Source organism: Schistocerca serialis, chromosome 11 (genome assembly GCF_023864345.2).
Source record: "Schistocerca serialis cubense isolate TAMUIC-IGC-003099 chromosome 11, iqSchSeri2.2, whole genome shotgun sequence".
NCBI classification, from domain to species: Eukaryota; Metazoa; Arthropoda; class Insecta; order Orthoptera; family Acrididae; genus Schistocerca; species Schistocerca serialis.
In genome coordinates, this window is record NC_064648.1 from 198,180,168 (window position 1) to 199,269,705 (window position 1,089,538).

A 1,089,538-nucleotide genomic window follows, 5' to 3' on the forward strand; every position below is an offset into this window, starting at 1 on the left:
ACATATACACGCATATTAAGAAAATTACGGAATGTTAAAATACTAAGGTATTCCATTTTAGATATTGAGATAAAGTACAGAAGAATTGACAGGGACAAAGATAAAGTAGGCAGTGAAGTAAGGTTTTGTAACCAAAAGCTGCATAACCAGCAAGTGACCTAATAATAGGTACTAGTATATGAGGGGAGAAGTTTTAATGTGGATGGGGATTCCCATAGATAACCAGGAATTTTCGACAAAGCAAAATTTTCTAATTGGAATAACTAACAAACTAAAAGGTTATATTTTTGGAAACAGAGAAATCAGCGTGACAAAACAACGGAACTGTTTTTTGGAAAGAATTCCATTTGGAGATTAGAACATTCTCTGGCAGGAAAATTTTAAGTATATGCAACTTTGTAAGTATTAAGTTTTCAAGAAAAGAAAAATATTTCACTCAGGCAGGGGAATGAGGGCTGTCAGGTAAGCTATTTCAATCAAAGAACAAATAATTTTTAGCATCGTTCTATTCTGAAGTTCACACAGATTGCATGTATAGTAAATTGTGAACATTTCTTTAAATATGGTAATTCTATAAGAACTAAATACATTGTCATCGGCAATTGGTAAATTACACAGTGAATAATGAAGTTTGGTAAAATATTGCTTGAATAAGAAATAAAACAACGGAGAGTTCAGGCCAAAGTGTCCAAGTGTTTGTAGGTTGTGAATATGTGTATGTTTTCCATTTACGAAGGAGGACTTTTTCATACAAAAGTTTAAATGTTTAGCAGCCTCATCGTTGTACTTGTGTGTGACTCAGTTATGGTGACCAACTATTTTAAAAGAAAATAAGAGAGATACTTTCATCCGTGACAAAAAATAAGGAAGATCTTTAAATGCACAATGAAATTTCACCAAAAATCAAAGCAGTATTCATAAAAGATAACAAATATTTACACATATTTTGCGACAGATTTTGCGTTAGACAGTAGTTTTACGTCATTCTTGGCAAATTCAGAGAATTCAACTATGTGAATAAGGCAAATTCATGGCAACTGGCAGTTCAGATTTGATTAGGTTTGTACTACTTCCCTTCCTTACATCTGCCCACTTATTATTCATAAGAGGAAATACTTTCTCGGTGTGAGCATACCTTCCTGGTACAACATAACCTACCAAATTATCCAAGTTTTCAAAATTCACATTATTTGACTTTAAAGTTCGTAAAACTTTTGTCCATTTCTGGCTAATGCTACCCCCTATAAAGAGACAGCACATTTAACGGCATCATTAGAACTACAAAATTCCTCATATAATTCCATTTTTTGAAAGCCTTTCTACACGAGATGTGAGAGATAACCATGTAGTGTTTACATATTGCAGGATTTCAGCCTATACATCATCAGCAAATTCAAAAAGACTCAAACTCAGGACCTTTGCCTTTCACGGGCAAGTGCTCTACCATGCATGCATGCATGCATGTTCCATGGTATTATGAAGCACATGGTTAAAACAACTGGCTTTGAGGATTTTTTTTCATTCTGATTACGTAATAATTTTATGACAGAACGGTGCTTGCCATATTTTATATTGGCACCTTCAGAACAATATGATGATCTATTACTGACATTCAAATTATGTGACTTCAGTGAGTTTTTAACAACCTATGGACACCCATTGCAGTTTCATCTGCCTGTTCCATGAAATCCAACAATTTGTTTTGAATTCTATAAAAGGGATCAAAATATCATGTTACAAATGGAAATATGTTCCTGTTTAGGTGACTGGAGACATCTGTTGCTAAAGAAAAGAATATCCTACTCTTTTTGGGGGTCATTTAAAACTTCCAAAAAATAGTTCACACTTCTTGGGGCCAATATGTTCATTATGATCATTTCAGCTTTAGTTTGCCTGCAAAATATTTTGTTTGACATATTAGATTGTTTGAACATGTTTTTTGAAAGTTTGGTCACACAATCCAAGCTCCTATAGCTTATATTGTGTTGTATTGTGTAGTAGACTAATGATGGGGAACTTTCAATAGTTTTCACATTGTCATTTGTTAGGTCTGTGCTCAGGAATCCTCACTGCGAATAATAAAATCTTGAACAAAGACTCACAGTAAGAGTGGCACTACAATGAAGTCCTGTTTAACCACCAAGTGTCGATTGACCATTTCTAAGATAATCAGTAGACATAGTGTCAATATGGAATCAGATGTGTCTGCTGTCCAACGTTTCAATGAAGTCTGAAAACGCGTGAAAAATTTAAGTGCTTGAAAAATATTTGTATGTATGTAAAAAAAAGGGGGGGGGGGGGTTGAAAACTGGAGGAAAATGCCCAGTGGGCCTGAAAATATGGGCGGCAGGATGATAGGAAAACATTTGTTCAGATACGGGAGATCCCAGGAAATACAGGAGAGTTGGTCACCCTAGACTCAATGCCTCCTCTATGTGGTGAGTAGAAGTCTATCCTTTTCATAAAATTGTTGAATAAGAAATTAGTCATTTCATGTAACTATCTTGTATGCACTACTAATGACAAGAGATCAGAAGAGAAAAAAATAATATTGACATCAGGAGCGGTATAAGATAAGCAGGATAGTCCCACCTTGCTGTGTTACAAAGTAAACTACAGACTGCACACTTTTCATCCAATCTGTAATGCTTGGTCAACAAAAATGTGTATTTTGACTGCGAAATGCCACAGATGGTGACAGAGATGTTCCTGCTCTCTCTTGGCTTCCTCATAAAAATCTTTCAGAAGCCATTTGACTATGTGAAGGGGTCAGCAGAAGAAAGTTCTAACTCACAAGAGCTTCATTTCGAGTTGTTACATGATATACACCAGTTGAGTTCAGATACAAGACCATACATACAGTAAAATGAAGCAATTTATATTGTAGACAGTTCCTTCTAACAGCACAAATGGAATTACTTTTTACCAGCAGATGCTGTGTCGAAAAAAGATAATAGGTGTGATCAGACTGAAAATTACAAAATTGATGGTTAGCACCTTCTTCTACCGACCCTTTTATTTAGTCACCGAGAATTATTTTGCTGCGGGAAGTGATACGTGTTGTATAGCTGTTGAAAAATACCTCCCTTGCACCTCTGCTACAACTTGTTTAGTTTTGTCCGCAGTACAGGGCAGTTTTCAGCCTTTGCATCAATTTTCATCCATCTCCTGCATGAAACGCATTATAAAGGCTTATTGTAATCCAGTTTCACAGGACAGAGTGGATCAGGTTATGGTTGTGGAAAGGGGCCTTAGTGAGTTACTGTTAGTTGCACAAACACGCAAACTTTTATTTTGCTAAGAACGACTTAATTGCACATTGCCTTAAAAGGTTCAAATTAAAACAATACAGCTGAAGGCCTAGTTAAGAAAACTTGCGATACCTCCTGGGCTGAAGGCCCAAAACCACACCAAAAAAAAAGGACAGCTGAAGGCCTGAAGACAAGTTATTAAAAATGCTTTAAAGAATGCAGCGGCTGAAAGGCCTTTAAAAGAGGAAATAAATACTTGCCTGAAGGCCACACACTGGACATTGAACAACTCAGGTCTTGGGGCCTGGATAACAAGAATTGTGTTTGTCTATCTTTTACAGTTCAGAAATTACTAATGTTCAAAGTTACCTTGATGCATGTGTTGTAGCAGTCGATATGAAGGTAATTTCCCAACTTTGAACATTAATAACTTCTAAACTGTAAAAGATAGACAAACACAAATTTGAAAATTGATTTGTTTAAAAAGTATTTTTTTAAAAAAGTTTATCTGTTGTTGTTTTTTTAAAAAAATACTTTTTAAACAAATCAATTTTCAAATTTGTGTTTGTCTATCTTTTACAGTTTAGAAGTTATTAATATTCAAAGTTGGGAAATTACCTTCATATCGACTGCTACAACACATGCATCAAGGTAACTTTGAACATTAGTAACTTCTAACTGTAAAAGATAGACAAACACAAATTACACCACTAAATTCCAGAGCTCAAGTGAGTGTTATTTCATGTGTCATACACCCCCCGCCCCTTTTTCCCATTTAAAAAAAAAAAAAAAAAAAAAAAAAACAACCTTGAATCCAAAATGGTGGATTTCAAGATGGCGGCCATGAATGACAGTCACACCAAAAGTTGCGGCCCCACATCAAACCTATGTTCCCATCATCACATTTCAGTTTGCCCTTTAATCTTTCCAACTTATGAAGGTGTCCAAGTACTTTTGACTCGCGTTGTACATTGTCATCAGCAAATGGTAAATTACACAGTGATTAATAAAGTTTAGTAAAATACTGCTTGAATAAGAAATAAAACAATGGAAAGTCCTGGCCACAGTGCCCAAGTGTTTGTAGGTTGTGAATGTGTGTCTTTTCCATTTACGAAGCAGGACTTTTTCCTACAAAAGTTTAAATTTTTAGCAGCCTTTGCATTGTGCTTGTGTGTGACTTGATTATGGTGACCAACTATTTTGAAAGAAAATAAGAGAGATACTTATATCCTTGACCAAAAAAAAATAAGGAAGATCTTGAAGAGCACAGTGAAAATTCACCAAAAATCAAAGCAGTATTCATAAAAGATAACTATTTAATTACACATCACAAATATTTATACATATTTTGCTACAGATTTTGCCTTAGGCAGTAGTTTTATATCATTCTTAGCAAATTCAAAGAATTCAACTATATGATGGCTGAAGGCCTTATTTTAAAATTAAAACAAGTAAATTAATAGACAGCTGAAGGCCTCGCACAGTACATCAGACTAAAATGAAAATGACAATCTAAAACCGACTGAACAGTGGTGCTCAGAAGTGTTCCAAGGGTCGGCCTGAGGAGGTAGCTGCAACATAAGGTGAGTGCGACAGGCAGCCAAAAGCAAGGTTAAACAATCAGATGGCAACCCGACCCAGGGACGACTGAAAGGCCGACCAACGACCTTATCATTTGCCTTCCTCCTGACCGACGGCTCAGCAGCGGAAAGTATCAGCTGAGGACGAAGATATCAGGAGCACTAAGTCTTCAAAATTGGCGTCTAAAAACGGCCAAAGCACAATAACCATTCTAAGGAAAAAATATGAACAAACTACTAAAACGCTGTCGAATGACACGCCGGGCCAGACAGCGTCAGCACGGCGAGGAAAAACACGCTGCCGGAAAGCTACGCTAACGACCAGGGAGGTACCTGGGGCGTTAATGGCCACAAGGCAGAAAATACTGCTGGTCCACTTCTCTGATAAGTAACAAAGAATTTAATAGTTAGAGACCATAAAGGAAGATGGCTGCAAAATTTCGCCGACTTCAACACACCGTACGTTGCTGCTAGCTGGGACGGCCCAGGAAGCAACAACCCGGGATGAACGAAGAGACGTCACAGCAGTTGAGGTTTGATAACAGGTTAACTGATCACTCAACTTCAGTGGCCAGGTTCGGTGGGCAACGAACTTCACAGCTCTCGCAGCTTGCGCCTCTCAACCCGACTGCGCGTACACACTGCCAGTGGTCCCGGCCCTCGGAGACATCCTCGCTGCTCTGTCCTGACCAAACGACTCCGTGCAGCACGCAGACAGCATTAAAATAGCTGCTTAGGCAAAACCTCACACGGTTCCACGAAACAATTCCACAGACAACTCGAACAGTAATAAAGCCAGTGACTGTGGAAGAAAGGACGAATCACAAATCAACACACACAGAGAAGCGGTAGGCGACTAAATACACGTTGTTCGATTAGACGACCAACCGAGGTCATCCCCACTCAAGTTACGAGTGTCGGCAACAGTCGGGCGAGTCATGGGTGTACGGGCCTCACTTCTGCTGTGTCCCCGACTGAACCCCCAACACAGGACGCCCCAGAAATATTAGCGGACACTCCAAAGATAGTACGACAGCGCCCGTACCGATAAGTGCTGCTGCTGCCACTCACGGGCAGGCAAAGATGTCAAGCAATAAACGGCACGAACAAGAGCCGCGCCCGGCTCACTTCTAGTATGTGTATAGTAGAGTTGTGACGATTCGTGAATGAGTCTAAATAAAGAATCGAATCGTGATACGGACGAATCGTCGTTCGAAAGAATCGTAAGAACGATTGCGTGATTCCGAGTAGTGACGATTATTAATTTCCAACGATTCATCAATTCTTAGTACGCTTATGCTTCGAAAGCAACTTCCGAGTCGTGCCGAATGATTACGACCGCCAGATGGCAGTCAAGTGGAGGATGCGTGTGAACAAAGGAAGCAATTTTGCACCACTTTTCGGACAGATCGACTCCTCTTTCCTGGCATACTGAAATAAAACAATAGATGCAATCAAATCAAACGTGACCTTTCATCAATTAAGCCATTACACGTATAAATCGAGAATCACACTTGTAACGTTATATGCATGTTTACTCATAAATAAACTATTTCTCGCATATCTTATCATGGCACAGTTCGATTCTAACCCCATTGAAAATTTCAGACGTGTCCTGCCATCTGTAAGTATGATGTAGAACTTTTTGCATTCCGGGAGGTTAAAGGGACCAGACTGCAACGGTCATCGGTCATTCCGTAAAAATCGTGCCATCGCAGACTAGAATGAATCGTGAACGAATCGTAGGAATCGATTCGCAATGCGAGATTGAATCGTAGGAATCGAATCGGGAAAAAGAATCGTATAGCATCCAACTAAATAATGAAGGTCACATCAATGTGAGACATAGGATTGCACGGTGAGACTTAATCATACTATTTCAATTGCATCGTTGTGTCAAGGTGGAAGGTGAAGGGAATATACAAAAAGTTTCGTAAACTCTATTGACCCTGATAATGCCTAACTTCCCACCCTACATATGAGTAAATAAAAAATCTACTCACATTATAAAACACAAGTGTACACTGATGGAAAAAAAAATCGCAATAATAAGGAGTTGTGCCACATAACGAAAGTTGGTACGTGTGTTTCTACATCTGAAAGACTGTCTACTCAAATTTTGCACCAGTGCCATGTGCGATCCACTCGTTGCTTATAGGATGCCTAAAGGTTGCTGCGTTCTCGGAATGCTATACAACAATTCAAACAAATCACATTAGTAGTTTTATTTCTATAAAGCAATTGACAGTACCTAACTTTGGAGATACATCGTCATCACAGGCAACACAAACGGTAATAGTCTCTGCTATAGGCAAGTCCGCAGCTTGTGGTCGTGCGGTAGCGTTCTCGCTTCCCGCGCCCGGGTTCCCGGGTTCAATTCCCGGCGGGGTCAGCGATTTTCTCTGTCTCGTGATGACTGGGTGTTGTGTGATGTCCTTAGGTTAGTTAGGTTCAAGTAGTTCTAAGTTCTAGGGGACTGATGACCTTAGATGTTAAGTCCCATAGTGCTCAGAGCCATTTGAACCATTTTTTTGCTATAGGCAAAGGCCAGACAAGTAACTGATGAGGATCAGTTATCAATTGATAACATTTTTATAGACAAATCAAAGGAGCAAAATCATATCATAAAACCTGTTATAAATGGACTATCAGATCATGACATGCAGCTCCTTGTTTTAGATGTAAATTCTAAGCAGATTATCAAGACTTCTACATCTGAGTACAGGAGAGTAGTCAGTCAACCAAAAATTGAGTGTTTTAGAAAACTTCTCAAAGATATGAACTGGAAAGATGTTTATAGTACTCATGACATGAATGAAAAATAGAACACATTCATGAACAATGTCGGTACCATGTTTGAAAACTGTTTTCCTCTAAAAGTTACTCAAATTTAACAGAAGTCTATAATAAAACCATGGATTACACTAGGAATAAAGATTTCGTGTAAGACAAAAAGGAAAATGTATCTGTCGACCAAGAATAGCTCCAAGCTGATGATTTAGCTAAATACAAGGAATACTGTAAAATATTAAAAAAAGCAATTCAGACATCTAAACAAATGCACTACGAGAAGACGATAGCAATGCCAGGGAACAAAATAAAAACAATATGGGATATAGTGAAAGAGCAGACTGGTAGAACCAGAAAGGAACAGGAGCAAATAGCACTAAGGGTAGATGACACATTAGTAACCGATGGGCATAGCGTGGCAAATCTATTTAACAAGTACTTTCTATCCGTTACTGATAGAATGGGATTGTCAGGATCAGTAAATAATGCTCTTGAATATCTGAAAGTAGCCTTTACAAATAGCTTCAGGTACATGAATATGTCACATGACTTCCATAATAAAATCTTTAAAAACAAAGCATTCTAGTGGTTATGATGAAATATCAACAAAGTTAACTAAGGCATGTTCTTGTGAGTTCAGTACAATTCTGAGTTACTTGTGTAACCAATCAATTATAACTGGGACATTTCCTAACTGGCTAAAATATGCAGACGTTAAGCCTCTATTCGAGAAAGGGGATAAAGAGTTACCATCAAACTACAGACCGATTTCACTTTTGCCAGAATTCTCAAAAATTTTAGAAAAAGTAATGTACAGGCAGGTTCTCAACCATCTGACCACAAATAACATATTATCAAGAATACAGTTTGGATTTCTGAAGGGTTCTGATATCGAGAAGGCTATTTACACCTACAGTGAAAATGTACTTAATTCATTAAATAACAAGTTACAAGCAGCAGGTATTTTCTGTGATTCTTTAAAGGCATTCGATTGTGTGAACCACAACATCTTTTTAAATAAATTAGAATTCTATGGTGTCATGGGCAGTGCTGCAAAATGGTTCAAGTCATACCTCACTAACAGGAAACAAAGGGTGTCAGTGCAAGGGACTAATGAATTAAGTCATCAGTCATCATCAGAATGGGAAGAAATTACATGTGGTGTCCCACAAGGATCCATCTTAGGGCCATTGCTTTTTCTTGTGTACATTAATGATCTCTCGTCAGTTACACTGCCAGAAGCAGAGTTGGTTTTGTTTGCAGATGACACAAGTATTGCTATAAATAGTATGTCGGGTGTAGTTCTAGAAATATCTGCTAATGAAATTTTCATGTATATTAATAAATGGTTTAAAGCCGACTCACTGACATAAACTTAGAAAAGACTCACTATATGCAATTCAGAACCTGTAAGAGGTTTCCACCCAGCATATGCATAACGTATGAAGAAGAGCAGATAGAAGAGGTTGACAGTCTTAAATTCCTGGGATTACAACTTGATAATAAATTCTGCACACCACAGAACTCCAGAAACTCCTTAACAAATCTGTATTTGCCATTCGAGTATTAGCAGACATAAGCGACATAAACATGAAAAAGCTTGCATACTTTGCCTACTTTCGTTCCATAATGTCATATGGTATAATATTTTGGGGTAACTCTTCAAGTCAAACAAAAGTTTTCAGAGTCCAAAAGCGTGTAATACATATTATTTGTGGAGCAAATTCACGGACGTCCTGTAGAAACCTCTTCAATAGTATACTAATTACTACCTCTCAGTATATTTACTCCTTAATGAAATTTGCCCTAAATAATATATCTCTTTTTCCAACAAATAGCTCAGTTCATACATACAATACGAGGAACAAAAATGATCTGTGCAAGGACTTAAAAGCACTTACTTTAGTTCAAAAAGGGGTCCACTACTCAGGAACACTCATCTTCAATAATTTGCCAGCAAATATAAAAAATTTAGTTAAAAATAAAGATCAGTTTCAAAGGAGCCTGAAAGACTTACTAGTGGCCAACTTCTTCCACTCCATTGACGAATTTTTTAATAGAAACAAATGATGTATTGTATATATTCACACTATTAGTATTGTTATTTCAGCAAAAGAAATTGACATGTTCCACATTCACGAGGATCTCCTCAGCATGGATCCATGGAACGAAAAACTAATCTAATCACAACTAGTTGTTCTTGTAGCACACTCCGCAAATACGTTCCACTAACACCAGGTCACGGAGGTGATCTGAGCGGCCGTGGTTAGCAGGATCGGTGCTTAAATTCATTTCTTGCAGGTGTCGCCCTTTGTGCGGTGCGGCCCAATTCTGTTCACCAATGGCCATTTCCTCACCGCCTTCTCTGGTCTTGCATTCCGCATCTTCTTTCCGGCCCTTGTGGTTACACCAGAACATCCCGTGAGGATCAAACTAGGGTTGCTTTAAACACATGCTATAATGGTCATGAGTGTTGGTTATCTTCGAGATTGGACAAGGTGAGTTGATGTTAGTCAAGAACGTCTTTAAGGGGAGGTTTACTATCTCTTGGTTCAAAAAATTGATTTTTAAAAAATTGTATTTTTGGATCCATAAAAGTGTTTAGAATCCACCTCTGAAACGGTTTTTCCGAATACGGAACGGAAATGTTTGTTATTCGCGGTTGAACAAAGAAATGCACCTGCATGAAATCGGCCTTTTTCACGCACTAGTGTTTTTTTTTCTTTCGGAGGGCGGGTTATTGTACCGCTGCTTGGGAGGAAACACACAAAATTCAAATGAAAGTTTGAACGCGTGTGTTTTGGAAGTTAGGCCGCAAGCATTTGCATTCTGGTGCGAAGACTGTGGAGTCTGCGACTTTCCTGGCAGTGAGCAGCTTCAGCGAAGGGTATTCGGCAACTCTGAAGACCATGAGAACGATGGACGTCTCCCTGTGACTCTATTCGACGCAGTTCGCCAAGCATTCGGACGACCACCGGATTCGAGCGGCCGAGAACCGCTTGTCACCGGCCGTACGAGAGGCTCTGGAGCAGCGCAGGATGGCCCAGGCCGAGCAGAACGCCCTCTGTAAGGAAGCGGAAGGACTAGTTTATGGACCCGGAATAGCAGGTTGAAGGTGCATAATATTGCATTTATATGTAGTCGAAACTTGAAACGCGTTTTTCTGTAAATGACATTTTTTTTTTTTTTATCGCGCGGTATGGTAACTTCGAACGTACCGAACCCATTGTCATGATTCTTTGTTTCCGACGAAGCTAACTAAATTCTCTAGGAGTTCAACCACTTTTATTCCGATCCATCAACTATAAATATTTTTACTTGGCCGACGAAGTCAAAAAATCGATGAAAAAAAACCATGTCTTTCTTTCTTCAAACAGCCACCATTTTGTTTCCAATGTTCCAAATAACTTAAACGAGGTCCAACTCCTAAAGAATCTTATATACTTCAGTAACGTCCACTCAGTTTTGATTTCAGACGAGCCAGCTGACCTGTGACATTGTCCCCGGCGCAGCCGCAGTGGTCCACAACCCCACGACGACTGCCGCAGCCCACTTCACCCCTCCCCCGCCCCACACCGAACCCAGGGTTATTGCGCGGTTCGGCCCCCGGTGGACCCCCCCAGGGAACGTCTCATACCAGACGAGTGTAACCCCTATGTTTGCGTGGTAGAGTATAGGTGGTGTAAGCGTACGTGGAGAACTTGTTTGCGCAGCAATCGCCGACATAGTGTAGCTGAGGCGGAATAAGAGGAACCAGGCCCCATTCGCCGAGGGAGATGGAAAACCGCCTAAAAACCATCCACACAATGGCCGGTTCACCGGACCTCGACTCAAATCCGACGGACGGATTCGTGCCGGGGACCAGGCGCTCCTTCCTGCCCGGAAAGCCGTGCGTTACACCGCACGGCCAACCGGGTGGGCTTGACCTGTAACATACTGCGCGTGGAAGTCCACATCAAAATTTTGTTTCGTTCCGACGGCACTTCCGCCTCTGCTCTTCGACATTTCCGGTCGAAAAAATTCCAATTTGTAGAGGAAATATCAATAAACATTTTGACCAAATTTGACATCGATAACACACTCCGAGAAAAAAAATTCACAAAGAACATGCTGTTTTTCAGACCAAAGATAGGACACTTCCCCTTAAGGTGACAAAGACGGCATTGTCAACACTTCACTGAGGTTGAACTAGGTCATATAATAGGGCTACAAGAAGCTGGATGGTTCCTTCTGTGCTACTGCAGAAAGAATTGGGAGAAGTGTAGCCCCTCTTTACATGATTGCTGGCGATGGTGGTCATGACAATGTACAGTTGCAAGAAGACGGAGCTCTGGAAGGCCACGTGGCACTGCCGAGAGGGAAGACCGTCCTGTTCAGCGTACAGCTCTGTTACATCGTACTGCATCTGCAGTTGGCACCACAATGACACAACGAACTGTTGCAAATCGGTTACTTCAAGGATAGCTCTGAGCCAAACGCCCTGTACTGTGCCTTCCACTGACCCCATTTGCGACTTCAGTGGTGTCGAGCAAGAGTTCATTGGAGAGCAGGAGGAAGTCTTGGTTTTTTGTGGTGACAGCTGGTTCTGCCTCAATGCCAGTGATGGCCATGTGTCAGGAGGAGGCCAATTAAAGACCTGCAACCAACTCGTCAGCATTCTACACACACTGGATTTACACCTGCAGTTACTGAGACACCCTGCTAAACCCACAGGACAGGTAACTTAAATTGTGAAAAGCGGCCAAAATAAAGGGCTGTCAGTTACGCTTGAACATACAATTTTATTATTTGATCAAACATTACAAGCGACCAAAAAAAATTTTTTTAAACACACAGCTTTAATCTTTGGGACTTAATAACCGGCTGAAAGCCACTTTAAAAATGACTGTAGGCCAATGACTTAAAACACGAGCATAATCAAACATTTAAATGCAAGCCCTATCTTAAAACAGTTCCTTAGTTAGGCTTGTAGTGCTACAACGATGAAAATTAATATTACGACGATGTCAAACCTTATTTTCATGATTTAAAGAAGTATTCATGATATTAAAAATGTAATTATAATTTTATTATTTTCATTTTTGTGCTCAGTGTATCAAAGACTTTCTAGTGCATGGAATAAATTAGCATTGTTTGTACCACGAAACTATATATGATTGTTAAGGCTTAAGCATGTAATAATTCGATGGAAGACATTTTGTTGAGTCTGAATTTTGTTCTCGTACTGGTCGGTAGAGAAGGAAAAGTTCCTTAATCGATGTGAAGGTATAAAGGCTGTAAAAAGGAGAGAGAGAGAGAGAAGGTAAATACAAGTTATTCAAAACAAATATCTCTAAAGTGTAACGCTTTGTGATTTCCTATAACTAAAAATTGCAAGGTCTAATCTGAGCCTGTCCTGAATAACAGCGAAGAACATTAATGTTATCATATATTTTCTTCGTTTGACCAAGGTTGTGATTCGCATGTTACTTTTTGTTACGCGACGTGTTATGAATATTTTCATTATACGCGCAAAAGTGCACACAGCTTTTATCGAACCTGCGTCTTTCGGAAACGATAACTTTTAATCAGTACAATTACGCGAATACCGTCTAAATCGCAACCGTGATCGCAAAAGTGTTTCCTGGACCAAATAATTCTTATAAAATGTGTATTCTCCAAAGCGAGCAGCATTGCACTATCGCTGACTCGCAACAATCGAAAGAGTAAAAACAGTGCTTAAATAAAATTGCCACCTTTTAATAATTATTATTATCCCATTAAATAAATAAATAGCAATTCAGTGGCTATCCAATCAATAAACAGATAGGGCAATTCAGGCTGAAGGCCCAAAGAATCAGACACTTCAAGAGCAAACAAGTTAAAATCAAATCGGCTGAAGACCTAACACTTCAAATGAAGAAACATTAAAATTTTTCAAATGCAAAGGCCTTATGTCAAACAGTTCTTTGAAATAGGCTGAAGGCCTAAAGAATCTTACGCCTTAAGGGCGAAACAACCTTAATTTTTTAAAAATCGCCGGTCCGGGGTGGCTGAGCGGTTCTAGGCGCTGCAGTCTGGAACCGCGAGGCCGCTACGGTCGCAGGTTCGAATCTTGCCTCGGGCATGGATGTGTGTGATGTCCTTAGGTTAGTTAGGTTTAAGTAGTTCTAAGTTCTAGGGGACTGATGACCTCAGTAGTTAAGTCCCATTGTGCTCAGACCCACTTAAAAAAAAAAAAAAAAAAAAAAAAAGAATCGACTAGAAGCCATACAAGTACAAACAACAAGAACAAATTTTTAGAAATAGGCAGTACACCCAAGGCTGCTCAGATGTTCGAGGGCCGGCCTGTAATTCAAACACTAACGCTCGCTCAGGTGAGGCAGGCAGTCGGGCCAACCATACACGATCCGACGACAACCCAACCGACCGACAGTCAGCGGACCCACCGACAAGATAACTTCCACTTCGCCCGACCAGCACACAACAGGGGGTCAACGGAACAACGTAGAAGATATTGGCGCACACAACCAATTATACACGGGGCTGTCAAACTACACACCGTGCTGGACAGCAACAAACAATGAGGAAACTACACTGCCTGAAATTTACGTCAACGGCCAGGAGAGGTAACCGGAACGTCAACGGCCACAAGGCAGAAGATTCCGCTGGTGCACTTCAATTCAAACAACCAAATACAGTGAAACTCCAGCGGAGGTTGGCTAGAATCTTCCAACTTGAAAACCACGTTGTTGCTCGCAGGAATATTCCAACAGCCGACAACGAACTCCGAACGACACAATGTGAACAGTCTTGACTTGGTGGTAGATTAAGTCAAAACTCAACTTTCGTGTCCAGAATCGGTGAGCCACGAACCTCGTAGCAATGGGAACAGCACCACACACTCTGACACCACATAGAGGCCCCCAGCGGCCTCGGCCAAACTACGCGTCGGGGACATTTCCTCGCTGCTCGACGCCAACCGACCAACTGCCCAGGTCCGGAAACGGTCAAAGAACCCAATATATGTCGGCCGATGAGACGACCAACCAACAGTCGTCGCACTCTGTCGGACAGTTCATGTGTGTCGCCAGCGGTCGGCGAGCACTGGCTGTCGGCGCATCACCGGCGCTCCGTCCCAGAACTTCACTGCTGCTGCCTCCCGACTGCACTGCTGGTCCGTCCCGAACTGACTGCCAGACACACGACGACCCGGAAATACTATCCGTCGCTCCAGAGGTGGTACGACAGTGCACTTATCGGCACGCGCTGCTGCTGCCACTCACGGGCAAGTAAGGCAGGAAGTTTGAGACGCCAGTAAATGGAATAAGAAAACGAGGTGGCACTACCGTAATAGAAGATGATAAACAATAAATGGGATACTAAAATGTAGACTTTCACGGCCGGAAATATCATGTCCATTATAATTATCCGGGCTGTTATGCCGTGGTCGGTTGATGAATTTTGTCTCACTTCCCAACGTTTCGTCTCCGACTGCGGGAGACATCTTCAAGGGGGTGTGTAGCTCGATGGAAGATCCAACACACCCACTGGCTCGCTACTGACTGCCGATAACTTCCGTGTCCGCGCGCTCCCGCGCCGCGGCGTGACGTCACAGGGAGGAACTAAGCCGGTTCCACAAACATCTGAATAGTATAAACTCGAGAATTCAGTTTACAAGCCGGCCAGGGTGGCCGAGCGGTTCTGGGCGCTACAGTCTGGAACCGCGCGACCGCTACGGTCGCAGGTTCCAATCCTGCCTCGGGCATGGATGTGTGTGCTGTCCTTAGATAGGTTTAAGTAGTTCTAAGTTCTAGGGGACTGATGACCTCAGAAGTTAAGTCCCATAGTACTCAGAGCCATTTGAGCCATTTTCAGTTTACAATGGAGGAGGAGGTAGACGACAAATTACATTTCCTCGATGTGCTTGTTTTTAGAAACGAAAATGGTAGTTTGGGCCACTCAGTATACCGCAAACCCACGCACACGGACCGTTATTTGCACCGGGATTCGAACCACCACACACAACAGAAGCGGGGTGTTATCAAGACGTTAGCGGAAACAGCTAGAAATATTTGTGAACCCGAGTTGCTCGACGCTGAGATGGAACATCTGCACAATGCACTAATGAACGCATATTCGTCCGTCGAAATAAAACGTGCGTTGAGACAGCCACGCAGAAATCATACTGACGTACAGGCTACTGCAAAATCTAAGGTTTTCCTGTCGTTTGTTGAAAATGTAACGGAAAGAATAGGGAGGATCTTGACAAAGGGGAATATTACCGTAATTTACAAGCCCACCAGGAAGATACAGGAATACCTTAAGCCTGCCAAGGACGCTCGCAAACCATTGGAAAAAGCGGGAGTGTATAGGATCCCGTGCAGCTGTGGAGATGTTTATGTGGGTACCACTAAAAGAACTGTTTCTAAACGTTTGAAGAGCACGAGGGCAATTGTAGAAGAGGAGAAACGGAACGATCAGCTGTTGCGGAGCATGCTTTCCAGCCAGGGAACCACAATATTCGTTTCGAGGAGACGCAAGTACTAGCGGCCACAAACGGATATTACGAAAGGCTCTACAGGGAGGCAACCGAAATCGCCAGACACCCTAATAATTTCAATAGAAAGGAGGAGGGTGTGAAATTAAACGGTATACGGATACCGGTGTTACAGAAGATGTGTACCACCCGTCCACTACTGGCTGATGGCAACGGCGATCGACGGCGACGGACAGCGGCCAATTGTACTGACGTTTTCAAAACACGTGACGTCACGCCTCGGACACGGAATTTAGCGGCAGTCAGTAGCGAGCCAGGGGGTGTGTCGGACCTTCCATCGAGCTACGGACCCCCTTGAAGATGCCTCCCGCAGTCGGAGACGAAACGTTGGGAATCGACAGACCACGGCATAACAGCCCGGATAATTATAATGGACAACAAATGGGATAAACGTGACCCGTGCTCGGCTCAGTTACAGTCTGGGACTCGATTTCGTATGGCGGCAAAAGCACTCTTGTGGTTATCCCGTGCACCTTACTGCAGAATTGTATGTCAACTTGGTGATTCGACCTGTTGTGCTGCCGTACAGGAATAGCATTCCAGGGTGTGTTTTCTACCAGGATAAAGCTCTCCAACATACTGCTGTTACAACCCAACATACTCCGAAGAGGGTCAACGTGTTGCCCTGGCCTACTCAACCACCAGATCTGTCTCTGGTGAAGCACATATGGGACAACATCAGGCCACATCTCCAGCATCATCCACAACCAGCGTTAACTGTCCCCGTATTGACCAACCGCGTGCAACAGGCGGCGAACTCCATCCCACCATCTGACATCGGGCACCTGTACAACACAATATTTGCAGTCAACATTCAGGTAGTTAAAGTGGTTATTAATATACCAGCATTTCACATTTGGAATGGCTTATCGAGCACTTACACTACTGGCCATTAAAACTGCTACCCCAAGAAGAAATGCAGATGATAAACAGGTATTTATTGGATAAATATGTATATTATACTAGAACTGACATGTGATTACATTTTCACGCAGTTTGGGTGCATAGATCCTGAGAAATCAGTACCCAGAACAACCACCTCTGCCCGTAACAACGGCCTCGATACGCCTGGGCATTCAGTCAGACAGAGCTCGGATGGCGTGTACAGGTACAGCTGCCCGTGCAGCTTCAACACGATACCACAGTTCATCAAGAGTAGTGACTGGCGTATTGTGACGAGCCAGTTGCTCGGCCACCATTGACCGGACGTTATGAATTGGTGAGAGATCTGGAGATCCAGAAAGGCCCGTACAGCACCTGCAATATGCGCTCGTGCATTATCCTGCCGAAATGTAGAGTTTTGCAGGGATCGAATGAAGGGTAGAGCCACGGGTCGTAACACGTCTGAAATGTAACGTCCACTGTTCAAAGTGCCGTCAATGCGAACAAGAGGTGACCGAGACGTGTATCCAATGGCACCCCATACCATCACGGCGGGTGATACGGCAGTATGGCGATGACGAATACACGCTTCCAATCTGCGTTCACCACGATGTCGCCAAACACGGATGCGACCATGATGATGCTGTAAACAGAACCTGGATTCATAAAAAAAAAAAAAATGGCGTTTTGCCCTTCGTGCACCAAGGTTCGTCGTCGAGTACACCATCGCAGGCGCTCCTGTCTCTGATGCAGCGTCAAGGGTAACCGCAGCCACGGTCTCCGAGCCGATAGTCCGTGCTGCTGCAAACGTTGTCGAACTGTTCGTGCAGATGGTTGTAGTCTTGCAAATGTCCCCATCTGTTGACTCAGGGATCGAGACGTGGCTGCACGATCCGTTACAGCCGTACGGATAAGATGCCTGTCATCTCGACTGCTAGTAATACGAGGCCGTTGGGATCCAGCACGGCGTTCCGTATTACCCTCCTGAACCCACCGATTCCATATTCTGTTAACAGTCACTGCATCTCGACCGCCGCGAGCAGCAGTGTCGCGATACGATAAACCGCAATCGCGATAGGCTACAATCCGACCTTTATCAAAGTCGGAAACGTGATGGTACGCGTTTCTCCTCCTTACACGAGGCATCACAAAAACGTTTCACCAAGCAACGCCGGTGAACTGCTGTTTGTGTATGAGAAATCGGTTGGAAACTTTCTTCATGTCAGCACGTTGTAGGTGTCGCCACCGGCGCCAACCTTGTGTTAATGCTCTGAAAAGCTAATCATTTGCATATGACAGCATCTTCTTCCTGTCGGTTAAATTTTGCGTCTGTAGCACGTCACCTTCGTGGTGTAGCAATTTTGGTGGCTAGTTTGCACACGATGTCCAGGGGCAGCAGTGCAAGATTGAACCTGCTTACTTTTATTGGAAAACTGTATATGCAGATCTGATTGTAATATGCTTCCTACATTCACAGTTATTTCAATTTTTCAGCCACAAAGCGTGTTTGTGCGATTTCGATACACTACAGATTTTGCTCCTTCCCAAAGAAAGAAGTCTGGTGGAGTAAGACCTGGCAAGCGAGGGGGCCGTAGCCTTTTGGAAGTGCGACTTTCCCCAAAAAACTCTCCCAGAAGATGCGTAGTGTTGTTATCTGTGTGTGCAGTAGAGCCATCTTCTCGAAACCGTGATTCCTTCCGCCTTTAGCTGGCCAATGAGAGTGTGGAACATTAGACAGTAACACTGACTGTTCATGGCTTCTTCAAAAAAATAGAGATCCATTACTGAAAAATTTGGAAATTGCCACCCACCCACACTCCAGTTTTCTGATCACAAAGTGGCATTTTGAGAACAGCATGATCTTTCTCCGTTGACTGTAATCGTGTGTTTTGTGTGTTAACATGACCAGATAGGTGAGAGCAGGCCTCATCTGTAAAGAAGGTGACATCAAGAGTAACAGTGGCATTCCTCCCACTAAAAGATGTAAACCATTTGCAGTAAACGGGTTCACTGTTCATGGTCCGCATCTTTCAATTTTTTCACAATTGCAGTGTTTGCCTAACCGCTGTATGTGCTTTTGGAAGCTCAATATCTTATCCTCGTGCCAGCTTGCATAGTGAATTTGCTGGGTTCTGTTGCATACAGTCAGAAATAGCCAACAACTTCTGTCTGTTTAGATAGTCTTCCACTTCATTCAGCATCTGACACTGATCCCATCTCTCAAAATTTCTCAATAAGTCGACGTTCGGCATTACAATAAGGTACAGCTGTTTTTGAGAATTTTTCAGCAAATGCCTGCTGCAGTAAATGCATGCATTTGTCGCCATGTCTAAATGCACGTTGACCAAGAAAAATACACTCCTCAGTTGATCATCATCATCATAAACTAAAGGCTACGCCTTGTCGATTTAGCCACGTCCCTCTCTCCACTGTCATCCTCTTCAATTCTTCATACGATTTTATCCCCATATCTTCATTGACTTTATTAAAATACATTGCTCTTGGCCTGCCTCTTTGTTTTTTCCCTAAAACTTTTCCTTCAAATACATTATTTAGGAACTGGCTGTGTCTCATTATGTGCCCTATCATTTTTGATTTTCTTCTTCCTACATAATTTAGCAGCTTTCTGTTCTCATTCACATCTCTTAAGAGTTGTTCATTACTTTTTCTATCTACCCAGCTTGTTTTCGTCATTCTCCTCCATATCCACATTTCCATTGCTTCCAGTCTCTCTTTCTCTGCCTTTCCCAGAGTCCACGCTTCACATCCGTAGGTTAAGACACTCCAGACAAAAGTTTTGGCAAACTTTTACCTACTTTCTAGGCTTACATTATTGTCTGTTCGTAAATTCCTTTTATTTTGGAAAGCTTGCTTTCTTCTCTTTATATCTGTGATACATTTATTGTCGTCAGTGATTGTGCGCCTCAAATAACAGAAGTTCTCAACCTGCTCTAGAACCTCATCTTCTAGTTTAATATTAACTTTACAATTTTCTTTTGTCTTCCCTACTACTATAGTTTGTGTTTTCTTCTTATTTATTTTTAGATTAAATTCTCTTAGGATTTTGGCAAATTTTAGCACCTTCATCCTGTAGGTGGCTTTACTGTCCTTCCAGATATCTGTTGGTATCGTCGCTATTGGCCATCGAATTTGGCGCCTCCACGCATGCGCACTTTCTGCCTAAAACTGGCATAAATAGGGGGCCCTGGTCCTGCCTTAGCAGTGTGTTCATCGCACCTGAAGATGTAGGCCAGTTGCGCTGACGAAATATTGTGGAGTTTTCACTATGACATCCGACATCTCGCCCGAGAACCATATATACAACATGTCCGTCGGGAAAGCCTCAAGCAACACAACATAAACTCCATTTTCTTTACTGAGTCAGCAAGTACTACTAAATCATCTGCAAAACGGATACAGTATATTCGTTCCCCATTAATTTTAATTCCTTTGGTTATTCTTTTCAATTTTTTTTTTAATTCTCAGTCGAAACCACCATAATTTAAAAACAAATTGAACGTGTAAATGCTACACATTTCATGCAATTGCTTTCATTGACTAAACCAAACAGTTAAATTGTACACAACAGTAGAACAAATTAAAAACAATAGTGTATCTATGAAATAATAGTCCTGCCAGTTTTTGTTCTGATGGCTTTGTTTTGAACTTCCGTCTTAATTTTCGTCCATAGTTCAGCGTACAATTGACTTTCCGAATGTACTGTATCTCCGTGGACATGTTCTGATGGTAGAGCCAAATAATGTTCACAAATATACACCATTGCCATCAGCACTGTTCTGGTTTGTACGTCTGAATTACAGTAATGTAGAATACCTTATTATATGCTCTCAACTGACTCGTGATAATATCTGTACTAAAGTTGAGAAGCAGCCATAGCTGTATACTGATATAGCTTACGCATCAATAGTGTGGAAGCAGTACCTAAGGATAGCTTCGCTCTCACATTGTGAAACCCTCTGTATCTAACAACACATTTCATACGAGGGGGGACCCAAAAGTAACCGGAATCGTAATGCTGCCCATCGTGTACTTGTAGTAGCAGATTGCGCCGCCAGAGGGTCGTAGTAGGAGCTCTGCCGAGTCATTCTGCCACGCGGCGTCACCCAACAGTGAGAAGTGTGGTTTCTTTGGCAGTTCTTTGAGTGTGCGAACAGTGCAGACGTGATACGAGGAAGTGGCTCGTTCTTACGAACAACGTGCGGCAGTGGAGTTTTGTTTCTTGCTCGGCAAGAACGCAGCAGAAACCGTTGCGATGATTCGGACAGCCTACAAATACCGTGCTCTTAGTGAAACGCAAGTGTACGAATGGTTTAAAAAGTGAGAAATGGTGGTCGAAGATCAGCCCCGTTCCGGTCGACCTTCCACTGCTCGAAGGGAATAAAACATCGACAAAATCCGTGATCTCATCAGTGTAGATCGTCGCAGGACAATCGACCGACTCGAGAACTTGTCCGGCTTGTCCTGGAGCTCAGTTCAGCGCATCTCGACCGTCCATTTGGGGATGTGAAGAGTGGCAGCAAAATTCGTGCCGAAGCTTCTTACCAGAGATCAAAGGGATCGTCGCGTTCGAGCCTGTCTCGAAATGAAGGACGCGTTCAAAGATGATCCACATTTTTTCGACAAAATCATTACAGGTGACGAGTCACGGTGCTACGGGTACGATCCAGAAAGTAAACAACAGTCATCACAATGGAAGTCACCTGGCTCACCCCGACCAAAAAAAGCTCGACAAGTGAAATCGAATGTGAAAACGATGTTGATCTGTTTTTTTTCTTTTTTTTTTTTGACATCAACGGGATGGTACACTCCGAATTTGTCCCTAAAAACCAGACACTAAACCAACAATTCTATGTGGAGGTTATGAAACGGGTTCGCAGATGTTTGTCGCAAAAACGTCTGGCTTTATAGGACTCTGGCATGTGGTTCCTGCATCACGACAACGCTACCGCGGACACGGCTCTCAGCGTTCGCCAGTTTTTGGCCTCAACGAAGACGACTACCTTGACCCACGCGCCCTATTCGCCGGATTTAGCACCCTCGGACTTCTTTCTGTTCCCGAGGATGAAAAGAGACTTCAGAGGGAAGCGTTTTGCGGATGTGCAAGACGTAAAATGCAATGTCACGAAAGTGCTAGCAGGTATCAAAAAGGACGAATTTAAAAGGTGCTTCGAACACTGGAATGAACGTTTGGACAAGTGTATTAATGCTAATGGAGAGTACTTCGAAGGAGATTAAGGCTGTATTTGAAAACAATAAAGTATATGCTTTTTAGAAAGAAATTCCAGTTATTTTTCGGTTCCTCCTCGTGTTAGATGTGTAAATAAAACAATGAGACTGATAGCATTGTGTTCGATACGGTGACGCCAGACTTGTAAGGGAGGCAAGTGAGCACGTGATCTGCCAGCAATGCCCGTTGGACTGTGCAATAGTCCGATCCACGAACGATGGCAGTTCGCGCAGGTCTAGACAAGTACAGGGATTGCATTGTTGCAGGTTCCAAGTGACTGTTGTGGTATGTGCATACATGTGCTTCACTCTTGGAGAAAGCATGTATCCCAAAAATTGCCCCTCCCTTGCTTGTGTAGAAATTGTCACTGACCACCGCCATCAGCTACGACAACTCACAACAAATGGATTATACGAGGCGTGTTTTTTGAGTAAGTACTGTTTTGAAATTAAAAAAAGACGTGCTAAGATATCTTAATAATTTTATTTTTACATGAAAGCCTGTACCTTAATCTACGCACTGACGCCATTACAGTCTGACTCTTCCTTGTTTACGTTGTGTACTGAGTGTTTAAGGTGCCTCCGATTATCGTGAGTCCCGCCGACTGTGAAGTACGGCCTGTTATAAGATTTCTCAGTGGTAAAGGCCTAAAAGCGATCGATATTCATCGTGAGATCTATGCAATTTACGGACAAAGAAAATATGAGTGATGGAATGTTAAGAAAGTAGGTGAGAGCATTTAAAGATGGCCGCACAAATGTGCACGACGAACAACGGAGTGGGCGTCCTTCGGTCTTTAATGAAAGTTTGGTGCAGGAAGTGGACAATAAGGTGAGAGAAAACAGACGCTTTACGATTTTCTCCTTGCGGGATGACTTTCCTAATGTTTCTCGCAGTGTTTTGTATGGCAGTGTGACCGAACACTTGAATTATCGAAAATTGTGTGCACGTTGGGTACCGAAAATGTTGACGGATGTGCACAAAACCAAACGTTTAGACAGTGCATTGACTTTCCTTGAGCGGTACCACAACGACGGTGATGATTTCTCAAGCCAAATCGCTACGGGCGATGAAACGTGGGTGGCCTACGTCACACCGGAATCAAAGCAACAGTCCGTGGAAGTTGAGCAAGGGCATCGTTTTGCTGCAAGACAATGCCCGTCCGCATGTGGCGAATCAGACCAAAGATCTCATCACATCTTTTTCGATGGGAAACTCTAGATCATCCTCCGTACAGCCCCGATCTTGCGCCCAGTGACTACCATCTGTTCCTGCACTTGAAGAAACACCTGGGCAGTCAGCGTCTTCGAGACGATGACGAAGTCAAAACAGTGGGGATGCAGTGGTAACAAGTCAGGCGGCAGACTTCTATGAGGAGGATATTCAAAATCTGGGTCAACGTTATGACAAGTGCCTCAATATTGACGGAAATTTTGTAGAAAAGTAGATTAAGGTACACGGTTTCACGTAAAAATAAAATTGTTTAGATATCTCAGCACGTCTTTTTTTTAATTTCAAAACGGTACTTACTTAGAAAACACGTCTCGTAAATCGACTAACTAACTAACTACAATCACATACATAGCTGGCATTGCATACGAAATTCACAGCAGAGTGTTGAGAATACTAGTGAATGGTCATTGGCTGTAGGAGAATGCATGACGTAGGTATGTAGAACACGCCAAAACTCGACCGCCATGGTTCATGACTCCAGCTATAGAGCCAAATTGGTTGACAGTAGCACTTTTTAGAGAAGAAGGTATTTGCTTGTGTGTTCAGACAATGAGCAACATGAATTTCAGGCAAAGGTGAGCAATCAGATTTCAGTTCACACTTGGACTCTGTGTAGTGAAACACGACAGGCAACAGATAGTATTTTGTCGAGGGCTCGAGTGTTTGGTGGTTTCAGGCATTTGCAGACAGCAGATGGACAGTTGAAAATGAACATTACAGTGGAAGGGGTTCAGTTTCCAAAAACTGATGGAAATGTTGAAAGAGACCAGGATGTTGTGCATGCAGATCATTCGTTGACAGAATGATCGGGGCAGAGTTGAATTTGAGTCATACCACTGTTCATCAGATACTGACCTGTGAATTGGAAACGAGAAAACTCAAAACTGGTTCTGAGAAACTTTACACTTGACCAACAGAATATGAGGAGGGACAGGTGTGTTGAATTTTTGGAAGCAATTCAAAATGGTGCCGTTGTTTGGATCATATAGGCCAAGTTGTGGGTAAAGCAGGTGGTGGACTTCAGCTTATTGATAGAATATTGGAGACATGCGAGCAGTTTGCAGAGAAGATGCTTGCAAATCACTCGTGTGACCCAGTCTCAGAATATTGCTCAAGTGTGTGGGACCCATACCAGGTAGGGCTAACAGGGGATACTGAATGTATACAGAGAAGGGCAGCACGAATGGTCAGAGGTTGTTCAGACCATGGGAGAGTGTCACAGAGTATCAAATGGTTCAAATGGCTCTGAGCACTATGGGACTCAACTGCGAAGGTCATTAGTCCCCTAGAACTTAGAACTAGTTAAACCTAACTAACCTAAGGACATCACAAACATCCATGCCCGAGGCAGGATTCGAACCTGCGACCGTAGCGGTCTTGCGGTTCCAGACTGCAGCGCCTTTAACCACACGGCCACTTCGGCCGGCCACAGAGTATCGAAGGAACTGAACTGGCAGACTTAAAGACAGACATAAGCTCTGGTGAGAAAGTCTGTTAACAAAGTTTCAAGAACTAGCTTAAAATGGTGTCTCTAGGAATATACTACAACCCCTTGGTTACCACCATTTTGGGGTAACTCCACAACAGAGAAAAAAATTTTAGGGTGCAGAAGCATATAATAAGGGTAACAAGTTGAGTAAATCCAAGAACACCATGTCGAAACCTATTCAAAGAATTGGGCATATTAACCACAGCTTCTCAGTATATTTATGCCTTAATGAAGTTTGTTGTAAATAATACATCTCTTTTTCCAACTAACTGCTTAGTACATAGTATCAATACTAGGAATAAGAACAATATACATAAAGATTTAAAATCACGTACTCTTGCCCAGAAAGGAGTCCAGTATTCAGCAACACATTTTCAGTGAGTTACCAGCAACCATTAAGAGTTTAGTTTCAGACAAGGCCCAATTTAAACATAATTTAAAAGAATTTTTGGTGGCCAACTTCTTCTATTCCATCCATGAGTTTCTCAACAAATGCAGTAGACCATTTTAATGAAAATTTATTATACTTTAATTTTTGGTAATACTTGGTTGTAACAGCCAAGTAACTACCTACTGTGTGAATGATGGATGTATGGAAAGCAGATGTATGTCTTAAGTCTGTAAATAGTGGAAGTTTAATTTTAAATCTTGTACAAAATCTGACTGTTCCTAATTGAGGATCATCCAAATGAATCATTTACTTTAATTTTTGACAATACTTGGTTGTAATAGCCAAGAAACTAGCAAATGTCTGATTGATGGACTTAATGAAAGCAGATGTAAGTATTAAACCTGTAAATGTTAGAAGTTTAATTTTAATTCATGTACATAATTTTACTGTTTATTGACTGAGGATCATTAAAATTAATGAAACTTAAGTTTTTCTAATTACATTTTTGTAATGTTTTTATCTGACACGTTCCACACCCAGGAGGATTCCCCCTTTTATGGGTCTATGGAATGAATAATTAATCTAATTTAAGCTGATCTAATCTAACCAACATAGGGACGGTGAGGGCAAGATAAGAATAATTACAGCACGCACAGAAGGATTGAAACAACGATTCTTCACATGCTCCGTGCACGAACGGAACGGGAAGAAACCGTAGTACATGGTAGAGCTGGAGGTATCCACTGCAGTGCGCTTCATAGTGGTTTACAAAGTATGGATGATGTAGATAAAAAATTGTTGGTGGTTGTATGGTGAGTTCTTCGGTAACGAAGCAAGCCAAAGTGATTGGTGTTTAAAGAGGCTATCGGAGATTTATACCGCAGACAGGTGATGCGGAAAAACATCATAGGCAAAGTCAGAACGCGGACGAAAATGCGTGTCGAGTTATCGAGACAGACGGTCACTGAAGAGGACTGTGACGAAAAATAAAAGGACGATAGCTGCAAAAGCCACTGCAGAAATGCATGTCGCGCTCGTGAATTCTGCCAGCACCAAAGCAACACGAAGGGACCTCCATAAGAATGGATATGGAGGAAAGTGATTCTGTCGGATTACAGTTTGATTTAAAGTAGTTGTCACTTGTTTGCGGCGTTGTCACGTCAAGTACTCAGCGCATGGCCACCCCCGGCGATAGAAAATCGTTTGAAAGCCTGCACCTTCTACAAAAAGTAAGTAAAAATTTCAAACCCACATATGATGTACATCTCTACAATGTCTCTCAATCTGTCAAATATCTATTCTTAATTTTAATTAGGACAAGAGTTACGTTAATTTGTTTGAAACCATTTAAATTCTCGATTTCGGAAACAGCTTCTAACTTATCACGTCATTACTAAAAAACTATTCGTTTTTCGTAGTGCATTACGTTTCCTGTATATAAATTTCTGAGAACAGCGTTTTTAAGCAATCCTATCAGTACTAAACTCGAAACAAGTATGACGTTTAAAATCTCTATCTCCTATAAATATTTTGCCGCGCGGGATTAGCCGAGCGGTTTAAGGCGCTGCAGTCATGGACTGTGTGGCTGGTCCCGGCGGAGGTTCGAGTCCTCCCTCGGGCATGGGTGTGTGTGTGTTTGTCCTTAGGATAATTTAGGTTAAGTAGTGTGTAAGCTTAGGGACTGATAACCTTAGCAGTTACGTCCCATAACATTTCACACATATTTGAACTTTTTTTTTATAAATATTTTGTAAATATTTTGAAATTTACGTAGAGTATCGGTCTCAGTGGTATCGATAAGCATATCAAATATCTTTTCTTAATTTTAATTAGGGCCGTTGTTACATTAACTATTGAAGTGTCAGAAATTTCCGCGTGCGGAAAAGTTTTCTTCTTTAGACTGCAAATCTCGAGAACTATTACACACATTGAATAACATCTTGGTGTATATACAAAATGAAATAGAATTAAAATTCATCTCTGCGTCGTAGTCGCAGATCTTATTTGAACTGAATAGCAGCAGACAATTTGAAATGAAACCTTTTGAATTTCCGGCATGTGCAACAATTATCCTTTTTCCTCTGCCGATCAAAGCTGCCATACTACCGCTGATGGGTCCGTCTGTCCAGCCTTTCTTTAAACTGTGTCTTGCATTTCATCTACATCTACATGACTACTCTGCAATTCATATTTAAGTGCTTGGCAGAGCGTTCATCGAACCACAATCATACTATCTCTCTACCATTCCAATCCCGAACAGCGCGCGGGTAAAACGAACACCTAAACCTTTCTGTTCGAACTCCGATTTCTCTTATTTTATTTTGATGATCATTCCTACGTATGTAGGTTGGGCTCAACAAAATATTTTCGCATTCGGAAGAGAAAGTTGGTGACTGAAATTTCGTAGATAGATCTCGCCGCGACGAAAAACGTCTTTGCTTTAATGACTTCCATCCTAACTCGTGTATCATATCTGCCACACTCTCTCCCCTATTGCGTGATAATACAAAAGGAGCTGCCCTTTTTTGCACCCTTTCGATGTCCTCCGTCAATCCCACCTGGTAAGGATCCCACACCGCGCAGCAATATTCTAACAGAGGACGAACGAGTGTAGTGTAAGCTGTCTCTTTAGTTGACTTGTTGGATCTTCTAAGTGTCCTGCCAATGAAACGCAACCTTTGGCTCGCCTTCCCCACAATATTATCTATGTGGTCTTTCCAACTGAAGTTGTTCGTAATTTTAACACCCAGGTACTTAGTTGAATTGACAGCCTCGAGAATTGTACTATTTATCGAGTAATCGAATTCCAACGGATTTCTTTTGGAACTCGTGTGGATCACCTCACACTTTTCGTTATTTAGCGTCAACTGCCACCTGCCACACCATACAGCAATCTTTTCTAAATCGCTTTGCAACTGATACTGGTTTTCGGATGACCTTACTAGACGGTAAATTACAGCATCATCTGCGAACAACCTAAGAGAACTGCTCAGATTGTCACCCAGGTCATTTATATAGATCAGGAACAGCAGAGGTCCCAGGACGCTTCCCTGGGGAACACCTGATATCACTTCAGTTTAACTCGATGATTTGCCGTCTAGTACTACGAACTGCGACCTTCCTGACAGGAAATCACGAATCCAGTCGCACAACTGAGACGATACCCCGTAGGCCCGCAGCTTGATTAGAAGTCGCTTGTGAGGAACGGTGTCTAAAGCTTTCCGGAAATCTAGAAATACGGAATCAACTTGAGATCCCACGTTTCATCAAGCCAAACGATATCATCAGAATTTCTTCCCACTAATTCTCTAAGAAAGCGGAAACGCCAGGCTGCAGTATCTTGGCGTTCCATTAGCAACTTTCCGCCAGAGGTGGATTTACAGCGGAATCCTAACATTTTCACGACTCGTAACACAGACGATTTACTACCCTGAAACAGGTCAGCAGCTGTGAGGGTAGCATGTAGTTTTCTTCGTCGAATAAAATGCATATATTTGACGACGAAAGGCATCTTCCTGAAAAGAGCCAAGTTTTGTGACCCTCTTCTCTAGTCGCCTCTTTTTCCCAGGTGTCTCCAATTTAAACGATTCACTTGAGCCTTCTTTCGCGAACTTCTCCTTGCAGATTCTTATTATTACTGATCGTTCGCTACCTTGCAGAGCAGCTGCAGTTCGCTCCACCACCTTATCCACAGGAACGAGAGGCCCTCCTGCATCTCTCTCTCTCTCTCTCTCTCAAAATACTCCTTCAAGAGACACACGTATTCACGCGCCTGACTGCGTATAACGACGCCATGTCCGCCTCTTTTTGGAGGTTTCCGAGGAGTGGTCAGCCTCGGCCTCCCTCTCTCGCGACTGCTTTCCTCAGACATCGTAAACACGCGAAGCTACAAGCCACTCAAATCTCTCACCCGCACGTCTACAACGGCTCGCTGACGACCGGCTGGCACAATGCCTCAGTCAGCTCAGCAGAGCCAGGGGGGGCCCAAATGGCCTGCGCAGATCGGCGAATATTTCGTCGTTCTGCGCATGACGTCAGCATAGAAGCACGTTGTGTCGAAACGCCAAAAGAGCTGTTTTACCGGTGTTGTTGTTTTGCTTTAGTGTGTGGTGTTGTTGCGGTGATTTGTAAAAGTGTTGCGTTAAAATGCCCGGGTGTGCTGTAACAGGGTGTCTGTCGTACAGCCGAAAGGCAAAAGGCACGGATATAATTTATGATTCGTTCCCAAAAGACGTTAAAGTGCAGAAGGCCTGGATTATGAAGTGCCACCGAAAAGATCGCTTCAACGTTGCGACGTCAACTGTTTGTTCATTGCATTTCACATCCGATGATTATCTACGTGACTTGCGAGCAGAACTTCTCAATTTACCGCCGAAGAAAACACTTAAACCAGACGCAGTGCCGAGTGTGAATATACCAGGAAGTGTTCCCAGTGTTAGTGGAAATTCAGGCCCTGATGACACAGTTTCTCCGAATAGGGCAGACAGGTTGCAGGCAAGAAAGACTATGAAAAATGCAATTGAGCACCTGGTTAGTGTGTCTCCGAAAAAAAAGAAAAATAGACCAGTCAACAGCGACAGAAGACTGTGGCACTGATAGTAAACAGATCAGCGAACTCTGTAAACGTGTAGAAGAATTAGAATACAGGAACCGCAGACTGACAGCTATGTGTGCAAATCTCAGGTGTTGTGAGAAGCGTTTGAAACTCAAAGCGAAAGCTTGTGGTGAGGAAATAAAATATCAACAAAAGTGTGAAAAGAAGCAAGTGCAGGAGAAGAGTGACTCAAATATTAGGCAAATGGTTTTCAAAAGCACAGATAAACTGTTTGTTGAGCGGAAAGAAACGAGCAAAATGGCAAAGGGAAGATATTTGTAAAGCGGTTACGCTTCGTGCTGTGTCTAGGAAGTGTTATTTGTTTTTAAGAAATCAGGTCGGTTTCCCACTTCCAGGACTGTAAACACTTAAGAGATGGACGTCACGCTCTTTCAGATGCTTTCCTGGTGTGCTGACAGATGTTTTGCAACTAATGAAAGCCCGCTCGTCAGTATTGACAAAAACTGAACGTGTGTGTGTGTGTGTGCTATCATTCGACGAAATGAATGTAGACAGCAATATTATTTATGATCCTGTTGAAGATCGTGTTGTAGGGCCACACAGTAACGTGCTATTTGTTATGGTACGTGGTTTGTTTTCTGGGTGGAAGCAACCCATTTACTATGATTTTGACACACAAATAACAGCTGATAGGTTAAACAGTATTATCTGCTCTGTACAAGATGTTGGTTACGATGTTGTTGCGGTAGTGTGCGACCTTGGAACAAAAAAATCGATCTGTGTGGAAAGATTTTAATGTGACAGAAACAAATTCCTGCTTTTCCAATCCGCAGTATGAAAATAAACGAATCTGGGTGTTTTCAGATGTTCCGCATTTGTTTAAATTAATGAGGAACTACTTTCTGGATGACGGACTAAAGCTTCCAAGTGGGAAAATTGTTAATAAATCTATTGTAGAAAGACTGCTCGCATTAGATAGGAGTGAAATGAAGTTGTGTCCTAAACTGTCACAGCTTCATCTCAGTGTCAAGGGGAGAGAGCGTCAAAGGGTTTATTTGGCAGTGGAACTTCTTTCGAGTACCACAGCTAAAGCCATAAAGTACTTAATGCCTGAAGAAGAGGAAGCAGCAAATTTTTTTCAGTTAGCAAACGACGCATTTGACATTCTGAAAGCTCGGAGGTACAATAAGAATGTGTTATCATGTGGTTATGGGATACATAAGGATGTTCAAGAAAGAATATTGAGAGAACTGTATACGTGTGCCGAAAAAATGCTCGTAGGCAATGCAAATCACTTGCTCCCATTCCAGAAAGGCATTATGACAACTGTTCGGTCATTATTTGTACTGTTTTCAGATCTTCAGCCACTACAAATAACATATATTTTAACTGCAAGATTGAACCAGGATGCACCGGAAACTTTTTTCTCACAGATCAGAGGAATTGGTCATTTCCATTCGAACCCTTCTCCAACAGAAGTAAAATATCGATTACGGCCGTTACTGCTGGGACACAATGCTCATGACATTCCTCGGTCAAGTGACACATCAGTAGAGGCAGGTGAGTCTGACGGATTTTTGACGTCACATCTGTTCACAGGAATTTTGCCTGACATGAGCGAAGCACTGCAAATGATAGATGGTGAAAAAGAGCTACGAGATATTGACTTTCCTGTTCAACCTGCACCAGAAGAATCTGCTGTCAAAGAGGGATGTTACTGCTCTGCAGAGGGATTCCGTTACCTGGCTGGCTACATTGCATATCGTGCAAACAACTGTGACAAGACACTGGGAACACCGTCTGCTGATATTTTAAGTCCTCCAACAAATGAAAATTATGCTTGGATTGAATTTCTATCTCGCGGTTGGCTTACAGTTCCAACAGATGAGTGGCTACATAAGGTGTCTCAGTTTGAACTAATTTTTAATGAATTTAATGGATTGGATAGTATTTCCAAGGGAAAAAATATAGTGAAAACAAACTAAATATCCGGAATTTTCGTCACACGTTATAAAACTGTATGTCAGAACACGACTTTTCATTCGTATGCGGTACCTCAATACGAAGCATAAAATGCAGAAAGCAGCAGCAGCACAGAAGCGGAAATCAAGACAGTGGCACTCTTCTTCTACTACAAAAATCTAAACAGGTAAATCAATTGCTTTAAATAATTTCCTGAGAACTTATTGGTGTTATAAGTAGTTGCTTGTCCTTACAAGGGAACCTCCACATCGCACCCCCCTCAGATTTAGTAATAAGTTGGCACAGTGGATAGGCCTTGAAAAACTGAACACAGATCAATCGAGAAAACAGGAAGAAGTTGTGTGCAACTATGAAAAAAATAAGCAAAATATACAAACTGAGTAGTCCATGCGCAAGATAGGCAACATCAAGGATAGTGTGACATTAGGAGCACCGTGGTCCCGTGGTTAGCGTGAGCAGCTGCGGAACGAGAGATTCCTGATTCAAGTCTTCCCTCGAGTGAAAAGTTTACTTTGTTTATTTTCCCAAAGTTATGATCTGTCCGTTCGTTCATTGACGTCTCTGTTCACTGTAATAAGTTTAGTGTCTGTGTTTTGCGACCGCACCGCAAAACCGTGCGATTAGTAGACGAAAGGACGTGCCTCTCCAATGGGAACCGAAAACATTTGATCGCAAGGTCGTAGGTTAACCGATTCCTCCACAGGAAAACACGTCTGATATATTCTATACGACACTGGTGACGGCATGTGCGTCACATGACAGGAATACGTTGTCGACCCACCTAACTTGTACACTTGGCGAATGGGTAAAAAGATTCTTCTACCTTGCCCGATTTAGATTTTCTTGTGGATGTGATAATCACCCCCAAAAAAGTGATGAAAACATAAGAGTTTGTCACATAAACTGCAACAAATGAATGCAACAGTTTCACAGTCGCGCGGTTTTCCCTGTGCTCTGTCAAAACATATGTTTTTACGTTTTCAAATTTTTCGGTGTGTAGATCGTCAAACCCTGCATATGTCCAAGCAAATCTGAACATGTCCTGGAATTTTCCAGAGCGGCTGCTCACGCTAACCACGGGACCATGGCGCTCCTGGGCTCGCATTATCCTTGATGTTGCCTATCTTGCCCATGGACTACTCAGTTTGTATATTTTGCTTATTTTTTTCATAGTTCCACACAACTTCTTCCTGTTTTCTCGACTCATCTGTGTTCAGTTTTTCAAGGCCTATCCACTGTGCCAACTTATAACTAAACCTGAGGGGGCCGCGATGGGGAGGTTCCCTTGTCAGTAAGAGTCGCTTGCTGCGCTAGCCGCTGCCTCGCTTTGCCCCTACAGTGACGTCACTGCGCCAGCCAATCACAGCCGACTTAGCTTCGGGCCCAACCTCCCTTTCAAAATAACCTTGAGCAGAGCGAAGTGGCAACACAGTGGCAGCCGACAGGGTAGCATTCATCTCACGCTAGGTGAGGAGAACCTTACGTCATAATGACGAAACGCTACGTCATCGTGACGTAAATAATCTAAATCGGCTAAATGAGTACGTATATCGATCTTTGCAGTTGTACCGATAACGCCAAAGCTAAATGTAAATACGTGTGTACAATCGAAGTGGCAGGAGTTGTGTGACGTGCTCATCCCAGCTGAATGAATTGTTAAATGTAATCCCAACAATTTGCGATGTTATTGTGTATTTCACGAACATAATTAATGTCTGAGCGCAGAAGCCATAACGAAATAAAAAAAAGGCTTGTCATTCTTTTTAAATCCGAGGAATCGTGCATAAAACGTGTGGACAGAAAAGTGAAGTAATTAATTATTAAGCTGCAATCCAAAGAATGTGGGATGTTATTGTGTGTTTCGTGAACGTAACGAATATCTGAATGAAGGAATCATAACCACAACGAAAGTTAAAAAAGTGTCTAGTCATTTTTTCAGTCCGATTAATATTGAATAAATCATGGCGATAAAAACGTGAAATAGGAAGAAATTAAAGTGTTTCGTATTTTTACAAAATCCAATGAATTGTACATAATTCATGTCGGCAGAACGTTAAACTTAGAAATTGAAGTGGTTCTAAAGCTAATTCCGAATGTTGCTAGAAACATTAAACCATCTAGTTCCATTTAATTTTGACTTCGTGTTGTAAATCAACTAAGAAAGATAGTGAAATCTTCCAGACTATCTTCATGCATCTGCTCGAAAGTTATCTCATCTCCGTTAGAGCCCATGTTCAGAACGACGTACACGCTAGCAACACCGGACAATAGGACAATGAAAGCACATAAACCAATAACAATGCAGATTCAAGACGCGCACAACAGTCGATATATATTCAGAATGCACACAACAGTCGATAGGACAACTCGTCAAACTGATGATGACGCGTGCGTACGTCACTATGACGTAGGACTTTCCTCAGCTGCCGCGAGATGAATGCTACCCCAGCCGACAGCGCCGGCTGCCATTGGTTTATTGGTGGCGGGAGCCCTGTAGCCCGTTGCCTGTCAAGTGACAGCTAAATAATAGTATAGTCTCGTTTCATACTGTTTCCGACTTCTGGCCGAATTTACTTACCAAGAGTGAAACACAGTGGGGGTTTGTGATATAACAGGGTGTATACGGCCCGGGAGATCCGGGAAAAACCCGGGAATTTTTTCATCCGGGACAAACCCGGGAATTTCTTAGAATTCCGAGATTTTTCATTGTTTTCGATTTCAGTTAAAGTTTTGTAGGTTTGACGTGTAAGATCTGATACTCTGACAAAGAACTTGAGTCCAGTACTGGTGAATAATACTGCAGCAGTGAAACATAAATCAGGGAATAACACCAAAATAAAGGTTTAGTTGCATAGAAAATGGGTAATTTATAGAATGCACAGACCAGTTTGCCGACACCGTAAAGTGTCAAAGGCTTTAGATCGAAGATTATGCTGTACGTCCGTAACAACTAACGTGCATTCAATGTGCGTGACGTCACAATTGTTTACATTTCTAACAGATCACCAGAAAATATTACGAATTGTGGCTTGAGATGCGTTACTTTCAAAGGAAATTTCCACGCAAGATGATTTATGTTACGTGTGAGAATGTGCAGTGAATTTCTTAAATCACAGGGCGTTATAACTCTCATTCAAAACGTAACAGTTTGAGGATCAGCCATTTGAAAAATGTAGGGCCCAGAAGATAAGTCATTTATGCCACTATTTAAAATTTTACCGGCACATTTGTATTTGATATGACTTAACGTGTAACACACGCTAAAAAAAGACCGAGCTTCAAGTTAGTTTTCATATTTAATGTTGTTTTTACATAGATAAAAAATTATGCGATCGATGGCAAAAAGTGTAATTGACCTTCAAAAAAATGTGCATAATGTGTTACTGAGGAATGTCACAAGTCTTTTCGTGCCAGAACACCTCGACTTTTCTACGCAACTGATAATCATTTTGGCACAATTTTAATTGCCAAATTAGAGCCTGTTAGTAGGCCTACGGACTTCCTATCATTGTAGGACTAATAACAGTGGATGCCAATAGACGATGCAATTCTCGTTCGTACATACACGTCTACTTACGAGTTAACCAGTGTAGAAACGCACTTTGCTGAGTTGAGCGAGCTCGGCCCACGTTCGTAACGTACGCGCCGCGGCCTGTCTTTCTCGTAGGCCTCGTGCTCTGAATAACTGCCGTCATTCGCTAGCGAGATCACGTGACATGAACTATGACTGGCTGACAAAAGTGCATCGCTCAACGCAATCTCTATTTCAGAGTTTCCGAAGCTACCGTGCTGTAATTTGTGGAATTTGTGTAAATACTTTCGCAATACGAAAATAAACTCTGTGCATATTGTCTTGCATCAAACATCTTTCCAAACGTTATTGTTTTTCCTGGATTTCGTTTTCTTAAGTGCTGGGACGTCCTCCGCCGGTATAAGACCTTTACGATTCAAAGGACTGATAGGTTTTACAGCCCCGAGGGAAAGTATACTGTTGCTTAACACGGATGTATTTTCACCCGCTTTATACGTAATTTCATCCGGGAGAAATCGTGTTTTTAACCGGGAAATCCGGGTATTTTTTTTCTTGTCCACGTAGACACCCTGGTGATGATTTGGGCAGTCATTTCGTGGTAATACATCGGCCCCGTGGTTACCCTGCCCAGGATTCCGTGACCATTTTGGCTGAGCAGGTACATCCCATGCTAAAATGCTTGCTCCCTGAGCGGTGCTGTTGTGTTCCGAGACGGCAGGTGCCCCGTTCGCAAAGCTCGCGTTGTCCAGGCCTGCTTTCGTGAGTACGGGAACGAGCAGTCGCATTTCCCTTGGCAGTCACAGTCACCAGGCCTCAGTATCATTGAGCCCTTGGAGAGGAGGGTATGTACTCACAACCCACCTGCCCCATCGTTGCCTGGACTGGCCAGTATTTTGTAGGAAGAACGGTAAAAGACTCCCTTGAAAACCAACCAGGACCCATACTTATCCATTATGAAACGACTGAAAGTTGTTTGAATGCCATCAGGTTTCCTACACCGTATCAGGCACGGCAGTGTGTTTTGTTAAAATGGTGTTCCCATAGTTTTGTCCAATCCCTGTACTTCGCTATAAATGCTAGACGACAATTTTACCATTCTATTTCTCTTCCTCTAACATATCTACCTCTTCTATATCTCTTTCAACCCATTCTATCGTCTTATGTCTCTGCTTGATGAGAATTCCCAACTAGCAATAGGACTGACATTCATAGAAGAAAAATATGTTTACTTCCATATACATAGTCATTACTATTATTATTATTATTCTTGATTGTTATAATTATTTTTTGATTGTTATAATTATCTTTGTACTACTTTTATAATCTCTATTTTTTTCTTTAACATTAATACTGTATAACATGTTATATGTCCTTAATGTTCTGTAGAAACTGAAATTTCTTGGATCTGAGTATCCCTGGTTAGGTGTAAGAGAGGGCCTGAAGGCCCTAATCTTGCCGGGTAAAATAAATGCATAAATAAATAAATAAACGCTAACTACAAGTCAACACTGAATTAGAACTATACAGAGTGGTCCATTGATCGTGACCGGGCCAAATATCTCACGAAATAAGCGTCAAACGAGAAAACTACAAAGAACGAAACTTATGTAGCTTGAAGGGGGAAACCAGATGGTATTATGGTTGGCCCGCTAGATGGCGCTGCCATACGTCAAACAGGTATCAACTGCGTTTTTCTTTTAATATGAAGCACCATTTTTTATTACATATTCGTGCAGTACGTAAAGAAATATCAGTGTTTTAGTTGGACCACTTTTTTCGCTTTGTGATAGATGGCTGTATAATAGTCAGAAACATATGGCTCACAATTTTAGACCAACAGTTGGTAACAGGTAAGTTTTTTAAATTAAAATACAGAACGTAGGTACGTTTGAACATTTTATTTCGGTTGTTCCAATGTGATACATGTACCTTTTGTGCACTTATCATTTCTGAGAACGCATGCTGTTACAGCGTGATTACCTGTAAATACCACATTAATGCAATAAATGCTCAAAATGATGTCCGTCAACCTCAATGCATTTGGCAATACGTGTAACGACATTCCTCTCAACAGCGAGTAGTTCGCCTTCCGTAATGCACTGACAATGCGCTGACGCATGTTTTCAGGCGTTGTTGCTGGGTAACGATAGCAAATATCCTTCAACTTTCCCCACAGAAAGAAATCCGGGGACGTCAGATCCGGTGAACGTGCGGGCCACGGTATGGTGCTTCGATGACCAATCCACCTGTCATGAAGTATGCTATTCAATACCGCTACAACCGCACGCGAGCTATGTGCCGGACATCCATGATGTTGGAAGTACATCGCCATTCTGTCATGCAGTCAAACATCTTGTAATAACATCGGTATAACATTGAGTAGGAAATCAGCATACATTGCACCATGTAGATTGTCATCGATAAAATGGCGGCCAATTATCCTTCCTCCCATAATGCCGCACCATACATTAACCCGCCAAGGTCGTTGATGTTCCACTTGTCGCAGCCATCGTGGATTTTCCGTTGCCCAATAGTGTATATTATGCCGGTTTACGTTACCGCTGTTGGTGAATGACGCTTCGTCGCTAAAATCTGTCATCGTCCTGTAGTTTCTCTTGTGCCCAGTGGCAGAACTGTACACGACGTTCAAAGTCGTCGCCATGCAATTCCTGGTGCATACAAATACGGCACGGGTGCAGTCGATGTTGATGTAGCATTCTCAACACCGACGTTTTTGAGATTCCCGATTCTCGCGCAATTTGTCTGCTACTGATGTGCGGATTAGCCGCGACAGCAACTAAAACGCCTACTTGGAGATCATCATTTGCTGCAGGTCGTGGTTGACGTTTCACGTGTGGCCTGAACACTTCCTGTTTGCTTAAATAACGTAACTATCCGGCGAACGGTCCGGACACTTGGATGATGTCGTCCAGGATACCGAGCAGCATACATAGCACATGCCGTTGGGCATTTTGATCACAATAGCCATACATCAACACGATGTCGACCTTTTTCCGCAATTGGTAAACGGTCCATTTTAACACAGGTAATGTATCACGAAGCAAATACCGTCCACACTGGCGGAATGTTACGTGATACCACGTACTTATACGTTTGTGACTATTACAGCGCCATGTATGACAAAGCAAAGAAAGTGGCCCAACTAAAACATTCATATTCCTTTACGTACTACACGAATACGTAATAAAAATGGGGGTTCCCATTCAAAATAACGCAGTTGATATCCGTTTGACCTATGGCAGCGCCATCTAGCGGGCCAACCATAGCGCCATCTGGTTTCCCCCTTCAAGCTAGACGAGTTTCGTTCTTTGTAGTTTTTCCGTTTGATGCTTAATTTGTGAGATATTTGGCCCGGTCACGATCAATGGACCGCCCTGTATAGTGCAGCGGGCTACGGCACAGGAGTCGGCATGGCTCCGTAGCCCTGTCGGTGCCTACCACAACCTCTCTGATTCCCTTCCTGCTCGCCACGCGGGATTAGCCGAGCGGTCTGAGGCGCTGCAGTCGTGGACTGTGCGGCTGATCCCGGCGGAGGTTCGAGTCCTTCCTCGGGCATGGGTGTGTGTGTGTTTGTCCGTAGGATAATTTAGGTTAAGTAGTGTGTAAGCTCAGAGACTGACGACCTTACCAGTTAAGTCTCATAAGATGTCACACACATTGTTTTGAGAATGTTTGGAGAATTACGGACCTACATCCAACGCGGGATTCTGATGATCTGACACGCCAGCTGTATAGAATTTGACACTATGTATCTCAGGAGGATGTCCAACAACTGTGTCAATCAGTGCCAACCTGCTTCCATAAGGGCCAGAGGTGGACCAATGCGTTATTGACTTGATCAATTTGTCAAGCTCTTTCTCTTGAATAACTCATCCTATTTTCTGAAATTATAATCATTTGTTTGTATGTACATCACATCTACTGATTCCCGTCCCGTTTGGGGATACAGGGCAGGTTGTACTGAGACATAAACGTTAAGAAGGAAATTGGATACGTTGCTCCGTTTGCGAGTTATTTAGCACAGAATTTAGCCAATCGGGGCGCCGCTCGCTCACACTCAAGTCTCGTTAGCTGGGACTTGAATTTACGCGCGCCACGATCTGATTGGCTAACTTCAATGCTAAATAACTCGGAAACGGCGCAACGTATCGAATTGCTTTCTTAACATTCACGTCTCAGTACAACCTACCCTGTAACATTCCTACAAGCATTTCACACATTTTCTGACCACCCTGTATTCGCTGAAGTACATGTTGTGCCCCGATTTGCGAGGGCATGCTAGAAAGAAATGCCTCCGAACTTTTTTGTTCTGTTCACAATGTCACCCGTAAAATTAAGTCGACTTTCTTGTTTCGCTGATGCAAGTTGAAACCCTCCGCCACTAGAGGGCTACGCTTTGCAGTGGGCAACATTGGTGGCGTGGACTGTAATTATGTCGTTGCGTGAGAAACAACGTGTTGTACTCGCGCCCACACTTGCAGCACCGTCTCCTTCCCTATGACTATGGGAGACCACATACACTCCTGGAAATTGAATTAAGAACACCGTGAATTCATTGTCCCAGGAAGCGGAAACTTTACTGACACATTCCTGGGGTCAGATACATCACATGATCACACTGACAGAACCACAGGCACATAGAGACAGGCAACAGAGCATGCACAATGTCGGCACTAGTACAGTGTATATGCACCTTTCGCAGCAATGCAGGCTGCTATTCTCCCATGGAGACGATCGTAGAGATGCTGGATGTAGTCCTGTGGAACGGCTTGCCATGCCATTTCCACCTGGCGCCTCAGTTGGACCAGCGTTCGTGCTGGACGTGCAGACCGCGTGAGACGACGCTTCATCCAGTCCCAAACATGCTCAATGGGGGACAGATCCGGAGATCTTGCTGGCCAGGGTAGTTGACTTATACCTTCTAGAGCACGTTGGGTGGCACGGGATACATGCGGACGTGCATTGTCCTGTTGGAACAGCAAGTTCCCTTGGCGGTCTAGGAATGGTAGAACGATGGGTTCGATGACGGTTTGGATGTACCGTGCACTATTCAGTGTCCCCTCGACGATCACCAGTGGTGTACGGCCAGTGTAGGAGATCGCTCCCCACACCATCATGCCGGGTGTTGGCCCTGTGTGCCTCGGTCGTATGCAGTCCTGATTGTGGCGCTCACCTGCACGGCGCCAAACACGCATACGACCATCATTGGCACCAAGGCAGAAGCGACTCTCATCGCTGAAGACGACACGTCTCCATTCGTCCCTCCATTCACGCCTGTCGCGACACCACTGGAGGCGGGCTGCACGATGTTGGGGCGTGTGCGGGACCGTAGCCCAGCTTCATGGAGACGGTTGCGAATGGTCCTCGCCGATACCCCAGGAGCAACAGTGTCCCTAATTTGCTGGGAAGTGGCGGTGCGCTCCCCTACGGCACCGCGTAGGATCCTACGGTCTTGGCGTGCATCCGTGCGTCGCTGCGGTCCGGTCCCAGGTCGACGGGCACGTGCACCTTCCGCCGACCACTGGCGACAACATCGATGTACTGTGGAGACCTCACGCCCCACGTGTTGAGCAATTCGGCGGTACGTCCACCCGGCCTCCCGCATGCCCACTATACGCCCTCGCTCAAAGTCCGTCAACTGCACATACGGTTCACGTCCACGCTGTCGCGGCATGCTACCAGTGTTAAAGACTGCGATGGAGCTCCGTATGCCACGGCAAACTGGCTGACACTGACGGCGGCGGTGCACAAATGCTGCGCAGCTAGCGCCATTCGACGGCCAACACCGCGGTTCCTGGTGTGTCCGCTGTGCCGTGCGTGTGATCATTGCTTGTACAGCCCTCTCGCAGTGTCCGGAGCAAGTATGGTGGGTCTGACACACCGGTGTCAATGTGTTCTTTTTTCCATTTCCAGGAGTGTATAAACACTGCGACGTCTGTAAGAATCCGACATCACTTTCATCGACTATTTTCCATACGACCGACTTGGCCCCATCTGATTTTCACATCTTTCCAAAAGTTAAAGAACACCTTCGAGGACTTCACCAGCATAGTGATGAAGCGGAGGTGAGGTATGGCTCCGTCAACAAACATTCTGCAGTGACGGTATCAACAAACTAGTCTCTTGTTGGGAGAAATATGTTCGTCACCAGTGTAACTATTTTGCGAAATAAATATGTAGGCATGTAGAATAAAGATGTAGAACGTTAATGAACTTCGTTTTATTAAAAAAGTTTTAATAGTTTTAACATAAAACTTTCGAAGGCATTAATTTTCAGCACGTCATCATACCTACACTCTTTCCTGAAAACCGGCCGAAGTGGCCGAGCGGTTCTAGGCGCTACAGTCTGGACCCGCGCAGGTTCGAATCCTGCCTCGGGCATGGATGTGTGTGGTGTCCTTAGGTTAGTTAGGTTTAAGTAGTTCTAAGTTCTAGGGGACTGATGACCTCAGATGTTAAGTCCCATAGTGCTCAGAGCCATTTTTTTTCTTGATTAAAAAAAAATTCTACAAGGTGTACAGCTTTGCTTCCGCGGCTTTTTCCCCAACATTTGAGGCCTTAATGAAACAAATTGGTTCCGCATGTATCATTCAAAGTATTTCCCATCGCTGGCCACTACTTTCTCCCTTCTTTCGGGCAGTGTACGAATCCCGCGTCGAAAAAATTGTTTATCTTTTGAAATGATCCACGAATCGATCCAATTTGTGACTTCTTCATGAGATCGAAAGTGTTGGTCAGCCAGGCCATGCGTCGTTGATCTAAACAGGTGATAGTCAGAGGGAGCAATCTCTGGAGAATACGGCGGTGGAGCAGCACTTCCCATCTTAACATTTCCAAGTACCTTTTGACCTCTTTTGCAACGTGCGGTCGAGCGTTGTCGTGCTGAAAAGTCACTTTATCCGGCCTGTCAGTATATTGCGGCCGTTTGTCTTTTAATGCTCCGCTCAAACGCATTGATTGCGTTCGATAACGAGAACCTGTGATTGTTTTACTCGGTTTCAACATCTCATAGTACACGACGCCGAGCTGGTCCCACCAATTGCAGAGCATGATCTCGGAGCCGTGAATATCCGGTTTGGACGCCGACGTGGAAGCATGGCCGGGATATCCCCATGATTTTTTGCCTTTAGGGTTATCGTAATGAACCCATTTTTCGTGCGCAGTCACAATGTGATGCAGAAATCGCTTCTGTTTTTGCCTCTCAAGCAACTGTTCAGCTTACACGGGACCCAAGCTCCTCCTTTGTGAATCATGCCCATAGCCTTGAGACGTTTTGAAATGGCTTGCTGTGTCACTCTCACTAATCGTGCCAATTCTTCTCGAGTTTGACGCAAGTGTTCACTTAGCAATGTCTCCAGTTCTTCAAAATGTTCAAATGTGTGTGAAATCATATGGGACTTAACTGCTAAGGTCATCAGTCCCTAAGCTTACACACTAGTTAAACTAAATTATCCTAAGGACAAACACACACACCCATGCCCGAGGGAGGACTCAAACCTCCGCCGGGACCAGCCGCACAGTCCATGACTGCAGCGCCTTACACCGTTTCCAGTTCTCCATCTTCAAAAACATTCTCTCTTCCACCACTATCCGGTCTACGACGTTAAAATCACCGATCCTGAAGCACTGAAAGCACTCACGGCACGTTCTTTCACTAATAGTGTCCTTACCGTACGTTCTTCAGAGCATTCGATGAGACTCAGCTGCTGTTTCCTTCATATTCAAACAAAACAGTAACACCTCCCGCAAATGACGAGAATTAGGCTCGTAAACTGGCATTTTCAATCAAGAACAGCTTTATGATGCAGACACATATCGAGTAACGTTTGAATGTGGTTATGTTGACCGAGGTCCAAGCTAACTGTCTGACGTCTGCGATCTGTTTCTTTCGACCGCTACTTACCGTCGTCGCCACCTATCGGCAAATGGCGGAAGCAAAGTTGTAAACCTTGTAGATTTATATAAATAATGTATTAAAAAGTTTTCACTTTCTATTTCATCCCCATAGGATTAAATTTCCAAAAATGCTGAAATACGTATTTCTGGCCCAGAAACCATTTACCAATTTTAGCTGGCCTAGCTTCAAAATTGTCTTATTTCCAACATTTTCAAAAAATCATGCTCTATTTCACTCCCTTAGGGTTGGGATTTCGAAAAATCCCTTCTTAAACGATGCCTACAGGGTAAGGTCATCGCCCGCTGCAAAATTCAAGTTTCTGTCTCTGACGGTTTTGCCTGCACGGTGATGAGTCAGTAAGTCAGGATGTTGCCGTTTATACATAGAGATTAATTAATTTCCGTAAAAGATGTTGGTGCTCCTTGTGGTGACTTAAACTTTTGTGGGATGACATTTTTAATGGATTGTCTTGCTACTTCAGCTGAACCATTCAATCCTACATTTGTTGCTACGTTTAGAAAGTGATTGTTAAAAGTACTTGCAACTGGTGGCTTGTCATTCACAGCTTTATCATTTAGTTTAATTGTTATGGAATGTTGTACACCGACTGGCTGGCCTTGTCTCGTCTCTCATAATTTCCAATATACACTACTGGCCATTAAAATTGCTACACCAAGAAGAAATGCAGATGATAAACGGGAATTCATTGGGCAAATATATTATACTAGAACTGACATGTGATTACATTTTCACGCAACTTGGGTGCATAGAACCTGAGAAATCAGTACCCAGGACAACCACCTCTGGCCGTAACAACGGCCTTGATACGCCTGGGCATTGAGTCAAACAGAGCTTGGATGGCGTGTACAGGTACAGCTGCCCGTGCAGCTTCAACACGATACCACAGTTCATCAAGAGTAGTGACTGGCGTATTGTGACGAGCCAGTTGCTCGGCCACCATTGACCAGACGTCTTCAATTGGTGAGAGATCTGGAGAATGTGCTGGTCAGGGCAGCAGTCGAACATTTTCTGTATCCAGAAAGGCCCGTACAGGACCTGAAACATGCGGTCGTACATTATCCTGCCGAAATGTAGGGTTTCGCAGGGATCGAATGAACGGTAGAGCGACGGGTCGTAACACATCTGAAATGTAACGTCCACTGTTGAAAGTGCCGTCAATGCGAACAATAGGTGATCGAGACGTGTAACCAATGGCACCCCATACCATCACGCCAGGTGATACGCCAGTATGGCGATGACGATTACACGCTTCCAATGTGCGTTCACCGCGATGTCGCCAAACACGGATGCGACCATCGTGATGCTGTAAGTAGAACCTGGATTCATCCGAAAAAATGACGTTTTGCCATACGAACACCCAGGTTCGTCGTCGAGTACAGCATGGCAGGCGCTCCTGTCTGTGATGCAGTGTCAATGGTAACCGCAACCACGGTCTCCGAGCTGATAGTCCGTGCTGCTGCAAACGTCGTCCAACTGTTCTTTGTCTTGCAAACGTCCCCATCTGTTGACTCAGGGATCGAGACGTGGCTGCACGATCCGTTACAGCCGTGCGGATAAGATGGCTGTCATCTCGACTGCTAGTGATACGAGGCCGTTGGGATCCAGCACGGCGTTTCGTATTACCCTCCTGAACCCACCGATTCCATATTCTGATAACAGTCATTGGATCTCGACGAACGCGGGCAGCAATGTCGCGATACGATAAACCGCAATCGCGATAGCTATAATCCGACCTTTATCAAAGTCGGAAACGTGATGGTACGCGTTTCTCCTCCTTACACGAGGCATCACAACAACGTTTCACCAGGCAACGCCGGTCAACTGCTGTTTGTGTATGAGAAATCGGTTGGAAACTTTCCTCATGTCATCACGTTGTAGGTGTCGCCACCGGCGCCAACCTCGTGTGAATGCTCCGAAAATCTAATCATTTGCATATCACTGCATCTTCTTCCTTTCAGTTAAATTTCACGTCTGTAGCACGTCATCTTCGTGGTGTAGGATTTTTAATTGTCAGTAGTGTAGAAGAAGGAAACAAGTGACGACAGAAGAGTGGGAAATTAATGTTCTCGTTGCTGTTGCAGTTGATGTGCACATTAGCTCTGTGCAACTGCACGACAAAGTGGCTCCGGCCGTACGTGGGCTCTGGACCCCTCCACCATCCTCCACACCTATAAATCCCTCATCCGCCCTATCCTTTGTTACGCCCATCTGGCCTGGATCTCTGCCCCCCCCCCCTACCTTTTATAAATCCCTACAAATCCTTGAACGCCATGCTCTCCGCCTCGCCTATCGCATCCGTCTCCCCTCCCCCACGCGGATCCTGTACGATCTCATCCCCTTCCCCCAATTCCTCTTCTGCCTTGAAAGGATACGGATCCTGTACACCTCCCACAAACTCGATCCTCCTCACCCGCTTGTCTCACTTGTCCTCTCCCACCCCCGCCCCTCTGCCGCGCCTGTACTCCCACGTCCCACCCGGTCTCCATCTCTCCACCCTCCTTACCCTCTCCCAAGGTGGCTTCCGCCAGCTCCCCCTCCCTGATGATGTCCTCCTCCCCTCCATCTACCCCTCCTACCAACTGATCCTCCGCCCCACTTCCTGTGTCCTTTCCTTTAGGCACCCTCCCTCCCTTCTCTTCCCTTCCCTTCTCTTTCCTTTTCCCCCGTCCCCTCCCTCCAGCCCTCTTGTCCCGGGCTTCCCCTCCCCCTTCCTCCCTCCCCCTATCTCCCCTGCCCATGGCATCTGCTCTCCCCTCTCGCTCTCCCACTCCCCTTCCCCCTCCTCCTCTCTTGGCCGGTCCCCAGACTTGCACACGCTCAGTGAACATTAGCGCGCCAGAGATCTTCGCCATCACTGTTTCCTGTGTGTGCCTTCGTTTGTGTTTAGTGTTTGTTCGCCATCACGCCACCACTGTTCACGTGTGCCGTCGCCGTCATCCGTGTTATGTGTGCCGTGTCAACTAGTGTTAGTGATGTTTCTCGTCCAGCATGAACGGCTCCATGTTTTTTTGTTTTTTGTTTTTTTTTTAGTGTCTACATTTTTTTCTCCCATCGTTTCGATTGTATTCTCTGTGCCACCTATATGTACTACTTATTGTCAACTCAAGGCTGAAGAGCGGCGTACTGTGCTGCTGACAGACCGCCTTTGTATAAGGTGTTTAAAATCACAATAAAGAGAAAAAAAAACGACAAAGTTGGATGAGTCAGGCAAACATCCTATGCATTCTCAATCGATATCTATACCGTCCCTATCACGTCTCTCTCTATCAAGAGCTGCACGGAAACAATTATGAGAATCATGTTAACTTGTCTATATGGGTATTAAATGCTGGATACGGTGTTTAGTGGTGAATCCATATTTGCTAATTATGGCCAGGTAAACAGTCGAAACGTGCACTATTGGTCCCTAGACAATCCCCACTGCCCTCATCAAGTGTAATGTCAGCATGCAAGGAGTGCAAACGTGTGGTGTTGCAAAGTGAACCAGCAACTCATGGGCCTGTTTTCCATAAATGGATCAGTGAACGTGCACAAGTATCGGTCTTCTAACAGACCATCTTCCACAGATGCCAGAAGACGATCCTCTGCAGACTAGGAGGAATGTGTGGTACCAACATGACGGCTGTCCAGCCCATAGTGCACAAAGTACTACAGCATGTATTCATGAACTATTTTCAGTTCGTTGTATTGGACGCAGAGGACCTGTATGTTGGCCATCCCATCCCCCATATTTGACGCCTGTAGACGATTTTCTGTGGGGAAGCTGAAACATGCTCTTTACAAGGATATGTCAACAACACCTGATGATATATAACGATGTTTTACTGCAGTCTGCTGGCAAATCTCCGCTGAATAGCTAGCTCGTGTCCAGCAGCCGTTGCACACCAGACTGGAAGCGCACACTGCTGCAGCCGTTGGTCATTTTGGACACAACCTGTGAGGGGCAGTTGTCTCGTTACTGTTCAAAATTCACGTTAACTAGTTTATGCACTTGTGGTGTTCTTTAGTGTGTGCTGCCAGAGTTCTTGTTCAAGTATCAGTGTGGGAACGTTTCAGGGTGTATCAAAAAGAATCGTCTGATTTAAGAAAATCATAACTATTATTATGCTGGCCGGCCGAAGTGGCCGTGCGGTTAAAGGCGCTGCAGTCTGGAATCGAAAGACCGCTACGGTCGCAGGTTCGAATCCTGCCTCGGGCATGGATGTTTGTGATGTCCTTAGGTTAGTTAGGTTTAACTAGTTCTAAGTTCTAGGGGACTAATGACCTCAGCAGTTGAGTCCCATAGTGCTCAGAGCCATTTGAACCATTTTTTTTATTATTATGTTGTTTGGGATATGTGCACTGACCCGTGGTCGGCTCGTGTTAATGCCATTTTTCCTTTTGGCCATTTTGTCTCCATCGAGTGGTGTCTCATTCCTCCTTCAGTTACTACCTGAACGAGTTGCTCACTTGCCTCTGTCAGTGGCGGCAGCAGAGTTTATCTATACTGGTACTGCTGTAACTTCTTTGGTATGGCAGTTATATTTCTGTGTCACTGTGCATGTGGGGGTTGGTCAGTTGCGACAGAGCAGCGAGGAAGTCTCTGCGGCATGTGATCGGGCTGGGGCTGCTGGCGGCGTCCAACGGCGGTCGGAGTTTTGTGGCACCAGCTGCTAGAACTGCTGAGTTCGTCGCCCACCGCACCTGCATACTGGAGTTGAGTAATCAGTGGACCTGTCATGAAAGCTCAACCGTTGTGACATCTCTCATCTCTTCCTTGATTCCTGGTTGTTGCATCCTGGGCTGTCCCCGCAAGCAGCAACGGGCCGGTGTGTTGGACTCGGCAAAATTTTGCAGCCGTCTTCCTGTATGGTGTTTAACCTTCGAAATGATTATAATTTACTAGTGAAGTGCACCAACGGTATCTTCTGTCTTGTGGCTGTTAACGTTCCAGTTACCTGCCCTGCCCATTAGCATGAGGTAGTGTGTTTTCCTCGCCATGTTGATTGTTGTCCGGCACGGCGTGTATTTCGACAGCTTGGTGTTGTTCTCTTTCTCTCTTTGGGTGTTTATTCTGCCTTGACTGTGTTTATACGCCAATCCTACTGTGATCCTCGCCTTCGCTGGTGCCTTTGGTTGTCGTTCTGTTGGTCGGGTGGAAGGGAATTGAGTAGGTAGTTGGTTGGTTCGTCAGCCATCCGCAGGTTGTGCTGCAACCCGATTCTTTAGTGTTATGCTTGGCGATCTGCCTCACCTACACTCTGGTTAGAGTTTCCTCCCCAGGCCGACCCTTCGAACACTTCTGATCACCACTGTTTGTTGTTTGTGTTGTCATTTTATTTGGTCACAGGTACTGTGCCAGGCCTTTAGCCTTTTAAATTAGGTCTTCAGCCATGTCTCATTAACAATTCTTGTTGCTCTGTATTTAGGCCTTCAGCCGTGTCTGTTTTAGAATCTGTGGCTTTAATATGTAAAGTAAGGTTTCTCTTTAATTATTCTGAATTCTTGAAATGCCCTTCAGCCATGTTCTGTAAATTTTTATCTTAAGGTTTGTAAGGGGTCTGTAGGCCCTTACTATAAGTTTGCACTCGGCACAGGTCGATAGGGCGAACAATCGATTGTGTCGTGTTGCGGGAGTGAGTGTGAGTTGAGCCAGTGCCATGTTGCGGGTAGAGATGTGTGGAGGTCGTTGTTGTAATGCAAGGCTTTAACGACAAAGGGAGTTGCCATCGCCGTGGTTTAACCCCTTTGTACTAGAATAATACCGGGAAAGTGAAGAAGTATAATTACGAGAGTGATTAGTGATATTCTAGGGTCGATATTTTGGTTTCGCGTCTACCACGCCGGCGTCTCTTTGGATTGCAGTGTTGGATTGCAGTGTTGGATTAACGTGTGACGATAATGAAAAATGAAGAAGCCTGTGCTGAGATTAGCCGTAATTAGATATGTACGACGAAAGCAGTGGCTCTCTCCTCCTTTTTGTGTTTTTGAGACGAATATAGGTTCGTAATTAGTGAAACTGCGTTGGTGTTTTTCTTGTTACCAGACATTTCATTATTACAGCGTTTGAGAAGGACGAACTGGAAAGTAACAACTTCTGTAGCAGTCAATTCCGATTGCCAGCCCCATTAGGTACACGGTCACATTAATAATAACTATTGGGCTGCTATTCGACCAGATCAGATCAGGTCGGGATAAATAAACGGAGGTGTTCCACCTTGGCTTACCGTGAAAGGACAAGTGCAATCTTCGGACGAATAGTAAGAACAATAGGTAATTTTATCTTGCTTAACTCGAGAAAATATTTTTCAATTTCGGATCAAGACGGAGCATAAACTTTAAAATCGCGACAAGAAACAGTGCATTTTGAACAATACGAAGTAATAGCATCTTATGATTGTGAATAAACTGTTTTTCCGCCATATTAGATGAGAGTAGTAGTGTCGATAAACTGTGTTATAATGTGCAAACGCGTAAATCCGCGCGAAAAACTGTGAAAAGTGAACACCAAAGAAAGACACGTGTGAACATTACCACAGCAAAATGAGCTAAGAATTCGTCACGGGAGCTTTTAAATAAGTGTTTAGTAGTAATATTATGACCGAAATTGCTTTTTGAGTAGTGAAAATCGAGCAACTTCATGTGGACCCATAAACTGTTATGCAGGCGACAATATATGTGGCGACGCAATTGTTGAGTGACGTCATGCACACCCGTGTAGCAGCTGCGCCAAAGAGCTTCGATCCACGAGGTGATTCCACACGTCATCCCAACTACCTGTGCAAGGAGTAGGTCAGGCGCAGACGCACTACACTGACACCGAGCGCCAACCCGGCATCTAGCGGCCGAACTACAAACTACGCCCGCCTGCAGCGCCACGGAGCGGCCGGCTGAGAACTACGACGACTCGCCACAAATCTTCAGCGTGACATCGAGACACCGAGCGCCAACCCGGCATCTAGCAGCCGAACTACAAACTACGCCCGCCTGCAGCGCCACGGAGCGGCCGACTGAGAACTACGACGACTCGCCACAGATCTTCAGCGCGACTTCACGTGGCTCCGGCGGCAGTACAGCGCCACGCCCACTTCAAACATCAAAACATCGCGAGTCGTGGTAACGTCAGTTGGTGAGTGAAGACAACTGGTTAGCATAACATTAAATTGCAGTGTACTGTTTTCACGATAAATAAACAGTTTTGAACTGTGTTTTACCTTAGGACAAGTGCCCAATTACAGTAATTTCCAAAAAGTTTGCGAAACATACTCTGAAATATAGCATACTTATTGATGCATGCTGCGCTGTCTAAATGGTGATTATACAGATATGCTAATTGTTTTTGGGGATTTTACATTTATAGATTTAATGAATGGTGTGATTTATCTTATTTAAAACATTTTACATAAATTGTGTATGTGAAAATTGATATTTGAAACTATTAGGTTTTGAGGTTCGTTATGTTCAGTATTCATACGTATTGTATCAATTTTGGAATTAACTGAAGATACTGTAGTTACTGTTTGATTAGTTTCGCGGTAATTAGGAGTGTTTTGGGTTACTAGAGGTTATTTTATATTACTTGCCTGTGCATTAAAAATAAACCAAACATGTCTACTGAAGATAAGCAGGTTTGTGAGGCAGTAGTTGAAAGGAAAGGGACAGGACAGGAAGACAGAGATGATTCAGGGATCAGTGATTATGGATTGTCATTAGAAAGCCCATTAGCACATTCAACTAGTTACCCAGAAACGCCGGGACAAACGACGAGAAATAAGTCAGTTTCAGAGGGTGCAGATATGTGGTCGATGTTGGCAGATTTGCTAAAAGAAACCACGGCAACATTAGAGAAAGGTTTACAAGAAACTAGAGAATCATTAAAGGAAGATTTACAAGAAACTAGAGAAAGGGAAGAAATATTCCGCAAATCAGTAGAGGAAGGTTTACAAGAAGCTAGAGAAAGGGAAGAAATATTCCGCAAATTAGTAGAGGAAGGTTTACAAGAAGCTAGAGAAAGGGAAGAAATATTCCGCAAATCAGTAGAGGAAGGTTTACAAGAAACTAGAGAAAGGGAAGAAATATTCCGCAAATCATTAAAGGAAGATTTACAAGAAACTAGAGAAAGGGAAGAAATATTCCGCAAATCATTAAAGGAAGATTTACAAGAAACCAAAGAAAGCTTAGAAAAATCAGTTAAGGAAACTATAGCACAAGAGATCAAAACGTCGCAAATGAAGATAGAATGTAATCTGAAGAAGGAAATGCAGGAGTTACAAGAACGATTGAAGATGGACATCAACGAGAGAGAGAGTAAGCTACAGAAGAGCATAGACCAAGTCCAGGGAGACGTGGAGAAGGTGGAAAGAAAGTTAACAAAAAAGATAGAAGACGATATTGAAGAAACTAAAGCCGAATTGGGAGAAAGGATCACCGAGGTGGAAACAAATTGCAGTCATCGAATCGCCGAGGTGACGCAGATGCAGAAACAATGCAGTGATGCGGTTAGGGGGATAGGAGATAGGCAAAACCAACTGGCTGTCAATCTGAGAAATGCTATAGCCGTGCAACGAGAAGAGGATAACAACAGGGTTGCAATGGAGGTCAGGCAATTACAACAATTACAACAATTGGAGAGCAAGACAGAACAAATTGATAAACGAATTAGCAGTGCCACTTTAACCTTGGGGAAGGTAGAGTTGTTACCTTGATGAGCGGTGATAATCGGTACGTCCAAAGTAATGCAGGGCAGAAATTTAAACCGAAAAGAGGGTTGCACCCAATGATATTTATGAAATGGTTAAAAAGGAGTTTTCCCAGCACATTTTAAAGACGCAGACAAGATTCAATTTGCAATAGGTAGGATGGAAGGTGAGGCCTTCACTTGGGGAGTCAGGAAGAAGGAAGAGACTACTAGTTATGATCCGTTTGAAGGGGAATTCTTGAAGAAATACTGGTCCAAAAGTCATCAGTGTGCAGCAATTGAGGACCTACTACACCGCAAGTCACTTAATACATGGAGAGGAACGTTGAGAGAGTTTGCCGAACATTTGTGGGAATTGAACGAGACCTTGGAACAACCCCTGAGTGATGACATAATGATATCAGCGATAAAAAGAAGATTGAGCCGGAGAATGCAAGAAACTGTATCCGGGAGCCTAATTAAAGATAGGGAGGCCTTGATGAAGGTACTATCAAGGTCAAAGGAATGGACAGAGATGCTAAATGAACACAAAATAGAGCAAATTGCCATTTCTAGATATAGACCAGCTTCTAACCCTGCAGAACGAACAATGAAGGAATTGAACCGTTTATGCCGAACATACTGTCATAGGAAGCATGGTTCATGGAAATCTGGGAGAATTTGAGCAGGTCAGGAATCACCTCCCGCATGATTCTACAGGGTTTGCACCATGTGAAGTATTGCTCAATCAAGAACCCGACAGTATTTTTTGCGAGTTGCTAGTCTACCCACCAGGAAGTTCATTGACCTGCGAAAGGAAATTGGAGCTAGTGGAATTAAGTATGAAGGAGAAAGCTAGGAAAAGACAGGAGAGACACGACAAGCTAGTGAAACCGATAACTTACCGAGTGGGAGACTTGGTACTAGTAAAAGTTCAAGCAAAATCAAGGAAAATAAACTCTGAAATACACAAATTCAACCACGTTTATAAGGGACCATACAGGATTATACAAATTGGTCATCCTAACATGGTGGAGTTGGAATATGCACGGACAAAGAGAGTGCATGGTAAGGAGCATGTGGAAACATAAAGAGGGACTACTCACATGAGAACAGGGATAACCCAGATGAGGAAGAGGAACTCGATTAGGGCGAATGTCTGAAATGAGAGTGTTCAAGCTCCTTGATGTAGTTGGGTAAGACATGTTTAGAACATTTAGTTGTTAAACGGACATTTGAAAAAGGGGAATGTTCATTTGCATTGTATTCTCTGATGTCTTATAACTAGAACTTCATATTTCATATCGACGATTACCTGAGAATGGGTGTAAAACCTGTAACAACTAATTTGTAATATAATAATTCATATGTCCTGTGTTCATGTAATAATTTTTTGATTGTATATTGTGTGTTACATTCAATATGGACTATAGAGGATTATTGCTATTTGATAAAAAAATTGTGATTTGGACAATGCCATGTTTGTGAGATGTAATAACCTTTTGTAGAATATTATTGTGGAGGCAGCCCACTACCGGAGTCGAGGGATTATTTGGTGAATTGTAATTTCATTATTTACACTATGTGTTTTGTTCAGATGTAATGATATCTAATTTTCCTTGCTGATTCTTTCTCACCAAAGGCTCCAAAGAAGTTTTCGAGGGCGGGGATGTAAGGGGTCCGTAGGCCCTTACTATAAGTTTGCACTCGGCACAGGTCGATAGGGCGAACAATCGATTGTGTCGTGTTGCGGGAGTGAGTGTGAGTTGAGCCAGTGCCATGTTGCGGGTAGAGGTGTGCGGAGGTCAGTTGTTGTAATGCAAGGCTTTAACGACAAAGGGAGTTGCCATTGCCGTGGTTTAACCCCTTTGTACTAGAATAATACCGGGAAAGTGAAGAAGTATAATTACGAGAGTGATTAGTGATATTCTAGGGTCGATATTTTGGTTTCGCGTCTACCACGCCGGCGTCTCTTTGGATTGCAGTGTTGGATTAACGTGTGATGATAATGAAAAATGAAGAAGCCTGTGCTGAGATTAGCCGTAATTAGATATGTATGACGAAGGCAGTGGCTCTCTCCTCCTTTTTGTGTTTTTGAGACGAATATAGGTTCGTAATTAGTGAAACTGCGTTGGTGTTTTTCTTGTTACCAGACATTTCATTATTACAGCGTTTGAGAAGGACGAACTGGAAAGTAACAACTTCTGTAGCAGTCAATTCCGATTGCCAGCCCCATTAGGTACACGGTCACATTAATAATAACTATTGGGCTCCTATTCGACCAGATCAGATCAGGTCGGGATAAATAAACGGAGGTGTTGCAGGTTGCCTTTAATTATTGTTGAGTAAGTGCTTGGGCCTTCAGCCGACAAGTTTTCTTACAATGTTTTTCGGTTGTACAGTGTAAAGGCTTATCTTTAAAGTCTCTCTTTTATTACGCAAAGAAAATTTTTTTAATTGGGCTTTCAGCCGAAGAATTAACTTGAATTTTGGCCTTTAGCCAGAATTTCTAGATGCTTTGCTTTTAAGGAATTTCCTTAGCTGAACTGAAATATTATTTCGATGGTTGGTTGGTTGTTTTGGGGAAGGAGACCAGACAGCGAGGTCATCGGTCTCATCGGATTAGGGAAGGACGAGGAAGGAAGTCGGCCGTGCCCTTTGAAAGGAACCATCCCGGCATTTGCCTGGAGCGATTTAGGGAAATCACGGAAAACCTAAATCAGGATGGCCGGACGCGGGATTGATCCGTCGTCCTCCCGAATGCGAGTCCAGTGTCTAACCACTGCGAAATATTATTTCGGTCTTTAGCCGAGAAGATATTGTGATTTTACTTATGTAAGGTCTTAAGCCGATACTCTAAATCCTGTTGTTTCAAAAGCAATCATTTACACTTATTCTGGAGATGTTACTTGGGCCCACATCTGTGAATTGATCTTTGTTGTTTTAAAGAGAAACCTGTGTATTTGTTTCGAGGAATAAAGTTGTGTGCGTTCTTGTGTAACTACCAGTAATTGACCTTGGCCCCTTTCCACAACCTGATCCGCTCTGTCCTACGGCACCAGATTTCATGCATGAACAACACGCTGTTGGAAAGAGCCAACTCTCGACTTTAACACGCTTCCCGCTAGGTAGCAGCAGTGTGCGCCACTTCAGTTGTAGTAAAAATGATGTCGGGACAACAGCGTGTTGTGGTCTACGTTTCGCGCAGTGCGGGTCAGTGATAACTGTTCAGGATGACTTTTGTACTACACTGCTGGCCATTAAAATTCCTACACCGACAAGAAATGCAGATGATAAACGGGTATTCATTGCACAAATATATTATATTAGAACTGACGTGTGATTACATTTCCAAGCAATTTGGGTGCACAGATCCTGAGAAATCAGTACCCAGAACAACAACCCTGGCGGTAATAACGGCCTCGATACGCCTGGGAATTGAGTCAAACAGGGCTTGGATAGCGTGTACAGGTACAGCTGCCCATGCAGCTTCAACACGATACCACAGTTCATCAAGAGTAGTGACTGGCGTATTGTGACCAGCCAGTAGATCGGCCACCATTGATCACGTTTTCAATTGGTGTGAGATCTGGAGAATGTGCTGGCCAGGGCAGCAGTAGAACATTTTCTGTATCCAGAAAGGCCCGTACAGGACCTGCAACATGTGGTCGTGCATTATCCTACTGAAATGTAGGGTTTCGCAGGGATAGAGTGAAGGGTAGAGCCACGTGTCGTAAGACATCTGAAATGTAACGTCCACTGTTCAAAGTGCCGTCAATGCGGACAAGAGGTGACCGAGACGTGTAACCAATGGCACCCCATACCATCACGCCGGGTGATACGCCAGTATGGCGATGATGAATACACGCTTCCGATGTGCGTTCACCGCGATGTCGCCAAACACGGATGCGACCATTGTGATGCTGTAAACAGAACATGGATTCATCCAAAAAAATGACGTTTTGCTATTCGTGCACCCAGCTTCGTCGTCGAGTACACCATCACAGGTGCTCCTGTCTGATGCAGCGTCAAGGGTAACCGCAGCCACGGTCTCCGAGCTGATATTCCACGCTGCTGCAAACGTCGTCGAACTGTTCGTGCAGATGGTTGTTGTCTTCCCAACGTCCCCATCTGTTGACTCAGGGATCGAGACGTGGCTGCACGATCCGTTACAGCCATGCGGATAAGATGCCTGTCATCTCGACCGCTAGTTATACGAGGCCATTGGGATCCAGCACGGCGTTCCGTATTACCCTCCTGAACCCACCGATTACATATTCTGCTAACAGTCATTGGATCTCGACCGACGCGAGCAGCAATGTCGCGATACGATAAACCGCAATCGCGATAAGCTACAATCCGACCTTTATCAAAGTCGGAAACGTGATGGTACGCGTTTCTCCTCCTTACACGAGGCATCACAACAACATTTCACCAGGCAACGCCGGTCAACTGCTGTTTGTGTATGAGAAATCGGTTGGAAACCTTTCTCATGTCAGCACGTTGTAGGTGCCGCCACCGGCGCCAACCTTGTGTGAATGCTCTGAAAAACTAATCATTTCCATATCACAGCGTCTTCTTGCTGTCGGTTAAATTTTGTGTCTGTAGCACGTCATCTTCGTGATGTAGCAATTTTAATGGCCAGTAGTGTAATACACTCCTGGAAATTGAAATAAGAACACCGTGAATTGATTGTCCCAGGGGAAACTTTATTGACACATTCCTGGGGTCAGATACATCACATGATCACACTGACAGAACCACAGGCACATAGAGACAGGCAACAGAGTATGCACAATGTCGGCACTAGTACAGTGTATATCCACCTTTCGCAGCAATGCAGGCTGCTATTCTCCCATGGAGACGATCGTAGAGATGCTGGATGTAGTCCTGTGGAACGGCTTGCCATGCCATTTCCACCTGGCGCCTCAGTTGGACCAGCGTTCGTGCTGGACGTGCAGACCGCGTGAGACGACGCTTCATCCAGTCCCAAACATGCTCAATGGGGGACAGAACCAGAGATCTTGCTGGCCAGGGTAGTTGACTTACACCTTCTAGAGCACGTTGGGTGGCACGGGATACATGCGGACGTGCATTGTCCTGTTGGAACAGCAAGTTCCCTTGCCGGTCTAGGAATGGTAGAACGATGGGTTCGATGTCGGTTTGGATGTACCGTGCACTATTCAGTGTCCCCTCGACGATCACCAGTGGTGTACGGCCAGTGTAGGAGATCGCTCCCCACACCATGATGCCGGGTGTTGGCCCTGTGTGCCTCGGTCGTATGCAGTCCTGATTGTGGCGCTCACCTGCACGGCGCCAAACACGCATACGACCATCATTGGCACCAAGGCAGAAGCGACTCTCATCGCTGAAGACGACACGTCTCCATTCGTCCCTCCATTCACGCCTGTCGCGACACCACTGGAGGCGGGCTGCACGATGTTGGGGCATGAGCGGAAGACGGCCTAACGGTGTGCGGGACCGTAGCCCAGCTTCATGGAGACGGTTGCGAATGGTCCTCGCCGATACCCCAGGAGCAACAGTGTCCCTAATTTGCTGGGAAGTGGCGGTGCGGTCCCCTACGGCACTGCGTAGGATCCTACGGTCTTGGCGTGCATCCGTGCGTCGCTGCGGTCCGGTCCCAGGTCGACGGGCACGTGCACCTTCCGCCGACCACTGGCGACAACATCGATGTACTGTGGAGACCTCACGCCCCACGTGTTGAGCAATTCGGCGGTACATCCACCCGGCCTCCCGCATGCCCACTATACGCCCTCGCTCAAAGTCCGTCAACTGCACATACGGTTCACCTCCACGCTGTCGCGGCATGCTACCAGTGTTAAAGACTGCGATGGAGCTCCGTATGCCACGGCAGACTGGCTGACACTGACGGCGGCGGTGCACAAATGCTGCGCAGCTAGCGCCATTCGACGGCGAACACCGCGGTTCCTGGTGTGTCCGCTGTGCCGTGCGTGTGATCATTGCTTGTACAGCCCTCTCGCAGTGTCCGGAGCAAGTATGGTGGGTCTGACACACCGGTGTCAATGTGTTCTTTTTTCCATTTCCAGGAGTGTACATTACAACGTAACCCTGCGAAGAACAAAGATTTGGCCACAACTCTAGAAACACCAAATTTTCTGTCTTAATGATAAAGACATTTAATAACAGCTTGAAAATTCCAGATACACGAATTTTGTAGTTGGCGTTACTCCGACCAACCTGCCGGGCAAGTACTAATTTCATCTAATGAGCAAAAAGTAAATGTTAGTTTTGGATAATAAGTCTATATGAACATATTTCCAGTGTTGAAATAAGAAGCTTTACAGAGATGCATTTGTTAAAATACCGGGTGACAATTACTGAACTATATGAAAAAAAAAGGAAATTAGTTACAATCTACGGCGCATGCACAATTTATTCAACATGTAAACGTCACTACACATATTCGGATTTCGGTTATGACATGTTCGATATGCCTCCCACTATTGGCGATGATGTGGCGCAAACGAGTAGCGATATTCTGCATGACCCGCTGAAGTGTCGGAATATCAATGCTGTCGATGACCTGCTGAATGGCTGTTTTCAGCTCATAAATGCTTTTGGGTTTATTGCCGTACATCTTGTCTTTAGTATGGCTCCACGGAAAGAAGTCACAAGTGTTCAGATCCAGAGTATATGGCGGCCAATCGAGGCCCATGCCAGTGGCCTCTGGGTACCCCAGAGCCAGAATGTGGTCCCCAAAGTGCTCCTCCAGGACATCAGACACTCTCCTGCTTCGACGGGGTCGAGCTCCGTCTTGCATGAACCACATATTGACGAAATCAGAGTCCCTTTGGATGATGGAGGTGAAATCATCTTCCAAAACCTTCACGTACTGTTCGGTCCCCGTGAGATTGAGGAATATTGAACAGATTATTCCGTGACTGGACACTGCACACCACGCAATCGCCCGTTGAGGATGAAGAGACTTCTCGATCTCCAAATGCGGATTCTCAGTCCCCCCCAAATGCGCCAATTTTGCTTATTGACGAACCCATCCAAATAAGAGAGGGCTGGTCCCGGCGGAGGTTCGAGTCCTCCCTCGGGCATGGGTGTGTGTGTTTGTTCTTAGGATAATGTAGGTTAAGTAGTGTGTAAGCTTAGGGACTGTTGACCTTAGCAGTTAAGTCTCATAACATTTCGCACACATCTGAACATTTTTTGAAAGTCGGCTTCATCGCTAAACCAAATGTATTTTAAGATTAGAAAAGGACCGCCACTTCTGCAAGTGCCTATATACGGGCAAAAAATAATAAATAGGTACCGATTTTTTCTGTGTAACACCCATCTTTGAAGACACTGCTACCGAATTCTTCATTAAATACATATACATACACGAAAACTGTAACTGGCAGCCGGCCGGAGTGGCCGAGCGGCCCTAGGCGCTACAGTCTAGAACCGCGCGACCGCTAGGGTCTCAGGTTCGAATCCTGCCTCGGGTGTGGATGTGTGTGATCTCCTTAGGTTAGTTAGGTTTAAGTAGTTGTGAGTTCTAGGGGACTGATGACCTCAGATGTTAAGTCCCATAGTGCTCAGAGACTTTTTTTTTTTTCCTTGTAACTGGCAGATGTCTGTACATAGGACATATTTAAGAAAACTGTATAGGAGGGGTCGTTACAACAGCAATAGAGGTCAAAACAAATATTTTCAGAATTTTTATTAGTTTGTTTGTCTGTCTGTCCATTTGTATGCGCTTCACCCAAAATCTACTCCACGAAATTGAATATAGTTATCACAGCGGTGCTGTTGGAGGTCTAATATAAAATCTGGTACATGTTTTATCTTGATACGCCGCCTAGAAGGAGATTTATCTGTGTACATTGAAGCGTTAAAGAAACAGATATAGGTATACGTATTCAAATGCAGAGGTGTATAAACAGGCAGAATACGGTGCTGCGGTCGGCGCCGTCTATATAAGACACCAAGTGTCTGGCGCAGTTGTTAGATCGGTTACTGCAGCTACAATAGCAGGTTATCAAGATTTAAGTGAGTTTGAGCGTGGTGTTACAGTCGATGCACGAGCGATGGGACACAGAACCTCCAAGGCAGCGAGGAAGTGGGGATTTTCCCGTACCACCATTTTACGAGTGTTCCGTGAGTATCAGGAATCCGGAAAAATTTCAAATCTCCGATATAGCTGCGGCCGAAAAAAGATCCTGCAAGAACAGGACCGACGACGACTGACGAGAATCGTTCAGCGTGACAGAAGTGCAACCCTTCCGCAAATTGCTGCAGATTTCAGTACTGGCCCATCAACAAGTGTCAGCGTGCGAACGATTCAACGAAACATCATCGATACGGGCTTTCGAAGCCAAAGGCCCAGTTGTGTACCTATGATGACTATGAAACAAAGCGTTATGCCTCGCTAGGGTCCGTCAACACCGACATTGGACTGTTGATGATTGGAAACCTGTTGCCTGGTCAGACGAGTTTAGTTTCGTATTGTATCGAGCGGATGGATGTGTACAGGTGTCGAGACAACGTCATGAATCCATGGACACTGCATGTCAGCAAGGGACTGATGAAGTTGGTAGAGGCTGTGTAATGGTGTGGGCCGATGCTGTTGGAGTACTATGGGACCCCTAATATGTCTAGATACGACTCTGAGAAGCGACAGGTGCGTAAGCATCCTGTCTGATCACCTGCATCCATTCATGTCCATTGTGCATTCTGACGGACTTGGGCAGTTCCAGCAGGACAATGCGACACCCCACACATCCAAAATTGCTACAGAATTGCTCCAGGAACACTGTTCTGAGTTTAAACACTTCCGCTGGCCGTCAAACTTCCTAGACGTGAACATTATCGAGCAAATCTGACGCCGGCCGCTGTGGCCGAGCGGTTCTAGACGCTTCAGTCTGGAACTGCGTTGCTGTTACGGTCTCAGGTTCGAATACTGCCTTGAGCATGGATGTGTGTGATGTGCTTAGGTTAGTTAGGTTTAAGTTGTTCTAAGTCTAGGGGACTGATGACCTCAGATGTTACGGCTCATAATACTTAGAGCCATTAGAACCATTTTTGGGCAAATCTCAGAGGCCTTGCAACGTGCTGTTCAGAAGAGATCTCCACCCCACGTAGTGCTACAGACAGCCCTGCAGGATTCACGGCGTCAGTTCCCTTTAGCACTAGTTCAGACATTGGCAATTCCAGCAGGACAATGCGACACCCCACACATCCAAAATTGCTACAGAGTTGCTCCAGGAACACTCTTCTCAGTTTAAACACTTCCGCTGGCCGTCAAACCTCCTAGACGTCAACATTATCGAGCAAATCTGACGCCGGCCGCTGTGGCCGAGCGGTTCTAGACGCTTCAGTCTGGAACTGCGTTGCTGCTACGGTCTCAGGTTCGAATACTGCCTTGAGCATGGATGTGTGTGATGTGCTTAGGTTAGTTAGGTTTAAGTTGTTCTAAGTCTAGGGGACTGATGACCTCAGATGTTACGGCTCATAATACTTAGAGCCATTAGAACCATTTTTGGGCAAATCTCAGAGGCCTTGCAACGTGCTGTTCAGAAGAGATCTCCACCCCACGTAGTGCTACAGACAGCCCTGCAGGATTCACGGCGTCAGTTCCCTTTAGCACTAGTTCAGACATTGGCAATTCCAGCAGGACAATGCGACACCCCACACATCCAAAATTGCTACAGAGTTGCTTCAGGAACACTCTTCTCAGTTTAAACACTTCCGCTGGCCGTCAAACTTCCTAGACGTGAACATTATCGAGCAAATCTGACGCCGGCCGCTGTGGCCGAGCGGTTCTAGACGCTTCAGTCTGGAACTGCGTTGCTGCTACGGTCTCAGGTTCGAATACTGCCTTGAGCATGGATGTGTGTGATGTGCTTAGGTTAGTTAGGTTTAAGTTGTTCTAAGTCTAGGGGACTGATGACCTCAGATGTTACGGCTCATAATACTTAGAGCCATTAGAACCATTTTTGGGCAAATCTCAGAGGCCTTGCAACGTGCTGTTCAGAAGAGATCTCCACCCCACGTAGTGCTACAGACAGCCCTGCAGGATTCACGGCGTCAGTTCCCTTTAGTACTAGTTCAGACATTGGCAATTCCAGCAGGACAATGCGACACCTGACACATCCAAAATTGCTACAGAGTTGCTCCAGGAACACTGTTCTGAGTTTAAACACTTCCGCTGGCCGTCAAACTTCCTAGACGTGAACATTATCGAGCAAATCTGACGCCGGCCGCTGTGGCCGAGCGTTTCTAGACGCTTCAGTCTGGAACTGCGTTGCTGCTACGGTCTCAGGTTCGAATACTGCCTTGAGCATGGATGTGTGTGATGTGCTTAGGTTAGTTAGGTTTAAGTTGTTCTAAGTCTAGGGGACTGATGACCTCAGATGTTACGGCTCATAATACTTAGAGCCATTAGAACCATTTTTGGGCAAATCTCAGAGGCCTTGCAACGTGCTGTTCAGAAGAGATCTCCACCCCACGTAGTGCTACAGACAGCCCTGCAGGATTCACGGCGTCAGTTCCCTTTAGCACTAGTTCAGACATTGGCAATTCCAGCAGGACAATGCGACACCCCACACATCCAAAATTGCTACAGAGTTGCTCCAGGAACACTCATCTCAGTTTAAACACTTCCGCTGGCCGTCAAACCTCCTAGACGTCAACATTATCGAGCAAATCTGACGCCGGCCGCTGTGGCCGAGCGGTTCTAGACGCTTCAGTCTGGAACTGCGTTGCTGCTACGGTCTCAGGTTCGAATACTGCCTTGAGCATGGATGTGTGTGATGTGCTTAGGTTAGTTAGGTTTAAGTTGTTCTAAGTCTAGGGGACTGATGACCTCAGATGTTACGGCTCATAATACTTAGAGCCATTAGAACCATTTTTGGGCAAATCTCAGAGGCCTTGCAACGTGCTGTTCAGAAGAGATCTCCACCCCACGTAGTGCTACAGACAGCCCTGCAGGATTCACGGCGTCAGTTCCCTTTAGCACTAGTTCAGACATTGGCAATTCCAGCAGGACAATGCGACACCCCACACATCCAAAATTGCTACAGAGTTGCTCCAGGAACACTCTTCTCAGTTTAAACACTTCCGCTGGCCGTCAAACCTCCTAGACGTGAACATTATCGAGCAAATCTGACGCCGGCCGCTGTGGCCGAGCGGTTCTAGACGCTTCAGTCTGGAACTGCGTTGCTGCTACGGTCTCAGGTTCGAATACTGCCTTGAGCATGGATGTGTGTGATGTGCTTAGGTTAGTTAGGTTTAAGTTGTTCTAAGTCTAGGGGACTGATGACCTCAGATGTTACGGCTCATAATACTTAGAGCCATTAGAACCATTTTTGGGCAAATCTCAGAGGCCTTGCAACGTGCTGTTCAGAAGAGATCTCCACCCCACGTAGTGCTACAGACAGCCCTGCAGGATTCACGGCGTCAGTTCCCTTTAGCACTAGTTCAGACATTGGCAATTCCAGCAGGACAATGCGACACCCCACACATCCAAAATTGCTACAGAGTTGCTTCAGGAACACTCTTCTCAGTTTAAACACTTCCGCTGGCCGTCAAACTTCCTAGACGTGAACATTATCGAGCAAATCTGACGCCGGCCGCTGTGGCCGAGCGGTTCTAGACGCTTCAGTCTGGAACTGCGTTGCTGCTACGGTCTCAGGTTCGAATACTGCCTTGAGCATGGATGTGTGTGATGTGCTTAGGTTAGTTAGGTTTAAGTTGTTCTAAGTCTAGGGGACTGATGACCTCAGATGTTACGGCTCATAATACTTAGAGCCATTAGAACCATTTTTGGGCAAATCTCAGAGGCCTTGCAACGTGCTGTTCAGAAGAGATCTCCACCCCACGTAGTGCTACAGACAGCCCTGCAGGATTCACGGCGTCAGTTCCCTTTAGCACTAGTTCAGACATTGGCAATTCCAGCAGGACAATGCAACACCCCACACATCCAAAATTGCTACAGAGTTGCTCCAGGAACACTCTTCTCAGTTTAAACACTTCCGCTGGCCGTCAAACCTCCTAGACGTGAACATTATCGAGCAAATCTGACGCCGGCCGCTGTGGCCGAGCGGTTCTAGACGCTTCAGTCTGGAACTGCGTTGCTGCTACGGTCTCAGGTTCGAATACTGCCTTGAGCATGGATGTGTGTGATGTGCTTAGGTTAGTTAGGTTTAAGTTGTTCTAAGTCTAGGGGACTGATGACCTCAGATGTTACGGCTCATAATACTTAGAGCCATTAGAACCATTTTTGGGCAAATCTCAGAGGCCTTGCAACGTGCTGTTCAGAAGAGATCTCCACCCCACGTAGTCCTACAGACAGCCCTGCAGGATTCACGGCGTCAGTTCCCTCCAGCACTAGTTCAGACATTGGCAATTCCAGCAGGACAATGCAACACCCCACACATCCAAAATTGCTACAGAGTGGCTACACGGGTTGGAGCAGGAGTGAGGTTCGCATAGCCATGACTCGCCCTACCGTTGCTATCAGACCATGGCTTTAGTGGGGACGGTACACTATATTAGGCAGGCATACCAGTTTCATTGCTCTTCAGTGTGTAACAAAATTGTAACTGGCAGACGTCTGCACGTGGGAAATATTTAAGAAATCTTCATATGAGTGGTCGTTATAACAGCAGTGAGCTGTGCGTAGCTTGTGTTGGAGCCATCTCTTATTTAACATCCTGTATTTGCATACTGCCACCTCATTATGCTAGTTTCAATTACTTGTGTCACTGAGTTGCTTCTTTGCCTCCCCGTGAGTGGCAGCAGCAGCGCTTATCGATATAAGCCATGCCTTATTATCTTTGCGGCAGTGCTATTACTTCCCGGTCGTCGTGTGTTGACCAGTGGGTTGGAACGCGCCAGCAGTGGGATTCGGACCCGGCAGTCGGACAGTTGGGACGCGGCAGAAGTCGGTCGGGTTGGAGCGGCAGTGAGGTTTGGATAGCCGTGACTCCCCCGACCGTTGCTGGAGGACACGGCTTCAGTGGGGGCGGTCTCTGCTGAATGTCAGCAGGCCGTCTTCCCGGACGACATGAATTTGCTCGTTGATCACTTATGGGACGGCTGTGTGTGTCTCACCTCGTGGTTCGTTGTGCAGTCGCTTCTTTAGTATTGGTCACGTTCTGTGTCCAAGTGTTTGTCAAATTGTGTGTGGCCTGTGATGTCGAGTGCCCAGTTATTTTAGTGCTGTCTCCGTGCTGATGTACAGCAGTTGGTCGGTTGCCGTGGAGCAGTGAGGAATTATCGGCGGGGCGTAATTTGGCCGGGCCCGCTGGTGGTCTCCACGCGGTGTCGGAGTGTGTTCCCATTGCTACGAGGTCCGTGGCTCACCGATCCTGGACACGAAAGTTCAGTTTTGATTTAACCTACCAGCAGGTCAAAACTGTTGACATTGTGTCGTTTGGAGTTCGTATGGCTGTTGGAGTATTCGCGCGAGCAGTAACGTGGTTTTCAAGTTGGAAAATTCTAGCGACCCTCCGGTGGAGTTGCACTGTATTTGGTTGTTTGAACCGAAGTGCACCAGCAGAATCTTCTACCTTGTGGCCGTTAACATTTCGGTTACCTGCCCTGGACGTTGACGTAAATTTCAGGCAGTGTGGTTTCCTGATCGTGTTGTTGCTGTCCAGCACGGTGAGTAGTTTGACAGCTCCGTGTATGGTTGGTTGTGGGCGCCAATATCTTCTACGTTGTTCCGTTGAACTCCCTGTTGTGCACTGTTCGGGTGCAGTGGAAGTTATCTTGTCGGTGGGTCCGCTGACTGTCGGTCGGTTGGGTTGTCGTCGGATCGTGAATGGTTGGCCCGACTGCCTGCCTCACCTAAGCGAGCGTTAGTGTTTCAATTACAGGCCGGGCTGGCCGGGGTGGCCGACCGATTGTAGGCGCTACAGTCTGGAACCGCGCGACCTGCAACGGTCGCAGGTTCGAATCCTGCCTCGGGCATGGATGTGTGTGATGTCCTTACGTCACTTAGGTTTAAGCAGTTCTAAGTTCTAGGGGGCTGATGACCTCAGAAGTTAAGTCCCATAGTGCTCAGAGCCATTTGAACCATTTGAATTGCAGGCCGACCCTCGAACATCTGAGCAGCCTTGGGTATACTGCCCTATTTTTTTAAATTTGTTCTTGTTGTTTGTACTTGTATGGCCTCTAGGCGATGTTTTTTTGAGTTGTTTTGCTCTTAAGGCCTTCAGCCTAATTTAAAGTACTGTTTCACGTAAGCCCTTTGGCATTTTAAAAAATTTTAGTGTTGTTGAATTTTTAAGTCTTGGAGCCTTCAGACGATTTTGAGTTTGAGTTGCTGTGGTCTTAAGGCCTTCAGCCTAGTTCAAAGAACTGTCTCACATAAGGCATTAGGCATTTAAAAAATTTTAATGTTTTTGAATTTTAGGTCTTGGGCCTTCAGCCGATTTTGAGTTTGAGTTGTTGTGCTCTTAAGGCTTTCAGCCTAGTTCAAAGAACTGTTTCATGTAAGGCCTTTGGTGTTTAAAAAAATTAGTGTTATGTAGTTTTAAGTCTTAGGCCTTCAGCCGATTTGAATTTAACTTGTTTACTTCAGCCTAACTAAAGGAGTCTTTTAAGAGAAGGCTTGCCTTTTAAATTTCTGATTATGCTTGCGTTTTAGGTTATTGGCCTTCAGCCGTTTTTAAATTAAAAGGCTTCCAGCCGGTAATTAAGTACCAAAGATTAAAACTGTGTGTTTAAGAAAAAAAAATTTTTTTTGGGCTCCTGTAATGTTTGATCAAATAATAAAGTTGTTTGTTCGAGTGTAACTGACAGTCCCTCACTGCAGACTTTTATTTAAGGATCTAGGGATATTCACAGTAGCTTCTCAGTATATATACTCTCTTATGAAATTTGTTATTAACAACCAAACCCAATTCAAAAGTAATAGCAGTGTGCATAACTACAATACTAGGAGAAAGGACGATCTTCACTATTCAAGATTAAATCTAACTTTGGCACAGAAAGGGGTGAATTATACTGGCACTAAAGTCTTTGGTCACTTACCAAATAGTATCAAAAGTCTGACAGATAACCAACAAGTATTTAAGAAGAAATTAAAAGAATTTCTGAATGACAACTCCTCCTACTCCATAGAGGAATTTTTAGATATAAATTAAGAAAAAAAATATAAAAAATAAAAAAAAATAATAAAAAAAACACAAAAAAAATAAAGTTGTTATATTAACTTAAGTATGTTGTTAAATTAACCTAATTATGTCATGTATTGGAAAATTCGACTCGTTCCACATCATTACGAAATATCGTATTCATGATCCATGGAACTAGTATTAATCTAATCTAATCTAATCTAATTTGGCCCCTTTGCACAATTTATATTGCCTATCCTGTCCTGCGGATTCAAAATGGTTCAAATGGCTCTGAGCACTATGGGACTTAACATCTGAGGTCATCAGTCCCATAGAACTTAGAATTACATAAAACTGTCTAACCTAAGGACATCACACACACCCATGCCCGAGGCAGGATTCGAACCTGCGACCGTAGCGGTCACGCGGTTCCAGACTGTAGCGCCTAGAACCGCTCGGTCACTGTCCTGCGGGGTTAGAGGGGCATCTCAATCAGTAGAACTCAAAAGAATTATTTTTAAAGTTTTGTTAGTTTGTTTGTTTGTTTGTCTGTATGCGCATCACACAAAAAGTACTGCACGAAACTGTGCGTGATTATCACTGTGAGTGTGGCGGTTGCATTGTGGCCGGCCGAGCAGCCGAACTGGAGATGCTGCTGTGACTCGCTGTCAGAAAGTTCCTTCTGTTTACGAGTTCAACCTTCCTCACGCTGGTGTTACTCTGGCCATTACCTTATTAGCGGCATTTGCATTAATATTGTTAAAGGTGAGGTGTTAGTTTGGTGCTTCTTCATCTGGTGGAGGTACAGCGAGACTTGTTTCTGCCGTATTCTGGCTTGTGCTGCTGAGCAGTGAGTGTTCCCACGTCGCGTGTCGAAATACTGACTCGTGCCCAGGTTGATTTACGCATCAACTGGAGTGCTTATGTGGGCGTGTTTGTTTAAATTGTTGATGAAGTGTTTCACAATACCCTTACTCGAGTGTCTTTAAATTGCATTTCAGTTTGTTACTGAAGTTATGTCAGCTAACGGACGCCCAAATTGTCACGCTAGTCAAGTAAAGTTTAAGTCTACTGTGACACCACTGTTTACCTGTTGAATTAAAATTAGTTCAATCTTAACCACAGCCAGGAATAATTCAAGGGCAATTGTAAATGCCGTGTGTGTTTGTTTTTTGTCCTTTTCTCTTACTCACTACTGTTGAGTGTTAAACTGTTTTGGAAACCCCTTTGACGTCATTTCACGGTGTGGTTTTAGAAACAGTTCTGTGTGTACTGTTGTTAACGGCTCCTGTTGCAACGGGGTTTCTGGCCCACACATCTATCGCACGCCAGGGGTTTACTGCCAACCTCCAACAGTGCGGTAACTTGAAACTTCCTGGCAGATTAAAACTGTGTGCCAGACCGAGACTCGAACTCGGGACCTTTGCCTTTCGCGGGCAAGTGCTCTACCAACTGAGCTACCCAAGCACGACTCACGCCCCGTCCTCACAGCTTTACTTTTGCCAGTACCTCGTCTCCCACTCCGCTGCAGAGTGAAAATCTCATTCTGGAAATATCCCCCAGGCTGTGGCTAAGCCATGTCTCCGCAATATCCTTTCTTTCAGGAGCGCTAGTTCTGCAAGGTTCGCAGGAGAGCTTCTGTAAAGTTTGAAAGGTAGGAGACGAGGTACTGGCGGAATTAAAGCTGTGAGGACGAGGCGTGAGTCGTGCTTGGGTAGCTCAGTCGGTAGAGCACTTGCCCGCGAAAGGCAAAGGTCCCGAGTTTGAGTCTCGGTCTGGCACACAGTTTTAATCTGCCAGGAAGTTTCATATCAGCGCACACTCCGCTACAGAGCGAAAATCTCATTCTGTAGTGCGGTAACTTGTTATCGTCCCTCTTCGAATCACCGTCTGGCCTACGACTATTCATGGATTTCTGTGGTAAAACTCTTGTTAACTTGTCTGAACTGGATGTGCTTGCCTCGTAAAACCGTCCATTACTGATTCTGAGTAGTTTAACCAGTGGTAGGGCACTCGTTGCTCTGGACCAGACTGTACTTGGCATTAATTGTATTGTGTCATAATTATCTGGGCCGTTATGCCGTGGTCTGTTGATGAATTCTGTTGTCAATTTCCAACGTTTCGTCTCCGACTGCGGGAGACATCTTCAAGGGGGTGTGTAGTTCGATTGAAGGTCCAACACACCCACTCGCTCGCTACTGACTGCCGCTAAATTCCGTGTCCGCGCGCCCCCGCGCCGAGGCGTGACGTCACAGGGAGGAACTGACCCGGTTCCACAAACATCTGAATAGTATAAACTCGAGAATTCAGTTTACAAGCCGGCCAGGGTAGCCGAGCGGTTCTAGGTGCTACAGTCTGGAACCGCGCGACCGCTACGGTCGCAGGTTCGAATCCTGCCTCGGGCGTGGATGTGTGTGATGTTCTTAGGTTAGTTAGGTTTAAGTAGTTCTAAGTTCTAGGGGACTGATGACCTCAGAAGTTAAGTCCCATAGTACTCAGAGCCATTTGAGCCATTTTCAGTTTACAATGGAGGAGGAGGTAGACGACAAATTACATTTCCTCGATGTGCTTGTTTTTAGAAACGAAAATGGTAGTTTGGGCCACTCAGTATACCGCAGACCCACGCACACGGACCGTTATTTGCACCGGGATTCGAACCACCACCCACAACAGAAGCGGGGTGTTATCAAGACGTTAGCGGAAACAGCTAGAAATTTTTGTGAACCTGAGTTGCTCGACGCTGAGATGGAACATCTGCACAATGCACTTATGAAGAACGGATATTCGTCCGCCGAAATAAAACGTGCGTTGAGACAGCCACGCAGAAACCATAGTGACGTACAGGCTACTGCAAAATCTAAGGTTTTGGTTCAAAATGGCTCAAATGGCTCTGAGCACTATGCGACTTAACTTCTGAGGTCATCAGTCGCTTAGAACTAATTAAACCTAACTAACCTAAGGACAGCACACACATCCATGCCCGAGGCAGGATTCGAACCTGCGACCGTAGCGGTCGCTCGGTTCCAGACTGTAGACTTAGAACCGCTCGGCCACCCAGGTCGGCTCTAAGGTTTTCCTGCCGTTTGTTGATAATGTAACGGAAAGAATAGGGAGGATCTTGACGAAGCGGAATATTACCGTAATTTACAAGCCCACCAGGAAGATACAGGAATACCCTAAGCCTGCCAAGGACGCTCGCAAACCATTGGAAAAAGCTGGTGCGTATAGGATCCCATGCAGCTGTGGAGATGTTTATGTGGGTACCACTAAAAGAACTGTTTCTAAACGTTTGGAAGAGCGCAAGGGCAATTGTAGAAGAGGAGAAACGGAACGATCAGCTGTTGCGGAGCATGCTTTCCAGCCAGGTAACCACCACATTCGTTTCGAGGAGACGCAAGTACTAGCGGCCACAAACGGATATTACGAAAGGCTCTACAGGGAGGCAATCCAAATAGGTAAACACCCAAATAATTTCAACCGAAAGGAGGGGGTCGTGAAATTAAACGGTATACGGATGCCGGTGTTACAGAAGATGTGTACCACCCGTCCACTACTGGGTGATGGCAACGGCGATCGACGGCGACGGACAGCGGCCAATTGCACTGACGTTTCCAAAACACGTGACGTCACGCCTCGGACACGGAATTTAGCGGCAGTCAGTAGCGAGCCAGTGGCTGTGTTGGATCTTCCATCGAGCTACGGATCCTCTTGAAGATGTCTCCCGCAGTCGGAGACGAAACGTTGGGAAGTGAGACAAAATTCATCAACCGACCACGGCATAACAGCCCGGATAATTGTAATGGGCAGTAAATGGTATAAACGTGACCCGTGCTCGGCTCAGTTACAGTCTGGGACTCGATTTCGTATGGCGGCAGAAGCACTCTTGTGGTTATCCCGTGCACCTTACTGCAGAACTGTATGTCAACTTGGTGATTCGGCCTGTTGTGCTGCTGTACATGAAAAACATTCCAGGGTGTTTTTTCTACCAGGATGAAGCTTTCCCACATACCGCTGTTGAAACCCAATGTACTCCATAGAGTGACAACGTGTTGCCCTGGTCTGCTCGACCACCAGATCTGTCTCTGGTCAAGCAAATATGGGACATCATCGGCCAACACCTCCAGCATCATCCACAACCAGCGTTAACTGTCCCCGTATTGACCAACCGAATGCAACAGGCGGTGAACTCCATCCCACCAACTGACATCGGGCACCTGTACAACACAGTATTTGCACGTTTGCATTCAACATTCAGGTAGTTAAAGTGGTTATTAATATACCAGCATTTCACATTTGGAATCGCTTATCTTGCATTTACACTACTGGCCATTAAAATTGCTACCCCAAGAAGAAATGCAGATGATAAACGGGTATTCGTTAGACAAATATATTATACTAGAACTGACATGTGATTACATTTTCACGCAATTTGGGGGCGTAGATCCTGACAAATCAGTACCCAGAACAACCACCTCTGGCCGTAATAACGGCCTCGATACGCCTGGGCTTTGAGTCAGACAGAGCTCGGATGGCGTGTACAAGTACAGCTGCCCGTGCAGCTTCAACTCGACACCTCAGTTCATCAAGAGTAGTGACTGGCGTATTGTGACGAGCCAGTTGCTCAGCCACCATTAACCAGACGTTTTCAATTGGTGAGAGATCTGGAGAATGTGCTAGTCAGGGCAGCAGTCGAACATTTTCTGTATCCAGAAAGGCCCGTACAGGACCTGCAACGTGCGGTCGTCCATTATCCTGCTGAAATGTAGGGTTTCGCGGGGATCAAATGAAGGGTAGATTGGTTCAAATGGCTCTGAGTACTATGGGACTTAACATCTATGGTCATCAGTCCCCTAGAACTTAGAACTACTTAAACCTAACTAACCTAAGGACATCACACAACACCCAGTCATCACGAGGCAGAGAAAATCCCTGACCCCGATGGCAATCGAACCCGGGAACCCGGGCGTGGGAAGCGAGAACGCTACCGCACGACCACAAGCTGCAGACGAATGAATGAAGGGTAGAGCGACGGGTCGTAACACATCTGACATGTAACGTCCACCGTTCAAAGTGCCATCAATGCGAACAAGAGGTGACCGAGACGTGTAACCGATGGCACCCCATATCATCACGCTGGGTGATACGCCAGTACGGCGATGACGAATACACGCTTCCAATGTGCGTTCACCGCGATGTCGCCAAACACGGATGCGACCATCGTGATGCTGTAAACAGAACCTGGATTCATCCGAAAAAATGACGTTTTGCCATTCGTGCACCCAGGTTCGTCGTCGAGTACACCATCGCAAGCGCTCCTGTCTGTGCTGCAGCGTCAAGGGTAACCGGATCCACGGTCTCCGGGCTGATAGTCCGTGCTGCTGCAAACGTCGTCGAACTGTTCGTGCAGATGGTTGTTGTCTTGCCTACGTCCGCATCTGTTGACTCAGGGATCGAGACGTGGCTGCACGATCCGTTACAGCCGTGCGGATAAGATGCCTGTCATCTCGACTGCTAGTGATACGTGGTGGTTGGGATCCAGCACGGCGTTCCGTATTACCCTCCTGAACCCACCGATTTTATATTCTGCTAACAGTCATTGGATCTCGACCAACGCGAGCAGCAATGTCGCGATACGATAAGCCGCAATCGCTATAGGCTACAATCCGACCTTTATCAAAGTCGGAAACTGGATGGTACGCGTTTCTCCCCGTTACACGAGGCATCACAACAACGTTTCACCAGGCAACGCCGGTCAACTGCTGTTTGTGTATGAGAAATCGGTTGGAAACTTTCCTCGTGTCAGCACGTTGTAGGTGTCGCCACCGGCGCCAACCTTGTGTGAATGCTCTGTAAAGCTAATTATTTGCATATCACAGCATCATCTTCCTGTCGGTTAAATTTCGCGTCTGTAGCACGTCATCTTCGTGGTGTAGCAATTTTAATGGCCAGTAGTGTACATTAAGCTGTGATCTTTTAATGTTGATCACTTAAATATGTTACCTAGACAAATTTATTCCTGAAATTACTCTACATTAATTATTCTCTTTTTATTGGGATTTTTTTCTATCAGTGTAATACTGTCTCAGGTGTTCAGTAGTTGCTGTGCAGTTACAACATATTTTACACACGATGTCCAGGGTCAGCGGTGCAAGTCTGAACCTGTTTATTTTTATTGGAAAACACTCCATGCAGATCTGATTGTAATATGCTTCTCACATTCACAGTTATTTCTGTTTTTCAGTCACAAGGCGTGTTTGCACGGTTGCAATACACTACAGATTTTGCTGCATCCCAAAGAGAGAAGTCTGGTGGAGTAAGGCCTGGCAAGCGAGGGGGCCGTAGGTTTTTTGAAGTGAGACTTTCCCCAAAAAACTCTCCCAGAAGATGCGCAGTGTTGTTATCTGTGTGTGCAGTAGAGCCATCTTCTTGAAACCGTGATTCCTTCCGCCTTTAGCTGGCCAATGAGAGTGTGGCACATTAGACAATAACACTGACTGTTCATGGCTTCTTCAAAATAATAGAGATCCATTACTGAAAAATTTGGGAATTGCTACCCACCCACACTCCAGTTTTCTGATCAAAAATTGGCATTTTGAGAACAGCATGATCTTTCTCCGTTGATTGTAATCGTGTGTCTTGTGTGTTAACATGATCAGATAGGTGAGAGCAGGCCTCATCTGTAAAGAAGGTGACATCAAGAGTAACAGTGGCATTCCTCCCACTAAAAGATGTAAACCATTTGCAGTAAACGGGTTCACTGTTCATGGTCCACATCTTTCAGTTTTTTCACAATTCCAGTGTTTGCCTAACCGCTTTATGTGCTTTTGGAAGCCCAATATCTTATCCTCGTGCCAGCTTGCACAGTGATTTTGCTGGATTCTGTTGCATACCGCCAGAAATAGCCAACAACTTCTGTCTGTTTAATTTAGATAGCCTTCCAGTTCATTCACCATCTGACTTTGATCCCATCTCGCAAAATATCTCAATAAGTTGACATTCGGCATTTTGATAAGGTACAGCTGTTTTTGAGAATTTTTCACAAATGCCTGCTGCAGTAAATGCATGCATTTGTCGCCATGTCTAAATGCACGTTGACCAGGAAAAATACACTCCTCAGTTGATCATCATCATCATAAACTAAGGGCTACGCCTTGTCGATTTAGCCACGTCCCTCTCTCCATTGTCATCCTCTTCAATCCTTCATATAATTTTATCCCCGTATCTTCTTTGATGTTATCAAAATACGTTGCTCTTGGCCTGCCTCTTGGTTGTTTTCCCTAAAACTTTTCCTTCAAATACATTATTTAGGAACTGGTTGTGTCTCATTATGTGTCCTATCATTTTTGATTTTTTTCTTCCTTCATAATTTAGCAGCGTTCTGTTCTCATTCACTTCTGTTAAGAGTTGATCATTACTTTTTCTATCTACCCAGCTTGTTTTCGTCATTCTCCTCCATATCCGCATTTCCATTGCTTCCAGTCTCTCTCTTCCTCTGCCTTTCCCAGAGTCCACACTTCACATCCGTATGTTAAGACACTCCAGACAAAAGTTTTGGCAAACTTTTTCCTACTTTCTAGGCTTACATTATTGTCTGTTCGTACACTCCTTTTATTTTGGAAAGCTTGCTTTCTTCTCTTTATCTCTCTCATACATTTATTGTCGTCAGTGATTGTGCGCCTCAAATAACAGAAGTTCTCAACCTGCTCTAGCACCTCATCTTCTAGTTTCATATTAACTTCACCATTTTCTTTTGTCTTCACTACTACTATAGTTTGTGTTTTTTTCTTATTTATTTTTAGATTAAATTCTCTTAGGATTTTGGCAAATTTTAGCACCTTCATACTGTAGGTGACGTTACTGTCCTTCCAGCTATCTGTTGATATCGTCGCTATTGGCCATCGAATTTGGTTCCTCCACGCATGCGCACTTCCTGCCTAAAACTGGCATAAATAGGGGGCCCTGGTCCTACCTTAGCAGTGTGTTCGTCGCACCTGAAGATGTAGGCCAGTTGCGCTGACGAAATATTGTGGAGTTTTCACTATGACATCTGACATCTCGCCCGAGAACCATACATACAACATGTCCGTCAGGAAAGCCTCAAGCAACACAACATAAAGTCCATTTTCTTTACTGAGTCAGCAAGTACTACTATATCATCTGCAAAACGGATACAGTATATTCGTTCCCCATTAATTTTAATTCCTGTGGTTATTCTTTTCAATTTTTCAATTTTTTTTAATTCTCAGTCGAAACTCCCATAATTTAAAAACAAATTGAATGTGTAAATGCTACACATTGCATGCAATTGCTTTCATTGACTAAACCAAACAGTTAAATTGTACACAATAGTAGAACAAATTAAAAACAATATTGTATCTATGAAATAATAGTCCTGCCAGTTTTTGTTCTGATGGCTTTGTTTTTAACTTCCGTCGTAATTTTCGTCCATAGTTCAGCGTACAGTTGACTTTCCGAATGTACTGTATCTCCGTGGACATGTTCTGATGGTAGAGCCAAATAATGTTCACAAATATACACCACTGCCATCAGCACTCTTCTGGTTTGTATGTCGGAATTACAATTAATTTTTTTTTATTTATTGTGATTTCATTCCCCTGCCCCATATGGGCAGGGGAGGGCTGTCAACGGCACAATCCGCCGCTCTTCAGCCGAGTGACATGACAACTAAAACAAGAATAAAATAATACATACATAAGGAGGTAAAAAAGGGGAACATAAAACAGAGTAAGGGGAGAAAATGGAGGTAAAAATACACTGACATGTAGACATTCATGGGGGACAGTTAAAAAAGTCACCAGAAAGTTAAAAAACACAGTTGGCGATTCTTAAAACACAGAGAAGACACTGGATGCGCATCCACAGGTTAAAAGTTGGCCACAGTATTAAAAATACTCTGAAACAACACACTTAAAATCCACTCGGAGCACACGACGAAGAATAAAACTACCAGGTGGGACCTGCCGAGGGAAAGGTCAGAGAGGATGGAAAAGGAGGGGAGAGCATGGGGCAGCTGGGGAAGCGGCAGGATGAAGAGAGGAGGGGCAACTGCGGGTTCACGAAGAGGCAGGAGACACGTGGGGCGATAGACGAAGAGGGAAGGCAGGGCAGGAGGGAGCGCAGAGACACTGAAAGGAGGCACAAGAGAGGGAGGGGGAGTAGGAGGGGGAAGCCGCTCATGAGGAGGCAGCAAGATGGGGTTAGACTTGGTAGGAAGGGGAGACGTCAGGGTGAAGCTCATCATCCGGGAGGGGTAGATGGTGGAAGTTGTGTTGGGAAAGGAGGTGGATGGTGTGGAGATGGAGAGAGGGAGGGACACAACGGTAAAGGCGCGGCAACTGGTTGGGAGTGGAGAGGAAGGGAGACACCAGGGGGTGAGGGGGATCAAGGCGGCGGACTATATATAGTGTGCGGATGTGTTCAAGGAAAAGGAGAAGGTGGGGGAAGGGGATGAGGTCGTAGAGGATGCGCATGGGGGACGGAAGGCGGATGCGGAAGGCGAGGCGGAGTGCATGGCGTTCGAGGATTTGGAGGGCTTTATAGAACTGGGGAGGGGCGGAAATCCAAGCGATGCTGACATAACAAAGGATGGGACAGATCATGGATTTGTAGGTGTGAAGCATGGTGGAAGGATGCAGACCCCACGTCCGGCCGGACAGGAGTTTGAGGAGGCGGAGGCGGTTGTGAGCTTTGTTTTGGATGGTAAGGAGATGGGAAGTCCAGGTGAGGTGGCGGTCGAGTGTGAGGCCAAGGTATTTGAGGGTAGGAGTGAGGTGGATAGGACGGCCATAAATGGTGAGGTAGAAATCATGGGGGCGGAAGGAGCGGGTGGTGCGGCCTATGATGATCGCCTGGGTCTTGGAGGGAATAACACGGAGGAACCACTGGTTGCACCAAGCGGTGAATTACAATTAATTTAGAATACCTTATTATATGCTCTCAACCGACTCGTGATAATATCTGTACTAAAGCTGAGAAGCAGCCATAGCTGTATACTGATATAGCTTACGCATCAATAGTGTGGAAGCAGTACCTAAGGATAGCTTCGCTCTCACATTGTGAAACCCTCTGTATCTAACAACACATTTCATACGAGGGGGGACCCAAAAGTAACCGGAATCGTAATGCTGCCCATCGTGTACTTGTAGTAGCAGATTGCGCCGCCAGAGGGTCGTAGTAGGAGCTCTGCCGAGTCACTCTGCCACGCGGCGTCACCCAACAGTGAGAAGTGTGGTTTCTTTGGCAGTTCTTTGAGTGTGTGTACAGTGCAGACGTGAAACGAGGAAATGGCTCGTTCTTACGAACAACGTGCGGCAGTGGAGTTTTGTTTCTTGCTCGGCAAGAACGCAGCAGAAACTGTTGCGATGATTCAGGCAGCCTACAAAGACCGTGCTCTTAGTGAAACGCAAGTGTACCAATGGTTTAAAAAGTGAGAAATGGTGGTCAAAGATCAGCCCCGTTCTAGTCGACCTTCAACTTCTCGAAGGGAATAAAACATCGACAAAATCCGTGATCTCATCGGTGTAGATCGACGCAGGACAATCGACCGACTCGAGAACTTGTCCGGGTTGTCCTGGAGCTCAGTTCAGCGCATCTCGACCGTCGATTTGGGGATGTGAAGAGTGGCAGCAAAATTCGTGCCGAAGCTTCTTACCAGAGATCAAAGGGATCGTCGTGTTCGAGCCTGTCTCAAAATGAAGGACGCGTTCAAAGATGATCCACATTTTTTCGATAAAATCATTACAGGTGGCAGCAAAATTCGTGCCGAAGCTTCTTACCAGAGATCAAAGGGATCGTCGTGTTCGAGCCTGTCTCAAAATGAAGGACGCGTTCAAAGATGATCCACATTTTTTCGATAAAATCATTACAGGTGACGAGTCACGGTGCTACGGGTACGATCCAGAAAGTAAACAACAGTCATCACAATGGAAGTCACCTGGCTCACCCCGACCAAAAAAAGCTCGACAAGTGAAATCGAATGTGAAAACGATGTTGATCTGTTTTTTTTTTTTTTTTTTTTTTTTGACATCAATGGGATGGTACACTCCGAATTTGTCCCTAAAAACCAGACAGTAAACCAACAATTCTATGTGGATTTTATGAAACGGGTTCACAGAAGTTTGTCGCAAAAACGTCCGGCTTTATAGGACTCTGGCATGTGGTTCCTGCATCACGACAACACTACCGCGGACACGGCTCTCAGCGTTCGCCAGTTTTTGGCCTCAACGAAGACGACTACCTTGACCCACGCGCCCTATTCGCCGGATTTAGCACCCTCGGACTTCTTTCTGTTCCCGAGGATGAAAAGAGACTTCAGAGGGAAGCGTTTTGCGCATGTGCAAGACGTAAAATGCAATGTCACGAAAGTGCTAGCAGGTATCAAAGAGGACGAATTTAAAAGGTGCTTCGAACACTGGAATGAACGTTTGGACAAGTGTATTAATGCTAATGGAGAGTACTTCGAAGGAGATTAAGGCTGTATTTGAAAACAATAAAGTATATGCTTTTTAGAAAGAAATTCCAGTTATTTTTCGGTTCCTCCTCGTGTTAGATGTGTAAATAAAACAATGAGACTGATAGCATTGTGTTCGATACGGTGACGCCAGACTTGTAAGGGAGGCAAGTGAACACGTGATCTGCCAGCAATGCCCGTTGGACTGTGCAATAGTCCGATCCACGAACGATGGCAGTTCGCGCAGGTCTAGACAAGTACAGGGATTGCATTGTTGCAGGTTCCAAGCGACTGTTGTGGTATGTGCATACATGTGCTTCACTCTTGGAGAAAGCATGTATCCCAAAAATTGCCCCTCCCTTGCTTGTGTAGAAATTGTCACTGACCACCGCCATCAGCTACGACAACTCACAACAAATGGATTATACGAGGCGTGTTTTTTGAGTAAGTACTGTTTTGAAATTAAAAAAAGACGTGCTAAGATATCTTAATAATTTTATTTTTACATGAAAGCCTGTACCTTAATCTACGCACTGACGCCATTACAGTCTGACTCTTCCTTGTTTACGTTGTGTACTGAGTGTTTAAGGTGCCTCCGGTTATCGTGAGTCCCGCCGACTGTGAAGTACGGGCTGTTATAAGATTTCTCAGTGGTAAAGGCCTAAAAGCGATCGATATTCATCGTGAGATCTATGCAATTTACGGACAAAGAAAATATGAGTGATGGAATGTTAAGAAAGTAGGTGAGAGCATTTAAAGATGGCCGCACAAATGTGCACGACGAACAACGGAGTGGGCGTCCTTCGGTCTTTAATCAAAGTTTGGTGCAGGAAGTGGACAATAAGGTGAGAGAAAACAGACGCTTTACGATTTTCTCCTTGCGGGATGACTTTCCTAATGTTTCTCGCAGTGTTTTGTATGGCAGTGTGACCGAACACTTCAATTATCGAAAATTGTGTGCACGTTGGGTACCGAAAATGTTGACGGATGTGCACAAAACCAAACGTTTAGACAGTGCATTGACTTTCCTTGAGCGGTACCACAACGACGGTGATGATTTCTCAAGCCAAATCGCTACGGGCGATGAAACGTGGGTGGCCTACGTCACACCGGAATCAAAGCAACAGTCCGTGGAAGTTGAGCAAGGGCATCGTTTTGCTGCAAGACAATGCCCGTCCGCATGTGGCGAATCAGACCAAAGATCTCATCACATCGTTTTCGATGGGAAACTCTAGATCATCCTCCGTACAGCCCCGATCTTACGCCCAGTGACTACCATCTGTTCCTGCACTTGAAGAAACACCTGGGCAGTCAGCGTCTTCGAGACGATGACGAAGTCAAAACAGTGGGGATGCAGTGGTAACAAGTCAGGCGGCAGACTTCTATGAGGAGGATATTCAAAAACTGGGTCAACGTTATGACAAGTGCCTCAATATTGACGGAAATTATGTAGAAAAGTAGATTAAGGTACAAGGTTTCACGTAAAAATAAAATTGTTTAGATATCTTAGCACTTCTTTTTTTTTTAATTTCAAAACGGTAATTACTTAGAAAACACGTCTCGTAAATCCACTAAATAACTAACTACAATCACATACATTGCGTACGAAATTCACAGCACAGTGCTGAGAATACTACTGAATGGCCATTGGCTGTCGGAGAATGCGTGACGTAGGTATGTAGAACACGCCGAAACTCGACCGCCATGGTTCATGACTCCAGCTATAGAGCCACATTGGTTGACAGTAGCACTTTTTAGTGAAGAAGGTATTTGCTTGTGTGTTCAGACAATGAGCAACATGAATTTCAGGCAAAGGTGAGCAATCAGATTTCAGTTCACACTTGGACTCTGTGTAGTGGAACACGACAGGCAACAGACAGTATTTTGTCGAGGGCTCGAGTGTTTGGTGGTTTCAGGCATTTGCAGACAGCAGATGGACAGCTGAAAATGAACATTACAGTGGAAGGGGTTCAGTTTCCAAAAACTGATGGAAATGTTGAAAGAGACCAGGATGTTGTGCATGCAGATCATTCGTTGACAGAATGATTGGGGCAGAGTTGAATTTGAGTCATACCACTGTTTATCAGATACTGACCTGTGAATGGGAAACGAGAAAACTCAAAACTGGTTCTGAGAAACTTTACACTTGACCAACAGAATATGAGGAGGGACAGGTGTGTTGAATTTTTGGAAGCAATTCAAAATGGTGCCGTTGTTTGGATCATATAGGCCCAGTTGTGGGTAAAGCAGGTGGTGGACTTCAGTTTATTGATAGAATATTGGAGACATGCGATCAGTTTGCAGAGAAGATGCTTGCAAATCACTCGTGTGACCCAGTCTCAGAATATTGCTCAAGTGTGTGGGACCCATACCAGGTAGGGCTAACAGGGGATACTGAATGTATACAGAGAAGGGCAGCACGAATGGTCAGAGGTTGTTCGGACCATGGGAGAGTGTCACAGAGTATCAAATGGTTCAAATGGCTCTGAGCACTATGGGACTCAACTGCGAAGGTCATTAGTCCCCTAGAACTTAGAACTAGTTAAACCTAACTAACCTAAGGACATCACAAACATCCATGCCCGAGGCAGGATTCGAACCTGCGACCGTAGCGGTCTTGCGGTTCCAGACTGCAGCGCCTTTAACCGCACGGCCACTTCGGCCGGCCACAGAGTATCGAAGGAACTGAACTGGCAGACTTAAAGACAGACATAAGCTCTGGTGAGAAAGTCTATTAACAAAGTTTCAAGAACTAGCTTAAAATGGTGTCTCTAGGAATATACTACAACCCCTTGGTTACCACCATTTTGGGGTAACTCCACAACAGAGAAAAAAATTTTAGGGTGCAGAAGCGTATAATAAGAGTAACAAGTTGAGTAAATCCAAGAACACCATGTCGAAACCTATTCAAAGAATTGGGCATATTAACCACAGCTTCTCAGTATATTTATGCCTTAATGAAGTTTGTTGTAAATAATACATCTCTTTTTCCAACTAACTGCTTAGTACATAGTATCAATACTAGGAATAAGAACAATATACATAAAGATTTAAAATCACGTACTCTTGCCCAGAAAGGAGTCCAGTATTCAGCAACACATTTTCAGTAAGTTACCAGCAACCATTAAGAGTTTAGTTTCAGACAAGGCCCAATTTAAACATAATTTAAAAGAATTTTTGGTGGCCAACTTCTTCTATTCCATCCATGAGTTTCTCAGCAAATGCAGTAGACCATTTTAATGAAAATTTATTATACTTTAATTTTTGGTAATACTTGGTTGTAACAGCCAAGTAACTACCTACTGTGTGAATGATGGATGTATGGAAAGCAGATGTATGTCTTAACTCTGTAAATAGTGGAAGTTTAATTTTAAATCTTGTACAAAATCTGACTGTTCCTAATTGAGGATCATCCAAATGAATCATTTACTTTAATTTTTGACAATACTTGGTTGTAATAGCCAAGAAACTAGCAAATGTCTGATTGATGGATTTAATGAAAGCAGATGTAAGTATTAAACCTGTAAATGTTAGAAGTTTAATTTTAATTCATGTACATAATTTTACTGTTTATTGACTGAGGATCATTAAAATTAATGAAACTTAAGTTTTTCTAATTACGTTTTTTTAATGTTTTTATCTGACACGTTCCACACCCAGGAGGATTCCCCTTTTTATGGGTCTATGGAATGAATAATTAATCTAATTTAATCTGATCTAATCTAACCAACATAGGGACGGTGAGGGCAAGGTAAGAATAATTACAGCACGCACAGAAGGATTGAAACAACGATTCCTCACATGCTCCGTGCACGAACGGAACGGGAAGAAACCGTAGTACATGGTAGAGCTGGAGGTATCCACTGCAGTGCGCTTCATAGTGGTTTACAAAGTATGGATGATGTAGATAAAAAATTGTTGGTGGTTGTATGGTGAGTTCTTCGGTAACGAAGCAAGCCAAAGTGTTTGGTGTTTAAAGAGGCTATCGGAGATTTATACCGCAGACAGGTGATGCGGAAAAACATCATAGGCAAAGTCAGAACGCGGACGAAAATGCGTGTCGAGTTATCGAGACAGACGGTCACTGAAGAGGACTGTGACGAAAAATAAAAGGACGATAGCTGCAAAAGCCACTGCAGAAATGCATGTCGCGCTCGTGAATTCTGCCAGCACCAAAGCAACACGAAGGGACCTCCATAAGAATGGATATGGAGGAAAGTGATTCTGTCGGATTACAGTTTGATTTAAAGTAGTTGTCACTTGTTTGCGGCGTTCTCACGTCAAGTACTCAGCGCATGGCCACCCCCGGCGATAGAAAATCGTTTGAAAGCCTGCACCTTCTACAAAAAGTAAGTAAAAATTTCAAACCCACATATGATGTACATCTCTACAATGTCTCTCAATCTGTCAAATATCTATTCTTAATTTTAATTAGGACAAGAGTTACGTTAATTTGTTTGAAACCATTTAAATTCTCGATTTCGGAAACAGCTTCTAACTTATCACGTCATTACTAAAAAACTATTCGTTTTTCGTAGTGCATTACGTTTCCTGTATATAAATTTCTGAGAACAGCGTTTTTAAGCAATCCTATCAGTACTAAACTCGAAACAAGTATGACGTTTAAAATCTCTATCTCCTATAAATATTTTGCCGCGCGGGATTAGCCGAGCGGTTTAAGGCGCTGCAGTCATGGACTGTGTGGCTGGTCCCGGCGGAGGTTCGAGTCCTCCCTCGGGCATGGGTGTGTGTGTGTTTGTCCGTAGGATAATTTAGGTTAAGTAGTGTGTAAGCTTAGGGACTGATAACCTTAGCAGTTACGTCCCATAACATTTCACACATATTTGAACTTTCTTTTTATAAATATTTTGTAAATATTTTGAAATTTACGTAGAGTATCGGTGTCAGTGGTATCGATAAGCATATCAAATATCTTTTCTTAATTTTAATTAGAGCCGTTGTTACATTAACTATTGAAGTGTCCGAAATTTCCGCGTGCGGAAAAGTTTTCTTCTTTAGATTGCAAATCTCGAGAACTATTACACACATTGAATAACATCTTGGTGTATATACAAAATGAAATAGAATTAAAATTCATCTCTGCGTCGTAGTCGCAGATCTTATTTGAACTGAATAGCAGCAGACAATTTGAAATGAAACCTTTTGAATTTCCGGCATGTGCAACAATTATCCTTTTTCCTCTGCCGATCAAAGCTGCCATACTACCGCTGATGGGTCCGTCTGTCCAGCCTTTCTTTAAACTGTGTCTTGCATTTCATCTACATCTACATGATTACTCTGCAATTCACATTTAAGTGCTTGGCAGAGGGTTCACCGAACCACAATCATACTATCTCTCTACCATTCCACTCCCGAACAGCGCGCGGGAAAAACGAACACCTAAACCTTTCTGTTCGAGCTCTGATTTCTCTTATTTTATTTTGATGATCATTCCTACGTATGTAGGTTGGGCTCAAGAAAATATTTTCGCATTCGGAAGAGAAAGTTGGTGACTGAAATTTCGTAGATAGATCTCGCCGCGACGAAAAACGTCTTTGCTTTAATGACTTCCATCCTAACTCGTGTATCATATCTGCCACACTCTCTCCCCTATTGCGTGATAATACAAAAGGAGCTGCCCTTTTTTGCACCCTTTCGATGTCCTCCGTCAATCCCACCTGGTAAGGATCCCACACCGCGCAGCAATATTCTAACAGAGGACGAACGAGTGTAGTGTAAGCTGTCTCTTTAGTTGACTTGTTGGATCTTCTAAGTGTCCTGCCAATGAAACGCAACCTTTGGCTCGCCTTCCCCACAATATTATCTATGTGGTCTTTCCAACTGAAGTTGTTCGTAATTTTAACACCCAGGTACTTAGTTGAATTGACAGCCTCGAGAATTGTACTATTTATCGAGTAATCGAATTCCAACGGATTTCTTTTGGAACTCGTGTGGATCACCTCACACTTTTCGTTATTTAGCGTCAACTGCCACCTGCCACACCATACAGCAATCTTTTCTAAATCGCTTTGCAACTGATACTGGTTTTCGGATGACCTTACTAGACGGTAAATTACAGCATCATCTGCGAACAACCTAAGAGAACTGCTCAGATTGTCACCCAGGTCATTTATATAGACCAGGAACAGCAGAGGTCCCAGGACGCTTCCCTGGGGAACACCTGATATCACTTCAGTTTAACTCGATGATTTGCCGTCTACTACTACGAACTGCGACCTTCCTGACAGGAAATCACGAATGCAGTCGCACAACTGAGACGATACCCCGTAGGCCCGCAGCTCGATTAGAAGTCGCTTGTGAGGAACGGTGTCTAAAGCTTTCCGGAAATCTAGAAATACGGAATCAACTTGAGATCCCACGTTTCATCAAGCCAAACGATATCATCAGAATTTCTTCCCACTAATTCTCTAAGAAAGCGGCAACGCCAGGCTGCAGTATCTTGGCGTTCCGTTAGTAACTTTCCGCCAGAGATGGATTTACAGCGGAATCCTAACATTTTCACGACTCGTAACACAGACGATTTACTACCCTGAAACAGGTCAGCAGCTGTGAGGGTAGCATGTAGTTTTTTGAGTGTCGGATACTCCTTCCTCGAATAAAATGCGTATATTTGACGACGAATGGCATCTTCCTGAAAAGAGTCAAGTTTTGTGACCCTCTTCTCTAGTCGCCTCTTTTTCCCAGGTGTCTCCAATTTAGACGATTCACTTGAGCCTTGTTTCGCGAACTTCTCCTTGCAGATTCTTATTAATGATCGTTCGCTACCTTGCAGAGCAGCTGCAGTTCGCTCCACCACCTTATCCACAGGTACGAGAGGCCCTCCTGCATCCCCCTCTCTCTCAAAATACTCCTTCAAGAGACACACACACGTATTCACGCGCCTGGCTGCGTACAACGACGCCATGTCCGCCACTTTTTGGAGGTTTCCGAGGAGTGGTCAGCCTCGGCCTCCCTCTCTCGCGACTGCTTTCGTCAGACATCGTAAACACGCGAAGCTACAAGCCACTCAAATCTCTCACCCGCACGTCTACAACGGCTCGCTGACGACCGGCTGGCACAATGCCTCAGTCAGCTCAGCAGAGCCAGGGGGGGCCCAAATGGCCTGCGCAGATCGGCGAATATTTCGTCGTTCTGCGCATGACGTCAGCATAGAAGCACGTTGTGTCGAAACGCCAAAAGAGCTGTTTTACCGGTGTTGTTGTTTTGCTTTAGTGTGTGGTGTTGTTGCGGTGATTTGTAAAAGTGTTGCGTTAAAATGCACGGGTGTGCTGTAACAGGGTGTCTGTCGTACAGCCGAAAGACAAAAGGCACGGATATAATTTATGATTCGTTCCCAAAAGACGTTAAAGTGCAGAAGGCCTGGATTATGAAGTGCCACCGAAAAGATCGCTTCAACGTTGCGACGTCAACTGTTTGTTCATTGCATTTCACATCCGATGATTATCTACGTGACTTGCGAGCAGAACTTCTCAATTTACCGCCGAAGAAAACACTTAAACCAGACGCAGTGCCGAGTGTGAATATACCAGGAAGTGTTCCCAGTGTTAGTGGAAATTCAGGCCCTGATGACACAGTTTCTCCGAATAGGGCAGACAGGTTGCAGGCAAGAAAGACTATGAAAAATGCAATTGAGCACCTGGTTAGTGTGTCTCCGAAAAAAAAGAAAAATAGACCAGTCAACAGCGACAGATGACTGTGGCACTGATAGTAAACAGATCAGCGAACTCTGTAAACGTGTAGAAGAATTAGAATACAGGAACCGCAGACTGACAGCTATGTGTGCAAATCTCAGGTGTTGTGAGAAGCGTTTGAAACTCAAAGTGAAAGCTTGTGGCGAGGAAATAAAATATCAACAAAAGTGTGAAAAGAAGCAAGTGCAGGAGAAGAGTGACTCAAATATTAGGCAAATGGTTTTCAAAAACACAGATAAACTGCTTGTTGAGTGGAAAGAAACGAGCAAAATGGCAAAGGGAAGATATTTGTAAAGTGGTCACACTTCGTGCTGTGTCTAGGAAGTGTTATTTGTTTTTAAGAAATCGGGTCGGTTTCCCACTTCCAGGACTGTAAACATTTAAGAGATGGACGTCACGCTCTTTCAGATGCTTTCCTGGTGTGCTGACAGATGTTTTGCAACTAATGAAAGCCCGCTCGTCAGTATTGACAAAAACTGAACGTGTGTGTGTGTGTGTGCTATCATTCGACGAAATGAATGTAGACAGCAATATTATTTATGATCCTGTTGAAGATCGTGTTGTAGGGCCACACAGTACTATTTGTTATGGTACGTGGTTTGTTTTCTGGGTGGAAGCAACCCATTTACTATGATTTTGACACACAAATAACAGCTGATAGGTTAAACAGTATTATCTGCTCTGTACAAGATGTTGGTTACGATGTTTTTGCGGTAGTGTGCGACCTTGGAACAAAAAAATCGATCTGTGTGGAAAGATTTTAATGTGACAGAAACAAATTCCTGCTTTTCCAATCCGCAGTATGAAAATAAAGGAATCTGGGTGTTTTCAGATGTTCCGCATTTGTTTAAATTAATGAGGAACTACTTTCTGGATGACGGACTAAAGCTTCCAAGTGGGAAAATTGTTAATAAATCTATTGTAGAAAGACTGCTCGCATTAGATAGGAGTGAAATGAAGTTGTGTCCTAAACTGTCACAGCTTCATCTCAGTGTCAAGGGGAGAGAGCGTCAAAGGGTTTATTTGGCAATGGAACTTCTTTCGAGTACCACAGCTAAAGCCATAAAGTACTTAATGCCTGAAGAAGAGGAAGCAGCAAATTTTTTTCAGTTAGCAAACGACGCATTTCACATTCTGAATGCTCGGAGGTACAATAAGAATGTGTTATCATGTGGTTATGGGATACATAAGGATGTTCAAGAAAGAATATTGAGAGAACTGTATACGTGTGCCGAAAAAATGCTCGTAGGCAATGCAAATCACTTGCTCCCATTCCAGAAAGGCATTATGACAACTGTTCGGTCATTATTTGTACTGTTTTCAGATCTTCAGCCACTACAAATAACATATATTTTAACTGCAAGATTGAACCAGGATGCACCGGAAACTTTTTTCTCACAGATCAGAGGAATTGGTCATTTCCATTCGAACCCTTCTCCAACAGAAGTAAAATATCGATTACGGTTGTTACTGCTGGGACACAATGCTCTTGACATTCCTCTGTCAAGTGACACATCAGTAGAGGCAGGTGAGTGTGACGGATTTTTGACGTCACATCTGTTCACAGGAATTTTGCCTGACATGAGCGAAGCACTGCAAATGATAGATGGTGAAAAAGAGCTACGAGATATTGACTTTCCTGTTCAACCTGCACCAGATGAATCTGCTGTCAAAGAGGGATGTGACTGCTCTGCAGAAGGATTCCGTTACCTGGCTGGCTACATTGCATATCGTGCAAAGAACTGTGACGAAACACTGGGAACGCCGTCTGCTGATATTTTAAGTCCTCCAACAAATGAAAATTATGCTTGGATTGAATTTCTATCTCGCGGTTGGCTTACAGTTCCAACAGATGAGTGGCTACATAAGGTGTCTCAGTTTGAACTAATTTTTAATGAATTTAATGGATTGGATAGTATTTCCAAGGGAAAAAATATAGTGAAAACAAACTAAATATCCGGCATTTTCGTCACACGTTATAAAACTATATGTCAGAACACGACTTTTCATTCGTATGCGGTACCTCAATACGAAGCATAAAATGCAGAAAGCAGCACAGAAGCGGAAATCAAGACAGTGGCACTCTTCTTCTACTACAAAAATCTAAACAGGTAAATCAATTGCTTTAAATAATTTCCTGAGAACTTATTGGTATTATAAGTAGTTGCTTGTCCTTACAAGGGAACCTCCCATCGCACCCCCCTCAGATTTAGTAATAAGTTGGCACAGTGGATAGGCCTTGAAAAACTGAACACAGATCAATCGAGAAAACAGGAAGAAGTTGTGTGCAACTATGAAAAAAATAAGCAAAATATACAAACTGAGTAGTCCATGCGCAAGATAGGCAACATCAAGGATAGTGTGACATTAGGAGCACCGTGGTCCCGTGGTTAGCGTGAGCAGCTGCGGAACGAGAGATCCCTGATTCAAGTCTTCCCTCGAGTGAAAAGTTTACTTTGTTTATTTTCCCAAAGTTATGATCTGTCCGTTCGTTCATTGACGTCTCTGTTCACTGTAATAAGTTTAGTGTCTGTGTTTTGCGACCGCACCGCAAAACCGTGCGATTAGTAGACGAAAGGACGTGCCTCTCCAATGGGAACCGAAAACATTTGATCGCTAGGTCAAAGGTCAACCGATTCCTCCACAGGAAAACACGTCTGATATATTCTATACGACACTGGTGACGGCATGTGCGTCACATGACAGGAATATGTTGTCGACCCACCTAACTTGTACACTTGGCGAATGGGTAAAAAGATTCTTCTACCTTGCCCGATTTAGATTTTCTTGTGGATGTGATAATCACCCCCAAAAAAGTGATGAAAACATAAGAGTTTGTCACATAAACTGCAACAAATGAATGCAACAGTTTCACAGTCGCGCGGTTTTCCCTGTGCTCTGTCAAAACATATGTTTTTACGTTTTCAAATTTTTCGGTGTGTAGATCGTCGAACCCTGCATATGTCCAAGCAAATCTGAACATGTCCTGGAATTTTCCAGAGCGGCTGCTCACGCTAACCACGGGACCATGGCGCTCGTGGGCTCGCATTATCTTTGATGTTGCCTATCTTGCCCATGGACTACTCAGTTTGTATATTTTGCTTATTTTTTTCATAGTTCCACACAACTTCTTCCTGTTTTCTCGACTCATCTGTGTTCAGTTTTTCAAGGCCTATCCACTGTGCCAACTTATAACTAAACCTGAGGGGGCTGCGATGGGGAGGTTCCCTTGTCAGTAAGAGTCGCTTGCTGCGCTAGCCGCTGCCTCGCTTTGCCCCTACAGTGACGTCACTGCGCCAGCCAATCACAGCCGACTTAGCTTCGGGCCCAACCTCCCTTTTAAATAACCTTGAGCAGAGCGAAGTGGCAACACAGTGGCAGCCGACAGGGTAGCATTCATCTCACGCTAGGTGAGGAGAACCTTACGTCATAATGACGAAACGCTACGTCATCGTGACGTAAATAATCTAAATCGGCTAAATGAGTACGTATATCGATCTTTGCAGTTGTACCGATAACGCCAAAGCTAAATGTAAATACGTGTGTACAATCGAAGTGGCGGGAGTTGTGTGACGTGCTCATCCCAGCTGAATGAATTGTTAAATGTAATCCCAACAATTTGCGATGTTATTGTGTATTACACGAACATAATTAATGTCTGAGCGCAGAAGCCATAACGAAATAAAAAAAAGGCTTGTCATTCTTTTTAAATCCGAGGAATCGTGCATAAAACGTGTGGACAGAAAAGTGAAGTAATTAATTATTAAGCTGCAATCCAAAGAATGTGGGATGTTATTGTGTGTTTCGTGAACGTAACGAATATCTGAATGAAGGAATCATAACCACAACGAAAGTTAAAAAAGTGTCTAGTCATTTTTTCAGTCCGATTAATATTGAATAAATCATGTCGATAAAAACGTGAAATAGGAAGAAATTAAAGTGTTTCGTATTTTTACAAAATCCAATGAATTGTACATAATTCATGTCGGCAGAACGTTAAACTTAGAAATTGAAGTGGTTCTAAAGATAATTCCGAATGTTGCTAGAAACATTAAACCATCTAGTTCCATTTAATTTTGACTTCGTGTTGTAAATCAACTAAGAAAGATAGTGAAATCTTCCAGACTATCTTCATGCATCTGCTCGAAAGTTATCTCATCTCCGTTAGAGCCCATGTTCAGAACGACGTACACGCTAGCAACACCGGACAATAGGACAATGAAAGCACATAAACCAATAACAATGCAGATTCAAGACGCGCGCAACAGTCGATATATATTCAGAATGCACACAACAGTCGATAGGACAACTCGTCAAACTCATGATGACGCGTGCCTACGTCACTATGACGTAGGACTTTCCTCAGCTACCGTGAGATGAATGCTACCCCAGCCGACAGCGCCGGCTGCCATTGGTTTATTGGTGGCGGGGAAACACAGTGGGGGTTTGTGATATAACAGGGTGTATACGGCCCGGGAGATCCGGGAAAAACCCGGGAATTTTTTCATCCGGGACAAACCCGGGAATTTCTTAGAATTCCGAGATTTTTCATTGTTTTCGATTTCAGTTAAAGTTTTGTAGGTTTGACGTGTAAGATCTGATACTCTGACAAAGAACTTGAGTCCAGTACTGCTGAATAATACTGCAGCAGTGAAACATAAATCAGGGAATAACACCAAAATAAAGGTTTAGTTGCATAGAAAATGGGTAATTTATAGAATGCACAGACCAGTTTGCCGACACCGTAAAGTGTCAAAGGCTTTAGGTCGAAGATTATGCTGTACGTCCGTAACAACTAACGTGCATTCAATGTGCGTGACGTCACAATTGTTTACATTTCTAACAGATCACCAGAAAATATTACGAATTGTGGCTTGAGATGCGTTACTTTCAAAGGAAATTTCCACGCAAGATGATTTATGTTACGTGTCAGAATGTGCAGTGAATTGCTTAAATCACAGGGCGTTATAACTCTCATTCAAAACGTAACACTTTGAGGATCAGCCATTTGAAAAATGTCGGGCCCAGAAGATAAGTCATTTATGCCACTATTTAAAATTTTACCGGCACATTTGTATTTGATATGACTTAACGTGTAACACACGCTAAAAAAAGACCGAGCTTCAAGTTAGTTTTCATATTTAATGTTGTTTTTACGTAGATAAAAAATTATGCGATCGATGGCAAAAAGTGTAATTGACCTTCAAAAAAATGTGCATAATGTGTTACTGAGGAATGTCACAAGTCTTTTCATGCCAGAACACCTCGACTTTTCTACGCAACTGGTAATCATTTTGGCACGATTTTAATTGCCAAATTAGCGCCTGTTAGTAGGCCTACGGACTTCCTATCATTGTAGCACTAATAACAGTGGATGTCAATAGACGATGCAATTCTCGTTCGTACATACACTTCTACTTATAAGTTAACCACTGTAGAAACGCACTTTGCTGAGTTGAGCGAGCTCGGCCTACCTTGGTAACGTACGCGCCGCGGCCCGTCTTTCTCGTAGGCCTCGTGCTCTGAATAACTGCCGTCATTCGCTAGCGAGATCACGTGACATGAGCTATGACTGGCTGACAAAAGTGCATCGCTCAAAGCAATCTCTATTTTAGAGTTTCCGAAGCTACCGTGCTGTAATTTGTGTGTATTCTTTCGCAATACGAAAATAAACTCTGTGCATATTGTCTTGCATCAAACATCTTTCCAAACGTTATTGTTTTTCCTGGATTTCGTTTTCTTAAGTGCTGGGACGTCCTCCGCCGGTATAAGACCTTTACGATTCAAAGGACTGATAGGTTTTACAGCCCCGAGGGAAAGTATACTGTTGCTTAACACGGATGTATTTTCACCCGCTTTATACGTAATTTCATCCGGGAGAAATCGTGTTTTTAACCGGGAAATCCGGGTATTTTTTTCTTGTCCACGTAGACACCCTGGTGATGATTTGGGCAGTCATTTCGTGGTAATACATCGGCCCCGTGGTTACCCTGCCCAGGATTCCGTGACCATTTTGGCTGAGCAGGTACATCCCATGCTAAAATGCTTGCTCCCTGAGCGGTGCTGTTGTGTTCCGAGACGGCAGGTGCCCCGTTCGCAAAGCTCGCGTTGTCCAGGCCTGCTTTCGTGAGTACGGGAACGAGCAGTCGCATTTCCCTTGGCAGTCACAGTCACCAGGCCTCAGTATCATTGAGCCCTTGGAGAGGAGGGTATGTACTCACAACGCACCTGCCCCATCGTTGCCTGGACTGGCCAGTATTTTGTAGGAAGAACGGTAAAAGACTCCCTTGAAAACCAACCAGGACCCATACTTATCCATTATGAAACGACTGAAAGTTGTTTGAATGCCATCAGGTTTCCTACACCGTATCAGGCACGGCAGTGTGTTTTGTTAAAATGGTGTTCCCATAGTTTTGTCCAATCCCTGTACTTCGCTATAAATGCTAGACGACAATTTTACCATTCTATTTCTCTTCCTCTAACATATCTACCTCTTCTATATCTCTTTCAACCCATTCTATCGTCTTATGTCTCTGCTTGATGAGAATAGCTCACAAGCTGCAAGAATATAACGAGAAAATTCCCAACTAGCAATAGGACTGACATTCATAGGAGAAAAATATGTTTACTTTCATATACATAGTCATTACTATTATTATTATTATTCTTGATTGTTATAATTATTTTTTGATTGTTATAATTATCTTTGTACTACTTTTATAATCTCTATTTTTTTCTTTAACATTAATACTGTATAACATGTTATATGTCCTTAATGTTCTGTAGAAACTGAAATTTATTGGATCTGAGTATGCCTGGTTAGGTGTAAGAGAGGGCCTGAAGGCCCTAATCTTGCCGGGTAAAATAAATGCATAAATAAATAAATAAACACGAACTACAAGTCAACACTGAATTAGAACTATACAGAGTGGTCCATTGATCGTGACCGGGCCAAATATCTCACGAAATAAGCGTCAAACGAGAAAACTACAAAGAACGAAACTTATGTAGCTTGAAGGGGGAAACCAGATGGTATTATGGTTGGCCCGCTAGATGGCGCTGCCACACGTCAAACAGGTATCAACTGCGTTTTTCTTTTAATATGAAGCACCATTTTTTATTGCATATTCGTGCAGTACGTAAAGAAATATCAGTGTTTTAGTTGGACCACTTTTTTCGCTTTGTGATAGATGGCTGTATAATAGTCAGAAACATATGGCTCACAATTTTAGACGAACAGTTGGTAACAGGTAGGTGTTTTAAATTAAAATACAGAACGTAGGTACGTTTGAACATTTTATTTCGGTTGTTCCAATGTGATACATGTACCTTTGTGCACTTATCATTTCTGAGAACGCATGCTGTTACAGCGTGATTACCTGTAAATACCACATTAATGCAATAAATGCTCAAAATGATGTCCGTCAACCTCAATGCATTTGGCAATACGTGTAACGACATTCCTCTCAACAGCGAGTAGTTCGCCTTCCGTAATGCACTCACAATGCGCTGACGCATGTTTTCAGGCGTTGTCGCTGGGTAACGATAGCAAATATCCTTCAACTTTCCCCACAGAAAGAAATCCGGGGACGTCAGATCCGGTGAACGTGCGGGCCACGGTATGGTGCTTCGATGACCAATCCACCTGTCATGAAGTATGCTATTCAATACCGCTACAACCGCACGCGAGCTATGTGCCGGACATCCATGATGTTGGAAGTACATCGCCATTCTGTCATGCAGTCAAACATCTTGTAATAACATCGGTATAACATTGGGTAGGAAATCAGCATACATTGCACCATGTAGATTGTCATCGATAAAATGGCGGCCAATTATCCTTCCTCCCATAATGCCGCACCATACATTAACCCGCCAAGGTCGTTGATGTTCCACTTGTCGCAGCCATCGTGGATTTTCCGTTGCCCAATAGTGTATATTATGCCGGTTTACGTTACCGCTGTTGGTGAATGACGCTTCGTCGCTAAAATCTGTCATCGTCCTGTAGTTTCTCTTGTGCCCAGTGGCAGAACTGTACACGACGTTCAAAGTCGTTGCCATGCAATTCCTGGCGCATAGAAATATGGCACGGGTGCAGTCGATGTTGATGTAGCATTCCCAACACCGACGTTTTTGAGATTCCCGATTCTCGCGCAATTTGTCTGTTACTGATGTGCGGATTAGCCGCGACAGCAACTAAAACGCCTACTTGGAGATCATCATTTGCTGCAGGTCGTGGTTGACGTTTCACACGTGGCTGAACACTTCCTGTTTCCTTAAATAACGTAACTATCCGGCGAACGGTCCGGACACTTGGATGATGTCGTCCAGGATACCGAGCAGCATACATAGCACATGCCGTTGGGCATTTTGATCACAATAGCCATACATCAACACGATGTCGACCTTTTTCCGCAATTGGTAAACGGTCCATTTTAACACGGGTAATGTATCACGAAGCAAATACCGTCCACACTGGCGGAATGTTACGTGATACCACGTACTTATACGTTTGTGACTATTACAGCGCCATGTATGACAAAGCAAAGAAAGTGGCCCAACTAAAACATTCATATTCCTTTACGTACTACACGAATACGTAATAAAAATGGGGGTTCCCATTTAAAATAACGCAGTTGATATCCGTTTGACCTATGGCAGCGCCATCTAGCGGGCCAAACATAGCGCCATCTGGTTTCCCCTTCAAGCTAGACGAGTTTCGTTCTTTGTAGTTTTTCCGTTTGATGCTTAATTTGTGAGATATTTGGCCCGGTCACGATCAATGGACCGCCCTGTATAGTGCAGCGGGCTACGGCACAGGAGTCGGCATGGCTCCGTAGCCCTGTCGGTGCCTGCCACAAACTCTCTGATTCCCTTCCTGCTCGCCGCGCGGGATTAGCCGAGCGGTCTGAAGCGCTGCAGTCATGGACTGTGCGGCTGGTCCCGGCGGAGGTTCGAGTCCTTCCTCGGGCATGGGTTTGTGTGTGTTTGTCCGTAGGATAATTTAGGTTAAGTAGTGTGTAAGCTCAGAGACTGACGACCTTACCAGTTAAGTCTCATAAGATTTCACACACATTTTTTTGAGAATATTTGGAGCATTACGGATCTACATCCAACGCGGGATTCTGATCATCTGACACGCCAGCTGTATAGAATTTGACACGATGTATCTCTGAAGGATATCCAACAACTATGTCAATCAGTGCGAACCTGCTTCCATAAGGGCCAGAGGTGGACCAATGCGTTATTGACTTGATCAATTTGTCAAGCTCTTTCTCTTGAATAACTCATCCTATTTTCTGAAATTATAATCATTTGTTTGTATGTACATCACATCTACTGATTCCCGTCCCGTTTGGGGATACAGGGCAGGTTGTACTGAGACATAAACGTTAAGAAGGAAATTGGATACGTTGCTCCGTTTGCGAGTTATTTAGCACAGAATTTAGCCAATCGGGGCGCCGCTCGCTCACACTCAAGCGGCCTGCCAGGGGCGGTGTCGGCCAACGAGTGCTTAGTCTCGTTAGCTGGGACTTGAATTTACGCGCGCCACGATCTGATTGGCTAACTTCAGTGCTAAATAACTCGGAAACGGCGCAACGTATCGAATTGCTTTCTTAACATTCACGTCTCAGTACAACCTACCCTGTAACATTCCTACAAGCATTTCACACATTTTCTGACCACCCTGTATTCGCTGAAGTACATGTTGTGCCCCGATTTGCGAGGGCATGCTAGAAAGAAATGCCTCCGAACTTTTTTGTTCTGTTCACAATGTCACCCGTAAAATTAAGTCGACTTTCTTGTTTCGCTGATGCAAGTTGAAACCCTCCGCCACTAGAGGGCTACGCTTTGCAGTGGGCAACATTGGTGGCGTGTACTGTAATTATGTCGTTGCGTGAGAAACAACGTGTTGTACTCGCGCCCACACATGCAGCACCGTCTCCTTCCCTATGACTATGGGAGACAACATACACTCCTGGAAATTGAAATAAGAACACCGTGAATTCATTGTCCCAGGAAGCGGAAACTTTATTGACACATTCCTGGGGTCAGATACATCACATGATCACACTGACAGAACCACAGGCACATAGAGACAGGCAACAGAGCATGCACAATGTCGGCACTAGTGCAGTGTATATCCACCTTTCGCAGCAATGCAGGCTGCTATTCTCCCATGGAGACGATCGTAGAGATGCTGGATGTAGTCCTGTGGAACGGCTTGCCATGCCATTTCCACCTGGCGCCTCAGTTGGACCAGCGTTCGTGCTGGACGTGCAGACCGCGTGAGACGACGCTTCATCCAGTCCCAAACATGCTCAATGGGGGACAGATCCGGAGATCTTGCTGGCCAGGGTAGTTGACTTACACCTTCTAGAGCACGTTGGGTGGCACGGGATACATGCGGACGTGCATTGTCCTGTTGGAACAGCAAGTTCCCTTGCCGGTCTAGGAATGGTAGAACGATGGGTTCGATGACGGTTTGGATGTACCGTGCACTATTCAGTGTCCCCTCGACGATCACCAGTGGTGTACGGCCAGTGTAGGAGATCGCTCCCCACACCATGAAGCCGGGTGTTGGCCCTGTGTGCCTCGGTCGTATGCAGTCCTGATTGTGGCGCTCACCTGCACGGCGCCAAACACGCATACGACCATCATTGGCACCAAGGCAGAAGCGACTCTCATCGCTGACGACGACATGTCTCCATTCGTCCCTCCATTCACGCCTGTCGCGACACCACTGGAGGCGGGCTGCACGATGTTGGGGCGTGAGCGGAAGACGGCCTAACGGTGTGCGGGACCGTAGCCCAGCTTCATGGAGACGGTTGCGAATGGTCCTCGCCGATACCCCAGGAGCAACAGTGTCCCTAATTTGCTGGGAAGTGGCGGTGCGGTCCCCTACGGCACTGCGTAGGATCCTACGGTCTTGGCGTGCATCCGTGCGTCGCTGCGGTCCGGTCCCAGGTCGACGGGCACGTGCACCTTCCGCCGACCACTGGCGACAACATCGATGTACTGTGGAGACCTCACGCCCCACGTGTTGAGCAATTCGGCGGTACGTCCACCCGGCCTCCCGCATGCCCACTATACGCCCTCGCTCAAAGTCCGTCAACTGCACATACGGTTCACGTCCACGCTGTCGCGGCATGCTACCAGTGTTAAAGACTGCGATGGAGCTCCGTATGCCACGGCAAACTGGCTGACACTGACGGCGGCGGTGCACAAATGCTGCGCAGCTAGCGCCATTCGACGGCCAACACCGCGGTTCCTGGTGTGTCCGCTGTGCCGTGCGTGTGATCATTGCTTGTACAGCCCTCTCGCAGTGTCCGGAGCAAGTATGGTGGGTCTGACACACCGGTGTCAATGTGTTCTTTTTTCCATTTCCAGGAGTGTATAAACACTGCGACGTCTGTAAGAATCCGACATCACTTTCATCGACTATTTTGCATACGACCGACTTGGCCCCATCTGATTTTCACATCTTTCCAAAAGTTAAAGAACACCTTCGAGGACTTCACCAGCATAGTGATGAAGCGGAGGTGAGGTATGGCTCCGTCAACAAACATTCTGCAGTGACGGTATCAACAAACTAGTCTCTTGTTGGGAGAAATATGTTCGTCACCAGTGTAACTATTTTGCGAAATAAATATGTAGGCATGTAGAATAAAGATGTAGAACGTTAATGAACTTCGTTTTATTTAAAAAGTTTTAATAGTTTTAACATAAAACTTTCGAAGGCATTAATTTTCAGCACGTCATCAGACCTACACTCTTTCCTGATTACCGGCCGAAGTGGCCGAGCGGTTCTAGGCGCTACAGTCTGGACCCGCGCAGGTTCGAATCCTGCCTCGGGCATGGATGTGTGTGGTGTCCTTAGGTTAGTTAGGTTTAAGTAGTTCTAAGTTCTAGGGGACTGATGACCTCAGATGTTAAGTCCCATAGTGCTCAGAGCCATTTTTTTTCTTGATTAAAAAAAAAATTCTACAAGGTGTACAGCTTTGCTTCCGCGGCTTTTTCCCCAACATTTGAGGCCTTAATGAAACAAATTGGTTCCGCATGTATCATTCAAAGTATTTCCCATCGCTGGCCACTACTTTCTCCCTTCTTTCGGGCAGTGTACGAATCCCGCGACGAAAAAATTGTTTATCTTTTGAAATGATCCACGAATCGATCCAATTTGTGACTTCTTCATGAGATCGAAAGTGTTGGTCAGCCAGGCCATGCATCGTTGATCTAAACAGGTGATAGTCAGAGGGAGCAATCTCTGGAGAATACGGCGGTGGAGCAGCACTTCCCATCTTAACATTTCCAAGTACCTTTTGATCTCTTTTGCAACGTGCGGTCGAGCGTTGTCGTGCTGAAAAGTCACTTTATCCGGCCTGTCAGTATATTGCGGCCGTTTGTCTTTTAATGCTCCGCTCAAACGCATTGATTGCGTTCGATAACGAGAACCTGTGATTGTTTTACTCGGTTTCAACATCTCATAGTACACGACGCCGAGCTGGTCCCACCAATTGCAGAGCATGATCTCGGAGCCGTGAATATCCGGTTTGGACGCCGACGTGGAAGCATGGCCGGGATATCCCCATGATTTTTTGCCTTTAGGGTTATCGTAATGAACCCATTTTTCGTGCGCAGTCACAATGTGATGCAGAAATCGCTTCTGTTTTTGCCTCTCAAGCAACTGTTCAGCTTACACGGGACCCAAGCTCCTCCTTTCTGAATCATGCCCATAGCCTTGAGACGTTTTGAAATGGCTTGCTGTGTCACTCTCACTAATCGTGCCAATTCTTCTCGAGTTTGACGCGAGTGTTCACTTAGCAATGTCTCCAGTTCTTCAAAATGTTCAAATGTGTGTGAAATCATATGGGACTTAACTGCTAAGGTCATCAGTCCCTAAGCTTACACACTAGTTAAACTAAATTATCCTAAGGACAAACACACACACCCATGCCCGAGGGAGGACTCAAACCTCCGCCGGGACCAGCCGCACAGTCCGTGACTGCAGCGCCTTACACCGTTTCCAGTTCTCCATCTTCAAAAACATTCTCTCTTCCACCACTATCCGGTCTACGACGTTAAAATCACCGATCCTGAAGCACTGAAAGCACTCACGGCACGTTCTTTCACTAATAGTGTCCTTACCGTACGTTCTTCAGAGCATTCGATGAGACTCAGCTGTTGTTTCCTTCATATTCAAACAAAACAGTAACACCTCCCGCAAATGACGAGAATTAGGCTCGTAAACTGGCATTTTCAATCAGGAGATGCAGACACATATCGAGTAACGTTTGAATGTGGTTATGTTGACCGAGGTCCAAGCTAACTGTCTGACGTCTGCGATCTGTTTCTTTCGACCGCTACTTACCGTCGTCGCCACCTATCGGCAAATGGCGGAAGCAAAGTTGTAAACCTTGTAGATTTATATAAATAATGTATTAAAAAGTTTTCACTTTCTATTTCATCCCCATAGGATTAAATTTCCAAAAATGCTGAAATACGTATTTCTGGCCCAGAAACCATTTACCGATTTTAGCTGGCCTAGCTTCAAAATTGTCTTATTTCCAACATTTTCAAAAAATCATGCTCTATTTCACTCCCTTAGGGTTGGGATTTCGAAAAATCCCTTCTTAAACGATGCCTACAGGGTAAGGTCATCGCCCGCTGCAAAATTCAAGTTTCTGTCTCTGACGGTTTTGCCTGCACGATGATGACTCAGTCAGTCAGGATATTGCCGTTTATACATAGAGATTAATTAATTTCCGTAAAAGATGTTGGTGCTCCTTGTGGTGGCTTAAAGTTTTGTGGGATGACATTTTTAATGGCTTGTCTTGCTACTTCAGCTGAACCATTCAATCCTACATTTGTTGCTACGTTTAGAAAGTGATTGTTAAAAGTACTTGCAACTGGTGGCTTGTCATTCACAGCTTTATCATTTAGTTTAATTGTTATGGAATGTTGTACACCGACTGGCTGGCCTTGTCTCCTCTCTCATAATTTCCAATATACACTACTTGCCATTAAAATTGCTACACCAAGAAGAAATGCAGATGATAAACGGGAATTCATTGGACAAATATATTATACTAGAACTGACATGTGATTACATTTTCACGCAATTTGGGTGCATAGAACCTGAGAAATCAGTACCCAGAACAACCACCTCTGGCCGTAACAACGGCCTTGATACGCCTGGGCATTGAGTCAAACAGAGCTTGGATGGCGTGTACAGGTACAGCTGCCCGTGCAGCTTCAACACGATACCACAGTTCATCAAGAGTAGTGACTGGCGTATTGTGACGAGCCAGTTGCTCGGCCACCATTGACCAGACGTCTTCAATTGGTGAGAGATCTGGAGAATGGGCCGGCCAGGGCAGCAGTCGAACATTTTCTGTATCCAGAAAGGCCCGTACAGGACCTGAAACATGCGGTCGTACATTATCCTGCCGAAATGTAGGGTTTCGCAGGGCTCGAATGAACGGTAGAGCCACGGGTCGTAACACATCTGAAATGTAACGTCCACTGTTGAAAGTGCCATCAATGCGAACAACAGGTGATCGAGACGTGTAACCAATGGCACCCCATACCATCACGCCGGGTGATACGCCAGTATGGCGATGACGAATACACGCTTCCAATGTGCGTTCACCGCGATGTCGCCAAACACGGATGCGACCATCGTGATGCTGTAAGTAGAACCTGGATTCATCCGAAAAAATGACGTTTTGCCATACGAACACCCAGGTTCGTCGTCGAGTACAGCATGGCAGGCGCTCCTGTCTGTGATGCAGCGTCAATGGTAACCGCAACCACGGTCTCCGAGCTGATAGTCCGTGCTGCTGCAAACGTCGTCCAACTGTTCTTTGTCTTGCAAACGTCCCCATCTGTTGACTCAGGGATCGAGACGTGGCTGCACCATCCGTTGCAGCCATACGGATATGATGCCTGTCATCTCGACTGCTAGTGACACGAGGCCGTTGGGATCCAGCATGGCGTTCTGTATTACCCTCCTGAACCCACCGATTCCATATTCTGATAACAGTCATTGGATCTCGACGAACGCGGGCAGCAATGTCGCGATACGATGAACCGCAATCGCGGTAGCTATAATCCGACCTTTATCAAACTCGGAAACGTGATGGTACGCGTTTCTCCTCCTTACACGAGGCATCACAACAACGTTTCACCAGGCAACGCCGGTCAACTGCTGTTTGTGTATGAGAAATCGGTTGGAAACTTTCCTCATGTCATCACGTTGTAGGTGTCGCCACCGGCGCCAACCTCGTGTGAATGCTCCGAAAATCTAATCATTTGCATATCACTGCATCTTCTTCCTTTCAGTTAAATTTCACGTCTGTAGCACGTCATCTTCGTGGTGTAGGATTTTTAATTGTCAGTAGTGTAGAAGAAGGAAACAAGTGACGACAGAAGAGTGGGAAATTAATGTTCTCGTTGCTGTTGCAGTTGATCTGCACATTAGCTCTGTGCAACTGCACGACAAAGTGGCTCCGGCCGTACGTGGGCTCTGGACCCCTCCACCATCCTCCACACCTATAAATCCCTCATCCGCCCTATCCTTTGTTACGCCCATCTGGCCTGGATCTCTGCCCCCCCCCCCTACCTTTTATAAATCCCTACAAATCCTTGAACGCCATGCTCTCCGCCTCGCCTATCGCATCCGTCTCCCCTCCCCCACGCGGATCCTGTACGATCTCATCCCCTTCCCCCAATTCCTCTTCTGCCTTGAAAGGATACGGATCCTGTACACCTCCCACAAACTCGATCCTCCTCACCCGCTTGTCTCACTTGTCCTCTCCCACCCCCGCCCCTCTGCCGCGCCTGTACTCCCACGTCCCACCCGGTCTCCATCTCTCCACCCTCCTTACCCTCTCCCAAGGTGGCTTCCGCCAGCTCCCCCTCCCTGATGATGTCCTCCTCCCCTCCATCTACCCCTCCTACCAACTGATCCTCCGCCCCACTTCCTGTGTCCTTTCCTTTAGGCACCCTCCCTCCCTTCTCTTCCCTTCCCTTCTCTTTCCTTTTCCCCCGTCCCCTCCCTCCAGCCCTCTTGTCCCGGGCTTCCCCTCCCCCTTCCTCCCTCCCCCTATCTCCCCTGCCCATGGCATCTGCTCTCCCCTCTCGCTCTCCCACTCCCCTTCCCCCTCCTCCTCTCTTGGCCGGTCCCCAGACTTGCACACGCTCAGTGAACATTAGCGCACCAGAGATCTTCGCCATCACTGTTTCCTGTGTGTGCCTTCGTTTGTGTTTAGTGTTTGTTCGCCATCACGCCACCACTGTTCACGTGTGCCGTCGCCGTCATCCGTGTTATGTGTGCTGTGTCAACTAGTGTTAGTGATGTTTCTCGTCTAGCATGAACGGCTCCATGTTTTTTTGTTTTTTGTTTTTTTTAGTGTCTACATTTTTTCTCCCGTCGTTTCGATTGTATTCTCTGTGCCACCTATATGTACTACTTATTGTCAACTCAAGGCTGAAGAGCGGCGTACTGTGCTGCTGACAGACCGCCTTTGTATAAGGTGTTTAAAATCACAATAAAGAGAAAAAAAAAACGACAAAGTTGGATGAGTCAGGCAAACATCCTATGCATTCTCAATCGATATCTATACCGTCCCGTCTCTCTCAATCAAGAGCTGCACGGAAACAATTATGAGAATCATGTTAACTTGTCTATATGGGTATTAAACGCTGGATACGGTGTTTAGTGGTGAATCCATATTTGCTAATTATGGCCAGGTAAACAGTCGAAACGTGCACTATTGGTCCCTAGACAATCCCCACTGCCCTCATCAAGTGTAATGTCAGCATGCAAGGAGTGCAAACGTGTGGTGTTGCAAGGTGAACCATCAGCTCATGGGCCTGTTTTCCATAAATGGATCAGTGAACGTGCACAAGTATCGGTCTTCTAACAGACCATCTTCCACAGATGCCAGAAGACGATCCTCTGCAGACTAGGAGGAATGTGTGGTACCAACATGACGGCTGTCCAGCCCATAGTGCACAAAGTACTACAGCATGTATTCATGAACTATTTTCAGTTCGTTGTATTGGACGCAGAGGACCTGTATGTTGGCCATCCCATCCCCCATATTTGACGCCTGTAGACGATTTTCTGTGGGGAAGCTGAAACATGCTCTTTACAAGGATATGTCAACAACACCTGATGATATATAACGATGTTTTACTGCAGTCTGCTGGCAAATCTCCGCTGAATAGCTAGCTCGTGTCCAGCAGCCGTTGCACACCAGACTGGAAGCGCACACTGCTGCAGCCGTTGGTCATTTTGGACACAACCTGTGAGGGGCAGTTGTCTCGTTACTGTTCAAAATTCACGTTAACTAGTTTATGCACTTGTGGTGTTCTTTAGTGTGTGCTGCCAGAGGTCTTGTTCAAGTATCAGTGTGGGAACGTTTCAGGGTGTATCAAAAAGAATCATCTGATTTAAGAAAATCATAACTATTATTATGCTGGCCGGCCGAAGTGGCCGTGCGGTTAAAGGCGCTGCAGTCTGGAATCGCAAGACCGCTACGGTCGCAGGTTCGAATCCTGCCTCGGGCATGGATGTATGTGATGTCCTTAGGTTAGTTAGGTTTAACTAGTTCTAAGTTCTAGGGGACTAATGACCTCAGCAGTTGAGTCCCATAGTGCTCAGAGCCATTTGAACCATTTTTTTTATTATTATGTTGTTTGGGATATGAGCACTGACCCGTGGTCGGCTCGTGTTAATGCCATTTTTCCTTTTGGGCATTTTGTCTCCATCGAATGGTGTCTCATTCCTCCTTCAGTTACTACCTGAACGAGTTGCTCACTTGCCTCTGTCAGTGGCGGCAGCAGAGTTTATCTATACTGGTACTGCTGTAACTTCTTTGGTATGGCAGTTATATTTCTGTGTCACTGTGCGTGTGGGGGTTGGTCAGTTGTGACAGAGCAGCGAGGAAGTCTCTGCGGCATGTGATCGGGCTGGGGCTGCTGGCGGCGTGCAACGGCGGTCGGAGTTTTGTGGCACCAGCTGCTAGAACTGCTGAGTTCGTCGCCCACCGCACCTGCATACTGGAGTTGAGTAATCAGTGGACCTGTCATGAAAGCTCAACCGTTGTGACATCTCTCATCTCTTCCTTGATTCCTGGTTGTTGCATCCTGGGCTGTCCCCGCAAGCAGCAACGGGCCGGTGTGTTGGACTCGGCAAAATTTTGCAGCCGCCTCCCTGTATGGTGTTTAACCTTTGAGATGACTAGTGAAGTGCACCAACGGTATCTTCTGCCTTGTGGCTGTTAACGTTCCAGTTACCTGCCCTGCCCATTAGCATGAGGTAGTGTGTTTTCCTCGCCATGTTGATTGTTGTCCGGCACGGCGTGTATTTCGACAGCTTGGTGTTGTTCTCTTTCTCTCTTTGGGTGTTTATTCTGCCTTGACTGTGTTTATACGCCAATCCTACTGTGATCCTCGCCTTCGCTGGTGCCTTTGGTTGTCGTTCTGTTGGTCGGGTGGAAGGGAATTGAGTAGGTAGTTGGTTGGTTCGTCAGCCATCCGCAGGTTGTGCTGCAACCCGATTCTTTAGTGTTATGCTTGGCGATCTGCCTCACCTACACTCTGGTTAAAGTTTCCTCCCCAGGCCGACCCTTGGAACGCTTCTGATCACCACTGTTTGTTGTTTGTGTTGTCATTTTATTTGGTCACAGGTACTGTGCCAGGCCTTTAGCCTTTTAAATTAGGTCTTCAGCCGTGTCTCATTAACAATTCTTGTTGCTCTGTATTTAGGCCTTCAGCCGTGTCTGTTTTAGAATCTGTGGCTTTAATATGTAAAGTAAGGTTTCTCTTTAATTATTCTGAATTCTTGAAATGCCCTTCAGCCATGTTCTGTAAATTTTTATCTTAAGGTTTGTAAGGGGTCTGTAGGCCCTTACTATAAGTTTGCACTCGGCACAGGTCGATAGGGCGAACAATCGATTGTGTCGTGTTGCGGGAGTGAGTGTGAGTTGAGCCAGTGCCATGTTGTGGGTAGAGATGTGTGGAGGTCGTTGTTGTAATGCAAGGCTTTAACGACAAAGGGAGTTGCCATCGCCGTGGTTTAACCCCTTTGTACTAGAATAATACCGGGAAAGTGAAGAAGTATAATTATGAGAGTGATTAGTGATATTCTAGGGTCAATATTTTGGTTTCGCGTCTACCACGCCGGCGTCTCTTTGGATTGCAGTGTTGGATTAACGTGTGACGATAATGAAAAATGAAGAAGCCTGTGCTGAGATTAGCCATAATTAGATATGTATGACGAAGGCAGTGGCTGTCTCCTACTTTTTGTGTTTTTGAGATGAATATAGGTTCGTAATTAGTGAAACTGCGTTGGTGTTTTTCTTGTTACCAGACATTTCATTATTACAGCGTTTGAGAAGGACGAACTGGAAAGTAACAACTTCTGTAGCAGTCAATTCCGATTGCCAGCCCCATTAGGTACACGGTCACATTAATAATAACTATTGGGCCCCTATTCGACCAGATCAGATCAGGTCGGGATAAATAAACGGAGGTGTTCCACCTTGGCTTACCGTGAAAGGACAAGTGCAATCTTCGGACGAATAGTAAGAACAATAGGTAATTTTATCTTGCTTAACTCGAGAAAATATTTTTCAATTTCGGATCAAGACGGAGCATAAACTTTAAAATCGCGACAAGAAACAGTGCATTTTGAACAATACGAAGTAATAGCATCTTATGATTGTGAATAAACTGTTTTTCCGCCATATTAGATGAGAGTAGTAGTGTCGATAAACTGTGTTATAATGTGCAAACGCGTAAATCCGCGCGAAAAACTGTGAAAAGTGAACACCAAAGAAAGACACGTGTGAACATTACCACAGCAAAATGAGCTAAGAATTCGTCACGGGAGCTTTTAAAGAAGTGTTTAGTAGTAATATTATGACCGAAATTGCTATTTGAGTAGTGAAAATCGAGCAACTTCATGTGGACCCATAAACTGTTATGCAGGCGACAATATATGTGGCGACGCAATTGTTGAGTGACGTCATGCACACCCGTGTAGCAGCTGCGCCAAAGAGCTTCGATCCACGAGGTGATTCCACACGTCATCCCAACTACCTGTGCAAGGAGTAGGTCAGGCGCAGACGCACTACACTGACACCGAGCGCCAACCCGGCATCTAGCGGCCGAACTACAAACTACGCCCGCCTGCAGCGCCACGGAGCGGCCGGCTGAGAACTACGACGACTCGCCACAAATCTTCAGCGCGACATCGAGACACCGAGCGCCAACCCGGCATCTAGCAGCCGAACTACAAACTACGCCCGCCTGCAGCGCCACGGAGCGGCCGACTGAGAACTACGACGACTCGCCACAGATCTTCAGCGCGACTTCACGTGGCTCCGGCGGCAGTACAGCGCCACGCCCACTTCAAACATCAAAACATCGCGAGTCGTGGTAACGTCAGTTGGTGAGTGAAGACAACTGGTTAGCATAACATTAAATTGCAGTGTACTGTTTTCACGATAAATAAACAGTTTTGAACTGTGTTTTACCTTAGGACAAGTGCCCAATTACAGTTATTTCCAAAAAGTTTGCGAAACATACTCTGAAATATAGCATACTTATTGATGCATGCTGCGCTGTCTAAATGGTGATTATACAGATATGCTAATTGTTTTTGGGGATTTTACATTTATAGATTTAATGAATGGTGTGATTTATCTTATTTAAAACATTTTACATAAATTGTGTATGTGAAAATTGATATTTGAAACTATTAGGTTTTTGAGGTTCGTTATGTTCAGTATTCATACGTATTGTATCAATTTTGGAATTAACTGAAGATACTGCAGTTACTGTTTGATTAGTTTCGCGGTAATTAGGAGTGTTTTGGGTTACTAGAGGTTATTTTATACTACTTGCCTGTGCATTAAAAATAAACCAAACATGTCTACTGAAGATAAGCAGGTTTGTGAGGCAGTAGTTGAAAGGAAAGGGATAGGACAGGAAGACAGAGATGATTCAGGAATCAGTGATTATGGATTGTCATTAGAAAGCCCATTAGCACATTCAACTAGTTACCCTGAAACGCCGGGACAAACGACGAGAAATAAGTCAGTTTCAGAGGGTGCAGATATGTGGTCGATGTTGGCAGATTTGCTAAAGGAAACCACGGCAACATTAGAGAAAGGTTTACAAGAAACTAGAGAATCATTAAAGGAAGATTTACAAGAAACTAGAGAAAGGGAAGAAATATTCCGCAAATCAGTAGAGGAAGGTTTACAAGAAGCTAGAGAAAGGGAAGAAATATTCCGCAAATTAGTAGAGGAAGGTTTACAAGAAGCTAGAGAAAGGGAAGAAATATTCCGCAAATTAGTAGAGGAAGGTCTACAAGAAGCTAGAGAAAGGGAAGAAATATTCCGCAAATCAGTAGAGGAAGGTTTACAAGAAACTAGAGAAAGGGAAGAAATATTCCGCAAATCATTAAAGGAAGATTTACAAGAAACTAGAGAAAGGGAAGAAATATTCCGCAAATCATTAAAGGAAGATTTACAAGAAACCAAAGAAAGCTTAGAAAAATCAGTTAAGGAAACTATAGCACAAGAGATCAAAACGTCGCAAATGAAGATAGAATGTAATCTGAAGAAGGAAATGCAGGAGTTACAAGAACGATTGAAGATGGACATCAACGAGAGAGAGAGTAAGCTACAGAAGAGCATAGACCAAGTCCAGGGAGACGTGGAGAAGGTGGAAAGAAAGTTAACAAAAAAGATAGAAGACGATATTGAAGAAACTAAAGCCGAATTGGGAGAAAGGATCACCGAGGTGGAAACAAATTGCAGTCATCGAATCGCCGAGGTGACGCAGATGCAGAAACAATGCAGTGATGCGGTTAGGGGGATAGGAGATAGGCAAAACCAACTGGCTGTCAATCTGAGAAATGCTATAGCCGTGCAACGAGAAGAGGATAACAACAGGGTTGCAATGGAGGTCAGGCAATTACAACAATTATAACAATTGGAGAGCAAGACAGAAGAAATTGATAAACGAATTAGCAGTGCCACTTTAACCTTGGGGAAGGTAGAGTTGTTACCTTGAGCGGTGATAATCGGTACGTCCAAAGTAATGCAGGGCAGAAATTTAAACCGAAAAGAGGGTTGCACCCAATGATATTTATGAAATGGTTAAAAAGGAGTTTTCCCAGCACACTTTAAAGACGCAGACAAGATTCAATTTGCAATAGGTAGGATGGAAGGTGAGGCCTTCACTTGGGGAGTCAGGAAGAAGGAAGAGACTACTAGTTATGATCAGTTTGAAGGGGAATTCTTGAAGAAATACTGGTCCAAAAGTCATCAGTGTGCAGCAATTGAGGACCTACTACACCGCAAGTCACTTAATACATGGAGAGGAACGTTGAGAGAGTTTGCCGAACATTTGTGGGAATTGAACGAGACCTTGGAACAACCCCTGAGTGATGACATAATGATATCAGCGATAAAAAGAAGATTGAGCCGGAGAATGCAAGAAACTGTATCTGGGAGCCTAATTAAAGATAGGGAGGCCTTGATGAAGGTACTATCAAGGTCAAAGGAATGGACAGAGATGCTAAATGAACACAAAATAGAGCAAATTGCCATTTCTAGATATAGGCCAGCTTCTAACCCTGCAGAACGAACAATGAAGGAATTGAACCGTTTATGCCGAACATACTGTCATAGGAAGCATGGTTCATGGAAAGAATATCTGGGAGAATTTGAGCAGGTCAGGAATCACCTCCCGCATGATTCTACAGGGTTTGCACCATGTGAAGTATTGCTCAATCAAGAACCCGACAGTATTTTTTGCGAGTTGCTAGTCTACCCACCAGGAAGTTCATTGACCTGGGAAAGGAAATTGGAGCTAGTGGAATTAAGTATGAAGGAGAAAGCTAGGAAAAGACAGGAGAGACACGACAAGCTAGTGAAACCGATAACTTACCGAGTGGGAGACTTGGTACTAGTAAAAGTTCAAGCAAAATCAAGGAAAATAAACTCTGAAACACACAAATTCAACCACGTTTATAAGGGACCATACAGGATTATAAAAATTGGTCATCCTAACATGGTGGAGTTGGAATATCCACGGACAAAGAGAGTGCATGGTAAGGAGCATGTGGAAACATAAAGAGGGACTACTCACATGAGAACAGGGATAACCCAGATGAGGAAGAGGAACTCGATTAGGGCGAATGTCTGAAATGAGAGTGTTCAAGCTCATTGATGTAGTTGGGTAAGACATGTTTAGAACATTTAGTTGTTAAGCGGACATTTGAAAAAGGGGAATGTTCATTTGCATTGTATTCTCTGATGTCTTATAACTAGAACTTCATATTTCATATCGACGATTACCTGAGAATGGGTGTAAAACCTGTAACAACTAATTTGTAATTTAATAATTCATATGTCCTGTGTTCATGTAATAATTTTTTGATTGTATATTGTGTGTTACATTCAATATCGACTATAGAGGATTATTGCTATTTGATAAAAAAATTGTGATTTGGACAATGCCATGTTTGGGAGATGTAATAACCTTTTGTAGAATATTATTGTGGAGGCAGCCCACTACCGGAGTCGAGGGATTATTTGGTGAATTGTAATTTCATTATTTACACTACGTGTTTTGTTCAGATGTAATGATATCTAATTTTCCTTGCTGATTCTTTCTCGCCAAAGGCTCCAAAGAAGTTTTCGAGGGCGGGGATGTAAGGGGTCCGTAGGCCCTTACTATAAGTTTGCACTTTGGCACAGGTCGATAGGGCGAACAATCGATTGTGTCGTGTTGCGGGAGTGAGTGTGAGTTGAGCCAGTGCCATGTTGCGGGTAGAGGTGTGCGGAGGTCAGTTGTTGTAATGCAAGGCTTTAACGACAAAGGGAGTTGCCATCGCCGTGGTTTAACCCCTTTGTACTAGAATAATACCGGGAAAGTGAAGAAGTATAATTACGAGAGTGATTAGTGATATTCTAGGGCCGATATTTTGGTTTCGCGTCTACCACGCCGGCGTCTCTTTGGATTGCAGTGTTGGATTGCAGTGTTGGATTAACGTGTGACGATAATGAAAAATGAAGAAGCCTGTGCTGAGATTAGCCGTAATTAGATATGTATGACGAAGGCAGTGGCTCTCTCCTCCTTTTTGTGTTTTTGAGACGAATATAGGTTCGTAATTAGTGAAACTGTGTTGGTGTTTTTCTTGTTACCAGACATTTCATTATTACAGCGTTTGAGAAGGACGAACTGGAAAGTAACAACTTCCATAGCAGTCAATTCCGATTGCCAGCCCCATTAGGTACACGGTCACATTAATAATAATTATTGGGCTGCTATTCGACCAGATCATATCAGGTCGGGATAAATAAACGGAGGTGTTGCAGGTTGCCTTTAATTATTGTTGAGTAAGTGCTTGGGCCTTCAGCCGACAAGTTTTCTTACAATGTTTTTCGGTTGTACTGTGTAAAGGCTTATCTTTAAAGTCTCTCTTTTATTATGCAAAGAAAATTTTTTTAATCCCGGACGCGGGATTGAACCGTCGTCCTCCCGAATGCGAGTCCAGTGTCTAACCACTGCGAAATATTATTTCGGTCTTTAGCCGAGAAGATATTGTGATTTTACTTATGTAAGGCCTTCAGCCGATACTCTAAATCCTGTTGTTTCAAAAGCAATCATTTACACTTATTCTGGAGATGTTACTTGGGCCCACATCTGTGAATTGATCTTTGTTGTTTTAAAGAGAAAACTGTGTATTTGTTTCGAGGAATAAAGTTGTGTGCGTTCTTGTGTAACTACCAGTAATTGACCTTGGCCCCTTTCCACAACCTGATCCGCTCTGTCCTGCGGCACCAGATTTCATGCATGAACAACACGCTGTTGGAAAGAGCCAACTCTCGACTTTTACACGCTTCCCGCTAGGTAGCAGCAGTGTGCGCCACTTCAGTTGTAGTAAAAATGATGTCGGGACAACAGCGTGTTGTGGTCTACCTTTGGCGCAGTGCGGGTCAGTGATAACTGTTCAGGATGACTTTCGTACTACACTGCTGGCCATTAAAATTCCTACACCGACAAGAAATGCTGATGATAAACGGGTATTCATTGCACAAATATATTATATTAGAACTGACGTGTGATTACATTTCCAAGCAATTTGGGTGCACAGATCCTGAGAAATCAGTACCCAGAACAACAACCCTGGCGGTAATAACGGCCTCGATACGCCTGGGCATTGAGTCAAACAGGGCTTGGATAGCGTGGCGTATTGTGACCAGCCAGTAGATCGGCCACCATTGATCACGTTTTCAATTGGTGTGAGATCTGGAGAATGTGCTCGCCAGGGCAGCAGTCGAACATTTTCTGTATCCAGAAAGGCCCGTACAGGACCTGCAACATGTGGTCGTGCATTATCCTACTGAAATGTAGGGTTTCGCAGGGATAGAGTGAAGGGTAGAGCCACGTGTCGTAAGACATCTGAAATGTAACGTCCACTGTTCAAAGTGCCATCAATGCGAACAAGAGGTGACCGAGACGTGTAACCAATGTCACCCTCTACCATCTCGCCGGGTGATACGCCAGTATGGCGATGACGAATACACGCTTCCAATGTGCGTTCACCGCAACGGCGCCAAACACGGACGCGACCATCACGATGCTGTAAACAGAACCTGCATTCATCCGAAAAAATGACGTTTTGCCATTCATGCACCCAGCTTCGTCGTCGAGTACACCATCACAGGTGCTCCTGTCTGATGCAGCGTCAAGGGTAACCGCAGCCACGGTGTCCGAGCTGATAGTCCGTGCTGCTGCAAACGTCGTCCAACTGTTCCTGCAGATGGTTGTTGTCTTTCAAACGTCCCCATCTGTTGACTCAGGGATCGAGACGTGGCTGCGCGGTGCGTTACAGCCGTCCGAATAAGATGCCTGTCATCTCGGCTGCTAGTGATACGAGGCCGTTGGGATCCAGCACGGCGTTCCGTATTACCCTCCTGAACCCACCGATTCCATATTCTGATAACAGTCATCGGATCTCGACCAACGCGGGCAGCAATGTCGCGATACGATAAACCGCAATCGCGATATGCTACAATCCGACCTTTATCAAAGTCGGAAACGTGATGGTACGCGTTTCTCCTCCTTACACGAGGCATCACAACAACATTTCACCAGGCAACGCCGGTCAACTGCTGTTTGTGTATGAGAAATCGGTTGGAAACTTTTCTCATGTCAGCACGTTGTAGGTGCCGCCACCGGCGCCAACCTTGTGTGAATGCTCTGAAAAACTAATCATTTCCATATCACAGCGTCTTCTTGCTGTCGGTTAAATTTTGTGTCTGTAGCACGTCATCTTCGTGATGTAGCAATTTTAATGGCCAGTAGTCTAATACACTCCTGGAAATTGAAATAAGAACACCGTGAATTCATTGTCCCAGGAAGGGGAAACTTTATTGACACATTCCTGGGGTCAGATACATCACATGATCACACTGACAGAACCACAGGCACATAGACACAGGCAACAGAGCATGCACAATGTCGGCACTAGTACAGTGTATATCCACCTTTCGCAGCAATGCAGGCTGCTATTCTCCCATGGAGACGATCGTAGAGATGCTGGATGTAGTCCTGTGGAACGGCTTGCCATGCCATTTCCACCTGGCGCCTCAGTTGGACCAGCGTTCGTGCTGGACGTGCAGACCGCGTGAGACGACGCTTCATCCAGTCCCAAACATGCTCAATGGGGGACAGATCCGGAGATCTTGCTGGCCAGGGTAGTTGACTTATACCTTCTAGAGCACGTTGGGTGGCGCGGGATACATGCGGACGTGCATTGTCCTGTTGGAACAGCAAGTTCCCGTGCCGGTCTAGGAATGGTAGAACGATGGGTTCGATGATTCGATGACGGTTTGGATGTACCGTGCACTATTCAGTCTCCCCTCGACGATCACCAGTGGTGTACGGCCAGTGTAGGAGATCGCTCCCCACACCATGATGCCGGGTGTTGGCCCTGTGTGCCTCGGTCGTATGCAGTCCTGATTGTGGCGCTCACCTGCTCGGCGCCAAACACGCATACGACCATCATTGGCACCAAGGCAGAAGCGACTCTCATCGCTGAAGACGACACGTCTCCATTCGTCCCTCCATTCACGCCTGTCGCGACACCACTGGAGGCGGGCTGCACGATGTTGGGGCGTGTGCGGGACCGTAGCCCAGCTTCATGGAGACGGTTGCGAATGGTCCTCGCCGATACTCCAGGAGCAACAGTGTCCCTAATTTGCTGGGAAGTGGCGGTGCGGTCCCCTACGGCACTGCGTAGGATCCTACGGTCTTGGCGTGCATCCGTGCGTCGCTGCGGTCCGGTCCCAGGTCGACGGGCACGTGCACCTTCCGCCGACCACTGGCGACAACATCGATGTACTGTGGAGACCTCACGCCCCACGTGTTGAGCAATTCGGCGGTACGTCCACCCGGCCTCCCGCATGCCCACTATACGCCCTCGCTCAAAGTCCGTCAACTGCACATACGGTTCACGTCCACGCTGTCGCGGCATGCTACCAGTGTTAAAGACTGCGATGGAGCTCCGTATGCCACGGCAAACTGGCTGACACTGACGGCGGCGGTGCACAAATGCTGCGCAGCTAGCGCCATTCGACGGCCAACACCGCGGTTCCTGGTGTGTCCGCTGTGCCGTGCGTGTGATCATTGCTTGTACAGCCCTCTCGCAGTGTCCGGAGCAAGTATGGTGGGTCTGACACACCGGTGTCAATGTGTTCTTTTTTCCATTTCCAGGAGTGTACATTACAACGTAACCCTGCGAAGAACAAAGATTTGGCCACAACTCTAGAAACACGAAATTTTCTGCCTTAATGATAAAGGCATTTAATAACAGCTTGAAAATTCCAGATACACGAATTTTGTGGTTGGCGTTACTCCGACCAACCTGCCGGGGAAGTACTAATTTCATCTAATAAGCAAAAAGTAAATGTTAGTTTTGGATAATAAGTCTATATGAACATATTTCCAGTGTTGAAATAAGAAGCTTTACAGAGATGCATTTGTTAAAATACCGGGTGACAATTACTGAACTATATGAAAAAAAAGGAAATTAGTTACAATCTACGGCGCATGCACAATTTATTCAACATGTAAACGTCACTACACATATTCGGATTTCGGTTATGACATGTTCGATATGCCTCCCACTATTGGCGATGATGTGGCGCAAACGAGTAGCGATATTCTGCATGACCCGCTGAAGTGTCGGAGTATCGATGCTGTGGATGACCTGCTGAATGGCTGTTTTCAGCTCATCAACGCTTTTGGGTTTATTGCCGTACATCTTGTCTTTAGTATGGCTCCACGGAAAGAAGTCACAAGTGTTCAGATCCAGAGTATATGGCGGCCAATCGAGGCCCATGCCAGTGGCCTCTGGGTACCCCAGAGCCAGAATGCGGTCCCCAAAGTGCTCCTCCAGGACATCACTCTGCTGCTTCGAGGGGGTCGAGCTCCATCTTGCATGAACCACATATTGACGAAATCAGAGTCACTTTGGATGATGGAGGTGAAATCATCTTCCAAAACCTTCACGTACTGTTCGGTCACCGTGAGATTGAGGAATATTGAACAGATTATTCCGTGACTGGACACTGCACACCACGCAATCGCCCGTTGAGGATGAAGAGACTTCTCGATCTCCAAATGCGGATTCTCAGTCCCCCCCAAATGCGCCAATTTTGCTTATTGACGAACCCATCCAAATAAGAGAGGGCTGGTCCCGGCGGAGGTTCGAGTCCTCCCTCGGGCATGGGTGTGTGTGTTTGTTCTTAGGATAATGTAGGTTAAGTAGTGTGTAAGCTTAGGGACTGTTGACCTTAGCAGTTAAGTCCCATAACATTTCGCACACATCTGAACATTTTTTGAAAGTGGGCTTCATCGCTAAACCAAACCGTACATGCGCATACTAATTCCCATCATGCACCGCAACCAACCGTGCAGTGTGAATGTGCTAACGCAAACCGTTCGGAACTTATGACGATTTTATTTCATGTATTTCAATAATTGTAACCCTGTATGTATTTTAAGATTAGAAAAGGACCGCCACTTCTGCAAGTGCCTATATACGGGCAAAAATTAATGAATAGGTACCGATTTTTTCTGTGTAACACCCATCTTTGAAGACACTGCTACCGAATTCTTCATTAAATACATATACATACACGAAAACTGTAACTGGCAGCCGGCCGGAGTGGCCGAGCGGCCCTAGGCGCTACAGTCTAGAACCGCGCGACCGCTAGGGTCTCAGGTTCGAATCCTGCCTCGGGTGTGGATGTGTGTGATCTCCTTAGGTTAGTTAGGTTTAAGTAGTTCTAAGTTCTAGGGGACTGATGACCTCAGATGTTAAGTCCCATAGTGCTCAGAGACTTTTTTTTTTTTTCCTTGTAACTGGCAGATGTCTGTACATAGGACATATTTAAGAAAACTGTATAGGAGGGGTCGTTACAACAGCAATAGAGGTCAAAACAAATATTTTCAGAATTTTTATTAGTTTGTTTGTCTGTCTGTCCATTTGTATGCGCTTCACCCAAAATCTACTCCACGAAATTGAATATAGTTATCACAGCGGTGCTGTTGGAGGTCTAATATAAAATCTGGTACATGTTTTATCTTGATACGCCGCCTAGAAGGAGATTTATCTGTGTACATTGAAGCGTTAAAGAAACAGATATAGGTATACGTATTCAAATGCAGAGGTGTATAAACAGGCAGAATACGGTGCTGCGGTCGGCGCCGTCTATATAAGACACCAAGTGTCTGGCGCCGTTGTTAGATCGGTTACTGCAGCTACAATAGCAGGTTATCAAGATTTAAGTGAGTTTGAGCGTGGTGTTACAGTCGATGCACGAGCGATGGGACACAGAACCTCCAAGGCAGCGAGGAAGTGGGGATTTTCCCGTACCACCATTTTACGAGTGTTCCGTGAGTATCAGGAATCCGGAAAAATTTCAAATCTCCGATATAGCTGCGGCCGAAAAAAGATCCTGCAAGAACAGGACCGACGACGACTGACGAGAATCGTTCAGCGTGACAGAAGTGCAACCCTTCCGCAAATTGCTGCAGATTTCAGTACTGGCCCATCAACAAGTGTCAGCGTGCGAACGATTCAACGAAACATCATCGATATGGGCTTTCGAAGCCAAAGGGCCAGTTGTGTACCCATGATGACTATGAAACAAAGCGTTATGCCTCGCTAGGGTCCGTCAACACCGACATTGGACTGTTGATGATTGGAAACCTGTTGCCTGGTCAGACGAGTTTAGTTTCGTATTGTATCGAGCGAATGGACGTGTACAGGTGTCGAGACAACGTCATGAATCCATGGACACTGCATGTCAGCAAGGGACTGATGAAGTTGGTAGAGGCTGTGTAATGGTGTGGGCCGACGCTGTTGGAGTACTATGGGACCCCTAATATGTCTAGATACGACTCTGAGAAGCGACAGGTGCGTAAGCATCCTGTCTGATCACCTGCATCCATTCATGTCCATTGTGCATTCCGACGGACTTGAGCAGTTCCAGCAGGACAATGCGACACCCCCCACATTCAAAATTGCTCCAGAGTTGCTCCAGGAACACTGCTCTGAGTTTAAACACTTCCGCCGGCCGTCGAACTTCCTAGACGTGAACATTATCGAGCAAATCTGGCGCCGGCCGCTGTGGCCGAGCGGTTCTAGACGCTTCAGTCTGGAACCACGCTGCTGCTACGGTCTCAGGTTCGAATACTGACTTTGGCATGGATGTGCTTAGGTTAGTTAGGTTTACGTTGTTCTAAGTCTAGGGGACTGATGACCTCAGATGTTACGGCTCATAATACTTAGAGCCATTAGAACCATTTTTGGGCAAATCTCAGAGGCCTTGCAACGTGCTGTTCAGAAGAGATCTCCACCCCACGTAGTGCTACAGACAGCCCTGCAGGATTCACGGCGTCAGTTCCCTTTAGCACTAGTTCAGACATTGGCAATTCCAGCAGGACAATGCGACACCCCACACATCCAAAATTGCTACAGAGTTGCTCCAGGAACACTCTTCTCAGTTTAAACACTTCCGCTGGCCGTCAAACCTCCTAGACGTGAACATTATCGAGCAAATCTGACGCCGGCCGCTGTGGCCGAGCGGTTCTAGACGCTTCAGTCTGGAACTGCGTTGCTGCTACGGTCTCAGGTTCGAATACTGCCTTGGGCATGGATGTGTGTGATGTGCTTAGGTTAGTTAGGTTTAAGTTGTTCTAAGTCTAGGGGACTGATGACCTCAGATGTTACGGCTCATAATACTTAGAGCCATTAGAACCATTTTTGGGCAAATCTCAGAGGCCTTGCAACGTGCTGTTCAGAAGAGATCTCCACCCCACGTAGTGCTACAGACAGCCCTGCAGGATTAACGGCGTCAGTTCCCTCCAGCACTACTTGAGACATTGGCAATTCCAGCAGGACAATGCAACACCCCACACATCCAAAATTGCTACAGAGTTGCTCCAGGAACACTCTTCTCAGTTTAAACACTTCTGCTGGCCGCCGAACTCCCAAGACTGCGCCACACACCGTCAGGTGGCTTGCGGAGTATGGATGTAGATGTAGATGTAGATGTAGATTATCGAGCAAATCTGGCGCCGGCCGCTGTGGCCGAGCGGTTCTAGGCCCTTCAGTCTGGAACGACGCTGCTGCTACGGTCTCAGGTTCGAATACTGCCTTGGGCATGGATGTGTGTGATGTGCTTAGGTTAGTTAGGTTTAAGTAGTTCTAAGTTATAGGGGACTGATGACCTCAGATGTTAAGTCCCATAGTGCTCAGAGCCATTTAACCCATTTTTGGGCAAATCTCAGAGGCCTTGCAACGTGCTGTTCAGAAGAGATCTCCACCCCACGTAGTCCTACAGACAGCCCTGCAGGATTCACGGCGTCAGTTCCCTCCAGCACTAGTTCAGACATTGGCAATTCCAGCAGGACAATGCAACACCCCACACATCCAAAATTGCTACAGAGTGGCTACACGGGTTGGAGCAGGAGTGAGGTTCGCAAAGCCATGACTCGCCCGACCGTTGCTATCAGACCATGGCTCCAGTGGGGACGGGACACTATATTAGGCAGGCGTACCAGTTTCTTTGCTCTTCAGTGTTTAACAAAATTGTAACTGGCAGACGTCTGCACGTGAGAAATATTTAAGAAATCTTCATATGAGTGGTCGTTATAACAGCAGTGAGCTGTGCGTAGCTTGTGTTGGAGCCATCTCTTATTTAACATCCTGTATTTGCATACTGCCACCTCATTGTGCTAGTTTCAATTACTTGTGTCACTGAGTTGCTTCTTTGCCTCCCCGTGAGTGGCAGCAGCAGCGCTTATCGATATAAGCCCTGCCTTATTATCTTTGCGGCAGTGCTATTACTTCCCGGTCGTCGTGTGTCACGACGTAAGTTGGAACGCGCCAGCTGTGGGATTCGGACCCGGCAGTCGGACATTTGGGACGCGGCAGAAGTCGGTCGGGTTGGAGCGGCAGTGAGGTTTGGATAGCCGTGACTCCCCCGACCGTTGCTGGAGGACACGGCTTCAGTGGGGGCGGTCTCTGTTGAATGTCAGCAGGTCGTCTGCCCGGACGACATGAATTTGCTCGTTGATCACTTATGGGACGGCTGTGTGTGTCTCACCTCGTGGTTCGTTGTGCAGTCTCTTCTTTAGTATTGGTCACGTTCTGTGTCCAAGTGTTTGTGAAATTGTGTGTGGCCTGTGATGTCGAGTGCCCAGTTATTTTAGTGCTGTCTCCGTGCAGTCGGTAGGTTGCCTTGGAGCAGTGAGGAATTATCGGCGGGGCGTAATTTGGCCGGGCCCGCTGGTGGTCTCCACGCGGTGTCGGAGTGTGTTCCCATTGCTACGAGGTCCGTGGCTCACCGATCCTGGACACGAAAGTTCAGTTTTGATTTAACCTACCAGCAGGTCAAAACTGTTGACATTGTGTCGTTTGGAGTTCGTATGGCTGTTGGAGTATTCCCGCGAGTAATAACGTGGTTTTCAAGTTGGAAAATTCTAGCGACCCTCCGGTGGAGTTTCACTGTATTTGGTTGTGAACCGAAGTGCACCAGCAGAATCTTCCTTGTGGCCGTTAACATTTCGGTTACCTGCCCTGGACGTTGACGTAAATTTCAGGCAGTGTGGTTTCCTGATCGTGTTGTTGCTGTCCAGCACGGTGAGTAGTTTGACAGCTCCGTGTATGGTTGGTTGTGGGCGCCAATATCTTCTACGTTGTTCCGTTGAACTCCCTGTTGTGCACTGTTCGGGTGCAGTGGAAGTTATCTTGTCGGTGGGTCCGCTGGCTGTTGGTCGGTTGGGTTGTCGTCAGATCGTGAATGGTTGGCCCGACTGCCTGCCTCACCTAAGCGAGCGTTAGTGTTTGAATTACAGGCCGGGCTGGCCGAGCGATTGTAGGCGCTACAGTCTGGAACCGCGCGACCGCTACGGTCGCAGGTTCGAATCCTGCCTCGGGCATGGATGTGTGTGATGCCCTTACGTTACTTAGGTTTAAGCAGTTCTAAGTTCTAGGGGGCTGATGACCTCAGAAGTTAAGTCCCATAGTGCTCAGAGCCATTTGAACCATTTGAATTGCAGGCCGACCCTCGAACATCTGAGCAGCCTCGGGTATACTGCCCTATTTTTTAAAATTTGTTCTTGTTGTTTGTACTTGTATGGCCTCTAGCCGATGTTTTTTTGAGTTGTTTTGCTCTTAAGGCCTTCAGCCTAATTTAAAGTACTGTTTCACGTAAGCCCTTTGGCATTTTAAAAAATTTTAGTGTTGTTGAATTTTTAAGTCTTGGAGCCTTCAGACGATTTTGAGTTTGAGTTGCTGTGGTCTTAAGGCCTTCAGCCTAGTTCAAAGAACTGTCTCACATAAGGCATTAGGCATTTTAAAAATTTTAATGTTTTTGAATTTTAGGTCTTGGGCCTTCAGCCGATTTTGAGTTTGAGTTGTTGTGCTCTTAAGGCTTTCAGCCTAGTTCAAAGAACTGTTTCATGTAAGGCCTTTGGTGTTTAAAAAAATTAGTGTTATGTAGTTTTAAGTCTTAGGCCTTCAGCCGATTTGAATTTAACTTGTTTACTTCAGCCTAACTAAAGGAGTCTTTTAAGAGAAGGCTTGCCTTTTAAATTTCTGATTATGCTTGCGTTTTAGGTTATTGGCCTTCAGCCGTTTTTAAATTAAAAGGCTTCCAGCCGGTAATTAAGTACCAAAGATTAAAACTGTATGTTTAAGAAAAAAAAATTTTTTTTTGGGCGCCTGTAATGTTTGATCAAATAATAAAGTTGTTTGTTCGAGTGTAACTGACAGTCCCTCACTTTGGCCCCTTTGCACAATTTATATTGTCTATCCTGTCCTGCGGGTTCAAAATGGTTCAAATGGCTCTGAGCACTATGGGACTTAACATCTGAGGTCATCAGTCCCATAGAACTTAGAATTACATAAAACTGTCTAACCTAAGGACATCACACACACCCATGCCCGAGGCAGGATTCGAACCTGCGACCGTAGCGGTCACGCGGTTCCAGACTGTAGCGCCTAGAACCGCTCGGTCACTGTCCTGCGGGGTTAGAGGGGCATCTCAAGCAGTAGAACTCAAAAGAATTATTTTTAAAGTTTTGTTAGTTTGTTTGTTTGTCTGTCTGTATGCGCATCACACAAAAAGTACTGCACGAAACTGTGTGTGATTATCACTGTGAGTGTGGCGGTTGCATTGTGGCCGGCCGAGCAGCCGAACTGGAGATGCTGCTGTGACTCGCTGTCAGAAAGTTCCTTCTGTTTACGAGTTCAACCTTTCTCACGCTGGTGTTACTCTGGCCATTACCTTATTAGCGGCATTTGCATTAATATTGTTAAAGGTGAGCTGTTAGTTTGGTGCTTCTTCATCTGGTGGAGGTACAGCGAGACTTGTTTCTGCCGTATTCTGGCTTGCGCTGCTGAGCAGTGAGTGTTCCCACGTCGCGTGTCGAAATACTGACTCGTGGCCAGGTTGATTTACGCATGAACTGGAGTGCTTATGTGGGCGTGTTTGTTTAAATTGTTGATGAAGTGTTTCACAATACCCTTACTCGAGTGTCTTTAAATTGCATTTCAGTTTGTTACTGAAGCTATGTCAGCTAACGGACGCCCAAATTGTCACGCTAGTCAAGTAAAGTTTAAGTCTACTGTGACACCACTGTTTACCTGTTGAATTAAAATTAGTTCAATCTTAACCACAGCCAGGAATAATTCAAGGGCAATTGTAAATGCCGTGTGTGTTTGTTTTTTGTCCTTTTCTCTTACTCACTACTGTTGAGTGTTAAACTGTTTTGGAAACCCCTTTGACGTCATTTCACGGTGTGGTTTTAGAAACAGTTCTGTGTGTACTGTTGTTAACGGCTCCTGTTGCAACGGGGTTTCTGGCCCACACATCTATCGCACGCCAGGGGTTTACTGCCAACCTCCAACAGTGCGGTAACTTGAAACTTCCTGGCAGATTAAAACTGTGTGCCAGACCGAGACTCGAACTCGGGACCTTTGCCTTTCGCGGGCAGGTGCTCTACCAACTGGGCTACCCAAGCACGACTCACGCCCCGTCCTCACAGCTTTACTTTTGCCAGTACCTCGTCTCCCACTCCGCTGCAGAGTGAAAATCTCATTCTGGAAACATCCCCCAGGCTGTGGCTAAGCCATGTCTCCGCAATATCCTTTCTTTCAGGAGCGCTAGTTCTGCAAGGTTCGCAGGAGAGCTTCTGTAAAGTTTGGAAGGTAGGAGACGAGGTACTGGCAGAAGTAAAGCTGTAAGTACCGGGCGTGAGTCGTGCTTCGGTAGCTCAGTCGGTAGAGCACTTGCCCGCGAAAGGCAAAGGTCCCGAGTTCGAGTCTCGGTCTGGCACACAGTTTTAATCTGCCAGGAAGTTTCATATCAGCACACACTCCGCTGCAGAGTGAAAATCTCATTCTGTAGTGCGGTAACTTGTTATCGTCCCTTTTCGAATCACCGTCTGGCCTACGACTATTCATGGATTTCTGTGGTAAAACTCTTGTTAACTTGTCTGAACTGGATGTGCTTGCCTTGTAAAACCGTCCATTACTGATTCTGAGTAGTTTAACCAGTGGTAGGGCACTCGTTGCTCTGGACCAGACTGTACTTGGCATTAATTGTATTGTGTCATAATTATCTGGGCCGTTATGCCGTGGTCTGTTGATGAATTCTGTTGTCAATTTCCAACGTTTCGTCTCCGACTGCGGGAGACATCTTCAAGGGGGTGTGTAGTTCGATTGAAGGACCAACACACCCACTGGCTCGCTACTGACTGCCGCTAAATTCCGTGTCCGCGCGCCCCCGCGCCGAGGCGTGACGTCACAGGGAGGAACTGACCCGGTTCCACAAACATCTGAATAGTATAAACTCGAGAATTCAGTTTACAAGCCGGCCAGGGTAGCCGAGCGGTTCTAGGTGCTACAGTCTGGAACCGCGCGACCGCTATGGTCGCAGGTTCGAATCCTGCCTCGGGCGTGGATGTGTGTGATGTTCTTAGGTTAGTTAGGTTTAAGTAGTTCTAAGTTCTAGGGGACTGATGACCTCAGAAGTTAAGTCCCATAGTACTCAGAGCCATTTGAGCCATTTTCAGTTTACAATGGAGGAGGAGGTAGACGACAAATTACATTTCCTCGATGTGCTTGTTTTTAGAAACGAAAATGGTAGTTTGGGCCACTCAGTATACCGCAGACCCACGCACACGGACCGTTATTTGCACCGGGATTCGAACCAACACCCACAACAGAAGCGGGGTGTTATCAAGACGTTAGCGGAAACAGCTAGAAATTTTTGTGAACCTGAGTTGCTCGACGCTGAGATGGAACATCTGCACAATGCACTTATGAAGAACGGATATTCGTCCGCCGAAATAAAACGTGCGTAGAGACAGCCACGCAGAAACCATAGTGACGTACAGGCTACTGCAAAATCTAAGGTTTTGGTTCAAAATGGCTCAAATGGCTCTGAGCACTATGCGACTTAACTTCTGAGGTCATCAGTCGCTTAGAACTAATTAAACCTAACTAACCTAAGGACAGCACACACATCCATGCCCGAGGCAGGATTGGAACCTGCGACCGTAGCGGTCGCTCGGTTCCAGACTGTAGACTTAGAGCCGCTCGGCCACCCAGGTCGGCTCTAAGGTTTTCCTGCCGTTTGTTGATAATGTAACGGAAAGAATAGGAAGGATCTTGACGAAGCGGAATATTACCGTAATTTACAAGCCCACCAGGAAGATACAGCAATACCTTATGCCTGCCAAGGACGCTCGCAAACCATTGGAAAAAGCTGGTGTGTATAGGTTCCCATGCAGCTGTGGAGATGTTTATGTGGGTACCACTAAAAGAACTGTTTCTAAACGTTTGGGAGAGCACAAGGGCAACTGTAGAAGAGGAGAAACGGAACAATCAGCTGTTGTGGAGCATGCTTTCCAGCCAGGGAACCACAATATTCGTTTTGAGGAGACGCAAGTACTAGCGGCCACAAGCGGATATTACGAAAGGCTCTACAGGGAGGCAATCGAAATCGCCAGACACCCAAATAATTTCAACCGAATGGAGGAGGTCGTGAAATTAAACGGTATACGGATGCCGGTGTTCAAGAAGATGTGTACCACCCGTCCACTACTGGCTGATGGCAACGGCGATCGACGGCGACGGACAGCGGCCAATTGCACTGACGTTTCCAAAACACGTGACGTCACGCCTCGGACACGGAATTTAGCGGCAGTCAGTAGCGAGCCAGTGGCTGTGTTGGATCTTCCATCGAGCTACGGGCCCCCTTGAAGATGCCTCCCGCAGTCGGAGACGAAACGTTGGGAATCACCACAGAATTCAGCAACAGACCACGGCATAACAGCCCGGTTAATTTAATGGACATGATATTTCCGGCCGTGAAAGTCCACATTTTAGTATTAATTGCATTGCTTTGCTAAATCGGTATGCTACGTAAGATTATAACGCAAGCGTCATTGTGGGTAATATTTACCGTCTGGCTCTGTGAATCTTTGTGGCACGCAAGGTCACGTAAGACACTGCTGTAGTGGGCAGATATTGCTATTCGTCTGTGACATTATTTCCCGTAACCCATTGTGTCCATTAGGTTACGTAAGGCTTAAATACAGTGACCAGTTTGGTAATTTTCTGTGTTTCGTAATAGTAATTTACAAGCATTAAAATGTTGGGAAAGGTTTAAATCTCACATTTGCAGACTGTTTGATGTTAGATAACTTGTTGATGATTCATGTTAAATCAGCGGATGTACCAGGTGATCAAAAAGTAGTATAAATATGAAAACTTAATAAACCACGGAATAATGTAGATAGAGAGGTAAAAATTGACACGCATGCTTGGAATGGCATGGGGTTTTATTAGAACAAAAAAAAAAAAAACATATTGCTAGACGCGTGAAAGAATTCTTGCGCATGTCGTTTGGTGATGCATGTGTGCTCAGCCGTCACTTTCGTCACGCTTGGCCTCCCAGGTCCCCAGACCTCAGTCCGTGCGATTATTGGCTTTAGGGTTACCTGAAGTCGCAAGTGTATCGTGATCGACCGACATCTCTAGGGATGCTGAAAGACAACATCCGACGCCAATGCCTCATCATAACTCCGGACATGCTTTACAGTGTTGTTCACAACATTATCCCTCGACTACAGCTATTGTCGAGGAATGATGGTGGACATATTGAGCATTTCCTGTAAAGAACATCATCTTTGCTTTGGTTTACTTTGTTATGCTAATTACTGCTATTCTGATCAGATGAAGCGCCATCTGTCGGACTTTGTTTGTACTTTTGTATTTGTTTGGTTCTAATAAAGGCCCATGTCATTCGAAGCATGTGTGTCAATTTGTGCCTCTCTATCTACATTATTCCGTGATTTAGTCAGTTTTCAAATTTATACTGACTTTTTGATCACACGGTACATTTAAAATGAACGAGTTATATGTCAATATGTTGTTACCAGTCCCTTGCATGAATTTCCTTGAGTAATCAATTAAATTTTCATATTCTATCCTCAATTTGTTGCTCAGCCCCTGTATCCTGCTGCCAACCATATCAATCAGAGTTGTGCTGTTGGAGGTCTGACTGAAAATCTGGTACATGTTTCATCTTCATATACCGCCTAGAAGCAGAGTTATACAGGGTGTTACAAAAAGGTACGGCCAAACTTTCAGGAAACATTCCTCACACACAAAGAAAAGATGTTATGTGGACATGTGTCCGGAAACGTTTAATTTCCATGTTAGAGCTCCTTTTAGTTTCGTCAGTATGTACTGTACTTCCTCGATTCACCGCCATGATTTCATACGGGATACTCTACCTGTGCTGCTAGAACATGTGCCTTTACAAGTACGACACAACATGTGGTTCATGCACGACGGAGCTCCTGTACATTACAGTCGAAGTTTTCGTACGCTTCTCGACAGCAGATTCGGTGACCGATGGATTGGTAGAGGCGGACCAATTCCGTGGCCTCCACGCTCTCCTGACCTCAACCCTCTCGACTTTCATTTATGGGGGCATTTGAAAGCTCTCGTCTACGCAACCCCGGTACCAAATGTAGAGACTCTTCGTGCTCGTATTGTGGACGGCTGTGATACAATACGCCATTCTCCAGGGCTGCATCAGCGCATCAGGGATTCCATGCGACGGAGGGTGGATGCACGTATCCTCGCTAACGGAGGACATTTCGAACATTTCCTGTAACAAAGTGTTTGAAGTCACGCTGGTACGTTCTGTTGCTGTGTGTTTCCATTCCATGATTAATGTGATTTGAAGAGAAGTAATAAAATGAGCTCTAACATGGAAAGTAAGCGATTCCGGACACATGTCCACATAACATTCGAAAGTAAAATTCTGTGTACCGACTTGACAGAAAATCCTAGGAACTTCTAGTCTTACGTTAAATCAGTAAGTGGCTCGAAACAGCATATCCAGACACTCCGGGATGATGATGGCATTGAAACAGAGGATGACACGCGTAAAGCTGAAATACTAAACATCTTTTTCCAAAGCTGTTTCACAGAGGAAGACCGCACTGCAGTTCCTTCTCTAAATCCTCGCACAAACTAAAAAATGGCTGACATCGAAATAAGTGTCCAAGGAATAGAAAAGCAACTGGAATCACTCAACAGAGGAAAGTCCACTGGACCTGACGGGATACCAATTCGATTCTACACAGAGTAAGCGAAAAAACTTGCCCCCCTTCTAACAGCCGTGTACCGCAAGTCTGTAGAGAAACGGAAGGTTCCAAATGATTGGAAAAGAGCACAGGTAGTCCCAGTCTTCAAGAAGGGTCGTGGAGCAGATGCGCAAAACTATAGACCTATATCTCTGACGTCGATCTGTTGTAGGATTTTAGAACATGTTTTTTGCTCGAGTATCATGTCGTTTTTGGAAACCCAGAATCTACCTTGTAGGAATCAACACGGATTCCGGAAACAGCGATCGTGTGAGACCCAGCTCGCTTTATTTGTTCGTGAGACCCAGAAAATATTGGATACAGGCTCCCAGGTAGATGCTATTTTCCTTGACTTCCGGAAGGCGTTCGATACAGTTCCGCACTGTCGCCTGATAAACAAAGTAAGAGCCTACGGAATATCAGACTACCTGTGTGGCTGGATTGAAGAGTTTTTAGCAAACAGAACACAGCATGTTGTTATCAATGGAGAGACGTCTACAGACGTTAAAGTAACCTCTGGCGTGCCACAGGGGAGTGTTATGGGACCATTAATTTTCACAATATATATAAATGACCTAGTAGATAGTGTCGGAAGTTCCATGCGGCTTTTCGCGGATGATGCTGTAGTATACAGAGAAGTTGCAGCATTAGAAAATTGTAGCGAAATGCTGGAAGATCTGCAGCGGATAGGCACTTGGTGCAGGGAGTGGCAACTGACCCTTAACGTAGACAAATGTAATGTATCGCGAATACATAGAAAGAAGGATCCTTTATTGTACGATTATATGATAGCGGAACAAACACTGGTATCAGTTACTTCTGTAAAATGTCTGGGAGTATGCGTGCGGAACGATTTGAAGTGGAATGATCATATAAAATTAATTGTTGGTAAGGCGGGTACCAGGTTGAGATTCATTGGGAGAGTGCTTAGAAAATGTAGTCCTTCAACAAAGGAGGTGGCTTACAAAACACTCGTTCGACCTATACTTGAGTATTGCTCATCAGTGTGGGATCCGTACCAGATCAGGTTGACGGAGGAGATAGAGAAGATCCAAAGAAGAGCGGCGCGTTTCGTCACAGGGGTATTTGGTAAGCGTGATAGCGTCATGGAGATGTTTAGCAAACTCAAGTCGCAGACTCTGCAAGAGAGGTGCTCTGCATCACGGTGTAGCTTGCTGTCCAAGTTTCGATAGGGTACGTTTCTGGATGAGGTATCGAATATATTGCTTCCCCCTACTTATACCTCCCGGGGAGATCACGAATGTAAAATCAGAGAGATTCGAGCGCGCACGGAGGCTTTCCGGCAGTCGTTCTTCCCGCGAACCGTACGCGACTGGAACAGAAAAGGGAGGTAATGACAGTGGCACGTAAAGTGCCCTCCGCCACACACTGTTGGGTGGCTTGCGGAGTATAAATGTAGATGTAGATGTAGATATAGAAAATATTTTCTTTGAAACTTCCTGGCAAGTTAAAACTGTGTGCCCGACCGAGACTCGAACTCGGGACCTTTGCCTTTCGCGGGCAAGTGCTCTACCATCTGAGCTACCGAAGCACCACTCACGCCCGGTCTCACAACTTTACTTCTGCCAGTATCTCGTCTCCTACCTTCCAAACTTTACAGAAGCTCTCCTGCGAATTGTAAATAGCCTTTCGCTCCCTGTATTTCGCAGAACACTTTCACACGAACTGTATTATGCTATGCTGGAAAAGTGTCACTGTCAAAGTGTAAACTAATATAGTTTGTGTGAAAGTGTTCTGGACATCAAATCGGAGGCAGACAGATCCGAAGAAAGCCGCCTATACTGTCGCAGTAAGTAAAAACTAAATTTACATCCAGATCGACAGATGAGCTATAGTCATGGCGATACATTAAAGTGTGACCCATCTGCAGTAATGGTTCGCAGGAGAGCTTCTGTAAAGTTTGGAAGGTAGGAGACGAGATACTGGCAGAAGTGAAGCTGTGAGTAGCGGGCGTGAGTCGTGCTTGGGTAGCTCAGATGGTAGAGCACTTGCCCGCGAAAGGCAAAGGTCCCGAGTTCGAGTCTCCGTCCGGCACACAGTTTTAATGTGCCAGGAAGTTTCATATCAGCGCACACTCCGCTGCAGAGTGAAAATCTCAAATGGTTCAAATGGCTCTGAGCACTATGGGACTCAACTGCTGAGGTCATTAGTCCCCTAGAACTTAGAACTAGTTAAACCTAACTAACCTAAGGACATCACAAACATCCATGCCCGAGGCAGGATTCGAACCTGCGACCGTAGCGGTCTTGCGGTTCCAGACTGCAGCGCCTTTAACCGCACGGCCACTTCGGCCGGCTGAAAATCTCATTCTGGCATATTTTCTTTCTTTGTGTGTGAGGAATGTTTCCTGAAAGTTTGGCCGTACCTTTTTGTAACACCCCTGTATACAGTGTTTTGTTTAACTCGGTCGGTACGGGGAAATCGGAATCCGTAGGAGATACAGTGAAACTGTTTCAGGAACCCTCAGGTGGTTTCTTGTGGAAAGAATTCTGCCATAATCAAATTTTTGGTGAAGCACGATTTGTCCAGATTCGTGCCTCGTACCACAACGCGCTCCTTAGCACTTACCGCGTCCCTCCGCTCTGCAGTCTGCGGCGAGGGAGTTTGTCTCGTACGAGACAGGACGTGAGGGAGTGGAGGGAGGTGGGGGAAGAGAGAGACTAGTCGCGCCCAGTTGAGCTTGCACGGAGTTTATTGAGACTAGCGGATACAGTGCAGGGGCGCTACGCGAGCAGAGTGTCCCGGGACACGCTCAGCGCCCGGGGAGTCCGGAGCGGCGTCCACGTCGGCGTCAGTAGTGGCGCGAGATGTCGCCGAAGCGGTTCTCGGGCCACATGCACTCGCAGCCGGAGGGCACGGTGCGCGTCACCATCTCCCAGCAGCTGGACTCGTAGCGGCGGCGCGTCAGCCACACCTTCTGGTAGCGCTGGACGCACGTGAAGCCCGGGTGCACGCACATCTGCAACACCGACCACAACAACCGCGTCACCTTCACCCTCGAGACCGGGGCCGTCGACAAAATACCTGCACTGGAGCGCCCAAGAAACTGGCATAGTCACGCGTATTCAGCGGGATGGACGTGTACAGCCTCATCAATCCGTGGACCCTGCATGTCAACAGGGGACTGTTGGAGCTGGTGGAGGCTCTGTAATGGTGTGGGGTGTGTGCAGTTGGAGTGATATGGGACCCCTTATACATCTACACAAAACTCCACCATCTGGGCCGGCAGCCTTATTCAGCGGGATGGACGTGTACAACCTCATCAATCCGTGGACCCTGCATGTCAGCACGGGACTGTTGGGGCTGGTGGAGGCTCTGTAATGGTGTGGGGCGTGTGCAGTTGGAGTGATATGGGACCCCTTATACATCTACACAAAACTCTACCATCTGAGCCGGCAGACGTATTCAGCGGATGGACGTGTACAGCCTCATCAATCCGTGGACCCTGCATGTGAGCAGGGGACTGTTGGAGCTGGTGGAGGCTCTGTAATGGTGTGGGGCGTGTGCAGTTGGAGTGATATGGGACCCCTTATACATCTACACAAAACTCTACCATCTGAGCCGGCAGACGTATTCAGCGGATGGACGTGTACAGCCTCATCAATCCGTGGACCCTGCATGTCAGCACGGGACTGTTGGAGCTGGTGGAGGCTCTGTAATGGTGTGGGGTGTGTGCAGTTGGAGTGATATGGGACCCCTTATACATCTACACAAAACTCTACCATCTGGGCCGGCAGACTTATTCAGCGGGATGGACGTGTACAGCCTCATCAATCCGTGGACCCTGCATGTGAGCAGGGGACTGTTGGAGCTGGTGGAGGCTCTGTAATGGTGTGGGGCGTGTGCAGTTGGAGTGATATGGGACCCCTTATACATCTACACAAAACTCTACCATCTGTGCCGGCAGACTTATTCAGCGGGATGGACGTGTACAGCCTCATCAATCCGTGGACCCTGCATGTGAGCAGGGGACTGTTGGAGCTGGTGGAGGCTCTGTAATGGTGTGGGGCGTGTGCAGTTGGAGTGATATGGGACCCCTTATACATCTACACAAAACTCTACCATCTGAGCCGGCAGACGTATTCAGCGGATGGACGTGTACAGCCTCATCAATCCGTGGACCCTGCATGTGAGCAGGGGACTGTTGGAGCTGGTGGAGGCTCTGTAATGGTGTGGGGCGTGTGCAGTTGGAGTGATATGGGACCCCTTATACATCTACACAAAACTCTACCATCTGAGCCGGCAGACGTATTCAGCGGATGGACGTGTACAGCCTCATCAATCCGTGGACCCTGCATGTGAGCAGGGGACTGTTGGAGCTGGTGGAGGCTCTGTAATGGTGTGGGGCGTGTGCAGTTGGAGTGATATGGGACCCCTTATACATCTACACAAAACTCTACCATCTGGGCCGGCAGCCTTATTCAGCGGGATGGACGTGTACAACCTCATCAATCCGTGGACCCTGCATGTCAGCAGGGGACTGTTGGAGCTGGTGGAGGCTCTGTAATGGTGTGGGGCGTGTGCAGCTGGAGTGATATGGGACCCCTTAAACATCTACACAAAACTCTACCATCTGGGCCGGCAGACTTATTCAGCGGGATGGACGTGTACAACCTCATCAATCCGTGGACCCTGCATGTCAGCAGGGGACTGTTGGAGCTGGTGGAGGCTCTGTAATGGTGTGGGGCGTGTGCAGTTGGAGTGATATGGGACCCCTTATACATCTACACAAAACTCTACCATCTGGGCCGGCAGACTTATTCAGCGGGATGGACGTGTACAACCTCATCAATCCGTGGACCCTACATGTCAGCAGGGGACTGTTGGAGCTGGTGGAGGCTCTGTAATGGTGTGGGGCGTGTGCAGTTGGAGTGATATGGGACCCCTTATACATCTACACAAAACTCTACCATCTGGGCCGGCAGACTTATTCAGCGGGATGGACGTGTACAACCTCATCAATCCGTGAACCCTGCATGTCAGCACGGGACTGTTGGAGCTGGTGGAGGCTCTGTAATGGTGTGGGGCGTGTGCAGTTGGAGTGATATGGGACCCCTTATACATCTACACAAAACTCTACCATCTGGGCCGGCAGACTTATTCAGCGGGATGGACGTGTGCAACCTCATCAATCCGTGGACCCTGCATGTCAGCACGGGACTGTTGGAGCTGGTGGAGGCTCTGTAATGGTGTGGGGCGTGTGCAGTTGGAGTGATATGGGACCCCTTATACATCTACACAAAACTCTACCATCTGGGCCGGCAGACTTATTCAGCGGCATGGACGTGTACAACCTCATCAATCCGTGGACCCTGCATGTCAGCAGGGGACTGTTGGAGCTGGTGGAGGCTCTGTAATGGTGTGGGGCGTGTGCAGTTGGAGTGATATGGGACCCCTTATACATCTACACAAAACTCTACCATCTGGGCCGGCAGACTTATTCAGCGGGATGGACGTGTACAGCCTCATCAATCCGTGGACCCTACATGTCAGCAGGGGACTGTTGGAGCTGGTGGAGGCTCTGTAATGGTGTGGGGCGTGTGCAGTTGGAGTGATATGGGACCCCTTATACATCTACACAAAACTCTACCATCTGGGCCGGCAGACTTATTCAGCGGGATGGACGTGTACAACCTCATCAATCCGTGAACCCTGCATGTCAGCACGGGACTGTTGGAGCTGGTGGAGGCTCTGTAATGGTGTGGGGCGTGTGCAGTTGGAGTGATATGGGACCCCTTATACATCTACACAAAACTCTACCATCTGGGCCGGCAGACTTATTCAGCGGGATGGACGTGTGCAACCTCATCAATCCGTGGACCCTACATGTCAGCAGGGGACTGTTGGAGCTGGTGGAGGCTCTGTAATGGTGTGGGGCGTGTGCAGTTGGAGTGATATGGGACCCCTTATACATCTACACAAAACTCTACCATCTGGGCCGGCAGACTTATTCAGCGGGATGGACGTGTACAACCTCATCAATCCGTGAACCCTGCATGTCAGCACGGGACTGTTGGAGCTGGTGGAGGCTCTGTAATGGTGTGGGGCGTGTGCAGTTGGAGTGATATGGGACCCCTTATACATCTACACAAAACTCTACCATCTGGGCCGGCAGACTTATTCAGCGGGATGGACGTGTGCAACCTCATCAATCCGTGGACCCTACATGTCAGCAGGGGACTGTTGGAGCTGGTGGAGGCTCTGTAATGGTGTGGGGCGTGTGCAGTTGGAGTGATATGGGAACCCTTATACATCTACACAAAACTCTACCATCTGGGCCGGCCGGAGTGGCCGTGCGGTTATAGGCGCTACAGTCTGGAATCGCGTGACCGCTACGGTTGCAGGTTTGAATCCTGCCTCGGGCATGGATGTGTGTGATGTCCTTAGGTTAGTTAGGTTTAAAGTAGTTCTAAGTTCTAGGGGACTGATGACCACAGTAGTTAAGTCCCTTAGTACTCAAAGCCATTTGAACATTTTTTTTTTCTACCATCTGGTGAGCAAGATATATGAGTCAGGCGAAATACCCTCAGACTTCAAGAAGAATATAATAATTCCAATCCCAAAGAAAGCAGGTGTTGGCAGATGAGAAAATTACCGAACTATCAGTTTAATAAGTCACAGGCTGCAAAATACTAACGCGAATTCTTTACAGACGAATGGAAAAACTCATAGAAGCCGACCTCGGGGAAGATCAGATTGGATTCCGTAGAAATGTTGGAACGCGTGAGGCAATACTGACCTTACGACTTATCTTAGAAGAAAGATTAAGGAAAGGCAAACCTACGTTTCTAGCATTTGTAGACTTAGAGAAAGCTTTTGACAATGTTGACTGGAATACTCTCCTTCAAATTCTAAAGGTGGCAGGGGTAAAATACAGAGAGCGAAAGGCTATTTACAATTTGTACAGAAACCAGATGGCAGTTATAAGAGTCGAGGGGCACAAAAGGAATGCAGTGGTTGGGAAGGGAGTGAGACAGGGTTGTAGCCTCTCCCTGATGTTATTCAATCTGTATATTGAGCAAGCAGTAAAGCAAACAAAACAAAAATTCGGATTAGGTATTAAAATCCGTGGAGAAGAAATAAAAACTTTCAGGTTCGCCGATGACATTGTAATTCTATCAGAGACAGCAAAGGACCTGGGAGAGCAGTTGAACGGAATGGACAGTGTCTTGAAAGGAGGATATAAGATGAACATCAACAAAAGCAAAACGAGGATAATGGAATGTAGTCGAATTAAGTCGGGTGATGCTGAGGGAATTAGATTAGGAAATGAGACACTTAAAGTAGTACAGGAGTTTTGCTATTTGGGGAGCAAAATAACTGATGATGGTCGAAGTAGAGAGGATATAAAATGTAGACTGGCAATGGCAAGGAAAGCGTTTCTGAAGAAGAGAAATTTGTTAACATCGAGTATTGATTTAAGTGTCAGGAAGTCGTTTCTGAAAGTATTTGTATGGAGTGTAGCCATGTATGGAAGTGAAACATGGACGATAAATAGTTTAGACAAGAAGAGAATAGAAGCTTTCGAAATGTGGTGCTACAGAAGAATGCTGAAGATTAGATGGATAGATCACATAACTAATGATTGAATAGAATTGGGGAGAAGAGCAGTTTGTGGCACAACTTGACAAGAAGAAGGGACCGGTTGGTAGGACATGCTCTCAGGCATCAAGGGATCACAAATTTAGCATTGGAGGGCAGCGTGAAGGGTAAAAATCGTAGAGGGAGACCAAGATATGAATACACTAAGCAGATTCAGAAGGATGTGGGTTGCAGTAAGTACTGGGAGATGAAGAAGCTTGCACAGGATAGGGTAGTATGGAGAGCTGCATCAAACGAGTCTCAGGACTAAAGACCACAACAACAAACATACTTCTACATGTGATAATGCTTATCCATTACGGATATTTCAGAACCGTGACCGTATATTGAATGTAAATAAGTTATACACAACTGCAACCAGTCACTTTTTTGAATAATAATGCTTTATTCCATGAACCGGTTCTCGAACCTTTTCAGGTTCCTCTTCAGATGGTTTTGGGAGGATCAGGGAAGTTACATCATTACTGGTAGTAGCATAATGCTGGGTGCTGGTTCTATGGAAGAAAGATGGGTCATACTTTAATGTATCGCCATGACTATAGCTCATCTGTCGATCTGGATGTAAATTTAGTTTTTACTTACTGCGACAGTATAGGCGCCTTTCTTAGGATCTGTCTGCCTCCATTTTGATGTCCAGAACACTTTCACACAAACTATATTATGCTATGCTGGAAAAGTGTCACTGTCAAAGTGTGAACTAATATAGTTCGTGTGAAAGTGTTCTGGACATCAAAATGGAGGCAGACAGATCCTGAGAAAGCCGCCTATACTGTCGCAGTAAGTAAAAACTAAATTTACATCCAGATCGACAGATGAGCTAACTATTTGTAGTGTCGTTCCCAGAACCGATCGCGGTCCTCTGGTTTGGAGCCGAGTGGAAGGCTTAAACCAGAGGCTCAGACGATTCTGCGGAGATCTGGGGTGCAAATTTCTCGACCTCCGCTATCGGGTGGAGAAACGTAGGGTCCCCCTGAATAGGCCAGGCGTGGACTACACGCCGGAAGCGGCTACAAGGGTAGCGGAGTACGTGTGGAGTGCATATGTGGGTTTTTTAGGTTAGAGAATTCCCTCCCTAGGCCCGACAAGACACCTCCTGAGACGTGGCAAGGTAGTAGTAGGCAAAATGCAACAGGGAATAACAATATTAATGTGCTAATAGTAAACTGCAGGAGCGTCTATAGAAAGGTCCCAGAACTGCTCTCATTAATAAACGGTCACAACGCGCATATAGTACTAGGGACAGAAAGTTGGCTGAAACCAGACGTAAACAGTAATGAAATCCTGAACTCAGATTGGAATGTATACCTCAGAGACAGGCTGGACAGTGAAGGGGGAGGCGTGTTTATAGCGATAAGAAGTGCAATAGAACGGAAGGAAATTGACGGAGATCCGAAATGTGAAATGATTTGGGTGAAGGTCACGGTTAAAGCAGGCTCAGACATGGTAATTGGATGTCTCTATAGGCCCCCTGGCTCAGCAGCTGTTCTGGCTGAGCACCTGAAGGATAATTTGCAAAATATTTCGAGTAGATTTCCCGACCGTATTATAGTTCTGGGTGGAGATTTTAATTTGCCGGATATAGACTGGGAGACTCAAAGGTTCATAATGGGTGGCAGGGACAAAGAATCCAGTGAAATTTTTTGAAGTGCTTTATCTGAAAACTACCTTGAGCAGTTAAACAGAGAACCGACTCGTGGCGATAACATATTAGACCTTCTGGTGACAACCAGAACCGAACTATTTGAAACAGTTAACGCAGAACAGGGAATCAGCGATCATAAAGCGGTTACTGCATCGATGATTACAGCTGTAAATAGAAATATTAATAAAGGTAGGAAGATTTTTCTGTTTAGCAAAAGTGACAAAAAGCAGATTACAGAGTACCTGACGGCTCAACACAAAAGTTTTGTCTCAAGTACAGATAGTGTTGAGGATCAGTGGACAAAGTTCAAAACCATCGTACAATATACGTTAGATGAGTATGTGCCAAGCAAGATCGTAAGAGATGGAAAAGAGCCACCGTGGTACAGCAACCGAGTTAGAAAACAGCTGCGGAAGAAAAGGGAACTTCACAGCAAACATAAAATATAGCCAAAGCCTTGCAGACAAACAAAAATTACGCGAAGCGAAATGTAGTGTGAGGAGGGCTATGCGAGAGGCGTTCAATGAATTCGAAAGTAAAGTTCTATGTACTGACTTGGCAGAAAATCCTAAGAAATTTTGGTCTTATGTCAAAGCAGTAGGTGGATCAAAACAAAATGTCCAGACACTCTGTGACCCAAATGGTACTGAAACAGAGGATGACAGACTAAAGGCCGAAATACTAAATGTCTTTTTCCAAAGCTGTGCCACAGAGGAAGACTGCACTGTAGTTCCTTCTCTAGATTGTCGCACAGATGACAAAATGGTAGATATCGAAATAGACGACAGAGGGATAGAGAAACAATTAAAATCGCTCAAAAGAGGAAAGGCCGCTGGACTTGATGGGATACCAGTTCGATTTTACACAGAGTACGCGAAGGAACTTGCCCCCCTTCTTGCAGCGGTGTACCGTAGGTCTCTAGAAGAGCGTAGCGTTGCAAAGGATTGGAAAAGGGCACAGGGCATCCCAGTTTTCAAGAAGGGACGTCGAAGAGATGTGCAGAACTATAGACCTATATCTCTAACGTCGATCAGTTGTAGAATTTTGGAACACGTATTATGTTCGAGTCTAATGACTTTTCTGGAGACTCACAAATCTACTCTGTAGCAATCAGCACGGGTTTCGAAAAAGACGGTCGTGTGAAACCCAGCTCGCGCTATTCGTCCACGAGACTCAGAGGGCCGTAGACACGGGTTCCCAGGTAGATGCCGTGTTTCTTGACTTCCGCAAGGCGTTCGGTACAGTTCCCCACAGTCGTTTAATGAACAAAGTAAGAGCATATGGACTATCAGACCAATTGTGTGACTGGATTGAGGAGTTCCTAGATAACAGAACGCAGCATGTCATTCTGAATGGAGAGAAGTCTTTCGAAGTAAGAGTGATTTCAGGTGTGCCGTAGGGGAGTGTCATAGGACAGTTGCTATTCACAATATACATAAATGACCTTGTGGATGACATCGGAAGTCCACTGAGGCTTTTTGCGGATGATACTGTGGTATATCGAGAGGTTGTAACAATGGAAAATTGTACTGAAATGCAGGAGGATCTGCAGCGAATTGACGCATGGTGCAGGGAATGGCAATTCAATATCAATATAGACAAGTGTAATGTGCTGCGAATACATAGAAAGATAGATCCCTTATCATTTAGCTACAATATAGCAGGTCAGCAACTGGAAGCAGTTAATTCCATAAATTATCTGGGAGTACGCATTAGGATTGATTTAAAATGGAATGATCATATAAAGTTGATCGTCGGTAAAGCAGATGCCAGACTGAGATTCATTGGAAGAATCCTAAGGAAATGCAATCCGAAAACAAAGGAAGTAGGTTACAGTACGCTTGTTCGCCCACTGCTTGAATACTGCTCAGCAGTGTGGCATCCGTACCAGATAGGGTTGATAGAAGAGATAGAGAAGATCCAACGGAGAGCAGCGCGCTTCGTTACCGGGTCATTTAGTAATCGCGAAAGCGTTACGGAGATGATAGATAAATTCCAGTGGAAGACTCTGCAAGAGAGACGCTCAGTAGCTCGGTACGGGCTTTTGTTGAAGTTTCGAGAACATACCTTCACCGAAGAGTCAAGCAGTATATTGCTCCCTCCTACGTATAACTCGCGAAGCGACCATGGGGATAAAATCAGAGAGTTTAGAGCCCACACAGAAGCATACCGACAATCCTTCCTTCCACGAACAATACGAGACTGGAATAGAAGGGAGAACCGATGGAGGTACTCCGCCACACACCGTCAGGTGGCTTGCGGAGTATGGATGTAGATATAGATGTAGATGCAGATATTTTAGAACCGTGACTGTATATTGAATGTAAATAAGTTATACAAAAGTGCAACCAGTCACTTTTTTGAATAATAATGCTTTATTCCATGAACCGGTTTTCGAACCTTTTCAAGTTCATCTTCAGATGGTTTCGGAAGGATCCGGGAAGTTACATCATTACTGGTAGTAGCATAATGCTGGGTGCTGGTTCTATGGCAGAAAGATGGGTCACACTTTAATGTATCGCCATGACTATAGCTCATCTGTCGATCTGGATGTAAATTTAGTTTTTACTTACTGCGACAGTATAGGCGGCTTTCTTAGGATCTGTCTGCCTCCATTTTGATGTCCAGAACACTTTCACACAAACTATATTATGCTATGCTGGAAAAGTGTCACTGTCAAAGTGTAAACAGCATGTTAGCAGCGGACTGTTCAAACCGGTGAAGGCTCTCTAATGGTGTGGGGTACATCTACATCTACATCTACATGCCTACTCTGCAATTCACATTTAAGTGCTTGGCAGGGGGTTCATCGAACCACAATCATACTATCTCTCTACCATTCCACTCCCGAACAACGCGCGGGAAAAACGAACACCTAAACCTTTCTGTTCGAACTCCGATTTCTCTTATTTTATTTTGATGGTCATTCTTACCTATGTATGTTGGGCTTGACAAAATATTTTCGCATTCGGAAGAGAAAGTTGGTGATCGAAATTTCGTAAATAGATCTCGCCGCGACGAAAAACGCCTTTGCTTTAATGACATCCATCCTAACTCGCGTATCATATCTGCCACACTCTCTCCCCTATTGCGTGATAATACAAAACGAGCTGCCCATTTTCGCACCCTTTCGATGTCCTCCGTCAATCCCACCCGGTAAGGATCCCACACCGCGCAGCAATATTCTAACAGAGGACGAACGAGTGTAGTGTAAGCTGTCTCTTTAGTGGACTTGCTGCATCTTCTAAGTGTCCTGCCAATGAAACGCAACCTTTGGCTCACCTTCCCCCACAATATTATCTATGTGGTCTTTCCAACTGAGTTGTTCGTAATTTTAACACCCAGGTACTTAGTTGAACTGACAGACTCGAGAATTGTACTATTTATCGAGTAATCGAATTCCGACGGATTTCTTTCGGAACTCGTGTGGATCACCTCACACTTTTCGTTATTTAGCGTCAACTGCACCTGCCACACCATACAGCAATCTTTTCTAAATCGCTTTGCAACTGATACTGGTCTTCGGATGACCTTACTAGACGGTAAATTACAGCATCATCTGCGAACAACCTAAGAGAACTGCTCAGATTGTCACCCAGGTCATTTATATAGATCAGGAGCAGCAGAGGTCCCGGGACGCTTCCCTGGGGAACACCTGATATCACTTCAGTTTTACTCGATGATTTGCCGTCTATTACTACGAACTGCGACCTTCCAGACAGGAAATCACGAATCCAGTCGCACAACTGAGACGATACCCCATAGGCCCGCAGCTTGATTAGAAGTTGCTTGTGAGGAACGGTGTCAAAAGCTTTCCGGAAATCTAGAGATACGGAATCAACTTGAGATCCCCTGTCGATAGCTGCGTTGCACAGGAACGATGTTTTCTGAAACCGTGCTGATTACGTATCAATAGATCGTTCCCTTCGAGGTGATTCATAATGTTTGAATACAGTATATGCTGCAAAACCCTACTGGAAACCGATGTCAATGTTATAGGTCTGTAGTTCGATGGATTACTCCTACTACCCTTCTTAAACACTGGTGCGACCTGCGCAATTTTCCAATCTGCAGGTACAGATCTATCGGTGAGCGAGCGGTTGTATATGATTGCTAAGTAGGGCGCTATTGTATCAGCGTAATCTGACCAGGGCCGTCGATAAAATATCTGCACTGGAGCGCCGAAGAAACTGGTATAGGCATACGTATTAAAATACAGAGATACGTAAACAGGCAGGATTCGGCGCTGCGGTCGACAAAGCCTATGTTTTACAGCAAGTGCCTGGTGCAGTTGTTGCATCAGTTACTACTGCTACAATGGCAGGTTATCAAGATTTAGGTGAGTCTGAACGTGGTGTTATATTCGGCGTCGCGGTGGTAGCGATGGAGTGGGGATTTTCCCTGTGCAACCATTTCACGAGCGTACTCTGAATACAAGGAATCTGGTAAAACATCAATCGCTGCGGCTGCAGATGGATCCAGGACGACAACTGAACAGAATCGTTGAGCGTGACAGAAGTGCAACCCTTCCTCAGATTGCTGCAGATTTCAATGCTGGGTCAGCAACAAGTGTGAGTGCGCGAACCATTCTACGAAAACTTTGAACATAGCTGCTAAGGTTCAGTGACCGTGTCAGAATTACGAGGGTTATTCCAAAAGTAAGGTCCGGTTATAAAAAAAAATCAAAACTAAAATGTTTTTTCAAAACAATTGTTTTATTTACATTCCTTACATCTTTATCTATTTTTCTACATAACTTCCATACTTATTTAAACATTTGTCACATCGTTCAACAAGCTTTTGAACGCCCATGTTATAGAAATCGGCCACCTGTGACGATAACCAGTCCTTAACTGCTTCTTTCACTTCATCATCTGTGTCGAAGCGCTTGCCGCCGAGAAACTCCTTTAAGTAACGGAACAGGTGGAAATCACTTGGCGCCAGGTCCGGACTGTAAGGAGGATGGTCCATCTGTTCCCATCCAAATTTCTTGATCAGAGCTTGCGTTTCATTTGCAGTGTGGGGTCTGGCATTGTCATGCAACAACAAGATTCCAGACGACAAAAGACCACGTCGCTTATTCTGGATTGCACGTCGAAGTTTAGTCAGGGTAGCGCAGTAGGCGGCTTTATTAATCGTTGTTCCTCTCTCCATAAAGTCGACTAACAATACTCCACGTCTATCCCAGAACACAGTCGCCATAACCTTACGTGTTGAGATTGTCTGCTTTGCCTTGACCTTGACTGGCGATGACGTGTGACGCCATTGCATTGACTGACGTTTAGACTCTGGAGTGATGTGAGAAACCCATGTCTCATCCCCTGTGACAACATTGTCTAAAAGACTGTCACCTTCCTTATGATATCGCTCCAAAAAATCAAGAGCAAAAGCCATTCTTTTCATTCGTTGGGGCTCAGTAAGCAGCCTGGGAACCCAACGGGCACACAATTTGTGAAACTTCAAATGTTCAGACACAATTCTGTACAAAGTTGTTCTACTCACATTCGGAAAATGCATGTCTACGTCTGTAATAGTGAATCGGCGATCTTCACGAATTTTTTTGTCAACCGCATTGACCAAATCGTCTGAAATCACTGATGGTCGGCCACACCGTGGTTCATCGTGCACATTATCCCGTCCTTCATTAAAAGCTCGCACCCACTTGCGCACTTTACTGTCGCTCATTATGTTAGGACCGTACACTTCAGTAATCTGCCGATGGATTTCCGCCGCTGAATTGTTTCTTGCAGACAAAAACCGTATCACTGCCCTTACTTCACAATCGGCGGGCTGATCAATTGTCTTAAACATTGTAAAGTGACACTGTGAACTACACTCAGCAACAGTAACAAAGCGAATGGCGGCGTTTGACGCGCAAGGCTTGCCGGGAGTCGGCGCGCATGCGTGTTTTGTCATTGGCGCCAAATTTCAATAGTTACGGCGAATCGGACCTTACTTTTGGAATAACCCTCGTATATTGGAACAAATAAGGCCTCGGTCACAAATATTAAGTCAAAATTGACCTGGTTTCGACGCTGCTATGAGCGTCGTCTTCAGAATTAGACTAACTGTTGTAAAATATATTAGGTATATAGTACATTAATGAAATTAAAGTTTGTACTGAGTGGAAAAGATGCAGTACTTACAAGTCACATATTCAAAAAGATCTGAGCCGGAAAGGCGACGTCATGAACAGTTGTGAGTCTTGCTGCAACCCTCGTTCACAGTACGAGCAGCCCTTAGCGGCTCGCCATGCCACAATTCTGAAGACGACGCTCATAGTAGCTTCGAAACCAGGTCAATTTTGACTTAATATTTCTGACCGAGGGCTTATTTGTTCCAATAACATTCTACGAAACATCGTCGATATGGGCTTTTGGAGCCGAAGGCACCACTCGTGTACCCTTGATGACTGCACGACACGAAGCTTTACACCTCGCCTGTGCCCGTCAACACTGACATTGGACTGTTGACTGGAAACATGTTGCCTGGTCGGACGAGTCTCGGTCGCTTTCGTAGTCCATTCTCGTATTCACAGGCCCTTCGCTTCTCTATCCGTAATGACATCGTCATTCCATCTTGTCTGTGGCATTCCTCGGCCCATTCTGCCCTCCACGGATCCTGAGCGTGCTACTCAGGCATAGGTGAACTCAAAAATCAAAACAACCTTTGGTGAAATTCAAAGCAGACGTTGGTAACATTATGAGTCTCGTTTCAAATTGTATCGAGCGGCTGGGCATGTACGGGTGTGGAGAGGATCTCATGAATCCATGGACCCAGCATGTCAGCAGGGGTCTGTTCAAGCCGGTGAAGGCTCTGTAATGGTGTGGGGCACGCACAGTTGGAGTGATATGGGACCCCTGATACGTCTAGATTCGACTGTGACAGGTGACGCGTGCGTAACCATCCTGTCTGATCACTGAGTCCATTCATGTCCATTGTGCATTCCAACGGGACGTGGGCAGCTCCAGCAGGACAATGCGACACTCCACACGTCCATTACTGCTACAGAGTGGCTCCAGCAACACTCTTCTGAGTTTAAACACTTCCGCTGGCCATGAACATTATTGAGCATATCTGGGATGTCTCGGAATGTGCTGTTCAGAAGAGATCTCCACCCCTTCATACTCTTATGGGTTTATGGAGAGCCCTATGGCATTCGTGGTGTCAGTTCCCTCCGGCACCACTTCAGACTTAGTCGAGTCCATGCCAGGTGCACTCGCGCTGCCCCTACACGATATTAGGCAGGTGTACCAGTTTCTTTGGCTCTTCTGTGTATGTAGGTGATGGTTTTTTTCACCGCTGTATCGATATCCGATTTCGAGATGGAAATATCGGTTGCCAATATTTTAAGTTTAATTTTGTTCTCAATTTAGACAAATATTTGAAACTGAGGTAGAACATGATTTTACGTTCACTGCAGGAAGGAGTCTTACCTCTTTTTGAGCTTTCATCACGTCCAATATTTCTCTTTGACTATATGATGCAAGTATAGGTGACACAGACAAGAAGTCCCCATAGCACTGAGGGGGCTGGTGGTGTCAATGAAATAACAAGGTTGCGGATGTGTAGAAACAGCACACCAGATGCGTTAAAAAAATTGGCTCAACCATTGAGCTATTTCTTCACATCGGCATTCTTAAAAAACAGTCGCTGAGACTGGTCAACAAAAATCTAAATGATAAGATTAGTCTTTCCAGTGGGTGGAGACTTGTGAGGGCAAATGCAGATGTAATCGGAGCTCCTACCTCCATGAACCATGGACGTTGCCGTCGGTGGGGAGGCTTGCGTGTCTCAGCGATACAGATGGCCGTACCGTAGGTGCAACCACAACGGAGGGGTATCTGTTGAGAGGCCAGACAAACGTGTGGTTCCTGAAGAGGGGCAGCAGCCTTTTCAGTAGTTGCAGGGGCAACAGTCTGGATGATTGACTAATCTGGCCTTGCAACACTAACCAAAACGGCCTTGCTGTGCTGGTACTGCGAACGGCTGAAAGCAAGGGGAAACTACGGCCGTAATTTTTCCCGAGGACATGCAGCATTACTGTATGGCATGGAGAGGTGCATGAAACCAGTCTCAGGACTGAAGACAACAACAACAATCGGAGCTCGGTGCTACCGACAAATACAACAGGATTTCGACCAAACAGAAGCTGCACAGGGCAACTTCTGAATCTCACTCAGTTTATAGAGGATGGCTTTGAAACCCGACAAGTAATGGACGTGGTCCTCGTGGATGTCACAGCAGCGTATGATACTGTCCAGCATCGGTTACTCCGTGAAAAACTATACAATATGATGAAGAACGCCCACCTCGATAGACTAATCAGCACCCTCCTCCAAAACCGCAGGAATTTTGAGGACAACGCAGTCGCTGGAGAGCGTCTTCCCTCAACTTCTCCTCACCATTTATACCAACGACCAGCCATTGGCCCCGGGCATAACGAGATTCTTATTTGCAGATGACCTAGCCCTTGCTACGCAGAGCTCATGCTTTGAAACAGTGGAGAGAAACCTGACAGCTGCGCTCAGAACACTGTGAAGCTGCTACAGTCGGAACCAACTCAGACCAAACCGTTTGAAGACACAAGTGTGTGGCTTTCATTTAAGGAACAGGGAAGCTGACCGTGAGCTACATATTGAATGGTCAGGCATCCAACTCCAGCATCATCAAGCCCCTAAATACTTCGGAGTCACTCTCGACAGAGCTCTGATATTCAAAACTCACTGAAAGAACACCAAAATGAAATTCTCCACGCGAAACAACCTAATTCGCAAACTAGCGGGTACACAGTGGGGCTCATATCCACGAACTATTCGCTCCTCTTCAATGGCACTGTGCTTTTCTACTGCTGAATATGCTTCCCCAGTCTGGTGCAGGTCACCTCATGCCAGACAAGTAGACACTGCTCTCAACGAAACCTGCAGGTCGATCACAGGTTGCTTAAGACCTACCCCAACTGATAAGCTCTACCACCTGGCTGGAAAAGCTCCAGCAGAGCAGTGGCTGCCAACAAGGAGAGACTGAAAGTGGAACAGGACAGTGCCCACCCACTGCACGGACATGATCCACCATAGCAAAGGCTGAGCTCGCCAAAGAATTTCCTGAGGACATCCGAGAAGCTCACCATTTCACCAGAGAAGTTAAGGCTGGAGTTATGGAAGAAGTCGACGCCTCACCAGTACAAATGGATGCCAGAAGCTGAAGAACTACCACCTCAGCACAATGAGAGCTGACTGGCGTGGAAACCTTTCTACAGACTACGATCAGGAGTTAGACGACCCAGAGGCAGCCTGAAGAGATGGGACTTCATAGCAGAAGGTACGTCCTATGATTGTGGACAAGGACAAACCACAAGCCACATGCTTCAGTGCCCATTGTGCCCTACATCCTGTACGAAGAATGAAAGCCACTCCAAGCGCCTTGGAAGATGCAAAATACCGGGCACATGTAATATAAATACAATTTGTGTATATATACGGGGTGGCCCATTGATCGTGACCAGCCGGCCGGAGTGGCTGCGCGGTTCTGGGCGCTACAGTCTGGAGCCGAGCGACCGCTACGGTCACAGGTTCGAATCCTGCCTTGGGCATGGATGTGCGTGATGTCCGTAGGTTAGTTAGGTTTAATTAGTTCTAAGTTCTAGGCGACTGATGACCTCGGCAGTTAAGTCGCATAGTGCTCAGAGCCATTTGAACCATTTTTGATCATGACCGGGCCAAATATCTCACAAAATACGCGTCAAACGAAAAACTACAAAGAACGAAACTTGTCTAACTTGAAGGGGGAAACCAGATGGCGCTACGGTTGGCCTGCTAGATGGCGCTGCCATAGGTCAAACGGCTATCAACTGCGTTTTTTAAATAGGAACCCCCATTTTTTATTACATATTAGTGTAGTACGTAAAGAAATATGAATGTTTTAGTTGGACCACTTGTTTCGCTTTGTGATAGATGGCGCTATAATAGTCACAAACATATGGCTCACAATTTTAGACGAACTATTGGTAACATGTAGCTTTTTTAATTAAAACACAGAACGTACATTTGAACATTTTATTTCGGTTGTTCCAATGTGATACACGTACCATTGTGAACATATCATTTCTGAGAACGCATCGTGTTACAGCGTGATTACCTGTAAATACCACATTAATGCAATAAATGCTCAAAATGATGTCTATCAGCCTCAATGCATTTGGCAATACGTGTAACGGCATTCCTCTCAACAGCGAGTAGTTCGCCTTCTGTATTGTTCGCACATGCATTGACAATGTGCTGTTGGTGAATGACGCTTCGTCGCTAAATAGAACGCGTGCAAAAAATCTGTCATCGTCCCGTAATTTCTCTTGTGCCCAGTGGCAGAACTGTACACGACGTTCAAAGTCGTCGCCATGCAATTCCTGGTGCATAGAAATACGGCACGGGTGTTATCGATGTTGACGTAGCATTCTCAACACCGACGTTTTTGAGATTCCCGATTCTCGCGCAATTTGTCTGCCACTGATGTGCGGATTAGCCGCGACAGCAGCTAAAACACCTACTAAAACACAGGTAATGTATCACGAAGCAAATACCGTCCGCACTGGCGGAATGTTACGTGATACCACGTACTTATACATTTGTGACTATTACAGCGCCATCTATCACAAAGCTAAAAAAGGGGTCATACTAAAACATTCATATTTCCTTGCATATTACACGAATATGTAATAAAAATGGGGGTTCCTATTTTAAAAAGAAACGCAGTTGATATCCGTTTGACCTATGGCAGCACGATCTAGCGGGCCAACCATAGCGCTATCTGGTTTCCCCCTTTGAAGTTAGGCGAGTTTCGTTCTGTGTAGTTTTTCCGTTGGACGCTTATTTCGTGAGATATTTGGCCCAGTCACTATCAATGGACCACCCTGTATATTAGGGATGGGAGGTGTTAGATTACAGAGAGATTTGAGACCCGAGGAATGTAAAGAAAACAACCTGTTGTCTGTCATGTTGCATCCTTGAGAATGTGAGAGCCAGACTGGCCCACAACCAGCTTGCTGACTGTAGAGCTGGATCACTGAAGAAGTCTACAGCCTGGTGGTGCCCCATTATGGAACCCATTTTAAGAATGGGAAAGTTCAGATCAGAGCAGTGTAGAGGTCCACTGGAACACCACAGAAACTTGGCACCCGGTGCATTACCTGCTTGCTGACTGTGGAGCTGAGCCACTGAGGATGTCTACAGTCCGTTGGTGCCACAATATGGAACCCACTTTAAGAATGGGAGAGTTCATATGAGAGCAGTGTAGATGCCCACTTGAACACCACAGACTTGGCACCCAGTGCATTACCTGTTTTCTGACTGGAGCTGACCCACTGAGGATGTCTACAGCCTGGTGTTCCCCCCCTTATGAAACCCACTTTAAGAATGGATGAGTTCCTGGAACACTCCAGAGACTTGGCACCTAGTGCATTGCCTTCTTGCTGGCTGTGGAGCTGGACCACAGAGAATGTGTACAGTCTTATGAAACCCACCACAAGAATGGGAGAGTTCAAATGAGAACAGTGTAGAGGTCCCCTGGATCACCCCAGAGACTTGGTGCCCAGTGTGTTGCCTGCTTGGTGACTGTGGAGATGGACCACTGAGGATGTGTACAGCCTGGTGTTCCCTCCCTTATGAAACCCACTTTAAGAATGGATGAGTTCAAATGAGAGCAGTGTAGAGGTCGGCCGGGGCACCACAGAGACCCGGCTCCCAGTCCATTACCTGCCTGCTGTGGAGATGAGCCACTGAGAATGTCTACAGCATGGTGTGCCCCCATACGAAACCCACTTTAAGAATGGGAGAGTTCAGATGAGAGCAGTGTAGAGGTCCACTGGAACACCACAGAGACTCGGCGCCCAGTGCATTACCTGCTTGCTGACTGTGGAGTTGAGCCACCGAGGATGTCTAGAGCCCGATGGTGCCCCCTTATGGAACCCACTTTAAGAATGGGAGCAGTGTAGTGGCCACAGAGACTGGGCGGCCGGTGCGTTACCTGCTTGGTGACGACGGAGCTGGTGCGCAGGCTGAGCACGTCCGCGGCCTCTCGGTCCTGCTGCTGCTCCTGGCTGGCGGCCGCGGCCTGCCGGCACAGCACCTCGTGGTAGTGCGGCGGCCGGTACTCGTACACGCCGTCGTTCAGCTCCACCCGGTTCCTCTGCGTCTGGCAAAGCGGCTGGTAGCTCTGCAACACGCGACAGCGCACCGTACACATACTGTTGTGGGATGGCAGGCTAGCTTCACAAACAGACACTCCTTACTCAGTCAACATTACAATATGCATTCCACACTATGTGGACACCCCCTATGTAAAGTGAAATTGGCCACTAGATGTCATGAGCGGTGGACCCACAGGTATAAAATGGGTGGGGAGTATTGTGATCTCAATAGAGAAGCAGCAACAGCAGAATCGGTTAGAACAGCACAGCCACTTCAAATGTTGACTAGTCATGGGACGCCACCTGAGTAATAGATCCATCAGGGACATTCCATCCCTTCCAAACCTGCTGAAGTGACTGTGAACTGGAAATGTGAAGAAACAAGCACAGCTACACTATGTGATCAAAAGTATCCAAACACATGGCTGAAAATGACTTACAAGTTTGTGGCGCCCTCCATCGGTAATGCTAGAATTCAGTGTGGTGTTGGCCCATCCTTAGCCTTGATGACAGCTTCCACTCGCGCAGGCATACGTTCAATCTGGTCCTGGAAGGTTTCCTGGGGAACGGCAGCCCATTCTTCACGGAGTGCTGCACTGAGGAGAAATATCAATGTCGGTCGGTGAGGCCTAGCACGAAGTCGCCGTTCCAAAGCATCCCCAAGGGTTTGTATAGGATTCAGGTCAGGACTCTGTGCAGGCCAGTCCATTACATGGATGTTATTGTCGTGTAACCACTTCACCACTGGCCGTACATTATGAACAGGTGCTCGATCGTCTCGAAAGATGCAATCTCCAGCCCCAAATTGCTCTTCAACAGCAGAAAGCAAGAATGTGCGTAAACGATCAATGTATGCTTTGCTGTGATAGTGTCACGCAAAACAACAAGGAGTGCAAGCCCCCTCCACGAATTAAACGATCACACCATAACACCACCGCCTCCGAATTTTACTGTTCGCACTACACACGCTGGCAGATGACGTTGACTGGGCATTCGCCATGCCCACACCCGACCCTCAGATCGCCACATTGTGTACCGTGATTCGCCAGTCCACACAATGTTTTTCCACTGTTCAGTCGTCCAATGTTTACGCTCCTTGCACCATGCGAGGCGTCGTTTGGCATTTACCGGCGTGTTGTGTGGCTTATGAGCAGCAGCTCAACCGTGAAATCCAAGTTTTCGCGCCTCCTGCCTAACTGTCATAGTACTTGCAGTGGATCGTTATGCAGTTTAGAATTCCTGTGTGATGGTCTGGATAGATGTCTGCCTATTACACATTACGACCCTCTTCAACTGTCGGCGCTCTCTGTCAGTCAACAGACGAGGTCAGCCTGTACGCTTTTGTGGCTGTACGTGTCCCTTCACGTTTCCACTTCACTATCACATCGGAAACAGTGGACATAGGGATGTTTAGGAGTGTGGAAATCTCACGTACAGACGTATGACACAAGTGACACCCAATCACCTGACCACATTGGAAGTCTGTGTGTTCCACGTAGTGCCCCATTCTTCTCTCTCACGATTTCTAATGACTACCGAGGTCGCTGATATGGAGTACCTGGCAGTAGGTGGCAGCACAATGCACCTAATATGAAAAACGTGTGTTTTGGGGGGTGGTCGGATACTTTTGATCACATAGTGTAGGTCTCTCTAAGTCCATCTTTATACAGATGAAGGACCTCGGACGTTGAGTACAGAATGTCGAATCAAAACACCTTCCAGTTGTCAAAATTTTCAATTGTTATTTTATTCAGTAACCAGTTTCAGCGATATATTACGCCATCTTCAGGCCCCTAACCGACGTGTAGAAAGATTCCCACCTCTGGTCCAATCAAAACAGAGACCAGCATTCATTGCTTGGTATCCATAGATTTTTGCCGCAGAAATCTCTCGGATCCAAGGGATTGCTACGAATGTATATCTCCTTCCCCGCGATAACACACACGTGTCTCTGCGCCTGAGAGGAGAACACAAACTTGGTTGCACTGCTCTTCCTCATCCACCCTACACCCCAGATTTCGCACATACTGACTTGCATCACTGAAGTATGGATTCCACAAGAAGCACTACGGCAATAATGGCGGAGTTACTGATGCGGCAAGAATTTGGCTTTGACAGACACCTGCAAAGTGCTATCAAGCCAGTGTACAGGCTCTCACCTTAAGATGGTGAAAGGCTGCAGAAATTAAAGGAGATTTACGTAGAATAATCTCTGAATATAAAAGCCAATGACCCCACAGACAAAGTCACCTAGCCCAAACCGCCAAGGACAAGAAATTTGGTGAGGGTGTTGATCTTATACAGTAGGCATCGTTTAAGAAGGGACTCTCGAAATAGGGGAGGATAGGTGTTTTTAAAAAAAATTGTGGCTATTAAGGCAAATTTGAAGCTAGACCTACAAAAACTGGTATTTGTGTTCTCAATAAGAAATAAAGAAATATGTGTTTCAACACTTTTGAAAGTTTAACCCCTATGGGGTGAAATAATGGGTGAAAGCTTTTTTTTAAATGTAAATAATTATACAAGAACTGCTAAATAGTTCTTAATGCTAAATCTTTGAATACTAGTGTTTGACTTACAAATAAAAAATATGTGATTCATTGTTTTGGAAATTCAACTCCTAAGAGGGGTGCGAAAGGGGATAAATCTTTTACGAAAATATTTCATTATGATAGCGTTTGTAAAAGCTAAATCTATGGAAATTTGAATTTGGCTTCTCAGTTGGAAATAAAAAAATGCGCGTTCCACTGTTTTGGAAATTCAACCCCTAACGTGGTGAAATATGGAATGGAAGTTTTTATGGGAATATTTCATTATGAAGCCTTTATGAAGTATATCTATGAAAATTTGTATTTGGCTTTTTTGTTAGAAGCGAAAAAATACACATTTATCTATTTTTTGAATGTCAACTCCAAAAGGTTTGAAACAGGGGTTGTAATGTATTATGAAAATATTTCATAGCTAAATCTTTGAAAACTCGTATTTCGCTTCTGAATTAGAAAGAAAAAAATACATGTTTCATACTTTTTGGAAATCGGACCCGTAAGAGGGTGATATGGAGCATGAAAATTTTCAAGAAAATATTTAAATTTTTAAAGCAATGAAAATTTTTATTTCACTTCTCGGTTACATACCAAGAAATGCGTGTTAGGGGATAAAATTTTCTATGGAAATATCGCCAAAAGAATGAAAAGGCATGATTAACAATAACACAAGATACCAGAATCGCTTTCTGGTCAGAATGCACCATGCTTCTGTGGATTAGTTTACGTGAGAAGCTTAGATACTGTTGCTGTTTGTCAATAACATAAGAATTCGATTAAATAAAAAATAATCTGCGCAGACCGTACAGTCTACGTGTGTAAAGCAGTGGTTTCTAAGCTTAAGGGTTCTGTATTCAAAGACTTGAGGAACGATACGGTGTATTCAGATTATGAATATACAAGGTGTCCGAAAAGTCTTTCCCTGATTACATAAATTGATAACTCAGGCTGGGAGATACAAATATGAAACTGGTTTCTAATTGTTTACAAATTACCAAAGTTTTTTTCACACAAGAGTAAACTTCCACATGAGCACCCTTGGTAGCACGTAGCACATCTAGGCGAAATTCAATTTCCTTCCATACATTAGCCAACATCACTGGAGGGATCGATTCAGCGACTGTGGTTATCTGTTGCCGCAGGGTTTCAAGGTCTGGTACACGTGTTCGGTAGAACTCGTCCTTGACATAACCCCATAAAAAGAAGTCTAATGGGGTTATGTCAGGAGAGCGTGGAGGTCATACCGTTGGCCCATCACGACCGATCCATCGCTCAGGAAAGGTCATATCAAGATGGGCTCGCACGTTCAAACTCCAATGAGGCGGTGCACCGTCTTGCTGAAACAGGACATCGGGGTGATACTGAAGCAGCCGAGGAACAGCATACAGCTGCAACATGTCCAGATACACAGCAGATGTGACGGTAGCCTCAGCGAAGAAGAATGGCCCGATAATTCGATCGTGCAATAGCGCGCATCAAACGTTCACCTTTGGACTGCCTATGGTGCACTCCATGACCTCGCCAGGGGGTTGTGAACCCCATGTGCGCACATTGTGGCGATTCACTACTCCACAGACAAAAAAAGGTCGCTTCGTCGGAAAAGGCAATTCGTCTGAGATAACCAACATTGTCCTCTATACGTGATAGCATTTTGACCGCAAAGTCATATCGACGTGTACTGTCATTGGGGAACAATGGAAGTGGAAGTTTACTGATGTGTGAAAAAAGCTTTGATAGTTTATAAACAATTAGACACCAGTTTCATATTTGTATCTTACTTCTAGCCTGAGTTATCGATCTATGTGATCAGGGAAAGACTTTTCGGACACCCTGTAGTTGCCTGCTTTGAAGAAAGGATGTGTTCCATTACTTACTGAACTATCCTATAGCTGAGGAGACCAGAGAGGTGTCTCAGAGTTGATGAGTCAGGAACCAGAAGTGATGGTACGTTCTAATGGGACCAGACTGCTGAGATCATCAATCCCTAGGCTTACACACTACTTAATCTAACTTAAACGAACCTACGCGAAGGACGACACACACACCCACACCTGATGGAGGACTCGAACCTCCGACAGGGGAGCTGCGTGATCCGTGGCGAGGCACCAGAGACCACTCGGCTACCCTGTGTGGCTCGCGTGACAGGAGCAGCACGTCTGTCAGACAATGAGAGTAAGTGGCGGAGGGTACTCACGACGCCCGAGTCGCGGTCCTGGCGGGAGGTTCCTGCGACGGGCAGCCCACCGCCGTAGGGCTCGACCAGGTCGCCCTCCAGAGCCGAGTCGTCGGGGAGGAACAGCTCGTCCCACGGGAGCACCGCCGGCGGACCGCCGGGCTCCTCGTTCCTGAGGCTCCGGGCCGGCTGCAGCTGCAACTGCGCAGAGACAGAGCACGCTAAAGGTCAGCCCGGTCTGGGGACACCGACACTGGGCACCGCGTCAGGTCACGACAGGTCAGTCCAGTCTGAGGAAACGAATACTACACAACATGTCTCACTACAAGAGGTCAGCCCTGTCTGGGGATACCGACACCATATCATGTCACCATAAAAAAGGGGTCAACCCAGTCTGGGGACACCAAAACCGTGCCACATCATGTTACAAGATGTCATCCCAGTCTGGGGACACCAGAACCACGCAATGTCATGTTACACGAGGTCAGCCCAGTGGGCGAACACCAAAACCATGCAATGTCATGTTACAAGAGATCAGCCCAGTCTGGGGACACCAAAACCATGCTAAATCATGTTACGTCATCCCAGTCTGGGGACACCAGAACCATAGAGTGTCATGTTACAAGAGGTCAGCCCCCTCTGTGATCACCAAAACCATGCCAAATCATGTTACAAGACGTCATCCCAGTGTGGGGACACCAGAACCATGCAATGTCATGTTACAAGAGGTAATCCCAGTCTTTGAACACCAAAACCATGCCACATCATGTTACAAGACGTCATCCCAGTTGGGAACACCACAACCATGCAATGTCATGTTACAAGAGGTCAGCCCAGTCTGCTAACACCTAAATCATGCCAAATCATGTTACAAGACGTCATCCCAGTGTGGGGACACCAGAACCAAGCAATGTCATGTTACAAGAGATCAACCCAGTCTGGGGACACCAAAACCATGCTAAATCATGTTACGTCATCCCAGTCTGGGGACATCAGAACCATAGAGTGTCATGTTACAAGAGGCCAGCACAGTCTGCGATCACCAAAACCATGCCAAATCATGTTAAAGACGTCATCCCAGTGTGGGGACACCACAACCATGCAATGTCATGTTACAAGAGGTCAGCCCAGTGTGCGAACACCAAAACCATGCCAAATCATGTTACAAGACGTCATCCCAGTCTGGGGACACCAGAACCATGCAATGTCATGTTACACGAGGTCAGCCCATCCGGCGAACACCAAAACCATGCAATGTCATGTTACAAGAGATCAGCCCAGTCTGGGGACACCAAAACCATGCTAAATCATGTTACGTCATCCCAGTCTGCGGACATCAGAACCATAGAGTGTCATGTTACAAGAGGTCAGCCCAGTCTGCGATCACCAAAACCATGCCAAATCATGTTAAAGACATCATCCCAGTGTGGGGACACCACAACCATGCAATGTCATGTTACAAGAGGTCAGCCCAGTCTGCGAACACCAAAACCATGCCAAATCATGTTACAAGACGTCATCCCAGTCTGGGGACACCAGAACCATGCAATGTCATGTTACACGAGGTCAGCCCAGTGTGCGAACACCAAAACCGTGCCACATCATGTTACAAGACGTCATCCCAGTCTGGGGACACCAGAACCATCCAATGTCATGTTACAAGAGGTCAGCCCAGTCTGCTAACACCAAAACCGTGCCACATCATGTTACAAGACGTCATCCCAGTCTGGGGACACCAGAACCATGCAATGTCATGTTACAAGAGGTCGGGCCAGTCTGGGAACACTAAAACCATGCCAAATCAAGTTACAAGACGTCATCCCAGTCTGGGGACACCAGAACCATGCAATGTCATGTTACACGAGGTCAGCCCAGTGTGCGAGCACCAAAACCGTGCCACATCATGTTACAAGACGTCATCCCAGTCTGGGGACACCAGAACCATCCAATGTCATGTTACAAGAGGTCAGCCCAGTCTGCTAACACAAAAACCGTGCCACATCATGTTACAAGACGTCATCCCAGTCTGGGGACACCAGAACCATGCAATGTCATGTTACAAGAGGTCGGGCCAGTCTGGGAACACTAAAACCATGCCAAATCAAGTTACAAGACGTCATCCCAGTCTGGGGACACCAGAACCATGCAATGTCATGTTACACAAGGTCAGCCCAGTGTGCGAACACCAAAACCGTGCCACATCATGTTACAAGACGTCATCCCAGTCTGGGGACACCAGAACCATCCGATGTCATGTTACAAGAGATCAGCCCAGTCTGGGGACACCAACACCGCACCATGTCATCTTCCAACAGGACAGCCTAGCCTGGGGACACCAACACCGCACTGTGTCACATCACAAACGGTCAGCGATGTTTGCAGACAAGTTAAACTGGCACCAACAGTACATTGTGTCACATCACATGCGGTCAGGCGAAACTGGACACTGATCAAGTTCTGAGACTGGTGCCTCATTCCCTCACCACAAACGAATTCGAATATTTTCATTTATTTATTGATCTATTTACTTAATCTTGCAATATGCGCAACATCGCCACTGTTTGTAACGAGGCAAACGTCTATATTTGTGTACAGTTGCTGACAGGAATAGTACCTGACAAGTTGTGACAACAGCCCACTTTGAAAATTTGGGCATCACGAATTGGTGAACGCATGTGTGGGTGCATTTAAAATGCCTAGGTGCCTACATGACGTCCATCGGTGAACACTACATAATATTCTTACTGCTCGCTTTTGTGCAATCAATACTTTCTTGTCAAGTGACGAGTTACTCCAAAAAATTATTCCCCAAGACATTATTGAGTACAAATGTGCAAAATATGTCAGGAGGTTGATTCTTTTGTTTCCAGTATTAACAACTGTACGAAGAGCAGCACTAACTGATCTTAGTTGTTTGAGAAGCTCAGTAATATGCTTCTCCAATTCAAGTTTTCATCAATTTGTACACCCAAAAATTTGGAGCATTCTACCCTATTTACTGACTCCTGCTCGTGTGCTACATCAATGGTTGGCATGATCCTGCTTATTGTACAGAACTGTGTGTCTGTTTTCTAATTTAAGGGAGTCCATTTTCAGAGAACCACTTAATAATTCTTTGGAAAACATTATTTACCATCTCTTCTTTTGTTTTCCCTCTAAGGGGATTTATTATGGTAGTAGTATCGTCTGCAGAAAGTACCAACTTTGCTTGTTGAATGTTAAGTGGGAAGTCATTAGATAAAAACGGAATAGGTATGGTCCAAAAATTGAACCCTGTGAGACTCCTTTGGTGATTTATTTCCGCAGTCACTAACGTTTCCTACGTTTCCGACACTGTGTGACTTATTCAGCAAAACTTTTTGAATTCTGCTTGTTAAATATGACTCAAACCATCAGTTCCATAAAAGTTGAGTTTCTCCATGAAAGTTAATCAAACACTTTGGGAAGATCACAAAAATACTAACTGGCGATATACTATTATTTAAGGCTTGTACTCTTTGACGAGTGAACGTATAAATAGCATTCTCACTCGATGAGCTCTTCCGGAAGGGCATCACTTATTAAGTTTGAACAACTTTTCGGAATTCTGTTTGAAATTTCATCAGTCTCACACAACCTTTTCCTTTTTAGAAAATTGGTAATTGTATTACTTTTAGTGAAGGATGTTGGTGCTACTTCTAGCTCCTTTGTTTTGTGGAATTACATTTTTTAATATATTCTCTCGCTTCTTCAACTGAACCATTTAATCTTTCCTGTATCTGCTGCTATGTCTAGAAAGTCACCATTAAAAGTGCTCGTAATTTGTGAATTATCAACCACAGTAACGTCACTTAGTTTAATTGTTGTGAAGTTTTGTATACTGACTGGCTGTCCTGTTCGACAATGTCCAAAATGGGCATTATTTATTTATTTCTAAACAAACATATTTTTGGATATTTTAATGACTTTCCCTAAAATACTACAGTAATCTTTTTAGAAAGCAACTTTCAAATACAGACACGAAATTTACTACGGAATAAACGGAATTTGACATTAGCACCCTTTCTACATATAGCTCACCCCATACTACACTACTGGCCATTAAAATTGCTACACCACGAAGATGACGTGCTACAGACGCGAAATTTAACCGACAGGAAGAAGATGCTGTGATATGCAAATGATTAGCTTTTCAGAGCATTCACACAAGGCTGGCGCCGGTGGCGACACCTACAACGTGCTGACACGAGGAAATTTTCCATCCGATTTCTCATACACAAACAGCAGTTGACCGGCGTTGCCTGGTGAAACGTTTTTGTGATGCCTCGTGTAATGAGGAGAAATGCGTACCATCACGTTTCCGACTTTGATAAGGGTCGGACTGTAGCCTATCGCGATTGCGGTTTATCGTATCGCGACATTGCTGCTTGCTGCTCGAGATTCAGTGTCTGTTAGCAGAATACGGAATCGGTGGGTTCAGGAGGGTAATACGGAACGCCGTGCTGGATCCCGACGGCCTCGTATTACTAGCAGTCGAGATGACAGGCATCTTATCCGCATGGCTGTAACGGATCGTGCATCCACGTCTCAATCCCCGAGTCAACAGATGGGGACGTTTGCAAGACAACAACCATCTGCACGAACGGTTCGACGACGTTTGCAGCAGCATGGACTATCAACTCGGAGACAATGGCTGTGGTTACCCTTGACGCTGCATCACAGACAGGAGCGCCTGCGATGGTGTACTCGACGACGAACCTGGGTGCACGAATGACAAAACGTCATTTTTTCGGATGAATCCAGGTTCTGTTTACAGCTTCATGATGGTCGCATCCGTGTTTGGCGACATCGCGGTGAACGCACATTGGAAGCGTGTATTCGTCATCGCCATACTGGCGTATCATCCGTCGTGATGGTATAGGGTGCTATTGGTTACACGTCTCGGTCACCTCTTGCTCGCATTGACGGCACTTTGAACAGTGGACGTTACATTTCAGATGTGTTACGACCCGTGGCTCTACCATTCATTCGATCCCTGCGAAACCCTACATTTCAGCAGGATAATGCACGACCGCATGTTGCAGATCCTGTGCGGGCCTTTCTGGATACAGAAAATGTTCGACTGCTGCCCTGGCCAGCACATTCTCCAGATCTCTCACCAATTGAAATCATCTGGTCAATGTTGGCCGAGCAACTGGCTCGTCACAATACGCCAGTCACTACTCTTTATGAACTGTGGTATCGTGTTGAAGCTGCACGGGCAGCTGTACCTGTACACGCTGTCCAAGCTCTGTTTGACTCAATGCCCAGGCGTATTGAGGCCGTTATTACGGCCAGAGGTTTTGTTCTGGGTACTGATTTCTCAGCATCTATGCATCCAAATTGCGTGAAAATGTAATCACATGTCAGTTGTAGTATAATATATTTGTCCAATGAATACCCGTTTATCATCTGCATTTCTTCTTGGTGTAGCAATTTTAATGGCTAGTAGTGCAGTATTCCCAGCAGACTCTTGACACTGTGAATCTCGGAATATTGAATCCCCTAACGACCTCCAGTATGGAATGTCCCACTCTTCTAGCTTCAACTACCATTCCGTGATCAAAGTCTGTTAATTACCAACGTGCAGCCATTATTTCGGAAGCCTTTTCACATGAATCACCTGAGCTCAAGTGACAACTCTGTCAATGCACTGCCCTTTTATACATTATGTTCGCGATACTACCGTCATCTGTACATGTGCATATCGCTGTCCCACGACTTTTGTCCCCTCACTGTACTACGTTTTACATAGAGCCGTGCAAAGGGCTGATCCTCCTTGGTTCACAAAACGGGTTAGAACACTGTTGCAGACACAACGAAACAAACATGCCAAATTTAAACAGACGCAAAATCCCCAAGATTGGCGATCCTTTATAGAAGCTCGAAATTTAGCGCGGGCTTCAATGCGAGATGCCTATAACAATTTCCACAACGAAACTTTGTCTCGAAACTTGGCAGAAAATCCAAAGAGATTCTGGTCGTACGTGAGGTATGTTAGCGGCAAGAAACAATCAATGCCTTCTCTGCACGATAGCAGTGGAGATACTATCGAAGACAGTGCTCCTAAAGCAGAGTTACTAAACACAGCCTTCCGAAATGCCTTCACAAAGGAAGACGAAGTAGATATTCCAGAATTCGAATCGACAACAGCTGCCAACATGTGTAACGTAGAAGTAAATATCCTCGGAGTAGTGAAGCAACTTAAAAATCACTTGATAAAAGCAAGTCTTCTGCTCCAGACCGTATACCAATTAGGTTCCTTTCGGAGTACGCTGATGCATTAGCTCCATACTTAACAATCTTACACAACTGTTCGCTCGACGCAAGATCCGTATCAAAAAAATGGTTCAAACTGCTTAACATCTGAGGTCATCAGCCTCCTAGAACTTAGAACTACTTAAACCTAACTAACCTAAGGACATCACACACATCCATGCCCGAGGCAGGATTCGAACCTGCGACCGTAGCAGCAGCGTGGTTCCAGACTGAAGGGCCTAGAACCGCTCGGCCACAGAATCCGTATCCAAAGACTGGAAAGCTGCACAGGTCACACCAGTATTCAAGGAAGGTAATACGAGTAATCCACTAAATTAGAGACACATACCGTTAACGTCGATATGCAGCAGGATTTTAGAACATATATTGTGTTCGAACATAATGAATTACCTAGAAGAAATCGGTCTATTGACATACAGTCAACATGGATTTAGAAGACACCGTTCCTGTGAAACACAACAAGCTCTTTATTCACATGAAGTGTTGAGTGCTATTGACAAGGGATTTCGGATCGATTCCGTATTTATGGATTTCCGGAAGGCTTTTGACACTGTACCACACAAGCAGCTCGTAGTGAAATTGCGTGCTTATGGAATATCGTCTCAGTTATGTGACTGGATGTGTCATTTCCTGTCAGAGAGGTCACAGTTCTTAGCAATTGACGGAAAGTCATCGAGTAAAACAGAAGTGATTTCTGGCGTTCCCCAAGGTAGCGTTATAGGCCCTTTCTGATCCTTATCTATATAAATGATTTGAGAGACAATCTGAGCAGCCGTCTTCGGTTGTTCGCAGACGACGCTGTCGTTTATCGACTAATAAAGTCATCAGAAGATCACAACAAAATGCAAAACTATTTAGAAGAAATATCGGAATGGTGCGAAAACCTTAAATAACGAAAAGTGAGGTCATCCACATGAGTGCTAAAAGGAACTCGTTAAACTGCGGTTACACGATAAATCAGTCTAATCTAAAAGCCGTAAATTCAACTAGATACCTAGCAATTACAATTACGAACAATATAAATTGGAAGGAACACATAGAAAATGTAGTGGGGAAGGCTAACCAAAGACTGCGTTTTTTTGGCAGGACATTTAGAAAATGTAACAGACCTACTAAGGAGGCTGCCTACACTACGCTTGTCCGCCCTCTTTTTGAATACTGCTGCGCGGTGTTGGATGCTTACCAGATAGGACGGACGGAGTACATCGAAAAAGTTCAAAGAATGGCAGCACGTTTTGTATTATCACGAAATATGCGAGAGAGTGTCACAGAAATGATACAGGATTTGCGATGGGCATCATTAAAAGAAAGGCGTTTTTTGTTGCGACACAATCTTCTCACGAAATTCCAATCTCCAGCTTTCTCCTCCGAACGCGAAAGAATTTTGTTGACACCGACCTAGATAGGGAGGAACGATGACCAATATAAAATAAGGGAAATCAGAGCTCGTACGGAAAAATATAGGTGTTCATTCTTTCAGCGCGCTGTACGAGATTGAAATAATAGAGAATTGTGAAGGTGATTCGATGAATCCTCTGCCCGGCACTTAAATGTGATTTGCAGAGTATCCATGTAGTTGCAGATGTAGACGTAGATGAACAGGCTTGTACAAATTGTTTAAGGAAGGAAAGACGTTCTGCAATGAAACAACGAGAAAAAGAGACCAATATGCAACACAATGAAGAGACATCACGACTGGGCGATTATTACGACATGAGTCGTTGCTGAAGAATGTATTTCGAGAGATGGTACAGAGAAATAATGTTAGAGTACATAAGACTGATGGTTGATGTTGCGGTATCCAGCATTGAAATCAAGAGTATACCTGGCAAGTCATAGGAACGCAAAATTGTATCAAACCAACTCTAGCTTTCATGGCCAATATAAGCACAGCGCAGGCGGGTACCTACCTGCGATCTGTTATAGCGGCGCACGAATCCCAGCTCCATGGCATCTCCTCCTCCTCCCATGGTCATCATGGTCGCCACCGTCGAGAAGACGACGAACTTCCACAGCCGGCACCACTGCACACACAAGAAACGCAAAAAGTTAAAATGGTGTACGTCATGCAGAAAATGGAAATATTCACGTATATCCACGGAACAGAAACACTATGATGGCTTTCAAGACCAGTTGTTTCAGTCACTGCTGAATCTTGCAGATTTTATGGTAGTGTTCGGTGAAGCTTTTCCATTTTGTGACGTTTCATCCAGAACTGTACACGACGCATTTGGAGATTGCTCCTGGTTCGGCCGAGTTTTGCCGACTGGTGGATGTAGCATTAGAAAGGGAAATGTTGTTGTTGTGGTCTTCAGTCCTGAGACTGGTTTGATGCAGCTCTCCACGCTACTCTATCCTGTGCAAGCTTCTTCATCTCCCAGTACCTACTGCAACCTACATCCCTCTGAATCTGCTTAGTGTATTCATCTCTTGGTTTCCCCCTACGATTTTTACCCTCCACGCTGCTCTCCAATACTAAATTGGTGATCCCTTGATGCCTCAGAACATGTCCTACCAACCGATCCCTTCTTCTGGTCAAGTTGTGCCACAAACTTCTCTTCTCCCCAATCCTGTTCAATACTTCATCATTAGTTATGTGATCTACCCATCTAATCTTCAGCATTCTTCTGTAGCACCACATTTCAAAAGCTTCTATTCTCTTCTTGTCCAAACTATTTACCGTCCATGTTTCACTTCCATACATGGCTACACTCCATACAAATACTTTCAGAAATAACTTCCTGACACTTAAATCTATACTCGATGTTAACAAATTTCTCTTCTTCAGAAACGCTTTCCTTGCCATTGCCAGTCTACATTTTATATCCTCTCTACTTCGTCCATCATCAGTTATTTTGCCCCCCAAATAGCAAAACTCCTTTACTACTTTAAGTGTCTCATTTCCTAATCTAATAACCTCAGCATCACCCGACTTAATTCGACTACATTCCATTATCCTCGTTTTGCTTTTGTTGATGTTCATCTTATATCCTCCCTTCAAGACACCATCCATTCCGTTCAACTGCTCTTCCAAGTCCTTTGCTGTCTCTGACAGAATTACAATGTCATCGGCGAACCTCAAGGTTTTTATTTCTTCTCCATGGATTTAAATACCTACTCCAAATTTTTCTTTTGTTTCCTTTACTGCTTGCTCAATATAGAGATTGAATAACATCGGGGAAAGGCTACAACCCTGTCTTACTCCGTTCCCAACCACTGCTTCCCTTTCATGTCCCTCGGCTCTTATAACTGCCATCTGGTTTCTGTACAAGTTGTAAATAGCCTTTCGCTCCCTGTATTTTACCCCTGCCACCTTTAGAATTTGAAAGAGAGTATTCCAGTCAACATTGTCAAAAGCTTTCTCTAAGTCTACAAATGCTAAAAACGTAGGTTTGCCTTTCCTTAATCTTTCTTCTAAGATAAGTCGTAAGGTCAGTATTGCCTCACGTGTTCCAGTATTTCTACGGAATCGAAACTGATCTTCCCCGAGGTCGGCTTATATTAGTTTTTCCATTCGTCTGTAAAGAATAATAGGAAAGGGAAATAGATGCTGTGAAAAGAGGCATGGTAGGAGTTTATGTGTGATCAGCAGAAGTACAGGGATCAGCAGAAGTACAGGAGATAGGCAAAATAATATGAACAGCGGTAGTAATGGGATGGTTTTGTTTGCCGGTCAACAACGCAGGTAAGACACGTGTCGCACTGGACTGTGCGTGTTGCGTGTTCAGCATGGACTGGGAACCAGTGCAGCTTGTTCACGAGTAGTGCACGCTTCTTATTTGCATTCAGAGGCCGAGGTCGACGTGCAGTGAAAGACCTAACAAGAGTTCCAAAGAGGGCAGATTGTGGGGGACCGATCAGCTGGAGGATCAGTAACCAAGATAGCCAACTTATTGAATGTTTCGAGAGCACCTGTTTCAATAGTCATGACAGCCTGGACAAAACATCATCGTGTAAAAGTAATAGTGGACTATATGACAGAGATCGTCGTACGATAACATGAATTGTGTGAAAATAAAACAAAACTATGGCGGTAAAAGTGACTGCAGAGCTCAATAGCCATCTTCGAGGCCCAATATCTATCGACACTGTCCGCCGAGAACCCCATAAAGCGAATATTCGTGGACGAGCTGTCCGAAACCATTAGTGGCGAAAACCAACGCAAAGAAGCGTAATAAATGGTGTCTAGAGCACAAATCCTGTGCGACTGATCATTGGAAACACATCAGACGGCCCAATGAGTCAGCGTTTTCGTCATTTCCAATATCGGGCCGGGTTTATGTCTGGAGAACGCCAAAAGAAACCTACAATCCTGGCTGCTTGGTTCTGACAGTTAAGCATGGAGGTGGAAGTGTGATGGTGTGGGCAGCCATATCATGGTATTCTGCTGGTCCCATCATGACTGTCAAAGGCCTAGTTAGAGCCAACGATTATATGAATATTGTAGGTGATCAGGTGCACCCCATGATTCAAATGTTGTTCCCCAACGATGGTGCCATATTTCAAGGCGACAATGGACCCATTCACACAGCCAGGACAGTACAGTCTTAGTATGAGGAGGAGCATGCAGCTGAAGTGCAGCGTCTTCCCTGGCCAGCACAGCCCCCAGACTTAAACATTATCGAACCCTTGTTGGCAGTATTGGAGCACAGACTCCGGAGCAGATTTCCGCCTCCCTCGTCACTACAGGAGTTCTGATCGAAGAGTGGCATAACATTCCACAGGAGACAATACAATCATTACGTGCCAGTATTTGAAGAAGAATCGCAGCTGTATTATGGGCAAATGGGGGCCCAACCCCTTATTAATAAACCATTCACAGGTAAGTACAGGTGTCCACATTATTTTGCTATCCCCTGTTGTTGTTGTTGTGGTCTTCAGTTCTGAGACTGGTCTGATGCGGCTCTCCATGCTACTCTATCCTGTGCAAGTACCTACTGCAACCTACATCCTTCTGAATCTGCTTAGTGTATTCATCTCTTGGTCTCCCTCTACGTATTTTACCCACCACGCTGCCATCCAATGCTAAATTTGTGATCCCTTGATGCCTCAGAACATGCCCTACCAACCGGTCCCTTCTTCTAATCAAGTGCCACAAACTCCTCTTCTCCCCTATTCTATTCAATACCTCCTCAATAGTTACGTGATCTACCCATCTAATCTTCAGCATTCTTCTGTAGCACCACATTTCGAAAGCTTCTATTCTCTTCTTGTCCAAACTATTTATCGTCCACGTTTCACTTCCATACATGGCTACACTCCACACAAATACTTTCAGAAACGACTTCCTGACACTTAAATCTATACCCGATGTTAACAAATTCCTCTTCATCAGGAACGCTTTCCTTGCCATTGCCAGTCTATATTTTATATCCTACTTCGACCATCATCACGCTCCTGGATAAAATATGACCTTGAACTCCCCACCTTGCTCCTTTGCTCTACCCCCTCCCATCCCCTTGTATGCCACACCACATTCTCAGAAATAGGTTAATCAGAGAATTAGCTGATCGAGGTACAGCACACCTCTTCTGGGATTCACTTCAGATTGCCAGCCGGCCGTTGCTGGCCGAGCGGTTCTAGGCGCTTCAGTCTGGAACCGCGCGACCGCTACGGTCGCAGGTTCGAATCCTGCCTCGGGCAGGATGTGTGTGATGTCCTTAGGTTAGTTAGGTTTAAGTAGTTCTAAGTTCTAGGGGACTGATGACCTCAGATGTTAAGTCCCATAGTGCTCAGAGCCATTTGAAGCATTTTTTTTGACTCTGCCAGGTGGACTGGTGACGAGGGCCAGTCCGGTTTCTAGGCTGTTTCCCGGATCACAGTAGGTGACTACTGGACTGGTACCCAAGTCCCATCTCAGTTGCATGGGTTGGAAACATTTTGAAATATGCTCTATCACTTTCACATGGACAACACTAGACCCAAACAGCCTGGGTTCATAATTTCCATCCTAGGGGAATGGACGGTAGGGGTAGAGGGAAAATGAGGGGATGGTGACAGGAATGGTATCTGACCACCCCATACTACTAACATTGCCAAATCCAGGTTAACATGCTGATGGTGTCTAGATATAGGGTAAAGGTAAGGGAAAAAAGAAGAAGGCCAATCATAGAGTTTCTAAGGGAACACGCACATATTTCACTCTTTCAATAAGAATCTGTTATTTTACCACCATAAAAAATGAAACAACAAATCGGTACATAAGTTAGACCTGGCATCTTGTTCTTATCGATCGATCTCTGTCCCCCACCGGCTGCAAAACGTGACCAAAAGTGCACCAAAAGTAAAACAACACTTTTAAGAAACCAAGAATTGTCTCTATTACTTGTCAAAATATATAAAGATCTATTCAATAAGAGTACGAAAGACACGTGGCACTACTGATGTAAATTTCAGGATGAGATACACTTGGGGCCAATTATGGTACAGAGACCAAATTATGAGTACAATATGGCGGATCTAGGGTACATGCTAACTTGCTGCTTCATTTTTTGTGGCAGTATAACTCAGGGCCATGACTGGGAGAGCAAAATATGGGTGCATTGTCTTAGAATCTCTCTGACTGGCACATTTCCAAGAAAGTGGCGTCGCTTAAATGAGAGACAAGGAGTGCGGATGGCAGAGGTGGAGGTGACTTCGAGGCCATATTTTACCCAGAATGCCTACTGCACACCCACTGACACAGATAAAACCTTATCGGAGATGTAACTTTACTGACAAAGATATACCGAGCGAGGTGGCGCAGTGGTTAGCACACTGGACTCGCATTCGGGAGGACAACGGTTCAATCCCGCGTCCGGCAATCCTGATTTAGGTTTTCCGTGATTTCCCTAAATCTCTCCCGGCAAATGCCGGGATGGTTCCTTTGAAAGGGCACGGCCGACTTCCTTCCCCATCCTTCCCTAATCCGATGAGACCGTGACCTCGCAGTTTGGTCTCCTCCCCCAAACAACCAACCAACTGACAAAGATAGAAATTATTCCTCGAGTCAGCAGAGTTACTACCAATATATCGACAAGTTTAAGTTAAAACCTAAAATTCCAGTTTAGCTTGGAAATGAGAAATGATAATGTAATATCCTTTCTGGATATTTTGATAGGAGACAGACTGATGGAGGGCTGGAACATAAGATTTTTGAAAGTCACTCATACAAATGATTGATCTAGCGTATCCCAAATAGGGTGAAACGAAAGAAGAACAAACTTCTAATACTTTACTGATCTGTAGAAATCGTTGTATACATATGAGCAGCACATCCTGCTGTAGCACGGAAATGAAGTGAACCAGTGAAGAAATGCTCCTGTCGGAGCACGAAAATGGCGAACATGTTCCTCTTTAAAAGACTCTGACAAAAATGTCGGGAACCAGCTTCGTAAATCTCAATCCGCCTCCTTCAGCAAAAATTTTGGCATGCGAACTTATTGGGGCTCTTTTACCACAGAACGTTCTAAATCCTTTTTCCGCTAGTATTTGTATCACTAAACAGCTAACACTCCACACAGCTCCGGTTGCAATTTGCACGTCTAACAGGTTCCAGAGCAACAAAATATTGATTTCCAATATTTAATCTAATTATTTACCAAACTTAAAGACTTAAAATGCTGTCATAATGTCATAATGCACTTGTTAAGAGGTAGAGTCTCACATTAAAGGTTTAACACATTAAAGCTGGAAACTGCGTATATGGGTCCAGACAGGGTGACTCGTATACATGGTGTTACAAAAAGGTACGGCCAACATTCCTCACACACAAATAAACAAAAGATGTTATGTGCACATGTGACCGGAAAGGCTTAATTTCCATGTTTGACCTCATTTTAGTTGCGTCCACCTACGCTCAATGGAGCACGTTATCACGATTTCATACGTGATAAATGGCTCTGAGCACTATGGGACTCAACTGCTGAGGTCATTAGTCCCCTAGAACTTAGAACTAGTTAAACCTAACTAACCTAAGGACATCACAAACATCCATGCCCGAAGCAGGATTCGAACCTGCGACCGTAGCGGTCTTGCGGTTCCAGACTGCAGCGCCTTTAACCGCACGGCCACTTCGGCCAGCTCATACGTGATACTCTACCTGTGCTGCTAGAACATGTGCCTTTACAAGTACGAAGCAACATGTGGTTCGTGCACGATGGAGCTCCTGCACATTTCAGTCGAAGTGTTCGTACGCTTCTCAACAACAGATTCGGTGAGCGATGGATTGGTAGAGACGGACCAATCCCGTGGCCTCCACGCTCTCCTGACCTCAACCCTCTTGACTTTCATTTATGGGGGCATTTGAAATGTCTTGTCTAGGCAACCCCGGTGCCAAATGTAGAGACTCTTCGTGCTCGTATTGTGGAAGGCTGTGATACAATACGCCATTCTCCAGGGCTGCATCAGCGCATCAGGGATTCCGTGCGACGGAGGGTGGATGCACGTATCCTCGCTAACGGAGGACATTTTGAACATTTCCTGTAACGAAGTGTTTGAAGTCACGCTGGTACGTTCTGTTGCTGTGTGTTTCCATTCCATGATTAATGTGATTTGAAGAGAAGTAATAAAATGAGCTGTAACATGGAAAGTAAGCGTTTCCGGACACATGTCCACATAACATATTTTCTTTGTTTGTGTGTGAGGAATGTTTCCTGAAAGTTTGGCCGTACCTTTTTATAACACCCTGTATATTCCACTGCATATTTGTATCAAGTCCAAAGTCCAACTATCATCCACAACAGGAGAGGGGTGTCAAAAGTCTTTGGCAACAGAGGCAAAGAATTTCCACACCAATACATCTGCATGCTGAAGTAAATTATCTGAGGCAGGCTTTCGAAAAAAAGAAATGGCTGTTTAACGAAAGAAGTAAATAAGAGTTCCACGACCAAATAATAGCAGTGCGAAAGGCAAGAATAAAACACAACAATGAAGGAACACAGTTCCTTTCTCTGTTATTTAAAAAGTAGCTCACCAGATTGGGTAGATTTTACAGAAACATCAGACCAGTTTTCAGACCAACAAAGAAAATATGTCAACTACTCCGTCGACGGTTGGCATGCGAGGTATTTAAAATTCCGTGTGTGTGTGTGTGTGTGTGTGTGTGTGTGTGTGTGTGTGTGTGTGTGTGTGTAGTGAAGGTCTATATTTAACTACCAGGAGAAGCATGAATACACGGCTGAAGGAACCGAATACACGGCTGAAGGAACATAAAAGTCTATGCCGACTGGGGAAAATAGAAAAATCATTTGTAGCATAATGACTGTGGAAGTCATGAAGTGTTTCAGAACCATTATTTTTTTTAAATGACGAACTCTTATCCACGATTACAGACAAAAGCCACAGAAATAGATAAACATGGGGATAGTTTTAAAACAAGAGAAGAAGCCATGGAATATGCCGACAAAAGTGCATATACAGGGTGAGTCACCTAACACTACCGCTGCATATATTTCGTAAACCACAACAAATACTGACGAATACACACGATCGGACAGCGGAGGAGTGGTACTCAATCGTCTACTTTAGGTTACAATATCTCCGGATGTAATTAACAGTTTACAATGCAACAAACGGCACTGATTACGTATTTGTTTATATGTTCAGATGTGTTAACAAAACTAACGTGGTTCCATTTAAAAAAACGTAGGCTTGTGTTAAAAAACTTACTTGCGTGTATTTTTGTATGGTTTGTATTAACCAATTACACTAGCCCCTCTCCTCACGTTCGGTCTGTGGAATCGGTTCGTCAGTATTTGATGTGGTTTACGAAATATAGCCAGCGGTAACGTTAGGTGACTCACCCTGTACATATGAAGACAGTAACTGTTCTCGAAAGAACAGAATACTGTTGATGACCGCGCAGCTTGCAGCTTTTCCCTGGAATAAATGATGACTAACTGACAACCTCAGGTGCCGACAGGTGTTGTTGATATACCTCGATGGGGACAGCCGAAAATGTGTACCCCGACCAAGACTCGAACCCGGGATCTCCTGCTTACATGGCAGACGCTCTATCCATCTGAACCACCGAGGACACAGATGAATAGCGCGACTGCAGGGACTTATCCCTTGCACGCTTGCCGTGAGACTCACATTCCCAACTGTCCACAATTCTACATATGTATTGCACCTTATTTTCAGCTGTCCACATCGAGGTATATCAACAACACCTGTCGGCAGCTGAGGGTTTCAGTTAGTCAAAAGTGCAATAGCTCTACATAATCAACGGATAAGTTTTATGTAAGCATGGGCTTTCGTGGCCGTTATCACTGTCAATAAAATTCTTCAGGAATGCGACCGCATTGCCAATGTGTAAAATTCTGCGACATTTCAGTCACTGTTGCAAATGGCCCTCCTCATGGTGTTTGCCGAATCAGTCCGCCGCAATAGCCGAAACGTCGGTGAATTTTACATATTCGCAATGCTATCACATCCTGGAGGTAAAAAAAGAAGGAAGTTGTTTGTCACAAACTTAAAGCCGACGTCCGCCATATTAAGTAGCCCAAAAGTCCGCCCCCGGTGGCTGAGTGACACACGGTCGCTCAGCGTGTTCGGTCAGAGGGTTCGCTGTCTTCTGTAATAAAAAAAACCCTGAGTGACTGGATCAATAATGAACTTCAACGGGCGTCTTGCGAAGTCCGCTCCGAGCAGATGCAACCAACAAAAATGAGATTAAAAAAAAAAAGAAAAAGTGGTTAGCGCAGTATAATGCAATCCTAAGGGCCCAGGTTCGATACCCGGTCGGGTCGGAGATTTTCTCCGCTCAGGGACTGGGTGTTGTGTTGTCCTACCAAGTGGCGTCAAATCAAAAGACCTGCACCGGGCGGACGGTATACCCGACGGGATGCCCTAGTCACATGACATTTACATTTTGTTTTAGTAGCCCGCATTCACACCTCCTTGGTTTACCGCAATGATACCACACCTGCGCTTATTGCCAAAAGAACGATCATATGGGGCGTCTAGTGAAATGCCCTCTAGTATTACGGGTAACTCTAAAATATTTCTGTGTGCTGATGACACTAGCTTGGTAGTAAAGGATGTTGTGTGCAACATTGACTCGGTTTCAAGCAGAGCAGTACATGACCTCAGTTCATGGCTTGTAGAAAATAAACTAACGTTAAATCACAGTAAGACTCAGTTTTTACAGTTCCTAACACATAATTCAACGAAACCTGACGTTTTAATCTCACAGAACGGGCATATGATTAGTGAAACTGAACAGTTCAAATTCCTAGGTGTTCAGATAGATAGTAAGCTGTCGTGGAAAGCCCACGTTCAGGATCTTGTTCAAAGATTTAATACTGCCATTTTCACTATTCGAACGGTATCGAATGTGAGTGATACTTCGACACGTAAATTAGTCTACTTTGCTTATTTTCATTCACTTATATCGTATGATGTTATGTTTTGGGGTAACTCTTCCCATTCTAGAAGGATATTTTTGGCTCAGAAACGGGCGGTTCGGGCAGTAAGTGGTGTGAATTCACGAACCTCTTGTCGACCTCTGTTCACGAGAGTCTGGGTATTTTGACATTGGCCTCTCAATATGCATATTCCTTATTGTCGTTTCTTGTTACCAATATTAGTTTATTTCCAACAATAAGCAGCTCTCACTCGGTTAATACTCGGCAGAAATCAAATTTGCATTTGGATAGCACTTCCTTAACTCTTGTGCAAAAAGGTGTGCAGTATACTGCTGCATCCATTTTCAATAAGCTGCCACTCGAATTCAAAAATCTTAGCAGTAATCCACTCGCTTTCAAATCGAAACTGGAGTTTCCTCATGAGTCACTCCTTCTATTCTGTCGAGAAGTTCCTTGAACAATTAAGCTGATTCTTATTGTATTGCTGATAGCGTTTGCTTAAACTTATGGACTGATTTTCTTTCAGGTTCATGAACATTTATTTTTATCTGTTATTACTTTTTATGTTGTAAGTTCATGTACTGACACGTTCCATGACCTTGGAGATTTGCTCCTCAATTTGGTCCTACGGAACTTGATGTGTAAATAAAATAAAAATAAATGGACTGAGGACTTTTTGGTAGGGACGACACAGCATGTTATCTTCGATGCAGTCATCGTCAGATGAAGTAAATTCAGTTGTGCCCCATAGAAGTGTGTTGGGACCCCCTTCTGTTCATGTTGTATATTAAATACCTTGCAGACAATATTAGTAGTAAAACCCTACTTTTTGCAGCTGATGCAGTCACAGTTGAAATATGCCAACTCATACAAATAACTGGGTTTAACAGTTTATATGGATATGAAGTGGAACGATCTCATAGGTTCAGTCATGGGTAAAGCAGGTGGTAGAATTCGGTTGATTAGTAGAATACTGGGGAAGTACAATCAGTCTACAAAGGAGATTGTTTACAAATCACTCGTGTGATCCATACTAGAATATTGCTCAAGTGTGTGGGACCCATACCACACAGGACTAACAACGGATATTGAACGCGTACAGAGAGGGGCAGCACGAATGGTCACAGGTTTGTTTAATCCGTGCGAGAGTATCACAGAGATACTGAAGCAACTGAACTGGCAGACTCTTGAAGACACAGGTAAACTATCCCGAGAAAGTCTGTTAACGAAGTTTCAAGAACCGGCTTTAAATGTCTACTCTAGGGATATACTACAACCCTTTATGTAACATACTGTGCATACATAGGAAAAGGAATCCACTACCGTACAGCTACACTATTGATGACAAACAGCTGGAGACAGCGTCTGCCGTAAAATATCTAGGCGTAACTATCCAGAGTTCAAATGGCTCTGAGCGCTATGGGACTTAACTTCTGAGGTTTTCAGTCCCCTCGAATTCAGAACTACTTAAACCTAAGGACATCACACACAGCCATGCCCAAGGCAGGATTCGAACCTGCGACCGCAGCGGTCGCGCGGTTTCGGACTGCAGCGCCTAGAACCGCTCGGCCACTCCGGCCGGCGCGACCTCAAGTGGGAAAAGCAGATACCAGACTCAGATTCATAGGAAAAATCTTAAGCAAATGTAACTTATCCACGGAAGAAGTGGCTTGTGAGGAGCTCGTTCGCTCGATTCTTGAGTACTGTTCATCTGTCTGGGATCTCTGTCACGTAGGACTGACGGAGGAGATAGAGGAGACCGAACGAAGAGCGGCGCGTTTCTTCATGGGATCGTTTAGCTGGGGAGAGAGCGCTACGGAGACCCTAAACAAACTCCACTGGCAGACGTTACAAGAGAGGTGTTGTGCATCACGGAGAGATTTACTATTGAAATTTCGGGACAGCACTTTTCAGGAGGAGTCGGACAACATATTACTTCCCGCAACATACATCTCGCACAAGCACGAGGAGAAAATGCGAGAAATAAGAGCCAACACAGTGGCTTACCGACAATCATTCTTCCCACGCACTCTTCGCGAGTGGGACAGGGTTAGAGGGATCAGTAGTGGAACCCGAACAACCCTCCTCCACACACCATTAGGTGGCTTGCGCAGTATGCTGTAGATGTAGATGTATCACACGGGGATAAGTTTAGAATAATTACTGCTCACACAGTTGCATTTGAACAATCATTCTTCCCACGCTCCATACGTGAATGGAACAGGAAGAAACCCTAATAACTGATACAATGGGGCGTACCCTCACGGTGTATGCAGAGTATAGATGTAGATGCATATGTGGATGTAGACTTCCCCGTGACGTGTCTGTGACGTACCTGTGCCCAGTTTCCAAAGAGTTGGGTGCTTTGATTTTGTGGGGACGTAGTTGTTTCATCAAATATGCCAGCTTGCGTTGTTTACTGGTGTACTTACCGATCCGACCGTAATCTACAGGGTATCCGAAAAGTCTTTCCCTGATTACATAGCCGGCTGGAGTGACCGAGCGGTTCTAGGCGCTACAGTCTGGAACCGCGCGGCCGCAGCGGTCGCAGGTTCGAGTCCGGCCTCGGGCGTGGATGTGTGTGATGTCCTTAGGTTAGGTTAGGTTTAAGTAGTCTAAGTTCTAGGGGACTGATGACCTCAGATGTTAAGTCCCATAGTGCTCAGAGCCATTTGAACCTTTTTTGAGGAACAGCACACAGTGGCAACATGTCCAGATACACTGCAGATGCGACGGTAGCCTCAGCGAAGAAGAATGGCCCGATAATTCGATCGTGCAATAGCGCGCATCAAACGTTCACCTTTGGACTGCCTCTGGTGCACTCCATGACCTCGCCAGGGGTTGTGAACCCCAAATGCGCAAATTATGGCAATTCACTACTCCACTGACAAAAAAGGTCGCTTCGTCGGAAAAGGCAATTCGTCTGAGATAACCATCATCGTCCTCCATACGTGATAGCATTTCGACCGCAAAGTCATATCACGTGTATTGTCACTGGGCAACAATGGAAGTGGAAGTTTACTGATATATGTGAAAAAAACTTTGATAGTCTGTAAACAATTAGACACCAGTTTCATATTTGTATCTTATTTCTAGCCTGAGTTATCAATTTATGTAATCAGGGAAAGACTTTTCGGACACCCTGTACAATTTAAAGGAATCACATTTCATTCGTAAATGGAGCCGTTCAAGCTATATTTTCTTTTGTATACACGAAATACGGTAGTACTGTTGACTTTTATTGTAGTGGTTTTATTTCTGTCATTTCACTTTACTCTTTCTCTTATTTCCTGTGTTTTTCATTGCTTTGCAAATCGCAAACGTTCCGACATCCGGGTTACACTGTACCAACGGTCTCGTCCCCGTACAACACACGATCACGCAACAGCGCTAATTGTTGGTGCAACATCTCACGCCTTAAATTATTCTTTGTTCACATTTCCTCCACCCTACCGCAACAAAGGTCAGCATTTAATAACGATTGTGGTGTTGCTCACGCTGCTAAATACTGCATTTTCGGGCAACAACAAAGTTATTATGTGGCAGGTGACATTAGAACACAGTTAATAATCAAAAAACTAGGCACTCATCTTTTTGTGTTTCCCACGCTGGTTTCGTCGTAAAATCATGGCTCAATCGTTGAAAATCTAGGTGGTTATGATTCCAAGCTCGGATGCAAAGAGGCCTAGGTTTTATTCTGCTATATTCAAAAGTTATGTGGATGCGCTTCTCAAACCATTCTTGGAGATTAAACCTTTCAAAGTTAGCACAATAGTGATGTAAAAAAAAAAATAATCAGCACTCCGAATTTAAGTTATACTTCCTTCTAATTGCAATATCACGTAAACACAAAACATCACTTCACAATACAAAACATACTTGAAAACATCTTCGTCACATTTTATAAGCTGACTACAATATGCATCTTTCCAACATGACGTCCAAGACTTCACCTTCTCAAGGTCCGACTCTCTAACAAGTTAACAACTAACTAACTATCGCTTACGCGCCCAGAAATCAGAGTTACAAGTACGTCAAAGATCATAGTGACAAAAGAAAGAATACACATAAGAATAATATCATTGCAATATAAACATATCGATGTATCAAAATACCACTACATTAATGAAATCAAATCTGAATGTTGTCTCAGAAATATGGTAAGTAGTTAACAGAAATACGGTAGAATATTGCTGGTATCGAGAGGTTCAGGTGAGGTGCCGTAATGGTTGCGTAATTCAAGTACCATTACAACCTTCAAGAAAGATTCTGACTAAAACAGCCGGAGACAGCGTTCATCTGAGTGTGAGTTTTGTGTACATAATTGTATGAATGAGTGTGTGTGCTCTTTGTTTCCTTTCTGAAGAAAGCTTTGGTTGAAAAATTACGGGATCACTCCTTTCGTCGTGCCTGCTACTGCTCGGCGCGTGAGTAGCAATCTATCCGTTTCAACGTATAGTTATTCCCCGATGAAGTTTGTTGTAAATAATCCACTGCACTTCAACAGGAACAATGATGCACATAATTACAATACCAGAAGAAAAATGACATTTGTTACGCTGCTTTAAGGTCGTCGGTAGTACAAACAGTGGTTCAGAATGCTGTAGCCAAAACTTTGGTCACGTACCCTTTGATATAAAATACCTGACAGACAGCAAAGTAAAATTTGAAACTAAACTGAAAACGTTTATCTCTGACAGCTCCTCCTATTCCGCAGAATATTATCTATTACTGTAATGTGTAAATGTTGATGGCTACGAGTTACTAACATCCGTCTGTCCTTAATTAAAAAACGAAAAAAGTAATAAATGATCAGCATGAAGGCATATTTGCAAAAAGAATGTTAATATACAGGGTCATTCAGAAGATACGCAAATATTTTAATATGTTATTCTGCAAGGAAACTAAAGAAAAAAGTTCATATAAACGTAGGTCCGCGAATGCTAGTTACGGATAACAAAAGATTTTGCGTGAAATTTAGCAACTTAGCTAATATGAAACCATCGCAAAACTGTAAGAGGGTAAAGTAAAGCACGATTTTCATTCATTTTGTTGTTATTGGTCTGGTGAATCTAATAAAACATGTCCCAGACCTATATCTGCATAGTTTTCCAGAACATCTAGAGAAGCAAAGAATTAATTTCGTAAAATTTTGAATTTATTAACTACTTGGCCCAATTTGTTTTTTAAATTCCAGACAATTGCACAAAGTTTTTAACATAAGTTGTAGAGAATTTAATTTTGGAAAAATGTTAGTAACAACGTAAACTGAAACTGTATGAATGTGTCAGATAATCTGCTTTTATTAATACAATAGCACACGTGAATTCACTTAAATACGGTGTTGTTATTATGTTATTTCACTGAACAATACAGAAAACTCGTTTCAAGGTTAGGAAGCGACTGAAATAACACACTAACTGTTGCCAACAATGACATAAACGTTTCTACATTCTTAAAGGAAACAAAAGAAATTTACTTGTATCATAATCTTTGCTTCTCTGGATGTTCCGGAAAACTACTGCAGATACACGTCTGTGTCATGTTTTATTAGATTTGCCAGATCAATAACAACAAAATAAATGAAAATTATGCTTTACTTCAACCTCGTACAGTTTTGCGATGGCTTCATATTAGCAAAGTTGCTAATTTTCAGGCAAAATCTTTTATTAGCCGTAACTCCGTGACTAAACATTCGCGGACCTATGTTTATATGAACTTTTTCTTTAGTTTTACTTGTAGAATAACATATCAAAATGTTTGCATATCTTCCTGACTCACCTTGTATAATGACTCGTTCATCATTACGACTTCTGACGCAAACGAACATGGGACATGAAATCAACTAAGTATCTAACTACTGGTATATCACAATGCGTGGCATACGCTTATACAATTTGAAGACCTCAAAATGAAATTTAAAAGTAGAACAAAATAGACGATGAAGTAGACGTAAATTTCAGTTGTGCTATATTTGGTTACTCCTGAAAAACTGACAGAGTTACTGGCGAGAAATATTTCGGGGAAAGAAGCAAATAGGCTACTGTTGGAAAGGCAGCTCTACATCTTACACAGGTAAGGCTATAATTACTAAAAAAATTACTTACATACAACTTGAAGAAAATTCCCATTTTAGGGGTCTTCAGCGCTTGATACCATTCCTTATAGCATTCCACAATGCTGGAAAATGTTTCAAAAATTATATATATATATATATATATATATATATATATATATATATATATATATATATAATTTGCATATATATATATATATATATATATGTGTGTGTAGCCTGTAAATTGCTATTATCATCACGCATCATAGGTCAGATTTCAAAGTGAGAAGATATGTAAACTATAGTGAGACTAATGCACTGACAATCTAATAAAAAAAGAACTCTATTCCGCATGGAGGTATATTTCAGTGCATTTCCATTTCTATGACATTTCAATAATCGTTCACTTTGATCACATGCAGATGATGCAATAGCATGTTTTGCTTCTTTGCTCATTGAACACGTTTATGATTTAACAAAAGCACGCGTAGATCAGTTTTTTGCACATGTGGACAGTAAAAATGTTGTGCTTACGAGTTGAAAATGTGACGAACAAGAAGCGGTACCAATAAGCAAACAAGCGTTGGTTTCAGGGTTACAGCTTCTTTTGCTATCGACACAAATACTGTAGAAATGGAAATAAGTGGATTATGAATCATGCTTTTGACATCACTTCCTTCTCTTCTTCGTTATTCGAAATATATCAGCATAAATCAGGTTACGTTAACGAGGACAAATGTGACGTATTACTACAGCAAATACGCATCAGAAAGAAAATCCCGCGTACAGGCGACACATCAGTTGATCATTGATGCACGTCTTCTCGAAAGTGTGTGTGAATAAGCGATGAGGGGATCGAATCTGTAAAATGGAAGAAGGGTCACATGTCAGCCGCCCTTCTCACCGATGATCCAGGTGCGAGGGGAGTCGTTGAAAGCGCTCCGGAGAAAGTTCGAGAAATATTGTTGGTAATGCACAATGTCTGCCGTTAAGGTACAGCCAGAAATCGAGAGCCGATTTGTCACCGCCACCAAACAGGTATTGGGCTAGAGTGAGATTTTTACTCTGCAGCGGAGTGTGCACTGATGTGAAACTTCCTGGCAGATTAAAACTGTGTGCCGGACCGAGACTCGAACTCGGGACCTATGCCTTTCGTGGGCAAGTGCTCTACCAACTGAGCTACCCAAGGTAGGAGACGAGATATTGGCAGAAGTAAAGCTGTGAGGACGGGGCGTGAGTCGCGCTTGGGTAGCTCAGTTGGTAAGCACTTGCCCACGAAAGGCATAGGTCCCGAGTTCGAGTCTCGGTCCGGCACACAGTTTTAATCTGCCAGGAAGTTTCAGGTATTGGGCTGCATGCCCTCTAATCCAAGTCACTGAGGTCTTTGCACGCAGAAAATAGTCTACGTCTGGGAATAGAATGATTTTTGGGGTGATGCTGTCAGGAGTTACACCACTTGACCATTATGAACTCTAATGTCTAACACCTACACACAGGTACATCAGTTTCTTAATAGACGTGTAAAACTTCTCTTGCTGCTGTGTACATAGTTCCGCGTAGCCAGCGGGTTCACAACTTTCCCACTAGAGTGCGCCCCGCTAAGGACAACAGCGCAGGCGCAGCGCTCGACCATCTCCTCACTACGAGATGGCGCTGCCATAGAGACGGACCAAATTCTGTTTCCGCCGATCCGCATATTAATATGTAACGCAGGCAATGAGATTGCTGCTAACGTAGAACCTTTTCTCCTCGCGGATCACACTCGGCAGTGATACCTGAATGCTCGAGGTATTATAACGAGTGTACAGACCTCCGATTAGTCAGTCTGCATTTGTCTGCGCCAGTCTGCCTTGGTCTGCATTAGTCTGTACCAGTCTATAGTCAAGTTTCAGTCTGCGCCTAATAAGCTTACCATATTCCTGTACATAGCCATGAAGAGAAATGTACAGATACGTTGTCAAGTATCAGAGATATGTGAGAATAAGATTAAGGTACCAAGACCAAAGGAACTTCAGATTGTCCATTGTAAACAGCATCCAGAATCAAGTTACGTAATATCTATGATTTTTATTATTTTAATAAATGTGTGTGAAAATTAATCAATTTCTGTTTAAAGTTGGTCACCGTCAATCTGCTACTCTAAGCGTGCAGGTGGAATTTCTATCGTCTGACCTAACGGCAGAAGATAAACACGACACGATAAGACCACGAGACATATTGCTGACACTCGCCTACTTCGCTAGAACGACAAGTGAAATAACCTGATGGTGTGTGTACCGAAGGTCTTACAGTACGCACACCACACTTGCTATTTTTTTTCGGAATTGCCAGAGCAGTATACCTTAGTCCTTGCACATTGTGTTGTTTTAATGGCCTACGAAATGTGTACAAAGTTTGAAGCAAATCTTGTAAGTAGGCTGTTTAGGTTTTTTTATTGGTAAAGCCACGTAGCGCTCTGTATGAAAATCACTGGCTGTGCTGTGTGCAGTCTGTGGCTGGTTTGCATTGTTGTTGGCTATTGTAGTGTTGGGCAGTTGGCTGTTAACAGCGCGTAGCGTTGCGCAGTTGGAGGTGAGCCGCCAGCAGTGGTGGATGTGGGGAGAGAGATGGCGGAGTTTTGAGAGCGGATGATCTGGACGTGTGTCCATCACAGACAGTAAATTTGTAATATTGGATGTCATGAACTGCTATATATATTATGACTTATGAACACTGTTAAGGTAAATACATTCTTTGTTCTCTATCACAATCTTTCTTTTGCTAACTATGCCTATCAGTAGTTAGTGCCTTCAGTAGTCTGAATCTTTTATTTAGCTGGCAGTAGTGGCGCTCGCTGTATTGCAGCAGTTCGAGTAATGAAGATTTTTGTGAGGTAAGTGATTTGTGAAAGGTATAGGTTAATGTTAGTCAGGGCCATTCTTTTGCAGGGATTTTTGAAAGTCAGATTGCGTTGCACTAAAAAAATATTGTGTGTCAGTTTAAGCCCAGTCACGTATAATTTTTCTAAGGGGATGTTTCAATCTGTGTTCAAAGAATCGCGGCCTTCCATTGTTAGCTCCACAACGGACAGACGACGCAGACAGGTGAGTGCGCGACGGCGCGTCACATACTGTGCTACGTAAAAAGCGGCGACTGACACTGGCGTACGAGCTCTCCGTCCGAAACGTGCCACGCATCACACACTTACTGCACGTTCTCGATAACGGCTCGTCTTTGAGCAAGCAGAGTCTGGAACGCTCTCCCGGAACTGGTTCGTAACCTCACAAGTCACTCCCTCGGACATACTAGGATGAAATTACAATGAAATGAACACCCTTAGCCGCTTACAGGCGTTGATATACGTCAACGGGGACAGATGAAAATGTGTGCCCCGACTGGGACTCGAACCCAGGATCTCCTGCTTACAGGGTAGGCGCTCTATCCATTTTTTTAAAAGCCTAATGCTCTACCAACTTTTTTTAAACTGTTTTTTTTTGCTCTACCAACTTTTTTTTAGAAAGCCCCTTAATAAAAAAAAACCTAAGTGTCACCGCCACTTTTCATCCTATAACAAAAAAATCTGGTCCACTTCAGGCGTTGGCTCCTGGCTAAACCTACTCCAGAGAGCTGCCTATATACCAGGGGAAATCAAGGCTAGGGCTATCCTTACAAACAACAAAACCTTCTTTTTTTTAATTTTATTTTTATTTTTTTATATTGTTTTGTGTAGTTTTGTTGTGTATTTGATCAGAGGCCTTCTGCGCCCCGCTGGTAATATGTTCGAGTCACGTCTTCTCGAAATTGATGTGTTCCGCTAAATTGTTCAGAAATGTTCATTGGTTCAAACAGGAAACCTTCTTCTCTCTTGGCTTAACACATTCCAGCTGCGAGGTGGCTCGTGGAAAGCACTCCCAAGGAAGTTCGAGAAAAATTGTCTGTATTTTGGGTGATGGACAACGACATAATGACGGTCATTGAAGTATGTCCAAAAATCGAGTGCAGAGTCTACAGTTTGTCCAAATAGGTAGTGAATGGCATGTCCGCGAATCCAATTCACAGCATTGGTCTTTGTCCAAGGAAAATAGTCACGTTCCGGAAATAATAATGAAAGGGGAGTAATCCAATCCGGAATGTCCCGCGTTCGAAGAGCCGCAATACGTCGAACCTAGTGCCAAACCTCCGCCGCCGGTCCGCAAACAAACCGATGTTCATCATTGTCTGGCACTCCACACGTGGAACATAGAGGTGATGTCCATGTGAGCCACCGAGCACACAGAGGATAGCGCGACTGCAGGGATTTGTCTCTGGCGCGCCTCCCGCGAAACCCACATTCTCAACGTATTGTCCCGCACTACATGCTTAGTGCCCCCGCCTATTATACTCATTACTCGCGGCGCGTTGCCGATTCCCGTAAGAGTTCGGGCACTGTTTGTGCATTCGCACACAAGAAGAAGATGGTCAAGTGGCCGGTGAGCCTTAACTATATACATACTACGATGAGTCAAATGAAAAGCTTAAATATTTTTTTAAATATTATTTATTGTGCAGAAGTGGTACAAAGCTGTATCACTTTTCAACATAGATTTCCCCCACGCTCAATGCAAGTCCTCCAGCGCTTACAAAGTGCATAAATTCCTTTAGAAAAAAATTCTTCCGGTAGTCCGCGCAACCACTCGCGCACCGCGTGACGTACCTCTTCATCAGAACGGAACTTCTTCCCTCCCACTGCGTCTCTGAGTGGTCCAGACTCTAACAACCCTACCACAACAAAGGTCAAAATTTAATAATGATTGTGGTGTTGCTCTCGCTGCTAAATACTGCATTTTCGGGCAACAACAGTCATATTATGTGGCAGGTGACATTAGAGCACAGTTAATAAAGTCATTTCATGTAATAATGAATAAACTAGGCACTCATATTTTCGTGTTTCCCACGCTGGTCTCGTTGTAAAATCGTGGCCCAATCGTCGAAAATCTAAGTGGTGATGATTCCAAGCTCGGTTGCAAAGAGGCCTAGGTTTTATTCTGCTATATTCTAAAGTTTTCTAGATGCGCTTCACAAACCATTCTTCAAGATTAAACCTTTGAAAGTTAGCACAATGGTGATGTAAAAAATAATCAGCACTCCGAATTTAAGTTACACTTCCTTTTTATTGCTTTTGTTTGCAATATCGCATAACACACAAAACATCACTTCACAATACAAAACGTACTTGAAAATATCTTCTTTACTGTGAAAGTTCACATTTTATAAGCTGACGACAATATGCGTCTTTCCAACATGACGTCCAAGACTCAAGGTCCGACTCTGTAACTAACTAAAAATCGGTTACGCGCCCAAAAATCAAGAGTTACAAGTACGTCAAAGATCATAGTGATAAAAGAAAGAATATACAAAAGAATAATATCATTGCAACATAAACATATCGATGTATCAAAATACCTCTACATTAATGAAATCAAATCTGAATGTTGTCTCATAAATATGTTAACTACTTTACAGAAAGTGAGGTGCCATAATGGTTGCGTAATTCAAGTACCATTACAAGATATATTGAAATCACTTGGGGCAAGGTCTGGTGAGTATGGTGGATGAGGAAGACACTCAAAATGCAGGTCTGTGATTGTTGCAACTGTTGTACGGGCAGTGTGGGGCCTTGCACTGTCATGTTGCAAAAGGACACCTGCTGACAGCAATCCACGTCGCTTTGAGTTGATTGCAGGCCGCAGATGATTTTTTTAGGAGATCTTTGTACGATGCACTGGTGACAATGGTCCCTCCAGGCATGCAATGCTCCAAAATGACGTCTCTTTCGTCCCAAAAGAGTCAGCACAACCTTCCCTGCTGATGGTTCTGTTCGAAACTTCTTTGGTTTTGGTGATGAGGAATGGCGCCATTCCTTGCTCGCTCTCTTCCTTTGCGGTTGGTGGAAGTGAATCCAGGTTTCGTCCCCAGTTGCAAGGAAGCCATCACCTTCTCGTTTAAAGCGCCGAAGAAATTCTTCGCAAGCATCAACACGTCGTTCTCTCATTTCAGGAGCCAGCTGGCGTGGCACCCATCTTGCAGACACCTTGTGAAACTGCAGCACATCATCCACAATGTGGCGTGCTGACCCATGACTAAACTGTAAACATGCTGCAATGTCATTCAGTGCCACTCGGCGGTTTTCCTTCACTATGGCTTCAACTGCTGCCATGTTCTGTGGAGTCACAACTCGCTGTGCCTGACCTGGACGAGGAGCATCTTCCGCTGAAGTCACACCATCTGCGTATTCCTACTCCATTCGTAGACCTGCTGCTGTGACAAACGTGCATCACCGTACTGAACCTTCATTCGTCGATGAATTTCAATAGGTTTCACACCTTCACTACGCAAAAGCCGAATAACAAAACGTTGTTCTTCCCTGGTGCAAGTCGCAAGTGGGGCGGCCATCTTTATACTGATATTGCCACGGTATGCGTGCATCTGCACTATGCTGCCACCTACAGGCCATACTGCAGTGTTTGTAGCACGCTTCCCAACTTACAGGATAACGGCACGAAATTTCGATTTGTTATTACAAATTTAAGGTTTTCCTTTGAGTCACCCTCGTATGCACCTGCGGGGTGGCTCAAAAGGTCAGCTCCAGGATCTACATCTATATATATATATATATATATATATATATATATATATATATATACTCTGCAAACCCCTGGAACTGCATGCCAGAGGGTACGTCCCATTGCAGCAATAGTTCGGCCTTTCCTATTCCATATCGACCTTGAGAAAAATTATTAACGTCTCCATGCGTGCTGCAGCTAATCCACGAGATGTGCAAGAAAGGCAGTGACGCTAATTTTTTATCTACCAAAGTTTTTATACACCAGCGGAATCTTTTTTTTGCCAATTATGGCAGTAGTGTTGATAGGCTTCAACTGGTAGGGCAACATTCTTATTAATTTTCTTCAGAGTCTCAAGATGATGTCTTCCTAAGATATTTTTCATCTTCGAGTAAACAAAACAGACACAATGACTCAGATCAGGTGAATGGGGGGGGGGGGGGGCTTTGGAACAACGACGGGAATGCCTTCTGACAAGGGAACCTCCCCATCGCACCCCCTCAGATTTAGTTATAAGTTGGCACAGTGGATAGGCGTTGATAAGCTGAACACAGATCAATTGAGAAAACAGGAAGAAGTTGTGTGGAACTGTGAAAAAATAAGCAAAATATACAAACTGAGTAGTCCATGGGCGACATATGCAATATCATGGACAATGTACGCTCAGGAGCGCCGTGGTACGGTGGTAGCATGAGCAGCTGCAGAACGAGAGGTCCTTGGTTCAAGTCTTCCCTCGAGTGAAAATTTTAGTTTCTTTATTTTTGCATAGTTATTATCTGTCCGCTCGTTCATTGACGTCTCTGTTCACTGTAATAAGTTTAGTTTCTGTGTTTTGCGACCGCATCGCAAAACCGTGCGATTAGTAGACGAAAGGACGTGCCTCTCCAATGGGAACCGAAAACATTTGATCGCAAGGTCATAGGTCAACCGATTCCTCCACAGGAAAACACGTCTGATATATTCTATACGACACTGGTGACGGCATGTGCGTCACATGACAGGAATATGTTGTCGACCCACCTAACTTGTACACTTGGCGAATGGGTAAAATGATTCTTCTACCTTGCCCGATTTAGGTTTTCTTGTGGATGTGATAATCACTCCCAAAAAAGTGATGAAAACATAAGAGTTTGTCACATAAACTGAAAATAAGAAGTTAAAGTTTTCACTCGATGGAGGATTTGAACTAAGGACCTTTCGTTCGGCAGCTGCTCACGTTACCACGAGACCACGGCGCTCCTGCGTTTTCAGTCTCCTTGATGTTGCCTATCTTCCCATAAACTACTCAGTTTGTATATTTTGTTTACTTTTTCACAGTTCCACACAACTTCTTCCTGTTTTCTCGATTGATCTGTGTTCAGTTTTTCAAGGCCTATCCACTGTGCCAACTTATAACTAAATCTGAGGGGGGTGCGATGGGGAGGTTCCGTTGTGAGGTCAAAAATACGTTGATGTAAATGGCCATGTAACATTGGGTGTTGTCATGTCCACACGTCTACAATGTCCAGTCTCACTTGATTCACGCTTTTCCTGAGACTTTCAGGGACATCTATGTAAAACACTTCAGTGACAGTTTGTCGTCGAGGAACAAATTCTTTGTGCACAATACCCCTACTGTTAAAAAAGCAAATCAGCATTGTTTTGATTTGCTTATTCGAGTTTTTTTCGGCCGAGAAAATGTATCAGTGTGCCAGCCCTCACTTTGACTTTTCCATCGGTTTTTGAAATCTCTGGCAAAGGTTCATTTTCAACGAGTTCTCGGCCTCTCGAAAACGATTTGTGCCAGGGAAAAAAACTTGTGTCCTTGACAAAGGATGATCCCCACTGGCCTTTCTCTCCGAGTTTAGCACAAAAATTGATAGCCTAACGCTGCTCTAACTTCCGCTGTTACATTTTCGTAGCATACAACGAAAACTTCACTGATGACGCTCTCAAAAATCACGTGGTGGCTGTATGGAGCGTTAGAGACGATGAACCCACTGTCTACACAGGTAGAGAAACACAGCATTGCAAGATGCCTTGCAGTGTTGTCAGTCTCATTACTTTCCTCACACACCTCCTAACCTTGTCCTCACGATCACTATGTGAGTGATGTTTAGGGTGTCGTATTATAGCCGGCCGAAGTGGTGCCATAGGAGACGGGTTGACCCCAGAGTGTGTCGAACCCCTACAGCTTCGTGGCACTATCAAATGTCTCGGAATAGAGTTTCACGACGACATACGGCGCACTGCGGCTCTTAACTACCGCCGCTTATTACAACAAATTCGGGTCCAGATCTTCAACCTTCGTCTGCGGACCCTCGACATTCTCCAAAGGACACACTTCGTTAATGTTTACCTCGCATCGCGCCTTCCACACATAGCGCGTGTTCTCCCAATACCGTTACTGATGGCTCGACGTCTATTAGCGGCATTCGGAGCCTACGTCAGTACAGGCATGCTCTTCAAAGTCAGTTATGAGTCACTGACCCTTCCCCCAGAAAGGGGAGGTCTTGGCCTAGTCCATGTCCACGACAGAGCTGTGTCCCTGTATGTCAGCTCACACATCAAGCTGTGGCGCCACCACCCGGAAAGTTTGACAGGTTTGCTGTTGGAGTCCTTAGCTCCGCCGTCCATTATGCCTCCACTGACGACGCAAGACATACCCCCACCCTTCTACTACTTCGGGAACTTTTACATTGAACACAGCTATTTCCGTATCGCAGTACCACCGACGAAACAGGCGTCGGCGCGGGATATATATCATGTCCTACAGCAGAGGCGCCCACCAAACATCGTGGAGACGAAAAGCCCTCAGGTTAATTGGAAGGTGGTGTGGAAGACGATTCACGCGGTTCCACTGGACACAGCCGTCCGATCCACATGGTACATCACAGTCAATGGTAAACAGATCACCCGATCACGCCTCCACAAGATAAACATGGCGGAATCGCCTCTCTGCGTAGACTGCGGGATTCCAGACACGGACGAACACCGTCTCACATGTGGCGCGGCAGAAGACGTATGGCTCTTGGTGCGACAAATTTTGTCGTATTTTCTACGAGTGACTCCGGAACACATTACACCTCGGCTTCTACTATTTCCGGATCAACAGTATTTCCCGCGCGCCAAGACCAACGCTGTCACGTGGATCCGTGCGCATGCGGTACACTACTTATTTCACGATGGACCTAAAGATGTATTAGACTTTTGGAACTACCTACAAGAACGTCATTGTAAGATCGTACGGAACCCAAAATACAGACAGTATTTTTCTAATTACTTAGGGAGTGCCCTACGCGACCCTCCGCGCAGCTGGATCATCAACAGGTAGGAGAAGATACCCATTGAGTGAGCTGACATGACTACGTTCGATTCTCGGTGGAACAACATGATATACGTGAAGACGTACCTGGATGATGAAGCGTAAGGAGAGTAGCGACACACCCTTCTGTATCCTGTATGAAGCACTTTTTTTTTTTTCGTTTTCCCCATATACATTACCTCGGTGTCGGAACGTGCCGAGATATTGTTTTCTTTTTCTCAGAGCACGATGCGGTGCGCGAGACCGCTACGGTCGCAGGTTCGAATCCTGCCTGGGGCATGGATGTGTGTGATGTCCTTAGGTTAGTTAGGTTTAACTAGTTCTAAGTTCTAGGGGACTAATGACCTCAGCGGTTGAGTCCCATAGTGCTCAGAGCCATTTGAATTTTTTGTTGTATTATATTCCTGTTATCGTACAATGAAGAGCCAAAGAAACTGGTACATCTGCCTAACATCGTGTACGGCTCCCGCGAGCACGCTTAAGTGCTGCAACACGACGTTGCATGGACTCAACTAATGTCTGAAGTAGTGCTGAAGGGAACTGACACCATGAATCCTGCAAAATGGTTCAAATGGCTCTGAGCACTATGGGATTTAACATCTGAGGTCATCAGTCCCCTAGAACTCAGAACTACTTAAACCTAACTAACCTAAGGAGTTCACACTCATCCATTCCCGAGGCACGATTCGAACTTGCGACCGTAGCAGTCGCGCGGTTCCGGACTGAAGTACCTACAGCCGCTCGGCCACCGCGGCCGGCATGAATCCTGCAGGACTGTCCATAAATTCGGAAGAGCACGACGCGTGGAGATCTCTTCTGAACAGCACGTTGCAAGGCACTCTAGATATACTCAATAATGTCCATGTCTGGGGAGTTCGGAGGGCAGTGTTTAAACTCACAATTGAAAGAAAATCAGCTCTCGGTCACTATTTTTAACAAATTAACCTGGTTTCGACACTGCTAGGAGTGTCTTCAGAATTTAAATCAAAGAATGGTCTATATCCTATAACACGGGCACAGAGTTATGACTAAAAACGTATGATAGAATGTAAGTAAGGAATCGTCGTCAAAGACTGGCAGTTCGATTCCGTACTTACATTCTATCATACGTTTTTAGTCATAACTCTCTGACCCTGTTATAGAATATAGACCATTCTTTGATTTAAATTCTGAGGAAGACACTCCTAGCAGTGTCGAAACCAGGTTAATTTGTTGAAAATAGTGACCGAGGGCTGATTTTCTTTCAATTGTAACTATTCACGGTCTCTGAACGTGCAGCCATGTACAATATTCCGTTTAAACTCAGAAGAGTGTTCCCGGAGCCACTCCGTAGCAATTCTGGTGTGTCCTGCTGAAATTACCCAAGTCCGCCGGAATGCACAATGGACACGAATGCATGCAGGTGATCAGACAGAATGCTGTCAGAGTCGTATCTAGACCTATCAGGGGTCCCCATAACTGCACACGGCCCACACCATTACAGAGCCTCCGCCAGCTTGAACAGTCCGCTGCTCACATGCAGGGACCATGGATTTATGAGGTTGTCTCCATACCCGTACGCGTCCATCCGCTCCATACAATTTGAAACGAAGCTCGTCCGACCAGTCATGAACAATGTCAGTGTTGACGGGTCCAGGTGATGCGCAAAGCTTTGTGTCGTGCAGTCATAAAGGGTACACGAGTAGGCCTTCGGCTCCGAAAGCCCATATCGATGATGTTTCGTTGAATGGTTCGCTCACTGACACTTGCTGATTGCCCAGCACAGAAATCTGCAGCAGTTTGCGGAAGGGTTGCACTTCTGTCACGTTGAACGATTCTCTTCAGTCGTCGTTGGTCCCTTTCTTGCAGGATCCTTTTCCGGCCGCAGCGATGTCGGAGATTTGATGTTTTACCAGATTCCTGATATTCACGGTACACTCGTGGAATGGTCGTACGGGAAAATCCCCACTTCATCGCTACTTCGGAGATGCTGTGTCCCATCGGTCGTCCGCCGACTGTAACACCACGTTCAAAGTCAGCTACGTTAGGCCGCCCTGGCAGCTGAGTGGTTAGCGCAACAGAATGTCAAGCCTAAGGGCCTGGGTTCGATTCCCGGCTCAGGGACTGGGTGTTGTGTTGTCCCAATCATCATCATTTCATCCCAATCGACGCGCAACTCGCCGAAGTGGCGACAAATCGAAAGACTTGCACCTTGCGAACGGTCTACCCGACGGGAGGCCCTAGTCACTCGACATTTACTTATAGCTCACTTAAATCCTGATACCCTGCCATTGCAGGAGCAGAAAGCGATCTAACAACTGCGCCAGACACTTGTCGTACACAGGCGTTGCCGACCGCAGCGCCGTATTCTGCCTGTTTACATATATCTGTATTTGAATACACGCCTACACCAGTTTCTTTGTCGCCTCAGTGTAGAACGTGCATCCATTTCGGGAACCGACGATATTCCGGTAATCGAATACCCACATTTAGCCGGCCGGAGTGGCCGAGCGGTTCTACGCGCTTCAGTCTGGAACCGCGCGACCGCTACGGCCGCAGGTTCGAACCCTGCCTCGGGCATGGATGTGTCTGATGTCCTTAAGTTTAAGTTGTTGTAAGCGTAGGGGACTGATGACGTCAGATGTTGAGTCCCATAGTGCTCAGAGCCATTATCCACATTTATTCTGGCGAGATATCGCTCCTAGGGATTGCAAAACTTTCGAGTATATTTTAATTTCAAGTGTGAAGTCGGACAACAAACGACAAAAGTATCTTTTTCGTGTGATTTAATTATAAATTAACACTTTTCAGACTTTTTTCTTTTTCGTATACTGTGAAACCTTACTTCTTGCCAAATTTCATGATTCTTTGTCAAGGGGAAGTAGCCCATAGGTTTTAAATGAGTGTGTTTGCGAGTATCACAACATGTGACATAAATGACCGTCTCTTTTGACTGACTTACAAGCTTAACATTTTTACATCTCCAAAGACTTAGGTGCGTGACATAAATATGAACTTGACACGTGTATCATTTCCTGAGAAAAACGAGGCTTAAGGAGACCACCCTATAGTTCAGGGCCAAAAAAATCGATTTTCTGATTTCATCATATTTCGATAAATTAAGGTTTTCTTTAAGTACTCTGAAGAGGATTCTGCTGCAAAAAATTTTTTAGTGCATTTAAAGAGCATTTTCCTACCCCGTGTGTTTATGTGCCACGCCCACTTTTCTGTCACCCACTTTTCTGCATATATTTTAGATCTTTATATCCCCTGGTGCTACAGAAGAGTGCTGAAGATTAGATGGGTAGATCACATAACTAATGAGGAGGTATTCAATAGAATTGGGTAGAAGAGGAGTTTGTGGCACAACTTGACTAGAAGAAGGGATCGGTTGGTAGGACATGTTTTGAGGCATCGAGGGATCACATACTTAGCATTGGAGGGCAGCGTGGAGGGTAAAAATCGTAGAGGGAGATGAATACACTAAGCAGATTCAGAAGGATGTAGGCTGCAGTACGTACTGGGAGATGAAGAAGCTTGCACAGGATAGAGTAGCATGGAGAGCTGCATCAAACCAGTCTCAGGACTGAAGACCACAACAACAACAATCCCTGCATTCCACGTTAGGGATTTTGTTTTTACTCCCGAGTGTGTTGGCTATCCTTGGAATTCAACGGTCGGCATTCTTTTGTTTCTGCTGTTCGTAAACAACACGCTTTCAAACACGCAGTTAGTTTTGTTCAAGTGTGATTGCGAGTAGTTGTTATAGAAAACTTGCAGATATACTATGGGCAGGCAATTAGGAGAAATTAAGATAACCTGGAGGCAATGAACAGAGATGTTTGGGCCATATTATTCCATAAGCCTGGTCATGGATTGTGTCCATCAGGAGAAAATTCGTGGTGCAAATACAATAGGGCTCAGGCAACTGGAGAATCTTATTCTCACCAGTATTCTCTTCCTGCTGCTGTTATTACAGCAATTAAACCTATTTTCAGAGACTTGGCTCGTCCTGCTCTTCTAAGGAAATGTCTGCATGGGCAGACACAGAACCCAAAATGAATGTTCCAACAGCATAATTGGAACTGCCTTCCTAAAACTGTATTTGTAGGCATGCATACAATGAAGCTAGGAGTTCATGACGCTGTTATTACATTCAGTTGTGGTAATATTGGAAAATGTTGGGTACTGAGAAAGCTGGGAATTAATCCTAGTGAAAATATGATCACTGGGCTGCAACATTGCGATAAAATGATGATAGCCGATGCAGACAGGTCTGCATCTAATCTGGCCAATAAAGCAAGACAAACATCCAGGAAGGTGAAAAAGAAGCTGGAATATCTGCTAGAGGCCAAAGAAGGGCCATCATATGTAGCAGGACAGTTTTAATTAACTGTAACTAACAAATTTCAAACCTTTTTCCTTTAAAGTCAATTTTCCGCAAACTAAAATTTTCAGTACATATGCCCCATTATATCAGAAACTATCTATGATAGTTTCTGAAATGAATGAAATTTTCAGAGATTCTGCAGAACATAAAAAGCCACCTCTGGCACTACATTACATACCCATTAGAAAGTTCACAAAAAAAATTTCTGCAGAAAACTTAATAATTTTTGTTGATAAATTTAAAAAAGTATTTCTTAAAAACTATAAAATGGATAAAGTAGATTTTAGTACAGTTGACTCTATTAGCTTCATGTAATATACAGTAAAAATATTAAGGGCCTGCATCAAATACTTTTTTCAGAAATGGGTAAAATACTTGCCTAAATTAACGTGGGTTAGATAGGCAGGGTGTTGTCCCCTTAACAGACGGACGGACACTTGGTGACTCAGATAACAATTTTTTTCGTGTGATATAATTACAAATCAACAATTTCGTAGTTTTCCCTTTATTCGTACTGCAAAACCTTCTTGCCAAATTTCATGATTCTAGACCAACGAGAAGTGCACTGTACCTTTTGATGAGTGGGTTTGCGAGTATCAAGATATGTGACATAAGTGGCTATGTCTTTTGATTAGATTGACTTAAAGTTTCCCCAAGGGATCGTAGACCTTAACATGTGGCATAAACTTCAATATATTTTTGAACAGTCGGAAAGGTAGACAGACGGACAGACAAACAGACATCAAAAGTGATCCTGTAACCTTTCCGTGTTTACCGACTGCGATGCGGAACCTTAAAACAGATACTATTGAGCGAAAATTTATTACTTGCAACTTTCATATTATGACAAGTGGAGCAGATTTCGAATATTTAAAATTTGTATCCTGCGTTGCATCTCGTACACTGGACGACATTACGGAAATATGTGAAGCAACAGATGAAACATTAACAAACAATATTACTTTTTCGAACTCTCGCTTGTACGAGGCGTGTTTTTTAAGTAAGCACCGTTTTGAAATTTAAAAAAGACGTGCTAAGATATCTCAATAATTTTATTTTTACATGAAAGCCTGTACCTCACCCTACTTTTCTACATAATTTCCGTCAATATTGAGGCACTTGTCATAACGTTGTACCAGTCTGCATAGAAGTCTGCCGCCTGACTTGTTAACCACTGCATCACCATCGTTTTGACTTCGTCATCGTCTCGAAGACGCTGACCGCCCAGGTGTTTCTTCAAGTGCAGGAACAGATGGGAGTCACTGGGCGCAAGATCGGGGCTATACGGAGGATGATCTAGAGTTTCCCATCGAAAAAGATGTGATGAGATCTTTGGTCTGATTCGCCACATGCGGACGGGCATTGTCTTGCAGCAAAACGATGTCCTTGCTCAACTTCCACGGACTGTTGCTTTCATTCTGGTGTGTCGTAGGCCACCCACGTTTCATCGCCCGTAACAATTTGGCTTAAGAAATCGTCACCGTCGTTGTGGTACCGCTCAAGGAAAGTCAAAGCAATGTCTCAACGTTTGGTTTTGTGCACATCCGTCAACATTTTCGGTATCCAACGTGCGCACAATTTTCGGTAATTCAAGTGCTCGGTCACAATGCCACACAAAACACTACGAGAAACATTAGGAAAGTCATCCCGCAAGGTGGAAATCGTATAGCGTCTGTTTTCTCTCACGTTATTGTCCACTTCCTGGACCAAACTTTCATTAACAACGGAAGGACGCCCACTCCGTTGTTCATTGTGCACATTTGTGCGGCCATCTTTAAGTGCTCTCACCCACATTCTTAACATTCCATCACTCATATTTTCTTTGTCCGTAAACTGCATAGATCTCACGATGAATATCGATTGCTTTTAGGCCTTTACCACTGAGAAATCTTATAACAGCCCGTACTTCACAGCCGGCAGGACTCACGATAATCGGAGGCACCTTAAACACTCAGTACACAACGTAAACAAGGAAGAGTCAGACTGTAATGGCGTCAGTGTGTAGATTATGGTACAGGCTTTCATGTAAAAATAAAATTATTAAGATATCTTAGCACGTCTTTTTTAAATTTCAAAACGGTGCTTACTTAAAAAACGCCTTGTACGTCGTACGTAGAATATTGATTTTATTGTTTGCATAGGAAAGACTAACACCCCTCTGATTTTGGCAATGGCTTGTGATCTTTTTATTTTTCTTTATATAATTCTTTTATCTTAGTTTCTACAATTGTGGAACCTCGCGATACGAATAGATAACTACAATAAGAAGTCGGTTTTCGTCATAATGTGGAGCGAAAGACTAACATTCGTAGAATCAGTCATCTTCCAAATTTGTCACGCTATTGATTTCTGTTTGAGACTCGCTTGCTGAAACGGACAAACGGTTTGTCAAATCGGCCGTCATTCTAAATTCTCTCAAACACCTCACACACGGCTTTAATTGACAAACGCGACAAACAGAGCTACATTCTATAAAATAATTTGACAAACACACGATGTTTGACAAACTGTATCATCATCTACGAGAATGTTTAGAATGCAGGTTGCTCAAGAGTCGCCAGATGAAGTTAAACAGGGTTCCAGAACTACTCAAACTTGTCACAACAGGTGATGAAATATGGGTTTTGGGGAAAGACAAGACAAAGACAAACTCCCGTGCGGTAAAAGGTAGGAACCTTCACTAACGGTATAGTACACCAGGAGTTCTTGCCACATCGTCGAGCGATCAGTAAGAAGTACTGCATACAAACTCAATGCCGTTTGCGTGAAGCAATCAGAAGAAAAAGCCCGGATTCGTGGCGAAACAATTCATGGCTTTTGCAGAACGATAACACACCTACTGACATTTCGTTGCTTGTACGCGATGTTTCTGCCGAAAACAATTCTTTAATGATGCTCCAGCCTCCATATTCGCCAGACATCGTCCCATGTCATTTCTCACCTCCCATAAATAACGAAAATCTTAAAGAGCGTACACAACACTAAGTTACAAATTATATAAAAGATGAAGTTCCGGAAGTTTTTCAGTATAAGAAAAGTGCTGGCCTCTAATGGGGACCGTTTTGAAGTGGGTGACACTGAGGTAGCCGAATAAATGAAGTTCTTTCCAAAAAACGCAGATATTTCCCTTATCTATCCAACACACCTCATTCGAAAGAGGACCCAACAACTAATGTAAACAACACCACTTATATAAATGGTGATTGACTCATGGTAACTTTGAGGCAGGACCTACGAAAATTGGTATTTGGTTCCTCGATCAGAATCAAAAAAATTCGTATTTCAGCATTTTTTTTTAAATTTAATCCTTATGAGAGCGAAATAATGGGTGAAAGTTTTTTTAACATACCATTATTGCAGAACTGCTAAAATCTACATCTATGAAAATTGTTATTCGACTTTTCGGTTACAAATAAAAATAATACGTATTTCAGTGTTTTTGGAAATTCATCCGCTAAGGATGAACGTTTTTATGGAATTATTTCATTACGCAAGCAATTTTGAAGCTAAATCAATGAAAATTTGTGTTTGGCTTCTCTGTTAGAAATTCATTGTTCATGGAATTTCAATCCCTAAGGGGGTGAATCAGGACAAGAACGATTCATTGAATTATCATCGCCAAGGCCAAACCGCTAAGGAGAGGAACTTGAAATCTGAAGAGGGTGCAGGCATCGTTTAAGAAGGATTTGTTCTAGATATACCGCTCCCAAGAGAGTAAACAGGTTACATATAGAGAAACATATGTTAGCGGATGAAAGTTTATATGTAAATGTCGTCTCAAGAAGGCAAAAGACATGATTAACAAAAAAAGTTGGACTCATTCTATCAGAATCGCTTTTTTGGGCAGAAGTACATTCGGAGGAGACCATGCTTCTATGGCCATAATTAGCGTGAATAGTTTAGAAAGTGTTGTAATTTGTGAACGACATAAAAATTCCATTAAAGAAAAACAAAATAAGCCTGTGCTGAACATATACTGTATTCTACGAGCGTCAAGCATCAGGCGCTAAGCTAGTATAATATAAACGTGAATAACATTCTGAAGATGTGCCTTTCGGTTCGAAACCGATAACGGCGCTATTCGTGTGAATAAATATCATTATTGACTGTGGCCTTGCAAGAATCAGCTTGTGTTTTCTATACAACGGCGATGTCAAAAAGATCTATTTTCGACAGAATAGCGCGAAGACAGTTTTTGTTCAAAGCGCAATCAGTTCTTAGGTACTATATTTTATTTGTGAGAATAATGTACAGAAATACTGTATGAAGTTTTTAGTTAGTACAGCTATAACCAACAAATACCGCTTCACGTATCTTTGAAATTTTGGAACTGTAGAGGTAAGCACGTCTGGGCACAAAGATCAAGCGCTATCTCCAAATGCATGTTTGAAAAGACTGGGTCAAGTCTAGGGACATGAAACAGAGTACCGAGAATGCAATGGCTCTGAAAAAGTGTTTCGTGAAAAAATGGCACTTACGTTTTTCTACTTCCACTCCTTAGTCCTTGTGCGCTCATAGTTACGTGTGTGTGTGTGAGTGAGTGTGTGTGTGTTTGTGGGTGTGTGTGTGTGTATGTTTGTGCGCGCACGAGGTTGTGTGTGTGTGAGAGAGAGAGTGAATGAGGTTGTGTATAATAATAACAAGTTAATAATATGCTGTTTAACAATATGTGTTTAGTAAGGTTTTAAAGAAAAAGAGTTACTCCTCAAGTGCCATTTAACACTGGCAATAAGAACGCATTTCCTATAACGAGTACTGCCAAGCGAGGAGGTGAGTACGTGGCGATCATAAAAAATTTTAAAAAGCAAATTTTACTAATTATTATGAATTTTTGTTAACAGAATCTTTTTTAAATAGTTACTTATGTATAAGAAGGGTCCTGCACCTGAAAATATCTTTTAGTATAATCTTAACTGTACAAACACATTCTCCGTAATGTGTACTCGATGACCACCATAAATAAATTTTAAAAAATACAAATTTCATTCACTGCAATTGATTTTTACTCACAACATACTTCTTAATGATATATAGATATGTAAGAAGGATCTTGAACATGATAACAAGAAAATGACATTTGTTGCAAAAAGTCACATTCACTACTAAGACCAAAGATTTTGAGCTACTTTTTACCGAAAAATTCAAAACAGTAATGGAGACTGGTAGAACAAACAATTTTTTTTCAGAATTTGAAAATAATAAAACACATCACCAGATTACTACGTTTCCAAAAGGTGGGCATAAGGTATCCCCCTTCCTTGATCTTACGAGGGTTAATATTCGGGAGAAAAAAAAAAAAATCCACGAAGATAGCGAGGTGCAATTGTTCTCGCCGTGGCCTTGTGGAACTTACTAGATCTAAAAAGCCGTCGCCGAGGTGCCACACACGGCTTCCTCTACTTCAGGCAATTAACCGACGTTGACCCTGAAGGTCAGTTGAATGGGGCCCTCCGTCAGTGTATGTGCTCCGTAGCCAGTGCGAGGGGACCGGGCGGCCGTGGTGGGGGCAGACAAAACACTCACGCCGACCGGCGCGCCGTCAGTTGTCTTCCGTCCGCGGTTGTAGACAAGTGACGGTTTGCCTGAGCGTCTACTGCAGTTCGCGAACAATCACGTCGCTGTCTCCCCGAGGGTTCAAGTCATATGCGCGAAGCCGTGTGTGACAGAAGTCGTTCTAAACTTTTGCCTTCGTAGCTCCTATCGGAAAAAAAGTGCTGGAAATTCAGAATATATCTTAATTAAAATTGCCGCAGGATCAACTACAATAATCTCCCTCCTCATTTTTTATTTAAAAATTTAGACGATAATTTTTTTTCAGATATCTGTTTTAATACATTCAAAGTAAGACATTTTTGTTCATTTCCTCAGAGTGGACCGGCAAAGAAAAACATAGTGTGTAAACATACTGCCACAGATGTATCTTTTCCCACGACTTCAAGAAAATTTTCTCTTGCCCCACTGAAATACGAAAATTACGTGTGTGGATTTGCAACCTTCTTTTTTATCTTTTTGTTTTAAAGATTCTTGTGCAACAGCACTGCCGGCAGAGTACGAGTTCTTTTTTTTTTTTTTTTTTTTTTGCGCGAACTAATTATCACCGCTTATAAAGTCGATCTCTGAAGAAAAAAACAGAGTAGAATTTATTCCGTGTTATCGCAAGGAGGAACTTACCGCATGGAAAGAGGAAAAACTTTTATAGTGAGGGCACTGAATTGCAGAAGTAGCTGTTTCAAACAGACAAACATTGCTTCTTCGTGCGCTTTCCTCTACACGCTCACGTGAATCCCGTGATCAGAGACGTATTTTTAGCATACGCTGACATATTTCCATAAATTCAGTAATATGCATTCAATAGAGTAATAATCTCCGCGGCTTTGTTAACGCTACCCACATTTATTCGCCAGGGTGTATATTTGACACAAACAATTTTACGTAGGTAAATTTCTTCTGTCTTGATTGAATAACGTTATTCAAACAGAGGAAACTGACATACGAATGACAATCTGGCGGCAGTAAAAGTGAATAACGATCGAAACGGTTTTGTAATTGCCGTTCCAAACTTCGGCCTCTTCTTAACGATAAAGTTGCAGTCGTTATTTTGTAGCTGCTCGGTTACTTCCCCACAGACATTAGCTTTTTAATAAGGCTCAAAGAGTTTACCAGTTCGCCGCTGCAGATATACAGGTGCGAACTATTAAGTTCCTTGACCTAATATCGCAGTCACAGGACACATCATTATCTCTGCTTCCCATCCCTTCCACGTGTGGACCAATCAGAGAGGAAACCTCTGGTGACAGAGGGGCCAAAGAATTTCTCGTGGGAGTTGCTTGCTGGGCGTCATCTCAAGCGCATTGTCCCAGGACAGATTTTTATTTTTCGGTCTTCTGCTTTAGTTTCGGTAACAGTGCGGTTAACATTTGCTTCTCTGGGGGCACCCACTGGAAGGCAAACTGGTGTTATCTCTGGTTAATGTTATACCGAGAAAATTGGCGGAAAACGACAAGGAGAAGAAGAAAATGTCAACAACAGACATCGTGAAGATGCCCTTCCTCGCCACAAGGTAAGACAATGACAACAAAAATAAATATAGAAAATGAAAAACACTAATTTTTTTCTCCTGTATAGTATGCCAGCTTTATTTCCAGTTAGAAAGTTATTCGAGACCTACTAATTTTTCTAGTTTCTCTTATGTACCACTTGAGGAATGGAGCAGACACATATAAGACAAACATTAAAGATTAACGAGATTGCCTTAATAATCTACTTAGTTTCTGTATAGTCAAAATGACACTTAAAATTGTTCTGGTAGATTTGAAAGCTTTTTTTTTCTCCTCTAACATCTACCTTATACAGGTAAAATTGACAAAGTTATTTAGAAAAATTCATTTGCTTTCCAGAAACCATACAATTTTAGTCTCTTTCTGTCTCTCAATAATTTTCCAAACTTGTTTGACTATCCAGCTTTTACTCAGTCAGCGCTATTCCTTATCGTTTCTGCAAAGTGTGCATTAATATTGCAGCAGTTAAAACTTCACGGATAGGGACTATCTCAAACACATTTCTGTTCAAATCAAACATTTTCCAGAAATATTGAACTAGTACATTATCTTTTCAGTTCTTTGAATTTATGCGAAAATCTGCACCAAAAATTAGTACAGTGCCAGATTTTAAAATCAGCTGTAATTTATTTGTTTATTCAATTCATAAACTTGAAGAAACGTGTGTATTCTATAGGGCTTCGTTTCGGTGAATAAATTGAGCTACATCTCACACTTGTAATATGTTTTTCTTCATTGTTTCCTCTCAGCTTATTTTTAGACAACTGAATGAAAAGATGTACCATATTGTCACTACCACAACTACAGTGTTCCATTTTATGTAGTTATGTTTCCTTCTGGTCGAATGTTAAGTGACTGATCAAAACTATATGGATACAGAAAGTGTGTGATTAGTTTAAAAAAAAACACCTCTGGAGGTAAAACATAGAATGAGGGGAGTGACATACAGGCATGTTGAAAGAAATGTTTGATAATCTTATAATTCTTCTTTGAAAATGGCAGTCACAGATTTTAGGAGAACAATTGTAATATTACTTTTTCTTTTATCTTTGATTTAATAAATATTGCTATAATACACATATTACAGAAGGTAATTCGAAATTCTGCATAGACAAACTAGTACAAAAATCTGTTGTTTGAGGATAAACATAAACTATAACAGCTAATAGTAAAATCAGCATCATAAAGTCGTGTAACAGTGGGTATAGCAGTAACTGTGTGTGACTGAAGTTAAAACACTCGCAATGTACGTTACGGCAGGGGTGAAACACAACTCAAACTGCCGTGAATATGTCATGTCTGATAGAATATTTAGTAACATCAGTCAGATTTACTAAATACCTCCAAATTCAAAGATGCTTATATGTGAATAATCGGAGGTAGTATCACATAGGATAATGATAAATTGCCCCATTTTGCAATATTGAGTTTGATAAAACAATAAATTTGATAAAACAGAATTGTTTGTCATCACTGTTTTAAGCTTCTAGTGCTAATATGTGGTTGCTTTTGTACTGTGGCCGAGATACGATACTCATATCCACCATAACGTACATCTACATATTTTTGTAACTTTGGGAATAGACTAGCACTTGCAAATGATAATACTACCATGAATATGTCACACCTGATTGAATATTTAGTAATATCAAAAGAAATCTTAAAAAATTCTCGTCTGACTGAAGACAAGCAGAGAAGTATAAAATTACGCTCTTACTGAATCGTAAAATGTCGTACCTTTTGACTGCTGGATTAGTGAGCTACATCTAGAGTCAATTGTGGCATGCAAAAATTTTGGACCTACAGTGTGTACATATACAAAGTGGAATGACTACGTAGTCTCCATTGTAGGTCAAGAAAATAGCAGGCTGTGGTTCATCGGTGAGATATTGGCAAACTGGAATTTGCTATAAAAGCTATTACATGAAAAATACTTCCCTGGCCCATACTTAAATGCTGGTCAAGTGTATGTGAACTAAACCAGATCAAGTTAACAAGGGGCATTGGGTATGCACAACAAAGGATGGAGTGAATGCTGCTACTGTTGTTTGATTCTTAAGAATGCCATTATAATAAGTATAAGTGAAATTTATTTGTATTTGACGACTAGTTTCTTATGTTTTGCAAGCTGATTGTCATGTTGTTTCATTGATTTGCTCCAATAGTTCGTTAATTGCCATAATTTAAAGATTTTTTATGCGCCAAGAAATGAATTTGACGAGAGAACACATCCTGGCTGTGATTTTTTCGAGATTTTAAATCGTCATTAACGCATAAACAGTGCAAAGATAGGCTTTGAAATGCATTTGACGAAGAATTCCGACTAAGACAACGGTATATAATTGGTACAGCGAATTTAAAAGAGATCGGTTTTTTCTTTGTGATGAATTTCGTGAATAATGTCCAATGACTTCTGTTATCGATGAAAATATTGCCTCTGTTTGAGCAATGCCTGAAGGGCATCGATGAAAATTTTATGAATTTATTAGGATCACATTGGAAATTGGCACGAGTCAAAACTAAGACAATAACGGAAATGAGCAAAATTTGTTGTCGATGGATTCCATATAAAGCAACTCTCATTCCGAAACAATGACGCGTTGACTGGTGGAGAATACTGGAAAAAATTCCAAGGCGGCAATTCAGATTTGATTTGGTGATCATTCTTGGATTAATTGTTATGGTCCTGAAAAGAAAAGTCAACTGGTTCAATGAATTATTCGACAGAACCTAGGACTGCAAAAGTCCGACAAATTCGCAGAGCTGGCAAAAAGACGTTTGCTAGTTTTTTTTTCTGAAACAGGCTAGATTGTTACTATAGCGTTAGAAGACAGACAGACCATTACAACCGATTAGTACACAGATGGGCGTTTACCGCTTACCGCAAGTTGTTGAAAAAGTTCGTAAAAAAATTATTTTCCATCACGACAACGCATCATCGCATACTGCAAAAATAACTGACTGTTTGGATGCTCTAGAGATCAACACCATGGTCCCTCCACCATACAGCCCTGACCTAGCACATATTTTCTTTTTTTCTGAAATTAATGAATAAATAGGTGGAATCACTTTTTCATCACCAGATGAAGCAGTGGAACATTATAGAAACCTGGTTTGTGAAGTGCGTCATGAATAGTGGCATCATTACTCTACGGACTGGTTTCATCAACTGCAAAAATGTGTTGACCTTGAAGTGTGATATTTTGAAAAAAAAAGTCCGCCCCAGTTAGCTGAGTGGTCAGCGCGATGGAATGCCACGCCAAGGGGCCCGGGTTCGATTCCCGGCTGGGGGAAGGAGATTTTCTCCGGTCTGGGACTGGGTATTGTGTTGACCTCATCATCATTTCATCTCCATCTCCGACACGTAAGTCGCCCAATGTGGCGTCGAATGCAATAAAGGTCAGGTCCTGCAGAAAGTGTCGTCACTTCTGTCTCTATGGTGGTCATTTTTGGAACACAACCTACGTCCAGCTTAGAGACAGAAATGATGACACTGTCTGCAGGACCTGACCATCATTTTGCAGGACAATGCTCAAGCACGTACAGTGCAAAGCTGTTACTGATTTGTTTGGCTGACGGGGCTGCTAAGTGCACTCCCCTGACTTAAGCCCTCGTTGAGTTCAACTCGATTTCTACACTGAAGGAAACACTTCACGGCATTCGCTTCAGAACTGCTACAAATTCGTCGGGCAATAGACCGCGCCGCTCGAACTGTCAACACAACTGGCACTGCTAAGAGCATCCTACGACTTCCACATCGCCAGCAACGCGTTATACACAACGCTGGTGACTACTTTGAAGGTCGATGCATTTGAGGACAATATTATGGAAATGGAAGAGGATGTAGATGAAGATGAAATGGGAGATATGATACTGCGTGAAGAGTTTGACAGAGCACTGAAGGACCTGAGTCGAAACAAGGCCCCCGGAGTAGACAACATTCCATTGGAACTACTGACGGCCTTGGGAGAGCCAGTCCTGACAAAACTCCACCATCTAGTGAGCAAGATGTATGAAACAGGCGAAATACCCTCAGACTTCAAGAAGAATGTAATAATTCCAATCCCAAAGAAAGCAGGTGTTGACAGATGTGAAAATTACCGAACAATCAGTTTAATAAGCCACAGCTGCAAAGTACTAACACGAATTCTTTACAGACGAATGGAAAAACTAGTAGAAGCCGATCTCGGGGAAGATCAGTTTGGATTCCGTAGAAGTACTGGAACACGTGAGGCAATACTGACCTTACGACTTATCTTAGAAGAAAGATTAAGGAAAGTCAAACCTACGTTTCTAGCATTTGTAGACTTAGAGAAAGCTTTTGACAATGTTGACTGGAATACTCTCTTTCAAATTCTAAAGGTGGCAGGGGTAAAATACAGGGAGCGAAAGGCTATTTACAACTTGTACAGAAACCGGATGGCAGTTATAAGAGTTGAGGGACATGAAAGGGAAGCAGTGGTTGGGAAGGGAGTAAGACAGGGTTGTAGCCTCTCCCCGATGTTATTCAATCTCTATATTGAGCAAGCAGTAAAGGAAACAAAAGAAAAATTTGGAGTAGGTATTAAAATCCATGGAGAAGAAATAAAAAGTTTGAGGTTCGCCGATGACATTGTAATTCTGTCAGAGACAGCAAAGGGCTTGGAAGAGCAGTTGAACGGAATGGATGGTGTCTTGAAGGGAGGATATAAGATGAACATCAACAAAAGCAAAACGAGGATAATGGAATGTAGTCGAGTAAAGTCGGGTGATGCTGAGGGTATTAGATTAGGAAATGAGACACTTAAAGTAGTAAAGGAGTTTTGCTATTTGGGGAGCAAAATAACTGATGATGGTCGAAGTAGAGAGGATATAAAATGTAGACTGGCAATGGCAAGGAAAGCGTTTCTGAAGAAGAGAAATTTGTTAACATCGAGTATTGATTTAAGTGTCAGGAAGTCGTTTCTGAAAGTATTTGTATGGAGTGTAGCCATGTATGGAAGTGAAACATGGACGATAAATAGTTTGGACAAGAAGAGAATAGAAGCTTTCGAAATGTGGTGCTACAGAAGAATGCTGAAGATTAGATGGGTAGATCACATAAATAATGAGGAAGTATTGAATAGGATTGGGGAGAAGAGAAGTTTGTGGCACAACTTGACCAGAAGAAGGGATCGGTTGGTAGGACATGTTCTGAGGCATCAAGGGATCACCAATTTAGTATTGGAGGGCAGCGTGGAGGGTAAAAATCGTAGGGGGAGACAAAGAGATGAATACACTAAGCAGATTCAGAAGGATGTAGGTTGCAGTAGGTACTGGGAGATGAAGAAGCTTGCACAGGATAGAGTAGCATGGAGAGCTGCATCAAACCAGTCTCAGGACTGAAGACCACAACAACAACAACTTTGAAGGTCAGTAAAGCTTTGAAACACGTGTCTATTTTGTACGAGCTGTAAATAAGTAATTTCCACTATTGAAATTCCAACCCTCGTATATAGCCTCCCTCCATTTGCGTACACTGCACAGAACGTTGGTAACCCTACTGTGGCATCCAGAATGAGATTTTCACTCTGCAGCGGAGCGTGCGCTGATATGAAACTTCCTGGCAGATTAAAACTGTGTGCCCGACCGAGACTCGAACTCGGAACCTTTGCCTTTCGCGTTCGCAGGAGAGCTTCTGTAAAGTTTGTAAGGTAGGAGACGAGATACTGGCAGAAGTAAAGCTGTGAGGACCGGGTGTGAGTCGTGCTTCGGTAGCTCAGATGGTAGAGCACTTGCCCGCGATAGGCAAAGGTCCCCAGTTCGAGTCTCGGTCCGGCACACAGTTTTAATCTCCCAGAAAGTCTGTGGCATGTTGTTCAACTCGAGCAGTACACACGTCCCTTATCCCGCCTTGGCGAACAATGTGACATACATTCTGCACTTTGTCGTTTTGTGGTAGGCTCCTATTGACAACATCACCTCCTGCAATCCGAGTTGATTTTTTCCAAGAAGGAATTTTGCGCTTTTTTTCATTTCAATCAAGTCGCGGCAGTCGTCCTCGCGTAGTTGTTTTTGATCAAGTGTCAAGGTGTGCGGGACAAACGTTGCACACACTTTCCTCTCCAGGGAATGTCTTCAACTCTTGATTTAGGCATGTTGCTCCGTTGCAATTTGCGATACGGCAATGTTGACGCACCAAGCCCGCACGTTGACTGCTTAAACGTTGTCTGCCTACAACTCACTGCACAAATGCACATCTTTTGTTTTTAGCTGTCGTTAACTGCGTGACGTCATTATTCGCAAGGAATAAAATCGCTCTCGGAATTTTTTGGGCGGTAGTGTGTGTATTGTGGAAAGTAATTTACACCTACACGATTACTCTGCAATTCACAATTATATCACACCAAAACACACACACACACACATACAGCACAAAAAAAATTAATATCACACCAAAACACACACACACACACACACACACACACACACACACACACAGCCAACAAAAAAAATTATACCACACCAAAATACAGACACACACACACACACACAGCGCAAAAAAATCATATCACACCAAAACACACACACACACACACACATATACATACACAAACGCACACACAAATACATACACGAACAGACCACAGATACTTCAGTAGTTACACTCATAAGTTTGGCAATAACCTTCGATCTTTGGCAAAAACATTTGAAAGTCGGCAACAGAAACCGAAACATTGCATTAAAACAAGCGTTCAGTTCATAGTGCTGTGGAATGTGGGGAAAAAAACCGCAAATTGGCGTTCATAAGAAGAAGACCAACACCAAATATGCAACAGGAGCATAATATGTAAGAAATTGTCCACGCGACCTGTAAGTACAGTTCAAAACGTTACTACTTAATAGGAAATACCAACCACCAGAACTGTTTATAACCTATAGGCACAGTGACAAATATGTAAATTAAATACCTAAGGTAAGTACATAGCCGGCCGCGGTGGTCTCGCGGTTCTAGGCGCTCAGTCCGGAACCGCGCGACCGCTACGGTCGCAGGTTCGAATCCTGTCTCGGGCATGGATGTGTGTGATGTCCTTAGGTTAGTTAGGTTTAAGTAGTTCTAAGTTCTAGGGGACTGATGACCTCAGATGTTAAGTCCTATAGCGCTCAGAGCCATTTGAACCATTTTGAACGTTATCATGACCACCACGGCCAACTGATCGTGTACAGCGACTGCATTCCTACCAAGTCTTTCTGCAATATGGGAGGAGGAGAATCCAGCTTCTCGTAGCCCGATTACACAGCCTCGTTCAAATTCAGTGAAGTGCTGACAACGGCGTTTTTGTCGCCCTAAAGGCATTCTTGACTAACATCAACTCACCACGTCCAATCTCAAAGACGACTAACACTCCTGAGTGTTACAGCGTGTTTTTAAAGCAAACCTGTTTTGCTTCCTCATAATGCCCACTCTTATACGACTGGCGCCAAATTTGAACAGATCTCCTCTTTCAGGTTGTAATGGTACTTGAATTACGTAACCATTACGGCAGCTCACCTGAACCTCTCGATACCAGTAATATTATACTGTTTCCGTAAAGTAGTTAACATATTTCTGAGACAATCTTCACATTTGATTTCATTAATGTAGAGGTACTTTGATACATCGATATGTTTATGTTGCAATGATATTATTCTTATGTGAATTCTTTCTCTTGTCACTATGATCTTTGACGTACTTGTAACTCTTGATTTTTGGGCGCGTAAGCGATTATTAGTTTGTTAGAGAGTCGGACCTTGAGAAAGTCATGTCTTGGACGTCATGTTGGAAAGACGCGTATTGTATCCAGTTTATAAAATGTGAACTTTAACAGTGAGGAAGATGTTTTCAAGTATGTTTTGTATTTTGAAGTGATGTTTTGTGTGTTACGTGATATTGCAATAAAAGCAATTAAAAGGAAGTGTAACTTAAATTCGGAGTGCTGATTATTACAACACCATTGTCCTGCCAAAGTGTAATATTCAAGAATGGTTTGTGAAGCGCATCTAGAAAACTTTTGAATATAGCACAATAAAACCTAGGCATCTTTGCATCCGAGCTTGGAATCATCACCACCTAGATTTTCGACGATTGAGCCACGATTTTACAACGAGACCAGCGTGGGAAACACGAAAAGATGAGTGTCTAGTTTATTCATTATTACATGAAATGACTTTATTAACTGTGCTCTAATGACACCTGCCACATAATAACTTAGTTGTTGCCCGAAAATGCAGTATTTAGCAGTGTGAGCAACACTACAACCATAATTATTGGCCTTTGTGTGATAGGGTTGTTAGAAGGTGCAGAAACACGCCTACCAACTTTTGTTTATGTCGCACGTCTCCTGCTTGGTGTTGCAATCTTTTTCCAGTAGTGTCTATTATACAGGGCTATTACAAATGATTGAAGCGATTTCATAAATTCACTGTAGCTCCATTCATTGACATATGGTCACGACACACTACAGATACGTAGAAAAACTCATAAAGTTTTGTTCGGCTGAAGCCGCACTTCAGGTTTCTGCCGCCAGAGCGTTCGAGAGCGCAGTGAGACAAAATGGCGACAGGAGCCGAGAAAGCGTATGTCGTGCTCGAAATACACTCACATCAGTCAGTCATAACAGTGCAACGACACTTCAGGACGAAGTTCAACAAAGATCCACCAACTGCTAACTCCATTCGGCGATGGTATGCGCAGTTTAAAGCTTCTGGATGCCTCTGTAAGGGGAAATCGACGGGTCGGCCTGCAGTGAGTGAAGAAACGGTTGAACGCGTGCGGGCAAGTTTCACGCGTAGCCCGCGGAAGTCGACGAATAAAGTAAGCAGGGAGCTAAACGTACCACAGCCGACGGTTTGGAAAATGTTACGGAAAAGGCTAAAGCAGAAGCCTTACCGTTTACAATTGCTACAAGCCCTGACACCCGATGACAAAGTCAAACGCTTTGAATTTTCGGCGCGGTTGCAACAGCTCGTGGAAGAGTATGCGTTCAGTGCGAAACTTGTTTTCCGTGATGAAGCAACATTTTTTCTTGATGGTGAAGTGAACAGACACAATGTGCATTTCTGGGCGGTAGAGAATCCTCACGCATTCGTGCAGCAAATTCGCAATTCACCAAAAGTTAACGTGTTTTGTGCAATCTCACGGTTTAAAGTTTCCGGCCCCTTTTTCTTCTGCGAAAAAAACGTTACAGGACACGTGAATCTGGACATGCTGGAAAATTGGTTCGTGCCACAACTGGAGACCGACAGCGCCGACTTCATCTTTCAACAGGATGGTGCTCCACCGCACTTCCATCATGATGTTCGGCATTTCTTAAACAGGAGGTTGGAAAAACCGATGGATCGGTCATGGTGGAGATCACGATCAGCAATTCGTGTCACGGCCTCCACGCTCTCCCGACTTAACCCCACGTGATTTCTTTCTGTGGGGTTATGTGAAAGATTCAGCGTTTAAACCTCCTCTACCAAGAAACGTGCCAGAACAGCGAGCTCGCATCAACGATGCTTTCGAACTCATTGATGGAGACATGCTGCGCCGAGTGTGGGAGGAAGTTGATTATCGGCTTGATGTCTGCCGAATCACTAAAGGGGCACATATCGAACATTTGTGAATGCCTAAAAAAACTTTTTGAGTTTTTGTATGTGTGTGCAAAGCATTGTGAAAATATCTCAAATAATAAAGTTATTGTAGAGCTGTGAAATCGCTTCAATCATTTGTAATAACCCTGTATATATATATTACAGATATTAAAAAAGAAACTTAGGTCTATATGAATGTTCATAATAGTATAGTGTAAAAATCTGAAGCAAATTGGTAAAGAACTTTTCGACATTCTTCGTAACAACTTTTCGTCGTTATATGATGTATATATATTTGTATAACATATATATTAGGAAAAGATACAGCCTATATCCTTCTGAATCTCCTTTAGAGTGTTGTGTAATAATTAGAAGTAAATTCATAATAATTTTTGAGCCTTTGGTATATAGGGTGTAAATTTTAAGTTGACAAACCAGAATAACTCGAAAAAGAAGCTTCACAGAAAAAATGTGTAGAATCCAAAGTTGATTATTTTTGAGGGGGACATCTGCTGGAGCTAAAATTAGCCCACCACCCCAGCCAGCCCCCTGGTGGTGGGGCGGGAGGCAACTTTAAAATTTCAAATGGGAACCCCCATTTTTTATTGCATAATCATATTGTACATAAAAAACAACATACATTTTGTCGTAAACATTTGTTTTGCTTCTCGGTAGTTGGCACAGTAATTCAAGGAAATCCATGTTCTCATTTTTGCGTGGAAAATGGTTACGGATAAACAAAAAATACTTATTTACTTCGTAAATTTTGATTCGCTAAAACTAAAACTCTCCATCTCTCCCCATAGGGTGGAGTTTGAGGGAGAGGAATTAGAGTTTTACAAATGTTGACTTATCCGAATCTGCGGAAAAAATTAATATTTGGGTCAACGACCTCAGGTCAAATGCACCGCATGGTCATGCCTCGAAGTGATTTAAACCCACAAACCGCCCACCAGAGTGTTGTTTCATCATGTATCAGCATTACCCTTAATTTATGAGCATGAGTGTATGTGACCTGTGCATAGACATCAAATGCCACATACCACCGCAATCCTACCAACAGGCTATCGGATCCCAGATCCGCAGAATCAGTGACTTATTTAGTTCCAAAGCTGGACAAACAATCCATTAAGCAAGAGGTCATAATGAAACTTCCTGGCAGATTAAAACTGTGTGCCCGACCGAGACTCGAACTCGGGACCTTCGCCTTTCGCGGGCAAGTACTCTACCATCTGAGCTACCGAAGCCGACTCACGCCTGGTACTCACAGCTTCACTTCTGCCAGTGTCATTCTGCAAGAAGTCATAATGTTTTGGCGCATTAGTGCGTAAGGTTTACACAAAGCAGTTAGCTTTATATTTTTCTTGTGTGTGTGTGTGCTTTGCTCATGGATCGCAATCATCAAAAACGACCGGATATGATTTCTACCTGAAAAGAGCAAAACTGTTACTATAAATATTTTACTGAATTTGCAGTCTTTCCAGTTTCACATAATTTTTGGCAGTCAAATGGCTCTGAGCACTATGGGACTTAACATCTGAGTTCATCAGTCCCCAAGACTTAGAACTACTTAACCCTAACTAACCTAAGGACATCACTCACATCCATGCCCGAGGGAGGATTCGAATCTGCGACCGTAGCAGCAGTGCGGTTTCGGACTGAAGTGCCTAAAACTGCTCGGCCACAATGGCCAGCCCTTTGGCAGTCATTTGAAGTTCTTTTCAGGTATGTTGAGACACTTTTTAGCCCACTTTCATGTGACTGCAGTAGCAATTTGGACATCCCTGTACAGGTGCGAAGCGCCCATTACACAGAGACAGGGCTTCACAAAGTTTTATTGGCGAAAATAGCTGACTGACAACACGGTGTGGTAACCTCAGAACCGTTTCGATGAACCCAAAACTCTTGCCATGTGGTCGCTTTGTCATTTAAAACCACATTTACAGCTCAGACCGGATTTTACGTCCATTAAGTACAGTAAATTCGAACCTCTGGACATCGGTAAAGGATAATGATATCGAAAAAATTTCCAAGGCTCCCCAAGAATATCATCTTATAATATACGGTAAAAATTTCGACGACTTGCCATGAATAAGCAATTGTAGAAGTGACCGTCGTCACAATCCGTGCTTTCGGTACCCAAAAATCGTGGTCTTTCGGGTGTGTCTTGATAACAACACGAAAATGGTGTTTCTAGATGAATGTCTAAAGAATGTATACAGCTAAAATTTCAGCCATTTGTTGTATTTATTTAGATAATTGCGGCCTACGGTGATAAAAAACACATTTTGCAGTTTTCTGCCCATGTATTGTAAATTTGAACCTCTGGATCTCGGCAACGAGTAGTGATACAGAAAAAAATTTGGAAGTTTCCCCTCGAGAATATTATTTCAAGAAAATACGGTAGAAATTTCGAGGATGTGACGTGAATAGAAATTATAGAAGTAACTGTTCCCACAGTCGGTACTTTTCGAACCCGAAAAATCATGGTTTTTCCTTGTTTTCTAAATAACTGCTCATGAACAAATGGTGGTTTCGCAACCCAAACGAGGCCCATCGTAGACCACACCTCATGCTAAAGAACCAACCAATGTGATCAGTTTGCTTGGGCTGGAGGAAGTGTGTAATTTTGACCCTGTGCTGTAAACTTGAAGAACTGAAGAAAGCAATTCCTGTGGAACTCGTTCGGATTGACAGAGCAATGTTGGAGAGAGTGGAAGCCAACTTCCGAGAGTGGCTTGAGAATTACGTAGCCGAAACGGCCGTCACCTGGGAGATGTTATTTTCAGGCAATAAATTTGTACACTGTCAACACCGTTTGAGTATTACTCTGTAAATAAAAATTTTTTTGAAGCACAAGTAACGATATATTTTTTTAAAGCGTCCGTCCCATTCCAGTGACGTTACTTTCATAACTTTTAGGAGTTTAATATTGAATTTTCCGTATACTGCAATTATTTTAATTTTTTTCTGTCATTAATAACATTCACTTCGAATATCTGCTAAAATTTTTAAGAACCATACCAATTTTTTAATTTTTTTAATTCAGTTTTATTTTGCCCAAGAACAATGCAATGAACAACAACATACAAGTTTTCATTGATAAAATCTAAGCTGAGGACCGAAGAGGACGCGTCAGCTACACGGGAGCCTCGCTCTCCTGTACGGTGGCGCAGGTCTGGGTAGCTGCTAGGCATACGACCTTCCCCCATCCTACTGCATCCCTTACAAGGGCGCCGGACCTGCCTGATACACGAGACGCAGACACTTGTGGTCGGTGGCCGGCTGTGGGGATCGTCCACCGCAGAAACCTCGGGCACAAGTCCACAGTTATCACCCAGGTAGCGTGTCCTTGCTGGCTCACCGGATTCATGTTCACCTTGTCGGCTGTTTAAGAGGACGAGTACGAATTTTAAGATCATCCGCGTTTTTTTTTTTTTTTTTTTTTTTTTTTCTGTAAGAGATCAGCCTGGGCACGTAAGTACACAGCAGCTACGCACGAAAAAGCCGACTTTTTAGGAGGCCATATCTCAGGTTCTATTAATCACGCAGATAAGTGGCCAAGTGTTTTCGATAGCCCCTGGACTAATGACCATTTGTATACCTATCGGGACAAGGTGCCTACTGTAGCTGTCCTACATGTACAGTTAAAATTTCAACCATTTGTTGCGTTTATTTATTTAGATAATTGTGGCCGACGGTGCTAAAAACCACATTTTGCAGTTTTCTGCGCATGTATCGTAAATTTGAGCGTCTGGACCTCGTTAACGAGTAATGACATAGAAAAAAATTTTAGAAGTTCCCCCTCGAGAATATTATTTCAAGAAAATACGGTAGAAATATCGAGGGTATGACGTGAATATAAATTACATAAGTGACTGTTCCGACAGTCGGTACTTTTTGTACCCAAAAATCATGGTTACGTTGTTCTTGGGAAAAATGAGACTGAATTACTAAAATTAAAAAATTGGTATGGTTCTTAAAAATTTCAGAACATATTCAGAGTGAATATTATTAATGATTGAAAAAAATTAGAATAATTGCAGTATACGGAAAATTCAATATTAATCTCCTAAAAGTTATGAAAGTAACGTCACTGGAATGTGGCGGACGCTTTCAAAAAAATATCGTTACTTGTGCTTCAAAAAAAATTTTATTTACAGAATAATACTCAGATGGTGTTGACAGTTTACAAAATTATTGCGTAAAAATAGCATCTCCCAGGTGACGGCCGTTTCGGCTACGTACTTCACAAGCCACTCTCGGAAGTTGACTTTCACTCTCTCCAACATTGCTCTGTCAATCCGAATGAATTCCACAGGAATTGCTTCCTTCAGTTCATCAAGTGTACTTGATTTATGCTCGTATACACATAATTTGAGGTAACACACAGGGTGGTGGTAAGTTCCTATGGGACCAAAAGCACTCCGTCTTCAGGCGACAAGTGGCCCATCGGGAACATCCGACCGCCGTGTCATCCTCAGCTGAGGATGCGGATAGGAGGGGCGTGTGGTCAGCACACCCAGTCGTTATGATGGTTTTCTTTGACCAGAGCCACTACTGTTCGGTCGAGTAGCTCCTCAATTGGCATCACGAGGCTGAGTGCACCGCGAAAATTGGCAACAGCGCATGGCGTGCCGCCCACGCCCGACAGCGCTTACATTCGGTGATCTGACGGGAACCGGTGTATCCACTGCGGCAAGGCCGTTGCCTATGGGATCAAACTGCTGAGGAAACTGTCCTAGGCTTACACACTACTTAATCTAACTTACACTAAGGCTAAGCACAACAGATACACCCATGCCCGAGGGAGGGCTCGAACCGTCGACGGGGCGGAGCCGGGCGAACCGTGACAAAGCGCCTAAGACCACGCGGCTGCCCCGGACGGCAGTCGTACATGGACAGGTCTAGGGAACGAAGAGACCAACTAATGTCACCAAACCGGGAAATAACCACGAGAAACAGTCCGAACAGCTTCCACTGGCATTTTTGCTGTGTGAGCTGTGGTCCCATTGTGCTGAAACCAAACTCGCCAAATAGGAATACGTTTTTTTTTCTTAGTTCAGCTAGGAAGAATTCTCTGATTGTCTGTTTATAGCATTCCGAGGTTACAGTCATAGTGGTCCCGTTATCATCCTGGAACAAGTATGGACCAATAACATCTGTACTGGTTACAGCACACCGAACACTCACCTTGGGACTATGTAATGGTCTCTCGTGCATTAGTTTTGGATTTTTAGTGCCCAATAACGACAGTTCAGCTGGTTTACCATGCCTTTCAAATCAAGATGAGCTTCATCACTCATAAACAAAATAACATTGTCATTTTGTTCAAGTTGTGTTGTTGTGGTCTTCAGTCCAGATACTGGTTTGATGCAGCTCTCCATGCTACTCTATCCTGTGCAAGCTTCTTCATCTCCCAGTACTTACTGCAACCTACATCCTTCTGAATCTGCTTAATGTATTCATCTCTTGGTCTCCCTCTACAATTTTTACCCTCCACGCTGCCTTCCAAAACTAAATTGGTGATCCCTTGATGGCTCAGAACATATCCTACCAACCGATCCCTTCTTCTAGTCATACTGTGCCACAAATTTCTCTTCTCCCCAATTCTATTCAATACCTCCTCTTTAGTTATGTGATCTACCCATCTAATCTTCAGCATTCTTCTGTAGCACCACATTTCGAAAGCTTCTATTCTCTTCAAGTATGTCGTCCATTTCTCGAGCAAAATTTAGCTGTTGTACATGATCTGTAGGGTTCAATTGTTGCACCATGGCCATTTTGTAGCTATGAAATCGTAGATAAATACGCAAAATACGCCTTACTCAACGATTACTGAGGCGCACTTCAGCAGAATGCCTCCTAGCGTATTGACCAGGATTACGGAGTATGATTTTCCGAACTCTTTCAACAATCTCTGCAGTGCGTACTGTAATCTCCCCGCACCTTCCTAGTTGCAGCTATTGTCCACAATAAGCAAAGTCTTTTATGAAAAACTTGAGCGGAGTGAAGATTACGATACACTTTCTAGTTTATTTAGCTTTTCGTGTGGAGTTGGCTCCAGTTCTTCTTGTCTAGGGGTCTGTTTCTTGAAGCAGTAATTCTCACATTTTAGGTCCTCATTGTTCAATTGATCTAAATAAATTCGAAGATTGTTGTAGCAGAATATTTTTCTTACGTTAATATATCTTGTCACATTTTAGTATATCATAGAATCTTTTGAATTTGCACATTAACAAAGTCGAAATTGCATTGTTCGTCCAAAATACAGAAATACATCCGATCACATCAAAGGCATGCTTACTACTCCTTCACTCTTCGGTAATAACCATATTCCCAAGGGTTTACAATTTTTCTTGGCAAATGAATATCCATTAATTTCGATTACTATTTCATAAGTGAATCCATAAATAAACATAGTAAACAGTACTAGATTGCGTAATTAATAATAGAAATTTTAAACATGGCAAATAATTCGTAATTTCAAATGTTTCAAAAAATATAATTTTTACTGTACATTCAGTGCAGCACAAACTAATTCCTTTTCATAAACTTCAACTTGAAATATAACATATTCTGAGTGAAATTATATGAAAGTTTTCAAAAATGCAGCTGAGATAGTACCGACCAGCCCAAAATTCGAAAAATAATACTGGTATCGACAACTGCTGTTGAGGAAAAACAGCGCTAGAGGAGGATGTCCCGTTACAATACTGAGAGAGGAGTCCCTGGCGGGTTTCCATTCATCACTGTTCCTCGTACGTGAAATGATTTGGTGCGATGTAAAATGGTGTTAGGAGTGGGAACGATTGGTTCAAATGGCTCTGAGCACTATGGGACTTAACATCTGAGGTCATCAGCCCCGTAGAACTTAGAACTAGTTAAAACTAACTAACCTAAGGACATCACACACATCCATGCCCGAGGCAAGATTCGAACCTGCGACCGTAGCGGTCGCGAACCGCTCAGCCACTGCTGGCGGCGCGCAAGATTGAAATGGCGACAAAACTGACGCTGAACTGCAACGATAAACTCATTATTATGCAAAAAACTATCTTAAGGAATCACACGATGTTGCACAGTCTATGAGTAAACAAAATAGCCGGAGCTACAGAGCACGTGACCACATCAGTGCCCGCATCTCGTGGTCTTGCGGTAGCGTTCTCACTTCCCACGCCCGGGTTCCCGGGTTCGATTCCCGGCGGGGTCAGGGATTTTCTCTGCCTCGTGATGGCTGGGTGTTGTGTGCTGTCCTTAGGTTAGTTAGGTTTAAGTAGTTCTAGGGGACTGATGACCATCGATGTTAAGTCCCATAGTGCTCAGAGCCATTTGAACCATTTGAACCACATCAGTCCCCCACTGAGCCTAAATACTATCTGTTCAAAATACGTTCTTCCTTTCTGCCTGATCCTGTATAAGAAGTTGCCAAATGTGGTCCCAATGCTACATCGAAAACAAAACATCGCTATGTTGTAGTGATGAAATTAACAATCACTTATTCGATAGTGTATGGTCTATTAGCACATTACAGCAGGGTCTAAACGCATTCTGGTACAAACTTAGTAAAAACAAACAGAAATTACGTTTATTTTTCCAAGCTATGCTGGCACCGCAATGAGCATCTTTTTTAAGCATCGGTGCGAGCTACTGGGAACATGCAGAGAAGGAAATCAAGTAATGCAGCGAAATGACATGGTCTACAGTATATGTTACAATTAGCCGTAGCAGGTTTGTTTTATTCCCTGAGCTAGAAAGAAATAAAATTTCAATGTACCATATACGATACATAGGGACTGAAGAGGCTGTGTTGCCACTGCCCGCTGCTCTCTACATTCTAGTGTATCATGAAGGACACTAGGTGTAGTGACCACGAAGTCCTTGTAGCGAGACGAAATACCGTAACATCCAAACCCAACAAAAATAAACCCAAAGTACAGCTCTTTAAAAAAAGCAGGTAAGAATTCGCTTGACGTCTTCATAAGACACAGTCTCCATTCCTTCCAAACTACGAGTAACTAAATGAGCTGAACCAAATGTACGTTGTTGTTCTTGTTGTGGGCTTCAGTCCTGAGACTGGTTCGATGCAGCTCTCCATGCTACTTAATCCTGCTTTATCTCCCAGTATGTACTGCAGCCTACGTCCTTCTGAATCTGCTTAGTGTATTCATCTCTTGGTCTCCCTCTACGATTTTTACCCTCCACACCTCCCTCCAATACTAAACTGCTGATCCCTTGATGCCTCAGAACATGTCCTACCAACTGATCTCTTCTTCTTGTCATGTTGTGCCACAAACTCCTCTTCTCGCCAATCCTATTCAATACCTCCTCATTAGTTATGTGATCTACCCATCTAATCTTCAGCATTCTTCTGTAGCATCACATTTCGAAAGCTTCCATTCTATTCTTGTCCAACCTATTTATCGTCCATGTTTCACTTCCGTACATGGCTACACTCCATGCAAATACTTTCAGAAACGACTTCCTGACACTTAAATCTATACTCGATGTTAACAAATTTCTCTTCTTCAGAAACGCTTTCCTTGCCATTGCCAGTCTACATTTTATATCCTCTCTACTTCGACCATCATCAGTTATTTTGCTCCCCGAATAGCAAAACTCCTTTACTACTTTAAGTGTCTCATTTCCTAATCTAATTCCCTCAGCATCATCCGACTTAATTCGACTACATTCCATTATCCTCGTTTGGCTTTTGTTGATGTTCATCTTATATCCTCCTTTCAAGACACTATCCATTCCGTTCAACTGCTCTTCCAAGTCCTTTGTGGTCTCTGACAAAATTACAATGTCATCGGCGAACCTCAAAGTTTTTATTTCTTCTCCATGGATTTTAATACCTACTACGAATTTTTCTTTTGTTTCCTTCACTGCTTGCTCAATATAGAGATTGAATAGCATCGGGGATAGACTACAACCCTGTCTCACTCCCTTCTCAACCACTGTTTCCCCTTCATGTCCCTGGACTCTTGTAACTGCTGTCTGCTTTCTGCACAAATTGTAAATAGCCTTTCGCTCCTTGTATTTTACCCCTGCCACCTTCAGAATTTGAAAGAGAGTATTCCAGTCAACATTGTCAAAAGCTTTCTCTAAGTCTACAAATGCTAGAAACGTAGGATTGCACTTCCTAAATCTAGCTTCTAAGATGAGTCGTAGGGTCAGTATTGCCTCACGTGTTCCAACATTTCTACGAAATCCAAACTGATCTTCCCCGAGGTCAGCTTCTACTAGTTTTTCCATTCTTCTGTAAAGAATTCGCATTAGTACTTTGCAGCTGTGGCTTATTAAACTGATAGTTCGGTAATTTTCACATCTGTCAACACCTGCTTTCTTTGGGATTGGAATTATTATATTATTCTTGAAGTCTGAGGGTATTTCGCCTGTTTCATACATATTGCTCACCAGATGGTAGAGTTTTGTCAGGACTGGCTCTCCCAAGGCCGTCAGTAGTTCCAATGGAATGTTGTCTACTCCGGGGCCCTTGTTTCGACTCAGGTCTTTCAGTGCTCTGTCAAACTCTTCACGCAGTATTGTATCTCCCATTTCATCTTCATATACATCCTCTTCCATTTCCATAATATTGTCCTCAAGTACATCGCCCTTGTATAGACCTTCTATATACTCCTTCCACCTTTCTGCTTTCCCTTCTTGGCTTAGACCTGGGTTTCCATCTGAGCTTTTAATATTCATACAAGTGGTTCTCTTATCTCCAAAGGCAGTGGTGTAGGCAGTATCTATCTTACCCCTAGTGAGACAAGCCTCTACATCCTTACATTTGTCTCCTAGCCATTCCTGCTTAGCCATTTTGCACTTCCTGTCGATCGCATTTTTGAGACGTTTGTATTCCATTTTGCCTGCTTCATTTACTGCATTTTTATATTTTCTCCTTTCATCAATTAAATTCAATATATCTTCTGTCACCCAAGGATTTCTACTAGTCCTCGTCTTTTTACCGACTTGATCCTCTGCTGCCTTCACTACTTCATCCCTCAAAGCTACCCATTCTTCTTCTACTGTATTTCTTTCCCCCATTCCTGTCAATTGTTTCCTTATGCTCTCCCTGAAACTCCGTACAACCTCTGGTTTAGTCAGTTTATCCACGTCCCATCGCCTTAAATTCCCACCTTTTTGCAGTTTCTTCAGTTTTAATCTACAGGCCATAACCAATAGATTGTGGTCAGAGTCCACATCTGCCCCTGGAAATGTCTTACAATTTAAAACCTGGTTCCTAAATCTCTGTCTTACCATTAGATAATCTATCTGAAACCTGTCAGTATCTCCAGGCTTCTTCCATGTATACAACCATCTTTGATGATTCTTGAACCAAGTGTTAGCTATGATTAAGTTGTGCTCTGTGCAAAATTCTACCAGGCAGCTCCCTCTTTCATTTCTTAGCCCCAATCCATATTCACCTACTACGTTTCCTTCTCACCCTTTTCCTACTACCGAATTCCAGTCACCCATGACTATTAAATTTTCGTCCCCCGTCACTATCTGAATAATTTCTTTTATCTCACCATACATTTCTTCAATTTCTTCGTCATCTGCAGAGCTAGTTGGCATATAAACTTGTACTACTGTAGTAGGCGTGGGCTTCGTATCTATCTTAGCCACAATAATGCGTTCAGTATGCTGTTTGTAGTAGCTTACCCGCATTCCTATTTTCCTATTCGTTATTAAACCTACTCCTGCATTACCTCTATTTGATTTTGTGTTTATAACCCTGCTGTCACCTGACCAGAAGTCTTGTTCCTCCTGCCACCGAACTTCACTAATTCCTACTACATCTAACTTTAACCTATCCATTTCGCTTTTTAAATTTTCTAACCTACCTGCCCGATTAAGGGATCTGACATTCCACGCTCCGATCCGTAGAACGCCAGTTTTCTTTGTCCTGATAACGACATCGTCTTGAGTAGTCCCCGCCCGGAGCCTCGAATGGGGGACTATTTTACCTCCGGAATATTTTACCCAAGAGGACGCCATCATCATTTAACCATACAGTAAAGCTGCATGCCCTCGCGAAAAATTACGGCTGTAGTTTCCCCTTGCTTTGAGCCGTTCGCAGTACCACAACAGCAAGGCTGTTTTGGTTAGTGTTACAAGGCCAGATCAGTCAATCATCCAGACTGTTGCCCCTGCAACTACTGAAAAGGCTGCTGCCCCTCTTAAGGAACCACACGTTTGTCTGGTCTCTCAACAGATACCCCTCCGTTGTGGTTGCACCTACGGTACAGCTATCTGTATCGCTGAGGCACGCAAGCCTCCCCACCAACGGCAAGGTCCATGGTTCATGGGGGGGACATCATATATATACGTGAATAAAAGTAGGTATAAATGTGAAACAAGTTCTATGGGGTGTACCAAAAGTATCATCCGATCTGGCACATCTATATTTCTGAAGATAATAGACTTATACAACGAATTTTGTTTTTTGATGAATGGCAAATTCAAAAAGTTTTCTTTCATACCTTTTCACACATCTTCAATAGGCCCCGCTTGAGATGCATGGCATACGTCGATGCGCTATTCAAATTGTTCCCACACTGCAGCGGGCGTGTCTTTAGTTACAGCTTCCACAGCTGCTGTTACGCGATATCTCAGTTCATTGATTGTGGTCGGTAATGCAAACACACAAACAAAGTCTTTTATAACGCCCACAAGAAATAATCACATACAGTCAGGTCCGGTGACATTGGAGGCCAGTAATGTAAGGCTGAACCATTTGGTCCAGAGCGACCGATGCATGGTTCAGTAATCTTCCGATTTAAAAGTTCCTGCACTTCCAGATCAAGTCTTTTGAATCAGTCTCCAACTGTAGGAAAACAAAGTTCTCGAGCATATCGAGATATCTGCTTCCTGTAGCAGTGTTCTTGGCAAAGAAAAATGGACGATACACCTTTTCCCGTGAAACTTCACAAAACAAATTAAATTTTGGAGAGACCCACACAAGTTGTACAACTTCATGTGGTTGTTGGGTACCTCATATTCTCATATTATTACAGTTCAGCCGGCCGTGTTGGCCGAGCGGTTCTAGGCGCTACAGTCTGGAACTGCGCGACCGCTACGGTCGCAGGTTCGAATCCTGCCTCGGGCATGGATGTGTGTAATGTCCTTAGGTTAGTTAGGTTTAAGTAGTTCTAAGTTCTAGGGGACTGATGACCTTAGAAGTTAAGTCCCATAGTGCTCAGAACCATTTGAACCTTTTTTTTTTTTTTTTTTTTTTTTTTTTTTTTTTTTTTTGACAGTTCACCTTTCCATTTAAATGCAACATTGCCTCGTCACTAAACAGTAAGTGTGGAAGAAAACTTTCATCCTCCATCTTGCCAAGAACGAAATTACAGAACTCCACACATTGTTTGTCACCTTCGCAAAGAGCTTGCAGTAGCTGAATTTTGTACGGTTTCGTGTGTAATCGTCGACGCAACACACGCCAGACGGACATTGGGGGCGTGTTGAACTGTCGAGCTGCACGGCGCAGGGATTTCTGTGGACTCCTCGTGAAACTACGGCGGATGCCCGGCGATTTGCCTTTACACAAACAACCTGTTTCTCGGAGTTGTTCATGGCTCGTCCAATGCTCTGTGCTGTAGACGGATCCACACCATACCTAGTGCGGAAGTCAGGCTCAACAGTTATTACTGACCCGCACTGAGCAAAACGTAGAACACAAAACGCTTTCTCTTGTCCCGACACCGTTTTACTGCAGCCCGGTCCATTAACGATGGCAGTTGGCGCATGTCCAGGCACCACTGTTGACAATTTCAAGCGACAGTCACGGTATGCGCATGCGCGTGCTTCCCGCTTGATAAAGTGTATATTCTGCAACTTCTGTCTGTCGCTTGTTTTTGCAGAATTTATCACTTTTCGCCACAATCAGCGATGACAACGCGCAACAAATGAAGTCGAAATTCACTAAACAACTCGCTCCAGTCATGTTTAATGCTCTCATTAGCTACGGCATTCACAACACAGCGCTCAGAACACTACTGTACGCTCATTGGCTGTCGCAGAACACGTGACGTAGCTGCGCAAAACAAGCCTAAACTCAACCGCCATCGTTCGTGATTCCAACTACAGAACTAAAGTGGGTGCATACTGCTGCTACCTAGCGGAAACCGTGTAAAACTCGAGAGTTTGCTCTTTGTAACAGTACGTTGCTCACGCACATATCTCAAATAACATTATAGTTACGATTTTTAAAAATTGGATGATTCTTTCTGATACGCCCAGTATAATGATCTCAAACCTTCCGTAAACTTTTTCTGGCTTACATGCTCAAGGGTAAATGGGTAACGGATTAACTCATTTGGTAAAATAAGCGGACGTTTGGAGCTATTTTCTACATCTACATGGATACTCTGGAAATCACATTCAAGTGCCTGGCAGACGGTTCATTAAACCACCTTCGCAATTCTCTATTATTCCAATCTCGTATAGCGCGCGAAAAGAAGGAACATTTATATCTTTTTGTGCGACCTCAGATTTCCCTTATTTTATCGTGGTGATCGTTTCTCCCTATGTAGGTCGGCGTCAACAAATTAATTTGCATTCGGACGAGAAGATGGTAATTGGAATTTCGTGAGAAGATTCCGTAGCAACGAAACACGCCTTTCTTTTAATGATGTCCAGCCCAAATCCCGTATCATTTCAGTGACACTCTCTCCCATATTTCGCGATAATACAAAACGTGCTCCACTTCTTTGAAATTTTTCGATGTACTCCGTCAGTCCTATCTGGTAAGGATCCCACACCGCGCAGCTGTATTCTAAAAGAGGACGGACAAGCGTAGTGTATGCAGTCTCCTTAGTAGGTCTGTCACATTTTCTAAGTGTCCTGCCAATAAAACGCAGTCTTTGGTTAGCCTTCCCCACTACATTTTCTATGTGTTCCTTCCAATTTAAATTGTTCGTAATTGTAATTGCTAGGTATTTAGTTGAATTTACGGCTTTTAGATTAGACTGATTTATCGTGTAACCGAAGTTTAACGAGTTCCTTTTAGCACTCATGTGGATGACCTCAGTCTTTTCGTTATTTAAGGTTCTCGCACCATTCCGATATTTCTTCTAAATCGTTTTGCAGTTTGTTTTGATCTTCTGATGAATTTATTAGTCGATAAACGACAGCGTCATCTGCAAACAACTGAAAACGGCTGCTCAGATAGTCTCCCAAATCATTTATATAGATAAGGATCAGAAAGGGCCTATAACGCTACCTTGGGAACGCCAGAAATCGCTTCTGTTTTACTCGATGACTTTCCGTCAATTACTGTGACCTCTCTGACAGGAAATCAAGAATCCGCTCACATGGCTGAGACGATATTGCACAAGCATGCAATTTCACCATAAGCCGCTTGTGTGGTACAGTGTCAAAAGCCTTCCAGAAATCCAGAAATACGAAATCCATTTGAAATGCCTTGTCAATAGGACTCTAAACTTCGTGCGAGTAAAGAGCTAGTTGTGTTTCAGAGCCGGCCGTTGTGGCCGAGCGTTTCTAGGCGCTTCAGTCCGGAACCGCGCTGCTGCTACGGTCGCAGGTTCGAATCCTGCCTCGGGCATGGATGTGTGTAATGTCCTTAGGTAAGTTAGGTTTAAGTAGTTCTAAGTCTAGGGGACTGATGAACTAAGATGTTAAGTCCCATAGTGCTCAGAGCCATTTGAACCATTTGTGTTTCAGAAGAACGATGTTTTCTAAATCCGTGTTGACTACGTGTCAATAGACCGTTTCCTTCGAGGTAATTCACAATGTTCGAACACATTATATGTTACAAAATCCTGCTGCATATAGACGTTACTGATACGGGCCTGTAATTTAGTGGATTAGTCCTATGACCTTTCTAGAATATTGGTGTGACCTTTGCAATTTTGCAGTCTTTGGGTACGTATCTTTCGTGGAGCGAATGGTTCGATATGATTAAGTATGGAGCTAATGCATCAGCATACTCCGAGAGGGACCTAACTGGTATACAGTCTGGACCAGGAGACTTGCTTTCATTAAGTAAATGTAAATGTCGTGTGACTAGGGCCTGCCGTCAGGTAGACCGCTCGACTGGTGCAAGTCTTTCGATCTGACGCCACTTCGGCGACTTGCGCGTCGATGGGGATGAAATGACGATGGTTAGGACAACACAACACCAAGAAAATCTCCGACCCAGCCGGTAATCGAACTCGGGCCCTCAGAATTGACATTCTGTCGCGCTGAACACTTTTTTTTCCGGTATTGATCGTTGTGTTCGGTCGTTCCGGAAGTCACATGAATGACATCCGTTCATGTTCGTTTTGTTGAGCCTTCCACTCAGTTTTTTATTACAGAGGCAAAGCAACTCTGTGACCGATCACGCTGAGCTACCGTGCGGGCAAGCCAATCATCTACCGGGGGCGGACTTTTATTAAATGATTTAAGTTGCTTCACTACAGCAAGGTTATCTTCTTCTATGTTACTCATGTTGGCAGCTGTTCTTGATTCGAATGTGAGCTCGAATGTTTAGAGAATCGATGGTGGGGCGCCGACCGTGTTGGCCGGGCGGTTCTAGGCGCTACAGTCTGGAACCGCGCGACTTCTACGGTCGCAGGTTCGAATCCTGCCTCGGGTATGTATGTGTGTGATGTCCTTAGGTTAGTTAGGTTTGTTCTAAGTTGTAGGGGACTGATGACCTCAGAAGTTAAGTCCCATAGTGCTCAGGGCCATTTGAACCATTTTTTTGATGGTGGGGCTATATTCTGAGATTTTGCAGAGGACATATTCGGTTGCAGAGGAGACAAGCAGAAGATCCTCTTGCCCCGTTCGGTTGCACAACGGCCAGCGTAGCTACTGCGAACTCGCCTAAACAGACGTGAGGACAGCATGTCGGTTCCGCCTCGTTCGTCTTGTAATGGACGGCCGTTTTGAGTCCTCACATACCGCACAGCGCACGGCTGGCTGGCTGTAACTCCGTCCGCTGCGCCGAGGTGACGGCCACAATCCACCAGACTTCAGGGCCAGCACTATATTTTCCTGCAGCAGTCGAAATAAGTTTAAAGGCAAGTTGCCTACGAAAGTGATAGTAGAATGTCTGAAGCGCACTGTATCGAATTTACTACGAAAGCAGTTGATACATTTTAGACATAAACGATCATTATGGTACGAGGGGCGTTTGAAAAGTCCGTGCAAAGCCCGAGAGATGGCACCACCGGGGCGTATCGAGGTCGTGTTTAGTTAGTAGTAGAGATGGGCAAACTGAAACACATAACTGTTTCGAAACAAATGAAACAGTACAATGTAATGTTTAGATACGCTGTTTCGAAACAGTGAAAGAGTTTGTGTTTTGTAATCTAATAAACCTACACATTTTATCATCTTTTTTTTTTCCTTTATTGAGTTTCGATTCCCGCTAAAGGGGGCGGGCTGGCAGCAGCTTATTACGCCGCTCTTCAGCCTACAGAATCCCCCTGCCGGATGGTGCCCTCTCTCCCTCCATTTACCTCTCCTATCAACTCTGATCCTCACTCCGCCTCCTTTCCTCTGTCCTTTTCCCGGGCTCCTTCTCCTGCCCCTTCCATCCTCTTTCTTCCCCACCTCCCCTCTCTTTGCCCCCTTCTCTCCCCCGAGTCCTTTTACATTTCCCTCCTCAGTCCTTTTACATTTCCCTCCTCGGCCTCCTCTCATTCCCTCTCGCGTCTGCCCTTCTCCCCCTTTATTAGTCCTCTCCCTCCTTGGTTCCCCCCCCCTTTTCGTTTTTTGCTCTCCTCCCTCCTTGTTTTTCCCCCTACTCCAGGTCCCCCCCACCATCTGCCTTGGATCGGGAGTGCCATCTTTGTGCCGCCTCTTTCGTGCAGTGTTTTACGGTGTGTTTTTCCAGTGCGTGCTCCGTGTTGTCTTTTGGGAAGTGTAGCGAACAGCCATCATACTCCAGAATGAGATTTTCACTGGCAGAAGTAAAGCTGTGAGTACCGGGCGTGAGTCGTGCTTCGGTAGCTCAGTTGGTAGAGCACTTGCCCGCGAAAGGCAAAGGTCCCGAGTTCGAGTCTCGGTCGGGCACACAGTTTTAATCTGCCAGGAAGTTTCAGCCATCATACCGTCGCTGGGTGTGCTTTTTTTTTATCACTTGCGAACAGAAACCAGACTGTCGCCATGTTTTTTAATTGTGTGTCTACTATGTTACTTGTCTGATTCCTGTGTCTTTTATCTACATTGCCAACCCCTTTTGCTTTCTGTTTTAACTTTCCGCCCTTTTACACTTTAAATCGCCATTTTATCGCCTGTTTTTCCTTGTTTCTTTCTTCTTCCTTTATTTAAAAAAAGTCTGTAGGCTTTAGAGCAGCGTAGTAAGCTGCTGCCAGCCCGCCCCCTTCGAGGCTAATTGAAAATCAATAAAGAAAAAAAAACCTACAGAATTTGTTTTAAAAAGATGAAGATAATAAAAAAGTAATAAACGTTGGCGATAAAATCGGTGACTTAAAGGTAACATGGCAGAAAATTCTGGAGCTTAAAACTTAAAACACACGGTGGATGATGCTAATAAAATACACAGGAAGCAGAAAAATAATAGACAGACAATTAAAAAACGCGGCGACAGTCTGGGTTCTGTTCGCAAGAGATATAAAAAGCACACCCAGCGACAGTATGATTTCTGTTCGCAACACTGTGGAAGGACGCACAACACTGAACACTCACTTAAACACTGCGCTAAGAGTTGGCACAAATATGGCATGCCACACCCGAGAGGAGGTGGGGGGAAACTGGTCAGATGACGGGAAAAAAGGGGGGGGGAAGGAGAGGAAAAGTGAAGGGGGAGTGGGGGAAAGGAGCCAATGGAAGAGGAGGATCCATAAGAGGGGTGGGGGTTTATCATCTTCAATGTCTACTGTATAAGTATGTCCATATAAACACAAATGAGGTGCGAGAGCGCTAATCATATCGCAGAAAGTATGAAACTATCCCTTAGGCGTCTTGGCAGTTTCGTATTTCTGCAGCAAATGCGCTGCTTTCGTGTCGTGTGGCTTTCATACATTTCAATTGGCTGACAGCCATAGCTGAAGACAGAAGAACCACCACGAACGGAACTGGAGGTGGGAGCAAACTGCAGAAACAACGGATATGCTACTGGGATTCCCACATTCCCTTAGTCTGGGTAATATACCCATCCTGCTAATTTCCATGCACACAAAGGGAATCATTGTGGATAATAGGCACAGTGACTATAGACTCACAAATAACGCCAAATAATTCGAATAAATAACAAAATATAACAGAAAAAAATTTTGTCTTTCAAGATGTTTCGAACCGTTACTATAAATTCACCATGCTTCCCAGCCCTTCCCGTTCACCATGACACTATCAGTGATTTGTCAAACAGATTGCTTGCAATTATACCTACGTCAAATTTATGTCTCTGTCTAATAACTGCCACTCCACGCCTTTTTGTATTCAAAATGTTGTAGGCTTCCTTGCGTTTCTTAATATGATTACTGTACATGAACAGAGAAGCGTATGTTATAAAAAAGTGTAATTTAACTGAATGATTTTCACATATTTATTATTTTGAATGTGAATAGTATGCGTTGTTTTATTGCTTGGTTAGTGTTTACAAAGCAGATAATACGCCATTTCGGAATATGACAGTCAGCTAGAAACGAAGCTTTATTTTCGGATATCTTAAGCTTCATACTATTGTTTGTCACAAAGATTTTGACACTCTTGAAAGTGTTTCACGAAGTGTTATGCTGTGTTTCAGTACCTGCGCCGAGCCCGAATCTCGTCCGACACAGAGCGGAATGAAACATCACTGTTTCGATTCAATTAGTCGGTTCCAAGCACAGGTGGACTGAAACAGCCTTATTTTGAAACAACGATACAGTTTCTGTGTCTGGCTCGAGATCGAATCTGGTCCGGTTATCCGAGACAGGGGCGGAATGAAACACCACAGTTTCGAAACAGTGAACCACAGCCGTTCCGAAACACTGAAACAGCTCCACGTATCGATACACTGTATCGAAACATAGAAACAGTGGCCAAGTCTAGTTAGTAGCACCTTTGGAAAGAACGCACACCAAGTTTCAGCCATATTGGTCTATTTCTTTGTGTTTGGCATTCGCGTGAATCAAGGAAGTAGAGTGATTGTCAAAAAATGGACGAAAAAGAATTTCGTACGGTGATTAAACATTACTTTATGAAAGGCAAAACGGCTCAGGACAGCTTGATAAACATTACGGTGATTCTGCACCTTCGGTTAGAACAGTTTATAAGTGAAACTTCCTGGCAGATTAAATCTGTGCGCCGGACCGAGACTCGAACTAGGGACCTTTGCCTATCGCGGGCAACTGCTCTGTGAGGACGGGGCGTGAGTCGTGCTTGGGTAGCTCAGATGGTAGAACACTTGCCCGCGAAAGCGACACAGCATCTCCGAGGTAGCGATGAGGTGTGGATTTTTCCCGTATGTCCGTTGCAAGAGTGTACAGCGAATATCAGGAATCCGGTAAAACACCAGATCTCCGACATCGCTGCGGCCGGAAAAAGATCCTGCAAGAACGGGACCAACGAGACTGAAGATAATCGTTAGACGTGACAGAAGTGCAACCCTTCCGCAAATCGCTGCAGGTTTCAATGCTCGGCCATCAACGAACCATTCAACGAAACATCATCGATATGAAACTTCCTCGCAGATTGAAACTGTGTGCCCGACCGAGACTCGAACTCGGGACCTTCGCCTTTCGCGGGCAAGTGCTCTACCAACTGAGCTAACGAAGTACGACTCACGTCCGGTACTCACAGCTTTACTTCTGCCAGTACCTCGTCTCCTACCTTCCAAACTTCACAGAAGCTCTCCTGCGAACCCTGCAGAACTAGCACTCCTGAAGGAAGGGATATTGCGGAGACATGGCTTAGCCACAGCTTGGGGGATGTTTCCAGAATGAGATTTTCACTCTGCAGCGCAGTGTGCGCTGATATGAAACTTCCTAGCAGATTAAAACTGTGTGCTAGGCCGAGACTCGAACTCGGGACCTTTGCGTTTTGTGGGTAAGTGCTCTACCAACTGAGCTACCTAAGCACGACTCACGCCCGGTCTCACAGGTTTACTTCTGCCAGTACCTCGTCTCCTACCTTCCAAACTTTACAGAAGCTCTCCTGCGAATCTTGCAGAACACTCCGCTGCAGAGTGAAAATCTCATTCAGGAAACATCCCCCAGGCTGTGGCTAAGCCATATCTCCGCAATATCCTTTCTTTCAGGAGTGGTAGTTCTGCAAGGTTCGCAGGAGAGCTTCTGTAAAGTTTGGAAGGTAGGAGACGAGATACTGGCAGAAGTAAAGCTGTGAGTACCGGGCGTGAGTCGTGCTTCGGTAGCTCAGTTGGTTCAAATGGCTCTGAGCACTATGGGACTTAACATCTTAGGTCATCAGTCCCCTAGAACTTAGAACTACTTAAACCTAACTAACCTAAGGACATCACACAACACCCAGCCATCACGAGGCAGAGAAAATCCCTGGCCCCGCCGGGAATCGAACCCGGGAACCCGGGCGTGGGAAGCGAGAACGCTACCGCACGACCACGAGATACGGGCAGCTCAGTTGGTAGAGCACTTGCCCGCGAAAGGCAAAGGTCCCGAGTTCGAGTCTCGGTCGGGCATACAGTTTTAATCTGCCAAGAAGTTTCATATCAGCGCACACTCCGCTGCAGAGTGAAAATCTCATTCTGGATCATCGATATGGGCTTTCGAAGCCGAAGGCCCAGATGACAGCACGACACAAAGCTTTACACCATGCCTGGTCCGTCAACACCGACAATGGACTGTTGATGACTGGAAACATGTTCCCTAGTCGGCCGAGTCTCGTTTAAAATTGCCGCCCGCAGTGGCCGAGCGGTTCTAGGCGCTTCAGTCTGGAACCGCGCGACCACTACGGTCGCAGGTTCGAATCCTGCCTCGGGCATGGATGTGTGTGATGTCCTTAGGTTAGTTAGGTTTAAGTAGTTCTAAGTTCTAGGGGACTGATGACCACAGATGTTAAGTCCCATAGTGCTTGGAGCCATTTGAATTTTGAAGGAAGGCTCTCTAATGGTGTGGGGCGTGTGCAGTTGGAGTGATATGAGACCGACGATCTGTCTAGATGCGACTCTGACAGGTGACACGTACGAGGCCTGTTCAGAAAGTAAGGTCCGATTGATTGCCAAATTGAAACCACAGTGAACATCAGAAATGTTTTACTTGTAACAATTACCTACACCTTTCAGCTACTTCTCTACGTAGTCGCCGTTCTGACTTAGACTGTTGTCATAGCGTTGTACCAACTTTTCAATAGCCTCACCATAGAAGGCAGCCGCCAGTGCTTTCCGCCAATTCTCCACGCTGGCCTACACCTCGTTGTCTGTGTCAAAATGTTGTCTTCAAAGACAGCGGTTCATGTGACCAGAGATGAAACTCAGGGGGAGACAATTGCGGACTGTATTATGGGTAATCTAACATTTCCATTTGAAAACGATGCAGGAGCATCTTCATTGCCCCTGCAGAATGCGGCTGAGAATTGTCGTGAAGACGAAACAGCACGACAGTTATGTAATGTTAGCTGCATAGCTTCAGGCGAAATTTCTCACCAGGCCCTCGTACTTGGCGGCAGACACTATTTTCTAGACATCTTTACGCACTCACTGCGAGCTCAGAAATGAGAAGAGCGACGTGATGCTAACTGGGGTTATACTAGAGACACTACCCAACACATATGTGCAAAGCTTTATCGGATTTTCATAGTCGTTTCCATTTCGCGACCGATCGGAGCTTACTTTCTGAACGCCCCTCGTACATATGCATCCTATCCGGTCGGCTGCATTCATTCATGTCCATTGTGCATTCCCATGGACTTGGGCAATTCCAGCAGGATAATGCGACACCCCACACGTCTAGAATTGCTGCTGAGTGGCTCCAGGAACACTCTTCTGAGTTTAAACACTTCCGCTGGCCACCAAACTCCCCAGACATGAACATTATTGAGCATATCTGGGATGCCTTGCAGCGTGCTGTTCAGAAGAGATCTCCACCCCCTCTTACGGATTTATGGACAGCCCTGCAGGATTCCTGGAGTGATTTCCCTCCAGTACTACTTCACACATTAGTCCATACCACGCATACCACGTCGTGTTGTTGCAGTTTGGCGAGCTCGGGGCCTTTGACGATATTAGGCAGGTGTACCAGTTTCTTTGGCTCTTCAGGCAAGACAGCCAAGTCACAATGAGAGGAAGCCGAAAGGCACGCGCTTAAGCTCACGCAGGCTAGCGCGAGGTCTGGAACAGTTAAGGGAATTACACTCCTGGAAATTGAAATAAGAACACCGTGAATTCATTGTCCCAGGAAGGGGAAACTTTATTGACACATTCCTGGGGTCAGATACATCACATGATCACACTGACAGAACCACAGGCACATAGACACAGGCAACAGAGCATGCACAATGTCGGCACTAGTACAGTGTATATCCACCTTTCGCAGCAATGCAGGCTGCTATTCTCCCATGGAGACGATCGTAGAGATGCTGGATGTAGTCCTGTGGAACGGCTTGCCATGCAATTTCCACCTGGCGCCTCAGTTGGACCAGCGTTTGTGCTGGACGTGCAGACCGCGTGAGACGACGCTTCATCCAGTCCCAAACATGCTCAATGGGGGACAGATCCGGAGATCTTGCTGGCCAGGGTAGTTGACTTACACCTTCTAGAGCACGTTGGGTGGCACGGGATACATGCGGACGTGCATTGTCCTGTTGGAACAGCAAGTTCCCTTGCCGGTCTAGGAATGGTAGAACGATGGGTTCGATGACGGTTTGGATGTACCGTGCACTATTCAGTGTCCCCTCGACGATCACCAGTGGTGTACGGCCAGTGTAGGAGATCGCTCCCCACACCATGATGCCGGGTGTTGGCCCTGTGTGCCTCGGTCGTATGCAGTCCTGATTGTGGCGCTCACCTGCACGGCGCCAAACACGCATACGACCATCATTGGCACCGAGGCAGAAGCGACTCTCATCGCTGAAGACGACACGTCTCCATTCGTCCCTCCATTCACGCCTGTCGCGACACCACTGGAGGCGGGCTGCACGATGTTGGGGCGTGAGCGGAAGACGGCCTAACGGTGTGCGGGACCGTAGCCCAGCTTCATGGAGACGGTTGCGAATGGTCCTCGCCGATACCCCAGGAGCAACAGTGTCCCTAATTTGCTGGGAAGTGGCGGTGCGGTCCCCTACGGCACTGCGTAGGATCCTACGGTCTTGGCGTGCATCCGTGCGTCGCTGCGGTCCGGTCCCAGGTCGACGGGCACGTGCACCTTCCGCCGACCACTGGCGACAACATCGATGTACTGTGGAGACCTCACGCCCCACGTGTTGAGCAATTCGGCGGTACGTCCACCCGGCCTCCCGCCTGCCCACTATACGCCCCCGCTCAAAGTCCGTCAACTGCACATACGGTTCACGTCCACGCTGTCGCGGCATGCTACCAGTGTTAAAGACTGCGATGGAGCTCCGTATGCCACGGCAAACTGGCTGACACTGACGGCGGCGGTGCACAAATGCTGCGCAGCTAGCGCCATTCGACGGCCAACACCGCAGTTCCTGGTGTGTCCGCTACAAACTGGTAATGGCGCCTTGCTAGGTCGTAGCAAATGACGTAGCTGAAGGCTACGCTAACTATCGTCTCGGCCAATGAGAGCGTATTTGTCAGTGTAGCATCTGTAGCAAAGTCGGCTGTACAACTGGGGCGAGTGCTAGGACGTCTCTCTAGACCTGCCGTGTGGTGGCGCTCGGTCTGCAATCACTGACAGTGGCGACACGCGGGTCCGACGTATACTAATGGACCGCGGCCGATTTAAAGGCTACCAGCTAGCAAGTGTGGTGTCTGGCGGTGACACCACATATTTTATGTTTATTTATTCAATTTTTAGGGGCTCTTGGTGAAGTGCGCAATTCGCCGAGGCGCCATGCCGCGACCTCGGAATTCAGATCGGTTTTTACGTAACGGCTGGGAGTAACCGCAGGAGAGCAGGGAAGCGGCCGCACTGAGATCCAAGGCTGTCGCGTGAAATGTGATACTGGGGCGAGACCGCCAGCCTGTCTGCGGCGCGGTCGAGTTTAGCGCCGGGTATCGATACTAGGAAAGGCGATAGGCGAGCAAAACGGCGGCGTCACCTCGATCACGGCCCCAAGGGGACTCCCCGGACACTGACTCACAGGCCCACATTTGAGAGATCTGGAGAATGTGCTGGCCAGGGCAGCAGTCGAACATTTTCTGTATCCAGAATGGCGCGTACAGGACCTGCAACGTGCGGTCGTGCATTATCTACATCTACATCTACAGTTGTACTCCGCAGGCCACCCAACGGTGTGTGGCGGAGGGCACTTTACGTGCCACTGTCATTACCTCCCTTTCCTGTTCCAGTCGCGTATGGTTCGCGGGAAGAACGACTGTCTGAAAGCCTCCGTGCGCGCTCTAATCTCTCTAATTTTACATTCGTGATCTCCTCGGGAGGTATAAGTAGGGGGAAGCAATATATTCGATACCTCATCCAGAAACGCACCCTCTCGAAACCTGGACAGCAAGCTACACCGCGATGCAGAGCGCCTCTCTTGCAGAGTCTGCCACTCGAGTTTGCTAAACATCTCCGTAACGCTATCACGCTTACCAAATAACCCTGTGACGAAACGCGTCGCTCTTCTTTGGATCTTCTCTATCTCCTCCGTCAACCCGTTCTGGTACAAATGGTTCAAATGGCTCTGAGCACTATGGGACTCAACTGCTGTGGTCATCAGTCCCCTAGAACATAGAACTACCTAAGGACATCACACACACCCATGCCCGAGGCAGGATTCGAACCTGCGACCGCAGCAGCAGCGCGGCTCCGGACTGGAGCGCCTAGAACCGCACGGCCACCGCGGCCGGCACAACCCGACCTGGTACGGATCTCACACTGATGAGCAATACTCAAGTATAGGTCGAACGAGTGTTTTGTAAGCCACCTCCTTTGTTGATGGACTACATTTTCTAAGGACTCTCCCAATGAATCTCAACCTGGTACCCGCCTTACCAACAATTAATTTTATATGATCATTCCACTTCAAATCGTTCCGCACGCATACTCCCAGACATTTTACAGAAGTAACTGATACCAGTGTTTGTTCCGCTATCATATAATCGTACAATAAAGGATCCTTCTTTCTACGTATTCGCAATACATAGGGTTTCGCAGGGATCAAATGAAGGGTAGAGCCACGGGTCGTAACACGTCTGAAATGTAACGTCCACTGTTCAAAATGGCGTTAGTGCGAACAAGAGGTGACCGAGACGTGCAACCAATGTCACCCGATACCATCACGCCGGGTGATACGCCAGTATGGCGATGACGAATACACGCTTCCAATGTGCGTTCACCGCGACGGCGCCAAACACGGACGCGACCATCGTGATGCTGTAAACAGAACCTGGATTCATCCGAAAAAAATGACGTTTTGCCATTCGTGCGCCCAGGTTCGTCGTCGAGTACACCATCGCAGGCGCTCCTGTCTGTGATGCAGCGTCAAGGCTAACCGCAGCCGTGGTCTCCGAGCTGATAGTGCGTGCTGCTGCAAACGTCGTCGAACTGTTCGTACAGAAGGTTGTTGTGTTGCAAACGTCCCCATCTGTTGACTCAGGGATCGAGACGTGGCTGCACGATCCGTTACAGCCATTCAGATAAGATGCCTGTCATCTCGACTGCTAGTGATACGAGGCTGTTGGGATCCAGCACGGCGTTCCCTATTACCCTCCAGAACCCACCGATTCCATATTCTGCTAACAGTTATTGGATCTCGACCAACGCGAGCAGCAATGTCGCGATACGATAAACCGCAATCGCGATAGGCTACAATCCGACCTTTATCAAAGTCGGAAACGTGATGGTACGCATTTCTCCTCCTTACACGAGGCATTACAACAACGTTTCACCAGGAAACGCCGGACAACTGCTGTTTGTGTATGAGAAATGGGTTGGAAACTTTCCTCATGTCAGCACGTTGTAGGTGTCGCCACCGGCGCCAACCTTGTGTGAATGCTCTGAAAAGCTAATCATTTGCATATCACAGCATCTTCTTCCTGTCGGTTAAATTTCGCGTCTGTAGGACGTCATCTTCGTGGTGTAGCAATTTTAATGGCCAGTACTGTAAATGTCTTTTTCCAAAGCTCTTTCACAGAGGAAGACTGCACTGTAGTTCCTCATTCTCTAGATTCTCGCACAGACGACTACATGGCAGATATCGAAGTAGACGACAGAGAGATAGAGAAACAATTAAAATCGCTCAAAAGAGGAAAGGCCGCTGGACCTGATGGGATACCAGTTCGATTTTACACAGAGTACGCGAAGGAACTTGCCCCCCTTCTTGCAGCGGTGTACCGTAGGTCTCTAGAAGAGCGTAGCGTTCCAAAGGATTGGAAAAGGGCACAGGTCATCCCCGTTTTCAAGAAGGGACGTCGAACAGATGTGCAGAACTATAGACCTATATCTCTAACGTCGATCAGTTGTAGAATTTTGGAACACGTATTGTGTTCGAGTATAATGACTTTTCTGGAGACTAGAAATCTACTGTGTAGGAATCAGCATGGGTTGCGAAAAAGACGATCGTGTGAAACCCAGCTCGCGCTATTCGTCCACGAGACTCAGAGGGCCATAGACACGGGTTCACAGATAGATGCCGTGTTTCTTGACTTCCGCAAGGCGTTCGATACAGTTCCCCACAGTCGTTTAATGAACAAAGTAAGAGCATATGGACTATCAGACCAATTGTGTGATTGGATTGAAGAGTTCCTAGATAACAGAACGCAGCATGTCATTCTCAATGGAGAGAAGTCTTCCGAAGTAAGAGTGATTTCAGGTGTGCCGCAGGGGAGTGTCGTAGGACCGTTGCTATTCACAATATACACTCCTGGAAATTGAAATAAGAACACCGTGAATTCATTGTCCCAGGAAGGGGAAACTTTATTGACACATTCCTGGGGTCAGATACATCACATGATCACACTGACAGAACCACAGGCACATAGACACAGGCAACAGAGCATGCACAATGTCGGCACTAGTACAGTGTATATCCACCTTTCGCAGCAATGCAGGCTGCTATTCTCCCATGGAGACGATCGTAGAGATGCTGGATGTAGTCCTGTGGAACGGCTTGCCATGCCATTTCCACCTGGTGCCTCAGTTGGACCAGCGTTCGTGCTGGATGTGCAGACCGCGTGAGACGACGCTTCATCCAGTCCCAAACATGCTCAATGGGGGACAGATCCGGAGATCTTGCTGGCCAGGGTAGTTGACTTACACCTTCTAGAGCACGTTGGGTGGCACGGGATACATGCGGACGTGCATTGTCCTGTTGGAACAGCAAGTTACCTTGCCGGTCTAGGAATGGTAGAACGATGGGTTCGATGACGGTTTGGATGTACCGTGCACTATTCAGTGTCCCCTCGACGATCACCAGTGGTGTACGGCCAGTGTAGGAGATCGCTCCCCACACCATGATGCCGGGTGTTGGCCCTGTGTGCCTCGGTCGTATGCAGTCCTGATTGTGGCGCTCAGCTGCTCGGTGCCAAACACGCATACGACCATCATTGGCACCAAGGCAGAAGCGATTCTCATCGCTGAAGACGACACGTCTCCATTCGTCCTTCCATTCACGCCTGTCGCGACACCACTGGAGGCGGGCTGCACGATGTTGGGGCGTGAGCGGAAGACGGCCTAACGGTGTGCGGGACCGTAGCCCAGCTTCATGGAGACGGTTGCGAAGTGTCCTCGCCGATACCCCAGGAGCAACAGTGTCCCTAATTTGCTGGGAAGTGGCGGTGCGGTCCCCTACGGCACTGCGTAGGATCCTACGGTCTTGGCGTGCATCCATGCGTCGCTGCGGTCCGGTCCCAGGTCGACGGGCACGTGCACCTTCCGCCGACCACTGGCGACAACATCGATGTACTGTGGAGACCTCACGCCCCACGTGTTGAGCAATTCGGCGGTACGTCCACCCGGCCTCGCGGATGCCCACTATACGCCCTCGCTCAAAGTCCGTCAACTGCACATACGGTTCACGTCCACGCTGTCGCGGCATGCTACCAGTGTTAAAGACTGCGATGGAGCTCCGTATGCCACGGCAAACTGGCTGACACTAACGGCGGCGGTGCACAAATGCTGTGCAGCTAGCGCCATTCGACGGCCAACACCGCGGTTCCTGGTGTGTCCGCTGTGCCGTGCGTGTGATCATTGCTTGTACAGCCCTCTCGCAGTGTCCGGAGCAAGTATGGTGGGTCTGACACACCGGTGTCAATGTGTTCTTTTTTCCATTTCCAGGAGTGTAGTTTAGGCAAGAAGAGAATAGAAGCTTTCGAAATGTGGTGCTAGAGAAGAATACTGAAGATTAGATGGGTAGATCACATAACTAATGAGGAGATATTGAATAGAATTGGGGAGAAGAGGAGTTTGTGGCACAACTTGACCAGAAGAAGGGATCGGTTGGTAGGACATGTTCCGCGGCATCAAGGGATCACCAATATATTATTATTGGAGGGCAGCGCGGAGGGTAAAAATCGGAGGGGGACACCACGAGATGAATACCGATTTCCGTCCCGTTGTGGTGAGTCGCTTCCTTTGTCTCCGTGCTATTCTGCGAAATTTCGGGGTCCAGGTCGTACGATTGAGCTCTTAGCACTGTCCTAGTGTTCAGAAGTGGTAGCTGTTTCTTGATGCAGAGAACTGCAAACAAAGCTGTCGCCAGTAGCCGGCTGTAGAGACAGGTTTGCGCCAGACCGACATGGAGCCCCAGCGCGTGTTTGTGTTTGTCTGACCCCGTGTATCGACCGTCGCGTGCAGACGTTCCCCCGCTAAACCACTCGTCACGACCGGCCGCCGTACGAGCGACGCCAGGAGCCGAGACAAACTGAAACTCGGCTCCGGCGATATTCTCTGCCCGCGCCGTCAACACGGCGTGCTCCCGCGGTTAGCACTGCGCTGCCGGCTCCGCTGACACAAATAATCTCTCAGGCCGCAGCGCGCGAGGTCACGTGTCCACGCCGTCGGTGGCGTGCTGCAGACACGTAGCACGTACGGGCACCGACCTCAGGTACACAATAGAGATGGGTAGTTCGCGAACGAACGGGTGCAAAGGAACGGTTCACCAAGATGAACGAAAGCACCGAAGAACGAATTCCAAGGAACGATCGGTTCACAGTTCACTTCGGTCGCGGCGGTCTACTTATAGTTCCCGGGAATGAGGAACGATCGGTTCATGGTTCACTAGTTCACTTCGGTCGCGGCGGTCACTTCGGCAGTTCTCGTTCCAGCCTCGGTCGCGTGCTCGTCTCAGTCTCACAAGGGGAGGCCGCCAATTGTGAAATTCAGATTCGATTCATACTGCGCTTAATAAAAGGCCATGGCCAGAGGTGTAATGTGGCAAAGCACCAAGATGCACTTCTCAGCCGTTGTCGAGAAAATGGACAGTTAAAATAAACCGTTTTGATGATATACTCTCTACGATTAATAATTTTGCACAGCGTCGTGGCGCAGCGGTAAGCTGGCTGGCTGGCTCTGAGCACTATGGGACTCAACTGCTGTGGTCATAAGTCCCCTAGAACTTAGAACTACTTAAACCTAACTAACCTAAGGACATCACACACATCCATGCCCGAGGCAAGATTCGAACCTGCGACCGTAGCGGTCGTGCGATTCAAGACTGTAGCGCCTTTAACCGCTCGGCCACTCTGGCCGGCGCAGCGGTAAGCGCTCGGGTTCGTAATGCGAATAAGTTGTTGAAAGTCGTTTGTCGTGGAAAAACTGGCGACTTCGAACATCATTATGTTTTCCGCAAACAAAGTTGTATTTCACAAATGTTGCTAATTGTCTTCATAATGTTAACCACGCATAGTTAACGGAAGACGTAGAAACGATATTCCGAAACGAATACGTATAGCGCAAGTCAAACGTTCGAATTAGAATAGAGACCCCGCGAACACAAATTTGCTGTGGCAGGTATGAAATATAAACTCCGTTACTCGCTCGTGAGAGTTGAAGGACAGATGTTGAATGGGCCGAAACGAGCCGCCGCATAACAGCGTAGTTGCCTGCTAACTTCGAAAGAAAGTAGATGCGGTCCCTAGCGCAACTTAGAACATTGTCGAAAATCAGTGCGGACGGGAGAGCTTTGGTACACCCTGTTAAACAAACGGAAACATGGAGGCGGTACAATTGGAGAGCGATCCGCCTTCACCAACATGCATAAGCAATTCATTAATACTATATATATATATATATATATATATATATATATATATATATATATATGAATTACAAAAAACTAATAATAAAAAAAAATTGCACGGCGCGATATTCGATCCGGCGACCTTCGGATTACGAACCCGAGCGCTTACCGCTGCGCCACGACGCTGTAGAAAATTACTAATCGTCCAGAGTATGTCACTGCAACGGTTTCTTTTAACTGTCGATTTTCTCGACAACGGCTGAGAAGTGCATCTTGGTGCTTTGCCACATTACACCTCTGGCCATGAGCTTTTATTATGCGCAGTATGAATTGAATCTGAATTTCACAATTGGCGGCCTCCCCTTGTCAGTCTCGGTCTCCCTCGGCCGCACTCCTCGTTCTTCGCGTGACCACATGCCTCACTTCCACTGCCGACTGCTCCTACACTCCTGGAAATGGAAAAAAGAACACATTGACACCGGTGTGTCAGACCCACCATACTTGCTCCGGACACTGCGAGAGGGCTGTACAAGCAATGATCACACGCACGGCACAGCGGACACACCAGGAACCGCGGTGTTGGCCGTAGAATGGCGCTAGCTGCGCAGCATTTGTGCACCGCCGCCGTCAGTGTCAGCCAGTTTGCCGTGGCATACGGAGCTCCATCGCAGTCTTTAACACTGGTGGCATGGCGCGACAGCGTGGACGTGAACCGTATGTGCAGTTGACGGACTTTGAGCGAGGGCGTATAGTGGGCATGCGGGAGGCCGGGTGGACGTACCGCCGAATTGCTCAACACGTGGGGCGTGAGGTCTCCACAGTACATCGATGTTGTCGCCAGTGGTCGGCGGAAGGTGCACGTGCCCGTCGACCTGGGACCGGACCGCAGCGACGCACGGATGCACGCCAAGACCGTAGGATCCTACGCAGTGCCGTAGGGGACCGCACCGCCACTTCCCAGCAAATTAGGGACACTGTTGCTCCTGGGGTATCGGCGAGGACACTTCGCAACCGTCTCCATGAAGCTGGGCTACGGTCCCGCACACCGTTAGGCCGTCTTCCGCTCACGCCCCAACATCGTGTAGCCCGCCCCCAGTGGTGTCGCGACAGGCGTGAATGGAGGGACGAATGGAGACGTGTCGTCCTCAGCGATGAGAGTCGCTTCTGCCTCGGTGCCAATGATGGTCGTATGCGTGTTTGGCGCCGTGCAGGTGAGCGCCACAATCAGGACTGCATACGACCGAGGCACACAGGGCCAACACCCGGCATCATGGTGTGGGGAGCGATCTCCTACACTGGCCGTACACCACTGGTGATCGTCGAGGGGACACTGAATAGTACACGGTACATCCAAACCGTCATCGAACCCATCGTTCTACCATTCCTAGACCGGCAAGGGAACTTGCTGTTCCAACAGGACAATGCACACCCGCATGTATCCCGTGCCACCCAACGTGCTCTAGAAGGTGTAAGTCAACTACCCTGGCCAGCAAGATCTCCGGATCTGTCCCCCATTGAGCATGTTTGGGACTGGATGAAGCGTCGTCTCACGCGGTCTGCACGTCCAGCACGAACGCTGGTCCAACTGAGGCGCCAGGTGGAAATGGCATGGCAAGCCGTTCCACAGGACTACATCCAGCATCTCTACGATCGTCTCCATGGGAGAATAGCAGCCTGCATTGCTGCGAAAGGTGGATATACACTGTACTAGTGCCGACATTGTGCATGCTCTGTTGCCTGTGTCTATGTGCCTGTGGCTCTGTCAGTGTGATCATGTGATGTATCTGACCCCAGGAATGTGTCAATAAAGTTTCCCCTGGGACAATGAATTCACGGTGTTCTTATTTCAATTTCCAGGAGTGTAGTTAGTTCAGCATCCAGTTGCTCGTTTCGTTCACTGCGCTCGCCTGTTTTACATGTGTTCCAAACTGTTCTTGCACTTGGTACTGGCTATTCAGCGTCCACGACCGGTAATAAAGTATTTTATAGTTACGTAAATTACATAAAAATTACGTTGTATGTAATAGGCACATCTTTTCAGGTAACAGAACGGCATATCAGCTCACTTCATTATATCGATGAACAGGAGAAGACATACTTATAACAAGGCGTTTTTTTTTTGTTATTCACATATTTTTTGGTTTCATCGACTTGATTTAACAGCTAACTTTCAACAATTTGCTTCATTTTTAGTGTAAGAAAATTCATATAAGACGATTTTCGTGTTTCTTTCATATTCGAAACATTGCATTTAGAAAGGCTCTAATTATTTTTAAGTTTGGTTGTTTCCAATTTGCATTACCTGCTAGTTTGGTTTCTTTGAAAAAAATAAAATAAAAAATAAGTTGGTTGTGAGTCATTTTGGCTCAGTAGGAAAAACGGTGCCTCTCCGTCTCAAAAGACATAGATTGCCATAAAATCGTATTTACTTATTATCTCAAAAACATTTGTTCAGAAGGAGCTTTCAGACCAAAAACTTTATTACTGCTAACTGTATTATTATTATTATTATTATTATTATTGCTATCTTAACTTTAATAATGCAACATAAAAACCTAATTTTTAGTAAGCGTGTGACGCAAGTATGAGAAAACCACATTTTATTTTATGCTTCCATAAAGTCTCTACTTCGCCTACGAACTCAGAGACAACGTGAAGTATATATAAGGTGTAAACGATTATTGTTTACAACGTAGCATAGCTATGTAGTGGAAGTCTAAACGAAGAATCTTATACAAACACTTGTGGTCTATTAAGGTGGGAAACAGCCACCAACAGGTTTAGAAGACTACATGAGCTATAGCCCATGAGCGTCGTGTGAGATTTTCATGTTCTCTTCTCCAACTCTCTACACATCGTCATCGATTGTTTCGCAATTGTTGCTTCCATTAGCTTGTTATTTCTTCACTGCCTAATTATTAGTTGTCTGGCTCTGACCACTATGGGACTTAACATCTACGGTCATCAGTCCCCTAGAACTTAGAACTACTTAAACCTAACTAACCTAAGGACATCACACAACACCCAGTCATCAGGAGGCAGAGAAAATCCCTGACCCCGCCGGGAATCGAACCCGGGCGCGGGAAGCGAGAACGCTACCGCACGACCACGAGCTGCGGACTATTAGTTGTCTGTCTGTTTGTTGTATCTGCTCGTAATGGGCAACACATCGTCCGCAATTGGCGAGCAGTCTGAACTCGGGGCCGGTTTTCCGTGCGCCACCCTATATTATTTCCCTGCGATCAGCCACACAAGGCTACGGTTGGCTAAACGAGAGGTCCTCCAGAATCACAGAAATTACTTCTAAAAGTGTGTAAGAATTCTGTGATTAATAAAAACTCTATACTCCAGGGGGGAGGCAAGTGCCCCCTCTTGGTGCCCTCCATCCTTCAGTCACCTACACTACTATGGTTCAACTCTTTTATCTTGGCGGTTCGCGCATGCCCGCCCTGACGCGGGGGATTGCTGTGTTGCCAGTTGCACGCGCCAAGAGAAGCAGCGCCATAGTATAGTACAGTTCGCAAACTTACGTTTAGGAGGGAGCGCGCAGTTCACGAAGTAAAGCGCCACTGCCGCATTAAGCCTTTCGCTGCTACAGAGACGTGCTCCCCGCATTCCGCGATGTGCGCGATTTTGTCATCACTGCCCTGCTCGCCTGTGCAGACACACGATGTTTCGACTGCTTCGACACACTTTATCATTCGATTTCACAAAAACTATTTGGCCCAGAAATTTGATTTTTACACATCTTCTTGATTGATACCTTCCCCCATAAATGATTTAATTTTGTTTCGATGTTCAACGCAGTTATTGTGCAGCATTAGATGTCGTAAACCATTGCACGAAATTTTGAACAGTTTGCAGGGGTGAAAGTCCATAGCGTATACTTTCCATATGGTCGATTTTAGTTGCTACTGATGATGATGTGTCCCATACTCCTGCACACAGTGTAGGGGAGCGACGCAGGAGACCTGCGCCGCCTTACTAGGCAAGGTCCTAGTGGAGGTGGTTTGCCATTGCCTTCCACCGACCGTAATGGAGATGAATGATGATGATGAAGACGACACAACAACACCCAGTCATCTCGTGTCAGGAAAAATCCCTGACCCCGCCGGGAATCGAACCTGGGACCCCGTGCTCGGGAAGCGAGAACGCTACCGCTACTAGAAATTTCAAAAAATTACATTCAAACGAAAAAAATTCATGAAGTAAGACAAGTGTCTTTTTTTTAAATAAAGATAATTTTAAGCACTGAAGAAGGTTTGAACTCGCAACCTTTCGCTAACGTAACTCGTCGTTCAATGTGTCTCCCAGAGGACTGTAAAATATCAAGCAAAATACCGACAAACACTGTTGATATGATAATGAATTCCTCACGTTTCGTCGAAGTACAATAGGAAATAAACAAATACCGCTGTTCTTTATTGCGCAAAAGCGGTTAGTGAGAATGATACAAACACGTTTCCTTGCTATCGCCTGAATTAGGAGGCTTATTGCTTGTTTGGTTTAATTAATTAATAGAATATGAAGCAGTTGGCATAAAGAATGTTTTTTCCAAACTTTCTATAAGAGCAAGTCTGCTATCAAGACATTGCTTTTGTTCAATTCCTTTATTTATGACTGAACGTTTCTAAAACTGAAGACACTCGTCCGTGCTCTGCACTGCAGTCGAACTCTGGCAACGTCGTTCTCTGTTCATTGGCTGACTGTGTTTAATGACGTCAGATGCGCAGAACGAACCCAAACTCGGCCGCCGTCATAAATGACGCGCACTTTAGTTTTCAGTTTTTCATAAGAACCATATACCAAGCACAAATGAACGGTGAACGAGTAAAAATGAACGGTTCCCAAAAAAATAACGATCACCAGTGAACTAGTTCCCAAGGATGAACGAGTTTGCCCATCTCTAGTACACAACGCCGTGTGGCATTCTACACCGAACAGCCAAATAAACTGGTACACCTGCTTAATATCGTGTAGGGCCCCCGCCACCAAGCAAAGTGTCGCAACACGACGCGGCATGGACTCGACTGATGTGTGAAGTAGTGCTGGAGGGAACTGCAGGGCTGTTCATAAATCCATAAGAGTACGAGGGGGTGGAGATCTCGTCTGAACAGCACGTTGCAAGGCATCCCAGATATGCTCGATAATGGTCATGTCTGGGGAGTTTGGTGCCCAGCAGAAGTGTTTAAACTCAGAAGAGTGTTCCTGGAGCCACTCAGCAGCAATTCTGAACGTATAGGATGTCGCATTGTCCTGCTGGAATTGCCCAAGTCCGTCGTAATACACAATGGACATGAGTGGATGGCAGCTGTTCAGACAGGATGCTTACGTACCTGTCACCTGTCAGAGTCGTACCTACACGTATCAGTGGTCCCGCATCATATCAACTGCACACGCCCCACACCAGTTTGAACAGCCCCCTACTGACATGCAGTGTCATGGATTCATAAGGTTGTCTCCATACCCGTACACGTCCATCTGCTCGATGCAATTTGAAACCAGACCCGTCCGACCAGGCAACAAATGGTTCAAATGGCTCTAACAAGGGAACCTCCCCATCGCACCCCCCCCCCCCTCCCCCCCCCAGATTTAGTTTTAAGTTGGCACAGTGGATAGGCCTTGAAAAACTGATCAATCAAGAAAACAGGAAGAAGTTGTATAGAACTATGAAAAAAACAAGCAAAATATACAAACTGAGTAGTCCATGCGCAAGATAGGCAACATCAAGGATAGCATGAGCTCAGGAGCGCCCTGGTCCCGTGGTTAACGTGAGCAGCTGCCGAGCGAGAGGTCCCTGGTTCAAATCTTCCCTCGAGTGAAAAGTTTAATTTTTTTTTTCAGACAATTATTATCTGACAAACTGTTATGTTTCATACACAATGGACATGAGTGGATGGCAGCTGTTCAGACAGGATGCTTACGTACCTATTGGGAGTGATTATCACATCCACAAGAAAACTTAAATCAGGCAAGGTAGAAGAATCTATTTACCCATTCGCCAAGTGTAAAAGGAAGGTGGGTCGAGAGCATATTCCTGTCATGTGACGCACATGCCCCCACCAGTGTCGTATAGAATATATCAGACGTGTTTACCTGTGGAGGAATCGGTTGACCTATGACATTGCGATCAAATGTTTTCGGTTCCCATCGGAGAGGCACGTCCTTTCCTCTACTAATCGCACGGCGCTCTTGAGCTCACATTGTCCTTGATGTTGCCTATGTTGCGCATTGACTACTCAGTTTGTATATTTTGCTTATTTTTTCATAGTTCCACACAACTTCTTCCTGTTTTCTCGATTGATCTGTGTTCAGTTTTTTAAGGCCTATCCACTGTGCCAACTTATAACTAAATCTGAGGCGGTGCGATGGGGAGGTTCCCTTGTAAGCACTATGGGACTTAACATCTGAAGTCATCAGTCCCCTAGAACTTAGAACTACTTAAACCTAACTAACCTAAGGACATCACACACATCCATGCGCGAGGCAGGATTCGAACCTGCGACCGTAGCAGTGGCGCGGCTCCGGACTGAAGCGCCTAGAACCGCTCGGCCACCCCGGCTGGCCTTCATGGATTATTTTGGTGCCTAAGTACAAGAATTCCTTAATTTCATCTGCTTCGAGACCATCAATCCTGATGTTAAGTTTCTCGCTGTTCTCATTTCTGCTACTTCTCATTAATTTCGTCTCTCTTCTATTTACTCTCAGTCCACATTCTGTACTCATTACATTGTTAATCCCATTCAGCAGGTCCTGGAACTCTTCTTCACTTTCATTCAGGACAGCAACGTCATCAGCGAATTGTATCACTGATATCTTTTCACCTTCTATTTTAATTCTATTTTTGATCCATTTTTTTTTTATTTCCGTCAATGCTTCTTCGATGTATAGGTTGAAAAGCAGGAGTGAAAGACTACATCCCTGACTTACACGCTTTTTAATCCGAGCTCTTCATTCTTTGTGTTCCAGTCTTATTGTTCCCTCTTGGCTCTTATACATATTGAATATTACCCGTCTGTCCCTATAGCTTATCCCTATTTTTCTCAGAATTTCGAACATCTTCCACCATTTTACATTGTCGAACGCTTTCTCCCGGTCGACAAATCCAATGAACGTGTCTTGATTTTTATTTAGACTTGCTTCCATTATCAACCTTTACGTCGGAATTGCCTCTCTGGTGCCTGTTTACCTTTCCTAAAGCCAAACTGACCGTCCATCTTGTACATCCTCATTTTTTTCTTCTGTTCTTCTGCATACTTTTCTTGTTGGCAACTTGCATGCATAAGCTGTTACGTTGACTGTAGGTTAATGCCCTTGTCGGCTCTTGTAATCTTGAGAATTGTGAGGATAAATTTTCTTCCGAGATGTGTATCGCCAGACCCACACATACTGCACATCAAAGTGAATAGTCACCCCCTGATTTAGCATACTGTGATGGAATGTTATCTGTCCGTCTTGCCTTATTCGATTGTAAGCTCCAAACCTCTATCAAATTCTGATCCTAACACTGGATATCCTATTTCTCATAAATCGACTCGTTTTCCTTCTCTTATCACATCAGACAATTCTTCCTGCTGATAGACGCCTTCAGTGCCCTCTTATTACATATCCCCTCTCTCCTCTGCATTTAACAGTCGGGTTCTGATTGCACTCCTAATGTTACCGCCCTTGCTTTGAATTTCACCGAAGGTTGTTGTGATCGTTCAGTTGACCTATGCCTGAGTAGCACTCTCAGGATCCGTGGAGAGCAGAATGGGCCGAGGAATGCCACAGACAAGATGGAATGATGATGTCATTACGGATGCGAAGGGCCTGCGAAAAGGAGAATGGGCTACGAAAGCCGGGAAAAGTAATGACTAGTGGAGGAATGTACGTCAGAGGAAAATGAGCTTCGTCTGTGCGTAGGATGGTCCAGGGCCAGCCATCGACAGGTTCAACCATTGCGACAAAGTGGAGAGCGAAGTCAACAGGTGGTTGTGCGTCCTGTGGTGCAGGCTGCTGTACCATTTGAGAATGGTTCGAAGCACCTCGCGCACTGCATGACGACCGAGAACTGCGCGCAGTGTTTACTGCCATGTTGTTGTGGTTGTTGTTGTTGTGGTCTTCAGTCCTGAGACTGGTTTGATGCAGCTCTCCATGGTACTCTATCCTGTGCAAGCTGCTTCATCTCCCACTACCTACTGCAGCCTACATCCTTCTGACTCTGTTTAGTGGCCGGCCGCGGTGGTCTAGCGGTTCTGGCGCTGCAGTCCGGAACCGCGGGACTGCTACGGTCGCAGGTTCGAATCCTGCCTCGGGCATGGGTGTGTGTGATGTCCTTAGGTTAGTTAGGTTTAAGTAGTTCTAAGTTCTAGGGGACTTATGACCTAAGATGTTGAGTCCCATAGTGCTCAGAGCCATTTGAACCATTTCTGTTTAGTGTATTCATCTCTTGGTCTCCCTCTACGATTTTTACCCTCCACGCTGCCCTCCAATGCTAAATTTGTGATCCCTTGATGCCTCAGAACATGTCCTACCAACCGATCCCTTCTTCTAGTCAAGTTGTGCCACAAACTCCTCTTCTCCCCAATTCTGTTCAATACTTCCTCATTAGTTATGTGATCTACCCATCTAATCTTCAGCATTCTTCTGTAGCACCACATTTCGAAAACTTCTATGCTCTTGTTGTGTAAACTATTTATCGTCCACGTTTCACTTCCATACATGGCTACACTCCATACAAATACTTTCAGAAACGACTTCCTGACACTCAAATCTATACTCGATGTTAACAAATTTCTCTTCTTCAGAAACGCTTTCCTTGCCATTGCCAGTCTAGATTTTATATCCTCTCTACTTCGATCATCATCAGTTATTTTGCTCCCCAAATAGCAAAACTCCTTTACTACTTTAAGTGTCTCATTTCTTAATGTAATTCCGACAGCATCACCCGAATTAATTCGACTACATTCCGTTATCCTCGTTTTGCTTTTGTTGATGTTCATCTGATACCCTCCTTTCAAGACACTGTCCATTCCGTTCAACTGCTCTTCCAAGTCCTTTGCTGTCTCTGCCAGAATTACAATGTCATAGGCGAACCTCAAAGTTTTCATTTTTCTCCATGGATTTTAATCCCTACTCCGAATTTTTCTTTTGTTTCCCTTACGGCTTGCTCAATATAACATCGGGAATAGGCAACAACCCTGTCTCACTCCCTTCCCAACCACTGCTTCCCTTTCATGTCCCTCGACTCTTATAACTCCCATCTGTTTTCTGTACAAATTGTAAATAGCCTTTCGCTACCTGTATTTTACCCCTGCCAGCTTCCGAATTACACTATCATATTTCTTTGACAAAGAAATATGATCAAATATTCGTCAAATTTCTTTGAGAAAGCTTTTTCATGTGGCGCTAAAAAAGGGTATAACACTATCGTCATATTTTTCATCAGATTTCAAGATGGCCGACTACTTGTTATTGTGCGGTGCAGTTGCTAGTACCACAATTGCGTTGTGTGTGTACTTGGAAGAAAAGCGGCGGAAAAAAGGAAACGTACTTGGATGAAGCCATAGGTATTAGTAGAGATAATAAAAACATTCATCAAAATTTGTTACAAGAGCTGCAAGTGGAGCAAGTGCAAGCTGAGTATATAAATTACTTACGAAGGGATGAGAATGTATTTCAGTATTTTCTCGGTAAAGTGGCTTCTCATATTACAAAACACAATACTCTGTTGAGCAATGCTATATGTGCAGAATACAGGCCAACTCTGGCACTGTGATTTCTTGATAGGGGAGAGAGCTACTCTAGTTTACAACAGAGCACTCGAATGTTACATAGCACATTGACGAAAATACGTGTGAGGCGATTTATAAAGCACTGAAGGGGGAATATGTGAACGTAAATAAATGTTTAATACCATATACGAGCAATACAAACTAGTTCTAGTTTGAATAATTTAATTACTTGAATAAGTGTTCCAATGACTACACAATTAATAAAAAGTACGAAACAGGTGAAGCGCTTTTTAACTTGTTGCGTCCAGAATTCAAAAATTGGCAAAGTAGAACGGAAAGCTAAGAAAGAATTTTTTATTTTATTTTAGAGTGTGACCACATCGTCTGTTCCGTCTTGCTGAAAAGCTGCCTGGATGTTTCCACATGTAGAGGTGGATGGCTATAGCTGTGACTGTGGACGTGGAGTCGCCTGCAGCATATCCCACCCCCGTCAACACACTACTTAGCAGGCACTGTGCTCCCTCGCTCACCTCCCACCCAAGCCGAAACAAGTTTATTAAAAAAAGAAGAGTCGAAGGAAGACACCAACTTTGAAGCCATGTTTACAAGCACACTACAGTGACGCCAGCGCTCCAAGCGGTTACATTGCACATTGCGATCAACAGAGCACGAACGACTTTTATGATCAAATCTACGGTGAGGCCCTAGATTTGATCATACACTACTGGCCATTAAAATTGCTACACCAAGAAGAAATGCAGATGATAAACTGGTATTCATTGGACAAAATTATTATACTAGAACTGACATGTGATTACATTATCACGCAATTTGGGTGCATAGATCCTGAGAAATCAGTACCCAGAACAACCACCTCTGACCGTAATAACAGCCTCGATACGCCTGGGCATTGACTCAAACAGAGCTTGGATGGCGTGTACAGGTACAGATGCCCATGCAGCTTCAACACGATACCAAAGTTCATCGAGAGTAGTGACTGGCGTATTGTGAGGAGCCAGTTGCTCGGCCACCATTGACCAGACGTTTTCAGTTGGTGAGAGATATGGAGAATGTGCTGGCCAGGGCAGCAGATGAACATTTTCTGTTTCCAGAAAGGCCTGTACAGGACCTGCAACATGTGGTCGTGCATTATCCTGCTGAAATGTAGGGTTTCGCAGGGAACGAATGAAGGATAGAGTCACGGATCGTAACACGTCTGAAATGTAACGTCCACTGTTCAAAGTGCCGTCAATCCGAACAAGAGGTGACCGAGACGTGTAACCAATGGCACCCCATACCATCACGCCGGGTGATACGCCAGTATGGCGATGACGAATACACGCTTCCGATGTGCGTTCACCGCGATGTCGCCAAACACGGATGCGACCATCACGATGCTGTAAACAGAACCTGGATTCATCCGAAAAAATGACGTTTTGGCATTCGTGCACCCAGGTTTGTCGTCGAATACACGATCGCTGGCGCTCCTGTCTGTGATGCAGCGTCAAGGGTAACCGCAGCCACAGTCTCCGAGCTGATAGTACGTGCTGCTGCAAACGTCGTCGAACTGTTCGTGCAGATGGTTGTTGTCTTGCCAACGCCCCCATCTGTTGACTCAGGGATCGAGACGTGGCTGCACGATCCGTTACAGCCATTCTGATGAGATTCCTGTCATCTCGACTGCTAGTGATACGAGGCCGTTGGGATCCAGCACGGCGTTCCGTATTACCCTCTTGAACCCACCGATTCCATATTCTGCTAAGAGTCATTGGATGTCTACCAACGCGAGCAGCAATGTCGCGATACGACAAACCGCAATCGCGATAGGCTACAATCCGACGTTTATCAAAGTCGGAAACTTGATGGTACGCATTTCTCCTCCTTACCCGAGGCATCACAACAACGTTTCACCAGGCAACGCCGGTCAACTGCTGTTTGTGTATGAGAAATCGGCTGGAGACTTTCCTCATGTCGGCACCAGCCTTGTGTGAATGCTCTGAAAAGCTAATCATTTGCATATCACAGCGTCTTCTTCCTGTTGGTTAAATTTCGCGTCTGCAGCACGTCATCTTCGTGATGTAGCAATTTCAATGGCCAGTAGTGTATTTATTTGACGACAGGCGAAATTTGACAATGTTCCCCATTACATCGTCAAATTTCTTTGACACAAATATTTGACATATCAGCTTTGACAAAGAAGTATGACAGTGTAATTAATCAGAGCATATTAATGCCTACTAAATGGGGTCCGGATACTTCTGAGTAAATAATGTACTTCAGACGGATTTTTCGCCAGTGTCACCTTGTATATGCAGCGCCGCCGCTGATACAGAAGGTGATATATATCGGTGGACGTGCGGGCAGCTGCTGGTAAACGCAGGCCAGATGCGGTCGCAGTCGTCAATACAGCTTGTTTAGGCCGATTTGCGCCTTGTGTATACACACCTCCTGCAGCGCCTTGACGTCACGCCTCGTGTGTAAGTGTGTGTGTGTGTCTTATAGACACAAGTGGCTGTCGCTTTGGCGCCTCCCAGCCTGTCTTTGCATTCCACAGGTGGCAGCAGCTCTGCGGCAACCTGTTGCATCGTCGATGTGCCAAAATGGTAGACCTAGCAATTCGAGAGCAGCACCAACATCCTCTTACCAACAAAAACCGCCATTTGAATCTGCTTTCAGTATTCATGGCTTGATCTCCCTCTACAACATCAACACCTGCCGCAGTCAACGATTTCTTCCTGCCTCAAGGTGTATCCTATCAATCAATGCCTTCTTTTGGTCAACAATTTTTCCCCCAATTCACTTCAGTAACTCCTCACTACTTACTCTATCTACCGAACTAGTCTCCGTCATTCTTTCGTAACACCACTTTTTCTCTATTTGCCTCAACTGTCTAGAGTCCATGTTGCATTTTCGTACAAGCAAATACCATCAGAAAATAATTCCCAATACCTAACATGTCTTGGGGATAGTCAAGGTTCAAAAAAGGTGTTATATGGGATGATTAAAAAAAGTAAGAGGACGAACGGTACGAGACAGATTATGTTCGAATGGTGAACAAAAGTGGACAAGATGTAGAGAATAAGGAGGAACTGAAATTAAGTGGAAGGAGTATTTTGAACTACTCCTGAACCCGAATGGAGACCTGAATGAGGAGGAAAAAGCCGAGGAGAAGAAAAGAGGAACAGCAAATAGAAAAAGACCTTGGAAAAGTGGAAGAGGCATTGGGATGGTAAGAGCAACAGGAGAGGTGGGGATACAATGGCTATATCGAGTAATGAAAGTTGTGTGCAGACAGAAGATGATGGTTCAAATGGCTCTGAGCACTATGGGACTTAACATGTGAGGTCATCAGTCCCCTAGACTTAGAACTGCATAAACCTAACTAACCTAAGGACATCACAAACATTTATGCCTGAGGCAGGATTCGAACCTGCGACCGTAGCAGCAGTGCGGTTCCCGACTGAAGCGCCCAGAACCGCTCAGCCACAGCGACTGGCACAGAAGATGATCCCAGAAGACTGGAAGAAGGGAATAATTGTCCAGATCTTTAAGAAGGGATATAGAAGAGAGTGCAAGAACTATTGGGGGATAACACTGATGAGCCATTGTGCAAAGATTTTTGAGAAAATTTTGGAAGTACGAATTTGGGCAAAACTAGAAGGAAGAATGACAGTTGAGCAACATGGCTTCAGAACAGGAAGGTCCAAGGTGGATCTAATTTTTGCTGTAAGACAAGTGCAGGAACAGGACTATGAATATGGAATAGATCTGCTAATGACCTTCCTGGACATTGAAAAAGCGTATAATGTGTACATAGAAGCAAAGTGTGGAAAGCCCTGGAGAACAGAGGAGTAGCAAAACAGATTATTTGGAGGATAAGGGAAATGTATCATGGAAGCTTGAGCTGTGAGAAAATGGGAGGGGAGAGATCAGCTTGGATTGAACAGAGGAATGGCTTGAGACAGGGAAGTGCTCTTCCACCATTACTCTTCATTGTAGTGGTGGATGATATAATGAGTACAGTACAAAGTTATGGGATGAAATTTATTATAAGTAAGAGTGAGATGATTATCATAACGGAGTGGCCGAGCGGTTCTAGGCGCTACAGTCGGGAACCGCGCGACCGCTACGGTCGCAAGTTCGAATCCTGCTGCGGGCATGGATGTGTGTGATGTCCTTAGGTTAGTTAGGTTTAAGTAGTTCTAAGTTCTAGGGGACTGGTGACCTCAGAAGTTAAGTCCCATAGTGCTCAGACCCATTTGAACCGTTTTGATTATCACAACAAGAAAGAAGGAGAGAGGAACAAATGGAATAACAATTGGTGGGGAACGATTAAGGAGAGTGGATGCCTGATGCAGTAAGATGGAAAAACGACAGAGAAACAAACGAGTGGAGGAGAAAAGCATAAGCATTTCGGAAGAGTGCCAGAAGTCTGATATGGAGCAAGGATGCACCCCCAAATCAGAAATAAAGGTTATATACAGGTCATACTATGTCCCGATCCTGACATAAGCATCAGAAACCTGGGTTATGAAAGGAAGAGAGAAAAGCAAAGTACAAGCTAGTGACGTGAAATTCTTGAGAAACAGTATTGGAGTGACAGGTTAAGAAATGAGAGGATCAGAGTGTTAATGAAGGTGGAACCATGACAGGAGAAACAGTATTGGAGTGACAGGTTAAGAAATGAGAGGATCAGACAGTTAATGAAGGTGGAACCATTACAGGAGAAATCAAGGCTGAGATGGTATGGACACGTTAAGAGAATGGCAGAGGATTCCCAGGAGCATACACGAGATGAAACTAGAAGGAAAGAGACGACGAGGAAGACCGAGAGACAGATGGCTGAAAGGAATAGAGGAATGCGTCCAGAGGGAAGGAGAAGATTGTGGCTAGACAGAGCACGATGGAGAGGCCTATGTTCCATACAGACCCAGCCAGAGGCTGGAAAGTGTCCAAGATGATGATGATGATGACCTAACACGTATTAGATGCTAACATTTTCCTCTTTCCCATATCTATGTTGTCGCTGTAGGCAATCTAAACTGTATACCAGAAACAATTATACTAACAGAAAAAAAATCACAGCACCAAAAAGTAATTACTGTAGAGTAACGAAATTTCGGGAATACGTCTGTCTGCGTAACATATTTAAGTGTACCGAGCGAGGTGGCGCAGTGGCTAGCACACTGGACTCGCATTCGGGAGGACGACGGTTCAATCCCGCGTCCGGCCATCCTGATTTCCCTAAATCGCTCCAGGCAAATGCCGGGATGGTTCCTTTGAAAGGGCACGGCCGACTTCCTTCCCCGTCCTTCCCTAATCCGATGAGACCGTGACCTCGCTGTCTGGTCTTCTCCCCGAAACAACCCAACCCAACATATTTAAGTGATTAACAATCCAAGATGACAGGTTAATGTAAGTGCGAGATATACTATTGCAAATGTGAAGTGCTTGTACATAAAATAAAAGGTTTAGCCCGGCAGAATGTTGTATGCAAGCATGCAAACGTGCATGCATTTTCTTGTACAGATGCCAGATGTCTGTCTATGGGATGGAGTTCCACGCTTGTTGTGCTTGGTCGGTAAGTACACGGTCCATCCCTGAGTCAACATATGGGGACGTTTGCAACACAACAACCTTCTGCACGAACAGTTCGACGACGTTTGAATCAGCACGGACTATCAGCTCGGAGACCACGGCTGCGGTTACCCTTGACGCTGCATCACAGACAGGAGCGCTTGCGATGGTGTACTCGACGACGAACCTGGGCGCACGAATGGCAAAACGTCATTTTTTCGGATGAATCGAGGTTCTGTTTACAGCATCCGTGTTTGGCGACATCGCGGTGAACGCACATTGGAAGCGTGTATTCGTCATTGCCATACTGGCGTGTCAGCCGGCGTGATGGTATGGGGTGCCATTCGTTACACGTCTCGGTCACCTCTTGTTCCCATTGACGGCACTTTGAACAGTGGACGTTACATTTCAGACGTGTTACGACCCGTGGTTCTACCCTTCATTCGATCCCTGCTAAACCCTACATTTCAGCAGGATAATGCGCGACCGCATGTTGCAGGTCCTGTACGGGCCTTTCTGGATACAGAAAATGTTCGACTGCTGCCCCGGCTAGCACATTCTCCAGGTCTCTCACCAATTGGAAACGTCTGGTCAATGGTGGCCGAGCAACTGGCTTGTCACAATACGCCAGTCACTACTCTTTATGAACTGCGGTATCGTGTTGAAGCTGCACGAGCAGCTGTACCTGTACACGCCAGCCAAGCTCTGTTTGACTCAATGCCCAGGCGTATCAAGACCGTTATTACGGCCAGAGGTGGTTGTTCTGGGTACTGATTTCTCAGGATCTATGCACCCAAATTGCGTGAAAATGTAATAACATGTCAGTTGTAGTATAATATATTTGTCCAAAGAATACCCGCTTATCATTTGCATTTCTACTTGGTGTAGCAATTTTAATGACCAGTAGTGAAGAAGTACTTAACCCTTTAACGCATAGTGCAGCTGATCAGCTACAGACTTCATTCCCTCGATGTATCCTATACTGAGCAACATTTCGTACGAAATTTGTTATTTAGTTAAGTGTGTACACTCTACTGCTGCTGTTAAGCTCGTAGTAGTTCTTCCCAGCGATCGTAAATGACAGGATGAACTGAACCAGTTCGACAATCAGCCGTATGGATGTACTGCCGCGCGTGTGTTTTGGCGGAAAGTAGAGAGGTTTTTATGGTGTTTGTGCACGGATTTGTGGGTTTGAAAATTACTTTTTTATTTTGAAAACGTAAGTAGATATGGTGTAGACAGTTAATTCGCGTGTCTTTGCGATAGATTTGAAATTAGTTCTGTTTTTGTGTTTGTAGCGATTGGCAACAATAATACTTGTGAGCGGTGCATCGCGTTACGAGCTCCCAGTTCGGCTGCTTACAGTGTGGGTAGGCACCTATCAGACCCTAAAACTATAGGTGCCAATGCGGCCTCGTTTTTCAAATATTGCCTGTTGAAGTTAGGGCAGCTCTTTATATACAGAAAAGTTTCACTATTGTGGCAAGTGAGCGAGTAGCCGAGTAGCCACATGACAGAATCTCCCAATTGTGTGGGTTGCAATACAGTAGATTCTGACGAGCACCCCTTCTCCTGTACAGAGGCGGAAGCGGTTTGGCACCTAGTGCGGCAGATGCTGGCTTGTCTCTTGCGAGTTACGCCGGAGCATACATCTGCACGCACGTTATTGTTTCCGGATGAGACATTCTACCCCAAGACTCGGACCAACTCCGTCACTTTGATACGTGGTCATGCGGTCCATTACCTCTATCGAGACGGACACAAGAATTTCCTTGACTTCTGGCTCTATTTGCAAGAAAGGCATCACGCTATTTCCGGGCATACCAGATATCGACAATGCTTCGCAAACCACCTCTGGAGTGCCTTTCACAGCCCGCCGTGCAGCTGGAATGTTCCAGGCAGTGGCAGATGAGGTCAGAACGAACTGCAAACGATCACATATTGAACTATCTTTATCAGTGGGCGCAGTCGCTGGGAAGCCTAACTACGAAGTGGTAGCTTTATTTTCATGTTATTTATGTTTACTATCTTCGATGGTGTCTTAATTCTGTTTTAGTTTTCCAGGCTTCATTAATTATGACTCTTCGCACATTGATATCTATATAAAAATAAATAAATAAAAAAAGTGACAAGGGAGCGAGACTCCCGTCCAGGCGACCCTGGTTCGAGACCCGTCTATGCTACTTTTGTTTCCTTTTTTATTTCAAATGCCTTTTTTAATTCATAATTTATCATCAAAATTCAGCAAGGAATTGACTAAAAAGAATTACAAGACTCTACGAATCACAATTACACATTGAATGTCAAATTTTGTCAAAATTTGTTAACTCCTGCCGTTCTTCATAGTTAGCTGCAGCCCACAAGAGACCTGCTTGGTCTGGGGCGCTTCAGTCACGGACTGTGCGGCTGGTCCCGGCGGAGGTTCGAGTCCTCCCTCAGGCATGGGTGTGTGTGTTTGTCCTTAGGGTAATTTAGGTTAAGTAGTGTGTAAGCTTAGGGACTGATGACCTAACCAGTTAAGTCGCATAGGATCTCAGACACATTTGAACATTTTTTGAACCTCCTTGGTCTTCCACCAAATGTTCAATGTTGTCAAAATTGCGCACATTGACAACTCGTGAACAACTTGCACTTTGCTCCATTTTAAAGGATAAACGTCTGCACACTTCAAAGCCAAGCTTTCAACTGACGAGAAACGTTTATTCGCCAGTTATAACCGTCGCTACTCACGTACACAGACAGTAGAGTCCCTTTATTCGTGGAACGGCAGGTACAAATAGTGGAACGCCAACGGTCACAGGCAATGAACTGGATTAGGCGCGACGGCGCGTCAACGATCTGACAGCTATAAAATTTTCTAGGACCCTGTCCCAACATTTGTACGACGGGTTTATGACTATTTTCGAAGAAATATTTTAACAACTTTTCTCAGTTTTCAGGTAAATAGGCAAATGTATGTATGCCAACGTTTTAGTTACGGTTAATTTCCTGTTAAAATAAAAATAAACGCAAAAGATCGAAACAAAATGTGACATTCAATTTGTGATTTTGATTTATAGAGGCTTGTAGTCCTTTTTAATCAATTCCTTGCAAAATTTTCATGAGTAATTACAAATAAAAATAAGCATTAAAAAAAAAAAAAAAAAAGTAGCGTAGACAGGTATTGAACCAGGGTCGCCTGGACGGGGGTCTCGCTCGCTTGCCATTTTTTTCCCCCACTCGGCTACTCGCTCACTTGCCACAATAGTGAAACTTTTCTGCATATATTTCAAAAACGAGACCGCATTGGTACCTACAATTTTAGGGTCTGATAGGTGCCTACCCACACTATAAGCAGGCGAAGTGGGAACTCATAGCTCGATGCACCTCCCAGAACGTCCCCTCGTAAGCATTACGGGACTTAACATCTGAGGTCATCAGTCCCCTAGAACTTAGAACTACTTAAACCTAACTATGGCAACGGCCTTTTCGCAGTGGATACTCCGGTTCCCGTCAGATTACCGTAGTTAAGCGCTGTCGGGCATGGCCGGTACTTGGATGGGTGACCGCCCAGGCCGCCGTGCGCTGTTGCCATTTTTCGGGGTGCACTCAGCCTCGTGATGCCAATTGAGGAGCTACTCGACCGAATAGTAGCGGCTCCGGTCGAAGAAAACCATCGTAACGACCAGGAGAGCGGTGTGCTGACCACATGCCCCTCCTATCCGCATCCTCAGCTGAGGATGACACGGCGGTCGGATGGTCCCGATGGGCCACTTGTGGCCTGGAGATGGAGTGCTTTAAACCTAACTGACCTAAGGACATCACACACATCCATGCCCGAGGCAGGATTCGAACCTGCGATCGTAGCTGCAGTGCGGTTCCGGACTGAAGCACCAAGAGCCGCTCGGCCACAGCGGCCGGCGAGCTAGACACCCTGAATCGTTCATTCCACTGACCCCAAACCACCGCCTCCGCTTGAGTGGCAGGGTGAGGTCTGTTACCTCTTCTGATGAAAGCTGACTCTGCCTCGGTGGTTACGATGAGGCCCTGCAACCGACCTGTCTGCGTGTTAGACTGACTGGACATACACCCCGAGTTACGCTCTGGGGTGGGATTTCCTATGACAGCAGGAGCACTCTCACAGTTATCACGCATGCCCTGACTGCACAAATTTGTACGTCAGTCTGGCGATTCCACCTGTTGTGCTGCCATTCGTGAACAACATTACAGGGGGTATTTTCCAACAGGATAACACTCGCCTACCTATCGCTGCAGTAAGCTAACATGCTCTGCAGAGTGCTGACATGTTGCCTCGGCCTGCTCCATCACCAGACCTGCCTGTCATCTCGACTGCTAGTGATACGAGGCCGTCGGGATCCAGCACGGCGTTCCGTATTGCCCTCCTGAACCGTCCGATTCCATATTCTGCCAACAGTCATTGGATCTCGACCAACGCCAGCAGCAATGTCGCGATACGGTAAACCGCAATCACGATGGGCTACAATCGAACCTTTATCAAAGTCGGAAACGTGATGGTACGCAATACTCCACCTTACACGAGGCATCACAACAACGTTTCACCAGGCAACGACAGTCATCTTCGTGGTGTAGCAATTTTAGTGGCCAGTTGTGTATATGTATGAGGCACTGTGAAGAATTAAGTCAGTGATTGGTGTATGGGTCGTGTTTGTTAACTGCTGTAATTGTCACAAATGAACAATTACCTCAATGAGTGACATTCTTCCTGTTGCACTGTAACGCAATAGGCTGCTCAACCTTCTTTCACTTGTCCACTGTAGAGTTAGACAATGTTTACATTGTTTGGCTAGAACCAATTTAGCCTCCGCCATACACCGTACGGAGCCTTGAACAAGAGATTGGATGGTACGCGGTGTTAATCACTGCACCACAGTGGGGCTTTTGATAAATTTGCGGATTTTACGACTGGACCTCGTACTGAGCCTTGCGGGATCTTCCTCTTTTCGCTGCCCCAGGCAGAACGCCAAATCCTCCGGCCGCCGAAACTCGCACGCAGCAGCCTGAGGTCCACTTAGGCCGCCCCACCTCCGCTTGGCTCTGCCCACACTTTATGTCCAGTGGCCGCCCACAAGCGGCTTCTCAGAATTCGCACATCAGACAACACAGGCGCTGCTCGTAGCGCGAGAGTGCCACCTCAACCACACGCATCACCGTCCCTGGAAACTGCCACACTGTGGATGCACCCCACGTTGCGACCACTACTGCTTCACCAAATCATCTTGCACAGTTCTCCAGCATTCCAGTCTCCAGCGACATACATCCCTGTAGCTCCAGCACGTGTTGTGACGTCGCCGCCCCAAATCCAATCGGGGCACAGTCCAGCGGAGAGCTCCCGTGGCCCTTCTGCTCGCTCGATACCGAGCTGGTCCACCTTCAGAACGCAATACAAGAGAGATTCTGCATGCCACAGATTCTACCTCGGTAGGTTTCCAGAAGGAGGTGGCACGTGTCACACAATTCCCGTAAATTATGGGTCGGTGGTTTGGAGACGGAGGGCTGGCGCCAGACAGTGATCGAGATGTGTTCCATTGAATCCACATTAGAAGGCCTTTGTGGCCGAGACATCGACATGAGTCCACTAGAATGCCCCCCAAACCACTGTGGGCTAGTGCGTGCACATTGTCCTGCCGGAAGGTATCACCACTGTCGGCAACTACATCGAGCGTGAAAGGACGCAGGCGATCTGTAGTAATGTTTGTGCAGCTCACAGCTGTCATCCTGCCTTCGATTTATTTATTATTTACTAGCTGTATGAGGCCACACTTGCTGTTCCTCAGTCTGTTTAAATGGAAAAGAAACAAAAGAGAAAGCACACCTTTGTAATATGTATAGGGAACTGGACATACTGTACATCCTAATCTGCTGCTCTCCCCTGTCTGTGTCCATCTCCCCCTCACGCTTTCTTTGTGCATGTCCTCCTCCTTCCTTTGTCCATCACCTCCTACCCTTCACTCTGATCTTCTCCTCTCTCTCTCTCTCTCCATCCCCTCCTGTGACCTCTCTGTCACTCCCTTTCTGTCGATCACCTCCAACTACTCACTCTCTCCATCTTCTCCTCCCTCCCCTCTCTCGCCGCCTCCTTTTGCCGCATCTCAACCTCTTTTTGTCCTCACCTCCTCCCCCTTTCTCTGTCTAACTTGTCCTCCCTCCCCTCTCCATCATCTCCTGCCCCCCCCTGCTTCTCTTCCATCACCTAGTCCCCCCTTTCTCTATCCATCTTCCTCCCCCCCCCCCCCATCTTTCTCCATCTACTCCTGCCCCCCTCACTCTCTCCATCTCCTTTTTTTCCACTTCTGTGTTCATTTCCTCCCACCCCTTTGTGCGTTTCCTGTTCCCCATTCTGTCATGACCTTCAGCCTTATCTATTGTTATTGCAAATCCATATTCTGTAATACTTTTCTAGTCAACAATCGATAAGCCATAAAGGTAAATCTCCTAAGACACTGCGGGAAAAACGGTTTATGTCCATTTCATTCGGAGATTAGTTTATGGCACATTCTGATGGCCAGCTGTCGGTGTTCGAAGGCAGTTAAAACGACTATCAAATATCGTGGCAAGTCACCAAAATACAAAGAATTTTTAAGCCAGTCTTCTCACAGAAAGAGTGGTGCAAGTCCAAGGTCCCCTTACACTGTTTCCCTTACACCTGATGGGTCAGTTGGCTTGGTGATCGGTTGAATTTCTTACTCTGTGGTTCAAAATGGTTCAGATGGCTCTGAGCACTACGGTACTTAGCATCTGAGGTCATCATTCCCCTAGTCTTAGAACTACTTAAACCTAAATAACCTAAGGACAGCACACACATCCATGTCCGAGGCAGGATTCGAAACTGCGACCGTAGCAGCAGCGCGGTTCCGGACTGAAGCGCCTAGAACCGCTCGGCCACAGCGGCCGGCTTTACTTTCTGTTGTGTTCTTTAGCAACATTGTTTACTTTGAAGTGTGATTACTGTGTGATCCTCTTAGGATCTTTAAAATGTGTGGATCAACAAAAGATAAAGGTGAGAAGCCACCTATTAATCAGTCTGCTAAACAGAGACAACGTCGTGGCAGAGTGAGTAATAATTTTGGAAACTTTATGACAATGTCTCATGAGTTAGGCAGTGGCCGAAATTGCCCACTGAGTTTTTCAAAGAAATCAGACCTCATGAAAGAGAACAGATTCTCAGGATATATGAAGTCTTCACGAGTTGTCAGCCAAGTGGCGTCGCCGTCTCGTAGCAACGATTCGCTGGAATGCGTCTCCATCATCTTCAGGCGAGACGACGACGCTATTCTGCTGACAACCCGTGAAGACTTCATATATGGAATTCGCCGAGAAACCATGCGCTCACATACATCTTCTCAGGAATTTTAATTTGTTAGGTAACTGTAATAATCCACGTTCTTATAGAGTGAAGCGCCAAAGAAACTGGTATAGGTGTGCGTATTCAAGTACACAGATATGTAAACAGGCAGAATACGGCGCTGCGGTCGGCAACGCCTATATAAGACAGCAAGTGTCTGGCGCAGTTCTTAGATCGGCTACTGCTGCTACAATGGCAGCTTATCAAGATTTAAGTGAGTCTGAACGTGGTGTTACAGTCGGTGCAAGAGCGGTTGGACATAGCATCTCCGAAGTAGCGATGAAGTGGGCATTTTCCCGTACAACCATTTCGCGACAGTACCGTGAATATCAGGAATCTGGTAAAACATCAAATCTCCGACATCGCTGCGGCCAAAAAAAGATCCTGCAAGAACGGGACCAACGACGACTGAAGAGACTCGTTCAACGTGACAAGAAGTGCAGCCCTTCCGCAAACTGCTGCAGATTTCACTGCTGGGCAATCAACAGGCATCCCACGTCGTTTTGCGGCACTTCCGCGTGCTCGCGGGGGCCCTAAACGATATTAGGCAGTTGTGCCAGTTTATTTGGCTCTTCAGTGTATTTGTGTACTACACATATTTAAAAAATATAGCCTACGTCCATCTGAAAGTTCATTAGAGTATCATGTAGAAACTTGAAGGAAGTTGGTCAAGCCCTTTTGAGATATTGGGTACTAACGTCTCCTTTTATAAACTGCAGATTTACTTATATATAACATATAAATATATTAGATATAAATATATTACATATAAATACACTCCTGGAAATGGAAAAAAGAACACATTGACACCGGTGTGTCAGACCCACCATACTTGCTCCGGACACTGCGAGAGGGCTGTACAAGCAATGATCACACGCACGGCACAGCGGACACACCAGGAACCGCGGTGTTGGCCGTCGAATGGCGCTAGCTGCGCAGCATTTGTGCACCGCCGCCGTCAGTGTCAGCCAGTTTGCCGTGGCATACGGAGCTCCATCGCAGTCTTTAACACTGGTAGCATGCCGCGACAGCGTGGACGTGAACCGTATGTGCAGTTGACGGACTTTGAGCGCGGGCGTATAGTGGGCATGCGGGAGGCCGGGTGGACGTACCGCCGAATTGCTCAACACGTGGGGCGTGAGGTTTCCACAGTACATCGATGTTGTCGCCAGTGGTCGGCGGAAGGTGCACGTGCCCGTCGACCTGGGACCGGACCGCAGCGACGCACGGATGCACGCCAAGACCGTAGGATCCTACGCAGTGCCGTAGGGGACCGCACCGCCACTTCCCAGCAAATTAGGGACACTGTTGCTCCTGGGGTATCGGCGAGGACCATTCGCAACCGTCTCTATGAAGCTGGGCTACGGTCCCGCACACCGTTAGGCCGTCTTCCGCTCACGCCCCAACATCGTGCAGCCCGCCTCCAGTGGTGTCGCGACAGGCGTGAATGGAGGGACGAATGGAGACGTGTCGTCTTCAGCGATGAGAGTCGCTTCTGCCTTGGTGCCAATGATGGTCGTATGCGTGTTTGGCGCCGTGCAGGTGAGCGCCACAATCAGGACTGCATACGACCGAGGCACACAGGGCCAACACCCGGCATCATGGTGTGGGGAGCGATCTCCTACACTGGCCGTACACCACTGGTGATCGTCGAGGGGACACTGAATAGTGCACGGTACATCCAAACCGTCATCGAACCCATCGTTCTACCATTCCTAGACCGGCAAGGGAACTTGCTGTTCCAACAGGACAATGCACGTCCGCATGTATCCCGTGCCACCCAACGTGCTCTAGAAGGTGTAAGTCAACTACCCTGGCCAGCAAGATCTCCGGATCTGTCCCCCATTGAGCATGTTTGGGACTGGATGAAGCGTCGTCGCACGCGGTCTGCACGTCCAGCACGAACGCTGGTCCAACTGAGGCGCCAGGTGGAAATGGCATGGCAAGCCGTTCCACAGGACTACATCCAGCATCTCTGCGATCGTCTCCATGGGAGAATAGCAGCCTGCATTGCTGCGAAAGGTGGATATACACTGTACTAGTGCCGACATTGTGCATGCTCTGTTGCCTGTGTCTATGTGCCTGTGGTTCTGTCAGTGTGATCATGTGATGTATCTGACCCCAGGAATGTGTCAATAAAGTTTCCCCTTCCTGGGACAATGAATTCACGGTGTTCTTATTTCAATTTCCAGGAGTGTATAAATAGGTACGAAAACGTTGCGCGTATGCTAATGCGACGTTGTGTCAAAATATCAAGTCAAGTCAGTCAACTGACTGCTTTTCGAGTTTTGCCAGCTAAAAAGAAAATAAAAAAATAAAGGCTAAGTTATATATATATATATATATATATATATATATATATATATATACACCTAAAGATTTTTTTCCAGTCTGTATTTTATACTGTCTCTGCTTCGCCCAGCGTGGGTTATATTGCTACTCCAGACAGGAAAACTCGTCTACTTATTCCAACACCTAATTTCTTAGGCTAGTGTTTCAGCATCGATTGATTTGATTCGGCAATACTCCACCACCCATGTTTTACTTTCATTGACCGTCTTTTGAAGACAATACCCATACCGTTCAACTGGTCTTTAAAACCCCTTGCTGTCACCGACAGAACTGCAGCGTCATCAACAAATCTCACAGATTTTATTTCATTCCCCTGAATTTTAATTTTCCTTGGTTTTCTTTTACTGCCTGCACAGTGCAGAGACTGAATAATACCGGGGACAGGCTACAACGCTGTCTCATTCCCTTGTCAACCGCTGCTTTCCTGTCGTGTCTTTCGACTATTATGACAGCAACCTGCTCTCTGTACAAGTTGTAGGCAACTTTGACTACCTGTAATTTGTCACTGCAACTAAGCCGCAAAACAAATACCTTGGGTAGTCATAAAGGTCGAATTACCAGCACAAAAAAGTTATGTAACACATTTTATGTGGGGGAGTTTGTAATAGTCGGAATCGACATTTGCATTTTACGCCGCAGAAGTTCAATGTATCAATATAACACGCACGTGTTACAAGAGCGATGTTCTTGAGGATAATATTATAGAAATGGAAGGGAATGTAGATGAAGATGAAATGGGAGATACGATACTGCGTGAAGAGTTTGACAGAGCACTGAAAGACCAGAGTCGAAACAAGGCCCCGGGAGAAGACAACATTCCATTAGAGCTACGCACACCTTTGCGAGAACCAGTCCTGACAAAACTCTACCATCTGGTGAGCAAGATGTATGAGACAGGCGAAATACCCTCAGACTTCAAGAAGAATATAATAATTCCAATCCCAAAGAAAGCAGGTGTTCACAGATGTGAAAATTACCGAACTATCAGTTTAATAAGCCACGGCTGCAAAATACCAACGCGAATTCTTTACAGACGACTGGAAAAACTGGTAGAAGCCGACCCCGGGGAAGATCAGTTTGGATTCCATAGAAATGTTGGAACACGTTAGGCAATACTGACCTTACGAATTATCTTAGAAGAAAGACTAAGGAAAGGCAAACCTACGTTTCTAGCATTTGTAGACTTAGAGACAGCTTTTTACAGTGTTGACTGGAATACTCTCTTTCAAATTTTGAGGATGGCAGGAGTAAAGTACAAGGAGCGAAAGGCTATTTACAATTTGTGCAGAAACCAGATGGCAGTTATAAGAGTCGAGGGGCATGAATGGAAAGCAGTGGTTGGGAAGGGAGTGAGACAGGCTTGTAGCCTCTCGCCGATGTTATTCAATGTGTATATGGAGCAAGCAGTAAAGGAAACAAAAGAAAAATTCGGAGTAGGTATTAAAGTCCACGGAGAAGAAATAAAAACTTTGAGGTTCGCCGATGACATTGTAATTCTGTCAGAGAGAGCAAAGGACTTGGAAGAGCAGTTGAATGGAATGGACAGTGTCTTGAAAGGAGGATATAAGATGAACATCAACAAAAGCAAAACGAGGATAATGGAATGTAGTCGAGTTAACTCGGGTCATGATGAGAGAATTAGATTAGGAAATGACACGCTTAAAGTAGTAAATGAGTTTTGCTATTTGGGGAGCAAAATAACTGATGATGGTCGAAGTAGAGAGGATATAAAATGTAGACTGGCAGTGGCAAGGAAAGCGTTGCTGAAGAAAAGAAATTTGTTAACATCGAGTATAGATTTAAGTGTCAGGAAATCGTTTCTGAAAGTATTTCTATGGAGCGTAGCCACGTATGGAAGTGAAACATGGATGATAGATAGTTTAGACAAGAAGAGAATAGAAGCTTTCGAAATGTGGTGCTACAGAAGAATGCTGAAGATTGGATGGGTAGATCACATAACTAATGAGGAGGTATTGAATAGAATTGGGGAGAAATTTGTGGCACAACTTGACTAGAAGAAGGGACCGATTGGTAGGAATGTTCTGAGGCATCAAGGGATCACCAATTTAGTATTGGAGGGCAGAGTGGAGGGTAAAAATCGTAGGGGGAGACCAAGAGATGAATACACTAAGCAGATTCAGAAGGATGTAGGTTGCAGTAGGTACTGGGAGATGAAGAAGCTTGCACAGGATAGAGTAGCATGGAGAGCTGCATCAAACCAGTCTCAGGACTGAAGACCACAACAACAACAACAACGACACGCGCGTAGGTAACTTTGGCGCTTTCTGTACTGCCACGCGCGGGCCTTTCACCGTCGGAGGACGACTTCCAGCGTGCGTGACGTCACGATTGAGGGAGGAGCTATAAATAGCCTGTCCGCCCCCACAGGATGGTGTTAACAGGACAGGTCCGGGACACCAGAATGGACCGCCGCGGACCCGTGTCTGGCGAGGGAGCGGCCAGTTCCCGGAGCGGTAAATTCGACCGCGTGAGGTTGGTAATGGTCCAGTTCCTCATTAGGGCGACTCGCGCACAGAGAGCGGCCGCGATCAGAAACGGTGCCCGGCGCGCGACCTGCTGTTAACAGCCGAACATATGTCTTCGTCTACGTCTACATGTATACTCTGCAAATCACACTTGGAGCATTATGAATCACCTCGAAGGGAACGATCTATTGATACATAATCAGCACGGTTTCAGAAAACATCGTTCCTGTGCAACGCAGCTAGCTCTTTATTCGCACGAAGTAATGGCCGCTATCGACAGGGGATCTCAAGTTGATTCCGTATTTCTAGATTTCCGGAAAGCTTTTGACACCGTTCCTCACAAGCGACTTCTAATCGAGCTGCGGGCCTACGGGGTATCGTCTCAGTTGTGCGACTGAATTCGTGATTTCCTGTCAGGAAGGTCGCAGTTCGTACTAATAGACGGCAAGTCATCGAGTAAAACTGAAGTGACATCAGGTGTTCCCCAGGGAAGCGTCCTGGGACCTCTGCTGTTCCTGATCTATATAAATGACCTGGGTGACAATCTGAGCAGTTCTCTTAGGTTGTTCGCAGATGATGCTGTAATTTACCGTGTAGTAAGGTCATCCGAAGACCAGTATCAGTTCCAAAGCGATTTAGAAAAGATTGCTGTATGGTGTGGCAGGTGGCAGTTGACGCTAAATAACGAAAAGTGTGAGGTGATCGACACGAGTTCCAAAAGAAATCCGTCGGAATTCGATTACTCGATAAATAGTACAATTTTCGAGCCTGTCAATTCAACTAAGTACCTGGGAGTTAAAATTGCGAACAACTTCAGTTGGAAAGACCACATAGATAATATTGTGGGGAAGGCGAGCCAAAGGTTGCGTTTCATTGACAGGACACTTGGAAGATGTAACAAGTCCACTAAAGAGACAGCTTACACTACACTCGTTCGTCCTCTGTTAGAATATTGCTGTGCGGTGTGGGATCCTTACCAAGTGGGATTGACGGAGGACATCGGAAGGGTGCAAAAAAGGGCAGCTCGTTTTGTATTATCAGGTAATAGGGGAGAGAGAGTGGCAGATATGATACGCGAGTTGGGATGGAAGTCATTAAAGCAAAGACGTTTTTCGTCGCGGCGGAATCTATTTACGAAATTTCAGTCACCAACTTTCTTTTCCGAATGCGAAAATATTTTGTTGAGCCCAACCTACATAGGTAGGAATGCTCATCATAATAAAATAAGAGCTCGAACAGAAAGGTTTAGGTGTTCGTTTTTCCCGCGCGTTGTTCGGGAGTGGAATGGTATGATTGTGGTTCGATGAACCCTCTGCCAAGCACTTAAATGTGAATTGCAGAGTTATCATGTAGATGTAGATGTAGATATAGAAGTGGCTGCCAGAGGGTTCATATAACTGCCTTCACACTAGTTGTGTATTATTCCAGACTCGAACAGCCAGCGGAAAAAACAAACACCAATATCTTTCCTTGCGAGCTCTGATTTCGCTTATTTTACTATGATGATCGTTTCTCCCTACGTAGGCCGGTGTCAACAAAATGTCTTCGCATTCGGAGGAGAAATTTGGTGATTGGAATTTCGTGAGAAGATTCCACCGCAACGAAAAACGCCTTTGTTTTAATGGTGTCCAGCCCAAATCCTGCATCATGTCCGTGACACTCTCTCCCATATTTCGCGATAATACAGAACGTTCTGCCCTTCTTTGAACTTTTTCGATGTACTCTGTCAGTCCTATCTGGTAAGGATCCCACACCGCGCAGCAGTATTCTAAAAGAGGGCGGACAAGCGTAGTGTAGGCAGCCTCCTTAGTAGATCTGTTACATTTTCTAAATGTCCTGCCAAAAAAACGCAGTCTTTGGTTAGCCTTCCCCACTACATTTTCTATATGTTCCTTCCAATTTCAATTGTTCTTAACTACAATTCTTAGTATTTACTTGAATTTACAGCTTCAGATTTGACTGATTAATTGTGCAACCGAAGTTAACGGATTACTTTTAGCACTCGTGTGGGTTTCCTCACACTTTTCTTATTTGTGGTCAATTGCAATTTTTCCACCTTGCAGATATCTTTTCTAAGTCGTTTTGCAGTTTGTTTTGATCTTCTGATGACTTTAGTAGTCGATAAACGACAGCATCATCTGCGAATGACCTAAGACGGCTGGTCAGATTGTCTCCCAAATCGTTTATATAGATAAGGAACAGCAAAGGGCCTATAACACTACCTTGGGGAACACCAGAAATCACCTCTGTTTTACTCTATGACTTTCCGTCAGTTACTACGAACTGTGACCTCTCTGACAGGATATCGCAAATCCAGTCACATAACTGAGACGATATTCCATAAGCACGCAAATTCACTACGAGCCGCTTCCGGAAATCCAAAAATACGGAATTGATCTGAAATCCCTTGTCAATAGCAGTCAACACTTCATGTGAATAAAGAGCTAGTTGTGTTTCACAGGAACGGTGTGTTCTAAAACCATGTTGACTGTGTGCCAATAGACCGTTCCTTCGACGTAATTCATAATGTTCGAGCGCAATATATGTTCTAAAATCCTGCTGCATATCTGTGTGCCCTCGGTGTCTCATATGGATAGAGCGTCTGCCACGTAAGCAGGAGATCCCGGGTTGTAGTCCCGGTCGGGGCACACATTTTCACCTGTGCCCGTTGATATATATCAACGCCCGTCAGGAGCTGAAGGTATTTATACAGGGCTATTACAAATGACTGAAGCGATTTCATAAATTCACTGTACCTCCATTCATTGACATATGGTCACGACACACTACAGATACGTAGAAAAACTCATAAAGTTTTGTTCGGCTGAAGCCGCACTTCAGGTTTCTGCCGCCAGAGCGCTCGAGAGCGCAGTGAGACAAAATGGTGACAGGAGCCGAGAAAGCGTATGTCGTGCTTGAAATGCAATCACATAAGTCAGTCATAACAGTGCAACGACACTTCAGGACGAAGTTCAACAAAGATCCACCAACTGCTAAGTCCATTCGGCGATGGTATGCGCAGTTTAAAGCTTCTGGATGCCTCTGTAAGGGGAAATCGACGGGTCGGCCTGCAGTGAGCGAAGAAACGGTTGAACGCGTGCGGGCAAGTTTCACGCGTAGCCCGCGGAAAATTGGCTCATGCCGCAACTGGAGACCGACAGCGCCGACTCCATCTTTCAACAGGATGGTGCTCCACCGCACTTCCATCATGAAGTTCGGCATTTCTTAAACAGGAGATTGGAAAACCGATGGATCGGTCGTGGTGGAGATCACGATCAGCAATTCGTGTCATGGCCTCCACGCTCTCCCGACTTAACCCCACGCGATTTCTTTCTGTGGGGTTATGTGAAAGATTCAGTGTTTAAACCTCCTCTACCAAGAAACGTGCCAGAACTGCGAACTCGCATCAACGATGCTTTCGAACTCATTGACGGGGACATGCTGCGCCGAGTGTGGGAGGAACTTGATTATCGGCTCGATGTCTGCCGAATCACTAAAGGGGCACATATCGAACATTTGTGAATGCCTAAAAAACCTTTTTGAGTTTTTGTATGTGTGTGCAAAGCATTGTGTAAATATCTCAAATAATAAAGTTATTGTAGAGCTGTGAAATCGCTTCAATCATTTGTAATAACCCTGTACATAATTCTAAGGACAACAAGTGTGTGGCGGAGTTGTTAGATCGCTTACTGCTGCTACAATGTCAGGTTATCAAGTTTGAACGTGGTGTTGTAGTTGGCACACGAGCGATGGGACACACCACCCGCGAGGAAGCGATTAAGTGGGGATTTTCCCGAACAACCATTTCACGAGTGTACCGTGAATATCAGGAATCTGGTAAAACATCAAATCTCTGACATCGCTGCGGCCGGAAAAAGATCGTGCGTGACCGACGACGATCATTCAGCGTGACAGAAGTCAACCCTTCCGCAAACTTCAGCAGATTTCAATCCTGGGCCAGCAACAATTGTCGGCGTGAGAGCCATTCAACGAAACATCATCGATATGGGCTTTCGGAGGCGATGGCCCACTCGTGTACCCTTAATGACTGCACGACACAAAGCCTGGGCCCATCAAGACCGGCAGTGGACTGTTGATGACTGGAAACAAGTTGCCTGGTCGGGCGAGTCTCGTTTCTAATTGCATCGAGTGAATGGACGTGTACGGGTATGGAGACAACCTCATGAATCCATGGACCCTGCACGTCAACAGGGGACTGTCCAAGCTGGTGGAGGCTCTGTAATGGTGTGGGGCGTGTGCAGTTGGAGTGATGTGCGACCCCTGATACGTCTAGATACGACTCTGACAGGTGACATGTGGGTAACCATCCTTTCTGTACACCTGGATCCATTCGTGTCCAGCCGGCCGCGGCGGCCGAGCGGCTCTAGGCGCTCAGTCCAGAACCGCGCTGCTGCTACGGTCGCAGGTTGAAATCCTGATTACTACGGATGTTAAGTCCCACAGTTCTCAGAGCCATTTGAACCATTCATGTCCATTGTGCATTCCGATGCACATGGGCAATTCCAACAGGACAACGCTACACCCACACAGTTCAAACTCTTCCGCTGGCCACCAAACTCCCCAGACAGATCATTATTGAGGATATCTGGGACGTGCTGTCCAGAAGAGATCTCCGCTCTTATAAATTTATGAGCAGCCCTGCAGGATTGATGGTGTCAGTTCCCTCCAGCACTACTTCAGACTTCAGTCGAGTTCACGCTACGTCTTGTTTCGGCACTTCTGCGCGGTCGCGGGGGCCCTACACGATATTAGACAGGTGCACCAGTTTCTTTGACTTTTCAGTGCATACTGGTTCCGAAGTCGCGGGACGAGCGTCAAGCTAGAGAGAGTCGAGATAACGTTGAGGCGTAGCGAAAACCGTCCTTCCCGCGAAGCATACCCGACTGGAACAGGAAAAGTGGAGGAGTGACACAGGTACGCTTAGTACCCTCCGCCCCACACCGTAAGGTGGCTTGCAGAATAAGACGTATATGTGGATGTAAACGGTTATTGGACATGCAAGCGGGAAGGGCGAAATTTTTAGACAACATAGTTGTGTGGAGATAATAGCGATTACTTGCTTGTAATCAATTATTCAAAATGACAGTCACAATCGCATTATTTATTTTGCCGCCAACAGGTTTCAACCCGCGATGGGGTCATCTTCAGGGCAATTTAACTAGTTACAAACCGTGCACAGGTAGGCTGACGACTCCAGCGAGCGACCAAATGGTGTAAATTGGCCTGAAGATGACCCCATCGTGGGTTGAAACCGGTTGGCAGCAAAATAAATAATGCGATTGTGACTGTCACTTTGAATAACTGGGAAGGGCGGAATTCAAATCCCAGTCGGACAGTCTGCCGTGCGGGCATGGGTGTGTGTGTTTGTCCTTAGGATAATTTAGGTTAAGTAGTGTGTAAGCTTAGGGACTGATGACCTTAGCGGTGGACGAGCTGTTCTAGGCGCGCAGTCCGGAACCGCGCGACTGCTACGGTCGCAGATTCAAATCCTGCCTCGGGTATGGATGTGTGTGATGTCCTTAGGTTTAAGTAGTTCTAAGTTCTAGGGGACTGATGACCTCAGAAGTTAAGTCCCATAGTGCTCAGAGCCATTTGATGACATTAGCGGTTAAGTCCCATAAGATTTCACACACATTTGAACATTTTGATTCGGACAGTCTGGACTTCCCTACAATCACGAAGGGTCAAGCTAAGAGCTGTTCTTTTTATAAAAACGAGGCCGGTTCGCAACCCGTTCGCTGTCTATAATGATGCGGCCGTCGACAGGGCGCCGAACGCTCACCTTCCTTCGTCCCTCGAATGGCGCGGATGCTTGCTCAAGTAGCGACCCGGACAGAACCGGTCGCTGTCGGTCAGCGAGGCAGTGTGTCGGGTCCATAAAGCCGTGTTTACGTCCCACAGTAAACAGGTGCAGCGTGCAGCTGAGCGGGCAGTACGTCCGGTTACGCAGCAGTCGTGCAGCAGACGGCAGCCACACTGTTTGAGGCAATGGCTGTTGCACGTTACAGTCGACGCGTCCCAAACACACGTCTGTAGTTTGCACTACTTGTCAGAGAAGAACTGTCTCATGGTCTTACATCAGTTAGTACTGGTCGAAACTAGAACGAAACTCATGTAAACAAACGCCCAGAAACAATTTATTAAGATACTATAGTACGCTGCTGGCCATTAAAATTGCTACATCACGAAGATGACGTGCTACAGACGCGAAATTTAAGCGACAGGAAGAAGATGCTGTGATATGCAAATGATTAGCTTTTCAGAGCATTCACACAAGGTTGGCGCCGGTGGCGACACCTACAACGTGCTGACATGAGGAAAGTTTCCAAACGATTTCTCATACACAAACAGCAGTTGTCCGGCGTTGCCTGGTGAAACGTTGTTGTGATGCCTCGTGTAAGGAGGAGAAATGCGTACCATCACGTTTCCGACTTTTATAAAGGTCAGATTGTAGCCTATCGCGATTGCGGTTTATCGTATTGCGACATTGCTGCTCGCGTCGGTCGAGATCCAATGACTGTTAGCGGAATATGGAATCGGTGGGTTCAGGAGGGTAATACGGAACGCCATGCTGGATCCCGACGGCCTCGTATCACTAGCAGTCGAGATGACAGGCATCTTATCCGCACGGCTGTAGCGGATCGTGCAGCCACGTCTCGATCCCCGAGTCAACAGATTGAGACGTTTGCAAGACAACAACCATCTGCACGAACAGTTCGACGACGTTTGCAGCAGCACGGACTATCAGCTCGGAGACCGTGCCTGCGGTTACCCTCGACACTGCATCACAGACAGGAGCGCTTGCGATGGTGTACTCGACGACGAACCTGGGTGCACGAATGGCAAAACGTCATTTTTTCGGATGAACCCAGGTTCTGTTTACAGCATCACGATGGTCGCATCCCTGTTTGGCGACATCGCGGTGAACGCACATTGGAAGCGTGTATTCGTCATCGCCATACCGGCGTATCACCTGGCGTGATGGTATGGGGTGCCATTAGTTACACGTCTCGGTCACCTCTTCTTCGCATTGACGGCAGTTTGAACAGTGGACGTTACATTTCAGATGTGTTACGACCCGTGGCTCTACCCTTCATTCGATCCCTGCGAAACCCTACATTTCAGCAGGATAATGCACGACCGCATGTTGGAGGTCCTGTACGGGCCTTTCCGGATACAGAAAATGTTCGACTGCTGCCCTGGCCAGCACATTCTCCAGATCTCTCACCAATTGAAAACGTCTGGTCAATGGTGGCCGAGCAACTGGCTCGTCACAATACGCCAGTCACTACTCTCGATGAACTGTGGTATCGTGTTGAAGCTGCTTGGGCAGCTGTACCTGTACACTCCATCCAAGCTCTGTTTGACTCAATGCCCAGGCGTATCGAGGCCGTTATTACGACCAGAGGTGGTTGTTCTGGGTACTGATTCCTCAGGATCTATGCACCCAAATTGCGTGAAAATGTAATCACATGTCAATTCTAGTATAATATATCTGTCCAATGAATACCCGTTTATCATATGTATTTCTTCTTGGTGTAGCAATTTTAATGGCCAATAGTGTATAAATTATCTTTCAGAAAGCGTCGGATGCTCTTTAATGCTATTCGTTGATGACGCAGTTGTCTATACCAAAGTAGCAACGCCGGAAGATAGTAAGAATTTGCAGAACGACCTGCAGGGAATTGATGAATGGTGCAGGCTCTCGCAGTTCACCCTGAACGTAAATAAATGCAACTTGTTTCGCATACACAGGAAAGTAATTCACTACTGTACAGCTGCACTATTGATGACCAACAGCGTCTGCCGTAAAATATCTAGGCGTAAGTATGCGGAGTGATCTTAAGTGGAATGACCGTATAAAACAGATAGTGGGAAAAGCAGACACAAGACTCAGATTCATAGGAAGAGTGTTCAGGAAATGTAACTCATCCACAAAAGAGGTGACGTGTAAGGCGCTTGTTCGCCCGATTCTTGAGTATTGTTCGTCTATCTGGGATCCCTATCAAGTAGGACTGATAGAGGAGATAGAGAAGATCCAATGAAGAGCAGCGCGTTTCGTCACGGGATCGTTTAGCTGGCGAGAGAGCGCTACGGAGACGCTAAACAAACTCCACTGGCAGACGTTACAAGAGAGGCGTTGTGCGTTCGGAGAGATTTACTATTGAAATTTAGCGACAGATCTTTACAGGAGGAGCCGGACAATATATTACTTCCCCCCCCCCCCTCTCCCATACACACACACACACACACACACACACACACAATTACGCCTATTGACCACGAGGAGAAATTTAGAGCCAGTACAGAGGCTTACAGACAATCATTCATCCCACGCGCTATTCGCGAGTGGAACAATGTTGGAGGGATCAGATAGTGGTACCGAAGTACCCTCCGCCACACACCATTAAGTGGCTTGCGGAGTAAGATGTAGATGTAGAAAGTTTCACTAGCTGCGAGATCGTCGCGATTAAAACAGTGACCCGTACATACAATAAGTTTTCTTTAATTTAACGTCTATGGTCACAGACTTTTTATTAACAGGTTACCGGTTTCGGTGTATAATGATCATCATCAGATCTGTTTTATAAAAACAAAGTGCTAATGTATGGCTGCAGTACATTAGGACTTTGTTTTTATAGAACAGATCTGATGATGGTCATTATAGATCGAAACAGGTAATCTGTTAACAAAAAGTTTGTGAGCATAGACGTTAAATTAAAGAAAACTTATGTAGAAAGTTGATGCAATCGTCAGGTTCTGAGAGTAATATTTCCATTAGCGGATTTTAATCCATTCACTAGAGCAGCGTCTTTTTTTCTTGGTCTTCTACATCTACATCTACATACATACTCCGCAATCCACCATACGGTCCGTGGCGGAGGGTACCTCGTACCACAACTAACATCTTCTCTCCCTGTTCCACTCCCAAATAGAACGAGGAAAAATGCCTATATGCCTGTGTACGACCCCTAATCTCTCTTATCTGATCTTTTCGCTCTTTCCACGAAATATAAGTTGGCGGCAGTAAAATTGTACTGCAGTCAGCCTCAAATGCTGGTTCTCTGAATTTCCTCAGTAGCGATTCACGAAAAGAACGCCTCCTTTCCTCCAGAGACTCCCAGCCGGGTTCCTGAAGCATTTATGTAACACCCGCGGGATGATCAAACCTACCAGTAACAAACCTAGCAGCCCGCCTCTGAATTGCTTCTATGTCCTCCCTCAATCCGACCAGATAGGGATCCCAAACGCTCGAGCAGTGCTCGAGAACACGTCGTATTACTGTTTTATAAGCGGTCTCCTTCACAAATGAACCACATCTTCCCAAAATTCTACCAATGAACCGAAGACGACTATCCGCCATCCCCACAACTGCCATTACATGCTTGTCCCACTTCATATTGCTCTCCAGTGTTACGCCCAAATATTTAATCGACGTTACTGTGTCAAGCGCTACACTACTAGTGGAGTATTCGAACATTAGGGGATTCTTTTTCATATTCATCTGCATTAATTTACATTTATCTATATTTAGAGTTAGCTGCCATTCTTTGCACCAATCACAAATCCTGTCCAAGTCATCTCGTATCCTCCTACAGTCACTCAACGACGACACCTTCCCGTACACCACAGCATCATCAGCAAACAGCAGCACATTGCTATCCACCCTATCCAAAAGATCATTTATGTAGGTAGAGAACAACAGCGGACCTACCACACTTTCCTGGTGCACTCCAGATGATACCCTCACCTCCGATGAACACTCACCATCGAGGACAACGTACTGGGTTCTATTACTTAAGAAGTCTTCGAGCCACTGACATACTTGGGAACCAATCCCATATGCTCGTACCTTAGTCAGGAGTCTGCAGTGGGGCACCGAGTCAAACGCTTTCCGGAAGTCAAGGAATATGGCATCCGTCTGATACCCTTCATCCATGGTTCGCAAGATATCATGTGAAAAAAGGGCGAGTTGCGTTTCGCAGGAGCGATGCTTTCTACAGCCGTGCTGATGCATGGACAGCAACTTCTCTGTCTCAAGGAAATTCATTATATTCGAACTGAGAATATGTTCGAGAATCCTGCAACAAACCGATGTTAAGGATATTGGTCTGTAATTTTGAGGATCCGTCCTTCCACCCTTATTATACACAGGCGTCACCTGCGCTTTTTTCCAGTCGCTCGGGACTTTACGTTGGGCAAGAGATTCGCGATAAATGCAAGCTAAGTAAGGAGCCAATGCAGTAGAGTACTCTCTGTAAAACCGAATTGGAATCCCATCAGGACCTGGCGATTTATTTATTTTCTTCTCTGAACACAGTGCCAGAAATGCTTTGTCTGCATTTGTGGCCGTTCTCAGTACTGTCAAAATACTCAACGCACACGAATAGCCGGCCGAAGTGGCCGTGCGGTTAAAGTCTGGAACCGCAAGACCGCTACGGTCGCAGGTTCGAATCCTGCCTCGGGCATGGATGTTTGTGATGTCCTTGGGTTAGTTAGGTTTAAGTAGTTCTAAGTTCTAGGGGACTAATGACCTCAGCAGTTGAGTCCCATAGTGCTCAGAACCATTTGAACCATTTGAACACGAATACCGTCTGCTTCTAATGGGGTTAAACCAACACCGACTCAAAGGAAGGCCTCGGCGCTTGCTGGTGACGTCACGTCAGCTAGGCACGGCGAACGACAGGTCTGTTGCAGGCAGAAACGCCTCGGCGTGCTCATCACTATAAATCTCTTATTTTTGGACAAAATGTTTGGTACTGTTTTGGATTCTGCAGTTTTTATTTGTATTGAGTGACTTGTGCAACCAGTGAAATCCATAATTCATCACACTTCTTAGCAAAGCATATACTGCTGTACTTGAATGTCAGTTAACTTTTAGTTTGTTGCACAGTCAGTGTATATTCTACAGTTCTTTTATCACTGAGTGATCTGAAAACGTGTTACATGCATTGCGGGTTTCATAACTACGCTTTCTTATTAGTGAAAGTGTTGTGGATTGGCAAGACAGCCAGCCCACTATGAGAGGAAGCCGAAAGGCACGCGTTTTAGCTCACGCAGGCTGGCGTGAGGTCTGGAACAGGCCAAGGAAATGAGACTAGCAAAAAAGGACGCAGCTGTGGAATACTTAACTTTAATCCATAATTGGTGAACATCGCTCTTGACGGTACATGTTTCACAGCATCAATAAACTGGTAATGGCGCCTTGCTAGGTCGTAGCAAATGACGTAGCTGAAGGCTATGCTATCGTCTCGGCAAATGAGAGCGTATGTAGACAGTGAACCATCGCTAGCAAAGTCGGCTGTACGACTGGGGCGAGTGCTAGGAAGTCTCTGTAGACCTGCCGTGTGGTGGCGCTCGGTCTGCAATCACTGACAGTGGCGACACGCAGGTCCGACGTATACTAATGGACCGCGGCCGATTTAAAGGCTACCACCTAGCAAGTGTGGTGTCTGGCGGTGACACCACAGAAAGAGATATATGTCAAAACTTTAAATGTGTATGGAGTGTTGGCACCTGGGACTATTTTTATTATACTCATAATGGTGGTGTCTCCGTGAAACAGGAAAATGTGAAACTATTAGCGGTACTTGTCCAACACACATTGTTCTGAGAGATTTCTGCAATCAATTAATTGTGCAGTTCATTACACTTCTTAACAAATAGTGTACTCCTGAACTTAAATTTCCACCTGTTTTAAGGATTGACATACAAAAACAACTTCATGGTCCAGCACCAACAGAATTCGTGCTTCTTTACCTTATTTGTAAATCTGAGGAAGTTACGTTTGTACTGGGTTGCTTTTACAAGAAACTGTGAACATATTGGTGCTCTTCTTTAGGTATCTTGGGTGACAATGGGGTGAGGAGCACTGAATATTAATGAAATATATTGCGATTGTACACGTTGGGGGAGGGGGTGGGGGACAGAAGAAGAGACAAGAGAGAGATACTTGTTTTATCAAATAAAATTGTTTTATCCTATAAACATTCTCCTTTCAGTTGCAAGAGGGGAATATTTATCTTTTCTAATGTGCTTGTTTAAAAAAGTTTAAGCTCAGCAGTATTTTCGATGTATAAAGCTGTTTTGGTTCCTGTTTAGAATTCCTTTCGTTAAAAACGATTGTAATCTAATGACTGGCAACAGTTGGACATTTACACATGTAAATTAGTAAACATTTCCAGTGACGCTGTCAAACGAAAATAAATAAATAAAAGAAACGAATTCATTGTTAAGGGGGTTGGGGTAAGTTTCGATAACAAAATGGATCAAGTAAATATAGTTACTTGAATGTAAAATTTCCGAAGCTTGCGATGGAGCAAAGCATCTTCTCATATTGATCTACGTTTGTTTCGACAGGATTCAGTAATACAGAATTATGATCTTCATTTGTAGCTTTACGATAGTAAGAAAATCTTTCATGTAAATAAAACTGCTGAATCCAAAACAATACCAAACTTTTTGTCCGAAAATAAGAGATTTATAGTGATAAGCACGGCCAGGCGTTTCTGCCTGCAACAGACCTGGCGTTCGCCGTGCCTAGCTGACGTGACGTCACGAACAAGCGCCGAGGCCTTCCTTTGAGTCGGTTTTGGTTAAACTGACGAACTTGTTTGGCAAATCCGGCTACATGATGGCGAATTTGTCAAACACGTTTGTTCGCTTACGGGGGCCTCGGTGAGTAAACATGGGGGCCAACCGCTGTCACACGCCGTGGCTGGGCTTTCGGGAACTAGATTGTGCAGTAGCCCCATGTCCGTGTCCGAGATAAGCCGGGAGGCTGGAGGTTGCGCAACGCAGACATAGCAGCTGCGGCAGGAAGCGGACGATTATCCAATAGCGGCCCGCCGTACTCTGGGTAGCCCCTGGTGGGGGTAAGTAGTGATGGCGAAAGGTGGGGGGGGGGGGGGGGGGGGGGGGGAGAGAGGTCTGCATACGACAAGTTCCTCGTCCGCTCCCTTACCGGCTGTATCTAGCCCCGTGCAGTTCACCTCTCTCCATCTGCACATCTCGTCAAACTTAACCGGACACTATTTAGTGGACATTAACATCGTCTTTCGCATTTGCCATCGCCTGTATTCTGCTGGGGACTCAGTGAAGTGTCTGGATGTATGTGGACCTCAACTCCGGAACCACGGCGTGGTAAGGTGCGGGGTCCAAAGGTTCTCAGTGCGAGAGTGGCTTGAAAAGTTCTCGAGACGGAATAGAAAAAAATTACTTACATCACTGAAAATTTTGTATTCTTCAATGCAGGTTAATGCGCTTGGCCCAACGATGTTCCTGTGCCTTCATCCCATCTAGAAAATGAGTTTCCTCCAGGCACACAAAATATCTACATCTGCATCTAAATCCATACTCCGCAAGCCACCCGACGGTGTGTGGCAGAGGGTACCTTGAGTACCTCTACATCTACATCTACATGATTACTCTGCAATTCACATTTAAGTGCTTGGCAGAGGGTTCATAGAACCACAATCATACTATCTCTCTACCATTCCACTCCCGAACTGCGCGCGGTAAAAACGAACACCTAAACCTTTCTGTTCGAGCTCTTATTTTATTGTGATGAGCATTCCTACCTTTGTAGGTTGGGCTCAACAAAATATTTTCGCATTCGGAAGAGAAAGTTGGTGACTGAAATTTCGTAAAGAGATCTCGCCGCGACGAAAAACGACTTTGCTTTAATGACTTCCATCCCAACTCGCGTATCGTATCTGCCACACTCTCTCCTCTACTACGTGATAATACAAAACGAGCTGCCCTTTTTTGCACTCTTTCGATGTCCTCTGTCAATCCCACCTGGCAAGGATCCCACACCGCGCAGCAATATTCTAACAGAGGACGAACGAGTGTAGTGTAAGCTGCCTCTTTAGTGGACTTGTTGCATCTTCCAAGTGTCCTACCTCTAACACCTCTCCCTTCTATTCCAGTCTCGTATTGTTCGTGGAGAGAAAGATTGTCGGTATGCCTCTGTGTGGGCTCTAATCTCTCTGATTTTATCCTCATGGTCTCTTCGCGAGATATACGTAGGAAGGAGAAATATACTGCTTGACTCTTCGGTGAAGGTATGTTCTCGAAACTTTGACAAAAGCCCGTACCGAGCTACTGAGCGTCTCTCTTGCAGAGTCTTCCACTGGAATTTATCTATCACCTCCGTAACGCTTTCGCGATTACTAAATGATCCTGTAACGAAGCGCGCTGCTCTCCGTTGGATCTTCCGTATCTCTTCTATCAACCCTATCTGGTATGGACCCACACCGGTGAGCAGTATTCAAGCAGTGGGCGAACAAGTGTACTGTAAGCTACTTCCTTTGTTTTCGGATTGTATTTCCTTAGGATTCTTCCAATGAATCTCAGTCTGGCATCTGCTTTACCGACGATAAATTTTATATGGTCATTCCATTTTAAATCACTCCTACTGCCTACTCCTAGATAATTTATGGAATTAACTGCTTCCAGTTGCTGACCTGCTATGTTGTAGCTAAATGATAAGGGATCTTCCTTTCTATGTATTCGCAGCACATTACACTTGTCTACATTGAGATTCAATTGCCATTCCCTGCACCATGCGTCAATTCGCTGCAGATCCTCCTGCATTTCAGTACGATTTTCCATTGTTACAACCTCTCGATATACCAGAGCATCATCCGCAAAAAGCCTCAGTGAACTTCCGATGTGATCCACAAGGTCATTTATGTATATTGTGAATAGCAACGGTCCTACGACACTCCCCTGCGGCACACCTGAAATCACTCTTACTTTGGAAGACTTCCCTCCATTGAGAATGACACGCTGCGTTCTGTTATCTAGGAACTCTTCGATCCAATCACACAATTGGTCTGATAGTACATACGCTCTTACTTTGTTCGTTAAACGACTGTGGGGAACTGTATCGAACGCCTTGCGGAAGTCAAGAAACACGGCATCTACCTGTGAACCCGTGTCTATGGCCCTCTGAGTCTCGTGGACGAATAGCGCGAGCTGGGTTTCACACCATCGTCTTTTTCGAAACCCATGCTGATTCCTACAGAGTAGATTTCTAGTCTCCAGAAAAGTCATTATACTCGAACATAATACGTGTTCCAAAATTCTACAACTGATCGACGTTAGAGATATAGGTCTATAGTTCTGCACATCTGTTCGACGTCCCTTCTTGAAAACGGGGATGACCTCTGCCCTTATCAATCTTTTGTTGTCAACTCCGGCTGTCAGTTCTTCGTTTGAAGTGAATCTTCGTCCACCAAGAAAAATTTTCGGTTTTGCGAAGAGATGGAAGTCTGACGGAGCTGTATCAGGTGGATAAGGCGGGCGTGGCAACAATTCATACTTTAGTTTGTATAATTTTTCCATGGCGACGGCACACGTGTGCGGCTGCGCATTGTCTTGATGGAAGATGACTCTCTTTCTTTCTAAACCTGGCCTATTTTCGCATAATTTTTGTTGCACTTTTGTGCAGGAGGTTAGTATAATATTCTCCAGTAATTGTTTGCCCAGTGGGAAGATAATCTAGAAACAGAATCCCCTTCGCATCCCAGAACACTGATGCCACGACCTTTCCCGCAGAAGGAATTGTGTTTGCTTTATTTGGTGGCGGACAACCAGCATGTTTCCACTGCATGGACCGTTGTTTTGTCTCCGGGGAATAGTAGCGCTCTCAAGTTTGATCTGCAGTCACAAACCGGCGCAAAAAATCTTGTTCTTTCCCCCTAAAACGGACCAAACATTTTTCTGATATGTCCGTTCTCACGCGTTTTTGATTCAGCGTCAGGATTCGCGTTACCCATCTTGCAGATAATTTTTTAATTTTTAATTTTTCAGTTAAAATGTGATACACCCTTCCAGGTGACATCTGGCAAGCGTGAGCAATTTCATGCACTTTCAATCGGCGATCCTCCGTGGCCGTTTTGTACACTTTTGCAATGATTTCTGGAGTAGTCACACATCTTGCCCGACGACTGCGCGTACCTTCAGCTAATAATGTCTCTCGACCAAATTTAAATTCATTTGTCCACTTGGCAACAGTTGAATATGCAGGAGCAAAGTCCCCCAGTGTGTTCTGGAAATCGGCATGAATGTAGTTTGCTTTCATACCGTTGTTTGCTCTTGCGCGAGAAAGACTAAGGTCCCGAGTTCGAGTCTCGGTCCGCCACACAGTTTTAATCTGTCAGAAAGTTTCATATCAGCGCACACTCCGCTGCTAAGTGAAAATCTCATTCGGGAGACATTATCAAATGGTTGGCTCTGAGCACTATGGGACTCAACATCTCAGGTCCTAAGTCCCCTAGAACTTAGAACTACTTAAACCTGACTAACCTAAGGACATCACACACACCCCTGCCCGAGGCAGGATTCGAACCTGCGACCGTAGCAGTCCCGCGGTTCCGGACCGCAGCGCCAGAACCGCACGGCCACCGCGGCCGGCAGACATTATCACTGTATTCCTAATCATGCAATTACGCTCAAAAACAATTGTTTTCGCTGGCTACCGCTTCTTAAGGGGGATACGACGTCAAACGGGGCGGCTTGGAGCGGGAGAGGAATCACAGCACATTTTAATTTCTACTGTCTATACTTTTACAAATAAATTCATAAAACTTTGTCACCATGACCAGGAAGGATTGAGGACTCACATTCATCGCAGGGGAAGTTCAAAAACGTAGCAAAATACGTTTTTTTACATGTGAAATGTCATCATTTTTTTCACTTATTTCTGGCTGCATTTGTTGCTATAGGCACACTTTTCTTCCTAAGTAAGAGAGATTCCTCGATGAATTTTGCATAGCATACAAACAGTAGTTACAGGTGTATGAAACTCTAGAATTTTCCAAATCTATTAATAAAACTGTGGAAAAAATTGAGATAATTAACTACAAAACTGGAGTTTTTTTCTAAACATTAAGTTTAAAATGTAACAGTTCATTCATTTTTTCATTCATTAAATAACTTCTAGAGTTTCATACACCTGAAACTATGGTTTGTATGCTGTGCAAAAGTCATCGAAGAATCTCTCTAACTTAGGAAGAAAAGTATACCTATTGCAAGAAATGCAGCCAGTAGTAAATGAAAAAATGATGAAAGTTCACGTGTAAAAAAAAGTGTTTTGTTACGTTCTTGAGCTTTTACTGCGATGAGTGTGAGTCCTCAATTCTTCCTGGTCATGGTGACAAAGTTTTATGAATTTATTTGTAAAAGTAGAGACAATGGAAATGAAAATGTCCTGTGGTGCTTCTCCTGCTCCAAGTCGGCCCGTTTGACGTCCAACCCCCACCCCACCCCTCCCCACCATTAAGTAGAAATTCGTCAATGGAATAGAAGGAAGTGACCAGGAAAAGATTTTAAATAGGATTTAAAACTTGCTTCGCTATCTGTCAGACATTTTATATTGTTGGACAAACGATTAAAAAATTTTATTGTTGCGTATTGATCTCCTCTGAGCCACTGACAACTTTAACCACGGGTAATAAAGGTCACTTAGTATTGTACGTATATACATCACTCTTCTTCTAAAATTATGGTGGATTACTTATGACGAGTTTTACTAGCGAAAATACGTACTGTGACGGCGCAGTTAAAATGCCTAGCTCCTTGAAGAGTACGTCCGTGGATGAACACCACATATTACTCTTACGGCTCTCATTTGTGCAATCAATACTTTCTTTGTAAGAGATGAGTTACCCCTGAAAATTATTTGGTGAGGCATTATTGAGTGGAAATATGCAAAATATGTCAAGAGGTTGACACGTTTGTTTGCAAGATTAGCAGTTATACGAAGAGTGAAAGTTCCAAGTTTTCATCAATATGTTCACTCAAAATTTGTAGCATTCTGCTCTACTTAGTCCTGCTCATGTCCTACATCAGTTGTTGATATGACTCTATTTGTTATACAGAACTAAATGTAATGTATTTTTTTGAGAATTTAGGGAGAGTCCATTCCCACAAAACCAGTTATCAATGTTCTGGAAAATATCATTTACCAACTCTTCTGTTGCTTTCTCTCTATTGGGATTTATTCTAACACTGCAAAATGTTCCAAATTTGTTCGTTGCATGTTAAGTGGAAGATCATTCGCATGTATAAGGAACAGACGTGGACCCAACACTGAACACTGTGCGACTCTTTTGTGATTTTTTTTATCCTAGCCACTAAAATTTTCTACGTTTCCGACAGTGTCTGAATTTTTCAGCACAACCTTTTACATTCTGTTTGTCAAGTGTGATTCAGAATAGGTGTGTGTAAAGCCGCCAATTCCATAAAACTTGAGTTTTTCTAAGAGGGTATCACGATCTATACAGTCGAACGACTCGGAGAGATCGCGAAAAATACCAACAGGCGATGTATTATTATTTAACTATTTGCTGAGTAAATTATAAATTGCATTCTCAGTGGAACAATCTTTCTAGAATTCAAACTGTGATATGCTAAGTAAATTGTTTCCACTTAAATGTGCGACTGACAACTCTTGATTACAGTACTTTTTCGACTGTTTTGGAGGAAAATGTCAGTAAGGAAACTGGTCGACAGTCGTCACTGAGGACATTACTTATTAATTGAAAGAAATTTTCAGAATTCTGTTTGAAATTCCATCAACTCCACTAGAGTTTTTGTTTTTCAAAATTTTTATTATGTGGAAATATAACTGTTGTTATGAAATGCCTTTGAACGTGATTTACACTACTGGCCATTAAAATTGCTACACCAAGTAGAAATGCCGATGATAAACGGGTATTCATCGGACAAATACACTCCTGGAAATGGAAAAAAGAACACATTGACACCGGTGTGTCAGACCCACCATACTTGCTCCGGACACTGCGAGAGGGCTGTACAAGCAATGATCACACGCACGGCACAGCGGACACACCAGGAACCGCGGTGTTGGCCGTCGAATGGCGCTAGCTGCGCAGCATTTGTGCACCGCCGCCGTCAGTGTCAGCCAGTTTGCCGTGGCATACGGAGCTCCATCGCAGTCTTTAACACGTAGCATGCCGCGACAGCGTGGACGTGAACCGTATGTGCAGTTGACGGACTTTGAGCGAGGGCGTATAGTGGGCATGCGGGAGGCCGGGTGGACGTTCCGCCGAATTGCTCAACACGTGGGAGGTGAGGTCTCCACAGTACATCGATGTTGTCGCCAGTGGTCGGCGGAAGGTGCACGTGCCCGTCGACCTGGGACCGGACCGCAGCGACGCACGGATGCACGCCAAGACCGTAGGATCCTACGCAGTGCCGTAGGGGACCGCACCGCCACTTCCCAGCAAATTAGGGACACTGTTGCTCCTGGGGTATCGGCGAGGACCATTCGCAACCGTCTCCATGAAGCTGGGCTACGGTCCCGCACACCGTTAGGCCGTCTTCCGCTCACGCCCCAACATCGTGCAGCCCGCCTCCAGTGGTGTCGCGACAGGCGTGAATGGAGGGACGAATGGAGACGTGTCGTCTTCAGCGATGAGAGTCGTTTCTGCCTTGGTGCCAATGAAGGTCGTATGCGTGTTTGGCGCCGTGCAGGTGAGCGCCACAATCAGGACTGCATACGACCGAGGCACACAGGGCCAACACCCGGCATCATGGTGTGGGGAGCGATCTCCTACACTGGCCGTACACCACTGGTGATCGTCGAGGGGACACTGAATAGTGCACGGTACACCCAAACCGTCATCGAACCCATCGTTCTACCATTCCTAGACCGGCACGGGAACTTGCTGTTCCAACAGGACAATGCACGTCCGCATGTATCCCGTGCCACCCAACGTGCTCTAGAAGGTGTAAGTCAACTACCCCGGCCAGCAAGATCTCCGGATCTGTCCCCCATTGAGCATGTTTGGGACTGGATGAAGAGTCGTCTCACGCGGTCTGCACGTCCAGCACGAACGCTGGTCCAACTGAGGCGCCAGGTGGAAATGGCATGGCAAGCCGTTCCACAGGACTACATCCAGCATCTCTACGATCGTCTCCATGGGAGAATAGCAGCCTGCATTGCTGCGAAAGGTGGATATACATTGTACTAGTGCCGACATTGTGCATGCTCTGTTGCCTGTGTCTATGTGCCTGTGGTTCTGTCAGTGTGATCATGTGATGTATCTGACCCCAGGAATGTGTCAACAAAGTTTCCCCTTCCTGGGACAATGAATTCACGGTGTTCTTATTTCAATTTCCAGGAGTGTATATTATACTAGAACTGACATGTGATTACGTTTTCACGCAATTTGGGTGCATAGATCCTGAGAAATCAGTACCCAGAACAACCACCTCTGGCCGTAATAACGGCCTTGATACGCCTGGAGTGTACAGGTACAGCTGCCCATGCAGCTTCAACACGATACCACAGTTCATCAAGAGTAGTGACTGGCGTATTCTGAAGAGCCAGTTGCTCGACCACCATTGACCAGACGTTTTCAATTGGTGAGAGATCTGGAGATTGTGCTGGCCAGGGAAGCAGTCGAACATTTTCTATAGCCAGAACGTACAGGACCTGCAACATGCGGTCGTGCATTATCCTGCTGAAATGTTGGGTTTCGCAGGGATCGAATGAAGGGTAGAGCGACAGGTCGTAACACATCTGAAATGTAACGTCCACTGTTCAAAGTGCCGTCAGTGCGAACAAGAGGTGACCGAGACGTGTGACCAATGGCACCCCATACCATCACGCCGGGTGATACGCCAGTATGGCGCTGACGAATACTCGCTTCCAATGTGTGTTCGACGCGATGTCGCCAAAAACGGATGCGACCATCATCATGCTGTAAGTAGAACCTGGATTCATCCTAAAAAAATGACGTTTTGCCATTCGTGCATCCAGGTTCGTCGTCGAGTACACCATCACAGGCGCTCCTGTCTGTGATGCAGCGTGAAGGGTAACCGCAGCCACGGTGTCCAAGCTGATAGTCCGTGCTGCTGCAGATGGTTGTTGTCTTGCAAACGTCCCCATCTGTTGACTCGGGGATCGAGACGTGGCTGCACGATCCGTTACAGCCGTGCGGATAAGATGCCTGTCATCTCGACTGCTAGTGATACGAGGCCGTTGGGATCCAGCACGGCGTTCCGATTACCCTCCTGAACCGACCGATTCCATATTCTGCTAACAGTCATTGGATCTCCACCAAAGCGAGCAGCAATGTCGCGATATGATAAAGCGCAATCGCGATAGGCTACAATCCGACCTTTATCAAAGTCGGAAACGTGATGGTACGCATTTCTCCTGCTTACACGAGGCATCACAACAACGTTTCCCCAGGCAACGCCGGTCAACTGCTGTTTGTGTATGAGAAATCAGTTGGAAACTTTCCTCATATCAGCACGTTGTAGGTGTCGCCACCGGCGCCAACCTTGTGTGAATGCTCTGAAAAGCTACTCATTTGCAAATCACAGAATCTTCTTCCTGTCGGTTAAATTTCGCGTCTGTAGCACGTCATCTGCGTGGTATGGCAATTTTAATGGGCAGTAGTGTAGGAGTTGAACAGTATCATCTGCTGATGTGACTGGGTGAGCTGCCTGATGTGTTACATCATGGTTTTCTAGTGCCCTTCTGATGAATTTACTGGTGGTAATTTAGTCAGTGATTTTATTACCAATTGTATTTGATTTATTTTGCGAACGTGAAGTATTCCTCAATTTTCGTGAAATTTTCCTCGCTTGTGGTTAAAACGTTAAGTTTTCTTCTTTTGATTAGTCAGAATTAGTCAGGGCCTCTTCACGATTACCAAAATCTCGCTTACGTGAAGGGGATTGCATGCTTGTAGTAGCTTACCAGCGTAGCCCCTGATCTGTGTGGGTTCGCGTCACCCCCTCCCCCAAACCCCCCACCCCCCGAGGTAGTAGTCAATGAAGCCCTCAGGTTTCAAGGAATTCGAACGGTGGAGAAACACATACTCCCGAAGCAAAACAAAGACGGGAATCGTCATAGCGCATTAGATGAAAGATTTCATTTTCGTTCTTGGCTTCCATTCTTAATGCCCCGCAAAACAGGGCTAATTTGAGTATTGCACTAGTATTGTTGCTCGGCCTACGATGTTTGTCATTTTACACTCAATTTGAGTATTCCAGTAGCATTGTTGCTCGGCCTACGATGTTTGTCATTTTACACTCATGCTCATAAATTAAGGACAATGCTCATTGATACATGGTGAAACAATGCTCTGCCGGCCGGAGTGGCCGAGCGTTTCGAGGCGCTACAGTCTGGAACCGCGTGACTGCTACGGTCGCAGGATGGAATCCTGCCTCGGGCATGGATGTGTGTGATGTCCTTAGATTAGTTACGTTTAAGCAGTTCTGAGTTCCAGGGGACTGATGACCTCAGAAGTTAAGTCCCATAGTGATCAGAGTCATTTGAACCAAACAATGCTCTGGTGGGCTTAAATTACTCCGGTGTACGACCATGCGGTGCATTTGAACTGCGGTCGTCGCACGGTGGCGCTGGCAGCAGTCCACATACGCAGAGGTGTGTTGGTGCTGTCAGAGTACGGTGCACAGAGTAAGTGTGCAGACGTTTCCAGACGTCCTAATGGTGACTGTGTGTTGAAAACGGCTCAAAGAACACATATTGATGACGCTATGAGGGGTAGAATACTAGGGCGACTGGAGGCTGGTCAAACACAGCAGGTCGTAGCACGGGCCCTCCGTGAGCCACAAAGTGTGATATCCAGATTATGGCAACGATTCCAGCAGACAGGAAACGTGTCCAGGCGTTACAGTACGGGACGTCCACAGTGTACAGCACCACAAGAAGACCGATATCTCACCATCAGTGCCCGCAGACGGCCACGGAGTACTGCAGGTAGCCTCGCTAGGGACCTTACTGCAGCCACTGGAACAGTTGTCTCCAGACACACAGCCTACAGACGACTGAACAGACATGCTGTATTCGCCCGGAGACCTGCAAGGTGCATTCCACTGAGCCCTGGTCACAGGAGAGCCCGTAAAGCGTGGTGTCGAGAACACAGTACATGGTCATTGGAACAGTGGTCCCAGGTTACGTTCACAGACGAGTCCAGGTATAGTCTCAACAAGTGATTCTCGGCGGGTTTTCATCTGGCGTGAACCAGGAACCAGATACCAACCCCTTAACGTCCTCGAAAGGGACCTGTATCTAGGTTGTGGTTTGATGGTGTGGGATGCGATTATGATTGGTGCACGTCTTTGACAGAGGAACTGTAACAGGTCAGGTGTATCGGGACGTCATTTTGCACCAGTATGTCCGCCTTTTCAGGGGTGCAGTGGGTCCCACCTTCCTCCTGGTGGATGATAACGCACGGCCCCACCGAGCTGCCATCGTGGAGGAGTACCTTGAAACAGAAGATATCAGGCGAATGGAGTGGCCTGCCTGTTCTCCAGACCTAAACCCCATCGAGCACGTCTGGAATGCTCTCGGTCGACGTATCGCTGCGCGTCTTCAAACCCCTACCACACTTCAGGAGCTCCGACAGGCACTGGTGCAAGAATGGGAGGCTATACCCCAGCAGCTGCTCGACCACCTGATCCAGAGTATACCAACCTGTTGTGCGGCCTGTGTACGTGTGCACGGTGATCATACGCCGTACCGAGTGAGGTGGCGCAGTGGCTAGCACACTGGACTCGCATTCGGGAGGACAACAGTTCAATCCCGCGTCCGGCCATCCTGATTTAGGTTTTCCGTGACTTCCCTAAATGGCCCCAGGCAAATGCCGGGACGGCTCCTTTGAAAGGGCACGGCCGACTTCCTTCCCCATCCTTCCCTAATCAGATGAGACCGATGACCCCGCTGCCTGGTCTCCTTCCGCCCCCCCCCCCAAAAAAAAAATAAAAGAAGTGTTTCGGGACGGTTTTCTGAACTTATCACCAATACCGTGGACTTACAGATGTGTGTCTTGTGTGTTCCCTATGTGGCTATGCTGTTAGCGCCAGTTTTGTGTAGTGCCACGGTGTGTGGCACCACATTCTGCAATTGTCCTCAATTTATTAGCGTTAGTGCACCATTACTCTTTTCCAGCACATTACAACTAACATTTGTACAAGTTTACACGTACTGTACTGTTTATTTACATGTACACTCTTCATTCCCTGGAAGGAAACAAGGAGGACAAGCCTGATTACTGGGAAGTCATGATTACTGGGAAGTCACTACTCGTCCATAATGTGGCTCTGTTCTGTCATACTTACGTTGTCCCTGCTGGCTGTTCGTCAGACAGAGCCCATCCTCACTTTAGTGTCGATGTCCTCAACCATCTCAATGCTATATTTCCTGGTCGCCGGATTGGAAGCGGAGGTCCTATTCCATGGCCTGCGACGTCATCTGACCTGATTCGCCTTGATCATTCCCTGTGGGGATATCTAAGGCCACTTATGTTTGAGACCTCAGTGGAAACAGAGACGAAATTAGTTGCCAGAATTGTAGGTGCCTGTGATTCGAAACACACCAGGGATATTTGTCAGCGTGCGTCAGAATCTTGTTCGCCAATGTCATGCTTGCAATGAGGATGATGGCCGCAGTTTCAGCACATTTGAAAGATTCAGTATAAATGATAAGGTTTTTAACATGGCTGTCAGTTGGCGACTGCTGTATAATACAAAATTTTGAAAAACAGAGCCCTCAGTCGCGAACACAATCAGTATGTAACCTAGGTTTCGGTGTCACAAGGGATACCTTCTTCGGACAAAATTAAAACTGAATGTTATACCATAACGTACCAAAAAAATACGAAAGCTGCGGTTATACCTGACAACGTCAGATAGAATTAAAATAAAATACAACAGCGGTGCAAGCCACTAGGGGCTGCCACGTGTCCTCTGCTACAGTCAACACATAACTGAAACATCGTGTGGCTTGTGCGCCACAGCAACTCAAGACAATACCGCCATCTGGTGGCTAATTGGTAAAACAAGCTATTTTGTAAACATCTCTCGTAACTGTAGAGGGGGAAATAAACAAACAGCTGAACGGTGTACGTGAAGTAATTACAATACCGGGATACTGCATGATTTTTTTAAATTTTTATTTACATGTCAAGTTTCGTAGGACCAAATTGAAGAGCAAATCTCCAAGGTCATAGAACGTGTCAGCACGTGAACATACAACAGAAAAGTAGTAACAGATAAAAATAAATGTTCATAAACCTGAAAAAAAGTCAGTCCATATGTTTAAGTAAACGCTATCAGCAATACAATAAGAATCAGCTTAATTGTTCAAGGAACTCCTCGACAGAATAGAAGGAATGACCCATGAGGAAACTCTTCAGTTTCGATTTGAAAGCGCGTGGATTACTGCTAAGAAAAAATGGTTCAAATGGCTCTGAGCACTATGGGACTCAACTACTGTGGTCATAAGTCCCCTAGAACTTAGAACTACTTAAACCTAACTAACCTAAGGACAGCACACAACACCCAGCCATCACGAGGCAGAGAAAATCCCTGACCCCGCCGGGAATCGAACCCGGGAACCCAGGCGTGGGAAGCGAGAACGCTACCGCACGACCACGAGATGCGGGCTACTGCTAAGATTTTTGAATTCGAGTGGCAGCTTATTGAAAATGGATGCAGCAGTATACTGCACACCTTTTTGTAAAGGAAGTCCGATCGAAATGCAGGTTTGATTTCTGCCGAGTATTAACCGAGTGAAAGCTGCTTATTCTTTGGAATAAACTAGTATTGGTAACAAGAAACGGAATATACGTATTGAGAGGCCAGTGTCAAAATACCCAGACTCGTGGACAGAGGTCGACAAGAGGCTCGCGAACTTACACCACTTATTGCCCGAACCGCCCCTTTCTGAGTCAAAAATATTCTTCTAGAATGGGAAGAGTTACCCCAAAACATAATACCGTATGACATAAGTGATCGAAAATAAGCAAAGTAGACTAATTTACGTCTCGAAGTATCACTCACTTTTGATACCGTTCGAATAGTAAAAATGGCAGTATTAAGTCTTTCAACAAGATCCTGAACGTGGGCTTTCCACGACAGCTTTCTATCCAACTGAACACCTAGAAATTTGAACTGTTCAGTTTCACTAATCATATCCCCGTTCTGTGAGATTAAAACGTCAGGTTTTGTTGAATTGTGTGTTAGAAACTGTAAAAACTGAGTCTTACTGTGATTTAACGTTAGTTTATTTTCTACAAGCCATGAACTGAGGTCATGTACTGCTCTACTTGAAACCGAGTCAATGTTGCACACAACATCCTTTACTGCCAAGCTAGTGTCATCAGCAAGCAGATGTATTTTAGAGTTATCCGTAATACGAGGTGCATTCAAGTTCTAAGGCCTCCGATTTTTTTTTCTAATTAACTACTCACCCGAAAGCGATGAAACTGGCGTTACTTCTCGACGTAATCGCCCTGCAGACGTACACATTTTTCACAACGCTGACGCCATGATTCCATGGCAGCGGCGAAGGCTTCTTACGAGTCTGTTTTGACCACTGGAAAATCGCTGAAGCAATAGCAGCACGGCTGGTGAATGTGCGGCCACGGAGAATGTCTTTCATTGTTGGAAAAAGCCAAAAGTCACTAGGAGCCAGGTCAGGTGAGTAGGGAGCATGAGGAATCACTTCAAAGTTATCACAAAGAAACTGTTGCGTAATGTTAGCTCGATGTGTGGGTGCGTTGTCTTGGTGAAACAGCACACGCGCAGCCCTTCCCGGACATTTTTGTTGCAGTGCAGGAAGGAATTTGTTCCTCAAAACATTTTCGTAGGATGCACCTGTTACCGTAGTGCCCTTTGGAACGCAATGGGTAAGGATTACGCTCGCTGTCCCAGAACATGGACACCATTATTTTTTCAGCACTGGCGGTTACCCGAAATTTTTTTGGTGGCGGTGAATCTGTGTGCTTCCATTGAGCTGACTGGCGCTTTGTTTCTGGATTGAAAAATGGCATCCACGTCTCATCCATTGTCACAGCCGACGAAAAGAAAGTCCCATTCGTGCTGTCATTGCGCGTCAGCATTGCTTGGCAACGTGCCACACGGGCAGCCGTGTGGTCGTCCGTCAGCATTCGTGGCACCTACCTTGATGACACTTTTTGCATTTTCAGGTCGTCATGCAGGATTGTGTGCACAGAACCCACAGAAATGCCAACTCTGGAGGCGATCTGTTCAACAGTCATTCGGCGATCCCCCAAAACAATTCTCTCCACTTTCTCGATCGTGTCGTCAGACCGGCTTGTGCGAGCCCGAGGTTGTTTCGGTTTGTTGTCACATGATGTTCATTAAAATGTCGCACCCACGAACGCACTTTCGACACATCCATAACTCCATCACCACATGTCTCCTTCAACTGTCGATGAATTTCAATTGGTTTCACACCACGCAAATTCAGAAAACGAATGATTGCACACTGTTCAAGTAAGGAAAACGTCGCCATTTTAAGTATTTAAGACAGTTCTCATTCTCGCCGCTGGCGGTAAAATTCCATCTGCCATACGGTGCTGCCATCTCTGGGACGTATTGACAATGAACGCGGCCTCATTTTAAAACAATGCGCACGTTTCTATCTCTTTCCAGACCAGAGAAAAAAAATCGGAGGCCTTAGAACTTGAAAGCACCTCCTACTAGACGGCATATCATTTATATAAATAAGGAACAGGAGCGGCCCCAACACTAATCCCTGGGGCACCCCCCACTTGACTGTACCCCACTCACATCCCACATCACAGCCGTTATCAACATTGTGAATAATGAGCTTTTCCTGCCTGTTGCTAAAGTAAGACGTGAACCAACTGTGAGCTATTCCCCTTATTCCGTAATGGTTCAGCTTCTGGAGCAATGTTGTGAGATCAACACAGTCAAATGCCTTAGTTAAATTAAAAAATACGCCAAACGTTCGAAACTTTTTGTTTAGCCCTTCCAGTACCTCACAGAGAAAAGAGAATATAGCATTTTCAGTTGTTAAACGATTTCTAAAGCCGAACTGTACGTTTGATAGCAAATCGTGTGATATAAAATGATCAATTAACCTTACATACACAGCCTTTTCGATAACTTTTGCAAACACTGATGGCATTGAAATAGGTCTAAAATTATCTACATTATCCCTTTCTCCCTTTCTATAAAGCGGCTTTACTACTGAGTACTTTAATCGCTCAGGAAACTGACTATTCCTAAAGGAAAAATCACAAATATGGCTAAATTCAGGGCTAGCATGTGCAGCACAGTACTTTAATATTCTTCTAGACACTCCATCATAACCATCAGAGTCCTTAGTCTTCAGTGATTTAATTATTGACTCAATCTCCCTCTTGTCTGTATCACAGACGAGTATTTCAGACATCAATCTTGGAAAGACGTTTGCTAAGAAATGCAAATGATTTCCTGTAGAAACTAAATCTTTATTTAATTCACCAGCAATGCTCAGAAAATGGTTGTTAAATACTGTACATATGTCTGATTTATCAGTAACAGAAATTTTATTACTGCGAATTGACTTTATATCGTCAACCTTGTGCTTCTGACCAGACGCTTCCTTCACAACTTACCATACGGCTTTAATTTTATCCTGTGAACTAGCTATTCTATTTGCATACCACATACTCTTTGCCTTGCTACTAACATTTTTAAGCACCTTACAATACTGTTTGTAATTGGCTACTGTTGCTTGATTGTGGCTATTTCTAACATAAAATACAACTAATGCATGAGAGTTGTTCAGTATAAATGGTACGTTCAATGTGTCCATGACAGTATTTGCAGTTAACTGTCACTAACGTAAATTAAAAAGGAGACAGTAGTGTAATTTTATTCCTGTCATAAGATGGCTTCTCCGACTCCAGGTTCCCAGCCTCAAATTGGTCAACGGAGCATCATCTACGTCATGTTAAATATTTTCATGTTCTTACCAAATCACGCTGTGGAACGTTGTGACTATACCGCAATTTATCCTATGTTTGTAGTATATTTTTATGAATGAATATCGAGTTTTGAAATCGGGTTATTCTTTTTGAATTTGAAAATTGTCCTTATCCCACAGGTGTAAAAACAATCTACAGGGTATTTCAAAAATGACCGGTATATTTGAAACGGCAATAAAAACTAAACGAGCAGCGATAGAAATACACCGTTTGTTGCAATATGCTTGGGACAACAGTACATTTTCAGGAAGACAAACTTTCGAAATTACAGTAGTTACAATTAACAACAACAGATGGCGCTGCGGTCTGGGAAACTCTATAGTACGATATTTTCCACATATCCACCAAGCGTAGCAATAATATGGCGTAGTCTCTGAATGAAATTACCCGAAACCTTTGACAACGTGTCTGGCGGAATGGCTTCACATGCAGATGAGATGTACTGCTTCAGCTGTTCAATTGTTTCTGGATTCTGGCGGTACACCTGGTCTTTCAAGTGTCCCCACAGAAAGAAGTCACAGGGGTTCATGTCTGGCGAATAGGGAGGCCAATCCACGCCGCCTCCTGTATGTTTCGGATAGCCCAAAGCAATCACACGATCATCGAAATATTCATTCAGAAAATTAAAGACGTCGGCCGTGCGATGTGGCCGGGCACCATCTTGCATAAACCACGAGGTGTTCGCAGTGTCGTCTAAGGCAGTTTGTACCGCCACAAATTCACGAAGAATGTCCAGATAGCGTGATGCAGTAATCGTTTCGGATCTGAAAAATGGGCCAATGATTCCTTTGGAGGAAATGGCGGCCCAGACCAGTACTTTTTGAGGATGCAGGGACGATGGGACTGCAACATGGGGCTTTTCGGTTCCCCATATGCGCCAGTTCTGTTTATTGACGAAGCCGTCCAGGTAAAAATAAGCTTCGTCAGTAAACCAAATGCTGCCCACATGCATATCGCCGTCATCAATCCTATGCACTATATCGTTAGCGAATGTCTCTCGTGCAGCAATGGTAGCGGCGCTGAGGGGTTGCCGCGTTTGAATTTTGTACGGATAGAGGTGTAAACTCTGGCGCATGAGACGATACGTGGACGTTGGCGTCATTTGGACCGCAGCTGCAACACGGCGAACGGAAACCCGAGGCCGCTGTTGGATCACCTGCTGCACTAGCTGCGCGTTGCCCTCTGTGGTTGCCGTACGCGGTCGCCCTACCTTTCCGGCACGTTCATCCGTCACGTTCCCAGTCCGTTGAAATTTTTCAAACAGATCCTTTATTCTATCGCTTTTCGGTCCTTTGGTTGCATTAAACCTCCGCTGAAAACTTCGTCTTGTTGCAACAACACTGTGTTCTAGGCGGTGGAATTCCAACACCAGAAAAATCCTCTGTTCTAAGGAATAAACCATGTTGTCTACAGCACACTTGCACGTTGTGAACAGCACACGCTTACAGCAGAAAGACGACGTACAGAATGGCGCACCCACAGACTGCGTTGTCTTCTATATCTTTCACATCACTTGCAGCGCCATCTGTTGTTGAAAATTGTAACTACTGTAATTTCGAAAGTTTGTCCGCCTGAAAATGTACTGTTGTCCCAAGCATATTGCAACAAACGGTGTATTTCTATCGCTGCTCGTTTAGTTTTTATTGCCGTTTCAAATATACCGGTCATTTTTGAAACACCCTGTACTTTCGAATATTGACCGGTTAACTATCGAACGCGTGAGATAATTTAGTTCTGTATATTTCCTGTTACGGTCGTCAAAAATGGCAGTTTTGGAATCTTGCGGCGTCTAGGTACAATGTTTGCAGACGCCCATGTAAGCTTTCGCCTTTTCTAACTTGTCAGAATACTTTTAATCCACGCGCCTGTTTGCATCCTGATCCCAACTTTAGGGAGCCTGTATAGGCTGTCTACCCAACTTCAGTTTGCAATGCCATCTGTCGGTCGCTGCATGAACTGTCCAGTGCAAGCTAGCGCAGTTACCGCTCTCGCCGCTAGGGTACACTACACGACGACAGCCGTCGACTATTGATGCTTTCGCATACAAAACGAAACGGGTCTAGGTTGTAGTCTGTTGGGCTCGTAATTTACATCTGCGCCGACATAAATACTTTGCAAACCACCGGAATGTGCCTGGCAGAGTGTACATCCTATTGTACCTGTTATTAGGTTTCTTCCAGTTCCTATCACGTGGTGAACGCGGAAAGAATGATTGTTTGAATGGTTCCGTGCGTGCCGTAATTATTCTAACCTTACCCGCGCAATCCCTATGCAGTGGCGCCCGCAGCAAGAATGGGGAGGGGGGGGGGGTCAGGGGGGTGCGATTGCCCCTAGTGAGAATTCATTCAGTTTACGAATATAAAAAAATACCTGTAACTTCAGGGCTCAGTTATGTATGATTTAAAATACCTTTAAAATTACCACTAAAATAACCGGAATATATCAATGGAACGACGTAAAAATGATATTAAAACATATGTAAACAGAATTAAAGGATGAACTAGAGCAATGAAAAACTTTAAAGGAGAATCGAACTAAAATTAAAAAATGATGATAAATTTAAAAATTGAGTGTTTTTCTTTAAGAAATCTCGCTCGTTGAAAATGTGCAAAATTGTTATACAGGGTGTTACAAAAAGGTACGGCCAAACTTTCAGGAAACATTCCTCATACACAAAGAAAGAAAAGATGTTATGTGGACATGTGTCCGGAAACGCTTAATTTCCATGTTAGAGCTCATTTTAGCTTCGTCAGTATGTACTGTACTTCCTCGATTCTGATGATCAAATTGTAAATTTTCACAATCAACATGTGTGGGTTGACGAGAATCCGCACGCAATTGTGCAATCACGTCATCAACACAGATTTTCTGTGAACGTTTGGACAGGCATTGTTGGTGATTTCTCGATTGGGCCCCATGTTATTCCACCTACGCTCAATGGAGCACGTTATCATGATTTCATACGGGATACTCTACCTGTGCTGCTAGAACATGTGCCTTTACAAGTACGAAGCAACATGTGGTTCATGCACGATGGTGCTCCTGCACATTTCAGTCGAAGTGTTCGTACGCTTCTCGACAACAGAATCGGTGACCGATGGATTGGTAGAGGCGGACCAATTCCGTGGCCTCCACGCTCTCCTGACCTCAACCCTCTTGACTTTCATTTATGGGGGCATTTGAAAGCTCTCGTCTGCGCAACCCCGGTACCAAATGTAGAGACTCTCCGTGCTCGTATTGTGGACGGCTGTGATACAATACGCCATTCTCCAGGGCTGCATCAGCGCATCAGGGATTCCGTGCGACGGAGGGTGGATGCATGTATCCTCACTAACGGAGGACATTTTGAACATTTCCTGTAACAAAGTGTTTGAAGTCACGCTGGTACGTTCTGTTGCTGTGTGTTTCCATTCCATGATTAATGTGATTTGAAGAGAAGTAATAAAATGAGCTCTAACATGGAAAGTAAGCGTTTCCGGACACACGTCCACATAACATATTTTCTTTCTTTGTGTGTGACGAATGTTTCCTGAAAGTTTGGCCGTACCTTTTTGTATATATATATATATATATATATATATATATATATATATATATATATATATATATCAACAGATACCCCTCCGTTGTGGTTGCACCTACGGTACGGCTATCTGTATCGCTGAGGCACGCAATCTTCCCCATCAACGGCTAGGTCCATGGTTCATGGGTGGCGATAACTCATATGATCGTACTTTTGACAATAACAGTCGGTGGTACCGAGTGAAATGCCTTTAGGAAGTAAAGAAATACAGCATTCACCTGACCGCCCTGAAGCAAAGCGCACAGCATGTCACGTGAGAAAAGGGCGAGTTCGGCTTCGCATGGTCGATGCGTTCGAAAGACATTATGGTTGGCATTGTTCTGCCAACGCTTTTTTTGTGTTTATTAATGAAAAGAAGAGAATTGTATGTTACATTTTCGTGACACACACGCCCTAGGGACAGGTGAGCAGTCTGCTCTGCAGCCCGCACCTGCCATCTGTCGGTAACCGTCCGCACTACACCAGTCGGGCTATTTTCCACTGCAGGCAGCTGCTGCCCTCACGCGTCACTCCTCTACACTTCTTACAGCTGGCTTGCTTGCCTGGATTTCCAACTCTGAACGCAGCGGACAGCATGACGCCGTAGACGAAAGAAAAATTTGTCATTTCAATACTGGAGCGAGGGAAGACTAATGCCGAACCAGTTGGTACGAAAGACGATATATTCATGGCATTTAACCAGCACTTTTCGTCATAATTCACGCGTTCCACTGGGTGAGACGAAATGCGGGATTAATTTTTACGTGAAGCACCCTGCTTTTTGGCTGACGGCATTTTGCTGTTTACATCTAGTCCACATAAACCCGGAGGACAGTCGATGAAAGAACCTAATGTAGCAAGTTTGAAATTATGCTTGGAATGCGATACAAAAAACTAAACTAACATACAACGAACAAATCGATAAAAGATACAGGTTGGGCCGAGAAGAAAGATAAACAGGAAAATAAAAGTTCAGCTGTTTCACTGTAAACTCAATATATGCTTTCCAAAACAAATTTTCCAACTTGTTTGAAAGACGAAGCTTGGAAATACAACCAGTTTTGACTTTTAGTACCGGAATTATCGCGTTGTGACTTGACCCTGATACGCGATGTCTAAAATGCACATTTTGACATAATTTATGGACTTGGAAGTATATCACTCAAGCCCTCCAAAAATTTTGTTAATGACTTAATATACTTTGTAACTGGTAATCGTTTTGTAGGAAGTTACCATATGTAAGGAATACCTTACCAAGAAAGTTTGTGGGTATGAAACTCATTCTTCTCAGATAATAAAAAGACTTGGGCCTTTATTGCTATTTTTTTAGCCAATTAGAAAAAAGCAATTGTTGTAGCAGCGGAGATGTTTGTTACTTCCAATATTTTCGTGCTAAACTTGAAGTAAAATAAGCAACGCTTGAATACTTCAGTGTTGCTCGGTGGTGCCAACAGATGTCAGCTCGAGACGCTGCCTCAGAAATTATGGCGATCCTTTTTGCCCCGTCTTTTATCCGCGTCTACAGTTAGTGTTTGGCTGAACACGAATCGCATTGGCGGCGTAAGTTAGGTTCGTTTAAGCAGTTGCAGGCGGGCTCATGCGCAGAGCCCACGTTTCGTACGAGCAGCGCTTCCTGCCGCTCCCGACTGTTTGCGGTGTGCCTGTCACCTCTGCGAGCAGCGACAGCAAGCAGCCAGATTCGCGCATGCGCAGAGTGGTCTCAGTTGTCGTTCGGGCTGGTCTTCACGTCACCCTGTTTATTGTTTCGTGAATTCGTTTTTGACTCGCTACCGCAATAACGGCAAATAAACAACTGCATCATAATGTATGTACAGGGTGATCCATTAATCGGGACCGGGCCAAATATCTCACGAAATAAGCGTCAAACGAAAAAACTACAAAGAACGAAACTTGTCTAGCTTGAAGGGGGAAACCAGATGGCGCTATGGTTGGCCCGCTAGATGGCGCTGCTATAGGTCAAACGGATATCAACTGCGTTTTGTTTTTTTTTTAAATAGGACCCCCAGTTTTTATTAGATATTCGTGTAGTACGTAAAGAAATATGAATGTTTCATTCAGTTGGACCACTTTCTTCGCTTTGTGATAGATGGTGCTGTAATAGTCACAGACATATGGCTCACAATCTTTGACGAACAGTTGCTAACATGTAGGTTTTTTAAACTACAATACAGAACTTTGGTACGTTTGAACATCTTTTTTCGGTTGTTCCAATGTGATACAGGAACCTTTGTGAACTTGTCATTTATGAAAACACATACTGTTACAGTGCGATTGCCTGTAAATACCACATTAATGCAATAAATGCTCAAAATGATGTCCGTCAACCTCAATGCATTTGGCAATACGTGTAACGACATTCCTCTCAACAGCGAGTAGTTCGCCTTCCGTAATGTTCGCACATGCATTGACACTGCGCTGACGCATGTTGTCAGGCGTTGTCGGTGGATCACCATAGCAAATATCCTTCAACTTTCCCCACAGAAAGAAATCCGGGGACGTCAGATCCGGTGAACGTGCGGGCCACGGTATGGTGCTTCGACGACCAATCCACCTGTCATGAAATATGCTGTTCAATACCCCTACAACCGCACGTGAGCTATGTGCCGTTATCCATCATATTGGAAGTACATCGCCATTCTGCCATGCAGTGACACATCTTGTACTATCATCGGTAGAAAATTACGTAGGAAATCAGCATACACTGCACCATTTAGATAAAATGGGGGGCCAATTATCCTTCCTCCCATAGTGCCGCAGCATTCATTAACCCGCCAAGGTCGCTGATGTTCCACTTGTCGCGACCATCGTGGATTTTCCGTTCCCCAATAGTGCATATTATGCCGGTTTACGTTACCGCTGTTAGTGAATGACGTATCGTCGACTAAATAGAACGCGTGAAAAAAATCTGTCATCGTCCTGTAATTTCTCTTGTGCCCAGTGGCAGAACTGTACACGACGTTCAAAGTCGTTGCCATGCAATTCCTGGCGCATAGAAATATGGTACGGGTGCAGTCGATGTTGATGTAGCATTCTCAACAATGACGATTGTGAGATTCCCGCTTCTCGCGCAATTTGTCTGCTACTGATGTGCGGATTAGCCGCGACAGCAGCTAAAACACCTACTTGGGCATCATCATTTGTTGCAGGTCGTGGTTGACGTTTCACACGTGGCTGAACTTTTCCTGTTTCCTTAAATAACGTAAGTATCCGGCGAACGGTCCGGACACTTGAATGATGTCGTCCAGGATACCGAGCAGCATACACAGCACACGCCCGATGGGCAGTTTGATCACAATAACCATACATCAACACGATATCGACCTTTTCCGCAATTGTTAAATGGTCCATTTTAACACGGGTAATGTATCACGAAGCAAATACCGTCGGCACTGGCGGAATGTTACGTGATTTCACGTACTTTTACGTTTGTGACTATTACAGCGCCATCTATCACAACTAAAACATCCATATTCCTTTACGTACTACACGAATATGTAATAAAAAAAATGGGGGTTCCTATTTAAAAAAAAACGCAGTTGATATCCGTTTTACCTATGGCAGCGCCATCTAGCGGGCCAACCATAGCGCTATCTGGTTTCCCCCTTCAAGGTAGACGAGTTTCGTTCTTTGTAGTTTTTTCGTTTGATGCTTATTTCGTGAGATATTTGGCCCGGTCACTATCAATGGAACACCCTGTATAATATAACAGAGCACACAATTTCGATAACGGAGATTATTTTCATAAGCATTTGATGATGACTGATATCTTGAACACAATACGGCAAACAGTTTACAACATAAGTTATAACCGAAACTGTGACTTCTCGCTCTACGTCTTATAATGATGATGATGAAGCAATAAGTAACTGATATTCGTACCTTTTCGCTCACCATTTTACGCTGACGATTGCGCAGTTCCATACAGCCCCCCCTCATTGCTGCAGTCGGGCTCAGCACCAAAACCGTCTTCATGGTCGTCATCACAAACACAAATCATGAGCCATAACAATACGCACATTTTCTAACAGGACTCTGCTTTCGCCTAGCGCTTTGTAACGGTAATTTGTACATTTCAGCACAATTTTTAGTTACGTTTTCCCAGCCTTGAAAAGTTCACTTTCTTCTAGCGACAGAATTAGCTCTGAATTCTTGAAACTCACGTTTACATCTTTCAACTTTTGCAATAACACACTGTCGCTTACTACTGCTCTTGCACTAATTCCAAGAACTTTTGATATTCGCTCCACAACTTTATGTATGTGTCATACAGTGCCGTAATTTTGCAGGTGCATTCAGTCATATATTCTTCTTCTTTCGTTTCACCCTCTTTGGGGTACGCTGGCTCAATCATTTCTTTGTGCGTTGTCCTTTACTTAGGGCCCAGTATTTCTTCATTCTTTCTCATCTTTTCCTCTCTTCTTCGGAGACGAAGGGTTTGGACTTTTGTGTAGATTTGTCTCGGAACCTTATGTTTTCATCTTCAGTAATTAACTTAGCTGTTCGATCAATAAGTGAATTTTCTGAAATCTTTAGTTCTACTAGGTCCTTCTCAGTTTCTTTATACCAGGTAGCTTTCGTTTTGCGCTTTCGGAAAAAGTGAAAGATTTGTTTAGTTAATCTGTTGGAATTCATTATGAGACGATGACCATAAAAATTTATTCTCCTTTTTCGCATAGTATCTGAAAGTTTTTTAATTTTCTTGTAGACTGTTTCATTTTTTTTATTGTCTTGAAATTTTGGCCCTATGATTTTTCTTACAATTTTCCTGTCCTTTAGCTCAAGTTTCTCCATTTGGCCTTTGAAATTCTTGTTTCTCTTTCTGCTGCATACAATGCTTCTGGCTTAACCACTGTCTTGTAATGTGTAATTTTGGACCCCCATGAAAGGGATGTTTTGTTGTATGTGTTTTTTGTTAGTTGGAAGGCCAATTCCAGTTTATTTTTTCTGGATTCCTTTGCTTTGCTTTCCTCAGCATTCCAACTATGCCATTCTCCGAGATATTTGAATTTTTTTACTATTTCAATCTTTTGTTCTTGAACTTTGAGGTATTTACACGAGTGCTTGATGTTTGTCAATACCTTAGTTTTTACAAAGGAGATGTGAAGACCTATTTTAGCTGCTTGTTTCTTTAGTTCAAGGATTTGCTCCCGTGCTTCTGCCATTGTTTCAACAAACAGGGCCATATCTGTAAAAGCAGTGAAATTTACTTGCAACGCAGTCTTACACCACTCTTAATATTTCTGTTCCATTCTCTGACTACTTTCTCAAGCGCACAATTGAGAAGCAACAGTGAGAGCCCATCCCTCTGTCGCACTCCCGGTTTTATTTCAAAGGGTTCCGATAATACGTCCGTAAATTTAACTTTCGAAAATGGGGGGTCGCTTTCCACTAGTGGCCATTAAAATTGCTACAGAAAGAAGAAATGCAGATGATAAACGGGTAGTCATTGGACAAATATATTATACTAGAAGACATTGGACTACATTATCATGCAGTTTGGGTGCATAGATCCTGAGAAATCAGTACCCAGAACAACCACCTCTGGCCGTAATAACGGCCTCGATACGCCTGGGCATCGAGTCAAACAGAGCTCGCATGGCGTGTACAGGTACAGCTGCCCATGCGGCTTCAACACGATACCACAGTTCATCAAGAGTAGTGACTGGCGTATTGTGACGAGCCAGTTGCTCGGCCACCATTGACCAGACGTTTTCAATTGGTGAGAGATCTAGAGGAAGTGCTGGCCAGGGCAGCAGTCGAACATTTTCTGTATCCAGAAAGGCCCGTACAGGACCTGCAACATGCCGTTGTGCATTATCCTGCTGAAATGTAGGGTTTCGCAGGGATCGAATGAAGGGTAGAGCCACGGGTCATAACACATCTGAATTGTAACGTCCACTGTTCAAAGTGCCGCCAATGCGAACAAGAGGTGAAAGGGACGTGTAACCAATGACACCCCATATTCTGCTAACAGTCATTGGATCTCGACCAACGCAAGCAGCAATGTCGCGATACGAGAAACAGCAATCGCGATAGGCTACAATCCGACCTTTTTCAAAGTCGGAAACGTGATGGTACCCATTTCTCCTCCTTACACGAGGCGTCACAACAACGTTTCACCAGGTAACGCCGGCCAACTGCTGTTTGTGTATGAGAAATCGGTTGGAAACTTTCCTCATGTCAGCATGTTGTAGGTGTCGCCACCGTCGCCAACCTTGTGTGAATGCTCTGAAAAGCTAATCATTTGCATATCACAGCATCTTCTTCCTGTCGGTTAAATTTCGCGACTGTAGCGCGTCATCTTCGTGGTGTGGCAATTTTAATGGCGAGTAGTTGTTTTCTTATCCAAACCCATTTCTTCCAGGACTAATAGTAGAGATTCTCTATCAATCGAATCATATCTTTTTTTTTAAATCAATGAAGGAGATTACGTACGTCTTTGCCCTTCATTTTTACAATGCCATAATGTTTTTGAGGTTTAGTATTTGTTCCGAACATGATCTACCCTTTCTAAAACCTCCCTGGTATTCCCCGATTTGATGGGTCCAATTGCGGCTCTGCCCTGTTTATTAAAGGAAAAGAAAAAAATCAAACACCCTCCGAATAGGCCTTGAAGTCCCGAGGGATACCGACCGGCCGCCGTGTCATCCTCATATATTGGCGTCAGTGGATGGGGATACGGAGGGGCACGTGGTCAGCACACCGCTCTCCCGGCCGTACGTCAGTTTCCGAGACCGGAGCCGCTACTTCTCAGTCAAGTAGCTCCTCAGTTTGCCTCAGAAGGGCTGAGAGCACCCCGCTTGCCAACAGATCTCGGCCGACCCAGGCGGTCACCCATCCAAGTGCCAGCCAAGCCCAGCAGCGCTTAACTTTGGTGATCTGTCGGGGACCGGTGTCACCCCGCGGTAAGGCTGTTGGCGGTATGTGCACATAATGTCTGCAGAGGGTAACGCCAGTATAATTAGTTACAAAAAAAGGAAAAAGTTTAAACATCGTGTCTGATGTTTTACGGCACGCCATTTTAATAAGAGGCAACTTACTACATCTACATGGATACTCTGCAAATCACATTTAAGTGCCTGGCAGAGGGTTCATCTAACCACCTTCACATTTCTCTATTATTCCAATCTCGTATAGCGCGCGGAAGGAATCAACACCTATATCTTTATGTACGAGCTCTGATTTCCCTTATTTCATCTTGGTTATCGTTCATCCCTATGTAGGTCGGTGTCAACAAAATATTTTCGCATTCGGCAGAGAAATATGGTGATTGGAATTTCTTGAGAAGATTCTGTCGCAACGAAAAACGCCTTTCTTTTAATGATGTCCAGTCCAAATCGTGTATCAGTTCCGTGACACTGTCTTCCATATTTCGCGATAACACAAAACGTGCTGCCTTTCTGTGAACTTTTTCGAAGTACTCCGTCAGTCCTAAGGATCCCACACCGCGCAGCAGTATTCTAAAAGAGGACGGACAAGCGTAGTGTAGGCAGTCTCCTTAGTAGGTCTGTTACATTTTCTGTGGGTCCTGGCAATAAAACGCAGTCTTTGGTTAGCCTTCCCCACAACATTTTCTATGTGTTCTTCCCAATTTAAGTTGTTCGTAATTGTAATACCTAGGTATTTAGTTGGATTTAGATTAGATTGATTTATCGTGTAACCGAAGTTTAACGAGTTCCTTGTAGCACTCATGTGGATGATCTCACACTTTTCGTTATTTAGGGTCAACTGCCAGTTTTCGCAGCATCAGATATCTTTTCTAAATCGTTTTGCAGTTTGTTTTGATCTTATAATGACTTTATTAGTCGATAAACGACAGCGTGTTCTGCAAACAACCGAACATGGCTGCTCAGATTGTCTCCCAAATCGTTCGTATAGATAAGGAAAAGCAAAGGGTCTATAGCACTACCTTGGGGAACGCCAGAAATCACTTCTGTTTTACTCGATGACTTTCCGTCAGTTAGTACGAACTGTGACCTCTCTGACAGGAAAGCACAAATCCAGTCACATAACTGAGACGATATTCCACAAGCACGCAATTTCACTACGAGCCGCTTATGTGGTACAGTGTCAAAAGCCGTCCGGAAATCCAGAAATACGGAATCAATTTGAAACCCCTTGTCAATACTTCATGTGTATAAAGAGCTAGTTGTTTTTCACATGAGCGATGTTTTCTAAACCCATCTTGACTCTGTGTCAATAGACCGTTATCTTCGAGGTAATTCATAATGTTCGAACACAATATATGTTCCAAAATCCTGCTACACATCGACGTTAACGATATGGGCCTGTAATTAATTGGATTACTCCTGCTACCTTTGTTGAAAATTGCTGTGACCTCTGCAACTTTGCAGTCTGTGGGTACAGGTCTTTCCTCGAGCGAACGGTTGTAAATGATTGTTAAGTATGGAGCTAATGCATCAGCATGCTCCGAAAGGAACCTAATTGGTATACAGTCTGGACCAGAAAACTTGCTTTTATTAAGTGATCTGAGTTGCTTCACTACTCCGAGGATATCTACTTCTACAGTACTCATGTTGGCAGCTGTTCTCGATTCGAATTCTGGAATATTTACTTCATCTTCCTTTGTGAAGGCATTTCGGAAGGCTGCGTTTAGTAACTCTGCTTTGGCAGCACTGTCTTCGATAGTATCTCCATTTTTATCGCGCAGAGAAGGCATTGATTGTTTCTTGCCGCTAACATACTTCACATACGATCAGAATCTCTTTGGATTTTCTGCCAGGTTTCGAGACAAAGTTTCGTTGTGGAAATTATTATAGCCATCTCGCATTGAAGCCCGCGCTAAATTTCGAGCTTCTATAAAGGATCGAAAATCTTGGGGATTATGCGTCTGTTTGAATTTGGCATGTTTGTTTCGTTGTTTCTGCAACAGTGTTCTGACCCGTTTTGTGTACCAAGGAGGACCAGCTTCGTCGTTTGCTAGTTTATTTGGTATAAACCCGTCAGTTGCTGCCGATACTATTTTTTTGAATTTAAGCCACATCTGGTCTACACTTGTATTTTTAACCTGGAATGAGTGGAGATTGTCTCTCAGGAAGGCGTCAAGTGAATTTTTATCTGCCTTTTTGAATAGGTGCTTTTCATGTATATAAATACACTCCTGGAAATTGAAATAAGAACACCGTGAATTCATTGTCCCAGGAAGGGGAAACTCTATTGACACATTCCTGGGGTCAGATACATCACATGATCACACTGACAGAACCACAGGCACATAGACACAGGCAACAGAGCATGCACAATGTCGGCACTAGTACAGTGTATATCCACCTTTCGCAGCAATGCAGGCTGCTATTCTCCCATGGAGACGATCGTAGAGATGCTGGATGTAGTCCTGTGGAACGGCTTGCCATGCCATTTCCACCTGGCGCCTCAGTTGGACCAGCGTTCGTGCTGGACGTGCAGACCGCGTGAGACGACGCTTCATCCAGTCCCAAACATGCTCAATGGGGGACAGATCCGGAGATCTTGCTGGCCAGGGTAGTTGACTTACACCTTCTAGAGCACGTTGGGTGGCACGGGATACATGCGGACGTGCATTGTCCTGTTGGAACAGCAAGTTCCCTTGCCGGTCTAGGAATGGTAGAACGATGGGTTCGATGACGGTTTGGATGTACCGTGCACTATTCAGTGTCCCCTTGACGATCACCAGTGGTGTACGGCCAGTGTAGGAGATCGCTCCCCATACCATGATGCCGGGTGTTGGCCCTGTGTGCCTCGGTCGTATGCAGTCCTGATTGTGGCGCTCACCTGCACGGCGCCAAACACGCATACGACCATCATTGGCACCAAGGCAGAAGCGACTCTCATCGCTGAAGACGACACGTCTCCATTCGTCCCTCCATTCACGCCTGTCGCGGCACCACTGGAGGCGGGCTGCACGATGTTGGGGCGTGAGCGGAAGACGGCCTAACGGGTTGCGGGACCGTAGCCCAGCTTCATGGAGACGGTTGCGAATGGTCCTCGCCGATACCCCAGGAGCAACAGTGTCCCTAATTTGCTGGGAAGTGGCGGTGCGGTCCCCTACGGCACTGCGTAGGATCCTACGGTCTTGGCGTGCATCCGTGCGTCGCTGCGGTCCGGTTCCAGGTCGACGGGCACGTGCACCTTCCGCCGACCACTGGCGACAACATCGATGTACTGTGGAGACCTCACGCCCCACGTGTTGAGCAATTCGGCGGTACGTCCACCCGGCCTCCCGCATGCCCACTATACGCCCTCGCTCAAAGTCCGTCAACTGCACATACGGTTCACGTCCACGCTGTCGCGGCATGCTACCAGTGTTAAAGACTGCGATGGAGCTCCGTATGCCACGGCAAACTGGCTGACACTGACGGCGGCGGTGCACAAATGCTGCGCAGCTAGCGCCATTCGACGGCCAACACCGCGGTTCCTGGTGTGTCCGCTGTGCCGTGCGTGTGATCATTGCTTGTACAGCCCTCTCGCAGTGTCCGGAGCAAGTATGGTGGGTCTGACACACCGGTGTCAATGTGTTCTTTTTTCCATTTCCAGGAGTGTATTTATGGCGTCCTATCTGATGGGCTCTGTCGTACAAATTCTGCGGGTACCTTCACTGATATGTGTAGTAGAGGCGTGCATTAAGTAATGCAACGTAAGTTTTTCTACACTGCTGGCCACCGTAAATGCAACACCCTGAAGGAAGCATCCGAATCAAGTGAAATTTACACCATGGGTTTGCAGCGATGAGATATGCAACTGATTAGAATTTCAGCGCAGACGCACATCACGCGCGCCTGTGGCGCCACCTCATAGCGCCATTTAAGGCTTGGCGACTTTGACGAGTGTACGTTCGGCACGTGTGTTTACCTTGTGGTTGTTTCACAAGACGATCAGTTATGCCTCGTAGACAACAGCGAACATCGTTTGATCAAGTATCCCAGTTCGACAGAGGAAGGATAGTGGCTTACCGAGATTGTGGATTATCATACAGACAAATCGCTAGTCGTGTTGGACGAAACCAAACAACTGTAATGCGGATATGTGACCGTTGGATGCAGGAGGGTACGACGGACCGACGTGGTCGATCGCATTCACCTCGGTGTACCACCGCACGTGCTGATAGGCAAATTGTGCGCGTGGCAGTGACGGATCGCTCAGTGACATCCCGAACCGTAGCACAGCACATTGCGTCTGTAACGCATCATCCAGTGTCTGCGCGTACCATTCGACGCCGTTTACAGCAGAGTGGTCTGTCCGCAAGACGTCCACTGCTTCGTCTACCATTGACGCAGAACCACAGACGTCTCCGTCGCCAATGGTGTGATGACAGACGGATGTGGACGGCAGAATGGAATGACGTTGTCTTTACTGACGAGGCACGCTTCTGTCTGCAGCACCACGATGGTCGGATCCGAGTGTGGAGACACCGTGGAGAGAGGATGCTGGACAGCTGCATTATGCACCGCCACACTGGTCTTGCACCGGGTATTAAGGTATGGGGCGATATTGGATATTACTCTCGCACGCCTCTAGTACGCATTGCCGGTACTTTAAATAGCCGGCGCTACATATCCGAGGTGCTGGAGCCAGTTGTCCTTCCTTACCTTCAGGGCTCGGCCACAGCCATATTTCAACAGGATAATGCGCGACCACACGTGGCACGCATTGTCGAAAGGTTCTTCGTCAATAACCAGATTGAATTGCTTCCCTGGCCGGCTCGCTCTCCGGATCTTTCGCCGATAGAAAACATGTGGTCCACGGTTGCTCAACGAGTGACCCAGGTTACATCCCCAGCTGCCACACCAGATGATCTTTGGCAACGTGTGGAAGCTGCTTGGGCTGCTGTGCCCCAGGAACACATCCAACATCTCTTTGACTCAATGCCGAGACGTGTGGCAGCGGTGATCTCCAACAATGGCGGCTACTCTGGCTACTGATTCTGGCAGGAACCACATGTCACAGACGTCTGTAAACGTAATCATTTCATACTTGGTCAACATGTTATCTACAAAATAAATTTTGTTGTGCTACCTCTTGTCTTTCTTGGTGTTGCATTTACGGTGGCCAGCAGTGTACAATCACGTTGGTTTTCTTTAGGATTCCATTACTCCACACTATTCTTCATTCTTGTGGCAATGAAAACCCTACTTTTCAACATACTCTGCGTTCAACGCGACGGTCTTGCGCCCCTACCCATCACCCACGTATTACTTCTCGCAGAGTGTATCCTTCATTGGGCCAAACCGATGGAAGTCGGAAGGTGCGAGATCCGGGCTGTAGGGTGGGTGAGGAAGAACAGTCCAGTGAAGTTTTGTGAGCTCCTCTCCGGTGTGTAGACTTGTGCGAGGCCTTGCACTGTCATGGAGAGGGAGGAGTTCGTTTGCAATTTTGCGGCGATGATTATCTCGAATGAGAGTGTCCGCACGTTCCGACATTGCAGGATTCACAGTTGCGTGCAGCCGGTCGCTACGCGGGAGATACGAGAGGTTTGCGCGGCCTCGTTGCGATGAAGACAGCCTGCTCGCACAACGACTTTTTGTTCACTGCCAGGCCCCGTAGACATTCTGCGAGCGCCTACGAATATCTGTGATGCTCTCGTTTCCCGCCAAAAGAAACCCAATGACAGCCGTCTGCTTGGATCGTACATCTACATCTACATTTAAAGCCCGCAAGCCACCCAACGGTGTGTGGCCGAGGGCACTTTACGTGCCACTGTCGTTACCTCCCTTTCCTGTTCCAGTCGCGTACGGTTCGCGGGAAGAACGACTGCCGGACAGTCGATGTAAGAACCTGATGTAGAGATTTTGGAAGTATGCTTGGAACTCGATCCAAAAAAACTAAACTAACATGCAACGAACAAATCGATAAAACGTACAGGTTGGGCAGAGAGGAAAAATATACAGGAAAATAAAAGTTCACCTGCTTTACTGTAAACTCTATATAGACTTTCAAAAACAAAGTTAGTAACTTGTTCGAAAGACGAAGCTTGGAAACACTACCAGTTTTGATTTTTAGTACCGGCATTATCACGTTTCTAATGTAAAATGCACATTTTCACAAAATTTATGGACTCGGATTATATCATCCGAGCCCTTCAAAAATTTTCGGTTAGTTTGTATGAACAATTAGCAATTATAGTGTAGGAAGTTACCATATCTAAGGAATACCTTACCAAGAAAGTTTGTGGGTTAGAAATACGTTCTTTACAGATAATCAAAATACATGGGCTCTTATTGCTATTTTGCTAGCAAACTTGAAATAAGCAATTGTTGTAGCAGCGGAGATGTTGTTACTTTCAATATTTTCGTGCTAAACTTGTAAATACGAAATAAAATAAGCAGCGCTTGAATACTGCGGTGTTGCTCGGTGTTGTCAACAGATGTCAGCTCGAGACGCTGCCTCAGAAAATATGGCGATCGTTTTAGCCCTGTCTTTTGTCAGCATCCTCAGTTTGTGATTGGCTGAACACGAGCCGCATTGGCGGTGTAATGTTAGTTTCGTTTAAGCAGTTGCAGATGTATTCATGCGCATGCGCAGAGCCGACGTTACGTACGAGCAGCGCTTTTTGCCGCTCCCGACTGTTTGCGGTGTGCCTGTCACGTATGCGAGCAGCGGCAGCAAGCAGCCACATTCGCGCATGCGCGAATTGCTGTTTTCTCTTCGTTTACAGCTCTCCCGCAAAATGAAAACATCACGGATTTCTGTGACTAGATGCTGTCAACTGAATTAAAATATTTTTACACAATCACCGAAGACTGAAATATGCTATTATACATGCGGGGAAACATTGCAGTTGACATTTCGCACTGCGTCAAATTCGGTTGGCTACACTGCAATAACGATGTTACAACAGCAGCCTCTACACACATAGCAGACCGTAAGCTATGAGGAATAACTGTATATATAAGAATCCGTTTATGACTTGCTATCGCAATAACGGAAAATAAACAGTTGCATAACGATGTATATATAATCATAAGGAAGCACACGATTTCGATAACGGATATTACCTAAAGACTGCAAAGTTGCACAAGTCACATCAATATTCAAGAAAGGTAGTAGGAGTAATGCACTAAATTACTGGTCCATATCGTTAACGTCGATATGCAGCGGGGTTTTGGAACATATATTGTGTTTGAACATTATGAATTATCTCGAAGGAAACGGTCTATTGACACACAGTCAACATGGGTTTAGAGAACATCGTTCCTGTGAAACACAACTAGCTTTTTATTCACATGAAGTGTTGAGTGCTATTGACAAGGGATTTCAGATCAATTCCGTATTTTTGGATTTCCGGAAGCGGCTCGTAGTGAATTTGCGTGCTTATGGAATATCGTCTCAGTTATGTGACTGGATTTGCGATATCCTGTCAGAGAGGTCACAGTTCGTAGTGACTGAGGCAAAGCCATCGAGTAAAACAGAAGTGATTTCTGGCGTTCCCCAATGTTGTGCTATAGGCTCTTTGCTGTTCCTTATCTATACAAACGATTTGGGAGACAATCTGAGCAGCCGTCTTCGGTTGTTTGCAGATGACGCTGTCGTTTATCGACTAATAAAGTCATTATAAGATCAAAACAAAGTGCAAAACGATTTAGAAAAGATATCTGAATGCTGCGAAAAGTGGCAGTTGGCCCTAAATACGGAAAAGTGTGAGGTCATCCACATGAGTGGTAAAAGGACCTTGTTAAAGTTCGGTTACACGATAAATCAGGCTAATCTAAAAGCCGTAAATTCAACTAGGTATTACGATTACGAACAACTTAAATTGGAAGGAACATATAGAAAATGTTGTGGGAAAGACTAACCAGAGACTGCGTTTTATTGGCAGGATACTTAGAAAATGTAACAGACCTACTAAGGAGACTGCCTACACTACGCTTGTCCGTCCTCTTAGAATACTGCTGCGCGGTGTTGGATCCTTACCAGGTAGGACAGACGGAGTACATCGAAAAAAGTCCAAAGAAAGGGAGCATGTTTTGTATTATCGCGAATTATGGGAGAGAGTGTCACAGAAATGATACAGCATTTGGGCTGGACATCATTAAAAGAAAGGCGTTTTTCGTTGCGACGGAATCTTTCTCACGAAACTCCAAGCAGCAACTTTCACCTCCGAATGCGAAAATATTTTGTTGACACCGACCTACATAGGGCGCAACGATCACCACGATAAAATAAGGGAAGTCGGAGAGATATAGGTTTTAGTTCTTCCCGCGCGCTATACGAGAATGGAATAATGGAGAATTATGAATGTGGTTCGATGAACCCTCTGCCAGGCACTTAAATGTGATTTACAGAGTATCCATGTAGATGTAGATTATTTTCATAAGCATTTGATGATGACCAATATCGTGAACACAATACGGTAAACAGTTTACAACATAAGTTATAACAGAAACTGTGACTTCTCGCTCTACGTCTTATAATGATGATGATGAAGCAATAAATAGCTGATATTCGTACCTTTTCGCTCACCATTTTACGGCGACGTTTGCGCAGTTCCATACAGCCGCCCATTATTACTCTGTCGGGCTCAGCACCAAAACCGTCTCCATGGTCGTCATCACAAACACAAATCATGAGCCATAACAACACGTACATTTTTCAACAGGACTCTGCGTTCGTCCAGCGCTTTGTAACGGTAATTTGTACTTTTCAGCACAATTTTTAGTTACGTTTTCCCAGCCTTGAAAAGTTCACTTTCTTCTAGCGACAGAATTACCTTTGCCGCTCTAGGATGCTCTTTCCCGCTGTTGTACGCATAAATATGCCTCCGAACGTCACCAGTCTTGAAATAATCCATGTCAGTGACAGACTGAAGCTGCTTTTACTTCTTTCCAAGAGTCGCTAATAATATATTATCTGATCCAGACGGCTCCGAATTGTTGCAACTGACGTTTACATCTTTCAACTTTTGTAATGACACTCCGTCGCTTACTACTGTTATTTACACTAATTGCAAGAACTTTTGATGTTCGTTCCACAACTTTATCTACACTACGTGAATTTTTGTTAGTTAGTTAGTTTGTCTGTTTATGTGCACGTCACGCAAAAACTGCTGTACAAAACTGATTTTCATTATGAAAGTTGTGTTTTTGGAGATCTAACTTAAAATCTGGTACGTCTCATCTTGATACGCGGCCCAGAAGCAGAGTTATCTATGTACACTATGTGATCAAAAATACCCGGACACCTGGCTGAAAATGACTTACAAGTTCGTGGCGCCGTCCATCGGTAATGCTGGAATTCAGTATGGTGTTGGCCCATCCTTAGCTTTGATGACAGCTTCGACTCTCTCGGGCTTACGTTCAATCAGGTGCTGGAACGTTTCTTGGCGAACGGCAACCCGTTCTTCAGGGCCTGCCGCACTGAGGAGAGGTATTGACGTCGGTCGGTGAAGCCTGGCACGAAGTCGGCGGTCACAAAACATCCCAGAGGTGTTCTATAGGATTCAGTCAGGACTCTGTGCAGGCCAGTCCATTACAGGGGTGTTACTGTCGTGTGACCACTCCGTCGCGGATCGCCATCCCGGAATTGCTCTTCAGCTAATGTATGCCTGTGCTATGATAGTGCCCCGCAAAACAAGGGGTGGAAGCCCCCTTCGCGAAACACACGACCACACCATAACACCACCGCCTCCGAATTTTACTGTTGGCTCTACACACGCTGGAAGATGACTTTCAGCGGGCATTCGCCATAGCCACACCCTGCCATCGGATCGCCACATTGTGTACCGTGATTCGTCACTCCACACAACGTTTTTCCACTGTTCAGTCGTCCAATGTTTACGCTCCTTACACCAAGCGAGGCGTCGTTTGGCATTTACCGGCGTGATGTGTGGCTTATGAGCAGCCGCTCGACCACGAAATCCAAGTTTTCTCGCCTCCCGCCTGTCACAGTAGTTGGAGTGGATCCTGATGCAGTTTGCAATTCCTCTGGGATGGTCTGGATAGATGTCTGCCTCTTTACGCATTACGACCCTTTTCAACTGTCGGCGGTCTGTCAGTGGGGTTGTACGCTAATGTGCTGTACGTGTCCCTTCACGTTTCCATTTCACTATCACCTCGGAAATAGTGGGCCTAGGGATGTTTAGGAGTGTGGAAATCTCGCGTACAGACGTATGACACATGTTGTTGTTGTTGGTGGTGGTGTTGTGGTCTTCAGTCCTGAGACTGGTCTGATGCAGCTCTCCATGCTACTCTATCCTGTGCAAGCTTCTCCATCTCCCAGTACCTACTGCAACCTACATCCTTCTGAATCTGCTTAGTGTATTCATCTCTTGGTCTCCATCTACAATTTTTACCCTCCACGCTGCCCTCCAATACTAAATTGGTCATCCCTTGATGACTCAGAACATGTCCTACCAACCGATCCCTTCTTCTAGTCAAGTTGTGCCACAAACTCCTCTTCTCCACAATTCTGTTCAGTACCTCCTCATTAGTTATGTGATCTACCCATCTAATCTTCAGCATTCTTCTGTACGACCACATTTCAAAAGCTTCTATTCCCTTATTGTCCAAACTATTTATCGTCCACGTTTCACTTCCATACATGGCTACACTCCATACAAATACTTTCAGAAACGACTTCCTGACACTTAAATCTATACTCGATGTTAACAAATTTCTATTCTTCAGCAACGCTTTCCTTGCCATTGCCAGTCTACATTTTATATCCTCCCTATTCGACCATCATCAGTTATTTTGTTCCACAAATAGCAAAACTCCTTTCCTACTTTAAGTGTCTCATTTCGTAATCTAATTCCCTCAGCATCACCCGACTTAATTCGACTACATTCCATTATCTTCGTTTGGCTTTTGTTGATGTTCATCTCATATCCTCCTTTCAAGAAACTGCCCATTCCGTGCAACTGCTCTTCCAAGTCCTTTGCTGCCTCTGACAAAATTATAATGTCATCGGCGAACCTGAAAGTCTTTATTTCTCCTCCATAGATTTTAATCCCTACTCCGAACTTTTCTTTTGACTCCTTTATTGCCTGCTCAATATACAGATTGAATAGCATCGGGGAGTGGTTACAACCCTGTCTCACTCCCTTCCCAACCACTGCCTCCCTTTCATGCCCCTCGACTCTTATAACTGCCATCTGGTTTCTGTACAAGTTGTAAATAGCCTTTCGCTCCCTGTATTTTACCCCTGCCACCTTTAGAATTTGAAAGAGACACATGCGACACCGAATCACCTGACCACGTTCGAAGTCCGCGGAGCGCCCCATTCTGCTCTCTCGTGACGTCTAATGACTACTGAGATCGCTGATTCGGAGTACCTGGCAGTAGGTGGCAGCACAATGCACCTAATATGAAAAACGTATGTTTTTGGGGGTATCTGGATACTTTTGACGACATGGTGTACGTGTCATACAATGCCGTAATTTCGCAGGTGCGTTCAGTCATATATGTTGATAAATAGAAAAGAAAAAAAAACAAAGACCGTCTGAACTGGCCTTGAAGGCCCACCGGTACCGACCAACCGCTGTGTCATCCTGAGGGTGTTGACGTCTCCAGATGGGCATATGGAGGGTCATGTGGTCAGCACACCGCTCTCCCGGGCGTATGTCAGTTTCCGAGACCGGAGCCGCTTCTTCTCAGTCAAGCAGCTCCTCAGTTTGCCTCCCGAGGGCTGGGTGCATCCCACTTGCCAACAGCGCTCGGCAGACCGGATGGTCACCCATCCAAGTGGCTGCCAAGCCAGCGCGTAGTTTTGCTGATCTGCCGGGAACCGGTGTTGCCACTGCAGCAAGGGGGTTGGCGGTATGTGCACGTAATGTCCCCAAAGCATATGGCGAATAGAAATATTTATAAAAAAAAGTAAAAAATTAATAATTTGTGCCTGATGTTGAATTTTTAGGGCACGCCATTTTAAAAAGAGGCGAGTTCACGTATCTACATACTTATACCGACCAACATCTCATGAACTGTGTCGTACAAACAATATAATATTGCGGATACCTTCAGTGATATACAGGGTTATTACAAATGATTGAAGCGATTTCACAGCTCTACAATAACTTTATTATTTGAGATATTTTCACGCTTTGTACACACATACAAAAACTCAACAAGTTTTTTTTAGGCATTCACAAATGTTCGATATGTGCCCCTTTAGTGATTCGGCAGACATCAAGCCGATAATCAAGTTCCTCCCACACTCGGCGCAGCATGTCCCCATCAATGAGTTCGAAAGCATCGTTGATGCGAGCTCGCAGTTCTGGCACGTTTCTTGGTAGAGGAGGTTTAAACACTGAATCTTTCACATAACCCCACAGAAAGAAATCGCGTGAGGTTAAGTCGGGAGAGCGTGGAGGCCATGACATTAATTGCTGATCGCGATCTCCACCATGACCGATCCATCGGTTTTCCAATCTCCTGTTTAAGAAATGCCGAACATCACGATGGAAGTGCGGTGGAGCACCATCCTGTAGAAAGATGGAGTCGGCGCTGTCGGTCTCCAGTTGCGGCATGACACAATTTTCCGCGGGTTGCGCGTGAAACTTGCCCACACGCGTTCAACCGTTTCTTCGCTCACTGCAGCCCGACACGTCGATTTCCCCTTACAGAGGCATCCAGAAGCTTTAAACTGCGCATACCGTCGCCGAATGGAGTTAGCAGTTGGTGGATCTTTGTTGAACTTGGTCCTGAAGTGTCGTTGCACTGTTATGACTGACTGATGTGAGTGCATTTCAAGCACGACATACGCTTTCTCGTCTCCTGTCGCCATTTTGTCTCACTGCGCTCTCGAGCGCTCTGGCGGCAGAAACCTGAAGTGCGGCTTCAGCCGAACAAAACTTTATGAGTTTTTCTACGTATCTGTAGTGTGTCGTGACCATATGTCAATGAATGGAGCTACAGTGAATTTATGAAATCGCTTCAATCATTTGTAATAGCCCTGTATATACGAGTGGCGAGCAATAAGTAATGCAATGCGTTTTTTTTTTTCTACAATTAGGTTGGTTTTCTTCAGGATTCCAATACACATTATTCTTCATTCTTTTGGCTGCAAAACCCTATTTTTCAACATGCACTCCGTTCAATGCGACGGCCTTACGCCACCTTATTCAGTGAGCCTACGAGGGTTGAATGAAAAGTAATGCCTCCACCTTCGTTAATTGGGTTTGGATGGGAATTTTTTTAATAAATCAAACGCACGAATAATCCTTAGAGCGTGATATTTAATTACCAATATTCACTTTTCCACATAATCACCAACCAGTTGGATACATATCTGCCAACGATGAACGACTTTTGTGAAGCCGTCACGGAAGAAATCGACACTCTGCTTCCGCATCCACAGTGTCACGTTTCGTCTCCGGGTCGTAAAGGTGTACCCACGTTTCTTCTCCTTTTACAGTTGAATGGAGGAAGGCGTCACCTTCATTCTCGTAACGCGAGAGCAGTTCCTGGCAAATTTCAAGTCTGTGCACCTTCATTTCAGGAGTCAGCATCCGGGGTGCCCATTGTGCACAGATCTTCCGATAGCCAGGCAAAGCAATAATGTGACCCACGCGTTCTTGTGAAATGCCTATTGTGCTTGCAAATTCTCTCTGAGTGATACAACGATCGTCCTGAATCAATCTGTCAACATTTTGCTTGTGAAACTCGGTGGTTGCTGTCACAGGACGTCCAACTCTTTGTTTGTCACGCACCTTTTGAAAATATTGTGATCTAGCCAGTTACTTTACATTTGAAAATTTTGAAAAAAAAAAATTAATTCTTTTTAATGAATTTTTCTACCGGATTCCATATATGTTTAAAATTTTTCATTTAAACGTAATATAAAAATTTAAGTCTCAGTAGCAGATGTCACTTGCCCAGCGAATGTCATATTCAGTACTGTCAGGTTCACGCCCTTACTTGCACATCAGTAGTTCTTTAAAAAGTGCGCTGAGAGTTAAAATCAACAGCAACGAAGGAAATTTGCATTTTTTTTTTTTTTTTTGTGGTGGTCATAAAGTCCGTAGCAGACGTTATTGGAACAGCGTTGATATTGATGAGAGTGTGTTAAAAAGTCATTTTCAGGTGCTACTCGCGCATCAGTAGCTTTTCAAAAAGTATGTTGTTAAAATGATTCTCGTACAACTAACGAATTTTGTATTTTTATTTTTGTATTGTGGGCGCAAAGTAACCCCTCCCTTCAGTAATGCGCGTTGTGGAAAATGCTGTGGTACTGATAGAATTACTGAGTAGATTATGACAGAATCCAGGATTTTTGAATTACGTTCATAATTTCATGAGATACTGAAATCCAAAATTTTGATGCTGCTAGCAACGTTTAGATTGACAGCCTTCAAATGGGATCATGCTCTGTTTTAGTTCAGTAATACAGATTTCTTCATTCACAGGGAGACTATCCCTTGGTATCATCTTGGTACCGCAATTTGTGTGTATGTTTTATGTATGTGTCAGAGGGGGAGCGGGGGGGGGGTGGGGGTGGGGGGAATGCCAACCTTGGAGTCCTGAGATTGCGAAGGCGCTGGCGCCAGCAGAGTTAGATTCCGCGAATTTGGAAGCGAACCGAAACGCACTCACAGCGAGACATGGCAGATTTCGCGACGCGGCGGAACAGATAAATTTGTAGACAAGCAAAGAAGTTGGGAAAACACAGGCCGTTGTGGCGCCGCCGTGTTGCGTCACTCCCGATGAAACGGAAGCCGAAAATTTGTAGGAGCAGTGGCAAATAGGCGGTTTAATGGGGCAGTCAGCTAGTGGGAGCATTTGACTCTGGGCCTGCTCTGGGCGTAGCATCTCTGGTAGGGATTGTTGGCTGCCGCGAGCCGCTCGATCATTATCTCTGTTCGCGTTGCTTAGTTGATTGTTGTCGTGGCTCTGTCGCTGTTTTCGTTGTGTGAAGGGACTGTTACAGATCATTTGTTGTCACGATTTCATTCATACGCTTTTTGAGAAATACGTGTACGCATTTTACAGAGACTCATTAAAATATAGTGTTGGTGGTACGGCTGCAGGACAGTTAGATCAGAAGAAATTATGTGTTTGTGTGGAATCGTTGCTGCTTACTTTCAGGAGAAAAGGTACGTTCAAGACAAATAGCATCCATTTGTAGACTTTGTACCAGATAATTTTTATTTGCCCACTAGTTTCCATCAACTGTGATTGTGAAAGCTTGACATGGTGCCAAGTGGAACTAAATCTGTGGGAAATGAATTAATATTGCTATTTTTTATAGCTATAAAGAGCTTCTCTTGGCCTGCATTTTCATTTTTGTTTTCTGACAACACTCCAAACCATTCGAGAAACTCGAGAACATCGTGAAAATTAACAGACTAAACTTGCATTTAACACACAGTTCACTACCTTAAACAAATCACTTTCACTTTAAGAGGGGTAGGGCGTCAGACAGGCCGACTTCGAGCAGGAGAGGCACCACAGGACATTTTATTTTCTACTGTCTATACTTTTACAAATAAATTCATAAAACTTTGAAAGCATGACCAGGAAGGATACTCATAGCATTGGAAACTCACAAACGTAACAAAATACATTTTTTTACATCTGAAATTTCATCATTTTTCACTTACTACTGGCTGCATTTGTTGCTATAGGTACACTTTTCTTCCTGAGTAAGAGAGACTGTTCAATGAATTTTGCACAGCATACAAACTATAGTTACATGTGTATGAAAATCTAGAGTTTATTTAATTTATGAAAAAAATGAATGAACTGTTACATTTGAAACTTCTTGTATAGAAAAAACTAAAATTTTATAGTTAATTATCTCAATTTTTACCACAGTTTTTAATAGATTTGGAAAATTCTAGAGTTTCATACACCTGTAAGTACTGCTTGTATGCTGTGCAAAATTCATCGAAGAATCTCTCTTACTTAGAAAGAAAAGTGTACCTACAGAAACAAATGCAGCCAGTAATAAGTGAAAAAATGATGAAATTTCACATGTAAAAGAAGGTATTTTGCTACGTTTTTGAACTTCCACTGCGATAAGTGTGAGTCCTCAATCCTTCCTGGCCATGGTGACAAAGTTTTATGAATTTATTTGTAAAAGTTAGACAGTGGAAATTAAAATATCCTGTGGTGCCTCTCCTGCTCCAAGTCGGCCCGTTTCACGTCCTACCCCCCTTAATTTATTTCATTTTCTATAACATTAACCTTTCCTTGATGCGATCTAAGTGATTTCGAATAGTATACCGACACATGAATCGGTAATTTACAAGAACGATTGCCTATCGAAGTCGCGGAGTCCCAACGATACATATCGAACGTGCGATCCTAAATCGATCACGCGATCTGGTGGCGGGCATTATGAGTATGTTTACGGTGGTCACTACAGGAGCGACAAAAGAAGAGCTTTACAAACATATTTGTAATTACAAAGGAGACGACTTACCTTACTCGTCGTCATGTGAAAGTCCGTGTAATGTGTACGCTACGGGAACAATTCCCTGTTTGGCATAGCCTGGGTAAACTCTGCCAATATCATGCAAACGCAAGTTGTGGAAATAGAGGTACTGAAACAAGTGTAGTCCGTCTCTCTCTCCTGGACGACCTTCTCTTTTAAGCAAACAATTAAAATCGCTCAAAAGAGGAAAGGCCGCTGGACCTGATGGGATACCAGTTCGATTTTACACAGAGTACGCGAAGGAACTTGCCCCCCTTCTTGCAGCGGTGTACCGTAGGTCTCTAGAAGAGCGTAGCGTTCCAAAGGATTGGAAAAGGGCACAGGGCATCCCCGTTTTCAAGAAGGGACGTCGAACAGATGTGCAGATCTATAGACCTATATCTCTAACGTCGATCAGTTGTAGAATTTTGGAGACTAGAAACCTACTCTGTAGGAATCAGTATGGGTTTCGAAAAAGACGGTCGTATGAAACCCAGCTCGCGCTATTCGTCCGCAAGACTCAGAGGGCCATAGACACGGGTTCCCAGGTAGGTGCCGTGTTTCTTGACTTCCGCAAGGCGTTCGATACAGTTCCCCACAGTCGTTTAATGAACAAAGTAAGATCATATGGACCATCAGACCAATTGTGTGATAGGATTGAAGAGTTCCTAGATAACAGAACGCAGCATGTCATTCTCAATGGAGAGAAGTCTTCCAAAGTAAGAGTGATTTCAGGTGTGCCGCAGGGGAGTGTCGTAGGACCGTTGCTATTCACAATATGCATAAATGACCTTGTGGATGACATCGGAAGTTCACTGAGGCTTTTTGCAGATGATGCTGTGGTGTATTGAGAGGTTGTAACAATGGAAAATTGTACTGAAATGCAGGAGGATCTGCGGAGAATTAACACCTGGTGCAGGGAATGGCAATTGAATCTCAATGTAGACAAGTGTAATGTGCTGCGAATACATAGAAAGAAAGATCCCTTATCATTTAGCTACAAAATAGCAGGTCAGCAACTGGAAGCAGTTAATACCATAAATTATCTGTGAGTACGCATTAGGAGTGATTTAAAAGGGAATGACCATATAAAATTAATCGTCGGTAAAGCAGATGCCAGACTGAGATTCATTGGAAGAATCGTAAGAAAATGCAATCCGAAAACAAAGGAAGTAGGTTGCAGTGCGCTTGTTCGCCCACTGCTCGAATACTGCTGAGCAGTATGGGATCCGTACCAGATAGAGTTGATAGAAGAGATAGAGAAGATCCAACGGAGACAGCGCGCTTCGTTACAGGATCATTTAGTAATCGCGAAAGCGTTACGGAGATGACAGATAAACTCCAGTGGAAGACTCTGCAGGAGAGACGCTCAGTAGCTCGGTACGGGCTTTTGTCAAAAGTTTCGAGAACATACCTTCACTGAGGAGTCAAGCAGTATATTGCTCCCTCCTACGTATATCTCGCGAAAAGACTATGAGGATAAAATCAGAGAGATTAGGGCCCACACAGAGGCATACCGACAATCCTTCTTTCCACGAACAATACGAGACTGGAATAGAAGGGAGAACCGATAGAGGAACTCAAGGCACCCTCCGCCACACACCGTCAGGTGGCTTGCGGAGTATCGATGTAGATGTAGATATAATGGAAGACTTCACAGATTCCCACAGCCGCCCGATATTCTGCGTGTGCACACTGGGGCCATCCAGAGACACGAAGTGTACAGAGTGTCTGACGAACTCGTGGTCGAATCCTTCTGCTTTGAGTGTCATGTTGGACTGGAACCCGTCGGTAATGACTTTACTACCAGGCAATATAAAGTGCTGTATCAGAGCCACTAAAGTGACCTTGTCCGTGGACAATATTGTGGCAACGAAACACTTCCGGAACTCTCTTTCTATTCCACCAAATAGCCTAATATGTTCGAATTCACTCTTTGAAGGTCGTCCTCTATGGTTCTTCCTTCTTGCTATGTGAGATTCGTCCACTTCAACAACTTTACTCGGACCACCAGTAGCTCCACTGTCGTTCGTGGCTACCACATAACACACTTCTCTGCAAATCCGGTAATAGTCGCACACGGTAGCAGCAGAGAAGTCAGTTTCCGATGCTGTTGCTTGCGAGGTGTAATCTCGAATCCAGCAAGATAGAAGAATTACTTTGGTCTGGATGGATAATTGGTAAGAGTCGAACCATGTATTCTTCCTGGTACTCAAATGGTTCAAATGGCTCTGAGCACTATGCAACTTAACTTCTGAGGTCATCAGTCGCCTAGAACTTAGAACTAATTAAACCTAACTAATCTAAGGACATCACACACATCCATGTCCGAGGCAGGATTCGAACCTGCGACCGTAGCGGTCGCTCGGCTCCAGACTGTAGTGCCTAGCCGGCCGGGGTGGCCGAACGGTTCTAGGCGCTACAGTCTGGAACCGCGCGACCTGCTACGGTCGCAGGTTCGAATCCTGCCTAGGGCATGGATGTGTGTGATGTCCTTAGGTTAGTTAGGTTTTAGTAGTTCTAAGTTCTAGGGGACTGATGACCTCAGAAGTTAAGTCCCATAGTGCTCAGAGCCATTTTTTTTTTTTTAGCGCCTAGAACCGCACGGCCACTCCGGCCGGCCGTGGTACTCAGTTTTCCGCACTGTCTGCAATGAAATTTTCACGCTATTTCAGCATCGAAACACTTCTTAATGAAGTTTTACACACATGGAGTTTTACACACTTCGCACCACCACAGTATACATGGTCCCTCCTTTCCTCGAAGAAACGTCAATAACACCACACATCCCACTCACTACCGACATAAATCGTCTGGTTTTCCCTAGCGACTCACAAATAATTCGCGGGAGTACGTAACGTAGAGCAACTAAGGGAACGACGCAAAACAGATAAAAATGACGATCATAACGCCCGCCACCAGAGTAGCATGACCGATTTACAATCGCACTTTCGATATGCATCGCTTGGATTCCGTGACTGCGAAAGGCAATCATTCTTGGAAATTACCCATGCATCTCATCGTCTCGTATGCCTACCCTTATCAACTCGAATGTATCCTCACCACAACAGAATAATGAAACATTCGAGGATATTCTCGAATGTTCTGTAAAAGTCTAGAATATTTTGAATATTCTCGAAGTTTCTGAAAGATTCTGGAACATTCTAGAATACTCTACAACATTCTCGAACATTCCAGAAAGAACATTCCAGCCAGTCTCGGCCACTTTGCTAATCAGTTGCCAGCTGCTTCACCTACTTCCCATAAGAAGTTTATTGGTGCGATGTCCTCTTTTTGAGACCCATATATTCAAACCCAACCACTGAAGTTCCAAACCGAAACCATCTTCATGGATGGGGAGTAGACCCCGCAAGAAGCTGTAGAGGTGGTTTGCTGAGTTATAGAGGCAGGCACACAGAAGACACATTTGTAAATATTACCAAAATACATTATACACGGTGTTACAAAAAGATGCGACCGAACTTTCAGGAAACATTCCTCACACACAAAGAAAGAAAATATGTTCTGTGGACATGTGTCCGGAAACGCTTACTTTCGATGTTATAGCTCATTTTATTACTTCTCTTCAAATCACATTAATCATGGAACGGAAATACACAGCAACAGAACTTACCAGCGTGACTTCAGACACTTTGTTACAGGAAATGTTCAAAATGTCCTCCGTTAGCGAGGATACATGCATCCACCCTCCGCCGCACGGAATCCCCGTTGCGCTGATGCAGCCCTGGAGAATGGCGTATTGTATCACAGCCGTCCACAATACGAGCACGAAGAGTCTCTACATTTGGTACCGGGTTTGCGTAGACGAGAGCTTTCAAATGCCCCCATAAATGAAGGCCAAGAGGGTTGAGGTCAGGAGGGCGTGGAGACCACGGAATTGGTCCGTCTCTACCAATCCATCGGTCACCGATTCTGTTGTCGAGAAGCGTACGAACACTTAGACTGAAATGTGCAGGAGCTCCATCGTGCATGAACCACATGTTGTGTCGTACTTGTAAAGGCACATGTTGTAGCAGCACAGGTAGAGTATCCCGTATGAAATCGTGATAACGTGCTCCATTGAGCGTAGGTGGAAGAACATGGGGCCCAATCGAGACATCACCAACAATGCCTGCCCAAACGTTCACAGAAAATCTGTGTCGATGACGTGATTGCACAACTGTGTGCGGATTCTCGTCAGCCCACACGTGTTGATTGTGAAAATTTACAATCTGATCACGTCGGAATGAAGCCTCATCCGTAAAGAGAACACTTGCACTGAAATGAGGATTGACACATTGTCGGATGAACCATTCGCAGAAGTGTACCCGTGGAGGCCAATCAGCTGCTGATAGTGCCTGCACACGCTGTACACGGTACGGAAACAACTGGTTCTCCCGTAGCACTCTCCATACAGTGACGTGGTCAACGTTACCTTATACAGCAGCAACTTCTCTGACGCTGACATTGGGGTTATCGTCAACTGCACGAAGAATTGCCTCGTCCATTGCAGGTGTCCTCGTCGTTCTAGGTCTTCCCCAGTCGCGAGTCGTAGGCTGGAATGTTCCGTGCTCCCTAAGACGCGGATCAATTGCTTCGAACGTCTTCCTGTCGGGACACCTTCGTTCTGGAAATCTGTCTCGATACATCAAATGGGCATCTGCCAACTCCGCGTTTGTAAACATTGCACTGACTGCAAAACCACGTTCGTGATGAACACTAACCTGTTGATGCTACGTACTGATGTGCTTGATGCAGAGCAATGAGTCGCATGTCAACACAAGCACCGAAGTCAACATTACCTTCCTTCAATTGGGCCAACTGGCGGTGAATGGAGGAAGTACAGTACATACTGACGAAACTAAAATGAGCTCTAACATGGAAAGTAAGCGTTTCCGGACACATGTCCACATAACATCTTTTCTTCATTTATGTGTGAGGAATGTTTCCTGAAAGTTTGGCCGTACCTTTTTGTAACACCCTGTATATGTGTGTATGTCTCATATCTCCTCCTAAACTACTGCAGCGATGTCGAATGTACACGTATCCTTTACCGTTAGGCGACAATCGCTTTGCGGGTAAGAACAATCTGCCTATCATAGTTCAGGAGACCTGACAATCATAAACAACGACGTGCATGAAGAACTGTCACATGGTGCATAACACTTAAATTTGTTACTTCTTTGCTGCTAGCTCCACTGCAACAAATTTTCTCAGACACCATCCACATACGATAATGCAGTGCTTGTGTTGCGTTCGCGTAGCCTATTTGTGCACGGTATACAACAGGCTCTAGATACCGGCTCGCAGGTTGATGCCATATTATCGACTTTCGAAAGGCGTTCGACTCAGTTCCGCACTGTCGCTTGCTACAAATAGTGCGCGCTTACGGTCTATCCAATGACATACGCGGTTGTATAGAAAGTTTTCTAACATACAGTGAGCAGTATGGCGTCCTGAATGGCGAGACTTCAACAGAAACAAGCGTAACTTCAGGTGTGCCCCAGGGCAGCGTAATAGGTCCGCTGGTTTTTACGATTTACATAAATGATCTGGTTGATGGTATTGACAGCGGCATTAGGTTGTTTGCCGATGATGCTGTAGTCTACAGGAAACTAGTATCACACGAAAGTTGTGAACAAATGATTGAGGATTTGCACAAAATAAATGCGTGGTGTAATGACTGGCTGTTATTTCTCACTATTAGTAAGTGTAACCTACGGCGGGTAACAGGGCGAAAATCCCCATTAATGTCTATCTATATCCGAATCCCGCTCCAGCTACTGCCGGGTCTGAGTCCTCTCCATTTGGCTCGGTCCTCCCACCACTTTTCTTCCCCCACTTGCTGCCAGGTCACCCCTCTCCTTTCTACAGATTTTCTCACTCCCATTTTCCACCGTGTTCTTGAGCGCCCTCTAGGTCTTTTCCCATCCATCTTCAGTTCTTCCATAATTTTGGGGAGTCTCTGCCCATGCATCCTTTAACATGCCCATACCATCGTAATTTTTTTTTCAATTTCTTCTCGTGTACTTTCTTGTTTAAGGTCCTTTCTAATCTCTACATTCCTTACTCTATCCATTCTTGTTTTTCCCTTAACTGCTCTGAGAAATTTCATTTCCCCTGCTTGCAGTCTGCTCCAGTCCCTTTCTGTCATTGTCCATGTTTGTCCACCATAGGTGACAATAGGGATGTAATAATTCTTATACATAAGGAGTTTCGCTCTTTCTGAAACTTCATTAGTCCAAATCTGCCAGGAAATTACATATCAGCGCACACTCCGCTGCTGAGTGAAAATCTCACTCTGGAAACACCCCCCAGGCTGTGGCTAAGCCATGTCTCCGCAATATCCTTTCTTTCAGGAATGCTAGTTCTGCAAGGTTCGCAGGAGAGCTTCTGTAAAGTTTGGAAGGTAGGAGACGAGATACTGGCAGAAGTAAAGCTGTGAGTACCGGGCGTGAGTCGTGCTTGGGTAGCTCAGATGGTAGAGCACTTGCCCGCGAAAGGCAGAGGTCCCGAGTTCGAGTCTCGGTCGGGCACACAGTTTTAATCTGCTAGGAAGTTTCATATCAGCGCACACTCCGCTGCAGAGTGAAAATCTAATTCAGGTGTTTTATTGTTTGGTAAAAATTGCCTCCCTTCTGTAACCTTCTATTAATTTCGTTAGTTATTCTTCCATCACTAGATATTTTACTCCCTAAATAAGTGAAACTTTCTACCACTTTGAGGGGTCAAGTATCTCGGTGTGACTATTCGAAATCATCTCAAATGGCTCAAATGGAACGATCAGATTCGACCGCTACGGTCGCAGGTTCGAATCCTGCCTCGGGCATGGATGTGTGTGATGTCCTTAGGTTAGTTAGGTTTAAGTAGTTCTAAGCTCTAGGCGACTGATGATGACCTCAGAAATTAAGTGCTCAGAGCGGATTTTTTATTTTTTATTTTTTTGGAACGATCAGTTTACACTAGTAACGGGCAAGGCGAACTCTAGATTGCAGTTTATTAGTAGAATCCTGAAGCGATGCAGTCCTTCAACAAAGGAAATAGCTTAGAATTCGTTAGTTCGTCCAGTCTTCGAGTACTTTTCGTCTGTATGGGACCCTTAGCAGTTGGGTCTGATCAAGAGATTGAGAAGGTCCAAAGAAGAGCGGCAAGATTCGTGACTGGTACCTTTAACCATCGCGAGAACGTTACAAATCTTATAGAAAGTTTGAAGTGGGACACTCTTGCAGATACACGGCGCGCTAAACAGAAGGGGCTGCTCACTAAATTCCGAAATCTGATCTTCGCTGAGGATGTAGAGCATATATTGTTACCACCAACTTTCATATCGCGCAGTGATCACCATTCAAAGGTAAGGGAAATTAGAGCTCGTACTGAGGCGTTCAGACAGTCTTTTTCCCTCGCGCGATCCGTGAGTGGAACGGGGGGGGGGGGGGGGGGGGAGGGGGGGAGAGGGGAATATGACTTTGGCGCGGATTGTGCCCTCCGCCACACACCGCTTGGTGGCTAACGGAGTATATATGTAGATGTTCACGATTAGCGGAAAATCGTGTTCGAGTCCCAGTCCGACACTAGTTTTTACTGTCGTCGTTCCATTATACAGTTGATGGTTGTCCATACCCACAACTGCGAATAGATTTCATGACTGTCAACATATGCCGCTAAATGCACCTCCAAAATTATATTGCGGTGGCACACACAGTTAAGGAGATATGACACAAACACTAAGAAGCTTGAAAAGCTGCCGCATTGTACATGACGTTTAAGTTTGTTACTTCGTTGCTACTAAGTCTGTTCGCAACACATTTTATAGAAGGCATTCACATATGCCGCTGAATGTACGTACAAAATTATATCATTGTATGACGCATGAAGCCGGAGATGTGACGTCATAAACACTATGATGCGTGAAAAACTGCCGCAGAATGCTTGACGTTTAAGTTTATTACTCTTTCGCTACAAACTCTATTCGCAAATTTCGCAGGCAGTATCCACATATGCCGCTGACTGTACCCACACAAACGTATCACCGTACAGCACATGGGTCAAGAGTGTGTGAAAAAATTCCGCATATTGCATGAAGTGTTAATACATGTACTCTTTACCACTGACATACTCCTGCAGTTTAGTCAGCTTACGGGAATCCCTGAAACCCGGTAATGCCTTGACAACTTTCAACCGCGAAGCGCAAAACCACTGCAGGCGAAAACAATAGCCGTCTACAGAGCTATGTAGAGGCGTTGCAAAAGAGGCATTTTAAAATCGCCTTGCAGAGACGCGAAGCAATTGCGCACAAACTGTCAGGGATCATGTTTCTTAATTTGGATACTGTGCTTTTGTGCATTATGCGTATTTATTTCAACGATTGTTTCAGAATTCAAAGGGGTTGTCACGAAAACGCGCATATGAAATTTTTTTCGGTATTACACTACAAGCACAATTCATTTTATGTTTTCGTTTCTAGTAAAAAATCAGCAAAGTGATCACCCAGCCAACGCCGAGTGTGTCAGCTGCTTTACGTTGTTGTTGTTGTGGTCTTCAGTCCTGAGACTGGTTTGATGCAGCTCTCCATGCTACTCTATCCTGAGCAAGCTTCTTCATGTCCCAGTATCTACTGTAACCTACATCCTTCTGAATGTGCTTAGTGTATTCATCTCTCGGTCTCCCTCTACGATTTTTACCCTCCATGCTGCCCTCCAATGCTAAATTGGTGATCCCTTGATGCCTCAGAACATGTCCTACCAACCGATCCCTTCTTCTAGTCAAGTTGTGCCACAAACATCTCTTCTCCCCAATCCTATTCAATACCTCCTCATTAGTTATGTGATCTACCCATCTCATCTTCAGCATTCTTCTGTAGCACCAGATTTCGAAAGCTTCTATTCTCTTCTTGTCTAAACTATTTATCGTCCACGTTTCACTTCCATACATGGCTATGCTCCATACAAATACTTTCAGAAACGTCTTTCTGACATTTGAATCTACACTCGATGTTAACAAATTTCTCTTCTTCAGAAACGCTTTCCTAGCCATTGCCAGTCTACATTTTATATCCTCCCTATACGACCATCATCAGTTATTTTGCTCCACAAATAGCAAAACTCCTTTACTACTTTAAGTATGTCATTTCCTAATCTAATTCCCTCAGCATCACCCGACTTAATTCGACTACATTCCATTATCCTCGTTTTGCTTTTGTTGATGTTCATCTTATATCCTCCCTTCAACACACTGCCCATTCCGTTCAACTGCTCTTCCAAGTCCCTTGCTGTCTCTGACAGAATTATAATGTCATCGGCGAACCTGAAAGTTTTTATTTCTTCTCCATGGATTTTAATCCCTACTCCGAATTTTTCTTTTGTTTCCTTTACTGCTTCCTCAATATACAGATTGAATAACATCGGGGAGAGGCTACAACCCTGTCTCACTCCCTTCCCAACCACTGCTTCCCTTTCATACCCCTCGACTCTTATAACTGCCATCTGCTTTCTGTACAAATTGTAAATAGCCTTTCGCTCTCTGTATTTTACCCCTGCCACCTTCAGAATTTGAAAGAGAGTGTTCCAGTCAACATTGTCAAAAGCCTTCTCTAAGTCTACAAATGCTAGAAACGTAGGTTTGCCTTTCCTAGGAAAGGCGCAAAGCTATTTTATAGTATACAATAATTAGAGTCTATTGTCACATTGTCTTACAAAGATAACTGCATCCATTACTATTCTTAACATGTTCACATTTGTTAAAATAGGTAAGAGATGTTAGGTTTATCTACATAACTAGTCATGAACAAATATAATGATAAAATGTAGTACACCTACATCCACACCCTCATGGATACTCTGAAAATCACACTTAGGTGTCTGCAGAGGGGTCATCGAACTACGTTCACAACATTCTCTATTATTACAATCTCGAACAGCGAACAGCAAAAACTAGCACTCATATCTTCCCTTGCGAACCCTGTCTACATCAGCATCAACAAAATATTCGCATTCGGAGCAGAAAGTTGATGATTGAAAGGATTGAAGGATGCTGTTAGGGAAAGAACGTGTCGTGAGTGGCTTCAACGTTTCAGGGACGGCGATTTTAACGTCTTAGACCGGATAGTGGTGGAAGAGGGAGCGTTTTCTGAGATGCAAAATTTAAGAGATTACTGAGCGAAGACTCGCGTCAAACTCGAGAAGAGTTGGTGCGATTAGTCGGAGTGACACAGCAAGCCATTTCAAAACGTCTCAAGGCTATGCGCACGATTCAGAAAGAAGGAACTTGGTTCCTGTGTGAGATGAAACCGGGATACGTTGAATGGCGTTTGTGAACCGTTGCTTCAGAGGCAAAAACGGAAGGGATTTCTGCGTCGCATTGTGACAAGGGACGGAAAATGGGTTCATTGCAATAACCCTAAACGCAAAAAATCGTGGTGATATCCAGGCCATGCTTCCGCGACGAAGGCCAAACCGGATATTCACGGCTCCGAGATCATGCTCTGCATTTGGTGGGACCAGCTCGGCGTCGTGTACTATGAGATGTTAAAACCGAGCGAAACAATCACAGGTGTTCGTTATCGAACGCAATCAATGCGTTTGAGCAGAGCATTAAAAGACAAACGGCCGCAATACAGCGAGAGGCACGATACAGTGACTTTTCAGCACGACAACGCTCGACCCCACGTTGCAAAAGAGGTCAAAAGGTACTTGGGAACGTTAAAATGGGAAGTCCTACCCCAGCCGCCGCATTCTCCAGACATTGCTCCCTCTGACTATCACCTGTTTAGATCAATGGCGCATGTCTTGGCTGACCAACACTTCCGATCTCATGATGAAGTCACAAATTCGATCGATTCAAAAAATGGTTCAAATGGCTCTGAGCAATATGGGACTGAACATCTGAGGTCATCAGTCCCCTAGAAGTTACAACTACTTAAACCTAACTAACCTAAGGACATCACACACATTCATGCCCGAGGCAGAATTCGAACCTGCGACCGCAGTAGTCGCACGGTTCCAGACTGTAGCGCCTAGAACCGCTCGTCCACTCCAGCCGGCCGATCGATTCGAGAATCGCTTCCAAAGATGACCGATTTTTTCGATGCGGGATCGAACACTGCCTGAAAGACGGGAGAAAGTAGTGGCCAGCGACGGAAAATACTTTGAATGATACATGTGTAACCAATTTGTTTCATTAAAGCCTCAAATGTTGGGCAAAAACGGCGGAAGCAAAGTTGTACACCTTGTAGGAAAAAAATTTTACAATTTTGAAATTTTAAAAATACGTCTTTGCAGCAGATATATTTGAAAACGATGACTTACCTGAGTAAAAAAAATTGTGACATTTTATTAAAACTTCAATGCACATTTTTCAAACTAACATGTCTCTTACAATCGATAACAACCGACGTCTTCAGTTGATTGTTGTTGTTGTGGTCTTCAGTCCTGAGACTGGTTTGATGCAGCTCTCCATGCTACTCTATCCTGTGCAAGCTTCTTCATCTCCCAGTACCTACTGCAACCTACATCCTTCTGAATCTGCTTAGTGTATTCATCCCTTGATCTCCCTCCACGCTGCCCTCCGATACTAAATTGGTGATCCCTTGATGCCTCAGCACATGTCCTACCAACCGATCCCTTCTTCTACTTAAGTTGTGCCACAAACTCCTCTTCTCCTCAATTCTGTTCAATACCTCCTCATTAGTTACGTGATCTACCCACCTTATCTTCAGCATTCTTCTGTAGCACCACATTTCGAAAGCTTCTATTCTCTTCTTGTCCAAACTGGTTATCGTCCATGTTTCACTTCCATACATGGCTACACTCCATACGAACACTTTCAGAAATGACTTCCTGACACTTAAATCAGCTGATTATGCGTTGCATAAATAACTAAGAACGTAGCGTATTACAGAATCAGAATTTTAAACCGAATTCTTGGAGATCTCCTACAGTCACTACGATCCTTCCAATTGGACGTTGGGACGGGAGATTTTTTTTTTATTTGACAAAAGGTCTTTCGGGGCTAATAATATCAGTTTCCAGATAGGGTGACTGTAAGGTCTTATTACGCTTGAGGTCAAATAGTGATTAAAATGCAGAAATAACAGCGACTGCGGACGTTTCGTGTCGAGGTCGCGGCCTTTACATTGAGCGTGTCCGCATGAATGGAGTGTGGCTATTGCATCAGCTGGAGTTGTTTGTAAACAAAACGGCATTGCGTGCCAGCTGCAACGGTTCGCTAATAATTGCCAGCGACCCTTGTAAAAGGCGAGCTGTCACTGCGACACACACACACACACACACACACACACACACACACAAACGTCACTCGCCAGGGAGCGTCTCAAGGGCAGCTACACCCTGTTTCGCAAGTCTGGTGCAGCTTCGGTGTGAAACACAAGTATTCGTCGTCAAACCAATTTGGTCGACTTGTGCTGATATTTTTGGGCTCTATACCTCACTCGGCAAGAAAGAAACCCGTATAGGATCACAGTGTTAATTGTCTGTATGTCTGCCCGACTGTTAAAAATCCTTTTTCTCAGGAGTGGGTGACATACTAACTTCTACTGTCCATTGTCGGCGTAAAAAAACTGAAGCTTCTAATTCAATCGAGTAAAAAGATCCGGGCATTTATGTCACATATTTTGATACTCACAGACTCACTCATCAAAACCTACTGTGTACATCCCGTTGACCTAGAATCATGATATTTGACAAGAAGCAAGGTTTCACTGTAAAACCACAGGCTAATCCGACAATTGTTAATTTGTCATTTTATTACACAAAAAATTTTTTTTTCTCATTTGTCAACTAACTGTCTATTTGTCCGTCCATCTGTTAAGGGGACCACAAGGTGGTTCAGGTCGAAAAAAATTTTCGGTTTTCATCATATTTCGATAGATTAAGGTTTTATTTAAGTACTCTGAAAAGGATTTTGACGAAAAAATTTTTTTTCGAGCATTTTCCCACCACATGTGTTTATGTGCCACACCCACTTTTCTGTCACCCACTGCCAACTCTAAGCCATGTGGAGATGCCATTATTAACAAAACAGAATGTATAGGCCATGTTCAAAAACGTCTGGGAACAAGGCTGAGAAAACTAACTGCTGATATGAGAGGAAAAATATTAGAACATGGAAAATTGTTGACCAGACAGGGACGGTTAACTAAAACTGAAATAGAAAACTTGCAGGTACACTATGGGCAGGCAAGTAGGACGAATAAAGAAAATCTGGAGGCAATGAAGAGAGATGTTTGGACCATATTTTTCCACAAGTCCTCTACTGATGTCATGGATTGTGTCCATCAGGAGAAAATTTGTGGTGCAAATACAATAGGGCTCAGGCAACTGGAGAATCTTATTCTTACCAGCATTCTCTTCCTGCTGCTGTTATTACAGCAATTAAAGCTATTTTCAGAGACTTGGCTCGTCCTGCCCTTCTAAGGAAATGTCTGCATGGGCAGACACAGAACCCAAATTGAATGTTTCAACAGCATAATTGGAACTGCCTTCCTAAAACTGCATTTGTAGGGACGCATACAATGAACCTAGGAGTTCATTATGCTGTTATTACATTCATTTCTGGTAATATTGGAAAGTGTTGGGTACTGAAAAAGTTGGAAATTAATGCTGGTGAAAATACGATCACTGCCTGCAACATTGCGATAAAATTAGGATAGCCGATGTAGACAGGTCTGCACCTAATATGGCCAAGAAAGCAAGACAAACATCCAGGAAGGTGAAAAAGAAGGGCCATCATATGCAGCAGGACAGTTTCAATTAATTGTAAGATACAAATTTCAAAAATTTTTTCCTTAAAGTCAATTTCCGACCAACTGAAATGTTCAGTACATATGCCCCATTATATATCAGAAACTATCATAGATAAATAAATGAAATTATCAGAGACTCTGCATCACATAAAAAGCCACCTCTGGTAATACATTCATTAATATTCCCCCATTAGGAAGTTCACAAAAAATATTTTCTGCAGAAAAAAGTTAATATTTTTGTTAATAAATTTAAAAAAGGATTTCTTAAAAACTATAACATGGATAAAGTAGATTTTCGTACAGTTGACTCCATTAGCATCATGTAATATACAGTAAAAATATTAAAGTCCTGCATCAAATAGTTTTTTTTCAGAAATGGGTCAAATACTTGCCTAAATTGACATGGGTTACATGGGGAGGGTGTGGTCCCCTTAACACTCCATTTTCTCAGGAATGGGAGGACGTATTATGTTGAAATTTACGCCACGTACTATGTCTATGGTCTCTGCTGAGACAATGTAATCAAAATATACGGGCATTTGTGTCAATTTTGATACTCCCAAACTCGCTCAGCAAAAGCTATAGGGTTCTTCCGGCTGATCTAGCATCATGAAATGTGGCTCGAAGCAAGGTTTCACAATACAAACAAAGGAGAAACCGAAAATTGTGAATTTGACATTACATCACACAAAAAAAGGTCATTTATTAACTGATTAACTGTCTGTCCGTCCATGTTTTAAGACTCCTTTTTGGCAAGAATGGGTTGACGTATCAACATAATGGGGTCTATAGTCCCGCAGTGGTGCAAGCTCCTAAGCTAATGCAATCGAAAGATAAGGCCATTTGTGTCACATACTTTGATATTCGCAAACTCAGTCATTAAAATCTATAAGGTACTTCCCGTTCGCCTAGAAACATGAAATGTGGAAGGAAGCAGCGTTTTACGGTACAACCAAAGGAAAAAGTCCGAAAATTGTGAATCTGTAATTGTTGTTGTTGTGGTCTTCAGTCCAGAGACTGGTTTGATGCAGCTCTCCATGCTACTCTATCCTGTGCAAGCTTCTTCATCTCCCAGTACCTACAGCAGCCTACATCCTTCTGAATCTGGTTAGTGTATTCATCTCTTGGTCTCCCTCTACGATTTTTACCCTCCACGCTGCCCTCCAATGCTAAATTTGTGATCCCTCGATGCCTCAGAACATGTCCTACCAACCGATCCCTTCTTCTAGTCAAGTTGTGCCACAAACTCCTCTTCTCCCCGATTCTGTTCAATACCTTCTCATTAGTTACGTGATCTACCCATCTAATCTTCAACATTCTTCTGTAGCACCACATTTCAAAAGCTTCTATTCTCTTCTTGTCTAAACTATTTATCGTCCACATTTCACTTCCATACATGGCTACATACAAATACTTTCAGAAAAGACTTCTTTACACTTAAATCTATACTCGATATTAACAAGTTTCTCTTCGTCAGAAACGCTTTCCTTCCCATTGTCAGTCTACATTTTATATCCTCCCTATTCGACCATCATCAGTTACTTTGCTCCCCAAATAGCAAAACTCCTTTACTACTTTAAGTGTCTCATTTCCTGATCTAATTCCTTCATCATCACCCGACTTAATTGGACCATTTCATTATCTTCGTTTTGCTTTTGTTGATGTTCACCTTATACCCTCCTTTCAAGACACTGTCCATTCCGTTCAGTTGCTCTTCCAGGTCCTTTGCTGTCTCTGGCAGAATTACAATGTCATCGGCAAACCTCAAAGATTTTATTTCTTCTCCCTGGACTTAAATTCCTATGGCATATTTTTCCTTTTGTTTTCTCTACTCCTTGCTCAATATACAGACTGAATAACATCGTGGATAGGCTACAACCCTGTCTCACTCCCTTCCCAACCATTGCTTCCCTCTTATAACTGCCATCTGGTTTCTGTTCAAATTGTAAATAGCCTTTCGCTCCCTGTATTTTACCCCTGCCACCTTTAGAATTTGAAAGAGAGTATTCCAGTCAACATTGTCAAAAGCTTTCTCTAAGTCTACACCTTCGAAATTAAAATTATTTGTGGTCACTAAAACAATCAGAAGCATACATTCGAAGCGGGAGAGAAATTACATAACATTGATAATAATCGAAACATTTTAGATATCAGATTCCTATTGAGACATATTACAGTATATTGATAATTTTTTCTTGTGGACCGTAATATTACTCGCAACTGAGGAATACAGGACTAGAAAAGTTGTAGATGTCCTATTGAGACAGTTTACTGTATATAAAAATGCCTGTTATGCACTGTGCACAACCACAATGTGGAAGAAAGATTTCATCTTCTTTAGCATTTCTTAAATAGAGCGCCATGGTAATTGCAGTTTACGCCTAAAGCCGGTTTCACACACGCAACGAAAGTATCGGCACAAGTCAAGTCATTCTGGAGTGGCGGTGTGAGCTACCGTTCACACAGGACGCCACAAATTGTTCGTCATTGCGCAGTTTGCAGCTGTCCCAGCTGATTAAACGGCTGTACATGTTACTAAATAAGATGTTTTGGAATCATAATAAATGTAAAATATTACTTACCCAAAGTGTTTCTCGTCTCTCCTGTCTCGACTGCATGTTTTAAGAACCGGTCTGCAGCTTCAAACGAAGCGAGGCTGGGTTTATAAATACCGTCTGTAGACGCACCTCTCTTAAGTGATTTCAGTACTTTTTATGTTCATTCACGTAAGCATTTCGAATGCTTCGAATTTTTAATTTTGTTGTAGTTACATCAATTCCAGGTACATATTCACGCATACTGTTTACTATTTCAATTAATGCAGCATCTCTGAAATTTCTGTCTTTGTATGATTCGCTTTTGTGGTTCCAAAGGCATTCTCGTTCTTGATACACCTCCAAGAATCTTATAATTGTCGCTGTTGACCACTTTTTCGACATATTAATAGCAAAAGCACGAACAAAAGCACTATCTGCGAACGAATACGCACTAGATAGGTTTGAATCCAGCCGCGAGGTAGCAATCGAATGATGTTATTCGATTGTGGAGAAGGCAAAATGGCGCAACAAAGTAGAACCAAGTTCAACTTTTTGTGGCGTGACAAAAGTTGCGCTTCTTAAATGGCGCCACCGAAAACTAGGAGTTCACAGATGCAACTACAAAGCGACTGCAGTTCGCCATTAGCAGTGGCGATACTTTAGTTGCCTGTGTGAACCCGGCTTAACAGAAGGCGCAGCCATAAGGCAGGTCAAGCAGTTTTCCTCTGTTCAAGTAGTTTTCCTCTGTTTCACAGTACGCTATCTGTCTGCGCAAATGTCTGCGCACATCACATCTGCGAAGACAGGTCGTTGCGTGTGGACAGAAGATTTGCACCGACCTGAGGTGTGTGCAAACCTGGAAGTTGGAGTTGGAGGTTTGAGCGAAACCTCTCAAATCTGTGGGTTCAAACCACATCTGCGCAGACAAGTTGGAGCGTGTGGACAGGAGATCGTCATAAATCTGGCGCGAAACAGTTGTTTGCTCAGTCTAGTGTTTGTATTTGTGCGCACAGGGCATTAAAATGGCCGATACTCGTCAGTGTTCTCGAGAGTTTGTAAGTGAATTCATTGAAATATATAGAAACCACCCATGTTTGTGGAACACCTCTTGCAATATGCCGATGACACCGCATTCCTTGCCCTCGCTCCTACCCTCCAACGGTCCCAATGCCTTCTCCAGAATCACCTTGACCTTTTTGCTGCACGGTGTAACCAGTGGCTCCTGAAAATCAATCCTTCCAAGACCCAGGCAATCGTCGTAGGTCGTACCACTCGCTCCTTCCGGCTCCTGGATTTCTCCCTTACTGTCTGCGCACGTCCTGTCCGTCTCACCCCCACCCTCACCTACCTCGGCCTCACCATTGACCGTCACCTCACCTGGATCCCTCATCTCCGCTCCATCCAATCCGAAGCCCACAACCGCCTCCGTCTCCTCAAACTCCTCTCTGGCCGGACATGGGGGTTGCACCCCTCTACCATCCTCCACACCTACAAATCCTTAATCCGTCCCATCCTCTGTTATGCCAGTCCTGCCTGAATATCTGCCCCCCCAAATTCTATAAGTCCCTCCAGATCCTCGAGCGTCACGCACTCCGCCTCACGTTCTGTATACGCCTCCCGTCCTCCACCCGGATCCTCTACGATCTCATTCCTTTCCCCCATCTGCTCCTGTTCCTCGAACATATCCGCATCCTCTACAACTCCCGCCGTCTTGAACCCCCTCACCCCCTGGCTGCTCCTCTCCTCTCCCATCCCCGCCCCCTGCCACGGCTTCACTGTTGTGTCCCCCCTACCCTGCACCTCTACACCCTTCATCTCCTTTCCCAAGGTGGCTTCCATCAACTCCCCCTCCCGGATGGTGCCCTCTCTCCCTCCATGTATCCCTCCTATCAACTCTGATCCTCACTCCCCCTCCTTTCCTCTGTCCTTTTCCTGGGCTCCCTCTCCCCCCTTCCATCCTCTTTTTTCCCCACCTCCCCTCTCACTGCCCCCTTCTCTCCCCCGAGTCCTTTCACATTTCCCTCCACTGCCTCCTCCCATTTCCTCTCGCGTCTGCCCTTCTCCCCCTTCATTAGTCCTCTCCCTCCTTGGTTCCCCCCCTTTTTCGTTTTTTTCCTTCCTCCCTCCTTGTTCTTCCCCCTCCTGCAGGTCAACCCCCCCCCCCCCCCCATCTGCCTTTGGCTCGGGAGTGTCATCTTTGTGCTGCCACTTTCGTGCAGTGTACTACAGTGAGTGTCTTACAGTGGGTGTTCCGTGTTGTGTTTTTTGGGAAGTGTTGTGAACGGCCATCATACTGTCGCTGGGTGTGCTTTTTATCTCTTGCGAACAGAAACCAGTCTGTCGCCGTGTTTTTTTTAATTGTGTGTGTGCTATATTACTTGTCTGATTCCTGTGTCTTTTATTAACGTTGCCAACACCTTTTGCTTTCTGTTTTAACTTTCCGCATTTTTCCGCCATTTTACACTTGACATCACCGTTTTATCGCCTGTTTTTCTTGTTTCTTTTCTTCTTCCGTTTTTTAAAGTAAAAGTCTGTAGAGCAGCGTACTAAGCTGCTGCCAGCCCGCCCCCTTCGGGAGGAATTGAAAATCAATAAAGAAAAAAAAAAGTTTGTGGAAGACTAAAGTAAAGAATATAGTGACTGGGACAAAAAGACAGCAGCATACAATGCTCTAATTGAAAAATTGCGGGTATTATTTTACTCAACGCTTGTTTCGATATTGCAGTTGAAAATTCCAAATCCTTGTAGCTCCTCCCTGTTGCTAGGAATCTAAATGTTACCGCCAGCCGTTCGTGAGGAGAAATTGCCCTCCTCTATACAAGTATTTTTTCTCATAATATGAGGGGTTACAAGGACATGTCGGGTGATGTTGAGGGAATTAGATTAGAAAATGAGACACTTAAAGTAGTAAAGGAGTTTTGCTATTTGGGGAGCAAAATAACTGATGATGGTCGAAGTAGAGAGGATATAAACTGTAGACTGGCAATGGCAAGGAAAGCGTTTCTGAAGAAGAGAAATTTGTTAACATCGAGTATAGATTTAAGTGTCAGGAAGTCGTTTCTGAAAGTATATGTATGGAGTGTAGCCATGTATGGAAATGAAACATGGACGATAACTAGTTTGGACAAGAAGAGAATAGAAGCTTCGAAATGTGGTGCTACAGAAGAATGCTGGAGAGTAGATGGGTAGATCACATAACTAATGACGAGGCATTGAATAGGATTGGGGAGAAGAGGAGTTTGTGGCACAACTTGACTAGAAGAAGGGATCGGTTGGTAGGACATGTTCTGAGGCATCAAGGGATCACCAATTTAGTATTGGAGGGCAGCGTGGAGGGTAAAAATCGTAGAGGGAGACCAAGAGATGAATACACTAAGCAGTTTCAGAAGGATGTAGGCTGTAGTATGTACTGAGAGATGAAGAAGCTTGCACAGTATAGAGTAGCATCAAAGCAGTCTCTGGACTGACGACCACAACAACAACAGCAACAAGCTTTAAGAGATAATTGTAAGTTTCGACATCCATCCACAAATAATTTCGCCAGTCATTAGGTTCGCCCTGGAACTCTCGCAGTAAATTTACGTGAGAAAACTGCTTTCGCTTTAGCAACCACTGTCTACACCATTTTGACCGCTTTCTCTATTTCCTGCGGTTGGTCTGAATGTTTTTTGCAACACAAGTTGCCAACACAGACCACAACAGAACTTCCTCCATTTCTATACTTAAAAATAACTGAATTAATTTTTTGACGTTTACAGGTAGTCGCTTGCCACTGATATTTCTTTTCTACACCGACAGATGGCGGGCGATTAGTAAATTGGGATTTGTGTCGTGTGAACACACCACATATGCAGCGATCGTTTGCACGTACAGACATCTGAGCCAATGTCTGCGCAGACACAGCGTTGCGTGTGGACCGTGCTTAAGAAATGGCAGAACGTGTCACGTGAACGGTATTTATCCACGCCGTCGTAGTTGCAGTGGCACCTCAATAGATGGCAGAGCTACGTCGAATGTCACTGCAGCACTGGCGTAGCCGCCCGGCCTTTTTAGTTTGAGCGGTAAGCCACCAGGTGGCAGGCTATGAAACATGAACAGCATCCTCCACCGTAGTCAACATTTTGCTTGTGAAACTCGGTGGTTGCTGTCACAAGACGTCCAACTCTTTGTTTGCCACGCACCTTTTGAAAATATTGTAATCTAGCCAGTTACTTTACATTTGAAAATTTTGAAAAAAAAATATTAATTCTTTTTCATGAATTTTTCTACCAGATTCCATATATGTTTAAAATTTTTCATTTAAACGTAATATAAAAATTTAAGTATCAGTAGCAGATGTCACTTGCCCAGCGAATGTCATATTCAGTACTGTCAGGTTCACGCCCTTACTTGCACATCAGTAGTTCTTTAAAAAGTGCGCTGAGAGTTAAAATCAACAGCAACGAAGGAAATTTGCATATTTTTTTTGGTGGTGGTCATAAAGTCCGTAGCAGACGTTATTGGAACAGCGTTGATATTGATGAGAGTGTGTTAAAAAGTCATTTTCAGGTGCTACTCGCGCATCAGTAGCTTTTCAAAAAGTATGTTGTTAAAATGATTCTCGTACAACTAACGAATTTTGTATTTTTATTTTTGTATTGTGGGCGCAAAGTAACCCCTCCCTTCAGTAATGCGCGTTGTGGAAAATGCTGTGGTACTGATAGAGTTACTGAGTAGATTATGACAGAATCCAGTATTTTTGAATTACGTTCATAATTTCATGAGATACTGAAATCCAAAATTTTGATGCTGCTAGCAACGTTTAGATAGACAGCCTTCAAATGGGATCATGCTCTGTTTTAGTTCAGTAATACAGATTTCTTCATTCACAGGGAGACTACCCCTTGGTATCATCTTGGTACCGCAATTTGTGTGTATGTTTTATGTTTGTATGTATGTGTCAGAGGGGGAGCGGGGGGGGCAACGCCAACCTTGGAGTGCTGAGATTGCGAAGGCGCTGGCGCCAGTAGAGTTAGATTCCGCGAATTTGGAAGCGAACCGAAACGCACTCACAGCGAGACATAGCAGATTTCGCGACGCGGCGGAACAGATAAATTTGTAGACAAGCAAAGAAGATGGGAAAACACAGGCGGTTGTGGCGCCGCCGTGTTGCGTCACTCCCGATGAAACGGAAGCCGAAAATTTGTAGGAGCGGTTGCAAATAGGCGGTTTAATGGGGCAGTCAGCTAGTGGGAGCATTTGACTCTGGGCCTGCTCTGGGCGTAGCATCTCTGGTAGGGATTGTTGGCTGCCGCGAGCCGCTCGATCATTATCTCTGTTCGCGTTGCTTAGTTGATTGTTGTCGTGGCTCTGTCGCTGTTTTCGTTGTGTGAAGGGACTGTTACAGATCTTTTGTTGTCACGATTTCATTCATACGCTTTTTGAGAAATACGTGTACGCATTTTACAGAGACTCATTAAAATATAGTGTTGGTGGTACGGCTGCAGGACAGTTAGATCAGAAGAAATTATGTGTTTGTGTGGAATCGTTGCTGCTTACTTTCAGGAGAAAAGGTACGTTCAAGACAAATAGCATCCATTTGTAGACTTTGTACCAGATAATTTTTATTTGCCCACTAGTTTCCATCAACTGTGATTGTGAAAGCTTGACGTGGTGCCAAGTGGAACTAAATCTGTGGGAAATGAATTAATATTGCTATTTTTTATAGCTATAAAGAGCTTCTCTTGGCCTGCATTTTCGTTTTTGTTTTCTGACAACACTCCAAACCATTCGAGAAACTCGAGAACATCGTGAAAATTAACAGACTAAACTTGCATTTAACACACAGTTCACTACCTTAAACAAATCACTTTCACTTTAAGAGGGGTAGGGCGTCAGACAGGCCGACTTCGAGCAGGAGAGGCACCACAGGACATTTTATTTTCTACTGTCTATACTTTTACAAATAAATTCATAAAACTTTGAAAGCATGACCAGGAAGGATACTCATAGCATTGGAAACTCAAAAACGTAACAAAATACATTTTTTTACATCTGAAATTTCATCATTTTTCACTTACTACTGGCTGCATTTGTTGCTATAGGTACACTTTTCTTCCTGAGTAAGAGAGACTGTTCAATGAATTTTGCACAGCATACAAACTATAGTTACATGTGTATGAAAATCTAGAGTTTATTTAATTTATGAAAAAAATGAATGAACTGTTACATTTGAAACTTCTTGTATAGAAAAAACTAAAATTTTATAGTTAATTATCTCAATTTTTACCACAGTTTTTAATAGATTTGGAAAATTCTAGAGTTTCATACACCTGTAAGTACTGCTTGTATGCTGTGCAAAATTCATCGAAGAATCTCTCTTACTTAGAAAGAAAAGTGTACCTACAGAAACAAATGCAGCCAGTAATAAGTGAAAAAATGATGAAATTTCACATGTAAAAGAAGGTATTTTGCTACGTTTTTGAACTTCCACTGCGATAAGTGTGAGTCCTCAATCCTTCCTGGCCATGGTGACAAAGTTTTATGAATTTATTTGTAAAAGTTAGACAGTGGAAATTAAAATATCCTGTGGTGCCTCTCCTGCTCCAAGTCGGCCCGTTTCACGTCCTACCCCCCTTAATTTATTTCATTTTCTATAACATTAACCTTTCCTTGATGCGATCTAAGTGATTTCGAATAGTATACCGACACATGAATCGGTAATTTACAAGAACGATTGCCTATCGAAGTCGCGGAGTCCCAACGATACATATCGAACGTGCGATCCTAAATCGATCACGCGATCTGGTGGCGGGCATTATGAGTATGTTTACGGTGGTCACTACAGGAGCGACAAAAGAAGAGCTTTACAAACATACTTGTAATTACAAAGGAGACGACTTACCTTACTCGTCGTCATGTGAAAGTCCGTGTAATGTGTACGCTACGGGAACAATTCCCTGTTTGGCATAGCCTGGGTAAACTCTGCCAATATCATGCAAACGCAAGTTGTGGAAATAGAGGTACTGAAACAAGTGTAGTCCGTCTCTCTCTCCTGGACGACCTTCTCTTTTAAGCAAACAATTAAAATCGCTCAAAAGAGGAAAGGCCGCTGGGCCTGATGGGACACCAGTTCGATTTTACACAGAGTACGCGAAGGAACTTGCCCCCCCCCTTCTTGCAGCGGTGTACCGTAGGTCTCTAGAAGAGCGTAGCGTTCCAAAGGATTGGAAAAGGGCACAGGTCATCCCCGTTTTCAAGAAGGGACGTCGAACAGATGTGCAGATCTATAGACCTATATCTCTAACGTCGATCAGTTGTAGAATTTTGGAGACTAGAAACCTACTCTGTAGGAATCAGTATGGGTTTCGAAAAAGACGATCGTGTGAAACCCAGCTCGCGCTATTCGTCCACAAGACTCAGAGGGCCATAGACACGGGTTCCCAGGTAGATGCCGTGTTTCTTGACTTCCGCAAGGCGTTCGATACAGTTCCCCACAGTCGTTTAATGATCGAAGTAAGATCATATGGACCATCAGACCAATTGTGTGACTGGATTGAGGAGTTCCTAGATAACAGAACGCAGCATGTCATTCTCAATGGAGAGAAGTTTTCCAAAGTAAGAGTGATTTCAGGTGTGCCGCAGGGGAGTGCCGTAGGACCGTTGCTATTCACAATATGCATAAATAACCTTGTGGATGACATCGGAAGTTCACTGAGGCTTTTTGCAGATGATGCTGTGGTGTATTGAGAGGTTGTAACAATGGAAAATTATACTGAAATGCAGGAGGATCTGCAGCGAATTGACGCATGGTGCAGGGAATGGCAATTGAATCTCAATGTAGACAAGTGTAATGTGCTGCGAATACATAGAAAGAAAGATCCCTTATCATTTAGCTACAAAATAGCAGGTCAGCAACTGGAAGCAGTTAATTCCATACATTATCTGGGAGTAGGCATTAGGAGTGATTTAAAAGGGAATGACCATATAAAATTAATCGTCGGTAAAGCAGATGCCAGACTGAGATTCATTGGAAGAATCGTAAGAAAATGCAATCCGAAAACAAAGGAAGTAGGTTGCAGTGCGCTTGTTCGCCCACTGCTCGAATACTGCTGAGCAGTATGGGATCCGTACCAGATAGGGTTGATAGAAGAGATAGAGAAGATCCAACGGAGACAGCGCGCTTCGTTACAGGATCATTTAGTAATCGCGAAAGCGTTACGGAGATGACAGATAAACTCCAGTGGAAGACTCTGCAGGAGAGACGCTCAGTAGCTCGGTACGGGCTTTTGTTGAAGTTTCGAGAACATACCTTCACTGAGGAGTCAAGCAGTATATTGCTCCCTCCTACGTATATCTCGCGAAAAGACTATGAGGATAAAATCAGAGAGATTAGGGCCCACACAGAGGCATACCGACAATCCTTCTTTCCACGAACAATACGAGACTGGAATAGAAGGGAGAACCGATAGAGGTACTCAAGGTAGCCTCCGCCACACACCGTCAGGTGGCTTGCGGAGTATCGATGTAGATGTAGATATAATGGAAGACTTCACAGATTCCCACAGCCGCCCGATATTCTGCGTGTGCACACTGGGGCCATCCAGAGACACGAAGTGTACAGAGTGTCTGACGAACTCGTGGTCGAATCCTTCTGCTTTGAGTGTCATGTTGGACTGGAACCCGTCGGTAATGACTTTACTACCAGGCAATATAAAGTGCTGTATCAGAGCCACTAAAGTGACCTTGTCCGTGGACAATATTGTGGCAACGAAACACTTCCGGAACTCTCTTTCTATTCCACCAAATAGCCTAATATGTTCGAATTCACTCTTTGAAGGTCGTCCTCTATGGTTCTTCCTTCTTGCTATGTGAGATTCGTCCACTTAAACAACTTTACTCGGACCACCAGTAGCTCCACTGTCGTTCGTGGCTACCACATAACACACTTCTCTGCAAATCCGGTAATAGTCGCACACGGTAGCAGCAGAGAAGTCAGTTTCCGATGCTGTTGCTTGCGAGGTGTAATCTCGAATCCAGCAAGATAGAAGAATTACGTTGGTCTGGATGGATGATTGGTAAGAGTCGAACCATGTATTCTTCCTGGTACTCAAATGGTTCAAATGGCCCTGAGCACTATGAGACTTAACTTCTGAGGTCATCAGTCGCCTAGAACTTAGAACTAATTAAACCTAACTAATCTAAGGACATCACACACATCCATGTCCGAGGCAGGATTCGAACCTGCGACCGTAGCGGTCGCTCGGCTCCAGACTGTAGTGCCTAGCCGGCCGGGGTGGCCGAACGGTTCTAGGCGCTACAGTCTGGAACCGCGCGACCTGCTACGGTCGCAGGTTCGAATCCTGCCTAGGGCATGGATGTGTGTGATGTCCTTAGGTTAGTTAGGTTTTAGTAGTTCTAAGTTCTAGGGGACTGATGACCTCAGAAGTTAAGTCCCATAGTGCTCAGAGCCATTTTTTTTTTGTAGCGCCTAGAACCGCACGGCCACTCCGGCCGGCCGTGGTACTGAGTTTTCCGCACTGTCTGCAATGAAGTTTTCACGCTATTTCAGCATCGAAACACTTCTTAATGAAGTTTTACACACATCGAGTTTTACACACTTCGCACCACCACAGTATACATGGTCCCTCCTTTCCTCGAAGAAACGTCAATAACACCAGACATCCCACTCACTACCGACATAAATCGTCTGGTTTTCCCTAGCGACTCACAAATAATTCGCGGGAGTACGTAACGTAGAGCAACTAAGGGAACGACGCAAAACAGATAAAAATGACGATCATAACGCCCGCCACCAGAGTAGCATGACCGATTTACAATCGCACTTTCGATATGCATCGCTTGGATTCCGTGACTGCGAAAGGCAATCATTCTTGGAAATTACCCATGCATCTCATCGTCTCGTATGCCTACCCTTATCAACTCGAATGTATCCTCACCACAACAGAATAATGAAACATTCGAGGATATTCTCGAATGTTCTGTAAAAGTCTAGAATATTTTGAATATTCTCGAAGTTTCTGAAAGATTCTGGAACATTCTAGAATACTCTACAACATTCTCGAACATTCCAGAAAGAACATTCCAGCCAGTCTCGGCCACTTTGCTAATCAGTTGCCAGCTGCTTCACCTACTTCCCATAAGAAGTTTATTGGTGCGATGTCCTCTTTTTGAGACCCATATATTCAAACCCAACCACTGAAGTTCCAAACCGAAACCATCTTCATGGATGGGGAGTAGACCCCCCAAGCTGTAGAGGTGGTTTGCTGAGTTATAGAGGCAGGCACACAGAAGACACATTTGTAAATATTACCAAAATACATTATACACGGTGTTACAAAAAGATGCGACCGAACTTTCAGGAAACATTCCTCACACACAAAGAAAGAAAATATGTTATGTGGACATGTGTCCGGAAACGCTTACTTTCGATGTTATAGCTCATTTTATTACTTCTCTTCAAATCACATTAATCATGGAACGGAAATACACAGCAACAGAACTTACCAGCGTGACTTCAGACACTTTGTTACAGGAAATGTTCAAAATGTCCCTTCCGTTAGCGAGGATACGTGCATCCCCCCTCCGCCGCACGGAATCCCCGTTGCGCTGATGCAGCCCTGGAGAATGGCGTATTGTATCACAGGCGTCCACAATACGAGCACGAACAGTCTCTACATTTGGTACCGGGGTTGCGTAGACAAGAGCTTTCCAATGCCCCCATAAATGAAAGTCAAGAGGGTTGAGGTCAGGAGAGCGTGGAGGCCACGGAATTGGTCCGCCTCTACCAATCCGTCGGTCACCGAATCTGTTGTTGAGAAGCGTACGAACACTTCGACTGACATGTGCAGGAGCTCCATCGTGCATGAACCACATGTTGTGTCGTACTCGTAAAGGCACACGTTCTAGCAGCACAGGTAGAGTATCCCGTATGAAATCGTGATAACGTGCTCCATTGAGCGTAGGTGGAAGAACATGGGGCCCAATCGGGACATCACCGATAATGCCTGCCCAAACGTTCACAGAAAATCTGTGTCGATGACGTGAATGCACAACTGTGTGCGGATTCTCGTCAGCCCACACGTGTTGATTGTGAAAATTTACAATCTGATCACGTCGGAATGAAGCCTCATCCGTAAAGAGAACATTTGCACTGAAATGAGGATTGACACATTGTCGGATGAACCATTCGCAGTAGTGTACCCGTGGAGGCCAATCAGCTGCTGATAGTGCGTGCACACGCTGTACACGGTACGGAAACAACTGCTTCTCCCGTAGCACTCTCCATACAGTGACGTGGTCAACGTTACCTTGTACAGCAGCAACTTCTCTGACGCTGACATTAGGGTTATCGTCAACTGCACGAAGAATTGCCTCGTCCATTGCAGGTGTCCTCGTCGTTCTAGGTCTTCCCCAGTCGCGAGTCATAGGCTGGAATGTTCCGTGCTCCCAAAGACGCCGATCAATTGCTTCGAACGTCTTCCTGTCGGGACACCTCCGTTCTGCAAATCTGTGTGCTAATCCGTACATCAAATGGGCATCTGCCAACTCTGCATTTGTAGTAAACATTGCACTGACTGCAAAACCACGTTCGTCGCGAACACTAACCTGTTGATGCTACGTACTGATGTGCTCGATGCTAGTACTGTAGAGCAATGAGTCGCATGTCAACACTAGCATCGAAGTCAACATTACCTTCCTTCAATTGGGCCAACTGGCGGTGAATCGAGGAAGTACAGTACATACTGACGAAACTAAAATGAGCTCTAACATGGAAAGTAAGCGTTTCCGGACACATGTCCACATAACATCTTTTCTTTATTTATGTGTGAGGAATGTTTGCTGAAAGTTTGGCCGTACCTTTTTGTAACACCCTGTATATGTGTGTATGTCTCATATCTCCTCCTAAACTACTGCAGCGATGTCGAATGTACACGTATCCTTTACCGTTAGGCGACAATCGCTGTGCGGGTAAGAACAATCTGCCTATCATAGTTCAGGAGACCTGACAATCATAAACAACGACGTGCATGAAGAACTGTCACATGGTGCATAACGCTTAAATTTGTTACTTCTTTGCTGCTAACTCCACTGCAACAAATTTTCTCAGACACCATCCACATACGATAATGCAGTGCTTGTGTTGCGTTCGCGTAGCCTATTTGTGCACGGTATACAACAGGCTCTAGATACCGGCTCGCAGGTTGATGCCATATTATCGACTTTCGAAAGGCGTTCGACTCAGTTCCGCACTGTCGCTTGCTACAAATAGTGCGCGCTTACGGTCTATCCAATGACATACGCGGTTGTATAGAAAGTTTTCTAACATACACTGAGCAGTATGGCGTCCTGAATGGCGAGACTTCAACAGAAACAAGCGTAACTTCAGGTGTGCCCCAGGGCAGCGTAATAGATCCGCTGGTTTTTACGATTTACATAAATGATCTGGTTGATGGTATTGACAGCGGCATTAGGTTGTTTGCCGATGATGCTGTAGTCTACAGGAAACTGGTATCACACGAAAGTTGTGAACAAATGATTGAGGATTTGCACAAAATAAATGCGTGGTGTAATGACTGGCTGTTATTTCTCACTGTTAGTAAGTGTAACCTACGGCGGGTAACAGGGCGAAAATCCCCATTAATGTCTATCTATATCCGAATCCCGCTCCAGCTACTGCCGGGTCTGAGTCCTCTCCATTTGGCTCGGTCCTCCCACCACTTTTCTTCCCCCACTTGCTGCCAGGTCACACCTCTCCTTTCTACAGATATTCTCACTCCCATTTTCCACCGTGTTCTTGGGCGCCCTCTAGGTCTTCAGTTCTTCCATAATTTTGGGGAGTCTCTGCCCATGCATCCTTTAACATGCCCATACCATCGTAATCTGTTTTTTTTTTTCAATTTCTTCTCGTGTACTTTCTTGTTTAAGGTCCTTTCTAATCTCTACATTCCTTACTCTGTCCATTCTTGTTTTTCCCTTAACTGCTCTGAGAAATTTCATTTCCCCTGCTTGCAGTCTGCTCCAGTCCCTTTCTGTCATTGTCCATGTTTGTCCACCATAGGTGACAATAGGGATGTAATAATTCTTATACATAAGGAGTTTCGCTCTTTCTGAAACTTCATTAGTCCAAATCTGCCAGGAAGTTACATATCAGCGCACACTCCGCTGCTGAGTGAAAATCTCACTCTGGAAACACCCCCCAGGCTGTGGCTAAGCCATGTCTCCGCAATATCCTTTCTTTCAGGAATGCTAGTTCTGCAAGGTTCGCAGGAGAGCTTCTGTAAAGTTTGGAAGGTAGGAGACGAGATACTGGCAGAAGTAAAGCTGTGAGTACCGGGCGTGAGTCGTGCTTGGGTAGCTCAGATGGTAGAGCACTTGCCCGCGAAAGGCAGAGGTCCCGAGTTCGAGTCTCGGTCGGGCACACAGTTTTAATCTGCTAGGAAGTTTCATATCAGCGCACACTCCGCTGCAGAGTGAAAATCTAATTCAGGTGTTTTATTGTTTGGTAAAAATTGCCTCCCTTCTGTAACCTTCTATTAATTTCGTTAGTTATTCTTCCATCACTAGATATTTTACTCCCTAAATAAGTGAAACTTTCTACCACTTTGAGGGGTCAAGTATCTCGGTGTGACTATTCGAAATCATCTCAAATGGCTCAAATGGAACGATCAGATTCGACCGCTACGGTCGCAGGTTCGAATCCTGCCTCGGGCATGGATGTGTGTGATGTCCTTAGGTTAGTTAGGTTTAAGTAGTTCTTAGCTCTAGGCGACTGATGATGACCTCAGAAATTAAGTGCTCAGAGCGGATTTTTTATTTTTTATTTTTTTGGAACGATCAGTTTACACTAGTAACGGGCAAGGCGAACTCTAGATTGCAGTTTATTAGTAGAATCCTGAAGCGATGCAGTCCTTCAACAAAGGAAATAGCTTAGAATTCGTTAGTTCGTCCAGTCTTCGAGTACTTTTCGTCTGTATGGGACCCTTAGCAGTTGGGTCTGATCAAGAGATTGAGAAGGTCCAAAGAAGAGCGGCAAGATTCGTGACTGGTACCTTTAACCATCGCGAGAACGTTACAAATCTTATAGAAAGTTTGAAGTGGGACACTCTTGCAGATACACGGCGCGCTAAACAGAAGGGGCTGCTCACTAAATTCCGAAATCTGATCTTCGCTGAGGATGTAGAGCATATATTGTTACCACCAACTTTCATATCGCGCAGTGATCACCATTCAAAGGTAAGGGAAATTAGAGCTCGTACTGAGGCGTTCAGACAGTCTTTTTCCCTCGCGCGATCCGTGAGTGGAACGGGGGGGGGGGGGGGGAGGGGGGGAGAGGGGAATATGACTTTGGCGCGGATTGTGCCCTCCGCCACACACCGCTTGGTGGCTAACGGAGTATATATGTAGATGTTCACGATTAGCGGAAAATCGTGTTCGAGTCCCAGTCCGACACTAGTTTTTACTGTCGTCGTTCCATTATACAGTTGATGGTTGTCCATACCCACAACTGCGAATAGATTTCATGACTGTCAACATATGCCGCTAAATGCACCTCCAAAATTATATTGCGGTGGCACACACAGTTAAGGAGATATGACACAAACACTAAGAAGCTTGAAAAGCTGCCGCATTGTACATGACGTTTAAGTTTGTTACTTCGTTGCTACTAAGTCTGTTCGCAACACATTTTATAGAAGGCATTCACATATGCCGCTGAATGTACGTACAAAATTATATCATTGTATGACGCATGAAGCCGGAGATGTGACGTCATAAACACTATGATGCGTGAAAAACTGCCGCAGAATGCTTGACGTTTAAGTTTATTACTCTTTCGCTACAAACTCTATTCGCAAATTTCGCAGGCAGTATCCACATATGCCGCTGACTGTACCCACACAAACGTATCACCGTACAGCACATGGGTCAAGAGTGTGTGAAAAAATTCCGCATATTGCATGAAGTGTTAATACATGTACTCTTTACCACTGACATACTCCTGCAGTTTAGTCAGCTTACGGGAATCCCTGAAACCCGGTAATGCCTTGACAACTTTCAACCGCGAAGCGCAAAACCACTGCAGGCGAAAACAATAGCCGTCTACAGAGCTATGTAGAGGCGTTGCAAAAGAGGCATTTTAAAATCGCCTTGCAGAGACGCGAAGCAATTGCGCACAAACTGTCAGGGATCATGTTTCTTAATTTGGATACTGTGCTTTTGTGCATTATGCGTATTTATTTCAACGATTGTTTCAGAATTCAAAGGGGTTGTCACGAAAACGCGCATATGAAATTTTTTTCGGTATTACACTACAAGCACAATTCATTTTATGTTTTCGTTTCTAGTAAAAAATCAGCAAAGTGATCACCCAGCCAACGCCGAGTGTGTCAGCTGCTTTACGTTGTTGTTGTTGTGGTCTTCAGTCCTGAGACTGGTTTGATGCAGCTCTCCATGCTACTCTATCCTGAGCAAGCTTCTTCATGTCCCAGTATCTACTGTAACCTACATCCTTCTGAATGTGCTTAGTGTATTCATCTCTCGGTCTCCCTCTACGATTTTTACCCTCCATGCTGCCCTCCAATGCTAAATTGGTGATCCCTTGATGCCTCAGAACATGTCCTACCAACCGATCCCTTCTTCTAGTCAAGTTGTGCCACAAACATCTCTTCTCCCCAATCCTATTCAATACCTCCTCATTAGTTATGTGATCTACCCATCTCATCTTCAGCATTCTTCTGTAGCACCAGATTTCGAAAGCTTCTATTCTCTTCTTGTCTAAACTATTTATCGTCCACGTTTCACTTCCATACATGGCTATGCTCCATACAAATACTTTCAGAAACGTCTTTCTGACATTTGAATCTACACTCGATGTTAACAAATTTCTCTTCTTCAGAAACGCTTTCCTAGCCATTGCCAGTCTACATTTTATATCCTCCCTATACGACCATCATCAGTTATTTTGCTCCACAAATAGCAAAACTCCTTTACTACTTTAAGTATGTCATTTCCTAATCTAATTCCCTCAGCATCACCCGACTTAATTCGACTACATTCCATTATCCTCGTTTTGCTTTTGTTGATGTTCATCTTATATCCTCCCTTCAACACACTGCCCATTCCGTTCAACTGCTCTTCCAAGTCCCTTGCTGTCTCTGACAGAATTATAATGTCATCGGCGAACCTGAAAGTTTTTATTTCTTCTCCATGGATTTTAATCCCTACTCCGAATTTTTCTTTTGTTTCCTTTACTGCTTCCTCAATATACAGATTGAATAACATCGGGGAGAGGCTACAACCCTGTCTCACTCCCTTCCCAACCACTGCTTCCCTTTCATACCCCTCGACTCTTATAACTGCCATCTGCTTTCTGTACAAATTGTAAATAGCCTTTCGCTCTCTGTATTTTACCCCTGCCACCTTCAGAATTTGAAAGAGAGTGTTCCAGTCAACATTGTCAAAAGCCTTCTCTAAGTCTACAAATGCTAGAAACGTAGGTTTGCCTTTCCTAGGAAAGGCGCAAAGCTATTTTATAGTATACAATAATTAGAGTCTATTGTCACATTGTCTTACAAAGATAACTGCATCCATTACTATTCTTAACATGTTCACATTTGTTAAAATAGGTAAGAGATGTTAGGTTTATCTACATAACTAGTCATGAACAAATATAATGATAAAATGTAGTACACCTACATCCACACCCTCATGGATACTCTGAAAATCACACTTAGGTGTCTGCAGAGGGGTCATCGAACTACGTTCACAACATTCTCTATTATTACAATCTCGAACAGCGAACAGCAAAAACTAGCACTCATATCTTCCCTTGCGAACCCTGTCTACATCAGCATCAACAAAATATTCGCATTCGGAGCAGAAAGTTGATGATTGAAAGGATTGAAGGATGCTGTTAGGGAAAGAACGTGTCGTGAGTGGCTTCAACGTTTCAGGGACGGCGATTTTAACGTCTTAGACCGGATAGTGGTGGAAGAGGGAGCGTTTTCTGAGATGCAAAATTTAAGAGATTACTGAGCGAAGACTCGCGTCAAACTCGAGAAGAGTTGGTGCGATTAGTCGGAGTGACACAGCAAGCCATTTCAAAACGTCTCAAGGCTATGCGCACGATTCAGAAAGAAGGAACTTGGTTCCTGTGTGAGATGAAACCGGGATACGTTGAATGGCGTTTGTGAACCGTTGCTTCAGAGGCAAAAACGGAAGGGATTTCTGCGTCGCATTGTGACAAGGGACGGAAAATGGGTTCATTGCAATAACCCTAAACGCAAAAAATCGTGGTGATATCCAGGCCATGCTTCCGCGACGAAGGCCAAACCGGATATTCACGGCTCCGAGATCATGCTCTGCATTTGGTGGGACCAGCTCGGCGTCGTGTACTATGAGATGTTAAAACCGAGCGAAACAATCACAGGTGTTCGTTATCGAACGCAATCAATGCGTTTGAGCAGAGCATTAAAAGACAAACGGCCGCAATACAGCGAGAGGCACGATACAGTGACTTTTCAGCACGACAACGCTCGACCCCACGTTGCAAAAGAGGTCAAAAGGTACTTGGGAACGTTAAAATGGGAAGTCCTACCCCAGCCGCCGCATTCTCCAGACATTGCTCCCTCTGACTATCACCTGTTTAGATCAATGGCGCATGTCTTGGCTGACCAACACTTCCGATCTCATGATGAAGTCACAAATTCGATCGATTCAAAAAATGGTTCAAATGGCTCTGAGCAATATGGGACTGAACATCTGAGGTCATCAGTCCCCTAGAAGTTACAACTACTTAAACCTAACTAACCTAAGGACATCACACACATTCATGCCCGAGGCAGAATTCGAACCTGCGACCGCAGTAGTCGCACGGTTCCAGACTGTAGCGCCTAGAACCGCTCGTCCACTCCAGCCGGCCGATCGATTCGAGAATCGCTTCCAAAGATGACCGATTTTTTCGATGCGGGATCGAACACTGCCTGAAAGACGGGAGAAAGTAGTGGCCAGCGACGGAAAATACTTTGAATGATACATGTGTAACCAATTTGTTTCATTAAAGCCTCAAATGTTGGGCAAAAACGGCGGAAGCAAAGTTGTACACCTTGTAGGAAAAAAATTTTACAATTTTGAAATTTTAAAAATACGTCTTTGCAGCAGATATATTTGAAAACGATGACTTACCTGAGTAAAAAAAATTGTGACATTTTATTAAAACTTCAATGCACATTTTTCAAACTAACATGTCTCTTACAATCGATAACAACCGACGTCTTCAGTTGATTGTTGTTGTTGTGGTCTTCAGTCCTGAGACTGGTTTGATGCAGCTCTCCATGCTACTCTATCCTGTGCAAGCTTCTTCATCTCCCAGTACCTACTGCAACCTACATCCTTCTGAATCTGCTTAGTGTATTCATCCCTTGATCTCCCTCCACGCTGCCCTCCGATACTAAATTGGTGATCCCTTGATGCCTCAGCACATGTCCTACCAACCGATCCCTTCTTCTACTTAAGTTGTGCCACAAACTCCTCTTCTCCTCAATTCTGTTCAATACCTCCTCATTAGTTACGTGATCTACCCACCTTATCTTCAGCATTCTTCTGTAGCACCACATTTCGAAAGCTTCTATTCTCTTCTTGTCCAAACTGGTTATCGTCCATGTTTCACTTCCATACATGGCTACACTCCATACGAACACTTTCAGAAATGACTTCCTGACACTTAAATCAGCTGATTATGCGTTGCATAAATAACTAAGAACGTAGCGTATTACAGAATCAGAATTTTAAACCGAATTCTTGGAGATCTCCTACAGTCACTACGATCCTTCCAATTGGACGTTGGGACGGGAGATTTTTTTTTTATTTGACAAAAGGTCTTTCGGGGCTAATAATATCAGTTTCCAGATAGGGTGACTGTAAGGTCTTATTACGCTTGAGGTCAAATAGTGATTAAAATGCAGAAATAACAGCGACTGCGGACGTTTCGTGTCGAGGTCGCGGCCTTTACATTGAGCGTGTCCGCATGAATGGAGTGTGGCTATTGCATCAGCTGGAGTTGTTTGTAAACAAAACGGCATTGCGTGCCAGCTGCAACGGTTCGCTAATAATTGCCAGCGACCCTTGTAAAAGGCGAGCTGTCACTGCGACACACACACACACACACACACACACACACACACACACAAACGTCACTCGCCAGGGAGCGTCTCAAGGGCAGCTACACCCTGTTTCGCAAGTCTGGTGCAGCTTCGGTGTGAAACACAAGTATTCGTCGTCAAACCAATTTGGTCGACTTGTGCTGATATTTTTGGGCTCTATACCTCACTCGGCAAGAAAGAAACCCGTATAGGATCACAGTGTTAATTGTCTGTATGTCTGCCCGACTGTTAAAAATCCTTTTTCTCAGGAGTGGGTGACATACTAACTTCTACTGTCCATTGTCGGCGTAAAAAAACTGAAGCTTCTAATTCAATCGAGTAAAAAGATCCGGGCATTTATGTCACATATTTTGATACTCACAGACTCACTCATCAAAACCTACTGTGTACATCCCGTTGACCTAGAATCATGATATTTGACAAGAAGCAAGGTTTCACTGTAAAACCACAGGCTAATCCGACAATTGTTAATTTGTCATTTTATTACACAAAAAATTTTTTTTTCTCATTTGTCAACTAACTGTCTATTTGTCCGTCCATCTGTTAAGGGGACCACAAGGTGGTTCAGGTCGAAAAAAATTTTCGGTTTTCATCATATTTCGATAGATTAAGGTTTTATTTAAGTACTCTGAAAAGGATTTTGACGAAAAAAATTTTTTTCGAGCATTTTCCCACCACATGTGTTTATGTGCCACACCCACTTTTCTGTCACCCACTGCCAACTCTAAGCCATGTGGAGATGCCATTATTAACAAAACAGAATGTATAGGCCATGTTCAAAAACGTCTGGGAACAAGGCTGAGAAAACTAACTGCTGATATGAGAGGAAAAATATTAGAACATGGAAAATTGTTGACCAGACAGGGACGGTTAACTAAAACTGAAATAGAAAACTTGCAGGTACACTATGGGCAGGCAAGTAGGACGAATAAAGAAAATCTGGAGGCAATGAAGAGAGATGTTTGGACCATATTTTTCCACAAGTCCTCTACTGATGTCATGGATTGTGTCCATCAGGAGAAAATTTGTGGTGCAAATACAATAGGGCTCAGGCAACTGGAGAATCTTGTTCTTACCAGCATTCTCTTCCTGCTGCTGTTATTACAGCAATTAAAGCTATTTTCAGAGACTTGGCTCGTCCTGCCCTTCTAAGGAAATGTCTGCATGGGCAGACACAGAACCCAAATTGAATGTTTCAACAGCATAATTGGAACTGCCTTCCTAAAACTGCATTTGTAGGGACGCATACAATGAACCTAGGAGTTCATTATGCTGTTATTACATTCATTTCTGGTAATATTGGAAAGTGTTGGGTACTGAAAAAGTTGGAAATTAATGCTGGTGAAAATACGATCACTGCCTGCAACATTGCGATAAAATTAGGATAGCCGATGTAGACAGGTCTGCACCTAATATGGCCAAGAAAGCAAGACAAACATCCAGGAAGGTGAAAAAGAAGGGCCATCATATGCAGCAGGACAGTTTCAATTAATTGTAAGATACAAATTTCAAAAATTTTTTCCTTAAAGTCAATTTCCGACCAACTGAAATGTTCAGTACATATGCCCCATTATATATCAGAAACTATCATAGATAAATAAATGAAATTATCAGAGACTCTGCATCACATAAAAAGCCACCTCTGGTAATACATTCATTAATATTCCCCCATTAGGAAGTTCACAAAAAATATTTTCTGCAGAAAAAAGTTAATATTTTTGTTAATAAATTTAAAAAAGGATTTCTTAAAAACTATAACATGGATAAAGTAGATTTTCGTACAGTTGACTCCATTAGCATCATGTAATATACAGTAAAAATATTAAAGTCCTGCATCAAATAGTTTTTTTTCAGAAATGGGTCAAATACTTGCCTAAATTGACATGGGTTACATGGGGAGGGTGTGGTCCCCTTAACACTCCATTTTCTCAGGAATGGGAGGACGTATTATGTTGAAATTTACGCCACGTACTATGTCTATGGTCTCTGCTGAGACAATGTAATCAAAATATACGGGCATTTGTGTCAATTTTGATACTCCCAAACTCGCTCAGCAAAAGCTATAGGGTTCTTCCGGCTGATCTAGCATCATGAAATGTGGCTCGAAGCAAGGTTTCACAATACAAACAAAGGAGAAACCGAAAATTGTGAATTTGACATTACATCACACAAAAAAAGGTCATTTATTAACTGATTAACTGTCTGTCCGTCCATGTTTTAAGACTCCTTTTTGGCAAGAATGGGTTGACGTATCAACATAATGGGGTCTATAGTCCCGCAGTGGTGCAAGCTCCTAAGCTAATGCAATCGAAAGATAAGGCCATTTGTGTCACATACTTTGATATTCGCAAACTCAGTCATTAAAATCTATAAGGTACTTCCCGTTCGCCTAGAAACATGAAATGTGGAAGGAAGCAGCGTTTTACGGTACAACCAAAGGAAAAAGTCCGAAAATTGTGAATCTGTAATTGTTGTTGTTGTGGTCTTCAGTCCAGAGACTGGTTTGATGCAGCTCTCCATGCTACTCTATCCTGTGCAAGCTTCTTCATCTCCCAGTACCTACAGCAGCCTACATCCTTCTGAATCTGGTTAGTGTATTCATCTCTTGGTCTCCCTCTACGATTTTTACCCTCCACGCTGCCCTCCAATGCTAAATTTGTGATCCCTCGATGCCTCAGAACATGTCCTACCAACCGATCCCTTCTTCTAGTCAAGTTGTGCCACAAACTCCTCTTCTCCCCGATTCTGTTCAATACCTTCTCATTAGTTACGTGATCTACCCATCTAATCTTCAACATTCTTCTGTAGCACCACATTTCAAAAGCTTCTATTCTCTTCTTGTCTAAACTATTTATCGTCCACATTTCACTTCCATACATGGCTACACTCCATACAAATACTTTCAGAAAAGACTTCTTTACACTTAAATCTATACTCGATATTAACAAGTTTCTCTTCTTCAGAAACGCTTTCCTTCCCATTGCTGGTCTACATTTTATATCCTCTCTACTTCGACCATCATCAGTTATTTTGCTCCCCAAATAGCAAAACTCCTTTACTACTTTAAGTGTCTCATTTCCTAATCTAATTCCTTCATCATCACCCGACTTAATTCGACTACATTTCATTATCTTCGTTTTGCTTTTGTTGATGTTCACCTTATACCCTCCTTTCAAGACACTGTCCATTCCGTTCAGTTGCTCTTCCAGGTCCTTTGCTGTCTCTGGCAGAATTACAATGTCATCGGCAAACCTCAAAGACTTTATTTCTTCTCCATGGACTTTGATTCCTATTGCATATTTTTCGTTTTCTCTACTCCTTGCTCAATATACAGATTGAACAACATCGGGGATAGGCTACAACCCTGTCTCACTCCCTTCCCAACCTCTGCTTCACTTTCGTACCCCTCGACTCTTATAACTGCCATCTGGTTTCTGTTCAAATTGTAAATAGCCTTTCGCGACCTTCATAATTTGAAAGAGAGTATTCCAGTCATCATTGTCAAAAGCTTTCTCTAAGTCTACACCTTTGAAATTAAAATTATTTGTGGTCACTAAAACAATCAGAAGCGTACATTCGCAGCGGGAGAGAAATTACATAACATTGATAATAATCGAAACATTTTAGATATTAAATTTCTATTGAGACATATTACCGTATATTGATAATTTTTACTTGTGGACCGTAATATTACGCGCAACTGAGGAATACAGGACTAGAAAAGTTGTAGATGTCCTATTGAGACAGTTTACTGTATATAAAAATGCCTGTTGTGCACTGTGTACAACTACAATGTGGAAGAAAGATTTCATCTTCTTTAGCATTTCTTAAATAGAGCGCCATGGTAATTGCAGTTTACGCCTAAAGCCGGTTTCACACACGCAACGAAAGTATCGCCACAAGTCAAGTCATTCTGGAGTGGCGGTGTGAGCTACCGTTCACACAGGACGCCACAAATTCTTCGTCATTGCGCAGTTTGCAGCTGTCCCAGCTGATTAAACGGCTGTACATGTTACTAAATAAGATGTTTTGGAATCATAATAAATGTAAAATATTACATACCCAAAGTGTTTCTCGTCTCTCCTGTCTCGACTGCATGTTTTAAGAACCGGTCTGCAGCTTCAAACGAAGCAAGGCTGGGTTTATAAATACCGTCTGTAGACGCACCTCTCTTAAGTGATTTCAGTACTTTTTTATGTTCATTCACGTAAGCATTTCGAATGATTCGAATTTTTAATTTTGTTGTAGTTACATCAATTCCAGGTACATATTCACGCATACTGTTTACTATTTCAATTAATGCAGCATCTCTGAAATTTCTGTCTTTGTATGATTCGCTTTTGTGGTTCCAAAGGCATTCTCGTTCTTGATACACCTCCAAGAATCTTATAATTGTCGCTGTTGACCACTTTTCCGACATATTAATAGCAAAAGCACGAACAAAAGCACTATCTGCGAACGAATACGCACTAGATAGGTTTGAATCCAGCCGCGAGGTAGCAATCGAATGACGTTATTCGATTGTGGACAAGGCAAAATGGCGCAACAAAGTAGAACCAAGTTCAACTTTTTGTGGCGTGACAAAAGTTGCGCTTCTTAAATGGCGCCACCGAAAACTAGGAGTTCACAGATGCAACTACAAAGCGACTGCAGTTCGCCATTAGCAGTGGCGATACTTTAGTTGCCTGTGTGAACCCGGCTTAACAGAAGGCGCAGCCGTAAGGCAGGTCAAGTAGTTTTCCTCTGTTTCACAGTACGCTATCTGTCTGCGCACATCACATCTTCACCAACCTGAGGTGTGTGCAAACCTGGAAGTTGGAGTTGGAGGTTTGAGCGAAGCCTCTCAAATCTGTGGGTTCAAACCACATCTGCGCAGACAAGTTGGAGCGTGTGGACCGGAGATCGCCGCAAATCTGGCGCGAAACAGCTGTTTGCTCAGTCTAGTGTTTGTATTTGTGGCTGATACTCGTCAGTGTTCTCGAGAGTTTGTAAGTGAATTCATTGAAATATATAGAAACCACCCATGTTTGTGGAACACCTCTTGCAATATGCCGATGACACCGCATTCCTTGCCCTCGCTCCTACCCTCCAACGGTCCCAATGCCTTCTCCAGAATCACCTTGACCTTCCTTATTGCTGCATGGTGTAACCAGTGGCTCCTGAAAATCAATCCTTCCGACACCCAGGCAATCGTCGTAGGTCGTACCACTCGCTCCTTCCGGCTCCTGGATTTCTCCCTTACCGTCGGCGCCCGTCCTGCCCGCCTCACCCCCACCCTCACCTACCTCGGCCTCACCATTGACCGTCACCTCACCTGGATCCCTCATCTCCACTCCATCCAATCCAAAGCCCACAACCGCCTCCATCTCCTCAAACTCCTCTCTGGCCGGACATGGGGGTTGCACCCCTCTACCATCCTCCACACCTACAAATCCTTAATCCGTCCCATCCTCTGTTATGCCAGTCCTGCCTGAATATCTGCCCCCCAAAATTCTATAAGTCCCTCCAGATCCTCGAGCGTCACGCACTCCGCCTCACGTTCCGTATACGCCTCCTGTCCTCCACGCGGATCCTCTACGATCTCATTCCTTTCCCCCATCTGCTCCTGTTCCTCGAACATATCCGCATCCTCTACAACTCCCGCCGTCTTGAACCCCCTCACCCCCTGGTTGCTCCTCTCCTCTCCCATCCCCGCCCCCTGCCACGGCTTCACTGTTGTGTCCCCCCTACCCTCCATCTCTACACCCTACATCTCCTTTCCCAAGGTGGCTTCCATCAACTCCCCCTCCCGGATGATGCCCTCTCCCCCTCCTTTCCTCTGTCCTTTTCCTGGGCTCCCTCTCCCCCCTTCCATCCTCTTTTTTCCCCACCTCCCCTCTCACTGCCCCCTTCTCTCCCCCGAGTCCTTTCGCATTTCCCTCCACTGCCTCCTCCCATTCCCTCTCGCGTCTGCCCTTCTCCCCCTTTATTAGTCCTCTCCCTCCTTGGTTCCCCCCCTTTTTCGTTTTTTTCCTTCCTCCCTCCTTGTTCTTCCCCCTCCTGCAGGTCCCCCCCCCCATCTGCCTTTGGCTCGGGAGTGTCATCTTTGTGCTGCCACTTTCGTGCAGTGTTCTACAGTCAGTGTCCTACAGTGAGTGTCTTACAGTGGGTGTTCCGTGTTGTGTTTTTTGGGAAGTGTTGCGAACGGCCATCATACTGTCGCTGGGTGTGCTTCTTATCTCTTGCGGACAGAAAGCAGTCTGTCGCCGTGTTTTTTTAATTGTGTGTGTGCTATATTACTTGTCTGATTCCTGTGTCTTTTATTAACGTTGCCAACACCTTTTGCTTTCTGTTTTAACTTTCCGCATTTGTCCGCCATTTTACACTTGACATCACCGTTCTATCGCCTGTTTTTCTTCTTTCTTTTCTTCTTCCGTTTTTTAAAATAAAAGTCTGTAGGCTGTAGAGCAGCGTACTAAGCTGCTGCCAGCCCGCCCCCTTCGGGAGGAATTGAAAATCAATAAAGAAGAAAAAAGGTTTGTGGAAAACTAAAGTAAAGAATATAGTGACTGGGACAAAAAGACAGCAGCATACAATGCTCTAATTGAAAAATTGCGGGTATTATTTTACTCAACGCTTGTTTCGATATTGCAGTTGAAAATTCCAAATCCTTGTAGCTCCTCCCTGTTGCTAGGAATCTAAATGTCACCACCAGCCGTTCGTGGGGAGAAATTGCCCTCCTCTATACAAGTATTTTTTCTCATAATATGAGGGGTTACAAGGATATGAGATGAACATCAACAAAAGCAAAACGAGGATAATGGAATGTAGTCGAAGTCGGGTGATGTTGAGGGAATTAGATTAGAAAATGAGACACTTAAAGTAGTAAAGGAGTTTTGCTATTTGGGGAGCAAAATAAATGATGATGGTCGAAGTAGGGAGCATATAAACTGTAGACTGGCAATGGCAAGAAAATCGTTTCTGAAGAAGAGAAATTTGTTAACATCGAGTATAGATTTAAGTGTCAGGAAGTCGTTTCTGAAAGTATATGTATGGAGTGTAGCCATGTATGGAAGTGAAACATGGACGATAACTAGTTTGGACAAGAAGAGAATACAAGCTTCGAAATGTGGTGCTACAGAAGAATGCTGGAGAGTAGATGGGTAGATCACATAACCAATGACGAGGCATTGAATAGGATTGGGGAGAAGAGGAGTTTGTGGCACAACTTGACTAGAAGAAGGGATCGGTTGGTAGGACATGTTCTGAGGCATCAAGGGATCACCAATTTAGTATTGGAGGGCAGCGTGGAGGGTAAAAATCGTAGAGGGAGACCAAGAGATGAATACACTAAGCAGTTTCAGAAGGATGTAGGCTGCAGTATGTACTGAGAGATGAAGAAGCTTGCACAGTATAGAGTAGCATCAAAGCAGTCTCTGGACTGAAGACCACAACAACAACAGCAACAAGCTTTAAGAGATAATTGTAAGTTTCGACATCCATCCGCAAATAATTTCGCCAGTCATTAGGTTCGCCCTGGAACTCTCGCAGTAAATTTACGTGAGAAAACTGGTTTCGCTTTAGCAACCACTGTCTACACCATTTTGACCGCTTTCTCTATTTCCTGCGGTTGGTCTGAATGATTTTTGCAACACAAGTTGCCAACACAGACCACAACAGAACTTCCTCCATTTCTATACTTAAAAATAACTGAATTAATTTTTTGACGTTTACAGGTAGTCGCTTGCCACTGATATTTCTTTTCTATACCGACAGATGGCGGGCGATTAGTAAATTGGGATTTGTGTCGTGTGAACACACCACATACGCAACGATCGTTTGCACGTACAGACATCTGAGCCGATGTCTGCGCAGACACATCGTTGCGTGTGGACCGTGCTTAAGAAATGGCAGAACGTGTCACGTGAACGGTATTTATCCACGCCGTCGTAGTTGCAGTGCCACCTCAATAGATGGCAGAGCTACGTCGAATGTCACTGCAGCACTGGCGTAGTCGCCCGGCCTTTTTAGTTTGAGCGGTATGCCACCAGGTGGCAGGCTATGAAACATGAACAGCATCCTCCACCGTAGTTGCTGCGCGTGGCCCATAGATGGCAGAGCCACATCGAGAGGTGAGTCGTGCTGTTCCTCTGCCGCTAGATGGTACTGGCGTCGGTCTCTCTGCACACGATTGGTGTTTTTGTTTTCTTTATTGCATTCGGCTGCCGCGAGTTCACGTGTACTCTACAGCGCAGCGGGACAATAAAAGAAAAAGGAAGGCGAAGAAAGCATTTGTGTTCCTCCGTGAGGAGGCAATTCAAGTAGTCGGCGGCGCATATTAATGTCGGTAATTGAGGCAACGAGCTGGAAGCACGCGGACGAGTTTGTTGACGCGCTTCGGCCCTGTGAGCAAGAGGAGGGTCGCAGGAACGCCAGCTCTAGTGGAGAGGCTCAGAGGACCCTTCTTCCACCTCCAGCCCACTTCGCCGGCTCTGCCGCTCGCTGCGACGCAGTTCTGCCACGGGACGCGTGTGCAGCCAACAGTGTCTTTTTCTTCCCTGACTATGCAAATGTAGACGAGATGTGGCTCAAATTCAAAGATATAGTAGCAACAGCAATTGAGAGATTCATACCTCATAAACTGGTAAGAGATGGAACTGATCCCCCATGGTACACAAAACAGGTCCGAACGCTGTTGCAGAGGCAACGGAAAAAGCATGCGAAATTCAGAAGAACGCGAAATACCGAAGATTGGCTAAAATTTACAGACGCGCGAAATTCGGCACGGACTTCAATGCGAGATGCCTTTAATTGGTTCCACAACGAAACATTGTCTCGAAATTTGGTAGAAAATCCGAAGAAATTCTGGTCGTATGTAAAGTACACAAGCGGCAAGACGCAGTCAAATACCTTCGCTGCGCAGTGCCGATGGTACTGTTACCGACGACTGCGCCGCTAAAGCGGAGTTATTGAACGCAGTTTTCCGAAATTCCTTCACCAGGGAAGACGAATGGAATATTCCAGAATTTGAAACACGAACAGCTTCTAGCATGAGTTTCTTAGAAGTAGATACGTTAGGGGTTGCGAAGCAACTCAAATCGCTTGATACGAGCAAGTCTTCAGGTCCAGATTGTATACCGATTAGGTTCCTTTTCAGATTACGCTGATACAATAGCTCCCTTCTTAGCAATCATATACAACCGCTCGCTCACCGATAGATCTGTACCTACAGATTGGAAAATTGCGCAGGTCGCACCAGTGTTTAAGAGGGGAAGTACGAGTAATCCATCGAACTACAGACCCATATCGAAGGGCACGATCTATTGATACGTAATCAGCACGGTTTCAGAAAACATCGTTCTTGTGCAACGCCGCTATCGACAGGGGATCTCAAGTTGATTCCGTATCTCTAGATTTCCGGAAAGCTTTTGACACCGTTCCTCACAAACGACTTCTAATCAAGCTGCGGGCCTACGGGGTATCGTCTCAGTTGTGCGACTGGATTCGTGATTTCCTGTCTGGAAGGTCGCAGTTCGTAGTAATAGACGGCAAATCATCGAGTAAAACTGAAGTGATATCAGGTGTTCCCCAGGGAAGCGTCCTGGGACCCCTGCTGTTCCTGATCAATATAAATGACCTGGGTAACAATCTGAGCAGTTCTCTTAGGTTGTTCGCAGATGATGCTGTAATTTACCGTCTAGTAAGGTCATCCGAAGACCAATATCAGTTGCAAAGCGATTTAGAAAAGATTGCTGTATGGTGTGGCAGGTGGCAGTTGACGCTAAATAACGAAAAGTGTGAGGTGATCCACACGAGTTCCAAAAGAAATCCGTTGGAATTCGATTACTCGATAAATAGTACAATTCTCGAGGCTGTCAATTCAACTAAGTACCTGGGTGTTAAAATTACGAACAACTTCAGTTGGAAAGACCACATAGATAATATTGTGGAGAAGGCGAGCCAAAAGTTGCGTTCCATTGGCAGGACACTTAGAAGATACAACAAGTCCATTAAAGAGACAGAATACACTACACTCGTTCGTCCTCTGTTAGAATATTGCTGCGCGGTGTGGGATCCTTGCCAGGTGGGATTGACGGAGGACATCGGAGGACATCGAAAGGGTGCAAAAAAGGGCAGCTCGTTTTGTATTGTCACGTAATAGGGGAGAGAGTGTGGCAGATACGATACGCGAGTTGGGATGGAAGTCATTAAAGCAAGGACGTTTTTCGTCGCGGCGAGATCTATTTAGGAAATTTCAGTCACCAACTTTTTCTTCCGAATGCGAAAATATTTTGTTGAGCCCAGCCTACATAGGTAGGAATGATCATCAAAATAAAATAAGAGAAATCAGAGCTCGAACATAAAGGTTTAGGTGTTCGTTTTTCCCGCGCGTTGTTCGGGAGTGGAATGGTAGAGAGATAGTATGATTGTGGTTACATGAACCCTCTGCCAAGCACTTAACTGTGAATTGCAGAGTAGTCATGTAGATGGTTATTTCATTCAGCCTGCACCATTTGGGCACAGGGTGGGCTGTCAGAGGCAACAATTTACCGCTCTTCAGCCACAGGAGAGAAAAATTTTAAAAACTTAATATAAAAACTAGACATGGCGTTTTGTTCAATAAACAGACAGACTTCAGTTGGATAAGTTAATATATAAATTTAATAACTTGCATTCAACGTATTAATGTCCCACAATAATATTTATTAGTTCGTTATGTACCAGCTTTCGGCTTCTTAGCCCATCGTCAGATACATCCATGCCACTGGCCATTAAAATTGCTTCACCAAGCGGAAATGCAGATGATAAACGGCTATTCATTGGACAAATATATACTAGAGCTGACATGTGATTACATATTGACGCAATTTGGGTGCATAGATCCTGAGAAATCGGTGCCCAGAACAACCACCTCTGGTCGTAATAACGGCCTCAATACGCCTCGGCATTGAGTCAAACAGAGCTTGGATGGCGTGTACAGGTACAGCTGTCCATGCAGCTTCAACACGATGCCACAGTTCATCAAGAGTAGTGACTGGCGTATTGTGACGAGCCAGTTGCTCGGCCTCCATTGACCAGACGTTTTCAGTTGGTGAGAGATCTGGAGAATGTGCTGGTCAGGGCAGCAGTAGAACATTTTCTGTATCCAGAAAGGCCCGTGCAGGAGCTGCAACAGGCGGTCGTGCATTATCCTGCTGAAATGTAGGGTTTCGTATTGAAGGGTAGAGCCACGGGTCGTAACACATCTGAAGTGTAACGTCCACTGTTCAAAGTAACGTCAGTGCGAACAAGAGGTGGCCGAGACGTGTAACCAATGGCACCCCATACCATCACGCCGGGTGATACACCAGTATGGCGATGACGAATACACGCTTCCAGTGTGCGTTCACCGCGATGTCGCCAAACATGGATGCGACCATCACGATGCTGTACACAGAACCTGGATTCATCCGAAAAAAATGACGTTTTGCCATCGTGCACCCAGGTTCGTCGTTAAGTGCACCATAGCAGGCGCTCCTGTCTGTGATGCAGCGTCAAGGGTAACCGCAGTTGTGGTCTCAGAGCTGATAGTCCGTGCTGCTGCAAACGTCGTCGAACTGTTCGTGCAGATGGTTGTTGTCTCGCAAACGTCCCCATCTGCTGACTCAGGGATCGAGACGTGGCTGCAGTATCCGTTACAGCCATGCGGATAAGATGCCTGTCATCTCGACTGCTAGTGATACGTGGTGGTTGGGATCCAGCACGGCGTTCCGTATTACCCTCCTGAACCCACCGATTCGATATTCTGATAACAGTCATTGGATCTCCACCAAAGCGAGCAGCAATGTCGCGATACGATAAACCGGAATCGCGATTGGCTACAATCCGACCTTTATCAAAGTCGGAAACTTGATGCTACGCATTTCTCCTCCTCACACGAGGCATCACAATAACGTTTCACCAGGCAACGCCGGTCGACTGCTGTTTGTGTATGAGAAATCGGTTGGAAACTTTCCTCATGTGAGCACGTTGTAGGTGTCGCCACCGGCGCCAACCTTGTGTGAATGCTCTGAAAAGCTAATCATTTGCACATCACAGTATCTTCTTCCTGTCGGTTAAATTTCGCGTGTGTAGCATGTCATCTTCGTGGTGTAGCAATTTTAATGGCCAGTAGTGTGCATCTACATGGTTACTCTGAAATTCACACTTAAGTGCCTGGCAGAGGGTTCATCGATCCATTTTCATACAACTTCTCTTCCATTCCTCTCTCGAATGGCGCGCGGGAAACAGGAACACCGAAATCTTTTCGTTCGATTTCTCTTATTTTATTATGATGATCATTTCTCCCTACGTAGGTGGGTGTCAACAAAGTATTTACGCTTTCAGAAGAGAAAGTTGGTGATTGAAATTTCGTAAACAGATCTCGCCGCAAAGAAAACCGCCTTTGCTTCAGTGACTGCCACCGCAACTCGCGTATCATATCAGTGACACTCTCACCCCTATTGCGCGATAACACGAAACGAGCTGCCCTTCCTTGAACTTTTTCCATGTCCTCCGTCAGTCCTACCTGGTAAGGATCCCATAGCACGCAGCAATATTCCAGCAGAGGACGAACGTGTAATGGGTTTGTCGCATCTTCTAAGTGTTCAGCCGACAAAGCGCAGTCTTTGTTTCGCGTTCCCCACAATATTATCTATGTGATCTTTCCAATTTAAGCTGCTCGTATTTGTAATTCCTACGTATTTAGTCGATTTGTGCGATTATCGTATGCCCAAAATTTGTCGGATTTCTTTTATTACCCATGTGAATGGCCTCTCACTTTTCTTTGTTTAGTGCTAATTGCCACTTTTCGCACCATAGAGAAATTCTCTGTAGATCATTTTGTAATTGGAATTGACCGTCTGATGATTTTACTAGACGGTAAATTACAGCGTCAACAATCCAAGGGGGCTGCTCAGATTATCACCTAGATCATTTATGTAAATCAGGAACAGCAGAGGGCCTATGACACTACCTTGCGGAACGCCAGATATCACTTCTGTTCTACTCGATGACTTTCCGTCAATTTCTACGAACTGTGACCTCTCTGACAGGAAATCACGAATCCAGTCAACCAACTGAGACGATACTCCATATGCACACAATTTGATTAATAGTAGCTTGTGAGGAACGGTATCAAACGCCTTCTGGAACTCTAGGAATATGGAATCGATCTGAGATCCCTTGTCGACAGCACGCATTACTTCATGGGAATAAAGAGCTAGCTGTGTTGCACAAGAAAGATATTTTCTGAATCCGTGTTGGTTATGCATCAATAAGTCATTTTCTTCAAGGTGATTCATAATGTTCGAGTACAGATATGCTCCAAAATCCTGCTGCAAATTGAGGTCAGTGATATGGGTCTGTAATTCAATGGGTTACTCCTATTTTGTTTCTTGAATATTGGTGTGACCTGTGCTACTATCCAGTCTTTAAGAACAGACCCTTTCGTCAAGTGAGCGGTTGTATATGATTGCTAAGAAAGGCGCTATTGTGTCTGCATACTCTGAGAGGAACCTGTCTGGTATACCATCTGGATCGAAGACTTGCATTTCTTAAGTGATTTCAGTTGTTTCGCAACACCTGTGATATCTACTTTTATGTCACTCAAGCTAACAGCTGTTCTGGTTTCGAATTCTGGAATATTTACATCGTCTTCTTTCGTGAAGAAATTGCGGAAAACTGTATTCAGTAACTCCGCTTCAGTGGCACCATCATCGGTAACATTTCCATCGCTATCGCGCAGTGACGGTGTTGACTTCTTTTTTTTTTTTGCCACTGGTGTACTTTACATACGACCAGAATCTCTTTGGGTTTTCTACCATATTTTGAGACAATATTTGATTGTGGAAACTATTAGAAGCATCTCGCATTGACGTCCGCACTAAATTTCGAGTTTCCGTGACACTTGGCCAGTATTGGCGATTTTGCGTTCTTTTGAATTTGGCATGCTTTTTTCGTTGATTCTGCAACAGTCTTCTGACGTGTTTTGTGTACCATGGTGGAGCAGTCCCGTCTCTTATTAACTTACGCGGTATGAATCTATCTGTTGCTGTCGTTACTGTATCTTTGAATCTTAGCCATATCTGGTCTACACTTACATACACTCCTGGAAATTGAAATAAGAACACCGTGAATTCATTGTCCCAGGAAGGGGAAACTTTATTGACACATTCCTGGGGTCAGATATATCACATGATCACACTGACAGAACCACAGGCACATAGACACAGGCAACAGAGCATGCACAATGTCGGCACTAGTACAGTGTATATCCACCTTTCGCAGCAATGCAGGCTGCTATTCTCCCATGGAGACGATCGTAGAGATGCTGGATGTAGTCCTGTGGAACGGCTTGCCATGCCATTTCCACCTGGCGCCTCAGTTGGACCAGCGTTCGTGCTGGACGTGCAGACCCCGTGAGACGACGCTTCATCCAGTCCCAAACATGCTCAATGGGGGACAGATCCAGAGATCTTGCTGGCCAGGGTAGTTGACTTACACCTTCTAGAGCACGTTGGGTGGCACGGGATACATGCGGACGTGCATTGTCCTGTTGGAACAGCAAGTTCCCTTGCCGGTCTAGGAATGGTAGAACGATGGGTTCGATGACGGTTTGGATGTACCGTGCACTATTCAGTGTCCCCTCGACGACCACCAGTGGTGTACGGCCAGTGTAGGAGATCGCTCCCCACACCATGATGCCGGGTGTTGGCCCTGTGTGCCTCGGTCGTATGCAGTCCTGATTGTGGCGCTCACCTGCACGGCGCCAAACACGCATACGACCATCATTGGCACCAAGGCAGAAGCGACTCTCATCGCTGAAGACGACACGTCTCCATTCGTCCCTCCATTCACGCCTGTCGCGACACCACTGGAGGCGGGCTGCACGATGTTGGGGCGTGAGCGGAAGACGGCCTAACGGTGTGCGGGACCGTAGCCCAGCTTCATAGAGACGGTTGCGAATGGTCCTCGCCGATACCCCAGGAGCAACAGTGTCCCTAATTTGCTGGGAAGTGGCGGTGCGGTCCCCTACGGCACTGCGTAGGATCCTACGGTCTTGGCGTGCATCCGTGCGTCGCTGCGGTCCGGTCCCAGGTCGACGGGCACGCGCACCTTCCGCCGACCACTGGCGACAACATCGATGTACTGTGGAGACCTCACGCCCCACGTGTTGAGCAATTCGGCGGTACGTCCACCCGGCCTCCCGCATGCCCACTATACGCCCTCGCTCAAAGTCCGTCAACTGCACATACGGTTCACGTCCACGCTGTCGCGGCATGCTACCAGTGTTAAAGACTGCGATGGAGCTCCGTATGCCACGGCAAACTGGCTGACACTGACGGCGGCGGTGCACAAATGCTGCGCAGCTAGCGCCATTCGACGGCCAACACCGCGGTTCCTGGTGTGTCCGCTGTGCCGTGCGTGTGATCATTGCTTGTACAGCCCTCTCGCAGTGTCCGGAGCAAGTATGGTGGGTCTGACACACCGGTGTCAATGTGTTCTTTTTTCCATTTCCAGGAGTGTAATTAACTTGGAAGGAATGGAGACTCTCTCTCTTAGGAAGGCATCAAGCGAATTTTTATATGCTGTTTTAAATAGATATATTTTGCGTTTATTTTTAGTGGTTTTGGTTGATACGGTTTTGAACTTAACGCTCAACAGATAGTCAATAAGGCAGGGCTATAACCACCAGACTGACTTAGAATGGAGACAATAACCGGTCCGGCACAAATTTTCATTGTCGTCATTCCACTCTACAGCTGATGGTAGTCATTAATCGCAATTGCGAATTCATCTGATATGAGCGCGATTGGAGTTGGTGACCAAGGAAGAAACTACTGAACATGCTCTGAATATACATCCATCATCATCTACATGGATACTCTGGAGATCACATTCAAGTGCTTAGCAGAGGGTTCATCTCTTTTATTCCAAATTCGTATAGGGCGCGGAAAGAATGAACACCTGTATCTTTCCGTACGAGCTCTGGTTTCCCTTATTTTATCGTGGTGATCGTTCCTCCCTATGCAGATCGGTGTCAACAAAATATTTTCGCATTCGGCGGAGAAAGTTGGTGACTGGAATTTCGTCAGAAGATTCTGTCGCAACGAAAAACGCCCTTCTTTTAATGATGCCCAGCCCAAATCCTGTATCATTTCAGTGACACTCTCTCCCATATTTCGCGATAATAACAAAACGTGCTGTCTTTCTTTGAACTTTTTCGATGTTCTCCGTCAGTCCTATCTGGTGAGGATCCCACACCGCGCAGCAGTATTCTAAAAGAGGACGGGCAAGCGTACTGTAGGCAGTCTTTTTAGTAGATCTGTTGCATTTTCTAAGTGTCCTGCCAATAAAACGCAGTCTTTGGTTAGGCTTTCCCACAACATTTTCTATGTGTTCCTTCCAATTTAAGTTGACCGTAATTGTAATTGACAGGTATTTACTTGAATTTCCGAACTTTAGATTAGACTGATTTATCGTGGAACTTGTTTTGATCTTCTGATGACTTTATTAGTCGATAAACGACACCGACATCTGCAAACAGCCTAAGACGGCTGCTCAGATAGTCTTCCAAATCGTTTATACAGATAAAGAACAGCAAAGGGCCTTTAACACTACCTTGGGGAGCGCCAGAAACCACTTCTGTTTTACTCGATGACTATCCGTCAATTACTACGAACTGTGACCTCTCTGACAGGAAATCACAAATCCAGTCACATAACTGAGACGATATTCCATAAGCACGCAATTTCACTACGAGCCGCTTGTGTGGTGCAGTGTGAAAAGCGTTCCGGAAATCCAGAAATGCGGAATCGATCTGAAATCCCTTGTCAATAGCACTCAGCACTTCATGTGAATAAGGAGCTAATAGTTGCGTTTCACAGGAACGATGTTTTCTAAATCCGTGTTTACCGTATTTCATTATACCGTTTTGTTCGAGGTAAGTGATAATGTTCGAACACAATATATATTCCAAAATCATGCTGAATATCGGCGTTAATGATATGGGCCTGTAATTTAGTGGATTACTCCTGCTACCTTTTTTGAATATTGGTGTGACCTGTGCAACTTTCCAGTCTTCGGGTACGGATCTTTCGTCGACGAACGTTTGTATATGATTGTAAAGAATGCATGAGCATACTCTGAAAGGAACCTAATTGGTATACAGTCTGGACCAGAAGATTTGCGTTTATTAAGTGATTTAAGTTGCTTCACTACTGCGAGGGTATTTACTTCTACGTTACTCATGTTGGCAGCTGTTCTTGTTTCGAATTCTGGAATATTTACTTCGTCTTCTTTGGTGAAGGTATTTAGAAATCTGTGTTTAGTAACTCTGCTTTGGCGGCACTGTCTTCGAGAGTATCTCCATTGCTATCGCGCAGAGAAGGCATCGATTGTTTCTTGTCGCTAGCATACTTCACATACGGACAGAATCTCTTTGGCTTTTCTGCCAGGTTTCGAGACAAAGTTTCGTTGTAGACACTATTATAAGCATCTCGCATTGAAGTTCGCGTTAAATTTAAGCTTCTGTGAAAGATGACCAATCTTGGAGATTTTGCGTCTGTTTCAGTTTGGTCCTTTTTTTCCGTGGAGGAGCCTAGCAGAATATGGGCCGGATTACGGCTTTATTGATGTGGAGGATTGTGGAAGGATGCGATCCCCATGTTCGGCCAGTTACTAGTTTTAGTATCAACAGAGAGTTTCTATGTCTACGTTTATACTGCGCAAGTGTTTGGCGGAGGGTACTTCTTGTACCAGTGTCACCTCGCCGTTTGCTCTTCCAGTCGCGAAAGGTTCGCGCGAAGAAAGATTCTTGGTAAGTCTCTGTGTGAGCTGGTTTTCCTCTAATTTTATCTTTACGGTCTTCCGTGAGATATACGTCCCAGGAAGCAATACGTTGGTCGACACTTCTAGGAACCTACGTTCTCGGGAACTTCAGCAGTAGATGATACTGCGATGCATAACGCCCCTCACAGAGCGTTTGCCATTGGATCCAGGTGAGCAAGACTGACACGTATCCGCTTAGTTTTATTTATTTATTTATCCCACTTCACTGAGGTGCTAAACGTCTTGGGATAGCGATATATATAGGGTATCACAAAAAGGTACGGCCAAACTTTCAGGAAACATTCCTCACACACAAAGAAAGAAAATATGTTATGTGGACATGTGTCCGGAAACGCTTACTTTCCACGTTAGAGCTCATTTTATTACTTCTCTTCAAATCACATTAATCACGGAATGGAAACACACAGCAACAGAACGTACCAGCGTGACTTCAAACACTTTGCTACAGGAAATGTTCAAAATGTCCTCCGTTAGCGAGGATACGTGCATCCACCCTCCGTCGCACGGAATCCCTGACGCGCTGATGCAGCCCTGGAGAATGGCGTATTGTATCACAGCAGTCCACAATACGAGCACGAAGAGTCTCTACATTTGGTACCGGGGTTGCGTAGACGAGAGCTTTCAAATACCCCCATAAATGAAAGTCGAGAGGGTTGAGGTCAGGAGAGCGTGGAGGCCACGGAATTGGTCCGCCTCTACCAATCCGTCGGTCACCGAATCTGTTGTTGTTGAGAAGCGTACGAACACTTCGACTGAAATGTGCAGGAGCTCCATCGTGCATGAACCACATGTTGTGTCGTACTTGTAAAGGCACGTGTTCTAGCAGCAGAGGTAGAGTATCCCGTATGAAATCGTGATAACGTGCTCCATTGAGCGTAGGTGGAAGAACATGGGGCCCAATCGAGACATCACCAACAATGCCTGCCCAAACGTTCACAGAAACTCTGTGTTGATGACGTGATTGCACAATTGCGTGCGGATTCTCGTCAGCCCACACGTGTTGATTGTCAAAATTTACAAGTACGTAATGTACATACTGAAGTACAGTACATACTGACGAAACTAAAATGAGCTCTAACATGGAAATTAAGTGTTTCGGGACACATGTCCACATAACATCTTTTCTTTATTTGTGTGTGAAGAATGTTTCCTGAAAGTTTGGCTGTACCTTTTTGTAACACCCTGTATATATATATAAATCGTCGAATAAAACTGAAGTGATATCAGGGAAGCGTCCTGGGACCTCTGCTGTTCCTGATCTATATAAATGACCTGGGTGACAATCTGAGCAGTTCTCTTAGGTTGTTCGCAGATGATGCTGTAATTTACCGTCTAGTAAGGTCACCCGAAGACCAGTATCAGTTGCAAAGCGATTTAGAAAAGATTGCTGTATGGTGTGGCAGGTGGCAGTTGACGCTAAATAACGAAAAGTGTGAGGTGATCCACACGAGTTCCAAAAGAAATCCGTCGGAATTCGATTACTCGATAAATAGTACAATTCTCGAGGCTGTCAATTCAACTAAGTACCTGGGTGTTAAAATTACGAACAACTTCAGTTGGAAAGACCACATAGATAATATTGCGGGGAAGGCGAGCCAAAGGTTGCGTTTCATTGGCAGGACACTTGGAAGATGCAACAAGTCCACCAAAGAGACAGCTTACACTACACTCGTTCGTCCTCTGTTAGAATATTGCTGCGCGGTGTGGGATCCTTACCGGGTGGGATTGACGGAGGACATCGAAAGGGTGCAGAAAAGGGCAGCTCGTTTTGTATTGTCACGTAATAGGGGAGAGAGTGTGGCAGATACGATACGCGAGGTGGGATGGAAGTCATTAAAGCAAAGACGTTTTTCGTCGCGGCGAAATCTATCTACGAAATTTCAGTCACCAACTTTCTCTTCCAAATGCGAAAATATTTTGTTAAGCCCATCGTACATAGGTAGGAATGATCATCAAAATAAAACAAGGGAAATCGGAGCTCGAACAGAAAGGTTTAGGTGTTCGTTTTTCCCGCGCGCTGTTCGGGAGTGGAATGGTAGGGAGATAGTATGATTGTGATTCGATGAACTCTCTGCCAAGCACTTAAATGTGAATTGCAGAGTAATCATGTAGATGTAGATGTAGACAGTAGTGGTGCCTGCATAGAGTTGTCAGTGCTAACAGACAAGCAAGACTGCGTGAAATAACCACAGAAACCAATGTGGGACATATGACAGACATATCCGCTGGGACAGTGCGACGAAATCTGCCTTAAGTCGGCTACGGCAGCAGACGAGAGATGCGAGTGCCTTTGCGCGAAAAATGGTTCAAATGGCTCTGAGCACTATGGGACTTAACATCTGAGGTCATCAGTCCCCTAGAACTACTTAAACCTAACTAACCTAAGGACATCACACACATCCATGCCTGAGGCAGGACTCGAACCTGCGACCGTAGCAGCAGCAGCGTGGTTCCGGACTGAAGCGCGTAGAACCGCTCGGCCACAGCGGGCGGGCGTGCATTGCTAACAGCACGACTTCGCCTGCAGCGCCTCTTCTGGACCCTAGATGTCTCGAAAACCGTAGCCTGCTCAGATGAGTCCCGATTTCAGTTGGTAAGAGCTGATGGTGGTGTTCGCAGATCCCCCGAACACATGGTCCCAAGTCTCTGCATGTCCATCTTTTCACAGATGATAGCGGGACGTCCACTGTTCAGTACACAATGTGAGATCAAACACGTTTCAATCTCTACGTTTCGATGCGAAATACCCTCAGATTTCGAGAAGAATATAATAATTGCAATTCCAAAGAAAACAGGTGCTGACAGGTGTGAAAACTACCAAACTATCAGTTCGATAAGTCACAGCTGCAAAATATGTACTAATACGAGTCCTTAGAATGGAAAACCTGGTCGAAGCCGACCTCAGGGAAGATCAGTTTGGATTCCGGAGAAATGTAGGAACACGTGAGGCAATACTGACCCTACGGCTTATCTTAGGAGCTAGATTAAGGCAAACCTACGTCTCTAGCATTTGTAGACTTAGAGAAAGCTTTTGACAATGTTCACTGGAATACTCTCTTTCAAATTCTGCGGGTGGCAGGGGTAAAATACAGGGAGCGAAAGGCTATTTACAATTTGTACACAAACTAGATGGCAGTTATAAGAGTCGAGGGACATGAAAGGGAAGCAGTGGTTGGGAAGGGAGTGAGACAGGGTTGTAGCCTATCCCCGATGTTATTCACTCTGTATATTGAGCAAGCAGTAAAGGAAAGTTCGGAGTAGGTATTAAAATCTATGGAGAAGAAATAAAATCTTTGAGGTTCGCCGATGTCATTGTAATTCTGTCAGAGACTGCAAAGGACCTGGAAGAGCAGTTGAACGGAATGGACAGTGTCTTCAAAGGAGGATATAAGATGAACATCAACAAAAGCAAAACGAGGATAATGGAATGTAGTCGAATTAAGTCGGGTGATGCTGATGGAATTAGATTAGGAAATGAGACACTTAAAGTAGTAAAGGAGTTTTGCTATTTGGGAGCAAAATAACTGATGATGGTCGAAGTAGAGAGAATATAAAATGTAAACTGACGATAGCAAGGAAAGCGCTTCTGAAGAAGAGAAACTTGTTGATATCGAATATAGATTTAAGTGTAAAGGAGTCTTTTCTGAAAGTATTTGTATGGAGTGTAGCTATGTATGGAAGTGAAGCATGGACTATAAACAATTTAGAAAACAAGAGAATAGAAGCATTCAAAATGTTGTGCTACAGGAAAATACTGAAGATTAGATGGGTAGAAAACAAACTAATGGGGAGGTATTGAATGGAATTGGGGAGAAGAGGAGTTTGTGGCACGACTTGACTAGAAGAAGGGACCGGTTGGTAGGACATGTTCTGAGATATCGGAGGATCACCAATTTAGTATTAGAGGGCAGCGTGGAGGGTAAAAATCGTAGAGGGAGACCAAGAGATGAATACACTAAGCAGATTCAAAAGGATGTAGGTTGCAGTAGGTACTGGGAGATGAAGAAGCTTGCACAGGATAGAGTAGCATGGAGAGCTGCATCAAACCAGTCTCAGGACTGAAGACCACAACAACAACAACAACAGGTGATAATCTGAGCAGCCCCCTTAGATTGTTTGCAGATGACGCTGTAATCTACCGTCTAATAAAATCATCAGACGATCAATTCCAATTACAAAATGATCTAGAGAGACGTTTTTATAATTTAGGATGTCATGATGCCGTTCCGTCGAAACAAGCAATAAAATGTTTATATAATAACTTTGAGGAGACTGGATCTGCCATCAAGAAGAAACTCAACAGGACGACCAAGAAATGAGCGTTCTGCATCTACATCTACATCTACATGGTTACAATTCACAGTTAAGTCCCTTGTAGAGGGTTCATCGAACCATTTTCATACAGCTTCTCTTCCGTTCCTCCCTCGAATGGAGCATGGGAAAAAGGGACACCTAAATCTTTCCGTTCGAGCTCTGATTTCTCTTATTTTACTATGATGATCATTTCTCCCAATGTAGGTGCGTGTCAACAAAATATTTTCGCATTCGGAAGAGAAAGTTGGTGATTGAAATTTCGTAAATAGATCTCGCCGCAAAGAAAACCGCCTTTGTTTCCGTGACTGCCACCCCAACTCGCGTATCATATCAGTGACACTCTCACCCCTATTGCGCGATAACACGAAACGGGCTGCCCTTCTTTGCACTTTTTCGATGTCCTCCGTCAATGCTACGTGGTAAGGATCCCACACCGTTGAGCAATATTCCAGCAGAGGACGGACAAGTGTAATGTAGGCTGCCTCTTTAGTGGATTTGTCGCATCTTCTACGTGTTCTGCCAACAAAGCGTAGTATTTGTTTCGCCGTCCTCACAATGTATAAATGTCGCTGTAGATGTAGGATTCATGGTGTCAGGTCCCTCCAGCACTGCGTCAGACATTAGTCGATCCCCTGCCACGTCGCGTTGCGGCCCCTCTGTGTGCTGGCGGGGGCCCTACGCGATATTAGGCAGGAGTACCAGTTTCTTTGGCTCTTCAGTGTCTCTCGTTGGCCCCATCGTTACTCGGGGCTGAGACGTACTCACCGCAGCCTGTCTTCCTCGTGTGCCTCGCCGCAGCTACAGGCGAGACGGGCCTCGCTTAAAACGCGACACCGCCCGCCGTTATGGCTGAACAATGGGGCGTGACGGAATGCCGTCAGCTTTTGTGGCGCTTCGCTACACAATGGCGCAGCCGGCTGGACTACCAGCCTCTGGAGCCAAATGCCAGTCGCAACTGCCCATCGCGCTGTGTGCGGCCGCAGCAGAGTGCACGGCGGAGGGCTCTTTGTACAAAAACAGAAGCCGTTCCCCGTCCCACTCCGGTCGAGTTGTCTTACAGCACACTAAAACCCATCCACCACTGTTTCTTTAACATTCTCAGTACAACTGAGACAGAGGGATGCGTAAAACACATTACCAAGCCTGACACGGTGTAGGAAAACAGTTAGCATTCAAATAGGGCGACCAACATGAAGTTTTCACTCTGCAGCGGAGTGTGCGTATGAAACGTCCTCTCAGATTAAAACTGTGTGCCGGACCGTGACTCGAACTCGGGACCTTTGCCTTTCGCAGGCAAGTGCTCTACCAACTGGGCTACCCAAGCACGACTCACGCCCGGTACTCACAGCTTTACTTCTGCCAGTACCTCGTCTCCTACCTTCCAAACTTTAGAGAAGCTCTCCTGCGAACCTTGCAGAACTAGCACTCCTGAAAGAAAGGATACTGCGGAGACATGGCTTAGTCACAGCCTTGGGGATGTTTCCAGAATGAGATTTTCACTCTGCAGCGGAGTGTGCGCTAATTTGAAACTTCCTGGCAGATTAAAACTGTGTGCCGGACTGTGACTCGAACTCGGGATCTTTGCCTTTCGCAGGCAAGTGCTCTACCAACTGGGCTACCCAAGCACGACTCACGCCCGGTACTCACAGCTTTACTTCTGCCAGTACCTCGTCTCCTACCTTCCAAACTTTAGAGAAGCTCTCCTGCGAACCTTGCAGAACTAGCACTCCTGAAAGAAAGGATACTGCGGAGACATGGCTTAGTCGCAGCCTTGGGGATGTTTCCAGAATGAGATTTTCACTCTGCAGCGGAGTGTGCGGTAATTTGAAACTTCCTGGCAGATTAAAACTGTGTGTTGGACCGAGACTCGAACTCGGGAGTCGATACAGTACTTGCCCGCGAAAGGCAAAGGTCCCGAGTTTGAGTCTCGGTCCGGCACACTGTTTTAATCTGCCAGGAAGTTTCATATCAGCGCAGACTCCGCTGCAGAGTGAAAATTTCATTCTGGAAACATTCCCCAAGGCTGTGGCTAAGCCATGTCTCCATAATATCATTTCTTCCAGGACTGCTAGTTCTGCAAGGTTCGCAGGAGAGCTTCTGTGGAGTTTGTAAGGTAGGAGACGAAGTACTGGCAGAAGTAAAGCTGTGAGGACGGGGCGTGAGTCGTGCTTGGGTAGCCCAGGTGGCAGAGCACTTGCCCAGGAAAGCCAAAGGTCCCGAGTTCGAGTCTCGGTCCGGCACACCGTTTTAATCTTCCAGGAAGTTTCAGGGTGACCAACATTTGATCATGATTTTAAGGGCCTCCCATCGGGTAGACCGTTCGCCTGGTGCAAGTCTTTCGATTTGACGCCACTTCGGTGACTTGCGCGTCGATGGGGATGAAATGATGATGATTAGGACAACACAACACCCAGCCCCTGAGCGGAGAAAATCTCCGACCCAGCCGGGAATCGAACCCGGGCTCTTAGGATTGACATTTTGTCGCGCTGACCACCCAGCTACTGGGGGTGGACACCATGATTTTAAGGGAGGTTTAAGAGAAGTCTGGTAGGAATAAATTTCAGCAGCACAACTACGCCACATTTTCTTGGAATGGGAGACAATGGAGAATTCCTTGAAAAATTCAGCTAATGCCTGTCTTGAATTGTTGATTGCATCTATATAAATTTATCTGTTTAAGATTCATAAACATTTCATTTTATCTATCATTTCTCTTCTGTTATAATTTCATGTACTGACACGTCCTATGAGCGTTTTCTTGTTTGAAGTGCACAGTAGAGTTGATTGTGATGTCTTTTAAATGTCCTTTTCAAATTTATAAACAGCAATGGATGTCACTTAAATCACTGCAAGAAGACAGGGATTGCATATGAACAAACTGAATGATCATTAAAAAAATTATATGTGAACAGCAGACTAACAAACAAAATAAATATTCTTTAATGTTACGTTAACCATCACATCCTCCACAGTACATGTGAATACTATAAAGAACATCCTTAACATCTGTACGTACTTTGGTTAAATGTTATTTCCATTACGACCTGAAGATGACGTTTCTGCCTGGAAACATGTTGTGTTATTAAATAATTTAAGTAAATCAACAGAAATGTGTGAGTGGCAACGTTATCTGCATTTCTTATTTTTGGGTCAGTCATGCACAATTTTCACTGAATATGACTTTAAATGATATTACAGGATTGGAACTCATCTCAGACTTTCGCCTGTAGCCAGCCCTGCAGTAGAAGTTTAATACCTATACTTATTCTAGTTTGAAGTGATTGCATTCACTTTGTGTCTGCTACAGTCTTTTACGAAATTACGAAAATTACGCTAGAAATGTAAGGTTTTCCAAACGTGAAAAAATGTTCCAAGGTACGAGATTCAAATTTAAAAGTGCTGACATCGAGAAAAATCTTGTCAAAACTGTATTTAATATTCTTGGTGTTACAGCATTACCCCTTCTACACACCAGTAATCAGCAATTGAAATCAAGTTAAGAAGAAGTATTATCAAAAACCAGCTATAAGTTAAGAACATTTTTAAATAGAAGTTATTGTCATCTGACACAGATTTGCATTTCGAAGACAAGGAAAATTGTTAAGACTTTAAAGAAGCTCAGTTCACTTGCACATATCACGTGTTCTATGGTAGAAGACCTCATTGCCTTTCAAGGTACAAGATGGCGGATGGCCAAAAAAGTATCGCTCAACCTTTCACACGTTATGTAACTAATGTTAAAAATGTACAGAATTTTACCCCCAGCATAAGACACTGTAACTGAATAATTGAGAATATGCTCGAAATAGCTTCAATGCATTACACAGCACTTACATGGAGGGGTCCCTAGCAGTGGAACTGCCATTTTGAAGCTGTCGTGTATGGTGATGTAGGTTAAGGTTCCATATATGACACACTGCAGCCATTCACCATGCTGGACCCTCATTTGCAAGTAGTCAAAAAAAAAAAAAATAATTCCGAAATTTCGCGTGATACTCTATCGCTTTAAAAAAGACACATTTTTGGAATATGACTGGCAACAGCCATTAAGTAATGTATAAAATACATATCTGAATTATCAGCTGTTATTATTTTAAACCCAAATTTCGGTTTCGGTCATGGATCATCTTCACAGATGAAGGGTTAAAATGTTTTAAGCCGCCATTACTTAAATTGTGTAGTGCATGCCATGAATATAAATATATGATATAAGACTTTAAAAGCAAACATCCGAATTAGTATTCAGATGTTTACTTTTAAAGTCCTGTGTCATACATTTACATTCATGACATGCTCTATACATTTTAAGTAATGACTAATGCTATATGGTTGCTAAACCATTTTAACGCTTCATCCATGAAGATGGTCCAAGACCAAAAGTGGTAGAATTTGGGCTTAAAATAAAAACAGCTGATGGTTCAAATATGCACTTTATACATTAAAAAAGAAAGATTACACAAGCTGCTTCTGTAGCGTAATAGTTGAAATGGCTCTCAGCACTATCTGAGGTCATCAGTCCCCTAGACTTACAGGTACTTAAACCTACCTAACCTAAGGACATCAGACACGTCCATGCCCGAGGCAGGATTCGAACCTGCGACCGTAGCAGCAGCACGGTTTCGGACTGAAGCGCCTAGAACCGCTCGGTCACAAAGACTGACTTAGCGTAATGGATATATTACAAGTCTGCTATGCAAGAGGTTGTTGTATTGGATCGCGTGAGATACTTTGCAATTCTTTATATTTAAATCGTTATGAAAATGTCTGTGATCATTGTTTTAATTCAGTTAATGAGTTTAAATGTATTTTTTTATTTCTGTTCCTTTGTCACATCATTTTTAATGAATATATTAAATTTTTCAATTGCTCTCTTTTTTTCCTTCCTGTCATTCTTTTTCTAGTTTGATTTTTATTTCTGTATCACAATATTTAAACATTTGGAAATGTCGGTCAATCAGTTAAATGAAAACGAAATAATGTATTTATATGTGCAATGGTGTGAAAAATGTAATTGTCGTTACAAAATGTAAGTTTTCTTGGATTGTGATCGTCATATAAACACGTAAAACATAAATTCTTATTGCACTAAGGACAAAAGAATATAGATCAAGGTTTAAGCGAAAGAAGAGGTTATATGCAAAATGAAATACAAACAAACTGAGGAATAGAAATGATGGATAATGAATGTTGTAACAAAAATACGGATGATGAAATGGAAGTAATTAAATCGACATTAATTCATGCAAATAATGAAAGTCATGTATTCGAAGTTTTGAACTGGAAAAAGCATTAGGGGAAGAAAAATTAGAGGAACTGAAGAAGTTAATGCAGTGATTAAAAATTTCGTGACAAAGAAATAGAAATAAAAAATTACATTTGAACCCTTTAGTTGAAATAAAAGAATTATTAAAGTAATTTTGATAAAGATTTAAAAATTAAAATTTTCAAAGAACCTAACGAGACTTGAACCCAAAATCTCTTGCATAGGAGAGTTATAATATATCTATGACGCGATGCAACCATCCTGTAAATTGTTACCAGCTTTAAGTCTATAGAGCATCACGTGGAATTCCGAAACTACACTACTGGCCATTAAAATTGCTACACCACGAAGATGACGCGCTACAGATGCGAAATTTAACCGACAGGAAGAAGATGCTGTGATATGCAAATGATTAGCTTTTCAGAGCATTCACACAAGGCTGGCGCCGGTGGCGACACCTACAACGTGCTGACACGAGGAAATTTTCCATCCGATTTCTCATACACAAACAGCAGTTGACCGGCGTTGCCTGGTGAAACGTTTTTGTGATGCCTCGTGTAATGAGGAGAAATGTGTACCATCACGATTACGACTTTTATAAAGGTCGGATTGTAGCCAATGGCGTTTGCGGTTTATCGTATCGCAACATTGCTGCTCGTGTTGGTCGAGATTCAGTGACTATTAGCAGAATATGGAATCGGTGGGTTCAGGAGGGTTATACGGAACACCGTGCTGGATCCCAACGGCCTCGTATCACTAGCAGTCGAGATGACAGGCATCTTATCTGAATGACTGTAACGGATCGTGCGCCCACGTCTCGATCCCTGAGTCAACAGATGGGGACGTTGGCAAGACAACAACCATCTGCAAGAACAGTTCGACGACGTTTGAATCAGCACGGACTATCAGCTCGGAGACGACGGCTGCGGTTAGCCTTGACGCTGCATCACAGACAGGAGCGCTTGCGATGGTGTAGTCGACGACGAACCTGGGTGCACGAATGGCAAAACGTCATTTTTTCGGATTAATCCAGGTTCTGTTTACAGCATCGTGATGGTCGCATCCGTGTTTGGCGACATCGCGGTGAACGCACATTGGAAGCGTGTATTCGTCATCGCCATACTGGCGTATCACCCGGCGTGACGGTATTGGGTGCCATTGGTTCCACGTCTCGGACACCTCTTGTTCGCATTGACGGCACTTTGAACAGTGGACGTTACATATCAGATGTGTTACGACCCGTGGCTCTACCCTTCATTCGATTCCTGCGAAACTCTACATTTCAGCAGGATAATGCACGACCGCATGTTGCAGGTCCCGTACGGGCCTTTCTGGATACAGAACATGTTCGACTGCTGCCCTGGCCAGCACATTCTCCAGATCTCTCACCAACTGAACACGTATGGTCAATGGCTCGTCACAATACGCCAGTCACTACTCTTGATGAACTGTGGTATCGTGCTGCAGCTGCACGGGCAGCTGTACCTGTACACGCCATCCGAGCTCTGTTTGACTCGATGCCCAGGCTTATCGAGGCCATTATTACGGCCAGAGGTGGTTGTTCTGGGTACTGATTTCTCAGGATCTATGCACCCAAATTGCGTGAAAATGTAATCACATGTCAGTTCTAGTATAATATATTTGTCCAATGGATACCCATTTATCATCCGCATTTCTTCTTGGTATAGCAATTTTAATGGCCAGTAGTGTATTTTTCCGTAGATTACTTGCAAATGAGGGTTCATCAGGATGAATTGCTCCAGGAGACCTTAACATACCTCACCGTATAAATAGCTTCAAAATGTCGATCCCACTGCTGGGGGCGTCTGCTGGTTAAACATGTAGAACTTATAATATTTACAAATGCTGCAGGAATCACAGCCTTATGTCTAGAACAAAATAAAAATGCTGAAAGCGGTATATGGGTGTTTCTAGTCCACATTCCTTCATATCTAACAGCAACGAAAACAATATAAAATGCTGCAAGGTATTTATAGGGTTTCTAATGCACATTTCTTCGTGTGGCTCTAAAAGTGGCCGCTAGATTGAAACACCAACATGGAAGCATCATGGCTTGTGCTCCTAGGTATACTATGCCCCAGATACGACACACTCTCTCCCACCGTAGATTCACTGCAGCCGACGACCATCACAGACAAGCGTATACACCATAGAGTAAATATCTCTGGAGTGAGCATTGTGTTCTGCGCATGTTATCAACATTAAACCAGGATTGTCACGTGTTTTCGGTACTTCGCTGTGCGTGTGTGCTTTCCTCAGAGTTTGAAGTTTATATTATCAAGAGTTTCCGTTGTGTTTTCACCGTTTGTTGATAGTGTAACAGCGATGCTGAATTACTGTTGTTGCTACGGATGCAAATAAAAATATGTGAAAGGAGGGATCGTAACTTTTCATGGGTACTATGTTTAAAAATTTCGAGACGCTTTATAATTAAGGCTCGATTCTGTAGACCTATTTTTCTACGATTTTATGACTTTATAAAAGATATTATGGCTCGTGCAAAAGCTTACAAACAATCGCTTCCTCTCGTAAATTTTCTAGTGGAACAGGAAAGGGAATGGCTAGTTGTTTCAGCAAATACTATCCTCCATGCATTTATCAGTGACTTGTCGATTATGTATGTAGATTTGAAAGATGGGAGACAGATAAATTCAAAAGAGTGAGAGACTGTAATTGTCATCGTATAATATGTGTGGCCAAACCTTTTTGTTTACTACAAGGTTACAGTAGGAGACCATGTTAAGTGTGTCAAGGACATGGAGAATGATTATGTGTGATTTATATTTTAGTTTCCCGAAGTATGAACAACGAGTAAAGATGTGGCTCCCGAAAATAAGGAGGAGTAATTTTGTCCCCACAAAATATTCCAAGGTATGTTCAAAACACTTTGAAGAGGAATGTTTAGACAGAGAAAAATTTGGACGTGTGTGGCTGAAGGTAGCTAATCAAAGTACACATTCATCTTCTTTGGTGTATTTTGCCTTCAGTTTATTTTCTTCACCATTTGGTTAAGAAGCGTAAAATGTTAGTGAACATGTCCCCAAATTCTTTGATTTGTGTCACTTTCCACTTCCCTTAATGGTGTTATATGGGTTGACTGTTACATGACCAACTGTATTTGCTTTACCGTATATTTATTCTCCGATCGCTTTTTTTCCCCCTTCTTACTCAGTCTACTATTTATTTAATAAACTGGGAGCAAGTACGTAAAATGAGTTAAATAAAGACTTCAAAGTGTTACCAGTAAGAAAAATTGTGTTTTAGGTCGCAAAAAACGAGAAACTAAATACGCAGAAATAGCAGAAAAAAGGACGAATTTGCAGGGATATAATGGCTAATATGTGGCAAATTCGGTGTTTTTCGGACACTTGCAAAAGTACTAGTGTACTGTCAAGTCGTTTTGCAAGATTATCACTGCAAAAATGTACGTCAGACTCTGTAATACTATAAAGTGCCGTATCATACCGAAAACTACCAAAAATCGAGTGCATCTGAACTGTGACACCTGTCGCAAAGAAGCAAAATGCAGTATCACTTGCCCTTAAAAGTTACGTAGCTGGTTTATTCCCGGTATCAAATGGATTCTGTTAAAATTTCTCCGCAACATATATAAATAATCCACGACACGTACGAAAAGAATCCGTCTGTAGTAGGGATGTAGTGACATTCGAAATATACTGGACGCTGTACGGACAAACACACGACGTCCCGAAATCACGTGACCAGGCCGGCAACACAAAACCTGTTCTGCGCATGTGAATGCTCACTCCAGAGATATTTACTCTATGGTTTACACGTCAGTTCAAGACTGAAGCGTGAAGAAGAGAGCACGGAGACAGCGGATGTGTTGACACGTGATGGAGGTGCTGGATCTTTTTGCAGAACCGTGCCCGACGTTCGCCGCCGGAGAACTGGAGCTGTGATTGGGCCCGACGCGCCAATCATATTCCAGCACGACTCGGGCGGTTTCCTCGGTCACGTGATGGGCCGCTGCAGGTAAACATCCCCACCGTTCTCCAGCTGGTACGGCCTGCATGGCTCACCACCACCCAGCACGGCTTGGTTCCGGGCAGCGACGCCCGCTGCTTGTGCACCACACACTGCTTCCGCTATGCAACCCGACAACTGTTGACACCATTTTCTTTATTTTAGGCCATCACTCACCAGGCTACTCACTGGTCTGGTGTGGCCTGCCGAGGCTTCTTCTCCTGTGCCAGTCTCGTCTTCTGACAGCAGTGTTGCCACACAACCTCCTCAATTATTTCTGAATAAGAGGCAACTTGATAATAAGATCTCTCAGATTTCTACATCCTTCTGTAGCACCACATCTCAAACGCTATGGTTCTCTTCTTTCCGAGTTTCCCCACAGTCCCTTCGGGTCATAAGTCTTCTGGTTTTATACACCCTCTAAGAATTCCTCTCCTGCATTAACCCCTTTATCTCACATTCTCATGCAACCTCTGTTCTCAATTATTTTCTGGATAGGCTCTGTCTTTGTCTACAGTTTTTACCCTCTAGTACCACATACATTGTTCCCTGATCGCTTCACAGATGTCCTATACTTGTGTCCCTTTTCCTTGTCAGTGTTTTCCACATATTCTTTTCCTCACCAGTTCTGTGGAGAACCTCATCATTTCTTACCTCATCAGTCCATCTAATTTTCAACATTCTTCGATAGCACCACATCTCAAATGCTCTGATTCTCTTCTGTCCCAGTTTTCCCACTGTCGACGTTTCATTACTATACAATGCTGTGCTCCAAATCTGCATAGTCAGAAGTGTCTTCCTCAAAATAAGACCGAACTCTGATACTAGCAGACTTCTTTTTTCCAGAAATTTCCTTTTTGTCTTTGTTATTCGGTCTTTTATATCTTCCTTTCTTCACCTGTTATGTGTTAATTTGCTTCTGTGGTAGCACGATTTCTTAATTTCGCCTCTTTCATGGCCCCAAATTTTAATTTTAAGCTTTCCTGTAATCTCATTTCTACCACCCCTCATTTCTTTCACCTTTCTTTGATTGGCTCTCAGTCCACAACCAATGCTCATCAGAATGTTCATTCAATTCACCAGGTCCTGCAGTTCCCCTTCACTTTCACTGAGCAGTTCATCAGTGATTCTTATTGCTGATATCCTTTCACCCCGGATTTTAATCCTAATCCGGAATCATTCTGTTGTTTCCTCCGATCGATGCTCGATATGCAGGTTGTACAACACATGTCAAAGACTGCATCGTTCCCTTATGCCCTTTCTAATCAGCGCCCTCCATGCTTGGTCTTCCATTCTTACTGTTCTCTCTTGATTCTCGTACATATTTACATTCCCCCCTTTCCTATTTTTCTAATTATTTCAAAGATTCTTACTGTTCTCTGTTGACTCTCGTGCAGATTTACATAACCCTCCCCCCTTTCATATTTTTCTGATTATTTCAATCATCTTGCACAACTTGTGTCTTCAGATGCCCTTTCAATGTCGACAAATCAGTATAAAGTTGCAGAAAATTGTGTCATATGAAGATCTCAGCTCATTCACCCAATCAACTGAGTAGACTACTTGCATCCATAAATGATTCTGCCTGCTAAACTTGCATGCATATTTTGGGCTCAATACTTTTTTCGCATTCTGTCTGATTAATCGGAGGAACCACAAATCTTGTATTTTTGCACGTTCTGGGTTTTGTCACTTTTGCACGTAAGAATCCATTTGCATACGTGGTGGAGTCGATAGTAGCATATGGAACATACACCAATGCATGACTTTATTATTAAGGACACAGTCTCTTCTGTAAAACATAGTAAGCAACCTGAGGAAAGCGACACAAAGTCTGTAGATTAGCAACTAATTTAATAATCAGAGTTGTTAAATTCTATGTCAATAATCTGTTTTCCTCCAATTACTAATTTTTACAATCAAACAAACAAATAATTTGCGTTTTATGAGCAACTTCTCTGATTTGTCAACAAACTAAAGAATTCTTGCAACAAAAGGAGGATTGAATAAATTTTTGAAGCAGCTTGGTCTGGGGTGTGTGGTTTCAAGAAACTGATTAAGGCAAATAAAACCTGCTGCATTGTGAATGATTCCAGGTGATAATACAACGAACTTCTGAACGGCAAATAGCAACGGAAATTCTTAAATTAATCTACGTCTACGTGGATGTGTATCCTGGCGAACAATACACTCCAACTTCGTCTCTCTATGGAATTTTTCATTTACTTGATCAGATGGATGTTCCAACAAATCATTTTAATCATACTAACAACGCATGTTGTTCTCTACATCTTCAGATATGTAGTAGTTATATATGTAGCCACAATGAATATATATACAGGGTGGTTCATTGATATTAATCGGCCCAAATACCTCCCGAAATAAGCGTCAAACGAAAAAACTACAAAGAACAAAACTTGTCTAGCTTGAAGGGGGAAACGAGATGGCACTATGGTTGACCTGCTAGATGGCGCTGCCATAGGTCAAATGGATATCAACTGCGTTTTTTAAAAATAGGAACCTCCATTTTTATTACATATTCGTGTAGTACGTAAAAAAATATGAATGTTTTACTTGGACCACTTTTTTCGCTTTGTGATAGTCACAAACATATGGCTCACAATTTTAGACGAACAGTTGGTAACAGGTAGATTTTTTAAATTAAAATACAGAACGTAGGTACGTTTGAACATTTTATTTCGGTTGTTCCAATGTGACACATGTGCCTTTGTGAACTTATCATTTCTGAGAACGCATGATGTGACAGCGTGATTACCTGTAAATGCCACATTAATGCTATAAATGCTCAAAATGATGTCCGTCAACCTCAATGCATTTGGCAATACGTGTAACGACATTCCTCTCAACAGCGAGTAGTTCGCCTTCCGTAATGTTCGCACATGCATTGACAATGCGCTGAAGCATGATGTCAGGCGTTGTCGGTGGATCACGATAGCAAATATCCTTCAACTTTCCCCACAGAAAGAAATCCGGAGACGTCAGATCCGGTGAACGTGCGGGCCACGGTATGGTGCTTCGACGACCAATCCACCTGTCATGAAATATGCTATTCAATACCGTTTGAACCGCACGCGAGCTATGTGACGGACATGCATCATGTTGGAAGTACATCGCCATTCTGTCATGCTGCGAAACATCTTGTAGCAACATCGGTAGAAAATTACGTAGGAAATCAGCATACACTGCACCATTTAGATAAAATGGGGGCCAATTATCCTTCCTCCCATAATGCCGCTCCATACATTAACCCGCCAAGGTCGCTGATGTTCCACTTGTCGCAGCCATCGTGGATTTTACGATGCCCAATAGTGCATATTATGCCGGTTTACGTAACCGCTGTTGGTGAATGACGTATCGTCGCAAAATAGAACGCGTGCAAAAAATCTGTCGCGTCCCGTAATTTCTCTTGTGCCCAGTGGCAGAACTGTACACGACGTTCAAAGTCGTCGCCATGCAACTCCTGGTGCACAGAAATATGGTACGGTTGCAGTCGATGTTGACGTAGCATTCTCAACACCGACGTTTTTGAGATTCCCGATTCTCGCGCAATTTGTCTGCTACTGATGTGCGGATTAGCCGCGACAGCAGCTAAAACACCTACTTGGGCATCATCATTTGTTGCAGGTCGTGGTTGACGTTTCACACGTGGCTGAACACTTCCTGTTTCGTTAAATAACGCAACTATCCGGCGAACGGTCCGGACACTTGGATGATGTCGTCCAGGATACCGAGCAGCATACATACCACACGCCCGTTGGGATTTTGATCACAATAGCCATACATGAACACGATATCGCCCTTTTCCGCAATTGGTGAACGGTCCATTTTAACACGGGTAATGTATCACGACGCAAATACCGTCCGCACTGGCGGAATGTTACGTGATACCACGTACTTATACGTTTGTGACTATTACAGCGCCATCTGTCACAAAGCGAAAAAAGTGGTCCAACTAAAACATTCATATTTCTTTACGTACTAGACGAATATGTAGTAAAAAATGGGGGTTCCTATTTAAAAATCCGTTTGACCTATGGCAGCGCCATCTAGCGGGACAACCATAGCGCCATCTGGTTTCCCCCTTTCGTTCTTTTTAGTTTTTTCGTTTGACGCTTATTTCGTGATGAGCACTTGTTGATTTTCGCTAGTGTGTAACGCATTTCTTCTACTGAACAAATGCTCATTGCTCTTAAGGTATGGATTTTAGAGCTCATGATTGCTATACTTTTTTTATTATTTTTGTGTAAGGACCCTGCCCCTAAAGTTGTTTTTTTTTTGGGGGGGGGGACGACGACACCCTGTCGCATTTGTGTCTACACTAGAGGGTGACAATTACTGCACTATACGAAAAAAAAGTAACTTAGTTACAAACTACGGCGTGAGCACACTTTATTCAACATGTAAACGTCACTACAGATACTTAGATTTAGGGACCGAGCGAGGTGGCGCGCAGTGGTTGCACACTGGACTCGTATTCGGAAGGACGACGGTTCAATCCCGCGTCTGGCCATCCTGATTTAGGTTTTCCGTGATTTCCCTAAATCGCTCCAGGCAAATACTGGGATGGTTCCTTTCAAAGGGCACGGCCGACTTCCTTCCTCATCCTTCCCTAATCCCATGAGACCGATGACTTCAATGTTTGGTCTCTTTCCCCAAACAACCCAACCCAACCCAACTCAGATTTAGGTTATGACACTTTCGATGTGTCTACCATCATTGGCGATGATGTGGCACACATGAATAGCGAAATTCTGCATGGCCCGCTGAAGTGTTGGAACATCGATGCAGTCGACGACATCCTGAATGGCTGTTTCCAGCTCAGGAATGCTTTTGGGTTTATTGCTGTACACCTTATCTTTAACATAGCCCCATAAAAGGCAGTCCCACGTGTTCAGGTCCGGAGAATATGGCGGCCAATCGAGGCCCAGGGCAGTGGCCTCTGGGTACCCCAGAGCCAGAATGCGGTCCCCAAAGTGCTCCTCCAGGACATCGAACACTCTCCTGCTTCGATGGGGCCGAGCTCCGTCTTGCATGAACCACATCTTGTAGAAATCAGGGTCACTTTGGATGTTGTTGTTGTGGTCTTCAGTCCTGAGACTGGTTTGATGCAGCTCTCCATGCTACTCTATCCTGTGCAAGCTTCTTCAACTCCCAGTACCTACTGCAGACTACATCCTTCTGAATCTGCTTAGTGTATTCATCTCTTGGTCTCCCTCTACGATTTTTAGCCTCCACGCTGCCCTCCAATGCTAAATTGGTGATCCCTTGATGCCTCAGAACATGTCCTACCAACCGATCCCTTCTTCTTGTCAAATTGTGCCACAAACTCCTCTTCTCCCCAATCCTATTCAATACCTCCTCATTAGTTATGTGATCTACCCATCTAATCTTCAGCATTCTCCTGTAGCACCACATTTCAAAAGCTTCTATTCTCTTCTTGTCCAAACTATTTATCGTCCATGTTTCACTTCTATACATGGCTACACTCCATACAAATACTTTCAGAAATGGCTTCCTGACACTTAAATCTATACTCGGTGTTAACAAATTTGTCTTCTTCAGAAACGCTTTCCTTGCCATTGCCACTCTACATTTTATATCCTCTCTACTTCGACCATGATCAGTTATTTTGCTCCCCAAATAGCAAAACTCCTTTACTACTTTAAGTGTCTCATTTCCTAATCTAATTCCCTCAGCATCACCCGACTTAATTCGACTACATTCCATTATCCTCGTTTTGCTTTTGTTGATGTTCATCTTATATCCTCCCTTCAAGACGCTATCCACTCCATTCAACTGCTCTTCCAAGTCCTTTGCTGTCTCTGACAGAATTACAATGAAATCATTTTCCAAAACCTTCACGTACCGTCCGGAAGTCACAATGCCGTTGAGGAATATCGTACCGATTATTCAGTGACTGGACGTTGCCCTTCACACAGCCACCAGTTGAGGGTGAAGAGACTTCTCGATCGCCAAATGCGGATTCTCAGTCCCCCAAATGCGCCAGTTTTGCTTACTGACCAACCCATCCAAATGAAAGTGGGCTTCGTCGCTAAACCAAAGCATATTCACATCAAAAGTTCCCATCATGCCTCGCGGTACAGTTTGAACGTCCTAACGCAAAATGTTCAGAAGTTATGACGATTCTATTATAAATAGTTCAATAATTGTCGCGCTATATTTTACTTTACACACTAAACACTGTACTTTCACGTTGGAAACGGTTCTGGAACTTTCCACTTTCTATATTACGTTATAGAAATTCAGAAACTGTTTCTAGCGCTGAACTACAGTGTCTGGCATGTAAAGCAAAGTAGTATACACAGAAATACCTATATACAGGGTGATTCGAAAAGAATACCACAACTTTAGGAATTTAAACCTCTGCAACGACAAAAGGCAGAGCTAAGCACTATCTGTCGGCGAATTAAGGGAGCTATAAAGTTTCATTTAGTTGTACATTTGTTCGCTTGAGGCGCTGTTGACTAGGCGTCAGCATCAGTTGATGCTAAGATGGCGACCGCTCAACAGAAAGCTTTTTGTGTTATTGAGTACGGCAGAAGTGAATCGACGACAGTTGTTCAGCGTGCATTTCGAATGAAGTATGGTGTTAAACCTCCTGATAGGTGGTGTATTAAACGTTGGTATAAACAGTTTACAGAGAATGGGTGTTTGTGCAAAGGGAAAAGTTCTGGACGGCCGAGAACGAGTGATGAAAATGTAGCACGCATCCAGCAAGCATTTGTTCGCAGCCCAGGAAAATCGACTCGCAGAGCTAGCAGAGAGTTGCAAATTCCACAATCAACTGTATGGGGAGTCCTACGAAAAAGGTTAGTTATGAAACCTTATCCCGAGGCGATGGATCGGCCGCCAGGCAGCCCGTGACAGAGCACTTCATCACTGGCCTCCAAGAAGCCCTGATCTTACCCCCTGCGATTTTTTCTTATGGGGGTATGTTAAGGATATGGTGTTTCGGCCACCTCTCCCAGCCACCATTGATGATTTGAAACGAGAAATAACAGCAGCTATCCAAACTGTTACGCCTGATATGCTACAGAGAGTGTGGAACGAGTTGGAGTATCGGGTAGATATTGCTCGAGTGTCTGGAGGGGGCCATATTGAACATCTCTGAACTTGTTTTTAAGTGAAAAAAAACCTTTTTAAATACTCTTTGTAATGATGTATAACAGAAGGTTATATTATGTTTCTTTCATTAAATACACATTTTTAAAGTTGTGGTATTCTTTTTGAATCACCCTGTATTTCAGGTAATCGATGATGCTCTTCAAAAAATAAAGCCTAAACGCATTCAAAAAATAAAGCCTAAACGCATTCAAAAAACAAAGCCTAAACGCATTCAAAAAATAAAGCCTAAACGCATTCAAAAAATAAAGCCTAAACGCATTCAAAAAATAAAGCCTAAACGCATTCAAAAAATAAAGCCTAAACGCATTCAAAAAATAAAGCCTAAACGCATATGGTACAATAAAACTGCTTTCACTCGATTGCGCATAGACGAATAAAACATAAAAATTATCAACATAATGTTTCATGTGTATCTTCAAAAGCTACATCATCAGTCAGAAGCAAAACTGAAATAAGACGTTTATGTTGCACCTGACGAAATCACAACGGAACTAAGCTATACGTAAAATTTGTTTTGTAGGACATACGCAAACGAGAAGCATGATTAATAGAATGACATCAGCTTCAGTTGCGATAAGATTTATTCAATCGCACGACCGATTTTTGGATTATAAAATCCCACCTTCAGGTGTATAAAAAGCTTGAAACCGGCCGTGGATCGAAGAAATCAATATTACAACTGAGGCGAATGTCACACTATTAAAAACTATACGTGACAGAAAAAAAATTTGGTCAGATATGGATTCACTGGGCAAAAAATCATAAGGTTATTCTATATCTAACAAAATAAAACAAAAAAATATTTTTCCACTCGCCTATGTAAGCGTTGATAGATCGCAAATTGTAGTACAATCCATAAAGGATGGAGAAGCCTTGCGAGGTGCCGGGGTGGAGATGAGTTTGTACCTCTTTAATTCTGACGAATTTTGCATGAGAACGAGAAATGCACTCTACCCCCTCCTTACCTATCACCTAATTAATGATGTGCAGAACGGTAACGAAGGGAAATGGTGGTGGACCCTGCTAGTTGGTAAAATAAGGAGTGCACACTCAAAATAATTTAATAAATATCGTAATCTACTCAGAGAGAGAAAAAGAGAACTTTATCATAATAAATAACAGGAAATGGGATTCTGCGTATATCAACGAAATGATATGCGGCTTAAATATTACAATACGATTTATTACACATCAGAACATAAAGGCACCTGATTATAGACACAAACAGTAGGTTAAAGGATAGGGTATTCTGAACTATTATGCGAATAAGAGTTGGCTCGAGAACAAGGGGCTCCTACTCTCTGTGAGGCAATAGATTGACGATAATGACTGGAGGTCCTAATGAATCAAATATTAGTCTCCCGACTATACAGGGTGAGTCACCTAACGTTACCGCCGGATATATTTCGTAAACCACATCAAATACTGACGAACCGATTCCACAGACCGAACGTGAGGAGAGGGGCTAGTGTAATTGGTTAATACAAACCATAAAAAGATGCACGGAAGTATGTTTTTTAACACAAACCTACGTTTTTGTAAATGGAACCCCGTTAGTTTTGTTAGCACATCTGAACATATAAACAAATACATAATCAGTGCCGTTTGTTGCATTGTAAAATGTTAATTACATCCGGAGATATTGTAACCTAAAGTTGACGCTTGAGTACCACTCCTCCGCTATTCGATCGTGTGTATCGGAGAGCACCGAATTACGTAGGAATCCAAAGGGAACAGTGATGGACCTTAGGTACAGAAGAGACTGGAACAGCACATTACGTCCACATGCTAACACCTTTTTATTGGTCTTTTTCACTGACGCACATGTACATTACCATGAGGGGTGAGGTACACGCACACACGTGGTTTCCGTTTTCAATTACGGAGTGGAATAGAGTGTGTCCCGACATGTCAGGCCAATAGATGTTCAATCTGGTGGCCATCATGTACCGTGTGTACCGTGATGCGCCTACAACCCCAGAGGATATGAAACAACGTATTGTGGCAGCCTGCGGCGACATTACACCAGATGTACTGCGGCGTGTACGACATTCATTACGCCAGAGATTGCAATTATGTGCAGCAAATGATGGCCACCACATTGAACATGGTAATGTACATGTGCGTCAGTGAAAAAGACCAATAAAAAGGTGTTAGCATGTGGACGTAATGTGCTGTTGCAGTCTCTTCTGTACCTAAGGTCCATCACTGTTCCCTTTGGATCCCTACGTAATTCGGTGCTCTCCGATACACACGATCGAACCGCGGAGGAGTGGTACTCAAGCGTCAACTTTAGGTTACAATATCTCCGGATGTAATAAACATTTTACAATGCAACAAACGGCACTGATTACGTATTTGTCTATATGTTCAGATGTGCTAACAAAACTAAAGCGGTTCCATTTAAAAAAACGTAGGTTTGTGTTAAAAAACATACTTCCGTGCATTTTTTTAATGGTTTGTATTAACCAGTTACACTAGCCCCTCTCCTCACGTTCGGTCTGTGGAATCGATTCGTCAGTATTTGATGTGGTTTACGAAATATATCCAGCGGTAATGTTAGGTGACTCACCCTGTATAGCAGTATCGCAATTAGTGAGAGCTCAAATGGGATCGCATGGAGAAACAAGCAAGGTGGACTTGTAGCAAAGCGAGCGCGCATGATGTTGAGGACTTGAGTATCAAATTGATAGCTCCTACAATGTCGGAGCCGCAAAATACCACACCAGACCTGAAATCTGCAGCACGTCCTCGGTAGGTAACTTTCTGATGATGTAGGCGCCGATTTCTGCCATGCAGCAACTCTATGTCAACCCCTGGCCTCGAAGGCTGTCCGAGAATTCTAAGTTCTGCGACCAAGCCGTAAGACCGTCCGACTCCGACGAAGATCAGAACCCGAATACCTACTGCCCGCGCAACGCAAGAGCGAAGCAAACATTGCTCAATTCCCTACTCTCCTCGAAAACCGCGAATCAGCATTCTGTTCTGACTCCAATATTCCCCCCACGGTGTCTCAGAACATCATTCGCGCCAATAGGCGACCGTTCCCTCCAATTCTGAGCAGGGCGTTATGACGTGAACTAGCCTCGGTTCAAGTTGACCAATCATGCCTCTGCTATTCAGCTGAGGGCACTGAACTTGCCGTTTGACCAGCTACAGAAACAACCCGCCTAGACCACCGGCCATCTGGTGCCGGACAGTTGCACCTAGCAGAGCACAGTCCACAAGTATTCTCAGAATCAAGAGGACAATGCAGTCAGTCGGCGTAAGGTATCTTCGTTCTGATCGCGCCAGAACGGTAAACACACTCAGACGTCTCGTAGGTCGTTTCCCCCTGCATACAATAGGCGAAACTCGACCGATGTCAGTCGTTCCGGCTGGCGCTTAACCCCATTGTACGAAACCCTCAGAATTCAGTCAAGTGCAGCCCGAAATGCAGTGTGCCGCGTCCTCCAATGCTAGCCTCCCACAGACCAGGCAACTAACCCAATATGCATAGGAATCAAGTGAAAAGTATTTTTGAGCTCTCAGTACAAATACTCTCATTACAACAACCTTATTCGGTCTGTTACTACAGTGCAATGACACAGAACATTAATAAAATTCATCAAAATGAGAGGCGACATGCGAAAGAGGGCATGGAACCTCTCAGCCTATTAGCTGAGATAGAGCACTTTTCCTGAGCAGGAATTATTTTTGAACTGCAGGCACATAGCTAACGTTTCCAACAAACTGGATACATTTGGAATTTACTTCAGTGTACTATAAAGTAGCTGATCCGACGCTTTCGTCGGCTGTGTCGACAAAAGTTTATTCTCCGAGAAAAAAGTGGGAGGTCCTACCTGGTGCATGAAAGTCGGCCCTGAAGCCATTCTACAGTCGGTGTTGTCTTGCGACGTCGCTCAACACAAGTAACATCCCCGGCGCTGTCGCTGTTCCCTTATATAGCGCTCTCCCGCGCCTGTTAATCTCCCCCTTGCTGATACCACAATTTTGTTTTGCGAAATTCCATCTCCAAACAGATAAACGCCTCCATACTTTCTCCTACTTCCTAACCCTACCCTTTCTTCCCACTCCTCCCGCCTCCTCCTCCTCTCAAAAACAAAAAAAACAAAAAAAAACAAAAAAAAATCACGCCCTCGGGCGACTATAGTTACAAGAATATCACAGACAGAAAAGTAATTAAAGATTAGTCTGTTTCGCAGTATATTTCCACGAAGCCGGAATGAGCCGCCGCCATTTTGTCCCCGTCAGGGAGATTAAAACAATAGAAAGCGTGTGGGAGGAGTGGAGGAAGGGGGGAGAAAAAAAAAAAAAACACCCAACGGTCGCGCAGACATTTGACGATCGTGTTCCGGTCTGGGCGCATTTTTTTTTGACCGCTGGTGCGCGAGCCACTCAGAGATAATTAAATGTTAGCAGTCGAGCGGCACGGCTTGCCCCATTTGACAGATGACAGTCGTGGCGACGAGGCTCCACCATTATTGAGCCAGCCGGGATGAATCACGGTGGTGCCGGCGTGCGATATTACAATTCTCTCGCGTAGGATTTGCCCGTCCGTGCCGTTCGACACGCTGCGATCCGAGTTATCGCCAATCAGGGCTGCGCTTAGCCAGGGATTTCGCCTCCGATTAGTTCGTCCTATTGCCGAGGTGTCAGTCTTGCGGCTGCGAAATCGCGGCGGTGTGACATGCAGAAATTAATCAGACTGCGTGAGTCAGCCTTAATGAAATGTGTCACATTAGTCCTGGGTTCTGCCTCAGGTAAAACACCCACACACAAATACATGTACAAATCTGTATTGCTAAATGGCTAAAACCGTTCAACACCCACGTTCCAGATTGTCTGTATAACGGTTTCCAAAGACAACGAAAATTTTATTTTCGGCACGTCATGTAATTACTGATTGAATTTAAAATGCTGCCATAATCTATTCAATAAGAGGTACTAATATCGTCTGCGCTCGAAATTTGATCGCTAAATGGCTAAAACCGTTCAACACCCACGTTCCAGGTTGTCTGTCCAACGGTTTCCAAAGGCAACGAAAATTTTATTTCCAGTACTTCATGTAATTATTGATTGTATTAAAAATTTTAAAATGCTTTCATAATCTACTCATGAAGAGGTACTAGTATTGCTTGCCGTCGAAATTCGACCAGTTACGTCAGTGGACCTGATCTGTGATAGCAAATGTCACGTATCGTAGAATTGTCTGAAATTTTTGCCGCGGAACTGATCCGTGACAAATGCTGCATTATAGGTACGTGTATTCGTAAAATAATTCTTTGATTTTTCTTTAATTGCTCGATCATTTGAAGGGAGTTTTTGATATACTGCGTTGAAAAATAAATTTTGTGGAAATGTTGTCAAGCTAAGTTTTCCCTTTATGACAACACAATGTGAACGCCGTTGTATGGCGTAAATTCACCTCAGACGCGAAATGATTTGCATTACAAAAACTGCACTGTAAATTCATCAAACTGCAATTACAGTTCTCAAAATTGTTTAGAATTATGTTCAGCGCAAACTTAAATGTATCACAACGACAACAGAATGATAGCTATAAGATCTGCATTATTCCTATCACTTTCTCTGTACAAAAATTGTATCTCTCTAGCTCTTCGTCTTTCACTCCAACCTGTTAACGTTATTCTTTGAGGCATAGCTTAAAACAAATATGCGAGGAACATTCAATAATTAAAGAGACAAATTGGTCTGGGGGAAAAAGCGTTTATTTTTACAAAACAATACTTTTTCTACTTTTCAATATAATCCTCTTGAACATTTATGCACTTGATCCAACGGGCTACAAGCTACAAGCTTTTTTATTCCGGCTGCAAAGAACTCTTTATCTTGATGTTTGAACCAATTTCCCACAAACTTTTTCACGTCCTCGTTGTCCTGGAACCTCTTCCCATATAATGCCTCCGTCAGTTCACCAAACAAACGGAAATCACTAGGTGCTAAATCAGGGCTGTAAGGGGAATTAGCAGCACTTCCCAGCCCATTTTGTCGATGGTTTCACAGGTTACTTGAGCAATATGAGGACGTGCGTTGTCTTGCTGGAGAATCACACCTCTCCTCTGAGATCTACATCTACACCTACATTTATACTTCGCAAGCCACCCAACGGTGTGTGGCGGAGGGCACTTTACGTGCCACTGTCATTACCTCCCTTTCCTGTTCCTGTCGCGTACGGTTCGCGAGAAGAACGACTGCCGGAAAGCCTCCGAGCGCGCTCGAATCTCTCTCATTTTACGTTCGTGATCTCCTCGGGTGGTATAAGCTAGGGGGAAGCAATATATTCGATACCTAATCCAGAAACGCACCCTCTCGAAACCTGGCGAGCAAGCTACACCGCGATGCAGAGCGCCTCTCTTGCAGAGTCTGCCACTCGAGTTTGCTAAACATCTCCGTAACGCTATCACGCTTACCAAATAACCCTGTGACGAAACGCGCCGCTGTTCTTTGGATCTTCTCTACTCCTCTGTCAACTCGACCTGATACGGATCCCACTCTGATGAGCAATACTCAAGTATAGATCGAACGAGTGTTTTGTAAGCCATCTCCTTCGTTTATGGACTACATTTTCTAAGGACTCTCCCAATGAATCTCAACCTGCTACCTGCCTTACCAACAATTAATTTTATACGATCATTCCACTTCAAATCGCTCCGTACGCATACTCCCAAATATTTTACAGAAGAAACTGCTACCAGTGTTTGTTCCGCTATCATATAATCGTACAATAAAGGATCCTTCTTTCTACGTATTCGCAATACATTACATTTGTCTGTGTTAAGGGTCAGTTGCCACTCCCTGCACCAAGTGCCTATCCGCTGCATTTCGTTTCTAATGCTGCAACTTCTCTGTAAACTACAGCATCATCCCCGAAAAGCCACATGGATCTTCCGACACTATCTACTAGGTCATTTATACATATTGTGAAAAGCAATGGTCCCATAACACTCTCCTGTGGCACACCAGAGGTTACTTTAACGTCTGTAGACGTCTCTCCATTGATAACAACATGCTGTGTTCTGTTTGCTAAAACCTCTTCAATCCAGCCACACAGCTGGTCTGATATTCCGTAGGCTCTTACTTTGTTTATCAGGCGACAGTACGGAACTGTATAGAACGCCTTCCGGAAGTCAAGGAAAATGGCATCTACATGGGAGCCTGTATCCAATATTTTCTGGGTCTCACGAACAAATACAGCAAGATGGGTCTCACACGATCGCTGTTTCCGGAATCCGTGTTGATTCCTACGGAGTAGATTCTGGGTTTCGAGAAATGACATGATACGCGAGCAAAAAAACGTGTTCTATAATTCTACAACAGATCGATGTATAGTTTTGCGCATCTGCTCGACGACCCTTCTTAAAATCTGGGACTACCTTTCCTCTTTTCCAATCATTTGGAACCTTCCGTTTCTCTAGAGACTTGCGGTACACGGCTGTTAGAAGGGGGGCAAGTTCTTTCGCGTACTCTGTGTAGAATCGAATTGGTATCCCGTCAGGTGCAGTGGACTTTCCTCTGTTGAGTGGTTTCAGTTGCTTTTCTATTCCTTGGCCACTTATTTCGATGTCAGCCATTTTTTCGTTCGTGCGAGGATTTAGAGAAGGAACTGCAGTGCGGTCTTCCTCTGTGAAACAGCTTTGGAAAAAGGTATTTAGTATTTCAGCTTTACGGCGTCTCTCTCCCATAGCTGGCTTGACCTTGTTTAAAAGCAAACGCGAGTAGTTCATTGTATGCTGCTCTCCGAGATAATCATAACAAACTGGATCTTCAGCAACCCAAAACACCGTCAACATGACTTTTCCTCCTGATGCTTGGGTTTCGAATTTTTTCTTGACAGGTGGGCTGGTGTGCTTCCGATCCACGCTTTGTCTTTCTGATTTTGGCTCGTAACAGTGAACCCAAGTTTCATCACAAATTAAATTTTTGTTGAGGAAGTGCTCACCTTCTCTTTCATAACGTTCCTTTATCTCTGTGCACACTCTCAACCTTGTTTCCTTGTGTAGCCGCGTCAACTCCTTTGGGACTCATCTTGCACATGTTTCGCGGTACTTCAGCTTGTTACAGATAATGTTATGAACTGTACCATTACTAACTTGAACCTTAGCAACTATCATTTCCACAACAACATTGAGGTCTGCACGAATAATGTCATCAAATCGATTTTCAAGTGAGGGAGTTGAAACTGCAACTGGTCGGCCAGAACGGTGTTCATCAAGTCACTGAGCCGCGACCATTTTGAACTGCTCTACCCAATTGTAAAAATTTGCACGATTCACACAACCTTCACCATAAACTTCAGACATACTACAGTATATACAGTATTCACTGGTTTCTCGCCTTCAGCAAGTAAAAAACGAATAACAGAACGTTTCCAGAAAGAGATTTTCACTCTGCAGCGGAGTGTGCGCTGATATGAAACTTCCTGGCAGATTAAATCTGTGTGTCGAACCGAGACTCGAACTCGGGACCTTTGCCTTTCGCGGGCAAGTGCTCTACCATCTGAGCTACCGAAGCACGACTCACGGCCGGTACTCACAGCTTTACTTCTGGCAGTGTCTCGTCTCCTACCTTCCAAAGTTTACAAAAGCTCTCCTGCGAACCTTGCAGAACTAGCACTCCTGAAAGAAAGGATACTGCGGAGACATGGCTTAGCCACAGCCTGGGGGATGTTTCCAGAATGAGATTTTCATTCTGCACCGGAGTGTGCGCTGATATGAAACTTTCTGGCAGATTAAATCTGTGTGTCGGACCGAGACTCGAACTCGGGACCTTTGCCTTTCGCGGGCAAGTGCTCTACCACCTTATTTTGTTTTCTTTTTACTTTTTTATTTATTTTTTCGCTAACCACATTTTATTACACAGTAAATTAATTGACAAATAACGACAACATTGTTTCAACATAAATTGGAATAAACATTCGTAGATAATTCAGAGAGTGAGTGGGACAAAAAAAAACTTGTTTTTTTTTAGGAAGAAAATAAAAATCTCTGGTGTTCTAAAATAAATGACGGCCTTCTGCATAAAACAAAATAAAAATATTTCTTAAAAATGTAAATATACCTTTTCGATATCAGGTTTGTGTTTTCAGATAGTAACTGAGCTACCCAAGCACAACTCACGTCCCGTCCTCACAGTTTTACTTCTGCCAGTACCTCGCCTCCTACCTTCCAAACTTTACAAAAGCTCTCCTCCGAACCCTGCAGAACTAGCACACCTGAAAGAAAGGATATTGCGGAGACATGGCTTAGCCACAGTCTTGTGGATGTTTCCAGAATGATATTTTCACTCTGTAGCGGAGTGTGCGCTGATATGAAACTTCCTGGCAGATTAAAATTGTGTGCCGGAGCGAGACTCGAACTCGGGACCTTTGCCCTTCGCGGACAAGTGCTCTACCGTCTGAGCTACCGAAGCACGACCCACGCCCGGTCCTCACAGCTTCACTTCTGCCAGTATCTCGTCTCCTACCTTCCAAACTTTACAGAAGCTCTCCTGCTAACCTCGCAGAACTAGCACTCCTGAAAGAAAGGATATTGCAGAGACATGGCTTAGCCACAGCCACACAGTGGTAGAGCACTTGCCAGCGAAAGGCAAAGGTCCCGAGTTCGAGTCTCGCTCCGACACACAGTTTTAATCTTCCAGGAAGTTCCAACAGAACGTTGTTCAACTAATGTGGACGTTTCAAGCGAAGTCTCCATCTTGAAATGTATTTTTGAAGTTATAAACAAAAGAACGTTGATACATCAGCTGATTTGGGCTCATCCCAGTGATGCCAACTTAAAGCCATAAAAGCACAAAACTTGTCCTACTAATAGTTTTTCCCCATACCAATTTCTCTCTCTAATTATTGACTTATCTTCGTAGTTTTCTTAAAGGACGTTGTAGCTACTCAAAATGAAGATACGGAAAAATAGGTTCAAATGGCTCTAAGCACTACGGGACTTAACATCTGAGCTCATCAGTCACCAGTCCCCTAGACTTAGAACTACTTAAACTTAATTAGCCTAAGGACATCACACACATCCATGCCCGCGGCAGGATTCGAACCTGCGACCACAGCAGTAGGGCGGTTGCGGACTGAAGCGCCTAGAACCTCTCGGCCACAGCGGCCGCCCGGAAAATTAGGAACACACTCAATTTTGTGGTGACGGAGACAAACGAACACAAAGTTAGTTCCGTTTACTCTTAGGCCAAAGTAAGTGAAAAACTGACGCTAATGAACAACGTTTGTTGTTGCCAATGTCTTCGTTACTACCTTTCGTTTTCCACCGTTACCAACGTCAACAAATTGGCATTTCCGGCTTTTTAGCTGTCCGGTATGCATGTGTTACTTCAAATGAACTATCTGCAACAATGGAACGTGAACGTCTCTAGAATGCAACTTCACGAAACGTTATTACCTTCGTGTGTCGTTTCTGCTGTAGTACCCGATCGTTACGCGTGGCAGAAGTTGGTAGCAATGCCAGAGACGAAGGAAAACTTTTCTCATGTGTTTGTCTGCTTCCTTTTACCTCTCCTAACGGCTATGTATACATATGATTCTCTTCTGTTATGCACGTCAAAGCGAAGTTCCTTTTCATTGGCCTCATCGCATAATTAATTTTAAAAATCGGTACTTCAATTTTCGATTCTCACGTATTAATATTATGATCGTTAAATAAAAGATGCGCATTATCATTAAGAATATCCACATGGATAATACTTTCTCTTTGCAGAAATTGTGTCTCTCTAGCTCTGCGTCTTTCATTCTGACCCGCTGGATTTCTCCTTTTAGGCAACCCTAAAACAAATTTAGTTTCCGCATAACAAGGGAAGTTAGAAGTCGTAATTATTCAAAATGCACAAAATAAATATTAGGGACGTCCTTCAAATTTCCTGGTAACGGCGGCAAATGACCACACATTTACTCTTACCAAAAAGTACAGACTTTGTTACAACGATATGTTGATTTTCACTGCTGACAACATCATCGACCAAGCACTTGTCGCACTGAAGGTGCATGTTGTAGTATTTCGTGCACTATGGCATGGAGAGCCATCATTTCAGTACCACAGGTTCCTCCTAGTCTACAGAGGTACATCTTCTAACCATCCGTGGAAGATGGTCTGTTAGAAGGCTGGGATGCTTGTGCGCGTCCAGTTTTCCATCTATAAAAAACGGGCTTATGAGCTGATGGTTCACTATCCCACACCACACGTTTACACTCCATGGAGGCTAAAGTTCCATCTGACGAAGCCAATGGGAATCGTCAATAGACCAATAATGCATGCTTCGGTGTTTTACGTGACTACGATTGGTAAATATGGCTTCATCACTAAACAAGATACATGATGCATCTGGAGTATACTGTGTTAATGCCTATGCACAGAAGTTATCACGATTCTCATAACCGATAAAAAAAATGGCTCCAAGCACTATGGGACTTAACATCTTACCAGGTGTACCGGTATGAAATGAGCGTTTTTTTGTGAAAATGAAACACAAATTTTGAATTGAAAAGCAAAAAAAAGTATTCAAAGTACTGACCATTGCTTTCTATAGATTTTGACCACCATTCTGGCAATTTGTGGACAGCACGCCAATAGAAATGTTCGTCGTTTGAAGAAAACCAATCAGACACCCAATTTTCGACTTCTTCGTAGGAATCGAAATGTTCCTCAGTCAAAGCGTGTCCCATTGATGAAAACAAATCGTAGTCGGAAGAGGCCAAGTCTGGTGAATACGGCGGGCGGGATAGCAGCTCGCAGCCAAGTGTTTTGATTGTATCCTGAACCAGTTTTGCTTTGTGAGCAGGTGCATTGTCGTGTAAAAAAATTACTTTGCCATGTCTTCTGGCCCATTATGGTCTTTTTTCGATCAATGCGTAGTTCAAATTGATGATTTGTTGTCTGTAGCGATTAGTATTCACAGTTTCACCGGGTTTTAGAAGCTCATGATACACCACAGCTTTCTGATCCCACCAAACACAGAGCATTGCCTTTATGCCAAATTAATCTAGTTTCGCAGTCGATGTTGATGGTTGTGCCGGATTAACCACTGATTTTTCCCATTTAGGATTCTTAAAATAAATCCATTTTTCATCGCCAGTAACAATTCGATGCAAAATTGATTTTCTTTCGTGTCTTCGAAGCAAAATTTGACAAATGGTTTTTCGGTTTTCCATCTTTCATTCAATTCATTTTCCACACTTTTGGATCTTTCCCATAGCTTTCAAACGGTCAGAAATTGTTTGTTGTGCAACATTTAGCGTTGCTGCCATTTGCTTCTGACTCAAAGTATCATCTTCATCCAATATTCCTTGCAATTCAGTGTCTTCGAACTTTTTTGGTGGTCTTCCACATTCTTCATTTCTTACATCAAAATCATTATTTCCGAACCGTTGAAACCATCTTTAGCATGTCGCTTCTGATAGAGCACGATCGCCATATGCCTCAACAAGCATTCGATGCGACTCTGCAGCACTTTTTTTTTTTTCAAATGAAAAAAAAAATAATGCTTTCCGCAAATCGTCACTTTCTAGTACAAAATTCTACACTGTTAACACGATGAAAACATATGAAGTTGTTCGTCCCATGACTTGATGTATACCAAATATCTTTGACAGAAGATATACCAACCAAAAACAAATTAAGGCTCGTTCACAACTACTGTTCCCTATCGACACATTTGTATGTTAACGTTCATTTCATAGCGGTACACCTGGTAGGTCATCAGTCCCCTAGAACTTAGAACTACTTAAACCTAACTAACCTAAGGACATCACACACACCCATGCCCGAGGCAGGATTCGAACCTGCGACCGTAGCAGCAGCGCGGTTCCGGACTGAAGCGCCTGGAGCCGCTCGGTCACAGCGGCCGGCTCATAATCGCTTCCATGCAGCTCTTGAAGGAGAGAGTTGCGAAAGAGATGGAACCTTTGTCAATGGAAAATGCGCAGCAGACCTGCGTGACTCATGCCACTTCCTGGTGCGATTGCGCGGGAACCAACTTGCGGATCAGTTGCAACTGCAGCAGGAAAATTAATTTCCCCCTTTCTGTCATCACGTGTTTCCTTCTGTTACGCTGTCTAAGTGTTACACTACCACTTTCACGTAACTGGTTGAAGACGTTGATAAATAATTGCCGAAATGGTTGATGTCTATTGGGATATCTTGCCAATACACTGTACGACAAGGAACTGCATTCTTCCTAGACTCTCCATACACCATGAACATGTCGTCCTTTTATGCACTGGTAAATCTCATCGTTCACTCCGAACCTATTGTTTGAACTGTCACACGCTAACTACACTACTGGCCATTAAAATTGCTACACCAAGAAGAAATGCAGATGATAAAAGGGTATTCATTGGATAAATATGTATATTACACTAGAACTGACATGTGATTATATATCCACGCAATTTGGGTGCATAGATCCTGAGAAATCAGTACCCAGAACAACCACCTCTGGCCGTAATAACGGCCTTCATACGCCTGGGCATTGGGTCAAACAGAGCTCGGATGGCGTGTGCAGGTACAGCTGCCCGTGCAGCTTCAACACGATGCCACAGTTCATCGAGAGTAGTGACTGGCGTGTTGTGACGAGCCATTGAGCAGACGTTTCCAATTGGTGAGAGATCTGGAGAATGTGCTGGCCAGTCCAGCAGTCGAACATTTTCTGTATCCACAAAGGCCCGTACAGGACCTGCAACATGCGGTCGTGCATTATCCTGCTGAAATGTAGGGTTTCGCAGGCATCGAACGAAGGGTAGAGCCACGGGTCGTAACACATCTGAAATGTAACGTCCACTGCTCAAAGTGCCGTCAATGCGAACAAGAGGTGACCGAGACGTGTAACCAATGGCACCCCATTCCCTCACGCCGGGTGAGACCCGCAACGGCGTACTAGGCAAGTCCTAGTGGAGGTGGTTTGCTATTGCCTCCGTAATGAGGATGAATGACGATGTTGAAGACGACACAACAACACCGTCATCTCGAGGCAGGGAAAATGCCTGACCCCGCCGGGAATCGAACCCGGGACCCCGCGCGAGGGAAGCGAGAACGCTACCGCATATCCACGAGCTGCAGACATTCTAAGTTACCCTACTTTTAGTTTGTTAATTTTCGATAGGCGTTGTTCCGTTTAAAAGAAAGTGTGCATTTGCACAAAAAAAAACTTTCTAAGTATTGTTGCAGTCTGTTGATTGGCTAATAATACGAGCCTCTCAGTACGAATCCACAGTGTGAAAAATGCACATCAGTAGCACCTCCCATCAGTACGAAGTTGGTTTTAACGCCGCCAGACGCAGAATCAATGTTGCAGGTTGTCGTCTTCGCCTGTCGGATGCAGTGGCCAAGTGATGCACATCCTATGTGAGTCCACGTTCAGAAAGTGCTCACTCGGCAGTGTGAATACGGCGCAGATGCTTTCGGAAGCGTGCAGGGTTGAAGATCCGTCGTGCTTAGGTTTGGCCCTCTTCAGGACACTCTAAAATAGGAATGTAGAAATGACAAAAGACCACTCCTAAGTGTAATCATTCGAGAAGAGACACTTTTTCTGTCCATCCTTAGGCATTTCCGGAACCTCTGAGAAGTTTATTAGGCGGTAAACAGTCGACAATAGCACTTAAGTCATCGAAGTGCACGTCGCTATACACTTCACAGCCTGTATACCCGCAGTAAGCACTTCAAACATTACTAAGTGCAATGGTGGTTTGAAAAGTTATCGGAACGAAATACACTACTGGCCATTAAAATTGCTACACCAAGAAGAAATGCAGATGATAAACGGGCATTCATTGCACAAATATATTATACTAGAACTGACATGTGATTCATAAAAATAATGATGAGTTTTATAATTGCGAGATGCAGGTAATTCAAATTGAACGAGAAAAAAAATGATAGAGGGGAGCTTTGAACCAACTCGTGCGTAACCGCATATTTTTGAGAGTTTATTAATCTACCAAATACGCTACACGTTAACTTAAATCTTTTCATTAAGTGCAATATATACAGCACTGGGAAAACTTCAAAGCCGATTATCTCCGTAACTTTATGACAAACATTAAGAACAGTCTATTTCTCGACACTTTTTAACCGTGTTCGACGCGCATGTTTTACTAGGAACAGAAAGCAGCCTCAGGCATTTTCATACTGTGCATTAACAGTTCGATAATCAGAGCACAACCTGCAGAGATGTGACTGTACACGATTTTTGAAATAAAAACCACGTAGCTAAAGCGTGATTAAGAAAAACGTTGATGACTCTTAATACATTTGAATATCTTAAAGTTTCATTTAATGTAACTTAGTAATTATATACCGGGTGATCAAAAAGTCAGTATAAATTTGAAAACTTAATAAGCCACGTAATAATGTAGATAGAGAGGTAAAAACTGACACACATGCTTGGAATGACATGGCGTTTAATTAGAACCAAAAAATAACAAAGTCCACAAAATGTCCGACAGATGCGCGTCGTTTGGTGATGATCGTGTGCTCAGCCGCCACTTTCGTCACGCTTGGCCTCCCAGGTCCCCAGACCTCAGTCCGTGCGATTATTGGCTTTGGGGTTACCTGAAGTCGCAAGTGTATCGTGATCGACCGACATCTCTAGGGATGCTGAAAGACAACATCCGACGCCAATGCCTCACCGTAACTCCGGACATGCTTTACAGTGCTGTTCACAACATTATTCCTCGACTACAGCTATTGTTGAGGAATGATGGTGGACATATTGAGCATTTCCTGTAAAGAACATCATCTTTGCTTTGTCTTACTTTGTTATGGTAATTATTGCTATTCTGATCAGATGAAGCGCCATCTGCCGGACATTTTTTGAATTTTTTTTTTCTCTCTCTAATGAAACCCGATGTCATTCCAAGCATGTGTGTCAATTTGTACCTCTTTATCTACATTATTCCGTGATTTATTTATTTTTCAAATTTATACCGACTTTTTGATCACCCAGTATATATAATACATAAGTGGGACCTACTTACAAGAGCGTAACAACACCAGTGTACGTGTGCTACGGCTTCTGACCAATCATTGCGTTTGTGTTTGTTTACATCAGGTTTATTCTTATGATGAACGGATTATAGGTCGGCGAAAATCATTCTCACTTCTCACAAATGATGTCCCGTTAATAGTGTCGTCTTGCAATTGCTTTTCATTTATGCATATAAGGAGCAATTTTTCCTACATCTTCCAGAATCCGAAACAGTTGTTCAGGTACGCCTGAAGCATCTATCTCTTAAATTTATCCCTGTTCATGAGGTCAGTGCAAATAGTATATGTAGACCGATTTTATGTGCGTGCTAAATCAGCAACGCTTACACCACCTTCGTGTTTTTCAATGATTCTGTGTTTAATTTGTAAGGAGTTTTGTTTCTCTTATGGTTATCTTCTTGCGGCGTTATCTTTGGGGACGTATCAACGAAGATTATTACAATTTTACAACAAAAATACACTGCGTGACCACAAGTTTAGAAGAATGTGTGACCACAAGCTGCACTAAGATGGTAGCAGAAAGAGCGCTAAAACCCGACTGCAGTACGTACTAAACACATTTTCATATGCCGCTGCCGAAAACGAAAGGTGTTAATATTGTTGAACGTTTACGCCGGCGCGCACTAACAGCTGGTGACGTCACGCTAAACGGTTGTCACCTGTTACGCGAAACATCCTCGTTAAGCGAGTCATCTTTTTACAGTTCGTGTTGCTCGTTATGTGAATTGCGTTTTACGGCAGGTACTCTTTAAGCGGGGTTGCGCTGTACCTTTAAAAAGGCACCAATCCGTTGTGTGGTGGTTTTGGGTTTGCCGTCTGCTTCAGATACTGCATACGTAACTGCACAGTACGGATGGCGATTGGCGCGAAGATGGCAAAAGTGAAGGAGACGGGCGCTGATAAGGCGAGAGTGGCAGATCGCAAGTTGATCACATTCCTTCATCCTTACTTTCGGATGCCATCAATTTTTCCAACTCGAGCAAACACAAAATTATGTGTTGTGCTCTACGAGGTGCATTCAAGTTATAAGGCCCCCGATTTTTTTTCTAATTAATTACTTACCCGAAATCGATGAAACTGGCGTTACTTCTCGACGTAATCGCCCTGCAGACGTGCACATTTTTCACAACGCTGACGCCATGATTCCATGGCAGCGGCGAAGGCTTCGTTAGGAGTCTGTTTTGACCACTGGAAAATCGCTGAGGCAATAGCAGCATGGCTGGTGAATGTGCGGTCACGGAGAGTGTCTTTCATTGTTGGAAAAAGCCAAAAGTCACTAGGAGCCAGGTCAGGTGAGTAGGGACCATGAGGAATCACTTCAAAGTTGTTAACACGAAGAAACTGTTGCGTAACGTTAGCTCGATGTGCGGGTGCGTTGTCTCGGTGAAACAGCACGCGCGCAGCCCTTCCCGGACGTTTTTGTTGCAGTGCAGGAAGGAATTTGTTCTTCAAAACATTTTCGTAGGATGCACCTGTTACTGTAGTGTCCTTTGGAACGCAATGGGTAAGGATTACGCCCTCGCTGTCCCAGAACGTGGACACCATCATTTTTTCAGCACTGGCGGTTACCCGAAATTTTTTTGGTGGCGGTGAATCTGTGTGCTTCCATTGAGCTGACTGGCGCTTTGTTTCTGGATTGAAAAGTGGCATCCACGTCCCATCCATTGTCACAACCGACGAAAAGAAAGTCCCATTCGTGCTGTCGTTGCGCGTCAACACTGCTCGGCAACGTGCCACACGGGCAGCCGTGTGGTCGTACGTCAGCATTCGTGGCACCCACCTGGATGACACTTTTCGCATTTTCAGGTCGTCATGCAGGATTGTGTGCACAGAACCCACAGAAGTGCCAACTCTGGAGGCGATCTGTTCAACAGTCATTCGGCGATCCCCCAAAACAATTCTCTCCACTTTCTCGATCGTGTCGTCAGACCAGCTCGTGCGAGCCCGAGGTTGTTTCGGTTTGTCGTCACACGATGTTCTGCCATCATTAAACTGTCGCACCCACGAACGCACTTTCGACACATCCGTAACTCCATCACCGCATGTCTCCTTCAACTGTCGATGAATTTCAATTAGGTTTCACACCACGCAAATTCAGAAAACGAATGATTGCACGCTGTTCAAGTAAGGAAAACGTCGCCATTTTAAGTATTTAAAACAGTTCTCATTCTAGCCGCTGGCGGTAAAATTCCATGTGCCGTACGGTGCTGCATCTCTGGGACGTATTGACAATGAACGCGGCCTCATTTTAAGACAATGCACATGTTTCTATCTCATTCCAGTCCGGAGAAAAAAAATCGGAGGCCTTAGAAATTGAATGCACCTCGTACATCCACAAATGGTTCAAATGGGTCTGAGCACAATGGGACTTACTATCTGAGGTCATCAGTCCCCTAGAACTTGGAACTACTTACACCTAACAAACCCAAGGACATCACATCATCCATGCCCGAGACAGGATTCGAACCTGCGACCACAGCGGTCGCGCGGTTCCAGACTGAAGCGCCTAGACTAGAACCGCTTGGCCTCTACATCTGTATCTACATGGTTACTCTGCAATTCACACTAAAGTGCCTGGCAGAGGGTTCATCAAACCATTTTCATACTACTTCTCTACCTTTCCACGCTCGAAAGGAGCATGGGAAAAAGGGACACCTAAATCTTTTCGTTCGAACTCTGAATTCTCTTATATTACTGTGATGATGATTTCTCCCTACGTAGATGGATGTCAAAAAAGTATTTACGCATTCGGAAGAGAAAGTTGGTGATTGAAATTTCGTAAATAGATCTCGCCGCAAAGAAAACTGCCTTTGATTCAGTGATTGCCACCCCAACTCGCGTATCATCTCAGTGACACTCTCACCCGTATTGCGCGATAAGACGAAACGAGCTGCCCTTCTTTGCACTTTTTCCATGTCCTCCGTCAATCCTACGTGGTAAGGATCCCGTACTGCGCAGCAGTATTCCAGTAAAGGACGGAAAAGTCTAATGTAGGCTGTGTCTTCAGTGCGTTTCTCGCATCTTCTAAGTGTTCTGCCAACAAAGCGCAGTCTTTGTTTCGCCTTCCCCACAATGTTATCTATATGGTCTTTCCAATTTACACTACTGGCCATTAAAATTGCTACACCAAGAAGAAATACAGATGATAAATGGGTATTCATTGGACAAATATACTAGAACTGGCATGTGATTACATTTTCACGCAATTTGGGTGGATAGATCCTGAGAAATCAGTACCCAGAACAACCACATCTGGCCGTAATAACGGCCTTGATACGCCTGGGCATTGAGTCAAACAGAGCTCGGATGCCGTGTACAGGTACAGTTGCCCGTTCAGCTTCAACACGATACCACAGTTCATCAAGAGTAGTGACTGGCGTATTGTGATGAGCCAGTTGCTCGGCCACCATTGACCAGACGTTTTCAATTGGTGAGAGGTCTGGAGAATGTGCTGGCCAGGGCAGCAATCGAACATAATCTGTATCCAGAAAGGCCCGTACAGGACCTGCAACAGGCGGTCGTGCATTATCCTGCTGAAATGTAGGGTTTCACAGGGATCGAATGAAGGGTAGAGCCACGGGTCGTAACACATCTGAAATGTAACGTCCACTGTTCAAAGTGCCGTCAATGCGAACAAGAGGTGACCGAGACGTGTAACCGATGGCACCCCGTACCATCACGCCGGGTGAGACGCCAGTATGGCGATGACGAATACACGCTTCCAATGTCCATTCACCGCGATGTCGCCAAACACGGATGTGACCATCGGGATGCTGTAAACAGAATCTGGACTCATCCGAAAAAATGACGTTTTGCCATTCGTGCACCCAGGTTCGTCGTCGAGTACACCATTGCAGGCGCTCCTGTCTGTGATGCAGCGTCAAGGGTAACCGCAGCCGTGGTCTCCGAGCTGATAGTCCATGCTGCTGCAAGCGTCATCGAACTGTTCGTGCAGATGGTTGTTGTCTTCCCAACGTCCCCATCTGTTGACTCGGGGATCGAGACGTGGCTGCACGATCCGTTACAGCCATGCGGTTAAGATGCCTGTCATCTCGACTGCTAGTGATACGAGGCCGTTGGGAAACAAGCACCGCGTTCCGTATTACCCTCCTGAACCCACCGATTCCGTATTCTGCTAACAGTCATTGGATCTCGACCGACGCGAGCAGCAATGTCGCGATACGATAAACCGCAATCGCTATAGGCTACAATCCGAGTTTATCAAAGTCGGAAACGTGATGGTACGCATTTCTCCTCCTTACACGAGGCATCACAACGTTTCACCAGGCAACGCCGGTCAATTGCTGTTTCTGTATGAGAAATCTGTTGGAAACTTTCCTCATGTCAGCACGTTGTAGGTGTCGCCACCGGCGCCCGTCTTGTGTGAATTCTCGAAAAGCTAATAATTTGCATATCACAGCATCTTGTTCCTGTCGGTTAAATTTTGCGCCTGTAGCACGTCACCTTCGTGGTGTAGCAATTTTAATGGCCAGTAGTGTAAGTTGCTAGAAATTTTAATGCCTAGGTATTTGTGCGATTTATCGTATACTTAAAATTTCTTTTAGTACCCATGTGGATGACCTCGCACTTTTCTTTGTTTAGTGCTAATTGCCACTTTTCGCACCATACAGAAATTCTCTCTAGATCATTTTGTAATTGGAATTGATCGTTTGACGAGTTTACTGGATGGTAAATTACAGCGTCATCTGCAAACAATCTAAGGGGCTGCTCAGATTATCTCCTAGATCATTTATGTAAATCAGGAACAGCAGAGGGCCTATGACACTACCTTGCGGAATGCCAGAGGAAGTTGTGCTCGAAGATTTACCGTCCATCACTACGAACTGTGACCTCTCTGAGAGGAAATCACAAATCGTGTCTCATTCTCCCAAGTTTACAGCATGTCACGAAAACTATATGTATATCTGTCACATTTACCTTCTCTTCCAAGAAACATTTTGGATGTTTTCTCCTCGTATGACGTCGCAAGTTTGTTGTGAGCCGTCTCGTTTTTAATTTTTTAAACCAAATACAGCACAGTGCTTGATCGCTACCGCGCATCGTAAAATACCTTAGGTTGGTGGATAAGGTCGTAGCGTTTGTGTTTGCATGTTGGTAATCCGGTTGCTATAGATTTATTTATCGATTGTCATTTTTTGTTTGTAGTTCACTGTTACTATTTGAGTTTACATAATGTCATTTTGTCATTTGGCGATAGTGAGAAGAGCTGTGGGCGCTGTAATATGGAGTGCCAAATGTTTGAGTTCAGTAGAAGGGGAACTGGAGCGGAGGCAGGCAGGCACATCTGCGCCGTGTGTGGGGATAATGCCACTGGACAGAGCACGGCAAGGAAATGGTTATGTCGTTATTCTTTTATTTATTGATTTATTTAACCGGCAAGATTAGGGCCATGAGGCCCTCTCTTACATCTAACCAGGCATTCTACTTATTTTACATTCATATGTTTTAGTAGGCATGTTAAACTACATCTAGTACAAAAAGTGAAACAAACAATTAGAAAGGTACACCTGGAAAAATACATACATATAGAGTTTATATTCGTAGATCATAAGTACTGTCATAATTAGACATTATTGAAGAGACGGATTTTAGATAGGAGTGCTAGCAGCACGGAGTATGAGGGAGACTCATGGTGAATGGAGGAGAAGAATAGAGAGACATGATGAAACATAATCAAGGAAATATAAAGGAAAAGAAGATTGCGTGGCTAATGTAGATCTCGGGAGCAAGATAGGAGACGCCAGCTTTGCTATTTGACAGATGAGAGGATGGTTCAACTTCTTCTTAAAAGCAGCAGAAGATTGAATTTTGCGCAAGGTACGGGGCAGTTTGTTCCAGAGGCGGACAGCGGCAACTGAGAAGGACTTTGCAAAAATTTTTGTTTTGTGAGTGGGCACAGTTAGGATACCAAATAAGAGTGACCTCGTGTTTCGATTATGATGGCATGACAGGTTTTTAATCTCTGAGGCAAGGTACTGGGGTTCTTGCGCGACGAGGAGTCGGTGAAGTAGACATAGAGTGTGGCAGTCACGCAATTTGTCCGGCCGCAGCCACCCTAGCTGGGAGTATGAAGCACTAACGTGACCGTATCGGCGAATGTTGCAGGTGTGACTCACACAGGCATTCATGGTTAGCCCTAGCCGTCTTTTGTTTTCACTACTCATGCCTTGTTGAGTTACATCACAATAGTGGAGGTTCGGTAGAACGAGTGCTTGCACGAGCTGGCGTTTCAAGTCCTGTGGAAATATGTTCCGAAACTTTTTTAGGAGAATCATTTTGACATTAGTGGCTCTGCACGTTCAGAAACACCTTCAGAGTTTAATGAGGATCGTTGAAAGGTATTAATCCGCAATGATGCACGCCAGTGTACTCGAGAACTGGTAAACGTGATGAACTGTGCACATTCCACCGGTGTGCAACCAGTGGGGAAAGTTCAAAAGCCGTGTATATCGGTATTGCAGGCTCTACGGCAGAATGACAATAATCACGCCATATGCGCATCTCTGGTTGCTCGTGAATAATTGCCTCGTGAACAAAACCGATCGTTCTATTCCTGTATGGTTACTGATGACGAGAAATGGTGTCTTTACGCTAATACGCTGAAGAGCCAAAGAAATAGGTACACCTGCGCAATATCTACATCTACATCTACATTTATACTCCGCAAGCCAGCCAATGGTGTGTGGTGGAGGGCACTTTACGTGCCACTGTCATTACCTCCCTTTCCTGTTCCAGTCGCGTATGGTTCGCGGGAAGAACGACTTGCGGAAAGCCTCCGTGCGCGCTCCAATCTCTCTAATTTTACATTCGTGATCTCCTCGGGAGGTATAAGTACGGGGAAGCAATACATTCGATAACTCATCCAGAAACGCACCCTCTCCAAATCTGGACAGCAAGCTACACCGCGATGCAGAGCGCCTCTCTTGCAGAGTCTGCCAAACATCTCCGTAACGTTATCACGCTTACCAAATAACCGTGTGACGAAACGCGCCGCTCTTCTTTGGATCTTCTCTATCTCCTCCGTCAACCCGACCTGGTACGGATCCCACACTGACGAGCAGTACTCGAGTATAGATCGAACGTGTGTTTTGTAAGCCACCTTCTTTGTTGATGGACTACACTTTCTAAGGACTCTCCCAATGAATCTGAACCTGGCACCCGCCTTACCAACAATTAATTTTATACGATCATTCCACTTCAAATCGTTCCGCACGCATACTCCCAGATATTTTACAGAAGTAACTGATACCAGTGTTTGTTCCGCTATCATATAATCGTACAATAAAGGATCCTTCTTTCTATGTATTCGCAATACATTACATTTGTCTATGTTAACGGTCAGATGCCACTCCCTGCACCAAGTGCCTATCCGCTGCACATCTTGCTGCTACGTAAACATCGCGTAGGGCTCCCGCGAGCAAGCAGAAGTGCCGGAACACGACGTGGCATGGACTCGACTAATGTCTGAAGTAGGGCTGTAGGGAATTGAGACTACGAATCCTGCAGGGCTGTCCATAAATCCGTAAAAGCACGAGAGGGTGGAGATATGTTCTGGACAGCAGGTTGCGAGGCATAGTAGTATGCTGAATAATGGTCGTGTCTGGGGAGTCTGGTGGCCAGCGGAAGTGTTTAAACTCAGATGAGTGTTCCTGGAGCCACTCTGTACCAATTCTGGACGTGTGGGGCGTCGCATTGTCTTGCTGGAATTGCCCAAGTCCATCGGAATGCGCAATGGACATGAATGGATGCATCTGATCAGACAGGAGTCTTATGTACGCGTGACCTCTCACAGTTGAATGTAGACGTATCAGCGGTTCCATGTTACTGCAACTGCACACGCTCCACACCATTACACAGCCTCCACCAGCTTGAACAGTCCCCTGCTGATACACAGGGTCCATGTATTCACGAGATTGTCTCCATACCTGCACACGTCCATCCGGTCGATACAATTTGAAACGAGACTCGTCCGACCAGGCAACTTGTTTCCAGTCATCAACAGTGCAGTCTCGGTGTTGACGGGTCCAGGTCAGGCGTAAAGCTTTGTGTCGCGCAGTCATCAAGTGTACACGAGTGTGCCTTCAGCCCAAAGGTCCGTATCTACACTCCTGGAAATGGAAAAAAGAACACATTGACACCGGTATGTCAGACCCACCATACTTGCTCCGGACACTGCGAGAGGGCTGTACAAGCAATGATCACACGCACGGTGCAGCGGACACACCAGGAACCGCGGTGTTGGCCGTCGAATGGCGCTAGCTGCGCAGCATTTGTGCACCGCCGCCGTCAGTGTCAACCAGTTTGCCGTGGCATACGGAGCTCCATCGCAGTCATTAACACTGGTAGCATGCCGCGACAGCGTGGACGTGAACCGTATGTGCAATTGACGGACTTTGAGCGAGGGCGTATAGTGGGCATGCGGGAGGCCGGGTGGACGTACCGCCGAATTGCTCAACACGTGGGGCGTGAGGTCTCCACAGTACATCGATGTTGTCGCCAGTGGTCGGCGGAAGGTGCACGTGCCCGTCGACCTGGGACCGGACCGCAGCGACGCACGGATGCACGCCAAGACCGTAGGATCCTACGCAGTGCCGTAGGGGACCGCACCGCCACTTCCCAGCAAATTAGGGACACTGTTGCTCCTGGGGTATCGGCGAGGACCATTCGCAACCGTCTCCATGAAGCTGGGCTACGGTCCCGCACACGCCCCAACATCGTGCAGCCCGCCTCCAGTGGTGTCGCGACAGGCGTGATTGGAGGGACGAATGGAGACGTGTCGTCTTCAGTGATGAGAGTCGCTTCTGCCTTGGTGCCAATGATGGTCGTATGCGTGTTTGGCGCCGTGCAGGTGAGCGCCACAATAAGGACTGCATACGACCGAGGCACACAGGGCCAACACCCGGCATCATGGTGTGGGGAGCGATCTCCTACACTGGCCGTACACCACTGGTGATCGTCGAGGGGACACTGAATAGTGCACGGTACATCCAAACCGTCATCGAACCCATCGTTCTACCATTCCTAGACCGGCAAGGGAACTTGCTGTTCCAACAGGACAATGCACGTCCGCATGTATCCCGTGCCACCCAACGTGCTCTAGAAGGTGTAAGTCAACTACCCTGGCCAGCAAGATCTCCGGATCTGTCCCCCATTGAGCATGTTTGGGACTGGATGAAGCGTCGTCTCACGCGGTCTGCACGTCCAGCACGAACGCTGGTCCAACTGAGGCGCCAGGTGGAAATGGCATGGCAAGCCGTTCCACAGGACTACATCCAGCATCTCTACGATCGTCTCCATGGGAGAATAGCAGCCTGCATTGCTGCGAAAGGTGGATATACACTGTACTAGTGCCGACATTGTGCATGCTCTGTTGCCTGTGTCTATGTGCCTGTGGTTCTGTCAGTGTGATCATGTGATGTATCTGATCCCAGGAATGTGTCAATAAAGTTTCCCCTTCCTGAGACAATGAATTCACGGTGTTCTTATTTCAATTTCCAGGAGTGTATTATGTTTAATTGAATTGTACTTCTGTCACGTTGAACCATTCTCCTAGTCGTCGTCTGTCTCGTTCTTGCAGTACCTTTTTCCAGCCCCAGCGATGTGGGAGATTTGATGTTTTACCGGTACTCTCGTGAAATGGTCGTATGGAAAAATCCCCACGTCATCGCTACCTCAGAAATCCTGTGTTCCATCGCTCGTGAGCGAATTTTAACACCACGTTCAAACTCACTGAAATTTTGATAACCCGCCATTGCAGGAGCATCTAACAACTGCACGGGGCACTTGTTGTTCTGATACAGGCGTTGCCGACCGCAGCGCCGTATTCTGCCTGTTTACGTATCTCAGTACAGGGTTGTTACAAATGATTGAAGCGATTTCACAGCTGTACAATAACTTTATTATTTGAGATATTTTCACAATGCTTTGCACACACATACAAAAACTCAAAAAGTTTTTTTAGGCATTCACAAATGTTCGATATGTGCCCCTTCAGTGATTCGGCAGACACCGAGCCGAAAATCAAGTTCCTCCCACACTCAGCGCAGCATGTCCCCATCGATGAGTTCGAAAGCATCATTGATGCGAGCTCGCAGTTCTGGCACGTTTCTGGGTAGAGGAGGTTTAAACACTGAATCTTTCACATAACCCCACAGAAAGAAATTGCATGGGGTTAAGTCGGGAGAGCGTGGACAACATCCTGGTGAAAGATGAAGTCGGCGCTGTCGGTCTCCAGTTGTGGCACGAGCCAATTTTCCAGAATGTCCAGATACACTATTCCTGTAACGTTTTTTTCGCAGGAGAAAAAGGGGACGTAAACTTTAAACCGTGAGATTAACTTTTGGTGAATTGCGAATTTGCTGCACGAATGCGTGAGAATTCTCTACCGCCCAAATTCGCACATTGTGTCTGTTCACTTCACCATTAAGAAAAAATGTTGCTTCATCACTGAAAACAAGTTTCGCACTGAACGCATCCTCTTCCACGAGCTGTTGCAACCGCGCCGAAAATTCAAAGCGTTTGACTTTGTCATCGGGTGTCAGGGCTTGTAGCAATTGTAAAGGGTAAGGCTTCTGCTTTAGCCTTTTCCGTAAGATTTTCCAAACCGTCGGCTGTGGTACGTTTAGCTCCCTGCTTGCTTTATTCGTCGACTTCCGCGGGCTGCGCGTGAAACTTGCCCGCACGCGTTCAACCGTTTCTTCGCTCACTGCAGGCCGACCCGTCGATTTCCCCTTACAGAGGCATCCAGAAGCTTTAAACTGCGCATGCCGTCGCCGAATGGAGTTAGCAGTTGGTGGATCTTTGTTGAACTTCGTCCTGAAGAGTCTTTGCACTGTTATGACTGACTGATGTGAGTGCGTTTGAAGCGCGACATACGCTTTCTCGGCTCCTGTCGCCATTTTGTCTCACTGCGCTCTCGAGCGCTCTGGCGGCAGAAACCTGAAGTGCGGCTTCAGCCGAACAAAACTTATGAGTTTTTCTACGTATCTGTAGTGTGTCGTGACCATATGTCAATGAATGGAGCTACAGTGAATTTATGAAATCGCTTCAATCATTTGTAATAACCCTCTACTTGAATGCGCACGCCTGTAGCAGTTTCTCTGGCGCTTCAGTGTATATGCCGCTCGTTGCTGCCCTGAGTGGGTAATGCTTGCGTCGGTTTTTCATTGACAGGTAGCAGCGCTTGTGCATCAAATTTTGACAGAAATTTGGCGACAGCCAGGTGGAATCCGTTCGGAAGAATCAAACGGCTATTGGTGACGACGCTATTGGCACCACACCAGATTAAGGAGTGGTGCAGCTAGTTTAGAGATGCCTGCACATCGGTGGAGAGATAGCCACGTTCCGATGGTCCATCAACATGTACCTCTACATCATACGCCGCAAGCTACCTAATGGTATGTGGTCGAGGGTACTTTCGATACCACTATCTGATCCCTGCAACCCTGTTCCACTCGCAAATCTTGCTGGGGAAGAAGCCTCTGTATTGCCTCTAATTTCTCGAATTTTCTCCTAGTCATCAATGCGCGAAATGTATGTGGGGGGAAGTAATATGTTGTCCGACTCCTCCTGATAAGTGCTGTCCCGAAATTTCAATAGTAAGTCTCTCCGTGATGCACAACGCCTCTCTTGTAACGTCTGCCAGTGGAGTTTGTTCAGCATCTCCGTAACGCTCTCTCGCCAGCTAAACGATCCCGTGACGAAACGCGCCGCTCTTCGTTGGATCTTCTCTATCGGACCTACCTGATAGGGATCCCAGATGGATGAACAGTACTCAAGAATGGGGCTAAGAAGCGCCTTAAAACCCACTTTTTCCGTGCATGAGTTACTGTTGTGTACATAGTTCCACGTAGTCAGCGCGTACGCAACTTTCCCACTAGAGCGCGCCCCGCTAAGCACAACAGCGCAGGCGCAGTGCTCGTCCGTCTCCGCACTACGAGATGGCGCTGCCTTAGAGACGGACCAAATTCTGCTTCCGCCGATCCGCGTATTAATATGTAACGCAGCCAATGAGATTGCTGCTAACGTAGAACCTTTTCTCCTCGCAGATCACACTCGCGCAGTGATGCCTGAACGCGCGAGGTATTATAACGAGTGTACAGACCTCCGATTAGTCAGTCTGCATTTGTCTGTTCCAGTCTATTGTCAGTTATCAGTCTGCACCTAATAAGATTATCATATTCTGGTACGTAGCCATGAAGATAAATGAATAGACACTTTATCAAGTATCAGAGATATGTGAGAATAAGATTAACATACCAAGACCAAGGGAACTTCAGATTGTCAATTGTAAACAGCATCCAGAATCAAGTTACGTAATGTCTATGCTTTTTATTATTTTAATAAATGTGCGTGAAAATTAATCAATTTCTGTTTAAAGTTGGTCACTGTCAATCTGCTACTCTAAGCGTGCAAGTGGCATTTCTATCGTCTGACCTAACGGCAGAAGATAAACACGCCACGATAAGACCACGAGACATATTGCTGACACACGCCTACTTTTTTAGAGCGACAAGTCAAATAATCTGATGGTGTGTGTACCGAAGGTCTTACAGTACGCACACCACAGTTACATTTCCTTAAGATTCTTCCGATGAATTTGAATCTGTTTTATGTGGTCATTCCACTTAAGGTCGTTCTGGATAGTTACGCCTAGATATTTTACGGCAGACGCTGTCTCCATCTGTTTGTCATCAATTGTGTAGCTGTGAGACGTTAACTTTTCTCGGCGAATTGAATGTTCAAATAACTACAGGTTCGCTGCCGGGTGACGTCGCCGACCACCGCCGATATTTCGACAGGAGCACACCCTGCATTTGTGCCTTGAGAATGGCAGGATGCGCTCCTGTCGAAATATCGGCGGTGGTCGGCGACGTCACCCGGCAGCGAACCTGTAAGTTATTTGAACAATAGTGTAGCTGTAAAGTAGTGGATTTCTTTTCCTATGTATTATAGTAGATTGATTTGCGTCCAGGTCAACTGATAGAGCCTACACCGTTCATCAATTCTCTGAAGATCGTCCTGCAAATTCTTACTATCTTCTGGCGTTGTTACTGTGGTATAGCCAACTGCATCATCTGCGAGTAGCCTTAAAGAGCATCCGACGCTTTTTACTATCGGACATGCCGAAATGACAGGGTCGCTGCCAAAGTGAATGTCGCGGGCAGTGGACTGTGTGTAACAGTCAGAGGAATTGCGGAAGAGGTGGGCATCGGCACTTTTTCGGCACATTCCAATGTGATCGAAGATTTGGCCGCGAAGAGAGTGTCGGCGAAATTCGAGCCGAAGCTGGTGACGGCGCACCAGAAGTACGTCTCAGAGGAGATGCTGGACTCCACAAACAGTGACCCCGACTTCGTGAACACCGTAATCACTCGTGAAGAGTCGTGGATGTACGGGTACAACCCGGAAACCAATTTTATAATTTAATAATAATAATTTAATAACTTTAATAATTTAATAAATTTAATAATAATAATAATTTTATAATTTTAAATTCCTTCCTTTTTCATTATTTTTATTTGCTTATAAGACTGGCATATAACTTGAGGAATAGTAACGCCTTTAAAAATTGTCACATGTAATCTACATACCAACTTCATAGACAATATTTCATATATACGGACAACTACTTCATACCGTATTTGTGCAGCATGTAGTTTACATGTCAGCTACAGATTATTGCAGCCTACTCATTGAAAATCGTTTCAATAAAGACATGTTACTGCTCAATAGTACATCGTCTGACGCGACAGCCATTCCACTTTCGCAACAACTTCAGTGGAAAGAAGCCTGCTGCCACATCTTTGCACTGGCGTTTGTCCTCACCATGGCGACCACTAGTTCGACTGTCGACTTGACAACAACTTCAGTGGAAAGAAGACTGCTGCCTCATCTTTGCAACGGCGTCCAACTTCACCATGGAACAGGGTTGCAGGGATCAGATAGTGGTATCGAAAGTACCCTCGACCACATACCATTAGGTAGCTTGCGGAGTATGATGTAGAGGTACATGTTGATGGACCATCGGAACGTGGCTCCCTCTCCACCGATGTGCAGGCATCTCTAAACTAGCTGCACCACTCCTTAATCTGTGTGGTTCCAATAGCGTCGTCACCAATAGCCGTTTGATTCTTCCGAACGGATTCCACCTGGCTGTCGCCCAATTTCTGTCAAAATTTGACGCAGAAGCGCTGCTACCTATCAATGAAAAACCGACGCAAGCATTACCCACTCAGGGGCAGCAACGAGCCGCATGTAAACTGAAGCGCCAGAGAAACTGGTACAGGCGTGCGTATTCAAATACTGAGATACCTAAACAGGCAGAATACGGCGCTGCGGTCGGCAACCTACAGGATTCAAATCATCATCCACAACAGAAAAGAGGCCTAGTGGATAGAGCTAAAAGGAATTGTACGCCGGAACACCTGGAAGCTGAGTTAAAATATCTAGAGCAGGCTTTTGAGAAGAATGGGTACTCTAGTAAGGAAATAAATAGAGTTTTGCGACCGAATAACAGGAGGCCTAAGGACATAGATAGGACACAGCGATGGAAGAACACGGTTTCTCTACCATTCATCAAAAAAGTAACGGATCAAATCGGCAAGATTCTAAGGAAACATGACGTTCGGACGATTTTCAGACGAACTAAGAACATAGGCCAAGCACTTCTTTCCGTTAAGAATAAACGTCCCCCTCTGTCTGCAAGTGGTGTCTATAAGATTCCGCGTACGTGTGGCAAGATCTACATTGGAACTACAAAGTGAAGTATGAATACACGGTTGAAGAACATAACAGTCTTTGCCGACTTGGGGAAACAGGCAAATCAGATGTAGCAGAATATGCTCTTCAGTCAGCTGATCACGTAGTGCAATTTTCAGAAACTGAAGTTTTATGTACTATGACGAACTATTATCCACGGCTATATAGGAAGCCATCGGAATATATAAACATGGGGATAATTTTAAAAGAAAAGAAGAAGCCATGAAACTCAGTGGTATATGGACTGTGGCGCTACAGAATCGATGAGACGTTTTTACCCCTGAAGTGCACTTTTTTTTTTTTTTTTTTTTTTTTCATCAGTCTACTGACTGGCTGGTTTGATGCGGCCCGCCACGAATTCCTTTCCTGTGCTAACCTCTTCATCTCAGAGTAGCACTTGCAACCTACGTCCTCAATTATTTGCTTCACGTATTCCAATCTCTGTCTTCCTCTACAGTTTTTGCCCTCTACAGCTCCCTCTAGTACCATGGAAGTAATTCCCTCATCGTCTATAGCACCACATCTCAAATGCTTCGATTCTCTTCTGTTCCGGTTTTCCCACAGTCCATGTTTCACTACCATACAATGCTGTACTCCAGACGTACATCCTCAGAAATTTCTTCCTCAAATTAAGGCCGGTATTTGATATTAGTAGACTTCTCTTGGCCAGAAATGCCTTTTTTCCGATAGCGAGTCTGCTTTTGATGTCCTCCTTGCTGCGTCCGTCACTGCTTATTTTACTGCGTAGGTAGCAGAATTCCTTAACTTCATTGACTTCGTGACCATCAATCCTGATGTTAAGTTTCTCGCTGTTCTCATTACCTTCGTCTTTCTCCGATTTACTCTCAAACCATACTGTGTACTCATTAGACTGTTCATTCCGTTCAGCAGATCATTTAATTGTTCTTCACTTTCACTCAGGATAGCAATGTCATCAGCGAATCGTATCATTGATATCCTTTCACCTTGTATTTTAATTCCACTCCTCAACCTTTCTTTTATTTCCATCATTGCATCCTCTATGTACAGATTGAACAGTAGGGGCGAAAGTCTACAGCCTTGTCTTACACCCTTCTTAATACGAGCACTTCGTTCTTGATCGTCCACTCTTATATGTGCTATAATCGATAGTTAAAAATTTTTATCTTTGACAAGGTTTATCTGTGCTATCACGTGAAATCCCGTTTTCCACAGTATTTAAGCCGCTCTTCGACGTCCGACTCGTCAGTCGGGAAGACTCAGCACAACCAGGGGCACCTCCGAAGATGTCCAGCGTAGCTTGGGACGAAACGTCAGGGACTGAAGAGTTCCGTGGACCACGGCCATACAACTCGGAAAAATTCTCAGCACCCAATAATAGTCCTTATTGCCCATATAGTGTACTAAACATATTGCTCCTTCAGTGCTTTTTAAATCGGTTCACAGCTTTCTGGAATTATTTTGGTTATTGTGCAATGTGATATTCGAGTGCTGTGTTGTAAACTAGAGTAGCTCTCTCCTGTGTCAAGAAAACCCAGTGTCACAGTTTGCCTGTCTTCTGCACGTGAAGCATTTCTCAAATGAGTATTCTCTTTTGTAATATGAGAAGGCACTTTACTGAGCAACTACTGAAATACACTCCCACCCATTCGTAAGTAATTTACGTCCTCCATTGGCAGCTCTCGTAACACATTTTCCTGAATGTTTTTAGTGTCTCGACATAATACCAATGGCTTCATCCAAGTACATTTTCTTTTTTTTCGCCACTTTTCTTCCAAATACACACACAATGCAATTGTGGTACTAGCAACTGCAGCGCATAATAAGAGGCTGTTGTCTACCGTCTTGAAATTTGATGAGAAATATGATGACAGTGTAATATCCCTCTCCAGGGCGACGTCAAATGTCTTTGTCAAACAGCTTTGACGAATATTTGATCATATATTTGATCAAACCTTTGCCACAGAAATATGATAACGTAATACCGGCCTAACCGACGTCGTGGGACAAAAGTTAGAATGTACCCTACATAAGACGTGGCGGGCAGTCTTACACACACCGTCTAATGGGCCACGCCACAAGGCAACAGTTACGTCACTGCCTCTGCAGTGCTATACCGCTTCCTGTCAGGAAGGTCGCAGTTCGTAGTAATAGACGGCAAATCGTCGAGTAAAACTGAAGTGATGTCAGGTGTTCCCCAGGGAAGCGTCCTGGGACCTGTTCCTGATCTATATAAATGACCTGGGTGACAATCTGAGCAGTTCTCTTAGGTTGTTCGAAGATGATGCTAGTAAGGTTATCCGAAACCAGTATCAGTTGCAAAGCGATTTAGAAAAGATTGCTGTACGGTGTGGCAGGTGGCAGTTGACGCTAAATAACGAAAAGTGGGAGGTGATCCACACGAGTTCCAAAAGAAATCCGTCGGAATTCGATTACTCGATAAATAGTACAATTCTCGAGGCTGTCAATTCAACTAAGTACCTGGGTGTTAAAATTACGAACAACTTCAGTTGGAAAGACCACATAGATAATATTGTGGAGAAGGCGAGCCAAAAGTTGCGTTTCATTGGCAGGACACTTAGAAGATACAACAAGTCCATTAAAGAGACAGAATACACTACACTCGTTCGTCCTCTGTTAGAATATTGCTGCGCGGTGTGGGATCCTTGCCAGGTGGGATTGACGGAGGACATCGAAAGGGTGCAAAAAAGGGCAGCTCGTTTTGTATTATCACGTAATATGGGAGAGAGTGTGGCAGATATGACACGCGAGGTGGGATGGAAGTCATTAAAGCAAAGACGTTTTTCGTCGAGGCGAGATCTATTTACGAAATTTCAGTCACCAACTTTTTCTTCCGAATGCGAAAATATTTTGTTGAGCCCAACCTGCATAGGTAGGAATGATCATCAAAATAAAATAAGAGAAATCGGAGCTCGAACAGAAAGGTTTAGGTGTTCGTTTTTCCCGCGCGCTGTTCGGGAGTGGAATGGCAGAGAGATAGTATGATTGTGGTTCGATGAACCCTCTGCCAAGCACTTAAATGTGAATTGCAGAGTAGTCATGTAGATGTAGGTGTCACGTCTTTCTTGTTCCTAACTGTCGTCGTTGTTATTAAAATAGCACAGATCGCTTTTCGCAGTATTAAAAAAAAATGGAAATTTACGAATAAACATTACTCGTCGTTTAAGAAAAGTTCATTTAAGAACGAATAATTTTAGCGGTGATGCCTGTGGCAGTTTGGTATGCCAATTTTCTTTAGCCAGTTATTAGTAAAAAATGAAAAAAGCCTCTTATAACCTAGACGAAACAAATGCCGAAAGACACCAATTACTCAGAAGTATCGCTTTTAAGCGGTTGGTTTTTTTTTCTATTCGTACTGCACAAACTGACACCAAATTGATACCTGTCGGTCAGTATAGGTTCTGTAGGATTCCGAAAAACAATGTCATATTTATAGAGGCATCAGCCAACGACTCATCCCCGTTTTAAATGTAGAGAAGCATCAGTCGTGACTCGTGCAGCTTCGAAAATAAAAGTTGGTGGAGCTCTCTGTGTATGTAACGTAGAAGTAAATACCCTCTGAGTAATGAAGCAACTTAAATCGCTTAATAAAAGCAAGTCTTCTGGTCCAGACTGTACACGAATTAGGTTCCTTTTGGAGTACGCTGATGCAATAGCTCCACACTTAACAATCATATACAACCTGTCGCTCGGCGAAAGATCCGTACCCAAAGACTGGAAACTTGCACAGGTCACACCAATATTCAAGAAAGGAGTAGGAGTAATCCACTAAATTACAGGCACATATCGTTAACGTCGATATGCAGCAGGATTTTAGAACATAAATTGTGTTCGAACATTATGAATTACCTCGAAGCAAACGGTCTATTGACACACAGTCAACATGGGTTTAGAAAACATCGTTTCTGTGATACACAACTAGCTCTTTATTCAGATGAGTGCTATTTTAGATCGATTCCGTATTTATGGATTTTCAGAAGCCTTTTGACACTATGCCACACAAGCGGCTCGTAGTGAAATTGCGTGCTTATGGAATATCGTCTCAGTTATGTGACTGGATTTGTGATTTCCTGTCAGAGAGGTCACAGTTCGTAGTAATTGACGGAAAGTCATCAAGTAAAACAGAAGTGATTTCTGGCGTTCCGCAAGGTAGTGTTATAGGGCCTCTGCTGTTCCTTATCTATATAAAAGATTTGGGAGACAATCTGAGCAGCCGTCTTCGGTTGTTTGCAGATGACGCTGTCGTTTATCGACTAATAAAGTCATCAGAAGACCAAAACAAACTGCAAAACGATTTAGGAAATATATCTGAATGGTGTGAATAGTGGCAGTTGACCCTAAATAAAAATAAGTGTGAGGTCATCCACAGGAGTGCTAAAAGGAACTCGTTAAAGTTCGGTTAAACGATAAAACAGTCTAATCTAAAAGCCGTAAATTCAACTAAATACCTAGGTATTACAATTACGAACAACTTAAATTGGAAGGAACACATAGAAAATGTTGTGGGGAAGGCTAACCAAAGGCTGCGTTTTATTGGCATGACACTTAGAAAATGTAACAGACCTACTAAGGAGACTGCCTACACTACGCTTGTCCGTCCTCTTTTTGAATACTGCTGCGTGGTGTGGGATCCTTACCAGATAGGACTGACGGAGTACATCGAAAAAGTTCTAAGAAAGGCAGCACGTTTTGCATTATCGGGAAATATGGGAGAGAATGTCACTACATCCCTAGTACAGACGGATTCTTTTCGTACGTGTCGTGGATTATTTATATATGTTGCGCAGACATTTTAACAGTATCCATTTGATACCGGGAATAAACCAGCTACGTAACTTTTAAGGGCAAGTGATATTGCATTCTGCTTCTTTGCGATAGGTGTCACAGTTCAGATGCACTCGATTTTTGGTAGTTTTCGGTATAATACGACACTTTGTAGTATTACAGAGCCTTTTGCGGTGATAGTCTTGAAAAACGACTTGACAGTACGCTAGTACTTTTGCAAGTGTCCGAAAAACACCGAATTTGCCACACATTAGCGATTATATCCCTGCTAATTCGTCCTTTGTTCGGCTATTTCTGCGTATTTATTTTCTCGTTTTTGCGACCTAAAGCACAATTTTTCCTACTGGTGGCACTTTGAAGTATTTATTTAACGCATTTTACGTACTTGCTCCCAGTTTCTTAAATAAATACTAGACTGAGTAAGAAGGGGGAAAAAAAGACGATCCGAGAATAAATGTACTGTAAAGCAAATACAGTTGGTCATGTAACAGTCAACCCATATAACACCATTAAGGGAAGTGGAAAGTGACACAAATGAAAGCGTTTGGGGACATGTTAACTAATATTTTATGCTTCTTAATCAAATGGTGACTGCCACTCTATTGAATTTATCTGTCTCCCGTCTTTCAAATCTATATAGATAATCGACAAGTCACTGATAAATGCATGGAGGATAGTATTTGCTGAAACAACTAACCATTCCCTTTCCTGTTCCACTAGCAAATTTACGAGAGGAAGCAATTTTTTGTAAGCTTTTGTACGAGCCGTAATATCTATTATATAGTTATAAAATCGTAGAAAAATAGGTCCGCTATTACACTATCAACAAACGGTGAAAACACAACAAAAACTCTTGATATTATAAACTTCAAACGTTGCAGAAAGCACACACGCACAGCGAAGTCCCGCAAACACGTGACAATCCTGGTTTAATGTTGACAACATGCGCAGAACGCAATGCTCACTCCAGAGATATTTACTCAATGTTTCAAACACGTGGTTAGTTTTGTTCAAGTGTGATTGCGATTAGTTGTTATAGTTACTTTTGCAGTGCTTGTTTACTTGTGTTTTGTTGTCTTTATTGATGATGACGAAACGTAACGTATTTTCAAGAAACGACAATTTAGAGGAAATAGGTTTAGAAAGCTTTCTGTACAAGAGGTTATGTCGCCCGGCAACGATGTTTCTGACTGTAATTCTTCAACAAGTGCATCATCGAAGAAGCTCTCACCATTCCAAGAGAGTTACAACGAATTTACTGTAAGTGACAAGGGGTGCAGAAACATTATTATAAATTTGAGAATATATCAGATGTAATTTCTAAATTAGTACAATGTAGACAGTGTGGTGAGTCACAGAGTGTGAAAATTTGTGAGAGTGCCAGTGGGAGAAAAGGCCTAGCAATTGCTTTGGATTTAATTTGCACTAAATTCTCAGCTGTGATTTCGTTTATGAGTTCTTCAAAACAAGATGCAAGTGACCCTTATGAAATCAATACTAACGTAGTTTATGCCTTACGATCCATTGGCAAGGGCATGGCTGCAGGGAGAACATTTTGCTGAGTGATGAACTTACATCAACCACCAAATAAATTTGAAAAACTGACTGCAATATTAGAGAAAGCTGTATGTGAGGTCAGTGAGGAAATCATGAAACATACTGCTAGGGAAGCAGTGGAAGAAAATGATGGATGTTCGGATATTGCAGTTGCAGTTGATGGAAGTTGGCAGAAAAGAGGACATACTTCTCTGAATGGAGTAGTGACTGCCACGAGTGCAGACACCGGTAAAGTGTTAGATGTGGAGATAATGTCTAAATATTGCAAATGTTGTAAAGTCAGTGAACATAAAGAACACAACTGTGAGGCTAAGTTTAGAGGAACAAGTGGTGGTATGGGAGTTCATGGAGTACAACAAATATTTCATCACTCCGTAGAAACAAGAGGTGTACGGTACACCAAATATTTGGGCGATGGTGGCAATAAGGCATACAACAATGTGGTGAACTCTAAGCCATATGGAGATGCCATTATTAGCAAAATAGAATGTGCAGGCCATGTTCAAAAACGTTTGGGAACAAGGCTGAGAAAACTAACTGTTGATACGAGAGGGAAAAAATTAGAAGATGGAAAATTGTTGACCGGACAGGGTCGGTTAATTAAAACTGAAGTAGAAAACATGCAGGTATACTATGGGCAGGCAATTAGGAGGAATAAAGAAAACCTGGAGGCAATGAAGACAGATGTTTGGGCCATATTCTTCCACAAGTCCTCTACTGATGATAAGCCATGTCATGGATTGCGTCCATCAGGAGAAAATTCGTGGTGCAAGGGCTCAGGCAGAATCTTTTTCTCACTAGCATTCTCTTCCTGCTGCTGTTATTACAGCAATTTAACCTATCTTCAGAGACTTGGCTCATCCTGACCTTCTTAGATGTCTGCATGGGCAGGCACAGAACCCAAATGAATATTTCAACAGCATAATTTGGAACCGCCTTCCTAAAACTGTATTTGTAGGCATGCATACAATGAAACTAGGAGTTCGTGATGCTGTTATTACATTCAATTGTGGTAATATTGGAAAGTGTTGGGTACTGAAAAAGCTGGGAATTAATCCTGGTGAAAATGTGACCACTGGGCTGCAACATTGCGATAAAATGAGGCTAGCCGATGCAGACAGGTCTGCATCTAATATGGCCAAGAAAGCAAGACAAACATGCAGGAAGGTGAAAAAAGAAGCTGGAATACCTGATAGAGGCCAAAGAAGGGTCTCATTTGCAGCAGGACAGTTTTAATTAACTGTAAGTAACAAATTTCGAAATTTTTTTCTTTAAAGTCGATTCCCCGCAAACTAAAATTTTCAGTACATATTCCCCATTATATCAGAAACTATCACAGATAAATTAATGATATTTTCAGAGACTCTGCATAACATAAAAAGCCACCTCTGGTACTACATTCATTAATATTCCCCCATTAGGAAGTTCACAAAAAAATATTTTCTGCAGAAAAAACATAATATTTTTTGTTAAGAAATTTAAAAAAGTATTTCTTAAAAACTATAAAATGGATAAAGTAGATTTTAGTACAGTTGACTCTATTAGCATCATCTAACATACAGTACAAATATTAAGGTCCTGCATCAAATATTTTTTTCAGAAATGGGTCAAATACTAGCCTAAATTAACGTGGGTTTGATAGGCAGGGTGTGGTCCCCTTAAGAAAGTGCGAAGTTGAGGAATGTGATAAACCTTTTGCTTTTCTTTCATGTTTTCGTCTTCTTTAAAGGCAAAGAGACAAGATGAAACGGTAGCCCATCACAGAACCTATGCCTACCGTCAGGTATTTTTGATTTTCATTTTTTAAAAAAGAGAGGAGTTTCTCTTGTACCAGTATGAGGAAGGGAGGATTCGCGCTCAGCTAGTGAACGAGTGAGAACCACGCCATTTAAAGCGAGTAATTGTGGACCGCCATTTTGGGGCCGCTATGAATAAGTTAGGAGGATGTATTTCAAATGTGCACCGTTTAGAAAAATAGAGTATTGTTTTACTAACAGAAAGTTCGTGTGAGTTTTTATTTCAAATAGTACGATAATTACAAGAACTGAAGCCCACCTGTATACTTTGGAAAATTACGAACATCCGAAAAGCTTAATGGGAACACGGTCAAGACCTCAAAGGTGAAAACGGCGACCAAACGTAGAATGGTAAGCACAAATCTACAGCGGAGAAAGAAACTACTTCGCCCTCCAAAATAGTGTGAACCAATACGAACTTATTTCCAGGCATAGCTCAGCTTACTGTGCTTGTCATTCATGCCGAAAAATTAATCTCATTAATTCAATACATTTTAAAAAGCTACGCATTTCAACATTTTATTATCATCTGTTCCATTATTTATTATATTATAGGAGGCATCCCGTGACAGAGATGGAGTATGCTCTTAGCACTTCTTCATGAGACAAAAATGAGTTGAATATGTTACTCTTATGATGTAGAATGTAACAGTTATTAATCTGATGAGAGAATACTTGGAGGAAATACAGCCAATGTTATACTGTTGTACAGGATTTGCACAATAAGTAACTATACCTTACCGATGTGAAAATGCATGTATGCTCCGATTTTTTCTGTCTTCGAAAATAACTCGTATAAAAGGGAGGTATTTAAATTTCGTGTATTGATAAGAACATCTACGTTTCAGATTCGATAAAGTGGACTTTCTAAACTGGGCAGAATCTATGATGGTGGTCGAATTGCAGTTAGGCCCTAAGTATGGGCTAAACTGCGATTTTTTGATATCAGTGATTTCTGTGTATGCTACTTTTCTGTAACTGCGATTTGTCGCAGTTAAGAATCGCAGTTTACCGAATTCACAACTTGTTTCCCTCTGCGATTTTTGCTACTCCTTCGATTTACCCGATTTCTGCGGCTTACGCGATTTCTGTGACTTCTGCGATTTCTGCGTTTTACGCGATTTCTGCGATTTATCACCGTAAATGGTACACTGTCATTAGGCGCAAGTAAGAAACGGACTGTGTTGATGCAACCGAGAAATACACTCCTGGAAATTGAAATAAGAACACCGTGAATTCATTGTCCCAGGAAGGGGAAACTTTATTGACACATTCCTGGGGTCAGATACATCACATGATCACACTGACAGAACCACAGGCACATAGACACAGGCAACAGAGCATGCACAATGTCGGCACTAGTACAGTGTATATCCACCTTTCGCAGCAATGCAGGCTGCTATTCTCCCATGGAGACGATCGTAGAGATGCTGGATGTAGTCCTGTGGAACGGCTTGCCATGCCATTTCCACCTGGCGCCTCAGTTGGACCAGCGTTCATGCTGGACGTGCAGACCGCGTGAGACGACGCTTCATCCAGTCCCAAACATGCTCAATGGGGGACAGATCCGGAGATCTTGCTGGCCAGGGTAGTTGACTTACACCTTCTAGAGCACGTTGGGTGGCACGGGATACATGCGGACGTGCATTGTCCTGTTGGAACAGCAAGTTCCCTTGCCGGTCTAGGAATGGTAGAACGATGGGTTCGATGACGGTTTGGATGTACCGTGCACTATTCAGTGTCCCCTCGACGATCACCGGTGGTGTACGGCCAGTGTAGGAGATCGCTCCCCACACCATGATGCCGGGTGTTGGCCCTGTGTGCCTCGGTCGTATGCAGTCCTGATTGTGGCGCTCAACTGCACGGCGCCAAACACTCATACGACCATCGTTGGCACCAAGGCAGAAGCGACTCTCATCGCTGAAGACGACACGTCTCCATTCGTCCCTCCATTCACGCCTGTCGCGACACCACTGGAGGCGGGCTGCACGATGTTGGGGCGTGAGCGGAAGACGGCCTAACGGTGTGCGGGACCGTAGCCCAGCTTCATGGAGACGGTTGGGAATGGTCCTCGCCGATACCCCAGGAGCAACAGTGTCCCTAATTTGCTGGGAAGTGGCGGTGCGGTCCCCTACGGCACTGCGTAGGATCCTACGGTCTTGGCGTGCATCCGTGCGTCGCTGCGGTCCGGTCCCAGGTCGACGGGCACGTGCACCTTCCGCCGACCACTGGCGACAACATCGATGTACTGTGGAGACCTCACGCCCCACGTGTTGAGCAATTCGGCGGTACGTCCACCCGGCCTCCCGCATGCCCACTATACGCCCTCGCTCAAAGTCCGTCAACTGCACATACGGTTCACGTCCACGCTGTCGCGGCATGCTACCAGTGTTAAAGACTGCGATGGAGCTCCGTATGCCACGGCAAACTGGCTGACACTGACGGCGGCGGTGCACAAATGCTGCGCAGCTAGCGCCATTCGACGGCCAACACCGCGGTTCCTGGTGTGTCCGCTGTGCCGTGCGTGTGATCATTGCTTGTACAGCCCTCTCGCAGTGTCCGGAGCAAGTATGGTGGGTCTGACACACCGGTGTCAATGTGTTCTTTTTTCCATTTCCAGGAGTGTACGTTCTGCCTGTAAAGGCGATTATTTATGAGGGCCTAATGTAACATCCAGTAACCCAGCTGACAAAAGGTTACCTGAAATGGTTTTATTAATATTTCCAACGATTCTTCCTCAATTATACGATATACGAAAGGTACGCTTGCCCACAGAAAAAATTTCGTCTCAACAAAACAGTCAATATTAAGAATGTTTTACTTATCTTCTTCCTTTGGCTTTAGTTTTATATTAATGGAACAAGTGTGAAAATATTGATAGTGTGATGTTGAGACTCATAACACAAATGCCACATAGTACGACAGGAGTGCTTGTTTAGAGTAAGGATTCCACCAGTGTTGTTATGTTCACAAGTATCTGAACCACATTGCCGGTCCGATATAGCGATAATTCAGAATATCAGTGACGGCAGAACTGGAAATGTTGCCACAGTGTTTTTATACCGTCTTCGTCAGAAGTAAGGTCAGTTTCTGAAAAATGGTTCAGTGGCTTTGAGCACTATGGGACTTAACATCTGAGGTCATCAGTCCCCTACACTTAGAACAATTCAAACCTAACTAACCTAAGGACATCACACACATCCATGTCCGAGGCAGGATTCGAACCTGCGACCGTAGCAGCAGCGCGGTTCCGGACGGTTAGCTTCTGAGTTTGTGAATGAACGTAGGGGCATCGTTTATGCGAAGTGTGAAACCTCCCCATACTCAAGTGCTTTCGTTACCAGAAATATTAGCAGTTGTGTAATATGAATTATATCGCTAGTAATTAGCAGCAGTATAAAAGTTTAACAATCCTCGTGATTTTCCAGACACAGTTCTCATTTCGATTACTGGCAGCTCTATGTACCCATCCACATCTAGAAGAGACAATCGTAAAGATTCAAAACTACTCTTGAAAGATTCCCAGCCCAAAAGAGCCATAATTGAAAACTTAAGTGTGCAAAATCAGTGTTGGTACAGTGCGTCATTGAAGTCAGTATGTAATTTGAAGAGGATAATAAGTAAATCTGAAGTTCACTGTGCGTGAACTGTGAAAATTCCATTCTCACCTTTCATCCCATACCGCAAAATTTTCTGCCGCGTACTCACAAGGGAACCTCCCCATCGCACCCCCCTCAGATTTAGTTATAAGTTGGCACAGTGGATAGGCCTTGAAAAACTGAACACAGATCAATCGAGAAAACAGGAAGAAGTTGTGTGGAACTATGAAAAAATAAGCAAAATATACAAAGTGAGTAGTCCATGCGTGACATAGGCAACATCAAGGATAAAGTGACCCAAAGAGCGCCGTGGTTCCGTGGTTAGCGTGAGCAGCTGCGGAACGAGAGGTACTTGGTTCAAGTCTTCCCTCAAGTGAAAAGTTTAATTCTTTATTTTCAGACAATTATCAAAGTTCGTGCACTCAAACATAATCAATTTAGCTCTCCAAAATACCAGGACATGTTCAGATTTGCTTGGACATATGCAGGATTTGACTGTCTACACACGGAAAAATTTGAAAACGTTAAAAACATATGTTTTGACTGAGCACGGGGAAAACTGAGACTGTGAAACTGTTGTATTCATTTGTTGCAGTTTATGTGACAAACTCTTATGTTTTCATCACTTCTTTTGGAGTGATTATTACATCCACAAGAAAACCTAAATCGGGCAAGGTAGAAGAATCTTTTCACCCATTCGCCAAGTGTACAAGTTAGGTGGGTCGACAACATATTCCTGTCATGTGACGCACATGCTGTCACCAGTGTCGTATAGAATATATCAGATGTGTTTTCCTGTGAAGGAATCGGTTGACCTATGACCTTGCGATCAAATGTTTTCGGTTCCCATTGGAGAGGCACGTCCTTTCGTCTACAAATAGCACGGTTTTGCGGTGCAGTCGCAAAACACAGGCACTAAACTTATTATAATGAACAGAGACGTCCAAGGACCTCTCATTCCGCAGCTGCCCACGCTAACCACGGGACCACGGCACTCCTGAGCTTACACTATCCTTGATGTGGCTTACATTACGCATGGACTACTCAGTTTGTATATTTTGCTTATTTTTTTTTTTTCACAGTTCCACACAACTTCTTCCTGTTTTCTCGATTGATCTGTGTTCAGTTTTCCAAGGCCTATCCACTGTGTCAACTTATAACTAAATCTGAGGGGGGTGCGATGGGGGGGTTCCCTTGTCAGTAATAAAGACTTGCTAGAGTGTGATACAGATCCGTCCATCCCTCGCGCCTTGAATGTTAGTTCTGATAACAAGACTGACCTGCAGCGTAGCCCAGGGTCTAGGTTAGGATGGAAGGTTGCGTGTTACAGGGTTGATGATGTGCAAGTGAAAACAGTGGAAAGTACTGATCTCACAGGTAAAAGTTGACAGTGGGAATATTATTAATGTAATATTTGAAAATCAGGCAAAAGTTTAACTGCGTATTGTACTGTCGGAAAAAATATCCATCTTGTGAATACAGTAGCTAAACACTTGGTAAAACTTACGTTAGTAGACACCCGATTGCATTTTTAGTACTTTATGTGCTATACAGGGTGTTACAAAAAGGTGCGGCCAAACTTTCAGCAAGCATTCCTCACACACAAATAAAGAAAAGATGTTACGTGGACATGTGTCCGGAAACTCTTAATTTCCATGTTAGAGCTCACTTTAGTTTCCTTCTTCCACCTACGCTCAATGGGGCACGTTATCACGATTTCATACAGGATACTCTACCTGAGCTGCTAGAACATGTGCCTTTACAAGCACGACACAACATGTGGTTCATGCACGATGGAGCTCCTGCACATTTCAGTCGAAGTGTTCGTACGCTTCTTAACAACAGATTCGGTGACCGACGGATTGGTAGAGGCGGACCAATTCCGTGGCCTCCACGCTCTCCTGACCTCAACCCTCTCGACTTTCATTTATGGGGGCATTTGAAAGCTCTCGTCTACGCAACCCCGGTACCAAATGTAGAGACTGTTCGTGCTCGTATTGTGGACGGCTGTGATACAATACGCCATTCTCCAGGGCTGCATCAGCGCGTCAGGGATTCCGTGCGACGGAGGGTGGATGCACGTATCCTCGCTAACGGAGGACATTTTGAACATTTCCTGTGACAAAGTGTTTGAAGTCACGCTGGTACGTTCTGCTGCTGTGTGTTGCCATTCCATGATTAATGTGATTTGAAGAGAAGTAATAAAATGAGCTCTAACATGGAAAGTAAGCGTTTCCGGACACATGTCCACATACCATATTTTCTTTCTTTGTGTGTGAGGAATGTTTCCTGAAAGTTTAGCCGTACCTTTTTGTAACACCCTGTATATGTGTAATAAAATGAGCTCTAACATGGAAAGTAAGCGTTTCCGGACACATGTCCACATACCATATTTTCTTTCTTTGTGTGTGAGGAATGTTTCCTGAAAGTTTAGCCGTACCTTTTTGTAACACCCTGTATATGTGTGTAATATGCATCAAAATTCTCAGCGGGGCCTTATCCACTATATTTTTCTTGAAATTACCCTGTTGTTTTAGGTTTTATGATCAGTGTGCTTAAATATGCCACGAAAATTTCAGCCTACGCTATAGGTCGACTATTTAGCACGACTTATATTCCGCCTTCGCATTCCTCGACTCCACCAGTTCTCAACCGAGTATAAAGTTTTTTTCAAAATAAATTGGCATAGATCGCATGGGGCATTATATGTTACCTGCGGTTTTTAGTTGCTACTTGCGACTTCTAGTTGTGACTTGTCATAGAAATCGCAGCTAGACTCGATAACGTGTCACAAGGAAAAACAGTAGTACGAACTTAGGCCGTCAGATGGCACTCGGCGTTCATTGTTAAGTGCGCTTTTTAGTTGAGACTTGTCACTGAATTAACAGATAGACAAGAGGTTAACAGGAAGAAGTACGAAATTCTGCCAACAGATGGCACACACCGTTGAATGTTAACTGCGCATTTTAGTTTCTACTTGTGACTTGTCATTGAAATCGCAGCTCAGATAAAAGGTTCAAAGGAAGAAGTACGAAACGCTGCCAACAGATGGCACACAACGTTGAGTGTTAACTGCGCATTTTAGTTGCTACTTGTGACTTGTCACTGAAATCGCAGCTAGACAGAAGGTTAACAGGAAGAAGTACGAAATTCGACCAACAGATGGCAAACGGCGTTGCATGTTAAATGCTACTTGAGACTCCTACTTGTGACTGAAATCGCAGTCAGATTTTGTAAAGTTGTTATTGTGATGTCTGTGACTTCTCAGTCACTGTGATTTGTATTGTTGTTGTTGTTGTGGTCGTCAGTCCTGAGACTGGTTTGATGCAGCTCTCCATACTACTCTAGCCTGTGCAAGCTGAATCATCTCCCAGTACCTACTGCAACCTACATCCTTTTGAATCTGCTTAGAGTATTCAACTCTTGGTCTCTCTCTACGATTTTTACCCTCCATGCTGCCTTCCAATGCTAAATTGGTGATCCCTTGATGCCTCAGAACATGTCCTACCAACCGATCCCTTCTTCTAGTCAAGTTGTGCCACAAACATCTCTTCTCCCCAATCCTATTCAATACCTCCTCATTAGTTATGTGATCTACCCATCTAATCTTCAACATTCTTCTGTAGCACCACATTTCGAAAGCTTCTATTCTCTTCTTGTCCAAACTATTTATCGTCCATGTTTCACTTCCATACATGGCCACACTCCATACAAATACTTTCAGAAACGACTTCCTGACGCTTAAATCTATATTCGATGTTAACAAATTTCTCTTCTTCAGAAACGCTTTCCTTGCCATTGCCAGTCTACATTTTATATCCTCTCTACTTCGACCATCGTCAGTTATTTTTCTCCCCAAATAGCAAAACTCCTTTACTACTTTAAGTGTCTCATTTCCTAATCTAATTCCCTCAGCATCACCTGACTTAATTCGACTACAGACCATTATCCTCGTTTTGGTTCTGTTGATGTTCATCTTATATCATCCTTTCAAGACACTATCCATTTCGTCCAACTGCTCTTCCAAGTCCTTTGCTCTCTCTGACAGAATTACGAGTACAATGTCATCGGCAAACCTCAAAGTTTTTATTACTTCTCCTTGGATTTTAATACCTACACCGAATTTTTCTTTTGTTTCTTTCACTGCTTGCTCAATATAAAGATTAAGTAACATTGGGGATAGGCTACAACCCTGTCTCACTCCCTTCCCAACCATTGCTTCCCTTTCATGCCCCTCGACTCTTATAACTGCCATTTGGTTTTTGTACAAATTGTAAATAGTCTTTCGCTCCCTGTATTTTACTCCTGCCACCTTCAGAATTTGAAAGAGAGTATTCCACTCAACATTGTCAAACGCTTTCTCTAAGTCTATAAATGCTAGAAACGTAGGTTTGCCTTTCCTTAATCTAGCTTCTAAGATAAGTTGTAGGGTCAGTATAGCCTCACGTGTTCTAATATTTCTAAGGAATCCAAACTGATCTTCCCCGAGGTCGGCTTCTACTAGTTTTTCCATTCGTCTGTAAAAAATTCGCGTTAGTATTTTGCAGCTGTGGCTTATTAAACAGATTGTTCGGTAATTTTCACATCTGTCTACACCTGCCTTCTTTGGGATTGGAATTATTATATTCTTCTTGAAGTCTGGAGGTATTTCGCCTATTTCATACATCTTGCTCACCAGATGGTAGAGTTTTGTCAGGACTGGCTCTCCCATGGCCGTCAGTAGTTCTAATAGAATTTTGTCTACTCCTGGGGCCTTGTTTCGACTCAGATCTTTCAGTGCTCTGTCAAACTCTTCACGCAGTATCATATCTCCCATTTCATCTTCATCTACATCCTCTTCCATTTCCATAATATTGTCCTCAAGTACATCGCACTTGTATAGACCCTCTATATATATATATATATATATATATATATATATATATATATATATATATATATATATATATATGTGTGTGATTTGTAATCGATACGCTATTTCTTGCTCACCCCATTGCGCCCAAAATGCCGGGCCGCTAGATGCGCAGTCGGCTGGGGAAGCGTGGGGAGAGCGGCTCGCTCACAGGGCTTTAGGGAAAATAAGTGCCGCTCTGAACTAAAGCCTACGCTCACATACTTTGTAAATATTAAGTGCGGCCCCTCCACGCCCACCATGGTGACCATTCAAAAAGATCTACTGTCACCTCTGCTTTCATTAGTATTTAGAAAGAATTCCGCCGAAAATACAGCGATTTATTTTCGCCTGGCGCGTTAACCATTTGTAACTTTCAGAGAAGCGTCATGAGTGGCGAATATTGAATAAAACCTACACATTTATCTGGTTGCTAAGTCAACACTTGCTTCTTTCGCCAAAACACAGTGCTGTTTACACTGTCTCACCTCACTAATATTTTGTGTAGGCGCAAGTGCGAGAGAATTCTGAAACAGAAGTTTATTGAGTTTATTAAGCGAAGAACTGAGGAAAAAAGTCAGTAGCATACGAAAAAGCACATCATCGGCACAGAAAAAACGTGTAATGTCTTCACTTACGTTGTTCCAAAACCCATAGCAATTCTCGTTTCACCAGCTATCGATGACCCTTAAAAATTACGTTCTTTCACCGAAAAAGTCTGTAGTTATTAGAATAAAACGGTAGATAGTGAGGTTTTACACAATAACAATATGGTAAAATACTCTCCTCTTTGCTTGCTATTATTTCCTAAAATCTCATTTCGATATCTGAAACAGTTTATGAAATATGAGCAATGCTGCGGATATTTCACCTGGCTTTATCGCTGGCGCGGCGCGATCGCAGATGAGTGTGTTACGTCAGATCAATTTTCTCGAGGTTGTTGACAGATAGAGACCTCTACCCAAGTCTAAAGAAAAATCCCAACATGTTAGCTAAATTTCTTACGCAACATTATGTAATACGCAGCAAACGCAAAATCATAGTGACCTTTATTTTTCATTGCACACTTTTCCGAAATCATGTAGTGTCTTACGAAATGAAGGGCACATCATCCCGAACCTGACATATAAAGCTGTAAGTAAAGCAAAAATGAATTTCTTTTTTTTTGCCGAATAGTTTCTGTGAAAGTAGGTAAAAAGACGAGGGCCAGTAGAAATCCTTGCCTGACAGAAGAAATATTGAATTTAATTGATGATAGGAGAAAATATAAAAATGAAATAAATGAAGCAGCCAAAAGGGAACCCCTCAAAAATGAGATCGACATGAAGTGCAAAATGGCTAAGCAGCCATGGCTAGAGGACAAATGTAAGGATGTAGAGGCTTATCTCACAAGGGTTAAGATAGATACTGCCTACAGGAAAATTAAAGAGACCTTTGGAGAAAAGAGAACCACTTGTATGAATATCAAGAGCTCAGATGGAAACCCAGTTCTAAGCAAAGAAGGCAAAGCAGAAAGGTGGAAGGAGTATATAGAGGGTCTATACAAGGGCGATGTACTTGAGGACAATATTATGGAAATGTAAGAGGATGTAGATGAAGATGAAATGGGAGATATGATACTGCGTGAAGAGTTTGACAGAGCACTGAAAGACCTGAGTGGAAACAAGGCCCAGGGAGTAGACAACATTCCATTAGAACCACTGACAGCCTTGGGAGAGCCAGCCCTGACAAAACTCTACCATCTGGTGAGCAAGATGTATGAGACAGGCGAAATACCCTCAGACTTCAAGAAGAATATAATAATTCCAATCCCAAAGAAAGGAGGCGTTGACAGATGTGAAAATTTCCGAACTATCAGTTCTTTACAGACGAATGGAAAAACTGGTAGAAGCCGACCTCGGGGAAGATTAGTTTGGATCCCGTAGAAATATTGGAACACGTGAGGGTCACCCTACGACTTATCTTAGCAGTTAGATTAAGGAAAGGCAAGCCTACATTTCTAGCATCTGTAGAGAAAGCTTTTGACAATGTTGACTGGAATACTCTCTTTCAAATTCTGAAGGTGGCAGGGGTAAAATACAGAGAGCGAAAGGCTATTTACAATTTGTACAGAAACCAGATGGCAGTTATAAGCTGAAGGTGGCAGCGGTAAAATACAGAGAGCGAAAGGCTATTTACAATTTGTACAGAAACCAGATGGCAGTTATAAGAGTCGAGGGGCATAAACAGAAAGCAGTGGTTGGGAAGGGAGTGAGACAGGGTTGTATCCTCTCCCCGATGTTATTCCATCTGTGTATTGAGCAAGCAGTAAAGGAAACAAAAGAAAAATTCGGAGGAGGTATTAAACTGCATGGAGAAGAAATAGAAACTTTGAGGTTCGCCGATGACATTGTAATTATGTCAGAGACAGCAAAAGACTTGGAAGAGCAGTTGAACGGAATGGATAGTGTCTTGCAAGAAGGATATAAGATGAACATCAACAAAAGCATAACGAGGATAATGGAATGTAGTCGAATTAAGTCGGGTGATGCTGAGGGAATTAGATTAGGAAATGAGACACTTAAAGTAGTAAAGGAGTTTTGCTATTTGGTGAGCAAAATAACTGATGATGGTCGAAGTAGAGAGGATATAAAGTGTAGACTGGCAATGGCATGGTATGCGTTTCTGAAGATGAGAAATTTGTTAGCATCGAGTATAGATTTAAGGTTCAGGAAGTCGTTTCTGAAAGTATTTGTATGGAGTGTAGCCATGTATGGAAGTGAAACGTGGACGATACATAGTTTGGACGAGAAGAGAATAGAAGCTTTCGAAATGTGGTGCTACAGAAGAATGCTGAGGATTAGATGGGTAGATCACATAACTAATGAGGAGGTATTGAACAGGATTGGAGACATGAGAAATTTGTGGCACAGCTTGACTAGAAGAAGGGATCGGTTGCTAGGACATGTTCTGAGACATCGAGGGATCACCAGTTTAGTACTGGAGGGCAGCGTGGAGCGTAAAAATCGTAGAGGGAGACCAAGGGATGAATACACTAAGCAGATTCAGAAGGATGTAGGTTGCAGTAGGTACTGGGAGATGAAGAAGCTTGCACAGGATAGAGTAACATGGAGAGCTGCATCAAACCAGTCTCAGGGCTGAAGTCCACAACAACAACAGTTTCTGTAAAATCGTTTGGGGAAGATTGCAGTGTGTGCGCCTCGATTCTGCCCTCGTTGACCGTTTCCGTAACAGTTGCCACTCACAGTGACGACAGCTCTCTCATCATTTTCAAAAAAGTACCGGCCGATCTCTCGGCCCGCCCAGAACCCACATCACAGAGTCGTGAGTTGTGGACGCATCTCGTCTTCCTCAGTCAATCGCGGATTTTCACTATCCCAAATTCTGCAGTTCTCCGCATTGACGTACTCACCATGGAGGTTGAACGGCTCATCTGAGAAAATTATTCTTTTTGTGAAGTTCTCGTTCTCCGATTGTCGAGCCAAAACGCACCGAGCAGATCGATGTCTCTTTCCATGATCTGAAGCCTTCTACAAGTTAAATCTCGTACGCATGAATTTTCAGATCTTTCGAAAGGATTTCATGCAGTGAACATGGTGCTAGATTCAACTGTTGAGCTCGTCGGCGAACCGATTTTCTGGCCCTTACGGTCAGAATGTCAAGCACATCAACGATGTTTTCTTGTGTTGGAACAGAACGCCGTCGTCCTGGTTTCTTAACGTGTGAAACAGAACCCGTGGTCTCAACTTCCGGATCAACTTCGGAACTCATGATTCGGTTGGACCTGGTGGGACTTTCACTGTTTTTGTAATAACGTTTTATCTCTCGGGTACGTTGCTCAGTTGTTATATACTCCGGCCGGCCGGTGTGGCCGAGTGGTTCTAGGCGCTTCAGTCTGGAACCGCGCGACCACTGAGGTCGCAGGTTCGAATCCTGCCTCGGGCATGGATGTGTGTGATGTCCTTAGGTTAGTTAGCTTTAAGTAGTTCTAAGTTCTAGGGGATTGATGACATCAGAAGTTAAGTCCCATAGTGCTCAGTCATTTCAACCATTTCTTATATACTCCATGATGAAAATGAACATCAAACAACAATGCTCGACACGCAAAAGATATTAGGCTACCAATGGCAAAGATCGCAGATAACACTGCAAGTTTATAAAGAGAGAGTGAGAGGGAGAGATTGAGAAGGCGGTAAGGGGTGTTCAAAAAGTCTCTCCGCAGTGCCGTATAATTGTTCGCTTGCCTGGGTTACTTCCCTTCGAGTGGACTCTCCCAACATTCCACTGTTTCCTTTATCTCTGCCAGCGTCAGTAGTATCGTTGGTGTGTGTGTGTGTGTGTGTGTGTGTGTGTGTGTGTGTGTGTGTGTGTTGACGTCAACGTTTAACTTTAGTTCCTTTGTTCGTTTGGTTCGTTTTCGTCACTGTTAAAATGCCAACCATTAAAGAACGTGTGTTTTTAGTCGAATAAGTGTTCAAAGCTGTCGGTAAATACACAGTTTGTCCGTCAAACATTTAATTCAGTTTTCCCGTAGAAACACTCCCACATCGCGATACTGTGCGAGATCTGATTAGCAAATTTCGAAGTATGGGTTCAGTGACAGATGCACCGCGAAGTGGTCGTCCTAGCGTTTTCTCCGAGGATAAACTACTCTATATATCCGATAAAATTTCCACGAGTCCGAACAAGTCCGTAAGAAAAACCGCCCAGGAAATCGATGTTAGTGTCGGAACGGCCCACACAGCTGTAAGGAAAAAATTTGAACTTTTCCCATACAAAGTGACAGTCGTGCAAGGACTGAAAAATACTGATCAAGGCAAGAGACTGCATTATTGCCAAAGGTTCAAAAATTTCGTTCAACAAAATGGAAAGGATATTCTTAATGAAACGTTTTTCACTGATGAGGTGTGGTTTCATTTATCTGGGTACATGAACTCGCAAAATTCTCGCGTGTGGAGTGCTGCAAATCCATTGTGTATTCATGAGGAACCACTTCATTCTGTGAAAATAGGGGTTCGGATTGCAATTTCCAGACGTCGTATTGTCGGTCCCATATTTTTCAGCGAAACAATAAACGCACAAAGATACTGCAGTGACATTCTGTACCCATTCATAGGAGAACTCGTGTTAAGTGAAAGACTGAACGGTTACTTTCAACAAGATGGTGCAACTGCGGATACAGCTCGCTTTTCAATGTCACTGCTTGCCGATGTTTTTGGTGATCGCATAACTTCACAGGGACTTTGGCCTCCACTATCACCTGACCTAACACCACCTGGCTTTTTCTTCTGGAGTGCAGCGAAAGCAACTGTCTATAAAAACCGTCCAAAATCCATCTACGAAGTGAAAACTGCAATCTCCACTTTCACTGCTTCTGTTAGAGAAGAAATGGTACAGCTTGTGTTTGGAAACATGACTAGACGAATTGAATTGTGTATTCAACAACAGGTGGGCCACTTTCAACATTTAATGTGAAAATTTGTAAGTAAAAATGAATATTGAATTAATTAGTAACTTGTATTTCACTGCGTTTCATTTCGGTATATTCACTGCGACATACAGGACGCGCGCCTAACAAGCATACGGCACTGCGGAGAGACATTTTGAATACCCCGTTCATGCGTGCGTATGAAAACCCCTTCTCTCAAAAATAAAACTTCCCTCTCCTTCGTACCTCCTCTGTGTTACCACAGATGACGTGTCACTGATCTCATTTGTACACAGATTGCAGCACAAGCAAGGTGGCTCTGTGCTTCCAACGTCCTCAGGGGACGCTACAGTTCTAATAAGTGTTCACCAACCTGCAATCTTCTCTATCTGCTGTTCCCTGCGCAGAAAACATCACGTACGTCGTGAATCCGTTATGTTGGGGCTGTACGAAATTCTTGTCGAGAAACTGTTATTTTAGAAATAATGAAATTTCAAATCACTTTGATTATATGGGATGCCACACCCATTTTATTACACTACTGGCCATTAAAACTGCTACACCACGAAGATGATGTAATACGGACGCGAAATTTAACCGACAGGAAGAAGATGCTGTGATATGCAAATGATTAGCTTTTCAGAGCATTCACACAAGGTTGGCGCCGGTGGCGACAGCTACAACGTGCTGACATGAGGAAAGTTTCCAACCGATTTCTCATACACAAACAGCAGTTGACCGGCGTTGTCTAATCAAACATTGTTGTGATGCCTCGTGTAAGGAGGAGAAATGCGTACCATCACGTTTCCGACTTTGATAAAGGTCGGATTGTAGCCTATCACGATTGCGGTTTATCCTATCGCGACATTGCTGCTCGCGTTGGTCGAGATCCAATGACTGTTAGCAGAAAATGGAATCGGTGGGTTCAGGAAGGTAATACGGAACGCCGTGCTGGATCCCAACGGCCTCGAGTCACTAGCAGTCGAGTTGACAGGCATCTTATCCGCATGGCTGTAACGGATCGTGCAGCCACGTCTCGATCCCTGAGTCAACAGATGGGGGCGTTGGCAAGACAACAACCATCTGCACGAACAGTTCGTCGACGTTTGCAGCAGCACGGACTATCAGCTCGGAGACCACGGCTGCGGTTACCCTTGACACTGCAACACAGACAGGAGCGCCTGCGATGGTGTACTCGACGACGAACCTGGTTGCACGAATGGCAAAACGTCATTTTTTCGGATGAATCCAGGTTCTGTTTACAGCATCATGATGGTCGCATCCGTGTTTGGCGACATCGCGGTGAACGCACATTGGAAGCGTGTATTCGTCATCGCCATACTGGCGTATCATCCGGCGTGATGGTATGGGGTGCCATTGGTTACACGTCTCGGTCACCTCTTGTTCGCATTGACGGCACTTTGAACAGTGGACGTTACATTTCAGATGTGTTACGACCCGTGGCTCTACCCTTCATTCGATCCCTGCTAAACCCTACATTTCAGCAGGATAATGCACGACCGCGTGTTGCAGGTCCTGTACGGGCCTTTCTGGATACAGAAAATGTTCTACTGCTGCCAGCACAATCTCCAGATCTCTCACCAATTGGAAGCGTCTGGTCAATGGTGGCCGAGCAACTGGCTCGTCACAAAACGCCAGTCGCTACTCTTGATGAACTGTGGTATCGTGTCGAAGCTGCACGGGCAGCTGTACCTGCACACGCCATCCAAGGTCTGTTTGACTCAATGCCCAGGCGTATCGAGGCCGTTCTGGGTAGTGATTTCTCAGGATCTATGCACCCAAACTGCGTGAAAATGTAATCACATGTCAGTTCTAGTATAATATATTTGTCCAATGAATACCCGTGTATAATCTGGATTTATTCATGGTGTAGCAATTTTAATGGCCAGTAGTGTACATATACACCCAATTCGTGAAGACTCGTTTCGCTGTCTACTTCCTGCGTGCTTCGCTGTCTTGTCGGGGTGTGTACGTTTGCACATTTCCCGCGTTATGATAACCGTCCAAGTGCCAAATCGTGAAGATAAGTTAAAGCTGTGAACGAAGGCGAGCAGAAGCACACGGTGTGTCTACGCCGCTGGTTTCACGACTTCCTGGAAGGTCTGGCACGGCAGATAAGGACAGCGGCCGGGGTTTCCGGGAAGAAGTCTTTTCCCGGCGCTCCGTGGCTACCTGCAGGGTATAATTAAGCAGGCGTGATGCAGAGAGCTTCTGCTGCGGCAGCACTGCCGAGGTGCGGCCGGCAGACTCCACCGATAAGCCGGCCCCTTCTCGGCTCACCGGCGTGGGCGGCCATTACTGCTGATTGCCACGGCCCAGGCGCCAAGTCTGCCGCGCAGCGCATGAATACACTGCAGAGCCGAACAAACTGCCATCTACATCTACATCTACGTCATTACTCTGCTATTCACAATAAAGTGCCTGGCAGAGGGTGGAATGAACCACCCGCCTGCCTCCCTGGTTGCTCCAGAGGCCCAGCGTCCTTTTAGACTTGTCAGAGTACCGGATGAGCTGCACTCCTGCGTTTGTTTGTACCTCCTTATTTTACGATATTTGAAACCAGCATCCCGGCCGCGTACCAGTATTTACGGATGGCTCTAAACTGGGGGACCGAGCGGGGTGGCGCAGTGGTTAGACGCTGGACTCGCATTCGGGAGAACGACGGTTCAATCCCGCGTCCGGCCATCCTGATTTAGGTTTTCCGTGATTTGCCTAAATCGCTTCAGGCAAATGCCGGGATGGTTCCTTTGAAAGGGCACGGCCGATTTCCTTCCCCATCCTTCCCTCACCCGAGCTTGCGCTCCGTCTCTAATGATCTCGTTGTCTACATCTACATCTACATCTGTACTCCGCAACCCATCCAACGGTGTGTGGCGGAGGGCACTTCACGTGCCACTGTCATTACCTCCCTTTTCTGTTCCAGTCGCGTATGGTTCGCGGAAAGAACGACTGTCTGAAAGCCTCCGTGCGCGCTCGAATCTCTCTAATTTTACATTCGTGATGTCCTCGGGAGGAAGCAATATATTCGATACCTCATCCAGAAACGCACCCTCTCGAAACCTGGCGAGCAAACTACACCCGATACGAGCACGAAGAGTCTCTACATTTGGTACCGGGGTTGCGTAGACGAGAACTTTCAAATGTCCCCATAAATGAAAGTCAAGAGGGTTGAGGTCAGGAGAGCGTGGAGGCCACGGAATTGGTCCGCCTCTACCAATACGTCGGTCACCTAATCTGTTGTTAAGAAGCGTACGAACACTTGGAGTGAAATGTGCAGGAGCTCCATCGTGCACGAACCACATGTTGTGTCGTACTTGTAAAGGCACATGTTCTAGCAGCACAGGTAGAGTATCCCGTAATAAATCGTGATAACGTGCTCCATTGAGCGTAGGTGGAAGAACATGGGGCCCAATCGAGACATCAGCAACAAACCGCGACGCAGAGCCCGCTGACGCCGTTTCCATGGCAACCACGCCGCTGACGCGCGGTTTTGACGCGCGGCAGCCCTAGTGGGAACCGGCCTTAAGTCAGAGGTTGCACATTAAGCGGAAGAAAAAACGAGCGGTAAATCTGACGTGAGGAGAGGAGAAAGTACAAACTGGATCAGACTAGAGAAAGGAGTAAGACAAGGATGCTGTTTATCACCTACTCTTTCCAACCTGTTCTTGGAAAATATGATTGACCAATGCTCATTAGATGACAAAGGAGTAGAAATTGGAGGAAGAAGAGTAGGGTGCTTGAGATTTGCTCATGACATGGTTCTTCTAGCCACAGGGGAAAAAGAATTACAGGATTTGGTGGACACCATTGCAACTAACGGAAAAAGATATGGAATGAAATGGTTCAAATGGCTCTGAGCACTATGGGACTCAACTGCTGAGGTCATTAGTCCCCTAGAACTTAGAACTAGTTAAACCTAACTAACCTAAGGACATCACAAACACCCATGCCCGAGGCAGGATTCGAACCTGCGACCGTAGCGGTCTTGCGGTTCCAGACTGCAGCGCCTTTAACCGCACGGCCACTTCGGCCGGCATATGGAATGAAAATTAACACAAATAAAACAAAAGTATTGGCAATAGGAGGATATAAGGAAATAAAAATTGTGCTGAATGGAGAAACACTAGAACAGGTGCAGAATTTTAAGTATCTTGGAAGCAGGATAGACACCGACTGGAAGTGCACCATAGAAATTAAAACAAGGATAGCAATGGTAAAAGAGGCGTTTTATACAAAAAGGAGAATCTTCTGCAGCGGTCTGGACAGAGAACTCAGAAAGAGACTCATACAGTGTCTTGTATGGAGTGTTCTTCTATATGGCGCTGAAACATGGACTATTAGGAAAAAAAGACAGAGAAAGGCTGGAGGCTTTTGAGATCTGGAGATGGAAAGAATAAGTTGGATGGACAGAGTAAAAAATGAAGAGGTACTGAGAAGAGTGGGAGAGAAAAGACAGTTACTAGATGCAATAAAGAGAAGAAAAAGAAATTGGATTGGGCATATATTAAGAAAGAATGACGGACTGATAAAAACAGTTTTAGAAGGTTATGTAGAAGGGAAAAGGAAGCGAGGAAGGAAGAGATTCCAGATACTGGATGACATGATGGACGGTATAACATACAGCAGCCTTAAGAAGGAAGCAATGGATCGCAGAAAATGGATAGGCAAAGGACCTGCTAATATAGCAGATAACGGATGATGGTGAAATCTGACGTCGGCGGTAGGTGTGTGACCGCCGGCTGTCACTGGCGCCGACGGCAACTCTACCGCCACGGTCAAAGTAGTGGAACACTTGACCAAATGCACGCTTACACACGTAGCGGTTTTTCTACCATCGACAGCGGTTTTGTACAGTGTGAACAGAGTCGAGTCGTGATGGTCACAGTTGTTAACTGGTCTCTTCTTTCAGACATGAGTAAGCTAGACATAGATAATGAATTCGTCGACTACAATGGACATCAATTTTAATACTACACTCCTGGAAATTGAAATAAGAACACCGTGAATTCATTGTCCCAGGAAGGGGAAACTTTATTGACACATTCCTGGGGTCAGATACATCACATGATCACACTGACAGAACCACAGGCACATAGACACAGGCAACAGAGCATGCACAATGTCGGCACTAGTACAGTGTATATCCACCTTTCGCAGCAATGCAGGCTGCTATTCTCCCATGGAGACGATCGTAGAGATGCTGGATGTAGTCCTGTGGAACGGCTTGCCATGCCATTTCCACCTGGCGCCTCAGTTGGACCAGCGTTCGTGCTGGACGTGCAGACCGCGTGAGACGACGCTTCATCCAGTCCCAAACATGCTCAATGGGGGACAGATCCGGAGATCTTGCTGGCCAGGGTAGTTGACTTACACCTTCTAGAGCACGTTGGGTGGCACGGGATACATGCGGACGTGCATTGTCCTGTTGGAACAGCAAGTTCCCTTGCCGGTCTAGGAATGGTAGAACGATGGGTTCGATGACGGTTTGGATGTACCGTGCACTATTCAGTGTCCCCTCTACGATCACCAGTGGTGTACGGCCAGTGTAGGAGATCCCTCCCCACACCATGATGCCGGGTGTTGGCCCTGTGTGCCTCGGTCGTATGCAGTCCTGATTGTGGCGCTCACCTGCACGGCGCCAAACACGCATACGACCATCATTGGCACCAAGGCAGAAGCGACTCTCATCGCTGAAGACGACACGTCTCCATTCGTCCCTCCATTCACGCCTGTCGCGACACCACTGGAGGCGGGCTGCACGATGTTGGGGCGTGTGCGGGACCGTAGCCCAGCTTCATGGAGACGGTTGCGAATGGTCCTCGCCGATACCCCAGGAGCAACAGTGTCCCTAATTTGCTGGGAAGTGGCGGTGCGGTCCCCTGCGGCACTGCGTAGGATCCTACGGTCTTGGCGTGCATCCGTGCGTCGCTGTGGTTCGGTCCCAGGTCGACGGGCACGTGCACCTTCCGCCGACCACTGGCGACAACATCGATGTACTGTGGAGACCTCACGCCCCACGTGTTGAGCAATTCGGCGGTACGTCCACCCGGCCTCCCGCATGCCCACTATACGCCCTCGCTCAAAGTCCGTCAACTGCACATACGGTTCACGTCCACGCTGTCGCGGCATGCTACCAGTGTTAAAGACTGCGATGGAGCTCCGTATGCCACGGCAAACTGGCTGACACTGACGGCGGCGGTGCACAAATGCTGCGCAGCTAGCGCCATTCGACGGCCAACACCGCGGTTCCTGGTGTGTCCGCTGTGCCGTGCGTGTGATCATTGCTTGTACAGCCCTCTCGCAGTGTCCGGAGCAAGTATGGTGGGTCTGACACACCGGTGTCAATGTGTTCTTTTTTCCATTTTCAGGAGTGTATATTGTGTACTAATGTGTTTGTTTATTTAAAGTTTTGGTAATGTAGATATTTTGTATCTTTCTTCGGAATTTTATCATTAAATACCGTTACTTTAAAACTACTTTGAAAATGATTATCCCAAACTTACCTCAGTGTTGTTGCCAGCATTTCTACAGCCTGAATACAATTCCTCATTTTGGTATTTTTCCGCTGAATAGTATCTTTCAACCGCCCATGGAGCATATCAAAGGTAGACACCGACATTCTGAAATAATTGAAGAATTTCGCGCCGTCCTGCCTCAACTCTTCAAACAACGTGCAGAAAGCTCCAGCCTCCCTTCATCTTTCAAAAAAAATGGTTCAAATGGCTCTGAGCACTATGGGACTCAACTGCTGAGGTCATTAGTCCCCTAGAACTTAGAACTAGTTAAACCTAACTAACCTAAGGACATCACAAACATCCATGCCCGAGGCAGGATTCGAACCTGCGACCGTAGCGGTCTTGCAGTTCCAGACTGCAGCGCCTTTAACCGCACGGCCACTTCGGCCGGCCCTTCATCTTTCATTAATTGGATGCACCCAAATTAATCGATTATTTCTTCTCCTTTTCATTCGTCGACGTAATAACAATAAACTTATAATTCGCACTCTGTTCCTTTCAGACGACACCGTGTGCTAAAAAGCAACAAATACTTCAAATAAAGTAGTAAACTTGTGTCAACTGGTTTGATCATGAACGAGCACTGGCAGTAAAAAACTGCCTGTCTCGTTTAGGCCGGTATTACACTATCAAACTTCTTTGTCAAACATTTGATCAAAGATGTGATCATATATTCCGTCAAATATATGTGGCAAAGATCTTTGACGTAGTGCTAGAAGCTACACTGTCATCAAATTTATCGTCAAAGTTCAATATGGCTGACAACAACTTGTTATTAACCGCAGCAGTTCCACGTACCGCAATTGCATTGTGTGCACAGGCGGAAAAGAAGTGGGGGAAAAAAAGGAACCATACATACGAGGTTGACACTCTTAAATTCCTGGGATTACAACTTGATAATAAATTCAGTTGGGAGGAGCACACCACAGAACTGCAGAAACGCCTTAACAAATCTGTATTTGCAATTCGAGTGTTAGCAGACATAGGCAACATAAAAATGAAAAAGCTTGCATACTTTGCCTGCTTTCATTCCATAATGTCATGTGGTATAATATTTTGGGGTAACGCTTCAAGTCAAACAAAAGTTTTCGAGTCCAAAAGCGTGTAATACGTATTATTTGTGGAGTGAATTCACGGACGTCCTACAGAAACCTCTTCAAAGAACTGGATATACTAACTATTGCCTCTCAGTATATTTACTTCTTAATGAAATTTGTCCTAAATAATATATCTCTTTTTCCAACAAACAACTCAGTTCATACAATACCAGGAACAAAAATGATCTGCACAAGGACTTAAAAGCACTTACTTTAGTTCAAAAAGGGGTCCACTACTCAGGAACACTCAGCTTCAATAATTTGCCAGCAAACATAAAAAAATGTAGTTACAAATAAAGATCAGTTTAAAAGAAGCCTGAAAGACTTACTAGTGGCCAACTCCTTCTACTCCATTGACGAAATTTTTAATATAAACAAATGATGTATTTATTCATACTATTAGTATTGTTATTTCAGCTTTAAAAAAAAATTGACATGTTCCACATCCACGAGGATCTCCTCAGCACGGATCTATGGAATGAAAAACTAATCTAATCTGGGTGAAGCCGTGGGTTTCACGACGACACGATAAAAGCATTCAACAAAAGTTGTTACGTGAGCTTACAATGGAAGACGTCAAGTCATATATCGGTTACTTAAGAACGGATGAGCATACATTTCTGTATGTGTTCAGTGAGGTGTATCCTCGTATCACAAAGCACAATATTCACTTAAGAACTGCTACATCTTCAGAAGACAGGCTCACTGTAACACTCCGATTCCGTGCTACGGGAGAGGGTTAGGTTAGGTTATGTTAGGTCAGGTCTCGAATCTTCTTAATCTATTTTTGTATTCGGGGTGCCTCACGTTGTAAAGCGCCTCGTCAGCTTCATACATCTCTATTAATTTTGTAGTTGTCGGCACACACCAGTTGTATTTACCGGCAATGCTTATAAAAACACTACAGACGACAGAACGCTGCAGCGATGCTAGCGCTCCATGTGGTAACATGCCACATTGCAGTGAACAGAAGACAAGCGACTTCTTTGAACAGATCTACAGCGAGGCCTTAGATTTGATCAAATATTGGACGACATTTGACAAAGTTCCTATTACACCATCAAATATCTTTGACAAAGATATTGGACAAAGAAATTTGATAGTGTAATACTGGCCTTAGATGCCCAGGCGCACCGCAAAGCAACACGTGACCTGCTGACGACGGACTTTTTACCGCCGTGTGTGTAGACGCCAGAGTTCTGCGAGTGGCGACGGTCAACTGACCGCGGCGGAAAAAATCCGCCGTGTGTGCAACCGGCCGTACTGTGCTACACGCGCACGTTGGCTGAGCGGTAATACGGGACAACAGCTTCAGCGGCGCATTTAACTACGGAGCAAAAAAGGCAACCAGCTGGTCCGACTGACCTGCATGGTCTGGGCAGTTGCAGTTCACACGTAAAAAGAGACGATGCGAGAAACAATATAGTTTCGAATGTCATTTAATTTTTAAAGAGAGTGAAATAATATTCGGAAAAACTCCTGCACTACCTCACGCTTCTTATGTGACCAGACGGAAAGCGTAAAATTCTCTACTCCTCACTAAACATAGTACTATAATTACAAACAAGAGTGGTGAAAATTCGTAACTTAAACAGAGGGTAATTTATCTGAGGGAGCCATGTGTGACTCAGAAGCGTATTTCAGGGATTTCACCGTATTGTTGAGTACCGACGCCACTGAAGGTATTAATTACAGTCAGTCGTCTGGTAATCTCTTAGGTCCTTCCTTATCTGAATCCTAGAAATACGTTTCAGTTCTGGAACTGTCATCTACTACGTTGATAAGGAGTCGAAAAACAACACAGTCCACGAAGCCACACAGCCGTCCCATTTTCCCCGCTTTTTTCGTCACATGCCGTTCTATGACCCGCCAGCGTTCGGCAGTGACGTGTGAAGAAGGTGCGTGCGTTGGTTCCAGTGCGTCTGACAGCTTAACAGTATCGTCATTTCTCGCGACAAATTCCGGAACGCGGCTCTAGATCAGTTCTGTTCGATTTATATATAATCGTACACTGACAAACGTAAAAATGCAGCATTTGTATGGTGTGATCAATGCTGTGAAAATAACTGTTTGTCATGTTTATACGACACTTTATCACTCTCCTTCGTGTGAGACTACATCTGAGGTATGAAACAATGGACAAAGGCAAAGTTTTTTCATTTTTGTCCTAAAAAATTAAACTGTTTTGTTTTCTTAATTTGTTGTTCTTGTTGTGGTCTTCAGTCCAGAGACTCGTTTCACGCAGCTCTCCATGCTACTCTGTCCTATGCAAGTTTCTTCATCTCCCAGTACCTGCTGCAACCTACATCCTTCTGAATCTGCTTAGTGTATTCATCTCTTGGTCTCCCTCTACGATTTTTTTCAATACTAAATTGGTCACCCCTTGATGCCTCAGAACATGTCCTACCAACCAATCTCTTCTTCTAGTGAAGCTGTGCCACAAATTTCTCTTCTCTCCAATTCTATTCAATACCTCCTCATTAGTTATGTGATCTACCCATCTAATCTTCAGCATTCTTCTGTAGCACCACATTTCCAAAGCTTCTATTCTCTTTTTGTCCAAAGTATTTATCGTCCATGTTTCACTCCCATCTTAGAGGAAGCTTTTGACAATGTTGGCTGGAATACTCTCTTTCAAATTCTGAGGGTGGTAGGGGTCAAATACAGGGAGCGAAAGGCTATTTACAATTTGTACAGAAAACAGATAGCAGTTATAAGAGACGAGGGACATGAAAAGGAAGCAGTGGTTGGGAAGGGAGTGAGCCTCCCTGTTATTCAATCTGTATATTGAGCAAGCAGTAAAGGAAACAAAAGGAAAATTCGGAGTAGGTATTAAAATCCATGGAGAAGAAATAAAAACTTTGGGTTTTGCCGATGACATTGTAATTCTGTCAGAGACAGCAAAGGACTTGGAAGAGCATTTGCATGGAATGGACAGTGTCTTGAAAGGAGGATATAAGATGAACATCAACAAAAGGAAAATGAGGATAATGGAATGTAGTCGAATTAAGTCGGGTGATGCTGCGGGAATTAGATTAGGAAATGAGACACTTAAAGTAGTAAAGGAGTTTTGCTATTTGGGGAGCAAAATAACTCATGCTGGTCGAAGTAGAGAGGATATAAAATGTAGACTGGCAATGGCAAGGAAAGCGTTTCTGAAGAAGAGAAATTTGTAAACATCGAGTATATATTTAAGTGTCAGGAAGTCGTTTCTGAAAGTATTTGTATGGAATGTAGCCATATATGGAAGTGAAACATGGACGATAAATAGTTTGGACAAGAAGAGAATAGAAGCTTTCGAAATGTGGTGCTACAGGAGAATGCTGAAGATTAGATGGGTAGATCACATAACTAATGAGGAGGTATGAATAGAATTGGGGAGAAGAGGAGTTTGTGACACAACTTGACTAGAAGAAGGGATCGGTTGGTATGACATGTTCTGAGGCATCAAGGGATCACCAATTTAGTATTGGAGGGCAGTGTGGAGGGTAAAAATCGTAGAGGGAGACCAAGAGATGAATACACCAAGCAGATTCAGAAGGATGTAGGCTGCAGTAGGTAGTGGGAGATGATGAAGCTTGCACAGGATAGAGTAGCGTGGAGAGCTGCATCAAACCAGTCTCAGGACTGAAGACCACAACAAGAACAACAGATTCAAGATACATGGAATCAAAATATTGAATGAAAGGAAACTTGGTCCGTCCACTGTTCGCTGCTCTTCTCGAAGAGTGAGAAGTGGTTGAAAATATTACAAAAGTTGTATACTACGTAAAATCAACGGCGTTCTTCTATTGATTCTAGTTTTTTGATACTCTGCACGAAAATCATGTTGTAATGGGGGATGATACCACTATTTGAGCATTACGAACAATCAGTGCGAAGAGTTGAAATCTGACGTTGAAGAACTCTGTTTTTCGTGTTAGTTTGTCCGCTTTTAAGGGCTATAAGCAGACAAAAGTATGTTAGGTACACAGAGACAGCATGTCAGCTACTTTCTAGTTTTATTGCATGCTGTCAATGAACACGTGTTCAATTATTTTAGTTTATTACTGTTAGCACCATCTCCTTCGTCTTTTATTATTTCATAGAAACGGCAGGCAAATCTTTAATTTCTTGAAACAAATCAAGAAGTATAATTGCGTAGGCTTCCGCGGCCAGAGTCAGTCGACATAAAAGTTTACTGGAGGGGGGGGGGGGGGGGGGGGGGTTGGGCTGGGTTGTTTGGGGGAGACCAGACAGCGAGGTCATCGGTCTCATAAGGGAAGGAAGGGTAAGGAAGTCGGCCGTGCCCTTTGAAAGGAACCATCCCGGCATTCGCCTGGAGCGATTTAGGGAAATCACGGGAAACCTAAATCAGGATGGCCGGATGCGGGATTGAACCATCGTCCTCCCGGATGCGAGTCCAGTGTCTAAGTTTTCTGGATATGGTACCGCGTCGTAATGCATAAAACTATAGACCCCAAAGAAGGCCGCTGCAACCGTGGCCGAAACGTTGTTTTTTTTTTTTTTTTATTTCTCCAGCAGGAGTAGTTTTATACATTATGACGCGATACCGTACCCAGAAAACTTTTATGTCGAAATCAAGAAGTGTATTTCACTGCTACGCCATTTCTTAAAAATATTTCCAGACTAGGTTTGGTGCCATTCTGCAGTACAGTGTCCGGCAAACTCAGCGAGAAACCCACGTACAGAACAGGTGGCGGTAAGTCTGGCGTTATCGTACGTCACGCCCATAGAGTAAATATCTCTGGAGTGAGCATTCACATGCGCAGAACAGATTTTGTGTTTTCAACATACATTGGTCACGTGTTCTCGGGACGTCGTGTGTTTGTCCGTATAGCGTCCTGTATATTTCGAATGTCACTACATCCCTAGTACATCTACATCTACATCTATACTCCGCGAGCCACCTTACGGTGTGTGGCGGAGGGTACTTATTGTACCACTATCTGGTCCCCCCCTTCCCTGTTCCATTCACGAATTGTGCGTGGGAAGAACGACTGCTTGTAAGTCTCCGTATTTGCTCTAATTTCTCGGATCTTTTCGTTGTGATCATTACGCGAGATATATGTGGGCGGTAGTAATATGTTGCCCATCTCTTCCCGGAATGTGCTCTCTCGTAATTTCGATAATAAACCTCTCCGTATTGCGTAACGCCTTTCTTGAAGTGTCCGCCACTGGAGCTTGTTCAGCATCTCCGTAACGCTCTCGCGCTGACTAAATGTCCCCATGACGAATCGCGCTGCTTTTCGCTGGATCATGTCTATCTCTTCTATTAATCCAACCTGGTAAGGGTCCCATACTGATGAGCAATACTCAAGAATCGGACGAACAAGCGTTTTGTAAGCTACTTCTTTCGTCGATGAGTCACATTTTCTTAGAATTCTTCCTATGAATCTCAACCTGGCGCCTGCTTTTCCCACTATTTGTTTTATGTGATCATTCCACTTCAGATCGCTCCGGATAGTAACTCCTAAGTATTTTACGGTCGTTACCGCTTCCAATGATTTACCACCTATGGCATAATCGTACTGGAATGGATTTCTGCCCCTATGTATGCGCATTATATTACATTTATCTACGTTTAGGGAAAGCTGCCAGCTGTCGCACCATGCATTAATCCTCTGCAGGTCCTCCTGGAGTACGTACGAGTCTTCTGATGTTGCTACTTTCTTGTAGACAACCGTGTCATCTGCAAATAGCCTCACGGAGCTACCGATGTTGTCAACTAAGTCATTTATGTATATTGTAAACAATAAAGGTCCTATCACGCTTCCCTGCGGTACTCCCGAAATTACCTCTACATCTGCAGATTTTGAACCGTTAAGAATGACATGTTGTGTTCTTTCTTCTAGGAAATCCTGAATCCAATCACAAACCTGGTCCGATATTCCGTAAGCTCGTATTTTTTTCACTAAACGTAAGTGCGGAACCGTATCAAATGCCTTCCTGAAGTCCAGGAATACGGCATCAATCTGCTCGCCAGTGTCTACGGCACTGTGAATTTCTTGGGCAAATAGGGCGAGCTGAGTTTCACATGATCTCTGTTTGCGGAATCCATGTTGGTTATGATGAAGGAGATTTGTATTATCTAAGAACGTCATAATACGAGAACACAAAACATGTTCCATTATTCTACAACAGATTGACGTAAGCGAAATAGGCCTATAATTATTCGCATCTGATTTATGACCCTTCTTGAAAATGGGAACGACCTGCGCTTTCTACCAGTCGCTAGGTACTTTACGTTCTTCCAGCGATCTACGATAAATTGCTGATAGAAAGGGGGCAAGTTCTTTAGCATAATCACTGTAGAATCTTAAGGGTATCTCGTCTGGTCCGGATGCTTTTCCGCTACTAAGTGATAGCAGTTGTTTTTCAATTCCGATATCGTTTATTTCAATATTTTCCATTTTGGCGTCCGTGCGACGGCTGAAGTCAGGGACCGTGTTACGATTTTCCGCAGTGAAACAGTTTCGGAACACTGAATTCAGTATTTCTGCCTTTCTTCGGCCGTCCTCTGTTTCGGTGCCATCGTGGTCAACGAGTGACTGAATAGGGGATTTAGATCCGCTTACCGATTTTACATATGACCAAAACTTTTTAGGGTTCTTGTTTAGATTGTTTGCCACAGACGGATTCTTTTCGTACGTGTCGTGGATTATTTATATATGTTGCGCAGACATTTTAACAGTATCCATTTGATACCGGGAATAAACCAGCTACGTAACTTTTAACGGCAAGTGATATTGCATTCTGCTTCTTTGCGATAGGTGTCACAGTTCAGATGCACTCGATTTTTGGTAGTTTTCGGTATGTACGACACTTTGTAGTATTACAGAGCCTTTTGCGGTGATAGTCTTGAAAAACGACTTGACAGTACGCTAGTACTTTTGCAAGTGTCCGAAAAACGCCGAATGGCCACACATTAGCGATTATATTCCTGCTAATTCGTCCTCTTTTCTGCTATTTCTGCGTATTTATTTTCTCGTTTTTGCGACCTAAAGCACAATTTTTCCTACTGGTGACACTTTGAAGTAGGCTATTTATTTAAGGCATTTTACGTACTTGCTCCCAGTTTATTAAATAAATACTAGACTGAGTAAGAAGGGGTGGAGGGGGGGGGGGAAGGCGATAGGAGAATAAATGTACTGTAAAGCAAATACAGTTGCTCACGTAACAGTCAATTCATATAACACCATTAAGGGAAGTGGAAAGTGACACAACTGAAAAAGTTTGGGGACATGTTTACTAATATTTTAGGCTTCTTAACCAAATGGTGAAGAAAATAAACTGAAGGCAAAATACACCAAAGAAGATGAATGTGTACTTTGATTAGCTACCTTCAGCCACACACGTCCAAATTTTTCTCTGTCTAAACATTCCTCTTCAAAGTGTTTTGAACATACCTTGGAATATTTTGTGGGGACAAAATTACTCCTCCTTATTTTCGGGAGCCACATCTTTACTCGTTGTTCATCCTTCGGGAAACTAAAATATAAATCACACATAATCATTCTCCGTGTCCTGACACACTTAACATGGTCTCCTACTGTAACCTTATAGTAAACAAAAAGGTTTGGGCTCACATATTATACGAAGACAATTACAAACTCCCATTCTATTGAATTTATCTGTCTCCCGTCTTTCAAATCTATATAAATAATCGACAAGTCACTGATAAATGCAGGAAGGATAGTATTTGCTGAAACAACTAACCATTCCCTTTCCTGTTCCACTAGCAAATTTACGAGAGGAAGCCATTTTTTGTAAGCTTTTGTACGAGTCGTTATATCTATTATATAGTTATAAAATCGTAGAAAAATAGGTCTACAGAATCACGTCTTAATTATAATACGTCTCGAAATTTTTAAACATGTACAGTGTCTCTTACTAATATGATAACTATAATTAGAGCTACATGGTATGTACCCATAAAAGTTACTACCACTCCTTTCACATATTTGTCTTTACACCCTTAGCAACAACAGTAATTCACCATCGCTATTACACTACCAACAAACGGTGAAAACACAACAAAAACTCTTGATATTATAAACCTCAAACTCTGCGGAAAGCACACACGCACAGCGAAGTCCCGAAAACACGTGACAATCCTGGTTTAATGTTGACAACATGCGCATTACGCAATGCTCACTCGAGAGATATGTACTTTATGGTCACGCCACATGATGACAGGGACATTATTGTCGCAGCATGCCATCTGTTTGTTGCTGTTGTAATGGAGACCAAACAGATACCAATAAATATCTGTTATTCAGAACTAAAATGCCGGTATCGCCTTTAATCGGTCGGTTCTTCCCATCCTTATCTTGTAGAAAATTGTATGTGCGACTATCCACAGAGGTGCATTGCCGCATCAGCTCGCGAAAGTTCCTACAGCGTGCCTTCGTCTTATTAATGACTATTAGCCGCTGACTGAGAAAATTGCACCCTTCCCGCGCTGACCCACAAACATATCTCCGCGTGAGTGAGTCGAGATTCCGCATTTGTGGCAGCCGATTGTTACTGTAACGAATATCAATGATTATCGTCTTATCACTAGTCGAATTTACTGTTTTTGTATGTAGGTGAGAGCATGGGATACAGCGCATCCTCGGTAGTATAGTGGTCAGTATCCCCGCCTGTCACGCGGGAGACCGGGGTTCGATTCCCCGCCGGGGAGATGCGATTTTTATACCGCAAGATTTCCCTGGTATTACAGGAATGACACGATTGCTGCACAATCTTAAGTGGATGCGGCTTTTTTGCACTTAAATTGTTGTTTGTTTAACATTTTGTTGGTCTGGCAAGTTTCGGATTTTAAGTCATCGTCCACTGTTTTTAGCTCTAAGCAACAGCATACCACATTACAGCTGTTACCATAACACGGGAAGAACTGCGAAATTATAGTAATATACTAAACTAAAGAGCCAAAACTTTTTTAAACAAAAAATCAGTATTGGATTTTTCACTGAAGACCATGTATTAAATCTATTGTAATAACTATACAAGGGTGAGACAGCAGGAAAGCTACAGGCTTTGATAGGTGATAGTATTAGTGATTCTGAGCAAAAAAACTTCATATGGACGTATGACCTATTCCGAATGGCTTCCGAGATAGAACACATTTTATATCACTTTTATACGTTTTTCTTGAATAACTCGACAACCGCAACCACCAGCGAAAACGTGTCCCAGTACAAAATTAAACTATATTAAATTTCTTTGCAAAAAAGGTCCTACTCATTTTTTTCTCTAGAACCAATGGGGTGTGCGAAGAGAGAGCGAGAATGTTGAAAAACTCGCTCGACGCGCATGCGCTGTAGCTTACGTAGTTTTCGTAGGACAATTTGAGGTAGCGTATCGAGGTACCAAGTTGAACAGTTTGATACGGGACACCTGTGGTCTATCAAGTCGGGAAACTACCTCAAATTGGCCTGTTCTACTGATTTTTGTTCATTTCGAGCAGTCGCGCGGTTCCGGACTGCGCGCCTAGAACCGCGAGACCACCGCGGCCGGCCCATCTTCAGCAAACAACTGAAGATAGCCAAATAATTCGAAAACTAGTTCGAAATAACGAAAACTCAGCACAACAAAAATTGTGTACCTGCTACTTAACTGCAAATATTAAACTGTTCTACCAAGAAGTAGCTGTAGAATCCATAAATAATATTCTAATGCATTAACAGCCATCAACGTTTTTCTTAATAATACTTTAGCTATCTAACTTTTATTTCAAAAATCATGTACAGTCGTAGTCTCTGTACTCACTACGTTTGCGTCTTCCGAAAGACGAAAACCGAATTTCGTAAACCGTTTTTAGTTGTCGTTCTTACATGGTAAGGTCGAAGCTGATTTTTGTAAGCCAGTTAAATATTGCGCCTGGGAAGGACGTGTTCCAGTTTCTGATACAGTCAGCACAATTGCTGTATCTCTTCACTTAAATATTAACCCATTAACTACCAGTGTCCTATTTTGAGGGCAGAGCACATATCTATTTATAAATACACAATAAATTATTAATTTGCAACTATTACTGTTATACGTCATTTGTTGATGCCTTTTATAACAAATGTATGCTTACAGGAAATTAAAAGCAATAAATCCTACCATTAATTGATTATTGAATACTAAGGCACACTTTTCGTTATTACAGGTATTTACTTCATCGACAATTTAGTAATATTTGAAATATTTTGCAAAGATCTTTTTCTGATTATTTATAGTCAACAATGTGTCTTTTAAACTACTTGCATTGTTAGCTCAATTGGAGCTATATTCATTTTTTTTCCATTGTTATAAAATTTGGTGTACTCGAAATAGGACACTGGGACTTGGTGTTATCATTTCTGTTATTTGTATTTCTGCACGTTCGAATATGAAACTCTGCTACTGCGGATGTATTTTCTATTTAGAACGTGGTAATTTTACCAGATTTTGTTGCTGGGGTAAGTAACGACCCCTCTTTTATAAATATATATTACAGGATATGAAGTTACTCTGAAATTTACAGCGTATTATGTAAGTATATTTATGAATTCGTTACCCATTAGTAAATAATACAGTTCCAGATGGACAGAGGTATTTACACATCCCCTTTTCGGTAGTTTGTGATAATGTATTATTCTTTCATTTCACTTTATTTTATTACATTTTATTTCATTTCATTTTATATAAATTATAATGGCCTCCAGACAAAATTGATACCTCACTAACGAAGAAATAGAAGAAATAATAAACAGTGACGCATTCTATAATGTGGTGTCAGATGATCAGGACCATATTGATATCACCGTATGTCCTCCTGAAGTAGACTATATGACCAGCGAAGAAGAAGGTCCAGACGATGTTACTGGAACCGGGGAAGTCTCAGATGTGACAGGGGCTATTGAATTACATTATGTTGCATCAGAGAATAATGAAGAAACTGTATGTAAAACTTCACTGCCAAGCACATCCCAAGTTTCCAGAAGTAAATCGAAGAATGGCCCTCGTAAATGTCTGGCTCTTTTACAGACTAGTACGTGGGAAAAATTCACTGGATTTACTTGATTTCAGACGTGCTGTTACAGTTACATACCTGAAATTGGACACTGGAAGACCGAATATTGGATGTCCAATGGAATACCCATCAAGTCATTTGAGAGTGATACCAGACATCAGGTTTGGTGGAACTGATCATATGATTGACAAAAGAAGCATGCAAAGATGATGTGTAAGACGTAAATGCAACGGGAAACCAAAAACATATTGTGTTAAATGCCGTGTAACACTGTGTGTGAAGTGTTGTGTAACATTTCACAAGAAATAAATAGTTAAGACTTGAATAAAGTTTAGTATGCTATATGATACTGTTAGATCCCAGTGTCCTATTTTGAGGACGGCCATTATATCAGAATGTATAATTATTATTAGGCTACTTTTGTACTTATTGTGGTTCATACACTATGTACATTATAATTCAGGAATAAAAATTCAGTTTTGAAAAGAAATTAATTTGGACTTATTGGGTTAAAGGCAGACAGTTTCATTCTCAGTGTAATATGTGTGCATCTCCTTCGTTGCACAGTAAGGTCACTCCGTCCATATTAGGCGAATATTTTGAAAACAAGACATAATTTGATTCCCAAACACGTTTCAGAAACGGTTGTGTGTTCAATTCGTAGCGAAGAGCTATTGCAGAAGTAGAAAACAGGCAACCATATGCGGAATTTCAGAATCGATTTTGGAGTGTTTAGATGACAACCAGAAGCGGTATTGGTAAATCGGTTTACGAAATCCGGTTTTGAGAGCGCATGCAAACATAGTGACTGTTGTGCTCTGATTGTCACGCTGTCGATTTATTAGTGTGAAAGTGGCTTCCGCTGCTCCCAGCAAGTAGGTGGAACGATGTTAAAAAGTGGCAACAAATAGGTTGTTTTTCGCAAGTATACAGAAAAAATTGGGTTTTGAAGTAATCCAAGTACATTAGTTACGAAATCTAAGGCGAATTTGTAAATCAGGTGCGTAGTTGAATTGGGGCGTTGTAGAACTGTAATGCGGGGTAGCCCACAGTTCATTGGTTCAAATCTTACTTCGATTTTGTGTTTTTCGTTCAGTTTGAAATACCTACATATTTTAAATATAAAAGTCATCAAATATATGGTAACTAACACATGTTTAGCCGGCCGTTGTGGCCGTGCGGTTCTAGGCGCTTCAGTCTGGAACCGCGGACCGCTACGGTCGCAGGTTCGAATCCTGCCTCGGGCATGGATGTGTGTGATGTCCTTAGATTAGTTAGGTTTAAGTAGTTCTAAGTTCTAGGAGACTGATGGCCACAGATGTTAAGTCCCATAGTGCCCAGAGCCATTTTTTTAACACATGTTTAATGATCTTTCCTATGAAAAATGCATGTATTCTGTTTTCTAATGACATATTACATAAAAAGTTCCAGTTTTCATCGCGAAAATAAATTCTTAATTATCCAAAATCGTATAAATTAAGAAGACATAGCAAATTATATTTTAGAACAAAAATAAAAAATATCAAATATTCTTAACTTGGATTATGGCCATTGTTTTATATCACAGACGTGGTATCACATGAGCCAGAATGATAAGCGTCGTGGAAACATGGAGCACACTAATTTTCACAGCATCGAGCACACGGTACAAATGCTGCATATTTACATCTGCCACCGCACCACTGCAATATTACCCGAACAGAGCTGATGTGGAGCCAAGTTAAGGGACTTGTCGCGAGAAATAACGAGGCATTTAACTCACCAGACGTACCGAAACTAAAGAACGCAGATTCGTCACACACTGCTGCGAAACACGGTCGGGACACGGAACGGCAGGTCGTAAAAGAAGAGGGGAAAATGTGGGGCTTGGATAGCTCCCTGGGTTCTGTTGTCGGTCGACTCTTCATCAACGTAGCAAAAATGGTTCAAATGGCTCTGAGCACTATGGGACTCAACTGCTGAGGTCATTAGTCCCCTAGAACTTAGAACTAGTTAAACCTAGCTAACCTAAGGACATCACAAACATCCATGCCCGAGGCAGGATTCGAACCTGCGACCGTAGCGGTCTTGCGGTTCCAGACTGCAGCGTCTTTAACCGCACGGCCACTTCGGCCGGCATCAACGTAGCAGATGGCAGTTCCAGTACTGAACTGTATTTCCGGATTCGGATAGAGTTCAAACATCAAAGGCTTCAATACTTAACTACACGACCAAATCCCGTCAAAACGCCTTAGAGTCACACATAGCTCGAGCTGAAAAATTCCGAGTTTAAGTTGGAAATTTTCCTCACTCTTGTTTTGAGCACAAGACAATGTTACACTCACCGTCTAGTTGGAGGAATTTTCCCGACCATTATTTCATTCTGTTCCAAAAATTAAATGCCATTCCACGCTTTTCACGTCTTACCTGCAGCTACAAACATCACCGCTGGTTAATTGAACCAGCTGGTTGACTTTTTTGTTCCGTAGTTAAATGCGCCGGTGAAGCAGTTGCCCCATATTGTCGCTCAGGCGGTGTGCGCGTGTAGCACAGCTTATAGCGTATCCCCGTTGTGCTTGTCTGTACTCGAGACAGCTTGGTTTCCGCTCTGCGTGGAACGAAATCCAATTACACTACTGGGCATTAAAATTGCTACATCACGAAGATGACGTGCTACAGACGCGAAATTTAACCGACAGGAAGAAGATGCTGTGATATGCAAATGATTAGCTTTTCGGAGCATTCACATAAGGCTGACGTCGGTGGCGACTTCTACAACATGTTGACATGAGGAAAGTTCCCAACCGATTTCTCATACACAAACAGCAGTTGACCGGCGTTGCCTGGTGAAACGTTGTTGTGATGCCTCGTGTAAAGAGGAGAAATGCGTACCATTACGTTTCCGACTTTGATAAAGGTCGGATTGTAGCCTATCGCAATTGCGGTTTATCGTATCGCGACATTGCTGCTCGCGTTGGTCGAGATCCAGTGACTGTTAGCTGAATATGGAATCGGTGGGTTCAGGAGGGTAATACGGAACGCCAGCCTCGTATCACTAGCAGTCGAGATGACAGGCATCTTATCCGCATGGCCGTAACGGATCGTGCAGCCAGGTCTCGATCCTTGAGTCAACAGATGGGGACGCTTGCAAGATCACAACCATCTGCACGAACAGTTGGACGACGTTTGCAGCAGCACGGACTATCAGCTCGGAGACCGTGGCTGCGGTTACCTTTGACGCTCCATCACAGACAGGACCGCCTGCGATGGTGTACTAAACGAAACCTTGGTGCACGAAAGACAAAACGTCATTTTTTCGGATGAATCCAGGTCCTGTTTACAGCATCATGATGGGCGCATCCGTGTTTGGCGACATCGCGGTGAACGCACATTGGAAGCGTGTATTCGTCATCGCCATACTGGCGTATCACCCGGCGTGACGGTATCGGATGCCATTGGTTACACGTCTCGGTCACCTCTTGTTCGCGTTGACGGCGCAGTGGACGTTACATTTCAGATGTGTTACGACCCGTAGCTCTACCCTTCGTTCGATGCCTGCGAAACCCTACATTTCAGCAGGATAATGCACGACCGCATGTTGCAGGTCCTGTACGGGCCTTTGTGGATACAGAAAATGTTCGACTGCTGCACTGGCCAATATATTCTCCAAAGCTCTCACCGATTGAAAACGTCTGGTCAATGGTCGCCGAGCGACTGGCTCGTCACAATACTTGGTGAACTGTGGTATCGTGTCGAAGCTGCCTGGGCAGCTGTACCTGTACACGCCATCCGAGCTCTGTTTGACTCAATGCCCAGGCGTATCAAGGCCGTTATTATGGCCAGAGGTGGTTGTTCTGGGTACTGGTTTCTCAGGATGTATGCACCCAAATTGCGTGAAAATGTAATCACATGTCAGTTCTAGTATATTTGCCTAATTAATATCCGTTTATCGTCTGCATTTCTTCTTGGTGTAGAAATTTTAATGGTCAGTAGTGTAGGTTCCAGCAAACTGGGTAGAATACATACGGTGATGTTGCCATCAGGTTCATTCTTACGATGAACACAAGTTAGAGTGTCTCGCAGTGGGGCATGTTGACGAGCGCCTTTTTTAGCCGAGACTGCCGGAAGAATGCGGCGCACCTCTGCCACAAGAATTCCAGCGCCGCGTGCCGTTGCTGCGACACGTCACCGCCATTCCAGCTCCAGTCCGGCTTCAGAGTTTACAGGTTCCCTTCGAGAATTGTGATTGGAGGAATTCTGATAATGAGGCAGCAAATGTCGCTCCATCTACACAGCTTGTGGAGTTTTTATTAATGGCTCACGACTGCTGTATTTAGTTGGTGTGGCGATGTTTTGCCTGCTTGGGCAACGTCTGACCTATTACTCCATGCAACTACACCTAACACCGCCGCCTTAAAAATCCCTTAACAGATTCGTGTAAAGATTCAGCCTTGCAACTTTTGTGACTTATCTCAGGGTCCAGCTGTGCTGTTCCCTGTCGTAATTGGCATCTAACTTCTTTCTTCCGTGCCGATTTCTGTAAGTGAAGTGGCTATAAAACAAAACAGTGCTTCTTTGCTTAAACAAAGTGTACATTGGTTCTAATTCTCTCTGTATATTGTCACACACTTTCATATGTGCTTACACGGTACATGGGAATTTACCATTCCGTGAACGAACTAACAATTTTTTATGCAGCTGAGCAACAGTCGTACAGTATTCTTTGAAGGAACATACCGCCATTTCACTGTTTTATTGTTTATTTAACCACAGTTCAGCTTTTATGCCATTTTCAAGTATTGATTTTGCATCTTCAACATATTGCCAAGCTCAAAGTTGGCCATTGTTGTTGTTGTTGGTATTGTTGAGACTGGTTTGATGCAGCTCTCCATTCTACTCTATCCTGTGCAAGTTTCTTCATCTCCCAGTACCTACTGCAACCCACATCCTTTTGAATCTGTGTAGTGTATTCATCTCTTCGTCTCCCTCTACGATTTTTACCCTCCACGCTGCCCTCCAATACCAAATTTGTGATCCCCTGATGCCTCAGAACATGCCCTACCAACCGATCCCTTCTTCTAGTCAAGTTGTGCCACAAACTCCTCTTCTCCCCAATTCCATTCAATACCTCCTCATTAGTTATGTGATCTACCCATCTAATCTTCAGCATTCTCCTGTAGCACCACATTTCGAAAGCTTCTATTTTCTTCTTGTCTATACTATTTTTCGTCCACGTTTCACTTCCATACATGGCTACACTCCATACAAATATTTTCGGAAACGACTTCCTGACACTTAAATCTATACTCGATGTTAACAAATTTCTCTTCTTCAGAAACGCTTTCCTTGCCATCGCCATTCTACATTTTATATCCTCTCTCATCATCAGTTATTTTGCTCCCCAAATAACAAACCTCCTTTACTACTTGAAGTGTCTCATTTCCTAATCTAATTCCCGCAGCGTCACTCGATTTAAATCGACTACATTCCATTATTCTCGTTTTGCTTTTTTTGATGTTCGTCTTATATCCTCCTTTCAAGACACTGTCCATTCCGTTCAGCTGCTCTTCCAGGTCCTTTGCTGTCTCTGACAGAATTACAATGTCATCGGCGAAAAGAAAAATATTGGCACCGCACGAAATGCGAGATGTAAACTCGCCATCTTGTAACAAATCAGTAAATAACCGTGGGATCGCTTCGAATTTAGTGAAAACAGGCTTACGCTGGTTGATGAAAGATGAGCACATGTCTTTAAAACAATGATAGTCATTACGTTTCTAAGGACATTTGCCTATCTTTCAAAGCAAAGTGATGTTGTTCGGACATGGAGGAGATACAGAGAGACAGGAGCTGCCGAAGACATGCCTCGCTCAGGCCGCGCAAGGGCTACTACTGCAGTGGATGACCGCTGCCTACTGTGACGTCCCGTCTCTCCTTTTGTTGTCGCTGTTGATGTTGAGCCGCTACTACTACAGGTCGGTCGGTGGAATGGAGACGCGACACGCAATGATGGTCGTCCCCGTCGGATAACGTGGAACAGCACCTAAAAGCCTCTAACGAAAATCGTTCATCGCGTAATGTATGAAAGTCCGTTTGCAGGACCGCACAGTCTTCTCAGCGATGCTAGCTGCTGCTGTTGATTGTCTGTTATGGTTTTGTGATGATTTGCTATGCCCGGTTAGTTAGTTATTGCAGTATTGACTGAACCATTCATCACCGGCGTCGTTTCACGCCACTGAAGAGAGGAAAAATTCATTTCCGGTTCACTATGAGTAGTTGCTAGGCAGAATTGTTCACTACGGACGACGCAAATCCAGAGACAATTTATAATGCGAGCTTGCTTTCGTGCGTCGTGATATTATTTCGGCAAAACACTCTTTCCAATGCTCAATGTTCATCAAGTCAGTCTTTCAATTAAAATGTTCACAGTTAATTAATTTTGGTTATCAACTATCACACATCCAATTAATGATGGAGCCAACACGTGAGAGTTCCATTATTAATTTTATTGTTCCTTCTTAGCAATTAGTTTATAATCATCACTCCACACGCACACCGATGGATCAGATCAATCACGATTCTTTTCAGTTCGGTGATCGTGACAATTACGAAACTTTTACAATCGGCGTGTTTGTATTATCTTCGTGTGGTCGTATTAATGTTTCCTACTCCGGGCTAATCAGGTATTGCAGTCTTCGATACTATGTCCATTCTCCGTTGTAACTGTTCACTTTGAAGAAGGTTGAGTCCAACAATAATACCTCCTATAATTAAGGTTCATTAACTCATGGTACACTATCAGAATATCACTTCAGTTCAAGTCCTCAACTCAGAATAACTGAGAACAAAGTCCGCGCATCTCTATCACGCAATAGTACTTTTTTTTTTTTTTAAGAAACAATCTCGTAGCGTTCCGTTTGTAGTACTATAACAAACGGTGCTCTCTCTCGACTTGTTACCAAGCAAGCTAGCAAGCGACTAACATTTCCATGATGTAGCGTTGTAGACGCATTGAATTTCCTATTCGCGGCATTTACAACTCTCTTTCACAATAAATGTTATCTCTGACCGACATATTACTTTGGACTTAACTTTCGTCGTACTGATTTGCAGTTATTACTGAGATATTTGACAGCTAATTAAAAATAACCTTACTTTCTTTCCAGCTTTATATCATGACAGACTTAGTAATTATTGAAATTGGTGTTCATCAAAACTTTAAGGTGTTATATTGTTGTCAAAGTTGTCGCACCTGTCAGGCTAACACTATTCCCTACTTTAATTATGATGGCATTCTTATTTGGGTTTTCGGGTTTCTTAGGGTGTTACGCTACGGATTATGGCTCGGAGGAACCCCGACAGGTACGCCACCATGTTCAATAATGCTTTTCGTACAGCCACAGGACGTCGTGTTGCGACTCAAACCGTGCGCAATAGGTTGCATGATGCGCAACATCACTCCCGACATCCGTGGCGATGTCCATCTTTGCAACCACGACACCGTGCAGCGCGGTACAGATGGGCCCAGCAACATGCCGAATGGACCGCTCAGGATTGGCATCACGTTCTCTTCACCGATGAGTGTCGCATACGCCTTCAACCAGACAATCGTCTGAGAGGTGTTTGGAGGCAACCCGGTCAGGCTGAACGCCTTAGACACACTGTCCAGCGAGTGCAGCAAGGTGGAGGTACCCTTCTGTTTTGGGGAGGCATTATGTGGGGCCGACGTCCGCCGCTGTTGGTCTGGAAGGCACCGTAACGCCTGTACGATACCTGAATGCCATCCACCGACCGACAGTGCAACAATATCGGCGGCATATTGGGGAGTCATTCGTCTTCGTGGACGACAATTCGCGACCCCATCGTACACATCTCGTGAATGACTCCCTTCAGCATAACGACATCGCTCGACTAGAGTGGCCAGCATGTTCTCCAGACATGAACCCTATCCAACATGTCTGGGATAAATTGAAAAGGACTGTTTATGGACGACGTGGCCCACCAACCACTCTGAGGGATCTACGCCGAATCGCCGTTGACGAGTTGGACAATCTGGACCGACAGCGCCTTGACGAACTTGTGGACAGTATGCCACGATGAATACAGGCATGCATCAATGCAAGAGGACGTGCTACTGCGTATTAGAGGTACCGGTGTGTACAGCAGTCTGGACCACGACCTCTGAAGATCTCGCTGTATGGTGGTACAACATGCAATGTTTGCTTCTCATGAGCAATAAAAAGGGCGAAATGATGTTTATGTTGACCTCTATTCCAATTTCTGTACAGGTTCCAGAACTCTTGGAACCGAGGTCATGCAAAACTTTTTTTGATATGTGTAAATTGTTTTTTAAACCCCGAAGGATATCGCTATCTATCTCCAATGTAGCGAAAATGGAATGTATGTAAAGAGATCTGTCACGAACGTAGTCGCCAGTGAAAAAGCCAGAATGAAATAATCATTAATCCCTCGTATCTGATAAAAGGTCTGAGGTATCGAAACAAGATTTAGGCTAATTATAGCACGCAAAAGGAACGGTATTTTGCCATATGATTTATATGCGGAACTTCCATATCTACGGCGATCTCCAAGCAACTAAATATTTTTGTAAATGAAATACTGTAATTTTTAAGGACCATCAATAGACTGTGAAACGAGAATTGCTGCGGGTTTTTGCAATAATATAAGTGAAGAAGCAGCACATTTATTTTTATACTGACAACGAGCTTTCTCATAACTATTGATAAGTCTCGCCTTTAGTTACCAGTTCAATAATACGCTATTTTAAGATTCTGCAACAATTTCAATTGCATTACATTGTTAGTGGGATGTACACCTATAAACGCTGCTGCCTTTAGGCAACAGAAACAGATGTTAACACAGCAGCAAGAAAAGTAACGTATTACTCAAAACTCGACACAGTCCTTCATGAATCCCTGTCTCCTCAACTACAATCTTGGTATGGCTGACAACTTGAGACAAGCCCTGTGTCATAACATTTGCAATCGCTTCTTTTGCCAGCATTTCAGTCTCGCTGAGCGTAAATTTCTTGATGTTTTTTGCCATATTACTTTTCAACTATGCTCCGGCTTTAATGAACATGATGCGGTGGAAACGTGTTTAAACTATGCTCTTTAGGGTAAACCATTTCCACGACCTGATAGCTTGGAGTATTTAGCTTGTACAGTAGTACAAGTTCCATTAACTTCACCTTACACAAGCTAGGTTCAACATTATCCCGTCGAACATTTCTTTTTACCCTAAAAAAAATAACCGCTTTCCTCCGCTGCATTGTTGGAGCTTAATCCATCACAATTCACAGCCGAGTGGTATTGCGCATTTTCTATTATTATTGCCGAATTCGGACGAATGTTTTGCAACGGAACATTATCTTCCTAGCTTCTTAGACCGATTTTTGAGTATTGTTCATCCATCTGGGATGACCTGGGTGACAATCTGAGCAGTTCTCTTACGTTGTTCGCAGATGATGCTGTAATTTACCGTCTAGTAAGGTCATCCGAAGACCAGTATCAGTTGCAAAGCGATTTAGAAAAGATTGCTGTACGGTGTGGCAGGTGGCAGTTGACGCTAAATAACGAAAAGTGTGAGGTGATCCACACGAGTTCCAAAAGAAATCCGTTGGAATTCGATTACTCGATAAATAGTACAATTCTCGAGGCTGTCAATTCAACTAAGTACCTGGGTGTTAAAATTACGAACAACTTCAGTTGGAAAGACCACATAGATAATATTGTGGGGAAGGCGAGCCAAAGGTTGCGTTTCATTGGCAGGACACTTAGAAGATGCAACAAGTCCACTAAAGAGACAGCTTACACTACACTCGTTCGTCCTCTGTTAGAATATTGCTGAGCGGTGTGGGATCCTTACCCGGTGGGATTGACGGAGGGCATCTAAAGGGTGCAAAAAAGGGCAGCTCGTTTTGTATTATAACGTAATAGGGGAGAGAGTGTGGCAGATATGATACGCGAGTTGGGATGGAAGTCATTAAAGCAAAGACGTTTTTCGTCGCGGCGAGATCTTTTTACAAAATTTCAGTCACCAACTTTCTCTTCCGAATGCGAAAATATTTTGTTGAGCCCAACCTAGATAGGTAGGAATGATCATCAAAATAAAATAAGAGAAATCAGAGCTCGAACAGAAAGGTTTAGGTGTTCGTTTTTCCCGCGCGCTGTTCGGGAGTGGAATGGTAGACAGATAGTATGATTGTGGTTCATGAACGCTCTGCCAAGCACTTAAATGTGAATTGCAGAGTAATCATGTAGATGTAGATGTAGATGTTGATGTTGAGTCATCGTGCCGGCCGCGGTGACCGAGCGCTTCAAGGCGCTTCAGTCCGGAACTGCACTGCTGCTACTGTCGCAGGTTCGAATCCTGCCTCGGGCAAGGATGTGTGTGATGTCCTCAGTTTAGGTTAGGTTTCGGTAGTTCTAAGTTCTAGGGGACTGATGACAGATCTTAAGGCCCATAGTGCTCAGAGCCATTTGAGCCATGTAGGGGGCCTGATGACCTCCATTGTTAAGTCCCATTGTGTTCAGAGCCATTTGTACCATTCTGTATTTGAGTACGCATACCTATAACAGTTTCCTTGGCGGTTCAGTGTAAATAGATGTTTGGTTCGTACTGTATCGACTCACAACTTTTGTATTGATACGAGTGTCTGACATCTGGTTCAAAAATGGCACTGAGCACTATGGGACTTAACATCTGAGGTCATCAGTCCCCTAGAACTTAGAACTACTTAAACCTAACTAACCTAAGGACATCACACACATCCATGCCCCAAGCAGGATTCGAACCTGCGACCGTAGTAGTAGCGCGGTGCCGAACTGAAGCGCCAAGAACCCCTCGGCCACCGCGGCCGGCTCTGACATCTGCACGTGAGAATGCAGGGACAAGGTGAGATGAGACAAATCAGGTCTCGTACGAGGGCTTTCAGACAGTCGTTTTTACCTCGGTCTATTTGCGACTGGAGTAGGAAGTAACTAGCCGTGGTATAAGATCCTCCCTCCGCTATACACCACTAGATGAGTGGAGGAGTATCTACATACATGCACAGTGAGGTGACAAAAGACGTGGGACAACAGCTAATATTGTGTCTGATATTCTTGTGGCCTATGTAGCGCGTCGTTGAAAGTCCCCTGCAAAAATACTGAAGCATGAAGCCTCTAGCCTCCCGGTGTGGCCGAGCGGTTCGAGGCGCTTCAGTCTGGAACCGCGTGACTGCTACGGTCGCAGGTTCGACTCCTGCCTCGGGAATGGATGTGAGTGATGTCTGTAGGTAAGTTAGGTTTAAGTAGCTCTAAGTTCTAGGGGACTGATGAGCTCAGAAGTTAAGTGCCGTAGCGCTCAGAGCCATCTTTTTTGATGCCTCTACAGCCGCCTGTAACTGCGAAGGTGTTGCCGATGCAGAATTTTGTGCACGAACGTACCTCTCGACTGCAGAATGAGATTTTCACTCTGCAGCGGAGTGTGCGCTGATATGAAACGTCCTGGCAGATTAAAACTGTGTGCCGGACCGAGACTTGAACTCGGGACCTTTGCCTTTCGCTAGCACGTCTCACGCCCGGCACTCACAGCTTTACTTCTGCCAGTATCTCGTCTCCTACCTTCCAAACTTTACAGAAGCTCTCCTGCGAAACTTGCAGAACTAGCACTCCTGAAAGAAAGGATATTGTGGAGACATGGCTTAGCCACAGCCTGGGGGATGTTTCCAGAATGAGATTTTCACTCTGCAGCGGAGTGTGCGCTGATATGAAGCTTCTGTGAAGTTTGGAATGTAGGAGACGAGGTACTGGCAGAAGTAAAACTGTGAGGACGGGGCGTGAGTCGTGCTTCGGTAGCCCAGTTGGTAGAGCACTTGCCCGCGAAAGGCAAAGGTCCCGAGCCCAAGTCTCGGTCCGGCACACAGTTTTAATCTGCCAGGAAGTTTCGTACCTGTCGGTTACGTCTCGTAAATGATCGATGGAACTCGTGTCGGGCGATCTTGGTGACCAAATCATTGCTCGAATTGTCCAGAACGTTCTAACACGGCACATTGTCGTCCATAAAAATTCCATCGTTGTATCGGAACATCAAGTCCGCGAATGGCTGCAAATGGTCTCCGAGTAGCCCAAGATAACCATTTGCAGTCAATGTTTTTTTTCAATTGGACAGAGGACCCAGTCCACTCAATATAGACGCAGCCCACGCCATTAAGGACCCACCACCAGCTTGCACAGTGCCTCGCTGATAACTTGGGTCCACGGCTTTGAGGGTTCTGTGCCGCACTCTAACCCTGGCATCAGATCTTACCATCTGACCGGGACTCATGTGAGCACGGTTTTTCACTCGTCTGGGGTCCAACCGATACGGTCACGAGCCCACAACAGGCGCTACTGTCGACGTCGAGCTGTTAGCAAAGACCCTCGGATCAGTCGTCTGGTGCCATGGCCCATTAACGCCAAATTTCGCCGCGCTGTCCTAAGGAATACGTTCGTTGCACGTCCCACACTGATTTCTGCGCTTATTTCGCAGACTGTTGCTTGTCTGTTAGCACCGACAATTCTACGCAAACGCTGCTGCCTCTGTCGTTAAGTGAAGGCTGTCGGCCACTACTTTGTCCGGGGAAGGGGGGTTACGCCGGCATTACATTATCACACTTCTTTTTGACAAAAAATATGATCACATATTCGTCAGATTTCTTCGACAAGGATATTTTGATGTGGCGCTAAAAATGGGTACTACATTATCTCATATTTTTCGTCAAATCCCAAGATGGCCGACAACAACTTGTTATTATGCGCTCCAGTTGCTAGAACCACAACACTGTGTGTGTACACTACTGGCCATTAAAATTCCTACACCAAGAAGAAATGCAGATGATAAACGGGCATTCATTGCACAAATATATTATACTAGAAGTGTCATTTTCATGCCGTTTGGGTGCAAAGATCCTGACAAATCAGTACCCAGAACAACCACCTCTGGCCGTAATAACGGCCTCGATACGCCTGGGCATTGAGTCAAACAGAGCTCGGATGTGCGTGTACAGGTACAGCTGCCCGTACAGCATCAACACGATACCACACTTCATCAACAGTAGTGACTGCAGTATTGTGACGAGCCAGTTGCTCGGCCACCATTGACCAGACGTTTACAATTGGTGAGAGACCTGGAGAATGTGCTGGCCAGGGCGGAAGTAGAACATTTTCTGCTCACAAAGACCCCGTATAGGACCTGCAACACACGGTCGTGCATTGTCCTGGTGAAATGTATGGTTTCGCAAGGATCGAATGAAGGGTAGTGCCACGGGTCGTAACACATCTTAAATGTGACGCTCACTGTTCAAAGTGCCGTCCATGCGAACAAGAGGTGACCGAGACGTGTAGCCGATGGCACCCCATACCATCACGCCGGGTGATACGCCACTATGGCGATGACGAATACACGCTTCCAATGTGCGTTCACCGCGATGTCGCCAAACACGGATGCGACCATCGTGATGCTGTAAACAGAACCTGGATTCATCCGAAAAAATGACGTTTTGCCATTCGTGCACCCAGGTTCGTCGTCGAGTACACCATCGCAGGCGCTCCTGTCTGTGTTGCAGTGTCAAGGGTAACCGCAGTCACGGTCTCCGAGCTGATAGTCCGTCCTACTGACAACGTCGTCGAACTGTCCGTGCAGATGGTTGTTGTCTTGCAAACGTCCCCATCGGGTGACTCAGGGATCGAGACGTGGCTGCACGATCCATTACAGCCGTGCGGATGAGATGCCTGTCATCTCGACTGCTAGTGATACGAGGCCGTTGGGATCCAGCACGGCGTTCCGTATTACCCTCCTGAACCCATCGATTCCATATTCTGCTAACAGTCATTGGATCTCGACCAACGCGAGCAGCAATGTCGCGATACGATAAACCGCAACCGCGATAGGCTACAATCCGACCTTTATCAGAGTCAGAAACGTGATGGTACGCATTTCTCCTTCTTACACGAGGCATCACAACAACGTTTCACCAGGCAACGCCGGTCAACTGCAGTTCGTGTATGAGAAATCGGTTGGAAACTTTCCTCATGTCAGCACGTTGTAGGTGTCGCCACCGGCGCCAACCTTGTGTGCATGCTCTGAAAACCTAATCATTTGCCGGCCGGAGTGGCCGAGCGGTTAAAGGCGCTACAGTCTGGAACCGCACGACCGCTACGGTCGCAGGTTCGAATCCTACCTCGGGCATGGATGTGTGTGATGTCCTTAGGTTAATTAGGTTTAAGTAGTTCTAAGTTCTAGGGGACTTATGACCACAGCAGTTGAGTCCCATAGTGCTCAGAGCCATTTTGAACCTAATCATTTGCATATCACAGCATCTTCTACTTGTCGGTTAATTTTCGCGTCTGTGCACGCCTTCTTGGTGGTGTAGCAATTTTAATGGGCCTTAGTGTATTTTTCGTCAAATCTCAAGACGGCCGACAACAACTTGTTATTGTGCGCTCCAGTTGCTGGTACCACAACATTGTGTGTGTATGTGGGACGATGCGGTGGGGAGAAAGGAAACATACTTCGATGAAGCCAAAGTTACCACAAATGACAGTAAAAGCATTCAGCAAAATTTGTTACGAGAGCTGCAAGTGGAGGAAGTCAGCTCGAAATATATAAATTACTTACTGATGGATGAGAGTACATTTCAGCATTTTGTCAGTAAAGCGGTTTCTCATATTACAAAGACAGTGCTCTCTTGAAAAACGCTATTTGTGCAGAACACAGGCAAGCTGTGACATTGGTATTTCTTGATACGGGAGAGAGCTACTCTAGGTTACGACACAGCACTCGAATATCACGTTGCACATTAACCAAAATAATTCCAGAAACGCGTGAAGCGATTTATAAAGCACTGAAGAGAGAATATGTGAAGGTAAATAAATGTTTAGAACACTATATGAGCAATAAGAACTACTTCTGTTTTCGAATACTTTAATTCAAGGAATTAGTGTTCCAACTAATACAAAATTAATAAAAAGTACGGAACAGATGAAGCGCTTTTTAACTGATAGCATCCAGAGTTAGATAGAGAGAAAGTAGAATGTAGAGCTAAGAAATAATTTTTTTATTTTAGAGTGTGACCACATACCCTATTCCGGCTTGCTGAAAAGCTGCCTGGATGTTTCCAGATGTAGAGGTGAATAGCTGTAGTGGTGACTGTGGACATGGAGTCGCCTGCAGCATACTCCACCTGCCCGTCAACACACAATATCATTTTCTTGCTCACTCCCAACCCCGGACGGTGCAAGTTTATTATATATAAAAAAAGAAGAGTCGGGAGAACCATGTTTACAAACACACTTCAGAGTGAACAGACGACGAACGACTTTTATGATCAAAACTACGTCGAGGCCCTAGATTTGATCATATTTATTTGACGACAGGCGGGATTTGACAAAGTTCCCTACTACACCATCAAATTTCTTTGACATAAGTATTTGACATACCTTGACAAACAAATATGATACCGGCCTTATATGTGAAACTTGACATTCTCGACACGTTTTGACTCTGTGCATCTCGGAATACTGATTTCGCTAACGATTTCAGAAATGAAATGTCCCATGCTCCAAACTCCAACTACCATTTCGCGTTCAAAATCTGTTAATTGCTATCGTGTGTCTACAGTCATGTAGGAAACCTCATGCACTGCCCTTTTTACACCTTGTGTTCGCGATACTGCTGCCATCTGTGTGCATATACGTATCCTGTAACTCAGCGCAGATGGCAGAACTGCTTCGCCGGTGCCTTTACATCTACATGGATACTCTGCAAATCGCATTTAAGTGTCTGGCAGAGGGTTCGTCGAACCACCTTCACAATTCTCTGTTATTCCAATCTCGTATACCGCATGAAAAGAATGAACCCCTATAGCTTTCCGTACGAACTCTGATTTCCCTTATTTTATCGTGGTGATCGTTCCTCACTATCTAAGTCGGTGTCAACAAAATATTTTCGCATTCGGAGGAGAAAGTTGGTGATTGGAATTTCGTAAGAAGAAAAACGCCTTTCTTTTAATGATGTCCAGCCCAAATCCTGTATCATTTCTGTGAAACTCTCTCCCATATTTCGCGATAACACAAAACGTGCTGCCTTTCTGTGGACTTTTTTCGATGTACTCCGTCAGTCCTATCTGGTAAGGATCCCACACCGCGCAGCAGTATTCTAAAACAGGACAGACAAGCGTAGTGTAGGCAGTCTCCTTAGTAGGTCTGTTACATTTTCTAAGTGTCCTGCCAATAAAAAGCAGCCTTTGGTTAGCCTTACCCGCAACATTCTCTACGTGTTCCTCCCAATTTAAGTTGTTCCTAATTGTAATACCTAGGTATTTAGTTGAATTTACGGCTTTTACATTAGACTGATTTATCGTGTAACAAAAGTTTAACGAATTCCTTTTAGCACTGATGTGGATGACCTCACATTTTTCGTTATTTATAGTCAACTGCCACTTTTCGCACCATTCCGATATTTCTTCTAAACAGTTTTGCAGTCTGTTTTTATCTTCTGATGACTTTATTAGTCGATAAACGACAGCGTCATCTGCAAACAACTGAAGATGGCTGCTCAGATTGTCTCCCAAATCGTTTATATAGATAAGGAACAGCAAATGGCCTATAACACTACATTGGGGAACGCCAGAAATCACTTCTGTTTTACTCGATGACTTTCCGTCAATTGCTACCAACTGTGACCTCTCTGACACGAAAGCACAAATCCAGTCACATGACTGGGAAGATATTCCATAAGCATGCAATTTTACTACGAGCCGCTTGTGTGGTACAGTGTCAAAAGCCTTCTGGAAATCCAGAAATACGGAATCGATCTGAAATCCGTTGTAATAGCACTCAACACTTCATGTGAATAAAGACCTAGTTGTGTTTCACAGGAATGATGTTTTCTAAACTCATGTTGACTGTGTGTCAATAGACTGTTTTCTTCGAGGTAATTCATGATGTTCGAACACAATATATGTTCTAAAATCCTGCTGCATATCGACGTTACCGATATGGGCCTGTAATTTAGTGGATTACTCCTACTACCTTTCTTGAATATTCGTGTGACCTGTGCAACTTTCCAGTGTTTGAGTACGGATCTTTGGTCGAGCGAACGGTTGTATATGATTGTTAAGTATGGAGCTAATGCAACAGCATACTGCGAAAGGAACCTAACTGGTATACAGTCTGGACCAGAAGACTTTCTTTTATTAAGTGATTTGAGTTGCTTCACTACTCCGAGGATATCTACTTCTACAGTACTCATGTTGGCAGCTGTTCTCGATTCGAATTCTGGAATATTTACTTCATCTTCTTTTGTGAAGGCATTTCGGAAGGCTGCGTTTAGTAACTCTGCTTTGGCAGCACTGTCTTCGATAGTATCTCCATTTTTATCGCGCAGAGAAGGCATTGATTGTTTCTTGCCGCTAACATACTTCACATACGACCAGAATCTCTTTGGATTTTCTGCCAGGTTTCGCGACAAAGTTTCGTTGTGGAAACTGTTATAGGCGTCTCGCATTGAAGTCCGCGCTAAATTTCGAGCTTCTGTAAAAGATTGCCAATCTTGGGGATTTTGCGTCTGTTTAAATTTGGCATGTTTGTTTCGTTGTTTCTGTAACAGTGTTCTGACTCGTTTTGTGTACCAAGGAGGACCAGCTCCGTCGTTTGTTAATTTATTTGGTGTAAATCTCTCAATCGATGTCGTACCATTTCTTTGAATTTAAGCCACATGTGGTCTACTCTTATATTATTAATTTGGAATGAGTGGAGATTGTCTGTCAGGAAGGCGCAAGTGAATTTTTATCTACTTTTTTGAATAGGTACATTTTTCGTTTATTTTTTGAGGATTTGGGGATTACAATATTCAATCTTGCTATGACAGCCCTGTGTTCACTAATCCCTGAATCGGTTTTGATGCTCGTTATTAACTCAGAATTATTTGTTGCTAAGAGGTCAAGTGTGTTTTCACAACCGTTTACTATTCGCGTGGGCTCATGAACTAACTGCTCGAAATAATTTTCAGAGAATGCGTTTAGAACAATTTCGGATGGTATTTTATGCGTACCTACGGAAGTAAACATGTATTTTCGCCAACATATCGAGGGTAAATTAAAGTCAGCACCAACTATTATCGTATGAGTCGGGTACGTGTTCGAAATCAAACTCCAGTTTTCTTTGAACCTTTCAGCAACTGAATCATCTGAATTGGGAGGTTCGGAAAGCCGAACTACCAGATCTTTTCCACACTTTCATGTACTATTCTTGCGCCTTCTTAGCCGTTCTTCCTTATCTGCCCCATCTGTGACGCACGCTTTGTTCTTCAGTCTGGCAATATTTGCGCCAGTTCCGGAGATAGTATGTTGTGTGGGGAGCAACACGCAGCGTGGCGTTTGCCTAGTGAGCTCACACTGACCTATGGCTACAGCGCAAACTCCACGCGGGGTGTATCTCGTCTCATCTCACGTAGCAGAGCGAGATTTGGGATCCTAACAGAAGGCTGGCAAAACAGCAACCACAGGGTGAAAAAAGGTGGCAAAATTCAAACTTTACGTGGATCTGAGTACATTTACATTCGCAGTCGGTCAATCAGTGTGAAGCGCATGGGGCAGAAACTACTCGTACACATGGGCTATGGAGGCTTTAGCCCCCCCCCCCCCCCCACCCCGTGGAGTATCATATTACACTGGATAAAATGACTACAGAAATCAGGGAATATATTACTACAACAGATTCAATCATTTTTTTATAATTATGTAGCAATATAGGTTTGAGTGTATTTCTAACACATTTTAACAAAATAGTAAGAGTATTTCTAAACCAGTTAATATGATTTAATCTTAGTATTTACTAATACACATTTTTTTCCTGAACTCCAAAACAGTTACCAAAAGCTATTTTGAGTAACACCAAATTTTACCAATTTGTCGGTAGAGGCCCCCAACTCTCCTTTTGTTAAGCGATGTTTCAGTCCCTCAACCCCCCCCCCCCCCCATTATCCCCCACCCCCCTTGACCGACTTCTAGAATCGCGCCTGACTCAGTAGGCAGTACAGTTGAAGAGGAATGCACATCTCTAAAAACGGCACTCGCTGAAGTTGGAAAGAAAAAGATAAGTACAAAAGTAACTGTGAAAAAACCCTGCTTAACAAAAGAAATACTTCAGTTGACCGATGAAAGGAGGAAGTGCAAAAATGTTCAGGGCAATTCAGGAATATAGAAATACAAGTCGCTGAGGAATGAAATAAATACGAAGTGCAAGGAAGCTGAGACGACATGGCTACATGAAAAATGTGAAGAAATCGAAAAAGAAATGATTGTCGGTAGGACTGACTCATCGTATGGGAAAGTGCAACGGGAATCCCACTGTTAAATGCAGAAGAGAGACCGGATAGGTGGAAAGAATACATTGAAAGCCTCTATGAGGGGGAAGATTTGTCTGATGTGATAGAAGAAGGCACAAGATAGAGTTGCATGGAGTAGCATGGAGAGCTGCATCAAACCAGTCTCTGGACTGAAGACCACAACAACAACAACGATAGAAAAAGAAACAAGAGACGATCTAAAAAAGATAGGGATGCAGTATTGGAATCGGAGGACTGAAGATCAAATAAGGTAGAAGGCGTAGATAACATTCCATCAGAATTTATAAAATCATTGGGGGAAGTGGCAACAAAAGAATTAATCACGTTGGTTTGTAGAATATATGAGTCTGGCGTCATACCATCTGACTTTCGGAAAAGCATCAGCCACACAATTCCGAAGACGGCAAGAGCTGACAAGTGCGAGAATTATCGCACAATCAGCTTAACAGCTCATGCGTCCAACTTACTTACAATATATAGAAGAATGGAAAATAAAATTGAGGATGCGCTAGATGACGATCAGTTTGGCTTTAGAAAAGGTAAAGGCACCCGAGAGGCAATTCTGACGTTTCGTTTGATAACAGAAACAAGATTAAAGAAAAATCAAGACAGTTTCTTAGGATTTGTCGCCCTGGAAAAAGCGTTTGGCAATCTAAAATGGTGCAAGATGTTCGAAATTCTGTGAAAAATAGGGGTAAGATATAGGGAGAGACGAGTAATTTACAATACGTAGAAGAGGCAAGAGGGAATAATAAGAGTGGACAACCAAGAACGAAGCACTCGGATTAAAAAGGGTGTAAGACAGGGATGTAGTCTGTCACCCCCACTGTTCAATCTGTACAACGGAAAAGTAATGAAAAATGTTGAAATGTGTGTGAAATCTTATGGGACTTAACTGCTAAGGTCATCAGTCGCCTGGAACGTAGAACTACTTAAACCTAACTAACCTAAAGACAAACACACACACCCATGCCCGAGGGAGGACTCGAACCTCCGCCGGGACCAGCCGCACAGTCCATGACTGCAGCGCCCAAGACCGCTCGGCTAATCCCGCGCGGCAAAAGTAATGACGGAAATAAAAGAAAGGTTCAGGAGTGGAATTAAAATACATGGTGAAAGAATATCAATGATACGATTCGCTGATGACATTGCTATCCTGAGTGAAAGTTAAGAAGAATTACATGATCTGCTGAACGGAATGAACAGACTAATGAGTACACAGTATGGTTTGAGAGTAAATCGAAGAAAGACGAAGGTAATGAGACGTAGTGGAAATGATAACAGCGACAAACTTAATATCAGGATCGATGGTCACGAAGTAGAGGAAGCTAAGAAATTCTGCTACCTAGGCAGTAAAATAATCAATGACAGACGGAGCAAGGAGGACATCAAAAGCAGACTAGAAATGGCAAAAAGGGCATTCCTGGCCGAGAAAGTCTACTAATATCAAATATCAGCCTTAATTTGAAAAAGACATTTCTGAGAATGTACGTCTGGGGTGCAGCATTGGATAATAGTGAAACGAGGACTGTGGGAAAACGGGAACAGAAGAGAATCGAAGCATTTGAGATGTGGTGCTACAGACGAATGTTGAAAACTAGGTGGACTGATAAGGTAAGGAATGAGGAGGTTCTACGCAGAATCGGAGAGGAAAGGAATATGTGGAAAACACTGATAAGGAGAAGGGACAGGATGATAGGACATCTGCTAAGACATGAGGGAATGACTTCTATGGTACTTGAGGGAGCCGTAGAGGGCAAAAACTGTAGAGGAAGACAGAGACTGGAATACGTCAAGCAAATAATTGAGGACGTAGGTTGCAAATGTGAGATGAGGAGGTTGGCACGGGGGACAAATTCGTGGCTGGCCGCATCAAGTCAGCCAGAAAAAAAGAACGAATTTAAAAATTTAAAACGCTATCGTAATCTACTCATCAAGAAGTACAATAACGCAATAAGGCAGTTACTACAGTTAGAAACTGTGTATATCTATTGCGGCAGCATACCTCACTGCGCGGAAATTGCACAGACTGCATCCATTCAGTATCCAAGAATGAGAGCAGTTGGCGACTTCCAACAATCCTTACACGTAATTTGAAAAAATTCGGAACTCTTTCTCGCTGACAACCCCCCAACAAAATAATGAAAGGAACAAATAATTATCGCTTATTACACTACTGACCATTAACATTGCTACACCAAGAAGAAATTGAACAAATATATTATACTAGAAACGACATGTGATTACATTTTCAAGCAATTTGGGTGCATAGATCCTGAGAAATCAGTACCCTGAACAACAACCTCTGGCCGTAATAACGGCCTTGATACGTCTGGGCATTGAGTCAAACAGAGCTCGGATGGCGTGCACAGGTACAGCTGCCCATGCAGCTTCAACACGATACACCAGTTCATCAAGAGTAGTGACTGGCCTATTGTGACGAGCCAGTTGATCGGCCACCATTGACCAGACGTGTTCAGTTGGTGAGAGATCTGGAGAATGTGCTGGCCAGGGCAGCAGTCGAACATTTTCTGTATCCAGAAAGGCCCGTACAGGACCTGCAACATACGGTCGTGCATTATCCTTCTGAAATGTAGAGTTTCGCAGGGATCGAACGGAGGGTAGAGCCACGGGTCGTAACATATCTGAAATGCAACGTCCACTGTTCAAAGTGCCGACAATGCGGACAAGAGGTGACCGAGACGTGTAACCAATGGCACCCCATACCACCACGCCGGGTGATACGCCAGTATGGCGATGACGAATACACGCTTCCAATGTGCGTTGACCGCGATGTCGCCAAACACGGATGCGACCATCGTGATGCTGTAAACAGAACCTGGATTCATCCGAAAAAATGACGTTTAGCCATCCGTGCACCCAGGTTCGTCGTTGAGTACACCATCGCAGGCGCTCCTGTCTTTGATGCAGCGTCAAGGGTAACCGGATCCACGGTCTCCGAGCTGATAGTCCGTGCTGCTGCAAACGTCGTCGAACTGTTCGTGCATATGGTTGTTGTCTTGCAAACGTCCGCATCTATTGACTCAGGGATGGAGACGTGGCTGCACGATCGGTAACAGCCGTGCGGATAAGATGCCTGTCATCTCGACTGCTAGTGATACGAGGCCGTTGGGATCCAGCACGGCGTTCCGTATTACCCTCCTGAACCCACCGATTCCATATTCTGCTAACAGTCATTGGATCTCGACCGACGCGAGCAGCAATGTCACGAGACGATAAACCACAATCGCGATAGGCTACAATCCGACCTTTATCAACGTCGGAAACGTGATGGTACGCATTTCTCCTGCTTACACTAGGCATCACAACAACGTTTCACCAGGCAACGCCGGTCAACTGCGGTTTGTGTATGAGAAATCGGTTGGAAACTTTCCTCATGTCAGCACGTTGTAGGTGTCGGCACCGGCGCCAACCTTGTGTGAATGCTCTGAAAAGCTAATCATTTGCATATCACACCATCTTCTTCCTGTCGGTTAAATTTCGCGTCTGTAGCACGTCATCTTCGTGGTGTAGCAATTTTAATGGCCAGTAGTGTACATTTCCGCTGTTTGTTAAGCGAAACTTCACCATCAGGCATGAGGTTTTCATCTGTTACTTCTTCACTGCAAAGTGCATTCGCAACACATTTTGCAGGCGGTATACACGTATTGGTATATAGCTGCAAAATTATTCCGTTGTGTGGGACATAGGAGAGGAGATGTGACGTCATAAACACTGAGACGACTCAAAAGTTAAAACGGAGCAGTTTTATACACGGTAATCAGGTTCTTTAAGGTATAGGGAATGGAGATTGGACGTTACTGGTTGAACTCTTAACTTTCCAGAAACACAGATTTATCGAGATGTTCGAATCGGTTGAGCGAAGATCGTGTTCCGAAGATTCGTGTTTAAAAACATTCAACTGCCGCATTTCTAAGACAGTTTAGCGGGCAGCTATCTGCTCTTTCTCTATGAACAACAATTTTGTGGAACAATCTTTAGGGCAAAATACACGACAGGTTCAATCGAATACTGTATTCATCGTACCAATAAACCTGATGTAAACATTACAGCTTGTATTCTTTCGCGTTTACTGGAATCTCATTGCATATCTTTTCACGTGGAGTGGAAGCCAAGCTGTCTCGAGTACACTCAAGTACGATAACAGAGTTACGTTTTACGCTATGCTTTCCGCGCACATCGACTGAGCGATAATGCGGGACAACAGCTTTACCGGCGCATTTGACTAGGAAGCAAAAACTCAACCAGCTGGTCCAACTAACCTGCAGCGATGTGAACAGTTGCACTCAAGACGTAAAAAAGAGACAAGCGGAGAAACAATGTAGTGTCGAGTGTCATTTAATTTTTGAACAGAACGAAATAATATTCGGCAAAATTCCGGTAATACTGCACGCTTCTTAGGCGACAAGACGGAAAGTCTAACACGCTCTCGGTTAGACACTGGACTCGCATTCGGGAGGACGACGGTTCAATCCCGCGTCCGGCCATCCTGATTTAGGTTTTCCGTGATTTCCCTAAATCGCTCCAGGCAAATGCCGGGATGGTTCCTTTCAAAGGGCACGTCAGACTTCCTTCCCCGTCCTTCCCTAATCCGATGAGACCGATGACCACGCTGTGTGGTCTCCTTCCCCAAAACAACCAACCAACCATCTAACACGCTCTCGTCATGCGCGCCGGCTATGGGGATGCGCCGGGGTTCCAGCGCCCACATACATATTCTTGTGGATGCGCTGCACGCACAAAATATTTAGTTCGATAAAAACAAAATAAAATAGTTCTTACTTGCCTTTATTAAAAAAAGTGATCAACTATTGAAATGAAATGATCGTATGGCATTGTTGGCCGTATTATCAAGTCCTTTTTACTTGGCGCCACTTCGGCGACTTGCGAGTCAATGATGACACACATCACCCAGTCATCACGAGGCAGAGAAAATCCCTGACCCCGCCGGGAATCGAACCCGGGACCCAGAGCGCGAGAACGCTACCGCAACACCACCAGCTCCGTACAATCAACTAGCAAAAAATGAGATAGAAGTTAAAATTTTTGAGTTCTAACACACATCTGTTTGTTCTCGATGTCTTTGTGCAAAGGCAACCAAGCAATACGCTACCCCCGTTCTTTGCCTTTCTCTGGCCAAGTCAAAAGCAGTCGCATTATACTATGAACGGAATCACGTTTTTTTTTTTTGCCTGCTTTAATTCTTTTTTTTTCTAGAGATCCGCTACAGTGCGCCCACGCCATACGTCAACAATTGTTTTAATGTATCTGCTTGCAAATACTGAGCAATAATAAAGAGTAATTCAAGATACATGAACGCCGATTATTAAAGACGACGTCAACAGCATTTTTTAAACATAACAGCGGAGTGATTTAAGATTTCAGTGAAACTGTTTTCGCGTAATCTGGATTGTTCTAGTTTTGTTTGTTGAGAGAATGGCTTTGGGATTTGCGGGACCTTATATTGTACACTGAGGGGACAGTAGATGAAAATGCATTTTCTGGCACATTAGCGAAGTTTCGACATGCGGGAAACTTTTTTGTTACTGAACCTAGGTGGGCACATTATGCGGCGAAATCTTGAGAATGAATCATATTTTCATCTACTCCAAACCGGAATCTGTCAAGAGTTTTCTATTACGTGATAATTTTCGTTATATGTGACCCATAATGTTCCACTCGCTAGTCAAGTACTTTGAACGGCCGCCCGCGCGGTTTCGTTACGAGAAACAGATCGCTAAGTTTGTAGTAATGAAAGAACAGGGGCCAAACTTTCAGGCGAACCGAAAATGAAAATATTTTTGTGCTATACAGCAGACGCAGGTATTCAGTCTGGTGTAGAAGACTCAGGACTTAGATACACTGCAGCCAACTGTGTTACTAACATTTTTAGATGCTTATCAATCATCATTATGTTTCCTCACAGCGTATATCTTAGATTTTGCTACGTTAGAAATAGGCGGATCGGAAAATATAATACTTTGAATATAGTAAACGAATGGTGTCTTTGATTATATCACATTCGATTTTGCAACACACTCCATTAAACTTCTGCTTCTACCCGCTGTAATGAAAGTTGCGTTAGGTAATTATAGGTTATACATTTTTGTTTTTTCGTGCGTACGTTATGCCTCAGGGTCTGTGGGTTCGTCCAAGTACGTTTGAGCCCGACCTTGACCTCATTTCTGTTGCTTTTAAGTCAGCTGTATTACCACCTGAGCTAAGGCAGTCTCAACGTACGCTTATAGTAGCGGCATATTTTTTGGAAATTTGTGGTAAGTTCCTGTGGGACTAAACTGCTGAGGTCGCTGGTCCCTAGACTTACACACTACTACTTGATCTAACTTAACCTTAAGTTACGCTAAGGACGACGACACACACACACACACCCATGCCCAAGAAAGGGCTCAAACCTCCGACGGAGAGGGGGGGGGGGGGGGGGGAGGAGAACGCGCGAACTTTGGCAAGGAGTCCTGGACCACGCGGCGGTATATTTTATTTTTATCACAGCACAGTTCTTCATGACACAGGCAGTGTTCATAACACATTATGAATGAAAGACAATCTTTGTAAAAAAAAAAAAAAATGCCGAGAGTCCTCAGAAAACATATACTACATTCTGCCATCGATATGAACCCACAGAAATTTTGACAAGTCGTTGGCCTACGCTTTCGTTGTTAGATAACACAGCTTTGTAATTAAATAAGAAACATATATATGTTTGCAGGTACATTCGTCGGTGTACGTGGATATTGTCTCCAGAACGTATTGCCACTGGAGTTATTAGTACAGAAGTGGTAAACCAAAACGTCGTGTCTGATGTCGAAGTTTTACTGCGGGAAGAGCGAAAATCTAAGTGGAAAATCAAAGGTACTTTAGTCCTTTTCTTTTAGGAAGTCAGTTAATTTTTCCAGATATCGTCTGTGTTTTAATTCCGTCTGTTCGTACGAAGATCGTGACAAAGTTTAGATCGGGAAACAGGTAGGAACTTCGCAGTTAGGTTGATGGGACACACATGAATAGGTCAAAGAACGGACGCAAAATTGTGGAAGCAATGAAACTTACGTTTCGTATACACTCACGCAACCAAAAACACAAAGCAGAAGGAACAGAAACTGCAATGAAAGTTCTACAACGTCCACCCAAAGGGTCGGCCGTTGTGACCGAGCGGTTCTAGGCGCTTCAGTCCGGAACCGCGCTGCGGCTACGGTCGCGGGTTCGAATTCTGCCTCGGGCATGGATGTGTGCGATCCCCTTAGGTTAGTTAAGTTCAAGTAGTTGTAAGTCTAAGTGACTGATGACCTCACATGTTAAGCCCCGTGGCACTTAGAGTCATTTGAACCATTTGAACGACCCAAAGGAACTCCAAAGGATTTCCTGGAAGAACTTGAAACCTAAATGGTAATGTGGTGAAAATGTTACAAACTTTCAGGTTTGATGAAGAAGGGTAGATGTATCAATTTGATATGAGAGACGCTGATCCAGAAACGACAGAATCGAGAGTTAAAAGCGAAAATTGTTCTAATACCTCTCACAGTGGAATACATGTACCGGTACTGTTGTTGCTAAGATTGTAGGGTAGGCAACTTTCAGAGGAGGCAGTATGGACCAAAACAAGGAAAAGAGTCCAGTAAACACGCGCATTAGAATGCATAGCTTAAGGACTACGAGCAGTTGTTCATCTTCGATACTGTCAAACACACGTTTTCCGCTGCAAGCTTTCTGCTTTCCACAATTTCGAACGGGATTGTATGCAGCAAAACAAGAAATATCTGTCTAGTATACACGAACAAGGAGCGAAAGGCTATTTACAATTTGCACAGAAACGAGATGGCAGTTATAAGAGCTGAGGGGCATGAAAGGGAAGCAGCGGTTGGAAAGGGAGTGAGACAGGGTTGTAGCCTCTCCCCGATGTTATTCAATCTGTGTATTGAGCAAGCAGTAAAGGAAACAAAACAAAAATTCGGAGTACGTATTAAAATCCATGGAGAAGAAATAAAAACTTTGAGGTTCGCGGATGACATTGTAATTCTGTCAGAGACAGCAAAGGACTTGGAAGAGCAGTTGAACGGAATGGACAGTGTCTTGAAAGGAGGATATAAGATGAACATCAACAAAAGCAAAACGAGGATAACGGAATGTAGCCGAATTAAGTCGGGTGATGCTGAGGGAATTAGATTAGGAAATGAGACACTTAAAGTAGTAAAGGAGTTTTGCTATTTGGGGAGCAAAATAACTTATGGTGGTCGAAGTAGAGAGGATATAAAATGTAGACTGGCAATGGCAAGGAAAGCGATTCTGAAGAAGAGAAATTTGTTAACATCGAGTATAGATTTAAGTGTCAGGAAGTCGTTTCTGAAAGTAATTATATGGAGTGTAGCCAGGTATGGAAGTGAAACATGGACGATAAATAGTTTGGACAAGAAGAGAATAGAAGCTTTCGAAATGTGGTGCTTCAGAAGAATGCTGAATATTAGATGGGTAGATCACATAACTAATGAGGAAGTATTGAATAGAATTGGCGAGAAGAGGAGTTTGTGGCACAACTTGACTAGAAGAAGGGATCGGTTGGTAGGACATGTTCTGAGGCATCAAGGGATCAGCAATTTAGTATTGGAGGGCAGCGTGGAGGGTAAAAATCGTAGACGGAGACCGATAGATGAATACACTAAGCAGATTCAGAAGGATGTAGGCTGCAGTAGGTACTGGGAGATGAAGCAGCTTGCACAGGATAGAGTAGCATGGAGAGCTGCATCAAACCAGTCTCAGGACTGAACAACAACATCAGTAAGGAATGAGATTTTCACTCTGCAGCGGAGTGTGCGCTGATATTAAACTTCCTGGCAGATTAAAACTGTGTGCCCGACCGAGACTCGAACTCGGGACCTTTGCCTTTCTCGGGCGAGTGCTCTACCAACTCAGCTACCCAAGCACGACTCACGCCCGCTCCTCACTGCTTTACTTATGCCAGTATCTCGTCTCCTACCTTCCAAACTTTACGGAAGCTCTCCTCAGATGGTAGAGCACTTGCCCGCGAAAGGCAAAGGTCCCGAGTTCGAGTCTCGGTCGGGCACACAGTTTTAATCTGCCAGGAAGTTTCATATCAGTAAGGAAGCCTGTCGTATTTTTTTGGTTAACTTTAAACCACGTCTGCGCATTGAATTCACATGAGAACGAATTAGCTTGACTTTAATACATCGTACCTGAGAACAGATCAAGATTATTGGCTAAAAAACTTATTTTTTACTTTTATCCAGTTATCTACTACCTTCGTGCCAAAGTTTGAGCTGATTCGAACACTATACTTTATAGAAGCGGTGCACGGTAAAGACCTCCCAGAAAAACGTGCTATTTCGGATGTAAAATCCAAACGCAGCAAGATTTAGTGAAACGGTTAGAAGTTCTCTTAGACCAGGGTCCTATACACCGGTGAGCCAAATTTGAAGCATCATTGTCGCTCTAGTCGTGAGATTTAAAGGTGACTGTCATTACACGTAAACGAGGGTGAGTCTTTTGCACGTAAAATATGAACGGTGCCCATACAAATGGTGTCATTTGCTGAACAATAATTTCAGCTCAATTAAAATCTTTCACAAAAGGAATTAATCGATTTGCACAATTTGCCTTGGCGCCAAAAATGTTCAAATGTATGTGAAATCTTATGGGACTTAACTGCTAAGTTAAGCTTACACACTACTTAACCTAAATTGTCGTAAGGACAGACACACAAACCCCCATGCCCGAGGGAGGACTCGAACCTCCGCCGGGACCAGCTGGACAGTCCATGACTGCAGCGCCCAAGACCGCTCGGCTAATCCCACGCGGCTTGGCGCAAATTCCGGTTTGTCGTTCAAACATTGTAACGTAGCTACAGTAAGACTGATGTCCGAATGGCTGTACCGGTGGCCCCTGGTTTGCGTTCCGAACACCGAGACCTCTCTCCCCGTCGAACTACGATTTTGCGCGCAGTCTTCCGCGCTGTAACGATACTAAAAGCCATAGAACATTAGAAATGCTAAGTCAGGCCGTGGAGATAATACCAGTAAAGTCTTTAGATCGGCGGCCTATCGAGATATAGGGCAGGACGAGAAGTTTGTCGAGCTCTGACGTAGACAGCTGGCGGCGCGGCGCGACTTGCGGGGCCCCCTGTGCCGTGGCGCCTCGTCGCGCCGTGACGTCACGCGCGGCACGTGACTCCCGGCATGCAGTGCGTCAGCCGCCGGCGTTCCACAGGTGGCAGTCTGGCTGCTGCAGTGCTGAGCGTTTGTAACAAGCACAGCTCAGCCGCGCTCACGCGGAGCCACGAAAATACGGCAGGACGTTCGATGGACTCGCGTGGCCTGCGATAAATACAGGCCCGAGCGCACGTCCGTGTGACGTCAGTAATGTGTGTTAGTGCTGGCCGACACTAACACACGAAGCCTGAGGCGCGTATTAAACTGTAGAAGATCTTTTGCATCGATCTTTGTCAAAGCTTTCTTCACTAAGGCCGGTATTACACTATCAAATTTCTTTGTCAAAGATTTGATCAAAGATGTGATCAAATATTCCGTCAAATATATTTGACAAAGATCTTTGACGTATCGCTAGAAGGGGTATTACACTGTCAACATATTTTCAAGATGGCTGACAACAACAACTTGTTATTAACCGTAGCAGTTGCATGTACCAAGTGCACTGTGTGCACATGCGGAAGACAAGCGGGAAAAAAAAGAAACATACCTGGGTGAAGCCGTGGGTTTTACGACGACACGATAAAAGATGTCAACAAAACTTGTTACGTGAGCTTACACCGTCAAGGGCGTACCCAGGATCTGAACTGGGGGGAGGGGGCGGGGGCAGGTCATACTAGTCTCAGGAAACAAGGACTCGAGACAACATACAGCACTTCTTATTAAATAAAACAGTAAACGAGTGAAAACTGCTTTTAATAAACGTTTTAAATACAAGAATGCACTTGTACAATCCGAGAAAACATGCAGCATTTCTTATCAAATAAAACAGTAGACTAGAGAAAAACTGCGAATATCTTCTAGGGGGGGGGGGGGGCGTTGCCCCTCCCCCCCCCCCTGCCCCTCGCTGGGTACGCCCATGGAGGACGTCAAGTCGTACATCAATTACTTAACAATGGATGAGCATACATTTCTGTATGTGCTCAATGAAGTGTATCCTCATATCACAAAGCACAATATTCACTTAAGAACTGCTACATCTTCAGAAGACAGGCTCACTGTAACACTCCGATTCCTTGCTACAGGAGAGGGTTAGGTTAGGTTAGGTCAGGTTAGGTCAGGTCTCCAATCTTCTTAATCTATTTTTGTATTCAGCGTGCCTCACGTTGTAAAGCGCCTCATCAGCTTCAGACATCTCTATTAATTTTGTAGCTCTCGCCACACACCAATTGCATTTACCCGCAATGTTTATAAAAATTCTACGGACGGCACTATGCAGCGATGCATGTGGTGACATGTCACATTGCAGTGAACAGAAAAGCGATTTCTTTGATCAAATCTACAGCGAGGCCCTAGACTTGATCAAATATTGGACGACATTTGACAAAGTTCCCTATTACACCATCAAATATCATTGACAAACATATTGGACAAAGATATTTGACAAAGAAATTTGATAGTGTAATACCGGCCTTAGCGAGGTGGCGCAGTGGTTAGCACACTGGGCTGGCATTCGCGAGGGAAACAGTTCAAACCCGTGTCCGGCCGTACAGATTTAGGCGAAAGAGTACTGATAACTGGTCCAGTATTTCATTATTTACATCGTGAATGCTACCGGTACTGCTCCTACAGATGCTTTCGTGGTAAGGCGAAGACTCTTAGCAACAGGGGAAAGCCATTCCAGCTTGCAATGAATTCACTGCACTCAAATTCCACAGTGTACCAGTTTACATATTATTTCAGAAGCGTGCGAACCAATGTGTACAAATCACCTAGGCAGAATTTATGAAGGCTAAGTTGAGTTATTTAGATATACAATTATGTAATTTACGTACAGTTTGAACACGCTGGCCTTCTCACATCTCCATCTACTTCCACATCGTTTGTTTTTATAACTATGTAAGCTTAACATCATTCACAGAGCAGCCACTTCGAATGCAAAAAATTGGTGCAGCTATTCCAACCGCTTATTACGGTTTTTGTAGTTAGCATGGTTTGTGTTTCGAATAATTTCGTATTCTCCACGCTTCCCAATGATCACTGTGGTAGCTTAAATGCGCTAAAGCAAGCGAATCGACATGTAATCAATGGCAAACTTTGTTTGTTGTAGAGTTGTGGCGATTCGTGAATGAGTCGTTCATTTGAACGACTCTAAATAAAGAATCGTAAGAATCGAATCGTCATACGGACGAATCGTCGTTCAAAAGAATCGTAAGAACGATTACGTGTTTCCGAGTCGTGACGATTCCAAGTTTCTTCGATTCTTGGTATGCTATGCTTCGAAGGGAACTTCCGAATCATGCCGAGTCGTGCCGAATGATTACGACCGCCAGATGGCAGTTAAGTGGAGGATACGCGTGAACAGAGGAAGCTCGGAACGAACAAACCAAGCTGACACTTGGCGGTGGCTGACTGGAACGAGCGTAAAGGCATTTCCCATTTACTGTCGCTACCATCAGCCACCGCGCCGACGTCAGCTTAGTTTGCGCGAGTAGTACACGAACTAGTGATGACAGAAACGATATACAGCGAGTACACAGCTCCCAATACACACGATTAAAGTCAAGAAATCCAAGTATGATGAATAAATACGTACCTCTAATTGTTGCAGATGCAATGCAAAACACACACACCTTCTTTACACACGAGCTATAGCACTTGGATTATGTATTATATTTCGCGTATCTCGAAAACGGCCCTAACGATTTGGATGAAATTTTGTATTTAGATTGGTTTTTGCTTTTTGAGTTCACCTACATAGTTCCATTCTTTCGTAAAAAGTCAATTTTACAATATATATATCCTACATAGTTCCATTCGTAAAAACACAATTTTATATTATAAAAACGCTATTTCACATGATTTTATAATGCCATCTGGTAAAACTTTGTTAGTACGTATTGAATGTAGTTAAGGTTTTGGTTTTCATGTTTATCTGTATATAGGTGTCTTTCCTTACAGCATGCGATTTTACACAAAAGAGTTTTTTAAACAAAAACGCGAATTTCGTGTTTCTTGGGAACAGCTTTAACAGTTTGGATGAAATTTTATATTTAGATACGGATTTTGATTTTTAAGTTTATCTACATATATTGGCGTGTTTCCTGAAAAACTCGATTTTACGCAATAAGTATTTTATACCGCAATTCCGTAAATCTTTGTTACTGTTGGGTGTTACAGTAGAGGTGTATCAAAATTTTGTGAGATGGCGGTATAACATTATCCGAATACGAACACGTTGGACTTACCGTACATCCAATAGTAACAATCATCCTAGATATGTTTTAGGTTAGACATGGTGTCCTTTCATCAATTAAGGCATTACACGTATAAATCGAGAATCACACTTGTAACGTCATATGCATGTTTACTTATAAATAAACTATTTCTGGCATATCTCGTCATGACACAGTTCGATTCTAACCCCATTGACAATTTCAGACATGTGCTGCCATCTGTGAGTAAGATGTAGAACTTTTTGCATTCCATAAGAATCGTGCCATTGCAGACTAGAATGAATGGTGAAAGAATCGTGAACGAATCGTAGGAATCGATTCGCTATGTGAGATTGAATCGTAGGAATCGAATCGGGAAAAAGAATCGTGTTGCCCAACCCTAGTTTGTTGCGTTGGTTAGACCCTCGCTTTAACTTTTATCAAAGATCTTGGCTAACAGCTTGCCTTCTACACTGTCAAAGATTTGACCTAAGGGCTTTGATAAATATTAATCGTTGACCACGGAAACGATATTGCTATTGTCACACAGACGTGCGCTTAGGGCAGGGTATAGTGTTCGTGCCCAACGATTAATACTAGCCAAAGACCAAAGATGTCAGTATGTCTGCGGGTAAACCCTTATATGTTATGTGACAGTGTAGCAGCGCAGCTTTTAGCAAAGATCGTTGATAAAAGTTACATGTCGTTTCGCTTGCTTTCGTTAGTTTAAGCTATAAAATGGCAAAGTATAATTTGGTGCTTGGCTGGCACCACAGTGATCGTTGCAAAGTATGAAAACTACGAAATTCTTCAGACCAAATAGCAGGCTGGTTAGAAAAAACCGCAATAAGCGGTTGGAATAGCTGCAGCAATCAGCTGATTCTGAATTTGCTGCACTGTGGATGATATCAAGCTTACATATTTAAACGAATGAAATAGAAGGAGACAGATGTGTGAAAAGCCAATTATGTTCAAAGTGTACGTAAGTGGAACGAATGTGTTTTTATACACTCCAAATAACGTAACGTAACCTTCATAAATTCCTCATTGGGTGATTTATATATTGGTTTACAGGTTTCTGGAATAATACGTAAAATGGTACATTCTGGGATTCGTGTACTATATTGAAAGCTGGAATAGCTTTCGCCTGTTACTATAAAACTTAAATTAGACATGAGACCACCTTTAGCAGATGTAACATTCATGATTTAAACAATGGAACACTCTACCAATTATGTACTTGTTTCAAGATTTGCACAATGCTTTGCGAGAATTTATTCTCATGATCAAGTACAAATATTTACAAAGTTATGTGATGTTTCGAAGAAACGTCCAAAAAAAATTTGGTCGATTGGAGTTGATCATAATAACTGAAGGCGAGAGAGGCAGAACAAAACACATACAAACACTACATAAAATATCTATGTAGATATTACCTTTTGATTATGAGAATAAATGCTCGAAAAGCGTCATATTAAACATGAAAAAATACGTAACTAGTGTAGCGTTTCATAATTTAAATCATGAATGATACTGTTGCACGCTTTCGAAAAACATCGATTGTTGTTGTTGTGGTCTTCAGTCCTGAGACCGGTTTGATGCAGCTCTCCATGTTACTCTATCCTGTGCAAGCTTCTTCATCTCCCAACACGAACTGCAGCCTACATCCTTCTGAATCTGTTTAGTGTATTCACCTCTTGGTCTCCCTCTACGATTTTTACCCTCTGCGCTGCCATCGAATACTAAATTGCTGATCCCTTGATGCCTTAGAACATGTCCCACCAACCGATCCCTTCTTCTGGTCAAGTTGTGCCACAAACTCCTCTTCTCCCCAATCCTATTCAATACTTCCTCATTAGTTATGTGATCTACCCATCTAATCTTCAGCATTCTTCTGTAGCACCACATGTAGAAAGCTTCTATTCTCTTCTTGTCTAAACTATTTACCGTCCATGTTTCACTTCCATACATGGCTACACTCCATACAAATACTTTCAGAAATAACTTCCTGACACTTAAATCTATACTCGATGTTAACAAATTTCTCTTCTTCAGAAACGCTTTCTTTGCCATTGCCAGTCTACATTTTATATCCTCTCTACTTCGACCATCATCAGTTATTTTGCTCCCCAAATAGCAAAAGTCTTTTACTGCTTTAAGTGTCTCATTCCCTAATCTAATTCCCTGAGCATCACCCGACTTAACTGGACTACATTCCATTATCCTTGTTTTGCTTTTCTTGATGTTCATCTTATATCCTCCTTTCAAGACACTGTCCATTCCGTTCAACTGCTCTTCCAAGTCCTTTGCTGTCTCTGACAGAATTACAATGTCATCGGCGAACCTCAAAGTTTTTATTTCTTCCCCATGGAGTTTATACCTACTCCGAATTTTTCTTTTGTTTCCTTTACTGCTTGCTCAATATACAGATTGAACAACATCGGGGAGAGGCTACAACCCTGTCTTACTCCCTTTCCAACCACTGCTTCCGTTTCATGTCCCTCGGCTCTTATAACTGCCATCTGGTTTCTGTACAAATTGTAAATAGCCTTTCGCTCCCTGTATTTTACCCCTGCCACCTTTAGAATTTGAAAGAGAGTATTCCAGTCAACATTGTCAAAAGCTTTCTCTAAGTCTACAAATGCTAGAAACGTAGGTTTGCCTTTCCTTAATCTTTCTTCTAAGATAAGTCGTGGGGTCAGTATTGCCTCACGTGTTCCAACATTTCTACGGAATCCAAACGTATCTCCCCCGAGGTCGGCTTCTACCAGTTTTCCATTCATCTTTAAAGAATTCGCGTTAATGTTCTATTGAAGTGATCTGGTCAAAGTAGCTTCACGAAACCTTCGAGAAAGCACGGGTTTGTGTCGGCCGGCTGTTAACGCTACCTTGCTGACGTCACATAGACGTGAGGTTAGGCCTGTATTTATCGTAGCCCACCCTTACTGGGGAGGCGCACGAGAAAGACACGGCGTGGTGCGTACGTCACAGCACGTGACACTGCTCGCGTGACGAGTGCCACAAACCGTCTCTGGCGGCGGGTGAGTGACTATTTCAGACGAGTTTAATAACTCTTGACGGCGCGTTTAAATGCATACAAGCTATTGACGGCGTACGAAAAAATCAAGGCCTTGCCGTAGATAGGCTACCTTCTCGGTTACATATCGATATCCCGTGGGCCCTGCAAGGAGCCGAGCGTTCGCGAAGTGTGACGTCACAAGTTCGTTGCGAGGCCCGTATTTCTCGTGGGTCCCGCCTATTCGGAAGTGACGTCAGAATGAGTTGTCTGTCGCTGCGACCACCAAACTCGACATGAGTATTGTAGAAGTAGATATCCTCGGAGTAGTGAAGCAACTTAAATCACTTAATAAAAGTAAGCCTTCTGGACCAGACAGTATACCAACTAGGTTCCTTTCGGAGTATGCTGATGCATTAGCTCCATACTTTACAATCATATACAACCGTTCGCTCGACGGAAGATCCGTACCCAAGGACTGGAAAGTTGCACAGGTCACACCAATATTCAAAAAAGGCAGTAGGAGTAATCCACTAAATTATAGGCCCATATCGTTAACGTCGATATGCGACAGGATTTTAGAACATATATTGTATTCGAACATTATTAATTACCTCGAAGAAAACGGTCTATTGACACACAGTCAATACGTATTTACAAAACATTGTTCTTGTGAAACACAACTGTCTCTTCACTCGCATGAAATGTTGAGTGCAATTGACAAGAGATTTCAGATTTATTTCGTATTTCTGCATTTCCTGAAGGCTTTGGACACTGCACCACACAAGCGGCTCGTACTGAAATTGCGTGCTTATGGAATATCGTCTCAGTTATGTGACTGGATTTGTGATTTCCTGCGAGTGAGTTCACAGTTCGTAGTAATTGACGGAAAGTCATCGAGTAAAACAGAAGTTATTTCTGGCGTTCCGCAAGGTAGTGTTATAGGGCCTTTGCTGTTCCTATATAAACGATTTGGGAGACAATGTGAGCAGCCGTCTTAGCTTGTTTACAGATGACGCTGTCGTTTATCGACCTGTGGTCATCAGAAGATAAAAAGAAACGGCAAAACTATTTAGAAAAGAAATCTGTATCGTGCGAAAATTGGCAATTCTCCCTAAATAACGGTCGGCCACTGTGACAGAGCGGTTCTAGGCGCTTCAGTCCGGAACCGCGGGACCGCTACGCTCGTAGGTTCGAATCCTGCCTTGGGGTCCGCAGCTCGTGGTCGTGTGGTAGCGTTCTCGCTTCCCACGACCGGGTTCCCGGATTCGATTCCCGGCGGTGTCAGGGATTTTCTCTGCCTCGTGATGACTGGGTGTTGTGTGATGTCCTTAGGTTAGTTAGGTTTAAGTAGTTCTAAGTTCTATGGGACTGATGACCTCAGACGTTAAGTCTCATAGTGCTCAGAGCCATTTGAACCATTTTTTTTTTTTTTTTTTATGAAGGCAGATTGTAATGTTTGTTCCGCCACAGAGCCAAAGCAAATTTTGGTGAACACTCTGGTCTTCTCTTCTCGCTATTTCACCCACAAAAACTGTTCGACATCCATTTCCGTACAACTATGACGAAATATTTTACGATCGTGTAACAGCTCCAGGGCTGTAGTCTGATCAAAGAAGTTCGACGAAAGCTTTGGAAGAATGAAGGAAGGAAGACTGGGTTTAATGGCCCGTCGACATCGAGGTCATTAGCGACGGAGGGGCCCACCGCTGTGGCCGTGCGGTTCTAGGCGCTTCAGTCCGGAACTGCGCTGCTGCTACGGTCGCAGCTTCGAATCCTGCCTGGATGTATGTGATGTCCTTAGGTTAGTTGGGTTTAAGTAGTTCTAAGTACTAGGGGACTGATGACCTCCCATAGTGCTTAGAGCCATTTTTATACGTCAATAATAGAATTTATGTTACGAAACAACTACTGATTTCACCCTATAACAAAAGATAACTAGGCATAGTCAAATTGTTGTTGTTGTTGTGGTCTTCAGTCCTGAGACTGGTTTGATGCAGCTCTCCATGCTACTCTATCCTGTGCAAGCTTCTTCATCTCCCAGTACCTACTGCAGCCTACATCCTTCTGAATCTGCTTAGTGTATTCATCTCTTGGTCTCCCACTACGATTTTTACCCTCCGCGCTGCCCTCCAGTACTAAATTGGCGATCCGTTGATGCCTCAGAACATGTCCTACCAACCGATCCCTTCTTCTAGTCAAGTTGTGCCACAAACTTCTCTTCTCCCCATTTCTATTCAATACCTCCTCATTAGTTATGTGATCTACCCATCTAATCTTCAGCATTCTTCTGTAGCACCACATTTCGAAAGCTTCTATTCTCTTCTTGTCTAAACTATTTATCGTCCATGTTTCACTTTCATACATGGCTACACTCCATACAAATACTTTCAGAAACGACTTCCTAACACTGAACTCTATACTCGATGTTAACAAATTTCTCTTCTTCAGAAACGCTTTCCTTGCCATTGCCAGTCTACATTTTGAATGATTGTCGGTAAGCCTCTGTACAGGCTGCAATTTGTTGAATTTTCTCGTCGTGGTTCCGCGAGACGTAAACTGCTCTACCAGAACATTACGACCACCTTCCTAATAGCCGGTATGTCCACCATTGGCAGGGGTGACAGCAGGGACGTGTCGTGCCATGGAAGCACTGAGCCATTTACCGGCGTGATGTGTGGCTTACGAGCAGCTGCTCGACCATGAAATGCAAGTTTTCTAACCTCCAGCCTAACTGTCACAGTATTTGCATAGTACCGATGTAATTTGAAATTCCTGTGTGATGGTCTGGATAGATGCCTGCCTATTACACGTTAAGACACTCTTCAACTGTCGGCGCTCTCTGTCAGTCAACAGACGAGGTCGGCCTGTACGCTTTTGTGCTGTACGTGTCCCTTCACGTTTCCGTTTCACAATCACATCGGAAACAGTGGACATAGGGATGTTTAGGAGTGTGGAAATTTCTCGTACAAACGTATGACACAAGTGACACCCAGTCACCTGACCACGTTCGAAGTCCTTGAGTTCCACGCAGAGCCCCATTCTGCTCTCTCACGATGTCTAATGACTACTGAGGTCGCTGATCTGGCAGTAGGTGGCAGCACAGTGCACCTAATATGAAATACCTATGGTTTTTGGGGTGTCCGGATACGTTTAATGAACGAAGTAAGAGCATATGGACTATCAGACCAATTGTGTGATGGGTTTGAGGAGTTCCTAGATAACAGGACGCAGCATGTCATTCTCAATGGAGAGAAGTGTTCCGAAGTAAGAGTGATTTCAGGTGTGCCGCAGGGGAGTGTCGTAGGACCGTTGCTATTCACAATATATATAAATGACCTTGTGGATAACATCGAAAGTTCACTGAGCCTTTTTGCGGATGATGCTGTGGTATATCGAGAGGTTGTAACAATGGAAAATTGTACTGAAATGCAGGAGGATCTGCAGCGAATTGACGCATGGTGCAGGGAATGGCAATTGAATCTCAATGTAGACAAGTGTAATGTGCTGCGGATACATAGAAAGATAGATCCCTTATCATTTAGCTACAAAATAGCAGGTCAGCAACTGGAGGCAGTTAATTCCATAAATTATCTGGGAGTAGGCATTAAGAGTGATTTAAAATGGAATGATCGTATAAAATTAATCATCGGTAAAGCAGATGCCAGACTGAGATTCATTGGAAGACTCCTAAGGAAGTGCAATCCGAAAACAAAGGAAGTTGGTTACAGTACACTTGTTCGCCCACTGCTTGAATACTGCTCAGCAGTGTGGGATCCGTACCAGATAGGGTTGATAGAAGAGATAGGGAAGATCCAAGGGAGAGCAGCGCGCTTCGTTACAGGATCATTTAGTAATCGCGAAAGCGTTACGGAGATGACAGATAAACTCCAGTGGAAGACACTGCAGGAGAGACGCTCAGTAGCTCGGTACGGGCTTTTGTTGAAGTTTCGAGAACATACCTTCACCGAAGAGTCAAGCAGTATATTACTCCCTCCTACGTATATCTCGCGAAGAGACCATGAGGATAAAATGAGAGAAGCATACAGACAATCCTTCTTTCCACTAACAATGCGAGACTGGAATAGAAGGCAGAACCTACAGAGGTACTCATGGTACCCTCCGCCTCACAGCGTCAGGTGGCTTGCGGAGTATGGATGTAGATGTAGATGTAGATAGTGTACGTATTCTGCTACAGACGATAATCTTTCTGTAAATTGCTCTTGCACTACTATTCAGACTATATAATCGAATTTTTTGATCACAGGATGCCCTGAATGTGGTACTGAGTACCCAAACCGGTAGGCGACCGGTAAAAGAAGCTGCAACTATAGACTAGAAGATGCACTTTTTCATTATAGTTATTGATAGTATAAACAGTAATGGTAAAGCGAGCTAGCACTATGTAGGAGATAATAATGAACACTGCATAATTTGGGTAAGAATCTGTGCGACAACTAGTAGAGCCTGCTTGTAAATTATAGGTACCAAACTAGACGGAAACAATTCCATAGAAAGTCGACGCCGCCGAGGGCGCACAGCCTGCAGCGACCTGTGCCCGTTAACAAGTGACGCAGCTCGCTTCATTGATCCAACGACACACGGCTGTCTGACGCTACATCTACATCTACATCTACATGCCTACCCTGCAATTCACATTCAAGTGCTTGGCAGGGGGTTCATCGAACCACAATCATACTATCTCTCTACCATTCCACTCCCGAACAACGCGCGGGAAAAACGAACACCTAAACCTTTCTGTTCGAGCTATGACTTCTCTTATTTTATTTTTATGATCATTCCTACCTATGTAGGTTGGGCTCGACAAAATATTTTCGCATTCGGAAGAGAAAGTTGGTGACTGAAATTTCGTAAATAGATCTCGCCGCGACGAAAAACGTCTTTGCTTTAATGACTTCCATCCCAACTCGCGTACCATATCTGCCACACTCTCTCCCCTATTACGTGATAATACAAAACGAGCTGCCCTTTTTTTGCACCCTTTCGATGTCCTCCGTCAATCCCACTTGGTAAGGATCCCACACCGCGCAGCAATATTCTAACAGAGGACGAACGAGTGTAGTGTAAGCTGTCTCTTTAGTGGACTTGTTACATCTTCCAAGTGTCCTGCCAATGAAACGCAACCTTTGGCTCGCCTTCCCCACAATATTATCTATGTGGTCTTTCCAACTGAAGTTGTTCGTAATTTTAACACCCAGGTACTTAGTTGAATTGACAGCCTCGAGAATTGTACTATTTATCGAGTAATCGAATTCCAACGGATTTCTTTTGGAACTCGTGTGGATCACCTCACACTTTTGGTTATTTAGCGTCAACTGCCACCTGCCACACCATACAGCAATCTTTTCTCAATCGCTTTGCAACTGATACTGGTCTTCGGATGACCTTACTAGACGGTAAATTACAGCATCATCTGCGAACAACCTAAGAGAACTGCTCAGATTGTCACCCAGGTCATTTATATAGATCAGGAACAGCAGAGGTCCCAGGACGCTTCCCTAGGGAACACCCGATATCGCTTCAGTTTTACTCGACGATTTGCTGTCTATTACTACGAACTGCGACCTTCCTGACGGGAAATCACGAATCCAGTCGCACAACTGAGACGATACCCCGTAGGCCCGCAGCTTGATTAGAAGTCGCTTGTGAGGAACGGTGTCAAAAGCTTTCCGGAAATCTAGAGATACGGAATCAACTTGAGATCCCCTGTCGATAGCGGCCATTACTTCGTGCGAATAAAGAGCTAGCGGCGTTGCACAAGAACGATGTTTTCTGAAACCGTGCTGATTACGTATCAATAGATCGTTCCCTTCGATATAGGTCTGTAGTTCGATGGATTACTCGCACTTCCCCTCTTAAACACTGGTGCGACCTGTGCAATTTTCCAATCTGTAGGTACAGATCTATCGGCGAGCGGTTGTATATGAGTGCTAAGTAGGGAGCTATTGTATCAGCGTAATCTGAAGGGAACCTAATCGGTATACAATCTGGAGGGACAGTTGCTCCCCATATTCGGTTTTACGAAACTACCGTCCAATATCCTCGACATCGATTTGTCACAGGACCTTGGGACATATTCTGAGCTCAAACCTAATGAGGCATGTTGAACAGAATGACCTCCTCCATGCCAACCAGCATGGATTCCGTAAAACATCGATCAGCTGAAACTCAGTTCACGCTTTCCTCATATGACATACTCAAACCTTTGGATCAAGGCAACCAGATAGATGCAGTGTTTCTTGATTTCCGAAAAGCATTTGACTCAGTACTGAACCTACGCCTATTGTCATACTATCATATGGGTTCATATGGGGTATCAAGTGAAATCTGTGGCTGGACTGAGGACTTTTGGTAGGGAGGACACAGCATGTTACCTCGGATGGAGAGTCATCGTCAGATGCAGAAGTAACTTCAGGTGTGGCCCAGGGAAGTGTGTTGAGACCCTCGCTGTTCATGTTGTATATTAATGGCCTTGCAGACAGTGTTAAAAGTAACGTCAGGTTTTTTTGCCGTTATCTACACACTGCATCTCCTCGGTTCAAAGAGTTCCGGAACCTGTACATAAAATTGGAATAGAGATCAACATAAACATCATTTCCACCCTTTTTATTGTTCATGAAAACCACACTTTGCATGTTGTACCACCACTTTGTATACAGGGTGTTACAAAAAGGTACGGCCAAACTTTCAGGAAACATTCCTCACACACAAAGAAAGAAAAGATGTTATGTGGACATGTGTCCGGAAACGCTTACTTTCCATGTTAGAGCTCATTTTATTACTTCTCTTCAAATCACATTAATCGTGGAATGGAAACACACAGCAACAGAACGTACCAGCGTGACTTCAAAAACACTTTGTTACAGGAAATGTTCAAAATGTCCTCCGTTAGCGAGGACACACGCATCCACCCTCCGTCGCACGGAATCCCTGATGCGCTGATGCAGCCCTGGAGAATGGCGTATTGTATCACAGCCGTCCACAATACGAGCACGAGGAGTCTCTACATTTGGTACCGGGGTTGCGCAGACGAGAGCTTTCAAATGCCCCCATAAATGAAAGTCGAGAGGGTTGAGGTCAGGAGAGCGTGGAGGCCACGGAATTGGTCCGCCTCTACCAATCCGTCGGTGACCGAATCTGTTGTCGAGAAGCGTACGAACACTTCGACTGAAATGTGCAGGAGCTCCATCGTGCATGAACCACATGTTGTGTCGTACTTGTAAAGGCACATGTTCTACCAGCACAGGTAGAGTATCCCGTGTGAAATCATGGCGGTGAATCGAGGAAGTACGGTACATACTGACGAAACTAAAATGAGCTCCAACATGGAAATTAAGCGTTTCCGGACACATGTCCACATAACATCTTTATTTGTGTGTGAGGAATGTTTCTGAAAGTTTGGCCGTACCTTTTTGTAACACCCTGTCTTAATGACCCTGCTGGCAATATTAACAGTAAAGTCAGTCTTTATCCAGATGATGCAGTTATCTATAGTGAAGTACCGACTGAAAGAAGCTGCATAAATACTCAGTCAGATCTTGATAAGATTTCAAAGTGGTGCAGAAATTGGCAACTTGCTGTAAATGTTCAGAAATGTAAAGTTGTGAGCTTCAGAAAATGAAAAAGAAAAAAAAAAAAAAGAAAGAAAATTTTGTGTCCTATTACTCACACAAACACCTGGGCGTAACACTTTGTGGGGATATGGAATGGAATGATCACAAAGGCTGACTCGTTGGTAAAGCAGGTGGGAGACTTTGGTTTAGTGGTAGAATACTGGGATACGCAATCCGTCTTCAAAGAAGATTGCTTAAAAGATAACTCATGTGACCAGTTCTAGAATATTGCTCAAGTGTGTTGGGTCCATACCAGATAGGACTAACAGGGGATATTGAACGTATACAGAGAAGGGCAGTACGAATGGCCACAGGTTTTTTTTTGTCCGTGGGAGAGTGTCACAGAGATACTGAAGGAAAAAAATGGTTTAAATGGCTCTGAGCACTATGGGACTTAATATCTGAGGTCATCAGTCCCCTAGACTTAGAACTACTTAAACCTAACTAACCAAAGGATATCACACACATCCATGCCCGAGGCAGGATTCGAACCTGCGACCGCAGCGGTCGCTCGGTTCCAGGCTGTAGCACCTAGAACCGCACGGCCACTCAGGCCTGCGATACTGAAGAAACTGAACTGCAAGACTATTGGACGTACATGTCAAGTATCCCGAGAAAGCCTGTTAACAAACTCAAAACATATTACTTACATAAGCTTTTAAAATGAAAAACGTCTTAGCCCATGGGCGACGTCACAATCAATAAAATAAAATAAGTCCAACAGACATTTTATTTTATTGATTGTGACGCTGGGCAAACACATTTTTCATTTTTAAAAGCTTATGTAAGTAATATGTTATCACATACGCAATTTTAGTAGTTTACATATAGATTGTATTACTAGTCTACATGTTATTTTGATCATTTTTTAGGACTTCTGAAGAAGGCTATATTATTATAGTTGAAACCATGATCAAGATGTTGTTGTTGTTGTGGTCTTCAGTCCTGAGACTGGTTTGATGCAGCTCTCGATGCTACCCTAACCTGTGCAAGCTTCTTCATCTCCCAGTACCTACTGCAACCTACATCCTTCTGAATCTGCTCAGTGTATTCATCTCTTGGTCTCCCTCTACGATATTTACCCTCCACGCTGCCCTCCAATGCTAAATTGGTGATCCCTTGATGCCTCAGAACATGTCCTGCCAACCGATCCCTTCTTCTAGTAATGTTGTGCCACAAACTCCTCTTCTCCCCAATCCTATTCAATACCTCCTCATTAGTTATGTGATCTACCCATGTAATCTTCAGCGTTCTTCTGTAGCACCACATTTCGAAAGCTTCTATTCTCTTCTTATCTAAGCTATTTATCGTCCATATTTCTCTTCCATACGTGGCTACACTCCATACAAATACTTTCAAAAACAACTTCCTGACACTTAAATCTATACTCGATGTTAACAAATTTCTCTTCTTCAGAAACGCTTTCCTTGCCATTGCCAGTCTACATTTTATATCCTCTCTACTTCGACCATCATCAGTTATTTGGCTCCCCAAATAGCAAAACACCTTAACTACTTTAAGTGTCTCATTCCCTAATCTAATTCCCTCAGCATTACCCGAGTTAATTCGAATATATTCCATTATCCTCGTTTTGCTTTTGTTGATGTTCATCTTATATCCTCCTTTCAAGACACTGTCCATTCCGTTCAACTGCTCTTCCAAGTCCTTTGCTGTCTCTGACAGAATTACAATGTCATCGGCGAACCTGAAAGTTTTTATTTCTTCTCCATGGATTTTAATACCTACTCCGAATTTTTCTTTTGTTTCCTTCACTGCTTGCTCAATATACAGACTGAATAACATCGGGGAGAGGCTACAACCCTGTCTCACTCCCTTCCCAACCACTGCTTCCCTTTCATGTCCCTCGACTCTTTATAACTGCCATCTGCTTTCTGTACAAATTGTAAATAGCCTTTCGCTCCCTGTATTTTACTCCTGCGACCTTCAGAATTTGAAAGAGAGTATTCCAGTCAACATTGTCAAAAGCTTTCTCTAAGTCTACAGATGCTAGAAATGTAGGTTTGCCTTTCCTTAATCTAGCTTCTAAGATATGTGGTAGGGTCAGTATTGCCTCACGTGTTCCGACATTTCTACGGAATCCAAACTGATCTTTCCCGATGTCAGCTTCTACTAGTTTTTCCATTCGTCTGTAAAGAATTCGCGTTAGTATTTTGCAGCCGTGATGTAGCCAAGATGTAGTATGAACATAATTAGTGCAACTGTGGGGTGGTTTTCGTTCGAAACAGTATGGGTCTGCCTTTCTTAAAAACTTTTTTCCAGTCGTTAGGTATATTTCGTTGCTCAAGCGATGTACGATAATTTACTGCTGGAAGGGAGATAGTTCTTTCGCGTAATGTTTATAGGATTTTGTAGGTATCTCATGTGGTCGTGACGCGTTTCCACTACTAACAAGGGGAGGCCGCCAATTGTAAAATTCAGATTCGATTCATACTGCGCATAATAAAAGCTCATGGCCAGAGGTGTAATGTGGCAAAGCACCAAGATGCACTTCTCAGCCGTTGTCGAGAAAATATACAGTTAAAAGAAACCGTTTCGATGAAATACTCTCTACGATTTATAATTTTGCACAGCGTCGTGGCGCAGCGGTAAGCGCTGGGGTTTGTAATCCAAAGGTCGCCAGATCGAATCTCGTGCTATGCACCTTTTTTTTATTATTTGTTTTCTGTAATTCGTATATATATATATATATATATATATATATATATATATATATATATATATATATAATTCTCGGCAATCAGTTGCAACAATTATGCATATAATAAGTTGTTGAAAGTCGTTTGTCGTGGAAAAATAATACTTGAAATAAAACACAATATCACAAATTTCGACAATGTTATAAATTGCGCTAGGGACCGCATCTAACTTCTTTCGAAGTTAGCAGGCAACTACGCTGTTATGCGGCGGCTCGTTTCAGCCCATTCAACATTTGTCCTTCAAGTGTAACGAGCGAGTAACGGAGTTTATATTTCATACCTGCCACAGCAAATTTGTGTTCGTGGGGTCTCTGTTCTAATTCGAACGTTTGACTTACAATACACGTATTCGTTTCGGAATATCGTTTCTACGTCTTCCGTTAACTATACGTGGTAAACATTATGAAGACAATTAATAACATTTGTGAAATACAACTTTGTTTGCGGAAAACATAATGATGTTCGAAGTCGCCAGTTTTTCCACGACAAACGACTTTCAACAACTTATTATACGCATAATTGTTGCAAATGATTGCCGAGAATTATATATATATATATATATATATATATATATATATATATATATATATAATAGTACAAATACTAAAAAAAAGGTTGCATGGCGCGAGATTCGATCCGGCAACCTTCGCATTACGAACCCGAGGGCTTACCGCTGCGCCACGACGCTGTGCAAAATTATAAATCGTAGAGAGTATTTCATCGAAACGATTTCTTTTAACTGTCCATTTTCTCGACAACGGCTGAGAAGTGCATCTTGGTGCTTTGCCACATTACACCTCTGTCCATGAGCTTTTATTATGCGCAGTATGAATCGAATCTGAATTTCACAATTGGCGGCCTCCCCTTGTAAGCGATTGTAGCTGCTTTTCAATTCCGCGATTAGTGATCTCAATATCTGCTATTTCGACGTCCGCACGACGATTGAAAGGAGGGACAGTACTACGATGTTCCGCGGTGACGCAACTTCGGAAGACCGAATTCAGCATTTCGGCCTTCTCTCTGTTATCTTCCGTTTCGGTGGCGGTGTGGTCGCTGAGACAATGAATAGATGATGGTGACCCACCTACTGATTTTTACATACGACCAAGATCTCTTAAGGTTTTTACTCAGGTCGGTTGACAACGTCTTACTTTCAAAATCATTCAACGCTTCTCTCATTGCTCTCCTTACGCCAGTGTTCGATTTGTGCTTCTGCCAGTGGGGGGGATGTTTTAGGGGGTTAGTAGAATTATATATGTTACTAGCTTGGACGGTGGTGTTACGCATGGTTAAACAGCTATTTATAAATAGATGTTAATGGTGAAACTCACTATTGACGTATTTTGATTAAAGTTCAGTCTTGATCACGTCATGTATGTTTTAATGATACAGGTAACCGGTTTCGGTTCTTTTTACAAAACCATCATCAGACCTGTGGATAAATTTTAAGAAATACTAGATACCAATCTTTAAATAAGATGAAAGTGTCTAATAATGTCAAAATTTAACAAGATAAAATAAAATTAGTTATACCCATGTCAATTTAATATATATATATATATATATATATATATATATATATATATATATATATATATATATATTTTGTGCAGCATATTTTACATACATTGCTTTTGCCATGGGTATAACTAGTCTTATATTTAAATATATTCCGATATACATAATGTGGAACGTACTCTTGGCTGCTACCCTACTGCTATAAAGAATATTGCTATAAAAACTACAGTTAAAATAAGACGATTCTGCAGCATCCAACAAAGATGCAATTGTGATGTAGGCGACTCGGTATAATCGATATATACCACAACGCCAAGGACTTTCACATCTTTGATGTAACTGGCACTGTAATAGTATTAAGGTTGCCCATAGAGGGCACAACTGCTACAAATCGTAGTTCCCTGTTTTTATCCAAAATATAAATAAGCTGTAGACATACTAACTATCTGTTAATCAGACATTTAAATGAATCAATTTTATGTTATTAGTGTATTTCCTACTTTTATACTTTGACGATGGCGTCATATTATGAACGCTGATTGGCAGTTGTGAAGTAGTGTGACAGGAAGTAGGCGGAGCCTCTGCATATTTAAGCTCACTCTCAGCACTCTTAACCATCAGTTGACTGCGTAGCAGCGAGGAGAGCTCCGCCTACCATCCTAAGGAGCCATGGGTATAATAAATTTTATTTTATCTTGTTAAATTTTGACATCATTAGACACTTTCATCTTATTTAATGATTGGTATCTAGTATTTCTTAAAATTTATCCACAGGTCTGATGATGGTTTTGTTAAAAGAACCGAAACCGGTTACCTGTATCATTAAAACATGCATGACGTGATCAAGACTGAACTTTAATCAAAATATAACAATTAATTGATCACTGCTTTCCAAAAATGTTTACCAAAATCACTATTGACGCTTATACACTGTCAGAAAATCCATCCCTTGTTATATCTTTAAAAGCACATTATAGGTAAAGCTTATTTACAAAATCATCTACATACGGGTAGAGATATACGAGGGGAATTGAAAAAGCAGACGCACATTTGTGAAAAGTTGTACTTATTCTGATGATAGAAAACTGAAACATATTAATAGTATTAATACTAAGACTTAGTAAAAACTTCCAATGTTCGGCTCCACAAATTTAAATTATATGTAAAGTTTTGCTCCAGTGCGTGGGAAATAGAGATCCCAGGTAGGCATGCATAAACTAAAACCAGAGGAGGCGATGGTCTGATGCAGAGGGGGGGGGGGGGGGAAATCCTCCCCTGAAAATCGCACACTGCCTCACGCTCACTTTCACTTCGTTCAGCTCTTCTGTCTGCCTCTCTCGCACCTACGTGTGAGTCGGCTGTAGAAATTGCGGACGCTATTTTTTTGGCAGAAGCAGCTCCGAAAATATTTCCACGTACGTTGTGTCATCTTCAGTTTGGGGCCCAACCGGTTTCAGGATTTCTTCACGAGTCAGCAGCTGAGCTCACGCTTGCGACTCACTAAACACTTCTCACATACCTCTGCTTGTGCTCCATCACATTGATTTTATTTTTTTCGATTGAACGTATTATGTAGCTCTGAAAATATCGACGTCTGCAGGAAATAGGTTGACGATGATGATCTGAGGTGAGGGACGCTGAACACCGTTGTCATCGGCGCCCTGACGAAAAGTCAGCACACCAGTCTCACAGGTGGGGACGGAGGCTGTCGCCACGTGCGGAGCACTTGGTAACGCATTTAAGTCTGCCTCCCATCCCCGCCAGTTGAGGTGTAAGGCCTCACGGTTCACAACATATCACCACTCTTGTAATGCTGGGATCAGTATCGGCAAGGATGGTGGGTGAGACTGAGAGCTGCCCTAATATCAGTATACAGGGTGATTCAAAAACAATACCACAACTTTAGGAATTTAAAACTCTGCAACGACAAAAAGGCAGAGCTAAGCACTATCTGTCGGCGAATTAAGGGAGCTATAAAGTTTCATTTAGTTGTACATTTGTTCGCTTGAGGCGCTGTTGACTAGGCGTCAGCGTCAGTTGATGCTAAGATGGCGACCGCTCAACAGAAAGCTTTTTGTGTTATTGAGTACGGCAGAAGTGAATCGACGACAGTTGTTCAGCGTGCATTTCGAACGAAGTATGGTGTTAAACCTCCTGATAGGTGGTGTATTAAACGTTGGTATAAACAGTTTACAGAGAATGGGTGTTTGTGCAAAGGGTAAAGTTTCAGCCAATAAAGTTTTTGGTCCCTTTTTCTTCGAAGGTGCTACAGTAACTGGACTACAGTATCTGGAGATGTTAGAGAATTGGCTGTTCCCTCAGCTCGAACAAGAAGCACAACAATTCATATTTCAGCAGGATGGAGCGCCACCACATTGCCACTTATCTGTCCGTAACTACCTGAACGTCAACTACCCGAGGCGATGGATCGGCCTCCAGGCAGCCCGTGACAGAGCACTTCATCACTGGCCTCCAAGAAGCCCCGATCTTACCCCCTGCGATTTTTTCTTATGGGGGTATGTTAAGGATATGGTGTTTCGGCCACCTCTCCCAGCCACCATTGATGATTTGAAACGAGAAATAACAGCAGCTATCCAAACTGTTACGCCTGATATGCTACAGAGAGTGTGGAACGAGTTGGAGTATCGGGTTGGTATTGCTCGAGTGTCTGGAGGGGGCCATATTGAACATCTCTGAACTTGTTTTTGAGTGAAAAAAAACCTTTTTAAATACTCTTTGTAATGATGTATAACAGAAGGTTATATTATGTTTCTTTCATTAAATACACATTTTTAAAGTTGTGGTATTCTTTTTGGATCACCCTGTATAACAGGTCACACGTTGCCAAAATATGCTGAACTGGGAGTGGCACAGCACAAACTTCGCAGAGTGGTGGATCCTCCCGCCGGAGGAGGAAACCGTGTGTTAAAAGGGCTGTGTCCGAGGCGCAGCACCTTCCGACGGTGAGGCTCACACGAATTCCGCCATGCCTGTGTTGTCGACCGCAGTTTGTTTTCTGTTACGTTGATTTCTCAAACTCGTGCAATTATTCTGCTGCTTTCCATACAGCGATACATGTGGCGTCGTTCCGCACCCATATCCAATTGCGAAACAAAACGACACAAGTGCTTTTGTTAACAACACATTGCCAAAGTACAGGGCTATTACAAATGATTGAAGCGATTTCATAAATTCACTGTAGCTCCATTCATTGACATATGGTCACGACACACTACAGATACGTAGAAAAACTCATAAAGTTTTGTTCGGCTGAAGCCGCACTTCAGGTTTCTGCCGCCAGAGCGCTCGAGAGCGCAGTGAGACAAAATGGCGGCAGGAGCCGAGAAAGCGTATGTCGTGCTTCAAACGCACTCACATCAGTCAGTCATAACAGTGCAACGACACTTCAGGACCAAGTTCAACAAAGATCCACCAACTGCTAACTCCATTCGGCGATGGTATGCGCAGTTTAAAGCTTCTGGATGCCTCTGTAAGGGGAAATCAACGGGTCGGCCTGCAGTGAGCGAAGAAACGGTTGAACGCGTGCGGGCAAGTTTCACGCGTAGCCCGCGGAAGTCGACGAATAAAGCGAGCAGGGAGCTAAACGTACCACAGCCGACGGTTTGGAAAATCTTACGGAAAAGGCTAAAGCAGAAGCCTTACCGTTTACAATTGCTACAAGCCCTGACACCCGATGACAAAGTCAAACGCTTTGAATTTTCGGCGCGGTTGCAACAGCTCAAGGAAGAGGATGCGTTCAGTGCGAAACTTGTTTTCAGTGATGAAGCAACATTTTTTCTTAATGGTGAAGTGAACAGACACAATGTGCGAATCTGGGCGGTAGAGAATCCTCACGCATTCGTGCAGCAAATTCGCAATTCACCAAAAGTTAACGTGTTTTGTGCAATCTCACGGTTTAAAGTTTACGGCCCCTTTTTCTTCTGCGAAAAAAACGTTACAGGACACGTGTATCTGGACATGCTGGAAAATTGGCTCATGCCACAACTGAAGACCGACAGCGCCGACTTCATCTTTCAACAGGATGGTGCTCCACCGCACTTCCATCGTGATGTTCGGCATTTCTTAAACAGGAAATTGGAAAACCGATGGATCGGTCGTGGTGGAGATCACGATCAGCAATTCATGTCATGGCCTCCACGCTCTCCCGACTTAACCCCATGCGATTTCTTTCTGTGGGGTTATATGAAAGATTCAGTGTTTAAGCCTCCTCTACCAAGAAACGTGTCAGAACTGCGAGCTCGCATCAATGATGCTTTCGAACTCATCGATGGGGACATGCTGCGCCGAGTGTGGGAGGAACTTGATGATCGGCTTGATGTCTGCCGAATCACTAAAGGGGCACATATCGAACATTTGTGAATGCCTAAAAAAACTTTTTGAGTTTTTGTATGTGTGTGCAAACCATTGTGAAAATATCTCAAATAATAAAGTTATTGTAGAGCTGTGAAATCGCTTCAATCATTTGTAATAACCCTGTACATACTTGTAAAGCGACTACTATACTTTACTACTGCCCGGTGAGTTTCAGACTTCCTTTCTAATACCACACCTACAGGAAAATATGTAGATGTAGAAATTGATTTTGAGAATTCTGACTGGGCAAGTGTTTGAAATTCTGAATGTAGCTAGAATAAACTACGGGGAGCCCAAGGCTATTCACAACGTATACAGAAACTAGACTGCAGCGATAACAGTCGAAGGGCATGAAGGGGAAGCGGTAGTTGAGAAGGAAGTGAGACAGGTTTGTTGTGTATCCGTGACGTTATTCATTCTGGAGTGTGCGAGTAGAACAAAATGTGAAACAAACTATAGAGATTTTTGCGAAGGAATTAAGATTCAAGGAGAAGAAATAAATACTTTGATTTTGGCCGATGACACTGTAATAATGTCAGAGACGGAAAAGATAAAAAAATGGAGAAAGTGACCATCAACAAATGTAAAACAAGGTAATGGAATGTACACTACTGGCCATTAAAATTGCTACACCACGAAGATGACGTGCTACAGACGCGAAATTTAACCGACAGGAAGATGATGCTGTGATATGCAAATGATTTGCTTTTCAGAGCATTCACACAAAGTTGGCACCGATGGCGACACCTTCAACGTGCTGAAATGCGGAAAGTTTCCAACCGATTTCTCATGCACAAACAGCAGGTAACCGGCGTTGCCTGGTGAAACGTTGTTGTGACAATCGTGTAAGGAGGAGAAATGCGTACCATCACGATTCCGACTTTGATAAAGGTCGCATTGTAGCCTATCGAGATTGCGCTTTATCGTATCGCGACATTGCAGCTCGCGTTGGTCGAGATCCAATGACTGTTAGCAGAATATGGAATCGGTGGGTTCAGGAGGGTAATACGGAACGCCGTGCTGGATCCCAACGGCCTCGTATCACTAGCAGTCGAGATGACAGGCATCTTATCCCCACGGCTGTAACGGATCGTGCAGCCACGTCTCGATCCCTGAGTCAACAGATGGGGACGTTTGCAAGACAACAACCATCTGCACGAACACTTCGACGACGTTTGCTGCAGCACGAACCATCAGCTTGGAGACCACGGCTGCGGTTACCCTTGACGCTGCATCACAGACAGGAGCGCCTGCGATGGTGTTCTCGACGACGAACCTGGGTGCACGAATGGCAAAACGTCATTTTTTCGGATGAATCCAGGTTCTGTTTACAGCATCACGATGGTCGCATCCGTGTTTGGCGACATCGCGGTGAACGCACATTGGAAGCGTGTATTCGTCATCGCCATACTGGTGTATCACCCGGCGTGATGGTACGGGGTGCCATTAGTTACACGTCTCGGTCACCTCTTGTTCGCATTGACGGCACTTTGAACAGTGGACGCTACATTTCAGATGTGTTACGACCGGGGCTCTACCCCTCATTCGATCCCTGCGAAACCCTATATTTCAGCAGGATAATGCACGACCGCGTGTTGCAGGTCCTGTACGGGCCTTTCTGGGTACAGAAAATGTTCGACTGCTGCCCTGGCCAGCACATTCTTCAGATCTCTAACCAACTGAAAACGTCTGGTCAATGGTGGCCGATCAACTGTCTCGTCACAATACGCCAGTCAGTACTCTTGATGAACTGTGGTGTCGTGTTGAAGCTGCTTGGGCAGCTGTACCTGTACACGCCATCCAAGCTCTGTTTGAGTCAATGCCCAGGCGAATCAAGGCCAGAGGTGGTTGTTCTTGGTACTGATTTCTCAGGATCTATGCACCCAAATTGCGTGAAAATGTAATCACGTCAGTTCTAGTATAATATATATGTCCAATGAATACCCGTTTATCATCTGCATTTCTTCTTGGTGTAGCAATTTTAATGGCCAGTAGCGTAGTTGAATTAAATCATGTGATGGTGAGGGAATGAGACTAGGAAATAAGACGCTATACCTAGCAGATGAGATTTGCTATTTGTGCAGAAAAATAACTAGTGATGGCTGAAGTAGAGAGGATATAAAATGCAGACTGGCCAAGGTTAAAAAAGTCGTTTCTGAAGGAGAGGAGTTTGTTATTATCGTATTTGGATTTAAGGGCTTGGACTACTTTTTTTTTTTTTTTTTTTTTAAGTATTTGTCTGGAGCGTAGCCATGTATGGAAGTGAAACATTAGCAGTAAACGGTTTAGACTTGAAGAGAATAGAAGAATGCTGAAGATTAGATGGATAGATCACGAAGCAAATGAGGAGGTACTGAACAGAATCGAGCAGACAAGAAATTTGTGGCAGAACTTTATAAAAGAAGGAATCGGGTCACAGGACATTCTGAGGCATCACCAGTTTAGTATTGGATGGAAGCGTGGGAGGGAAAATCGTTGAGGGAGACCAAGGAATCAATAAAGTAAGCTGGTAGCAGGTTCAGAGGATGTAGTTTTGCAGAGATCAAGAGGCTTTCACAGGACAGACTAACATGAAGGGCTGCAGCGGACCAGTCTACCAGTTAATGAGCACGTCAGCATTGTGAAGACTTGTAATATTGTTCTAACATGGACTGTGGGAAAACAAGAACAGAAGAGAATCGAAGTATTTGAGATGTGGTGCTGCAGACGAATGTTGAGAATTAGGTGGTCTGATAAGGTACGGAATGAGGAGGTTCTACGCAGAATCGGAGAGGAAAGGAATATGTGGAAAACACTGACAAGGAGAAGGGACGGGTAGATAGAACATCTGTCAAGAGATGAGGGAATTACTTGCATGGTACTAGAGGGAGCTGCAGAGGGCAAAAACTACAGAGGAAGACAGACTGGGATACATCCAGCGAATAATGTTGAGGACGTAGGTTGCAAATGTGAGATGAAGAGGTTGGCACGGGAGAGGAATTCGTGGCGGGCCTCATCAAACCAGTCAGAAGACTGATGGCACAAAAAAAAATTGTCTTAACTTTTCCGCAAAAGGAGAAGGCCGAGTAGAGTTAAACGCCATCGACATCGATGTCATTAGAAATCCGAGGAGCAGGCGCCAAGGGAGCGAGGGGGGGGGGGGGCAACGAGGATGGGGGGGGGGGGGAGGATGGAGGATGAGAGATGAAATTGACGATGTCCTTTTAAAGGAATCATCCCAGGATTTCCCTTTCGTGAGCTGGGGAAATCACAGAAAACCTTAATCTGGTAGGCCAGACACGCTTTGAACGTGCCGAATACACTCGAGTCCAGGGATTGTCGATAGTATTGCCTTATACACAGAAGAGCCAAAGAAACTGGTAGACCTGCCTAATATTGTGAATGCACAATAGACGTGAATGGATGCAGGTGATCAGACAGGGGGCTTACAGACGTGTGACCTGTCAGTCGTATCTAGGCGTATCAGCGTTCCCATATTACTCCAACTGCACACGCTCCACACCATTACAGAGCCTCCTGCAGCTTGAACAGTCCCCTGTTGACATTCAGGGTCCATGGATTCATGAGATTGTCTCCATACCCGTACACGTCCATTCTGTCGATACAATAGAAACCAGAAGGCAACATGTTTCCAGTCATCAACAGTCCAATGTCGGTGTTGACGGTCCCAGGCGAGCCAGTAAAGCTTTGTGTTGTGCAGTCATCAAGGGTACACGACTGGACCTTGGAAAGCCCGTATCGATGATGTTTTGTTGAATGGTTCGCACGCTGCCACTTGCTGATGGCCCAGCATTGTAATCTGCAGCAATTTGGTGAAGGGTTGTACTTCTGTCACGCTGAACTGTTCTCTTCAGTCGCCGTTGGTCTTGTTCTTGCAGAATCTTTTTCCGGCGGCTGCGATGTCGGAGATATTCACTGTACACTCGTGAAATGGTCGTACGGGAAAATCCCCACTTCATCGCTACCTCCGAGATGCAGTGTCCTATACAGGGTGGTCCATTGATCGTGACCGGGCCAAATATCTCACGAAATAAGCGTCAAACGAAAAAACTGCAAAGAACGAAACTTGTCTAGCTTGAAGGAGGAAACCATATGATGTCGTCCAGGATGCCGAGCAGCACACATAGCACACGCCCGTTGGGCATTTTGATCACAATAGCCATACATCAACACGATATCGACCTTTTCCGCAATTGGTGAACGGTCCATTTTAACACGGGTAATGTATCACGAAGCAAATACCGTCCGCACTGGCGGAATGTTACGCGATACCACGTACTTATACGTTTGTGACTATTACAGCGCCATCTATCACAAAGCGAAAAAAGTGGTCCAACTAGAACATTCATATTTCTTTACGTACTATACGAATATGTAATAAAAATGGGGGTTCGCATTTAAAAAAAACACACAGTTGACATCCGTTTGACCTATGGCAGCGCCATCTAGCGGGCCAACCATAGCGCCATCTGCTTTCCCCCTTCAAGCTAGACGAGTTTCGTTCTTTGTAGTTTTTTCGTTTGTTGCTTATTTCGTGAGATATTTGGCCCGGTCACGATCAATGGACCACCCTGTACAGGCGTCGTCGGCCGCAGCCCAGTATTCTGCCTGTTTACATATCTCTGTATTTGAATACGCCTGCGTACACCAGTTCTTTGGCGCTTCAGTGTAGAAACGTACTGTCCCTGTACGCTGGCGAGGAGGGGGATGTTGTCTGAGGCGCGCTCAACATCGTGGTCATCAGCGCCCATACACGTTCCAAATCTTTCCATTTCCAGCCTCGGCACTCCCCGAATGATGATATGGTGAGGACAACACAAACACGCAGTCCCCTGGCGGAGAAAATCCCCGCTTCGGCCGGCAATCGAACCCGGGACCCTGTGATCCAGAGGCAGCAACGCTAGCCACTAGACCAGGAGCTGCGGGCCGTGTACGCTGGGTGCAGATCCTTCAGCTGTCTACAACGCGATTTCGCAACGGGGCTGTGGCAACGCCTCTTCACAGCTCTATAGACTGCTGTCGTTTTTGCCTTCGGGCGTTTACGCTTTGCGGTTGAAAGCTGTCAAAATCGCTGCTATGCGTCAGAGATTTTTCTTACGTAGACTCATCAGTACGAGTGTGTTAGTAATAAAAAATAAATGCATCAAATCTTCACGCTTGATGCGGCATTTTCTCGCTGCTCTCAGTGTTTATTGTGTCATATCTCTGTGTCGTACTATGATGTATTTGTCTAGGTACATTCAGCGGCATATTGGGTACTGCCTGCGAAATTTAGTACGAATAGAGTTAATATCACTGAAGTAATACAATTAAACATCATGCATGAGACGGCAGTTTTTCACACATCTTATTGGTTATAGCATCAACACCGACATTGGACTGTTGATGACTGGAAGCATGTTGCCTGGTCGGGCGAGTCTCGTTTCAAATTGTATCGAGCGGATGGACGTGTACGGGTATGGAGACAACCTCATGAATCCATGGACTGTGCATGTCAGCAGGGGACTGTTCAAGCTGGTGGAGGCTCTATAATGGTGTGGGGCGTGTGTAGTTGGAGTGATATGGGGCATCTGATACGCCTAGATAAGATTCTGACAGGTGACACGGACGTAAGCATGATGTCTGATGACCCGAACCCATCCATGTCCATTGCGCATTTTGATTGACTTGGGCAATTCCAGCAGGACAATGCAACACGCCACACTCCCAGAATTGCTATAGAGTGGCTCCAGGAACGCTCTTCTGAGTTTAAACACTTCCGCTTGTCACCAAAATCCCCAGACATGAACATTATCGAGCATATCGGGATTCCTCGCAACGTGGTGTTCATAAGAGATCTACATCTACATCCACATCTACACATCTACATGATTACTCTGCAATTCACATTTAAGTGCTTGGCAGAGAGTTCATCGAACCACAATCATACTATCTCTCTACCATTCCACTCCCGAACAGCGCGCGGGAAAAACGAACACCTAAACCTTTCTGTTCGAGCTCTGATTTCTCTTATTTTATTTTGATGATCATTCCTACCTATGTAGGTTGGGCTCAACAAAATATTTTCGCATTCGGAAGAGAAAGTTGGTGACTGAAATTTCGTAAAGAGATCTCGCCGCGACGAAAAACGTCTTCGCTTTAATGACTTCAATCCCAACTCGCGTATCGTATCTGCCACACTCTCTCCCCTATTACGTGATAACACAAAACGAGCTGCCCTTTTTTGCACCCTTTCGATGTCCTCCGTCAATCCCACCCGGTAAGGATCCCACACCGCGCAGCAATATTCTAACAGAGGACGAACGAGTGTAGTGTAAGCTGTCTCTTTAGTGGACTTGTTGCATCTTCCAAGTGTCCTGCCAATGAAACGCAACCTTCGGCTCGCCTTCCCCACAATATTATCTATGTGGTCTTTCCAACTCAAGTTGTTCGTAATTTTAACACCGAGGTACTTAGTTGAGTTGACAGCCTTGAGAATTGTACTATTTATCGAGTAATCGAATTCCAACGGATTTCTTTTGGAACTCGTGTGGATCACCTCACACTTTTGGTTATTTAGCGTCAACTGCCACCTGCCACACCATACAGCAATCTTTTCTAAATCGCTTTGCGACTGATACTGGTCTTCGGATGACCTTACTAGACGGTAAATTACAGCATCATCTGCGAACAACCTAAGAGAACTGCTCAGATTGTCACCCAGGTCATTTATATAGATCAGGAACAGCAGAGGTCCCAGGACGCTTCCCTGGGGAACACCTGATATCACTTCAGTTTTACTCGATGATTTGCCGTCTATTACTACGAACTGCGACCTTCCTGACAGGAAATCACGAATCCAGTCGCACAACTGAGACGATACCCCATAGGCCCACAGCTCGATTAGAAGTCGCTTGTGAGGAACGGTGTCAAAAGCTTTCCGGAAATCTTGAAATACGGAATCAGCCCCCTCGTAATCTTACGGATTTATGGACAGGCCTATAGGATTCATGATATCAGTTCCCTACAGCACTATTTCAGACATTATTCGAGTCCATACCAGGAAAGTGTTGCGGCACTTCTGCGTGCTCGCGGAGGCCCTACGTGATATTAGGCAGGTGTTCCAGTTTCTTTGGCTCTTCAGTGTATTTCACAAAGCGTAAATACGAATTATCACGCCATATGTTCACTGTCAGGCCACTTGCACTATTACTATCAGTCCCTGCTTCCATATCGTGACACGGGCCTTGTACTTCTGATTATTTTGGTGTTCTGTGGCTTCCATACAGAGAACACAATACGCTCTGGCTCCTTTTATAGTGGCGTGGCCAGCTCCTGCGACAATTCTGCATTATTGTTGATAATTCTTCCGGGTTATATGGCCGTGGTCCATGAAATTCTTCTAACGTTTCGTCCAATACTACGTTGGACATCTTCAGAGGTATGGGTGGTCCTGCTGAGTCCTGCCGACTGACATACGTCTGAAGATGTCCAACGTAGTATTGGACGAAACGTTAGGAATAGAAGAATTCCATGGACCGCGGCCATATAACCCGGAAGAATCATCAACACCAGTACCATCTGGTCGTGAAAGCCTTCATTGTATAATTCTGCATTACATAGGGCTGTCCGCATCCTTATGATCGGGTAGATTACGTGCCGTCTGTCGTGACGCAGATAAGGACGGCCGATTCTCTTCATATTCGGTGGTGACCAATGTAAGGTGTCAGGCAAATCCAACACCTTCCGTGAAAACCTATGTAAGGTGTCAGGCAAATCCAACACCTTCCATCAAAACCCTGACATGATAAGCAAATCCAGCAATATGTCACATAGCTCCGAATAAATCGTGACATTAAATTAACCAAAGTAATATGAGTAACGAGTGAGCAAATGGAACACCACAGACTAACACAAGAATGCCTAAATGCATGTCATACCTTCCCATCGTGAGACAGACGCAGTTCCGAGGGGAGAAACGAGAACAGAAGCCGAGAGGAGAACCGTGTTGAGCTGGAAGGCCCTACAATAAGGGACGGACACCCACGTGGCCAGCTAACCGCTAGGACCACCCCCCAGCCCATGTTAAAAGATAGAGCCCTCCAGAAGAACAGTATAGATCTTACGATAACACTAAAAGGACCACACCAGCTGGAAGTTTTAGCGTGAGACTCTGTTACGTTGCAAACTTTAAAAACATTGCCCCACAACAAAAAGTATAACGTTTCTAATTGGATAGACACATTTTTTGTAGGCGGAGCTTAAGGTTAACATTGAGACCCTGATTGGTCAGATGAAAACACAGCCAGATAGTTTTTTTAAACCAACTTCGGTAAATTGTAGTAAGAAGAAGTTAGGAGAGAGTTGTTTCCGAGACGGCGAGGTGCGTGGAGCTGTGCCGCCCGCCGCCACCTGACGAACACCGACAAGGTAATGAACGCACGCGATGCCGCATAACAGCGCATAAAGCTTCACTCAGAACTGCAGAAGTCTCATCTGTTACATCCCCTTTTTGCGTAATACTAGTGTCGATCGTCAATTAAAGCTCATGCTGTTCACATTTGCCACTTGAAGTAAAAATCTGAAGCGCGATGATTTTTCTGTTATATAGTTATTGAGAAGCCATATCAACCACTGTAATTTACGACAAGTTAGATAATTAAAGGTAATTGAGGATCACTGTAGACCATTTTGATAGTTTTCTCTTTTGTGAAACTTAATTTAAAGCTAGATTATAGATGTGATATGGCATAGGTCATCCTTCGATCCATTGTAGAACTTGGAAACCCATTCAGGGAATATTCGTTCACATTTTTGTTAAACGCAGTTGGTTTTTATCATCCTGTATTAAAACATTTCCTTTTATCAATAGTGCAATTTATAAACAATGTTTTGTGAGTAGAATAAAAATTATAATGGTAAACTTAACTGCTTTTTCGACGTTATTTTACCAGCTAACTAAAAATAGGAAAGCCTTGAACCCCTTCCACTAAATTTAGTTAGTATTAAGATTCTTTTACAGGGAGTGCAGTGGAGCTGACGCTGAAATCATTAAGTATTTGGTTATATCATCGCTAGTCTCAATGAACTCTTCTGAACTCTACATGTCATGTGTGGTCTGACGTCTCCTTACCAGCAACAGGTCCCAGCTTCAAACTAGTCAATTCCCTAAAAAACATGCTCAGAGCGCCGTTGCGCGAAAGTGGTAGGGAGACACGATATAGAACAGTCGCAGAAACGACGCAGAATGTTAGACCAATTTCTTTTTCCTGAGGATCGCCGCAGAAGAGGGACGAGAGAAGTGGAGTCTGGTTTCACGGTCCAGTGAGAGGCCGCTAGATTGACGGGCAGTCGGGTGCAGCCGGCGCCGCATTAAACCTCGGCGTTTTACGGCAGCTTACGTCCGCGCCGCGCGGAACAGTACCGCAGTCGTGCAGGGCTGTGAAGGTCGCGACAGAAACGACGGGGAAAAACGGCGGACTCGCGGAAATGTGGCGCAATGGCGCTGCAAACTTCCCAGAGGCGATGTTCTTCCTTACCTGAGCGGCGAACCACACAGCAGGAATGCCTGCCCGCAGAACACAGCATCCTGATAACTATTTTGTCCGCAGCTCGTGGTCGCGCGGTAGCGTTCTCGCTTCCCGCGCCCGGGTTCCCGGGTTCGATTCCCGGCGGGGTCAGGGAATTTCTCTGCCTCGTGATGACTGGATGTTGTGTGTGATGTCATTAGGTTTGTTAGGTTTAAGTAGTTCTAAGTTCTAGGGGAGTGATGACCTCAGATGTTAAGCCCCATCGTGCTCAGAGCCATTTCAACCTGACAACTATTTTCGCTAACAAATTGGTTTGTGTTCCCGTCATCGGCAGCATCCGCACCACCCAACCCCATTCCACCCACTTGTCCATGAACCCTTGCATAAAGCATTTAAGTCATATCAGCTCAACATCGAGACTTTCAGCCTGTCTCTCACAGCTATCACACTCATATTCAACATTCCATTCCTCGCACTGAATAACCAGCCTACAAACACTAGCCACTGACACACACACACACACGCACTAAAAAAAATGCGTATACTCTCTCTCTCTCTCTCTCTCTCTCTCTCTCTCTCTCTCCCTTCACACACACAAAATACTAATACATACGTATATACACACTCTCTCTATATACATTATGTGGTCAAAAGTATCCGGACACCGGGCTGAAAATGACTTAAAAGTTCGTGGCGCCCTCCATCGGTAATGCTGGAACTCAATACGGTGTTGCCCCACCCTTACACTTGATGACAGCTTCCACTCTCGCAGGCATACGTTCAATCAGGTGCTGATAGGTTTCTTGCGGAATGGCAGCCCATTCTTCACGGAGTGCTGCACTGAGGAGAGGTATCGATGTCGGTCGGTGAGGCCTGGCACGAAGTCGGCGTTCCAAAACATCCCAAAGGAGTTCTATAGGATTCAGGTCAGGACTCTGTGCAGGCCAGTCAATTACAGGGATGTTATTGTCGTGTAACCACTCCGACACAGGCCGTGCATTATGAACAGGTGCTCGATGGCGTTGAAAGATGGAATCGTCAGCCCCGAATTGCTCTTCAACAGTAGGAAACAAGAAGATGCTTGAAACATCAATGTAGGCCTGTCCTCTGATAGTGCCATGCACAACAACTAGGTGTGCAGGCCCCCTCCATTAAAAACACGGTCACACCACAACACCACCGCCTCCGAATTTTACTGTTGGCACTACATACGGTGGCAGATGACGTTCACCGGGCATTCGCCATACCCACACCCTGCCAGCGGATCGCCACATTGTGTACCGTGATTCGTCACTCCACAGAACGTTTTTCCACTGTTCAATCGTCCAATGTTTACGCTCCTTACACCAAGCGAGGCGTGGTTTGGCATATACCGGCATGATGTTTGGCTTATGAGCAGCCGCTCGACCATGAAATCCAAGTTTTCTCAACTCCCGCCTGACTTAGTACTTGCAGTGGATCCTGATGCAGTTTGGAATTCCTGTGTGATGGTCTGGATAGATGTCTGCCTATTACACGTTACGATCCTCTTCAACTGTCGGCGCTCTCTTTCAGTTAACAGTCGAGGTCGGCCTGTACGCTTTTGTGGTGTACGTGTCCCTTCACGTTTCCGTTTCACTATCATTTCGGAAACAGTGGACCTAGTGATGTTTAGGAGTGTGGAAATCTCGCGCACAGACGTATGACACAAGTGACACCCAGTCACCTTACTACGTTCGAAGTCCTTCAGTTCCACGTAGAGCCCCATTTTGCTCTCTCACGATGTCTAATGACTACTGAGGTCGCTGATATGGAGTACCTGGCAGCACAATGCACCTAATATGAAAATCGTAAGTTTTTGGGGGTTTCGGGTACTTTTTATCGCGTAGCGTGTATAGGGATTAGTGTTGAAAAGTAGGGTTTTGTAGCCAAATGAGTGGGAAATAATATGGTGTACAGGAATCGTGAATAAGTCAGCTTGCTTCCAGAAAAAAAGTTTGCACGCCCCACGTAGATCTAGATGCGAGTGTGCAACGTAGCGACTGAGGCGCTGCAGCCGGCAGTGAGGTAAGTTTCCACCGGCTGTTATCAGCAGGGTGCAATGGCTGACCCTGCAGGCGGCTCCACACGGACGCAGAATTAGGAGAGCGTAAACACGGCACAGGCGGTCGACAGCGCGCTTAATTTACGGCGCGTCGCCCGCACATCCCGGCTTAACGCGTCGCAGAGATGCGCGGCGGGGAAGTCTACACAGCAGGCGCCCAACAACTCGGCCCGACTACAGACTTCTTTGCGACCGGGCATCTACGGCAAGCGTAAGCGCACTGCAGCAAAAACAGTTATCACCACTGTCCCGTGCGGGTTGAATGGCGCCGGGCGGCGTGGCGGGCCAAGGACGCTGCAAGGAAAGGGTACACCGAGATGACAATAGTCTTGGGATAAGTTTCCATATATTTACGTCTATGGTCACAAACTTTTTGTTAACAGATTACCGGTTTCGGTCTATAATGACCATCATCAGATCTGCAGCACAAAATGAAAAAACATAAATACACTCGCAGACTGTCCACAGCTTAAAAACAATACATAGACCATAATGAAAAGTACTACTGACAATATATGCATTTGTGCGCTTTAAGTATGAAGAAGCATACCTGTTCGATAAAAACAAACTCCTAATGTACTGCAGCCATAGTGGCATCGTCAAATGTTAAATGCAGAATCAGCTCCAGCATCGTCAAATATACACTCCTAGAAATGGAAAAAAGAACACATTGACACCGGTGTGTCAGACCCACCATACTTGCTCCGGACACTGCGAGAGGGCTGTACAAGCAATGATCACACGCACGGCACAGCGGACACACCAGGAACCGCGGTGTTGGCCGTCGAATGGCGCTAGCTGCGCAGCATTTGTGCACCGCCGCCGTCAGTGTCAGCCAGTTTGCCGTGGCATACGGAGCTCCATCGCAGTCTTTAACACTGGTAGCATGCCGCGACAGCGTGGACGTGAACCGTATGTGCAGTTGACGGACTTTGAGCGACGGCATATAGTGGGCATGCGGGAGGCCGGGTGGACGTACCGCCTAATTGCTCAACACGTGGGGCGTGAGGTCTCCACAGTACATCGATGTTGTCGCCAGTGGTCGGCGGAAGGTGCACGTGCCCGTCGACCTGGGACCGGACCGCAGCGACGCACGGATGCACGCCAAGACCGTAGGATCCTACGCAGTGCCGTAGGGGACCGCACCGCCACTTCCCAGCAAATTAGGGACACTGTTGCTCCTGGGGTATCGGCGAGGACCATTCGCAACCGTCTCCATGAAGCTGGGCTACGGTCCCGCACACCGTTAGGCCGTCTTCCGCTCACGCCCCAACATCGTGCAGCCCGCCTCCAGTGGTGTCGCGACAGGCGTGAATGGAGGGACGAATGGAGACGTGTCGTCTTCAGCGATCAGAGTCGCTTCTGCCTTGGTGCCAATGATGGTCGTATGCGTGTTTGGCGCCGTGCAGGTGAGCGCCACAATCAGGACTGCATACGACCGAGGCACACAGGGCCAACACCCGGCATCATGGTGTGGGGAGCGATCTCCTACACTGGCCGTACACCACTGGTGATCGTCGAGGGGACACTGAATAGCGCACGGTACATCCAAACCGTCATCGAACCCATCGTTCTACCATTCCTAGACCGGCAAGGGAACTTGCTGTTCCAACAGGACAATGCACGTCCGCATGTATCCCGTGCCACCCAACGTGCTCTAGAAGGTGTAAGTCAACTACCCTGGCCAGCAAGATCTCCGGATCTGTCCCCCATTGAGCATGTTTGGGACTGGATGAAGCGTCGTCTCACGCGGTCTGCACGTCCAGCACGAACGCTGGTCCAACTGAGGCGCCAGGTGGAAATGGCATGGCAAGCCGTTCCACAAGACTACATCCAGCATCTCTACGATCGTCTCCATGAGAGAATAGCAGCCTGCATTGCTGCGAAAGGTGGGTATACACTGTACTAGTGCCGACATTGTGCATCCTCTGTTGCCTGTGTCTATGTGCCTGTGGTTCTGTCAGTGTGATCATGTGATGTATCTGACCCCAGGAATGTGTCAATAAAGTTTCCCCTTCCTGGGACAATGAATTCACGGTGTTCTTATTTCAATTTCCAGGAGTGTATATATAAATAACGCTACTGTTTAAAACAAGCTGCCGTACAGTAGCCACAAGATGTTTGTGTTGTAAGTTCACCAGATGTCGCTAATGTCAGCGTACACTAGTTTTCATTAATTAATTGAACAGCGAAAATAAAGGGGGATACAATAATTGAAGTCTGGATTAAGCTTATAACGTATAAAAGGCATTACAGTAATAAAAAGCAATAAAAAGAATACGGCAAAAGTAATATTGTTAAAAAGAGGAAGTACAAGAAACAGTAGTTGACATATCCTCTAGTGCCAATATTCTAGATAATGATGTAAATATTGAACACCTTTGATAGAGCAGCGGATAATATTAAACAACCATAAAACAAATCGCTAAAGAAGCCACAAATGAAAGAAAACATAGTGCTGCACACAATCAGCGGCCTCTGTTAGCGCTAACGCTAGAATTCCGTTATACAGGGCTATTACAAATGATTGAAGCGATTTCATAAATTCACTGCAACTCCATTCATTGACATATGGTCACGACACACTACAGATACGTAGCAAAACTTATAAAGTTTTGTTCGGCTGAAGCCGCACTTCAGGTTTCTGCCGCCAGAGCGCTCGAGAGCGCAGTGAGAGAAAATGGCGACAGGAGCCGAGAAAGCGTATGTCGTGCTTGAAATGCACTCACATCAGTCAGTCATAACAGTGCAACGACACTTCAGGACCAAGTTCAACAAAGATCCACCAACTGCTAACTCCATTCGGCGATGGTATGCGCAGTTTAAAGCTTCTGGATGCCTCTGTAAGGGGAAATCAACGGGTCGGCCTGCAGTGAGCGAAGAAACGGTTGAACGCGTGCGGGCAAGTTTCACGCGTAGCCCGCGGAAGTCGACGAATAAAGCAAGGAGGGAGCTAAACGTACCACAGCCGACGGTTTGGAAAATCTTACGGAAAAGGCTAAAGCAGAAGCCTTACCCTTTACAATTGCTACAACCCCTGACACCCGATGACAAAGTCAAACGCTTTGAATTTTCGGCGCGGTTGCAACAGCTCGTGGAAGAGGATGCGTTCAGTGCGAAACTTGTTTTCAGTGATGAAGCAACATTTTTTCTTAATGGTGAAGTGAACAGACACAATGTGCGAATCTGGGTAGTAGAGAATCCTCACACATTTGTGGAGCAAATTCGCAATTCACCAAAAGTTAACATGTTTTGTGCAATCTCACGGTTTAAAGTTTACGGCCCCTTTTTCTACTACGAAAAAAACGTTACAGGACACATGTATCTGGACATGCTGGAAAATTGGCTCGTGCCACAACTGGAGACCGACAGCGCCGACTTCATCTTTCAACAGGATGGTGCTCCACCGCACTTCCATCGTGATGTTCGGCATTTCTTAAACAGGAGATTGGAAAACCGATGGATCGGTCGTGGTGGAGATCATGATCAGCAATTCGTGTCATGGCCTCCACGCTCTCCCGACTTAACCCCGTGTGATTTCTTTCTTTTGGGTTATGTGAAAGATTCAGTGTTTAAACCTCCTCTACCAAGAAACGTGCCAGAACTGCGAGCTCGCATCAACGATGCTTTCGAACTCATTGATGGGGACATGCTGCGCCGAGTGTGGGAGGAACTTGATTATCGGCTTGATGTCTGCCGAATCACTAAAGGGGCACATATCGAACATTTGTGAATGCCTAAAAAAACTCTGAGTTTTTGTATGTGTGTGCAAAGCATTGTGAAAATATCTCAAATAATAAAGTTATTGTAGAGCTATGAAATCGCTTCAATATATATATATATATGACATGCTGGAGCAGATTCTGCGTTTAACATTTGACGATGCCACTGTGGCTGCAGTACATTAGGAGTTTGTTTTTATCGAACAGGTATGCTTCTTCATACTTAAAGTGCACAAATGCATATATTGTCAGTAGTACATTTCAATATGGTCGATGTATTGTTTTTAAGCTGTAGACAATCTGCGAGTGTATTTATGTTTATCCCATTTTTTGCTGCAGATCTGTTGATGGTCATTATAGACCGAAACCTGTAATATCTTCACAAAAAGATTGTGACCATAGACGTAAATTAAAGGAAACTTATTGTATATACGGGTCACCCTTTTACTCGCGACAATGTTGCAGCTTGTGAAAATAGTCTTGCGATTGCAAAATGCACACATACAAATGCTGAGAGTACCGCGTACACAAGGTGTAATAGGACAGCACATTGGCGGAGCTGTCATTTGTCATCTGGTGATTCACGTGACGTGACTGCTCACACGACGGGAATAAACAGACTTTGAAAGCTGAAGCCGGCCGAAGTGGCCGTGCGGTTCTAGGCGCTACAGTCTGGAACCGCGCGACCGCTACTGTCGCAGGTTCGAATCCTGCCTCGGGCATGGATGTGTGTGACGTCCTTAGGTTAGTTAGGTTTAACTAGTTCTAAGTTCTAGGGGACTAATGACCTCAGAAGTTGAGTCCCATAGTGCTCAGAGCCATTTTTTTGAAAGCTGAATGGTTTGTTTATTTATTTACACATCAAGTTCCGTAGGACCAAATTGAGGAGCAAATCTCCAAGGTCATGGAACGTGTCAGTACATGGAATTACAACATAAAAGTAATAACTGATAAAAATAAAATGTTTACAAACCCAGAAAAAATCAATCCATAAATAAACACAATCAACAATATAACATAAGAATCAGCTTAATTTTTCAAGGAACTCTTCAACAGAATAGAAGGAGTGACCCATGAAGAACAGTTTCGATTTGAAAGTGCGTGGACTACTGCTAAGATTTTTGAATTCTTGTGGTAGCTTATTAAAAATGAATTTGAAGCCATTTTGACTATTTTCGGCCGTGACTGTCTCAAGAAATATGCAAAGGTGTTTTAAATTACCGCTACTAGTCACAAACTTTGTCAACTATTGTATTATTTATTTATTTAGCGACATGTTTCGAGGGTTGAACCCCATCTTCAGGCTAAATGGCATTACAAAAACAACTTTACAAAAGGCCATAGTGATGTTGCATTGTCTTTTCGTAAATGCTGTGGTCATCTTTTTTCTTCTGGTGTGGCAGTCTCGTTGTGATGTGTTGCGGTGCTTCCATTTCCGTGGCTCTCTTGACTACTGTTCACAAATTGTCACTAACGTAGCAGTTAACTTGGAAACACCTGTTCAGAATGCACGGCCTGTGGCGGAGTAGTTACACGACAGTATGTAACCTCCCCCTCACTTATCGACCTTAATGACAGTGAAAGATTAAACCGTGTGTACCTAATGGAAATTGGGAAAAGCAATCGTCACCGAAGATAATCTGTCGGTAAAGAGGGAGGAAAGGGTTACATCTAAATGAAAGGAAAAATGCAAATGAAACTGGTGGATATTAATTTTGAAAAGGGGTAAAGTTAATAAAGAAAGTAAATGTGCGGCCGTTACGTTAACAATTAACTAGCGGTAATTAGATATTAGAGATTTGGGGGAAATTACGGTTCCAGTCCTATGGACAATTACTATAGTAACTGAAAAAGAAAGGTTATTACACATATAATTAGCACTAGAAGTGTGGCAACTGATGGTTGACACGTGTAGTGTGAAAACTGAAAGATTGTCAGAAGTAATAAATTTCGCTACACTCTGACTTAATTTAACAAAAGAATTAATAAAACCGGAAAATTGAAACTTAATTTAGTGACTGAAATTAATAGTGAGCTATGTTTCTGAAGCACATCGAAATTCAGTAAAATACGGTTAGTCTTGGGCTACCTCAACAATCATTTCAAAAGCTACTTGAATCTACGCAATTTAGAAATAAGAGATTTAACTTTGAACTTGAATTAAATGATTCTGAACAATTAACAATAGTAAAATTTAGTACGTACCAAGCTGAGCTGCAGTCACAGGTAAGATAAAATACGGTAACAAAACTCGCACTCCTAATTTGTGCTTGAGTAATCTAAATATTGCAGCCAGCTATGAATACTTTAACTGAACTTTGAAATTAAAGCAGTGAAATGGAATGATATTACTTTAATGCTGGCGTTTGAATTTCAACGACACTCGGGATCATATCGGAAAAGGAAGGGACCCTGATTGGTAATGCAATTGGGACAATGAGCAACAAAGGTTCATGCTAAGTTGCTGTAATTTTGTGATGCAACAATTTTAAAAGTTTGAAAAGCTGAGGTCTGCCATACTTTTCTAAAACTTTACGTGCTTTTAGTATTCCTTGTTGGTTGATTGAAGGTTTGCAGTCGTCGATCGGGGAGGTGGCGACAGTCACTCATTGCCGGCCGTAGCTGTTGCAGAAGCTGGATGTTGGCGCGCCTTCTTCTCGACACGGTCACCAGGCGAAACGGGCTCTTGATGTGCGCCAGCTGATGCTTCCCGTCCGCGACACCGTGTCAGAAACTATCACAGCAAGTCGAGCGTAATTACGTACTGCCAAACCCCGAAAGCGCGGCAACTCGCGGGAGCGTCACACAACACACCTGCTCCACCGCCCTACTCCAGCCAGACTCTGCTCTGCCCGCGCTCCATGCGGCGGAGTTAACACTACCCAAGATCCTAAACACTTTGGTTCTCCACACGACCTATCGACGTAATCGTTCAGTAGCATAGTTTTCCCTAGGCAAGACCCAGCGCAAAAATGCAAATACTATTTACAAACAAATCAATTATACATCGACATAAATGCATATATATATATATATACAAATAGTAAAACAATTACAATATATAAAGACACACAAATGTCATAAAAAATGGCTCTGAGCACTATGGGACTCAACTTCTGAGGTCATCAGTCGCCTAGAACTTAGAACTAATTAAACCTAACTAACCTAAGGACACCACACACATCCATGCCCGAGGCAGGATTCGAACCCGCGACCGTAGCAGTCGCTCGGTTCCAGACTGTAGCGGCTAGAACCGCACGGCCACTGCGGCCGGCAGAAATGTCATATCTTCAGGTAACAAAATAAGGAAAAAAATTTATAGTACAATAGATGGAAATAGGAGGATATGCATTTCCGGCGTTACAAGTAACATGCCTGCAATGGACTGGCCTGCACAGAATCCTGACCTGAATGCTATAGGACACCTTTGGGATGTTTTGGAACGCCGACTTTGTGGCGGGCCTCACCGACCGACATCGATACCTCTCCTTAGTGGAGTGGTCCATAAAGAATGGACTGCCATTCCCCAGCACCCTGATTGACCGTATGCCTGCGAGAGTGGAAGCTGTCATCAAGGCTGAGAGTGGGCCAACACCATATTGAATTCCAGCATTAGCGATGGAGGGCACCACAAACTTGTAAGCCGTTGTCAGCCAGGTGTCCGGATACTTTTGATCACATAGTGTACTACGAGGACATGCGCTGACTACCAGTCATTCCTCGCCAGGTGACGTTGCTATCGCCTGGACGGGTTCATATCGTAATTAGGTCTGTGGTTATAATGTTCTGGTTAATCAGTGTATATTCTCCACTGCTAGTCGTACCACTGGCTGTCTGTGAGTGTTTATCGCACGTTGGCATTGAACTTAGTTGTTGGTCTCGTTAATCTGACTGGAGCGCGTACATTTATCCGACCGTGAAACAGGACGTCAATGCCTTCATGGAAAAATGTTTGTGGTTGCCTACGCAACCATGATTGTACCTTGACGTGGACATCTTCGTCCCAAGGAATCGGCTGCCACAAACAATATGGAAATCTCATGTCGAGAGGTCGTCACTGTATGGAGTATATATAAGGGCTTAGAAACTTTTGCAGCGTTGTCGACACAACCTTCGCAACATGTAGCCCGTAACATGATGCCATCAGCCAATATTCATGGGCGTTTGGACTTGATGGCTCGCTCGCGAACTGTCCACGTAGCGTTGTGAGTTAATTGTGGCACTGTGTACCAGAAAGTCAAAGAGCAGCGTGTTTAAGCAACACCGACTCAAAGGAAGGCCTCGGCGCTTGCCCGCATCTCGTGGTCGTGCTGTAGCGTTCTCGCTTCCCACGCCCGGGTTCCCGGGTTCGATTCCCGGCGGGGTCAGGGATTTTCTCTGCCTCGTGATGGCAGGGTGTTGTGTGATGTCCTTAGGTTAGTTAGGTTTAAGTAGTTCTAAGTTCTAGGGGACTGATGACCATGGATGTTAAGTCCCATAGTGCTCAGAGCCATTTGAACCAGCCTCGGCGCTTGTTGGTGACGTCACGTCAGCTAGGCACGGCGAACGCCAGGTCTGTTGCAGGCAGAAACGCCTGGGCGTGCCTCTTATTTTTGGACAAAATGTTTGGTATTGTTTTGGATTCTGCAGTTTTATTTAGATGAAAGTTTTCCTTACTATCGTAAAGCTACATATGAAGATCATAGTTCTGTATTACTGAAGCCTGTAGAAAAAAACGTAGATCAATATGAGTAGATGCTTCGCCCCATTGCAAACTTCGGAAATTTTACATTCAAGTAACTATATTTACTTGATCCATTTTGCTATCGAAACTTACCCCAACCCCCTTACAATGAACTCGTTTCTTTTATTTATTTATTTATTTTCGTTTGACATCGTCACTGGAAATGTGAATTAATTTACATGTGTAAATGTCCATCTGTTGCCAGTCATTAGATTACAGTCGTTTTCAACGAAAGGAATTCTAAACAGCAAACAAAATAGTTTCATACATGGAAAATACTGCTGAGCTTAAACTTTTTTAAACATGCACATTACAAAAGATAAATATTCCCCTCTTGCAACTGAAAGGAGAAACTTTATAAGATAAAAAAATTTTATTTGATAAAACAAGTATCTCTCTTGCCTCTTCTTCTGTCCCCCACCCCCTCCTCCAGCGTGTAAAATCGCAAGATATTTCATTACCATTCAGTGCTCCTCACCCCATAGTCAACTGAGATACCTAAAGAAGAGCACCAATATGTTCACAGTTTCTTGTAAAAGCAACCCAGTACAAACGTAACTTCCTCAGATTTACAAATAAGGTAAAGAAGCACGAATTCTGTTGGTGCTGGACCATGAAGTTGTTTTTGTATGTCAATCCTTAAAACAGGTGGAAATTTAAGTTCAGGAGTACACTATTTGTTAAGAAGTGTAATGAACTGCACAATTAATTGATTGCAGAAATCTCTCAGAACAATGTGTGTTGGTCAGCTACCGGCAACAGTTTCACATTTTCCTGTGTCAGAGAGGGAGACACCACCATTATGAGTATGTCTGCAACAGACCTGGCGTTCGCCGTGCCTAGCTGACGTGACGTCACGAACAAGCGCCGAGGCCTTCCTTTGAGTCGGTGTTGGTTGAAGGCGCCTTCGTTCTCCTGCTTCTTAGTGCCCGCCCATATGTTGTCAAGGTTGTTTCGACTACGCTGAAGAAATTTCCAAGTCATTAGATGTACTCCATACAGTGCCGACCTATGCGCATGCGATTTCCATATTTTTGGAACCCTGAAGAAAGACATTAGCGGCCATCGGTTTGCTTCAAACGAAGAGGGCACGCTTGCTTACAATCATAGCTCCACAGGCAAGCCAGAAGATATTTCATTTTATTCTCGCTTACGGATGCATTAATTGATATTCCGACACCAAGCATGCCTCTAAATTACGTAAACATGCATGTAATGAAACGTCCCCTTAGAAATATTATACATGACTGTGTTTAAACTGACACACAATATTTTTAGCGCAACGCAATCTGACTTTCAAAAATCCCTACAAGAGAATGGCCCTGACTAACATTAACCTATCCCTTTCACAAATCACTTACCTCACAAAAATCTTCATTACTCGAACTACTGCAATACAGCGAGCGCCACTACTGCCAGCTAAATAAAAGATTCAGACTACTGAAGGCACTAACTACTGATAGGCATAGTTAGCAAATGAAAGATTTTGATAGAGAACAAACAATGTATTTACCTTACTAGTGTTCAACAGTCATAATATATATAGCAGTTCATGACATCCAGTCTTACAAATTTCAAAACTCTGCCATTTGTCTCCCCACATCCACCACCGCTGGCGGCTCACCTCCAACTGCGCAACGCTACGCGCTGTTAACATCCAGCTGCCTAACACTACAATGGCAGACAACAATGCAAACTAGCCACAGACTGCACACAGCACAGCCAGTAATTTTCATACAGAGCACTACGTGGCGTTACCAATATAAAAACCTAAACAGCCTACTTACAGTAATAAAGGTCAGACTTCCGTAGGCAAGTCAGTGAAACAAGAATATGTAAAGAGAATAAAATACTGGGTCTGCAATTACCTTCTGTTGATGGGTTCACTTTTATCATACAAGGCGCCTAAACAGTTTATATATTTTAATATTCTTTTATTCGTAGTCAAGGCCAAAACTGCTGTATCTGCCTTGGATCTAATATTTTGTAGATACTGACACTGTAATAAAATAAACCATAAACTATGCAAGCTGTTATTAAGTGAGATAGTTTGAACCGGTTTGTGGGTGCTACTGTGGAAAATGACAAGAAATATTTTGTGATGTTAGAAATCGCCGCGTAATGGCGGAAAATTGTTGCACACCAGCAGTGTTCTGTTTCCTGCCGGCGCGGCAGCTACAAATTGTTAGAAATTGTTTTAACATTCAAAACATTGATACAAGAGATCGGAAGGTTACTTTCAATAATAACAAGGTTAACATTTCATACACTGCAAAACCAAAGAAACTGGTACACCTGCCAAATATGGTGTAGCGCCCCCGCGACCACGCAAAAGTGCCGCAACAGGACGTGGCATGGACTGGACTAATGTCTGGAGTAGTGCTGGAGGGAGCTGACACCATGAATCCTGCACGGCTGTCCATACATCCGTAAGAGGGGGTGGAGATCTCTTCTGAACAGCACGTTGTAAGGCATCCCAGATATGCTCAACAATGTTCATCAGTGCTGAGTTTTGTGGCCGGCAGAAGTGTTTAAACTCGGAAGAGTGTTCCTGGAGCCACCCTGTAGCAGTTCAGGATATGTGGGATGTCGCATTGTCCTGCTGGATCTGTTCAAGTCCATCGGAATGTACAATGGACATGAACGGATGCAGGTGAGCAGACAGGATGCTTACGTACGTGTCACGCGTCAGAGTCGTATCTCGAAGTGTCAGTGGTCCCATATCACTCCAACTGCACCCGCACCACACAATTACAGAGCCTTCACCAGCTTGAACAGTCCCCTGATGGCATGCAGGGTCCACGGATTCATGAGGTTGTCTCCATACCCGCACACGTCCATCCACTAGATGCAATTTGAAACGAGACTCGCCCGACCAGGCAACATGTTTCCAGCCATCAACAGTCCAAAGTGTTGACGGGCCCGTGAAGCTTTGTGTCATGCAGTCATCCAGGGTACACGACTGGGCCTTCGGCTCCGAAAGCCCGTACTGATGATATTTCATTGAATAGTTCGCACGCTGACACTCGTTGATGGCCCAGCATTGAAATCTGCAGCAGTTTGCGGAAGGCCTGCACCTCTGTCACGTTGAAGGATTTTCTTCAGTCGTCGTTGGTCTCGTTCTTGCAGGAAGATTTTCCGGACTCCTGATATTCACGGTACACTCGTGAAATGACCGTACTGAAAAATCCCCACTTCATCGCTACCTCGGCGATGCTGTATCGCATCGCTCGTGCGCCGACTATAACGCCACGTTCAAACTCACTTAAATCTTGATAACCTGCTATTGTAGCAGCAGCAACCGATCTAACAACTGCCCCAGGCACTTGTCTTCTATAGGCGTTTCCGACCGCACCGCCGTATTCTGCCTGTCTACATATCTCTGTATTTGAATTCGCATGCCTATACCAGTGTCTTTGGCGCTCCAGTGATTCCAAATTCCTCAAATATATTTTAGCAAACGCGCAATTCGTTCTTGTTATTATGATAATCTAAAAAGTGCATTGCTGAAATAAGAAGTTTAGCTGGCCGCTGTGGCCGTGCGGTTCTAGGCACCTCAGTCGGGAACCGCGCTGCTGCTACAGTCGCAGGTTCGAATCCTGCCTCGGGCATGGATGTGTGTGATGTCCTTAGGTTAGTTAGGTTTAAGTAGTTCTAAGTTCTAGGGGACTGATGATCTCAGATGTTAAGTCCCATAGCGCTCAGAGCCATTTAGAGCCAATAAGAAGTTTTTGTTTCATACTGCATACCATCAGAATCTGATTTTCGAAATCCACAGAGCCATATTTTTTTGCTATTTCATTTAATGTTTGCCCTAAATTTAGGAAGCCTGTATCTGCTAAGTGATCTCAAGTCATTAGCACTTGTTTACAGACAATTGTAAGCCAGTAAGACTTTGTCCTCTTTCAAAATGTTAAGGGAGTGAGGAAGCTGCTGGTCAGATTTACAAACATGTAGTAACATACTCCAGGACCCGGAACGAGTGTTCAGTAACTTTTTAACTAGTTCGCGTTGCGAGACACCTACTTATATTTTTGAAGCTGCCTCATAAACAGACTAAAACGTTTCGCTTGTCGGAGCTGGGCTCATTTTCGTGACTAAAGTGCGCGCCATTTATGACGGCGACCGAGTTTAGGTTCGTTCTGCGCATCTGACGTCACAAACCACAGTCAGTCAATGAACAGAGAACGACGTTGCCAGAGCTCGACTGCAGTGCAGAGCACGGACGAGTGTCTTCAGTTTTAGAAACGTTCAGTCATAAATAAAGTAATTGAACAAAAGCAATGTCTTGATAGCAGACTTTCTTTTATAGAAAGTTTGGAAAAAACCATTCTTTATGCCAACTGCTTCATATTCTATTAATTAATTAAACCAAACAAGCAATAAGCCTCCTAATTCAGGTGATAGCAAGGAAACGTGTTTGTATCATTCTCACTAACCGCTTTTGCGCAATAAAGAACAGCGGTAATTATTATTTCCTATTGTACTTCGACGAAACGTGAATAATTCATGCCGGCCGCGGTGGTCTAGCGGTTCTAGGCGTTTCAATCTGGAACCGCGCTGCAGCTACTGTCGCAGGTTCGAATCCTGCCTCGGGCATGGATGTGTGTGATGTCCTTAGGTTAGTTAGGTTTAAGTAGTTCTAAGTTCTAGGGGACTGATGACCACCGATGTTAAGTCCCATAGTGCTCAGAGCCATTTGAATAATTCATAGTCATACCAACAGTGTTTGTCGGTATTTTGCGTGATATTTTAAAGTCCTCCGTTAGATGCATCGAATGACGAGCTGCGTTAGTGTAATGGTTAAAGTGTAAGGCTGCTTAGCGAGAAGTTCTGAGTTCAAACCTTGTTCGGTGCTTAATATTTTCTTTATTTAAAAACAATATCGAAGTGTCTTACTTCATGAATTTTATTCGTTTGGATGTAATTTTTTGAAATTTCTAGTGGCAACTAAAATCGACCATATGGAAAGTATACGCTACCTCTGCAAACTCTTCAAAATTTCGTGCAATGGTTTACTACATCTAATGCTGCACAATAACTGCTTTGAATATCGAAAGAAAATTAAGTCATTTATGGGGGGAAGGTATCAGTCAAGAAGATGTGTAAAAATCAAATTTTTGGGCCAAATAGTTTTTATGAAATCGAATGTTAAAGTATGTCAAAGCAGTCGAAACACAATGTGTCTGCACAGGCGAGCAGTGCAGTGATGACAAAATCGCGCACAGCGCGGAATGCGGGGAGCACGTCTCTGTATCAGCGAAAGGCTTAATGCGGCCGTGCCGGCTTTGCTTCATAAACTGCTCGCTCCCTCCTAAATGTTAAGTTTGTTGCGAACTATACTATGGCGCTGCTTCTCTTGGCGCGTACAACTGGCAACGCAGCAATCTCCCGCGTCTGGGCGGGCATGCGCGAACCCGCCAAGATAAAAGAATTGAACTATAGTGTACATTCCTCAATTCTTAATTTGTCCTCAGTCGCCTTTAAGTTCGGTTAGTTCATTTTGCCGCTCCCGACTTTGAGAGAAATGAGCTGCAGTGAAACTGCCTACGAAAACGTGTACCTGGCTATTCTCTAGTCACTTTTGATTGAGAGCGCAGGTGCAGTGGTTGAACAGGCCCGGTGGAGCTTGCCAGGCCTGTGGGAACCCCAGGTGGCCCGCTTTGACCGCCGTCGTTCACTACACGCGCGCGCGCTCTCGTTGGCTCCATTGCGGCAGGTTGAGCTGCTGCAGTGGTTGCGGCGGAGATGGGGGCAGGCAAGCTGGAAGGAGGACCTGTACTGTACCCCATTCACCGAAACAAGAGACGTACTGTAAACACGGCAAGGCGCGTGACCACAGCGCTGCCGCCGAGGGGTGTACAAGGCAGGGGCGTCAGAAATTAAAAAATTAAAGTCGTGTTTTTCTACAATTTGGCGCCTGAACATGATAAAGTGATCCGAGAACTACCTTCCGACACCTTTTTTACATTACATTAAAATTTATTGTCACTGAAAAAGAGAAATATTTCAGCTTTCGGGAAAAGTTGTTTCTTCGCGTTATTTATCACACCGTATCTCCTAAACTCTGTGTCGCACAGCAAATTAATTTTGTAATTGCGTTCAGTAGTATATGTTGATGACATCTGCAAATACGAGGGCTATCCACAAAGTACATTACGTTTTCGTTTGTGTCCGTTAGGGGCGGGGCTAGCGCGACCATCTTGGTGTCATGGCATTCCGCCGCTCAGTCGGCATCCTGCCGTGCCAGTGAGAGGTTCGTGCTGTACTCCGTCGAGTTACTGTCACAGTTTGAAATGTCAGCGTTAATTGAAAATGCCGCGAAGTGCGTGCTGTAATAAGCTTTCTGACTGCAAAAAACTGTACACCGACAGAAATCTATCGGCAGCTTTGTGAAGTGTATGGGGACAACATAATAACTGAAGGTGGAGTGCGTCAATGGGTCATAAAATTTAAAAACGGCCGAACTGACGTTCACGACGAAGAGCGAAGTGGAAGACTCAGCATAGTGACCGCCGAACTTGTCGAAAAAGTCGATGCCGCGGTCCGTGAAAACCGTAATTTCACAATAACGGAACTCTCTACGAGTTTTCCACAAATTTCACGAAGTTTGTTGCACGAAATCATTACCGAAAAGCTCGGTTACCACAAGTTTTGTGCAAGATGGATACCAAAAATCTCGACAGAGATTCACAAAAATCAGCGAATGGCCGCAGCGTTAACGTTTTTGGACGCTTACGAGAAAGATGGCGACTCATTACTGGATCGCATCGTTACTGGTGACGAAAAGTGGGTAAACATGTGAACTGCGAGACAAAATTGCAGTCAATGCAGTGGGGGCACACAAATTACCCCCCCCCCCCCCAAAAAAAAACCCAAGAGACGCATGCAGACAATGTCGGCAAGGAAGGTGATGGCGACTGTCTTTTGGGACAGAAAAGGTGTGATTTTTGTGGATTTCCTGGAAAGAGGCACTACAATAAACTCTCAAAGGTATTGCCAAACTCTGCACAACCTCAGAAGAGCAATACAAAACGAGCGCAGGGGAAAGTTGGGCTCAAAGATCTTGCCAATTCACGACAACGCATGGGCCCACACAGCAAATGCCACTCGTGAAGTTCTCGAATCTTTTAAGTGGGAGTTGTTTCCTCATCCGCCGTACAGTCCCGACCTGGCACCGAGCGACTTCCACTTATTCCCAGCAATGAAGAAGTGGTTGGCTGTGCAGCGTTTTGATGACGACGCACAGCCTCGAGAAGAGGTAACCACGTGGTTGAAGGCGCAGGCGGTCGAATTTTACGACGAAGGAATTTCCGAGCTCGTCCATCGCTACGATAAGTGCCTTAATTTAAATGGCAACTATATAGAAAAGTATTATTTAAGTGTGGCTTTCATCTGTATATAATTAAAAAATTTCCAATACTTTATTTATTTTTAATTCCAAAACGTAATGCACTTTGTGGATAGCCCTCATATTCTGCCCAATAGTCAGTAACAGTGAAGTAATAAATTAAAACCTCACGTCTGATGCAGAACTTTTACCAAATCATCATCTGAAATTTTTTTGTGCGGGTGTAAGCGAGAAAAGTTTCAGAAAGGTTTGAATTTAATTTTGTAGTTTTTTCGAATGCGATGGGTGCAACCGTTTGTCCTTTATGGGCGATGCATTGTGCGGTTCGCAGGCGCGGCGCTCTGTCAGTGTGTCCGTCTCAGTTGCAGGTGTGAGCTCGTTAGCGGGTGTTGTACAGCGGCGATTTCAGGATATCTTAAGTTCGTCTGTAAAGACGCCTAAAAGATTAATTGCTGATTATTAGAGTAAGTATATCTGTTTGTAGTCACGCTGAGCATTCACTGTTTATGTGCGCATCCAATAGCATCACATGGTTTCTTATTTTATATATTCACTTATTTCATTAGCATCATATACAGCTGTCCTCATTATGTCATCCAGGGATTCAGCGAGCGAGGTCGACGTGTCAGTTCTGAGTCTACCAAAGAAGCGAGCAAAGAAGAAATCATTAAGTTCTTCTGAGAAGCACATGGTGCTTAATGTGTATAAAACGGAACTGTTACATCCAGACCAGACGATGAGTGACATTGTTTCGAAAACAGCTGCAGCTACAGGTGCTGGCCGTTCTTCAGTGTATCGTGTGATAAGCGAGTACAAGGCCACACACTCTTCGAAGTCTTCCAAGGAAGGAAAGTTACGACAGAAACTTTCTGAAAGTGTTGATGACTTCGATAGAAATTCGATACGAAGGAAAGTACACGAATTTTTTTTTCGTAACAAATTGCCAACAACTGATAAAGTGCTTACAGTCGTGAACGAAGATGCAGATCTGGGTAATTTTCGGAGAACTACATTTTATAAGTTATTGAGAGAAATGAATTTCAAATATGTCCGGCGTGGGCGCGAAAGCATGCTAATAGACAGGGATGACGTCATTTTATGGGGGCGGCGTTATCTTCGAACCATTAAACGGTTGAGAGATGAAGCAGACCCACTTACTATTTGGACGAGACGTGGGTGAACGCAGGACATACCCGAAGTTACGTCTGGGTAGATGACACAATAAATTCCCCAAAACAAACGTTTCTGTCAGGATTACCCACCGGAAGCAAGGTCCCATCAGGTAAAGGGAAATGTCTGATTATCGTACACATTGGCAGCAAAGCAGGGTTCGTTGAAGGATGTTTGTGGACTTTCGAATCCAAGAAAAGTGGGGAGTATCATGAGGAGATGTGCGCCGAAACCTTCGAGAAGTTGTTTCAAGATGTTCTTTCTCGGCTTCAGGAAAATGTAGTTATTGTTCTCGATAACGCGCCATACCATTCTCGGAGAAAAGAAAAAGTTCCCAATGCGAATTCCAATAAGCACGAAATATCAGAGTGGCTAAAATCTAAAAACATCGATTTCGAAGACGTTATGTTGAAGAAAGAACTTTTAGATATAGTTAAAAATCACAGAACAGCGCACAGCAAATACCCAATAGATGAAATGGCGAAGAATGCAGGGAAAACTGTTCTCCGAATTCTCCGTACCACTGTGAATTAAACGCCATCGAGTTAGTCTGGGCCAGAATCAAAGACTATGTTGCAGCGAAAAACAAAACATTCAAAATGCCAGAGGTTAAAGTACTGCTAAAAGAAGCAGTAAGAACAGTGACTGCAGAGGAATGGAACAAGTGCGTCCTCCATGTCGTAGAAAAAGTGGAAACTCAAATGTGGAAATTAGACTGCATTTTAGAGGAGAGAGAGGAGCGATTTGTAGCCGGCCGGTGTGGCCGTGCGGTTATAGGCGCTTCAGTCTGAAACCGCGTGACCGCTACGATCGCAGGTTCGAATCCTGCCTCGGGCATGGATGTGTGTGATGTCCTTAGGTTAGTTAGGTTTAAGTAGTTCTGAGTTCTAGAGGACTGATGACCACAGATGTTAAGTCCCATAGTGCTCAGAGCCATTTCAGGAGCGATTTGTGATAAACCTCAATGTAAACAGTTCAAGTTCGACTGAGTGAACCTTGTTTCGTCCTTTATCATTATTATTACTGGTATTGTTAATAAAATTAACAATTAATTGTGTTTGAATGGAGCGTTTTGTTAGCAACCTGAATGAAAATGAATCTGCTTCGACAGAATGAACTCAGTTTAACATTATTGTTAAATTTATTTCGTACACTGTTGCCCAGGTTACTCACGGTCCGCTGTGACTGCTCGGCAGCCAGCCGAACGCCGCCAGCTGCAAAGCGTGCGCCAAGGATTTTCCACACTCCTACGTATCACGTGAACACCGAAAGCTTTCTCTGGAAACGAGCGTAGTCGCTCACGTGACACTGTTTATGTTTCGTCCGAGCTCTCGGTGAATAGACTTTAGAGCTGTCGAAAAAACATAAGTATATCGATAGTTTGCATTAAATATTGATATCTATCGGCGTTATTTTTGTCATCGATATCGAAACGACAGTACCGAGTGCCGATATTTTTATTTTATATAACATTTTATCGCAATTTTGTAGTAGAACATAATTTTACTTTCAATGTGTGAAGGAGTCTTGCTAGTTTTTGAGCTTTCATCCCGTCCAGGAATTTTTAGATATAAATTAAGAAAAAAAAGAAAAAAACAAAACAAAAATATTAAAAAAATAAAAAAATTAAAATAAAAATAAAAAATAAAGAAAACAAAAAAACACAAAAAATAAAGTTGTTATATTAACTCAAGTATGTTGTTAAATTAACCTAATTATGTCATGTATTGGAAAATTCGACTCGTTCCACATCATTATGAAATATCGTATTCATGATCCATGGAACTAGTATTAATCTAATCTAATCTAATCTAATCCTCTTTGACTGTGTGGAGCAAGTATAGCTGGCACAAAGATAGGGTTGCCATAATCGAAGTACGAAAATCAAGGACAAAATTCGGTGATTATAAAGATGTGGTTGAAACACGGACCGATATGTTGTGCAAGTGACCATTGGTTTGCATTTCAGTTGAATCTTCATCATTAGTTTACAGTCGTAATTGTGAAGACGTGGTTGAAACCCGGAATCACACAATGTCCTTTCACCTTTCTGCACGTCAGCCAAATCTTCATAATTACCATAATTCAAACAGTAATTCTGTCAGCAAAGAAGTTGTAACTAACAAGGAAAATTATTCCAAGCATTAATGGTGTTTATGAAGGAGTGGTCAATGACGAAGAAAATTAATTGCAATTCACATTAAATAACTTTTTAATTAAAGCTCTGAACACAAATTATTAACATGTATACAATCATGCTCCTACAATTGATATATATCTTTCACTTTATGCTTTAAACCAGTCATATTTCTCTGAGCCCTGGACAGAAGAAAGAAACTCGCTCCGATTCTGAATCAGTCTATGAAAATCTGTGCAATTTGTGTTTTTCATGTTATATTGGATGTGGAGCATTGCATTTACTGATGTTAAAGCTAGCCTGTTTCTTTCTTCTGTCCATTGTGCATTCGCTAGGGAAAACACTCTCTCCACATTGGCATTATGTCCTGGAATGGAGAAATATTACTGCACAATAGCAAGCAGTTCTGAATACTGCTCTTTAGAAACACAATCCTCAAAAAATTTCACCCACTTTTTATGAGGCACCATCCCCAAATTCTGGTTATCTTCATGTGTAAGAAAACATTTCAGTTTCACTATCTCGTCAAATAGCAAACTCTCATCCACTTTCCATCAATATATTCTTCTCGAAAATGTACTTTTCGTTTCGACATTTTAAATTTCAAATTCTGAGCAATAACAACACCAGAAGTACACTTCGCACAGCTGAATGTTAACTTTACACGACGAAAGAATATCAGACACCGACAGCAGAGACGTTGTAAACCAACAGCGGACAACTGAAACAATCGCAAACAATCGATTATTGCACTGCTTCCACAGTCTGTTCTGAAAACAGCCGAGCGATTCTGAAGTGACACGGAATATCAGCACAGGTTTCAACGGCTACCGTCAAGTCTGCACGAGTTATGGAAACACTTGATCGGTGGCCAGTGGCAAAAGTGACGTAAATTTTTTTTTCTTAATAGCCACTTTTTTCGCGAACATTTTCCTCTTCGTCCAGGACACCCGTCTTCGAGCATAATATCGCGGACTGTCCGCGAAATCCGTGACGTATGGCAATCCTACACAGAGAAGAAGTCCGATTGGGGGTGGCAGAGTGAATAGAATAACACGATATCCGATGTGAAGAAATAGCACACCAGCTGCGTTAGAAGACAATTTTTAACGCAACTAGTATGCTACGTATTTCTTCACGTCGGCATTCGTCAGAAAAAGTGGGTGAAGCTGATGAAGAAAAATCTAAATGACAGGATCGGTCTTTGTGGTGGGCGGAGAGGTGTGAGGGGAAATGGTGACGTAATCGGCGCTCGGCGCTAACAACACAAACTGCTGCGTTTAACTTCACCACTCAATTTTGACACAACTGCTAATTCGCTGGCGATTCCAGAAATGAAAAAAACAGGGAAGTCGACATGAAGCGTTTCAGACAAATCCGATATGTGACGAAACCGAACGACAGACCTTTTATTGTGCAGTCAGCATTGTTAGTAAAGCGTTAACGTGCGGCGTGTTTCTTTCAATTATTGTTCTAAAGGGGATAAGCACGCTGCTGCGTACAGAATATCCAATAATAAATCACTAATAAATATACAGCTCTAAAATTGGCAGTATATTTACAATGTGCAGCCGATATATTTTTTGACCGGTACGTCGTTATTTTTCCGTCCAAATATCCACAATATACAGGGGGTCCAAAAAATGTATCCACTGTTTAAAAGACCATAACTTGCAAAGTAATTGACGGAGCTGTCTCATTTTTGGTGAAAGTGTAGCTTAAAGTCCAACTTAAAGACATCATTGCACGTGTTCGAAATGGTCACCATTAACATCCACACACAGTCGATGCCGCCGAACTGCAGCACGAACTACTGACTGCAACGTGTTCAGTTGGATATTTGCACACGAATGTACGATGGATCCTCGAAGTTCCTCCAATGTGCGTGGCTTTCGTCGATAAACGACGTCCTTTAGTGTTCCACACAGGTAAAAGTCCAGAGGAGTTAGGTCTGGGGAACGTGGTGGATACTCCACAGCACCTCTACGGCCTATCCATCTTCCTGGTAGATTCTCGTCGGGATACGCCCTAACAAGATTTTGGTAGTGGGCTGGGGCACCATCTTGTTGAAAGTAAACTCTTCCGTCTCCATACAAGTCTCGGATGGCAGGTAAAATGGATGTCTGAAGCTTCTGAAAGTACAAAATGGCTCTGAGCACTTCTTTGGTCATCAGTCCCCTAGAACTTAGAACTACTTAAACCTAACGACATTACACACATCCATGCCCGAGGCAGGATTCGAACCTGCGACCGTAGCGGTCGCGCGGTTCCAGACTGTAGCGCCTTTAACCGCATGGTCACTGCGGCCGGCCCTCTGAAGGTACACCTCACCGGTAACTGTGCCGTCAAAGAAGAATGGCCCAATCGAGTAAGACAACCCACACCACACATTTACTCCTGGCAAATTCACGGCTTTGTCTACACGGACGTTCGGATTTTCGGCGGCCCAGTAGATGCAATTGTGGCGGTTTACTGTACCACTGAGTCTGAACTGTGCCTCATCAGACTACACAATCATCTCTGCAAACTCTTCATCGTTGCGCACCATGTTAGTAAACCACTCGCAGTACTCCATTCTACGATCTGGGCCGTCCTCGTTCATTGCGTGCAGCAATCGTGGGATGTAGCACTTCCACTTTGCTGTCTTCAAAATTCGCCGAACACTTGAGCGACTCACTGCAGTTTCACGGGCACATTTCTGTTGCGAGCGAGTGAATTGTTCTTAACACACGACAAAAGTTAGCTGGACTTGTTACTGTTACAGGTTGTCCAGATCGCAGTTTGTGTAGATCTTTAACACAGCCTTCGGCTTCAAATTTGTCTCGAATGTGACGAATCGTTAAACGTTTGATACTCATTTCGCCATTGCCATTGAACCTCATTAATGTTTTCGTATTTGAAATACCATTTCAAAACTGACTTCCTTTCACTGAATGTAAGCCTCGCGCCAGCCATGTTTACTCGAATAACTAGGCGCAACTAAGAACAAAACAGTGACTATGTGGCGACTGTCATCTGACAAAACAAAACAACGCAATACAACGCTTGTGTGGCGATTGCCGGAACTACAAACTATTACACTACCAAACATAAGACAGTTCTGTCAGTTAGTTTGCTAGTTATGGACTTTTGAACAATGGATCCATTTTTTGGACCCCTCTGTATTTCGGTACATCGAGGGCCGATATAGATATTTTTTAAATATCGATATATTGGATTCCCGATATTTTTAAAAATAGCAACAGTCATAATTTATATACCTACATGTGGACACAACTTTCAGCGATCGCTAACTTAGGTCGTGGATGTAATGCATTTACGAAATTCATAGCTCCGTCACTGCGCTGGCGAACCACACTTAAATATTGACACAAACATTCCATTGTTATTTCAGACTAATTTAATGAATTAATGTAATGAAACCTCTGGTACCACCGGCATTTACACTCTGGTGCAAAACTTAGGCACGAAAATAACTTCCCATTGTCGCGTCACTGCCAAGTTACATAGCTCGGTGAAACTTGGACCACACATACAAAGAACCGCTATAGTATGGTACAGAAAGTAACTACAGGAAACTGGCAGAGAGACGAACAGAAATGATACTTTTATTTAAAGAGAATAATTCCAATGACCTACCCCCATGAACCATGGACCTTGCCGTCGGTGGGGAGGCTTGCGTGCCTCAGCGATACAGATGGCCGTACCGTAGGTGCAACCACAACGGAGGGGTATCTGTTGAGAGGCCAGACAAACGTGTGGTTCCTGAAGAGGGGCAGCAGCCTTTTCAGTAGTTGCAGGGGCAACAGTCTGGATGATTGACTGATCTGACCTTGCAACACTAACCAAAACAGCCTTGCTGTGCTGGTACTGCGAACGACTGAAAGCAAGGGGAAACTACGGCCGTAATGGTTTATTGTATGGTTAAACATCAACAAAAGCAAAACGAGGATAATGGAATGTAGTCGAATTAAGTCGGGTGATGCTGAGGGAATTAGATTAGGAAATGAGACACTTAAAGTAGTAAAGGAGTTTTGCTATTTGGGGAGCAAAATAACTGATGATGGTCGCAGTAGAGAGGATATAAAATGTAGACTGGGAATGGCAAGGAAAGCGTTTCTGAAGAAGAGAAATTTGTTAACATCGAGTGTAGGTTTAAGTGTCAGGAATTCGTTTCTGAAAGTATTTGTATGGAGTGTAGCTATGTATGGAAGTGAAGCATGGACTATAAACAATTTAGAAAACAAGAGAATAGAAGCATTCAAAATGTTGTGCTACAGGAAAATACTGAAGATTAGATGGGTAGAAAACAAACTAATGGGGAGGTATTGAATGGAATTGGGGAGAAGAGGAGTTTGTGGCACGACTTGAGTAGAAGAAGGGATCGGTTGGTAGGACATGTTCTGAGACATCAACGGATCGCCAATTTAGTACTGGAGGGCAGCGCGGAGGGTAAAAATCGTAGTGGGAGACCAAGAGATGAATACACTAAGCAGATTCAGAAGGATGTAGGTTGCAGTAGGTACTGGGAGATGAAGAAGCTTGCACAGGATAGAGTAGCATGGAGAGCTGCATCAAACCAGTCTCAGGACTGAAGACAATAACAACAATTCGAATGAAGTCACTGCGATTTACCAGGGCGCCCAGTACGATACAAAAGGTGGTACGTAGTTCTTAATAGGGTGTACGATCACCAAGAACGGTAAAGCGTGCTACGCCATTCCTGCACCAGTGCGAATGATAGCTGCTTCGTGGTTGTTGGTGCGTGTGGACGCGTTGCGGTACGTCTCCCGATCACATACCAAACGTGCTCTATGCGATTTAAGTCGGGGGAGCAGGTAGGTCAATCGATTCGCCAAACATCCTCTACATCTACATCTACACCGAACCGCTAAATAATCTTGTATCGGCATGTGTATTCGAATACAGAGATACGTAAACAGGCAGAATACGGCGGTGCGGTCGGAAACGCCTATAGAAGACAAGTGGCTGGCGCAGTTGTTAGATCGGTTACTGCTGCTACAACGGCAGGTTATCAAGATTTGAGTGAGTTTGAACGTGGTGCTATAGTCGGCGCACGAGCGATGGGATATACCATCTTCGAGATAGCGACGAAGTGGGGATTTTCCCTTTCGAGCATTTCAAGAGTGTAACGTGAATATCAGTAAGAATCTCAAATCTCCAACATCGATGCGACCGGAAAAACATCCTGCAAGAACGAGACCAACGACGACTGAAGAGAATCTATCAACGTGACAGAAGTGCAACCCTTCCGCAAATTGCTGCAGACTTCATTACTGGGCCGTCAACAAGTGTCTGCGTGCGAACCACTCAACGAAACATCATCGATATGGGCTTTCGGAGCCGAAAGTCCTCTCGTGAAACCTTGCATGATCTGTTTCCAGCCGCAGCGATGTCGGAGATTTGATGTTTTACCGGATTCCTGATATTCACAGTAGACTCGTGAGATGGCCGTACCGGAAAATCCTCACTTCATCGCTACCTGGGAGATGCTGTGTCCCATCGATCCTGCGCCGACTATAGCACCACGTTCAAATTCACTTAAATCTTGGTAACCTGCCATCGTAGCAGCAGTAACCGATCTAACAACTGCGGCAGACACCTGTTGTCCTATATAGTGGCCGAGCGGTTCTAGGCGCTACAGTCTGGAACCGCGCGACCGCTACGGTCGCCTGCCTCGGACTTGGTTGTGTGTGATGTCCTTAGGTTAGTTAGGTTTAAGTAGTTCTAGGGGACTAATGTCCTTCGAAGTTAAGTCCCATAGTGCTCAGAGCCATTTGAACCATTTGTCCTATATAGGCGTTAACAAAAGTGAAAATTTGTACCGTACCGGCGGTGCGTCGTAGTTTGAATAACAGGCACTGCAATATCGTATTTGTGTGCCGATGCGAGCCATGCCACCTTCAAGTATAGCGTTTCATCTGTTTGGGAATACACATATTGGATATGCGAGTTCAGATCGTAGACATGTTGTTGACGGAAAGGGGAAGTTTGGGTGTGGCCGTGAGTTCTGCATGGATAGCCAAATGGTGAGGGGACCCCTCGCTATAAGCTTGAATTGCGGGTTCGAGTCCCGGTGCGGCACAACTTTTCACTGTCGTCACTCCATATCACAGCCGATGGTAGCCATCATTTGCAATTGCGAATTCATCTGATGTGCCAGTTATAACTGTATGAGTCGGGTACGTGTTCGAAATTAAACTTAACTTATATTTCAGCAATTGTATCATCTGAGTTGGTAGGACGGTAAAAGGATCAAATTATTATTTTATTTCGCCTGGATTCATCCGAAAAAAATGACGTTTTGTCATTCGTGCACCCAGGTTCGTCGTCGAGTTCACCGTCGCAGGCACTCCTGTCTGTGTCGCTGCGTCAAGGGTAACCACAGCCATTGTCTCCGAGTTGATAGTCCATGCTGCTGCAAACGTCGTCGAACTGTTCGTGCAGATGGTTGTTGTCTTGCAAACGTCCCCATCTGTTGACTCAGGGATCGACACGTGGCTGCACTATCTGTTACATCGATGTGCATAAGATGCTTGTCATCTCGACTGCTAGTGATACGAGGCCGTCGGGATCCAGCACTGCGTTCCGTATTACCCTCCTGAACCCACCGATTCCATATTCTGCTAACAGTTCATTGGATCTCGACGAACGCGAGCAGCAATGTCGCGATTCGATAAACCGCAATCGCGATAGGCTACAATCCGACCTTTATCAAAGTCGGAATCGTGATGGTACGCATTTCTCCTCCTTACACGAGGCATCACAACAACGTTTCACCAGGCAACGCCGGTCAACTGCTGTTTGTGTATGAGAAATCGGTTGGAAACTTTCCTCATGTCAGCACGTTGTAGGTGTCGCCACCGGCGCCAGCCTCGTGTGAATGCTCTGAAAAGCTAATCATTTGCATATCACACCATCTTCTTCCTGTCGGTTAAATTTCGCTTCTGTAGCACGTCATCTTGGTGGTGTAGCAATTTTAATGGCCAGTAGTGTATTTCTGACAGCAACAAACACGCCACCGCGAACTGTGTTTAGCCTATCCTTTCAGAACACCGTTGACTTCTTCGCAAAAATTTCGGGCGATGTTATCACCGGCTTTAGCCAGCTTTCACTGCCTATAACGATTTGAGCATCAGTGCTTTCTATTAGCGCCCTGGTACTTTCCCAACACAGCTATGACAATTAACAACTGTTTTACCGATTGTTCCTGTATCTAAATTCTTCCCGTGTTCGGCCTGCCCCATTGAGACTGAAACCCTTTTTGTGTTTTCCGGAGACCCTCTAAACTAAATTCTAAAAGACCGCCCGGTCCACGCCACACAGCCCCTGCTACCAGTGTAGCCGCTTCCTGCGTGTTGTGGACTCTGACACGACAGGTAAGGGGTACGACCATCAACATTTTGGATGCGTAGCACTTGAAAGCCTCTATGAGGGTGAAGATTTGTTTGATGTGATAGAAGAAGAAACAGGAGTCGATTTAGAAGAGATTGGGGATCCAGTATTAGAATCGGAATTTAAAAGAGCTTTGGAGGACATACGGTCAAGTAAAGCAGAAGGGATAGATAACATTCCATCAGAATTTCTAAAATCATTGGGGGAAGTGGCAACAAAACGACTATTCACGTTGGTGTGTAGAATACATGAGTCTGGCGATATACCATCTGACTTTCGGAAAAGCATCATCCACACAATTCCGAAGACGGCAAGAGCTGACAAGTGCGAGAATTATCGCACAATCAGCTTAACAGCTCATACATCGAAGCTGCTTACAAGAATAATATACAGAAGAATGGAAAAGAAAATTGAGAATGCGCTAGGTGACGATCAGTTTGGCTTTAGGAAAAGTAAAGGGACGAGAGAGGCAATTCTGACGTTACGGCTAATAATGGAAGCAAGGCTAAAGAAAAATCAAGACACTTTCATAGGATCTGTCGACCTGGAAAAACCGTTCGACAATATAAAATGGTGCAAGCTGTTCGAGATTCTGAAAAAAGTAGGGGTAAGCTATAGGGAGAGACGGGTCATATACAATACGTACAACAACCAAGAGGGAATAATAAGAGTGGACGATCAAGAACGAAGTGCTCGTATTAAGAAGGGTGTAAGACAAGGCTGTAGCCTTTCGCCCCTACTCTTCAATCTGTACATCGAGGAAGCAATGATGAAAATAAAAGAAAGGTTCAGGAGTGGAATTAAAATACAAGGTGAAAGGATATCAATGATACGATTCGCTGATGACATTGTTATCCTGAGTGAAAGTGAAGAAGAATTAAATGATCTGCTGAACGGAATGAACAGTCTAATGAGTACACAGTATGGTTTGAGAGTAAATCGGAGAAAGACGAAGGTAATGAGAAGTAGTAGAAATGAGAACAGCGAGAAACTTAACATCAGGATTGATGGTCACGAAGTGAATGAAGTTAAGGAATTCTGCTACCTAGGCAGTAAAATAACCAATGACGGACGGAGCAAGGAGGACATCAAAAGCAGACTCGCTATGGCAAGAAAGGCATTTATGGCCAAGAGAAGTCTACTAATATCAAATACCGGCCTTAATTTGAGGAAGAAATTTCTGAGGATGTACGTCTGGAGTACAGCATTGTATGGTAGTGAAACATGGACTGTGGGAAAACCGGAACAGAAGAGAATCGAAGCATTTGAGATGTGGTGCTATAGACGAATGTTGAAAATTAGGTGGACTGATAAGGTAAGGAATGAGGAGGTTCTACACAGAATCGGAGAGGAAAGGAATATGTGGAAAACACTGATAAGGAGAAGGGACAGGATGATAGGACATCTGCTAAGACATGAGGGAATGACTCCCATGGTACTAGAGGGAGCTGAAGAGGGCAAAAACTGTAGAGGAAGACAGAGATTGGAATACGTCAAGCAAATAATTGAGGACGTAGGTTGCGAGTGCTACTCTGAGATGAAGAGGTTAGCACAGGAAAGGAATTCGTGGCGGGCCGCATCAAACCAGTCAGTAGACTGATGACCAAAAAAAAAAAAGCACTTTAACATGGAAGTAAAATGGCATATTAAAAGTGACCTCAGAAGAGTGACCGCAGTTATCCATAATGAAGAGCTGTCTGAAAGAAGTGCGCAAATATTCAGTCTCGTCTTGTTACGGCTTTAAAGTGGTGCAAAGAGTGGCAACTTGCTTTCAATATTCAGAAGTGTGAAGATACATGTAAAGTATCCCAAGAAAGTCTACGAACAAACTTGCAAGAATCGGCTTCGTATCATGACTCTAGATCTGCAATCCCCTATGTATCGCTCACATGGAGATCGTGAGGATAAATATACAATAATCACTGCACGCACTGAGGAATCAATCATTCTTCCCGCACTCCACACATGTATGGAACGGGAAGAAACCCTAATAACTGGTACAATGGGGCATACCCTTCGCCATGCACTTCACAGTGGATTGCAGAGCGTAGATGTTCAGGTAGATAATAATTGACACTGACTAGAAAGTGATTTCGCATTTGTCTCGTAATTCTTAAGGATCCTGGGAAGTATGAAACGATACATGGCAGGACAGTTTTCATTAATGTATTGGCTTTCGTGCCGTGCCCCGTTAGTCATCTCACTAGTGTAAAGTCAACGCAACAGCCAGTGCATAAGCGGAGATTTCCGACCCAGCCTGGAATCGAACCCGCGCCCCTTCTCTTAGCAGTTTGCCACTCTGAGCAAGCAACTACCGAGGCGGACAGGACACTTTATTTAGGATTATGTTGTAACCAACTGGTATTAAATAAAGAGTTTCGTTTTCTTTAAGAACAAAACACTGGCTAGTAAACAGCAGTAGACCCTATATTTTGCAGAAAGACATCGTATATGACTATATGTAGTAAATATTGGGAAGTTTTCTTCACTACGCTTTGAGTGAAATTAGTGAAAGCGGAACGTACGAAACTTGTATGGAATGTGAGGTCTACATTATTTAACGTACGAAATAAGGTATTAAAATTGTAGCTGAAGGGAAAACCACACAGACGTGGTAATAAAACATCAAAAGGACAACAGAGCAGAAAGCCGAGCGGTTCTAGGCGCTTCAGTCCGGAACCTCTCGACCGCTACGGTCGCAGGTTCGAGTCCTGCCTCGGGCATGGATGTGTGTGATATCCTTAGGTGAGTTAGGTTTACGTAGTTTTAAGTCTAGGGGACTGATGAGCTCAGATATTAAGTCTCATAGTGCTTAGAGCCTTTTGAACGATTTTGTTGTCCCGTTATTATTGCTCAGTCGTAACGCCCGTTACGGAGAGCATTGAACGTATGACTTGTTATGGTACCTGACTGTACTTGAAACAGCTTCGTTTCGGCTCCACGTGAAACGAAACCCAATGAGATTGCAACAAACGCGGAGGAATACATGAAAAAGGATTATTCTTATGATGGAGACAGTACACACGCCATGGAATGCGTTTCCAGCGCCTGCGAGTAGACTCATATATGTGTGTGTGTGTGTATGTGTGTGTGTTAAACAGCTGCGCGTGGCACGGCGCGACACAAGGACACACACACACACACACACACACACACACACACACGGCGAGGCGTTAACCTGGCCCACTTAGAACGACGTAGCTCGCTGGGGCCTTTCCGGAAGCGTGACACCTCCGCGCAAAACAGCTCGCTGTCACAACAGCAACAGAAGTATATGCACCGACCCAGTGGTGGGTTCTGGAGGTCCGTGGGCGGCAGGTATAGGCGGAAAGGGGTGGGATTCGGGGGGGGGGGGGGGGGGCGGAAGAGTGTCACGGGTTGGAACGATCACATAGATAATATTGTGGGTAGAGCAAATCAAAGACTGCGCTTCATTGGCAGCACACTTAGAAGGTGTAACAGTGCAACTTACACCACGTTTTCCGCCCTATTCTGGAGTACTGCTGTCTGCTGTGGGATCCACATCAGGTGGGACTGACAGATGACATTGAAAAAGTACAAAGAAGGGCAGCTCGTTTTGTATTGTCTCGAAATAGGGGGGATGGTGTCACAGACGTGACACGTTAATTAGAGTGGCAATCATTAAAATGAAGGCGTTTTTCGTTGCGACGGGATCTTGTCACGAAATTTCAATCACTAGATTTCTCCCCCGAGTACGAAAACATTCTGTTGGCACCCACCTACATAGGGAGAAATGATGATCACGATAAAATGAGAGAAATCAGGGCTCGCACAGAGAAAATTAAGTGCTCGTTTTTCCTGCGTGCCATTGGAGAGTGGAACGGTAGAGAGACAGCATGAAGGTGGTTCATTGAACCCTCTGCCAGGCACTTTATTGGGAATAGCAGAGTAATCACGTAGATGTAGATGTTTATTGGTTTCGATAGTAAGCTGTTTGCCGCTCTTATTCTTTTGTTAAAATGTGTTTGAAATGCACCGAAACCTGTATTGCTAGATAATTATTAAAAACGGGTTGACTCTGTTGAAGTAATATATTCGCTGATTTCTGTAGTCATTTTATCCAGTGTAATATGATACTCCACGGGGTGGGGTGGGGGGGGGGGGCTAAAGCCTCCATAGCCCATGTGTACGAGTACTTTCTGCCCCATGCGCTTCACACTGATTGACCGACTGCGAATGTAAATGTACTCAGATCCACGTAAAGTTTGAATTTTGCCACCTTTTTTCTCCCTGTGGTTGCTGTTTTGCCAGCCTTCTGTTAGGATCCCAAATCTCGCTCTGCTACGTGAGATAAGACGAGATACACCATGCGTGGAGTTTGCGCTGTAGCCATAGGACAGTGTGAGCTCACTAGGCAAACGCCATGCTGCGCGTTGGTCCCCACACAACATACTATCTCCGCAACTGGCGCAAATATTGCCAGACTGAAGAACAAAGCGTGCGTCACAGATGGGGCAGATAACGAAGAACGGCTAAGTCGACACAAGAATAATATGCAGAAGTATCGAAAAGACAACTGACAAGGGAACCTCCCCATGGTACCCCCCTCAGATTTAGTTTTAAGTTGCACAGTGGATAGGCCTTGGAAAACTGAACACAGATCAATCGAGAAAACAGGAAGAAGTTGTGTGGAACTATGAAAAAAAATAAGCAAAACATACAAACTGAGTAGTCCATGGGCAAGATAGGCAACATCAAGGATAGCGTAAGCTCGGGGGCGCCGTGATCCCGTGGTTAGCGTGAGCAGCTATGGAACGAGATGTCCTTGGTTCAAGTCTTCCCTCGAGTGAAAAGTTTAATTTTTTTATTTCCGCAACGTTATGATCTGTCCGTTCGTTCATTGACGTCTCTGTTCACTGTAATAAGTTTAGTGCCTGTGTTTTGCGACCGCACCGCAAAACCGTGCGATTGTTATTGAAGTCGCGAGCTATCTTTGCTGGATTCATATTGCCCACGGAATACATCTCACGTATTTAATGCACTCTCGTCCAAAGCAGCGAACAGTCAACTGCCAGCCAGGGAGCCTCGTTAGCAGGAATACTCTCTCTTCCCTGCGCTGTAGTCGACTGACGTCGTGTGTTTCGATGTTAGTTTAGGTGTAGCGTCCCCGTACTACGGCGCAGTTACCTCGCATCGGACGGACGGACGGACAGATAATAATTGTCTGAAAATAAAAAATTAAACTTTTCACTCCAGGGAACATTTGAACCACGGACCTCTCGTTCCGCAGCTGCTCACGCTAACTGCGGGACCACACGGCTTGTGGGAGAACATCATCCTTGATGTTGCCTATCTTGCGCATGGACTACTCAGTTTGTTTATTTTGCTTATTTTTTTCGTAGTTCCACACAACTTCTTCCTGTTTTCTTGATTGATCTGTGTTCAGTTTTTCAAGGCCTATCCACTGTGCCAACTTATAACTAAATCTGAGGGGGGTGCGATGGGGAGGTTCCCTTGTGAGAATCTATTAAGTGACGATAAGTTTGGTTTTCGGAAAGGTAAGGAGAACGGAGAGGCAGTTCTCACGTCTACGTCTGTGTACACTACGTGATCAAAGTATCCTGAAACCCCCAAAAAACATACGTTTTTCATATTAGGTGCATTGCGCTGCCACCTACTGCCTCCATATCACCGACCTCAATAGTCATTAGACATCGTGAGAGAGCAGAATGGGGCGCTCCGCGGAACTCACGGACTTCGAACGTGGTCAGGTGATTGGGTGTCACTTGTGTCATACGTCTGTACGCGAGATTTCCACACTCCTAAACATTCCGAGGTTGACTGTTTCCGAGGTGATAGTAATGTGGAAAGGTGAAGGGACACGTACAACACAAAAGCGTACAGGCCGACCTCGTCTGTTGACTGACAGAGACCGCCGACAGTTGAAGAGGGTCGTAGTGTGTCATTGACAGCCGGCCGCGATGACCGAGCGGTTGTAGACGCTTCAGTCTGGAACAGCGCAGCTGCTACGGTCGCAGGTTCGAATCCTGCCTCGGGCATGGATGTGTGTGATGTCCTTAGGTTAGTAAGGTTTAAGTAGTTCTAATTCCAGGAGACTGATAACCTCAGATGTTAAGTCCCATAGTGCTCAGAGCCATTTGAACGATTTTTTGTAATTGGCAGACATGTATCCAGACCCTCACACAGGAATTCCAGACTACATGAGAATCCACTGCAAGTACTGTCACAGTTAGGCGGGAGGCGAGAAAACTTGGATTTCATGGTCGAGTGGCTGCTCATAAGCCAAAGATCATGCCGGTAAATGCCAAACGACGCCTCGCTTGGTGTAAGGAGCGTAAACATTGGACGATTGAACAGTGGAAAAACGTCGTGTGGAGTGAGGAATCACGGTACACAATGTGGCGATCCGATGGCGGGGTGTGGGTATGGCGAATGCCCGGTGAACGTCATCTGCCAGCGTGTGTAGTGCCTACAGTAAAATTCGGAGTCGGTGGTGTTTTGGTATGGTCGTGTTTTTCGTGGAGGGAATTGTACCCTAGGTTGTTTTGCGTGGCACTGTCACAGCACAGTCCTACATTGATGTTTTAAGCACTTTATTGCTTCCCACTATTGAACAGCATTTCGGGGATGGCGACTGAATCTTTGATCACAGTCGAGCATCTGTTGATAATGCACGGCCTGTGGCGGAGTGGTTACTCGACAGTAACATCCTTGTAATTGACTGGCCTGCACAGAGTCCTGACCTGAATCATAAACAACACCTCTGGGATGTTTTGGAACGCCGTGCCAGGCCTCACCGACCGACATCGATACCTCTCCTCAGTGCAACACTCTGTGAAGAATGGGCTGCCATTCCCCAAGAAGACACCCTAATACCTGATACAGTGGGACGTACCCTCTGCCATGCGCTTCGCGCTGACTGACCGACAAATTCACATAGAGTTGGCCACCTATCAGAGATTTTTTCTCCCTGTAGTTGCTGTTTCGCCCACTTTCTCTTAGGATTCCAAATCTCACTCTGGTGCGTGAGATAAGATGAGCGCAGAGCGCGCGTGGAGTTTACGCTTTAGCCATAGGTCAGTGTGAGCTCACTCGGCAAACCCACGGTGCGTGTTGGTCCCCACACAACATACTATCTCTGGAACTGGCGCAAATATTGTCAGACTGAAAACCACAGTGTGCGTCAGAGATGGGGCAGATACCGAAGGTCGGCTAAGAAGATCCAAGAGTAGAACATGAACGTATGGAAAAGATCTGCCACTTCGGCTTTCCGAAAGGTAAAGGGCTCAGGGAAGACTTCTGACATCTTCGTTGAGTTGACGATAGTTGCAGGGCAGCGATATGTACACAGATGGCGCTAGTGTCACGAGCACAAAGTATATAAAGGACAGTGCATAGGCTAAATTTGTACTCAGGTGATTCGTGTCAGGGGGTTTCCGACATGGTTGTGTCCCCCAGATGGGAATTAACACACTTTGAACGCGGAGTGGTAATTGGAGCTAGACGCATGGGACATTTCATTTCTGAAATCTCTAACGAAATCAGTATTCCGAGATGCACAGAGTCAATACCGTGCCGAGAATGGTGTAGGGCCTGTACTTCATTATCATATTTCTTTGTCAAAGTTGATATGTCAAATACTTATGTCAAAGAAATTTGATGATGTAGTAGGGAACTTTATCAAATCCCGCCTGTCGTCAAATAAATATGATCAAATCCAGGGCATCGCCGTAGTTTTGATGGCTCTGAGCACTGTGGGACTTAACTTCTGAAGTCATCAGTCCCCTAGAACTTTAGAACTACTTAAACCTAACTAACCTAAGGACATCACACACATCCATGCCCAAGGCAGGATTGGAGCCTGCGACCGTTGCAGGTCGCGCGGTTCCAGACTATAGCGCCTAGAACTGCTCGGCCACTATGGCCGGCGTAGTTTTGATCATAATACTCGTTCGTCATCTGAAGTGTGTTTGTAAACATGGAGTTTTGATCATAATAGTCGTTCGTCATCTGAAGTGTGTTTGTAAACATGGAGTTTTGATCATAATAGTCGTTCGTCATCTGAAGTGTGTTTGTAAACATGGAGTTTTGATCATAATAGTCGTTCGTCATCTGAAGTGTGTTTGTAAACATGGAGTTTTGATCATAATAGTCGTTCGTCATCTGAAGTGTGTTTGTAAACATGGTTCTTCCGACTCTTCTTTTGTCATATATAATAAACTTGTACGGACTGGGTTTGGGGGTGAGCAAGGGGCACAGAAAATGATAATGTGTGTTGACGGGCAGGTGGAGTATGCTGCAGGCGACTCCATGTCGACAATCACAGCTACAGCCATCCACCTCTACATCTGGAAACATAAAGGCAGCTTTTCAGAGAGCCGGAATATAGGATGTGGCCACACTCTAAAATAAAAAAATTATTTCATAGCTCTACATTCTACTTTCTCTGTTTCTAACTCTGGATGCTACCAGTTAAAAAAGCGCTTCATCTGTTCCGTACTTTTTATTAATTTTGTATTTGTTGCAACACTAATTCCATGAATTAAATTATTGAAAAATAGAAATAGTTCTTATTGCTCGTATAGTGTTGTAAACCTTAATTTACCTTCACATATTCCCCCTTCAGTGCTTTATAAATCGCTTCATCAGTTTCTACAATTATTTTGGTTAATATGCAACGTGATATTCGAGTGCTGTGTTGTAAACTAGAGTAGCTGTCTGCCGTATCAGGAAATACCAATGTCGCAGTTTGCCTGTGTTCTGCACAAATAGCATTTCTCATTTCTCAAGAGAGTACTCCCTTTGTAATATAAGAAGCCACTTTACTGAGAAAATACTGAAATACACTGTCAACCAATTGTAAGTAATTTATATATTTCGAGCTGACTTCCTCCACTTGCAGCTCTCGTAACAAATTTTGCTGAATGCTTTTACTGTCATTTGTGGTAACTTTGGCTTCATCCAAGTATGTTTCCTTTCTCCCCACCGCATCGTCCCACATACACACACAATGTTGTGGTACCAGCAACTGGAGCGCATAATAACAAGTTGTTGTCGGCCGTCTTGAGATTTGACGAAAAATACACTAAGGGCCATTAAAATTGCTACACCACCAAGATGACGTGCTACAGACGCGAAATTTAACCGACAGGAAGAAGATGCTGTGTATGCAAATGATTAGGTTTTCAGAGCATTCACACAAGGTTGGCGCTGGTGGCGACACCTACAACGTGCTGACATGAGGAAAGTTTCCAACCGATTTCTCATACACGAACTGCAGTTGACCGGCGTTGCCTGGTGAAACGTTGTTGTGATGCCTCGTGTAAGGAGGAGAAATTCGTACCATCACGTTTCCGACTTCGATAAAGGTCGGATTCTAGCCTATCGCGGTTGCGGTTTATCGTATCGCGACATTGCTGCTCGCGTTGGTCGAGGTCCAATGACTGTTAGCAAAATATGGAATCGGTGGGTTCAGGAGGGTAATACGGAACGCCGTGCTGGATCCCGACGGCCTCGTATCACTAGCAGTCGAGATGACAGGCATCTTATCCACGTAGCTGTAACGGATCGTGCAGCCACGTCTCGATCCCTGAGTCAACAGATGGGGACGTTTGCAAGACAACAACCATCTGCACGAACAGTTCGACGACGTTTGCAGCAGCATGGACTATCAGCTCGGAGACCGTGGCTGCGGTTACCCTTGACGCTGCATCACAGACAGGAACGCCTGCGATGGTGTACTCGACGACGAACCTGGGCGCAAGAATGGCAAAACGTCATTTTTTCGGATGAATCCAGGTTCTGTTTACAGCATCACGATGGTCGCATCCGTGTTTGGCGACATCGCGGTGAACGCACATTGAAAGCGTGTATTCGTCATCGCCATACTGGCGTATCACCCGGCGTGATGGTATGGGGTGACATTGGTTACACGTGTCGGTCACCTGATAAATGTTCGCACTGACGGTACTTTGAACAGTGGACGTTACATTTCAGATGTGTTACGACCCGTGGCTGTACCCTTCATTCGATCCGTGCGAAACCCTACATTTCAGCAGGAGAACGCGTGTTCCAGGTCCTGTACCGGCCTTTCTGGATACAGAAAATGTTCGACTGGTGCCCTGGCCAGCACATTCTCCAGATCTCCCACCAATTGAAAACGTCTTGTTAATGGTGGCCGAGCAACTGGCTCGTCACAATACGCCAGCCACTACTCTCGATGAACTGTGGTACCGTGTTGATGCTGCATGGGTAGCTGTACCTGTACACGGCATCCAAGCGGTGTTTGACTCAATTCCCAGGCGTATCAAGGCCGTTATTACGGCCAGAGGTGGCTGTTCTGGGTACTGATTTGTCAGGATCTATGCACCCAAACCGCATGAAAATGACAGTTCTAGTATAATATATTTGTCAAATGAATACCCGTTTATCATCTGCATTTCTTCTTGGTGTAGGAATTTTAATGGCCAGTAGTGTACACACACAGTGTTGTGGTTCTAGCAACTGGAGCGCATAATAACAAGTTGTTGTCGGCCATCTTGGGATTTGACGAAAAATATGAGATAATGTAGTACCCATTTTTAGCGCCACATCAAAATATCCTTGTCGTAGAAATTTGACGAATATGTGATCATATTTTTTGTCAAAAAGAAGTGTGATAATGTAATGCCGGCGTAACCCCCCTTCCCCGGACAAAGTAGTGGCCGACAGCCTTCACTTAACGACAGAGGCAGCAGCGTTTGCGTAGAATTGTCGGTGCTAACAGACAAGCAACGGTCTGCGAAGTAAGCGCAGAAATCAATGTGGGACGTGCAACGAACGTATTCCTTAGGACAGTGCGGCGAAATTTGGCGTTAATGGGCCATGGCATCAGACGACTGATCCGAGGGTCTTTGCTAACAGCTCGACATCGCGTGTAGCGCCTGTTGTGGGCTCGTGACCGTATCGGTTAGACCCCAGACGACTGAAAAACCGTGCTCACATGAGTCCCGGTTTCAGATGGTAAGATCTGATGCCGAGGTTTGAGTGCGGCACAGAACCTTCAAAGCCGTGGACCCAAGTTATCAGCGAGGCACTGTGCAAGCTGGTGGTGGGTCTTTAATGGCGTGGGCTGTGTCTATATTGAGTGGACTGGGTCCTCTGTCCAATTCAAAAAAAAAACATTGACTGCAAATGGTTATCTTGGGCTACTCGGAGACCATTTGCAGCCATTCGCGGACTTCATGTCCTCAAACAACGATGGAATTTTTTTGGAAGGCAATGCGCCATGTTAGAACGTTCTGGACAATTCCAGCAATGATTTGGTCACCAAGATCGCCCGACATGAATCCCATCGATCATTTACGATATATAATCGAGACTTCCAGGCAGATTAAAACTGTGTGCCGGACCGAGACTCGAACTCGGGACCTTTGCCTTTTGCGGGCAAGTGCTCCTCCAACTGGGCTACCCAAGCACGACTCACGCACCGTCCTTACAGCTTTAATTCCGCCAGTACCTCGTCTCTTACCTTCCAAACTCCACAGAAGTTCTCCTGCGGACCTTGCTGAACTAGCACTCCTGAAAGAAAGGATATTGCGGAGACATGGCTTAGCCACAGCCTGGGGGATGTTTCTAGAATGAGATTTTCACTCTGCAGCGGAGTGTGCGCTGATATGAAGCTTCTGTGAAGTTTGGAATGTAGGAGACGAGGTACCGGCAGAAGTAAAGCTGTGAGGACGGGGCGTGAGTCGTGCTTGGGTAGCTCAGGTGGTAGAGCACTTGCCCGCGAAAGGCAAAGGTCCCGAGTTCGAGTCTCGGTCGGGCACACAGTTTTAATCTGCCAGGAAGTTTCATATCAGCGCACACTCCGATGCAGAGTGAAAATCTCATTCTGGAATCGAGAGGTACGTTCGTCCACAAAATCCTGCACCGGCAACACCTTCGCAGTTACAGGCGTCAGTAGAGGCATCATGGTCCAATATTTCTGCATTGGACTTTGAACGACTTGTTCAGTTCATGCCGCGTCGAGACGCCGCGAAATTTGAATAGACAGCATCTTTGAGATGTAGAAACACGTCTACCTCTTTCGTTTATGTCGCACAACTCTTTCTTGATTTTCCGTCAGTGTATGCAGACAGTAAGAGCGGCCCTATCACAGTTCACTGGGGCACTCCTGACGGTACCCTTGCCTCTGACGAACTATGGCCGTCGAGGACAATGTACTGGCTTCTACAGGGTGTCCGAAAAGTCTTTCCCTGATTACATAAATTGATAACTCAGGCTAGAAGTAAGATACAAATATGAAACTGGTGTCTAATTGTTTAAAAACTATCAAAGTTTTTTTCACACATCAGTAAACTTCCACATGAACACCCTTGGTAGCACGTAGCACATCTAGGCGATATTCAATTTCCTTCCACACATTAGCCAACATCACTGGAGGGATCGATTCAACAACTGTGGTTTTCCATTGCCGCAGGGTTTCAAGATCTGGTACACGTGTTCGGTAGAGCTCGTCCTTCACATAACCCCATAAAAAGAAGTCTAATGGTGTTATGTCAGGAGAGCGTGGGGACCATACAGTTGGTCCATGACGACCAATCCATCGCCCAGGAAAGGTCATATCGAGATAGGCACGGACGTCCAAACCTCAATGAGGCGGTGCACCGTCTTGCTAAAACAAGACATCGGGGTGATACTAAAGCAGCTGAGGATGTAGTGTAACGACGTAAGTTTTGTATAAATGATTTTCTTTTGACATATGACCATGTGCAGACTTCGTCACCTACGTCAGTTACAACACACTTCAAAATTATTTAAATTCTTTTTAAAATTGTCTCTGAATGGTTCGTGAGCGAAACTGTAATTAAAATATCATCATTTGAGTCGTATGCGCAGAATTACGTCACTCAGTCCAATTGGTTTGCGTAAACTTTTTCAATTTAGATGTCGTTTGTTTCTCCTCAGAAATTATATTAACTCAAGTGATCAGCTTTAATAAATATTAGAACCACATTGAATAAACTTTCAAGAATCACACTCGCGATGAACGCTGTCACAAATTAAGAATCTTGTCAAATAAATTGCGTAACATAATTCTTCATAAATAAATTCTCGGAACGCGTATCTAAACTTTAGTAGCATCCACTACTTTATTATCTTCCTACATATAGACGTGAACCTGAGCCTTGACACGGTAGAACTGAACATTTACAACATGATTAAACTTTCTATGACGTCACTGTTGTAGAAACATTACAAATTCTCAATTTTTTCAGTTTTTAGAAGCACGACGCAACAACTCGGTTTCAGAATCTTCTGTTGCTCTCTGGCTGTCGACCCGCGACGTATAGTGGTCAGCAGTTTTCTCTCTGGCCCCGGCAGTGAAGATGCTGTCTCCGTTCGTTGCGCCGCCCTCTCCGTACATGAAACATAAAAAATAAATACAAAAACTTGAGACAATTCACAGCCATTACAAATATTACAAAAAATAAATAAACAAAAACTAAATTAAGCTTATATTCACCTGCAAACTGGGCTGACACTGGCGGATGGGTGACGCTTCAATTTCACGTCCCACTACAAGGAACAGAATACAGTTGCAACATGTCCAGATACACTGCAGATGTGATGGTAGTCTCAGCGAAGAAGAATGGCCCGATAATTCGATCGTGCTATAGCGCGCACCAAACATTCACCTTTGGACTGCCTCTGGTGCACTTCATGGCGTTGACCTCGCCAGGGGGTTGTGAACCCCAAATGCGCACATTATGGCGATTGAGTACTCCACTGACAAAAAAGGTCGCTTCGTCGGAAAAGGCAATTCGTCTGAGATAACCATCATCGTCCTCAATACGTGATATCATATCGACCGCAAAGTCATATCGACGTGTACTGTCACTGGGCAACAATGGAAGTGGAAGTTCACTGACGTGTGAAAAAAAACTATGATAGTTTGTAAACAATTAGACACCAGTTTCATATTTGTATCTTACTTCTAGCCTGAGTTATCAATTTATGTAATCAGGGAAAGACTTTTCGGACACCCTGTATAACTAAGATGCCGGCCGAAGTGGCCGTGCGGTTCTAGGCGCTACAGTCTGGAACCGCGCGACGCTACGGTCGCAGGTTCGAATCCTGCCTCGGGCATGGATATGTGTGATGTCCTTAGTTAGGTTTAAGTAGTTCTAAGTTCTAGGGGACTGATGACCACAGCAGATAAGTCCCATAGTGCTCACAAGGGAACCTCCCCATCGCACCCCCCTCAGATTTAGTTATAAGTTAGCACAGTGCGTAGGCCTTGAAAAACTGAACACAGATCAATCGAGAAAACAGGAAGAAGTTGTGTGGAACTATGAAAAAAATAAACAAAATATACAAACTGAGTAGTCCATGCGCAAGATGGCAACATTAAGGATCAGGTGAGCTCAGGAGCGCCGTGGTCCCGTGGTTAGCGTGAGCAGCTGGGGAACGAGAGGTCCTTGGTTCAAGTCGTCCCTCGAGTGAAAAGTTTACTTTCTTTATTTTCGCAAAGTTATGATCTGTCCGTTCGTTCATTGGCGTCTCTGTTCACTCTAATAAGTTTAGTGTCTGTGTTTTACGACCGCACCGCAAAACCGTGCGATTAGTAGACGAAAGGACGTGCCTCTCCAATGGGAACCGAAAACATTTGATCGCAAGGTCATAGGTCAACCGATTCCTCCACAGGAAAACACGTCTGATATATTCTATACGACACTGGTGACGGCATGTGCGTCACATGACAGGAATATGTTGTCGACCCACCTAACTTGTACACTTGGCGAGAGGGTAAAAAGATTCTTCTACCTTGCCCGATTTAGGTTTTCTTGTGGATGTGATAATCACCCCCAAAAAAGTGATGGAAACATAAGAGTTTGTCACATAAACTGAAAATAAAAAGTTAAATTTTTCACTCGAGGGAAGATTTGAACCAAGGACCTCTCGTTCCGCACCTGCTCACGCTAACCACGGGACACGGCGCTTCTGAGCTCAGAGTAACCTGATTGTTGCTTATCTTGCACATGGACTACTCAGTTTGTATATTTTGCTTATTTTTTCATAGTTCCACACAATTTCTTCCTATTTTCTCGATTGATCTGTGTTCAGTTTTCCAAGGCCTATCCACTATGTCAACTTATAACTAAATCTGAGGGGGGTGCGATGGGGAGGTTCCCTTGTCAGAGCCATTTGAACCATTTTCTATAACTAAGATGTCTTCAAACCAGTCACATATGTGGAAACCTATTCGGTATTAGAATTCTAAAGTTATGGAATCTGCCTGTTGCCCTTCATACATAGTTCGCTGGATACCATGTGAGAAAAAGCGAAGCTGTGTTTCGCAGGAGGGATGCTTTCTAAATCGGTGTTTATTTTGTGGACAAAAGCTTTCCAGCTCAAGTTAATTTATTATATTTGCTCTCAAAATCGGTTGCATTGCTCAAGAAACTGGCGTCGTAACACCACTCAAAGTGTACCTTACTTACACTATGTGATCGAAAGTATCCAGAGACACCCCAAAAACATGCCTTTTTCATATTAGGTGCATTGCGCTGCCACCTACTGCCAGGTACTCCATATCAGCGACCTCAGTAGTCATTAGACATCGTGAGAGAGCAGAATGGGGCGCGCCGCGGAACTTAAGGACTTCGAACGTGGTCAGGTGATTGGCTGTCACTTGTGTCATACGTCTGTATGCGAGATTTCCACACCTCCTAAACATCCCTAGGTCCACTGTTTCCGATGTGATAGTGAAGTGGAAACGTGAAGAGGCACGTACAGCACGAAAGCGTACAGGCCGACATTGTCTGTTGACTGACAGAGACAGTCGACAGTTGAAGAGGGTCGTAGTGTGTAATTGACAGCCGGCCGCGATGACCGAGCGGTTGTAAACGCTTCAGTCTGGAACCGTGCAGCTGCTACGGTCGCAGGTTCCAATCCTGCCTCGGGCATGGATGTGTGTGATGTCCTTAGGTTAGTAAGGTTTAAGTACTTCTAATTCCAGGGGACTGATAACCTCAGATGTTAAGTCCCATAGAGCCATTTGAACCATTTTTTGTAATTTGCAGACATGTATCCAGACCCTCACACAGGAATTCCAAACTACATGAGAATCCACTGCAAGTACTATGACAGTTAGGCGGGAGGCGAGAATACTTGGATTTTATGGTCGAGCGGCTGCTGATAAGCCAAACATCATGCCGGTAAATTCCAAACGACGCCTCGCTTGGTGTAAGGAGCGTAAACATTATACGAATGAACAGTGGAAAAACGTTGTGTGTAGTGACGAATCACGGTACACAATGTGGCGATCCGATGGCAGGGTGTGGGTATGGCGAATGCCCGGTGAACGTCATCTGCCAGCGTGTGTAGAGCCAGCAGTAAAATTCGGAGGCGGTGGTGTTTTGGTGTGGTCGTGTTTTTCGTGGAGGGGGCTTGCTCGCCCTGTTGTTTTGTGTGGCACTATCACAGCACAGGCCTACATTGATGTTTTAAACACCTTCTTGCTTCCCACTGTTGAAGAGCAGTTTGGGGACGGCGATTGCATCTTTCAACACGCTCGAGCATCTGTTCATAATGCACGGCCTGTGGCGGAGTGGTTACAAGACAATAACATCCATGTAATGGACTGGCCTGCACAGAGTCCTCACCTGAATCCTATAGAACACCTTTGGGATGTTTTGGAACGCCGACATCGTGCCAGCCCTCACCGACCGACATCGAAACCTCTCCTCAGTGCAGCACTCCGTGAAGAATGGGCTGCCATTCCCCAAGAAACCTTCCAGCACCTGATTGAACGTATGCCTGCGAGAGTGGAAGTTATCATTAGGGCTAAGGGTGGGCCATACTGAATTCCAGTATTACCGATGGAGGGCGCTACGAAATCATAAGTCATTTTCAGCTAGGTGTCCGGATACTTTTGATCGCATAGTGTATACTGTATCTCAGCCTCAGTTGTCGCTGAGCCTGACAACGGTACTTACATGGGCGTGTCGTTTGTATACGTGCATACGAGCGTAGGAGAAATGTAGAATGGTAGTTCTATGTGGGTGGGAAGTCCTGTCGACGCAGCTTTGTCCTGGCGACGCAGTATGACATCGCTATGGCTCTGTGAAAAATCTTTGTGTTTGGTCGAATGCTTGAGTGGACCATAAACGCCGGTCCCTGGAAATTACATAGTGGTTTTTGGTCCAGATTTTCATAGATTGGGAAATGGACAGATGAGGTTCAAATTGAGACCAGCGTGATTCCTAGTTTTGCAAAAGCAGATTTAATTGCTTGAAAGTAAACAGGATAGTTAAGAAAAGGCCGACCGGAGTGGCCGTGCGGTTCTAGGCGCTACAGTCTGGAGCCGAACGACCACTACGGTCGCAGGTTCGAATCCTGCCTCGGGCATGGATGTGTGTGATGTCCTTAGGTTAGTTAGGTTTAATTAGTTCTAAGTTCTAGGCGACTGATGACCTCAGAAGTTAAGTCGCATAGTGCTCAGAGCCATTTGAACCATTTTTGAGTTAAGAAAATCTTGCACACTTCCAGCATGCTGGGGTAGGTTGGGTCAGCTACTTCTATGAATCAGTAGAACGAACAACCAGTAAAAGTTGTAAATTTTTACTTTTTATTCATTTGATGGTTAGTTTCGGGCGGTGATCCATTCTCAAATCGTCATAACCAAGCTACACAGTGCATACAGTTATCCGTATGCACTGTAAATAACGAACATTATTTTGGAAATCTTCGTAAATGCCATTTTCGGCTTGGCTATGAAGATTTAAAAATGGGTCTCGTCTCGAAAACAGTCATCGAAAGAATAAAAAGTAAAAATTTGCAACTTGGACTGGTTTTTCGGTCTGTTGAAGAAAAATTTCATTAGTTGCTTGAGGGGAAAATTCCACGATGGATTTCTGTCCGAATTTTCGTGGCCAAACGAAGATTGAGAAATGGGCTAATGGGATATGAAACTGACCAGTGTGAGCTCTAGCCTTGCAGTACAAAGTGAATATACAGCTTTGACAAAGTTGTCAAGTACATCAAAAGTGACAAAAGTTTTACAGTTCCACTTTATATCTTACGTCCTAAATAACTTGTTGCGTTATGGTGCTTTAGTATGGGAGCGCCACTTATACACGTGTGTAATTTTACATGATTGTAACAAAAATATATTTGTCATCAAATCATCTAAAGACAAGCAGAGCCCGAAACGCAAGTGAATTAAAAACGGATCCAGAAACATCCTGTAACTATTATTTCGCGACCAACCAGCTGTTTTAAAACCATTTTAATTTTTGTGAGTACAATGGTCGCAGCCTCTACCACGACTTTTAGTCACGTCAGCGATCGACGACGACATGCCACAGACATCACAGACAGGTCAGACACATTTCAACATGCACCTGAGAATGGCTACAAAGCCGAAATCGCAATTGTGTAAAATAAACCAACAATTAATAGTCAAATTGTGAAATTTTCTTCCAAAAAATTCTAATCAGAATCTTAGAGTTTTAAAGGGTGGTAGACTACAGATTTCTGGTGAGTTTCATTCAGTGGTCTGCTTACGTCACTGGTGTGAGAGCATTTATGCCGCTTACACGATTTATAGCGTTATTCAAAGGCGAGTCAAATGCTTATCCAGTGATTTTATTTCTTACTTTTAGAGAAGTGATTTCACAAAACACTTGACCGTTCTATTTTCCAACTGTTTTATGGACCTAATCTCGAGGTTGGCGACGCGAGGCAATCCATTACGCAACTGCAGTCAGTGCAGAGGCGGCCGTGTGTGCATAGCCCGCTGCCGGTGCCGGTCAAACGGGGCGCGCGGACAAGTGACGGTCGGTCAAATGGGGCCTTGTTTATGCGGCCCGCGTACCGCGCGAACCCGTCGAAACCGGCCTGTCGTTAAGAACTGACGTCAGTAGAGGACGGAAGGAAGGAAGGAATAAGGGAGGAGCGCGGCACGGAATAAGAAGAGGAGCCAAGGCCAGGCGGCAGACGTGAACCTGACGGACCTATCGCCCCACTCGCCGCGATTTATTGCTGCTATTATTGAAGCGGCCGAGTATGCAATGCAGTGCTGCCAACTGCCCCACCGCCGCGATCAGCTGAAGTGAACGTTCCAAAAACGTTTGCTCCGCTTTCCCATGAGAGTTTTCTTTATATTTTTAGTTTTTATTTTTCTGCCGAGGCCACAACCGTAGTAGCAGCTTTACACTGATGAGCTAAAACATAAAGAGCACGTACTTAAAAGTGTGTTGGTCCACCTTTGGAACGCAATTCAGCAGTGATTCTGCGTGCCACGGATTCAACAAGCACTTGATAGGTTTTCGACTTCGCCGCACAGGTCAAAAACTTCCCGCAATTTGCGTGCGGTTGGTTTGTGGGCGCGGGACTAGCAACTGACAAGTGTCCCAGTACGGTTTCATCGTATTCAGATAGGTTTGCGGACATTTGCCACGCAGGACATTTGCCACGCTGGACATTTGCCACTATTTTACTTGTTCCGAAGGGTTGGGTCCCTTGTCTCCTCCTCATCGCTGTCGCGCAGTAAAGGTACTTACTGAGCCTTTCCCCTGGTTTACTTAACATAGGACCAGAATCTCTTTGGATTTTCCGCCACATTTCTAGAGAGACTTTCGTTGTGGAAACTATTAAATGCACCTCGCATTGAAATCCGCACCAAATTTCGAGCCTCAGTAAAACTTCGCCAATCTTGGAGATTTTGCTTTCGTCTAAATTATACGTGCCTTTTTCGGTGCTCCTGCAGCAGCTTTCTGTCGTGTTTTGTGTAACATGGAGGATCAGTTCCGTATCTTATTAATTTATTTGGTACGAATCTCTCGAGTGCTGTTGATACTATTTCTTTGAACTTAAGCCACATATTGTCTTCACTTACATAGTTTGGAAGAATTGGAGACTGTCTCTTACAAAGACATCAACCGAATTTTTAGCTGCTTTTATAAATAGATATATAACTCGTGTTTAGTTTTGGTGAATTTCTTTCTACGGAATTGAGCCTCGCTACGACTGTGTGTTCATTAATTCCTGTATCCGTCGTGATGCTTAGGATTATTTGTGGCTAAGAGGTCAAGTGTGTTTTCGTAACCATTTACAATTTGAATGGCCTCGTGAACTAATTGTTCAAAATAATTAAAAAAAGCATTTAGAACTATTATAGAAGTTGTTTTCTATCTACAATAGGGTCTGAAAATGTAGTTTTGTCAACATACGGAAGGTTGATTGAAGTTCAAAATGGCTCTGAGCACTATGGGACAACATCTATGGTCATCAGTCCCCTAGAACTTAGAACTACTTAAACCTAACTAACCTAAGGACATCACACAACACCCAGTCATCAAGAGGCAGAGAAAAACCTTGACCCCGCCGGGAATCGAACCCGGGCGCGGGAAGCGAGAACGCTACCGCACGACCACGAGCTGCGGACGTAGGTTGGAGTCACTGCCAACTATAATCGTATGGGTAGCGTACCTATTTGTGATGAGACTTCTTTCTTTGAACTGTTTCATCTGAGACCGGGGGTCGGTAAAAGGAGCCAGTTATTAACTTATTCCGGTTGTCGAATATAACCTCTGCCCATACTAAGTCACAGGAACTATCTGCTTCAATGTCGCTTGTGAACTCAAACACACATTACATTATTTTTCCTTAAGTTGCGCTTCTTGTTTCTGTTGTAGTGCAGATCATTACAAGTACGGCTTTTCCCGCCAAAACCTAGGATGCTTTCTCTGTGACCCTGTAAATACCAGAGCTGAACAATGTAGAACAACAACGTACGTTACAAGCATAGCATTCTGTATTACTTCATTTCCTTATTTCTAACATTTTAAAATTGTACGTTGACTTTAGATGACATGTCAATCATAGATGTTCTTATCTCTATTTAGTGAACGTATTTTCAGTCATGTTTTGAACACTGTCCCGCTACACTTTATTAACGAATGTTTCACCGCAAGGGATATCGGATTTTAGAGAGTAAATTAATATGGAGTATGTCGTTCTTCTTTTCAAACATTCACATTCTCATTTCTTCTTTCCTCATTGTCTTTAAGGCATGCAGTCGTAGTAATTAAAGTAGGCACAAATGCAGTGATCAGAAAGAAATGATTAGCGTACATTCGCATTCTCTTTACATCGTTCCTTTCGTGTTGCTCCCCTGCCGATGGAGTGTTTCTATCGCGGTCAGTAAGCGTGAAAGGGAGCTACCGTACAGGCAGAGGGATCTATATTTATACTTGGCAGAACTAATTAAAAAATGGTTCAAATGGCTCTGAGCACTATGGGACTCAACTGCTGTGGTCATAAGTCCCCTGGAACTTAGAACTACTTAAACCTAACTAACCTAAGGACAGCACACAACACCCAGCCATCACGAGGCAGAGAAAAACCCTGACCCCGCGGGGAATCGAACCCGGGAACCCGGGCGTGGGAAGCAAGAACGCTACCGCACGACCACGAGATGCGGGCGCAGAACTAATTACATACTGACATAATCGTCGGTATTGCTTTCGTTTCCCAAAAGTTATAAATATTTAGATTTCGGAAAAGAAGCTCTGTATTCCGCCAAGATGTCGAAGAAGAAGGTCCCTTAAGTGCTGGTTGTATCGAGTAAGATATGGAGAAGGCCGTTTGAAAGCGGCCAGAAGAAGTACGAGGAAGGGCATCCCTTCCGTTAGGCGCAAATTAAGACGCGTAGAGCACGTGTGACGTGACACGACACTACAGCACGATTCGCGCGGCTGCAGCGCATATTGCGACGCGTACACCGTACTTCGCCGGCCGCGGTGGTCTAGCGGTTATAGGCGCTCAGTCCGCAACCGCGCGACTGCTACGGTCGCAGGTTCGAATCCTGCCTCGGGCATGGATGCGTGTGATGTCCTTAGGTTAGTTAGGTTTAAGTAGTTCTAAGTTCTAGGGGACTGATGACCTCAGCTGTTAAGTCCCATAGTGCTCAGAGCCATTTGAACCATTTTTTTTTGCACCGTACTTCGCACGCGGCGACTGGCGACGCTCTGCGCTGAGAGAACCGAAGCGCGCGCAACCTGTTATCTTACTCAAACGATTTTACAGAAACTATTCACTCAAAATATTTGATTTTTGCCGTACTTGTAGCGTTATATGTCAGCTTCGTGGCGAAGCTAATGACCATTCTTATTGTGATGTACACATTTTAGTAAGACACTACGAGAAATTCAAAAAGTTTGCAACGAAAATGAAAGGTCGCTATGATTTTGCGTTTGTTTACACCATATGCTGCTGCGTATGAAATTTAGCTAACATGTTGAATTTTTGTTTTGACTTGGGAGGAGGTCTCTATCTGCCTCCGATCTCGAGAAAATGGATCCCATGTAGCGCGCTCACTTCCGATCTCACGCCCGCGAGAATGAAATACTCGCAACATCTCTCGTGTATCCTAAACCACTCGAGACATCGAAACGAAAGTTTAATGAACGATATCACACAAGGAGGAGAGTGTTTTGCCAATTCTTAAACACACGGAACTTTTTTTATCTATCGCGATATATCAGTACTTATACTTTCCTTTCTATTTATTTCTCTCCAGTTACTGTAATTTTTTAAGAGTTATCGACAGCTAGCTAAACAAGAGCTTCCTAGTATGAAAATAAACATGAAATTTCTTCTTTTATGTCACTGCAGACCGACACTATGAGGTTTTTCGTAAGCTATTGAGCTCTGTGATTGCCAGTTACTAGTTTAACCAGGCACTCCGTTTCGGAATTCTGTCTCAATAGCTGCTGTGAGATGAGTTTGGCAAATTACACTGTGACAAAGGAAGTACAAATAAACCATTCACCAAGAGAAATGTAGCCGTTACTCACAAACGGTGATGCTTCTCCGAATGAGAAAAGATTAACAACTCAGACAAAAATAGATTGCCAATTCCATTGGAATTTTGGTGGAAGACACGTAACCCATCGATTTTTATCACTGAGCGACTGGAATGGAATCTTACCAAAGGATTTTATTCCTTCTCTCGATCTGAGCAGTATTAAAATAATGACGAGCGTTCCTGTTTACTCACGTAGGGCTTACCAAACTGACAATGCATGATCGCGAATGAAATAGTTGTTATTGAGAAAAATAAACAATTGATCTCTCGCACAACACAATGGTCAGTGTATAGTCAGCAGCGGAGGATATGCGCGCGACAGGAATGCACAAGTTAGCCATGTGTGCCTTGTGAGTTGGAGTTCGAAAAACATTGTCATGAAAGTGGATCTGCCTTTGTTAGCAGTACATTGCAACAAATTAAATATATCTAATCATAACACTCTTTTAGGATATTCCTACTTTCGTGATAATACCGATCATTTTCTTCATTTGTGTAGCCTGTTGTATAATTAGTTTATTAATGCTGATAATGTGCATGCAACAATTGAAATGCTTTTTCTCATCACTGCGAACCAATTAAAACATTGTTATTTGTGACTGCTTTTCGACTGTTTCTAGCTTGTAGTGGAAATGTGATGTTCACATGCATGTAGTGCAGTGTGTCGTATTACATTATTACATACATATCAGAGTAATCACAGTGAAACTTCTATACTTCAGATCTTGGACGCTTTTTACCAGGAGCACAAAGGGATCACACCTGTGGAGATTATCCCTTTCAAAATTTTCTGTAACAGGTCGTACAGATACGCCACCATACTAGGCAGCGTGAAGATAACCTTGTTTTACTTTCCTACCTTGATTCTTAATCACATGATTTTATAATATTCCTAGCTTCCTTATTCACTACCCTCTGTCCCTTCTTGCGATCTGAAAACATCACGGAGGCATATGGTGCAATTCCAGCGGCCAATGGCTCATCAGTTACTGAAGTATTCATTTCTCTTGACAGAAGAGAAACAAAACAAAACAAAACCATACAGATAAAAAAAAATGGCTCTGAGCACTCAACTTCTGAGGTCATTAGTCCCCTAGAACTTAGAACTAGTTAAACCTAACTAACCTAAGGGCATCACATACATCCATGCCCGAGGCAGGATTCGAACCTGCGACCGTAGCAGTCGCGCGGTTCCGGACTGAGCGCCTAGAACCACTAGACCACCGCGGCCGGCACCATACGGATATAAATAACAGAAAAGTATAATGTACTAACGAAGAAAGCTGGAGCGTTTAAATGCCGAAAAACGAAACACCCAAAGGCAATAAAATGTAGTACACAGTAAGGCAAAATTTATCGTACGGACAATGCTACCACCGCTCACATGCGCCGTTCCGATGTGAGCATATGGCCGGGCTACTTTTCCGCTCCCCGCCACAAATTTCCCACGGTGCTAGCGACGCGAGAAACTGTGCCGCAACCACAACGCCACGCGACCTGGCGCAGGCGCGCGTCGCGTCCCAGTCGCGTCCCAGTCGCGTGCCCGTCGCGTCCCAATTTGCGCGGCCCCATTTGAACCTGTGGAGTTACGAAAAATGCGGGCTGTGCTGCGTCGCTCCACATGCGCTATACGCGTCTCAATTTGCGCCTAGCCTTACGTGAGGGATCGCTACCTCGCGAAGGGGCAAGTGTGGCAAATCTCCAGCGTGGCAAATGGCCGGCGTGGCAAAAGTCCGTCATTCATTCAGATAAGCCGAATTTGGTTTCCAAGACATGAACGTGAGTTCACTATAGTCTTCCTCCAACCATTGCAGCACGACTCTCGACTTGTGACTCGGACAGTTACCTTGTCGGAAGATGCCATAGCTGTTGGGGAACGCATCAAGCATAAGGACTTACAGGTGGTCCTTAATAATGTACACGTGGTCCAAAGCTGTCATGGTGCGTTCGATTACTACTGCAGGTCCCATGGAAGCCAAGTGAGTGTCCCCCACAACATGCGAGGTGCCGGGGCTAGCAGTGTATTTAACACTAAATTCTTCTAGAATCTACATATGTAAATGATGCTCTAAGCCCCCCCCCCCCCCTATTCTAACTCCGACTTTTGCTGTTGCACATGGATTAAAAAAAAAACGCGAACTGACTGTAATCAACCCTGCCAGTGGAGTAGAAAAGAGTTTGGCACCTGCAATAATTTAATTTGATAAATAAGTTAAATAAACGAAGGTTTCATTAACGTATTGAGAAATTATAGGGTTGCTCTACCGATTAACAGAATGAAAGTTCTGTCCAAAATAACAATATGATTTATTAAGACTAAACACAAAATAATAAACAAAAACACATGAAACATTTACAATACATCAAATTGGCTCAAATTGGATACTCAAACAAACGCTGTGAAGGCGAAGTTGTCCCTAAACTAGATTGTGGGGATTATGACGAAGTGGTATGTGGAGCCAATTCCTTGCCACTCAAATCTTAAGAGAGACACACAGCTAACCCAACATTAATTGCTGCTACATTAGTGAGAACTCAGACGATGAACACCCAAGAGAGAACAAAGCTAGAGAAAGACGAACAGGCGCGCTCTGCTTAGCTCTGATTATCACCAAGGAAAATCCCTATCTGCCGGTGCTGCAGACATACATTACCAAACTGTCTTCTTAACTGCAAGAACACGATCTGGCGTACCGGAGGCAATGGCTGGTTGCTTCGACATCCCGACGTGGTGATGATAATGTCGCAAGTATAGCTCAAAACTAATTATCCTGGTCTGGTTGTTCCAGACTAAAGACTTCCTAGCAATAGAAATGCGCCTCTGAGGGAGACGAAGAAGGCTCGCCACACAATCACTGACGGTACAGTGATTGATTTTAACAAGTGAAGTCACACTGTAACTCCGATACAGTCAACTTTAGCCAAAACTGCTCAAGACAGACAACATAGGCCTCTTGTATGCAGAACGCTCAATTGCCAACTGTACTCGGAAAGTTACGTTGAAGTCGAAACTTCAGCAACTTCGTCAAACAGTTACAATTAAATAAAAGTATATTAGACAGCCAACGGAAGGCCGGCTGTCCAGAGCGGCGAGAGCTCAATCTTGTAACCTACTCCGACCGAAAGGCGAGAACAGACTACTCACAAGAGCACCCGTACAAACCTAACCCAGAACATTCCCGCCCCCACGACAGTGGTCGTGGTTAACCGTTCCAATCAGCAACTCGAAAACCGGCGGAAAATTCCACTCTATTGCCGGAGCACTACCATTCCACCAATGGAGATTCTTGGCGCCAATTTCTGCACCGATTTAGCTACGTCACGGAGCTATGCCCTGAGCAAGCCAATCACAGTTACTATACGGCAGAAAACGCGGGAATTTGCGCGCCAAGGCTGCTTGGGAACACAAGTCATTCCCACGCCTCGCTGGTAGCCCACCAGAAAGTGTTTTTGCTAAGTTTCTGCGAAGTAACGGAACCTCTAGCCCAGCCGCTACTTCAGGCCCCTCCGGGTGTGTCTTTTGACAATGTCGGCGTCTGGAAAGCATTCACTCGACTCCCTCACACCCGTCGGCTTACCCTTTCAATATCAGCAGAGCCCGCCTGTCACCTGGCCACCCGGGTGACGTGAGACGCTGCGTGGGAAGTCCGCGTGTGAAGGAATAGCAACTTTTCACCGCATGCAATTAGAGAGGAAAATCGTAAGATAGAAATATGAGAGGGGGCTCATGCCACCTCTCAAACATAATAGCAGCCTGCTTCCGTGGCGCGCTACATACGAGGTGCATTCAAGTTCTAAGGCCTCCGATTTTTTTTCTCTGGACTGGAAAGAGATAGAAACATGCGCATTGTTTTAAAATGAGGCCGCGTTCATTGTCAATACGTCCCAGAGATGGCAGCACCATACGGCAGATGGAATTTTATCGCCAGCGGCGAGAATGAGAACTGTTTTAAATACTTAAAATGGCGACGTTTTACTTACTTGAACAGCGTGCAATCATTCGTTTTCTGAATTTGCGTGGTGTGAAACCAATTGAAATTCATCGACAGTTGAAGGAGACATGTGGTGATGGAGTTACGGATGTGTCGAAAGTGCGTTCGTGGGTGCGACAGTTTAATGAAGGCAGAACATCGTGTGACAACAAACCGAAACAACCTCGGGCTCGCACAAGCCGGTCTGACGACATGATCGAGAAAGTGGAGAGAATTGTTTTGGGGGATCGCCGAATGACTGTTGAACAGATCACCTCCAGAGCTGGCATTTCTGTGGGTTCTGTGCACACAATCCTGCACGATGACCTGAAAATGCGAAAAGTGTCATCCAGGTGGGTGCCACAAATGCTGACGGACAACCACACGGCTGCCCGTGTGGCACAGCACGAATGGGACTTTCTTTTCTTCGGTTGTGACAATGGATGAGTCGTGGATGCCATTTTTCAATCCAGAAACAAAGCGCCAGTCAGCTCAATGGAAGCACACAGGTTCGCTGCCACCAAAAAAATTTCGGGTAACCGCCAGTGCTGAAAAAATGATGGTGTCCACGTTCTGGGACAGCGAGGGCATAATCCTTACCCATTGCGTTCCAAAGGGCACTACGGTAACAGGTGCATCCTACGAAAATGTTTTGAAGAACAAATTCCTTCCTGCACTGCAACAAAAACGTCCGGGAAGGGCTGCGCGTGTGCTGTTTCACCGAGACAACGCACCCGCACATCGAGCTAACGTCACGCAACAGTTTCTTCGTGATAACAACTTTGAAGTGATTCTTCATGCTCCCTACTCACCTGACCTGGCTCCTAGTGACTTTTGGCTTTTTCCAACAATGAAGGACACTCTCCGTGGCCGCACATTCACCAGCCGTGCTGCTATTGCCTCAGCGATTTTCCAGTGGTCAAAACAGACTCCTAAAGAAGCCTTCGCCGCTGCCACGGAATCATGGCGTCAGCGTTGTGAAAAATGTGTACGTCCGCAGGGCAATTACGTCGAGAAGTAACGCCAGTTTCATCGATTTCGGGTGAGCAGTTAATTAGAAAAAAAATCGGAGGCCTTAGAACTTGAATGCACCTCGTATTTCGAGTAGCTGTTCGCCGCGACCATCGTCCTGATGTAACAATAAACGGGATCCGTCCGACCACGCGACACGATTCTGTTGATCCGTGGTGCAATCTCGATGATCCCACGCCCACCCTAATCATACACTCAGACGCCGAAGAAACTGGTATAGGCATGCGAATTCAAATACAGAGATATGTGAACGGGCAGAGTACGTCGCTGCGATCAGCGACTCCTATATAAAACAACAAGTGTCTGGCGCAGTTCTTAACTCGGTTACTGCAGCCACAATGGCAGGTTATCAAGATTTAAGTGAGTTTGAACGGGGTGTTACAGTCGGCGCGCGAGCGATGGGACACAGCATCGAGTTAGCGATGAAGTGGGGATTTTTCCCGTACGACCACTTCACGTGTGTACTGTGACTATCAAGAATCTGGCAAAACATCACATCTCCGACATCGCTGCGGCCGGAAAAGGATCCTGCAAGAACGGGTCCAACGACGTCTGGAGAGGATCGTTCAACGTCAGGTCACGCCAATATTCAAGAAAGGTAGTAGGAGTAATGCACTAAATCACAGGGCCATATCGCTAACGTGGATATGCAGCAGGATTTTAGAACATGTATTGTGTTCGAACATTATGAATTGCCTCGAAGAAAACGGTCTTTTGGCAAACAGTCAACATGGGCTTAGATAACATCGTTCGTGTGAAACACAACTTGCTCTTTATTCATATGAGGTGTTGAGTGCTATTGACAAGGGATTTCAGATCGATTCCGTATTCCTGGATTTCCGGAAGGCTTTTGACACTGTACTTATAAAAAAAAATAGGACACCTTACTTTTGAGACTACCTTCGTACATGCAGTAGTCCAGAAACTGGTTGATTACTCGCTTCGAAACAGATAAATGAATTAATTGACAGCACAACACAGCAGTAACTACATAAGAGCTACTATAGTGCTGTAGACAGTATTATTATTAGACACAAAGCATTAACAACATGAAGTCTTCCAATTTCTGCCAGTTCAGAGGTAAGGAGTGCAGCAGTGGAGGGATTTGCGAACAGTAAGTATAGCACGCAGATCTGAACTTGTTTGATTTTAAATGGGGTTGCAGTCTGTAGGTCAAGCAAATTCCTCAATGGAGACGAGTAATAAAGGATAAGTATGTTTTGTAACAAGTGTCTGCTCTCACTGTGGAGAGTTAGCTTTCTTACCTGAGAAGGAATTGTGGGCAGCAGCCGGCCGGTGTGACCGAGCCGTTCTAGGCACTTCAGTCTGGAACCGCGCGACCCCTACGGTCGCAGGTTCGAATCCTGCCTCGGGCATGGATGTGTATGAAGCCCTTAGGTTAGTTATGTTTAAGTAGTTCTAAGTTCTAGGGGACTGATGACCTCAGATGTTAAGCCCCATAGTGCTCAGAGCCATTTGAACCGTTTTGTACAGCTATCTGGATCACCACCTCTGAAGGTCTCGCTGTATGGTGGTACAACATGCATTCTGTGATTTTTATGAGCAATAAAAAGGGCTGCAATCTTGTTATGTTGATCTGTATTCCAGTTTTCTGTACAGGTTCCGGAACTCTCGGAACGGAGTTGGTGCAAAACTTTTTTTGGTGTGTGTGTATGTTAACTACCTAGGAGACAATCTAACAAGGGAACCTCCCCATCGCACCCCCTCAGATTTAGTTATAAGTTGGCACAGTGGATAGGCCTTGAAAAATTGGACACAGATCAATTGAGGAAACAGGAAGAAGTTGTGTGGAACTGTGAAAAAGTAAGCAAAATATACAAACTGAGTAGTTCATGGGAAGATAGGCAACATCAAGGACACTGGAACCGCACGAGCGCCATGGTCTCGTGGTAACGTGAGCGGCTGCGGAACAAAAGGTCCTTGGTTCAAATTTTCCATCGAGTGAAAAGTTTAGTTTTTTTATTTTCAGTTTATGTGACAAACTCGTATGTTTTCATCACTTTTTTGGGAGTGATTAACACATCCACAAGAAAACCTAAATCTGGCAAGGTAGAAGAATCTTTTTACCCATTCGCCAAGTGTACAAGTTAGGTGGGTCGACAACATATGTGACGCACATGCCGTCACCAGTGTGGTATAGAGTATATCAGATGTGTTTTTCTGTGGAGGAATCGGCTGCCCTATGACCTTGCGATCAAATGTTTTCGGTTCCCATTGGAGAGGCACGTCCTTTCGTCTACTAATCGCACGGTTTTGCGATGCGGTCGCAAAACACAGACACTAAACTTATTACGGTGAACAGAGACGTCAATGAACGAACGGACAGATAATAACTATGCAAAAATAAAGAAAGTAAAATTCTCATTCGAGGGAAGACTTGAACCAAAGACTCTCGTTCTGCAGCTGCTCACGCTACCACGGTACCACGGCGCGCCTGAGCTCACATTGTCCTTGATGTTGCCTATGTCGCCCATGGACTACTCAGTTTAAATATTTTGCTTATTTTTTCAGTTCCACACAACTTCTTCCTGTTTTCTCAATTGATCTGTCTTCAGTTTATCAAGGCCTATCCACTGTGCCAACTTATAACTAAATCTGGGGGGATTGGGGGGGGGGGGGGGGTGCGATGGGGAGGTTCCCTTGTGAGTAGCCCTCGATGTTTGCAGATGCTACTGTTATTTACCGTCTTGTAAAGTCCCATAGTGCTCAGAGCCATTTGAACCATTTTTTGTGAGCAGCACTGACGAGGCACCACGAATCTCTTCATCATTCGTTCTAGCACATACACACACACACACACACACACACACACACACACACACACACACACAAACTATATATCATTCATCTTTCATCAGTTTAAAAATAAAAGGGTTCCAAGTCTTTAATGTGGGAGAGGGGAGGAGAACAGGGGGGCAAATGACGCCGGGGGTACTAGCTAATGTCAGATTGCACTCAGGGGGAATGGTCTAAGAAAGATTGGGGACCACGGAGCTAGACAGACGCCGTTCTGCAAAATGTCCCACAGCAGTCGCCTTGTGCAGCGCGCCTTGTGGAAAAAAAAAAGCCATTTACAGCTCAGTTGGACTTCTCTTTGATATGTGCCAAGTTCTAAATAGGCCAGAGAAACTACGCGCGAGTTTAGTTTCCCAGATGCTGTAGGTAACCCGCACACGGGGACGCAGTTTGTCTCCCGGTTGCGCATTGCAGCACCGATCGATCTGACGAAAGTAATTTCGCAGATGCGGCCTGGTGCCTCGCTCGTCTCCACGTGTCTGCATCTACATCTACATCTACACTGCTGCGAAACACTGTAAAATGCGTGGAAGAGGGTGCTTCCCACTGTACCGTGTGTTAGTGTTAGTGGAACGTGGGAAGAGTCAGTTGTTTTACACCTCTGTATCACCTATAATTTGTCTAATATTAGCGGCACTAGATAGATGGCAAAGCCAGTCCTGACAAAACTCTACCATCTGGTGAGCAAGATGTATGAGACAGGCAAAATACCCTCAGACTTCAAGAAGAATATAATAATTCCAATCCCAAAGAAAACAGGTGTTGACAGATGTGAAAATTACCGAACTATCAGTTTAATAAGTCACAGCTGCAAAATACTAACGCGAATTCTGTACAGACGAATGGAAAAACTGCTAGAAGCCGACCTCGGGGAACATGTTTGGATTCCGTAGAAATGCTGGAACACGTGAGGCAATACTGACCCTACGACTTACCTTAGAAGAAAGATTAGGGAAAGGCAAACCTACGTTTCTAGCATTTGTAGACTTAGAGAAAGCTTTTGACAATGTTGACTGGAATACTCTCATTCAAATTCTGAAAGTGGCAGGGGTAAAATACAGAGAGCGAAAGGCTATTTACAATTTGTACAGAAACCACATGGCAGTTATAAGAGTCGAGGGGTATGAAAGGGAAGCAGTGGTTGGGAAGGGAGTGAGACAGTGTTGTAGCCTATCCCCGATGTCATTCAATCTGTACATTGAGCAAGCAGTAAAGGAAACAAAAGAAAAGTTCGGAGTAGGTATTAAAATCCATGGAGAAGAAATAAAAACTTTGAGGTTCGCCGATGACATTGTAATTCTGTCAGAGACAGCAAAGGACTTGGAAGAGCAGTTGAACGGAATGGACAGTGTCTTGAAAGGAGGATATAAGATGAACATCAACAAAAGCCAAACGAGGATAGTGGAATGTAGTCGAATTAAGTCGGGTGATGCTGAGGGAATTAAATTAGGAAATGAGACAGTTAAAGTAGTAAAGGAGTTTTGCTATTTGGGGAGCAAAATAACTGAAGATGGTCGAAGTAGAGAGGATATAAAATGTAGACTGGCAACGGCAAGGAAAACGTTTCTGAAGAAGAGAAATTTGTTAACACCGAGTATAGATTTAAATGTCGGGAAGTCATTTCTGAAAGTATTTGTAGGGAGTGTAGCCATGTAGGGAAGTGAAACGTGAACGATAAATAAGTTTGGACAAGAAGAGAATAGAAGCTTTCGAAATGTGGTGCTACAGAAGTATGCTGAAGATTAGATGGGTAGATCACGTAAGTAATGAGGAGGTATTGAATAGAATAGGGGAGAAGAGGAGTTTGTGGCACAACTTGACCAGAAGAAGGGATCGGTTGGTAGGACATGTTCTGAGATATCGAGGGATCACGAATTTGGTATTGGAGGGCAGCGTGGAGGGTAAAAATCGTAGAGGGAGACCAAGAGATGAATACACTAAGCAAATTCAGAAGGATGTAGGTTACAGTAGGTACTGGGAGATGAAGAAGCTTGCACAGGATAGAGTAGCGTGGAGAGCTTCGTCAAACCAGTCTGAGGACTGAAGACCACCACCACAACAACAACAGATAGATACGTAGCTGGCTCAAGAAAGCTTCTGCTCTGAAAGACAGTTCTTGATTTTTTTTATTTATCTGTGTAATTAATCTTTTTTTCGCCCGCGGACGCATATGTCACATTTTCATACATTTACTGCATAAAGGGTGATTCCGTGGTAATGTTAACAGTTTCATGGATGATGGAGAAGGGTAAATTATCAGTTTTGAACCCTGGACGGGATACGACCGACTCGAAACAAGCGAAAATCGTTCTGACACCTCTGACCCTCGACCTCTTCTACTGCATTTTACCTTCCACATTTTGAGAGCTGGAGGTATGGAACAAATCAAGGAATAAAATCTTCAGTAAACATGTGCTCTCAGGCACATACCTTAAGAGCTACGAGTACTTTTTCATCTTCGTTACTGTGAAACGCATCTCTTCTACTCAACGAATGCTCACTGCTCTTAATCTAGAAGCCGTAAGTCGGCCGGTGTGGCCGAGCGGTGTAGGTGCTTCAATCTGGAACCGAGCGACCGCTACGGTCGCAGGTTCGAATACTGCCTCGGGCATGGATGTGTGTGATGTCCTTAGGTTAGTTAGGTTTAAGTAGTTCTAAGGTCAACGGGACTGATGACCTCAGATCTTAAGTCCCATAGTGCTCAGAGCCATTTGAACCATTTTTGAAAAGCCGTAAATTCAACTAAATACCTAGGTATTAAAATTACGAACAACTTTAATTGGAAGGGACACACAGAAGATATTGTGGGGAAGGCTAACCAAACGCTGCGTTTTATTGGCAGGGCACTTAGAAAATGTGACAGACCTACTAAGGAGACTGCCTACACTACGCTTGTCCGTCCTCTTTTAGAATACTGCTGCGCGGTGTGGGATCCTTACCAGATAGGACTGACGGAGTACATCGAAAAACTTCAAAGAAAGGCAGCACGTTTTGTATTATGGCGAAATATGGGAGAGAGTGTCACTGAAATGATACAGGATTTGGGCTAGAAATCATTAAAAGAAAGGCCTTTTTCGTTGCGACGGAATCTTCTCAAGAAATTCCAATCACCAGCTTTCTCCTCCGAATGCGAATTGTTGACACCGACCTACATAGGGAGGAACGATCACCACGATAAAATAAGGGAAATCAGAGCTCGTACGGAGGGATATAGGTGTTCATTCTTTCCACGCATTATACGAGATTGGGATAACAGAGAATTGTGAAGGTGGTTCGATGAACCCTCTGCCAGGCACTTAAATGTGATTTGCAGAGTATCCATGTAGATGTAGATGTGGATCCTTTCAGACTCTCTGGCTATAATTGTGTAAATTAACTTTAACTGTGCCTTAGCGGCCGGCCGCGGTGGTCTAGCGGTTCTAGGCGCTCAGTCCGGAACCGCGCGACTGCTACGGTCGCAGGTTCGAATCCTGCCCCGGGCATGGATGTGTGTGATGTCCTTGGGTTAGTTAGGTTTAAGTAGTTCTAAGTTCTAGGGGACTGATGACCATAGATGTTAAGTCCCATAGTGCTCAGAGCCATTTTTTTGTGCCTTAGCTGCGACAGAAGTATTTTCGTCCCAGTGGAAACCCGAGCTACACATTTGTGAATGTTCAACCTTTCCGTAATGCGCAAGTGCTACCAACTGTTGGGCATCACTATCAAAACATCGGCAAGCCAGTGCACGAACAGACAGCAGGTCATGACCACCAGAACACACGGATGTGGTGGGTTCGCTCTATTCCACTTGTAATCTCTCCCCTCCTTCCATCTTCCTTCTATAGTCCACATTAAACAATGACCAGGCCAAGTAATTAATAAGCAAAGTCTTTTATGAAGATTTGCGAGGAGCGAAGATTACAATAAACATTCATGCTTACTTACATAACGTTGAAATGACTGCAGTTCTTCTTGTCTAGGGGTCTGATTCTTGAAGCTGAAAATCTCAAATCAGGTTTGAACTAAATAAATCTGAAGACTGTTGTTGCAGCATTATTTTTACGTAAATATATTTTCTCACATCGTACAGTATTTTGATTTTTCACATTAACAAAACAGAAGTTACATTGTTCGCACCTATTATACAAAAATGCGTCCGAACACATCAGATGCAAGCTTACAACTCTGACACACTGCGGAAATAAGAATATTACAAAGGATTTACATTTTTTCTTAACAAATGAATTTCTATTAGTTTTCGTTACAGTATTAATTTCGATTATTATTTCATAAATGAATCCAGAAATAAACATTCTAAACACTACAGTATTGCGCAATTAATAACTGAAATTTTAAGTGTGCAGATAATTCGTGATTTCAGACGCGAAAAAAAATAATTTTGACTGTACATTCAGAGCTAGTACTTTTCGATTATAACATTTCTTTTCATAAATTTTAGATTGAAATACGACATACTGTGTATAAAATTATATGAAAGTTTTGAGAAAAGCAACTGAGATAATCCTGACCTGTCCAAAATTCGAAAAATAATAGTGGAAGGGTAAATTGGGGTAAATCCGACCGGGTGTGTAAACCCGACCGCCCTCTAATTGCGAGAAACGGCAAAGCGGAGCGATTTCGCATTAGTGTTACCATACAGAGCATTCGGAATGTAGAAAATCTCACCGTGACAGCTTTGCCGCATTTGACAATTAGACACCCAAATGACAACAAGTGTGTTTTCGAGTTTCAATTAAATTTTTGTGTAAAATTCCACCACTAGGTTTACCTTATTAAATAGAACGATCGCAAAGAAAACGGTTAGTGATTTTGTAGTGCATTTAGTGACCTATACAGTGTATTTATCGTTCTTGTTGGAAATTTCGTGTAAATTGTTTCTATGTGTGTTAAATGAAAAATGGCGTGGTGGGATAAATCCGACCGCATGTTTTTTACCGTTTATTTGTATGGAATTATTTATTTATGGAAACAAAGTCAATTTTTGTTTATTTTTAGGAAAATGGTACGAAATTACGAACGAAAAACGACAAAACGCAATCAAAACGATATTCGCCGAGCAGTTGCTGCAGTGCAGATGGGAATGTCTTTACGAGCTGTCGCTCATGATTTTAACATTCCGAGATCGACATTGCTGTTGCACCGCCGTGCAATGAAATCATCTTTTTTTCAATTAAAATTTACATTCATTTACCTTTGAGTACATTTAGTAAACTAAACATTATTATTTTTTAATACATTTTGTTCATTTATGTAAAAAACATAATTGCTTATAATTATTTCCCAAAAAAAACGTTCATTTAGAACTATTTCTGCGCAAAATCAGCCAAACAAATAGGGGGTCGGATTTACCCCACCATTTTTGCAAATGGAAAAAAATGGACGTTTCTTAAAATACGGACATCTCAAAAACTATTGATAGTATAGCAAAAATATTTTGCAAACAGTTGCTCCTTTATATTACCTATAATTTAACGTATATAACGTTAAGATCCCACCTCCGAAAATCGTTTTATAGCCACAGGAAATTACTAGGGCGGATTTACGCCACCTTACCCTATCGACAACTACTGTTGAGGAAAAGTAATGCTAGAGGAGGATGTCCCGTCACACATTGTATAACTGAATCGTTCTTGTTATTTTGCATGGTTATTATTGATTGATCATTTTACTATTTGTTACAATAGAGAAAATTACGTAATTATTTATTTTAGCCCATAAAATGAAGCAAAATGTACAAAGTATGTTTTGAAAACGCGTACATAATTTTGTCTAAATCTTGTATCTAAAACAGGGTGTATACGGCCCGGGACATCCGGGAATTCCAGGAAAAACCCGGGAATTTTTTCATCCGGGACAAATCCGGGAAAAACCCGAGAATTTTTTAGAATTCCGGGATTTTTCGTTGTTTTAGATTTCAGTTAAAGTTTTGTAGGTGTGACGTGTAAGATCTGATACGCTGACAAAGAACTTGAGTCCAGTACTGCTGAATAATACTGCAGCAGTGAAACATAAATCAGGGAATAACACCAAAATAAAGGTTTAGTTGCATAGAAAATGGGTAATTTATAGAATGCACAGACCAGTTTGCCGACACCGTAAAGTGTCAAAGGCTTTAGGTCGAAGATTGTGCAGTACGTCCGTAACAACTAACGTGCATTCAATGTGCGTGACGTCACAATTGTTTACATTTCTAACAGATCACCAGAAAATATTACGAATTGTGGCTTGAGATGCGTTACTTTCAAAGGAAATTTCCACGCAAGATGATTTATGTTACGTGTGAGAATGTGCAGTGAATTTCTTAAATCACAGGGCGTTATAACTCTCATTCAAAACGGAACACTTTGAGGATCAGCCATTTGAAAAATGTCGGGCCGAGAAGATGTCATTTATGCCACTATTTAAAATTTTACCGGCACATTTGTATTTGATATTACTTAACGTGTAACACACGCTAAAAAACGACAGAGCTTCACGTTAGTTTTCATATTTAATGTTGTTTTTACATAGATAAAAAATTATGCGATCGATGGCAAAAAGTGTAATTGACCTTCAAAAAAATGTGCATAATGTGTTACTGAGGAATGTCACAAGGCTCTTCATGCCAGAACACTTCGACTTTTCCACGCAACTGATAATCATTTTGGCACGACTTTAATTGCCAAATTAGAGCCTGTTACTAGGCCTACGGACTTCCTATCATTGTAGGACTAATATCAGTGAATGCCAATAGACGATGCAATTCTCGTTCGTACATACACGTCTACTTACGAGTTAACCACTGTAGAAACGCACTTTGCTGAGTTGAGCGAGCTCGGCCCACGTTCGTAACGTACGCGCCGCGGCCCGTCTTTCTCGTAGGCCTCGTGCTCTGGTTAACTGCCGTCATTCACTAGCGAGATCACGTGACATGAACTATGACTCGCTGACAAAAGTGCATCGCTCAACGCAATCTCTATTTTAGAGTTTCGGAAGCTACCGTGCTGTAATTTGTGGAATGTGTGTATGTACTTTAGCAATACGAAAATAAACTCTGTGCATATTGTCTTGCATCAAACATCTTTCCAAACGCATTGTTTTTCCTGGATTTCGTTTCCTAAAGTGCTGGGACGTCCTCCGCCGGTATAAGACCTTTACGATTCAAAGGACTGATAGGTTTTACAGCTCCGAGGGAAAGTATACTGTTACTTAACACGGATGTATTTTCACCCGCTTTATACGTAATTTCATCCGGGAGAAATTGTGTTTTTAACCGGGAAATCCGGGGAAAATCTGGGAATTTTTTTTTCTTGTCCACGTAGACACCCTGTAAAATCATCAAAACATCGCCTAGGAATATTACCACTGAACTGAAAATTTTTCTTCCTCCAGAAAAATTTCTGGTCTGAAATGGCTATGGTGTTCATTTCAGAGCCCATGTTTACTGGACAGTTTTTTCTAGTTTTCTTGTTTGACCTCCCAAACTGCTGAAAGCAAAGAAATTGCAGCAGAAGAGCTGCCCTGTCAGAGGCATCAGAACGGTTGTCCCTTATAATTTTACTCGACTGCTTCTGGGCAAGGTCCCTTACCTCAAATTGGTACGTTTACCATTTTCCGTCGACACTCAAAGTTTGTAACATCATCATGGAATCACCCAGCGTATTTCACATACTTCACACATATTTGTACGCACATTTCATTCGTATCTCTAGCGAATTTCGCCCTGCAGTTGCATCTGAATGCCAGTAACTGACTGTCATTTCGAGAATAACGCTGTCGCTGGCAGTGTCTGATTTCAAATCAACTATTTGTTCCTGTTGGCCGGCCGCTGAGGCCGAGCGGTTCTAGGGGCTTCAGTCCGGAACCGCGGGACTGCTACGATCGCAGTTTCGTATCCTGCCTCTGGCATGGATGTGTGTGATGTCCTTACGTTAGTTAAGTTTAAGTAGTTCCAAGTCCAGGGGACTGATAACCTCAGATGTTAAGTGCCATTGTGCTCAGAGCCATTTGAACCATTTTGTTGTTGTTGTTGTTGTCTTCAGTCCAAAGACTGGATTGATGCAGCACTCCATGCAACTCTATCCTGTGTGAACCTCGTCATCTCTGAGTAACTACTGCAACCTACAGCCTTCTGAATCTGCTTTCTCTATTCATCTTTTGGTCTCCCTCTACGATTTTTACCCTCCACGCTGCCCGCCAATACTAAATTGGTGATCCCTCGATGCCTCAGAATATGCCCTACCAACCGATCCCTTCTTCTAGTCAAGTTGTGCCACAAATTCCTTTTCTCCCCAATTCTATTCCGTACCTACTCATTAGTTACATGATCTACTCATCTAATCTTCAGCATCCTTCCGTAGCACCACATTTCAAAATCTTCTATTCTCTTCTTGTCTAAACTGTTTATCGTCCGTGTTTCACTTCCACACATGGCTACACTCCATACAAATAATTTCAGAAACGACTTCCTGACACTTAAATCAGTTATTTTGCTCCCCAAATAGCAAAACTCCTTTACTACTTTAAGTGTCTCATTTCCTAATCCAGTTCCCTCAGCATCAGCTGATTCACTTCGACTACATTCCATTATCCTCGTTTTCCTTTTGTTGGTGTTCATCTGATATCCCCCTTTCAAGACACTGTCCATTACATTCAACTGCTCTTCCATGTCCTTTTCTGTCTGTGACTACTTACACGAAAGAAATACCAACTGATCGTTTTCAGACGTTTTTACACTGATAATCCAAAACATTATGACCACCTGTTTGCCAGCTTGTTTGTCCATAAGCAATACACCACTGATCCTGCTTATCGGGGATCCCACAGTTTGTTGGTAGGTTCGTGGAGATATGTGGCATTAGATGTCCATTTGGCTCGGTCCTCCCACCACTTTTCTTCCTCCACTTGCTGCCAGGTCACACCTCTCCTCTCTACAGATATTTCCACTCCCATTTTCCACCGTGTTCTTGGGCGCCCTCTAGGTCTTTTCCCATCCATCTTCAGTTCTTCCATAATTTTGGGGAGTCTCTGCCCATGCATCCTTTAACATGCCCATACCATCGCAATCTGGTTTTTTTTTTTCAATTTCTTCTAGTGTACTTTCTTGTTTAAGGTCCTTTCTAATCTCTACATTCCTTACTCTGTCCATTCTTGTTTTTCCCTTAACTGCTCTACGAAATTTCATTTCCCCTGCTTGGAGTCTGCTCCAGTCCCTTTGTGTCATTGTCCACGTTTGTCCACCATAGGTGACAATACGGATGTAATAATTCTTATACTTAAGGAGTTTCGCTCTTTCTGAAACTTCATTATTCCAAATCAGGTGTTTTATTGTTTGGTAAAAATTGCCTCCCTTCTGTAACCTCCTATTAATTTTGTTAGTTATTCTTCCATCCCTAGATATTTTACTCCCTAAATAAGTGAAACTTTCTCCTACTTTGAGGGGTCAAGTATCTGGGCGTGACTATTCGAAATTATCTCAAATGGCTCAAATGGAACGATCAGATTCGACCGCTACGGTCGCAGGTTCGAATCCTACCTCGGGCATGGACGTATATGATGTGCTTAGGTTAGATAGGTTTAAGTAGTTCTAAGTTCTACGGGACTGATGACCTCAGAAGTCAAGTCCCATAGTGCTCAGAGCCATTTGAACAATTTTGTACAGCTATCTGGATCACCACCTCTGAAGGTCTCGCTGTAGGGTGGTACAACATGCATTGTATGGTTTTTATGAGCAAAACAAAGGGCTGTAATCTTGTTATGTTGATCTGTATTCCAGTTTTCTGTACAGGTTCCGGAACTCTCGGAACGGAGTTGGTGCAAAACGTTTTTTGGTGTGTGTGTATGTTAACTACCTAGGAGACAATCTGAGTAGCCCTCGATGTTTGCAGATGCTGCTGTCATTTACCGTCTTGTAAAGTCATCAGATGACCAAAACGAATTGCAAAATGATGTAGATAAGATATCTGTATGCTGGGAAAGATGGCAATTTACCATGAATAAAGAAAAGTGTGAAGTTATTCACGTGAGTGGTAAAAGAAATCTGCTAAATTTCGAATACGCGATAAGTCACACAAATCTGAATGCTGTAAATCCAACTAAGTACTTAGGGATTACAATTACAAGTAGCCTAAATGGGAACAATCACATAGATAATGTTGTGGGTAGAGCAGACCAAAGACTGCGACTTATTGGCAGAACACTTAGAAGGTGCAACAGGTCTACTAAAGAGACTGCTTTCACCACGCTTGTCCGTCCTGTTCTGGAATACTAGTGTGCGGTGTGGGATCCGCGTCAGCTGCCCTCTGCCAGTCACTTGAATGCGATCTACAGATTATCCATGGAGATGTAGATGTAGACTGACGGATCACATCGAGAAAGTTCAGAGAAGGGCAGCTCGTTTTGTATTGTCGCGAAATGGGGGAGATAGTGACACAGACATGATACGTGAATAGTAGTGGCAATCATTAAAACAGAGGTGGGTTTCGTTGCGACGGGATCTTCTCATGAAATTTCAATCACCAGTTTTCTCCTCCGATTGCAGAAACATTCTGTTGGCATCCACCTACATAGGGAGAAATGATCATCACGATAAAATAAGAGAAGTCAGGGCTCGCACAGAAAAATTTAAGTGCTCGTTTTTCCCGCGCGCCGTTCGAGGGTAGAACGGTAGAGAGACAGCTTGAAGGTGCCAGAATGAGATTTTCACTCCGCAGCGGAGTGTGCGCTGCTATGAAACTTCCTGGCAGATTAAAACTGTGTGCCCGACCGAGACTCGAACTCGGGACCTTTGCCTTTCGCGGGCAAGTGCTCTACCATCTGAGCTACCGAAGCACCACTCACGCCCGGTACTCACAGCTTTACTTCTGCCAGTATCTCGTCTCCTACCTTCCAAACTTTACAGAAGCTCTCCTGCGAACCTTGCAGAACTAGCACTCCTGAAAGAAAGGATACTGCGGAGACATAGCTTAGTCACAGCCTTGAGGATGTTTCCAGAATGAGATTTTCACTCTGCAGCGGAGTGTGCGCTAATTTGAAACTTCCTGGCAGATTAAAACTGTGTGCCGGACCGAGACTCGAACTCGGGATCTTTGCCTTTCGCAGGCAAGTGCTCTACCAACTGGGCTACCCAAGCACGACTCACGCCCGGTACTCACAGCTTTACTTCTGCCAGTACCTCGTCTCCTACCTTCCAAACTTTAGAGAAGCTCTCCTGCGAACCTTGCAGAACTAGCACTCCTGAAAGAAAGGATACTGCGGAGACATGGCTTAGTCACAGCCTTGAGGATGTTTCCAGAATGAGATTTTCACTCTGCAGCGGAGTGTGCGCTGCTATGAAACTTCCTGGCAGATTAAAACTGTGTGCCCGACCGAGACTCGAACTCGGGACCTTTGCCTTTCGCGGGCAAGTGCTCTACCATCTGAGCTACCGAAGCACCACTCACGCCCGGTACTCACAGCTTTACTTCTGCCAGTATCTCGTCTCCTACCTTCCAAACTTTACAGAAGCTCTCCTGCGAACCTTGCAGAACTAGCACTCCTGAAAGAAAGGATACTGCGGAGACATGGCTTAGTCACAGCCTTGAGGATGTTTCCAGAATGAGATTTTCACTCTGCAGCGGAGTGTGCGCTGCTATGAAACTTCCTGGCAGATTAAAACTGTGTGCCCGACCGAGACTCGAACTCGGGACCTTTGCCTTTCGCGGGCAAGTGCTCTACCATCTGAGCTACCGAAGCACCACTCACGCCCGGTACTCACAGCTTTACTTCTGCCAGTATCTCGTCTCCTACCTTCCAAACTTTACAGAAGCTCTCCTGCGAAACTTCACCATGCAGCGGTATCCTTTCTTTCAGGCGTGCTAGTTCTGCAAGTTTCGCAGGAGAGCTTCTGTAAAGTTTGGAAGGTAGGAGACGAGGTACTGGCAGAAGTAAGGCTGTGAGTACCGGCCGTGAGTGGTGCTTCGGTAGCTCAGATGGTAGAGCACATGCACGCGAAAGGCAAAGGTCCCGAGTTCGAGTCTCGGTCGGGCACACAGTTTTAATCTGCCAGGAAGTTTCAGCTTGAAGGTGGTTCATTGAATCCGATGCCTGGCACTTTATTGTGAACAGCAGAGTAATTGTGTAGATGTAGATGTCAGCATCTATGGAAAGTGTTTGAAGGGTGGTGAAATAACGAGTAGGCCAGATGATTTTGGACGATCACGGCCCATCACAAAACGAAGAGGTCTGAGGATGCCTCGCTGTGTAATCAGACCTGATGACAAAGTGCAGTGCTGGTGCAGGCGCAAGTGTTTGGAGTGCACCGTTCAGAGGCTATTGTGGAACGTGGAGCTCCACATCACACGACCCCTGTGTGTTCCTGTATTGGCCCGACGAGATCGTAGTTACGATTGCAGTGGACACAGCATCACCGAGTTTGCTTATATTCCATCAGAACTGCTGCGAATAACTGCTGATCATATCGTTTTACAGATGAGCATAGCGTCGACGTCTCCGGCGCTCATATTGGATAAATCAATAGAGACGTGTCGTCTGTCGAATGAATCGCATTTCTACACACATCAAAAAAAGTTTTGCATCACCTCGGCTCCGAGAGTTCCGGAACCTGTTCTCGCTTCCCACGCCCGGGTTCCCGGGTTCGATTCCCGGCGGGGTCAGGGATTTTCTCTGCCTCGTGATGGCTGGGTGTTGTGTGATGTCCTTAGGTTAGTTAGGTTTAAGTAGTTCCAAGTTCTAGGGGACTGATGACCATAGATGTTAAGTCCCATAGTGCTCAGAGCCATTTGAACCAACCGGAACCTGTACAGAAAACTGGAATAGAGATCAACATAAACATCATTTCCGCCCTTCGTATTGCTCACGAACACAACACATTGTATGTTGTACCATCATACAGCGAGACCTTCAGAGGTGGTGGTCCAGATTGCTGTACACACCGGTACCTCTAATACCCAGTAGCACATCCTGTTGCATTCGTGCATGCCTGTATTCATCGTGGCATTCTATCCACAAGTTCATCAAGGCACTGTTGGTCCAAACTGTCCCATTTCCTCAACGGCTATTCGGCGTAGATACATCAGAGTGGTTGGTAGGTCACATCGTCCCTAAACGGCCTCCACTCTCCGCACCTCTGCTTTAGCAATTGTATTCTCGGCTGCCGAATACTGTGCTCCGATTTGGCTAAACAGCCCACATGTAAAAAAGGTGGATGTCCAGTTGCATAACACTCTAAGGATGATTTCTGGAGTAATTAAACCCACTCCAACGCAATGGCTCCCAATATTAGGCCACATCCCGCCGCCACACCTGCGACGTACTGACGCCCTTGTACGTGAATACAAAAACATCACGGGAAATCGAAGCCTGCCAATCCACCAAGACACTGAGGCTGCAAACACTAATAGGCTTCGATCTAGGAACCCGCCAACAAGAGCAGCAAGGAACTGTGTACAAGAAGGTTTCAGTATCACAAACGCATGGTCTCAAAAATGGAACGTATGGCAAAATCATAACATGCCTTGCATCACACAAAAGCCACCTGGTTTTGAGCTACCACGCAAAACGTGGTCCACTCTAAATAGGATTAGAACTCGTCATGGCACATGTGCTTACTCCCTGTATAAATGGGGTAAAATGACCATCCCCTCAGTGTGACTGCGGAAAAAGACCATCAGCCACATTGTTGAAGAGTGTTCCAGAAGAGCCTATAATGGGAGCCCCGATGACTTCCTGCTCGCAACTCCAGAGTCGATAGATTATATTAATAGACATGATGTTTGTTGGTAATCCGTAAACTTCGTTATATTAGTAATGTTGGTTTGCAGTTATTAACGTTTGTTATATTAGTGATTTATCTGTTTGTTTCTTATGTGTCTGTATTGCCATACGATAAATAAATAAATAAATAAGCCATTTTCAAACTATCCCAGGCATATTCGGCAGGATTCATGTATGGAGAACAAGTTGGCCACTCTAGTAGTTATCCTGAAGGAACTCATTCGCAAGATGGGCACGATGGGGAATTGTCGTCCATGAAGACGAATGTCTCGCCAGTATGCTGCCGATATGGTTGCACGGTCATTCGGAGGATGTCATTCACGTATCGTACAGCCGTTACGGCGCCTTCCGTGACCACCAGCGGCGTACGTCGGCCCCACATAATGCCACCCCAAAACAGCAGGGAACCTGCACCTTGCTGCACTCGCTGGACAGTGTGTCTATGGCGTTCAGACTGACTGGGTTGCCTCCAAACACGTCTCCGGCGATTGTCTGGTTGAAGGCATATGCGACACTCATCGGTGAAGAGAACGTGATGCCAATCCTGAGCGATCCATTCGACATGTTGTTGAGCCCATTGTACTGCCCTGCACGGTGTCGTGGTTGTAAAGATGGACCTCGCCATGGGCGTCGGGACTGAAGTTGTGCATCGTGCAGCCTATTCCGCACGGTTTGAGTCGTAACACGACGTCCTGTGGCTGCACGAAAAGCATTATTGAACATGGTGGCGTTGCTGCCAGGGTTCCTCCGAGCCATAATCCGTAGGTAGTAGCCTTTGCGCGGCCTGAGCGAGGCATGTCATCGACAGTTCCCGTCTCTCTGTATCTTCTCCATGTCCGAACAACATCGCTTTGGTTCATTCCGAGAGGCCTGGACACTTCCCTTGTTGAGAGCCCTTCCTGGCACAAAGTAACAATGCGGACGCGATCGAATCGCAGTATTGACCGTCTAGGCATGGTTGAACTACAGATAACTCGAGCCGTGTTCCTCCTTCCTGGTGGAATGACTGGAAGTGATCGGCTGTCACACCCCTTCCGTCTAATAAGCGCTGCTCAACCATGGTTGTTTACATCTTTGGGCGGGTTTGGTGACATCTCTGAACAGTCAAAGGGACTGTGTCTGTGATACAATATCCACAGTCAACGTCTATCTTCAGGAGTTCTGGGAATCGGGGTTGCAGTGTGTTGTTGTTGTAGTTGTTGTGGTCTTCAGTCGTGAGACTGGTTTGATGCAGCTCTCCATGCTACTCTATCCTGTGCAAGCTTCTTCATCTCCCAGTACGATTTTTGCCCTCCACGCTGCCCTCCAATGCTAAATTTGTGATCCCTCGATGCCTCAGAACATGTCCTACCAACCGGTCCCTTCTTCTTGTCAAGTTCTGCCACAAACTCCTCTTCTCCCAAATTCTATTCAATACCTCCTCGTTAGTTATGTGTTCTACCCATCTAATCTTCAGCATTCTCCTGTAGCACAACATTTCGAAAGCTTCTATTCTCTTCTTGTCCAAACTATTTGTCGTCCATGTTTCACTTCCATACATGGCTACACTCCATACAAATACTTTCAGAAACGACTTCCTGACACTTAAATCTATACTCGATGTTAACAAATTTCTCTTCTTCAGAAACGTTTGCCTTGCCATTGCCAGTCTACATTTTATATCCTCTCTACTTCGACCATCATCAGTTATTTTGATCCCCAAATATCAAAACTCCTTTACTACTTTAAGTGTCTCATTTCATAATCTAATTCCCTCAGCATCACCCGACTTAATTCGACTACATTCCATTATCCTCGTTTTGCTTTTATTGATGTTCATCTTATATCCTCCTTTCAAGACACTGTCCATTCCGTTCAACTGCTCTTCCAAGTCCTTTGCTGTCTCTGACAGAATTACAATGTCATCGGCGAACCTCAACGTTTTTATTTCTTCTCCATGGACTTTAATACCTACTCCGAATTTTTCTTTTGTTTCCTTTACTGCTTCCTCAATATACAGATTCAATAACATCGGGGACAGGCTACAACCCTGTCTCACTCCCTTTCCAACCGCTGCTTCCCTTTCATGCCCCTCGACTCTTATAACTGCCATCTGGTTTCTGTACAAATTGTAAATAGCCTTCCGCTCCTTGTATTTTACCCTTGCCACCTTTAGAATTTGAAAGAGAGTATTCCACTCAACATTGTCAAAAGCTTTCTCTAAGTCCACAAATGCTAGAAATGTAGCTTTGCCTTTCCTTAATCTATTTTCTAAGATAAGTCGTAGGGTGAGTATTGCCTCACGTATTCCAACATTTCTGCGGAATCCAAATTGATCTTCGCCGAGGTCAGCTTCTACCAGTTTATCCACGATGACTGCGACAAGTGGAACATCAGCGACCTTGGCGGGTTAATGTATGGTGCGGCATTATGGAAGCAAGGATAATTTTCCCCCATTTTATCTAAATGGTGCAATGTATGCTGATTTCTTACGTAATGTTCTACCGATGTTACTACAAGATGTTTCACTGCATGACAGAATGGCGATGTACTTCCAACGTAATGGATGTCCGGCACACAGCTCGCGTGCGGTTGAGGCGGTATTGAATAGCATATTTCATGAGAGGTGAATTGGTCGTCGAAGCACCATACCGTGGCCCGCACGTTCTCCGGATTTGACGTCCCCGGATTTCTTTCTGTGGGGAAAGTTGAAGGATATTTGCAACCGTGATCCACCGACAACGTCTGACAACATGCGTCAGTGCATTGTCAATGCATTTGCGAACATTACGGAAGGCGAACTACTCGCTGTTGAGAGGAATGTCGTTACACGTATTGCCAAATGCATTGAGGATGACGGACATCATTTTGTGTATTTATTGCATTAATGTGATATTTACAGGTAATCACGCTGTACCAGCATCCGTTCTCAGAAATGAAAAGTTCACAAAGGCACGTGTATCACATTGGAACAACCGAAATAAAATGTTCAAATGTACCTACGTTCTGTATTTTAATTTAAAAAGACCTACTTGTTACCAACTGTTGGTCTAAAATTGTGAGCCATATGTTTGTGACTATTACAACGCCACCTATCACAAAGCGAAAAAAGTGGCCCGACTAAAACATTCATATTTCTTTACGTATTACACGAATATGTAATAAAAAAAAGGGGCTCCTATTTAAAAAAACGCAGTTGATATCCGTTTGACCTATGGCAGCGCCATCTAGCGGGCCAAGCATAGCCCCATCTGGTTTCCCCCTTCACGCTAGACAAGTTTCGTTCGTTGTAGTTTTTTCGATTGTCGCTAATTTCGTGAGATATTTGGCCTGGTCACTATCAATGGACCACCCTGTATACACCGAAGCGCCAAAGAAACTGGTATAGGTGTGCGTATTCAAGTACACAGATATGTAAACAGGCAGAATACGGCGCTGCGGTCGGCAACGCCTGTATAAGACAGCAAGTGTCTGGCGCAGTTGTTAGATCGGTTACTACTGCTACAATGGCAGGTTATCAAGATTTAGGTGAGTTAGAATGTGGTGTTATAGTCTGCGCACTAGCGATGGGACACAGCTTCGAGCTAGGAATGAAGTGGGGATTTTCCCGTACGACCATTTCACGAGTGTACAGTGAATCTCTCCGACATCGCAGCTGCCGGAAAAACATCCTGCAAGAGCGGGACCAACGCTGACTGGAGAGAATCGTTGAATGTGACTGAAATGCAACCCTTCCGCAAATTGCTGCAGATTTCAGTGCTTGGACATCAGCAAGTGTCAGCGTGCGAACCATTCAACGAAACATTATCGATGTGGGCTTTCGGAGACGAATGCCCACTCGTGTACCCTCGATGACTGCACGACACAAAGCTTTACGCTTCGCCAGGGCCCGTCAACACCGACATTGGACTGTTGATGACGGAAAACACGTTGCCTGGTCGGACGAGTCTCGTTTCAAATTGTATCGAGCGGCTGGACGTGTACGGGTATGGAGACAACATCAAGAATCCATGGAACTTCCGTATCAGCGGGGGAGTATTCAAGCTGTTTAAGACTCTGTAATGGTGTGGGGCATGTGCAGTTGGAGTGATATTGGACCACTTATACGTCTAGATACGACTCTGACCGGTGACAGTCTGATCACCGACTTCCATTCATGTCCATTGTGCATTCCGACGCACTTGGGCAATTCCAGTAGGACAATGCGACACCCCAAACGTCCAGAACTCTTCTGAGTTTAAACACTCCCTTTGGCCACCAATCGTCTCAGACATGAACATTGTGGACCATATCTGGGATTCCTTGCAACGTGCTGTCCAGAAGAGATCTCCACATCCTCGTACTCTTACGGATTTATGGACAGCCCTGCAGGATTCATGGTGTCGATTCCCTCCAGCACTACTTCAGACATTAGTCGAGTCCATGACACGTCGTGTTGCGGCACCTCTGCGTGCTCCCGGGGCCCTACATGATATTAGGTAAGTGTCCCAGTTTCTTTGGCTTTCCAGTGTATTACACTGGTACCCGTACAAGATCCAAACAGTGCAGGACCTAAACAACCTCTTGATCCGCAGCAATGTTCTGAATTTGCTCTCTGGTGTCCGGCACGGATCGAAGTTGATAAGATGGAGTGACGAGGCACATTTTACACTCAGGGTGCAGTAAGTACGAATTGCCGGCCGCTGTGGCCGAGCGGTTCTAGGCGCTTCAGTCCGGAACCGCGCTGCTGCTACGGTCGCAGGCTCGAATCCTGCCTCGGGCATGGATGTGTGTGATGTCCTTAGTTTAGTAAGGTTTAAGTAGTTCTAAGTCTAGGGGACTGATGCTCTCAGATGTTAAGTCCTATAGTGCATAGAGCCATTTGAATTTGAACTCACTATTTTGGGTTGCTGTGCGCGAAGAAGCTTTGCACTTGCCTCATGTGACCATGTGCTGTGGATTCACAACGCTGTCCGTTCTTCTTTTAAGAGAGTTCACGAAGAGGGCCTGTCAGGTGTACCGTGACGTATGCAAGTTATCGAGACCACTTTTTACAGCGTGTGATTCCTGCTTTGCGTGGTCGCAACTGTGTGGAAACCACTATTTTCATTTCGCACGCAAGACGAGGCAACACCTCATGGCGATCGTCTAGAGAAATATCTGCTTGATACAACTTTCCACGAACGTGTTATCTGCACAGGTGTTCCAGATGCATGGCCTGCGAGACGATCTCATCCGAATAGTTTTTACTTTTGGCTCTGGGACTATATAAAAGAACGCTTTTACCACGGATACGCTCGGTCTGTACCTGATCTGACGGAGAGTGTAATATGAACGCGTTGCTCAGATTCCACCTAAACTACTGCGAGCAACTGTTTATCACATCGTTTTATGGATGCAGCATCTCGTCGGCCTCTCCAGTGCTCACATTCATTGAACAAATCCTGTAGTAATCGGTTAATAATAACATCATCAGCATAACGCCTTCCTCGCTTTTTTGACCTTTTCTGTCCACATTCCGTTCCTCAGCCATTACACGTGGAAATAGTTCCGTACGCCTTGCACCTTGTGCCAAAATCGGAACTATTTTTATCCACGTTAATCGGTTCTGTATTAGCACATTAGAATATCTATCAAGTTTCGCTGCCATACAGCCCACACTGTGAGTAGCTGCATTTTATTTACAGTCACTCGGTACATATTTTTGTAGAGCTTGGTCGGCGGCTATTTGATGATCACAAATCATGAAGAAAGGAAGAATGGTGATCATGACAATAGGGGATCAATCATGAGCGTTGATATGCAGGACAACACCCAGAAACGTAAGCTTGCTTCCAACAGGCGGGGATCCTCCTCCCCTCCCCCCCCCCCCCCCACAAAAAAAAAAAAAATCACCAAAAAGGCAAAACCACTGTACTAAAAACTGATGTTAACAAATGATTATGATCATGAAATATTGTATATATTTTACTGTTATTTTTATTAAAATTCTGAGCATATGTAGCGCATTTCGTGGGGGAGAGAGACTGAAGAACTCTGACCCTCCTTCCCTCCGCATCTTTTCTTAACCCTGTGCCTGTCTTCCTAACAGCACTTGGTTGCTGTTATTGAAGCACGCAGTCGGACAGAGGGAGATCCGATTACGTAAAAAGGATTGGCTGCCAAGAAAAGCTCGTTTACCTTGATTTGTCAGAAATGAATATTGATCTGACTGCGGCAAACACTCACTACTGTTGGGGAAAAGAAATCTCCGATCACAACCTTCTGTGTTCAGTCTATTGATTGTAACAGCAACGCCACAGCCACTTTGTACACTTTTACGCAAACAAATGAAGCTAAGTAAACAGTCACCGTGTCAGATGCAGTCTTACCTCAACAAAGTGCTATGAGGCATCCTTCTCTGCTATTAGGAATAAATAAGGTGCATGCAATATCTGTACACTGTAAAGACTGTATTTGTTGCATTTTACTAAACTATATCGCTCTTTCTAGAAGAAAATACAGTGCCGTTATGAGGCGAGCCAAGAAGTCCGGTTTACTCGGTTAATGAACCGATTGGGCGATCGCAAATATGACCTTTGTCGGTGTAGTCTACAAGAGCGATAGTCGCTTGCTGCGTGCTGTCGTCACCACGTGTGGACCCGCCCCCTTCTTACGCGTACAGTCTTTTGTTTCTCCTGCTTACGTTGTCCTATTTGCTTTATTGCGCTCAGAGTTATCTTTTAATAACTTTCGTTCCTCACGCTTTTCCATGCTGCCAGTGTACTAAATATTGAGAAAGTGTCTTTTACAATAAGAATGCTGAATTACATGTGTTTGTGTCCCCTCCTTTCAGGAAAATCTCTCCCGGGCTCATGCCGCCTGGCTCGCCCGGTATTTTCCGGCGGAAAACATCCAACTGCACAGGCCCGGACGGCTTAGGTCCGCATTTGGCCGCCAGAGCTTCCATCGGAGATATTCTCGCTCACAAAATGGCGACGACTGGTGCCGGCTCGACGACGCAAGGCTGGCCCAACTCTAAGGATGACTACGAACTGAAGGAAGTTATCGGTCAGTAAAATAACTGTCTATAACGTGACGGCGAAATCTGCCTGGTGTCGTTCAGCGTTTGTATTATTTGCAATATGAAGTTCGTGTGATCATTTGGAGTGTGTGTATACATTTTCTCTCTTTTTATTGGAAGTCGAATGAAGTTTGTACCGCAGCTTGCTATTTTACGTGGCCTTTGTTTTTCATTTTTTGTGGAGTAAGACTGTATGACTGCATCATGCAGTCCCTAGACAGTTGTTAGTTGAATGACAGTGCGAGAAAGAAGCGGAAAACGTGACGTACCAGGAGTGAAACCAGTGTTTTATTGAATGTTTTGTTAAAAGTAAGAGTTTTTAATGAAATGTTGTGAACTTGACATAGTTTTCTAACAGTTATTCTAAACACAGGTAATGCTCCTAAGATAACATTCTGCTGAACTGCAAAAAATGAATGTTTTTGTGGATTTTTTACGTCGTGGCATGACTGCAGTTGAATTCTGGGCGTTATGCTATGGTGTTCTTGTAACTTAAAGGCAATGGAGACGTAACATATTAGTAGACGAACAGTTGGGTGGTTAACTTATAATAAAATACTGTTTCTGTTTAGGTGATGGTGCACAGTAAATTTTGCACGTAATGACATATGACAGCCTTTGACATTTAGACTCCGTGTATTTCACTCGTTTCTTCTTCCCTTCGTACAGTCACACTTATCTTGTAGATAGTTGTTTCCATCCCGGAGTGTTTTATCATACTTTTACCTCGAATAAAGAAAAATAATGGCGATTTTTGCAGACTAGTGTACAAAACATGTCGCAAACTTCACAATATAAACGACTAATGTCAATAGTTAGTTACTTAATGTTAAAATCACTATAAATATGAATATTTCTGCAGAATATGTGCCAACGTATTGAAATTCTACTTTTATTTCTAGGTGTCGGAGCAACAGCAGTTGTTCACGGCGCTTTTTGCAAACCACGGCAAGAAAAATGTGCCATCAAACGAATAAATCTGGAAAAATGGAACACGAGCATGGACGAATTGCTGGTAATTATTTAAGATAGAGCAAGACTTGTTCTCTCCAGCCCATCGCCCTTCCCAGACCTCACTGTAACACTTTTTCGAACATTTTTACAAGTAGGAAGTAGTAAGATTTTTTTGCAATTGTTTTTCAGTGTGTTGATACTTGCACATTAATGAAACGTTTCAGGTACGTAACAGCAATATTGTAGCTTCAGTATGTTTGTGAAACAAAACACACATTTTAACTAAATCTTCAGCAGAAAGTTTCCCATTTATTTTGGGGAAAAACAGGAAAAGAAAATGAGCAATATGGTGTGAAGAATCACTGCTGTTACATTGGAAGAACTAGCTTTGAAGTACTATATGAAATAAGGATGTCCATGGTGGATTTGACAGCAAGTTTTGTCCAAGGTGCTTATGTGACTAGATACTGTGTTGCCTGTGAGAAAGTGTATTTTATTTTTTTCTATCTTGAAGCACTTACAGTGAATCTTTCATCTTTGTATTATAAACTGTTATAATAAATGTTACTGGAATAGTTGCCCTACCTTAAAATTTCTGAAATAGATAAAGAGGAGTAAATGTTACGGATGTGATCAGAGATTCACTGTAAGAGAAATTTGCATGTTAGCTGTAAGCAGATTGATGATTTCACCTGGCATTGATTGTTGTCCAGATTGAGTTACTGTCCACAGGCATAATTTCAAAGTGGTGAGGCTTTTTTCCTTGTTTGATAACTTTGATTTTTTTTTCTTTTAATTAAGTAAATAAAGCCTTTTGTGTGTGCCGTTTGAAAATCCTGTCTAGCATATGTATTACTTAAAATGATAGATGGCTAGAGGCTGTTAACATAAGATTTTGTTGAAAGGGAATATGCCAAGCCTTTTTCAGCAAAGAAAAATGCGGAACATATATTTCTTATATTGTTACCACGACGTATTAAAATTGTTTTTGGAGAATAGTATTCATTTCTGTCTCTTTACTTGCTTTTAGAAATCTTGTTATAAAATTACTAATGTTCCTTTCAGTGTTTAATTGCATCAAGTGTCATGCATGAGCCATTAAGTGGGATTCTATGTCAGGATATGTATATTTAGACTGTTGGTAATTAATATTATACTTTGCTCACAACCACAGGAGATGAGTGATCTGCATCCATGGTTTCATTGCTGAACACACTGCTATTGAGACAGATTTTAAGGGAAAATGTCTTATTTACAATAATTGCTCTCTGTGATCGTGAAAAAAAGTAAATTATTTATAGTATATTTTATGAAGAGGGTGCTCACAGCTCATAAATATTTAAAGAATGGCATAGCATTATTTATTCAAAATATGCAAATTATCTTTTGATACATGATCTGTGCACTTGGAACAGATTGGTAAATAATTGTTGAATTAGCAGCTCATTATGGTGAATTAGACATTCTTTAAATGTTTGTTTATATTTCATTCATTGTTGGACAGTGGCATTATGAGAAAAGTGTCTGCAATGCATTATTATGAGAAAAGTGTCTGCAATGCATTAAGAATTTTTATTGTTTTTACTGCCTACTTGAGTGTGTTATGAGAGAGACCGTTTTGTCCTCCATGAAACTGTTTGTGAGGTAACAAACAGCTGATGGTTAGTTTTAAAGGTACACTTTGTGTTAACAAATAGCAAGTGTATTGCTGATTGTATTTCACTTCAACTTTGTTAGTTCTCAAAACAATAGACTGATAGCAATTTGTGGACCGACAGTGTGGTTCCCTTTTCATTCTACTAACATTACCTACATCACTAGTGGTTGTAAGACCCATTTGGGCAGTATCTGCTTTGTAATTAGCTTGTTTTTACACATTTATCCTATTCTAAATATTTTTCCTCATCTCCTATCATTGACTCGGAGTTCAGCCATCTTATTAAATTGTGGAATCATATCTGATCAATTCTATATATCAGTGTGTTGATGATGTTTGGTCTGCTTATACTGCACCAGCTCTGTATTTACCCATGAGCAATGGGCATGCTGATTCTCATTACCATTGAAATGTAGTGACTAGAGAAATTGGGCTATAAAGGTATACCATTTCTGAAAACAGCAGTATTGGCTGGAAGATCAGTATATCATATGAAAACACAACTTGTCACTTTTTGCAGACGATTGCTGGGAGCAAAAGTCCTCTGTCTGAAATGTTACTACTATGAATTACAAATAAATATGACAAGGTTTACAATTTCAAGTGGACAGACTTACAGAATATGAGCTAAAGCACTTCTTAATCAAACAATAATGAAATAAACTTTCACTAGACCACTCTGTTGCCACGGATAGATGTTACCGCACAGTAATGACCCACTCGAAGCAATAAACAGTGCAGTTGCATCAGATCCCAGATGACTGCCTATTTGATTACTAATTATATCATAGACAATAGCTTGCTGTGTGTGTTGTGTTACGGCTGATCACTTGGACATACAAGAACACAGTCTATCATTGTTAGCTGAAGCAAAAATAAAGTAATAGCTATGGGCCCACAATTCCAAAAAAACAATGGAATGGGGCAGAACAATTTTTTTTGTCACACTTTCTATGTAGGTGCATCTGCTCAAGGTTTAAATAATTTTTTTAAACTGTTATTGTGGCTGGTTACTGTTTTATAATTTAAAATCTTAAAATTGTGCTACATCCACAGTTCTCGCGTCAATTTCTACTAGATAGTGTACAAAGTTATTGTGAGTCACCAACCGAACGGTAGGTTAGCTGCAGTTCATTTAAGCTTAACTGCTGTATCTGACATTGAGAATGATCCATATTCATAATCATGTCTAAGCCATCCTTTGTGTCTTTTATTCCATCGTACCTTAAACTAAAATTTTTAGCATTTACTCATGTTGCAGTACGTGTCGAACCATTTTATATTTTTGATTAATTATGTTATGGGTCGACAGAAGCGTCCGATCCCACGTGTCGGCTTTGACCCGTGACGTAAGGGTGTTGTCGTGTGTGACGTCATGACGGCGCGGAGTTTGGTTTGAGTGTGGCTGTCTCCAGTTCTGTTTCATCTTATTTTATTTACTTTTCTGATCTGTTCGTTCTATCTCGTGAGATTTTTTTAAATTTAAAAACACTTATTACTTATTTTAATTATCTGTTTCCTCGAATATCTGTTTTAGTTTATTATATTTATCTTTCTGATCTGTTCGTTCTATCCCATGAGATTTTTTTTTAAAAAAAGACAAAAAACACTAATCAGCTACTGAAGCATCTTTATCTTCTATGGGTTGCAGGAGTTACGACCCCTGGGGAGGTGGGTGGGTATTCATGCATGGCTGTCTTCACTTACACGTTGTAGCTACGCTAGGCGTCTAAATTTGTTTATATTTAGTTTGCCCCCCCCCCCCCCCCCACCCAAAACACCCCATTTCCTGCGTGTGTCCCATTAGTGTCATTAGGCTTCTTGTGGAAAGTGTGTGTGTGTTTTTGTTTCCGCCATATTTGTGACGTCATGGGTCAAAGCAGACAGGTGGGATCGGACGCTTCCGTATTTCCTATGTTGTTTATTTTACATTTTTTCTGATTATGCAAAGGGCTGTCAGATGAGCTGCACTTGTTCAAAGATGAGGCAATGTTGACAAGAAGTTCCTATGTGGAGAAAGGTGGTAGCCAACGAAAGGAAAGTGTGTGTTACCCAGTCAGCAGCTGTTGACTAGATAAATCTTTATACGGCAAATATACTAATTAATCATATTTTGTGGATGGCCTTTCCTTCACATTCTGCTTTTGACACTGAAATGTTATTAATCATTTCATCTGGAATACGAATCTCGGTTGGAGTATTAATGACTTTATCTGCATAGTGGTGACACTAATTGGTAGTGTAGCCTGAGGTCTATGTTAGGTTAGCTTCATTTCACTTTTCATAATTTTTAGTTTAGTTGCGGTACGAGTCCTGCTGTATACACTCCAGTAACAGAAATAGTGACGGACTGTGTGTGTGTGTGTGTGTGTGTGTGTGTGTGTGTGTGTGTGTGTGCCAAGTGTTTTTCTCCAAAATTTGTTTGATAATACTCTAGCACCTAGTGTGTTAAGGTTGTTGGCACTTTAAATACTTAACATGTCTCGTGCAATCGAAACAAAAATGTGTGAGAGTTTCTAAGGGACCAAACTGCTTAGGTCATCGGTCCCTAACGTATGGTTACGTCAATGGCTACCCAAATAGCTCTTCTGTCATCATAACTTTCCACTCCCGCTTGTGACCGGCATTACTGACACACAATTAGAGGTTGGAGCTTGGATAGTCCCTTGTAAAGTTTAATCTTTTATCTCTTATTGCTTGCTTGATCAGTCCTGTAGTTCTGCAGCAGTCACCTGTGACATCACATTCCAAAGGCTTGCAACTTACTCCATTTCTGTCTTCCCAGTTGTCTGTCTGCTTCTGTTGTCCTTCTCAAATGCTAGCACCATTGTGTTGCTTTGCAGTAATTTTCCTACTATTTGTTTCTTAAAATCATTATTATTCTGTTGTGGTACACACAGCCCTACAGCATACACTCCCTGCCACCTGCCTATTACATGTGATACGATTGTTGCTCTTATTTTTGCCTCTTATGTTGTGGATTTAACAATAGTAATACCAGTGCATTTTTCATAAAGCCTGTTACTAGGAGAGGCGGAGTACTTTATGCCACCCTAAAAAACTTTTTAAAAAATCATTAATTATTGTTGAAGTATATGAAAACGTGCTTTTTGAAGAGGTACTCACATGTAAGTATGGTACAGAACCTGAAAATACCTTTTAGGGCACTTTTGGCAAGCAGTCCAATGCCCCTTCAACAATGTGTGCTGGCAACATTTACAACCAGACATTACAAAAATACTGATTTTGTTCATTGTTGTTGACTTTTACTCTCAAAACAGTTTTTAGAGAGATTGTGTAACTAAAGCCTTCACCCTGGAAGTACTGAATGTGACATAATTGAGGAAGTGACATGGAGGGGAATAGGAATTGGATAAATCCTGGAACTTGGCAGTTTTTGTTTAGGATGTGTAGAATGGAGGAAAGTTGTTTGTCTTTGCTGAAATAAGATATGTGGCTTGTGATTATATTTGTCATGTTTGTTTTGGACGTGTGGTGATAGTTTTGTAGGTTACAAAAGTTTGATCTGAGTAGAGTGAAGAGAGAAACCTCCCATCTCATCGTTACTTGGTATAATGGAATGTGTAACAGTGATAACACTTTTCTTGGAAATACTATGTCTGTCTTCTGTCATAAAATTCCTCTCTCTCTCTCTCTCTCTCTCTCTCTCTCTCTCTCTCTCTCTCTCCCTCTCCCTCTCCCCCCCTCCCGGTCCCCCTCTCCCTCCCTCTCCCCACCCCCTTGTGACAACAACTTCAACTCAAAGCAGCACTTGCACCCTATGTCCTCAATTGCTTGATGGATTTATAAGGTGTGCCCACATGAAAAGCAGATTCAGTTATATGTAAGGAAATTTTAATACCAATATTGTGATTACAGTTGGTGTGGGGCTGTAAAACTACACATGGGAAGGGAGTGGATTGGTTCAGTGTAGAAAGTCATGGGATAGTAACAGATCCAGTTTTCCACAGTGCCGTGCACTTCCTTGTCACTGTTGAACCTGTTACCTTTTAAAGATTATTTTAAGGGGCAGAAGATATTAGTCATGTGGGGAGAGAGATCGCGGATGTAAGAACATCCCATTAAAATTTTTGAAGGTCTTCTTGGCTACATGTGGCTTTGTGCTGTTCTGGAGAAGTGCTGTCCCATTTAAGGCTTGTTCTTTATGGCCTGTCCAATGTTAATTTTGGGGGGGGGGGGGGGGATGGTTGAGCTAAGGTTATTAGTCATGTGGGGAGAGATCATAAAGCGTTTACTGCATCGATAATTTCGGCCGTAAATAGAAATATTAAAAAAGGTAGGAAGATTTTTCTGTTTAGCAAAAGTGACAAAAAGCAGATTTCAGAGTACCTGACGGCTCAACCCAAAAGTTTTGTCTCAAGTACAGATAGTGTTGAGGACCAGTGGACAAAGTTCAAAACCATCGTACAATATGCGTTAGATGAGCATGTGCGAAGCAAGATCGTAAGAGATGGAAAAGAGCCACCGTGGTACAACAACAGAGTAAAAAACTGCTGCGGAAGCAAAGGGAACTTCACAGCAAACATAAACATAACCAAAGCCTTGCAGACAAACAAAAATTACGCTAAGCGAAATGTAGTGTGAGGAGGGCTATGCGAGAGGCGTTCAATGAATTCGAAAGTTAAATTCTGTGTACTGACTTTGCATAAAATCCTAAGAAATTTTGGTCTTATGTCAAAGCCGTAGGTAGATCAAAACAAAATGTCCAGACACTCTGTGACCGAAATGGTACTGAAACAGAGGATGACAGACTAAAGGCCGAAATACTAAATGTCTTATTTTCCAAAGCTTTTTCAGAGAGGAAGACTGCACTGTAGTTCCTTCTCTAGATTGTCGCACAGATGACAAAATTGTAGATATCGAAATAGACGACAGAGGGATAGAGAAACAATTAAAATCGCTCAAAAGAGGAAAGGCCACTGGACCTGGTGGGATACCAGTTCGATTTTACACAGAGTATGTGAAGGAACTTGGTCCCCTTGTTGCAGCGGTGTACCGTAGGTCTCTAGAAGAGCGTAGCGTTCCAAAGGATTGGAAAAGGGCACAGGTCACCCCCGTTTTGAAGAAGGGACGTCGAACAGATGTGCAGAGCTGTAGACCAATATCTGTATATCGATCAGTTGTAGAATTTTGGAACACATATTGTGTTACAGTATAATGACTTTTCTGGAGACTAAAAATCTACTGTGTAGGAATCAGCAGGGGTTTCGAAAAAGACGGTCGTGTGAAACCCAGCTCGCGCTATTCCTCCACGAGACTCAGAGGGCCATAGACACGGGTTCCCAGGTAGATGCCGTGTTTCTTGACTTACACAAGGCATTAGATACAGTTCCCCACAGTCGTTTAATGAACAAAGTGAGAGCATATGGACTATCAGACCAATTGTGTGATTGGATTGAAGAGTTCCTAGATAACAGAACGCAGCATGTCATTCTCAGTGGAGAGAAGTCTTCCGAAGTAAGAGTGATTTCAGGTGTGCCGCAAGGGAGTGTCGTAGGACCGTTGCTATTCACAATATACATAAATGACCTTGTGGATGACATTGGAAGTTCACTGAGGCTTTTTGCGGATGATGCTGTGGTATATCGAGAGGTTGTAACAATGGAACATTGTACTGAAATGCAGGAGGATCTGCAGCGAATTGACGCATGGTGCAGGAAATGGCAATTGAATCTCAATGTAGACAAGTGTAATGTGCTGTGAATTCATAGAAAGAAAGGTCCCTTATCATTTAGCTACAATATAGCAGGTCAGCAACTGGAAGCAGTTAATTCCATAAATTATCTGTGAGTAGGCATTAGGAGTGATTTAAAATGGAATGATCATATAAAGTTGATCATTGGTAAAGCAGATGCCAGACTGAGATTCATTGGAAGAATCCTAAGGAAATGCAATCCGAAAACAAAGGAAGTAGGATACAGTACGCTTGTTCGCCCACTGTTTGAATACTGCTCAGCAGTGTGGGATCCGTACCAGATAGGGTTGATAGAGATAGAGAAGAGCCAACGGAGAGCAGCACGCTTTGTTATAGGAAGTTGAAGTTTTGAGAACATAACTTCACCGAGGAGTCAAGCAGTATATTGCTCCCTCCTACGTATATCTCGCGAAGTGACCATAAGGATAAAATCAGAGAGATTAGAGCCCACACAGAGGCATACCGACAATCCTTCTTTCCACGAACAATACGAGACTGGAATAGAATGGAGTGCTGATAGAGGTACTCAAGGTACCCTCCGCCACACACACAGTCAGGTGGCTCGCGGAGTATGGATGTGGATGTAGATGTAGAAGGTGCTGCTGCTCCTCCTTGTTCATCCGTTTGTAGGCAATGTCAAAGTGGTGACAGCACATTTCATCTTGTGCCACAGTCTGAGTAATGAAATCTGTTCCTTGGTCTGCATATCTCAACAGATGGGTCAAGCAAACATCCATTCTTGCTGCCTTCTGATTCTGTGATTTATGCTTGGGCACAAATGTGCACAAACTTTGCTACAACAAAGCTACTCATCGGTTACGTGATACACAACTCGGCGACATCAGGAAGTAATTTCACCTTGGTTTTGTCACATGTTGAAGACTCTCACCACAGCACTCCTCGAACATCTAACAAGTCGTGGAGTTTCGGAGATGCTTATGCTGAGCCTTTGGGGCATCACAGTCTGTCCTCGATCAAACTCGGATTGCGTGCCTTCCCCATTCTACACGCGGACAATCCGCCCGCTGATACTTCATGCACTGCGCAAGTGTCTGATTAACAGTTATTCCTTGCCAGGTGACACTGCTGTCACCTGGACAGATTTATATGGAAAGGTCAGTGGTGATAATGTTTTGGCTGATCGGTGTGCATCAGTTTGAAGAAAGGCTGAAAATGTAATTGATACTAGTGGCAAGTGTACACAGCATTATTTCTCATGGAATGTGAAAACTATATCACCTTCAACCGCAAAACTAGTGACTGCTGCCCATCTGTCTTTTCCTCTCCCTCAGTTTCATGTCCAGGTTGAGTGTTATTGATACATTTTATTCATTGTGGAAATGCAGGTTTGGCCAGCAGTTTTCAGCTCTTGCAATTCATTTTTGTTCCGTGTAAACACACTCCTACATTTGGGTCGCAGATGACTTCTCAGGTTGCTTCTTGCTTTTTTGCTTTTTTTAAGTGTTGGTTAATGTTGGAGAAAAGAGGTGTGTGTGTGTGTGTGTGTGTGTGTGTGTGTGTGTGTGTGTGTAAGGGGAGGGGCAGGAATTGTCAAGGAAGCTGTGCATTTCCATTTTGTAATTTCTTTCTTTCTTTTGTTCTTCTTCTTCTTTTTTTTCTTTTAAATCTTCATTAGATGGAAACTGATACAAAACTGCTGACTTTTCTGAGTTAGTGAAATTAAACTGATTGCTAACAACCTTATTTCCTTTGCAGCTGGCTTGTAAATTGCTATACTCACTTGATCTTTTAGTGGCAAAGACTTTTGTACACAATCTTTGGAGTGTGGTGAAACATCCTCTAATTGGGCACAGAAAAAGTAATGTGTGTTTACTCATACTAGAGCTTTTGTAGTCAAACCTTTCACCGACAATCCCTTTGAAATTTTTTTTCCACAAGACATTCGATCTAAGTAGATTTAATAAAGAAGTTTGTTTGTGTTAATTTGCGTGGATCTTTTAAACATCTCTTCTTGACCAATCACTTGTTTCTTTTTAGTTCACTGACATCCAGAAGTAAATCACATTTTCTATGTACTAAGGATAATACCAATATACTTCAATTTCAATGCACCTTGGTGACTAAACTAGAACATTTGTGATTTGTAGACACAGTTTGTGTATATAACTGACACTCGAGGTAACTAATATTGGATCAGGGCAACAAAATCAGTTGGCCCTAATGTGTAATAAGACAGTGAAAAAAAGTTTTTGAAATGTTAGTTGGATTTCTTGGGAGTTGTCACAGGGTCTTTAAAGAAAGTGTCACATAATCCCACAGGGGGTAGTGTTGTTCCAAGTTCCTATGTCTGGAAGCAAATGCCTGTTCAGATATGGAGCCAACATGTCCTCTCATTCCGATCTGTCTTGTTACGCAGAAGGAGGCAGGCAGGCTGGTTTTCAAAGATCCTGACACATACACTAGACCTTTGCTACAAATTGCACTCTTTCAAATACTTCTGTCTGTATTCGAATAGTGCCACACTCTTGTGTAACGTCTGAACATTGTTAGTGGGTTGGGCATCCATCATTGCCTTTAAATGTCTCTGTTACCAGAAATCCAATGGATTCAGGTCTTGTGAATGGGAGGACCTGGCTGCTGGACCTCTTCGACCAAAGTCTTGTCCCCGCAACATTGCGGTGAGGTACTGGTGCACCAACCACAGGAATGGGGTGGTGCTCTGTCACGGATAAAGCACAATAGTCTCCTTCCTGCAAGGTAATGTTCCTATGTAGCTCAGGCAATTCATCGCGCAGAAATCGGCGGCACTTAGCACCTCTTAACCTGTTTGGTAATGAGTTATTCGGTGCCAGATGGTCTAGACTCTAGAGGTTCCCGCACAACCGTAGCGGATTTTGATGAAATTTTGTATGAATGATTGCACGTGTTCCCAATGAACATCACAACTGTTAATTCAATACTTCCAGAGATATAGTCATTTGTTTGATCTTGTAGTGCAACTCTTGACAGTGCACCTGTGAGTTTTCAGCAGTTTTGAGACATCTCATCTCTGGCAGTATTTTCTTGAACAAAACAAAACTAGGCCATCTTATACAACTTTCTGCACTTTCTTTAGTGAAACAATAAAAAGTTTTCAATGATTATTTGTGTGAGAATAATTTAATCCAAAGTTGGCCAGAAGAATAGATACCCAAAAAAAAGTGAAGTTTCACTTTTTATATCTCTGAAAGTAACACGAGAAACCTTGCACCTAAAACTTTCATATGCAGGGTCTTGGAATGTAAAATTTCATTCTCCTATGGCGTTCTAATAGTTTGCAAATTCTGGGCAAAGTTGACGATTTTTCTCAAAATGTCAAAAATGGCTGTTTTTGGCATACTTTTACAAAAAGTGTTCTGCAAACTTATTTTCATTAGAAAGACCATATTCTAAACCATCTGAAATCCATATTTGGTTTTTTAATGCGAATGTGTAAGGCCCTAAAAAGTCAGTGTGGAGGTGCATTGAAAATAGGCCCATATTCTGCTGTCAGTCAAATTAAATCTCACATCTTTTATTATGTTCTACAATTGTTTAGCATTCTGTGGGAAAGGCAGTATCAAGTCTTGATGACTGGGAAGTGAGATAGTCTGAATAACTTGATACACTTCAAAAAAAGTGTGTGTTTTGTCACGACTCGCCATTACATTTACCTGTTTCTCTGCTGTAAATGCAGAATAAAACTTGTTTCAAACTTCACAGTTTAACTGTGCATTAACAGGGCAGTAAAATTATTGCAAAACAACTGCAGCACTCATCGTATAAATAGGCTGTGGGTTTTACACCACTGTCAAATTGTATAAATTTATCACATTGTGTACATTTTGAAGAAGATCACAGCAGTCTTCCTGACATTTTTTGGAATTGATTAATGTTACAGAGAATTATTAGTATATGTCTTTAATGGATAATGCTATTGATCTGCTAGTTTAGTCTTGGTTTAAGTATAGCATATTTTGTGTCAGCGTTATTTGCCATTAATGTGGAATGTCGGTGTACACACGAAAAATTGTATAAGTGTGTTGGTTTCATCTGTGGTGGCTTAACCACTGCTAGTTCCTTTTAAAGTGAGGAAAAGAGGTTCCCATCACGATAGGGGCCATGCCTGATATCTGTGCAGCAGCATCAGCATGGGTGAGTTTCTTATCACAGATTCTCAACCTGATAAGGGTTTCCTTACACAGGATCCCAGGCTGATGATCCATTTCTAGAAGTGTCAGAGGCCAAAGCTAGAAGAGATCTCTTTTAGGATCCTGAGCTTATATTTACTTCAAGCTAATTGAATTTTTAACAGGTTTCATTGATTTGCTGTAGTGTGTCACTAGGAAAACTACTGATGGCCAAGAGATATCACTGTTGGGATTGTTTAGGAAGTAATTTTGGCAAGACACAATCCAAAAAATACTTTTCAAATGTTTTTACATCAAATTACCAATTACCAGAGCTACAAGAAAGAGAACTATTCTTTTTATTGTGTTCCTTACTCCATTTCACTTTCTATAAAAAGAATGCTGCAGAGACATAAAAAAAGGGGGAGGGAGACAGTTTTTCTGAGTCAAGCTCATTTCCTAGTCATTGGGACTTCTTATATTATGTACCATAGAGAGCACTAAACAATTGTAGAACATAATAAAAAAGTCAGATTTAATTAGAGTATCAGTTGAATATGGCCCCATTTTCAGTGTGTCTCCACCTTCTCGTACTCTTTTAGTGCCATATATGCTCCATTGCAAAAATAAATATAGTTCCTTAGGTAGTGTAGAATATAGTATTTCTAATGAAAATGGTTCAGTAGAATGTGTAGAAGACACTTTTGCAAATGTGGGCCAAAAATAGCAATTTTTGGGGTTTTTAGAAAAATTGCCGTCTTTGCCCTCAATTTGTAAACTACTGAAAATCAGTAGGAAAATGAAATTTTGTTTTGTAAGACTTTGTACTGGTAAGTTATTAGTGCAAAGCTTAATGTTCATCTTGCTGTTACTTTTGGAGATATAAATAGCTAAACTTTTTTAGAGTTTCTTTTTTTTTTTGCCAACTTTGCTTCAAATTATCTGTATGCAGACCTCTCAGAAATCTTTTTTCTTTATTATTATTATTTCATGTAAGAGAGGGTTAAAAGGTGCAGAAGAGTGCCTAGTTTTGTTTCATTCGAAAAAATACTGCTGGAGGTGTTGCACGTCAGCTGCTGAAAACTTGCGGGTGCATAATTGGTAGCTGTTCCATGGGGTCACTTGATTATATCCTCACAAGCATTAGATTGCTGAAAATAAAACTTTACCAATGTTCATTAGGAATACGTGTGAATGTTCACGCAAATTTTCAGCAAAATCTATGACTCTCATCTGGAAACTATCTCTGAAATTGGACCACTTGGCACGGAATGGCCGTAAAGTGTAGGGCCCTACGAGTCGGTCGAGAGTTCCCGCACACACATTGATGCTGAAGTGATCCTGGTGCCCCACATCCACAATGACTTGAGAATTTACATCTGCCCACAGCAGCAGTCTTTCGATAATTTAGTAAACTGCCTCTTCTTGCGAACAGTGAGGTAGCCTGCTCACAGTCCGAACAGGCCTCGGAAGGTCCAACAGTACCAACTGGCCGCTGTGTCACCCTCTCAGCCCAGGGGCAGTATTAGGTGCACGTGGTCAGTACACCACTTTCCTGACCGTTGTCAGTTTTTGTGGCCAGAGCCGCTACTTCTCACTCGAGTAGCTCCTCAGTTTGACTCGTAAGGGCAAAGTGCGCCCCGCTTGCAACAGTGCTCGGCAGTCCAGACTGTCTGGCCCGGTTACGAATTGGACACTGCCGGTTCAGCCATTGCCATCTGCTGACGGCTGCGCCGGCGCCGTTCTGCCCGTGTGGGCACTTGCTGACGGTCCGCCACATTTTAACGTCCTGTCCGGATTTTACTACACTGCGTCTTGATCTTGGCCTGCCGTGTACTCTCGATGCCATTTTAGCGGATGACCCAGGAGCAGCTGCTCGCGTTCTTCGTTTTATCAAATTGACCGACCTGTCTAAGGACATTTAATTATGCTGTTTTTTTAATCCTATGCCTGTCGATCTTTTATCGTGTTTTCCCTTTTAGTTGCTGTTTTAAACTTGTGCCTCGCGGTGCATTCCTAACGTAGTCCGGGCGCTAATGACCATTGAAGTTGTGCGCCCTAAAACCACACAAAAAAAAAGTCCAGACGGTCACTCGTCAGAGTGCTAGCCCAGCCCGACAGCGTTTAACTTCGGTGATTTGGCGGGAACCGGTGTCACCACTGCGGCAAGAGCGTTGGCTGCTCGGCTGACTGTTACGCTAATTATTTGTCACAAGTAAATGGCCTTTATCTGAGCAGATACTGATTTCTTGGCATGTAATTATAGGAACTTTTCTTCCAATTTTGTCCAATACTACGTCTTGTAGAAATATGTAACTCTTCGTTTTAAACATCCTGTACGGTGTACGTATCTCGTAATGCCACTGTCAATTTTAGTTTAGAGTGAAACTGCAGATTTTTTTGACATTAAGTGCTCGCATAACCTGTGGAGAGTGGTACTGAGGTGCGGTGGCACGCGTGCCCTCAGAAGGAGATCCAGGCGATGTCGTCGTGCAACCACGAGAACGTGGTGACGTACTACACGTCGTTCGTGGTGCGCGAGGAGCTGTGGCTGGTGCTGCGTCTGCTGGAGGGAGGCTCGCTGCTCGACATCATCAAGCACAAGATGCGCGTCGCAGACTGCCGCCACGGCGTCTTCGACGAGGCCACCATCGCCACGGTGCTGCGCGAGGTGCTCAAGGGGCTCGAGTACTTCCACAGCAATGGCCAGATACACAGGTAGTGTAGTGTAATGTGGTTAATGGCTAAAGTGTACTCAGTGTCTGTGGCTAGTGGGTTCGTTGGCGTCAGTCGTGGCAAATCGGGTGGTACAAAGTGTCCCACATAAAACCTGTATGTCTGTTGCTCAAGTTTCGAGTAACCGTGAACTGAGTAAAAAAAGAGTATGTAATAGTAATGTTGAAAAACATGTAGGTACCTATTTATAAGAGATAGTGGAAGTGGTGGTGGTCACAGGCATCGCTGACTTTATGTAAAGACATTATCGGCATAACATTGTAATTCTGCAGGTGTGACGACAATAATTTCTCTAGTAATGTTCTGTTGTAAGGTCTTCTGTTGTGTGAGGATTGTCAGCACACATTAGTGTTCCCCATCAATAAAAATCAGTGCTAAGCCTGAGGACCTTGAGGGGTAAGAGGCCTGTGGCACTGTTGTTAGTTCGTGTGCCCAGATCAATCTGTGAACATGGTGTAGTCCTTGCTCCAGTGAGCAGTGACTAACAGAGCTAGTAGAATGTCACGTCGCATGTTCTGGGCAGCAATTGTATAGAAGTTGTGAGGCTGTCATGAGGAACGGTGCTGAAACTGTCAAACTGACTGACGGTGCATTCTGAGTAGAGCCGTGCATCCACATATATTGACGTTCGGCAGAGGATGTCCACTTGGCACTGCCTGTGTGTCATAAGGCTGGAGGAAAATACAGGGTGTCCCAGCTATCTTGTCCACCCAAAATATCTCTGGAACAATAACAGCTATTGGAAAAAGACTTTCACCGGTATCAATGTAGGTCTGGGGCCCATGAATGTACATATTTGGAAACATTCTAAAACGAAAGCATATGTGTTTTTTAATGCAAACTTATGTTTTTTAAATGTACCTCCTATATTTTTTCTTCAGCAATCCATAGCATAACAAAGCACATACACAATGGCGTTGATTGCATCGCAATATTCCCATTACATCCCGAGGTATTGAGACGTGAAGTTGACTCTTGAAACACCCGACATGCGCTGCCAGCGCACGTCCTGAGGCTCAGGCGTGAACCCCATGCTGCCCGTAATCGCAGCAGGATGGCAGCAGACCGTATTATTCGTCTCGGACCTCTTGATAAGTATGGAAGTGTGATTATGCATGTCAATCATATCGCGATTACGGTCAGCATGGGGTTCACGCCTGAGCCTCAGGACGTGCGCTAGCAGCGCATGTCGGGTGTTTAAAGCGTCAACTTCGTGTCTTAATATCTCGGGATGTAATGGGAATATTGCGATGCAATCAATGCCATTGTGTATGTGCTTTGTCATGCTATGGATTGCTGAAGAAAAAATATAGGAGGTCCATTTAAAAAAAACATAAGTTTGTGTTAAAAAACACATATGCTTTCATTTTAGAATGTTTCCAAATATGTACATTCATGGGACCCAGCCCTACATTGATACCGGTGAAAGTCGTTTTCCAATAGCTGTTATTGTTCCAGAGTTATTTTGGGTGGACAAGATAGCTGGGACACCCTGTATAGTCTGTGTTATGTGCGCCATCTACAGTGTGTGACCGTAACTGTATTTCACCTCTCAGGAGCATAGTGTTTTCGTGTCGTGCCCTCTCTGTGTGTGGCTGCATGTTGTATCTTCTGGCGGAAACAGCAGGTAAATTTGTTGTCGATATGGAGAGCGGGAAGAAAACGAGGTGTGCTGAAATTGGCCTGTCGTGTAGCTCGAGGCCTAGGTTGGTGTGGAATGCGACAGTTTGCTTGTGAGATGGCAAAGCTGCCAAATCTTAACTAAAAAATACAATAACTAATATATTGATGATGTGTAGCGTAGACAGAGATCAGTTTTTCGTTGCAGTAACCTACTTGTGTGCAATTTGAGTTCTTTGAAAATTCTGACTGGTCATCACACTCAAGTTATCGACAATGGCATACAATGCAATACCAGTGTATATTGTAAGTACATGTTTACTACGGGATGCTGCATATGTGTGATACGAGGGCATTTCGAAAAGTAAAGATACAATGGCTCGCAGTCCTTAAATAGAACATTTAGAAAACGTCAGTTACAACTTGTTAACTGGATTATTTGCTATTTTTCGACATAATCACCCCTGCTATCCAAACATTTAAGTCGGTGCACAAGCTTTTGTATCCCACAGACATAGAAGGTTGCCGCCTGTTGTCGGAACCACATTTGAACTTCATCTTTGATCTCTTAATCGTTGTGGAATGGTTTCCCACCAAAATGTGACTTCAGGTAACGGAAGACATGGAAGTTGGCGGGCGCAAGGTCCGGGCTGTATGGCGTATGGTCCAATACGTCCCATTTGAATTGTTTGAGTAGTGCTTTGGTTACGAGCGCTGTGTTAGGCCGAACGTTGTTATGAAGCAAGCTGACTCCACTTGTCAGCATTCCCCTGAGTTTGTTTCGAATTGCCCTTCAAAGACGTTTCAAAGTCTGGCAATATGCAGCAGCATTAATTGTCGTTCCAGGAGGCATAAATTCCATCAGAAGAATGCCTTGTCTGTCCCAAAAAACAGAAGCCATGATTTTCTTGGCTGAAATAGACGTTCTGCGTTTTTTGGCTTTTGGTGAATTCGCAATTCTTTCAATGTGAGACATCTATTAGCACAAATTGCTTTTTCCGTTCTCCGAAGAAGGGCATCAGAGATCACAGATGGCCAGCCTGTTCTTTGTTTGTCATGAACATCTGTCCTACCTTCAGAGAAATGACGACACCATTTCGTTACATTTTGTTGATTCGTAATGTTCCCATAAACAGAAACAATTTCTTTTGTGAATATCTGCTGGTCGTTGACCTTTTGCATGAAGAAAATGTATGACGGAGCGCACTTTGCATTGGGCGGGATTCTGAATCGGCGCAGCCATTTTTAACACGACCTACTCCAACCAAAAGCAACGTTCAACTGCCGAACGACCGTGAGGAGAAAGCTAACGGTTCAAGGTTAACACCAGTGTTTCCAACTTGCTCATCAAAATTCTGCTGTTCCTCTGGCGTACGGTGTATCTTTACTTTCTGAAATACCCTCGTAGATAAGTCAAGTCTAGAGCTGGGGCATAGTTAGACAGCCTATCCAGTTCACTAAACCAGTCGGGTCAAGGAGGGACAAAAAAAATAGGTTGTGATGTATTTTTGAGTGCTGAAATTTAAACTGTTAGATACAATTTACGGTTATGGATTGAGGAACACTGTAACAGTGTCATATATTACTGAGTAAGAAACTGCAGCGATCACCCACCATTGTGTGGTACACATCTGTTTGTTAGCTTGATATGTCAAGCTAATGTAAAAACAAGTGTTATTGCACATTTTACAGTATATTCAACAGTCATCTGTCAGTGCTACACACACAGACAAGGCCATGTGCATAAGATGCTTTTTGATTGTAAACTTTTTGTTCTGACAAAACTTTGCATGATGTGCTACATTTTATTTGCTAACATGACAACTTGGCATGAGGTTCCAAGTCACAGTGAAAACATACTGTAACATAATTTTTGATGACTAGATGATGACAGCAAAGCCTGTTGAAACCAGTTGTCAAAAATAAGTATGTGAGTATTTATGCAAATTTGGTTGTAGAAATGTTAGTAGATAAAATGTAACACATTTTGCAAAGTTTTGTCAGAAATAAAAAATGAAAGATCGCTCATTCTCGTTTTTGACAGAGAAATTTCAACGAAATACGGTACATAAATAACCATGGAAAAAATTCTAATTTACATTTGAATTATTTAATTACCTAATTACTAATCTTGGACAGGTACTGAGAAAGTTGTTATAGACAGATATTTCATGAAGAAGGGGGAAAAAAAAAAAATTAAGGTGATGTCACGTTCTAGACCATTCCAAACAGCACTTTTTTGTATAAAATAATGATGTCGTCCAACAGTATATGTTACATACAACAATAATGTTACCAATAACTATAATTGTGAACTAGTGAAACATCAAAACCTTGAATGTTGAAGTTAACAAGAACTACAAAAGGAAATGTATTCACGACCTGTGGATAGCGTTGTTGTGGCATGTCTAAGTTCAATTTAGTATTTCTTTTTCTGTCGCATTACAACGGCAGTGTTAATTTGTGGGTTTCCCCCTCAAATTTTTCATATTTTGGTACTGTACCAACCCTGATTGGAATGGTAGGCCATTAGATGTTTGATTGCGATGATAAATTTTGTCTCACTTTTACTGTCATTCATGTTTGTGGCATGCAACTAATGACGCTGCTGTATTCGTTCTTGTCGCCGATTTGATGCAGTCCGCCACGAATTCTTCTCGTGTGATAAACTCTTCATCTGGAATTAGTGCTTGCACCCTAAAGCCTCAGTTGCTTGCTGAATGTTTTGCCATCTCTGTCTTTCCCTTTGGTTTTTACCGTCTACAGCTCCCTCAAGTTCCATTGAGTTATTCCTCGATATCTTCCCAACACATCCTGTCCCTTCAAGTTGCTGTTTCAACATGTTCCTTATATTGCCAGTTCTGCACAGAACTACCAAATTTCTTATTTGAGCTTACAAGAAAATAATCAATTTTGTGTGACTTTCATATCTGTGACGTGCGTGGGCTTAAATTCGTGGGAATAGGGAATGAAAGAGTAAGCCTTACCAAACTAAAATGGTAGCTTTACTTTAAATTAAAAACAAAGCAATAACTAAAATGAAGCCAATTGTTTCAGAGAGCATTTATTTGTACATTTGTGGAATCAAAATCTGCCAAGTAACATTCAGTATCCTGTTGGTTGCCTCACCTCGTGTGTTGCAGCCCTCTTGGTATGCTGTACACAAGATGATGGAGGAGAACGTCCCTGTAGCTCGTCCCACTCTTATATCTGATCTTAGGTTTTCCTGGTGTATTTCTAACTTTCAGAATTCTTGAGTGCCCGCCCCAGATCACATTGTAACTTCTCCACGATATTTCAGTTAACAGCCTTGTTACCACATTCAGGCAGTTCCCCATGACTGCTGCTCACCTCTGATGAGCTCATGGCCGATAGGTGTGATCAGAGGGTAAAGGGAATTATTGTTTTTCTTAAAGAACCATTATTTATTCATCATCATCATGAAGAACATAAACTTTGCCCCCCTTCAAAGTAATCCTCCTCAGATCTAATGCACTTTTCCAATCTTGGAAGCACATCTGGAACTTGTGTTTTGTTGTTGTGTTCAGCTCCTTGTCAGTCTGTTACTTTTATCTGATGAATGGTGGCAAAATGTCATTTCAGGGTTCTCTTCAGTCTCAGGGATAGAAAGTCGTCACAGGTGGCTATGTCCAGCAAATACAGAATCTGTGGCAACATAAGTTTTGTGTTTTTGCCAAAACATCACGAACAAGCATTGAGGTGTGAGGGAGAGCATTATTGTGATGCATTTTCCGTGAGTGATTTTTTCCACGCATCTAGTCACTTTCTTCAGATTGCTTCACGCAATCTGCGCATAATTTCGAGTTAGTATTTCTTACTGACTGTATGACTGTAAGGCAGGAACTCGTGACACATTGTCCCATTGTAATCTAAGAAAACCATGAAGGATTCACGTGTGATCGAGCTTGTCAAATATTTACTGCTTTTGGCTCTTCAAGGCAGTTTTGGTGGGGAAAATGGTTTCAGCATCATACCCATATGCCCATGTTTTGTCTGTATTACAGCCTTCTATAGAAATACCAGTTCATTATTGACTTCATTCAGCAATTTCTGTACAGTGTCTATGTGATATTGTTTTTGACGTAAATTCAACAGTTTATACCAAAACTTTGCTGCTGCAAATTTTGTACTCAAAACATCTGAAAAAATTGCTTGTCATGAGCCAAATGATATGCCTATATGATCAGCAAACTCTCTGAGGGTGATTCAGTGATTTTTCAGAAAAATTTTGTTTCCTTCTTCCGTATCGTCAGTCAGTCATTGATGTGCTACGACACAAAAGGCGGTCAATGTCTTCAACGTCTTCTCGACAATCTTTCAAACATTTATACCACTGGTAAACACATGACTTAACCATATTGATTTAGCCAAAAGCCACGCTCAACATTTCAAATGTATGGCTGCACTTTCTTCAGTTTTTCAAGCAAAATTGAATACAGGTTCTATGATTCATCTTTTTCAAAAGTAAAAATTCACCGAGCACTTGAAAACGCACAAAATGTAGTGTTAGGAGAGCTATGCGAGAGACGTTCAATGAATTCGAAAGTAAAATTCTCTGTACTGACTTGGCAGAAAATCCTAAGAAATTTTGGTCTTGTGTCAAAGCGGTAGGTGGATCAAACCAAAATGTCCAGACACTCTGTGACCAAAATGGTACTGAAACAGAGGAGGACAGACTAAAGGCCGAAATACTAAATGTCTTATTTTCCAAAGCTGTTTCATAGAGGAAGACTGCACTGTAGTTCCTTCTCTAGATTGTCGCACAGATGACAAAATGGTACATATCGAAATAGGCGACAGAGGGATAGAGAAACAATTAAAATCGCTCAAAAGAGGAAAGGCCGCTGGACCTGATGGGATACCAGTTCGATTGTACACAGAGTACGCGAAGGAACTTACCCCCTTCTTGCAGCGGTGAACTGTAGGTCTCTAGAAGAGCGTAATGTTCCGAAAGATTGGAAAAGGGCACAGGTCATCCCCGTTTTCAAGAAGGGACGTCAAACAGATGTGCAGAACTATAGACCTATATCTCTAACGTCGATCAGTTGTAGAATTTTGGAACACGTATTGTGTTAGAGTATAATGACTTTTCTGGAGATTAGAAATCTACTCTGTAGGAATCAGGAGTGCTTTCAAAAAGGACAATCGTGTGAAACTCAGCTCGCGCTATTCGTCCACGAGACTCGGAGGGCCGTAGACACGGGTTCACAGGTAGATGCCGTGTTTCCTGACTTCTGCAAGGCATTTGATATAGTTCCCCACAGTCGTTTAATGAACAAAGTAAGAGCATATGGACTATCAGACCAATTGTGTGATTGGATTGAAGAGTTCCTAGATAACAGAATGCAGCATGTCATTCTCAATGGAGAGAAGTCTTCCGAAGTAAGAGTGATTTCAGGTGTGCCGCAGGGGAGTGTCGTAGGACCGTTGCTATTCACAATATACATAAATGACCATGTGGATGACATCGGAAGTTCACTGAGGCTTTTTGCGGATGATGCTGTGGCATATCGAGAGGTTGTAACAATGTAAAATTGTACTGAAATGCAGGAGAATCTGCAACGAATTGACGCATGGTGCAGGGAATGGCTATTGAATCTCAATGTAGACTAGTGTAATGTGCTGCGAATACATAGAAAGAAAGATCATGAAATATCCCTTATCATTTAGCTACAATATAGCAGGTCAGCAACTGGAAGCAGTTAATTCCATAAATTATCTGGGAGTACGCATTATGAGTGATTTAAAATGGAATGATCATATAAAGTTGATCGTCGGTAAAGCAGATGCTAGACTGAGATTCATTGGAAGAATCCTAAGGAAATGCAGTCTGAAAACAAAGGATGTAGGTTACAGTACGCTTGTTCGCCCACTGCTCGAATACTGCTCACCGGCGTGGAATCTGTACCAGATAGGGTCGATAGAAGAGATAGAGAAGATTCGAGGGAGAGAAGCGCGCTTCGTTACAGGATCGTTTAGTAATCGCAAAAGCGTTACGGAGATGATAGATAAACTCCAGTGGAAGACTCTGCAGGAGAGACGCTCAGTAGATCGGTACGGTCTTTTGTTGAAGTTTCGAGAACGTACCTTCACCGATGAGTCGAACAGTATATTGCTCCCTCCTACATATATCTAGCGAAGAGACCATTAGTATAAAATCGGAGAGACCAGAGCACACACAGTGGCATACTGACAATCCTTCTTTCCACGAACAATACGAGACTGGAATAGAAGGGAGAACCGATAAAGGTACTCTAGGCACCCTCCGCCACACACCGTCAGGTGGCTTGCGGAGTATGGCTGTAGATGTAGACTGTCGGCACTAGACTAAATATTCAAAACAGCTGAAAATGCAGTCAAACATCAGGAACATGTCCACCAATCACATAAAAACTTCTTATTGAGAGTGGGATTTATAAAACCCACAAAATTAAAAAATTCTCATCACTTTTTGGGTCACACCTCATACACGTTGGCTGTTACCATGTCCATCACTAGACTCCCGTTGCTTTCTGTGCAGCCACCGTGGTGTTCAGGGACAGCACTCCCAAATCTGCCGTGGCCGATCAAAGTTTAAAAACGGGCTGTGCCGTAGATTACAACAAACCTAGTTACTTGGGCAGTCTTCCTCTTCCTACAGTTCAGTGATTAAAGTGGCTGTTCGAATTAGAGTCGATGTGATTAACAAAGATAGTGGTCTACAACTAACAAGGGAACCTCCCCATCGCACCCTCTCAGATTTAGTTATAAGTTGGCACATTGGATAGGCCTCGAAAAACTGAACACAGATCAATAGAGAAAACAGGAAGAAGTTGTGTGGAACTATGAAAAAAATAAGCAAAATATTGTGAGTAGTCCGTGCACAAGATAGGCAACATCAAGGATAGTATCAGCTCAGGAGTGCCGTGGTCCCGTGATTAGTGTGAGCAGCTGCGAAACGAGAGGTCCTCGGTTCAGGTCTTCCCTCGAGTGAAAAGTTCAATTTTTTATATAATCAACTTCGCTCTCCAAAATTCCAGGCCATGTTCAGATTTGCTTGGATATATGCAGGATTTGACAGTCTACACACGGAAAAATTTGAAAACGTTAAAAACATATGTTTTGACTGAGCACAGGGAAAACTGTGCGACTGTGAAACTGTCACATTCATTTATTGCAGTTTGTGACAAACTCTTATGTTTTCATCACTTTTTTGGGAGAAAACCTAAATCGGGCAAGGTAGAAGAATCTTTTTACCCATTCGCCAAGTGTACAAGTTAGGTGGGTCGACAACATATTCCTGTCATGTGACGCACATGCCGTCACCAGTGTCGTATAGAATATATCAGACGTGCTTTCCTGTGGAGGAATCGGTTGACCTATGACCTTGCGATCAAATGTTTTCGGTTCCCATTGGAGAGGCACGTCCTTTCGTCTACTAATCGCACGGTTTTGCGGTGCGGTCGCAAAATACAGACACTAAACTTATTACAGTTAACAGAGACGTCAATGAACGAATGGACAGACCATAACTTTGCGGTAATAAAGAAAGTAAACTTATCACTCGAGTGAAGACTTGAACCGAGGACCTCTCGTTCCGCAGCCGCTCACGCTAACCACGGGACCACAGTGCTCCTGAGCTCAGACTCTCCTTGATGTTGCCTATCTTGCGCATGGACTACTCAGAGTGTATATTTTGCTTATTTTTTTCATAGTTCCATACAACTTCTTCCTGTTTTCTCAATTGATCTGTGTTCAGTTTTTCAAGGCCTATCCACTGTGCCAACTTATAACTAAATCTGCGGGGGGTGCGATGGGGAGGTTCCCTTGAGAGTCGGGTGTGGAATCCTGCACTGAGCTGAGAAGAAGCAAAGTGTTCCCAAACCGTAAGGTCTGCTTCCAGTGGTGGTGGCAGAGAATGGGAATAACAATTGGCCGCCAGGCATAGCTACTGCTACCACGCACTGTGGTGGACGCGCCGACAGTGAAAGGAACGGAGTGATGCAGGAGGCGACGGCCGATGTACGAGGGCCGTACTGAAAGTAACTGGAGCGGGTGTCGCGTATCTTGGCGGGTGGTGGGGGAGTTCTGCGCAGCCAGCAGTTAGTGGTGGGGGAGCCAGCTGCGGCAGTGTAGCCACACTGTGCGTTACCTCTCCGTTCGACTGTCTGCTTCTGATCGCTGCGCATTGAAGTATGTGCGCGTGCAGGAAAGTTAAGAGCGCAATAATACCTGTACGTCTTTGTGAGAAAGGCGTTGTCATCGAATCGTCTGCCTTTAAAATATGGAGTTGTATAAAATGTGTAAAAATAAAAAAGCTGTGATCATTGGCAAGGATAATGGACAGACTTGCATTGTTTATTCTGTTGTCGATCAACACAAGAATACTGTGTTCAGTAACTGGGAAAACTGCTGCGCATTTATCTATCTTTGCTATTCTAATTCAGGAAATACAATCTTCTTGTGCTGCCTTGAAAAATAAAATTTGAAAAGTAGAAGAAACCTTGCAAAAAGATGTATTCCTACTGATACTCACATGATTTTTGTAAAACACACGAAATGTTTTGCAATACGTGTGAGTACTGGGAAAAATCGTGGCACATACAGGAGTATTTCTGTCTCTTTCGAACCCAGAGAATACATTCACCCTGTGATGGCTTGCCATCCATAGTCAAAATTGTTTATTTGGATTGCAGGGGAAATATTTGCACATGTGAAATTTTTACATGCCAGTTTTTTAAGTGACCTAAGCAAACTTCTGAGCAGTTTATACGTAGAGCATCTTTTCGGCACATAACTGAAAGAGTCATATTTCAGAAAATATAAAAAGAGCCTGTCATACATTAAAAATAGTTATTAGAAGATCCAAAGGCACTTTGTTTCTAGACATCTCACTTACAACAAATAATTTATAGTTGTTTATATTGTGTCTATTGTACATAGTTGCTGTCATACATAATATAAAACAAGTTTCCATGTGCTGTTTGTTGGGACTAATTTTCGGGAAAGCAAGAACAATTACTTTTCAAAAATGAAGAGAGCAGTCCGACTAGCATAAATACAAACGAAATTTTACATTTTTTGATGGATATAGATGGAAAGTAGATGAGTGTAATCACTAAAGGCAAGCTTTAAACAGTCCACAACAAAATTGTGTAAGAAACTAAAATCTTTTTATAATTACTTTACCAGCCAGGCAAACCTAGACTCAAGTTACATAATATAGGCTTATGATTTACGATGTATGTTTAAATGCTTACCTCATCATTGCAGTGCTGTCACAGGTATCCCAAAATGTTGTCTTCATCCTCGCTGTCTGAAGACGAATCCAAATGAAAGGCTCCATCACAGTGTGTCTGTCAATTTTCTTTTTAAAATCATCTTCCTGGAGTATTTCTGAATGTCTGACGCAGTTTGCCCATGCAGATATGCTTACGTTGTCCGCTGCTTCATGTGAGAGTCTTTCCACATCAGCAATTTGGAAGGTGCTGTTTCTTCCTGAGATACTGCTTTTAACTAGGCCCATACCAGCTCAGTAGGATTGTAGTGGCAGTGATATGGTGGTAACCTGATCACTCGGTGACCATGCTGTCTTGCCAGTTCATCTGTCTTGTAAGTGTGGTATTTAGGCTTGTACGCATTTAGAGCATGAGTAACTCTGCCCCGGTCTGTGACGCTGTGTGAGGAATTCCATTAGGCGACAACCGTGAAATAATTTAATCCGTCCTGGTATTTGAAGTAGGAGCCTTATTCACTTGTACAGAGTGCACACTTGCATTGCATGTAGATGTAGATGTAGAATTGCGGTAGCTGGTAGAAAACCTCCCAGGCCCATCAATCGAATAGATTGGTTACAGTACGCGCCATAAGTGCTTGAGCGTTGTCCTGCAAAATTACGAACAGGTCCAGCAGAAAGTATTACTGTTTCTTTGTCTAAGCTGTTCACAGGCAGTGCTTTAAAAACATACATGTGGGTTTGATTGAAAGGAAGCAGAAAGCTGAAAATTCAGTAATGTGCTTTGCTGCTTAAAAAATTCTTTATGTAAAGGTATTAGATGTGTCCCTTGCTGGAGTAGTTTTTTGGAAAATGTCATTTTTGCATAAAAAATTAAAAACCACAGATTTTGGCTTTGCATGTTTTCTTGCTAGACAGTTATGATTAAAACTGAAGTAACTCACTGCCAGTTTTTCAAAGAATGTGCAATGTGTCATGAGTGCAAATTGGGATTGCACATATGACACAAGCAGAAATTGACAGTCTTAAATGGTAGTCAAAATGGGTCCCCCAACCATCTGTAGAAGTGTTTCGAAATTTCTGTAGTCATCTACTAGTTTTTAAATGACATTACATCCTCTGTTTCTAAGGTGTCAAGAAGATCCTGTCCATGTCTGATTCCTTCTTTAAGATCATCACAAATTGGCCAATGTTTGCATGCAATACATCTGCTTTTGGCTGTTCCGCTTATTGAATGGTTCGCAAGAAATGTACCTTAATTTCAAAGTGTCCAAACGAATATTATCTGAACACAAGTCCCTGCCGGACTGACTGCTCAACACCAAACACATTCCTTTTGTTATTGGTGTATCACAGGAAGCAGAGCAACTGTATCCATAGTTTGGCCATGGCTACGTTGTGCTGTGCAGAGTTACACATCCAGAGTTCTACCGTTCACTGCTAGGTGGCAGTGGCATTGTTTTCACAGCGACAGTTGACGAATTCATCGCATTTCACCCAATCTGTGAAATTTTTAGTGTATATACACAAACCTTTATCATAAATCAGTCTATTAGTAAAACTGTATTAAAGGCCCTACAGTACTTCCTGAGATAAGCCTGAATGTACGGAGAGAAGCGAGTAGGGGAAGTGAATTTGTATATATAGGTTTGTGATGAATGGTGTGTATAGATTGTTGACAAACTCTGTGGAATGTGTGGTCAGTGTAATAATGTAGATTGGTACTTACTGTAAAGAAGACAGGTTACATTGCAAACATGCACAATTAAGATGCTGTGCCTGTCTGCTACTTAATGTGTCTTCTTTATGGTAAGTAGCAGTCTATCTTTTACACATTGTTGATATTCCTACGTGGAGTTTGCATTTTTTAATGCACTAGGCAAGTAGACAGTGATGAGAGCAATAGCTAAATTTGAGAAAATTGACCGAGTTGTGGACGTTAAACCCCTGGCGTGTCCTCGTTTTAACCATCCTGTGGAAGACATCGCCTTCACGAGTGTTAATGTTGTTGCAAATTCGGTGAAATCTGTTTGCTCACATTCACAGCAGGTGGGATGTTTCCAGAACCAGCATGCAAGGAATTCTGAAATACAAAGTGAACCTCGGTGCATTTAGAATCGAACTGACGTGAGAACTGAAGCCAATCACGAAAGGTACTGAGCATTTGGCTGTCGGGCCCTTGCGAAACAAAGAACAGACAATAATGTCATCGAGAAAATGATGTTCGTTGGTGAAGCGCGCTTCATCTACTTCTGTATGTACCGGATACTCTGCAAATTGCATTTAAGTGCCTAGCACAGGGCTCATCGAACTACCTTCACAATAATTCTCTATTTCACTTTCAAACACTGTACGGAAAAAACTAGCACCCATATCTTTCTGTGCAAGCTGTGATTTCCCTTATTGTATTATGACGGTTTATCCCTACTAGGTCGGCAGTCGACAAAATATTTTGGCATTCGGATGAGAAAGCTAGTGATTGAAATTTCGTGAGAAGATCGTACAGCAGTGAGAAACATGTTTGTTTTAATGATGTCCACCCCAAATCCTGTATCGTGTCCTCTATTTCTCAGTAAAACAAAATGTGCTGTCCTGCTTTGAACTTCCTAACTGTCCTATTTGATGTACGTCCCGAACTGCACAGCAATACTCCAGAAGACTGTGGTCAAGTCTAGTGTAAGTCTCTTTAGCACACCTGTTGCATCTTTTACATGTTCTGCTAATAAAATGCAATCTTTGGTTCCCATTCCCCACAACATTTTGTACGTGTTCTTTCCAATTTAAGCTGTTCGTAATTATGATTCGTAGATATTTAGTTGAATTTACGGCCTTTAGATTTGATTGGTTTATTGTGTAACCAATGTTTAATGGTTTCCTTTAAGCACTTGTGTGGATGACCTCACACTTTCCATTATTTAGGGTCAATTGACATATTTGCACCGTACAGATATCTTTCCTAAATTGTTTCGCAATTTGTTTTAATCTTCTAGACGATAAATGACAGCATCATCTGCAAACAACTTAAGGCAGCTGCTCACATAGTCCCCTAAATCATTTGTACAGATAAGCAACAGCAGAGGGCCTATAACACTACCTTGGGTAACCCAGAAATCGTTCCTGTTTTACGTGATAACTTTCCATAAATTAGTAAAAACTGTGACTTCTCTAACAGGAAATCATATATCACATAACTGAGATGATATTCCATAAGCACACAATTTGATTACAAGCTGCTTGTGAGGTACGGTGTCAAAAGCCTTCTGGAAATCTAGAAAAACTGAATCAGTTTAAAATCTCTTGTCTGTAGCACTTCCTGTGGAATGGCTTCGTGAACTAGCAAAATGGCAGGATAGGGGCACAGAAAACTGTTGAGTGATTAGGGAGAATCCATTACATCTATAAGTTACTGGGGGTGTAGCATTTCAGACGAGGGTATAATCGAGATGTACTGCTTCGAAGATAGCGTGATGCTGCAGACTCGTAGAGGCCATTTGTATAATATTGTATTTCGTACATAATCACGTGTACCGTACACAGCAACAATATGTAAATTACTGAATTTCACCAATTAACTTGTTTGTAGTTCTGCGTTTTTATGGGGCGCGCTTTAAGTTCCATTTCGGGAACAGTTAGTTCTCTATGTCACAGTGTGGTACACTTTTTGTTTCAGGGATATAAAAGCCGGTAACATCCTTCTGGGTGAGGACGGCACAGTGCAGATAGCAGACTTTGGCGTGTCGGCGTGGCTGGCGACTGGCAGAGACCTTTCGCGGCAGAAGGTGCGCCACACTTTTGTCGGCACCCCCTGCTGGATGGCGCCAGAGGTCATGGAACAGGTACAGTCCCACTTTCCCTTACCATTTGTCTGTGGATACTTGACGTAATTTGGCAGTATTTATTGTGCAGTGTGTGGTGATCATTAGGAAAAATGTTTGGCTGTAGGTGCTTCGTACAGGTCTCTGTATAAAAACTTTGTTGTGATATGAAAAAGTCTTCCTGAAATATTAGATTTACGAGTGCTGTTGATTACAAAACATTTGAACATTGACACTGTAGCCAGTAGTTCAGTGTGTTGCAGAAAAGTCCACAGTCGGAGTTACTTGTTCAAATATCACTGGTTGCAACTTTTTTTTAACTTTTATTTCAATTCTATATTTATCATCAAATCGATTTGTTAATTAACAAATTTTGAATCTTAATTATTTAATAAAAATAACATATTTTTATTTTAATTACTGATCTCACAGAAATGCAAATAAATGAAAATATGACATCTTGGGTTGTCGGGTGTTCTGCCGGATATCAGCGTCGTACTTGCACGATATTTCGGTCACGTAGCTCGTGACCTTCATCAGGTGCGACCTGAGACTGCTCCTCGAGTGGACCTGGTCCAGTATTTATGCCTATGGCCTTCCCCCTCCTACAACGGCTGCAGGCGCTTCCTCTGTGGTCCGCGCCCATTCCCTGCGACCTGCTGGAGCGTTGCTGCTCCGTTTTCCGTCCGCTGTGGTTCTAGGTGTTCCCTCTGCGGTCCGCACCCACCAAACCCACTCCTGGGGGTTTCATCAACGGTCTGGGGTACCAAGCGTTCCCCCTGTGGTCCGCACCCGCTCACCACGACCTGTTGGAGCGTTGCCGCTCCGTTTTTCGTCCGCTGCGGCTCTGGAACCAGCGACCAACAGGTCGTGGTGAGCGGGCGCGGACCGCAGGGGGAACGCTTGGTACCCCAGACCGTTGATGAAACCCCCAGGAGCGGGTTTGGTGGGTGCGGACCGCAGAGGGAACACCTAGAACCGCAGCGGATGGAAAACGGAGCAGCAACGCTCCAGCAGGTCGCAGGGAATGGGCGCGGACCACAGAGGAAGCGCCTGCAGCCGTTGGTGGAGGGGGAAGGCCATAGGCATAAATACTGGACCAGGTCCACTCGAGGAGCAGTCTCAGGTCGCACCTGATGAAGGTCACGAGCTACGTGACCGAAATATCGTGCAAGTACGACACTGATATCTGGCAGAACACCCGACAACCCGAGATGTCATTAGATCGCCGGGAAAGCCTGAAGAGTTACAAATGAAAATATGATAAAAGTGCAAAACGTGAAATAGGAAATAAAATAAATTGCAGTAGTTTAAAAGAATAACACATTCTGCGTGTGACATATTAAGTTTTTTATTTAATTTGCACATCCAGATGTGTTTCATCGTATTTACGAGGCATCTTCAATGGGTTTTCTGAAATATTACACGATCTTTTCGTTGGAAAATATAGGCGATTGTTTATACATGTAGGTTATAGATTTAAGACAGTTCGTAAAATACCTTTTTACTTCTAGATACTGAATAGTTATTTGATGTATATAATTTTAACAGCAAACCGTTTCACCTCTGTGTATCAAATTTTAATAAATTTTTGTAAATGAGTAATTAAAAGAATTGTACTAGATTCTGTTTCAGCATTTGTTAATTACCATTTGCTTTTGTTAATAAATATGGAATTTAAATGAAAGTAAAGAAGAAGTTGCTGTTAGTTAATTTGAACCAGTGACCGCAAGACTACTAGACTTTTATGCTACTGCCGGCTGCGGTGGTCTAGCGGTTCTAGGCACTCAGTCCGGAACCGCGCGACTGCTACGGTCGCAGGTTCGAATCCTGCCTCGGACATGAATGTGTGTGATGTCCTTAGGTTAGTTAGGTTTAAGTAGTTCTAAGTTCTAGGGGACTGATGACCACAGACGTTTAGTCCCATAGTGCTCAGAGCCATTTTTTTATGCTACCCTCTCAGCTAACAGGAACTGTGAACAGCAGATTATTCATCTCATGACATACATTAGCAGTCCATATGGGTTGCATACAGACGTGTCAAAAATTTACATTACAGTTGTAATGATTATTTGACAGTAGTAAATAGCGACATTGAAATTATGTTTATATGGACAAGTATTTGCGTGTATATGTAACAAGTTGTATACAGGTCAAATTACCATTTCGTCCTACAAGATTCATCCACTGAGTAACAGCATTTCAGTATCACTGCTATGTATATAGCTTCCTTTTGAGTGGACCTAAGTTCATTTGCATTATCATGTCCTCTTATAGTTTATAATTAATTTCATTCTCATGTATGGTAGAGCCTGGGTGTATGGGAAGCATAAAGTGTCTTGTATTGTATGTGAACAGAATGGTTACTCTCAGATAGTGGAAGAGTTATTGTTTGATAATGGCTGACATGGTTCTTTATGCTGTACAGTGCACAATTACTAAATGATTTTTTCCCCTGTATCTGCAGTGTCCACACTGTTAGCTGAATTTCCCCAAAAACAATACCATTGCATGCCTACGGGGTATTGCCTCGGTTGTGCAACTGGGTTCATGATTTTTTGCCAGAAAGGTCACAGTTTGTAGTAAATTTATGGAATGTCATTAAATAAAAAGGAAGTAATATGTGTTTCCGAAGGAAGTAGTACAGGTCATCTGCTGTTAAGTCTACATAATTGATTTAGGTGACAATCTGACCAGCCCTCTGTAGGTTGTTTGCAGAAGACTCTTGTCATTTACCTTCTAGTAAAGTCCTCAGAAGATAAAACCCAATTGCCCAGAACTATGGAACACACTTAACGTTCGCGAATTACACTGTGGTATCCAAAGTATCCGGACAACTGGTTGAAAATGACGTAAAAATTCGTGGCGCCCTCCATCGGTAATGCTGGAATTCAGTATGGTGTTGGCCCACACTTAGCCTTGATGACAGCTTCTACTCCCTCAGGAATACGTTTAATCAGGTGCTGGAAGGTTTGTTGGGGAATGACAGCCCATTCTTCACGGAGTGCTGCACTGAGGAGAAGTATCGATGTCGGCCGGTGAGGCCTGGCACGAAGTCGGTGTTCCAAAAGATCGCAAAGGTGTTCTATAGGATTCAGGTGAGCTCTGTGCAGGCCAGTCCACTACAGGGATGTTATTGTCGTGTAACCATTCTGCAACAGGCCGTGCATTATGAACAGGTGCCCGATCGTGTTAAAAGCTGCAGTCGCCATCCTCCAATTGCTCTTCAAGAGTGGGAAGTGAGAAGGTGCTTAAAACATCAACGGAGGCCTGTGCTGTGATAGTGTCTCTCAAAACAAGGGATGCAAGCCCCCTCCAAGAAAAACATGACCACACCATAACACCACCGCCTCCGAATTTTACTGTTGGCACTACATACACTGGCAGATAACGTTCACCAGGCATTCGCCATACGCACACCCTGCCATTGGATTGCCACATTGTGTACCGTTATTCGTCACTCCAAACTGTTCTATCGGCCAATGTTTATGCTTTTTCCACCGAGCAAGGTGTCATTTGGCATTTACCAGCGTGATGTGTGACTTAACGAGCAGCCACTCAACTGTGAAATCAGAGTTTCTGAGCTCCTGCCAGACTGTCTTATACTTGCAGTGGACCCTGATGCAGTTTGGAATTTCTGTGTGATGGCCTGGATGGATGTCTACCTACACGGATGTCTGCCTATTACACATCATGACCCTCTTCAACTGTCAGAGGTCTGTGTCAGTCAACCGATGAGGTCGGCCTGTACGCTATTGTGCTGTACGTGTCCCTTCACGTTTCCACTTCACTATCACATCGGAAACAGTGCACGTAGGGATGTTTAGGAGTGTGGAAATCTCGCGTACCGACGTATGACACGAGTAACATCCGGTCACCTGACCATGTTTGAAGCCCGTGAGTTCTGCGGAGCGTCCCATTCTGCTCTCTCATGATGTCTAATGGCTACTGAGGTCGCTGATACGGAGTACCTGGCAGCAGGTGGCAGCACAGTGCACCTAATATGAAAAACGTATGTTTTTTGGTGTGTCCAGATACTTTCGATCACATAGTGTATCTGTATGGTTGGAAAATACTCTAAAGACTGTAAATTCAACTAAATACCTATGAATTATAGTTACAAACAAATTAAGCCATGTAGGTATTGTCATGGGCAACATGAAACAAAAAGTGCTTGTTTTTGGCAGGACACTTACAAAAGTATATGCAACAGATCTACTAGAGACTGCTACATTAGACTCGTCCATTCTTTTCTGGGGTAAGAGATTGTCAGCAGGTAGAATTTTTCGGAGTACATCGAAAATGCTCAAAGTAGTTTAACTCGTCCTGTGTTTTTGTGAAATACAGAAGAGTCACAGATGCAATAAGCGACTTGGGCTAGCAGTCATTAAAACGAAGGCATTTTTTTCGTGGTGAGGTCTTTGCACAAAATTTCAATCAATTCTTTCTCCACTGAATGCTCCTACACCGGGAGTAATGATAAAAAGAAGAGAAATCAGTGTGCAGGGAAAGATTTGAGTGTTTTTGTGTACACACCGTCCAACCCCAAAGAAAGCAGGTGTTGACAGATGTGAAAATTACCGAACTATCAGTTTAATAAGTCACAGCTGCAAAATACTAACATGAATACTTTACAGACGAATGGAAAAATTTGTAGAAGCCGACCTCGGGGAAGATCAGTTTGCATTCTGTAGAAATGTTGGAACACGTGAGGCAATACTGACCTTACGACTTACCTTAGAAGAAAGATTAAGGAAAGGCAAACCTACGTTTCTAGCATTTGTAGACTTAGAGAAAGCTTTTGACAACGTTAACTGGAATACTCTCTTCCAAATTCTGAAGGTGGCAGGGGTAAAATACAGGGAGCGAAAGGCTATTTACAATTTGTACAGAAACCAGATGGCAGTTATGAGTCGAGGGGCATGAAAGGGAAGCAGTGGTTGGGAAGGGAGTGAGACAGGGTTGTAGCCTCTCCCCAATGTTATTCAATCTGTATATTGAGCAAGCAGTAAAGGAAACAAAAGAAAAATTCAGAGTAGGTATTAAAATCCACGGAGAAGAAATAAAAACTTTGAGGTTCGCCGATGACATTGTAATTCTATCAGAGACAGCAAAGGACTTGGAAGAGCAGTTGAACGGAATGGACAGTCTCTTGAAAGGAGGCTATAATATCAACCTAAAAAAAAGCAAAGCGAGGATAATGGAATGTAGTCGAATTAAATCGGGTGATGCTGAGGAATTAGATTAGGAAATGAGACGCTTAAAGTAGTAAATGAGTTTTGCTGTTTGGGGAACAAAATAACTGATGATGGTCGAAGTAGAGAGGATATAAAATGTAGACTGGCAATGGCAAGGAAAGAGTTTCTGAAGAAGAGAAATTTGTTAACATCGAGTATAGATTTAAGTGTCAGGAAGTCGTTTCTGAAAGTATTTGGAGTGTAGCCATGTATGGAAGTGAAACGTGGACAATAAATAGTTTGGACAAGAAGAGAATAGAAGCTTTCGAAATGTGGTGCTACAGAAGAATGCTGAAGATTGGATGGGGAGATCACATAACTAATGAGGAAGTATTGAATAGAATTGGGGAGAAGAGGAGTTTGTGGCACAACTAGACAAAAAGAAGGGCCTGGTTAGTAGGACATGTTCTGAGGCATCAAGGGATCACAAATTTAGTACTGGAGAGCAGCGTGGAGGGTAAAAATCGTAGAGGGAGACCAAGAGATGAATACACTAAGCAGATTCAGAAGGATGTAGGTTGCAGTAGGTACTGCGAGATAAAGAAGCTTGCACAGGATGGAGTAGCATGGAGAGCTGCATCAAACCAGTCTCTGGACTGAAGACAACAACAACAACAACAACCGTTCAAGAGTGGAACGGTAGAGAAATTCAGTGAATTCTATGCCAAACACTTAACTATAAATTGCAGAGTAGATCTTTAGATGTACAGGGGGTGGAGAAAGTAATGTGAACATCACATACATAATATTTATTTATTAATAAGGTGTTGGTCCACCATTGGCTTTGGGAACAGCTTCAGTTCTTCACAGAATAGTTGCGTGGAGTGTCAGAATAGTTACTGACGGAGTGTTCTCCCAGTTTTGTACAGAAACATCTGCCTATTGCTTCAGTGATGTCTGAGCTTTTGCCCTCTATTCCTGTTCGCCAATGGTGTCTTACAGAGTTTTGTGTGTGTGCTGTTATTACTGTCGATACTGTTGCTTGTGAAATGTTAAATGGTTCGGCCATTTGTCACAAACAAGTTGACCTGTCTTGAAGTCTGATCTTTCACCGAGTGCTTGTATCGAGTCGCAGAAAAAATGTAAAATACACTGAAAGATAACCTCCTAGAGGAAAAAGATAACCTCAAAGATTTGGCATGTCAACTGGGCACTTCAGCCGCGTCAGTGTTTATATGTTCACAGTGGTGCCAACTTGCAACAAGATGTACTATATTGCATGGTGTTTGTATTAGTTTGTCCACCCTCTGTTGATACCTAATAATAGATTCAAACCAACTTTTAAATTGTTAATAATTTCGAAATTTTTAAATGAGAGTTATAGCAAAAGTAAGGTTCCCATATTTTTTACAAATAGAAGACATCAAAATCTTACACTTTTGTCTATTTTTCTACAGTCTCCTTCTTTCTCTCTCTGTCTCTCTCTCTCTCTTTTTTTTTAACTCACTTTTGAAGACGGTGCTCCAGTTTTTGTATTACTAAGTCGAGGTAGTCTCTTGCCAACCCATTGAGGAAGCATGTGACCTTTGATCGGACATCGTTGCTCTTGAAGTGTTTGCTACCTAAGTGTTTCTTTATCTTTGAGCTAAGTCTTGGCTGTATGCGGAATGGGGCATACCAGTCCTCCCAAATATCTTCAAAATCTCACGCATTTGACGAGCGAATGGGGTCGAGTGTTGTCGTGAAGAAGCACTACTACCTCCGTCAGTAGTCCTCTCCGGTGATTCGGGATTGGTCAGTGTCTCACAATATCTGTCTCGAGTTTATCATCATTCTAAGTTGCACGAAATTGATGAGGAGTACCCCCTTCCGATCCCAAAACAGTCGCCATAACCTTTCCTGCCGACTGCGTTTGTTTGAATTTCTTTGGTGGCGGTGAATCGGAGTGACACCACTGACATTGTTCTTTTGTTTCGGGGGTGTAATGAAACACCCACATTTCATCTCCCGTGATGATAGTCCAGCTACTTTTCCTTGTTGCCTGCCCCCTCACTTCATTGAAGGAACTTGCGAGCACTGTCGAGGTGTCGCTCGTCGTGTTTGTCAGTCAGCACCCGGGGGGACCCAACGAGCACACGCCTTGCAGTAGTCCAATGTTTCTGTTAAAAGTTCTTTCACTTGTGCAATGGGAAGCTTCAGGAATTGCGTCTACAAGTTCACGGACAGTGACCGTCCGATCTTTGAGCAGCTCGCTGTCGATCTTCGGGACAATCACATCCGAAACCTATGGTCTTCCACTCCGTTCGTCGTGAACTTCTGTGCGACCCCCGGCAAAAGCCCTGCACCATTCGCGGAAGTGCTGAACGGACATGCACTCTTCGCCATAAAACTGTCAGTTGCCGACGAATCTCCACAGGCGGTAACTTCCTCGCGTGGAGAAACCGGAGTACCGCTCGAACCTCACACTAGGTGGGAGCGGCGATCGACTCTTCCACCTCTGACGGCTGCCGAGCAGACCCTGAGCGACGTAGAGAATCGTGGACGGTGGGCTCGAGAGCAGGGGAACTGCTGCGCACGACACCGTTGTCGAATTTAGCGTAGTACCTTCCCTCGAAGCTGTAGCTTGTCGGAAACCTTACGTTTGGTGCAACCCTCGTACTTAACGGCTCTAGACGGTGGTTGAATTCGAGTATTTTTGAGAATTGCTGTGTAATGCCGTAGGGAACTGATGTTGAATGCTGACATACGGAGCCTATAGGTTTAAGGGGTGGTCCAAAAGTTTCCTTTTGAGAGCACTGCTGTTGTGTATATGCAGTGTATGCAATGTTGGGTGGCTCTGATCTTGGTACATTAGCACTGTCATATAGGCAATGGATCGGAGTGGCATTCGTTACTTTCCGACACGTGCACAGTACGTGCACTAACGTGAACTGCGATTACATAATTACCAAATATGTCCAGACAGGAGCAGAGTGCTGTCATCCTGTTCTATGCTGCCGAAGTAAACGTGCATCTGCAAATGAAGCGTGTAGGCGGGTCAGCAGGTCTGTCAAAACCGGGAGGACTGCGAGAGGGGTTTCTGCTGTCGCACGATAATGCGTTTCCCCGTATTACGTATGTCGTAACTCAGAAATTACGCCAACTCGTGCAGGAGAAACCCTAGCACTCCACACCTTTAGTCCCGATACCTTCCCACATAGTCATCGCACCTTCGGTTACTTAAAGGTCTCGCAGATGACGATTTCTGTCAGATGAGGGTGTGCAGCACGCAGTAAGCAACTTCTTCTCGCAGCAGGACGTGGTGTTTCATCAGATAGTTGTTTTCCACCTGGTGACTCAGTGGGGTGCTTCTCATGATTTTGCACAATTGGCATACGAATTCAGGACTGTATGGCATTCAAACGGAAACTTTTGGATAGCTCCTTATGTAATGTGAATTGAAGTGGGCAAGTGCATAAGCTCCCCTTGTTAGTGCAGTGGCTAGATGTCGGGGTTTAATTACACCACAGACAGATAAGTTTTTGAAACTTGCTGGCAGATTAAAACTGTGTGCCCGATCGAGACTCGAACTCGGGACATCTGCCTTTCGTGGGCAAGTGCTCTACCATCTGAGCTACCGAAGCACGACTCACGCCCGGTACTCACAGCTTTACTTCTGCCAGTATCTCGTCTCCTACCTTCCAAACTTTACAGAAGCTCTCCTACGAAGGTTCACAGGAGAGCTTCTGTAAAGTTTGGAAGGTAGGAGATGAGATACTGGCAGAAGTAAAGCTGTGAGACCGGGTGTGAGTGGTGCTTCGGTAGCTCAGATGGTAGAGCACTTGCCCGCGAAAGGCAAAGGTCCCGAGTTCGAGTCTCGATCGGGCACACAGTTTTAATCTGCCAGGAAGTTTCATATCAGCGCACACTCTGCTGCAGAGTGAAAATCTCATTCTGGAGATAAGTTTTTGTCTGCAATGCTGGTAGCAATTGAAATACTACCACATCAGTACTCTAGTACACCAGTAGGAGAGCCAATTGCTTTGAGAATCACCAAGCTTTTGACAAAATATAATGCAGTATCTTTGCTCCACACATTCAGTTATCTCGAGAGAATCGGTAATCTGACAAACACATTGTAGCATCTCACTCGGCGACCGACAGGCGGTGACTGACGTGCTGGAAGGCGAGGACAAAATCTTCCTGACTTAAAACAATTCATCTGTCTCTTGGTCTTAATCTAGATCTCTTGCTTTCTATTGTCATTTTCTGGGCCTGTCTGTGTCCTGCCAATTCTCCATATAGTGGAGATGCTGAGTTGCTGAAAGGCACAACAAAAGGCTTTTGGAAAGTTTGCTTTCAGCCAAGGGCAAGGCCTTTGTCAAAAATAGACAGCCCCCCCCACACACTTTCCCATTATTTATCCTGCTAATTCTTATTCTTTTAACATGCACTTACCATTGTAGTCTTGTCTTTTCCATTATCTCTTCCAAAGGCTTCTTTAATTATTTCTCTCACTTTCTCATTCATGCTCTTACTCAGTCTTATCCTGCTTCTAGCAAGCCAGTGTCCTGCTCTCCTTCCTTTTCTTCGTTACCCACATTTCTGGTGCACACAAGTATTGGAGCACAATACGTGCGTTGTAACATTTGCATGCTTTTGGTGGTACATCCTTGATCCAGATTTGGCTTGTTGCTCTGCAAGAAAGTGTTGTTGTCTTTCCCTTTCACTTATCTCTGGCTGTCTTCTATTGTGCTCCCCAGTTACTTCAGACATTCCACTTTAGTACTTGCACTGTAAAACTTGCATCCATTCTTATTCTACTCGTACTCCTCGTTCAGTCATTTCATATTTCTTTGCACTAAATTTGAATACACGTAGTCGCACCACTTGCTTCAGTACATTTCAGTTTTCGAACCTCTCCTTCCCAATTTCCCTACACAACAATCATCTGCAAGCACCACTGCTTTCATATTTTCCTCTCCTATTCACACTGCTACCAGTATCATCTTCTTATGCGTAAGGGAGATAAAAAGTAGATGGGATTTAGGGTTGTGTAGTTCTTAACTCTGGCAAACATTTATCTGAATCTAGCCCTCTTATTCTGGAACCATAAGACTAGTCCCCTCTTTCTCATTGCACTTGTAATGTGGTGTAATTGTTTCTAGTTCTCTGTTGTGTCCAGTTCTTTATGCTCTCATCTCTTTTCGTGGGATCCACAATTTTTCTCAGGATTTTTAACCCTTTAATTCTAAAGAGTTCACCATTTCTGACCGTGTTAAATTCTGGGGCATACAGTATGGGAGGTATTGCTGTGGTGTCGTAGCATCACAGTTTAAGATTGAGGGAAAAGGTTTTCGATCTGGAAATGTCTTGTTTCTATAATATTTTTACATTCCATCCTGGTTTTCCCATAGTTTGATTAGCTCTGGTATCTAAGCTCATTGACAGTTTCTCTCTGAATTTTGCTTTTGGTAGCATATTTGTAACTATCTCCTTCACAAATTTTCAGGTCTTTTTCTCTAGTCCCCATTTGGTTACGTCTGGAAGAGAAAAGTCTGTCCATTGACTTGTAGCCCATTTGGAAGTTGACAGACATTGCTTGTACGGCAAGGCTCTGTAAATCATTGTATGTGAGAATGTTTTTGAGTCTCAGCATATGTTCTGCACATGAACTTGACTTCCTGAGTCCAGCTTAGTATTCTTCTCAATATTTTAGAAACTTATTTCTGGACGGTGATTGTCGTAACTTTATTTGGCTAAAATGGAATTCAGTGATGATTCTCAGGAACTGTTGGTTAGATGGCATTCTTAGGTTTCAGCTTAGGTGGGTTTGGATTTTCACAATTTGTTGGTAGTTTCATTGCTTCAGTTGGCTAGAAGAGATACTTTGTTAGAACAGGTACCAACACCTCAGCTGACATACAGATTGAGTTGAGGCACTGTTTTAAATATCAGACTTGCTCTCGAGAGGTGCTGGGTTCGTATCCCTGTCCAGTGATACGAATTTGCGATTTCTGTGGTTTCCTTAGATTGTGTAAAGTGAATGCCAGTATCTAGTCTTGGATGAGGACACAGCCGAATTCTGATTTCCTTCCTTCCCCATCCTGTTGTATTCAAGTGTGTGGTCATAGTCAAGATTGTGCCCCATCTCTTATGACTCGTCATTGAAAGGACATTACATCCTAATCTTCCTTCACCTAACACAGTTGCAAAATCTCACTTAAAGCTGTGGATGATATCACGAGGGAAGGTCTCACCTATACAGTGGTGTAGGTTACCGTCCCAGGCATCACACATTGCAGCTGTTCATTCTAGTGAACCCTAAAATAAGTAAATAAATATATAAATAAATACTTCCTTGTTAATCAATAACCCCTTGAAATAACTATAATTTTTGTCTAGCATAGCGTAGCAGAAAAGTTATTTTACTGGTGTGCTAAAAGTTGCAGATTAAAGTCCCATTGGGTGTCAAGAGTGTTTATCATGCATCTTTATTGAAGTGGCTGGCGTTATTATTTCTATTCAGTTAATTGGTGTGTGTGTCTGTTTCTTTATTTGTAGTCGTTCACCACATAATTGCAATAATGTCTTAGGTTTTTTTAGTAGCTCTCATTTTTTGTCCTTCACTCGTTTTTCATTTGGAAACTATGCCCATTTGATTTTAATTATTTTTATGTATTTACTTTGATTTATTTCTTCCTTCTCATCATTTATTTTCACCCTTACTGCAATCATCATTTCTATTACTCATTTTGCTTGACTTTTATTTTTGTTTATAAAACCTTCTTTCATTTAAATCTTCTTCTATTTTACTATGCCCATGGTGTGAGAAGAATTCATGCTTTTAATCTTTTGTAAAATGGTTCCCATTTTATAAAAATTTACATGTTACAACAAGAATTAAATTTGACGCCATTGTGTAGCCAATATAAATAGATTATTTTCTCCTCTGGTTTTTAACCATTACATCATTATTTTTTAACCTTTAAATAGTTAGATAGATAGATAAAAATAATTAAAATTGTGTGGACAAAGATTCCAGATGAAAAAAGAATAAAAGGAATGATTTAAATGAGAGCAAATAAAAATATATTAATATGACTATTAAAATCAAGTGCCTAAGTGTTACAAGTAAAAAAATATATATTTATATAATGCTCCATCACTTATGTTTCCAGTATAAAGAATAGATGAAATTCACCAGAAGCTCTCAATGTATCCTTAATTGTCCATCAGTTGTCCTTTTCTCAGCTCCTGATAGGTTGGAATCATGGTAAATGATCTGTATCATTTCGCCAAAGAGGAAATATTATTGTGGAATAATGCGCTTGAAAATGACAGTGATAATTTATATTATCACTTATTTGTGTTAACATTTTTTGCAAACTCCTACTATATGTTATCCGAGTAATCCTTTAAACCTCTCTAATCAACTTGGCGACTTAGTGTACAGTTTAATTGCTCGGTAGAAAATGCTGCATTGAGATTCGTGTTTGTACTTTGTTGGTAGGTGAGAGTTAGTCTAACTCTCACTCCACGGTTATGGACAGAGCTGTTTGTGCAGTACTTATCAACACTCTTTTTTGCCTACATGCACTTACTTGTGGTTAGAAACCCCCAAGGTTCTGAATAGATCTTTACAGTGAGCTAGATCACTCTTGCGGCTCTTTTATGTATGTTTATATTTTCTATGGTTGTCTCCTCACTCTCAATGTGACTCCCAACAAAAAAAAAACAGATAATACAAAAGCTGTTACAAAGAAATAAGTGTATATATGAATAATATATAAATGAAATGTATTGGCTGTTACTGACAACAAATACTACTATGCATGTAACATGCTAATAGGCATATTGCATTATCCGATCGAGTGTCCGGACACCCCTCTAATGCACAATGGATCACTGGATTTCTTAAGAGGTGGACTCTCCAGTGTAGGAGGATGGAGAGAGTATTGTGTTTCTTGTAGACAATGATAGATTGTATGAGCATGACAGTGCACCTTATCATAAAGTGGCATGTGTGAGGAAATATTTGGCAGACAATAACTTTCCTGAATTGGACTGCCCTCCCCAAAGTCATGACCTGAACCCTGTGGAACACCTTTGGGGTGAGTTAGAATGTCAGATTCGCTCCCGTCCCTAGCAATCAAAATCATGATCTTCTCTGGTTTTGGCTCTTGGGCTGGCACACCTTCAGTCATTGACACTTCATTGAAACTCACCAGTAGAGTCGAAGCTATATTTAAGGTGAAGGGTGGACACATCCCATATTAATGTTTACTAATAATTGTTCGGATATTTTGTATCAGATCGAGTACTGCAGTTGGTCGAGCTAATTGCTTGTTTTGTTACGTGTACTATCGTTATAAACGCTGTCAATACAGTTATGCGTGTTTTGAAGTATCAGAGAAATATTTGTTCTAGTTTGAAAATAGAAATGATATCTGGAATAATAAAATTGTTGTTTGCAGGACCACGGGTATGACTTCAAAGCTGACATATGGTCTTTCGGCATTACAGCCATAGAGATGGCCACAGGAACCGCACCGTACCACAAATACCCTCCCATGAAGGTGAGTCAGTCTTGAATTCTGCAGTCCATATAAGACAAAGAATAAATTTTGAGATCAACAATACTTGTTAAGTGTGTTGTAAATTCTCTCTCTCTCTCTCTCTCTCTCTCTCTCTCTCTCTCTCTCTCTCTCACACACACACACACACACACACACACACACACACACACACACATTACCATGTTGGCGGATTGTAACTATTAAATCTATGCATTTTCATCTGCATTTAATGGTCTGGGTAGTGGAGATCATTTTCTAGTGACTTTCCTGCAATTAAGTTATTGTGTTGTTGTTGTTGTTGTTGTTATTGCGGTCTTCAGTCCTGAGACTGGTTTGATGCAGCTCTCCATGCTACTCTATCCTGTGCAAGCTTCATCATCTCCCAGTACCTACTGCAACCTACATCCTTCTGAATCTGCTTAGTGTATTCATCTCTTGGTCTCCCCGTACGATTTTTACCCTCCACGCTGCCCTCCAATACTAAATTGGTGATCCTTTGATGCCCCAGAACATGTCCTACCAACCGATCCCTTCTTCTGGTCAAGTTGTGCCACAAACTTCTCTTCTCCCCAATCCTATTCAATACTTGCTCATTAGTTATGTGATCTACCCATCTAATCTTCAGCATTCTTCTGTAGCACCACATTTCGAAAGCTTCTATTCTCTTCTTGTCCAAACTATTTACTGTCCATGTTTCACTTCCATACATGGCTACACTCCATACAAATACTTTCAGAAATGACTTCCTGACACTTAAATCTATACTCGATGTTAACAAATTTCTCTTCTTCAGAAACGCTTTCCTTGCCATTGCCAGTCTACATTTTATATCCTCTGTACTTCGACCATCATGAGTTCTTTTGCTCCCCAAATAGCAAAACTCCTTTACTACTTTAAGTGTCTCATTTCGTAATCTAATACCCTCAAAATCACCCGACTTAATTCGACTACATTCCATTATCCTCGTTTTGCTTTTGTTGATGTTCATCTTATATCCTCCCTTCAAGACACCATTCGTTCCGTTCAACTGCTCTTCCAAGTCCTTTGCTGTCTCTGACAGAATTACGATGTCATTAAGTTATTAAGAAGTGATATATTTGGATGTTATATGGCAAAGTGTATATCATCCTTTAACTATGCCAATTTTGGGACCCAGTGTGAACTTGGTTTAACATTTCGTGGTGTACTTGAGTTTACTTCTAGGTTTTTGTGTCTCCCCTGTGATTTATACGGAACAGTTTGCATCTGGTTTGGTTGAGCACTACTCTGTATATAAAATCCACTGTGAGATAGTTTAGTAGTAGTAGTAGTAGCAGCTTTTTCCCCTTCCCTACAACTTCCGATAACGAGACTACTGCCAATGATGATCTTTCCATAGATACTCCTCAGAGGTATGATGATAGGAATTTTCTGCCCAAAAATTGATGTTGTTTTCTCATCTCATAAATAGTGTTCTTTCAATAGGTGATATAATAACCTTGCTGGTACTGTTGTAAAAGGTGTGCTTTTTAAAAGCTTAATGTATGCAATATCCACTTCTCGTTTTTGGTTTCCTTCATCTTATTACGTGGGTGGGCACACAGTTTTACATTTTAGTCGTCATCCTAGTATTATTATGGTTCCTCCTTACTGAGTGTTGTCTAATAACCATTGAGAAAATCTGTGGTGTTCCAATAGCTGTAATTCCTCTTTTGTCATTCCTTTTTGTTTACTTACTGTGCAGATTATCATAACTTACAGTGAACCCCCTTCACTGTACATGATATATGATACTGTTATCTTACTTTGCATACGATGAGTCGGTCCCTTTGCCCACCTCTTTTACTTTTTGACAAAAACCGATAGTCTTACCACGCATAATCGTACATATTTGCAGACAATGGGTATACAGGTTGCATTGCTTTGACACTTCTGTTTTATGATTACTTCCATTAGGTTACTGATGTTTTCGCAGTGTGCAGGAATAACTGGTTAATTTCTGATAGTACAAATTACGTTTTAAAATGTAGATTTTAATTAAGACTGTTTTCTTTTACTTATGTAAATTAACATGTAAGACTTGCTTCACTTAGACAATACTCTCTGACTTTTTACCATGTACGTATTACTCTCTCCCTTAAAACCCACATCCTTTCATCTTTCCCTCTCCTTTCCTCTTTCCTGACGAAGCAACCGTGGGTTGCGAAAGCTTGAAATTTTGTGTGTGTGTTTGTGTGTTTTTTTATTGTGCCTATCCATCAGTGCTTTCCCATTTGGTAAGTCATGGAATCTTTGTTTTTAATATATTTTTCCCATGTGGAATGTTTCTTTCTATTTTATTTACTCTTTTGTAACCTTCACTGTACAGGCCTGAAGATGACATAATGAAATGTTGAAACTGATTGCCTAACAAATAAAACAGAAATAATGCCTGTTGGTGTTCTATTATTGGAAATCGACCAGCCGAAGTCCCACAGGCCAAACGTAGGATGGAGCTACATTTATTTAGTAAATGTCGGCAGTGATGGTGACACCTCAGGAAAGCTATTTATAGTGCAACATACCATCACTGTTCCACCAGATGTGTAACTCTATATTTTGTGGATTTGTGCAGGTCTTTGTACGGGGAGCTGCTGCTTTGTTTGGGCTCAAGCTTTCCCTCCTTCTCCTTATGTTAGTATAAAGACACCATTTCTTGTCAGCGGTAATGATACGAATTTCGAGTAGTCGGTGTCATTCACGAGCTGTTCGATGACAAGTGAGAAGAGATGCACATACAGCTTCCCACTGATGTTTGTGATTTTGCTTGGAGCATGCAGTACCTGTAAATCTTATTTTTGAACCTTCGCCATTAAATGCGAGTGTCACACAATCGTGGAATGATCAGTGTTCATCACGTTTGGCAGTTCTCGACTACACTGATGTGGATCACGGTGGACTAATGCGTTCAAGCAATCGTCCAACCCCAAAGGTCTTTTTGAATGTGGAGAGTCACTAATGTCAAAATGATCCTCCTTAAAACAAGAAAACAATTTCCTTGCTGTGCTCTGTCAAATGGCTTTACTCCCCCACATGGTGCAAATGTTTTTGGCTGTCACCGCTGCTGCTGCCACCCCTGTATTGAACTCGGACAGAAGGAAATGTCAGAAAGTTCAGATTTCTCCTCTTGGCATCCAGTTTTCAAGCATCCACAGCTCGACTTCCTAACTTCAAATGATGAAATGGCAATATGTAAACTGAAATAACAACATTGAACTACAAATAGAAAATAGCTATTGATAAATAAACCCATAGCAACTAGAAAACCAGTATGCAAAACAAAAATGCTAGTAATTCATACATCGATTGATTGTTTCATCGGTTATTGGCAGAATAGTTTGTACATTATCAATGAAACACGCACAACACTGGTGTAATATTCTACAATGTTCATTATTTGTTCCACAGACCAGTTTTCATCTGTTATGCAATCATTGGGTACAAAGATAAGTGTGTGGTGCAGTGAAATTTTGTTGGATCGAAGATTTTAAACTAGTGCATGTACAGAGTATCTCCATTTCCAGAGATGTATTACATCACACCCACAAATGAAGGGAAATCATGGAAATTAATGAATACATGACCATCAACCCAAGTCTAGTACTGAACGACCATACACAGTTCCCTTACTCACCTCCTCTAACAGCAAATACTAACTCATAATGCCATGCAGGCCAGGTTGTTAATTACCCCACTTATTCACATGCTCCAATTCCTTTATTTCAGTTAGTACAATTTCTCTCGTGACTCAGACGTAATGTTAAGAGTACCAAACTTGACACGACACTGTCTTGCAGCTCGCCCTCAATTCTGCCATTTCCGTCTGAACTGGCAACTTGTCACTGGCTAAATGTGTCATTCTCACAAATTTCTGAGATTCTGTGGTGCTGTGGGGAGGCTTTAGTGTTAACACCGCTACGGACTGTGTCGTCGTCCACGATATACTTACCACCGAGCAGTACATTGAACAGACCCTGTTGGACTGTGTGGTGGCTGCTGCATATGGTGGTGACTCTGAATTCGTTCTAATGCCTGCACCCATGTGGCAGGTGTCAGCAGGGATGTCTTGCGAAGCCTTGACATTTAAGTGATGAAATTTTCAGTGGTAAGTCCTAACCTAAACCCCGTCACGCATGTGTGGGACGTGCTTCACAGTTCTGTTCGTGGTTGTGCTGTTCCACCACACTCTCTGAGAACTCGTCGAATCTCAGTGAAGAACGAGAACAGATACCACAATGTGGTCTCTGTACATTCACGCGGAGCCTGCCACACCATTGTCAGGCAGTGATAAACTCTCACGGAGGGCACACACGTTACTGAACATCTCAAAGTATGATGAAAAGCATCCAGAATGACACACTGAATGATGGTTTGCAGTTCGTTCCTGGCACGTCTCAGATATTTTGGTTCTTTTTATGTAAGCGATTGGACGTGTAATGATGATATTTGGTTGTATACTTGAATTGTGAAAGATAAAGATATAATTCGGTAGCATACCAGTTCTAAGTTATTGTTCAGTGGACTATGATAGATGGCCAAAGTCTTGTTCCCATAGTTCTTTAGAGCAGTGTATATACAGGGTGTATATGAAGTGTGGCAACACTTTCAATTATTTATTGCACAAGAACTAAACATTGTACAGATGTCATACATATTGCATTATGAAGAGAAATTCTGAAGGTTTTTTTACAAACATTCAACACGTGAACCGTGAGTGACCCGGCAGATGTCAATACGGTAATCGAATTCTTGCCGTACCCACCCCAGTACGATATTGTCGACTGTGGCAGTCACTTACTGTATTCTCTCCTGGAGCTCTGCTACATCACTTGGTAGAGGCAGTACACACATGAGATCTTTAAGGTGTCCCCACAGAGAAAAATCACACAGTGGGAGATCTGGTGATCAGTAAGGTCATTTCGTGAAACAGCTGTCCCATTCTGTAACACGGCCGATCCACCGATGTGGCAACTCAGTGTTCAGGTACCCGTGAACTTCACGATGGAAACGGGGTGGACCCCCATCCTGCTGAAAGATGAACGGACAGTCAGATTGCATTTGGAGTATCAGCCATCGCTGCAACATGTCCGAGTAGGAATATCTAGTGACAGTGCTCTCAGCGAAGAAGAATGGCCCGTACAGTTTTGGACATGAGGTGTCACTAAAAACATTTATCTTTGGGGAATCGCACTCAAATTCAGTGCATTTGTGTGGATACTTTGTACCCGAGATTCAACAATTATACCTGTTCACTTTTCTGTTGAACAGCTGTATCACACTTGTTTCTGTTGAACTCCAATACACAGACAGCTTGCTCCGCACATGAACTTGCCATGTTTGCGACTAGTGCTGACTATCGGCAAATTACTAAACTACGTTGAGGCGGTATACAACTTTCAGGATTTCTCTTCTAAATGACATATGTATGATCTCTACAATGTTTGGTTCTTGTGTAGTAAATAATTAATAGTGTTCCTGTATTTTAAAAATAGGATATTGATTGCTCATGAGACCACACAGTCGTAAGTAGTGGAACATGTACATTGTGTGTGTGTGTGTGTGTGTGTGTGTGTGTGTGTGTTCGTTTGGTTTCTTAGTTAATGTGTGCTTTTGGCAGGTTCTGATGCTGACACTGCAGAACGATCCGCCGACACTGGACACGGGGGCAGAAGAGAAGGACCAGTACAAGGCGTACGGCAAAACGTTCCGCAAGATGATTGTCGATTGTCTGCAGAAGGACCCCTCCAAGAGGTATGTACTGCATTGTGACAGTCGTGTAGCCCAGTGGGTCGATGGGTGAATACTTGGCATGTAATTACTCGGAACTGATAAATTGTTCCACAGTATTAGGTATGTTGTGACCACACATATTCTGCTGCAGAGTGGAATATGGACTCTAAAAACAACTGCTCTACAACTGCTTTTCAGTGCCACAGGCACAACTTGAAGTTATTTTCTTCCACTTCAGCAGAGAATTGAAATACCTGCCTGTGACGGTTCCCGTTCAGTTAAGAATTGGCCAGAATCTCGTCTGGCAATTGAGCCGAGTGGATCTGTCGATATGCACGGCATCTCAAGTTGTTCGTTCGTAGCATTAGGCAGCTTTGTGTGAGTGTGCAGGATAAGGGCCATTCAAATACAACCAAACACCTGCCATTGTGCGCAGTTTGTGGAACAGGTGGCCCCACGGTTGTCAAGTTTCTATTCTGTCACTGCTGTGATGGGAATGAGTTTGTGCCACGTAACAAGTGTACGCAGTTACTGGGTTGTACCACATTTGTTGGTGGACTGGTCTAGTGCGTTCATCCAGCTGTAAACGTGGAGGCGAGCAAAGAGGAGCACAGGTGTGTGTGGTTTGTTTTGTGGTTGCCGAGGGTGCTGGAGAAGGCGAAATTCCTTATTGCGTGTCCACTCTGTATGGTGAAAAGTGCGTGTCTGTAACGTGTGTGCACGAGTGACAGGAGATTCTGGGAAGGGCCCACATTGCCGTGAGACTATCTTCACGCCGGACGAGCCCGATGAGCCATTATCCCTGATCCCAGATTTGATGGCCTTATCTGAAGAGACTGACGAATCACGAAAGATGAAATTCGTGTTTGGGTAGGCGTGCCGTCGTCAAAGACCACTTGCATTACTGCAAAATTTGCACGCAGTGGGTGTCACGTCAGCTAATGGAGGGACAAAATAGGAATAGAATGGTGTCAAGTCTGACTCATCTGCTGTGCTCCCACGAGGAAGAGGATGCATTTCAGACGTGTATCGTCACGAACCGAATGTGGTGCCACCTTTTCGAGCCTGAGGGCAAATGGCCCCGTCAAAAAAATCGGAAGCTGTTCACACGAGTCACGATGACCTCCTCCTTTGAAAGTAGGGGCTCACTACTCGTCGAGTTCCTCGAGTGTGGAGCCACAGTTCATATGCAGTGCTGTGAAGACACTTTGCAGAAACTGCAATGCGTCCTGAAGTCAAAACGCCCAGGAATTCTGTCACGATAACATCCCCCCCCCCCCCCCCCCCAGTTGATCTGTTGTCACTGGTAGGCGCAGTGAAAGAAGATTCAAAAGTAGTTGTTTATTTCCATAAGTTACAAGCAGTTGCTCGACTCGCCGTTGACATTGGCCGTCGATGTCCGCCGAAGAACCGCCTCGTAAGCGGCAGTCGGTCTGCTAGAGGTAGTTGACGCCGCGTGTCCGTTCCTCGCCGGCAACTGCTGCGACGGCTGCACCCGCGGTGGCTTCGTTGCTGGCTGTACGGCAATGCCACGGCAGTGACAGGAGGTGTGTGTTGGACTTACTCGACAATTTTGGATGTGCCGAATGCTCTGTCCCTCCTGCTGATTGCTGTTCTTCTTCGTCTGTTGAACTGTGATTATTTCTGTCGTGTAGCCGTGACGTAGGACGATCCTGGCCTGCCGATTAGATAGCCCCTGGTCCGTCCGCTAAAGTATGAGGAATGCTGTCGTACTGGAGCGGGATGATAAGGGAGACGCCCAAATCCGCACATTTGCGGCAGTGGCAGGCGGTAATGTTGAAGTCTGTGTTTGGAGATCGTGGCGAGGTAGCCCTCTCTCCCAGTAGCGGCTGCCGTCGCCCAGTAGTATGCGAGAAATCTACGAGGAGGCTTGTGCCGAGTGCGACCTTACTGTAATCGGGGAACCGAGTGCTGTTGACCTGTCTGCATTACAAGCTAAAATGCTGGTGTATTTTTATGGGGCAAAGTAGTGGCTAATGTCTACCCGACATCACTTTTCATTACTGCATATGTCTCGCTATTACAAAGGTGTCGGCAGTTCTCATTCTGCTCAGTGCATTTGTTATAGTAGAATACTGCTACGTAAAAGCTCTTGGCACGTGTGGTTGCATTAGGAGTAGCGTTTCTTTTGTCACGTAATGAAGATCTTGTCCACCTGCTCTGCCTACTGCAGTCTGCTGAGGGCCATGTGTGGCTCCCTAGAAGCACCAATGTTCTGTCTTTCCCTGACCCACTCTCAGAGGTGAAGTATTATTCTTTGCACTCGTCTCGTGTCGACACCACCCTAATGCGAGCGAGGTATCTTCGCTCGGGGAGTTAGGAAATGTTAACGGTTTGCTGCCTTCGTACGAGGTTGGCATGCGACAGGATGATGGGTACACTTCAGCAGTTTGGTTGGGAAACACTGCAACATCCTTTGTACAGCAAGGATCTATCACCATTCGATTTTCACACTTTTGGTGACCTGAAGAAAGACAAACGTGGACATCGGTTCCAGTCGGACGAGGAAGTGCAAGAGTGGGTGGAGTTGTGAATCTGTCAGGTGCCTACTGTGTTCTGCGAAACAGGAACTGGGTGTCTCGTCTCTCAGTTGGATAAATGTCTCAATGTGTGTGGTGGTTACTTTTTAACGGAACCATTCCGTAGTCCCATTGTGTCAGGTGTTTGGTTTTCATTTGACTGCCTCTAATATTATTATTATTATTATTATTATTATTAATGCCCTTACCAGCTTGCAGTTCACAGGGGTGGATGACGAAAGTGAAGCCTTGCTTTGGTTACGGTTGAAATGTTTCAGTAGATAGGAAGGTGAGCATCTTGCTGTAGGTTTTTGTACTTCCATATAAGTTCTCTTTCTTGCCACAGAGATGGTACTAGTATGTAGCTAAACATGGGTAGTCAGAAAGTAGGTGTTGGTTTGATTGTGTTAGTTACAATATGCTCAGTACGGTTAAGCTGTGTGTCAACAAGTCTTGTGCGAGTACTATCCGTCAGAGCTGGGAGCAATAGTCCGCAACAGCGTAAGTCGATCCTACAGTTGAAGAACAGTGTGTCAGTGCATAGGATACCTATTTTGCAGGTATTTTGGAAACTTCTTGGTGGATTAAAACTGCATGGCAGGTGGAAATTAGAATGTGGAATTTTGCCTGCTACAGGTGTGCTCTGCTGACTGACCGTCCAAACTAGATTCGTAACGTACTCTTAGAGCTATGCTTCTGTCAGTATGTCTTGTTCTACCTCCTATACTTAACGAAAGTTCTCCCACACAGCTTGAGGGACTAGTACTCCTAGAAGAAAGGACATTGTGGAAGTGTGTTTTAGACACAGCCTGGTGGTTTGTTTCCAGAATGAATGACCACTCTGCAGTAGAGAGTGTGCTGTTTCGAAACTTCCTGGCAGGTTCCTGTTTGGAGTTCAGGTCAGACACACAGTTTTATCTGTCAGGAAGTTTCAAACCATTTTATCTGTCAGGAAGTTTCAAAACTGTGCACAGTCCACTACAAATTGGCAGTAGTCACTCAGAATAAGGTGAGTAGCGTGGTATTGCAGAGCCAGTTGAAAATATGTTGCTGAAATTGTTTTCAGAATAAAATTGTCTGCTAGTCCATGAAAACTATGCTGAATTATTCCATTTTGTAGAGTGTTTGACAGCATACAAGCTTTCATTTAGATTGGAGGAGGGACACTTAATCTACATACCCTAGTGTAAGATGATCCCATTGTTTATAAGAGGCTCCTAGAGAATTTTTTTAAACATATTCTGACTGAGCAAAATTACATACCATTTTAATGATATAAACTATATGCCTTAAAATATTAACATTGTACCCACTCTAAACTTATGCCATTTGTTGATTGTCTATATTTTGGTAATACAAGGAGAAATATAATAATTAAAAAGAAATAGTTTATCATCATCTTTTTTGCTTACTATATAAGCCAGTCACAATTGCTGAAGTAGTGGGACCTAATAGCACAGCTTAAATTGCTGCAAACGAAACAGGCGTTGACAGAACTTGATTTTGGTTTGGTATTTGGCTGTTTCTTCCGAATATACTGTGATTTTCAGTGTTGTGGTTACAGTGGCACCTGGGAACACAGCTTTTTCTGAATATATAGTGAATTGTGCACGTATATCGACACGAGACAATATTCCTACTATCTTGCTTCCAAACATGTCTACCTGCTGCCCCCCTCATTGGCTGTGTTGAACACTGGGTGTTTATGCCCTGGGACATCTGGGAAAAAGCCGGTAATTTTTTCGTCTGGCAGAAAACTGGGAAAAGCCAGAGAATTTTAGAATGCCGGAAATTTTTCATTGTTTCAGTTTTTAGTTAAATTTTGTTATTTTGACTGGTGGTTAGAACTGGTATTCTAACAAAGAATATTAATATATCCCACTACAGCTGAATAGTACAGAAATGAGACACCACCACCAAAATAAAACTGAAGTTACAAGGAAAATGCACCATTTACAACAACAAAACACAGTGTAACACAAGCGTCTTCCAACAGCACGATGTATCAAAGGCCTTGTGACGAAGACTGTGCAAGACTTCATAGCAACAAACTGCTTCCGCTGAGCGTGACATCACAACTATTTACATTAGTTGCATTTGAGCAGTTGTAAACAGGCTCATGCACATGTGCATGTGCAGAGCTGAAGTCGCATGTGGGCAGCACGGCGCCCCCACTTCCCTCCAAATTTAGAGTCATTTTTTGGGTTTGGCTTACATTCAGGTTCCTTACTTTTTTGTTGAATTTTGAGTACCATTTTCCAGGTGTGGCTTTGAATCGGGTGAATACAATATGGCGATTGTGGGCGGAGGAATAGTGCGCAGGCACCAAATTACGTCATGTCACCAACTGTGGGAAACTATACTGTGTACTTTGGCTTCTTACGTACGTCTATCATGTTTAAACTGCAATTTGCCTGTTTGTCCAATTTTGAAGTCTATACAAACACACAACTAGGGTATACATTTCCGCAGGAGATGGTAAAAGTCTAGAAAGGCCTGTGGCATACTTACATGTTTCCTGCAACAATGTTGACAGTGCTCACTGTGACGTATGCCTGGAAAGAAAGGGTGTGGGTCGGCTGCTCGTTCTCTGCAGCCAGTGGGAAAGTGCTGGGCGGATGATATGTTTGGAAGTGAGACATTGTAACATTCTCACGTCAGCATAGAAGAAAATCCAATATGTATTCAGTAAAAAACAGCTGCGTTCTCGGGTTCCATCTTAAGTACAACCTCAGGTATTGCAACGTATTCAGAAGAAATGGCGAATATTTGTGACAGTGAAGATATGAATTCCACAATTGTGCTATGAGGATGATGATGCTGGTAGTGATACCACATATGACAGGCGTAGTATGCAGAAAAGGTAGTAAAGATGAAAATTAATGTAACCATGTCTTTTATTTTTCTTGTATTATCAAAATGTAGATAATCAGTAAAAGGCCTAATTTTGAAATAGGTGTAATGCTAATGTTTTGGGCAGATACTAAATGTCTGTAAACCAGTGTGTAATTTTGATTAGTAAGAATATGTTAAAAATAAATTTTTTCACAAGGGCCATCTTAAAAAAAAGGTCATCTTATATTAGGGTCCTCTTATACTCGGGTAAATATGGTGTACCACTAAATCACTAAATGAGCCTCCAAAATGATATAATCATGTGATATGAAGTTCAGGAGACATGACACCCGAAACACTTAGATGCATGAAAAACTTGTTTTTGCCTAAAATGGAGTGCAAATGACCCACTTTTATATATGTGTTACATAGTGAGACAATTCACCACTTCCAACAAACTTTAAGCATAATTTGAAATGTTTCCTAAACTTCTCCCCATTTTTGAAGACAAATATTCAACACATTAATTCATTTGTAATGTAATCAGACATTTGAAGCTGTTTTATACTAAAGAATTCAGTTCTTCAAGGAATCAGAGGTTTACTAATATTAATCTATTGCAGAGCATAAAAATGTTGAATTTGGCAACAATAGTTTAATATGCGAGTGTAATAAAACTCTGCATTTTTTAATGATGAATTTGGAAAAAATATCAGGTACATACTCAGTCACTGTATGGTGGAATGCAGAAAGTACTCTTCCTGATATTAACAATCCTCTGCCTTATTCCAGTCACATACAAGCTAAACCTGAAAATTTTGGTGAATCATCTCAGAAAATAAAGGAAACAAAAGTTTCAAATAAAATACCTTTACTCGCTATCAAAGTAATCACCATCAGTCACATCACACTTCTGAAATCAGTTGTAAAGCTGTTGGAAATTGTCAGCAAACACTTATTGTGTAATTGCTCGAAGTGCTGTTGTTGTACATTGTTAGATACAGGCTATGTCTGTAGAGCATACACCTTTCATGCCTTATTTAAGGGAGGGGAAACAAAATGAAGTCTACTGTGGGCAAATCTGTAGAATAGGAAGGGTGTTGAACAGCCTTACAACTGATACCACTTGTGTGTTGTGGCTAATCGTGATTGCTTTGAAGGCCATGAAAGGTGTTTTGTTTGTAACTCTCATTTCCTTTGTTTTCTGAGACCATTAAACCGAATAATTTCAGACATGCCTTCTATTAAGCAAGATGGGGAAATCCATCTGCATCTCTCTGTAAGTGCCCTAATTTCTTATATATTATTTTCGTTGTCTGTACAGGATATATGATGGTCGTTGCACAATGATTGCACAGTCTTCATTGTCTACAGTTTCTTTAAATCTCTAAGACTAGAGTTTTGTGAAAATTTGTGGTATAACTATTCAACCCATTGCACTTTTCATAAATTGGAGATCACTTCCAAAACGGTTGCTTCAAGTGACAACTCTTCTGTTCATCCCAACCTATATTATACACAATAAAAGGTATTTCTGTTGTAATATGCTTTGAGCCACTTCACAAAATTGCTTGGAATTATCTGACCCTTTCTGTATCACTAGTTTTACTTACTCAGTCACGAGCTATTTTCATGTGTTCCAAATTTACATGTTTGCCTTGTCCGTTAGAAATTATCCCCAGCTTTACTGACACTTCTCGAAATCGGAACCAATTCTTATAAATAATGATTTAACAGCTTTTGTGGGGAGTTGCTTCCATCACCTAGTCCTACAAACCCCGGTATGAGAACTCGGCACATCTCAATCCATTAACTGCGAAATGTTTGTCTTCAGTCTACACACATTTCTGGATTGCCTTTTGGAAATAGAGATTGGAAAAACAAAGAAATAACCTTGAAATAAATGTTAAACAGTAAATCCCATTTGTAATGAACCACTGGGGACCCTTTTTCCTTAAATAGGGGTTTTTCTTAAGTGGGGGTTTTGCCTAGGCACACGGAAGGTGTTACCCAGAATCATAATTCAAGCAGCTTTAGGTGATGTAAGACCTATTTAATCACAGACTTAGCAATAATCTGCTACAAATTTAAATGCACCACACACACAGATCTCACTTTGCATTCAGTGTGCATTCTTTACTTTTTAAAAAATCAAGAAGAGTTGTTTGGTCTCTGCTTCCAGTATATTCCAGTTGGTTGTTGTTTCTTATAATTGACTCATCTCCATCAAACGATGAAAAGTAGTTGGAGACCGTAAATGGCCCTTTTACAGCATACAGCAGCCTCCCCCCCCCCCCCCCCCCCCCACCTCCTCTTCTTCGTAATCATTGCCACCACCACTTCCTACGTCACACTGTTCTTTTATTAGAATTTCAGGCATCTCACTCCTTAATCTCAGGCATAGAAGTAAAAACTTAAGTCATCACAAAAACAGTCCTGGAATGTCACATTTTCAGGATCATCTATGATTCTACTCAATTCTTCTTCAGGAACTGTGTCATTTTCTTCAGCAGCCAATATACTACAACCAGCCTTTGCAAAACAGTAACACAGTCTGTTGTATTACATGATTCTGTGCAGAAACAAACATGCATGGCCTATAAAACGTCAAGTCTCATCACTTCCTTCATCTCAAGGAATGTAATTGATTTGTGGATGACGTCCACCCTCGAAACAGTGTATTATGCCCCAGTCCAAAGGCTGCAGACGAGGTGTACAGTTTGATGGAAGAAACATGACGTTACTATTTCTCAGAAATGATGTTTCCTGTGGATGTGCAAGGTATCGGTCAATTGTAAGTAATATTTTCCTAGCTGCTCCACCCATTTTGTCATCTAAACACTTGAGAAAGCTTGTAAAGTTTTCTGAATGTCATCAGGCCTTTCTGTCATACTCATAACTACAAGGTAGTGTCTTAATGTTTTAAAAACACCTGGGAGTTTTAAATTTTCATATATACTGTGGCGGTAACTTTTCGGTCCCGTCACAGTTAACAATGGTGCAGTAATTCTTTCATTACTTTTTGTACCTCTGTGGCATTTTTCTCCCTTAACAGAATAAGTTTTTTGCAGGAAATAAATTGTAAAACATGCCTGTTTCATCTGTGTTAAAAATGTTTCTAGGCTCGTAACACTGTATTAATCGCAGCAGTGTAGTGTTCTTACGGTGGTTACCTCTTTCTACATCCACAGCCTCACTCTCTCCAATTCCACTGTGAAACGAAAGATTGTGACGTTTCCTGAAACAGTCTAACCATCCGTTTGATGCACTGACATTTATGATGCCGATCTTCAGAAAGATTTCTCGAGCTTTCTGTTACAAATTGTTCTGCTTATAGGAATGGTGCCTCTTCACATTCCTTTAAACCATTTTGAAATCATAGATTCCATATCACGTGTGGATGTTTTTCTTTTGCAGCCAGAGGAATCACAAGCTTTGTCTTTTAACAACGCTTCCTTGTTTTTGAGAATATTGTGCATTGAAGACTGTGCCAAACCGTAGTTTTTCGCTGTCTCTGAAAGTTTTATGTTAAGATTTTCGTCTCCGTCTTGGATGATTGTCAGCTTTTGCTCATTCGTAAACTTTCTACATTCACATGCCAGAATTCCATAAAACTGTAAAACTTTTAAATTCGACTACAGCAAAGACAACACTTCATGGTTCATGTTTCGTGTGACTGTGATGTCAGATCGTGTAACCAGAATCGCATGGTAGACAGGACAAAAATTGTTTTCAGATTTGTTTGTTTTCTCCGGTGTCGCTACAATGGAATTTGATCTAGATAAGCATTGGCTGAAAGAATCGATTATCATATACTGCCATCACACGACTTGAAGTACAGCCAGTGTAAAACTGAAATAAATTTATCCCTGAAAGAGCAGACTTTTTCTTAAAGCCCAATTTGTTAAAAGCGGCGGAGAATAACATTGTTCTTAGGGGAGTTCCACGTGGACCGACAGAAGTATTCCATAAAAGTGGGTTTGTTAATTCGGGTTTTTACTTATTTTAGTCCATCACCAAATGGAGTTCATAACCTATGCCACTCTTTTCACATTTTCTTTAATTTTTTTTGTGCCAGGCAACAAAGAATTCAGTGTGGATTCCCACAATACACACAAAGCACTGCTTCCTTGTATTTTTTTCTTTGTTTCCCCAATGTCGTGGGTTCAATCACATGTCCGATTCCAGAAGTCCTGAGTTCAACTGGGACATGTGAAATGGCTGCCTCAGGATATGGAGGACATCCTGCCCTTCTTGGTTCAGAAGAAGCAGACGATCGAAACAAAATACACACTTGCCTCCACCCTTCTGAAATGGAGCAGCGGAATATTTTAATTTGTGAGGCAGCTAGATGTGGGGATTGACTAGCGGTACATCTGTTGCATTGGTGAACAATGGAAAGTAGTGTTTCTCAGACGGTACTTATGCGCATTCCAGTCCATTGTGTCCACACCTCCCATATGCTTATTGTATATTGCCGTTGTTTGCTATGGAACTTGTGTTTTTTGATTCTCAGCTTTGCTCCATCTCTTTGCTTGACTTACTGTGTGCACTGTCTCATGTTTTGACGAGAGTTTTACATGATTTTTATCTTTCCACATTATTGCCACAATCTCCATGTTCTTATCAAAGTTATAGTCATTCCATTGTTTCTTTTTTTCGTGGTGTTCTCACTTTCTATGTGCCAGTTATTCATTCAGTTCATTTGGGCAGTTCCAGTCATCCTTAGTCGTTACTGAGAGCTCTTTCATCCAATGGAATCTTGTGGAAAAGTTGTCAAAATAGATTTTGTGAAGTTTAGGAGATTCCAAAACAGAAATGTTCAGTGCAACTGATCTGTGAAGTCCCAAAACTGTAATGTCACTCCAATCCTTCAATTTTACTTCATATACTGACATACAACAAAATTAACTGCTTTGGGAACAGCACACAGCCCACCCTTTGAACCCGAATCTCGAAGATTTTCCACAGATGAATTGTTTTAGATAATGGCATCGGTAATATAAAACCGTTTGCTCATCAGTCCTGAGGCTGTCAGAAAGAAACTTGTAAGAAATTTTTGTTTGGCAAGTCCATGAAGGTACAGACTTTGAAAAGTTCATCCCTTTAATCGGCTGCGATTCTGTTCAGATCTTAATCATCGAAGTAAAGGTGGCGCTCGATTTCCAGGTATCTGTTGAGTTTGTACACTGTTGTATGCATTTTGTATTGACGTCCTCATCTTCATTCCAATATAACTGTTCATGTGGGGAAAACATGGTATCCAGTGAAGAGCAGTAAATCTAACCCCTCTTTTGTGTGTTCGTTGGATAAATCAAGGCTAAATTTTCTTCTGAGTGGCATATCAGACCCTTTCACTGGCTAACAGTGTAAGCTGCGTCTTCTTTTGTCCAGTTTGAACTGATATCAACTTTGATTTTCTTCTTACAGTGGCTCGCAATTTCCTCGTCCTTCCATTCTTCATTATAATGAACTTCCAAGGTACCTGGCACATCAGCCAGAAGAATGTCTTCCAATACATTTTCGTCAATATCGTCACAGTCGAATGTGTCGTCTACGAGATCTGTAGGTAGCTCGACAGTGTCTGTGGTCTCATTAATTTCACCCTGATCACCAGAAGCAGCCTTGGAGTCGGGGGTCTTTCAAAATCTCGTCAATTTCCCTTACAGAAAGTGCTTTATAATGTCTCGATTGTGTCTGGGGGAAAAGAAAAACAAAATGGGGATAGAAGTTCAGAAAGTCCTTGCAGGAAAGTAAGTCTTGGAAATAAATAGATAAACGTGTAATAAAACCATTAAGGAATATGCCAGTATAGTTGCTGCAGAATAACATAGCTGGTAGATGTGCAATCAGCAGGGCATGGGTGGGGAGTGGTGGAGGTTGCAGACGAGCACTGCAGGGGAAATGACGAGCACTGGAGAGGGAGGTGCCATTATAAACTGAAGCCTATGCTCACATTTTTTTGTAAATATTAAGTGGGGCCCTTCCACATCCACACTTGCATGGTGACATTGAAAAAGATCTTTCACCTCTTCTTTGGTTAGTATCTAAAAAGAGTTCCCCCAAAAATGCAGAGATTTATTTTTACCTGGCTTGTTAAGCATTTGTAACTTTCAGAGAAACCACAATTAATAAAATATTCTGGGCTGTTATGCCGTGTCTCAGGGATTTCACTTCAAAACCTGACTTTTCGTTCCCATCTGCGGGGGACATTTTAGAGGGGGATCGTAGCTTTATTGTACATCAGATTCACGTCCTGGCTCACTACTGACTACAGCGAAATTCCTCTTCTGCGCAGTGGCGTGACGTCACGTGTTTTGAATACGCGAGCACAATTGGTTGTTGTCAACTGCAGTCGTTCGCTGTTACTGTCGTCCCGTGGTGGAAGATTGGTACACATCTTCAGCACCGGAATCCAAATTTCATTCGGTTTCACCCCCTCCTCCTTCGTATTAAAATTTCCGGGGTGTTGCACAATCTCTATGAACTCTCTGTATAGCCTTTGGCACGTGCGCAATGTACCTCACTCGGGCAAATTATGTGTACGAACACCGCGTGCAAGTTTTTTCAGAGTAAAAACTGGACTCGGTAAAACATGTTGTATATCTGCTAGTTTTGATCTTCTGTAATGAGATTTTTAAAAATAGGTAAAACTGGGGTTCATAGTTTCAAAGAAATATCACACAAATTTATTGCCTTCAGTTACAAAGCTATGATTTTTCAAAAATGGTTTAAAACAGCAGTTCAGGTGCCCCATCCAGGGTAACTGAGGCCAGTCTTGAATGTGTTAACCCTTTGCAATCCAACTTTTCTACTCAGTGCATTGTCCCCGACTCTTGTTTATAGTACAGTAGAGGAGTAATACACACACTGTATTGAGGAGATTGTAATGTTGTCCTCTTTTCTTATAGACCAACAGCGAGTGAGCTGCTGAAGCACCCATTCTTCAAAAAGGCCAAGGACAGGAAATATTTGCAGTCCACTTTGGTTGCTATCGGTCCCAGCCTGGAGACGAGGGTGCAGAAGGTAAGGCTAGCGGCAAACGTAAACGCTTTTCTAGTTCTCGGTATAGGGTAAACACTGTGAAGAGCAGGGCTTAAATACCACAAATTTATTTCTATGATCGTGTTTTGTGACTAAGATCTGAACTACCGTATTTACTCGAATCTAAGCCGCACTTTTTTTCCGGTTTTTGTAATCCAAAAAACCGCCTGCGGCTTAGAATCGAGTGCAAAGTAAGCGGAAGTTCTGAAAAATGTTGGTAGGTGCCGCCACGACTAACTTCTGCCGTCGAATATATGTAGCGCTACACAGGCACGCTTTGCAGGCACAAAAATAAATACTGGCGCCAAAAACTCTGAGTCAGTAAATAAATTTTAAAAAAAGGAGGAAGACGAGCTTATTTTCTCCGTCCAGAGTTTCGACCACTGCATTTTCATACGTTATCCAACGAAGTAAATGCAAATTCCGTATTGTTCATCTTCGAATGTAGCAACATTTCAATGTACTACGAAAATCCGACTGGCAAGACTGTTTGGGATGTTTGTCAATATGGCCAATTCTATGTTCTGAATTATTTCCCACCTGTGAGAAGAGACGGTTGCTAATAGGAACTTCTATGAATTGTGAATCACATGCAGTATTCTCTTCACCATAAGAATAATCCAAATATAAATATTTTGCCATCTATTCCTTTGTGTTTGCTGCTATCTCATTTAAATCCTGTCTGCCTAATAAAATATGAAACTAGAGTGAGACAACAGCAAACGCGGAAGAATATACATATTATGTCATGTTTATATTCGTGTTATTCTTATGCCTAATAGTGATACAGTTAGAAATGAAGCATGGCAACTGACTAGATTTTTAAATCTAAGGTGACTAATTTCTGTGCAGAATGTAATGTACTAAAGAGGCGCCTGTAAAGATTTTCAAACAAAGAAAAATTTTCACTAAACTCTTGTTAAGAACATCTTCTATCATACGCAGTCTATTATTTGGTTCTTGTTGATCATTATCAAAGAAAGCAGCAGTGTAAGTAACACCATTGTTTCGCTAATGAGAGCCATGCCGCGAGCGGCAACAGTTCGTAAACACTCAATATCAGAATACGACAAACAATGGATGACACAGTACAGTAATGCATTTTCAGCTTGGAGTGACGTAAACACCTATAACAAAGAGAATGGCACTTATCTGATCAAAGAAAAATAAGCAATCAATTCAAACCAGATGAAGCACGTGAAAAAGGAAGGGTACCCATATGAATAGGGACGGAGCGAATGACGCATAGCAATGGCTACCTGGTAAAGCTTAACTGCTAAGCTTAAGACTCGAACCAAACTACTGTAGCTGTATCATCATTCATTTGACCTAAATTGTTTCTCATATTACTGTGGACCAATTTTGTTTCGATGTGGAGGTGCGGCCTAAAACTTCTCTCACCTCGAATTTAGAGTCTCAAATTTCAGGTGCGGCTTAGATTCGGGAAAATTTTTTTCCGTCGATTTCGAGTCTCAAATTTCAGGTGCGGCTTAGATTCGAGTAAATACGGTACTCTATCAAAAATGGTTTCAGTAGTATTCTGTATGCGAATGTGTACTCCAGTACTTTTATAACAACTTCCATAAAAGTGTGTTCGTGCAGTCTATACACTGATGTGTGACCACAGTGTTGTCAACATTGTTGCAATATGGTGGCAATGCAGATGCAGGATGATGTCGGAGGTACTTTCCGATGTACGGTCGAAGTGTTGTCCGTTTTGCCCTGTGAGGTTGGAGAATGTTTTGTGTGTCTGAGCTGTATTTGCATCTGTCGTGATTTGTAAATGCTTCCTTCTCACTTTTAACCGTGCTTCCTCTTTGTCGCACTGACAGCTCTGCAGTGCCAGGTTGTGTAATCTGAGTGGGGAGTTCGGAGTTCAGCATCTGTACACGTGTCGATCGTCTACAGGAATTTAGGAGTCAGCAAAAAGTGAGGACTTTGGAGCACAAAAAGTAATATATGAAAGGTGCAGTCAAGTTATAACACCTCCATTGCCCTCACCCCCCCCCCCCCTTTTCCCTGCCCACACCATCACAAACTGATAGCACAGAAAATGTGGAATTTGAATCACTTCTTGGCATAATTTCTCTGCCACTGTACACATTTTTGAGAAAGTTGATGCTGGAATTTGTGGCTGGTGCGAATGTTTCTGTAGGAGTCCGGTTACACCAATGGAAACATCACCTCTCTCTCGCTTTCGTCACACATAAGTATTGCCTGGCAACATGTGCCATGTGCACAGCCTTGTAGTCGTCTACCAATGTTTGTGGCACCCACTTGGAGGACACTGTATGGCGTTTTTAAGTATAAAAAACAATCCTCTTACCTCGCCACTGCTGGTAGAATTCTGCGTGCCGTTCAGTGCTGTAATGTCTGTCATTGTCGCAAGTGCACACACATTTCTCTCTTGTTTCCAATCCTGAGAGAAAAATCAGAGGTTTATAACTTCAGTGCACCTCGTACAAGAGTGGCAATCTGAAAAAGGGCACTCCCAGTGGTGTCATCATATTGTATTCTCCTTAGATTCTTAAACCTTCTGAACTGTTTTGAAACTTCATCACATGTTTTCGTGTTCATGGGTGGCTATTTGCCAACTGTGTATTTTTTTATTATTGTCTTCATATACGTATTTTCCGTGTTCCGTTATTGTGGTTGTAGGTGTATTTCATGTGCGAAATTCAGTTCTCTCTTACTGTGCTGGTGAACTACAGTAATGTATTAATATGAATGTTTGACTGTTATTTCACATTTTCTTAGATAGTTCCTTGAGACCTTCTGCCATAGCATTGGAGGCTCATGCTGTCAAGAGGTTTATCACTGAGAAGTTTACTTTAAATAAAGTAAATCTACTGAAGGGTGACTCTGTATATGCCCAGAACAAGTACGAAATCTGGGAAAAATGCAGGACTTTTTTCGTCGATGAAAGAACCGGAGAACTTAAATTATTTTGTTTTATTGCACTCCTGTGTGTAAGTTGTGTGTAGAATATTTACTTTCTTCTCACCATTTCCCATGTAATATATGGCTGGGAGAGAAGCAATGTCACTATGAATTTTGTCTTTGCTGGTGCCGTTTTGTTTTTGTCCTCGATTGTAGTTTCCATTGTTGTGGAAACTCGGAGTACAGTAAGATAAAAAAAAAACCTCTTTTATACTAAACATATGGCACAGATCAACAACACAACGTCTGCCATCTTGTCAGATTTTCCGTCAGCGAAAATTTGTGTCCAATGCATCAGATGTGCTCTATGTTTGACAAACATGCACTAGAGTGTGGAAATACATAGAGAATGTGCATTTCACGGTATATCAGTGTGGGCTCTGAAAAACAAGAGCATCAAAAGGTGTAACGGGAATTGAGAACTGAACTTAAAGTAAACTGTAAATAGTAGCATGAGAGTAACCATAGTTGACAGCCTGGTTGGAATGCAGGCAGCGAAAACACACAACAGTCCACGTTTCACTTCCATATTATTATTATTATTATTATTATTATTGTTGTTGTTGTTGTCTTCAGTCCTGAGACTGGTTTGATGCAGCTCTCCATGCTACTCCATCCTGTGCAAGCTTCATCATCTCCCAGTACTTACTGCAACCTATGTCCTTCTGAATCTGCAAGGCTACACTAAAGACTACTATCTTCAGAAGACTTCCTAACACCTAAATTTATATTTGATGTTAAATTTCAGTACTTCTGAAACAATTTTCTTGCCATTGCCTGTCTAAATTTTGCAAGCTATCTACCTTGGCCGTCATCTGTTATTTTACTGCCTAAATATCAAAACTCATCTACTGTGTGTCTCGTTTCCCAGTGTAACTGCGTCAGCATTGCTTTTGTTGAAGTTCATTGTGTCTCCTCTGCCAGAGACACTGTCCATTTCATTAAACTGCGTGTCTGACAATATTACAGTGTCATCAGCAAAATCTCGGACTTTTTATTTCTTCTCCCTGAGCTTTAATTGCTTCTACAAAGTTTTCTTTGCTACTTGCTCAACATACAGGTTGAATAACATCAAGGATAGGCTGCAACAGTCCTGTCTCAATCCCTTCTTTACCAGTGCTTTCTTTCGTGCCCCTTGACTCTTGTAAGTGGTGTCTGTTGTGTCTGACATCTGATTATTGCTCGCAGGCACCTACTGTCACCTTCATATGTGTACTCAGAGTGACAGTTACTCTTGTTCACTGGTGGTTGGCCATAATAATGCGATCCTGACGTATAAATCATTTGGTTCAATGGTCGATCATTGAAAGAATTTAGTTTGTTCAATTTACACTGTATGTGATACATTTTGGGAAACAAATCCATTTAATAATGTTTGTCTTCATCTATGTCTACATCTGCACAATTACTCTGCAATTCATAATTAAGTGCCTGACAGATTTCACGAGGTGGTCCTGCCGCAGCAGAATAGACTTTGTTTTGATGACTGCCACCCCAATTCATGTACTGTATCCGTTGGACTCTCTCCCATATTTTGCAATAATACGAAATATGCTACCCTTCTTCAGACTTTTTCAATGACCTCCGTTAAACCTTTCTGATGTGTATCCCACACTGTACAGCAGTATTCCAGAAGAGGGTGGACAACCATAGTGTTAGCAGTCTCTATTGTAGAGTTGTTGCACATTCCCAGTGTTCTGCCAATAAATCAGTCTTTGGTTTGCTTTCCTCGGAACACTATCTGTGTGATTGTTAGTTTAATTTATTTGTAATTGTAATTCCTAAGTATTCAATTGAGTTTACTGATTTTAGATTTGTGTGATTTGTTATGCAACTAAAATTTTGTGGATCCTTTTAAGTGTTTGTGTGGACGACTTCACACTTTTCACGATTTAGAGCCCATTTTTGCACCATACAGATCTTGACTAAATCATTTTGCAATTTGTTTTGGTCATATGATGACTTTACAAGACCATAAATGGCAGCATCATCTGCAGACAGTTGAGGGGTTCTCAGATTTTTTTCCTAAAACGTTTATGAAGATCAGGAACAACTGTGGGCCTGTAATACTTCCTTGGGGAATGCCAGATATTACTTCTGTTTTACTCAATGACTTTCTGTCCATTACTATGTACTGTCATCTTCCTGACATGAAGTCACGAATCCAGTCACACATCTGAGACGGTACTCCATAGGTGCGCAATTTAATTGGAAATTACTTGTGAGAAACTTTGTCAAAAGCCTTCTCGAAGTCTAAAAATATATACCGTATTTACTCGAATCTAAGCCGCACTTGAATCTAAGCCGCACCTGAAAAATGAGACTCGAAATCAAGGAAAAAAAAAATTCCCGAATCTAAGCCGCACCTGAAATTTGAGACTCGAAATTCAAGGGGAGAGAGAAGTTTTAGGCCGCACGTTCAAATCGAAACAAAGTTGGTCCATTGTAATATGAGCCACAATTTAGGTCGAATGAAAGACGATACAGCTGCAGTAGTTTGGTTCGACTCGTAAGCTTAGCAGTTAAGCTTTACCAGGTAGCCATTGCTATGCGTCAGGCGCTCCGTCCGTATTTATACGGGTACCCTTCCTTTTTCACGTGCTTCGTCTGGTTTGAATCGATTGCTTATTTTGCTTTGATCTGATAAGTGCCGTTTTCTTTGTTATAGGTGATTACGTCACTCTAAGCTGAAAATGCATTACTGTACTGTGTCATGCATTGTTTGTCGCATTCTGATAGTGCGTGTTTATGGCCTGTCGCCGCCCGTGGCATGGCTTGCTTTTGTGCGCGCTACCGCCGCTTACGATTAAAAAAAGAGAGGAATTGTCTCATTAGTGAAACAATGGCAAGTGACTGTTACTTGTTGTTACTTACACTGCTGCTTTCTTTGATAATGATCAACAAGAACAAAATAATAGGCTGCGTATGATAGAACATGTTCTGAACGAGTTAGGCGAAAATTTTTCTCCGTTTGAAAATCTTTGCGGCTGCTTCTTTAGTACATCAAATTCTGCACAGAAATTAGTCATTTTAGATTTAAAAATCTAGTCAGTTGACTGTATTACTATTAGGCATAAAAATAATACGAATATAAACAGGACACGATGCGTATTTTCTTCCGCGTTTGCTGTTGTCTCACTCGAGTTTCGTAGTTTATTAGGCAGACAGGATTTAAATGAGATAGCAGCAAACACGAAAGAATACATGGCAAAATGGTTATATTCATATTATTCTTATGGTGAAGAGAATACTGCATGTGATTCACATTTCATCAGGTTCCTATTAGCAACAGTCTTGCCAGTCGGATTTTCGTAGTACATTGAAATTCTGCTACTTTCGAAGATGAACAATACGGAATTTGTATTTACTTCGTTGGATAATGTATGAAAATGCAGTGGTCGAAACTCGGGGCGGAGAGAAAAAAGCTCGTCTTCCACCTTTTTTTTTAATTTACTGACGCAGAGGTTTTGGCGCCAGTATTTATCTCGTTGCCTATAAAGCATGCCTGTGTAGCGCTACATATATTTGACGGCAAAAGTTAGTTGTGGCGGCACCTACCAACATTTTTCAGAACTTCCGCTTGCTTTTCACTCGATTCTAAGCCGCAGGCGATTTTTTTTTTTTTTTTTTTTTTTTTTTTTTTATATTACAAAAACCGGAAAAAAAGTGCGGCTTGGATTCGAGTAAATACGGTAATCAATTTGACGTCCCCTGTCAATAGCACTGATTATTTCATGAGAATAAACAACTAGTTGTTTCAGAATTCATAATTTTAAAGCACAGTATATGAGGTGCGACAATAAAGTAATGAGACTGATGTGAAAAAAAAAGTTGCTTACCGTTTTTGTCAAGTTTAGTGTTGTCTCCTTCAAAGTAGTTCCCTTCTGATTGCACACATTTTTTCCAGCGCTTCTGCCATTGATGGTAACATTCCTGGAACTCATCTTCTGTAATATCCTCAAAGATCCTTGTCACAGCTTTTTGGAAATCTTGTGTTGTTTGAAAATGGTGTCCCTTGAGCGTCGTTTTGAAAGGTAGCTGTGGTAGTACTGAAATTTGTTTTGTGGTTAAAAATTGCTGTTGTGGGTGTCAGATTTTTGGACACCATTTTTGCACAAATCTTTCTCATACCAAGATCTCCAGTTATTATTAGACGAACCATTTCTTGATTGATGTTCAGTTCTTCTGCAGTCATTTTCACGGATATTCTTCAATCAGATCATGCGTTGTTCACGCACCCTGGCCAGGTTGACATCCATCCATGAGGTCGATGGTCATCCACTGAGGTCTTCATCTTCAACATTCTTTCTGCCTTCACTAAACATTTTATGCCAACGAAAGACCTGAGCTCTTGACATAATCTCCTCTCCAAAAGCCTTCTGAATCTTATCGTAAATTGTTGTCGCATTTTCACCCAATTTAACACAAAAAGAAATGGCATACCGTTGCACAATATTATGCGGTTCCATTTCCGTGACGAGAGACACGGACACGTCTTAACTTATTACAGCACAACTCACGACTGAGCAGTTGCATCGATGTGCCACTTGGACTAGAAGCAGCTTATAGACTGAGGTCAAAGATATTGTGCCTACGCGAGCCTGCGGGGTTGCCACATCTTACAAATAAAATGTCTCATTACTTTGTCACACCTCATATGTTCCAAAATCCTACTGCGAATCAACATCAGTGATATGGGTCTGTAAGTCAGAGGATTACTCTCATATCCTGTCTTGGCCATTTGTTTGACTTTTTGCAACTTTAACGTCGTTGGGTATGGATCTGAGCTGTCAGGATAGGGATCTTTTTACAAATGAGCTGTCGTATATGATTGCTAAGTATGGAGCTGTTGTATCAGCATACCCTAAAAGGAATGTGATTGGTACACAGTCTGGACCAAAAGTCTTGCCTCGCCTTTAAGTGTTTTAAGCTACTTTGCTACACTGTAAATATCTACTGCTAAGGTACTCATGTTGGCAGTTGCTCTTGATTCAAATTTTAGAATATTTCCTTTGTCGTCTTTTATGAAAACGGTGCTTAATTACTCTGCTTTAGTGGCACTGTCGTCAATAAAATCATTATTGTTATTGCGCGGTGAGGGTATTGATTGCACCTTGCCACTGGTGTATTTTATGTACAACCAGAATCTCTTTGGGTTATCTGCCAGTTTTCGAGACTGAGTTCCATTGTGGAAACTATTTCGAGCATCTCGCATTGAAGTTTGTGCTAAACTTCAATCTTCTGTATAACTTTCAGAATTTTGGGGATTTTGTGTACTTTCAAATTTGGCATGCTTTTTTCTTTGCTACTGCAATAGTGTTCTGGGCTGTTTAGTGTACCGATATTGGTACTATTTCTTTGAATTCAAACCACATCTGCTCTTTGCGTACATAGTCAAAGTGGAAGGACTGGAGACTGTCTCTTAGGAAGGTCTCGAGCAGAATTTTTACCTGATTTTTTTTTTTTTTTTTTTTTTTTTTTTTTTTTTTTTTTTTAAATAGATGTATTTTGCATTTGAATGTCACGGGAGTCAGTCTGGGTACAACCACCATTATGGTCACAGATCCCTGTATCTGTCATGATGATCCTTATTTGGTCAAGCTTATTTGTTAGTAAGAGCTCAAGTATATTTTTGCAGCCATTTACACTTTGAGTGGGCTTTTGAATTAGTTGTTCAAAATAGTTTACTGAGAAGGCATTCAGGCGTTTTGGGGATCTTTAATGCCTATCACCGGCTTTAAACTTGTATTGCTGCCAGCATATTGAGGGCAGCTTGAAATTACTATGAACTAAAACTGTGTCAATTATGTGAGGTGGGGTACCTATTTCAAATGAGAATCAAGTTTCTTTGAACTGTTAGGAAACTGTATCATTGGAGCCAGGGGGCTGGGGCATTGGTAAAAGTGGTCTAGTGAAGCAGGGGATACAACCCGTTGGCTTTGACCAATGACGTCAGAATTAGCCAGAGAGCATTTATTACACTGATGAAAGAGCTGACAAGACTGTTCAGAAACAAAGGAATATGAGGGACGAAAGTATAGTTGACGTATATAAAGTCAAGTAATATTTTCACGTTAAGGATATCGGGTGTTTGTATCGTATTAGTTCTGTGGAAAATGAAGGGGAAAAAATGGATGGAAATGTTGGTAGCATAGAATACCTCACATCACATATATATGGGTTGTATCTCGAACCTTATTCCAACTGTGTTGGTTAACTGCAGTATGGGATAAAAGTATAGTGTGTGTCGATTTCTTCGTTTTTGTTAGCATTAATATCCTGTTGTTCAGTTGAACTATATAGATCAACTGAAGTATGGGATACAGATTTCTTTCGCCTCCGCTACCACTAATGGTCTGTTCTTACGTAGATAGTAGTACTATCGATGGCAGAAGGAGCTATGTATATAATATTTGTATCCCATACTTCCGTTGACCTATATACATTACATTGCTAACAAAGACGTGGAAATGGCGTAAGTTACATTTGTAACCTGTACCTCAGTTGAACTACGCGAAGAGGCAATAAAACGACATATATATACAATTTGTATCCCATTCTACACTATGGGGTACAGCTTGCGCCCCCCCCCCCCCCCCCCAACCCTTGATGCTAATAGTATCGACTGAAAGTTATAGTTTTGATCACATCAGTGACAATAATATCCCATTCTTTAGTTGAGCTATATATCTGTACACAACATTTGTATCCTGCCCTCCAGTTGACATACATAGGTAAATCTTATCAATGATATGAATATAATAGAGGGAAACATTCCACGTGGGAAAAATATATCTAAAAACAAAGATGATGTGACTTACCAAACGAAAGCGCTGGCACGTCGATGGACACACAAACACACACACAAAATTCTAGCTTTCGCAACCAATGGTTGCTTCATCGGGAAAGAGGGAAGGAGAGGGAAAGATGAAAGAATGTGGGTTTTAAGGGAGAGGGTAAGGAGTCATTCCAATCCCGGGAGCGGAAAGACTTACCTTAGGGGGGAAAAAGGGACGGGTATACGCTCGCTCGCTCGCGCGCGCGCCCACACACACACACACACACACACACACACACACACACAAGCAGACATATTAAAAGGCAAAAAGCTCTTTCCTGACGAAGCAACCGTTGGTTGTAAAAGCTAGAATTTTGTGTGTATATTTGTTTGTTTGTGTGTATCAACGTGCCAGCGCTTTCGTTTGGTAAGTCACATCATCTTTGTTTTTAGATATAAATCTCATCAATGTTACATATGTTGTTCTTTTCAAATAGGTGGTGTCAGTGTAAAGATCAGCTGAAGGATGGGATACAAATTTTAGTTGTCTGGCGTTTGGCCTTCAGTATTGCTCGTACAGGTCTGAAAATATTGGTCCTGATACCAGTGCTGAGAAACAAAAGAATGAAAGCTGCAAAATTTCTATTACATAGTGGAGTACACGAAAACATATGTAATGGTGTAATACAACAATTAAATACGTCAAAATAGTCAAATACAGTAAAAGAAAAAAAATGGGAAACTGAACTTACCACACGGGAACTTCTTAAAAGAACCGAAGATTGCCTAGAAAGCCATCAACAAAAATCACACACACACACACACACACACACACACACACACACACACACACACACACACAAAATCCTAATGTGAAATTAGCCAACATATTTCGGATGGTAAATTTGCCAAACACATTTAACGAAACATTTAAACGGGCAATATGGGGAATACTGTACCTCCACGAGTATTCGTCCAAGTGACTTTGAAGTGTGGAAATTCGGCGTTTCCCTTTCCCTACAAGAGGTTTCACAACTGACCAGTAATCCTCTTTGCTATTTGTGCAAGCCCTTGTAGATAATGATCTGAACTCAGTATTGTGATTAACTATGAGATGCTGATAAGCCCTTTCCCCTAAATCCCTATATGAAGAAAAACCGTCTGAAATTAAAGTGGAACCCTCTGCAAAGTGATCTTCAATTAAGCTGAGCAAAACTTACTTCCTTCGATTGGGTACTACTTTAAACACTATATTGTCACACTCTTGACCTGAAACTACAGCCCCCCAGACCCATAATCCCATAAGAGGTTCCCCCCTGTTGCGACTCGTCAATTTCGACCATAACACCTGCCCCCTCCCCCCCCCTCCCCCCCCCTCCCGCCCCCGCACACACACACAAACACACACACACACACACACACACACACACACACACACACACACACCAATCCACAACTGTACACTTATTCACCCGACTTTCATGGACACAGAGCTATACAGGATATCTCAAAACACCAACAGTGAGAGACATTAGGAAAATCACGCAAGCCGAGCTTAGATTTTTTGAATCACATCCCACGTCTAATGGACCGCCACAACCGATCTTTGCTGCAGCGCCATTCGAATAAGTTGTGAGTACGGCGACGAGATACACTTGTGAGGTGCATATGGTCGCCGCACTCACATCGGACATACTCAGCAATGAGACCACACATTTGTAAAAAAAACAAATTGTGGCCAACATTCTACGCCCATAGCCTCTCTCGAATCATCCAGATTCATAAGAACAGATAAATCCGTACCTACAAACTAAAATGAGATACTAAAAATTGTCCTAAAATAAGAAACTAATAGTCCATATTACCTAACTATCACTGAGAATGAAATTAAGTACCGAATGAATTGCAAACAACCAATTATTTAAATAAATGCACACGAAGAATGTTTAGAGTTATATGTAGTGATCCCTTTTAACATCACATTCAGTTATTTTAGTGTACAATGATAGCACTTACCGGGAATACAGAACTGTTTTATTATCTATGGCTGAAAGTGAAGACATTATCTACGAGTAATGTATGACGTCATTGGTCAAAGCCGACGGGTTGTATCCCCTGCTTCACTAGACCCGGTAAAAGGAACCAATTATTATTTTTAGCATTAACTGTTGAAATTGTGAATTCGTTGTTCCAGATGTAAGATGTTCTCTCTTTTTTGAAAGTTTGTGTTAATGTGAAAACACGCAAATTTATCAGTACTTAGGTTCCTTGTCATATAGACTGGAGTGTGTGTGTTTTTGGGCTTCAATCCACTTGCATTGGAGTTCTTAAATTATGCCCTGTAATACCACCCCCTCCAAGGAACATGAGAGAAAAGTGTACACTGTCATATTCTGATTTCCATGGAATACCAGAGTAAGCACAGATATGACTGTAGTATTCTTTGGAGTTGTTGAAAAAAGTTGAATGTAAGTGTTGCTCAGAGTAACGTTTTGTGGGCATTTTATGTGAGTATGTTGAACTATAGTTTTCCAGCAAATCTATCAGATACACTGCACAAATAGAATATTAATCTGTTAATATTAATCTGTTCAAACATTTGAACTCTTACCAAGATTTTACTGATTGAGAATATTTCCATAATTACGAGAAAATGATATTAAGTGTACTAAGATTTGAGTGTGGAAATGATTGAATAGTGCTTGCTCACATTCAACTACCATTTGCAATAGGGAGAGTGCTTGTTCAGTGATGCTCATTTGCTTTTTGTGTGTGAAAAATTGAGTGCTCATTAACTGGTGTTAAACATGATGTGGGTGGTTGGGCTAGAAAGGTTTTTGAAATGCTGAAGGAACTTCCACAACTCCCCATTTTATGGTTTCTTATCTGCATCTGGCTGCTAATACTTGATAGATATTCAGATTCAAATGATGTGAGTAATTCTGAAATTCTAGAGGTTGTTGCACCCTAAAAACTGTTCACTGAATTTTCTCTAAATGTGGTATTGTATTATTTCCTTTCATTTATTGGTAATGATGCATCAAAAATATTAGGTGCGTAGTGTAACAATAAATTGAACTCTAAATCAAATTAAAAAGAAAACCCAGGGCACTCAGATAGTTTCTTGGAAATAGGAAAAATAAATTGTGTACCAAAATACTTGAAATTTTGCAACTGAAATTACTTCACTGTATTTCGGCATGTGTAGGGCTAGACATACAGGGTTACGATTATTGAACTACATTAAATAAAATTGTCATAACTTCTGAACGGTTTGTTAGGACGTTCAAACTGCACGGTTGGCCACAGGGCATAACGGGAATTAGTATGCAGACACGCACGAGCCTTTGTCCATTTGCACGGGAAAATGTCTTGGTACAGCGTGCCTGAGTGTATAGCACTTGTAAAGGCCAATTATACGAGCAATAACAGCCCAATGTGGTTCAAAGTAAGTTTGCGACCAAGTTCGAGCTGCAGACAACTGATCCAAGTGTGCTAGTAATCAAGAATTTGTTTTGTAATTTTGTGAGAACAGGTAGTGTTTGTGATGACAGTGTTGCCAATGTTGGTCATCCCAAACAGGGTGAAACCGCCTGAAAACATTGAGAAGACACACGCTGCATTTCAAACCATCCCCAGAAAATGTCAGATGAGCTGCACAGCAGGGAGACAGTGTGACAAAATTTAAACCCATCAGCTGTGAAAGCCCGGGGCACGGAACAGCGGTTTTGTTTCGCCAACACTGTTGTTCACAGAACAGACAAGCAGAACTTCGATGTGAATATGGTTTGGTCTTGTGACGAAGCCCACTTTCATTTGGATGGGTTTGTCAGTAAGCAAAATGTGCCCATTTGGGGAACTGAGAATCCACATTTTGTGATCAAGAAATATCTTCACCCTTATCAGGTGACAGTGTGGTGTGCAATATCCAGTCACAGAACAATCTGTGCAGTAATCTTTGATGGCACGGTGACTACCGAATGGAACGTGAAGATTTTGGAAGATCATTTCATCCCCGTTATCCAAAGTGACCTTGATTTTGACAAGAGGTAGTTTATGCAAGATGGAGCTCGACCTTTCAGGAGTGTGTTTGATGTCGTGGAGTAATACTTTGGGGGACCGCATTCTGCCTCTGGGGTAGCTAGAGGAGACTGGCATGGGCCTCGATTGGCCACCATATTCTGCAGATCTGAACGCATGTGACTCCTTTTTGTGGGGGCTATATTAAAGACGAGGTGTACAGTAATAACCCCAAAACAATTGTTAAGCTGAAAACAGCCATTCAGTAGGTCATGGGCAGCATCGATGTTCAGACACTACAGTGGATTGTGCAAGATTTCACTATTCATCTGCACCACATCATCGCCAATGATAGCACGCATATCGAGCGTGTCGTAACCTAAACTCAAATATCTATAGTGATGTTTACACGTTAAATAAAGTGTGTGCACGCCGTAGTTTGTAACTAATTTACGTACGTTTTTTCTCTTATAGGTCAATAATTCTCACCTCGTATGAGGAACAATACATTTTTAAATTCTTGCGTTACAGGGAAATATCCAGAATAAATCAGCAGCTTTACCAATTGTGTATAATGGTCTCCACTATGGCTGCAGTGCTTTTTTTACGATACTTGATTCGTTTTCTTTCACAAAAAGTTGAAAAGCTTTTCTTATTCAAATCTTTTAAGAGCTGAAATCACAAGTGAAACATTGATGACTGGTTTCAGCTGATGATACAGCGATCTTAAAAATCCGCATTGAAGTATTGTATTTTGCACGCTAAACAGTTTCACCAGTTAGTTGAAACCCAAACTTTATATACAGGAATGCTAGCGGTCCAGTAGCGTGTTGCCCCATTCTGAATTGTGAGCAGAATCTGATACTGTATCTGTATATAATGTTTTGGTGGACAAGTTACTGGTGTTACTATTTAGTGTGCAAAATATATCATTGTGGACTTGTATGATGGGTCTTATATACCTAATGTTTAATCTCAATGGTATTTGCCATTATTTTACTGAGATCTGGTTTTCACCTGAGTGCCCACTGAGAAGCTGATGGTTTCCTGGCCTCATTTTATGAGCAGGCACTGTACGTGTTTTTTTGTTTTTGTTTTTGTTTTTTTATAATCAATCTGAAGATGACTGTATAATCAGCTGAAACTAGTCATAACTTAATGTCTTAATTACAATCTTGGTTGTTAAATGATTTTATTAATTTTATAACTTTTTGTAAATGATTAGATTGTCTCCACCCTGTCAGGAACTGGACCTGACAAGTTTGCTTTCAGATTAATGATAACGTTTGATTCTACCAACTTTGCACTTTCCACCATTTTAGAAAAAGAAACCTTATCAGAAATAATTAATTTTGGAGAGATCATCAGTGTGTGACTCCAATTCTTGGCTCTGAGCAACATCATCATGTATGACATCAAGAGTTCATGATATTAAATGATTTGGCAGACAATGAATGTTACCTACGGTTGCCTCAGTAATTCGTGTAAATTATGATTCTAGCCTAGTTTATTTCACATATGTGTGTTTTCTTTCCTTTTAGTGATATATTCATTTCTTTTAATTTGTGTGCTACATATATATTTAATGCTCAAATGTTGTGGCAAGGTGTGAGGTTTCTTGAGTCTTGTATAAATTGGTCCAGAAATTAGGATTTATCAGTGATTACTACAAATGTCACATACGTGGGAATAACGTGAAACTGGGGAAGGCCCCTCTTTTGAGATAATCATGTGGCATTGCCAAAGTGATAATTTGTGGTGATCCATCAGCTCTTGACTGTAATTTCAAAGATAGAGGCTGACTTTCATCATCATCATAATGTTTACTTACTCCTTTTTTTTATTATGAGTCATCTGTCCGTTACGTTGTGTAGTTGCTGTTGATCGCTTTTTGTTTTACAGACAGGTTTCTGCAGAATTTATCAAGTGTAGGTGCTTGTAGTGGGGGGGGGGGGGGGGGGGGTGGTCTGGTTGAACTACGTAGCTCAATTTTGGTTGTTGTTTCCATGGTTGTTTTCCTGAATTTTCATTAGGTAGGTGTTGTGATTTATTTTAGAATTTATTTTGACTACTTGAGCTATAGAGCTCAATTTTAGTTGTTTGTTCCATGCTTCATTACTTTTTTTAGCTTATCTTGTTCCTGTCTCTGTTTAGATTCCCATATTGTACTATTACTGTGATTGTTAGGTTCATTACGCTGCATGTTATTTTCTTCCCATCCAGAACCCCATTTTACTGTAATGTTAGTTTCTATATTTATTATTAAGAATTCCCCATGATCTATAATTCGTGAATACATTTTGGCCCAATTGGAAATGTTTGAGCATTGTTGCCATTATGGAATCTTTCGTGTGTTGCATCTTAGAGTTTGGTATGATGTCACTGGTCGAAGCTAAGTGGAACTGTGTGCTAGAATTTATCCCAGACACTCAAAATTTTGCAAATGAAATTACTATATTTCAGTATGTACAGGACTAGACATATTTGCAATGATACATTTTTACATTCTTACAATACAGGGAAGTTTCCAGAAAAATGCTGCTTTTTTTCTGATACTTCATTTGTTTTCTTTCAGATTAACAGTAATGCTACCCTATACGGGTTTCACACTTCTCACCATTTTAGAAAACGAAATTTCACCAAAAATAATGTGTGTTGGAGAGATATTTAATGCAGTTTTTCATTGAAATTGCATTTAAAAAAAAAAAAAAAAAAGCAAGTGTAAATATGAAATCCAGCAAATACAGTATGTTAGCTCCACAGGCATGTTGCACAAACATAGAAACACCAAAAAAACATTAAGCATGATTTATGAATAAAACAGGAATGGTTGATGCCTCAAAGTAATATATAAACTATATAGTAACAAGAAAAGTAGGCTTTAACCATCCTTTAATTGTGAAGAAAAGGAATGTGCTTGTTTCCCCGAAAGGCACAGAATTTTAGTTGCTAGTTGTGCTTGTAACATTCTTAGAAAGAATTATTGCATCACAGCCCCACTGGGAGTGTAAAGTTTACCTGCCTCAATGAAAAAGTGATGTAATCTCTCTTTTGAGTGATAGCTTAATGGAACATGTACTAAGCTAGATGACCCATGGAATGCTCAGTGGAATGGCACTTTGGACATCTCACCACATTCTGTGTGTGAATGATTGGAACGAACTGGTGAATGTACTATGTTGACCCTGTGGTTCACTCTTAACAAGGAAACCTCACCAACTTGATCTCATATGTTAAGAAGAAAAGAACTCACATCCAAGACATCAGCCACAGAAATCATCCCACATAAAAATATGGGCCACAATTCTCATAGTAAGAAATTACGATGTTCTAAATGTTCAGCTTTTAATCGAGCATGCTCACCAGCTGTCACTCGCTTCGCTCCGCTGCAGCTGTTTAATGTGAAAAGTACTAACAAAGGAAGTCTCTCGGCTTGAACAGAAATTCAGTATTTCAGATATATTTAGAACTGTACACACCACTTTGATTAGAATGGTGAAAGCATTCAGTTGTTTTACTCTTAGTTTGCCCTCTATCACATTTTGAAAATATACATAAGGGGTCTCAACAAAATGCACGGATCAATGTGCAGAATCACAATAGGTATGTTTGGCAACAGCGGTATCTGAACTAACATCAGAACCACGGCTTGAGCTGCAGAACCACATTCTTGAATTCAGCAACATGTGTGCATGTGTGGGAGTTTTGCACCCCACTGCTTGCCAGGAATATTGAAGCATTGACTGATAAACTGGAGATGTTTACAAACAATACGAGGTCTGTTCAAAAAATTCTGGAACTTTGTTCCTCAAAATTTTTGTGTGCTTACCTTTTACTTATTGTGTGTGGTCTCCTTCAAAATACTCTCTTCAATTGATACACTACTACCAACACTGTTTCCACTGCTTCCACTTCTAGAAGCAGTCTTTGTACGCCTCTTGCCAGATTGCGGGAAGTGCTGTCTGTGAATTTTCTTTTATGCCAATTTTCTTTTATGCCATTTGTTGTTGCAGATCTTAATACTTTCAACGGGGGTTTCAACTTTGGAAATAAAAGGTCTGCTGGGGCCAGGTCAGGAGAGTGCAGCAGATGAGACAGCACAGTGATTTAATTTTTTGTGCAATAGTCATGCACCAATAGGGATGAATGTGCAGTTGTGTTACCGTGATGCAAGAGCCATGAATTGTCTCGCCACATTTCAAGTTGTTTCCTTGTCACATTTTCTCACGGACATTGCAACACGTCCCAGTAGTAACATTAACAGCTTGTCCTTGTGGCATGAATTCATAATGAACTAATCGTTCAGTCAGTGAAAACTGTCAGCATGGTGTTGACATTTGACCTGACCTGACAAGCTTTTGTTGGTCTTGAAGAACCTTTCCTGACCCATTGTGGAGATTGAACCTTGATCTCAAACATCATAACCATAGACCCATGTCTCATCACGAGTTAAGATTCTCTTAGGAACATCTCATTCTCATGTGCACAATCCAAAAGCTCTTCACAAATTGTGACAGTGAGAGACAAAGGTCTTTCTGGTCTCAGCTCATGCCGTGGGACCAACTTCACGGCAGCATGATGCATTCCAAGATACTGTCAGATTTTTCATGACATGATGCAACAGAAATGTTACATTTTGCTGCAGTCTCTAGGAGAGTCAGTCGTCGATTGGCACACACTATTTTGTTGACATTGCTGACAAGTGTGTTGTCGGTAGATACCAAAGGCTTCCTGAATGAGGGTTATGTTTAACTTCCGTCCAACCATTTTCAAACTACAGAATCTGTTATCTGCCGTGCATATACATTAACTTGGATTTCACAATATTCAAAATGTTGCAAACATTAATGGTTTCGTTTATTGTTACTGTATATGTATAAAAATATTGAAACACACATACTAAACGTGTCAGCTACTTGCTGAGGTAACTGATTGACTGGCATGTTAAACCCCATCCCACCTCCTAAGATTGCAAGTGCTGTTGTGTACATACTGAGAGAGATGGAACAGTGTACAAATGTTTAAATAGAAATTCCTGTTCAAGCAAAGAGATGTCCCTTGTACGTATTGTACAGTCGAGTAAGAGGTATGTGAAATACTCTTTTGACACTGATAGAATGCCATGTTCGTTGCGCTAAAGTGTGTGGTTTCTAACTTGTACCTGGTGCCAATGAGCTCTTCACTTCAAAAATTTTCATGTTGCGATTCAGAAATGCAGTACAAAGGAATGAAAGCAATGAGTGTGTCATTAAAAAAGTAGCATAGTGCTGTTTGATTATTGGCATTGCTGATTTGTGATATTTTCTTTTTTTTTCGGTTGGCACTTTTAAATTGAAGTACATTTGCAACGGATGCACATGAGTGGCAGGATCAAATTGTCAACAAAAATTAACTTCATTTCACAATAATTCTTCAGTTGCTTAGGTTTATTAATTTTGATTTTGAGGCATATATAGTGCAAAAAGGTGGGAATTTAAGGAGATGTGACTTGGATAAACTGACAGAAACAGAGGTTGTAGAGAGTTTCAGGGAGAGCATTAGGGAATGATTGAAAAAAATAGAGGAAAGAAATACAGAAGAAAAAGAATGGGTAGCTTTGAGAGATGAATTAATGAAGGCAGCAAAGGATCAAGTAGGTAAAAAGACGAGGGCTAATAGAAATCCTTGCGTAACAGAAGAGATATTGAATTTAATTGATGAAAGGAGATAATATAAAAATGCAGTAAATGAAGCAGGCAAAAAGGAATACAAATGTCTCAAAAATGAGATAGACAGGAAGTGCAAAATGGCTAAGCAGGGATGGCTAGAGGACAAATGTAAGGATGTAGAGGCGTATATCACTAGGGGTAAGATAGATACTGCCTATAGGAAAATTAAAGAGACCTTTGGAGAAAAGAGAGCGACTTGTATCAATATCAAGAGCTCAGATGGAACCCCGATCCTAAGCAAAGAAGGGAAAGCAGAACGGTGGGAGCAGTATGTAGAGGGTCTATACAAGGGCGATGTTCTTGAGGACAATATTATGGAAATGGAAGAGGGTGTAGATGAAGATGAAATGGGAGCTACAATACTGCGTGAAGAGTTTGACAGAGTACTGAAAGACCTGAGTCGAAACAAGGCCCCGGGAGTAGACAACATTCCATTACAACTACTGACAACCTTTGGAGGGCCAGTCCTGACAAAACTCTACCATCTGGTGAGAAAGATGTATGAGACAGGTGAAGTACCCCTTCAAGAAGAATGTAATAATTCCAACACCAAAGGAAACGGGTGTTTACAGATGTGAAAATTACTGAACTATCAGTTTAATAAGCCACAGCTGCAAAATACTAATGCGAATTCTTTACAGACGAATGGAAAAACTGGTAGAAGCGGACCTCGGGGAAGATCAGTTTGGATTGTTGGAACACGTGAAGCACGACTTATCTTAGAAGATAGATTAAGGAAAGGCAAACCTACGTTTCTAGCATTTGTAGACTTAGAGAAAGCTTTTGACAATGTTGACTCAAATACTCTCATTCAAATTCTGAAGGTGGCAGGGGTAAAATACAAGGCGTGAAAGGCTATTTACAATTTGTGCAGAAATCAGGTGGCTGTTATAAGAGTCGAGGGGCATGAAAGGGAAGCAGTGGTTGGGAAGGGAGTGAGACAGGCTTGTAGCCTGTCCCCAATGTTATTCAATCTGTACATTGAGCAACCAGTAAAGAAAACAAAAGAAAAGTTCGCAGTAGGAATTAAAATCCATGGAGAAGAAATAAAAACTTTGAGGCTCGCCGATTGCAGCAAAATGAGGATAATGGAATGTAGTCGAATTAAGTAGGGTGATTCTGCGGGAATTAGATTAGGAAATGAGACACTTAAAGTAGTAAAGGAGTTTTGCTATTTGGGGAGCAAAATAACTGATGATGGTCGAAGTAGAGAGGATATAAAATTTAGACTGGCCAATGGCGAGGAAAGCGATTTTGAAGAAGAAAAATATGTTAACATAGAGTGTAGATGTAAGTATCAGGAAGTTGTTTCTGAAGGTATTTGTATGGAGTGTAGCCATGTATGGAAGTGAAGCATGGATGGCAAATAGTTTAGACAGGAAGAGAGTAGAGGCTTTCGAAATGAGGCGCTACAGAAGAATGCTGAAGATTAGATGGGTAGATCACGTAACTAATGAGGAAGTATTGAATAGGATTGGGGAGAAGAGATGTTTGTGGCACAACGTGACTATAAGAAGGGATCGGTTGGTAGGATATGTTCTGAGCCATCAAGGGATCACCAATTTAGTATTGGAGGGCAGTGTGGAGGGTAAAAATCGTAGAGGGAGACCAAGAGCTGAATACACTAAGCAGATTCAGAAGGATGTAGGTTGCAGTAGGTACTGGGAGGTGAAGAAGCTTGCACAGGATAGAGTAGCATGGAGATCTGCATCAAACCAGTCTCAGGACTGAAGATGACGACCACAACAACAACAACAACATATATAGCTGCAAAATTTCAGAACGATAAGGTTGTTAAATTAATATTGAACGTATACACTGAGAAACCGGGCACGTGACATGGTAAGAGTAGTATACAAGCAGAGCAGAGATTAACAGGAAATCCTTCTAGCGACAATAAGTGAAGCAAAAGTGGAAATCCACCGATTTGAGTGACTTTGACAAAAGAAAGGTTGTTGTGGCCCAGTACCTGGCTGCGAACATCTCAGAAATTGTGAAGCTGGTCGGCTGTTTGTGTACTATAGTTCTGAGCATCTATGGAAAATGGTTAAAGAACGCTGAAACCACAGGTGAGTGACAAGAAGTTTGATTCCCGTACCTCATCACAGAACATAGCGATCGGAGACTTTCCTTCTGTATAATGCAGGGTAAGCAGTGGTCTGTGGCAGATCTCATGACACAGTACAGTGCCGGTGCAGCACAAGTGTTTCAGAGCACACCGTACGGCGTACGGCGCACAGTGTCGAACGTGTTTCGCAGCAGAGGACCCTTACGTGTTCCCGTGTTGAACCGGGATCGTCACCAGTTACAATTACGTCAGGCACGGGGGTCGTCGAGGTTGGATCGCAGATCGTCGGAATCGTGTCACCTGGTCCGACGAGTCCCATTTATTGTTACACTGGGTCGACGCTCGTGTCGGGATCCGCCGTCATCTGGGTGAACGGCTGCTAGAAACGTGCAGTGTGTCACGTATGCAGGATGGTGGGAGCAGTATTATGTTATGAGGGGACACTCACCCGCTCTTCCCTGCAACCTGAGTTAGTAATCGAAGACACAGTGACAGCTGTGGACTGTTTGAGCATAATTGAGGGCCACCCGTAACCCCTCGTTCTCGATGTCTTTCCCGACGGGGGTGGCATGTTCCAGCAGGATAACAGTCCCTTTCACGTGGCCAGAATTATGCTAGAGAGGTTTGAGAAGCGTAATAATTAACTCGGGTTGCTGTCTTGGCCATGAAATTCGGTGTACCCGAATCAGACGAAATCCGAGAGGGACGCTGTCGGGCACCAGCTCTGTGCCCACAAACTGACTGCTCGTAAATTACGGAAAGTGTGTAACTGGTACGAGAGCATCTGAAGCCACAAACCTCTGGAAACCTATTAACTACTTGTCGAATCTGTAATGTGCAGAATCACTGCTGGATTGCGTTTCAGAAGTGGACAGATGTGCTTTTTAAGTAGGTGGTCATAATGTTTTGGCTCATGAGTACACGTATTTGAGGTTGACATATTATGTACTTACTATTTTTTGTATAGAATAATGTATTTTCAAACAAGATTTCAAAACACGTCGGGCAGATGTGTCCACCTCCCCTCTATTCTTCTGGCGCTCTCTACGTTCTGCGAAGAGGAGGGCTCCAGTTACCACTTTGGTGCTCAGTAGGCTACTTCGTGGTTAGGCATTAGGTGGCTGCAGTGGTTTGGAATGAACGACAGACAGCTTCCTGACAGATTAAAACTGTGTGACGGACCGAGACTCGAACTCGGGACCTTTCCCTTTTGCGGGCAAGTGCTCTACCGTCTGAGCTACCCGAGCACGACTCACGCCCCGTCCTCACAGCTTTACTTCTGCCAGTACCTCGTCTCCTACCTTCCAAACTTTACAGAATCTCTCCTGCTTTTGTCCACATGAAAAAAACATGATGTTTCGCAGGATTTGTCCAAAAGGTTGCAAGTTTTCATTCTTTTTCATATGCCTGCAAACAACTCAGTGTTACTACTATTTGGCGAGTGGTGTCCTTTGTTCCTAAATTGTTACATTCTACCAGAACTTTCCTCCATATCACGACAGTATAATTTTGATGAAAACTAAAGTGCAATTCTATCAGGTTTAACTCCATTGGGGAGTAGTTGTGCTCAGTGACTACATTTATTTATAGTAGTAAAGGGTACAGCAATTAGTCACAAATAATATTTACTGCAAATATGCGTCAGTCAGTCACAAACAACATTTATTGCATATGTGCAATGAACATTATTTGCATATGTGCAATGAACATTATTTGCATATGTGCAATGAACATTATTTGCATATGTGCAATGAACATTATTTGCATATGTGCAATGAACATTATTTGCATATGTGCAATGAACATTATTTGCAACTGATTGCTGTGCCCATTGCTACTTAAAGTGCAATTGTTCAAAATTGAAGTTTTATGTTGTCTGTAGTTTAACCCTTAAAGTAGCTCTGGTAAATATATACAGGGTGGCATATTTTCTCTTGTGTTTCAGCAGATATATGCAGTTTCCTTTCCAAATTGTGTAACTGGAGTCGGATAGAGCTCCTCGTCTCTCTTATGAGACACCCACTGTCAACAAAGCATAAGTTTTTTTTCCCATTACAAACAAAATGAAGTGGAATTTTTTGTGCTTATTTGATAGTGTGGTTCCGGGTTAGTCTAGTCTGATATTCCTTTTAGCGAGGAACAGTAAAATGTAAAGAATAACTAGTACTCCTGCAGCGACAGTACTGCCCTGTCCTGCACTGACTACTAGCACTAAGCACCCGGCACTACTGAGTCACTTACTTTCGTGTTTTACTGGTTATACATATTGACAAAATGAATATTTGACTAGACTAAATTTGGAGCGCTCTGTTGAATGGGGATGTAAAATTCTGATTTAAATAATTTTGTTTGTTAAGGGTAACAAACCAATACTTTTTGTTGTCACTGGGCATCGCGTGAAAGACGGTGAGCAGTAACTGTTGGGTTGACTCTAGCTATGCAGTGCCAAAAAGAAGTTGCAAGTATCTACCAAAACACCAGAGAAAAAGCGTGTGATGATTCCTACGAGGTGTATCCAGTATACCACTGGCAAACAATTCGAATTACCGTGTATAATTGCTTTGTTCCTAATTCACCGGTGTGAATATTTACCGCCCCATACTTCGTGGTAGACTCTGGAGTAGGTAATAAATTGAACAGGTTAAATCACCATCCTGTCTGTTGTGCAGTTTCCAGGTTTTGTTTCCTCATGAGCTGTTCAGATTCTGTGGTCTTAACAGATGTAATTATGAGGAAAATAGCTGAAAACAAAATATCATTGCAGATTGGTACGTTAACAAACAGTTACTAGATGATGATCGGAGTGGTCTGGAAGTGTGAGAAGTTACTGTGAATCGTGGAAATATTAGGTGCTACCCAAAAGCTCACAGAATGTACATATAGCTTGTCAAGTCCAGCTGGTACGACGAAACGCCATCAGGCTCTATCCCGAACGTGCTTTGTGAGTCGGTGTCTCGATCAGGTTTGTGCTAAGTGGTGGTGTTTAGTTTTTATGGAGTTTCCATTGCCGTGTGTTGCACGTCTTGTGAAATTGACAATTGTGGGGGTCTGGGAGCGAGGTGTGTGCGTTAACTTTTGTTTTGTCCGACGAACTGCAATGTGACGGATTGCCACAAAGTTTGCGCGACGGATTGTCAGCGATGAGCAGAAACGGCATTGTGTGCAAGTTTCCAGAGAACTTCAGGAAAGGCTTGAAACTGAACCAGACTTTCTTTCGACAGATATTAATCGTGATGGAAGCTGGGTTTGAGTACAATCCCAAAAACCGAGCAGCAATCGTGAAGATGGAAGAGACGTTTGTCACTCCGTCTCGAGAAAGCTCGGCAAATGAAGAGTGATGTGAAAAGTGCTCATCTGTTTGACACAGAACCTCGAGTTAATACACTTCTCAGTCTGTCACTGTAGTGTTCTCCCGCAATGTCCTTATGCAGTTGAAGGAGAGCAGAAAACACCTGGAAAAGTGGAACAAAGGCAACAGGTTCCTCCATTGTGACAGTCTGAAGTTATAATCTGTGTCAGTCACCTCTCCTGCACAAGTGACTTTCGTTTAATTCTCCAGAATGAAAGTAAAGTTAAAAGTTTAAAGATTTGACACAATTGAGGAGACTAACATAATCACAAGTGGCACTAAACTGTATCGTGAAAAATGCATTTCAGGGAACTTTCAGTTCATGGAAAAACTGCTGGAAATGATGTATTTACTTGCAAGGGAACTTCTTTGGTGGTGGTGGTGGATATTTTAAATGATAGGTTCCAATGACACTATATAACAGTTTCCGATAAGTGTAATGTTTCTGGTAACTTCACTAATTTCTTGTATTGTGTGTAAGTGATGAGAAATTGTGCTTACACCTTACAAAATTAGTATTTTAGTGATGCGGATATATAATTGCATGCTACGGACATAATTTCAGGCATCCAAAAGGCAGCCCGGAGCATCGGGGCGGCTTCACCGCACAGTGACTGGCGAGTGGGTGTGGTCTTCAGAGGACGAGGAGGGCGACTCGTCAGACGAAGACGTGAGTTCTGTTTCTTGTTACTCTCCCTCCTGCTTCACCTCGAGGCATGTTCTTTCCAACAGCACATTAACTCAAACCAGTTCTGTTTAATCTCGTTGTATGGTTGTCACTATGCACCTACAGAGTTCATAGTTTCTTTTTATTTTCCTACTTCTTCCTTTATTTTCCTACCTGTGCTGTTTACACAAATAGACTTCAGCAAAAAACAAACAATAGAAAATCCTGGATGGATTGTAGAAAGGGTAGATTGCTAGTCACCGTATAGTGGAGCAGTTGAGTTAGGGGCAGGCACAACAAAAAGATTGCTAAACAAACATTTGGCTGAAAGACCTTCTGAAATAGACAGTGCAGAATAAATCCTTTTGTCCGTAAACTTACATGTTTAGCAGTATTTTTGCCGTGCCTGTCTGCGATTCGGCATCTCCATTATACAGTGGGTAGCGATCTATCCTTTCTGTAATATTTACTAAAAGTAAGTAATTTGTTACCCTTGGATTCAGTACAGCATATTTAAACTGTGTGTGTTCAGTATTCTGACCTAAGGTTAACTCTCAGCTTGACTTGGATCTAACTAACATCATAGGTGCCAACAGTGACAGTGTAATGTACATTTTAAATTTTAAGAGTGGGGAATTTACGAGTAGCACACTAACTACTGACATGAAGAAAGACAGGGATTTTTGCTCTTAGCACACTGAGACAGCTATGTTAGCAATTGTTTCACATTTCTGTATCTAATTTACCTCTTATACTTTCTGATGTCTGGAGTGACATGTGATCTACTCGAGGATCTTACTAAAATATGGTGTAATTTTCCGCTTTTACTGCATTAATTTTCTTTGTTCACAACTAGTTCCATCCTTCTAGACCATTATATTATATTATATAATATTATATTATTATTTCATTTTTTACTATCCCTCCCCCCTTCCGCCCGCTCCCCCCTCTTCGCAAATTGGTTCTCTGATTAACTGCTCGAGGTAATTTTTGGATAACACCCACACCAACTCGATACTAGCTGTTTTTGCATCTTCCAAAATGTGGTCTATCAACCAAAGCACTCACAAAGTTCCAATTTTGGTCTCGGGGTCACAGCTTCATGCTTTTTTTAGCATTCAGGAAGCTTTTTCTGAGTGAATCACAGAGAAGAGTGTCAACCTATTTTGCAAAATAAAGGCACAGAAATTTGTTACAGATATATTTGGTCATCAGTGAGTTCTGAAAGAACTACTAGAGCTTCGTTTTCAGCTGGAACAATAACTTGACCCTGCTCCAAAACTCCACTTCCCTTCGAATTTCTATAGTGTACCACACATTGAAATGTTAATATAGGGCACTTAAAACTAAGTTAATGTAAGCACATTCCAACTTGGAATATCAACTATGTAAGGAAAATATTATGAAAATGAAAGTTGCTACTCACCATATTGGGGACCGGGTTCGATTCCCTGGGGGGGGGGTCAGGGATTTTCACCTGCCTCGAGATGACTGGGTGTTTCTGTTGTCCTCGTCATTTCATCATCATCATCCAGCACAGTGACGAAATTGGGCTGAGCAAAGGTTGGGAAATTGTACAGGTGCTGTGATAACCTCGCAGTTGAGTGCCCCAAAAACCAATCATCATCTCACCATATAGGGGAGTTGCTGAGTCGCAGATAGGCACAACAAAGTGACTGTCACAAATAAACAAAGCTTTCGGCCATCAATGCATTCGTCAACAATAGACGTGTAGAACACACACACACACACACACACACACACACACACACACACACACACACACACACACACACACACACGAGACTGCCAGTTCCACAACTCCAGTGGCTCAGACAATGCCACTAGTTATGTGAATAGTGAGGAAGAATCAACACTTCCTTGAACTTTGAAGGTACAGCAGACACCATAGTACATACACTTCTAAATACACTGAAGGGAAAAAAGTTAGTACACCCTTTTTACGTATCCAAATTGTTCAAAATTCATTGTTCCAACAGTGCATATGGGTACATAAAATGACCACCTCTACAAATCTGTAGCACATATGGCTCTGAGATACCAGATACTGACGTACACTGAAACACCATATTAGTATGTGGCGTAGCCTCCACAGGCAGCAATGCAGGTGCCGACTCTGGCAACCAGTCGATCATACAGATGACGAATAGTGTTCTGAGGTACATTATGCTACACCAGCTCGACCTGTTCATGTAGTTCTGTGAGAGTTGTCGGTTGACGAGTTGCACGAGACTTCTTGTGCCGTCGTATCCTACATGTGCTCAATTGAAGACAAGTCTGGAGATTGTGCTGGCGAGAGAAGTTACTCTGGTTGTAGTTGCTCCGCGGTTGTAGTTGCTCCGGTTGTAGTTGCTCGGGGGGGGGGGGGGGGCAGTTGCTTATCACAGCACAGACTGTACGGCCTGGGATGGGGCCACTGTGTCTTGGACAAATGCACTCTACCAGAAAGAAAGTGTTCACTGGGTCTAGGTCATACGCACAAACGACTGTCACTTGCGTGCCGGCAGAATCTGCTTTCGTTGTTGAAGACCACGACGTGCCATTCCCTCTTCCAAGTGATCCTCTGACAGCACCAGTCGATCTGTGCACGTCGAAGGTGTGGGTGGATGGAAGACGGGCTAAAGGTGTGCGTGTCCGTGGTCTCACTGCTAATAACCGGTTTGCAACAGTTCCTGTTGATGGGTCTGGACTAACGAGGTCCCTTATCAGTGCTGCGGTAGCTGTCACAGCTGCCCTTGTTGCCCAAGTGATGCAGCACATACAACTTACTTGGCAATTATCTGAGAGGAGCGTTCCACCACTTGGAAGACCACAATTTCATCCCTTTCAAACTGGCTCGGTTGGCTGTAGGAAGCACGTGTGCATCTCTGTCCTGGTTGCCTGCTTTTTTCACTCATTTGCATCCCACTGAGGCTTCTGGCTGTGAGCATCCCTTATTTAAGGGTAGACACAGGTGGTGCTGTGTAAGCTGTGCCACAATGCTATCTTTCAGCATATGATGTTGACACCATTATCACTCTCCCCTAGGCAGCACATACCATCATTGGGTCAGAGTTGGCTGTATCGATCCAGGTGTCCTAAATTTTTTCCCCAGCATCATATTTCAGTAACTTCATTGATATTTGTACACAAACATGGCAATTAAAAACTGCTAGAGAAGTTACAGTATGTTATTGTGGTCTCCGAATACTGGAATGATGAAGCTCTCCATGCTACTATCTTGTGCAAGCCTCTCCCATCTCAGTAGCAGCTCACATTCACTGGAGCATGCTTACTGTAGTGAAGTCTCGGTTAACCACCTCTCCCCCTACCGTCCCTCCCACTCCCCTCACTTTCCACCATTGCTAAATTAACTATTCCATGATGATTCAAGATGTCTCACATTAACTAATCCCTTTTTTAGTCTAGTTATGCCACAAACCTTTTTTTCTTTAATTCAGTACCTTCTCATTTATTATTTGATCGAATCATTATAGCACTATACTTCAAAAGCTTCTGTTATCTTCATATCTAAAGTCAGTTTCAATTCTGTACAGATCTACACTCTTGACAAACTCCTTCAGAAAAGACTTCCCAGCATGTAAAGTGTGTGTTTCAGAAACGCTTTCTCCACTTTTACCAATCTGCATTTTATATCCTCTCTACTTTGGCCACCATCATTTATTGCGCTGCCTAAATACAGATACGCATCTATCACTTTTTCTCTCACTTCCTAACCTTATTCTCTCAGCTTTGGCTGATTTGACTACATTCCATTGTGTTTGTTTTACTTTTGTTTGTTTTACTTTTGTTGATGTTCATCTTATCTCTTGTTGAGATACTGTCCATTCCGTTCATATGTTCTTCCAAGTCCTTTACTGTCTGACAGAATTGTAATGTCTTGGAACTTTAATTCCCTTTCCAAATTTGTCTTCAGTTTCTTTCGCAGCTTACTCCGTGTGTTCATAATGAACATCGGGGATAAGCTACAATCCCGTCACACTGCCATCTCAACCACCACTTCCCTTTCGTGTTCTTCAACTTTTATAATTACAGTCTGCTTTTTTTCACAAATTGTAAATAATCTGTATTGTACTCCTGCTACCTTCAGAATTTGAGAGAGAGAGAGAGATAGAGAGAGAGAGAGAGAGAGAGAGAGAGAGAGAGAGAGAGAGAGAGAGTAGTCCACTCAACATTGTCAAAAGCTTTCTCTGAATTGACAGATGCTATAACATAGTTCCTCCTTGTCACTCTTCAAGCTTTCCCGGCATATGTGTTGTAAATAGTCTTCATGGGTTTGCTGCCGGATCACGTTGTGCAAATTCTACAATATTTCCTCAGAGCAACTGTCAAACATTGTCATGTGGTTTCGCCTTTCTTCAACTTATTTTCTAGGATAAGTCTTAGGGCCAGTATTGCTTCACATGCTTCTACATATCTCCAGAACTTGAACTGATGTTTCATAATATAAGATTTTTATTCTCCTTTGCATAATTTTTTGTATTCACAGCTGTCAGCACATACCCTCTGTGAAATTGGAATTTTTGCATTCTTATTACAGGGTGTGTAGAGACTCCTTGTACTTCTTAGAAACACTTCAATTGTCAAAGTTCTAAATAGTGCTCAAAATTTTGTACGCAAAGAACTTGTTAGAAACTCCTTATATTATCGTGATGTGAAAAGTGTGTGACTTCAAATGCAATTACCACCATGAAAATAATTTGAACATATTGTGATCTCAAAGTGAAGAGCAATGCTCTTAGCATGTCATTCAGCTCGAGCACAGTATGGTTTGGGTCACCTTCATAACTACACCTAGTCTTCTACAGTCAGAAGAGGAAGGTGGTTAATCAAGAGACTCCCTTTCCTCCGCCACCCTCTCTTGCAAAGCTCCAAAAAGTGGGTCATGACGGTATTGCCAGATTGCAGTTAATTACCTGGAATTCGGATGTTTCGGGGTTTCGGGGCTTTACATAAGTTACTTAATACGACACGAGATGGCACTAGGTAATTCTAAACTTGTAAAATGAAAATGATGCATGTGAAAAGGTTCAAGTGATTGATGTTTTAAACTAACAAATTTGGAAATTGTCACCAATTTTTCGTCTGTAAAGTGCTTTTGTTTTCCTTTGCACAATTTACTAACAAATTCGATGTGCACATGACAAAGAGCAAGAGTGTTTAGGGTTTATTTGGTCAGCATATATGACCATTTATCATGTTCAAATACCATTGTTTGCCATTCTGTATTTAGGCTTAGCAACCAATAAGCAATATTGTGAATACCTTGCAGTTTTAGCAATAACTGTTAGATTCTAATAGAATAAAATTTGCTTGAAATCTTTCTTCCCCAAATTACTGTGCGTGCTTGTGCTGTGAATATGAAATAATACATGGTGGATACTCCTTAGATTTTTTTGTCAACTCTGTACATACCTGATTCTAAAGTCTGAGGATATTTTGCCTATGTTGTATATCTTGTGCACCGGTGGAATAATTTTGTCATAGCTAGCTGTCCCAAACATCTCGGTATGTATGAGGGAATGTTGTCTACTCCAGGGGCCTTGTTTCCACTTAGGTCTTTCAGTGCTCTGCCACATTCTTCTCACAGTATCATATCTATCTCATCTCACCTACATCTTCGCTTTCTATAATATCGTCCCCAAAGTTTGTTTCATTCTATAGTCCCTCTACATAGTCCTGCCACATCTTTGCATTCTGTTCTTTACCCAGTACTGGCTTGTCGTTTGAGCTGTTTGACAACCATATAGCTGCTTCTCTATCCTCCAAAGGTCTCCTTAATTTTAAGGGTCTCTCTAATTTTCCTGTAGGGAGCATCTGTCTTTGTCCTTAGTTATGCATACTTATAAACCCATGCTTTTGTACTCCATTTCTGCTAAGCCACATTGCACTTTCTGTCGATCTCATTTTTTGTGTGTCTGAACTCGCTTTCACTTGCTTACAAGAGAAAATTTGCTGCATACAAATGTATCAGTATGTGCATTGTACATAGAATAAGTGTTGGGTAGAACTAATACAAACAAATTAAAGAAATTACACAGGATTTTCAGTGAAAACATGACCCCCAAGAAATTTCTGCTGCAAAGGATGAGGGTGAACATTTTATAAGCCATGTTTAATTTCAATCGTGAGCAGTAGCTTGTAACTCATTTTACTTTCCTGTAAGAATCAGCTTGTAAATATACCTATCATCACTGTTCGTGGTAATTGAGAGTCTATTAATACTTGATGTGGTCTTTCATTGCACTATGGCACCATGGCACCATATTGCCGCAGTTCTGTCATATATTCTTTCTGTAATGCAAAAGCAGATCCCTGACAGTTACAGTGTGCTATGCTCATCTGCTTGGAGTGATGATGTTAATTGATTTTATATACAGGGGATCTGATACGTCATCCCCATTTTTAAACGGTTAAGAAAATTGGTTCATAAATAAATTATAAAACTACTTTTGATAGAAACAGCACTCCTTGAGGTTGTGTTAAACATCATTTTAAACCTCCACATAAGCCCTACCAATCTCTGTACATTTTTGAAAATGAACTGGTATGCATCATTTGCACAATGTGCAGGTGTTCCATCCTACATGAAGTGAAGTGAAGCTGTGGGTTGTTCTGTTGTGAAATTACTGGCCGTACACGATCTTGCAACATTTCCATTTATCTTTCACCATTCGTTGTGTTCCGCAGAAAGAATGGACCGACAACTTTGGATGACATGATACCACACCGTACTGTCACATGTGGATGGCCCTGTGCTTTTTTTGACACATTCGTCTGTGTTTTTGGCTGCCGTGTGAAGACAGTTACACCTGTTTACAATTCCTCCAATGTGGAAAACTGTCTCATCAGTTCACAGAATGTTCTCAAAAAGTTTAGGCCAATCATCATTCCAGCCCAAGGAAATTTCTCCAGATTCCATTCTTCTCTCACAGTCATCAGGGAACAATTGCTGCACGTATGTGGCTTCCATGGTATAAAAGCAAGAACTGTTGCAACTGCATAACGTGAAACATCAGTTTCACGAGATCCTTGTTACCTTGATTTCTTAGGTGCCCTCGCGGCTGTCACGAACTCTGTAAACATTCTCATACTGAGATAACTAGATTGCATACACCCTTCTCACACCTGCTCAGAAGACTGACAGTCAGCGAGATCAGTGAAAAAAGTCAAATGAGGTACATAAAATAATTGCTATTTTTGTTCTTAAATTTGCTGTCAGCTGAGATATAATCATACATTCCTACAATATCTTTGCCATACTGGGACGGCGTGTATGTTTATCTACATGTGTAGGCCATTTCAAGAACTTTCACTCTTTCCGGCTCTATTTATATAAGATTGTAGCAGACGGTCGAACGAAACATCTGCTACCAACTGCTCTAGGCACAGGTAGCAGCATCTAAATGGCCCCTTTCTCAGACACATTAATTCATATCTCTGTTGTGTAACAGTTTACAATCTTCTTGATGAGTAGCAGAAACGACATGAGCGGAAGCGAGGAGAACATGCAAAACAGACTAGTGTAGGCAAAGGGGGACGTCAAACATTGGCCATAATCTGAGGAATAACATGCTAAGAATGTACCTCTGGGGCGTGGCATTGTATGTTATTGAATTGTGGACTGTGGGAAAACTGGAACAGAATAAAATTGAAATGTTTGTGATGTGGTGCTGTGTAAGGGTGTTGACAATTAGGTGGAGTGATACCAGGAATTAGGAGGTTCTCTGAAGAACTGTCAAAGAAAGGAATGTAAAACAAAACCTGGAGTAAGTGGAACAAATAGTCATGTTGTAGGTTGCAAGTGCTGCTCTTGATGAAGAGCGTGACACAATAGAGGAATTAGTGGTGGGCCATTTCAAACCAGTTAGAAAACGGGTGATTCAAAAAAAGTAAATGCTAGTATAGGGTTTGAAGACTGCCAGTGACTGTGGATACTTGTAATTGTTTTTCGAAATTTTATAGGTGTGTGTCAGATAATCCACAAATTTCAAGATTGGTAAGCTACATTAGTACAATATTTGTATGCTCTTACTGCCGTTATTTTCTACTACAGAATGTACACAACTTTTAACCGTGATCACAATTTGCTCCAAAACAGCGAGATTGTTGCAGCACATTTATAGTCATTAGAGAGCAGCAAGTGAAACTTCTTGGCAGATTGAAATTATGTGCTGGACCGAGATTCTAAGTCACGATGTTTGCCTTTCTCAGGCAAGCGCTCTATCAGATGAGCTACTTGAGCACAACTTGTGACCTGTCCTCGCAATGTTACTTCCAGCAGTACCTCGTCTCCTACATTCCTAACTTCACAGAAGTGTGGAGATGTGGCCTAGCCACAGCCTGGGGGATGTTTCCAGAATGAAATTATCACTCTGCAGCAGAGTATGCGCTGATTTGAAACTTCCTGGAAGATTACCTCAGTTGGTAGAGCAATTGTCCACAAAAGGCAAAGGTCAGTTTTAATCTGGCAGGAAGTTTCGTATCAGCGCACACTCTGCTGCAGAGTGAACATTTCATTCTAGAAGCAGGGAGATAAACAAAAATTTTATCTTTGTGGATTAATCTCTGAGTGATTGTTGTTGTAGTAGTTCCATTTAGGTGACTAGATTCCTTAGATTTTCCATATGTGTGGAACACACTACCTTTTAAAAAAAAAAACTTGTTTTGAATAATTTTTCCATTTATTCTTAATTCCTTGGTCAAAAAATATAAATAAAAAAATTGGACAGCACACTACTTGTCAGCCACAGCTGTGTTACAGCCATTCCTGCCATAACTCTCGATACAATGTTGATTGAAGCTAGAACGTAACAAAAAAAAGTAGTGAAATATCTTTTCTGTGTGTCAGCAAATAATAATTTTCATTTTAAGTTTTCTTTATATAATTTTTACAGAAACTTCGTTTCATAGAAATGAATTTTATAAAATGAAATAATTATTTTGAAACAGTTTAGTTTTATATTGAAACTTCAGTAATTAAATAAAAAACCTTTCTATTAGTTGATTTCGCGTGTGGCAGGATTGCGTGCGTCTCGTTATATGTGCAGTCTGAAATCCGAAAGGTAAAACGGAGAGAGCAGTACCTGTATAGATGAACACGTGTACCTGGAATATATCGCAGTGCCAGATACATTGCGTCCTGAAATGTTTTTGACCCTTTTCTTATGTGTTTGAAGCTGAATCAGAACACTTTAAACTGTCACCTGATGTATTGTGCGTTAATTTACCTTTAATGTAACTCGTCCACCGTTAGTTATCTTCTTTATGTGGAGGTCCTGCAAAGCAATATCTCCGTAGAAATATGCTCAGACCTGGAAAGACTTGAACTTTTCTCCTTTTTGTTACGAAATGACATCAGCATTTCATCACTTAGTGCCTCGTATTTGTTTCAGTGGGTGTAAAGGTCACAATTACTTAACTCGGAGCAGATACAATATAAATGTAAGAGAAGGTACATCCCGTAGGCTCGACAAGAAGTAAGTGACATTTCATTTTAGAGCTTCCTCCGTCCATTGCAGTGTACGTTCTCGGAGAGGGTGTCCGCTGCTCGACAGTCGAGACGCCGCCGAGTTGTGACGTCGACACGTAAAAGGTCCCGCCCACAGCAGGTGGAGACGTTTACTTGCAACCGCACCTTGCCGGTTACTCGAACTGCGCACCTCTGTATTCGACTGTGTACAAATGTGAAAGTAAACGACCGCACACAGTACGCGTTCGGCGACATATTGCCTAACTGATACTATTTTGCCACGATCGTCTTTCCTCATTTCAAACTGGGAGTGGGAAATGTCGTTCACCCGAATGGCACTCGACACTCGTCTCCGCATTTCAGCGCGTGAAACCCATGAACAACATCGACACGGTGGGCTCGTCGGGCAGCGAGAGCGACAAACACGAGGAAGGGGGAGGCAGCAGCAGCGCGGGGGGTGGCAGCGGAGGCAGCACGGCGTCCGGACACTCGCAGCAGACGGGCGGCGCGGCTGCGCAGCAGGCGCTGGCGGGCGCTGCGGCGGTGCAGGGTGCCGGCGAGCGGCTGGCGGCGATGAGCCTCGGCATGGGCGTGCCGCCGGTGCCCCCGCAGCAGCAACAGCAGCAGACGCTGGCCGCCATGCAACACGTCATGGAGCCCGTGCCCATCAATCTGGTGCTGCGCATGAGGTGAGCTGCTGCTTCAGCTGCATTAGTAGTAGTAGATCTACACCTACTGTGCAAGGCGAACGAGAAGAATTATTGTTCAAATGCCTCTGTGTGCTGTGATTATTCTTATCCTTAGGATATGTCTGTGAACGATACATAAGGCATTGTGGTACACGCATAGAATCATCATTGAAAGCCAGTTCCTTAAACTTTGGGGTTGTTTTTTTTCCCATATTTTACATGACACCTTTAGGGAAATGATTCCCATTTTCTAGCGTGGTTTCTCTTTATACTATGCCATTTTGACATAATGTTTTCGATGTGTGAGACTATTGTATTGACTTTACTGCTGTACATAAAAAATACACAATTTCTAGTTACCTACTGATTTTTACATTTAGTTAGTGGTGAAATTGGAAAGAATCTGTATTACAGTTTTCTTATGATCCATTTGTGCATAGACCCACACATCTTAAACATCACACACAACTTTCAGTGAACAGAATAAGTAGAGAATAACATACGTAAACAAACAGTTGCAAAGATGTTTTTAGATGTAGTTGACACAAATAATGTTACAAGTTTCCCACAGACACGTTTTTGTACAGAAGGTATTTATTTTGACAATATTGATTATAATTTGCCTACACTTAGTTTACAGTAGTGATTGTTTCTGTGTGTTTCTACTTATTTTAGTACATTGTTGAAATATCTGAAAAAATTCATCGATTACTTTAAAGTTTTTCGTTTAAGATTTTAGTTTCGTATTTTTTGTAATGTGTGTTTATCTCCAATTCTTGTAACTAATCCATTTTCTACATTTTCAAAAATCACAAAGTAAAAGTGTGGTTTTCTACATCATATAAATTGCAATGAAAACTAATACATAATATAAAGTGCAATAATGACCCACACTGAGACTCTGGAATATACCGGGTGAGCGAACGAACAAACCAAAATTTCAGTATAGGTACACAGAGCACGTTAACGTTTACCCACACAAGAGATAAGTCAGTATAAATTTGAAAACTGAATAAATCAGGGAATAATGTAGATAGAGAGGTAAAAGTTAACACACATGCTTGGAATGGCATTTGGTTTTTATTAGAACCAAAAAAACACAAACATTCAAAAAATGTCTTGACAGATGGTGGGTGCTTCATCTGATCAGAATAGCAATAATTAGCATAACAAAGTAAGACAAAGCAAAGATGATGATCTTTACAGGAAATGCTCAATATGTCCACCATCATTCCTGAACAATAGCTGTAGTCGAGGAATAATGTTGTGAACAGCACTGTAAAGCATGTCCGGAGTTATGGTGAGGCATTGGCGTCGGATGTTGTCTTTCAGCATCCCTAGAAATGTCGGTCGATCACGATACACTTGCGACTTCAGGTAACCCCAAAGCCAATAACCGCACGGACTGAGGTCTGGGGACCTGGGAGGCCAAGCATGACGAAAGTGGCGGCTGAGCACACGCTCATCACCAAACGACGCACGCAAGAGGTCTTTCACGCGTCTAGCAATATGGTCCCCCCCACCCCATGTCATTCCAAGCATGTGTGTCAATTTTTACCCCTCTATCTACATTATTCCGTGGTTTATTAAGTTTTCAAAATTATACTGACTTTTTGATCATCCGGTACAAAGTAAACTGCCAGGAATGCTCCATGTTCTACGTAGGACAAACAAACCAAAATTTCAGTATAGGTACACAGAGCACATTAACATTTACCCACACAAGAGATAAGTCGTCAGCTATGGCTACACATATACAAAATACAGGATATCCATTTGGAAAAGTACTGCAATATATCAAAGTACTCCACTGACTAAATGAAGGGTGTAAAATGGAATTGTTAGAACAACTGGATATGTATATACATTACAAAAAATTTGAAGACAAAATGTTTAATGAAAGACTTTGAAATGAAATGGTGATTCTTTTTCAGATGCTTCAACAGTATACTTAAATAATAGTAGTATCATACAGAAACAAACACTATTGTAAACTAGATGAAAGCAAATTGTAAACCATATTGTTAAGTTAAATACCATCTATCCAAAAGCTTATCTATGGAAGACCTGTAACATTATCTCTGTCAACCACATCTAAAAGCACCTTTGTAACCGTTTTATGTAAGTTATTCTCGATGTATACTGTGCACTGAAAGCAGTACGTAATGTTTACATGTGTGAGACTCTGCACAAATGGACCAATGGACCATAAGAAAACTGAAAGCACACGTTCTTCTAAACTTTTACCACTAACTACATTCAGAAATCAATAACTAACTAGTAATTGTGTGTTTTTTAATTTATTGCAGTAAAATCTAGAAAACAAAGCTTTAACAGTTGCAGGCTTTCAAAAAATCCTGAAACTTCATTAGTAGATTTTCTTGGGATGCTTTACGGCTATTTTACAGATTCTGCCAGTTCAGTTGCTTAAGCTCTCCCAGGGATCAAACAAACCTGTGATCATTTGTGCTGCCATTCTCTGTATATGTTCCATTGAGAATAGATGCAAAGCATACTGCCCAACACACTAGCACAATTTGAGCATATTTCAGGATGATGTCACTAACTACAAATAGACTGGCCCATGAACTGCTTAATCCCTTAATGTCCAACAGAAGAGGAGTAAGGGTACAGCAGGTAAAGGAATTTGTTCTCTGACACAACATGCTATTTAACTATAACTCGTGGCAATATGCTGAATTGCTTCCTATCTTCTTGTCGTATTAAAAGATATATTAGGTCCACATACAACTTTTGATCCACCATTTTGCAGTAGAAGGAGGTAGTTGCAAATGGTAGGTCACGTCGTACGATAAGCTTAGGCATTGGTAAACATAGCACCACCAAAATATTGATTGATTTGTGATTGCCCCCATAAAGTTATTCTTAATTGAATATGTCAACTTAGGAGCTCAGTCTTAATCATTTGTCGGAAGTTTTTGATTTTCTGTTTTAACATGAAGAAATCTGCAGTTGAGGCTCATAAAATGCTGGGTAAGAGCTACGGTTACTAAGCTATTTGTGAAAGAACATTCAGAGAATGGTTTCAATGCTTCAAGAATGGTGATTTTTGATGTCAAAGATAGGTGTGGATGTGAAAGAGACAAGGTTTTCAAAACTATTGAAACGGAAACAACTGCAGGAGATCATTATCAAATGCAATTGATTTGTTTGAGCTGAGGACTGAAGGATAAATGACTACCATACAGCAACAGATATGAAGATGATTTTACAGCATGGAAATTGTGGTCCCATATCCCAAAACCTGTCAAAATGTACTTTGAAACATTAAAATGGGAAGTCCTACCCACCCATCATATTCTCTAGACATTGCTTCCTCTGACAATCTGCTTTTCCTATCAGTGGCACTCGGTGTGACTGACCATCACTTCTGGTCATATGGATGATTGCAAAATTCCTAGAGACTACCCAGTTCTTCTGCCCTGGGATTTGTATGCTGCCCAAAAGATAAGACAAAGCAGTGACTAGTGAGGACCAATACTTCCAATTGTAAATCATTTATCTTTTTCACAATAAAGCCTCAGACTTTGAGACAGAGGAGGGAAGCAAAGTTGTAGACTTTATATATTACTAACTTAAGAATGCCCGATCTGAAGGTGAGCCTGAGAAGACACACAACCTAGTTTATTGGAATAAACAAATATTTGTATCTTTATGTGTGACTGCTGGGCCCTTCAAGTTTTTCAAACTTTTTCTCTAGTTATCATTGCTTTAAAGTACGGAATTAAAACTCGACATTTCCGAAACAACTTGTGACAATCCCATTAACGACTTGTATCTTCTCTTCACCGATATGTAGTTTAGCCAGATTACATAAACACTGTCTTGCTTCACTACTCGAGCTATGAGTGAAAACAAGTGCATTTCACGTTCTAAGAAAGTTCCATTGTTAATATACCTACACGTTGGAAGTCTGCACATATTGGTGATCGCCAGATTGGCAATCTGTGGTGTATATTTTTTTTTTTACTGCATCTGAGCAGGCATTTTTTTTCTTGCAAAGTTGCTGCGATTACCGTCCAGTGTCGAAGACACGTGTTGTTCTGTGATAATGCTAACAACGTACAGAATAAAAATAACTCCCACTGTGAACATCTGAATTTCTACATTTGTCATATTCTGTTACAAATTTTAGTTGTGAATATTATTCGTAGGTAAGATAATGTAGGACTATGCGTCACTCCTCTGGAATGGTATTTATCACTACAGAAGTTATACAGGTTGCCCCCACATGATACTGGTATACCTCACTCCCGAGATTCCAGTAACAGTCAACTAACTAAAAAAATAGATAATAGTGGTGATAAAAAAAAAAGTAGATGTGCTCTAAATGGTTGCAATGGGCATTAAGGCATTGCCGACTTTGTGTGATGATTGTTACCAGCAGTACTCCGTAATTCTGCAGGTGTGGTGTTTTTAATTTCTGTAGTAATTTCCAGTTTAAGATCGTCTGTTGGGTGAAGATTGTCAGCATACACTTTGCGTTTAATGAGCCCCATAAATAAAAATCACACAATGCTCAAGTGCAAGGACCTATTGGGCCAGAGGCCTCTGCTGACGAGTCTGTCTTCAGGGAACACATTCCTCCTGTGGGCCACGGATGTGTGAGCGGTTGCTCCATCTTGTTTGAACGCTGTGTTCAGCTTCTCTGCATCTGTGACTTGTGCATACAAGGTGTCAAAGATCATCTGATGTGAAGTAGACCAAGGGGTCCGAGTAATCATTAGCAGTCGATGTTAACAACCAGTTTTCCTGATGACCAGATTTCAGCTCTTGCATCAGACTTGGCCTTTAACTTTGTATCTTTCAGTACACAATGACACACTGTAAGATATCTACCAACCTGCTGTGATAACCTCTACAGGGTGTTACAAAAACGTACGGCCAAACTTTCAGGAAACATTCCTCACACACAAAGAAAGAAAATATGTTATGTGGACATGTGTCCGGAAACGCTTACTTTCCATGTTAGAGCTCATTTTATTACTTCTCTTCAAATCACATTAATCATGGAATGGAAACACACAGCAACAGAACGTACCAGCGTGACTTCAAACACTTTGTTAGAGGAAATGTTCAAAATGTCCTCCGTTAGCGAGGATACGTGCATCCACCCTCCGTCGCACGGAATCCCTGTTGGGCTGATGTAGCCCTGGAGAATGGCGTATTGTATCACAGCCGTCCAGAATACGAGCACAAAGGGTCTCTACATTTGGTACCGGGGTTGCGTAGACAAGAGCTTTCAAATGCCCCCATAAATGAAAGTCAAGAGGGTTGAGGTCAGGAGAGTGTGGAGGCCATGAAATTGGTCCGCCTCTACCAATCAGTCGGTCACCGAATCTGTTGTTGAGAAGCGTACGAACACTTCGACTGAAATGTGCAGAAGCTCCATCGTGCATGAACCACATGTTGTGTCGTACTTGTAAAGGCACATGTTCTAGCAGCACAGGTAGAGTATCCCGTATGAAATCGTGATAACGTGCTCCATTGAGCGTAGGTGGAAGAACGTGGGGCCCAATTGAGACATCACCAACAATGCGTGCCCAAACATTCACAGAAAATCTGTGTTGATGACGTGATTGCACAATTGCGTGCGGATTCTCGTCAGCCCACACATGTTGATTGTGAAAATTTACATTCTGATCACGTCGGAATGAAGCCTCATCCGTAAAGAGAACATTTGCACTGAAATGAGGATTGACACATTGTCGGATGAACCATTCGCAGAAGTGTACCCGTGGAGGCCAATCAGCTGCTGATAGTGCCTGCACACGCTGTACACGGTACGGAAAAAACTGGTTCTCCCGTAGCATTCTCCATACAGTGACGTGGTCAACGTTACCTTGTACAGCAGCAACTTCTCTGACGCTGACATTAGGGATATCGTCAACTGCACGAAGATTTGCCTCGTCCATTGCAGGTGTCCTCGTCGTTCTAGGTCTTTCCCAGTCGCGAGTCGTAGGCTGGAATGTTCCGTGCTCCCTAAGACGCCGATCAATTGCTTCGAATGTCTTCCTGTCGGGACACCTCCGTTCTGGAAATTGTCTCGATACAAACGTACCGCGACACAGCTATTGTCCCGTGCTAATCCATACTTCAAATGGGCATCTGCCAACTCCTCATTTGTAAACATTGCACTGACCGCAAAACCACGTTCGTGATGAACACTAACCTGTTGATGCTACGTACTGATGTGCTCGATACTAGTACTGTAGAGCAGTGAGTCGCATGTCAACACGAGCACCAAAGTCAACATTACCTTCCTTCAATTGGGCCAACTGTCGGTGAATCGAGGAAGTACAGTACATACTGACGAAACTAAAATGAGCTCTAACATGGAAATTAAGCATTTCCGGACACATGTCCACGTAACATCTTTTCTTTCTTTGTGTGTGAGGAATGTTTCCTGAGAGTTTGGCCGTACCTTTTTGTAACACCCTGTATACCTACTTGCAGGGACTTCTCATAATGTGTGTGTGAATTCTGTTTATAATTTCAGAGGTCCTCACTGTCAGTCGCCTACTTCTCTGCACATTCTGAATGGATCCTACAGCCTACCATCTCTTTTTCAGATCTCGAATAGTACTGCTCGTGCGAAGTTTCTTACCGGGATACTTCGCTTGAAACATTTCTTTACGTTCCTTGATGGAGCCTATCTTTGTGTACCACTCCACAATATTGATTCACTGTTCTGATGCAAATTGCTCCATGTTTCTAACAACTCAGCAATACGAGCTTCTCTCTGTGTTTCCACTTCACAAGCAATTCAACTAGGAATTATTAATCAGTATGTTCAGCATACCAGTGGGACACCACGAGTTTCATTTTACGCTATGTATGTGTTTGTCTACACACCTGTAATGATTCTAACACAAATAAAATAAATGAACCTGTGAAAATAAATGTGTAAGGTCATAACATACCTCGTCTAATTATTTCATGTTTTAGATGCACTGGTTACACCGCACACGGTGACTTATTTCTCGTGGAATTACAGGAACCCACGCGGCGAGCTGAACGACATCCGGTTCGAATTCGCCCTGGGCAAGGACACTGCGGACGGGATAGCCGGGGAACTGGTGGGTGCGGGGCTGGTGGACGGCCGCGACGTGACGGTCATCGCCCTCAACCTGCACCGTCTCATCCAGCTGGCCGTCCAGCCGCCCAACCCTGCCATGCCGCACATCGCCAGGACCGTCACCTTCATGCTGGTGAGTGCCGGTTGTTGCACAAAATGCAAGACTCGGTTGAGGGTTTTGTGATACGTGGGACCGGCAGATGTAGAAGTAACCTAATCGGTGACAAACGGGCAGCCTGGTGATTTATCGTGTCACAGGGAACAACCTGTCTCGACAAAGTTCGTGTGCCGAGAGTAAATTGTAGGCCTGCTCGGAGTTTTTTTAGTGTATTCGGTGCAAAGTTTATACCAAACAGTTTTTGCAGAGTTCACTTCACGAAACTGGAATACACAGCGAGCATGCTATGTACCAGTGAAAGTAGCCATTTTAACTGTGCACTGCACTGGCGATCCTGGTGGTGGAATGGGGTACTGATGCACTATGTGAATCAAACTTTTGATTGTTTGCTAAAAAGTGACACATCTACAGATTGTATAAGTTATCTCAACAGATCTGTATGTCATTCCAAAGTTGTAAAGTTTTTTTGACCTGCCCTATACGCTGTATATTAACGACCTGGCAATCGTTATTGATAGTAGTAACTTGAGACTTCCTGCAGATGATAGTTATCTGTAATGTACAGTCTGAAAAAATTGCACAAAGGTTTGATTAGAGAGTTATAGGATTTCAGTGTGTTGCAAATATTTTGATAGCTTGCTTTCAATGGTCAGAAATGTAAAACTGTGTTTACAGAAAAGTTTGAAAATCCTGAACTGATGAACTCTTTAATTTAAATTCTAATTATCTCGTGAAAACCTAGTTAAAATTTTTGAGAACAAGTACTAACAAAGAGAGATTCCTGAAGGTAGGATTGTCTTTTTGAAACCATACGACGATGTAGCTTAAATTCCCAGATATCACAACCATTCACCCTGGTGGGCCCTCAAAAAAGAATTGTGTGGTCCTCAATAGCATTGAAGAAGCACCATTGAATGGACTGGTTGTGTGGTGTAATGGATAAGGTAAGACGTTTATTTTTAAATGTTTATTGAAACAACTCTGATCATTATTTTTATTCAATTAATTGGTTTAAATGTAATTTTTTATTTCCTTTGTCATATTTTAACCATCATACCCACTACATCTGCTCTCATTTTTCCTGCTATCATTCTTTTTCTGCTTGAAGTCTTTGTTCATGTGATTTTAATTAATTTTATGTATTTTGATTTCTCTCTTTATCATTCTATTTTTCATCCATGTATTATTGTATTATTCCTATTCCTCATTTTGCTTGAATTTCGTTTTGCTTATAATCGCTTCTTTCATTAAAATCATCTGCGTTATTTTTGTCCATAGTGGAATAGGAATTTAAGTATGGTTTAAACATTTGTATGTCAGTTACCATAAAAATCCACGCCTTATAACAAATGCATTTCTGAGACCATTGTGTAGTCAGTATAGGTAGATTTCATCTTTTGTTTTTTAACTGATCATCATTTTCAAATATTTAATTATTATAATAAATAAATATAATTAAATTCACATTCACAAAAATTGCAAATGGAAAAAGAATGATATAAAGAAAAAAATGAGTGAAGGAAAAAGTTCCATACGATATTAAAATGGTGTGACAAAGGAATAGAAATAAAAATTTACATTTAAACCAGTTAATTGAATAAGTAATTTTGATAAAGATTTAAAAATAAAAAAATTATTGCACTTGGCAAGATTCGAAGCCACAACCGCCTGCACAGGAAGGCTATACCCTATCCATTACACCACAGAACCAATCAACACAATACTACTCTATTCTTTAATAGTATTGAGCATCGCATAAAATTTCAAAAATTTAAAATTTTTTTTTGTCGATTACTTGCAAGCGAGGGCCCACTCGGTGAATGACTGTACGATTTGATACCTGAGATCTTAACCTACGTGACCCATATAGATTTTCCTTCTCATCCCGTACGGTAAAGTCTCCCCTAACCTGCAGTTGTGGGTGACTTTCCTGAAATCTACCCCTTTTCCTAGACCTCTCCAGTCCTTTCCCTCCACCCCTCTTCCTTCCCCTTCAACCCTTCTGGATGGAGGAGCAGCCACTGGCTCGAAAAGCTTGCCAGTCACAATTGTCTTTTATGTGTGTGTGTGTTCTGCCACCGCTTGGCAAGTAGATTTTTTATCTACTACTTGTTATGTATTATTATAGATGCTAGTGGGTATTATACATGCGACAATTTGTCCATAAGAAATGCTATTGCTGCACAGTGTAACAGATGATTGAAACATAGCACAGGAGCGCTATAAACAAGAGTTAACGCTTATTTATTTTTTCAGTTTATGAGGCAATCGCATGCTGATACTTCTTCACAAAAAGATGTTGAAGTGCAAAATGAGTCTACTAGGCTACATTAGACATTAAATATAATATTAGACAGAGACATTAAATATGAAACAAAGCAATAGAATACTTAAACCAAATACCTAACACATATTGTACCCAGAAAACTCAACAGTAAGAACAAACTTATTCCTCATTCCAGGTGTTGTATTTACCTGAGTATAAGACGACCCTGAATGTAAGATGACACCCTCCCCATTTATTTTTTAGATGTAAGGGATCTGTCTAAAAAGTTTCAGTGCACTTATTCTAAATTTATGCTATTTATTGATTGACCACAGTTTGATAATGCAAAGAGAAATAAAATAAACAAAAGAAAATATTTACAGCAATTTTGATCTTCACTGCCATTCTTTTTAACTTAGCCTGTCATCTCTGGTATCACTATTTTTAATCATCATCATCTTAACATTAAGCTCCGTTGTCACCAATATTTGGCTACTTTTCCCGAATATGTTGCGATTTATGAGGTCTCGGGTACTGTGGGAACAAGAACACAGCTGTTTCTTTTTTCCCTTCCGAACACACGGCAGATCTCGTGAGAACGTTCCCATGTCTCTTGCTGATAAACGTATCGTCTGCCAGTTGCTCTCTCGTCGGCTGTGTAGAACCAGAAGCTGACACACCCTCTTGAGTGTTGACAACATTGGTGCCCAGAACATGTAAGTATGCCACTGGCCTCCATCTGGTCTTTTACTGTCTCCTGTGGAAGTGTATGCTGTTGTTGAGTATTTGTCCATTGTAAAGTCAGTTCGATTCAGAGTGCAAATGGATTGAGGCAAGCTGCATTTAAATGTGTTCGTAGAAAGCCAAAGTACGTTGTGTGCATTCCCACGGTTGACTGCACAATGAAATTTTTGCATGCTCATCTCTCCTCTTCCTGCATTCACTGGGGGTATCACTGCCCTCCTCCCAACTTTTCATAATGCCGTGCTTGAGCAACAGTGAAACATGGATGGCAGTGCCTTCTAGGGTACAGGTCACATGTAACAACAGCAACTAATACATAAATAAAAGATCGCAATCACTATTCGGTAGAGTTATCAAACTTTTTTTCATCCTGCATCTAGTGACCACTGTTTGCATTATCTTCATGTCGAGTCTTGCCACTGTAATTTATTCCCTTAACAATTGCAGTCAATTTGATATATTTCATTTGCTAGACATTTTATTCTGGACTAATTTTCTTTCTCTTTCGATCGGAGTGTTACCTCAATCTGAAGCTGATTTAAAGCTGGTGATGTTTTTCTCTGATATTCTAATACATTTACAGTGACCGAATTTCTTATTTGCAACTCACACGGTAAATAAAGAGTTTCTCATAACAAAATAAGTTATTGACTTAGATTCAGAATCGAGTAGTGGTTTTTGAAGGACAATATTTTTGCCTTTGAATGTTACCTTTACTTAAAAGGCAGCACAAATGTGTGTATGCGGCAACTGTACATTCGTGAAAACTTTGTGAGTCTGTTTAAATATGACAAAAGTTTGTGAGTTAAGTTTTAATTTTATTTCCTACTGTATTTCACAAAATTTTCAATTTTTAAGCAGAGCATTAGATTGTTGCAGTTGCTAATTAAGTTTCTTGCGTATCCCTTGCACTAGCGCTGCATGTCAAATGTCAGTCGAGCGAGCTTGATACTGTATTGTGCACTTCAGTGTATTGGGAAATCTTGAGCATATTAGAGTGCAAGCAAAATAAAGTGTTGTTTAATATGCCCTATCCTTCGGGATTGTTCAAAATAAATTGATACGAAATGTAAATAGCCAAACTTTATCTGTAAGTGTAGGATGACCCCTGTATTACTCTATTAAACAATATAAAAACATTGACATCATTAATCTGTGAATATAAGACAACCTTGTATTTTTCGAATGACTAATTTGGGGAAAAAAACTTCATCTTATAATAGAGTAAATAAGGTATTCGTCCTTGTCATCCGATGACACAAAGGTGGCATTAGTTTTACAAAATTGGCCTCTTCAGTCCCCTACATTTGGCATAACAGAAATATGTAGGCCTACAGCAGACTAAGAATTGATAAGTGCTAATATCACGGACATAGGAAACTGTAATCACATCAGATATTATATCCAGTGGTATCAGATCTCTCCGTGCATGATGTTGCCTCAACAGCTATGTCTTTAGAACGAGATTTTCACTCTGCAGCGGAGTGCGCGCTGATATGAAACTTCTGGCAGATTAAAACTGTGTGCCGGACCGAGACTCGAACTCGGGACCTTTGCCTTTCGTAGGTAAGTGCTCTACAAACAGAGCTACCCAAGCACGACTCACGCCCCATCCTCACAGCTTTACTCCTGCCAGTATCTCGCCTCCTACCTCCCAAACTTTACAGAAGCTCTCCTGGTAGAGCAATTGCCCACGAAAGGCAAAGGTCCCGAGTTCGTGTCTCGGTCCGGCACACAATTTTAATCAGCCAGGAAGTTTCAGCTATGTCTTTGTTTGGTTAGTGACAATTTGTAGTAAATTTGCTGTTGAATTACTGCCTGTTTATTGGGTGACTTTGGCAGTTCTTTCTTAGCCTTGCATACTGCTTTTCCCAATGTCTAAGGCAAAATTGTATGAACATTCTTGTCTCGTTGCTTATTTTTAAGTTTTTCTCAGTCTCGCTGACAGTTTCTTTCTACAGCCATTTTACGTTGCTCTTCCTTTTCTGCCAGTGCTGCACTACTTTCCTGTTGGTGGTACTCTCTGCCTCTCTCTTACTACTTCACTTTCAGGTGTTTTTCTTCTCCCCCTGCTAGGTGCTTCTTCCAGTTTTGCCAGTTTCCTTTTCTAGGTATACGAGACCTGGCCACTAAAATGTAGCCAATATTCTGGAGTAAGAACAGGATTCTCACATGCCTAACAAAATAAAACTTACAGCTCATATTTTTACACAAAATTGTTAAATGAGAACTGATTGTTCGGATAGACTTATTTGATGACTGAATTAGAGCACAGAAGTTCTCAGTCCAGAAGCCACTGTTTCACAGCTTCAACAAAGAAAACCTAGCTTACAACAAGAGGTGACTTTCTGAAACCGTCTATACAGTGATGTAGGTTAAGGTCCCCCGGATCTCACCTTGCAGCTATTCACCATCGTGGGCCCCCGTTTGCGAGTAATTGATGGGAGGTGGGGGGGGGGGGGGGGGGGGGAGACCTTGGAATTTTACGCAACACTCGGTAGCCTTAAAAAAGTAGTATATTATGGACTGGCTGTGTGGTGTGGTGGATAAGGCAAGACTGTCATGGGCAGAATGCTGTTGTGGGTTCAGATCTTGTCAAATGCTGTTTTTTTCCTTTTTAAATCTTTATTTAATATACTTTGATCATTTTTATTTAATTAATTGGTTGAAATGTAATTTTTTATTTCTGTTCCTTTGTAACATCATTTTAAGCACCCTATGAAATTTTTCAATTGTTGTAATTTTTTTCTTTATATCATTCTTTTGCCACTCATAATTTGAGTGAATGTAACAATATTTATCTATTGTAATGGTTAAATACTTGGAAATTTTGATGTGTAATTTAAAAACAAAAGACGGAATAATCTATTTATACTGAGTGTGCAGTTTTTTATTTTTTATTTTTTTACTGCAGTCGCCAAACAAACATTTAAAACATGGCCTAAATTCTCATTGCACTATTGAAAAAATACTGCAGATGATGATTTGAACAAAAGAAGGTATTATAAATAAACTAAATTCAAGCAAAATGAGGAGTAGAAGTAATGAACGCAGTAACATGGGTAAAAAATAGTGATAAAATGAAAAAATTGAATTGAAATTAATACATAAAATCAATTAAAATCACATGAACGAAGATTTCATGGGGAAAAAGCATGATAGCAAGAAAATGACAGCAAATGAAGTTTATATGCCAGTTAAAATGTGGTAAAGGAATAGAAATAGAAAAATTACACCTACACCAATTAACTGAATAAAAATAATGATCAGCCATTTCGAAAAAATTAAAACATTTAAAGCACCTGACAAGATTCAAACTCGTGACGTTCTGCACATGAAGGTCTTGCTCTCTACATTACACCACACAACAAATCTGTAAAATTATACCTTCTTAATGCTATTGAGTGTTGCATAAAATTACGAATTTTTTGGTATAGATTATATGCAACCAAGGGGCCCATCAGGGTGAATGGCTGAAGTGTGTGATACCTGACACCTCACTTCATAAAGTTGATCCCATTGCTGGAAACCGTTCCTTGTTACAGTGTTTGCCATGTGTCAGAAAAGGCCATTGGAAGCTGTTTTGAATAATTTGGGCAGTGTTGCCAGAGATGATTCACAGACGCTAGGTGCAACTATCAGTGGTACTAAGTTTGGAATGTACTTTGTTCTGCTCTGGGAAGAAAAAAAATTGTCACATACTTAACAGAAATTTTACAGTTTTCATCTTCACTGTTTACACCAGTCTTGAGACAAGAGTTTCTGGTGGTTAATTTTGTTATATTTGGAAAGTACATATAATTATCTTTCTTTTCATATGCTACTTTCATTAGTTCTGTGAAATGTTAAATACATGTATCTTGCCCAAAATATTGTGAATTGTCCCCTGTGCACGATTTCACAGAATTTTCTTTATGCAAATTGAGCAATTTGTGTGTTGCAGACATCCAGCCAAGCCATGAACGAGCCACTGGACGAGAAGGCCCTGATCGGCTTTGCGCAGATCTCGATAACGGACTGAGAAGTGCCGGGGGAGTGTGATTGAGGGGTGGACGGACACTGGTGCATAGTGAGTCGAGTGTACAGGGTATCACACCCTCTCTGCCGTCCTGTGGGGGAGAGGCTACAGACTGTTCAGTGTGTGGCACTTTTGTGCCATTTGTGGAGGCGGAGGCGGAGGTTGTAAAAACTGGCCGGTTTGAGCTCCCGGCTCTTGGCAACGTATACTACATTGGGAATGGCAGACACACATTTTATGGAGAGCTCGAGTGTTTTAAATGAGACAGTGAAATATGGTGCATGCAAATTGTAATTCTTTCCTTCTTTGTAGTTGGAAGAGGAGTGAGGATATTGTTATTAACTCTGCTCTATCTGTTACTGTGGTTCCTCTAAACAAGAGTGCAAAGGAATTTCTGGCCAATGTTGTCTTTAATTTAATCACATTTACTTTTTTCCCTCCTCGTGTAAATAAATGATTTTATTTCAGTTACAGCATATTGTTGTTTCCACAATTTTTTTTGCTTCTTGTCTTTCTGTTGTTTTTGTAGTTGTAAGTGTATGGCAATATTTGACAGTTTGTAAATAGTTTATTGAAGCAGAGCCTGGTGGTATTATTAGCGCTTAAATACTGTTCATTAGTGACTTTGGTTACAAATGTATAGAAAGGGAAAGTATTTCCATGATACTACTGTGGAATATTTCCTTGGTTCTTACCTTGCTATTTCCATTTTCTTCTGATAACTGTTTTATTGCGGAGTTTACTGCCCTGTCACATAAGGAGTAGGGACACAGATATTTCATTTTGACGATAATGGGGAAATTACACACAATCGGCACGTCAAGTCACGTAATGCAAAGATGGGGGGTATTTACTACTATGGAATTTCCTGTGCAGTCGAGTAAAAATGTTGTATATCTAAGGGCAACAGTTGATTGATGTTGATTACGTCCTTCATACACTGTGACTATCAGTGATTTGTATCATTTATACTTATTTCGTCCGTGGGCAACATGTCGAATAAAACTAGTTATTCACAAGTAACGCATTTATTGACATTCTCAGAGGGATAGTGTTTTCTCATGTTTCTTTTTGCTCACCGCAGCTATTTGTTTTCAGTACATTTTTATTTATCAACAAAAATAATCAGTTTTTGGGAATATACAGTAATGGAATAGATAAAAAAACTCAGTCACCAAGTAGTGGCAGGTGAACACACTTATAAAGGCATTGACATTTGCAAGCTTTCGGAGTCACTTCTTCTTGTGTAATTGTTGAAGAGAAAGGAACAGGAGTGAAGGAAAAGGGCTGGTGAGGTTTGGGAAAAGGAGTAGAGTACAGAAAAGTTGCCCAGAACCCTGATTCAGGGGAGACTTTGTGGATGGGATGAGAAAAAATGACTGACTGTTGGGGACTGTACCGGCTAAGACTTAAAAACCTGAGAGCTTCAAGGTGGGAGATACGGGAATATAAAAGATAGAGGTTGTTGCTGAAACATTGTGGACGATTTAATAAGAGCATAAAGCTAAGTGTGTTGTACATGATAGGGGTGGGAGGGGGATGGCAGGTCAGAAAATGAAAGATGTGGAAAACTGATGTAAATAGTCTGCATCTGACGTGGAAAGGATAGCTGCTGAAGAAATGTAAGTACTGTTGTTTGTTAGTGGGTTTTCTACGAACGGAAGTGTGTAGCTGGCCTTCGATGAGGACGAGATCGACATAAAGGAAAGGGGCATGGGATTCTGAACAGGACCGTGAGAAATTTAATTGGAAGAATGTATCTAGAGATTCTAGGAATTTTAACAGTTCAGCCTCATCTTATGTACATTACTTTTGTCAGTCTCGCCATTTACTCACAAACTGTTCCTTTTTTTACCTGTACATAGTTATTTTCTGACCTGTCTATTTTTCACTATCACCCTCCTATTTCTATCATATAAAATTCATTTAGCTTTTCGCTCTTAGCAACACGTGCGTGATGTTTTAGCAATAATCTCTGTCTTGCACATTACCCTATCTTCCACCTCAAAGCTCCCAGGTTGTCAAATCTCACCTGGTGCTGTCCCCAACAGTCACTCTTTTGTCCCATCTGGTAAGTATCCTCGGACCTGGGGTTCTGGATGACTTTTGCAAATCCTACCCCCTTTTCCCTAAACCTCACCAGTCCTTTTCTTTCAACCCATCTGCCTGGAGGAGGAGGAGCTACCCGCTCTGAAAGCTTGCAAACTTTAATACCTTTATACGTGTGTTCTGCTGCCACTGCTTGGTGAGTAGAATTTTTATCCATCCTTACCTAGGAAGAATATTTTTTCTTGCAAGTAAGGAATCCTGGGACAGCCTTTGGTATGGATGTTAAGAAGATCGATGATTGATTGATGGATTGATTGGATGATGATGATGATGATGATGATGATGATGATGATGATGATGATGATATGAAATGGCAGGAGATGCAGGTGTCGGATATGAAGAGGATAATTGGCAATGAACTGGTGTAAAAAAACTGCACATCGTAATTTGCAGATGACCAAAACACCTGTAGCTAAATTTATATTAAGAGCAGGAAGACCCAAGGGGCGTAATAGTTAACTGACACAGTATCTCTCTATATATTGTAAAATCACTTATGAAGTTTGGCAAGGTATGTTCACTTGCAGTGTACATGAACTAAATACTATCTGTGAGTTTCGACCCATCCAGTAATTCTTCTAGAACCCACTGAAGAGACAGGGTAGGATGTCCAGATCTGTGGGAAATAGGCCAACAGGGCCGCTAGGAACTATGAAAATTGATAGACAAAGTCTCTCTCTCTCTCTCTCTCTCTCTCTCTCTCTCTCTCTCTCTCTCTCTCTCACTCACACACACACACACACACACACACACACACACACACACATTAGGAGACTAGGTACTGACGGAAGAAAAGCTGTGCGGACGGGGCGTGAGTCCTGCTTGGGTAGCTCAGATGGTAGAGCACTTGCCTGCGAAAGGCAAAGATCCCGAGTTTGAGTCTCAGTCCAGCACACAGTTTTAATCTGCCAGGAAGTTCCAAATAAATTAGTGATTTTGCATTGCTAACTAGATATTTGTATTGTAATTAGTGAACCATACACAAAACCCTGGTCTTTGTTACCACTGATACAGGACTGACTTCTAAGTGTGGTAAATGCTCTGCAAGAACTGCCTTACTTTATTATTACCCCTGTAGATGTGGTGGAATTTTTTTCTGTATAGAAGCTAGATGGGTTACACCGAATAAATTTGCTTATACTTAATTTGCTTCTACCCAGTATTATCCAAACAAAAACTTTTTGTTTTTCATTTTCTATTATTTTACATGTGTCGTTTTGTATTATTGAGAAATGAGTTGTTTGCCCTGTACATATTTCTTGGCACTCTTGTTAAGAAGCAGTCAGTGATTGTACTGGAAGTTGTATTGATGAGCTAGAAATTGCACACGGAGATTGTTTACCTGTGTGACTTCTGTGCCTTTACACATTTTCAATTATCACTTGATGTTAAATTCAAAACTACACTGTTACAGTTGCAAAAATGTACGTTATTGTCTGTGTTGCGGGAGTCCACCTTAATGGCAAATGCAGGTCTGTGTAACGGAGTTCTTCCTTCGTCATCTGTGTAGATGAGGCAGGAGGTGATTAGTAATATGACACAGCAATGTCGAAGACTGAGGTAGGTGGAGTTAAAACTGATGGAGCATGCAGAAGAAGAGATACCTCACTTCTTCATATGGATTCCCTCTCTACCGTATCTTCCTTCGCCGGCGGCGTTGTCGTTGTTACTGTGAGACACCGTTATACCAAGAGGAAAGGTGCGTCGATCTTAGAGCATGAGATAAGATGACCTTAAGCCATTGACAACACACAACGGTCACGGAAGCACTTGATTCCAGAATAGCTGCAGTAGTTACAATCTACGAACTATCCCCTCTTGACCAGGTCCCCAAAACTTAACTCGTAACGAGATCCCTTCAAAGCAAATTGTCATAACGATCGTCTATAAAGGCTTCGTACAACGAGAAGAAATGTTACGGTTTATGGAATAATAACAGATACGACCAAACTGTCTTGTCTCTTCTGCTTTATTTAACATAACTTCGTTCACAGTTTCATTTCGCATTCACCACTCATTCACCGAAACCCTTTGATGAACAGTTTTGGTTGCTTAACACCAACAGTCAATGATAATGATACAGCTTTTGTCCTTTTTATAAATTGAAGCCCGCCCTCCGCGATATAATTAAAAAAAAAGGTCTCAATACCGCGTCCCTCGTGAGATGTGAATAGACTTATCCCGGAATTGACCGCCCTGTAGGTGTACTCAATTTAATGACCACACTTCGCTGTCCGCTATTTTGCGTAACTGAATGTCCATTTGTTAGTCTGATTATACACTGTAACTATTTAAAATTCGCCCCTATATTTTTCACAACGCACAATTAGCACTTCGTTACTTGTTTTTTTTTTTCTAAGAGTAAATGGAAAACAAGACGCCATATCATCGGCTTAGTCGACATAAAGCAAAACACCTTAATATACCCAATTTCACCTCTTCTTATAGGATCGGCTACCTTACTCATTAATTTACTACATATTATTTCCAATAACACTAAACAGGTATCGTCGTTATATTTTAATTGCATTCAAAAGCATGTTACTACTATTATGACCAACCAAATCGTCACAAATCGCGCGGCGTGCGTTTTTAATGATAACTTTACGCTATTCAATTTCCGTTACAGCTATCTTGACTCGTAATGTTACACCTCTACTGTACAGTACTTGATTTGATTCGTAAAAGGTTCCAAACATTCATCCCTGAGTGAGTGAGGTTTAATGTCAGCCAATACCCTGACAAAGTTGAGCATCTAATTAAAATACAGGGTGAATCAAAAAGGACTCGACAACAACTTTGGAATGATACAGAAATTTATTGAGATAGCCCCTAGAATAAGTAGTGACATTTTGCTTCCATGCGACTACCATTTGTGATGCGGCAAACATCCCACTGGTAATAAGTTTCTTCCCACACTAGTTGCAGCAAATTGGGCATAACTTGTGCAATGACACTTTAGAATACATTTTTCAGGTTGGCTAAATTATTTTGGTAGTGGAGGAACGTAAACACGGTCTTTAATGAAACTGTACAGAATAAAATCCAGTGGTGTTAAGTCTGGGGAGAGAGGTGGCCATGCGATTGGCCCTTCAGTCAATCCACCAGCCTGGGAAGCAACTATCGAGGAAACCTCAAACTATCATGAGGAAATGAGATGCTGCACCATTTTGCCGGACTTAAACCATTTTTTCTCAGTCATCTTCATTGGTCTTTGAAATTAAGCATTTTCAAGTATATCCAGATACACAATACCAGTGACAAGTTTTCTCCATGAAGAAGAAAGGGCTGTAAACTTTGTTTCCAGAGGGCACAAAATATATTAACTTTGAGGCTGTCACAAACATGTTCCAGGGTTGCATGTGTATATTTGCTGCCCCATATTCTGCAGTTGTGGGTGCTCACCATGCCACTGATAAGAAACGTTGACTGATTGATGAAGATTATTGTGTTCAGCAATGTCTTGTCATCCTCCAACAGTTGTAACATTTCCGCACCAAATCCCCCACGAGCAAACTTACCTGCATCAGTAGTCTGCTATGCCGTTGTGAAAGTGTACGGTTCAGAGTGTAGACGCCTACGCAGTACTTGCCAGACAGTCTCTTGTGGAATGCTAGTCTCACGAGATGCACATCATGTTGTTTTTTGTGGACTACAGACAAAGCTGTCCCTAACCTCTTTGACATAATCATCAATATGCGGGTGATGTGGTGATTTGTTGTGTTGCAGTTAGCAACCTGTCTTGACGAAGTTCTTCTGCCGAGAGTACGTTGTAGACCTGCTTGGGTCTTCTTTTGCGTATTCGGTGCAAAATTTATACTCAACAGTTGTTGCAGATTTTGTTTCGTGATTCAAAAACACACAGCAAGCACGCTTTCCACCACTGAAAGTAGCCATTTTAATTGTGCACTATGATGCCGCTCCTGGTGGCAGAATGGGGTACTGATACGCTACATGAATCAAACTTGAGGTCGTTTGCTGCAAAACGACACATTACTGATTCTGTAAGCTATGAAGTTGTAAATCCCTTTTTGATTGATGAAATTAGCCACATTTTTAAAATGACAAAAGATACATAATTTTTAGTTAACATTAAAAAAAAACTAAAGCTTTTTTAGACTTTTCATTAAGCTGATGCCACTATTTCAGTTGGATGCCACTTCGCTGACGTGTCCATAACCTGCTACAGTAAGCTGACCAGAAAAATGGGACTGACAATTTAACACAGAATCTGAACCATATATGGTTTCTGGTGACTCCGCACATCATTGAGAGGTGAAGGGTAGGTTAAAAGACAGACTAAAAACTCGACGATCAGATTGTCCTGCGGCCTCTGTTTCCGGGCACATACATAGATGTTCAGGCCTGACAAACTGATAATGATGCGATGAGATGGTTGTTATCCTCAGTTTTCTTCAATATATTTTTTATTCAGTTCCTCATTTTTCTTACCAGTCAAAATCCAGTTTCAGATATGTAATTTGGGCCTAATGAAGTCGGAAGTCTTAAGTTGGTTAAAATTATTTCACACTGTTCTTGGTCATTTTTAAATGCATCGAGTCTCTTTTCTGCAGACCTCAGGAAATCTCATTAATCATATTCGACATTCTCCATCCACATTTTGAGCCACACAGCAAAACTGGTGCAGCTATTGATGTATAATGTGTAATTCTTGTTGTATTTTCTCTGGATTGTTCCACTTAAGTCCTAGTACTTGCCCAGCTTGTGATCGATAATGAGATTGGTGTCATAAGTTGTCGCAGCTGAGACATTGAAAGTGACACACTTCCTCAACAAGCGTGTTACCTAACAGTTGTTTCTGGCAGGATTCAGTTTTTTTTTTTTTAGCTATATTCTTTGCATTCTGTGCAGAGTGTTACATGGTGGGTTGGTCTGTGAAGGCCCCTCAGTTTGTTAAATAACAACTTGGGTGTCATAGAATGTAATCTTCCGTTAGTGATTGTTCTGTATACTTTACAAGTAGCTTTTAGTACACTTATTCCTCTGCAGTTTGTCAAATATTAAAAAAAATTGTTAATGGGTTTTGGTTATTACATAGTCCTTTTCAGTGTGTCTGGTGCAGTCTACAAGCTTGCATATAACACCCACTTGTCCCAACCATTTATATAGCACTTTTCTTTCCCATTGCCCATTAAAAAAATTGCAAACATCAAAAAGCATCTTTGACTAGCACAAAGACTTGACAGGGAGGCCTGTATTGTAGATTTGCAGATGTTATAAAACCCATTATGGTCATTCTGATCATAACTGCTTGTTGTCTTCTGTACAAGTATGTGCTAACCGCCTATATATGGCCTTCTGACACCCATCTAAATCGTACAGAAATCAAAATTGTCTTTTGAACGATTATTAGCCCTCGACCATTTCTGTGTAGCTTCTTGGGTCTTCTCATCAGTGTTAAACAGTACTTAAACCTTTCAATGCAATGGTGTGGCACTATTATACAGTACAATATTGTTTTCATTCTGTGATAAATTTGAGTCTGTGACACACATTCCGAGCACGGGATGGGAAAACTCATTTTTGCTCCTTCTCTTTGCTAAAAGATAATGGACTGGTGATGATGTTTGTTGCCATAGCAGCAAGCAAACTTACATGGGCTGAGGCTAACTTAATGTAACCATCTGTAAGCACGCTAGAGTACGAGACAGTATAACTGACATCCACATGTTGCAGTGGGCCGACCTAATCGTAGAGACTTCCCTGTGTGCTCCACCACAACCCGTTCTGTTTTGCTCAGTAAATCCATACACCACTGGACTTTGATCACATTTGCAATTTCTTAATCTTACCATTACACAATATGCAGTCTTTGTTCAAATTTCCAGTTCAATTTTTTATGAACTATTAGATAATTGGTGTCGATCTTGTCATATTAACTTGCATGCAGTGTTGCAGTTCAGGAATACTTTTGTACTTAAACTTTCCTTAATATTTCGTCTTCCCACAAATGCAGCGTACCATCACAATGTTGTTTCTTCATTAGCCATGAAAATAACTTAGGAAAAAAAAATTCTTTTGACTTTCACAGGCAGCTAAAAAAACATCAACCACTGTTTATTGTTAACGTGACATACAACACACTACTTCAGTAATATAAAATGTATGTATTGGAAAATGTTGATTTTCCAAGACGAGCCAAACATAGACTCTCTTCTTCCAGCCATGTTCTTCTTAACCATAAAAATACTTGATTTGTTCAGAAACACTTTTGTTCACTTTGTTGGGTTCATTCTAACCTCTGCTTTTGATCAACTGGTTGTCCCCAGCGGTAGTTACATTCATTTAGTGAAATGGTAAGTGGCGCTAATGAAATTGTCGTGCTGGCACCTCCTCCACAGATTGCCAAGTACACGAGGTACAAAATATAACAATGATTAATCCTCCTTATTACTGCCAAAATGAATAAAAATTAAAATGTAGTTGATTGAGAGGATATTACCCAAGTTTTTATTTTTCCTTTGCCATAATTCTCATTTTTGGTGATCTAGAGGGGCCGCCATTTTACAACAGGTGGGCTTTAAAAAGTGTCAGAGTGACAACTTGAGAGAGATAAACATTTTGACAATGATGGATATGTGGAAAAACTTTCTAGTGAAAGGGTAGGAAGCAAAAGTGAGCCCTGGAGCAAAATGTGGGAATAATCTTGCATTCATTATAACATATTTTGTTAAATAAAAGAAATCCATTCATATTTATTTTTTCCGTAAGACTAATACTTCGTAAGCAACTCTCCCTAACGAAATAAATTAACTTTTATTTAAATCCCTGTCCTCCACACGTGTGTGAAATGTCGACTGAGGATGTAGTTACATTGCCGAAACAGGTCCGTGTCGAGGGGAAGAAGTGAGATTGTCGACTGCATTAAGGTGGTCACCCACAGCATCGTACAAATGTTTTTATTGTATTCTAAAGAATCTGCATCAAGCGCAACGAATTTAAAGTGAGGCTGTGATTAACAATACTCACTGTGGAATTGAGAGAAGTGACATAATATGTACGTCTCGAGAGGCCGATGATATTTTTGACCTGTTGCTGTTGTGATGTGCAGTAGACAGTGAAATTTATGGAAGGCACAAAAAAGAATGTGGCAAACTAGTTTTAGAAAGGGGAAAATAAAGCACAAAGTCTTGCCTTGCCTTACAGTATTAGCATTAGCATACTAGCTGTTTTGTGTTAAACAAAGAAGCGTCGGTGCCAGAAATTGAAATAGAGCAAGACTGAGACTTGAACCTAGTCCTTAGCACAGACAACCAGTTCCTGAAATATCCCATGTGGCTCAGTTGGAATGACACCTACCATCAGGCTGTGGGTTTGAGACCCAGTGTGGCTTGCAGTTGTGATTGTTCCTTACACTTCTGTAAGAAATTCACAATAGCAGCTGTGTACTGAGGTGGGTGTGTATATCTAAAGTTTTCCCAGTTCTTTTGAGTGTATGTTCTGTGCTATGAACGTATGAATGATCCTCTGAGTGTGTGTGCACAACATGGCAGTTCAGACTGAACACTGTGGTATTTGTTTGGAGGATAGCTTAGTTTCGTACCTATTGTCGACTCCTTCCTCAGAATAGCAGACAGTATGTAAGCTGTGCAAATGCCTGTCCACTATAACTGTTAAGTGCTCCTTTTCCATGAGGTACAGTGTTAAAACGGTTCATTCGAATATGGAACCTGGTGAGGTGCTTGTGTGTAATGGAAACTAATGTGTTCCCAGAGGGTAAAGCCGTTCTCACACGGGACACGGATGTCCAGCAGGATGATATTTGTGACTTACGAATTCTTCTGGTTCAGATGTTGTGCCACAAGAATTAAATTTTATAGGTGACACAAAAAGCTTACTGTATCCCAGAGTATTGATAGTTATCCATTCAGTATCCTCAGTGCCTATAACTGAAGTGCAACTACTCACTGAGATCAGAGTTGGCTGTCATTATCATATGGCAGCAAAACTTGGTAGATATTCTGATGTGTCAAAGTGGAACTGATTTACACTGGAAAAAAAATTGGGTCCAGTTCTGGCCTCCACGTGTAAATCTGGTGCTTTAAATGCAAGAAAGACACATAGAACTGTTTCCATAAGTAATGGATTACGAACAGCACTTGGACAGAAGAGGTCAAACAAGTGAGAAAGACGGTGTCGATTTTTATTATTAATTTGTTCAATACAAGCACTGGAGACATCTATAAGATACTGTACGGCGCCCGATTTGGACCTGGTGGCCAAAATAAGAACTATTTTTCTATTCAGCATAAATTGGTTCGGCATTAACGCATTGTCATATCTACCAAGTTTCGCTGCCGTACGATAATTGTAGCTCGCACTGGACCTCTGTGAGTCACTAATTCAGTTATAACGACCTTTTAGATCACTTTGATACTTAGGTGAGCAAGATTTCACAATTATCTTCAAAGTACATCTTTTTGTATTATTAAAAATATTTTTTTAAGTTTGTCTGAAATTATATCGTTATAGGCTGTGATTAAGTCTGACAACAAGCACACTTCCTGTTCAACACGGCTGCATTCTTCAGGATTCTGCCCTATGTGTAAAACTAAATGTGGTCTCAGCAAGCTGCCACAGGGTCAGTTACTGCACGGGCAAAAGGTCAAGTCGTGTGTAGTGCGAGAGAGTGTAGGTGACCTGAGAACTGGTTGCGGATGCTGGCCTCGTGTGTGACTACGATCTTGAGGTTGTGCAGCAGTGTATATGGGGCAGGAGTCACCTTTGGAATTTGTTGCAGCCTGCCGACATGTTCGATCGGTCCTTTCTGTACCCCAACAAAACTGCAGACAACGAATTAATAGGAAAAAGTGATGCTCAGTTTCAACACTGGGCTACAAAGGTCAGCATAAATATGCAGCTGTGCGACTGAAAGTAATGTAATTTTTGATGAACAGTGTGACAATCTAACAAATATAAGTTAACAGCAATTTACTGAGAGCATAGTATTGTCTCAGTGCGTTCAGTTATACAGGGGTTTCAAAACTCAAGTTGGAGACGGGTAAATGTATCAATTTGAAGTAATGGACCTCGATCTGGAAATAATGGAGCCGAAAGGTATAAGTGAAAATAGTTCTGATACCTCTGACAGTGGACCTATTCTACTGCAAGCTCTTTGCTTTCTGTATTTTCAGAGCCAGTGGTATGGTCCCAAAACAAGGGAAAAGTCCAGTAAATGTGGGCTCCAAAAAGCATATCTTTGGAGCTGTGAGTACCTTTTCATCTTTGCTACTGTGAAACACACATCTTCTACTGAGCAAGTCCTCATAGCTGTTAGGTACATATTTTAGAGCCCACGTTTGCTACACATTTTTTCCTTGTTTTGGTCCACACTACCTCCTCCCAAAATATGGAAAGCAAAGAGCTTACATTAGAAGAGGTCCTCTGTCAAGGTATCAGAACAATTTCTGCTTATAACTTTAGACTTGGTCTTTACTGGACTGCGATCCCTTGCATGAAATTAATACATTTAGCCTTCTCTGTCATCGCTGAATGTTTGTATTATCACGGGATCGTTATGTTTATCTACATCTATGTAATTTGTCAGCACACACTGCGTAACAGTAACATCCTCGATAACTTGTAACTGTACATTTCTGGATCCGTGTTAATACAGCCTTTTTCTTCTTGCTATATGAGGAATCCATTCCTCAAATTTAACTGTCTAGTTTTGAACACCTTATACAATTTTGTCATCTGATTGGTTTGGTGTGGTTGCTACAACTTCCTCTCCCGTGTCAATCTCTTCATCTAATGACCTTAATTATTTGTTGGATGTATTCAAATCTCTGTTATCCGTTTCAGTTTTTACACTCTGTAATGTACTCTAGTACCATGGAGGTTACTCTCAGATGTTTTTACACCCATCCTGCCATTCTGTCCTTTCTTCTTATCAGTGTTTTGCACATGTTGGTCTCCTCACCAATCCTGGGGAGAATCTCCTCATTCCTTATCCGTCTAGTTAATTTTCAGCAACCCTCTACAATGCCACATGTTAAATGCTTCAACTTCTTTTTCTCTGTCTCCCCACGCAACCCCACCCCCCATCTTTCCTCCAGTCCACTATTCACTTCCACATAGTGCTGCGCTTGAGACATACTCTCAGAAAGATCTTCCTCGAATAAAAGACGAAGTTCCATACTGCTAGATTTCTTTTGGACTGGAGTGTCCTTATTGCTTGTGTGAGTCTGCTGCTTATGTCCGTGCTTTGTCCATCATACATTAATTTCCAGAATGAGATTTTCACTCTGCAGCGGAGTGTGCACTGATATGAAACTTCCTGGCAGATTAAAACTGTGTGCCCAACCGAGACTCGAACTCGGAGTCTTTCAGGAGTGCTAGTTCTGCAAGGTTCGCAGGAGAGCTTCTGTAAAGTTTGGAAGGTAGGAGACGAGATACTGGCAGAAGTAAAGCTGTGAGGACCAGGCGTGAGTTGTGCTTCGGTAGCTCAGTTGGTAGAGCACTTGTCCGCGAAAGGCAAAGGTTCCCGAGATCGAGCAATAAGCGCCCCTCTTGCATTTACCTGGTTTCTTCAGAAAGAGAAAATGTTGCCCCCAAGTATCACTAAAGAGCTGATATCTCGAGAAGAATCCTTCAACAATTGCTGGCTAAAGTATTGCAGACATTCCATCAATGTACATTTTCGGAGGAGAGAGGTGGATGTCGCCAGCAGCTGTTGCCCGTGTGTGCTACTGTCACAGTTCTCGGCATGTGTGTACTGTGTTTTTTGAGCGCTCGGCGACCTTGTGGAAAACTGCGTCTGCATTCGTGTCCTGTTTGAGGATGGCTTAAGGATAGACTTTCTAATTTTTGCCATTTACAAAAATAAGTTGACTATGCTGGTAAGACAACAGAAATAATGAAATTCTTATTTCTGGGTACGCAGCTGAGTTAGTCATCTTTTTCGTTCCACAACATGTCGACATTTTCGTTCAACAATATGTTGGAAATTGCAGTTTTTGCTGAGGAACCTAGTAGTGTAACTGTTTATTGGGATTGTCAGGCTGCCAAAATGACCAAGGTGGACATTTATGAGTGTAGCAGAAACTTTTTCTTTTGTCCCCTCTATTTTTTCCATATACTACATCATGGAGTCTGGTGAATGTGCAAATACTGCTGTTAAACGTACAAGGTGGTGCAGAGGAAAAGGATATCTCTTATCTCGAGTGAGTTGTATGTTTAAAGGGGCAATTAATTGTTTTTTTATCTGTGGGTCCTCTGATGTTAGAGCGATGATTCCTGATGAGACTTTCAGTCCCATTGTATGGAACTGCTGTAGAAGCTGGTGTGTATGTAGTATCTTACAAATAAAGGCAGTTACGTTTACTCCAAACAATCCATTTCCTCTTCCCCACCCTGTACTTAGTGTTGTGTTCTGAACTATTTTTTTTTTTTGTTTTGTTGTCAGTGCCAGAAAATCGTACGATATTTATCAAAATGTACAAGCAGAATGACTGAGGTTCCTTTCTGTCAAGCAGTTGTAACAGACATTTTCACTAAATAAGGCATTTTGTTACAATCATTTCCTTTTTTAATGAAGAAAAGTCCTCTTATTAAGACATAATATACACTTTGTAATAAGTAAGCTGTGGTAAAATTGAAGATAGTTTTAAAATGAGGCTTGTTCATCATAGGAAAGTAAGCTTTTAGAAAAGTTTTAAAGAACTCTTGACTTTTCTTCTGAGATCGTTCTTTCTGTGTAAAGGTGCTATGTTCCTTTCTTGAATAAAGTGTCATTGCTGAGTACAACTTAATAGTTCTTTCTGAGGATGTTTACAGAGTGGGACTGAAAAAAAGGGACTGTTGTATTATTTTAACTGTACACTTCAGTATCCTAGTTCTTGTATAAAGAAAGAATTTGTCAATTTCACACTTTAGATGTTAAAAATTTTATTATAGCTGAATGCAGTGAAGCAAAACATGAAAGTTAGTAACAAGCAACTGGTGTCTCTTTTGATACAACTGGTGTCTAGTTTGAGACAATTCTCAAAAGAATGTAATTTGCAGAGTCTGCATTTTCTGAATATAATATTTTGTTATTTTCCAGAAACCCATAGACCGTGGTGGGACATTCAGACTGTAGAGTGTGTAGGTGGCACTTGTGATGACATGTCTGGCGTTAGGAACTTGCTTATTCTGTATCAGAAATAGTAGTAAATAATAATAATAGTGGTGCTGTCGCTGTTGGTTGGTAATATTTGCTGGCAAAATGCAACCTAACACTAGATTGCGTACTTACAGCTATCGTGTGTGGCTGTTTTCAGTACAACTTGAAAAGAGAAAGAGATTATTAATTGATCAGCTATTCGTCGGTTCCCGATTGTGTTCAGGAGGCGTACGGATTGATTACGCGAAGGGGTTTTCTTAATTGACCTTTTGACCCAGATTGCCTTCATGCAATCAGAATCTTCGATGAAAATACCAATTTGAATATGAAAATGAAAGCAAATTAGTGGAATTTTGTAAGAGAAAGATTAACAGATCGGAAGTTGAACACATTAGTGGTCTCCCAAATACAAATGAGACACCGCTATAGAGCGAACCTATAACAAAGCTGATATACAATTTGAACATCATTTTTGGTTAGACAAAGAAAAGAATAAGAAGACAATTAAATCATAAAATATTAATATATTTTGAACAAATTGGCTTTAAACTTCTAGACATTGACAAATAAATATACAATAAAGACATGACTTACATCTGATATTTCTTTTGTACATGATGCAGTCCAATAATTGCTGCTTTGTCAGTCCATTCCTTCCTAAAATTAAATGTCCTTGCATGTGCGTAAGTATATTGTATCTTCACCCAAGTTATCTAAACTTTTGTTCGTCTTTTCACATAGTTTTTAATACAAGTTGTAGCAATGTTATGTAGTACGTTTCAACATGTCGGCAACCAAAAGTACAAAGGTAATCAAGTCTCTAGAGTATTTCTTAACAAAAGATTAGATAGTTCTTACTTCTGTTTCGCAGCTTCTTGCTATCAAATGCTGCGGCAATAATTTTAAATATCTGCGCCCAGCTGGTCATAGTGTTTAAAGTATTTAAACGCTGGATGCATGTCTTGGTATAGGCGCACATTTAAAAAATATTTCATCTCTTTCGCACTGTGATGCCTAGCTTTTTTACGAACTACAGCTCGTTGGCTGTCCTTTACTTCAATGATAAATATCTCATATGCAAAGAATCTGAAATCCAATAATATTACACATGCCAACTGCCAGCATAACAAGGATAACAACTCCCAACAGGTACTGCGGGGCCTGCTCTAACTTGGCATCTTCTTTACAGGACTGTATAGACTGCTATCTTAATGTACAGAGAAACTGTAAGCTGCTGAATCTTGTCACTGTGTGGAATAGATACCAGTTTATGGTTGATTCTACATCAGCATAGACTGATGAGCAAAACATTATGACCACTTGCATAATAGCTTCTTTGTCTGTCTTCAGAACGAAATACATCACTGATTCTGCATATATGGGGGACCCGACAGTTCGTTGGTACGAGGGTCACTCCAAAAGAAATGCACGCTATTTTTTTAAAAATACAGTTCTCATTCTGTATGTGTGAAAGTTTTACAGTGTGTAGATACATTCTTCTTGCTTGTTTTCAAACTTAGTTCAACCTGTTCCCGTGAGTGGTGCCGTCACAGCATGTCTTCAAGTTGGCTGCTACACTTGATGTTCGTCAGAAGCAACCTGCTGTCATAGAATTCCTGTGCTGTGAAAATGAGACAGTGGGAGACGTCCACAAGAGGTGCTGCTGACGATCACAGTAGAGTTAGTCGGTCGGGCAAGCAGGTTACGTGATGAAAGTGGGCACGGCAATATTGAGAATTGTCTTCGCACCGGTAGGCCTCGTACTGCACACTCTCCACACATTGTGCAGAGAGTTAACGAATTTGTGACTGCTGACAGACGCATCACAGTGAACGAATTGTCACGCTACGTTGGGATAGGTGCTGGTGTTAAAAAAGGTTTGTACCAAGTGGGTTCCCAGGATGTTGACAGTGGCTCACAAAGAAACAAGAAAAACAGTATGCAGCAAACTTTTGGAACGGTACGAGAATGGTGGAGATGAATTTCTTGGAAGAACTGTGACAGGTGATGAACCGTGGCTCCATCACTTTTCACCAGAGACTAAGAGGCAATCAATGGAGTGGCATCATGAGAATTCACCCAAGAAAAAAAAAATTCAAGACCACACCTGCTGGAAAAGTTATGGCTACGGTGTTTTTTGATTCCGAAGGATTCTCGCTTGTGGACATCGTACCGAGTGGAACCACCATAAATTCTGAAGAAACTTTGAGCTCGACTGAGTCATGTTCGACCACATCGGCAAAACCACGATGTTTTGCTGTTGCACGACAATGCACGGCCACACGTCAGTCAAAAAACCGTGGAAGCGATCACAAAACTCGGATGGACAACACTGAAACACCCGCCTTACGGTCCTGACCTGGCTCCGTGTGACTATCATCTCTTTGGGAAACTGAAAGACACTCTTTGTGGAACAAGGTTTGAAGATGATGACTCCCTTGTGCACGCTGCCAAACAGTGCCTCCAACAGGTTGGTCCAGAATTTTACCTTGCGGGTATACAGGTGCTGGTTCCAAGATGGCATAAGGCAGTTGAGAGGGATGGAAATTATGTGGAGAAATGAAAATATTTTTCCTAAAGGATGTATCTACGTACTGTAAAACTTTCAACCATGTAGAATAAAAGATGGATTTTTAAAAAAATAGTGTGCATTTCTTTTCGAGTGACCCTTGTATGTTTGTAGAGGTATGTGGCATCAGATGTCTATCCACAGGTTGTGTAATTTGTATAAATAACGGGCAGCTGATTTTTGTATAGGGTGATGGTGCCCGATAACAACCCAGATGGAGTCCATAGGATTTACATCAAGTGGATTTCGGCACAGACACATAGTGAGTTCACTAAAATGCTCCTCTAACACTATCACACGGTTCTGGCTCCAAGACAAAGGCAATCATATTGGTGAAAGATGAAATCGCTGTTGGGGAAGACATTAAGCGTGAAGTGATGCAGGTGGTCTGCAGCTGTCAGCATGTCTTAGATTACCACCACAGGTCCCATGCGAGTGCAGGAGACTGTCTCGCATAGCGTAATTACTGTTCCTGCCAGCCTGCGTCCGTGGTGTGCTGCACGTTTCGAGCCACCGTTCACCTTGATGCTGGCGTTTGTGGAGATGACCGTCAAACTAGTGAAGCAAAACTGTGATTCACCTGAAGAGCTGACAAGTTGCCCACTACAGTCATAATTGATGACGACGCGTGTCAACCCTTTGAATAAATAGGGGTGGTCTGCTACCGAACTCCACGTTCGACAATGTGCGATGGACAGTGTGCTCTGAAACACTTGTGTGTGACCCAGCATTCTGCTCGTTTGGCAGAGATGCCACAGATCACCATCTATGCCACCTTAAAGGGCAGACAAGCCTCTGTGCCCCAAGTTTTGTGAAGAGTCATAGATGTCCGACCATTTAGTGCCTTGTGGTACTTTCATTGTCCTCCTACCTCTTCCCGTAGATGCTCGTGACAGTAGCTTGTGAGAGTTTGATTAGGTTCGCCGTTTTCAAGATACTTATTCACAGGCTCTGTGTTCTAGAGATCTGACCTTCGCCATTGTCGCTTATCTCGATGTATTTCCCCACATGCAACCCATATCTGGGGTGATCCCCTGTCTGTGTCTGCTCCACTTTTGTTATTTGTAGATTCTTACTTACATTGTGTGTGAGTTTCGTATAGGAGGTGTAATTTCGAGTTTTAGTTACTGTAAATTCAGGCAGATTGTAGCGCAGTCATTAGGCATTTGTACAGGTTAGTTCATACATTCTTTGCACGTTTCCCTTGCGTTATCTAAGCACGGACCCGTGTTTCAGTAACTGCTGTTCAACATCGATTAGACTGTGATTGCTGTGTTCGGATGAGAGCCGAGTTGCCATCCCTTCGCTCACAGCTGCAGGTGGCGCTGACTTCGGTTGCGCCTTTTGAGGCTGTTGCCAATGGGCACCACTGTGGGGAGCCGAACTTGGGTATCACGGGGATGTCAACCTCGTCCCGTCTGTCCCCAGATCGGTCTGCCGCTTTGGTTGCCCCGGTTGCTGCCCGCAGTGGGGCTGAGCCCTCGCCTGTGGTCGATTGGGAGGTCGTTCTGAGGCGTGGCAGGCAGCGAAAGACGTCCCCGGAGGCTGATAGGAAAGCCTCCCTGGTGTGTCTGACAAACAGGTTTCAGGTACTGTCTCTGGCTGAGCCAGATGCAGCTGCCTGCCCTGTTTCAGAGGATGATTCTCAGCCTTCAAGGTCTGGGTAATCACAGAGGGTGGGCTTATTGGTAGTTGGGAGCTCCAATGTTAGGCGCGTAATGGGGCCCCTTAGGGATACGGCGGCTAAGGAGGGGAAGAAATCCAGTGTGCATTCCAGATGGAGTCATTCCTGATGTGGAAAGGGTCCTTCCGGATGCCATGAAGAGCACAGGGTGCAGCCAGCTTCAGGTGGTGGCACATGTCGGCACTAATGACGTGTGTCACTTTGGATCTGAGGAAATTCTCTCTGGATTCCAGTGGCTATCTGATTTGGTGAAGGCTGCCGGTCTTGCTTATGAGATGAAGGCAGAGCTCACCATCTGCAGCATCGTTGACAGAACCGACTGCGGACGTTTGGTGGAGAGCTGGGTGGAGGGTTTGAATCAGAGGCTCAGACGGTTTTGCGACCGTTTTGGCTGCAGATTCCTTGATTTGCGCCATAGGGTGGTGGGGTTTCGGGTTCCGCAGAATAGGTCAGGAGTTCACTACACTCAGCTGGCGGCTACACGGGTAGCGGAGGCTGTGTGGCGTGGACTGGGCGGTTTTTTAGGTTAGAAGGCCTCGGGAAAGTACGGGGTGGGCTGCAATCTCAAAGGGTGCATGGCAAATACAGGACGTGCTTGGATCAAGGAACAGTCTGAATTGTAGTTGTTAATTGTTGTAGTTGTGCTGGGAAAGTCCCTGAGCTTCAAGCGCTAATAGAAAGCACAGAAGCTGAAATCTTTATAGGTACAGCCTGAAATAAGTTCTGCAGAAACTTTTACAAAGTCTCAGATGGTGTTCAGGAAAGATAGATTATGCAGAATTGGTGGTGGAGTGTTTGTGTCTATCAGTAGTGGTTTATCTTGTAGTGAAGTCGAAGTAGATACTGCGTGCGAATTGGTATGGGTGGAAGTTATACTTAACAGCCGAACTAAGTTAATAATTGGTTCCTTCTACCGACCCCCGGACTCCGACGATATTGTTTCTGAACAATTCAGAGAAAATTTGAGTCTCGTAATAAATAAGTACCCCCATTCATACGGTTATAGTTGGTGGGGACTTCAACCTTCCCTCAATATGTTGGCAAAAATACTTGTTCAAAACCAGTGGTAGGCAGAAGACATCTTCCGAGATTGTCCTAAATGCTTTCTCCGAAAATTATTCCTAGCAGTTAGTCTACGAACCCACGCGAATTGTAAATGGTTGCGAAAACACACTTGACCTCTTAGCCACAAACAATCCAGAGCTAATAGAGAGCATCATGACTGATTCAGGGATTAGTGAAGGTCGTTGTAGCTAGACTCAATACCGTTTCTTCCAAATCCACCAGAAACAAACTCAAAATAATTTTATTTAAAAAGCGGATAAAGTGTCACTAGAAGCCTTCCTAAGAGACAATCTCCATTCCTTCCGACATCTATTTACGAAATTCCGACATCTATTTACGAAATTTCAGTCGCCAACTTTCTCTTCCGAATGCGAAAATATTTTGTTGAGCCCAACCTACACAGGTAGGAATGATCATCAACGTAAAATAAGAGAAACCAGAGCTCGAACAGAAAGGTTTAGGTGTTCGTTTTTCCTGCGCGCTGTTCGGGAGGGGAGTGGTAGAGAGATAGTATGATTGTGGTTCGATGAACCCTCTGCCAAGCACTTAAATGTGAATTGCAGAGTAGTCATGTAGATGTAGATGTATTGCGTCACGTGACCGCAATGTCACCAGCTGGCATGCAACGTTACCGTGCGTGGTGTGCGTACTGCAAGACCTTCGGTACACACACTATCAGATTGTGAATCTTCAGGTTTTCGCGGCGCAAAGACTGCTCCATTAAATTTCGGGAATGCAGCCGCGTAAATTCTGCTTCTTCTTCTAATATTTCGGCTGTATATCTTTGAGCCGTACGGCTCTCTCTGAAGATGGCTCAAAGATATACAGCCGAAATATTAGAAGAAGAAGCAGAATTTATGCGGCTGCATTCCCGAAATTTAATGGAGCACACTATCAGATTGTTTGACTTGTCGCTCTAACGAAGTAGGCGAGTGTCAGCAATACGTCTCGTGGTCTTATCGTGGCGTGTTTATCTTCTGCCGTTAGGTCAGACGATAGAAATGCCACTTGCATGCTTGGAATAGCTGATTGACGGTGACCAACTTTAAACATAACTTGATTAATTTTCACACACATTTATTAAAAGAATAAAAAGCATAGATATTACGTAACTTGATTCTGGATGCTGTTTACAATTGACAATCTGAAGTTCCTTTTGTCTTGGTATGTTAATCTTATTCTCACATATCTCTGATACTTGACAAAGTGTCTAGTCATTTATCTTCATGGCTATGTACAGGAATATGGCAATCTTATTAGGCGCAGACTGAAACTTAACTATATAGACAAATGCAGACTGACTAATCGGAGGTCTGTACACTCGTTATAATACCTCGCGCATTCAGGTATCGCTGCGCGAGTGTGATCTGTGAGGAGAAAAGGTTCTACGTTAGCAGCAATCTCATTGGCTGCGTTACATATTAATACGTGGATCGGCGGAAGCAGAATTTGGTCCGTCTCTAAGACAGCGCCATCTCGTAGTGCGGAGACGGACGAGCGCTGCGCCTGCGCTGTTGTGCTTAGCGGGGCGCGCTCTAGTGGGAAAGTTGTGTACGCGCTGACTACGTGGAACTATGTACACAACACCGTGGGTAGTGACCATAATGTTCTGGCTTATCGGTGTACAAACTCCACAGACCAAAGTGAAGTGCATAGCACAGTCTGCTTTCCATTGTACCAGTTGTTAGGGCTTATGCCCACTCCATCCACATATGGAGTGTGGGAGGAATGTTTAAGCACCTCTGTGTGTATGTAGTTTAATCTTTTCCTTGTGGTTCCTACGGGATCCGTACATAGGTGGTTATAGCGTATTCTTAGACACATCCCTTAAAGTTGCTGCTTGAAATTGTAAGCAGTCTTTCTCAGGATAGACAGAAAAGCCAACATTGTATGAGGTGCGCTCAACTATCAAGCGAACCAATAGATATTGCTGTGGTCACGGAGCCATTATCCTTTGCGAGTCCATGTTGCCTGTTCACCTGTGCTCAGCTAACACTGAAAGTGTCTTCTGGAAGTCATTTTACTAGTATTATGTTAAACACAATGAAGATGTTTATTATGCCACATCACAAATGTCACAGATACAATTGCTTAATTTCCCAATAACAAATCAACCATGTTCTTATGTACACAGCTGTATTATTGAGATTATGGATTACAACATTCTCATCACGTTATTGTATTTGCATCTTAAATTCTTTCTTTGACATAATTAAGCTGTGGCGTGTGGCATATGTGCGCAAATACAGTATGGACATTATTTTTTACTCATATGTTTTTATAGGTTTTGACAGATGTGTAAAATAGCCTGAAGTCTAGCTTAGCTTAAAGATGGCAGTCTTATGGTAAGTTGCCTTGAGAATAACTCTAATTATTGTTATGGTTACGCATGTTGCATTCAAAGAGTCGTTTATGACCGCTATTTTGATGTGGTGGTGCTGAATGCTTCAATTAGCCTGGCGAAATGATGAGCATTTAATTTTTGAAAATTAGAGTGACATACCTATTCCACCTACGTGCGCAAGGCCTCAATGCAGAATACAACACAGCAATCGAAACAAGTTTCTGAGAAGGAAGAGTATTCAACACAGCAGTTTACTGCCACCAGTGATTTTAAAGTATAGATACAAAAAACGTCATTGAGGTGTTTAAATTAGAAATAAATCTGAATGACTTTCGCCCGGAAATTCGTTTAAGATCCCCAGACACAGTTTTCGAAACAAATAAGGTACCTTCTCAAAACATGCCCCTTATTAAAGACACAAAATACATGAATATTTCCGTGTACATTACGCTCTTCGGTTTTAACATTTACTTTCACGGTAAAAGTCGCGTTGTAGACCCCACTCTCATTTTTTATAGTTCATGCTGCTTCAAAATACTCACCTGACACATGCCCACGATCTAATACAGGTTCTCTGAATTTACCATGCAATTTTAGTTTTCATGACGAAAGGTTCGTCAAATGAGGCATAATGCGTTGTACAGGGTGATTATAAATAAACTTTCAAGCCGCTGTACGAATAACATCACTGGTCAGAATGACGTGAAATTGCAACGGAATATTATCGGAGAAAGGGAAAACGTACGGCAGCACTACAGAGGGGTGTAAGCATCAATTTAATAGTGGTCGATTACAAATAACAAATGAATCGTACAACAATGCCCAAGGTGTACCTTTGACGTTAAGCAAACTGTACTATTCAGTGTGGATGGATGTACAGGTGTCATAACTGATAGTTACGTAAGCCCATCCACTACAGCAAGGTCATATCACATCAGATGGGAAAAATCGGTTTTTAATTGTCCTGTGGCCAAAAACCGCATAAAAAGCATCAGTCACACCGGTTTTTAATTTTCCTGACGCCAAAAACCGCATAAAAATCATCAATCAAAATCAAATCGGATAATTAATTTCGTGTGACTGGCACAAAACACGTTCAATACGCTGTCCACCGTTTCCTGCAGCAAGTTGAAGTCTTGAAACAGCATGTTCCCCAACTGCGGGTCGGGGGGTTGGAATAGGCCCGCGGTATTCCTGCCTGTCGTAAGGAGTTTCACACGTTTTGGCCTTTGTGATGGTACCCTGTAGGGTTTGACCTCCATATCTCAATTTTTCCGAAGAGCGAACCAACTGGGGAAGAACGCCTTACACGGTGCATTGTGTCCATCATGGATTGAGAACTTTATCCTGCTTACTCGTCGTCGCATTGCAGTCCTGCATGTACTCCATCTCTTATGCGTGGAAACGTTCCTGGGTGCGTTTTCCGCCACGCACTGTGCAGAGTCGCTTTCTGCAGAGACAACGACCGTGGACTTACTTGCACCTAATATTCTACATCTACATCCATACTCCGCAAGCCACCTGACGGTGTGTGGCGGAGGGTACCTTGAGTACCTCTATCGGTTCTCCCTTCTATTCCAGTCTCGTATTGTTCGTGGAAAGAAGGATTGTCGGTATGCCTCTGTGTGGGCTCTAATCTCTCTGATTTTATCCTCATGGTCTCTTCGCGAGATATACGTAGGAGGGAGCAATATACTGCTCGACTCTTCGGTGGAGGTATGTTCTCGAAACTTTGACAAAAGCTCGTACCGAGCTACTGAGCGTCTCTCCTGCACAGTCTTCCACTGGAGTTTATCTATCATCTCCGTAACGCTTTCACGATTACTAAATGATCCTGTAACGAAGCGCACTGCTCTCCGTTGGATCTTCTCTATATCTTCTATCAACCCTATCTGGTACGGATCCCACACTGGTGAGCAGTATTCAAGCAGTGGGCGAACAAGCGTACTGTAACCTACTTCCTTTGTTTTCGGATTGCATTTCCTTAGGATTCTTCCAATGAATCTCAGTCTGGCATCTGCTTTACCGACAATCAACATTATATGATCATTCCATTTTAAATCACTCCTAATGCGTACTCCCAGATAATTTATGGTATTAACTGCTTCCAGTTGCTGACTTGCTATTTTGTAGCTAAATGATAAAGGATCTATCTTTCTGTGTATTCGCAGCACATTACACTTGTCTACATTGAGATTCAATTGCCATTCCCTGCACCATGCGTCAATTCGCTGCAGATCCTCCTGCATTTCAGTATAATTTTCCATTGTTACAACCTCTCAATACACCACAGCATCATCCGCAAAAAGCCTCCGTGAACTTCCGATGTCATCCACAAGGTCATTTATGCATATTGTGAATAGCAACGGTCCTATGACAGTCCCCTGCGGCACACCTGAAATCACTCTTACTTCGGAAGACTTCTCTCCATTGAGAATGACATGCTGCATTCTGTTATCTAGGAACTCCTCAATCCAATCACGCAATTGGTCTGATAGTCCATATGCTCTTACTTTGTTCATTAAACGACTGTGGGGAACTGTATCGAACGCCTTGCGGAAGTCAAGAAACACGGCATCTACCTGTGAACCCGTGTCTGTGGCCCTCTGAGTCTCGTGGACGAATAGCGCGAGCTGGGTTTCACATGACCGTCTTTTTCGAAACCCATGCTGATTCCTACAGAGTAGATTTCTAGTCTCCAGAAAAGTCATTATACAAGAACACAATTCAGCACGGTATCCATTCTGTTGTGGTGGGGCCGCCATGTACCCTGTGGTAGCCCCGTGACAACACAGGGATCACTCTGCTGATGCCTGCACCATTAACTCCCCACCTATGCTAAGGAGTAGATGCCTATCTCCCTGGGGCATCGGGACTCCCAGCAATGGCCATCCTGCCAGGTGGCCCTTGCTGAGGCTGGGTGGCGCCCGTCGGAAGGGCCCTTGGTTGGAGTGGGTGGCATCAGTGCGGATGACCTGCAATGAAGCGCTGGTGGGCCTCCACCAGCAGTCTCTAAGCGATCGAGGTGTAACCTCAATGGAAGAAAAAGCGACCCGAGAGTGTTCCCCTCCCTGGTCACTCCATGGGAGGAAGACAGCGAAGGTTAGTCACCCTGGTACCTCATCTGTACACGAGTTGATTCATGTCAACGAAGCCTCAGTTTTTTGTGGAGCATTTAGAGGACAAGTTTGGGGAGGTGGAGGGGTTGTCGAAAATGAACTCTGGGGCAGTTTTGAGCAAAACAGCATCCTCTGCCGAGTCATGAAGGTTACTAGCTTGTGACAAGTTGGGGGATGTTTCAGTTACCATCACACCCCATAAGAGTTAAAATATGGTCCAGGGTATTATATTCCACAGGGATCATCTTTTGCAGTCTGACGATGAATTGCGCGCCAACCTAGAACGACCAGCCGTTCACTTCATCCGACGCGTCCATCGGTGCCTTCATCTTGGCCTTCGAGTGTGACGCATTACCCGTAAAGGTCAAGGTGATCGTTTACCACTGTGATGTGAAGCCATTTATCCCTCCACCAAAGCGGTGTTTTAAGTGTTGAATGTTTGGGCAAATAACATCCCGGTGTACTTCCAGCGTCACGTGTCGAGTTTGTCGACGACCTTCGCATCCCAGTACTCCGTATGCCCCACTTCCTATCTGTGTTAACAGCGGAGAGCACCATTCCCCTTGCTCGACGGACTGTAGGAATCTACAGAAAGAACAAAAGATAATGGAATATAAGACCCTGGACTGCCTGACCGACACTGAGGCTAAGCAGAAATATGAGACACTCCATGCTCTGCAGATGACGTCTACCTATGCCACCGCTGTGACAACGGTTCGGCCCTCTCCCATTTCGGCGTGTACAGTAAGCTCTCCGAGCAGTGAGACTCCACCTGCCCCCTTGATGGTGGGGGCATTTCCCTCCCTGTTGCTCCTGCACCACCTACTTGGGGAGCAACACCCCCCAACCATCGGGGACACCAGTCCCCACTTCTCACCAGACGAAGAGTACATCATCTTCGGCTCATCTCGCCAGGAAGGAGTCCCTTAGTCCTTCCCGGGTGCTAACTGGTGTAAAAGCAGATGCCCGCCAGTGGCTGAAGGAACCACAGGTGGCTAGTCGTAGGGATTCACGGTATTCCTCAGTCCCTGAGACTGACACAGTGAAGCCCTCCCAGCCAGAACCACCGAAGGAACAGTGGGAAAAACCGAAAAAGAAGGTGACACCCAAGAATCCCGACCTTGCGGTACACCCGTACCACCGCTCCCTACAAGCTCTGTATCTGAGGATGAGGTGGAGATTCTTGCGTCTGCTGAGGACCTAGATCTTGCCAGACCCGATTTTTATCTGGAACTTTCTCTCCCTCCGTACCTTCCATGTTCAAGTTGGAGGCTCCTTTAGCTCCTCCCATATCCAAGAAAATGGGGTCCTGAAGGGCTCTGTATTGAGTGTTCCACTGTTTTTAGTCACTATAAATGGCCTGGTAGCAGCTGTAGGGCCGTCAGTATCACCCTCCTTTTATTCTGACGATTTCAGCATTTTCTTCAGTTCCTTCACCATTGGTATTGTTGACACTCTACAGGGAGCCATTCGGAATGCGCAGTCATGGGCTCTCGCCCACGGGTTTCACTTCTCTGGCGACAAGACCTGCGTTTTGCACTTCTGTTGGTGATGGACAGTCCATCCTGACCCTGCACCTTTTCTTGATGGCCATCCACTAAGGGTAGTCGAAACATATCGCCTATTAGGACTGGTTTTCGACGCCCGGCTAACATGGATCCCCCACATTCGTCAGCTCAAGCGACAGTGCTAGCGGCATTTTAACGCCCTCCACTGCCCGAGCAACACCATTTGGGGGGCAGATCGCTCTACACTGCTGTTGCTCTACAAAGCCCTAGTTCAGTCACGACTCAATTATGGTAGTGTAAAGTATGGTTCGTCAGCGCCCTCAGCATTGAAATTGCTTGATCCTGTGCACCACTGCAGGGTCCATCTAGTGACGGGCGCTTTTAGAACGAGTCAAGGGCCAGTCTACTAGTGGAGGCTGGAGTCTCTCCATTGCACATCAGGCTCCGCCAACTGCTCGCCCACTACGTAGCGCACATCCGTAGCTTGCCTCAGCATCTGAATTACCATCTTTTGTCCCCAAACACAGTAGTTCATCTCCACGAACGGCGGCCTCAGTCAGCGATAACGACCGCCGTACGTGTCCGATCCCTGTTGTCTGAACTCGAGTCATTTCTTTTACAGCGTTTCATGCGGGTCCGTACACATATATCTCCTTATATGCCTTGGCCAAAACTGCGACTGGACCTTTCGCAATTCCCTAAGGACTCCGTTCCTCCTGAGGTACTCCGTGGTCACTTTTTATCGATCCTTGACGCGTCCCAGGTTTCTGAAGTCATCTACACCAACGGTCACATAGGCTTTGCCTATGCACACTCGGCGCATATTGAACAGTGCTCCTTGCCGGATGGCTGCAGTGTCTTCACTGCAAAGCTGGTGGCCATCCCTCGTGCCCTTGAGCACATTCGTCCCTGCCCCGGTGTGTCCTACCTGGTTTGCAGTGATTCGCTGAGTGACTTACAGGCCACCAATCAGTGCTACCCACGCCATCATCTGGTAGCAGCTGTCCAGGAATCGGTTTATGCCCTCAAACGATCTGGTCTGTCAGTAGTTTTTGTATGGACGCCGGGGCATGTTGGAATCCCGGAAAATGAGCTCGCTGACAGGCTGACCAAACAGGCCACACCTAAGCCACTTCTAGAGATTGGAATACCCGAACCTGACCTCCAGTCGGTGTTATGCCGCTAGGGATTTGGGATGCTGAATGGCGCAGCTTAGTTACACCCAGTAAACTCCGCGTGATCAACGAGAGCACAACTGAGTGGACGTCTTCTCTGCAGGCTTCTCGCAGGGACTCTGTGGTCCTCTGCTGCCTTCACATTGGCCACACTTTGGTGAAGCGTGGATATTTATTACACCGCGAGGACCCACCTCTCTGTTGATGTGGTTCAGTATTGACGGTGGTCCACATATTGTTGGACTGTCCTTTTTAACTCCGCTCAGGCAGGCATTTGTGCTGCCTGATGCGCTCCCTGCACTTTTATCAGATGATGATACAATGGCAAACTTAGTTTTGCGTTTTATTCGTGCAGGGGGCTTTTATTGCTCGATCTAAGTGTTTGTCTCTTTTTTTTGTGTTGAGTCCGGCCTTTGGCCTACGATTTTAGATTTGGGTTTTTAGTGGGTTTCTTGGTGGTTGGCTTTTCCTTCTTTTTCTATGGTCAGCCAACCACTGTGTTACTCCGTGCTTTTATTTCCTTGCTTTCTGGTCTTTGTCTGTGTCTTTCTTGTTCTGTGTCATCCCTTGTTACCTCTTTCACTTGGTTTTACTCCTCGTCTTTTCTTATGGTCGTGGAACAAGGGACTGACGAGCCTGTAGTGTGGTCCTTTTATCCCTCAAACCAACCAACCAACCAACTGATCGAAGTGTTTCCGGGGTCACATTCAGAATGCAAAGTGTGTCTTCAATGGAGCCAAGTTTGCAACCGGAACACTGAACACGTTTTTTTTAGATAGTCCCCCAGCCACAAGTCACACCGATTATGATCAGGTAATTGGGACAGCCAGGTTGTAGGAAAATGGCGGCTGATAATTCTAGCATTTCCGAAATGGCGCTTCAGCAGCTGCTTAACTGGATTTGCGAAGTGCGGAGGTGCGCCATCTTGCATAAAAATGATCCTATCCACACATCCACACTGTTGGAGAGCTGGAATGACGTGGTTGCTCAAAAGACACTCATAGTGCTTATCAGTAACGGTACAGGTAACAGGACCAGAAGCACCTGTCTCTCCAAAAAGATATGGCCCTATGATAAATGATGCCATAAACCCACGTGCACCACACAGCAACCTTTTCAGGATAAACTGGTACTGGTCGATTTGCGTGTGGATTTTCCATTGCCTGTAACCTCCCCCTCACTTATCGACCTTAATGACAGTGAAAAATTAAACCGCGTGTACCTAATGGAAATTTGGGAAAAGCAATCGTCACCGAAGTTAATCTGTCGGTAAAGAGGGAGGAAAGGGTTACATCTAAATGAAAGGAAAAATGCAAATGAAACTGGTGGAAATTAATTTTGAAAAGGGGTAAAGTTAATAAAGAAAGTAAATGTGCGGCCGTTACGTTAACAATTAGCTAGCGGTAATTAGATATTTGAGATTTGGGGGAAATTATGGTCGCCAGTCCTAAGGACAATTACTATAGTAACTGAAAAAGAAAGGTTATTACACATATAATTAGCACTAGAAGCGTGGCAACTGAAGGTTGACACGTGTAGTGTGAAAACTGAAAGTTTGTCACAAGTAATAAATTTCGCTACACTCTGACTTAATTTAGCAAAAGAATTAATAAAACCGGAAAATCGAAAGTTAATTTAGCGACTGAAGTTAATAGTGAGCTTTCTTTCTGAAGCACATCGAAATTCAGTAAAATACGGTTAGTCTTGGACTACCTCAACAATCATTTCAAAAGCTAATGCTTCCCGTCCGCGACACCGTGTCAGAAACTACATAGCAAGTCGAGCGTAATTACATGCTGCCCAACCCCGAAAGCGCGGCAACTCGCGGGAGCGTCACACAACACCCTCCTCCACTGCACCACCCCAGCCAGACCCTCTCTGCACGCGCTCCATGACAGGCGTCTAAAGCTAGCGAAATGTGGGATGCTCAACTACCGGACCTACCGATAGATGGCTCTACCAGCTGATCACTATCGTCTGTGTGGCACACTGACGATGACCAAAACAGAGGATCTGCCAGGCGCTAGGAGACGAGGGAGACCCGAAGAAGGGAGGGAGTAGAAGAGATGGGGGAGGGGAGCAGGGGGCGCACGGGAGAGGGCCAGGTAGGGTGATAATATCTCGTTATTTTATAGCTGTTTTAATACTACAGTAAAATGTGTCATGTGCAAATAGTAGTACAACACGCATGTACAATGTTCATGAAACTTATCAAAATGCATCACATCTCCTATTTTAAACAAGCGAAGTATAAGACTTATGCGGCTATAAATATTCGGTAACTGCCGATTGCTGACTGTGTTATTAAAAGCAAATGAGAACCGCTACACTTTCTCAGCCAGTGTATCAGGGTGCCATCTGTCGGTGACGTCTGGCAACACTGCTGTCCGGAGCTTCTCACTAAATGATTTGAATTCTTCATATTTGATTTCAGTTAGTAGTTAGAAGCCCTAAAGGCAGATGTTGGATAAGCAGTTTATTCGTTTCAGCTGTTTTTGTTCTGCTCTTATAAACGCATGTATCTTCCAATTCTTTATGACGAGAATCATCATACTTTGCAATATTTGTGGTAAAATGTTCTACATAGTCAACCATTCGAAGCGCTCGGTATGACATTTCAGGATTAGCTCTATATGACGTCAATTTTTGAATAGTGCGGGCGTTGTTGCCCGCGCTACCATATTAAATGAACGACAAGGTTAAGTTGTAAATTGGTAATTAGTTTACTGATTGGTGTCGCAGTTAACGAATTCGTTAGCAACTGTTGTCCCTCTCCTATTTCGGCGATTTCTGCTATTAATCACCGTACATGTTACACGGGCATTCGTCGCAAATGAGACTTGCCCACAGGCAAAATTTCAACTAAAGAATCAGTATGAAGTATATATTACCTACGTTCTTCCTTTGGCTTTAATTTAAATTGTCAGTTTAGTTTACATTAATAGTGTTATGTCGAGAATCATAACAGAAATTACCACACAGTACCATAGGAGTTCATGTTTAGAATATGGATTCTAAACACTTTTTTTACGCCTTCACAAGTATCTGAACCACAATGTAAGTCAGTCGATGTAGCGATAATTCGAAATATCAGTGAAAAGGGAACTGGAAAAGTTGTCACATCGTCTTTACACAGTCTTCGTCAGAAGTAAGGTTAGTTTCTATGTTTGTAAATGAACGTACATCATTTGTGCAAAGTGTGAAACCTTCCCACACTAACGTGCTTTCATTACCAGAAATATTAGCAGTTGTATAATGTGAAATATATTGCTAGTAATTAGTAGAAGTTTAATAATCCTCGTGATTTTCCAGACACAGTTCCCATTTGGATTAGTGGATGCTGCATGTACCCAGCCACATCTAGAAGAGATAATCGCGAAGATTCAAAATGACTCTTGAAGAATTCCCAGAGCCATAGTTGATAATAAAGTGTGCAAAATGAGTATTGGTACAGTGCGTAACCGAAGACATTATGTAATTAGAAAGGGATGCTAAATAAATGTGAACTATACTGTAATTGAATAACGAAAATTCCATTCTGATCTTTCATCCTATTCCCCAAAATTTTCTGCCATATATTTAATGATAAAGGCCTGCTAGATTCTCGTACTCATCACTGTATCCCTCCCACCTTTAATGTTGGTTGTGATGACAGACTGACCATCTAGAGGGTTGGATCCCCTCCTTCGAAAGCGTCAGATTGCAAAGCCTGGGCTACTCTCAGGGTGGAATCTCCGTCTTCGAAGATTGTGTGTGTCTGTCTGTCTGCCCGCTGCTGTCGCTGTTCGTTCGTTCGTTCGTTCGTTCGTTCGTCCGGCCGTCCGCCTGCTGGCTGTCCATCGCCGTCGTCGTAACCGCTGCCGCTGCCGCCGCCGCCGCCGCCGCCGCCTGCTGTTCGTCCGCCTGTTCGCCGCCGACGCCGACGCCGCCGCCGCCTGCTGTTCGCCGCTGCCCATCGCCGACGCCGACGCCGACGCCGACGCCGCCTGCTGCACGTCCGTCTGTCCGTCGCCGTTCGTCTGCAATGAGTACTCCCACCTCCACCGTCATCTACACCTCCCCCTCCCCCTCTCCCACAGTCACTTCCTGGAGTGCCGCCTCTGGCCTCCCTCCTTCCACCTCCCCTTCCCTTCCTCCACTTACCCACCCCCCTATCTCCTCCCCTGCTGTATACCCACACCTCTACACCCTTCCTCCAGCCTCCACACCCTCAACAGCTCCCACTACTACCCCCGCCCTCACGTACGCCTCTGTTGCCGCCTCTGCTGCCGCCCCTCAGGTGGTTGGCTTCCCCTCTCTCACCGACCCCGTCGCTTCGTCTTCTGCATCTCCCGCACGCATCACGTTGCGCCGAGCCACCATCGCCACCACTGAACCAGCTGCTTCTCCCGGTGCCTCCACTACGCCACAGGGATCTGCCACCCGCCACCTCCCTCTCCTCCCCGTCCCTCTCCCCTCCTCCCAGCCTCCAGTCTCCAAAAAACCCCAAAAGCGCGTCCTTACCGACTCTGCTCCCGCCACTTCCCACAAAAAATCAACGCCACCTCCACCTCCCCCTCCCCCTGCCGTCACCATGGACACCACCCCTCCTCCTGCCACCCCTAACTTGGCCCCCACCCTCCACACCTTTGTCCTGTCCACTCCCGATCCTAAGTTCCTCGACGCTCGTACCCTCACCAAGGAAATACGAAAGTACTTACCTGGTGCTCCCATCTCCCAACTCATTCCCCGCAGGGACTCAGTCCTTATCAAGTCCCCATCCCCATCATTTCACACAGACCTCCTGCGAAAACTCCCACGAGTTATGTTTGGCCCCCACGCCTCTCTGACACCCTTCCTTTCCGCTTCCACTCCTCGTCAGCCCCAGCCTCCCCGTCGCCCCCCCACCTACACCGCTGTGATCACCAAGCTCAGCCCGGTGATCACAGAGGATGAAGTGTTGGTAGAATTGAACTCCCACCCGGACTTGGACATCCGCTCTGCTCGCCGTATCCACAATGCCTCTGGTCCCACCTACCTCATGCGGGTATTCTCAGAGTCCGCCCCGTCCATAGACCATCTCCTCACCCAGGGTGCCCTGATATACCACCGTCGCCACCCTGTTGAATCCTCCAAATCCCCTCCCCAATCCTACCGTTGCCAACGGTGCCTGATGTACAATGACCACCTGACTCCCAACTGCAAAAACCCCCCCACCTGTCCCCATTGCAAGGCCTCCCACTTTCTCAAGAACTGCCCCAACCTCGCTGCTCCTCCTTCCTGTAATACCTGCAATGGCCCCCATCCCACATACTCCTACAAGTGTAAAGCTAAACCCCCTCCAGCCACCCCTGAACTTACAGTCCCAGTTCGTCCCGTCGATCCTCCTGTCCATCCTAACAATTCCCTCCGTCCACCCCCCACGGCCGAGGACATCATCCGGTTCATTACCGTTGTACTCCAAAACATTCACCCTTTTCAGCGCCCGCACACCTTCCAACAAATATCCCTTGCTGCTCGCTCTGTGTTCCACCTGAACACCTTCGCCACTTACTCCCACAACCAAGCCCACTTCACCTTCACCCGCCTCGACACCCTAGTTTAAGTCTCTTCCCTTCCCTCTCTTCCCCCCCTCCTTCCCGTCATGGCGCGGCACGAGTCTCGCATCCTCTTCCAGAACATTCGCTCCTTCCGCTCCAACAAATACCTCCTCATGCACACCCTCTCCCACCACCAGGTCGACGCCTTCCTCCTGAATGAAACCTTTCTCCAGCCCCACCATTCTGTCCGCTCCTCCCCCTATATCCTCCACCGCACTGATGCTCCTGGTCCTCGTGCGCAGGGTGGAGTCGCGATTGGCCACCTTAAGCATATCCCCGTCCGGCCACAACCTCTCCTCAATGACCCCACTGAACACCTTATCCTTAGCGTCTTCTTCCCCTCCCTCACCATTACCTGTGCCACCATCTATGTCCGCTCCACTGCTCCTCTTCCTTATGACTTCATCTCACACATTGATCACACCTTCTCCACCTATGTGATTGCCGCCGACCTCAACGTCCATAGCCGCACTCCTGCTGCCCTTCGGCGGTGGCATCAGTTCCTCTCCACAATCCAGGGTGACCTTGTTCCCATTCCCCAGCACACCCGACCCGAAAGTAACACCACCCCCGATGTTGTCATTGCCTCCGCCAACCTCCTTGGGCGTATCACTGTCGCCGTCCTTGACCCCACAGGTAGCGATCACCTCCCTGTCCTTCTCACCATAACGTCTGCAAACCGCCCCCCTCCAGCTCCGCAACCTGCACCCCCTCCCAAGGTCGTCCATGACTATCGCCGTGCCAACTGGGCTGCCTACCGGGACTCCATCTCCACCCAGGTCGAAAGCCACCCTCTTACCTATCGCCATCCTGACGACATCATCCGCGCCTCGTCCTTCCTTCAGACGGTAATTACTGACGCCGTGGAGGCCCATGTTCCTACTAAAACCATCCACCCACACCGTCCCACTCTCCCTCCGCGGGCTGTCCTCCTCCTCCGTGAATCCCGCCGCCTCTATCGCTCCTTCCTCCGCACTCGTGACAGGGATACACTCCAACGCCACCGGCAAATACAGCGACACGTACGGAACCTTATTACAGCAACGAAACGCCGGGACTGGCGCCAGACCTGCACACGACTCAATGCCACCCTCCCTATCAACTCCTCCAAGTACTGGTCTGCCTTCCATCGTCTTACTGGTTCCCTTTCCGCTCCCCACTACCCCCTTCTCCATAACGATCGCCCCCTTCCAGACAACCTCAGTAAGGCCAACCACTTCGCTTCCCACCTTTCCGAGGTCTTCTCCATCCCCGATGATCCCCACTTTGATTATTCTCTTTTCCCCACCGTCATGGAACGTGCTGATACCTCAGTCGCTCCACTTGCTCCTAGTCTCCAGTACTTGGGGCAGTTGCCCCCCTCGGACGTCAACACTCCCATCACAGCACAAGACATTAAACTTCTCCTCCAGTCCAAACGCAACACGGCCCCTGGTCACGACTGTGTCACCTACCGTCACCTTCGAGAAAGCCCCTATTCCTTCCTAACTGTCCTCGCCCATCTCTATAATGTCATCCTCTCTACTGGCTTCTACCCTGACCTGTGGAAGACCTCCCGCGTCCTCCTCTTCCTCAAACCCAACAAACCCCCTTCTGCCGCCTCTTCCTATCGTCCCATCTGCCTCACCTCCGTCTTCAGTAAGGTCCTTGAATCCATCCTCTCCCACCGTATCCATCGGCACCTTGCTCAACACCACCTCCTCCCCCTTACCCAGTGTGGCTTCCGACCATCCTTCTCTGCTGATGACCAACTCCTCAACCTTGTTCACCTTCTGTCCCTCCAGCTCAACTCCCGTCGCTCCGCCATTTTTGTTTCCCTTGACCTCCAAAATGCCTATGACCGTGTATGGCATCCCGGTCTCCTCTTTAAACTCCAAACCTACGCCCTGCCTATCAATTTTGTCCGTCTGGTCGCTTCCTTCCTCTCGCACCGTCCTTCCTATGTCGCCCTCCACAACACCAACTCCCGTATCTTTTATCCCACGGCTGGCGTCCCCCAGGGTTCTGTCCTCTCCCCTCTCCTTTATCTCTTGTATACAGCTGATATGCCCAAGCCACCCCCACCAGTTCACCTTCTCCAATATGCTGATGACACCGCCTTCCTGGCTCTCTATCCTACCCTTCAAAGGTCTCAACGTACCCTCCAAACCCACCTTAACCAGTTCACCACTTGGTGTAACCAGTGGCTCCTCCGTCTCAACCCCTCCAAAACCCAGGCAATCATCATAGGCCGTACCACTCGCTCCTTTCGCCTCCAAGATTTCTACCTCACCCTTTATGGTCGTCCTATCCAACTCACCCCCACCCTGAAATACCTTGGCCTCACCCTTGACCGACACCTCACCTGGACCCCTCATCTCCTGACCATCCAGCAGAAAGCCCATTCCCGCCTCCGCCTGCTGAAACTCCTGTCCGGCCGGACATGGGGATTGCATCCTTCTACCATCCTCCACACCTACAAATCCCTCATCCGTCCTATCCTCTGTTATGCCAGCGTCGCCTGGATCTCCGCCCCCACCCGCTTTTACAAGGCTCTCCAAATCCTTGAACGCCATGCGCTCCGCCTTGCCTTCCGTATCCGCCTTCCTTCCCCCACACGGCTCCTGTATGAACTGATCCCCTTCCCCCACCTCCTCTTGTTCCTCCAACATCTCCGCATCCTTTACATTGTTCGCAGGGTTGATCCCCCCCACCCTCTGGTTTCCTCCTTCCTCTCCACCCCCCGCCCGTTGCCGCGCCTCTATCGCTGTATCCCTCCCTCTCTCCACCTCCACACCCTCCATCTCCTTCATCAGGGCAATTTCCAACGCCTCCCCCTCCCGGATGACGAACTTCGCCGTGACATATACCCTTCCTTCCAACTATAACCCGGCCTTGTTCCCCTCCCCCCTCCCCAGGGCCCCCTTCTCCTCTTTCCTCCTTCTCCCAGAGCGGATTTTCCTCCATCCCCCCCTCCCCTGAGACCCTGCACCCCATACTTGCCTCTCTCCTTCCCACATCCCTCCCTACCTGGCCCTCTTCCGAGCGCCCCCCATTTCCCCTCCCCCATCTCTTCCCCTCCCTCCCTTCTTCAGGTCTCCCTCATCTCCTTGAACCTGGCAGATCCTCTGTATTGATCAACATCAGTGTGCCACGTCAGTGTTGTGTTTCGTGCTTTTCTCTTGTGCGTCAAGAGGTGTGATTTTAATTGTGTGCTGCCTTGAGGTTCGCCGTCAGTGCTACGCTGTGTGCTATGCCAGCCGTCAACACCTTTATGCTCCAGTCATACTGTGCCTTGTGTTTCTTTTAATCGTCGCAGTGTGTGGCTTTTTGTGTGTGCTACTTTTAAACAGTTTTTTATCTCCATTTTACAGTCACCCCGTTTTTTGTATATTGCCTTCCATGATGTTCTCCCTTTTTATATCTATGTTCGCCTTCTTCTCTCCTTTGCTGTTTTTAAATGTCTTCTATTGTTTTGTTCTATGTCTTTCGGCTGAAGAGCAGCGCATATGCTGCTGCCAGCCCGCCCCGATAGGGGAATTGAAATACAATAAAGAAAAAAAAAAAAAAAAAAAAAAAAAAAAAACAGACTGACCTGTAGCTAAGCCCAAGGTCTAGGTTAGGTCGGAAACTTGCGTGTTTTAAGATTGATGATGTGCACGTCAAAACAGTGGAATGTACTGATCTTACTGTTACAGGTTGAAATTGGAAATTGTACTAACGGAAAATTTTGAGATACAGACAAAAGTTTAGCTGAGTATTGTACTGTTGCAAAAAATATCCGCCTTTTGAATAGAGCTGTTAAACGTACTAGACACCAGATTGAATTTTTTGTAGTTTATGGATGACATATGTGTGTAATACGGTACTCATGAAAATACTCATAAGAGGCATGTCTATAATCTGTTTTCGAAATGACCATGCAATTTTAGTCTTTATGAATGAGTGTGTTTAAATATCTGTCTATTACCACAACCTTTGTATTTTTCTGTTATTCGGTTTCAAATCCCCCTGGTACGGGTCAGGCTGGCAGTAGCTTTGTACGCTGCTCTACAACCTATAGAATTTGTAAAACATAATAAGAAGATAATAAGTAATAAAAGCAGGCAATTCAAACAAGTGACTTTTCAATTGTAAAATGGCAGAAAGTTGTGGAAGTTAAAATATAAAACAAAGAGTTGGTGCTGCTAATTAAATACACAGGATGAAGACAGGTGCACTAGTAGACAGAAAATTGAGAAACACTGTGACAGTCTGGTTTCTGTTCGCAAGAGATAAAAATTACACCCATCAACAGTACAACAAATACCACACATTTAAAACACTGCACTAAAAATTTCGCACAAAGAAGACACTTCACAGAGTAGGGCGGATGGGGGTGGCATGGACAGATGAGGGGGGGAAGGGGGGGAGCAGCCAGTGGAGGGAGAGTACTCATAAGGGGTGGGGCGGCAATGTCTTTGCAGAACTAGCTAATCATATTAATTGTAAATATATTCTTAGACAACTTACATGCGAGTGTGTCAACATGTGTGTCCCACTTTAGATTGCTTTGAATTGTTAAATCAAGGAATTTTACACTAAAGTCTTTTTTACTAATTCATTCCCTTTGTATACTTTAATTTCATCATTAAAACTACTGTTGTTAAACTCCATGAGTCATGTTTTACTATCACTTACATTTGATGGCTTTCGTTAAAGTACTGTGCAATTTCATTTGTCACGTTATTACAATGGGCCTCTAGTTCATTAAATGATTCCTTTTTCCACATGATGGATGTATAAGCTGCACTCAGAACTATTTTGGAATTCTCAGTGCAACATCTTACATCATTTACATAAATTAAAAACAGCAGAGGACCCAATACCGAGCTCTGGGCACTCCATTTTTTATATTAGTTATTTTGGATTTGTGAACACCTGTTTCAGCTTTGAGCAGTACAAACTGTTTTCGATTACTCACGTAAGATTTTATTATGTAATGAGAAGTGCTTCTGATTCCAATATTCTGCGCTTTTCTAACAGGATTGTGGCGCTCACACAGTTGAAAGCTTTCTCCAGGTAGAGGTATACACCTGCAACATGTTGCTTGTTCTCGGTGTCACTTGTTATCTCTTCAATTAGTTGAGCAGGTGCTCTGCTGGTTGATTTACATATTAAGAAACAATTTTGATTTTCAAACATTAGGTAGTGCATCTGGAGAGAGCTCATAATTCTGCTGTATATTTCAACTATTTTGGAAAAGACTGGAAGTATTGAGGTGGGTCTGTAGTTTTGAATTTTGAGTTTGTCCCCTTTTTTAAAGATTTGTGTTACTTGAGCTATTTTTAGTCTTTCTGGGAAGGTGCCTGATTCTATTACATTATTTACTGCTACAGACACAGTTTGTCTGCATGCTTTTAATACATTAATACTGAGGCCATCATGCCTGTGAATTGGGAAGATTTTAGAGAGCTAATGATGTTAATTATTTCTTTGCAGGTTGTGGGGCTGGATGTATGTTATGCTCAGATGGATTTCCTTTAAAATTATACTGCAGATTATTATGTTTGTCATTGATAGCTTCCCCCACTGAAGAAGTATGTTCATTGAATATGTTAGCAATTTCAAGTTCATCTTTTGTTACCATCCCATTGTGGTCAATATTAAAGTCTATACATCTTTTGCCCTGCCTGTTATAAAATAGTTTGTCACTCCCAAGACACCAGTGGTAACACTGTGTGAAGTCTGGAGCTTGTTTGCAACATAGCTGCTCCTGGTCTGTATCAATAAATCTTTATAGTATTCTTGGTAAGTTTTGAAAGCTTCCTTTAGCTTGAAATTTAGTCTGTTATTCAACATTGCACTACGGAATAATTTTAATATTTCCCTTGCTTCAATGACATCATTATTTTTCCATATACTTCTGTTTATATTTTTAGTTTGTTCAACTTCTGTGGCTGCAAGGGGGCATGTGGCATCAAAACAATAGTTTTCTTCTGGTGGAGTGTCGTCATCTATGGAGTCACTACTATTGTCGATATTGAAGCCATTTCCGATATTTCTCGACGAGTAAGATTTACACTAAACATTTTACTTATCTTTTTTTCTCACAGAGTTTGCTCCAGTTCTTCATGTCTAGGATTCTGATTCCTGAAGCAGAATTTTTCACATTTTAGGTTCTCATGGTTCCAATTGATGTAACTAATTTAGAAAAATGCCTGCACAGAATTTTGTTTCTTTTTGGAATTTATTTGCTCCACATTTTACTATATCACACTGTCTTTTGAATTTTAACATTAACAAAGCTGAAATTACATTGTTCCTCCAAAATACAGAAACACGTCTGATCACATTAGAGGCATGCCCACTACTCCCTACTCACTCTGTGTTAATAACAATACTCCAAATGGTTTATAAATTTTCTTGACAAATGAATTTCTATTAATTTATAAATGAATCATGAAACAGACATAATAAACGGTACTAAATTGTGTAATTAACAATAGAAATTTTAACTGAGCCAAATATTTCATAATTTCATATGTTCCTAAAAAAATAATTTTAACTTTAAATACAGAGCTAGTACATATTGATTGTAACAATGGACAGAATTTTACATGGAGGAACTCAACATTCTCAGAAATAAATTAGGGCTGGTCTAGTATTAAATATGATTTCAAATTGTGAAAAACCTGTTGAAGAATGTTGTAAGCTCTTCATAATATCCCCAAAATCACTGACATAATTTATGCAACTGATATGATTCTTACAACAATATGTTCTAAACTGTCTATCAATTTCTCTGGTGTATCTTTCTGCAAGATTACTCGACGGACGGTACACTAAGGTTAGAATATGGCTTACTTTTGTGTGATCAATAGAATCTTTCCAAGCTTGTGATGTAAACTGTGAACTGTTGTCAGATAAAATTGTTTTAGGAATACCCAACTGAAGAAAACATGTTTTCAAACTTAGAGATGATTTGCTTACTTGTAGCTTTCTTAAGAGGAAATGCCTTTATGAACTTTGAAAATACATCAACCACCACAAAGACAAAACAAAATCCATTTTTAGAATTAGGCAAAGGTCCATAAATGTCCACAGACACGGTATAACATAAGATACTGTATTGTCACATAACATGTTTTAATACAGTCATTCGATTGAGAACATTGGTGACTTGTCAGTCTTTAACCTCAATTGTTACAGTATTTTATATACTACAGGAAATACATAATACATTCATTGCTTATTATAATAACAATACAACATAAATATTTAAATCTTTTCGTAACTCATCGAAACACTCCCATAGCCTTCACACACCTATATGACGTATGGATGTACTGGACGGACTACAAAACACCATTCAAACTATAATTCTATTTATAAACATGAATATACAGTGAATGTGTATACTTTGTATCTATAAGGCTTTGAAAGTATACCATTTGTACTTGTATCCTTACTCCCTATTCCTATTTATAAATTCTTCTAAATTATAATATTTGATTTTTATCCATATAGAAAGTCTTCTAGACTATAACAACATTTGCTTTTTAGGTTTGTGCCAATGGTCTCCATTGTGGATTCCCCAGATGTTGACCTTACCTTATTTCTGACCTTCAGAGCCATGTAATATGGAGTATTTTCATATAATGTGAGTCTGTGACAAGGTAGCATGTATTTCAATTTATGTGTAGTTTCATAGGCATGTGTGAATGGATTTCCTTCAGACAGATGCAAGTTTTTCTGATCAAAGAGAAGTATTTCATAGATGGAGATGGAAGGGATTGTCATGAAGTCCAGGCTTTCGAATAGTGGTTTGCATGAATTTCTACTATTAGTTATTGTCATTGCTCTTTTTTTTTTTAGAAGATTCGAAGGAAGTTTGTCTTTTCAACACCCCAAAAAGTTGTTCCATATCTTATAACTGTTATGAAATACGTGTGGTATACAATTTTCTTCACCGTTAAATCTATTACTTTGTGTAGTACCCTCATTATATAAACTAAATTATTTAATCTCTTCAGTAAACTGTCCACATGGTTGGTCCACTGCAAGTTTTTATTTAAAGTTATCCCAAGAAATTGTACAGAATCAATGTGGTCAGTTCTTTACCTCAATATTCTATTTGCGATATACATTCAGTAGTTCGTTTGGTCCTCTAGTGTATGATTTGGGTTTTTTCACGATTTAATTTCACAGCATTATTTTTTATCCATTGTTAAATTTCTTGTAGAGTTTGTTTCGTGGTCCATACTAATTATTCAGTGTTTTTACAACAGGCTACAGCAGTTGAGACATCTGCATAAAGTATTGTATCTGTATTTACTTTGATAGGCGTGTCATTTATGTAATATAAGAACAGAAGTGATCCTAATATTGAGCCCTTGGGCACGCCTGCTTGTATTTTTCTCCAGCTAGAGCAAGTTTTCTCTCCCTTTTGATGTATAACCCCCCTTTGGTGCCTTTTTTGAGATAAGATGAAAACCATCTTATAGATTTTCCATGGAAGCCATAGGTACCCAATTTTTGGAGCAGTAGCTTATGGTGACCTTTGAGAGGTCACAAAAAATACCAGATACACTTTGTTTCTTGTTGAGGCATTTACTTACTTTAGAGATTAGTTCATTTACAGCTTGTAAAGTGTTTTGTCACTTCCAAAACCCATATTAGTTATTGAGAATAATATTACATTCTTTATTGTATTTTTCTAATTGATTACATACTATTCGTTCAACTACACTCCTGGAAATTGAAATAAGAACACCGTGAATTCATTGTCCCAGGAAGGGGAAACTTTATTGACACATTCCTGGGGTCAGATACATCACATGATCACACTGACAGAACCACAGGCACATAGACACAGGCAACAGAGCATGCACAATGTCGGCACTAGTACAGTGTATATCCACCTTTCGCAGCAATGCAGGCTGCTATTCTCCCATGGAGACGATCGTAGAGATGCTGGATGCAGTCCTGTGGAACGGCTTGCCATGCCATTTCCACCTGGCGCCTCAGTTGGACCAGCGTTCGTGCTGGACGTGCAGACCGCGTGAGACGACGCTTCATCCAGTCCCAAACATGCTCAATGGGGGACAGATCCGGAGATCTTGCTGGCCAGGGTAGTTGACTTACACCTTCTAGAGCACGTTGGGTGGCACGGGATACATGCGGACGTGCATTGTCCTGTTGGAACAACAAGTTCCTTTGCCGGTCTAGGAATGGTAGAACGATGGGTTCGATGACGGTTTGGATGTACCGTGCACTATTCAGTGTCCCCTCGACGATCACCAGTGGTGTACGGCCAGTGTAGGAGATCGCTCCCCACACCATGATGCTGGGTGTTGGCCCTGTGTGCCTCGGTCGTATGCAGTCCTGATTGTGGCGCTCACCTGCACGGCGCCAAACACGCATACGACCATCATTGGCACCAAGGCAGAAGCGACTCTCATCGCTGAAGACGACACGTCTCCATTCGTCCCTCCATTCACGCCTGTCTCGACACCACTGGAGGCGGGCTGCACGATGTTGGGGCGTGAGCGGAAGACGGCCTAACGGTGTGCGGGACCGTAGCCCAGCTTCATGGAGACGGTTGCGAATGGTCCTCGCCGATACCCCAGGAGCAACGGTGTCCCTAATTTGCTGGGAAGTGGCGGTGCGGTCCCCTACGGCACTGCGTAGGATCCTACGGTCTTGGCGTGCATCCGTGCGTCGCTGCGGTCCGGTCCCAGGTCGACGGGCACGTGCACCTTCCGCCGACCACTGGCGACAACATCGATGTACTGTGGAGACCTCACGCCCCACGTGTTGAGCAATTCGGCGGTACGTCCACCCGGCCTCCCGCATGCCCACTATACGCCCTCGCTCAAAGTCCGTCAACTGCACATACGGTTCACGTCCACGCTGTCGCGGCATGCTACCAGTGTTAAAGACTGCGATGGAGCTCCGTATGCCACGGCAAACTGGCTGACACTGACGGTGGCGGTGCACAAATGCTGCGCAGCTAGCGCCATTCGACGGCCAACACCGCGGTTCCTGGTGTGTCCGCTGTGCCGTGCGTGTGATCATTGCTTGTACAGCCCTCTCGCAGTGTCCGGAGCAAGTATGGTGGGTCTGACACACCGGTGTCAATGTGTTCTTTTTTCCATTTCCAGGAGTGTATTTTAAAGAAAACTGGGAGTATAGACACTGGGTGGAAATGTACTAAATCATCTTGTTTTTCCCTTTTTGTAGATTGGACAAACTTCAGCATATTTCAGTCTGTCTGGAAAGCAGCCCTCATCAAATGATTGGTTTATTATTTTACAGAGTTGAGGTGCAATGCTGTCACTTCCTGCCTTTATGATATTTGTTGGAATTTCATCCCAGCCCACAGATTTAAGATTTTTTAGGGATTGTATGATATTAGCTACTTCCTGACACGATACTGCAGTAAATTTAAACTCTCTTGATTCCTGCAGTACTGCATCAGGTCTTATTTGTGAAAACAAGAAGCTATGAATTTTGTTTGTGGTTATGATGTACTTATTAAATTCTTCACAGATGTGCCGAGCGTTAGTAACAGTATTCCCACCAATTTCTAGTTTGTAATTAAAATGTTTGGTTTCTTCAGTACCTGTTTCTTTCTTGACAACCTGCCATACTACTTTTGATTTATTTGAGGCATTAGCTATATATTTACTGTTTGCCATTTGTTTTGCTTGTTTGACAACCCGATCAAATATTTTTTGTACTTGATTTTGTACCTAATAAATTCAGCATCATGGTTTGTTTTCGCTTCCTTATGCATTTCCCTCTTTTTAATACTAGAGATCCTGATACCTTCTGTAATCCATGTCTTACTTTTATTGTATTTATCATGGGTTGATACGAGGGGAAAGCATTTGTTGAAAATGTTCTTGAATTCAGATATGAAAGGGTTGTAATTATTGTTTACTGACCACTGGTTGCTGAAGGTCCAGTGTGTTTCCTTTAATTTCAAGATAAATGTGTTTATATTTGGCTGGCTGAAATTTCTGACCAATTTTACTGTGGGCCTATATGTTTTGTCTATGTATGGCAATGACATAAAAAGTGCTGAGTGATCAGATATTCCTAATTCTAATACATATTTTTCTGTATTTCCATAATTTTTCCTGCTCCCTATATTATCAATGATTGTGGCAGAAGTGGCTATTACCCTGGTGTACTCAGTAAAATTTAGTGTTAAGCCATTTGTAGCCAACAAATCCTTCAGAGTGGTAACAAATCTGTTTTCGTCTCTTATATCTATATTAAAATCAGAACAAATTACAATCTTTTTATATAGTTTCCCTGCCTGCAACCTACTTAGCAGTGTTTCAAATTTCTCTAGAAATGCCCTAGTAGCCCAATATTCCGGGATGTGATATATGCTTGTGATTAGTAAACCGTATTCAGACAGCTCAATGCAACAGCTTTTGAGTACCTGTTCCTTATTTAAACAATCAAAAGTTGTTTTGGCTCCGAAGTTTTGTGTCTGTTCAACTAATATAAATGATCCCCCAAACCCCTTTTTTCTGCAAAAACTCGATGCTAACTTGTATCCTGAGAGTGAATTTAGTAGCTTGACATTGTCCCATTTAAGCCAATGTTCATTCTAACATATGACTTTTACAGAGTTTATTTGCCTAAGAGTATTTCTAAGTTATATAGTTTGTTCTTCATTTCTCCTGACACACCACCTATATTTATGTGCATTATGAAGCTATTTTTACTGACTAAAGGACTTACGGTATCTGTTAAACTGTCAGAAAAGTTGACACCTATGTGAATTTTTACTGCAAATTTACGGTCCCTTGCTTCGTTAGTTCTTTCGGACCTAATTCCATAGGAATTGGTCCACTGTCTTAGTTTCCTGTGAAGGCGCTTCCATTGCAATAACAGGTCTGTTATCGTTATCGTGAGATTTCTGTTCACGTACATCGTTAACGTTCACAGCTAATCTTTGCCTACCCTGTTTGTTGTGATGCATTCCATGGCGTGTAAAACAGTTTCTTTCGTAAGTATCAATATCCATGAGCTTTACATTTACAAATTTGGCACAAAAGCTTTTTAACTTATAATTCGTTCATTGAATTTATTTGTTAATGCACTACCAGTTCGGAAGATCGTACCTTTGTGGGAGTGTTGTTACAATTACATTTGTGAAATGCAGGAACCGCAGCACTGCGATCAGCTTCTCAACAAAAGCAGTGGCTTCATTTCTGTAAACATTGTTTGCACTTCCTATTATCACCACACTGTCTTTTCTTTGTGAGTTCTGAGCAATCTTCGTTAACACTTTTAATCAAGAGGAAGCCATCATCATTTATCTATACAGTAAAGCTGCATGCCCTCGGGGAAAAATTAATGCCGTAGTTTCCCCTCGCTTTCAGCCGTTCGCCGTAACGGCACAGAAAGGCCGCTTTGGTTAGTGTTGCAAGGCCAGATCAGTCAATCGTCCAGACTGTTGACCCTGCAACTACTGAAAAGGCTGCTGCGCCTCTTCAGGAACCGCACGTTTGTCTGGCCTCTCAACAGATACCCCTCCGTTGTGGTTGCACCTACGGTACGGCTATCTGTATCACTGAGGGACACAACCCTCCCCACCAATGGCAAGATCCATAGTTCACGGTGGGGTGAGTAGTATTAACAAAAGCAAATGACGTGTGGCATTATCACTAACTGGATATTGCGAACACACTGTAAATGAAGTGACATAAGTTTTCCACATGTAACAATTGCTGGTGAGCCATTGATATTTACAGAAAGCTGCTGTGTGGATAGTAGGACTACACTGAACTGTTTCAACAATGTGTTGTGGATTACTGAACTGCACAATCAGAAGAAAAATGGGAATTTGGAAGAATACCTGTTTTGCACAGTTTCCTGAAAACTCTGGAACACACACTATACAATCGGGAATTTGAAGTGTCAGAGAGCCACAATTGTATCCTTGAACTGCAGCAGGAGCACAACAATTGCAGAAGCTGTAAATATATACCACATCTGTGCATTCATTGTCTGTGTAGATACATTGCATTTTAGCCAGCGTGTGACCGAAGATTGCCCCTCACACTACTTCACACACATCACACCATGGATAATTGCATTGTTTGACGCTTTGTTTAATGGCAGAAAGACATCGTGTGCAGAGAGGTTGAAAGCAGTGAGATACATTGGGCTAGAATGTAATGTCAAGGAGGTTGGGTGGGTAAGGCATGTATGTGCGCACAACTCACCTAAAAACAAAGGTACATTAAATGTGCTATTCTGAGTAGAGAAAATGCCTGTATGATGTTTTTTGTTTCAAATAAACATTGCTGTCATATCCCTGAAAACTGACACTCTTCTTCATAGGACACAGTCTACATATTAGGCTATTGAAGATGTTTCTATAAATTGATGCCACAACCTTATAGCATTTCAGGTGTTTTCAATGTAACTGTTTCTTCAAACTTGGGGTTATTATATGTGTATAGTAGCAAACTGACCGTGTACTTTCTATGTTAATCTTCCAGACCTCGAAACCAAAACTGTAAGAACTCTCTTAATTCCAAAAAATATTATCTCATTTACATCACATTTTAGAAATACATTTGCACATCATTTACTATTGGTTGTGTGATATATTAAATTCTTCTCTCAAACCTTCAGTAATTAAAAATAATTTGCTGTGTCAAGCTTCCATATACAACATCAATATGCATCTCAAAAATTCATCACCCTTCAATTCCACCACTTTTCTTTTACTGTTACAACTGTTCTTCTGCACATGGCCAGGGCAGCACGGTGAATGCTCAGAATACTTTTTGTCACGCCCAAGCAGGTATTTCCTCTCGCTAAGTCACTGGACCAGAGTCCTGTGGTAGACGTGTATATCATTGTTCAGTACACTTCACCACAAGCACAGCATAAATAAGACCACGACGTAGAATCTGCCGATTCACATTAGGCATATTATTTTATATTATTATTTACTCACTATATGAATTACTTTCATTGCAAGTATCGTTTGTCAGTAAGGAGAGGTAGGTATACCCACCACTCACCTGGAGTGGTACGTGTGTTCTTATGTATTGCTCTTATGTAACCAGTTTACAAAGATTCAATGACTGTAACCACAATGGACGTTGTTGATGGGAGACAAAACACAGCAAATCATCTGTTGGAAAATGGAGGGTGTAAATATTAAGGCTGCGGGCAATGACATAACTAAACGCAACAGTTTTCTTGATGATGCCTGTCTGAATTACAAGAAAATGAAATGTAAAAAGTAAATATGTAGTACATGGAACACTGATACATTTGGAATTTCAAGTAGTAGTTCAATTAGTTTGGCACAAAACTCTGTACCAAGCAAAGTGGCTTATTGTTTAGGACACTGTGTTCATATTGTGAAGGTCAACAGTTCAAATCTGTCTCTGGCCATCCCTGTTTAGGTATTTTGCGATTTTCCTAAACTGCTCCGACAAGTGCTGCGATGCTTCCTTCGAAAGGACACAGCTGATTTCTTTTCCATTGTTCAAATGAGCTCAACTTACGCTCTGTCTCTACTGATCACATTACTGATGGGACACTAAAACTAAATTTTCCTTCCTCTTTAACTTTTACGAAACACCATAGATGAGACATCGAACGCCAATGAGAAACGAAACAGACAATTGGGAATAACAGTGTGTCTGGCTGTGTGGAAGTTATAAATGTCATGTAAATGCTTTCTTGTGTGGTTGATCAGAGCTTATAATGATATGCAGATTGAAATTTGAGACATAAAACTATTAGCGATCTCTACCTAAACTACAGTCGAGAAAGCACTGGAGCTGACATTGGCTCACATTTGAAAACATACAGCCATCATGTTGTTTATGAGCAGCAGTTACCTATTAGGTCCCTCCACTGAGCACATGAGCAAATGCTGTAGCACAGTGGTCAAAATGTGCACAAAAGTGGAATTGTCAAGTGGGTAAGATACCTGCTAACACACTGAGACTTGTATGTGTTTTTATCACTACACATCTGTAACTAGAACGTTTGCCAGACAAAATTGAGAATTATGGAATATTATGAATTCCATGTTATTCAACTAAAATCTGTACAGGATTTTTACTCTGTGACTTGAGGGGTTCATATTATACTTGGCCCATCATTTCCCTCCGTGCAGTCATTTTACAAATGTCATTGTTTTTATGCCTTGCTTTTACCACCTTCTGTTGTAGATTATTGCTGAAATTCTGTCTCAAAGTAAGTTCATGGGGCTACTGTATATCTACCCTTTCACATTATATCTGGAATGGACTTTCAGATTGAGCTGGAACTGTTACTTTACTCATCCACAGGAGTATTTTCTATTATCACATCAGTTAATGCATTAAAACCGCACGAGTGGTGCTTCCCGAACTGTTCCAACTTACTGTCCTTTTGTCTGATGGAACACTGCTCAGTACCAGTTGTGAGTAGGATATCGAGTTTTAAAGGGGATACATGTGTTGAAAATAATAACCTTCTCATAACAACTGAACCTTGTAAATTTAGCATTTTTCCCCATATGAAAAGCACACTTTCTAAATCACTTTAGACCAGAGTGATCAGACTGAATGTTAGGGAAAAAGGATCTGTATTCTAGTGCTCACATTTTCAGACTATGTTTCTCATGTGGAGCACATCATGTTTTATTATTATTATTATTATTATTTCTTTCTATTCTCAGACGTTCTGTCTGGTCAAAAATGGACAGTGACGCAGACCTTGATCAAGTGTGACTTCCTTTTAACTGTACGGTATATGTTACATTGCATTTAGGAACTTTCGGGTCATTGAACATGTATCAATAATTACAGATTTTTGTAGTTGTATATATGTGTTTGGATGTAGCTGTATTGCGTTGATGTACTAGTGCATATTGTGTGGTATGACTCCTGTAGTTGATAGTATAACTGGTACAATGTCAACTTTATCCTGATGCCACATGTCCTTGACTTCCTCAGCCAGTTGGATGTATTTTTCAATTTTTTCTCCTGTTTTCTTCTGTATATTTGTTGTATTGGGTATGGATATTTCGATTAGTTGTGTTAATTTCTTCTTTTTATTGGTGAGTATGATGTCAGGTTTGTTATGTGGTGGTGTTTTATCTGTTATAATGGTTCTGTTCCAGTATAATTTGTATTCATCATTCTCCAGTACATTTTGTGGTGTATACTTGTATGTGGGAACGTGTTGTTTTATTAGTTTATGTTGTATGGCAAGCTGTTGATGTATTATTTTTGCTACATTGTCACGTCTTCTGGGGTATTCTGTATTTGCTAGTATTGTACATCCACTTGTGATGTGATCTACTGTTTCTATTTGTTGTTTACAAAGTCTGCATTTATCCGTTGTGGTATTGGGATCTTTAATAATGTGCTTGCTGTAATACCTGGTGTTTATTGTTTGATCCTGTTTTGCAATCATGAATCCTTCTGTCTCACTGTATATATTGCCTTTTCTTAGCCATGTGTTGGATGCGTTTTGATCTATGTGTGGCTGTGTCAGATGATACGGGTGCTTGCCGTGTAGTGTTTTCTTTTTCCAATTTACTTTCTTTGTATCTGTTGATGTTATGTGACCTAAAGGGTTGTAGAAGTGGTTATGAAATTGCAATGGTGTAGCTGATGTATTTATATGAGTGATTGCTTTGTGTATTTTGCTAGTTTCTGCTCGTTCTAGAAAGAATTTTCTTAAATTGTCTACCTGTCCATAATGTAGGTTTTTTATATCTATAAATCCCCTTCCACCTTCCTTTCTGCTTAATGTGAATCTTTCTGTTGCTGAATGTATGTGATGTATTCTATATTTGTGGCATTGTGATCGTGTAAGTATATTGAGTGCTTCTAGGTCTGTGTCACTCCATTTCACTACTCCAAATGAGTAGGTCAATACTGGTATAGCATAAGTATTTATAGCTTTTGTCTTGTTTCTTGCTGTCAATTCTGTTTTCAGTATTTTTGTTAGTCTTTGTCTATATTTTTCTTTTAGTTCTTCTTTAATATTTGTATTATCTATTCCTATTTTTTGTCTGTATCCTAGGTATTTATAGGCATCTGTTTTTTCCATCGCTTCTATGCAGTCGCTGTGGTTATCCAATATGTAATCTTCTTGTTTAGTGTGTTTTCCCTTGACTATGCTATTTTTCTTACATTTGTCTGTTCCAAAAGCCATTATTATTATTATTATTATTATTATTATTATTACTAGCTTAGCGCCGCTGCTTTGCCCATGTAGACTGTATGGCCTGCAGAGAATTTTAGTTTTTATTTAATCCGATTTTTGTATTGTTCAGAAATTGCAACAATTTCTAAGCTTTCTTTCCACACTAATGAAGGCCATATAAGCATGCTCTTTTCTGAATGTAATGGTGACCAAAAAGTGATTCTGGTAGCTGGAGTCCAAAGTTTTTGTTAATTATGCCTTTTACTTTGTTGTGGACATATGTCTGTAGCATTTACAATTTGCTAGCCAATATTTACTGACATCTAACTGAGAAATGAAGTACCAATTTTCATAAAACTGACTTTGTATTTTTTTTATTGTAACAAAATATTTTCTTAAAAATATTCACCCACTGTTGCATTCCCTAAGGAGTTAAATTTCCAGAAACACTGAAAAATTTATTTTTTATATTTCTAACCAGTTGTCATAGATGTAGCCTTAAAAATCTGTTAGTAGTTATTTATTTTCAAAAATAACTTTCACCCACTATTTTACCCCCGTAGTGGTTGAATTCCCAAAGAGTTGAAACACGAGTTTTTTATTTTCCAACAGATAAATCAATGTCAGTTTTCATAGTCTTAGCTTCAAAAATCCCTTGTTGTTGTTGTGGTCTTCAGTCCTGAGACTGATTTGATGCAGCTCTTCACGCTACTCTATCCTGTGCAAGCTTCTTCATCTCCCAGTACCTACTGCAACCTACATCCTTCTGAATCTGCTTATTGTATTCATCTCTTGGTCTCCTTCTATGATTTTTACCCTCCACGCTGCCCTCCAATGCTAAATTTGTGATCCCCTGATGCCTCAGAACATGTCCTACTAACCGGTCTCTTCTTCTTGTCAAGTTGTGCCACAAACTCCTCTTCTCCCCAATTCTATTCAATACCTCCTAATTAGTTATGTGATCTACCCATCTAATCTTCAGCATTCTTCTGTAGCACCACATTTCGAAAGCTTCTATTCTCTTCTTGTCCAAACTATTTATTGTCCATGTTTCACTTCCATACATGGCTACTTTCAGAAACGACTTCCTGATACTTAAATCTATACTCAATGTTAACAAATTTCTCTTCTTCAGAAACGCTTTCCTTGCCATTGCCAGTCTACATTTTATATCCTCTCTACTTCGACCATCATCAGTTATTTTGCTTCCCAAATAGCAAAACTCATTTACTACTTTAAGTGTCTCATTTCCTAATCTAATTTCCTCAGCATCACCCGACTTAATTCGACTACATTCCATCATCCTCGTTTTGCTTTTGTTGATGTTCATCTTATATCCTCCTTTCAAGACACCGTCCATTCCATTCAACTGCTCTTGCAAGTCCTTTGCTGCCTCTGACAGAATTACAATGTCATCGGCGAACTTCAAGGTTTTTATTTCTTCTCCATGGATTTTAATACCTACTCTGAATTTTTCTTTTGTTTCCTTTACTGCTTGCTCAGTATACAGATTGAATAACATTGGCGAGAGGCTACAACCCTGTCTCAGTCCCTTCCCAACCACTGCTTCCCTTTCATCCCCCTCGACTCTTATAATTGCCATCTGCTTTCTGTACAAATGGTAAATAGCCTTTCACTCCCTGTATTTTACCCCTGACACCTTCAGAATTTGAAAGAGAGTATTCCAGTCAACATTGTCAAAAGCTTTCTCTAAGTCCACAAATGCTAGAAACGTAGGTTTGCCTTTCATTAATCCTTCTTCTAAGATAAGTCGTAAGGTCAGTATTGCCTCACGTGTTCCAATATTTCTATGGAATCCAAACTGATCTTCCCCAAGGTTGGCTTTTACTAGTCTTTCCATTCGTCTGTAAAGAATTCGCGTTAGTATTTTGCAGCTGTGGCTTATTAAACTGATTGTTTGGTAATTTTCACATCTGTCAACACCTGCTTTCTTTGGGATTGGAATTATTATATTCTTCTTGAAGTCTGAGGGTATTTCGCCTGTCTCATACATCTTGCTCACCAGATGGTAGAGTTTTGTCAGGACTGGCTCTCCCAAGGCCGTCAGTAGTTCTAATGGAATGTTGTCTACTCCCAGAGCCTTGTTTCGACTCTCTCTGTTTCAGTGCTCTGTCAAACTCTTCACGCAGTATCGTATCTCCCATTTCGTCTTCTTCTACATTCTCTTCCATTTCCAGAATATTGTCCTCAAGTACGTCGCCCTTGTATAGACCCTCTTTATACTCCTTCCACCTTTCTGCTTTCCCTTCTTTGCTTAGAACTGGGTTTCCATCTGAGCTCTTGGTATTGATACAAGTGGTTCTCTTTTCTCCAAAGGTCTCTTTAATTTTCCTGTAGGCAGTATCTATCTCGCCCCTAGTGAGATAAGCCTCTACATCCTTACATTTGTCCTCTAGCCATCCCTGCTTAGCCATTTTGCACTTCCTGTCGATCTCATTTTTGAGATGTTTGTATTCCTTTTTGCCTGCTTCATTTACTGCATTTTTATATTTTCTCCTTTCATCAATTAAATTCAATATTTCTTCTTTTACCCAAGGATTTCTACTAGCCCTCATCTTTTTACCTACTTGATCCTCTGCTGCCTTCACTACTTCATCCCTCCGAGCTACCCATTCTTCTTCTACTGTATTTCTTTCCCCCATTTGTGACAATTGTTCCCTTATACTCTCCCTGAAACTCTGTACAACCTCTGGTTTAATCAATTTGTCCAGATCTCATCTCCTTAAATTCTCACCTTTTTGCAGTTTCTTCAGTTTTAATCTACAGCTCATAACCAATAGATTGTGGTCAGAGTCCACATCTGCCCCTGGAAATGTCTTACAATTTAATACCTGGTTCCTAAATCTGTCTTACCATTATATAATCTATCTGATACCTTGTAGTATTTCCAGGATTCTTCCATGTGTACAACCTTATTTTATGATTCTTGAACCAAGTGTTAGCTATGATTGAGTTATGCTCTGTGCAAAAGTCTACCAGACGACTTCCTCTTTCATTTCTTTCCCCCAATCCATATTCACCTACTATGTTTCCTTCTCTCCCTTTCCCTATTCTCGAATTCCAATCACCCATGACTATTAAATTTTCGTCTCCCTTCACTACCTGAATAATTTCTTTTATCTCATGATACATATCATCAATTTCTTCATCATCTGCAGAGCTAGTTGGCATATAAACTTGTACTGTTGTAGTAGGTGTGGCCTTTGTGTCTATCTTTGCCACAATAATGCGTTCACTATGCTGTTTGTAGTAGCTTACCCGCACTCCTATTTTTTTTATTCATTGTTAAACCTACTCCTGCATTACCCCTATTTGATTTTGTATTTATAACCCTGTATTCACCTGACCAAAAGTCTTGTTCCTCCTGCCACTGAACTTCACTACCTACTATATCTTACTTTAACCTATCCATTTCTCTTTTTAAGTTTTCTAACCTACCTGCCCGATTAAGGGATCTGACATTCCACGCTACGATCCGCAGAACGCCAGTTTTCTTTCTCCTGATAACGAAGTCCTCTTGAGTAGTCCCTGCCCGGAAATCCAAATGGGGGAGTATTTCACCTCCGGAATACTTTGCCCAAAAGGACGCCATCATCATTTAATCATACAGTAAAGCTGCATGCCGTCGGGAAAAAATTACGGCCTTAGTTGCCCCTTGCTTTCAGCCATTCGCAGTACCAGCACAGCGAGGCCATTTTGGTTAGTGTTACAAGGCCAGATCAGTTAATCATCCAGACTGTTGCCCTTGCAACTACGAAAAGGCTGCTGCCCCTCTTCAGGAACCACACGTTTGTCTGGCCTCTCAACAGATACCCCTCTGTTTTGGTCGCACCTATGGTACGGCTATCTGTATCGTCGAGGCATGCAAGCCTCCCCACCAATGGCAAGTTCCATGGTTCATGGGGGGGGGGGGGGGGGGGGAGGGGGAATCCCTTAATAGTGATGTACTTTAAAAATGCTTTCATCCCCCATTTCACCTCCTTAGAGTGGAATTTTGGACAGACCCTTCTTAAACGGTGCCTACAGTAAAAGATCAACATCCTCTTCACTTTTCTACCCTTAGCAGTTTGGGCTGGGCAATGAGTAGTTAGTTAGTTAGTCATGACATTGTCTTTTGTATATAGAGATTATTATTAATTGAATGAATCTTGTTAGCATTCTTTAACAAACTTTATTATTATTGTATGACCTAGGTTTTGGCTTATAACCCATTTTTTAGTGCACAGTTGATCATACTTTGGAATCAGTGGTGTACCATAAGGGACATCCAATAAGTAAGTTTCCCTGTTTTATATAAAAAAACCTTATTAATTCCGTCATGTTGAAACAATTTTACTGACATAATGGAAAGCATCTGCAGCTTTTCTACATAAGTGTCATTTTTCTATCAGCATTTTTGGTAACGTGACACGAACCAGTGGTATGCTGGGTCAAGTCCTGTGCTCGTAACTAGCTGTTAAGTGGTGTTGTGACTTCATACTTCAGTGTTGGCTCCAAAGGGCTTCCCTCCAAAATGACCTTTGAAGGGGTGGAACACGTAAAACTCACTTGGGACAATATCTGGTGAATATGGAGACTGCAGGAAGACTTCACAGCTGCATTTTCCAAGCCAGCATTGAACCATTTGAATGCTCATTCAGCTTTCCCCATAGATAGAGGCGAACTCCTGGTGGACATCAACAGTAGACGGCTCTTTTGGTGCAAAAGGATGGATGTGAGAGCCGAACCTGCAAGTGAACACACTTTGAAGCAGTAACACTGTGCTAGCTGGCAGTAGTGTGAATTCCACTGACCCTAAACCACCACCAATTTTGACAAAAGTTGTGTCGAGTGAAAACTCGCCGGAGGGTGTGGTGGAGCACTGTCGTGTTCTCGTCGGAGGCCGGTTCTGCCTCGGGCCAGCGATAGCCTCACGTTTCTTAGGAGGAGACCAGTCGGGCGTCTGAAACCAGTGTGTCTGTGTGCTAGACACAGATTTCTTATGACAGCAGGAGCACTCTTTCTCTTATCCCAGCCACCATGGCTGCAAAATATTGTCAGTCTAGTGATTCCGTCTGTTGTGCTGCTATTCGTGAACTGCATTCCAGGACGTTTTCCAACACTACAACACGCGCCCACATACTGTTGTCGTAACACAACATTCTCGATAACAAGATCTGTCTGCAGTTGAGCACATTTCGGACAACAATTCCGGCATCATCCACAAACAGCATCAACAGTTCCTGTACTGCCCGACCAAGTGCAACAGGCACAAACTGACATATGGTATCATTGCAAGACAACCGTGCTTCCATTCGACATCCTGGCAGTTACAACAGTTGTTAATGTACGAGCATTACATTTACAATGGCATATCTTGCACCTACTTATATTAATAAGTGATCTTGCAGTGTTAATCACTTGAATATGCTGATCAGCCAGAATATTATGGTTACCTACCTGGTAGGCAGAATATCCACATTTTGGAGGGAAAATAGCTGGATCCTGTCAAGGGATGGAAGCAATGAGGCCCTGGTAGGTCACTGGACGGAGGTGGCATCAAATCTGCACACACAAGTCACCATATTCCCAAAGGTTCCGCCGGCTGGAGTGGCTGTGCGGTTCTAGGCGCTACAGTCTGGAGCTGACAGACCGCTCCGGTCGCAGGTTCGAATCCTGCCTCGGGCACGGATGTGTGTGATGTCCTTAGGTTAGTTAGGTTTAATTAGTTCTAAGTTCTAGGCGACTGATGACCTCAGAAGTTAAGTCGCATAGTGCTCAGAGCCATTTGAACCCAAAGGTTCCAGGAGGGGGGAATGGGGGGATGAGCTCTGATGACACGTTCAGTCACGTCCCAGATGCATTCAGTCGGGTTCAGATCTGGCGAGATGGGAGCCACCACATCAATTGAAATGCGCCACTGTATTCCCCGAACCCTTTTTGTCACACTCCTGATCTTGTGACGTAGCACACTACCTTGTTGAAAAATGCCACGATTGACGGGAAACACGATTGTCGTGAAGGGGTGTATGTGGTCTGCAACGAGTGTTGAGATACTCCTCATTGCACGAGCTGCACCGGACCCACGGCTGCCCAAGTGAATGTTCCCTAGAGCTTAAAGGAGCTGCCACCAGCTTGTCTCCATCCTGCACTACGCGTGTCGAGGAACTCTTCCCCCTGTAAAATGACAGCTTCCCACCATCTCATTGGCACGATATAGAATGTATTGTAATTTGTCGGATCGTGTAATGCACTGCCACTGCCCCAATGTACAGTCCCGATGGTGACGTGCCCGTTTCGATCGTAGTTGCCGATGTCGTGGTGTTAACATCGGCACGTGCACGGGTCGACGGCTGTGGAGGCTCGTCGTTGGGAGTATTAGTTTGGTCCACTGTGCGTTCAGACACACTTGTACTCTGCCTGGCACTAAAGTCAGATTTTAGTTCCACCACCTGTCCCGTTTTACCAGTGTGCCCAGCCTTAAAAGTCCGACATTTTTAATGAGGGGTGGCCATTTAACTCCAAGGCGTCTGGGTATGGTTTCACCTCGAGTTTGCCATGTGTTGGAGACACTTACCAAAGCACTCCTCCAACACACGACATGTCGAGCAGTTTCCCAAATGCTCATGCTCACCCTCGATCAAACTCTGATAGATCGCTCGCCTTCCGCATTCTACCCACGTTACTGAAAAATAAGAAATTGTTTATGGCTGGGTGTTAACAAGTACATACTTCGTTGTTCTAGACCTTTACATGCTTTTTTATTAACGGGATAAAATCTCTATCAGATTTCTGTGAAGTGCTTGCACTCGTGAAGGGAACACAGCGAAAAACCATTCCGTTCTTTAATTGTCCGGTCGCTTGCTTTTCTCTCCCGTTCCATCGGGACAATAGTCCTGCACGTTCCTGCTAGTCTGCTACTCTACTACGGAGTGTGAGACGAGTCTGCTCTGCACCTCGCGCTTGCCCTCTGTCGGCCGCTGTCCGTACTACGTGGGGCTATGGTGGTCACGACTGCTAGCAGCTGCTGCCCTCTCGCGTCACTCTCTTTCACTACGTGGAGACGGTGGAGTGTCCCCACCATTACACCTCCTGCGCTGTTCTTCGCGCCTGGGTCTTCACTGCTAAACGCGACGGACGGACGCATTGCTATGACTGTGAATATAATTATAATTCCCTTCTTGTCATCATAGCTGGAGCGAGGGAAGACTGACTCCAAACCAGTTGGAGCGAAAATAAAAATTAATATCATTTAACCAGCACTTGACATCATTAGCTGACAGCGAGACAAAACAGGTGAAATAATTTTATGCCAAGCAGCTTCCTTTCCATTATGTTGTTTGCAATCTAGAAAAAAAAAAGAAACAAAAAAAAAACAACATAGAAATTGAAGTAGTAAGTTTGAAAGTATGCTTCTAATGCAGTTTCACCGAGACCAAAGGCAATTTACAATGCACAAATTGATGAAAGTCTTAGAGGATAAGGCTGTTTTAATTTATTTATGGTAATTGAAGATGATGACTGGGCTGCTATACTATAAACTGATGAATGTTTTCAAAACCAAACTGCTAATCTTTGCGAACGGTATGTTTAGAAGTACAGCAGTTAGCAGTTTGCTAATCTTTGCGAATGGTATGTTTAGAAGTACAGCAATTAGCAGTTTGGACTATTAGCAATGAGACAATGCCGTGAGTCTCAAATGCGCGAGAGCTATAGGAAGTCTGAGGGTTGGTTTGAGAGCTATGCGGACACAGAGTGTTGTGAATTACTAAGGAAGACAGGACAATAGACATGGGTCAGGGAGCAGACTGGAGTGGTAGGGGTAATTACGGCTTTGCGTGAAATGAATTGTATGTGGGCGGTACATGTATGTAAGACAATGGATACAGATAGATCGATAGAGAAACTTCGTCCGTACATTTGAAGACGCGTCAGTAAATTCGCAATATACACGGCGTTTATCACAAGCATTCTTACGCAATACACATTTACTGAATAATGTTTACTTGTAATAATGGCATGGAACACAAGATCCTCGAATTTCAAAAATTGAAAGATGCGCTTAATCATTTTTTTTTTTTTTTCTTTATTGTAATTTTCAAACCTGGGTACAGGCAGGCCAGCAGCAGCATGCTACGCCGCTCTTCAGCCTCAGATATACACACAAGATATAAAGGAGGACATCGAGAGAAAAAACAGGGTGGACATAGAAACGGAGACAAGCACTATATAAAACACGTGGAGGCGTTCACGGGCGTAGAGTCCAAGGTAACATTTGTTCAGACACTTGGACAGAGACGAAAATTATCATACGTGAACAGAGGTGCACAAAACGAATAAGACATAAACACTAAAGCACAAAACGACGATACACACAGAACATGAGGCGTAGATCTCCGCCGCGCGAATGTTCACTAACCGTGTACGAGTCCGGGGACCTGCCAAGAAAGGAGGAGAGGGGGTGGGAGAGGGAGAGGGAGAGGGGAGAGCAGATGCCAAGGGCAGGGTAGACGGGTGGAAGGGAGGAATGGGGAGGGGAAGCCCGGGGGAAGAGGGGAGGAGGGAGGAGACAAGGGAAAAGGAAAGAGAAGGGAAGGGAAGAGAAAGGAGGGAGGGTGCCGAAAGGAAAGGACACAGGAAGTGAGGGGGAGGATCAAAGTTGGTAGGAGGGGTAGATGGACGGGAGGAGGACATCATCAGGGAGGGGGAGCTGGCGGAAGCCACCTCGGGAGAGGGTAAGGAGGGTGGAGAGATGGAGACCGGGTGGGACGTAGGAATACAGGCGCGGCAGCGGGCGGGGGTGGGAGAGGAGCGGGGAGACGAGCGGGTGAGGAGGATCGAGTTTGCGGGAGGTGTACAGGATCCGTATCCTTTCAAGGAAGAGGAGAAGGTGGGGGAAGGGGATGAGATCGTAGAGGATTTGCGTGGGGGAGGGGAGACGGATGCGATAGGCGAGGCGGAGAGCATGGCGTTCAAGGATTTGGAGGGATTTGTAATAGGGAGGGGGGGCGGAGATCCAAGCCGGATGGGCATAACAAAGGATAGAGCGGATGAGGGATTTATAGGTGTGGAGGATGGTGGAGGGGTCCAGACCCCACGTACGGCCGGAGAGGAGCTTGAGGAGACTGAGGCGGGAGCGTGCCTTGGCTTGGATTGTCCGGAGGTGGGGAGTCCAGGAGAGGCGACGGTCGAGGGTGACGCCAAGGTACTTGAGGGTGGGAGTGAGGGTGATAGGACGGCCATAGATGGTGAGATAGAAATCAAGGAGGCGGAAGGAAGGGGTGGTTTTGCCTACAATGATCGCCTGGGTTTTGGAGGGATTGACCTTGAGCAACCACTGGTTGCACCAAGTGGTGAACCGGTCAAGATGGGATTGGAGAAGGTGTTGGGAGCGCTGCAGGGTGGGGGCAAGGGCAAGGAAGGCGGTGTCATCGGCAAACTGGAGAAGGTGGATGGGTGGCGACGGTTGTGGCATGTCCGCCGTGTACAAAGGTACAGAAGGGGGGAGAGGACGGAGCCTTGGGGCACACCGGCAGAGGGGAAAAAGGTGTAGGAATCTGTGTTATGGACGGTGGCATAGGAAGGACGGCGGGAGAGAAAGGAGCCGATCAGACGGACGTAGTTAATGGGAAGGGCGAAGGTTTGGAGCTTGAAGAGGAGGCCGGAATGCCATACGCAGTCATAGGCACGTTCGAGGTCCAGGGAGAGGAAGATTGCGGAGCGACGGGAATTAAGCTGTTCGGAAAGAAGATGAGTGAGGTGAAGGAGAAGGTCGTCAGAAGAGAAGGATGGCCGAAAGCCACACTGGGTAACGGGAAGGAGGCGGTGCTGGCGGAGATGCTGGTGGATGCGTAGGGCCAGGATAGATTCCAGGATCTTGCTGAAGACCGAGGTAAGGCTGATAGGACAGTAGGAGGAGACGGCGGTTTGCCAGGTTTAAGGAACATGAGGATACGGGAGGTTTTCCACAGGTCGGGGTAGTAACCGGTGGACAGGACTACATTGTAGAGCCTGGCCAGGGTGGAGAGGAAAGATACAGGAGCTTCACGAAGGTGACGGTAGGTGGCACGATCGTGACCAGGAGCGGTGTTGCGTTTCGTGCGGAGGGTATCAATGAGATCCTGTGTAGTGATAGGGGCATTGAGTTCCATGTGTTGAATGTTGTCCAAGTACTGGAAACCAGGAGCGAGGGGAGGGACAGAGGTGTCAGTGCGATCGCGGATATTCGGGAAGAGGGAGTAATCGAACTGGGGATCATCGGGGATGGAAAAAACATTGTAGAGGTAGGAGGCAAAGTGGTTGGCCTTACTAAGGGTGTCAGGGAAGGGGTGATCATCGTGGAGAAGAGGATAGTAGGGGGAGGGTTTAGTTCCGGTAAGGCGACGGAAGGCCGACCAGAACTTGGACGAGTTGATTGGTAGGGTAGCATTTAAACGGGTGCATGTTTGTCGCCAGTCCCGGCGTTTCTTAGCCGCGAGCAAATTACGAACGTGTCGCTGGAGTTGCCGGTGGCGTCGTAGTGTGTCCGGGTCACGCGTGCGGAGGAAGGCACGGTAGAGATGACGGGATTCATGGTGGAGGAGAACGGCCTGTAGGGGTAAGGTAGGACGGTGGGGGTGGATGGCGACAGTTGGGACGTGGGCCTCCACGGCCTCAGACAAGGTCTGCTGGAGAAAGGAGGCGGCATGGGTGACATCGTCAGGGTGGTGGTAGGTGAGAGGGTGGCTATCAACCTGGGTGGAAAGGGTATCCCGGTAGGCATTCCAGTTGGCTCGGGAATAGTCGTGGACATACTTAGGGGGAGGATCAGTACGAGGGTCGGGGCGAGGGCGACGACCGTCTGAAATGGTGAGGAGGACAGGGAGATGGTCGCTACCAATAGGCTCCAGGACATCCACCGTTATGCGGCCAAGGAGGTTGGGGGAGAATAGGATAACATCAGGAGTGGAGTTAGAGTCGGGAGGGGTGTGCTGGGGGATGGGAATGAGGTCGCCTTGAAGGGAGGAGAGGAACCGATGCCACAGGGAAAGGAAGGCGGATACGGAAGGCAAGGCGGAGCGCATGGGGAAGGCAAGGCGGAGCGCATGGCGTTCTAGGATTTGGAGGGCCTTGTAAAAGTGGGTGGGGGCGGAGATCCAGGCAATGCTGGCATAACAGAGGATAGGACGGATGAGGGATTTGTAGGTGTGGAGGATGGTAGAAGGATGCAATCCCCAGGTCCGGCCAGACAGGAGTTTCAGAAGGCGGAGGCGGGAATGGGCTTTCTCGCTTAATCATTTGCTGGTGCTGTATATAACCAGTACATACACCACAACAATTGCTGGGTATGAAATATTCTCTTTACAAAATATCAATAAATATGGGCGCTTATAGCTATGTTATTAACGAAGTAGAAATAAGTAGTTGATATAGCTAAAGAAATTTTGTTGTTAACATTAATTTGCTTGTACACGTCACGTTGTGTAATAAAATAAATGTTACACAAAGCACCAGTGTTGCTTGGCATCTCCAACAGATGTCAGCACAACTCACCACCTGGCGAAACCCTCGACTTGTCGCTGTTTGACGTTCGTAATGGGTAGAAATCGAGTCGCATAATGTTTCCAGCTACATTGGTCGTGCTGTCGCCTGTTTAAGATAGGAAGTGTTGTATATGTTCGCAAATTTCGTGGTGGATAATGCCCAGTGTTGTGGTTTCGTCAGTACTTTGCCAGGCCAGAAGCCGTAGCCGTCAATCCACAGGTATTGCTTCATATTTGTTTAATGCTAATACTAAATTATTAAAGTATCAATGTTTTTATTTGCGTACTTACCTCATTCCGTTCCCCCACCTCCTCCTTTTCCTTGAACAGATACGGATCCTGTACACCTCCCGCAAACTCAATCCCCCTCACCCGCTGGTCTCCCCATCCCACCCCCACCCCCGCCCGCTGCCGCGCCTGTATTCCCACTTCCCTCCCGGTCTCCATCTCTCCACCCTCGTTACCCTCTCCCAAGGTGGCTTCCGCCAGCTCCCCCTCCCTGATGATGCCCTCCTCCCCTCCATCTACCCCTCCTATCAACTTTGACCCTCCCTCCCTCTTCCTCTGTTTGTTCCTTTCGGCACCCTCCCTCCCTTCTCTCCCTCTTCCACCCCTCCTCCATTTCTCCCCACTCCTCCCTCGGGCTTCCCCTCCCCTGTCCCTCTCCTCTTCCCCCCATCTCCTCAGCCATTGGCATCTTTGTTCTCCCCCCCCCCCCCCCCCCCCGCCCTTCTTCCCCTCTTGGCAGGTCCCCGGACTCGCACATGCTCAGTGGACATTCCCGCGCCGGAGATCATCGCCATCAGTGTCTCGTGTGTGCCGTCGTGTTTAGTGTTCAGTGTTCACCGTCGCACTCCATCGTTCACTTGTGCCATTGACACCTTCAGTGTTTGTGCATCGTGTCATCAGTTTGTAATGTGGCTTATCGTTGAGTGTGAACGGCTCCGTGTTTGTCTTTATGTGTCTACTGTTTTATTACCCACCGTTATGTCTATGTGTATTCTTTCTGTTGTTTATTTATCTATTCTATGGCTGGAGAGCGGCGTAAGATGCTGCTGACAGCGTGCCTGTTTGTACGGGTTTGAAAATAACAATAAAGAAAAAGAAAATCAATTTTTTTATTTGATTTGATTTAATTTATTGATCCATTAGCATCTGCAGATGCACAATGTGCAAGAGATATTTGGATTTTTTTTTGTTAATATTAACAGTTTTACGTAAAATATACCTTTTTACATAATAACACACATTAACATATCAATTAATGATGAATAGTTAAATAAATGTTGTTACACTATATTCAGAGAGATAAAATACAATGTCCTTCTGAATGAGACTACAGTGGGTAACCACACAAAAATTTAACTTTGTAGGTATTCATTTACTGTGTAAAGGTAGTGATCAACTAAGTATGACTTCAGTTTAGATTTGAAGTGACGAATGTTTTGTATGTGTTCAATGGTATCTGGTATGGCATTGTATAGTTTGATACTAGGATGGATAAGGCTGTTTTGAAATAACTTTGTGTTGGCACTTTGAACATGTACATCCAATTTTTGTCTTGTATCATAGCTGTGTATTGTGTGATTTTGAGTGATGAGTGGTCTTTTTGTATGTAAGTTTTGCTTTAAATACATTACATTTTCAAGTATATATATGCAAGGAAGTGGCAGGATCAAATCTTTTTGGAAACAATGGTCTACATGATTTGCGATTATCTACCCCTTCCATTATTCTTATAAATTTTTTTTTTTTTTAAATTTTGAATGTTTTGATGGCATCTCCAGAATTTCCCCAGAACATAATCCCATACTGCAGGTGAGAGTGTACAATTGCATAATACACACACTGAATGGTGTTGTAGCTGGTACAATTTTTTAATGTACGCAGCACAAAACAAGAAGTACTTCATTTTTTGTTCATTTGCGCAATATATGCTTTCCATTTCAAGTTGTCTTGTAGATGAAGTCCAAGAAATATGGTACAGGCTGTTTTGGCAATTGTCTGTCCGTATAGCTCTAGATTTGGTGATATCAGATTTTTTGTTTGTGCTGTGTGTATATCCATAGCTACAGTTTTTTCAGTGTTTATTATTAAGTCATTGTCATCAAAGTAACATGTTAGCCTGTCAATGGTTTCTTTTATGTTTTTTACAACAGTTTCTCCTGAATTTCCTGTAATTAGAACACTTGTATCATCAGCAAATTGAAATATTTTGCTGCTGTCATTGCTTATGTTTAGGTCATTTACATAGAGTAAGAACAGAACAGGACCCATTACTGATCCTTGTGGCACTCCATATTTAAAAGTCAGTAGCTTGGAATTATATTTCCTAATGACATTGTCTCGTTCTTCATCTATTTCCACACATTGTTCCCTGTTTTTAAGATAAGAGCTGAGCCAGTTGTTAGATGTTCCCCTAATGCCAAGATTTTCTAGCTTGTGTAGCAATTTATCATGATTTATGGTGTCAAACGCCTTTGACAAATCTAAAAATATGCCCATGGTAAGTTTTTTGTTGTCTAATGCTATCAGTGCCTCTAATAGACAGGAGTGAACTGCAGATACGGTTGAGTGGTTTGCTCTAAATCCATGCTGAGATTCTGACAGAATGCCATTTACCTCTAAGAACTCTGTTAGCCTCTTATTGAAAAGTCTTTCTAATATTTTTGAGAAAACAGAAAGAAGTGCCAGTGGTCTGTAGTTGGAAACATCATCTTTGTTTCCTTTCTTGTATATTGGCTTTACTTTTGCTATTTTCAAACATGAAGGAAAAGTTCCTGTAGCAAAAGATAGGTCACATAGGTGGGTTAAGGGCTCAGTAATCAAGTCCCCACACTTCTTTATAATGAAATCAGGTATATCATCTATAGCTGCAGAGTATTTCATTTTGAGACTTTTTATTGTAACATGTACTTCTTCTACATTTGTTGGGTACAGAAACGTTGATCTGCTTGAGACTTTTTTCCCTGTTTCTGTATGCTGTTTTCTATTAGAAGTCTGTTGTAGTAGTTTCTCTGTTACATTTATAAAATAATTATTAAACGTATTAGCTACTTCCTGTGGGTTATTAATGTTTTCCAAGCCAGCCTTTAATACTATATTATTAACTGTACTTTTGTAAGATTTGGTTTCTTTTTTTTTTTTTGCAACTTGCCAGATTGCTTTGGTTCTGTTTGAAGCATCTTCTATGTATTTGTCATTGTCTCGTTTCTTTGCCTCCTTTATTATTTTATTTAAGACAGATTTAAATTTTTTAAAGTAACTATCAATTTTTTTCCTTGATTTCGAGTCTCATTTTTCAGGTGCGGCTTAATTACTTTAATTACTATATCTTTGTCGTTTACCAGCCACGGCTGGACAGACTGCGTCACAAATACAATGTTTATCAACTAACATTTATACAACACCATATACAAAATTTATATTACAAATAAAAGAAAATATTTATACAGTGCACAAAAACACACAGAACCTAGAGAAAATGAAATATAACTAAACAGGAAAGTAAAACTTCATAGGAGCAAATGAAAATACCATAAAGCAAAATGTTTACAAGACCATGTAGATCACAAGCATAAAGTTTCATTTTGGCAACATATGTACTTTAAGTAAAACACAAAATTAAATGTGCAGTTAACTGAGAACATAAAAATAAGATTAAATTTAGGGAAAATTATATATAAAACATAACAATATTTATTATTTTGTCCATTCACTAGAACCACTGTTTCAAGTCCCGAGCAATTTTTTTCCGAAATAATTCAGGTGGCAGGGATTTCACTTCTGGAGGCAGTTGACTGTACATTTTTAGGGCGACTGTCGGAAAGCTGTCTCGTGTACTCGATAGGCGACACCTCGGCACTTCAACGTTCGTCTTACAGCGAGTGTCACGATTATGTATTTCTTGTCTTATGCTAAAATTCCTTTGATTTTCTTTTGTATAAATGAAGCAGTAAAACACATACTGGCTAAAAACAGTCATTATGCCTATCCTGGTGAAAATAGGCTTACATTCGTCCAGTCTTTTGCTAGAGGGTATGAGCGCCTGAGGAGTCCCCCCACAACAACAGTCCATAGCTAATGTGGCTGTGGAAGAGTGCACGGTAGACGATTGACAGAAACTGGTCAGTTATTACCCTCTTCAGCTTCCTCAGGAGGTATATCACACGAGAAAGTTTGGTGCATACATACGCAGTGTGATCATTCGTGGACAGTTTGCCGTCAATCTCGAAGCCCGGCAGTGTGACAGTCTCCACGTTTTTTTGGTCTTCAATGTTGGTTGGACTGCATATCAAATGTTGGATTTTTTCCTCATTGATCTTCATTTTGTTTGTGACGAACCATTCTTTTATTTCTTCAAACATCAAATTTGTTGCACCAAGAGCTTCTGCAGCTGTATGTCCTTTGGCAATAAGGGTAGTGTCATCTGCAAACTGCAACATAAGACTATTACAGCTCATATCATTGACATATATGAGGAATAGGAGAGGTCCTAAGACTGATCCTCGGGGCACTCCATGTTCCAGTTTTTGTTCAAGAGAAGTTGCTCCGTGCACTGATACTACCTGCTTTCGGTTTTCCAAATAAGATTGGAGTGTCGATAGAACAACACCTCCAACACCGTACCGTCTTACGTTGGCTATTAGTGTTGTGTGTGAGATGCAGTCAAAGGCTTTGCTGAGGTCACAACGTGTCAGTGCCACACACTCTCTCTCTTCAAAACTCTGTCGAATTGTTTTTAATAAGACCAGTGTGGCTGTCACTGTTGATCTCCCTTTGCAGAATCCGTGCTGTGTGTTTTGGAATAAGTTGTTTTCCTCAAAGTAATTCAGTACCTGGCAGTGCATCACAGACTCAGTAGCTTTGGCTAGTACTGGTACCACTGAGATTGGTCTGAAGCTGGACACCTCGCACGGATCCCCCTTCTTATATATTGATACTGTGCGCGCCACTTTAAGGAAGTCTGGGAAGATACCAGAAGATAGACATTTGTTTATTGCTATGGCTAGTGGCTGAGCTAATTCTGCAATAATTTTCTTTAGCAGTGTGCAGGAGATGCCATAGATGTCTACAATTTCTGAGTGTTTGTAGGAGTTCACAATTTTTATCATGTCTTCAGGGTTTACTTCCTTCCAGTTCCGAATACTGCAACTGTCTACATTTCTTATGTTTGCCGTCAGATCTAGGTCAGAGTGTGGAATTTCACTCACTGTCTTTTCCACTATTCTGACAAAATATTCATTGAAGTGATCAGGGCTACACGAATGTAAGCAGGAGGTAGTCTTCTTTCTGTTAACGTTTACAAGACTCCGCGCAGCTTGGCAAGGATTTTGGGCCTCTTTAATGTATGTATCATTATATTTCTTTTTTCCTTCCTCTACTGCCTTCCTATAAGCTTTTTTGGCTTTTAGGGAGTTGCGGTGATGTAATTCTTTGGCTGGAATGTCTAAAGCTGATTTCATTCGGTCCTTGCACATTGTTACAATACACTTCAATTTATTGAGCTCGGGGGTGTACCATTGTTTCACATTGATAACTTTCTGCCTGCCTTGTGATTTGTCCACGGAATTCTTCACTGGTCTTACCGGAAACATGTCACCAAATATTGCTTTTAAGGTTTGGAACAGACGTAAGAAAGAATCACTGCTTACTAACTCTGCATTTTTCTGCTGCCAGTTTACACAAGACAGAGCTGCTTTGAGATCATTTAGTCTCTCTTCTTTAACAAATCTTCTTTTGAATGTGTAGTTTGAATGCCATGTGCTTATCTGCAGTTTGCTCCTCATACTGGTTTCCATTACTAGTGCACAGTGATCTGCTATCATAGGTTCAACTGCACTGAGTTTATAATCCCAGATGTTGAGGTTGGTGATTATGGTGTCCAGGCATGCACCACCCCTTGTTGGGAGCTTATTTGCAATAAACAACCCATAACTGGTAATTAATCTCATAAAGACCCTCTCTCTGGCATCTCCATCACCTATGTGTATGTTAAAATCTCCACACAGTGCGATTTTTGATTTTAGGCGTGTTAGGTAACACAAACAGTTCTCCATATGCGCAATAAAATTCTCAAAGTTACCATCTGGTGAATGGTACACAGCAACAACAAGTAAATCATTATTAGTTAATAACAGTGCAGCTAATTCAAGACCAAAATCCGCACAAAAACTGCTTAAATCAATTTCCTTGATGCTATGGTCTCTGTTGGCATACACAGAGACCCCACCGTGGGTTGCAGTTCTTTGAAACCGAGCACTGGCCGTGTCTAAGTATCAACAGATTTATAGAAATCACCTTCTGCTTCTGCTAGCCAGTGTTCACAAATACATAAAACATCTTATTTAATTTCTTCTATAAAAATGATAGGAGATCCATTTTGGTTCTTATGCACTGCACATTTACACTTGCAATGACTACAGGTGTATGGTTTTCAGTACTAGCAACATTCTTGTACAGTGATCCTTGATCCTTGTTTTTAACTTCATAATCTATTTTATTGGCATAATGGTTGGTCTCCAGAACAAAAAACGACTAATTTCAACATTTTTGGGCCATACAGCAGTGTCCATTAGCTTGTCTTTTAGATGAAAGTCTACACCAATCTTAAAACTACTATTTACACCCTTAGATTCCAATTTTTCTACATGAAAGTTGCTATGACCTGGTAGGAGTTTCAAGAAGTTAATTACGTTTTCTGCTGTCGTTCCACTTTTCACCTTTCGTAAATGAAACCATGCTCTCTTTTCCCCATACAGCATTCCTTAGTCATCACCAGTGCCTTTTATTTTATTTTTCCTGTCATTAACACTTGAATTTCCAACTACTGAGATGGCATTGGTTGGAGGAGTTGATCTGATAGTCACTGTCTGTGGCAGTTTGCATGGTATAGCTGTATTTAGTGCTATGTTATTTGTTTGTTGTTCTGCAGAGGTTGTTGGGGTTTTCTTGTCCCTATGGCGAACACTTCTTTTCCTAGAACTTACTACACGCCACACTGTATTGGGCGTAAATATGGTAGTTTCATTTTGCAGCATGCTGTTCCATAAGCATCATTTCCTCATTTGCTTACATGCATTCTGTGTGTCTTTACAGGGAATGAGGTATTGACCAAAATTATAAAGGCTTAAGAAACATGAAAATGCAAATATTATGGCAATAGTAGGCCTATAGACTTTTTTTTAATTTCTCGATGTTTTATAGCTCTTTCTATACGGCACTAACGTAAGCAACATTTTCTTTCCTTGAACTTAGTTTAGACATGTTACGTAAGTAAATTAGTAGGCCTACATATGTAATATATGGGTAAGGAGTCATAGTGGATTATTCAGACACATAATGTACATTGTATGTTAAGATATTATCAGTCATATGTACAAATGTTTTTTGTTCTACAAATTAATAAAATTTTCCTTATAAATATTATAGCAATGGACAGTTGAAAAGATTCTGTGCTTCTCACGGCAACAATCATAATGAGATTCACTGCTTGTAATTTGACTGATATCCAGAATTATTTGACTCCAGACCAAGATGATACCAACAGAAGAGTGATGCACAGCCATTGTTATCACCATAAAAAACCGTTTGTGTTCTATGTTATGCTATTGAGATTGTCTCCTTTATTGTTATTTCATAGCCCAGCCCCATGTGGGGAATACATAAAAAATGGGGATAAAAGATGTTTACACATGAGAAGGGGAACAATGGAAGTTAAAATTCACAAAAAGGGGGTGTTTTCACAAGGCACATTTACATAAATTACATCTATAATTAAAATGACACTCGACGAAGACGTAGCACAAACACTGGTGGCACGAAGAGCACAATTAAAAATGGAGTTTTCAGTAATGTGAACCACACGGGATGACGACACTCGACACACACTGCACTTATGTTACATACATGGCGAGGATCATTACACGACAAAGTAACTGGATTAAAATTGGAAGGAGCTGCCAAGAGAGGAGAGATCAGTGAGGTGGGAGAGAGGAAAGAAAGGCATGGGTCGGTGAGGAAGGGGAGTGGGGGGCAAGAAAGAGGGATGGGGGAAGCTGGCAGCACAGCAAGGGGCTGGAGGTGGAGAGGGTGGGGAGAGAGCAGCCGAGGAAGGAGGGGCAAAGGACAGGGGGGCAGGGGGGAGAAACAGAGGATGGTGTGGGGAAGGAGAGAGAGCACGAGGGAGGAGGGGAGGGTAAAATAATGGTCAGAGGTAGAAGGAAGGGTAAATATCAGGACGAAGCACCTTATCCAGAACAGAGAGATGATGTAAGTTTCTTTAGGAGAGAAGGTGGAGGGTGTGGAGGTGGACAGAAGGTGGAACACGCAGGTAGAGGTGTGGCAGCGGGTGGGGAGTGGAGAGGAAGGGAGACGTCAGGAGCAGACGGCGAGCGAGGTGGTGGTCGGTGTAGGGGATACGGATGTGTTCGAGGAATAGAAGGAGATTGGGAAGGGTATGAGTTCGTAGAAGATCCTCATGGGGGACAGGAGACGGATACGGAAAGTGAGGCGGAGAGCATGGCGTTCAATGATTTGGATTGCTTTTTAGAATTTTGGAGCGATGGAAATCCAGGCAACACTGGTGTAACAAAGGATGGGACGGACCGGGGGTTTGTAGGTATGAAGGCTGGTAGAAGTGTGCAATCCCCAGGTCCAGCTAGTCAGGAGTTGCAGTAGGTGGAGTCTACTGTGGGTTTTTCGTTGGATGCTAAAGAGATGGGGAGTCGGATGTGACAGTCAAGTGTGAGACCCAGATATTTCAAGGTGGGGTAAGTTATATAGGGTGGTTGTAGATGTTCAGGTAGAAATCATGGAGCCAGAAGAAGTGGGTGGTATGTCCTATAATGATTGCCTCGGTTTTGGAAGGATTGATTGAAATGAGTCACTGCTTTTACCAAGGAGTGACTGGTTTTGGTTCGTTTGGAGGGAGCACTGAGACTTGAAGGGTAGGACAGAGAGCAAGGAAGGCAGTGTCCTCAGAATATTGAAGAAGATGGACTGGTGGGGGTGGTTTGGGCATGCCAGCGGAGTACAGAAGATATAGGAGAGCAGAAAGGACGGAGCGCTGGGGCACACCTGTGGTACGGTAGAAGATTCAGGAATTGGTATTATGAATTGTGACATAGGAAGGACGATGGGAGAGGAAGGGGCAATGAGATGAATGAAATTGGTAGGAAGGGCATAGGTCTGGAGCCCGGATTGCCACTGACTTGTGGTGTGATAGCAGAGTTCAATTCTGAGTGCAGTAACTCATCCAAGTAATGGATGTTGGGTGCAAGTGGTGGACAGTGGTATTGCAGTGGCCACGACATAGGGGAAGAGGGAGTAATCCAAGTGAGGGTCATTGGGTATGGAGAAGTGTTTGTAGGGTTGGAAACAAAATGATTAACTTTACAGATGATGATAGGGATGGGGCGGTTGTCATGGAGGAGTAGGTAATGCATGCGGGGGGGGGGGGGGGGGGGGGGATGTTCAGCCCCAGATCTACGATACTTTTGAATGAGGGCAATATGTTGATAGTGACGCTGCTCCTACCCCCAGCATCACAAATGTTTGAAATAGGATATAAAATATTTTAGAAAAAAAGGGTTTTTCAGAAATAGGGTCAGTTTGCAGTGCACATCTGTCTGAAGTGTTTGGTACACATAAAATGTATATGCTTGAGGAAATGTAAGATATGTTACTTGCACTTAAGTGCAACAAAGTGCAGTGCCATACCTCTTCACACAGCATTCATCTATAGCATGTCACTGTATTTTGCTCTGTGGAATGCAAATCAGCATATTTTGTAATGAAAGATATCAAACCTATATCCACGACAGTAGGAATTGAGATTTTCAGTGGACCGTGCAGCAGAGGTAGTCACTCATTGTGATGTTTCTGAGTTTCTATTCCATCCAATGATAGACTATTAAATAAAATTACTATTCACTATAGAACCTAATGCATTCTGTGATTACTATCACCTTTTACAAATGTTTCATCCAGAAATCGTACATTAGTTCATCAGATATGATATGGAAGTTAATCTTTGGTTCTCTTCTGAAATATATTTGTTAACTTAATGAGACGGAATTATGTTTTTCTACTTTTAAGGTGGCACTTGGGTCAAGATTCTGGGTTTCTCCTGCAAAGTGAGCTGGTCACGTGATTGGTCCTTCACAGAAAATCCACCGACCTGGAAAGCAATTTTTGAGGAAGCCTTGCTGTTGTTAAACCATCCCATCTCTGTCATCTTCATCAAAGTGGGGAATTAAAGTTTTCAAGCAGATCCAGATACACAATACCAGTGACAACTGTCTCCACGAAGAAGAAATGGTCGTACGCTTTCAGTCTGCTAAGGGCACAAAACGCAATAACAAAGCGCATTAACTATGGGGTTGTCATGAACATGTTCCAGGGTCGCATATGTATCTTTGCTTCCTCGTATCCTGCACCTGGGTGTTTTCACCGTGCCATTGATATGAAATGTTGACCGAAGAGTATTGTTTTCACGACTGTCTCGTTATCCTCTATCTGATGCAACTTTTTAACTGTGCCCTATACTGGCATTCCTAGTGGCAGAATGGGGTACTGATGCACTACGTGAATCTAACTTGAGGTTGGTTGCCATTTTGGTGGCATAAGCAAAAACAGTACAAAGCAGTATACTGATAGTTTATTTTGAGCCTTCTGTTGGTTTTATACACCTAGAGTCATGCTTTGGCCACCTTTTTACCACACGTGAGTTCCACACAGTAATGACATGGCCAACTTTGTGATCAGGCAGCAATTCTTTAGTAAGAAGAATATGAGTTACACTTAGCAACAGTGGTGTCATGGCCAACATTATACTTATTTTTAGGTAGGCACGACATCAGAATTGTTATTAGTCAACCGAACCCAGAAATTGGTGAAATGTAATTACCTTTTATTACAATCAATACTAATAATTTTTATCAAGTAATAAAGATTGCTGATCTCCTTCACCTGATGATGACCATTCTTACAAATACTGCAACTTCACTGTTACTAAGGTTTCTAAGAGTCCCTTGACTGGTTCCTATAGTGTTCTTATGACATTTAAAAGTAAGAGCTTCTACTTACTTCTGTCAGCAGGGATTGAATACCATTCTGGTTTTTCTTCTTAGATGAAGGTGGCCTTTGCTGCAGTATCCAGGACTTCTGCTTATAATGCTATATATCCTGGAAGGCAATGACATAGAACAATTTCTGTTTTCTTCAATAAGGGAATATAAATTTTTCGTAGATCTCTCGTGTATTCTTCAAAGTGATTTACAGTTTTCTTCAATATTCAAAGCCAGAAAGACTACTTACAAACACAGAGTACACAATGAAAATTGACAGTTCATTTAATTTGCTTTTTTTTTTATTGTCATCAGTCTACTGACTGGTTTGATGCGGCCCGCCACGAATTCCTTTCCTGTGCTAACCTCTTCATCTCAGAGTAGCACTAGCAACCTACGTCCTCAATTATTTGCTTGACGTATTCCAATCTCTGTCTTCCTCTACAGTTTTTGCCCTCTACAGCTCCCTCTAGTACCACGGAAGTCATTCCCTCATGTCTTAGCAGATGTCCTATCATCCTGACCCTTCTCCCTATCAGTGTTTTCCACATATTCCTTTCCTCTCCGATTCTGCGTAGAACCTCCTCATTCCTTACCTTATCAGTCCACCTAATTTTCAACATTCGTCTGTAGCACCACATCTGAAATGCTTCGATTCTCTTCTGTTCCGGTTTTCCCACAGTCCATGTTTCACTACCATACAATGCTGTACTCCAGACCTACATCCTCAGAAATTTCTTCCTCAAATTAAGGCCAGTATTTGATATTAGTAGACTTCTCTTGGCCAGAAATGCCTTTTTTGCCATAGCGAGTCTGCTTTTGATGTCCTCCTTGCTCTGTCCGTCATTGGTTATTTTACTGCCTAGGTAGCAGAATTCCTTAACTTCATTGACATTGTGACCATCAATCCTGATGTTAAGTTTCTCGCTGTTCTCATTTCTACTACTTCTCATTACCTTCGTCTTTCTCCGATTTACTCTCAAACCATGCTGTGTACTCATTAGACTGTTCATTCCGTTTAGCAGATCATTTAATTCTTCTTCACTTTCACTCAGGATAGCAATGTCATCAGCGAATTGTATCATTGATATCCTTTCACTTTGTATTTTAATTCCACTCCTGAACCTTTCTATTATTTCAATCATTGCTTCCTTGATGTACAGATTGAAGAGTAGGGGGGAAAGGCTACAGCCTTGTCTTATACCCTTCTTAATATGAGCACTTCGTTCTTGAAAGTCCACTCTTATTATTCCCTCTTGGTTGTTGTACATATTGTATGTGACCCATCTCTCCCTATAGCTTACCCCTACTTTTTTCAGAATCTCGAACAACTTGCATCATTTTATGTTGTCGAATGCTTTTTCCAGGTCGACAAATCCTATGAAAGTGTCTTGATTTTTCTTTAGCCTTGCTTCCCTTATTAGCCGTAACGTCAGAATTGCCTCTCTCATCCCTTTACTTTTCCTAAAGCCAAACTGATCGTCAATTAGTGCATTCTCAATTTTCTTTTCCATTTTTCTGTATATTATTCTTGTAAGCAGCTTCGATGCATGAGCTGTTAAGCTGATTGTGCGATAATTCTCGCACTTGTCAGCTCTTGCCATCTTCGGAATTGTGTGGATGATGCTTTTCCGAAAGTCATATGGTATATCGCCAGACTCATATATTCTACACACCAACATGAATAGTCGTTTTTTTGCCACTTCCCCCAATGATTTTAGAAATTCTGATGGAATGTTATCTATCCCTTCTGCCTTATTTGACTGTAAGTCCTCCAAAGCTCTTTTAAATTCCGATTCTAATACTGGATCCCCTATCTCTTCTAAATCGACTCCTGTTTCTTCTTCTATCACATCAGACAAACCTTCACCCTCATACAGGCTTTCAATGTATTCTTTCTACCTATCTGCTCTCTCCTCTGCATTTAACAGTGGAATTCCCATTGCACTCTTAATGTTACCACCGTTGCTTATAATGTCACCAAAGGTTGTTTTGACTTTCCTGTATGCTCAGTCTGTCCTTCCGACAATCATATCTTTTTCGATGTCTTCACATTTTTCCTGCAGCCATTTCATCTTAGCTTCCCTGCACTTCCTATTTATTTCATTCCTCAGCGACTTGTATTTCTGTATTCCTGATTTTCCAGAACATATTTGTACTTCCTCCTTTCATCAATCAACTGAAGTATTTCTTCTGTTACCCATGGTTTTTTCACAGCTACCTTCTTTGTACCTATGTTTTCCTTCCCAACTTCTGTGATGGCCCTTTTTAGAGATGTCCATTCCTCTTCAACTGTACTGCCTACTGCGCTATTCCTTATTGCTGTATCTATAGCGTTAGAGAACTTCAAACGTATCTCGTCATTCCCTAGTACTTCCGTATCCCAGTTCTTTGCGTATTGATTCTTCCTGGCTAATGTCTTGAACTTCAGCCTACTCTTCATCACTACTATATTGTGATCCGAGTCTATATCTGCTCCTGGGTATGCCTTACAATCCAGTATCAAGTATACCTCCTCCTCTTGTGATTCTTGAACAGGGTATTGCTATTACTAGCTGAAACTTGTTACAGAACTTAATATGTCTTTCTCCTCTTTCATTCCTTGTCCCAAGCCCATATTCTCCTGTAATCTTTTCTTCTTCTCCTTCCCCTACAACTGCATTCCAGTCACTCATGACTATTAGATTTTCGTCCCCCTTTACATACTGCATTACCCTTTCAATATCCTCATACACTTTCTCTATCTGTTCATCTTCAGTTGGCGACGTCGGCATGTATACCTGAACTATTGTTGTCAGTGTTGGTCTGCTGTCGATTTTGATTAGAACAACCCGGTCACTGAACTGTTCACAGTAACACACCCTCTGCCCTACCTTACTATTCATAACGAATCCTACACCTGTTATACCATTTTCTGCTGCTGTTGATATTACCCGATACTCATCTGACCAGAAATCCATGTCTTCCTTCCACTTCACTTAACTGACCCCTACTATATCTAGATTGAGCCTTTGCATTTCCCTTTTCAGATTTTCTAGTTTCCCTACCACGTTCAAGCTGCTGACATTCCACGCCCTGACTCGTAGAACATTATCCTTTCGCTGATTATTATATCTTTTCTCATGGTAACCTCCCCCTTGGCAGTCCCCTCCCGGAGATCCGAATGGGGGTCTATTCCGGAATCTTTTGCCAATGGAGAGATCATCATGACACTTCTTCAGTTACAGGCCACATGTCCTGTGGATACACGTTAGTGTCTTTAATGCAGTGGTTTCCATTGCCTTCTGCATCCTCATGTCATTGATCACTGCTGATTCTTCCGCCTTTAGGCGCAATTTCCCACCCCTAGCACAAGAGACTGCCCTGAACCTCTATCCGCTCCTCCACCCTCTTTGACAAGGCCGTTGATAGAATAAGGGTGACTTTTTATGCCGGAAGTCTTCGGCCGCCAATGCTGATTATTTATCAAAATTTAGGTAGTGGCGGGGATCGAACCCGGGGCCGAAGACGTTTAGATTGTGAATCAAAGACGCTACCCCTACACCACGGGTACGATTTTTTAATTTGCTTTACGGAGATTATTTCTATTGTTCTCTAAGGGCATTTATTCTTCAGACAACACAATGCTTCAACACAAGCCAGTGATGAACAGAAATTGTATGCTCAGTGTCCTAGCACGCAGTTCCTCTCGCAAAGTTATTGCAGTCACTGTTCCACCTCGAACACACGCACGGACACTCGATATGACACGACAATGCAAATAAGAAAAACAACCCCACACAACACATGTAACCTTACATTCAACACCTTATTTTGTAACTTTCATAAAGTTTCAAGCATCATTCATTAGTAAGGTATATGGAGGGACACGCGGCACTGTTCTGGAGCTATGTGTAACACCATATACTGCAGCACTAAAGGTTCTTCATTATCGGGTCTACAAAACACGATTGATAAATAAATAAATGAAGGCCTCCTTTCCCAGTGAGTTGTCTTCCTCGGTATCCAGATTGCAGCACGACCTCAGAACTGGCACTAACTGGTCCACAGGCTTCTGGATTTCATCTAAAAGTCCACATTGTCAATTCAATGTGAAGAATGAAAATGTGTTGCTGAAGATGAATGTTTGTGTCTTTTCAGCAAGATATTCAAATAATTGCATTTTTAAGGAATTCTCTGCAATCACAATGCATGATTCATGTACAGCAAGACTTCAAGTAATGAAGATGGAGGTGGTTGTGCTTACTGAAATACCAGCAGTCGTATTGAAATGAAATTTAATCTCCCCGAGGAAGTCACGATTATGATGGCTGAGCTTTTGTCTATTCGACCCCTTCAATACATAAAGTAATGCTTGGGCCCCTTCTAGTTTCAGATTAGTGCTGCAACTATTAAGTCATCTGCACAACACAAGATACAACCTCATAACAGAAAATGACATTATGCGCCTGATGTTGTTGTTGTTGTTGTGGTCTTCAGTCCTGTAACTGATTTGATGCAGCTCTCCATGCTACTCTATCCTGTGCAAGCTTCTTCATCTCCCAGTACCTACTGCAGCCTACATCCTTCTGAATCTGCTTAGTGTATTCATCTCTTGGTCTCCCTCTACGATTCTTACCCTCCACGCTGCCCTCCAATACTAAATTGGTGATTCCTTGATGCCTCAGAACATGTCCTACCAACCGATCCCTTCCTCTAGTCAAGTTGTGCCACAAACTCCTCTTCTCCCCAATTCTATTCAAAACCTCTTCATTAGTTATGTGATCTAACCATCTAATCTTCAGCATTCTTCAGTAGCACCAAATTTCAAAAGCTTCTATTCTCTTCCTGTCCAAACTATTTATCATCCTTGATTCACTTCTGTACATGGCTGCACTCCATACAAATACTTTCAGAAACGACTTCCTGACACTTAAATCTATACTTGATGTTAACAAATTTCTCTTCTTCAGAAATGCTTTCCTTGCCATTGCCAGTCTACATTTTATATACTCCCTACTTCGACCATCATCAGTTATTTTGCTCTCTAAATAGCAAAACTCCATTACTACTTTAAGTCTCTCATTTCCTAATCTAATTCCCTCAGCATCACTCGAATTAACTTGACTACATTCCATTATCCTCATTCTGCTTTTGTTGATGTTCATCTTATATCCTCCTTTCAAGACACTGTCCTTCCCGCTCAACTGCTCTTCCAAGTCCTTTGCTGTCCCTGACAGAATTACAATGTCATCAGCGAACCTTAAAGTTTTTACTTCATCTCCATGGATTTTAATACCTTTTCCAAATTTTTCTTTCGTTTACTTTACTGCTTGCTTAATATACAGATTGAATAACATCGGGGAGAGGCTACAACCCTGTCTCACTCCCTTCCCAACCACTGCTCCCCTTTCATGTCCCTCAACTCTTATAACTGCCATCTGGTTTCTGTACAAATTGTAAATAGCCTTTCACTCCCATTATTTTACCCCTGCCACCTTCAGAATTTGAAAGAGATTATTCCAATCAACATTGTCAAGAACTTTCTCTAAGTCTACAAATGCTAGAAACGTAGGTTTGCCTTTTCTTAATCTAGCTTCTAAGATAAGCCGTAGGGTCAGTATTGCCTCACGTGTTCCAACATTTCTGCAGAATCCAAACTGATCTTCCCTGAGGTTGGCTTCTACATTTTTCCATTCGTCTGTAAAGAATTCGCGTTAGTATTTTGCAGCTGTGACTTATTAAACTGATAGTTCAATAATTTTCATATCTGTCAACACCTGCTTTCTTTGGGGTTGGAATTATTATATTCTTCTTGAAGTCTGAGGGTATTTTGCCTGTCTCATACATTTAGCTCAACAGATGGTAGAGTTTTGTCAGGACTGGCTCTCCCAAGGCCGTCAGCAGTTCTAATGGAATGTTGTCTACTCCCGGGGCCTTGTTTCGACTCAGGTCTTTCAGTGCTCTGTCATACTCTTCATGCAGTGTCATATCTCCCATTTCATCTTCATCTACTTCCTCTTCCATTTCCATAATATTGCCCTCAAGTACATCACCCTTGTATAGACCCTCTATATACTCCTTCCACCTTTCCGCTTTCCCTTCTTTGCTTAGAACTGGGTTTCCATCTTATCTCCAAAGGTCTCTTTAATTTTCCTGTAGGCAGTATCTATCTTACCCCTAGTGAGATAAGCCTCTACATCCTTACATTTGTCCTCTAGCCATGCCTGCTTAGCCATTTTGCACTTCCTGTCGATCTCATTTTTGAGACGTTTGTATACCTTTTTGCCTCCTTCATTTACTGCATTTTTGTATTTCCTCCTTTCATCAATTAAATTCCATATCTCTTCTGTTACCCAAGGATTTCTACTAGCCCTTGTCTTTTTACCTACTTGGTCCTCTGCTGCCTTCAGTACTTCATCCCTCAAAGCTACCCATTCTTCTTCTACTGTATTTCCTTCCCCCATCCTTTTCAATTGTTTCCTTGTGCTCGCCCTGAAACTCTGTACAACCTCTGGTTTAGTCAGCTTATCCAGGTCCCATCTCCTTAAATTGCCACCTTATTGCAGTTTCTTCAGTTTTAATCTACAGTTCATAACCAATAGATTGTGGTCAGAGTCCACATCCGCCCTTGGAAATGTCTTACAGTTTAAAACCTGGTTCCTAAATCTCTGTCTTACCATTACAGAATCTATCTGAAACCTGTCACTATCTCCAGGTTTCTACCATGTGTACAACCTTCTTTTATGATTCTTGAACCAAGTGTTAGCTATGATTAAGTTATACTCTGTGCAAAATTCTACAAGACGGCTTCCTCTTTCATTTCTTCCCCCCAATCCATATTCACCTATTACGTTTCCTTCTCTTCCTTTTCCCACTGTCGAGTTGCAGTCACCCATGACTATTAAATTTTCGTCTCCCTTCACTATCTGAATAATTTCTTTTATCTCATCATACATTTCTTCAATTTCTTCGTCATCTGCAGAGCTAGTTGGCATATAAACTTTTACTACTGTAGTAGGCCTGATGTTACAAGTGACAAATAAGAATCATGAAGTTACCACATGCTGGGTTAAAGCATACTGTGGAATATCTGGGAAAGAAAATGTAGAAGAGCTCACAAAATCAGCCCTCTATGACAGAGTGATGTCTTCACACCTTTCTCAGCTGCACGAACAGATACAACGCTACAAGGCACCCCTTGCAGTATTTGTTCACCATCACTAGGAATTTGCCAATGTGTACCACCATATGGCTCTGCTTGAGACTTCAGAATATATCGCCCTTTATATGCCTTTGCATTGGAAGACAAGTCCACTTCCAATTTTGTGATATGTAATGTATGAAATTGAACGTCCATACTTCTCTTTAATGTGTTAAATCTTGTATGTATGCTGACAGCTGTGAGGCCAGCTCAGATGCCAAAACAAATAAAAAATTATAACAGATTAAACTGTGGGTTTTTAGTGAAACACTGCATATATTGTTAACCAAACAAAACATTTTTTTCAGCCCTGTTTCACCAACTTTATTATTATTGTATGACTAGGTTTCAGTTTATAAGCCCACTTCATACAAGGGTCATTCAATAATATTGGGGGACAAACCAGAAGCCTTTACATATACGAGGATCAGAATAACAAAGTTACTGAGCCGACATAAAAATAACCATCCGCGAACAAGATTGGCTGTGCTTCCAATTTGTTCACAGTTGTTGCATTGCTTCTCGAGCACAACAGTCATGGCCAGAAACACAACTGTCATGATTTGTTTTTGTTATGTTGTTCCTTCTTTAGGGTGCTCAACATTGCAGTCAACCTTGCCCATAAACTGGCTGTAAGAGACAAATAGGGCTCGATCACAAAGCATGATGCCACCCTAAAATGCAAACTAAGGTCACATATGCTCCCTTCTACTCCTCCTAATATGAACACATTTGATACCTCTGAATGGCACAATGGAGGAAGTGAGTGAAGACAGACCATTACAAATATTGATATCAGATCTGACCAGCCGCTAAGAGTCAAGCCCAGAGCTGAACACTGGCTGATCATGAAGATGATACATCTACATCTACACCTACATCTAAATCTATACTCTGCAAACAACACTGAGGTGCATGGCAGAGGTATGTCCCATTGTGCCAGTTATTATGGTCTCTACCAGTTACATCCACATATGGAGTGCAGGAAGAATGATTGTTTAAATGGCTCTGTGTGTGCAGTAATTGTTCTGATCTTATCTTCACAGTCCCTATGTAAGCGATAAGCAGGGGATTCCTGTATATTCCTAGAGTCATCATTTAAAGCCCATTCTTGAAACATTGTTAATATACTTTCTCAGGATAGTTTGTGTCTACCTTCAAGAGTCTTCCAGGTCAGTTCCTTCAGTATCTCTGTGACACTCTCCCACAGAATAAACAAACCATTCATGCTGCCCTTCTCTGTATATGTCTAGTATCCTCCGTTAGTCCCATCTGGTGTGGGTCCCACACACTTGAGCAATAGTCTATAACTGCTTGCATAAGTGATTTGCTTGTTTTTTTTTCTTTTTTTGTTTTAGGGTGCAGAAACAACTGGGCCACACACGTCCAATTCAAAGCTATAGAACACAAAGACAGAGAGGAGTTAAAAATGATTAATGTAAGAGAAGACAGCTAAAAACAGAGATGTGGAGAAAGGGCTATGAAAGACACCGTACAGAAACGGAGGTCCAGAACTAAAATTTAAATGGCCTTCAACATATTGTTATGACAGATAAAAAGTAAAATGTGGTCAACAGCCCATGCATTGTTCACTAAAACGGCCGATAACTTAGACAGCAAACCCAGGTGGGAACGTATGTGGTTAAAAACGAGCATTCTGTCAGGAAATGGTGGACAGTTAAAACTTGTGTACAATGTGTACAACGTGGTGGGGAAGCGCCACTTAAGAAATGATTATGGCTAAAAAGGCAGTGCCCAATACGCAACCTAGTTAAAATTACTCTCTTGGAGGGTGGGTCGAGAAGAAAGGCTTCATAAGGTCAGGAGGAAAGGCTTAATAATCTGCAGTTTATTCCCACAAAGAGAGGACCAATGGCGATGCCAAAGTGACGCCACCTCCCGACAGACAGCAACAAAGAGATCACGAAAGGGAATACAGGAACTAGTGGTCTGAGGTACGAGGACTACAGCTGTGGCAGCTGCATCAGCAACCTCATTTCCTGGCAAACCGACGTGACCAGGAACCTATATAAACATCACAGTGGCACCAGTAAGAGTGAGCAAGTGACAGTTTTCCCGGACCTGGTGCACTAAGGGACAGGCAGTGTACAGCGCACATAGATTATGAAGGGCACGGAGTGAGTCTGAGGAGAAGGATACAATTGAAAAGGCTGCGCCACCAGATGTACTGTGTGGACTGATAAGGGCAAAGAGCTCGGCTGTAAATACCGAGCAGTGTACCGGAAGCCGATATCGAAAGACACGGGTGGCAATAGCGAAGGCAATCCGAGAGCCGTCAGTGTACACAAAGGTACTATTGCGAAGTTCCGTGTGAAGGTCGTGAAACTGAAAGTGACAGGTCGAGGCAGGAGTAGTGTCCTTAGGAAGTGAATGAAGGCCAAGGTTAACACAGGTCGTTTCATGAGGCCAATGTGGTGAAGGGTTCACACCCACTGGGAAAGTTGCAGGTAGTGTGAATTTAAGCTACTGTAGCAAGTGCCAAAAGCAGACTCCAGGAGGTAACAGAGAAGAGGGATGCACCCCATACTGGTGATCAAAGGAATCGTCGAAGAAGGAGGCATAGGCTGGGTCGTTACACGTGGAATGCATACCTGCTGAGGGGAAAGTCACAGCAGTAGGACAGTGGCAGTTCAGCAACTTCAGCATACAGACTCTCAACCTGGCTAGTGTAAATGGCACCCGTGGCCATACGGATGCCACAGTGGTGGATAGTGTTGAGATGGCGTAAGAGGGATGGATGTGCAGATGCGTAGACGAAGCACCATTAGTCGAATTTCGAACGTACAAACGACCAGTACAACCAGAGGATGGTCGTCCGATTGGCACCCGGGAAGTACCATTGAGGACATGTAGGGCTTTAAGGAACTGCATACAGCGGGCTTCCAGGTAAGAAACCAGGGAGGACCAAGAGAGTTTCCTATAGAGCACGAGCTTCAGGAATTTCGTACTTCAAGTGAATGGTAGGGCAACACCCCAGGATGTGAAGGTGGTGCGAGAAACCAATTGCGCCACCAGAAATTCGTACAGATGTTTTCGTCAGTGGGAAATGAAAGCCATTGTCAAAGCTCAGGGAGTAGAGATGATCAACAAATTGCTGAAGACGCCGCTCAGTGAGACAGGTCCGTGGAGAACTGCAATAGACGGCAAAATCGTCAACAAAAAGGGAGCCGGAGATGCGGCGGGATACAGGCCATTATAGGGTTAATGGCGACAGTGAAAAGGATGACGCTCAGGATGGAATCCCGAGACACACCATTGTCCAGGATAACGGTATCCGACAAGGCAGAACCCACAAGCACCTCTGAAACTAGGTATTTTAAAAATTCCTGAAGGAAATGGGGCAGGTGGCCACGGAAGCCCCACATGTAGATGGTACGGAGGATACCAGTTCTCCAGCTGGTGTCGTAGGCCTTCTCCAAATCAAAAAACGTGAACACAGTCCGAGATTTCTGCAGAAAACCATCTGTGACGTGGGTGGACATAGTGACGAGATGGTAAACTGCAGAACAGCGTGCTCGAAATCCACACTGTACAGTCGTTAGTAAATTTCGAGACTTGAGCCACCATACTTACTGGGCTTGAATCGTATGTTTCATGACCATGTGAACACAGCTGGTGAGAGAAATGGGGCAGTTGCTAGAAGGAAGGTGTTTGTCCTTACTGGGCTTAGGTACGGGTACAATGGCGGCTTCACACCAGCTTCTGAGAAACGTGCCCTCTGCTCAGATGAAGTTGTACCTATTACACAGAAAGTGGTTGCCTGCAAGAGAAAGGTGCTGAAACATCTAAATGTGGCAGTGGCTGGCCCTGGGGTGGAGGATCAGGAGGAACTGAGAGCACTCTCATAGCAAAGGCGGCATTGTAGCACTCACGATTCTGAGAACACGAGGGTATGACTCGAGCCTCCTCTGCTCATTTACGATGGAGGAAGGCAGGGTAATAGTGGGAAGAGCTCAAAATTTCCTAAAAATGGCCACCCAGGGTGATGGAGATAGCAATAGGGCCCACGATGACACTGTCTGCTACTGTCAGGCTGGAAATTGGGGTACGGACCTCGGTCCCACTGAACTGTCAGAGGCTGGCCCACGTGACAGAGGAACGAGTGGAACTGTTAAAAGAACTAGTGAATGAAATCCAGCTAGTGTTCTTGCCAACCCGAAGAACACAACGACACTGTGCACGCATGTGTTTATAACAAATGCAGTTTGCCATCGTAGGATGACTGTTAAAAATGCAGAGAGCATGTCTGCATGCACAAATTATGTTGTGGCATGCCTCAGTCCAGCAAGGGACTGGGACATGGTGTGGTAAAGAAAAAGTGCAAGGAATGGAATGTTCTGCAGCAGAAAGTACACATTTGTAAGATATTCCACCCGGTCATGAAAACTGGAGATATCTTGTTCTCCGAAGGTCGCCACAGAGGAGTAAAGCCACCGGTCAGGCTTAGTAAGCTGCCATTTGGGTGTGCACGCAGGTGGGGTAGGAGTCAGCAGACGGTTAGCACATGGAAAATGGATGCTCGAGTAGGTGTCAGAAAGAAAAGAGCACTCGAGGCGATGAGCAAGCTGGGCAGTGCAGAAGGAGAGGTCTAAAGGGGAATAGCTGTGCGAGGAGTCAGAAAGGTATGTGGGGGCTCCTGTGTTAAGGCAGAAGAGGTTAAGGTGGCTAAGCAGATCTGTCAGATCCGGGGAGAGCCCAAAAGGAGATGATGCATATTAAAGTCATCGAGTAGCAGAAATGGGTGAGGTATCTGTCCAATAAATTGAAGGAACTCTGTCCTGGTGACAGCGAATGTCAGAGAGACCTAAATGGTACAAAGGGAAAAAGTCAGGTGAGGAAGGAATAGGTGAACTGCAACAGCTTGAAGTCAGGGAGACTGGTCGACTCTGAACGTCATCCCGTATGAGCAGTATGACACCCCAGTGAGATGGGATGCCGACCTCAGGGGGAAGGTCAAAACAGACCGGAAAGAAATGCGCAAGCTCAAAGTGGTCACGAAGATGCATTTTTAGTTCCTGAAGGGAACGTACCATTGGAGGAGAATCGTGACGAAGAAAAAATTAAGAGTTGTCATCTCGGCAGCAGCCGAGTGCCGAACTGCAAAGACTCACTGCTACAGGGCACAGAAGCAAGAGGATCCTACTCCGTGAGGTCCACAGAAGCAATGGCTTTCTCGTGCTGTCAGTCTGTGGAGTCCGACGCAGAAAAACAGTCGGTGGTGTGCACTGGCGAAACGGAGGCCGGCTGGGTGTAGGTATCTCGTGGTGACACCGTCGAAGGGGATCTTCGAGTCGGTGAAGGAACAGACCGTTTGCTTCTGTAGGACTTTTTCGAGTCTTTCCTGTTAGCAGCAGAAGACTCAGGTGTCGGTCGGCTGGAGAGACGGAGCAAGTCTTCATGGGAGTACTCCTTCTGTGCTTGCCAGCCTGACAGTTGTGTAGCTAGGGGCTTCGCCCCTTGAGGCGAAGGTTTGGTGGCTTTTTGCACAGCTGGTCAAGGGGACGGTGATGCTACCTGGGCGCTGGGCATTTCACAACCTCATAGATGAATTTGAAGCCTCATCTCTGCATGTCCACGTCCTTCGTGGAGCAAAATGTAGCAAGAACAGCACTGTTAGTGCGAGACGTTAGAACTCAGGGTTCACAACTAGCCAATAACTTGCAAGCGCACATTTTCCTTTACCGGATCTCCTGGACAGCCCGCTCATCGAGATACACAGGACAATCTCGAGAGAAGATGGCACGGCTGCCATTGCAGTTGATACAGTGGGTAGAAGGAGGTGAACAATCGCCCTCGTGTGCATCCCTACCACAGGTTAGACATTTGACCGAGTGTCGATAACATGTTCTAGTGTGACACTGGGAACAGTGCATTGCGTTCAGAATGTACAGTCAAACTGTGATAATTTCATACCCTGCTTTGATTTTGAAAGGAAGCACCACTCTATCAAAAGTGAGAAAAGAGTTGTCTGGCTACTAAGGAGGAATCGATCTTTCTCATCACCCGATGGACAGCAATGACAGCTACTGATAACAACTTAACACACAATTTACATAATGTGTTTGAATAACACACTGTGAATCCGTCTCCATCTATCGCGTATGTACTAATTTACTTACGTAACCGCTCGAAAGTAAGCTGAAAAAAAGTGACGTACATATGCCACTCTTTGGCCAAAAGAAAAACAGATAGTAAACATGGAGTTAGAAAAACAAATATACATGAATGGTAAAAACAGGAGATCTACAGAAGAAATGAAATGAAGGCGTTTGTGGAAGCCACTGATTTTACAAACAAGTTCTACAGTGCACATAAACACAGACAAACAGTTTTACATTCGAACGAAGGAGCACACAGGAGAAAGCACTGATGGACATAGATTAAGAGTGACGATCTTTGGCACACTGAACACACTGGGTGCAGGGGAAGGGCAGGGGGTAGGAGGGGGGGGGGGTGAAGAAGCCACTGTGAGAAGGGAAGTGTGAGGGTAGGGGAGAGGGTAGAGTCAGGTGTGGAAACCCAAGGGGGGGAGGGAGTGGAGGGGGAGAACTAGAAGAGGGGAGGGGGAGGGAGAAAGGTAGCTCTGGAGAAAAAGGGGAAGGCAGGAAAGGGAGGGGAGGGTTAAAGCTGATAGGAGGGGTATATGGAAGGAACGAGGACATCATCAGAAAGGGGGAGTTGGCGGAAGCCATCTTGGGCAAGAGTGTGGGGAATGTGAAGATGGAGAGCAGATGCGATGCAAGATTATGGGCGCGGCAGCAGGATGGGGTGGGAGAAGATGGGAGAGACAAGTGGGTGGGGAGGATCGAACTTGTGGGAGCCGTATCTGGTCGAAGGAAAGGAGGAGGTGCGGGAAAGGGATCAAGTCGTAAAGGATCTGCACGGGGGATGGGAGGCAGATGTGGTAGATGAGGCGGAGTGCGTGGCGTTCAAGGATTTGAAACAGCCTAAAATTGGTGGGGGGGGGGGGGGGGAGATATCCAGGAAGGGTGGGCATAACAAAGGAGGGGGTGGATGAGGGACTTACAAGTGTGGAGGATTGTGGAGGGGTCCAGACCCCATGTTCGGCCAGAGAGGAGTTTCAGGAGGTGGAGACGCGTTTGTGCCTCAGCTTGGACTGTCCGGAGATGGGGGGGTTCAGAAAAGGCGGCGGTCGAGGGCGACGCCGATGTACTTGAGGGTGGGGTCAAAGGAAATGGGGTGGCCATAGATTGTAAGGTAGAAATCCCGGAGAAAGAAGGAAGGGGTAGTGTGGCATACGATGATTGCCTGGGTTTTGGAAGGACTGACATTGAGCAGCCACTGGTTGCACCAAGTGGTGAACACGCCAAGATGGCATTGGAGAAGGCATTGGGAGCGTTGAAGGGTGAGGGTAAGGGCAAGGAAGGCGATGTCATCGACATATTGGAGGAGGTGGATGGGGGGTTGGGGTGACGGCATGTCCGCCATATACAGAAGGTAGAGAACAGGGAAGACGACGAAACCTTGGGGCACACTGGTGAAGGGGTAGAAGGTGCAGAATCGGTGTTGTGGATGGTAACATAAGAAGGGCGATGAGTAAGGAAGGAGGCGATGAGATGGACGTAATTAATACGAAGGGCGAAGGTTTGGAGCTTGAAGAGGAGACCGGAATGCCATACACAGTCATAGGCACATTCAAGATCGGGGGAGAAGAAGATGGCAGAGCGATGGGAACTGAATTGTTCGGAGAGGAGGTGAGGTGAGTGAGCTTCAGGAGAAGGTCATCGGCAGAGGAGGGGGGTCAGAAGCCACAATGGGTGGGGAGGAGGATGTGGTGCAGGTGGAGATGCTGGTGGATTCGTCGCATGAGGATGGATTCCAAGACCTTGCTGAAGACCGAGGTGACACTGATAGGACGGTAGGAGGAGACGTTAGAGGGTGGTTTGGTGGGATTGCGGAACATCAGGATCCGGGAGGTTTTCCACAGGTCAGGTTAGTAGCCGCAGGACAGGACCACATTATAGATGGTAGCCAGGATGGTGAGGAAGGAAATGCGAGCTTTGTGGAGATGATGGTAGGTGACATGGAAAAGACCGGGAGTGGTGTTGCATTTTGAGTGAAGCATGGCTATGATGTCTTGAGTGGTGATGGGGTTGTTAAGATCCATGTGTGGGATGTTGTCTTAGTATCGGAAGCTAGGAGCGATTGGAGGGGCAGAGGTGTCAGTCCGATCACGGACGTCGGGGAAGAGGGAGTAATCGAATAGAGGATCATCGGGGATTGTAAGGAAATTGGAAAGGTAGGATGCAAAATGATTGGAGGTTGTTGGGAAAGCGTTGTTCATTATGAAGATGGAGATACTGTGGAGAGGGTTTAGATCCAGTAAGGCGGTGGAAGGCTGACCAGTACTTAAATGAGTTTATAGGTAGGGTAGCATTTAGGTAGGTGGAGGTCTGATGCCAATCCAGGCGTTTTTGGCCACAAGCAAATTCCAAATGTGTCTCTGGAGTTGCCAGTGGTGTCGGAGTGTATCCCAGTCCCGTGTATGGAGGAAGGATGGTAGAGACGACGGGATTCTTGCAGGAGGAGGATGGCATGTGGGGGTAAAGTGGGACAGTGTGGGTAAAGGGCGGTAGTGGGAATGTGAGCCTCAGTCAAGGTCTGCTGGAGAAAGGAGGCGGCATGAGTGATGTCATCAGGGTGGTGGTAGGTGACGGGGAAGCTTTCAACCCGGGTATTGAGGGTGTCCCCCCGGAAGGCATTCCAGTTGGCACGGGAGTAGTTGTGGACATACTTCGGGGCAGGGTCATTGCGAGGAGGTTACGTCCGTCTGACACAGTAAGGAGGATGGATAGATGGTCACTACCGATGGGGTCGAGGACGTCCACTGTAATGCGTCCAAGGAGGTTGGGGGAGGCCAGGGCTACATCGAGAGAGGTATGAGATTCAGGGTGGATGTGCTGTGGAAGGGGGAGGAGATCACCTTGCAGGGAGGCAAGGAACCGATGCCACCGACAGAGCTGGGCGTGGGTCGAGTACGGATGTTGAGGCCGGTGGCAATCACGAAGGAGGAGAAGGTAGGGTCAATGAGGGAAATGAAGTCAAATGGGATGGGGGCTGCAGGACAGACATAGACGGTGGTGCAGGTAATGGTAAGGCTGGAGAAGAAGAGGGTAAGGATTAGGTGTTCAGTGGGGTTGGGTCGAACAGGGAAACTGGTGAAGAAAAGGAAGAATGGAACTAACAATACCACTTACCTTCATACATATACTGAAAGAGGAAGACGGAATTGTCCGAAATAAATCTCTCTCAGTACAGAAAAGGGTGAGTTCCTGGAGGATTAACACTGTGTGCCAGACAGGGACTCGAACCCAGAGCTTTTGCCTTTTGCTCCACCGACTGAGCTACCTGAGCACGACTCACGACCTGCCCTCACAGCTTTATTCCTGCCAGTACCTTATCTCCTACCTTCGAAACATGACAGAAGTTCTGCATACCTTGGGCATTAGCACTCCTGGGAGAAGGGATATTGCAGAGGAATAGCTCAGGCACAAGCAAGGAGAGTGATGGAAATGAGATCTGCCCCACTCATGGGTGTGTCCCTGTTCGAGTTCAGTGCAAGCACAACTTCTCACAGGAAAGGTTTCCTGGCATCTGCAGCCATACTGTTCATCACAAATGGAAAAAGTGCATATACTTCAGCACACACATTTAGTGCAGTCAGTTTCAAAACACTGTAATATATTTTTAATTTCAAAATTACAAATAGAAAAAACACAAATTAACAAGTAAAGAATTTCTGATGTTCATTAGTAATCTACATCTACGTCTCCATCCACATTCCGCAAACCACTGTAAGGTGCACCAAAGGGGTACATAATATTGTGCCAGTTATTAGGGTTTCTTCCTGTTCCATTCACATATGGAGTGCAGGGAGAATAATCCATTCAATGCCTCTGAGCATCCAGTGATTATTCTAATCTTATCTTCACGATTCCTATGTGAGTGATACATAGGGAGTTGCTGTGTAATCCTTGAGACATCATTTAAAGCCAGTTTTGAAAGTCTGTTAATAGACTTTCTCGGGATAGTTTAAGTCTATCTTCAAGAGCCTTCAAGTTCAGTTCCTACAGTATCTCCGTGATATTCTCCCATGGATTAAACAAACCTGTGGCCATCCGTGCTGCCCTTCTCTGTCTACGTTCAGTATACCCTGTTAGTCCTATTTGGAATAGATCCCACACACTTGAGCAATAATCTAGAACCAGTCACATGAGTGATCTTTTAAGCAATCTCCTTTGGAGACTGATTGCATTTCCCAGTATTCTACCAATAAACCAAAGTCTCCCACCTGCTATGCCTACAACTGAGCATATGTGATCATTGCACTTCATATCCCTACAAAGTGTTACACCCAGGTGTTTGTACCAGTTGGCTGATTCCAACGGAGACTCATTGATATTACAGTTCTTTTACTTTGTGAAGTGCACAATTTTAAATTTTTGAGCATAAAAGAAAATTGCCAAATCTTTGCACCACTTTGAAACCTTAGCAAGATCTGACTAAACATCTGTGCAGCTTCTTTCAGACAATACTTCATTACACATAACTGCATCCTCTGCAAAAAATCTGAGGTTACAAATAATATCATCTGGGTGGTCATTATTATACAATGTGAACAGCAAGTCGTCCTAACACACATACCTGTGGCACTCCTGAATTTACTTCTACATCTGATGATGACTCTCCCTGCCAAAAGCCCTCAATCCAGTCACACATGTCACTTGATACCTCATATGATTGTACTTTTAACAAAAGTGTAGGTTCAATATTGAGTCAAAACTTTTTGGAAATCAAGAAACACTTCATCTACCTGGTTGCCTTGATCTAATGCTTTCAGTACATCATGTCAGAAAAGTGTGAACTGGGTTTTACGTGGTCAACGTTCTCAAAATCCATCATGGCTGGCATTGAGGAGACCATTCTGTTCAGATGCCTCATTAGCTTTGAGCCCAGAATATGTTCTAAGATTCTACACAAATTGATGTCAAGGACATTCGACAGTAGTTTTGTGGATCACTTCTACTACCCTTTTTGTAGGCAGGTGTGATCTGTGTTTTTTTTTCAAAAACTGTGCAGTTTTTTATTAAAAGGACCAATGACAAATTATAGTTAGAAAAGGAGCTTACACAGCACAGATTCAGTATAGAATATGACAGGAATTCCATTGGGTCCTGGAGCTTTGATCAATTTTAACAATTTCAGCTATTTCTCAACACCACTGACACTAGCACTTATTTCATCACCTTTCCAGTGGTATGAGGATTAAACTGGGGAAATTCCCCTAGGTATCCTTTGTCAATGAACATTTGAAAATGGAGTTAACCATTTCAGCTTTTGTTTTGCTGCCCTCAATTTCAGTTTCTGTCTCATTCACTATTGAATGGACACTAACTTTGGTGCCACTAACACCATTTACGTTTGTCCAGATTCTTTTGGGTTCTGTGAAAGATCATTTGACAATATTCTGCTACAGTAAACACTGAAAGCAACATGTAACATCCGTTACATTATCAAAAGAAGTCAAACACAAAAAAGCCTTTATTGCTATCTCAACTGTGTTACCACATCAATCACCATTTCTTCAATATGTCCGTAAAGTTTTCACCCCAGAATAAGAGCTGTTCCAAAAAGAGGAATTTCTGGAGATGTATTGAAGATGAATATGCTAAATGACAGTTAAGAACTATTCTCCACGTCTAAGGAGGAATGAAAGGAATTTCTCCTTCAGTGATTCAGAGCTTTGTCAAAAGCCACCCCTGAAAATTATTCACTGCAGTTTTAAAGATTACTCACTGATGATCTAATGTGAAAAATTACTTGTGTAAATACTCCATTCTGAAGTCATCCTTTAAATATGGGCTGTACAGAAGTACATTCCTCAAGTATTTAAAGCAAAAAGCTGTAATTACTCACCCAAAAGCCCATTCTGTCCAAGCAATTTACATGAGCTGCACAGAGATATTCTCCTACTCAACTTTCGGTCACCACACAAGAATCAAATCAATGTTTGAGATATGCGCATTGGATGTCAATGAAATGGTGGAAATTTGTGGCACCTGTTACAGTTCCAGTATTTTCAAACAATATGCATAAAATTAAAGACAATGTTTAAAACAAACAATGGAAAATCCAGGATGGAATAATGACAATATTTTGAAAAGGACAGACTGCTACTAACCATACAGTGGAAATGATGGATCACACACAGGCACAACAAAAATACTTTCAGAAAGTAAGCTTTTGGCCAAAAAGACCTTCATAATGATTCCATAATTTGAGGTTCAACAGCTGTAAAGTATTTCATACAATAGATTTTAACCATCAGCTGTTTATTAGGTAAAACCCTGTAATGTCTGTCTATTTGACATGAGATATGATTGTCAATGTACTAAGACAACTTATGTCAGGTGTTTGTATAATTTCACTTGATAATTTTTATATTGCTTAACTTCAAATGGATATGGGATGCTTTTACTAGTCTGTTGTACCCTACAACCTGGATGATGGATAATAACTGAAAGTGATAGATGACTAATGGGACAAATAAACAGCTGGTGGTTCAAATGCATTTTAGTAGAAAAAGACCTTTGTCAGAATAAGTCAACACATGTTTGATTCTTTTCCTTGTGCCAGTCTGTGACTCAACATCTTCGCTATAGGGTCAGTATCAACCTATTCTTTTCATAAAACTTTTTTGAAGACAATGTTTGTAATACGAAATCACAAGCAGAAAAATACACAGTCAAGTGACAAAGGTACTTTGTTTTTGATTGCCTTCACATTCCATTCATACTACACTGCACCTTTTCATTTGTCCTAGGGTCCTGACCGACATTCCTTCCTTATTCTTGACCAGGTCTTTTCCCTTCACTCCCTTTTCCTATCCAAAGTTCTGTGCACTGAAAAGACTAAATGAGCAGTACACAATTATTTTTGTTACTAACCTCATTTGATCCAAATATGTACAAATGTAACAGAACTGAATGTCAGGAATAACTGATTGAGGTATTGCATTTGTCAAGACACGAACCTCAAATTCAGGAGGCTGGAGGCTTGTGCACTCTCATTCATCCTAACTTATGTTTTCTTATATCACTTATTGCCAAAGTATTTGTATTTATTTATTGGTTCCATAATGATATGGTATGTCGTTTCCACATATAATATAAGATCCATCAGGTTTGAGGCAATAAATACAATTTATACATACCACCACTATGAATTTTAAATAGATCTTACAGGCCAATAAATGTTGCATATTGGTACCACAATTAGAAAACAAACAAGATTATTGAAAGCAATAAGTATAGTTAAAATATGTGAACAATTACAATAATTTTAATGGCATTGCAGAAACTCAAACAGAATATCAGTAGTGGCCAAAGGAGAATTGTTCCTGTTTGACTTCAAACATGTATAAATTTGATATCTGTTTTAAGTGTGATGGTATATTATACAGCATAATGTTCATATCATATACTCCTCCCCCTACAAATGTTTGTACTTTTGTGTCAATGTGTTCTACCTAATATCATAAAGGTGCAAAGTAAAGTTATGCTTGAAGATGCTTACTTATTTTAAAGCACTTCCTTTTGTAAATATCTGGCTTCATAGATGTGTACAAGAGGCAGGGGTATTAAACTGAGAGTTTTTAATATTGGTTTAAGGGAATCTCTATATTTGGTTTGTTTTATTTTTCTAACAATTTTTGTATGTGGGTTAAAAGTTTTTCTGCCAATTACGGACTTCCCACAATAGATAATCAGTCGTGGTCAGATACCGCAATGGTACACTGCTCGGGCACATGGGTTGTATTGCATGAGGATTCTTACAGTGGTTGTGAATGTATTTTAATTTTCATTTAGATTATTCAGGTGCATCTGCTCCATGCATTAGAGTTTTTTTACCGTCTATTTACTAACTCTCTCAACTTTTGCAATATTATTCTTTAAAGTTAGTTTACAGAGAAGTTCTAAGAATATTACCGCTTCAACCTGAGCACGTGATAACAATATGACATATGACTGTTAACAATACTATGAACATAACATAAAGGAAATTCATAAACTATGGTAAACCTGTATCTGTGTGGGGGATACGATGTATATTCTCCTGAAGACATCCCAGAATCTTGACCCAAGTGCCACCTTAAAAGTAGAAAAAACATATTTCTGTTTAATTAAGGTAACAAATGTAATTCAGAACAGAACCAAAGATTAACTTCCATATCATATCCCACAAACTAATGTATGATTTCTGGATGAAACATTCGTAAAAGGTGATAGTAATTACAGAATGCATTAGGTTCTATAATGAACAGTAGTTTTATTTAATAGTCTATCATAGGATGGAACAGAAACTCAGAAACATCACAATGAGTGACTACCTCTGCTGTACGGTGCACTGAAAATCTCAGTTTCTACTGTCCAGGATATAGGTTTGATATCTTTCATTACAAAATACGCTGATATGCATTCCACAGAGCGAAATACAGTGACATGCTATAGATGAATGCTGTGTGAAGAGGTATAGCACTGCACTTTGGTACACTTAAGTGCAAGTAACATATCTTACATTTCCTCAAACATATTTTTTTATATGTACCAAACTCTTCAGACAGATGTGTGCTGCTGCAAACTGACCGTTTTTTCTAAAATATTTTATATCCTATTTCAAACAGTTGCGATGAGGGGGAAGGGGGGGGGGGAGGGCAATCACTATCAACTTTTTACCTCATTCGGAAGTATCCTAGATCCGATACTGGACATCCCCGCCCCAACCCCCCGCATTAACTACTCCACCATAACAACCCCTTCCCTATCAACCTTTGTAAAGTTAACCATTTTGCTTTCCAGCTCTCCAAAGACTTTTCCATACCACATGACCCTCACTTTGATTACTCCCTCTTCTCCTATGCCGTGACCACTCTGATACCACTGTCCACCACTTGACCCAACATCCACTACTTGGATGAGTTACTGTCCTCAAAATTGAACACTCCTTAATCACACCACAAGTCATTGGCAATCCGTGCTCCTTTTCAAGCTCCAGACCTCAGCCCTTCCTCTCCCATCGTCCATCTCATTGCCCCTTCCTCTCCCATCGTCCTTCCTATGTCACAATTCATAATACCTATTCCTGAACCTTCTACGCTACCACAGGTGTGCCCCAGGGCTCCGTCCCTTCTCCTCTCCTATACCTCCTGTACTCCACTGACATGCCCAAACCACCCCCACCAGTCCATCTTCTTCAATATGCTGAGAACACTGCCTTTCTTGCTCTCTATCCTCCCGTTCAACAGCCTCAGGGCTCCCTCCAAACCAACCTAAACCAGTCGCTGCTTGGTGAAACCAGTGACTCATTTCAATCAATCCTTCCAAAATCGAGTCAATCATTATAGGACATACCACCCACTTCTTCCGGCTCCATGATTTCTACCTGAACATCTACAACCGCGCTATATAACTTACCCCATCTTGAAATATCTGGGTCTCACACTTGACTGTCACACCTGACTCCCCATCTCTTTAGCATCCAACGAAAAGCCCACAGTAGACTCCACCTCCTGCAACTCCTGACCACCTGGACCTGGGGATTGCACACTTCTACCAGCCTTCATACCTACAAACCCCCGGTCCATCCCATCTTGTGTTACACCAGTGTTGCCTGGATTTCCATCGCTCCAAAATTCTAAAAAGCAATCCAAATCATTGAACCCCATGCTCTCCGCCTCACTTTCCGCATCCGTCTCCTGTCCCCCATGAGGATCTTCTACGAACTCATACCCTTCCCAATCTCCTCCTATTCCTCGAACACATCCGTATCCCCTACACCGACCACCACCTCACTCTCCGTCTGCTCCTGACGTCTCCCTTCCTCTCCACTCCCCACCTGCGGCCACACCTCTACCTGTGTGTTCCACCTTCTATCTGTCTCCACACCCTCCACCTTCTCTCCCAAAGAGACTTACATCATCTCTCTGTTCTGGATAATGTGCTTCGTCCTGATATTTACCCTTCCTTCCACCTCCGACCATTATTTTACCCACCCCTCCTCCCTAGTGTTCTCTCTCCTTCCCCACACCATCCTCTGTTTCCTCCCTCCTACCCCCCTGTCCTTTGCCCCTCCTTCCTCGGCTGCTCTCTCCCCACCCTCTCCACCTCCAGCCCCTTGCTGTGCTACCAGCTTCCCCCATCCGTCATTGTAACCCCCCCCCCCCCCCTCTTCCTTTCCTCACTGACCCACACCTTTCTTTCCTCTCTCCCTCCTCACTGATCTTCCTTCTGTTTGGCAGCTCCTTCCAATTTTAATCCAGTTACTTCGTCGTGTAATGATGCTCGCCGTGTATGTAACGTAAGTGAAGTGTGTGTAGAGTGTCGTCATCCCATGTGGTTCACATTACTGTAAACGACCATTTTTAATTGTGCTCTTAGTGCCACCAGTGTTTGTGCTACGTCTTTGTCGAATGTCATTTTAATTATAGCTGTAATTTATGTAAATGTGTCTTGTGAAACTACCCCCTTTTTTTGTAAATTTTGATTTCTGTTGTTCCCCTTCTCATATCTAAATACACTCCTGGAAATTGAAATAAGAACACCGTGAATTCATTGTCCCAGGAAGGGGAAACTTTATTGACACATTCCTGGGATACATCACATGATCACACTGACAGAACCACAGGCACATAGACACAGGCAACAGAGCATGCACAATGTCGGCACTAGTACAGTGTATATCCACCTTTCGCAGCAATGCAGGCTGCTATTCTCCCATGGAGACGATCGTAGAGATGCTGGATGTAGTCCTGTGGAACGGCTTGCCATGCCATTTCCACCTGGCGCCTCAGTTGGACCAGCGTTCGTGCTGGACGTGCAGACCGCGTGGGACGACGGTTCATCCAGTCCAAAACATCCTCAATGGGGGACAGATCCAGAGATCTTGCTTGCCAGGGTAGTTGACTTACACCTTCTAGAGCACGTTGGGTGGCACGGGATACATGCGGACGTGCGTTGTCCTGTTGGAACAGCAAGTTCCCTTGCCGGTCTAGGAATGGTAGAACGATGGGTTCGATGACGGTTTGGATGTACCGTGCACTATTCAGTGTCCCCTCGACGATCACCAGTGGTGTACGGCCAGTGTAGGAGATCGCTCCCCACACCATGATGCTGGGTGTTGGCCCTGTGTGCCTCAGTCGTATGCAGTCCTGATTGTGGCGCTCACCTGCACGGCGGCAAACACGCATACGACCATCATTGGCACCAAGGCAGAAGCGACTCTCATCGCTGAAGACGACACGTCTCCATTCGTCCCTCCATTCACGCCTGTCGCGACACCACTGGAGGCGGGCTGCACGATGTTGGGGCGTGAGCGGAAGACGGCCTAACGGTGTGCGGGACCGTAGCCCAGCTTCATGGAGACGGTTGCGAAGTGTCCTCGCCGATACCCCAGGAGCAACAGTGTCCCTAATTTGCTGGGAAGTGGCGGTGCGGTCCCCTACGGCACTGCGTAGGATCCTACGGTCTTGGCGTGCATCCGTGCGTCGCTGCAGTCCGGTCCCAGGTCAACGGGCACGTGCACCTTCCGCCGACCACTGGCGACAACATCGATGTACTGTGGAGACCTCACGCCCCAAGTGTTGAGCAATTCGGTGGTACGTCCACCCGGCCTCCCGCATGCCCACTATACGCCCTCGCTCAAAGTCCGTCAACTGCACATATGGTTCACGTCCACGCTGTCGCGGCATGCTACCAGTGTTAAAGACTGCGATGGAGCTCCGTATGCCACGGCAAACTGGCTGACACTGACGGCGGTGGTGCACAAATGCTGCGCACCTAGCGCCATTCGACGGCCAACACCGCGGTTCCTGGTGTGTCCGCTGTGCCGTGCGTGTGATCATTGCTTGTACAGCCCTCTCGCAGTGTCCGGAGCAAGTATGGTGGGTCTGACACACCGGTGTCAATGTGTTCTTTTTTCCATTTCCAGGAGTGTATCTTTTATCCCCATTTATTATGTATTCCCACAATGGACTGGGCTATGAAATAACAATAAAGGAGACAAAATCTCAATAACATAACACAGGACACAAATGGTTTTTTATGGTGATAACAATGGCTGTGCAACACTGGGTGTAAGATATGCTAATCCACCTCTTCTGTTGGTATCATCTTGGTCTGGAGTCAAATATTTCTGGATATCAGTCAAATTACAAGCAGGGTATCTCATTATGATTGTTGTCGTGAGAAGCGCAAAATCTTTTTAACTGTCTATTTCTACAACATAAGAAAAATTTATGTTAATTTGTAGAGCAAAAAAAAAAAATACATACGACTGATAATATCGTAACATACCATGCACATTATGTGTCTGAATAATACACTATGACTCCTTACCCATATATCACGTATATAGCCCTACTAATTTTCTTACATAACAGCTCTAAATTAAGTTCAAGAAAAGAAAACGTTGCTTACGTTAGTACTGTATATAAAGAGCTATAAAACACAGAGAAAATAAAAAAAAGTCTGTAGGTCTACTATTGCCATTATATTTGCATTTCCATGCCTTTATAATCTCATTTCCTGTAACGATGGCAGTCAGTAACACACAGAACTTTGTTCCAGTTATAGCTCCAGAAGTCAGTCACCAGCAGCAGATGTCACATGGTTATAAAATGGGAAACTTGAAGAATAAGCTACTAGTGGTTTGGATACACACTTGGCAAATTTCACCTTTCACTTAAAATGTAGGTACAGTTACAGTCCTTAAGAGTATACTGGCAAATGGTAACTCAAAGCTCTTTGTTCCTGTTACAGCTCCAGAAGTCAGTCGGAGCAGCAGCAGCAGACGTCACACAGCCATAATGCGAGAAGCTTGAAGAATAATGTGGTAGTGGTTTGGATACATATGACATATTTCACCTTCAGTTTAGAATTGAAGTTTGTTTATATTGGCAGGTGGTAACTCGGAGCTCTTTGTTCCAGTTATGGCTCCGATAGTCTTCCAGCAGCAGCAAATGTTACACAGTCCTATAGAGGCAAACTTGAAGTATGAGGTAATAGCGTTTTGCATACAATAGCAAACTTGACCTTTCACTCAAAATGGAGGTACATTTGCAGTGAGTTTAATGTTATGACACATAAATGGATTACCAGTGATGTATAGGTAAATTTCAACTTAATTTCAGTATCGGCTCTGAAATTTGGTCACTGGATACAGCTATATTATTTTTCATGTTGATAGCAGCAATCATCAGATTGCAATCCAGTTAAGTACCTGTGAGGCATGAGATGTCAAAAATACTTGTGGGTTATTGGTAGCCTGTGTCAAGGCATGTGGCACCTCAAAGTTGTAAGTACAGTAGCATTTTGTTTTCTGCTTTACTTAAAAATTGTTAGCTGTAGCGCCCATTCTGACATTCAATTATTTTGAATTTCAAGTTTCTTAAAATGATACTGACATCAGTTTCATGTGTGTTAACACTAATCCGTATATTATTGTTAATATATGCTGCTATTTTCCTCAGATGTTAACTGAAATTGTTTTATTGTAATGATAACAACACTTCAGCCTATGCAAACTTGCAGTATAGGCTACCTGCTGAGAAATATTTACTGGAAGAAATGGTTTCTTGAATAGGACAAAAAGGAATACCACTGAAAATGCCAAACGTGAATTGGTGAAACATCTTGTGCTGAATAATAAATTTCATTTGCAAAACATGGAAGTTTTCCTATCTTTGTGGTGGAACACAACAAATTCTCATAATTTTGCTAGTTTGTATTCTAGAAAGGGTGCCAGAAATGGAAGAGTATAATTTTTTTAAATCGGGCATTAAATGTAAGGTTGGACTACAGAAAGGGTGCGACTGGCCTTCCCCACTGAGGTGCTCCAACATGCATTTGTACTGATGTGCAGGTGGTTATAACACTAGTATCAAACTGCACAGTACCCACTTACTAATGTGACCTACCCTTGCATGATCTGCTGCAGACAGCAAGAAATCTGCTACTGCTCTTACTACCTGTCCAACTGTTGCGGAGGATTTTTTTCCCTTGGTGCTTGCCATGACATGTTTTGCCCTCTGCTCTTAAAATCTCAATTCTTGTTACATTTTTCATCCATTTTTCTATCTCCTGATGGACCTGTATTGATTAAAAAACTAACCAATGCAGAGGTGATTGTAGAACTTTCGTTATGGTCGCCATGCTAGTGGCAGTGTGGAGGGACTCCACTCTTTAAAAAATACAATTACCTTGTGGGACATGGAATTATTTATTATTAGAGGCTTTCATGGACATTTTGTTTACTGAAAAGTCAGTCATTATCTGAGGTATTTAAATGTTAACTTCAAATCTAAAACTGCATCAAAAGATAAATTTCAGTAAGTCTTAAACAAGTTTCAGTATCTTGCTTCACATGCTCGACCCTCCAACTATAAAAAACAGTGTTTTGCAGAGAACAGCTATTCAGATGTTAACATCCCAGAATTTGTGTAGAAGGCATCCCTTACATTGTTAGTTTCATTGTGGTCACACTCTATAGTGTAGTGTTATCAGCATACATATAGAAGTTTGAAGAACATATTAAATTAATTGCTAGAGACATGCCTTAAGTGAATATGTTTACTACTAATGTGAGTCAGCTAAGTAGTTGCTGCAAGTTTTTTTGTTGTTTCTAAAGTGTCTTTAGACAAGGATATTTCTGCTGTTTGTTTCCTGTTCTTCTGTTTCGGATAACTACTCATATATGCAGCAACTGCTGAAGCAGCCTCTGGTGGTTTATTGAAGTTCCGTGAACAAAGTGTTGTGTGGTCTCTTTGTGTAAAGTGATAAAGAAAAATGTTAAAGTGTAATTGCATATGTAATTGTGCATATATTTAATCATTATTTTTGCTAGTTGTAAGATCTATTTTCATGTAAATCAGAACATTGTATAATAGGTAACAACCGAATGAGGCAGTGTAGCTATTAACAGCACTGACCTCATATTCGGGAGGATGGGATTCGCTCTGTCTGGCCATCCTGATTCGGGTTTTCCGTGGTTTTCCTGGATCACTAAGGCAAATGCCGGGATGGTTCTTTCATCGAGGCCACGGCTGACCACCTGTCCTGCCCTTAAAGAGATCCTTTAAACATTCTGTGTATACCCATATTTTGAATTATTGATGTTTGTTGTATTGCTGTGACAACTGTTGCATTATGTTGAAATATTCTTGGATGAAATAAAAATGTTTATATATTTGTATTTGTGGTCACACGTTAAAGTACTGAGAAAATTGCAGAATGGTTATGGCACCGAATTTCCATTCGGGTGCATTGGGATCCTTCGCCTGTTTGAACATCCTCATTTACATTTTATGTGGCTTCCCTAAATTCCTTTAAGGGGAGTTGGAATGCCCTATCTCGCCAATGTTAAATTTGCTAACTTTGTGTACCTTTTTCTTTGGAACTATTATCTTCAGAACTTTGAAATTCTGGCAGAGGTTTTCAGCATATATTGTGAGCCCACTGAACTAGAACCAATGTTTTCTTTTTGTTGGTATAGTATTTATGAATTTTTTACCATTAAGCCATTTTTTATTGGAAAAAGTATAACATAAACTTCCCTAGTTCAGAGAATAAGCCAGTTCTTGTCATGATTCTAGTTCAGTGGCCTCTTTGAACTGTTTTGCAGCATTTCTGAAAATTTGAATGTTGTTGGTTGAGTGGTTTATGAGATAAAGGTACATGTAACACTAAAAATGTCAAATGCCAGAAAATGCGATTAAAGTAATTTATTATGAAAATTCACAAATACCTTTTATTCTATTATCAAAAGTGTCCAGCAGAGTAATCAGGGTCATCTTCTAGTTCTTCTTCTTCACCTAGAAGCTTTCTTCTCCTTGCTGCCCTTGCTTTTTTTGTATTAAATTCAGCTGCATACTGAGCCTTCCTTACTCGCACGCTGTCCAGAAGCTGAAGACCTCTGATGGTGTTGATACCAGGAGCAATGCCGAGCCTTGCCATGACCTTTAGCCTACCCATATGACCATCATTGAATGAAATAACAGCATCACTGACTCCCCATTTCAATGTTTTTATCCCAACAAATACATTCTTAGGTACACGAGTCCAAATGAGGTTGTTGAACGACTCGTTTTGATTCTGGGTACAACCATGAAGACATTTTCGCAGAAGATCAGGATGCCCCAAGTCTCTATATATTGGTTTAATTACTTCCATAACAGCCAATGGAATATAATTTTTATGGTGATAAGGATCCCCAGTAGCTTGAGATTTTCTATAATTGCACCATGACTGAGGACCATCTGGACAAGCAAAATGTTGAGGATTATCATCAGTTGATGATCGATGTAAATATGTGGCCCATACAGCTTGTCTCATTTCCTGCAAATTATTTGCATTATTTCTTATTGCCATACCATAGTATTGTTGTAATTCATTTATAATTTTATCTGACAGGCGACCTCTAATGGTTTTACCATCTGACAAAATTTTGTCCTTCAGATTCTGTTTCAGTTTCCTTAGACGAGTGCCCATTCGTTTCTGAACATGACCGACACATTCTAGTTTAGTTATTGTCTTATTGACATATGGCATGGATTCTGTAACACTTTTGTATGCCTTGGAGTCCCCATCTCCAAGGAATTTTGTGTAAAATACTCCCCGTTCTTTTTCTGATCTGCTAAACATTTTCACAGCAGCGGCAGCCTCCATGCCTCCACTCGTACCTTCATAATTCTTGCTACATATGTGAGCTGCTTCTATCTTACCAGATGCACAATGGTAACAATGTTTAGTGAGCACTTCATAGTCCAAAACTTTACCGCTGTCCACACTAGTAACAGTAGCAACAGCATTTTTGGATGTGTGACCCCTTTTCTGCCAGGTTCCATCAAAAGCAACAGGGATATCTGGGTTTCCTTCATTTATATATTTTGCTTCACTGGCAGCAGCTTTCATTGATAAATCTGCTACAGACTGAACAGCATCTCCTATCACTTCAGTGTAATTGTCAATTTTAGCAGGTGGAGGTGGAAGATTCATTATGGCACAAAATGTTTGAGCAGCAGTATGTCCTTTACCAATTGCTCTCATTGCATACATTAGCCTGATATTACTCTCAAACAAATTGCTACTGCATGTTTTAGAGCTCCAAAAACAGGTCTCATTTTCACAACTGGCACAAACTATAGCAATTTTGCAGGAAAGTCCTATAGATTTTGTTATGTTCATATCAAAAGAACCTCCACAAAGATTACAACACAAACATTTCTTCATAAACTCAGTAAAAACAGGAAAGTCGACTAAAACATATTGTTCATTAGAAGCTTCATCTGTAATTTCACTTGCACAGTTTGATAACTTCTTTTTTGATGCACTGGTGGGCGTGTCTCCTTCACACATCTCAGCTGTACAAACGTCAGAACTTTCACCAGCATCAACAGGTGCTGAAGCAGAATCACTTGAACAAACGTTATTTGTAAATCTATTACCGCGAAACTTTCGCTTTTTAAATAATGATGCACTCCTAGGCATCGTAGAAACTACGCACTCACCACTGAAAGTCAAAACAAGACAGATAACAAACTCCAAATGAGCGACAAACTAAACTCGAGGCTCAAAACAAACACTCACAGATCAAAAACTGAACAATAAACACAGCTAGTCGTAAAAACAATGGTACCTATGGAAGGATCAAAGATTCTACAACTGAAGAGTGAAATCCACAGCCTTCTATATGTAATGTTTTCGGAAATGCGAAGATTTAAATGTGTACAAATCACAAGATGGGTAACTTTGCTGGGCGCACATGTAATTTTGAAAAATTAAATAAAAATACTTCCAATTGGAATTTCTTAACAAATTTTGCACCATTTTAAGCAGAAAATTTCAAATTAAGTTATAAGGTTAAAAACTGAAAATGTGAATTTTTTCCATTTTCCGGCATTCCAACTCCCCTTAAGGCAAATACTTTTGTTGGTTCCACTGAATAGGCCATGGCAGAGTACCTGCCATTTCCAGTCTGAGTTTCTGCTCAGTCTCTGACATGTTAATTATTTATTCATTCTTTTTATAATGCTGTAATATGTTTTAAGTGTTCCATATCATTGTGGAAAAGTCAGAATAAAATTGATCACCTCACATGTACATACATTTGTGTTGGTTACCATTTTTTATTTTAACCTATCTTCCTTTTGTTCCCTGTACTCCTAAGTAATTTGTTGAAAACCCATGAGCTCAAAGACGAGCACTTACTACCATTTTAGGATATATTTTACATACAAATATGGTAATCTCTCATATGGCATGGTAATGTGTCTTTGTTGAGGTGATATTACTGTCTCGTGAACATAGGTGTCTTACATAGAACATACAGAAATTAAACAGCTGTGCAGTAATCTTGTAAGAATATATTTTGTTAATTTTGGGGCAGGATAGGAAACTCATCTCAAGTGATACATGTATCATATCTCCTACCTTCTCAAGAAATGTCTCAAAATTTGTGGCACTACTGCGAACACAAACACTTGCTGTCTCATACATAGTATGGAAAGCTATGAAATATAGTAGTGTGTATGCAACATGTTAATACTTTCTAGGGATTTTAAACTTACTGAAATGCCTTGAGTATTGGAGGTGATCTAAAAATGGAACATAGTTGAGTATCTTCTCCAAGTATACCCCATCACTAATGCTTGGTAGCATCATGATGAAAAAGTGGCAGTGATGTATCAGGTCAACTTGAATACAAAGAAACTTAATGTAATTTGGTGAAACTTAGCTTTGTGGCATTAGCGAGAGAAAAATGAGTTTTCTCAATTTGTACACATCCATTGAAAATAGGCTTTTTTTCGTTTAATTAGTTTTTGGCCATTGACTTTGAAACATTTTATACATAGTTTTGAGCATATCACTTATGCAGGAAAATTGTCCAGTGTACACTTCAAACATATGTATTGCAATTGAAGCACTTCACGGAGGTATATTTGGCATGAATACAATATGATTACAACAATAATCATGTCGGATACTTTGTCAGTGTATTTAAATAAAAGTATATGAAAGGAAACATTCCACGTGGGAAAAATATATCTAAAAACACACGCTCTCCTTCCCTCTTTCCTGATGAGGCAACAGTTTGTTTCGAAAGCTTGAATTTCGTGTGTATGTTTGTGTGTCTATCGACCTGCCAGCACTTTCGTTCGGTAAGTCACATCATCTGTGTTTTTAGATAAATAAAAGTATAGATTTACGTACATTTGGGCCTATTAGCACTTGTGCATACTGCATGAACGTTTTTGAATAAAATATGCTTTTTTGTTTTCAAAGAGCTCAAGTCAGTTCATTTTCTATTATGTTAAGCAACACTGAAAAACTCTGTTAGGTGCACTCATTGCTATGTTGAGGTTGTTATATGCAAGACTTAGCCCATCATTTTGAGTGCTCATCTTGTCTTGTTCATTAATTGGCCCTACCTATTCAGACAGTTAACTGTCATGATATTAAACTGCAAAAAGATCAAAGTAGGCAGCTGGCATTGACAGATGAAGTGTTTTGAAAGGATTCATATTATTGCAAAGCGTGGAATCCACAGGTAAAGCATTCCCCAGGAAAGGAAATTTTGTCCAAGGTAAGTGATCTTAGATCTTTATGTAGATTGCTGTTCTTATTCCTAGTATTGATACTATGTATTGTGCTATTGGTTGGAAATACTTGCAACAAATTTAATTACGGAATAAATATACTATAAAGCAGTGATTAGAATATGAAATTCCTTGAACAGGTGTCTACATAGTGTTCTTGAATTTATACCACAAACGATTTTTATTAGACCTACACGCTTTTACATGCCAAAAACTTTTGCTCCGTTGATGAGTTACCCCAGAATATGATCCCTCATGACATAACAATAAAAGTATGTAAACTTTTTTACATTTGTCTCTCCTACATCTGACACCATTCTAACTGCAATTACAGACCTGTTTAGGAGCTTTAGCAATTCTGTGGTAAGCCCTTCCCAACTGAATTTATTATCGAGTTATAATCCCAGAAATTTATCACTGTCGATCTCTTCGATCTGCATGTCTTTATATCTTATGGGATTACAGAACCTTACGTCACGGGTCAAAGCAGACAGGTGGAATCGGACACTTCCATTCATCCTATGTTATACACATGCTGCAGCTGGAGAAATCGAGCAGTTTTCCAATTAGAGTACTCACACTTTCAACCATATTACTATCTTGTAGAGGAGTAAACGAATCTGTCGCATTACGTATATTTTTGTGTTGTATTACGAGGCAGTACACTTATTCCATTAAGTAAACAACACAAGAAATTAAGCATCGAATTTAACCTAAAGTATTCAGTTTACATATTTCTTCAAACTTAAAAAAGCACGTTGTTAACCCTTAAATGCATGATTTTTTATTTCAAGCTGTAAAAATTACCATGTTTAGTTTATAGTGCCTACATTTCGAAAAAAATATTGAAAATTTTTTTAAATTAAATTAACAAAGCACTATTGTTGAAAATCGCTTTGTAGCTGATCAGCTGCATTTTGAGTTAACACCTTACGAGCCACAATAAATGTGCTTATTTTGCTCCCTCAATTTTGACCAAATCTCTCGTAATTTAATTGTTGATTATGATTAAATACTTTGTATAGGAAGGGAAAAATCCTAAAATAATAAATAGGACATTAATGTTGTAAATATTGAGCATTTATTGTATATTTTATACACTTTTGTATATGAACAATAAGGTATCTAGTTCCAACAGGTTTGTACCCAAGCATGTGATAATCACTTTACATGAAAAGTTTGAAAACAGTTCTTTTGTTTGTGCAAACACAATGCAACTGCACATTTATTACACTGAACCCAGGAAAATCCCTTGCATCCTGGCATTTTGCACCTCTGTCTCACTTGCAAGTACGAAGGCGGGTGACCTACTTGATCCAGCCTTACATCTTGTGGAGGTGCATGTGCTGTGGGCCCCTTTGTCTTCTTAGCTTGTATTTGGTTTTCGAGTTCATTACTTGGCCTTCCACGTTTTGCTGAAGTTTGACCTGAGCGACACAAACAGTGAGCAATTTCCATTCGAAATTCGGAGAGTTTCATAGTTCTCCTAATCCCTTTGGTTTCTGCTACTCTCCTATACAACAGCCAGGAATTGACTACTCCCATGTCCAGGAGATGGTAAAACAATCTTATATACCATTTTCGACTTTTCACAAGAATTTTATGTCGAGCCATTATGCTGTCAAGGTCAACACCTCCCATATGTTTATTGTAGAGCTTAATTATTTGTGGACAAGGTATTGTTATTCTTGACTTTGCTTTTTTGTCATACCTCCCTGCTTCATGAATAGGCTGCTGTCCAGCAAGTGTAGAAAGCAACATTACACTCTTGTTATCTTTCCACACTACATTTGATATGTCGACACCATCCACTTTTGTGACGCGCTCTACTGATGCACCTCGGGCCATTTTCTTCAGCTCAGCTTCTGAAGGGAGCTTGCAGTCTGGCACTCTGTTTCTTCTGACTGTCCCAAGTGAGTAAATTCCTTGTTTATGTAACCATACAAGCAGTGGCAGACTTGTGTAATAATTGTCACAGTACAGTTTGTGGTTCATATTTCTTGGTAGTATCCTACTGAGTCGAACTACAACATTTGCACTTGCTCCCAAGTCTTCCTCCCCAGTCACTCTTTTTTCTGGTTCATTTTCATCTCCAGTGAAAATCTCAAAATCGTAGGCATAACCAGATATGCCACTAATAACAAATAATTTGTATCCATATTTATGAGGCTTGTTTGGCATGTATTGTTTCAAATAACTTCTAGCCTTTGTTGAACATATCTGTTCATCAACAGAAACACACTCCTCAACAGGTATTGTTTGAAACCGAGATCTCATCAATTCTATTATGGGTCTTATCTTGAAGAGTCTATCATGACCTTTTTCACCCCTGGGTATCATTGCACTGTTGTCATTGAAGTGAAGAAACTTATGTATTTGCTCATACTGATTCACTGTCATTGTTGTCTTGATCAGATGAGTACCAGTATCTTCTCCCCAGTAATCCCTCGTATTAGGTACATGAACTATTGACATTACGAGACAGATGCCTATAAATTTTTTTATGTCATCGCAGGATAAATCTATTGGTCTATCAGGATTACACTGCACACTGTATCTATGAGACTCTTCGACAATTAGATCAAACAATTTAGACGGAAATATATGTTTGAAGAATTGGTATGAAGTATTTAAGTTTATTACTTCTTCTGGTAACGAAGTATTGCCATGAAATTTTGACTGCAGTTCGGGAATAATCAACTGTTTATCTTTCCAAACCACACTCGTGCTGTTTTTGGTAACATTTTTGCTGCTGCATGGCAGCTTCAGAGCATTATCAGACAACTGTGACGTCGATTCCTTCATTATAACATCAGATTATCTTGTTCCAGAAACATCTTCAGTCCTAATTACTGGTACTTGACTTTCTTCGTCACTACTGTCACTATCACAATCAACAGATTCTGGAGCAACATATGTCTCATCTTGAATGGAATAGTCAGAGAAACACTCAAGATCGTCATCACTGCTTAGTGGAATCTCTAACCATTCCATCCATAAGCATTTCTTCTTGACTCTTTCGAGACATTTTTACGTCAGCGCCTGAAATGCAGTAAATGAAAAATGTAGCTGATAAGCTACATACACAAAAACAGGCCTCATTTCAAATCTATCGCAAAGACACTCGAATTAACTGTTTACACCATATCTACTTACGTTTTCAAAATGAAAAAGTAATTTTCAAACCCAGAAATCAGTGCACAAACACCAAACACACACCTCAACTTTCCGCCAAAACACACACTTGGCAGTATGTCCACACAGCTCACTGTCGAACTGCTTCAGCTCGTCCTGCCATCTATGAACTACTAGAAAGTGCAGCGGAGTGTATACACTTAGCTACATAACGAATTTGATCGAAAATGTTTCTCCATATGGAATAAATCGAAGAAATGAGGTCTGTAGCTTATCAGCTACAGTATGCATTAAAGGGTTAACATTTTACTTAAACAGTGCTGTGGCGAAGTTCCGTGTACTTTCTGTTGCAGCTGCGAGGATAATATTTCTAATAGCGACCGATAACCTACATACATATAATATGAAACACTAATAATCGTTCTAACATCAACTAAAATATACCCGGAGTTAATTAGCTAAGGTTATGACACGATTCATACGACATTCCTGCCATTTCACACTACTCGGTACTCGCAGTTATACTGATAAGTTATCAGTGATAACTATTAACTGGATTCCAACTATGTCGTTATTTAACTGTAGCCACGTCGGAGTATTCGGTATTCGCTAGCGAAAAATAACTTGATAGTTACTAATAACCGTTAAAAGCAGCGGTTATCAAAGAATAACTGGAACTGTGATAACGGTCACTCCATAATAACCGTTTGGCCCACCTCTATACGACTCGATTTCTACCTATTACGAACTTCAGACAGCAACAAGAGTCGAGGGGTTTCGCCAAGCGGTGATTCGTGCCGGCATCTGTTGGCGACGCCAAGCAACACTGGTGCTTTGCTAACGTTTATTTTATTACACAACAATACGTGTACAAGGAAAATGGTGTTAACAACAACATTTCCTTAGCTATATCAATTACTTATTTCTACTTCGTTAATAAAAAGCTATAAGCGCCCCCATTTCGTGATATTTTATGAAGGGAATATTTCATACCCAGCAATTCTTGTGGTACATGTGTTGGTTACATATAGCACCAGGAATAGTCACATTGTAATTTAGTGTGAAAATGAAACAGCAATTTTTGGAGGGCGAGGATCATGTGATCCATGCCAATAATTAAAATAAACGTGATGTTAGCAAGTGCGTGTTAAATTAGAAAACATTCATCATCTTCAGTTACCATAAATAAATAAAAATGGCCTTATCCTCTATGACATCCATCAATTTGAGCATTGTACATTGCTTTTGGTCTCAGTGAAACTGCATTACAAGCATACTTTCAAACTTAGTACCTTAGATTCATACCTCGATTTCCATGGTTTTTTTGTGCTCTAGATTGCAAACAACACAGTGGAAAGGAAGCTGCTTGGCATAAAATTATTTCACCTGTTTCGTCTCACCGAATGAAACTCGCTGTCAGCTAATGATGTCAAGTGCAATTAATTTCTATTTTCACTCGAACTGGTTGGAGTCAGTCTTCCCTCGCTCCTGCTATGATGACAAGAAGGTAATTTTTATATTATTATTATTATTTATTATTCACAGTCATAGCAGTGCGGCCGTCGCGTTTAGCAGTGAAGACCCAGGCGGGAAGAACAGCGCAGGAGGTGTAAAGACCGGTTCCCACTAGGGCTGCCGCGGCGAGTACTGACTTGACCCAGGGTCTACCCATCTCCCCTCCACACTGTCTGAGCACTGTAGCTAGCGACCAATAAGGAGCCACCAGACGACTACTAATGTAAAAGTGCTGTGCATCAGGCGCGCGCGAAATTTTGTTAGTCACTACTGACTATTGTGTTTGTATGTGTATGCGTGTCCTGCGTCAACGTGTCCTCGTACTGTATTTTCGAAATGATTTCATTCGTAGATAGTGTTGTGGACGAGCGAAAGGCTGAAGTATTTGTAAGTACCATATTTAGTATGAATTTTCTGCACTTTTTTTTTTGTTTTTTTTAGCGTTGAAATTCATTGCTTTCAATGATAATGCTGTCGGTGAACGAAAGGAAGAGTGAAATAGTTAATACTATTTCTCAAGTGGGTGTATTCTCTGCTTGCTTTTTGAAGCTATTAATCCAGACTGCTCACCTGCCAGTTGTTATTGGCAACTTGGTAATGCTGGCTACTTAAGATTATAGAATTACGGGGATCGTAGCAGCGGCATGGTTGCCATGGAAACGTCGTCAGCGGCGTGGCGCAACGGGCTCTGCGTCGCGGTTTGACCATGTCGAACCACTTCCGCTGGCGCGCGCCGCGCTTCAGGTGCGCGCCGCCAATCACAGAACGCGCTGAGCGTGACGTCAGGAACGGAACCCCGGGCCACACCAACTTTCGCCGAACCGCTGGCGCGGCGGCAGCTATGAAATACTTATCATCCGATTCCGAGGAAACTATTCGGTAGAAAAACTTGATTTTTGGGTATGTTACAGCCTGATATCTTCTCTCGATAAAGGACCGAATTTCATTTCGTTATTCGTCGTGGTTACTTGCTGTATCGCATTTACGTAAATCTTTACACTAAATTTTAATTAGTGTGCAGAGGTAAAAACGCATTGCCTGGACTTTGCGTACAGTTCACTTTAGGCAATACATGATTGCGTATGAAATTTAGTCGACATATCGAAATTGTTTTTAAAGCTGAAAGCAGAACGATAGCTATCACCGTTCTCGAGATACTGAATGATATGTCGGCGGACGATACTTTCGTCCTGCTCGTCGTAAACCGTGTGCAAATTTCGCAAACGGTTCAAGAAATCGAAACGTGTTTTTTTGCTAACGATAACTTGAAAAAAGTCATGTATTTCGTCGCATGATAAATATCCAAAATCCGTTTATCTACCGAGATATGAAAGAAACTACAGTTTTTCGGAAGGGATAGATGAATCTTTTTAAACGGCATTTAACAGCGTGTGGAATGAGAAGTTAAACCGAGACTAATTTGCTGGTATGTCATAAGATTTAATTTGCTACATATCTACAGCTATTGACTATTTCCTTTGGAAGTAACAAACGTTTTTTTCTTTATCCACTGTACTTTATTGTTTCAAGACGCGTTTCGCCTTTTACTTTAAGGCATCGTTGGTGGAATCTTCAATGATTCAGTTTTGTTTTGATATGTGATACTTGCAGATTATAAAACAGTTCACATCTTTTTTTACGTAATAACTGATTACTTACAGTGAATCGAGTTTTTGGCGGACATCTGCATTTCCCCTCACCTGGTCACATGCTGGAGGTTGAACTAAAACTTAGATTATGGAACATAAGAACAATTTCATATTCGCTCTTTTTTCTTTTGTCACTAGCTGTAGACATTTTACCGAAAACACTGATTCGAAGTCGTAACTACAGTGTGTTCACCTCATGTTCCTTCCTGTTTGGTTTGTTTCTGTACATGTTGCCAACCTAAAGAATTATGTGCTGAAAACTAATGTTTGTTTATTTCTGTTCTCCTTATATCTGTATGTGTGTGTGGCTAGCCATTGATAGTTATAGAAAGTTGAAAGTGAATGCAGTAGTAGTCAGACAGTGGTTCAAAGATTTGGTGTTCAGCTGATTTCAGTTTTAGTTTAAATGTTCTGTGGAGGATTGCATGGAAGAGTAAATTCACTGCTTACATTAATAGATAAAATAGTAGAATAGCATTTCAACAGATGATTATTATCAGAATACTATCACCCAACCCCTTTGCCCTCACTCTTTCACGCCTCATAGTATGTCCTTTCGACTTACCCCTCTTGTAGTCAAAGTTGTGCCGTAATTTGCTCTTCCTCTATTTAATTCCGTTCCTCTTCTTTAGTTACACGATCCTCATATCTAATCTTCAGCATTCTTATTGATCACCACGTTTTAAAAGTGTCCATTGTCTTCTTGACAGAACTGTTCATCGCCAACATTTCACTTACATACAAGGCTGCACTCCACACAAATACCTTTGTAAAATAGTACCCAATCATTAGAATTTATATTCGATGTGAACAAATTTTCTTTTTCAGAACGATTTTCTTGCTATTCACATTCTTCATTTTATATCCTCTCTACTTCTGCCTTCTCAATTATTGCTTCCCTTTCAAGTCATTGAAGTCTTAGAAATGCAGTTTGGTTTCCGTACAAGTTGTAGATAATCTTATGGCTCTGTGTTTTATGGATGACATCTCCAGAGCTTCAAAGAATGTTTTAATGAAGATTGTCAAAACCTTTCTCTAAACATGGAAATTCTATGAACACATTTTCGCAGTTCTTCAGTGTGTCTACTTAGCTAAGTGGTAGGATCAGTATTGCCTTGAGTGTTCAGACATCTCATAGGAATCTAACATTGTGCTTATGTTAGTTTGTACAACCCCTCCCCCTCTACATATTCCTTCCACTTTCTAGCCTTCTCTTATTTGCTTAGTTCTGGCTTGCCAAATGAGTTTTTGACCGTTGCTTCTCCTTTGAGCAAAGTTTTCTTTGTTCTTTCTCATTTTCATTCCCCTACGTTTTCCAAGTGCAAAATCGCGTTGCAGTTTTCGACTTTCTGTCAACGTCATGTTTAAACATTTCTATTTCCCATGTCCTACTTTATTTGCTGCATTTTTATATTTTTCCCTGTTGTCAAATTTAATATATCACGTTTCATCTAACGATTTCTACTCTACCTTCTTCCCGTTCACATACTTTGCTGCATTCACCACATCTTCTCTCAAAGATATCCATTCGTATTCTAGCGGATTCCTTCCTCTGTTTCAATCAGTCATTGCATTACGGTAACTTTAAGATTATCGAAACACTGTGGGTCTTGACTTATTCAAGTTCCATTTCCTTAATTTGCTACCGTTTACTGTCTCTTCAGTTGTAAACTGCAGCTCGTAACCAATAAGGTATTGTAGGTTTGTGTCTGCACTGGGAAATGTCTTATAATTTAAAATCTGGTTTCGAAAACTTTGTTCCAAATATGTATTATTCTTTCATGATTCTTAAGCAAGGTGCTGGCGATGATTACATTATGCTCTGTGCGAAATTCTATCAGGTGACTTCCACTTTCTTCACTTCCCCCCCCAAGCCTTTGCGTTCTTACTGTTTTCCTGTACCTGCTACCGAATCACATTTTAAATTTTTGTCTCGCTTAACTATCTGAATAATCTCTTTTGTCGTACATTGTTTCAGTTTGTTAGGAGATAGTGAACAATCACGAACGGTAGTCGTGAAATCTGTTTATGATGAAATGAGAAAACACGATAATGAAATATGTGAAAAAGTACATTTTACAGAAAATGATTTTTTTTTCTTTTCCTTTATTGTGATTTTGATACCCATACTACAACAGGTAGACTGGGAGCAGCACCTTATGCCGCTCTTCAGCCCAAGAATGAACAATGATAAAACATATAGAAGACACATGAGTTTGAACAATCGGCAGGTAAACAGTAGACACAGGAACATAAAAAACAGGAAGCTGTTCACACTCGACGACAATCTACACTACAAACTGTTGACATGACGCACAAACACGGACGATGTCAATGGCACATGTGAACGATGGAGCGGAACGGTGAACACTAAACACAAAACACGACGGCACACACTAGAAACGGATGGCGATGATCTCCGGCGCGCGAATTTCCATGTAACGTGTGCAAGTCCTGGGACCTGCCAAGAGGGGGAGGGAGAGGGGAGAGCAAAGATGCCAAATGGCAGAGGAGATGGAAGAAGGAGTGGAGGGACAGGGGTAGGGGAAGCCCGGGGGAGGGGTGGGGAGAAAGGGAGGAGGGAGGGAAGGGGGAGAGAAGGGAGGGAGGGTGCCCAAAGGGACAAATACAGGAATAGGGAGGGAGGATCAAAGTTGGTAGGAGGGGTAGATGGAGGGGAGGAGGGCATCATCAGGAAGGGGCAGCTGGCGGAAGCCACCTTGGGAGAGCGTAAGGAGGGTGGAGAGATGGAGCGCAGGTGGGATGTGGAGATACAGGTACGGCTGCGGGCAGGGTTGGGAGAGGATGGGTGAGACAAGCGGGTGAGGAGGATCGAGTTTACAGGAGATGTAGAGGATCCGTATCAGTTCGAGGAAAAGAGGGAGGTGGGGGAACGGAATGAGGTCATACAGGATCCATGTGGGGGAGGGGAGACGGATGCGATAGGTGAGGCAGAGAGGATGGCGTTCAAGGATCTGAAGGGATTTGTAAAAGGTAGGGGGGGCGGAGGTCCAGGCAGGATGGGTGTAACAGAGGATAGGGCAGATGAGGGATTTATAGGTGTGGAGTATGGTGGAGGGGTCCAGGCCCCACGTACGGCCGGAAAGGAGCTTGAGGAGACGGAGTCGGAAGCTCGCCTTGGCTCGGATTGTCCGGAGATGGGGGGTCCAGGAGAGGCGATGGTCGAGGGTGACGCTAAGGTACTTAAGGGTGGGGGTGAGGGCGATAGGATGGTTAGATAGATGGTTAGATAGAAATCGAGGAGGTGGAAGGAAGGGGTTGTTTTGCCTACAATGATCGCCTGGGTTTTGGAGGGATTGACCTTAAGCAACCACTGGTTGCACCAAGCGGTGAACTGGTCAAGATGGGATTGGAGAAGGTGTTGGGAACACTGCAGGGTGGGGGCGAGGGCAAGGAAGGCTGTGTCATCGGCAAACTGGAGGAGGTGGACGGGGGGTGATGGCGGCGGCATGTCAGACATATATAAAAGGTGCAGAAGGGGGGAAGAGGACAGAGCCTTGGGGCACACTGTCGAAGGGAAAAAAGGTGTAGGAAGGACGTTAGGAGAGAAAGGAGTCGATCAGACGGACATAGTTAATAGGAAGGGCGAAGGTTTGGAGCTTGAAGAGGAGACTGGAATGCCATATGCGGTCATAGGCACTTTCGAGGTCCAGGGAGAGGAAGATAGCGGAGCGACGGGAATTAAGCTGTTTGGAACGGAGATGAGTGATGTGAAGGAGAAGGTCATCGGAAGAGAAGGACAGCCGAAAGCCACACTGGGTAACGGGAAGGAGGTGGTGGTGGTGGTGGAGATGCTGGTGCATGCGGCGGGTGAGGATGGATTCCAGGACCTTGCTGAAGACCAAGGTAAGGCTGATGGGATGGTAGGAGGAGACGGCGGACGGCAGTTTACTGGGTTTAAGGAACATCAGGATACAGGAGGTTTCCCGTAGGTCGGGGTAGTAGCCGGTGGGCAGGACGACATTGGTGAGCCTGGCCAGGGTGGAGAGGAAAGAGACAGGAGCTTCACAAAGGTGGCGGTAGGTGACTTGATCGTGACCAGGAGTGGTGTTGCGGTTTGTGTGGAGTGTAGCAATGAGATCCTGTGTAGTGATAGGGGCATTGAGTTCTGTGTGTACCATGTTGTCCAAGTACTGGAAACTAGGTGCAAGGGGGGGGGGGGGGGGACAGAGGTGTCAGTTTGATCGCAAACATCCGGGAAGAGGGCGTAATCGAACTGGGGATCGTCAGGAATGGTAAGGACATTGGAGAGGTAGGAGGCAAAGTGATTGGCCTTACTAAGGTTGTCAGGGAAGGGGTGATCATCATGGAGAAGAGGATAGTAGGGGGAGGGTTTAGTTCCGGTAAGGCGACAGAAGGCTGACCAGAACTTGGACGTGTTTATAGGTAGGGTAGCATTTAAACGGGTGCACGTCTGTCGCCAGTCCTGGCGTTTCTTAGCCGTGAGCGAGTTTCGGATGTGTCGCTGGAGTTGCCGGAGGCGTCGTAGTGTGTCCGGGTCACGCGTGTGGAGGAAGGCACGGTAAAGACGGCGGGATTCACGGAAGAGGAGGACGGCCTGTGGGGGCAAGGTAGGACGGTGGGGGTGGATGGCAACAGTAGGGGCATGGGCCTCCACGGCCTCAGACAAGGTCTGCTGGAGAAAGCAGGCGGCATGGGTAATATCTTCAGGGTGGTGGTAGGTGAAGGGGTGGCTATCAACCTGTGTGGAGAGGATATCTCTGTAGGCATTCCTGTCAGCACGGGAATAATCATGGACATACTTCGGGGGAGGGTCATTACAAGGGTCAGGGCGGGCCGACGACCGTCTGAAATGGTGAGGAGGACAGGGAGGTGGTCGCTACCAATGCGGTTCAGGACATCCACCGCTATGCCGCCAAGGAGGTTAGGGGAGGCGAGTATGACATCGGGAGTGGAGTTGGATTCGGGGCGGGTGTGCTGCGGAATGGGAATGAGGTCGCCTCGGAGGGAGGAGAGGAACCGATGCCACCGCCATAACTGGGCGGCGGAACGACTAAGGATGTTGAGGTCGGCAGCGATCACATAGGAGGAGAAGGTACGGTCAATGTGGGAGAGGAAGTCGAAAGGAATAGGGGCGTTAGGGATGGACATAGATGGTGGCGCAGGTGACGGTAAGGCCGGGGAAGAAGATACTAAGGATCAGGTGTTCGGTGGGGTCGGGAAGGAGAGGTTGGCGCTGAACCGGGATCTGGCGGTGGTGACCAATGGCAACTCTGCCACGTGCGATCGGGAAGGGATTATCAGAGTTGTGAAGGAAGTAGGGCGAAGTGTGGACGGTGTGGTGGGGTTGGAGGAAGGTTTCATTTAGGAGGAAGGCATCCATGCAATGGGTGGCAAGGGTGTGCAGGAAGAGGGTCTTGTTGGCGGGGAGGGAGCGGATGTTGTTGAATAGGATCCGGTACTGTCGCGCCATGACAAGGATTTAAACGATTGTGTCGAGATGGGAAAAGGTGAAATGGGCCTGGTTGTGGGAGTAGGTGGCATACATTTTAAGGTGGAAGACGGAACGGGCGACGAGGGATATCTGTTATAGGGTGTGGGGACGCTGGAAAGGGTGAACATTTTGGAGTACGATGGTAAGGAATCTGATGGTGTCCTCAGCGGTAGGGGGGAAGGGGGGGGACGAAGGGAATTGCCAGGAGGGGTGGGAGCGTCAAGAGGGCAGACAGGGAACTCACAGTTCAGGAGTGGTAGGAGGGGGTCGGGCCTTACATTTCTGGGAGTACATAGGATGAGGGAGGTTACAGGTATTACAGGAGGGGGGGGGGGGACTGGAGATTGGGGCACTGCCGTAAAAAGTGGGATTGCCTACAGTGCGGGCAGGTGGGGGCCTCGCGGCACTCAGATGTTGGGTGTGCGTTGTACTGCAAACACCTCTGGCAGCAGAAGTATTGAGGAGGGGAACAGGAGGGGTAAACCTTGTAACATCAGTTAAAGTGGTGGGCACCTTCCTTCAGGAGGCGGTCTATGGAGGGGGAGTGTTCGGAAAAAACCCACATAAGGAAGGTGGGGTTGGCGGAGTTTTGAATGCGGCGAACTGCACGCACCTCCAGATAGGGATGCGCCTCGAGCTCCGCCAACACCTCCCCCTCCATGATCGTCGGACTGAGCTGAGTGATAACGGCAGTGAGGGCTGGCAGGCGAGGCGGGGGCTGGGGTTGGCAGGAGGGAGGCGGGGAAGGGGCAGGGGTGAGGGAGGCGTTAGGGCCAAAGCGGTGTGACGGGGATGCGGGAAAGGACATCGGTGTGAAGGGTAGGGCTGGTGGAAGAGAGAAGGACCGAGTCACGGCAAGGAGTGAGGAGGGAGATGGGGACACCAGGAAAATGCTGGCAAATGAAGAGGGTGAGGTTCCGGGCCTCGAGTAGGGAGGGATCAGGACGGGAGAGGCGGTAGAGGCAGGAAGAGGGGGGGGAGGAGGAGGGGGCAGGGACAGGCGGGGAGACATCCGTGACATCCTGGGCAGTGGAAGGGGGACGAGGCGGAGCCTTTTTAGGTGCAGAGGGGGCACGGGTGCCACTGGGGCGTTTGACGATGGCGGAGGAGGTGTGGGGGATGGGAGCAACTAGAAGGTGGCGTGGAGTGGCAGGTTCCGGTGCTGGAGTCGGAGCCGGAGACGGCGAGGGTGAGGGTGGTGGCGACGACGTAGACGACAAAGAGGGCGAAGGTGAAAGTGGAGCGTGTGCCGTGGGCCGCGGAAACGGAAGGAGGAGAGGGGGGGAGTGGAGGGAAGGGATCAGAGGGGGCGCGGCAGGGAGGAGCCGGGGATGGGGCAAAAAAAGTGAGGGAGACGGGAGAGTCAGGAGTGGGTGGATGGACTGAGGAGTGGGGGTGATTGGGCACACCACGTGATAGTGGTGGCAGCGGGGAGCGAATGTGTAGATGATCATGGTGGGGGTCGACATTGTGACAAGGAGAAAGACACAGGACAGGACAAAAGGACAGAGGCAAACGAGAGATGGGCAAGCAGACGAAAAACAGAAGAAAAAGTATGTAGAGCAACAAAGAAGACTGGGGCTGAAGCCCCACTCTGCTGCTGCTGGCGGGGGGTGACCCGCCTGGCTGGCAGGCAGGAACACTGGCTGGCTGGCTGGCTGGCACCTGCAAAAACCTATCGCTTTGATTAGTGACCAAATGTCACAATCGAAGGGTGGTATTCTTGTGAATTACTGCCAGAGATGACAGAAAATGAAAAATTGGTATGTCTTTACCCAGATTCGTCTTTCCTTCATGTAGTTGTAAGATATAGTTAATCAAACACACCGGGCATTTCAGTTGGTCCTGCCTCGTACCTCAGTGGCTGTCCGTCATTGGCTACTGCGAGGGTCTGCCGCTTCCAGATGGCAACGCCAATTCCGGGAGCTGCCGCGTCAAAGCGGAAAACGCTTGCCACTGCCGTTGCCGCGCTCTACTGTGAACCAGCTTTAATGGTGGGGACACTCCACCATCTCCACGTAGTGAAAGAGAGTGACATGAGAGGGCAGCAGCTGCTAACAGTGGTGAGCACCGTAGCCGCACGTAGTAAGGGCAGTGGCCGACAGAGGGCAAGTGCGAGGTGCAGAGCGGACTCGTCTCAGTCCTGCACGTTCCTACTAGTTTGGTCCTCCACTGCACAGTGCACGATTGTCTTGCACTGGTGCCATATGTCAGTTTGTGCCTGTTGCACTCGGTCGGTCAGTACAGGGATGGTTAACGATGTTTGTGGACGATGCCGGAATTGTCGTCATAAATGTGCTCAACTGCAGACAGATCTTGTCATCGAGAATGTTGCGTTACCACACCAGTATGTGGGCAAGTGTTATACTGTTGGAAAACATGTCCTGGAATGCAGTCCACCGATGGCAGCACAACAGATGGAATCACTAGGCTGACATAATATTTTGCAGCCATGGTGCCCGGGATAAGAGAGAGAGTGCTCCTGCTGTCACAAGAAATCTGGGTCTAGCACACAGACACACTGGTTGCAGACGCCCGACTGTCCTCATAACAAACAAGTGGCTATCGCTGGCCCCGAGGCACAGCCGGCCTCCATCGAGAACACAACAGTGATTCACCCCGCCCTCCAGCGAGTTTTCACTCGACACCACTCGCGTCAAAATTGGCGGTGGTTTAGGGTCAGTCGAATACACACTATTGCCAGCTAGCACGGTGATACTGCTACAAAATGTGTCCACTTGCGGGTTCAGCTCTCACATCCATCTTTTTGCACCAAAAGAGCTGTCTACTGCTGATGTCCACCAGGAGTTCACCTCTGTCTATGCGGAAGGCTGAATGAGCATTCAGATGGTTCAATGCTGGCTTGGAAAATTCAGCTGTGAAGTCTTCCTGCATTCTCCATATTCACCAAATATTGTCCCAAGTGAGTTTTACTTGTTCCACCCCTTCAAATGTCATTTTGGAGCTAAGTCCTTCAGAGCCAACACTGAAATCTGAAGTCACATCACCAGTGAACAGCTACTTACGAGCACAGGACTCGACCCAGCATCCACTGGTTTGTGTCACGTTACCAAGAATGCTTATAGAAAAATGGCAATTATGTAGAAAAGTTGCAAATGCTTTCCATTATGTCACTAAAATTGTTTCAACATGACAAAATCAGTAAGGTTTTTTTAATATAAAACAAGGAAACTTACTTATTGGATGCCCCTTGTGGTACCCCACTGATTCCAAAGTGTGATTAATTGTGCACTAAAAAAATGCATTATAAGCCAAAACCTAAGTCATACAATAACAATAAAGTTTGTTAAAGAATGCTAAAAAGCTTCTTTCAATTAATAATAATCTCTATACACAAAAGGCAATGTCATGACTAACTACTCATTGCCCAACCCAAACTGCCAAGAGTAGAAAAGGGAAGAGGATGTGGATCTTTTACTGTTGACACCGTTGAAGAATGGACTGTCCAAAATTCGACTCTAAGGAGGTGAAATGGGGGATGAAAGCATTTTTGAAAGTACGTCACTATTAAGGGACTATGAAAACTGACATTTGATTTCTCTGTTGCAAAAAAAAAAAAAAATCATGTTTCAACTCTATGGGAATTCAACCACTATGGGGGTAATATAGTGGGTGAAAGTTATTTTTGAAAATAAATAACTACTAACAGATTTTTAAGGCTATATCTGTGACAACTGGTTAGAAATTAAAAAAAATAAAGTTTTCATTGTTTCTGGAAATTTAACTCCTTAGGGAATACAACAGGGGGTGAATATTTTTAAGAAAATATGTTTTTACAATTAAAAAAATATGAAGTCAGTTTTACGAAAATTGGTGTTTCACTTCTCGGTTAGATGTAAGTAAATATCTGTTAGGGGATTATAAATGCTACAGACATACGTCCACAACAAAGTAAAAGGCACGATTAACAAAAAATTTGGACTCCAGCTACCAGAATCACGTTTTCGTCACCATTACATTTGGAAAAGAGCATGCTTATATGGTCTTCATTAGTGTGGAAAGAAAGCTTAGAAATTGTTGCAATTTCTGAACAACATAAAAATTTGATTAAATAAAAACTAAAATTCTCTGCAGGCCATACAGTCTACATGGGCAAAGCAGCGGCGCTAAGCTAGTAGTAGTAGTAGTAGTAGTAGTAGTAGTAGTAGTAATAATAATAATAATAACAACAATAACAATAATCCCCGTGGAGGCCCGGGAAAAGAATAGGCCTCCGGTGTGTTCTGCCAGTCGTAAAAGGCGACGAAAAGAACAAACCACTAATAGGGCTAACCCCCCTTTTAGTGTGATTAGTTGGTTCAGGACAGAACTAAAGAAGCCTCGGACAAGTGCCGTCATGGTCGGGGACGACGCTTGAACCCTATGCCCGCCCACAATCGTAATGACACTGCTAGCCAACTGGAAAATGATTTAAATCCAAATAGAGGTGTTTTGCAACCACCCTAGAAGGAAAACAAAGACAGAGGATGAGATGGTCAGATGAAGTTAATCGACACCTCATGTTCTGTTATTACCAAGCAACAAACCTAGGAACCAACACAACTGGATACAGATCACAAGTATACACAACATTTATTACCAGATACCCAGAATTAAAATTTTTAACAGAACAACGACTAGCTGATCAGATCCGTGTAATAATAAAAAATAACAGGATACCGCAGTCAGAATTAGAAAACATCAAACAACAAGTACAACAAATACTGGAACAAAATAATGCGCAATCAGAAGAAGAAGAAAATACAGTAATGGAGCAAACAAACAAAGAACAACACGCACCAATTAAACAATCAGAGGAAAACGAAATCTTAAGACAGCCACCAGAACAAGCACAAATAGAACACGAAGTGACACAGATGTTAGATATAGAAGAAAAATTTCAGCTAACATATATAGAATACAAAGACACAAATACAGACATTAGACCATTCTTGCATAGACCACCAAATAACCCAAAAGTCGAAACAACAATAAAAACTATCAACAAAATCATACACAACAAAATAAATGAAAACACAACTATGGAAGAGTTACAACTACTGGTTTATGTAGGAGCACTCACTACACTAAATATACACACTAGGCAGAGATCAGAACCAACCAACACACAGAAGAAACCCACAAAACCAACATGGCAACACAGGCTACAGATCAAAATAGAAAAACTGAGAAAAGACATCGGACAGCTAACACAATTTATAAGAAATGAAATCTCGGAAAAAAAAAACGAAAAAGGTTAGGTAAAATCTCACAACAAGAAGCGACAGAGCAATTAGACGAAAAGAAGCAGAAATTACAAGCATTAGCCAAACGACTCAGAAGATACAAAAAAAAGTGAAAATAGAAGGAAATAAAACCAAACATTCAACACAAACCAAAAGAAATTTTACCAGACGATAGATAACACACATATTAAAATAAACAATCCACCAAAAATTACAGACATGGAACATTTCTGGAGCAACATATGGTCAAACCCGGTACAACATAACAGGCATGCACAGTGGATACAAGCAGAAACAGACACATACAAGATGATACCACAAATGCCTGAAGTGATAATTTTGCAACATGAAATCACCCAAGCAATTAATTCTACTCACAATTGGAAAGCCCCTGGAAATGATAAAACAGCAAATTTCTGGTTAAAGAAATTCACCTCAACACATTCACATCTAACTAAATTACACTCCTGGAAATGGAAAAAGAACACATTGACACCGGTGTGTCAGACCCACCATACTTGCTCTGGACACTGCGAGAGGGCTGTACAAGCAATGATCACACGCACGGCACAGCGGACACACCAGGACCCGCGGTGTTGGCCATCGAATGGCGCTAGCTGCGCAGCATTTGTGCACCGCCGCCGTCAATGTCAGCCAGTTTGCCGTGGCATACGGAGCTCCATCGCAGACTTTAACACTGGTAGCATGCCGCGACAGCGTGGACGTGAACCGTATGTGCAGTTGACGGACTTTGAGCGAGGGCGTACAGTGGGCATGCGGGAGGTCGGGTGGACGTACCGCCGAATTGCTCAACACGTGGGGCGTGAGGTCTCCACAGTACATCGATGTTGTCGCCAGTGGTCAGCGGAAGGTGCACGTGCCCGTCGACCTGACACCGGACCGCAGCGACGCACGGATGCACGCCAAGACCGTAGGATCCTACGCAGTGCCGTAGGGGACCGCACCGCCACTTCCCAGCAAATTAGGGACACTGTTGCTCCTGGGGTATCGGCGAGGACCATTCGCAACCGTCTCCATGAAGCTGGGCTACGGTCCCGCACACCGTTAGGCCGTCTTCCGCTCACGCCCCAACATCGTGCAGCCCGCCTCCAGTGGTGTCGCGACAGGCGTGAATGGAGGGACGAATGAAGACGTGTCGTCTTCAGCGATGAGAGTCGCTTCTGCCTTGGTGCCAATGATGGTCATATGCGTGTTTGGCGCCGTGCGGGTGAGCGCCACAATCAGGACTGCATACGACTGAGGCACACAGGGCCAACACCCGGCATCATGGTGTGGGGAGCGATCTCCTACACTGGCCGTACACCACTGGTGATCGTCGAGGGGACACTGAATAGTGCACGGTACATCCAAACCGTCATCGAACCCATCGTTCTACCATTCCTAGACCGGCAAGGGAACTTGCTGTTCCAACAGGACAATGCACGTCCGCATGTATCCCGTGCCACCCAACGTGCTCTAGAAGGTGTAAGTCAACTACCCTGGCCAGCAAGATCTCCGGATCTGTCCCCCATTGAGCATGTTTGGGACTGGATGAAGCGTCGTCTCAGGTGGTCTGCACGTCCAGCACGAACGCTGGTCCAACTGAGGCGCCAGGTGGAAATGGCATGGCAAGCCGTTCCACAGGACTACATCCAGCATCTCTACGATCGTCTCCATGGGAGAATAGCAGCCTGCATTGCCGCGAAAGGTGTATATACACTGTACTAGTGCCGACATTGTGCATGCTCTGTTGCCTGTGTCTATGTGCCTGTGGTTCTGTCAGTGTGATCATGTGATGTATCTGACCCCAGGAATGTGTCAATAAAGTTTCCCCTTCCTGGGACAATGAATTCACGGTGTTCTTATTTCAATTTCCAGGAGTGTATTTAACAGTTACATTGCAGACCCATACACATTCCCTGATACACTTACACACGGAATAACATATCTGAAACCTAAAGATCAAGCAGACACAGCGAACCCAGCTAAATATCGCCCCATAACATGCCTACCAACAATATACAAAATATTAACTTCAGTCATTAAACAGAAATTAATGACACATACAACACAGAACAAAATTATAAATGAAGAACAAAAAGGCTGTTGCAAAGGAGCACGAGGATGTAAAGAGCAACTGATTATAGATGCAGAGGTGACATATCAAGCTAAAACTAAACAAAGGTCGCTACACTAAACATACATTGATTACCAAAAAGCTTTTGATAGTGTACCCCACTCATGGTTACTACAAATATTGGAAATATACAAAGTAGATCCTAAATTGATACAGTTCCTAAACATAGTAATGAAAAATTGGAAAACCACACTTAATATCCAAACAAATTCAAATAATATCACATCACAGCCAATACAGATTAAGCGTGGAATATACCAAGGAGACTCATTAAGTCCTTTCTGGTTCTGCCTTGCTCTGAACCCACTGTCCAACATGCTAAATAATACAAATTATGGATACAATATTACTGGAACATACCCACACAAAATCACACATTTGCTATACATGGATGATCTAAAACTACTGGCAGCAACAAATCAACAACTCAACCAACTACTAAAGATAACAGAAGGATTCAGCAATGATATAAGTATGGCTTTTGGAACAGACAAATGTAAGAAAAACAGCATAGTCAAGGGAAAACACACTAAACAAGAAGATTACATATTGGATAACCACAGCGACTGCATAGAAGCGATGGAAAAAACGGATGCCTATAAATATCTAGGATACAGACAAAAAATAGGAATAGATAATACAAATATTAAAGAAGAACTAAAAGAAAAATATAGACAAAGACTAACAAAAATACTGAAAACAGAATTGACAGCAAGAAACAAGACAAAAGCTATAAATACTTATGCCATACCAATACTGACCTACTCATTTGGAGTAGTGAAATGGAGTAACACAGACCTAGAAGCACTCAATACACTTACACGATCACAATGCCACAAATATAGAATACATCACATACATTCAGCAACAGAAAGATTCACATTAAGCAGAAAGGAAGGAGGAAGGGGATTTATCGACATAAAAAAACCTACATTATGGACAGGTAGACAATTTAAGAAAATTCTTTCTAGAACGAGCAGAAACTAGCAAAATACACAAGGCAATCACTCATATAAATACATCGGCTACACCACTGCAATTTCATAACCACTTCTACAACCCTTTAGATCACATAACATCAACAGATACGAAGATAGTAAATTGGAAAAAGAAAACACTTCATGGCAAGCACCCGTATCATCTAACACAGCCACACATCGATCAAGACGCATCCAACACATGGCTAAGAAAAGGCAATATATACAGTGAGACAGAAGGATTCATGATTGCAAAACAGGATCAAACAATAAACACCAGGTATTACAGCAAGCACATTATTAAAGATCCCAATACCACAACGGATAAATGCAGACTTTGTAAACAACAAATAGAAACAGTAGATCACATCACAAGCGGATGTACAATACTAGCAAATACAGAATACCCCAGAAGACATGACAATGTCGCAAAAATAATACATCAACAGCTTGCCTTACAACATAAACTTTAAAACAACACGTTCCTACATACAAGTATACACCACAAAATGTACTGGAGAATGATGAATACAAATTATACTGGAACAGAACCATTATAACAGATAAAACAACACCACATAACAAACCTGACATCATACTCACCAATAAAAAGAAGAAATTAACACAACTAATCGAAATATCCATACCCAATACAACATATACACAGAAGAAAACGGGAGAAAAAATTGAAAAATACGTCCAACTGGCTGAGGAAGTCAAGGACATGTGGCATCAGGATAAAGTTGACATTATACCAATTATACTATCAACTACAGGAGTCATACCTCACAATATCCACCAGTACATCAATGCAATACAGCTACATCCAAACATATATATACAACTACAGAAATCCGTAATTATTGATACATGTTCAATTACCCGAAAGTTCCTAAATGCAATATAACACATACTGTACAGTTAAAAGGAAGTCACGCTTCATCAAGGTCCGCGTCACTCCATTTTTAACCGGACTTAACGTCTGAGAAAGTGAAGGAAATAATAATAATAACAATAATAATAATAAAACATGATGTGCTCCGCGTGAGAAACATAGTCTGAAAATGTGACCACTAGAATACAGATCCTTTTTCCTTAACATTCAATCTGATCACTCTAGTGTAAAGTGATTTAGAAAGCGTGCTTTTCATATGGAGAAAAATGCTAAATTTACAAGGTTCAGTTGTTATGAGAAGGTTATTATTTTCAACAAATGTATCCCCTTTAAAACTCTGTATCCTACTCCCAACTGGTGCTGAGCAGTTTTCCGTCAGACAAAAGGGCAGTAAGTTGGAGCAGTTCAGGAAGCACCACAAGTATGGTCTTAATGCATTAACTGAAGTGATAACAAAAAATACTCCTGTGGATGAGTAAAGTAACAGTTCCAGCTCAATCTGAAAGTCCATTCCAGACATAATGTGAAAGGGTAGATATACAGTAGCCCCATGAACTTACTTTGAGACAGAATTTCAGCAATAATCTACACAGAATGTGGTAAAAGCAAGGCATAAAAACAATGACATTTGTAAAATGACTGCGCGGAGGGAAATGATGGGCCAAGTATAATATGAACCCCTCAAGTCAGAGTAAAAATCCTGCACAGATTTCAGTTGTATGACATGGAATTCATAATATTCCATAATTCTCAATTTTGTCTGGCAAACGTTCTAGTTACAGGTGTGTAGTGATAAAAACACATACAAGTCTCCGTGTGTTACCGGGTGACTTACCCACTTGACAATTCCACTTTTGTGCACATTTCGACCACTGCCCTACAGCATTTGCTCATGTGCTCAGTGGAGTGACCTAATGGGTAACTGCTGCTCATAAACAACATGATGGCTGTACGTTTTCAAATGTGAGCCAATGTCAGCTCCAGTGCTTTCTCGACTGTAGTTTAGGTAGAGATTGCTAGTAGTTTTATGTCTCAAATTTCAATCTGCATATCATTATAAGCTCTGATTGGCCACACAAGAAAGCATTTACACGACATTTATAACTTCCACACAGCCAGACACACTGTTATTCCCAATTGTCTGTTTCATTTCTGATTGGCGTTCGATGTCTCATCTACAGTGTTTCGTGAAAGTTAAAGAGGAAGGAAGATTTAGTTTTAGTGTCCCATCAGTAATGAGATCAGTAGAGACAGAGCGTAAGTTGAGCTCATTTGAACTACGGAAAAGAAATCAGCTGTGTCCTTTCGAAGGAAGCATCGCAGCACTTGTCGGAGCAGTTTAGGAAAATCGCAAAATACCTAAACAGGGAAGGCCAGACACAGATTTGAACTGTTGACATTCAGAATATTAACACAGTGTCCTAAACAATAAGCCACCTTGCTTGGTACAGAGTTTTGTGCCAAACTAATTGAACTACTACTTGAAATTCCAAATGTATCAGTGTTCCATGTACTACATATTTACTTTTTACATTTCATTTTCTTGTAATTCAGACAGGCATCATCAAGAAAACTGTTGCGTTTAGTTATGTCATTGCCCGCAGCCTTAATATTTACACCCTCCATTTTCCAACGGATGATTTGCCGAGTTTTGTCTCCCATCAACAATGTCCATTGTGGTTACAGTCATTGAATCTTTGTAAACTGGTTACATAAGAGCACACGTACCACTCCAGGTGAGTGGTGGGTATACCTACCTCTCCTTACTGACGAATGATACTTGCAACGAAAGTAATTCATATAGTGAGTAAATAATAATATCAAATAATATGCCTAATGTGAATCGGCAGGTTCTATGTGGTGGTTTTATTTCTGCTGTGCGTGTGGTGAAGTGTACTGAAGAATGATACACACATCTACCACAGGACACTGATCCGGTGACTTAGCGAGAGGAAATACCTGGTTGGATGTGACAATAAGTATTCAGAGCATTCACCGTACTGCCCTCTCCGTGCACAGAACAGTTGTAACAATAAAAGAAAAGTGGTGGAATTGAAGCTAATGAATTTTTAAGATGCATATTGATATTGCATGTGGAAGCTTGACACAGTAAATTAGTTTTAATTACTGAAGTGTTGAGAGAAGAAGTAAATATATCACAAAACCAATAGTAAATGATGTGCAAATCTATTTCTAAAATGTGATGTAAATGAGATAATATCTTTTGAATTAAGAGAGTTCTTACAGTTTTGGTGACAAAGTCTAGAATAGTAGCATAGAAAGTACATGGTCAGTTTTCATACAGATATAATAACCCCACGTTTGAAGAAACAGTTACATTGAAAACACCTGAAATGCTATAAGGTTGTGGCATCAATTTATAGAAATATCTTCAATAGCCTAATATGTATAGTGTGTCTCATGAGGAAGAGTGTCAGTTTTCAGGGATATGACAGCAATGTTTATTTGAAACAAAAAACTTCATACTGGCATTTTCTATACTCAGAATAGCACATTTAATGTACCTTTGTTTTTAGGCGAGTTGTGTGCACATACATGTCTTACCCAGCTGTCCTCCTTGACATTACATTCTAGCCCAATGTATCTCACTGCTTTCAACCTCTCTGCACACGATGTCTTTCTGCCATTAAACAAAGCATCGAACAATGCAATTATCCACGGTGCGATGTGTGTGAAGTAGTGTGAGGGACAATCGTCGGTCACACGCTTGCTAAAATACAACGTATCTACACAGACAATGAATGCACAGATGTGGTATATATTTACAGCTTCTGCGATTGTAGTGCTCCTGCTGCAGTCGAAGGATACAATTGTGGCTTTCCGACACTTCAAATTCCCGATTGTATAGTGTGTGTGCCAGAGTTTTCAGGAAACTGTGCAAAAACAGGTATTCTTCCAAATTCCCATTTTTCTTCTGATTGTGCAGTTCAGTAACCCACAACACATTGTTGAAAGAGTTCCATGTAGTCCTACTATCCACACAGCAATTGTTACATGTGGAAAACTTATGTCACTTCATTTACAGTGTGTTCGCAATATCCAGTTAGTGATAATGCCACACGTCATTTGCTTTTGTTAATACTACTCACCACCCCCCCCCCCCCCCCCCCATCAACCATGGACCTTGCCATTGGTGGGGAGGGTTGTGTGCCTCAGTGATACAGATAGCCATACCGTAGGTCCAACCACAACGGAGGGATATCTGTTGACAGGCATGGTTCCTGAAGAGGGTCAGCAGCCTTTTCAGTAGCTGCAGGGGCCACTGTCTACATGATTCACTGATCTGGACTTTTAACACTAACCAAAATGGCCTTTCTGTGCCGGTACTGCAAACGGCTGAAAGCAAGGGGAAACTACGGCATTAATTTTTCCCCGAGGGCATGCAGCTTTACTGTATGGTTAAATGATGATGGCGTCCTCCCGGTTAAAAGTGTTAACGACAGTATAGTGATAATAGGAAGTGCAAACAATGTTTACAGAAATGAAGCCACTGCTTTTGTTAAGAAGCTGATCCTGATCGCAGTGCTGCGGTTCCTGCATTTCACAAACGTAATTGTAATAACACTTTCACAAAGGTATGATCTTCCAGACTGGTCATGCGTTAACAGAGAAATTAGATGAATGAATTATAAGTTAAACAGCTTTTGTGCCAAATTTGTAAATGTAAAGCTCATGGATATTGATACATGTGAAAGAAACTATTTTACACACCGTGGAATGCATCACAACAAACATGGTAGGAAAAGATTAGCTGCGAGCATTAACGATGTAGGTGAACAGATATCTCACGATAACGGAAACAGACCTGTTATCGCAATGGAAGCTCCTTCACAGGGAAAGTAATATGGAGGACCAAGTCCTATGGAATTAGGTCCCAAAGAACTAACAAAGTGAGGGACTGTAAATTAGCAGTACAGACACACAAAGGTGTAACCTTTGCCAACAGTTTAATAGGTACTGTAAGTTCTTTAGTTAGTAAAAATAGCTTCATAATGCAATTAAATATAGGTGGTGTGTTGGGAGAAATTATGAACAAACTATACGACTTATAAATACTCTTAGGGCAAATAAACTCTGTAAAAGTCATATGTTAGAATGAACATTGTCTTAAATCGGACAATGTCAAGCTACTACATTCACTCTCAGGATACAAGTTAGCATCGAGCTTTTGCAGAAAAATGGGCATGGGAGATCATGTATATTAGTTGAACAGACACAAAACTTTGAAGCCAAAACAACTTTTGATGGTTTAAATTAGGAACAGGTATTTGAATGCTGTTGCTTTGAGCTGTCTGAATACGGTTTACTAATCACAAGCACATATCATATCCCTGAATATTGGGCTACTTGGGTATTTCTAGAGAAATTTGAAACTCTGCTAAGTAGGTTGCAGGTAGGGAAACCATATAAAAAGATTGTAATTTGTTCTGATTTTAATATAGATATGAGAGACAAAAACAGATTTGTTACCACTCTGAAGGATTTGTTGGCTACAAATGGCTTAATACTAAATTTCACTGAGTACACCAGGGTAATAGCCACTTCTGCCACAAGCATTGATAATATAGTGAGCAGCACTTTTTATGTCATTGCCATACATAGACAAAATATATAGGCCCATAGTATAATTGGTCAGAAATTTCAGCCAGCCAAATATAAAAACATTTATCTTGAAATTAAAGGAAACCCACTGGACCTTCAGCAACCAGTGTTCAGTAAACAATAATTACAACCCTTTCATATCTGAATTCAAGAACATTTTCAACAAATTCTTTCCCCTCGTATTAACACATGATAAATACAATAAAAGTAAGACATAGATTACAGAAGGTATCAGGATCTCTAGTATTAGAAAGAGAGAAATGCATAAGGAAGCGAAAACTAACCATGATGCTGACTTTATTAGATACAAAATCAAATACAAAAAATATTTGATCGGGTAGTTAAACAAGCAAAACAAATGGCAAACAGTAAATATATAGCTAATGCCTCAAATAAATCAAAAGCAGTATGGCAGGTTGTCAAGAAAGGAACAGGTACTGAAGAAACAAAACATTTTAATTACAAACTAGAAATTGGTGGGAATACTGTTACTAACGCTCGGCACATCTGTGAAGAATTTAATAAGTACATCATAACCACAAACAAAATTCATAGGAAGTAGATAATATCCTACAATCCCTACAAAATCTTAAATCTGAGGGCTGGGATGAAATTCCAACAAATATCATAAAGGCAGGAAGCGACACCATTGCACCTCAACTCTGTAAAATAATAAACCAATCATTTGCTGGGGGCTGCTTTCCAGATGACTTAACTGCTGTAGTCTGCTGCAAAAACAGTGAAGAATTAGTATGGACCACGAAACAAACTCTACAGGAACTTGAACAATGGATAAAAAATAATGCTATGAAATTAAATCTTGAAATAACCCAAATCATGCACTTGAGGACTAAACAAACTACTGAATGTATGAAACTTCCTGGCAGATTAAAACTGTGTGCCCGACCGAGACTCGAACTCGGGACCTTTGCCTTTCGTGGGCAAGTGCTCTACCAACTGAGCTACCGAAGCACGACTCACGCCCGGTACTCACAGCTTTACTTCTGCCAGTATACTGAATGTATATCACAAATAGAATATTCGGGTAAAGAACTGACCATAGTTGATTCTGTAAAATTCCTTGGGATAGCTTTAAATAAAAACTTGCAATGGAATGCCCATGTGGACAGTTTTCTGAAGAGATTAAATAGTTTAGTTTATGCAATGAGGGTGCTACACAAAGTAACGGATTTAACGGTGAAGAAATTTGTATACCACGCATATTTCATAACAGTTATAAGATATGGAATATTTTTTGGGGTGCTGAAAAGACAAACCTCCTTCGAATCTTCTAAAAAAAAACAGGGCAATGACAGGAACTAATAGTAGACATTCATGCAAACCACTATTTGAAAGCCTGGCCTGGACTTCATGACAATCCCTTCCATTTCCATATATGAAATACTTCTCTTTGAACATAAAAACTCGCATCTGTCTGAAGGAAATACATTCACACATGCCTATGAAACTAGACATAAATTGAAATAAATGCTACCTTGTCACAGACTCACACTATATGAAAATACTCCATGTTACATGGCTCTGAAGATCAGAAATAAGATAAGGTCAATATTTGGGGAATCCACATTGGAGACCATTGGCACTTACCCAAAAAGCAAATGTTATTATAGTCTAGAAGACTTTCTAAATGAATAAAAAGCAAATGTTATAGTTTAGAAGAATTTATAAATAGGAATAGGGAGTAAGGATACAGGTACAAATGGTATACTTTTGAAGCCATGTAGATACAAAGTATACACGTTCACTGTATATTCATGTTTATATATAGAATTATAGTTTGAATGGCGGTTTGTGTTCCGTTCAGTACATCCATACTTCATATAGGTGTGTGAAGTCTATGGTAATGATTCGATGAGTTACGAAAAGATTGAGATTATAATGTTGTATTTTTATTATAATAAGCAATGAATGTATTACATATTTCCTGTAGCATATAAAATACTGTAACAACTTAGGTTAAAGACTGACAAGTCACCAATGTTCTAAATCGAATGACTGTATTAAAACATGTTATGTGACATTACAGTATTTTATCTTCGATATCGTATCTGTGGACACTTATGGACCTTTGTCTAAATCTAAAAATGGATTTTGTTGTGGCTGATATACTTTCAAAGTTCAGAAAGCCGTTTCCTCTTAAGAAAGCTACCAGTAAGAAAATCATCTTTAAGTTTAAAAAGATGTTTTCTTCACTTGGGTATTCCTAAAACAATTTTATCTGACAATAGTTCACAATTTACATCACAAGCTTGGAAAGATTTTGTTGATCACACAAAAGTAAGCCATATTCTAAATTCAGTGTACCATCCATCGAGTAATCTTGCAGAAAGATATACCAGAGAGATTGGTGGACAGTTTAGAACATGTTGTAAGAATCATACCAGTTGCATAAGTTATGACAGTGATTTTGGGGATATTATGAAGAACTTACAAAATTCTTCAACAGGTTTTTCACAATTTGAAATCATGTTTAATACTAGACCAGCCTTACTTTATTTCTGAGAATGTTGAGTTTCCTCCGTATAAAACGCTGTTCATTGTTACAATCAGTATGTAATAGCTCTGTATTTAAAGTTAAATTTTTTTTAGAAACATTTGAAATTATGAAAAATTTGGCTCAGTTAAAATTTCTATTGTTAATTACGCAATTTAGTACTGTTTATTGTGTTTATTTCAGGATTCATCTATACATTAATAGAAATTCATTTGCCAAGAAAATTTATAAACCATATGGAGTATTGTTATTACCGCAGAGTGAGGAGGCAGTAGTGGGCATGCCTCTAATGTGATCGGACGTGTTTCTGCATTTTGGAGGAATAACGTAATTTCAGCTTTGTTAATGTTACAATTCAAAAGACAGTGTGATATAGTAAAATGTGAAGCAAATAAACCCCAAAAAGAAACAAAATTCTGTGCAGGCATTTTTCAAAATTAGTTACATCAATTGGAACCATGAGAACCTAAAATGTGAAAATTTCTGCTTCAAGAATCAGAACCCTAGACATGAAGAACTGGAGCAAACTGTGTGAGAAAAGAAGGTAAGTAAAAAATTTAGTGTAAATTTTACTCGTCTAGAATTATCTGAAATGGCTTTAATATTGACGATAGTAGTGACTCCATGGATGACGACGTTCCACCAGAGGAAGCCAACAGGGAATGTCAAGAGGCAAATAAGGCATGTTTTGGTGGTTTATCTGGATACTGATTCCATTACCGTTACGTGGAATGACATTAACTTTCATTACACCTGCATTGAATTACTTTCCAAATGTTCAAGATGCCTGGTTTCAACAGGATGGAGTGACATCACACATTGCACGGCAATCAATGGCATATGGGCAAGAATTGTTTGGCAACCGTGTGATCTTACGATTTGGTAACATTCTCTGGCCACCTAGATGGCCAGATTTACCGATTTGTGATTTTTTTCTTTTGTGGCTACCTCAAGAACAACGTCTATACAACTTGACCAAGAGCCCTGGTGAGTTAAAACAGAATATTCGGGATGCTATTCACAGTATCCCAGCTGTGATATTGCAGCAGTCAATGAGTAATCTCAACAGCAGATTTCACGAACGTATTTGTATGGAATGACACGATCTAAAAGATATAATTTCTAAAAAAATGATAAATGCCATCAATGTTTTGTAAATGGCAAAGTTGTAAGGTTTCAATTACTATGAATGCAATTCCTTTCCTTCACCACTTCTTGTTTTATTGGAATGTGGAAATGTTCCCATTTTTCTGTGTCACCCTGTACATTCTGCGCAAAAGTAATTGCAGAATTTGCTGCAATAAATCTAAAATGGGGTGGCAGAGAAAATACAGCAATTGTCAGTGTGTATACTTCACCCAGGGCATGTATGGATACATCTTTCAAAAATCTCTCTAACTTGCTGGTATATACAGACTGTACATTTTTTGTATTAAATGGCCATGTAGATACTATAATATAAGGGGATATAAACACAGACTTATAACTAATGATGCCAACACCAAAAAGCTACACCTCCTACTCGACAGATTCAGTTTGACACGAGTTATCCATGAGCCAACTAGAGAGATTAGCAACACCAAAACATGTCTGGTTAATACACTACTGGCCATTAAAATAGCTACACCACGAATATGACGTTCTACAGACGCGAAACTTAACCGACAGGAAGAAGATGCAGTGATATGCAAATGAGCTTTTCAGAGCATGCACATAAGTTTGGTGCTGGTCGCGACACCTACAATGTGCTGACATTTCTCATACACAAACAGCAGTTGACAGGCATTGCCTGGTGAAACATTGCTGTGATGCCTCGTTTAAAGAAGAGAAATGCGTACCATCACGTTTCCGACTTTGTAGCCTATCGCGATTGCAGTTTATCATATCGCTACATTGCTGCTCACGATGGTTGAGATCCAATGACTGTTAGCAGAATATGGAATCTGTGGGTTCGGGAGGGTAATACAGAATGCCGTGCTGGATCCCAAAGGCCTCGTATCACTAGCAGTCGGGATGACAGGCATCTTATCCACATGGTTGTAATGGATCATGCAGCCACATCTCGATTCCTGAATCAATAGATGGGGAAGTTTGCAAGACAACAACCATCTGTACGAACAGTTTGACGATGTTTGCAGCAGCACGGACTATCAGCTCGGAGACCGTGGCTGCGGTTACCCTTGATGCTGCATCACATACAGGAGTGCCTATGATGGTGTACTCGACGACGAACCTGGGTGCACGAATAGCAAAACGTCATTTTTTCGGATGAATCCAGGTTCTGTTTACAGCATCATGATTGCCGCAACCATGTTTGTTGGCATTGCCGTGAACTCACACTGGAAGCGTGTAGTCGTCATCGCCATACTAGGGTATCACCCTGGCGTGATGGTATGAGGTGGCATTGGTTACACGTCTCGGTCACCTCTTGTTCGCATTGACGGCACTTTGAACAGTGGACACTACATTTCAGATGTGTTACGACCTGTGGCTCTACCCTTCATTCGATCCCTGGGAAACGCTACATATCAGCAGGACAATGCACGACCACATGCTGCAGGTCCTGTACAGGCCTTTCTGGATACAGAAAATGTTCGACTGCTGCCCTGGCCAGCACATTCTCCAGATCTCTCACCAATTGAAAACATCTGGTCAATGGTGGCTGAGCAACTGGCTCGTTACAATATGCCAGTCACTACTCTTGATGAACTGTGGTATCGTGTTGAAGCTGCATGCACAGCTGTACCTGTACACACCATCCAAGCTCTGTTTGACTCAATGCCCAGGCATATCAAGGCCTTTATTATGGCCAGAGGTGGTTGTTCTGGGTACTGATTTCTCAGGATCTATGCACCCAAATTGTGTGAAAATGTAATCACACATCAGTTCTAATATAATATGTTTGTGCAATGAATACCTGTTTATAATCTGCATTTCTTCTTGGCGTAGCAATTTTAATGGCCAGTAGTGTATAATAATAAACATGACCCATCTTACCTACAGAACAGCTGTTCTAAAACTAGCCATCTATGATCAAAATGCAGTACAGCTTCAATTGGAGGCAAATGAGATGCCCTTTGCCACTAAAAAGAAACTATATGTAAGAAAAAGAAATATGTATAATGAAAACACCAATAGACTGACCTGCATGTTAGCACACATATCATGATTTTTAGAACAATTGGTTTCCCTACGAGATCTTTGTTTCTCACTTCTACTGTTGTTTTGGTGCCACATGCCCCCCTGCAGCCACAGAAGTTGAACAAACTAAAACTATAAACAGAAGTACATGGGAAAATAATGATGTCATTGAAGCAAGGGAAAAATTAAAATTATTCCATAGAGCAATGTTGAATAACAGACTGAATCTCAAGCTAAACGACGTTTTCAAAACTTATCAAGAATACTATAAAGACTTATTGATACAGACCAGGAGCAGCTATGTTGCAAACAAGCTTCAGGCTTCACACAATGTTACTACTGGTGTCTTGGGGGTGACAAACTATTTTATAACAGGCAGGGCAAATGCCGTATAGAATTTAATATTGACCACAATGGGATGGTAGTAAAAGATGAACTTGAAATTGCTGGCATATTCAATGAATATATTTCTTCAGTGGGGGAAGCTATCAATGACAAAAATAACAACCTGCAGTATAATTTTAAAGGAAATCCATCTGAGCATAACATACATCCAGCCCCCACAAACTGCAAAGAAATAATCAACATCATTAGCTCTCTAAAGTCTTCCCATTTCACAGGCATGATGGCCTTAGTATTAATGTATTAAAAGCATGCAGACAAACTGTGTCTGTAGCAGTAAATAATGTAATAGAATCAGGCACCTTCCCAGACAGACTAAAAATAGCTCAAGTAACACAAATCTTTAAAAAGGGGACAAACTCAAAATTCAAAACTACAGACCCACCTCAATACTTCCAGTCTTTTCCAAAATAGTTGAAATATACAGCAGAATTATGAGCTCTCTCCGGATGCACTACCCAATGTTTGTAAATCAAAATTGTTTCTTAATATGTAAATCAACTACCACAGCAGCTGCTCAATTAATTGAAGACATAACAAGTGACACCGAGAACAAGCAACATGTTGCAGGTATATACCTCTACGTTGAGAAAGCTTTCAACTGTGTGAGCGCCACAATCCTGTTAGAAAAGCGTGGAATATTGGAATCAGAGGCACTTCTCATTACATAGTAAAATCTTGCATGAGTAACCCAAAAAAGTTTGTACTGCTTAAAGTTGAAAGAGATGTTCAAAAATCCAAAATAACTAATATAAAAATGAAGTGCCCGGGGCTCAGTATGGGATCCTCTTCTGTTTTTAATTTAAGTAAATGACACAAGATATTGCACTCAGAATTCCAAAATAGTTCTGTATGCAGTTTATACATCCATTGTGTGGAAAAAGGAATCATTTAATGAACTAGAGACCCATTGTAACAACGTGACAAATGAAATTGCACAGTACTTTAACGAAAGCCATCAAATGTAAGTGGTAGTAAAACATGACTCATAGTTTAACAACATTAGTTTTAATGATGAAATTAAACAATACATATGCAATGAATTGGTAAAAAAGACTGTAGTGTAAAATTCCTTGATTTAACAATTCAAAGCAATCTAAAGTGGGACACACATGTTGACACACTCGCATGTAAGTTGTCTAAGAATATATTTACAATTAATATGATTAGCTAGTTCTGCAAAGACATTGCCGCCCCACCCCTTATGATTACTCTCCCTCCATCAGATGCTTCATCCCCCCCCCCCCCTCCCCTCTACTGCCATGCCAACCCCATCTGCCCGAGACTGTGCAGTGTCTTCTTCGTGCCTAATTTTTAGTGCAGTGTTTTAAACGGGTGATAACTGTTGTGTGTCTTTTCCGAAGTGTTGCGAACAGAAACCGTACTGTTGCTGGGTGTGATTTTTCTCTCTCTTGAGAACAGAAACCAGACTGTCACAGTGTTTCTCAATTGTCTGTCTACTAGTGTACCTGTCTTCTTCCAGTGTATTTAATTAGCAGCACCAACCCTTTGTTTTATATTTTAACTTCCACAACTTTCTGCCATTTTACAATTGAAAAGTCACCTGTTTTAATCGCCTGCTTTTATTACTTATTATCTTCTTATTATGTTTTACAAATTCTGTAGGTTGTAGAGCAGCGTACAAAGCTACTGCCAGCCCGACCCATTCCGGGGGATTTGAAACCGAATAAAAGAAAAATAAAAAGGTTGTGGTTATAGACAGATATTTAAACACACTCCATCATAAAGGCTAAAATTGCACGGTCATTTCGAAAACAGATTATAGATAAGCCTCTTATGAGTATTTTCATGCGTATTACACACATATACCATCCATTAACTACAAAAATATTCAATCTGGTGTCTACTATGTAACTTTTACCAAATGTTTAACAGCTGTATTCAAAAGGCGGATATTTTTTGCAACAGTACAATACTCAGCTAAACTTTTGTCTGTATCTCAAAATTTTCCGTTAGTACAATTTCCAATTTCAACCTGTAACAGTAAGATCAGTACATTCCACTGTTTGGACGTGCACATCATCAATCTTAAAACACGCAAGTTTCCGACCTAACCTAGACCTTGGGCTTAGCTACAGGTCAGTCTGTCATCACAACCAACATTAAAGGTGGGAGGGATACAGTGATGAGTACGAGAATCTAGCAGGCCTTTATCATTAAATATATGGCAGAAAATTTTGGGGAATAGGATGAAAGATCAGAATGGAATTTTCGTTATTCAATCACAGTATAGTTCACATTTATTTATCATCCCTTTCTAATTACATAATGTCTTCAGTTACGCACTGTACCAATACTCATTTTGCACACTTTATTATCAACTATGGCTCTGGGAATTCTTGACGAGTCATTTTGAATCTTCGTGATTATCTCTTTTAGATGTGGCTGGGTACATAGAGCATCCACTAATCGAAATGGGAACTGTGTCTGGAAATCCACGAGGATTATTAAACTTCTACTAATCACTAGCAATATAATTCACATTATACAACTGCTAATATTTCTGGTAATGAAAGCACTTTAGTGTGGGGAGGTTTCACACTTTGCACAAATGATGTGTAAGTTCATTCACAAACACAGAAACTAACCTTACTTCTGTCGAAGATGGTGTAAAGCCGACGTGACAACTTTTCCAGTTCTGTTATCACTGATATTTTGAATTACCGCTACATCGACTGACTTACATTGTGGTTCAGGTACTTGTGAAGGCGTAAAAACGTGTTCAGAACACATTCTAAACATGAACTCCTATGGACCAGTGTGGTAATTGCTGGTATGATTCTCGACATAACACTATTAATTTAAATTAAACTAACAATTTAATGTAAAGCCAAAGGAAGGACGTAAGTAATACATACTTCATAATGATTGTTTCGTTGAAATTTTGCCTGTGGGCGAGTCTCATTGGCGGCAAATGACCGTGTAACATCTACCGTGATTAATAGCAGAAATCGCCGAAATAGGACAGGGATAAATGTTGTTAGCGAATTCGTGAACTGCGACACCAATCATTGAATAACTTACTGAATATCAATCAATCAATGTAACCTAAACTTATATTAAATACGGTAGTGCGGGCAACAAGGCCCGCACCATTCAAAAATTGATCTACAACTATTTAATGACATACGAAACAAGAACTCCGAATGGTTGACTATGTAGAACATTTTACCACAAATATTGTTAAGTATGATGATTCTCGTCATAAAGAATTGGAAGATAAATGCGTTTATAAGAGCAGAATAAAAACAGATGAAACGAGTTAATTGCTTATCCAACACTTGCCTGTAGAGCTTCTAATTGTGAACTGAAATCAAATATGAAGAATTCAAATGATTTAGAGTGAAGCTATCGACAGCAGTGTTGCTAGACACCACCGACAGATGGCACCCTGATACGCTGGCTGAGAAAGTGTGGCGGTTCTCATTTGCTTTACTAACACAGCAATCGGCTGTTACCTGATATTTGTAGCCGCACAAGTCTTATACTTCGCTTGTTTAAAATAGAAGATGTGATCCATTTTGATAAGTTTCATGAACATTGTACATGCATGTTGCACTACTATTTGCACTTGACACATTTTACTGTAGTATGAAAACAGCTATAAAATAACGAGAAATAAAAAAAAAAAAAAAAAAAAAAAAAAAAAAATCGATAATATTATTTACATTACATTTGCACGTCTGTTATAGTTTTCATGTCTTGTTACAATTCCACGTGTCCTGTAATAATACAGTACACGCAAATAAACAGATAATAAAAGCATATTTCAGGGACTAGATACTTTACCATGTGTTGGTCCAGTCACATGCGTTACTGTTAGTATCATTCCAACAACTTCTCGCGACTAAATGCGACGACTCATCAACACAACACTATGCGGATATTTCATCACATGTTAGTTCAAGTTAAAAATTCTTCGTTGATGCAGCTTCTGTTGTATGTTCCCCGTATTTACGTTTTTTTTATTTTTCTTTATTTGATTTTGATTTACCCCCAAAGGTGGGGGGGGGGGGGGGGGGGGGGAGACTGGCAGCAGCGTAATATGGCGCTTTGCTGCCTGCAGAAGAGTCTTAAAAACATAATGAGTACAGAGTACAGTATAAACAATAAAAACAGGCGATAAACCGGCTGTTTAAACCACATAGTAATTAGACAGGCACAATTCAAAAACCTGGTGACAGTCTTGTTTCTGTTCGCAAGAGTTAAAAAACACATCTAGTGACAGTATGGTATCTATCTGTTCACAGCACATAAAAAAAAAGCGGCACGTACAACACTTAAACACTGCACTATAAAGCAGACACGAAGGCTGATTGGGGGGGGGGGGGGGGTGGACCCTTTCAAAAGAGAAGGCAGAAGGAGAGGAATAGCAAAAAGGGAGGAGCCAATGGAGGGAGAGGACACAGTAAAAGAGGGGGGGAAGGGGGCATGGCGAATGCGAGAAGGAGTGGGGAAAGCAGTGAAGGGGAAAGCAAAAGTACTCGGGGGAGAGAAAGGAGTCAAAGAGAGGGTAGGTGGGCAGAAGGGAACAGGATGGAAGGGGAGGGGGTGAAGGAGACAAGGAAAAGGACAGTGGGAGGGGACAGCCAGAGTTGATAGGAGGGACAAATGGAGGGAGAGAGAGCATCATCCAGGAGGGGGAGTTTACAGAAGCCACTTGGGGAAAAAAGATGTAGGGATGAAGGGTAGGGGCAACACAAGGGTGGAGGCGCAGCAGCGGGCAGAGGTTGGAGAGGAGAGGAGCAACCAGGGGATGGGGGACATCAAGTCAGTGGGAGGTAAAGAGGCCTTGGATATGGTCAAGTAAAAGCAGCAGATGGGGGAAAAGAATCAAGTCATAGGGGATCCACGTGGAGGATGGGAGGCGTATACGGAAGGCGAGGCAAAGTGCATGGTGCTCGAGGTTTTTTTTTTTTGGGGGGGGGGGGGGGTTATTCAGGCGGGACTGGCATAACAGAGAATGGGACGGATTAAGGATTTGTACGTGTGGAGGGTGGTAGAGGGGTTCAATGCCCACGTCCAACCAGAGAGGAGTTTAAGGCTGTTGTGGGCTTTGGATTGGATAGGGCAGAGATGAGGGATCCAGGTAAGATGATGGTCAATGGTGAGTCCAAGGTAGGTGAGTGGGGGGTTAAGAGACGGACAGGATGGGCAGAGATGGTAAGGGGAAAATCAAGGAGCCGGAAGGAGTGAGCGGTTTGACCTACAATGATTGCCTAGGCCATGCAAGGATTGATTTAGAGGAGCCACTGGCTACACTATGTGGCAAAAAGGTCAAGGTGATTCTGGAGAAGATGTTTGGACAGTTGAAGTAGGAGGGGCGGCAGGAGAGGAAGGAGGCATTCAGATGGATACAGATGATAGGAAGGGTGCAGGTCTGGAGTTTAAATGGGAGAGTGGGAGGCCAAACAGGGTCGTAGGCATTTTCGAGCTCTGGAGAGACAGAAATGACAGTGCGACGCGAATTAAACTGGAGGGAGAGGTGACAAGTGAGACGTAGAACTCGGTCGTCGGCAGAGGTGGAAGGTCGAAAGACAAACTGGGTGTTGGGAAGGAGATGATGTTGGTGGAGGTGGTGACGGCTGTGCTGGGTAAGGATGGATTCCGAGAGCTTGCTGACTACGGAGGTGACACATTTAGGGTGATAGGAAAAGGCATCAGATAAAGGCTTTTTGGGTTTGGAGAACATAAGGATACGGGAGGTTTTCCACAGGTCGGGGTAGAAGCTGGTGGCAAGGATTACGTTGTAGATTGTGGCGAGGACTGCAAGGATGGAGGGAGGGCAGTGTTTGACATGGCAGTAGGTAATGTGGTCACGGCCAGGGGTGGTGTTGCATTTAGTGTGGAGTGTGAGGCTGATGTCCAGTGTAGTGATGGGGTGTTAAGTTCTGATGGTGGTGTGTGTCCCAAGTAATGGAAGGTAGGAGCACGGGGAGGAGCGGTGGTATCCAGACATTTGATGATGTTGGGGAGGAGGGAAAACCAAATTGTGGAACAACAGGAACCGAAAATCATTCGGATACGTGAGAGGCAAAGTGGTTGGCCTTACTGAGGTTGTCAGGAAAGGGACGGTCATCACGGAGGAGAAGGTAGTGCGGGGTAGAGCGGTTCCCAGTAAGGCAGTGTAAATCAGACCAGTACTTGGAAGAGATTATTGAGAGCACGGCATTGAGTTGTAGACAGGTCTGTCGCCAGGCACGGCGTTTCTTCGCAGTGAGCACGTTGCAGATACGTCATAATTGCCAGTGGCGGGTGAGTGTGTCTCGGTCACGAGTGTGCGGAGGAAGGATCGGTAGAGGCGACGAGATTTACAAAGGAGAAGGATGGTCTGTGAGGGCAGGGCTGGCCGGTGAGTTTGAATGGCTCTGGTAGGGATACAGGTGGTTACAGCGTCAGACGAGGTCCAGTGGAGGACAGCAGATCGTGAGATGTCATCGGGAGATTGGAGGGTAGGGTCATCGCGTTTGACCTGGGTGTGTACGGAGTATCGGTAGGCATCCCAGCTGGTGTGGGAGTAATCGTGGACAAGTTTAGATGGAACGTCAGGGGAGGAACAGGACGGGGACGGCGATCGTCACAGATAGTGAGGAGGACCAGGGCGTGGTTGCTGCCAGTTATGTCAGGGACTTCCGCAGTGATGTACCCAAGGAGGTTGGGAGAAACTAGGATCACGTCAGCAGGGGTGTGGGACTCTGGTCGGGTGTGATGGGGAGGGTAACCAGGTGTCCCTGTAGGGTGGTGAGAAAACGATGGAACCGCTGAAGTTCGTCAGGAACGCGGCTGTGGATATTGAGGTCTGCAGCAATCACACAGGTGGAAAGGTGCGGTCAATGTGGGCCAGGAAATCGTGTGTGTGTGTGTGGGGGGCGGGGGGGGGGGGGGGGTACAATGGCGGATGTAGATGGTGGCACATGTGACGGTAAGGGTGGGGAAGAAGAGGCTGAGGGTGAGATGCTCTGCAGGATTGTTGAGGAGAGGCATATTTCTGTCGGCCAGACTGTAACTTAAGGCATTTCTCACTTTCAGAGAGCTGAGGCATATAGTGTCAAAAGCGCAGTTCCTTTGGTTTAGCGAACATGAAACTTACCAAAATACTTCACATCTCTGAGTTTTAAACAAGCAAAGTATAAGACTCGCGTGGCTAGAAATATTGGGGTGCTGCCGACTGCTGCGTGCTGTAAGCAAAACAAATGAGGGACCCGCCACACTTCCTCAGGAATAGTATCTTGCTACCATATGTCGGTGACATCTTGCAACACTGTGTTGCAGAGCTGCATGCTAAAAAATTCAATTTCTGTTTGCAATTCGTTCTGCAGGCAGACGCTGCAAGTAATAAACAATACCTTCACTCCAAGTGTTTTTGGTCTGCTGCTATAAATGCATATTTCTTCCAATTATTTATGACGAGAATACTTCAGAGCTAGCAGTATTTGTGGTAGAGTCTTCTATATATAGGACTATTTATCACATTTCCTTACGGCTGGGTATGACATCCACCCCAGACCTATGCCCTGCCTATCAATTTTGTTTGTCTGGTCACTGCCTTCCTCTCATGCCATCCTGCCTATGTCACCCTCCATGATACCAACACCCGTATCTTTTACCCCACTGCTGGCATCCCCCACGGCTCAGTCCTCTCCCCTCTCCTCTATCTCTAGCACACCGCAGATATCCCCAAGCCACCCCCACCTGTTCACCTGCTCCAATATGCTGATGACACCACCTTCCTGGCTCTCTATCCCACCCTTCAATGGTAACAACACACCCTCCAAACCCACACTGACCAGCTCACCACCTGGTGCAACCAGTGTTTCCATTGTATCAATCCCTCCAAAACCCAGGCCGCACCACTCGCTACTTCCATCTCCACAATTTCAACCTAATCGTTCATGGTCATCTCATCCAGCTCAGCCTCACCCTGAGATAGCTTGGCCTCACCTTGACCACCACCTCACCTAGACCCTCCCATCTCCCGAACATCCAGCAGAAAGCCCATTCCCACCTCTGTCTTCTGAAACTCCTGTCTGGCCGGAAATGGGGTTTCAGCCTTCCACCATCCCCCACACCTACAAATCCCTCATCCGTGCTATCCCCTGTCATCCCAGCGCTACCTGGATCTCCTATCCTCCCACTTTTGTAAGGCTCTCCAAATTCTAGAACACCACACGCTCCGCATTGCCTTCCGTATCTGCCTTCTGTCCCCACACAACTCCTGTATGACTTCATCCCCTTCCCACACCTCCTCCTTTTCCTCCAACAACTCTGCATCCTTTACACTGTCCGCAGGCTCGATGCTCCCTACCCCCTGGTGTCCTCTGTCCCCTCCACCCCCCGCGCATTGCCGTACCTCTGTTGCTATATCCCTACCTCTCTTCACCTCCACACACTCCGGCTTGGTGAGGATGGGTGGAAGGGGAAGAAGGGGGTAGGAGAAGTATGAGAAAGGGAGGAGAGGAAGCCTTGATGATGTGGAATGGGTAGGGTGGATTTAAAGTTGGTGTGGAGGGGTAACTATCTGGATACAGTTCATAATTTGGGAGGGTAAAACAGTTGAAGTTACTCTGGGGAAGTATGTGGAGGGTGTGTAGGGTAGGGTTGGTGGGATGTGTTGGTAGAGGTGCAGCAGCACACTATGGTTGGAAAGTGTATGAGAAACTATAGGATTATTTGAGTAAAGTTTGCAGATGGTGTAGTTTGTTCAGGGTTGATCTGTGTGAGTGAGAAGAGGTGGGAATTTGATGAGTTGGTAAGGGATCTGTGTCAGAGAAGGTAGAAAGAAGCAAGGTTGAGGGCACGGAGTTCGAGGATATGAAGGAACTTACAGAACTCGGGCAGCAAGTATCTGTGTAACATTTGCTTGGTAAAGGATAGGTTGGATTAGGGTTTTGTATGCGTGAAGGACAGTGGAGGGCTGCAATCTCCATGTTTGGCCAATTAGTACTCTCAGTCTATCGCACACTTTCTGTTGGATGGTTAGTAGATAAGATTTCCACAGTAAAATAATGGAGCTGACAGACATTATTGATTAATGAAAAAGATAACTGTATAAAAACGAATGTGTGTAACTATATTGACAATCTAATTTTGAACTAGGCAACATAGGGAACTGCGTATATTGTGAAATTCATGATGCTGCAGCTGGCAATGAGAGCTTAGCAGAAAGAGCAGTATTTCAGTGAGGTTCAGTTCATATAACGCTGCATTATTGGGTCTGTATGTTATCTGAAAACTTATATTTGTGTTCTGAGGAATTATGAGCTTAAAGAGGTAATACTGGAATGAAGAAAAGTAATTTTGCTGGTTAGCTGATTACTGTGGTGCTAGAGTGATGTGAATATCCTGACGGGCCAACTATTTGGTAACAATTTGTGAGGATTTATTTTTCTGGTTGAATGAGAGTAGTTCTCATAGTTGAGTGGAGAAGTAGGGCAAGGATTTGGTACAACTTCTGTTCCCTTAATTTTGAATTGAGTAGTAATTAAGTTACGTGATGGTGACTATTTTTTTTCATAATGTAATGATTAGTAAATCTACACTACTGCAAATCTTGAGTTTTAGCTAGAGGTAATGTTCTTATTTTGGAGATTAAGGTGATAGGAGTCCACAAGTGAAGTGAATTTCAAACCAGGACTTGGCATTTAAGTGATTTTGCAAATGGGAAAGAAACCCAAAGCTTTCAAGTTTAACCAGTTTCAGACAGAGTTACAAACTAGAGTAACATTTTGCAGTGTAATGTATACTTGATTTAAAAATTTTTACTAGTCCCCACCTTTTGTACTACAGTCAATTTAATGCCAGTATTTATTTACAAAGTAATGAGCATTATTTTCTATAAGTGTGAAACATTTTTTCCTTATACTTAATTAGAAGTAAAAGTGAGTGTACTAAAATATGGTAATTTGTCTTACTTTTTTGTGTACTGTGGCTGAGAAGAACCACCTCCAAGGAAACTGATAGCAGTGCATTTCCTTAATAAGTGCCACTTGGACCTGTTGAAGGAATGAACATCTTGGTGAAAAAATGTGTTACAACTCTGTAAAAGAGTGAAAGTGCTTTTGCAAAATACTAAACATTGAAATTTTCTGTCTGAAAATTAACTGCAATGTGCAGTGCAATTTAACTTTTGGCAACCCATGATGATTTATTGTTTGAATCAGGACTGAACTTGTACAAAGTGATATGTGTTTTAGAATGTAAACTTTGTTTATCCAAAAAGGACATTACTTACAATGAAGACCTCTAATTTTTATTAAAAATATAACTAATGGATATTTTGTGCCATTGTATAACACTGTATGTAAATATTATATATAAAAACAAAGATGAGGTGACTTACCGAACAAAAGCGCTGGCAGGTCGATAGACACACAAACAAACACAAACATACACACAAAATTGAAGCTTTCGCAACAAACTGTTGCCTCATCAGGAAAGAGGGAAGGAGAGGGGAAGACGAAAGGAAGTGGGTTTTTCCAATCCCGGGAGCGGAAAGACTTACCTTAGGGGGAAAAAAGGACAGGTATACACTCGCACACACACACATATCCATCCACACATACACTTCCTTTTGTCTTCCCCTCTCCTTCCCTCTTTCCTGATGAGGCAACAGTTTGTTGCAAAAGCTTGAATTTTGTGTGTATGTTTGTGTTTGTTTGTGTGTCTATCGACCTGCCAGCGCTTTTGTACGGTAAGTCACCTCATCTTTGTTTTTATATATAATTTTTCCCATGTGGAATGTTTCCTTCCATTATACTGTATGTAAATATTTTGTTTGGGGATTTTCAAATGGCCAGTTCATATAACTACAAATTTGAAAAACATATGTATTGTAATTTTGATAAGGAGATTTCTGATGTAATATTCTTTTGTGTGTCGATTGTTAGAGCCACTTTCTGAGGTCAGTTGCGGTTATTGAACTGCCCAGTTAGCTCCTTCATGTCTCAAAGAATTGGTGAATTTTGGAACACCTTATATACGTTGAAAAGACATTGTTCATATAACAATCGGATTTCGTTTTCCACAATGCTTGAATAGTCTATAATATAATCCTGAAAAAGAGGGGGACACATTATTGTACAGCCGTGCTCCTCAAATGTGGCCTGTGGTTCTCAGTCGTATTTTATATTAATATGTGTATAGCAGTTAACAGCCCAATCCTACAACGTCAACAAGTGCTATGATCTAATTAACAGTGCAATGTTCTCTCTGTAACAAATAAAAATACTTAGAGAGAGAGTGTGTTATTTTAAGATGTGCTTAATTTTAATTAATGTTTGTAAATTCGAACACGGGCTTAGTAAAGGTGGCGTCTTACCTCAGGGGAAGATGAGAGAGGGAGAATGTTTTATTGCCAGCCAGTACTCAAAGCTCAAGGATGTGTGCAGCTCATACCAATGAGTTGCTATGGTATAATTTTCAAATGGAAGAAACATGGATTTGTAAATGTGTACATAATTGTAACTATGAATATGAAAGTAAATGAAGGCTTTTGCAATGCAATGCAATGCAGTGAGAAGAAAGAAAATTAATTCAAAGAACAGTACACACAAAGTTTTCCAAATGGTGCTGGCTTTCAACAGTAAGCCGTCAGCCCCCAACTTGCTGCAGCTAGTCTACTGGGAGCTCGTGACATACTAATTTTTGTAGGTTACCAGTTAATAATAAGATTGGTACATATGCAGCCCTGATGATTGCTCCACAGTACCTACACTGGCTCTCGAGCAGCTAAGTTTGATTGCCGCTGTCACAGAGGATCAGTACCGTAAGCCGTGCTGTTATTTATTTCGGCAGTATACAGGATGGACAATAATAAAACTGACGAACTGCACGGGTGGATTCCTGACTGGAATTGGAGGAAAAAAGGTTCTACGAACGTGTGTCCTGAAATGGACAGTGTGCCTGTAATGACAAGAAATCCTTCTGGAACACAGTGCAGAGCTGCACAACATCCACATCACAACAGATGTTCAAAATGGCCTCCACGGGGTGCAGGGGACGAATTCACATGTCGCACTGTGTACTGCCACACCCTTTCGCGCGTTCCGGCCTCTCTCCGAATCGTGTCACGAGCATCGTGAACGTGCTGTCAAAGGGTCTGTTCGACAGGAACTGGTGCAGCATACACAATGGTTTTCAGATACCCCCAGGGGTAAAAATCCAGGAGGTTTAAGTCCAGTGATAAAGTAGGAAATGCTACGAGGCCTCCGTGTCCCATTCCCATTCAGTGTCTGGGGAGGATGCTGTGCAGATGTGAGCAAACTGTAATGCGGAAGTATGGCGGTACTCCATCGTGCAGAAACTACAGAACCTGTCGTACAGTTAAAGGCACATTCTCAAGCAGTCCATCCAGAGCATTTTTGAGAAAGTCCAGGTACATTCCTCTGTTGAGGCATTGAGAAATAAAAACTGGTCCAAGTATGTGGTCACCAAGAATCAATTCTCAAATGATGATTCTCAATCATTGCTGTTGAACCACTTCAACAATTCACCGAGAATTTTCTGTAGCCCACACATGGTGACTATGTAGAGTAATTAATGATGCCACTTTTGATAAAGGTTGCTTCGTCAGTAAAGAAGACTGCTGAAGGAAATCCCATAATTGCGGTGATCTGACGCAACAACCATCAACCAAATCCTTCCCACAGGGGGAAATCCACTGTTGACAATCCTTTCACTCACTGCAGGTGATAGGGATAATAGGGGTTGTCATGCAGGATACACATAATTGTACTTTGGTTTAAACGGTGTTGGTGGGCCACTTGCCTGGAGCTTGTATTAGGGTTTGTCTCAGTGTCCCGTAGAACCCAGACATCCAAATATGATGAACACACATGCCACTACCTCCCTGTATGTTAATCTGTCTGAGAGGGCCCATCATCACACAAATTCCCAAAAAGGTCTTGAAATGTTGTGTGATGTGGTTGGTGTCTGTGAGGACACTTTGTTTGGTACAGTCGTGCTGCCTCTGGACCACCTCAGCTTGTTCTCGACATAAATACCAAACTACTCTGCTGCTTACAGTTCTCTGCATCAATCGTGCTGCCTGGAACACACAAGGAACACATGGCATGTGGACACAGGAACTTTCATTCATCAGCACAATTTATCATGTCAATAATGCATTTCCAGACACATGTTCATATGACCTCTCTTCCTCCATTTCAGTCAGGAACCTGTCCCTGCAGTGTATCAGTTTTAGAAGTGTTCAACCTGTATAATACAAGTTTGTGAAATGAATGCACAAGCAGCTGCAGTGTTATTTCCCTGCATTTACATACTTTTATCTAGTTTCAACAGTTAATTGCTGAATAAGCATTAAATATCTAATAAAACTACTGTCCTGAATATACTTGAGCGGATGATTGCTGTCATCTGTCTTTGCTGATGTATTCACTCACATGGCAATGTTGTATTGGTTGTCTGCATATCACCAAGACCCGGCAGAAACTGCTTAACACAGTATCACCTTTACATGGTACAATATATTCCGAAGTATACTGAGATACTGAGCAAGAGTCAATATTACTAAAGCTCTGCCAACTCCTTCAATACTCAAATATTGTGCAAAGTGTCAAAACCACTCTCAGGTGGTCAATACAAGTATTGCATAATAAATATTGACTGTGTGAGAGCATTTATCAGTGAAAAATTCACACCTACTGAAGGAAAAAAAAACTGTTGTCATTTTTGGCATTATTGGGTATTTAGAAAGAAAAGCCTCAATATATCAGGTAAATAGGCTCTATACAGTGTGTTTCACAAGTCCTGTTATATACTTCCAGGTGCTCTGGAGGAGACAAGTAGATGAAGTTTTGACAAATAACCCATGCTGAGAAATGTACCATTTGGACACAAAGTAAGTTTGCTGGTCCTAACTTACTTTGAATGAGATATGATTGGTGTATTATGGGGCTAAATGGTGAGATCATAAGCACCCTTACTTTTTCAAGCCTCTACTTAACATATGTAGGCTACATCACTCCACTGTTACAGAGAAACTGATTGTATTTCAGGAATAATCTGAAGACAGACATAAGAATTCCAGATGTGATGGTTAATATTTGTGGCATCCATACAATGTAGGAAAAATGAAACTATAAACCATTTGTGTTTATTTATTTAGCTGATATGTGGATCAGATCCAAGTACATATTTCATATGCCAGTTATACACAATAACAATCACATATTCTAGCTAATTATCACAGGAGTGACTTTATACACTATAGCTTCATACATAATTACATATTTTTTACCTACTCTGCAGTCTATTTACACACATTGTATTTCAATTCACAATACATAAGAACATATCTTGAATTTACTGCCCATCTCAATATGCACATTTTAGTTTTATCTGGGAAGTTTTCCTGTAAAAAGTTCTTTGGCTGAGATCAAGTACTTAACCCATGTTATCTGCTGCAAAGAGTTGATCCGCTGTAGAAAACAAGAATAAACAAAGGCTCTGGTGTTACAAATACTGACAAGTAGGTAGTAATGCCCACATTAATTCATGCCACACACAGTCTTGAGTTTCTGTCTTACTTATTTCCAGGTAAACTGTACAAAGTTGGCACAATGTGTGCCTTTTAGAATTGATTTACTAAACTGATCAGCACAGGTGCCACATAGATACTTCAAGCACAACTGGGAGTACAACAGTGATTCCTCAAGGGTCTTATGTACACTTTGCAACAATAACACAATAGTGAAAAACAGAAAATTAAAGAATTGCAATGAATTTTGTACATTAAATAACATATTAATTTTGTTGCAGAGTAGTCTCATTCACAATGAAAATAGACATGTAAATATAACAACCCAGAACATAGTGGAAGAATGGCTAGTTCGAGCTCACGAGCGAACCTTCATCGACTTCCTTGCTGCAACAGAGGAGGCTATCAATTATATTCAATGCCTGGATGCCAATTTGTGATTAAATTGTATAAGAATACCAATGTATGCCATACAATAGAGAAATAAACAGTCACTTAAGGTATAAGGAATATATTCTGTAGCTTTACATCATGATCACATTTTCCAAAGTGTATCATTACTGATATTGCCCATATTTGGCAATCCTTAGGATTGTTGTTGACTTGCTATTAGCTGTTCTATTAATTAATGTGACTGAAACTGCTGGTAACAAACCTTAATGAACCAGTAACGGCATAGCTGTTATGTTTCATACTACGCTGTGTGCCTATTTCCAATTTCTTTTTGCGTATGGTATGTATTCATTGACAAAATAGAAAGGTATCCTTACAAGGAATGGTTTTATTTTTGTTTACACTTCGCTCACAAGCTGGTATTTGGAACATGAAATGAACTGTACAGTTTTATTGGCTTCTTCTGAAGCTAAGCCATGTTATGTGAAAGAAACCTTAAATTTATGCAGTTTCTGCTAGGATGGTTATGTATAACTTCATTTTTATTGAACTTGTTTCTATGTTCCTATGCAAACAATAGTATTTTGAGTACATAAATATTGCAGAAAGTTGAAATTTTAATTTTTTCAACTGTTGCCTACAGCTGTTTGATCTTCTTGCATTGGTGGTCATTCTAATGGTTACATTTTTCAGTTTGAATATTTCTTTTGCATCACTTGACTGACCTCATATTTCAATTCCATAGGTCACGATAACATCAACAGCATTCACATAGCATCATCAGTTACTAGCTGTTTATTGTTCTCAAGAACAAATATAGCTGAACTCAGTTTGCTTGTTATGATACCGATTAAGTCTTTCCACAGTAAACTGTTATCCATGGTGAGGCCTAAGAATTTTGTTTTTTGAAGCATACTTGTTACTGAGATGACTCCGGTAGTCTTCTTCTGTTGTCCTCAAACATTGTTTTAGTTTTCTCTTTACTGAGAATTAGTCTATTGATTCCAAGTCACTGCGTTATAGAATCAAATATCATTTTGCTTTTTGTTATGGCATCAACTAAAATGCGGCACTGGTTATGCTGGTGGTACCACCTGCAAATACAATAATGTCACTTTCAGTATTAAGAGCTAAGTATGTTTATCTCTGCATATTTATCTCAGAAACATTAGGGATCCTAACACGCTGCCTTGTGGTACGGAATGACTCATTTGTTAAAATCCAAGTAATTATTGTTATTGTTCTAATTGTGTTTCTACTGTTTTCTATTTTGCAGGTATCACTTAACAGTACTAAGAGCTGTTCCTCTAATCCCAAATTAATGAAGTCTCCTTACTGAAACATTGTGATCAAATAGATCAAAAGCTTTCCGCAAGTCACACAGTAGTCATAAAATATATCATGAGGATTTTGCCAATGATTTAATCCCTGTGAATGATTTACACATTCAAATACACAGAAACTATTGATTTTCCTTTCTGCCGTTCAAATCATCTGCTATTTATGATGCCATTCTTTTCTTCTTCAAAATATGGCATAAATCTGAAGTACTTTATTTTCTCAGGAACTTTTGAGAAAATGGTCTGCGGTTGACACAGCACATTGGATCTCTATTTTTGTATAGTGGCAAGTCTATGGCTAATATCATTCTATCCAGAAAACTGCCTTTTATCAGAGATGAATAAACTATGTGGCAATGCTTTAAATCTCTTGATCTGTCGTAGGATAGAAATCACACGAGTTCATTGAGGAGTGCTTTAATTCCTGCAGGGGATCAATTTTGTCATTTTGTGTACATCTGTCATATGTTCGTAAAACATGTATTGACAATGCTACTAACAGCTATGAGACCTTCTGATACTCTGTTAATTACTTTTAGCTAAGATCCTACAGACCCCAGCGTATTTTTTATTGTGTATTACAAAGAGTATGTTAGCAACAGTTTATTGAAAATAGTGTATATTAAGTTGGTAACACTGCCTACACATATGCGATGTTAACTCAAACATTTGCATTGTTGTTGTGGCAGTGTAAAGCTGTAAAGATTGTTGAATGTCCGTAGGGTCTACATTACAGTGTAAAGCTATAAAGATTTTTGAATGTCCATAGTGTTTACATTACCCCAGAGTGCATTCCGTGTAGCTCATTCATGCATATTGAAAATAATAAATTGGTAAGTATACAATATTGAAATATATATTGAATGTAACTTATAACTGTTTCCTTTCAATGTTGCCCTATTTTTTTTTTCAGTTACAATGAGTAAATGGACTCGTTACAGATGACGATCTACATAATACATTTATGGACGAGTTGGACCACGAAGACGATTCATTTGGAGGCATAGATTCTGATGAAGATCCTGATTTTGTCAAAATACAGGAACTATTAGGTACGGAAGAGGCTGGAGAAGGGGGCGATGATACCCATGCTAGTTCTTCCAACGCAAACATCGTTCCATCCTTCTAGGTAAGAATGGCTGTAAGTGGTCTTCAACTGTACCATCTAAAACAGGAAGAATTAAATCCAGAAATTTAGTTACTCACCTCCCAAGACCAAAGGATCAAACAAGATCTATTTCTAGTCCAATTGAAGCATGGCAGTTATTAGTGACAGATGAAATGCTAGACAAGATTGTTACTTACACAAACACCAAAATTACTTGCAAATGTTCTTCAACTGGAAATGCGGAAAGTTATCATAACACTACAAAAATTCTGTAGAGCTAAGAGCTGCCATTGGACTCTCGTATCTCTGTGGCATAAACAAGGCAGCTCACACCAGTGTAGAAGAACTCTGGTCTGCTAAATTTGGCAATGCCGTTTCACGATACAACATCACCAAGGGGATTTCAGTCTTCGACTAGTTGCCTAAGATTTGATGACAAAGCAACCAGCATGCAAAGAAAACAAGAAGAAATATTTTCACCCATTTGGTACATCTGGACTAAATTTATTGACAACTGCAAGTCCCTATAGACCCCTTTCGATTACTGCACAACAGACAAGCAGCTAATGGGCTTCCATGGCAGATGCCCATTCAGAATATACATGTCTTCGAAATCGGCAAATATGGAATTAAGATTTTGATGTTCAATGATTGCAAGTCTTAGTACATGCTAAACGCTATTCCAAGCATTGGCAAAGAAGTAACAGAAAAAATGAAGCTGTCCCATCTTATTATGTGAGAAAGTTATCAAAACCCATTCATTCATAGTATTAATAGGAACCTAACTGTTGACAACTGGTTTTTGTCAGTTCCTCTTTATCAGACAATGACTGAAAACTTTCGTTTGACGATGTTGGGAACTGTAAGAAAAAATAAACCCGTAATACCACAATCATTTTTAAGTTCTTAAAATGTAAGAAAACCACAATTTGCTTTTGATGTGAATAAGTCGCTACTGTCATATGTCCCAAAGAGGAATAAAGTTGTTCTCTTGCTGTATACCATGCTCTACTCAAACAACATCAACAAAACAACAGGAAAACCTGAAATGATAATTTCATACAATAAAACAAAAGGTGTTACTGACACTTTTGATCAGCTATACAAAACTTACACCACTGCACATGCAACAAGAAGATGGCCTATGTGGGTTTTCTGTGGCATTCTCAGTCAAAGTGGGAGAAACGCCATGATTCTCTTTACCCTTTCCAGCACTGACGTAAAGAAGCCACGAAGGAAATTTCTGCATGAACTGGCATGGAACTTAATTGCACCTCACCTAAGGGCTACATTGGATTATACCTACACAATGAAGGAATGTGAAGAGAACTCTAGAAGAAATACTGAAAATAGATACTGTGGCACCAGACGGACCAGAACCTCTAACCAGCAAACTGAGATGTTCACTACTTTCAAAGAAAAGGAACAGAAAAACAAAAATGTTGCTAAGATTGTAAAAGGGAAATTAACTAAATAAAGTCAAGTAAGACATTGTGTTGCATTATACACATTCAGATATGAGAAAGTTAAACATAAAGAAATACAAAATGTTATTTATTAACAATACTACACTCATTTTATATACATCATGTGTTACTCGTTGTTGTAATAATAAAAAAACACTAAAGGTAACTAAATAGTATTTACAACGTCCCATATACATAAGACAGTCCAATATATATATTAATGAGCTTCAAATGCATGGTATATGATAACATTTTACTGGGGTCCTGTGGACCCCAGTGTGAGGTGCAAGGTAATTCAATTCAAGTGCGCAGTGCAAGGGTTAATTATCTTTCACATACTCCTGACTTGTTTGAAGACAGTAATCTGGTTCCCCACATTTTTTGCAGCTTTTAGCTTCTTAGCCGGCCGAAATGGCCGTGCGGTTAAAGGCGCTGCAGTCTGGAACCGCAAGACCGCTACGGTCGCAGGTTCGAATCCTGCCTCGGGCATGGATGTTTGTGATGTCCTTTGGTTAGTTAGGTTTAACTAGTTCTAAGTTCTAGGAGACTAATGACTTCAGCAGTTGAGTCCCATAGTGCTCAGAGCCATTTGAACCATTTTTTTAGTTTCTTATTTTGTCTTCTTGTAACCTTTATAGTATTAAAGGGATAGGCCGGTATTACAATATCAAATTACTTTGTCAAAGATTTGATCAAAGAGGTGATCAAATATTCGTCAAATATATTTGACAAAGATCTTTGACACGGCACTAAAAAAAAGTTACTACGCTGTCGTCACATTTTTTGTCAAAGTTCAAGATGGCTGACAACAACAACAACTTGTTATTAACCGCAACAGTTGCACGTACCACAATTGCACTGTGTGCACACGTGATACAGATGTGGGTGAAAAAAAGGAAACGTACCTGGGTGAAGCCGTGTGTTTCACGGCGAGACGATAGAAGCATTCGACAAAACTTGTTATTTGAGCTTATAGTGGAGGATGTCAAGTCGTACATCAATTACTTAAGAATGGTTGAGCATACATTTCAGTATGTGCTCAGTGAAGTGATTCCTCATATCTGAAAGTGCAATACTCACTTAAGAACTGCTATATCTGCAGAAGACAGGCTCACTGTAACACTCCGATTCCTTACTACAGGAGACAGTTACTCTAGCTTACAGTACAGCACTCGAATTCCACAGTGCACATTAAGTAAAATAATAACTGAAACGTGTGAAGCAACATATAAAGCACTAAAGGGCCAAGCTCTGAAGGCAAATAAATGTTCAATACACTTTATGTTCATTAAGATCAATTTTTATTTCATTTTATTTTATTAACACAGCATGTACCAATTGGTGTCCGAAACTACAAAATTAATAGAGATTTATGAGGCCGATTAGGTGTTTTACAACATGAGGCATCCTGAGTACAAAAATAAATTAAGAAGATTGGAGAGCTACAAAAAAATTATACGGTATTCTCTTCTATACCAGCCTGCTGCAAGGCAGCCTGGATATACCCAGAGGTGGATGGTCGTGCTTCTTGTGTTGTCAAATGCAGCAAATCCCACCTGTCCATCAAATACCACTGCAAACCGTGACTTCCGGCAGTTGTAAATATCTTACTACCCACATTATCCATCTCACGCAGTTCAGCTGCGATGTGGGTGGCAAGGGCACTGTATTGGTCTCCTCGGACAGGCTGGGGCAGAGTTCCGGCCATATCAGCCACAGCCTTCATGTCCTGGTAGCCTCCACAATGACGTCTGTTGTGCCATTCCTTCTTTTTGTGGGAGGCCGCTCTTGATGCTGGGGCTGTGGCTGTGGCTCACGGCATGCAACAGAAGGCTCTCGCATCTCGTGCTATAAAATAAGACATGAAAGCCATTAGCTACATACTTGCTTGCACATACATAAATCTTATTTACAGGTACCCACAAGCAGAGAAAGGTGGGGGCAAATGGCAGAGGATTTTGAGACAAATTGGAACTGTTATAATACTATAGGAGCAATGGATGGAAAGCATATTCGTACTAAATGCCCACAAGCTACTGGATCTCACTTTTTCAATTACAAATCCTTCAACAGTATCGTTTTATTTGCCATGGTAGATGCTTCCTACAAATTTTTCTATGTTGATGTAGGAACTAATGGGCACGTTGGTGATGCCAGAGTGTTTTCAAAAAGCAAACTACGGGAGTCTCTCATTGACCGATCTATTCAAAACATTCCTGAAGGCAGGAAGCTTGCAAACACACACATTACAACTCCAATGGTTGTACTGGCAGACGATGCTTCTCTGAGTATGCTTCAAGGTGCTGCAGTGAACAAATTAACGCTAATCATTTGTATGACATGTGAACTTTACTTGCATAAATAAAAAGAAAGAAATACGTCGAGACGTACTTTTGATTTCTCGTAGGAGTAACTTGTGCTGAGGCCATTAATTTTCTTTTTATTGTAGTCAGCTGTACACCCGGGCCGTATGTCACGGCTAATAACCTCCGCAATATTTTTGTAGATCTCCAATCTTCGTAATCTATTTTTATATTCAGGGTGCCTCACATTGTAAATCACCTTATCAGCTTCATGTTGTTGTTGTGGTCTTCAGTCCTGAGACTGGTTTGATGCAGCTCTCCATGCTACTCTGTCCTGTGCAAGCTTCTTCACCTCCCAGTACCTACTGCAACCTACATCCTTTTGAAACTGCTTAGTGTATTCATCTCTCGGTCTCCCTCTACGATTTTTACCCTCCACGCTGCCCTCCAGTACTAAATTGGTGATCCCTTGATGCCTCAGAACATGTCCTACCAACTGGTCCCTTCTTGTGGTCAAGTTGTGCCACAAACTTCTCTTCTCCCCAATCCTATTCAATATTTCCTCATTAGTTATGTGATCTACCCATTTAATCTTCAGCATTCATCTGTAGCACCACATTTCGAAAGCTTCTATTCTCTTCTTGTCCAAACTATTTATCGTCCATGTTTCATTCCATACATGGCTACACTCCATACAAATACTTTCAGAAACGACTTCCTGACACTTAAATCTATACTCGATGTTAACGAATTTCTCTTCTTCAGAAACGCTTTCCTTGCCATTGCCAGTCTACATTTTATACCCTCCCTACTTCAACCATCATCAGTTATTTTGCTCCCCAAATAGCAAAATTACTTTAAGTGTCTCATTCCTAATCTAATTCCCTCAGCTTCATACATCTCTCTTAATTCTGTGGTAGATGCCACACACCAATTGTATTTTCCCGTCATGTTTACAAACGCACTACAGATGACAGAACGCTGCACCGATGCTAGGCGCTCCACGTGGTAACATATCACATTGCAGTGAACAGAAGACAAGCGACTTCTTTGATCAAATCTATAGTGAGGCCCTAGATTTGATCAAATATTTGACAACATTTGACAAAGTTTCCTATTACACCATCAAATTTCGTTTACAAAGATATTTGACAAAGATATTGTAATACCAGCCTGTGTGGAGCTGTGCTAATACCACAAAGATGTTTTAGCTTTTAAATAAATATGAAATCTATGACTGAGTATTCTTGCTTATGCTAGCAAAACCCTTAACAATATTATGTAAACCATGTGTTCTAAGAAGTAACCACAACACAAGTATCAACAAATGGAGAATAAATGATTGTAGTTTTCGGCCTGAATGAGGTTCTGGCACGGCTCTCCACACTTGTCTGCTCCGTGGAAGCCTCTTCATCACCACAAAACTACTGCAACCTCCATCCATTTGAACCTGCTTACTGCAGTAAAGCCTCAGTCTCTCCCTCTCCCTACAATTTTTACTTCCGACACTTCCTCGAATAACCGAATGTCTTACTGTGTGTCCCATTAACTAATTGTTTCTTCTAGTCAGGTTTTGCCAAAAGTTTCTTTCTTTTCCCTAGTTCGTTTCAGTATCTCCTCATTAGTTGTTCGGTATACCCACCAAATCTTCAGTATTCTTTTGTATCACGACATTTAAAATGCTTATGTTCCATCATCCACATTACACATCTGTAAAAAGGAACAACCCAGACAATCAGAAAAGACTTCTTGACATTTAAATTTACATAAAATATTAACAAATGCATCATTTTGAAAAATTCTTGCATTGCTAAATCCAGTGAGCATTTTATATCCCCTCCACCTTGGTCTGCACAAATAATAGAACTTGTCTAATATTTTTAGTGCCTCAAACAATGGAACAATTGTTATTTTTAGTGCCTCAGTTTCTAATCAAATTCCCTCAGCACCGCCTAATTTAATTCAACTACATGCCAATACACTTGCTTTACTTTTGATGACATTCATCTTATAATGTCTTTTTAATACACTATTTGTTCTGTATAACTTCTAAGGGCACTGCTAGCTTTTATGTTATGATGTAGTGATATTGTACTCTTTTCTTACAGCTGGCTCTGGAATTTTTGAGGCTGAAAGCCTATTTTTTTCCTGGAAGTGGTGGTGTTTTGCTGTATAATGTCAAAAATGCTGCAGCACTACTGCTTATATACTAAGTCAGAGTGGATGTAAGGCCCTTGTAGGACTTCAGCACAGAGCAGACAACCACAGTTGTGTTGCTGAGAAAATAGTATGCAGAATTTGCTAGAAACGATGATTAAGAGTCGAAAGTGTTACTTCAGTTCATAGGAGATAAGTGTTTGAGTAATTCAGTTAATTCATGTAAAGGTGCGTGGGATTACTTTTGATATTTACTGTACTGTGTTTCTGAATCAGTAACTTTTGTGCATAGTGAAAATGAACAGTATATGAAGATTACCATCTTCATGTGTCCTTTCGGACATGTCTGAAAGAACAGATACCATTTTCGTATAGTTAAGGCTAACCAGCCATTGACCTCCTCCTCCTGTGCTGGATGCACACTCGGTAAGATTGTATGCCACGAGTAATGAGTGTAATGGGCAAGTGCACTACAAATGAAGTGTGTGGACGTTAAGCTGGGAATGTGGGTCTCACGGGGAATGTGCGAGGGATAAATCCCTGCAGTCGCACTATCCTCTGTGCCTTCGATGGCTCAGATGGATAGAGCATCTGCCATGTCAGCAAAAGTTCCCTGTTTCGAGTCCCGGTTGCGGCACACATTTTCACCTGTCCCCGCTGGTGTATATCAACGCCTGTCGACAGCTTAGGGTCTCGATTTAGTTATTATTTCAAAATGAACAGTTTTCAATTATCAGTAATTGGAAGTTACATTAAGGTGCAAAGACTGTTGTAATGGATAATTCTGAATGTAGATGAAATAAGCTTCACTGTTTAACACAGGACTGGACGAGTTTAGCCATTGTTACAGAAGCATGTTAAATGCTAAAGTCACAATATGACAAAGAAATATGACTTCTACTGTTTTTATTTCAAAGTAACATGTTCAATTTTTCAACTGAATAAGTCATATATGAAATGATATCTGTAAATGTCCTTGTCACCGTTACTGTTCTCGCAAGAGTTACTGTCGTGGCAAGAGTCACATTCAATTTAGGGGAGCCTTCTTATGGCTGCACAATCTCGTGCACATATAACTGATCCCCAGATGCACATCTTCTGTGTGTTCACATTTCCACTTAGGTGAAATGTCAATTCATCACTGAAGAAGTCACAATCCGGAAAATTCTCACCATCATGGAACAGCATTTTGTTTGCAATGTTAGCATATAAACCCCAGTCTGAGGAGTATAGAGCTTGTAACAACTGCAAATGATAAGGCTATAGTTGTAAGTGTCTTGTTAGAAGTTTCCACACAGACTTCACTGGAACTGTTAATTCAACACCAGCCTTCCACACTGACGTTTTGGGGCTACATCTACATCTACATTTATACTTCCCAAGCCACCCAACGGTGTGTGGCGGAGGGCACTTAACGTGCCACTGTCATTACTTACCTTTCCTGTTCCAGTCGCGTATGGTTCGCGGGAAGAATGACTGCAGGAAAGCCTCTGTGCGCGCTCTAATCTCTCTAATTTTACATTCATGATCTCCTCGGGAGGTATAAGTAGGGGGAAGCAATATATTCGATACCTCACCCAGAAACGCACCCTCTCGAAACCTGGGCAGCAAGCTACACCACGATGCAGAGCGCCTCTCTTGCAGAGTCTGCCACTTGAGTTTGTTAAACATCTCTGTATGGAAGACTCTCTCACTGATTCACATTGTTCCGCAGTCACTCTTCGTTGTCCCACACTCTTCCCTTTGCAAAGACATTTGCTGTCTTCAAACTAATGCCATCTACAGATATCATCTGGAGGATTACAATAGAACTTACACCATATGATCAAAAGTACCAGGACACCTGGCTGAAAATGACTTATAAGTTCGTGGTGCCCTCTATCGGTAATGCTGGAATCCAATATGGCGATGGCCCACCTTTAGCCATGATGACAGCTTCCATTCTTACAGGCATATATTTAAAATGGAGATTGGTTCACTGAAAATATTGCTCTTTACTCTTCTGGTGGAAAAGTGTTATTATTCTGTCGATGAATTCATTGAGGACAGCTTCACAATCTGAACACAGGGATTGTATTACATGTATTATTTTATGTACATGTGTAGCTGTAACTTAGAAATGTAAAATATAATGTAAACTTTTGTATTTCTCTTAAAAAAAACCTTGACATGTCTCCTGTACATCAAATCAAATGATTTGAAAATTGTACGTAATGAGATGAATAAAACACATACCACATATGTTCAATCAGGTGCTGAAAGGTTTCCAGGGGAATGGCTGCCCATTCTTCACGGAGTGCTGCACTGAGGAGGGGTACTGATGAACGTTGCTTCTGGTTGGAGTAGGTCACGTTTAAAATGGCTGCGCCGATTCAGAATCCCGCCAAATGCGACGTGCGCTCCGTCAAACGTTTTCTTCGTGCAAAAGGTCAGCGACCAGCGGATATTCACAAAGAAATTGTTTCTGTTTATGGGAACATTATGAATCTACAAAATGTAATGAAATGGTGTCACCATTTCTCTGAAGGTAGGACCGATGTTCGTGATGAACAAAGAACAGGTCGGCCATCTGTGATCTCTGATGCCCTTCTTCGGAGAACGGAGGAAGCAATTCCTGCGAATAGACTTCTCACATTGAAAGAATTGCTTCAGATCGTACCGGACGTGTCAATGACAACTGTTTATGATGTTGTTACTGTCAAGTTAGGGTACAGGAAATTGTGTGCACACTGGGTTCCAAAACTGTTAGCAGAAGAACACAAAAAGAAAAGGATAGGCTTTGCACTCTACTTCCTCACACGCTATGCTGAAGCAGGTGATGAGTTCCTCGATAACATTGTGACAGATGACAAGACGTGGATTTATCACCATACACCTAAATCCAAGCAACAATTGATGCAATGGCGCCATTCGAATTCACCAAAAGCTAAGTAATGCAAAACGTCGATATCAGTGAAGAAAATCATGGCTTCTGTTTTTTGGGACAGACAAGGCATTTTTCTGTTGGAATTTATGCCTCCTGGAACGACAATTAATGCTGCTGCATATTGCCAGACTTTGAAATGTCTTCGAAGGGCAACGCAGGGGAATGCTGACAAGTGGAGTCCGCTTGCTCCATGGCAATGCTCGGCCTCACACAGCGCTCCTAACCAAAACACTACTCAAACAATTCAAATGGGACGTATTTGACCATCCGCCATACAGCCCGGACATTGCGCCCACCGACTTCCGTGTCTTCCGTTACCTGAAGTCACATCTTGCTGGAAAATCAAAGATGAAGTTGAAATGTGGTTCTGATAACAGGCGGCAACCTTCTACGACTGTGGGATACAAAAGCTTGACTTAACTAATGTTTGGATAACGGGGGAGATTATGTCTAAAAATAACAAATAATCCAGTTAAAAAGATGTAACTGACGTTTTCTAAATAAATGTTCTATTCAAGGACTGCGAGCCATTGTATCTTTACTTTTTGAAATGCCCTCGTATGAAATATTTGGCACAGTTAAAATTTCTATTGTTAATTACTCAATTTAGAACTGTTTATTATGTTTATTTCAGGATTCATTTATAAATTAGTAGAAATTCATTTGTCAAAAAAATTTATAAACCATTTGGAATATTGTTATTACCACAGGGTGAGAAGATAGTAGTGGGCATGCCTCTCATGTGATCAGACGGGTTTCTGTATTTTGGAGGAACAATGTAATTCGGCTTTGTTAACGTGAAAATTCAAAAGACAGTGTGATATAGTAAAATGTGACGCCAATAAATTCCAAAAAGAAAGAAAATTCTGTGCAGGCATTTTTCAAAATTATTTACATCAATTGGAACCATGAGAACCTAAAATGTGAAAATTTCTGTTTCAAGAATCAGAACCCTAGACAAGAAGAACTCAAGCAAACTGTGTGAGAAAAGAAGGTAAGTAAAAAGTTTAGTGAAAATCTTACTCGTCTAGAATTATCTGAAATGGCTTTAATATCGACGTTAGTAGTGACTCCATGGATGACGACGTTCCTCCAGAGGAAGCCAACAGGGAATGTCAAGAGGCAAATAAGGCATGTTTTGGTGGTTTATCTGGCCACTGATTCCATTACTGTTACGTGGAATGTCATGAACTTTCGTTACGCCTGCACTGAACTACTTTCCTGGTTTCAACAGGACGGAGTGACATCACACATTGCACGGCAATCAATGGCATATGGGCGAGAATTGTTTGGCAACCGTGTGATCTCACGATTCGGTAACATTCCCTGGCCACCTAGATGGCCAAATTTAGCTGTTTGTGATTTTTTCTTGTGAGGTTACCTCGAGAGCAAAGTCTACATGACTCGACCAAGAACCCAGGATGAGTTAAAACAGAGTATTCGGTATGCAGTTCACAGTATCTCGGCTGTGATATTGCAGCGGTCAATGAGTAATCTCAACAGCAGATTTCACGAATGTATTCGTACATAATGACGCAATCTAAAGGATATAATTTCTAAAAAATGAGAAATGCCATCTATTTTTTGTAAATGGCAAAGTTGTAAGATTTCAATTACTATGAATGCAATTTCTTTCCTTCATCGCTTCTTGTTTTATTGGAATGTGGAAATGTTCCGATTTTTCTGTGTCACCCTGTACATTCTGTGCAAAAGGAATCACAGAATTTGCTGCAATAAATCTAAAATGGGGTGGCAGAGAAAATACAGCAATTATCGGTGTGTACAGGCCACCTGGGGCATGTATGGATACAGTTTTCAAAAATCTCTCTGACTTGCTGATATACACAGACTGTACATTTTTTGTATCACACAGCCATGTAAATGCTATAATAGAAGGGGATACAAATACAGATTGATGCCAACACCAAAAAGCTACACCTTCTATACGATAGATTCAGTCTGACGGGAGTTATCCATGAGACAACTAGTGAGATTAGCAACAGCAAAACATGTCTGGATAATATAATAATAAATGTGACCCATCTTACCTACAGAACAGCTGTTCTAAAACTAGCAATCTATGATCAAAATGCAGCACAGCTTCAACTGGGGGCAAATGAGATGCCCTTTGCCACTAAAAGAAACTGTATGTAAGAAAAAGAATTATGTATAATGAAAACATCAACAGACTGACCTGCACGTTAGCACACATATCATGATTTTTAGAACAATAGGTTTCCCTATGATAGCTTTGCTTCTGACTTCTACTATTGTTTTGATGCTACATGCCCCCTTGCAGCCACAAAAGTTGAACGAACTAAAACTATAAACAGAAGTATCTGGAAAAATAATGATGTCATTGAAGCAAGGGAAAATTTAAAATTATTCCATAGTGCGATGTTGAATAATAGACTGAATCTCAAGCTAAACGACGTTTTCAAAACTTATCATGAATATTATAAACCTTTATTGATACAGATCAGGAGCAGCTATGTTGCAAACAAGCTCCAGGCTTCACACAGTGTTACCATTGGTGTCTTGGGAGTGACAAACTATTTTATAGCAGGCAGGGCAAATGCCGTATAGAATTTAATATTGACCACAATGGGATGGTAGTAAAAGATGAACTTGAAATTGCTGGCATATTCAATGAATATATTTCTTCAGTGGGGGAAGCTATCAATGACAAAAATAACAACCTGCAGTATAATTTTAAAGGAAATCCATCTGAGCATAACATACATCCAGCCCCCACAAACTGCAAAGAAATAATCAACATCATTAGCTCTCTAAAGTCTTCCCATTTCACAGGCATGATGGCCTCAGTATTAATGTATTAAAAGCATGCAGACAAACTGTGCCTGTAGCAGTAAATAATGTAATAGAATCAGGCACCTTCCCAGACAGACTAAAAATAGCTCAAGTAACACCAATCTTTAAAAAAGGGGACAAACTCAAAATTTAAAACTACAGACCCACCTCAATACTTCCAGTCTTTTCCAAATAGTTGAAAAAGTCATATACAGCAGAATTATAAGCTCTCTCTGGATGCACTACCTATTGTTTGAAAATCAAAATTGTCTCTTAATATGTAAATCAACCACCACAGCAGCTGCTCAATTAATTGAAGACATAACAAGTGACACCGAGAACAAGCAACATGTTGCAGGTATATACCTCTACGTTGAGAAAGCTTTCAACTGTGTGAGCGCCACAATCCTGTTAGAAAAGCGTGGAATATTGGAATCAGAGGCACTTCTCATTACATAGTAAAAACTTGCATGAGTAACCGAAAACAGTTTGTACTGCTTAAAGTTGAAAGAGATGTTCAAAAATCCAAAATAACTAATATAAAAATGAAGTGCCCGGGGCTCAGTATGGGATCCTCTTCTGTTTTTAATTTAAGTAAATGACACAAGATATTGCACTCAGAATTCCAAAATAGTTCTGTATGCAGCTTATACATCCATTGTGTGGAAAAAGGAATCATTTAATGAACTAGAGACCCATTGTAACAACGTGACAAATGAAATTGCACAGTACTTTAACGAAAGCCATCAAATGTAAGTGGTAGTAAAACATGACTCACGTAGTTTAACAACATTAGTTTTAATGATGAAATTAAACAATACATATGCAATGAATTGGTAAAAAAGACTGTAGTGTAAAATTCCTTGATTTAACAATTCAAAGCAATCTAAAGTGGGACACACATGTTGACACACTCGCATGTAAGTTGTCTAAGAATATATTTACAATTAATATGATTAGCTAGTTCTGCAAAGACATTGCCGCCCCACCCCTTATGATTACTCTCCCTCCATCAGATGCTTCATCCCCCCCCCCCCCCCCCCCCTCTTCTGTCCATGCCAACCCCATCTGCCCGAGACTGTGCAGTGTCTTCTTCGTGTCTAATTTTTAGTGCAGTGTTTTAAACGGGTGATAACTGTTGTGTGTCTTTTGCGAAGTGTTGCGAACAGAAACCGTACTGTTGCTGGGTGTGATTTTTCTCTCTCTTGCGAACAGAAACCAGACTGTCACAGTGTTTCTCAATTGTCTGTCTACTAGTGTACCTGTCTTCTTCCAGTGTATTTAATTAGCAGCACCAACCCTTTGTTTTATATTTTAACTTCCACAACTTTCTGCCATTTTACAATTGAAAAGTCACCTGTTTTAATCGCCTGCTTTTATTACTTATTATCTTCTTATTATGTTTTACAAATTCTATAGGTTGTAGAGCAGCGTACAAAGCTACTGCCAGCCTGACCCGTAACAGGGGGATTTGAAACCGAATAACAGAAAAATACAAAAGGTTGTGGTAATAGACAGATATTTAAACACACTCCATCATAAAGGCTAAAATTGCACGGTCATTTCGAAATCAGATTATAGATAAGCCTCTTATGAGTATTTTCATGCGTATTACACACATATACCATCCATTAACTACAAAAATATTCAATCTGGTGTCTACTATGTAACTTTTACCAAATGTTTAACAGCTGTATTCAAAAGGCGGATATTTTTTGCAACAGTACAATACTCAGCTAAACTTTTGTCTGTATCTCAAAATTTTCCGTTAGTACAATTTCCAATTTCAACCTGTAACAGTAAGATCAGTACATTCCACTGTTTGGACGTGCACATCATCAATCTTAAAACACGCAAGTTTCCGACCTGACCTAGACCTTGGGCTTAGCTACAGGTCAGTCTGTCATCACAACCAACATTAAAGGTGGGAGGGATACAGTGATGAGTACGAGAATCTAGCAGGCCTTTATCATTAAATATATGGCAGAAAATTTTGGGGAATAGGTTGAAAGATTAGAATGGAATTTTCGTTATTCAATTACAGTATAGTTCACATTTATTTAGCATCCCTTTCTTATCACATAACGTCTTCAGTTACGCACTGTACCAATACTCATTTTGCACAGTTTATTATCAACTATGGCTCTTTTAGGCTGGGAATTCTTGACGAGTCATTTTGAATCTTCGTGATTATCTCTTTTAGATGTGGCTGGGTACATAGAGCATCCACTAATCGAAATGGGAACTGTGTCTGGAAATCCACGAGGATTATTAAACTTCTACTAATCACTAGCAATATAATTCACATTATACAACTGCTAATATTTCTGGTAATGAAAGCACTTTAGTGTGGGGAGGTTTCACACTTTGCACAAATGATGTGTAAGTTCATTCACAAACACAGAAACTAACCTTACTTCTGTCGAAGATGGTGTAAAGCCGACGTGACAACTTTTCCAGTTCTGTTATCACTGATATTTTGAATTATCGCTACATCGACTGACTTACATTGTGGTTCAGGTACTTGTGAAGGCGTAAAAACGTGTTCAGAACACATTCTAAACATGAACTCCTATGGACCAGTATGGTAATTGCTGTTATGATTCTCCACATAACACTATTAATTTAAATTAAACTAACAATTTAAAGTAAAGCCAAAGGAAGGACGTAAGTAATACATACTTCATAACGATTGTTTCGTTGAAATTTTGCCTGTGGGCAAGTCTCATTGGCGGCAAATGACCGTGTAACATCTACCGTGATTAATAGCAGAAATCGCCGAAATAGGACAGGGATAAAAGTTGTTAGCGAATTCGTGAACTGCGACACCAATCATTAAATAACTTACTGAATATCAATCAATCAATGTAACCTAAACTTATATTAAATACGGTAGTGCGGGCAACAAGGCCCGCACCATTCAAAAATTGATCTACAACTATTTAATGACATACGAATCAAGTACTCCGAATGGTTGACTATGTAGAACATTTTACCACAAATATTGTTAAGTATGATGATTCTCGTCATAAAGAATTGGAAGATAAATGCGTTTATAAGAGCAGAATAAAAACAGATGAAACGAGTTAATTGCTTATCCAACACTCGCCTGTAGAGCTTCTAATTGTGAACTGAAATCAAATATGAAGAATTCAAATGATTTAGAGTGAAGCTCTCGACAGCAGTGTTGCTAGACACCACCGACAGATGGCACCCTGATACGCTGGCTGAGAAAGTGTGGCGGTTCTCATTTGCTTTACTAACACAGCAATCGGCAGTTACCTAATATTTGTAGCCGCACAAGTCTTATACTTCGCTTGTTTAAAATAGGAGACGTGATCCATTTTGATAAGTTTCATGAACATTGTACATGCGTGTTGCACTACTATTTGCACTTGACACATTTTACTTTTAGTATGAAAACAGCTATAAAATAACGAGAAATTAAAAAAAAAATCGATAATATTATTTACATTACATTTGCACGTCTGTTATAGTTTTCATGTCTTGTTACAATTCCACGTGTCCTGTAATAATACAGTACACGCAAATAAACAGATAATAAAAGCATATTTCAGGGACTAGATACTTTACCATGTGTTGGTCCAGTCACATGCGTGACTGTTAGTATCATTCCAACAACTCGCGACTAAATGCGACGACTCATCAACACAACACTATGCGGCAATTTTCATCACATGTTAGTTCAAGTTAAAAATTCTTCGTTGATGCAGCTTCTGTTGTATGTTCCCCGTATTTACGTTTTTTTTATTTTTTTCTTTTTCTTTATTTGATTTTGATTTACCCCCAAAGGTGGGGGGGGGGGGGGGGGGGGGGGACTGGCAGCAGCGTAATATGCCGCTTTGCTGCCTGCAGAAGAGTCTTAAAAACATAATGAGTACAGAGTACAGTATAAACAATAAAAACAGGCGATAAACCGGCTGTTTAAACCACATAGTAATTAGACAGGCACAATTCAAAAACCTGGTGACAGTCTTGTTTTTGTTCGCAAGAGTTAAAAAACACATCTAGTGACAGTATGGTATCTATCTGTTCACAGCACATAAAAAAAAAAGCGGCACGTACAACACTTAAACACTGCACTATAAAGCAGACACGAAGGCTGATTGGGGGGGGGGGGGGGGGGTGGACCCTTTCAAAAGAGAAGGCAGAAGGAGAGGAATAGCAAAAAGGGAGGAGCCAATGGAGGGAGAGGACACAGTAAAAGAGGGGGGGAAGGGGGCATGGCGAATGCGAGAAGGAGTGGGGAAAGCAGTGAAGGGGAAAGCAAAAGTACTCGGGGGAGAGAAAGGAGTCAAAGAGAGGGTAGGTGGGCAAAAGGGAACAGGATGGAAGGGGAGGGGGTGAAGGAGACAAGGAAAAGGACAGTGGGAGGGGGGGAGGGGACAGCCAGAGTTGATAGGAGGGATAAATGGAGGGAGAGAGAGCATCATCCAGGAGGGGGAGTTTACAGAAGCCACTTGGGGAAAAAAGATGTAGGGGTGAAGGGTAGGGGCAACACAAGGGTGGAGGCGCAGCAGCGGGCAGAGGTTGGAGAGGAGAGGAGCAACCAGGGGATGGGGGACATCAAGTCAGTGGGAGGTAAAGAGGCCTTGGATATGGTCAAGTAAAAGCAGCAGATGGGGGAAAAGAATCAAGTCATAGGGGATCCACGTGGAGGATGGGAGGCGTATACGGAAGGCGAGGCAAAGTGCATGGTGCTCGAGTTTTTTTTTTTTTGGGGGGGGGGGGGGGGTTATTCAGGCGGGACTGGAATAACAGAGAATGGGACGGATTATGGATTTGTACGTGTGGAGGGTGGTAGAGGGGTTCAATGCCCACGTCCAACCAGAGAGGAGTTTAAGGCTGTTGTGGGCTTTGGATTGGATAGGGCAGAGATGAGGGATCCAGGTAAGATGATGGTCAATGGTGAGTCCAAGGTAGGTGAGTGGGGGGGTTAAGAGACGGACAGGATGGCCAGAGATGGTAAGGGGAAAATCAAGGAGCCGGAAGGAGTGAGCGGTTTGACCTACAATGATTGCCTAGGCCATGCAAGGATTGATTTAGAGGAGCCACTGGCTACACTATGTGGCAAAAAGGTCAAGGTGATTCTGGAGAAGATGTTTGGACAGTTGAAGTAGGTAGGGCGGCAGGAGAGGAAGGAGGCATTCAGATGGATACAGATGATAGGAAGGGTGTAGGTCTGGAGTTTAAATGGGAGAGTGGGAGGCCAAACAGGGTCGTAGGCATTTTCGAGCTCTGGAGAGACAGAAATGACAGTGCGACGCGAATTAAACTGGAGGGAGAGGTGACGAGTGAGACGTAGAACTCGGTCGTCGGCAGAGGTGGAAGGTCGAAAGACAAACTGGGTGTTGGGAAGGAGGTGATGTTGGTGGAGGTGGTGACGGCTGTGCTGGGTAAGGATGGATTCTGAGAGCTTGCTGACTACGGAGGTGACACATTTAGGGTGATAGGAAAAGGCATCAGATAAAGGCTTTTTGGGTTTGGAGAACATAAGGATACCGGAGGTTTTCCACAGGTCGGGGTAGAAGCTGGTGGCAAGGATTACGTTGTAGAGTGTGGCGAGGACTGCAAGGATGGAGGGAGGGCAGTGTTTGACATGGCAGTAGGTAATGTGGTCACGGCCAGGGGTGGTGTTGCATTTAGTGTGGAGTGTGAGGCTGATGTCCAGTGTAGTGATGGGGTGTTAAGTTCTGATGGTGGTGTGTGTCCCAAGTAATGGAAGGTAGGAGCACGGGGAGGAGCGGTGGTATCCAGACATTTGATGATGTTGGGGAGGAGGGAAAACCAAATTGTGGAACAACAGGAACCGAAAATCATTCGGATACGTGAGAGGCAAAGTGGTTGGCCTTACTGAGGTTGTCAGGAAAGGGACGGTCATCACGGAGGAGAAGGTAGTGCGGGGTAGAGCGGTTCCCAGTAAGGCAGTGTAAATCAGACCAGTACTTGGAAGAGATTATTGAGAGCACGGCATTGAGTTGTAGACAGGTCTGTCGCCAGGCACGGCGTTTCTTCGCAGTGAGCACGTTGCAGATACGTCATAATTGCCAGTGGCGGGTGAGTGTGTCTCGGTCACGAGTGTGCGGAGGAAGGATCGGTAGAGGCGACGAGATTTACAAAGGAGAAGGATGGTCTGTGAGGGCAGGGCTGGCCGGTGAGTTTGAATGGCTCTGGTAGGGATACAGGTGGTTACAGCGTCAGACGAGGTCCAGTGGAGGACAGCAGATCGTGAGATGTCATCGGGAGATTGGAGGGTAGGGTCATCGCGTTTGACCTGGGTGTGTACGGAGTATCGGTAGGCATCCCAGCTGGTGTGGGAGTAATCGTGGACAAGTTTAGATGGAACGTCAGGGGAGGAACAGGACGGGGACGGCGATCGTCACAGATAGTGAGGAGGACCGGGGCGTGGTTGCTGCCAGTTATGTCAGGGACTTCCGCAGTGATGTACCCAAGGAGGTTGGGAGAAACTAGGATCACGTCAGCAGGGGTGTGGGACTCTGGTCGGGTGTGATGGGGAGGGTAACCAGGTGTCTCTGTAGGGTGGTGAGAAAACGATGGAACCGCTGAAGTTCGTCAGGAACGCGACTGTGGATATTGAGGTCTGCAGCAATCACACAGGTGGAAAGGTGCGGTCAATGTGGGCCAGGAAATCGTGTGTGTGTGGGGGGGGGGGGGGGGTACAAGGGCGGATGTAGATGGTGGCACATGTGACGGTAAGGGTGGGGAAGAAGAGGCTGAGGGTGAGATGCTCTGCAGGATTGTTGAGGAGAGGCATATTTCTGTCGGCCAGACTGTAACTTAAGGCATTTCTCACTTTCAGAGAGCTGAGGCATATAGTGTCAAAAGCGCAGTTCCTTTGGTTTAGCGAACATGAAACTTACCAAAATACTTCACATCTCTGAGTTTTAAACAAGCAAAGTATAAGACTCGCGTGGCTAGAAATATTGGGGTGCTGCCGACTGCTGCGTGCTGTAAGCAAAACAAATGAGAGACCCGCCACACTTCCTCAGGAATAGTATCTTGCTACCATATGTCGGTGACATCTTGCAACACTGTGTTGCAGAGCTGCATGCTAAAAAATTCAATTTCTGTTTGCAATTCGTTCCGCAGGCAGACGCTGCAAGTAATAAACAATACCTTCGCTCCAAGTGTTTTTGGTCTGCTGCTATAAATGCATATTTCTTCCAATTATTTATGACGAGAATACTTCAGAGCTAGCAGTATTTGTGGTAGAGTCTTCTATATATAGGACTATTTATCACATTTCCTTTCGGCTGGGTATGACATCCATCCCAGACCTATGCCCTGCCTATCAATTTTGTTTGTCTGGTCACTGCCTTCCTCTCATGCCATCCTGCCTATGTCACCCTCCATGATACCAACACCCGTATCTTTTACCCCACTGCTGGCATCCCCCACGGCTCAGTCCTCTCCCCTCTCCTCTATCTCTAGCACACCGCAGATATGCCCAAGCCACCCCCACCTGTTCACCTGCTCCAATATGCTGATGACACCACCTTCCTGGCTCTCTATCCCACCCTTCAATGGTAACAACACACCCTCCAAACCCACACTGACCAGCTCACCACCTGGTGCAACCAGTGTTTCCATTGTATCAATCCCTCCAAAACCCAGGCCGCACCACTCGCTACTTCCATCTCCACAATTTCAACCTAATCGTTCATGGTCATCTCATCCAGCTCAGCCTCACCCTGAGATAGCTTGGCCTCACCTTGACCACCACCTCACCTAGACCCTCCCATCTCCCGAACATCCAGCAGAAAGCCCATTCCCACCTCTGTCTTCTGAAACTCCTGTCTGGCCGGAAATGGGGTTTCACCCTTCTACCATCCCCCACACCTACAAATCCCTCATCCGTGCTATCCCCTGTCATCCCAGCGCTACCTGGATCTCCTATCCTCCCACTTTTGTAAGGCTCTCCAAATTCTAGAACACCACACGCTCCGCATTGCCTTCCGTATCTGCCTTCTGTCCCCACACAACTCCTGTATGACTTCATCCCCTTCCCACACCTCCTCCTTTTCCTCCAACAACTCTGCATCCTTTACACTGTCCGCAGGCTCGATGCTCCCTACCCCCTGGTGTCCTCTGTCCCCTCCACCCCCCGCGCATTGCCGTACCTCTGTTGCTATATCCCTACCTCTCTTCACCTCCACACACTCCGGCTTGGTGAGGATGGGTGGAAGGGGAAGAAGGGGGTAGGAGAAGTATGAGAAAGGGAGGAGAGGAAGCCTTGATGATGTGGAATGGGTAGGGTGGGTTTAAAGTTGGTAGGAGGGGTAACTATCTGGACACAGTTCATAATTTGGGAGGGTAAAACAGTTGAAGTTACTCTGGGGAAGTATGTGGAGGGTGTGTAGGGTAGGGTTGGTGGGATGTGTTGGTAGAGGTGCAGCAGCACACTATGGTTGGAAAGTGTATGAGAAACTATAGGATTATTTGAGTAAAGTTTGCAGATGGTGTAGTTTGTTCAGGGTTGATCTGTGTGAGTGAGAAGAGGTGGGAATTTGATGAGTTGGTAAGGGATCCGTGTCAGAGAAGGTAGAAAGAAGCAAGGTTGAGGGCACGGAGTTCGAGGATATGAAGGAACTTACAGAACTCGGGCAGCAAGTATCTGTGTAACATTTGCTTGGTAAAGGATAGGTTGGATTAGGGTTTTGTATGCGTGAAGGACAGTGGAGGGCTGCAATCTCCATGTTTGGCCAATTAGTACTCTCAGTCTATCGCACACTTTCTGTTGGATGGTTAGTAGATAAGATTTCCACAGTAAAATAATGGAGCTGACAGACATTATTGATTAATGAAAAAGATAACTGTATAAAAACGAATGTGTGTAACTATATTGACAATCTAATTTTGAACTAGGCAACATAGGGAACTGCGTATATTGTGAAATTCATGATGCTGCAGCTGGCAATGAGAGCTTAGCAGAAAGAGCAGTATTTCAGTGAGGTTCAGTTCATATAACGCTGCATTATTGGGTCTGTATGTTATCTGAAAACTTATATTTGTGTTCTGAGGAATTATGAGCTTAAAGAGGTAATACTGGAATGAAGAAAAGTAATTTTGCTGGTTAGCTGATTACTGTGGTGCTAGAGTGATGTGAATATCCTGACGGGCCAACTATTTGGTAACAATTTGTGAGGATTTATTTTTCTGGTTGAATGAGAGTAGTTCTCATAGTTGAGTGGAGAAGTAGGGCAAGGATTTGGTACAACTTCTATTCTCTTAATTTTGAATTGAGTAGTAATTAAGTTACGTGATGGTGACTATTTTTTTTTCATAATGTAATGATTAGTAAATCTAAACTACTGCAAATCTTGAGTTTTAGCTAGAGGTAATGTCCATATTTTGGAGATTAAGGTGATAGGAGTCCACAAGTGAAGTGAATTTCAAACCAGGACTTGGCATTTAAGTGATTTTGCAAATGGGAAAGAAACCCAAAGCTTTCAAGTTTAACCAGTTTCAGACAGAGTTATAAACTAGAGTAACATTTTGCAGTGTAATGTATACTTGATTTAAAAATTTTTACTAGTCCCCACCTTTTGTACTACAGTCAATTTAATGCCAGTATTTATTTACAAAGTAATGAGCATTATTTTCTATAAGTGTGAAACATTTTTTCCTTATACTTAATTAGAAGTAAAAGTGAGTGTACTAAAATATGGTAATTTGTCTTACTTTTTTGTGTACTGTGGCTGAGAAGAACCACCTCCAAGGAAACTGATAGCAGTGCATTTCCTTAATAAGTGCCACTTGGACCTGTTGAAGGAATGAACATCTTGGTGAAAAAATGTGTTACAACTCTGTAAAAGAGTGAAAGTGCTTTTGCAAAATACTAAACATTGAAATTTTCTGTCTGAAAATTAACTGCAATGTGCAGTGCAATTTAACTTTTGGCAACCCATGATGATTTATTGTTTGAAGCAGGACTGAACTTGTACAAAGTGATATGTGTTTTAGAATGTAAACTTTGTTTATCCAAAAAGGACATTACTTACAATGAAGACCTCTAATTTTTATTAAAAATATAACTAATGGATATTTTGTGCCATTGTATAACACTGTATGTAAATATTATATATAAAAACAAAGATGAGGTGACTTACCGAACAAAAGCGCTGGCAGGTCGATAGACACACAAACAAACACAAACATACACACAAAATTGAAGCTTTCGCAACAAACTGTTGCCTCATCAGGAAAGAGGGAAGGAGAGGGGAAGACGAAAGGAAGTGGGTTTTTCCAATCCCGGGAGCGGAAAAACTTACCTTAGGGGGAAAAAAGGACAGGTATACACTCGCACACACACACATATCCATCCACACATACACTTCCTTTCGTCTTCCCCTCTCCTTCCCTCTTTCCTGATGAGGCAACAGTTTGTTGCGAAAGCTTGAATTTTGTGTGTATGTTTGTGTTTGTTTGTGTGTCTATAGACCTGCCAGCGCTTTTGTTCGGTAAGTCACCTCATCTTTGTTTTTATATATAATTTTTCCCATGTGGAATGTTTCCTTCCATTATACTGTATGTAAATATTTTGTTTGGGGATTTTCAAATGGCCAGTTCATATAACTACAAATTTGAAAAACATATGTATTGTAATTTTGATAAGGAGATTTCTGATGTAATATTCTTTTGTGTGTCGATTGTTAAACCCACTTTCTGAGGTCAGTTGCGGTTATTGAACTGCCCAGTTAGCTCCTTCATGTCTCAAAGAATTGGTGAATTTTGGAACACCTTATATACGTTGAAAAGACATTGTTCATATAACAGTCGGATTTCGTTTTCCACAATGCTTGAATAGTCTATAATATAATCCTGAAAAAGAGGGGGACACATTATTGTACAGCCGTGCTCCTCAAATGTGGCCTGTGGTTCTCAGTCGTATTTTATATTAATATGTGTATAGCAGTTAACAGCCCAATCCTGCAACGTCAACAAGTGCTATGATCTAATTAACAGTGCAATGTTCTCTCTGTAACAAATAAAGATACTTAGAGAGAGAGTGTGTTATTTTAAGATGTGCTTAATTTTAATTAATGTTTGTAAATTCGAGCACGGGCTTAGTAAAGGTGGCCTCTTACCTCAGGGGAAGATGAGAGAGGGAGAATGTTTTATTGCCAGCCAGTACTCAAAGCTCAAGGATGTGTGCAGCTCATACCAATGAGTTGCTATGGTATAATTTTCAAATGGAAGAAACATGGATTTGTAAATGTGTACATAATTGTAACTACGAATATGAAAGTAAATGATGGCTTTTGCAATGCAATGCAATGCAGTGAGAAGAAAGAAAATTAATTCAAAGAACAGTACACACAAAGTTTTCCAAATGGTGCTGGCTTTCAACAGTAAGCCGTCAGCCCCCAACCTGCTGCAGCTAGTCTACTGGGAGCTCGTGCCATACTAATTTTTGTAGGTTACCAGTTAATAATAAGATTGGTACATATGCAGCCCTGATGATTGCTCCACAGTACCTACACTGGCTCTCGAGCAGCTAAGTTCGATTGCCGCTGTCACAGAGGATCAGTACCATAAGCCGTGCTGTTATATATTTCGGCAGTATACAGGATGGACAATAATAAAACTGACGAACTGCACGGGTGGATTCCTGACTGGAATTGGAGGAAAAAAGGTTCTACGAACGTGTGTCCTGAAATGGACAGTGTGCCTGTAATGACAAGAAATCCTTCTGCAACACAGTGCAGAGCTGCACAACATCCACATCACAACAGATGTTCAAAATGGCCTCCACGGGGTGCAGGGGACGAATTCACATGTAGCACTGTGTACTGCCACACCCTTTCGCGCATTCCGGCCTCTCTCCGAATCGTGTCACGAGCATCGTGAACGTGCTGTCAAAGGGTCTGTTCGACAGGAACTGGTGCAGCATACACAATGGTTTTCAGATACCCCCAGGGGTAAAAATCCAGGAGGTTTAAGTCCAGTGATAAAGTAGGAAATGCTACGAGGCCTCCGTGTCCCATTCCCATTCAGTGTCTGGGGAGGATGCTGTGCAGATGTGAGCAAACTGTAATGCGGAAGTATGGCGGTACTCCATCGTGCAGAAACTACAGAACCTGTCGTACAGTTAAAGGCACATTCTCAAGCAGTCCATCCAGAGCATTTTTGAGAAAGTCCAGGTACATTCCTCTGTTGAGGCATTGAGAAATAAAAACTGGTCCAAGTATGTGGTCACCAAGAATCAATTCTCAAATGATGATTCTCAATCATTGCTGTTGAACCACTTCAACAATTCACCGAGAATTTTCTGTAGCCCACACATGGTGACTATGTAGAGTAATTAATGATGCCACTTTTGATAAAGGTTGCTTCGTCAGTAAAGAAGACTGCTGAAGGAAATCCCATAATTGCGGTGATCTGACGCAACAACCATCAACCAAATCCTTCCCACAGGGGGAAATCCACTGTTGACAATCCTTTCACTCACTGCAGGTGATAGGGATAATAGGGGTTGTCATGCAGGATACACATAATTGTACTTTGGTTTAAACGGTGATGGTGGGCCACTTGCCTGGAGCTTGTATTAGGATTTGTCTCAGTGTCCCGTAGAACCCAGACATCCAAATCTGATGAACACACATGCCACTACCTCCCTGTATGTTAATCTGTCTGAGAGGGCCCATCATCACACAAATTCCCAAAAAGGTCTTGAAATGTTGTGTGATGTGGTTGGTGTCTGTGAGGACACTTTGTTTGGTACAGTCGTGCTGCCTCTGGACCACCTCAGCTTGTTCTCGACATAAATACCAAACTACTCTGCTGCTTACAGTTCTCTGCATCAATCGTGCTGCCTGGAACACACAAGGAACACATGGCATGTGGACACAGGAACTTTCATTCATCAGCACAATTTATCATGTCAATAATGCATTTCCAGACACATGTTCATATGACCTCTCTTCCTCCATTTCAGTCAGGAACCTGTCCCTGCAGTGTATCAGTTTTAGAAGTGTTCAACCTGTATAATACAAGTTTGTGAAATGAATGCACAAGCAGCTGCAGTGTTATTTCCCTGCATTTACATACTTTTATCTAGTTTCAACAGTTAATTGCTGAATAAGCATTAAATATCTAATAAAACTACTGTCCTGAATATACTTGAGCCGATGATTGCTGTCATCTGTCTTTGCTGATGTATTCACTCACATGGCAATGTTGTATTGGTTGTCTGCATATCACCAAGACCCGGCAGAAACTGCTTAACACAGTATCACCTTTACATGGTACAATATATTCCGAAGTATACTGCGATACTGAGCAAGAGTCAATATTACTAAAGCTCTGCCAACTCCTTCAATACTCAAATATTGTGCAAAGTGTCAAAACCACTCTCAGGTGGTCAATACAAGTATTGCATAATAAATATTGACTGTGTGAGAGCATTTATCAGTGAAAAATTCACACCTACTGAAGGGGAAAAAAACTGTTGTCATTTTTGGCATTATTGGGTATTTAGAAAGAAAAGCCTCAATATATCAGGTAAATAGGCTCTATACAGTGTGTTTCACAAGTCCTGTTATATACTTCCAGGTGCTCTGGAGGAGAATGATTCTCAATCATTGCTGTTGAACCACTTCAACAATTCACCGAGAATTTTCTGTAGCCCACACATGGTGACTATGTAGATTAATGTCAACATAACATTCCAGCCTACGACTCGCGACTGGGGAAGACCTAGAACGACGAGGACACCTGCAATGGACAAGGCAATTCTTCGTGCAGTTGACGATAACCCTAATGTCGGCGTCAGAGAAGTTGCTGCTGTACAAGGTAACGTTGACCACGTCACTGTATGGAGAGTGCTACGGGAGAACCAGTTGTTTCCGTACCGTGTACAGCGTGTGCAGGCACTATCAGCAGCTGATTGGCCTCCACGGGTACACTTCTGCGAATGGTTCATCCGACATTGTGTCAATCCTCATTTCAGTGCAAATGTTCTGTTTACGGATGAGGCTTCATTCCAACGTGATCAAATTGTAAATTTTCACAATCGACATGTGTGGGCTGACAAGAATCCGCATGAAATTGTGCAATCATGTCATCGACACAGATTTTCTGTGAACATTTGGGCAGGCATTGTTGGTGATGTCTCGATTGGGCACCACGTTCTTCCACCTACGCTCAATGGAGCACGTTATCATGATTTCATATGTGATACTCTACCTGTGCTGCTAGAACATGTGCCTTTACAAGTACGACACAACATGTGGTTCGTGTATGATGGAGCTCCTGCACATTTCAGTCGAAGTGTTTGTATGGTTCTCGACAACAGATTCAGTGACCGATGGAACGGTAGAGGCGGACCAATTCCGTGGCCTCCACGCTCTCCTGACCTCAACACTCTCGACTTTCATTTATGGGGGCATTTGAAAGCTCTTGTCTACGCAACACCGGTACCAAATGTAGAGACTCTTCGTGCTCGTATTGTGGACGGCTGTGATACAATACGCCATTCTCCAGGGCTGCATCAGCGCATCGGGGATTCCGTGCGACGGAGGGTAGATGCACGTATCCTCACTAACGGAGGACATTTTGAACATTTCCTGTAACAAACTGTTTGAAGTCATGCTGGTACATTCTGTTGCTGTGTGTTTCCATTCCACGATTAATGTGATTTGAAGAGAAGTAATAAAATGGGCTCTAGCATGGAAAGTAAGCATTTCTGGACACATGTCCACATAACATATTTTCTTTCTTTGTGTGTGAGGAATGTTTCCTGAAAGTTTGGCTGTACCTTTTTGTAACACCCTGTATGTGGTGTCTGTTCTTTTGAGTGTGCCTGAAAGAACAAAAACCATTTTGATCCTGCAGCCATTATGAATCAAGGCACAAAAGAATTTATGATGTTTAGATGCTAGTGAGTGCACTTTTAATCAATGGAAAACGTTGAAAATTTGTGCCATACCCGGATTCAAAGTCGGAAAGGGCATTAATAAAACCTAAAAACTGCAAGGGTAGATTCTTGACAAAATGGATGAAAAAAGGTCCTACGAACGTGTGTCCAGAAATGCTCCGTCGTCAGGGTAGCTGGCCGACGAATGGAAGTTCCTCTGACCGCGTGTCCTGTCTGTAGCCCACTGATGACTACTATGCGAACCCATAATGCCAGTTCTGGTAAAGGTTAAAGCTAAAATTTAAAACAGTCTTGATCACAATCTTGATAAAACATTTTTTTATTGGAATGAGTGACCTGTTTCAACTCTATGAAAGAGTCATCTTCAGACTCCGGAGTGGTGGATGGACACTACTAGACGTGTTCCGTGGACCCTCGACACTCGTGTAACTGCTGGTAAAGGTAAAGAACTGGTAATGGTTGCTTTGTCAGTAAAGAAGACCAATGATAGAAATCTCATAATTGTGATGGGGTGGTGCAGAAACCGTCTACAAAATCCTTCATGTAGAGGGAAATCCGCTGTGATAATCCTTGAACTCGTTGCAGGTGATAAGGATAGTAGTGGTTGTCATGTGGGATGCACATAATTGTACTTTGGCTTACATCATGTTGGTGGGCCACTTCCCTGAAGCTTGTACTATGGTTCATATCAATATCCTATAAAACCTGGTCCTCCAAATTTGTTGTACACACAGTCCACTGCCCCCCTACATGTTCATCTGTCTGAAAGGACCCACGATCACACAAGTGCCCGAAAAGGGCTCGAAATATGTGATACGGTTGGTGTTTGTGATGGTAATTCTTTTGGTATAGCTGTGTTCCCACCTCAACTGTTTCTGTCTGCTCGGTCATACACAAACACCATTTCTGCTTATTGCCAACACCAATACCAGACCATTCGCTGCTTACAGTATGCTATATCAGTCACACAGCCTTCAACATGTGAGGAACATGTGGCACACAGTCAGAGGAACTTTCATTCATCAGCATCATCTACCGTGGCAAAAATACATTTCCTTTTTTTCTTCCATTTCCAGTCAAGGATCCACCCCTACAGTTTGTCGGTTTTATTAATGTTCACCCTCCATAGTAAAGGTAAGGCTTTCCAAAGATCCATTCAGTGCAGATGCACACCAACTTGAACTGTTACGGGAATCAGCAAAATGCTGCAAGTAATCAGAATGATGGGTAGGGCAGAATTCCGATCTGATGGGAACTGTACTAGGGAAATCTGTGCAGTTGCAATGACCACTGTGTCGGAATGGCTTGGCCGGCACAGTAGCCCAGCATGTTCGGACAGAGGGCTGCTCACCCTCTGTATAAAAAAGAAAAGAAAAGAAAAAAAAAAAGTGGACAGAGCATCTGCCTAGTGGGCAAGAGACCTAGGTTCAAACCCAGTCCAGCACAAATTTTCAACTTTTCCCATTGATTAAATGGTTCAAATGGCTCTGAGAACTATAGGACTTAACATCTTAGGTCATCAGTCCCCTAGAACTTAGAACTACTTAAGCCTAACTAACCTAAGGACATCACACACATCCATGCGCGAGGCAGGATTCGAACCCGCGACCATAGCGGTCACGCAGTTCCAGACTGAAGCACCTAGAACCGCTTGGCCACTGTGGCCGATATTGATTAAATCATTGCCCACTAGCAGCTAGAGATCATTAATTCGTTTGTATCTTGACATTGTTTAAAGCCGCTTTTTTTTTGTTTTTTTTTTTTTTTTTACGTCTGACAGCAACTCCATTGTTTTTTTTTTTTCGTTTCAGCAAAACGTTTTCCTTTCACGTCTCTTATCATTCTGGGAGAAAAAAAAAGTCTCACAGGGCAAGGTTGGGTGAGTACGGGGGATGAGGAACGAGAGTATAGTACTTTTGGTCAGGAATTGTTGTACAGAGAGGGGCACTGTCACGACGGAAAAACTAGTTGGCCGCAAATCGAGGCTGCTTCCACTACACACAATTGCCCGATCTTTGCAAAACTTCCAAGTAGAAAGTCTGGTTAACTGTCTTATCCTGCACAACAAACTCTGAATGGATGACTCCTTCCACATAAAAAAACCCAATCACTGTTTTAATGTCTGTTTTTACCTGTCAGTTTTCTCGGATCAAAGTGAACTTGAAATCTTCCACTGGCTCGATTATTGCTTTGATTTGAGATTGTAAGCATAACACTCTACAGTGGGGGCCATTACTGAATGGATTTAATGTTATAAAAATTTGATTTTTTTTTTTTCACTCGATGTTCGCCAGTGCCTTCTACCTGGCGGCTAGTTTCAGCGTGTAAGTCATGTTGCGTGAAACCGGACAGAACCACTATGAAACTCACTTGTTGAACCATCAGCAGCTAAACTCACGTGTCACTGACGAGGTAATGCTATCGAACTGTGTGTCTACAATTTGGCTGTCGAATAGGGAGGGTCGGAGGTGGTCATGTGAGGATGGAGCCACAGCCAGTTGCCGGGAGCGAACACGCCGTCCGTTCTCTTCTGCTGGCAGCTTCCGACCCGACTAGATGCTCTCCTCTCGTGCTCTCAGGCAGCAGCGCATTCGGTTTCGGCGGCTTCTATAGACCTTCCTTTTTTACTGCATTTAATCACCACGCCCTTATCAAATGTTTAACTTCTTCACCTCAACGAGTGTCCACTGCTTTCCCCTCCTCACCAATCCTGACACTTTAACAGCACAGAGTTTCATCCCCTGTGATAATTTTTGAAAAATGTTTGGATAATTTCGAGACTCTTTTTTCAAAGCACAGCACGCTTCCATGTGACCTTATTTTTGTTCGGCAGTCAGAAAGTGTGACGCAAAATTGGCAGCCATCCTTTTCGTTCCCAAATTTTCTGTCACAGTTCATTGCAGTGAACTTAAAGTCAGTCCTGACAGCTCCACTTTTTTTTTTTTTTTTTTTTTTTTTTCTTTTGAGGGTTTGTCGTCAATCTCTGATCACAATTGCGTGAATATTTTCAACTTTTTCGTTTGTTAAAGCCGTGGAAGCATGACCAGAATGAGATTTGTCATCAAGTGACATTTCACTGTTTTTGAAATGGGAAAACCAGTCACAATTGAGTTTTCCACATAGCATCATTCTTGTACACTGCTTTTTACAATTTAAGAATTTCTGTTTCACTTTTTCCCAGCAAAAAGTAAAATTTCACTGCTGCATGTTGTTCACGAAAATCAGCAATTACAAAAACGACAGTCACACGAAACAGTTGTCACTATAAACTCTGTCAAAACCAGCCCTGACCTCCTTCAGCAACAGTACTTGGCTTCCAGACTCTGGAATGCTGCTCCTAGCAGCAAAATGCAGTGCTATAAATGCTCTGCCCAGTTTGGTTCTTTTGCGTACCCACTCATACATTTCAACCTGTGTACTGTAATTCATCTCTTGATCTGCCCCAACAATTTTTGGCCCGTGAACTTCTCTATGTTAACAATTTGAGGGTTCCTTGATGTCTCAGAATGTGTCCCATCAACTGATCACTTCTTTTCACCATGTCAAAATTTTTTTCCTCCCAAATTGTGTTCAGTACCTCCTCATTAGTTACTCTATCTAACAATCTATCTTCAAGATCTTTCTGTCAAAGATTCTATTCTCTCCTTGTCAGAACTGCTTACCATCCACATTTCACTTCCATACAAGGCTACATTCGAGACAAATACCTTCAGTAAAGATTTCCTGACACTTAAATTTATTTGCATTGATTGATTGTTCCATCAGCTCTTGTTAGAATATTTTGTAGATTACCTTTGAAAGTAGAGATACACTCCACATGCACTAGTTTAAAATCTTTGCTCCAACAAAATTTCACTGCACCACATACTGATCTTTGAAACTGATGATGATGTAACAGCTGAAAACTGGTTTGTGTAACAAATAATAAATATTTCTAAAAACAAAGATGATGTAACTTACCAAACGAAAGTGTTGGTATGTTGATAGACACACAAACAAACACAAACACACACACAAAATTCAAGCTTTCGCAACCCATGGTTGCTTCATCAAGAAAGAGGGAAGGAGAGGGAAAGACAAAAGGATGTGGGTTTTAAGGGAGAGGGTAAGGAGTCATTCCAATCCTGGGAGCGGAAAGTTTTACCTTAGGGGGAAAAAGGACAGGTATACATTCGCGCGCGCACACACACACACACACACACACACACACACATATACAGACACAAGCAGACATATGTATAGGCAAAGAGTTTGTAGAATATTACACCAGTGTTGTGTGTGTTTAATTCATAATGTACTTAAATTTATATTAGAACATTTATATAGAGTGGGGCTAATAAAAGTGGCCAAATGAGTGGATACAATTGGATGTGAATGTATGCATATAACCACACCCTGTGACGTGCACACCATGTGTACACCTGCCAAGTGATCCACACAATTTCAGAGCATAGTGCCGGTCGGTTGGTCGATTCGAGGGAGGGGACCAAACAGGGAGGTCATTGGTCCCAACAGACCAGGGAAGGACGGGGAAGGAAGTCAGCCGTGCCCTTTCGAAGGAGCGATCCCAGCATTTGCCTGAAGAAATTTAGGGAAATCATGGAAAACCTAAATCGGGATGGCCCGATGCGGGTTTGAACTGTCGTCCTCCAAAATGCGAGTGCAGTATTGCACCACCTCACTCAGTCATAGTGTTGGCTGTGTTAGTATGAATGGAAAGCTATGTGACGCAAAGTCATAGAAACAGTGTGATCAGTTGTTTGCTGAGAAGTTTAATGGTGTCAAAGTGCCACCAAAGAGCGCGATGCAATGCTTAGTCTGAAAATGGCATCAGTCAGGATGTGTTTTGAGCAAGCCAAAAAAATTCGAAAATGTGCTCACACACCAGAAAATATGGCTGCAGTTCACCAGAAAATGCTTCAGCATCCTACTAAATTGATCCTGCGAGTGTCGCAAGAGACCGGCATATCACGTCGATTGTGTGGACGAATACCCCTCCTGGACATACGAGTGCTTCTCTACCGAGTGTCTGTTCTTCGACCACTAAAACCAGCAGATGCTCCTCAGTATCTCCAGCTTTGTGAGCAGCTGTTCACTGAGATAACATTTAATAGCATGGACACAGACCTGTTCTTTATGCCTGGTGAAGCCTGGTTTCACCTGAGAGGTTACGTCAACTCACAGAATCACAGGTTGTGAGCAGCAGAGAATCTGCATAACTCCCACAAAACACCATTTTATGATCAGAAGATTGGGGTTTGGTGTGCAGTGTCTGCATATGACATTATTGGTCCCACCTTTTTCATGAGATGCTGACTTTGGTGTGCTACATTACCACCATTTCGAGATTATCTGTGGCAGCCATAATGGAGGAGTAAAAGTTCTACAATTACACTACTGGCCATTAAAATTACTACACTAAGAAGAAATACAGATGATAAATGGGAATTCATTGGACAAATATTTTATACTAAAACTGACATGTGATTATATTTTCATGCAATTTGGGCGGATAGATCCTGAGAAATCAGTACTCAGAACAACCACCTCTGGCCGTAATTATGGCCTCGATACGCCTGGGCATTGAGTCAAACAGAGCTTGGATGGTGTGCACAGGTACAGCTGCCCATGCAGCTTTGACACGATACCACAATTCATCAAGAGTAGTGACTGGCGTATTGTGATGAGCCAGTTGCTCGACCACCGTTGACCAGACGTTTTCAATTGGTGAGAGATCTGGAGAATGTACTGGCCAGGGCAGCAATCGAACATTTTCTGTATAAAGAAAGGCCTGTAGAGGACCTGCAACATGCGGTCGTGCATTATCCTGGTGAAATGTAGGGTTTGGCAGGGATCGAATGAAGGGTAGAGCCACGGTTTGTAACACATCTGAAATGTAACGTCCACTGTTCAAAGTGCCGTCAATGCGAACAAGAGGTGACCGAGACATGTAACTGATGGCACCCCATACATAACGCCGGGTGATACGCCAGTATGGCGATGACGAATACACGCTTTCAATGTGTGTTCACCATGATGTCGCCAAACACGGATGCGACCATCATGATGCTCTAAACAGAACCTGGATTCATCCAAAAAAAATGACGTTTTGCCATTTGTGCAACCAGGTTCGTCGTCGAGTACACCATCGCAGGCACTCCTGTCTGTGATGCAGCCTCAAGGGTAACCGCAGCCACGGTCTGCGAGCTGACGGTCGTGCAGATGGTTGTTGTCTTGCAGACGTCCCCATCTGTTGACTCAGGGATCGAGACGTGGCTGCACGATCCATTACAGCCGTGCGGATAAGATGCCTGTCATCTCAACTGCTAGTTATACGAGGCCATTGGGATCTAGCACGGCGTTCCGTATTACCCTCCTGAACCCACCAATTCCATATTCTGCTAACAGTCATTGGATCTCGACCGACGCGAGCAGCAATGTCGTGATACGATAAACCACAATTGCGATAGGCTACAATCCGACCTTTATCCAAGTTGGAAATGTGATGTTACGCATTTCTCCTCCTTACACGAGGCATCACAACAACGTTTCACCAGGCAACGCCGGTCAACTGCTGTTTGTGTATGAGAAATCAGTTGGAAACTTTGTTCATATCAGCACATTGCAAGTGTCGGCACCAGCGCCAACCTTGTGTGAATGCTCTGAAAAGCTAATCATTTGCATATCACAACATCTTCTTCCTGTCAGTTAAATTTTGCATCGGTAGCACGTCATCTTCGTGGTGTAGCAATTTTAATGGCCAGTAGTGTACTTCCAACAGGATGGAGCAGCTGCCCATACAGCTGGCTGGACGTGGGAGCACATTTACACAGTCTTCACACCTGACAGAGTTGTTAACAGAGATCAGTCTGATTGGGGTTCTAGGTGGCCACCCAGGTCACCGGATCTATCAGTATGTGACTATTTTGTGTGGGGAGCCTTCAAGTCTAAGGTGTATTGCAACAACCCTCACAGTCTTCACGAACTGCAGTAGAGCATTTTGGATGAGATTGGAGCGATTCCAACAGTCCAGCTTTGATCCACCTTCAGCTGCTTGCTGAACAGGGCCCAAAAATGTGAAGAGATGAACGGTGGTCACTTTCAATGTTGCTATAGTCAGGTTAGTACCGTATGACCGTAGCCGAATGGACGGAGTGCCGGCTCGACACGCCGGACGGCTCGGGTTCGATTCCCGGCGGGGTTGGAGATTTTCTTCGCTCGGGGACTGGGTGTCTGTGACGTCTTCATCATCACCATTTCGTCCTCACCAAAGTGCGAGTTGCCGAAGTGGCATCACCTCAGAAGACTTTCACAGTCGGTCTGGTCTACCCGCCTGGAGGGCCTCGACACACGACATTTCAGTGCTGTACTTCCTTTCCTCTGCTGTGTTTCTTTGTACCCTGGAACTGTGTTCTCCAGGCCACTTTTATTTGCCCCACCCTGGAGGTACAATGACAGGAAATAATGATACAGATAAGTGAAATGACAGGTCTGTCTTAAAACTGCAAGCACATTTCCATACAATACGAAAAGATAGCTATTGAACTATAGACCTATATATCTAACATCAATCAGTTGCAGAATTTTGGAACACGTCTTATGTTCGAGTGTAACGATTTTACTGGAGACTAGAAATCTAATCTGTAGGAATCAGCAAGGGTTTCGAAAAAGACGATCGTGTGAAACCCAGCTCGCGCTATTCGTCCACGAGACTCAGAGGGCCATAGACACGGGTTCACAGGTAGATGCCATGTTTCTTGACTTCCGCAAGGCGTTCGATACAGTTCCCCACAGTCGTTTAGTGAACAAAGTAAGAGCATATGGACTATCAGACCAATTGTGTGATTGGGTTGAAGAGTTCCTAGACAACAGAATGCAACATGTCATTCTCAATGGAGAGAAGTCTTCCGAAGTAAGAGTGATTTCAGGTGTGCCGCAGGGGAGTGTCGCAGGACCGTTGCTATTCACAATATGTATAAATGATCTTGTGGTTAACATTGGAAGTTCACTGAGGATTTTTGCGGATGATGCTGTGGTATATCGAGAGGTTGTAACAATGGAAAATTGTACTGAAATGCAGGAGGATCTGCAGCGAATTGACGCATGGGGCAGGGAATGGCAATTGAATCTCAATGTAGACAAGTGTAATGTGCTGTGAATACACAGAAAGATAGATCCTTTATCATTTAGCTACAAAATAGCAGGTCAGCAACTGGAAGCAGTTAATACCATAAATCATCTGGGAGTACGCATTAGGAGTGATTTAAAATGGAATGATCATATAATGTTGATCGTCGGTAATGCAGTTGCCAGACAGATTCATTGGAAGAATCCTAAGGAAATGCAATCCGAAAACAAAGGAAGTAGGTTACAGTATGCTTGTTCGCCCACTGCTCGAATACTGCTCAGCGGTGTGGGTTCCGTACCAGATAGGGTTGATAGAAGAGATAGAGAAGATCCAACGGAGAGGAGCGTGCTTCGTTACAGGATCATTTAGTAATTGTGAAAGCTTTACGGAGATGATAGGTAAACTCCAATGGAAGACGCTGCAGGAGAGATGCTCAGTAGCTCGGTACAGGCTTTTGTTGAAGTTTCGAGAATGTACCTTCACCGAGGAGTCAAGCAGTATATTGCTCCCTCCTATGTATATCTCACGAAGAGACCGTGAGGGTAAAATAAGAGAGATTAGAGTCCACACAGAGGCATAACGACAATCTTTCTTTCCACAAACAATACGAGACTGGAATAGAAGGGAGAACTGATAGAGGTACTCAAGGTACCCTCTGCCACACACCGTAAGGTGGCTTGCAGAGTACGGGTGTAGATGTAGATGTAGATGAATAATTTTATAATTATGTTTTCGTTCCTTCTCTTTGTTCTCTTGTATGTGTTTCTTTCTGCCCTTGTTTATTGTTCAGTATCTTGCCTGCAGCAGTGGTTGGGCTGCGCACTGGAGAAAGTCATGCGAGAGTGGAATAAGAAATGCCAACCAAACATCAACTTTGGCAGAAATATCAAACTCAACTGGCTGCCCTTTGCTGGTGATCTAGCACTGCTTGCAAATAGCGTGGAAGAGGATAAACAACAAATTGCAGAACTTGAAAAAATAGCAGCAAAAGTTGGACTACAGGTATCATTTGAAAAGACAGAAATGATGCCATCCTTCAAGGGTGAAATACCAGCCATTACACTGAATGATAACAAACAAATTGAAATTGTAAATAGATTCAAATACCTTGGGGAGGTTATAAGTTGGAATTCAAATGAGAAAATGTCAGTAGAAAGCAGAACAACTAAACTGAAACAAGCGCAACGCATCACCTGGCCAACATACAAGGAGAAATGACTCTCAATAAATGCAAACCTAAGACACTATCACTCTGCTATTAAACCAGACCAACCTATGCTAGTGAAATACTGTTCAAGATTAACACCAAATCAACCACAGACAAACTACAGAAGGCAGACAGAAGAGTCCTTAGAACAGTTATAAACAAAAATACCAAGGAGAGGGACAGTGGCGACTATTACCTAACGAAGTTGTATACCAAGAAACTGAGTCAATAACTGACACAATGCAGAAAAGGAGGGTTCCTTTTTCTACCACATTTCCAGACTACCAGAAACCAGGCTACCGAAACAACTGTTCACCTACTTTTGGAAAAGTAAGACTACGAACAACTGTTTAAAAGAAGTTCAAGATGATTTGGATGAGTCAGGCTTGTCAATGCAACAAACTGAAGGGAGAGAAGAGAAGAAGATCCTGAAACACAGTGACACAAGATTTAAACTAAAGACATTTACACACAAAAAATACACCATAACTGATGAAGAAAGGGCAGCCAGGTCCGAAAGGATGAAGAAGTTTTGAGCGCGGAAGAGGAAAGCCAAATCTACAACTAGTATTAAGACTTAAATGTATATGGATTGAATAAAGTGCCCCAATGTGGACGTAAAATATGTAAATAAATAAATAAATAATATTTAGTTACAGTTTGACAGTAATAACAGTGGGAAAATGAACTCATCAGTTCAAGAAATAATCTACAATCACAGCACAAGAAACTGAGAAGTATGGGTTACAGTTGTTTGAGGACATGAACTTTAGAAACTGCAAAATTTAGGATTGAGACTCTCCATGAATGGGAATGGTGGAGTTCACTTACGGAGACGCAGCTAAACAACAGGCACAGAAGGCTCCTTTGGAAGAATTACAGAAAGATGAGAGGAAATATAAGTCACAAATAATCCAATGAATTTTTGACAATCACTTGGAGTATGCAAACAATAAGGGAAGTGCCTATGATTTGTGGAACTTGTTAACTCAAACTTTTGAGCAGAGAAGTATGGCTAAACAACTTTTATTATGAAAAAACCTTGTTGACAATGAAGTTTAATGCAAATGACTATACTCCTGATAATCATTTTTTTAAACGTCTGATAAGTTAATACACATGTTGAAAATATCTCGTGCCAATATTGAAGTAACTAATATACCATGCAGTTTGTTAATAACAGTGCATCAAGAATAGAAAGGTGTTGCTACAGCTCTCAAAACCTTGTCAAGTGAGCAGTTGAAACTGACTTTTGTAAAAGACAGACTACTGTACAAAGAAGCAGAATGTAATAATTTTTAATGTCAGTGAAAGGCTGGTTTCATCTATGGCATTTGTCTTGAGCCAGGTAAAAGGAAGTCTCATGGTAGGTATGATGCATGGTCTAAAGATGACAGGTGTTCAATACATAATGCAACATATTTTTTGTGAAAGCAGGTTGGTTTTATTCAGAATTCCAATATGCCGCATTATTCCCAGTGCTTTTGGCTAATAAAATCTCAATAGGCTTATGCCACCTGTTTGCGAGGACCTGTATAGCCACATGGTACCACTCTACTGATCTACATCTACATCTACATCTACATCCATACTCCGCAAGCCACCCGATGGTGTGTGACGGAGGGTACCTTGAGTACCTCTATTGGTTCTCCCTTCTATTCCAGTCTCGTATTGTTCATGGAAAGAAATGCTGTCAGTATGCCTCTGTGTGGGCTCTAATGTCTCTGATTTTATCCTCATAGTCTGTTCACAAGATATATGCAGGAGGGACCAATATAGGTATGTTCTCGAAACTTCAACAAAAGCCCATACCGAGCTACTGAGCGTCTCTCCTGCAGAGTCTTCCACTGGAGTTTATCTATCATCTCCGTAACACTTTCACAATTACTAAATGATCCCATAATGAAGCACGCTGCTCTCCATTGGATCTTCTCTATTTCTTCTATCAACCCTGTCTGGTACGGATCCCACACCGGTGAGCAGTATTCGAGCAATGGGCGAAGAAGTGTACTGTAACCTGCTTCCTTTGTTTTCCGACTGCATTTCCTTTGGATTCTTCCAATGAATCTCAGTCTGGCATCTGCTTTACCAACGATTAATTTTATATGGTCATTCCATTTTAAATCACTGCTAATGCCTTCTCCCAGATAATTTATGGAATTAACTGCTTCCAGTTGCTGACCTGCTATATTGTAGCTAAATGATAGGGGATCTATCTTTCTATGTATTTGCAGCACATTACACTTGTCTACATTGAGATCCAATTGCCATTCCCTGCACCATGTGTCAATTCGTTGCAGATCATCCTGCATTTCAGTACAATTTTCCATCGTTACAACCTCCCGATACATCACAGCATCATCTGCAAAAAGCCTCAGTGAACTTCCGATGTTATCCACAAGATCATTTATATATATTGTGAATAGCAAAGGTCCTACGACACTCCCCTGCTGCACACCTGAAATCACTCTTACTTCGGAAGACTTCTCTCCATTGAGAATGACATGCTGTGTTCTGTTGTCTAGGAACTCTTCAATCCAATCACACAATTGGTCTGATAGTACATATGCTCTTACTTTGTTCATTAAACGACTGTGGGGAACTGTATCAAACGCCTTGTGGAAGTCGAGACACGGCATCTACTTGGGAACCTGTGTCTATGGCCCTCTGAGTCTCGTGGACTAATAGTGCGAGCTGGGTTTCACACGATCGTCTTTTTCAAAACCCGTGCTGATTCCTACAGAGTAGATTTCTAGTCTCCAGAAAAGTCATTATACTCGAACACAATATGTGTTCCAAAATTCTATAACTGATCAATATTAGCGATATAGGTCTACGGTTCTGCACATCTGTTCGACGTCCCTTCTTGATGTCGGAGGGTTTGGATTGTTTGGGAGAGGAGACCAGACAGCGAGGTCATCGGATCAGGGAAGGATAGGGAAGGAAGTCAGCCGTGCGCTTTCAAAGGAACCATCCCGGCATTAGCTTGGAGTGATTTAGGGAAATCACGGGAAACCTAAATCAGGATGGCCGGACGCGGGATCGGACCGTCGTACTCCCGAATGTGAGTCCAGTGTGCTAACCACTGCGCCACCTTGCTCAGTGGTCAATGTTGGAGCCAGTGTCTTGCTACACCAGTAACCTGGTGAAATTTCCTGCCTGATGGGTTCTTTCATTTCAACTATTATTTGCTAATAATGCAACTTCAATACATCTCAAAAAGAATTGTCAAACCAAAAAATACTGCAAAATTAAATGTTAAAATTCATATAATATTGTGAGGTGTACTCTTCCATTCATTCTTGTCAAACTGCTGCTGCAACAGTCACTGAGTTACTGTATGTCCACTGTATCTTGGTGTTTTATGCCAAGAATGACTAAATCGAACATTATGTTTCAGAACTTCTTTTCATTATATCACTTAGTTTTTAACCTTTTTATGTACACTGGTGTAATGATAGATCAGTCGTCTTACATATTCCATACAATTTGCCAAGTCTGACATGCTTACTGCATGAACTTACATAAAGTATTCACGGAAGCAGTTACATGCTTCTTGCACAAAATCTCATAAGACACTGACGTACACCTTACTCCATCAAATGATCATAAAGTACTGGCCATTATGTGCCAACATGGCTGCCCCTTTTATATACAATCCTGAACAATCCTTGGTATTGTTATAAAGGTTTTTTTTTTAAAAAATACAATTAAAGCTGTTACCTCAAAATTAATGACTCATTTCAACAGTTGCACTAGCTCTTATAGAGCAAATACATAGATGACTTTTCAAGCATATAACATTTTAAGAGTGTACAAATGCTGCCGGCCGGTGTAGCCAAGCAGTTCTGGGCACTACAGTCTGGAACCGCTCGACCACTACGGTCGCAGGTTCGAATCCTGCCTCGGGCATGGATGTGTGTGATGTCCTTAGGTTAGTTAGGTTTAAGTAGTTCGAAGTTCTAGGGGACTGATGACCTCAGCAGTTAAGTTCCATAGTACTCAGAGCCATTTGTACAAATGCTCAATATAGGAAGTATTAACAATATTTTTACTATTTTTATTAAATACAAAAGATACATGGTTCAGAAAATGTTCCTACCAATGTAGATTTTTCCAAGTCTCCCACTGAATGTGGCAAAATAGGTCTTTTATTTATTATTGACAAAACACCTAAAGAGCTGCCTATGTTTACAAGCCACTTATAACAAATTCGCTAATTACATTTTAATTTTCTAATCAATTATGATTATCTCAGTTGGTTTTTCCTTTAAATACTGCAGACTTTAATTTAGATACTGTTTTAACACAAATCCATTTCAGCTTCAAAGAAACGACTTTGACAAATATTCTTGATAATTTGTTCCAGATTTCACCTAATTATATTAATCCTAAATATTCCTACCAATTATAGGATGTATATACTTCAATACAATTATAATGTAGTAACCAGTTTCATTGTAACAATTTTATAAGTATAGGTTTACCTATACCACTACCTTTTGTTTACATCAGTGATTCCTGTTTATTTGAAATTGGATCGGTAAATACATATTTTAAATGGGTTTCAATGGACTGTTACATCTCAACCTTCCATTGTCCACATACCGCTTCCTGTGGAAGGTATCTTCCATCAGGACGAGTGGACGGAAGTCGGAAGGTGCGAGATCTGGGCTGTAGGACGGACGAGGAAGAACAGGCCGATGGAGTCTCGTGAGCTCCTTTCAGATGTGCAGAATTGTTAGAGGCACTGCATTGTCATGGAGAAGGAGAAGTTATATAAAATATTTTCAGACTTCTCGCCACGTCAATTCATCTTAAAAACCCTGAGCTATCAACGATTTCCTCCATTGTCTTCGTCAGGAGCAACTGTCTACCAAACTGGTGCTACAGTGGCCTTATATAGTCCATAGACAGCTCCTGATTAGTCGGTAATTATGTAATGCTGTTTAAGACGGTGTCAATGTCCGCGCTGGTGGTACCACTGCTCTCACGAATGGTGTAAACATTGCAAAGAATATCTCCGGCTCTTTTTTGCAGCGAGCACTTCCTTCCGTGAACTGCTAAGATCGCATCTGCTGTCACAGTTGAAGATCTCACACATTCTTATTTCTGCAGTCTCTTTAATTACAGAATCCCAGAACATAGGAGCCTGGGATAAAACTTTTGTTTAGTCGAACAGTATTGTGTGTTTATTTGTGAGGCTGTGCTCAGCAACTACAGATTTCTCCAGTTTTCGATTTGTAATACGCTGCCGAGGTTCTGCACGGGGTCTGAAATGGTGCAGATATACCGACTGACATATCTGAGTCTGCACTCACAAGGGATGTTATAAATCCCACGAATTCTGAGGCAAAGACTATCCTTAACAGGACATAGTATCTCCCTTATTTTCTTAGAAGGTCAGAAAATAGATCTTGTACGTCGTCTTCGTGGGACTCTGCCTATTTTGCTGAATGTAGTGCTGCAAAAAGGAAGGAATGCAATCAGTGGCTTTGCAGTGGCCCGGTGTAATGTTAAGCTCTCTCTATACAGCTTAAGCCTTTTCGTGGACTTACTTGTTGAAGAATGCCGGTTCTGCTTTCTTGCAGCGCCGATGTCTTCTGCTAGCACCGAACACTTCCCCGAAGATTTCACTGCTAGGAAGGGGAAATTTTCACTCTCTCGCTCTCTCTCTCCTTATTTAAAAAGTACGCTATCTTGGAATACCATTCAATGCACCAGAACATATTTATTTCCACTTTATACAAAAAAACTACTAAACTTTATGACGTAAGCCCACACATTACCGGGCACCCATAATCAGTTAATTACACTTTTTGAACACAATTAATACATAAGCTTTTATCGTGGCTGACTATCCACGTCCAGTCCACGTACTCTCGACAGCAGTTTGACGTCTAATAAACAGTCACTATTTCGAGTCTCTCCATTTGTTTTTTAACAATACAATGCTACATTACGCTTTGCAGTCGGGCACGGAGCTTCCGGGCCGTATTTGCTTATTCTTGGCGGGTCGCGCTGAACACTTGTCAGTGCCGACGAATTATCTCCCTTCCACTTTCGCCTGCACAAACAACAAATGGGTGCAGTATCCCGTGCTCATCCTTATGCCCTGCTTTAAAATAACGCGTGTTCAAATGGCTGGAACACAAGTGTCTCCAGACTTTCGTAACATTCTGGGGGCACTACAGCTTGTCATGCTAATGTTTGGCATTTTCATGTTTCCTTTATTTTTTCTAACTTCATATCATATGACTTGTAGCCATTCTTTCAGAACACATACTTTATATGATTAATTTTGGAATCCAAGTGGTCCTCATTAGAAACAGCTTTTGCTCCATGTACCACTGTATTTAAAACTGCTCTCTTCTGGACTGGATGCTGAAAATTCTGCCTGTGAAGATATAAAGGAGTGTGCTTCGACTTCCAGTACGTTAAGTGGCTGAGATTTCCATCTGATATTCTTTGAACCAAAACATCCAAAATAGCAGCCTTCCTTCTTTCTCTTTCTTGATAGTCAACTGGACATTTGGATGGATACTGTTCATATATTGATGGAAGTGCTCTAGAAACTTCTATGCTGTGTGGCCAGACCATAAACATGATGTCAACATAACGACTCAATGAAGATGTACAAAGGGGAGACAAATTTAATGCATATTCCTCAAAACACTCTATACAATGGAGAGTCTATAGCCATTCTGTTCATTATTCATAAAATTTACTCACATAGAAGAAGTAGGTGGTCTTCATAACACAGTGTAACAATTTTATTATTTCAGGAGGAAAACGCTCTACCAACAGTTCAATGTGTCCTCCACAGGTACTTTTGTAAATAGTGAGACCACATCCAGGCTGACTAAAATATTGTTTGGGCCAAAACTGGTCTGTTTAATTTTCTTAATGAACGTTCAAGATTTTCTGGTGTGATATTTACAGTTGCCAACTATCAGAGTCATCAACTAAGTTAAATAAACACATCAAAAAGCGTTTAACATCACCTCAATTCTGAGAGTCCCAGAACCTGTACAGAAAATTGGAATAGAGATCAACGTAAACATCATTTTTGCCCTTTTTATTGCTCACAAGAACCACGCATTGCATATTGTACCACCATATAGCGAGACCTTCAGATGTGGTGGTCCAGATTGCTGTACACACCGGTACCTCTAATACCTAGTAGCACGTCCTCTTGCATTGATGCATGCCTGCATTGCTCGTTGGTTACTCTCCACAAGTTCATTAAGGCACTGTTGGTTCAGATTGTCCCAGTCCTCAACAGCAATTCGGCGTAGATCCCTCAGACTGGTTGGTGGGTCATGTCGTCCATATACAGTTGGTGAGTCATGTCGTCCATAAACAGCCCTTTTCAATCTATCCCAGGCATGTTCGATAGGGTTCATTTCTGGAGAACATGCCTGCCACTCTAGTCGAGCGATGTCGTCATTCTGAAGGAAGTCATTCACAAGTTGTGCATGATGGGGAGGTGAATTGTCATCCACGAAGACGAATGCCTCGCCAATATGCTGTCAATATGGTTGCACTGTCGGTCAGAGGATGGCATTCACATATCATAGAGCCATTACAGCACCTTCCATGACCACCAGTGGCGTACGTTGGCCCCACATAATGCCACCATAAAACCTTTACCTTGCTGCACTCGCTGGACATTGTGTCTAAGGCGTTCAGCCTGACCGGGTTTTCTAGAAACATGTCTCCGACGATTGTCTGGTTGAAGGCATATGCGACACTCATCGTGAAGAGAACATGATGCCAATCCTGAGCGATTCATTCGGCATGTTGTGATTGCAAAGATGGACCTCACCGTGGATGTCGGGAGTGAAGTTGCGCATCGTGCAGCCTATTGTGCACAGTTTGAGTTGTAACACGCCGTCTTGTGGCTGCACGAAAAGCATTATTCAATATGGTGGCATTGCTGTTAGGGTTCCTCCGAGCCACAATCCGTAGGTAGCGGTCATCCACTGCAGTAGTAGCCCTCAGGCAGCCTGAGCGAGTTATGTTATCGACAGTTCCTGTCTCTGTATTTCCTCCATGTCCGAACAACATTTCTTTGGTGCACTCTGAGACGTCTGGACACTTCCCTTGTTTAGAGCCCTTCCTGGCACAAAGTAACAATGTGGACATGATCAAACCATGGTATTGACCATCAAGGCACGGTTGAACTACACATAACATGAGCCGTGTACCTCCTTCCTGATGGAATGACTGGAACTGATCGGCTGTCAGACCCCCTCCGTCTAATATGCGCTGCTCGTGCATGGTTGTTTACATCTCTGGGCGGGTTTAGTGACATCTCTGAACAGTCAAAGGGACCGCGTCTGTGATACAATATCCACAGTCAACATCCATCTTCAGGAGTTCTGGGAACCAAGGTGATGCAAAATGTTTTTTGATGTGTGTATATGGCCAGTTGGCCTGAATGGAATACCTTCCTTGTGGACTTTAGGTAATCCATAGAGCCTAGGTTGTTTAGGAGCTCAGGCTCCTCTGGTAGACCAGAATTCTTCAGGAGCTCCACCGTTTTTCTGCTGTATGATGGAACCAGGTCCCATTTTGGGCAGATGGGTGTGATATCTTCCAACAATGATCCCACAGTGCTGCAATATTCAGCAGTATTAAGAACGACGGAAATTCAGTGTACATCTCGGCCCCTCAGTGTACTGCAAGCTGATGCATACTGATTTATACCTGAGCCTCCAGAGTTTTCACTGTGCAGTCCAGGAGAGATCAGTTCTAAATACACTGGTACACAGAGCAAACAACTGTTTCTGATGAGGACCACTTGGATTCCGAAATTAACCATCTGGAGTACATGTTCTGAAAGAACAAAACACTCGTTTGACCTATACTTGAGTATTGCTCATCAGTGTGGGATCCTGTAACACCTCCGTTTATTTATCCCGACCTGATCTGATCTGGTCGAATAGCAACCCAATAATTATTATTAATGTGACTGTGTACCTAATGGGGCTGGCAATTGGAATTGACTGCTACGGAAGTTGTTACTTTCCAGTTCGTCCATCTCAATACTGTAATAATGAAATCTCTGGTAACAAGAAAAACACCAACACAGTTTCACTAATTACGAATCTATATTCGTCTCAAAAAACACAAAAAGGAGGAGACAGCCACTGCCTTCGTCATACATATCTAATTACGGGTAATCTCAGCACAGGCTTCTTCATTTTTCATTATCATCACACGTTAATCCAACACTGCAATTCAACACTGCCATCCAAAGAGATGCCGGCGCGGTAGACGCGAAACCAAAATATCGGCCCTAGAATATCACTAATCACTCTCGTAATTATACTTCTTCACTTTCCCGGTATTACTTCTAGTACAAAGGGGTCTAACCACGACGATGGCAACTCCCTTTGTCATTAAAGCCTTGCATTACAACAACGACCTCCACACATCTCTACCCGCAACATGGCACTCGCTCAACTCCACACTCGCTCTCGCAACACGACACGATCGATTGTTCACCCTATCGACCTGTGCCGAGTGCAAATTTATAGTAAGGGCCTACGGACCCCTTACAATCCGTACCAGATCGGGTTGACAGAAGAGATAGAGAAGATCCAAAGAAGAGCGGCGCGTTTCCTCACAGGGTTATTTGGTAACCGTGATAGCGTTACAGAGATGTTTAGCAAACTTGAGTGGCAGACTCTGCAAGAGAAGTGCTCTGCATCGCGGTGTAGCTTGCTCGCCAGGTTTCGAGAGGGTGCATTTCTGGATGAGGTATCGAGTATGTTGCTTCACCCTACTTATACCTCCCGAGGAGATCACGAATGTAAAATTAGAGAGATTCGAGCGCACACGGAGGCTTTCAGACAGTCGTTCTTCCTGCGAACCGTACGCGACTGGAACAGAAAAGGGAGGTAATGACAGTGGAACGTAAAGTGCCCTCCGCCACACACCGTTGGGTGGCTTGCGGAGTATAAATGTAGGTGTAGATGTACATGTAGATCACATGATGTGATGTCAGAAACAGAAAAGGAAAAAAGAAAATGTCGAACCTTCACATAATGAGGCACTGATTGCATTCTTTCATTTCTGCAGCGCTACATCCAGGGAAACAGGCCGAGTCCCAGGAAGACGAGGCATATGTGGTATTTTCTGACCTACTAAGAAAATAAATGAGATGCTATGCCCTGTTACGAACAGTCTCGGCCTGAGGATCTCTGGTGTTTGCAACATGCCTTGGGAGTGTAGAAACAATTACATCAATCAGTCCATCCACACCATTTCCGACAGCTGTGCAAAACATCAGTGCTATACTAAAAATTGAGTACCGCAGAAATCTGCTGCTGCTGAGCACAGCCTCATGAACGGACACAGAATACTGTTTGACTAAACAAAAGTTTTGTTCCAGGCTCTCACATACTGGGATTTTTTAATTAAAGAGGCTGTATAAATAAGAGTATGTGAGAAGATATTCAACTGTGATAGCAGATATAATCTTAGTGGTGCACAGAAGTGAGCTCTTGATGCAGAAAAGAGGAAGAGATGTTTGTCACAATGTTTATGCTATGACGGGATTTGTGGCGCCACCAGCACATATGTTGACACCGTCTGCGAGAGCGTTACACAATTACTGACCGATCGGAAGCTGTCTGTGCACTATACGAGCCCACCACAGCAACAGTTTTGACATAAATTGATCCTGACAAAGATGATGGAGGTAATTAACAAAACCTTGAGGTTTTCTCCTGAACTGAAGTGGCAAGATGTCTGAGAATGTTTTATACAACAGTGCCGTTGTGGGAGACTTCACTCCTGAGGAGAAGCTCACTTGCATTTTTGTGGCAAAGAGCACGCTGAAGTCATTGCTTCAAATTCTTGGGGAAGTACAGGTCAGTGTGACCTTGTTGCAATGATGACAGACACCATGTCCAATGACATTCCGTGCTTTTGGTCACTGTCAGGGCTCTGTAGACATCCTTCGAGTGCCTATGAATATCTGCAGTACTCTGATTTTCCACCAAAAGAAACTCAGTGATAGCTCTTGTAGCAAAGGAAGCTGGGACCCATTTCCATTTTTTTTTTCATTATTTGCCTCTTTAAATGGTATTTCTTTGCTTTCTTAATTATCATTAGTATTAGTTAGAGATGTGCCATATGATAAAGCTGTCATTCTGTAAATAAGATCAGGTTCAACTTTGCTAAATTACATTAGCCAGTGTAATTTCCTGATTAACTTGAACCATTTCAAGTAAGTAGTTTTGCTGAACCTCAGTTCAATTAACTAACAATAATTATTTCCTGTTCTAGTGACATCCTTGACATGTAAACAGATGTAACTACTATATTACTGATAAAGTTGTCCCCCCCCCCCCTCGTAGCTGAGTGATCAGTGCAACAGAATGTCAATCCTAAGGGCTCGGGTTCAATTCCTGGCTGGGTTGGAGATTTTCTCCGGTCAGGGACTGGGTGTTGTGTTGTCCAAATCATCGTCATTTCATCCCCATCGACGCGCAAGTTGCCAAAGTGGCGTCAAATCGAAACACTTGCACCTGGCGAACGGTCTACCCGACCGGAGGCTCTAATCACACGACACTTACTTTACTGATAAAGTTAGGAAAATAGCCCCTAGAAATCCTTAAAATATTCATGTATCTAATTTCTAAAACACGGTAGGATCATCATCACTTACTTAGTATCTGAGTAATTAACATTTTTATGTACAGTGTTGTTTATTTAGCTATTTTTGCAGTTTTGTCATCAAGAAGGCTTATTTCAGTCAAAACTATTATTGTAAGATAAAGTTCAGACCAAAACCAATTTTTCTGCACTGTTCAATTAATCTAAGATGTTAAACTCTAATTGCAATTATCAAAATTTCATATTTAACAATGTCAAACTTTAGTAACCATCTTTGCACAAGCACTGTGCCTGAAGTCATTTTAAGTCAGACTGTTCCAACATTTTGGTACTGGCACCCACGTTTTTTGTCGAAACAGCCAAAATGTACTTGTGCAATAATGTGTCTAACTTAATATGAAACTGGACTGTGAATTAAAACTGTTAATAACATATGCGGATTTACTTGAATATGAAAGACAGTCAGTGCCTAGATTCCAAGTGTGGAACCCACATCAGTCTGAACTGTAATAATGTAACGGTGCAATCATGTGTTGTCATGAATAGGAAGACATACAGTGAAGTAGGACAACTAACAATGATCACTGATTAACTTTAGTATAAAAGTGCCACAAGTGTTGTTCATTTGAGTGAGAATGTTATTGGTTGGTTAGGTTATACTGCACAGTGGCTATCGTCATGTAGTTAGAAGATGCAGTATGTGCATACCTGGTAAATGAGACTTAATTATGTAATTAAGACATGGACAGGTCATAACTAATTTAGTGTGGAGGGTCTCATGTTTATGGAATTAAACCTGTGAAACCAAATGTGTATTTGTTGACCACATCACTGGGTATACACAGTACTGTACGCACCCAGCTACAGCTAATTTCTTGCTGTGATCGCTGCCACTGAGGAAATACAACCTGATGTATGACCAGATATGTGACATTCTCTGCTTGGAATGAGTCTCTGTTCAGATGCCATTTTGAAGGCTACGTGTAGCACCACTGCCTATGGAAACTTCATGAAACTACAGGAGCTGAAATGGGAATATTCCACAATGTCCCACAACAAATTCTGCAGTCCAGAATGAGATTTTCACTCTGCAGCAGAGTGTGCACTGATATGGAACTTCCTGGCAGATTAAAACTGTGTGCTGGACCAAGACTCGAGTCTCGGTCCGGCACACAGTTTTAATCTCCCAGGAAGTTTCAAATTCTGCAGTTTTTCAACCAAACTTGGCCAAGGAAAAAAATGTGTTGCATTACTTATTGAAGACTTCTCATATGTTTGTTACAGATGTGGGAAAACAAGTTGTATTAGGGCACAAGGTTAAGCAAAATTATCACAGAAACATAGAAGTAAGAATTCCATAATTGTATTGACTAATTTACAAGAAACAAATGGGAGTAAAGACAGTTTTTCCTTTTTCCAATGACAAAGTGGAGTGGTTTTTTACATGCAGGGGTAATGCAACATTTAGTTAGTAGGAAGTACAGTACTGGGGGTAGTAGTTATGTATAATAACAACTAACAGGTCATACGATTCCATACAAATATATTTTATTGTCCTACAAGGTACAAAGCATGTTGTCACAAACATCAATTAGAGCCAACTAATTGAAGGACCAGATAGGTTATCTGAGCTAACTCACAGCAGAGATATTGTTCCAGGCAACTCCACAGAGTTACGTCCCCACAAGTTAATGAATCTGTTCCTCTGATGAATGTAAGAGAACTGGAAAAATCCAGTAAGAATTACAGTTAGCAAAAGTGATATATTTTTGTTTGTCAAAAAGGTCTGAGCAGTTGATTTGTTTATTTTATTTATTTATTCATCCATAGACCATTCAGAACAGCATCAGACACACCAGATAAACAACAGAAGTAGAATGTAACATCAAACAATGGAAAATCCAGGCTGGAATGTAACAATATTATAAAAGTGATAGTTGCTACTCACTGTATTGTGAAGTTGCTGAGCCACAGATAGACACAACAAAAAGACTGTCAGAAAATGAGCTTTCGGCCAGCAAGACCTTTATGGAAAATAGACAACATACATACACTCACTTACACAAACGCAGTTCACGCACACGACTACAGTCTCTGGCAGATGGCTTCAGCTGCCAGAGACTGGTCACATGTGTGTAAGTTGCTTTTGTGTGCATATGTGTGTGTGTGTGTGTGTGTGTGTGTGTGTGTGTGTGTGTGTGTGTGTGTGTGTGTGTGTGTGTGTGTGTGTTGTCTATTTTCAATAAACTCCTTGTTGGCCAAAAGGTCATTTTCTGACAGTCTTTTTGTTGTGTCTATCTGTGACTCAGGGTCTCTGCTATATTGTGAGCAGCAACTATCCTTTTCATAATACTGTAGAAATAATATGTACATATATAAAACAATAATGAAGTAAGATATAATTACATGGGGAGATGGCCCGAAGCTGGCCATGATTTAATCAAAGGAACCATCCCAGCATTCACCTTAGCAACAAGAGGAAACCATAGGAAACCTAAGTCAGAATGGTGGACAGGGAATAAAACCCTGGTCCTCCCAAATGTGAGTCCAGGACATTAAGACAGGAATAGCTACCTCACTCGGTACATGATTGGAAAGGGAATAACAAAATACATCATCTATGCTGTGCGGTGAAATACACAGAAGAAGTAAATCAATGAACAAAATATTTTGAAAATAAAAATGCTATTGAAAAAGTGAAAACACATGAACACATTACATAAGACTGCTGGAAACTGCAACACACACAATAAATAAGTTAATGATGTGTGTAAATTAAATGTTGATATAAAACACCCTTGTAAACATAAAAACACATATAATAACACTGGTGAAAAGTATAATGCATGAACACACAAAGACCTGCCAACGCTATATCCGCTACAACTAGGCTAGCACAGATCCATTGTCACCAAAGATCTATCCCATTTCATCTGAAACAGAGGAAACAAAAAACCAAAAGCAGAAACATTCTTTACGAAGACAAACACAGCACCAATGACACATCAGTTAATTGAATCTAAAGAATTCAACAATAAATAAGGGTCTAGTATTCCTGTAAGCTAACATATTCACTTACAGGGTGACAGTAATTGAACCATATGAAAAAAAAAACATAAATTAATTACAAACTACAGCATGCACACACTTTATTCAACATGTAAACATCACTACAGATATTTGGATTTAGGTTACGACATGTTTGACTCTGCCCACCATTCTTGGCAATGATGTGACACGAGGAATTGCAAAATTCTGCACGACCGGCTGAAGTGTCGGAACATCAGTGCTGTCGATGACCACTCGAGTGGCTGTTTTCAGCTCAGCAGTGGTTTTGGTGTTATTTCTGCACACCTTGTCTTTAATATAGCCCTGCACAAAGTAGTCATATGTGTTGAGATCAGGAGAACATGGCGGGCAACGAGGCCCATGCCAGTGGCCTCTGGGTACCCCAGAGCCAGAATGCGGTCCCCAAACTGCTCCTCCAGGACATCAAACACTGTCCTGCTTTGATGGGGCCGAGCTCCATCTTTCGTGAACGACATCTTGTCAAAATTGGGATCACTTTGGATAATGGGGATGAACTCATCTTTGAAAATATTCGCATACCATTCAGTAGTCACTGTGCCATCCATGACTGACATTGCACCGCACAGCTAGCTGTTGACAGTCAAGAGACTTCAAGTGCAGATTCTCAGTCTCCCAGATGCGCCAATTATGCTTATTGCACTATCGGTGGGAGGATGGCATTCACATATCATAGAGCCATTACGGCGCTTTCCATGACCACCAACGGGATACGTCGGCCCCACATAATGCCACCCCAAAACATCAGGGAACCTCCACCTTGCTGCACTCACTGGATAGTGTGTCTGAGGCGTTCAACCTGACCGGGTTGCCTCCAAACACCTCTCAGACGATTGTCCAGTTGAAGGCATATGCGACACTCATCGGTGAAGAGAACGTGATGCCAATCCTGAGTGGTCCATTCGGCATGTTGTTGGGCCCATCAGTACGGCACTACATGGTATCGTGGTTGCAAAGATGGACCTCGCCATGGGCACCGGGAGTGAAGTTGTGCATTATGCAGCCTAATGTGCACAGTTTGAGTTGTAACACAACATCTTGTGGCTGCACAAAAAGCATTATTCAACATGGTGGCATTGCTGTCAGCGTTTCTCTGAGCCATAATCGAGGTAGCGGTCGTCCACTGCCGTAGTAGCCCTCGGACAGCCTGAGCGAGGCACATCATCAAGAGTTCCTGTCTCTCTGTATCTCCTCCACGTCCGAGCAACATTGCTTCGGTTCACTCCAAGGAGCCTAGATGCTTCCCTTGTCGAGAGCCCTTCTTGGCGCAAAGTAACAGTGCAGTCACGATTGAACCGTGGTATTGACTGTCTAGACATAGTTGAACTACGGACAACACGAGTCGTGTACCTCCTTCCTGGTGGAATGACTGGAACTGATCGGCCGTCGGACTCCCTTTGTCTAATAGGCGCTGCTCGTGCATGGTTGTTTACATCTTTGGGCCGGTTTAGTGACATCTCTGAACAGTCAAAGGGACTGTGTCTATGGTACAATATCCACAATCAACGTCTGTCTTCAGGAGTTCTGGGAACCAGGGTGATGCGAAACTTTTTTTGATGTGTGTAGTTTGTTTTCTTCACATTAAGAGTCAACCTATTGGCACTGAACCTTGAATACAAAGACTTAAGGACTTTATCAGTTGTAGTAGACAGAAATTTTTTAATGTCACTCATTATTACATTAGTGTAATGACATTAGCTGCAGTTTCCGAGTTTACATGTCATTTATTTATATAAGGGACAGTAGGGGGCCTGACACACAACCCTGAGGTACAGATATTTTGACTTTCCCTGCACCAGATACTAATCTGATTTCATGATTAGTATGAGCTAATATGAGCTCTACAGCCTATGATCTAAATGTGGGTGAAGCCACTTGTTTACTATTCCTTTTATCCCAATTTCTCCCATCTAGGCTAAAAGAATTTAATTACTACCCAGCTTTAGAAAGATCTAAATTAACTCCTACATCACTACTGTTGTCATCCAAGTTTCAAACTATTTCATTAGTCATTTCTGTGCTGCTTCCAGTTTGAAAGCCATCTGATTACTATTTGGCATACAGTGGTCATTGAAGTATTTGGCAATTCATTGTTTTATTAAACTCTCAATTACTTTAGAGAAGGCCAGGAGGAGAGAAATGAGTCAGTCATTTTCAGCATCATGCCTGTTTCCACACTTGAGTAAAGGTGTCACTTTTGATAGTTTTAATCTTTCAGTGAACGATAAATTAACATTGTGATCCAAGGGCTTTGCAATTTGTGAAGCAGCATGGATTATAAGTGATGCTGGCACAACATCAACACCAGCGGACATTTTCCATTTCAGACTTTTAACTGCCTTTACTGCTTCATGCTTAGTAGTTGGAACTAACCTCATGCTGTATGATGGTGTGCAAAACCAAAGTTCATCCTGATTCGTGAATTTCAATTTAAGTGTTTGAGAAGCATTTATAAAGTAATCCTTTATGCAATTTGGAGGTCTTCTTTGCCAATATTGATATCATCAGAATTTGTAAGAGTAATTTTCTGCTCTTCATACATCATCTCTGTTTCATTTTTTTACAGTATCCCACACAGATTTTGATTTGTTGCCCAACAATCTTATTATGTTACCATTCTTGCAAACCCCTCTTTCGAAAGTTGTCAATCCTCTCACTTCTCTGTGTGTACATACTAGAAATCTGTAGTTTTGTTAGAAATAATCTGACAGATATAAATGAAAATTTTAATATCCGCCGGTATGGCACAGGACAAAAGAAAAAGCTTCATGACCAATCTGTAAGGACATTAGCCTACAAAACTTCCACAATAAACAGTAGAGCAGCGTACAGTTTTATTGGTCCTGGTAATCATATAGTACACAAATAATACATTCTGATGTAGGACAAGTCAATGTATAACAAAGTATAATATTAAATTTGCATTAATGTTATTATTTCTACATTAAATGATCACTGAGTTACAATATAAAAGCAAATATTGTACAAAAATAGAGAGTAGATATTTTAAAGCAGAAAGAGCATGTACTGTACTGGCAGATTAATATTTGTATTGCAGTAACATTTACATGGTAAATCATTAAAAAAACAGTGGTATACAAATTTACAGCAGTCTTCCACATATGTGAAAATCAAATCATCATTCACGCTCTTTTGTAAAATCCTAAGGGCATTCTTATTAGATCATTGTTTCTATTCAGTAGCACAATTTTTTAGAACATTTGAGTTACAAGAGATTTCAAACAAAACAGTGCGGCTACTACAATAGTGAAAACTCTTTTGTGGATAAAGTTAAAATTTATGTATCAACAGAAATAATACTGTATTTTTGCACTGTTGTGTTGTATTGCTGTTTTGTTCTGTATCCTACATTCTGGAAAGATTTTTTAGATGAATACATAAATAAATATCTAAGTAGCTTTGACTTTGCAATTGCCTGATGATATATTTTCCTATAATTCTTAACATGTTCTATAGACTGCGGATCTTGTCATTTGAGAACTGCATTTTTAAAGTCCTACAGGAAATCTTAATGCATGACATAATCCAGGATCTAGATTCAGTGATCTGACCTGAATGGGATCTTGTCAGATTCTTAGGAAAACACATTTCAAAATTTGACAGTGAATACTGAAGAGAAATTATCATAAGCATTGTTAGTACTTGACTTTGAAAGCACTTCTAACTAGAATTCATTACTTACACAACAAACAAAACTAGCTCAATTTGCTGCAGAAACATTTCTTTTCTAAAAAAGAAATAAGGTCCTTTGTGTGACAGGTATAGCTGCAATTATAAGGATGAGAGCATAATGATCACATAGCCCTAACTCATATTAATAGTTTTGTCTCTGTGGTGTCAATATTTGAAATAATGTTTATAAAACTCTCCATTCTCTATGTTATTCTTGTGGCGCTATTTATAAGAGGAAACATGTTGAAGCTGTGCAGTGCATTTACAAATAGCTCCCTCTATGCAGATTCATGCATAATGTCTCTATTGAAGTCCCTATGGATAATTATAGTGGCTTCTCCATAAGAGACTACAGTTTATTAGTGACTGTCTATGTCCCCACTAGGTGCACTATAAACTGCTGTAATTATCATGTTACCCAGTTCCCCACACAGTAGAACAGCAGCAGCTCCAAAATACTTTTCAATGCTCAAAGTTTCTGTCTCATGCCTCCTTTTAAATTCCACATTCGATTTAATGAAAATACAAACTCCATTTTTGGCATCCTTCCTACAAAACTGTCTATGTATTCGCAATACATTATATTTGTCTATGTTAAGGGTCAGTTGCCACTCCCTGCACCAAGTGCCTATCCGCTGCAGATCTTCCTGCATTTCGCTGCAATTTTCTAATGCTGCAACTTCTCTGTATACTACAGCATCATCCGCAAAACGCCGCATGGAACTTCCGACACTATCTACTAGGTCATTTATAAATATTGTGAAAAGAAATGGTCCCACAACACTCCCCTTATCTTCCGCAAGGCGTTCGATACAATTCCGCACTGTCGCCTGATAAACAAAGTAAGAGCCTACGGAATATCAGACCAGCTGTGTGACTGGATTGAAGAGTTTTTAGCAAACAGAACACAGCATGTTGTTCTCAATGGAGAAATGTCTACAGACGTTAAAGTAACCTCTGGCATGCCACAGGGGAGTGTTATGGGACCATTGCTTTTCACAATATATATAAATGACCTAGTAGATAGTGTCGGAAGTTCCGTGCGGGTTTTCGCGGATGATGCTGTAGTATACAGAGAAATTGCAGCATTAGAAAATTGCAGCAAAATTCAGGAAGATCTGCAGCAGATAGGCACTTGGTGCAGGGAGTGGTAACTGACCCTTAACATAGACAAATGTAATGTATTGCGAATACATAGAAAGAAGGATCCTTTATTTTATGATTATATGATAGCAAAACAAACACTGGTAGCAGTTACTAGTGTGAAATATCTGGGAGTATGCGTACGGAACGATTTGAAGTGGAATGATGGTATAAAATTAATTGTTGGTAAGGCAGGTACCAGGTTGAGATTCATTGGGAGAGTCCTTAGAAAATGTAGTCCATCAACAAAGGAGGTGGCTTACAAAACACTCGTTCGACCTATACTCTAGTATTGCTCATCAGTGTGGGATCCATACCAGATCAGGTTGACGGAGGAGATAGAGAAGATCCAAAAAAGAACAGCGCGTTTCGTCACAGGGTTATTTGGTAAGCGTGATAGCGTTACGGAGATGTTTAGCAAACTCGAGTGGCAGACTCTGCAAGAGAGGCGCTCTGCATCGCGGTGTAGCTTGCTCGCCAGGTTTCGAGAGGGTGCATTTCTGGATGATGTATCGAATATATTGTTTCCCCCTACTTATACCTCCCGAGGAGATCATGAATGTAAAATTACAGAGATTTGAGTGCGCACGGAGGCTTTTCGGCAGTCGTTCTTCCCGTGAACTGTACGCAACTGGAACAGGAAAGGGAGGTAATGACAGTGGCACGTAAAGTGCCCTCAGCCACACACCATTGGGTGGCTTGCAGAGTGGAAATGTAGATGTAGATTAGCCAAGTTGTAGTGGTTGATGGTAGCACATTCCAGTCGTTGTCTATAGAACCTATAGGACCATTGTGGTTTCCCAAACACTTGGCACTTGAAGAATTTCCGTGCACAGTTTTCCCGATTGTTACTCTGTGAGGCATTATTTCTGAGCAGTGATGGCTTGAAGTCAGTTCTTCATTCTTTTAGTTCTTTGGAGAGCCATTAAATGGTTGTCCCTGCTTCCACCAAGTTTTATGTGACTTCTACATCTACATCTACATGGATACTCTGCAAATCACATTTAAGTGCCTGGCAGTGGGTTCATCGAACCGCCTTCACAGTAATTCTCCATTATTCCAATCTCGTATAGCGCGCGGAAAAAATGAACTCCTATACCTTTCCATATGAGCTCTAATTTCCCTTATTTTATTGTGGTGATCATTTCTCCCTCCCTATGTAGGTCGGTGTCAACAAAATATTTTCAAATTCAAAGGTGAAAGTTGATGATAGGAATTTCATGAGAATATTGTGTCGCAACAAAAAATGCCTATCTTTTAATGATGTCCAGCCCAAATCCTGTATCATTTCTGTGACACTCTCTCTCCCATATATTGTGGTAATACAAAACGTGCGGCTTTTCTTTTAACTATTTTGATGTACTCCGTTAGTGCTATCTGGTAAGGATCCCACACCGTGCAGCAGTATCCTAGAAGAGGGCGGACAAGCATAGTGTAGGCAGTCTCCTTAGTACTCTATTACATTTTCCAAGTGATTTTCTGGATACTGAAAATGTCAGCAATAACGCAGCAATTAGCCTATTAACTTTGGAACTGTAACACGCAGCAAGTGTTCATTTCACAAGTGCAAAACATGGTAAGCCAAATAAATGCATAAAAACAATTACAGAAAGAGTTCAACAGTTTATAATGCATAAAAGATAGTCTAATAATGTTTTAAATTACACTTTTTATTCTTAATATGCACAGAAAACACATTACTAGTTTTCCAACATCAAAACATGTTAACCAACAAAACCTAAATGTATGCTGAGCCAGGTACTTACATTGCTGATATTATGATCTTCAATGCTTTCTTCATCGTTGGACAGATTATACTCACTGCCAGATTCTTCAAATAATATATTGGTATAATTAAGACCTTCAAAATTCAGTTGCATCCTCATTTTCCTTTGCCTTTTAGAGGAACAAATCCCACTTAATCCTACCATTGCGTCTGTGGGATACCAACGTATAAATTTTAAATAATGCAATTGTGGCTTACCAAAATGTATATTATTCTGCCATCTGTTGGGTTTTCAATGGAATGACATGATATCCTGCTGGCTCACTGCTTGAACAGTCTCAGGGTTATCATATCTCAATTTTTAACAAAATGTGGGTTACCATGTTTTTGCTCCCAACTCTTGATTTAATAAAGCAGCTACTACTAGCACATAATCAATTTTTTTCTACAAACAGTGCTTTCAACAGCAGGTGAAATTCTAAGGGTGGAGGGCACTTCACTGGCAATGGAGGATACTTCACCGTAGTGAAGGGAACTTCACTAGCAGCAGAGGACCCTTCAGCAGCAGTAGAGAGCACTTCATCAGTACTGTAGGTCACTTCACCAGCAGTGGAAGATCCTTCATCAGTAGCATAGGCACTTCACCAACAGCAGAGGATCCTGGCATTGGCAGCAGGAGGGCACTTCACTGGCAGCAGGGAGCGCTTTGCTGGCAGTGGGGGACTCTTCATTGGCACAGAGAACCCTGTATTGCCAATAGAGGACCCTGCATTAGCAGTGGAGGACATTTCACTGGCAGCACAGAGCACTTCACTGGCAGTCAAGGGCACTTCACTAGGAGTGTAGGGCACGCCACTGGCTGCAGAACACCCTGATCACCAATGGAGGGCACTTCATCCGCAGCATAAGCCATTCACTGGCAGTGGAGGGCACTTCACTGGCAGTGGAGGACACTACACCAGGAGCAGAGAGCACTTCACCAATAGTGTGGGGGACTTCACCAGCAGCAGAGGACATTTCACTTGCAGCAAAGGGCATTTTACCAGTAATGTAGGTCACTCACCAGCAGTGGAGGATCCTTCATCGGCAGTGCAGGGCACTTCACCTGCAGCAGAGAACCTTCGCCAGCAATGGAGTACTCTTGCATCAGAAGTGGAGGGAATTTCACCAGCAGGAGGGGGCACGTCACTGGTAGCAGAGGGAACTTCACTGGAGCAGAGGGCGCTTCACCAGTAGCTTAGGAAATTTCACCAACAGTGGAGGGCATTTCACTGGCAGTAGAGGATCCTCGCATTGGCACGGACGGAACTTCATCTGCAGCTCAGGGCATTCACCAGCAGTGGATGGCACTTCACTGACAGTGAAGGACCCTTCTATCAGCAGCAGAAGGCACTTCACTGACAGTGCAGGGTACTTCACTGGCACTGGAGAATTCTTCAAAATGGTTCAAATGGCTCTGAGCACTATGGGACTTAACATCTATGGTCATCAGTCCCCTAGAACTTAGAACTACTTAAACCTAACTAACCTAAGGACATCACACAACAGCCAGTCATCACGAGGCAGAGAAAGGATAATTCTTCACTGGTAGTGGAGGGGGCTTCACTGACAGCAAAGGACACTTCACCAGCAGCAGAAGACCCTTCACTTGCAGTGCAGGGAACTTCACTGGCAGCAGAGAACTCTGCACTGGCAGTGGAGGACCTTTGCATCAGAAGTGGAGTGTACTTCACCGGCTGCAGAGGACACTTCACTGGTAGTAGAGGGAACTTCACAGTAGCAGAGAGCACTTCACCAGCAACAGAGGACACTTCACCAGTAGCATAGGGCATTTCACTGACAGAGGAGGGCGCTTCACCAGCAGTAGAAGACCCTTGACTGGCAATGTAGGGCACTTCACCGGCAGCAGAGAACCCTGCACTGGCAGTGGAGGGCACTTCATCAGCAATGGAGGGCATTTCACCGGTAGTGGACAGCACTTTTCAGTAGAGGGCACTTCACCAGCAGGGGAAGGCACTTTGGCATCTACGGTGTGGGTACTTCACGGGCAACAGAGGTCCCTGCCTCAGCAGTGGAGGGCACTTCACTGGCAGCACCCTCCCCTGTCAGCTGAGGATCTTGTGCCAGCAGTCTGAGTTCGGACACCGGCAGCAGCAGAAGGAGATCCTTCGTGGCAGTTGTCGATCCAGCCATTTTAAACGCGACCTACTCCAACCAGAAGCAACGTTCAACTGCCGAACGACTGCGAGGAGAAAGCTAACGGTTCAAGGTTAACACTAGTGTTGACAACTTGCTCGCCAAAACTCTTCTGTTCCTCTCGTACGGTATATCTTTATTTTCCGAAATACCGTTGTATATGGTGAGTACAGTCTGAAGTGTTCAAGTGTTGTGGAATGGCACAAACGATTCCTCGAGGGGGTGCAAGTCACTGGTAGGTGATGCTTGTACTGGATGGGCTCACTGTGTCATCACACCAGAAATGGTCGTGGAAGTGAATTCTTTAGCCTCGGACAACTGCAGAGTCACCGTGGACAAGATCCATGTTACTGGGTATTAGTGTGGGCACCGCCCACGCCATAGCACAACAACATTTGAACTTTCAAAAAAACTGTGCGCAGTGGGTTCCCCACCAACTGACTGCCGAACAGCGCAATACTCGAAAGGTGCTGGCTTCGAGGCATATACAAAGTTATCATAGAACCATCAATTAGGGCGGTTCACAAACAACAACACAAGTACACATGTTATTCCAAAATGTTATCGTGGAAGTAGGGGCCAGGATGTGCTGGTGAAATAACACACACTGCTAAAGATACCTTTTTATTTTAAAAGACTTTCTCAATAATAAATTTTTAAGTCTGACATTTTTTAAAAAAACAATTTCAGAAACAATTTCCAATAGCTGACAAATTTTCTTTACGAAAAAGAGATTGCAAGGTATGACGTTAACAACTTCCCAATAATAAGATCTTAAACTTATCATATATAAGAGGACAATACCTTAAAAAAAACCTTTAAGTAGCTAGTTTGTACTAAAGTTAAAATAGTCGTCTCTTGCCAATTAAATAACTTATATTACACCTGTCAGTTATTACAAGATAAATGTGAATAACCCAGCACACAAACCTTCACATTAAAGGCAGTTCCGAAAAAAAAAATTCGTAGCTCGATGAGGGAGTGACACGTGTAAAGGGGCCCAAATCACAATAGGTGGAATAGTTACTGGTGGTGTACAGGCCCACAGCAGATCAGCCCCAAAACTTGCATTACAAGCCACCACCACCCCGAGTTACCCAAAACCAGAAGCTGTAGCAAGGGTGGTGCCTGCACAGACACAGAGACCCATGACCCTAAATCACCCAATCGAGGTGTGAATGAAAACGGCCCGACCGAGAAGCAATTACCACATTCCCGCAGACAGGCAAACGGAAACTTTGGTGGGACGACCCCAACGAGACCACTGGTGAAGAAACTCGTGCGCTTCACTAGAACTTGAAAACTTTCTCTTAACTCTGTTACATAACAACAGCACTCAACTTCTCACACTCCACCTCAGTGCCGGGAACACGTTGGACTTCCTTACGTTCATCAGAGCCAACCGCTGCCAGTGGTTTCAACGGCCGATAAGAAGACATGCGGTCCCACGCATTGGTCTCCTGCACCACAGCTTCTAAGCATCATAAGCCACGTACGTGCAGGTAAGGCAGACTTAGCCCCTGACAGCCAAGAGGTCGGCCAAAGCACGTGGCGGGCAGTTGATGACCCCCAACAGCAGGGCCCCGCTCACGCCACCACCTCTCTCGGTCACCGCCCACTACGTACTCCTCGATCGTTACGCGACTGTACACTTGCTCCACCTCCCGCCAGAGGGCAGTAGCGATCCAAACAGCACGCTAAACTAAAAGCACCACAGCAAACACTAGACACGAAGCGAAAGCACTCTGCCTGGCGCGCTTTTCGAAGAGCCGGACACAACTACTGTTCAATCACGAGGAGGAATATGGCTTTCTGTCGCATATTGTCACAGGTGATGAAACGTGGTGTCACCATTTTGAACTGGAAAGCAAGCGTCAGAGCAAGCAGTGGAAACATGCGACTTCACCAACTCCCAAGAAATCAAAGGCCGTGCACACCAGTTCCGGTAAGCTCACGATGTCCTTCTTTTTTGACAACAAGGGCCCACTGCTTGTTGAGTTCCTGCAACCGGGAACCACCATCAATGCCCAGCGTTACCAAGCCACTTTACAGAACCTCAGATGAGCCATCAAGTTGAAATGCTGACTCATGTTGTCCAATGGCATTATCCTCCTCCATGATAATGCCCGCCCACACACGGCCAATGCGGTGAAGACGACATTGCAGTAGTTTCGGTGGGAAACACTGGAACATCCATCGTACAGTCCCGACCTTTCACCATGTGACTTTCACATGTTTGGACCGCTAAAACAAGCTATTCACGGACATCGATTCGCAACAGACGACGAATTGTGTGACTGGATCCAGGCCTGGATCCGAGCCTACTGGCTTCTTCGAGGATGGAATCGACCTGCTGGTGTCGCAATGGGATAAATATGCCAACAGTTTTGGCGACTATTTTTGAGTATGTGTACTTTGTATAACTACATTTTTGAGTTAATAAAATCATTACTGTTACTTTAGACTAGTGACCGGGTTTCATTTGAATGCCCCTTATACAATGGACCAAGAAGAATAGAACCGTTAAAGCTAAAAGACATTCAATACCTGAAAGGTTACATCCAAAACATCTTCTTAGAACAGTATGACAATAAAGTGAAGATAGGTCACAGACCAGAGGGAGGGTTGGATTTAGAGTACTGTTCTGCAATGATAACTGAAGATACATAAATACAGTAAATTCCTATATACTTGAGTAACAATCTTCACTATATTTTTCCTACTTCTCAATGTAAAAAGGCATGAAAAATGTCAGAATGTGTCACAGAAACCAATTTTATGAAATATTTTTAGAGTAATATGCTTATTAGTATTAATTAAGGGTCATATCTGGTATTAATAAGTTCTTTGAAGAGAAAAATACATGCACTCTTAAATATTCAGTACATCTTTTATACCACTGTTAAGATATTGCCATAAGTATACTGTTTGTGTTATGATATAATGTTTTCAACAGCTCTTAATTAACACTTATTTCTGAAGAGATATGTGTTGTTAAACATTCAATCATTTCATAAATTTAGACAACATAGTCTATGGAGAGCAGACGTGATGCTACACACATCAACAAAATTTTGCATCACCCCAGTTCCCAGAACTCCTGAAGATAGACGTTGACTGTGGACATTGTATCACAGACACAGTCCCTTTGACTGTTCAGAGATGTCTCTACACCTGCCCAAAGATGTAAACAACCACGTATGAGCAGCACCTATTAGACGGAGGGGGTCAGACAGCTGGTCAGTTCCAATCATTCCACCAGGAAGGAGGTACACGTCTCGTGTTGTCTGTAGTTCAACCGTGCCTAGACGGTCAATACCGGGGTTCGATCGTGTCCACATTGTTACTTTGAACCAGGAAGATCTCTCAAAAAAGGAAGTATTCAGGTGTCTCGGAGTGAATGGAAGCGATGTTGTTCAGACTTGGAGGAGATACAGAGAGACGGGAACTGTTGATGACATGACTCGCTGAGGCCGCCCGAGGGCTACTACTGCAGTGGGTGACTGCTGTCTACAGATTATGGCTCAGAGGAACCCTGACAGCAATGCCACCATGTTGAATAATGCTTTTCGTGCAGCCACAGGACGTCGTGTTACGACTCAAACTGTGTGCAGTAGGGTGCATGATGCGCAGCTTCACTCCCGACACCCGTGGCGAGGTCCATCTTTGCAACCACGATACTGTGCAGCGCGGTACAGATGGGCCCAACAACAAGCATCACGTTCTCTTCACCAATGAGTTTCGCATATGCCTTCAATGAGACAATCGTCCAGAGACGTGTTTGGAAGCAACCCAGTGAAATATGCTCACTATTTTTTATTAACTTAAATTTGGCATATTTTGTGACAGTACCTTATCCGTGAAATGTTTACAAGGCGATATTTGTCTTGGCTTCAGTCATCTAGTGGAAGTATGATTCCACAATGCAGTTTTGTCGGCTGCAGAAATGACCTGGTTCAATGCGTTTGCCTCATTTTTGGTGCTTCAAATACCATTTCTTCGAATGTGGTTTCTTCTTAAAGTTTATATAGAAAAAGTAGTAACATAATTCATTTTTTCCTGTTCACTAGCAAATTATTTATGACGGCTACCTGCACATTGTTCTACCGTCAACACACACCACGAGTTCACTGTCAACTGACTACACAGGCGTCTAAAGCTAGCGAAATGAGGGATGCTCAACTACCGGACCTACCGATAGATGGCTCTAGCGCGTGCCGCCAAGAGATCCTATCATTGAGTGTCCGCCATATCTGAATTTGGCAAAAAAACGAAGTGTCAAAACACGGATGAAAATGTTTTTCGTTCTGCGCCCTCATAAGTATTTTAAATTGGATGTTCTAGATATCTACACATCAACATAATGAAGTGTTTCTAATCTAGCGAGAAAAAACAGTGACAGTTCTGCTATGAAATTCCTAAATTCGAGTGTGTTTTGAAAGTTTGACAAGCTGACCTATAAATTGTTTACTATTTTATGAGTGCTTTACTTATTTGCCCGTTTTAAAACACTATTTAAGATTCAATGGAGGTCAACAAATTACCTTACTTGCCGAAGCTTTTAACTACTGGTATAATTCGGAAAATCAAGTGTGGACAACAGTGAAAACGTCTCTTGAAAAAAAGTTGACATTGTGTGCTTAGGGGTGTCTTTACTGACAACAGAAATTACAACTGAACTATTAAAGTATTACTTACGTATAAACAGAAAAAATCGTTATTTTTTCTTTATCTGAAGTGATGCATTACCGATCTGCATATATGCTGACACTGTAATTGCAACATGCACTTACGAATTTGGCACTCTCTTTGATCAGTAATTTAAATGCCATGATTTTATTAACGCTTGTACATGACACGGTGTATTTAAACTGAGTGATATGGTAGAAGCACCAGTTTTTAACAGTGCTACAGTCTTTGATACGAGACAAGAAATACATTTAAATGAGATAAACACAAAGCCCAACGTTAAGGCTCCTCTTAAATGCTTGACTTGTATCATTTGGAAGTTAAGTCTAGTAATAATATTATATTGGACTGATCCATGGTGATGTAGGAAGTGAAGGAACTTGTTGAAAATAACCTCGATCACAGCTGTTAATTTTAAGGTTGGGGTGTCTTAAAACTAATTTTCCAGTCTGACACCCAAACAATTTTAAAATTGAATTCAAAACATGTCAGTGAGCAAAATTAATTACACTTTGAATTACAACCATAGAATTCTATTTCTGTGAATCTTGGCTCCAGTCTTTGACATGGTGTCAATCACTGGAATGACTGGTTGTTAGTATACGGCCCAAGCAAAAAACAAACCTGAAAGTGAAAGCTGCAGAAGCTGGCCAGACAGGCACCCCAATGGCTGCTACAATCTGTGTGAGACAAGGGTGACATTATATTGCAAATTTAGTGTAAGAAGTTCCATATTGTCTGAATTTGTCATATACTGACAGGACAATCTAGTCCAGTCGATTTTCTTATCTGCAAAAGTACACTAGCCAATAGCAGTGGCACAAAGGTAGTGCCACATTACAAACTATCTGGTAATAACAGAAGTATTGGTGGACAATGTACAGTAAATAATATGTAATAACCTGAGAAATTCAAAATTGGTTTGAAGAAATAGGACAGTATTTGGAAAGAGTAACATTTTGAAAATAACAAATGACGCAAGTAGAGTTTTCAGTTATGAAGGCTCGCTTAAATTTTTTTTTCCCCCTCTCTCTTTTCAATTATCAAGGGAAAAAAATGTGATAACATAAAAGTGCAAGAAAGTTGTGTACAATGTTGGAAATGATGAAAAAGAAAATTTCACTATGCTTCCTCCTCCATGTGAAGAGTATTCCTGTAATAATAGCTAATAGCATACCAAGAACATAAGGGTGTCACAGTGGAGATTTGTTTTCTGGTACAGACATCTGATACAACTATTCCACAACAAAACGTACTTTCAATAGGTGTGGTACCAGTGCACTCCCATGGGATAACAGAATATTATGTCCTCCAGGAATCACATTGAGTACACCACATACAGCATAAACTGTACAGCAACTACAATGCTTTGTGAACAAGTAATAACAGTCAGTATCTTTAATTTTAACATAACTCTTGACTCCCATAATTATCTGCTTATACGTGTGCTTGTACTACAGGTTATTGGTAAAGCAAATACTAATTGAATACGTCTTCACACTTTTAATACTTAGCAGAAATTCTGAAAAAAGTAAATTGTTTTACTACTGTATCACCTCTATGGCGAATTAAGAGGTACTGACTGGTTTCTTTGAACATTTAATAGAAGCCTTCTTTTTTACCTGCTATTGATAAAGAGCCATTCCAAGTTCTGTACAGAACAATCTCTCGCATTTTTCATGAGGTTTGTTATTCTGTACACTAATATTTCTTCTTCTAAATGGTAAATAATGCATTCAGGCAGTGCTGGTATTAAAGGTAATTCATGAAATAAATTATATTTAAACCAGAAAATTAAAGGTTCCACATGGCACATGAAAAGTACCTTGCTACACGCATGTATGTACAGATTCCAGAATGTCTGTGAATCTGAGTTACAAACTTTTTTAAATAGAAATATGAAGATCACAATACTTTGGGTCTGCAATAACTCAAACGTAAAATACTTTAGTTTCCTATGGGAAACTTTGTTCTTTACGTGACTTGTGCAACTGCTTTCACTCTTAATGCAAAACTAAATGGTTTATGTTAAAGTTAACTAGCAAAAAGTGTAACCATTGTTACATAATTTCTGTGAAGTAAGATTCCTTAATGTTATTTCCTTCCTTTGTCATCATGACTCGATAATTTCAGTTCCGTATGGGACATATGAACTAACAAAATGAAATGCTTTTATTACTATGACCAAACAAAATCTTTTTAACATGTAGTACACAGTTCAAATCAGCAAAAAGTGTAACCGTATAATTAAGGTAAATGTTAATGAAAATTAGGCATGTAACATTACTGAAATTTCCTAGATTTCCACGTGTACCTGTAATCACTGTATTCTGCACTTTGTAGTGCTAGAAAGATAATTCTATATGATTATTTGCATTCTCTTCTCCCCCCTCAACACAGGAAAATATAATAGAAAGACATCCTAGCAAAATAAAGACAAAATTCAGAAAATTAGGTTTTGCCTGACTCAGGTCCCCTTATTCTAGAATGGTTATAAAGTAATAAGAATGCTTATGATCAACTGGAACATTGTGTTCATTATAGGAAGTATTAAAACAACTGTTTTCTTAAAGTGAAACATTCAAGTTAACATAGTTATTGAGGGACATATTTTCTCACACTGAAAGCCATCTGTCAAATAAGCCTCAGAATATTTTTTTTTTCATTAATTTTACACAAATCACCCGTTTTTAATGCAAGTGCATATTTTGTAACACCAAACATCTTAAAATAAGCTTATATAATAAACAATTATAATTTTGTTACGATATCTACACAGGATGTAAAGACAATTTTACTTCAATGTGATTCATCTTTTGAAGTTCATCATCACACAACAACAAATCTATGGACAAAATAGTTTTAAAAAATCTGTCAAAATGTCACACCCATCTGCATGGAATGTCCCATTACATAATTTTTCCAATTTGAGCACTATACATGATTAAACAATATGAGTTTATTTAACTTCTGCCTTATAGGCTACTTGATTTGTTGTTTAAAATTTTCTCAGCAGGCTTTTTTTCCACATGTTTTTAAGTATATGCAGGAGTATAGGGATGCAATCTTACAAGCAAGCTGAGTCTGATGTAAGTCCTCAATCCTAATTTCATAACGGTAATCATGACCAAGAGCAGGAAATGGGTAATCTACAAATTTCTTTTTAACACAATGCAAAATCTTGGCCTGTATATATTTCTGTCACATATCCCCAGCAGTCACAAACATCTAAAACAGTTTCTGAGTATTCTACAACAGAGTACACGCAGTCACTTGTTTTAACCAGTTTTCCCCAGTTAACAAAATTTACAAATGCATTTTTATTGGCCATATTGGGAAAAGCATAGAGAGAATCACATTCTAATGCAGATTTAACTACTGGTGGCTTCAGTATGTGAAGACAGTCTTTGCATGTGATCTGCCTTGAAAGCGCAATGACACACACCCTGCAATATAATAGAGTATGTTTTACTTGTGAAATGAGAACTTAATCTTATCGTCAAGAAGTGCACACCACTCCTCTACTTCATTTTCTGCAGCACTTTCATCACTTTCTACTACATGCTTTCTTGCATGAAAATCATAAACAGGTGGCAAACAACACACATTAAAATTTGAGCAATTCCCATTCATTGCAGTGACACTGTTACCCAAGAGCAACTTTCTCATGGCACATTTGAACTGGTATGCATTTGGATTGTTGTTCCAACCACATCTGGACCGAATGCAGGGGGAAAAAAGCTCTATGTGGTCTTGTGACAGTTTATATGTTAGCAAATACTTCAAAGGAGATTCAACACGAAGCATACTTGTCAGAGCTATGAAAATTATCCCAAAAGCAAAAGTATTTCTTGCATGGAGCAGCAATGGAACACCAATGATTCTTAAGCTTTTGATATAATTTTCAGTGTGTCTGAAAATACTAACGTGCTGAATGGGTGTTGTGTGATGTCCTTAGGTTAGTTAGGTTTAAGTAGTTCTAAGTTCTAGGGGACTGATGATCATAGATGCTAAGTTCCATAGTGCTCAGAGCCATTTGAACCATTTTTTTTTTAATTTAATTTTTTTTTTAAATACCAAGCCAATAAGATTTGTTGTCAAGTCTCAGGGGGCTCTTATACCCTTTACCTAATGGATTTCTGGAGTTCAGAATATCAAAAATCCTATCAATATTATACAAAAATTCTACTGTTGCTTCACTTCCTTTAATATTTGGATCAACAACCCTCCTCAAAAACTCTATACTATCTGCCACACTAGAACTCAAAGTCTGTGGAGCTAATGAAACATTCATTTTTCTATTTACATAACTTATATGTTGTCCTGATAGTTTGTTGGCAAATGTCATACCTTCTTCTTGTTGTACCTTGTTCAATTGCTCAATGAAATGCCATCTAATAATGCCAGTTGGAGACTCAATAGCAGATACTTCTGCTAGAGCATTTCTGGCAAACTTCATCATATGACATGTCCAACATACAATAAACATTGTAGCTCTTAAAATCACCCTTGGAAAAATTTAAAGTACAGCCAAGTGTACATAAAGTGCTTATATTTACCTTCCAGCCATCACATGTAACACACCAAACCCTGATGCCAGAACTATGCAGCCTCTCTAAAGCAGATTTCATCAGTGTGGCCTGATTATTTGCCTGTACACCGTTGATAAAGAAATATGCAATCGGGCATATAAATTTGCCTTTAATAGAGACAAGCATGAAAACCAGAGCCTCAGATGCCTCTATTACTTCTTTTGACTGAGGCACTTCCCCACCAAACTCTAAAAAACCTGTGTATTGCTTAGTTCCTTGGTCCCAAACTACTTGCTTCCTAAGTGCCACACTGTCTACAATTAGACATGAATCGCTGAACTGGTCCCTTACGATTGGGTTCGAATCAACGTATTTAAAAACATCTTTTAAGAAGCCAGTTTCACAGTCGACACTTGCCACCCATTTGGAAATCAATGATTTATGGGTCAGAGGCATTAATTTTTGCAGGTATTCATATGCTGCTGGTGAATAAAAGTACACAGTCATTGCCAACATTTTCACATTTGTTGTGTATCTATTACCCTTTGACGAGAGAGAGTTGTCCACTAAATTGCACACTAATTCCACTTGTGTTCCTTTCTGATGATTGAAGAAGTTATGTAACTTCTCAGGAAGATGCCCCTTCTCCTTCAATGAACTTATGATGTCATCCATGGAAAACACTTTCTTCTCTCTTCTTCGAAGTTTTTCACGGACACACTTCACATTTCAGTTAACGTTTTAATTCGTGCACAATGTCTGAGAAAAAATTGCAAGTTTTGGTCGCCTTGTCTTCCATTTCTACTTTCGACTGTATACCACAATCAATTACTTGAGAACCAACTGCACTCTGAAATAAAGAAATAATTTCGTTATATGTGATTGAAATAACTCAAGGCTTGATGAAAAAATATTATAAGAAAACTTTGGGGGTGTGAAAACATCCTTATACTAACGATTTCGACACAATTCGCAGCTTCTGCATTGGATAAATGGGACATGCTTTCCACGGAAGAATTCTCATTGACAAAATTCTCCACGCAGTCAGTAGCTTCTGCAGAGGGCAAATCAAGCACGGATTCCAGGACACAACGCTAAAAACAAAACTATGGAACTGTATTACAACATTGCTTACACCTATGTAGCCCATTTGTGTCCGCACGAAATAAATTCACAAAAGTCAAAATCACACACATAGCAAAGAAATTAATTAGCTACCTCAAATGGAGAAGCATCGTTGTCACTCAAAATCCTAACATGTCGTCGTGGCTGTTTATTTGGTGGCATCAAATGTGTCGGAAAGTCAAAAATTGATGGCACTGCTTCGTGTCTGAGACGTTTCTTCCACGTTCCAGGGCTCACTACGTAATCATCTTGCCGGAAAAGGTTTCCGCAAAGAAAACTGCAAGACGTAGGTTTAAAATCTTTCCGCTTCACGGAAGTAATCCACTTCTTTAGCAGCTCTGGGTGCTTTAGAGGAAACCTGTTCAAAAACATCGAATTAGCAAACGCACTAAGTTTCATTTCATTTCATTTCATTTCATTTCATTATCTTCCTGTATATCATTTACATGATGTAGGAATTGTCACAACAAAGTTATCATACTAGTACAAGTACTACAGACATAATAATGGAATATCACTTTCAAGGCATTTTTTAAAAAGTACAAATTTAGACATATAAATTAAATTTTTTGGCAATAAATTTACACACAATCAAAGTACTCATCTACATCATAGAAAGTTTTGCTTAAAAGGTAATTTTTAAGCTCAGTCTTAAATTTTACTTCATCTATTATTGCCTTCATGTACACTGGCAGAGCATTGTAGACTTTTATTCCAAAATAACTTACATGCTTTTGGGTTTGTGTTGTCCTTACCCTTTCTACATACAAATTCTTACAAGTTCTAGTATTATAATTATGGCAGTCCTCATTTGTACGTAGATTTTTCATATGTGCTCTTGTACACAGAATACTTTTAAAAATATACAGTGATGGTATTGTGAGTATTTGCAGTTCTTTGAAAAGGGGCCTACAATGAGTTCTTGGAGAGTTATGTGTTATGATTCGTATTGCTCTTTTCTGAAATTTGAAGATATCTGTTAAGCTTGATTTAGTTTTACCCCAGAACACTATGCCGTAAGACACGATGGACTGAAAGTAAGCAAAATACACTAGTCTAGTACAGTCTGTGCTGCATACTCTAGATAATATCCTCAATGCAAAACATGCCGAATTGAGCCTTTGGGATAAGTACTTGAGATGGTCTTTCCAGCTTAAGTTTTGATCAATGTGCATTCCCAAAAACTTTGTGGATTGTACACTCTCTATCTTCTTATCCATTAGTTTTAACTGGAGGTCCATATCTTGAGTTGCTTTGCCATACTGTATATAATTTGTTTTACTTAGATTAAGTGTTAACTCATTAGCATTAAACCAATGTTGAATATATTTCAGGACTATATCAGTTGTGGTAGTTAATGATTTTTTATCATCACTTATAATTATGCTAGTGTCATCTGCGAAGAACATTATTTTGGTAGAAATATTAGGATTTTTTATGTCATTTATATAAAGCAAGAATAATAAGGGACCAAGAACACTGCCCTGTGGGACACCTATTTCCAATTTCTTTGCATCTGAGACCCACTTGATTTTCTGATTTTTATGTTCTGCGATGATTTCTACTACCTGAGTTCTATCTTGAAGGTAAGATTCAAACCACTGCTTCACAACTCCCCTTACACCTATTGCCTCCATCTTGTTTAACAGAATTTTGTGATTTACTGTATCAAAAGCTTTAGATAAATCTAAGTTAATTCCCACTACACATTTTTTAGTGTCGAGACTCCTGACAATCTCTTTGGTATAGGCATGGATAGCTGATTCTGTGCTGTGGCCCGAGCGAAAGCCATGTTGATTGCAGTTTAGAAGTTTGTGAGCATCTAAGTAATTTATGAGTCTGGTTTTCATTAATTTCTCTAGAATTTTTGAAAATGATTGGAGGAGGGATATTGGTCTATAATTTTCTACCTTGTATGGATCTCCGTTTTTAAACAGAGGTCTAACCTTAGAGATTTTCAACCTCTCAGGAAAAACACCTTCACTGAAAGACAAATTGGCAATATGTACCAGGGGCTTTATAATTTGTTTGGCAACTTTTTTTATTATTGACACAGGCACTTCATCCACACCTGCAGACATTTTTGATTTTAGACTCTTTATCACCTTTAATATTTCATTATCATTTGTGGGAGTTAACAACATACTACTGTCTACTTTTGGGGCTGTTAAAGTCTCATGTTTGGTAAAGTTTTTACTTAATGACACTGGTACACTTAAAAAGTAATTATTAATGTAATTTGCCAGAGTTTCATCTTTTAATTCAATATTTTCACTATTTTTTAGTACTATTTCCTGGTCCTTGAGGCCCTTACCTGTTTCCCTTTTCACAATTTCCCAAATAGTTTTTGATTTATTGTCTGATTTTCTTATTAATTTATCATTGCTTAGTAATTTTGCTTTTGTAATTACTTTTCTATATATTTTTTTGTAATTTGTTACATATTCTTTAAACTTGCGGTCAGTCCAACTTTTCAGTCTATAGTTAAGCATTTTCATGGTCCTGGAGGAATTTATAATACCTGTTGTGATCCAGGAGTTAGCATGTGTATGCCCAAATGTGTTTGTTTTGACAAGTTTCTTAGGAAAACACATTTCAAAATTCAACATAAACAGGGAAGAAAAAACATTATATGCAGTGTTTGTGCTAGTTTGTAACAGTACTTCTGCCCATGATTGGTTAGTCAGTGTATTTATGAAGTGACTGCAACTATTTGTGGAGAAGGTTCTTTTGTACATTTGGTATGAACTATTTTTGGTCACAGGGGCTATGGAAAATTTAAGGATAAGTGCATTGTGATCAGATATTCCTAGGTCAACATTTATTACATCTATATTTGTGAAGATATTATCTATGAGACTTTTTGAAGAGTTTGTTATTCTTGTAGGGTTAGTTATATGTGGATACAAATTGAAGCTATGTAAAACATTCAGGAACTGATCTTTGGATGCACCTTCAGTCAATAAGTTGACATTAAAATCTCCACTTATAATTATTGTTGATTTTTTATGATGTAATATTTTGAGCAATGCCTCTAACTTATTTCTAAAAATTTCAGGATCACCACATGGTGATCTGTACACTGACATTATTATTAATTTACTCTTTTGCATATTCAACTGTATTGCTGCAGCCTCAAAATGTTTTTCTTCATTCAAGGATTCAGTTACAGTCATATTTTTAACCTTTACTCCAGGTTTTACATAAATGCAAACACCACCATGTCTTGTTTCCTTCCTGCAAAAATGGCTTACTAATTTGTATGGAGAAATGCAAATATTTTCCAGTTCATAACTCATGCACCAATGTTCTTGAATGCAAATACAATCTATACTAGCTTCACTGGCTGCAATCTGTATGTTAAGGCTCATTATTTTTAAATTATTGACATTATATTGAGAGGAGTTTGTACTCATGTTTCCCAATGTTACCGGCTGTTCCTTGCTGAGGCTGGGTACCAAAAATCCTTAAGAATTACACGTTTCCTGCTCCTTGTATTTCTTACCCCTGGACGTGTCACCATACTTGTTGTATCTGTAGTTGTAGCTGCTGTTTCACTGGATGCTGGAGGTGTTTCTGAAGCTGATGATTCAGTGGATGTTGGAGATGCTGCCAGTTTTGATGCTGAATCTGGTTTTGTAAGTGATGTTCCAATTGATACTGGAACTTTTGCTGAAACTGTATTTTCGTTTAAATCTTGAACTACAGTTGGCACTGACGTTACTGTGGACGTTGAAGCTGCGTATGAAGCTGATAAATGATGCTCCGATGGTGTTGATTTTTCTTCTGTTGATGATATCTGAGTGGCATTTTGTACCACTGTTCTTGCCTCTGTTCTTCTGATTGATGGACTAGTCACAGATTCTGGACTTGATTTTGAACCTGCTGGGGAGGGTGGTACATCTGCTGCTGATGATAATGGTTCAGCTCTTTTTGATGATTTCGACACTACTGACAATTTGGCTGATGTGGCTGCTGTACTGGACGACACTTCAGATTTTTTTACTTCTTCTAACGTCAAAGAATCTTCTGTTGCTACCAATGATTGTGGGACATCAGCTCTTCCTGTTTCCACTAATGTTGATACTTTAATAAGGCCGTTTTCAGACAGTGTAATAGTGTTTCGTTCTACTTTAGAGTCTTTAATAGCATTCGATATTTCAGCACTCATGGCTTCTTTCCCTTTCATGTTTCTGTGAAGTCCATGCTCTGTAAAATGCTCTCTGCAATCACTATTTATCCCAACGTATGTAGCATTAGGATAACCTCGACATATCTTAGCGAAAATTCTGTTGGCGGTAATAATCTCAGTATTCACGCAAGAGTTTACCATGAGATCATACCTATGAGGGATACTGACAACAAAAAATTTCACTTCAGGCATTTTACAAATAACTTGCTTTAAAACTGTTGTAGCACGTCTAGTTTCATTGTGGTACACATCGTTGGCGCCTCCAATTATCACACATGTGCTGCCATTCGTCATAGATTGATTACAGCTATTTAAAACTTCACATAGTGGCGCTCCTGGTTTGATTACGCCAGTTACCTTGAATCCTGTTTTCTTAGAACTCATAATTTCGGCTACACCTCTTCCATGGCTGTCTGCTAGAATAAGGATTTCATGTCTATTTTCCAATGTGTGTTTTTTGTTTTGTTTACAAATAGCAGGCCGATTTGTTTTGCTTTGTGAGCGCAATTTAGCGTTGATCACAGAACTGTCCGTGTGGATGATGGTACAATTTGATTGTTCTTTCTCCTCTGTGCTATTTTCAAGCACACTAAACCTATTACTTAGTTTTAAAGTAAGTCCCGCTGTTTTTGTTTTTGGTCGTGTGTTGCTTATTTGACTGGTATTTGAGAACTCTTGTAGGCTAAATTTTGAGGAATTTCTCACACTTATTACCAAGTTTTCAAGCGTTTTTGCGTATTTTATAATATAATCGAGTTCTTTCCTAAGTTCGCTCTCTACATTCACTTGCAAACCTGCCCTGTGCATTTCACTGGCATTGTCCCGCCCGTTGCACTCTGTACCGCAGTCGCACTTATTTAGAACTTCCGATCGTGAGAAACAATGGGTATGGCACCACTTATGATTGAACGCACAGATTCTTAATCCATTTAACACAATTTTATGGCATATGGTACACTTCACTGACGAAATACGATCACAAATTACCGAGCGATTTGAAACTACGTATTGTATCGGTAGTCCTATTACCTGTGAAATGGTAAGTCACTTTCCTTACTCCATCGCTTCGTACGCTTGAAAGCGGAACAAGAAATCACCATTTCGATAATCCTTAATTCCTTATACACCGTACAGACCGAAAGAAACTTCTTGCCAAATTCGAATATGGCGGGCAATACAGACGACAGTAATCAGCTGGTAGAGCCATCTATCGGTAGGTCCGGTAGTTGAGCATCCCTCATTTCGCTAGCTTTAGACGCCTGTGCGCTCCATGCGGCAGAGTTAACACTACCAAAGATCCTAAACACTTTGGTTCTCCACACGACCTATCGATGCAAGCGTTCGATAGCATAGTTTTCCATAGGCAAGACCCAGCGTAAAAATACAAATAATATTTACAAAACCAACCAATTATACATCGACATAAATGCATAAATATATATATATACAAATGGTAAAACAATTACAATATATAAAGACACAGAAATGTCATATCTTCAGGTAACAAATAAAGGGAAAGAATTTATAGTACAATAGATGGAAATAGGAGGATATGCATTTCCGGCGTTACATGCCCATATTTGACAGTTCTGTGTATTGATATATTCTGGCAGATGGAAGTGGGCTTTGTCTGTCCTCAAAATCTTCCACGGCGAATCATTATCCACTTCCGTGCGAGCAAGAAATTCTAAAGCAAAGGTCTCTCTTGCTGGCAGGTGAACAGGAAGCAATTCGTCCACATGGGTAATTTTGAATCGATAAAGGGAAGGATGCTTGGAAGAATTTTACACACCATGCTCACGGGCATGTCCAATGTTCGGGCAATTCTCCGTGCACTACACGTTTTCACACCACCACCCGTCTCCTCCTGCACTGCTGTGGCCACTGCTTCCACTGACGTCAAATCAATTCCTTTCGTCCCTCTACCAGGTTGCACACCAAAAGAACAGATCTTTTAGAATTTCCGAATTATTTTCTCTATACCCACAGCAGTCATCAGACCAACATCTTTTTTCAAACCCTTCAGCGTGCGGAACGTCTGCAGAGCGATGTGTGCACAGTCATTCTTGTAATAAAGGCCGAGCGGTTCTAGCCACTAGAGTCTGGAGCCGCGTGACCGCTACGGTCGCAGGTTCGAATCCTGCCTCGGGCATGGATGTGTGTGATGTCCTTAGGTTAGTTAGGTTCAAGTAGTTCTGAGTTCTAGGAGACTGAGGACCTCAGCAGTTAAGTCCCATAGTGCTCAGAGCCATTTCAACCGTTTTTTGCAGTACAGTTTCACAAGCAGACCATGATCCTGCATTGGGACAGTCATGGTGAAGATTGCAGGCGCAAGAGGAGGAAAAGCCATTTACCTGGCGTATTTATACCAACTTCAGTGGGTGGTGCACATGACGGGTGTTTTCATTTACAAATTCTGACACATACAGCGCCATCTATTGATCGATTTTCACGCTATTTTTTTCATCTGCCCTACGTTTTCCCCCATTCTCTGATAATGTTCCGTTGCAATTTGATGTTATTCTGACCAGTGATGTTATTTATACAGCATTTTGTAAGTTTAACTTAATTATAATCACCCTGTATACAGCGCGAACATAAACATTAGGTAATGCAGCAGGTCAGTTTGTTACGACTTTTATTTATTATTCGCCAACTCACAACCAAAAGTGTCACCTCCCAACCTACCCTGTAATTGAATTGTTCGTTTAAAAAAAAGGCGTGACACAAAAGGAAAATTTTACACAGCATAAATCACTCGTGCATTCATTGTTATTATAGTATCGTCAATGATTGTGTAGCATTGTGTACCATTGTTTTGTAATTTTTAATTAACACAAAAGCAATTTTAAAAATTGCTGACTCACCACCTTTTTTGTACCCAATACCGCCAGTTTCCAGTTTCAGAATGTACAGCTACTGGAAATGCAGTATTCGAATCTATGTAACACTTAAAATAACCTGACAATGAAATGTTATATCCCAGAGACTAAACTCAAAGCTATAAATCCTTACAACTATGAGAAAGGTAAACAGTAATAGCACATGTTGTCAGCGCTTACCGTGAGGTATGACGGGAACAGAAGAAGGCGTGTCAGTTGTTTGTGTTAGGCAGCCAATAAGAGAGCAGCAGGCAGACGGCACGTTTGGAAGTAATGCATTCCGAAGTGGTGGGAAGATGGCGACAGCTTTTGAGGAAACACTGGTAAGAGCTGACGTCCTGGAACAAGTATCGCTCTTTCACACTCTTCCACACCTACCTATACACGGAGAATCAACTGAGACGTTCGCCGTAAATATTGCAGAAATGGAAACTGCTATTGATGTGCAGTTTTCACACAGTGGATTAGTAGTCAGGGGTTCGCATTGTTTGCGAATAATCAGATTGCACAAAAAATACACTTTCTAAGTATTATTACAAACTGTAATGTTCTCTGGCAGCACGCAGCCAAAGTGAAAGTTAAAAGAACATTCGGATGTATAATGCTCACTGTAGCAAATAATTTATATGTATTTCTGTTAATTGAATTTCAAAAGGACACAAAACAAGGATCATGGGATGTAGTCGAATACAGTCGGGTGAAACTGAAGGAATTATATTAGGAAATGAGACACGTAAACTAGTAAAGGAGTTTTGCTATTTGGGGAGCAAAATAACTGATGATGGTCGAAGTAGAGAGTATATAAAATGTAGACTGGCAATGGCAAGGGAAGCATTTCTGAAAAAGAGAGATTTGTTAACATCGAGTATAGATTTAAGTGTCAGGAGGTCGTTTCTGAAAGTATTTGTATGGGGTGTAGTCATGTATGGAAGTGAAACATGGATGATAAATAGTTTAGACAAGAAGAGAATAGAAGCTTCCGAAATTTGGTGCTACATGAAGAATGCTGAAGATTAGATGGGTAGATCACATAACTAATGAGGAGGTATTGAATACAGTTGGGGAAAAGAGGAGTTTGTGGCACAACTTGACCAGAAGAAGGGATCGGTTGGTAGGACATGTTCTGAGGCATCAAGGGATCACTAATTTAGTATTGGAGGGCAGCGTGGAGGGTAAAAATCGTAGAGGGAGACCAAGAGATGAATATGCTAAGCAGATTCAGAAGGTTGCAGTAGTTACTGGGAGATGAAGAAGCTTGCACAGGATAGAGTAGCATTGAGGGCTGCATCAAACCAGTCTCAGGACTGAAGACAACAACAACAACTTAATTTTGTGAGGAAAAAGATAATTATGAATTTTTCTATTACAAATGATTATTCAAAGAGTGTGAAATACTATCTGTGGCGGAGGATGTGAAAACCGCCACAGAAGAAACGATATGTAATGAGAAATGACAAAGACTGTACGAGAATTAGTTAAGGTATAAATAGGCAATATATTGTAATAGAATCGCTTGTCTTCCGCACGGACTGAATTGGACAGGAAGTAGTCTTCATCTGTCATAAGTCGATGATCGACGCCATTTGTAGCAGGGTTTGTAAAAGATGTGTAAAGGTTTTAATTGTTTCAGTTTATATATATATATATATATATATATATATATATATATATATATAGCGAAATCTGTTTGTCACAATTACTACATAGTTCGCACCGGGCATTACGCATTTTATTTAAGAAATTTCAGCATTTTATTGGATATTGCTGGCGGTGAGGAGCTGCACCGCGAGCGAGCAGTCTGCAGCAGCGGCAGATTTAAATATACGATCGCAATAACGACCACATCCTAAAAAGGGTACAGGTAGAGGTGAAGGAAAATAATAAAGTGTTTCTTTTCACAGTATTCCAGACGCAGAATAAAAAGAGACAGTAGATTTTATCTTGTGCAGTCACAGGTGGATACAAGCTGCAGCTTTTGTAAATTTTCATTCAAAAAGTGATAAATTCTGAACATATCGTAAAGTGTATTTAAAACTGGATAATTTTCATGAGAGCTTAGCAATATAAAAAAGAAAAAATTTAAGTGTGGTAAAGATAGTCTTATGCTTCAAAGCTAGTCGGGATACATTGAGTTTAAAAAAAAATCCACTGCTACGTGAAAATGTTTGCTAAGTTTGATGGACAATAATATTTTCATTCTTACACAAACAGCTTTAGTACTTGAATAAAAGTAAAACTTGAATAATTATTATGGTATATTCAAATAAATTCATTTTTATTAATCTGCAACAGAATATTTCATACGTAAAGTAATAATCACAGATGAAAAATTTATTGCAGCCTTTCATTTCTCATTCCATCCATGTATATGGTAAGTTCAATCTCAACGGTTTCCCAATCAAATTAAACGCAAAAAGCAAAGAAAGTTTAAAACCAGGCGGTCAACTCCCGAATAATTAAAACAGACAGAATCGCGTTAAAAAACGTACACGTTTTAAATGCAACAATGATTGTTGACGTTAACAGACTAAAAGTAGGGTAAATCAGAATGTCTATGGTACTTGCAAGATTCTAACGCGAGTCTTTTGAGATATCATACTTTGAAAAATTATCCCACTGACACCTGTGCAGTACCTTTGGCAGAACAATACAAGTACATGCACTAGTTACATGGATTCTGACCAATAACGAGACAATGGACCATCGCAGGGTTTTGCTCAAAATTACCAACGATAGCGGCAATACACACTTTCAGTGTGGTATGGAATAACTGCTGTACACATGCTAGCATTTCAGCGGAGATGGTCGAGTAGGCTGCAGTAATAAGTCGTTGCATATCATCGGGTGTAGTTGGTATTTCCTTGTAGACAGCTTTCGTCACAGAAAGCGTCAGAACCGGGGAATGGGCCGGCCAGGGTACATGTCTTCTGCGTAGAGTCCAACGATTTGGAACAATATGTGAAGACATGCTGTAATACTTCGTGCTCTATGGGCAGGGGCTATTCTAGAAGTCGGACATGGGGGTGGCCAATGGCGGGGGAGGGGGGGGGGTCAGTGGGTTTGTGGGAATGGAATATCGCTTAACAAAAGGAGAGTTGGGGTCCTGCACCGACAAACTGGTAAAATTTGGTGTTGCTTAAAGTAGTTTTTGGTAACTTTTTTAGTTAAGGGTAAAAACGTGTCTACAAAATGTGTGCCCGGGAAAATAATACGATTTGACCTAGATGTCCGGCGATTTCGAAGTTTTTGTCTGGGGACAGCAATTTAAGTGTTGTTAGGCACACCTGCGATACTTAGCTTCCTTGATTATTGTAAATGGTACGTGTACATTAATATACATCCAGTGTATATTAATAAATAATAAGGCGACCATTTTAAGTTAATTATATTTATTGGCTTAGATAGTAAGCTGTTTGCCACTCTTATTCTTCTGTTAAAGTGTGTTTGAAATACATTGCAACCTATATTGCTACATAATTATTTTAAAAAAATGATTGAATCTGTTGAAGTAATATATTCGCTGATTTCTGAAGTCATTTTATCCAGTGTAATATGATACTCCATTGTGGGGGAAGGGGGGGTGGCTACAGCCCCCATAGCCCCCCCTTGCCAGCGCCCCTGTCTATGGGCCAGACAGCGAGCATGTCGGTACCACAGGTTCCTGCTAGTGTATAGAGGAACATCTTCTACCATCCGTGGAAGAAAGTCTGTTAGGAGGCTGCAATATTTGCGTACATCGAGTGTTCTGTTTATGAAAAGTGGACCAATGAGCTGATGGTTCACTATACCACACTACACATGTACACTCCATGGATGCTGACGTTTGATGTGACGAAGCCCATAGGGATTGTCAACAGACCAATAGTGCATGTTTTGGTGGTTTACTTGCCCATGATTGGTAAATATCGCTTCATCCCTATACAACATAATTATACATCTGAAGTATCCTGTCTTAATGCCCATGGACAGAGGATAACACGATTCTCATAATCGTTTCCATGCAGTTCTTGATGGAGAAAGATGTGAAAGGAATGGAACCTGTGTCAATGGATATTGTGTACTGTTTGTAGGACACTTGCATAACTCGTGCCACTTGTGTGATTCTACATCTACATCTACATTTATACTCCGCAAGCCACCCAAAGGTGTGTGGCGGAGGGCACTTTACGTGCCACTGTCATTACCTCCCTTTTCTGTTCCAGTCGCGTATGGTTCGCGGGAGGAACGACTGTCTGAAAGCCTCCGTGCGCGCTCGAATCTCTCTAATTTTACATTCGCGATCTCCTCGGGAGATATAAGTAGGGGGAAGCAATATATTCGATACCTCATCCAGAAACGCACCCTCTCGAAACCTGGCAAGCAAGCTACACCGCGATGCAGAGCGCCTCTCTTGCAGAGTCTGCCATTCGAGTTTGCTAAACATCTCCGTAACGCTATCACGGTTACCAAATAACCCTGTGACGAAACGCGCCGCTCTTCTTTGGATCTTCTCTATCTCCTCCGTCAACCCGATCTGGTACGGATCCCACACTGATGAGCAATACTCATGTATAGGTCGAACGAGTGTTTTGTAAGCCATCTCCTTTGTTGATGGACTACATTTTCCAAGCACTCTCCCAATGAATCTCAACCTGGTACCCGCCTTACCAACAATTAATTTTATATGATCATTCCACTTCAAATCGGTCCGCACGCATACTCCCAGATATTTTACAGAAGTAACTGCTACCGGTGTTTGTTCCGCTATCATATAATCATACAATAAAGGATCCTTCTTTCTATGTATTCGCAATACATTACATTTGTCTATGTTAAGGGTCAGTTGCCACTCCCTGCACCAAGTGACTATCTGCTGCAGATCTTCCTGCATTTCGCTACAATTTTCTAATGCTGCAACTTCTCTGTATACTACAGCATCATCCGCGAAAAGCCGCATGGAACTTCCGACACTATCTACTAGGTCATTCATATATATTGTGAAAAGCAATGGTCCCATAACACTTCCCTGTGGCACACCAAAGGTTATCTTAACGTCTGTAGACGTCTCTCCATTGATAACAACATGCTGTGTTCTGTTTGCTAAAAACTCTTCAATTCAGCCACACAGCTGGTCTGATATTCCATAGGCTCTTACTTTGTTTATCAGGCGGCAGTGTGGAACTGTATCGAATGCCTTCCGGAAGTCAAGGAAAATAGCATCTTCCTGGGAGCCTGTGTCTAATATTTTCTGGGTCTCATGAACAAATAAAGTGAGTTGGGTCTCACACAATCGCTGTTTCCGGAATCTGTGTTGATTCCTACAGAGTAGATTCTGGGTTTCCAAAAACGACATGATATGCGAGCAAAAAACATGCTCTAAAATTCTACAACAGATCGACGTCAGACATATAGGTCTATAGTTTTGCGCATCTGCTCGACGACCCTTCTTGAAGACTGGGACTACTTGTGCTCTTTTCCAACCATTTGGAACCTTCCGTTCCTCTAGAGACTTGCGGTACATGGCTGTTAGAAGGGGGGGCAAGTTCTTTTGCGTACTCTGTGTAGAATCGAATTGGTATCCCGTCAGGTCCAGTGGACTTTCCTCTGTTGAGTGATTCGAGTTGCTTTTCTATTCCTTGGACACTTATTTCGATGTCAGCCATTTTTTCGTTTGTGCGAGGATTTAGAGAAGGAACTGCAGTGCGGTCTTCCTCTGTGAAACAGCTTTGGAAAAAGGTGTTTAGTATTACAGCTTTACGCGTGTCATCCTCTGTTTCCATGGCATCATCATCCCGTAGTGTCTGGATATGCTGTTTCGAGCCACTTACTGATTTAACGTAAGACCAGAACTTTCTAGGATTTTCTGTCAAGTCGGTACATAGAATTTTACTTTCGAACTCACTGAACGCATCACGCATAGCCCTCCTTACGCTGACTTTGACATCATTTAGCTTCTGTTTGTCTGAGAGGTTTTGGCTGCTTTTAAACTTGGAGTAAAGCTCTCTTTGCTTTCGCAGTAGTTTCCTAACTTTGATATTGAACCACGGTGGGTTTTTTCCCGTCCCTGACAGTTTTACGCTGCATGTACCTGTCTAAAACGCATTTTACGATTGCCTTGAACTTTTTCCATAAACACTCAACATTGTCAGTGTCGGAACAGAAATTTTCGTTTTGATCTGTTAGGTAGTCTGAAATCTGCCTTCCATTACTCTTGCTAAACAGATAAACCTTCCTCCCTTTTTTTATATTCATATTAACTTCCATATTCAGGGATCCTGCAATGGCCTTATGATCACTGATTCCCTGTCCTGCACTTACAGAGTCGGAAAGTTCGGGTCTGTTTGTTATCAGTAGGTCCAAGATGTTATCTCCACGAGTCGGTTCTCTGTTTAATTGCTCGAGGTAATTTTCAGATAGTGCACTCAGTATAATGTCACTCGATGCTCTGTCCCTACCACCCGTCCTAAACATCTGAGTGTCCCAGTCTATATCTGGTAAATTGAAATCACCACCTAAGACTATAACATGCTGAGAAAATTTATGTGAAATGTATTCCAAATTTTCTCTCAGTTGTTCTGTCACTAATGCTGCTGAGTCGGGAGGTTGGTAAAAAGAGCCAACTATTAACCTAGCTCGGTTGTTGAGTGTAACCTCCACCCATAATAATTCACAGGAACTACCCACTTCTACTTCACTACAGGATAAACTACTACTAACAGCGACAAACACGCCACCACCAGTCGCATGCAATCTGTCCTTTCTAAACACCGTCTGTGCCTTTGTAAAAATTTCGGCAGAATTTATCTCTGGCTTCAGCCAGCTTTCTGTACCTATAACGACTTCAGCTTCGGTGCTTTCTATCAGCGCTTGAAGTTCCTGTGCTTTACCGATGCAGCTTCGACAGTTTACAATTACAATACCGATTGCTGCTTGGTCCCCACACGTCCTGACTTTGCCCCACACCCTTTGAGGCTGTTGCCCTTTCTGTACCTGCCCGAGGCCATCTAACCTAACAAACCGCCCAGTCCACACCACACAACCCCTGCTACCCGTGTAGCCACTTGTTGTGTGTAGTGGACTCCTGACCTATCCAGCGGATATTGCATGGTTCACTGTCTGTTATATGACTTGTATTTTGCATTAGGGTTCTTACAGCAAATGTGACTGTATTTAAATTTTTATTTAGATTATTCAGGTGTACCTCCGATTTGCCTGTACATACAGGTACCCAAAAATTTTGTCTCACTTACCAATGACAGTTTTCCTGTCAACGCTTAAAACCAGCATTGCAGGGCTTAGTTTTTTGTGCAGTGGGGATTTAGTATATAGGCCTGTACGTTCTGAACAATCGAGATTACTATTCGTTAGTACATCTGCAGGATCTAGCTTGGTCAGGATGGTTCCTTCAAGATCACGTACCGCCACCTGACCTATCCTTTCCCCATTAAAAACCTGTCGGATTAGCTGTAACGTTCGATATCACCTATCATATGCATATGATTTACTCGTTTGTATTAAGCCGATGCATCCTGGAGCATTATGAAATGATTCTTGGACAAATAAATTGCTGATACTGAAAGTAGACTCTGGTTGCAAGACGTAGGTTATGCCACTTCTCTTTTTATATACAGTTGCTACATGCAGTAGAGATTTTTTTCGTATCTACATACTATTTCTCTTTATTTTTGGTATAATATTCTTTAAAATTAGTTTATACAGATAAATGCTGACAAGCAACTTCAACGTTTTAACTTGAGCACGTAAAACAATTTGGTGTACAGTGATAAACAATAATTAAAGCTAAATAGTGGAAATTCGTAAATTACGAAAAACTTGGACCTGTGTTTGGATTTAGAGGTACGTTCTCCTGAGGTGGAATCCAAAGACTTGACCAAAGCGCCACCATACTTAAAGTAGTAAGCAGATACTTCCTCATTGACTTCAGTAAGGTAACAATCTAAAGGTGCGTTTACACTGCGATTTGTATCAGCACATGTATGACATACATGTATATGCGACTTTGCGACATGTATCGCGACTTGTATGAGTTGACAAGTATCAACCTCATACATGTACGAGGTGCATTCAAGTTCTAAGGCCTCCGATTTTTTTTCTCTGGACTGGAAAGAGATAGAAACATGCGCATTGTTTTAAAATGAGGCCGCGTTCATTGTCAATACGTCCCAGAGATGGCAGCATTGTACGGCAGATGGAATTTTACCACCAGCGGCGAGAATGAGAACTGTTTTAAATACTTAAAATGGCGACGTTTTCCTTACTTGAACAGCGTGCAATCATTCGTTTTATGAATTTGCGTGGTGTGAAACCAATTGAAATTCATCGACAGTTGAAGGAGACGTGTGGTGACGGAGTTGTGGATGTGTCGAAAGTGCGTTCGTGGGTGCGACAGTTTAATGAAGGCAGAACATCGTGTGACGACAAACCGAAACAACCTCGGGCTCGCACGAGCCGGTCTGACGACACGATCGAGAAAGTGGAGAGAATTGTTTTGGGGGATCACCAAATGACTGTTGAACAGATCGCCTCCAGAGCTGGCATTCCTGTGGGTGCTGTGCACACAATCCTGCATGACGACCTGAAAATGCGACAAGTGTCTTCCAGGTGGGTGCCACGAATGCTGACGGACGACCACACGGCTGCCCGTGTGGCACGTTGCCGAGCAATGTTGACGCGCAACGACAGTATGAACGGGACTTTCGTTTCGTCGGTTGTGACAATGGATGAGACGTGGATGCCATTTTTCAATCCAGAAACAAAGTACCAGTCAGCTCAATGGAAGCACACAGATTCACCACCACCAAAAAATGATTGTGTCCATGTTCTGGGACAGCGAGGGCGTAATCCTTACCCATTGCGTTCCAAAGGGCACTACGGTAACAGGTGCATCCTACGAAAATGTTTTGAAGAACAAATTCCTTCCTGCACTGCAACAAAAACGTCCGGGAAGGGCTGCGCGTGTGCTGTTTCACCGAGACAACGCACACGCACATCGAGCTAACGTTACGCAACAGTTTCTTCGTGATAACAACTTTGAAGTGATTCTTCATGCTCCCTACTCACCTGACCTGGCTCCTAGTGACTTTTGGCTTTTTACAGCAATGAAAGACACTCTCCGTGGCCGCACATTCACCAGCCGTGCTGCTATTGCCTCAGCGATTTTCCAGTGGCCAAAACAGACTCCTAAAGAAACCTTTGCCGCTGCCATGGAATCGTGGCGTCAGCGTTGTGAAAAATGTGTGCGTCTGCAGGGCGATTACGTCGAGAAGTAACGCCAGTTTCATAGATTTCGGGTGCATAGTTAATTAGAAAAAAAAATCGGATGCCTTAGAACTTGAATGCACCTCATATGAGCGTGCGTTTACACTGGTTGATTTGTATCACTGTGCGATGGCTTCCGACGACGATTTGGAATATTTCACACTTTTATGTGCTGGTACACTTGCTCTTTTGGTAGATGATAGGAAGAAAAGGCAGAGGAAACGTAGATGGTGGCAGAGAGAGTTTCTCGCGAATTAACTCTAGAGGATGGCGCATATTTTAGAAATTATGTTAGGATGAGTATGGAGGATTTCCATGGTTTGTTATCTCTTGTGGCTCCTCTTGTGTTCAAAACCAACACAAACTTTCGGGAAGCGATTCCACCAGAGGATCAGTTGGCAGTAACACTCCGTTTTTTGGCCATTGGGGATTCCTTTTCGACGTTAATGTATCTGCATAGAATATCAAAAAGTGCCATATGCAACATTATTCTTCGTGTTTGCGAGGCCATTGTGCAAGTTTTATCCCAAGAAGTGAAAGTCAAAGTTTTATATATATCAGAGTATGTAATACTTTATATAATTTTTTCATACGTCTGGCACGTATATAAATTTTTGCTATTATTCCAGCGGCCTCGCGTGATAATCTTGACAATGGATGCTAATGCCAACAATCGTGTGTGAGATGTTGGCATTAGCAATCGCACGACAATGCAAATGTTTTGTCATGAAATCTTCATTTTATGAGGGCAATTACTATTAACGAGCGGACGAGGGCACATACAAGTAACTGTCAACCTGGAACAGCAGCACAAAGTTTCTACCGCGCCGTTGATGTTGCCTGTATAACCACATGAGGCTGCTGGAATAGGAACTAAAATTTTAACGGCACATACATTTTGCACCATAAATTTCTCAAATTTTGCTGAAATGCTTTAGCTTTTAGTTCTTTGGAACGAGTGACATGCTTCATTCAGTAATACAATATCACAGTTTCTGAGGACACTTTCTGCACAGTAAAGATATCCAACAACATTAGTTTGTATTTAGGTTTATTAAGTAGTACTTGACAGCACATGACATGCATATTTCAACATTTATACATGTTTTTAAAGAATCCATAAATTATGTTGCATTTGCATCTATTAGTTCATCGTTTGCCTCCTGCAAACATCTGTATATTCCGTTCTCAAGTCTTGCCATAATTATAGTATGGCCATTTTCATAAAGAAATCTGAGCTTATTGGCGACAAAGTCACCCAAGTGGGTAAACTGGTCCCTTTTTCTGTCTGCTAAATTGTCACCAATTTTTCTTAAGGTCTGTAAAAGACCTTCTCGGTCTTCATCCAGGTCTCTCCTGGCTTTCTTCAGTGCACTTGATCTACCACTTCCACTCGGACTTGGAGTGGTACAGGGTGACATGGTTGCAGATCCACTTTCATGTGGAGGCACAGAGATGACTGGAGTGGTTTCCACTTCCACAATGTCTTGTGGGGGGCGTGGCAAATGTCACCTCCTCCATTTCTGTTACATCGAAAGGGAAACTAATGGTTCCTTCTCCTTCTCCTTCACCATCTCCTTCTGTGGCTGGGGCTTCCATGACCTTTAAAATACATAACACATTTCTAAGGCAAAGTGAGCTATATGTTATACATACATTATAATCAAAGTATCTTAATGTATTGAGAATTTTTTGAGTGTCCATGCGTAAATTAAATTAAAAAAGTAACAATTTTCTTTCCAGCTTCCTGCTACTGAAGAGGAATGGTTGAAAATTACCAAAGAATGTGAAGAAAACTGAAATTTCCCCATGATTTTTGGGAGCTATAGATGGGAGGCACATTGAGATTGTGGCACCACCCAACAGTGGAACAGTTTATTTTAATTATAAAGAGCGCTTCAGCATTGCTTTGCTAGCAATTGCTGATGCTCATTATAGAATAATTTACGCTGATGGCTCAAATGGCTCTGAGCACTATGGGACTCAACTGCTGTGGTCATAAGTCCCCTAGAACTTAGAACTACTTAAACCTAACTAACCTAAGGACATCACACACAACCATGCCCGAGGCAGGATTCGAACCTGCGACTGTAGCGGTCGTGCGGTTCCAGACTGTAGCACCTTTAACCGCTTGGCCACTCCGGCCGGCGTTACGCTGATGTTGGCACACATTTCAGATGGTGGTGTCCTTAAAGACACCACATTTTACAAAATGTTAGAAACCAAAACTCTAAATATATCACCATCATCTCCTCTTCCTGGTAAGAGCAAGCCTGTTCCATATGTTTTCGTCGCTGACGAAGCCTTTGGCCTAGAGGAAAATATTGTAAAACCATTTCCAGGTCTGCATGAAAAAAATAGTTGGCAACATATTTTTAACTATAGAGCATGCAGAGCAATAAGAGAAATAGAAAATGTATTTGGGATTATAAGTGCTGTTTACTGAGTGCTGAGGAAGCAAATGCTTCTCAGCCCGGAAAAGGCTACAGTGGTGGCACTAGCCTGTGTTTATTTAAATAATTTTCTTCAAAACAGAAAATCTCAAAGGTATTGTCCAGCAGGAACATACGACAGAGAGGGAGATGATGGCAATGTAATACCTGGGTCCTGGAGGGACAACCCTACTGTGCTGGAGCCACTGCCCGGAACTGGCCGAAGAACTTCATTGCTGAATGACAACAGAAGAGAATATGCTGAATACTTCTGCAGTATTCAGGGCTCCATCCCATGGCAGTATGGAAAATAAGTTCCACATCATTGTTAAATGATGACAAAGGAATATGCTCTATTCTTCTGCAGTATTCAGGACTTCAAACCATAGCAGTATGGAGAATCATGTTTTTCAGTGAAATTGTAAATATTCACATTATGTAAAGCATTAGCACGATAAAATGTTGGCAAATATATGATCAACAAAATAATATAACAAATTTACTGACTGGTACTACTTCATGTGTGCTGCTATGAGAAACTGGTTTGTAATTGTCTCTTATGAACTGCATACTTTCAAAAACATACCATGTAGAGTGGTACACATTGCTTGTAGCACTTCCAGTTCCTTTGCTACTCTTCCTTTTCGCTAACTCGCGACTGTATTGGATTTTTAAATTATACCACTTGTCCTCACATTCCTTCCTTGATACGTTAAATGCCTTAGCAATTTCCTCGCACTCGTCGTACCTTTTCTGAGTGTTCTTATAGTCTTCTAGTTTCACATCCCATATACAGGGATGCCTGCGCACTGCCTCTACAAAATGCAGTGTATTTTGTTTTGACCAAGAAGTCATGGCAAATTTTAAAGTATTACACGCGGGCACAACACATGACACAATACCTATACAACAAACGACAGTCGGCACCTCCAAAACTCAAACAGCCACCAAAGAGCCTGGTACTACGCATGCGCTAATCGTCAAAATAAGCGGCAGGCGACGAAACGACAGGAAATGATAGTACTGCGCATGCGCGAGTTCTACAAATGTCGCTCATACATGTCGCGTATATGGCCAAAAAGCGATATACAATGTTTACGCGACATGTATGAGCTCGAGGGTCCGCATACAAGTTCCGTGAATTTTTGTATGACGTGATGTATCGCGACATGTCAAATTGACATGTTGCTCATACATGTATCCCAAGTGTAAACGTACCTTGACAAATGTTTTTCAGGTAAGAACCAAAGATTAACTTCCGTATCGTATCGTATGAACATACGTATTTCTGCATGAATCACTCATAAAAGCATATAATAATTATGGAATGTATTCGAACCTATAAAAATGGCGATTTTATTTAGTAGTCAATCACGGTTGGAAACACAAAAACAACGTAAAGAGCAAACAAGTCAGCTGTACCACAGTTTACACACAATCACGAAACCCTCTGGCCTGAGTTGTTACCAACTCGTTGGTTGTTACCGTTTGACAGTTGGGACGACATTAGCGCTCCAAGCGGTCACTCGGTCAGTCGGTCCGGTCAGAAATAGTACATTTACATATGCAGTAAGGATAATACGAACATTTAATTACTTTATACTTAACAAAATGGTTGTTATAATTCTGCGTTCCATACGTTACGCAAGTACCAAAAGACATGAATTATTGTGAAATACACGTAAAAACAACCAAATCAGACTGATTTAATGACAAGCTAGAACCTATCCATGAGGAATTACTTCCGAGTATGTTGTGTATCTGCAGCTTATTCCTCTGAAAGTAAGAATATGAACGTGTACATACTGCATGAGAAGCATATATTTCTGTTGGTGTCTTGTTTTTATCATAGCACTTGCCTTGTCTCAAAAAAAAATTTATGGAATTTAATGATTCGTCCATTCTTAACATTTCACTCGACTTTCTAATACACGAGTGTTTTTGTAAATGTTAATACTTTTTGTTGAGAAACAAGTGTGTTGATGATTCTTGCCGTCTGAGGCCCAGATTTGGCAACTATTGTGGAACTGTTTCTTCTGTGATAGAAAACAGTTTTATTGCGTTTGACGTTTTAATATCACATCCAAGTGGCTTTACCTTACGCTACAGCTGTAGTGACTTTTTGGTACGTTAATGATGTAGATATTACATTCCATATATGTTTCTTAGGTTCCACTTTCCTGATTCGTCTGAGAGTGTGGTGAATAATACTCTGCTCTGTTGGGTAGATATACAACCTCTTTTTGCAAAAGGTAAGGTCTTCTAGTGCTTCTTACAAGCATTTTTTTGTTATTAAAGGAACAGAACACTATTCAGTAAATGTCTGTACGTTACAAGAGAATAATAACCAGTCTGCCCTGTAATACACCCCTTCGTACCTCCCTGCGTCCTTAGTAAATTAAATAGTGACAAATGTGGAGTTCTTTTGTACTTATTGTTGATTATTTATGGTATTATATACGCTTCCTACTCTAAAAACTATGTTAAAAACCAACATTAAACGTTAGCATTCGAAATAGTCTGATATCGCTGTGGGTAACAAAAACTAGATCAATTGTCGCATCTGTTATGTTGAACTGTGTCCGTTCGGTCCACGAAAAATGTGTGGAATCGAAATATAAATAGCATGTAAAAGCCGAACCATAATAACTCGTTTGTATCACGCGGTTCTTACAAATGAAACGATAAACATTAACAGGATATGAAGTACGTTGCTTACTGTACTTTTATTAACCTCACGATGATTCCATTTCCGTTTCGAATGCTTCACTTCTTAAACATAATATTACGTCTAATTCATGTATGAGGCCTTCGGACATTGGCTTCTTCGTGCGTGTATGTTGGTCAACAGAGGCGTCCGATGCCACCCGTCGGCTTAGACCCGTGACGTAAGGGTGTTGTGTGTGACGTCAGGACGGCGCGGAGTTTAGTTTATGAGTGTGTTGTGTTTGTAGATGTCGTTTTATTGCGATTGGTGGTGTCCTTTGGTGGTGTGTTTATGGTTCGCATGTTGTGTGGTGTATTGGGTTAATTTTTGTAACGCTGTTTGAACTGTTCAGCTGTCGGTTGCGACTGTTGTTCAATAGAAATTCTTCTACAGAAATTGGTTTCAGTGAGTTAAGAATTATGTTTCCGTTGTGTTTAAGTTATTGTAGTGTTGTTTGCTGTATGTCGTGTGGTAAGTCGTTTAGTTTAATTTGTGGCTGCTTTTGTTAGGTATGGATATGACTGATAAATACGGTAGTGTTAGTTTGCGGGCTGAAATGGGGGATGATATGCTATCCCTCATTAAATTCTTGCAATTATTCGTGCTGCTGGCTGAGATTGTGAAATGCATTGTGTGTCGGCAGGTTATGGGGTTGGCCAGAGTTCCGGCGTCTCGGACCGGGGACTGCTACATGTGGCGGTGCGGAAGGGACAAGGTTTGGCGCTCCATATGGCGTGGTACCTGGTTCGAGAGGTCTGGGTTGGGCATGAGAGAGAGAGAGTTTTGATGACGTATTATTTTTGTTATAAATCCTCCCATAGTTTTTGTGCACAAGAGTGGTGTAAGCGAGAGGACGGTTTTTGATTGGTTTTCGTATTGTAGGGAAGTTTGTTCTTAACATATTAAGTACAGGGGTAAGTTGGATGGGCCTGGGGTAGTAGTGGAGGCTGATGAGTCGCAGTTTGGGAAGAAGTAGTATGGGAGGGGTAAGTCTCCGTTTGGATTATGGGTGTGGGGGGCTGTTGTTTCTGCAGGTGGTTGTTCAGTGTGTGTTTTTAAGGTTTTGGAGGGACATACAAAAAAGGAATTGGTGGGATTGAGGAGTATATAGAGGAGGGTACTACAATAGCTTCTGATGCCTTTTCATCTTGTAGGGGATTGGGCCAGAGGCGGTATTATCATCTAGTTGTTAACCATAGTTTAGAATTCGAGTTATGAGGCTAGGACGTGCATAAATGCGATAGAGGTGTTATGGGGGCAGTTAAGTCACTTATTGGGAGGGAGAGGAGGCGCTCTTCTAACCTTCAGTCTCATTTAGATGTGTGTTGTTGGCGGAAGAGTGTCCCTGGGTTGCATTTTTTGCGTATCTTTAAGTGCTATGTGTAGGCCGAAGGTGGTTGGTTAAGGATGTGTTGTGAGGGTGGGGGACTGCAGCTCGGGAAGTGGGGGGGGGGGGGGGGGAGGGACTTGTTGGTAATGTTTTTGGATGGGGCGGTGGTTGTTGTTGTTTTATGATTATGTTGTGGAGTATCTGTTTTGTTGCAGTTGTGTGATTGAGATTTGTTTATTTTTTTGGTATTTATTTGTTAATGGATCTTTGATTTTTGGGGGGGGGGGGAGTTTGTTTTGGGAGTTTCTTTTGGTCGTGTCTTTTTTTTTGTGTGTGTGTGTGTGTGTGTGTGTGTGTGTGTGTGTGTGTGTGTGTGTGTGTGTGTGTGTGTGAGGGAGAGGGAGGGAGAGAGGGAGGGGGGGGGGGCTGGGGCTGTGTGTGGTTGTTGTGCTAGCCCTAGTGTGTAGCACTGGAACTTTTTTTTGGTAAGTAGTCCTTTTTTTGGTGTATGTTATGATGTTTGGTGGGGTATTTCTGTGTTATGTGGTCGGTGGTATTTACTGTATGTGTTTTTGGATGATGTTTCGGTACTGTCACTTAGGATTGATTTATGTATCTTTGGGGAAGTACTGAATTTAAATTTTTTAGTACTGTTAGTTGTTTTTGAGCTATTAGGTCAAGGGAAGTGTCCGATTCCAATGGGCTGTCGTAGCTATGTGTGTTTTGGTATCGTGAGCTGCTGTTGACCTATGTAGGGCAATGGAAGTATCCAATTCCAATGAGCCGTGGTGGCTATGTGGGATTTTACCGATAAGCGATAATATTTGGTCATGTTGAGGCAGCATGTAAACGTTCAAAATGGTTAAAAGCGATTTTCTGATGTACAAAACGTGCCGCATCTTATGCCAAATGCGGCGTTCTCAAAATACTAACATGAAAATTTCATAATAAATCACGTAAGTGACACATCGTGGATTGACATACTGTGTGGTAGATTAACATTTCATCAGGCAAGTTTTACACTGTGAGTTCATAATTTAAGACATTGTTATTCTAATCAAACAAGATTATTTTATGTAGTTGACACCATAAGAGGTCCAATTTAAAACTGCAGCAGTACTAATTAATAAAGTCTTAAAACCAAAAGGATGGGAGTTGCATGTACCCGATATAGTTTTGTTGACAGTTGTTGGAAACAGGAAGTAAATATTTCATGGAACTAAGGATTAGTGATTTCCTTTTATTTTATGGTTGTTCAGTGTTATACCACAGTCTAGTTGTACTGTGGGTACACCTGCAAACTGTTGTTTCATAACATTTAGTTATATTTTGTGGGTCGAAATGATTTATTTATTTATTTTCTGATGTATATTTGTCATACTTTATATTCACGAAGGAACTCCAATCTTTAGCAAATTTTTTCTTCCGCATTAAATGATAAATTGGCTTTTTATGTAAAAATACAAACTGACATCTGTAGTGCATGTGTGGTTGGCAGAAACTGAAGTTCTGTACTTGTTCCACGGCTTCCATGCAGTATGATTTGTTGTTGTGTGTATCGTAACGTTTCAATATACTATAGTGTCAATACATTTGAAATATTTTCAAGTTATTTCACGCTAAATGCAAAACATTTGTGTTGGTATGTGTGCATAAGTTATGATTATGGTATATAGAGTCTAGTGCTAGATTTCTCTTGTAAGAGTTATAGTTAGCTTGATGTAGACTCGCTTTCGATAGCTCAGACATGCTGGAAAATTTTAGAAAAAGCAGTCGATAGAAATTTTTATTCGTAAAAATTTACATCCTGGTTTTGTATAATTATTTTTACAAATAATGTTATTAAAGAACACTAAGAAACAATGCATGATATCAAATATATCATTTGTCATCCTGATATCATAAATTAACTGTACAGTATTTTTGTACGATGATTAAATGTTGACAGCGAATTTCTTAAAAGTAAAAAGAACAGACTGGATAAGATTTGAGAACGGGCATCACATAGTACCATTACTGTTGTGTGTAATTTTTTTCCTAAACCGTGGCAAAATAAATTAAACAGTAAACTAGAGTGGATTACACCTGTAATAAAAATTTCTAGTGCCAGAAAAAGGAAATTCCATAGTCAGTCAAAATCAAAGAGAAATCCTGATTTTGTTAAATGTCACATGCTGTAAAGCTGTATTCAGGAAGTTGTACTTACAGCTAACAAATGGCCAGTAGTATTTTCATCATTCAACATAGTAATAAGCGAAAGGCAGTGTGGTTAGTTGTTGTCAGATTTAGATGCCATGGTTGAAAGTTGTGAGATTTTGAAAATTAATTTGAAAATGATACTGTAATAAACCGTGTTCAGGTGTCAAATTGTTTTGGTGAATTATTCTGAAGTGTAGTGAGGTCAGTTGTAGAATTAGAAGTGTATCTAGACAATATAAGTTTGGAAAAACGTAAGTTTGGAAATACGTATTTCAAACAAGTTGAAAAAATCACCCAAAGGGGTGTGGAAAATGAAATTTTGTCTTTAAAAAACAAAACCTCATCTAGGTGCAATGAAATACCCAAATCTATAATCAAGAGTGCCTATAATATCATTTCACAACTAGTGTCAGTTATTATAAACCAATATTTTGCACAGGGATGATTTCCAAACATACTGAAATATGCCAAGATAAAATCATTGGTCTAAAAGGGTACGACAGAAGATAAGGGGAATTATTGCCCTATCTCCCTTCTGCTAGCACTTTTTAATGTGTTAGAAAAGACTGCAGCAAAAAAATTCAAAAATTTCGTGCTGAAAGTGACATAATTTTTAAAAACCGGTTTGGATTCCAACAAGGAAAATGCATTGCAAATGCAATAAGTGAGTTTACTCAAAAGATGTGCTCCTCTTTAGACAATGGTAGAAAGATCACACGAATATTCTGCGGTCTGACAGAAACCTTCGATTCAGTGAACCACTCTGTCATCCTACACAAATTACATGCCTACAAAATTAGAGACACTGCTTTACAATGATTCACTTCCTACTCAACAGATATGAAACAAAGAGTAATTATAACTTCTCATTCATGAAATTACTCTTCAGACTGGAAAACAATTAGCCAAGGAGTCCCTACGTGTTCCTTTTCTAGAAGAATGACTTACTACTTGCCAGTACTGTTCATTCAATTTTATTTGCTGATGGTACATTAATTGAAAATGAGGTGCCTGAAAAAATTTCAGAAAGTGTCGTAAATACTTTAGAAAAATTTGAAACCTGGTTTCATCGAAATGAACTGAAACTAGGTGTAACTAAAACCAAAATGATGCAATCTGAAGCTAAATCATTAGAATGAAGTGAAATAAAGGTAACATGCAGTGATCAGGATATCACAGAAGCAAACTACATGGATGTGATTCTTCAGTTTCTCCAGGCATATTTTATGACGAAATAAATCTTGGGTGTACAGCCTGGTACGAGTGTGCATGGGACACACTATTTCGGCAATCTTCCACGTTGCCATCATCAGGAGCGCAGTCCAGGTGCGGCGTCCGTTCTCCCACCGTCTGGGCGCTGCATCCTGGGCCTTCTCGTTCAGGAGGGTCTGCCGGCACCGCTCTCGTTATTCTTCCCTCCTCCCCTGAAGTTGGTACACTCTGGGAAATGTCATTTTTCTCGTTAATCCGGGTGATCGCGGGTTCCCACGCCTCGCTAGGGATGTAACCGCTGTCACGGTGTAGTTGTGGCTCCCTTACTCTGATCTCTATGGCTTCTTTGATGACACGGTCCCAGTATTTAGAAGCCTGTGTCAGGAACTGCAAATTCGGAAGGCTCTACATCCCACACTTGCTGCACCGGCGGAAACTGAGGACGAACCTCAGGAGGCGGCGGCCTTGGCTATTATTCCGATTTGTGGGGCCTTATCCAGAAAAATTGGATGCATTTTATGTAAACACCGAGTGAAAACGATCTTCCGTCCTCCGAGCAAAACCGAGAGCCTTCTTAGTAGTGTCGAGGACAATTTTGGTCTACGTAAATCTGGGGTTTATCAGATACCTCGCCAGTGCGGTAGTTTATACGTAGGTCAAACCGTTCGTACCACTGAGGACCGATGCCGAGAACATCGACGGCACACTAGATTACCACAGTCCAGTAATTATGACCGAAGCTAAGTCCTGACGCAGACTTCCAAATACTAGGACGCAGCGCCCAGACGGCGGGAGAACGTACGCTGCACCTGGCCCGATCACGGGGCGCGGACCGCACCGACTTGTAGGAAGCGCCTGAGGGAGGAGCGGGAGGGAGATTGTCCTACATATACCTGATGACTGACAACCTCAGCTGCCGACAGGTGTTGTTGTTATACCTCGATGTGGACAGCTGAAAATGTGTGCCCCGACCGGGACTCGAACCCGGGATCTCGTGCTTAAATGGCAGATGCTCTATCCGTCTGAGCCACCGAGGACACAAGTGAATAGCACGACTGCAGGGACTTATCCCTCGCATGCTTCCCGTGAGACTCACATTCCCAACTGTCCACAATTCTACATATACAGGGTGATTCAAAAAGAATACCACAACTTTAGGAATTTAAAACTCTGCAACGACAAAAGGCAGAGCTAAGCACTATCTGTCGGCGAATTAAGGGAGCTATAAAGTTTCATTTAGTTGTACATTTGTTCGCTTGAGGCGCTGTTGACTAGGCGTCAGCGTCAGTTGATGCTAAGATGGCGACCGCTCAACAGAAAGCTTTTTGTGTTATTGAGTACGGCAGAAGTGAATCGACGACAGTTGTTCAGCGTGCATTTCGAACGAAGTATGGTGTTAAACCTCCCGATAGGTGGTGTATTAAACGTTGGTATAAACAGTTTACAGAGAATGGGTGTTTGTGCAAAGGGAAAAGTTCTGGACGGCCCAGAACGAGTGATGAAAATGTAGCATGCATCCAGCAAGCATTTGTTCGCAGCCCAGGAAAATCGACTCGCAGAGCTACCAGAGAGCTGCAAATTCCACAATCAACTGTATGGAGAGTCCTACGAAAAAGGTTGGCACTTATCTGTCCGTAACTACCTGAACGTCAACTACCCGAGGCGATGGATCTGCCGCCAGGCAGCCCGTGACAGAGCACTTCATCACTGGCCTCCAAGAAGCCTTGATCTTACCCCCTGCGATTTTTTCTTATGGGGGTATGTTAAGGATATGGTGTTTCGGCCACCTCTCCCAGCCACCATTGATGATTTGAAACGAGAAATAACAGCAGCTATCCAAACTGTTATGCTTGATATGCTACAGAGAGTGTGGAACGAGTTGGAGTATCAGGTTGATATTGCTCGAGTGTCTGGAGGGGGCCATATTGAACATCTCTGAACTTGTTTTTGAGTGAAAAAAAACCTTTTTAATTACTCTTTGTAATGATGTATAACAGAAGGTTATATTATGTTTCTTTCATTAAATACACATTTTTAAAGTTGTGGTATTCTTTTTGAATCACCCTGTATATTGTATCTTATAGACATTTGCCCACCCACTCATTACTCACGCACAATGTGGCGATTCCCTTAAGAGTTTGGGTAACCCGTGCGCATTTGCACAGACGAAGGTCAGCGGCTGGGTAGCCTTTAACTATATACACGAAGACAGTAACTTGTTCTCGAAAGAACAGTTACTGTACAATACATATGTAGAATTGTGGACAGTTGGGAATGTGAGTCTCACGGGAAGCGTGCAAGGGATAAGTCCCTGCAGTCGCGCTATTCACCTGTGTCCTCGGTGGCTGAGGTGGATAGAGCGTCTGCCATGTAAGCAGGAGATCCCGGGTTCGAGTCCCGGTCGGGGCACAAATTTTCAGCTGTCCACATCGATGTATAACACCACCTGTCGGCAGCTGAGGTTGTCAGTTACTCATCATTTATTCCAGGGAAAAGCTGCACGGTCATCAACAGTAACTATTCTTTCGAGAACAAGTTACTGTCTTCATATATATACTATATATACCTGGCGCCGGCCCACCGGCCGGCGCACCTGACGACGGCAACGTGGTCGATTGCCGAAATATTGTGTCCCACGCACACTCGTACTGGGCTGTTCACCTGAGATTTATTTCGTCACAAACTACTTGGAGTTCTTAGGTCTAAATCTTGATAAAACTGTAAATTGGAAGGTACACATAGACTGCTTACCAAATAAACCGAACATCCTAGCTTTTGCAGTGTGCACTGGTCAGCCAGAACATTACAGCAATCAACCTAATATCTACGTAAACCCGTCCGTGCGACAGCAGCATCAAATGGTGAGGAATGTCTGCTAGTCGGACATACTCGTGGTGCACGTAGTATCGGCGAGTGTGCTGTCCGTGTGTAGGACAGGGAAGAGTCGCAGTCTGTCTGAGTTTGACCGAGGGCAGATGTTACGGCCCGGTGGCTTGGCACCGGCATACCAGAAATTGCACGACTTGTCAGGTGTTCGAGTGGTGCTGTGGTGATTGCCTGTGACGCGTGTTGAAGGCACCTGTAGACGTCATAAGGTTGGGCGACCGCTTCTCACTAGAGATGTCAGGCTGCACAGACTGATAAAAACAGGACAGGTGGCGAATTGTGGCTGAACTGACATCAGACTGTAACACTGGGCAGAGTACAAGTGTGTCTCAGGATGCAGTGCACCGAACACTCACTAATGGTGGGCCTCTGCAACCTGCGATCCGTGCGTGTGCCAATATTAACACCGTGACCTCGGCAACTGTGACTGAAATGAGCAAATGACCATTAGCACTGGATATTGGTGCAGTGGCAGAGTATTGCACGGTCTGACGAATCCTGAAACCTTCATCGTGCTGATGGGAAGGTGTGAATCTGTCGTCTTCCGTGTCTCCTCGACACTTGTACAGTCGGACAGAGACGAGCTGACGGCAGCTCCATTATGCTCTTAGGGAACATTCACGTGGGCGTCTGTGGGTCCAGTGGAGCTCGTGCGAGGCACTGTGATGGCCAGGGAGTATTGTACGAGGTGTGTTTTTTAAGTAAGTACTGTTTTGAAATTAAAAAAAAAGACATGCTAAGATATCTCAATAATTTTATTTTTACATGAAAGCCTGTACCTTAATCTACGCACTGACACCATCACAGTCTGATTCTTTCTTGTTTACGTTGTGTACTGACAAGGGAATCTCCCCATCGCACCCCCTCAGATTTAGTTATAAGTTGGCACAGTGGATAGGCCTTGAAAAACTGAACACAGATCAATCGAGAAAACAGGAAGAAGTTGTGTGGAACTGAGAAAAAATAAGCGTTAGAATGTTGTGTAAATTGACAGCTGATTGTCCAGCAGAAGCCTCTTCAGGGATCTAAGAAATCTTACATTTATGTGGCAATATATATAATGCCTAATGGTATTTAAAACAATGGATAATCTGGGGTGTTATGTAACAGTATTATGAAAAGAATAGTCACACACATATGAGCATATGAGCGCAGTCTCTAGCGGGCAGTCTGCCTTCAGCTGCCAGAGACGGTGGTGTCGTGTGGTGTGTGTGTGTGTGTGTGTGTGTGTGTGTGTGTGTGTGTTGTCTATTTTCAACGTAGGCATTGTTGGCCGAAAGCACACTTTCTGACAGTCTTTCTGTTGTGCCTATCTGCAACTCAGCATCTCTGCTATATGGTGAGTAGCAACTCTCCTTTTCATAATATTGCCTAACGGTATTAATAATAAGAGTGAATTAGGATGAACTCACCAAAACACACACACAGTACTGGCGGACTCAAGAATGTAAATTCTGTGTGACTCTTATATTTGTATTAGAAAGATCTGTACTTTGTCAGTATACAGACTCCTGATAGTAGTATTAGCAAAGTTACATAAATGCTTTGTTTGAAGTATCAGAATAGAACACCAACTGACAGCATAGAAGAATGAGCAGGGGCTATTATCAAAGAAACCGTTTTTCCTCTACCAACTAAAACAGATAGTAGATAATTTTGATAATCTCATGTTTATCGTTATTGGCAGAGTAGATCTAGTCATCATTTGCTTTGAGTACGCTCTAAAGCGACTGCTTCTGCCTATTAATGTATAACTTGATGTGTTCCATATTTCCGAAGGACATTCACACGATAGTACGTACCGAATGGGACGTGTGAATGGATGAACGAGTGAGTGCCTCTCAGTTATTTTAAATCCTCGAAATTAGATAATTTATTTTTCTTTCAAATTTTCAATTTCTTGCTTTAAATTGGATGGGAGAATGTAACTCCACTCGGAATCCTGAGCGAGGAGGCAAATTCTGCTTGAGAATAATTTTTGTCTTGTATTGTGATTGTGTACAATACAGTTCAATTGAATTTCTTGCCATCAAAAACTATTAAAGACCAAATGTACTGGGAAATAAGTGTAAGAATTCCAACATCCTTAAAGAGGCTTCTGCAAGGTATACGATTACGTACCTTTCACAGTATTTTTGCTGCGCACTAGTGTCGTAAGGCAGCAGGGCCTGAAAATAATTTAACGTAAGTAGTTTTACATAAAGAAATTACACTAACAGAAAAACACACTCAGCTGAGCTGCTTCATTAGTTTGTAGTGTTTCCTTTCCTCGGGGTTCTGCCGTGAAAATATAAAATCTGATTGGGTTTTGAATTTTGATGGAATAAGTTACGGATAAGGCGGACTTTGTGCTATTGATTGAGATAGTGCTGTAATTTGACCGTGCATGGCAGACCGGGTCAGCAACACTACAAAAAGCATGTGTACGGAAATAGCATCAGAAATTGGTTGAAATTTACCTTCTAAGTCTGTTAGAAACATAGTATTAATTATAATATAGTCTTTGTGGCTGTCTTCTTAATTTTCTTGTACGATGACCTGTTTTCATTGTTCTCCATCTGTTGAAAATTTCTTTAAGTTGTCACTGTGAGGATTAATTTATAGATTTGGCGATAACCATTTCGAATCACTATTGAAATAACTTCGCTACGTAATATAGTTTTAATTTTCACTTAAAAGCATATTTAACACAGCGCCGAAAAATACACGTCTTTCTTATGAAGACAAGGGGGGGGGGGGGGCGAGAGAGAGAGAGGGGGAGAGAGGGAGAGAGGGAGGGAGGGAGGTAGGGAGTAATCAGTTAGTTGTTAAAAACAAACACCTACGCAAAAGTAAAAAAAAAGATCAAAATTATTTATAAAAATCAGTCGCTGGCGCAGCGCTCTTCTGCATGCGCGATCGTAAATCATATCTTTGTATTGGCAGAGGCGCGGTAGTCAAAGTACCGTTACAAGTTCATCTGCTAATTGCCTGCATCTTACTTGTTATCCAGTGGGACCCAAAGTATTTCATGCAACCTGTTTCTGAGTCAAACCATTAATGTTCACTTCTTGTGCTGACTGGTAATTTTTGCTCGTTTTAATTTGCATTTTACACTGATGAACCAAAACAGTATGACCACCTGCTTAATAGCTTATTTGTCTGTCTGTGGAACAAAATACATCACTGATTTTGTGCATCGGGGATTCAACAGAATGTTTATAGGTTTGCGGAAGTATGGGAAGTATGTGGCATTAGATGTCTATGCACAACTCATGTAATTTGTGTAAACAACAGGCCCCTGGTTTGAGTACACGCCAATGCGGTGAATGCTCCTCGAACCACCGTAGCATGTTCTGGCTCCGAGGCACGGACAATTATACTGCTGAAAGATATCACCAATTTGGAAGACATCAAGCATGAAGGTATGTAGGTGGTTCGCAGCTATCAGCGTGTCTTCGATTACTGACGTGTCCCGTGCATGTGTGGGAGAATGTTTCCCCTACCATAATACCGCTCTGACCATCTGTGGTGTGCTGTATGTTTTGAGCGACTGTTTAGCTCGGTGACGGTGTCTGAGGAGACGACCGTCACCTAGTGTAGCCAAAATGTGATTTACCCGAAGAACCGACACATTTCCATCGATTGACGGTTAAATCCCGATGGTCGCATGCCCACAGCAATAAGTGATTGATGATGATTTTGGATCAACATGTGAACACACAGGGTTGGTGTACTACAGAGCTCCTCATTTGACAACATATGATGAACAACGTGCCCCAAAACACTTGTGCATGCGCCATCATTGTGCTCTTTTGGCAGAGATGCCACAGGTCACCATCTATCCTATTTCACAGACCAGACAAGCCTCTGAACCCCTCGTTCTGTGACGAGTCTTGGATGTCCAACCATTTAGCACCTAGTGGCGGTTTCACTGTCCTCCTACCTCTTTCTGTAGAGGCTCACAACCAGCTTCGCCGTTGGTACTCGTTCGCGTGCTCTTCGTAATAATAACCTGCCTTTTCCCAAAGTTGCTTACCTCAATGGATTTCCCCATTTGCAGTCCGTATCTTCGCTAGGACGATCCCCTGCCCGTGTCCGTTCTGTTTGCATACTTCGTTACCGCGTCCCGTGCCCGAAATGCCACCAGGTGACATCCGTCGTCACGGTGGGCGGTAGTCGTAATGGTTTCATTTATCGGTGTATGATTATTTGTTACAGTACTGTCTTCAGATTGGTTATAGATCTGTTCAGGTACCATCTGAGTTGGCTGGTAAGGATTAATTGCAAACCTCGATTGGTACCCTTCTGCAGCTAAATTCCTGATCGGGGCCAACGGCAGTTGTGGTGGAGCTATCTACATCTCATAGGTTGACAACGCAGCGGTTTCGCATAGCCAGTGGGATGATACTTTCAAATAAGCAGTGAGAGGTGAGAACGTAGGCAATGTATTTCCAGCGCCAAAACTGAAATGTTTTTCTCGCTTGTTGTTTTTCAGTGCATTAGTTGGTTTAGAGAGATATTCTGTGATTGTCAGCAAATAGTATGAAGCGCAGTGGTTTAGCAGATTTAGTATCCACTTATCTCCTTCCATGATTTAATAAAAACATTGATCCATTTACCCCTCTCATAATTTAATTAAAAACATTCATCCACTTACTCAGGTGCTCAGGCAGATCAGTTGCAGCGGTGTACCGTAGGTCTCTAGAAGAGCGTAGCGTTCCAAAGGATTGTAAAAGTGCACAGGTCATCCCCGTTTTCAAGAAGGGACGTCGAACAGATGTGCAGAACTGTAGACCTATATCCCTGACGTCGATCAGTTGTAGAATTTTGGAACACATATTATGTTAGAGTATAATGACTTTTCTGGAGACTAGAAATCTACTCTGTAGGAATCAGCACAGGTTTTGAAAAAGACGGTCGTGTGTAACCCAGCTCGCGCTATTCGTCCACGAGACTCAGAGGGCCATAGACACGGGTTCCCAGGTAGATGCCGTGTTTCTTGACTTCCGCAAGGCGTTCGATACAGTTCCCCACAGTCGTTTAATGAACAAAGTAAGAGCATATGGACTATCAGACCAATTGTGTGATTGGATTGAGGAGTTCCTAGATAACAGAACGCAGCATGTCATTCTCAATGGAGAGAAGTCTTCCGAAGTAAGAGTGATTTCAGGTGTGCCGCAGGGGAGTGTTTTAAGATTGTTGCTATTCACAATATATATAAATGACATTGTGGATAACATCGGAAGTTCACTGAGGCTTTTTGCGGATGATGATGATGTGGTATATCGAGAGGTTGTAACAATGGAAAATTGTACTGAAATGCAGGAGGATCTGCAGCGAATTGACGCATGGTGCAGGGATTGGCAATTCAATCTCAATGTAGACAAGTGTAATGTGATGTGAATACATAGAAAGAAATATCCCTTATCATTTAGCTACAAAATAGCAGGTCAGCAACTGGAAGCAGTTAATTCCGTAAATTATCTGGGATTACGCATCAGGAGTGATTTAAAATGGAATGATCCTATAAAGTTGATCGTCGGTAAAGCAGATGCCAGACTGAGATTCATTGGAAGAATCCTAAGGAAATGCAATCCGAAAACAAAGGAAGTAGGTTACAGTACGCTCGTTCGGCCACTGCTGTAATACTGCTCAGCAGTGTGGGATCCTTACCAGATAGGGTTGATAGAAGAGAGAGAGAAGATCCAACAGAGAGCAGCGCGCTTCGTCACAGGATCATTTAGTAATCGTGAAAGCATTACGGAGATGATAGATAAACTCCAGTGGAAGGCTGCAGGAGAGACGCTCAGTAGCTCGGTATGGGCTTTTGTTAAAGTTTCGAGAACATACCTTCACTGAAGAGTCGAGCAGTATATTGCTCCCTCCTACGTATATCTCGCGAAGAGACCATGAGGATAAAATCAGAGAGATTAGAGCCCACACAGAAACATACCGACAATCCTTCTTTCCACGAACAATACGAGACTGGAATAGAAGGGAGAACCGATAGAGGTAGTCAAGGTACCCTCTGCCACACACCGTCAGGTGGCTTGCGGAGTATGGATGTAGATGTAGAGAACACATAGCAGAGAAATATCTCGCTGCTTTTCAGTTACATTGCGGGTTGTGAAACTGTTGTTGCATTACATTTATAATCTCATTTAGAGCAATATTTAAACTTCTTTTCTGAATGTATTCAAAACGCGTCATCTGTTTGTCGGTCTCGCATTGGCTGCATAACACAAACAGCTGACACATCTTCAATTGCTTCCATCGTACCTCACGGAATGCACTGACGACATTATTGTGTGAAACACGTAAGTACACCACTGGCACTGTTCTAGACTCGTACCCACTTGTATGGTACAAAATACATTTATAAAGTACCACGGCATTTCTGTCATATGCTACTGTCGATAACTGTTAGTGCGACGAATGGTGGAGGGTGAATGTGATGGATCGTGCGTCAGTTGTCAGTAGTCAGTCAGAAAATTCATTCGTGATCTTCTATAACTCGTGAACAGTGTTAACTGTAATTTTGTTTACCTGGATAGAAATTAACCACATCATCAAAATTTTCAACGCAATAGGAAATGTGACAAACAACATATTTTTGAGTTTGGAATCGTTGGATTTGCAAATGCAACCAAATAGGCACATTCCGACCTATCCTAGGTCCCGGGCTTCTCTATAGGTTATCATGTAAGCACAAAGTTTTCTTCCATTCGTATTCAATAGCTTCACCAACTCGAAATGAAAGTGTCACATTCCACCATAACCGAGGTCTCAGAGTACACTACAGGCCAGTCTGTCAGCACTTCTAGTTTGTTTTCTTCCTGGTTGCTATATTGAAAACAAATTGAGTCACATACTTTGCCAGAAGAAACCATTCGTTTAGTTACTTTCAGTGACTACCATATACTATCACCTGACTGGCTACGATTGCCAGAAACAAATTATCAGCAACAGGACATAATGGAAAAGTGTGGTACACCATAAGTGCACTTTAGCCCTCTTGTGTTGTTAGCAATCATTATAGTCCAGCGCAGATCATGCTGCCGCCATCATACATCTCACATAGGCGCAGTTAGACTAAGATAAAAAAAACCTTCCTTGTGTGCCTTCGGAAGGCAGTGTTACAGGACACTATCAAGAGTCTTAACACGTATAGTGCTGTTCCCTTTAGGTTATATGGCCTTCCGAATGTACACAAGGAAGGGGCTTCTTTACATCCTATAGTTGGGAATATTGGTGTTCCGACATATTGTGTAGCCGAGCATCTTGCTTCTCTGTTGAGTCCACAGGTAGGTTGGTGTGAACATCACATCATGAACTCGGCTGATTTTTTTACGTCGTTTGGGGGGACTGCGGTTGAATGACTCTGATATTTTAGTGAGTTCCTCTGTTGATTCGTTGCGGTTAATTGAGGCCAGGTTTGGTGCTGAATTAACTAATCTCTTTCGGCATGTGTTGACATCCACTTACTTTTTATTCAGGGACCAGTATTACGAGCAGACGGACGGAGTTGTGATGGGTAGTCCGTTGTCACCTGTGATTGCAAATTTGTTTATGGAAGATTTTGAGGAACGTGCATTGGGGTCGGCACCTTTGAAACCCACCTGTTTCTTTAAATATGTTGAGAATACTTTTGTTGTTTGGCCTCACAGTAGGGAGAATTTGAATGCCTTTCCAGAACATCTGAACATTCGTTTTACAGTGGAGGTGGAAGAGGATGCTTGCCTTCCCTTTCTTGATGTCTTGGTTAGGAGGAAAGATGATGGATCATTGGGACATGCAGTTTACAGGAAATGTACTCACACCAACTTGTATTTACAGGCTAATAGTTGCCACCATCTGGCTTAGCGTGAAGGGGTACTTTGTACCTTGGTACACAGGCCACATGTCGTTTCCGATGCTGAGAGTTTTCCAGCTGAGCTGTTCCATCCTGAAGCTATGTTTCGTCAAAATGGTTATAGTGATAGACAGATTGAATGTGCAATGTGCTATCGACCAACTGTGCATTGGGTGATTGATGATAATTCTGAGTCGACACCTAAGTCTACTGCCTTTTTGCCTTAAGTAAGAAACACTTCCAACAAGATCGGTTGTATTTTACGGAAATACAATGTGAAATGTGTTATCCGACCTCCATCTAAAATTAGAGCACTTTTGAGTTCTGTTAAGGATGATCTTGGACTGCGTAATGCGGGTTTATATTGTATTCCTTGTAGCTGCGGCATGGCATATATTGGTCAAACTATCAGGACCGTGGAGGACTGATGTACTGAGCATAAACGGCACACACGATTACAGCAGCCAAATAGATCTGCTATTGCCGAACATTGCTTGGATACTGGTCACCCCATGTTATATAATAACACCGAGATATTGGCATGCACGTGCAGCTATTGGGACAGTGTGATTCGGGAGGCAGTTGAGATTAAATTAGCGAGCAACCTTGTTAACAGGGATGGAGGTTTCTGTTTAAACTCTGTTTGGAATCCGGCTCTCTCCCTTGTCAAAAAACAGAGGGAGAGAGTCAATGCTACCTCACCTGCGAGTTCGTAGTCTCACTATCGATATCTCTGACTTTGGTGGCACTAGTGTTCAGTGTGTGTGTGTGTGTGTGTGTGTGTGTGTGTGTGTGTGTGTGTGTGTGTGTGTTATCTCTCTTGCATTAGTCCGAGAACCGAGGTTTTAAATTTGCATGCACCTCACCTGTCTGTTGCAGTTTGTCTTGAAAATGGCGGGGTGTTCTCCCGCCGAAATATCGGAGGTCGCTGAAAATATTACCGGGCTGAATTCCCGTAAGTTGTTTGAAAACCTTTCCTATTCTATCATATTATTAACCCTTTTGGTCATTCTTTTACACTTCTGAGATGATAATTTTGTATCCAAGCAGAAGTTATTTTTTGAAACTTTTTCATATAACAGAACCAAATTTGACCACCCAAATCCATGTTATGGGACATGTACATTTAATCTCAAAAATTTTTGTGACACGTTTTTGTAAAGGAATGGAACATTTAAACAATAAGCTCGTAAAATAAATATGAAAATTTACTGTAAAAGCCTTTAAAAAAGTGAAAGGTTTCTGATGACACACTATTTTCATGCAAAGTTTATTTTGTATAGAATTGTAGAAAGTAATTATGCTCTCTTGGTATACAGAGATGGAGGTCGCATCTCGAACACTTGAGTGTGTTGTAACTTTGCACCCAGGGTTTTTGCAATTAGAGGCTGATTTCTGCTGATCAAAGCATGGTGAATGTTCCACAGAAACGTATCCGATATCTGATTTGAAAAATATGTAAAAATCTGCCAACCGGTTGCATAGGTTTTCTATATACCTTGACCAGGTTTTGTCACCTCTAAGGGTGATTTCATCAGAAGGTAAGGTAATTACCTAAAATGAATATGTCAGATTAAATATCTTATCTAATAAAAGAGTACATTGATGTAGACGAGTGTAAAACAAATAGTACTTACATGAAGAACATATCGTCAAGGATGTACAGTGATTTAAGAGCTGAGTTGCACAAGTCATACATTGAAATACAAGACATAATGTTCTTTAAAAAGTCAAACATTAAAACATAAGTAACACCGCTGTGGTGTGAGGAGACTGACTGTGTGGCAACTAGTCACGCTGCCAAGTAAACGTAATGTGGGGCGCGCCACAAGCGGGCCACTAGTAACGTGAGGAAAACAATTTTGTATATTACACATTTTCTGAAATAAATCGTACGTATAATCAATATGACTTTTAAAAAAAATTAATTTTACAAATTATTGAGTGACATTTATAAATGAGCTTCAAACGGGATAAAATAGTACATAGTTCACTACGTTTTATGTAGCACGTAGAACCAGAGTTAAATACGACTAGAATTACATGCGTAATGAAGAACATCAGTTCATTATATGACACAAAATTTGAAAAGAAAGCTTGCATAACTAGGGCACAGAGGTCATCTGGGGTGTTAGTAATGAGTGTAACTTGTTGTTGTTGTGGTCTTCAGTCCTGAGACTGGTTTGATGCAGCTCTCCATGCTACTCTATCCTGTGCAAGCTTCTTCATCTCCCAGTACCTACTGCAGCCTACATCCTTCTGAATCTGCATAGTGTATTCATCTCTTGGTCTCCCTCTATGATTTTTACCCTCCACACTGCCCTCCAATACTAAATTGGTGATTCCTTGATGCCTCAGAACATGTCCTACCAACCGATCCCTTCCTCTAGTCAAGTTGTGCCACAAACTCCTCTTCTCCCCAATTCTATTCAACACCTCCTCATTAGTTATGTGATCTACCCATCTAATCTTCAGCATTCTTCTGTAGCACCACATTTTGAAAGCTTCTATTCTCTTCTTGTCCAAACTATTTATCGTCCATGTTTCACTTCCGTACATGGCTACACTCCATACCAATACTTTCAGAAATGACTTCTTGACCTTTAAATCTATACTCGATGTTAACAAATTTCTCTTCTTCAGAAACGCTTTCCTTGCCATTGCCAGTCTACATTTTATATCCTCTCTACTTCGACCATCATCATTTATTGTGCTCCCCAAATAGCAAAACTCCTTTACTACTTAAATGTCTCACATTTCCTAATCTAATTCCCTCAGCATCACCCGACTTAATTCGACTACATTCCATTACCCTCATTTTGCTTTTGTTGATGTTCATCTTATATCCTCCTTTCAAGACACTGTCCATTCCATTCAACTGCTCTTCCAAGTCCTTTGCTGTCTCTGACAGAATTACAATGTCATCGGCGAGCCTCAAAGTTTTTATTTCTTCTCCGTGGATTTTAATACCTACCCCGAATTTTTCTTTTGTTTCCTTTACTGTTTGCTCAATATACACATTGAATAACATCGGGGAGAGGCTACAACCCTGTCTCACTCCCTGCCCAACCACTGCTTCCCTTTCATGCCCCTCAACTCTTATAACTGCCATTTGGTTTCTATACAAATTGTAAATAGCCTTTCGCTCCCTGTATTTTACCCCTGGCACCTTCAGAATTTGAAAGAGAGTATTCTAGTCAACATTGTCACAAGCTTTCTGTAAGTCTACAAATGTTAGAAACATAGGTTTGCCTTTCCTTAATCTAGCTTCTAAGATAAGTCGTAGGTTCAGTATTGCCTCATGTGTTCCAGTATTTCTATGGAATCCAATCTGATCCTCCCCGAGGTCATCTTCTATCAGTTTTTCCATTCGCCTGTAAAGAATTCGCGTTAGTATTTTGCAGCCGTGACTTATTAAACTGATAGTTCGGTAATTTTCACATCTGTTGATGCCTGCTTTCTTTGGGATTGGTATTATTATATTCTTCTTGAAGTCTGAGGGTATTTCGCTTGTCTCGTACATCTTGCTCACCAGATGGTAGAGTTTTGTCAGGGCTGGCTCTCCCAAGGGGCCTTGTTTCGACTCAGGTCTTTCAGTGCTCTGTCAAACTCTTCACGCAGTATTGTATCTCCCATTTCATCTTTATCTACATCCTCTTCCATTTCCATAATATTGTCCTCAAGTACATCGCCCTTGTATAGACCCTCTATATACTCCTTCCACCTTTCTCCTTTCCCTTCTTTGCTTAGAACTGGGTTTCCATCTGAGCTCTTAATATTCACACAAGTGGTTCTCTTTTCTCCAAAGGTCTCTTTAATTTTCCGGTAGGTAGTATCTATCTTACCCCTAGTGAGATAAGCCTCAACATCCTTACATTTATCCTCTAGCCATCCCTGCTTAGCCATTTTGCACTTCCTGTCGATCTCATTTTTGAGACGGTTGTATTCTTTTTTGCCTGCTTCATTTACTGCGTTTTATATTTTCTCCTTTCATCAATTAAATTTAATATTTCTTCTGTTACCCAAGGATTTATACTAGCCCTCGTCTTTTTACCTACTTGATCCTCTGCTGCCTTCACTACTTCATCCCTCAAAGCTACCCATTCTTCTTCTACTGTATTTCTTTCCCCCATTCCTGCCATTTGTTCCCTTATGCTCTTCCTGAAACTCTGTACAATCTCTGGTTCTTTCAGTTTATCCAGGTCCCATCTCCTTAAATTCCTACCTTTTTGCAGTTTCTTCAGTTTTAATCTACAGTTCATAACCAATAGATTGTGGTCAGAGTCCACATCTGCCCTTGGAAATGTCTGACAATTTAAAACCTGGTTCCTAAATCTCTGTTTTACCATTATATAATCTATCTGAAATCTGTCAGTATCTCCAGGCTTCTTCCATGTATACGACCTTCTTTTATGATTCTTGAACCAAGTGTTAGCTGTGATTATGTTGTGCTCTGTGCAAAATTCTACCAGGCAGCTTCCTCTTTCATTTCTTAGCTGGAATCCATATTCACCTACTACGTTACATTCCCTCCCTTTTCCTACTACCGAATTCCAGTCACCCATGACTATTAAATTTTCGTCTCTCCTCACTATCTGAATAATTTCTTTTATTTCGGGATACATTTCTTCAATTTCTTCATCATCTGCAGAGCTAGGTGGCATATAAACTTGTACTACTGTAGTAGGCGTGGGCTTCATGTCTATCTTGGCCGCAATAATGCGTTCACTATGCTGTTTGTAGTAGCTTACCCACATTCCTATTTTTTTTATTCATTAGTAAACCTACTCCTGCATTACCCCTATTTGATTTTGTATTTATAACCCTATATTCGCCTGACCAAAAGTCTCGTTCCTCCTGCCACCGAACTTCACTAATTCCCACTATATCTAACTTTAACCTCTCCATTTCCCTTTTTAAATTTTCTAACCTACCTGCCCGATTAAGGGATCTGACATTCCACACTCCGATCCGTAGAATGCCAGTTTTCTTTCTCCTGATAAGGACATCCTCTTGAGTAGTCCCTGCCCGGAGATCCGAATGGGGGACTATTTTACCTCCGGAATATTTTACCCAAGAGGACCCCATCATCATTAACCATACAGTAAAGCTGCATGCTCTCGGGAAAAATTACGGCTGTAGTTTCCCCTTGCTTTCAACCATTCGCAGTACCAGCACAGCAAGGCCGTTTTGGTTAGTGTTACAAGGCCAGATCAGTCAATCATCCAGACTGTTGCCCCTGCGACTACTGAAAAGGCTGCTGCCCCTCTTCAGGGACCACACGTTTGTCTGGCCTCTCAACAGACACCCCTCCGTTGTGGTTGCACCTACGGTATGGCTATCTGTACCGCTGAGGCACGCAAGCCTCCCCACCAATGGCAAGGTCCATGGTTCATGTGGGGGAGTGTAACTTAACGGAGGTAAAATAATATTTCTGAAAAGGAGGAGAGAACCTGGATTATAAGTGTCATAAAACTGAGAGCACTGGTTTAAAAGCATTAAAGAAATTTCTATTTTTCAACTGTACTTGTTCATTCAACATGTTATCTTTATTTGGTGTGTGCCTGAAAATTTCAAGTTCTTCCAAAACATCAAGTTTTCTCCCTTTCTTTTCTCTTTGCAGAATTGTCATGAAAAACGTATGCAACCGGTTGGCAGATTTTTACATATTTTTCAAATTTGTCTATACGGTTGCTGCAAGCATCGGCCATCTTCAAAGTTGTATCTGATATCCTCTGTGTGTTTCAGTGGATTTCTACACTTTGCATGCGCATACATTGATAAGCCAAAACAGTACGATGACTGCCCATTGCGATGTTGGCTGCCATCTGGTGGCATTGCGCACATGTGATGTGGTAACAAAAGTACGTAGGCATAACAGACATGGATGGGGGGATAACCCTAGCAAAGATATGGGCTGCAAATGGGGAAATTACTTTGACACAGGGCAGATTATTATTACGCAGAGTCTGGGAAAGAGTATTTTGAAAATGACAAATCTGGTCGAATATTCACATGCTACTGTTGTGAGGATCTGTGGAGAGAGGTAGAAGGACATTGAAACTACACTAGGTGCTAAATGGTTGGGTCTCCACAATTCGTCACAGAACGCGTGCACAAATATTTCGGAGCTCACTGTCCGTATTACATTATCGACTATGAAGCTCCGCAGCAGACTGTGGTGGCCCGGTGTAATGTTAAGCTCTCTCTATACAGCTTAAGCCTTTTCGTGGACTTACTTGTTGAAGAATGCTGGTTCTGCTTTCTTGCAGCGCCGATGTCTTCTGCTAGCACCAGACGCTTCCCCAAAGATTTCACTGCTAGGAAGGGGAAATTTTCACTCTCTTGCTCTCTCTCTTCTTATTTAAAAAAAATACGCTACTCTTGGAATATCATTCAATGCACCAGAACATATTTATTTCTGCTTTGTAAAAAAAAAAAAAAAAAAAAAAAAAAAAAAAACTCTTTGACGTAAGCCCACACATTACCGGGCACCCATGATCAGTTAATTACACATTTTTTGAACACAATTAATACATAAGCTTTTATTGAGGCTGACTATCCACGTCCAGTCCATGTACTCTCAACAGCAGCTCGACGCCCAATAAACATTCACTATCTTGAGTCTCTCCATTTGTTTTTCAACAATACAAAGCTACATTAGTCTTTCCAGCCGGCCACGGAGCTTCCCAGCCGTATTTAATTATTCTTGGCAGGTCACGCTGAACACTTGCCGGTGCTGACGAATTATCTCCCTTCCAGTTTCGCCTGTACAAACAATAAATGGGTGCAGTATCCCGTGCTCATCCTTACGCCCTGCTTTAAAATAACGCGTGTTCGAAACGGCTGGAACACGAGTGGCTCCAGACTTCCGTAAAATTCTGGGGGCACTAAAAGACCATCCTTACATGTGTACATGTTGACCCAGTGACATCATCAATTACGACTGCAATGGGAATGGGACCATCGGGACTCGACCGTTGATCAATTGAAATATGTCGGTTCTTTGGATGAATCACATTTTTGCTGCACTAGGTTAATGGTTGTCTCCAAAAATGCCGCCATCGAGAGGGCGAATAGCAGCTGGAAACTATGATGTATCATGCAGCGTAACTTGCTGTGACAGTGCGAAAGCGAGACAAAGATATTGTTTATTACTCTGTGGCGGTCAGCGCTCACATAATTATTCTTAGGATATAGTTTTTGTTTGTTCTTGTTAAGAGTAATTTTGAGGGGAGGAGAGCCATTCTTGTGATGTAAAACATCGACGCCATTGCGAGTTTTTGATTCACATTGTAAAATATAAGTGCATATGGAAGGAAATCAGTTAATAGAACAATAAAATATTGTTCATTTCAAGAAGGTACATCTTATTATACACCCAGCGACATACTGCTATTGTGATTTACTAATAAACAACAGCTGAGAACAGTTCCGACGGGAGCGTTCAGTTCTAGTGAAATAGTTCGATGTTTTCTTCGGAAAAGAAGTCACTTCATGGATCATTCAAATCCACAATAGTAACTGGACATTTCTCAGAACTGAAAGCAATCTGATTGCTATGCAACAGAGCCCCGAAGAATATTTCTCCATACTTTGGTTACCACTTTCAGCTCGACACAGTATCTGCAGCATCTGGAGCAGATTTCTACAACAGTGGAAGCGTGTAATCGCTATCAGTTTCACACACCGCCCTGTGTACGCTGTATGTATTTACCCACAACCGTGAACATACAGTTACTCACACACATAGAAAGACAATACTAGGTGGTGTGGGGAAACATTTCAGTATAATGGCCCTGTAGAGCTAAACAGTAATTAGCCTAGTAAAAAGAGGAGTCTTTATAAAACGTGCAGCATGCCATGTACACGGGCTGGTGGGAGCAGTATTATGCTATGGGAGACATTCTCCTGCACTGGCATGGGACCTGTGATAATAATCAAAGGCATACTTACAGCTGCAAATCACCTGCATCCCTGCAGGCTTCGTGTCTTTCCCAATGGCGATATCATCTTTCAGCAGTATAATTGCCCGTGTCTCGGAGCCAGACTGTGTGACAGATATAGACTGGGAGACTCAAATGTCTATCACGGGTGGCAGGGACAAAGAATCCAGTGAATTTTTTTTAAGTGCATTATCTGAAAACTACCTCAAGCAGTTAAACTGAGAACCGACTTGTGGCGATAACATATTAGACCTTCTGGTGAAACAGTTAATGCACAACAGAGAATCGGCGATCGTAAAGCAGTTACTGCATCGATCATTTCACCCGTAAATAGAAATATTAAAAAAGGTAGGAAGATTTTTCTGTTTAGCAAAAGTGACAAAAAGCAGATTTCAGAGTACCTGACGGCTCAACACAAAAGTTTTGTCTCAAGTGCAGATAGTGTTGAGGATCAGTGGACAAAGTTCAAAACTATCGTAGAATATGCGTTAGATGAGTATGTGCTAAGCAAGATTGTAAGAGATGGAAAAGAACCACTGTGGTACAACAACCGAGTTAGAAAACTGCTGCGGAAGCAAAGGGAACTTCACAGCAAACATAAATGTAGCCAAAGCCTTGCAGACAAACAAAAATTACGCGAAGCGAAATGTAGTGTGAGGAGGGCTATGCGAGAGGCGTTCAATGAATTCGAAAGTAAAGTTCTATGTACTGACTTGGCAGAAAATCCTAAGAAATTTAGGTCTTATGTCAAAACAGTAGGTGGATCAAAACAAAATTTCCAGACACTCTGTGACCAAAATGGTACTGAAACAGAGGATGACAGACTAAAGGCCAAAATACTAAATGTCTTTTTCCAAAGCTGTTTCACAGAGGAAGACTGCACTGTAGTTCCTTCTCTAGATTGTCGCACAGATGACAAAATGGTAGAGATCGAAATAGACGACAGAGGGATAGAGAAACAATTAAAATCGCTCAAAAGAGGAAAGGCCGCTGGACCTGATGGGATACCAGTTCGATTTTATACAGAGTACACGAAGGAACTTGCCCCCCTTCTTGCAGCGGTGTACTGTAGGTCTCCAGACGAGCGTAGCGTTCCAAAGGATTGGAAAAGGGCACAGGTCATCCCCGTTTCCAAGAAGGGACGTCGAACAGACGTGCAGAACTATAGACCTATATCTCTAACGTCAATCAGTTGTAGAATTTTGGAACACGTATTATGTTCAAGTACAATGACTTTTCTGGAGACTTGAAATGTACTCTGTAGGAATCAGCATGGGTTTCAAAAAACACAATCGTGTGAATCCCAGCTCGGGCTATTCGTCCACGAGACTCAGAGGGCCATAAACACGGGTTCACAGGTAGATGCCGTGTTTCTTGACTTCCGCAAGGCATTTGATACAGTTCCCCACAGTCGTTTAATGAAGAAAGTAAGAGCATATGGACTATCAGACCAATTGTGTCATTGGATTGAAGAGTTCCTAGATAACAGAACACAGCATGTCATTCTCAATGGAGAGAAATATTCCGAAGTAAGAGTGATTTCAGGTGTGCTGCAGGGGAGTCATAGATCTGTTGCTATTCACAATATACGTAAACGACCTTGTGGATAACATCAGAAGTTCACTGAGGCTTTTTGCGTATGATGCTGTAGTATATCGTGAGGTTGTAACAATGGAAAATTTTACTGAAATGCAGGAGGATCTGCGACGAATTGACGCATGGTGCAGGGAATGGCAATTGAATCTCAACGTAGACAAGTGTAATGTGCTGCGAATACATAGAAAGAAAGATCCTTTATCATTTAGCTACAAAATAGCAGGTCAGCAACTGGAAGCATAAATTATCTGGGGGTAGGCAATGGGAGTGATTTAAAATGGAATGATCATATAAAGTTGATCCACCTACCGCTTTGACGTAAGACCAAAATTTCTTAGGATTTTGTGCCAAGTCAGTACATATAACTTTACTTTCGAATTCAATGAACGCCTCTCGCATAGCCCTCCTCACAGCTACAGCTACAGCTACAGCTACAGATAGCTGTAGTAACACCAGCACTCCAAGGAGTTACGTTTCACATTACAATGAACAGAAGATGAAAGACTTTATGATCAAATCTACTTCGGGGCCCTAGATTTGATCATATTTGTTGGATGACAGGCGAGATTTGACAAACTTCCCTAATACACCATCAAATTTCTTTGACATAAAAATTTGACATGTCACCTTTGACAAAGAAATATGATCTAGATGTATCAGAGGCCCTATATCACTCCAACTGCACACGCCCCTCACCATTACAGAGCCTCAACCAGCTTCAACAGTCCTCGATAACATGCAGGGTCCACGGATTCATGAGGTTGTCTCCAGACTTGTACAAATCCATCTGCTCAATACAATATGAAACGAGACTCGTCGGACCAGGCAACGTGTTCCCAGTCATCAACAGTCCAATGTCGGTGTTGACAGTCACAAGGGTACACGAGTGGGCCTTTGGCTCTGAAAGCCATGAATGATTTGCGCCCTTACACTTACCGACGGCCCAGCACTGAAATTTGCAGCAATTTGCGGAACCATTGCACTTCTGCACGTTGAACGATGCTCTTCAGTCATCGTCAGTCCTGTTCTTGCAGAATCTTTTTCCGGCCGCAGCGATGTCGGAGGTTTGATGTTTTACCAGATTCCTGATATTTACGGTACACTTTTGAAATGGTCGTACGGGAAAATCCCCACTTCATTGCTACCTCAAAGATGCTGTGTCCCGTCACTCGTGCGCCGACTATAACATCGCCTTCAAACTCCCGTGATAACTTGCCATTGTAGCAGCAGTAACCGATCTAACAACTGTGCCAGACACTTGTTGTCTTATATAGGCATCACCAACCACAGCTCCGTATTATGCCTGTTTACATACACTACTGGCCATTAAAATTGCTACACCACGAAGATGATGTGCTACAGACGCGAAATTCAACTGACAGGAAGAAGATGCTGTCATATGCAAATGATTAGCTTTTCAGAGCATTCACACAAGGTTGGCGCCAGTGGCTACACCTACAACGTTCTGACATGAGGAAAGTTTCCAACCGATTTCTCATACACAAACAGCAGTTGACCGGCGTTGCCTGGTGAAACGTTGTTGTAATGCCTCGTGTAAGGAGGTGAAATGCGTACCATCACGTTTCCAACTTTGATAAAGGTCGCATTGTAGCCTATCGTGATTGCAGTTTATCATATCGTGACATTGCTGCTCGCGTTGGTCGAGATCCGATGACTGCTACCAGGATATGGAATCGGTGGGTTCAGGAGGGTAATACGGAACGGCCTCGTATCACTAGCAGTCGAGATGACAGGCATCTTATCCGCATGGCTGTAACGAATTGTGCAGCCATGTCTTGATCCCTGAGTCAGCACATGGGGACGTTTGCAAGACAATAACCATCTACACGAACAGTTCGACGATGTTTGCAACAACACGGACTATCAGCTCGCAGACCGTGGCTGTGGTTACCCTTGATGCTGCATCACACACAGGAGTGCCTGCGATGGTGTACTCGACGACAACCCTGGGTACACGAATGGCGTTCTGTTTACAGCATCGTAATGGTCGCATCCGTGTTTGGCAACATCGTGGTGAATACACACTGGAAGCGTGTATTCATCATTGCCGTACTGGCGTGTCACCCGGCGTGATGGTATGGGTTGCCATCGGTTACACGTCTCGGTCACCTCTTGCTCACATTGACGGCACTTTGAACAGTGGACGTTACATTTCAGATGTGTTACGACCCGTCGCTCTACCCTTCATTCGATCCCTGCGAAACCCTACATTTCAGCAGGATAATGCATGACCGCATGTTGCAGGTCCTGTACGGGCCTTCCTGGAAACAGAAAAAGTTAGACTGCTGCCCTGGCCAGCACATTCTCCAGATCTCTCACCAATTGAAAACGTCTCGTCAATGGTGGCCGAGCAACTGGCTCGTCACAATACGCCAGTCACTACTCTCGATGAACTGTGGCATCGTGTTGAAGCTGCATGGGCAGCTGTAGCTGTACACGCCATCCAAGCTCTGTTTGACTCAGTGCCCAGGCGTATCGAGGCCGTTATTATGGCCAGAGGTGGTTGTCCTGGGTACTGATTTCCCCGGATCTATGCACCCTAATTGCGTGAAAATGTAATCTCATGTCAGTTCTAGTATAATATATTTGTCCAATGAATACCCATTTATCATCTGCATTTCTTGTTGGTGTAGCAAGTTTAATGGCCAGTAGTGTATTTCTGTATTCAAATACTCGTGCCTATACCAGTTGCATTGGCACTCTAGCGTAGTTAAGTGTACAGAGGAATAAGTTGGGGTCTCCTACTTAGGAGCCCCTTGTTCAACGATGTATATTGAATGATACGATCCAGAACACTTGTGCTTGCACAGGGATTGCACTCTGCTGCCAGATCTGCCGCAGGTTGCCACGGACCCTGTTTTACAGAGCAGAAAAGTCTCTATCTCCAGGTTCTGTGACGATCCTGGATGCCAAGCGCCTTGTTGCCTCTTCATAATTTTCCCGTTATTCAGCCACGTTCCGTAGATTCTCACGACAGTAACACATCATCAGCCGAGCAGCCTCACCATTTCCGAAATTCTCTCTCCCAGAATCCAGGCCATAACAATCTGTTCTTTGAATGAAGGTAGGAGAGGAGGTACTGCCAGAAGTGAAGCCATGAGGATGGGTTGTGAGTCATGCTTGGGTAGATTAGTTGGTAGAGCACTTGCCCGTGAATGGCAAAGGTCCTGAGTTCGAGTCTCGGTCCGGCACACAATTTTAATCTGCCAGGAAGTGTCATCCGTTCATTGTCAGTGTCATTTATGCAATTGAATTTCCACATTTTTGGCTCTTATCATCCCTAGAAATGGTTTGCTTTTCATTCCTGCTCCAGTTATATACTTTCTTTGATGTGGCATGTACCCACAATGCCTTCAGGTGTTGTTTGTCTCCCAGTGGGCAGTGGTCATAATGTATGGGCTCATCAGTGTATAAAAACTGTGTATCCTGTGCTTCTGTACAAGTGCAGTCATGCTTTACACAGAGATTCGTGCATCTCTGTGTCCTCTTAGGCATCGTGCAGAGCGTCTCGGAAACTGAGCCTAAAAAGGCCTCCCCAACACTTTGGCTCGACTCCTCACATGAGGCTCATTATCCCCATATGGAGTTTCAGGTATTGTAAATTCAGGGCTCCTTTGTGCCCATTTCATTCACTGCAATGTATGATCTATAAGGGGCATTCAAAAAGGAATGAGTCCGAGGCATAATTACAAAAAACAGTTCAAACGGCTCTGAGCACTATGCGACTTAGCTTCTGAGGTCATCAGTCCCCTAGAACTTAGGACTACTTAAACCTAACTAAACTAAGGCCATCACACACATCCGTGCCCGAGGCAGGATTCGAACCTGCGACCGTAGCGGTCACCCGGTTCCAGACTGTAGCGCCTAGAACCGCTCGGCCACACCGGCCGGCGCATAATTACAGAAACCGATACCTGTATGTTAGAAGTATTGGTGCTGGCTGTTGACTCTTGTCCCATTGTGACACAAGGCTCTCTCATAAAATTCCTGGGGCTGCAATGTGAACCAGTTCTGCATGTACAGCGTGGATCATTTGCCCCTATGCTGACATTCTTCTTTGGCCGATTCTGATTGAGTTCCTGCAGCACAGGACAACAGTAAATGCCTAGCATTACTCGCAAACCTTGACCACCCTTCGCCAAGCGATCAAATCAAAACGACCAGGAAATCTCACCTGTGGGGTCATTCTGCCTCATACGGCCAACACAGTTTTGGCACTACTGCAGAAATTCAAATGGGAGGTTTTCGGCCACCCTCCATAGACTCCCTGTGATTACGCCATTTTTGGTCCCTTAAAAAGGCTCTGAGTGGCAAATGATTCACCTCAGACTGCGACGTCCAGCTGTACGTGCGAAACCGGCGAACAACGCAGCCCCAGGAATTTTATGAGACGGACATTCACTGCCTTGTGTCACAGTGGGACAAATGTCTCAATAGCCAGGGTCAGTACATACAGGTACTGGTTTCTGTAGTTATATATGGTTCGTTTCTTTTTGAATGCTCCTTATAAAATCATGCTAATTTTACACAATATGTTTTTACCTCAGCAAACCCTTCAAAATTTTGTGCAATTACTTAATATGAAGCAGCACAAAAACTTTGGCATATAACAGAAAGAAATTCAATCATTTATTGAACAAAGATATCAGACACTAAGATGTGCAAAAATAAAAATTTTTCATCTAATAGTCTTCTGGAGATTTTGCCAAACCATGCAGAAGTTCCATCTTGCAGTATTCAGACGTGATACACGATTCCCTTGTATTTGAGCTGAGGCATTAACTGTGTTTGCACTATCTTCAAGTAATAATTTCTGTTCACGTACCCTTACAAAATATAGACCTGACAGCTATTATGATGACTTTCTACCCAAAATTGTAACATGACCTGTGTACCTTCCCAGCTGTTGAACATAATGCAGATTCCCATAGACTAGAAAAAGGTGTTCTGAACCCGTTTGCTGCTACAGACGTGCTGTCTACATTCCGTGCTGAGGGCAGCTTTTGTTGCAACTGTCTGCTTGCCAAATGCTGCTCCCTGTGCTGAGAAATGGTGTTCTGGCTGATACGAAATATTTATCATCTGATTTTTCGGAAACTATTAGGTGAAACAATTTTATTTTTGCATACCTTAGTGTGAGGTATCTGTACTTTGTAAAGGATTGAATTTCTTTTTGTTATATGCCATAGTTCTTGTGCTGCTTCATATTAACTAAAACATTGCACAAAATTTTAATTTTAGATCGTACATGGCAGTGGGTGAAATGCCAATAAGATATCGAAAGTTTATTTAAAATTCAGATCAGAACAATGTCTGTTTTCATTCTCAAGTTATTTGGTTTTATTGTCAGTGGATTGTCGCACACGACATGCCCATTCGTGTCATGGCGCATGGCGGATCGTGTGGTCGTAACAATTTTCATATCTGATAAATGATTCAAGATGTCAAAATGAGGTATTTGCAAATGATAAGTACACAATGCACTGAAGATATTGTATGATAAGTATTCAAAAGTTTTTTAATTGCTGAGATAGGGAAGTAACTTGTCTGCAGGGGTGACGGATTGGCAGCTCCAGATGTGTACAGGTTTCCATAGCACTGTAGATAAACCCAAGCGGTTTGGTTACCCCTGTGCACAGCATCTGTGTAACATCCACATCTACATACATACTCCACAGTCCACTATACGGTGCATGGCAGAGGGTACCTTGTACCGCAACTAGCATCTTCTCTCCCTGTTCCACTCCCAAACAGAACGAGGGAAAAAGACTGCCTATATGCCTCTGTACAAGCCTTAATATCTCTTATCTTATCTTTGTGGTCTTTCTGTGAAATGTAAGTTGGCGACAGTAAAATTGTACTGCAGTCAGCCACAAATGCTGGTTCTCTAAATTTCCTCAGTAGCGATTCACAAAAAGAACTACTCCTTTACTCTAGAGACTGCCACCCGAGTTCCTGAAGCATTTCCGTAACACTTGCATGATGATCAGACCTACCAGTAACAAATCTAGCAGCCCGCCTCTGAATTGCTTCTATGTCCTCCCTCAATCTGACCTGATAGGGATCCCAAACGCTCGAGCAGTACTCGAGGATAGGTTGTATTAGTGTTTTATAAGCGGTCTCCTTTACAGATGAACCACATCTTCCCAAAATTCTACCAATGAATCGAAGATGACTATCCGCCTTTCCCTCAACTGCCATTACATGCTTGTCCCACTACATATCACTCTGCAATGTTACGCCCAAATATTTAATCGACGTGACTGTGTCAAGCACTAAACTAATAATGGAGTATTCAAACATTACAGGATTCTTTTTCCTATTCATCTGCATTAATTTACATTTATCTATGTTTAGAGTTAGCTGCCATTCTTTACACCAATCGCAAATCCTGTCCAAGTCATCTCGTATCCTCCTACAGTCACTCAACGACGACACCTTCCCGTACACCACAGCATCATCAGCAAGCATCTGCACATTGCTATCCACCCTATCCAAAAGATCATTTATGTAGACAGAAAACAACAGCGGACCTACCACACTTCCCTGGGGCACTGCAGATGATACCCTCACATCCGATGATCTGTATAGATGTCCACAGTAGTGGAAACGCTAATGTGTGTACTGCAGTACATCAAAAGTGATCAGAAAGTAACACTCTTGAGTGATAAACGGCATACGGAATAGTGTCAATAAGGAAGACAGAAGGAAGGACAGGGTCGAATGTCCCGTCAGTATTGAGGTCGTTAGAGACGGACGGTGTGAACAAAGCACGGCAAGCCGCAACTCGCTGCACTATGTCGTTGGCATATTATACAGTATATTGTCAGATGCATCATTCACATACATCAGTCTAAATTATCTATTTCCTTTCATTTTTAATGTAGTCATGTGTGATGACTGTGGTGCCCCAGGTTCAGATTGTACGGGTACAGTATCCTTACATAGCTGTACCTAGACATAGTATCAATCATATGATCTACGCAGCAATCATAAACTAAAGCGAAGACTGCAGTGCAGTCGACAATGTGCAAGTGGGTGTGTGAGGAGTCGAGTGTTGGAGTCCGTGAGTGACAGTCGGGTGTGCGAGAGGCTAGAGACGGTTGCTCGGTAACGAGGCCGGAGATTAGTGGCGGTATATAGGCGTAATGGCACCGGGTATTCAATTTCTGTTGATTGTTTATAAATGTTGGTTTACAAAAGGGAGATTTAATTAATAAAATTCAGTACTTGAGAAAGGACATGTTATCATTTAGTAGTTTTCCTTAGATTTCACAATAACAGAAGGGCATGACAATGAGTTTCACGAAAAGGAGCTATTACTTGTTATGCTAAATTAATTAAATATATATTCATCTTTAGCCTATACGAATAATAAAGTTCGGTGTGAAACTGTGACGAGGTTATAAGCTGAGGTTTTGCTAATGGATATTGCTGGAGACTGCTCGATTGATTGAGTGACAGTGGCATATATTTCCTCTGAAGTTTTTCTCACGTTCACTGTGAAGTGTGTCTCCGTCACTGTCCGGAACAAAAGTAAGGCTGCTTGATGAGGTGGGGCGTGGCCAGAGTGATCTCTGAATGTACTCGTTCTCTGTCATTGTCTGCCCTGCGTGTGGGTGTTTGTGCACCCCCAATTGTACAAAGGGAGGAGGGGTGCAGGTATCCTCGGACACCCTGTAGAGATGCACGATTTGCAGACGACGGACTAACACGGAGAGCTGCAGCAAACAGTCTCGCGACTGGGGACCACAGTAACAGCATAGCCGTGCTATATTATTGCCTACCGAGGGAAGTGGTCCAGTGGTTAGCACACACTGGAGTCCGGTGCGGAAGCAAGGCGGTTCGAACCCACGTCCGGCTGTCCAGATTTAGATTTTCTGTGATGTCCCTAAATTGCTCCAGGCAAATCCCACAATGCTTCCTTTGAAAGGGCACGGCTGATTTCCTTCCCCATCCTTGACACAATCCCAGCTTGTGCTCCTCATCTAATTACAGTAAAAGCTCAATTAACCGTCGCTCTTTAAACTGTCAGTTTCTGTTAACCCTCACTGCTGTAACAGCATAATAATACTGTAATAACAGAATGCTCTAAGGCACAGTGACGCGTCCACTTTGTTTATTTACTCTATTTTAGTGGGAAGTGAATGTACCCGCCCGCCGTAGAATGGTACATAAAATGTGACCTTCAGTTGGCGTGCTAACACATCTCCCCCTTTTTTTGTATTTGTCTCACTTGTGAGTCAACAATCGCCACTGGATCAGTTTCCAGTTGTGGCGAGAAGACTGTAATTGTCGCAGTGTATCTAGCGGGCTGTGCCGTGTTACGTGTTTCCCTCTTGAATAAGCTTTATTGACTAATATTTTACACTACCGTATTTAGTGCAGGTGTGGGTGATACAGTGACTTGATAAAATGTCTGAAAAATGTAAACGTGTTGTTTTAGGACTTAATCAAAAACTTGAAATTATAAAACGCTTAAGAGAGGGCGAAACTGCGACAAATGTAGCACTGATTTATGGTATTGGAAGAACAACAGTTAACGATATAAAACGTGATGCTGATAAAATAGAACAACATGTGTCAACAGTGCAGAGCATGGCTGGAGATGTGCGAACAAGAAAGACAATGAAACCTGCAAAATATGATGAATTGGACTCTGCAATGTACCGATGGTTTATACGAGCAAGAAGTCAGGGGATTCCACTTTCAGGGCCTATAATAATGGCCAAGGCCGTTGAAATGTGTTTCTGTTATCGGTCTATTCACTCAACCGTCACGACCACGGTCCCAAAGATGACGGTTAATCGAGTTTCCACTGTACCTCGATGTCAATGGAATGTTAAGTCCAATCTTTCTTCCTTTTTGTATTATCACTCGATGTTCACGAAGAGGTCTTAAATGAAACGTACATCCTTAAAATTTGTAGTGCAGCTTATTCTGACGAGTAACTAGGAAATTTATTTTTGTTCACAGAAATGGCATCGACTCCACAGGCTGTGATTTGTGACGACTTACTGCTTTCCATATTTTCCTTCCTGCCGATCCCAGACTTGGCTCGGTGTGCTGCCGTGTGCCAGCAGTGGCACAAAATTGTGACAGGATTTACACACCTGTGGAAGGGGAAGAGGTACGTCAGTGACAGAAGTCCGAGGGAATCTGATGAGACACGTGCAATCTTGAGCACTCTGCCGCCGTTGCAGGAAGTCATCGTCAAGCAGCACGTCAATTTCGAGGTGGACATTTCCTACCCCCGTATGGTTCTGTCGGTGACCAGCATTTCCGACTTGGGAGCCACGCGGGGCTACCAGAGACTGACGTGCGCGTACCTGTCGACTAAACTCGACATCGCGGACAGCACCCTCTCCCCCCGTTCGCCTGTCGACCTGGCGGCGCTCCGCAAGCTGCGGATCGTCAGGGCGATCCCGACACTCGAGCCCGACGCCAGGGCGGAGTACGCGGTCAGTTCCGCTCTGCACCTGTGCCCGAATCTCAGAGAGCTGAGCGTGTACGTAGACTCCATGTCGGCGGACTGCCTGGAAGGTTCGGAAGGGGTCGGCCGGTTGCGGACGCTCGAAATACGGTGCCCCCGCCTGAAAGAACTTTCGTTCCTACGACACTGCTCGGCCGCACTGGAGGAACTGGAACTGAAAGGTTGCTCCGACCTGCCGTCCGCCGCGTACGCGGAGCTCCGGCACCTCGGGAACCTGCAGAGGCTGCGGCTGCGGGACTGCTGCGTGCTGGGAGACGACCTGGAGGCGGCCGTGACGGGTCTGAGGTCCCTCGCGTCCCTGCAGCTGGTCGACTGCGTATTCGTCTCCGACCTGTCCTTCCTGCGTCATTGTGACCGGCTGCGGGAGCTCCGCGTCGAAGCTGAGGACGCGCCGGTCGCAGGCCTGCGACACCTGCCCGCCGGCGTCCGCTCGCTCTGCCTGGTCGGCGACACCGTGACCGCGGAGGACCTGTCCGAGCTGCTGCCGCGCCTGCCGCTGCTCGAGGAGCTGGACCTCTGCCGCGCGGAGCTGGCGCACCTGGGCTTCCTGCGGCACTGCCCTCGGCTGCGCCGCCTCTGCCTCGAGTTCTCGACGTGGCCCGACGAGTGGGAGCTGTCGAACCTGCACCACTTGACGCAGCTCGAAGTCCTGGACCTGAGGAGGTGCGCGGTCGACGCCGACGTTCTCTCCGGAGTTATGCCGTCACTGCCGCGACTGGACGCTCTGTTGCTGGCTCACGTGGAGGACATAGTCCACTTGGAGTTCCTCGGGTGCTGCCCGCAGATTCGTAAATTGTCACTTTTTAATGCCTTCGGATGGGAGTTGGAGGCCTACCGGGAACTGTGCCACCTGAAAAACCTGCAGCACTTGTGTGTCAGCAAATTAGTGTACAACTTTGTCCACGAGCTCGTCCGACCGTGCCTGCCACGAGTAAAAATTTATTGCTCAGATCGGTCTATTTAAACTTCTGCTCGAGGAACTTTTCTAACTGTAGATATCGACAACTGTATAGATTAATGTACATCATTTACAGACTGAATTTTTCACTATGCAACTGTGTGTGTGTGTGTGTGTGTGTGTGTGTGTGTGTGTGTGTGTGTGTTCCATTCTTACTGGCAGGTTAAAACTGTCTACCTTACGGGGACTTGAACCCAGAATACGCACCTATTGCAGACAGTACCGACTCGGTTTTACAGTCGTCGTCCACTTTACTTTAGCCAGTACCTTACTCTACCTTCCAGACTTCACAGAAAATCTCTTGCATAACTAAGTGAACTAGCAATCCTGAGAATAAGGATATGGGGGAGAAACTATTTTCAAACTGTATGTCTACTGCAAAATGAAAGTTTAACTAACTCTGGGAACTGCCCCTAGGCTGTGACTAAACCATTTCTTAGCAATGTCCCATCTTTCACGATTGCTAGTTCTGTAAGGCATGCAAGAGAACTTCTTTAAAATTTGGAAGGTGGAAAATGAGGTACTGGCATAAGTATGGCTGTGGGGGTACCTCGTGAGTCGTGCCTCAGTAGCTCAGGTGGTAAGAACGTTGCCCACGATAGGTAGAGTTCTGGGTTCCAATCCCAGTATGGCACACAGTTTTAATTTGGCTAGAAGTTTCTCTGCAAGTGATGTCTGAAAGAATTCTCATTAAATAATATTTTCTGTAGTTCACTTTTAGTACCAGGTCAGTGTTATAAACTCGAGCGAGCAGTTCAGTTGTAGTAAAACCTGTTTTACATTTCCAGATTTTATGTTTACCTGCTCTTTTCTGTTATTTTCTGTCAGTCCCTTCATAATCTGTATCATCTCTATTAGTTATCGTCCTGGCATTAAAAATTTTGTGTAGATAACATTTCCCACGGTTGCCACATCTGAACCACTACCACAAGTTGCAGCATAGGTTTTCAGATTGGTTTGTGTTCCCACTCATGCAAAACTTGTAAGATAATGCATAATGTAAACTGCATGTCCTTTAATGCCCACAAGAACCAACTGTGCAAATGCCTTCAGGAGAAATGCAACAATGTTGCTCAAGATTGTATTTTTATACATTGAAAATAATTTAATGGTTCATCTGCTTATTGTCGTTGCTGTGTAATTTATTGTTAACCTGTAGCAGGATGCGTATAAAAACAAATGTTCAACCCGTGAATTGTGCATTTCTTCCCAACCTTTCAAGCCTCCACCACAATGGAAATACACTGTTTTATTTCATTCTCGTTTCTCTGGTGCCTTCGTCCAGCGTTGTCGCAGGGTTGGCACGGTTACAGTACGGTGTGCCACGGTTAATTGTAAGAGGTGGCTGGATGCCACCTCTTTGAGGACAGCACACAAACACCCAATCCCTAAGCGGAGAAAATCTCCGACCCAGCCGGGAATCGAACCCGGGCCCCTTGGCATGACAGCCCATTGTGCTGACCACTCAGCTATTCTTTTTTTGGTAACATAATAGACTTTTATTTACAAATTAACAATACATATTTACAGATGGAGATAACTTCAAGTCTCTTGCGTACATTTTCTGTATAGTTGTTGAGTCTTTTTTCTTTTCATTTTGCTGTGATTGTTTTTGATACACACATTTTGTTTGTCAAATATCTATTTTGTTCACTTGCAAATTGATTTATAGTGGTACGGTTATTTTATTTTAGTTCTAGTCCTTTTGGTGTCTATGGGGAAGGGACATAAAGTTTTCTTTTTTCAGTTTTTGTTTCTGTTATGATATTTTATGAGTTTGTTAATGCTGTCATTTCAAAATTGCTGACATTAGAGAGAGATTGATCTGTTGGCACAAGGTGGTGTCTTTTGAAAGTCATTTATAGTTCCATCTTACTGATTATGATATACATCAAAACAAAGCAAAAACAGTAGGGTATCATATTTGATTTAGCAAAAGCTAGTTGTGAAATTGTGGTTGAGAGAGGGGGAGAGGGAGGGGGGTGGGAGAGAGAGAGAGAGAGGGGGGGAGGGGGGGAGCACATGTGACATACGATAAAAAAAAAAAGAAGTGTTGCAGCCCGTCGACGGTCAAACCCGGGACTCCAATTGGCACAGCCAAAGCTGGGGCCCACTGCACTGTTTCTCATCGGGAGGCTGAGCAAGTTCAATAGCGTCATGGGCAGTGCAGAGCGATACAGCAGTATTTGGAACTATTTCTTTATTCGGCCAGTTTACAGAAGCGTAATGTCGGCGCGCCACCCGAGCGCCATTCTGCGAGTCCGGCCGTCTCGGCACTCCGGGACTGCCGACACTGCTGCTGCGGTCGACGAGGCTGCCCGACGGTGGAAGTCGGCTGCTCTAGCCTAGTCGCCAACCGCCGAGGCGTAGCGACTGGCACCGCTCTACTGCCCACGATTCCGGAGACTGTTACGGCCCCAGTTTCCGCCACTCTCCGTGCCGTTTGGCCCGCTTTGTCCGACCGTCGGACGGAGGTGGTCGTACCGGTCACCCGTGGCCCTCGGGCCACTGCTGCTCCCGGGACGGGACCGGACTCGCATCCGCGCCCTCCCGGACGCCGTGCCGCAGCTCGCCGCCAGTGGCGTTCGCCGGACGGCGACACCCGCCGCTGTCTCGGGCGCCGACACGGTGCTGCCGCGCCTCCCGCAGTGTACGCCTCACCAGCAGTACGCCGGGTGGGAAGCGGACGAAGTCCGTCCTGGACCCGCTGCAGACTGCAGTCACTGCCCGCCTTTAGGCAGACCGTGCAGTCTCTGAGTACCCGGCTGCTGTTCCGTCCTGCCTCGATGTCGCGTCCCTGGAGGCGGAATACGGCCCGAACGAGTACGTAGAAACAGAGTAAAGGTTTACACAGAATATTCACAACATCGCTGCCAGACTGTACCGTATAAGCGTAGACCGGCACAGGTCCGACACGACTCTCGACTGACCTGGCACCCCTACGAGCTAAAAGTGCCTGACTATTTATACTGCTTTTCCCCTCACCTCTGACGTACTGTCAGAGAGAGACAGAAACTACGGCAGGGGTGAATTCCCATATGCCAGTCACTTACACGTCGCAACTACCGGCTCGGGCCTACTGCCTCGATCGTACTTTGCAATAACTTAAAGCAGAGCTGCAGTTCCCTGCCTCGCTGTTGCTCCACTCCGAACAAATTGCACGTGCAATACGCTGCTGCAGCTCCGTGCCACGTTTACCTTGCCCGGCCTACCAGCTGCCGACTATTACCACACACTACCGGCGGCCCCAGATTTAATCGCCCAACCGCGTTCAATATTTTTTGTGGGATCTAAAATTTAAAAACCTCTCTCACACTAGCCTGATTTAGCTTCACTGATCAGGATAGTAAAAAACATGCGTATATTAAGGGAATTTTCATTCACAAAGCAGGCTTATCACATTCACACAGTTCAGTACTGTTCTATCCTGATTAAATTGAGCTTAACTTAAATTCCATAAGGCAGTGAAGCAATTTCGAAGTCTCGGTGCGACGAAAATTGTCAGTCGATCTCCTGAAAACATTTATAATAATTAATAACTTTCGGTGATCACACGGGGAAGACCGGAGATCTGCTGGTAAGACGGTGTTAGCCTATTTATTGAAAGTAATAAACTGGATATCTTGAGTGTACAAAACGGCAGGGACGTCCAGTGTAAATCAGACGTTCCCCACTGATCCCGTGTGTCACAGCGTAGTAAGCAGACACTGTCAGTTAAATAATACGCGAACACACTTACATTAGTTCATGTATTAAATTCCTTCTCATACAGAATCTCATCAAGATGGCGACTAGCTCTACAATACATACATATACATCTTCGTTCTTTCCTGGCTAATGCGCAAGATATCAATCCTTCTTTTCATAAGAGAAGACATAGATAGCAGAGAAGCTATTCCGTGGAGTAAATGCACGCTCCAAGGAATAATAGGGCTTGAAACTACTTTGCATTGATAATCATCGTATATTAAAGTTTAGGAATCGGTAAGATAAGAAGATATATTTTGAGATATGTACTGAGTTATATAATTTATAAAAAAATTTCTGAAAATATCGCGGAGAGACCACTGCAAGAGACATTACACGTGCCTTTACTGAATTTTTAACAAAATTCCCCTTTCCTACGTTTAAGACTAATACTAGCGCAGCACAAGTCTTTGCAAATCTTAGTATTTATATAGGGTCACAAACACAGTTCTGAATAATCTACTTTGATAATTGATCTGGGTTGCAGTGAGATGTTCGTTTGTTATGTTACTTACATAACCACCTTCATTGTGGCGAGTGATGTTTCTCAGATTTACTGTCACGCTATCTCGGTTTGCGCTATAAGTGGAGCACAAACAGAAGATCTCTATTATTAACACTTTTTCCTAGTGGGGTTGCAGTATTATTTGTTATGACGCTGTATTTGACGTAGGAGAACACTGTAGATGCACTGCACACGTTTTACACAAATACACACTTTAACACGCACTTGTGGGAATGTGGGAGGGTGTGTGCTGCAGCGTCGACGACGGCGCGAGGGAGGGGAGGGGCCGGTACGGTGGCGGCCGGGGTGGCGGATGCGCCACGTAAGAACGGAGGGCATCCTCGAAGGCGGCATTGAGCGTGACCTGCAGGTAGCTCTGGAACATCTGGCGGTCGCTGTTTTTCTGCTCGGCTCTCGTGTGCTCCGCCCGGACATCCGCGAGGAACTGCACCGTGTCTGTTTGCTTTTTTGCGGTTACGGCACCTGCTGCCATTGCTACTGTCCACACGGTTGCAACACACTTGGCTCGTGGGAAGCTTTTTGCAGCAGGGACGGTGAGAACTGTAGTCTCTATAGTTTGGTGATCCGACCTGTTCGTGTGTGCCACCATTTCCTGCAAGTCTCCCATATGTCCTGACTTGACCTGCACGTGAAGGAGTATTCTAGTGTGTATATCTGGTTGCATGCTTCCCAATTTGGAGACTCAGGCATGCCAAAGCGTGCTAGTCGCTCGTCGGTTGGTGTGGTCTTATGTACGATTTTGTACCACTTGTCTCTTGCCTCTGGAGGTATGGCCCTTTCTGAGACATTCTTCCAGACTTGTGGCCAATCGTGGCCTGGAAGGTTCATTCCTATCTCGCTTCTGCTTTGTTTTCCCCATAGTGCGCCATAGATTTTTCTTGCTGTCCTCATCTCTGTAACTGCTATGGTGGGCAAGGCGTAGCTTCTATCTTACAACTTTAAACATAGCTGTGTGCAGCAACTGTGAAATTTTTTTTTTTTTTTTTTTTTTTTTTTATAGTAAAGACAGCCCACTGGTTGCAACGGAATTTATAGTCAAATTGACTATGGTTTCGACTTCTAAACTAAGGGAGTCTTCATCAGAATTTATATTACCTATCTATTATTATCTGTTTCAGGTAGCGCATCTTGAAGGGTATCCGGCTGGCGTCAACCGGTGCTTCCTCAGTCTGCTTTGTATGGCTTTAATAGAGACAACGTGGTACAGGCTACATTTCTCTCCTCCATTGTTATTCCTCTATGGAGCAGCAGTGCGGTGCATTTTGTTCTAACGTCTTGTCAATCCCGGCCCCACTTCCCCTCTAGTGAATGTACTGGTAGCTATTTACACTTTAAAAACTTCCCGCCTCCACAGCAGGCAATACACAGTGCTTGTTATGGATTTCCCTATTTCTGTTGGTACATTTATGATTTGTGCCATGTACCATGCCTTCACCAGGATCGTCACATTGATCAACTGTGTTTCTTTTTGTAAAATGAAGAACAAACCACCTTCAGTCACAAGTTGCGTTTATTTACTGCACTATGCATTTCGAGCCCTGGAGGCTCATCTTTAGGTGCTTTTTTAGTGATTTACATCAGGTTTTTTAGTCGTTTGCAGTTTAACATTGTATGATGTCTGCTTCTGTTGTGCAGTTGGTATACACAATACACATCTTTAATTTTGCAGTACGTACTGGGATATATACATGGTCACACACTTTTTCGTACATTGTAGTAGCAGAACGTAAACATGCAACTGTGTTTTATGTTGTAATGTTAGGTGTCTGTCAGAACAGATTTTCACGACCCATCTGACGATGTTTAAGATGTTCCGCCAATTTTCTGCGGCCATTTTTAGTGGACAGTGCTGCGACTGGACACCTAGTGCCCTATGTTTTTCCGTCACCTGGTACCGCAGTTTGGCCTCTCACTCTCGCATTCCCTTTCGGAAGCGACACTGATTTCTTGGGGTCTGTTTTCGCTTCGGACGCCTTGCCGAAAGATTCTGTTATTGGGAAGACTTTGTCAATGTCTTCCTATTCTTCCACAGATATGCTCACGTCGTCGGCATATTCTGTGCGTGCTACTTTTATGTCCTGCAATTTGTAGCCTTCGATGGTGGCGGCGAGTTTTCTGAGCAGTGCGTCGAGGGCCACTGTTAATAAAGCTGTCGACAGGGGCCACCCTTGCCTCACAGATTTTTCCAATTTTATTAGCGCGGATAACCGGCCATTTACCGCCACTCTAGATGTAGCATTGGTCAATATGTTTTTGACGACTTCCGTGAATTTGGGGCCAAAACAGAGTATTGTTAAAGTTTTTAGCAGGTACCGGTGACCAAACCTGTTAAAGGCGTTCTGGAAGTCGACTGAAATAATCAGTCTGTTGGCTGTGGCATGCACCATAATGTCACTGTACGTGCAGACAGCATCGGAGATGTTCCTGCTTAACACTGCACGAGTCTGCCACGGGCTGATCGCTTTCTTCAGGGCGAGCTTCATGTTTTTGGCAACGCATTTTGCTGCTATTTTGTAATCCGCACTTAAGAGGGTTATCGGGCGGAAGTCTGTTAGTACTTTCAGAGCTTTCATTTTTGGATGCAGAGTTATAGTCCCTTCCAGGAAGGAGGGTGGTATCTCTTTTCCATTCAGAATTTCATTAATAATTTGTGTAATTATTTCACCTATTGTGTCCCAGCAGGCGACATAGAATTCTGAGAGTATTCCGTCTGCTCCTGGAGCTTTACCGTTGGCGCAGGTTTTTGAGGATGGCTCTCACTTTTTCTGACCCGGCCTCGTTCGGCAGAGCGCGATCTGCATTATTCGGCTGTCTCCGCGTTTCTTCTAATATCTTTGCAGTCTCTTGAAGAGGGCAGTGAAATGTTCGTCTATGTGACACATCGTGTCCCATTTGGTTGTCAGCTTACGGCCTGCTGTGTTGCTAAGCTCCCTGATAGCTCTGCTATTTGCTCTTTCCCACTCTCTGTGCAGATGGTGCAACGTGGCAGGTTCATCTTCAATCGTGCCATGTGTCTGGCTGCAAACGACGGTGCCTTTCATCTGTTGTCGCTTGTTATTGAGTAGGCACAAATTTATTGCTCTGACTCGTGTGAGAAGCATGTAGTCATCTGGAGGACCGCTGAGCACGTCCTTCAGACACTGTGCATAAAAATCTGCCGTGCTCTTCCTCTGGAATGCCTCCTCCGCACCTTGCCTAGTCGGTGCCTTTCGTATTTGTGGTTTTCCGTGTTCGACCCACCATTGTGTGGTGGACGTATATTGTCGCCAAGTCAGTAAGCTTTGTTGTGTGGTGTGTGCTATCTCCTGTTGTAATTTGATGTCACTGAGATGTTGTGTGTTGAGCTTCCACGCTGCTCTTCCTTTTGTGGTTTTTCCGGTTGACAACTGCAGCTTGCATTTGTAGGCACATCGGTCGGAGAAGATTGCAGGGCAGACATCCCCGTGCGATACAGATGCAGCCAACTCCCTGTTGGCATAAATTCTGTCGAGCTTGCGTGTTCCGCGGTTGTGGAAATACCTGAATTTGGTTGTTTTGGGGTACAGTAGATGCCAGGAGTCATCTAGTTTTAGTTTTCTTAAGAATTCCTGCAGCTCCGTGCACAGATTTGATACTGGGATTTGATCTTCCGGAGCAGCTATGCAGTTGAAGTCCCCTCCCAGCACAATGTCGCTGTTGTGTGGAAGGAGTCCAGAGAGTTCTTCATTGAAGAACTGGCTTCTGGCCTGCTTATTTTTTGTGCCTGACGGTGCGTAGACATTTGCGAAATAGATCCCTGCTATTTTAATAGCTATTCCGCAGCCGTCAGGGTCTCGATTTCCTCTGTATCGATCCCATTTCTCACCATTATAGCTTTTCCAGTTCTCGTTCCTGCGTCTATGTTCATTAAGATGTCAAATCTCAGTACTTGTTCTATGTCAGTGGTGACAACTTCTGGTAGCATTGCCACGTTGGCAGCTCGGCGCTGCAGGAACTCTATGAGGGCTTCTATCTCGAAAACTGAATTCGTCCTATTTACATTGCACATGATGACGTTATAGGCAGAGCGTTCCTGCATTTAAGCACTATGTGGAGGCGGGGTTGTTGTTGGTGTGGGCAGTCCTGCTGGAGGACGAGGTCCTCTGGTTCGGTGTTTTGTTTTCCCGTGTTCGCGGGAGATGTGTCGGGCGCTTCCCCGTCGGAGGTCTCTATCACTGGTTGTTTGAGTCATCGCTTTGGCTGCACCGTCTGTTGCGTCGCTTTGGATGACGATTGCCGGTGGTCACCCGCCTCTTTCGGTTTGTCGGCGGTTCCTTATAGGATGCGTGTGAGTTCGGTTGCTCGTTTCTCGATTGCGATCTCACGCGCCTCAGTGTACACGGTGGGCGTGGGCTCGGCGCTAGGACGGGCTGGTCGGGTGCTGTGAATGACGGGCACAGCCGACACCTGGGCGGGCACGGCGGCACACGTGACCTTCACCCGCCAGCCGGTGGGAGAGAGGGTGGCCACCGGTTCGGCCTCCATCGAGTTTTCGTTGTCAGAGTTGTGCCGCTTCTCCCCTGCGTTGCCTGCGGCAGCCGCTACTGGGGCCAGTGTTGCAGGCTGGGCAGCCTCAGCTGCCACTGCTGCTTCCCCTACGGCAGGATCTTTGTGCACCAGCAGGCTCTGACCCGTCAGAATTCCGGCACAGCTTGCTGCCTGCTCAGTTCCGTTGTCTGCGTTTTCGTGCGGCAGTTAGCCCACTCTTTTCTCGGGCAGCTGCTCCGCACGTGTTCCGTCGAGCTATAAATGGAGCGCGTCGGTGGTTGCCCGCTATACTGAATGACTCCTCTGTGTCCCCCTATGACAGTAGAGGAAGGCACGTGTTTCCTTAGAACGATCCTGACGGACCTAACACCCGAGTCCACCTCGTACCTGTGGCCGGCACCCTAGAAATCTCTCATTACAGAGAGAACTTCTCCGTACAACTTGAGGCGGCGTGCTACTTCCTCGTTCGGCACCTCGACGGGTAGGTTCTACACCTTCGTATTTGTCACGCCGTGTTTGGCGTTTGTGATTTTCAGTTCACTAACTCGACCGTCCCTGTGCTCGAACTTTCAGATTCCGCCCGCTCACGTTTACGAGCGCCTTGCATCTCACCTCCGTTTTCAGTTTCGAGAAGAGGCCGAGCGGCATAAAGTCTGACGGCAGCCCCTCTATTTCGTCCTATCGTATTTTCAGTTCCTCATACATCTGTTCCCGTATATCGAAGGAAGAGGGCTTCTCGTATTCACGATCGAAAGCGCACTGTACTGTAGTGCCGGAGCGGTTGAACGTTGTCACGACGATTGTTAAGACTCACCCAAGTGTAGTTTGCGGAAGCGAGATTGCCGACGGCGAAACGGCTACGGCTGGCGTGCCACGGGAGCCGGCAGGCAGCAGGTGGCAGGCACGTTGTGGTGGAATGTGCGGTGACGGCTCTGCGGTCAGTAATCCTCGTCTACCTGCGATGCACAATGGGCAGCTATAGCCTCTGAGCGGAGCGTGCGCTCGGCACAGTGTCCAGGAAGCGACCTGGGCGGACCCACTGTTTGATTTCCATTACCGGTATAAAACAGTGCAGATTCACAGAGGCTATCTGTGGGAGATGTACGGTTTCATCTGTACGTACGTAAATTCCAGTCTGTCGAGTGCATATACTTCCAGCTACACGTGACTCTGATTAGTCTTGTCACACGGTATAGGCCACACGGGATGCGTGTACGTAGGATCCGTCGTCAGCCGCAGGAGATTTTGGAGTACGGGGGCTGGATACAGAGGGGTATCACTGCTGTAACGTCAAACCGGTCAGCTGCTATCTGTGTCAACACGGTTTAGGTCTGTTAGATGACGATGTACAGTGAGCGTGGACAGTACTCTGTCAATCTACTTGAGTGTGTAGACCACTGAAAGTCATAGCAATAGTGTAACCACCCTAACCTTATGTTTACAAAGGTAGAGTAACATTTTTGGCTCAAAATTGGAGTGACAAGAGGTCGGACCACACAAGAAAGTTTCCAGAGACCGTGTGAAGCATGTGGTGATGTGGCATTGCCGTACGGCACAGTTGCACGACGGGTTAAAGCATTGATGTTAGGCAGAGATGCTGTGAAGGTTCACCCCCATACAGAACGACCTCACGTGGAGGAGAATACAGTTCGAAGTGTCGCTTGCTTCGTGGACGTCGATCCCCACTGGACCGCAAGTGAGTCGGCAACAGAAGTCGGAGTGTGCCACAGAACTGTGCTCCACATTCTGCACGGCATTCTTGGGTACCACAAAATTACAGCACGTTGCGTACGTCACGGAATCTCTGAGGTGCAACAATGGACCCACTGTTCCGTCACACGGCATTTGTTGGCCGGTGTAACATTACGAGTCAAGATAGCTGTAACGGAACTTGAATAGCGTAAAGTTATCGTTAAAAACGCACGCCGCGCGATTTGTTATGATTTGGTCGGTCATAATAGTAGTAACGTGCTTTTGAATACAATTAAAATATAACGGTGATACCTGTTTAGTGTTATTGGAAATAATATGTAGTAAATTAATGAGTAAGGTAGCCGATCCTATAAGAAGAGGTAAAATTGGGCATATTGAGGTGTTTTGCTTTATATCGACTAAGCCGATGATACCATGTGTTTTTTGTTTACTCTTAGAAAAAAAAAAAGTAAAGAAGTGCTAATTGTGCGTTGCGAAAAATATAGGGTCGAATTTTTAATAGCTACAGTGTATAATCAGACTAACAAATGGACATTCAGTTACGCGAAATAGCGGATAGCGAAGTGTGGTCATTAAACTGAGTACATCTTCAGGGTGGTCAATTCTGGGATAAGTCTATTCGCATCTCACGAGGGACGCGGTATTGAGACCGTTTTTTTTTTTTTTTTTTTTTTTTAATTATATCGTGGAGAGCGGGCTTCAGTTTATGAAAAGGAGAAAAGCTGTATCATTATTATTGACTGTTGGTGTCAAGCAACCAAAACTGTTCATCAAAGGGTTTCGGTGAATGAGTGGTGAATGCGAAATGAAACTGTGAACGAAGTTATGTTAAATAAAGCAGAAGAGACAAGACTGTTTGGTCGTATCTGTTATTATTCCATAAACTGTAACATTTCTTCTCGTTGTACGAAGCCTTTATAGACGATCGTTATGACAATTTGCTTTGAAGGGATCTCGTTACGAGTTAAGTTTTGGGGACCTCGTCAAGAGGGGATAGTTCGTAGATACTAACTACTGCAGCTATTCTGGAATCAGGTGCTACCGTGACGGTTGTGTGTTGTCGATGGCTTAAGGTCATCATATCTCATGCTCTAAGATCGACGCGCCTTTCCTCTTGGTGTAAAGGCATTTGTTGGCTGGTACTAAAGGGAAGATGATAACTTCCTTTAACACACTGTCAGTATCGACGAAACCTGGGTGCGCTTATACGAACTGAACTTGAAATGCCAATCCGGTGAATGGAAGCTCCCGGTTCTCCTTGTCCACAGAAAGTGTGTGCTACACTGAGTGCTGTGAACTTGATGTTCATTGTTGTGTCCAACATTGATAGGGTAAGACTGTGTCACGTTGTACCATCGAGGGTGACGGCAGTCGTTTCCTACTACTGCACTTTCCTGGAACACCACCTTTGTCCGGCACTCTGGTGAAAGTGATGACATTTCGTTGAACAGTACCCCGTCATTCTCAGTGACAATGCACGATGCCACACCACTGCTGCTGTCCGGGACATTTTGTGCCACTGGCGAAGGGAGAGTCTGGAACATTCACCGAACTCGTTTGACGTGAGTCCCTGTGATTACGATCGCTTTACCAAAGTGAAAGAATTACTGCGCAGGATATGGTACGACACCAGAGGTGACATTATTTGTGCCGTAGGTCGGTCAGTTGGGACGTCAACAGAAATAGATGCACAGACGGTATATGACACCTTCTGGACAAATGAGCCAAAGGTCATAAATAATGGCGGCGATTATATTGAAAGTATGTACCTCTGTCAATAAAAGTGTTTCAGAGAAAAATAATAGTGCTTATTACTGTCCATCCAGCCCTTGTATTATATAAGAAAATTTAAATTGTACCTACATATTTTTCGTCATCTAAGAAGGAAGTATAAATTTCAGAAAAAATATGAGTCAGTTCACAAAATAACTGCATAGGATTTTGCCTATTATGCTGCATGTTTCAGCCCATGGTAACAAGTGCCTCGTGATTATTGCTGCTTCCATAAACATTTCAAATTCCTGTGCAAAATTTTGTCACTGTATGCGATAGAAATTGTGTGAGCAAATTTCTTGAGAAAAAAAAAAAAAAAAAATGAAGTAGATCTGGGGAAGAGTACTGAGTGACTGTGTTGAGTTAAATATTATGCCTCAGAGTGCTTTTGTACAATAGCTTGCGCAGAATGGAAATACATCCGTTTTCATCTCCTGAACTAATGCAGTTACTCAGTTCAATGCATCATATGAGACATCACCACCTGTTAGCTGATCCTAAATATAGTACATATGAGGATAGGCAATTCTTTGATGGCTAATTGTTAGCTATTGAATAGCATCCAGACAAACTTCAGAAGCGTTTTTTTAGATATATAGAGGTAACAGAGGTCAAACTGTGCATTTCCGTTATGGTGGAGGCTTGAAAGACTGAGAAGAAAGGCACAATCCCTGGGTTGAAAATTCTCTAAGATTGTCAGTGTCTTCTACTTGTAAAGATTAAAGGCCTGTGGTTACTGTATGTCAGAACAACAGATTATTAATTCCAATAGTGTATACAGCTAATATTAAGCTTGCTCCAAATCTTAGAGATGCTATAATGGTTGCTAGTCACAAAGCATCAAGTGTACTGTCATCTGAGCAGTATATGATTATGGGAGTTATCAAAATGTTCTCATGTGTAAAATAGGTTTCTTTGAAAAGATGGGAATACTATTTTTTCCATGCAGACAAAACACATTGCTGCTATGTCACTCTCTTCTGACATTGCAGCGTCTGAACTGTTAAGTTTCATCTCGTGTAAAAAGGTATATATGGTAGAATAAAATATATTGTAACTTGTGAAAATATAATTTATTACTATATTCAGATTTTATACATTGTTAATATACATTTAGTGCTTTAATTGTGGAAAATAAATTACTGTTGTTAAACATTGTTGTTTTTTCTATTCCAACCCTATTAATGAATCTGCAATATTTTCCAAATAACTTTTTATATGCTTTAAATTTGGCTTGTATCCTATACAAACCAAATGGAGCACGAATAGCTTTAGGTACGCCACGTGTAAACTCTGCTCATTTTTTAATTTCTGACACTTAAATCAATACTCGATGTTAACAAATTTCTCTTCTTCAGAAACGATTTCCTTGCCATTGCCAGCCTACATTTTATATCCTCTCTACTTCGACCATCATCAGTTATTTTACTCCCTAAACAGCAAAACTCCTTTACTACTTTAAGTGTCTCATTTCCTAATCTAATTCCCTCAGCATCACCCAATTTAGTTCGACTACATTCCATTATCCTCGTTTTGCTTTTGTTGATGTTCATCTTATATCCTCCTTTCAAGACACTATCCATTCCGTTCAACTGCTCTTCCAAGTCCTTTGCTGTCTCTGACAGAATTACAATGTCATCGGTGAACCTCAAAGTTTTTATTTCTTATCCACAGACTTTAATGCGTACTCTGAATTTTTCTTTTGTTTCCTTTACAGCTTGCTCAATATACAGATTGAATAACATTGGGGAAAGGCTACAACCCTGTCTCACTCCTTTCCCAACCACTGCTTCCCTTTCATGTCCCTTGACTCTTATAACTGCCATCTGGTTTCTGTACAAATTGTAAATAGCCTTTCGCTCCCTGTATTTTACCCCTGCCACCTTCAGAATTTGAAAGAGAGTATTCCAGTCAACATTGTCAAAAGCTTTCTCTAAGTCTACAAATGCTAGAAACGTAGGTTTGCCTTTCGTTAATCTTTCTACTAAGATAGTTGTAGGGTCAGTATTGCCTCATGTGTTCCAACATTTCTACGGAATCCGAACTGATCGTCCCCGAGGTCGGCTTCTACCAGTTTTTCCATTCGTCTGTAAAGAATTCGCGTTAATATTTTGCAGCTGTGACTAATTAAACTGATAGTTCGGTAATTTTCAAATCTGTCAACACCTGTTTTCTTTGGGATTGGAATTATTATATTCTTCTTGAAGTCTGAGGGTATTTCGCCTGTCTCATACATTTTGCTCACCAGATGGTAGAGTTTTTTCAGGATTGGCTCTCCCAAGGCCGTCAGTAGTTCTAATGGAATGTTGTCTACTCCCGAGGCCTTGTTTCGACTTAGGTCTTTCAGTGCTCTGTCAAACTCTTCACGCAGTATCATATCTCCCATTTCATCTTCATCTACATCCTCTTCCATTTCTATAATATTGTCCTCAAGAACTTCGCCCTTGTATAGACCCTCTTTATACTCTTTCCACCTTTCTGCTTTCCCTTCTTTGCTTAGAACTGGGTTTCCATCTGAGGTCTTGATATTCATAGAAGTGGTTCTCTTTTCTCCAAAGGTCTCTTTAATTTTCCTGTAGGCAGTATCTGTCTTACCCCTAGTGAGATAAGCGTCTACATCCTTAAATTTGTCCTCTAGCCATCCCTGCTTAGCCATTTTGCACTTCCTGTTGATCTCATTCTTGAGACGTTTGCATTCCTTTTTGCCTCCTTCACTTGCTGCATTTTTGTATTTTCTCCTTTCATCAATTAAATTCAGTATCTCTTCTGTTACCCAAGGATTTCTACTAGCCCTCGTCTTTCTACCTACTTGATCCTCTGCTGCCTTCACTACTTCATCCCTCAAAGCTACCCATTCTTCTTCTACTGTATTTCTTTCCCCCATTCCTGCCATTTGTTCCCTTATGCTCTTCCTGAAACTCTGTACAATCTCTGGTTCTGTCAGTTTATCCAGGTCCCATCTCCTTAAATTCCTACCTTTTTGCAGTTTCTTCAGTTTTAATCTACAGTTCATAACCAATAGATTGTGGTCAGAGTCCACATCTGCCCTTGGAAATGTCTGACAATTTAAAACCTGGTTCCTAAATCTCTGTTTTACCATTATATAATCTATCTGAAATCTGTCAGTATCTCCAGGCTTCTTCCATGTATACGACCTTCTTTTATGATTCTTGAACCAAGTGTTAGCTATGATTAAGTTATGCTCTGTGCAAAATTCTACCAGGCGGCTTCCTCTTTCATTTCTTAGCCCCAATCCATATTCACGTACTATGTTTCCTTCTCTCCCTTTTCCTACTCTTGAATTCCAGTCACCCATGACTATTAAATTTTCGTCACCCTTCACTATCTGAATAATTTCTTTTATCTCATCATACATTTCTTCAATTTCTTCGTCATCTGCAGAGCTAGTTGGCATATAAACTTGTACTACTGTAGTAGGTGTGGTCTTCGTGTCTATCTTGGCCACAATAATGCGTTCACTATGCTGTTTGTAGTAGCTTACCCGTACTCCTATTTTTTTTATTCATTATTAAACCTACTCCTGCATTACCCCTGTATTGTGGATGTAAAATAGTCCCCGCATTTGGATCGCCAGCTGGAGACTGCTCAGGAGGATGTTGTCATCAGGAGAAACAAAACTGCCATTCTACAGAATCGGAGTGTAGTATGTTAGATCCCTTAATCAGGCAGGTAGGTCAGAAAATGTAAAAATGGAAATGGATTAGTTGAACTTAGATATGGGGGGAATTGGTGATCTTTGGTGGCAGAAGGAACAGGACTTCTTGTCAGATGAATACAGGATTATAAATAAAAAATCAAATTGGGATAATGCAGGAACAGGTTCAGTAATAAATAAGAAAATACAAATGCGGGTAAGCTACTATGAACAGCTCAGTGAACACACTATCGTAGTCACGAAGCCCACCCCTGCCACAGTAGTACAAGCCTACATGCCAATTAGCTCTGCAGATTATGAGGAGACTGAAGAAATGTACAAGGTGTACAACTTTGCTTCCGCCGTTTGCCGATAGGTGGCGACAATGGTAAGTAGCGGTTCTAACAAGGGAACCTCCCCATCGCACCCCCCTCAGATTTAGTTATAAGTTGGCACAGTGGATAGGCCTTGAAAAACTGAACACAGATCAATCGAGAAAACAGGAAAAAGTTGTGTGGAAGTATGAAAAAAATAAGCAAAATATACAAACTGAGTAGTCCATGCGCAAGATAGGGAACAGGAATGACTGTATGAGCTAAGAAGCGCCGGGGTCCCGTGGTTAGCGTGAGCAGCTGCTGAACGAGAGGTCCTTGGTTCAACTCTTCCGTCGTGTGAAAATTTTACTTTCTTTATTTTCTCAAAATTATGATCTCTCGTTCATTCACTGACGTCTCTGTTCACTGTAATAAGTTTGGTGTCTGTGTTTTGCGACCGCACCACAAAACCGTGCGATTAGTAGACTAAAGGACGTACCTCTCCAATGGGAACCGAAAACATTTGATCGCAAGGTCATAGGTCAACCGATTCCTCCACAGGAAAACACGTCTGATATATTCTATACGACACTGGTTACGGCATGTGCGTCACATCACAGGAATATGTTGTCGACCCACCTAACTTGTACACTTGGCGAATGGGTAAAAAGATTCTTCTACCTTGCCCCATTTAGGTTTTCTTGTGGATGTGATAATCACCCCCAAAAAAGTGATGAAAACATAAGAGTTTGTCACATAAACTGCAACAAATTAATGCAACAGTTTCACAGTCGCACAGTTTTCCCTGTGCTCTGTCAAAACATATGTTATTAACGTTTTCAAATTTTTCCTTGTGTAGACCGTCAAATCCTGCATATGTCCAAGCAAATCTGAACATGTCCTGGTATTTTGGAGAGATAAGTTGATTATGTTTGAGTGCATGAACTTTGATAATTGTCTGAAAATAACGAATTAAACTTTTCAATTGAGGGAGGACTTGAACCAAGGACCTCTCGTTCCGCAGCTGCTCACGCTAACCACGGAACCACGGCACTCTTTGGGTCACTTTATCCTTGATATTGCCTATCTCACACATGGACTACTCACTTTGTATATTTTGCTTATTTTTTTTCATACTTCCACACAACTTCTTCCTGTTTTCTCGATTGATGTGTGTTCAGTTTTTCAAGGCCTATCCGCTGTGCCAACTTATAACTAAATCTGAGGGGGGTGCAATGGGGAGGTTGCCTTGTAAGTATTATTACAATCTGTTTATTGGCTAACAATACGAGCTCCTGACTGCTGATCCATTCTGTGAGAACTGCACATCAGTAGCACTTCCCATTTCCATAATATTTGCAGTTCATGTTTTAAGTGAATCACCACACACACACACACACACACACACACACACACACACACACAGGGTGAATCAGGAAGAATGTTACATAATTTGTAGGGTGATTCTACATGTGAAAATAACCTGAAAAAGTCCTACGAACATGTGTCTCATTTTCAGTCATTATGGAGCTGCAGCGGGTTGAAGGCTACACACAGCCATGAATGAATATGAAGATAAGTGTGAATATTACTTACAAAACTGCTGTGTAAGTGACATGATGAACAGAATTATGGTGGGACAGATGACTGATCCATCCTAGAAGAGGTGTGGGGTAGAGATGGCAAGCTCATTCATTCTTGGGAACTACAAGGTCTACAACTTTGCTTCCGCCGTTTGTCGACAGGTGGCGACAACAGTAAGTAGCGGTCGAAAGAAACAGATCGCAGGCGTCAGGAAGTTAGCTTGGACCTCGGCCAACATAACCTCATTCAAACATTAGTCAGTTTGTGTCTGCATCATGAAGTTTTGCTTAATTGAAAATGTCAGTTTACAAGCCTAATCCTCATCATTTGTGGGAGGTGTTACTGTTTTGTTTCAGTATGAAGAAAACAGTGGCTGAGTCTCATCGAATGCTCTCAAGTACATATTTCAAGGACGCTATTAGTGAAAGAACGTGTCGTGAGTGGTTTAAACACTTCAAGAACGGTGATTTTAACATCGTAGACCAGCTCAGTGGTGGAAGAGAAAATGTTTTCGAAGATGCAGAAGTGGAGACATTGCTGAGTGAAGACTTGATTCAAACTCAAGAAGAATTGGCACGATTAGTGGGAGTGACACAGCAATCCATTTCAAAATGTCTCAAGGCTATGGGCACGATTCAGGAAGAAAAAACTTGGGTCCTGTGTGAGCTGAAACCGAGAGACGTTGAACGGCGTTTGTGTGTTTGTGAACAGTTGCCTCAGAGTCAAAAACCGAAGGGATTTCTGCATCGCATTGTGACCGGGGAAGAAAAATGGGTTCATTACGGTAACCCTAAATGCAAAAAATCGTGGGGATATCCCGGCCATACTTCCATGTCGACAGCCAAACCGAATATTGACAGCACCAAGATCGTGCTCCGTATTTGGTGGGACCAACTCGGCATCATGCACTATGAGGTGTTGAAACTAAGTGAAACAATCACAGATGCTTATTATTGAATGCAATTAATGCGTTTGAGCAGAGCATTAAAAGACAAATGGCCGCAATACGGCGAGAGGCACGATAAAGTGATTTTGCAGCATGACAACGCTCGACCCCTCGTTGCAAAAGAGGTCAAAACATAGTTGTAAACATTAAAATGGGAAGTCCTACCCCACCCGCCATATTTTTAGACATTGCTCCCTCTGACTATCACCTGTTTAGATCAATGGTGCATGGCCTGGCTGACCAACACTTCCTATCTCATGAAGAAGTCACAAATTGGAGCAATTCGTGGATCGCTTCAAAAGATGAACAATTTTTCCGACATGGGATTCGTACACTGCCCGAAAGATGGGAGAAAGTAGTGGTCAGGAATGGAAAATACTTTGAATGATACATATGTAGCCAATTTGTTTCATTAAAGCCTCAGATGTTTGGGAAAAAATGGCAGAAGGAAAGTTGTACACCTTGTATGATGTGGAAATAAGTTATTCAGATAGTTAATGGAAACAAAAATTTAATAGTCATGGAAGACTGGAATTTGATAGTAGGAAAAGGAAGAGAACAAAAAATAGTAGGTGAATATGACTGAGAAGAGGAATGAAAGAGGAAGCCAGCTGGTAGAATTTGCACAGAGCATAATTTAATCATCGCTAACACTTGGTTTACGAATCATAAAAGAAGGTTGTATACATGGAAGAAACATGGAGACACTGGAAGGTTTCAGACTGATTATGTCATGGTTAGACTGAGATTTAGGAACCAGTTGTAGACTCTGACCACAATTTAGTGGTTGTGAATTGTAGATTAAGACTGAAGAAACTGAAAAAAGGTGGGAAGTTAAAGAGATAGGACCTTGATAAGTTGAAAGAACCGAAGGTTGGTGAGAGCTTCAGAGGGAGTGTTATACAACAGTTGATTAGAACAGGTGAAAGGAATACAGTAGAAGATGAATGGGTAGTGCTAAGAGATGAAATAGTGAAGGCAGCAGAGGATCAAATAGGTAAAAAGACAAGGCCTAGTTGGAATCCTTGTGTAACACAAGAGATTTAAATAAAAAAATGATAAAATTTAAAACTGAAGCAGATAAAAAGGAATACAAACGTTTAAAAAACGAGATTGACAGGAAGTGCAAAACTGCTAAGCAGGAATGGTTAGAGGACAAATTTAAGGATTTAGAAGTGCATTTCACTAGGAGAGAGATACATACTGCCTACAGGAAAATTAAAGAGGTCTTTGGAGAAAAGAGAAGCAGCTATATGAATGTCAAGAGTTCGGATGGCAAACCCGTCCTAAGCAAAGAAGGGAAAGCTTAAAAGTGGAAGGAGAGTATAGAAGGTCTGTACAAGGGAGATGGACTTGAAAGCATTATTATAGAGAGGGAAGTTGCTGGAGATGGAGATGAAAATGAGATGGGAGATAAGATACTGTGAGAAGAATTTGACAAAGCTCTGAAAGATCTAAGCTGAAACAAGGCCCTGGGAGTAGATGATATTCTGTCAGAACTACTGATGGCCCAGGGAGAGCCAGCCATGACAAAACTCTTCCATCTAGTGCTCAAGATGTATGAGACAGGCGAAATGCCCTCAGACATCAAGAAGAATGTAATAATTCCAATTCCAATGAAAGCAGTTGCTGACAGACGTGAAAATTACCGAACAATCAGTTTATGTCATGGCTGCAAAATACTAATACGAATTCTCTACAGAAGAATGGAATAACTGGTAGAAACAGGCCTTAGGGAAGATCAGTTTGGATTCTGGAGAAATGGAGGAACACATGAGGCAATACTGACCCTACAACTTCTCTTAGATGATAGATTAAGGAAAGGCAAACCAATATTTATCGCATATGTTAACTTAGAGAAAGCATTTGACAATGTTGACTAGAATACTCTCTTTGAAATTCTGAAGGTAAGTGGGGGCAAAATACACGGAACAAAAGGCTATCTGCAACTTGCATCTAATGGCAGTAATAGGAGTCGGGGGGCATGAAAGGCAAGTGCAATGGTTGAGAAGGGAGTGAGATAGGGTTGTAATTTATCACCAATATTATTCAATATGTATATTGAACAAGCAGTAAAGGAAACCAAAGAAAATTTGGAGTATGAATTAAAGTTCAAAGAAATGAAATAAAGACTTGGAGCTTTGCCAATGATATTGTAATTCTACCAGAGACAGCAAAGGACTTGGAAGGGCAGTTGAGTGGAGTGTACAGTGTCTCGAAGGGAAAATATCTACACCTATACTCTAAAACCAGAGGGCAGAGGGTGCGTCCCACTATACCAGTTATTAGGGTTTCTTCCTGTTTCATTCACGTGTATGCCCATGTCATACCAGCTCGCCGCCATGCTGTTCAGAAAGTTACGAACCTCTTCTTTCACCTCATCGTCGGAGCTGAATCGCTTTCCGGCCAAATGTTCTTTTAACCTCGGGAACAGGTAATAGTTTCTGGGCGCCAAGTCAGGACTATAGGGTGGGTAGATGATTATGTTCCACTGAAACTGTTGCAGGAGAGCAACGGTTTGCCGAGCGATGTGTGGGCGAGCGATGTCACGGAGAATGTGTACGCCCTTGCTCGACATTCCTCTTCTCCGGTTCTGAATTGTCAGTTTGAGTTTTTTCAGAGTCTCACAGAACCTGGTAGCGTTAATTGCGGTCCCAGCGATTCAGCTCCGACAGCGAGGTGAAAGAAGAGGTTCGTAACTTTCTAAACAGCATGGCAGTGAGCTGGTATGACACGGGCATACAAAAACTGCCACAGTGTCTACAAAAATGCATCGACATAAATGGTGAGTATGTCGAAAAATAGCTAAATGTTCAAGCTGTAAACTGATGTAAACCATTGTAGAAATAAAAAGGTTTATGTACTTATAAAAAAATAGGAGATCTTACTTTTGGGATTACCCTCGTAACATTGCAATCAGGTAGATGTAGTATTTCTTTATTTCCAAAAAGCATTTGACTCAATAGCACACCTACGCCTATTGTCAAATGTATGATCATATGGATTATTGAGTGAAATTTGTGACTGGATTGAGAACTTATGGTAGGCAGAACACAGCATGTTATCTCGGATGGAGAGTCACCGTCAGATGTAGAAGTAACTTCGGTTGCGCCCCAGGGACGTGTGCTGAGACGCTTGTTCGTGTTGTATATTAAAGACCTTGCACTCAGCATTAATAGTAACCTCAGACTTTTTGCTGATGATACAGTTATCTATCATGAAGTACTATCAGAAAAAAGCTGCTTAATTATTTAGTCAGATCTTGATAAGAATTCAAAGTGGTGCAAAGATTGCCAACTTGCTTCACATGTTCAGAAATTTAAAACTGTGCACTTCACAAAATTAAAAAAAAAAACGTAGTATCCTGTCACAGCTGGAATCAGCCAACTCGTGCAAATACCTGCGTGTAGCACTTGGTACAGGTATGATATGGAATGATCACAAAGGCTCAGTTGTGGATAAAGCAGGTGGTAGACTTTGATTTATTTGTAGAATACTGGGGAAGTGCCATCAAACTACAAAGGAGATTGCTCACAAGTCACTTGTGCGATCGGTTGTAGAATATTGCTCAAGTGTGTGGGACCTGTACGAAATAGGGCCAACGGGGGAAACTCAATGCATACAAAGAAGGGCAGAATGAATGGTCATAGTCTGTTTGATCCATGGCAGAATGTCACAGAGATACCTAAGAAACTGAACTGGAAGATTCATGAAGGTAAGTGTAAACTATCCAAAGAGAAGCTGTCAACAAAGTTTCAAGAGCATGCTTTGAATGACAAATCAAGAAATATCCTACTATCCCCTGCATATCACTCCCATAGGAATCTTGAGAATAAGATTAGAATAATACTGCATGCACAGAGGTTCTCAGACAACCATTCTTCCCATGCTCCATATGGAACAGGAATGAGAAGAAACCCCAATAACTGGTAGAATGGGATATACCATCTGTTATGCACCTCACAGTGTTTTGCAGAATATAGCTGTAGACGTAGACTAGAATACGTAAGACATTTTTCTTTCTTCATAAAGTGTGAATACAATCTAAATAATATTTATGAGCCAGGCCTAAACCAATTACACAGTAACACTCTCTACAAGACAAAAAATGTTGTCAATGACAATACACTGTATGTTTAGAATGCCTAAGTGTACATATTGATCAGAATATGACTAACAAATCACATTCTGTAAAGATCCAAAAACGCTTGTGTTCAGCAACAAAGGCCTGCATGTAATTCCTGATTTTAAGATGAAAGCATTTGAAAATTAACTTAGCCCTTCTTTCCATACTTCGATTCGTTGATACTGTATGAAACAATTTTCTGGGGTGATTACATGCGTAATCACACAGCATTCATTGCACAGAAACTAGCTGTAAGGATATAATCTGGCATTCATCTTTGAACATCATATAGACAATATTTTTAAAGAAATAGGCAGGTTAAGAAGAGCCTCAGGATAAATTTATTCTGTTATAAAGTGTCTTGTACAGAACTGGGCACAATTTCAGAATAATAGTAGCGCTGACAAATATAAAAATAACAATAAAAATAATATCCACTAACCACAACATAACTTCAATCCTGAATGGAAAGGAGCAAACCTAAAAATATTTGACCAACTCCCTTGTGGTTTTAATGTGCTGGCAGATAATGAAAGTTTTAAAAATGTTTGGCAGTGTTCGTTACTGTGGAAAATGCCGAGTTGCACTGTGCTTCTCAGAAGTAAATGTTAAAATGTACGAGGTGTGACAATAAAGTAATAAGACTGATTTTCTTTGCAAGTTCTGGCAACCCTGCAGTCTTGTGTAGGCACAATATCTTTGTCCTCGGTCTATAAGCTGCTTCTAGTCCAAGCAGCACATCGATGCACCTGCTCAGTCGTGAGTTGTACTGCAATAAGTTAACATTGTTTGTGTCTCTCGTCATGGAAATGGAACCGCATAATATTGCACAGTGGTATGCCATTTCTTTTTGCATTAAATTGGGTGAAAATATGACAACAGCTTAAGGTAAACTTCACAAGGCTTTTGGAGAGGAGGTTATGTCAAGAGCTCAAGTTTTTCATTGGCATAAAATGTTTAGTTGAAGATGAAGACTGCAGTGGGCGACCATCAACCTCACGGACGGATGTCAACTTGGCCAGGGTGCATGAACTCATACGATCTGATTGAAGATTATCCGTGAAAATGATTGCAGAAGAACTGAACATCAATCGAGAAACAGTTCGTCTAATAATAACTGAAGATCTTGGTATGAGAGAGATTTGTGCAAAAATGGTCCCCAAATATCTCACATCTCAACAACGAGAAACACGGAAAAATGTGGCAGTCGATCTGTTAGAGCAAACGGAAAACAATCCAGAATTGTTGAGCCATGTTATAACTGATGATGAAAGTTGGTTTATTCAGTACGATCCAGAGACAAAATGCCAAAGTTCGCAATGGTGCTCAAAGGGATCACCCAGACCTAAAAAGCTCGCCTGTTGAAGTCAAAAATGAAATGCATGCTTGTGTGCTTCTTTGATTTCAAGGGAATTGTTCATAAATAGTGGCTGCCTCCTGGACAAATAGTTAACCAATATTCCTAAAAAGAGATTTTAGAAAGACTTCATAAAAGAGTTCTTCGTGCCCGTACCAACATTACTGATAATTGGATTCTGCATCACGATAATGCGCCATCCCATACTGCTCTTTCAGTACAGCAGTTTTTAACCTTAAAACAAATTTCAGTACTACCACAGCCACCTTATTTACCAGATATTGCTCTGCACGACTGTTTTCTATTTCCGAGAGTCAAAACGGCGGTCGAGGGACACCATTTTCAAACAACACAAGATGTCCAAAAAGCTGTGATGAGGGCCTTGGAGTATATTACAGAAGATGACGTCCAGAAATGTTACCATCAATGGCAGAAGTGTTGGAAAAAGTGTGTGCAATCAGAAGGAAACTACTCTGAAGGAGACAGCACTAAACTTGACTAAAACGGTAAGCAACTTTTTTTTTTCACATCAGTCTCATTACCTTACTGTTGCACCCTGTAACTGGCTGGGTTTTGTTGTTGTTGTGGTATTCAGTCAGGAGACTTGTTTGATGCAGCTCTGCACACTACTTGGTCCTCCACAAGCCTTTTCGCCTCTTAATAACTACTGCAACCTGCAGATGAGGAGATACCCAAAGGAAACATAACTTCTTTTTAAAATTTATTTATTCACATTTTAAGTACAAACCTTCACTCCCTTCAATGTGCTCTCCATTTGCAGTAATACACTTCTCTAATCTTTTATTCCATTTTTGAAAACATTATTTAAATATACACTAATCAGCCAGAACATTATGACCATCAAGTATTATTGATATACCATGTGTACCGGTATGAAATGAGCGTTTTTTTGTGAAAATGAAACACTAATTTTGAATTGAAAAGCAAAAACATTTTATTCAAAGTACTGACCATTGCTTTCTATACATTTTGACCACCTTTCTAGCAATTTGTGGACACCACGCTAATAGAAATGTTCGACTTTCGAAGCATACCAATCAGACACCCAATTTTCGACTTCTTCGTAGGTATCGAAGTGTTCCTCAGCCAATGCATGTCCCATTGATGAAAACAAATTGTAGTCGGAAGGGGCCAAGTCTGGTGAATACAGCGGGTGGGGTAGCAGCTCCCAGCCAAGTGTTTTGATTGTACCCTGAACCAGTTTTGCTTTGTGAGCAGGTGCATTGTCGTGTAAAAAAATTACTTTGCCATATCTTCTGGCCCATTATGGTCTTTTTTCGATCAATGCATAGTTCAAATTGATCATTTGTTGTCTGTAGCAATTAGTATTCAAAGTTTCACTGGGTTTTAGAAGCTCGTGATACACCACACCTTTCTGATCCCACCAAACACAGAGCATTGTCTTCTTGCCGAATCGATCTGGTTTTGCAGTTGATGTTGATGGGTTGTCAACCCACGATTTTTCACATTTAGGATTCTTAAAATAAAACCATTTTTCATCGCCAGTAACAATTCGAAGCAAAATTGATTTTCTTTCATGTCTTTGAAGCAAAATTTGACAAATGGTTTTTTGGTTTTCCATCGGTCTTTCATTCAATTCATGTGGCACCCATTTTCCGCACTTTTGGATCTTTCCCATAGCTTTCAAACGGTCAGAAATTGTTTGTCATGCAACATTTATCATTTCTGCCATTTGCTTCTGACTCAAAGTATCATCTCCATCCAATACTGTTTGCAATTCGTCGTCTTCGAACTTTTTTGGTGGTCTTCCACGTTCTTCATTTCTTACATAAAAATCATTATTTCTGAACCGTTCAAACCATCTTTTGCATATGCCTCGACAAGCATTTGATGTGACTCTGCAGCACTTTTTTTCAAATGAAAACAAAAAATTAATGCTTTCCGCAAATCATCACTTTCTGGTACAAAATTCGACATTGTTAACACGATGAAAACATATGATGTTTGTTCCGTGACTTGGTGTATACTAAATATCTTTGACAGATATCATACCAACCAAACAAAAAAAAATTAAGGCTCATTCACAACAAATGTTCCCTATCGACACATTTGTATCTTAACGCTCATTTCATACCGGTACACCTGGTAAACCTATCCAGGCAATAGCAGCATCACCTGGTGAGGAATGACTGCCAGCCACACACACATGGTGCATGTAGTATCAGTGAGCATGCTGTCCATGTGTAGAATGGGGAAGGCGCTGCGATCTATCTGAGTTTATCAAAACTAGACACGATTGTCTTATTAGGATAGCCGCGATCGTTCCTTGAATAAAAATAAGGCATTTCAATCTATGATCGCTATTTTTTTTTTTTTTTTTTTTTTTTTTATTAACCAGATTCAGGCTAGTTGCCCATCTTCAGATCTGTTAGATAAAGTTAAAAATGTAATTAACAAGAGAGATTATATAGTTACTGATAGAACTATCTTAGTGCACAAAAATTTTTTGAAATGAATTAAAATGCAATCATACCACGTATTGCAGTTACAGAGTAACCTGTCAGTACAGAACTATTGGTTTGCTGTCATAACTACAGTAATTTTAAATCTGTTAAAACCATATGTGCAACAGAGCCCTGAGATTGCCACTAAAGGAAGATGAGTTGCAGAAAGAACTAGGCATTACTAAGCAAGTAGCAACAGCTAATGGGTACAGGACACAAGATGTTACATGTGTGTTTAACAAGATCAAAAATAAATCCATAGGTATCAGTAATGATTCTAGGAAAATTAAAGTCAAGAAGTTGGTCATGTTGACATACAAAGGACGTGTGTCGTAAAGAATTGCTAAATGGTTTCCAAAAAACATCGCTGTGGCATTCCAGAATGAAGGGCAAATGGCACATAGACTAAGACAGAAACCAGCAACTACAAAATAAATGAAATACAACTATTCTGGAGTATACAAGATCAAATGTGCTGAAAGTGACAGTTATTATAAAGGGCAGACAGGACAGAATTTTGAAATTTGATACAGGGAACATTGTAGTCATCGCAGTCGGATGGCATTTGGAGCGCATGTAAAGGATAGTAAACATGAAGAGAGCAATATAAATAAACAAATTTAAAAATTGTCTTATTATAAAAAAGTATATTCGCCATTAATATGTATGGTGATAAAATAACATCTTAGTACATATGCACAATTTTTACAGAAAGAGGGCACTTTTTACTTTTACCAATCAGGTTTCACCAAACTGTGATATAAGATTTTAACAAATTAAAAATTACTTTAGTTATGACAGCAAACCAATAGTTCGGTACTGACAGGTTACTCTGTAACTGCAATATACGGTATGTTTGCATTTTAATTCATTCCAAAAATTTTTTGTACACTAAGGTAGTTTTATCAGTAACTATATAATCTCTCTTGTTAATTATATTTCTAACTTTATCTAACAGATCTGAAGACAGGCAGCTAGCCTGAAACCAGCGATATGCGATATAGTGATCAACGACTGAAATGCCATATTTCTATCTGAATTTGACTGAGGGCAGATTGTGACAGCCCAGTGACTCAGCACGAGTATTTTGGAAAAGTGTACGACTTGTTGGCTGTTCGAAGAATGCCGTGGTTCGTGTCTTCAACACATGGCGAAACAAAGTGAAACCACATCCAGATGTTGCAGGGTTGGCCGGCCGCCCCTCATTAAAGATGTCGGATGTCGTATGCTGGGCGTACTGGTAAAACATAGCAGGTGGCAAACTGGTGGAACTAACGTCAGACTTTAATGCCGGGTGGGGTACAACTGTGTCCGAACACACAGTGCACCGAATACTCCTGGCGATAGGCCTCCGGAGCCGACGAACCGTGCGTGTGCCAATGTTAACTCCACGACGTTGGCTACTGTGAGTGAAATGGGAATGTGACCGTCAGCACTGGACGTTGGTGCAGTGGCAGAGTGTTGCACAGTCTGATGAATCCCAATACCTTCTTCATCGTGCCTATGGGAAGGCAGGAACCCGCCATCTTTCAGGGGAACAGCTCCTTGACACCTGTACTGCAGGACAGACACGTGTTGGCGGCAACTCCATTACGAGGGGGGACCCAAAAATAACTTGAATTTCTTTCTAGAAAGCATATACTTTATTGTTTTCAAATACAGTCTTAATCTCCTTCGAAGTACTCTCCATTAGCATTAACACACGTGTCCAAACGCTCATTCCAGTGTTCGAAGCACCTTCTAAATTCGTCCTCTTTGCTACCGGCTAGCACATTCGTGACATTGCATTTTACGTCTTCCACATCCGCAAAACACTTCCCACTCAAGTCTCTTTTCATCCTTGGGAATAGGAAGATGTCTTCGTTGAGGCCAAAAACTAGAGAACACTGAGAACCGTGTGCGCAGTAGCGTTGTCGCGATGCAGGAACCGCACGCCAGAATCCCACAGAGCCGGACGTTTTCGTGACAAACTTCTGCGAAGCCATTTCATAACCTCCAAATAGAATTGTTGGTTTACTGTCTGGTTTTCAGGGACAAATTCAGAGTGTACGATCCCTTTGATGTCAAAAAAACAGAGCAACATCGTTTTCACATTCGATTTCACTTGTCGAGCTTTTTTTGGTCGAGGTGAGCCAGGTGACTTTCATTGTGATGACTTTCTGGATCGTACCCGTAGCACCACGACTCATCACCTGTAATGATTTTGTCGAAAAAAATGTGGATCATCTTGGAACGCGTCCTTCATTTCGAGACAGGCTCGAACGCGACGATCCCTTTTATCTCCGGTAAGAAGCTTCGGCACGAATTTTGCTGCCATTCTTCGCATCCCCAAATCGACAGTCAAGATGCGCAGAATTGAGCTCCAGGACAACCCGGACAAGTTCTCGAGTCAGTCAATTGTCCTGCGTCGATCTTCACAGAAGAGATCACGGATTTTGTCGACGTCGTCTTTGCTTCGAGAAGTTGAAGGTCGACCGGAATGGGGCTGATCTTTGACCACCATTTCTCCCTTTTTAAACCATTGGTACACTTGCATTTTACTGAGAGCACGGTCTTTGTAGGCTGTCTGAATCATCGCAACAGTTTCTGCTGCGTTCTCGCCAAGCAAGAAACAAAACTTCACTGCCGCACATTGTTCGTAAGAACTAGCCATTTCCTCGTGTCACGTCTGCACTGTACACACACTCAAAGAACTGCCAAAGAAACCACACTTCTCACTGTTGGCCGCCGCGTGGCAGAATGACTCGGCAGAGCTCCTCCTACTACAACCCTCTGGCGGGGCAAACTGCTACTACAAGTACACGATGTGCAACATTACGATTCCGGTTACTTTTGGGTCCCCCCGCGTATGTTCTGGGGGAACATTCACGTGAGCATCAAGGATCCAGTGGAGTTTTTGCAAGGCACCATGATGGCCAAGGAGAATCATACACTCGTTGCAGACCAGTTAAAACCCTTCATGACGATCACATTTTTCAGCAAGATAATGCACCAAGACACAAGGCCAGGAGATTGATGGAGTGGTTCGAGGAACACAATTGATGTGTTGGCCCCCAACTCGCCAGTTCTGAACCCAATCAAACACATCTGGGATGTGTTTGAACGTGGCATCAGACATCATTGCCCTCCTGTGCAGTATTTATGGAAATTATGTGACTTGTGTGTGCAATGTGGTACCAACTCCCTGCAGCACTTAATAAGGCGTCATTGCTTCAATGTCACGATGTGTTGCCCCTGTGATCTGTGCAGAAGGTGGATATACCAGCTATTAAATAGGATGTCATAATGTGACAGCTGATTAGTGTATACAGGGTGTTACAAAAAGGGACGACTAAACTTTCAGGAAACATTCCTCACACACAAATAAATAAAAGATGTTACATGGACATGTGTCTGGAAACGCTTAATTTACGTGGACATGTGTCTGGAAACGCTTAATTTCCATGTTAGAGCTAACTTAATTTCGCCAGTATGTACTGTACTTCCTCGAATCACCGCCAGTTGGCCCAATTGAAGGAAGGTAATGTTGACAGTAGAAGAAGAATGGGTAGCTCTGAGGGATGAAGCAGTGAAGGCAACAGACGATCAAGTAGGTAAAAAGACAAGGGCTAATAGAAAACCTTGGGTAACAGAAGAAATATTGAATTTAATTGATGAACGGAGAAAATATAAAAATGCAGTAAATGAAGTAGGCAAAAAGGAATACAAACGTGTCAAAAATGATATCGACAGGAAGTGCAAAATGGCTAAGCAGGGATGGCTAGAGGACAAATGTAAGGATGTAGAGGCTTGTCTCACTAGGGGTAAGATAGATACTGCCGACAGGAAAATTAAAGAGACATTTGGAGAGAAGAGAACCACTTGTATGAATATCAAGAGCTCAGATGGCAACCCAGTTCTAAGCAAAGAAGGGAAGGCAGCAAGGTGGAAGGAGTATATAGAGGGTTTATACAAGGGCGATGTACTTGAGGACAATATTATGGAAATGGAAGAGGATGTAGATGAAGACGAAATGGGAGATAAGATACTGCGTGAAGAGTTTGACAGAGCACTGAAAGACCTGAGTCGAAACAAGGCCCCGGGAGTAGACAACATTCCATTAGAACTACTGATGGCCTTGGGAGAGCCAGTCATGACAAAACTCTACCATCTGGTGAGCACGATGTATGAGACAGGCGAAATACCCTCAGACTTCAAGAAGAATATAATAATTCCAATCCCAAAGAAAGCAGGTGTTGACAGATGTGAAAATTACCGAAGTATCAGTTTAATAAGTCACAGCTGCAAAATACTAACGCGAATTCTCTACAGACGAATGGAAAAACTGGTAGAAGCGGACCTTGGGGAAGATCAGTTTGCATTCCGTAGAAATGTTGGAACACGTGAGGCAATACTAACCTTACGACTTATCTTAGAAGAAACATTAAGAAAAGGCGAACCTACATTTCTAGCATTTGTAGACTTAGAGAAAGCTTTCGAGAATGTTAACTGGAATACTCTCTTTCAAATTCTGAAGGTGGCAGGGGTAAAATACAGAGAGCGAAAGGCTATTTACAATTTGTACAGAAACCAGATGGCAGTTATAAGAGTCGAGGGGCATGAAAGGGAAGCAGTGGTTGGGAAAGGAGTGAGACAGGGTTGTAGCCTCTGCCCGATGTTATTCAATCTGTATATTGAGCAAGCAGTAAAGGAAACAAAAGAAAAATTCGGAGTAGGTATTAAAATTCATGGAGAAGAAGTAAAAACTTTGAGGTTCGCCGATGACATTGTAATTCTGTCAGATACAGCAAAGGACTTGGAAGAGCAGTTGAACGGAATGGACAGTGTCTTGAAAGGAGGATATAAGATTAATGTCAACAAAAGCAAAACGAGGATAATGGAATGTAGTCAAATTAAGTCGGGTGATGCTGAGGGAATTAGATTAGGAAATGAGACACTTAAAGTAGTAAAGGAGTTTTGCTATTTAGGGAGTAAAATAACTGATGATGGTCGAAGTAGAGAGGATATAAAATGTAGACTGGCAATGGCAAGGAAAGCGTTTCTCAAGAAGAGAAATTTGTTAACATCGAGTATAGATTTAAGTGTCAGGAAGTCGTTTCTGAAAGTATTTGTATGGAGTGTAGCCATGTATGGAAGTGAAACTTGGACGATAACTAGTTTGGACAAGAAGAGAATAGAAGCTTTCGAAATGTGGTGCTACAGAAGAATGCTGAAGATAAGGTGGGTAGATCACGTAACTAATGAGGAGGTATTGAATAGGATTTGGGAGAAGAGAAGTTTGTGGCACAACTTGACTAGAAGAAGGGATCGGTTGGTAGGACATGTTTTGAGGCCTCAAGGGATCACAAATTTAGCATTGGAGGGCACCGTGGAGGGTAAAAATCGTAGAGGGAGACCAAGAGATGAATACACTAAGCAGATTCAGAAGGATGTAGGTTGCAGTAGGTACTGGGAGATGAAGAAGCTTGCACAGGATAGAGTAGCATGGAGAGCTTCATCAAACCAGTCTCAGGACTGAAGGCCACAACAACAACACTGTTGACTTCGGTGCTCGTGTCGACATGCGACTCATTGCTCTACAGTACTAGCATCGAGCACATCAGTATGTAGCATCAACAGGTTAGTGTTCATCACGAACGTGGTTTTGCAGTCAGTGCAATGTTTACAAATGCAGAGTTGGCAGATGCCCATTTGATGTATGGGTTAGCACGGGGCAATAGCCGTGGCGCGGTACGTTTGTATCGAGACACTTTTCCAGAACGGAGGTGTCCCGACAGGAAGACGTTCGAAGCAATTGATCGGCGTCTTAGGGAGCACGGAACATTCCAGCCTACGACTCGCGACTGGGGAAGACCTAGAACGACGAGGACACCTGCAATGGACAAGGCAATTCTTCGTGCAGTTGACGATAACCCTAATGTCGGCGTCAGAGAAGTTGCTGCTGTACAAGGTAACGTTGACCACGTCACTGTATGGAGAGTGCTACGGGAGAACCAGTTGTTTCCGTACCGTGTACAGCGTGTGCAGGCACTATCAGCAGCTGATTGGCCTCCACGGGTACACTTCTGCGAATGGTTCATCCGACATTGTGTCAATCCTCATTTCAGTGCAAATGTTCTGTTTACGGATGAGGCTTCATTCCAACGTGATCAAATTGTAAATTTTCACAATCGACATGTGTGGGCTGACAAGAATCCGCATGAAATTGTGCAATCATGCCATCGACACAGATTTTCTGTGAACATTTGGGCAGGCATTGTTGGTGATGTCTCGATTGGGCCCCACGTTCTTCCACCTACGCTCAATGGAGCACGTTATCATGATTTCATATGTGATACTCTACCTGTGCTGCTAGAACATGTGCCTTTACAAGTACGACACAACATGTGGTTCGTGTATGATGGAGCTCCTGCACATTTCAGTCGAAGTGTTTGTATGGTTCTCGACAACAGATTCGGTGACCGATGGAACGGTAGAGGCGGACCAATTCCGTGGCCTCCACGCTCTCCTGACCTCAACACTCTCGACTTTCATTTATGGGGGCATTTGAAAGCTCTTGTCTACGCAACACCGGTACCAAATGTAGAGACTCTTCGTGCTCGTATTGTGGACGGCTGTGATACAATACGCCATTCTCCAGGGCTGCATCAGCGCATCGCGGATTCCGTGCGACGGAGGGTAGATGCACGTATCCTCACTAACGGAGGACATTTTGAACATTTCCTGTAACAAACTGTTTGAAGTCATGCTGGTACATTCTGTTGCTGTGTGTTTCCATTCCATGATTAATGTGATTTGAAGAGAAGTAATAAAATGGGCTCTAGCATGGAAAGTAAGCATTTCTGGACACATGTCCACATAACATATTTTCTTTCTTTGTGTGTGAGGAATGTTTCCTGAAAGTTTGGCTGTACCTTTTTGTAACACCCTGTATGTGGTGTCTGTTCTTTTGAGTGTGCCTGAAAGAACAAAAACCATTTTGATCCTGCAGCCATTATGAATCAAGGCACAAAAGAATTTATGATGTTTAGATGCTAGTGAGTGCACTTTTAATCAATGGAAAACGTTGAAAATTTGTGCCATACCCGGATTCAAAGTCGGAAAGGGCATTAATAAAACCTAAAAACTGCAAGGGTAGATTCTTGACAAAATGGATGAAAAAAGGTCCTACGAACGTGTGTCCAGAAATGCTCCGTCGTCAGGGTAGCTGGCCGACGAATGGAAGTTCCTCTGACCGCGTGTCCTGTCTGTAGCCCACTGATGACTACTATGCGAACCCATAATGCCAGTTCTGGTAAAGGTTAAAGCTAAAATTTAAAACAGTCTTGATCACAATCTTGATAAAACATTTTTTTATTGGAATGAGTGACCTGTTTCAACTCTATGAAAGAGTCATCTTCAGACTCCGGAGTGGTGGATGGACACTACTAGACGTGTTCCGTGGACCCTCGACACTCGTGTAACTGCTGGTAAAGGTAAAGAACTGGTAATGGTTGCTTTGTCAGTAAAGAAGACCAATGATAGAAATCTCATAATTGTGATGGGGTGGTGCAGAAACCGTCTACAAAATCCTTCATGTAGAGGGAAATCCGCTGTGATAATCCTTGAACTCGTTGCAGGTGATAAGGATAGTAGTGGTTGTCATGTGGGATGCACATAATTGTACTTTGGCTTACATCATGTTGGTGGGCCACTTCCCTGAAGCTTGTACTATGGTTCATATCAATATCCTATAAAACCTGGTCCTCCAAATTTGTTGTACACACAGTCCACTGCCCCCCTACATGTTCATCTGTCTGAAAGGACCCACGATCACACAAGTGCCCGAAAAGGGCTCGAAATATGTGATACGGTTGGTGTTTGTGATGGTAATTCTTTTGGTATAGCTGTGTTCCCACCTCAACTGTTTCTGTCTGCTCGGTCATACACAAACACCATTTCTGCTTATTGCCAACACCAATACCAGACCATTCGCTGCTTACAGTATGCTATATCAGTCACACAGCCTTCAACATGTGAGGAACATGTGGCACACAGTCAGAGGAACTTTCATTCATCAGCATCATCTACCGTGGCAAAAATACATTTCCTTTTTTTCTTCCATTTCCAGTCAAGGATCCACCCCTACAGTTTGTCGGTTTTATTAATGTTCACCCTCCATAGTAAAGGTAAGGCTTTCCAAAGATCCATTCAGTGCAGATGCACACCAACTTGAACTGTTACGGGAATCAGCAAAATGCTGCAAGTAATCAGAATGATGGGTAGGGCAGAATTCCGATCTGATGGGAACTGTACTAGGGAAATCTGTGCAGTTGCAATGACCACTGTGTCGGAATGGCTTGGCCGGCACAGTAGCCCAGCATGTTCGGACAGAGGGCTGCTCACCCTCTGTATAAAAAAGAAAAGAAAAGAAAAAAAAAAAGTGGACAGAGCATCTGCCTAGTGGGCAAGAGACCTAGGTTCAAACCCAGTCCAGCACAAATTTTCAACTTTTCCCATTGATTAAATGGTTCAAATGGCTCTGAGAACTATAGGACTTAACATCTTAGGTCATCAGTCCCCTAGAACTTAGAACTACTTAAGCCTAACTAACCTAAGGACATCACACACATCCATGCGCGAGGCAGGATTCGAACCCGCGACCATAGCGGTCACGCAGTTCCAGACTGAAGCACCTAGAACCGCTTGGCCACTGTGGCCGATATTGATTAAATCATTGCCCACTAGCAGCTAGAGATCATTAATTCGTTTGTATCTTGACATTGTTTAAAGCCGCTTTTTTTTTGTTTTTTTTTTTTTTTTTTACGTCTGACAGCAACTCCATTGTTTTTTTTTTTTCGTTTCAGCAAAACGTTTTCCTTTCACGTCTCTTATCATTCTGGGAGAAAAAAAAAGTCTCACAGGGCAAGGTTGGGTGAGTACGGGGGATGAGGAACGAGAGTATAGTACTTTTGGTCAGGAATTGTTGTACAGAGAGGGGCACTGTCACGACGGAAAAACTAGTTGGCCGCAAATCGAGGCTGCTTCCACTACACACAATTGCCCGATCTTTGCAAAACTTCCAAGTAGAAAGTCTGGTTAACTGTCTTATCCTGCACAACAAACTCTGAATGGATGACTCCTTCCACATAAAAAAACCCAATCACTGTTTTAATGTCTGTTTTTACCTGTCAGTTTTCTCGGATCAAAGTGAACTTGAAATCTTCCACTGGCTCGATTATTGCTTTGATTTGAGATTGTAAGCATAACACTCTACAGTGGGGGCCATTACTGAATGGATTTAATGTTATAAAAATTTGATTTTTTTTTTTTCACTCGATGTTCGCCAGTGCCTTCTACCTGGCGGCTAGTTTCAGCGTGTAAGTCATGTTGCGTGAAACCGGACAGAACCACTATGAAACTCACTTGTTGAACCATCAGCAGCTAAACTCACGTGTCACTGACGAGGTAATGCTATCGAACTGTGTGTCTACAATTTGGCTGTCGAATAGGGAGGGTCGGAGGTGGTCATGTGAGGATGGAGCCACAGCCAGTTGCCGGGAGCGAACACGCCGTCCGTTCTCTTCTGCTGGCAGCTTCCGACCCGACTAGATGCTCTCCTCTCGTGCTCTCAGGCAGCAGCGCATTCGGTTTCGGCGGCTTCTATAGACCTTCCTTTTTTACTGCATTTAATCACCACGCCCTTATCAAATGTTTAACTTCTTCACCTCAACGAGTGTCCACTGCTTTCCCCTCCTCACCAATCCTGACACTTTAACAGCACAGAGTTTCATCCCCTGTGATAATTTTTGAAAAATGTTTGGATAATTTCGAGACTCTTTTTTCAAAGCACAGCACGCTTCCATGTGACCTTATTTTTGTTCGGCAGTCAGAAAGTGTGACGCAAAATTGGCAGCCATCCTTTTCGTTCCCAAATTTTCTGTCACAGTTCATTGCAGTGAACTTAAAGTCAGTCCTGACAGCTCCACTTTTTTTTTTTTTTTTTTTTTTTTTTCTTTTGAGGGTTTGTCGTCAATCTCTGATCACAATTGCGTGAATATTTTCAACTTTTTCGTTTGTTAAAGCCGTGGAAGCATGACCAGAATGAGATTTGTCATCAAGTGACATTTCACTGTTTTTGAAATGGGAAAACCAGTCACAATTGAGTTTTCCACATAGCATCATTCTTGTACACTGCTTTTTACAATTTAAGAATTTCTGTTTCACTTTTTCCCAGCAAAAAGTAAAATTTCACTGCTGCATGTTGTTCACGAAAATCAGCAATTACAAAAACGACAGTCACACGAAACAGTTGTCACTATAAACTCTGTCAAAACCAGCCCTGACCTCCTTCAGCAACAGTACTTGGCTTCCAGACTCTGGAATGCTGCTCCTAGCAGCAAAATGCAGTGCTATAAATGCTCTGCCCAGTTTGGTTCTTTTGCGTACCCACTCATACATTTCAACCTGTGTACTGTAATTCATCTCTTGATCTGCCCCAACAATTTTTGGCCCGTGAACTTCTCTATGTTAACAATTTGAGGGTTCCTTGATGTCTCAGAATGTGTCCCATCAACTGATCACTTCTTTTCACCATGTCAAAATTTTTTTCCTCCCAAATTGTGTTCAGTACCTCCTCATTAGTTACTCTATCTAACAATCTATCTTCAAGATCTGTCTGTCAAAGATTCTATTCTCTCCTTGTCAGAACTGCTTACCATCCACATTTCACTTCCATACAAGGCTACATTCGAGACAAATACCTTCAGTAAAGATTTCCTGACACTTAAATTTATTTGCATTGATTGATTGTTCCATCAGCTCTTGTTAGAATATTTTGTAGATTACCTTTGAAAGTAGAGATACACTCCACATGCACTAGTTTAAAATCTTTGCTCCAACAAAATTTCACTGCACCACATACTGATCTTTGAAACTGATGATGATGTAACAGCTGAAAACTGGTTTGTGTAACAAATAATAAATATTTCTAAAAACAAAGATGATGTAACTTACCAAACGAAAGTGTTGGTATGTTGATAGACACACAAACAAACACAAACACACACACAAAATTCAAGCTTTCGCAACCCATGGTTGCTTCATCAAGAAAGAGGGAAGGAGAGGGAAAGACAAAAGGATGTGGGTTTTAAGGGAGAGGGTAAGGAGTCATTCCAATCCTGGGAGCGGAAAGTTTTACCTTAGGGGGAAAAAGGACAGGTATACATTCGCGCGCGCGCACACACACACACACACACACACACACACACACACACACACACACACACACACACACACATATACAGACACAAGCAGACATATGTATAGGCAAAGAGTTTGTAGAATATTACACCAGTGTTGTGTGTGTTTAATTCATAATGTACTTAAATTTATATTAGAACATTTATATAGAGTGGGGCTAATAAAAGTGGCCAAATGAGTGGATACAATTGGATGTGAATGTATGCATATAACCACACCCTGTGACGTGCACACCATGTGTACACCTGCCAAGTGATCCACACAATTTCAGAGCATAGTGCCGGTCGGTTGGTCGATTCGAGGGAGGGGACCAAACAGGGAGGTCATTGGTCCCAACAGACCAGGGAAGGACGGGGAAGGAAGTCAGCCGTGCCCTTTCGAAGGAGCGATCCCAGCATTTGCCTGAAGAAATTTAGGGAAATCATGGAAAACCTAAATCGGGATGGCCCGATGCGGGTTTGAACTGTCGTCCTCCAAAATGCGAGTGCAGTATTGCACCACCTCACTCAGTCATAGTGTTGGCTGTGTTAGTATGAATGGAAAGCTATGTGACGCAAAGTCATAGAAACAGTGTGATCAGTTGTTTGCTGAGAAGTTTAATGGTGTCAAAGTGCCACCAAAGAGCGCGATGCAATGCTTAGTCTGAAAATGGCATCAGTCAGGATGTGTTTTGAGCAAGCCAAAAAAATTCGAAAATGTGCTCACACACCAGAAAATATGGCTGCAGTTCACCAGAAAATGCTTCAGCATCCTACTAAATTGATCCTGCGAGTGTCGCAAGAGACCGGCATATCACGTCGATTGTGTGGACGAATACCCCTCCTGGACATACGAGTGCTTCTCTACCGAGTGTCTGTTCTTCGACCACTAAAACCAGCAGATGCTCCTCAGTATCTCCAGCTTTGTGAGCAGCTGTTCACTGAGATAACATTTAATAGCATGGACACAGACCTGTTCTTTATGTCTGGTGAAGCCTGGTTTCACCTGAGAGGTTACGTCAACTCACAGAATCACAGGTTGTGAGCAGCAGAGAATCTGCATAACTCCCACAAAACACCATTTTATGATCAGAAGATTGGGGTTTGGTGTGCAGTGTCTGCATATGACATTATTGGTCCCACCTTTTTCATGAGATGCTGACTTTGGTGTGCTACATTACCACCATTTCGAGATTATCTGTGGCAGCTATAATGGAGGAGTAAAAGTTCTACAATTACACTACTGGCCATTAAAATTACTACACTAAGAAGAAATACAGATGATAAATGGGAATTCATTGGACAAATATTTTATACTAAAACTGACATGTGATTATATTTTCATGCAATTTGGGCGGATAGATCCTGAGAAATCAGTACTCAGAACAACCACCTCTGGCCGTAATTATGGCCTCGATACGCCTGGGCATTGAGTCAAACAGAGCTTGGATGGTGTGCACAGGTACAGCTGCCCATGCAGCTTTGACACGATACCACAATTCATCAAGAGTAGTGACTGGCGTATTGTGATGAGCCAGTTGCTCGACCACCGTTGACCAGACGTTTTCAATTGGTGAGAGATCTGGAGAATGTACTGGCCAGGGCAGCAATCGAACATTTTCTGTATAAAGAAAGGCCTGTAGAGGACCTGCAACATGCGGTCGTGCATTATCCTGGTGAAATGTAGGGTTTGGCAGGGATCGAATGAAGGGTAGAGCCACGGTTTGTAACACATCTGAAATGTAACGTCCACTGTTCAAAGTGCCGTCAATGCGAACAAGAGGTGACCGAGACATGTAACTGATGGCACCCCATACATAACGCCGGGTGATACGCCAGTATGGCGATGACGAATACACGCTTTCAATGTGTATTCACCATGATGTCGCCAAACACGGATGCGACCATCATGATGCTCTAAACAGAACCTGGATTCATCCAAAAAAAATGACGTTTTGCCATTTGTGCAACCAGGTTCGTCGTCGAGTACACCATCGCAGGCACTCCTGTCTGTGATGCAGCCTCAAGGGTAACCGCAGCCACGGTCTGCGAGCTGACGGTCGTGCAGATGGTTGTTGTCTTGCAGACGTCCCCATCTGTTGACTCAGGGATCGAGACGTGGCTGCACGATCCATTACAGCCGTGCGGATAAGATGCCTGTCATCTCAACTGCTAGTTATACGAGGCCATTGGGATCTAGCACGGCGTTCCGTATTACCCTCCTGAACCCACCAATTCCATATTCTGCTAACAGTCATTGGATCTCGACCGACGCGAGCAGCAATGTCGTGATACGATAAACCACAATTGCGATAGGCTACAATCCGACCTTTATCCAAGTTGGAAATGTGATGTTACGCATTTCTCCTCCTTACACGAGGCATCACAACAACGTTTCACCAGGCAACGCCGGTCAACTGCTGTTTGTGTATGAGAAATCAGTTGGAAACTTTGTTCATATCAGCACATTGCAAGTGTCGGCACCAGCGCCAACCTTGTGTGAATGCTCTGAAAAGCTAATCATTTGCATATCACAACATCTTCTTCCTGTCAGTTAAATTTTGCATCGGTAGCACGTCATCTTCATGGTGTAGCAATTTTAATGGCCAGTAGTGTACTTCCAACAGGATGGAGCAGCTGCCCATACAGCTGGCTGGACCTGGGAGCACATTTACACAGTCTTCACACCTGACAGAGTTGTTAACAGAGATCAGTCTGATTGGGGTTCTAGGTGGCCATCCAGGTCACCGGATCTATCAGTATGTGACTATTTTGTGTGGGGAGCCTTCAAGTCTAAGGTGTATTGCAACAACCCTCACAGTCTTCACGAACTGCAGTAGAGCATTTTGGATGAGATTGGAGCGATTCCAACAGTCCAGCTTTGATCCACCTTCAGCTGCTTGCTGAACAGGGCCCAAAAATGTGAAGAGATGAACGGTGGTCACTTTCAATGTTGCTATAGTCAGGTTAGTACCGTATGACCGTAGCCGAATGGACGGAGTTCCGGCTCGACACGCCGGACGGCTCGGGTTCGATTCCCGGCGGGGTTGGAGATTTTCTTCGCTCGGGGACTGGGTGTCTGTGACGTCTTCATCATCACCATTTCGTCCTCACCAAAGTGCGAGTTGCCGAAGTGGCATCACCTCAGAAGACTTTCACAGTCGGTCTGGTCTACCCGCCTGGAGGGCCTCGACACACGACATTTCAGTGCTGTACTTCCTTTCCTCTGCTGTGTTTCTTTGTACCCTGGAACTGTGTTCTCCAGGCCACTTTTATTTGCCCCACCCTGGAGGTACAATGACAGGAAATAATGATACAGATAAGTGAAATGACAGGTCTGTCTTAAAACTGCAAGCACATTTCCATACAATACGAAAAGATAGCTATTGAACTATAGACCTATATATCTAACATCAATCAGTTGCAGAATTTTGGAACACGTCTTATGTTCGAGTGTAACGATTTTACTGGAGACTAGAAATCTAATCTGTAGGAATCAGCAAGGGTTTTGAAAAAGACGATCGTGTGAAACCCAGCTCGCGCTATTCGTCCACGAGACTCAGAGGGCCATAGACACGGGTTCACAGGTAGATGCCGTGTTTCTTGACTTCCGCAAGGCGTTCGATACAGTTCCCCACAGTCGTTTAGTGAACAAAGTAAGAGCATATGGACTATCAGACCAATTGTGTGATTGGGTTGAAGAGTTCCTAGACAACAGAATGCAACATGTCATTCTCAATGGAGAGAAGTCTTCCGAAGTAAGAGTGATTTCAGGTGTGCCGCAGGGGAGTGTCGCAGGACCGTTGCTATTCACAATATGTATAAATGATCTTGTGGTTAACATTGGAAGTTCACTGAGGATTTTTGCGGATGATGCTGTGGTATATCGAGAGGTTGTAACAATGGAAAATTGTACTGAAATGCAGGAGGATCTGCAGCGAATTGACGCATGGGGCAGGGAATGGCAATTGAATCTCAATGTAGACAAGTGTAATGTGCTGTGAATACACAGAAAGATAGATCCTTTATCATTTAGCTACAAAATAGCAGGTCAGCAACTGGAAGCAGTTAATACCACAAATCATCTGGGAGTACGCATTAGGAGTGATTTAAAATGGAATGATCATATAATGTTGATCGTCGGTAATGCAGTTGCCAGACTGAGATTCATTGGAAGAATCCTAAGGAAATGCAATCCGAAAACAAAGGAAGTAGGTTACAGTATGCTTGTTCGCCCACTGCTCGAATACTGCTCAGCGGTGTGGGTTCCGTACCAGATAGGGTTGATAGAAGAGATAGAGAAGATCCAACGGAGAGGAGCGTGCTTCGTTACAGGATCATTTAGTAATTGTGAAAGCTTTACGGAGATGATAGGTAAACTCCAATGGAAGACGCTGCAGGAGAGATGCTCAGTAGCTCGGTACAGGCTTTTGTTGAAGTTTCGAGAACGTACCTTCACCGAGGAGTCAAGCAGTATATTGCTCCCTCCTATGTATATCTCACGAAGCCTTACGGTGTGTGGCAGAGGGTACCTTGAGTACCTCTATCAGTTCTCCCTTCTATTCCAGTCTCGTATTGTTTGTGGAAAGAAAGATTGTCGTTATGCCTCTGTGTGGGCTCTAATGTCTCTGATTTTATCCTCATAGTCTGTTCACAAGATATATGCAGGAGGGACCAATATAGGTATGTTCTCGAAACTTCAACAAAAGCCCATACCGAGCTACTGAGCGTCTCTCCTGCAGAGTCTTCCACTGGAGTTTATCTATCATCTCCGTAACACTTTCACAATTACTAAATGATCCCATAATGAAGCACGCTGCTCTCCATTGGATCTTCTCTATTTCTTCTATCAACCCTGTCTGGTACGGATCCCACACCGGTGAGCAGTATTCGAGCAATGGGCGAAGAAGTGTACTGTAACCTGCTTCCTTTGTTTTCCGACTGCATTTCCTTTGGATTCTTCCAATGAATCTCAGTCTGGCATCTGCTTTACCAACGATTAATTTTATATGGTCATTCCATTTTAAATCACTGCTAATGCCTTCTCCCAGATAATTTATGGAATTAACTGCTTCCAGTTGCTGACCTGCTATATTGTAGCTAAATGATAGGGGATCTATCTTTCTATGTATTTGCAGCACATTACACTTGTCTACATTGAGATCCAATTGCCATTCCCTGCACCATGTGTCAATTCGTTGCAGATCATCCTGCATTTCAGTACAATTTTCCATCGTTACAACCTCCCGATACATCACAGCATCATCTGCAAAAAGCCTCAGTGAACTTCCGATGTTATCCACAAGATCATTTATATATATTGTGAATAGCAAAGGTCCTACGACACTCCCCTGCTGCACACCTGAAATCACTCTTACTTCGGAAGACTTCTCTCCATTGAGAATGACATGCTGTGTTCTGTTGTCTAGGAACTCTTCAATCCAATCACACAATTGGTCTGATAGTACATATGCTCTTACTTTGTTCATTAAACGACTGTGGGGAACTGTATCAAACGCCTTGTGGAAGTCGAGACACGGCATCTACCTGGGAACCTGTGTCTATGGCCCTCTGAGTCTCGTGGACTAATAGTGCGAGCTGGGTTTCACACGATCGTCTTTTTCAAAACCCGTGCTGATTCCTACAGAGTAGATTTCTAGTCTCCAGAAAAGTCATTATACTCGAACACAATATGTGTTCCAAAATTCTATAACTGATCAATATTAGCGATATAGGTCTACGGTTCTGCACATCTGTTCGACGTCCCTTCTTGATGTCGGAGGGTTTGGATTGTTTGGGAGAGGAGACCAGACAGCGAGGTCATCGGATCAGGGAAGGATAGGGAAGGAAGTCAGCCGTGCGCTTTCAAAGGAACCATCCCGGCATTAGCTTGGAGTGATTTAGGGAAATCACGGGAAACCTAAATCAGGATGGCCGGACGCGGGATCGGACCGTCGTACTCCCGAATGTGAGTCCAGTGTGCTAACCACTGCGCCACCTTGCTCAGTGGTCAATGTTGGAGCCAGTGTCTTGCTACACCAGTAACCTGGTGAAATTTCCTGCCTGATGGGTTCTTTCATTTCAACTATTATTTGCTAATAATGCAACTTCAATACATCTCAAAAAGAATTGTCAAACCAAAAAATACTGCAAAATTAAATGTTAAAATTCATATAATATTGTGAGGTGTACTCTTCCATTCATTCTTGTCAAACTGCTGCTGCAACAGTCACTGAGTTACTGTATGTCCACTGTATCTTGGTGTTTTATGCCAAGAATGACTAAATCGAACATTATGTTTCAGAACTTCTTTTCATTATATCACTTAGTTTTTAACCTTTTTATGTACACTGGTGTAATGATAGATCAGTCGTCTTACATATTCCATACAATTTGCCAAGTCTGACATGCTTACTGCATGAACTTACATAAAGTATTCACGGAAGCAGTTACATGCTTCTTGCACAAAATCTCATAAGACACTGACGTACACCTTACTCCATCAAATGATCATAAAGTACTGGCCATTATGTGCCAACATGGCTGCCCCTTTTATATACAATCCTGAACAATCCTTGGTATTGTTATAAAGGTTTTTTTTTTAAAAAATACAATTAAAGCTGTTACCTCAAAATTAATGACTCATTTCAACAGTTGCACTAGCTCTTATAGAGCAAATACATAGATGACTTTTCAAGCATATAACATTTTAAGAGTGTACAAATGCTGCCGGCCGGTGTAGCCAAGCAGTTCTGGGCACTACAGTCTGGAACCGCTCGACCACTACGGTCGCAGGTTCGAATCCTGCCTCGGGCATGGATGTGTGTGATGTCCTTAGGTTAGTTAGGTTTAAGTAGTTCGAAGTTCTAGGGGACTGATGACCTCAGCAGTTAAGTTCCATAGTACTCAGAGCCATTTGTACAAATGCTCAATATAGGAAGTATTAACAATATTTTTACTATTTTTATTAAATACAAAAGATACATGGTTCAGAAAATGTTCCTACCAATGTAGATTTTTCCAAGTCTCCCACTGAATGTGGCAAAATAGGTCTTTTATTTATTATTGACAAAACACCTAAAGAGCTGCCTATGTTTACAAGCCACTTATAACAAATTCGCTAATTACATTTTAATTTTCTAATCAATTATGATTATCTCAGTTGGTTTTTCCTTTAAATACTGCAGACTTTAATTTAGATACTGTTTTAACACAAATCCATTTCAGCTTCAAAGAAACGACTTTGACAAATATTCTTGATAATTTGTTCCAGATTTCACCTAATTATATTAATCCTAAATATTCCTACCAATTATAGGATGTATATACTTCAATACAATTATAATGTAGTAACCAGTTTCATTGTAACAATTTTATAAGTATAGGTTTACCTATACCACTACCTTTTGTTTACATCAGTGATTCCTGTTTATTTGAAATTGGATCGGTAAATACATATTTTAAATGGGTTTCAATGGACTGTTACATCTCAACCTTCCATTGTCCACATACCGCTTCCTGTGGAAGGTATCTTCCATCAGGACGAGTGGACGGAAGTCGGAAGGTGCGAGATCTGGGCTGTAGGACGGACGAGGAAGAACAGGCCGATGGAGTCTCGTGAGCTCCTTTCAGATGTGCAGAATTGTTAGAGGCACTGCATTGTCATGGAGAAGGAGAAGTTATATAAAATATTTTCAGACTTCTCGCCACGTCAATTCATCTTAAAAACCCTGAGCTATCAACGATTTCCTCCATTGTCTTCGTCAGGAGCAACTGTCTACCAAACTGGTGCTACAGTGGCCTTATATAGTCCATAGACAGCTCCTGATTAGTCGGTAATTATGTAATGCTGTTTAAGACGGTGTCAATGTCCGCGCTGGTGGTACCACTGCTCTCACGAATGGTGTAAACATTGCAAAGAATATCTCCGGCTCTTTTTTGCAGCGAGCACTTCCTTCCGTGAACTGGTAAGATCGCATCTGCTGTCACAGTTGAAGATCTCACACATTCTTATTTCTGCAGTCTCTTTAATTACAGAATCCCAGAACATAGGAGCCTGGGATAAAACTTTTGTTTAGTCGAACAGTATTGTGTGTTTATTTGTGAGGCTGTGCTCAGCAACTACAGATTTCTCCAGTTTTCGATTTGTAATACGCTGCCGAGGTTCTGCACGGGGTCTGAAATGGTGCAGATATACCGACTGACATATCTGAGTCTGCACTCACAAGGGATGTTATAAATCCCACGAATTCTGAGGCAAAGACTATCCTTAACAGGACATAGTATCTCCCTTATTTTCTCAGAAGGTCAGAAAATAGATCTTGTACGTCGTCTTCGTGGGACTCTGCCTATTTTGCTGAATGTAGTGCTGCAAAAAGGAAGGAATGCAATCAGTGGCTTTGCAGTGGCCCGGTGTAATGTTAAGCTCTCTCTATACAGCTTAAGCCTTTTCGTGGACTTACTTGTTGAAGAATGCCGGTTCTGCTTTCTTGCAGCGCCGATGTCTTCTGCTAGCACCGAACACTTCCCCGAAGATTTCACTGCTAGGAAGGGGAAATTTTCACTCTCTCGCTCTCTCTCTCTCCTTATTTAAAAAGTACGCTATCTTGGAATACCATTCAATGCAGCAGAACATATTTATTTCCACTTTATACAAAAAAACTACTAAACTTTATGACGTAAGCCCACACATTACCGGGCACCCATAATCAGTTAATTACACTTTTTGAACACAATTAATACATAAGCTTTTATCGTGGCTGACTATCCACGTCCAGTCCACGTACTCTCGACAGCAGTTTGACGTCTAATAAACAGTCACTATTTCGAGTCTCTCCATTTGTTTTTTAACAATACAATGCTACATTACGCTTTGCAGTCGGGCACGGAGCTTCCGGGCCGTATTTGCTTATTCTTGGCGGGTCGCGCTGAACACTTGTCAGTGCCGACGAATTATCTCCCTTCCACTTTCGCCTGCACAAACAACAAATGGGTGCAGTATCCCGTGCTCATCCTTATGCCCTGCTTTAAAATAACGCGTGTTCAAATGGCTGGAACACAAGTGTCTCCAGACTTTCGTAACATTCTGGGGGCACTACAGCTTGTCATGCTAATGTTTGGCATTTTCATGTTTCCTTTATTTTTTCTAACTTCATATCATATGACTTGTAGCCATTCTTTCAGAACACATACTTTATATGATTAATTTTGGAATCCAAGTGGTCCTCATTAGAAACAGCTTTTGCTCCATGTACCACTGTATTTAAAACTGCTCTCTTCTGGACTGGATGCTGAAAATTCTGCCTGTGAAGATATAAAGGAGTGTGCTTCGACTTCCAGTACGTTAAGTGGCTGAGATTTCCATCTGATATTCTTTGAACCAAAACATCCAAAATAGCAGCCTTCCTTCTTTCTCTTTCTTGATAGTCAACTGGACATTTGGATGGATACTGTTCATATATTGATGGAAGTGCTCTAGAAACTTCTATGCTGTGTGGCCAGACCATAAACATGATGTCAACATAACGACTCAATGAAGATGTACAAAGGGGAGACAAATTTAATGCATATTCCTCAAAACACTCTATACAATGGAGAGTCTATAGCCATTCTGTTCATTATTCATAAAATTTACTCACATAGAAGAAGTAGGTGGTCTTCATAACACAGTGTAACAATTTTATTATTTCAGGAGGAAAACGCTCTACCAACAGTTCAATGTGTCCTCCACAGGTACTTTTGTAAATAGTGAGACCACATCCAGGCTGACTAAAATATTGTTTGGGCCAAAACTGGTCTGTTTAATTTTCTTAATGAACGTTCAAGATTTTCTGGTGTGATATTTACAGTTGCCAACTATCAGAGTCATCAACTAAGTTAAATAAACACATCAAAAAGCGTTTAACATCACCTCAATTCTGAGAGTCCCAGAACCTGTACAGAAAATTGGAATAGAGATCAACGTAAACATCATTTTTGCCCTTTTTATTGCTCACAAGAACCACGCATTGCATATTGTACCACCATATAGCGAGACCTTCAGATGTGGTGGTCCAGATTGCTGTACACACCGGTACCTCTAATACCTAGTAGCACGTCCTCTTGCATTGATGCATGCCTGCATTGCTCGTTGGTTACTCTCCACAAGTTCATTAAGGCACTGTTGGTTCAGATTGTCCCAGTCCTCAACAGCAATTCGGCGTAGATCCCTCAGACTGGTTGGTGGGTCATGTCGTCCATATACAGTTGGTGAGTCATGTCGTCCATAAACAGCCCTTTTCAATCTATCCCAGGCATGTTCGATAGGGTTCATTTCTGGAGAACATGCCTGCCACTCTAGTCGAGCGATGTTGTTATTCTGAAGGAAGTCATTCACAAGTTGTGCATGATGGGGAGGTGAATTGTCATCCACGAAGACGAACGCCTCGCCAATATGCTGTCAATATGGTTGCACTGTCGGTCAGAGGATGGCATTCACATATCATAGAGCCATTACAGCACCTTCCATGACCACCAGTGGCGTACGTTGGCCCCACATAATGCCACCATAAAACCTTTACCTTGCTGCACTCGCTGGACATTGTGTCTAAGGCGTTCAGCCTGACCGGGTTTTCTAGAAACACGTCTTCGACGATTGTCTGGTTGAAGGCATATGCGACACTCATCGTGAAGAGAACATGATGCCAATCCTGAGCATTCATTCGGCATGTTGTGATTGCAAAGATGGACCTCACCGTGGATGTCGGGAGTGAAGTTGCGCATCGTGCAGCCTATTGTGCACAGTTTGAGTTGTAACACGCCGTCTTGTGGCTGCACGAAAAGCATTATTCAATATGGTGGCATTGCTGTTAGGGTTCCTCCGAGCCACAATCCGTAGGTAGCGGTCATCCACTGCAGTAGTAGCCCTCAGGCAGCCTGAGCGAGTTATGTTATCGACAGTTCCTGTCTCTGTATTTCCTCCATGTCCGAACAACATTTCTTTGGTGCACTCTGAGACGTCTGGACACTTCCCTTGTTTAGAGCCCTTCCTGGCACAAAGTAACAATGTGGACATGATCAAACCATGGTATTGACCATCAAGGCACGGTTGAACTACACATAACATGAGCCGTGTACCTCCTTCCTGATGGAATGACTGGAACTGATCGGCTGTCAGACCCCCTCCGTCTAATATGCGCTGCTCGTGCATGGTTGTTTACATCTCTGGGCGGGTTTAGTGACATCTCTGAACAGTCAAAGGGACCGCGTCTGTGATACAATATCCACAGTCAACATCCATCTTCAGGAGTTCTGGGAACCAAGGTGATGCAAAATGTTTTTTGATGTGTGTATATGGCCAGTTGGCCTGAATGGAATACCTTCCTTGTGGACTTTAGGTAATCCATAGAGCCTAGGTTGTTTAGGAGCTCAGGCTCCTCTGGTAGACCAGAATTCTTCAGGAGCTCCACCGTTTTTCTGCTGTATGATGGAACCAGGTCCCATTTTGGGCAGATGGGTGTGATATCTTCCAACAATGATCCCACAGTGCTGCAATATTCAGCAGTATTAAGAACGACGGAAATTCAGTGTACATCTCGGCCCCTCAGTGTACTGCAAGCTGATGCATACTGATTTATACCTGAGCCTCCAGAGTTTTCACTGTGCAGTCCAGGAGAGATCAGTTCTAAATACACTGGTACACAGAGCAAACAACTGTTTCTGATGAGGACCACTTGGATTCCGAAATTAACCATCTGGAGTACATGTTCTGAAAGAACAAAACACTCGTTTGACCTATACTTGAGTATTGCTCATCAGTGTGGGATCCTGTAACACCTCCGTTTATTTATCCCGACCTGATCTGATCTGGTCGAATAGCAACCCAATAATTATTATTAATGTGACTGTGTACCTAATGGGGCTGGCAATTGGAATTGACTGCTACGGAAGTTGTTACTTTCCAGTTCGTCCATCTCAATACTGTAATAATGAAATCTCTGGTAACAAGAAAAACACCAACACAGTTTCACTAATTACGAATCTATATTCGTCTCAAAAAACACAAAAAGGAGGAGACAGCCACTGCCTTCGTCATACATATCTAATTACGGGTAATCTCAGCACAGGCTTCTTCATTTTTCATTATCATCACACGTTAATCCAACACTGCAATTCAACACTGCCATCCAAAGAGATGCCGGCGCGGTAGACGCGAAACCAAAATATCGGCCCTAGAATATCACTAATCACTCTCGTAATTATACTTCTTCACTTTCCCGGTATTACTTCTAGTACAAAGGGGTCTAACCACGGCGATGGCAACTCCCTTTGTCATTAAAGCCTTGCATTACAACAACGACCTCCACACATCTCTACCCGCAACATGGCACTCGCTCAACTCCACACTCGCTCTCGCAACACGACACGATCGATTGTTCACCCTATCGACCTGTGCCGAGTGCAAATTTATAGCAAGGGCCTACGGACCCCTTACAATCCGTACCAGATCGGGTTGACAGAAGAGATAGAGAAGATCCAAAGAAGAGCGGCGCGTTTCCTCACAGGGTTATTTGGTAACCGTGATAGCGTTACAGAGATGTTTAGCAAACTTGAGTGGCAGACTCTGCAAGAGAAGTGCTCTGCATCGCGGTGTAGCTTGCTCGCCAGGTTTCGAGAGGGTGCATTTCTGGATGAGGTATCGAGTATGTTGCTTCACCCTACTTATACCTCCCGAGGAGATCACGAATGTAAAATTAGAGAGATTCGAGCGCACACGGAGGCTTTCAGACAGTCGTTCTTCCCGCGAACCGTACGCGACTGGAACAGAAAAGGGAGGTAATGACAGTGGAACGTAAAGTGCCCTCCGCCACACACCGTTGGGTGGCTTGCGGAGTATAAATGTAGGTGTAGATGTACATGTAGATCACATGATGTGATGTCAGAAACAGAAAAGGAAAAAAGAAAATGTCGAACCTTCACATAATGAGGCACTGATTGCATTCTTTCATTTCTGCAGCGCTACATCCAGGGAAACAGGCCGAGTCCCAGGAAGACGAGGCATATGTGGTATTTTCTGACCTACTAAGAAAATAAATGAGATGCTATGCCCTGTTAAGAACAGTCTCGGCCTGAGGATCTCTGGTGTTTGCAACATGCCTTGGGAGTGTAGAAACAATTACATCAATCAGTCCATCCACACCATTTCCGACAGCTGTGCAAAACATCAGTGCTATACTAAAAATTGAGTACCGCAGAAATCTGCTGCTGCTGAGCACAGCCTCATGAACGGACACAGAATACTGTTTGACTAAACAAAAGTTTTGTTCCAGGCTCTCACATACTGGGATTTTTTAATTAAAGAGGCTGTATAAATAAGAGTATGTGAGAAGATATTCAACTGTGATAGCAGATATAATCTTAGTGGTGCACAGAAGTGAGCTCTTGATGCAGAAAAGAGGAAGAGATGTTTGTCACAATGTTTATGCTATGACGGGATTTGTGGCGCCACCAGCACATATGTTGACACCGTCTGCGAGAGCGTTACACAATTACTGACCGATCGGAAGCTGTCTGTGCACTATACGAGGCCACCACAGCAACAGTTTTGACATAAATTGATCCTGACAAAGATGATGGAGGTAATTAACAAAACCTTGAGGTTTTCTCCTGAACTGAAGTGGCAAGATGTCTGAGAATGTTTTATACAACAGTGCCGTTGTGGGAGACTTCACTCCTGAGGAGAAGCTCACTTGCATTTTTGTGGCAAAGAGCACGCTGAAGTCATTGCTTCAAATTCTTGGGGAAGTACAGGTCAGTGTGACCTTGTTGCAATGATGACAGACACCATGTCCAATGACATTCCGTGCTTTTGGTCACTGTCAGGGCTCTGTAGACATCCTTCGAGTGCCTATGAATATCTGCAGTACTCTGATTTTCCACCAAAAGAAACTCAGTGATAGCTCTTGTAGCAAAGGAAGCTGGGACCCATTTCCATTTTTTTTTCATTATTTGCCTCTTTAAATGGTATTTCTTTGCTTTCTTAATTATCATTAGTATTAGTTAGAGATGTGCCATATGATAAAGCTGTCATTCTGTAAATAAGATCAGGTTCAACTTTGCTAAATTACATTAGCCAGTGTAATTTCCTGATTAACTTGAACCATTTCAAGTAAGTAGTTTTGCTGAACCTCAGTTCAATTAACTAACAATAATTATTTCCTGTTCTAGTGACATCCTTGACATGTAAACAGATGTAACTACTATATTACTGATAAAGTTGTCCCCCCCCCCCCCCCCCCTCGTAGCTGAGTGATCAGTGCAACAGAATGTCAATCCTAAGGGCTCGGGTTCAATTCCTGGCTGGGTTGGAGATTTTCACCGGTCAGGGACTGGGTGTTGTCTTGTCCTAATCATCGTCATTTCATCCCCATCGACGCGCAAGTTGCCAAAGTGGCGTCAAATCGAAACACTTGCACCTGGCGAACGGTCTACCCGACCGGAGGCTCTAATCACACGACACTTACTTTACTGATAAAGTTAGGAAAATAGCCTCTAGAAATCCTTAAAATATTCATGTATCTAATTTCTAAAACACGGTAGGATCATCATCACTTACTTAGTATCTGAGTAATTAACATTTTTATGTACAGTGTTGTTTATTTAGCTATTTTTGCAGTTTTGTCATCAAGAAGGCTTATTTCAGTCAAAACTATTATTGTAAGATAAAGTTCAGACCAAAACCAATTTTTCTGCACTGTTCAATTAATCTAAGATGTTAAACTCTAATTGCAATTATCAAAATTTCATATTTAACAATGTCAAACTTTAGTAACCATCTTTGCACAAGCACTGTGCCTGAAGTCATTTTAAGTCAGACTGTTCCAACATTTTGGTACTGGCACCCACGTTTTTTGTCGAAACAGCCAAAATGTACTTTTGCAATAATGTGTCTAACTTAATATGAAACTGGACTGTGAATTAAAACTGTTAATAACATATGCGGATTTACTTGAATATGAAAGACAGTCAGTGCCTAGATTCCAAGTGTGGAACCCACATCAGTCTGAACTGTAATAATGTAACGGTGCAATGATGTGTTGTCATGAATAGGAAGACATACAGTGAAGTAGGACAACTAACAATGATCACTGATTAACTTTAGTATAAAAGTGCCACAAGTGTTGTTCATTTGAGTGAGAATGTTATTGGTTGGTTAGGTTATACTGCACAGTGGCTATCGTCACGTAGTTAGAAGATGCAGTATGTGCATACCTGGTAAATGAGACTTAATTATGTAATTAAGACATGGACAGGTCATAACTAATTTAGTGTGGAGGGTCTCATGTTTATGGAATTAAACCTGTGAAACCAAATGTGTATTTGTTGACCACATCACTGGGTATACACAGTACTGTACGCACCCAGCTACAGCTAATTTCTTGCTGTGATCGCTGCCACTGAGGAAATACAACCTGATGTATGACCAGATATGTGACATTCTCTGCTTGGAATGAGTCTCTGTTCAGATGCCATTTTGAAGGCTACGTGTAGCACCACTGCCTATGGAAACTTCATGAAACTACAGGAGCTGAAATGGGAATATTCCACAATGTCCCACAACAAATTCTGCAGTCCAGAATGAGATTTTCACTCTGCAGCAGAGTGTGCACTGATATGGAACTTCCTGGCAGATTAAAACTGTGTGCTGGACCAAGACTCGAGTCTCGGTCCGGCACACAGTTTTAATCTCCCAGGAAGTTTCAAATTCTGCAGTTTTTCAACCAAACTTGGCCAAGGAAAAAAATGTGTTGCATTACTTATTGAAGACTTCTCATATGTTTGTTACAGATGTGGGAAAACAAGTTGTATTAGGGCACAAGGTTAAGCAAAATTATCACAGAAACATAGAAGTAAGAATTCCATAATTGTATTGACTAATTTACAAGAAACAAATGGGAGTAAAGACAGTTTTTCCTTTTTCCAATGACAAAGTGGAGTGGTTTTTTACATGCAGGGGTAATGCAACATTTAGTTAGTAGGAAGTACAGTACTGGGGGTAGTAGTTATGTATAATAACAACTAACAGGTCATACGATTCCATACAAATATATTTTATTGTCCTACAAGGTACAAAGCATGTTGTCACAAACATCAATTAGAGCCAACTAATTGAAGGTCCAGATAGGTTATCTGAGCTAACTCATGGCAGAGATATTGTTCCAGGCAACTCCACAGAGTTACGTCCCCACAAGTTAATGAATCTGTTCCTCTGATGAATGTAAGAGAACTGGAAAAATCCAGTAAGAATTACAGTTAGCAAAAGTGATATATTTTTGTTTGTCAAAAAGGTCTGAGCAGTTGATTTGTTTATTTTATTTATTTATTCATCCATAGACCATTCAGAACAGCATCAGACACACCAGATAAACAACAGAAGTAGAATGTAACATCAAACAATGGAAAATCCAGGCTGGAATGTAACAATATTATAAAAGTGATAGTTGCTACTCACTGTATTGTGAAGTTGCTGAGCCACAGATAGACACAACAAAAAGACTGTCAGAAAATGAGCTTTCGGCCAGCAAGACCTTTATGGAAAATAGACAACATACATACACTCACTTACGCAAACGCAGTTCACGCACACGACTACAGTCTCTGGCAGATGGCTTCAGCTGCCAGAGACTGGTCACATGTGTGTAAGTTGCTTTTGTGTGCATATGTGTGTGTGTGTGTGTGTGTGTGTGTGTGTGTGTGTTGTCTATTTTCAATAAACTCCTTGTTGGCCAAAAGGTCATTTTCTGACAGTCTTTTTGTTGTGTCTATCTGTGACTCAGGGTCTCTGCTATATTGTGAGCAGCAACTAACCTTTTCATAATACTGTAGAAATAATATGTACATATATAAAACAATAATGAAGTAAGATATAATTACATGGGGAGATGGCCCGAAGCTGGCCATGATTTAATCAAAGGAACCATCCCAGCATTCACCTTAGCAACAAGAGGAAACCATAGGAAACCTAAGTCAGAATGGTGGACAGGGAATAAAACCCTGGTCCTCCCAAATGTGAGTCCAGGACATTAAGACAGGAATAGCTACCTCACTCGGTACATGATTGGAAAGGGAATAACAAAATACATCATCTATGCTGTGCGGTGAAATACACAGAAGAAGTAAATCAATGAACAAAATATTTTGAAAATAAAAATGCTATTGAAAAAGTGAAAACACATGAACACATTACATAAGACTGCTGGAAACTGCAACACACACAATAAATAAGTTAATGATGTGTGTAAATTAAATGTTGATATAAAACACCCTTGTAAACATAAAAACACATATAATAACACTGGTGAAAAGTATAATGCATGAACACACAAAGACCTGCCAACGCTATATCCGCTACAACTAGGCTAGCACAGATCCATTGTCACCAAAGATCTATCCCATTTCATCTGAAACAGAGGAAACAAAAAACCAAAAGCAGAAACATTCTTTACGAAGACAAACACAGCACCAATGACACATCAGTTAATTGAATCTAAAGAATTCAACAATAAATAAGGGTCTAGTATTCCTGTAAGCTAACATATTCACTTACAGGGTGACAGTAATTGAACCATATGAAAAAAAAACATAAATTAATTACAAACTACAGCATGCACACACTTTATTCAACATGTAAACATCACTACAGATATTTGGATTTAGGTTACGACATGTTTGACTCTGCCCACCATTCTTGGCAATGATGTGACACGAGGAATTGCAAAATTCTGCACGACCGGCTGAAGTGTCGGAACATCAGTGCTGTCGATGACCACTCGAGTGGCTGTTTTCAGCTCAGCAGTGGTTTTGGTGTTATTTCTGTACACCTTGTCTTTAATATAGCCCTGCACAAAGTAGTCGTATGTGTTGAGATCAGGAGAACATGGCGGGCAACGAGGCCCATGCCAGTGGCCTCTGGGTACCCCAGAGCCAGAATGCGGTCCCCAAACTGCTCCTCCAGGACATCAAACACTGTCCTGCTTTGATGGGGCCGAGCTCCATCTTTCGTGAACGACATCTTGTCAAAATTGGGATCACTTTGGATAATGGGGATGAACTCATCTTTGAAAATATTCGCATACCATTCAGTAGTCACTGTGCCATCCATGACTGACATTGCACCGCACAGCTAACTGTTGACAGTCAAGAGACTTCAAGTGCAGATTCTCAGTCTCCCAGATGCGCCAATTATGCTTATTGCACTATCGGTGGGAGGATGGCATTCACATATCATAGAGCCATTACGGCGCTTTCCATGACCACCAACGGGATACGTCGGCCCCACATAATGCCACCCCAAAACATCAGGGAACCTCCACCTTGCTGCACTCACTGGATAGTGTGTCTGAGGCGTTCAACCTGACCGGGTTGCCTCCAAACACCTCTCAGACGATTGTCCAGTTGAAGGCATATGCGACACTCATCGGTGAAGAGAACGTGATGCCAATCCTGAGTGGTCCATTCGGCATGTTGTTGGGCCCATCAGTACGGCACTACATGGTATCGTGGTTGCAAAGATGGACCTCGCCATGGGCACCGGGAGTGAAGTTGTGCATTATGCAGCCTAATGTGCACAGTTTGAGTTGTAACACAACATCTTGTGGCTGCACAAAAAGCATTATTCAACATGGTGGCATTGCTGTCAGCGTTTCTCTGAGCCATAATCGAGGTAGCGGTCGTCCACTGCCGTAGTAGCCCTCGGACAGCCTGAGCGAGGCACATCATCAAGAGTTCCTGTCTCTCTGTATCTCCTCCACGTCCGAGCAACATTGCTTCGGTTCACTCCAAGGAGCCTAGATGCTTCCCTTGTCGAGAGCCCTTCTTGGCGCAAAGTAACAGTGCAGTCACGATTGAACCGTGGTATTGACTGTCTAGACATAGTTGAACTACGGACAACACGAGTCGTGTACCTCCTTCCTGGTGGAATGACTGGAACTGATCGGCCGTCGGACTCCCTTTGTCTAATAGGTGCTGCTCGTGCATGGTTGTTTACATCTTTGGGCCGGTTTAGTGACATCTCTGAACAGTCAAAGGGACTGTGTCTATGGTACAATATCCACAATCAACGTCTGTCTTCAGGAGTTCTGGGAACCAGGGTGATGCGAAACTTTTTTTGATGCGTGTAGTTTGTTTTCTTCACATTAAGAGTCAACCTATTGGCACTGAACCTTGAATACAAAGACTTAAGGACTTTATCAGTTGTAGTAGACAGAAATTTTTTAATGTCACTCATTATTACATTAGTGTAATGACATTAGCTGCAGTTTCTGAGTTTACATGTCATTTATTTATATAAGGGACAGTAGGGGGCCTGACACACAACCCTGAGGTACAGATATTTTGACTTTCCCTGCACCAGATACTAATCTGATTTCATGATTAGTATGAGCTAATATGAGCTCTACAGCCTATGATCTAAATGTGGGTGAAGCCACTTGTTTACTATTCCTTTTATCCCAATTTCTCCCATCTAGGCTAAAAGAATTTAATTACTACCCAGCTTTAGAAAGATCTAAATTAACTCCTACATCACTACTGTTGTCATCCAAGTTTCAAACTATTTCATTAGTCATTTCTGTGCTGCTTCCAGTTTGAAAGCCATCTGATTACTATTTGGCATACAGTGGTCATTGAAGTATTTGGCAATTCATTGTTTTATTAAACTCTCAATTACTTTAGAGAAGGCCAGGAGGAGAGAAATGAGTCAGTCATTTTCAGCATCATGCCTGTTTCCACACTTGAGTAAAGGTGTCACTTTTGATAGTTTTAATCTTTCAGTGAACGATAAATTAACATTGTGATCCAAGGGCTTTGCAATTTGTGAAGCAGCATGGATTATAAGTGATGCTGGCACAACATCAACACCAGCGGACATTTTCCATTTCAGACTTTTAACTGCCTTTACTGCTTCATGCTTATTAGTTGGAACTAACCTCATGCTGTATGATGGTGTGCAAAACCAAAGTTCATCCTGATTCGTGAATTTCAATTTAAGTGTTTGAGAAGCATTTATAAAGTAATCCTTTATGCAATTTGGAGGTCTTCTTTGCCAATATTGATATCATCAGAATTTGTAAGAGTAATTTTCTGCTCTTCATACATCATCTCTGTTTCATTTTTTTACAGTATCCCACACAGATTTTGATTTGTTGCCCAACAATCTTATTATGTTACCATTCTTGCAAACCCCTCTTTCGAAAGTTGTCAATCCTCTCACTTCTCTGTGTGTACATACTAGAAATCTGTAGTTTTGTTAGAAATAATCTGACAGATATAAATGAAAATTTTAATATCCGCCGGTATGGCACAGGACAAAAGAAAAAGCTTCATGACCAATCTGTAAGGACATTAGCCTACAAAACTTCCACAATAAACAGTAGAGCAGCGTACAGTTTTATTGGTCCTGGTAATCATATAGTACACAAATAATACATTCTGATGTAGGACAAGTCAATGTATAACAAAGTATAATATTAAATTTGCATTAATGTTATTATTTCTACATTAAATGATCACTGAGTTACAATATAAAAGCAAATATTGTACAAAAATAGAGAGTAGATATTTTAAAGCAGAAAGAGCATGTACTGTACTGGCAGATTAATATTTGTATTGCAGTAACATTTACATGGTAAATCATTAAAAAAACAGTGGTATACAAATTTACAGCAGTCTTCCACATATGTGAAAATCAAATCATCATTCACGCTCTTTTGTAAAATCCTAAGGGCATTCTCATTAGATCATTGTTTCTATTCAGTAGCACAATTTTTTAGAACATTTGAGTTACAAGAGATTTCAAACAAAACAGTGCGGCTACTACAATAGTGAAAACTCTTTTGTGGATAAAGTTAAAATTTATGTATCAACAGAAATAATACTGTATTTTTGCACTGTTGTGTTGTATTGCTGTTTTGTTCTGTATCCTACATTCTGGAAAGATTTTTTAGATGAATACATAAATAAATATCTAAGTAGCTTTGACTTTGCAATTGCCTGATGATATATTTTCCTATAATTCTTAACATGTTCTATAGACTGCGGATCTTGTCATTTGAGAACTGCATTTTTAAAGTCCTACAGGAAATCTTAATGCATGACATAATCCAGGATCTAGATTCAGTGATCTGACCTGAATGGGATCTTGTCAGATTCTTAGGAAAACACATTTCAAAATTTGACAGTGAATACTGAAGAGAAATTATCATAAGCATTGTTAGTACTTGACTTTGAAAGCACTTCTAACTAGAATTCATTACTTACACAACAAACAAAACTAGCTCAATTTGCTGCAGAAACATTTCTTTTCTAAAAAAGAAATAAGTTCCTTTGTGTGACAGGTATAGCTGCAATTATAAGGATGAGAGCATAATGATCACATAGCCCTAACTCATATTAATAGTTTTGTCTCTGTGGTGTCAATATTTGAAATAATGTTTATAAAACTCTCCATTCTCTATGTTATTCTTGTGGCGCTATTTATAAGAGGAAACATGTTGAAGCTGTGCAGTGCATTTACAAATAGCTCCCTCTATGCAGATTCATGCATAATGTCTCTATTGAAGTCCCTATGGATAATTATAGTGGCTTCTCCATAAGAGACTACAGTTTATTAGTGACTGTCTATGTCCCCACTAGGTGCACTATAAACTGCTGTAATTATCATGTTACCCAGTTCCCCACACAGTAGAACAGCAGCAGCTCCAAAATACTTTTCAATGCTCAAAGTTTCTGTCTCATGCCTCCTTTTAAATTCCACATTCGATTTAATGAAAATACAAACTCCATTTTTGGCATCCTTCCTACAAAACTGTCTATGTATTCGCAATACATTATATTTGTCTATGTTAAGGGTCAGTTGCCACTCCCTGCACCAAGTGCCTATCCGCTGCAGATCTTCCTGCATTTCGCTGCAATTTTCTAATGCTGCAACTTCTCTGTATACTACAGCATCATCCGCAAAACGCCGCATGGAACTTCCGACACTATCTACTAGGTCATTTATAAATATTGTGAAAAGAAATGGTCCCACAACACTCCCCTTATCTTCCGCAAGGCGTTCGATACAATTCCGCACTGTCGCCTGATAAACAAAGTAAGAGCCTACGGAATATCAGACCAGCTGTGTGACTGGATTGAAGAGTTTTTAGCAAACAGAACACAGCATGTTGTTCTCAATGGAGAAATGTCTACAGACGTTAAAGTAACCTCTGGCATGCCACAGGGGAGTGTTATGGGACCATTGCTTTTCACAATATATATAAATGACCTAGTAGATAGTGTCGGAAGTTCCGTGCGGGTTTTCGCGGATGATGCTGTAGTATACAGAGAAATTGCAGCATTAGAAAATTGCAGCAAAATTCAGGAAGATCTGCAGCAGATAGGCACTTGGTGCAGGGAGTGGTAACTGACCCTTAACATAGACAAATGTAATGTATTGCGAATACATAGAAAGAAGGATCCTTTATTTTATGATTATATGATAGCAAAACAAACACTGGTAGCAGTTACTAGTGTGAAATATCTGGGAGTATGCGTACGGAACGATTTGAAGTGGAATGATGGTATAAAATTAATTGTTGGTAAGGCAGGTACCAGGTTGAGATTCATTGGGAGAGTCCTTAGAAAATGTAGTCCATCAACAAAGGAGGTGGCTTACAAAACACTCGTTCGACCTATACTCTAGTATTGCTCATCAGTGTGGGATCCATACCAGATCAGGTTGACGGAGGAGATAGAGAAGATCCAAAAAAGAACAGCGCGTTTCGTCACAGGGTTATTTGGTAAGCGTGATAGCGTTACGGAGATGTTTAGCAAACTCGAGTGGCAGACTCTGCAAGAGAGGCGCTCTGCATCACGGTGTAGCTTGCTCGCCAGGTTTCGAGAGGGTGCATTTCTGGATGATGTATCGAATATATTGTTTCCCCCTACTTATACCTCCCGAGGAGATCATGAATGTAAAATTACAGAGATTTGAGTGCGCACGGAGGCTTTTCGGCAGTCGTTCTTCCCGTGAACTGTACGCAACTGGAACAGGAAAGGGAGGTAATGACAGTGGCACGTAAAGTGCCCTCCGCCACACACCATTGGGTGGCTTGCAGAGTGGAAATGTAGATGTAGATTAGCCAAGTTGTAGTGGTTGATGGTAGCACATTCCAGTCGTTGTCTATAGAACCTATAGGACCATTGTGGTTTCCCAAACACTTGGCACTTGAAGAATTTCCGTGCACAGTTTTCCCGATTGTTACTCTGTGAGGCATTATTTCTGAGCAGTGATGGCTTGAAGTCAGTTCTTCATTCTTTTAGTTCTTTGGAGAGCCATTAAATGGTTGTCCCTGCTTCCACCAAGTTTTATGTGACTTCTACATCTACATCTACATGGATACTCTGCAAATCACATTTAAGTGCCTGGCAGTGGGTTCATCGAACCGCCTTCACAGTAATTCTCCATTATTCCAATCTCGTATAGCGCGCGGAAAAAATGAACTCCTATACCTTTCCATATGAGCTCTAATTTCCCTTATTTTATTGTGGTGATCATTTCTCCCTCCCTATGTAGGTCGGTGTCAACAAAATATTTTCAAATTCAAAGGTGAAAGTTGATGATAGGAATTTCATGAGAAGATTGTGTCGCAACAAAAAATGCCTATCTTTTAATGATGTCCAGCCCAAATCCTGTATCATTTCTGTGACACTCTCTCTCCCATATATTGTGGTAATACAAAACGTGCGGCTTTTCTTTTAACTATTTTGATGTACTCCGTTAGTGCTATCTGGTAAGGATCCCACACCGTGCAGCAGTATCCTAGAAGAGGGCGGACAAGCATAGTATAGGCAGTCTCCTTAGTACTCTATTACATTTTCCAAGTGATTTTCTGGATACTGAAAATGTCAGCAATAACGCAGCAATTAGCCTATTAACTTTGGAACTGTAACACGCAGCAAGTGTTCATTTCACAAGTGCAAAACATGGTAAGCCAAATAAATGCATAAAAACAATTACAGAAAGAGTTCAACAGTTTATAATGCATAAAAGATAGTCTAATAATGTTTTAAATTACACTTTTTATTCTTAATATGCACAGAAAACACATTACTAGTTTTCCAACATCAAAACATGTTAACCAACAAAACCTAAATGTATGCTGAGCCAGGTACTTACATTGCTGATATTATGATCTTCAATGCTTTCTTCATCGTTGGACAGATTATACTCACTGCCAGATTCTTCAAATAATATATTGGTATAATTAAGACCTTCAAAATTCAGTTGCATCCTCATTTTCCTTTGCCTTTTAGAGGAACAAATCCCACTTAATCCTACCATTGTGTCTGTGGGATACCAACGTATAAATTTTAAATAATGCAATTGTGGCTTACCAAAATGTATATTATTCTGCCATCTGTTGGGTTTTCAATGGAATGACATGATATCCTGCTGGCTCACTGCTTGAACAGTCTCAGGGTTATCATATCTCAATTTTTAACAAAATGTGGGTTACCATGTTTTTGCTCCCAACTCTTGATTTAATAAAGCAGCTACTACTAGCACATAATCAATTTTTTTCTACAAACAGTGCTTTCAACAGCAGGTGAAATTCTAAGGGTGGAGGGCACTTCACTGGCAATGGAGGATACTTCACCGTAGTGAAGGGAACTTCACTAGCAGCAGAGGACCCTTCAGCAGCAGTAGAGAGCACTTCATCAGTACTGTAGGTCACTTCACCAGCAGTGGAAGATCCTTCATCAGTAGCATAGGCACTTCACCAACAGCAGAGGATCCTGGCATTGGCAGCAGGAGGGCACTTCACTGGCAGCAGGGAGCGCTTTGCTGGCAGTGGGGGACTCTTCATTGGCACAGAGAACCCTGTATTGCCAATAGAGGACCCTGCATTAGCAGTGGAGGACATTTCACTGGCAGCACAGAGCACTTCACTGGCAGTCAAGGGCACTTCACTAGGAGTGTAGGGCACGCCACTGGCTGCAGAACACCCTGATCACCAATGGAGGGCACTTCATCCGCAGCATAAGCCATTCACTGGCAGTGGAGGGCACTTCACTGGCAGTGGAGGACACTACACCAGGAGCAGAGAGCACTTCACCAATAGTGTGGGGGACTTCACCAGCAGCAGAGGACATTTCACTTGCAGCAAAGGGCATTTTACCAGTAATGTAGGTCACTCACCAGCAGTGGAGGATCCTTCATCGGCAGTGCAGGGCACTTCACCTGCAGCAGAGAACCTTCGCCAGCAATGGAGTACTCTTGCATCAGAAGTGGAGGGAATTTCACCAGCAGGAGGGGGCACGTCACTGGTAGCAGAGGGAACTTCACTGGAGCAGAGGGCGCTTCACCAGTAGCTTAGGAAATTTCACCAACAGTGGAGGGCATTTCACTGGCAGTAGAGGATCCTCGCATTGGCACGGACGGAACTTCATCTGCAGCTCAGGGCATTCACCAGCAATGGATGGCACTTCACTGACAGTGAAGGACCCTTCTATCAGCAGCAGAAGGCACTTCACTGACAGTGCAGGGTACTTCACTGGCACTGGAGAATTCTTCAAAATGGTTCAAATGGCTCTGAGCACTATGGGACTTAACATCTATGGTCATCAGTCCCCTAGAACTTAGAACTACTTAAACCTAACTAACCTAAGGACATCACACAACAGCCAGTCATCACGAGGCAGAGAAAGGATAATTCTTCACTGGTAGTGGAGGGGGCTTCACTGACAGCAAAGGACACTTCACCAGCAGCAGAAGACCCTTCACTTGCAGTGCAGGGAACTTCACTGGCAGCAGAGGACTCTGCACTGGCAGTGGAGGACCTTTGCATCAGAAGTGGAGTGTACTTCACCGGCAGCAGAGGACACTTCACTGGTAGTAGAGGGAACTTCACAGTAGCAGAGAGCACTTCACCAGCAACAGAGGACACTTCACCAGTAGCATAGGGCATTTCACTGACAGAGGAGGGCGCTTCACCAGCAGTAGAAGACCCTTGACTGGCAATGTAGGGCACTTCACCGGCAGCAGAGAACCCCGCACTGGCAGTGGAGGGCACTTCATCAGCAATGGAGGGCATTTCACTGGTAGTGGACAGCACTTTTCAGTAGAGGGCACTTCACCAGCAGGGGAAGGCACTTCGGCATCTACGGTGTGGGTACTTCACGGGCAACAGAGGTCCCTGCCTCAGCAGTGGAGGGCACTTCACTGGCAGCACCCTCCCCTGTCAGCTGAGGATCTTGTGCCAGCAGTCTGAGTTCGGACACCGGCAGCAGCAGAAGGAGATCCTTCATGGCAGTTGTCGATCCAGCCATTTTAAACGCGTCCTACTCCAACCAGAAGCAACGTTCAACTGCCGAACGACTGCGAGGAGAAAGCTAACGGTTCAAGGTTAACACTAGTGTTGACAACTTGCTCGCCAAAACTCTTCTGTTCCTCTCGTACGGTATATCTTTATTTTCCGAAATACCGTTGTATATGGTGAGTACAGTCTGAAGTGTTCAAGTGTTGTGGAATGGCACAAACGATTCCTCGAGGGGGCGCAAGTCACTGGTAGGTGATGCTTGTACTGGATGGGCTCACTGTGTCATCACACCAGAAATGGTCGTGGAAGTGAATTCTTTAGCCTCGGACAACTGCAGAGTCACCGTGGACAAGATCCATGTTACTGGGTATTAGTGTGGGCACCGCCCACGCCATAGCACAACAACATTTGAACTTTCAAAAAAACTGTGCGCAGTGGGTTCCCCACCAACTGACTGCCGAACAGCGCAATACTCGAAAGGTGCTGGCTTCGAGGCATATACAAAGTTATCATAGAACCATCAATTAGGGCGGTTCACAAACAACAACACAAGTACACATGTTATTCCAAAATGTTATCGTGGAAGTAGGGGCCAGGATGTGCTGGTGAAATAACACACACTGCTAAAGATACCTTTTTATTTTAAAAGACTTTCTCAATAATAAATTTTTAAGTCTGACATTTTTTAAAAAAACAATTTCAGAAACAATTTCCAATAGCTGACAAATTTTCTTTACGAAAAAGAGATTGCAAGGTATGACGTTAACAACTTCCCAATAATAAGATCTTAAACTTATCATATATAAGAGGACAATACCTTAAAAAAAACCTTTAAGTAGCTAGTTTGTACTAAAGTTAAAATAGTCGTCTCTTGCCAATTAAATAACTTATATTACACCTGTCAGTTATTACAAGATAAATGTGAATAACCCAGCACACAAACCTTCACATTAAAGGCAGTTCCGAAAAAAAAAATTCGTAGCTCGATGAGGGAGTGACACGTGTAAAGGGGCCCAAATCACAATAGGTGGAATAGTTACTGGTGGTGTACAGGCCCACAGCAGATCAGCCCCAAAACTTGCATTACAAGCCACCACCACCCCGAGTTACCCAAAACCAGAAGCTGTAGCAAGGGCGGTGCCTGCACAGACACAGAGACCCATGACCCTAAATCACCCAATCGAGGTGTGAATGAAAACGGCCCGACCGAGAAGCAATTACCACATTCCCGCGGACAGGCAAACGGAAACTTTGGTGGGACGACCCCAACGAGACCACTGGTGAAGAAACTCGTGCGCTTCACTAGAACTTGAAAACTTTCTCTTAACTCTGTTACATAACAACAGCACTCAACTTCTCACACTCCACCTCAGTGCCGGGAACACGTTGGACTTCCTTATGTTCATCAGAGCCAACCGCTGCCAGTGGTTTCAACGGCCGATAAGAAGACATGCGGTCCCACGCATTGGTCTCCTGCACCACAGCTTCTAAGCATCATAAGCCACGTACGTGCAGGTAAGGCAGACTTAGCCCCTGACAGCCAAGAGGTCGGCCAAAGCACGTGGCGGGCAGTTGATGACCCCCAACAGCAGGGCCCCGCTCACGCCACCACCTCTCTCGGTCACCGCCCACTACGTACTCCTCGATCGTTACGCGACTGTACACTTGCTCCACCTCCCGCCAGAGGGCAGTAGCGATCCAAACAGCACGCTAAACTAAAAGCACCACAGCAAACACTAGACACGAAGCGAAAGCACTCTGCCTGGCGCGCTTTTCGAAGAGCCGGACACAACTACTGTTCAATCACGAGGAGGAATATGGCTTTCTGTCGCATATTGTCACAGGTGATGAAACGTGGTGTCACCATTTTGAACTGGAAAGCAAGCGTCAGAGCAAGCAGTGGAAACATGCGACTTCACCAACTCCCAAGAAATCAAAGGCCGTGCACACCAGTTCCGGTAAGCTCGCGATGTCCTTCTTTTTTGACAACAAGGGCCCACTGCTTGTTGAGTTCCTGCAACCGGGAACCACCATCAATGCCCAGCGTTACCAAGCCACTTTACAGAACCTCAGATGAGCCATCAAGTTGAAATGCTGACTCATGTTGTCCAATGGCATTATCCTCCTCCATGATAATGCCCGCCCACACACGGCCAATGCGGTGAAGACGACATTGCAGTAGTTTCGGTGGGAAACACTGGAACATCCATCGTACAGTCCCGACCTTTCACCATGTGACTTTCACATGTTTGGACCGCTAAAACAAGCTATTCACGGACATCGATTCGCAACAGACGACGAATTGTGTGACTGGATCCAGGCCTGGATCCGAGCCTACTGGCTTCTTCGAGGATGGAATCGACCTGCTGGTGTCGCAATGGGATAAATATGCCAACAGTTTTGGCGACTATTTTTGAGTATGTGTACTTTGTATAACTACATTTTTGAGTTAATAAAATCATTACTGTTACTTTAGACTAGTGACCGGGTTTCATTTGAATGCCCCTTATACAATGGACCAAGAAGAATAGAACCGTTAAAGCTAAAAGACATTCAATACCTGAAAGGTTACATCCAAAACATCTTCTTAGAACAGTATGACAATAAAGTGAAGATAGGTCACAGACCAGAGGGAGGGTTGGATGAAGAGTACTGTTCTGCAATGATAACTGAAGATACATAAATACAGTAAATTCCTATGTACTTGAGTAACAATCTTCACTATATTTTTCCTACTTCTCAATGTAAAAAGGCGTGAAAAATGTCAGAATGTGTCACAGAAACCAATTTTATGAAATATTTTTAGAGTAATATGCTTATTAGTATTAATTAAGGGTCATATCTGGTATTAATAAGTTCTTTGAAGAGAAAAATACATGCACTCTTAAATATTCAGTACATCTTTTATACCACTGTTAAGATATTGCCATAAGTATACTGTTCGTGTTATGATATAATGTTTTCAACAGCTCTTAATTAACACTTATTTCTGAAGAGATATGTGTTGTTAAACATTCAATCATTTCGTAAATTTAGACAACATAGTCTATGGAGAGCAGACGTGATGCTACACACATCAACAAAATTTTGCATCACCCCAGTTCCCAGAACTCCTGAAGATAGACGTTGACTGTGGACATTGTATCACAGACACAGTCCCTTTGACTGTTCAGAGATGTCTCTACACCTGCCCAAAGATGTAAACAACCACGTATGAGCAGCACCTATTAGACGGAGGGGGTCAGACAGCTGGTCAGTTCCAATCATTCCACCAGGAAGGAGGTACACGTCTCGTGTTGTCTGTAGTTCAACCGTGCCTAGACGGTCAATACCGGGGTTCGATCGTGTCCACATTGTTACTTTGAACCAGGAAGATCTCTCAAAAAAGGAAGTATTCAGGTGTCTCGGAGTGAATGGAAGCGATGTTGTTCAGACATGGAGGAGATACAGAGAGACGGGAACTGTTGATGACATGACTCGCTGAGGCCGCCCGAGGGCTACTACTGCAGTGGGTGACTGCTGTCTACAGATTATGGCTCAGAGGAACCCTGACAGCAATGCCACCATGTTGAATAATGCTTTTCGTGCAGCCACAGGACGTCGTGTTACAACTCAAACTGTGTGCAGTAGGGTGCATGATGCGCAGCTTCACTCCCGACACCCGTGGCGAGGTCCATCTTTGCAACCACGATACTGTGCAGCGCGGTACAGATGGGCCCAACAACAAGCATCACGTTCTCTTCACCAATGAGTTTCGCATATGCCTTCAATGAGACAATCGTCCAGAGACGTGTTTGGAAGCAACCCAGTGAAATATGCTCACTATTTTTTATTAACTTAAATTTGGCATATTTTGTGACAGTACCTTATCCGTGAAATGTTTACAAGGCGATATTTGTCTTGGCTTCAGTCATCTAGTGGAAGTATGATTCCACAATGCAGTTTTGTCGGCTGCAGAAATGACCTGGTTCAATGCATTTGCCTCATTTTTGGTGCTTCAAATACCATTTCTTCGAATGTGGTTTCTTCTTAAAGTTTATATAGAAAAAGTAGTAACATAATTCATTTTTTCCTGTTCACTAGCAAATTATTTATGACGGCTACCTGCACATTGTTCTACCGTCAACACACACCACGAGTTCACTGTCAACTGACTACACAGGCGTCTAAAGCTAGCGAAATGAGGGATGCTCAACTACCGGACCTACCGATAGATGGCTCTAGCGCGTGCCGCCAAGAGATCCTATCATTGAGTGTCCGCCATATCTGAATTTGGCAAAAAAACGAAGTGTCAAAACACGGATGAAAATGTTTTTCGTTCTGCGCCCTCATAAGTATTTTAAATTGGATGTTCTAGATATCTACACATCAACATAATGAAGTGTTTCTAATCTAGCGAGAAAAAACAGTGACAGTTCTGCTATGAAATTCCTAAATTCGAGTGTGTTTTGAAAGTTTGACAAGCTGACCTATAAATTGTTTACTATTTTATGAGTGCTTTACTTATTTGCCCGTTTTAAAACACTATTTAAGATTCAATGGAGGTCAACAAATTACCTTACTTGCCGAAGCTTTTAACTACTGGTATAATTCGGAAAATCAAGTGTGGACAACAGTGAAAACGTCTCTTGAAAAAAAGTTGACATCGTGTGCTTAGGGGTGTCTTTACTGACAACAGAAATTACAACTGAACTATTAAAGTATTACTTACGTATAAACAGAAAAAATCGTTATTTTTTCTTTATCTGAAGTGATGCATTACCGATCTGCATATATGCTGACACTGTAATTGCAACATGCACTTACGAATTTGGCACTCTCTTTGATCAGTAATTTAAATGCCATGATTTTATTAACGCTTGTACATGACACGGTGTATTTAAACTGAGTGATATGGTAGAAGCACCAGTTTTTAACAGTGCTACAGTCTTTGATACGAGACAAGAAATACATTTAAATGAGATAAACACAAAGCCCAACGTTAAGGCTCCTCTTAAATGCTTGACTTGTATCATTTGGAAGTTAAGTCTAGTAATAATATTATATTGGACTGATCCATGGTGATGTAGGAAGTGAAGGAACTTGTTGAAAATAACCTCGATCATAGCTGTTAATTTTAAGGTTGGGGTGTCTTAAAACTAATTTTCCAGTCTGACACCCAAACAATTTTAAAATTGAATTCAAAACATGTCAGTGAGCAAAATTAATTACACTTTGAATTACAACCATAGAATTCTATTTCTGTGAATCTTGGCTCCAGTCTTTGACATGGTGTCAATCACTGGAATGACTGGTTGTTAGTATACGGCCCAAGCAAAAAACAAACCTGAAAGTGAAAGCTGCAGAAGCTGGCCAGACAGGCACCCCAATGGCTGCTACAATCTGTGTGAGACAAGGGTGACATTATATTGCAAATTTAGTGTAAGAAGTTCCATATTGTCTGAATTTGTCATATACTGACAGGACAATCTAGTCCAGTCGATTTTCTTATCTGCAAAAGTACACTAGCCAATACCAGTGGCACAAAGGTAGTGCCACATTACAAACTATCTGGTAATAAGAGAAGTATTGGTGGACAATGTACAGTAAATAATATGTAATAACCTGAGAAATTCAAAATTGGTTTGAAGAAATAGGACAGTATTTGGAAAGAGAGTAACATTTTGAAAATAACAAATGACGCAAGTAGAGTTTTCAGTTATGAAGGCTCGCTTAAATTTTTTTTTCCCCCTCTCTCTTTTCAATTATCAAGGGAAAAAAAATGTGATAACATAAAAGTGCAAGAAAGTTGTGTACAATGTTGGAAATGATGAAAAAGAAAATTTCACTATGCTTCCTCCTCCATGTGAAGAGTATTCCTGTAATAATAGCTAATAGCATACCAAGAACATAAGGGTGTCACAGTGGAGATTTGTTTTCTGGTACAGACATCTGATACAACTATTCCACAACAAAACGTACTTTCAATAGGTGTGGTACCAGTGCACTCCCATGGGATAACAGAATATTATGTCCTCCAGGAATCACATTGGGTACACCACATACAGCATAAACTGTACAGCAACTACAATGCTTTGTGAACAAGTAATAACAGTCAGTATCTTTAATTTTAACATAACTCTTGACTCCCATAATTATCTGCTTATACGTGTGCTTGTACTACAGGTTATTGGTAAAGCAAATACTAATTGAATACGTCTTCACACTTTTAATACTTAGCAGAAATTCTGAAAAAAGTAAATTGTTTTACTACTGTATCACCTCTATGGCGAATTAAGAGGTACTGACTGGTTTCTTTGAACATTTAATAGAAGCCTTCTTTTTTACCTGCTATTGATAAAGAGCCATTCCAAGTTCTGTACAGAACAATCTCTCGCATTTTTCATGAGGTTTGTTATTCTGTACACTAATATTTCTTCTTCTAAATGGTAAATAATGCATTCAGGCAGTGCTGGTATTAAAGGTAATTCATGAAATAAATTATATTTAAACCAGAAAATTAAAGGTTCCACATGGCACATGAAAAGTACCTTGCTACACGCATGTATGTACAGATTCCAGAATGTCTGTGAATTTGAGTTACAAACTTTTTTAAATAGAAATATGAAGATCACAATACTTTGGGTCTGCAATAACTCAAACGTAAAATACTTTAGTTTCCTATGGGAAACTTTGTTCTTTACGTGACTTGTGCAACTGCTTTCACTCTTAATGCAAAACTAAATGGTTTATGTTAAAGTTAACTAGCAAAAAGTGTAACCATTGTTACATAATTTCTGTGAAGTAAGATTCCTTAATGTTATTTCCTTCCTTTGTCATCATGACTCGATAATTTCAGTTCCGTATGGGACATATGAACTAACAAAATGAAATGCTTTTATTACTATGACCAAACAAAATCTTTTTAACATGTAGTACACAGTTCAAATCAGCAAAAAGTGTAACCGTATAATTAAGGTAAATGTTAATGAAAATTAGGCATGTAACATTACTGAAATTTCCTAGATTTCCACGTGTACCTGTAATCACTGTATTCTGCACTTTGTAGTGCTAGAAAGATAATTCTATATGATTATTTGCATTCTCTTCTCCCCCCTCAACACAGGAAAATATAATAGAAAGACATCCTAGCAAAATAAAGACAAAATTCAGAAAATTAGGTTTTGCCTGACTCAGGTCCCCTTATTCTAGAATGGTTATAAAGTAATAAGAATGCTTATGATCAACTGGAACATTGTGTTCATTATAGGAAGTATTAAAACAACTGTTTTCTTAAAGTGAAACATTCAAGTTAACATAGTTATTGAGGGACATATTTTCTCACACTGAAAGCCATCTGTCAAATAAGCCTCAGAATATTTTTTTTTTCATTAATTTTACACAAATCACCCGTTTTTAATGCAAGTGCATATTTTGTAACACCAAACATCTTAAAATAAGCTTATATAATAAACACTTATAATTTTGTTACGATATCTACACAGGATGTAAAGACAATTTTACTTCAATGTGATTCATCTTTTGAAGTTCATCATCACACAACAACAAATCTATGGACAAAATAGTTTTAAAAAATCTGTCAAAATGTCACACCCATCTGCATGGAATGTCCCATTACATAATTTTTCCAATTTGAGCACTATACATGATTAAACAATATGAGTTTATTTAACTTCTGCCTTATAGGCTACTTGATTTGTTGTTTAAAATTTTCTCAGCAGGCTTTTTTTCCACATGTTTTTAAGTATATGCAGGAGTATAGGGATGCAATCTTACAAGCAAGCTGAGTCTGATGTAAGTCCTCAATCCTAATTTCATAACGGTAATCATGACCAAGAGCAGGAAATGGGTAATCTACAAATTTCTTTTTAACACAATGCAAAATCTTGGCCTGTATATATTTCTGTCACATATCCCCAGCAGTCACAAACATCTAAAACAGTTTCTGAGTATTCTACAACAGAGTACACGCAGTCACTTGTTTTAACCAGTTTTCCCCAGTTAACAAAATTTACAAATGCATTTTTATTGGCCATATTGGGAAAAGCATAGAGAGAATCACATTCTAATGCAGATTTAACTACTGGTGGCTTCAGTATGTGAAGACAGTCTTTGCATGTGATCTGCCTTGAAAGCGCAATGACACACACCCTGCAATATAATAGAGTATGTTTTACTTGTGAAATGAGAACTTAATCTTATCGTCAAGAAGTGCACACCACTCCTCTACTTCATTTTCTGCAGCACTTTCATCACTTTCTACTACATGCTTTCTTGCATGAAAATCATAAACAGGTGGCAAACAACACACATTAAAATTTGAGCAATTCCCATTCATTGCAGTGGCACTGTTACCCAAGAGCAACTTTCTCATGGCACATTTGAACTGGTATGCATTTGGATTGTTGTTCCAACCACATCTGGACCGAATGCAGGGGGAAAAAAGCTCTATGTGGTCTTGTGACAGTTTATATGTTAGCAAATACTTCAAAGGAGATTCAACACGAAGCATACTTGTCAGAGCTATGAAAATTATCCCAAAAGCAAAAGTATTTCTTGCATGGAGCAGCAATGGAACACCAATGATTCTTAAGCTTTTGATATAATTTTCAGTGTGTCTGAAAATACTAACGTGCTGAATGGGTGTTGTGTGATGTCCTTAGGTTAGTTAGGTTTAAGTAGTTCTAAGTTCTAGGGGACTGATGATCATAGATGCTAAGTTCCATAGTGCTCAGAGCCATTTGAACCATTTTTTTTTTTTTTTAATTTAATTTTTTTTTAAATACCAAGCCAATAAGATTTGTTGTCAAGTCTCAGGGGGCTCTTATACCCTTTACCTAATGGATTTCTGGAGTTCAGAATATCAAAAATCCTATCAATATTATACAAAAATTCTACTGTTGCTTCACTTCCTTTAATATTTGGAACAACAACCCTCCTCAAAAACTCTATACTATCTGCCACACTAGAACTCAAAGTCTGTGGAGCTAATGAAACATTCATTTTTCTATTTACATAACTTATATGTTGTCCTGATAGTTTGTTGGCAAATGTCATACCTTCTTCTTGTTGTACCTTGTTCAATTGCTCAATGAAATGCCATCTAATAATGCCAGTTGGAGACTCAATAGCAGATACTTCTGCTAGAGCATTTCTGGCAAACTTCATCATATGACATGTCCAACATACAATAAACATTGTAGCTCTTAAAATCACCCTTGGAAAAATTTAAAGTACAGCCAAGTGTACATAAAGTGCTTATATTTACCTTCCAGCCATCACATGTAACACACCAAACCCTGATGCCAGAACTATGCAGCCTCTCTAAAGCAGATTTCATCAGTGTGGCCTGATTATTTGCCTGTACACCGTTGATAAAGAAATATGCAATCGGGCATATAAATTTGCCTTTAATAGAGACAAGCATGAAAACCAGAGCCTCAGATGCCTCTATTACTTCTTTTGACTGAGGCACTTCCCCACCAAACTCTAAAAAACCTGTGTATTGCTTAGTTCCTTGGTCCCAAACTACTTGCTTCCTAAGTGCCACACTGTCTACAATTAGACATGAATCGCTGAACTGGTCCCTTACGATTGGGTTCGAATCAACGTATTTAAAAACATCTTTTAAGAAGCCAGTTTCACAGTCGACACTTGCCACCCATTTGGAAATCAATGATTTATGGGTCAGAGGCATTAATTTTTGCAGGTATTCATATGCTGCTGGTGAATAAAAGTACACAGTCATTGCCAACATTTTCACATTTGTTGTGTATCTATTACCCTTTGACGAGAGAGAGTTGTCCACTAAATTGCACACTAATTCCACTTGTGTTCCTTTCTGATGATTGAAGAAGTTATGTAACTTCTCAGGAAGATGCCCCTTCTCCTTCAATGAACTTATGATGTCATCCATGGAAAACACTTTCTTCTCTCTTCTTCGAAGTTTTTCACGGACACACTTCACATTTCAGTTAACGTTTTAATTCGTGCACAATGTCTGAGAAAAAATTGCAAGTTTTGGTCGCCTTGTCTTCCATTTCTACTTTCGACTGTATACCACAATCAATTACTTGAGAACCAACTGCACTCTGAAATAAAGAAATAATTTCGTTATATATGATTGAAATAACTCAAGGCTTGATGAAAAAATATTATAAGAAAACTTTGGGGGTGTGAAAACATCCTTATACTAACGATTTCGACACAATTCGCAGCTTCTGCATTGGATAAATGGGACATGCTTTCCACGGAAGAATTCTCATTGACAAAATTCTCCACGCAGTCAGTAGCTTCTGCAGAGGGCAAATCAAGCACGGATTCCAGGACACAACGCTAAAAACAAAACTATGGAACTGTATTACAACATTGCTTACACCTATGTAGCCCATTTGTGTCCGCACGAAATAAATTCACAAAAGTCAAAATCACACACATAGCAAAGAAATTAATTAGCTACCTCAAATGGAGAAGCATCGTTGTCACTCAAAATCCTAACATGTCGTCGTGGCTGTTTATTTGGTGGCATCAAATGTGTCGGAAAGTCAAAAATTGATGGCACTGCTTCGTGTCTGAGACGTTTCTTCCACGTTCCAGGGCTCACTACGTAATCATCTTGCCGGAAAAGGTTTCCGCAAAGAAAACTGCAAGACGTAGGTTTAAAATCTTTCCGCTTCACGGAAGTAATCCACTTCTTTAGCAGCTCTGGGTGCTTTAGAGGAAACCTGTTCAAAAACATCGAATTAGCAAACGCACTAAGTCTGTATTGTATCGGTAGTCCTATTACCTGTGAAATGGTAAGTCACTTTCCTTACTCCATCGCTTCGTACGCTTGAAAGCGGAACAAGAAATCACCATTTCGATAATCCTTAATTCCTTATACACCGTACAGACCGAAAGAAACTTCTTGCCAAATTCGAATATGGCGGGCAATACAGACGACAGTAATCAGCTGGTAGAGCCATCTATCGGTAGGTCCGGTAGTTGAGCATCCCTCATTTCGCTAGCTTTAGACGCCTGTCCTGACTACAGTCAAAGACGACTCCAGCGTCAAAGACATTTTACACAAGACACAAGCTTCCACTTGTAATCAGTCTCTTTGATATTCTTCGTCACATTTACTAAAGACCCGTCCACACGCAACGATCTGTTTGCGCAAATGTCTGCGCACATCATATCTGCGCAGACAGATCGTTGCGTGTGAACAGAAGATTTGCACCAACCTGAGGTGTGTGCAAACCTGGAAGTTGGAGTTGGAGGTTTGAGCGAAACCTCTCAAATCTGTCGGTTCAAACCACATCTGCGCAGACAAGTTGGAACGTGTGGACAGGAGATCGTCGCAAATCTGGCGCGAAACAGCTGTTTGCTCAGTCTAGTGTTTGTATTTGTGTGCACAGGGCACTAAAATGGCTGATACTCGTCAGTGTTCTCGAGAGTTTGTAAGTGAATTCATTGAAATATACAGAAACCACCCATGTTTGTGGAAGATTAAAAGTAAAGAATATAGTGACCGAGACAAAAAGACAGCAGCATACAATGCTCTAATTGAAAAATTGCGGGCAGTTGGCGCCTCGGCAAACAGAGAAACGGTAATAAAAAAATAATTTCGTTGCGAACTGGCGAAATTATTTGCGGATGGATGTCGAAACTTATAATTATCTCTTAAAGCATGTAACCCCTCATATTATGAGAAAAATACTTGTATGAGAAGGGAAATTTCTCCTCATGAACGCCTGGCAGTAACATTAAGATCCCTAGCAACAGGAAGGAGCTACAGTGATTTGGAATTTTCATCTGCAATATCGAAACAAGCATTGAGTGAAATAATACCCAACACATGTGAAGCTATTTACGCTTTCCTGAAAGATGAGTTCATGAAGGCAAGTCAAGTAAATTAGTCTGTCAGCGAACTGTTTACCGAAAAGAGTCATCCAAAGTTCAGAAATCTAGAAGGTCTGGTGTAGGAGTAGATCAAGTATACCAGCCAACGTTATGGTATTTTGATCTACTTGGCTTTCTTAGTGATCAAGAAACGCCAAGACCAAGCAGGAGTACAATTGAAGATGAAATTGGAGTGCCAATGTGCGAGGAAATGGAACACGAGGTTATGTAAAACAAAACAGGTTCGCCCTGCAACTCTCGCAGTAAATTTACGTGACAAAACTGCTTTCGCTTTAGCAGCCACTGTCTGCACCATTTTGACCGCTTTCTCTGTTTCCTGCGGTTGGTCTGAATGTTTTTTGCAACACAAGTTGTGAACGCAGACCACAACAGAACTTCCTCCATTTCTATTTTTCAAAATAACTGAATTAAATTTTGACGTTTTCGGGGAGCGTAGTCGCTTGCCACTGATATTTCTTTTCTACACCGACAGATGGCGGGCGAGTAGTAGATTGGGGTTTGTGTCGTGTGAACACACCACATTTGCAGCGATCTTATGCATGTACAGACATCTGCGCCGATGTCTGCGCAGACAGATCGTTGCGTGTGGACCGGGCTTTAGTAATCAATATGCTGTCACTCTCAAAAATATAAGTAAATTAGCATATAATAAGGCAAATTACAATAAAAAAATTCTGACAAAAATATAAGAAAACATTTACAATTTGGTATCGACAAATCCAGTAGAAAATAACACATCTCCCAGATCCATTACGCCAGTCAGGCTGAAAGCCTTAGAAACACTGTCCAGTGAAGGCAGCAAGGTGGAGGTTCCCTGATGTTTTGGTGTGGCATTATGTGGGGCCGACGCATTAGGTGGTCACAGAAGGTACCGTAACGGCTGTGCAATACGTGAATGCCATTCTCCAACCGATAGTGCAACCATATCGGTAGCATACTGGCGAGGCATTCGTCTTCGTGGATGACAATTCGTGATTCGTGCCCCCATCATACACATCTTGTGAATGACTTCCTTCAGGATAATGACATCACTCGGCTAGAATGGCCAGCATATTCTCCAGATATGAATCTTGCCGAATGTGCCTGGGATAGATTGAAAAGGACTGTTTATGGATGACGTGACATGACCCACCAACCACTCTGAAGGATCTACACTGAATTGCCATTGAGGAGTGGGACAATCTTGGACCGACAGTGCCTTGATGAACTTGTGGATAGTATGTCACGACGAATACAGGCATGCATCAATGCAAGAGGATGTGCTGCTGGGTATTAGAGGTACCGGGGTGTACAGCAATCTGGACCACCACCTCTGAAGGTCTCGCCGTATGGTGGTACAACATTCAATGTGTGGTTTTCATGAGCTATAAAAATGGCAGAAATGATGTTTATGTTGATCTCTGTTTCATTTTTTTGTACAGCTTCCAGAACTCTTGGAACCGAAGAAATGCAAAACTTTTTTTAGAGTGTGTATATTTAGGTTCAAATGAACAGTTGAGACCGCAATAATATTTGTTTATTTACCAGTTTCGGCTTATGCAAAAGCCATCTTCAGAATTTTTGGCTCCCTATGGCTGGTGTTGGCTGCCCCTCACTTTTCTCATGACACCATGCTCGTACTATTGTTTGCCTGTTATTAAGTTGATTTTCAAATGTCTCTCTGTTTGTATGAGATAATTTTATTTTCAGTTGATGTTCATCAAACAATGAACAAATGGTTCTACATCAATAGAAATAACTTTTCATGGTAAGAAGATTATTTCCTTAAATGTATTTGAATAAGACAGTTATGTGTTACACAGTGTGAAACAGTCAGTTATGTGTTACACAGTGTGAAACAGTACATTTTTCTCAGGAATTAAATAATAAATATTCAACATGCCTTTATACTGAAATAACATATTCATTAATATTAAAAAAGCATGGTAACCAACAATTCAGATGGATTTTCCCATGAAAAACATGCTAAGCCACACAAAACAGTTAGAAAATACTAAAAGAGATTATTCTGATTTGATAAACAGCTTCTCTACATTAAATTATGATATTCCTGAATTTTCCAGTGTACAATATGTAATGTACATTTCTGGGCATGAAAAGCTCAATTATCTTGGAATTTGGCTTCTGTGGGTTACCATGTTAAGTTACAAGTGTAGGTCAGACACCGGCAATCTTTGGTTATCCACAGGCCTGATCCACATACATTCTTAAGGTAGTTGGCCACCACATCATATGACATGACAGCAGCGCTCCTAGCACATAAACTCAAACCTATAGCTTCTGTAACATTAATATTTATGGGGTGATGTACCAATATGAATGGTCCCCTTTTGCAACATGCCACACCAACAAATGATGCCTCGAAACAAGCATTTTTGATAGTACATTCATTATATGCTCACATCATCTTCAGATGTCTACATTTATTGACACATTGTAACACTGTACCTTTACTTGTGATGTTTGACAATTGCTGTCTTAAAAATTCCTGTTGCAAAATTTTGCAATACCGTTAGTAAAGAAATAATGTATGTGATACATAAATAAATCTAAACACTGAAGATGGGTTGCCAAGCATCTTGAAATATCATAACAGAAAAATAAGCATCTTCAAAAATAACTGGGTGCAGCTAATTCATCAGAAATTACCTTCAATTTCAACAGTTGGAGTGCTATAATATGTCCACAGCAGACAAGAATTATTTATTAACATTATCACAAGAGAGAACATCTAATGGTGGTTTTTTATTGTTATTTATTATCACTGGGTTTTGAAATTAGTATTTAATTTTATATTATTCTGGCTTTTAAAATGTTTAAACTCAAATGCAAGTCTGAATCAAATTAAAATTATCTTTGGCTAAATGAGTCTTCAATTAAAGAAAGAAAATTATGTACTTGAAAAATTATGTACAAACATTTTTAAATATTGAAATTTGATTGCAATTTTCCAGATATTACCACCATAATAATTAATGATTGATATTTTTTAGCTTGGCTCCTCTACTAAGATTGTCTGTTAGTGAGTATAATTTTGGGACGTGATTTACACTTAAAACGTATTGGACTTCGTTTTGTGAAAGCAAACCAGAGGTATTACACTGATTGGTGCTGTTAATATGTGATCATTCACTAACAAACATCCCCACAAAAAGTAAGCCACATGTAATTATCAAATTCATGAAAAAAAAAGACTGAAGAAAAAAAGTACGATTAGTCATAATAACACACAGTGAAATTAAATGGTTATTACTGGGCAAAATGAGCATAAATAACAAAATCTCTACATTACATAGTTTGGTTTGATGCAGCTCTCCATGCTACTCTATCCTGTGCAAGCTTCTACATCTGTAAAAATTGTAAATAGCCTTACGCTCCCTGTATTTTACCCCTGCTACCTTCAGAATTTGAAAGAGAGTACTCCAGTCAACATTGTCAAAAGCTTTCTCTAAGTCTACAAATGCTAGGAACGTAGGTTTGGCTTTCCTTAATCTAGCTTCTAAGATAAGTCGTAGGGTCAGTATTGCTTCACGTGTTCCAATATTTCTATGGAATCCAAACTGATCTTCCCGAGGTCAGCTTCTAACAGTTTTTTCATTTGTCTGTAAAGAATTCGCGTTAGTATTTTGCATCTGTGACTTATTAAACTGATTGTTCAGTAATTTTCACATCTGTCAGCACCTGCTTTCTTTGGGATTGGAATTATTATATTCTTCTTGAAATCTGAGGGTATTTCGCCTGTCTCATACATCTTGCTCACCAGATGGTAGAGTTTTGTCAGGACTGGCTCTCCAAAGGTTGTCAGTAGTTCTAATGGAATGTTGTCTACTCCCGGAGCTTTGTTTCGACTCAGGTCTTTCAGTGCTCTGTCAAACTCTTCACGCAGTATCGTATCTCCCATTTCATCTTCATCTACATCCACTTCCATTTCCATAATATTGTCCTCAAGTACAACGCCCTTGTATAGACTCTCTATATACTCCTTCCACCTTTCTGCTTTTCCCTTCTTTGCTTAGAACTGTGTTTCCATCTGAGCTCTTGGTATTCATACACGTGGTTCTCTTTTCTCCAAAGGTCTCTTTAATTGTCCTGTAGGCAGTATCTATCTTACCCCTAGTGAGATAAGCCTCTACATCCTTACATTTGTCCTCTAGCCATCCCTGCTTGGCCATTTTGCACTTCCTGTCTATCTCATTTTTGAGACGTTTGTATTCCTTTTTGCCTGCTTCATTTACTGCATTTCTTGAACCAAGTGTTAGCTATGATTAAGTTACGCTGTGTGCAAAATCCTACCAGGTGGCTTTCTCTTTCATTTCTTACCCCCAATCCATATTCACCTACTACATTTCCTTCTCTCCCTTTTCCTCTTGAATGGAGGATATAAGATGAACATCAACAAAAGCAAAACGTGGATAATGGAATGTAGTCGAATTAAATCGGGTTATGCTGAGGGAATTAGATTAGGAAATGAGACACTTAAAGTAGTAAAGGAGTTTTGCTATTTGGGGAGCAAAATAACTGATGATGGTCGAAGTAGAGAGGATATAAAATGTAGACTGGCAATGGCAAGGAAAGTGTTTCTCAAGAAGAGAAATTTGTTAATATGGAGTGTATATTTAAGTGCCAGGAAGTCGTTTCTGAAAGTATTTGTATGGAGTGTAGCCATGTATGGAAGTGAAACGTGGACGATAAATAGTTTGGACAAGAAGAGAATAGAAGCTTTCGAAATGTGGTGCTACAGAAGAATGCTGAAGATTAGATGGGTAGATCACATAACTAATGAGGAGGTACTGAATATAATTGGGAGAAGAGAAGTTTGTGGCACAACTTGATAAGAAGAAGGGACTGGTTGGTAGGACACGTTCTGAGGCATCGAGGGATCACCAATTTAGTATTGGAGGGCAGCGTGGATGGTAAAAATCGTAGAGGGACACCAAGAGATGAATACACTAAACAGATTCAGAAGGATGTAGGCTGCAGTAAGTAAGGGGAGATGAAGAAGCTTGCACAGGATAGAGTAGCATGGAGAGCTGCATCAAACCAGTCTCAGGACTGAAGACCACAACAACAACTACCAGTGGGAATTGACTCGCATCAATGGGGTAAGTTGAAAATTTGTGCCTTACTGGGATTCGAACCTGTGTCTCCTGATTACTTAGGCAAAAGGACTGTGTAGTGTAACATGGGTTATTGGTGAGAATGACGTGTGTCCTGCTGAAGATGCTCATGCTGGCAAAAGATGGTCATGTCTTTTATAAACATTTTATGCAGTGTGAAAAATATACTGTGTGCAACCCGATGTCTGATCTGTGGGATGGTGTGCATGCAGTGATGTAACATAGCAGGGACAAGGTATAGTGGTGAATGTGGTAACACTTGCTGGATGCGGACATTTACTCCTTGATGACACCCCTTGAAGGCGCCACAAACACCTCATAGAAAACAGACACACTACAATGTAAATGCTCAAGACAAATCAAGACTAGGTCTTAGACGTTAAGTGGGGTTTGGTGTGGTCAGATGTATAGAATGATCTATTTGAAGTTAAAGTTATTAATAATAGGGTCTGTCTTCACAACTGATATACATTCTCTCTCTCTCTCTCTCTCTCTCTCTCTCTCTCTCTCTCTCTCACACACACACACACACACACACACACACACACACACACACACACACAGGCGTAAGACAGTTGATCAATTCCAGTCATTCCTCCAGGCAGGAGGTACACGGCTCAAGTTGTCTGTAGTTCAATCATGTCTAGACGGCCAATACTGGAGTTTGATCGTGTCTGCATTATTACTTTGTGCCAGGAAGGGCTCTCAACAAGGGAAGTGTCCAGGCGTCTTGGAGTGAACCAAAGTGATGTTGTTCGGACACGGAGGAGATATAGAGAGACAGGAACTGTCGATAACATAACTCACCCAGGCCGCCCGAGGGCTACAATAGCAGTAGATGACCACTACCTACAGACTGTGGGTCGGAGGAACCCTAACAGCAACGCCACCATGTTCAATAATGCTTTTTGTGCAGCCACAGGACTTCGTGTTACGACTCCGACTGTGCGCAGTAGGGTGCATGATGGACAGCTTCACTTCTGACATCCGTGGCGGGGTCCATTGCAACCACAAGAACGTGCAGCACGGTACAGATGGACCCAACAACAGGCTGAATGGACTGCTCAGAACTGAGATCACGTTCTCTTCACCAATAAATGTTGCATATGCCTTCAACCAGACAATTGTTGGAGAGGTGTTTGGAGACCATCCGGTCAGGCCGAATGCCTTAGACACAATGTCCAGCGAGTGCAGCAAGGTAGAGGTTCCCGGCTGTTCTGGGGTGGCATTATGTGGGGCTGACGTACACCGCTGGTGGTCACGGAAGGCGCCGTAACAGCTGTGCGATAAGTGAGTGCCATCCTCCGATCGACAGTGCAACGTTATCGGCAGCATATTGGCGAGGCATTCGTTTTCATGGACTACAATTCGCAACCCCATCGTGCACATCTTGTGAATGACTTCCTTCAGGATAATGACATCGCTCGACTAGAGTGGCCAGCGTGTTCTCCAGACGTGAACTCTATTGAACATGCCTGGGATAGTTTGCAAAGGGCTGTTTATGGACAATGTGACCCATCAACCACTCTGAGGGATCTACGCCGAATTGTCATTGAGGAGTGGGACAATCTGGACTAACACTGCCTTGATGAATTTGCAGATGGTATGCCACGGCGAATAAAGCCATGCGTCAACGCGAGAGGACGTGCTTGTGGGTAAAGAGGTACTGGAGTGTACAGTAATCTGGACCACCACCTCTGAAGATCTGGCTGTGTGGTGGTACAACATGCAATGTGTAGTGTTCATGAGCAATAAAAAGGGCGGAAATGATGTTTATGTTGACTTCTATTCCAATTTTCTGAACAGGTTCCGGGACTCTCGGAACCGACTTTATGCAAAACATTTTTTGATGTGTGTGTATGAAAAGGAAACATCACAGCTGACCACTGTGCCATCCCAGCACAGTGGTGAACACAACCACCTCCTGTCAGACCCAAAATCTCCCCTCTCTCTCACTGGCAGCTGTCTTCAGTTCCTTTGTGTCTTGACTCATAGTGGCTACACAATCAAAATTGTGTCCATTCTTTTGGACTCGGTATCAAGCTGAGGGACTGGGCAAAGTAAAGTTTTATGAACGTGGAAATAAATACTTGGGTTGCACAGAAGGTAAACAAATGCCGTTTGCTACATACTCAGTCTGTGTTCGTGCCAGATGACCACTTGAGCTGACACACACTTATGTGCTTGGTCTACAATATTAGTTTATTCTGTGGAAAGAAATAGTGACTTCGACTGACAATTATACTCACTTTACAGCAATTTATACTCTTCAAAGTCGGAATCATTTCATTATTTTAAAGTATATTATGGAATGGCTATTACTCATTTTTACTTGAAAATCAGCATGAGTACATTTCAAGTGAAATGATGGAATTCTTTGAAGAAAAGGGTGAGCGGTTAGAGTTTACGTAAGTTGTACATCTCATCCAGTCATAATGGCGGAACGACTAAATCGTACTATCGTAGGAAAGGATCGCATAATTGTTGGACGCAAACTTGGAAATCAGTGTTGGTCACAAGCTGTAATAGCAGCTGTTTTTATCATTAATCATAATCCTACTTCAGCTTTAGATGGAAAAATTCCAGCAACCCTACAGCGTAGAAGGAAGTCAAACTTTATTTATTTATTTTTTTATTGGTCCTGTAGATCATACATTTTGTACAGCAAAGCACATCTTGATATAGGACAGTCAATGTGAAAATTATGTTAAGATGGTGTATGACGAGAGATGACAGTAGTGGTACATAACTCACATTGTAGAATACATATAGGATAAATTTTTGGAAGTTTGTGGTAAGGTCTTATGGGACCAAACTGCTGAGGTCATCGGTCCCTAAGCTTACACACTACTTAATCTAACTTAAACTGACTTATGCAGAGGATGACTCTCACACACCCACGCCCGAGGGAGGACTCGAACCTCCGACAGGGCGAGCTGCACAGACCGTGACGAGGCACCTCACACCGCACAGCTACCCCACGCGGCTAGGATAAACAGACAAAATATAAGAAAGGTGGTGTGTGATGAATGATAACAGTGATGGTTCATAACACACATAGCAGAATACGTATAAGAGATACAGACATACAATAATTAATTATCTTACTAGTTAGAAATATCTACAAGTGATATACAACTTATTACAAGTAATTAAAGTTTTGTTTCAAGAAATTCATGTACGGAATAGAAACAGTGATTTAGTAGTAATTCCTTTAATTTGATTCTCATTATTTTTGAGTTTTTTTTGCTTGTTTTTATGTCTGATGGGAGGTGGTTGTATATTTTAATGCCCATACTCTTAACCCCATTAGCATACAATTTTGTGTTGTGAGGTATAATTTGTAATTGGGTTTTGTTTCTGGTGTCCTGTGTGTGGCAGTCTGCATTTCTGTCGAGAGATTCCAAGTGCTGTACAGTAAAACAAGCTAGTTCCATTATATAGAGGCATGGCAGTGACAGGATTTTTAACTGTTGAATCAGTGGTTTACAGTGTTCAGTTTCGTTTTTTACATTTCATTATTATTACCACTTGTTTTTGTAACTTGAAAATTATGAGAGATTCAGAGCTATTTCCCCAGAAGATTAGGCCATAGCTCAAGACAGACTCAAGCAGGGCATATACACCAGGCTTCAAGGTATCTACACTGGCCATGTCTTTTAATGATCTTAATAAATAACAGGTTTTCTTAAGCTTTTGTGACAGTCTCTCAATATGTGGTTTCCAATTTAGGGTGTTACTGATGATAAGTCCAAGAAATTTGGTGTCCTGCCTGTTTGTAATGTCATCTTTGCCAATAACTGTAACTACATTGAAGGGGGTTAAGATTGTCTAGTGTGGAAGTTCATACTTACAGTTTTTTGAGTATTTGTGTGTAGGCTATTTGCTTCAAACCAAGATTGTAATTGACAAGTAGTTTCATTGCCTGCATCTTGCTGTCAGCATACAGAAAAGAGCTGGCATTTGGTTGAGAGATCATTTATGAACAATATGAAAAGAACAGGGCCAAGAACAGATTCCTGAGGGATGCCATTTATTGTATGTAGTGTATCTGACCTGCAGTACCTGGACGTCTTTGATTTTCTTAATTTTACATATTTCTTTCTTTCACTACGGTAGCTATGGAACCAATTGTCGGCTACACCTCTAATACCATACTTCTGGAATTTCACAAGAAGCAGCTTATGGTCAACCACGTCAAATGCCTTAGACCGATCGAGAGATACACCAACAGCAGGTTGTTTATGGTCAACAAAACTTGAGCATTATTCTAGAAATGGATACAAAGCGTGTGTGGTGGACCTATTTTTCCAAAATCCGTATTGGTAAGATGAGATTATGTTGTTAGAATTTAAAAATATTTCTAATCTAACTGACATACAGTATTCAATTTTTTTTGAGAAGGCAAGTAGTATAGAAATTGGCCTATAATTTGCTATACCTCTTTTCTCTCCCTTCTTGTAGAGAGATGTTTAAGATATTTGATAGGGGTCCACTGATGTAATTTGAACACTTATAAAGTAAGAAGCAGGGTATCATGTCATTCCCTGCAGAATAAATCTTTTTAACTCTTTTTTTAAATAATATCTTCAATTTCATATGGTGTTGTAGGAGATAGGAAAAAGGAGTTCAGATGAGTATTGTTTTTGAGAAGAGAGTGTACAGTGTTTGGAGAGTTAGTCAGGAGATTTGTGGGAAGAGAGTGTATAGTATTTGAAGAGTTGGTTAGGAGATTTGTGGAAAGTTCTGAAAAGTAGCTGTTGAATTTATTGGCAATTTTATGTGGATTTTCAGTCTTTTGTCCTTCTATATTTAGTGTGATTTTATCCTCTATGCTTAACTTTCTATCAGTCTTGAAGACATTATGCTTGTTTGGGTGTGTTGTGCACTTGCAAATTCCAAAGGAATTAATAAGAAGCAAGTGTGACACCAGGGCATCAATGCGTTTTGTGACTGGACGGTTACACATTATGGTGTCCCAAACAACACAAATTTGTGTTTGGAAGAGGCTTAAACTTTAAAAAGGACAAATTTCTATTTGAAGTTGAAAGTAGTGATGACTGCATCATGAAGCAAGCTATTTAAATAGACAACATAACATGGAACACAGCAGAAGGTAAACATTGCCAGAATGAAAAAACTTTGGGGGATCTGAAGAAACTGCTGAAGTAACTCAGAGCTCTTGACTTCAGAAGAGATGCAGAAAACAGACCCTTTGCAGCAAAGCAAAAGAATAATAAGAAGATCCAGATACTTGGATGGCTATGTTATTTTGGCTTTGAATGCAGAAAAAATTGTGGAAAATTTATCTCAGAATTTTGACGATGTGAAGGATAAGCACAACGAGGAAGAATAGGCAAAAGCAATAAAGGAGTGATATTGGGCTCCCTATCATGCAATGGAACTTAGACTTATGTAACACTTACAGAAAGCCATTGACAGCATCTACATCTACATTTATACTCCACAAGCCACCCAATGGTGTGTGGCGGAGGGCACTTTACATGCCACTGTCATTACCTTCCTTTCCTGTTCCAGTCACGTACGGTTCGCGGGAAGAACGACTGCTGGAAAGCCTCCGTGCGCACTCGTATCTCTCTCATTTTACATTCGTGATCTCCTCGGGAGGTATAAGTAGGGGGAAGCAATATATTTGATACCTCATCCAGAAACGCACCCTCTCGAAACCTGTACAGCAAGCTACACCGCGACGCAAAGCGCCTCTCTTGCAGAATCTGCCACTTGAGTTTGCTAAACATCTCCGTAACGCTATCACGGTTACCAAATAACCCTGTGACAAAACGCGCCGCTCTTCTTTGGATCTTCTCTACTCCTCTGTCAACCCGACCTGGTACGGATTTCACACTGATGAGCAATACTCAAGTATAGGTCAAATGAGTGTTTTGTAAGCCACCACCTTTGTTGATGGACTACATTTTCTAAGGACTCTCCCAATGAATCTCAGCCTGGCACCCGCCTTACCAACAATTAATTTTATATGATCAATTCACTTCAAATCATTCCGCACGCATACTCCCAGATATTTTACAGAAGTAACTGCTACCAGTGTTTGTTTCCCTATCATATAATCGTACAATAAATGATCCTTCTTTCTATGTATTCGCAATACATTACATTTGTCTATGTTAAGGGTCAGTTGCCACTCCCTGCACCAAGTGCCTATCTGCTGCAGATCTACCTGCATTTCGCTGCAATTTTCTAATGCTGCAACTTCTCTGTATACTACAGCATCATCCGCGAAAAGCCACATGGAACTTCCGACACTATCTACTTGCTCATTTATATATATTGTGAAAAGCAATGGTCCCATAACACTCCCCTGTGGCACGCCAGAGGTTACTTTAACGTCTGTAGACGTCTCTCCATTGAGAACAACATGCTGTGTTCTGTTTGCTAAAAACTCTTTAATCCAGCCACACAGCTGGTCTGATATTCCATTAGCTCTTACTTTGTTTATCAGCAAGTAGATGTGCAAAGTAAAAAGAGATGTATCTGGAAATAGTAAAAGGTATAAGGCATGCCATTACAGGCTGTCCAAGGGTAAAAGAGAGTAACTATGAGGAGGGATCTACACCTACATCAACATCTGTACTTTGCAAACTACTGTGAAGTGCATGGTAGAGGTATTTCCCATTATACCAGTTATTAGGGTCTTCTCCCATTCCATTCATGTATGGATTGTGGAAAAAATGATTGTTTAAATGTCTCCATTGTGCTGTAATTAATCTAATCTTGTTCTCACAATCCCTATGGGAGTGATAAGGAATGCAGTATAATTTTGGAGTCATCATTTAAATTTGATTCTTGAAACTTTGTAAGCAGTCTTTCTCAGGATAGTTTATGTCTATCTTC

General features: G+C 43.2%; 6 protein-coding genes, 1 long non-coding RNA gene, 2 other non-coding genes and 1 pseudogene across 19 annotated transcripts; 6 read left to right on the forward strand and 4 right to left on the reverse strand.

Moving 5' to 3' along the window:
- Positions 1-129,372: 129,372 nt before the first annotated feature.
- On the reverse strand, positions 129,373-398,833 carry LOC126426826 (uncharacterized). The gene is made up of 5 exons (XM_050088849.1): positions 398,775-398,833; positions 160,996-161,109; positions 152,810-152,989; positions 147,910-148,098; positions 129,373-129,606 (listed from the first exon to the last, which is right to left on the reverse strand). The coding sequence occupies exons 1-5, from the start codon at positions 398,802-398,804 to the stop codon at positions 129,439-129,441; spliced, it is 681 nt and encodes a 226-aa protein (XP_049944806.1). The 5' UTR covers positions 398,805-398,833; the 3' UTR covers positions 129,373-129,438.
- Positions 196,910-720,179, forward strand: LOC126426822 (serine/threonine-protein kinase OSR1). 7 transcript variants are annotated; one of them, XM_050088845.1, is made up of 13 exons: positions 196,910-197,805; positions 387,661-387,774; positions 607,775-607,989; positions 608,905-609,017; positions 622,909-623,156; positions 637,700-637,865; positions 651,478-651,579; positions 657,215-657,348; positions 669,614-669,728; positions 695,175-695,279; positions 705,133-705,458; positions 712,477-712,690; positions 719,629-720,179. In XM_050088845.1, exons 1-13 carry the CDS (start codon positions 197,762-197,764, stop codon positions 719,704-719,706), a joined length of 1,974 nt encoding a protein of 657 aa, XP_049944802.1. In that variant the 5' UTR covers positions 196,910-197,761; the 3' UTR covers positions 719,707-720,179. The 7 variants fall into 7 exon arrangements, with proteins under 7 accessions (XP_049944802.1, XP_049944799.1, XP_049944803.1 ...); XM_050088842.1 differs by having other exon boundaries at positions 196,914-197,805; positions 622,906-623,156; XM_050088844.1 differs by lacking the exon at positions 196,910-197,805 and adding an exon at positions 319,402-319,552 and having other exon boundaries at positions 622,906-623,156.
- LOC126427539 (5S ribosomal RNA) lies at positions 256,365-256,482 on the forward strand (annotated as a pseudogene).
- On the forward strand, positions 446,216-446,299 carry Trnas-gga (transfer RNA serine (anticodon GGA)). Its single transcript is given in 2 exon segments — positions 446,216-446,255; positions 446,265-446,299. It is a non-coding gene; the product is annotated as a tRNA-Ser (tRNA).
- On the forward strand, positions 464,030-464,101 carry Trnad-guc (transfer RNA aspartic acid (anticodon GUC)). Its single transcript has one exon. It is a non-coding gene; the product is annotated as a tRNA-Asp (tRNA).
- Positions 720,180-749,561: 29,382 nt separating the features above from the next.
- On the forward strand, positions 749,562-750,920 carry LOC126427041 (uncharacterized). The gene is made up of 2 exons (XR_007576506.1): positions 749,562-750,556; positions 750,716-750,920. It is a non-coding gene; the product is annotated as an uncharacterized LOC126427041 (long non-coding RNA).
- A 74,392-nt stretch (positions 750,921-825,312) lies between these two features.
- LOC126426650 (piggyBac transposable element-derived protein 2-like) lies at positions 825,313-828,078 on the reverse strand. Its single transcript, XM_050088536.1, has 2 exons — positions 826,888-828,078; positions 825,313-825,435 (listed from the first exon to the last, which is right to left on the reverse strand). The coding sequence occupies exons 1-2, from the start codon at positions 828,076-828,078 to the stop codon at positions 825,313-825,315; spliced, it is 1,314 nt and encodes a 437-aa protein (XP_049944493.1).
- A 115,755-nt stretch (positions 828,079-943,833) lies between these two features.
- Positions 943,834-949,751, reverse strand: LOC126427202 (THAP domain-containing protein 1-like). 2 transcript variants are annotated; one of them, XM_050089436.1, is made up of 4 exons: positions 949,635-949,751; positions 944,507-944,771; positions 944,245-944,382; positions 943,834-944,138 (listed from the first exon to the last, which is right to left on the reverse strand). In XM_050089436.1, exons 1-4 carry the CDS (start codon positions 949,703-949,705, stop codon positions 944,022-944,024), a joined length of 591 nt encoding a protein of 196 aa, XP_049945393.1. In that variant the 5' UTR covers positions 949,706-949,751; the 3' UTR covers positions 943,834-944,021. The 2 variants fall into 2 exon arrangements, with proteins under 2 accessions (XP_049945393.1, XP_049945394.1); XM_050089437.1 differs by lacking the exon at positions 944,245-944,382.
- A 14,896-nt stretch (positions 949,752-964,647) lies between these two features.
- On the forward strand, positions 964,648-1,002,543 carry LOC126426883 (uncharacterized). Of its 3 annotated transcripts, XM_050088931.1 has the most exons (4): positions 964,753-964,959; positions 965,347-965,429; positions 982,225-982,300; positions 999,885-1,002,543. In XM_050088931.1, the coding sequence occupies exons 3-4, from the start codon at positions 982,237-982,239 to the stop codon at positions 1,001,363-1,001,365; spliced, it is 1,545 nt and encodes a 514-aa protein (XP_049944888.1). In that variant the 5' UTR covers positions 964,753-964,959; positions 965,347-965,429; positions 982,225-982,236; the 3' UTR covers positions 1,001,366-1,002,543. The 3 variants fall into 3 exon arrangements, with proteins under 3 accessions (XP_049944890.1, XP_049944888.1, XP_049944889.1); XM_050088933.1 differs by lacking the exons at positions 964,753-964,959; positions 982,225-982,300 and adding an exon at positions 964,648-964,698; XM_050088932.1 differs by lacking the exon at positions 982,225-982,300.
- Positions 1,002,544-1,075,433: 72,890 nt separating this feature from the next.
- LOC126427292 (THAP domain-containing protein 1-like) lies at positions 1,075,434-1,076,580 on the reverse strand. Of its 2 annotated transcripts, XM_050089580.1 has the most exons (4): positions 1,076,434-1,076,580; positions 1,076,107-1,076,371; positions 1,075,845-1,075,982; positions 1,075,434-1,075,738 (listed from the first exon to the last, which is right to left on the reverse strand). In XM_050089580.1, exons 1-4 carry the CDS (start codon positions 1,076,502-1,076,504, stop codon positions 1,075,622-1,075,624), a joined length of 591 nt encoding a protein of 196 aa, XP_049945537.1. In that variant the 5' UTR covers positions 1,076,505-1,076,580; the 3' UTR covers positions 1,075,434-1,075,621. The 2 variants fall into 2 exon arrangements, with proteins under 2 accessions (XP_049945537.1, XP_049945538.1); XM_050089581.1 differs by lacking the exon at positions 1,075,845-1,075,982.
- Positions 1,076,581-1,089,538: the final 12,958 nt, after the last annotated feature.

Excerpts from the sequence above, each read along its gene's own strand:
- LOC126426822 (XM_050088842.1), top strand. The coding sequence starts at position 197,762 with ATGTCAACAACAGACATCGTGAAGATGCCCTTCCTCGCCACAAG. Across the intron at positions 651,580-657,214 it reads ACAAATACCCTCCCATGAAG|GTTCTGATGCTGACACTGCA; the intron begins GTGAGTCAGTCT and ends TGCTTTTGGCAG. Across the intron at positions 669,729-695,174 it reads TGGAGACGAGGGTGCAGAAG|GCATCCAAAAGGCAGCCCGG; the intron begins GTAAGGCTAGCG and ends ACATAATTTCAG.
- LOC126426826 (XM_050088849.1), bottom strand. The coding sequence starts at position 398,804 with ATGGCTTCAGGGCCGACTTTCATGCACCAG. Across the intron at positions 161,110-398,774 it reads GGCCGACTTTCATGCACCAG|TGGTGCCGGCTGTGGAAGTT; the intron begins GTAGGACCTCCC and ends TTGTGTGTGCAG. Across the intron at positions 148,099-152,809 it reads AGGACCGCGACTCGGGCGTC|AGCTACCAGCCGCTTTGCCA; the intron begins GTGAGTACCCTC and ends CGCGTGTTGCAG.
- LOC126426650 (XM_050088536.1), bottom strand. The coding sequence starts at position 828,078 with ATGTCAATAGTTCATGTACCTAATACGAGGGATTACTGGGGAGAAGAT. Across the intron at positions 825,436-826,887 it reads ACCCGCCTTCGTACTTGCAA|GTAGGGCCAATTAATGAACA; the intron begins GTGAGACAGAGG and ends CTGTCTGAATAG.
- LOC126427202 (XM_050089436.1), bottom strand. The coding sequence starts at position 949,705 with ATGGTGATTTCTTGTTCCGCTTTCAAGCGTACGAAGCGATGGAGTAAG. Across the intron at positions 944,772-949,634 it reads AGTGACTTACCATTTCACAG|GTTTCCTCTAAAGCACCCAG; the intron begins GTAATAGGACTA and ends GTTTTTGAACAG. Across the intron at positions 944,139-944,244 it reads CTGCGAATTGTGTCGAAATC|AGTGCAGTTGGTTCTCAAGT; the intron begins GTTAGTATAAGG and ends TCTTTATTTCAG.
- LOC126426883 (XM_050088931.1), top strand. The coding sequence starts at position 982,237 with ATGGCGGGGTGTTCTCCCGCCGAAATATCGGAGGTCGCTGAAAATATT. Across the intron at positions 982,301-999,884 it reads TATTACCGGGCTGAATTCCC|AAATGGCATCGACTCCACAG; the intron begins GTAAGTTGTTTG and ends TTTTGTTCACAG.
- LOC126427292 (XM_050089580.1), bottom strand. The coding sequence starts at position 1,076,504 with ATGGTGATTTCTTGTTCCGCTTTCAAGCGTACGAAGCGATGGAGTAAG. Across the intron at positions 1,076,372-1,076,433 it reads AGTGACTTACCATTTCACAG|GTTTCCTCTAAAGCACCCAG; the intron begins GTAATAGGACTA and ends GTTTTTGAACAG. Across the intron at positions 1,075,983-1,076,106 it reads ACGATGCTTCTCCATTTGAG|CGTTGTGTCCTGGAATCCGT; the intron begins GTAGCTAATTAA and ends TTTTGTTTTTAG.